Raw genomic sequence first — 1,153,433 nt, 5'->3', positions numbered from 1 at the left:
TTGAGTTACCTGATGATTTTCTCTATTAGAATGTCCTTACATTGAGGGATTTGGCATTATTTTATCATAGCTTGCTTTTTTTCATCCTCTATTTTACATTCCTCTCCAATAGCTCATATCTACCTCTTATATTAGGCCAGCTAATTGGAAGCTTAATTGCTTACATAATTAATACAGGTCAAAAATTAGATAGAGAAAATCTTTGAGTATGTGGAAATATGTATGTACACACATTGCACACACACAAATATATATACATGTTTTAAGAAAGTGTAATTCTATTTTTTAATTTAATGATTTGTCATGAGCAACCTCTAGGAAAAGATGCATATATTCTCCTTTTAATAGTTGTGTAAAATTCTATTGTGAGGATCTAGAGACCTTTAACAAGACGGTTCTTTCTCTCTGCATCTAGTCTAACAACAAATAGCCATTTTATTTTTCTAGAAAATGTTTCTACCAGAAATAACTATTTTAATTAACAAAAAACCAATTGTATACCATTAATTATATAACTATGTTCATGTTAATGGAAGTGTTTATTTCAGATTTAACAAATGTAAGTAATGGTGCTATAACCAACCCCTTGTATGTGGGTACTTATATCTTACTGTGTTATTATTTATTCATTTAATTTTATGCAGTACACATGCAATTTTGATACATGCATAATGGTCAAGTCTGGGCTTTTAGGGTATCCATCACCCAAATACCTTATATTGTAAGCATTATATCTTAGTGTTTTAAACATAGGATAGGTTAAATAAAGTAGGAGTACATGGTGAAGAATATGTGTATTTTTAAAAGTACCAGTTGCTACTACTTTCGTTTCCCTCAGGTACTTACTACCATTGGCAATGTACGAAAGTGCTTGTATGCATGCCAGTAGTGAACTTAATTTTTGTTGTGAAATGTATTTGAACTGATGAGAAAAAAAATAGTACCTAGTTGGGTTTATTTTCATTTCCTTGAGTGCTAGGAAGCCTGAGCAAATTTATGAAGTATTTATTAATGACTCATTTTCACCCTTTATTGTCTTGACTGTTCATACCTTTTGCTAAGTTTCCACTAGGAAGTTTCTTTTAAATATGTAGAAGAATTTTTATATAAGTAAACTATTTACTCTTTAATTTTTTTACTTAAAAATATTTTTTTCAAGCCTATACTTTTAGATTCTGGGTATTAGTCCTTTGTTGAATGCATCTGCAAAAATGTTCTCCCATTCTGTATGTTGTCTGTTTATTCTGTTGATTGTTCCTCTTGCTGTGCAGAAGCTCTTTAGTTTAACTAAGTCCCATTTGTCTATTTTTGGTCTTATTGCATTTGCTTTTGTGGTCTTAGTCATAAATTCTTTGCCCAGGCTAATATTCAGAAGAGTTTTTTCTAGGTTTTCTTCTAGGATTTTTATAACTACAGGTCTTACATTTAAATCTTTAATTCATCTTGAGTTAATTTTTGCACATAGTGAGAAGGAGAGGTCCAGTTTCATTCTTCTGCATGTGGGTTAGCCAGTTTTCCTAACACCATTTATTGATTAAGGTGTCCTTTCCTCATTGTTTATTTTTGTTGACTTTTTCAGAAATCAGTTAGTTGTGAATGTGTGGCATTATTTCTGGATTCTCAATTCTCTTCCATTGATCTATGTGTCTATTTTTGTACCAGTACCAGGCTATTTTGGTTACTATAGCTTTGTAGTATAATTTGAGTTTGGGTAATATGATATCTTCAGTCCTGTTCTTTTTGCTGAAAATTACTTTGCCTATTTGGGTTTTTTTTTTGATTCCACATTAATTTTAGAATTTATTTTTCTAATTCTGTGAAAAATGATCATAGGAATTTGATAAGAATTGTATTGAATCTTTAGATTGCTTCAGCAGTATAGTCGTTTTAATTATATTGATTCTTCCTTTCCATGAACATGGAATGTACTTCCATTTGTTTGTGTCATCTGCAACTTATTTAATCGGTGCTTTGTAATTTTCCTTGTAAAGGTCTTTCACCTCCTTGGTTAAATATATTCCTAGCTATTTTATTTGTGTGTGTGGCAATTATAAATGAGACTGAGTTCTTAATTTGGCTCTCAGCTTGAGCACTGTTGGTATACAGAAATGCAAGGGATTTTTGTGCATTAATATTGCATCATGAAATTCTACTGAAGTAATTTATCAGGTCTAAGAGTCTTTTGGAGGAATCTTTGGGTTTACTAAGTATATGGCCATGTCATTAGCAAACAGAGGTAATTTGACTTCTTCTTTTCCTATCTAGATGCCTTGTATTTCTTTATTTTGCTTAACTGACCTGGCTAGGGCTTTCAGTACTATGTTGAATAGGAGTGGTGAGAGTGGACATCCTCATCTTATTCCAGTTCTTAGGAAGAATACTTTCAACTTTTCCCCATTAAGTGTGATGTCGGCTGTGGGTGTGACATATAGAGCTCTTATTACTTTTAGGTATGTTTCTTTGATGCCTAGTTTGTTGAGGGTTTTTATCATGATGGGATGTTGTGTTTTATCAAAAGATTTTTCTGCATCTATCGAGGTAATCATATGGTTTTTGTTTTAATTATGTTTATGTGGCAAATCACATTTATTTCCATATATTGAATGATTCTTGCATCCTGGCAATGAAGTCTTTCAATTGATTGGAATGGATTATATTTTTGATGTGCTGCTGGATCCTGTTTGCTAGTATTTCGTTGAAGATTTTTGCATCTATGTTCATCAGGGGTATTGGCCTGTAGTTTCCTGTTGTGTTCTTGCCAGATTTTTTTTAATTTTATTATTATTATACTTTAAGTTTTAGAGTACATATGCACAATGTGCAGGTTTGTTACATATGTATACATGTACCATGTTGGTGTGCTACACCCATTAACTCGTCATTTAATATTAGGTATATCTCCTAATGCTATCCCTCCCCACTCTGCCCACCCCTCAACAGTCCCTGGAGTGTGATGTTCCCCTTCCTGTGTCCACGTGTTCTGATTGTTCAATTCCCACCTATGAGTGAGAACATGCGGCGTTTGGTTTTTTGTCCTTGTGATACTTTGCTGAGAATGATGGTTTCCAGTTTCATCCATGTCTCTACAAAGGACATGAACTCATCATTTTTTATGGCTGCATAGTATTCCATGGTATATATGTGCCACATTTTCTTCATCCAGTCTATCGTTGTTGGACATTTGGGTTGGTTCCAAGTCTTTGCTATTGTGAATAGTGCTGCAATAAACATACGTGTGCATGTGTCTTTATAGCAGCATGATTTATAATCCTTTGCGTATATACCCAGTAATGGGATGGCTGGGTCAAATGGTATTTCTAGTTCTAGATCCTTGAGGAATCACCACACTGACTTCCACAATGGTTGAACTAGTTTATGGTCCCACCAACAGTGTAAAAGTGTTCCTATTTCTCCACATCCTCTCCAGCACCTGTTGTTTCCTGACTTTTTAATGATTGCCATTCTAACTGGTGTGAGATGGTATCTCATTGTGGTTTTGATTTGCATTTCTCTGATGGCCAGTGATGATGAGCATTTTTTCATTTGTTTTTTGGCTGCATAAATGTCTTCTTTTGAGAAGTGTCTGTTCATGTCCTTTGCCCACTTTTTGATGGGGTTGTTTGTTTTTTTCTTGTAAATTTGAGTTCATTGTAGATTCTGGATATTAGCCCTTTGTCAGATGAGTAGGTTGCGAAAATTTTCTCCCATTTTGTAGGTTGCCTGTTCACTCTGATGGTAGTTTCTTTTGCTCTGCAGAAGCTCTTTAGTTTAATTAGATCCCATTTGTCAATTTTGGCTTTTGTTGCCATTGCTTTTGGTGTTTTAGACATGAAGTCCTTGCCCATGCCTATGTCCTGAATAGTATTGCCCAGGTTTTCTTTTAGGGTTTTTTATGGTTTTAGGTCTAACATGTAAGTCTTTAATCCATCTCAAATTAATTTTTGTATAAGGTGTAAGGAAGGGATCCAGTTTCAGCTTTCTACATATGGCTAGCCAGTTTTCCCAGCACCATTTATTAAATAGGGAATCCTTTCCCCGTTGCTTGTTTTTCTCAGGTTTGTCAAAGATCAGATGGTTGTAGATGTGTGATATTATTTCTGAGGGCTCTGTTCTGTTCCATTGGTCTATATCTCTGTTTTGGTACCAGTATCATGCTGTTTTGGTTACTGTAGCCTTGTAGTATAGTTTGAAGTCAGGTAGCATGATGCCTCCAGCTTTGTTCTTTTGGCTTAGGATTGACTTGGCGATGCGGGCTCTTTCTTGGTTCCATATGAACTTTAAAGTAGTTTTTTCCAATTCTGTGAAGAAAGTCATTGGTAGCTTGATGGGGATGGCATTGAATCTATAAATTATCTTGGGCAGTATGGCCATTTTCGCAATATTGATTCTTCCTACCCATGAGCATGGAATGTTCTTCCATTTGTTTGTATCCTCTTTTATTTCTTTGAGCAGTGGTTTGTAGTTCTCCTTGAAGGGATCCTTCACATCCCTTGTAAGTTGGATTCCTAGGTATTTTATTCTCTTTGAAGCAATTGTGAATGGGAGTTCATTCATGATGTGGCTCTCTGTTTATCTGTTATTGGTGTATAAGAATGCTTGTGATTTTTGTACATTGATTTTGTATCCTGAGACTTTGCTGAAGTTGCTTATCAGCTTAAGGAGATTTTGGGCTGAGACAATGGGGTTTTCTAGATATACAATCATGTCATCTGCAAACAGGGACAATTTGACTTCCTTTTTTCCTAATTGAATACCCTTTATTTCCTTCTCCTGCCTCATTGCCCTGGCCAGAACTTCCGACACTATATTGAATAGAAGTGGTGAGAGAGGGCATCCCTGTCTTGTGCCAGTTTTCAAAGGGAATGCTTCCAGTTTTTGCCCATTCAGTATGATATTGGCTGTGGATCTGTCATAGATAGCTCTTATTATTTTGAGATACGTCCCATCAATACCTAATTTATTGAGAGTTTTTAGCATGAAGGGTTGTTGAATTTTGTCAAAGGCCTTTTCTGCATCTATCGAGATAATCATGTGGTTTTTGTCCTTGGTTCTGTTTATATGCTGGATTACATTTATTGATTTGCATATGTTGAACCAGCCGTGCATCCCAGGGATGAAGCCCACTTGATCATGGTGGATAAGCTTTTTGATGTGCTGCTGGATTCGGTTTGCCAGTATTTTATTGAGGATTTCTGCATCAAGATTCATCAAGGATATGGGTCTAAAATTCTCTTTTTTGTTGTGTCTCTGCCAGGCTTTGGTATCAGGATGATGCTGGCCTCATAAAATGAGTTAGGGAGGATTCCCTCTTTTTCTGTTGATTGGAATAGTTTCAGAAGGAATGGTACCAGCTCCTCTTTATACCTCTGGTAGAAGTGGGCTGTGAATCCTTCTGGTCCTGGACTTTTTTGGGTGGGTAAGCTATTGATTATTGCCACAATTTCAGAGCCTGTTATTGGTTTATTCAGAGACTCAACTTCTTCCTGGTTTAGTCTTGGGAGGGTGTATGTGTCAGGGAATTTATCCATTTCTTTTAGATTTTCTAGTTTATTTGCTTAGAGGTGTTTGTAGTATTCTCTGATGGTAGTTTGTATTTCTGTGGGATCGGTGGTGATATCCTCTTTATCATTTTTTATTGCGTCTATTTGATTCTTCTCTCTTTCTTCTTTATTAGTCTTGCTAGCGGTCTATCAATTTTGTTGATCTTTTCAAAAAACCAGCTCCTGGATTCATTAATTTTTTGAAGGGTCTTTTGTGCCTCTATTTCCTTCAGTTCTGCTCTGATATTAGTTATTTCTTGCCTTCTGCTAGCTTTTGAATATGTTTGCTCTTGCTTTCCTAGTTCTTTTAATTGTCATGTTAGGGTGTCAATTTTAGATCTTTCCTGCTTTCTCTTGTGGGCATTTAGTGCTATAAATTTCCCTCTACACACTGCTTTGAATGTGTCCCAGAGATTCTGGTATGTTGTGTCTTTGTTCTCGTTGGTTTCAAAGAACATCTATATTTCTGCCTTCATTTCGTTATGTACCCAGTAGTCATTCAGGAGCAGGTTGTTCAGTTTCCATGTAGTTGAGCGGTTTTGAGTGAGTTTCTTAATCCTGAGTTCTAGTTTGATTGCACCGTGGTCTGAGAGACAGTTTGTTATAATTTCTGTTCTTTTACATTTGCTCAGGAGAGCTTTACTTCCACCTATGTGGTCAATTTTGGAATAGGTGTGGTGTGGTGCTGAAAAAAAGCTATATTCTGTTGATTTGGGGTGGAGAGTTCTGTAGTTCAATTCCTGGGTATCCTTGTTAACTTTCTGTCTCATTGATCTGTCTAATGTTGACAGTGGGGTGTTAAAGTCTCCCATTATTATTGTGTGGGAGTCTAAGTCTCTTTGTGGGTCACTAAGGACTTGCTTTATGAATCTGGGTGCTCCTGTATTGGGTGCATATATATTTAGGATAGCTAGCTCTTCTTGTTGAATTGATCCCTTTGCCATTATGTAATGGCCTTCTTTGTCTCTTTTGATCTTTGTTGGTTTAAAGTCTGTTTTATCCGAGACTAGGATTGCAACCCCTGCCTTTTTTTGTTTTCCATTTGCTTGTTAGATCTTCCTCCATCCCTTTATTTTGAGCCTATGTGTGTCTCTGCATGTGAGATGGGTTTCCTGAATACAGCACACTGATGGGTCTTAACTCTATCCAGTTTGCCAATCTGTGTCTTTTAATTGGAGCATTTAGCCCATTTACATTTAAAGTTAATATTGTTTTGTGTGAATTTGGTCCTGTCATTATGATGTTAGCTGGTTATTTTGCTCATTAGTTGATGTGGTTTCTTCCTAGCCTTGATGGTCTTTCCATTTTGGCAGGTTTTTGCAGTGGCTGGTACTGGTTGTTCCTTTCCATGTTTAGTGCTTCCTTCAGGAGCTCTTGTAGGGCAGGCCTGGAGGTGACAAAATTTCTCAGCATTTGTTTGTCTGTAAAGTATTTTATTTCTCCTTCACTTATGAAGCTTAGTTTGGCTGGATATGAAATTCTGGGTTGAAAATTCTTTTCTTTAAGAATGTTGAATATTGGCCCCCACTCTCTTCTGGCTTGTAGAGCTTCTGCCGAGAGATCCACTGTTATTCTGGTGGGCTTCCCTTTGTGGGTAACCCGACCTTTCTCTCTGGCTGCCCTTAATATTTTTTCCTTCATTTCAACTTTGGTGAATCTGACAATTATGTGTCTTAGAGTTGCTCTTCTCAAGGAGTATCTTTGTGGCGTTCTCTGTATTTCCTGAATCTGAATGTTGGCCTGCCTTGCTAGATTGGGGAAGTTCTCCTGGATAATATCCTGCAGTGTGTTTTCCAACTTGGTTCCATTCTCCTCGTCACTTTCAGGTACACCAATCAGACGTAGATTTGGTCTTTTCACATAGTCCCATATTTCTTGGACTTGCCAGATTTTTAAATCAGGATGGTACTGGTCTTATGGAATGAATTAGAGAGGAAACCCTTATCTTTAATTTTTTGTAATATATTCAGTAAGATTAGTACCAGATCATCTTTGTACATCTAGTAGAATTTGGCTACGAATCTATCTGATCATGGGCTTTTTTGCTGTTGTTCTTGATAGATTTTTTTAAATTACTGATTCAATTTCATAACTCATCATTGGTCTGTTCAGGATTTCAATTTCTTCCTGGTTCAATCTTGGGAGACTGTGTGCTTCCAGGAATTTATCCATTTCCTCTAGATTTTCTAGTCTGTGTGCATAGAGATGTTCATGGTAGTCTCCGGAGGATCTTTTTTATTTCTGCGTTATCAAAAATACCACTGATTGCACTTGTTTGAATCTTATTTTTTTGATTTATTGGTTAATCTAGCTCACAGTCTATCAATTTCGGTTATCCATTCAAAGAACCAACTTTTCATTTCACTGATCCTTTGTATGATTTTTTAAAATCTAAATTTCATTTATTTATACTTTAATCTTTGTTTCTCTTTTTTTCTGTTGACTTTGGGTTTGTTCTTATTTTTCTAGTTCCTTTAGGTGGGATGTTATATTATTAATTTTAGATCTTTCTATGCTTTCCATGTAATCATTTAGCACTACAAACTTTCCTCTTAACACACTTTTGCTGTATTCCAGAAGTTTGGGTATATATTGTGTCTCTATTTTCACTTGTTTCAATTTTTAAATTTCTGCTTTATTATTTACCCAAAAGTCATTTAGAAGAAAGTTTTTTAGTTTCCATGGGACTTTTGTGTTTTTGAGGGCTCCTCTTGTTATTGAGATCTAATTTTATTTAACTGCGGTCTGAGAAGATGCTTGATATGATTTCATTTCTTTTGAATTTATTGATATTTTCTTCATGGCCAAGCTTATGGCAAATTTTGGAGAATTTTTCATGAACAGATAAGAAAAAGATCAAGAGTCCAATTTGAGTCCTGAGTTTCTTTGTTGGTTTTCTGCCTTGATCTGTCTAGTGCTGTGAGTGGGCTGTCGAAGTCCCCCACTGCTATTGTATAGCTGTCTACCTCTTCTTAGGTCTAGTACTATTCGTTTTATAAATATGTGTGCTCTGGTGATCAGTGCCTATGTATTTAGGAAAGTTAAATCTTCTTGTTTATTTCCCTTTATCACCATATAATGCCCTTCTTTGCCTTTTTCTACTGTTGTTGGTTTAAAGTCTGTTTTATCTCATAGTCTTGGTTGACTTTGTTTTGTGTTAAGAAGGCTAAAATAGGCCCCCAATCTCTTCTGGCCTGTAAGGTTTCTGCTGAGAAGTGTGCTGTTAGTCTTATGGGATTACCTTTATATGAGAGGTAATTTGGTTCTTTTCTCTAGCTGCCTTTAAGATTTGTGTGTGTGTGTGTATGTTGACCTTGGATAGGGTGATGACTATAAAACTTGGTGAAGGTTGTTTTGTATAGCATTTAGCATGTGTTTTCTGAATCTCTTGTATCTAGACATTGACTTCTCTAGCAAGATTAGGCAAACTTTCCTGAATTATTTCCTCAAATATGTTTTCCAAGCAGCTTACTTTTTATTCTTCTCTCTTAAGAATGCCAATAAGTCATAGGTTTTTTCACTGTACATAATTGCATATTTCTTAAAGATTTTGTTCAATTTTAGAATTTTTAAAAAAACTTGGTCTGACTGTTAATTCAAAAGAATGCTATTCAAGCTCTGAAATTCTTCTCGGTCTAGTCTATTGTTAATGCTTTCAACTGTTTATTGAAATATTTTTGTGAATTTTTCAATTTGAGAAGTTATGTACTATATATGTCATATATACAGTCATATATGTTATATACATAAGTATATTTATAATACAGTTATATATGTTATACAGTTATATATATAAGTATATATTATATATGTATGTTTAAAATATAGCTATCTCACCTTTCATATTCTGAATTGTTTTTCTGGTTTCTTTGTGTTGATTTTCAACTCTTTCTTGGATCTCATTGAATTTCCTTTTAATCCGTATTTTGAATTCTGTATCTGTCTTTTCAGAGTTTGCTTTAGGTTAGTAACCATTGCTAGAGAGTTATGTTCATATAGAGGTGTTGAGACACTCTGTCTTTTTGTACTGCCAGAGTTCTTGCACTGATTCTTATCTGAGGGAGTTATTACTTCTTATTTTTAATTTTATTATCATTTGGATGGGATTCTTTTATTTATTGTTTTCTTCAGGGTGTGGCTGCATTGAATGCTGTGTATAATCCTTCAATTTTGTTTATTTGTTTCTGAGTGCTTTCAGGGAGCCCAAGGCTCTGTATGGGTTCCTTGGTTATGGATAGTTTCTGTGTGGTGGCTTTCTCAGGTGCTTCTTGTTGTAGTGGTGTATTGGACATTTAAGCTGACGCTCTGTCTCTTGAGGAGCTGAGCGTGGGGATGTTTTAGCAAGCTTGTCGCATGCACGAACACTATGCCATTTTGACAGCAGGTTTTTTTTTTCATTTGGTGTTGCAATTCAGGCTTCAGTCTCCAGTAATTGGCACTCTAGAGTAAGAGCCAGCTCTCCTTTGTGTAGACTGATGATCATTGGTCACACCCTCCCTGACAGTGGGAGAAGGGTTGCAAGGGGGGGATCATGTTGGGGTGCACTGAAGTTTCAGGGGAAAGAGTTAGTGGGTATGCACCAGTTCCTCATCCTGAGCAGGCAGGAACCTAATTGAATCCCTGGTACAGGGCCCATGACCTTTAGTTCAAACAGACTTTATCCTTCGGCTCCTGGCCACAGTGTAGCTTCAGCCCATGGACACACATTTCTCCTTGGCTACCACCAACATGGGCTCAGGTTGGAGCCTCTTTCCCCAGTACAGGGCGGACAACTCTGTGGTTTGCCCGCCATCCTTTGCTGGGAGGCTGCCACTCTGTGCAGGGAGTGGGAGTTGGACTCCACCCTTTGTGCAAGTCCAAGCAGTGCAGGCTCACTTTCGATGGAGGTGGAACTACCACAAAAAGCATGAAAAGCACTTCTCCACGTATTGGCCCCCAGCAGGGAAAACCTCTACTGTGTTCACAACAGTGCACTGGTTTCTGTGTGCATTCTTGGCTGGCCGTGCCACCGTCTTCAGTGACTGGCCATGCACTTGTCTCTCCTTTGTCCCCAGGGAAGGTTTGTCAGGCTGTGTTTCCAGCTCTCTTAGGGGCAGCCCACACCGAGGGTTAGGTTTGGGAGTTTGCAGTTTGCCGGGGACCTGCCGATCCCCTGTGATTGCCAAAGTTAGAACAGGTTGTGGCGTATGTTTGGGTGTGTGAAGTGGGGGTCTCATGATGCCACGACTCGAGGGCAAATCAGAGTAGAGGTCCACCACAGGTGGCACGCAAACAATATGGTGTTTGCTGTTTTAGTGCGGGCCTGAGGAGTGTGGACATAACTATGAGTAATGGCCAGCTGTTTCTCTGTCACTGGGAACTCCCAAATTGTGAATGACAGTGTTGCCCAGGGTCATGAGGGCAGAGGGGCTCCCCAACAGTTTGGCAGTTAGCGGATAGTCAAAGGGGTAAGGGAAGCAGAGAAGCACCCCCACCTTCCTTTCCTTCTTGGCTCCACATTCCTTGGAGGTCAATCACTGTCATACTCTTGCTTTCTTTTTCTGCACTTCAGCTTCTTCCCATAGGTGCTCTGACAGGTCCTGGCTCTCTTTCCTCAGTTTTCCATTTGGAACGTGTGCATTCCCCAGTAAATTTTATCTTCTTTCTGAGGAGAACTGTCACCCAATGTTCCTACTAATCCATCTTAAAAAATAAAGGCTTGGTTAAATATTTCTGGTTTTATTAGATACAATCAGAATGTGGGATATAATATAGTTTTTTATTTTATATTAAACTTTTCTATATGAAGGTGTGCACACATGTGCATACACACATAAACATACACATACCATTTTGTAGATAAAAGAGGTAAAATATGTTATTTGTTGCCAGCATAAATAGCTTTACATTGAAGATATTATATTTTCCAATTCTGAATATTTGGTATATTGTGATTAATCTTAAAACCATCGTGCCACAGACATTTAGAAATAATGGATAAAGTATGCTTTATCCAGTTATAATCATTTCAGTACCTTGCTGAGCTTGCAAGTAAGAAATCCCCAATCACCCTAACTAGAAACAATGTGAACTGAATAGTATAGTAGTGGATACATAAATTCACTCCGGAACTGATCTGGGTGTTAGAGGAGGAATCAGTCCTTGTAAGTAACGAATTGAGAGAAAAACAATGTCCTTGGGACCCTATTAGGTCTGAGCTCACAGTAAATAGGTAGACTAAAAACAAATCTGCATCATTGGAAAAATTCTGGACTATAGTATACTCTCCTTAACTACAGGGGATTTCAACACACACAGTGGATGCCTAAAATTGTAGGTGGTACTGGACCCTGTACATACCATGTTTTTCCTAAACATGTATGATAAATTTTAATGTATAAATTAGGCACTGTAAGAGATTAACAAAAGTAACCAATAATAAAATAGAATTATAACAATATACTGTAATAAATGTTATGTGAATGAGTTCTCTCACCCTCTCTTAAAATATCTATTGTACCATAATTGCCTTTCTTCTTATGATGATGTGAGATGATAAAATGCCTGTGGGATGAGATGAAGTCAGGTGAAATGCATAGGCACTGTGACACAGAGTTAGGTGACTACTGACCTTCTGCTAATATGTTGGAAAGAGGGTCCTCTGCTCTGGGTTATTCTGGATCATCTAGCAATGACAACGTCAATGGTTGGATGTCAAGAAGAGACAATGTTGATGCGTAACAAGTGGGTAGTGTCTACAGCATGAATATGCTGGACAAAGGGATGATTCATGTCCTAGGTAGGACAGAGCAGAACGGCATGAGAGTTCATGATGTTACTCAGAATAGCACACATTTTAAAACTTATGAATTGTTTGTTTCCGAAATTTTTCATTTAATAATTTTAGACTGGTTAACTGCAGGTGTCTAAAACAGAAAGCAAAGCTGTGGATAAGCAGGTACTACTCTTTTCATTTCTTCCAGGTCTCAAAGAAGAAGAATGAAATTCTCCTGTGCAATTTAAAAAATCAGGTTCTGAGTCCTGCACTAATATGGAGATTGCATTACTATGAAGGAATAGTCAAGTTCTTCCCTTTCCAAGATTCTACCTTTAAAAGTTGAGTCTAGGGTGGTAAAACTCCAAGGGCTCTGGCAGAAGCAAATGTCGTGCTATTTTGGATGATCACATTTCTCACCCAAGTCACAAAGAATTAAACAGATATAAGAGGCCACTCAAAAGTTGAATGTGTACTTTAAAAATTACAAACCCGTTCACCGAGAAGCAATCTACCTGGAACAAGAGAAAACAGACACAGGTAGAAGAATTAGAAACCCCCAAACATGAACTGATCCTTAACAAATGAAAGAGCACATTAAATGAGTATGTTAAGTTATTTAAATACATTAAATAAGACATCAAACCAGGTACTGTGAAATACTAGGCCTCTCACATATCTTGTGATATGATTTACTCTGAAAAATAGCATATGTGTGTTACCAATGAGTAAGTCAAAGAGAAAATAGAAAATTGTGATGTAAACAGGATGATAGATCTGAGGAAATTACAGAAATGAAAAGTTCTAAATATTTAATTAAAAAGGGTTTTAAGTGGTTATAATAGGAGCCAAAAATAAAAGAGGCAATATTTGAAAACATAGTGACTTTGATTTTTTTTCAAAAATTGATAAAGACACTAATCTTCAGAATCAAAAAACACAGTGAGAGTCAAGAAGTTAAATTGAAACAAATCCACACATTGGCTATATTATAATAAAACTGCATAATACAATTAAAAGACTCATACAAAAGACTCACAGCAATTAAAGAGAAGGGAATGTTTACTTATACAAGAACAAATTGAATGTCATTTAATTTCTCAAAAAAAACAATAGAAGCCTGGAAAGAAATAGAAAAAGGAAAGAAAAGGAAGGAAGGAAAGAAGGAAAGAAAGGACGGAAGTAATGAAGAGATGTAAAGGAAGGCGAGGGAAGAGGAGGGGAGAGGAGGGCTTGTGGGGGGGAGGGAAGAGAAAAAGAAAAAGAAGAGAATAAAATAAAATGAATATCCTGAAGAAAAGTATTTGTTACCCTGTAGTTCTATAGCTATATAACATTGAAAACTCCAAAAACAATTTTAGACATAGGCCAGTTTCCTACTCCCAAAACTTTATTACAATCCTAAATGTGCGTGGTAAGCATATTATTATCAATGCTTCAACCTCTCTCTGTTATAAAATTATATTGCAGTTTCCTCCACTACAGGTGAGATATCCTTAACTTTGAGGTTACCCATGTGACTAGCTTTGGCCAATGATAAGTGACATAATGCAAGCAGAGGTTTTAAATGTTCTTAAATGTTCTTGTGTGGTTTGGCTTGCCTCTCATGCTCCTGCTAACACCATGAAGCATATAAGCTCCAAGTTTTCTGCTCCTTTAACCTGGGCCCAGTAATGATACATATGGAACATACTTGACCAGAAACACAGAGTAAAACCCATCTCATTCACACTCCAAAGCAAAGATGCCCCGATTGACCCAGGTTCAGGAATTAGAAAAGTAAATATTGTTGTAGGACATTGAAGTTACTGGAGAAATTGCTGATTAACACAGTGTGTTTCAGGAAGATGGAAAGGGACCTTGAACACAACAAAAGGAGTGGGATGAAGAAATGACGGTGAGCAAATATTTGGTGAATATTTGAGAAAATTCAAACAAACATGAACTTCATAAGACAACAAAATAATTTGTTATAATTTGTTATGATTTGACAACAATATTATTTGTGTCATATAAGAAGGAGACAGAAATGCAATTCTATGTAGGCCAAGCCACAAAGGCTGGTTTTAAATTAATAGTAATAAAATACTGGATATTACCAAGTTTACCTGCAAACCAGCAAGAATACAACATAATATTATGCACACATGAGAATACTCCTGGACAGTGGTGCACATGGGATTAACTTCCTGGTACATCCTTTATTGCTCTCAAAGTCATGGCCAAAGCTCAGTGTCTATGCTGCCTGTATTAAACTGGGATTCAAGGAATTAGAGGCACACAGAAGCACGTGCTTACAGCTTTTTATTTGAGGTAGTGGGGTAGGCTTATTTAAGGATTTAAGGATTCATATGATTAGAAGATATTTTTGCTGCAACATAGTAACATTACACATTTTTTGCACTGTATTTTCTGCTGAATTACCTGGCTTATGTGAAGTTTGAGGACAGCTGATCTAGTCAGAGTCTACTTCTAAATCAATCCTGACATTCTCAGGATATGAAATTTAAGGCAGCTAATAATTAATGAAAAGACATACACTTACATTTGTTACTTTTAATTTATGGTTAAAATTGAGGCTTTCCCACTTAGATTTATTGCTTCTTACTTGCTAATTTTGTCCTTTTTTTAGCTTTATCATGATTATGTTTGTTTTCTTACAAATTCTTGTTAATTTAGCTGTCTATTCAGTCTAGTGATGATTTTCTCCTTTTCCCCAAAGTTATAATTAAATTATATTTATGTATTAATGCACCAACAATAAATTATGACTGTATACCACTCTCACTCTAAAGCAAGGCATTATACTTCCAGACCCAGTTCCCTACAAGATGAGAATTTAAGATAACTGTACATCCATTCCAAACCCTGAGTTTACTTGATATAATTTAGTTATTAGGTTCTAGTTATAAAATGTTTCATCTGTTTCAAATAATCTTATAAAGAAATAAAAATTTCTAAGTCATATTTTCATCATACATTTATATTTCACTATGTATAATCAAATTAAAATTGAGTATATTTATTATTGACTACAAATTAGAATATATTTTATAGTATGAATTTGTGTGCCTTTTCTTAGAGTACATTCACAGTGCATTCTTGTCTTCTGTGGTTGCCCCTCAGCAAAGAATGACACGTTTTAACCTGTACAGAATATTTTAAAATTCATTTATTTTCTTTAAGCAGTCTTTATTTATTATTTTATCATTTTCAAGCTTGCAGTGCTGCACATGAGAAACATAATTTTTTTCTGGATTCTTGCTTCTTTGCATATAATGTGTTCTTTCTGTAAGTAATCTTATATAATTTTTTTTTTTATTCTTGGGGCCCAAAAGTTTCTCTAGAATATACAGAACAGTACTGTTTAGATCAGTGCTGTTTAGTTTCAGTGCTATTTAGATTCAGTAAATTTCAGTACTGTTTAGATTCAGTAAACCCTTTCTACACTGAAGTTTGAACCTCAAATTACCTCTCAAGTTAAAAGTATATTATTTATAATAATAAACACTAAAATTTTAATAATTTATTTTGCTCTCTTTCCCTTCTGTCTGGAATTTTTATTATTTACATTACTGGTTTCCTTGACTTATCCATAAGTTTTCATTTGTGAAATTATTTTCTTTTTTCAGACCTCTGCTATAAGGTGTTTTCTTCATGTGATATGCTAGAATTTTAATTTGTCCTCAGCAATGTTTTTTTCTGTCCTCGTTTGTTAAATGTTTATATTTGAAAGTCATATATTTAGATCTATAAATTAATTTTTGTGTTCTTATTGTATCACTCTGACATTTAATTTTTTTTGGTTAAAATTTTTGTTTTTCACTTTTATTGTTTAAGCTCCATAGGTGCGACGTGTCCTAGTTGTTCATCTTGATCTTTATGCTTCACATGGCTGAAGCTTCTTAGAAGGATTATATAATGTATTTAAATCTACTCTTGGTTATGTATTTCATCAGCAGGTATAGAGATCAGGCTCAGTGTCATGTCTTGGGGTATAAAATGGAGGCTACAGCTATGGTTATATTTGTCTGTTGGTTTTTCTTTGGAATTAATTAAGTAATTATTCATTTAGTGGATCTGTGAACCTTTTGCTAAGGCATTAGGGACAGACTTCTTCTCTTTTCTAGGTTTTTCTACATATACTCAGGGAAGAGGCATTCCCATCCTAACCTCATGTATCAGTACCAGTGCATTTCATATGAGCAGTTTCTCTGCAGATCTAGTAGCGTTAGCCAGTCAGGCAGGTTTTCCAAGTGCCTCCTACAACAAGACAGCTGGTGAAGCCTCTCTCTGGGCAAATTCAATAGCCCTTGCCATCTGCGCTCTTTAGAGCCATGAATTCCCTACTTGTACCCCATAGGAAAAGAAAGAATTTTCCTCTGCTGCTGGTCCCATACCTCCCACCCAGCACCCCTAAGATAAAACCTCACAATAGAAAAGCAGAAGGAAATCCTGCTCTGTTGGCCCATGTAGTCTGAAAAAATATTAACATAGCTTCAGTTACATACCATTTGGAACACACCATATGCTGAACCATGATAATTAGCCCAACTTGGATACTGAAAAATCTGAAGCTCTGTAAATTTTGGATAATGTCAAGAAAAGGGAGAGAAAGAGGAAACAAAACCAGAAAACATATGCTAGCAAAGCACTAGAAAGTTAAATGATGGAAGGCCAGGACCATATTCAAAATTATTCTGAAGAGAGAATGTTTGCCTTTTCTTGATGAATATTTTTTAAATTTAGAGATTGTACTTGGTTTTAATTTTACAAGTTACACCTGCTGGATAAAATATCTTCCTTTTACTTGTTTCAGTATCTATTTTAGGAAATTAAAAGTTCAAAGGAATTTCATTTCACTGGGGATAAAATACAACTAATGGAGGAACAAAAGATCAACATCTCACCCCAATTCTTCTGGTTTTTTTTCTGTTTATACAATTAAAATGAAATTAAAATGTGTCTAATAGTATTCACATGTTTATATAGTCATAACTTGGTCTCTTTTATACACATGCCTGATGAGTTATTATAGAAAAATTTATATGCCCAAACTGTTTAAAATGATTTCTTTGCCCATATAGGAGGACATCTAGTCTTTAGTCCAAAACAGGCCAAATCTTATATATGAGGCTTTAGATTACTGTTTGAAAACATAAATGTAAACAATGTAAAAACATCAACTTATAGATTTTGAAATTCAATACCAACACACATATAGATATCTTTCAAAAAGTTAGTGTTTTGTAATACAATTCATACGTGCTTTGAATTTAGACAGTCTAGAGCTAAAGAATTCCTTCTTTACATAGAGATTAGCTGCACGGTTCTGTTGAGTGCAGGCCCGGGCCCTTAGCACCAGACACATGTATTCTGATTTAGTTGATCTAGAATATGATACAGATGGTTCACGGGGGGGTGACCACACAATTTACTGTTTGAATTGAGTCATTTTTGAAAGTCAAAGGAGAGGCATTAACATTTATAACGCAAATCATCGTAAATCACACTGCATGGTCACACACAGACTACAAACTGAGAAACCTTGCTTTACTCAAGGTGTTGTAAAGTGACTTCTAGTGTGTTATGGAAATCAAACACAGAAACTAAATAGAAAAATATAATGCTGTGGAGTAATGTTTCAAGGTGTTTCTTCTTCCTTTTCCCTTTCTTGCACTGGAATAAGCAGAAGGACTCACTGAGTGCCAAACTTGTGCCTGCACAAAACGAGGCTGCTCCAGCTGGATGCTGCAGCTCTTCCCCTGTCCTGTTCTGAGCCCCCACCTTATTACTCACAGCTGCCTCTTCTCTAGAGGAGCATTATACTGCCTTGAAGCTCTTTTCTGATTTCTTTCCAAAGTTTAAAAAATGTTGACTTTTCACATATTGCTGTGATACCATCAGCACTCACTGACTCAAGAGATACTCTTTGATCCATACAGAAATAGTGAGAGTGCCCCTTTCCCAGCCTCTGGGCCCCAAAATAACCTTATCTATGTCCTCATCATCAACAAGTCTCCACATTTCATTCCAGCCTGGAATTCCTGGGCTCAAGTAATCCTCTCGCCTCAGCCTCCCAAATAGCTGGGACCACAGGCGCATGCTACGATGCGCAGCTACGTTTTTTGGGTTTTATTTACTGTAGGGACTGGGTCTTGCTGTGTTGCTCAGACTAGTTTCAAACTTCTGGCCTCAATTGATCCTCTTGTCTTGGCTACCCAAACTGCTGGGATTACAGGCATGAGCTACTGCACCCAGCCGTATTTTAAAGCTAAATAGGGTTCAGTTTATTCCCTCAAGACATTAATATTTTACTAGAAAAATATTTTTAAACAAATAAAAACAATACAAAATTGAATCGGAGAAAAGTAACAAAGTTTTATGAGATTTTTATAGAAAAAATGCAACTTCAGCTGAAGGGTGAGGATAAGAAAAGTACTTAGAAAATACTAGGTGGTTTTTTTTGTTTGTTTGTTTTTTGTTTTGAGACAGAGTCTTCCTCTGTGGCCCAGGCTGGCGGGCAGTGGTGCGATCTCGGCTCACTGTAACCTCTGCCTCCCAGGTTCAAGCAATTCTCCTGCCTCAGTCTCCAGAGTAGCTGGGATTACAGGTGCCCACCACCATGCCCAGCTAATTTTTGTATTTTTAGTAGAGACGGGGTTTTACCATGTTGGCCAGGCTGGTCTTGAACTCCTGATCTCGTGATCCACCCACCTCGGCTTCCCAAAGTGCTGGGATTATAGGCATGAGCCACTGCACCTGGCCTAATACTAGGATATTTAATGTAAGTTATGAAAGATGGGTTAGATTCCGGGAGGATGGCCATGCTAAACAGAAAAATAAAACAAAGAACTATCATGGAGAAGTAAGTTGAGGTTCCTCTTCAGGCAATAACAACTAGTATTAATTTGTACTCACTAAAGCATCAAGCTGATTACTGAGCAGTAAACAGATTATGCAAGAGTAGCTTTGAATGAGTAAAGACAGCCACATATTTGTGCACAGGTTTATTGTTTTTCAAAGTGTTTTCTGCCACCTAGTATACTTGGCTTTCTGTTTACACTTTCAGAAAAGAGTACATTTTTAGTAAAATTATATTTTGCAGTGTGAATCTTTTTGTTTGTTTTCCTTTCCAAGTTTGGAAGCAGAAGAGAGACAAGGGAGTAGGCAGATGGAGAAACAAATATTGACTTTATTACTAAATAAATCTGGTATTGGAATAGGATTCCTAAAGCTGAGTCCCAAAATTAGACTGATTTGCTGTTCTAACAGAAACCAGAAGATTCAGTGAGAAGCGTCAGAAGCATCTCCCTAACATGAGAAATGAAACTTTTGAAAACATCACCAAAGTTGTTCCTGTCTTGTACTACAGGACCCTCTCTACTGACTCAAGATCTCAGGAGAAATCATGACTCCTCTCGCCTCACCTGGCTGAACCACCTGGATGTCTTTCCATCATTCTCTGTCTATTATTATCCTGTATAATGACCTTCTTCCTTATATGTGTTCAGGAACTGCAAAAAAAAAAAAAATCTTCTAGATGTATATTATTTCTCTCTTTTTAAAACTTGTAAGTACTCAGAACAATATCAAGAAAAACAAAAAAGCAAAGCTTCTTTATAGCTAGAAGCTATAGAAGTTTTAGAAACTTCCCTGCAATTCTGAAGTGTATGTGATATTGTGTATTGTTACAATAATACACAATATTATTAAAGTATATGTGATATTGTGTATTGTTTACCCTGTGGTGCTATATATGAATTTGTGTTTGAAGCTATTCTTTACATTTTAATAAAATGTCATCAATATGTAGAGAAAATAATTTTCCTAGGTATCACTGGAGATTCAAAATTTACCTCATATGAATACATTATTTTAGGGGACAATATTTATGCAGCCAGATAGAGAATAAATTGGCTAGAAAGATTGGGATGAGCAGGCATTAAACATCACATTCAGCTCTTAGTGCCCGAATTTCAGACTATTTTCAGGGACAGCATTACTAAAGGACTATTTCAGAAGAATAAGACACTATACCAGAAATGGAAGAGAAAGCTTGCTTTTTTTTTTTTTCCCAGCATAAGCTTTTATCCTACCTATAACCTGATTAAGCATCAATGTTACCTAAGGAGTTGTTGATACAGTATTTATGTTGAAGCATCATTCCTGACCTAGTAAATGATTTTTTTTTCCCTGCAAGTGGGAGTATTCAGATGGAGAAATTATGGAGTCTTGCCTGTTTAGGTTTGAAGATTTTAACTTCTGTGCTTAGTCTCAAAACATATAGAAACTATTGAAACACTTCTCGTATTCCCTAATCCAAAGTGAACTTCCTGCCTGGTTTTCTATAACTACATCCAAACCTTCTTAACCCTGAGTAAACTCATTATATTCACATGTATATCTTTTTCTTTCATATTTTTAAGAGTCATCAGTTAATACCACCATTGTTTTATTTAAAAATGAGACTCCCACTATGTTCTTTATGAGTAGTTCATACTCTTGATTTAATCCCCAAATCCTCTGGCATCTTTCCCTGCAATCTGAAGTTGGAGAAAACTATAGTTACTGAGTCACATTAAAGCTATGATAGTTCACATTTGATTTTCACCTCATTTTATAGATGCACAGCCTGAGAACTATCTAGTAATTCTGAATCCATTGCATCTTCTATGGGCAATTCAAAATACTCTGACTTGGGCATAGTGAGTGAATCATGTTTGGGCATTTGGGAGGAACACCACATATCATTCAGCAAGATCCACTTGAAGTTTCCTTTTAGGGGTTAATGACTTGGAGTTGTAATTTTACCAGCCACTCTCTTCAGCCCAATGTTGGGAGATGACATGGGTGTTTTATGAAACAAATTATGTTTTCCTATTTCTTAAAAAGTTATACTTCTTTGCCTGTCTTTTATCATTCCCCTGAAAAGAATTATGAAGTTCTCTTTTGTAGAATTTTCCAGGATGTTGCTACGAAATTAGAAAATGCTGTCACACCTTGAAGATTCTACACAGACTATGCATACAAATACATTATTTGCTGTTGTCTATCTACTCTGAAATGTCGGTTTTGATCACGCAAAGTTTTTCTTAGCCTGACCTATATAAATCAAACAATATAATTTTCTCTCAAACCTCAGAAAATATGTGCATGTGTATCTCTAGATAATTTGGATAATCAAAGTAATGACTAATGGTGGAAAGTACAAAAAACATGGTTATGAAAAATGCATCAATTTGACTATTCCTTTGCTTGTTTATCATGCTTCTGCAAATTTACAATATCTATGGTTCTTTTTTCTCTTTTACCAAGACAGTTACCGGCATTTAATAAAGTAAGTCTCATGCTGAGAGAACTTCTTTTGTGTATATGTGTGTGTGTGTGTGTGTGTGTGTGTGTGTGTGACAAAGTGATGATCTGCAAAATCCCTATGACACTTGGCACTGAGGATGCTGTCCATATGTTTCTGTTTTGTTTGCTAAAGTCTCTTTGTGCAAACCTGAGGACATCTTTCCTAAATATACTCCCTTGTGATTTCCTGTTACCAAGAAATTCTGAAATCACAAGGAAATCAACATAGCCTTTTCATGAAGCTAAATGTATCTTACAATTTTGAGATTCTTTGTGAATCCATTCAACAGTGAACTGATTATTCAGTTGCTGAAGGCTGAATGGTCTCTCTGGAAGTTGGAACAGGAGCAGTGGTGTACAAATCTCTGTGCTGTTATTCCTTTTATTTTACCTTCTATGAAGGCAGCACTCTTGTTGACATACTTAAAATGCCAAATCAAAAGTGTTTCCTCTTTTGTCTTTCTTTGGTCATGTAAAAATACATTTTAAATTAAAAGATAGCATTTTAAGTTCCTTTTTTGTGATGTGGTTAATGTATGTATATGAAATCTTTAAAATACATTGAAATAAAGGAAAATTTGTTTTCCTGTCTTTTATGATTATGTAAAACATATTTTAAAGAAAACTTATCAGGAACCCTCCAGGAATATTTATTAATGTTCATTTTCTTCATGGAAATTTGTAGGAGTCAATGTGTCTAAGAAGGACTTATTTATAATGACTAATGGCTATACTATTAATGGATTATTCAATGGTACTACTTGGTTCTTAGGCATTACATCACCATACAAACAGCAACTTTTTATTAAACTTATTAGAAGTGAACTCTTTTAGTAAAGAAATCTCAGATAAATATATTGTACCGTATCTAGTAAATAAATCTCAGATTATTATATATCAGTTATATATATATGTATGTGGTTGGGGAGTGGTGCAAGGGCAGAAATTTCTGAAATTAAATGTCATTGTTCAGGAGTTTTTCCAAAAGTATGTGTATTTCTGTATTCCTGTATTCCATTCTCAGGCTGCTAATAAGGACATACCAGAGCCTGGGTAATTTATAAAAGAAAGAGATTTAATTGACAAAGTTCAGCATGGTTGGAGGCCTCAGGAAACTTACAATCATGGCGGAAGGCAGAGCAAAAACATTCTTCTTCACATGGCAGCAGCCAAAAGAAGTGCCAAGCAAAGGGGAAAAGCCCCTTATAAAACCATCAGATCTTGTGAGAACTCACTCACTATCATGAGAACAGCAGCATGAGGGTAACTCCCTCAATTATTCAATTACCTCCCACCATGTCCGTCTCGTGACATGTGGAATTATAGGAACCACAATTCAAGATGAGTTATGGGTGAGGACACAGCCAGACCATATCGTTCTGCCCCTTGCCCCTCCCAAACATCATGTCCTCACATTTCAAAACACAATCATGCCCTTCCAACAGTCCCCTGAAGTCTTAACTCATTCCAGCATTAACTCAAAAATGCAAATCCAAAGTCTCATCTGGGACAAGGCAAGTCCCTTCTACCTATGAGCCTGTAAAATCAAAATCAAATTAGTTACTTCCTCGATAAATGGACGTATAGACATTGGGTAAATACACTCATACCAAATGGGAGAAATTGGTCAAAACAAAGCAGCTATAGGCCCCACGCAAATCTGATATGTAATACGGTCAAAACAAAGGGGCTACAGGCTTCACGCAAGTCTGATATGCAATAGGGCAGTCATTAAACCTTAAAGTTCCAAATGACCTTCTTTGACTCCATGTCTCACATCCAGGGCATGCTGATGAAAGAAAGAGGTGCGCTCCCATGGCCTTAGGAAGCTCCTCCCCTGTAGCTTTGCAGGGTACTACAGTCCCCCTCCCAGCTGCTTTCAAGGGCTGGTGCTGAGTGTCTGTGGCTTTTTCAGGCACACAGTGCAAGCTGTCAGTGTATCTACCATTCTGGGGTCTGGAGGATGGTGGCCCTCTTCTCACAGCTCCACTAGGCAGTGCCCCAATGGGGATTCTGTGTGGGGGCTCTGACCCCACATTTCCCCTCCATACTGCCCTAGCAGAGGTTTTCCATGAGGACCCCATGGTCCTCCTGAAAACTTTGCCGCTTAGAAATTTCTTCCACCAGATAGCATAAATGCTCTTTCTCAAGTTCAAAGTTCCATGGATCTCTAGGGCAGGGACAAAATGCCCTCAGTCCCTTTGCATAGCAAGAGTAACCTTTACTCCTGTTCCCACAAAGTTCCTCATCTCCATCTGAACTTTATTGTTCATATCACTATCAGCATTTTGCTCAAAGCCATTCAACAAGTCTCCAGAAAGTTCCAAACTTTCCTACATCTTCCTGTTCTATAAGCCTTCTAAGTCTCTAGGAAGTTCCAAATTTTCCTACATTTTCCTGTCTTCTTCTGAGCCCTCCAAACTGTTCCAGCCTCTGCCTGTTAACCAGTTCCAAAGTCACTTCCACATTTTTGGGTGTCTTTACAGCAGCACCCCACTCTCTACAGAACCAACTTACTGAATTAGTCCACTCTCATGCTGCTAATAGAGACATACCTGAGACTGGGCAATTTACAAAGAAAAGAGGTCTAATTGACTCACCATTCAGCATTACTGGGGAGGCCTCAGGAAACTTACAATCATGACAGAAGGGGAAGCAACCATGAAGGACTCCCAAGAAAAAGGGGGAAAGCCCATTATAAAACCATTAGATCTTGTGAGAACTCAGTCACTACCATGAGAGCAGCAGCATGGAGACAACTGCCGCCATGATTCTATCACCTCCCACTGGTTCTCTCCCATGATACACAGGGATTATGGAAACCAAATTCAAGACAAGATTTTGGGTGGAGAAACAGCCAACCATTTCAATTCCTAAACTCATCAATTAATCACTTCTTGATGAGTCAGGTCCACATTTCTCTACATGATCTAAACAAATGATACACTCAGAGGCCAATGAATTACGAATAATTTTTGTATGCTAATTTATACTATGTTAGATTTCTTTTTTTATTCATCTAGTTATTTCTGCTTCTGTTATATTGTTTCCTTAGGCATTTATCTCACTTTAGATATTTTTTCTTTGTTTTACATTTGATTTGATAATCAGATAGCCCCCAAATTAGAATATTTGTAAAAATTGTGTAAATAGGCATGAAGTGAGCACTTGTACTTTTAAGGAACAGTTTTACATACGTTTTTACAGTTGAAAAATTATTTTTTACTTACTTTTTGGAGGATAGTTGAATATGCCAGAGATATGACATAGTAGCCATTCAGGCTGTCCACAAACACTACAGTTCTTCTAGGCATAGTAATATTGTGCCTTCTCAACACCTGAAGTTACATGTGTTTGGGAGACAGTTGGCTAACAAAATGTAAGCAGTAGAAATATGTGTCACTTTCAGGCGAAAGTTCTAAGAGCCAGTGTGAGAACACATTCTCTTACCACTTACTGTAGTTGATTATGGAGGTATGTGTCAAGATGAGGTCACTGGTTCTCTTGAGTGACTCTAATAAACACAGTCTCCAACAAAACTATGGTCGACATGGAATACAACCAACAAATAAACCTTTGCCTTCATAAGGAACTGAGACTTGAGTTGTATGTTAATACATTGAAAATAAATTATAAATTAAACGTTAGTATGAGAAGCCATTTATTCACAGCTGTTGCCTTCTTAACCGTAAGGAATAGAGATAAATGAGAAAGTCCCAAACTCAATTATTAGGTTCCCCCAAAATTTCATAATAAATGTACAAATGGTTGAGGAATTCACTAGGAAAATAAAAGAATTACAAGAAGGAAAATCATGAGTGTATTTACATAAGTCATTATAAACATTTTTCAAAATGTTTTCTGAAATAAAATTGCTTACTATCAATAGATTTTAAAGTAAAAAGCAATAATAACTGCAAATAACCAACTAATTTTCATTAGCTGATTCAGCTCTGTAATGAATATCTGATAACAATAATGCATTACTGGTGAAAGTAGTGATAATGGCAGTGTGAGATAGAAGAAGAAGAGTTGGACTATTATTAGGAAGAGGAGCCCTCTGACATCAAGGTTGCTAGCATCAACACCAAGGTCACTGTTTCTCATTACATTCAACACCACTAGAAAATTTTCTATATTTGCAAAATTTTTGAAATTATTGCTACTTCATTGTCTCATGGCAAATAGATTATAATCTTTTAATTAACATTTATAAATATTTTGTTATTGTTATTGTTCTGTCTTTTCATCATAGAACTCAGTGGAGAGATGAGGGTAGAGTTTTTCAGTGGTCGAACTTTGGGATAAGCCGAATAAAATCTACACAGGCTGAACTCATTTTTATTCCATTTTGTTGTTAAAACAAATGAAAAAGAAAAACTTCTGTGCCAGCATTCTCTCTTCTTTCAGGCTGAGTCATTTCCTAAGAGGCTCCTTATTCCTTAAAGTAGACTTCTGGCAGATACACCATAGTATCATTTTAATTATGTTTAAGCAAGCTTGGGGATGGTAGTCATTTAAATCACAAGACATGTGCAATATTTTCAACAATTTCATTAAGTCATTCCTAATACTGAAACTAAAGATTTTCTCCCTTTCCAATATTATGCAAAGTATAGATTACTAACACCAAATAAACACCTAGCAATATTATTACATTTATTCTAAGAAACACTAACATAAGAGACTTGGTTTCTTCTAAAGACATCATTTTAGGTATAATTGGAAATACAAAAAAATTTCATTTTAATAAGGGGAAAATTAGGCAATACATATGAATAAATTTAATTTAAAAATTGAATGATGTTTATGAATTAATATAAATCATTAGGTGCACTTAAAACAATATCTGAATAAATGTTTTGATGAGGAAAGAAAGTGCTCTTAAAATTAATATATAAATTTAAATGAGATTTTACATGAGATTGCTAATCAGGGTCAGTTTTTTTAATTGTTTAAAATAACCTTGAAGTTTATGTGGCAATAAATAAAGGGAGTCTGAAAATAGCAAAGATTATGAAACATAAAATTGTGTCATGTACTGTAAATCTTTTGCCTATAAATTTTAAAGGCAGGTTATCAGTTTTATCAGCAAAGATGGCTAGAGTGTTGATTGGAGTTGTGTTAGATTTATAGATCACTTAGAATAACATTGACATACAAAATATATTAAGTATTCTGATCCATAACATGGTATACTGCTAAAATTATGTTTATCCTCATGATTTTCAAGCTTAAACAGGCAGATTAAAACTCTGCCTTAATCTTCCTTTCCTGATTTTACAGAATTGCAACATCAATTGGAAGGAAGGACTTTGGGCTCTTTCAGGTCTTTCCTGGTCATCCATACAACCCTGTAGATGCTTGGTCTTTTGGCTTCTCAGTAACACGTTAGGGCTTTTCAAAGTTTTCTTTGGACATTTCCTTCCCCAGCTTTAGTCAGCTTCTTGTTTGCTCCAACCGTTATCAACACCTCTTGTAAGCTGCCATATTCTTAAACTTTTTAAAGTTAACTAATGTCCATAAAAATTATTTTCTCAATGATCCAAATCAAGTCAGCTCTGACTAAGGTCAAATACATACAAGGCCTGTGAGAGAAGGTTTTCAGATAACTGCAGAGGGGTCAGATAATGTCAATTTTCTGTGGATAAGGTTTAACATGAGTTCCAAGCCCATTCTCTCTCCACCAGTGAGTAGCTGGTAAGCTACTATTCTTCGTGAATACTGTGATAGTGAGTTTTGGGCTTTTAGGGTTACCACATACCTGGGAGAGGGGAGTGTGACTTCAATGAGTTTAAACACCACAAAGCTTGTAACTCTTACTGAGATAGTCATTTTTCTTGAATAAATACTCCTCAGATTGTTGCATGCTTTATTTAATTTTCAAAGTTCTGAAAAAGTTGATATTGGCAATTTTTGCCATAATTTTTATTGATTTTACAGAGGGGCAGATTTTTGGAGTCTCTGACTCTGCCATTTCTACTGGTAATTATCCTTTAACATTCTCTCTTTTTTCCTTCCTTTCCTTCTTTTTTTCCTTATTAAACTGTCTAGGACTACATTAAAATAATGAATATAAGTAGTGAGAGCAATATCTTTGCCTTAAACTTGGGAATTAACTACAACCTTTTGTCATTGAGTGTGATGTAGGGTTTTTTTCAACTATATACTTTATTATATTGAGAGAGTTGTCTCCAGTCCTAGTTTGCTGAAAGGTTTTAGTTGTTGTTGGGTTTTCTTGTTTTTTTTTTTTTTTTTTTTAGTTTTGCAAAATGTTTCTCCTGCATTCTGAATGTATTGGGGTAATCATATTTTTTTTTGTCTGTTAATATGAAATACATTCATTTTCAAATAGTAACTATACTCATTCATGTTGTTTTATACCATTTCTATATTTCTAGATTTAATTTCCTATTATTTTGTTAATTTTTTTGTTCATGAGAAAATTAAGTTGATAAATGTTTTCTATTCTTTTGACTACTCAGTCAGCTAAGAAAAAAATTTTAACTATCTCAATCATATTTGTATATTTGTAAATTTTGCATTTCAATTGTATTTTCCCCCATGCATTTTGAAGCTTTTTTATTAGGTGCTTGTACACTTAGGATTGTTATATCCTTATATCCTTTTTTTTTTTCTTTTCTCTTTTTTTTGAGACAACGTCTTGCTCTGTCACCCAGGCTGGAGTGCAGTAGTACAATCAGAGCTGAGCTCACTATAGCCTCGCCCTGTCAGACTCAAGTCATCCTCTCACTTCAGCCTCCCAAATAGAGGTCTCACTATGTTGCCAAGGCTGGTCTTAAACTCCTGGCCTCAAGCATATCCTCCTGTTGAATTGACCTCTCTATCATTATAAAATGTTTCTCTTTTCCCTGGTGATATTCCTAGCTTGAAACCTACTTTGTGTGATATTAATTTATTCAATTCAGCTTCCTTTGCTTAGTGTTTTCATAATATCTTTTAAAATCTTCTACTTTTAGCCTATTGGTATATTAATATTTAAAATTCATTTCTTATATAACACATATAGTTAGATCGTTTTAGTCAGCTTGATCTCTGTCAATAGATTGTGCTTTTAGATTATTCCAATTAGATTGGATATAACTAACAATATGGTTGGTTTTGAATCTGCCAACTTGTAGTTTTTCTATTTGTTCCATTTTTCTCATTCCTTTTTTCCTGTCTTCTTTTGAGTTAAATGAAAACTTTTTATAATTCCACTTTCTCTTCAATATTGGCTTCTTCCTCATCTCTTAGTTTAAATTTTCAGTAGATCTTCCAGGGTTCACAATATACATCTTTAACTTATCACAGTTTATTTTTAAATATAATGCTACTTTGTATATATCTTGAAAGAAGATAACAAGATTTTACGTCTGTTTCTCTCCTCATGTGCTATTGATGTTATTATTTTAATTTCTATATAATATACATATTTGTATTTTTGTTCACATAATTGTTTTAAAAGAGATTTAAATATGAGAATAAAAAACTTTTACACTTTCTTTATGATTATAATTGAATGGCATTTGTCATTCATCTTTCTAAATTTAAATTTCTATCTTATATTATTTGTTCTCTGCCTGAAGAACATTCTTTAATATTTTTTGTAGTTCCAATCTGTGAATGATGAAATAGCTCAATTGTTATTTGTCTAAATAATTTTTCTTTCACTTAATTTTTGAAAAATCTTTTTGCCAAGCAGAGAACAACCAGATTGACAGTTTTGGATTTTTTTTCCTCACAGTACTTTAAAGATGTTACTATATATTCTTCTTGCTTGCATACATTTTGCCAAGAATGCTTTGTCACTTTTATGTTTGTTCCTTTGTACATAATAGGTCATTTTTTCTGCCCTCTCTAGCAGATTTTAAGATTTTTCTCTGCATTACTGGTTTTACCAATTTGATTTTGATGTGCCATATTATTGTTTTTTGTGTGTTTACTCTGACTGGGGTTTGCTTAACTTCTTGGATGTGTTGATTTGCAGTTTTCATCATATTTAAAATTCTCTATTCTTACTGCAGATACTACCCTTTCCTTCCACTCCCATCCTTAGCCTTCCGCCTTCCTCCTTCTGGATCTAATTACACTTGTTAGAATACAATTATCACTGTGGCTCTTTTTATTTTCCTGTCTTCTTTTTTTTGTGTTTTTTTAGATCTCTGTTCTCATTTCCTTCCGATGACTTCATTTTTAATCATCTCTTCTTCTGCAATGTCTAATCTGCTGTTAATTCTCTACAGTGCACTTTTTATTTTAGTTTTTTCCTTTATAGATTTTTATTTGGTAATGCTTTATATTTCTTATTTCTCTCTTTATCATTGTCACATATTTTTTCATTGGGCACATATAAGCATAAGGCACATATTTATAATTCTTTTCATATTTTTAAATGTCCTTCACTGCCAATTCTGTCATCTCTCTTATTTATGAATGTCACTATTGATTATATTTTCTCGTGATTATGAGGCAGATTTTCCAGCTTCATTGATTAGATACCTAACATTGTGAATATTATGTTGTTGAATGCTGAATTTTGATGTATTTCTTTAAATCGTGTTGTAACTTGTTCTGGTGAACAATTAAGTTCTTGGAAACAGTTAAATGCTTGCTTTTAAGTTTTTTGGAGTGTGTCTTGACCAACTTTTAATTGAGGGCTAATTTAGACCTTCTACTAGGGTGTCACCCTTCTGAGATTTCTCCATGTCTTAAAAGTCTTCAACTCTGGCTGATGGGAGGAATTGCTATTCCCAGCTGTGTGTAGACTCTGTGAATGGTTGCACTTTCTAATTTCCAGGGGTTCTTTCTCTGCTCATGTGGTTTCCTCTCACATAGGTGCAGATTAGATTGAGGATGTCCCTAGGTAGATTCTAAAGCTTGCTCTTTCTTTCTCTCTCTCTCAGCTCCCCTTTCACTGGTAGTCTGTTTTATAAATTCTAGCCACTCAGACCTCTTTAACCTTTAATCTCCGTCTTCCTAAATCTGCATGATGGCTTGGTTCTGCTTGGATTTTCCTTCTTTATGCCGCAGCATAGGGACTACTTCTAGGCCAATGGTTTTCAAACTGAAATGATTTTGTTCCATAGTTGACATTTGCAATGTCTGATAACAATTTAGGTTGTTACAACTAGGGTAGTGCTACTACATTAGCACCAAAGCCAAGGATGCTGCTAAACTTTATACAATGTGCAGGACAGCTCCCTACAACAAAGAATTATCCAGCCCAAAATGTCAACAGTGTACAAGGTTGAAAATCTTTTCCCTAGGCAGTTTCTGGAGAATATTATCATTCTCTCAGATATCATAATCCTGCATGGCTTAATGCCTCAAAGCTGTATTTTGTTATATTTTGTTCAGTTTTCTAGTTATCTGAGTTGGAAATACAAATCCAGTCTTTCTTAGTGCATCATGGCCCAAAGTGGAAATCTTTCCTGCCTCTTGATAATATTTGCATTCTATTCATCCTCCTAACTTGCTCATGTACTGAAATTTTATAGATTCATTGAATGTGTAGACTCTTAGTTTAAATTTCCCTTTAATATTGCTTGTACTCACAATATGTTAAGGTGTGGGCTATGATTAACTTATAATTGAGGATGCTTACTTTGTACAAAGGAAGGGTATTACAACACAGAGAATAACTTATGCCTCATTTTTATCTCCAAATCTGCTCTCAAAACTCACAAACTATAAAATATCTTTGTGAAGTTTTCTGAAGTATGCCTGCCTGATAACTCCAGGTTTTGATGGGGAGAGGAGGCAGAGAAATTCTAGGCAGACAGTGGTGGGTCCCTGGTGAAGCCCTACCCTCAAGCTGAAAAGCCTAAGACTGTGGCCCAAAGTGATCATTTACATCCTTGTTTTCCCACTTGAATGCTGCCTTTTCAAAAACCACCTGTGGCCTGCCTCACACCCCCATCCTGTGCCCATAAATACTCCAGACTCAGCAAGCGAAGAGGAGAAAGCTGGACATCAGAGACTATGGCTCGACATCGGAGAGAACCAGCTTGACTTTAGAGGAACAGCTTGATGGCTAACTTTGGAGAAGAATCCAGCTGGAGATGGCCGGACTTCAGGGGAAAATTACCTTTCCCACCCTATCCCTTTTTCAGCTCCTCTTCCACTAAAAACCACTTTCACTGGCAATAAAATCCCCTGCATTTACCATCTTTTAATTTATCTGTGCAACCTTATTTCTCCTGGATGCCAGACAAGAGTTTGGGTGCCATGAGTGTGAACACTAAAGGCTGTCACACTGGCCTTTTACCCTCACTGGCAGAGGGCAGCCACCTCATATGAAAAGTCAGAAGGCCCACTGAGCTGTTAACACTTAAGCCATCTGCAGATGGCAGAGCTAAAAGAGCACTGTAACATTCTCCATGTGAGGCTTCAGGGGTCGCAGGCATCTCCCCAGATGCTGCCATGAGGTCTGCACAGAGTTTGCTCCTGCCAGCACCCAAAAGCCCTCACCCTGACTCCTGCACCTGCTCAACCATGCACTCCATCCCACAAGGAGTGGACTGCTGCAGGTCTAAGTGAGTGGAGTTCACTCCTGCCAGTGCTGAAGCAGCCAGCTGGTTCCAGGGTTTGTGCACTCCAGTTCCCACCTTATGTGCTTGCATGCTCCCTCTTACTAGGAATTGAAAACTGCAGGCTGGGTAAATGAGGCACACCTGTCACGAATCCCATGAAGGGGTTGGGAAAATATTCTGCTTCAGTTCCATTTCTTCAGAGCTTTTAGCTTGATTCCATTAGGCTGTGACATGTTTCCACCACATCTAGAGAGTTACCGGCCAAGTTCCAGAAAAAGGAAATCACAGAGAGGAAAGCCCAGAGAGAAGGCCTTCCTTTGTGGGCTTAGTCCGTGGCACATCTTTCAACTTCCTGATTTGAGTCCCTGATTCTGCAGTTCTTCCTAGGATGGGTTGACATCACGGATGATTAGTCCTGTTAGTGAAAACTCAAATCTTACCATAGCACAGCTATACCTATGAGACATTAGTACATGTCCCAAAATGTGGTTTATTGTATGACCTTTATTAAACTGAGACCAGTTCTTGATCATGTATTCTCCACAGTAAAATGAAGAGCATGTCAAATATATTTTAGTTTTTCTGATCTTTCGGAGACAGCTATTAAAGCACAAGCAAAATATGCTTATATCTAACCAAAAGCATGGTTAATTGCCCAGACTGAAACCAAATGAATTCATTTTGAATCTTACTTTGACACTTAGCTATGTGACCTTAAAGAAGCTAATGTAATGTCTCAGTGTTCTTATCTGAGGTCTTGGATATGTCATCTTGGGATAATACCTTATTCCTCAAATGGTAATAATTCTATTGTTGATATCTGAAAACATTTTGCACTTACTTTAACTTAACCAAAACAGTTCAGCAATGAGTTTAAAACACACACACACACACACGTACACACACGTACTAATAAAATTATAGCTTAATTCAACAAGTTTCCGCTTCAACATTTTATTTTTTAAATGCAAAAGAAAGTGGGTGTATGAAAGATGATTGCTACTGGTATCTGTAGTAAAGGACAGACACCAAGAATAGGTAAAAGATATAATCTTCAGTAAAGAAGGTGAAAAAAAATAAAAGCAAGGAAAGGAAAGTGGGAAGGAATTGTTTCTTTTGAGAACTAGGTGACTCTATTATGTATGTTAACCCCTTCAATTCTTGAAATTGGACTACAGAGTAGTTATGCTTGTCATCCTATTACGTAGGAATATGAAGTTGAGAGAGTTCAGAAATGCATTTTAGAACACTTGTTCTGTAAGCTGGGTACTAGATTTTGAACACAGGCCTTCTAAATCTAATATGCTTTGCTAAAGAAAAGCACCTTATTTCAACTCATTTTCCTCAGGAAAAAGACAGGTGAGATGATGCCCAATGATCTTTTGTTTTTCTGCTTCTTCACTTCAATGTCATAAAAAAGTCATCATAGTGGGGCACAAAATTAAACTATTACCCCTCAAACACAGTACCCAGATATCCTAAGACTTCTTTATATTACTCCCAAATACACTAAATCTCCCAGCTCTCAAACTTCCCACTAACCACTAATTTATCTAACAAAGGCTATCAAAACTGATTTGGTATAACAAGCCGTAGCACATTGTTTAAATGCCTAATATGAATGGACTATGATTGTTGCTACATTTTTAAACTTATTTTTGAATATCATTTTATATTTTACCAATGTTTAAAGTCCAAAAACATACAAGGCTCTGTTTTAAAGATTCTATTTTCAAGAACATCTATTTATTCTCCTTTGAGGGAAGTGACATTTATTGTAGAGTTCAGGATTACCCTATCGGCTCGTTGCAAGACCTCGTGCAATCTCAGTTCATTTACTCTCTTAAGCTAGTTCTCAAGGTAAAACGAAAAACTGTTTACAACATATCTAGCTATAAATTGCTGTTGAGTACTGAGTGTGTTGAAATTATGGAATCAAAGATAATATTCATGTTGCAAATGTGATCAGTCCTGCAGTGCCTGTAAAAGAATATACAGGTGATGACGTAGTTGGAATTTACCCAGTGTCAGTGTATGATTCAAGCCCATAATAATTGTTTATTTTTGGCCATTATATGAACCAGAATAAAGATTGAAGCAAGTATAAATCTACCAACAAGAAATCATTCATCAAAACTAAACGCATACTTCTGTGCTAGTTTCAAATTGCATTAATACTCACTTTGACTATGTCTTTAAGCAAAGTCACACGTCGTCATTCCTCTCTCTACCAGATGATATTAAAAGATATTTTATTAGGAAAGAAGCAAATACAAATGAATTCAAACATGATGTCAGGTACTTCTTCCTTGATATTAAGAAGTAAATCAAACTTCAACTTTCAATACAAAAATGCGTATTAGCATCTGGTAATCACAAGTTCACGTTATTTCCTCTTTTTAAGAATGAGGTAGAGTGGAAGTGGTGGTTATTTGAGTGTTTTATTATTTGTTTTAGTCTTAACCAATAGTCTTGAACAGTCTTAAAATCAGAGATACAGTCAATAATCATGGGTGGTTACTCTGACGAGAAAAAAAATCTGCTGTGTTGTCTATTTCCTACCTACTTCTGTTATAGTACTGTGGGGCTAGTGTTACTATCAGCCCCATTTTATAAATGATACAAGTGAGACTTAAAGTGACTTACTCAAGGCTATAGAGTTAGAAGCTGTCAAAATAGAATCAAACTCAGGCAAGCTAACTTTTAAGTGTCAGAAACGAAATCACTTTACCATACTGCCTAATGTTAATGACTATGAGAAAGGAAATCATTTAATCCTGTTACACACTGAAGAAACATGCTTACTGCCAACAGTTCTCAAAATGTGGTCCAAATTAATTTCACAAGAGAAAGTGAAAGAGGAAGAGGAAAAATTGCCTTTTTTCTCTCATTTTCTCAAGATAACACAGTAGAATTTTCTAGAGGCTATGTGATGTGTGATATCACAACCAAGTAAAGGCCAAAAAAAAAAAAAAATTTAAGAATCAAGCTGTCTTCTATTCAACCAGACATTAAAAGAGACTTGTAAAACTGTAAAACATTGCCACTCATCTCACAAAATTATTTTCATTTTTGAAAATAAAACTCTTTCTAAAATATATGTTAATTATTTTAAGACATAATGTGTTTATTTTTAAATAAACAACTAAAGACAAAAAATTTCTAGGTTTAATTTTAATGAAATGTTGACATATATAACTCATATAAATAGCAGTACTTTTATGATAGTCTAATATTTTTTAAGAAACCAAAGGGGTTCTGAGACCAAAATATTTGAGAAACACTGTTATAAGTCATTTTAATTACACACCATTTCCTCTGCCTAGGTCAGGTTAGCCAGATCTTCAGAAAGTCTAGGTGTTTTAAAGCAATGTATCTGCGGCCGGGCGCGGTGGCTCACGCCTGTAATCCCAGCACTTTGGGAGGCTGAGGCGGGCGGATCACGAGGTCAGGAGATCGAGACCATCCTATCCTGGCTAACATGGTGAAACCCCGTCTCTACTAAAAATACAAAAAATTATCAGGCGAGGTGGCTGGCGCCTGTAGTCCCAGTTACCCGAGATGCTGAGGCGGGAGAATGGCGTGAACCCCGGGGGGCGGAGCCTGCAGTGAACCGAGATCGTGCCACTGCACTCCAACCTGGGCAACAGCGAGACTCCATCTCAAAAAAAAAAAAAGTAACTGCTTGGGTAGATTTATGGCCTAACCTTATCACCATTCTATAACATCCTTCTCAAATTTCGTTTTGAAAAATACTCTTTTAAACTATCATATAAAGTTTGATTTTGTATGCCTGAGGTTTGAAAAGGTCATTAGTTCAAAATCAATGGAGTGGTTTTTCATTTCTTTTAATGTAGGATCAAGTTCATTTTGATTTGGTACTCAGTAGGTTATAATAACCCACTGAGTGCATGAAACTGAATGAGAGAAACTATTGAGCAAGTGGCACTCTTGAAGTTTTCATAACTTTGTGTTGCTAGGAAACAACTTTACTATCAGCTCAGAGTTTAACTTGGAGCGTCTGCTTCATTTAAAGTCTGGCTTCCAGGCAGTATAGATTGCACTGAGCATTGGGAGGGGGATAAAAAGCAAAAGCAAAACCAATTACTTTCTAAAAACAACAACAATGTTAAAAGTCTTGAAAGCTGAGGGTCTTATGCTATATTTGCAATTATATCCTTTGGAACTGTTGCTAGAGGGGTTGTCTTTCTGCTAACTCATAAACCTGAAGTCCAGAGTAGAAATCGGGATCACTCAGGTTCAAAAGTTCTAAGAAATGTACAGTGAGAATTGAATGATGGCATCTCAGCCTTTGAGGAGGGAGTGAGAAGGGAAAATATACTCTATGTCGTTGACTTGCATTTTAACATATTCTTCTCAGGCGAAATTGCTACTTTAAGGAAATGTTTTATGATGTATGCAGGCCATATATTCTATCCTTCCTTCTGCCCTTTTCCTTATTGTTTCATATTTCAGCATGTTACGGTAAGTCTGGAACAGGATAGAGAAACAGCATATAATGTACTGGCCAATTATTTGTCCTTTTTATACAAATTCATGCAGTAGCCTAGCACCATTTTTTCAAGGCATACCTGCTTAAATAAATTAATACTAACATTTCTACCATTTCATAAGGGAGAAAAGTAAATTTATATCCCAATGAATGGAATATCACATGACTTTTACCCAACAAAAGCAAGTTGTGTTACTATTTTCATGTTAACAAGTCCAAGTCCTAAAAATTGAACAATGTCTTCTGTTTCACAGCATTGCCATCTATATTTTCACTCCTGAGAAGTTTGAAAATTAAAAAAAAAAAAAGATCATCAAGAATAAGGGATGAACCACAAAAAGAAAGAAAGGCTGGAAGAGGATTTTACAGATTTTTAAGAAATATAACTCATTTGCCTGAGCATTCTTTCAGCATCCTCATTTTAAGGTTACTTCTAAAAAGAAGAAATGATTTTTAATATTTCCTTCATCTGGAGAAATAACTGTCGCTGTTCGGTATTCACAGACTTCCTGCTGAGGACTGCTATCGCAATAAACTCTGGTCTCACGATAGGCAGCCATGATGAGAAAGGGCCCCTGCATAGAGATGGTTTGAACTGTGTGGCTCCTTCCTGCCTCATATAACCATCACGAGAAGAATGTTAACAGTGGCCCTCCATTAGTGAACCTTTTGCCGTGATTCCCGAGTCATGACCCCGATCCACCTTGAAATTTACTGCTGGCATTTTCTCCTCATTGATTTGACACATGAATTAGCAATTTAAGACTTTGCCTCCCTACTAACACCAACATCTTATTTGTATGGCTCTGGAGCTAGTTCCTGCCTCCTTGTCCTCTAACTGCATCCCAGTTATCATCCTTAATTCAGTATGCTATTGGATCTTTGGTTAAATCTCTTAGAACTTTCCATTCAAAATAACATACTTTATGTTTCAGAGCCACCCTTACGTTTGGTACTTCTACTATGTCCGTGAATTGAATTTTTGCATCTGTTTCTCTATATATGTATTTTTCACTTAAAATATTTGTTCTTAAGTCGTATAATTTACCTGGTGAAAGACCATACAACACTACTTGCATGTAGTCTCCCTATAACTGATGAACGTGCATGTTTCTTTTCTCCGATAAATTTTATGTCAATTTTACTACATTATTGAAATTACCCCGGCGTAATGTGATAACATTTATCAACTAGCTTTTATACTGCTGTTTTAAATGAAATAGAGTTGAATTAAGGTCTAATGCATTCCCATAAAAATTGCCTAGGTGTTTCTTTTTTGAAATCTCATTTTATACAGGCAGCCAAGATATTCAAAGTTGGTTGTATGGATAAAAATTTCACTCAAAAAAGTACTCAAATCTATCTCTGGCTTATAGGACAAGATTTTAAAATCTGGATTTAAATATTAGAGGTTGGCTTTGTAGTTAGTTACTAGCTAGTGTTAATAGCATGGACGTAGATAAAATGTTACACCCACATGAACAAATCTCATCCTTTGCTTTTGATAGGCTTAGAAAATGATTGAAATTAATGTGACTGAACTATTCTTTTTCTTAAAATAATTTTTGAGAACTGTTTGAAAAAGGCTGTGATAATTTTTTACTGTCTGGTTCAAAACTGATCTCTGCAGTAAGCCTTCCCAGATAGTCTATTATTAAAGACCTCTATTTTTATATTTTACTTTTTATTTCCACTGTATAATGCTTTGCTTTCTTATTAATTGCTTTGGTAATCTTTCTTAGCTGCTGTCATGCTTACAAGCCCTCAGAGAATTCTCCTTTCTTGGATCATGAAGATAAGGATCTCTCTGTCAATGATATTATTCTTTAGCCTGAACAATTCATTCTGTATAAAGTAGGTGTTCAATTAGGGATGGGATTATGCGAATATAGGATTATGTTTTTATTAGTCAAAAGGCAAGCTATCCTGAGAAAGTTGCTGTCAAAAACCGTGAAAACAAATTTTAAAATTTTATTTATTACTTATAAGTAATATTTTTAGAGGAGTGGGCTGGGGAAAAGAGTAAGTGAATCTCAAATGACATTTTAAAATTTCTTTTCTGCCAATTTAAATATTTTAGTTTCATTTAAAGGTTTATTATTATAATTGAGAGTAGAAAAGGAAATTGTGTTCATTCAGATTCTTTAGTCCATGCACACAATTATCTTTCTTTATACAGTTATAGAGATTTTAAATTGCCAATTGGGGGTATAAAATAAACTCTTCATATTACCTATTACATCTCATGAATTATAGCTACCTGCTTTTTACTTTTGCTTAAGTAATGCAAGGCCCTTTCCCTTTTTACTTATATTGTTGAATCCTATAATATATAATCTGCTAACTTTTCCTTTATTTCCCCTTCATTTCTCCATTTCTTAAAATATGTGATGTAGCCAATTACCAGTTGAGGACATACCTTTTCTAAATGTATAGGGTTCATATTTGAAGACAATTAAAAATCTTGGACAATGTTTTTCTCTTGTTAAAAAGAGTATTACTAGGTTTTACTCCAAATATTTTTTTAAAAATTCAAATCTGGCACCATTGCTATAGTTATCTCCTTTATTTTACCTGAGCAATGTGTGATTCAAGAAGACTGATGATTTTTTAAATTAGAAAATTGATGTTGACACTATTCCTTTCTGTTTGTTAGTTTTCCTTCTAACAGTCAGACCCCTCTGCTGCAGGTCTGCTGGAGTTTGCTGGAGGTCCACTCCAGACCCTGTTTGCCTGGGTATCACCAGCAGAGGGTGCAGAATAGCAAAGACTGCTGCCTGTTCCTTCTTCTGGAAGCTTTGTCCCAGAGGGGCCCAGCTATATGCCAGCCAGAGCTCTCCTGTATGAGGTGTCTGTCAGCCCCTATTGGGAGGTGTCTCCCAGTCAGGATACACAGTGGGGAGGGGGGCGGGGTGAGCAGTGTCAGGGACCCACTTGAGGAGGCAGTCTGCCCCTATCAGAGCTCAAACGCTATGCTGGGAGAACCACTGCTCTCTTCAGAGCTGCTGAAGCTGTGTCCACAGCCGTGCCTTCCCCCAGGTGCTCTGTCCCAGGGAGATGGGGGTTTTATCTATAAGTCCCTAACTGGGGCTGCTGCCTTTTTTTTAGAGATGCCCTGCCCAGAGAGGAGGAATCTAGAGAGGCAGTTTGAGTGGCCTTACTGAGCTGCAGTGGGCTCCACCCAGTTTGAACTTCCTGGGGGCTATGTTTACACTGTGAGGGTGAAACTGCCTACTCAAGCCTCAGCAATGGTGGAGGCCCCTGCTCCCACCAAGCTTGAGTGTACCAGGTCAACCTCAGACTGCTCTACAGTAACCAAAACAGCATGGTACTGGTAACAAAATGGATATATAGACCAATGGAACAGAACAGAGGCCTCAGAAATAACACCACACACCTACAAGCATCTGATTTTTGACAAATCTGACAAAAACAAGCAATGGGGAAAGGATTTCCTATGTAATAAATGGTGTAGGGAACACTGGCTAACCATATGCAGAGAGCTGAAACTGGATCCCTTCCTTACACCTTATACAAAAATTAACTCAAGATGGATTAAAGACTCAAATGTAGACCTAAAACCATAAAAACCCTAGAAGAAAACCTGGGCAATACCATTCAGGACATAGGCATGGGCAAAGACTTCATGACTGAAACACCAAAAGCAATGGCAACAAAAGCCAAAATTGACAAATGGGATCTAATTAAACTAAAGAGCTTCTGCACAGCAAAAGAAACTATTATCAGAGTGGAAAGGCAACCTACAGAATGGGAGAAAATTTTTTCAGTCTATCCATCTGACAAAGGGCTAATATCCAGAACTACAAAGAACTTAAATTGATAAGAAAAAAACAAACAACCTCATCATAAATTGGGCAAAGGATATGAAAAGACACTTCTCAAAAGAAGACATTTATGCGGCCAACGAACATATGAAAAAAAGCTAATAATCACTAGTCATTAGAGAAATGCAAATCAAAACCACAATGCGATACCATCCCACGCCAGTTAGAATGGCAATCATGAAAAAGTCAGGAAACAACAGATGCTGGAGAGGATGTGGAGAAATAGGAACACTTTTACACTGTTGGTGGGAGTGTAAATTAGTTCAACCATTGTAGAAGACAGTGTGGCCATTCCTCAAGGATCTAGAACTAGAAATACCATTTGATCCAGGAATCCCATTACTGGGTATATACCCAAAGGATTATAAATCATGCTGCTATGAAGACACATGCACATGTATGTTTATTGTGGCACTGTTCACAATAGCAAACACTTGGAACCAACCCAAATGCCCACCAATGATAGACTGGATAAAGAAAGTGTGGCACATATACACCATGGAATACCATGGAACCATAAAAAAGGACGAGTTCATGTGGTTTGCAGGGACATGGATGAAGCTGGAAACCATCATTCTCAGCAAGCTAACATAAGAACAGAAAACCAAACACCGCATGTTCTCACTCATAAGTGGGAGTTGAACAATGAGAACACATGGATGCAGGGAGGGAAATATCACAGGGAGGGATAGCATTAGGAGAAATACCTAATATAGATGACACATTGATGGGTGCAGCAAACCACCATGGCATGTGTATACCTATGTAACAAACTTGCACATTCTGCACCTCTACCCCAGAACTTAAAGCATAATAATATAATAAAAACAAGATCCAAGTAGATATGGCTTAGTTCAGTGCAAAAAAAAAAAAAGAAAGAAAATTGAACAAAATTCTGTCACATTATAATCAAGTATAGGCACTGTGTTAAGCTCTTTAGATATTCATGATCACTCAATCCTATAGAAAATAACCCTGATTCCAAAATCTGCTATTGCTTTTGTAATTACTAGGTTAAATTTATTTGTAACCATCAGATACATTATTTTCACACAACAGTTATTCCATGGTTTGATTTCTTCTTCATATTTTGTGGTTTGATTTACTTTTTAAATATTCTCCCTTTTACTTATTTTCTTAATGTAGATACATCTTATGATCAACATAATTTTTCTGCCTCAAGAAAATCTTTCAACATCTCTGGTAGGGCAGGTGTTAAATTATGTCCCCAACTGACAGAGAAAATGGACTCCCCGTGGCTAACTGAGTACTCAAAGTTAAAACAGAACCAGGCAACCATGGCTGGGTGAAGATGCAATCACATACTGTATTCTTGAAAAAATATTTGCTATGGTTTGGATCTGTTTCTCCACCATATCTCATGTCAAATTATATCCCCAGTGTCGGAGGTAGGGCCTGGTGGAAGGTGATTGGATCATAGGGGTGAAGTTCCCATGAATGTTTTAGCGCCATCCCCGTTGGTACTGTCATTATGACAGTAAGTTCTCATGAGATCCAGTTGTTTAAAAGTGTGTGGCGCCTCCCCCATCGCTCTATTGTTCCTGCTCTTGCCATATAAGATGTATCTGCTCCCCCTTTGCCTTCCACCATAATTGTAAATTTCCTGAGACCTCCTCAGAAGCCAAGAAGATGCCAGCCTCATGCTTCGTGTACAACCTACAGAACCGTGAGCCAATTAAATCTCGTTTCTTTATAAATTACCCAGTCTCAGTTATTTCTTTATAATAGTATGAGAACAAACTAATAAAATATTGAAAAGGTATCACAGGACCTCCCTTTCTGCAGTCAAGCCACACCAGCTCCTGTCATTGGTAAAAAGATAGACTGCAGCTAGAAATTCCTCAACTAACCACCCATAGACTACCGGAAGCCAGCCAGGCACAAGCGAAGCATGTAATGTCTTGCTTAAATGCCATCCAATTCAGACCCTGCACCTCATTGCCTCCAATCTTACAGTTTTTGCCTTTATAATATTTTCTAATCTTTTACCCCTGAACTCCTCCTCAGAGTGCACTTTCCTTTTGCACTTAAGGCTATATCTGCCCAATCTGCAGACTTCTTTTAGAAAATAAAGTTCTCCTATTGCCTTTGCAGATTTCATTTGTCTTTTGTTAATATGAGTCAGCTGGCAATGAAGTTCTTCAACTTTTTCTCTAAGATCTTTCTTTCACTTTTATAGGATAATTTTACTATATATTAAACTTTATGTTAGTGGGTATTTTTTTAAATTTTGATACTTTAAGTATCTTATTCAACTTTCTTCTTGCTTTCATGGTTTCTGGCGAGAAGTCTATTTTACTTCTTTTATTTATTCCTCAGTAGGTCACAATGCTTCTTTTCTCTGACTTCTGTTAAGATTTTCACTTTGCCTTTGGTTTCTGTGATTTGCAAATGACATACTTATGTGTAGTTTTTAGTACTTTTTCTGCTCAGTGTACTCTGAGTTTCCTAGATTTGTGGCTTAGTGTCTGTCATTAATTCTGAAATGTTCTTGGCCATTATCTCATCTATTAGCCATTTTTACTTCAAGACTTCTATTATCATTTCACATATTTTGCCCCATTCTTTCTTCTTTTTCTAGCATTCCAGTTACGTATGCGTTACATCTGTTGAAATTTTCTTACAGTTCTAGGATGCCCTGCTTTTTTATTCATTTTTATAGTTTGGGAAGTTCTATTGACCTATCATATGCTCACTGATTCTTTCTTCAGCTGTGTCTGTTGATAAGCCCATGAACAAAAGACATTCTGTTACATTATTTGTGATTTCTAGCTTTTTTTAAAAAAAAAAAACACCTCTGTGTTAGGTTTACCTCTCTCTGCCTATATTACCCATCTGTTCTTGAATGTTGTCCTCTTTTTCATTAGGTTACTAATTAGTTATTTTAAATCTCCTGAGAATTCCAGCACCTGTGTCATAACTGAGTCTGGTTGTGATGCTTGCTTTGTCTCTTCAGACTGTGTTTTTTCCTTGCCTTATGGCATGCCTGGCAATTTTTTGTTGAAAGCCGGATACAATTAATCAGGTAATAAGAACTGAGGTGAACAGGTCTCTGGTGTGAGGATGTGAGTTAATCTGGCTAGGAACCGGTCTTTGTTTAATGTTTGCTGTAGCTATAGGTGTCAGAAGCTTCAAATTCCTCCAGTGTCCTTGTTTTTGTCTGTCCCCTGACTTTGGGTTTCCTGATGTACTCCTCCTTAGAGAGAGTCTGTATCATGCTGCTGTCTCAGCAAGAATGCAGTATTAGGACAGTGCAGTCCTGTTGGTGTGGTGGTAAGGTGTTTGGAAGAGGAATTGTTCAATAGTCTCTCATTTCAATCTCCATCTTTTAGTGGGCCTGTGACTTTCACAACTATTTCTTCTTGTATAGCTTCTCCACCTCTAGCCCATTAGATAAGACAGGAAAACTATAGGCAACTAGAGCAAGAATGCCTTTTCCCCATACCTCTGGGACAAGGCTCTGGTAGGTCTTTCCCCAATGGAGAGCATTCCTTTGCTATAGAAAAAGCCCTGGGCATATTTCACAAGGGTTACTTTTCTCCTCCACTGACAGAGCATCCAGGGGATCTTTCTCAAATATTCACAATAAGAACCTGGTAGAGTTCCTGGAGGTAAAATCCACAAAAGTATGGGGTTCCCCTAAAACCACAGCTCTCAGGGTTTTCTCATTCTTATACTAATCCACACTCAGCCTCTGGCAAATCACCAAAAATACTGTTTAAGTGCTCTGACGGGTTTGTGACACCAGTGGTTTCTGTTCCAGGGAAGCACATCTCAGCTATGACTCTAGATCCTCCCGTCTCTTTAGATGTCAAGATGACTCTTTTTCTTGCAACCTCAGTTCACTGATGAAGCCAACAAAACACATTCATTTTTACTTTGCCAAGCTTTTATTTGTTGTTGTAAGAATAGGGATGATGTCTCTTGAACCTTTTATGTGAAAGCCTTATTGATTTTTAGCAACACACATTTATTCAAAAATTGATTAATTTGCTCAGCAAACGATTATTGAACATCTAATATATGCCAGGCGCACTGTATGAAGTGTCGTAGCCATCAAGAGGAGCCAATCAGGATGTGTCTCTGCAGCCTCTTTCCGCTGGTAAACCAGATGCAGATATTTTGCGGTCCTAATTATTGAAGGAGTTCCAGGATTCTCTAAAACAAAATCTATCTTTTTTCCATTTCAGCTGACACACTGTCAGATGTGCAAATTCCTTGCAGAGGTATTTGTTTCCTTCTCCTGGTGTCAGGCTGTTGAGTGTGATTTGTACTTCCTGCTGCTTTGCTTCAGGCAAAGGAGGAGGTGACAGCTTCAAGTTGAATAATTAGACTAATTGCAGTACACACCCGAGGTTCTCAAGGAAAGCGCAAATATAGAAAATCAATTTTATAGTATTATTATCCAATTTTACAGTGTGTAATAATATATTTATGAAGCATCAGCTTCAAAAATAGAAATAAAGACAATGAACATAAACAAAAATAAAACCAAAATAAGCTCTATGCCCAGAAATCCAGAGCAATAAACTAAGTGCAGCAGGAAAATATTGCCTAAAAGGAAGAGTTTTCAGAGACACAAAAAAGTGCTTTGAAAATGCTTTCTTCCAGATTGAAAGAGGATTCAACATCTTAGCTGTGTTAGGAAAATATAAGTTTTCACACAAAGAGACCATACAGAATGTGTTTATCAACTCTCTTAATTTAGCAGTTAGGAAATTAATCATCAGAAATGATATAATACTTGTGGGAGCTCAGAGTCTGATTTAGAACTCCAGTCTCCTGAATGCCAGTTCATGGTTTCATCAACAGAGACAAGAACTTTATCTATGACTTTATGTTCTTCATTGATTAACTTTATGCATAATTCATTGGCAGGATTATGCATAAACTAGAAAAAATTGGAGACATCAACAGAAGAAATTAACGTAGATTCATGAGAGCGATAAACAGGCTTCAGAAAGCTACTAATATATAGGTACCTTGTTTTATCATTGTATTTTACTATATCTGAAGTAAAAGTGAGTTTCATAAATTTTGTACAGATAGGGGTCTCCATTAAGTCAAAATTAAAAAAAAAAAATTCTGAACATTGAAAGAAAACAATTTACAAATCAATAAAAAAAACTCTTTTCTCCCTACCACTTTTTTTTTAATGGAATGATTTGTAGTTTGATATGTAGATTATTAATAGACATTGATAAATAGCTTTGACTCAATTTATGCTTTTGCTTCACTCCAGATAGTACTGCTCTGTCAAGTTTTGAAAACATCAGAGACAGAAGCAAGAAGCATGCCTGCCCAAACAACATTGACTTTATGAATTTATATCTAACAGTATCACCGTTATAATCTGAGATGGTTGTTTCTTTTAAACATTATTTTTCATTTGGTCTTTAAGAAGATTATGATTGTATCTGTGGTTCTAAAGCGGCAATTTAAAATCCTTGTTATGGCAAAGAATCCTATTTTTCTACAAATCGTTAGGTATACCTAAAATTGTTAGGTATGAAAATAAACGCTGGTTTAAAAATATCAATTATATGTGTTTTTCTTTTTCTGATTATGACATAAATATTTCAATAGGTTTGAACATAATAAAAAATTAGTGTCTTTTATGGGCCAAGAGGGCAAATCGAATTAAGCATGCTTGTGTGTGATAGGGGTGGGGAAAGCATGGAGAGCTAGGGGATAAGGAAAGAAAGCCAAGGGAAGCCAGCAAGACATGAGATGAGAAGCAGACAGTGGCTATGAACCCCAAGGGTGGACAGGGTAACTGATCAGTGAACCAAAGCATCAAGTGAAATAGAAGAGAATTAAAACAAGTGAATGGATGCATGCAATTTTTGTAAATGGGAGATTAATGTGATGACTAGGGGCTTCAGAAGTGGAAGGGGAGACCGGTCAGGGAGTCACAGTAGAGTAAATTGATACAAAGCTGACCAGCAGAGGGTGTATTTATCCATGTTTTCTAAAATGTAAATCACCTGGGGATCTTGAAAGAATGCATATTTATAATCTCTAAATCTAGGTTAGAGCCTGAAATGTTCTAACAAGCTGATGTGATGTCCATGTCCAGGTGATGTCCATGATGCTGCTCTATGGAGTACATGTTGTGTAGCAAGGTTCTAAGACATTCATTTTATTTTAGCTCTAGCAAAATTCACTAAGACGTGAAAATACTTCCCATGTTACTGAGCTGAGCTAGTTAACGTAATTCATTGTAAATGTAAATGGTGTTAAAAGCTAAAATGTAAGCTAATTTCATTCATAAAGAATTGAAATACTTCTGTTACCTTAGCAAGAAAAGTGATACAAAGAATCCTAAAAATCAAAGGTTCTTCCCCCTTGTCCTTTGGTAGTTTTTGTTTGTATAATCGTATTTAGTTTGTTTTTATATAGTCACCAATTATGTAGGAAAAGCAGCTTTGGTGAGCATGAGCGGTCTGGTAATGTTCTGTGGCTTGCTAGATCCAGTTGGCTAGATCACAGTACATAAGATTTGTTTTCTTAGATATAAAGGGCAAGCGAATTGGCTTAAATGGTTTTATTTCATGTAGACGGCAGTGCCTCTTATAAAATTTTATTTTGAAATGTGCCAGTCTTCTGATAGAGGGTATTTATTTAAATTAAATAATTTTTTGAAATAGGGTTTTCTGAAACAAAAGAAGCCCATGCATCACATTCCCTAAAGGTAAGAAAGTTAATGTTTAAAAAATGTAATTTAAATTGGCCAAAAACATAATAAAAATATTCTTTCTAAGAAAATGATATTCTATTTATCATCTTTTTTTTTTTTTTTTTTTTTTTTTTTTTTTTTTTTTTTTTTTGAGACGGAGTCTCGCTCTGTCGCCCAGGCTGGAGTGCAGTGGCGCGATCTTGGCTCACTGCAAGCTCCGCCTCCCGGGTTCACGCCATTCTCCTGCCTCAGCCTCCCGAGTAGCTGGGACTACAGGCGCCGCCACCACGCCCAGCTAATTTTTTGTGTTTTTAATAGAGACGGGGTTTCACCATGTTAGCCAGGATGGTCTCGATCTCCTGACCTCGTGATCCACCCGCCTCGGCCTCCCAAAGTGCTGGGATTACAGGCTTGAGCCACCGCGCCCGGCCTATTTATCATCTTTATAAATTTAGAATCTAAAGAATATGGCACGTACAAAGGCTGATACACAATTACTACATATATATAGTGTATGTATATATATATATATATATATAAACATGCGTATAAAATCAGATTATTCTGTGCCTATTGTTCATTTTTATATATTCAGTTTACATATCACCTAACTCCCTTTTACAGAAAGCAGGTTAGTGTTATTTACTGAAGAACTGTTAAATTACCTTCTTCTAGTTTGCTGACTACTTGGCTCCTCCTTACTTAGGGGTATAGACCTCAACTTATAAAAGCTGCACAAGAAAGTGTAGTTTAACTATTCATATGACTTTGTGCAAGTCACTCAACCCCTGGGACTTTTTCTTTAAGGATAAAATGTATCAGGGTTACAGAGTGGGAAAGAAATTCAAGTCACAATATCATAGGCATCTTGGCTTCCTAATGATATTAAAATGTCAATTAAAATATTATAAATAAAAATTATCACTTGAAAACTAAGCATAAGCTAATGTATCTTAAAAAAATTGTCTAAAATGACCTAAACAATTGCATGAGATACTAATTTTAGTGACTAAATTAGGGGCAGAATTATGTAACTATTTTTTAATTACATAATCAATGTTGACTGTTTATGAGCTATTGAATGATTACCATGGAATGCCAAGGTAATTACTCAAGGCCTGATTCAGTCTCAAAATGTCTCTGCAGCTGTAGAGGCTGCTGAGGCCTGTGGATTTTCCTCTGGATTGCCAGCTGCACAGACTTTCCACCAGTTATGAAGCCATAAGCCTGATTCTGCTCATACTCTGCCACCTGTAATCCCATACAGTGTTTGCCGCATAAGGGCACTTAAATGATTTCATGTCAAATCTTGGCCTCATGGAAGAAGACTGACAATATAACTCTTGATATTCCTAGAAAAGAGTTATTTGGCACTCTCTCATTTGCCCCTGAAGTGCCCTCTCTTCTCAGTGTTGTACTTCTGTTTCATTGACTCATACGCAACCATCCGTGGAAAGGTTTGTGTTCTCTAGTGCCTTAGCCCTCTCTCTCTCAAGACTGTCTTTCCAAAGTGTAATTGTTCTGGGTTACTCTGTCCAGAAAATCCTGTCACTCATTAAAATTTATCTTCCACATAGAAATAATCATATTAATTCAATCTTAGCAGTTTGTTAAATAACAAAATTGTATAATGTTCAATAAAGAAAAAGGTAGAGGAGGATGTTTTACATTTCATCACTTTCCAAAAGTCCACTGAGGTATAGGACTGGTGAATAGCACATGACTTAATAGAAAGTAATAGATAAATAAACAAACAAACATTTTAAAAGGCCAATGAAAATTAGGTCAGAAGTAAAGTACTGATTGTGTTGCTCTCACTTTGATAAACTAAATAACCTAGAAACTCTGTAAAACACCTAGAAAGAAATATAGAAGTCATACATTTACAATAATAGCTCATTTTTCAAGATAACAGGAAAAATTTGTAGGGTAAAAAAATAATCTGTAAAAGAAAGTAAACTTGTGAGTCTGTCTGGGTGGTGATGTCACTGTTAGGGACATTGCCTAAATTTAAAAAAAAAGTTTTCTTTGAGAATTTGCACTCAAGGGCTTCCCCACCTCAGGCTTTGAACTCCAAATGTATACAAAATGGTGCAGGGATGCCCATCAAGGAAAACAGCCTAAAGGTTAGTCTTGAGTTGGTAAAACTCTTGAGATATATTAAAGAAGCAAAAAAAAAAAAAAAAAATTTATCTAAAAGGCAGAATCTCCAACACTGGCCACACATGACTGTAGGTCAAGCCGTAACTATGAATTACAGGGGAAAACACGCCAGTGTTGAATGATAGGCAGCAGAAAGACGTCAATAGAATATGATGCCTATGCCTTTCAAATGCTCAGCTAGAAAAATATTGCAACAAATGCTTTACAGTATTAAAATGTGATTGTCTTAATAGTAACACTTAAAAAATAATAAACCAAACAGATTTGCAAAACAATAAAATAAAATGTTGTAAGTGCATAGAAAAGAGCATCATCAAAATTTAATAGAGGGACTAATCAGTGGATTAAATAGCACTCAAAAGAAAATTAGGTAAATCAATATAACAAATCTCAAAGAGTACCAAAAAATAATATATTACAAAAGAGTAAAATTTCCATTAAGTTACATTTATGTTTGCAGTTATTAAAATACCTTTTTCACAACATCTATATGTAATATAGTTTGTAGATCAAATATTATACATGTGCAAGTATGATTATTCCAAGTTTATAAGTTTTAAAGTTGAGCACTGTATTAACATAATTTGTTAAATTAAGAAATTTAAGGTGGAGCCAAGATGGCCAAATAGGAACAGCTCCAGTCTACAGCTCCCAGAATGAGTGATGCAGAAGATGGGTGATTTCTGCATTTCCAACTGAGGTACCAGGTTCCTCTCACTGGGGAGTGTCGGACAGTGGGTGCAGCACAGTGGGTGCAGCACACCGAGCATGAGCCGGAGCAGGGCAAGGCATTGCCTCACCCAGGAAGTGCAAGGGGTCAGGGAATTCTCTTTCCTAGTCAAAGAAAGGGGTGACAGACAGCACCTGGAAAATCGCATCACCCCCACCCTAATACTACACTTTTCCAATGGTCTTAGCAAATGGCACACCAGGAGATTATATACTGCGCCTGGTTCAGAGGGTCCTACACCCACAGAGCCTTGTTCATTGTTAGCACAGCAGTCTGAGATCAAACTGCAAGGCAGCAGCAAGGCTGGGGGAGGGGCGCCCACCATTGCTGAGGCTTGAGTAGGTAAACAAAACAGCCAGGAAGCTCAAATTGGGTGGAGCCCACCGCAGCTCAAGGAGACCTGCCTGCCTCTGTAGACTCCACCTCTGCGGTCAGGGCATAGCCAAACAAAAGGCAGCAGAAACCTCTGCAGACTTAAATGTCCCTGTCTGACAGCTTTGAAAAGAGTAGTGGTTCTCCCAGCACGCAGCTTGAGATCTGAGAATGGACAGACTGCCTCCTCAGGTGGGTCCCTGACCCCCAAGTTGCCTAACTGGGAGGCATCTCCCAGTGGGGGCAGTCTGACACCTCACACGGCCAGGTACTCCTCTGAGAAAAAACTTCCAGAGGAACAATCAGGCAGCAACATTTGCTGTTCACCAACAACCACTGTTCTGCAGCCTCCACTGCTGATACCCAGGCAAACAGGGTCTGGAGTCTGGAGTGGAGCTCCAGCAAACTCCAACAGACCTGCAGCTGAGGGTCCTGTCTGTTAGAAGGAAAACTAACAAACAGAAAGGACATCCACACCAAAACCCCATGTGTACGTCACCATCATCAAAGACCAAAGGTAGATAAAACCACAAAGATGGGGAAAAAACAGAGCAGAAAAACTGGAAACTCTAAAAATCAGAGCACCTCTCCTCCTCCAAAGGAACGCAGCTCCTCACCAGCAATGGAACAAAGCTGGACAGAGAATGAGTTTGATGAGTTGAGAGAAAAAGACTTCAGACAATCCAACTACTCCGAGCTGAAGGAGGAAGTTCGAACCCATGGCAAAGAAGTTGAAAACCTTGAAAAAAACTACACAAATGGCTAACTAGAATAATCAATGCAGGGAAGTCCTTAAAGGACCTGATGGAGCTGAAAACCACGGCATGAGAACTATGTGATGAATGCACAAGCCTCAGTAGACGATTCAATCAACTGGAAGAAAGGGTATCAGTGATGGAAGATCAAAAGAATGAAATGAAGAGAGAAGTTTCGAGAAAAAAGAATAAAAAGAAATCAACAAAGCCTCCAAGAAATATGGGACTATGTGAAAAGACCAAATCTACATCTGATTGGTGTACCTGAAAGTGACGGGGAGAATGGAACCAAGTTGGAAAACACTCTGAAGGATATTATCCAGGAAAACTTCCCCAATCTAGCAAGGCAGGCCAACATTCAGATTCAGGAAATACAGAGAATGCCACAAAGATACTCCTCGAGAAGAGCAACTCCAAGACACATAATTGTCAGATTCACCAAAGTTGAAATGAAGGAAAAAATGTTAAGGGCAGACAGAGAGAAAGGTCGGGTTACCCACAAAGGGAAGCCCATCAGACTAACAGCGGATCTCTCATCAGAAACTCTACAAGCCAGAAGAGAGTGGGGGCCAATATTCAACATTCTTAAAGAAAAGAATTTTCAACCCAGAATTTCATATCCAGCCAAACTAAGCTTCATAAGTGAAGGAGAAATAAAATACTTTACAGACAAGCAAATGCTGAGAGATTTTGTCACCACCAGGCCTGCCCTACAAGAACTCCTGAAGGAAGCACTAAACATGGAAAGGAACAAACAGTACCAGCCGCTGCAAAATCATGCCAAATTGTAAAGACCACCAAGGCTAGGAAGAAACTGCATCAACTAATGGGCAAAATAACCAGCTAACATCATAATGACAGGATCAAATTCACACATAAAAATATTAACCTTAAATGTAGATGGGCTAAATGCTCCAATTAAAAGACACAGACTGGCAATTTGGATAAACAGTCAAGACCCATCAGTGTGCTGTATTCAGGAAACCCATCACATGTGCAGAGACATACATAGGCTCAAAATAAAGGGATGGAGGAAGATCTAACAAGCAAATGGAAAACAAAAAAAGGCAGGGGTTGCAATCCTAGTCTCGGATAAAACAGGCTTTAAACCAACAAAGATCGAAAGAGACAAAGAAGGCCATTACGTAATGGTAAAGGGATCAATTCAACAAGAAGAGCTATCTGTCCTAAATATATATGCACCCAATACAGGAGCACCCAGATTCATAAAGCAAGTCCTTAGAGACCTACAAAGAGACTTAGACTCCCACACAATAATAATGGGAGACTTTAACACCCCACTGTCAACATCAGACAGAGCAACAAGACAGAAAGTCAACAAGGATATCCAGGAATTGAACTCAGCTCTGCATGAAGCAGACCTAAGAGACAACTACAGAACTCTCCATCCCAAATCAACAGAATATACATTCTTTTCAGCACCACACCACACCTATTCCAAAACTGACCACATAGTTGGAAGTAAAGTACTCCTTAGCAAATGTAAAAGAACAGAAATTATAACAAACTGTCTCTCAGACCACAGTGCAATCAAACTAGAACTCAGGATTAAGAAACTCACTCAAAACTGCTCAACTACATGGAAACTGAACAACCTGCTCCTGAATGACTCTGGGTACATAACAAAATGAAGGCAGAAATAAGATGTTCTTTGAAACCAATGAGAACAAAGACACAACATACCAGAATCTCTGGGACACATTCAAAGCAGTGTGTAGAGGGAAATTTATAGCACTAAATGCCCACAAGAGAAAGCAGGAAAGATCTAAAATTGACACCTTAACATCACAATTAAAAGAACTAGAGAAGCAAGAGCAAATCAATTCAAAAGCTAGCAGAAGGCAAGAAATAACTAAGATCAGAGCAGAACTGAAGGAAATAGAAGCACAAAAATACCCTTCAAAAAATCAATGAATCCAGGAGCTGGTTTTTTGAAAAGATCAACAAAATTGAAAGACTGCTAGCAAGACTAATAGAGAAGAAAAGAGAGAAGAATCAAATAGACGCAATAAAAAATGAAAAAGGGGATATCACCACCAATCCCACAGAAATACAAACTACCATCAGAGAATACTATAAACACCTCTATGCAAATAAACTAGAAAATCTAGAAGAAATGGATAAATTCCTCGACACATACACTCTCCCAAGACTAAACCAAGAAGAAGTTTAATCTCTGAATACACCAATAAGAGGCTCTGAAATTGAGGCAATAATTAAGAGCTTACCAATGAAAAAAAGTCCAGGACCAGATGGAATCACAGCCGAATTCTACCAGAGGTACAAGGACGAGCTGGTAGCATTCCTTCTGAAACTATTTCAGTCAATAGAAAAAGAGGGAATCCTCCCTAACTCATTTTATGAGGCCAGTATCATCCTGATACCAAAGCCTGGCAGAGACACAACAAAAAAAGACAATTTTAGACCAATATCCTTGATGAACATTGATGTAAAAATCCGCAATAAAATACTGGCAAACCAAATCCAGCAGCACATCAAGAAGCTTATCCACCATGATAAAGTGGGCTTCATCCCTGGGATGCAAGGCTGGTTCAACATATGCAAATCAACAAATGTAATCCAGCATATAAACAGAACCAATGACAAAAACCACATGATTATCTCAATAGATGCAGAAAAGTCCTTTGACAAAATTCAACAATGCTTCATGTTAAAAACTCTCAATAAATTAGGTATTGATGGAACGTAACTCAACATAATAAGAGATGTCTATAAAAACCCACAGCCAACATCATATTGAATGGACAAAAACTGGAAGCATTCCTTTTGAAAACTGGCACAAGACAGGGATGCCCTCTCTCACCACTCCTATTTAACACAGTGCTGGAAGTTCTGGCCAGGGCAATGAGGCAGGAGAAGGAAATAAAGGGTATTCAATTAGGAAAAGAGGAAGTCAAATTGTCCCTGTTTGCAGATGACATGATTGTATATCTAGAAAACCCCATCATCTCAGTCCAAAATCTCCTTAAGCTGATAGGCAACTTCAGCAAAGTCTCAGGATACAAAATCAATGTACAGAAATCACAAGCATTCTTATACACCAACAACAGACAAACAAAGAGCCAAATCATGAGTGAACTCCCATTCACAGTTGCTTCAAAGAGAATAAAATACCTAGGAATCCAACTTACAAGGGACGTGAAGGACCTCTTCAAGGAGTACTACAAACCACTGCTCAAGGAAATAAAAGAGGATACAAACAAATGGAAGAACATTCCATGCTCATGGGTAGGAAGAATCAATATCATGAAAATGGCCATACTGCCCAAGGTAATTTATAGATTCAATGCCATCCCTATCAAGCTACCAATGACTTTCTTCACAGAATTGGAAAAAACTACTTTAAAGTTCATATGGAACCAAAAAAGAGGCCACATTGCCAAGTCAATCCTAAGCCAAAAGAACAAAGCTGGAGGCATCATGCTACCTGACTTCAAACTATACTACAAGGCTACAGTAACCAAAACAGCACGGTACTGGTACCAAAACAGAGATATAGACCAATGGAACAGAACAGAGCCCTCAGAAATAATGCCACATATCTACAACTATCTGATCTTTGACAAACTTGACAAAAACAAGCAATGGGGAAAGGATTCCCTACCTAATAAATGGTGCTGGGAAAACCGGCTAGCCATATGTAGAAAGCTGAAACTGGATCCCTTCCTTACACCTTATACAAAAATTAATTCAAGATGGATGAAAGACTTAAATGTTAGACCTAAAACCATAAAAACCCTAGAAGAAAACCTAGGCAATACCATTCAGGACATAGGCATGGGCAAGGACTTCATGTCTAAAACACCAAAAGCAATGGCAACAAAAGCCAAAATTGATAAATGGGATCTCATTAAACTAAAGAGCTTCTGCAGATCAAAAGAAACTACCATCAGAGTGAACAGGCAACCTACAGAATGGGAGAAAAGTTTTGCAATCTAATGATCTGACAAAGGGCTAACATCCAGAATCTACAATGAACTCAAACAAATTTATAAGAAAAAAACAAACAACCCCATCAACAAGTGGGCAAAGGATATGAACAGACACTTCTCAAAAGAAGACATTTATGCAGCCAAAAGACACATGAAAAAATGCTCATCATCACTGGCCATCAGAGAAATGCAAATCAAAACCACAATGAGATACCATCTCACACCAGTTAGAATGGTGATCATTAAAAAGTCAGGAAACAACAGGTGCTGGAGAGGATGTGGAGAAATAGGAATACTTTTACACTGTTGGTGGGACTGTAAACTAGTTCAACCATTGTGGAAGACAGTGGAGCAATTCCTCAGGGATCTAGAACTACAAATACCATTTGACCCAGCCATCCCATTACTGGGTATATACCCAAAGGATTATAAATCATGCTGCTATAAAGACACATGCACATGTATGTTTATTGCGGCACTATTCACAATAGCAAAGACTTGGAACCAACCCAAATGTCCAACAATGATAGACTGGATTAAGAAAATGTGGCACATATACACCATGGAATAGTATGCATCCATAAAAAATGATGAGCTCATGTCCTTTGTAGGGACATGGATGAAGCTGGAAACCATCATTCTCAGCAAACTATCGCGAGGACAAAAAACCAAACACCATATGTTCTCATTCATAGGTGGGAACTGAACAATGAGAACACATGGACACAGGAAAGGGAACATCACACACCGGGCGTGTTGTGGGGTGGGGAGAGCGGGGAGGGATAGCATTAGGAAATATACCTAATGCTAAATGAGGAGTTAATGGGTGCAGCATACCAACATGGCACATGCATGCATACGTAACAAACCTGCACATTGTGCACATGTACTCTAAAATGTAAAGTATAATAATAAAAAAAAGAAGAAATTTAAGGAGAAACATCACTTAATAAATGTCAAGACATTTACTAAAATTTGATTGCCTGTCCATAATAACAAGAACAAAAAGAAATTTCAAAAATGAGATATATTTTTCTAGAAACCAAAAACCAAATATACATTAATTTTGAAATGCTATAAAATTTCTTGTTAAATTGAAAAGCAAGGCAGAAAGTAAAGCTGTTTTCACTCACTATTTGAATGTAATACACAAAGAAAGCAAAATAAATACAAACATTGGACAAACAGGTAAAATGCTATTAATTTAAACAAGGTTGATTTCAACAAGTTCAGCAAAATGTTATAAGAACAATAATTTTAGCAGAGTTTCTCTTTCATTTTTGGTTAATATTATTACGGAGTGCTGGGAGTAAAAAATGCTAAAGAAGAAATATGAAGTAAACAGGAAGTATAAATATGTGGGAATTAGATATTATGAAAAGAAAGTCAATTTGAGGATGCTCTTTCAATGCAATGTCTTTCATCTTACTCTAAAGTTGCTGTAATTAGAATAAGTGACATAAACAACAATAATGAAAATATATGTATATAAAATTAAATTTTGTGTCCAGAAGCAGACTCTCATATGAGAACATTAAAACATAATAAAGCTGGCACTCCAAATCAATATAAAGAATGTTTTAAAAATAAATAACAATGCAATGATTTTCTACCCATGTAGAATAAAATATAAGCAGATTTCGTCTCTTTCCATTATAAAGAACGAGTGATTGTACTAAAGTCTAATTGTATTTTATAAAATCAAGTAAGTCATAAAAGAAAATATGACATTTTAAAATAATAATCTATAGTGGAGTGAAATCACCCCAGAGAAGGAAAAACAAAAACAAAACAAAACAAAAAACAAAGCAAGCAAAACACACAGAGGCCAGATAAAGAAAAAAGATGTTTTGGCCATGTAGAAAGTTATTATTTTTTCCTATTTCAAGACACACTGCAGAGTTTAAGTCAAATGAGAATGTGACAATATTTGCAAATCAAGAGAAAAGGTTAATAACATAATATATTTTCTGTAAGTTAATGACACTAATAAATGTCCTTCAAAATAAACAAAAGCAAAAACACTACAAAACTTAAAAATAGCAAATCTTAATAACCATATAAGATGCATCTAATCTTTCTCATTCTCATGAAAATATTCATTTTAAGATAATTATTTTTAATGTTAAGATATTAATTTTAAGATATTTGATTGGCAAGTTACATACCTGTCTAGCTTTTAGCAAATACCTATTATCTATGCTACCCATCATATAGGTAGTGTTTAAAATTTTGAAAGTTACTACAATAATCTTTTAGTTACTACAAAAATCTTTAACTCAACATTTCCCAAAGGTATTTTGCCATTTAATCCATCCTGTCTGAATATTACGTTAACTTTCTGAGAAACATCTAATTTAAAAACCAGAATGGCTATATAATTTTAAATTTTATGTAACATAAATCTTCATTTTTATAAATATAAATTTGGAACTACCAGAAAGGAAAGGCAACACAAACTATTTATTGATATAATTTGGAATTCCTTTCCCTTGCCCTTCTATTAGGAAACGCATGCAAACGTGCATTAGTCCATTATGCAAAATGTTGACAATTCCAATGCTATTGCATATTGCGTCAAGTAAAAAACAAAATACAGCATCAATAAAATAAAAATAAAATTAGAATCAACTACACTAGCAAGTGATAGCTTCTGCTTTTTTTTAACCCTATTACCTCTTTCACGCCCTATTTTATGTAGCTTTCAGAGGGTATTTGTTGGTTAGTTCACACACTGCACACATTAATTAATAAAATGTGCATGGTGATCTTGTTCTTCTGAGGTTTTCAAGGGAGTTGACTCTCACAGTATTCAAGACATTTTTCTACCAGAAATTTTGCATTGTCGGTAGACAAGTGTATTTACCACGTGTTTGTGTGAGACTCAATTACATGCATATGATGTAACAAAATCCCATTATAGAAGATAACCACTGTTAAAGTAGTTTTAAAAGAATGTCAGATATCCTTCCTCCTGCCAAGTAAGTATTGTCTTCTTTTTAAATTACAGCTAACCTAAAGTTATATCAGATTTAAGACTGCAAAATCAAATGTTAGAATCAATCTATTCTCCACTGGCGAAATTATTTACCTTAATTCAAAATGACATGCTATTTCTTCTAACACTGCACTTAATTTTTAGCACATTTCCCAATAGAACTTTTCTGCTCTATCTTATTGGTACCTGACAATTCTAGAATATGTTGCTGAACTTGACCTCTGTATTCATTTACAGATTATAACATTTAGAAATCCCTCTTGACATAAATCAGATATTTGGAACATGACCAGACAAATGGTGTTCACTAGTGGTACAGTATTTTTAGGTCACCATAAAAGTCCTTGGACCCAATAAATTAACTGCCCCTTAACTTCCTATCACCCACCCCTGTAACAAAATGTGTTTTTGTCATGCAGATATTGTGCTTCAGCAGAGGGTTGCCTCTGCTGTAAAAAGATCATTGCTTCACACCCATAGTAACTCTGGTTGTTCCTTTATTTGCTGGGACGAGAGATATTATTATAACATATCTGGGCAGGCTAATTGATCCCTAGGAGGCAGGCATAGGAGAGCAGGTCTCACTCTTTGACTGGCTTGTTTACCTAGTTCCTTAACTAGATCATAAATTCCTAAATTTACCTGGTTCCTTAACTAGACCATAAATTCCTAAGGGTAAAGACCCTATTCCATTCATCTCTATACTAAATCAGCAGTATGCCTGACTTAGTATGTGAACTGATGAATGAAATAATTTCTCTTTAGTACAATCTGAACTATTACAGTGCCTTGGAAATAAAGACCATGGTTAAGGAAGAAATGATGGTAATGTGTTATCTGCTAAAATCAATGTTAATCATTGCTTATTAAAAGTGCACAGACCCCTTAGTCCCATTTGAGTTTTAATGAGGTAAATGGTGCTGTTATTCTAATAAGTATATTATATTTCTGGATGTCTGTGAATAGGAAAGGATCTATGGCTATAGCTAAATGAAGCAATACAAACTAGCAAAAGAAAAGAGAGAAGGAAGGAAGGAGGGAGGGAGAGAGAGAGAGAAAGAAAGGAAAGAGAAAGATGGAAAGAAGGAAAGAAAGAAAGAATGGAAGAAAGGAAGGAGGAAGGGAGAGAAAGAAAGAAGAGGAAGAGAGAAAGAAAGAAAGGGAGAAAGAGAACAAGAGAAAAGAAAAGAAGAGACGAAGAGGAGGAGGAGGAGGGGAAGGAAGGAAGGAGAGAGAGAGAGAAAAACAGAAAGAAGGAAAAAGAGAGAGAGAAAGAAAGAAAATAAATGAGAGAAAGAAAGAAAGAAAAAGAAAGAAAGAAAAGAAAAGAAAGAGAAAAGCAAAGAAGAGGAGGGCAAGGAAGGAAGGAGGGAGGGAAGAAGCGGGGAGGGAAGGAAAGAGGGAAGGAAGGGAAGGAGAGAGGGGAAAAAAGAAAAAATAATAATGGGTTCATTTGATTTGCCAAAGGGCATATTAAGAACCGGTCTTTATATTTTGAGTTTACACTTTTTTATTTTGCTGATCCCCTAACTAGGCTGGTTGAATACTGAGTACTTCTTAAGAGAGTTTATCAGTTTGGAACTCTGTATTGGCCACCTAACATTCAAGCTCTACCACTCTTTCACTTTTCACCTTTTCACCTCAGCTTCTAATATTTGCAATAACTTAGTTGTTCTGATTGAGTTTGTCTGCAAATTCTAGTGCCTACCACCTAGAGCATTAAGGTAAAGAGAAAGACAATAGGTGAGCATTTGGGGCTTCATGGACTCTCTAAAATTACATATATATAATATTTTACCCTGGAAAGCATGTCCATAGCTCTTTATTATCCTTGCAATGGAATCTGTGACTGCTCCCAAACAATTTAGAATCATTTTTACCTTATTGTCTGTACTATCACTGTTATGTGCTCTAAAGTACCCACTTTTTTTCCTTTTTAAAAATCACCACCTGACCAAATTCTAGGCTCTAATCCAATCTTGTGTCTATAAAAATTTATCCACAGCTGTATTAATAATCTCTGAACACCTAAAGCACTTGATATTTACCCATAAGATCTTGTATTGTTCGTAAATTTTTGTCTAGACATCTCTCCAATTAGATATCAGGTTTTGTGTTTATTTTTTAAAAACTCTTTCGAAGTTATACAGTAATTTTTTACTATCATAGCACACTATTAATTTATACTAATTATTAGGTGTATAGAAACTAGCACTTAAACCTATAAAAATTGATTGGGTTCATAGAAGAAAGAGTTGTACAATCTATAAAGAAAATATCTGGGAACAGATATTTACAAATATTTATGGGAGAACAAAACAGCCAAAAAATACATGCATATTTGAACTAGAAGAGCTTGAGGATCTCACTATTTCATCCAAGGTTTAGAAACAGAGTCAAAAGTGAACATATTCTTACTTTCATTATTTTAGCAAGGCTTTTTGGTTCAAAAATTTTTAATAATTAAACAGTGTTTCTTTGGAACATTTCCATTACAACCCACTGAAAATGTGTGCAGCTTCACATCAGCTGGAGGTAAACCCTCATAGTGAACTGTGAAAACCACAAGTTACGTATGTCTAGTGTGTAGGCAGCTAGGGGAAGAGAAAACATAATGGTATGTTAAGGATAATAATAAATATATTATAAATCAAAACCCTCAATTTCTTATGGCTTTATGCTAATCCTTTACTTTATGGTCTTGATTTAGTAAGAAGACAGGTGGGTAGGCAGAAAGTAAGGAAAGAATGAAGGAAGGAGAGAAAGAACCAAGGAACCAAGTAATAAAGGAAGTCTATGTACAATATAGACATTGTTGCAGGTATAAAACAATGTGCTTATCATAATTTCTCCTGCTTACTTTTAAAAACAAGTGTTCATTTATTGATTAGTCAAGAGCTCTTACATGCAAAATCCATAGGTGAAAACTGAACAAATGTTGGTACATCAGTTTCCTCCAGTTGACACAGCCCACAGAAGTGGAAATGTAATTAATTAGACGTCCTTGACAGTTTTGCACCCAAAGTGATTCTGTAAACTAGTATTTTCAGATTGATTGTCTGCATTGATGGACTTAACTGAATATCTCACCACTTTCTTACCAAAGTGGAAAATGAATTTGCACAACCAATGTAGTCAAGGCTGCATGAAGGAGTAATCATTTGCCCAAAATTGATATCTGATGTGTATTTATTTAAGGAATGTGACTGTCAAATCCTGTAACACATATCTCACATATCTCAGGGTCATTAAGTGTCATAGAATGAATATAAAAAGCCCTTAAATTTCTATTTCTTGAAGCACATGTCAAAATTATTTGAATTTTTATTTCAAAACTGTCACAAACATAGAGAAATTGTGCATGAAAGGTAGAAAGAATATTTTTTCTCAACCATTTGAGCGTAAGTTGCTAACATGATGTTCCACCATCCTTAAATACCTAAGGATGTATTTTCTGTAAACATGGACATCCTTCTATATAGCCATCAAAATGAGAAAATTAATGTTGACACATTATCACCATCTACTCGGCAGCCACTAGTCAATTGTTCTAATAATGTTCTTTAAGGAAAAAAACCAACCCAAGATCATGTATTGCATTTAGTTGCCAGGTATTTTTAGTCTTCTTCAATCTTTCCATGACTTTCATTACCTTAATAGTTTTGAAAATTACAGGAAAATTCTTTGGTAGACTGCCTCAAATTGACCTTCTTCTATCTTCATGAAGAGATTCCAAAATTGATATGTTCTAATTTTATCCATTTAGCAGACAATTTCATTTTTCTCTATTATTGATAAAGTTAATCACTTGGGTCAGGTAGGATCTGTACATTTCTCCACTGTTAAGTTATTCTTTTCTTCCACCTTTTAAATAATAAGTAACTTAAAAGACTACTCTGTAACAGTTTATGTTTTATTGTGTTTTTGAAAATCTGTTTATTGATTTATTTATGTCAATATGGGGTCATAGATTACCATTATACTCAACGACTTATAATCTGTTGTTATCATTATTTATTTTGATCCTCAAATCATTTAAGATTTGGCTGCTGGTAGTTTCTTTAAGTTAGATTCTGTATCCTTTAGATATGTTGCCATCATTGTTTAGGTGTTTCCTTGCTTTCTAGCACAAAAATACATTCCTGGCTCATCTTACAGTTTCTTTGCTCCACCCCCCCAAATAAGCACTTCTCCCTGAAGCTGTGGTTCTTTTTAGAGTGACATTTGGAATCTAAGGTCTGGGTGCTAGGTGTGCTGATGCTCCTAGGCCCAGAAAACAAAGCTAGTGAATATAGGGGTGTGTGTGTGTGTATACACACATTATTATACACATGCATTTAGACATGTATATGTGCGCATATATTTATACACATTTATACAAATATGTATACATACACATTTACTTCTGTATTATAGACAGATAGATAGATAGATAATTCTTCTTTTACACTGACATCAGCATACCAAATTCAACATCACAGGTTAATTCTAGTTTTATACCTTTCCATATTTGCAACTTTCTTTCTTTGACAGTGAGAAGTTTAGAGTCCATTAGCCTCAACTTTTTTTACCTGTTTGAGCTCTACTCTCCTGTGTGTAACCCGTCATCTTTTGCTACCTGTGTTCTACCCAACCTCCTACCCACTATGGAGATTCCCTTTTCACCCCACTCTGAATCCAGCACCCATCCTGAGTCCCCACTGCCACTTCCCTCTCACATGGGTGCTCTTCTCACTCTACCTGGGCACCAAAACCCTGCACTAGGCTGCTGCCATTGCCACCAAAGTGTGACCCTCCTCACTTTGCTCTGTCTGCCTACCTAAGCTAGCACTCTCTTTAGCCTGCTCAGGCTCCAATGCTGCAGGCTGGAGCACTAACACTGCTGCCTCCATTCTGCTTGGCTGTGGGGGTCCTCCCCCTCCCACATGCGTACTTACTTCGCTCAGTCCACCTAGTGGCTTGTAGCGTGATTTGTTCAGGAAGGAAAATGAAGGAAAGACAAAAGAAAGCAAGAAAAAAAGAAAGAAAAAAAAGAGAGAGACAGAGAATAGAAGATATAGAGGGGAGGAGGAAGAAGAGAAAATAAAATGACAATAGATTTTTGAAAGCATACCACCAATGCATGCTTAAAAGCAAAACAAAACAAAATAAATATGCCTGGCAAGGGCTCTCACTGCTTTACAATTCCTAAAATCTCATACATTGCTGGAGTTAGCATTTTCTATTACATTGAGTAGTAGGGCCAGTGAACATTTATGAATAGATTTAGAGGATCAAGAACCACCCAGAAAGAGTACATACAAAGGTTTTCAACAGGATGTTCATCTCTAGGTTTTGCTTTGGTTCAATTCAAGAAGCACTAAATAATCATTTATAACATGAGGCCAGACTTCAGTAGCATGTATTAAAAATAATTTGTGGGAAAAAAGTTGTAGATAGAAACAGAGGTATTACCAGAGTTATCAATGAATCAGACTTGGAATTTAAGGCAGGTTGGAACAGTATGGTAGATAAGAATATGGACTCTGCAGCCAAATGCCTTGGTTTAAATCTTGGTTCAGATACTGACTGTATGATCATGAGTAAATTAATAAGAATATCTATTTCCATTTTCTTCCCTATAAAATGGGGATAATAACAGTAACTACCTCATGAGGTTGTTGTGAGGATTAAATGAAATAAATTTTCTAAATGATGGAAGAGATACATTATTGACTATGTAAGTGCTTACAGTTATTACTGAGATGGGGTGGGGATAGTGTCCACTTGCTAAGAGTCTGCTAGTTTTAGAAAGGAAAGCCTGTCAGCCTAAAAGGAGAAGCAGTCTAAATAGGAAAAACAATTTCTTAGAAGACCAGATCTGTGAGTGTAGATAAACAGAAGTCTGGAAGCTAGGTCAGAGGAAAAGCTATGGTCAGCTAATTTATATGGGAAAGTTGAAATGGCATTCAAATATTGTGACAGAAATTTTATTCATGTCTGCTTATGCAGGTAAAGAAGTGAAAAGTCAAGGGGGGAGTTTTATGCTGGGTTTGTCAGGGTAAGCATATTTTAGGCACTTGAAACTATATTTTCTAACATTGAATAAACTATAATTATCAGCACTTATGATCCAATCAAGTAGCTTTGTGATACTTTTCTGGCACAGAATTACTCTTATTTTTACTCTCCAATTTCAAAGTGAAGTGTAAGCTAATTTTTTAGGTTTAAAGTCAAAACAGAGGAAAATTATATCTTGATTTCTCAATACTATGACTGATATTCAAGAAAGAATTGTTTATGATCTCTGAATTCCTCCTACCCTGACAGACAAATTACTTTCATGGAGTTCGGAATGGTAAAAACATCACGTGGAGAGAAACTGTTGGACTTATTCAGAATCTGATTCACTATTTCACTTCTGTGTGTGTCACTTTGAGTAAATCAGGTCTGAGTTACATTTTTGCAATTTCATCTACTACATAATGTTCTCTGAGAGCAATAGAGATAAAATATCTCTGACATTGCACAATGTCTGGCCAATATTAAGTCATGAAGCATAACACTGAAGCAGAAGTAATGTCTCTTATAAAAAAAAATGACATTGATTTTCAAGAACTATACCTCAAAACCCACGCAAAATATATGAGATCATTGGAGAGGTAATACTTTTGTGCAATTTGCCTACATGAAGAGAGCAGTCAGATCAACATATATATTTAGTTTGGTTAAGTTACATGTGTTACTCTCCCAATTATTATGCTTCATTTGATTTGTAAGTTTTATTCTTTTTGATTATTGAGTCTCCATTTCTAAATCTAAACAATATGGATTTTCAAAGGATGCAAGATGGCTAGCAAGACGATTATTAGCAGAAAAGCCTGCAATGTGAAAGCTGTAAGCATTGTGAAGCTTTTTAAGACTTGATATTCCAAATACATTTATTTTTGAATTTCAGGAGACAGACAAAATATATTTGTTTAATTTGAAGACAGTCACAGTGGAACAAAAATATCATCTAAACCAAAAACATGATTTAGGTTTTTCTGGAGGAAAAAAATATTACCCAAGAGGTTGACCTTTTTCATTAATTTCTACTAGGAGCAGCAATAAGATTTCTTGCAGGATAATCTTTGTTTGCAAGGCGTATGGCTAGCATCCAGATTGTAACACACCAAAGTGTTAAACACAACTGAGAAAGTCACAAATCAAACCAAGTAGGACGTTCTCAGGTGGGACTTAATGTGTCTTTGCTTCAGAGTGGGGAGAGACAACTGAGGCAAACATTTTGTGATCCCCACATTCCTCAGGTGCTTTCTAATGTCCATCAGAGAATGAAGACATACTCTCTTCTCTGAAGGTATTTGCAGTTGCCCTTCATGGAGTAAAAAATGAACAAATGATTCTTACTATATATATTGAAAATATAGCCAGTTAATGAATACATAATGAGGATAGAGGCCATTTCTCTTACTGTCTCCTGTCTCTGAAGAGAAGGAGGAAGTAAAAGCTGAAAATCAACAAGAATGAAGTCAGTGGCAAGACCAATTGGTGCCACTGACCAGGCCTGAGGGTAAAGATTAACCCCCCCACTCTAACCACATGTGCTCTTAATCAATCACAACCCTCTCACATGGACCCCTTCGAATTGTAAGCTCTTAAAAGGGCCAGGAACTGTTTCTTCAGGGAGCTCAGTTCTTGAAATGCAAGTCTGCTGACATTCCCAGCCAAATAAAGCTTCTTCCTTCTTTAACCCGGTGTCTGAGGGGTTTTGTCTGTGGCTCGGCCTGCTACATTTCTTGGTTCCCTGACTGGGAATCAAGGTGATTAATGGACAGTCGTAGGCAGCTTAGGCCTGCCCTGTGGAGCATCCCTGTAGGGGACTTGGGCCAGCTTGAGCGATGTGGATCCTGAGAGCGCTCCCGGGTAGGCACTTGGGCCAGCTTGAGCGATGTGGATCCTAAGAGCGCTCCCGGGTAGGCACTTGCCCCAGTGGAACGCCTCGTCAGAGTGGTGCACAGCAGGCCCCTGTGGAGGATCAATGCAGTGGCTGAACACTGGGAAGGAACCAGTGCCTGGAGTCCGGACATCTGGAATATGGTAGGACGGGTCCTGGGAACTTGCCCATTCCATTTGAGTAGAAGCATGGCCTGATCGCCCACCATGTGCCTTTATCGGCACTTTGGTCTCAGTATTGATTTTGATTTGGCTTGACTTGTTTACAAAAAGGAAAGTGAAAGTGAGCGAGTGCTTGAGTTTGAGATGGTCAAGGTGAGTGAGTGACCCCTTTACCCTTTCCTTCTTGTGGTGTGAGTGTTGTTTTGTCTCAGGAGGAAGATGGGTGGAATGCAAAGTAAGCCCACTCTGCTAAGAACTATGTTGAAAAATTTCAAGATAGGATTTAATGGAGACTATGGAGCTACTATGACACCAGGAAAACTTAGAACTTTGTGTGAGATAGACTGGCTGGCATTAAAAATGGTTTGGCCATCAGAAGGAAGCCTAGACAGGTCCCTTGTTTCAAAGGTATGGCACAAGGTTACTGGTAAGCCAGGACACCCAACCAGTTTCCTTCCACAGCAACTTGGTTACAGCTGGTTTTAGACCCCCCACAGTGGTTAAGAGGACAGGCAGCAGTAGTACTAGTGGCAAAGGGACAGCCAGCCAAGGAAGAATCCCGCTCCACCTGCCAAAGGGAGTTGGCTCCTAAAGTCCTGTCCAACCCAACATCAGAGGATTCATGGCAAGAAATGGTGCCAGTGTCCCTCCACCTTTCACCAAGGAGGAAGGCCTCCCACTCCTGAGCCCACTGTGCTTCCACAAGGCCTACACACCCTTAGGCCACCCAGAGTAGAAAAGAAAGGATGCAAGACCTTGGGAGAAACCCCTCCCTTGGCAGCCCGTTTGAGGCCTAGAACTGGGACAGAAATCCCCTGAGAGCAATGGTATACTGGGGTAGACAAGGATGGGCATATGGTGGAAAGGCATGCCTTTGTATACCAACCCTTCACCTCTGCCGATCTCCTCAATTGGAAAAACAATACCCCATCCTATACAGAGAAGCCTCAAGGTATAATTGATTTGCTCCAAACTATTATCTAGACCCACAACCCCACCTGAGCTGATTGCCACCAGTTGCTCATGTACCTCTTTAACACAGATGAAGGGAGGGGAGTGCTCCAAGCAGCAACTAAGTGGCTGGAAGAACATGTTCCAGCTGATTACCAAAACCCCCAAGAGTATGTGAGGATCCAATTACTAGGAACAGACCCCCAGTGGGACGTAAATGAAAGACGGGGTATGCAAAGGCTAAACCGGTACAGGGAAGCCCTTCTGAAAGGGTTAAAGAAGGGAGCTCAGAAGGCCACAAATGTTAACAAAGTCTCTGAGGTCATTCAAGGAAAAGATGAGAGCCTGGCACAATTCTATCAGAGACTATGTGAGGCCTATCGTATGTATACTCCCTTTGATCCTGAGAGCCCTGAAAGTCAGCACATGATTAACATGGCCTTAGTTAGTGAAAGCACAGAAGACATTAGAAGAAAATTGCAGAAACAGGCTAGGTTTGCCGGCATGAATACTTCACAGTTATTGGAGACAGCCAACCAGGTGTTTGTGAATAGAGATGCAGTAAGCCACAGAGAGAAGTGCAGAGACAGGGAACACCAAACCCGGCGAATGCTGACCTGCTAGCCGCAGCTATTAGAGGGGTCCCCCCAAAGGGGAGAATGAAGGGGGACCTCAGGAAAAATACTTAGTTTGGCCTTCCACACTTGCAGCATAACCAGTGTGCTTACTGTAAGAAAATAGGACATTGGAAGGACAAGCGCCCCCAGTTGAAAGGAAAACAAGGTAACTCTGAGGAGGAGGCCTCAGACAAGGACAAAGTGGCCTTGTTCAATCTGGCAGAAGGGTTACTGGACTGAGGGGGACCAGGCTTATGTGCTCCCAAAGAGTCCATGGTCAGGATGACTGTCAGGGGCAAGGACATTTTCTTGTCGATACTGGTGCTGAACATTCAGTAGTGACCACCCCGGTCACCCCCTTATCCAAAAAGACTATTGATATAATTGGAGCCACAGGGGTTTAGGCAAAGCAAGCCTTCTTTTTGCCCCGGACCTGCACTGTGGGGGTGGGGGGGGGGCATGAAGTGATTCACCAGTTTCTGTACATGTGTGACTGCCCCTTGCCTTTGCTAGGAAGGGACCTACTTAGCAAGATGAGAGCCACCATCTCTTTCACAAAGTACAGCTCTTTACAGCTAAAGCTACCTGGACTGGGAATCATCATGGCCCTTACGGTTCCTCAGGAGGAGGAATGGAGACTCTTCTTAACTAAGCCAGGCCAAGAGATAGGACCAGCTCTGGCTAAGCGGTGGCCAAAAGTGTGGGGAGAAGACAAACCTCCAGGCCCCCATACTCACAGAAGTTAAGCCTGGGACCCAGCCAGTCAGGCAAATATAGTACCCGGTCCCCAGAGAAGCTCTTGAAGGTATCCAGGTCCATCTCAACTGCCTGAGGGCCTTTGGAATTATAGTCCCTTGTCAGTCTCCACGGAACACTCCACCCCTGCCTGTTCCCAAGCCAGGGACCAAGGACTACAGGCCGGTACAGGATTTGTGCTTGGTCAACCAACCTACAGTGACTTTGCAGCCAATGGTACCTAACCCGTACACATTGTTGGGGTTGCTGCCAGCTGACGATAGCTGGTTTACCTGCCTTGACCTGAAGGATGCTTTTTTTTTTAGCATCAGACTAGCTCCTGAGAGCCAGAAACTATTTGCCTTTCAGTGGGAGGATCTGGGGTCAACTGTCACCACTCAGTATACTTGGACCTGGCTTCCCCAAGAGTTCAAGAACTCCCTGACTATCTTCAGGGAAGCACTGGCTCAAGACCTCCAGAAGTTTCCCACCAGAGACCTAGGCTGTGTGTTGCTCCAGTATGTCAACAACCTCCTGCTGGGACACCCCACAGCAGTCGGGTGCACTACGGGAAAGGATACCCTGATCTGGCACCTGGAGGACTGTGGGTATAAGGTGTCCAAGAAGAAAGCTCAGATCTGCAGACAGCAGGTACGTTACCTGGGATTTACTATCTGACATGGGGAGCACAGCCTGGGATCAGAAAGAAAGCAGGTCATTTGCAAACTACCAGAGCCTAATACCATAAGGCAGGTGAGAGAATTCTTAGGAGCCTAATACCAGAAGGCAGGTGAGAGAATTCTTAGGAGAGAATTCTTAGGAGCAGGTGAGAGAATTCTTAGGAGAGAATTCTTAGAATTCTGCGGGTTATGGATCCCAAACTTTGCAATACTGGCCAAGCCCCTGTACGGAGTCACAAAGGGGGGTGATAAAGAATCTTTCGAATGGGAGTCCCAACAGCAACAAGCTTTTCATGAGTTAAAAGAGAAACTCATATGGCCCTAGCCCTGGGGCTGCCTGACCTGACAAAGCCATTTACGCTATATGTGTCAGAGAGAGAAAAGATGGCAGTTAGAGTTTTGACCCAGACTGTGGGGCCCTGGCTGAGGCCAGTGGCCTACCTCTCTAAACAACTAGATGGGGTTTCCAAACGTTGGCCCCCGTGTTTGAGGGCCTTGGCAGCAACTGCCCTGCTAGCACAAGAAGCAGATAAACTAACTCTTGGGCAAAACCTGAACATAAAGGCCCCCCATGCTGTAGTGACTTTAACAAATACCGAAGGACATCATTGGCTAACGAATGCTAGACTAACTAGGTACCAAAGCTTGCTCTTTGAAAATCCCTGCATAACTATTGAAGTTTGCAACACTTCGAAACCTGCCACCTTACTCCCGGTATCAGAGCCCAGTTGAACATAACTGTGTAGAGGTGTTGGACTCAGTTTATTCTAGCAGGCCCGACCTCCGAGACCATCCCTGGACATCAGTAGACTGGGAGCTGTACAGGGACCGCAGCAGCTTTGTCAACCCACAAGGAGAGAGGTGTGCAGAATATGCAGTGGTAACCCTGGATGCTGTTATTGAAGCCAAATCATTGCCCCAGAGTACTTCAGCCCAGAAGGCCGAACTCATTGCTTTAATTTGGGCCTTAGAGCTAAGTGAAGGTAAGACTATAAACATTTACACTGACTCTCGGTATGCCTTCTTAACCCTCCAAGTGCAGGGGCGTTATATAAAGAAAAAGGCCTGTTGAACTCTGGGGGAAAAGACATAAAGTATCAGTGAGAGGTCCTGCAATTATTAGACGCAGTGTGGAAGCCCCACAAGGTGACAGTCATGTACTGCAGAGGACACCAGCGAGCTTCCACCTCGATTGCCTTGGGGAACTCCTGAGCTGATTCAGAGGCTCGAAAACCAGCATTCACTCACTACTGGGCATCAGTCACAGCCCACCTCCTGCTCCTTCAGGCATGTGACCTTGTACCTACTTATTCTAAAGAATAGAAGGACTTTCTCCAGGCAGAGGGAGCGCAGGTGATAGAAGAGGGATGATTCCAGTAATTGGACAGAAGAATAGTTGTGCCACAGCTGCTAGGAGTCGCAGTCATACTGGCTGTGCATGAGACCACCCACCTAGACCAGGAGTTGTTAGGCCGGTGCTTCTACATCTCGCATCTGTCAGCCCTTGCCAAAACAGTGGTGCGGCAGCGTGTCACCTGCCAGCAGCACAATGCTAGGCAAGGTCCAACTGTCCTACCTAGCATGCAAACTTATGGGGCAGCCCCCTTTGAAGATCTCCAAGTAGACTTAACCGAGATACTCAAATGTGGAGGTAACAAGTATTTGCTAGTTCTAGTGTGTACATACTCTGGGTGGGTGGAGGCCTATCTAACACGAACTGAGAAAGCCTGTGAAATAACCCGTGTGCTTCTCCGAGATCTCGTCCCTAGGTTTGGACTGCCCTTACGAATCGGCTCAGACAACAGGCTTGCATTTGTGGCTGACTTGGTACAGAAGACAGCAAAGGTATTGGGGATCACATGGAAACTATATACTGCTTACTGACCACAGAGTTCCGGAAAAGTGGAGCAGATGTATCAGACTACCAAAAAAAGTGTGTTAAGAAACACACTTTTAGTTTAGGGAAAGTGTGTCTAGAAACAGCATTAAAGTGGGTATAAACTCTCCCTATGGTATTGTTCAAGATTAGATGTACCCCTTCTAAAAGAATAGGATATTACCCTTATGGAATATTATTTTATATATATATATATATATATATATATATATATATGCCCCCTCCCATACTATGGGGACTCCCAGACACTCCTTAAGAGCTAGGTGAAATTGAGTTACAGCAACAGCTACAGGATTTAGGGAAAATTACACAAACAATTTCAGCCTGGGTAAATGAGAGGTGCCCCGTCAGCTTATTCTCCCCGGTTCACCCTTTCTCCCCAGGTGATCGGGTATGGATCAAGAATTGGAACGTAGTCCCCTTGCGGCCATGGTGGAAAGGACCCCAAACCATCATCTTGACCACTCCCACAGCCATAAAGATAGAGGGAATCCCAGTCTGGATCCACCACAGCCGCATAAAACCTGCAGCACCTGAGACCTGGGAGGTGAGGCCAAGTGTGGACAACCCCTGCAAAGTGACTTTGAAGATGACAAGCCCTGCTTCAGTCACACCCAGAAGCTAACTGGTCTATGCACAGCTGAAGCATGAGGAAACTCATCATGGGACTCATTTTTCTGAAATTTTGGACTTGTACAGTAAGGACTTCAACTGACCTTCCTCAGACTGAGGACTGTTCCCAATGCATACATCAAGTTACTGAGGTAGGGCAAAAAGTTAAAACAGTCTTTCTGTTGTATAGTTATTATGAATGTACTGGAACTCTAAAAGGGACGTGAAGCTCGTCCCACCCAGTACAAGGTATGCAGCCCAAGAAGTGACCAGATGTGCTATAACCCATCTGAGCCCCCTATGACTACAGTTTTTGAAATAAGATTGAGGACTGGCAACTGGGGAAAAGCTGATACAAGTAAAGTAATAACTAGAACAGAAGAAAAAGGAGTCCCCAAACAAATTATCTTAAAATTTGACACCTGTGAGGCAATCAACAGTGACCCGTATGGAAACAGATTGGGAAAGGGGCTAGAGGAAAGTAAGTATGTTTGTCGTGAATTAGGACTGTGTAGTGAAGATGAGAGTGAGAACTCCCACTAGTAAGTGAGGTTCTGAAAGTGGGGAATGTAGAGAGAAGCCATTTCTCTCACTGTCTCCTGTCTCTGAAGAGAAGGAGAAAGTAAAAGCTGAAAATCAACAGGAATGAAGTCAGTGGCCAGAACAATTGGTGCCACTGACCAGGCCTGAGGGTAAAGATTAACCCCCCTACCCTAACCACATGTGCTCTCAATCTATCACAACCCTTTCACGTGGACCCCTTAGAGTTGTAAGCCCTTAAAAGGGCCAGCAACTCTTTCTTTGGGGAGCTCAGTTCTTGAGATGCAAGTCTGCTGACACTCCTGGCCAAATAAAGCCTCTTCCTTCTTTAACCTGGTGTCTGATGGGTTTTGTCTGTGTCTTGTCCTTCTGCAATAACAAGGACTAAAACGGGCCAATCTTTACTGAAACAGGGACCCTTAGGTTGAAACTTATAACTGTATATACAAAAGATTTTCTAACTAATTTAAAAAATTCTATTCTGTGTAATAAAATTCCACTAGTACTCAAAATTCCCACTATATTATTTGAACTTTTACTACCCATGGATAGATGGATCAATAGTACTCTACTTAATCAAAGACATAAACAGTATTAATCAATTTTGCTACTATTAGGTTAGTGCAAACATAACTGCACTTTTTGCCATTACTTCTTTTTTTTTTTGAGATGGAGTCTCGCTCTTTCTTCCCAGCTGGAGTGCAGTGGTGCGATCTCAGCGCATTGCCAGCTCTGTCTCCCAGGTTCACGCCATTCTCCTGCCTCAGCCTCCTGAGTAGCTGGGACTACAGGCACCTGCCACCATGCCTGGCTAATTTTTTGTATTTTTAGTAGAGACAGGGTTTCACCATGTTAGCCAGGTTGGTCTCGATCTCCTGACCTCATGATCTGCCTGCCTCAGCCTCCCAAAGTGCTGGGATTACAGGCATGAGCCACTGCACCCAGCCAGTTTTTGCCATTACTTCTAATGGCAAAAACCACAATAACTTTTGCACCAACCCAATATACTAAGCAATTCCACAATCTCAGGAGATTACAAAATCCAATTTCTTTTTATATTAATTACATGTTGGTGGGTGTAATTCAGCTGCTCCAAGTCTTTTATTCCAGAATCTAAAGGCAGACTCTTGTAATGTGTTTACACTATAGGAATATTTTGGAACAAAATAGCATAGAAAGATAAGCAAGTATATTGGTAGAAAACAATATCTTTTAAAGCTCCTGCTCAGATGAGGCACATCTCATTCATACTTCACTGGCTAAAACCAGCCAGCTGGAAAAGTGCAACAACATCATGGAGATATCGACTACGCCACTGAAAATGCTGCAAATCAAAAGGTGAAAGGTGGACATGTATAAGCATTTTGACAACAAAGAAGTTGGGAACAATAATTTAGAACACATACTCAAGATATATTCTTTAAATATCATGGGTGTCAACCTTGCCAAAAGTTATCATTTCTCAAAATCACAACTGGGTAAGCAGTTTGAGATCAGTTTTCATATTGTGATCAGATTGTTGGAGTAGAACAGAAAAAATCAGTTGATCAAATATACGAAGACAGAACTTTGCCAGTATATAAATATAAATGAATAAGATCTACCTTATAGGTTGTTAAAGAAGTTGAAATAACATAAGTGAAACTCTAAAATATTTGATACAGAATACCATGTATATCAATAAATTTTATTCTCCACCTGGTTTCTTACTAAGAATCAGTTAAATGAAAATTTCTAGTCCTCAAAATATTCAATATAAATCTGATATGCAGTGTGTAACAAATGAAATACTTGAATACATTTTATGGGGCTGTAACAGTGGAGATAAAGCCTGAAATAATATAATGTCTTAAAAATTTGTATATGCAGCCTTTCATCTTTTTTGGTAAAACACAAGAGAATAATGAAAAAAGAAGAGAGGGAACATGTAACACTAAAGGCTAGACTGAGTAGTTTTATGTCATATTATATGATCTAATTTTTTTTTAATCAAAGGATTTAAATTCCTGGTCAATATGTAAAAACTGCATTCAGCATAAGATTATCATCAAAGGGTTGAAAAAACAAATATTGCACAACAATATTGATTTTTGACACGTTTTTTACTTCTGTAGCTTCATAAAAATATTATTTTATAAACTTTATTCTCAAAAAGAATTCCTACCAAGATTTCTTTAGAACATAGCATTTTAAAATGTCTAAATAAAAATGCTAAGATCTGTTCAATTGTTCACATTACTGTTTGGTACACTTATTTTACTCCAAAATTTTTTTTTTTTTTTTTTTTTTTTTGAGATGCAGTCTTGCTCTGTCACCCAGGCTGTAGTGGAGTGGTGCAATCTCGGCTCACTGCAAGCTCCACCTCCTGGGTTCACGCCATTCTCCTACCTCAGCCTCTGGAGTAGCTGGGACTACAGGCGCCCGCCATCACGCCTGGCTAATTTTTTTGTATTTTTAGTAGAGACGGGGTTTCACCGTGTTAGCCAGGATGGTCTCGATCTCCTGATCTTGTGATCGGCCCGCCTCGGTCTCCCAAAGTGCTGGGATTACAGGCGTGAGCCACCGCGCCCGGCCTACTCCAAACTTTTGTGGAAAATAATCAATATAGAGATTAGGAAAAAAAAATCTGATCCTAGAAGTGATGAGTTAAATTATTATGCAAAGAATTGTATTGTACTTTATGAAAGATAGTGATCAAGATGTACTTAACATTCTCTTCAGCTTGACTAAACTATAGACAGCCTTCCACAGCACTATAACCTCCTCACCTCCCTTGTCCTAGAGCATTTACTTTAGAAAACTTGCAATTGTAGATCCTTTCTCTGCCCCTTTGAGATGTAAATCTTCTCCCAAATTCTTGCCAGCTGTAATACCTAGGAATGTCTTCAAAGATCAGTGAGTCATTCCTTTGAAATGTAGTCACCCAAGAAAGATAAGACATCCATGTCTTTATGAAAGGATAGAATTCTAACTTTGATAAGTACCAATTAGCAAACATAGATGGTCCAATAGCATTGACCAACTTTCCTTCAAGTCCTCCAACACACTAGCTCATCCCAGTGCTTATAAGTCTCCAGACTTTTGTTTCACTAGAGTTGAGTTTAAATTCTTTTCTCTATTGCAATAACCTTGACCTATTTCAATAGTCTTGAATAAAGTCTTCCATGCTTATTTGACTCCATCTAGTGCATATTTTCTTTGACAATAGAAATAACTCCTTCCTAGATTCACTTACATACAGCCCTAATTAAAGGAAAGAAAATACATTAAAGCATTTCTTGAAGGTTTTAAATTTCTCGAATGGGGAAACACAAAGCAAAATGACTTAAGATCATCGGTTACTTCAGAAGGTGATACCTGCTCCATAGTTTTAACAGAGTCATGGGGCCTTTACTTTACATCCCCCAAAAAACAAACTTTGAAAATGACATCATTTGATCAAGAGTAACCAACTCCACGAAGCAGCCAAAGAAAATTAAGTTTACTTGTAGCCATCCAAATGCTATTTCACTGAACTGCTGTGTGGCAGAAATAATACTAAGACGTAAATCCATTTTCCAATTTAGAAAGACAAGGCTTTGGTGATGAAATGGAGTGCAGAGAGCAGTATTATCATATATTATCATTGAAATATATTTCCCTGGTGGTTTTGCCCAAAAAAGTATGAAATCGAGACAGAAAATAAAACAGGTGATGCTGTAGGTAGAGGGTTGGTGAGTATGCATCATCCAAAATGTGTGACTTGCTTAACACACTGTTGGTTTTCTGATTGATGGGAATTCAGCTTATGTCTTTGAAAGACGCACAGTGAAGGTGATGATGGCCCGAGTGCATAAAAAGACTCATTTAAGCTTTACTGTTCCAATCTATAAGCAAGATAGGATGCAGTAAGTACATAGCGACAGTTGGGGTCTTGCTACTGCTGGTCTAATTAATGGTCCTATAGGTGAGAGGGAACAGAGTGGGAGGTGAGCAAACCTTTCTCATGTCTGTAGGAAAACTGCAAACTCTGTGAGACTATGTAGATTACTTTGAGGTTGTTGAGGAACCCACTGGGGTTGAAGAGACATACTCAGTACCCACATTATCTTTTGCTTGTTCAAAGCATAAATAAATAATCTTTCCAAATTATATACACAAATTTAAAAAGGTATTTAACTTTTGACTGTTTATTTAGCTTTTCAAAAATGGAAGATATTAAGTTTAGGGTTTCAGTTTAGTGTTATTCTCAGTAAAAAGAGGAACTACAGAAATCGAGTAACATTGTGTTTCAATCTTCTAGTGCTGATAAATTAAGGGAAAACTTCATTTAAAAAATCTGCCTATTGTCATCTATGTCTTGATCTATTGATCTATTCTCCTATTATATGTCTATGATGTACTTATCATCATCACATATAATATAGTTATTTAGTAACCATCACAGTTTCTGATGCCTAACAGATATATACACATGCAAACAGAATTTATGGTTCAACCCAAAATTTATTTTCATTTTGTCTCTTGTCATTGCCAAATATAATGATTTACTAGATCTTAAATAATATTTTGCTCATCTTCTCAAAAATGGTACAACAGAATGAGAGTGGAATATGTGAGGGGAACCTTGATTCTTTCTATAGAAGCAAAGCAAGGGTATTTGTTGCCACATGCAACTTCTTTAGCTATGAGCACAAGGACTGGGTAAACTCTCTCTGAGAAAACATTTATATTAAGTTTTCATCATCTCATTTCCATAAGAAAACTTAGATCATTTTTAACAAAAGAAAACAAGAATATGAAAAACTTTAGTCTTTATATGTTGCACTGGTTCACTAAGAATTAAAATATTAATTATTAATTAAATATTTATTTTAGGAGAACTGAAGATGAACACTTTTTAGGTACCTTAAATAAAAAGAAAAATCATGATTAAGTTGTTATCTTTACTATATAAAAATGAATATGCTGTCTCAAGAAATTAAAGTAGTAATCAGGATATTTCTACAAAACTTGACCATTACAAATCTCTCTTCTTTTTTTCTGTTTTTCTATATAAGGCTCATATCTTCCTGAACTTCATTCCCAAAAAGGTGACAAAATCAGTGACAGAAATCGCTTAAGGTAATGTTAAGTAGAAAATAGTAGAACTATATTTTAAAGACCAAAACAAATGTTGGGTGCAGTGGCTGACACCTTGTAATCCCAGCATTTTGGGAGGCCAAGGCAGGAACATTGCTTGAGCCCAGTAGTTCGAGACCAGCCTGGAAAACATAGTGAGACTCTCTCTCCATTAAAAAAAAAAAGGAAATTAAAATAAAAACTTGCTGAAAACAAACAAAACTCTGACTGATGTTTCTCCAGAGAAGCTGGATATTTCATTTATTGCCTGATTCTAACATCCTCTTCATTGATTTTTGTCAAGATGAGTCAGAAACCTTCTCTAAAATAAAATGGAACATTTAAATTACCTACATACACAGCTCACATATACTCATATTGCTACCAAGATGGGCTCACAAAAGATGACCTGCCATAGTGCATGAGCTGTTATAATAAACAATTCTTTCTGAGCACCTGTTCAGATAAAGGCAGCCATAGGCCATTACCTTGTATACAATTTGCTTTCTATACGATGTTTATTCATTCAACAAGTAATTTCTAGGATTCTGCTATGTATGAAACATAATACCAGACACTAAGGATATAAAGATGAGAAAGATGAGTCTACTGGACAAAGTCCCAGACCTCCTGAATAATACGTAACCCTAACCTACCTCACTAAAAACTGCTAAATAGAATTAGTGTCTCAACCTAAGACAACTGTCTGTGGACTATTCAATGGTTAATATAGTGGCCAGATGAGGCAAGTCTGCTCATTTGGGGAGCTCTATATCATTTTTGGCTAGCAGAACAAATTAGATACTTCTCTGAGAGTGTAAGTTCTCTGTTTGGCAGAGCACCCTAGGATTGTGTCTATTATAGGAACCCCTATGTCACATCTATTATTGTTTAGAATCACTAGGTCGCTTAATATGAATATTAATTCATTTATTAAGCATGCATTTGTTGAAATGTTACAAGATGCCAGGCACTACGCTAAGAGTGAAGAAATTAATCAAATGAAACGCACTTTAATTCTGTGTTTTAGGAATTTACAGAAATTCCAAGTAGATTATATTTGTACAGAATGAAAACACGAAGATTAGGAGACAGCAGGGAAAAAATGATACTGGAATTCAGAAATGAGAAGCCTGGATTTGAAGATCTGAGGAATGCTGCAAGAAGAGAGTAAGCTTATGTAGGATTTGAGCATAGAAATTAAGGCAATGGTATTCCAGGCAGAAAATATCACCATAAGAGAACACAAGTTTGGCAGGAGTAAATTGTATGTGACCAAGAGTCTTGGGAAACGAGACTTGACAGTTTAGATGGGGATAGATTCAAAATAATTTTGCTTGACCATTGTAATGCTGTTTTTCTGCGTATAATGGCTGCATTGAGATAAAATTCATGATATATAATTCACTCATTTTAAATGTACAAATCAATGGTTTTTAGTATATTTACAGTTGTGTAGCCATCACTACAATTGGTTGTAGAACATTTTCTTCACTCCTAAAGGAAACCTCATACCCATTAGTAGTCACTTCCCATTTACCTCCAGTTCATTCCCCTGTTGGGTCTCACAACCTAAATCTACTTCTGTCTCTATGCATTGCATATCTGTATATTTTATTTTAATGGAATCATACACTACGTGGCCTTTTGTGTCTAGCTTTTTTCACTTAGCAAAAAATTTTCAAGTTGCCAATGGTACAGCATGTATCAGCACTTCATTGAATCTGATTTCTTTTTTTTTTTTTTAAGGCAGAGTCTCACTCTGTTGCCTGGGCTGGAGTGCATTCGTGTGATCTCAACTCACTGCAACCTCCATTTCCTGGGCTTAAGCGACCCTCCTGCCTCAGCGTTCCCACTCTATGTTTAACCCATTGAGGACATGAAAATCTGTTTTCCAAAGTGGCTCCAGCATTTTATATTTCCAGCAGCTATGTATGAGGATTAATATTTCTTCACTTCCTCACCAACACTTGTTATTAAGCACATTCTAGATGATAGCCATGTTAGTGAGTGTGAAGTGTATCCCACTGTGGTTTTCAATTTATTTCCCTAATGACTAATAATTTTGAGCATCTTTTCATGTGCTTACTGAACAATTGTTAATTTTATCTGGAGAAATGTCTCCTCAGATCCTGTATCCATTTTGGAAATGGTTTATGTATATTTTTTATTGTTGAGTTTTTATACATTCATGCTGTTTTATACATTCTAGATACTGGTCTCTTTTCAAGTATATGATTTGTAAATATTTTCTCCCATTCTTTCTGTTCCCTTTTCATTTTCTGCATGATGTCCTTTGAAGCACAAAAGTTTTTAATTTGATGGCATTTAAGGTATCTATTTATATTGTTGCTTTTGCTTTTGATGTCGTAGCTAATAAAATTTCTAACTAAAGATCATGAGGATTTACTTCTATTTTTCTTGAACCAGGCATGTAGGTTTAGCTCTTACATTTAGGTTTATTATCCATTTCCAGTATATATGTGTGTGTGTATATATATATATATATCTTTATATATATATATCTTTATATATATATCTTTATATATATATATCTTTATATATATATCTTTATATATATATATCTTTATATATATATCTTTATATATATATATATCTTTATATATATATATATCTTTATATATATATATATCTTTATATATATATATATCTTTATATATATATATATGTTTTTTTTTTTTTGAGATAACAGGCACAACTGTATTCTTTCCCACGAAGGTAAATAGCCATTCTGTACTAGTGGCTGAAAATATATTCTTCCCCATTGAATTGTCTTAACACACTTGTCAAAAATCAATTAACCGATAAATGTGGGTGTTTGCTTCTACACATCCAATTGTACTTCATGAATCTGTATTTCTATCCCTATTCTAGTGCCATACTGTCTTGATAACTTTATCTTTGAAGTTGGAAATCAGAAAGTTATAATCATTTAACTCTGTTTTTCTAAAAGATTACTACTTTTCATTTACATTTTTATATAAATTTTAAAATAAACTTGTCAATTTCTTCAAGCTCACAGGTGAGCCTTTTAGAGTGATGTATTGAATGTGTAGATTATTTTGGGGAATATTGCCATACTAACAATATTAAGTCCCACCATCCACAAACAGAAGGTATCTTTCAATTTAGGATTTCTTTCAACTATGTTTAATAGGATTCAGAGTGCAAGTTTTGCACTTTTTTGGTTAAGTTTATTTTTAGGCTTTTTAAAATTTTATGCTACTTTAAGTGGAATTGTTTTCCCAAGTCCATTTATGCATAGTTGATTCCCAGTGTGAAAAAATATGATGGATTTTTGTACTTTGATCTTGTACCCTGCAATATTGCTGAATTCATATTAGGTCTAGCAGTATTTAGTGAATTCCTTAGAATTCTGCAAACATAAATAGCTTTACTTCTTGCTTTTCAATATGGATGCCTTTTACTTCTTTTGCTTGCTGAATTGTACTAGCTAGAACTTCCAGTACAATGTTAGACAGAAATAGCTAGAGCAGACATTCTTGTCTTATCCCTCATCTGAAGGGGAAAGCTTTCAGCCTTTCAGTGTTAAGTGCTATGTTTGCTGTGGTTTTTTATACATTTCATTTATCAGGTTTAGAAGGTTTCCTTTTATTCTAGTTTTACTTATTTATATTTTGATGAAAGAATGTTGGGTTTCTATGAAAAGTTTTTACTGTGTCTATTGAGATATTTTTCTTCTTTATCCTGTATAACTGGTATATTAATATTAACGAATTTTTGAATGTTAAACCACTCTTATATTCCTGAGATAAATTCCAATTGGTGATAATATTATCATTTTTCTATGTTATTGGACTCAGTATGCTAATATTTTGTTGAGGATTTTTGCATATGTAAATATAAGGTCTATACTGTTCTTTCCTTATAATGTCTTTGTTGGGTTGTGGTATCAGAGTAGTATTGGCCTCATAGAATGAATTATGACATATTTCCTTTTCTCATTTTTTGGAAGAGTTTGTTAAGAATTGTTATTAATTATTTTTAGAATATTTGTTAGAATTTATCACTGAAGCTACCTGGTTCTGAGATTTTCTTTGTAGAAAGGTTTTTAAATTACTAATTCAATTTCTCACATGTTGTAGCCATTTTTAGATTTTTGTTGTCTTTTTCAGTCAGTTTTGGCATTTGTGTCCTTCTCAGGATATGGAAATGTATCTAAGTTATCTAAGGCATTGGTATATAATTGTTCAGAATATTCCTTTATAATCCTGATCATGACTGTGTTATTACTAGTGATGTCTCCGATTTCATTCCTGACTACAATAACGAGAGTCTTTCTTTTGTTCTACCTAGCTAAAGGTGTGTAAATCCTGTTGATCTTTTCGAGAAAGCAAATTTGATTTTGTTTTCTCTTGCATTGCTTTTCTATACCATAAATAATTAACTTCTTTTTTATGCTTTTCTTTTTTTCTGTTTGCTCCAGGATTGGTTTGTTCTTTTTTCCAGTATATTGATGAAGACAGTTAACTTACTGATTTGATTTTTTAAAATTATACACATTAATGCTACAAATTTCTTCTAAACACTGTTTTAGGTGCATCTCATAAAGTGACATGTTTCATTTTATTTTCATACTACTTAAATCATAATATAATTTTTCTTGGGATTTTGTTGTTCACTCATTAATTATACAGATTATGTTGTTAAATTTCCACATATTTGCCAACTTCCAAAATTTACTTCTGTTGTTGATTTATAATTCAATAGAAATGAGAACAATGGAAGTAATTGCAGAACATACTATGTATGATTGTGATTCCTTTAAATTTACTGGGGCTTGCTTTACAGGCTAACTTATGGTGTATCCACGATAATGTTTCATATGCACTTGATGAGAAAGTGTATACCACTCTTGTTGGTGGAATGTTCTGCAGAAGTCTTCCAAGTCTAGTTGGTTTAGACTGTTGTTCAAATGTTTATTTCTTTGTTGATTTTAAACTTAGTGGCTCTTTCTGTGTTTGAAAGTGTGTTATTAAACTCTCCAAATATTTTTGTTGAATTGTCTATTTTTCCCTCTAATTATGTCAGAGCAGACTCCATGAAGTTTGGAGTTCTTTTTGGGTGAATATGGAATTACTTTATTTCTAGATTTACTGGTAAGTGTATCATTATAAAGTGTTACTTCTTTGTAGGAACATTTTTATCTTAAACTCCATTTTGTCTGATGTATGTACAGCTGTTCTTGCTTCCTTATGTTTGCTTTTTGTATGATATATAATTTTCTATCCTCTTGCTTTTAGCCTATTTATATTTTTAAATCTAAATTGTGTCTCCATATATTTGGAATTTTTTTTAAATTCAGTTTTCCAATCTCTACCTTTTGATTAAATTGTTTAATATGTTCACTGTATTAGTTTGTTCTCATAGTACTTATAAAGACATACCTGAGGCCGGGCATGGTGGCTCACGCCTGTAATCCCTGCACTTTGGGAGGCCAAGGCGGGCAGATCACAAGGTCAGGAGATTGAGACTGTCCTGGCTAACACGGTGAAACCCCGTCTCTACTAAAAATACAAAAAATTAGACGGGCATGGTTGCAGGCGCCTGTAATCCCAGCTACTGGGGAGGCTCAGGCAGGCGAATGGCCTGAACCCGGGAGGCCAAGCTTGCAGTGAGCTGAGATCACACCACTGCACTCCCTGGGTGACAGAGCGAGACTCAGTATCAAAAAAAAAAAAAAAAAAAAAGACATACCTGAGAATGGAAAATTTATGATAGAAAGAGGTTTAACTGACTCACAGTTCCACATGGCTGGGGAGGCATGGCAATAATGGTGCAAAGCAAAGAGAAGCAAAGTCATATCTTACATGGTGGCTAGCAAGAGAGCATGTGCAGGGAAACTCCCCTTTATAAAACCATCAGATCTCATGAGACTTATTCACTATCATGAGAACAGCAAGGGAAAACCTATCCCCATGATTCAATTACCTCCTACTGGGTCCCTCCCATGACACATGGGAATTATGGTAGCTACAATTCAAGATAAGATTTGAGTGGGGTGAATTGAGTGGGGTGAATAGCCAAACCACATTATGCACAATTAATGTTCTTATAGTTGATTTTTGTCTGCCATTGAAGTTTTGGTTTTCTATATATCTCATGTATATTTTATTCCTCATTTCTCTTTTAACCTCTTTTTCATGTGGTGACTCCAATATGACCTTTTTTTTAGCCATTCTAAAGTTAGTTGAGTTACATTCTGCCTAACCCTGTTGAGTAGTTAGTTGATTACTGTTATATTACAATTACTTGTTTAGGCCAACAGTTTGCTAACCAAAATTTCCAAAAGAGTATATATAAATCCCTAAGAGTTGAATCAAAATAATGCATGAGGGCCGGGCGCGGTGGCTCACGCCTGTAATCCCAGCACTTTGGGAGGCCAAGGCAGGCGGATCATGAGGTCAGGAGATCGAGACCATCCTGGCCAACAGGGTGAAACCCCGTCTCTACTAAAAATACAAAAAAAATTAGCCAGGTGTGGTGGCAGGCGCCTTTAGTCCCAGCTACTCGGGAGGCTGAGGCAGGAGAATGGCATGAACCCCGGAAGCGGAGCTTGCAGTGAGCCGAGATCGTGCCACTGCACTCCAGCCTGGGCGACAGAGAGAGACTCTGTCTCAAAATAGTAGTAATAATAATAATAATAATGCGTGATTCAGAATGTCACCATTCAAAAACCCATTTGATACAAGATTTTACATATATTTAATTATTCATAGTTAACAATAAGATATCTATTGTGTTGTCATATTTTATCCAGTACTTCCCTCATTGTCTTTTTTTTTTTTTTTTTCTTTGAGACAAAGTCTCACTCTATCACCCAGGCTGAAGTGCAGTGGCATAATCTAGGCTCCCTGCAACCTCCACCTCCCAGGTTCAAGCAATTCTCGTGCCTTAGCCTCTCCAGTACCTGGGACTACAGGCATGAGCCACCACTCCCAGCTAATATTTTGTATTTTTTTTTTTAAGATGGAGTCTTACTCTGACTCCAGGCTGGAGTGCAGTGGCATGATCTCAGCTCACTGCAAGCTCTGCCTCCCGGGTTCACGCCATTCTTCTGCCTCAGCCTCCCGAGTAGCTGGGACTATAGGCACCCACCACCATGCCCGGCTAATTTTTTTTGCATTTTTAGAGAGACAGGGTTTCACCATGTTGGCCGGGATGGTCTCGATTTCCTGACCTCGTGATCCACCTACCTCGGCCTCCCAAAGTATTGGGATTACAGGCGTAAGCCAATGCGCCTGGCCACTTTTTGTATTTTTAGTAGAGACAGGATTTCACAATGATGACCAGGCTGGTGTCAAACTCCTGGCTCAAGTGATCTGCCTGCCTTAGCCTCCCAAAGTGCCAGGATGACAGGTGTGAGCCACTATGCCCGGCCAGTACTTTCCTCATTGTCATACAGTGTGTCTTAAAAGACAAACATAAACAAATAAATTACATTAAATAAATATCTAGTAATAATAGTGGTTATAATTTTTATTTATTACAGTACTTAGAATATTCTATGCACAATAAGAAAAGATTTCCTCTGGGTCCAATTAGTTGATTACATCTTGCATTTGAATTAGAGTGATGTATTAATTATAGTTTGATTCCATGAATATTTACCTTGTCCCAGATACTAAATTTTGATTTACTTGATTTCAAAAATACATAGCCTCATTCTATTTCATTTCTAAAAATAAAATGCAAACTCAGTTTATCAGAATTTAAAAAATTGAATTTTCAAGCATTTTGTTCTTATACTATAAAAAAATGTGTAAAAACACAACCCACATGTAAAGACATTAGCAGCCTATCATTTCTAAGGCCACACCTTTCTCCTCTTTTCAGTTACACATACAAAACATTGGAAAATTAAGCTTTTTGGAATGCTATTGCCCCTACCATCTTAGCAATGAGATTATTATAAATTCACCTCTAATGGGAGTGGAATTGATACAACAAAAAGATGTTAACCAGCTGTTATTATTAAGTCAACATCTTTCTATAGGCTACACAAATAAGCTGTCTTTTGAAATTTGATGAACAGCAGACACTTACAGAGAAACATAAAATATAATGAATTTCATTATATGCTGTGGATTTTCAGTTAAAGAAAAGATCTTTAAGATTTTAACATTTTATGACGTTATGCTTTTTATTAGTGTTTTACTGCAGAAATATATTATTATTTGCAGATTTCCTGCTCTAAAATTATAAAAACATATTGTAATAAATAATATTCAGAGCAATTGATCAATGTGTCTGAACTTTTTAAAATGAATTTTCATAAAGTGTGATACAAAATATTTTTAAATGTTATTTAGTGAAGTATAGACCTTTAAAAAATAGGTCTGGAAATTTTCTTGTTAAGTCTAGTTTTTGATATTTTATTTTTCCTTGAATATTATAAATGTAATCTTTCTACCATTACATTTATAACTGCTTATGGTCATGTAAAATGTTTTTAATTCTACGTTTTAGTTATGTTAACAGTCATCTTACTGAATGTTCTTATGATTTGCAATAGGTTGTCTGTTGTTTTGATTGGATTTTCTAGGTGTGCAATGACGTTAATAGTACAAATAGATACATATTTTCCCTCTGTGAGAATACCTAATTCTTTTATTTTGATTTAATGTCTTCATACACTGTCTAAAACTTCCTGAAGGAAATGTTAATCACAGTGGTAGAAATTCCCTTGTCTTCTTCCTAACTTATTTTAGAACACTTTTATATTTCACCACAAATCAAGAACGTAGGTATTATGTTCATTAAGTGTTCTCATGTTCCTATTTTGCTTCCAGTTAAATTTTTAGTTATAAATAATTTTAGTTTTCATGAAATGGTTTTTGTGGGTACTGTCAAAGTGGATATATATATATACACACACATATATATATTTCTTTATTAATCTGTTGAATTAAATTAGATTGTCTTAATTTTACTCTTTTTATTCCTAGAATAATACCACTTTATTACACTACTACTGAAATTTATTTTACTTAGCTTCTTAAAAATTTTATTTAAGTACTTTGTTTAAGTATGTTTTATTGATATTTTTCTTTCCATTTGTGAGGTAATGGTTTAAAGAGTGCATGTCTATATTTTCTTCTTAAATGTTTGAAACAATTTACACATGAATCCACTTCATCCTTCACCCTCCACCTTTTTATTGTGAAAGTTAAATATATACACATACACACAGAGTAAGAGAAATAATGTAACACTTATTTTCTGACCATGCAAAATAGATATTTTGTGTTTGTTAATATTTGGCAATTTTATCTCTTTAACTTTGGCCTTAGATTTGTTTTAAAAATTATAACAATATATTTTTGATTTCTCAGTGAAGTATTTGGATTTTTAAAATATACAGACATCATTTTTTTCTGAAAATGATTTTTTTTAACCCACACACCCTTTGTGTATTTTTTCTAGGTTTCCTTCTTTTGCTAGACCACCAGTACAGTATCAACAAATACTGATGATAGAAGTATTTTTCTCTAGTTTATAGTCAAAATGTTAGTAATGTTTCACCATTAATTTTATATTTTGTTCAATGTAAGTTTTTAATATATTTTATTGTGGTTAAAAACATATATGATATTTACTATTTTAACCATTTGTAAATACACAGTTCAATGGCATTGAGTACATTCACCATGTTGTGCAAGCATCACCACTGTCTATTTCTAGAGCCTTCTCATCACCCTATCAGAAACTGTGGATACTGAGTCTGAGCTGGAAGTAACTTTTAGAGAAGCGCAACATGGACTGGTGTATACTAGCTATATGTGCAAAGTGTTACGGTAACAAGAGCAAGAAGCAAATGAATTTGATTGACTGGTTTGAGAAAATACCAGAGGAGATGTGAAATAAGTTTTGTCTTTGAAACGTGAGCAGATTAGCAATAGGTGAAGAAAATGGCAAAGCATATTACAGGTCATAGAAACGTTAGAAACAAAGTCCGAAAGGAACTGAAGCCAATGCTAAGTTTATGAAACTGGATGTAATCCAGTCAACAATGGGGGAGGAGAATAGATGAAATTGCAGGAAGTGAGATTTTACAGGATTTTGAAAACCGTATGAGAGTTAGACTTTATTCTGTTAGTCCCAGGAAGTTTATTTGCTATTTTTCACCTGTTGTATGAGGCGAAAGTACCTCTGTTTTTGGAGGCCATTACGGCAGCATTGTAGGGAGAGAAAGGAGGTAAAGAGACAAGTGGAACCAATGTCACCATTGTGAAGCACTGACATCTGGCAGTGGCAGTGGAAATGGAAAGAATGACACAGAGGGTATTTTAGAATCAGACTCAATGCACCTGGACATCCCCTTCGCCCCTCACAGTCCCTCACTCACCTTTCTTCCTCACCTACCTTGCCAGTCCTCTTTCAAACTGCTGCTCTCCTCATTCCTCCAGTCATTGAAGCAAAACCTCCCTATAGCCCAACGTTGATTGTACTATTCTCATACTTGAAAGTACTGATGTCGCTCCTCCGTAACAGAGAAATGTAATCTTATTTTTTAAACTTGGCATTCAAGAGTCATAATGATCTAACTCTATTACCTTTGCAGACTTGTCACATTTCTAAATGTATCTTGTTTCAATAAAAGTAGACTCTAGCTCTCTCTAAGACTACTCTTCATTTTCTGCTTTCTGTTGCCTTTGTTCCACGAAATAAAGTCCTACTAATACTTAAAACCTCAACTAAAATACTACCTCTTTAATAAACGTGCCTCAAAAGTATTCAGTTAGGTATACACTCTTCTAAATTCTTACGGTGTTCTGCTCTCTTTTTTTCTCATGTGAAGAGTTACTGTATATATGGTATCCCATATAGGATTTCCATATGACGTCTATGTCTTAATTTCAAAGCCAAGTCTCTCATAGAACAGATGCTTACAAACATTTAACAAAGTAAAGAATTAGTACACCTGTTTGTGTTCCATTATACTCAGTGTAAAGTCCAGACTACAGCAGCCTAAAATGCCATGCCTGACCTGGGCTTCCTATCTCTCCAACCTCGTCTACCACCAATTACCTTTTTATTGGGCATCCACACCAAGTTTGTGCCCACATTAGGACTTTTATATTCACTACTTCCTCTGTAGGATGCTCAGCTGCTAGGAGGATCCTCGCTACTCTTTTAATTATTCAGATCTCGCCTTCCTCAATGAGGCCTTCCTTGACTGCCCCAGTTACACTCAATCACATCAGGTCTTTCTTTTCATTTTTTAAATTATCACTACCTAAATTGTCTTTTAAACTTTTAAAGTATTATTAATTTTCCCTCTACCTCTTCTGAAATCTAAGCTCTGCTAGAGCAGAGATTGTGTTTTTCATGGTCACCTATGTATTTATTGGGTCTGTAATAGTTTTTAATTCTCAGTACTCTACACCTTTGTTGAATTAATTACATGTATCACATCTTTCAAATTCTTCTTCTAACTAAATCTAAAATGAGTAGTAAGCTGGAAATGGGAGTTTAAAAAGTGAGAATAATTTTCTGCTGACTAACTTAGTTTCTCCTAAACCTACTGCAGGGGATCAGTTGATCAAATTATTTTAGAGGAAATTGTGTTTAAGGTTTCATGACATCTCCAATGGCCATAGTGACTGAATCAGACATTCCCAGTTGTAATTCACCAGTGAGCTGAAATTCTATAATTAATTATCTTTCCATTTGAGAGAACATGTTACCATTACATGAAGATCAGTCCCAGGAACTTGTTTTCAAGGCAGATGTAACTTGCATACATTGGCCAGATGCAGTGGCTCACACCTGTAATCTCAGCACTTTGGGAGGCCAAGGTGGGCGGATCACTTGAGCTCAGGAGTTCGGGACCAGCCTGGGAAACATGGTGAAACCCCATGTTTTGTATTTTGTAAAAATACAAAAATTAGCCAGGCCTGGTGGCATGAGCCTGTACTCCAGGAGAATCACTTGAACCGGGAGGCGGAGGTTGCACTGAGCCCAGATCAGGCCACCGCACTCCAGCAGGGGCAACAGAGTGAGACTCTGTCTGAAATAAATAAATAAATTACATTATATATAATACGTTTCTGCAACAGTGCTACTTCTTTCCCATTTTTCAACTCTTCTATTATCCTTTTTGTTTGGTTTTAAACATAACAATTCTTTATGTTCTACAAGTAAATATTTTAATTTTATAATCTTTTAATTTTTTATTAGTTATAATCAGTTAGGGATATTACAAGTCACATAGAAAGTTTGTTCACACTTAGATGATAATACCTGTGATCAATGAATCTTAGAGCAAAAGGTGAGGAAAATCACATTATCTTTTTAACCCCTCTGAAAGTTTCCTTTGTGAAAGCAATAATGAATACATCCTTTATCCTTATCTATTTTAAACCAACAAAAATTCAGTATAAATCAGAGGATGTTCAACCATCACATTAACAACCCAAAGGTTAATACTTAATAACAACAGGTGTATATAATGAGCACTAACAATGCTAGAAACTTTGCACACTTTGTTTTATTTAATTTTCATAACCTCCCAGTGAGTTTGTATTATAAACATCCTATTTTAAAAAAAGAAAACTAAAGTCTTGTGAAGGTTAAAAAATTACAAAGGTAATTTGGCAATCATTTAAAGATAGTCTCTTATTTAAATCCATGTTCTTAAATGATAAGCCACACTGTAATTTTACTACAACCATGCCAGCAAAAAGGAGTGTGACAACATTTTCAAAGGTCAACCAGTGCTTATCCACAGTTCTAGTTATTGGGTAATATTCTAAACATGCCAAAACTGACCTGCAAGATTATGCCCCAGAATTAGGACTCAAAATTTTCATTATTCAAACACATATTTCTGTTAATACACAGTATGTGCCTACGTTATGATCTACATACATTCCCTTGCAATCCTTGATATAAGACCATAAAATTTTCATTAATTTCCAATTTTACCCAGAGTACCGCAACACCTCAATGCTAACTAACTAGTAAGGAGTGTGGGAGGTAGAGGAGGGAATTAGTGTATGCCAGCTCACACTGAAATATACATCAGCTCACATATATGCACACATGCACATATACATATATACATATACACATTTAAAATAGATGACAAAATGAAATTAAGGTATTATCCATTTTACACAGATAAGCAAGAAATAGTCACAATAACATAGGCCTTCAACAAAGGGCCAAATAAAAGAGAAGCAGATAATAAATAATTCATAGAAGGATAGGAAGTAACTGCTCTACACTGGGGTGAACAGAGAAGTCCCCCTCTGTGTGCAGTAATTTAGCTAGGTCTGATAAGGCCATTTCAGAGGCAAGCGCGTTGCAAAAGCAGGTGCAAAAAGTGGGGGGAAATACTAAAGTAATATCATGTAATTAGTTGCCCAAGAAAAGGCAATAGCACAGTTAAACACAACTGACAAAATGGATCTGCTTTGCCTTTTAATTCCTTTGGATCTTTTCTTTTTAGCTGTTTTTCAAAAAAAAGAGATTCAGTATTTTTCAGATTTGACATTTATAAACTAAAATATCAATTTCATTTTAGGTTATTCAATATCATCCTTCCCTTGAAATATATCTTCTTATAGATTTTAAATAATTAAAACAAAACTGTATATTAGTATTGACTCCCCAAAGTGTCCTACTTCTGTCTTTTTTCTTTTTAATTCCTGGAATAATCAAGAGATTTGAAAAACAGTGTTATGAAACAGGGTGATTATAAATTTTCTACTACTTTTAGGAGAAAAATAAGCTGATTAATAGTTTATGCCTGTCATTTTATACAGCAGCTTGGGATAGCATTTTCCCTGAATTATTAACAACAAATATAAGCTTGACGAGTCAAATAAATAATTAAACAAGAACCATCTGAGATACATTTGATGCTAAATTGGACAGAGGTACTGTGGTATAATTAAAACTGCAAATATTATATTAGTAAGGGAAACCCAACTTAACTGACTCCATCTTGCTTCTACCAGTCTAGATTGCTTTTGCTCATTCCTGTGTGAAAGCCGTAATAGTCCCTTCCTGTTCCCTTCCTTGTTGAAAAATGGAAACTGTATTTGAAAGGTTAACAAAAGGTCACAAGGTTAGAATTACGGCAGGAGCCGAACTTTCCTAAAGAATGGGCATGGTTAAACAGTAACTATTCATTGCTTATTTAGCTTGCTTTTCTACAAGTTGCTTTCTGCTCCAGAGTCACGTAACCAGAGGTCACAAGATTTATTACTTCCCCAACTACTCCTATAGATAACATTACTATTGTGTAACCTAAAGAACTGGTCTTTGAGATATTTTTCAAATTAAGCATTTTGGCAAACCAAGACACACTGCCTAGTCCTGAGACCTCCCATCTCAGGAGCTGACTCAGACAGTTGAGACATCCCTGTGATTTCATCTCTAGTCAATAGTTTCAGTTCCCCAGCCCTCTGCAGGCCAAAGTATCCTCAAAATCCCCAGCCTCTGAATTCTCAGGGAAGTGGATTTGAGAAATTTCTCCTATTCTCCTTGCCTGGCTGGCCCTGTGATAATTAAACTCTGTCTTTCTTGCAACACCTGCTGCTGTCAGTGCATTGGTTTTTTAATGGAAAGCAGATAAGAAGAACCCATTGGGCTATGACATAATGAGAAATATATCTGGTTTTTGTCCTTGGTTCCTAGCCCAGAGCTCCTAAAATCCTTAGAATTTCCCTGAGTGGTAGGAGTGTCTTTTGTTATTCATAAGGAGCCCCTTCTGATCACATCAGAGTTTATGCTAATGAGATTTACTTAGGATGGGACACTTAGATAACCTCAGGATTAAAGGGTTCCAAATGATTAAAGGGTTGGAACTTTCAGCCCTACCCAGGAACCTCGGGGAAGCAAGGCTAGGGATACTGGAGTTAAAGTTCTATAAAAACTCTCCAACAACAATATTGGATGAACTTCTAGATTGGTAAGCACATTGAAATACTTGGAGGGTGGCACTCCCGGAGAGGGCATAAAGAAGAAATAAGACTATCTTGATTTGCAGATTACATGTTTGCCTATATAGAAAATCCCAAAATAGCTATAAAAAAAATTATTGAACCAATAAATAAGTTCAGCAATATAATGGGATATAAAATAAAATGCAATAACATTTATAATTACCTCATATAAGATAAATACTTAGGTATAAATCTAAAAATACATGTAGAAATCTATATAATTTAAATTACAAAACGCTGATTAAAAGTTGATCTGCTTGTAATCCCAGCACTTTGGGAGGCCGCGGCGGGCAGATCACAAGGTCAGGAATTTGAGACCAGCCTTACCAACATGGTGAAACCCCGTCTCTACTAAAAATACAAAAATTAGCTGGGCATGGTGGCGCATGCCTGTAATCCCAGCTACTCAGGAGGCCGAGGCAGGAGAATTGCTTGAACCAGCAGGCAGAAGTTGCAGTGAGCTGAGATTGTGCCACTGCACTCCAGCCTGGGCAACAGAGCAAGACTCCGTCTCAAAAAAAAGCAAAAATAAAAGTTGATATGTCTACAGTGGTCACAACAGGCAAACCAGATAGGCCAGCGCATTCCCCACACCGCATAATCTGATATCCTGCTCACGATAGCAAAGTAAATCCTAGGACAGGACTCATCTCCTACTCCACAGATCATACGCCTATAATTGCGGTCCTATTCTGCTGCAGTGTCAGCATACGCACGGTCAGCATGAGCAAGGTCTCTACCTGCAACACTGAGTGGGCCAACCACCCAGAGTTGCAGTATCAAAAGAGTCTGGCAGGATCCATTCCCAGCCAGTTCCCACTGGGAAACCTAACTGACCTGCAGGCAGCACAGAGAGGTAAAGCACAGCAGAATATAATTGCCAAGGTTCTGAGAACTAAAGTGTCATTGAAACTAAAATTTACAAAACTAATACAGGACTTACGTGTAAGCCTAATAATGTGACCCACTGCTAAAATAGGAGTTTTAAATAGGATCATGAGTATCCCATGAAAATGTGCAAAATGTAAAGGACAGAACTGAAAATCTCTTGTAGTACCAAGAACTAAGAAAAGCACAACTTGACAGAGAAAAAAAATCCATCAACATCAACTCTGAGATTACTCACATGTTGGAATGATATGACCAGGATTTCAAAGCAGTCATCACTAAATTGTTTTAGGAAGCAGTTACAAATTCTCTTGAAACACATGAAGAAAAATTGAAAATCTTAGAAAACAAATAGAGTTATAAAAAATAAATGAATGAAAATGTTAGAACTGAAAAATATAATAGCCAAATAAAAACCCGACTAGATGTTCTCAAAAGTAACAATGACACAGGATAAAATCAGTTAACTTGAGGAATGATCAATAGGTTACTCAACCTGAGCAGTCATATTATCATTAAACAAATCTAATTTGCAATTCTAATGCTCCTCCTCCCCAGAAATCTCTAGGCTTAGATGTTTTCACCAGCAAATTTAAAGAATTAACAAAGTTGCTCACTCTTTCAGTACATAGAAAAGAAAGGAATGCTTCTCACTCATTTTGAGGCCAATATTACCTGTTAACCAAACCATACAAAAAACAGTAGGAAAAAATACTACAGACTGATATCTCTCATGAACTTAGATGTCAAACCTCTCAACAAAATATTAGAAATTGAATTTATGAAGTATAACCATCATGACCAAATGGGATTGGTTTCAAGTATGTGAGAGCGATTGCATATTTGAAAATCAATCAATGCAATTCAACATAACAGACTGAGGAAGAAGAGTCATACAATCATATTAATTAACATAAAAAAATCTGAAAAAATCCAATACCCATTTATTGTAAAAATTCTCAGCAAACTAGGGATAAAATAAAACTTGCTCAACTTGATAAAGATCATCTACAAAAACACCTACAACAAAACATCATACCTAATGAGCTTCTACTGAGAACAAGGCATGAATTTCTGCTATCACTACTCTTGTTCAATTTAAGACTGGAAGCTCCAGCCATTACAATAAGGCAAGAAAAGGAAACAAAAAGTACACTGATTGGAAAGGAAGAAATAAAACTGTCTCTATTTGTAGATTACATGTTTGCCTATATCGAAAATCCCAAAACATCTATCAAAAAATTACTGAATCAATAAAAGAGTTCAGCAAGATAGTGAAATACAAAATAAAATGCAATACCATTTACATTTGCCTCATATAAGATAAATACTTAGGTATAAATCTAAAAATACATGTAGAACTCTATATGATTTAAGTTACAAAATGCTGATTAAAGAACTCAAAGAAGACAGAAATAACTGGAGAGACTTACCATGTTTATGTATTGAAAGACAGCATAATAAAGATCTCAATTCTCCCCGAAGATGTAGAGGTTTAATGTATTCCTATCACAAACACAGCAATTATTTTTTGGATATAGAAAAGCTTATTCTAGAATTTATATGAAAAGGGATTGGCCTTAGAACAGCTGAAATGATTTTTTAAAAAAAGAATAATGTGAGAGGAATAACTCCTACTAATATTAAAACTTGCCACGTACCTATAGTAAAACAGACAGTGTGGTACTACTAAAGAAACAGTCACATAAATCACTGGGACAGAATAGAAAACCCAGAAATAGACTCACACAAATATGCACAATAGATTATTGACAAAGGTGCAAAAGAAACTCAATGAAGGAGGGATACCATTCTAACAAATGATACTGGAATAATTAGACATTCTTAGTCAAAAAAAACAAAACAAGCAAACAAAAAACACTTGACCTAAATCTTGCACCTTATAGAAAACTTAACTGGAAATGGATATCAGGCTTAAATGTAAAATGTAAATGCAAGGTGTTTGAAAAAAATAACTAAAACTCTTTGGGACTCAGAACCAGGCAAAGAGATTTTATATTTGATACTAAAAGCACAATTCACTTAAAAAATTATAAATTTGGACTTTACTAGAGGAAAACATTTAATTTTAATGTTTTAATTATTAAATGAAAATTATAAATTGGACCTTAATAAAATTAAAAACTTGCATATTGTGAAAACCCATGTAAAGAAGATGAAAACAAGAGTCACAGACTGGGAGAAAATATTTGCTAACAACTTATACATAAAAGGACTGTTGTCTATAATTTACAAGCACTCACAAAGGTTGACGTTAAAAAAAAGATAATTCAATTAGAAAAATGGGCAAAAGACGTACTAGTGGGAATTATAGAAATTATATTATCGAAGAATTACACTATATTTTTATCTGCAAGTTATAACAGTTTCTTTCAAAATTAAAAATAGGCTTACAATACAACTTGGCAATTGTTCCCTTGGGTATTTTTCCCAGAAAAACAAAAACTATGTTCACACAGAAATGCGTCCGTGAAAGTTTATAGCAATATTACTAATCATAGCAAAAAGTTAGAAACTACACACATATCACCTCTTGAGGTGGGAATGTTTAAAGAAACTGTGATACACATCTGTACCATGAAATAGTACTCAGCAATAAAAAGGAATGAACTACGGACACACACAAAAACTTGTATGAACCTCTAATAAACTCTATTGAACGAAAAAAGCCAACATCAGAAGTTTAACACTAAGAATATGATCTGACTTATATAGTGCTCTTGAAATAACACAGTTATAGAGATGGAAAGCAAGATTAATAGTTGTCAGCATTTAGAGTGGGAGAGCCTGGGGGTGTGGCTACCAAGGAGCTTATGGTGGTAGTTACAGCTTCCTTCACACCATTTCCTCCAGGCCACTGGTGATAAAATTGTGATAAAATGTTATACAATTTTATCACAAATGAATGCATTTATAAATGGTAAAATCTGAGCAAGCTCTATGAATATTGCCAATGTCAATCATTGGGTTTTGATATTATACTATAGTTACACAACGTGTTAATATAGGGAGAAGTTGGGAAAAGGGTGCAAGGGACTACCCTGTACATTTCTTTGAAACTTCCAGTGAATCCAGAAGTCATTCAAATTTAAAAATTAAAAAAAAGCTAATTGTACTATAAGCTACATAGAATCACCTTTTCACGATAAAGTTTCAATGAACTTTGAATTGCTTTATTGTCTTCATTGAATCCTAATAGAACATCTTTATTAGGTCCTATTATCTGTCAGATGCCTACAGTTTCTAAATTAATCCTTCCAAAAAATATTGCCCCATGCTATATGAGGAATGATGTAAAAATCAAAGTATTCTGATGTAATGGAATAATATTTTCTTCTAATTTTTAAACTCATGCTTTCATATCTATAAATATGGTTATCTCTGTGAATTTTTACTCTTTTAAAAAATCTCAAGTTGTGACCTTTATTTTCTCATTTTAAAAGCAAAGTGATTATAATTCTAAGGATCTTTTAACCACTGTGGTTACATGTAACATGAAGAAGTGTCAGTGGTAAGAGCTGAAGGAGAAAAATGTTTGAACAGCATATATGTTGTGGAGGAGAAATGAGTAGTTATGAATACTTGACTCCTGCAGAAGCAAACTAAATTATCTAACTCAAAGTTTCCATCTTCCATCTTTTCAAATATGAGCATATTTCTTTTGCCCTGAAATAACAGTCTCAGGTCAATCTGAAAATAAAAAAAGAAGTTTGCTGCTGATGTGTCACATTATTCTTTGAGTGCAGGATGAGAAGTGAGGGAGTGCCAGGGGCTTGGCAGCTGGCTCCACGTCAGCAAGCCATCTCTTGCTTGGTTGGCAAGATTAAAAATGGTTATTGCCTTTGGAAGTAAAGAGTAGCCTGGAGGAAATGGCCTGAAGGAAGCTAAAATGCAGCACTGTAAAATCAATAATATGGCAGAAAGAAGGTTATTTAGTCAACAGAGGACCTTTGAAACCTCTTTTTGTTCAGAGGGTGCTGCAGCAGCAGTGACAAGTTATAAAGTAAACAAGCTCGCTAAAATTTTTGGAATTATTTTAAAAGTCAGTGCTTGTTTTCTGTGTTGTCTCATTACAGCATCCTCAGAGAGAAAGACTTGGGCCTTTCTTTGTCTTAATTTTAACAATATTTACTTTTATGTAACAACATATACACCTAATATGACTATTACTATATTATGTTTCCATCTGTGGAGCTTCATTTTGTGAGAGGATGGTTGTGTCACACTAACTAGCATATTACACCTATTTGTTTAATTTAAACCTGAATTTGAGATGATATAATTAAAAATGTAAAACTACAGATAAAAGGGCAATAGTGAAGAGAGGTTTTCTTTCACTAGAGAAACTACAGTAAAAAATTATTTTACATAAACATATACATCCGTGAATGTAGATGGGTGAAACATTGGGACTATCCAATAAGGGAAAGGGTAAGAATGTAGGGACTAGTAAGTGGGAATTCCATTTGAACTGAGTAGTAGTATTTTCTGATTAATAGGAGCCCTCATTTGAAGACCACAGGTAAAAGGGATAGCTACCCATAGAAAAATATCAGGGAAAGCATTATGCAATCTAAGTAATGCTGGGAAAATAAAGCCTTGTAAAGAATGAGACAAATGAACTCAAATTTTCCCAACTATGATGACTGAGTGATGCCTTCAGAATAACCATTAGCACAGGATGAGCAACAAGAAGGGACCAGTTGATAAGTACGAAAACAAAACACAACTAAACAATAAGCAAGAACTTAACTAGTTAGATCTGTTGATGCCAGAGGGGCAAGGGGAGAAAGACCAGTGACATCCAGTCTGTATTGCTATACCCTAGAGTCAAGGGTTCCATTACTACCTACTAAATTATATAAAAAGGAAAAACAAAAAAGCAGATATATGTGAATGGGTTGATATAAACTCATTAGCCTGCTTTAGAGTCATCTCCAGGACCAAATGTGAGCCTTTCTTAAAAAGGAGAGATTTTTAAACAGGATGCGTATTTATGGTGAATATACAGAAGTAGAATACATAGATATAAATTATAGATGTGAGAAATAAAGGCCTTTTTGATTGCAATGAGATATAGAATATTTATTTCCCTTGCAGTCTTTATAGTCTTTGCCTTTATCAGCCTAAATAACAGAGAGAGGCTCTCTAAAGGAGAAGATACATATTTGGGTATAGAGCATTGCAATGGGAATATGCATTCTATAGTAAACTACGTGTGTATGCAGAGAGGTAAAGGAAGACAAATGTTTCTAAAGGAAAATAAATGAGGAAGATTACATAATTATTTTGAAATAATTGTCCTTGGCTACAAAAATCAATAACAAGCGTGCTACGAGTTCAAGTTTGGACAGGCAGTTGCTGGGCAGATGTCCTTGTAGAAATATTTTTTAAGGTTGCAATGACCTGTGTGTAAGGTTGTGGTGTTTTTCAGCCTTTTGTGATAGTTCTTGTTATCAGGCACACAAGCATGAGAACCCTGTTTTCATGGCCTTCTCCAGCTCTATTTGTCAATTTTTGTTGTTGTTGTTGTTTTTCTTAACATTAGTAACACCATTTTGATTCTGACAACTTTCACACCTTGATGAAGTTTAGTGACAGGCCCTTCAAGAGATAGAAGAAGAGGAAAATTCATTTCTGGGGACTGTAATTCTCCAGTGCTCTAGTCTCCATAAGAGATTTTATGGTTATGCAAAGTGTCAGGGACTTAATGTTAGAGTTAGGGCTTTTTATGGGTCTTATATGGAGGAGTAATTATACTGCAAAGAAAGGACAGCTGTTGTTCCCAACTTTATTCTAACATTCACTCACTACTGTTCATTTCAAACACAAGAAATAAATACCAAAAGGAGACTGAACTCACCCAGTAACTGGGTTCAGAATATTCACTGATGTGTCACTAGTGATACTAATCACAACTAATCTTGGCACTATGTGATAACTGTTAATACATAAGAAAAATCTGCAGCCAGTCATTTTTTTTTTGCAAACCATATATCTGAAGAGGAACTTGTATTTGAAATATATAAAAACTCTAACAGCTCAATAGTAAAAGGCAAATAATCCAATTTCAAATATGGACAAAGAAACCAAATAGGCAGTTCTCCAAGAAAGACATCTAAATGGCCAATAAGCATGTAGAAAGAATGCTCAACTTCATTAACCAGAGAAATGCAAATCAGAACCACAATGACATGCCACTTTACGCTCACTACAAAAGCTATAATAAAAAATTACATAGTAATGACTATTAATGAGGATATGGATAAATCAGAACACCCATACAGCGCTAGTGGGAATGTATAATGGTGGAGCCACTTTGGAAGCTAGTGTGGCATTTCTTCAAAATGTCAAATATAGAGTTAGCATATGATCCAACAGTTCTACTTCTAGATATATACCCATGAGAAATTAAACATAATTCCACCAAAAGTGTATAAAAATGTATGTAAAAATATTATTCATAATTGTCAAAGGGTAGAAACTACCCAAATGTCAATCAACTGCCAAATGAATAAAGAAAATATAGTATATCTATACAATGGAATATTATTTCACCATTAAGAGAAACAAAGTAGTAATACATGCTACAATGTAGATAAACCTTAAAAATATTATGCTAAGTGAAAGAAGCCAGTCACAAAAGACCACATATTTTACGAGTCTAGTCACGTGAAATGTCTAGAATAATCTATAGAGGCAGAAAGTAGATTAATGTTTGCTTAGGGATGGGGGTAAGGGATGGGATGGGGAAATAGGAGAGTGAGAGCTAAAGGATATGGAGTTTGTTTATTTATTTATTTATTTGAGACAGGGTCTTGCCCATGCTGGAGTGCAGTGGCACAATTATGACTCACTGCAGCCTTGACCTCCTGGGATCAAGCGGTCCTCTTGCCTAAGCCTGCAAAGTAGCTAGGACTACTAAAAAAATTGTACATTATTCCTGGCTATTTTTTTAGTGTTTTTTTTTTGTTTTGTTTTGGTAGACACAGGGGTCTCCCTATGTTGCCCAGGCTGGTCTCAAACTCCTTCTGTTTCTGCCTCCCAAAGAGCTGGGATTACAGACATGAGCCACTGGGTATGCCTGGAATTTTGTTTTGTTTTTCAGGCGATAAAAATTAGCCAAACTTGATTGTGGTGATGGTAGCACATATCTGTGAATATAGTAAAAACCACTGAACTGTGTACTCTAAATGAATTGTACTGTGTATGAATTATATCTCAATAGTTGTTAAAAACAAAAGAAAAACCTATAGCCACTCGGTTAATTCCTAACATTTTCCAAATATTTGGCAAGACAGGGGTGGGATGGGAAAACAAAAATATATCCTGCCCAGCTAAGCAAATGCATTAAAACACAGCAATGAAAACAAGTAAAAGACTTCATGCTTTAGAAGTTAAAAATGACTCATGACAAGAGCTAATGTGATATGCCTTCATGTCAGATAATAAGAGACAGGAAAGAAATAGGATGTATGGTATTTGATAAAGCATTGAACTCTAAAATATGGAAAGATTTCAGCGAGGGGGTTTGCGACAAGTATCAGAGATACAAAATGCAGAAAAATGTTGGATGCTACTAGATCCATCTTGATTCAGTAAACAGCTTCAGTCAATTGAATTCACTTGTGATGCTACACTAATTTTTTTTTGTTTTGATTCATTTAAAAATATGTTTTCTACACTCTCAATTAGGTTTTCAATGGATATATAACAAAGTAAGAAGTCTGAGACCAAAAATTGTTTTTTAAAAATTAAATGAGTTAATTCCCAGTTAATTACCAATAGAGGTATAACAATTTATTGGTAGAGTAGATAATATAAATGTTGAAACATAATGAATACTTCTCTGAACTTCATTAGGCTTTCATATACTCATTTCTATTTAATTATAACTAAATCACCACCATTTATTGCCAAGTTGGAAACACTTTCAAATAATAGCCTGGTTAATACTGAATTAAACTGCAATCTTACGGAAGTTCCTACATAAAAACAAATGAACTAACTAGGAATAAATTTGTCACTATAAGTACTAGCAGAGTTATTATATCATTATTGCAACATGATATGTAGAAACATTTTAGGAATTGAAGGCTCAAAACAAAAAAGATATATTCAGAAAGTTAATTTTGCTGTCTTAATGGTCTCTCATATCAGTAAAATATTTTGCTTTGGATCATTTGTCATTTGAGCCATTTTATACTGGATTCTCCAGGGCCCGGACTGAAAGATATTTCAAGAGTTATAGATGAAAATGAAGCATAACTAATCTAAAATGACTGGATTAAAAACATTCATATCCATAATGAAAATCACAGTATGCCATACTGGGCTGCAGAAAGTTTGCTTTCAATTTTCCCTGTTCAAAAATTTTACATTCGTGAAAGATTTGTTGCTTCAAGATTCTTAAGTTTCTGAAAAATGCATGAATAAAAAAGTGATTGTAAATTGTTTCATTATGATTTTTTAAAATGTGGTATCTTTTGTAGTACAGCAAACTTACTGTAGTGTAGCAAACACACTGCTGATCTCCAAGACTTACATTTTATGTAGTTATCCTTCCTTAATATTTTCAGAAGCATTTTTTGCAAACTGGCCAAAATTTGCAGCTAGTGCACGCATTTGAACACAAAGGGTATAGAATGAATTTTTGGCCTTTCTTTTTAATCCGTGCTGACATCTTAGTACAGTGTTGGGCATACGGTAAAATCTAAAACTAAATCTGCCACTTAACTGACCCTCAGTCATTAACAAGTGGAGCTTGGAAACAAACTGGTGCAGTTTCAAACTTGGCTGAAATGCCTGGGAAGCAGCAAAGCCTTTTTCACTCAAAGGCCTTTCAGAGACTTAGACGTCAGTACTAGGATTTCTCTATCGTCTTTGGCCTCTAGCAACTGGAAACTTCTACTTTGTCATCTCTGTCTTGTGAGGTAGATATTCTTTCTTATTTTTCTAGATGGCATCCAGCTTGCTGTCCCAGTTAACTTCCCATTTTGTATCTGAATCTGACTGTTGTTGAGACCCCGACCCTCTAAGCTCCTTTCCTTCTTTCTGAGTTGGAATCCCCTGTTTAGAGACCCACTGCATTCCCTTAGGTTAAGAGTCCCTTCTGCTGCCATCATCCTACTCCATCTCTTCAGTGTCTACTCAGCATTAAGCCAGGCTCCAAAATACCAGCCAAAGGCAGAGTTATTACCTCTCGTCTCCTCTGCACTCTATAACACTGCACTTCTGAATCAAAGCAAGCCCATTTACACAATGTTGTAATATATACTTACACATGAATACTCTCAACTAGACTGTGAGGTCCTCTGGACTCCTGGTTTTTGTGTTTGGTCATTTAGCACTATCAGGCAATTTTAATTGAGCCTGAGTTTAATATAGAAGGGGAAAAAAAGCAGGCAGAACATTTGACAGGCTGGGAAAAATACAAAGATGCAGGTAGAACGATTCTGAAAGTTTGCTTTTGTTAAGTATGTTTGATAGAATTCAATAGAGGAAAATGCAAGGAGAGAAAGCGCTGTAGGAGCCAAATGAACTATTCTTATACTCTCTGAAGGTTTAATAGTCTCCAAAATAAACTTGACAGTAGACAGATTAACAGGAGAAAAGGCACACAAATTTATTTTGTGCATATGCACGGGAGTCCCACAAAATGTAAGACTCAAAGAAGGACCAGGTGGTTGAAGCTTAAATAGCACTTTGAGCTACAGAAAGAAATAGAGGCTTGAAGGGTCCTGCAGGGTAGTGGTGACAAGGTATGGGAAGGTGAGGCGAAGAACCACACTGCAAACCCAAGTTGCCTTATTAAATGCAGATAAAGTCTGTTAGAATAATAGGTAAAAAGTCTGTTTGGTCATGGTGTTCTGGGCGTGGAGGCCCTTAGTTTCCTCTCCTGTAATGCAAGTTAATGTTCTCTGGTTAATGCAGATTCCAGGGAGAGTGTTCATGGCAATCACATTCCTTCTGGAGAAGTTTCTTTAGTCAGATAAGGGAAATCTCAGAGAAAGCCCCTCTCCTTTGCAAGAAGAAGAAATTTTAATGACAAGTGTGCGGGGGAATGTCAGAGAGACCTTGGCTCTGAGGTTGCTTCTTTAGTTCAAAGAACTCAGCATGTCAAAGCCCCATAATTTGGGATATTGTTTTCCAAACCCTAACAGGCACATGGGAAGCACTAAACAAATATTAAATAAATGCGTTAATAATAAAGGAATGAAGTAATTCATTTTAATTACAGAATGATTCCTTCACATTGTAATCTAAAAAAAATCCAAAATACAGTACAAAGCAATTATAATTGTTAACGACATGTATGGATGTTTTTATTCCCTCCCTGACAACAACCTTCAATTCTTGGTCTTGTTTTATCTTTCTAGTAATTTCTATAACTTTCATAAATGGTTGTCTTTTTTCCTCTAACCTTCTCTTATTTTTGATCAAATGGATCTTTCTACCAATATGCACCTTTAGTTTTATATGACCGTTATGTTTTTAGCTATTGCAGCATTTTTTCTCTTCAGATATAAATAAGGAATTGATGTCCAGTTGTGGAATTAATCACTCCCTTATCCCTACACAGATGCTAGGAGATTCAGCAACAAAAATAGAAAGAACAGACTTTAACACCTCAAATAGTGTGCCACTTAAAGGTAGTTTTCTATGTATCCTGAGGCATTGATGGCACCGTTTGTATACTACCTAAAACTTAGCAATTTGGATATCTCAGGTGTACATATTATTGCTTTTCTTCTTTGACAAAAAATAAAATGCAACATTCAGAATATAACCATCAGTTTGCTACCATCCATGCTTCTATGTCCTTTGGTTTTCCAAATTTCCTCAGCAGAATTTTGAGATAAACCTACTAAATAATGTATTTTACCTAACCTCAACCCCTTTTGTCTATTGGATGTGTAAATTATTTTTGCTATCTTAAAAAAGGATTCTATCATAGTGGAAAAAAATGAACTGATTCTAAGAGAAAACAAAGGGTGAAGCATTGCAGTTATGAGCTGGAACTTTAGAATTCAATTCTTCTTTCCATCGTTCTAGTTCAGTGACCTATGGAAAATTCTTTCACCTCTTTTGGACCTCTTCTCATAAAATGAAAATAATAACACCTGTATCGAAAAGTTGTGGGAATTACATAATGCAAATAAAGAGAGCATTGTGAAAGCTATGTGGTAAGCCCTCATTGAATGTTAGTTATTATTTTGCTATTCTGAATGGCTCTCAGGGAGAGGCAACTGCCACAGTGTCACCTCATTTGCTGCTAAAAAAAAAAAAACAGGCTAGGGAATATTAACCACATTCCATTTATGAAAACATATTTGCTGGAATTTATTTTGATATAATTTCAAACTCACAGGTTATGGTTTGGTTCTTTGTCCCCACCCAAATCTCACCTTGAATTGTAATAATCCCCTCTGCCAAGGGCCAGACTAGGTAGAAGTAATTAGATCATGGGGGCAGTTTCCCTCATGCTGTTCTTGTGATAATAAATGAGTCTCATGAAATCTGAGGGTTTTATAAGTGTCTGGCATGTCCCCTATTTGCACTCATTCTCTCTCCTGACATGCTGTGAAGAGGTGCCTTCCATTATGATTATGTTTCCAGAGGCCTCCTCAGCCATACAAAACTGTGAGCCAATTAAACCTCTTTTCTATATAAATTACGCTGTCTCAGGTATTTCTTCATAACAGCGTGAGAGCAGACTAATACAATAAATTGGTACTACAGAGAGTGGGATGCTGCTATAAGGATATCCAAAAATGTGGAAGTGACTCTGGGACTCAGTAACAGGAGGAGGCTGGAACAGTTTGGAGGGCTCAGAATAAGACTGGAAAATGTAGGAAAGCTTGGAATTTGCTAGAGACTTGTTGAATGGCTTTGACCAAAATGCTGATAGTGATATGGACAATGATGTCCAAGCTGAGGTGGTCTCAGATGGAGATGAGGAATTTCTTGGGAACTGGAGTAAAGGTCACTCTTGTTATGCTTTAGCAAAGAGACTGGCAGCATTTTGCCCCTGCCCTAGATATCTGTGGAACTTTGAATTTGAGAGAGATGATTTAAGGTATCTGGCAGAAGAAATTTCTAAGTGGCAAAGCATTCAAGAGGAAGTTTGAAAAAATAAAATTTGGAAAAAATTGCAGCCTGAAGATGCAATAGAAAAGAAAAATCCATTTTCTGGGGAGAAATTCAAGCCTGCTGCAGAAATTTGCATAAGTAACAGGGAGCCAAGTGTTAATCACCAAGACAATGGGGAAAATGTCTCCAGGCCAGGTCAGAGACCTTTGCAGCAGCTACTCTTATCACAGGCCCAGAGGCCTAGGAGGAAAAAAAATGGCTTTCTGGGCTGCATCCAGGCCCACCCTGCTGTGTGCAGCCTAAGGACTTGGTGCTTTGCATCCCAGCCACTCCAGCCATGGATAAAAGGGGTCAAGGTACAGCTCAGGCTGTGGCTTCAGAGGGTGCAAGCCCCAAGCCTTGGCAGCTTCCACATGGTGTTGAGCCTGAGAGTGAACAGACGTCAAGAATTGTAATTGGGTAACCTCTGCCTAGATATCAGAAAATGTATAGCAACACCTCTGCTATGGCAGTGCAGAAGGGAAAGGTGGGGATGGAACCCCCACACAGAGTCCTCACAGGAACACTGCCTAGTGGAGCTGTGAGAAGAGGGCCACCATCCTCCAGACTCCAGAATGGTAGTTCCACTGACAGCTTGTACTGTGCACCTGGAAAAGCCACAGACACAATGCCTGCCATGAAAGCAGCCAGGAGAGCAGCTATACCCTGCAAAGCTATAAGAGTGGAGCTTCTCAAGACTGTGGGAGCCCACCCTTTGCATTAACGTCATCTGGATGTGAGACATGAAGTCAATAGAACTTTAATGTTTAGTGACTGCCCTATTTAGTTTCGGACTTGCATGGGGCCTGTAGCACCTTAGTTTTGGCCAATTTCTTCCATTTGAAACAGGTGTATCTACTCAATGCCTGTACCTTCATTGTATCTAGGAAGTAAGTAACTTGCTTTTGATTTTATAGGTTCATAGGCAGAAGGGACTTGCCTTATCTCAGATGAGACTCTGAACTTGGAATTTTAGGTTAATACTGGAATGAGTTAAGGCTACGAGACTGCTGGAAGGGCATGAAATGTGAGAACATAAGATTTGGGATGGTCTGGAGGTGGAAATGATATGGTTTGGCTCTGTGTCCCCACCCAAGTCTCACCTTGAATGGTAATAATTCCCACGTGTCAAGGGTGGCACCAGGTAGAGTAATTGGATCATATGGGGGCAGTTTTTCCCAGGCTGTTCTCTTGGTAGTGAGGGAGTCTCATGAGACCTGATGGTTTTATAAGCATCTGGCATTTTCCTTGCTTGTACTCATTCTCTCTCCTGCTGCCCTGTGATGACATGCCTTCTGCCATGATTTCAAGTTGCTGAGGCCTCCCTAGCCATGCAAAACTGTGAGTCAATTAAACCTCATTTCTTTATAAATTGCCCAGTCTCGGGTATTGCTTCATAGCAGCATGGGAATAGCCTAATACAGTGGTAATTTGCAAGAACAGCACAAAGCACCATCATTTGTTTTACCAAAATTTGTCAATTGTATGTTTTTCCCCAATAATTATGATTCTTTCTGTTTGTGTGTGTGTGTATATCTATCTCTCTCTCTCTCTATATATATATACACATTAATATATAAGGAAGTAATTATATAGAATATATATTTATATATTTGCATAGTTATATAATGATAGTTTAGAAAACACTTATGTAATATATGACTTCCAAACATTTTGAGAGTAAGTTGCATACATTGTGATACATTATTTCAAAAAGCTGTAATGTGTGTATCCTAGGCATCTGATTTTTTATAACCACAATATAATCATTAAAATCAGATTCTTTACCAATTACACAATGCTATTATCAACTCACAATCTGTATTCAGATTTTATCCAATATCCCAATAATGCCCATTATAGTATTTTAAATCTTTTTTTCTTCAATACCTCAGCTTCTCTTCATTTTTTATTTGTTTATAATGACACTGACATTTTTAAAGAGCAAAGACTAGTTATTTTGTAGAATGTCATGCAATTTGTTTTCTGCAGTTTTCCTATAATTAAATTAATGTTATGCAATTTTTCAGAGAACACCAGAGAAGTGATGCTATTCCTTTTTTAGTGCATAATATCAACAGGTACCTGATGTGAGTAGATTTCATTATTGATTATGTTAACTTTGATCACTAAGGCAAGTTGCTGTCTGCGAGGATCCTTCACTCTCCTGTATTTAGCAAGTAATTTGTGGGCAAATAGTTTGAGACTTTCTTGTTCCTCATCCAAATTTTTTCTATTTCTATTTTTTCTATTAGCACCTATTTATGATTCTTGCTGAGATAAATAATTATTCTGATAACTGCAAAACTGTTCTTTTGTAATCTATGTCATTTCTTCTACCCTTACTGGAAGAGTTTTTCATTCTTTTCCATGTGGTTAATCCTTGTTTTACTTATATATTTATATGAATATGGGCATATATATTATTTTATTAAATGAATTATTAATTACACTCAGCATTAATTTTGATGCCTAGATTGTCTGCAATTTGGTCAATGTGAGTCTCTTCAGGCTGGCTTCTGTTACTTTTTAACATGTTCTCACATTATTTGAACATTTCTTTTCATTCTGAATAAGAAAGATGTTTCTGCCTTATCTTATACTTTTCAATCCCAGTTCTAGAATCAGCAATTTTTCCAAGGCAATCAGATTTCTTTTACGATAAATATTTTGGGAGCAAGATCAGGGCTTTTGGTAATTATTACTGGAGTTTTCTTTTGTCTAGGCACTCTTAATAGCAGGGCTAGGAAGAAGTATCTGTGTGTGAATGTAGATATATGCATGTATCTGTATCCTCTATATCTATCTTTGTATACTAAAACCACAAGTTGCTATTGATACCTCCAATTCTAATTTAATACCATAAGGTGTGTTAGGATGTAGAGAACAATACCCCAAAGTGCAGTGCTGTGGCATGTTGAGTACTTTTGTATTAAAAGAAGTTAAAAAACCTTAGAAGTAGCCTTTAGAACCCAAAACTTTGTTTTTGTAAACCACAAATACATTTATTCCTCTAGAAAGAGTATGCCATCTCTTCAATTTTAAAATATTATTATCAATTGTCTTTGGAGATTGCTTACTCTTCCTAAGCTGATTTTTAGAAATCTCAGTCTGAGCAGACCAATTCACCAGCACCATCGTCCAGCAAGCTATAAATCTATCCTTTGCTGGAGCAAGAAGACACTTAAGATCTATTCAACAGAACAGCTTTAAGTGTTTACACAAGGGGTACTCACAGCCATTTGTCACACATTCCAGAGCTTCATAACCCCCTTTTAAATGGTCTAACTCCTAACCCAGTTTCTTTTTATAGTCTGTAAATGAGGAATCACCCAAGTGAGATATTCCTTCAGAGCATTTTTGAAAATGGATCAAACATGGAGAAAACCCAGATCCTTGTTCTCAAGTGTTGAAAATATTTTATATTAGCAAATAGAACATCCTTAGATATATTCTGTTATGTTCTAATGAGTTTGTATTCCCCCTTTTTGATAACATCTTTAATTTGTTCTGAGACCTTTCTTTTATATCAATATGGTTCTATTATATCAATATGGTCATTTCGTTCTATTGCTTTTAACTACTTTTGATACTCCAGTGGCAAACTCTTTTTTTGTACCCAGGCAAGTAACCTTTTTATACCGTAGTGATGGAGGTGCACTCTCGTACTTTCTCCTCAGGTAATTTTGACGTTATATCTCTTCCTCGTTGAGTTAAAACTTTATCTTCTATTACAAAAGCTGTTTCACTATTAACTTTTCCTTGCCTGCATGCCAAGTTTGACTAGTCTGGCCTTGCGAATTGCCAAAGTCAAGCTTAACATCCTGCAGGTAGGCCATGCAGAAGAATGCCACTGAGGTTGCTGCTGTAGGTGAAGTATAGAAAGCTCTCCTCATCCTGGCCTGGGACACCCTCACAGCCTGCATGGGAGTCAAGAGTAGGGCTGTGAGGAGTGAACAGAGAGCACTGTGCAGTGGCCATTGACGCCAGCCCAGTGACCACCACGCCACCAACTCAGGGTTAGTGGACTCTAGAACCAAGGACTTTCTAATCTTGTCGTATTTCTCCCTCTTCATCCTCTACAAGGGCAGGGAGAGGTTTGCTCTGGAAATTCCCTTCTCTGATGGCAACTTACAAAAGAAATGCAATTGTCTTAAATAATCCTCTCTCTAGGAATCTCATCTCACTGATATGTGGGAGCTAAGCTATGAGGATGCAAAGCCATAAGAATAATACAATAGACTTTGGGAACTTGGCGGGAAGAGTTGGATGAGGGTGAGGGATAAAAGAAAAAAAATATGGTACAGTGTATACTGCTTGAGTGACGGGTGCACCAGGCTCTCACAAAACTCCACTAAAGAACTTATTCAGGTAACCAAATGCCATCTGTACCCCAATAAGTTATGGAAAGATAAAATTTTAAAAATAATAATAATCAGGAAAGATAAACCCCTGAGAAGAGAAGAAACTAAAAGTTGTCACCATACCCAGACATACTTTTTATCTATTCTTCTGAGGACAGCTCCAAATCATTTCTGAAGAGACTTTATCTGCACAAGAAGACAACCTTTGTTCACAGCGCAATTTCACCCCTCACCTTTCTATAACTTGTTGGTGTCATTCAGCTTCCAAAGACAGTAATTTACAAACTATTGCCTGCTCTTTCGGCCCATTCAATTCTCCTAAAAATTATTTACAACACCTCAAATTTGTCTGTATTTCCCCCACCTCCCTCTTCCCTCTGAATAGGGTATATGAGCTTTAACCAGCTGGCCTTTCTTTGAGACTCATTTCAGGTATTTGAAAAGGAAATAACAGCAACAAAATATAAACAGTTTTAAAAAGCATAATATTTTTCTTGACAAGCCTCCATTCTAATTATCATAGTTATATTTAAATAAATGGCCCAAACACCTGAACAATCAAGGTAACTTTTAAAGTTATCTTATTTAATACTTTCATCAGAGTATTTTGGATGGTCTTGTATCACAGGCAAATTAAAATGGCTACAAAATTTGCAAAACATAAGAAAATATGAGTCAGAAAATTATGAAATGCATATATATATATTTCTGCTATTTTCCACATTTTAAAAAGCTAAATTGATGAGCTTAAATTTCTGAATTTCTGCCTTCTCTCTCTATCCTCAATCACTTAATGTTATTTCAGGAAGGATTCAGAAACTGTTAAAATAAAATAACATGTTTACAGGCAATTGTGTAATAACAACCACAGCTGTTCTTGACTCTTGGACAGCTTTCTAGTCATTTTGCTATGATGTAATAGTAGAAGTGCTGACTACCACAGAGGTAGTTAAGTAACAGTGGTGTTTACTGACGTATTTATAGATGCAATCTATTCAGTTTTGAAACCGCAGCAGAATTAACCAAACAGAAAGACAGAGGTCACCACAAAACACTTTAATTTTCTCCAAAGAGAAAATTAAATGGCTCTTATCAATTACCTTTATCAACTAATTTGTCTAAATATCTGCAAGCAGACCTGAAGTCATTGATAGCGTCTGTGATTTGAGGGGGAAGTAGGGAAGGTGATCTATTAGCTGTATCATTAGTATTTTTCAAGTACATGTTTCTATAGAAGCACATTCTGGTATTGTCCACCCACAGACTGGGAACAAGCATAATACATCAGAGCAAGACTGCCTCTGAAACATTTTTCACTTTATTTTTCCTGTATTACATCATTACTCTTTTCTTACAAAGGAAACTAAAATACTTTTTAACCTTCCTAACCAGCTTGACTTCCTCACTTCCAATGTATGCTATCTTGTTGAGTGCATCCTCTCAGACCTCTTTCTGTGCATTATATATGCACATACATGTCCACGCCAATATTCTTGCCATTATCCAGGTCACCTAAAGAATGAACAGCCTTGGGCAATTCAAATTTTGCACCCAGTCACATATCTTATTTTATCTAAGTTTATTTAAGTGAAACATAACACACAGTTCAATGAGAAAGAAAATAAGTTACAGAGAGGTACCCTGTAGTTTGCAATGTGAAGAGTGTGGAAAGGGTGTTACACTTTATCTTTCCAATGGTGAGGGTGGTTGAGGTAGAAATGAGAGAGGTTGACATCCTTCTTCCTCCTCTTTTTTTTTTTCAGTTTCTTTTCTCTATTTTTATAAAACTCTAGTAGGGAACAACTTCAGAAAGCCAGGCTACTCCATCAATTTGAAACATTCTATGGATAAAAATGCTTCCAAAATAGAGGGTAGATGGCAGTGTTTTCTGTCCGTCTTGATACTTGGTATTATTATTATTATAAATAGAAATACTATTCTCCACAGATGACAGTTAGCAATACTGTCCAAATTTATTGTGAGCACAACAACTTTTAGTAAAATACTTGAACTCAAAGTTACATTATAAAACCCTCAGTGCCTGCATATATGTCCAAATACATAGACCATTCGCTACTGAGTGATCAAATTTATCCTGGAGTTGTAGACGCACACTTCAAATAATAAAAAAGGAGGATACCAGAAATGACATAAGATGTGAGCTGAGATTGTAACACCTGCCTTCATCTCATGGACACAGCAGCCCCAGAGATGCATCACTCATGTTCAAGCTTCAGTTAGTGTCTTCCACACAGGCTATCTGAAGTGACAGTTGAGATCCTGGTAAAATGCAGCTTCTAATGACTTTGGCTTCTTTTGTTCACATTGGCACTGCATGATTAAAGTTATTTTGTATTTCATTTAGAAAAAACAAAAGATAAAGACATTTCCAGAAGGCCCAGGTGCTCAAGGGCAGGGGAAGTTGCCTGAATCCACAGAGGGCTTGGCATAGCTCTCTTCTGCTACAATTGGCTTAGAACAACACAGATGGGTTGTGTGCAAGGTGATAAAATGCTTGGGAAGGTGAAACGACTCCTGAGGAGAGGAGCCAGCAATAGCAAATAAGGCATTAAATTGGCAAAGGAAGTGAAAATTTAAACTCACAAACTCTAACAGGAACCACTGAGTATATACAACTCCCAAGTGCCCAACAATTTTAGATGAGTTAAATGGTTTTAGGAGTTTACAAAAAGAGGCAAATGTACTTACATGGATCAGTACTTAAATAATTTTCCTTTATTATTTTTAGTTTATTTTACTAAAGGTAATTTTATTTATAACCCCTCAATTTGTATAAAATAAAAACAAAAGACACCATCACAGAACACCAAACGACTATGGTTAACATGCAATATATTTTTAAATTAAAATTTGTTTGGGGATAATTGTGGATTTAAATACAGTTACAATAAATCATCTGGAGAAATCTTGTGTATCTCTTACCAGTTTACCCAATGATAATATTTTATAAAATTATAGTACAATAACATAACCAAGATATTGACATTGATGCTTTTAAGATACAGAAGAGTTCCATTACCACCAGGTTCCCAGATCATGTCATGCATTTTATTTTTTATTTTATTATTATTATTATTATACTTTAAGTTCTAGGGTGCATGTACACAACAGGCAGGTTTGTTACATAGGTATACGGTTGCCATGTTGGTTTGCTGCACCCATCAACTTGTCATTAACATTAGATATTGATCCTAATGCTATCCCTCCCCCAGTCCCCCACCCCACAACAGTCCCAGGTGTGTGATGTTCTCCACCCTATGTCCAAGTGTTCTCATTGTTCAATTCCTACCTATGAGTGAGAACATGTGGTGTTTGGTTTTCTGTCCTTCTGATAGTTTGCTCAGAACGATGGTTCCCAGCTTCATCCATGTCCCTGCAAAGGACATGAACTCACCCTTTTTTAAGGCTGCATAGTATTCCCATGCCATGCATTTTAAATCCCTAGATTAGCATATCTCAGTGTTAGCTTAATAGATTAAATAACAAGCATGGTGCTGGGACCCATATAGACTATATTTGCTGTTTTTAAGGAATTAAAAAAACAATTGGGTAGAAGGTACATAAATTTGCCAAGAGTTGACAATATCTGGCACTGAGAATTATGGCAAGAATTAGTATTTATTTAGTACTATTTAAGTATCAAACACTCTTATCATTTAATCTTCACAACTTTTTGAAATAAGTATAATTATTATTGCCATTGCATGGATGAAAGAAATGAAGTTCTTCAGTTAAGAACACATGGAGCTAGAATTTAAAGCAGTCTAGACAATGTGTCAAATGAGTTTGAGGAGGCAGAGATCTCTGGGGAACCCTCAAGATGGATACCCAGAAATTGTGAAATTTGGATTCCGCTCAAATTGTAATTAGAACCTAATTAAGTAAGGAGTATCAAAATGTGCTTGACAAAAGGAAAAAGAGGAAGATGTGCAAGAAGAATAATCAATTGTAGTGACTAGAAGAATTTGTCTAGGGGTTGAGCAGATTGGTAGAGTTGGGAGAAAAAGAAATAAAGTAACTATTCATGTTGATTCTATGAGCTTAATTAGAAAAGTCATTATATTAAAATGATGGTAATGCAATAAATAAATCAAGTAATAATAACATTTATTAATGTTGCAACAGACCACATTCTTGGCACTTTATGTGTATTACCCCATTTATATTCCATGATAACCCTTTTCCTAATTTCCTCAAAAATGTTTACTGCCAAAACTATTGCTATTACAATAAGTAAACTATGTACTTTGGTTTAATTGAAATAGGCAAATAGTGACTGAAGCACAAAACAAAACAGATTCAACTCTCAGTCTTAGTTCATTCTGGCTGCTATAACAAAATACCATCCACTAGGAGGCTTATAAATGACAGACATTTATTTTTCACAGTTCTGGAGACTGGAAGTCTGAGATCAGGGAGCCAGTACAGTCAGGTTTTGGTGAGGGTCCTCTCCCTGGTTCATAGATGGCAGTTGATATGGTATAGCTGTGTCCCCACCCAAATCTCATCTTGAATTTTAGTTCCCATAATCCCCAAGTGTCATGAAAGGGACCGAGTGGGAGGTAACTGAATCATGAGGACATTACCCCCATGCTGTTCTCGTGTTAGTGAATGAGTTCTCATGAGATCTGATGGTTTATCAGGGACTTTTCATCCTTTGCTCAGCACTTCTCCTTTCTGCTGCCCTGTGAAGAAGGTATCTTTCTTCCCCTTCCCACTCCACCATGATTGTAAGTTCCCTGAGGTTTCTGAGCTATGCAGAACTATGAGTCAATTAAACATCTTTTCTTTATAAATTACTCAGTCTTGGATATTTCTTCATAGCAGTGTGAGAACAGACTAATATAGCAGTCTTCTTGTGTCTACTCTTGGCAGAAGAAATGAGGCGCTCTCTGTGGTCTATTTGTAAAGGCACTAATCCTTTCAGTAACCCTCATGACCTAATGACCTTCCAAAGGCCACAACTTCAAATACCATCACATTGGGGATTAGGCTTGAACATATGAATATTTAGGGGACATAAACATTCAGTCTATTGTGCTCAGTTATTCAATATCTGATATTTCAGGGGTTCTTGGTTCCAAACCCATTGCACTGCTCACTTGCACTCTCCCCAAATGAGTGGGAATTTTGAGATGGGGGTAAGAGGAGATCATTATGTAAATATGCTTGTGGTCATTGCTAGGACTAACATGTAAGAATTTTATTTTTTACTTGCTCCCTCTGCACTACCATATTTCTTGCAAGCTATTTAGTAATGTTTGGTTTATCAAATGCAATTGTTTTTCTTATAATAGATATGTTGGCACAATTACTTGATATTACAAAAGGTGTCAAAGGAAAGTTTATAGACCACTAAGTCACAACTACCACCTGGCAGCAGACAATTTTAAGACTTCATAGATTTTAAGATACACCTGAATATAGGAAAGGTTTGAGTGTGGGGAAAAATCTATCTTGGAATCAATACAAGTAATTAAGGGCTAATAACTATTAAGCACTTATACCTTTGCTTTTATATTCATTTTGTCTCTCATCTAATTATAGAAGTTTAGGAGCTAATCTTCCCCCAAACCACAAAAATGGTCTTGGTCTGCATCTTCTTGAATGCCTGACCTGTCCTCTCACCTCCTTCTCCTCAGACATTTCTTCCTCCATCCTTAAATCATTTCTCCTAAAATTCACATTCACGCATATCTCTTTGGACCAACTTTTTAAGCTAGTTTCTAAAAGTTCAGGGAGTTCAATTCCCTGAACTACTGCTTCTGTTCTGGTGTGTCTTTAAAGTTGCTCATGCATTCTAAACTTTGCTCTGTTCATGGAATATAGCCTCAGGGGCAAGTCGTACTATTTCCCTGAGTCAAACTCTGCCCTTCAACAAAAGTCAACAGGTACCTACAAACTCCTCAGGATACACTTTAGCAGCTAAATTTTTTTCTACCACCTTATAGGTAGCTGTAATTCCAGTTTGCAAGCCATGCTTTTTTATATAAAAGTGCTATTGGAAAAGAACAGAATTTAGGAACAAAAGTTACTAAACAGCTTTTTCAATGACCCAAGACAGGGCCAAGGTGGTAAATTTGAGGGTTGCCAGAAGAAATCCCCCGGGGGGGGAATAAAAAAATGTTTTCCCCAGACAAAGGAAAATGTCTGAAAGCATTTGATTACAGAATTGAAATAACCATTACTAAGGCTCATTAAGGCCCCTTTCTTTCATGGGAGGGTTGTCAGGTAAAAAACAAGATGCCCAGTTAAATTTAAATTTCAAATAAACAACGGACAATTTTTAGTATAGGTGACTTATTGTTGTTTATACGAAATTCAAATTCAGCTTGATGATCTGCATATTTTTTCCTAAATCTGACAACCTTACCCTAGATATAAGAATGATATACTCTCCAGTCCCAGAAAACAATAGGTCAGGTGACAAATATTGGCTAGAAAAATGTCAACAGAAGTAGTATGTCAACTCCAGACTGAGGTTGTGAAAAGCCCCTAAAAAATCTTCCAGCCATTTCTTCCTCTTCCTTGGCAAACACAAAGGTTTCATATCATATCTTATGATAAAAAAAATTATATTTATTAACTGTTATCCTCTCTTTGCATGCCTTAAATATATATACATCTTAAAATAAACAAAAAATGCTCAACTTATCTAATTTTTACTTTCTGTTTGTCTGACTTATCTTTAATACCTTGAATTTTCTTCTCTGAATTCCCACTTGTAGGCACTGACCCACTGGCCCAATGTTGATCCAGCAGTATAGATCTTTGCAGATTTCCTATCCCAAAGCCGGGGAAACAGGGAAAGACTTATGCATTAAAACCAATGGGTCTGATTAACAACATCCATCAAATCCACAGAAGCCCCCTCCTCAGAGTGATGTAAACTTAAGTTTCTTTTTTGCTTATCAAGTATGTTTAATATAAAGTTTGATATAAAATATTAGTCATTCAGAGCAAAGCAATACTTTAGTTATAAGACAAAAGTAGTACAAAATAAATAAAACTAAAGAAGTCATACTTGGCATGGAATATATAAAGTATTATTTGTTGACTAAATACCTGACTAAATTAATGAATCAACAATGAAGGAATAAAATAAAATAAGCCTACCTCCTAGAATTAACATTTTCAGGCCTGATTTCTTATGCCTATTACAAAAAAAAAATATTAACCCATAGAGGCAGAGGGTAGAAGGATGGTTACCAGAGACTGAGAAGGGTATTGAGAGGTTGAGGAGGAGGTAGGGATGGTTAATGTGCACAAAAAAATAGAATGAATAAATAAGTCCTAGTTATTTGATAGCAAAAGAGGGTGACTATAGTCTGTCATAATTTAATTGTACATTTTAAAATAACTAAAAGAGTATAATTGGCATATTTGTAATACAAAGGATAAATGCTTGGGGGGCATGGATACCCCATCTTCCATGATGTGATTATTACGCATTGCATGCCTGTATCAAAACATCTCACATACCTCATAAATATATACACCTACAATGTACCCACAAAAATTAAAAATTAAAAATATATTTTAAGCTAATACTATATATTCAAGCTTTATTGACCTACTGTAGAGCAAAGGCTGGGATTATGGAATAATAATTAAAAATTAGTAACTTGAAATAACACCAATCCTAAGCTTTCCCCTGATTAAGGCTGAATAGAAATATTGTGAACTTTGGAGAGCTTAGCAAAGAAGTAGTTTGTTTTATAGTTAGAATTGCACCAGTTGTGACGGACAATACTTTCTTTCATACTCAGTACCAGGACTTGAAGCATGTCCCATTCCTGAAAAGCCGATATGGCTTGGTGGTTAATCTAGGGACATATGTTAAATACTACAGAATGGCTCTAAAAAGGAATTTCTGAGAATTTAGGTTTTGATTTCCAGCCTAAAGATCAGATCTATAACTTGAAAATACAAATTGGAGTGAAGTAAAGGCAGCAAATTGAAGTTAAAAACTCAGCATTATGAGAGCCAGGCTGCCAAGTCTAGTATAAAAGCATAAGGGATGAGGCAGAACTGTGGTTCAGACTCACAGGCCAAAAGAAGGGAAGACCCCAACTGGGATAAAAGGGTCTCTGGTTTCCTGTGCTGATGGTTTCTGTGCCAATCTAACTCTGCATCCTCCGTGTATGGCTGCCTGCCTTTTTGATGAGCTTTAATAGAAGTAAGTTATATTTTAAAAAGATGGCCATGGCAGAGCTATACTAGAACCCTTGGCAATGTTTCTATTCTAAACATAGAACATATATTGAGTTCAGAGTCACACTGTGACATACAGTGGCATGTTTGCCTTCATGTACTCCTTCTTGTATTTATAATCACATTAATATATAGAATATATGAATACCATACTTTAAAGCATTTTCTTCAATATAAACCTTCAGTTTTTCTGAAAAAACTAAAAAGAAATTGAAACACTTTCAAAGACTCCTAAGTATATTGTGGGCTCGCAAAATAGCACCTCCTAAGCCTGATGGATGTCAGCCCTGATTGTTATTCCCTGAATGCACTCCTCTTCTTTAGGATATTCATCTAAACCAGGAAATTATTTTTTCTTGCAGAGACCCAATCAAATAGTAAGTTTCTTTAACATATCTAGAAGGGCGATTGGTGATGCCAGTGTGTTAGGGGTGGGAAGGATGAGTGTCTTTGGCAGGAAATTCACTGTATTTAATGAGTCTGCTTTCTAATTGGAGATCAAGACTTATGCACAGACTTATGCACTATCTTATATACAAGATAGTGGTGAATCACTAAATTTTTGTAAAAAATATGGAAGTGTGATTCTCTAAATATCTTTCATGCTGACCACAATATGGATTATTATTATAATTTGAAAATATGCTGGGTTATTGAAAGTTAGATATTTCATATCAAAGGCCTCTCATCCTTTAAATTTTACTTGATGTTGAGTCTCCGTACTCTACCTAGAAAGGTTAATCTCCAACGCTGTAAGCAAATGTTTACTGACTTCTTCCACATGAGTTGAAGAGAGGCACAAGGAATACAACTGGCATTGACCTTCCAGTATAAAGTGGAAGTCCCCTGTCTAGGATTGTAATTAGGATTATCTTTGCCCTGGGTCCTTATCTCTCACCACAGACCCTTCTTAAATAGGAAACTCAACTATCTGGAGGACTACTCAAGTCATTACTCAAAATTTGTTGTCCATCCCTGGGTAATTCCCTGATTAGACAATTGGTCGAGTGCCAGCTGTTTTTGACATGAGTTTATTTGAGAATTTATTCTTTCCTCATAATCTTTCAGAGTATTATTTGACATAGCTTGGTAGGTTACATATGCTAATGGTTCTCAGGCTTAGATTTGGGGACTAGTAGCAGATTATTTTTGTAGTATTTTTTAGAGTTCTTCTCTGATCCAAACCACTGCTATGCATCCAACAAATAATGAGATGGGCATGGTGAAAAGGAGTCCAATATTTATTAATACATTGGCAAGGTGCTTTACACTACAACACTTCACCTCTTATGATATTTTTATGAGGTAGTTACCTCTATCCTACTGAGAGTACTGAGCTTGAGTGTATTCATGAACCTTGCTCCACTTAATATAGCAAATAAATGAGAGAGTTTGATATCGATCTAAATTTAAGAGTTAAGAGAACACACTCTAAGCCACACTGTTTGGCTTCAAATTTAGGCTCCGTCATTGATTTGCTTTTTATTATTTTCTCATTACTCATTCTTTCTAGCTACACTGGCGTCTTTGCTGCTTATGAATCCTGTCTTCCCTTTTTGCACTTTCCGTTCCCTCCTTCTGGAACACATTCTCAGTAGATATCCTCATGATTTATTCTCTTACCACATTTATGTCTTTGCTCAGCTTCATTTTGTCTATCAATAAATATTTATGGAGCACTACTATGAATTGAGCATGGTTCTAGGAACTTCAAATAAAACAGAAAACAAAACAAAAATGTTCCTGTCTTGATAAAGCTTACCTGTTAGCAGCAAAGGGGAAACAATGGTTGATTAAAAAATAAGTCAATTATATTATATTAGAAGATGAGCATGCTGTGAGAAAAGAGAGACTGTGGGAGGTCAGGAAAATTCAGTATCAAATCAGGCAGTAATAATGGGACTTGTGGAGATGTCAACAGAGATTGGATAGGGGGTTTGAGGGAAATCACACTAGGATTTAGGACTTCAAAGGTTTTGGGCAAACTAATGGAATTATGAAATTTTCAATAATTTATCTTGGTTTCTATAGTTTTTCAAGCCCCTAAGACCTCCCCAGCCATGCCACCAAGGCTCTGAACTTTTCCGGAGAGGAAGTTCAGATGCCCTTTAACCTAAGGTTACAAAGTCTTAAACTATGTGTAATAGAAATTAGCTTACGTATGGTTTGATTCCCTTCCACTCAGAAAAATTGAGGTAGCAATGAAAATAATCTTGTTTGAGTAAGTTGCAAATGTTTAAAAACTACCCACAATCCAGCAGTTAAGATATTTTTTCCCATATGAGGTGAGCAATAAGCACTGTTCATGATAATGCACATTTAATGTGAGCTGCTTACTGCTATGAGGGTCTCATTTTATATGTAGGTGTACTTGTGTGTAACGAAAGAGCAAGGAAGCAAAAATTAAATAGACTGTGACACTAAAGATATTTCTGGAGTCACATATTGGTAAGAATTAAAGTACAGTAATTCTTGCAAAAACGAGTTAATACTTTTGTAAGTAATTTGTTCTCAAATGAACATGAAGACCTAACATTCAGTATCTGCAACCAATTTTGGCTAAAAACACATTTTTGAATGTGTAATCCAGTATACCTATATTAAATTCTGCTTGAAGAGTTTCATTCTACTGTGATATAGGCAGGGATACCATGAAAATAATTAAAAGTAGAGGAAAAGTATAAAAAATTACTCAGGGCAGGGTATGATATCTCACACGTGTAATCCCAGCACTTTGGGAGGCTGAGGTGGGTGGATCACCTGAGGTCAGGAGTTTGAGACTAGCCTGGCCAACGTGGTGAAACTCCCTCTCTACTAACAAATACAAAAATTGTCTAGGTGTGGTGATGGGTGCCTGTAATCTCAGCTACTTGGGAGGCTGACACAGGAGAAATGCTTGAACCCGGGAGACAGAGGTCGCAGTGAGCTAAAACTGTCTAAAAAAAAATTACTCAGCACATTTAGCTTATCTTTCAATTTTAGTAGTTAGTTCTTTGTAAATGATTTTCTACTGTAAATTTTTCTTCAGTAACTGTATCACAATAGAAACAGCAAAGGACTATTTTGCCCCTTATTACCTGTACCATAATTCTGAACAGGTGTAATGTAAATTCTGTCTCATAATATCCTTTCAATATGTGTTAATTCCATCGTCCTTAGTAATTCCGTCATCCTTATTCCTCTACTTGAGAGTGCTGTATTGGCAGCCTGGCCCACAGTCAGATAAGACCATTAAACAGCAGGATTCTGTTTCATTCTGACCTCAACTCTCTACTCCCCTCCCTAGTACCCTTCCCCTATCTCAATCAACCAGTCTAAAAATCAGAGGTACTTTTTGTACATAATGCCAAATATTGAAATAGGTTTTTTTATTGATTTTTCAGGCATTAGGTAATTTTCTAGGACACTGAGTTTATGAGGTATTTAAGCTTTGTCTATATCATTTCAAAGAATATATGGGAATAGATGTTTTTGACTAAATAATTACATATTTGGGCAAATTATATGAGGGATTGTCTGAAAACTCCTATGGGTATTTTTCTTTCTAGAGATTTGCTCTGGACAGCAGTCTATCTGTGCCCCACTAAAAACAGTAAAATTTTTTTCATATTGCAAGTTTCCAAAGACTGTTTCTGGAGATATTCTGTTAGAGGAATAGCCTCCCTCATTATATTGAAATAATATTTTGCTCACATATTTATTGTAGTCTATTGGACATAATTTAAGACCGTTGGAGTCAGAATGAAATATATTCATATCACCAGCGACTCTGGAAGTGCATGTCACATAGTAGGAATGCAAAAAATGGCTGTTAAAATAAATTAGTATTTTTATGAACTCTATCCAAATATTTTAGAAGTTTCATAGTGATGTCCATTACCGGAAAGACAAAATCAATGCAGTGCTCACACAAGCAAATCAGTATCGAGTGGTGAGAGAAGACTGGTTTTCTCTCAGCTCTTTGGGACCCAAATTGATCCTCTCTCTTGGAAAACCACTATGTTTTGGTTGTTTTTTGTTTGGTTGGTTGTTTTTGTTGTTGTTGCTTTTGCCTTTTTTGTCCAGCTTTTATTTTAAGTTCTGGGGTACATGGGCAGGGTGTGCAGGTTTGTTGCATCAGTAAACGTGTGCCAGGGTTTGCTGCACAGATCACCTCATCACATCAGTATTATGCCTATTATCTATTACTTATTCTTGATGCTCTCCTTTTGCTTCCTGACAGGCCCCAGTGTATGTTCTTCCTCGCCATGTATCTCTGTGTTCTCATCATGCAGTTTCTACTTACAAGTGAGAACATGCAGTATTTAGTTTTCTGTTCCTGCATTAGTTTGCTGACAATAATGGCTTCCAGCTCCATCCGTGTCCCTGCAAAGGACATGATCTCATTCACTTTTATGGCTGTGTAGTATTCCATGGCATATGTGTACCACATTTTGTTTATTCAGTCTATCATTGATGATCATGTGGATTGATTCCATGTCTTTGCTATTGTGAATAGTGCTGCATTGAACATACACAGACATGTATCTGCATTATAGAATAACTTATATTCCTTTGGGTATATACCCTGTGACAGGATGGCTGGGTCAAATGGTATTTCTAGATATTTGAGGAATCACCACACTGTCTTCTGTGATAGTTAAATTAATTTACACTCCCACCAACAGGGTAAAAGCCTACCTTTTCCTCTGCAACATCACCAGCATCTGTTGTTTCTTGACATTTTAATAACTGCCATTCTGACTGGTGTGAGATGGTATCTCACTGTGGTTTTGATTTGGATTTCTCTAATGATAAGTGATGTTGAGCTTATGTTTGTTGACCACAAGAATGTCTTCTTTTAAGAAGTGTCTGTTCATGTCCTTTGCCCACTTCTTAATGGGATTTGTTTTTTCCTTGTATATTTTGTTTAAGTTTTTTGTAGATACTGGATATTAAACTTTTTTCAGATGGATAGATTGCAAAAATTTTCTCCCAATCTGTAGGTTGTCTGTTCACTCTTATGATAGTTCAATTTTCATGTAATTGTGTGGTTTTGTATTTTTTGTTGTGCAGGTCTTCAGTTTAATTAGATCACATTTGTCAATTTTTGCTTTTGTTGCAATTCCTTTTAGCATTTTTGCCATGAAATCTTTGCCCATGCCTATGTCCTGAATGGTATTACCTAGATTTTCTTCTATGGATTTTATAGTTTTGGGTTTTATATTTAAGTCTTTCTTCCATCTTATTTTTCCTATAAAGTGTAAGGAAGGGGTCCAGTTTTAATTTTCTGCATATCGCTAGCCTATTTATTAATAAGGAGTCCTTATTAAGTAGGGAGTCTTTTCCTCGTTACTTGCTTTTGTCAGGCTAGTTGAAGTTCAGATGGTTGTAGGTGTGCAGTCTTATTTACAACTTCTCTATTCTGTTCCATTGGTATATGTGTTTGTTTTTGTACCAGTACCATGCTATTTTGGCCACTGTAGCCTTATAGTATAGTTTGAAGTCAGGTAGTGTGATGCCTCCAGCTTTGTTTTTTTTTGTTTTGTTTTTTTTGCTAAGGATTGTCTTGGCTATTTGGTGTTTTTTTTTTGTTTCCATATGAATTTTGAAATAGTTTTTTCTAATTCTGTGAAGAATGTCAATGGCAGTTTAATAGGAATAGCACCGAATCTGTAAATCATTTTGGGCAGTATGGGCATTTTCACAATATTTACTCTATCCAAGAGCATGAAATATTTTTCCATTTGTTTGTGTCCTCTCTGATTTCCTTGAGTATTGGTTTGTAGTTATCTTTAAAGAGGTCCTTCACATCCTTGGTTAGCTGTATTCCTAGGTATTCTATTCTATTTGTAGCAGTTGTGAATGGTAATGCATTTACGATTTGCCTCTCCACTTGCCTGTTGTTAGTATATAGGAATGCTAGCAATTTTTGCACATTGATTTTGTATCCTGACACTTTGCTGTAGTTGCTTATTTTAGATGTTCTAGTTTATGTGCATAGATGTGTTTATAGTATTCTCGGATGGTTGTTTGTATTTCTGTGGGGTCAGTGGTAATATTCCCCTTATCATTTCTTATTGCGTCTATTTGATTCTTCTCTCTTTTCTTCTTTATTAGTCTAGCTAGCAGTCTATCTATTTTTTTTTTTTTTTCAAAAAGCCAGCTCCAGGATTCATTTACTAAAAACAAGGGGTTTTTGTGTTTCTATATCCTTCAGTTCCACTATGATCTTGGTTATTTCTTGTCTTCTGCTAGCTTGGGGGTTTGTTTGCTCTTGGCTCTCTAGTTCCTTTAGTTGTGATGTTAGGTTATTGATTTCAGATCTTTCTAGCTTTTTGATGAAGGCATTTAGTGCTATAAATTTCCCTCTTAACACTGTTTTAGCTGCATCCCAGAGATTCTGGTATGTTTTCTCTTTATTCTCATTAGTTTCAAAGAACATCTTGATTTTGGCTTTAATTTCATTATTTACTCAGGAGTCATTCAGAAGCAGGTGGGTTGTTCAATTTTCATGCAGTTGTGTGGTTGTGAGTGAATTTCTTAATCTTGAGTTCTAATTTGATTATGCTACTGTCTGAGAAACTGTTATAATTTCAGTTCTTTTGCATTTGCTGACTAGTGTTTTACTTCAGATTATGTAATCAACTTTGGCATAAGTCACGTGTGGCACTGAGAAGAATGTAGATTTTGTTGTTTTGGGTAGAGATTTCTGTAAATGTCTATCAGGTCTGCTTGATCCAGAGCTGAGTTTAAGTCCTGAATATCTTTGTTAATTTTCTGTCTCAGTGATTTGTCTAATATTGTCAGTGGGGTGTTAAAGTCTCCCACTATTATTGTGTGGGAGTCTAAATATCTTTGTAGGTCTCTAAGATCTTGCTTTATGAATCTGGGTGCTCCTGTTTTGTTTGAATATATATTTAAAATAGTTAGCTCTTCTTCTTGAATTCAACCCTTTACCATTATGTAATGCCCTTCTTCGTCTTTTTTTATCTTTGTTGGTTTAAAGTCTGTTTTGTCAGAGACTAAGATTGCAACTCCTGCTTTTTTCTGTTTTCCAGTTGTTTGGTAAATTTTCCTCCATCCCTTTATTTTGAGCCTATATGTGTCTTTGAATGTGAGATGGATCTCTTGAAGACAGCATACCAAAGGGTCTTGACTCTTTATCCAGCTTGCCATTCTGTGTTTTTTAATTGGGACATTTAGCCCATTTACATTTAAGGTTAATATTGTTATGTGTAAATTTGATTCTGCCATCATGATGCTAGCTGGTTATTTTGCAGACTTGTTTATGTGGTTGCTTCATAGTGTTTTTACTTTCCATATTTAGTGCTTCCTTCAGTAACTCTTGCAAGGCAGGCCTGGTGGTGACACATTTCTTCAGCATTTGCTTGTCTGAAAAGGATCTTATTTCTCCTACACTTATGAAGCTCAGTTGGGTTGGATATGAAATTCTGAGTTAGAAATTTTTTCTTGAAGAATGCTGAAGATTGGCCCCCACTCTCTTCTGGCTTGTAGGGTTTCTGCTGAAAAGTCTGCTGTTAGCCCAAAAGGCTTCCATTTGTCAGTGACCTGGCCTTTCTCTCTTGGCCGCCCCTAACATTTTTTCTTCATTTCAACCTGGGAGAATCTGAGGGGTATGTGTCTCGGGGTTGATCTTCTCATGGACTATCTTACTGGGGTTCACTGGATTTCCTGAATTTGAATGTTGGCCTGTCTTTCTAGGTTGGGGAAGTTCTCCTGGATGATATCCTGAGGTATGTTTTCCAAATTGGTTTTGTTCTGCCCATCTCTTTCATGTACCCTAGACAGTTGTAGGTGTGGTCTTTTTACATTATCACATATTTGTCAGAGGTTTTATTTCTTCCTTTTTATTCTTGTCTGCCTGTTTTATTTCAGAAAGATAGTCTTCAAGCTCTGAGATTTTCTCCTCTGCTTGGTCTAATCTGCTATTGATATTTGTGATTGCATTGTGAAGTTCTTGTGCTGTGTTTTTCAGCTCCATGCAGTCAGTTATTCTCTTCTCTAAACTGGCTATTCTGGTTATCAGTTCCTGTATTGTTTTATTATGATTGTTAACATCTTTGTATTGGGTTAGAACATGCTCCTTTAGCTCAGGAAAGTTTATTATTACCCACTTTCTGAAGCCTACTTTTGTCAGTTCAGCCATCTCAGCCTCAGCACAGTTCTGTACCCTTGCTGGAGAGCTGTTGTGGCCATTTGGAGAAGAGACACTCTGGCTTTTTAAGTTTTTAGTGATTTTGCATTGACTTTTTCTCATCTTTGTGGGCTTATCTAGCTTTGATCTCTGTGGTAGCTGACCTTTGAATGGGGTTTTTGTGGGGTCTTTTTTGTCAATGTTGTTGTTGCTTTTTGTTTTTCTTTTAACAGTCAGGCCACTCTTCCATAGGACTGCTGCAGTTTGCTGGGAGTCTGCTCCAGACTCTAGTTGCCTTGGTCCCTCCTGTACCTGAAGGTATCACCAGTGAAGCCTGTGAAATAGCAAAGATGGCAGCCTGGGGACTGCAGTTGCTTCTAATCAGTATTCTTGGCCAACTGTCACTGTATTTTTTTCAGTTTTAGAGAGGTCTATGCCTTTATTTCAGACTTAGCCATATATCTCAACCTATATTTTTATTTAGATTTCAGGGAAAATGCTAACAAATGATTTTGAATAAGTGTGAAATAATCAGTAGAGATACTTTAAAAAAAATAAATTAAGCATACTGCATAATCAAATACATGATTTTGACAAAGTCAACCCTTACAAGAATTTTGTCATCACAAAGCATATTTCCATGGTCTCTGGGACCACCTTCCTCTCTCAGAATTCATTGCTTAAGTGTGTTCCAAAGATATTGAAATATTGGAAACTATAGTTTTCCAATACTCAAATTGTTCATGATCTTTCAAAACAGATAACTTTGGACTTCAGTGACATCAGGTCCTATTTTTTGTTTTTTTGGCATACTAAAAATTTTTATTTTAATTATTTTAAAAACAGAACAGCTTAGAAACTAAGAGAAAAGAGTAAATAGTAAACAAATCCATGTTATTTCCTTCCACCTCAGATTTATTAGTGATTGGACTTAAAAATTATTTACTATGATGTAGGAGGAAAGTCAGACATATTTGGAAGGCTGCTTTTAAAACACAGAAAACTATATAAGGAGGCAAAATGGGAGAATATTTGTTAAGTCATCTCAACTTGTCAATGATTGTTCAGCATAAACAAACAAAAAATAAATAAGCTTAGATTTGGCCACTTTCTGGCTCTTGGGCATTAAATGTCAGTCATTTTTCACTGAGTTGTAGTCAACAATATGTAAGTCACAGCAGCTGCATATATCTAGCCATGGCACTTATTTTCAGAGTCTAGTTAGTCAAATTCTGATGGATTTCCTGAGTGCTATGGGTAACACAGAAACTCAGGTAAGAAAGAAAGGCTATATGCATGCTTGTTTGTTTGTTTGTTTATTTTAATTGGCATGGTATGGCAAAACATCAAATAAACTCACCCATAATTTTAGTTAAATGTTTTTACCATACCTCTTTCTAACATAAATCTGCATGTTCTGCTTAGTACTGCAAATAAAATCACCCATAATTCTAGTTAAAAGCTTTTTAATGTACCTCCTCCTACTACATGTTACTTAATATTCTTTAGTATAATTAAAATATAATTCCCTTTGAAAATTTTGGACTACTTTACTACTTCCTTGTCCATTTTGTTCTCCAAGGTAAAATAATATTGGAAAATTATTTTCCAAAATCTCTTCCTCCAAAAGGAGAGAAAAAGTTATTTGATTGTTGAGGATGCAAAAAGGCTCTTTCTGGTTCTGCTTCCCTGCAGCCCTCGGTTTACCCAGCCCCTCTAATGGAAACATGCTTGGGTAGGCATTCACTATTCTCTACACATCCCAATGCAGGCAGCAGTCCCAAAATTAAAGCTAAGGAACTACATTAAGAAATATAGTTTAGATACAGATTTAAACCACATCATTCAACGCGGCTTTTTTTCTTTTTTAGTTGAAGCTGGTATTTTAATCTACATTATATAAAATTTGTGTCATGTTCTCAATTGATTTGGAACACAGGGGGCTAAGAAGGGTTGTTTGTAATTATTACCCACAAACCACAATAGAAATTGAAAAACAGTAATCCCATAGGCATATAACTTAAAAATCACAGAATAAAATCATATGTGTACCACCCTTGCAAAGAACAAGCATCACATATTTTTATTTATTGATTTATTTATTTATTTGGATAGAACTGCATTGTTCAATATAGTAACCTCTAGCCACAAGTGGCTACTGAGTATTTCAAACATCAATGCTACGAATTGAGATGTGCTGACAGTGTAACACACACCAGATTATAAAAACTTGGTTAATAAAAAGTAAAATAGCCCAATAATTTTTATATTGATTACATGCTGAAATGGCAATATTTTAGACATGTCAGATTAAATAAAATCTATTATTAAAATTAATTTTACCTGTTTCTTTTCTTCTATATTGTAGCTGCTAGAAAATTAAAAATTCAAAATGTAGCTTACATTTTATTTCCGTTAGACAGCGTGAATGACAACAATGGAGAAAATGCAATTTCTTTTAATTTGTGTATAATGTCAATATCTGGGAGGTCTTGAGCAAATGTAATTAAAATAAAATTAAGAGGGCAAAACAAAGACAATCATAACAAGTAGCACCATTATGCAATAACTATAACTGATTCCTATATTGAAGTTTCTGTTTGGGGTCAAGTTATTACTTTATTTGCACTGTATTCTATGTGACTATACATAGAGTTTCCCCAAAAGTTTCAGTCTCAAAAAACAAACAAAAAATGCCAGGAACCTGTGTTCTTCTTGTATGTTGTTGTTGAGGCTCAAGTAATTAAACCATATTAGATTATTTACTGTAAAAATAAAAATAAGTTTCTCTGTTATAAAGGGCAAATAGAGCAATTTATCTCATTCTTTTTCCAGAGGATTTCCTTGGAAACAGTATATTTGAAGTAAATTCTTCAGGGATTAAATCTAATCTTTGGTTTTTATGGTGTTGGAATACCTCTAAAGTGGTGGGCAAAATACTGTGTAGATATATATAAGAATTTACCTTGGCCAGGCGTGGTGGCTCACGCCCGTAATCCCAGCACTTTGGGAGGCAAAGGTGGGCAGATCATGAGATCAGGAGATCAAGACCATTCCGGCCAACATGGTCAGAATGCTACTAAAAATACAAAAATTAGCTAGGTGTGGTGGTGCATGCCTGTAATCTCAGCTACTGGGAAGGCTGAGGCAGGAGAATCACTTGAACCCGGGAGTTAGAGGGTGCAGTGAGCTGAGATCACGCCATTGCACTCCAGCCTGGCGAAAAAGTTAGACCCCGTAAAAAAAAAAAAAAAAAAGAGAGAGAGAGAGAAAAGAAAAAACAATTTATCTTTTAAAGCAGCTTTGGAGTTCCCCATGAGATACAGGGAACAGGAGGTGCAGCTTTTGGTTTACCAAGGGAATATGAGAATTCTTTCTCTTTCTTCTTCTTTGATATATAAAATGTGTGAGATTTTGTCCAAAATTCATAATACTCCCTTATAATGTAAATGTTAATGTTCACACACTAATATGTTGTGTTTTTGCTCTCTCTTCTATTGATATGAAGGAATATTTTTATTGATGGGATTGTTTTAATTCCTAACATTATTTAACCTAAAATCTGAGTCACAGTACATACAAATCCCGACTAAATATAAACGCCAAACCAGCACTAAGGAATTACAATGTAATGAGACAAAGCTAAAGTGGTTACCTTTTGAAATAATAAAAGAATGTTCCAAAAGTTGTCATCCCCATAGTTGCTGGTGATACATTATAGAAAAACCTGTGCCAAGACACATTCAATGTTAAACAACTGAAGCTGGAAATTATTCAGGATTTCATTGAAACCAGTAATTTATTTTAAAGTTAATCATTAGTACAGAGAGAGCTGAAGTTACTTACTTAAGGACACATTCTATGTAAAGCAGCAAAGTTGGAACTAGAATCCAGGGGTCAAAACCTTGTAAAGTGCTATAGCGATTTTTTTTTCTTTGATTCAGTCCTGCTTTGTTTTAACTTGTCTCATCTCCCTGGTGATAATCAATAAATTAAAACCTGGGCTTTGTCCCAACATGGATGCTTAATACAGATGGGCCATGAAGTAAAAATGATTGTTGTTCCCCAGGTATGGTCAGCAATCACCACTAGGCAACACAAATAACATTTTCACCAGCCAGTTCACATTGCACTACTACTCTTCTAAAATAACATTTCTAAATTCCTTTTGTGCTCTTTCTGCATTGATAGATTATTCTTTTTAATTAACTTCCTTTATGACAACCTTTAAAGATACTATTACTGGATGAATAAAAATCCACAATTATTTTGTCTCCTTCTGGACTTTGTCTCATTATTTAAGTATTTTTAGCTTGACTCTTTTCCTGCTTCTCCTAACTCTCTCATCTCAACAACACTCTTGGTTAAAGAGAAGAAAATAGCTTCCTCAGTAAAATTTCTTAGAAAATTGAGACACAGAATTGACCATTCCCTGTATTCCAATCTTGTGGGACTGTAATCTATCTCAAAGGAACGTTCAGAGCATTATAACCAAGCGGCTTAGAATAAAAATCACATTACATTTGGAAACAATGGACATTATTTACAAATATAGTTTTATAAATACTCTCAAGTGTATCTTTTCATAAAGGGTCAAGTGACCCTTTATGAAAAGATACAAAGTAGGATATATTTATTCAAAAATGTGGGATTCTCCAGCTCAAAGAAACTGTCTGACATTCTTTGATATTCAAGATATATCATTCTTAGGCCACTAACTTCATTGGAATTCACCACAAAATGTTTGAGAAGATAGAAATGATTATTTTAAAAAAGGATAGGGGATATATTTTCAACATACTTGGAGACTACAAAAAAAACTGAATAGCCATATAGATTTATTTCTCCCAGGACACAATCTCTACTTTTTTGAAAGTATTAAAGGAAGATGTCTACTCTGTAAGTTAAAATTTCTAAGCTGCATCATAAGCCAACTGGCCCTATGTTAGGTCAGTTTTAAATATCTATTTTCATGAGTAGAAGCCTCTCTATTCCTGGGATCCAAAAGGACCTAAAGGAATTGGTGTCCACATGCAAATGTTATTACCTTTTTAGCTACCTTTTTTAGCAAGAACCTACTTCACATAACCTCAGTCTTGACGGTTTATTTACAGAAGTAGGGAAACATTTGTTCGAGAAAGGCATTAAGAAATAGAATTTTGTCATTTTACATATCTTCAATTTACTAACAGATACTGACTTAGAAATACTTCATACTTATCACATGGTACTAGATTCATTTAGAAATGGGCTGTGTTTCTACTATGACTTCATTAAGGCAACAATTTATGGGTTGCTTCATTTAAGCAATCTTTAATCCAATAAAACATCAAAACTTTTCTGGAATAGAAATTAATTTAATAATGTCCTGACATCATAAACCTCAGGAAAACGCTTTTTTATTTTCCACCTCCATCACCTTAGGTCACTTTCTTGTTATCAACCTATTTATTAGCTGTGCCAAGTTAATAACCCATTGCCAGAACCTGGCCCTCAGAGCAGATAGTGAGCATTTCAATTATTTTAATGACTTAAAGAAAGCTTTAAATTCCATTCATAATTGTGTAAACTAAGCAAAATGTCCCTATTTAAAACAATTATGTTTTTCAAAGCAAGATTTCGGCTTTTTCCTCATTTTTTGATTGTTCTTTTCTGGTTTTGTTGCAGTAAATATTTGCTGTCCTAAATGTTTCTGTAGATGCTCTTGCAGACACACATACAAGAACACACAAAAGAATCTGCCATGCTCTGACAGTTAATTTTATGTGTAAACTTACTGGGTGACACGGGGCTAGATATTTGTTAAACATTGTTTCTAACTGAGTGCATCTGTGAGAGTGTTTCTGGATTAGATGAGCATTTGAATTGTTTGAGCAAAGCAGATTGCTCTGCCTAGCCTGGATGAAATTCATCCAATCCACTGAAGGTCTGAATGGAACAAAAAAGTAGAGAAAAGAAGAATTTGTTCTCTGCCTCACTGACTGCTTGAGCTAGACATCAGTCATTTCCTGCCCATGGACTGAATCTTACATCATCAGCCTTCCTAGTTCTCAGGCCTTTGGACTTGAACTAGAACTTACACCATCAGCTTTCATGATCTGCAGGCCTTATGACTCTGACTGTAACTATACCAATTCCCCCTAGGTCTCTAGCTTACTGCCTGCATTCTGTGGGATGTCAGAGTCTCTATAATAATATAAGTTAATCCCTTATAATACAGTATGTTTCTCTGGAGAACTCTGATTAATAATCATTTTGTGGACTGCTGTGAAAGCTATCTGAATGCGTGGGAGCAGCTTTGGAACTGAGTAGTGGGCAGAACCTCAAGAGTGTTAAAAGGCATTCTAGAAATATAGACATTAAAAGTGAATCTGGTGAGGTCTCAGACAGATATAACGAACATGGCTCTGGAACCTAGAGGGAAGGTTATCCTTATTATAATGTGACAAAGAACTTGGCTGTTCTGTATCCATGTTCTAGTGTTTTATGGTAGGTAAAACTTGCAAGTGATGGAAGTGGATATTTAGCTAAGGAAATTACTAACCAAAGTGTTGAAGGAAGAGCTTGGTCACTACTGTTTGTAGTAAAATGCAGTAAGAGAACAATGAATTGAAGGAGGAATTGTTAAGAAAAAAGAAACAGAACTTAAGGATTTGAAAAATTCTCAGTCTGTCTATATTGCAGCGAACTCGGAAACTAAACAACCATTTGATAAGGAGATAAATATGGGTATTATCCATGGATATAATAAGTCAACCCTGAAGAAACATTGCCAATTTGAACTAAAGAAGGTGGAGATAAAACAAAAATCAAGGGATACTGTCAGACTTCTTAGATTCTACAGGACAGGATAACAAAGTTATTTGGCTGTGAACACATGCTATTCTTTAAGAAAACGAGATGATGACGCTGCAGGTAATTTAAAGATCATCAAAACTGCCACTCCCATTGGAGGCACAGGGGCAGAATTGGTCTCAAAGGGCATATGTGTCTCTGTACTTTTGGTGGCCCGGGTGACTCTGCCCAGTTCATCAGGGTGGGGTCACCCTCTCTGAGAGCCATGTAGTAGTAAGTGGTGCCATGCTAGGTCAAAGGGGCAGGGCCACCCCCTAGAACAGGTGGGGTTTGCATAGCTGATGAATATCAGTGACATAAACTGAGTCAGAGAACACAAGGAACAGAATCAGGCTGAAATGGAGGAAACAATGTGTTCTTAATATATTAATTATAACATTCATTTAAAACATCCTAATAGAGATTTTCCTCAGACAGTTAGATACTGGCTTAAAGAAAGAACCTTGGCTCAAAATTAATTGATTATTATATAGATTGTAACATGCTGCATAATTGTAATTTTAAACAAAGAGAGAATATAGTAAGAAGTAAAGAGTGCCTATAATGAAACTTTGAAAAACTCGTGAATAAAGAAGAGCTGAAGAGAGTTCAAAGAGTACAAAAAAAAAGTATTCCATGTATTCTATATGTCAGAGGAGGCAAAGTAGTTAAGAGTTTGGGTTTTGAATCTAGTGTTAACAAGTTCAAATCTCATTGCTTCCTCTTACTGTATGAGCTCAGAAAAATTACCTATTATTTATGGGCCACTATCCTCTTATATAAAATTGAAGAAACATAGTAACAATATCACAGGTAGCTTTCAGAATTTAATACAAGATATTTTAACTGTGGCAAGTATGTACCAAGTGCTTATTAGATGATTCTATTTATCCCGATAAATCTTTACTACTGACCAATATTTCTTAAAAATCCATCATGACAATCTACTTTGAATTAAAGCTTTAATTTCTGACAAATACTATTTCTACCATAAACATAACTAACAATGTAAGTTATTACATTATGAATTTTTATGTGAACAAGAATTTGGAAAAATAATACACACTGTTATAAATATTAAAGTGGATGTGTTCTGTGTATATAAGAATATATAGAGGGAAAATTATACTCAAGAAAAATTTTAAAAAATTATTCCTTCAAGCTACAATTTGAATTGTACCACATCTATGAGTTTCTTCTCTTTGAAATGGGTATCTTTGGGATCACAGGCATCAATTCTATATACTTTGGCCCACAGGAGGGAAGAAAAAAAAGTGGAGTGCAAAGATGTGAACCAAAAATCTTAAATATTACTTTTTCACATATCAAAGTGGTTGGAACTTAGTCACATGCCCACATGAAAGTGGCTATGTGATATGGTTTGGATTTTTGTGCCTGCCAAATTCTCATGTTGAATTGTAACCCCCAGTGTTGAAGAAGGAGCATGGTGGAAGGTGACTGGATCATGAGGGTGGACTTCTCCCTTTCTAGTCTTATGAGAGTGAATGAGTTCTCATGAGACCTGGTTGTTTAATAGTGTGTATCACCTCCCCCTCCTCTCTCTTCCTCCTGTTCCAGCCATGTAAGACATGCCTGCTTCCCCTTCCCCTTTGGCTACGCTTGTGTTTCCAGAGGCCTCCCCAGCCATGCTTCCTGTGCTGTCTGCAGAACCATGAGGAAATTATATCTCTTTTATTTATAAATCCCACAGTCACAGAAAGTTCTTTATAGCAATGCAAGAACAAACTAATACAGAAAATTGGTACTGGGAGTGGGGCATTGCTATACAGATACCTGAAAATGTGGAAGCAACATCAGAACTGGGTAACAGGGAGAGGTTGGAAGAGTGTGGTGAGCACTGAAGAAGACAGAAAGATGAGGAAAAGTTTGGAATTTCCTAGAGACTTGTTAAATTGTTGTGACCAAAATGCTGATGGCGATATGGACAATAAAGTCCAGTCTAAAGAGGTCTCAGATGGAGATGAGGAACTTATTGGGAACTAGAGCAAAGGTCACTTTCATTATATGTTAGCAAAGAGGTTGGAGGCATTGTGCCCCTGGCCTAGGGATCTGCAGAACTTTTAATTTGAGAGTGATGAGTTAGAGTATCTTGTGGAAAAAATTTCTAAGCAGCAAAGTGTTCATGATGTGGCCTGGCTGCTTCTAGCATCCTATGCTCATATTAGTGAGCAAAGAAATAACCTGAGACTGGAACTTACATTTAAAAGGGAAGCAGAGCATAACAGTTAGAAAATTTGCAGCTTGGTCATGTGGTAGTAAAGAAAAAACCCATTTTCAGGGGAGTTATTCAAGCCTGCTGCAGAAATTTACATAAATATTAATAAAAAGGAGCTGAACATTAACAGCCAAGACAATGGGAAAAATCTTTGAAGGCCTTTCAGAGACCTCCACAGCAGCCCTTCCCATCACAGGCTTGGAGGCCTAGGAAACAAGAATAATTTTGTGGGCTAGGACCAGGACCCCTCTGAACTAGACAACTTTGGGACACTGCTTCCTGTGTCCCAGACACTCCAGCTCTAGCCATGGCTAAAAAGGACCCAGATGCATCTCAAGATCCTGGTCCAGAGGGTGCAAATGGAAAGCCTTGGCAGCTTCCACATGCTGTTAATCCTGCAGGTGCACAGAAGGCAAGAGCTGAGGCTTGGAAGGCTCCACCTAGATTTCACAGGATGTGTGGAAATGACTGGTGTCCAGGCCAAAGTCTACTGCAGAGGTGAAGCCCTCACAGAGGACCTCTACTAGGGAAGTGCAGAGGGAAAATGTGGGGATGGAGCCCCCACACAAAGTCCCTACCAGGGAACTGCCTGAAGCTATGTGAAGAAGGCCACCATCCTCCCGACCCCCAAATGGTAGATCCACCAACTGCTTGTGCCATGGTCTTAGAAAAGCCACAGGCACTCAACGCTAGCTGGTGAAAGGAGTTGCAGGGGTTATACCAATGGGATAGGCATGGGGTAGAGCTTCCCAATGCCTTCGGAGCCCACCTCTTGCATCAGTGTTACCTGAATGTGAGACAAGGAGCCAAAGGAGATTATTTTGGAGCTTTAAGATTTAATGACTGCCCTGCTGGGTTTTGAACTTGCATTGGGACTGGAGCCCCTTTGTTTTGGCCAACTTTTCCTTTTTCGAACAGGAGTATTTAGCCAATGGCTGTACCTCCATTGCATCTTGGAAGTTACTAACTTGTTTTTTATTTTACAGTCTCACAGGTGGAAGGCATTTGCCTTGTCACAGATGAGACTTTGGACTGTGGACTTTTGAGTTAATGATGAAATGAGTCAATGCTTGGGGTACTGTTGAGAAAGGATTATTGTATCCTAAAATATGAGAAGGGCATGAGTTTTGGGAGGGGCCAGGGGTAGAACAATATGGTTTGGATATCTGTCCTTGCCCAAATTTCATGTCAAATTATAATCCCCAGTGTTGGAGAAAAGACCTGGTGCGAGGTGAATGGACCATGAGGGTGGACTTCCCCCTTGCTGTTCTAATGATAATGAGTTCTCACAAGATCTGGTTGTTTTAAAGTATGTAGCACTTCTCTGTGCTCTCGCTTCCTCCTGTTCTAGCCATGTAAGATGTGCCTGCTTCCCCTTTACCTTCCAACTTGATTGTGAGTTTCCTGAGACCTTCCCAGGCATGCTTCCAGTACAGCCTTCAGAGCTGTGAGCCAATTAAACTTCTTTTCTTTATGAATTACCCAGTCTCTGGTAGTCCTTTATAGCCATGCAAGAACAAATTAATACACTATGTGTTCAGCCTAAACTCAGGAAGTTTAATTGCTAAAAGACAAAGAGAGAAAATTAATATCAACAAAAAATGGGATATAATAATATTGCCAATACATAGTAATTATAATATTGTGTGGCATGAGTACAGTTGGAATAATAAGGATGGAGAGACAAAAGTTAGAAATATAAAGAATGGAGAAGGAAGAAAGGAAGGAAGGGAGGGAGAGCAGGAGGGAGGGAGGGAGGGGAGGATGGAGGGAGTAAATAAAGGGTATGTTTTTCAGATATTACCTGAAATTTTTTCTATTGAGAGCTCAGAGTGAGAACATTGATTATGGATTAAAGTGTAAACAACAACAAAAACCTATGCAAGGAATAGAAATTGTCTGGGAGCTGACACTTGGGTAAGGTTTGGAAGTATCATGGGAATATCAATATAGCTATAATGGAAGAAAGATATCTCAAGTAGTTCTAGGGAATTTATGCTTAACATGGAATGTATTGAGAATGAAATAAGAAATTGTTTTTTTCTTAAGAGAGTAATTTAGTAAGATTTTATTAAGAAGATTCCATAGCAAGCAAATGTGGAATTGATTTGGAGAGGACAAGAATAGAATCAGCAAGTAAGGTGAGCAGTCTCATGATAAGCAACGAAAATAAGGCAAGGAGAGAGGAATGGAAAAGAAGGGATTATACAAGGAAAGCTTCTAAGGAGGAATTGGCAACAGCTGATAGCTACCAGGATGTGGACACCACATATTTTGAAATTAAAGACCTACTGGGCACATAAAGGAATTGAGTCTAAGGAAGAGTGGACAGAAACCCACAATCCTAGGAGATTATGTGTGCCAAAAAAATGTTTCTTTCCTGAAATTTTACTAAGGAAAATTGCAATCAGAAACTTTTACTTTAATGGCACTTTCTCCTAACTGATGAATATTATCTTAGTTTCCAATGACAAGACTGAGTCTGAGAACCACTGAAATTTTATTAAAGAAGTGGCTCACTTCTTTAATAATAATAGCATCTTCATTGAAATTCAGGCTTTTATAAGCCCAAAAATAATGATAATAAAATGTGGTTGTTGTTCTTTAAAAAAAGTAATCAAATATTTCAAATTCCAAGTAAATTAAAATATAAAGCTAACCTCTTAAATCATTCAGTGAGAATTTTATTTCAGTGTCATAAACTGAGCATCAACTAAAATTTAAAATACAACATGTCATTTATTTATAATAAAATATTGTTTTTTGTTTGAGAAGAAAAGATTCTAAATATATTCTGGATGTTAAATAAAGTGGCTCTGTCATAAAAATGCATTAATAAATTAAAAGTTAATTACTGTATTTTTTAAAAATATACAATTATAGCATTTTTAATCCTTGAAGCTTTATGGCACTTCACCACTTTTAGAATTAAAGTTAATTAGGAAGCTAAAATTGAATTGCTACATTAATAGAGGTTACATTATTTTTCAAAGGAGAATTCTTAGATCTTTTACTGATATTGTTACTTTTGAATAACATACCAGCCAAAATTATTTTTACTCTGAGATATTTTCAAGCCAACTAATGACTTCAATTTGTCTTGGATTTTTAACTATTTGAGGACCAAAAAAAGAAAGAAATACATTTAGAAATAAAGAGAAAGAAAAGAAGGAAAAATAAAGAAAAAAATCAAGTTATTTGGATAATTTCAAATCAAAAGGAGGTGAAAAAATAAAGTCAGGTAAACAACTCACTAGAAGAAGAAACGCCAAGACATCAGACATGGGAAAGGCAAACATGAAAAAGGCAACGAATCCACTTTACTGGAAACAGTGTTTACATTAATGTAGAAATGTAAAATAGTGAGACTCCCAGGTATTTTCTACCACTTGTCTCTCAGAACGCTGGCTGTCAGAGAAAGTGGGCCAAAGGGCAGAAAACAAACATAGAGGTTAAAATTTGTTAGTCAGCCAAAAAGCAGCTGAGTCTTATCTAATTACTATAAAGTCTGACATTCAAAAATCAAACTCTCATGTATTAATAGAACTTCTAGTCATCTCTGTATGCTTCATTTTAAATGGGAATGAACATTCCAAGATCACCATGGTTTAGAGTAATGAGCAAGAACTGCACACATAGACCCAAGAACACTTGTAAATAAAAGAAGATGACATGGATCAAGAGAATATCCATGATGATGTCAGTTGTGTTAGCCAGTAAACAGGGTAAGTCAGCTTGCCTTGCTGCAGTAGAAAAGAGGGGCCTACATATGCTGTTTATAATAAAATAATAAAATTGCCATGTTTGTTCATGTTCAGATCACATGCACAATTCTGTCACAGAGTTTGAAAAACAAATATTTGAATAGAAACTTAGTAAATAATTAAATAAGTAAAAATAAAGCAACTTTCTAACCCTGGAAGAGAAAAATTTTGTCAAAATAATAAAATACAATTATAGCTCCCTACATACCCTGCTCAGATGTATATGTATACAAAATTACAATAGGCTAAACATAATTCATTGAATCAAATTAGATTATACTATATTGACTCCTAAGGAGTGGGGAGCAGGAGTTAAAAATGTGGTGGTGTTGAAGCTCTGAGAGATAAATCCGCACATTTCCCAGAGCCAATAGATAGTGTCTTAAATAATACAAATTTAATAGGTATAATCTAAATTTTAAAACTAAAAATATCATTCTAAGTGAATAATTCAGAAGAATGGAGTTAAAGTCAAGAAGAAACATTTTAAAGAGCAAAAAATTGTTTTCTCAGGGAACTGAAAATCTAGAGAGTTCAGAGGCAGGAGGATGGAAGAAAGAATTGCTAATTTTTACTACAAGCCTTATAGTCTCATTTGACTCTTTTAACATGTATACGTATTTTTTCAATTTTTAAAAATAATGACTATAGACTTCTGGTTTCCAGTGCAGCATGCAATGAGCTTACAGGTCATCATTCCGTCCAAGCAACAAGGAAAGAACTGAACAAACTGAAAAAAAACAACTCTTCTTAGATCTGTGAGAGAAGTGAGGTCATAGGGCAAGCTGCTGTGCCCCAAACTGGAGAAACAGTAAGGCAAGTACAAGAATCACAACTGATTGGAGTGGAAAGCCTTGAGCAGAAACCTCTGTGGGAACCCAGCACTGGGAAAGAAAAACCTAACCTGTAACTGACAAATTGCTAGAAGCTCAGGGTGGACAAGTCTGAGAGTTAAAAACCACAGGGAGGGCCAGTCCTAGTGGGCAGGGCACACCCACACTTTTGTGAGCTTTACCTTCATGAGCTCTACCAGGTTCTTATAGTTGAAGATGGGAGAAAAATCTCCTCCTGTTTCTGGCAGGAAAAGGGCAGATGTATGTGTGTTTAAATATTCCAGAACCTTCTGCTCTTCATAATAAGGCCTGCCCTCAAAAGAAACTATTTTACCAGAGCATAGCCTATTGGAGTATTATCAGAGTCTAACCCACTGTGAGCTGAGACAGGGGACACCCAACTCTGGCCCACTCTAACCATCCTGTCCCACCTAAGGAGGAGAAAAACTCAGAAGCACTTTGTGGAGTTTCACAGCCCAGGGGCACAGACTGAGACCTAATCTCAGGTCTAGAGAACACTTTCCCTTTTACCACCACACCACTAAAGGCCTGTTTGCTGAAGTTCCTTTTATCCAGTACATCATGCCCAGCTTTCCACAAAAATTACAATGAATATCAAAAGACAAGAAGTAATGAATAGATTACTTTGACCAAAATAGCTGGACACGGCCTTTTTTCAGGCACAGTTTTACAGCTCACAACATTTATCTAATAATCCAGCAATGCGAGGGTAAAGTAAAACAACACATCTGGTCAATTTGGTATTTATTGCTTTGTAAAAAAAGATAGCAACTGTTTAACCAGCAATGTAACAGGGAATTAACCAAGACAGTGAATTACCAAGTCATTTTCACTTGTTCATGATATTTGACCCAATGTCAGACAAATATCTGTCTCTAGTCAATATTATATAATTGCAGCGTATGAGGGAAAAATCACAGAGCAATATCATCTGCTTAAAATCTTTAATCAAAGATATTTAAAAGTAGCAATTTTCTTGCCAAATTTCCACAAGGAATACAGCGTATGAGGAACATGTTTATTTTTCACAGAAAAAAAAATTTAAGATTTGAAAAATGTTAATAAGTACAATTCTTTGCCACAATCCTATTTAAGTATTAGAAACTGAAATCCAAACATAGCAAAAGGGATACTTTGGAATACGAACTACCAAAAAGAATTAATATTTTCTCCCCAGCCATTTTCAGACTCACAATGTTATAAGTCATCCAGGACTTGGCCAGGTTAGATGTGTGTTAGTATGAATCATTTACAGTTCCAAAACACAGGTTATCTCTAACTTTTCCCATTTCCATCTTTAAGACATTGTGCCTTGCAAATCTGGAATTAATTATATAAAAGATTGTCAAGCTACCTCATGTCCTTCTGGAAATGTGAGTGACATGTTTTTCTCCTTTCTGAAACAAATGAGAGCCGTGTACACCATCTTCATAGGGCATTTTGCTCCTTGTAAAATGGCTTTCAATCCAATATTCTTTTTATAGTGATTGATTTTAAAAAATCTTACTATCACCAGCTCAATCTAAGGTCCCAGATACACGTTTCTTTCACACAGGAATGGAAGTCTTGTATTCAGTGGAGTTTTTAGCAGCATTCTTGGAGCTTAATAAATATTAAATACCATAATTTCCCAGAGATTAAAGTCATCATGATTTTAGATTTGACAATATATATGTTTATTACTAAGCAAAAAATATTTGAAAAATAACTTTTTTTTAATCAACAATTACAACCCAAATAGCTAACATTTACTGAGCTTACTATGTAACATTAAGTGCTTTATTTACACTATTTCATTTTCTCACCGCCCTGATATTGGAATGTTTCTAGTAATACTGCCATTCTAAAAATGAGGAAAATGCAACCTCAATATCGTCTAACTAGTAAGAGACTGAATTAGAATTCAAACACAGTCCTTCTAACTATATAGCCTAGGTTATTTTTTAATAAATTTTATTTTATTGTGGTAAGCACACTAAACATAAGAACTACCCTCTTAACAAAATTTTATATATACAATACAGTTTTGTTAACTATAGGGGTAATGGTGTATAGCAGATATCTAGAACTTACCAATCTTACATCTTTGGATAATTGAGACTTTATGCCCAAGCTTTTAGCCATTATACTACAGGATATTTAGGAAGATACAGGCAACTACAAAAATAAAATGAAAATCATTCTTAAATTTGTCACCTAACAATAACAACAGTGACATGTTGGTGGATTTTTCTTCTCATCTTTATTTGTGCTTCTGTATGTCTCTGAAAATTGGAATCAAACTAATAGAGTTTTAACATTACTCTTTTCTTTTCATTTCAAAAAATACAGTATTTCCCATGTCATTAAATGGTCTTTGAAAATAGAGTTTAAAAGCTACAAAAGAAAAACATTTTTACTTAAATGATGCAAAGAATTGTCACAATTCTTTATGTCACTCAGCCTGTGTAGATTTGGTCAAAATGACATTTGTCTTCATTTCAGGGACTTTTAATTTCCTCCTAAGTTATCAAAATATATCAGTGGAGCTGCATTTTTTCTTTGCATTCCATATGCAGCCTTTCATCTGAAGCAGTTCCAAAGCAAGATGAAAGAATTTAACTCAATTGAGGGATCTAACATCACCTACAGCCTAATGGGTAGCCCTTCCTTGTAAAACAAGCCAGCTGGAGACTAACTAGAGAACTTCACTAGGGATTACCTAAGTGGACAATGGGATTTTTCTTCAAATGTAGTGAGATTTTTAAATTCATTCTTCCAGCTTTAAAAGTACAGAAAGTTCTCACTTTACATTGTTGATAGGCTCATGAAAACTGAGACATTAAGTGAAAGGATAGAATAAGATCCTTTTGTTTAATGTCATTTAGTTACGACGTTGATGAGAAGAAAAAATTGCAGATTCCAATAACCTATCTGTGAAATTAAGTGAAGACCATTTGATTAACTTTTGTCCGTTCATACTCCACATGGAAAGGTAGAACACTGGAGACCATGGTAGATATAGGACTAGAGAAGAGAAAAGTTGCTTCATTTAACACCAAAGAAGTTTTGGTTGACATGCTTTTGTCCAGAAAAAATGAAGACTAGAGTCTCTCTAAATCTAAGAGTTCTTTTTGAACACTTACGTTTAATTCATTTCCTTGCTCAATATATCCTCCCTGGGGCTACTTAGATCTCTATGGGAATGGTGTAAAGAATACAATCAAAATCATGAATTTATTTTGATTTTCTGTTTACTCTTTTATTCCACTGTACAGAAAAAAAATGGTACTTTATATGGATTTCAGTAAAAATAATCCATTAACAGATCACTGGAGGAAAGAAAGCTAAATTATGCTCTCTGTATGTAGAATACTATGGCAGTTGGTTAAGAATATCCATGGGGCATTCCTAAAAATGCACATGAAACAGGCTGGAGGTGGGGAGTTTTAAAGACTAAACAGTGAGATGGGGAAAACCAATATGCTGGATGTTCAAAAGTACACAACTGGGCAACCTAATTTAATATATAGATTTAGTTAAAACCCACATCAGTTTGTTTTGTAGTGTGAAGTATAAGCAAACTTCAGTAAAAGCAATACATCCTCTCCATGTTGGCATATTCATAGGTATAATAAAACAAATTGCCAGGAAGGAGAAGACAATTACTTTACATTCTTACAAAATACTATGGATATAAGTTGAATTAGTGTTCTCTTTCTCTGATTGTCCCTGAGATGGCTGTGTTTTACTACAATTTGCTTTCCTTTCCCCTATCAAATATTCAAATGGGAATGGCCATCTTTTTACATGAGCCTACCTCCCTGGCTGTCACCTTGGACTCAATGAATAGATTCTATCTATTCATGACTCAATGAATAAATTCTATCTATTAATGACTACAGCCAGTCAGTCACAGAACTCTTCTTCTGGCCATTGTTTAGTTCACCTCTGTGAAGCACAGAAACCATTATTGGCAGTTGGTGTTTGTTCTCAATATTGTCTTATTTGAGCTGTTGATAGAGAATTGTTTTCTTTCTGGTGATGAAGCTTTTAAGAATTGAGCTGTTAGTAGCCACACTTCCAGGTACCTTAAGATACCAATCAGAAATAACTAGGTCAACATACAGAAAGAAGCAGAGATAAAGATGGAAAGAATTCCGACTTTTTAGAGAACTATTGAAAATCCAATGAATATATTTTAACTTGTTTGAAAGGGTTTTTTTGTGAATTTTGTGATGAAATAAGATACTTTCTTGTAATAGAAATGAATCTGAGTCTAAATCCAGAGCATTTAGTTGTGTTTGACAATATGGCATTGTCTCTTTTGGGTGGGGGGAATTTAAGAAAATAAAGTCTAATTTTCTGCTTTATCTAATTTTTCTTTTCATTTAGTTAAAATTTGTACTAGAAGAATATAATTTCACCATATATAAGATCGTGAGATCATTTCAATAATTAGCTATTGGCATGTGTTGAAATATATACTTTTGATAATCTCTGATTTGGAATTTTGGCTTATGACAGTTAAGGAATAAACAGTGAGATGGGGAAAAGCAATCAGCTCTTCATCTTATTTATGGTAAGAACTGTATTCCTCTAGAAAAGTTTATAAAATTTATCTATGAATCTAGAACGGCTCTAAAGTCTATTAAAATTTTAAAGAGAAAAACCTATGCAGATTCTCCCTTGTAGTCACTAACAGTCTGATTAAGTTATTCAAATTGAGTTTATTTGATCCATAGACATCATTTATTAACCCAGGAAAGTATTGTTCCTATGAAGGAAGTACGTTAGTGTGATGTAAGTAACTATCATGTGGCAGATTCAAATCTCATAGGAATTGTAACTAGCACTGGCCACTATATACCAGATCGACTGATCTTCAGTTGTTTCCTTTGAAATTTCAACAATCAGTGGGAGATAAAATCAGTGAAAAAATAGTTGACAGGCCTGTGTTGCATACTGCTGCCTTAGGGATATAATTTATTCCCTGAAATTATTTTGGGTATATATTCAGATTTAGTCCACTAGTATAATATGATAGAAATGTTCCCATAGATTTTAAACAGGAGCTGGGAGAGAACTCAGAAAAAAAAAAAAAAAAACTTAATGAATTTTCTATCTGGAAGAAAACTATTTTTTATTTAAAAAACAGTGAAATATCTTATAATTTATTTTTAAAAATCTAAGTTGCAAAAATGTCATAAGTCCAAGTCTTTGATCTCCATGGTGAAGTTCTACACTAAAAATCATGTCAAGATTCATGTCTTTTTATATGCTAAGCAGTCTATATGACCTTATAACACTATATTGAACCCTGAGTTTTATGCATTGAGTGCATATTTTTGGGGGCAGAATTTAAAAGCAAAGACTAGAAATATGAAGGAAATAGAAAAGATAATCTAATGATAATTATAATTTATTTGTTAATTAAAAAATATGTGCTGACCAAAAAAAAAGAACAAGATATATTTAGGTAAAATATTATGTGAGAAACAATCCAAGTATGGGAATTATAGGAATATATTTTAGTCTAATTTTTATTCTTAAATAGCCGTGTGATCTTGGGCAAAACAATGAACTGTGGCCTTCATTTTCTTATCAGATGTGATTTCCAATATGTGGTATTTGAGATCACAGAGGATCAAAGACGTTATAAATTCATGATGTTCGTGGCAGGTGAGAGAAGGGAGAATTTATAGTGAAGAGAGCATAGGTTAACTATGAAGGGCTTCCATGGAGAGGTATTTTAGAAAGCATGGAGTAGTAGGAAAGAGGGATTTTGAAGACGATAAAAAAGGACTACATGCAAAGAATCCTAAATAATTAGACATTCAGCCAAAAATGAGTATTTAGAATAGATATGTCCAAATGTTTTCACATTTATATGCACAGTTGTGAAAATATGGCAGGTAGTCCAAGAACAAGCTCTGTACTCCAATTCATAGCAGCTGAATCAAGACTCTTTTCACTAACTAGCTTTTTGATTTGGGCAAACCACTTTAATTTTCATCTGATTCAATTTCTTCAACAGGAAAATTGGGAATAATAACACCTTATAGAATCAGCTGTTGGCTTAAAAAATGTATGAGGGACTTTAGGTCTGGTACACAGGTTTTACTCAGTAGAATATACTGGCTGATACTGTTATCATTTTGTATAGCCAATGCTCATGTTGTTCAACTCAAATGTTTTGTTCTTAAAAAATGGAGACAAGAGCAAAGTGGAGTGACTCACACTTGAAATCCCAGTGACTAGGGAGGCTGAGGCAGAAGGATCACTTGAGGCCAGGAGTTCAAGGTTGCAGTGAGCTATGTGATCTTGCCACTGTACTCCAGCCTGGGCAAGAGAGTGAGACCCTAGCTCTTCAAAAAAAGCATGGGGGGAGAACCTCTTTAATACTTCCATTTTGTATAATTGGTAGGATTCTATCTTTAAAATGTCATTTCGTGATTTAACATATTCTTTTAAGACTTTGACAGGTTTAAGAACCATTTATTCTATACTTACTCTGTAACAGACACTGTCCTAGAAGTGCAAACATTAAATAAAAATTATGTCATAATGTAGGAGGAATCTAATAGTAGTTAAGAACAGCAGCTCTGGAAGCAAACAGCCTAGACTGAAATGTTGCCTGTAACTCTTCCTTAAGGTTTAGCTTAGGAAGTCACCACCTTTTTGTTTCTATTGTTTTCTCTGTAAAGTTTAAATAATAACTATATCTAGTATTATTTTGAAATTAATTAAGATAATATTTAAGGAACTTATAAGAGTTTTGGCTATAGCAAAAGTTTAAAGATGCTTAGTGTTATTATGGCTTGAACTCTGAAAAGAATAACCAAAAGGTAGTATTGGTTATTAATAATTTGACTTACTAAATATATTTTTAGTTCATTAGAAAATAAATGAAGGTATGTAGTTATGCTGATATTAGAATTCGTTCATCATTTGCAAATTAGCAAATTATTATACCTACTTAACAATCTTGGTCCCAGCCCATTCCCTTTCTCGATGATATCCTGTCTTTGTCTCACAAAGTTCCTTTGTTTGTAGTGGACTCAGGAGAGCTGAATTTTTCCCTATATTTTCTAATGACACAATCATATGTTACTTTGTCTTGCCAAGGGTCACTTTGCATGTAGGCTCACTTTGCATGTTACACCATGATATGCTTGGTTCTTCAACACACTCCTTTACTTATGCTGATTTGGGGTAAGCTTTCTTATTTAACTGATTTCTTTAAGGGCTAGAGTCACATAGGCTTTCCCAGCCTCCACAGACCTTCAGCCTTGATTGTACGCCCACAAAGTGAGTGAACTTCCTGGTTATTTCTCTTTTTCAGCATTTGCTAACTATTGATGCTTGAATACTGCCAAATTACCAGATAGCAGTCAGGCTAGCTTCATAAACAATGTTGGTAAATCTACAAAAACTCGTTTTTTGATGCTGCAAGATTAATGACTAGATATGCACTCTGGCTATTATATGTGGTTAAGTTTAAATTAATTTAAATAAAACAATTTTTAAATGTAGCTCCCTAGTCATATCAAACCCATTCCAAGTGTTTGACTCGTGCTTGTTTTTAGATAACAAAGACTAGAATAATTGTATCATTGCAGAAAGTTCTATTGGATGGTTCTAGATCTAGAACATGGTAAATACAATAAAGTACCAGCCAACTTGAAAAATCTTTCTGTTTAGACAATTGACCATTCTCTCCTATCAATATATTACCATCTAGCAAGTTTCTTGCCTAATACTGCATTCCACTAAGTGACATATTATAAATAAGTGTTGAATTGCATGTGTCAGTATTTTAATGTATAGGCCCTTGCAAGCACATGGGTCAAAAACTATTGCAAAGGAAACAAGAAGTATAATGATTCCAAAAGTTTCTGTTATAAGCTATTCATGGTAAAAATAACTAAGCCATCAATAATTTACTTGGTATTTAAAAAGCCAGATTTCACACTATAGACAAAAGTGCAAGGATTGTTTGAACTGCTATCTTGGATGGCCTGATAAAAGTGCAAAAATATCAAGTAAATGAAAAAGAGTAAAGCACGCAACATGTAGTTGTAGGTTAAAAAGCTAGGTTTTTAGGTACCAAAAAAGCAAAAATACATAAGTAAATAACATTTCTTTAAAATGCTAAGAACAGAGAAACTAAAAATGTTCTTGTATAAGACATGGCAAATGAAACTAGAATTTATTCCCCTTTATTAATTTGAAATTTATAAAATGGCATTGATAGTCTACTTATCTAATGTGCTACATATTTTTTAACTTAGCACACAAGCGTGACAGGAAAAAAAACAAATATTTAGCATCCTTTATTGTTAAGATTTGTAACATGGCACTAATTTCTTAATGTAATATGCTATTTTAAAATCTTAGCATAAAATGTCTATAACCTTATTTAAATAGTCTCTTATGTTTTGGGACTTTGAATTATCTTCCAAACAGTTATTTATTTATTTAATCATTTACACATTTATTTGCTCAACAAATATTTCTGATTCCCTAACATGAGTCATGCTCTGCTGGGCCCTGAGTGGACAACAGTGAACAAGTTAGATCCACTAGGAGTGACTAACATTAATCAAATAACCACTGGTGAATTTATAGTTACAAAACAGTGAAAACAATGAATTTTATGGAATATTGAAAGGAAACTGAGTTAAAGGAAAGATTTTCCTGAGAAAAGAATTCTTTAAATCAGTACTGAAGCTTGTGGAACAATGTTCTTACTGAAGAAAGACATGATCTGAAAGAAAGCTGGGGTCATGGCAGTGAAGGAAGACATAGGTGGTACCAGTTGACCCCAAGGAGACAGAAGTTGATCAGATAATACATGCCTCTTAGGTCCTGTTGAAACTTTATCTTTAGCACAATGTGAAACCATGAAAATGGCTTAAACCAACAGGAAAATGAAATCAACACAGACACATTTTGATAAGATCGGTTTTGCTGCAGTATGGAGACTCAGTAACAGGATGGCAGAGTAGATATGGGAGAAAATTATGGAAAGCATTTTAGCGGTCCAGATGAGAGAGGACAATACCTTGGACAAAGGTTCAGGCAGTGAAAATAAAGAGAAGTGGATAAAATTTAGAGATTCAGAAAGTTATAAAGAAACTTGCAATGAATTAAATATAGAGTTTAAAAGAAACAGAAACGGCAGAGACGACTAATTCATAGAAGTAAATTTTCATAGAATTAGAAGCATAGATTCACAAAAGTGAATGCATAGTGATCCAATTATTAAGATAGGAGACTATGAAATGATTTTAGGGGAAATGGTATGAGTTTAAATTGAGCATAATAATTTTAAGGATGGATGTGGACCTGGGATGATGGTAGGTCATATATATATGTGTGTGTGTGTGTGTATGTGTGTGTGTGTATATATATGTATATATATGTATAATTTATATAACGGTACACTGTGTCTTGTCTTAAAGGGAAGAAATTAGAGAAATCAGAAAATATAGTTAGTAAATAAGAAGTCCACGTTGGCATATCAGTCTGCTATAATATCTTTTAAAAAGAGCCCCTTATGAAATCATTCTGAAGGTCAGACTGATACCTGTTGCTTTCTTAGAGTTTGTGTTTCTGAAATTCTCTGTTATGTAGCAAGGCCAACCACTCCCAACCTATTACTTTCCACATCTGGTATTACAACATGCAAATTATCAAGTAAAGTTTGCCACAGTTGGCCTTGGCTGACCATTTCCCACTTTGCATATTATATTATTTTACAATCTAATTAATAATATATTAAACCTGAGCATTTGCAAGATACACCAGTACCATTTTAACTTTTCTAGATCCTGACAATGGAGTTTTATTAATAATTCACAACAGTGTGCTAAATAATGAAAGTTCTGCCAAAGTGTCTGTCATGTCATCCAACCCAGACCCTTCCTGAGACTTGGCCTTGTTTGTTGTACACAAATGCTACTGGCAGAACTCCACAGGAAAACATGTTTCTGCCAATCAAATCCCAGGAGGTGGGGGCTACCTGCTGATGAATCCACATTGCTGATTCAATTCTGCAAAACATAAAACTCCATAATAAATGTTTTCTAAAACAAAACATGGTACCTGAATGTTGAAATGTAAATAAAAATGAATTAACTATACAGCCATGAGTGTTTAAAAAGAAGGGTGAAAATTTTATTTGAAGAAAAGGAGAGCATACAGAGAAAATGTGCATTACCCACTAGGCTCAGGAATATACAGTGCATTATTATAGTGCATTATTTTATGATCTTTAATATACTCAGAACACTGGTAGCTGACTAGGAGAAAAGATTAAAAACAGAAACAGAGAGTGACATCAGCAAGATGATGGAATGGGAGATCCTAGCTGTCAGTCCCATGCAAAAACACCGATTTTTATAACCACCTATGGGCAAGAATACCTTCATGAGAGTCCTCGAGTCTGCCTGAGGTTCCAGCACCTAAGTGGAGTAAAAAAAATCCAAGAGTCGACACATTAAGAAGGTAGGAATCAGCTTCACTTTATCTGCATCATTCCTCCCTCAAGGTAGCACAACTCTGTGTCAAGAGAGGCCCACTTGGCTCACCGTTACTTCTACAGGGGAAAGTGAGAGAAATGCAATAATTCTGCTTCCCCAGATTTGCAGGATATTGTCCAGGAGACCTACTTTTGTCTCTCCCCACCCAGAACACTGAGAGGATTTGCACTGCTGAATCATCAAGAATATCTAGGAGCAAGGTGACAGCGAAGGAGTGCACAGCAGCCAGTCCCTTGCTCTCAATAACCTGCTGTCATTCCTGCTAACCAGCTCATGGGCTCCTCCAAAAGGCCAGACTACTAAGAAAAGATAAAACTGACAAACCCCTAGCTAGACTAAGAAAAAAAGATAGAGGACTCAAATGCACATAATTATAAATTAAAGCGGAGACATTACAACTGATACCACAGGAAAAAAAAAGATCGTAAGACTATTATGAACAATTATGTGCCAACACATTGTATAACCTAGAAGTGGAAAAATTTCTAGAAATATACAACCTACAAAAACTAAACAATGAAGAAACAGAAAATCTAAACAGTACAATATCAAGTAAGAAGACTGCATCAGTAATCAAAAATTTTCCCCAAAGTAAAGCTCATGACAGATGGTTTCATTGGTGAATTCTACCAAATATTTAAAAAAGAATTAATGTCAATCTTTCTCAAACTTTTCACAAAAAATGAGGAGGGAACACTTCCAAATTCATTCTGAGGCTAGCAAAGAACACTACAAGAAAAGGAAATTACAGGCCAATATTCCTGATGAACGTAGATGCAAAATGTTTTGACAAAATGCAGCAAGCAAAATTCAAAATCACCTTTGAAGGATTATACACCATGATCAAGCACAACTTATTCTGGGAATACAAAGATGGTTTGACATGCAAATCAATAAGTGTGCTACATCACATTAATGGAATGAAGGACAAAACCATATGATTATTTCAACAGATGCAGAAAAAAATGACAAAATTCATCATTCTTTTATGATAAAAACTCAACAAATTATGTATAGAAGGGCTGTACCTCAACATAATAAAGTGCCTAAGTGGCATGCCCACAGCTAACATCATAATTAATGGTGAAAAGCTGAAAGGTTTTTCTCTAAGATCAGGAATAAGAGAAAGGATGCTTACTCTTACCACTTTTATTTATCATGTATTGGAAGCTCAGCCATAGAAATTAGGCAAGAAAAATAAATAAAAGGCATCCAGATTGAAAATGAAGAAGTGAAAATATGTTTTCTGAGGGTATCATCATATATACAGAAAATCCAAAAGACTCTACCAAAAAAACTGTTAGAATAGTTTCAGAATGCAATATCAATATACAAAATCAGTTATGTTTTATACTCTAACAATGAAGTATCTGAAAAAAATTAAGAAAATAATCCCATTTATAATAGCATCAAAAAGAATAAAATACTTAGGCATAAATTTAAATAAGTTGATAAAAGACTTGTGCATGGAAAGCTGTAAAACACTGATGAAAAAAATTAAAGTACACACAAATAAATGGAAACATATCTTGTGTCTATGAGTTGGGAGAATTAAAATTGTTGAAATGTCCATACTGCCCAAAGCAACCTAGAGATCTAATGCAATACGGTTCAGGACATGCTACCCCAAAATATGGCACCTTGGCATTTGAAGAAACAGAAGAAGAAGAAAAGTCTCTCTGACCTTGTTGCATTGTTTCCCTCTGAAGTTGGCCACATAAGAATTCTTTAACCCTTTTCTAAAATAGGTCATAAGACTGTCTTTTTAGAGGGGTCCTCCCTATACCTGGAGAAAAGGAATGAAGGCATAGAAACACCAAGAAGAATCTTAAGAGAAAGGCCTGAGTTCCCTTCAGTTTGTTACCATTAGATCATATTATTTTCCTAATTATACTTCTGCATGACTGTTTGCAAAAATAGATAGTTCTCCCTGTTACCTTGGGTTTTCCTTTCCAAAGCCTCCCATGTCACATAAAATTTTTATTAAATATATTTGTTATGCTTTTCTCTTGTTAATCTACCTTTTGTCACAAGGATCTCAGTCATGAACCTAGTAATGGATGAGGAAAGAAATCTCTTTTCCCAAACAAATGTGATCCCTATAAAAATTCCAATGACATTTTTTATTGAAGAAGTAAAAGTAATTCTAAAATTCATATGGTATTACAAAAGTCCCAAATAGTCAAAGTGATATTGAGCAAGAAGAACCAAAAAGAACCAAAATGATATTGAGCAGGAAGAACTTCCTGATTTCAAATTATATTACAAAGCCATAATAAACAAACAGTATAGTCTTGACACAAAAACAGACATACAGACCAATGTACCAATAAAAAACCCAGAAATAAACTTACATTTATATACTCAACTAATTTTTGACAAAGATACCAAGAATACACAATGGAGAAAGGATAGTTTCTTTGGTAAGTGGTGTTGAGAAAACTGAATATCTACGTGCAAAAACATTAAAATTGGACACTTATCTTACATCATATACAGAAATCAACTAAAAGTAGAATAAATATGTAGACATAAAGCCTGCAACCATAAAACTACTAGAACACAACGTAAAAGAAAAGCTCCTTGACATTGGTTTTGGCAATTTTTTTTTATATGACACCAGAAACACAGGCAATATAACCAAAATAAACAAGTAGGATCATATCAAAATAAAAAGCTTCTGCCCAGGAAACAAAACATACAACAAAATGAAAAGGCAACTTATGGAAGTAAAGATTTGCAAATCACATAACTATCTGATAAGGGTTACTATACAAAATACATAAGAAACTCATACAACTGAATAGCAAAACAGAAGCAAACAAAAACCAAATAACCTTAATAAAAATGGGCAAAGACCTGAGTAATATGTCTAAAAAAGACACACAAATATGTAACAGATATATTAAGAAGTGCTCAACATTGATAATCACCAGGAAAATCCAAATCAAACTGCAATGATTTATCATCTCACAACTTTTAACATGGGCTATTATTTTACAAAAAAAAAAAAAAGAGAGAGCGATAACAAATTTGGTGAGAATGTGGGCAAAAGAGAGTCCTTACACATTGTTGGTGGGAATGTAAACTGGTAAAGCCATTATGGAAAACATAATGGAATATGCTGAGGAAACATAAAGGGTTTATGAAAGAGTTAAAGCTAGAACAACTGTATGACCCAGCAATCCCAATGTTGTGTATATATTCAAAGGAATTGAAAGAAGAATCTTGAAATATCTGCATTCCCGTGTTCATTGCAAAATTATTTACCATATCCAAGATAATTCAACCTTAAATGTTCATTGATAGATGAATAGATTAAGAAAGTGTCATATATTCTTACAATTGAATATTATTCAGCCTTTTAAAAAAGGAAATTCTATGATTTGCAACAACATAATGCCTAGAGGACATTATGTTAAGTGAAGTAAGCCAGGCACAGAGAGTATTTGTCTCTTACTTACATGAGAGTTTTAGTCTGTTCAGGCTGCTATAATAAAATATCATAGACTAGGTATCTTATAAACAATATAAATTTATATTTCTCATAGTTTTGGAGGCTGGAAAGTCGAAGATCAAGACATAGGCAGTTTCCATGTCTTGTGAGGGTCTACTTTCTATTTATAGATGGCACATTCTCATTGTACCTTCACTTGGTAGAAGGGACTAGCTAGCTTCTAGGATCTCTTATAAGAGCACAAATCCCAATACTGAGGGCCTTGCTCTTATAATCTAATTACCTCTCAAAGCTCCCACCTCCTAAAACCATCACCTGTGGGGTCAGGATTCAACATGTGAATTTAGGGAGCAGGCACAAATGTTTAGACCATAGAAATGTATAATCTAAAATAGTCAGACTTAGCGAAGCAAAGTAGCGTGGTAGTTGCCAAGGGCTTGGGTGAGGAGAAAATGAGGAGGTGATTTTTAAAGGGTATGAAGTTTCTGTTATACAAGATAAGCAAGTTTTAGAGATCTACTATACAGCATAGTGCCTATAACTAACAATACTGTACTGCCATATTTTATACTTAAAATTTGCTAACATGATAGATCTTATGTTAAGTGTTCTTACCAAAAAGTACCCCCAAACCACAGATTGTTTGTAATAAAGGGGGTGGGAGGAAGCTTTCGGAGGTGATGAATATGTTTATGTCCTCTGTAGTTGTGGTGGTTTCACAGGTGTATGCTGCTACCCAAGCTCATGATGTATATATTAAATATGTACAGATTTTTATATGTCAATTATACTTCAATAAAGTGGTCAAATAAATAAATTCTCCTTAAAATAATAAAAGCAGGAAGGGAGTATATATTTTTCCAAAATGGCAGTTCCTTAAAGCTGTGGTTTTCAACTTTGCTTAATTAATCATTTGTTGCTTAACAAGGATATATTCTGAGAAATGCATCATTAGGTAATTTCTTCATTGCACAAACATCAAAGAGTATACTCACACAAATCTAGATGGTATAGCTTACTACACACCTAGGGCTATATGGTACAACTTATTGCTTCTAGGCTACAAACCTGTTCAGTGTGTGACTACAATGAATACTGTAGGCAAGTGTAGCACAATGGTAAGTATTTGTGTAAATAAATATATCAAAACATAGATGAGGTACAATAAAAACCAGTATAAAAGATAAAAATGGCACACCATTTGGTAGGATAACTACCATTAATGGAGCATGAAGGACTGAAAGCTGCTTTGGGTAAGTGAGTGATGAGTGAATGTGAAGCCCTAGAATATTATTCTACACTACTGTAGACTTTATAAACACTGCAAACTTAGCCTTTCCTAAATTTATTTAAATTTTTTTCAGTAATACATTAACTTTAGCTTACTGTAACCTTACTTTAAAGCATTTTTATATTTTAAAATTTTTTGACTCTTAGCACTTAGCTAAAAATGCACATTGTAAAGCTGTACAAAAATATTTTTATACCCTTATTCTATAAGTTTGTTGCTATTTCTAATTTTTTTCTTTTACTTTTTAAACACTTTTGTTAAAAATTAAGGCACGAACACACACATTAGCCTAGGCCTGCACAGATCAGAATCATCAATATCACCATTGTCCACCTCCGTATCTTATCCCACTGGAATGTCTTCAAGGGCAATAACAAGCATGGAGCTGTCATGTCCTATGATGAGAATGCCTTCTGGAATACCTCCTGAAGGACCTACCTGAGGCAGTTTTACAGGTAACTTTTAAAAATACAGAAGTAGAAGGAGTACACTCTAAAATAATAAAACACATGGTATAGTAAATGCATAAACTAGTAACATAGTTGATTATCATTATCAAACATTATGTACTATATATAATTGCATAAGCTATACTGCTATATGACTGGCAGCAGAGTAGGTTTGTTTACACCAGCATTACCATAAACATGTAAATAATGCATAATTCTACAACTTTACGATGTATACTACAATCTCACTAGGCAACAGAACTTTTTCAGCTCCATTATAATCTTATGGTACCACCATCATATATGCAATCTGTGTTGACCAAAAAGTCTTTAGACAGGTCATAACTGTATTAGTAACCTCTGGGGAATATTTAAAAATTTCCAATGTCCTAACATCATCAGCCAAGCTTCTAATTTAATGAATATGAGATGTGATATGGCCATCAGATTTTTTTTCTTTTTATTTCACCTAATGTAATTCAAAGATGATTGACACCACTGCATTAGGGTCGTCTTCTCAACAATGTGGACTAAAGAGGCAAACAAACCATAGGTGGATTTGTGCCTTCGTGAACCAAACCTATGTTAAGTGTTTGACTTGGAGGTTTATCTAAATAAATGAGGGAAAGCTACAGTTGCTAATTGAAAAGTAAAGGCTAAGACACTGACTAATACACGTTGGTTTCTCTCACTGATTGGATTAAAAGTTCTCACCTCATGAAAGTACAAGAGTGTGTAAACTTGCATTTTCAATTAGAAAGTAACTCTGTTTCATCTAAGCAAATTTCATGTTTCCAGTTCTCACAGATTTAATCCTTAAAGCCAGAATATTTATGAATAAGAACACTGCAATTTCCACTTTTTATTCTAGAATGAATAAACTTGACAGTAATCTCAGCATCTTTTCAAATTTTAAGTAATTAGATGCCAAATAATATTTCCCTACTGCCCTAAGGAATTAAGCATCAAGTTTTCCCCTATCAAGGACTCCCTTCAGTGGAGATGTACATTCTCTGAATTGTCAATTCTTGAGTCATAATAGTGGCTCTCATGTTCTTTTAGATCTTCAAGATAGAAAACTCATATTTAGTTATATCATCCTGTTTACTTCCCATAAGTGATCTGTCATCAAATCTCATATTTCCCTGAGAAGTATCTCTTAGATTTTCCAGTTGCTTCTTGTTACCAAGACTTCATCTAGAAAATTCTCACTACTTTTTGGGACACATTTTTTATAGGATGAGTCAACACTTTAAAATACAAATTTTACCAAAATCTCTTTGTCAAGAGTATATAATTTTTCTATGTCATTGATAAGGTGATATGGTTTGTCTGTGTCCCCACCCAGATCTCATCCTGAATTATAGTTCCCATAATCCCCACATGTCATGGAAGGGACGTTGTGGGAGGGACCCAGTGGGAGGTAACTGAATCATGGGGCAGTCACCCTGATGCTGCTGTTCTCATGATAGTGAGGGAGCTCTCACAAGATCTCATGATTTTATAAGGGGCTTTCCCCCTTATAAAGTGCCCCTTTTGCTGGGCACTTCTCCTTGCTGCCACAATGTGAAGAAGGATGTGTTTGCTTCCTCTTCCTCCATGAATTTTAAGTTTCCTGAGGCCTCCCCAGCCATGGCGAACTGTGAGTCAATTAACCCTCTTTCCTTTATAAATTATCCAGTCTTGGGTATGTCTGTATTAGAAGCATGAGAATGGGCTAATACGTAGGCAAACTCCAAACTCCAGAATGCTTCCTTTTTTAACAAATAAAAGTTAAACAGTGTCTTAACTTCTTCCACTAACATTTACTTACTGTAATTGAAAATTACCCAAAGGAAAACAAACTTAGTTATTTGAAAGTTGAAGTCTCTGTCTTATACTTTATTCTATAATATTACAGTGTGGATAGTAGGAAGGACAAGGGTGTTAAAGTGAAATACAACTGTATTCAAATGTTTACTTTGTTGATTATTGTTTGCTCATGAGAAAGTTTTTAAGACTTTTTATATTCAGTTTATTCATTGTGAAGTAGGGTTTAATAAATGTCAACCTATTGAGTTGTTATGAGTTCTCAAGAAAAAATATCTTTCATCTATCTTTCTGTCAATCTTTCTATCTCTATCATCTATATTGATAGCTCTATGCCATATGTTTTGAACAGTTATCCTCAATAAACAGAAGCTCTTGTTGCAATTTCTTTCTTTTCTTTCTTTCTTTCTTTTCTTTCTTTCTGTTTTTAATAACATAGTATTTCTCTACAATGAAAAACCTGTACTGGGAAGAAAATGGCAGTCCTTCTTCAAAGGGATTAATTTTCTTTTGTAAGATTCAGGAACTGATGGCTGAGGTGTTATTTTTTTCTTGTTTACAGCATAAGTTTAAACCACAGAAAACATCAAAACCTAGCCTGGCTTTGTTTAGTATGTGTCATAACTTGGAGATTCAAAGGATCTTTGCTTTTTAGCTTCCAAGCGAAAGGGTTTGTTTATGGTGTCTACAAAGGTAAGAACAAAATTTGCTAATTAGAAATTGAAAAACTTAGTCAATCAAAAGGCCTTTGTTGTTAGGTTTTGATCATGGCAAAAGGAGGAGTTTTGCATTTGCCTAGACGCATACAAAAGGCAATTTGTTAAAACAGCAAAAGAGCAGCAAAGGCTGTCTGTTTCTCTGCTTACTCTGAATATACTACAAGTAGAAAGCATAGGCTGTTTACCAGCTCACCAGTAATCACATTTTTGGTACAAAAGGGGACTCTACAAAGGCAAACTTATTTAGGCTTAAAAATTATTCATGTTCTTCCTCCCAATCAAATACCAACTGGCACAAGTATTTGGCTCTCAATAGGAGAGAACCTGTAGTGGGAACAGAACCTTGTAAATGAGAGGAGGAAAACTTATTCACTACTGTGACCGTTTTCCTTTTCCTTATGGCCTTTTCTCTGTGTGAGAAATCAGGGAAGTCTGTACAGCTGACAGGCAAGGGAGGAGAAACCTCAGGGGCAAGGCGCACAATGTGGATATAAAATTCTACTCTAAGAGAGTGTGGAGGGAAGCCACATTTGAGTTGATAAAATTATTTTATTCCTCTTAATATAAGAAGACACTTTTTGTCATTTAAATTGATTTGGTTAATAGAAGACATAGACGAAATAGAAATACGAGAGGAAAGGACATTTTTCCTTCTCAGAAACTGTGTGCAGGAGTTTGAAAATGCAGGATAGATGGATGTCCCAGGAGAATGATCGAGGAGAGCGTGATCCTGCAGCAATAAACCCAAGCATGAGGCTTCTTTCTAGTTTATACATTAGAGTTCTTTCAACTCATATGTGATTTAAAAGAATATTGAAATACTACCAACAGTGTTTTCTCTTTTCCTGTGAAATGCTTATTTTCAATTTCAAATTAACTTCCATATTCTTTAAAAACTTTCCATTCCACTCACAGACACAGGATTTTCTCCCTTCTCTGACATATGATCTTTCTTTGTGGAGAAAGGGTCTTTTATACTCTGGTGGTGCCAGTATTGCCCAGGGCAGCAAACTTTCAGCAAGGCAACTTGAAATGTATCTGAAAAAATATAAGTGTATATACCAGGAATTTATATAAAGAAAATGCATGGAATATGTTTAGAGGATATTAATTGCAAGGTTAATTATAAATTAAGAAAAAAAGAAACAATTCTAATGTCCTACAACATAGGATCAGTTAAATAAGTTATGGAAGATAAAAAATGGATAGTATGCAACAGTTCATATAAAAATATGTATTTATATTTACTTATGTAGAAATGAATTTGAGGTACAAATGTAAACTACATAATGGTATGTGTTAGATGATTATATATATCTATATCTATCTATAAATATACAACTGCAAGATAATTGCACCAAACTTGTTAACAGTGGTTGTATCTTCATGAATAAAGTTTGACTAATTTAAAATTTTTTCCTAAATTTTTAATATTATTTTACAATGATTGTGTTCTCCAATGAGAAAAAAAGCATTGTTATAGTTAGGTACTCTTCCTAATATATACTTTTGATCTTTCTAACAATACCATAAGTTCCATAATGGTGGGGATCTTTTATGTCTTGGTAACATCCCAGCCCCCTTTATCCCCACATTGTGAGTGATCACTCCATACACCTGCATCATAGTCATAATGATTTGGGGTTATTTCTCACAAAGAATATTTATTCCCAGGCCATTCCTCCAATTCTTATCTAAAGTCTCAAGAGAAGTAATTCTAGGAACATTGAAGAGTCTTCAAATCGCACAAGGGTAAAATCAGTAAGCTCCCCAAAGCTGAAATTCTAATTCTGAATTTACTCTGGTTCTTAGAATAGGGACTGTCTCCTTGACTGTCCTGCATTTTGTCTGTAATGTATTCTAAAGATGACTCTCCTTGACATTACTCTTCTAAATCAAGCATATAAACTCCACTCAGGAATCAGAGCCACTAGATAGTCTGCATGCATTTACACTGGGGAGGGCAAAGCAGAGGAGAGAGCCCTAGCAGGGCTAGCCTGCTAATAAAACATGGCTTTTAACCCCTTGCTCAAATTAGGTCTTAAATTCTCTCTCAGTAACAATATTGTATAAGCCAAATGTAACATGTGAATATGCAAAGCTCATCATTTGAAAGAAAAACATCATCCTTCTCCAATTAGGTACATTTGCTGAAATAAAGGGTGGTACTTATCCTCCATGTAACATGATGTTGCTAAATGAGAAGATCTGTAGTCACATTATACGTTCCAGGGAATGCTTGTCTTGTATGTTTTCTGTGGGTTTTTTTCTAGAGCTTCATATCAGACAGCACAACAGTTGTACATTTCCAAACTGATTTGGAGGATAATACATTCAGATTCTCAGAGGAAGCCTATAAAACAAATATTCCTTGAGCATCTAATCCAGTCTATGAGCCTTGCCTGAAGGAGATGGGAAAAAAATGACACGGCTTTAACCTCAGTGGGTCTACAGAAAAGGTGAGGGAATAAAACTTATCAATAAAAGTAAAACTGAAGCAATAGTTTCTGGAATATCTGTGCCAAAGATTAGGGTTGCTGGATTTTGCAAATAAAAGTACAGAACACTGACTTAAATTTGAATTTCAGAGAGACAATGAATCATCTTTTTATATATTTCATGAGGCATAGTTGTACTAAAAAGTTATTTGCTGTTAATCTGGAGTTTAAATTTAACTGGCTGTTCAGTATTTTACCTGACAACCCTACCAAGGCACAATTTTTAAACCACTGCTAAGTTGGAATTGAAGAGTATAGAATAGTGATTGATAGAAAAAAAAGGAAGAAATGCAAGATCCACTCATGTTACAAAGATAATAATTTAGTCCATTAAAAATGGGTAAGAGAAACTGGGTGGATGTGAAACTAATTTCATATAAAATTTTGGTTTAGAATTCCTACTTGACATAGTAGTCAGAATTCTGTTACAAAAGGAACTGACTATAATCACGTATGCTGAAGGAGAATCCAGTATGCAATACCCAGACAGAGGTCCTCAATGAAATCCTTTTGACTTCGAGATAACACTGCAGCTGTCCCAATTTGTCACCCTGTAACTTCAGCCTGCTCAATTTAGTAATATTACTCCTTTTTAAGTCAATGAGTGACTACAAATCAAAAATGGTTGTAAACAGTATAGCGACAATGAAGTAAATAAAACCAATAGCATTCACATTTTTGGATAATCGATCAGTGTCATTTACTCATCTATTTATTTTTGAAATATTAATATTGTTCTTAAAATGATTTTAGACTTGCAAGTTTAATTTTGCAGGTGTAAAATAATTTGATTATGTGGGTTAACTGTACTTAACAAAATAAGAGGGTAGTATGGCCATTTTCACGATACCGACTCTTCCTACCCATGAGCATGGAATGTTCTTCCATTTGTTTGTATCCTCTTTTATTTCATTGAGCAGTGGTTTGTAGTTCTCCTTGAAGAGGTCCTTCATGTCCCTTGTAAGTTGGATTCCTAAGTATTTTATTCTCTTTGAAGTGATTGTGAATGGGAGTTCACTCATGATTTGGCTGTCTGTAATTTATAGATTCAATGCCATCCCCATCAAGCTACCAATGACTTTCTTCACAGAATTGGAAAAAACTACTTTAAAGTTCATATGGAACCAAAAAAGAGCCCACATCGCCTGGTCAATCCTAAGCCAAAAGAACAAAGCTGGAGGCATCACGCTACCTGACTTCAAACTATACTACAAGGCTACAGTAACCAAAACAGCATGGTACTGGTACCAAAACACAGACATAGATCAATGGAACAGAACAGAGCCCTCAGAAATAATGCCACAAATCTACAACTATCTGATCTTTGACAAACCTGAGAAAAACAAGCAATGGGGAAAGGATTTCCTATTTAATAAATGGTGCTGGGAAAACTGGCTAGCCATATGTAGAAAGCTGAAACTGGATCCCTTCCTTACACCTTATACAAAAATTAATTCAAAATGGATTAAAGACTTAAATGTTAGACCTAAAACCATAAAAACCCTAGAAGAAAACCTAGGCAATACCATTCAGGACATAGGCATGGGCAAGGACTTCATGTCTGAAACACCAAAAGCAATGGCAACAAAAGCCAAAATTGACAAATGGGATCTAATTAAACTAAAGAGCTTCTGCACAGCAAAAGAAACTACCATCAGAGTGAACAGGCAACCTACAAAATGGGAGAAAATTTTCGCAACCTACTCATCTGACAAAGGGTTAATATCCAGACTCTACAATGAACTCAAACAAATTTACAAGAAAAAAACAAACAACCCCATCAAAAAGTGGGTGAAGGATATGAACAGACACTTCTCAAAAGAAGACATTTATGCTGCCAAAAGACACATGAAAAAATGCTCATCATCACTGGCCATCAGAGAAATGCACATCAAAACCACAATGAGATACCATCTCACACCAGTTAGAATGGTGATCATTAAAAAGTCAGGAAACAACAGGTGCTGGAGAGAATGTGGAGAAATAGGAACACTTTTACACTGTTGGTGGGACTGTAAACTAGTTCAACCATTGTGGAAGTCAGTGTGGCGATTCCTCAGGGATCTAGAACTAGAAATACCATTTGACCCAGCCATCCCATTACTGAGTATATACCCAAAGGGCTATAAATCATGCTGCTATAAAGACACATGCACATGTATGTTTACTGCAGCACTATTCACAATAGCAAAGACTTGAAACCAACCCAAATGTCCAACAATGATAGACTGGATTAAGAAAATGTGGCACATATACACCATGGAATACTATGCAGCCATAAAAAATGATGAGTTCATGTCCTTTGTAGGGACATGGATGAAATTGGAAATCATCATTCTCAGTAAACTATCGCAAGGACAAAAAACCAAACACCGCATGTTCTCACTCATAGATGGGAATTGAACAATGAGAACACATGGACACAGGAAGGGGAACATCACACTCTGGGGACTGTTGTGGGGTGGGGGGAGGGGGGAGGGATAGCATTAGGAGATATACCTAATGCTAAATGACGAGTTAATGGGTGCAGCACACCAGCATGGTACATGTATACATATGTAACTAATCTGTACATTGTGCACATGTATCCTAAAACTTAAAGTACAATAAAAAAAATAAATGAATAAAAAATGGATGCTGAGACCACTATTTAAAACATTTTTTTTAATTTCTAATATAAGTTTTTTGGAGCAATAAAATCTCCCTATTTTTTTAGTGGCACTCCCCAAATTCATATATATTGTGTGTTCATTTCTTATTCCGTTGAAAAAACTTTCTAATTTCCTTCTTCAAATTTTTTTCTGAATTTTTTTTTGACATAGATCATTTAAAAGTTTGCTATTTAGTATTCAAATACTTGGTTATTTCTCAGAGCTGTTATTTTTAGTGATTTAATTTCATTATGATCAAACAACATATTTTATACAACTTGAATTTAAAACAAATTTATCTGAGATTTGTTTTATTGCTCTCAGTATGGTCTATATTAGTAAATGTCTGCGTGTCTCAGAAGAGAATTTATGTTGTGTTGTTGTTGGATAGAATGTTCTTTATTTAAAAGTCAATTACATCAAATTGATTGAAAAAAAAATAAGAGGAACTGATCTATCTATCAGATTGAGTTATTAGATTCACAAGGGTTGCTTAAGACCTAGGGAGAACTTGCACATGAGGTTATTATGTCTGCCTGTCAGCCATTTGAAATGCTTTTACAAAATTCAAACGTATTAAATCTAGTAAATCATACTTGTTTTTAAATGTTAATGTTTAATTTGAGAAATTAAGCATTTACCAAAGTAAATGTTTTTTTTCCATTTTTAAACAAAATTGACTGTATCCATGAATGGAAAAAAATGCTAATAAATTAAATTTAAATATTGATATTAATAAGTTAAAATATTGATAAGTTAAACTCAAAGCTTAAGGCCATTTATCACTTAAATTTATTCCATGTAATTTAAACTGAAGCATTTTAATAGTTCTTTCTATGTACATACTATGGACAGTAAAGCCTAAGATGATAATAAGCAGATATTTAAATTCCCGGGAGTCTTACCTTCTTACAATTCTTATAATTACCAGTTCTTACAATATTTTGAAAATAATAAATCTCCTAATCAGAGTTCAGTAGTTAAGGGGAACTCTGAAAACTCTGATTAACATCCTTTGCTTTTTAATATTCAGAAGAATTAATATGGGATAAATTAGACTTAATATTGTAATAATAAAAGCTTCTTAAATTCAACTGTTACTGATATAGTTAATTCCATTTCTCTGAAATCACTTACTGTACATGCCTGTTTTAGTAACGATAGCAACAGGAGACAGAGAAACTCTAGGCAGACAGGGGAGGGTCCCTGGCAAAACCTTACCTTGAAGCCGAAAAGCATGAAACCCATGGCCCTAAGTGAGAATTTTCATCCCTATGTGCCTGCTCGCTCCCAATTTGTTCTTTCTGAATACTGCCTTTTTACCAAGCGAATGTTGCATTTTCCAAAACTACTAGCAGCCTACCCTGCTCTCATCCTATGCCTATAATGATCCCAGCCAGCAGAGGACAGAAGCAGCTGGATGTCAGGAAGAATCAGCTGCATGTTGGAGAGAAGCAGCTTGACTCCAGAGATGGCAACTGGACATCAAAGAGAGGCAGTTTGACTTCAGGAGAGAGCAACCTTCCCTTCCCAGCCCCTGTCCAGCTCCCCTCTCTGCTGAGAGTTGTTTTCATCACTCAGTAAAAATCTCCACATTCACCATCCTCCAATTTATCCATGTGACTTCATTCCTCTTGGCCACTGGACAAGAATTTGGGATGCACTAGGTGGCGGTACCCAAAAAGGCTGTCACCCTGGTCCTTTGCCCTCACTGGCAGATGGCACCCAGCCCACATGATGAGACAAAGGGCCCACTCAACTGATAACACACCACTGTCTGCAGATGGCAGAGCTAAAAGACTATTGTAACACACCCTCTGCGGCCTTGGGGTCACAGGCACCCCATCTGCAGGACCCGCATGGAGTTTGCTCCTGCTGGCGCCAAAGCAGCTGGTTCCTGCACTTGCTTGCTCCTGTTCCTGCACTCATTTGCTCGCAAACTCTCTTCCGCAAGGGGTTGAGTAGGTGGGCTGAGTAAATGAGGCATTCTTGTCATGACTCCCATAAAGGGGTCAAGAAAATATCCTGCATCAACAACGTACCAGAAACAACATTATAGCCACATAGCAATGAATATCATTTTAGTGCAATAGAAAGAGCAGTACATGGCTTCTGCAGATAACCTAAGTCTTTAGTTTTTTTTCATTTTAGATTAATTTTATTTTTTAATTGACAAATAATAGTCCTACATATTTATGGTGCACAATCTGATGTTTTGATACATGTATACACTGTGAAATGATCAAATCAGGGTAATTAGTATAGCTATCACCTCAAATATTTAACATTTCTTTGCGGTAGGAACATTTAATATCCTCTTTAGCCTCTCCTGACATAGGGGGACCCAATCTCTAAAAAAATTAAAAAATGAGCCAGACATGGTGGCACACACCTGTGGTCCCAGTTACTTAACAGGCTGAGGTAGGAGGATCATTTCAGAGGTTGAGTCTGAAGTAAGCCATGATAATGCCACTGTACTCCAGCCTGGGTGACAGAGTGAAACCTTGTCTCAATAAAAAAAAAAAAAATCCTCTCTTTCACCTATTTTGAAACATACAACACATTATTCTTAATGATAGTCAACTTGCTGTGCAATAGGACACCAAAACTTAATCCTCTTATCTAACTGTAACTGTTGACCAATCCTCTTTCCTTGTCCACTTTCCCCCAACCCTCACCTACACCCCCACCTACCTCTGGCAACTACCATTGTACTCACTTCTTTCATAAGTTTGACTTTTTAAATTCCACATATAAGTAAGATCATACAATATTTGTCTCAGAGACAAATATGCTCTATTCCTGGCTAATTTCATTTAACATAATGTCCTCTAGGTTCATCCATGTCGTAAAAAATAATAGGATTAATAAAGTTAGGTTACTAGATTTGATATATAATTCCTTCACCAATATTTACTGGGAAATTGTTTAAAATTACAGATTTCTAGGCCCCTTCTCCATTGTTTCAATAATTTAGGGGGGTGGGCAGGAATCTGAATACTCTAAAGTCTCTCCAGTTAATTCTAAAAATTAGGCCGGTAGATATGGAGAACATTGGCCTACAAAGTCCTTTGCTATTCTAAAATTTCATAATGACAATCTTAAAGACTGAACATAGCCCTTTAAAAAAGAAATCATAACCAAATAAAAACTTAATGAAGGGTGTTTTTTAATACTCATTTGAAATAATGCCTGTTAAAATGCATATTTCATTATAGATAGAGTCACATATTTTTGCCATGACAACTCAGAGTATCCCCTGGCTTCTCATTGAAGTTAAGTCATTATACATATTTATCTTATGCCTATGAGACATTTAGGCGAAAGAACTTGGGGTCTTTAATAAACAGTATTCACCCATATTGACCTTTTCTCTTGTATTATTTCAAGAAAATTTGGCAAGTATTTGGAAATTTAATATTCATTTATTGCATGGGATCATTTCAGCAAGTTTCCCTTGATTTAGGCAAAGACAAAAGACCTATTCACAATGGTTACCTCTCAAATCTGTTTTTATTTTAACCAAAATATTGCAGACGAATGAAGTGGAATGAAGCCATTCCTGCACAAAGATGTCCAGAGCAAAGAAAAACACATATTTCATAATACAGCTGATTCTCAAAGTCAACATTACATGGTGTTGCCTACAATTATATGTAAACAGTATTTGGGAGTAGACAGCAGCAAGAGAACCTGGTTAGTTTGCAATCTAGTATCTTGGTCCTAATATTTTAGAAACTTGGTTGTTCTCAATGCCTAATTGATGCCTAATTGGTAACAACAGCCTCATTTCAGTTGTTGTTGTTGTTGTTATTGTTTTTCTTCCCTGAATGGAAAATGTATCAATGCTTTGGGGCAGCTGAGCTGATTTCTTTTTGAATTGAAAACGGATCTACTTTACACAAAAAAATAATTAGAAACTTCCATATCACACACTATCATGTGCTAACAGCCTGGAAGTCTTGCCCAGTGAAAACAACCGAAAGTGTTGGTTTGGATGTTTTACATGCACACGTGCATGCGTAGATGCCCTGATGTGTGCTGGCAAGTTAGTAAGATCTATTTAGAGGCTAAAAGTCCGAGGAGAAATCCAGAGCAAAAACTGATCTTTATGGTAGAAAACTGGAGCTGTGGTTTTCATTTCCTTTTGGGCAGCAGAAAACAAAAACAAACAAACAAACAAAAAACTAGCCAAAGCGCAGGACATTCTAAAATAGGTCTCTCAGTAAATGAGATCTAAAGAATGAACATAAAAAGAAACCAATGACCTTCCCCAAATGAGGAAATCCCTGCCTTGGTTCTCAACTGTTACAAAAAACGAATTTCCTTTGAAAAATTGTAACTATAATCTCACCTTCAAAGATATTATAGTCCATTTAAATATTATCTAGATGGCCTGAGGGGGCTTCAGGCAGAGAATTAAGTTGGAGGTGATCTTCATCTAGTGGTCACCAAGGCAGAAGGTGACATGCCCACTACAAATGAAGACCTCAGGTAATTTCCACAAGATTAAACAAACATGAAATTATGATAAAAGTCACAATACACAAGGAAATAAGACACCATGACTGAGAGAAACTACAAACAGCATTTTCAGTCCCATAAACACTATCCATAATGAAAGACTATCCATGTTGAAATTATTAGATACATACCATAAAATTTATGTTTAATATGCTTAACACAATATGACAGCATGGAAAATATAAACAAATTGTAAGAAATCATTTTTAAATGACTAAGCTGACTAAAAATAAACCTAAATAGAACTTCTAAAAAAATAAATTACAGTAATTTATATTTAAAGGTTAAAAGAACATTGAATGAACAAAATAAGCTAAATAATTGATAATCTGGAAGATAAATCTGCAGTAACTATGTATCAAGCAGCCCAAAAAGATAAAGAGATGGGAAATATGAAGAAGTTAAGAGACATGGAAAATAGAGAAAAAAAATAAATAAAATATAAACAATTACAGAAAGATGAAAGAAAGAAAATTGATTGGAAGTAATATTTGATGTGAATGTTTTGGAACTGTTGAATGCCACCAACCACAGATTCAGGAAACCAATCAAAATGTAAATAAAAACAAATAAATAAATAACAAAAATCCACAGTTATAGTGAAACTATAAATTACCAATTGAATGAATATGTGGATAACTGAACAAATATTTGTGTACAAAGTAATAAGAACAACACAAACAATGTCTCACTGAGTTTTAAAATGATTTAGCTTTTATAATTACGTATGGTAAATTTTTAAGTGTCATTTCTAAAAATATGGAAACATAGTGTGTAACTTCCAGTGAAGTTGAGGGGGTAAAGGATGTAATAAGAAAAATAAGTTGAGGGAAACAAAAAGGAGAGAAATGGAAACAAAAAGGAGAGAAATGGAAACAAAAAGGAGAGAAACATAAACATAAGAAGACAGAAAATAAAACATATTAGTCCTCTAAGAAACAGATGCCAAAATGGGATTAGAGGTGCAAATAGATTGGGGAGAAAACGTCCGTGAAAGATAAAGGAGAGCAAGAAAAGGTGAAATGAGCCATGATGATTGCTGATACAACTGAAGGAACAAGGAAAAGAAAGAAAATTGCGTAGGAAAAGTCTTAGATTTAAGTGTAGTTATTTAAAGAAAAAAGGTTTTGCCAGGCCAAAGAGGAGTCCCTGATTCAAGTCTCCCATTAGCTATATCTGTGTCTAACAAAAATAGGCTGGCAGGAGCACCCCAGCCATATTCTCTCTTTGGCTGGGAGGAGCCCTGGAGAAGTGTGACTTCTTGAAACAAGAGAGTGGATCCAGAAGGGAAGCACCAAGGGCCATAAGTCAACTAATGTTAAATCTTTCATTTCATCATGTCTATATATATGAACATTATACATATGAAAAAAAGCTCAATGTCACTGATCATTAAAGAAATACAAATCAAAACCACAATGAGATACCATCTCACACCAATCAGAATGGCTATTATTAAAAAGTCAAAAAGCCACAGACGCTGGTAATGTTGTAAAGAAAAAGGAACACTTTTACATTGTTGGTGGGTGTGTAAATCAGTTCAACCATTGTGGAAGACAGTGTGGTGATTCCTCAAAGACCTACAGGCAGAAATATGATTTGACCCAGCAATCCCATTACCGGGTCTATATCCAAAGGAATATAAATCATTCTATTATAAAGATATATACCCATTTTGTTCAATGCAGCACTATTCACAATAGCAAAGGCATGGAATCGACCTAAATGTCCATCAATGATAGACTAGATAAAGAAAATGTGATACATATATACCATGGAATACAATGCAGCCATAAAAAGAAACGAGATCATTTCCTTTTCACGATCATGGATGGAGCTGGAAGCCATTGTCCTCAACAAACTAATGCAGGAACAGAAAACCAAACCCCTCATGTTCTCACTTTATAAAGTGGGAGCTGAATGATGAGAACGCATGGAGGGGAACAATACACACAGAGGCCTTTTGGAGGGTGAGGGTTGGGAGGAGGGAGAACATCAGGAAGAACAGTTAATGGATGCTGGGCTTAATACCTAGGCAATGGGATGATTTCTGCAGCAATCATGGCACACATTTACCTATGGGGCAAACCTTCACATACTCCACATGTACCCCAGAGCTTAAAATAAAAGCTGGAAATAAAAAAAAGAAAGTGCTAAACTGTCTTACAAAGTGGCTGTACTTTGTAATTTTGCATTCCACCAGCATAAACAAGTGTTTATATTGCTCCACTTCTTCTTCAGCAGTTCATATTATCACTTTTAAAAATTTTTTGCTTTCCTAATTAGTACGTATTATTTTCTCATTTTTTCCTTTTTTTTTTTTCCAGACAGGGTCTCATTCTGTTGCCCAGGTTGGAGTGCAGTGGCACAATCAGGGCCCACTGCAGCCTCGACCCCTCTGGCTCAGATGACACTCCCACCTCCACCTCCTGAGTAGCTGGGACTACTGGCACACTTTACCATGACTGGCTAGTTTTTTTTTCCTTTCTTATATATGTATGTATGCGTTTATTTATTATTTGTGGAGATGGGGTTTTGCTATGTTGCCCAGGCTGGTCTCCAACTCAAGCAATCTGCCACCTTGGCCTCCCAAAGTGCTGAGATTATAGGTATGAGCCACTGTGCCAGCAGCGCATTGTTTTCTGTTTTTTCTTTTCTTTTTTTTGAGACGGAGTCTCACTCTGTTGCCCAGGCTGGAGTGCAGCGATATGATCTCGGTTCACTGCAGCCTCTGTCTTCCGGATTAAGCAATTCTCCTGCCTCAGCCTCCCAAGTAGCTGGGATTACAGGCATACGCCACTATGCCCAACTAATTTTTATATTTTTAGTAGAGATGTGTCTCACCATGTTGGCCAGGCTGGTCTCAAACTCCTGACCTCAAATTATTTGCCCTCCTCAGCCTCCCAAAGTGCTGGGATTAGAGGCGTGAGCCACCACTCACGGCCCCAGTTTTCTTAATTTTCATTTTCCCAGTGACAAATTGCAAAAGACAAAAGTCTGTGGCTTGTCTTCATTTTCTTAACAGTAACTTTTGTGGAGAGGTTTTTAAGTTTAATAACATTCACATTCAACTTAGCAATTCTTTCGTCTATCATGCTTTTGATGTTATATCTAAAAATTCATCATCAAACCCACTGTGTCCGGAATTGGTAGGTTCTTGGTCTCACTGACTTCAAGAATGAAGGCACGGACCCTCGCGGTGAGTGTTACAGCTCTTAAGGTGGCGCGTCTGGAGTTTGCTCCTTCTGATGTACAGAAGTGTTCCGAGTTTCTTCCTTCTGGTGGGTTCGTAGTCTCATTGGCTCAGGAGTGAAGCTGCAGACCTTCACAGTGAGTGTTACAGCTCTTAAGGCAGTGTGGACCCAATGAGTGAGCAGTAGCACGATTTATTGCAAAGAGCAAAAGAACAAAGCTTCCACAAGGCAGAAGGGGACCCAAGCGGGTTGCCACTGCTGGCTCCGGCAGCCTGCTTTTATTCTCTTATCTGGCCCCACCCACATCCTGCTGATTGGTAGAGCCCAGTGGTCTGTTTTGACAGGGTGCTGATTGGTGCGTTTACAATCCCTGAGCTAGACACAAAGGTTCTCCACATCCCCACCAGATTAGCTACATACAGAGTGTCCACAAAAAGGTTCTCCAAGGCCCCACCAGAGTAGCTAGATACATAGTGTTGAATGGTGCATTCACAAATCCTGAGCTAGACACAGGGCGCTGATTGGTGTGTTTACAAACCTTGAGCTAGATACAGAGTGCCGATTGGTGTATTTACAATCCCTGAGCTAGACATAAAGGTTCTCCACCTCCCCACCTGACTCAGGAGCCCAGCTGGCTTCACCCAGTGGATCGGGCACCAGGGCTGCAGGTGGAGCTGCCTGCCAGTCCCATGCCCTGTGCCCGCACTCCTCAGCCCTTGGGTGGTCGATGGGACTGGGTGCGTGGAGCAGGGGGCAGCGCTCATCAGGGAGGCTCGGGCTGCACAGGAGCCCAGGTTGGGGGTGGGAGGCTCAGGCATGGTGGGCTGCAGGTCCCGAGCCCTGCCCCAGGGAAGGCAGCTAAGGCCCCGCGAGAAATCGAGTGCAGCGCCGGTGGACTGGCGCTGCTGGGGGATCCAGTACACCCTCCGCAGCCGCTGGCCTGGGTGCTAAGCCCCTCATTGCCCAGGCTGCAGGGCCGGCCGGCTGCTCCGAGTGCGGGGCCCGCCGAGCCCACGCCCACTCGGAACTCCAGCTGGCCCGCAAGCGCCCTGCGCAGCCCCGGTTCCCGCTCCCGCCTCTCCCTCCACACCTCCCTGCAAGCTGAGGGAGCCGGCTCCGGCCTTGGCCAGCCCAGAATGGGGCTCCCACAGTGCAGCAGTGGGCTGAAGGGCTCCTCAAGTGCCGCCAAGTGGGAGCCCAGACAGAGGAGGCACAGAGAGCGAGCGAGGGCTGTGAGGACTGCGAGGACTGCCAGCATGCTGTCTGTCACCTCTCACCATGTTACCTAGACGTTCTAGTTTTTAAGTTTTATACTTTTGTGCTTTGAACCATTTTTGTGTGTGTGTGTGAAAGGTATAAGATTCGTGACTATCGCTTCTCGACCGTTTGGCTAAGATCAGGTGAAGATTTGTGTCTAGGCCCCTCCTTTGTGCATGTGCATCTCCAGTTCCTCTAGCAAAAATTGTTTGAAGACTATTATTTCTCTATTGAATTGCCTACCAAATATCAGTTTATTATTTAGAGTGGTTCTATTTTTGAGCTGTCTATTTTGTTCCATTGGTCTATGTTTCCATTACTTCACCAATACCACGATGTGCTAATTGCAGCAACTTTCATAAACCTTGACATTAGGTATTATAGTGCTTCAACTTTGTTCTTTTTCAGGACTAAGAAGTAGAATTTATTCAGGGAAGTGGTTATTGCTGATGGAGAAGGGATACACAAATGACTTCAAAGTAATGGTAATTTATTATTTATTTAAATTAGGTCATAAATAGGTGTTCTTCATACTTTGTGTATGTTTTATAAGTATTTCTTTGTATATTCTTAGCATTACATAACAATTTAAAAACATTTCAGCTTGAATGCAACTTTGTGCATCTATGAACACTTGCATTGCAAAAAGGACTCACCAAACCCTTGTGGAAGGAGGAAACATGTGGGATGAAGGCATTTTTTGGCCACTTGTTAACTCTAACAGCACTGAAATCTCACTAACTGGATAGAGCTCAGAGATGGCTAACAGTTTAAAACAATTATATTTAAACAATTATTTCTCTAAATGTTGCAATAGGAAAAAATAAATTTGTGTAGGAATGTTGAACAGAAACAGGAAGACTGTCAAGAAGAGTGACATTGGCATTTGGTCCTTAATTAAAATTCAGTTATCCAAATCTGAATATATTACTCTCCTTTTTCATTGCTAACCATTGCATAGTAAATAAAGCCATGCTCTTTATCACATATAATATTAATGTTACTCATAAACACATGTTAAAAATTAATAACATTAAGTGTTTACTATGTTCCAAGTTTCTTTCTAAATGCTGCATGTAGGAGCTCATTTCATCCTCACAGCAAGCCTATGAAGTATTATCAACATTTAAGCAGTTAGAAAAGTAGGGCAGTTCTTTGAATCCAGGAGACTTGTATTCTACTTACTAAATGCATTTGATGTTGACAATGATAATGCACATTTTATATCCATCTATTATCTAAATACCACTGGCCAATGCTGTGAGGATAAAAGAGTCGATGAAACAGACTTTTCACTAAAGCAAATGAAACCTCTAACAGAATGTAATGAAGTAAACCTACATGGACTAACTAGAAAACAATGCAGACAGAAAATTCTACACCCATTCTCAGAGATTTATTACTGTGCATAGGTGTTTACAGAATTTAGAAAATGAAACAAAACTGTGGATTTGGGAGGACAGAGAGGATTGATCTCTATGAGCTGAAAATTCCTAAAAATCAATAAAGACATTTTAGTTACCTTACTACTATTAAACAAAAATTATGGGAAGTCATTCTTTTAGGCCGAGGTCCTGTACTAAGCCCCAACAGACAAGACCGAATCAAAAAGGAGTCACTCATGCTAAATGCCACATAATCAAACAGAAACTTTAAGGAAGCAAATAGATCCCAAAACAGATCAGTTTGTCAATTCTGCTTTAGCTTTGACAAAAAAGTAACCTGATGTTATCCAATCCATTTTTTTCTATTGTTTTGTTTCTTAGTGTCTAACTTATAAAATGCACTCTTCCGCTACTGGCCAGGGAACACTTTCATCTTATTTTGTAGAATGGATGCTGCTTCAATCATGAATTCTGAATAAAAGCCACTTAGCTTTATAACTAAATTTGCTATAATGTTGTCTTGTGACATTATCTTGCTTTCACTTTTCTTTGCACACAGTAGGTGTTCAATACATAGCTAAATAATTAAAAAGCAACACAAAAGAAAAATAATGAAGGAATTGAATTTTAGTTGGTGCTCAAAAAGAGTGAGCTTTCTTGTGCAGAAGAGAAGATCTAATAAGAGTAACTGAATGAGGAATATAATGTTGAAACACTGGAATAAAATGTAATGTGTGACCCATATTATCCCTCATACTTTAGTACTTGTTCCTTTGTTAAATGTCTATCCTTGTCTCACTGTGACACCACAGCTTCTTTAGGGCAGGGGCCACATATTTTACTTATTGCAGCACTTCTCATAGTACTCCTTATAAGTTAGAATTCAATAAACACTGCCTTTCTGGAGACTCAGAATTTCTCTCTCTTTTCTTATTGCCTTTGTTCCTGGGAATTACATTGCCTCACAGAAGACTAACACATGAAATCAATTACCTTCTCATTTATATTATTCTCTTTATAGATTTTTTTCTAATTTCATGGGACCATACAAAAATTTATCAAGAAAATCATTCATTTATGAAATACTAGAAAATTCCTGCATGAAATATTGAAGAGAATAATTTATCATATTTGCAAGTTTTTAAAAAAGTATAGCTGTCATACCCCAAAATAAAGGCACTAAGGCTCTCTAGAGAAGTGGCTCATTCCAGGGCTGGGACAGGGAAAATCCTGGAGTATACTGCAGTGCTAGAAAGTAAAGAAAGGCCAAAAATTAAAAAGTGGAATATGTTGAAAGACACAGGAGCCAACCTGAAAAAGTTCCCAATGGCCAAAGGTGGAACCACTTGAATAATAAAATAAATGTTGATAGTTCTGATTTTAACTAAAATATTCATAAATAACTGAATGAATAAATATATGAGAAAGTGCACCCCTTGGAGGAGAATTATGATGAACACATGTAGAACGAATTACGGAAACAGAAAATCACCATTAGAAATCCTCAATGATGATGGCTGCAGGCAAGATCTACCAATGAGTGCCAAAAATAGTGGGTTAAAATTGAATGAGAAACAGGATATTTGCATAGACTCAAAGTAGCTCTCTTAAAATATTTATCTTTCTAATTATAGAGAGCAATACTTACCATACAGTGAAGAAACCTGGCAAATACCACTGTAGACAAACAATCAAGGTTAATATCACCAGTAAGAAAATCATCATGCACTTTCTCATATAATGAATTGAAGTTATATCACTTCTGTGGTATTCTTCCCAATAAGGAGATACTGTGCATAGGTGTAGAGTTAATCATGAGAAAATATTAACCAATCCCAAACTGAGGGACGTTCTACAATACTAGACCAGTACTCTTCAAAAGTATCAAGATTAGGAAAGACAAGGAAAGACTGAGGAAATGTCACAGACTGGAGGAGACTAAGGAGCCACCACACCTAGATGCAATGTGACATCCTAAATTGGATCCTGAAATAGGTAAGGAATATCAGTTAAAAAAAAAAAGCTGATAAAATCTAAGTCTATAACTTCATTTTTTGGTTATTATTGTTTTAAGGTGATTATTGTTATGCTGTTGTTTTGTAATATAATAATTATTCTGTATATGTAAATTTTGATGTTTTAGTGGATTGGATTTCTCATGAATGGGAGAACAAATCTGTATAATAATAGTAATTAAAGACTTTCTCACTAATTTCATGTCCTGAGCAATATTATTTGTGAAAAATATTTTTTCCAGTCTTTTATTGAAGGGAACTAGAGATAAATAACTTCGTAATGTCTGCAGGTAAGTTTGCTTTTGGCAAGAGTTGCAGCCAGCAGTGTGAACATTCTCAGCAGCTGTTCAAGTGTTCACGCCTTCTGCGTGCTCAGTCATGTCACAGCATGGGTATGACTCATTCTACCAAGACACTCCTCATACTGGCTATACTCAGATTCCCCTTTATAAAGTAAATATTCATTTATTTATTTTACAAAACCTGTATTATTCTATATTACAATGCAAAAGGTTGGTCAGGGTTGGAGGTTCTTTTGTCTGCCTTACGATTGCTCGGAGGATGTAGAATTTCTCCTCAGCCCTCTTAAGTTGGAACAGACCTCTGCTGCAGGAAACAGATTAACAAGAGAAAGACAAGCAAGCTTATTAATGTTTGCAGTGCACATCTCATGGGAGAAACTGCAATGAAAAGTAACTCAAACCAGTGGTTTTAGAACTTTGGCTTATATAGCATCTTCAACAAAGAACAGTAATTTTAGAGAAGTGGCAAGACAAAGGAAAGCAGTTTTTAGGCTCACAGAGGTGAGAAACTGTGGGAAGATAAACATATGCGAAGAAATTAATGGAGTAATATTTGTAGATTCCTCTAGTACCATCTCTGAGCTGATAAGAGTTATTTTCTCATCTTAGTACAAGGGAGCCATCCTTCCCACAAGAATTTTTATGGCTTGCTACATGTAGGAAAGGGCAGGTAAGATAACCCCTTCTGCAACTGCTGTTTTTCCAGTGCCTTCAGTTCAAAATGATCAGTATGCCAAATCAGCATATTTTGGGGTGGCATGTTCTGGTTTCCTTCACTATATACTATTTCTCTAGCATCATATAAATGCTGCAAAATCTGTAAATTACTAAATATACTAAAATATAGTAGAGAGTAATCAAAATATTGCAATGATTATAGACATTCAGTGATTTATGGCTTTGGAAAATTCCAAAGAGAGGAAAATCAGGAAAAGACCAAAACAACAAAATAGAAAAGCTCTTTCACACACACAGACACATACACACACACGTGCACACATTGCACACTTCATGATGTTAAGAATACAGTACTGGTATTAATGGATCATGTTTATAAAACAAGATAAAATTATGACCTTAATACAACTATTAGGTGAATGAATACATGTCTAAGATTTTATCTAACATATTAATTAGTGACAAAACCGATAAGATGCTAAAACCAATTCAAAGAAAAATCCAAAAAAATGTATATGTGTAGGCAATATATACTGTCGTTAATTTAGGCAATCGACAATGTTGACATGAATTTACAAATAGATGTTAAACTGATCAATATCCACAGGACAAATTTTATTTATTTTTATATGGATAAGAAATCATTTGCGTTACAATTGGTTTTCAGCACAGATTTACAAAATATCTTTAAGACAATGAAAAGTGCAGATAAACAAGAAGGGTATGTTAGATAGGACATCAGTAATCTTTAGGCTCAGTTTCAACATCATTCACAATATATACTAATACTGGGTACATCAATGAAAATCTTCCTCTACCTTTCACTGACTAGCCCAATTATTCATTCATTTTATTTTATAAATAAAATATATTTATTAAACTTTTACTACATGTCATGCACCTATCCCAAGCCCTGAGCTTATAAAGTTAAATACTGTGAAGGTTCTGAGTTTTATCCTGCTGGCAAGGTAACTAGTTAGACTTCCACAGTTTTATATACATATGCTGCAGAATAAACCCTGGGTCAGAAACACGGTTTTTGTTTATTTGTTTGTTTTTGTTTTTTGAGGCGGAGTCTCGCTCTGTCGCCCAGGCTGGAGTGCACTGGCGCGATCTCGGCTCACTGTAAGCTCCGCCTCCTGGGTTCACGCCATTCTCCTGCCTCAGCCTCCGAAGTAGCTGGGACTACAGGCACCTGCCACCATGCCCAGCTAATTTTTTGTATTTTTAGTAGAGACAGGGTTTGACCGTGTTAGCCAGGATGGTCTCGATCTCCTGACCTCGTGATCTGCCCGCCTGTGCCTCCCAAAGTGCTGGGATTACAGGTGTGGGCCACTGTGCCCCACCGAAACACAGTTTTTTACAGTAAAAATCAGCAGCAAGAACAATGTCTTAGTCCCAGTTCCCAGTGCTGCTATCCCCATAGGGCAATGGGATGAAGGCAGATGTTAACCTGTGGATGTAGTAAGTTTGCATCACAGGGGAGGGACCCTAAAATTTAGAGTCTCTTAGTTATAGACTGCTGACACATGACCATCTTCCTCTCCAAAGACATAGATTACTCATCAAATACATTTCATGGGGGAAAGAGAAATGGCATCTCTATAGAAAGAGATTTTATCTTTAGGAGGACACAATTTCTAGATTCCAAGGCTTTCTGGCATGCAAAATTCTTAACAGCACCCTTTGCTCAGAAGGCCTGGACCATGCAGGAATATGATATAACCATAATGAATTATCTCACAACATAAACTACTAAAAGAAAGATCTTCAGTTTGGTATATTATATTAAAATAATCACAGTACAGGATGTTTACTTGGGATATTTATTTGCACTAAGATTGTGGACGCAAAGAAGAAAAGAAATGCCTAATCTGTTTGTGGGAGTCAAGAGAATATTCCAAAGAGGTCAAAATTTTAATATTGAAATGAAATGGGCTAAAATGAAAAGAATGTCTAAGAAATGCCTGAGCTTGTTGATATGGAAAGCATTTCAACAGGAAGAAATAGTATGCACATTGGAAAGGAATTTGGAAAGAGAGTGTTATTTGGTGAAGAGAAGCAGTTTAACATTCTTCAGTTATGAAGTACCAGGAGACAGAATAAACACAGATCTAGAATCTATACTGTGAAGAGCATCATATAATATAAAAATTAGTTGGATGTAATATGTTTTTGGCAATGTGTAAACAGAAAAATGTTGGTCAAAAAAAAAAGGATTATGTTTTTAGGTGTGAAAGAATTTTCTGGCAAAACATTGTTGAGCCTGGGGAAGTAAGGCAAGAAGCAAAAAGGGAAGAAGTTTTAACCCACGATCTTAAAAAATGTACGGTAAACTGACACTTTGATTGATTTGATATTGTTATTTACACAGATTACCTTCACAGAAATACCAAACATTCGTAGCTATAAACCTGCTTTGATGGGACCAGAACAATTCTTATGCTCTTATTGTAGCTTATGCCAAGTTCTGGAATTACAATTTGAGATTCCTATATCTTGAAAAATAAATTGTATGTGTAATTATCTCACACTTTAGTTGAAATAAATTTACATAGCAAACTCAAGAGTTTTGTCATCTAACATAAATCTAATCATAGTTTGTCCCACTTTGAGAAAAAACTGGAACTTTTTACTCCACAACATATTCCTATTTTAAAGCTGACTGGAACATCAGATTAAAAGCCTTCCTTTACACTGTATGTTTTATCTAAAATTACTAAAACAGGTATTTACGTTTTGTGTGTAGAGGAAGATTCCCTAAAGAATAACAAGTTGGACTGATGGTCTTATGTTTTTCATTGTAGATAATAACCTGAGGTTCAGGTCAAAGCCAAGGTGAAAATCCAGGAAATGTTAGACAGAAAGGGCAAATTGCATCTTTTACTTACTCATTTTTGAGATAATTTAAAATTTTTTGTCCAAAGCATTAATCATTTATTAAGTACTAATTTTTATGCTAAATACAGGGGACATATATAAAAAATTTAAAATAAAAAAAACCTTTTGGCCGGGCGTGGTGGCTCATGCCTGTAATCCCAGCACTTTGGGACGCCAGGGCCGGCAAATCATGAGGTCAGGAGATCGAGACCATCCTGGCCAACATGGTGAAACTCCTATACATGGTGAAACTAAAAATACAAAAATTAGCTGGGCGTGGTAGTGCATGCCTGTAATCCCAGCAACTCGGGAGGCTGAGGCAGGAGAATCGCTTGAACCAGGGAGTAGGAGGTTGCAGTGAGCCGAGATCGCGCCACTGCACTCCAGCCTGGCAACAGAGTGAGACTCCATCACAAAAAAACAAAACAAAACAAAACAAAAAACAACTTTTAAGGAGTATCTCTGCCCTCATTACATTTACAGTTGTAAGAATCTAAGGTGTAAATATTAAAAATTCAGACAGATGTTGAGGAAAGGGTGGATAGACAATACAAAGCCTACTTTGCCAAGAGTAGAGGAGTCTGGTAGGGAATAAACATGGGGGTATTAGAATTGTGATAACACTCAGAGCACCTAACTCTCTGCCTGCTATTCAAAGCTCATAAGATCTCTGTGTTGGTTATCTCCTTATTCTTTCAAGCATTTATTAATCCTTATGTGCCATATGAAAAATGATACTCAAAACCAATGTAGGGAGAAAGGTAGCAACTCTTATAAGAGTTGTAATATAATATATAATAATATAAGATCCAACAGTTGTATCCCAGGCCTTCATTCCACTCTCCACTCCCCCATAATAATTTACTTGAGAAGCTGTTTCAGTTCTTTCTAAATTCTGGTCCCTTTTCTGTCAGTCTATTCTCTAGGTAAAATTCCACGTGTGTGCCACCTCTTAATAAATCCACACATCTAGACACTGAGATCAACCCTGAAGCATGGGTTTCAATTCCTCCAATTTCTTCTCCTTGCTCAAATGCCAATTGTGTTTTTCATTTCCAGGCTTAAACACTGCTGTTTATCCAAAATTTATCTTATTCATAAAAAGGACCCTCTACTCCAAATTCTAATCTTTATTTCTATTTGAACCCACCCTTTCATACTATATTGTTATAACAATATAATAATGTTAACTATATTACTGCTAAAAATGTATAAGCAATAAAATATTATTTTCTGATGATATATATACTATCTGCGTAGAATAATTTCTAGTAATTATTCTTTTAGCCTTTACTACTGTCTAACAGGCTAGATGTAGTTAGAATATAAGGCTTTATCTCTATCAGAAAAATGTTTAAATCTACCCTTCCATTGGGTGATGCAATTTATGCAAAGAGGGAGTTTTATGTCAGTGCTTGTCTCTCTTGAGTGAGAATAGAGTCAATATGCAATGACAGCAAGATGGCAGAATAGAAGGCTCCAACAATCATCTCCTCCCATCACTCCCACCCCATGAACACTAGTCTAACAACTGTCTACACAAAAAAAGTATCTTCATAAGAACCAAAAATCAGGTGAGCAGTCACAGTACCTGGTTTTAACTTTGTATCACTGAAAGAGGCACTGCAAAGGTCAAAAACCAGTCTTGAAGAGCCAATGCCACCCTTCCCCCACCCGCAACAGCAGCAACGGGCTTCGGAGAGCATTTCATGTGCTGCGGGAGAGACAGCATAGTAATTGTGAGGCATCAGATTCAGTGCTGTTCTAGCATAGCAGAAAAGAAATCCAGAAAAATCTCAGCTGACCGCCCATCCATGGAAGGAGCATTTAAACCAGTCCTAGTCAGAGGAGAATCGCGGATCCCAGTGGCCTGAACTTGAGGTCCCACAAGCCTCTCCACTGTGGGCTAAGGTGCTGCAGGGCTGTAAATAAACATGAAAGGCAGTCTAGGCCACAAGGACTGCAAGACTTAGGTGAGTCCTAGTGCCAAACTGGACCCAGAGCAAGTGGACTGGGGGGCACACGACCTACTGAGGCACCAGCTGGAGCTGCTAAGAGAGTGCTGGCATCGCCACTTCCCTAACTCTAGGCTGCACAGTTTGCCGCTCTGAAAGAGACCCCTTCCTTTTGCTTGAGGAGACAAAAGGGAAAAGTGGGGAGGACTTTGTCTTGCATATTGGCTACCAGCTCAGCCACGGCAGGACAGGGTATCCATCAGAGACCTGAGGACCCTGTTCCAGACTCTAGCTCCTGAACAACACTTCTAAACATACCCTGGGCCAGAATGGAACTTACTGCCTTGAAAGGATGGGCCCAGTCCTGGCAGCATTCATCACCTGCTTTCTGAAGAACCCTTGAACTCTGAATAACCAGCAGGGATATCCAGGTACTACATTGAGAGCTTTGGGTGAGAGTCTGAGACTTGCTGGTGTCAGGTGAGACTCAGTACATTCCCAGCTGTGGTGGCTATGGGGCAAGACTCCTGCCTGAGAAAAGCAGGAGGAGAAATAAAAGGGGCTTTCTCTTGCATCTTAGGTACCAGTTTGGTCACTGAGGGATAGAGCACCAAGTGAGCTCTTGGGGTCCCAGATTCCAGGACTTGGATCTTGGAAGGCATTTCTATTTTAAAAGTTTTTTATTTAAAATTTTTTGTGGGTACACAGTAGGTGTATATATATTTACAGGGTACATAAGATGTTTTGACACAGCCATGCAAATGTGAAATAACCACATCATGGAGAAGAGGGTGTCTATCCCCTCAAGCATTTAGCCCTTGAGTTACAAAGAATCCAATTACAGTATTTATTTTAAAATATACAGTAAAGTTATTATTCAATATAGTTACCCTATTGTGCTATCAAATAGTAGGTCTTACAAATTATTTCTATTTTTTCTACCCATTAATCATTCGCACCTTCCCCAAAATCCCCCACTACCCTTCCTAGCCTCCTGTAAGCATTCTTATACATTCTATACCCATGAGTTCAATTAATTTGATTTTGACATCCCACAGATAAATGAGAATATGTGATGTTTGACTTTCAGTGCCTGGCTTAGTTCACTTAACATAATGATTTCTAGTTCCATCCACGTTGTTGCAAATGACTGCATCTCATTCTCTTTTATGACTGAATAGTACTCTCTTAAATATATGTACATTTTTGTATCCATTCATCTGTTGATGGACACTTAGGTTGCTTTCCAATCTTACAGACTGTGAAAAGTGCAGCATCAAAAATAGAAGTGCAGATTTCTCTTTGATATACTGATTTCATTTCTTCTGGATATATACTCAGCAGTGAGATTGCTAGATCATATGATAGCTCAATTTTTAGTATTTTGAGGAACCTGCAAACTATTCTTCATAGTGTTTATACTAATTTACATTCCCACCCACAGTATTTCTTTTTCTCCACATCCTCTCCACATCCTCACCAGCATTTGGTATTGCCCGTCTTTTGAATATAAGTCATTTTATCTGAGGCGAGACAATATCTCATTGTAGTTTTGATTTGCATTTCTCTGGTTATCCATAATATTGAGCACCTTTTCATATGTCTGCCATTTGTACATTATCTTTTGAGAAATGTCTCTTCAAATATTTTTCCCATTTTTTATCAGATTATTAGATTTATTTCCCTATAGAGTTGTTTGAGCTCCTTATATATTCTGGTTATTAATCCCTTGTCAGAGGGGTTGTTTGCAAATATTGTCTCCCATTGTCAGGGTTCTCTCTTCACTTTGTTGATTGTATCCTTTGGTGTTCAGAAGCTTTTTAACTCGATGTGATCCTGTTTGTCCCTGTTTACTTTGTTTGCCTGTGCTTGTAGTGTACTGCTTAAGAAGTCTTTGCCCTGACCAATGTCCTGGTAATTTTCCTCAATTTTTTCTTGTAGTAGTTTCATAGGCTGATGTCTTAGATTTAAGCCTTTAATCCATTTTGATTTGATTTTTGTATATTGTGAAAGATAGGGTTCTAGTTTCATTCTTTTGCATATGGATATCAACTTTTTCTAGCATCATTTATTGAAGAAACTGTCTTTTCCCCAGTGTATGTTCTTGGCACCTTTGTCAAAAATGAGTTCACTCTAGGTGTGTGGATTTGTTTCTACGTTCTCTATTCTGTCCCATTGGTCTATGTGTCTTTTTTTTTAATGTCAGTACTATGCGTTTTGGTTACTATGGCTCTGTAGTATAATTTGAAGTCAGGTAATGTGATTACTCCAGTTTTGTTCTTTTTTGCTTAGCATAGCTTTGGTTATTCTGGGTCTTTTGTGATTCTATATAAGTTTTAGGATTGTTTTTCTATTTATGTAAAGAATGCCATTGGTATTTTCATAGACATTGCATTGAATCTGTAGATTGCTTTAGGGAGTATGAACATTTTAACAGTACTAATTTTCCCAATCGATAAACATGGAATATTTTTCTATTTTTTTGGTGTCCTCTTCAATTTTCTTTATCAGTGTTTTATAGTTTTCATTATAGAGATCTCTCACTTCTTTGTTAATTTTTAGGTAATTTTATGTGTGGCTATTGTAAATGGGATTACTTTTTATTTCTTTTTCACACTGTTCACTTTTGGTCTATAGAAATGCTACTCACTTTTGTATGTTCAGTTTATATCCTGTAACTGTACTGAATTTTTTTTTATCAGTTCTAATACATTTCTTGCAGAGTCTTTAGGTTTCTCCAAATATAAGATCACATTGATAGGGGGTAGAGAAATTCTAGGCAGAAAAGGGCGGGTGCCCAGTGAAGCCTGACCTTCAAGCCAAAAAGCCTAAAACCCACCACCCAAAGTGAGAATTTCTATCCCTGTTTTCCAGCTCAAATGTTGCCTTTTCCTAAACCTCCCATGGCCCTGCCCCACCCCATCCTGTGTCTATAAATACCCTAGACTCAGCCAGCAGAAGGAAGAAGGAGCTGGACATCAGCAACTATGGCTGGATGTCAGAGAGAAGCAGCTGGACTTCAGAGGGACAGCTTGATGGCATAACTTCAGGGAAAAATCCAGCTGGAGATGGTCAGTCTTCAGAAGAAGATTGCCTACCCCCTCCCCGTCCCCTTTTCTGCTCCCCTTCCCACTGAGAGCCACTTTCATTGGCAATAAAATCCCCCACATTTACAATCCTTCAATTTGTTTGTGCAACCTCATTTTCCCTGGATGCTGGACAAGAGCTCAGGAGCCAAGAGCACAGATACAAAAGGCTGTCACACTAGTCCTTTGCCCTCAATGGCAGAGGGCAGTTGCCTCAGCAAAAGGGCAGAGGACCCACTGAGCTGTAAACACTTAAGCTGTCTGCAGATGACAAAGCTAAAGGAGCACTGTAACATGGCCCCTGGGGCTTCGGGAGTCACATGTACCCTGCCTGGATGCTGCCGGAGGGCCTGCATAGAGTTTGCTCCTGATGGCATCCAAAAGTGCTTGCTCTGGCTCCTGCACCCACTCACCTGCATGCTCCTTCCTGTGAGGGGTAAAACGCAGTGGGTCCAAGTGAATGGAGTTTGATCCCACTGGCACCGAGGCAGCAGGCTGATTCCAGCACTGATGCACTCGTATTCCAGTCTTGCCCGCTCACTCGTATTCCAGTCTTGCGCGCTCATGTGCTCCCTCTGAGAAGGAGTTGAGAGTGGCAGGCTGAGTAAACAAGGCACCTCTGTTACAAGTCCTGCAAAGACATCAGGGAAATATGCTGCTTCAATATCATCTGCAAACAAGAATAATTTAACTTATTTCTTTTCAGTCGGGATGCCCTTTATATCTTTTCTTATCTAATTGCTCTAGCTAGGACTTGCAGTACCATGATGAATATCAGTGGTGACGGTGGGCATCTGTGTCATATTCCAGATCTTAGAGGAAAGGCTTTCAGTTGCTCCCTAGTCACTATGATACTAGCTATGGGTCTGTCATGCACAGCTTTTATTATGTTCATGTATATTCCTTGTATACCCAGTTTTTTGAGAGGTTGTCTTATGAAGAGATGTTGAATTTAATCCAATGCTTTTCAAGTATCAGTTGAAATGATCACATGGTTCTTATCCTTCATTCTGTTGATATAATGTATCACATTGATTGATTTTCATATGTTGAGCTATCCTTGCATGCCAAAGATAAATCCAACTAGGTCACAATGAATGATCTTTCTAATGTACTGTTGAATTTAATATGCTAGTATTCTGTTGAGGACTTCTGTATCAATATTCATCAGAGATATTGGCTTGTAGTTTTTTTTATTTCATAGTCTTTGGTCTTGGTATCAGGGTAATAATGGCCTCATGGAATGAGTTTTGAAGTATTCCCTCCTCCTCTATTTTTCTGAATAGTTTGAATAGGATTGGTATTACTTTTCTTTAAATGTTTGGTAGAATTCAGTGGTGAAGCCATCAGGTCCTAGGTTTTTCTTTACTAGGAGATTTTTTTATTATGGCTTTGATCTCGCTACTTATTATTGTTCTGTCCAGGATTTAGCTTCCTTCCTGGTTCAATCTTGATAGATTGTATATATCTAGAAATTTGTTCATTTCTTTTGGATTTTCCAATTAATTGGCATATAGTTGCTCACTAATGATCCTTTGAATTTCTGCAGTATTATAGTAATGTCTCCTTTTGCATTTCTGATTTTATTTATTTGGATCTTCTTTTTTTCTTAGTTTGTCTGGCTAAAACTTTGTCAATTTTTGTTTATTTCAAAAACCATGTTTTTGTTTAATTTATATTTTGTGTGATGTTCATTTCAATTTTGTTTATTTCTTCTCCAATCTTTATTATTCCTTTTCTCCTACTAAATTTGGGGTTGATTTGCTCTTGCTTTTCTAGTTCTTTAAGATGCATTATTAGATTGTTTATTTGAAGTTTATTCCCCTTATTGAGGTAAACACTTATAAATTTCCCTCTTATAAATAAAAGCATCCTAAGAGGGATGCTTTTGCTGTATCACATAGGGTTTGCTATGTTGTGTTTCCACTTTTATTTGTTTCACAAAATGTTTCAGTTTCCTTTTTAATTTCTTCATTGACCCACTGGTTACTCAGGATCATATTGATTAATTTCCATATATTTGTACAGTTTCCAAAATTCTACTTGTCATTAATTTCTAGATTTATTCTATTGTGGCCAGGGAAAATGACTGATATCATTTCAATGTTTTTAAGTATTGTAAGACTTGTTTTGTGACCTAACATATGTTCTATCCTTGAGAATAAATGTGCTGAGAAAAAGAATGTGTATTCTGCAGGTCTTGGGTGAAATGTTCTGTAAGTATCTATTGGGTCCATTTGGTCTATAGTGCAGGGGTTTTTGTTTGTTTGTTTGTTTTGAGATGGAGGCTTGCTGTGTCATCCAGCCTGGAGTGCAGTGGCATGATCTCGGCTCACTGCACTCTCTGCCCCTTGGGTTCAAGTGATTCTCCTGCTTCAGCCTCCTGAGTAGCTGAGATTATAGGCGCACACCACCATGTCTGGATACTTTTTTTTTTTTTTTTTAGTAGAGACGAGCTTTTACCACTTTGGCCAGGTTGGTCTTGAACTCCTGGCCTCATGTGATCCACCCCCCTCAACCTCCCAAAGTGCTGGGATTACAGGTGTGAGCCACCGCACCTGGCCAATAGTGCAAATTAAGTCTGATGTTTCTCTGTTGATTTTCTGTCTGGAAAATGTATCCAATTCTGAATGTTGGGTATTGAAGTCTCTAGCTATTATTGTATCAGGGCCTATTTCTGTCTTTAGCTCTAATAATATTTCCTTTATTTATCTCAGTGTTCCAGTGTTGTGTGTGTATATATTTTAAATGATTACATTCTCTTGCTGAATTGATCCCTATAGCATTATATAGTGACTTTCCTTGTCTATTCTTACAGTTTTTGTCTTGAAATCTATTTTGTCTTGTATAAGTACATTGAATTCTGTTTTTTGCTTGCCATTGGCATGGAATATCTTTTCTCATCCATTTATTTTCAATCTGTGTGATTCTTTATAGGTGAAATGTATTTCTTGTAGGCAACAGATCAATGGGTCTTGTTTTTTCATCCATTCAGCCAGTCTATAACTTTTGATTTTAATCCACTCAATATTATTATTGATAAGTAAGGACTTACTCTTGACATTATGTTATTTGTTTTCTGGTTGTTTTGTAATCATCTATTCCCTCTTTCTTTCCTTCTTGTTTTCCTCTAGTGAAGGTGATTGTTTGAAAGCATTTCTGGACCTGCCCTGGGCCAGAGGACAACACACTGCTCTGAAGGGTGAGTCCAGGTCAGGCAGCATTTACCACAAAGTGACTGAAGAGACCTGGGCTTTAAGAGAACCTTGGCACTGGGCAGTAATCTAGCAGTACTCCCCATGTGCTTGTGTGGTGGTGGCCATAAAGTGAGACTCTTCTGCCTTTGAAAAGGGAAGGAAAGAGTAGTAAGAACTGCATCTAGTGGTTAGAGTGCCAGCTCAGCTGCAGTACAACAGAACACCATGTAGACTTCTAAGGTTTTTAATTTAGCTCCTAGATGGCACCTCTGGACTTGCCTGGGTTCTGGGGGAAGTCACCACTCCAAAGAGAAAGACATTCAGGCCTGGCTGGCCTCACTACCTGCTTGACTGTAGAGCCCTAGGCCCTTGAGCAAACACAGGCACTAGCAAGGGAGTGATTACAGCAGGTCCTGGGTGAGACTTAGTGCTGTGCTGGTTTCAGATCTGACTCAGTGCAGTTATACTGATGGTGGCCTCAGTGGTGCTTGTGTTACTCCACACCCAGCTTCAAATGGCTCAGAACAGAGATATTCGTTTGGGAGAAGTAAAAGAAGAGAATCAGAGTCTCTGCCTGGCAGTCCAGAGAATTCTCCCAGATCTTGTCCAAGACCATCAAGGTGGTACCACTCTGAGTCTGCAAGAACCATGGTGTTACTGGGCTTGGGGTGCTCCCTAAAGCAGATACAGTTTAAATCACAATACCCAAGTCTTTTTGAATATATGGAAAGCCTTTCCAAGAAGTATGGCTGCAAACAAGCCCAGACTACAAAGACTACAATAAATACTTAACTCTTCAATGAGCAGACACAGATGAACATCTAGAAGTATTAAGACAATCCAGGAAATCATTACCTCACCAAAAGAACTAAATAAGGCACCAGGGACCAATTCTGGAGAAACAGAGATATGTGACCTTTCAGGCAGATAATTCAAAATAGCTATTTCAAGGAAACTCAAAGAAACTCAAGATAACACAGAAAATGGATTCAGAATTCTATCAGATAAATTTAACAAAAAGATTGGTACAATTAAAAAGAATCAAGCAGGAATTCTGAAGCTGAAAAAATACATTAGGCATAATGAGGAATGCATCAGACTCTGTAACAGAATTGGTCAAGAAGAAGAAAGAACTAGTGAGTTTGAAGACAAGCTATTTGAAAATGCACAGTCAGAGGAGGCAAAAGAAAAAAAGAATAAAAAAAAAGTGAACCACACCTATAGGTTCTAGAAAATAATCTTGAAAGGGAAAATCTAAGAGTTATTAGCCTTAAAGAGGAGGTAGAGAAAGAGATAGGGGTAGAAAGTTTATTTAAAGGGATATTAACAGAGAACTTCCCAAACCTACAGAAAGATATCAATATCCAAGTACAAGGAGGTTAAAGAACATCAAGCAGATTTAACACAAAGAACACTAACTCAAGGTATTTAATAATCAAACTCCCAAAGGTCAAGGATAAAAAAGAATCCTAAAAACAGCAAGAGTAAAGAAACAAATAACAAACACTGGAGCTCCAGTGCATCTGGCAGCAGACTTTTCAGCAGAAACCTTACAGAAAAGGAGCAAGTGGTATGACATATTTAAAGTACTGAAGGAAAAAACAACAACAAATTTTACCCTAGAATAGTATAGCTGGTGAAAATGTCCTTCAAATGTGAAAAGAAACCAAGATTTTCCTGGACAAGCAAAAGCTGAGGGGTCTCATGAACACCAGACCTGTCTTAGAAGAAATAATAAAGAGAGTATTTCAGTTGAAGAAAAGGACATTAATGAACAATAAGTAATCATCTGAAGGTACAAAACTCATTGGTTATAGTAAGTACACAGAAAAGCACAGAATACTATGACACTGGTACTGTGGTGTATATACTACACTTATACTACATATGAATACTAAATGATGAACCAATCAAAAATAATAACTGCCACAACTTATCAGGACATAGAAAGTACCATATGATATAAATAGAAACAAGAAAAAGTTTACAAGATGGAGAATGAATTAAAGTGTAGTTTTTATTTGTTTTATTTTTGATTGTTTATGCAAACAGTGTTATCAGCTTAAAATAATGACTTATAAGATAGTATGTGCAAGCCTCACAGTAACAAACCAAAAAAAAAAAAAAAAAAACTGCTACAAAAAAAAATAAAAAGCAAGAAACTAAGTCATTTCACCAGAGAGAATTACCTACACAAAAAAAGAAGAGAGGAAGGAAGAAAATAATGAAGAGAAGACCGGAAAATAACCAGAAAACAAATAAAAAATGGCAGAAGTCCTTACTTATCAATAACATTGAGTGTAAAAGGACTATATTATCTAATCAAAAGACATAGACTGGCTGAATGAATGAAAATTCAAACCCATTTATCTGTTGCCTACAAGAAACACACTTAACCTATAAAGACACACATAGACTGAAAATAAAGGGATAGAAAAAGATATTCTAAGCCAATGGAAACCAAAAAAGAGCAGGAGTCACTATACTTACATCAGAAAAAATAGATTTCAAGACAAAAACTATAATAAAGGACAAAGGAGGACATTATATAGTGATAAAAGAGTCAATTCAGGAAGGAGATATAACAATTTTAAGTACATATGCACCAAACACTGAACAGCCAGAAAGAGAGATAGATTCCAATACAATAATAGTTGGAGACTTCAACAGCCCACTTTCATAAATGGACAGATCTTCCAGATGGAAAATCAACAAAGAAACATCAGATTTAAAAACTAGAGTCCAAATGGACCTAATAGATATTTACAGAACATACCCTCTAATGGTTGCAGAATACACATTCTTTTCTTCAGCACATGGATTATTCTCAAGATTAAATCATATGTTAGGTTATAAAACAAGTCTTAAACATTCAAAAGTACTGAAATATTATGAAGCATCTTCTCTGACCACAATGAAATAGAACTAGAAATTAATAATAAAAGGAATTTTGGAAACTATACAAATACATGGAATTAACCTACATATTCCTTAATGACCACTGAGTCAACAAAGAAATTAAGAAGGAAATTAAAACATCTTGTGAAACAAATGATAATGGAAACAAAATATATTAAGCCCTATGAGATACAGCAAAAGCAGTATTAAGAGGGAAGTTTATAGCTGTAAGTGCCTACATAAAAAAGGAGAAAAAACTTCAAATAATCTAACAGTGCATCGTAAAGAATTAGAAAAGCAAGAGCAAACAAAACCCAAAACTAGAAGAAAAGGAATAATAAATATCAGAGAAAAAAGAAATGTTAATTGAAATGAAGAAAACAATACAAAAGATCAATAAAACAAAATGATGTTCTTTTGAAATGTTAAACAAAAATTGACAAAGCTTTAGCCAGACAAACTAAGGGAAAAAAGAGAGAAGACCTAAATTTAAAAAATCAGAAATTCAAAAGGAGACATTACAAATGATACAGCAGAAATTCAAAGAATTATTATGGCTACTGTGAGCAACTATAAGCCAATAAATTGGAAGTTTCAGGAAAAAATGGACAAATTTCTATACACCTATATAACCTACCAAAACCAAACCATAAAAAAATCCAGAATCTGAACAGACAACAAGTAACAAGACTGAAGCTGTAATAAAAAGACTCAATAAATGATTTTGGGAAAACTGGATATCCATATGCAGAAGAATGAACTGGGAAGCCTATCTCTCACCATACAAAAAAAAATCATATTTTAATGGATTAAAGACTTAAACCTAAGACCTTAAACTATAAAACTACTACAAAAAATTGGGGAAAATATCTAGGCATTCATCTGTGCAAAAATTTATTGAGCAATACCCCATAAGCACAGGCAGCAAAAGCAAAAATGAACAAATTACATCATGACTGTTAAAATGCTTCTGCATAGTGAAGTAAACAATTAACAAAGTGAAGAGACAGCCCACAGAATGGGAGGCATATTTGCCAACTACCCTTCTAATAAGAGATTAATAACCATAATATGTAAAGAGCTCAAACAAATCTATGGGAAGATAATCTAATAATACAATCAAGAAATTGGTAAAAGATTTGAAGAGACATTCCTCAAAAAGATATACAAATGGCAACAGGCATATGAAAAGGTACTCAGCATGAATGATAATTAGAGAAATGTAAATCAAAACTGCAATGAGATATCATCTCGCCCCAGTTAAAATGGCTTATATCCAAAAGACAGGCAATAACAAATGCTGGTGAAAATGTGGAGAAAAGGAAACGCTTGTACACTGTTGGTGGGAATGTAAATTAGTACAACCACTATGGAGAACAGTCTGCAGGTTCCTCAAAATACTAAAAATTGAGCTACCATATAATCCAGCAATCCTACTGCTGGGTATATACCTAAAGGAAAGGAAATCAGTATATTGAAGCAATATCTGCACTCTCATGTTATTGCTGCACTGTTCACAATATTTAAGATTTGGAAGCAACCTAAGTGTCCATCAACAGATGAATGAATAAAGAAAATGTAGTACATATATGCAATGGAATACTATTCAGCCATGAAAAAGAATGAAATCCTGTCATCTGCAACAACATGGATGGAACTAGAGATCATTATGTTAAGTGAAATAAGCCAGACACAGAAAGACAAAAATTACATGTTCTCCCTTATTTGTGGGATCTAGAAATCAAAACAATTGCACTCATAAACATAGGGAGTAGGATAGTTCCCAGAGGCTAGGAAGGGTAGTGGGGGAGTGGGGAAGAGGTGGGGATTGTTCATGTATTCCAAAAAAATAGAATAAAAAGACCTACTAATTTATAGCACAACAGGGTGACTATAGTCAATCATAATTTAATGGTATGTCTTAAAATAACTAAAAAAGTACAATTCGATTATTTGTAAAACAAAGAATAACTGCTTGAGGGAATGGATATCTGATTTTCTATGATGTGACTGCTACACATTGCATGGCTGTATCAAAACATCTCATTTACCCCATAAATATACACACCTAATATATACCCACAAAATTTAATAAAATTTAAAAAAGTTTTAAATGAAATAAGCAATGAGCAAGTTTCATCAAGTTACAAAATCACAAGATTTTTGCTTCTAGAGAGGAACTAAGCACTATTTAGTTCAATTTATTCCTTTCACAAATGAAAAAACCTATACTTAAATCAGAGTTTGTAAAACTATAGCCCATGGGCTGAATCCAGCTGCCTATGTTTTTATAAATAACACTTTTTTGAAACACAGCCTTGTTTACTTATTTGCACATTTTCTAGGACTTTTGTGCTACAGTGGTAATGTTAAGTAGTTTCAATAAAGACCATATAATCCACAAAGCCTAAAATATTTGTTTACTCTCTGGCCTCTTCAGGAATGTTTGCCAACTGATTTAGATAGCAAGTATAATTTGCCCACAATCACACTTTAAATTAGTGGTAAAATTTGTCTAAAATCTATCTTTACTTAGTGATATGCTCTTTCTATTCTACCATATTGCCTCACTGTATCCAATATTCTAGTGCTAAAATTAAAGATCAAATTCAAAAGTGGTAAGAAGGAAGACAATAATTACATTAAAATGGAACTTACCCAGTGCCACCGTACGTTAAGAGCTACTAGTTCAACTTAACTACTCAGTCTTCTGCATGCCCTCCAGAGAAAATGTCACAGGTCACATACATTTTTATGAATATTTACCCAATGTCACAAATTTATCAAACTGTAATTATTTTAGTGGCAATAAATTAAAATAAAATAGCAATAATTAGTAGTCTATACCAGTGTAGGCTACATCTATATTAGAAAATAATAAAATAACTCTGTAGCTGGAACTCTCATTAAAATATTTTTGTCTTTTAATATAAACACCAAAACTCATTATTCAATAATATCCAAGTAGCTGAGTACCCTCAAAGAGACAATATACTGAGAAAAATTATTAAAATTCAAAAACTGTAAATTAGACATTCCCAATATATAGTCCCTGGACCAGCAATATCAGCATCATCAAGGGAGCTTGTTTAAAATGCAAATTCTGGGGACCTACCTCAGACCTACTAAATCAGAAATTCTGGGAATGGGATGTAGTATTCTGTGTTTTAACAAGATTTCCAGGTGATTTTTAGTCATGCCTAAAATTTGAAAAACACTGCTCTATATCAACATAGGTAATAAAGAAACACCCTAAGGTATAAAAAGAAAATAAATTAAAACAGGCAAATAAGCATCATTATAGATAACAACTTGCACATCATTTATTTCTAGTCCCTAAGCCATGTTAACACACTACCTTACAAAAAAGTCACTTCTAGTCAACAACTAATAAGAGTTCTAGAAACTTTGCCAAGTATAATCAGTAAGTTAAGACCAAATATTCATAAAGAACAGAATAAGCGAATTAAAATAGTCTGCCTCCAATTTGACTGCTGAAGCTTTTAAGCTATAACCATCCCTCTTCCCTTACTGCCTTAAACTTGGGCAAATTGATAAGAAAGCCCAGTGCTCCTTCTGTTGGCACTGGTAAGAAATTTAAACCACATAAATCCTGCTAAGACAAACCTTGCCCCAGTCCACCTACCTTTACCATCATAAAAACCCCAAGCCAGTCTCCTTTATCTGCTCTTTCAATCCATTCTGTATCCATTTAAGAGCCACTCTATTCTCTGAAAAAAGTTCATTTTCTGAGTACTAAACCTTTTCATATCTTCTTGGGGCATGTATGGCATGACCAGTATTGAAATCTGAACCAAATTTTGGATGTGGAGAGTCTATCCTGTTTCTACATGGTAATCACAACACAAATTCAAAATTTTTTTTCTCATCTACTAAAAATATATTCCAAAAGAAAACCTGAGAAGTCCTGTTATATAATGTGAGCTTCCTCTGTTGTAGCTTTCAGGCAAGATGTTATATAGATAACTTATGCCTTTGTTTTAGGAACATGATCAGAAGCTATACTTTTTCAGCAATAAAATTCTACCACCCCAAGATCACTGTATTAAATATTTGTGCCACAGGGATTGAGATATTGCTACATACACACCGTAAAAGAAGAAGTAATTGTTCTGATAATCACGACACTAAGAAACAACTGGGAGAAAAGTAGCTTCAGGGACAATATTCAGTAGCTAATTGTTCAACTCGCTAGTTCACATTGCTTGTAGACACTGAATCTAGTTATGGGGTAAATCAAAGTGAATAAAACTCAGCTGGAATTTTGACACCAGCAGTGTTTTTCTCTAGTGTTGCTTCCTGGAAAAAAAGTATAATGCAAAATCTACAAAATGTCAAGGGAAAGGCAAGATAGCAAAATGGAAACTACAGACAACACAAATTATTGTAGAGCAACTCGTGCTTTGGATATTTTGGATGTAATTTTAAACTGTTAATTTTAATTAACCATAAAATCCACAACTTCAGAAGAGAAATCGTGTAAAAACTGATACTGTGATGAGAATTAGACAATAACTTCAGGCTTTAAATATAATAAAAATTATTTTCCTTACTTATTTCATTGTTTTTAAAAATACATCTGCGTTGCAATTAATGACTGTATGTTAGATTCAAGGGGAAGTACTTTCATTCTTTCTGATGAGGTAGCTGTTCAAGTTTTGGCCATAAACACCAAATTCTGATTACTAAGCCCTAGGGTGATTGAGTGCTATAAAACATAGCAGAACACAAAGCCCAGACGCTTCAGACAGATGATATATACTTCTATGAACACCCAGCAACCATGACAGTTGGCCAGCAACTTCGTATTTGAACAGCATAACCATTTATCATGGAAGAATTTAATCTAAACATTAAATTATTCTTTTATTCTTTGATTAAATGAAATCACAAAAATAAATACAGTTTGATTAAAGATAATTCAACCAAAGTGCCTATTAAGATGAATTCACTGTCAATGAGCTAGATGTGACAAAATTTAGTTATAAAATTATAATAGCTGAGGCTTACATATTTAAAATCGGCAGCATCACTGAGAATCATTGGTTAATTCAGGCTTGTTTCTAAATTATCCAGAAACCTGGGGAAAGGATCAGAGAATGAGATCTGTACTATGTATGTCACTCATGAAGTTTCTAACAGACAAGCTTTGTGACACTGTGAACACATATACAACTTAACAGTATTTAAACTGTTATTTGTTCTAAAATATTCCATCAAAAATCAGGTTGTGAAGAATTATTAAACAGAAAATTGAGAAAGTGAAGTTAAAGAGGTCTGAGGTAGACCGGGCGCGGTGGCTCAAGCCTGTAATCCCAGCACTTTGGGAGGCTGAGGCTCGCGGATCACGAGGTCAGGAGATCAAGACCATCCTGGCTAACGCTGTGAAACCCGTCTCTACTAAAAATACAAAAAATTAGCCAGGCGTGGTGGCGGGCGCCTGTAGTCCCAGCTACTCGGGAGGCTGAGGCAGGAGAATGGTGTGAACCCGGGAGGCGGAGCTTGCGGTGAGCGGAGATCGCGCCACTGCACTCCAGTCTGGGCAACAGAGCTAGACTCCGTCTCAAAAATAAATAATAATCATAAAATAATGTGGTCTGAGTAAAGATGGCACTGTCAAAAACACAGAGGACTTCTTTTTCTTAACAAGAAAAAGAAAACAAGAGAAGCTGCTTCAAAGGACTCAGGATATTGTTTACAAGAATACTAGAGTTTTGCTTTAGAAGGAAGCTCTTAGAATTAAATGAGACCCTTAACAACTGCTTGATGTCTAGTTACACAAAAAAGTACATAGCAGGCCTAATTTAACCAAAATGAAAGAGAAGTAATTTACCTCTCATTTACTTGATAAGCTAACAAAGATATTATTTGAGCATTGCTGTTGTTGCAGTTCAGACAATGGCTAGAGGAGACCAAAAAATTACCCTATTTCTTAATTCTTTTCAATATAACAATCTATATATAAATGAGTATGTAAAGGAATAACTTACTTTGATGTTTTATTCTGCTTTCTATATTGCTTCTGAAGCAATTATTTCTTTGTTTTACCAATTTGTTTACTGGTATCTGACTTTTATGCTGGAGACTTCCCTCAAAATGTCAAGTTCTCTTTGCCTTTTAATTTATTCTTAAGAAATTAAGGTACTGAGGAAATTACTGGAAGCTTTCTTTGCAGATAATTTCACTGAGAATCACTGGGCAAATAAATTACTATTTCACTGGAGAATCTCTAGATGTCATTGTTCTTTTATGGTAAGTTAATTTAAAGAGGAATCTTTTACTTCTCTTCCAGATGCTGAGTGGCAGAATGCCAGTAATCTGGGAGCTAAACTGGGGAAGGTCACTGTGTTAGGCCATTTGCATTGCTATAAAGAAGTACCTGAGACTTGGTAATTTATAAATAAAAGGAGTGTATTTGGCTTATGGTTCTGCAGGCTGTACAAGAAGCATAGAGGCAGCATCTGCCTCTTTTGAGGGCTTCAAGAAGCTTCTATGCATGGCAGAAGGGGAAAGGGAGCCACTGTGTGCAGATAACATGGTGAAAGAGAAACAAGAGAGGGCAAAGGGTAGTGCCAGACTCTTTTTAACAATCGGATCTTACAGAAACTAATAGAGTGAAAAGGCTCATTACCACCAAAATGGCGTCAAGCCGTGCATGAGTGATCTAGCCCCACGACCCAAATACCTTTCATCAGGCCCCACCTTCAGTTTTGCAGCTCAACTTTCAACAGGAGATTTAGAGAGGACAGATGTTCAAATTAGGTTAGTCACAGTTTAATTGGGCTCTTTAGACAATCCCCTTATTAACTGTGCGCTTGTTCCCTCCGTTGTCTGGCATTCATGAGTGTGGAGCATCCTTTCTTGGATAGCTCCAGGAGGTAAAATCTCCAGGGTCCCCTCCACCTCAGGAAAGAGAAGGCTTTGTGAGGGTATCTGGGGCGTCTTACTGCTCCTTATAAAATTTAATCCAGTACTCTAGTGTTAAGTTGCTCTCATCAATGTACTTAGTGCCTCCAATTCTCTCTATAGCATTAGTTAGCTTGTTTCTTTTTCCCTAATACTTGCAGTCTGCCAATTCTGATTTTATTTATCCATCTATTCTGCACTTTTCAAAAGTTCTCAATTGCTCTGTCTTCCTCCATTTATTTTGTTTTTGTGAGTTTAGACTTTTTTAATTTATCTAGTTTCAATGTAGTGGGTTTTAAGAAACAATATAGGTAAAGACACATGTTCAACCTTCCAAGTTAAGTAGAAATTACCACATTCCCTTCTATTCCTCAGCTTTTGTCTCCCACCCATTGGTGTCATTCTTCAGTCACTTTGCCAAACTCGCTAAACCCAAACCACTTTCCGTCTCTTAATTTTTACTTATTTTATTTCTTTCACCTTCACCTAAAGGTCTTTTTCCCTTTGGAAGGGTATTTCTTCACATGCATTATTATTCTGTTCACACTTCAAAGCAAAATCATATCTAACACTTAGTGAAAGTCACTCATCTGCCCATCTTGAATTATTTTCTCTTTCTCCGGTATTTGTATCACCTCCAATTTTGCTTGTTATAAAATCAATATTATTCTGCCTCGACTTAAGCTCCCTTTTCCCCCAGATTTTATTCTACTTAAAAGTTAAGACTTACTCATCTCAGTCACCTCCATATAGTCTGAATAGCATAACATCTATAGTACAGTTATTTAAATGCATATTTGTTGAATTAAAACAAATTGAACTCTAACACTTTATGAGAAGATGCTATATTTCTTCTGCTCCTTCATTTTTATTTCTTTTTACTTCTTTCTAGGAGCTAAAAGTTTAAACACTGTTATCCAGTATTAGAACTGAAAATCACATATCCATTTCACTCTCTGTCTCTTTCTCTCTGTGTCTCTGTGTGCATTTAAATATTTTTTTCAATGGTGTTTGGGGTACAAGTGGTTTTTGTTGTATGGATGAATTATATAGTGGTGAATTATTAGATTTTAGTGCACCCATCACCCAGGTATTATACATCGTACCTAATGTATAGTTTTTTTATTCATAGCCTTCTCCTACCCTTTCCCTTCTGAGTCTCTAAGGTCCATCATATCCTCTATATGCCTTTGCATACTCATAGCTTAGCTCCCACTTGTGAGAATATATGGTTTTGGGTTTTCCACTCCTGTGTTACTTCACTTAGAATAATGGCCTCCAGCTCCATACAAATTGCTGCAAAAGACATTATTTCATTCCTTTTAATGGCTGAGTAGTATTCCACAGTGTGTGTGGGTGTGTATGTGTGTATATATATATATATATATATATATCACATTTTTATCATTCACTCATTAGTCAATGGGCACTTAAGTTGGTTCAACATCTTTTCACTGTGAATTGTACTACTATAAATATATGTGTGTAAATGTCTTTTTCACATAATGACATATTTTTCTCTGGGCAGATACCCAGTAGTGGGATTGTTGGATCAAATGATAGATCTTCTTTTACCTTTTTAAGGAATTGCCATACTGTTTACCATAGAGGCTGTACTAATTTACATTAATTTACATTCCCACAAGCAGTGTATAACCGTTACCTTTTCCCCACATCCATGCCAACATCTATCGTCTTTTGACTTAATAATGACCATTCTTGTAGGAATAAGATATTATTTCATTGTGGTTTTAATTTGCACTTCCCTGTTGATTACTGATATTGAGCATTTTTTCACGTTCGTTTGCCATTTGTTTATCAACTTTTAAGAACTGTCTATTCATCTCCTTTCTCCACTTTTTAAAGGGATTTTTTCCTTGCTGATTTGTTTGAATCCCTTGTATATTATGGACACTAGTCGTTTGTCAGATGCATAGTTTGCAAATATTTTCTCCCGCTCTGTGGATGGTCTGTTTACTCTGCTGATTATTTCTTTTGCTGTGCACAGCATTTTAGCTTAACTAGGTCCCATTTATTTATTTTTGTTTTTGTTGAATTTGCTTTGGGGGTCTTAGTATACAGTGAGAGATAGGGATTCCGTTTCATCCTTCTACATGTGGCTTGCCAGTTTTCCCAGCACCATTAAATACGGTGTCCATTTCCAATATGCGTTTTGTATGCTTTGTTGAAGATCAGTTGGTTATATATATGTGGCTTTATTTCTGGGTTCCTTATTCTGTTGCACTGGTCTATGTGCCTACTTTTATACCAGTGCCATGCTCTTTTGGTAACTATAGCCTTGTAGTATAATTTGAAGTCAGGTAATGTGATACCTCCAGATTTGTTCTTTTTGCTTAGAATTGCTTGGGCTATTCATGCTCTTTTTTGGTTCCATATGAATTTTAGGATTTTTTTTTCTAATTCTGTTAAAAAACAGTGTTGGTATTGTGATGGGAATTGCACTGAATCTATAAATTGTTTTTGGCAGTATGGTCATTTTCACAGTATTGGTTCTTCCAATCCATGAGCCTGGAATGTATTTCCATTTGTTTCATCTATGATTTCTTTCAGCAGTGTTGTGTAGTTTTCCTTGTAGAGATCTTTCACCTCCTTGGTTAAATATATTCCTAGGTAATTAAGCTTTTACTAATAAATAAAAGTAACCTAACTTGTGCATTGCACTCTTTGGAGTTGAGAAAGCCACATAATTAGTGTAGTTTTAAAACCGGTTTTAACTGACAGTGTAATTGGGGAAATAAGACTTAAACACACGAAACAATTTATAATTCAAGGCAGTACAAAATAAAGAGTGAGGGCCAGGCGCGGTGGCTCATGCCTGTAATCCCAGCACTTCGGGAGGCCGAGGCGGGTGGATCATAAGGTCAGGAGATCGAGACCATCCTGGCTAATAAGGTGAAACCCCATCTCTACTAAAAATACAAAAAATTAGCCGGGCGTGGTGGCTGGCGCCTGTAGTCCCAGCTACTCGGGAGGTTGAGGCAGAAGAGTGGCGTTAATCCGGGAGGTGGAGCTTGTAGTGAGCAGAGATCATGCCACTGCACTCCAGCCTGGGTGACAGAGCGAGACTCTGTCTCAGAAAAAAAATAAATAAATAAATAAAATAGTTAGATTGTGGGTTCTGTGACAGCCCAGATAAACAGTGAAAACTATATGGGTATAATCCTTTTTGCAGAATGGGTAAGAATCTAAAGGAAATAGAAGAAAAAAGGGAAAATGTAAGTGAAAACAAAATATTTGAAAACCTAGAAAAACTCTGGGACTTTATAGGGAGATTTGTCTGACTTAAGTAACAGTAGGCCAGTTTTGGAGAGTTGTGGAGAAATATGAATCTGCTAAGAATATAAATATGAATAGCTTGAAAACAGAGGCATCATAAAAAAGGAGACAGGGAGCTTCTAATCAGACAAGTATGACATTGAAATTAGAAAATTTACATCAAGGCTCCTAAATAACGGCTATGATGGGGGGATGGTAACTGGAAACCAGAATCAGCCCAGAAATTCGAGATTATAGATTCTTAATCCCAAAAAGACAATATTGATGGGACAATCAAGAGCAGGAATGAGAGGGAATGTCTTCTAGGTAGTGTTCAGTTTATCTGTGGTTTTCAATTGCTTTTTTCAACTTGTTTTGTTGTTGTCGCTGTCGTTGTTAAGGGTCCATATGCTCAAGTTGCTCGCTGAAGTTGTGATGAGGTTCTTTCTACAGGATGTGCTCAACAAGGTAAGTTTAAGGAAGGTTAAAGGAACGTAACTCTCAGGTGATAAAGTACTAGGTACTAATTCTAAATGAAAAAAGGAGATGGCTTCTCAGGTGAGAACACACTTCCAGTGTTAGATGAAGTACTAGTTAAGAGACAAGATGGGATAATCTCTTGTGCTTAAATTCTATTTTTTAAAAAATTTACTTTCTTTTTACCCTTTTTTAATCTAATATTTTTAATTTCCAAATTAAATGGTATATATTTAATGTGAAATTTTATCAAATTTAGGCTATTAGGAATCCAGAGATACATGTCTTAATCAATCTTCGTATCTTATTAACAAGAGTAATTTTTTTTCCTTAACATACATTGCCTTATAAATGGGTGATTATCTAGCCCATGGGAAGAAGCCAGGTAGGTGCTGACTATAGCATATATCTCTCATAGGCTTGCTGCTTCTTGAAATTCTAGAAACTCAGATATTTTCCCAGTTTTAAGGCACTACTTTTTGTTTCAGTGAAGATGGTCTAGGAGATGAAGTACCTTTCAATCTGACTTCTACTGCAAATGTCTAAGGATAGGTCTTTTTGGAGTGCAAGTTTTGATAGGAGAATGATGATGAAAGAAAACAAAAGTGGCTGGGGGCTTGGGAGTTGGAAAATGCATCTAAAGGAGGGAAAAACACTACATTAAGTAGAATGACAGCAATATTTCTGCCAAAGACCAACTTTCTTCAATTTGCAATTCCATATAGGTTCAGTCAGAGGTAAATTACAAACCCAGCTATTAGCCTAGAATGATTGGTAGCATTTTTATAAGGACATACCTTGAAACAGAAAATTCACAACTATTATTTTTATCATTTTTTTTCCTTCTTATCACTCTTGACTTCAATTTGATAATAGTCATGTAAGCATTCCAGGAGCTACTGGGCTAAAGTACCTCCTGATAACATCCCCACTGTCTCAGGGATTAGTGGTCATGGGTGACCTGTCAAGAATGAGACATTGTGTCAATTCCAAAGTTCAAGTAGAGCTTCACCTCTAAATCTATTTTAGATAATTCTTTTGATAGTTGGAATATAATATATCTTGAGATCACTGCTTTTAATTAATGATTACTCCTCTGCCTTTATCTTAATTCCCTTTATCTTCATCAGTGAAAGAGTCACACCGTGGCAATGCGGGTTGTTGGGCTGGAGGTCAGAATCAAGTGAAACTTATTTCATCTTTAGTTTGAAATTACATTTCTTTAAATATTGCTCCAGGGGAAAATCAATGGGTATAAACAGAAAATGCTCAAGTATGAGTAAAATAGACTTCAAGGTGAAATCCTTAAAATATACGGCTCAAGAAGAAAAAGCAGACAAAAGGCATGTATTTCTGCTTCTGGGGACTGAAAAAGACGAGCCATAAAGTGTAATTGTTTTATATTAACAACTTCCATCTTTTCACATTCATAATTGCTTTAGCTAATGCAGAAGTGAAGATTTTAATATTATCCGAGATTTGTTTGGGTGAATGGGAAAATGTGATCTAACAAAAGAGTAACAGAGGATGCAATAAAGTACTACTTTAGAAACGGCAGCAAGAGTTATATATTCCAACGGTGCTGGGTCCCATGATCCTTAATTTGCATATAAATAATTAATATGCATACCCCAATAATGCCAGCTTCTGTGCACTACATTTAGTATGAATTATGCAGAAATGCTTCAAGAATGCCTTTAATAGTCAAGGGAATTGCTACCCTCCAAGATATGTAGGAAATAAAATCATTTGTTTGAAAAATAAAATGAAAACAGAAGATCTGATTAAAAAACATTCAGGAAAGGCAAGTTTCTTGATCAACTACCTTGTTTTTTTTTTTTGAGACAGAGTCTCGCTCTGTCACCCAGGCTGGAGTGCAGTGGCGCAGTCTCAGCTCACTGCAAGCTCCACCTCCCAGGTTCACACCATTCTCCTGCCTCAGCCTCCCGAGTAGCTGGGACTACAGGTGCCTGCCACCACGCCCGGCTAATTTTTTGTATTTTTAGTAGAGACAGGGTTTCACCGTGTTAGCCAGGATGGTCTCGATCTCCTGACCTCATGATCCGCCCGCCTCAGCCTCCCAAAGTGCTGGGATTACAGGCGTGAGCCACTGCACCCAGCCCAACTATCTTGTGTTTTATGTGTGTTTTATCTTTTAGGATTTGTACTAGCCTTCAGGAATATGAAAGTGCATATGAGTCCTTAGAAAAAGAACATAGTGAAATCACACAAATAACAAAACTGCTGAACAATTAGGAAGTAGTAAAGGGCAAGCCCTGAGAGTTAGACAGCTCCCTAGAGGGGACACTTGAAGAAAGAGTTGAGTACACCAAGGGAGAGATATATGTATTTTTTTAATGTTGCATGTCAAAGCACAGAAAGATTCAATATGTATTTGGAAGATTTGTTGGTTAAGAGAATCTATGTAGGCTATGCTTATGATCATAAAAATGTCAACATATGACAATACTAGGGTTACTCCCATGGCTAAGCCAACATGTCAAAAAGTTTTCACCTAATGTTAGGCAATAATTGCTCTTGATAATCAACTTGGCCCAGAACTGAGAAAGAGGCCTACAAGTGCTAATTGAGGTTCAACGAAATCATTTCACTGGTGGAGTTTCATGGGACCAATGTCAATGGCCCCCATGAACTGCTCATTGCTCTGAAGTTTTGAAGACATAAGATTCCTTGAATTACCTCAGTTTTGTTCTCTCATACTTTTGCATTCCAGTAGGTGGGTTTGATGAAACCCAGCCCTGCTGGTCTTTAAGAATATTCAGGAAGATAGTCAATTAACAACATACATTCTTGCTGGAACACAAAACTAGTTAAATTAAGCTGCAGATAATTTAGAAGAGTCTAGGCAATATAGCTTAGTTAATTGAGGGGGCTCTAGAGACAGATTGCCTGGATTTAAATTCTGAAACCACAATTTACTAAATGATGACTTTGAGCAACTTGCTTAAACTTCATTTACCTTAGTTTCCTCATCTATAAAATAGTTATGATAATACTACCTAGAGCCTTCATAAAGTCATTGTAAGGACTAAAGGAGTAAATATATGTAAGCCACTTAGAATAGAACCAGCAAATAATAATAGCGCTATAAATCTTAGCTAAAATTATTGTATCATAAAGATTCAGAGTTTGAGCTCTGGAGTCATACTGCTACTTTGATTTCATTTCTTACTGAGAAATGAAAGTTCTAACTCAGCTCCTATTGCAGTAGCACCTACTGCAAAGGTCATTATGTATAACGATTAGCAAAATGCTCAGTTCTCAACGTGTCAGCAGTTAAAAAAGCCATCCCTGTTATTCTTGATATTTTATAAGATTTTCAAACACTATTATGAAATCAGACGCTTTAGTTTACGGACATAATAGTTACAAAACGTTATTCAGAGAAATAGTGAATATCTTATACATTTTTACCTAATTCTTGAAATGGCCTCTTAGCCTGCAGACTTTGAAGTTTTTCAGAAGCCAGGGAGAGGGGACAGAGGAGAAGCTACTTTATTACATTGAGTGATAAATTATACTCATTTTTAGCATGCAGAACTAAATTTTCATAGTATAAAAAAATGTCTAGCCAGAAGCTTTGTCCGCATGATCATACAATTGGGAAAATATATACTTATTAATAAAGTATATATAAATATGAAGAGACAGTTATTGTCCTTAGAGTAACTGTGTGTTTCAATGAAAGCAAATATTTACAACATTTGCTGTAAATAATGTACCTTGACAGACATACAAAATAATGTGACATTTCCTCCTTTCTACTGTATTAAGGATCAAGCTTAGTTGATCCATTCCAATTATGCCTGGATATAGCTTGCCAAAAATAGATCGATTTTAACATATGGAGACAAAAATCAAATTATAAATGTGTTCTTCCAAGTTTTATCTAGTGAATCAAGTGAATCTAGTAACAAATGAGGTACCAGTAAGTGATTTGTACAACCAAGATCGATTCCACTATGTTCTGAGCATGTAAAAAGTTTCATTAAAATTAGGAAGAGCTGTTTTTGTAAAAAAAAAAATTGTTTATTTTTATGAATTTAGGGGTACCGGTGCAGTGATGTTACTTAGACACATCGCATAGTGGTGTAATCTGGGCTTTCAGTGTACCTATCACATAAATTGCGTGCATTGTACCTAAAAGATAGTATTTCATCCCTCTCCTCACTCCCTTCTTCTTATGAGTTGGAATCTCCAGTGTCTTTTATTTCACTCTGTGTCTGTGTGTACCCATCGTTTAGCTCCCATTTATAAAATGAGAACATGTTGTTTTAAACTTTCTGTTCCTGAGTCATTTCACTAAGAGTAATAGCCTCTAGCTCCATCCATGTTGCTGCAAAAGACATGAATTCAGGCTTTTTCATGTCTGAGTAGTATGCCATGATGTATATATACCAAATTTTATTTAACTTTTTGGTTCAGGGGTACATACAAGTGCAGGTTTGTTATATAGATATATTGTGTGTCATGGGGCTTTGGCATACAGATTATTTCATCACCTGGGTAATAAGCACAGTACCTGATAGGTAGGTGTATGATCCTTTCCCTTCTCCAAACCTTCACACTCTATCCACAAATAGACCTCAGTGTCTGTTGCTCCCTTCTTTGTGTCCATGTGTTCTCAATGTTTAGCTTCCACTTGTAAGTGAGAACATACAGTATTTGGTTTTCTGTTCCTGTGTTACTTAGGATAGTGGCCTCCAGCTTCATCCATGTTGCTGCAAAGGACATGATCTTATTATTTTTTATGGCTGCATAGTATTCCCTGGTTTATAGGTACCACGTTTTCTTTATTCAGCTTATCATTGATGGGCATTTAGGTTGATTTCATGTCCTTGCTACTGTGAATAGTGCTGCAATGAACATACATGTGTATGTGTCTTTATGATAGAATGATTTATATTCCTTTGGGTATATCCCCAATAATGAGATTCCTGGGTTGAATGGTAGTTCTGTTTTTAGTTCCTTGAGAAATTGCTGCACTGCTTTCTACAATGGTTGAACTGATTTATAATCCCAACAATAGTATATAAATGTTCCCTTTTCTCCACAACCTCACCAACATCTGTTATTTTTTTAGTTTTTAATAATAGCCATTCTGACTGGTGTGAGATGGTATCTCATTGTGGTTTTAATTTACATTTCTCTAATAATCAGTGATATTGAGCTTTTTTTCATATGCTTGTTGGCCACATATTTGTCTTCTTTTGAAAGGTGTCTGTTCATGTCCTTTGCCCACTTTTTAATTAGGTTTTTTTTTCTTGTAAATCTGTTTAAGTTCCTTACAGATGCTAGATATTAGACCTTTCATGGTTGTATAGCGCAAACATTTTCTGATTTTGTAGGATACCTGTTTACTTTGTTGCTAGTCTGCTGTGCAGAAGCTCTTTAGTCTAATTAGACCCCATGCATCAATTTTTGCTTCCATTGCAATTGCTTTTGGCATCTTCATCATAAAATCTTCACCTGTTCCTATGTCAAGAATGGTATCACCCAGGTTGTCTTCCAGGGTTTTATAGTTTTGAGTTTTTGTTTTTGATTCATCTTGAGTTGATTTGTGTGGTGTAAGGAAGGGGTCCAGCTTCAATATTCTACATTTGGCCAGCCAGTCATCTCAGCACCATTTATTGACTAAGGAGTCCTTTTTCTACTGCTTGTTTTCATCAACCTTGTCAAAAATTAGATGGCTGTAGGTGTGCAGCTTTATTTCTGGGATCTCTACTTTGTTCCATTGGTCTATGTGACTGTTTTTGTACCAATACCATGCTGTTTTGGTTACTGTAGACTTGTAGTATGGTTTGAAGTAAGGTAATGTGATACCTCCAGCTTTGTTCTTTTTGCTTGGGATTGCCTTGGCTATTCAGACTCTTTTTTTGGTTCCTTATGAATTTTAAAATAGTTTTTTTCTAATGTGGTAAAGAATGTCATTAGTAGCTTGATAGGAATAGCATTAAATCTGCAAATGGCTTTGGGTAGTATGATCATTCTAATAATATTGATTATTCCCATCCATGAACATGGAGTGTTTTTTTCATTTTTTCTGTACCCTTTCTGATTTCTTTGAGCAGTGTTTTGTAATTCTCATTGTAGAAATAGTTCATCTCCCTGGTTATCTGTATTCCTAGTTATTTCATTTATTCTATGGCTATTGTGAATGGGATTGTATTCTTGAGTTAGCATTCAGCTTGGACATTGTTGGTGTATAGAAATGCTACTGGTTTTGTACATTGATTTTGTAATCTGAAACTTTGCCCGACATGTTTCGACATGTTTATCATACCTAGGAACCTTTGGGGAGAGACAAGGGTTTTCCAGGTAAGAATCATATTGTCTTGAGGAGAAATAGCTTGACTTCCTCTCTTTCTATTTCAATGCTTTTTCTTTCTTTCTCTTGTCTGATTTCTCTGGCGAGGACTTCCAAAACTATGTTGAATAAAGTGTTGAAAAAGGGCATCCTTGTCTTGTTCTTATTCTCAAGAGGAGTGCTTCCAGCTTTCACCCTTTCAGTATGATGTTGGCTGTGGGTCTGTCATAGATGTCTCTCATTATTTTGAGTTATGTTACCTCAACGCCTAGTTTGTTGAGGGTTTTTAACATAACAGAATGCTGAATTTGATCAGAAGGTTTTCCTGCCTCTACTAAGATGAACATGTGGTTTTTGGCTCTAGTTCAGTTTATGTGGTGAATCACATTTATTGATTTGCATATGTTGAACCAATCTTGCATCTCAGGATTAAAGTCAACTTGATTGTGGTGTTTTAGCTTTTTGAAATGCTGCTGGATTTGGTTTGCTAGTATTTTGTTGAGGATTTTCCCATCAATGATCATCAAGGATACTGGCTTTAAGTTTTCCTTTTTTATTGTGTCTCTTCCAGCTTTTGGTATAACAATAATGCTGGCCTCATAGAATGAGTTAGGGAGGAGTCCCTCCTCCTCAATGTTGTGAAATCCTTTCAGTAGGAATGGCAGCAGATCTTCTTTATAATTCTGGTAGGATTTGGTCATGAATCCATCTGCTCCTTGGATTTTTCTGCTTGGTAGGCATTTTATTACTGATTTAACTTTGGAACTCATTATTTGTCTGTTCAGGGATTCAATTTCTTCCTGGTTCAATCTTGAAGGTTGTTATGTTTCCAGGAATTTATTTACTTCTTATAGCTTTTCTAGTTTGTGTGCATAGTGGTGTTTGTGGTAGCCTCTGAGTTTTTGTATATCCCTTAGTCACTTTTGATTGTGTTCATTTGGATCTTCTCTCTTTCTTGCTTTATTAGTCTAGCTAGCAGTCTACCAATCTTACTTATTCTTTCAAATAACCAACTCCTCTATACTTTGGTCTTTTCTATGGTTTTTCACATTTCAATTTTCTTCAGTTCAGCTCTGATTTTGGTTATTTCTTCCTCTACCTTTGGGGCTGGTTTTCTCTTTGTTTTCTAGTTCTTCTAAGTGTGATTTTAGATGGTTAATTTGAGATCTTTTTTCATTTTTAATGTGGTATTTAATGCTAGAAACTTTCTTAACCCTGCTTTAACTGTGTCCCAGAGATTCTTCTATGTTGTATCTTCATCTTCATTCATTTTTTAAAAAATTTTAATTTCTGCCTTAATTTCACTGTTTACTCAATAGGCATTCAGGAGCATGTTGTTTAATTTCCATGTGACTGTATAGTTTTGAGTGTGTTCTTAGAATAGGTTTCTATTTTTATTGTGCTGTGATCTCACAGTGTGTTTTGTATAATCTTGTTTTTTTCCAATTTGCTGAGGATGATTTTAGTTCTGATCGTCTGGTCAATTTTAGAGTATGTATTATGTGCAGATGAGACAAATGTATACTCTGCTGTTTTGTGGTAGAGAGTTCCGTAGATACCTGTTAGGCCCGTTTAGTCAAGCATCAAGTTCAAGTCCTATTTATCTCTGTTAGTTTTCTGCCTCAATAATATGTATAGTACTGTCAGTGGAGTGTGGAAATCTCCCACTATTATTGTATGGTTATCTAAGTCTCTTCGGAGATCTCTAAAAACTTGCTCTACAAATCTGGATGCTCCTGTGTTGGGTGCATATATAGTTAAGACAGTTAGGTCTTCTTGTTAAATGGATCCCTTTGCCATTATGTAATGCCGTTTTTGTCTTTTTAAAATCTTTGGGCTAAAGTGCATATTTCTCTGAAATTAGAATAGCAACGCTGGCATTCTTCTTTTCATCATGTATATTCAACGAGAAGGTCACATTGCACAATGAGAAACAGGTGGAGGAGACGACGGCCTTCGAGGGAGGCCGTGAAAGGTCTGAGCCTGATGGGGCCCCATGGCTCCAGCTCCAGATAAACCAGTACCTGCAACTAGACCCAAGCGCGGCCAGTACTATGCCGGGTCCCTCCTCAACGTGAACCAGATCGGGAGTGGCACCGTGGACCCGCCCTTCCAGACCCCCTTCCAATCCTTGGACCTGGACACCAGCCTGACTACCAGGCACCACGGGCGGGTGAACAGGGTGTACCGGAAGCGCGGCCTACTAGGCTCCCTGCACTGCCTGCACCTGTCAAGGGACAAACACGGACAGCAGGCCAACAGCTGCCCATACGGCACCGTGTACCTCTCGCCACCCATGGACACCAGCTGGAGAAGGACCAATTCTGACTCGCCCTGCACCAGAGCACAATGACGCCCATGCAGCCAGAATCCTTTACTAGTGGGTCCCAGGACGTGCACCAGAAAAAAGTCTTACTGTTAACAGTCCCAGGAATGGAAGAGACCACATCAGAGGCAGACAAAAACCTTTCCAAGCAAGCGTGGGAAACCAAGAAGAGGGGATCCAGGACCAAGTCCTGCGCGGAATCAACATCTTCCTGTCCGCCGACCAGGAAAACACTACAGCCCTGATCTCCGCCACTCACAATACTGGGGGCTCCCTGCACCGCCTGAACAACATCCACTTCCCCTCCCCGCTCGACTCCGAGGAGCCCACCTTCCCCCTCACTGAGTAGCTCCAGCAGCACCGACAACCTCTCGGCCAACCTGATGCACCTGGGCATCAGCGGCGCCGGCCAGGGGATGAGCACACTTGGCTCCCCTCAGCAGCACCGTCCAGCTGGCATCAGCCCCCTGTCCCTGAGCACAGAGACGAGGCATCAGCAGTCATCGCCCACCCTGTCCCCGCTGTCATACATCACTCAGGCCGTAGCCTTGAATGCCTTGTCTCTGGAGCAGCAGCTACCCTACGCCTTCTTCACCCAGACGGACTCCCAGCAGCAGCTGCCGCAGCCCCAGCCTCCGCCGCCCCCTCAGCCTGCGTCTCAGCAGCCCCCAACCCCTCCGCCCCTACAGGCGCCCGTCTGCCTGACCCCCGGCAACCCCTGTTGCCCAGCACCAACCTGAATCGTGGGCCACAGCCGCCCCCGCTCGCGGTCACGGTACCGTCCTCCTCTTCCAGTCCCCCCGGAGAATCCCGGCCAGCCGTCGATGGGGATCAACATCGCCTCGGCGCCGCCTCTGCAGCAGTAGCGGCACTAGCCCCGGCTCCTCGGCCAACCAGTCTCCCACCTCGCCAGTCTCCAATCAAGGATTCTCCCCAGGGAGCTCTCCGCAACACCCTTCCACCCTGGGCAGCGTGTTTGGGGACGCGTACTATGAGCAGCAGATGGCGGTCAGGCAGGCCAATGCTCTGTCCCACCAGCTGGAGCAGTTCAACATGATGAAGAACGCCATCAGCTCCCTGTACAACACGGGCTCCACGCTCAACTACTCGCAGGCGGTCATGATAGGCCTCACCGACAGCCACGGGAGCCTGCTGAATTCGCAGCAGCTGGGCTACACCAGCCACCGTGGCATCCCCAACATCATCCTCATAGTGACAGGACAGCCTCCCCCGGCCCCCCAGCCTCTTTAAACAACTGACCAGTTCTCTGGTCAGGGTCGGCGACCTCAGCTTCGACCCCGACAGCCAGTTTCCCCTGGATGAACTCAAGATCTACCCCCTGACCCTGGACGGACTGACCCTGGACGAACTGCACGTGCTCAATGACCCCGACGTGGTTCTGGCTGACCCAGCCACCAAGAACACCTTCCAGAGGGAACGCCTGTGAGCGGGCACGGTGCCGCTCAGCCATCCCGACGGCGCCTCCCCAGCCCGGGGACAGCCACGATCCGTCCCTCGCCAATAGCCGAACTTGTGATTCTGAGCTTGCAATGCCGCCAAGCGCCCCGGCCCGCCCCCGGTTGTCCACCTTCCGCGAAGCCCAGTCTCTAGGCCGCGAGCCTGGCGTCCACCCACTTGCCGGCCCGGGCTGGGCTGGGATCGGAGGCTGTGAGGCCCCCGCCCCCGCAGACCCTCCCTGCACCGACTCCCTAGCCCGCAGCCCCGCCGGGGCCTAAGCCGTCCGCTGTAAGATGCGGGAAGTATCAGCTCCAAGCCTGGAGAGCAGGCTCGGGGAGGGGCGCGCATGGTCCGCCACCTTGCATTTTCCGACTGTTTGTCCAGCTCTTACTGCCTTCCTCGGTTCCCGGTCCCCCAACCCATCTGCCACCCCCAGTCCATGGTCAGGTAGAGATTGAGCCCCAAGCCGCACCAGGGAGGAGGCGGCAGAGTGCGGGGCAGACGCAAAGTGAAATAAACACAATTTTGAAGGCAAAATTATATAAATAAATAAATAAATATATATATATATATATATATACACACACACACACATATGTGCTGAATATACACCCCCTATCCCTATCTCTTCTGGCTTGTAGGGCTTGTGCTGAAAGTTCCACTATTAGCCTGATGAGTTTCCCTTTGTAGGTGACCTGCCCCTTCTTTCTAACTGCCTTCAATTTTTTTTTCTTTCATGTCTGTCTTGGAAATCTAATCATCGTGTGCCTTAGGAATGGTCATTTTGTATAGTATTTTGCAGGAGTTCTCTGCATTTTTTAATTGAAAGTTGGCCTCGCTAGTGAGGTTGGGGAAAATTTTCATAGATAATATCCTCAAATATGTTTTCCAAGTTGCTTCTTTTTTCTCCCTCTCTTTCAAGGATGCTAATGTTGTAGAGTTGTAGATTTGGTCTCTTTACACAATCCTATATTTCTCAGAATTTTTGTTCATTCTTTTTCTTCCTTTATTTTCATCTGCTGAGTTAGCCTAGAGAACTAGTCTTTGAGCTCTGAGATTCTTTCCTCAACTTGATCTATTCTACTGTGTTTTTGTTTTCTTTTGTTTTTGAGATGGAGTCTCACTCTGTTGCCATGCTGGAGTGCAGTGGTGCAATCTCAGCTCATGGGGCCTCCTGGGTTCAAGCAATTCTCCTGCCTTAGCCTCCTGAGTAGCTGGGATTACAGGCACGCACCACCACGCCCAGCTAATTTTTGTATTTTTAGTACAGACTGCGTTTCACTATGTTTGCCAGGATGGTCTCGATCCCTTGACCTGGTGATGCACCCACCTCGGCCTCCCAAAGTGCTGGGATTACAGGCGTGAGCCACTGTGCCTGGCCTATTCTACTGTTAATGCTTGTGATTATATTATAAAATTATTGTAGGGTATTTTTCAGCTCTATCAGATCAGTTTGCCTCTTGCTTACAATGGCAATTTTGTCTTTCAGGTCCTGTATTATTTTACTGTAATCCTAGATTCCTTGGATTAAATTTTGACTTTCTCCTGAATCTCAATGATCTTTGTCCTTATCAATATTCTGAATTCTATGTCTGTCATTTCAACCTGCTTAAGATCCTTACCGGACAACTAGTGTGGTCACTTGGAAGATAAAAGGCACTCTGGCTTTTTGAGTTTCCAGAGTTCTTGCACTGGTTCTTTCTCATCTGTGTGAGCTAATGTTCTTTTAACTGTATTGCAATTTGAGTACAATCAGTTGCTTCCTTTTCTGGATGTTTTCAGAGGGCTGAGGCTTTATGCATGGCCTATATTTGTAGCTGAATTCTTTCACAGACGCATATATTTGCAAAGACTTTACCAAATTTTTTTCAATTATTCATTAATGGACACAAGTTGATTCTATAATTTTTCTATTGTACATAGTGCTGCTATGAACAAATGAGTGCAAGTGTCTTTTTTACATGATGATTTATTTCTCTTTGGGTAGATTCCAATAGTGGGGTTGCTGGATCAAAGATTAGTTCTATTTTTACTTCTCTGAGAAACCTCCATACTGTTTTCCAAACAGGTGGTACTCATTTACATTCCCATCAACAGTGTATAAGCTTTCCCTTTTCTCCACATCCTTGCCAGCATCTGTTATTTCTTCACTTTTTAGTAATAGTCATTCTGGTTAAGATGGTATCTCACTGCAGTTCTAATATCCATTTCTCTTATGATTAGCAATGCTGAGCATTTTTCATATGTGTATTGGCTGCTTTTATGTCGTCTTTTGAACAATATCTGTTCATGTCCTTTGCCTACTTTTTGATGGGTTTTTTTTTTTTTTCTCATTCGTTGAGTTCCTTGTAGATTCTGGGAATTAGTACTTTCTCAGATGCATAGTTTGCAAATATTTTCTCCCATTCTGTAGATAGTCTGTTTACTCAGTTGATTACTTCTTTTATAACTTTCTGCTGTGCAGAAGATTTTTAGTTTAAGTCCCATTTGCCTATTTTTGTTTTTGTTGCATTTTCTTTTGAAAATTCAGTCCTAAATTATTTGCCTAGAACAATGGGCAAAAGATCTTCTTGGGTTTTTATAACTTCAAGTCTAACATTTAATCCATATGAGTTAATTTTTGAATATGGTGAGAGATACAGGTCTAGTTTTATTTACCTGCATATGGCTCAGCAGTTATCCCAGCACCACTTATTGAATTAGGTTTCCTTTCACTAGTGTACATTTTTGCTGGTTTTGTAAAAGATCATTTGGTTTTAGATATGTGGCTTTATTTCTGGGTTCTCTACTCTGTTCCATTTATCTGTGTGTCTATTTTTATACTAGTATCATGGTGTTTTGGTTACTATAGCTTTGTAGTATAATTTGATGTCAGGTAATGTGATACCTGTAGCTTTATTCTTTTTGCTTAGGATAGCTATGGCTATTTGGACCCTTTTTCATTTCCATGTAAATTTAATTTTTTTCTATTTATCAAAGAATGATAGTAGTTTGACAGAAATTGCATTGAATCTATGGATTGCTTTGGGCAGTATGGTCACTTTAATGATACTGATTCTTCCAATCCATGAGCATCACTGTTTTTCCATTTGTGTCATCTATCGTTTCTTTTATCAGTGTTTTATAGTTCTCCTTGTAGAGATCTTTCACCTCCCTAGTTAAATGCATTCCTACACATTTTGTATTTGTTTTGTGTAGCTATCGTAAATGGGATTGAGTTCTTGATTTGGTTCCCAGCTTGATGATTATTGGCATATAGAAACCCAACTGATTTTTGTAAGTTGATTTTGTAGCCTGATTCTTTACTGCAGTCACTTATAAAATCTAGGAGGCATTTGGAGGAGACTTTAGGGTTTCTAGGTATAAAATCGTATCATCAGCGAACAGAGATAATTTGACTTCCTCTTTGCCTGTTTAGATGTCTTTTATTTCTTTCTTTTGTCTGATTACTCTGACTAGGACTTCAAGTACTATGTTGAATAAGAGTGAAGAGAGTGGACATCCTTGTCCTTTTCCCAGTTCTTAAGATGAATGCTTTTAATTTTTCCCATTCCAGTATCATGTTGTCTATGGGTTTTTCATATATGGCTTTTATTATTTTGAGTTATGTTCTTTCTGTGCCTAGCATAGCAAAGGTTTTTCATCAGGAAGTTACACTGAATTTTATCAAATGCTTTTTCTGTATTTATATAATCATATGCTTTTGTTTTAATTGTTTATGTGGTGAATCATATTTAATAATATGCATATGTAAAACCAAACTTTCATCCCTATAATAAAAGCCACTTAGTAACAGTATATTATCTTTTTGATGTGTTGTTGGTTTCAGTTTACTAGTATTTTGTTGAGGATTTTCGCATCTATGTTCACTAAAGATATTGGTCTGTAGTTTTCCTTTTTTTGTAGTGTCTTTGCCTGGCATTAGTATCAAGGCAATGCTGGCTTTATAAAATGAGGTAGGGAAGATTTCCTCTCCTCAATTTTTGGGAACAGTTTTACCAAGTTTAGTATCAGTACTTCATTGTGTATCTGGTAGAATTTGTCTCTGAAACTACCTGGTCCTAGGCTTTTTTTTAATTATTAAGATTTTTTTATTACCAATTGACTTTCACTACTCATTATTGGTCTGTTCAGGATGTCTGCATCTTCCTGATTCAATCTTGGGAGGTTGTACGTTTCCAGGAATTTATCCATTTTCTCTAGACTTTCTAGTTTGTGCACATAGAGATGCTCATAGTAGTCTCTGATGATCTTTTATATTTTTGTTGTATCAGTTGTAATGACATCTTTATCATTTCTGATTGTGCTTATTTGAATCTTCTCTCTTTATTTCTTGGTTAATCTAGCTAGTGGGTCTATCAGTTTTGTCTTTTCAAAGAACATATTTTTCATTTCATTGATTTTTTGTCTCCATTTCATTTAGTTCAGCTCTGATCTTTGTTATTTCATTTCTTCTGCTAGCTTTGAATATGGTTTTTTCTTGTTTACTTCATTAACATACAACATTAGATTGTTAATTTATTTCTATATTTTTGATGTAGACATTTAAGGGTATAAAGTTCCCTCTTAGCACTGCTTTAGCTGTATCCCAGAAGTTTTTGTATATTGTGTCTCTATTTTCATTTGTTTCCAAAAACATTTTGGTGTCCACTTGAATGTCATCATAGACTCAACAATTATTCAGGAGAAGATTATTTAAGTTTCATGTATTTGTATGGTTTTCAGCATTCCTCTTGGTGTTGACTTCTAGTTTTATTCCATTGTGGTAAGATAATGTACTTGATATAATTTCAATTTTTCCAAATTTATCAAGACTTTCCTTGTGGCATAGTAGATGGTCAATTTTTGAGAATGTCCTATGCACAGACAAGAAGAATGTATATTCTCAGGTTGTTGGGTAGAATATTTTGTAAATATTTTTAAGTTCATTTGTTCTAGAGTCCAACTTAAATCCAGAGTTTCTTTGTTACTTTTCTACATGGATAATCTGTCTAATGTTGTCAGTGGAATATTCAGATCCTCCATTATTATTGTGTTAGTGTCTATCACTTTTCTTAAGTCTAGTAGTATTTGGTTTATGAATATGAATGCATATATTTAGAATTGTTATATATTCTTATTGAATTGATCCCTTTATCATTATATGATTACCTTCTTCGTCTTTTTTTTTTTTTACTGTTGTTGATTTAAAGTCTATTTTATCTAAGTATAGTTACTCCTGTCATTTATGGTTTCTCTTTGCATGAAATATATTTTTGCACCCTTTTACTTTGAGTCTGTAAATATCTTAGGTGGGTTTTTTTAATGCAACATAGGATTGGGTATTGGCCTTTATCCATTACATATAGCCAGCATATATCTTTTAAGTGAAGCATTTAGTCAATTTATGTTTAAGGTTACTATTGATATGTGACCTTTTGTCACACAATGTTAATGTTCATACTGTTCATTTTTCATAATGTTAATTTTTATCTAATTACTTTTCAATCTTGATTGTGTAATTGATTTATAAGACCTGGGAGTTTTATACTTTTGTATGTTTTTTGATGACAAGTATTACTATTTTGTCCATGTTTAGAACTCCTTTGAGCATTTCTTGTAGTTTCAGTTTAGTGGTGACAAATTCTCTAAGTGTTTGCTTGTCTGGAAAAGACTCTTTTTTTTTAATTTTTGAAGCTTACTTTGACAAGATACTAAATTATTGGGTAGCATTTTTTTTTCTTTAAGAAGACTGAAAATAAGACCCAGTCTTTTCGGGCTTGTAAGGTTTTAGCTGAGAATTCTTCTATTAGTCTGTTGGAATTCCCTTTATAGGTGATTAGATGCTTCTCTCTTGCCACTTTTATCATTTTTTTCTTCACATCAACTTTGGATAATCTGTTGACTATATGCCTCCATGAGGTTCTTATTGCAATGCATTTTTCAGGAGTTCACTGAACTTCTTATACCTGGATAACTAGATCTCTAGTAAGACCTGGGAACTTTTCCTGAATTCGTCTCTCAAACAGTGTTTCATACTTCATACTTTTTCTTCTCCTCCCTCTAGAATAGCTTAACTTGTAGTTCTTGGTGCTTTACATAATCCTGTATTTCTCCGAGACTTTATTCATTTTTAAAAATTCTTATTTTTATTTTTGTCTTACGAGGTTAATTTGAAGAACTGTGTTCCAGCTCTGAAGTTCATTATTCTTCTTGGTCAGAGCTATTTCTGAAGTTTTTAACTGTATTTTGTAATTCCCTCAATGAATTTTTCAGTTGCAGAACTTCTATTTTATTATTTAAAATAATAACTGTCTCTTTTTTTATATCCCAAATTGGTTTTTTTTTTCTAATTTATATGTGTTGTTTTTCAACTTTCTCTTCAATATCATTGAGCTTCTTTAAAGTTAATATTTTGAATTTTTTATCTGGTATTTCCAAAATTTAATTTTGGTTAAGATTCATTGCAGGAAAGTTAGTGTGATCTTAAGAGGGTGTTGTGACAATCTGTTTTTCATACTGTCAGAATGGTTTCTCTGGTTTCTTCTCATTTAAATAAGCTATCTCTCCTTATTTTTGAATTTATTTTCTTTTGGATGGTATTTCTCCCCTCCCTGGCCCCAAGGATGTGACTAAAATGCATGTTGTGTAGGGTCCTTTAGCTTTGGTTCTGGGTGCTTTCAGTGGCAAAGACTCTCTATAGGTTCCTTGGTTATATGTGGCATTTGTATAGTGTATTTCTCAGATGCTGGTTGTAGTACCAATATACTAGATGTGTGAGTGGGCTCACTGCCTCCTGTACGCCAGTATGGCAGAGTTGTCCGGAAGCTTATTTCTCAGTGCTGTGCACTTGTGCCAGCAGATTTTGTATTGGGTTGTGCAGTTCATTCTCTAGGCCAATGGGTGCTGCATATGGATAAGAGCCAGCTGTGGCCAATGCAGATAGGTATATACTTGATCTTAGTTTACTGTGAGATGCTGTCTGTTGCCTCAAGCAATTAGCTATCCTTTAGAATTCACAGTCATCTGTGCTCCCTGCTTCTTCCTGGAGAGAGAAAACAAGCCGGGTGGAACTAGACTGGGCAAGTCCATCTATACATCCCCTAATGGCAGGTATAAGCACTAGCTTTGTGGGGGTGTCTGGAAGGCAGTAGCCAAGTGGCAAGAGATGTCCCTGGGCATGGAGTAGAGAAATCTCCACTGCCTCAAGTTCTCTGCCTTGAAATGAATGGGCAACCTATACTCATAATTTAAGATATGGGTGCTTCAAACGCCTGGAGATACATTCAGCCATGGAGCAGAGGGGGCGCTGCCACACCAGAATCTTTGCACCTGAAAGGCGGGGTGGCTTAGGCTGAGCAGGTGCACTGAATGCCTGGAAATATGCCCTGGTGAGAAGTGTAGAGGTTGGTGCTGCATCAGGATCTCTGCATGAGAAATAAGGGGTGGGTCAGGTTCCTATATCAGGTGAGTAAGTGTGACAAAGGTCTGAGAATATGCCTGGGTATGGGGTAGAGACAGTGCAACTGTGTCAAAATTTCTGCACAGGAAAGGAGGTGTGACTCAGGTTCCTAATCCAGACAAGGGAGTAGGCTGAAAGCTCAAAATTATGCCCAGTTATGAAGCAGCGAAGGCAGCGAAGACACCACTGCATCAAAATCTCTCTGCAGGAAAGGAAGGACAACTTGGGCTCCTATCCACATGAGTGGATGTATTGAGTGCTTGTAATTATGCCTGGGTGTGAGGTGGAGAGGGCAATGCTGCACCACGGTCTCTGCACAGAAAGAGAGGCATGGCTCAGGTCCCCATTCTAGGCCACTTGGTAGGCCAAATGCTGGAAATACGTCCCCCGGAAAGAAGCAGAGTAATTTCTGTGAAACAGAGTTAACTGCTGCTGCAACAAGGTCTTTGCAGGGGAAGGGAAGGTAGTCTCAGGGGTGGGGTCTGCCTCCCCACACTTCTCAAAACTTGTGGGGCACACTGTCCTGACTGACCAAAGGAGCTGACTACCCAGCAATGACACTACTCCCAGACTGCAAAGCTCTTCCTGGCCACAGAAATCATGCCACCCAAAGAAGCAGTGGCTTCAGCAATTCCTCTGCTCCAGTTACAGTGCCTACTGCTGGGGCGCAGTCTACACTCATCACTCAGTTCTGATTGTGGGTACCCTTCCCCTGCTCTAGAGTAAGTGCTCCATTCTCCAGCCGGAGTCTAAAGTCCCTGTGGCAAATGCCCCTGCTGGGTCACCAAAAATTATTGACTTTGTATGAAACTAGATTGAAAACAGTCTCCTCTCAGTCCAAGTCTGAGAAAATTTCCGCAGCTTTTTCTGGCATCTTTCCCTCATACCCTCTTCCCAGCCTCTCCCCAAGTTAGCTCCAGGGCTTCGGAGAAACAAGGTGCTCTCCCGTGGCCTTGGTTGGACGAATCTCTAGTTAAAAAGTGAATCATAGATGAAGATTGCCTCTTTTATGCACTGAGGCTTCACTCACTTTTATCAGTCAAATGCTGTCACACAGGCTGCTTGTAAACCTTCTCTTCCCCAGTATCCGGAGTGTCCCTCACTTTTTGGGTGAATTCTGTATTCCTTCTTGAGTAAAAGCTCACAATGTTGCTGTTTATACACCATTTTGCTATTTCCAGGTGAATGAAGCATCCTAAAAGCCTCTAATCCACCATCTTGGGAAATAAAAAAAACAAGAAGAGCTTTAATAAAAAAGGATTGGTCGGCTGGGTGCGGTGGCTCAGGCCTGTAATCCCAGCACTTTGGGAGGCCGAGGCGGGCAGATCACGAGGTCAGGAGATCGAGACCATCCTGGCTAACAGGGTGAAACCCCGTCTCTACTGAAAATACAAAAAAAATTAGCCAGGCGTGGTGGCAGGCGCCTGTAGTCCCAGCTACTCGGGAGGCTGAGGCAGGAGAATGGCGTGAACCCGGGAGGTGGAGCTTGCAGTGAGCTGAGATCGTGCCACTGCACTCCAGCCTGGGCGACAGAGCGAGACTCTATCTCAAAAAAAAAAAAAAAAAAAGGATTGGTCAAGTTATGGTATAAGATTCCTTGCTGGCTGGGCAAAGTGGCTCGTGCCTGTAATCCCAGCACTTTGGGAGGCCGAGGCAGGCAGATCACTTGAGGTCAGGAGTTTGAGACCAGCGTGGCCCACATTGTGAAATCCTGTCTCTACTAAAATTATAAAATTAGCAGCCAGGCGCGGTGGCTCACGCCTCTAATCCCAGCACTTTGAGAGGCCAAGGCAGGCAGATCACAAGGTCAGGAGTTCGAGACCAGCCTGGCCAACATGGTGAAACCCTGTCTCTACTAAAAATACAAAAATTAGCTGGGTGTGGTGGTGTGCATCTGTAATCCCAGCTACTTGGGAGGCTGAGGCAGGAGAATCACTTGAACTCAGGAGGGAGAGGTTGTGGTGAGCCAAGGTTGTGCCACTGCACTCCAGCCTGGGCAATAAGAGCAAGACTCCCAATCAAAAAAAAAAAAAAAAAATTAGCTGGGTGTGGTGGTGCGTGCCTGTAGTCCCAGCTACTTGGGAGGCTGAGGCAGGGCAATCGCTTGAACCCAGGAGGCGGAGGTTGCAGTGAGCCCGGATCGTGCCACTGCACTTCAGCCTGGGTGACAAAGTAAGACCCAGTCTCAAAAAAAAAAGATTCCTTGCTGTCATAACATGCACTGCCCTTCTGGATATCTTCACACTGTTTTCCTAGATTATACAAAGTATAATTATCTCAAAAGAATATTAATTCAGGTGTTCATTATTTAAGCATTGATTACTTAGTGGAAACTGGTGAATGATCACCGTTTTTTTAAATCACCTTTTTTAATTTAATCACCTTGATTGAATCTAAAATTGATTGATATTTATAGAGATATAGATTCTAAGATCATCTTTGAACTCACCTCTAGTGTTCATTTTCTACTGCATTGTCACAGACATAATGTCAATCCAGCAGCTCTTTTTTTGTTGTGTTTTTGGCGGATCTTCAAATGCCTTACTTACACCTGCTCTTAAGGGAGGTATAGATGGACTTGCCCAGTCCAGCCCTACCCAGCTTGTTTTTGCCCAGTTCAACCCCACCCAGCTTGTTTTCCCTCTTTGGAACCAAGCAGGGAGCACAGACCACTGTGCATTCTATAGGACAGCTCATTGCCTGAGGCAATAGAGAGCATCTCACAGTAAACAAAGATCACTGCTTACAAGGTGGCAGCAGGCAAAGAGGGGGCTTGTGCAGAGAAACTCTCATTTTTAAAACTATCAGATCACATGAGACCCATTCATTATTACAAGAACAGCATGGAAAAGACCCACCCCCATAATTCAATCATTTTCCACCCGGTCGCTCCCACAACATGTGGGAATTATGGGAGCTAGAAGATGAGATTTGGGTGGGAACTCAGAACCAAGCCATATCACTGACTTAAAAAAAAATCAATCAACCGTAAGGCCTTGTATGCCACTTCTCTATATATGACTTCTATCAATAACATAATCCTTCATAATTCTTATTCCTCATGACAAACCAATATTACATTGCAGAAGATGAAGAACATTTTTAGCAATCCACCAACATTTTATTTTCTTTTTCTCTCATTTCTACTTCTTTCTTTGTCACTGACAACTAAGAGAATTTCCTTCTGTATTATTCTGTTCTCACACCACTATAAAGATACTACCTCAGACTGGGTAATTTATAAATAAAAGAGATTTAATTGACTCACAGTTCTGCACGGCTGGGGAAGCCTCAGGAAACTTAAAATCATGGCGGAGGGTGAAGAAGAAGCAAGGCATGTCTTACCTGGTGGCAGGAGAGAGACAGCATGCAGGGGAAACTGCCACTATTAAACAATCAGATCTCACGAGAACTCCTTCACTATCAGGAGAACAGCATGGGCAAACCACCCCATGATCCAATCACCTACCACGAGGTCCCCACCTTCACACATGGGGATTACATTTTGAAATGAGATTTGGGTAGGGACACAGAACCAAACATTCTGCTTCTTTTTAAAGAAAATCCTTTTAAACAGTAGACAACAGATATGTAAACATCTTGAGGGATCTACCTCATTTAACACTTTTCTCCAAGTTACTTAGAAGCTAAAGTCCTACTGAAATACTCTGAAGAAGGCAGGTCAAGCATAGATTTTTCAAAATTAAGCCCCATATAAACAGGTTATTTAAATAGTCGATTTCCTAGCTCTTCTGGTTTGTTCTCTTTTTATTCCAAAATATTGATATTCAAACACCTTGTCTTTGGCTTATCCCTCATCCCACCCTCTTTTCTTGACTTTGATTTGACTTTAGAGTATACTGAAAAATAAATTCTATAGCGTCCGTTTGTAAGAAATTACAATGCATACATTATGTTTAAAGTTACAGAGAAAATTATTCTATAGAGAGATAAGCCACTATTTCAAGAACCTGGATGCCTAAGGACAATCACAATTATATATTTCTCCCAATTTGTTAACTCATATGTCAGAATTATTTCTGGAAAATCAGACTGTATGGGAGAAATATTCTGAATGTCAAGATAGTGATTTTAAAAGGCAATGTATGTAATAAAAGGTGGAAGTAAGTCACTTTATTTCACTCACACACACACACAATGCTCTACATTTAAAGAAGTGGGGTTTGATTATAGAAAATTTGAGCACTTGACCAAATTATAATTTACCCAATATCATCAAGGAATAAGGTAGAGCTTAATAGTCTAGCATGAGGTTAGAAGGTTTGCAAAAGAGGAACCATATTAAGAGAAAGCTGGTGGGTCCACCCTATACTGCACATTCACCAGCCCAGTGAGCTCCCAGAAGATATGAAGAGCTAGTAGCACCAGCTGGCCAGAGGCCTTTTACTTAATTTTTTTTTTTGTTTTTTTTTTTTTTGAGACAGTCTCACTCTGTCACCCAAGCTGGAGTGAAGTGGCGCAATCTTGGCTCACTGCAACCTCTGCCTCCTGGGTTCAAGTGATTCTCCTCAGCCTCCTGAGTAGCTGGGACTACAGGCACGTGCCACCATGCGCAGCTAATTATTGTATTTTTAGTAGAGATGGGGTTTCACCATGTTGGTCAGGCTGGTCTTGAACTCCTGCCCTCAGGTGATCCACCCGCCTCGGCCTCCCAAAGTGCTGGAATTACAGGCGTGAGCCACCATGCCCAGCTGAGGCCTTTTACTTCTATTCAGGGGACAAAGTTCTTCATCTGAAGACAATTATGTAAAATGGTCTAACTGCTAAAGTATTATGAAGGGAAATTTAGTAATACTAGAAGTTTAAAGGGAAAAACTATCAGAGCATATTCAGACTTTAAGCAGTCTTTTTCCAAGGGGTTTGGATACCTATACAAAGATTTCGACTGTCTTTTCAGATAAGCAGGGGCAAATACTTATGCTTCTCAGAGCCATTATTTCCTCATTTGGGAAATCAGAAAACTATCATCTATTTTGGTGGGTGTATTTAATGAGACAATATATGTTAAATACGTGTCCAGTACTAGGAGCTAAAGAATGGTAGATTTTATCATGAATATAGGAGTACAAATGTTAAGATTTTGTCATTAACAAAACATTTTAAAGGTACATTAAATATTTTATTGCATTCTTAAACCAAAGATGCTGGATGAAATAGAACTTTCTTGATGACTTGACATCATTGGTATTACATGTTCTAAGAGCAAAACCACTAGATTTTTTTAAATCCTATGTGGCTTTTTGCCTAACATCTTGGTTCACAGCTCTGTCTGTCTAGAAGTTTAAAATGGAAAGAAATCTAACTTCCAAATTGAATAACCCTGAATTTTTTTCTTAGCACTGATGTTACACCATGGAATACTATGCAGCCATAAAAATGATGAGTTCATGTCCTTTGTAGGGATATGGATGAAATTGGAAATCATCATTCTCAGTAAACTATCGCAAGAACAAAAAACCAAACACAGCATATTCTCACTCATAGGTGGGAATTGAACAATGAGAACACATGGACACAGGAAGGGGAACATCACACTCTGGGGCTATTGTGGGGTGGGGGGACAGGGGAGGGATAGCTTTAGGAGATATACCTAATGCTAAATGACGAGTTAATGGGTGCAGCACACCAGCATGGCACATGTATACATATGTAACTAACCTGCACATTATGCACATGTACCCTAAAACTTAAAGTATAATAATAATAAAATAAAATAAAAAAAGAAATTGATGAAAAAAATGGTTTCTATCCAAAGGCCTAAATAGCAAAATATATTTTATTCTGATAACTTCAGTACAAAGTAAAAAAAGAAAAAAAAAGTGACCTGCACTGGGAATAGAGAAACAATCATGTTGAGATAATTATAGTTGAAAAAAGAATTCTCAAATCCTGAGTTGTAATAAAAATGTGGATCAACCTGGGAAATAAGAGATAGCCAGGAGCAAGTAACATTTTTCACCATTTAAGGTTAACTGAGAAAAAATGGAGGTCATAGGCAAAGCATCTGAGTTACTGGCAGATGATTTCACCCCTCTAGAAAGGCTTTCAGATAAGAAATTAATAGCTAGAGAGACAATGTATCAAAGAAATTTAAAGTTCATTCTGGACTCAAAAGATAAAACCCTCCAAAATATGTATTTTGAGGTAAAGCTTGACAAATTTATTAGTTTGGGGGAAAAATTTAACATAGGTGGTCGAGACAACATCAGAATTAAATGAGCTATCACACAAAATTAAAAAAAAAAATTAACCCTGGAGTCTAGTTTCACAAAGATACCTGGCAGGGGTTTCCTTTCACTGCTGAATGCCAAAATAATAGAGCCATGAGGAAACGGGTGAATAAAGTTCACATTTCAGTTGGAAGCAGGAAATTAAAAACAGCACAAAGAGTTTTGTGTTTCCTGTTAGGGAAGAGGGCAGGTGGATTCAGGACAAGGCGAAACTGGAGAACCACTGCTGCAATAGGGTAATGCTCTCTGATTTACCTATCAAGAATAATGTGTTGAATTATTTTTGGAAGCTGGTGGCAAAATAACTGTTGTTATAAATAATGGACTATGCCAGACTAATCTAGAGTTTTGTATTAAATATAACTTGTACTAAAACAATTATGTATTAAAAACAACTTAAAGAAATCATTTAAAATAATCAAAATTAGCATATATGTTACAATGGGTGTTTGGATGTGAATGTGGAAAACAGCAGCAAGCAAATGCTTCATTGGTCTTCAGGTTGGGTGGGAAATGAAATCTAGAATGGTCTAAATGTTCAAGGCCATAATTTATAATAATTGGAAGGCAAGCTCTTGGTGGTTAGAGTATATTCATCTTTAATCTGTACTGTTTTCTTTAAAAAAATAATTTAGCTTCTCATTGGTAAACTCTTTTACATTTTTCAGGAAATATTCTTTATCAAGCAACAGTGTTTCTAAAATAATGCTTATGTGCCTAGTACCAAGATAAATAATATGAGCTGTGTGCAGTGGCTCACACCTGCAATCCCAGCAACCTGGGAGGCTGAGGCAGGAGGATCGTTTGATATCAGGAATTCAAGACCAGCTTGGACAACACAGTGAGACCCGATCTCTACAAAAATAAAAAATTTGCCTGAGTATGGTGTTGTGCACCTGTAGTCACAGATACTTGGGAGGCCGAGGTAGGAGGATTGCTTGAGCGAGTTCAGGGCTGCAGTGTGCTGTGATCTTACCACTGCACCCCACACTGGGCAACAGAATAAGACCTCATCTCTAAATAATAATAACATAAACTGTAAAGGAGAACTGTGAGATAAACACATCTGCCTTTGATTCAAAGTTGATGTTACAAAATTATTGGAATGTGCTAAATGATTAAAAACAAACTGGTGTGTAACAGCTTATAAAACCAGAAGGAAGTAGAAACATGGAGTGCTCAGAGAAGCTAAGGGTAGACAGAGAGAGGATACTTGCCTCTATTGAAGAGGTACATTTAGACTTGAGTGTTGTCAGCAGAAATGTTCTAGGAGAAGTTGGCTGCAAATACCATGTAGAGAGAGATGACATGTTGAAAAGCCCATAGGCAAAATAGGAAGATAAGTTGGCTGGAAATACTGTGTGGAGAGAGGTGACATGTTAAAGAGCCCATAAGCAAATCAGGAATGTTATGAAAATGGAGTATATTGGAAAATGGGCCCCATTCTGCTACAGAAATCATTAGGAAAAAATGCACTAATTTTTAGTATTAAAAATCAATGCATTATTAAAATGTAGTTGAGGACAGTAATGTGTTCAAAGCAGACTTTCTCCAAAATCTCCATGTCATCTTCATTTTACACTAGTTTTCTTAAATCAGGAGAGAGTGGTTCATTCTAATGCTGAGTGTCATAATGAAGACTGTTTCTAAAAATTGTCCCCTCGTGATATATAGAGAGGACTTCTGGACGATTGCCTTTTCCAGTTCTATGAGTTGAGTCTACTTTCAAACGATAAACTGACAGATTCTTGGATAACGTGTTCCTCTCTTTCTCCATCTCATCCTCTGGTCAGTTCAACCCCCTCTAGAGCTCCCTCTATTTTTTTTTTAATTTTACTTTAAGTTCTGGGATACATGTACAGAACGTGCAGGTTTATTACATAGGAATACATGTGCCATGGTGGTTTAGGACACCTATCTACACCTAACTTACATCGTCTAGGTTCTAAGTCCTGCATGCATTAGGTATTTGTCCTAATGCTCTCTCTCCCCTTGCCCCCTACTCTAGACAGGCCCCAGTGTGTGCTGTTCCCCTCCCTGTGTCCATGTGTTCTCATTGTTCAATTCCCACTTATAAGTGAGAACATGAGGTGTTTGGTTTTCTGTTCCTGTGTTAGTTTCCTGAGGACGATGGCTTCCAGCTTCATCCATGTCCCTGCAAAGGATATGAACTCATTCCTTTTTATGGCTGCATAGTATTCCATGGTGTATATGTGCCACATTTTCTTTATCCATTCTATCATTGATGGGCATTTGGGTGGGTTCCAAGTCCTTGCTATTGTAAATAGTGTTGCAATAAACATACATCTGCATATGTCTTTATAGTAGAATGATTTATAATACTTTGCATATATATACCCAGTAATGGGATTGCTGCGTCAAATGGTATTTCTGGTTCTAGACACTTGAGGAATCGCCACACTGCCTTCCACAATGGTTGAACTAATTTACACTCCCACCAACAGCGTAAAAGCATTCCTATTTCTCCACAGCCTTGCCACTGTCTGATGTTTCCTGACTTTTTAATAACCACTATTCTAACTGGTATGAGATGGTATCTCATTGTCATTTTGATTTGCATTTCTCTAATGACCAGTGATGATGGGCTTGTTTTCATATGTTTGTTGGCTGCATAAATGTCTTCTCTTGAGAAGGATCTGTTCATATCCTTTGCCCACTTTTTGATGGGGTTTTTTATTCTTGTAAATTTGTTTAAATTCCTTGTAGATTCTGGGTATTAGACTTTGTCAGATGGGTAGCTTGCAGAAATCTTCTCCCATTCTGTAGGTTGCCTGTTCACTCTGGTGATAGTTTATTTGCTGTGCAGAAGCTCTTTAGTTTAATTAGATCCCATTTGTCAATTTTGACTTTTGTTGCAATTGCTTTCAGTGTTTTAGTCGTGAAGTCTTTGCCCATGCCTATGTCCTAAATGGTATTGCCAAGTTTTCTTCTAGGGTTTTTATAGTTTTGGGTTTTACATTTAAGTCTTTAATCCATCTTGAGTTAATTTTTGTATAAGATTTAAGGAAGGGGTCCAGCAGTTTTTGTTTTCTGCATATGGCTAGCCAGTTATCCCAGCACCATTTATTAAACATGGTATCCTTTCCCCATGGCTTGTTTTTGTCAGGTTTTTTGAAGATCCGATAGTTGTAGATGTGTGGTGTTATTTCTGAGGTCTCTGTTCTCTTCCATTGGTGTATATATCTGTTTTGGTACCAGTACCATGCTGTTTTGGTTACTGTAGCCTTGTAGTATAGTTTGAAGTCAGGTAGCATGATGCCTCCAGGTTTGTTCTTTTTGCTTAGGATTGTTTTGGCTGTGCGGGCTCTTTTTTTGTTCCATATGGAATTTAAAGTAGTTTTTTTCTAATTCTGCAAAGAAAGTCACTGGTAGCTTGATGGGAATAGCATTGAATCTATAAATTACTTTGGGTAGTATGGCCATTTTCACGATATTGATTCTTCTTATCCATGAGCATGGAATGTTTTTCCATTTGTGTTTGTCCTATTTTATTTCCTTGAGCAGTGATTTGTAGTTCTCCTTGAAGAGGTCCTCCCTTGAAGGTTGTATTCCTAATTATTTTATTCTCTTTGTAGCATTTGTGAATGGGAGTTCACTCATGATTTGGCTGTCTGCTCTCTGGTGAATAGAAATGCTTATAATTTTTGTACACTGATTTTTTATTCTGAGACTTTGCTGAAGTTGCTTATCAGCTTAAGGAGTTTTTGACCAGAAATGATGGGATTTTCTAAATACGCAGTCATATCGTCTGCAAACGAGACAATTTGACTTCCTCTCTTCCTATCTGAATACACTTTATTTCTTTGTCTTGCCTTATTGCCCTGGCCAGAACTTCCAATACTATGTTGAATAGGAGTGATGAGAAAGGGCATCCTTGTCTTGTGCCAGTTTTCAAAGGGAATGCTTCCAGCTTTTGGCCATTCAGTATGATATTGGCTATAGATTTGTCATAAACAGCTCTTATTATTTTGATATATGTTCCATCAATACCTTGTTTATTGAGAGTTTTTTTAGCATGAAGGGAGGTTGAATTTTTTGAAGGCCTTTTCTGCTTCTATTGAGACAACCGTGGTTTTTGTCATTGGTTCTGTTTATGTGATGATGGATTATATTTATTGATTTGTGTATGTGGAACCAGCCTTGCATCCCAGGGATGAAGCTGAATTGATCATGGTGGATAAGCTTTACGATGCACAGCTAGATTCAGTTTGCCAGTATCTTATTGAGGATTTTTGCATCAACATTCATCAGGGATATTGGCCTGAAATTTTCTTTTTCTGTTATGTCTCTGCCAGGTTTTGGTATCAGGATGACGCTGGCCTCATAAAATTAGTTAGGGAGGAGTCCCTCTTTTTCTATTGTTTGGAATAGTTTCAGAAGGAATGGTACCAGCTCCTCTTTGTACCTCTGGTAGAACGAGGCTATCAATCCGTCTGGTCCTGGGCTTTTTTTTAGTTGGTAGGCTATTAATTACTGCCTCAATTTCAGAACTTCTTTTTGGTCTATTCAGGGATTCGACTTCTTCCTGGTTTAGTCTTGGGAGGGTGTATGTGTCCAGGAATTTATCCATTTCTTCTAGATTTTTTAGTTTATTTGCATGAGGAGTTTATAGTATTCTCTGACGGAAGTTTGTATTTCTGCGGGATCAGGGGTGATATTCCCTTTATATTTTTTATTGTGTCTATTCGATTCTTCCCTTTTATCTTATTAGTCTTGCTAGTGGTCCATCTATTTTGCTAATCTTTTCAAGAAACCACCTCCTGGATTCATTGATTTTTTTAACATTTTTCATGTCTCTATCTCCTTCAGTTCTGCTCTGATCTTAGTTATTTCTTGTCTTCTGCTAGCTTTTGAATTTGTTTGCTCTTGCTTCTCTTGTTCTTTTAATTGTGATGTTAGGGTGTCAATTTGAGATTTTTTCCAGCTTTCTGATGTGGGCATTTAGTGCTATAAATTTCCCTCTTAACACTGCTTTAGCTGTGTCCTAGAGATACTGGTATGTTGTCTCTTTGTTCTCATTGGTTTCAAACAACTTCTTTATTTTGGCCTTAATTTTGTTATTTACCCAGGAGTCATTCAGGAATGTTGTTCAATTTCCATGTAGTTGTGCGGTTTCGAGTGAGTTTCTTTTTTTTCTTTTTTCTTTCTTTCTTTTTTTTGAGATGGAGTCTTGCTCTGTCACTCAGGCTGGAGTGCAGTGGTATGATCTCAGCTCACTGCAAGCTCTGCCTCCCAGGTTCACACCATTCTACTGCCTCAGCCTCCCAAGTAGGTGGAACTACAGGTGCCCACCACCACGCCTGGCTAATTTTTTTTTATTTTTAATAGAGATGGGATTTCACCATGTTAGCCAGGATGGTCTCGATCTCCTGACCTCATGATCCTCCCACCTCAGCCTCCCAAAGTGCTGGGATTACAGGCGTGAGCCACTGCACCCGGACTTGAGTGAGTTTCTTAATCCTGTGTTCTAATTTGATTGCACTGTGGTCTGAAAGACCTTTTGTTATGATTTGTGTTCTTTTGCATCTGCTGAGGCCTGTTTTACTTCCAATTATGTGGTGAATTTTAGAACACATGCTATATGGTGCTGAGAAGAATGTATATTCTGTGGATTTGGGGTAGAGAGTTCTGTAGATGTCTATTAGGTCCACTTGATTCAGAGCTGAGTTCAAGTCCTGAATATCCTTGTTAATTTTCTGTCTCGTTGATCTGTATAGTATTGACAGTGGGGTGTTAAAGTCTCCCACTGTTATTGTGTGGGAGTCTAAGTCTCTTTGTCAGTCTCTAAGAACTTGCTTTATGAATCTCGGTGTTCCTGTAGTGGGTGCATATATATTTAGGATAGTTTGCTGTTCCTGTTGCATCGATCCCTTTACCATTATGTAATGCCCTTCTTTGTCTCTTTTTATGTTTGTTGCTTTAAAGTCTGTTTTATCAGAGACTAGGATTGCAACTCCTTTTTTTTTGTTCGTTTGTTTCCATTTGCTTGGTAAATATTCCTCCATCGCTTTATTTTGAACCTATGTGTGTCTTTGCATGTGAGATGGGTCTCCTGAATACAGCACACTGATGGGTCTTGACTCTTTATCCAATTGGCCAGTCTGTGTCTTTTAATTGGAGCTTTAGCCTATTTACATTTAAGGTTGACATTCTTTTGTGTGAATTTGATCCTGTCTTCATGATGTTAGCTGGTTATTTTGCACATTAGTTGATGCAGTTTCTTCATAGTGTCATTTGTCTTTATATTTTGGTGTGTTTTTGCTGTGGCTGGTACCAGTTTTTCCTTTCCATATAGTGCTTCTTTCAGGTAGAGCTCCCTCTTTCTTAGCTTCCAGAAGATTTTCCTGGTTTCAGTTAACTATGTATTACATACTTTATTTGAGATTCCTCAGCCTGTTTTCAATTCACATTTTAACAGTTCTCCATTGTCTTCTCCCCACAGAGCCCAGCTCTGTTTTTGCACAATATAATCAGGAAGAGGCACTGGAATTTTACCATTTTCAGTCTTTTAATTGGGTATTTTGATCCTCTCTACTGTGTAGCCAAGGCTATTGCCCCATTTCAAACAGTTCTGTGAAATACATCTTGGTTGTCCAGGAATGGTGAATACTAATCAAATGAGAGACATAATATGACAGAGAGGAGGAGGGAGAGGGAGAAGGAAAAAAGAGAGAGAGGAAGAGGTAGAAGATCTCAATTGCTCAACTGAGCAATTTCAGAAAGTGTGTGGAGACCAGACTGTTGAGGAAGCTATGTACTTTATGGCCATCTCTGCTACATCAGAGAGCTCAGAGAATGACACAACTCTTCATTTGCAATTTAACACTTGGAATCAGATATGTAAAAATACTCAATTTTTGGTAAATATTTTAATAAGAAGAATACTTTTTAAAAAGGAACTGTATTTATAAACTTCCAGATTATTTGTACATTTGATTATATGCAAATCCATAAGAATTAGCAAAAATGGTACAGGAAGCAACTGAAAACAATCTTTAGATTATACCTGTGTAGCACGAATTTTTGTCTGGAGAAGAAATATTTTCATGTGTCAGAAATTCAAATTTTCAAGGATTTCTGAGACATTTTTATTCAAAAGGCCAATGTTCTTTTGGCTTAGGAACTCCACCAGTTTGGTATGGACTTGATGTAGGAAAAAACCACTGTTCTTTCTCATTTCTCCTCTACCAGCCATTGTCAGAGAATTCCACTAATCTCTATAAAACTAGATTCTACCTTTTTCAAGTTGATAAAGTCTTTATTTCACGAATATTTAGAACATTTATGCTGCTTCACAATCATGCTTTTATTGGCATTACAGATGTCATGAAATTCAATGTGGCCAGGTCAAAGTAGTTTCCTGGCATAGTGGGCCTCAGCCCTACAGAATTTATTCCCAGCTCTATCACAGAATAGCATGTAGTCTTGGACAAACTACCTGTATTCTTGGAGTCTATTTCCATAGTAATATGCAGAGTTACATGACAATAGGAAAAATATAGTATATAACATTTAAAAAATGAATTTAATATTTCCATTAAAGTAAATTAACATCTTAATGTTATACCATTTTTTGGAAATAAATTCAGCTCTGAATGCATAATGTTGCCCATAAAATTCATCCACTGATAAAAACTAACATATAAAACATCCTAATATTTTTGTACTTATAAGCATATAAGCACAAAGGAACATCAAAACTTTCTTTTGAAGTGGAAATACCTACTGCACTACACTTGATATTTGTTCAGAGTGCTTGTAAGAAATCTTGTAAAGTAATGAAGTGTAGAAGAAAGCTTTTTAAAAATGTTTAGGAAAGTTGTGTTTTACATTAAGTTTTGAGGACTGTAAATCTCAACTATTTACCAAAATGGATTTAAAAAAAATCTGGCAACAATGAGCAGTATATAAGTCAAAATATTGAAACAAGGAGATTAAAAACTAGAGGGAAAGGAAAGTCTAAATCAAGACAGAATAATATTAGTTTCATAACAGAGGTATATTTGGGGCAAAAGAAAAATACATTAATTTAAGATGAGCATTTGAATAACTTTGCCAAATTCCAGATCTGATTTGGCTTTGAAGTATGGACAGAATATTAATATATAAGAAGAAAGAGCATTCCAAAAGGGGAAACCACCTTCTGGTTGAGGGTGGGAAAAGAAGGATGAACAAAAATGACTTGGTAAATAATTCCTAATTTTCCTTAAGATGTAGGCCCAATGTACATAAATACCTCTCTCTAACATTCTGTTTAACAATGAAGAATCATATGGCTTGGAAGTGGTCCTGGGCTCTGGGTGATCGCAGCAGAAATAAAGAATTGTGTTGAACCCCCTGCTTCACATTCTTCCTCTAGCACAGAAGGACACAGGGACCTCCTGAAGTGCTGCCAGAGTAAACAACGGAAGATGAAAATTGTTCTGTGATCCATAAAAAGTAAAGTAGAGAGAAAATTAGAGTTTCCTGTGCTTTTGTTTTCTTCCTTTCACTTAATTTAACGCTGTGACTTACCAGGAAACCATTTAGTGCTCTCAGGCTAAATGGAATATTCACGCCCCTAACACCCTGATAAATAAAGTTCACTGTTTCAGATAAGTAAATACATTCTTTCAGGGGCCATTTTATGTCTTGGTCTAGCAAGTTTACCGCTTTGAGACTTGTCCTAGGAACAGGAGTAGGTAGATGGAGTGGATTGACTAAGATTTTAGCCCCTGGCTTTTAACAAAATCCACAATCCACAAGTAGTTCTCTCCTTGAGGACTCACTAACCTAAATTTCTTTGCTTTCATGAGTTTGAAGCCACATATTAATAGTATTGTGATCATTTCCTTCATGGGGTTTAATGCACCATTAGTTTCATATTAGATGCCTTTAACTAAATGTATCTGCCAATAATTGTTTTAAAGGATAACCAATTGTTTTGACAACTATAGGGCAAGCCTTTCAATAGCTACTGCAGCATTAAATTAGAGGTTTGTAAAACTACCAGAATTGGGCTTTGAAAGTGCATATAGTGTTCAAGTCTACCACTGAAATGCTGTCATGCTAAGTGGCTTATTATTTCTACTACTGTAGATACAGGGATCAGATGGCCTCTTGGTTTATACCCTCATTATAATGGCATCATCTAGCACTACCATGGCTAATTTCCCAGGCTTATCTCTCTCTGATCACTGTAGGAGTTTCTGTGGAAAATGCCATTTCTTTTAGAAAATGTGGCAGTTATGAATATATTCATCTCTAGACTCTCATGAAAATGCTTTCAATGAAATAGATAAAAATAAACTCTGTGGAAAAGATATCTCATGCTTATGACACTTCAGAGGATACCTGTGCTAACATGACCAACAGAGCAATTCCTCTGTTATATGCCCGCTAACGATGCATTCAGTTAGATATTCTGAGCTGAAAGCAACAGATAGAATTCTACAGATGGCATCTAGAAAGAAGGATCACTCCTGCTCTTCCTGTGTTCCCTTCATGTAGGGCAACACTTCCCCTGACTTCTGTAGTCTTATAAAGGGAGTACTTACACTTCACTCCTAGCAACCAAGGGCAGACATGCTGTGGAACCCAGTTTTTTCTTTAACTGGGTCAGAATCTTGGCCAATGTAGGGTGGTATATGCTTAGGATAGGGCCAATGTTATCTCCTTTCCTGCAGTTTTTTGCACAGGCTTTGAAGCAAGGAGGCACCCTTAAATCGTCCTCTGTCTGCTATTTATTGGAAAAATAATAATAACAATAACAACAACAATGGGAGTAGTGAAAACAACAGCTATTATGGGGTTGGGTGTGTCACGGACTGGTTGGTTGTGTCATCTTCAAATCCGTATGTTGAAGATTTAATCCTCCATGTAGTGGTATTTGATGATGGGGTCTTTGAGGGGTAATTAGGGTTAAATTAGGCCATGAAGGCAAGGTCCTTATGATGGGATTACTGAGTGGCTTTACAAGAAGAGGAAGATCTCATTTATGCACTGAGGAAAGGCCATGTGAGGACACAGAAAGAAGGCAGCTGTATGCAAGCCAGAAAGAGAGCCCTCACCAGGGACAAAATAGGCTGTCACCTTGATCTTGGACTTGCCAGCCTCTAGAACTGTGAGAAATAAATGTCTGTGGTTTAAATCACTTAGTCTATGGTAATTTGTTATAGCAGCCCAAGTAAACTAAGACAAGGGAAGAGGAATCTGGCATTCCTTTTCCAATGGAGGAACATCATCTGATACTTGTGGCCTTTCTCCCCAACTCTCCCTTAGTCCTCCTCAGAAAAAGATAACAGTCTTATCTGATTGGAGAGTTTGATAAAAGGATCTGAGCTGGTTGACTAGAAGCCATCTGGGTTTCCTTTTTCAGAGCCTGCCTATTGACAGAACACACAGGAGACTGTACCTGGAGGAGATATTTGTTGTGCATAGTTCCAGGTGGAGAATTAAGTTAATTCGGGAATAAAATGTTACCACTTAGCTGCAGCTCTGAAACCACATTTCCATTCAGTGTATTAATAATAATTAGATCTGTACCTGACCCTTATACTTACTTTGTATTGATTCTGAACTCAGCGGGAGAATAGGGGTATTATTTATGAACCCCCTAAATAATCTCTAGATGTACCAGTGATAGCATCTAAGTCTCACATTTATGGGCCATTTACTATATCCTGGATACTATACTGAAAACTTAGTATCGTAGCACAAGGGTGCTACAGGGGGACTCTAAAAACAGAAGGCCTGGGTTCAAATCTCATATATGTCATACATTCTGTAATTTGAGATTAATTACTTAACCTCTCTGACCTCACTTTACTCACTTGAAAAAATCAGAATTATATTAGCTCCTACCTCACAGAACTATTGTAAAAGTTCAATGGATTACATATTATATGCTTAGAAAATATCCAGCACATACTACATGCATAAAGGTTATCTAGCATTCCTTACTACAACAAATAAAGTACCACATTTGTCTCAATTGTATAGATGAGCAAACTGAGACTCAGAAAAATTGAATATATTTTTCAGAAAGTTCCCACATTTAGCAAATTGCAGAGTTGGGATTTAAAGCCAGATCTTGCCAACTATATTTTTTTCCCGGGAGGGATGTTTATCAAGAGAGAACTCTATCAAATTAGAATAAAAGGTGGAGGGTAAGCTAAGATTCCTTCATCTATCTGATTTGTCCATAAAAGGAAGGAATATCCACTCTTTCACATTGCAACAGTCTTCCTTGCCTACCTTTTAATGAATGTTGTCCTTTCTTACCATCTGTGTATAATCAAATATTCACAACCATGTTTTAAGAATTTCTCACTTCAAGGCTATCACTATACTTACATCGAAGCTATCATTCAGATATTTCTAAGAAGTTTCCATTCTTAAAGACCCTTATCACCCACCTTTTGTCAACATGAGAAAAATCATAAAGATACCCTTTATGGTTGGAAATTTTTGTGTATGAAATTGCTATTTTTAACAAAATCTGCTAAGTCATTTAAAACAAGTCTTAGTGAACCATTTATTTAATTTTTCCTATAGATTCCAAGTCCCAGTGGGGTCAGATTCCTTGGCAATCAGAACATTTTTCTACTCGGCTTTACTTCTTGATGGAACATTATTTCCAGTTTAGTGGTACACTTTAAGGACAAAAATGGTCCATAATGAAGGAAAATGCCACAGGAGTATAGAAAAGAGTCTTACACAGAGGCATGAACTCTCACTATATACTCCCTGTTCCCAGCCCTGATTCACAATGAATGTTCCCAGTTTATGCACTATCAACCTATTGAACTGTAGCAGCAAGAAAAAGTATTATGAAAGTCTGGATGATAGCCAGCAGCAAATTCATCATCCAGCAGTCAGGGAAAAAAATCTAGGCTAGTCTGATGAAGAAAATATAGGTCCACTTGAATCTGAAGAAGGCTCTTCTTGAATCTGAAGAAGGACCTGGTATAAACAGTATGGTCAAATCAACTCAAAAAATGGAGATACCAGCAACCCAGAGTCCCATCTAGTTGCTTGAGATATTTCTGAGGAAACCTTGACAAATTATACATTATTTACTCCATTTCTGGTGTGATTTTTGCCAACTCATATACCAATGCATGTAAGAGACGTTATTTCCTCTATGATATTCCTAATAGTTTATAAGTAGCCTTCTCCAAAACACAGAGAATGGGGCCGACGATATTGCTTTCCTAAGGCAGAGCTCAGCAGGAAGCAGCAGCTCTCCTAACGTGATGCTGCTGGTTTTTACTCACAGGGAAACTTGAGCCTCTGACTCCGAAGCTGGAAATAGAAGGTTGTCACCAAAAGTAGACAGGTGGATTGCCCAAGGTTATTAAATATGTCTATAAATGACAGTAATTGTTCCTATTATTTATCCCTATCTGAATGAAAGGACTTCTTAATTAGTGCCTAGGAAAGTAAATGAGGATGTAACTGACAGAAACAGTATGCACAGTTTTGCTATAATGAAGCCAGTCGTGTAATGAAGCATAAGTCAGTTTATCACCCTACTCAAAAGTAAACTCCTACATTGCCACTGTAGATCCTTTATGAATTTTACCCTTCACCATTATGAAAACTGTGGGACATCAACACGCATACGATACATGAAGTTTTCTTGACATTCCCTAATTTCAGCTTGTGCATTTTTAAATGAAGTTTTATACAAAGATAAGGCTAAAAAACCTCAATGAGGCTGGGTGCAGTGGCTCACGCCTGTAATCCCAGTACTTTGGGAGGCCTAGGCGGGGAGATCCCCTGAGGTCAGGAGTTCAACACCAGCCTGGCCAACATGGTGAAACCCCATCTCTACTTAAAATACAAAAATTAGCCAGGCGTGGTGGCAGGTGCCTGTAATCCCAGCTACTCAGGAGGCTGAGGCAGGAGAATTGCTTGAACCTGGGAGGCGGAGGTTGCAGTGAGCCGAAATCGTGCCATTGCACTCCAGCCTGGGGGACACAGCAAAACTTTGCCAAAAAAAAAAAGAAAAAACACCTCAATGAATAAGGAGAAATTGGTATTCTGCATGTAAAAGGATTATAATTTTTACTTAAGGAAATGACTTAAATCATTCTGGAAAGCTATGAAAGACTAGCCATGTTTATAAGAAAGTAAGGGGAAATTAATGAAACCAAAAAAGAAGACAATGGAGAAAGATAAATATTTAAGGAAAAGAGTAACATTGAGGGTTTGTTTTTTTCCCAATTCCACGAGGCTTTCCTTTCTCTAAGAGAAGTCTCTTCTCTCAGCTTCTTGTTAGAAGGCAGATTATCTCTGGCAGAGTCTCACAAACTCTGACTCTATCATCTTCAGTTCTCTAAGTGCCAGAGAATGTGATGGGAGGTTTCTCTTTTGTTCCTTCTGGATGAAGTGGAAAAAAAAAATCATATGTTTGGTGAGATTCTCAATGAAGTGTCATTTCTACAGAAAAAAATTTTTTAAGAACAACTACTTGTTAACATTAGAATTGGCAAACACATATCCCATATGTATTCCTGAATGAGTTTCAGTGAGATATATTATGAGAAAACAAACATAAAAAGCACCCATTTTTTTTTCCAAGATCCACTCCTAAGGCTCAATAGGAATCCACTCTTGAGTAGACAAGGAAATGTTTATATCTCCTTTTTCAACTGATTGATTGCATTAACCTCATACACTATCGTATTCTCTCACCTATATCATAATACAGAATACTATTTTTAACTTTATTGTTTTATTTATGGTTCTTCTATGCAAATTTATTATGAATTATTTGTAGGGAAATTCATATTATGATGCATTTCTTTTGTGCTGCCAAATATACAGGAGCCCATAAGTCTATTAAAACACAGGTACTTATTTAATACATTTATGTATTAACATACGTGTACATTAATGTTTTGTTTAAAAACCTAGAACTAAAGGATGACACCATATCTGCCTTACAGAAGGTTGATATTTCTCTCATTCCAAGTGCTGCTAATGTAAATAACAAAATATTTGATGCAATTGAATCTAAACAGATCCAAATGCTTTCCTAATATAATAATTTTTAGAATTTTAGGCTTAGAAGGCACCTTGCAAACTGTTCGAACTAGTTAGCTTAGTTTTCTTTTTTGTTTCATATGAAAAGTCTGAAGGTCATAGATATTTAATGATTTGATCATGGTGGCAGATTATTAGCAGCAGATCCAGAATTAATACCCAAACCTTCTTATTCTTTATTGCTAATATGAAGCTCTGTCTTCTTAGTCCAATATTCCTCCCACATTGCAAAAGGTATTATACTTATTTTTTAAAACTAGAGATTTAAAAATATATTTTTAAAATAAAGTTAGTTGGCAATAATCACATCTCTCATAAATAATCAATATTTTTGATATATTGCTCCAGCATTTATACATTATAGATTAATGTTCAAGTGAATATCTCTCGTCTTATTTGCATGGTTTTGATTGTCTTTGCTATGGGAATATTAAATGTAAAAGGAAGATTCTGGCCATTGTAATGGGCTTAAAGTTATTTTTAACAGAAATATATTGCATAAGAATATTTAAACAATATTAAGCCGTGTAGCTTTTTCTTACACAGAAACCCAAAATATTCCACAGGTTTAAGAAATGCTTCAATCCGAGCAGAAATAGGAAGCTTTGACCTTCACCTATTGTCTCCTCTCACACTGAGCTTCAAAAACGTCTTAGAGTAACTCTGGAGCTGTGGGAACTTGGTTTAAAAGCCATTATCACAGGGGGGTCTGTAGCTGATGCATGTTGATGATGCTTTCAGTCTTCGTTCTGACCCTTTTATAAAAGTTCTGCTCTTTCACTACACTCACTTTGCACGGAAAGGTGATGCTGAAGCCGAGCTTGACCTATAGCCATGGACAGCTTTCTGTTGCCAAGGTCACTGAGGTAGTTTCTTCTTCAGGGTACGTGGGAGTTACAGAACAGAAAGAAAAAGGATTCTGTAGTATCAAATTCTTCTTACATCAAAATTGGCAGATTTCATAATTTTACCTAAAATATCTTGTCATGACATTTCCAGTAAGACTAATAAAACCACATGAAACATTTCATACCCACTTCTTCTTGTCCTTAAAAATGATGTAGACCTAAATGATATAAATCATATAACAAATTTTTAAATTATATCATTAATTTATTATATCTTAAAGCAACTGTTTTACTAGGTGGAATTTGCCCTTAGGGATATTTAGAATATTTTTAAAAACCAATAAAAATATATTAAACAATAATTGAAGCCTGCTGTCTTGTTCCAATATCTAATTATTACTTCAACATCTCTTCCATAATTGTCCCTGTTTGCAGATGACATGATTGTATATCTAGAAAACCTCATCATCTCAGCCAAAAATCTCCTTAAGCTGATAGGCAACTTCAGCAAAGTCTCAGGATACAAAATCAATGTGCAAAAATCACAAGCATTCTTATACACTTATACATTCTTATACACTATACATTCTTATAATAACAGACAAACAGAGAGCCAAATCATGAGTGAACTCCCATTCACAATTGCTTCAAAGAGAATAAAATACCTAAGAATCCAACTTACAAGGGATGTGAAGGACCTCTTCAAGGAGAACTACAAACCACTGCTCAATGAAATAAAAGAGGATACAAACAAATGGAAGAACATTCCATGCTCATGGGTAGGAAGAATTGATATCATGAAAATGGCCATACTGCCCAAGGTAATTTATAGATTCAGTGCCATCCCCATCAAGCTACCAATGACTTTCTTCACAGAACTGGAAAAAACTACTTTAAAGTTCATATGGAACCAAAAAAGAGCCCACATTGCCAAGTCAATCCTGAGCCAAAAGAACAAAGCTGGAGGCATCATGCTACCTGACTTCAAACTATACTACAAGGCTACAGTAACCAAAACAGCACGGTACTGGTACCAAAACAGAGATATAGAATAATGGAACAGAACAGAGCCCTCAGAAATAATGCCACAAATCTACAACTATCTGATCTTTGACAAACCTGACAAAAACAAGAAATGGGGAAAGGATTCCCTATTTAATAAATGGTGCTGGGAAAACTGGCTAGCCATATGTAGAAAGTTGAAACTGGATCCCTTCCTTACACCTTATACAAACATTAATTCAAGATGGAGTAAAGACTTACATGTTAGACCTAAAACCATAAAAACCCTAGAAGAAAACCTAGGCAATACCATTCAGGTCATAGGCATGGGCAAGGACTTCATGTCTAAAACACCAAAAGCAATGGCAACAAAAGACAAAATTGACAAATGGGATCTAATTAAACTAAAGAGCTTCTGCACAGCAAAAGAAACTACCATCAGAGTGAACAGGCAACCTACAGAATGGGAGAAAATTTTTGCAACCTACTCATCTGACAAAGCGCTAATATCCAGAATCTACAATGAACTCAAACAAATTTACAAGAAAAAACAAACAACCCCATCAAAAAGTGGGTGAAGGATATGAACAGACACTTCTCAAAAGAAGACATTTATGCAGCCAAAAGACACAGGAAAAAATGCTCATCATCACTAGCCATCAGAGAAATGCACATCAAAACCACAATGAGATACCATCTCACACCAGTTAGAATGGCAATCATTAAAAAGTCAGGAAACAACAGGTGCTAGACAGGATGTGGAGAAATAGGAACACTTTTACACTGTTGGTGGGACTGTAAACTAGTTCAACCCTTGTGGAAGTCAGTGTGGCGATTCCTCAGGGATCTAGAACTAGAAATACCATTTGACCCAGCCATCCCATTACTGGGTATATACCCAAAGGACTATAAATCATGCTGCTATAAAGACACATGCACATGTATGTTTATTGCAGCACTATTCACAATAGCAAAGACTTGGAACCAACCCAAATGTCCAACAATGATAGACTGGATTAAGAAAATGTGGCAGATATACACCATGGAATACTAGGCAGCCATAAAAAATGATGAGTTCATGTCCTTTGTAGGGACATGGATGAAGCTGAAAACCATCATTCTCAGGAAACTATCACGAGGACAAAAAACCAAACACCGCCATGTTCTCACTCATAGGTAGGAATTGAACAATGAGAACACATGGACACAGGAAGGGGAACATCACACACCGGAGACTGTTGTGGGGTGGGGGGAGGGGGGAGGGATAGCATTAGGAGATATACCTAATGCTAAATGACTAGTTAATGGGTGCAGCACACCAACATGGCACATGTATACATATGTGACTAACCTGCACATTGTACACATGTACCCTAAAACTTAAAGTATAACAATAAAAAACAAACAAACAAAAACACTTTGAGAGGCTGAGGTGGGCAGATCACGAGGTCAGGAGACCAGCCTGGCCAACAACGTGAAACCCCGTCTCTTAAAAAAAAAAAAAAAAAAAAAAAAAAAAAAAAAAAAAAAAATCTCTTCCATGAATTACTCGTCGTTTACATGAACTACTGCCTGAAAAATACTCTTGAAACTACATGTAATTATAAAGAAAGCAATAGTACAAGTCTAGGGCACCAAATTCCTGCATATTCATGGGTATTAATCAATTTAAAACTAAAGACATTGATAATTAAATATCTAAAAATTAAAATACATTTAAAACTCTATTAAGAATATGTATCCTACAGATTTGAAAGGTAAATAAAAATATTTACCCATGGGACCAATCAGTCTCTAGGTCAGCCACAGAGTTTCTCTATCTCAGGATGAAGGCACATAATTTTATGTAGCATCTAGGTTAGGGAATAAAGAAAAAAGAAGTGTCCTGTAAAGATTTAGTAGCCAACTCATCCTATATACTGATCATATGACTTTTTCCTGGGAAACTAAACATATTGCTAACTTTATCTCATATTCACCACCAAATCAGAGAGGGAAGATGCCTCTTAGATGAAGAAACTAGTCCCTGATAAGATTCTAGAATAAAAACCATACATTCTAAGCCCCAATTAATTCTTCATACTTTTTCACACTGTTATCAAAACGCCAAGGGGTTCAGTCTAGGCCCTGCTGCTTGCTGCACAGAAATCCAATGACTGAGACAATGAGTGAAACAATGAGTAGTGCCAAGGAAGAAAGTGTTAATCAAGTGCTGCAGCCAGTCTCAAATCCATCTCTGTGGGGGACTAGAACTTGGGGCTTATATAGCAGAGAAATGAAACAATGTGTAAGAAAACAGGAACTAGGGAGGGGAAAGGAAGCAATCACCATGAATGAACTGTTCAACATCGTTGTCCAGATATGGTGATCTGTTGAGTTTCACTTCTTCGATACTTTTTTTGAGAAGTCAGAAGGTCATTTCCTAAGAAAGAAACTCAGATAAAACAAATATGTTTCAAGTTTTAAGACCATAATTGTCCATTTCTATGTTTATCCAATAAAACTATCTATGGGACTATTGACTTGGTTTCAACATCACCAAAGCCATCTAAACCATTTGAATTAAAAAAATTATTAAAAAGCAGTTGGTTCAAAACAACGAGATACCATTTTTCTAACAGTATTTATTTCATTTTAAACAATGGCTTAGTTTTGAAAATTCATAATTTTCTTTTAATGTAAAAAAATAAATTACTGGTAATCACACCCTCTATAATGACTATAATCAGAATGACAGTAATAAGAAGTGTTGACAAGGCCATGGATAAATTTGAACCCTTATATACTGGAAATGTAAAATGGTATGACTACTGTTGCAATCAGTTCCTTTAAGTGGAAGGCATAAAATTAGCAGAAAAATAAACAATTTCATTTATTGTAACTGTACAAAAACAAAACAAATCACTGAATTGTACATTTAGAATGGGTATATAACATATCTATGTTATATAACTTATATCTCAATAAAGCTATATTTAAAAAAGTAGTTGATGTTAACAAAGTAAATGCACATTTCTTCCACATATTTTAACTTACTGGGAAAACAACAAACTCAGAAGTGATTAACTACATCACTGAAATCAAACTATAAATTGAAAAGAAGTTACATTTTCTTGAAATGGTCTCCAGTTAATACCAAATCACCTGGAATTAAAAGTCAAAATAATTTTACCAACAACTCAAATTGATCTAGAAAGTAAGATATTATCATGATGAAGGCAGAATGGAGAAGAAAACTAAAAGATTGCATGGATAGTCCCATATATTCCAGAAATTGGATCTCTGTTACTTAGGGAATTAACATGGCTGTTTTGGGAAGATTTTAATCTGGATTTTTAGTTCTAGCATAACATCAGAATCTGACATTTTTTATGTGCTATACAATGATTTGGAGATGTTTTTTTCTCCCAAAGTTCTTTAAAGGAAAACCAATAGGAAGGAGTACAGAGTTACTTTTTAGATGCCTGGTTGATTTGTTTCATCATAACCTTTAGGCCATCTCCAAGGATACACACTCGCTATATAAAGTCCAAGTGATTTTTATGATCAAAAAGCCAAGTTTCCACCCAGGATTGACATATCTACACCCCATTGCCAATTTACTTTAGAAAATTGGAATATTAGAATTCATTAGGATTTCTTAAAAAGAATTATTACCAAAGTCCTTTCAGAAAATATTTGATTATGGGTTGAAAATACACAAAAACAACAAATGTTTTGCAGGTTGTGTCTGAATACTTTAAATGCACAGGTGTCTCTGTTCAGCCTGATTTTAAAAGTTAGTTACAGGTAAAAATATGTGTAATTGGTTGGGTGTGGTGGCTCACACCTGTAATCTCAGCACTTTGGGAGGCCAAGGCAGGCAGATCATTTGAGGTCAGGAGTTCAAGACCAGCCTGGCCAACATGGTGAAATCCCATCTCTACTAAAAATTCAAAAAAAATTACCCAGGTATTGTGGTGGGCTCTTGTAATCCCAGCTACTCAGGAGGCTGAGGCAGGAGAATCTCTTGAACCTGGGAGACAGAGGCTGCAGTGAGCCGAGATCGCACCACTGCACTCCAGAATGGGCGGCAGAGTAAGACTCTGTCTCAAAATAAAAATAAAAATAAAAAAATACATATATATGTAATTTTTCTGTTGTATTGAATAAAACAAATCAATGGACTTTTTGAGAGATAGTAAGTTTTATATTTAAAAATACACTAAGAGATCTAAAAGTAAAAACCACAGAATTTGAATATCAATTTTTACCTATGTGACTTTGGATGAAGTATTTAATCTTTATCCCAATCCTCACCTGAAAAAATAGGATTAATAGTATTACCTTACACACATTTGAAAAACAATGCCAAATGAATCTAAACAATCAACATTAAGCCCTTTCTAAAGGTCACTGAAATGAGTCAAGCCTCCACTCCAATTATACTAATAGTATTTGAAAACAGTAGTTTCTTTTCTCTTCATACCAACTGCATATGTATGATAATTCTTCTAGAGTAATAAAGATGCTCTTAATCATATGATACTACTATGAAAATGTAAGGCTTGCAACATTTATATAAATATTGATCAAAGATTAGATGGAATCCATTGGCAGTTCAAAAAGATTTAAACCCTACTTAATCTTTTGAGTGTCACTTCAAATGGCAGCTGAGTTATAAAAGGCGGATCTGTGGTCAGAGAGAATGAACCTTAATGAAAATTAATTTCAAAGTCAAGATTGGTATTAAATAGACCACTCAAAACAATGAATGAGGCCTCATACTTGTATTCACTTCTATTAATAAGTATCAACATTCTCATTATAGAGAGAAAGCTTTAGAAAATATTGTTGATGGTCAACATGTAAAAAAAAAGGATAAAATTCCAAGGTACAAATTATTTCCCCTTCCATACAATTTTCAAGCACATTTTTACTGAGGAAGATGTCAAATGATACTTGGTAAATATGAAAACCCCTTCTCACAACATCATCATTAAAATGACATTCCAGATCAGATTGTAGAGTTATATTTTCTAAATAAGAAGTAGCTAGATTAAAAAATAGATATGTATTACTTGATCTAAATGCTTAAACCTCTCTAAGCAATAAAACAAAGGGAAAAATTATTTTAAACAACAGAAAAAAGTTACTATACTAACTTAACTTATAAATTTTTTAAAACTCTATAAAATAATAGTCAAATACAAATGTGCAGAAAATTATTTTAAATCTATGTCACATAAAATGAGTTGAAAATTTAATTCAATTGAAAAATTGAATAGAACATTTATTGAGGTTTTAAAAGTCAATTAAAGTGATGGAGAAACAGATAAAGAAGAAAATCAAAGAATATACAAATGGCCAATACACTTACAAAATATTTAAGCTAATTGATCATGTTAAAGTCTTAAAGTTTATGCTGTAATTAGCAAAGAGAGATTTTACATAAAAATGCATAGAATTAAAAATGTGAGAAGAGAAAAATTACCCATGGACCAGGTACAATGCTAATTTTTAATAGTTCTATAGAGATATGATTCATATTTCATACAATTCACTTATTTAAAGTGTATAACATTTTAAATGGTTAAATTGTTTTTAAAATATTCAGAGATATGTGCGGCCACCACCACAGCCAATTTTAGAACATTTTAATCACTTCCAAAAGAAATCCCATACTCTTTAACTACAACCCTCAGATTTCCCCATCCCCACCCTCCAGCCTTAATCAACCACTAATCTACGATCTATCTCTATAGATTGTCCCTATTCTGGACTTTCATATGAATGGAATCATGTAGTTTGTGGTCTTTTGTGACTGGCTTCTTTCAGTTAGCAAAATGTTTTCAAGGTTCACCATGCTTTTGTATCTATCAGTACATTATTCCTGTTTACGGTTGAATAATATTCTGTTCTATGAATATATACCATATTTTGTTATCCATTCATCTATTGGTAAATGTTTTTTAAATTTATTTCTAATTTTTAATTTTCGTGGATACATAGTATATACGTTTATGGGATACATGAGATATTATGATGCAGGCATACAATACATAATAATCACATGAGAATAAATGGGGTATCCATCATCTCAAGCCTTTATCCTTTCTTTGTATTACAAACAATACAATTATACTCTTTTAGTTGTTTTAAAATGTACAATAAATTATAGTTGACTATAGTCACCCTGTTGTGCTGTCAAACACTAGATCTTATTCATTCTCTTTAACTATAGTTTTGTATATGGTCAACCATTCTCATTCCCTCTCACCATTACCCTTCCCGGCCTCTGTTAACCATCATTCTACTTTCTATCTCTATGAGCAATTGTTTTAATTTTTTACTCCCACAGAAGAGTAAGAACATGCAAAGTCTGTCTTTCTGTACCTGGCTTTTTTCACTTAACATAATAACCTCCAGCTCCATTCATGTTGTTGCAAATTACAGGATCTCATCATTTTTTATGGCTGAATAGTACTCCATTGTGTATACTACATTTTCTTTATCCATTTGTCTGTTGATGAATACTTAGTTTACTTCTAAATCTGGGCCATTCTGAATAGTTTTAATTAACATCAGCATGCAGATATCTCTTTGATACATTGATTTCCTTTCTTTTTAGTATGTATCTGGCAGTGGAATTGCTGTATCATATTGCTGTTCTATTTTTAGTTTTTTGAGGAATCTCCAAACTGTTCTCCATAGTGGCTGTACTAATTTGCATTCCCACCAACATTGTATGAGGGTTCACTTTTCTCCACGTCCTCTCCAGCATATAAACCATTTTAATTGGGGTGAGATGGTATCTCATTATAGTTTTGATTCGTGCTTCTCTGATGATCAATGATGTTGAGCACCTTTTCTTGTACCTGCTTGCTATTTGTATGTATTCTTTTGAGAAATGTCTATTCAGTTCTTTCACCCATTTTTAATCAAATTACTTGTTTTTTTTTTTCCTATAAAGTTGTTTGAGCTCCTTCTACATTCTGGTTACTAATCCCTTGTCAGATGGATAGTTTGCGTGAATTTTCTCCCATTCTGTGTGTTGTCTCTTAACTTTGTTGGTTGCATCCTTTGCTATGCAGAAGCTTTATGATTTGATGTGATTCTGTGTCCGGAATTGGTGGGTTCTTGGTCTCACTGACTTCAAGAATAAAGCCGCGGACCCTCGCGGTGAGTGTTACAGCTCTTAAGGTGGCGCGTCTGGAGTTTGTTCCTTCTGATGTTCAGATGTGTTCGGAGTTTCTTCCTTCTGGTGGGTTCGCAGTCTCGCTGGCTCAGGAGTGAAGCTGCAGACCTTCGAGGTGAGTGTTACAGCTCTTAAGGCAGTGTGTCTGGAGTTGTTCGTTCCTCCCGGTGGACTCATGGTCTCTCTGGGTTCAGGAGTGAAGCTGCAGATCTTCGCGGTGAGTGTTACAGCTCATAAAAGCAGTGTGGACCCAAAGAGTGAGCAGTAGCAAGATTTATTGCGAAGAGCGAAAGAATAAAGCTTCCACAATGTGGAAGGGGACCTGAGCGGGTTGCCAATGCTGGCTGGGGCAGCCTGCTTTTATTCTCTTATCTGGCCCCACCCACATCCTGCTGATTGGTAGAGCCAAGTGGCCTGTTTTGACAGGGCGCTGATTGGTGCGTTTACAATCCCTGAGCTAGATACAAAGGTTCTCCATGTCCCCATCAGATTAGTTAGATACAGAGTTTCGACACACAGGTTCTCCAAGGCCCCACCAGAGCAGCTAGATACAGAGTGTCTATTGGTGCACTCACAAACCTTGAGCTAAACACAGGGTGCTGATTGGTGTGTTTACAAACCTTGAGCTAGATACAGAGTGCCGATTGGTGTGTTTACAATCCCTGAGCTAGACATAAAGGTTCTCCAAGGCCCCACCAGAGCAGCTAGCTACAGAGTGCCGACTGGCACATTCACAAACCCTGAGCTAAACACAGGGTGCTGATTGGTGTGTTTACAAACCTTGAGCTAGATACAGAGTGCCGATTGGTGTGTTTACAATCCCTGAGCTAGACATAAAGGTTCTCCAAGGCCCCACCAGAGCAGCTAGCTACAGAGTGTTGATTGGTGCATTCACAAACCCTGAGCTAAATACAGGGTGCTGATTAGTGTGTTTACAAACCTTGAGCTAGATACAGAGTGCCGATTGGTGTGTTTACAATCCCTGAGCTAGACATAAAGATTCTCCAAGGCCCCACCAGACTCAGGAGCCCAGCTGGCTTCACCTAGTGGATCCCGCTCAGGGGCTGCAGGTGGAGCTGCCTGCCAGTCCCGCGCCATGCGCTCGCACTCCTCAGCTCTTGGGCGGCAGATGGGACTGGGCGCCGTGGAGCAGGCGTGGGGCTCGTCGGGGAGGCTCGGGCTGCACAGGAACCCAGGGAGGTGGGGGAAGGCTGAGGCATGGCGGGCTGCAGTCCCGAGGCTTGCCCCACGGGCAAGCAGCTAAGGCCCGGCAAGAAATCAAGCGCAGCGCCAGTGGGCTGGCACTGCTGGGGGACCCAGTATACCCTCCGCAGCCGCTGGCCCGGGTGCTAAGTCCCTCATTGCCCGGGGCGGCAGGGCCTCCAAGTGCGGGGCCGCCAAGCTCACGCCCACCTGGAACTCCAGCTGGCCCACAAGCGCCACAGGCAACCCCGCTTCCTGCTGGCGCCTCTCCCTCCACACCTTCCCGCAAGCTGAGGGAGTGGGCTCTGGCTTTGGCCAGCCCAAAAAGGGGCTCCCACAGTGCAGCGGTGGGCTGAAGGGCTCCTCAAGTGCTGCCAAAATGGTAGCCCAGGCAGAGGAGGCGCTGAGAGCGAGCGAGGGCTGTGAGGACTGCCAGCATGCTGTCACTTCTCAATTCCATTTGTCCATTTTTGCTTAGGCTGCCTATGCTTGTAGGATATTACTTAAGAAATATTTGCCTTGAACAATGTCCTGGAGAGTTTCCCCAATATTTTCTTTCAGTAATTCTGTAGATTGAGGTCTTAGATTTTAATCCATTTTTATTTTATTTTTGTATATGGGAGAGACAGGGCTGTAGTTTTTATTCTTCTGCATATGGTTTTCTTCTTCATATCTTCTGCATATCCAGTTTTCTCAGCACCATGTATTGAAGAGGTTGTCTTTTCCCCCAGTGTATGTTCTGTTGCTAAATGTTTTTCATGTATTATCTCCCTTAATTCTATTCAGAATCCTATGATATTCCCCCATTTTACTTGAAAAATTGAAGTAACTTGGTATATTACAATGGATTAGTTGGTGGAGTCGCTGAGATTTAAATGTGTACTGCCTGCCTATCTCTAGAACCCATATTCTGCAACACTAGGTTCCAACTCCTTAAACATGTTTATCATGTTATAATGACCAATAATTCCACTTCCAGGAATTTTTAAGAAGAAAATAAATACTTACAGAAATACTGGTATACAATTATTATATATAAGGTCATTTTTAGAAGTGAAAATTTGAGCATAATTTTATCATATAATGACTGTGGACTTGTTAAATTAAGGCATGTCAATACCATGAAATATCATGCATTTATAAAAATAATTTTCCAAAAAATAATAAAATAGAAAATTGAAGAGATCATAGTTTTAAATGTAAAGAAACATTGTGCAATACTATACATAAATATGTACAGCAGATTCAATAGTTCACATGTTCATCATTTATAAAATAGATACAATTTTGACTTCATGGGGATGTTGAGATTAAATATGTTTATATTTGCAATGTGCTACAGTAGCTTATGTACACCTTATATAACTGTTGGGCACACATGCACAGACACAAACACCAAAAGACACACAGATAAACACAAAAACTCAGAGCAGAAAGATTGTGGGTGATCTTGATACTCTTTCATATTTTTCTGTATTTTCCACATATTCAAAAGAAATCCAAAAAGATCCAAGTATGTGTAAAGAAATGTTTTAACATAAAGTAGTGGCACAACAAAACAAAGAGAAACATTTTATTCATCCTTTGTTCCACGGGATTTGGGCATTTTAGCTAAAGTAACCACTTCAGGTTTATCATGGAACATGAGGGTAGAGAGATAAAAATCATTCCAAAACTCTCTCTAACCTATATCCCTAAGTGTGAAAAAGTGATTTCTATTTATAGACCTGGGCCTGTTTTGAAAAGTAGATAATCGAAATGATCCCAGTTAGAAACAGATGCTTAGCAATCTTGAAATGAGTGGTAGGACATGTGGCAGAATTCTTTGCCACTGTCAGATGTTGCTTATTAACCCCCCACCTAGCTAAGCATGCCATTAGACTACAGAAGAGTCTGCAAAACTACTGTCTTCCCAAGAAACAAGTTGTTGACATGTCAGTTGCAGAAGATAGTTTTCTAAAATCACTCATACAGTCTTTTTTTTAATAGCCCATACTTAATTAACACTCTTTGTCCTTATTGTATAATATAATATCTTATCTTATACAATATAAGATAGTTGTCATGAACTGATTTAACTTGCTTTAAATAGCATTTCACTAGAAACTAAAAGCTTTTATATCACTTTTGCATCACGCGGATACACAAACAGAAAAAAGGAGTCTCCTGAGAGGAACTCATTTTCGCATAACCACCTGCCTATCAACTGACATGCCAACATTAGCATAGGAGGAACTTTCATGGTTGAGATTTAGAATGACACATTCCACTTCCTTTTCTTTTCTTTCTTATTTTTTTTAAAGATGGAATTTCACTCCTGTTGCCCAGGCTAGAGTGCAATGGCTTGATCTCAGCTCACTGCAACCGCCGCCTCTGAGGTTCAAGCGATTCTCCTGCCTCAGCCTCCTAAGTAGCTGGGATTACAGGCGCCCGCCACCATGCCCAGCTAATTTTTGTATTTTTAGTACAGATGGGGTTTCACCACGTTGGCCAGGCTGGTGTTGAACTCCTGACCTCAGGTGATCTGCCGGCCTAGGCCTCCCAAAGTACTAGGATTACAGGTGTGAGCCACCACACCCGGCCCCACTTCTTTTTCTAAATAAATTTTTTGCAGTACATTATTTTCTGATTATAAAATCGATACAGGCATACAATTTATTTTATTTTATTTTATTTTGAGATGGAGTCTTGCTCTGTCGCCCAGGCTGGAGTGCAGTGGCGTGATCTCGGCTCACTGCAAGCTCCGCCTCCCAGGTTCACGCCATTCTCCTGCCTCAGCCTCCCGAGTAGCTGGGACTACAGGCACATGCCACAGCGCCCGGCTAATTTTTTTTTGTATTTTTAGTAGAGACGGGGTTTGACCGTGTTAGCCAGGATGGTCTCGATCTCCTGACCTCGTGATCTGCCCGTCTTTGCCTCCCAAAGTGCTGGGATTACAGGCGTGAGCCACTGCGCCTGGCCAGGCATACAATGCCAGGCATACAATTTCTTATCTCAAATCCCAAAAAGTGATCAATCGACCTTTGAAAATAAAGATTTTGCCACAACTCATTGTGAAAAAAGCTGACCTGAACTGAGTTACCATAAAGCTGTATTAACATCACTTATTGTGTATATTAACACATTTTGCTGCAAAATATCAATATGCTTGTTTACAGAAGATTGTCTCAGACCCCACTGAAGGTGTAACCTAACATAAAATGTACATATCAGAAAACCATCCTAAAATTTAACAATTTCTCAATTCCAAAACATATTTGGTTAGATTGGTTTTGAAAAAGGGAATGTAGACCTGTATATTCTCACCACGAAAACATTATACAAAAAACTATAAGAATTAAAATGAAGATAATTTTATGCCACTACTCAGAGCTGACAAATATGAACAATTTTGGTGAACATTTTTTACTGGTTTTTCCTATAGTTACATATGCCTAAAGGATGAATAAGCATGCACTTTTTTGTCATTTATTTTTACTGCATTTAATACTGTATCATGAACTTCTTTCACTGTAAATATAGATTGTCATTAAAATAAAATATTGTGTATGTGTACTATAACGTATGTAAACAAATCTCTGTTTTTTAAAGATATTTAGGTTGTTTTAAAGTCACCACTATAAACAACAGTGTGATAAATATCCTTATACATACACGCCATTATTTCAGTAGGATTCATTTTAGGCCCAGGTTGGTAAGTAGGATAGCATGACTATATTAAATTTTGACACTTATTTTTCAAATCGCCTTGCAAAAGGACAGCACCAATTTACATCTCCATATACAGTATAAACAGTGCTCGTTTTCTGACACTGTCATCAGCATTGGGTATTAACAATCTTTTAAATTAAATATTTTGCACAAGCCAAGTACAAGACAAAAAAAATCATCTTTTACTATATAATAACTTAGAGAGCTTAAATATATCAGAAAATAGAGTAACTCAGGGAAAGAAATCTAAGGAGAGGACAACATAGCTTGTTTCCTATTTACAATTTTTGAAAAAGTCTGTTTTAATTGATTATTAAGTGATACATTATTTTCTATTGGATTTTTAAAATGAGGGAAGCATTGGTGAATATCTGTGGGACTAAATTCCTTCAAAATCCAGATCTCAAAATGAATTAATATATGAGAAGTCGTATCAGATACACTAAAAAACTACTTCCAAGTTGTACAACAAAATTAATTCATTTTTTAAGAAGTGCAAAGACCCAAATTTCTCAGGAAAAGTATGTATATGTGTGTGCTGGGGATGATTAGCTGTGGTAGATTGAAAGGAGGGGTGACAATAGGATGAGAGAAATTGACTGAAGATGTCTGTTTCTTAATTTACCTACTATTTGATCTTGATAAAAAAGACACAGACTTTTTCTGTGTCTCAGAGATTTTACAGGTGAAATGAGAACAATTTTTTAACCAATATTTCAAGATACAGTGAGAATAAATTAGCTTGACTTTTCCTGTGTCTTAGACAATTTATAGGTGAAATGAGAATAATTTAACCAATATCACAAGGTACTGTGAGTTTTAAATGAGTTATCATATATTACAATGATCAGTATAGTCTTAAAAAATAATAGTGCAAAATTATTAGTTTAATAAAAGTGGGTTCTCATAATTTCATTCATTCATTCAACAAATGTTTTGTGTGTACATTTATTACTGTTTTAGTATTAATCTCATTTGACTCTATTCTGCAAAAACATTGGGGGAAATACAGATTCTGTTCAAATTGCAGTTCTGCTCCTTAATAATCTGTCCACTCTTTAAGTTTCTCACCTCCAAAATGGTAATTTTCATTCCTGTTTCAAAGAGTAGTTTTAAGAATTAAATGAAGTAATGCATCTAAAGAACTGAGTGTGATGCACATAGTCAGTGCTCAATCATCTTGGTGGTGTTGGTGGTGGGTAGTCAAAGTTCCCATCTCATTGCCTCCCACAGAGCTGGAACCATTCAATGTCAATTTACTTCCTTCTTACTTTTTCTCTTTGGTTCATAGTCAGAGATTATACCATATACCTGACAAGCCATTACAGGAATAGAGGACCCACCAGAAAACCTAAATGACGTGGTGAGAATTAATCAGCTAGAAAAGTTGCCAACCAAAAAAATAAATAAATAAAAATATGTATTTTTCTGAGAACAACCTATTATTTATTAACATACATGATGAACATATATGAAAATAATAAAATATAAATAGACTATGAGAGAATGTGCCATGATTACCAGAAAACCCCAAGTAAAAATTTCATTGAAAATAATAATTATTTTTAAAATAGTTACTCCTCTCACCACCGCAAAAGAAAAAAATAAATAAACCTACGCTTTCACTATAGTACTTTGCTCTTTAAGGAAAATATAAGAGTCATAATTAAGTAATTATAATTTTTGAAAGGCATAATCTATTCTAAGTTCAAATCCATTAATTTCAAAATAACAATTCTTTTAGTTTTATGTATCTTATTCATAATGACAACATATTTGACAACCATTATTTTATACTCTAAAACCACAGTCATTGATATTTAAAAAGCCATGACTGCATTATCAAATAAAGTACATATTTGCTCAATTACCTGGTAAGCTTGAGTGCACAATGACATTCAATCTAAATCATTATAGCAAAAGAACAGTAAAGTGATTCTAGAATTCAAATGTCTTTAAAGTTTGGATTAGCTGTCTTCAAGGAAGAAAACAAAGCCCCAATTTATTTATGGAAATATTGCCTTTGTAAAGGTCAAGGGTGAATCCCCACGGAATCAGTTGCTCAGCTAGCCCCATAAATTGTTTTTACCCTTTTAACTTTCTCATTCTGAGCCACAACGGGACTGGGTCATAGGACAAAAAGGCACTAACGAGGACTGTCTCTATAGTTTCAATAGAAGAAGAGAGATAGATGACTTGGCAGGGCAGCTGTGACATTATGAGCATTAGCCAAACAACTTTGTGGACTGTTTTTAGGAGAGGAAGAGGTACAGTTCTCTGGAAATAAAAACCTCAGATTTGCCTGAGTATAGGTGGTCTCACCTGCTTTCTCCTGACATTCTAGCATTTGGATTTGTTCATGCAGCAGTAATATGATTGTCAGTTATGTGAAAAATGCATTCTGAATAACTGCTGGGTGTGAAAAACAGTTTCAGTATTTTAAGACTCTTAAGGTGGAAATACTCAATTCTTTCATCTAAGAGACTGATATGCTAAGGGAGGAGACCACCCCTCATATTGTCTTATGCCCAATTTCTGCCTCCAAAGAAAGAAGAAGTAAAAACTAAAAGGCAGAAATGCAATCCACAGGCAGATAGCCCAGCACCACGCCCTGGGCCTGGTAGTTAAAAATCATTTCCTGACCTAACTGCTTGTGTTATCTATAGATTTCAGACATTGTATGGAATAGCATCGTGAAAATCCCTGTCCTGTTCTGTTCCATTCTGATTACCGGTGCATGCAGCCCCCAGTCATGTACCCCCTGCTTGCTCAATCGATCATGACCCTCTCACGTGGACCCCCTTAGAGTTGTAAGCCCTTAAAAGGGACAAGAATTGCTCACTCACTCGGGGAGCTCGGTTTTTGGAAACATGAGTCCGCGGATGCTCCCAGCTGAATAAAACCCTTTCCTTCTACAACTCGATGTCTCGGGGGTTCTTGTCTGTGGCTTGTCCTGCTACAATGCAAGTTGCTACTATGTAGTTCTCATCTTCAATAAAATGGATGGTGGCTAAATAATATATTTACTTTATGAATTTGACTTCTACATCAAAACCTTGCCCTAATTTTTGTAAAGGAATTTTGAAGCATGTCATCAATTTAATAATTCAGGAAACATTTGAGTGATTATTAATAATAATCTTGATAAATCATAAATGGAGTTTAGACATAGAAATGCTACATGATATTAAAAATTTTTCCCCTAATGTGAATTTAGGGAGATTCAGCCCTATCTTCTTTCACTTGAGATCATAGACTTATTCATAGCATGTAAACTATTAGGAATTCAGATTAGGTTTAAGGGAGTTTACTCTACTTCCCCTCATACTGTTCCCTTGATACAACTATAGATAGAAATCAGGACAAGGAAATGAGCTGAAATGTCAAATCAGCTTTAGAAGCTGTTGACTGTGCACACGGAATCAGCGTGGGTGAGAGCCGGTAATTTCCATAGGAGGAAAAGCAGACAGAGGGCAAGGACTGAGCTAAAAGATCTTACCACCACCTAGCTGGTGAGGATAGTTTAGCACCCTGATAGTAGGGGATGGGGGAGATAAAATTTAATCCTCAAAGGCAAAACACACTCTGTTAAGTACAAAAGGCCTCCCCTCTTTGTTGTGCGGTAGAAATGAATAATCTTTACTCTCCTAGAGTTTTCTGAAAAACCTAAAAATTTACATTTCTCTTTCTTTGGGGCTTTGTGGCTTATTCTCATTCTTAGGAGTCCCAACATACTATTTGGGGAAAGGATTAATCTTTCTTTTTACCTTCACATTGATTTTCTAAGAGGTTTTCTCCTCAGTCCATGGGCAGAAGTGTATTTCAGAGCCAGAACCCTGTTTTACCTAGACAAACCTGCCAGAAAATAGCAGACCTTTCTATAATACAATAAGGGACTAAATATCAGGAGAAAACTAAGAAAGTGCATTCCAGTATAAGTCACTAACCATATCCCTTCTTTCAAGATTCTGCTTCTTGTGAGCTATCAAAATCAACAGTAACTATCTTAAACACCTGTTACTAAAATAGGAGGAACTTCATTACTTCCAATTGAAAATATACTTATAAAAAATAAGCAACATATTAAACAGTAAAGATAGGTACTGGTTTATAGTTGTTGAAAGATTCTCCTTAGGGCCTGAAAGCTTGAAGGGATGAGTAACTCCTCCCTCCTCAGGCCCAGTCCCAAGGTGCAAGGCCACTTGCGCCAGCAGCATGCGTAAGCAAGACAGCAAAAGCAGGAAGAGAGATGGCCAGAAGACACCTACGCTGGCCGGAAGACACCTACTCTGGCTGGAAGACACGTACCCCTGAAGATCGAGAAAGAGGCCATCGAGGTACTAGGTAGCAGTCATGTCAGACTGGGACACTTCCTGTTTACAGGAGACTATAAAAGCCCTGTCCTGTCCTCATTTGGGCCTAACGCCATTTTAGGCCTCAGGCGCTCATTAAAACAGCATGTAGCTCCACACTGCCTTGTGTTGTCTACGGACATGCTCACGGGGTTTGAACTGATACAAGAACCTTTTAGTTATGTCATGAGATGGCCGGCTTTTCTACTTACATTCCCCCTTTCTACCATTCCAGGCAGTAGTTAAAGGTCTGACTTCTGGACCTTGGAATAGAGTCAAAAAGGTGTTGAATTCATGAGGCAATATACACATCTAAAAACCTCACCTTAGCAATTGATTTGTTTGGATCAGTGCTATAATTTTTATAGAAAGAAAGAATTCCCCCAACCTTCAACTCCTTTGGTCAAATGTTTACTCTTCACTCCAAGCACATAAGAACTGTTTTGCCCGCTGGTGGCAAGTAAGAGAGTGGTAAAGTCAGTTACTTGTTAGATCACAGGCAAAAGCAGCTACTACAACTATTAGCAACATCAACTGATGTTAGGGGCCAATCAATGTAGGCAGGCAGTTAGAATAACCAGACAGAGAATGGTCTCAGATGAGCAAAAAATCGATTTTCATAAGACATATACACTGAGAATCAGGGTCATTTATCTGCTGTTGGCTATATCTTCGTGGTCACTTAAAAAGAACAAATGAGAGACTTTTGTTTTTGTATGGCTTTATGTATAAGCTAATCGTTTGAAAGAGACCATGCTAAGGCAATGATTGTCAAATTTGAATGATTATTAGAATTTAAGGATTACCAAAGTTTTATATGATCCTTTGATAATTTTCTCATAATTTTTTTTCTGGATGAATATAACAATGCATAGAAAGTGTTATATCTCACTAGCAGCAATACTTTGCTTCTGGTTCTCTTTTGACACATTTCACTGACCACGTATCACAGTCTCCCATTGGGAACACAGATACAGACAGGAGGCAGGGAAATACTAGGTAAAAAACGGCAGGGTCCCCGGCGAGGGCTCCACCCTCAAGCCTGGACCCATAGCCCTAAGTAAGAATTCCTGTTTCCCAGCTGGAGCCAAGATGGCTGAATAGGAACAGCCCCGGTCTACACCTCCCAGCGTGAGCAACGCAGAAGACAGGTGATTTCTGCATTTCCATCTGAGGTACTGGGTTCATCTCACTAGGGAGTGCCAGACAGTGGGCACACAACAGTGGGTGCAGCACACCATGGGCGAGCCGAAGCAGGGCAAGGCATTGCCTCACTCGGGAATTGCAAGGGGTCAGGGAGTTCCCTTCCCTAGTTAAAGAAAGGGGTGACAGACGGCACCTGGAAAATCGGGTCACTCCCACCCCAATACTGCGTTTTTCCGGCGGGCTTAAAAAACGGCACACCATGAGATTGTATCCCGCACCTGGTTTGGAGGGTCCTAGCCCATGGAGTCTCGCTGATTGCTAGCACAGCAGTCTGAGAGCAAACTGCAAGGCAGCAGCCAGGCTGGGGGAGGGGCACCCGCCAATGCCCAGGCTTGCTTAGGTAAACAAAGCAGCCGGGAGGCTCGAACTGGGTGGAGCCCACCACAGCTCAAGGAGGTCTGCCTGCCTCTGCAGGCTCCACCTCTGGGGGCAGGGCACAGACAAACAAAAAGACAGCAGTAACCTCTGCAGACTTAAATGTCTCTGTCTGACAGCTTTGAAGACAGCAGTTGTTCTCTCAGCATGCAGCTGGAGATCTGAGAACGGGCAGACTGCCTCCTCAAGTGGGTCCCTGACCCCTGACCCCCGAGCAGCCTAACTGGGAGGCACCCCCCAGTAGGGGCAGACTGACACCACACACGGCCGGGTACTCCTCTGAGACAAAACTTCCAGAGGAACGATCAGACAGCAGCATTCGCGGTTCACGAAAATCTGCTGTTCTGCAGCCACTGCTGCTGGTACCCAGGCAAACAGGGTCTGGAGTGGACCTCTAGCAAACTCCAACAGACCTGCAGCTGAGGGTCCTGTCTGTTAGAAGGAAAACTAACAAACAGAAAGGACATCCACACCAAAAACCCATCTGTACATCACCATCATCAAAGACCAAAAGTAGACAAAACCACAAAGATAGGGAAAAAACAGAGCAGAAAAACTGGAAACTCTAAAAAGCAGAGCGCCTCTCCTCCTCCAAAGGAACGCAGCTCCTCACCAGCAATGGAACAAAGCTGGACAGAGAATGACTTTGACGAGTTGAGAGAAGAAGGCTTCAGATGATCAAACTACTCCGAGCTACAGGAGGAAATTCAAACCAAAGGCAAAGAAGTTGAAAACTTTGAAAAAACTTTAGACGAACGTATAACTAGAATAACCAATACAGAGAAGTGCTTAAAGGAGCTGACGGAGCTGAAAGCCAAGGCTTGAGAACTACGTGAAGAATGCAGAAGCCTCAGGAGCCGATGTGATCAACTGGAAGAAAGGGTGTCAGTCATGGAAGATGAAATGAATGAAATGAAGCGAGAAGGGAAGTTTAGAGAAAAAAGAATAAAAAGAAACAAACAAAGCCTCCAAGAAATATGGGACTATGTGAAAAGACCAAATCTACGTCTGATTGGTGTACCTGAAAGTGACGGGGAGAATGGAACCAAGTTGGAAAACACTCTGCAGGATATTATCCAGGAAAATTTCCCCAAACTAGCAAGGCAGGCCAACATTCAGATTCAGGAAATACAGAGAATGCCACAAAGATACTCCTTGAGAAGAGCAACTCCAAGACACATAATTGTCAGATTCACCAAAGTTGAAATGAAGGAAAAAATGTTAAGGGCAGCCAGAGAGAAAGGTCGGGTTACCCACAAAGGGAAGCCCATCAGACTAACAGCGGATCTCTCGGCAGAAACTCTACAAGCCAGAAGAGAGTGGGGGCCAATATTCAACATTCTTAAATAAAAGAATTTTCAACCCAGAATTTCATATCCAGCCAAAGTAAGCTTCATAAGTGAAGGAGAAATAAAATACTTTACAGACAAGCAAATGCTGAGAGATTTTGTCACCACCAAGCCTGAAGGAAGCACTAAACATGGAAAGGAACAACCAGTACCAGCCACTGCAAAAACATGCCAAATTGTAAAGACCATCGATGCTAGGAAGAAATTGCATCAACTAATGGGCAAAATAACCAGCTAACATCATAATGACAGGATCAAATTCACACATAACAATATTAACCTTAAATGTAAATGGGCTAAATGCTCCAATTAAAAGACACAGACTGGCAAATTGGATAAAGACTCAGGACCCATCAGTGTGCTGTATTCAGGAGACTCATCTCACATGCAGAGACACACATAGGCTCAAAATAAAAGGATGGAGGAAGATCTACCAAGCAAATGGAAAACAAAAAAAGGCAGGGGTTGCAATCCTAGTCTCTGATAAAACAGACTTTAAACCAACAAAGATCAGAAGAGACAAAGAAGGCCATTACATAATGGTAAAGGGATCAATTCAACAAGAAGAGCTAACTATCCTAAATATATATGCACCCAATACAAGAGCACCCAGATTCATAAAGCAGGTCCTCAGTGACCTACAAAGAGACTTAGACTCCCACACAATAATAATGGGAGACTTTAACACCCCACTGTCAACATTAGACAGATCAGTGAGACAGAAGGTTAAAAAGGATAGCCGGGAATTGAACTCAGCTCTGCACCAAGCAGACCTAATAGATATCTACAGATCTCTCCACCCCAAATCAACAGAATATACATTTTTTTCAGCACCACACCATACCTATTCCAAAATTGACCACATACTTGGAAGTAAAGCTCTCCTCAGCAAATGTAAAAGATCAGAAATTATAACAAACTGTCTCTCAGACCACAATGCAATTAAACTGGAGCTCAGGATTAAGAAACTCACTCAAAACAGCTCAACTACATGGAAACTGAACAACCTGCTTCTGAGTGACTACGGGGTACATAACGAAATGAAGGCAGAAATAAAGATGTTCTTTTAAACCAACGAGAACAAAGACACAACATACCAGAATCTCTGGGACACATTCAAAGCAGTGTGTAGAGGGAAATTTATAGCACTAAATGCCCACAAGAGAAAGCAGGAAAGACCCAAAATTGACACCCTAACATCACAATTAAAAGAACTACAGAAGCAAGAGCAAACACACTCAAAAGCTAGCAGAGGCAAGAAATAACTAAAATCAGAGCAGAACTGAAGGAAATAGAGACACAAAAAGCCCTTCAAAAAATAAGTGAATCCAGGAGCTGGTTTTTTGAAAGGATCAACAAAATTGATAGACTGCTAGCAAGACTAATAAAGAAGAAAAGTAAGAAGAATCAAATAGACGCAATAAAAAATGATAAAGGGGATATCACCACCGAGCCCACAGAAATACAAACTACCATCAGAGAATACTACAAACACTTCCACGCAAGTAAACTAGAAAATCTAGAAGAAATGGATAAATTCCTCGACACATACACTCTCCCAAGACTAAACCAGGAAGAAGTCGAATCTCTGAATAGACCAATAACAGGCTCTGAAATTGTGGCAATAATCAAGAGCTTACCAACCAAAAACAGTCAAGGACCAGAAGGATTCACGGCCGAATTCTACCAGAGGTACAAGGAGGAACTGGTACCAATCCTTCTGAAACTATTCCAATCAATAGAAAAAGAGGGAATCCTCCCTAACTCATTTTATGAGGCCAGCATCATCCTGATACCGAAGCCGGGCAGAGACACAACCAAAAAAGAGAATTTTAGACCAATATCCTTGATGAACATTGATGCAAAAATCCTCAATAAAATACTGGCAAACCGAATCGAGCAGCACATCAAAAAGCTTATCCACCATGATCAAGTGGGCTTCATCCCTGGGATGCAAGGCTGGTTCAATATACGCAAATCAATAAATGAAATCCAGCATATAAACAGAACCAAAGACAAAAACCACATGATTATCTCAATAGATGCAGAAAAGTCCTTTGACAAAATTCAACAACCCTTCATGCTAAAAACTCTCAATAAATTGGATATTGATGGGATGTATGTCAAAATAACAAGAGCTATCTATGACAAATCCACAGCCAACATCATACTGAATGGGCAAAAACTGGAAGCATTCCTTTTGAAAACTAGCACAAGACAGGGATGCCCTCTCTCACCACTCCTATTCAAGATAGTGTTGGAAGTTCTGGCCAGGGCAATTAGGCAGGAGAAGGAAATAAAGGGTATTCAATTAGGAAAGAGGAAGTCAAATTGTCCCTGTTTGGAGATGACATGATTGTATACTTAGAAAACCCCATTGTCTCAGCCCAAAATCTCCTTAAGCTGATAAGCAACTTCAGCAAAGTCTCAGGATACAAAATCAATGTACAAAAATCACAAGCATTCTTATACACCAATAACAGACAAACAGAGAGCCAAATCATGAGTGAACTCCCATTCACAATTGCTTCAAAGAGAATAAAATGCCTAGGAATCCAACTTACAAGGGATGTGAAGGACCTCTTCAAGGAGAACTACAAACCACTGCTCAAGGAAATAAAAGAGAATACAAACAAATGGAAGAACATTCCATGCTCATGGGTAGGAAGAATCAATATCATGAAAATGGCCATACTGCCCAAGGTAATTCATAGATTCAATGCCATCCCCATCAAGCTACCAATGACTTTCTTCACAGAATTGGAGAAAACTACTTTAAAGTTCATATGGAGCCAAAAAAGAGCCCGCATCGCCAAGTCAATCCTAAGCCAAAAGAACAAAGCTGGAGGCATCATGCTACCTGACTTCAAACTATACTACAAGGCTACAGTAACCAAAACAGCATGGTACTGGTACTAAAACAGAGATATAGAACAATGGAACAGACAGAGCCCTCAGAAATAACACCGCATATCTACAACTATCTGATCTTTGACAAACCTGAGAAAAACAAGCAATGGGGAAAGGATTCCCTATTTAATAAATGGTGCTGGGAAAACTGCCTAGCCATATGTAGAAAGCTGAAACTGGATCCCTTCCTTACACCTTATACAAAAATTAATTCAAGATGGATTAAAGACTTACATGTTAGACCTAAAACCATAAAAACCCTAGAAGAAAACCTAGGCATTACCATTCAGGACATAGGCATGGGCAAGGACTTCATGTCTAAAACACCAAAAGCAATGGCAACAAAAGACAAAATTGACAAATGGGATCTAATTAAACTCAAGAGCTTCTGCACAGCAAAAAAACTACCATCAGAGTGAACAGGCAACCTACAAAATGGGAGAAAATTTTTGCAACCTACTCATCTGACAAAGGGCTAATATCCAGAATCTACAATGAACTCAAACAAATTTACAAGAAAAAAACAAACGACCCCAACAAAAAGTGGGCAAAGGACATGAACAGACACTTCTCAAAAGAAGACATTCATGCAGCCAAAAAACACATGAAAAAATGCTCACCATCACTGGCCATCAGAGAAATGCAAATCAAAACCACATTGAGATACCACCTCACACCAGTTAGAATGGGGATCATTAAAAAGTCAGGAAACAACAGGTGCTGGAGAGGATGTGGAGAAATAGGAACACTTTTACACTGTTGGTGGGACTGTAAACTAGTTCAACCATTGTGGAAGTCAGTGTGACAATTCCTCAGGGATCTAGAACAAGAAATACCATTTGACCCAGCCATCCCATTACTGGGTATATACCCAAAGGACTATAAATCATGCTGCTATAAAGACACATGCACACGTATGTTTATTGCGGCACTATTCACAATAGCAAAGACTTGGAACCAACCCAAATGTCCAACAATGATAGACTGGATTAAGAAAATGTGGCACATATACACCATGGGATACTATGCAGCCATAAAAAAGGATGAGTTCATGTCCTTTGTAGGGACATGGATGAAAATGGAAATCATCATTCTCAGTAAACTATCACAAGGACAAAAAACCAAACACCGCATGTTCTCACTCATAGGTGGGAACTGAACAATGAGAACACATGGACACAGGAAGGGAAACATCACCCTCTGGGGACTGTTGTGGGGTTGGGGGAGGGGGGAGGGATAGCATTAGGAGATATACCTAATGCTAAATGGCGAGTTAATGGGTGCAGCACACCAGCATGGCACATGTATACATATGTAACTAACCTGCACATTGTGCACATGTACCCTAAAACTTAAAGTATAATAAAATAAAATAAAACAAAATAAAATAAAATAAAATAAAAAAAGAATTCCTGTTTCCGAACCTAAATGTTGCTTTTATCAAAACCACCCTGGCTTTCCCCACCCCACACTGTACCCATAAAAACCCCAAGTTCCATTGGCAGAGAGGTGGCAGAGCAGTAGAGTGGTACAGACAAGAAGAGGCATCTGAACGTCAAGAGGAGAAGAAGCAGCTGGACATTGGAGATTATGTTGGGAGAGGGGCTTGGTGGGGGATGGTCAGAGAGGGATTCGGCCATGAACAGCAGAATTCCAGGGAAAGACCACCTTCCTACTCCATCCCCTTTCCTGCTTCCCATCCCACTGAGAGCCATTTCCACTGCTCAGTAAAATCCTCCACATTCACCACCCTCCAATCTGTCCATGTGACCTCATTCCTCCTGGACGCTGGACAAGCACCCAAGTGTGGGTGCAAGAGGCTGCCACACTGACCCCCCACTGAGCTGTTTAACACTTAAGCCATCCACGGGTGGAAAAGCTAAAGGAAGCACTGTAATACACACCGTCTGGGGCTCTGGGGGTTGTGGGCAACCTCTAGACACTGCCACGGGGCCATGCAGAGTTCCACTCCTATTGGCACCTGGAAGCATTCGTCCTGGCCTCTGCAGCCACTCATCTACATGCTCCCCCTCCAACAAGGGGTTTGAGAGCTGCGGACTGAGTAAGCGAACCACCCCTTCACAAAGTCAAGGGAACTATCCCATCTCAACACTATATACTTCCTTTGCCAAAATGTAGCTCAGACACTCCTAGCCTGGGCAGCTAACATTGTAGAGTCAAGATCCTTTTTTGCCTACAATCCTTACCTTTCTTCTTATAATTTCTCATTAACCAGTTTATCTGATATTTCTAACTCATTATTCCTCAATTTGTTTGCTTAGGATATATTAATGTAATAGATGTCTACTTGCCTAGGTTGTCTCATGAAATTTGCCTGAGCTTTCTGATATAGTCTACTTACCTTTGCTTCTACATTCAAAGAAATTCAAGATTTACTTTACTGATGTAAGAATAAAAAAAGAGGTTTATCAAACAGCATCTTTCCATTATCTAGTTCCATTAGATTTCCAGGCATTTGCTACAGGAATAAAATTGAGAATGTAGATTTTAAGTAGACCTGGGTGGGAGAACATTAGCTTAGATATTGCTGATATATCTCAACCGAACCCCAGAAGTTGCAGAAAATAGACAGTAACGAATACTTGAAACAGCCTATAGCTTTTATACCTTCATATACCATGAATATCTACTCCATCAATCAGATTATATGAGTAAAGCAGAGAAAATATTACTTGATTCTCTATTGTTATCACTTTCTCAAAAGCAATTGAAATGGAGAGTAATAAAAATCATAGTGAAAAGAACTCAAGCACTCTTTAAAGATTTTTGATTAAAAAGAAAAACATCTCACTGGGATTTAGGTAAAAAAAATAAGAACACTTGAGGAGGAATTAAAACAAAATATTTTTTTCTTCTCTTTTAAACAAAATAACTGTTTAACACTCACACACCTACAGATACCCACCTTTTTCTTCCCTTTTAAGACAGACCTTGAGATTCTTTCATGTAACCATGTTTCCACTTAATATTCACACTTCAGGCCCAGCCTTTTCCAGTGGAGTTTCTGTATACCACAGAATTCTCATAGCACTATAGACCATTGATCTGAATCCTCAGAAAATGTAGAACTCTGACACCAGACAGAACTCTCTTAGGCTTTTGAAAGGAGGATGGTGAAGTATACTTTGAAATGGCATCTGAATCTGTTATCCCAAAGCCCAGAGCCATTAGATGAATCTGGTTTGAATGTCAGTGTTTTCTGTCATAATCACCTGTTATCTTCACCTAGGTTCCCATTTGTTCCCTCAACATTTTTACTTTCCATTAAGCTTTTGCCATCTTTTGGTGGGGGCAAAGGCCTTTTAAAATCCTTTTTGAGAGTTTTACTTACACATATATTTTCCTTCTTGATTGCATATTGGGTAAAAAACAAAGTGTATGCAAATCATTATGTACCCTCAAGTCATTATGTAACCTCATTTATATAAGATAGTACAAGGCAACACAGGATATCAACTGGCACAAAGGTGATTATATAAACTTCTCACAAACACAAAGTTCTCGGAACAATATCTAAATTAAAATCCAGAAACAGTAAGTTTACATCCTGGCTGGAAGCCAGATATTCCTTTAAATAATCGGGGCTTCTAGAGATTTTTTAGGAACATGTTTTTTATTCCAAAATCACCTATTTTCCTCTCCTCCAAAACAACTTTGCTCCAAACTTCATAGATCCTCTTTCTTTTAAGAATAGCATCATTCTCCCAATCACCCAGTATCAAAACTACAGGCTCAAATTTGACTGCTAGTTTCTTGCTTCTCGGTAGGTTGTCAAATTAATCAATGCTACTTATACAAAACAGCTTCTTGCCATCTCTTTTTCTATTTTCACTACCCTATTTTGGGTCTCCCCAAATCTTCACAGTATGTCTAGAATCTAAGTGGCATTCAAAGTTTTCTGTTCTGTCTCTCAGTCCTGTATTGCCAGTCTATTCAGCAAGCAAACTACTGTCGTTCCTTTCATCGGGGCCTTTGTTATTTTTTTGTGCCCAGAATAAACACCTCTCTCATTTCCATTTGTCTGTCTCTTATCGATCTTTCAGATGGCAGTACAAATACCATTACGCTGGAAAGCCTTCCCCATTTTCCACAAATGACAATCATCACTCACTGCTCTGAATTCCTATGCACTTAATTATCATAGACCCCACTCTCTCTCATTATAATTATTCATGCATTTCTTTTTCTGGTAGACTGTAACACCATTGAAGGCAGAAACAATGATAAATCTGATTCTTTTTTCCATTATCTTTTTGAACATAAATGAATATTCAACCCATTTAGGTAAAAATATATATGTAACATTTTAGTGCTAACATTTTAATAGATAAATTGGTCCTTGGTGCTGTCTAGGTAACAAATGGATTCGCATGAGCAGGGAATGAATCAGCACAGCCATTTGATGGGATTTTACCCTGCTTTACATTACCTGGTCACCTTCCTCATAAATGCTCTTTGTCATTACCTGTTACCTAGTCACCTTCGTCATAAACGCTCTTGGCTCTAATCCGAATGGATCAGAAAGATGTAAAATCCCTCCATTTAAAAGGGACATTTAAAAAAATCTTTTCAGGTGTAAAATTCAAATAGAGTAAGGTGACAAGAAAGGAAGTTTATTTCTTGTTCCACAAGTCTAGTCAATATGACAGTCTCATTAATGCAGTAAGTTAGCCTGAAACTGCTTTTTCAAGTGGAATGCTATTCACCATGGACTTTCATAATCAGTATTCTAGTAGCCTTTTCACACACCTGTTTCACACCTGATACAACTTTTTTGTCCTTCAGAAAGACCAGCAAATCCAGCAGAGAATTAATAAACTAAAAATTCCTTTTAACAGATTTTTACCTTAATTTGCAAGTTCAATGACAACTGAAAAATCAACTGCAAAAGAATAATTTAAATAAAAATTGGGGGGAAAGTGAAGAATAAGAAGTGGCATGTTTCTAATTAAATATAACACAAAACAGGGTGAAAATTTAAAAAAACAAACCCTTTTCACTTGTCAGGAGCTACTCTTCTAGTAGCCCTGTATTCTCCATCAGAAAAGTGCCAACAGCAATTTGAAGAAGAAAAACAGAAAACAGAACTTCTTTCACAAGAAAAAATAAGGGCAGTTTATTAAGAAATGTCATTTCCAGATGACTCCCTTGTACAGAGTAATAAAAATCATTTTAAAAAATTAAATAGAGCACTTGGAGACAAATACAACTTTTCTGTGGAGGCAGAGTATAAGAACTAGGATTCACCTTCAATCAAGGATATGAATGGGAGGAAAATAAAAACCACAGAAGAAAGAATATCAAAACTCAATGAAATTCAGTGGCACACACAAAAACTGGAAATATATTTACTTTTTGAATGCATAAATAATGATTTCTGAGTCTTGCTTATATTAATACACTTCTGTTGTTGCCATCCTGCACCACAACTTTCAATTCAGATAAAAAATATACTCAGAAAAAGATTTTTATTTTCTTCAAAGCTAAACAGCAACAAAGAGAAAGAAATCAAGAGAGGGAGACAGAAAGAAAGAGAGAGAAAACCTGTAGAGTTAACAGAAACTGAACACTCTTTTATTAAAAAAATAAAGATTTGCTTGCAAATAAGAAAAGTGAAAAGTATAGAGTGCTAAGTTAGTATCTGCTGGAAGGACTGAGGCAACTTCAAGTCAAATAAGTATAACCCAGTGCTTTTAGAATAAATTGTGACCCATCCTACAATATATATATATGTGTGTGTGTGTGTGTGTGTGTTCTGAAGCTCTAGCCACCAATGTGACTGTATTTGGAGACAGGGCATATGTGGAGGTGATAAAGGTTAAATGAGGTCATAACCATAGACCCCTAATCCAACAGGATTGTTGACTGTGCTGCTTAATTTTATCTGTCAACTTCACTGGACTAAGAGATTACCAGGAAGCTGGTAAAACATTAATTCTGGATATGTCTGTGAGGGTGTTTCCAGAAGATACTAGCATTTGAATTGATGAACTGAGTGAAGTAGATAGCTCACTCCAATGTGGGTACCATTCAATCTGTTGAGGGCCCAAATAGAACAAAAAAGGCAGAAGAAGGGTGAATTATCATTCTGTGTTTGAAAGATATCGATCTTCTCCTGCCCTTAGACACCTCCAGGACTTTCACCACACCCACCCTCCACTCCCACCCCTACCCCTACCCTTACCCCTCGTCCTCAGACCTTTGTCCAGGAACTGGTATTTATACTATTGGCTCCCCTGATTCTCAGGCCTTTGGGCTCAGACTGAATTACACTATTAACTTTCCTGGTCCTCCAGATTGCAGACAGCAGATCTTGGGACTTTTTATCCTCCATAATCATATGAGCCAATTCCCATTATATAGATCTCTATTAATCTATCTGTCTGTCCATCTATCTATCTTTCTATCTATCCACTACTTCTTTTTGGTTATGTTTCTCTGGAAAGCCACAACTATGATATGGTATTATACTTGCCTTATTTTTTGTTGTTTATTTATTTATTTTTCTTTATACTGGCCTTAGAAGAAGAGAAAGAGAGCTCCCTCTTCCTCTCTTATGCTCTGTCATGTGAGGACACAGTGAGAAGCTGTAGAACTTTGAAAAATAAATTTCTATTATTCAAGCCACCCAATCTATGATATTTTTTATAGCAACTTAAGTTGAGTCACACACACAGATAAACTGTCAAACTGACTGTAGCCTTAAGAGGGAGAAATCAGATATTCTTCCATCCATGCAATAAGTAAATACCTACCAAGTCTACTAGTTGTCAGTCATTCTGCTAGGTGCTGAGATTTAAATATAAACCAAAGTGCCAGGTTCCCTATCTTCAGGAGCTAACAGCCTAGTTGGGGAAAGAATATTATTTAAATATTCACAGGAGTATATAGTTACCAGTTACAGTATATGCTTTGAGGAAGAATTAAAAGGAGATTATAGGCAGGAAAAGCAGTGGGGACAAATCCATTCTGAGGGTCCTGGGCAGCCTTCCCTGAGGAAGTAACCTTTCTGCTGAGAGAAACAATGAGTGTGAGTTCATATGGCTAAGGAAAGAGGGAAGGGAGAGAGCAGGAAAGATGAGAGAAATGCCCTATGCAAAGTCCCTGTGGAGGGGGTGATGCATTTGAGTCATCTTGTCCTCACAGATTTTATAACTTAGTATTGTTAATCAAAGTATGGGAAACAAAAGCTTCTGAGAAAGTAAAAATATTTCCCATATCAGGAAAAACAAAGTGCCCTTTCTTACTGGGCAAGGAAATAAAAAGATCTCAAAATTTATCACAGATATCCTAAGGACTCAGGGACAGTGTGACGTATAAGGCAGTGAGTAGCATCTGGAAATGATACCAAATGGGACAAAAACAAAATGGATCCTCTCAAGTTTCATTGCTCTTTTGAGCTCTTAACCCAAGTGCCCTGTGTTGTTGTCATGGGAATGAATCTCAGCAAAATAAATCAATGAGTTAAAAATAAGAGTGACAGCAATGATAAACTTAATTTGCCTCAGCGTCTGACCTCTCTTGAACGTGAAAGTATTGCTAGAGGAAGTGAGAAAACGAATGAAGATTCCTCCCAAGAAAGGAATCTGTTTGGCCCAACTCATTCTAGGATGCCAGGCTATACAATGTGATTACTGTCAAGCTTTATAATAAAAGAGGTCTTGGATCATTTCCTTCCAGGTTCCAACATGATTACAGGGAGTGGAGTGGGATTCTGCAATTGTTCCTGCAGTTAATGAGTAAGATTTCATTAGAAGAAACTGTCAGGAAAAGCAATGATTCAAATCTAGTACAGTTTTACACAAAGGCAGTCACACATGATTTTAGGGACCTTTTAATTCTGTCAAATAATAAATAAAAACACAGCTCTAAATATACCACACAACATCATTAATTTAGCTTCAGGGGTTATCTATTTAAGTTCCGATACTCCTTTTTACTAATAATATTGAAAGTTTGATCAATCATTTAAATCTTAATATGAGATAGTTTCTTAGATCTTTCCTTGAAAAGAGATTTTGAAAGGAGTAGGGTAATTTATAGGTCTTGTTGCTGAAGTTTAAAGATATAAAATAAAAGAAGGCTGAAGAGGTGTAGATTGTCTTTATACACTAAATAATTATGAATAGAAGGAGGACTGATTCCATCCCCTAATATCCTCATCTTCTCTTATTCTTGGTCTTCCTGACATATTCTTTAAAAAGCAATCACAAACTTTTTGCAGCAGATGTTTTGTTCAGAGACCTACTTTGAAATGTTAACTTCCTTTATTTTCAGTAGCAGAACTACAGTTCTTTTTAAAAGTCAAAACAATCCTCATTGGAAACTCTAGTCCCTCTGAATCTGAAGTGTCCACAGAAAAAAAGTACTCTGGGAGAGAAATCAGGTTTCGGCAGTTTTATTTGCAGCTTATTGATTAACAGAAAAAAACAGAAGTAAAATGGGGCTCTGTCTCTGAAAATGAAAAGTCCAAGAAAAGCCAAGTGGCTGAGCCCGTGTTCAATAATGCAGAGCAGCAGCAGTGCACGGAAAATCTGTTCCACAGCCTACGCTTTTCTGCCTTTGCACCACAGAATCAGAAAATGAACATTTTGTCTCAACCCAGTGGCCAAAAGACATTCACAGAGGCCTCTGTACTAGCATCAATGTATTAGCTACTTGAAAAATAGGTCACTAAGCTAAAGCAAATCAGCATACAGGATGACATGGCAACCACAAATGCAAAGTAATAATTTAATATATCTTGGGCCTGACTTCTTATTAACACTAAAATAATTCACTTCTAAGAAGGGCTCAGCAAGCCTACTGGATCAGAATTAAGGAGAATAACCAGATCTTTTTATGTGGCATAAGCCCTGATGCCATTCTACCCTGTGTAGCCAATTCCCCTACCCCCTGCCTTGTATTCAGGAAAGAGAAAGGCAGGTGGCTAAAATCAAGCAGGCAACTAAGCATTCCTTGCTACATGGGTTACTGAGCTTCCTCTGTTATCCTCTTAGAATATCACAATATTCACCCTTTAACAGGGTACTTCATTAAAGTCTGGCTAATTCCTGTCATACTAACTATATCTGTGTCATTTTGGAAAAATCATTCTGAGCCTGTAAGCTTCAGTATTTTTACCTAAAATAAAAATGGTATATATAATGTCTAAATGTCCTTGAACTCTATAACCATGTAAGGAAAACATATCTATTCAACCATAATAAAAGGCTGATTGTGGTAAGTGCAGAAGCAGCTAGCATTAACAGAGCTATTGCTGGGTCACTGCCGCATCTCTATGAGAGGGGTCTCCTTATCATCCTGATTTGACAGATGAGGGCATGAGGTTTAGAGATGTCAGGTGAACTTATTCAAAGTCATACTGTCGGTCAGAGGAAAAACTAGAATATTATTTGCTTTGGTCTACTTCCACCGCCCACATTCCTATAGGATAATAAGGAATGACTTAATGAAATTAGGGTTTTACTAGAAAAAATAAATTAGGATTTAGTCATGCAGAGATGGCTAGAGGAACTGTTTCTAGTTCTCATCAACTCAACACGATGGAAAGCAAACTTGCTTTGGAAATAGGAATCCTTTCAAGTTCTAGCTTTGCATGAAGCTATCTAGGAAAGGTAGAAGAAAAGAGAAAGGAAAATGGATTTTATTTTGGCTTCACACAACAATTAATGCAGGATATAGGAAACTAATGTTGTGTAGGCATTGGAATAAGCCCTTGAGTGTTGTGGAAAAATTTAGTATTCAAACAATCAATGTCTAGAGTTTGTTCTTTACAATGAAGTATCATCAACTCACTTGCCTTTGAGTAAAGGCAAAGAAGGAGATGGTAGGTAGATGGTGTTAAGGGTCTAGTGTGTCGTTGCCTAAGGTATTCTGTGCACAGGTATAGCTCTTACTGTAAGAATCTACTCTGTGCCAAGCCACAATTCATTTGAATGTTTACCACTGTCTCAAATGTATTATTTATGTTTGGTGTAATTTATTTTATTTCATTTTATTTTTGAACAGAGATAAACATTCACTTACACTAACCCTACAGAAGTTACCAGTGGAATATATTTTGAATCCTTCTATGAAAGCCATTAATATTTGTAGTTATTTCAGTATTTCTCTTTGATTTATCTGACTTTGACAATATGAGGGAAAAAAAGAAAGTACAGACAGCTACCAAGTATGGACACTTCTTTTACGTACTTTCCAGAAAAATATATTACCAGGATAGAAAAGTATTTACACATTAAAAATAGAATTATTGTTCTAGAAAGAGTGTGATGAGATCCTGTTTAAGTATGCCTCCTTTTTCTGTCAAAGAGGAAAGAGATTTGATGGCATGTAAGAAGCAAGGGGAAAAAAGAGAAATTGTTTTTCATTATCCCTTTTAAAACAAGTTAATTTGGACATATAAGGGAGATTCTACAGTATTAAGGTTAAAAGAAGACACATAAATCTTATTTTAAAACTATGAACGCCCCAGATATGGCTCATTTAGAGCAAGCACATGGCATCTTGTCTCTCCCACTGAATGCAACCACCTGAGGACTTTGGAAAGGAAATGGTAGCAAGTAAATTGGGGAAAGAAGTTAAAACTCAATGTACAAATGATATGATTGTGAGTGTGTATTTTTCCCTTCCTCCCATATTTCCCAGCTTATATGTACTTAAAGGCAGTGCACATCTCAGAACTACGCGTGAAGTGTAGACAGAAACAGCTCCAAAGTAATCCCCTATCCTTCTGGTATGAGTAGAAAGGAGGCCATAAAGTGTAGGAAAAATTCCTGTTATTTTTTTTAATTTTATTTTTATTTAGCTCCTCTTATGGGAAATACACAGCAGAGTGAGGAGGCTGGTCAGTTTTCTATACAAAGGACCATGAAGGAAGAGGGAGATGTGTATGTAGATGTAATTCATGACAACTAAAACTTAAAGGGAGTGGGAAGGTGAAGAAACATATGACTTTAAGTATCTACATTTCATTTGAAATGGTAAAATATTCATTCTAAATAAACTCTGAAAAGTTGAAGTATGAAGCTAGAGAGTGTTGAAAAAAGAGCAGAGAAGAGGATACTTGAGAAAGGTATCTCATAAAGATGTACGTGAATTCATAGGCTCCCCCTGAGCTGCACATGCGTGGATCTGACCTTAAAAAATAATATCATACAGGTAGCTTTGAGAAAATAATCATGGAATAGATTACCATTTATGTCTAAGACTATCCTCTGGGCTGCATACATTTTGAGACAGATGCAAATTGCACTGCAAACAGTTTTGAAAACAACTAAGAGAATCAATGCAGTATGGCACTCCTGGCCTCAACCTAACTGCGCCAACGGTTTACTATAAAAATACTAACTACATTCTCCATAGGCTTTAAAAAAGACCCACATCTCATAACACAATATTGGAAGTGTCTGAAATACAATCAACATGTAATCAATATTCAAAGAACCCAGAAATTCTGACAAAATCTCATGAGAAAAGACAATTGACAAAGCAATCCCAAATAGATCCTGATGTTAAATTTAAGAGACAAAGAATTTAAAATGTTTCTCTAAGAACAAAGGGCATATACTTCTGAAGCAAATGAAAAATAGAAAGTCTCTGCAGAGAAGTAAGATATTAAAAAGAATGATCATTTTGGAACTGGAAATTTTAGAACTGGAAAACACAATAAACAAAATTAAAAATTCACTAGATGGGCTCAATAGCAAAATTAATATGTCAATGAACTTGAAGACAGATCAATAAAAATGACCTAAACTGACCAAGAGATTTTTTAAAAATTGAAAAGAGAGCACTTCTGATACCTGTAGGACAATATAACAAGGTCTAAATTTGGCGTCATATAGGTTGCAGAAGACCATGAGAAAGAACGTGATTGCAGAAAAATTTTAAAGAAATTAAGGCGGAAATCATCTCAAATTGGTAAAAACATAACTTTAGAGATTCAAGAGGCTCAGCAAAGCCCAACCAGGAAAATTTCAAAGAAAATGCTGTAATTAAATTGTAATTAAAATGCTGAAAACCAAGGACAAAAAAACCCTTAAAAACAGGCAAGGAAAAATGACTCTTCAAATTATTACTGATTTCTTAGAGGGAACTGTAGAGACCAGAAGGTAATGGAACATTTGTTAAGTGCTAAAATAAAAGAATGGTCAACACAGAATACATAAAGTGTAAAAATCCTTTAGGAATGAAGACAAACTACAAACATCCTCATTCTTAAATGAAAAAAACTAAGAGAAGTTTTCACCAGCAGATGTAATCCAAAAGAATGTTAAAAGAAGTTATTTTGGCAAAAGGAAGTGATACCACAGGGAAACTTGGAACATGGGGGATGCAGGAAAAGCAACAGAGATGCTAAATATTTCATCAGATATTTAAGCCCATTTCTCTCCTTTTTAATTCTTTAAAATAAACATAACAGTAGAAAACAAAAAGTACTGCTTAGTATACTGGGATATCCAATACATGTAGATGTAATTCATGACAACTAAAACTTAAAGGGGGTGGGGAGGTAAAAAAAAACATGATTTTAAGGTATCTACATTCCATTTGAAATGGTAAAATATTAATTCTAAGTAGACTGTGAAAAGTATATATGTTGTAATCCCTTGAGCAATCCCCTGAAAAATAAAATTACATTCAAAAATCTAATAGGTAAACAATACACACATAAAAAGTTACTTTTATGCCATGTTATTATAATTTCATTGTAAATCAATGCATGTGTACACACACATACACAGACGTTTTGTGCCCCAAGGAAATTTTAGGTTGAGGAAAATGATCTGTATTTTGAATGTGGTAGTAGTTACATGGGTTAGAATTCGAAACTCATCAAAGTGTTCGCTCAAATGGGTCTTTTTATTACATGCTAATTATACCTCAATAAAGTTGATGTTATAATAAAAGCAAAACAGTGTGTACCTTGAGAAAGGCAGCTGTGGCTCTAAACGGCTTATTAGATTCAGATATGTGAAAAATAATATCTAAAATTATTCTCATTTCTGAATTATTTCTTGTTCAAATTTTAGGCATAATTTCAGTTATAGATACATTATATAATACAAAATAGTTCTGAGAAGAAGCACTGTGGCTAAGGGCAAGTATGCAAAATTTTCCAGAATGACAGAAGAGGATTGGTAGCATTCTATGAGCTTAGCAAAGGGAATTAAAATAATAACATTCAATTCAGCCAAACATATTCCATGTGCTTAAAAATTGAAGACTATGTACCATTAATTAAAGGTGATGACAAAGAATAAAAAAAATTAAAAAATTTTTTTACTGGATTTTATTCTGTTTCTTACTATAGAATCTCAAGGTCTGAAGAGATCCTATTTGTTGAGTATTTTCTGAAAAAATGCCCTTTCCTAATGCTATAATGCATAATGCAAGGGATGGAGTTTAATTTGGCTTTCTTTTACTCTCATCCACTACAAAAGAATACCACAATATTAGCAAATGAATAATTTTTTAATGTAAATGTACACGCCTGTCCTCAGAGTGATGTTGATACTTTCATGTATTGTGAATCTCCATGGATATCTCCAGCCCATAAACTTTCTTATTGTTTCTTCTTAATTGACACAGCCTCCTCAGCCCTCAGGTTACCAAAGAAAAACTATTGCTTGTTTTTAAATTTTAAGAATAATAAATGAAATGGAGTTGTTGTGGGAGAAGACCCTTCGCTCCACCCCACCCCACAAAAATATTTGTATCTTTCTTTAACAGTTTCTGAACATCAGTAAAACAGAATGACATATGAAGAGTGAAATACTATTTCTTTTACTTTTTTTTTTTGAGATGAGTCTTACTCTGTCACCCAGGCGGGAGTGCAGTGGCGCAATTTCGGCTCACTGCAAGCTTTGCCTCCTGGGTTCACACCATTCTCCTGCCTCAGCCTCCCCAGCAGCTGGGACTACAGGTGCACGCCACCACGCCTGGCTAATTTTTTGTATTTTTAGTAGAGACGGGGTTTCACCATGTTAGCCAGGATGGTCTCGATCTCCTGACCTCGTGATCCGCCTGCCTCAGCCTCCCAAAGTGCTGGGATTACAGGTGTGAGCCACCGCGCCCGGCTATTTCTTTTACTTTAAATGCTAAATTAAAGGTCACAGCTTAGTTGTGAGAACTAAACAGACACCTAACACTGAACCCAGCCATTAGACAAACTTACCCAGCCAGTCTCCCTCATGGTCAGAGGTAGCAGAAAGCAGGAAGTACCTCTGGAAAAGCTGAACAACTTGTGTGCTTAGTGGGCAGCTTACTTCAATTCTAAGCGTTTGAAGAAGCAATAGATCTAAGGAAGCAAGTTTATTTTTTACTTCCTCCTAATTTTACCAGTCATATGTCACTCCCCTGCCCTGGGTTGAAGTGAGTAAAGGGACAAACAGATTCATTTACAGGGAGAAAACAGAGTGAGAATGAAGTATTCCCCATACCTTCCTATTTTTATTCAAAACCCATTAAGCTTTTTCACAAACCCTGCAGTCAAGCAAGAATATGGCTGTCCTCTTTGGAAGACGGAATCAGCGGTCCATCAGGAAAATCCTACTGGACCTTCTTAGGCTGCATGTCCATTACCAACCACTGCTTTTTGGGAATCATCCTAGAACGATTGGTAGTCACTTTAGATTTCGCTAAAATGGATAGGAACGATGTATTATCTAAATCAGCTCCGAAGCCTCTCTGTACCAGAGAGTAAAAATCTATTTCCTAATCAATTTGCCATCCCAAATTACAACCAACCATATTACCCACATAGCATTCCAGAAATTCACAATGATGTTAAAACATTCTAATAATAAAAATGCCCACAATAATAAAGACAACCAATTCGAGGAAGGAAACACTCTCCAGTTATCAAATTCCAAGGGAGAATGGTTAAGTCCTCCCGCAAGATAATGCCCCAAAATTCAAATGCCAACTGGACTCCAACTAATTTGCCCTCTTGAGTTAAAAGTCCATATCCTCAATATTTATTTATTTATTTATTGAGACAGAGTCACTTGCTCTGTCACCCAGGCTGGACTGCAATGGCACGATCTCGGTTCACTACAACCTCTGCCTCCCAGGTTCAAGCGTTTCTCCTGCCTTGGCCTCCCGAGCAGCTGGGGCTACAGGCGTGCATCACCACGCCCAGCTCATTTTTTGTATTTTTAGTAGAGATGTGGTTTCACTATAATTGGTCAGGCTGGTCTCGAACACCTGACCTCAAGTGATCCGCCCTTCTCGGCCTTCCAAAGGGCTGGGATTACAGGCATGAGCCACCGTGCCCGGCCCCAAGTCCTCAAATTTTTAAGTTAAAGACCAAACCATCTTTTTTAGCAAAATCTTGGTGGTGTGGAACAGGGTTTTTTTAAACAGTCTCAGAAAGGGGGATACTTTCTTTGGGATCAGAAATTGCAATGCCAAGTCGGATATATTTCAATTTGAAACATCCCAATGATGGGACATGCATGACTATTAAGCACTGGCCTCACAATCGCCAAAGTGAGAAAAACAGCCAACATCCAGCCCCCAGAGCCATTATGTCAGGCAACACCGCGCTCCTGGTACTTAGTGCTGAAAAGGCCACAGTAAAGGGTGATGAGGCTTTGATGGCTTCAGCCTTGCCAAGATAGGTCAATGTCCACATATCTAGAATCTCCAACTGAAGAACATAAAAAGGAGTGGAGAGGTCAGACGTTCCTGGCAGAGAGAGGCCGGGTGTCTTGCTTCTTATAGCTTGGGCGGAATGGGCGCTCAGAGCCAGCCTCCCACAAATTCGCAGAGCCCCGCAGGGGACCGGCCACCACCGCCATTATCGCCCGCGTCTGCGCCAGGGCTCGGCTCCGTGGCGCCGCCAACCGCCGGTCCGCGGGAGCCTTCGGTCTTCCTGTCTGTGACCTACTACTTCGACCACGACGCGGTGACTTGGAGGAACTTTCCCAAGTATTTTCTTCACCAGTATCATGAGGAAAGGAAACAAGCTGAAAAACTCGTAAAGCTACGGAACGGCCCGGGCATTTCGGGAGATGGAGGAAGCCCAGCGCCCGCCCTGGCCCGGCGGGAGGGCAGCAGAGCCGCTCACGCTTGGAAAACGGTGTGAACCCGTCACTATGGGAACTGCGCAGTCTGGCTGCCGCCAAAAACGACACTCACAGGAGTGCCCTCTTTGAGATTCATGACCTGAAGGAATAGGCAGGTGAAAGCCATGCAAGAATTGGGTGCGCGAGACGACGGAAGTGCCCCTCCCTGCCCGTTGGGGTGGTCCTCCTAGTCCCCTTCCCTGTCCCCGTCCCGCCCCCAGCTGGACCAAGTGTCTGTGACAAGTTCATTCCAGGAGACAGTGATGACTTAGAGCTGAGCCTAGACTGCCTTCCCCAAGGCCGTGGGGCCGATACATATTTACCCTGTCAGTTGTACAGACAATCTACTACTGTCATTTGTACCATTCCTTCAAATGAAATAATTTGGTACCCTTCCCTGTAAAAGATAAAATGAACTGAGAAAAATCTCCCAGGATGGGATTCATTTTGCACCTACGTATATATAATATTTGGGGGAACAAGAAGGACGGGGGAGCCTTTCTCTCCCATGCAGTCTGTATGTTTTAAATATCTTTTTCCTTTTTTTTGGAAATGAAGTCTCGCTCTTGTCCCCCAGGCCGTAGGGCGATGGCACGATCTCGGCTCACTGCAAGCTCCACCTCCCGGGTTCACTCATGCCATTCTCCTGCCTCAGCCTCCCGAGTAGCTGGGACTACAGGCGCCCGCTACCATACCCGGCTAATTGTTTGTATTTTTAGTAGAGACAGGGTTTCACCATGTTAGCCAGGATGGTCTCGATCTCCTGACCTCGTGATCCGCCCGCCTCGGCCTCCCAAAGTGCTGGGATTACAAGCATGGGCCACCGGGCCTGGCCCTAATTTTTGTATTTTTAGTAGAGATGGGGTTTCACCATGTTGGCCAGGCTGGTCTCGAACTCCTGATCTCCAGTAATCCGCCCGAGCCTCCCAAAGTGTTGGGATTACAGGTGTGAGCCACCATAACTGTACATTTCCACTTAGAGTCACATGATTTTTGAATCCTGCTACTTGAATACAAACTCTGTTAACATGCTGAGGTTTTTTTTTCCTTTCTTTTCTGTTTTTTGTTTGTTTGTTTTCTTTCATTTATAGTGCCCGTCATTACTTCTTATGATAGATTCTTTGGTCTAAGGCTTTCACCTCATTTGACTTTACTGCAAATCATGCTTAGCAAATTACAGACATTGCTAGTGTTGCTTCTGAAGCTTGTGCCTAGGAAAATGGTTTTCAAAGCATTACTAGGATTTGATAGAAATGTAAATTTTTGGACGTGCATCCGAAACTTTGGAGATAGGCCTCGTAATAGGTAGGTTAACAAGCTTGCTGGATAATTCTGATGCAAGTTCAAGTTTGAGAATTATTACCCACCTCTAAGAGCTGACAAACTTTTTTTCTATGAAAAGCCAGTGGACATTATGGTTTTTGTCACAACTATGAACCTCTGCCCCTGTGGAGAGAAAGTGGATTTAGACAAATGGCTGTAGCGGTGTTCCAAGAAAGTTTTATTTACCAAAATAGCTGGTTTGCCGACCCCCACCCTAGAGGATTAGAATACAATAATAATTTGCCTATGTCCCTCAAGACACTGTCTTTCTTCCACTTCTCAATCAATGCAATATACTTTTTTTTTTTTTTTTTTTTTGAGACCGAGTTTCACTCTTGTCGCCCAACTGGAGTGCAATGGCTCAGTCTCGACTCAATGCAACCTCTGCCTCCTGGGTTCAAGCAATTCTCGCACCTCAGCCTCCCAAGCAGCTGGGATTACAGGCCTGAGTCACTATGCCCAGATAATTTTTCTTTTTTTTTTGAGACGGAGTCTCACTCTGTCGCCCAGGCTGGAGTGCAGTGGCGCTATCTCAGCTCACTGCAACCTCTGCCTCTGGGGTTCATGCCATTCTCCTGCCTCAGCCTCCCAAGTAGCTGGGACTACAGGTGCCTGCCGCCACACCCAGCTAATTTTTTTGTATTTTTAGTAGAGATGGGGTTTCACCGTGTTAGCCAAGATGGTCTCAATCTCCTGACCTTGTGATCTGCCCACCTCGGCCTCCCAAAGTGCTAGGATTACAGGCGTGAGCCACTGCGCCTAGCCAATTTTTCTATTTTTAATAAAGATGGGGTTTCACCATGTTGGCCAGGCTGGTCTCGAACTCCTGACGTCAGGTGATCCACCCGCCCTGGCCTCCCAAAGTGCTGGGATTACAGGTGTGAGCCACCGCGCCTGGGCCAATTCCATATACTTTTGAAACATGTTCTTTCAGGGCACAAGCATGCCACCAAGAGTAACTCAATCATCTTGAAATATTTCCACTAGTTCTTTAAGAATTATTCATTCTTATTCATGAAAAAGCTACATTAGAGATAATTCTTTCATCAATTTCTCCTCAGCTCTGAATATGTGATAGAATTTGGAACAGTCATCTGGCAATGCCTAACTATGCTTGGCACTAAGACTTTAAACTAGATTCTGTGAACTGTAAATCATAGAACTATGTGATCTTGGCTCTTTTAATGTTTAAATGCAGCAAATATTTTATGCTTATCAATACAAAGGAAGCATATATTCTCTTTTTCCTATAGTACAATCTTTGCCACAGAAATATCTGTTAGCAAAACCTCAGTTTATGAATTAAGCTTTGGTCACATACAACTGTTAGAAGCTCATCCGAGCTCTCTATACTGCAGCTAAGAAGCTTTGTGATTCCTGTGCACCTTTGCTGAGGCCACCCATCTGAGCCATGTACCTCTGCTGGCGCCGTCTTGCTTTTCCCAGACTCTTTGGTGTCCTTGCCTAAGGCCTGGGCAGCCTTATAAAATTGGGCTGGCCTTATTTTAGCCCGCAGTGTGAAGCGAAGTTGTAGCAGCTGAAGATTGGTCATTGACTGTAAGTCTGTAAAAAACCTCCAAGATCAGAAAACCATGGCGACACATAAAAGTCCAGTGTCCAAAGATAGAGCTGTGATCCCATCAAAATCTTCCTAGTGTACTTTTTTTGCTCCAAAATTTTACTCCTTTCTAAATATTCATTGCCTGTAGCCAATGTACCAAATATTGAGGCCCCTTAGAAGATTTAATAAATAGCTCCCTTCTCCCGTACCCAAGTTCTAAATGCATTGAAAACTAATATAGAGGCTAGCTGTCAACTTTATTGCTTATAAATTATGAGTGAGAGAAAAAAGCTTGGGTATAAGGACCTAAAGGGCTTTCTAACACTGAGCCCCAGAATTGACTGGAATTATACAGTTTTGATACCTAAAGACCTTCCTATCCTTACACTAGTTTGCTGCAGAAATAGAGCCTGACCCTGTTTGGGCAGCAGGGTATGTGCTCCCTCTGGAAAGCTCCTTTGAAAAGATAACTGCTGAGTTAAGTATGGCCTGTCTATTCTTCCCAAACTTACCCAACAACTAAATCACTTCTTGCCTTTGGGGTACAGTGAGTAAAACAGTAGAGAGTACAAATGGATAATATCAATTGAGCTTCTTCCACCTGGAAAAATACATATTGGGTGCAGAAAGTCATTAATTATACCACTTAACAGAGGCTACTGACCATTTGTAAATTTTGCCATGTGAATGGTCTGCTCAAGGCCTTGGCTCACTATAATTAGATTATTTGTCTTCTTATTGTTGATTTGTAGCAGTCATTTATATATTCTGCAAATGAGTTATTTGACAATTATGTCTATCGTGAATATGTTTTCCCAGCCTACGACCAATCTGTTTCTTTCTTAATGGGTTTTTTTTTCTGATGAGCAGAAGTTTTAAATTTTGATCATTATTATTTAATCAGTTTCTTCTTCTTATAATTATTACTCTCTGCTTTCTTCTATTTAAGAAACATTTTCTTAACCACAGATTATAAAAATATTATCCTGTGTTTTCTTCCAGTCTTAGTATTTTTAATTTATTCATTTGGGTCATTCATTTATCTTATATTAATTTTTGTGCCTGGTGCAAGGTAGACGTCATATGAATACAGACATGCAGTTGTTCCAGAATCATTTGTTGAAGAGATTTCCTTTTCCTTCCCCCATATAACCACTTTTACACCTTTTTCAAAAAATCAATGGACTGAATACGTGTAATTTTATAAATGATTCCTTTTATCCATTTGTCTATTCTTGTATTAATAACAAACAATCCTAATTAGTGTTAATTTGTAAGTCCTGAAATCAGCTAATGTAGATTCTCTGACTTGGATTTTTATTTTCAAACTTGTTTTGTTTTTTCAAGTAATTTGCATTTCCGCATAAATTTTAGAATCAGCTTACTGATTTCTATCAAAATGTTCTAGGTATCTTACTGGGATTGAAAAATATCTGTAAATCTATTTGGCAAAACTGACTTTTTAACAGTTTTGAGTATTACAAACTATAAACATGGGATGTATCGCCATTTGTTTAGGTCTTATTTAATTTCTCTTGGAAGCAGTGTTTTGTAGTTTTCAGTGTAAAAATTTGAAAACCTCACATTAAATTTATCTACGCATTTCGTTATTTTTCCATGCTGCTATAAATCATATCTACTTCATCATTTTAACCATTTGTTACTCATATATAAAAGTTCAATTGATCTTTGCTATTGGCATTTCTTCCATTAATTTATGAAATGCATTTATTAGTTCTAGTATTTTTTTGGCAAATTACTTAAGATTTTTCACACAATCATGCTGTCTACATATAAAATTGTTTGAATTTTCCACTTGTAATCTCTATGACTTCTATTTACTTTACTTGCATTGTACCTCTAGTACAATGATGAATAAAAGTGATGAGAGTGTGCAAATCTTGCACATTTCCAAATGTATCAACTTTAGAGAAAAGACTTAAGTTTTCCACCATTAATTTTGATGTTAGCTCCAAGTTTTCCATAAATACCATATTTCCTTTTGTGGAAATTCACTTTCATTTCCAATTTGCTGAGAGTATATATCAAAAATGTTGATTTTTTTAAACGCTTATTTTGCTTCTATTAAGATACACTTTTAAAAAATGCTAAATAAATACTTCTGTTAGAATAGATGTGAGGAAAACAAATTCAGCTTTAGTATTGTCTGTCATATTTCAGTAGGTTTTCTTTTTCCAAATTGAATTTTGAGACGTCTTACATTTAAATGGAACAGGATTGATAAATCAAAAGTCTTATACTTGGTAGAGTAGCTAAACAAAATTAGAATTAATAAAGCAAAATAGTGAAGTATTGACAACAATTTCAATGGAATAAGTGACTAATCTTTTAAACAGCCTGTATTGTCAATTTCAATTTGGATTCATCAATGGTCATTCATTCCTTTATTCATGTTTTTATTTATAAAAAATCTATCAAGTACTTATTACATTTTAGTAATAAATAAATGTGCATACATATAAAGAAAAGATTGCTGGAATGTTTATCAAAGTGATAACTATAGTTATCACTAGGTAGTGTGAATAGGCCTGGCTTATTTTCTTCTCTAAATAACTGTATTTAATGAATTATTTTCAAAAGTAATATTTTATTTTTATAAACTGAAAAAAAGTTATTTTTTAAAATCATTCCAAGATGAAAACAGTATAACCTCTCAATCTCAACATCAGTTACCTAGGACAGAAATTCATACGGTAGAGACTGGCAAATTGCCATGTACAGATGCATAGCCTCTGTAGTCCCTAGTTTACTGTGATCCAGAACAGCATCCATCATGTTTATGCTAGATATCTGATAGGGTTTGGCTGTGTCCTCCCACCCAAATCTCATCTTGAATTGTAGCATAATCCCCATGTGTCAAAGGAGGGAATTGGTAGGAGGTAATTGAATCACGGGGGCAGTTGTCCCCTATGGGCTGCTGTTCTCGTGGTAGTGAGTGGGTCTCACAAGATCTGATGGCTTTATAAAGCGCAGTTCCCCTGCACACGATCTCTTGTCAGCTGCCATGTAAGATGTGCCTTTGCTCCTCCTTCACCTTCCACCCTGATTGTGAGGCCTCCCCAGCCATGTGAAACTTGAGTCCATTAAACATCTTTTTCTTTATAAAGTATCCAGTGTTGGGTATTTTTTTCATAACAGTATGAAAATGGACTAATACAATATCACACAACAACTTCTTCCCCCTTATTCCATTATACCTGGTAGTAAATTAAACATTTAGCATACGACGAAAACAGGACAAAGGGAATGGAGAATCTATTTGTAATGCCCAAGCCCAGGTTCAATGCATACCTATCCTCAAGTGCATCTAATTTTATATACTTTTAAGCCAAATGGACTTTCAGTAGGGAAAGTCATAATGTCCGTTTATTCATGCCTGATTTTTCTAAATTGATTGTATGTATTCCTTAGAGCCCTGCTCATTATTAGCTCAGTCCATTGGATCTATGAAGGTACCAGAGGCATCAAGAATGTAGGAGAGGCATTCTTTCCTTCAACAAGGACTTAATGTCTTCCTGGAAATATCCTAAGTATTGAGAATATACAGATGAACAGCACAGAGAAGACTTCTGCATCCATAGGGTTTCTATTCTAGTGAAAAGGGGGAGATAGAAAATAAAGGAATAGGCCAGGCATGGTGGCTGATGCCTGTAATCCCAGCACTTTGAGAGGTTGAGGTGGGCAGATCACATGAGGTCAAGAGTTCAACACTAGCCGGGCCAACAAGGTGAAACCCTGTCTCTACTAAAAATACAAAAATTAGCTGGGCTTGGTGGGATGTGCCTGTAATCCCAGCTATTTGGGAGGCTGAGGCATGAGAATCACTTGAACCCAGGAGGCAGAGGTTGCAGTGAGCCAAGATCGCAACACTGCACTCCAGCCTGGGCAACAGAGTGAGACTCCATCTCAAAAGAAAAAAAAGATAATAAAGGAATAGATTGTAATTCATTATGCATAAAAAAGAAAACAAACAAACATACCAGAAACTATTAAAGTACTGTCCACTCTAGAAGGGCTGATCAGAAAAGGCCTGAGTAGTGACATTTAAGCTGAATGATAAGAAAAAGTCAGGCATGAAAAAATCTAGGTGACAGCATTCCGGGCATAAGGAACATAAGCACGTAAGCACTGGGACAGGGAAGAGCTCACTGTGTGAAGACATAGAAAGAAGGCTGGTGAGACTGAAATACAATGGACAGGGAAATGTGGTTTAAGAGGTAGACAAGGATGGTCCCTGTAAGATTTCCAAAATTACTACAGATCATGACAAACTATTCATTTTCCTTTCTAGCTTTTTAGTTTCTTTACAAAAATGACCTCACTCATACCTTATAAATGTATCTCATAACACTAATTGTGGGAATAATTATCCAGCAGTACAAAAAAAATGACAGATGGTTGTATCCATTCTGCAGTAACTTACAATAGAAGAGCAAATGATATTCAAGATTCCAAATGTTTGTTTCATTTTTCCCTGCCCTCAATTTTATACTGTTGTATGTCTTCTCTACTGGTTCATGAATGTGAGTTATTGAACCTCTTTATCCTTAATTTGCTGATAATTTAAATGTGGATAATAATTTCTATAATAGCAACTGGGTAGTCATGATATGAGATTTTAGTGAGATAATAGATGTGAGAAAAACTTTAAAGAGCTGCAAGCAGTAAGCTGAGAGTGAGAAACTGGTATTAAAGTGGAAGATGGTAACCTATAAAAGATCTTTTGCAAAATAGAAACTAGGGTTTTTTTTCCCCTTCCCATTGGTTAGGAAACTGTTATAACTATCAGTGAAATCACCACCTTGATTAGCTTCCTACTGCTGCCATAGAAGATTACAACAAACCTAGTGGCTTAAAAGAACACTAATTTATAATCTATTCTGGAGGTCAAAAGTTAGAAGGGTCTCACTGAGCTAAAATCAAGATGTTGACAGGGTCACACTTTTTCTGGAGGTTTTAGAGAAGAACTTCTTTCCTTGCTTTTTCCAGCTTCTAAAGGCTGCTCACATTCTTTGATTCTGGGACTAATTCTCCATCTTTAAAGCCAACTTAGTCCATTGGATCTAATGGGGCTGGGTCTTTCCCATGCTGTCATATCTCTAGTTCTCTCCCTTTTTCCTTCTTCTTCCACTTATAAGTATTCTTGTGATACTGGCTTCACTCAGATAATCCAGGATTAACTTCCCATCTCAAGACTGGCTGATTAACAACCTTAACTCTAGCTTTAGCATTAATTCCTCCTTGCTACGTAATCTATTTACAGCTTCCAGGAATTAAAATGTAGACATTTTGTGGAGCTGTTTTTGGCATCTCACACCACATCAGAGTGGTTTATTATGGAATTCTAATGTAGACAGTCATGGATAACAAAGTGACGGTTTTGAAGTAAGCTAAGATTTCACGTGAGGTTTCAGTGCTTAGATGAGGAGACAGTCTGTATCAGTCTGAGGCATACACACAGAGAACAAAAAACTGTCTCAAGGGGAGAAGGAAGCAGTCAGTCAGTTCTCCATTAGTAGTAGCTCAATCTATATGAAGAATAGCACAAACCATCTGGTGTTTAGGCACTCATGACAAAGAACACATGTGACGGTTAATAGTGAGTGTCAACTTGATTGGATTGAAGGATGCAAAGTATTGATCCTGGGTGTGTCTGTGAGGATGTTGCCAAAGGAGATTAACATTTGAGTCAGTGGGCTGGGAAAGGCAGACCCCTTAATCTAGGTGAGCACTATCTCATCAGCTGCTAGTGTGGCTAGAATATGAGCAAGCAGAAACATGTGAAAAGAGAGACTGGCCTACCCTCCCAGCCTACATCTTTCTCCCCTGCTGGACTCTTCCTGCCCTCAAACATTGGACTCCCAGAACTCCATTAGCTCTGTCCCTCTAGAGAACCCTGACTAATACAATACATGAGGTGAGATTTTTAAAAAATCTGAACTCCACCAATCAGAGGTCCCTTTTTATAGCGTTTCTCAGTCCCTGCTTCTTTTTCTCATGTAACAGTCTTCCAACCTGAACCCAATCAAGCTCTGCTGATTTTCTAAGTATCTTCTTGTTCGGCCAATAATTCTTTTGTTTGGCTTTTAATTTAGGAGTTGGTTAATTATAAGAAAAATTACTTTGGACCAAAATGTTTATAGTTGCTTTGCCTATGCTAACATACAGGCAAAGCAACTATAACGTGACAAATACAAATTCTCCCTAATGCCAAGGCTGTGACAGACCAGGAACTAAAGTGTAACATATGATCTGTACATAACTAAAATTTATTAAAATCATCAGCATCAAATATTAATCATGAGCACACTACCTACAGGGCTTTCTATATTAGGCAATGAAGATAAATAGTTACGAGATATGGTTTCTGCTCTTAAGAGGCCTGTCAAGCTCTTTGGTGCGATGGGATTCATACATAAAATAAGCAAAAATGTAAGGCAAAATGCCAAGAGAGGGGTTGAGACAATGAGTACTACAGAATTTCAGAGAACAAAAAAAAAATCACTGAAAGAACATTTATGGCAGGATATATGGAGCTTAGTTCAGTTAGTCTTGAACAAGTATAAAGGAACAAATAGATTATTCCAGGCAAGGAGAATACCTTGATGGGTACAAAGGTACATAGGTAAAATCACACGATTGTTCTGAGGGACAATGAAAATTCCATTTTGAGTAACACAGGAGATGTGTGTCAAGAATACGAGGAGTTCACCTTGACACATGACTGCATAAGACTATATCAAGGTAATTCAGTTGATACTTAGGTTTACACAAAAGGAAACAGCTATGAGTAAGGGAATACCAGTGTGAAGAGCCAGTTCAGGAAGAAAATCTAACAGAATGTATTAGTGAGAGGATATTATTATAATGATGAGTCTCTGATTAAATCATCATCTATTTCATTATCTCCATCTATATTTCTATATCTATATCTGTACAGTCATATACTACATAATGACATTTTGGTCAATGACGAACTGCATGTGCTACAGTGGTCCCATAAGATTAAAATGAAGCTGAAAAATTCCTGTGGCCTAGTGATGTCATAAGCATCAAAATGTGGTAATGCAATGCATTTTCAAATGTTTGTGGCAATGCTGGTGTAAACAAACCTACTGTGCTGCCACTCAAAGTATAGCACATAATACTTGGTAATGACAATAAATGACTATGTAACTGGTTTATGTATTTACTATACTACACTTTTTATTATTATTTTAGAGGGTAGCCCTTCTATGTTTATATAAAAAAAAGAATTAACTGTATAACAGCCTCAGGTAGGTCCTTCAGGAGGCTTTCCAGAAGAAGGCATTGTTACCATGGGAGATGACAGTTCCATGCATGTTATTGCCCCTAAAGACCTTTCAGTGGGACAAGATGTAGAGGTGAAAGAGAATGACACTGGTTGTCCTGACCCTGTGTAGGCCTAGGCTAATGTATGTGTTTGTGTTTAAGTTTGTAACAAAAAGTTTTAAAAAGTAAAAAATAAATTAAAAATACAAAAACAGAAAAAGCTTGTAGAATAAGGATACAAGGAAAAAATATTTTTGTACAGCTGTACAATCTGTTTGTGTCTTAAACTAAGTTTTATTACAAGAGTTAAAGTTAAAAAAGTTTATAAAGTAAAAAAAAGATTCCAGTATGCTAAAGTTAATTTATTATTAAAGAAAGAAAAAAATATTTTTAAAATTTATTATATCCTAAGTATGAAGTGTTTATGAAGTCTAGAGTAGTGTAATGTTTTAGGCCTTTACATTCACTCACCATTCACTCACCGACTCACCCAGAGCAACTTCCAGTCCTTCATGCCCCATTCTTGGGATGTGCCTAATACAGGTGCACCATTTAAAAAATAAATCTATTATACTGTATTTTAAATATAGCTTTTCTATCTCTAAATATACAAATATTTACCATTTTGTCACACTTAGCTATAGTATTTGTACAGTAACATGCTGTACAGGTTTGTTGCCTAGGAACAAAAGACTACACCATATAACCTAGGTTTGTAGAAGGCTATACCATCTATATTTGTGTAAGTACACTCCATGATGTGCATACAATAGCGAAATTGCCTAATGATACATTTCTTAGGACATATCCTTTAAGCATGTCATTAAGCAATACATGACAATATATGAATTTACAAGCATCTATCTATATTTATTTACTTATTTATAATTTGACCAATTTTTCCCATTAAATAATAACTTCCGTGGTCCAAAAGGTGATGCTGTTTTATTTTTATGAAGCTGAACCATAGCTTTCTTAGTAGCAAAGAGGTACTAAGAAAAAATATTGGCCTTTAACACGTGAGTATATTGTCTAACATTGCTGCAGTTGAAAACTGTAATAACAATGCCTTCTTAAGCTGACTGCCTTCCTGAAAACAGAAATACTCCTCTGGTAAATATATTTTAGTGAACACAGTCTCCTGGGAACAAGCAGAAAAATCATACTCTCAGTACCAGGTTTCAAGTGGCTACCTGACACTCTCCACTCCTTTAAATTTGCTCCTTGCCATCTTTCTAAAACTGAAGGAGTTGGGCAGGTATGTGAATGTGGGTCTTAACTAAAAATGCCTTCAGCTTTGGTGGTTTAGCTCTAGAAAAGATAGTGATATGGCTTAAAGGAGATGAATTCACTAAGAATCAAGCTAATACATAATAGCGGTTGAAAAAACAACCTGAAAGTGAATGGATTTTGTGAATAAACAAGCAACGGAAAATAAAGCATTACCAATGTCTCTGAATTTTTATAAACCTTCAAATTTGAGGAGCATTATTTTGTTCTTACATGTGGCTTCTTTTCCTAATAATGGCAAAATAGTACACAAAATTAAAGGAACAGTAAGTGCATTAATAAAAATATTTAAAAAGAGGCATAACTTTTTCCATTCAAGACAAAAATTCGTATGCCTTATACTTATAAGATACAATTTTAAATAAATAGTGTCAAACTTTACATAGATAGATAGATAGATAGATAGATAGATAGATAGATAGATAATCACAGATATTAAGCTATTTAGGGTACTTTATACACGCCTAAGATCATCAAAATAACCCTGCAGATTAGACAGCGAAGATTTTATGAGTTTTGTTTTATGGATGAGAAAAACTTTTACAGAGAGTCAATGACTCACCAAGGTCGTATAGTCAGTTAATAAAATTATACTTACATGTGTAAGCACACAGGCTTTTCATTGTAATATATCTTGGGTAGGAATCCTTTCTCAGTCCCTTTCTATTAATAGCTCAGAAATGTTCTAACGGAAACTCCCTGAGTTTCACTTTCTTCCTATCTAAAGTGAGACTGCTATCTAATATATAAATTTTGGTGAAGATTAAATGAGATAAGAAATATAAAGTTTCCAGCACAGTATCTGGCACATAATGAGAGCTCAATAAATGCAGATATTTTGGTTTATTGTTTCTGCATAACAAAACACCCAAGATTCAGTAGCTTATAACAACGAAAATCATTTATTATCCCTTGAGAGTCTATGACCTGACAGTGTTCGATTAGATGCTTCTGCCACAGGCTTGCTGAGCTTTGGCTGGTGGACGATCTAAAATGGCTTGCTCATATGACTGACAGTTAAGGCTGGTGTGTTAGCATGGAGCTCAGCTGGGGCTGTAGGCAGATCACTTCAGTTTTACTCTATCTTGTCTCTATGTGACGTGAGCTTCTCTCAACACGGTCAAAGAGAGAGTATTCCCAGTACACAAAAGCAGAAGCTGATGATCTCTTCAGGCTCAGTCCTTGAAACTATATAGAATCATTTTATTCATATTCTGTTGATCAAATAAAGGTATAAATTCAGCCTAGATTTAGGAGGAAAAGGAATAAGCTATACCTTCCATGAAGAGGTGTGACAAAGAGTGTATAGCTACTTTTAATCTACCATAGCCCTCCCTATGACCAAAAATTATTTACATTCTTCCCACAGGCAAAAATACACACACCCTGCGTCAGTTTTCCAGGGCTGACATATCAAACTGCCTCCAAATGGGTGACTTAAAACAAATATTTACTGTCTCTCAGTTTCAAAGGCAGAAATGAGAAGTCAAGACGTCCACAGGGCCGTGCTCCCTTGGAAACCTGGAGAAGAGCATACCTTCTGTCCTTTTCTAAATTTTGAGTTTGTCCGAAATCCTGGGTGTTTCTTGGCTTGTAGGTGTTTCACTCCAATCTCTGCCGCTATAATCACATTGCCGTCTTCTCTGTGTGTCTCCTTTTTTCTTAAAAGCATATCAGTCCCACTGGATTAACGGTTCACCCACCCCACTCCTTATGGCCTTATCTCCTTACAAGCTCCTATTACCTTATCTTAACTAATTACATTTACAATGACCTTATTTCCAAATAAGGTCACATTGTGAGGTATTAGTGGCTAGGGCTTTAACACATGTTTTAGGGAACACGATTCAACTAAAGTATACCACCTCCCAATTCCCTCGAAAGTCTGATTCCATTACAATATCAGACTCTGGCTCAGCAGCAAGGATTATATATATATATATATATATATACACACATACAAAATATGTATATTACATAAATACAGTCCAGAATTTCTTGGTTCATATTCTTAGGTGCCACTCCATGAATATAGTTATTTTCATTTGGAAGACATGGAAACCAAATGGATGAGTTACTCCACCTCAGGACAGCTCTCCAGGTGACTTTGACTAACCCAGTTCTCTCTCATTTCTTGCCTATAGTTCTCAAGAATAACTGTAGAATATGCTGGTAATGCAATATCCTGAGATAACCGAGTTATCTCTTTTTAGGTTTTGTTCCAGTCACTCACTTCCCATCAGCAACAGGATGTCGTCCTTCAATGCTTTTAGCTCATTGAGTCACGTGACCCTGAGGTATATAACCCAAGAAGGTAAGTTTATTTTCCAGGTTCATCATCTGTGGTGCAAGTGGGGCACATGCAGTCAAGACCCTATCTGCCCCAGGCAGCTTTCCGTGTCTTGACAGATGAGCTCACCATAAATCTTAGGCTTCTGTTGTCCCTTGCTGTCTATCTGTAAATAATAAATCCATTTTATGCAACTTGCTGCATATAAGTGGGTGGTATCTCACTGGACTCAAGATGAGTTGGTAACCAGTGCACTGTTGACCTGCTTCACACCACACACCCCTCAACAGACACAGCACACAGGTAAAATGAAGTTAGGATTATTACAATAAACACTCTTGTTAAAATAAGAGGAAATGAGAGGCACAGGACAGTCACTGGTTCACATCAATTGTAGTATCCAATTGGATACTTTCTTTCAATTCCTCCTGCTCTGGGGGAAGGAAATGTTCCATATTAATGCTGTTTTGTTCACTAATAGCTTTTCTCTCTTGCTCATGGCTCTAACTTCTGAGTCATGTTTGTAACCAGGTTTCTCAGCCATCTTCCTTTTATTGTGATTTTATTTCTGTCACTTTTCATCCAAGCTGGTACAATCCCTTTAAAAACTCTGTGGGTTTTCTATGCACAAACTTATAAACCACTCCATTAGGCAAAGCCACACCTACAAAAATCCCCTTCAAATCAGGCTCAAGTCTAGTTTTGGATGTGAGTCAGAACACTATGGGAAGACCTTGCCAAGAGTCTTACAGGCCTTTTTGTTTAGCTGAAAGGGACTAAGAGGCTTTGCTGTAAATATTGCTAAAAACTTAAAGGCACCCTGGATTTGATCCTGATCTTGGGCCACATTTTACTGACACTGCCCTGAACTGGACCCTTGTCCTGGGGCATTTTTTTTACATTGAGAAACTTGCTGGCTAGAGATACAGTCCTGAGCCCTCTATAGTTCTTTTATAGTCTGCCTGAAAATTTTGTAATGTTTTCTTGTGCTTACCATAGGTAGCTTTAAAAATCCAGTTGTGACTTTCAAGATTCTGCCTCAAAATCTTCTTAACCAGATCCAAAGTTGGTTAGGTACATTTTCTATCCTCCCCATGGGAATATAGAACATTTTTTCATCAGTATGTAACTATTTCATTATGCAAAGATAATAGAAAAGTAAAATAATTATCTATTTAGCATGTTATTATGAGTTAATATGGGAAAATAATGGGTTTGTAGTTAATCTAACGTCCATTTTTTAAATAAAACATGTCTAGTAAGATTCCTCCTCATCTACAAACTGATATGTAATCTGGATCATTTTCTTTAAATTATCCTTAACTTGTTTAAAAATAAATTTGGAGCTAGTGATTTAATGAGGTACTTTATAATATTTATTCCAAATCTACAGTTATGATTTTGGTGGTCTATAATAATATAATTGGATATTTTTAATCTTAATCCCAAAGAAATTATATATATACAGTTAAGGTTTGGGTATTACATTCCCTCAACATATACTTTTAAAATAATGATGATAATGGTAGTAACAATAATAATAATAATTGACGTAAGATAAGTGCATACTATGCTCCAGACACTGTTCCTTGAGCTTTGCCCTAATTAATACATTTAATCTTCAATACAACCTAAGGTAGGTAGTCACTATTATTATCCTCTACATTTTACTGATAAGTAAACTGAGGCACAGGAATGTTAAGTAATTTGTTCAAGGTCACACAAATAAGAAAAAGCAAGTCAGGATTTCAACACAGATAATTTAGGTACAGGGTTCACAGTTGTAACTACTTGTATTGAATGAACTTTATATGCTAGCAAGCACTTTGCCAAAATTAGTAATGCAAAAGAATGATTAAACAGATCCTCAACTCCTTAGGTGTTTACATTCAGAAAGAGGTTATATACATGATGCCAATTATAATTCAGTATTATGCTTGAGGAAATAAAGGTAGGTATACACAGAGTTACAAGAGTGAGGAAAAGATATGCCAAACTCTGCTGGAAGAATGAGCTGGAGTTTGGGATTCAGATAAATTTTATGTTAAATAAATTATGTTTGAATTCAGTCTTAAAGAATATGTAGAAATCACAAGGCCCACAGAGGTAATGAGAACATCTCAACCAAAAATACGTGAAGCACATACTAATAATGCTATTTCAAGAGTGAAATATTAAGAATCACCAAATATCATTGAGCATGCATCCATTCAAAAGCAGTTTAAGTAACAAATTTAAATCATGACCCCAAGCCTAAGAAAATCCATTAAAAATAGATATGTTCAGTAATTTTTTTAAAAAGCAGGATGTAAAATTATATATTCATTGATTATGAAATAAAAAACAATTTCATGGGAAAATAGAATGGAAAGAATCATAAAGTGTAGCAAGTAGGGGACTTAATTTGCTTTTTTGTTTAAAAATGTAATATTGTAATGAGATTTACAAGGCAAAATATGCATGCTATAAAAATAGTAACGGGCATGGAGAAAGATAGTTATATTCATCTCTTAAAAGGCAATGTTTCTCATTTATTGCAGTATATATAAACTTAAAATATCACGGATATTGAATGCTGTTATAAAACAAAAGTTTCACAGATGGTGTGATGATGTGGATGACTAGAAGAACAGATTATCATAGAAAGTTATAAATAGACTCCATGTTATAAAAATACAGTATATGATAAATGAAGCATCACAAAATAATGTGACAAAACAGAATTTCTGTAAAATAAATGAAAGCCAAGGGAAAGATGACTTTATACACATGTGTTAAATCATATTTACATTACCTTTTATGAGAAGCAGTGGATATACATAAAATTAATTCGTTAGAATATCACAGATTATAGAAGCTAGTGTGAACAGAAATAGTACGTGACTATTTTCCTAGAGGGATCAAGATAAACTCAGGTTATTGTTGTCAAATCGATTATACACCTCACAAGCTTTGAATTTATTCTAATATCTAGGACATATAAACTTAAAAGTGCATGTCTGAGACTTGTTCTTTGTATTAATTCATTCTCACACTCATAAAGTATCTCATAAAGTTACTAACCAAAACTGGATAATTTATAAACAAAGGAGCTTTACTTGATACATAGTTCCAGAGGCTAAACAGCAAGCATGGCTAGAAGGCCTCAAGAAACTTACAATCATGGTGGAAGGCAAGGGGGAAGCAGGCACCCTCTTTGCAAGTTGTTTGGAGGGAGTGTGTGTAAGAACAAGGAAGTGCCACTCTTTGAAAAAATCAGGTCGCATAAGAACTCACTCACTATCATGAAAGAGCATGGGGGAAATTGCCCCCCATGATTTAATCACCCCCACTGGGCACCTCCTGGGACACATAAGGATTATGGGGATTACAATTCAAGATGAGATTTGAATGGGGAAACAGCCAAATCATATCATTCCACCCCTGGCCCTTCCCAAATCTCATGTCCTCACATTTCAAAACAAAATTATTTCTTCCTAATAGTCCCCCAAAGTCTTAACTCAGTCCAGCATTAATCCAAAAGTCCAAGTCCAAAGTCTCATCTGAGACAAGGCAAGCCCCTTCCACCTAGAAGCCTGTAAAATAAAAGGCAAGTTAGTTACTTCTAAGATACAATGCGGGTACAGGCATTGAATAAATGCTGCCATTCCAAATGGGAGAAATTGGCCAAAACAAAGGGACTACAGGCCCTATGCATGTTCAAAATCCATCAGGGCAGTCATTAAATCTTAAAGCTCCAAAATAATCTCCTTTGACTCCATGCCTCACATCCAGGGCACACTGATGCAAGGGGTGGTGTCTCAAGGCCTTGGGCAGCCCCTTCACTGGCTGGCATTGAGTGCCTGAGGCTTTTCCATATGCACAGGGCAAGCTGTCGGTGGATCTACCATTCTGGGGACTGGAGGACAGTTGCCTTCTTTTCACAGCTCCATTAGGCAGTGCCCCAGTGGGGACTTTGTGTGGGGGCCACACCCCACACTTGCCTTTCACACTGTCCTAGCAGAGTTTCTCCATGAGGGCTCTACACCTGAAGCAGACTTCTGCCTGGACATCCAGGCATTTCCATACATCCTCTGAAATCTTGGCAGAGGTTCCCAAACCTCAAATCTTGACCTTTGTGCACCTGCAGGTCCAACACCATGTGGAGGCCAGCAAGGCTTGTGGGTTGCACCCTCTGAAACAACAGTCTGAGCTGTACCTTGACCCCTTTTAGTTATGGCTGGGACACAGGGTGCCAAATCCTAAGGCTGCACAGAGCAGCACTGGGGCCCTGGGCCCAGCCCATGAAACCATTTTTCCCTCCTAGGTTCTGGGTCTGTGATGAGAGGGGCTGCCTTGAAGGTCTCTGGCATGCCCTGGAGACACCTTCCCCATTGTCTTGGTGATTAACAGTGGGGTCCTAATGACTTATGCAAATTTCTGCAGCTGACTTGAAGAAAATGGGTTTTTCTTTTCTACCATATGGTGAGGCTGCAAATTTTCCAAACTTTTCGCTCTGCTTCCCTTCAAAACATAAGTTCCAAGTTCAAGCCATCTCTTTGTAAATGCATATAACTGAATGTTTTCCAGAGCACCCAGGTCAAATTTTGAATGCTTTCCTGCTTAGAATTTTTTTTTCTGCCAGATACCCTAAATCCTCTCTCAGGTTCAAAGTCCCACAGATCTCTAGGGCAGGGGCAAAATGCTGCCAGTATCTTTGCTAAAGCATAGCATATATTACCTTTACTCCAGTTCCCAATAAGTTCCCCATGAAGTTTGCATCAGCCTGCACTTCACTGTTCACATCACTATCAGCATTTTGGTCAAAACTATTCAACATGTCTCTAGGAAGTGCCAAACTTTCCTACATCTTCCTATCTTCTTCTGAGCCCTCCAAACTGTTCCAACCTCTGCCTGTTACCCAGTTCCAAAGTCACTTCCACATTCTTAAGTATCTTTTATAACAGTGCCCCACTACCTCAGTACCAATTTACTGTATTAGTCCATTCTCACATTGCAATAAAGATATTCCCCAAAGTATAAACAAAGAAGGTTTAATTGACTCACAGTTCCACAGGCTTAACAGGAAGCATGGCTAGGAGGCCTCAGGAAACTCACAATCGTGATGGAAGGTGAGGGGGAAGCAGACACCTTCACCAGGCAGCAATAGGGAAGAATGAGGAAGTGCCACACATTAAAATCATCACCTCTTTTGAGATTATGGACAGGAATGGAGAAAAAGGCTTTTGCCAAGTCAATGGCTGCATACCAGGTACCAGGAGATGTGTTGATTTGCTCAAGCAATGAAACCACATCTGGTACAGCAGCAGCAATTGGAGTCACCACTTAGTTAAGCTTATGATAATCCACTGTCAAAGCTTATGATAATCCACTGTCATTCTCCAAGATCCATTTGTCTTCTGCACAGGCCAAATAGGAGAGTTGAATGGGGGTAGAGTGGGAATCCCTATCACTGCATCTTTCAAGTCCTTCATGGTAGCACTAATCTCCACAGTCCATCCAGGTATACAATGTTGTTTTTGATTTACTATCTTTCAAGGTAGAGGCAGCTCTAATGGCTTCAGTTTGTCCTTTGCACTCACCCTACCAGTCACAGGGCCAATGTGGAGGTTCTGCCAGCCACTAAGTATGCCTATGCCAATTATGCATTCTGACGCTGGGGAAGTGACCACAGGATGAGTCAGGGGACCCACTGGACCCACTGTAAGTTGGATCTGAGCTAAAATCATTAATTACCTGACCTCCATAAGCCCCTACTTTAACTGCAGGACCACAATGACATTTTGGGTATCCTGGAATCAATGTCAGCTCAGAGCCAGTGTCCAGTAGTCTCCAAAATTTCTGATCATTTCCCTATCCTTAATGCACAGTTAATCTGGTAAAAGGCCAAAGGCCTTCTTGGGGAAGAATGGGAGAAAGATTAACAGAATAAACTGTCAGTGATTTAGTGGAATCTTTCCTCCAGGTGACCCAGCTTCACCTTCATTCAGTGGGTTCTGGGTCTGTAAACTAGCTCAAGTCTGGAAGTTGATTGAGGGACTGTGATCCTCTGTTTTTATAATTCAAATTAGTCTTTTGTCTATTCAACCTTGAATTTTTCTGCTTATATAAATTAAGTAGGAATGCAGTAGGCTTCCTATAAATTTCACTTCTAGGAACACTGTGATTAATTAGCCAACCCCAGAGCTTTACATGAATCAGACTATTCTGATTGCTGTTTTGCCTCTGTTGTCCATTATGGTAGCTATGTCCATGTTGCCTTTGAGGAGTGCCACCACTTGACCCCTGCCACCTTGGGATTCAATTATTCCCACTGTATTTAAATTTTGTAGTTGAGTGACTGCAGTTCCCACCATTAGATCTGACATACAGAGAAGAGCAATTACAGGACTCTTCAAAAATGCAGGTGCTGCCCTCACAAATCTATTTCTCAAAGCATTCATCAAGGGTATATCTTCTGGACCGTCCCAGCTGGTATGAGTAGGTCTAAAATGACTAATCCACTCCACCATCCCAATCTCCCTAAGCCTTTGGATCCCTTCCTCTACATTAAACCAAGGAAGATCAGGCATTTCCAGTTCACTCACAGTAGGCCATCTTTTAATCCACATTACAGCTAACCAAGTAACGAAGCAAATAACCTATTAGAAACTTTTTAAACTCCCTGAGTTGCAACATTAAATGTAGAATCCCTGCTTAGTGGGTCCAAATCAACAAATTCAGCCTCATCCAACTCTATGTTCCTTCCAACATTATCCCACGCCCTTCATATCCATTCCCATGCAAGTTCTCCAGATTTCTGCTTATATAAATAAGAAAAGTCAAGCAGTTCTTTTTGAGTGTAGTGCACCCCCTCATAGGTCACACTCTAAACCTCACCTCCAGGGGCCCACTAGGACTTTAGTTATAGGCCTAGAATCAAACAGGGGTGTTGGAGATGGCTCCTGAGGAGAATCAACATTATCTTGCCTGGCAACTTCCTCAGGGGAGGCCATCACTATTGCCTCAGGCAGCACAGGGTTTAATTTCCTCAGACAAAGGTGGGAAGGCTGATGGCAGCATGGGTTGGGGAGGGGGTGTTGCCACTACTGGGGATGGGGAAGTTATTTCTTCTGGCAAAAAAAGGCTCATCAGAGTTTACAAGCCCAGTGTCCCCAGCTTCATCAGGGTCCTCCCACATGTCCCCATTCTAAGTTACAGGGTCCTTTTCTTTTCCAATCAATGCCCTCATTTTAACAGTAGACACCTGGTGAGGCTGTGCATGCACTTTTCATTTCAGGTCAGCTGCTTGCTTGATAAGAGCTTGTGTCTGTTTTCCACAATTTAAACTCCTTCTCTACAGGAGATAAGACTCTCGCTCAGGGAAATCTTAGCAGATTTGTGTCTCAGTATCTGCTTCTGAAACCAGGAGACAGAATCCCTGAGTTCGTCATTTTCTTTCATCACTTTGTCCAGTGAACTTAGGAGCAACCAACCAACTTCATTATTTTCCTTGGTTCTCCACATATAGTCAAAGGTATTATGTATAGAGTCACTAAACTCCTTGGCTCTTACAAGTGGTGAAACAGGAGTGTCAAGTGCATTTATTTTGCATAACTCTCTAAACAGTTCGTACCAAGGACTATCAGTGTTCTGTTAAAAGTAGAATCCTTAGCATTTTGGAGTCTAATCATATTAAGCAGCCAACTCCAGAAACCCCAAAACGAATGAAAGCGCTCCATCCTTACTATTCTCTAGAACCACTCCTGGCATCAAAATCTGTATTAGAGTTCTCTAGAGGGACAGAACTAATGATATATATGTATGTATGTACATATATATATATATATATATATAAAGTAGTATTAACTCACACAATCACAAGGTCCCACAATAGGCCTTCTGTAAGCTGAGAAGCAAGGAAGCCAGTCTGAGTCCCAAAGCTTAAGAACTTGGAGTCAGATGTTCGAGGGCAGGAAGCATCCAGCATGAAAGAAAAATGTAGGCTGGGAGGCTAAGCCAGTCTAGCCTTTTCACATTTTCCTGCCTGCTTTACATCCTGGCCGTGCTAGCAGCTGATTAGATGGTACCTGCCCAGATTAGCTGTGGGTCTGCCTTTCCCAGCCCACTGACCCAAACGTTAATCTCCTTTGGCAACATCCTCACAGACACACCCAGGATCAATACTTTGCATCCTTCAATCCAATCAAGTTGACAATATTACCCATCACACAATTCAAGATGAGATTTGGGTGAGGATACAGCCAAACCATATCACTCTTTGAAACATTTCCCAGCAATATATGGACAATGACTGCTTAAAGGGAACTCAGTCAACACAGGAAAGACAGCCTTAGAACAATTCGGAGAACTAGTCTTGGACATAGAATCTTACAACTGAATTTATTCCATTTAAATAGTACTTTTTAGAGTCTAAATTGTACATGGGACTATACATGCAGTATTCAGCTATGTAGTTACTATCAAATGAAATTAAGTCAGATTCTGGGAATTTTGGGAACAATATGTAAAACAGAGTATATATCCTAGAGGAAGTTATAATATGGGAAGGCATGGGAAAATAGATACAGATATGAGGTGAGTGACACAGAAAACAAATACTAGAACCCAAATGTTGAAGAAGTCACATGAAAGCACACATTAGGGAGCATTTGTTTCTGCCTATTAAAATGCCAGAAGTGCTATGCCAAAGAAGGCTATGTAATAGGTCCACATGTTAGCTAGATTTTTAAGAAAAATGCAAGTTTGGTAAGTAATGAAAAGTATTATAAAGTCTTTCCAGGAGGATAAAATTTCATAAGCAAATCTATGGGATCTTATAACAATATGTCATATGGATTAGCTTCTTGTAGCTGTTGTAACAAATTATCACAAACTTAGTGGCTGAATACAACATAAATGTATTACCTTATGTTCTGTGGGCCAGAAGTCCAAAATCAGTATCACTGGACTGGAGTGAAATGTTAGCTGGACCATGCTGTCTTTGGCGACTAAAGGATGAATCCATTCCTTGCCTTGTCCAGCTTCTGGTCACAGCCAACATTACTTGTCTTGTGGCTGCCTCACTCCAATATATGCCCAGGGGATCATACTGCCTTCTTCTCTTCTTCCTCTTCTTCTGTGTGTCTTAAATCTCCCAGGCCGGGCGCGGTGGCTCAGGCCTGTAATCCCAGCACTTTGGGAGGCCGAGGCAGGCGGATCACGAGGTCATGAGATCGAGACCATCCTGGCTAACATGGTGAAACCCTGTCTCTACTAAAAATACAAAAAATTAGCCGGGTGTGGTGGCGGGCACCTGTAGTCCCAGCTACTCGGGAGGCTGAGGCAGGAGAAGGATGTGAAGCCAGGAGGCAGAGCTTGCTGTGAGCCGAGATCGCGCCACTGCACTCCAGCCTGGGTGACAAAGCCAGACTCCGTCTCCAAAAAAAAAGAAAAAAAAAAAAAACTCCCTTTGTCTCCTTCTTATAAGAATACATGTAACTCATAGTGAGCCCACCAAGACAATCTGAGAATGCCTTCACCTCAAAATTCTTTTCTTAATTACATCTGCAAAAACACTTTCTCAAATAAGGTAACATTTACACATTCCACGGATTAGGACTGGATATCTTTGGGGGCCACTATTCAGTTTATTACCCTGTGTTTAGCAAGCCTTATGATCAGGCAGAATGTCCAGATTTCTGTACTGTTGTATTACACTGAGATCCAGATAATTTTTACAGCAATTATTAAAACACTTCATCCAGTGATCAATAAATTGTATCACCAAATGTTTCTTAAAAACATGACTGTGATTTTCAAGGTTTATTATTTAGCAATTGGAACATTCTATAGCTGTGCAACAATCAATTCCTGAATATTTGACTTTGCTAATTCAGCAGCTACATTTCTACTGGAGAAAGAGAGAGAAAAGTGAAAGATTCAGGAGAAGACAAAATGGGGCATAATATATGAGGAGCAAAGCTGGGCAAGAAGAGCAGTGAGAAAGAAACAGAAGGGGGAAAGGGGAAAAAGGAGAATGGGGAGTCAAATTGTTTTGAAAATAAAATTAATTTTCTAATTAATACAACATAGCTATTCTAAAAAATAATATACTACATGAAAATCGAATAGGCATAATTATTCTTAATATTTTAATAAATATTCTTTCAAACATGCTAAACAAAGGATGTTTTCAACACACACACCCACACACACACCCCTACACACACAGACAGACACACACACACACATACACACATACACGAAGCCTGTTTTGCATGAATGGGATCATTTTTTGTTTTCTGTTTTCTTTCTTCAGCTCTTTGTTGTGCAGAACTTCACATGTTAATAAACATGAATATACATACATATAATAAATTATAATAGCATAGTGCTTTAATATCATTTAAGTTTTGTACAGTTTACTACAAAAGTAGATAATTCTTAAGTATCTTTTCATGAATATTCTTACGTTATTCTAAAGGTAGACTTGCTAGTTGAAGACAATGCTTGGTACTTTCAATGTTTTTAATTATTCCCAATATAAAATGTGAAATATTTAGTTTGTATTTGTGGTTGCCAGCAACATTAAACATCTGGTTCATTGGTTATTGCACATTTCAATATCTTCTGTAAATTGCATGTTTCTACAGTAACATTTTATATATTTCTTATTGATTCATTAACCAGCTCTCTATATTAGAAATACCAGCCCAACAATATATATTTTGGGATAATTTTACAAGTTTGTTGTTTTTTATAATTTTATTTATAGTATACATATGCTTTTAATTATTACAACACAAGCATTACAAAATATATACAACAGATTTGCATTTTCAATAGTTAAGTATAGGGTGATTCTCAGAAGATGGTAGTAGTGGCAACATAGTATTATACTTTTGCTAAGTCTCTCTATATAAACACATAGAACAATAGGATAGTGCAGGGTGCAGAGGTAGTCTATAAGACCACCCTCCCTTTTAACACCAATAGCAAGTTTGTAGTTTCCCAAGAACATCTTCAGTTGTGAGAATTCACTAGGAGGAGTAATTCACAAGGAGGACTCACAGAAAACACTGAAAGCAGTTATACTCATGGTTGTGATTCATTACAGTGAAATAATGTAAATTAAAATCAGTCAAGAGAAGAAATGCATGGGAAGGAGTCCAGGAATGGATCACATGTGGAGCTTTCGGTTGTCCTCTTCCAGGACAGTTACTGATAGCATTAAGTTCTTCCAGAATAATATATGACAATAAACTTGGAATACTGCCAATTAGGAAAGCTCACTTGAACCTTGGGTCAGAGATTTGATTGGGGTTGGTAAAACACATGGTTGACTGTTCACATGACTCAGTATAAGTCTGCAGCTTCTCTGGGGGTCGAGCTGATACCACATGACTCAAAGCACCCATGAATGAATCACATAGTTATATTATGGGTTTGGTTCAAGACTCCCAAGTAAGCAAAAACACTCTTGTAAGACAGGACATTCCAAGGGTTTAGCGATCACCTCTCAGGAGCCAAGAGTAAAGGATAGAGCTATCTTTTGTCGAGGTCAATATTTTACTACACAGATAGCAAAACTAAAATTCCAAAGCAAATATTACCAAAATGTCTAAGCAACAAGATATCACCATGAATCTGTCTCTGTGCAGGAGAAAACAAAGGGAAGCAAGGGAACATGTGACAATCCTGAAAACTATAAAATTACTAATGGGTACTCATTTGAAAGCCACCCTAAGGACAGCAGATGATAACGGAAGGAATTTCAATTTCCCAATAGCAGTCAAGTATAGTTAATCCAAAAATATAGATCAGTATGGGATGCTTAACATTTTCACAGGAGCACATCCTTGGACGTCTTAGAGAATTAGATTCAGAAAGCCAGAAATGACCAGAGAGAGACACATTGTTATAAAGATATAAAAACACACATTCCATTAAGAGCATAAAAATGAGACCATATGCCAAAAATCTTTTAACTATTTTCAATTGTTATTTTAGTGCTAGTAATGGTGTTGTTACTCTGAAGTTATTTTTTGTAATGCAAGATACAAAAAACAAGTAATTACATGATATACAAATTCTATGAGTAAAGATATCTGTGAGACTTATTCTGTCTGTGGGAGAAAAAAAACCAGACATAGATAGAGGAAGCTAAATAAATATCCAATAATCACATCTGAATTGAAAACAGTGACTGAATCAGAACCAATGTGCATACCTAACATCCAGATCATGGCTTTGGTATATACATTCCTACGAAGTGGAAAATGGAAAAATGTCAGATTTCAGACTGAAGCAAGAAAAGTACAAAATATGCCTAGAGTGTCTGTAATATTTGATAGCAAAAGACTATCAAAGACTAATAGAGTTATATTTAAAGTATAATTGTCCCTCAGTAGGGATGGGGAATATGTGAAAAATTGGTTCCAGGATGCCACGCACACCGAAATCCCCACATACTCAAATCCATCAGTTGGTTCCATGGAACTGGCTGATTTGAAAAGTCAGCACTCCACTAAGCAAGTTTCACATCACCAAAATACTGTATCTTCCATCTGAGTTTTGATGAAAACAATCCGTGTATAACTTTCCCATCCCCAAAATACTGTATTTTCTATCTGTGTTTGGACCTGCGCTGTTCAAACTTGTGTTCCTTAAAGGTCAACTGTATATTGTTGCTAAATGAAAGAGACTACAATGGCCGCCGCAGAGTAGCAAATTGAGCCCCAATACATAAAATCTCTGCAAATGATCAAAACACATAAAATATGTTTAAATCTATCAATTCATAAGGATACTAAAACTCTAACTAGTTAATTTGGAGGATGCAGGGGAACCATCTTTTTATTTTCAGAACAAGTAACTAAAGAAAACAGTTTTTTAAAAATTACCCTGACACTCCTATCCAGACTGCACCACTAGGTAACCATATACAAGATAAGGTAATGTTTCTCTGTAAAAGTGCATTTCAGCAAACAAATGATGAAAGAATGATAGAACTGGAATATCATTATTTGGCTACCTTTACTAAATTAACAGATTGAGTCATTAAGACTCAGTGTCTTCCGACATCACATGAAAGAAGAGATAATCAGACATCATGAGTTAGCTTTGTCCAGAAGAAATATAATGCAGGTGCACATAAGTAATTTTAAGTTTTCTAGTAACCTCATTTTAAAAATGTACTAGTCCTCAAAATCCAGTGTATATCCTACATTAATCATATGCTTCAATTTATACATGAGCTCCCCTTTCAAGGGTTCACTAGCCGCATGTGATAGTAGCTACTATATTGGATGGAGACACCACGTGCTTCATAATACAAAAAAGTAAAGCACTTAAAAAGAAGCATTATCAAGATAAATTGAACTGTAATCTGAGCTTCTATATCAAAATATATAGAAACTATATATATATAAAAGGAACACCAGAATGGCACCATGTAAATGAACTCACTAACATGCAGACTGTGAGAAACCCCACGGAACAAGTAATATGGTTGTTTTAAGACATAAATTGAGGCTGTAGAGACGGTGGCTCATGCCTGTAATCCCAGCACTTTGGGAGGCCGAGGTGGGCAGATCACGAGGTCAGGAGTTCAAGACCAGCCTGGCCAACATGGCGAAACCCCGTCTGTACTAAAAACACAAAAATTAGCTGGGCATGGCGGCGCTTTCCGATAATTCCAGCTACTCGGGAGGCTGAGGCAGGAGAGCTGCTTGAACAGGGACCTGGGAGGCAGAGGTTGCAGTGAGCTGAGATTGCACCACTGCACTCCAGCCTGGGCTACAGAGCGAGACTCCATCTCAAAAAAAAAAAAGAAAAAAAAAAAAAAGAGAGAGAGAGAGAAATTGCAAGGGGAAAAATAAGGCATAGAGAGAGAAGTAATGATTAAAAATGAGACTTAAAAGACATTACAAACAGGCAAAATTAAAGACTTCTGGAAAAGATGGAACCATACTTACCCTTTCACCTGAAACTCTTGAACAAACAATAGTTTTTAAGATGCCAGTCATTAGGAAAAAAAAGGCAGTGATTCTTAAGAGAAGGGCAACATAAGGTAAGCTGAACTATTGAAAAAAGAAAAAAAAAGGAAAGATACACAGGTTGCCAATAATAGGAATGGAAGAGGTGACATCAATACAGAGTCTACAGATTTTAAGAGAAGATATGAAAATATCATAAACAACTTATGCCAATAAGTTTGACAAATACTTTGAAAAAAATATCAAACTTCACTCAGGAAGCAATAGCTTATGTAGACCAATAATCTATTAAAAATGAATTTATAGTTAAAAACCTTCCCACAAAGAAAACTCCAGGCCTATATGGCTTCACTGACAAACTTGGCTAAAAATTTATAGAAGAAATAATACCAATTTTACACAAACGCTTCGAGAAAATTGAAGAGTAGGAAATACATTAAAACTCATTCTATGATGCCAGAATTTTATATCAAAATGACAAAAAGACATTACAAGAAAACTGTATATTCATAATCCTCATAAGCATAGATGTAAACATTCTTAACAAAATGTTAGCAATATTTTAAAAAATGGAGCACAAGCAAGTGGGGTTTACTGGGAATTCAAGGTTGATTTAACATTTGAAAAAAATTAATGTCAATGTAGTCACCATATTAACAAACTAAAGTATAACCATATAATCATCTTGATAGACACAGAAGAAGCATTTGTTGAAATTCAACAAAGAGTTCTGATTTTTTAAAAACAATACAAAGCAAAAAACTTCTCTGAAAACTAGGAACTTTCTCAGCTTGATAAAGGATATCTACGAAAAGCTTCAGCTAAGATTATACTTTATGGTGAAAGACGAAATGCTTTTCCCCCAGGAAAATGGCAAAGATATCTGATCATTCCAGTTTTATTCAATATTGTAGTGGAGGTTTTATCTAGTAGAATAAGGAAATAAAATAAAATAAAGAGCATCCATAAAAGAAGAAAAACATCAAAGTGTTTTAATTAGCAGCTAACATGATTATATATAAAGAAAATCATATGGAAGCTAAAAAAAAGTTACTGGAACTAGTAGTAGGCAAGTTTAGCAATTCAGCAGAATACAAGATAAAGAACAATAATTGATTTTATTTCTATATACTTCAGTGAACAGTCAGAAATTTAAAATGTTAAAGGTCACTTACAATAGCATCAAAATATGATACATTTAAAGTTAATCTAGCTAAAGATGTATTTTCTTTCCTCACTGAGAAACATTCAAGATCTAAAAAAAAGAAATGTACTTTGTTCATGGATTAGGGACTCAAAATATTTAAGATTTCAGTTACCCCAAAATTTATCTATAGATTCAACACATTCTCAATCAAAATTCCAGCAGCTTTCTTTTTGGTAGAAATTGACAAGATGATTCTAACACTCAGATGAAAATGCAAAAGGATATCGAATAGCCAAAACAACTTTGAAAATAAACATTTGGAGGACTAATATTACCTGACTTTAAAGCTTCTTATAAGCTATAGTTATCAAAACCATGACAAATTTTCTTAAAGATAAAGGACAAATAGGTCAATGGAACATAGAGGGTACAGAAATAGATTTACATATATATTTAATTGAGTTTTGGTAAAGGTACAAAAGCAATTCAATAGGAAAAATAAGAAGATTCTTTTCAATAAAATAGTGTTATAATAATTAAATATCCATAAGTTGAAAAGTGAACTTCAATCCATATATCACACCATATACAAAAATTAACTCAAGATGGATTACAGGCCTAAATTTAACACCTAAAACCATAACTGTTCTGGGAGAATACAGAGGATAAAATCCTTGTGACCCTGGAAAAGCCAAAGATTTCTTAGATATGACACCAAATACATGATGCTTAAAAGAAGATATTGATAAACTGGACTTCACCAAAATTAACATCCTTTTCTTTTCTAATAACTTAATAAGAAAATAAAAAGAAAAGCCACCACTTTGAAAAAATATTTTTGATTCTTATACCTGATAAAGTCCTTTATTCTAGAATAAATTAAAAACTCTCAAAACTTAGTAATGGAAAACAGGCCAGGCACAGTGGTTTACACCTGTAATCCCAGCACTTTGGGAGGCCGAGGCGGGCGGATCACGAGGTCAGGAGATCAAGACCATCCTGGCTAACAAAGTGAAACCCCATCTCTACTAAAAATACAAAAAATTAGCCAGGCGTGGTGGCAGGTGCCTGTAGTCCCAGCTACTCGGGAGGATGAGGCAGGAGAATGGTGTGAATTCGGGAGGTGGAGCTTGCAGTGAGCGGAGATCGCGCCACTGCACTTCAGCCTGGGTGACAGAGCGAGACTCTGTCTCAAAACAAAACAAAACAAAACAAAAACTTAGTAATAGAAGACAAATAGCTCAAATTATTAAATAGGAAAAAAACCCAGATTCTTCACTGAAGAAGATACGTGCTTGACAACACAAGCACATGAAATAAGGTAAACATCATTAGTCATTCTGAAAAGGCAAATTAAAACTGAAATGCAATACAACAACACACTTATTAGAATTATTAAAATTGAAAAGACTAACAATATGAAGTGCTGGCAAGAACAGAGAGAAAATGAAATTCACACATTCTGCTGCTGAGAATGTAAAATGCTACCATCACTTTGAAAACAGTTCAGCAATTCCTTAAAAAGCTAAACATATACCTACATGTGATCCAGCCTTTCCACCCTGAGATATTTATCACAGCAAATAAAAGCATATGCCCATATGAAATCTTGTACATGAATGTTCATAGCAGCTATATCTGTAACAGCGAAAGACTGGAAACAATTCAAATGTTCATCAACACATAATAATTATATATTGATAAACAATATGATAAACAAAATGAAGTGTAGGCATACAGTGCAAAACTACTCAACAATAAAACAAATAAACTTGATGCATGCAAAAACATCAATGAAAATCAAAATTATCATGCTGAGTGAAAGAAACCAGACAAAAAGAATACACAATACTGTATGATTCCATTTATATAAAATTCTAGAAAATGCAAGCTACTCCATAGTGATGGAAAGAAGATCAGTAGTTGCCAGGAAGTATGGGTAGCAGTGAAGGGTGTGGAGGCAAAGAAATCAAAGAGACATAATGCAAATTTTGGTGCTGATAGATATATTTATTATCTTGATTGTGGGGTGCTTTCATAGGTGTAATTACATGTAAAAAAATCAAATTGCAGTCTTCAAATATGTGTCATGGATTATATATCAATTATACCTAAAAGAAACTGTTAAAAAATAAGCTACAGATTAGATATGCACATTTGGGTGATGAAACTACAAAGACAATTAAGATGATTTCCATAGAAATCAGGATGCTGATTAAACTTAGGGACAGAGAAGAAGCTATTTTTTGGGAAAGGCACATTGAGGGCTTCTGGAGCTGCTGATAAGGTTGTATTTCCTGACATGGTAGTGGCTATTCAGGTGTTATATTTATCTTAATCCATTCAGCTCCATACTTTTTTTACATAGTTTGGATATTTCTCCCCACCAAATATCATGTTGAAAGGTGATACAGTGTTGGAGGTAAGGCCTGATTGGAGGTGTTTGGGTTATGGGGGCAGATCCCTCTCCCTCATGAATGGCTTAGTACCCTTCCTAAGATAATGAGTGAAGTCTTGCTCTATTAGTTCCCATGAGATCAGATTATTAAAAAGAGCCTGGAACCACCTTTCCCTTTCCCTCTTGCTCTTTCTTAATGACTTTTCTTAATTTGAAAAACTTTTTTTCAACTAGATAATTCGATATTTAAAAATTACACAAACCATCATTTTCAGAAATATTCATAATAAAATATTTCTTTCTTTGTAATTTCCAAACTGTCTACAACAGTATGACAATAATAAGATTTCATAAACTCGCTGAAGATGAACATCATGAAATATTGAATAACTACCAACTGCTAACTAAAAGTTGGATCTGTGCTACAGTGCCAACTGTATAAAATAACATGTGGAAATAGACAAGGTCTAAAAGGAAATATTTTGAGTAAGAATGCTTTTGTCCCAGAATTGGTGACTAGTGCTTAAAAGGTAGGAACAAGGAAAGGTAAATTCCCCCAATCTAAAACTCACTCAAATTTCTCTCAGCTTGTTAATAAGTTTCCCAACAGGTTCTCTGTATTAGATCATTTTCAGACTGCTATAAAGAACTTCCTGAGACTGGGTAATTTATAAACAAAAGAGGTTTAATTGACTCACAGCTCTGCATGCCTGGGGAGGCCTCAGGAAACTTACAATCATGGTGGAAGGGAAAGCAGGCACATCTCACATGGTGGCAGGCAAGAGAGAGAGCGTGTGAAGGAGGAACTTGCCAAACATTTATAAAATCATCAGATCCTGTGAGAACTCACTCATTGTCATAAGAACAGCATGGCAGAAATCACCCTCATGATCCAATCACCTCCATTCCTTGACACAGGGGATTATAGGGATTACCATTTGAGATGCAATTTGGGTTGGACACAGAGTCAAACCATATAATTCCACCCCTGGCTCCTTCCAAATCTCACATCCTTTTTACATATGAGTGATCCACACTGCCCTAGAAGAGGTTCTCCATGAGGGCTTAGCCCCTGCAGCAGACTTCTGTCTGGACGTCCAGGCATTTCCATACCTCCTCTGAAATCTAGGCAGAGGTTCCCCAACCTCAGTTCTTGACTTCTGTGAACCCGTATGTCCAATATCACATGGAAGCCACTGAGGCTGTGGCTTGCATCCTCTGAAGCAACAGTTCAAGCTATACCTTGGCCCCTTCTAGCCACAAGGGAAGGTGAGGTGGCTAGGATGCAGAACACCAAGTCCCCAGGCCGCACAGAAGAGTGGGACCCTAGGTGCAGCCCACAAAACCATTTTTCCCTCCTAGGCCTCTGGGCCTGTGATGAGGGAGGCTGCCTTAAAGATCTCTGACATGCCCTGGAGACATTTTCTCCATTGTCCTGGTGATTAATATTTGACTCTGCATTACTTATGCAAATTTCTGCAGCTAGCTTGAATTTCTTCCTAGAAATTGGGGTTTTATTTTCTATTTCATTGTCAGGCTGCAAATTTTCCCAACTTTTATGCTATGCTTCCCTTTTAAAAATGAGTTGCAATCTCAGATCATCTCTCTCAAGTTCGAAGTTTCACAGATCTTTAGTGAAGGGGCAAAATGTCACCAGTCTCTTTGATAAATCATAGCAAGGGTGACCTTTGCTCCAGTTCCCAATAAGTTCCTCATCTCCATCTTAGACCATCTTGGCCTGGACTTCATTGTTCACATCACTATCAGCATTTTGGTCCAAACTATTAAACAAGTCTCTAGGAAGTTCCAGACTTTCCCACATCTTCCTGTCTTTTCCTGAGCCCTCCAAACTGTTCCAACCTCTGCCTGTTACCCAGTTCCAAAGTTGCTTCCACATTTTAAGTTATCTTTATAGGAGTACTCCACTCACTTGGTATGACTTTATTGTATTAGTCCATTTTCACACTGTTATAAAGAAATACCCAAGACTGGGTAATTTATAAAGGAAAGAGGTTTAATTGACTCACAGGTCAGCATACCTGGGGATGCCTCAGGAAACTTACAATCATGGCAGAAGGGGAAGGAGGCATGTCTTACGTGGTGGCAGGCAAGAGAGTGAAAAACCCAGGGGAAACTGCCATTTATAAAACCATCAGATCTCGTGAGAACTCACTCATTAGCATGAGAATAGCATGGGGGAAACCACCCCCATGATCCAATTGCCACCCACCCTTGTCACATGGGGATTATGGGGATTACAACAATTCAAAATGAGATTTGGGTGGAAAAATAAAGCTAAACCATATCACTCTGTAACCCCAATCATCATCCTAGCCAGTCCTTGCCTGATGGCTCCTAAAATACTAGAAGGCAGAAAGAAAGGAACTGATGATGATGATGATGATGTTGTAAGAGATATCATCTTCTTTATTAAGAGAATCACCACACCCACCACCATCACAAAACTAACTGAGAGGAATCTTCGAGAGAAAAAGTTGTACAGGTTGGAAGTACTTTCAAAATGAGGAGATGGGCTGACTACACCTGACAGGTCACTGAGCTGAAATTAGCAGACCCACCCTGGAGTCGGTCTTGGTGCAGCCATAGGGGCACACCGGGGTATAGTGATAGCCTTGTCAAGAACTTGACAGGTGTTTCCAGAGTGTTAGGAACATATATGGAGGTAGAATGTGGAACCTATCACTCACCCGGAGATTTCTTAAGATGAAAGGTTTGACGAAGTAACCCTCTGCCTAGGGCTAAAAAAGAACTGTAGTATAATGGGCTCAGAGTAAAATGTCCCTCATGTCCCTTGGAGGGCAGGAAAGAGGAACCTAGTGTTTTTCATGGTTCCCTAAAAAGAAGCACAGAGTTTGAGGAAATGAAGATGACATAGAAGACACCCTTAGATATCCACGAAAGTATGCCTCCCTTTAGTCCAACAGCATAGAGTTGATGCTGGGATATGGATAATATCTCATCACTGGATTTTCTAATGCCCTTTGCACATAGGCAGATAACTAAGGTCTCGTCAAGAAAATGTAAATCAAAGTGATGTGTGCAATTTCTGCCTCATTTTCTTAAGAGGAAGTTTCTGAGATGAGTCCTTCATTCTGTTCTCCTCCCTAATAGCAAAATAGCAGTAACCATAGAAAGCTTATATCCTGTATAGAGACATATCAATCCATTTGTATAAGTAACTGTGGAGCTGTCTTGGAACACACACCGCACTACTGTGCAAGAAGGAATAACCTTTTGTTTTGTTTGAGCTACTGAATTTTGAAAATTTTTCATCATAGCTCTTTTGAGTATGTAATCTCTCTAATCCAGACAGCTTAAGTTATGGGCCAAAATTCAAATAGGATAATTGGACTACTGGCAGGATGCAAAGAAGTTGTAAATGCCTGCTCAAAATGATATATACTTTAGTATTTCTAGCAAAGTGAGTCCAATTATGGAATCAAACCACTGAGATACACATTTTCTTTTGAATATTCAAATATTATTTTGCTTCCAATTGGCAAATCATTATAAAATATCTCAAACACTTTACAGCAAACACATACTAAGTGCTAACTTGGTTTGCCCCACAAGGTTATAGAGAATTCCAGGAGGAGAGTAGGAAGGAGAATAAAAATCTCCAGGGAGGATACCAATCATTAAACTGAGATTTTGTGTTTGCAGAGCCAAGACATAGCTATGGGGGAATACCACTGAGGAGCATTAAAGAAACATCGGGCTGACTAATAATAAGAATTTCCATCCAAATCCGTCTACCAAATCAAGTGAATCTACAATAAATATAAATCCACATGCAGTAGTGTCTCTCTGGGGAAATTTAACATTTCCCACCAGACAGGATTGTTCTGCATAGCAACCATTTTATGGGGAGGATGACAGCTTATCTGTCTTTGCCTACTGAGATGAGATCAGAATGTCAGTTACGCTACCAGTCAAGACTGCTCTTCGGCTAAAGGTGGTGCCAATTTGCCAAAAGGGAACATTCTCTTAGCCATAACATCAATTGGCAGGACATTAAGAATAAGTTCAGCCAATACAAAGGCAATGAAATCTCTTAATACATTTATAGAAAACACTTTAAATTCAAAGTTTAGAAAAAAAAGCACATGATTTAAAGATGTTCTTTATTAACAGGATACCCTCAGTAGGATTAGTGATTTCTTCAAGAATAATTTGTTTTATTATTATTTAGAGATAGTGAGCAAGAAATGGAGCTGTAACTAATTTTCTGAAGACTTGCAGGTTTGAAATATTTTGTATTTTTAGCCAGGAAGCTCTTTTAGTAAAAAATAATAATAGCAATTATTTCAATGTTTTGAGGATCAGTTGGTATTGAAATGAAGATGAATGGTTCATTTGGTTCTTTATATTATTCATACCTACAGAAGAGTTTCTCCTTTGTGATTATCTAGAATAATATATTTTAAGTTTTCTAGACTCACCGATTATAATGAAGCATTGGTACTGTTGACATATGCTGTGTCTCAACATGCAAATGGCTTGGTTTTTGTTCAATGCCAGTGAATAAAATAAAACAATTAATACAAAAAACTTTCTCTGGAAATCTCTTTCATCCTACTTACACCGTGAGCCCAATTAAAGTATTCAATTAGGAGGAAACTAAATCGCACTGATGCGTTTCCTACAACACTGTTTCAAAAGTATGGTTCTATGTAGATTCTTAGTTAACTTGCCAGACAGAAGCATACAACCCAGTGTGAACTTGAATTAGCATTAGAATTCACTTTTTGTTTTTCTTTTTGAGTTTTTGGCTTGTGTTTGTTTTTCACAACCTTGGTGGTACATTTATCTTAAGTAAGAGCAAATGTCACTTTCCTTCAAATAATAGGAAGTATTCCATAATATGCATCTTTCTATATGTGACATTATGAAGAAAAAATATTTTTACTAAGATATTGGGTTCATTGTGTACTGAGAACTCATTAATTTTCCCAAACATTTAGTTTTTTTTTTATTGATTAAGTGAGGATGTGGGCAAAAGGTTAGACCTCAAGCAGAGGCACAGCACAGCAGAGATTACTTATAAGGAAAACCAAATTGTATTCTGGAGGAATTTATCAGCACATATCAGTGGGCTGTGACACAAAGGTGTCAGCTAATGGAAGCAGTAATATTCACAATGTGATTTCATATTTCTAAAATTTGTAGTGGTGTTACTAAACAATATAAGGAGCAGAATGACACTTTCTCAAAATTGGAACGAAAAGTTAAGAAGATTATTTGACTGTTAATTATAATATTTTATATGCACTAATATTATCACCAAGTGTATATGTCCTCCTTATCTGCCACCTGATAATCTTAAAGCCTTTAGGGTCATCAAATTTTGAATACTAAAAAATGAGGAGGAGTAAAACCAATTTTAGGCAACAGCGGAACAACAAAAACAAATAGGAACTTCAAAATTGCATGAATTTTGTCCTCACAAAAAATTTTCCTAATGTAAATGCAACTAAGCATTTTTGTTCTGAATGCTTCATCTCTATAAAGCTTCTAGAAAAACCTTCATACATGACATGGGTTTACATATTTTAAAGTTTTTTTCCGTTTTAAACTGAAATAAATTCTGTTCATTTGAAAATACTTAAAAGTGCAAAAAGCAATATATAAATTGTAAACCATCTCAAATCTCATCACCCACTTTGTTCAAGAAGATGTATGCTTGAACTCTCAGTTAGAAAGAAACCCTTTCTCCCACTCCTGGTTTTCTGGATGAATGACTCACCCATCACACACCTCTGTCCTCTGTCTAAGCCTTCCTTCACTCAGTCTCTTGGGAGCGGACTGATTGACAAATAAGAATAAGTTGGCATGTTTATCTCAAATCCTCCTACCTCCAAGTTCTGAGGCCCTTCTGGTAGGGTGAGGGGAGTCGCTGCCCTGGTCCAGTGCATATATCTACCTAATCTTGGGGTTTAATTCACAGGGCCCATGACTCTGACACAAGCCACACCCTCCCATTGGGCCATAATCAATATTGAAAGTGATCCAAGAGGTACCACTCTTAATTTTGTTTCTCAGCTTACCCAGAGCCCAGGAATACTTAATAGAAGTGCCATTTAATTGGCTCCCTAAGAGACTGAACTCTTATCTACCTTTTTATAATAATAGAAATGAGTTTATAAATAACATAAAAATGTATAAACTGGTCATTACAGGCCAGAGAAGTTTTATAATTAGCCCTGCTCTGTAACCCTAGTTAAATAACAGAAACTCTACAGGCTTCTGATTCTTAATACAGGAGTTGGCAGACTTTTTTTATAAACAGCCAAATAATATACATTTTAGATTTTTTGCACTATTGAGTTTTTGTCACAACTACTTATCTCTGTCTTTTTAGTGAGAAAACATCCACAGACAATACTTAAACCAATGGGTGTGGCTGTGAGCCAATAGAATTTAATTTACATAAATAAGTGGCCTACAGATTTGGCCTGCAGAAAGTAAACGGTTTGCCAACCTCTGAATATGAACTGAGAGAACTGAAAGACACGAATTAGCGCTAAAGACTCTGCCCAATACAATGTGGCATTCTATTTTAATTCCTGAATAAACTAATTGTTATTCTGTCCCTGGATTTTTTGTTTTCCCTTTTACTTTATATTATTTTTAGGGAAGTAGCTGAGTGAAATGTGACATTTGGGGTCTAAGAAATTAAATTGTATAGCATATCGGATTCTGTCATTTCAAGAGAAATGAAATAACTTGGGCAATGCTGTAAAGCTGTCCTGTAAATAGTTCTGGGTCTAGCTGAGAAATTCAAACCCATAAAGTGGTTTGTTGTCTGCTCCATCTACGGGGTAATTTGGGTCATAGGATGGCTGACATTTCAACGGCAGGGTCAATAATTTCAGAAATCTCCCTGTTAGTTGGCACTCACTCTTAGCAGATTGGACTTGATAATACTGATGAAACAAGTCAGCTCTCCACTTCCCTGCTTTCATAGATAGGCTATTTAAGTCCAGTGACATCTTCCACTTCATATCCTGTTTTCAGTCTCTGTAGAATAAACCTTTAGCTCACCCCGGTTTAATGTAGAGGTTGAGAAAAAGCAGGAGATATCAAAGAAAAATTGCATGGAACAAACTCAAACAGGGGAAAAAGACTTTATTCAAGACTACTGCAATAAGGGAAAGTGAATGAAGTTAATTCCACTGAAACAGAAGACAGGAGGGTTTTTAAGCACTGAGATGAACTAGTGGAAAAATATTGGAGAACATTAGTATGAAAGGTTAATCAATAAAGTGTGTTGAACACATTGTGTTATTCCTGAGTTTGCCAATGTTTTTCTCTATTATGAGGCCATCTGTGTTTGCTAATGGGTACCTATTGAAGTTAGGCTCCTATCTTCCCCATAGAAACTCAGAGATAGAGGTGTTATCTTCCTTCAAAGGTATAATTCCCTGGTCTTTGAGAAAGACATTCCTGGTTGTAAAACTAACAAGACGCAGGGAGAATATTTACATGCATTTCAAAGAGGCTTAAAAAGAATTTGCAATTACAAGTTTTCTGAAGTAAATATTCTAAGAAAATGGAGGGACTAGAGTTAGAGCTAGAGTTAGAAAGGAGCCTATTTAAAGTCCAGTCAAGTGAGGAGAACATTAAGATTGTCTTGACTAGAGCCAATCAACTAAATTTAAACTTCCATAACCTTGGGAGAGTTATTTAAAAGCTTTACTATATATGTAACCGCCCATGTGTGAGATTTTTATATTTATTTCTTGTTTATGTAAACAAATCAATAGTGAAACAAATACATTTCTGTTTATTTTTCACAACAGTTCATTGGTTGGTACTATCATCTCCATTTTTTAAAGAAAGAAATGAGAAAGAATAAGGTACATCCCAAGACTATAGCACTAATAAGTATAAAAAATCAAAATTTTATCCCACATATAATTCCATATCTTCTCTCATCACTGCACCAAGCTGTTTCTCAAAGAAAAAAATTATCCTGGGATTCTTCTAGAACATAAAGGAAAATAACAATCATGATATTATAAAATCAATATTTCCCAGGTCTTCTGAACATAATTTAGAGCTCTTATAGAAATCATAGTTCTGTTTTACAGGCAGGTTTCTCAACCATGGCACTATTGACATTTTGAGTCAAATAATTCTACGTTGTGTGGAGGCTGCCCTTGTCCTGTGTACTGCAGAATGTTTCACAGATTCCTGACCTCTACCAACTAGATTGCAGTAGCACCCCCGAGTTGGGACAACCAACAAAAAAAAAGTCTCTAGATATTGTCAATGTCTCCTGAGGGTAAGGTATCTCCTATTGAGAGCCATTGCTTTAGAGGAATGCCCTTCTATAGTATTTTCAGTGATGGAACCCTTCAAACATAGAAATATTTTACAGAACACAGATATTTAAAAATTAAATGAAGTAAAGAAGATGCCCTAGAAGACAGAGCTCTACTCAATTCATTTCGTTCTCCTCTTCTCTCACCAACCTTCTGAGATACTTATACCAACATGACTCTGTAGAAATGGCTGCTCAAACAGAACTTATATGCTTCTCTTGAGATGTTGTCAGACATAGTTCTACAATACATTCTATCTACCTTTGCCTCATTAAAGATAGATTTGCCGTTAGTACTTTTGGCAGGGTAGGTAAACAGAGCTATTATCAGATTGTTTTTGTTTTTGTTTTTAAAACTTTATCCAGTCCAGCAAAAGGATTCCAACTGTTCAAGAAAATGGCTATTATATTCACTTGGGTGAATCAAGTAACTCATTTCCCACAGAGCTATTTCCAACGGTGATGCTCCCAGCATGCAATGGATCTGGCTCAGATTTCATTAAGGGCAAGATGGATCCTTGGCTCAGCTGGTCCCAAACTTACTCTGCAGTTTATAAGCATTTTAGATGGAAATCTACCTTTTCTTTATGATTATTGTTTGATAATGGTTTTTTCTTTCATTACAATTTAAATATTCTACAACTACCTGTTTTACAAGGTGAAAAATCCATACAGTAGGTGAGTTCTTATAGAGAGAATGTTTTACACTTCACCAGTCTTCAGAAATACTGGAATAAATTAAATTTCACACTGACTGGCTAAATCCAGAAAGGTCAATAGTGTTTAGTATTTGGTTATTTTTGTCCAAAGCTTATTCACATTACTAGATCCATATTGAATGTTCCTGTTATAAAAATCATTTATTTTAAAGTACCTCATACAGATCAGAAAGTGAATATTGTGAGTAAAGAAAAGACAGTGGTACTGCTTAGCAAAACATGCAGTTTATGAGGTATAATTTGATGTAATGAAATGTCCATGTTGACCCCCCAAAAGAGTTGATGCTAAACCGCCATGGTACCTGAAGTCATTAAAAGTTTCTTTCCTGGAAGGGACAATGCCTTTAGCCACCAATAATTCAAAGTGAATGAATACACTCATTTTCAGTTTTTTCACTTATCAAATACTTGATAAAATATAACAAAGTTTAAAAAACAGGTGAATTATTTGTTTTGAGAGAAAAGGGACATTTATCAAGTTCCCACAGAAGTCCTAAACACATATCTTGAATAAATTTGAAAGTACCAGAACCTTTTCTTCTAAAGTTAGCACAATTAAGGGAAGACTTTCATTTATTTTCCTTTATTTTTTGAATGAAAAACTCTTAAAACAAATATCAAGTGGTCCAAGTTTGAGCCACTTTAAGAGTTCTCAAGTATTATTCTATCATTGTTGTTAACCTAGAATAGGAAGACTGAATTGAAAGAGTGAAATAAATAGAGGCTAATGTTCATCATAATTCATGACTAAAGCACAAAATATAAATTCGCTTTTGATAAATTTGATATGATTATTTTTCTGTAACTACTTCTTTTACTAAAGGTTTGTTGGTAAGTTTTTGTTATCGTTTTTATCTATTTAAGTCCCAGATTTGAAACTATCAATGAAACATCTCCTACTCATAACTCATAAAATCAACTATTCTTTTATTCACAATAATAAAGCTCACTCCCAGTGAGACCAATACAGGCATACAATCAAGTCAAAATTTTAATTTTCCTGCTAACCTCTACTTCATCTTTCAACTATTACAAAGTAACTTAGGCTATAACCATGACTCCCACACAACTATAAAATTAACTCATGTCAAAGATTCTGTTTAACGTATTAAAGGGTCAGTCAGAACAATGTTGTAACTGGTTCAAAGAAAAATTCAAAGTCACATATACTGGCAGGTAAGAAATGCTAAAATAAACTTACCATAGATGGAAAACTGACATATTACACAGTGGGGGAAGGAGAATTGTCCATTGTAATTCCACCAAACAAAATATATTTGTATGTCTATGAATAAGAATTATTTGCATCCCTATCAGTTAAAGTTGCAAAATAGCTCAAAGATAATGAAAGCCACAGAGACCTATAGAATCAGATAACCTGGAAGGTGTTCCTGGACAATACCGTATTTTCCATAGAAGAAAACTGGTAATCTTTTTTGTTCCTATTAAGTTCTCCCACAATATTTTCCTATACAAACATATTTTTTCCTTTTCCTAGACCAGCATAATAAAATCTGAAATGAATAGTCTCCTTTATTATGTTTTTAATGAAGGAACTAGTGCTTGAGTTAAGCAAGTCAATGCTTGGCTGGCAACTGATATGAAAAGGGATTGGACAAGGTGAGAAATACTCATTTTTCATCTGGACACAGTGAAAGAATATATAATTTTGTCAATGACTCTTCCATTTCCTACTTAGCCACAAAGCAGACACACAGTTTTTGTATTTTAAAATGCTGATTGATAAGTGTTGGCCTCAACGTGCAGTCAAGTATAAGAATTATTGGTGTAAAATATTTGTGGAAATCAAGTTCCTGACTTTGTCACATAGCTTTGAATCTAGAGGTAACCACATGATCCAGTTCTGCTTAATGAGATACAAAGTCAATTATTTTAAGAGAATAATTCTGGAAAAGCTGTTGATCTTCTCCTAAAGCATACCACACAAAGTGGGTCTTATTATTTAGTCTTTTTTTATCTGCCTTAAATGAAGATGTAATGGCTAAAGATCTGGTAGCCATCTTGCCACTGTGATGAGACAAGCACAAGGATAAAAACTAACAGTCTAAGGTAAGCACGACACAGCAGAAAAATAGAATCAGCATCCCTGATAGAATTGTTCAATAGCTGAGTCAATGCTGGAAGCAGCTGTCAACATACAGATTTTTTCTAAAAGCAATTGTTTCATTAAGCCACATTTATTTTGAATTTAAACTACTGTTATCTGCAGCTGAAAGCATCGCTCAGTCATACATGTTGTCTTTCATAATGCCTGGCTTTCTGTACTCATTCCTACATAATAAAATCAAAATCTGCAGCACAGCAATTGCCACTCATAACATTCTTAAAATTTGGTCTCTCTCTCTCGCCCTCTCTTCTTCTCTCTCTCTCTCTCTCTCTATATATATATATATACTCACACATAGAGAAATTATATTGATAAATCAGACTTTAAATATTATCTTGCAACTTGTTTTTTACCTATTTTCTTTATATTCTATAATTCTAAATTCTAAAATGTAACTCTTAATGCCTACTATTCTATTAGATGGATGGATTTTCATGAGATTAGCCAATCTGCTATAGAAGCTTTGTTTCAATTTTTTGTTAGCCATTTTAGTATAAGGCCAATCTTATATTTAATCTTTATGAGCATCTGTAAGTCTTTTCTTAGAATAAAGTTTTAGAAATGTAATTACTAAAAGAAAAAATAGGCAGGATTTTGAACCTATTAATACTTGTTATGAAATTGAGTCCCAAAAAGTTAAGGATGATTCTATAGGAGATTTCCATATCCTCTTCATTCTTACCAATAATGAATAATATAATGTTGTCATGTTACAATTAAATTATCATTCTATTATATTCTTTAAAAAATGTGACATAACAAAAATCCCCATTTATTTATTACAATTCATTTAAAATCAGTGAATGTGAATATGATTTACATTTTTACAACATTTAATCCAAATGAAATCCAAGAACATATCTATTTTTGTTGTTTTCATTCCATAGATCTAAAACATATTTTCTTTTGTTCATTCTTTGGAATTTTGTTATTTTTTCTTATTTCATACTTTAGCCTAAATTCTGTTTTGATATAAGCACTGATTTTTTTGAAGAAATGGCCTGTTTGCCCTCTCACTGTCAACATAGGTATTAATCTGATTATCTTCTCAGATTATAATTGAGAGGATTGATAGTATAAATTCAAAACCACCCTGCTCTCCGATAGCATTTGAAGTCCATATAGCCTCAGCAGAGTAACTTTTACCACTATCTGCTCCATGCTTTGCCTGCCCCTTCTGCTGTGTATAATGAAACTATTACCTTGAAGATATCTTTGTTTGACCTCTACTAAAGCATCTATAGTCCTAAGGGTGTGTCCATACTCCGACCTCTATAATGATCAGGAGTGAAGGATGGCATCTGAGTTATGTTCTTAGAAATATAAGGGTAAGATCTAACACTAGAAGTTGAGTTGAAAGTATTTGTTGATTCATTTTGTTCCACTCTAAGTTTTTATTTTTTTTTTAATTTTTTTTATTTTTATTATTATTATTATTTTATTATTATTATACTTTAGGCTCTATGGTACATGTGTGCAATTCAAGTAAAGACTTAAATGTTAGACCTAAAACCATAAAAACCCTAGAAGAAAACCTAGGCATTACCATTCAGGACATAGGCATGGGCAAGGACTTCATGTCTAAAACACCAAAAGCAATGGCAACAAAAGCCAAAATTGACAAATGGGATCTAATTAAACTAAAGAGCTTCTGCACAGCAAAGGAAACTACCATCAGAGTGAACAGGCAACCTACAAAATGGGAGAACATTTTTGCAACCTACTCATCTGACAAAGGGCTAATATCCAGAATCTACAATGAACTCCAACAAATTTACAAGAAAAAAACAAACAACCCCATCAAAAAGTGGGCGAAGGACATGAACAGACACTTCTCAAAAGAAGACATTTATGCAGCCAAAAAACACATGAAAAAATGCTCACCATCACTGGCCATCAGAGAAATGCAAATCAAAACCACAATGAGATACCATCTCACACCAGTTAGAATGGCAATCATTAAAAAGTCAGGAAACAACAGGTGCTGGAGAGGATGTGGAGAAATAGGAACACTTTTACACTGTTGGTGGGACTGTAAACTAGTTCAACCCTTGTGGAAGTCAGTGTGGCGATTCCTCAGGGATCTAGAACTAGAAATTCCACTTGACCCAGCCATCCCATTACTGGGTATATACCCAAAGGACTATAAATCATGCTGTTATAAAGACACATGCACACGTATGTTTATTGCAGCATTATTCACAATAGCAAAGACTTGGAACCAACCCAAATGTCCAACAATGATAGACTGGATTAAGAAAATGTGGCACATATACACCATGGAATACTATGCAGCCATAAAAAATGATGAGTTCATGTCCTTTGTAGGGACATGGATGAAATTGGAAATCATCATTCTCAGTAAACTATCGCAAGAACAAAAAACCAAACACTGCATATTCTCACTCATAGGTGGGAATTGAACAATGAGAACACATGGTCACAGGAAGGGGAACATCACACTTCAGGGACTGTTGTGGGGTAGGGGGAGGGGGGAGGGATAGCATTGGGAGATATACCTAATGCTAAATGACGAGTTGGTGGGTGCAGCGCACCAGCATGGCACATGTATACACTCTAAGTTTTTAAAAGCTTGCTTATCTCAAGACTCAACCCTCTGTGATCTTTACACATGATAAGTAGTTTTCTTATAACTTATGTATTATCTTTAACATTATTGTTGGAAGCACTCTCTCAAACCGAATCCTCATGAATATTTAGCATGGCTTAACTTACAATAAAAATTGGCTCCTGTGCTTTGTTATTGACTTATTAGGACTCACTTCACGGCATTCCTCTAAGTAAATAGTTCTTTATCATCATAATAATAGAGCATTTGTATTGATCTCTTTAATTTTTTTTAAAAATTTTCCTGACTTTGGATTTGACACCAAAGCAAATATGGCTAGGCAATGCTAGGTATCAGTCATTGTATATTCCCATCTTTGATCTTCCTCTTTCTATTAACTGGTGAATTTGAATCACCAGCTAACACAGAGCAAACACAGGGGCATGATAGCTGGGAAATAATTTAGCTTTTGGCCTTTTCCCCATTCTCTCCTGTAAATCAACATAGTAAAACATCATGGTGATAATTAATTGTCTGTAAACACCTGTACATTGAGTCACCTACTAGAAACTAAATAGAGGAGTGTTTATAAGAAACCACTCCTCTTTGGAGAGATTTCCTTTATTTAAACACAGTAGTTGTTGAGTTCTACGTGGTGTAGGCAACAAACTGCAGTCTAAGATAGATATTTATAATCTATGCTAAAGCAAATTGAAAGGAAGCCGGTATTAGCCAAGCTTTATAGATGCTTATTGGCTAAATTATTGGTTAAGGTATTCACTGATTGTCACTTACAGGGGTTAGCAGGCTATCCTCCCACATACACTGGGATACAGGGGCCCTATCTTTCTTTATGATTACATTTCAAAGAGATAGGTCTCAGGTCCTTGAGAAAGACGTTCTTGGTTTGACAGAATTTATATCTCAAAGGAACAGAGAAAAGATTTACAATCCCTTACAAGTTTTCTATAGTAAATACTCTAAGAAAAGAGAGGGGGCCTATATTAGGAACAAAGACATTTAAGTTTATTTAAGCTGAGGAAAATGTTAAGCCTGTCTTGGTCACCCTATGATCGCTATGGTTCACTCTGGTCTTATTTCTGACCAAATTAGAGATGGCAATGGCAATAGAGAAGTTCAGAGGGAATATATATTAGTGTTCAGAAACAAAAATGGGAATAAGGCAGTTAGAGTTAATATTAATATTCCCAAGCTCAGGACCCAAAAATGCATGAATAAAAGAAGGCAAAGATGAAGATTCAGATAACTAGAGGGAAATGACTTATCTGATAAAAACAGGCATCTCTTTTTACTGACATTAAAAACCTTGCTTCAAGTTGATAGTCCCTTCAGGATTTATCTAGTAATGTACAAGGTGACTCTAGCCTGTTTCCTTGCTAATTACAAACAAATGACTCATAATTTCTGAATGAGTTTATTACAGACATTAATGGTTTAGTTTTATTATATGGAAAATGGCAACAGTAATAATCCCTCCCCCATAGTCATTTTGTATTTAGCCCCTCAAATACATGAATGCCATCTCTATAGCAAAATCACCTCAATTAATAAATAATTTATTGAAGACCTACCATGTGCAAGTTACTATGTTGTGCAAATTGCTATATTGTTAGGAGCAGAAAGGTTAAAAAGTTGTATTAACACTCCTCAAATAATCTACAGTCTTATAGGAGAGATTGTAAATATTACCAAGCTGGGGTAGTATGCAATATATGCCATAAATGTTTCCTCCCTGGAATCAGGGTAGAAGAGAGGCCCTCTGTGTTGACTAGAAAGAAAGTCATGGAGAACATCATATTTAAGCTAGACTTTAAGAAAAAAATTCAAGGACATGAGCAATGGCCAATAATCAGAGAGCTCATGTTATGTTTAAGTAACATCAGAGTCAAATTTCCTGAACTGTAGCATTGGGTATCATTTTAGCTAGTTCTGGCTGCTATGACAGAATGCCACAGACTAGGTGACTAAATGACAGAAATTTATTTCTAACCGTTCTGGTAACTTGGAAATCCAAAGTTAAGATGTCAGTAGATCTGGAGTCTGATGAGGACTCTCTTCCTGATTTGCAGATAGCACATGTATATGTGTGTGTGTGTGTGTCTGTGTATATGTGTATATATATATATGTGTACACACACACATATATGTGTACACACACACACACACACACACACACACACACACACACATATATATATAGTCTTCTTATGTCCTCACCTGGTGGAAAACAAAAAGAGAAGAAGCAACTGCTCTCCTGTTTCTTCTTATAAGGGACTAATCCCACTATGCGGACTACACCATCATGACATAATTACCTCCTGAAAGTCCCATCTCTGAAGACCATCACACTGGGGATTCAGGCTTCAACATATGAATTTTGAAATTCACTAACATTCCATTCAAAGCAGGTGTACATAAAAGGGATGCAGAGGCTAAAACCAGAAAAACAGTTGGAGCAAAAATGTGAAAAGCCTGCCACATCAAGAGGGATTTTGGTTTGTTTGCTTTTGTGTGTGTGTGTGTGTGTGTATGAGAGAGAGAGAGTGTGTGGGTGTTCAAGTTACAGGGAGTTATTAAAGGTTTCTGAGCAATACTGTTGAGTTCCTCAATAGCATACACTGAAAAGTATTTATATTTTTAAAGTATGGAGGAGGGAGGAGCTTCAAAATAGCTGACTAGATGCATCTGGTGCTACAATTTGCCATGAAGAGGAACCAAAATAGTAAATAAATAATAACAACTTGAATAGATTATTTAAGATCAAACACTGGAATTCAACAGAGAAGTGACAGGAAGCACATAAAGCAAGGAAGGAGAGGAAAGTGAGGCAGCCTGTTCCTCAGGGATTGGTGGGGGGTGTGGAAAGGCTCCCAATTGCAAGGAAAGGAAAGTGAGAGACCTCTCCAGTGATCCACATTCCTGCCACAGACCCCTATAATCCTATCCATGGAAGAGCCCTAGACCCTAGTGGGCCTGAAGACTAACATGTGGAGTTCCTTGGAAACTACACAAAGGCATTGTTCTAGAGAGAAAGCTCATGCTGAGTCCGCTAGATCCCCAAGACATAAGCAGTGGTAACATGGGGCCATTTTTTTTTTTTTTTTTTTTTAGAGTGAGACCGAGTCTCGCTCTGTTGCCCAGGCTGGAGTGCAGTGGCACAATCTCGGCTCACGGCTCACTGCAACCTTCACCTCCCTGATTGAAGCAATTCCCCTGCTTCAGCCTCCTGTGTAGCTGGGATTACAGGTGCATGTCACCACACCTGGCTAATTTTTTTGCATTTTTAGTAGAGAAGGAGTTTCATAACATGGTGTCATTTTGAGAGCCAAGGTCACACAAAACTGTGTCCTGTTCTGCTGCTGGTGCTGAGGTGAAAGATGGAGGCAACAACCCTCACTATGCAGCAGAGGGGCAGCCACATCCTAAGAACAAATTACACTGCCCACAAGGCTGCCACTGTTGACTGCTGTGGGCTAAGGTGCAAGCAAAAGCCACACCCTCTCAGCAGTCTGCCTATGGCTTTTCCCAGGGAAAGCCACCCCACTTTTTCCAGTAGCAGGACCACACTGGTGCTGCTGCTCTCACCTGAGCATTATGTCAGTGGCCTGGAAACCACCCATCCTTGCCTATCATAGCCAGCCTCAGCATGCACCCCTTGCAGGCCTAAGGGGACCACCCAGCTTGGCACCACACCCCTTAGTACCAAAGCACAGTATCCAAAGGTCTGAGGATTGCCCAGCCCAGTCCACCATGGTGGCACCTGAACACTCCTTCTGAGGTCGGAGGTCAGAAACATCCAACCTGTCACTACTCCCACAGCTGGAACCCACTGTAAGTGCCACCTGTGGGTCTAGGGACTGACCCATCCACATCACAGCCACCACCAACACCCGTGCAAACCACTTGCATCCCAAAGGGTTGTTCCATCACTGCTATTGCCATCACTGATGCCATGTCTGCTGCCCAAGGACTTGAGAACCCACCCATCCACCAAGCCCACTGCTGTCATTGCTGGCACCTGAGCAAGCTACCTGGTGGCCCAATAATTGACCTGCCTGGACCTGCTAACATTGGTGCCAGTATATCCTAACCTGGAGCCCAAGGACAGGTATGCTAAGCTCACCATTGACACCAGTGGGGCCCTAAGACTGTCATACCTGGTCCTAGACCCCAACAAAACTTCACCACAGTCTTCATTAATAACAAAACCCTAAACTACCAAAGAAATCACAGATGCCACTGACACTGTTTACAATATAAGAAATTATATAGAAACTCCACTACTGCACTCACCCAAAATCAAAAGCCAAAGTGCCCTACACAACAAACACCTCAGATACCCCTTCAGGATCGCTTTTATGAAAGCGAGTTCAAAATACTGAAAGAGATGACTGTTACACTAGATGTGCATATATCAACATAAGGACACAAGAAACAGGAAAAAGCAAAAAACAAACAAACAAAAGACTTGTCCAAACGGACAAAATAATTCTTCAGCAACAGATTCTAAACAAAAAGAAATTCAAAATATTGATATCAAAGATGCTCAGTAATATACAAGAGAATTATGAAAAAATAATGCAGAGATTTAAAACATATCATGCCAGGAATGAGAAATGTACAAAAAAAGATAGATATCAAAAGAATAACCAAACAGAAAATCTAGAAGTAAAAAATATATTGAATAAAAAACAAAATACAAGTGAAAGCTTCAACAGTAGACTAGATCAAGCAGAAGAGAATCTCAGAAGTCAAAGACAGGTCTTTTGAAATAACCCAGTCAAACTAAAATGAAGAAAAAAAGGAATAAAAAGAAATAGGCAAATTCTATGTGACATGTGGGAAAACATAAAGTGATCAAACATATGAATTATTGGTGTTCAATAAAGTGAAGAAAAAACAAAACAATTACAAAACCTGCTTAATGAAATAATAGATGAAAATGGCTGAAGTCTAGCCATAAATTTAAACATCTATTTACAGGAAGCTAAGAGATCGCCAAACGATACAATGCACAAAAGTCTGCTTCATAGTACATTATAGACAAATTATCTACAGTCAAAGACAAAGAGGGAATTCTAAAAACAGCAAGAGAAAAGCATCTAGTTACCTAAAAGGGAAGTTCCGTCAGACTATTAGCAAATTTCTCAGCAGAAACCTTACAGGGAAGGAAAGGATGAAATGATATATTAAAAGTGCTGAAAGAAAAAACTTGCCAGCCAAAGATATTGTGTCCAGATACTATATCCAGCAAAAGTACCCTTTATAAATGAAGAAAAAATAAAGTATTTCCTAGACAAGCAAAAGCTTAGGAAATGTAAACCCACCAGACCAGCTCTAGAAGAAATGCCAAAGGGAATCCTAAATCTGGAAGCAAAAGAACCACATCTAGCATCACGAAAACCCACAAGAGTATAAAACTCACAGATAGAGCAAAAACACAAATCAGGCAAGGAAAGGACTAAAATGATACTATTACAGTAAACCACCAAATCACAATGACAAACAATAAGAAAACAAGAAAGGGATAAAGAATAACACAAAACAAAGTCCTGGAAACATACAACCTATCAAGAATGAATCAGGAATAAACAAAAATCCTGAACAGACTAAAAACAAGAAATAAGATTGAATCAGTAATAAAGTCTTCCAAGAAAGAAAAACTCCAAATTGGATGGATTCACTGCTGCTAAAAGAAAAAAAAGGGGGAATTAGTTTCAATATTCCTCCAATTATTTTTTAAAAATTGAAGAGGAGAGAATATTTTCTAACTTGTTCTATGAGGCCACTATAACTCTGATACCAAAACCAGACAAGGAAATGACGAAGAAAACTGTAGGCCAATACCCTTGATGAATGTAGACACAAATATTTCCAAGAAAATACTAGTAATTGGAGTTCAACAGCATATCAAAAAGATAATATAACATAATGAACTCAGATTTATACCAGTGATGCAAGGATGGTTCAACGTACACAAATCGATAAATGTGATATAACATAACAGAATGAAGGGCAAAAACCATATGATGATCTAAATGATGCAGATAAAGCATTTAATAAAATTCAACATCTATTTATGATAAAACCTCTCAACAAACTAGGCATAGAAGAAACATGCCTCAAAATAATAAAGGTTATATGCGACCAATCCATAGCTAACATCAGAATGAACAAGGAAAACTTGAAAGCATTTCCTTTAACTTGAACAGGATAAGGATGCCCACTTTCACCACACCTATTCAATAAACTATTGGAAGTCCTAGCCAGAACAATCAGGTCAGAAACTAAAATGAAAAAGTATCCAAAACGAGAATGAAGAAGACAAAGTATCCCTCTTTGCAGATGGCATGATCTTATGTTTAGACAAACCAGAACACTCGACCAAAACCTCTTAGATCTGGTAAACAGATCCCATAAAGTCACAAGACACAACATTAACATGTGAAAGTCAGTATCATTTGTGTACACCAATAATAAAATAGTCAAAAAAATTATAAAGGATATCTCATTTATAATAGCTACAAAAAAAACCCACCTAGGAACAAATTTAACCAAGATGGTAAAAAATTTCTACAAGAAAAAGCACAAAATACGAATGAAAGAAAGTAAAGAGGACAGAAACAAATGGAAAACAATCTTATGCTCATGGATCAGAAGAATTAATATCACTAAAATAGCCAAAGCAATCTACAGATTCAATGCAATCCCTATAAAAATACTAATATCATTTTTTTTTCACAGAAAGAGCAAAAAAGAATTCTAAAAGTCTGATGGAATCAAAAAAGTGTCTAAATAGCCAAAGCAATCCTGACCAGAAAGGACAAAGTTGAGAGAATCACATTTCAAAATATATTATATGGCCACAGTAACCAAAACATTATGGTATTAGTACAAAAGCAGGCACATAGACTAATGAAATAGAATAGAAAATCCAGAAGTAAATCCACATATTTACAGCCAACTAATCTTTTTTTTTTTTTTTTGCTGTGTCTAATTAAACTACTTTTTAATGTTTGCTAATCTGATAGATGAACATGGTATCTCATAATAGCTTTTAATTTCTCTTTTTTTTAAATTTATTATTATTATACTCTAGGTTTTAGGGTACATGTGCGCAATGTGCAGGTTAGTTACATATGTATACATGTGCCATGCTGGTGCGCTGCACCCACTAACTCGTCATCTAGCATTAGGTATATCTCCCAATGCTATCCCTGCCCCCTCCCCCCACCCCACAACAGTCCTCAGAGTGTGATGTTCCCTTTCCTGTGTCCATGTGTTCTCATTGTTCGATTCCCACCTATAAGTGAGAATATGCGGTGTTTGGTTTTTTGTTCTTGCAATAGTTTACTGAGAATGATGATTTCCAATTTCATCCATGTCCCTACAAAGGACACGAACTCATCCTTTTTTATGGCTGCATAGTATTCCATGGTGTATATGTGTCACATTTTCCTAATCCAGTCTATCATTGTTGGACATTTGGGTTGGTTCCAAGTCTTTGCTATTGTGAATAATGCTGCAATAAACATACGTGTGCATGTGTCTTTATAGCAGCATGATTTATAGTCCTTTGGGTATATACCCAGTAATGGGATGGGTGGGTCAAATGGAATTTCTAGTTCTAGATCCCTGAGGAATCGCCACACTGACTTCCACAATGGTTGAACTAGATTACAGTCCCACCAACAGTGTAAAAGTGTTCCTATTTCTCCACATCCTCTCCAGCACCTGTTGTTTCCTGACTTTTTAATGATTGCCATTCTAACTGGTGTGAGATGGTATCTCATTGTGGTTTTGATTTGCATTTCTCTGATGGCCAGTGATGGTGAGCATTTTTTCCTGTTTTTTGGCGGCATGAATGTCTTCTTTTGAGAAGTGTCTGTTCATGTCCTTTGCCCACTTTTTGATGGGGTTGTTTGTTTTTTTCTTGTAAATTTGTTTCAGTTCATCGTAGATTCTGGATATTAGCCCTTTGTCAGATGAGTAGGTTGCAAAAATTTTCTCCCATTTTGTAGGTTGCCTGTTCACTCTGATGATAGTTTCTTTTGCTGTGCAGAAGCTCTTTAGTTTAATGAGATACCATTTGTGAATTTTGTGTTTTGTTGCCATTGCTTTTGGTGTTTTAGACATGAAGTCCTTGCCCATGCCTATGTCCTGAATGGTAATGCCTAGGTTTTCTTCTAGGGTTTTTATGGTTTTAGGTCTAACGTTTAAGTCTTTAATCCATCTTGAATTGATTTTTGTATAAGGTGTAAGGAAGGGATCCAGTTTCAGCTTTCTACATATGGCTAGCCAGTTTTCCCAGCACCATTTATTAAATAGGGAATCCTTTTCCCATTGCTTGTTTTTCTCAGGTTTGTCAAAGATCAGATAGTTGTAGATATGTGGTGTTATTTCTGAGGGCTCTGTTCTGTTCCATTGATCTATATCTCTGTTTTGGTACCAGTACCACGCTGTTTTGGTTACTGTAGCCTTGTAGTATAGTTTGAAGTCAGGTAGTGTGATGCCTCCAGCTTTGTTCTTTTGGCTTAGGATTGACTTGGTGATGCGGGCTCTTTTTTGGTTCCATATGAACTTTAAAGTAGTTTTTTCCAATTCCGTGAAGAAAGTCATTGGTAGCTTGATGGGGATGGCATTGAATCTGTAAATTACCTCGGGCAGTATGGCCATTTTCATGATACTGATTCTTCCTACCCATAAGCATGAAATGTTCTTCCATTTGTTTGTATCCTCTTTTATTTATTTGAGCAGTGGTTTGTAGTTCTCCTTGAAGAGGTCCTTCACGTCCCTTGTTAGTTGGATTCCTAGGTATTTTATTCTCTGAAGCAATTGTGAATGGGAGTTCACTCATGATTTGGCTCTCTGTTTGTCTGTTGTTGATGTATAAGAATGCTTGTGATTTTTGTACATTGATTTTGTATCCTGAGACTTTGCTGAAGTTGCTTATCAGCTTAAGGAGATTTTGGGCTGAGATGATGGGGTTTTCTAGATATACAATCATGTCATCTGCAAACAGGGACAATTTGACTTCCTCTTTTCCTAATTGAATACCCATTATTTCCTTCTCCTGCCTAATTGCCCTGGCCAGAACTTCCAACACTATGTTGAATAGGAGTGGTGAGAGAAGGCATCCCTGTCTTGTGCCAGTTTTCAAAAGGAATGCTTCCAGTTTTTGCCCATTCAGTATGATATTGGCTGTGGGTTTGTCATAGATAGCTCTTATTATTTTGAGATATGTCCCATCAATACCTAATTTCTTGAGAGTTTTTAGCATGAAGGGTTGTTGAATTTTGTCAAAGGCCTTTTCTGCATCTATTGAGATAATCATGTGGTTTTTGTCTTTGGTTCTGTTTATATGCTGGATTACATTTATTGATTTGCGTATATTGAACCAGCCTTGCATCCCAGAGATGAAGCCCACTTGGTCATGGTGGATAAGCTTTTTGATGTGCTGCTGGATTTGGTTTGCCAGTATTTTATTGAGGATTTTTGCATCAATATTCATCAAGGATATTGGTCTAAAATTCTCTTTTTTGGTTGTGTCTCTGCCCGGCTTTGGTATCAGGATGATGCTGGCCTCATAAAATGAGTTAGGGAGGATTCCCTCTTTTTCTATTGATTGGAGTAGTTTCAGAAGGAATGGTACCAGTTCCTCCTTGTACCTCTGGTAGAATTCAGCTGTGAATCCATCTGGTCCTGGACTCTTTTTGATTGTTAAGCTATTGATTATTGCCACAATTTCAGCTCCTGTTATTGGTCTATTCAGAGATTCAACTTCTTCCTGGTTTAGTCTTGGGAGGGTGTATGTGTCGAGGAATTTATCCATTTCTTCTAGATTTTCTAGTTTACTTGCGTGGAAGTGTTTGTATTATTCTCTGATGGTAGTTTGTATTTCTGTGGGATCAGTGGTGATATCCCCTTTATCATTTTTTATTGCATCTATTTGATTCTTCTCTCTTTTTTTCTTTATTAGTCTTGCTAGCGGCCTATCAATTTTGTTGATCCTTTCAAAAAACCAGCTCCTGGATTCATTAATTTTTTGAAGGTTTTTTTGTGTCTCTATTTACTTCAGTTCTGCTCTGATTTTAGTTATTTCTTGCCTTCTGCTAGCTTTTGAATGTATTTGCTCTTGCTTCTCTAGTTCTTTTAATTGTGATGTTAGGGTGTCAATTTTGGATCTTTCCTGCTTTCTCTTGTGGGCATTTAGTGCTATAAATTTCCCTCTACACACTGCTTTGAATGCATCCCAGAGATTCTGGTATGTTGTGTCTTGGTTCTCGTTGGTTTCAAAGAACATCTTTATTTCTGCCTTCATTTCGTTATGTACCCAGTAGTCATTCAGGAGCAGGTTGTTCAGTTTCCATGTAGTTGAGCGGTTTTGAGTGAGATTCTTAATCTTGAGTTCTAGCTTGATTGCACTGTGATCTGTGAGATAGTTTGTTATAATTTCTGATCTTTTACATTTGCTGAGGAGAGCTTTACTTCCAACTATGTGGTCAATTTTGGAATAGGTGTGGTGTGGTGCTGAAAAAAATGTATATTCTGTTGATTTGGGGTGGAGAGTTCTGTAGATGTCTATTAGGTCCGCTTGGTGCAGAGCTGAGTTCAATTCCCAGGTATCCTTGTTGACTTTCTGTCTCGTTGATCTGTCTAATGTTGACAGTGGGGTGTTAAAATCTCCCATTATTATTGTGTGGGAGTCTAAGTCTCTTTTTAGGTCACTCAGGACTTGCTTTATGAATCTGGGTGCTCCTGTATTGGGTGTGTATATATTTAGGATAGTTGGCTCTTCTTGTTGAATTGATCCCTTTACATTATGTAATGGCCTTCTTTGTCTCTTTTGATCTTTGTTGGTTTAAAGTCTGTTTTATCAGAGACGAGGATTGTAACCCCTGACTTTTTTTGCTTTCCATTTGCTTGGTAGATCTTCCTCCATCCTTTTATTTTGAGCCTATGTGTGTCTCTGCACGTGAGATGGGTTTCCTGAATACAGCACACTGATGGGTCTTGAGTCTTTATCCAATTTGCCAGTCTGTGTCTTTTAATTGGAGCATTTAGTCCATTTACATTTAAAGTTAATACTGTTACATGTGAATTTGATCCTGTCATTATGATGATAGCTGGTTATTTTGCTCGTTAGTTGATGCAGTCTCTTCCTAGTCTCGATGGTCTTTACCTTTTGGCATGATTTTGCAGCAGCTGGTACCGGTTGTGCCTTTCCATGTTTAGTGCTTCCTTCAGGAGCTCTTTTAGGGCAGGCCTGGTGGTGACAAAATCTCTCAGAATTTGTTTGTCTGTAAAGTATTTTATTTCTCCTTCACTTATGAAGCTTAGTTTGGCTGGATATGAAATTCTGGGTTGAAAATTCTTTTCTTTAAGAATGTTGAATATTGGCCCCCACTCTCTTCTGGCTTGTAGGGTTTCTGCCGAGAGATCCGCTGTTAGTCTGATGGGCTTCCCTTTGAGGGTAACCCGACCTTTCTCTCTGTCTGCCCTTAACATTTTTTCCTTCATTTCAACTTTGGTGAATCTGACAATTATTGTCTTGGAGTTGCTCTTCTCAAGGAGTATCTTTGTGGCGTTCTCTGTATTTCCTGAATCTGAATGTTGGCCTGCCTTACTAGATTGGGGAAGTTCTCCTGGATAATATCCTGCAGAGCGTTTTCCAACTGGGTTCCATTCCATTATGAACTTTGTGAACTTCATAATGACTAGATCTGTTTATTACTCTTTGGTAGATCTACTTACCTCAGAATGAAGTCCTGATAAAATTAGAGTTTTAGGTATCATGTCCACATGGACCATTTCTCTTTGTCTTATAATATGGCTTCACACTGAGCAGGGCCTCTAACCCCAACCAGGTATGGTAAGAGTATGTGGTATGAGTCCCAATGGACTCATAGTGGAATAATAAGGCCTATAGTGGAATAAGCAGTCACATAAAACAGCTATGAAGTCTGTAAGACCTGAAGGTTGTGCTGTCACATATATTCTCTCTCTTGTTCTCTCCTCCCTCCTCTCTCTTTTCCCTCCTTCCCTCCCTCCCCTCCCTCCCCCCTTCCTTCCTTCCTTTCCTTCCTTCCCTTCCCTCCCCTTCTCCTTCCTTCCTTTCTTCCTTTCTTTCCTTCCTTCCTTCCTTCTTTTCTTCTTTCCTTTCTTTCTCTTTCTTCCTTTTCTTTTCTTTTTCTTTATTTCAGTCTTGCTTTGTCCCTCAGGCTGGAGTACAGTGGTGCAATCTGGGCTCACTGCAACCTCCCACTCCTGGGCTCAAGAAATTCTCCTGCCTCAGCCTCCCAAGTAGCTGGGACTACAGATGTGCACCACCACACACAGCTAATTTTTGTATTTTTAGTAGAGACAGGGTATCACTATGTTGGTCAGCTCGTCTTTAACTCCTGACCTCAAGTGATCTGCCAGCCTTGGCCTCCCAAAGTGCTGGGATTACAGGTGTGAGCCACTACATCCGGCCCCTCACCTTTCTTCCCCTTCCTCCCAGTCCCTTCCTCCCAGCTCATTGATGCTCAAGATTCCTTGATTCCCTTTACAGAGGCCAATCTTTTGGGACACAGTTAAAATAACACTTCAAATTAAAATGCCCCTGAGAAAGTTAACAGAAATTCATTCTAACAATTGCTTAAGTGATCACTAATAATTCCTTCTTGAAAGCAGGAGGCAGACAGGAGATTGTTAGGTATCCTGATGGGGAATTGAGAGAAAGACAATGACAGTAAAAGAATGTCACCGATTTTTATTTCAAAGATGGACTTAAGAGACTTCACAGTTTGGGCAAGGAATTACCCTACCTAGGCAGTGATACAGTTGGATCAAATAAAACAATTTCCAGTACAGGAACAGCAAGTTGAAGGGAGTGTGCTCCCAATGGTGGATCTCTCTAGCCATTTTGGTGGAGAGCACTATGTGAAGTTTAGCAGCTTCTGGTAGGTGATTTGCTGTCCAGTCATTGCATGGCATAGACTCAGCCCTTACCCTTGAAATACAATTGATTAAAAGTTTGCCTTCAGTTACATAGAGTACTTTCAATTCATTTCATGAAGGAATCAGAGCTGGAGAAAGGAAAAGTCAAATCATAAATTGGTGTAAAAAGTTAAATCATCAGCAGAGGATTAAAAGAAATAGAAGAGAATGTCCTCTGAGGACATTTGGTGTGAAATGATCTGGAACAGATCTTCTTACTCACAATAACCAATTACTGTCTACACTGCACTCTTCCAGCAGATAGTATCAGCAATTGCAGTTACTACAGGATTAAATCATTTCAGCAGAGACACCAGGATGTGCAATGGGCGCTGATTATGGTTGGCATGTGAATGGAATATTCTTCTCACACATGACTACAGATCAATTCCAAATTCAAGGTGTGTAGGTCTTTGGAAATGAATCAAAAGCAAACAAAAACTTCCATCTTTGCTAAAATTTTGATAACTGGACCACATCTATCATTTCTTGTGGCAGCCCTGAGAGCAGCCAATTAAAAGAAAACTCTCGCTTTCCTATTTAGTGCATCTGAGCAGTAATCTGAAGGGTAATTACACAAGCCCTATGGTGAAAGTTTAGCTAACAAGCTTCTTCTGCAGAGTAAAACATTTATTATTTTGCTTGTGGCAAGGTCTCAATATGAAATCAAAAAATCAATCCCACGAATTATGTGGTTGAATTAATATAACCATTTGAAACTAATTCTTCCTGTGAAAGAAACAGCCCCTTTTCATTCACATCCTGTGATATTTTGCCATTTTTTAAATTTAGCTCCACACTACAACTTTATGTAAAGCAGAGACTTTGGAGTAATATACTGACTGTCACTGCACTTCAAACAGGGAATGATTAAAATAGACCCCAAAGAATTAATCATCTCTGCCTGCAATAAAATCTTACATATGATTTTTGGTGTATACTGACATACTTTGAACCACATCAGAAAGTTCACCTGACAGAAAATAAGCAATATTTCTCATTAGATAAGTTTTTTAAAAAGATTTTGGAGATAAAAATTTGTTTACTTCATCTTCAGTCACTTTGATTCTATTACTTATTCTTCTTTATAATTCATATAGAAAAATTGGTTTACCTTAAAACCTGATTTCATTTGACATATAGATAACATTGAGTATAAAAGGCACTTTGGTCTGATTGGAAAAGTAAGAAGTTAGAAGATAAACCTACATCCTAAAGTTGGAAAGTTTCAAAAGAAAATAATAGAATGTTCTTGGGCTTCAAATGCTTCATCTGAAAAATGAGAATAATAATACCAAAATTACTGTGGAAGGTAAATGACAAAAATTTCAAAACATATTTTAAAGTGAAATGTGCAATATGAGTGCTGATAAGATAGTATTTTTATTATTTAATGAAACAGTATTTTCATGAAAAATGCAAAAAAGTATTCATGTTGTGATTTTATAACTGGAACATGCTTCCTGCTGGAGTTTACTAGTTAACTATAATCAATAATAAAAACATGTACAGGCTCTGCATTTATATATTATGTAAGAAAGAATTCTTTTAATAATTTGCATGCCACAATTATAATCTGAAAAATTTAAAAAAACACAATTTTACCAAGCTGTTCATGTTTTAATTAGAAAAAATATGGACACCTTAGCCAATGGCAGTAATCATTAAGTTTGCCAAAGGCCTATGGGAAATCTTACACTGGAATTATTTCCATGGGAAGTTTCTCTATATTAGATATTAACAGACCCATCAATCCAATCTTGTAAAGAACTTGACATGACTTATGAAGAAATGGTCACAGAATGGTGACATGGAAGCTGAAGTACCCACTAAATGATGTCCATAGAAGGAGGGAAGGAAGGGAAATAATGGGAAGGAAAGGGAAGGAAAGGAAGGGAGGAAGGAAGGAAGGAAAGAAAGGAGGGAGGGAGAAAGGGAGGAGGGAAGGGAGGAAGGGAGGAAGGGAGGAAGGGAGGAAGGGAGGAAGGGAGGGAGGGAGGGAGGGAGGAAGAAGGAAAAAATAAAAAGAAGTTACCAGGCATAAGAAAGTTGAAGCCATAAGAAAGCAAAGCCAGGGTCTGAGAAAGGAGTGGAGAGTTTAGTGGTTGAGAGTGAGAGCATGAACCATGAGGAGGGTTTACTTATTCATAGAAAAAAACAAGAAGCAGTAGAAGCAGAGATGGAAACTTCTCATCACAGTGTGACAGTGTAAGGAGCTACAGATTCTTGGTGCTCGAGGGACAAGATAACATACTTTTGAAAACTGCAGCATATCATAATCCATGTCTACTTAAATTGGACTGTATGGCCTTTGAGCTAATTCCTTGTTCTTCATCACTGTTTTTCCTTGAGCTTCACAATTAGGCAATAATCTCCATAAAATGAGGCAATGTCTCCTTTCTTCTCAACCTACAATAACTTAGCTTGGCAAGATGGACCCTTCACAGTGAGATCAACATTTTTTACCTCAAAGTTAGTCCATTCAGTTGCCTCAAAGTTAGAAAATGAGAGATTCAGACATCAGATTTGAGCTTTGCCAAGACTATTATTTACCTTCTTCTCAGTTAAATTTAAAAATGAAATGATTACAACCTCAAAATATCTAATAAATTCTGAGTTGATCCTTCAGGTTATGGCCCTTGCTCTTATTTTCTTCATTTCTGTATAATCTGAAGTTACACCACTACCATTTAAATACTAGCAAAAACAAATCAAAAGAACTAAGATTTAAACTCAATTCCTTGTACCATCAACATGATAATTATTCAGAACCAGCCTTTTCAGAGGGTGAAAACATGGATTTAGAGGAGTATAATATCTCATATGTATAACCCATTATATTAAACACTTATGCATATACTTGTACATACACATGCTATTTTAAACCTCATTTTTCAACCATAAAAATAGTCAAATTGGGTTGTCTTTACTATCTACTTGTTAAATAAAGCAGTACAAGAAGTTTAAATGCTTTGTCCAGGGTCCTAGAACAATTCGGCAGAAGTGGAACTAAAAGACAAGTGTTCAACTCACAGTCTATTTCCATTTGGTGGTACTACATTTCCAGTCATGTCTGTTACAGCCAAGAGGACTTTGGAAGAATTTCAAAGATTACTGATGGCAATACAGTAGACTTAAACATGCTTGAATTATTGAAGGCAAGTGAAGAGATACTAAAAACGATCCAGCTCTGTGTGGAGAGAGATACAAGGCTGTGTTCTTAGAAATTTCCATTCCTCTGGAATTGGAGAACATTACACTAAGTAAAATAAGTCAGGTGTACTTTGTCAAATAACGCATGTTCTAACTTATATGTAAAATCTAAAACCATTGAAATTCTTGAAGCAAAGAATAAATGGTGGTAACAGAGGTTGGGGATGGAGCGAACAGGGAAGTGATGGCCCAATGGTACAAAAGAGATTAGACAAGAGAAATATGTGTTTTCTTGTTCTGAGTTATATTGCACAATGTGGTGAATATATATAGTTAAGAATAAAGTATTACACATTTCAAAATTGAAGAGAGTAAATTTCAAATGTTCTCACCACAAAAAAGTTAAATATTTGAGGTGATGGTTATGTTAACTAGTATGATTTAATTACTCCACATTCCATTCATAAATGTTGACATTATTTTGTACCCTGTACAATTACAAGTTGTCTATTTACAACTAAAAAAGAAATTCCCATCTCTCTAATCTTTATATAACACCTATTGTGCTGTGAGCTGCATGTTCTTTAATAGATTAACCATCTCTGTCTCATAGGTTGTGGTCTTAATCCCAAGGCAGTCAATTTTAGGCCTGGGAAGATTTTCTCAACTCTCTCTCAGGGCTTGCTTCCCAAGGGCAGGAAGAAAAAAGGATTTATTAATGAAAAGAGAATAGAGTGCTCTTTTCACAAAGATGTGACTGTGTAGGTATAGAACACTGCCCAGGAATCACAAATAACTACTGTGAACTGATGATGAGAAAACTTAGGGATGAAAATAAAACGCTAAACCACCATTCTAGGGGAAAAAAATCACAGAATAGTCTAAAAAGTAGACAGCAAGCATGAATTTTTCATTATTTTTGAAAGAAGCAGTATAGATTTCTAGCAGATTAATTCTACTGTGATAATTTCACTGTCTTTCAAATATATGAATGGAGAAAATGGTTAATTTATTTTATGGGAGAATGATCAACTTTCATGAGATTGCTCTATGAACACTTCAATTTTAAAGATGCCAGAGGTTTCTGAAATATTCCACAAAGTCAATCTGTGATGCAAAGAACCTTCTTTGAACCATACTAGTCTTCAAATGCTTTGACCAGTATGGGTTGATTGCTCTCTAGTTGTGACACAAAACCATTAACTTAGACCTTCTTTCATAAACAACTTGGAACTCACTTTCATCTCTCTTGTATTGGAAGCTGGTTTGTTTTCTTTCTTGGATACTTTCCTACTTTAGCTCAATAGCTTCCTGAAAAACATTCATGGAAGGTAATTTTTAAAGATCTTTTATCACTAAAATATCTTTATTCTACCTTATACTAAGAATTGCTATCAGTTACCATAGGCTAGGCATGTTAAAGTGTTACATGACACCACAGTTTACGTAGATGTGAGTAATTCTGGTCTGAGTCTCTAATGCTCTTTCTCTTCTTTGCTTTTAACCAGTATTTTCTGGGAGACCCAAAACTTACTTTTTATACTTTCTATTGAGTTTTTTATATTTTAAAATCATATTTCTATTCTCTACAGCTCTTGTTAATACTCTTTAATAGCAGTATAGCAACCTGTTCTGGCTTCATGGATGTATTTTGTCTCTCTAAGAATATTAATAATTTTCCAAGTTTTATAAATGCAATATCTGCATTTCTTTCAAATTGAATATTATTGTTTTGTTTGCTTTGATGTCTGACCTCAATATTAAAGAACTTTCTCAATGTTTGGTGTTTCTTGGCTAACTACTGATATTTATGGATGGGAATTGAAAGTTAACTGAAAACCAGGAGTAGCCCATGATGTTTGTTAATTGTAGGTCTTTCGAGAGGTGATTGAACTTTTATGCTAGAAAAACATGACTACACACATCTTTAGGTCCTTTCTCTTGGGCTAAGCTGATCCCAGGGCATAATAATAACAATAAACACCTGGTATTTATTACATGCCAGAGTTCCAAGTACTTACAAGGTAATATTTTATTTAATCCCAACAAATTTATGAGAAAGGTACTATTTTTATCCCAGTGTTATAAATGAGCATACTGAGATAAAGAGAAATTGAGTAACTTGTCCAAAGTCATACAGCTAACTACTAGCACACAACCCAGCAGACTGGCTCCAGCATCCAGAACACCACATTGCCTTTTGTGTTCCCATTGAGAAGATATAAGCTCAGAGTTATATGGATGAAAGGGCTAGGATTTCAACATTATTTGTGTGGACAGTTTTTCACTTAATCTCCCTGTGTTCCATAAACAGCCTTCTACACTACTTGGTGTTGCCTCTTGTACTCATCGAGTACCGAATCTTTGTGTTTTACCCTTGCTAGAGGATAAATCTTGAGGCTTCTACAGGATCACGGAAAGTTGTCCTACTGCTTGGAGGGAAGATCTGAAGTCTAAAGACTTATTAAACAGATTTTTGACCAATCTTTTCATTGTTACCACTATCTTCTCCTGACTTCCAGTGGATCTAGTGCCATGGATTCATGAGATGTGATGTGTATGTGTGCAAATCATGGTGCTTCACAGCTTTTACAATGGCCAGCTTAGAATTTAGATTTTCAGATAGGCCAAAGTTCTTTTGGTTTCTAGTTCCCCAAATTTTATCATCTCCTTTCTCATTTCTGAAAATGTTTCTTTTTTTTTTTTTTTTTTTTTTGAGATGGAGTTTCGCTCTTTCTGCCCAGACTTGAGTGCAGTGGCACAATCTTGGCTCACTGCAACCTCCACCTCCCTGGTTCAAGCGATTCTCCTGCCTCAGCCTCCTGTGTAGCTGGGATTACAGGCGCCCGCCACCACGCCCAGCTAATTTTGTGTTTTTAGTAGAGACGGCATTTCACCATGTTGGCCAGGCTGGTCTTGAACTTCTAACCTCAGGTGATCCGCCCACCTTGGCCTTCCAAAGTGCTGGGATTACAGGCATGAGACACCGCGCCCGGCCCGAAAATATATATTAAAAAAAAAATTCCCTTATTGTTTTAATGAGTTATTAGCAGGGAACAGAGACAAATTTTATATCAAATAGCCTATTTCAACTGGAACTTAGTTATGTTTTTTTCATTCGAAAACATATAATTTAGATGAACTATTCTCCCATGGCAAGCATTGGAACTTACCTTGTGTAAGCAAATTTACTTACAAGATATTAAACCTGGAAGGGAGAATGATTATTTGCTGAGTAATCACCTGTATACCAAGCAATGGGAATAGACAATTTAATCACCTTCACTTGTTAATGTACTCATTCAATAAATACTAATATGCCAGACTTTATGTATAAATTAAAATGAGCTGTGGGGAGATGCTGTCCTCAGGGGTTATTTGGCAATTGCCTGAAGACATTTTAGTTGTCACAACTGGGTGGGGGGTGCTACTGCTATCTATTGAGCATAAGCCAGAGATGCTTCTAAACATTCTACAGTCCACAGAATAGTCGTGACAGCAAAGAATCATCTTGCAGAAGATGTCAATAGCACCAAGGTTATAACATTGTGAAATAAAGTCTTGTGAAAATAATAATCGGTTGAAATTGTAAAAACCTGGTTTCTCCTACCAGCACTGCTTTAGCTCCTCTGATATTTGTGTCTTGGTCCCCTTTGATTTTATTTCAAAAAAGGAGCCTCAAATTGCATTGCTGTTAGCCTATTACTTCATCTACAGGATGCTTCGGCTCAAAGAGTGAACGTTTCCCCGAATCCTTTACTTCTGCTTTTATCAGAATGAAGTAGAAGACTGCGCTCCTATAGCAAAAAATCTTCTACAGCAACAGCAATGAAGATCCAAAAGGGCGACGACCTAAGACAATCTGCCTCCAGCCTTGAGAATACTGGCTGGAAAGTGTAGGGGAGAAGTGACTTTGGCGAGAGTACTTCTGCTTACAGACAAAACAGGAAGTAGCTTCCTCCCCTAAAGAAAGCTAGCTCTTCCAGGGAGTGTGAAAGCCTACATTACCTTTTGTGAATTCAAGAATTGGTCTCATTGTGCCAAAAACTTAAAATAGATTCCACAACTGAAGGCTTCTAAAGTTGCTATACTTTTTGAAGAACATCTTATGGGAAAAAGTTTATTTAAAAACTTTTTTTAAATAACAGTTTATTATTTAAAAATAATAACATATTTAAAAATATGTTATTTTTAAAAACATATATTTAAAAATAATAAAAAACAGTTTTCTCCAGTCATGAAAGATTTATTGTGTGAGGGATTTGCTATACCAGAGACTGGAGATACTGTAACAAAATTCATCTGCCACAAAAATGTACAACTACTTTCAAAGATAATGAAAAATTCATAGCTCAGTTTTTTCTTTAACAGAGTTGGGTATCATTTTCAAGTAGAGTAAGAAGGCATATGTTCTGCATTATCTTCAGTTTTAATGTGGAAAAGAAAAGTGTTTTATTTTTCTGTGAAACTAGATGATAGTTCATTTCCCGATAATTACTTAATTCTTCATCACTCTGTCCCGACCAACCTTTCCCTCCATTTTACCTGAGTCCTTAAGGGAGTCTACATCTTTCCTGTTCTGACCTCCTGGATGTGGGTCTTCATCACTAGTTGTGTGTATGCGTGCACATGTGTGTGCGTGTGTGTCCTGGAGTGGGGAAGAGGCACATATTATTTCTAGAATTCTAAAAGAACAAGTAACCAAGCACTTTAAATTTGTAGCTTTGTCCATGTTACCCTGTTTCTCTAGGATTTTAAAATACAGGCTCATTATATTGACCAATTTTCACAATACTAAGCAATTTTGAAAGTTGTATGGTCACTTTTTTTTTTAAGGAAACCTCAATTAAGGTAAATACTTCTATAATTATATCATTTACACTTGGCTTATTTTCTAACTTAACTATAAAAATGAACGTAAAATAACCTTCTACTATCTTGTGTAAATCTTTATCTTTCTCTCCTAAATATACTATCAATATTGTGAGGGCCATTGCCCATTAGAATATGATAAGCAGTCGATTTTCTTCCCACAGAACAGATATTTGAAACACAGTGGGTTCTTAAGCAAAGTCTATTATTTTCTCCAAGCTGAACTTGAAAGTTGCCAGACCAAGCAGAAAACAGATTGGTGGTGTTTCAGTAAAGGCAAAGCAGTATAGAGAAAATAATACAGTCTTTGAAGTCACACAGGCCTGATTTCAAATCCCAGCTCTGCCATTTACAAGCTGGGTGGTCCTGGATAAATTACTTAACCTCTGTGGTCTTCAGTTTCCTCCCAACTTTGTAGGGTTATTGTGAGTATTGAATTATACCAAGTTATAAGTGCATAGGTATTCAATCAGTGTTCATTCCCTTCTGTATCAAAGATTTATAATGGACTTTTCATGGAATTGTCTCTACCTATAATTATGTGACTGTGCCTTCGGATTACCAAAATTATATGAATTGTCCATGTGCCCTTGGTTTTGAATATTCAACTCTGTATTGCAGGAATGCCTACTCAGTTGCTTGAATGGGTCTTTGGAGTTAATAAAATGGCTGTAGAATTGAAGAAAAAAATACTTAAATAATCACTTCAAAATTTTAGCTAACCCTTTGAAAAAGAAATGAATTTTCTGGGATCTTTATAATTCAAGTAATACACCTTTTCTTAAGATCTTTTGCTACTTAAGTGAACATGAACATTTTCCTAAGACATGTTAAACAAATAAATACGCATATAAAATTGAAACATATAATTATATTTTATGACAGTGTTGATATAAAGATGAAAATGTAAGTATATATTCACGCATTTTCTTAAAACAAAAAATTAGTTTTTTTCTGATTTAAAAAAATGAAAATATTTTCATGCGCCCCTAACAGTATCACAAGCCCTAGGCACTGTGCTACCTTTGTCTGGTAGATAAGCTGGCTCTGACTTCTGCCATACTCTGTTGGTCAAAGCAATCACAGGGCTTACTAGATTCAATGGGATAGAAAATTCAGCTCTACTTTTTCGTGGGTTAAAGTCAAGGAAACATTTCAGAAGAGTATGTGGATGGGAGATACTGTACAATCATCTCTGGAGAATAAAATCTGTCAAAATGAATGTACTTCTGAGAAACATGTGCCCTTTTGCTTTCTTTCTGGGAATGTACATATATAATAACTGAAGGTCTACTATTCCCAAAATAATTGAGAGGGCTTAAAGGAATCTTTTCTGATACTCAAGATTTTCAGGGAAATGTAAATCAGCCATACTGTTTTCAAAATGTCGCTCTACAAATATAAAGATATATTGTGCACTCAGGAAATTGTTGCTGAAACAATTATAACTTTATAGATATTTTCAAAAAATCTAAGTGTGTTTATGAGAAAATAATTTCATAGGCAAGTCAAACACGATACTAAGGAAACTGATGTTATGTTGCTTCAATTTCAATGCAAAGTAAAAGCCTAATCGAGTAAACACGTATCTATACCATATCATCAAATGAATAAAAGAGTTAGTATAACTCTTTTATTTTATTCATCAAATGAATAAAAGAGTGGGTATCCATGTTGGTTTAATGGACCTGACTGTTTTGGATGTATCTTGGTGTAGAAGACAATACCTTCAATGTCCTGAGAAATTTAAGTCTCTCTCGTTCTCTGTCTCTGTCTCTCTCTCTCTCAGGCATGCACACACATACACACAATCTATTATGTCCAGTTTAACAGAAAAAATAATTCTAAATAACAGGAATACCACATGTAGGTGACAAAGTGGAAATTCAGTATATTAAAGATTACCCTGGGTATTTTTCTCTCTCTTCCATAGAAATACAGGGCTATTTTTATTAATGCATGGTAACATACTAGACTGTGGTTGTATAAGTCCACATACTCAAGGCTATTTCAAAATACCAATTATAGCAGCACTGGGTTAGCTTGGAAGGCTGGAATGAACAGATTGTCTGGTCTGGGGAAGACTGATTTTACCTGTATAAGGCAAAAACTAAGTCAAAATGGAGAGCAACACAGTATCATACAAAATAATCATTTCAAGAACATAACATGTAAGAATGGACTAGACTCCTAAACAATTTTTAAAACATCACAAAATATAAACTAATGTTTAAAGAGATAACAATAATTTAGACACTAATTTTGGTATTTCAAATGTAGAAAAAAATTAGTCTTTTATCCATCCAGCACTCATTCTTTTGCAAATTTCACCTCACCACTGTTTGGAGAAATCACCAACCCTACTCACTCCCAGAATATGGTTTAAATTTAAGGTTCCATCTTATAGCCTTACCTCTACTGCCACAGAGTTGATCTGCTGTGGAGCTTTAATACAATTGATTTTACTCAGGTATTTTATAAAATAATTCTCATAAACCGATAATTGCAATAAACAGTTACCAAGTACTGTATTATGTACCAAGTACTTTTGCCTATGTTAGTTTATCTAATTTTTTCAGTAGCCCTAAGAAGAGATATTATTAGTCACACTTTACAGATGAGAAAATGGAGGCACAGAGAACTTACATACCTGATTGGGGTTACACAGGCAGTAAGTACAGTATTTAAACCAAGATTAAAACTCAGGCAGTCTAACAGCAGAGCATGTGTCCTCAGCTATTATGTTATTTTATCTTTAGGGCATCAAATTTGGAAAGAGTAAACATGGCTACAGGAAAACTCCAGGGAAAATATTAATAATGATTACTTGTAATTTGTCTAAAGGGGTTAAGCTTATTACAAAGTTTCAAAAACAATGCTTATTATGATTAAATCCTTATAATTACAGATATACTCATCAACTGTAAAGTTCAAAGTTTCAAATACTTAAAGAATATAAATTACACTCTTTTTGAAGCTATTATGATATACATACCTGTCTTAGTCCATTTTGTGCTGCTATATAGGAATACTTGAAACTGGGTAATTCATAAAGAAAAAAGGTTTAATGGATTAATGACTCTGACAACTAGAAAGTTCAATATTGGGCACTGGGTGAGAAATGCCCAGTCATAAACCTTCTAGTTTTCAGAGTCGCAAACCAATTAAACATTGAGCTTCTTCCACTCATGGCAGAAGGCAAAGGGAAGCTAGAGCGTGCAGAGACATGGCAAGGGGGGAAGCCAGAGAGAGAGGATGTACCAGGCTCTTTTTAATAACCAGCTCTCAGGGAGCTAATAGAATGAGAACTAATTTACCCCTGAGGGAGGGCACTCATCTATGCATGAGGAATGTGCCCCCATGACCCAAACACCCACCATCAGGCTCCACTTGCAGCCTTGAGATCAAATTTCAACATGAGGTTTGGAGGGGACAAACACCGAAGCCCTAGCAATACCATATGAGCTTTTTTATTGGGAACTTATCCGTGAAAAAGCACCTTTTCATTTTACTAGAATTAAGGTAGAAATTAGTTTCTCAGCTGATTAGAAAAACTGTGTCTCACTGCTATAAAAGTAGCATAGAAATCTTCACTGTTCATTAATGGCGGATCTGTGTCTGATTACAGCCCTCACTAGGCTCTAAGATTTGGAGAACAGACATACTCACTTGTCCTCAAGGTTATCCAGAATAGAAACAAACTCTGGTTTCTAAAGGTGTCGCTTTGAGAGTGGCCAGAAGCCTACACTTGTTTTGTCAATAAATCAAAAGCTTTGGTCTCCTGGGCTGTTTGCCCTATCCCTTTCTTGCTACTTTATTCTTCCTAAACAATAAATCAATAGGCCAATCCTAGCCAATCCTAAAATGTTTCAGCAGGACAAAGAGCAGTGCATTTTTTGGTGCTAAACTTTGTGCTTCTTGCACGCTCTCTTGATACAAATAATAGAGCTCTCACTTTAATGTGTGGGGTTAAGAGAGAATACTTTGTAAGTATATATGACACATCAGAGGCTATAAACTAAAGTTGCTTCTTTCCTTGAAATTGATCCTAAAACTCAAGTTGTGAAGTCATAGTGTAAAATAGTCTCTAGGTCGTGAATAACCCAACTTTGGTGCCTCCTGTGATCTTTTTATTCCGGAATGCTGCTTATATTATGTGTCTCACCTCCCACTTCCACCAGGGTCAAACTTTTTATTCTCAGGTGAGCTCCAAAATCCAGACTAAGTAAAGCAATGAGAGGATTGATTTTTTTCCCCTGTGATTGCTCTCTAAAGGGAGGAAGCCAGGAACTGCTCTTCATTGTTATACTTGAAAGGAATTAAAAATGATTCTCTTAGAATAACTCTAAGAGACATTTTCCAGGCTAGCTTTTTTTTTTTTTTTTTTTTTTTTTTCTGACAGAGTCTTGCTCTGTCGCCAAGGCTGGAGTACAGTGGTGTGATCTCCGCTCACTACAACCTCCACCTCCGGGGTTCAAGCAATTCTCCTTCCTCAGCCTCCCAAGTAGCTGGGACTAGCTTCCTTTCTAAATGTCCAATTCCTTTCTGATTGTAACATGTAGAATTAAATACTCAAACCACCATAGGACATACCACTATACTTCTAGAGTTGTAGCATCCAAACATCAGCTTCTTTCATCAGTATCTTAGCTTTCAGTTTACTAACATAACTACAGTTCTATGCTAACATTTATTTTTCCTGTGCTGTCTTTATATCACTCTTTCAAGCATCACTGTAAAATTTCTACCTTCTGTTGACACTCCTTTACTAGTTCCAACTTTCAGTTCATTTTGTAATTATTTGCATGGAGTAGTTGATTTCTTATTGTTTATATTTTTTGTTTTCTGTATATTGTGATGTTTTGACATCTCAAAAGTCTTTCTGGCTAGGGAAATACAACTTCTCCCAAGGACAGCTAAGAGATAGTGAAGGATAAAGCCAGAGCATGCTTCTGTTATGCAAACTAACCAATCCAAAGCCATTCCCTTCTCTGTCTGGCCCTACTCTCTAAGCAGCACTGTTTCTCACCTTAATCATCCCAGTACCAGGTAGCAGGCAAATAGGCACCATTGTAACATCTTCAGCCCTGCTGAAATTATTCAAACCAGCCAATTCTAAACTGTTTACTCTGCCCTGCCTTGCCTTGTCTTTTCTGTGGAAACAATAAAGGTTTGTTTTGTTTTCATAAATGAAGTCCAGATACTGTCAGGTGTTGGAAGTGGTCCTGTTATTCAGTGATGCCTTTGGAGATATAGGCTCTTTTCATCTTTTGAATCCACTCTCCTTATTATGTTTGTCTTTGGCCTTAAGATTAAAATCTTGAGAACTATACAAGAACTATAGCTCCATGTAACTGGACTCTTTTCAAAGCAGGAAGAAGGCAAAACATGTTTAGGAATGGGCATCTGGAAAAGGGCAGCCTCAATATGTTTCACAAAATAATATATTGGGGACATTGTATACATGAGTTATTCATTAAGTATCCAAGTGAGTAATACGCTTCTCAGAATAGGTTTCCGGCATACAGAATGGTATTGATGATTAGAGACATGGCAATAGATGACATCGATTAGAGTGAGATTCTGAGACAAAGGAGAAACAGGAGAATAGGGGATACATCAATATATAAGATACTTAAGATACTTGATTAGAAAAAGAACCCAGGTGTATTCATCTTTTCCCATGCTGCTAATAAAGACATATCCAAACTGGGTAATGTGTAAAGAAAAGGAGGTTTAATTGACTCATAGTTCCATATGGCTCAGGAGACCTCACAATCATGGTGGAAGGTGAAGTAGGAGCAAAGGCATGTCTTACATGGTGGCAGGCAAGAGAGTGTGTGCAGGGGAAATGTCTTTTGTAAAACTATCAGATTTCATGAGACTTATTCACTATCACGAGAACAGTATGGGAAAAACCTATCCCCATGATTTAGTTACCTCCCACCGGGTTCTTCCCACTACATGTGGGGATTATGGGAGCTAAAATTCAAGATGAGATTTGACTGGGGACACAGCCAAACCATATCACCAGGTCTGAGAACCAACAATGAAAGTATAAGAAGGAGAACTAGAAAAAGGAGTATTAAAAAAAAAAAAAAAAAAACTAAAGCAAAATTTTCTTAGGATGTACCACAGTCTACAAGGGGGAAAAATAAGAGAAGGAATAAGAGCTATGTGGCAGTTAGATGGAATTTTGTAACTTTTATAAGAATAGTTTTCATTGAGTGTGAAAAGAATTGCTAGCCTACTGTATATCAAGGCATGAATCAGAAGCATTAAGTTAAAATGGGCTGTAGACAACAACCTCCAAAAGTTTGGTAGTAAGGAGAAAGGAGGAGAAATTCAGAATCAACAAGAGATTTTTTTTTAATGGAACAAAAACTGTTGTTAGTGTTTGGAAGATTAGAGAACACCTGTAGGCTGAAGTGGGAAAAGAGTGAAGAAAATGTTTGAAACGAGAAAAGAGAGTGATTTATCTAAGTCCCACAAGAATTCTGAGCAGTTCGGTCAAGAGTGCAGGTAAGGTTCTGAGTTTCAGAGAAAACTCAGTTTCCTTTTTTGTAATTTTTGTATTCCTTAAGTTTTCACAAATAATCACATATCACAAATATAATAAAAAGAAAAACAAATTATCTTTATGTTCAGCTCATGTTGAACCTGGATTCAAGTAGAGATGATGCATGCAGGGAGCCCCATGCACTGCCTGGCATCTGTTCACATAGTTCTGTTTCCTTCTTCTACTGAGTTAAGAGTGAACAGTAGGTAATCAATGCATAATGATTTAGATACTCTTAGAAATGCGCACAAGGAAATTTAATGAAATTCAACAGCTATGGTTTTTCTATATCTTAAATGATGCTAGGCTTAGAATATCTTTAGGCAAAAAGCAATAACAAATTAATACATTCTCTGATCCCTTTGAAGAAGGGATTCATCTATTTCTGTATGGTAGCTATTAAAGTAATGCTTATGATTTAGATCTTATGAAAGTACAATTCAGTTCGTTAAACTAAGGGGCTGGAATTCCTGGATACATGGCTGCAGTTCTGACCTTTTCATCAGAGTTCTTCAGCCCCTAGTTTTGGGAGCTCAAATCCTATCACTTGAGAGAAATGCCAAAGGCAGACTGCCTTATTTATTGTTTTTTTAATGCTGTAACTAAAAATAACCAAAATAATACTAAAATGGTTCTCATTTAGTAGTATCAGTTTCCCTGGGGGTCAGAGAGGTAACATCTTTGGATTCTTGAGAGGGAACAAATAACTTCCAAATTTCCTATCTGTAGGCTTATTAAATTCTAAAAGCAAACTTACACAAAAGATTCCAGGCCATAAAGAATGTTATCACACATGTAGTGCAAAATCCAGCCCAACCATTTCAAAATGCCTCAATAACCTTCCATTATACTTTACACTTTGGACTCCAGTTACCTTTCCATGGCTGCATGGGATAAGATAAGTGTCCATTTACTTGAGAGGTATGATACTTCTACATTATCCACATAATGCTATCTCTTGAGTGTGCTACAGGATTGCTAGCTGAAAATAGCTTTCTTTTAGAAAAAGAGGGAATAGCTTTTCTTTTATTTTTTCCAACTTTGTGGGTACCTATTAAATAGACCAGGAAGGAAGATATAATCTTTATTTTAACCATTTGCTATATGAAATCTGTAGAGCACCTGCTCTTTGTTGCATGGAGCGAGAGCAATCAATAATAACAAAATCCAAATATAATCCCATTGCTCCTCTTGAGAGGATATCCTTCACATGCTAGAGTGAACTACCCCATACTTCCAACTTCCCTTCAGTCTTTGTATATTTCACAATTAAGTGATCTTTATCTTCTCAAATAGAACTAAATTAAGCAACTGACCAAGGCATTTTAAACTTTCAACATGACCAATGTACATGTGGTGAAACTGATCATAAAGACCGCACCTATAGCATCTGTTCCAGCACTCTGTATTTACAATTAATTAGGAAATACAACAGCAATAATGAGCTCTACTTGAAAGAATTTCTTAAGATACAGAACCATAAAATGAAGAATCACCTTTACTAGAAACTTTTGCATAACTTTTAAAATTGTTAATATAACTGATATATCCCGGTTTAAACATATGTAGAAAATAAGTAAGCAGGTTGACATTATTTCTTTCTTTTTGCCTGCTACCGGGAGAAGAGAAGTAGGTACCTTTTAAATGATACAATTAAACTCTTTTGCAGGTACAATTTTGCCCTTTGGGGATGTAAACATTAATGGAATAAAAATTTCAAAGATATTAGAAAAAGATTATTAGATAAAAATGTACACATAGTTTTTAGAACGTATCAGACATTTATGGCAGCCCCCAACTTTTGAAATCCCTTCCCCATTCTGGTGGTTCACCAGTATCACGCATCTAGCCTTCCCTAAGTAGAATTCCTAAATTATTATTCTCAGGCTCCATTGACTTGAGGTGTACACATTCGACCAACCTCCTCAACATTAGGTGTAAACATATGACCAGCTTCCTTTCTGTCTTTCTAGCAGACAGGAAAGACAAACGTGAATATTGTGTGACTGAGGAGTTCTGGCAAGCATAGCCTCATTGAGTTGTTGGGTTTGCTGCATCAGCCATAGAAAAAGTGTTAGCTGTTGATTCCTGACTTCATGGACTCAAGTAACTAGTAGAACCAGCAATCGGATTTCCATTAAATTAGTTTAGGGGTGTGATAGGTATTTCTCCTATTTTAGGCTCTATAGCATTCACATTTGATACCTGGTCCTCTCGGACACTCTGTAAGATACCAAATAACTTTTAGAAGTACTTGCCTGATGGAAGCTGTGCCACCTACAGAGGTCATTTACTATTTCAGAAACTATAAATTTGACCCAAAAATGCTATTTTTTGTCAACCTTATTTTTATGTCATTTGATTTTCCAATCACAAAGGGACATTTCTTCATAATAAAATATTGTATTAACATAATTATGATAAAAAATATGTGATTTTTCCATAGGTGACCCACTTCTCCCATAAATGTATTCTCTCAGAATAAATTATTTTATGTTTAAAGATTTTCAAACATTACTATATCTATTTCTATAATGACTTTATCATACCTAGAAAATACCCATACCCTGAGTCTCTATGAGTGGGTTCACAAGACTTCATTTATAACATCATGCTACCATCAAGTGAAATTGAGCATCACAGGTGATAACCCCTTCAGTAGCTCCATATGCCCCAGAAGAAAAAATCACAAGGGAAAAAAAAAACAGACATGTCCAAATTACCTACTGTACTACTTCTAATACCATATGATTTATTATTTCTTATGTTTAATGTTTACTTTCTGCCCCACTAGAATGTGTGATTTGTCATAAGGGCAGGAGTTTTTGTTTTGATCATTGATGTAAGCCAAGCCCCTAAAACAGTACTGGAACACCTTTGAAAGAATATTTATTCAATGAAAACAGTTGGCTGCTTTGAGCCTTTAGATAAGTGGGGAGCTACTCTCTCTATGACTTACTTTTAGGTCACAATCCTCTGCTTGATAAATCTTATTCAAAACTGATCGCTGATATGTATTCCATGAAAAATACTGAGTTTTCTCTCATTTTTACTAGTCTTTGACTTCCAAAAGTGTCAAAATAGTAGTTGAATATGGAGCATCTTTTTAAAACTTTTTAAAAACATATTTTTAAAACTTTTTCTTATATTCTGAAAAGTTATAATTCAGTTTAACATAAAAAAATAAGTAAAATGAAAATAAATTTGCATACTTTATGAGCATTTCTGGAAATTTATGTCAATTTTATGGAAGTTTGAGTTAAGAAATTTTTCTTCTTAGTGTCAGGTTTTTCCCCCTCTACTATTCAGTGTGCTGTACTATAAACATTGCTTGGTTTCAAGGCAAACTGTGGCAGACACAGGAGAATGGGGGTTGATTTTTAAGTACAGTCATACTTCTGACTTCCAGTGAAATGTTGTTGTGAAAAACCTGAACATAATACACTTAAAAAAGAACAGTGACAAACAGTGTCTCATACTATACACTTTTATATACATTAGTTTATTTAGTGCTTACAAGACCCTATTGGCATAGGTATTATAAACCAAACTTTTAAAGATATAAATGGTAGCCTATCCTTTACTTTTACACAGCTTTTAAACATATATCCTAACACATAAGATTTGAGTATTAATATGGTATTTCATTTACTCCAAATTTGAAGTTAGTGATTAACTGGATTTGTAATCGTAAAGCCATAGGGCAATCCACAGCATGTCAGCTGCTTTCATCAGAGTAATCCAGCTAGAAGAACCAGACAGACAGAATTCCAGCCAAACTCAGGAAAGTCTCAGTCTTTTGTAACCTAACTGCGGAAGTGATATTTCATCCCTTTTGCCATATTCTGTTTACTGGAAACAAGACATTAGGTCCAGCCCACACTCAAGAGAAGATTCTAAAGGGTGTGTATATTGGGAGGTAGGGATCAGTGGGAGTAATTTTGAGTCCTGAGATATTTGTGAAGGAGTGTGTCAGACATTCCTTTCTTTTTTTTTTTTTTTTTTTTTGAAACTGATGTTTATTTTCCATCAACCTTATTTCCATGTTGCTTAAGAGCCTGTGCAAGAGTAGCTTAAGACCATTCAGTGGTTGCTCCTAACCCATTCAGGGGCCTGAGCAGACATTCCCTTCTTTAAAGACCTGCCTCAACTTCCTTCCTCTGAAGGGGAAATGTAAGAGATGAGCACAAATATGATGCTTCCCATCACAGGTCCTGTCATGTTCTCATGACATGACACCAGTATAAGCCTGTTGCTCATATTTACTCTCCATCTCATCACTCCACATTTTCTCAGCTTTATGGTTCTTGAGCTAGTAGATGCTTCTACCTAGTACTTCAGTATCTACCTGCCTTAGGCCACTTCTTGTCTCTCATATAGTAGACTCTATTATGGAATTGAGTCACAAAAAAGGCACACACTCAAACTTTTACTCAGTGCTTTGGGTATGTTCTGGGCTTTGGACATATCTAACTTCAAACGCGTAACGCCTGAAGGAGCAGGGATAATTTTCATTTTAGAGATAAGTAAAATAAACCTTGCAAAAGGTAGGTGCATGTCAACATCAGGCAGCTAGTGAGGGAAAAACTTGGATTCAATCACAGATGTATGGGAATTCAAACCCAGGCCCTTCACCTCTGCCTTGTTAGTAAATCTTGCCCTTGACATCATTTTCATATGCTTTTATTACATCTTACATACTGGAAAATATAATTTAATTCTTTTGTATGAAAAACATTTCCACTTTGATAATAATTGCTTAATAACTGCACTGAGTTTAGAGTAATCCTCTATTTCTGACCATTTGTGTTATATTTAGGGTTATAAAAATCTTCACTTACAAATGAGGGGGAAAAAGACACAGAGGGATAAATAATTTGCCCTTTCTCACACTATTTTTGCATAAATTGTTAGTTCTCCCTCACTTCAACATATTTGCTCTTTGCACTAATATATGCTGTCTTTTGATCAGCTTCTTCTTGCCTGTGAAATATCAGCATGATTAAATGACATATGATAACTCTGGCAACTTTGATGTGTCACCTTCCAGTCTATCCTTCATTCATTACCTCTTTAATTGGCTAAGCAATCACATATTTGCACTAACAATGTGGCAGCATAATTCATGCCAACTTCTCTCCTTAGGGCTGGTGTGACCTCAGTGCCTAATACAGCCTCCATCTGTTCCATTTCACCCACTATTCTCTATTATAAAACCTCCTCAGCTATTACTGGCTGACCTCAGGGCCCCTCACACTGGCCATTTGCCATATGCAGTGCCTTTCAGTTACCCGCAAAGTCAGGGTTTGAAATGCATTTCCATTACCATCCTTCCCTACACTCTACCACAGCATTACCCTTGCCTGCTAGCCAGAGACTGTTTTCTTATCTCTGAAATGTGAATGTCCTGGAGAGAGGGCAAACCATGCCACTCCATTTTAACTAGCCTTCCGGGACCAAGTTCCCAGTCCTTAAACACCTCGGCTTCATTTGTTGAATCTATTAGGCATAAGGCACTGTGAGAGTCTTTAGAGAGCATCTCACATTGGCTTATTTGCTACCCAGGCAGCCAAAGAACCAGGGCAAAGTTATATTTTGTCATGGCATTTATTAAGCCTGATTCTGTCCTCAGCATGCAGGGGAGTATCACTTATAGTTAAGAATACCCTAAAGTTGCCATTTATCTTACCCTTTCTCTAAGAACTCTCAGTGCTTCTGCTTGAGTTTTGTGGAACTGCTACACTCTTTAAAAATTATTCTCTATCCTACCTCCCCGTTTTTCCCCTCTGTGTCCACTCTATTATTCACTGATGGAAACTGCACCCAACACAATCAGGGCATCTGAGAAACACAGCTGATACCAAATGTTTCATCCTTCAGCTATCCATGCGAGTCTGACAACTGATTCATTGTCCTCTTATTTCTCTAGTCTCCAAACATATGGCTTCATATGTTAATAAAATTTACTCTACCTATTCAGGTTAAAGCTTGCATGGGTGCACTTTTGTTTTTATTTTCAAAGACTTTAAAAAGAGCTGCACCTCTCCATGACAATTTCCTAGGATAATAAGCAGAACTTTTAAGGAAAAGGTTTCAATTTGCCTCCATAAAAGAGAATACAATGTAATCATTATAATTTTCATCTGCCAAATCAAACTGCAACATCTCTCTGAGGGTTAGCATGGAGGAACTGTGTGAGTGGTAGATGTATGGCTATCTTACAGAGAATAGCTTGTTCACATTACTATACACTATTAATTTGTATCAAGTTTATCAACTGAATTTATTTCATTTTCTTTTGATTTCTTGTCTTCTTATTGAGGAAATGACCCTAATTAGCATAGATCAATGCAGTCTCCAAGGTGGAAGAATACATGAGTTAAAACTGTACATTTCTGGAATGGACTCTCCTACTTTTTGCTAGAGGCCACGGGTAAGTTGAATACCTTTTCTGAGCCTCAATTTGCCCATGTAAGAAAAGGGAATAATGGCACACATTATTGTTGTGAAGATTAAATGAGCTAAATTAAACAAAGTGCCAATTACAATCTCTACCACAAGAAAGTGTCCCAGTATATGCTTCCTTCCTTTTTTTTTTTTTTTTTTTGAGATGGAGTCTCACTGTATCACCCAGGCTGGAGTGCGGTGGCACAGTCTCAGTTCACTGCAACCTCCACCTCCTGGGTTCAAGCGATTCTCCTGCCTCAGCCTCCCAAGTAGCTGGGATTACAGATGTGTGCCACCACACCTAGCTAATTTTTGTATGATTAGTGGAGACAAGGTTTCACGATGTTGGCCAGGCTAGTCTGAAATTCCTGACCTGAAGTGATCCACCTGCCTTGGCCTCCCAAAGTGCTGGCATTCAAAGCATGAGCCACCATGCCCAGCCAGCTGTTATTTTTATTAGAGAGACAAGAGAAACCATGGAAAGCCTTTCACTCCCCTAAAATCTCTATCGGAGCTACATTATGCTTCTGAGGAAGTACTAAGAACATATCTGCCTGTAGTGGCCTGTATACCTGTTCTGGATAATGCCAAACAGTGTCTGTGTCCCCTGGGTCCTATATTTTGGAGCATTGGGCTGATCAGATTAGTCTAGGCTGCAGTGGACTCTGCCAGCAGGTTCCCACTCCTACTTCAGATCAGGAGTAACCTGATCTGAACAACCTCCCCAGTAGATTCAAACTTATGAAATCATTCTAACAGATACATTATATTATTGCCTTTCTTCCCACAGCAGAATAGGAACAAAACGCACCATTTTAGCCAACCCTGACAGTAATCATATGCCAAGCCTCTTGATGAGACCCACATACATATGATTCTACATCTTGCAGCGCTCACTAGGTGGACTTCATGAACTTTATTCACTGGAAAGCTGTAAGTACCCTTGACATCAAAGGCAATCAGTACCCCCCAAAAAGACCATCTGAATACAGGTGAAGAAGCAGGAGCTATATCTATGACTCCAGAAGCAAAGATATTATAAATCCCTAACTAAGAGTCACAAGGGATTTCTTGAACTAAAATGAAAGACAACAGGATGAGATGAAAAGCACTGGGCCAGGGCTCATGTACATGGAGCAGTCACAGGGTCTCTGAGCTTCAGTGGTCTTAGCTGTAGCATGACAAGATTGGGCTAAATAAACATTTTCAAAGTGTGTTCCACAGAACACCAACCCAAAAGGGATTAATCATAAAAAAAAGCAGGTTCTTTGGTTTAGTTAGTTTGGGAAATGCTCCATATCAAGTAATTTTGGAGAAAGCTATTTTGGGAAAGCTACAGTGTCTCTTAGGGCAAAATCCTTTAAACTGTTTAACCTTGTATAAACCAGCATTTTTCTAGCCTGTTTGAACACTGTACTAACTGTCAACATTTTTTATAGCTGATGCTCCATGGAACATGCATGATAGACATAAGTCACCTCAAAAGTATCCAACCATGATTCCAAATCAGTCCCTGCTGTAAGAGATTTCTAATTTTGATTTGAACTAATCTCCAGGGCAGAAGGATATGTCACTGAAGCAGGTATAGTCAGTACTCTGACACTCATCTCTAACTGCCCAAAGGCTGCTTATTAGGAGCACCTCAGATTCTCTGACTAAAGACTTTTTTTTTTCAGCTGTGGAAACAGACTCAAAGGAGAGAGCAAGCCTGGAGAGGCAGAGTTAGTATCCCTGGAATTAGCTCATGACAAATGACAGAAGGAGATTTGGTGAATAAATATTCCAGCTTTATCCCCCTTAGGTGAAATAGCTCTGAGGTATGATCTGCACTGACCCCCAGAATTCCCCGGTGGGATTAAGCTCCAGCTGTCCTCAGTAGTAACTTTGTGGATGAAAAATGATATCATATCATGCTTTGTTTCACTTATCTTCTCCCCTAATGATGTTTCTTGGGATCACCTCCTAAACGAACTATTGCGCTAGAATCCTTGTCATCAGTGTCTGCTACTGGGGAAAACCGAATAGACAACCACCCTCCCTGATGAATAAATAATGTCCCCAGAGAGAAGTGCTCTATTGACAAAGGTACGCAAAACATGTCAGCAATAGTTTGAGATTATAAAGTAAGTTCAAAAGTCAGAGTCTATAAGCAGCCAAGATCATTAGCATTACACCAAGTAGAAGTTAGTAAAGAGAAACTATCTTTGGAAGATTTTTAAACATCCTATTAAGCTGGTGGGCCCTAAGAGAGTATATGTAACAAGGCCCTGAGACTGCCACGTGTTTGACACTTCTGCTTCTCATAAGTGTCTACAGACATTGGAAGGAGGATTATAGAGTGAATTACAAGGGAAGCTTCTGTTATATAGGACTTTCTGATCAGAGGGGAAGACAAAAAGACTTGGAGGCAATGGAATAAAGATGAGGATAACAACCGTCTCATTTAAAAAAAAAACATAACTTTACTGAAGAAAGTTACTAACATCACTTATATCTAACTAATATTAACAATAACCTGATATCAAGAAGCATTGCTTTTACCAACAAGTAATTATTACAAGTAATCTACCTAAATAACTGTTTATAAGACAAGGAGATAGAAGCAGCATAACCATTTCCAGGTCACTAAGGTTACATGGCACAAAGGCAACAATATTGGAAACAATATCATTGCTGGAAAGGTCTAACCAAACTTCCCATACTAGGACCTAACCATTATAAAGCCCTCTTTCAGATAACATCTATAGTGATGAGAAACTCAGCCCATTTCACTGCTGAGTGGTTTTTCTTAGATTGAGGCAAAATCTGCCCCATCTACCTAGCACATTGGTTCTCATTCGAGGGTATTATTAGAGATGCAATTAGTTTTCTTCTTCTTCTATTTGACAGCCCTCACTTTAAATAAGAAAAAACATCACTTTTCTACATTACTAATCTGCTGAAAATTGTAATTACACATGAGGAAACTCTAGTTCAATTTTTATATTGAAAGTGCTATTCCCTACTTCTCTTGAATTGGAAGTAATATTTAATGGATAATTGTCTGTTGTAACTCTTGATTGCCGGTAGTATCATTTTAAACTTAACATAGTGATAGGCACCTAATTTTAAGGAATTCCAAGAAAAGGCAAAGATAACCTACAACTTCACTCAGCCACAGAGTCTTGAGCTTAATGGTGCTATGGTGGTCTAACTCATCATCAATTACCCAATTTGATACTTTGAAAATTGGGATTCCAAATAGGAATTGGGAATTATTGCTAAGAGCCTCATATAAATGGAATCTGCAGAACACTAATCAGGCATTTTTAAATAGATGAACTGACCCTCCACAAGTTCTATAATTAATTATGAGCTTGATCCTCTAAGCTCCATCATATTTAGAAACCTTGGACCCAAATGCCTGCCTGATAGTGTGGTACTTTCTGTAGCCTGATTCATTGCCAGTAGGGTCATGGGAAGGTCACCAAAACTGGCAGAGAACTAAACAGATGAGTTTATTTTCTGACTGATGAATTTGAGTCAATGTTAAATGATGGAAAGAGCATAGAATTTAAAGACAGAATACTTGACCTTGAGTTACAATATTACACTTCAAAATGTATGTGATCTTGGAAAAAAAGTAAGTGTATGAGCCTTGGTTTCCGGATCTGTAAAATGAAAATAACTTTTAAAAATTTGTCCTTATTATCTCAAAGTTATTTTTAATGTTTAAATCAAATAGCATATTTTACAACCATGTTATAAAGTACTATGCAAATATATACTATTTTTCAACTTAAAAGCCTTTAATATCATGTGCTTCATATAACTTGGCTTTCCTTAAAGGAAGGGAAAGAAAACTGATCTGATTTAAATAAGAACTTCACGTATCTGAAATTCATTAATTTTCTATTTTGAGGTCTCGATATTTGGATTATTTTATTATTTTTCTTGACAGACGTCATGACCAATCTCCATCTTCACACAGGTACCCTAGGATGTTGTGCCAGGACACAAAGGTCAGGATGGGTTATGGCTTTTGAGATTTGAGTTTTCCCCTGGAACCTGAAAAGCAACATGCCAAATGGGTGAAAGAGAGATGGATCCTTCCTGGGTTCATATTGAGGCTCCACGAGCCTTTTGAGGAGAAATAGTGATTTTTTTGAGGAGAATAGTGACTGAAAAATGAAGATGTGCACACTCCTTGTTAAGCAATTAAGTTTGGTAACAGGTAAAAATCATTACTTCTCCGTCTACCCTTATTTTATTTGGTGGTAAAAAGCCAAAGACGTCACCTTACTCTACTGTCTTCGAGTAACTTCTGCTTGCCTTAAGTCCACTAGACCAAGCATGTGCTTAGTGAAATAACAAATGATGGTCACCAAAAATTGTTTTGAAGTGATATGCAAATACGTACTATTTTTCAACTTAAAAGTAAGCATAAAAAAGGCTAAAATCTTGTATATTCTTTCTTCGTAGGTCTGGAATTGGGTGTGGACTTTTTCTTTTTTTTTTCAAAAAAGACCTCCAGATTATCCTAATGTACATGAGAGTTTAAGAATCACTATGTTTTTCAATTAGCTTTCAGTTTGTTTTGTTTCAATTTTCAACCAAGTCTACTTCTCCCTATGATTCAGATGCTTTGCCACAAACGATTCTTTTTGTTATTACCCAGAAGGGCAAATTTTCTCCCCTTTTAAACTGGATTAAATAAGAGAGAGGATAGTAAAGGGATACAGATGTTATAACAATGGGGTAGAGAATGATAAGGGAGCTATTGATAAAAGAGATTTCAACATATTTTTAGACAATGAAGATAAAAACGGGGAAATGTAACTGCTGAAGGAGGTGGAGGAAGATGCAGCCTAGACAATATCCCAAAGAGGAGTCAGTGAGAGGGACAATCAGATTGCTAAAACCATGGAGATCACCAACACTCATTAGTGTAAGAAGGTACTCTGGAAAACTGGAGTGAGAACAGTGCTTCACTAAAACAAGAGCTCACTATTGAAACTGAAAATAGGATTTGCTGTTAATTTAACCACAGTTAAATTGCTTAACCCTTCAGACACAGTTTTTCACAGCTGTCTTATCATAAGCAAAAAGAAAAAAAAAAGCTTAAAGAAATATGAACTGGTGTAGAAAGAAAAGAAAGACCTTCATAATCTAGCATTGTAGAGACACACAACATGATGAATGGTTTCTTGCTCACACATGCTGTGGCAACCCCATCGGTGTCCAAGAACTGCAAATGGTACGTTCATTTCTCACTCAGCTTCTTTTTTACTGCTTCCTTTTAAAATATAATCAGATAAGCAACTATCCCCTGATATTTGATGAAAACCTACACTTTAAAACATATTTAACATCAACAAAAAAGAAAGAATGACTCCTCCCTAAACAGACACATTAAGGAACACAGAGATCTTAGAAAAAAAAATCCAGTTGAGAGTGGCATGATCCAAGAAGATATTTTATCCATAAATTAAAATGATTCTGCTACGTGAAATAAACCGAAGGAAACCAAAGGGCTTCTGAAAAAATAAAAACAATCACCAGAGTAACAAATTAATCAGAACAAAGAATTAAATCAAGTTAATTACCTTAAAAGTTTGGGAAGGGGGATTTTTCAAAAGGAATACATAGCATTCTAAGAGTTATAACTTCTAACAGGAATTTTAGAAAAGGAGAACAAAGGAATGGAGAGAATTATACTATGAAATAATGAAAGAAAAGACATTCTTCTCCAGATTGAATGATGGAACCAAGTGCCAAACATAATTACTAAATATACCTACATGCATAACTCTAAAATTTCAGGACATCTAAGGACAGGGGAATCTCTTAACCTTAGAGGTAGAGAAGGCTGTGGGTGCGAGGACATTTACTAAGAAAGAATAAAAATGGGAGCAGTAATACTGCATACTAGAAGACAGTGGAATAACTTCTTCAAAGGACAAAGGGAAAAATATTCTCAACCTATAACTTTATACCCAATTGAATCATTACTCAGATGCAGTGTTACGAGATTTAGGAGTCAGTGGATTCAGTGTCTTTAAGAAGGCAGGGATAGGAAGCTCCAGGAACAGCATTGTGCTGAAGGTGTAGAGAGAAAGCATCCCAGACTGCAGAAGGACAATTCGTAGTTCTGGGTAGAGGTCTCCTGAATAAAGAAAGAGCAGTAACACACCTGATCAACTGTTTGAGTGAAGAGACTAAGGATACAATATAAGAAAAAATAAAACCCTATGGAAAATCTAAGAAAAACAAAAACTTGTACAAAAAGAAGGAAAGAAGCATGATACACAATTTATTTCTGAAGTGAACCAGACAATTACATACATAATAATAATACTGTATTCTACCCTTGGTTTACTGATTTAACTAAATAGGGATATAATTTTATCGGAACATATGGTAGGAAATATAAGATGTGGTGTAAAAAGGTGAAAGTAATCTGTTTATCATGGACGAAAGCCAAAAGATCTTGTCTAAAATTTTAACCTAAATATTCTTAAAGACATAGTATTTAGGGGTAAGAAAGGACTATCTAGTAAATTTCTATAGGAGTCCAAATGAATGCATTTAGAGATGAAGGCTAGGGAATGGCTGAAGCTGAGACAGGAGGAGCTTACTTTCCATAAAAAATAAATAGTAGTCATTGATTTGTTTTAATCATGTGCATTTTCATCACAATTTGAAAGCTACATTATGAAAATATTAATTGCATATGACAACTCTGAAAGAGTGGAGGTGTGAAAACGCTTCCAGAAGCTACTGCAGTGTACTGGGTAGGAATCGCTTTTGACATGAATCTATGACAGATTTTAAACATCATTCAGATGATATATCGAAAAAAATTAGATATATTTACTCAAGTTATATACTGCAAAACTTCTTTACCATTGAAATTTGCCTAATTCTTTCATTCTGTACTTATTTGGAAACAATTCTAGATATACAAAAACAAAGAAAACATTAATAGTACAAAGAGTTCCCATTATATACTTCATCCAGCTTCTTTTAATGTTAACGTCTTAGACAACCATAGTACAATTAAAGTATAGAAAATTAACATTGATTCAATAAATATAATCTACAAACTGTGATCTGAGAGACTAAAATAGACTTCCCTTTGTCAATCAGTGGAGACCCTTCCACTAAGACAACAAAAGTTACCTACAGGACAAGGGTTTGGGGCTTGGCTAGCATGGCAAATCTCTAAAATCCCATGGCTACAGCAAAAACCACATCGTTGCTACACTCCCTAACAATAGGTTATCAGGTAAATTGTGAAACCCTTCCTAACTCTAATTTATAACCCAGGTCACTACAACTCTAACTGGACAAAGGACAGGACTTACAAAACACTATTTCTCTCTCTATATTTTTTTTTTTTTAGACGGAATCTTGCTCTGTTGCCCAGTCTGGGGTGCAGTAGTGTGATCCTGGCTCACTGCAACCTCCACCTCCGAAGTTCAAGCAATTCTTCTGCCTCAGCCTCCCATATAGCTGGGATTACAGATGTCGCCACCAAGTCCGGCTAATTTTTTTTTGAGATGGAGTCTCACTCTGTTGCCCGGGCTGGAGTGCAGTGGTACAATCTCAGCTCACTGCAACCTCCACCTCCCAGGTTCAAGTGATTCACCTGCCTCAGCCTCCTGAGTAGCTGGGATTACAGGCGTGCGCCACTGCGCCAGGCTAATTTTTGTATTTTTAGTAGAGATGGGGTTTCGCCATGCTGGCCAGGCTGGTTTCGAACTCTTGACCTCATGATCTGCCCGACTCAGCCTCCCAAAGTGCTGGGATTACAGGCATAAGCCACCACATCCAGCCTAATTTTTGTATTTTTAGTAGAGACAGGGTTTCATCATGTTGGCCTGGATGGTCCCAAACTCTGGACCTGAAGTGATCTGCCCCATCTTGGCCTCCCAAAGTGCTTTACAGGAGTGAGCGACTGCGCTCAGCCACAAACATTCTTTTTTTGATAAGTAACTGTAATCTTCAAGCCAGTTTCAGTCAGCTTATAGGGACTGTGCACAAACTGTCTTTGTGTCTTATAGTTCACCTTTTGATGTAAAGAGCCAAATCTGATTTCATTTTAATGCTAAAACCCCACCTCAAACTGAACATGGGATGTACATTACATATATGTTTACCCATTGCCCATGCGCTTGATTCCCCTCATAAGTATGTATAGCTTTTCCCCCAAAACTGCTGAATATATATGACTGTATTGTGTTATACAGGGCATGTGAGGCGTAAAACTCAACCTACGCTTTCTCTTTGTGAAGAGAGAGCCCATTTGATCCACGCTAGAGACTGTCTCTTCTTAGTTTGCAAACTGATATAATCAATAAAACTCTCTTTTCTACTATTAAGGCATCCTGTTGGTCTTTGCGATGATGAAATCTTATTTGAATTTAACCAATTTTCTCACTAATATGCTTTTTTCTAGTTCAAGATCCGTCCGGGGTCGCAATTTCATTGGACTGTTATGGTTCCTTGCTCTTCCTTATTCTTCTTTTGTCAGTCTTCCTTTGCATTTCATGAAGTTGATGCTTTTTTAAGAACCAGGGATTCTATAGAATGGCCCTGAGTTTGGGTTTGTCTGATGTTTTCTCACGACTAGACTGAGGTTATGCATTTTGGGCAAGAGTTTCACCAAAGTTATATTGTTTCCTTCTCAGTATATCATATTGGAAGGAATATGGTCCAAGTGTCTCCAAACTGATGATTTTGCTTGGTTGAAGTGGTGTGTGCTGAGTTTTTCCAAAATGAAGTTATGACTATTCCCTGTGTAATTGACAAGTATTTTGTAGAAGGAGGTCCTCAGCCTTTCTTAAATCTATCATTTTATCTGTCATTAAAAGTGCAGTGCATAAAAATTACAGTTATTTAACTGTCTCTATTATTTGAAGCCTTTTGCAATGCTTCCTCAAAATTTATTCATTTATTCATTCCATAAGTATCTTTTAAATTAAGACACTCTGCATAAAATCTTACCTTCAGGCTGGTGGTCATTTATGCTGTTGACTGTAGTTGTGCCCAGCCTGACAGAAATTTGACCCCATCATGTATAATATCTGTAGATAGGAACAGTTGTTCCAAACAGATCTTTTGGCCTGGCCTATGATAATGATATGGGGATATAGATGATTTTCTCAGTTTTTCAGTGGTGATTGCTATGGGGCTGAGGTGGGCATTTGGCTACCCTCTGTGTGAGTTCCACATTATGAAATTCATGCACAATGAAGCAGATCAGAGATAAGCAAACTTCCCTTAGAATATTCTCACATGAGCTTTTCTTGGCTGTAAATTGATTAAATGCATTGACCTACTTAAGGAAAGAATGTGTCACTCAGAAAGGGACCAACTAGTCTATGGAAGCACAGAGAAGAGTCACTTTACAAACCTTAGCAGCATATACTCAAATAGGATCTAAAGGAGAGAGTTTTAGTCTCCTTTACGAGGGTTTCATTTAGGCTTGTTGCAGTCAAAACTCTAACGACTAAAATTAACTCCTCTTGTTTGGAGGCCAGCTGAAAAATTGTGTATTTTGGATACCAACAAAACAAATTGCAAAAAGAAAAAAAAATAGTTTTAAGAGAATATGATATTTGATATTTCAATGAAGTTTTAAAAGTATTCATCATAAAAAAATTAAGATTTTGTTGGACTTCTTTCACAACTTTGTAGATTTTATTGTTTATATTTTGAATAACATAAGGGAAGTTGGGAGGCACACTAAAATGCTTGTGGCCTCTAAAAGTCTTCATCTTGCCCTGTTTTGATCACATGCTCACCAAGCAATCTTTGTGTTGTAATTTAGCTTCTCATGTAGGAGTTGTAATATGGTTTCCTGGAATGGAAAGTTGACATTCGTATTCCAGTCTGTGTAACAGCTATTTTTCTCATCATAAATCAATAAATAGGCATTCTGATTTTATGTATTGGTCTGTGAGCTTGTGTAATTTGAGTCAGCCACTGAGGTATGGGATACTCTTAACTGAATGGCAATGTCAGGTATCCAGGTCTGTCCATCTAAAACTAAGAGTCTGGTCAATTAAACAAACAAAGGAAGCCCTTGCAGAAGCGTCATTTACCTCCTCTTGGAGACAACATTTGGCTTAATTTCTATTCATTAACATCCACCTACATTTGAGGATTAATTCTTCAAAATAGAAGCTTTTTCTCAAGAAAGTACTATATGTTCATGTTTGAGAAGATAGAAGAAATATTAGCACCTAGCAAGAAAAAACAATGTGGATGCCAGGTCTTTACCTGCAGGGTTGGAAACCTCTTAACTAACCTCTTAGGAGCAAGCTAAATTAGGAAAGTAAACAAAAACAAACACTGAAGTTGTGGAAGTTAAGGCCCAAAAAGAATAATTCTTCCAATACCACTATGTAGTGTTTTGTTATTGTTGTTGTCGTTAATCTCTCATTTCAAGGAGTTTAATATTAGAGAACAAGGTAGCTACACATGCAAAACTCATATCACAGAGATATTTTCATATCTGTAATGAAATACAGGCTGAGAGGAGCTAGTTTCATGTAAAATAAATCCCTTGAGAAGAGCATAGACATACAGTAGAGTCAAGGTTTTTGAAGAAGGAGAGTTCAGTTAGGAAAAACGACATGACAGATTCAGAAATACTCCTCAACAGTTTGGAAACAGGGTTGAGATGTAGAAATGATCAAATGAAATTCAATACGTGTGAAAGCAAGAGATTGCAAACCTGACAGCAATCTACAGGTGGATAATGGATGGTCTTGAAGTCATGTTTGTGATCTTGGCATTTCACAGCAGAGGCGAATGGGAGCCCTATAATTTTCTAGGTAATGAATGCTTGATGTATCATAAATACTCTCTTTTTTTCCCACAAAAGACAATAGTTTCTGTTAAGTGTCAAAACAGAGAGAAGGAGGTTCTGAAGGCAGAAAGGCAGACTAAAGTGTGGTGGTTTTTTTTTTAAAAAAAAATGTACAATAAACATTAGGGTTTGTTTTTTTTTTCTGAGTGAGTGCCCAAAAGTATTTTTTAAAATTTTTTCTTAAAGGGAAATGTATTCCAGAAAGCAATGCTAACCAATCTGCAAACTTATATTGAGAACCTATTATCTGGGCAATTAGTCAAGATCTAGAGGGGAAAGTAGGAATTGATAAAATGGAAGTCAGCCTTTAATTTGTTTACTATCTAGTTGGGGAGTAAAGATTTATACACATAAAAGGTTAACTAGAAATATAAGGCAGCATGTTAAAAATCCTCAGCAAGTGATTTCATCTCTCTGGGCCTTATTTTCTTGATCTAGAAACATAAAGCTGTTTAAAAGTTTTAGGATGCTGAAGTGCCAAAGGAAATCCTCACACAATTAGGAGTTCAGAGAAGAGAAGAAAGTGTAAGATGGGATAACCAGGGTACACTTTTGGGGTATGAGTCCTGAAGACTAGGTAGACTGAGTTTGCGCAGAAATCTGAAGGACAGAATAGTGTTTGAGAGGATTCATGAAAATAATCTTTCTCTTTCTAAAATACAAAACATAATAGTTTTTTAACATACTACACCTACCTTGACTGTAGTTGCCTCTTGAACACCCGTTTAAAAATGAACATACGTCCACTATCTATTGTTCAAAACCAGACAGGTCTTTGGAGTCTCCTATGTGATTTCTCTACCCTTCTGCCCACTATTCCCCTTGACTTCCTCTGCTCCTGCCATACCTAACTGCTCATTCTGCCTTAAGCTCCAGATGTTCCTCCTGCCTTAAGCTCTTGCTTTGTGCTTCAAATGTCTTCCCAGGTCACCTTGCTTGCCTGGCAAATGCCTTCCTAATCATCCTTCAGGCAACCAGCAGAAGACACCTCTTTCTTTATGAAGTCTTTTCTACCTTTTTAGTCCCCTCTTGGAGAGTTGATTGCTTCTTCCTTTTGTCATAACTGTTGGTGCACCTACATACCTTTGTTGTAACCTCATCTCATACCTCAACTCAATGGTTTACTTTAGTCTACCTTTATGTGCTCAGAACCTCCTTCTCTCTGCTTCAACACTTAGCAGAAATTACTGCCTTTTAGGGGGAAGAGAAGAGAGTATTTATGGTACATCAAGCATCTATTACCTAAAAAATTACGGGACTCCCACTTGCTTCTGCTATGAGAATAGTTCCCCTATTTTTCTGTGAGTTACCTTATATTAGGAGTTATATGTTTAATTTGTCATTTTCCTCTCAGTCCGTGGCAGTGTGCCTAGTTTATAATAGACGCTCATTGAGATAAGTACATGTGAATAAGTTAACTAAGTCCTTTGGGTGACTTACTTAACCCTGTCTTTTTTACCTTCAAAATTTAGACCCCTATGAGTCATGTAAAGAATAAATTAGAGATAAGTTGTTGCTATTCTTCTTTGGCCATATTTAAGTGTCTTGATACTAGGAGTATTTGCCTTCAAAACCATGTTTCAACAATAGATTGTTAAGCAGGCATAAATGAAAGTAAAACGAGAGCTCTGCGAAACCATGGCTTTTTTACAAGAAACAAATTTTATGAATCATTGCCATTTTGAATTTTTACCCCAGTATTTTGTCCTAAGGGCTCTTGTTCACCAATGAGTTGGAAAAAAAAAAAAACTGCAAAGAGAAAGTTATCAGATCTATCAATTATGCTTACCACTAAAGCTATTGTCATTTTTCTCCTCACAAATGTTAAATAAAGGCCAAGTCAAATTATAATTTAGCTAATTTTTTCCTTTCAGGATAAGCAAAATAGATGCCAACTAGAGCAGGAAGTGTTGCTTTTTCCCATTCTTTAATGGTTTGATGACTGCCTGGGAGGGCCTAACTAGCTTTCTGGAATCAGACAACTTTCTCACTGCCCAGGACACGTCAGGCTTGATGCCATCCCTGCCATTTGAGGATAATGAACCATCATCCACTGTCAGAGATAAGAACTTACTTAATGAATAGGAAAGCTGGCAATCATAAACAAGAAAAGTGCTTCAGTAGCATTTCATATCATTAAAACACATCCAACCTGATTCCTTTTTGTCCTTTTGTTACATTCTTGCTATTTCTCTAAAGTTCTTAACAGATGCTTCTTATTTCAGTAAAATTTGTATCTTTTGGCCACCTCTAACATGTTCTCTCTTATTCTTTTTTAATCCTCCAACCATTATAAAGTTTACAACTACATGCCTACCCAGAGTAGAGTGTTATAGATATTGGATCAATGGCCATTTTAATCTTTCCTCTCTGGTTCTTTGAAATAATCTTAAAACTACTTTGTAAACAGTATTTTAAGATTGTTTTACATAGAAATTCTATCATCTCTCAAGAAGCAGTATGGCTCCAATATTCAGATTTCACTGTGAGGCTCTTACCTATCTAATTCATATCTATTTTCAGATTTTGTTAAAAGAAATTTTACAGAGCCTACTCACTCATATTTGGAAGAAAAACATAATCTAAGAAACAAAAGAAATGTGTGTGGAGAGGAGAAATAGGTATATAACAACTTAAAGGGTTTGAATTGCTAATTTTTAGTACCATTTTATGTAATACTTTTTGCAAGATTTAAATAGATGCATTGCAACCATTTATAAACTTCTATATGAGCAGTGTACAAGGACATTCCTAGAATACAGAAAGCACTGAAATCAAATCCCAGTTTCACTTACTTCTAGGAAAACTCCCTAAGGTTTAGTTTATTCATCCAAGATACAGAGCAAAAGCTTTCCAGCCAGACAGCCAAGGATTAACTCCCAGTTCAATGTGGACTAACTCTTTGGGTAATATATTAAGCTTTCTGGGCCTAAGTTTTCTTCCTGTAAAATGAAGATTATAGCTGTAACTACATCATAAGGTTGTTGTGAAATGAGATAATACATTTATAGCACTACTAACAGGACATGGTACGTGTGATGGAAGCTTTTTTGATTATCGCCTGCACAATGAGCATATTAATTCATACCCCATGCAATTTTTATGTGGCATAAATTAAATTACAACTAGGATTTTTGTGGGGAGTTTTAGGTTTCAAATCACTTTTCATATGTACATCAAGAACATATTGAGCATGTTCATATCCCTTATCAATAATATAATACATTAATGTGCAAATTGAAAAAAATATGTTTGACTCTTAACAGAATGACCTATAAAAATCTGTGCTATAAAATGCAAATAATATCGTTTAAAATATGCTACAAAAATAATATTTATAATACTTAACATTTATATGTCCATCACTATGATAAGTACTTTATGGGCACCGCCTCATCTAATCATCATATAAGCTTTTGAGGAAGGTATTGTTAGCAGTATAAAAAGCTAAGTAAATGACTCAATGCTATTCAGCTAGTTAATCATGGATAAGGCTTTGAACCCAGGCACTTTGAATCCAGTTCTTATGTGAATAACATACCAACTTACTTTTCAGTGGTCAGGAAGTGCCTCTAAAACAAACCAGATAAACAATTCAAACCATGTGTGAAGAAAAGTTATTTACTCATCTGAGTCAACTCATTGCTACTTCTTGTTTCTATTACCTTTGATATTCTGGCTGCCTTTAAGATTATATTTTTTATCTTTGGTTTTCTGTAGCTGTATATTATGGTATGCCTAGGTATGGATTTCTGTTTACTTATCTTAAGATTCTTGGGTCTCCTTAAAGCCATAAAGTGGTGCCTTTCATTCTTCCAGAAAATTCTCAGCCATTTTCATCTCAAATAATGTCTCTCTCCTATTTCCTTTCCAGGACTCAAATACCTATTAGGCCTTCTCTCTGTGTCCTACATGTATTTGACCCTATCTTCTGTATTTCCTATCATTGTGACCCTTTATGACACCTTTTAGATTAAGGCTTTTTACACTTAAATATGCATATAAATCACCTACAATCTTGTAAAGTGAAAATTCTGACTTAAGCCTGGGGTGAAACCTGAATTTCTACATTTCTAACATGGCCACTAGTTTGTCTGCTGGTCCATGGATTATACTTTGAGTAGAGAGTCTATGTAACTTCTGACCTGTCTTTCTATTTACTAATGCTCTTTTTAGCAGTGTTTAATTTGGTCATCAACCCATCGATTGAGATCTCATTTTTTTCTTATTGCTTTGTTTTTAGTTCTAAAACCTCTGTTTGGTTATTTTTCAAATCTAGTGCCACCCAGGTAATGAGCATAGTACCCAGTAGGTAATTTTTCAACCCTTGCACCCCTCCCTGCCTCCTATTGTATTCTCCAGGGCCTATAGTTCCTATCTTTATGTTCATGCATACCCAATGTTTAGCTCCCACTTATAAGGAAGAACACACAGTGTTTGGTTTTCTGTTCCTGTGTTAGTTCACTTAGGAGAATGGCCTCCATCTGCATCCATGTTGCTGCAAAGGACATGATGATTTTGTTCTTTTTATGGCTGTGTAGTATTCCATGGTATATATGTACCACATGTTCTTTAACCAGTCCACTGTGGATGAGCACCTAGATTGATTCCATGTCTTTGTTACTGAGAGTACTGCTGCGATGAACATATGGATGCAAATGTCTTTTGGGTAGAATGATTTATTTTCCTTTGGGTATGTACCCAGTAATGGGATTGCTGGGTCGAATGATAGTTCTATTTTCAGTTCTTTGAGAACTCTCCAAACTGCTTTCCACAATGGATAAACCAATTTACATTCCTACCAACAGTGTCCGTGTTCCCTTTTCTAAGCAGCCTCACTAGCATCTGTTATTTTTTTACTTTTTAATCATAACCATTTTGTCTGGTGTGAGGTGGTATCTCATTGTGGTTTTCACTTGCATTTCTCTAATGATTCCTGATTATGAGCATTTTTTCATATGTTTGTTGGTTGCTTCTATGTCTTCTTTTGAGAAGTATCTGTTCATGTCCTTTGCTGCTGTTTAACAGGGTTATTTGTTTTTTGCTTGTTGATTTAATTTTCTTGTAGATTCTGGATATCAGACCATAGTCAGATGCATAGTTTGCAAATATTTTCTCCCATTCTGCAAACATAGTGAATAAGTTCATTTTTAAAATGTCTGACCATTCCAATTTGTTTCTGTTCTTTCTGCTGCTTCTTTCTAATTAATATTTTGTTTCTGTGTGTGCTCAGTTAACTTCGTGTTTGAAAAATTATCTATACGAATAATTTGAGGCTTAGAAGAAGGCTTCATTCTTACTGACAACACTGTTGTTTACTTCTGTCATTTGTCTAGAGCCCCTTACCAGTCTGAGAAGATTTTCCAATTGAGCATCTTGCTGCAAGTTCACATACGACGGTTACTTGCAGTTGAAGACACCCATGAAAATACAGCTATTCAGAGGATCAGTTTAACAGACAGACTCTCCACCTCAGGTGACATTGCTTTAAGTTCTGTCTTCATAGTTCCTTAAAACCATCAACATGAAAGCTCAATTGCTTTTTAAAAAACATATACAAATTTTATTTCTCAACATAAGCTCCATCAAGGTCAGGAAACTTTTTTAAGCAATGACAGCAGCCATTTAATCCATCCCCCAGAAGGTCCTGGGAATTTTCCAATGGGAGAATTCTATAGGCAAATTATCACTATGACTTGAACCTACCTCTTTGAATTCTCATCCACTCCAGGATTTTAGCCTCATAATTGTTTGTCTCTTTAAAAGGTGTCCTGTATAGAATAGTTTTTCTAAATTCTCTATCCTGTAATTACTAGAATCAAAAATTCTAGCTACATGCACTTTATCTCATATATCAATTTTTATTTTATCTTGAAGTTCAATGTTGTCTTTCCCTTGGTATCATATCAAATCTTCTTTAAATAAACATCTATTACTGACACTAATACCTACCCCTAGGAATTTATTAGAGATCATGGTTACAATCCAACCCCTGATTTCATACTCCAAAGATGTAGCAAATAGCTCTTCAACATTTCTGTTCCTTGGAATTTTTCTAGCTATACTTCTTCCAGGAAACCCTAGTAATTCTTCCAAGTGAGGGAATTGAAGAGAGGCAATGGCTTCAAGGAGAAAGGGAGCTAGGGGCCACATGATCTTTAAAATGACCTGAGTGAGTACTAATACTTTTAGGTGAACAGATAAAAATCATATTTGTAACAGTATGTACCTAAATAATACGCCAATTCTCTGGCTACTAATTCTCTGGATTAAGGCCATCTGATTTCTGACTCAGTTCCATTCTTTAGACCTTTTATTCACTCCTCACTGACATGCTTCTCTTTGTGTGTTTGGGAGAAGGAAGTTTACATTATGGGGAAAATCCTGATACCTGAGGTTCACTTTCATGATAAACTTAGCAAACACTCATGTTTTGACTCTGCCCAGTTCTGGAAGAGGAGAACACTAGCAGAATTATTTTAACTTGCTTAGTTCACCAAAAGTTAGCCATTTTACCATAAGTCTGTTTCATATTAGAGAATTTAATTTCCATTGGCATTATTTTAAAATAATATATTTTTTATTCCATATACCAACCAAATTTTTAAAAATTTTTTTTTATTATTATACCTTAAGTTTTACAGTACATGTGCACAACGTGCAGGTTTGTTACATATGTATACATGTGCCATGTTGGTGTGCTGCACCCATTAACTGGTCATTTAGCATTAGGTATATCTCCTAATGCTATCCCTCCCCCCTCCCCCCACCCCACAACAGGTGTGTGATGTTCCCCTTCCTGTGTCCATGTGTTCTCATTGTTCAATTCCCACCTATGAGTGAGAACATGCGGTGTTTGGATTTTTGTCCTTGTGATAGTTTGCTGAGAATGATGGTTTCCAGCTTCATCCATGTCCCTGCAAAGGACATGAACTCGTCATTTTTTATGGCTGCATAGTATTAAAGGAAACAGTAAACACAGGATTTCTATCTTCATCCTTGTTAGAATGATGACATACCTTTTTAAATTTTATTTAGCAACTGTTCATACTTACAATAAATTTTATATTACATTACATAATTAGCACTGATTTAATCAACTGTCTGCTGATAAGCCCAAAACAGATTTAATGAGTAGCAAGCCAAATATATAAATACATATATATAAAATTAAATTAGTGTTTGAGAAATATTGAACATACTATAAAATAACTCATCAATTAGTTACATTCACACACTTTTGACCTGTCCACACACTTTTGACCATGAGCATACTTAATACCATTTAATATGGGATTTACTGGACCATTACATTGTGCTGAGACTGAAGTATAAAACATGATTTCTGCCTTTAAAAGATAAAATATGATTGACATCTTGAAAAACAATATACGCACACAAAGTAAGTGAGAAGAGATGAAAGGTGGCAGAGGTAAGTAGCTACATTAGGGACAGCAGATTGAGGAAACAGGTGAGGTAAATATGAGTACAGTAAAAGCTTCTGCTGAAGAGCAGTGGGACAAATGCCTGGATGAAAAAGGAGATTTGATGTTACTAAGAACTGAAAATTTTTACCTAAGGAATTTGTATTTGATCATCTATTTTGGGGGCATTCTAAATTTGCTGGATAAGAAAAAGCACAGTAAATAAGAGTTTACAGCCATCGGAGATTTTCCCAGTATTACTGATAGAAAGTAAAGAATGAATTAGTGTTGGGCAAATCTTGAAGTAAAAAACAACAAAAAAAAATTGTATTCTTTAAAAAGCCAATTTTAAAAATTAAATGCTTTTACTTAAATAGGCCATGTAAAAATAGCATGAAGATGTTTTCAGCAAAAGATCACCAGGCCCAATTCCTGAATATTCAGATTTAGTAAGTCTGTGAATACTTGGGAATCAGATAAACAAGTCTGGAATACAGTAGTTGTAAGAAAAAGTAAATGGCTGGTGCAGAACAGCGATAGTAGAAGTAGAGAAGAAATTTATCAAAAAGAGTTTCCCAAAAACAGCCTCATGAGTATTTGGATTCTAGACATGAAAAGCAAGAGAGAGAAATATCATATCAAAGATAACTTTGAAACAAGCATGTAGTAGTACATAAAAAATGTTGATTGACTGAATAACTGTTTTTAACAATGAAGTTCACCTTCAGTAGAATAATATAAAAATAAATGCATTCATACCATTAGTCCTTAAAGATATAGTGAGAATGAGAAAAAGTAAAATTACAACAGAATAACTAGTCCCCAATCGCCCCTGTGATGATTGACTGGTAATTTAATTATCGCTGCTAATCAACCTCATAGAAACAAGCAAACAAAAAACCTATAATCAAGGGAGGAACTGATCACATCTAATTTCCCTAGATACACAGTTTAGCAGAGCAGAAATACCCAGGCATTATTACCAGGTAGAAATTATACCTGGCCTGATTTTGCAGAGATACTTATTTTCATTCTAGAGGCAATCTTCATTTTCGTTAATCTTTAAAATGGGTCACTTCTGGAAGGAATGAAGACAAATAGAAACTTTAGTGTGAAGTGTATGACCATGAATCAGAACATTCCGGCTCTTTTATTAACTCCTACTGAGTGAATTCCTTTTTGGAACGAGGGAGGAATATACAATCTCACAGGCTTACCTCTAGCAAGTCTCTTATTCTTCCTCAGCCTGTTTCCTATAAAGTAAGAAAATCAAATTAAATAGTCTCTAAATTTATTCTGGTTCTAACCTTGTTTTGAATTTTGTTATAGAGATGGTCAGTCAGGTGCAGCCAGAAGATAAGTCAGAGGAGAGGTTCAGGAAAATAAAATTTATAATACAGGTCCTAGAGACAGGAGGCAGATCAGGAAAACAAAATTTATAATACAGGTCCTAGAGACAGGAGGCAGATCATGCCATCCAAAGTCACATGGGAAACATCTGGGTGGTCAGGAGGCAAAGGACTGGAGTGAGGGGCATGTTTAGGCAAGAGCCTTTACGGGGGTTTCTGCAAGAAAGTCCAGGCAGGGCAGGGTGAACAGGTTAGGTTTAGCTAGTTTGAATAATTTCTGCAGGCTCTACACTATAGTGGCAGTTACTGTTTGTCTGGTGCCTGGCACTGCCGTGATGAAGGCAAAGGAATATTGCCTGTTGGAGTGTAAGGGTCAGACAGAGAAGGTGTGACTCTGGACTGATTAATTTGCATATCAAAAGCATGTTCCTGGCCCTTGCTATAACTAAGAACTGGCTCTCTCTCCTGGGAGAGGCAGTCTCTCCCTAGACAGAAAGAGTTTTTAAGATGTCAAAACATCTTAATATACACATATACACACAAAGCACGTATATTTTACTCATTTTAGTGTGTGTGCCACATGATCAGCCAGATATCTTATAGCGATTAAGTTATATCTGAGAAATCCTTGAGAAAATTCAAGATTTACTTTTGCTAATAACATTCATATAACATTATTTTAAAAATAATAATGACAAATGCTGAATTGTTACACTCTTAAAAACTGTTGATGGCAATAATAATAACATCCTTTTTGCACTAATTAACATTAATTCATGAAAAAAATAATTATCCTATTTCTCAGGCTTCTTATGAGCCTCTCAAATTTCTTTAATTCTAATACAAACAATATATTTTGTAATTTAAGAATGTCAACCACTCAACTGATATTATTGAAACAGTCTTCAATAATGGCTAATCCTTTGGGTAAGACACTGAAATGGGTAAATTGTATTTTCAAGAGGGGAAAGATGAAAAATGTAACTGACATAGTATTCTCACTTAAACATTTCTTAATTTCAATGAACTATATATGTTCATACAAATGTGACACATAAACATGCATATGTCTTGCATCCACATGTTCAGTTTACCACTGCATGTCTATGCACAAAAGTGTCTCTACTGATAGAAAGGAACATAAAGGGATATTCCACGTCTCCTGGCAGTTGCCTGTTCGCATAGATTTACCATTTCTTCCTCTTATTAGTTCTCCTTTTTTTTTTTTTTTCAAATATTTTTTATTTGCAGTTGCCTGAATCCACAGATGTGGAACCCATGGATATTGAGGGCCAACTGTACTGTGATTTGTTCATATAATCTCTCAGATTCCCTGTGAATGCCTAATGACAGCCATGTGCCATGACCTAAGGAATATTCCCAAGTCAATCTTACACACCTGAAGTTATTCACGTGATGTGGGTCAAGTTCTAGGTCAGCCTTTGCCCTTTGAGAATTCACATTATTTCTCCTGTAGGAAGTTGAGTCCTCACTTCCAATGGCCACCTATATTTTGATCTTACAGTCCATTAGAGAATGTGCTCACTTCTACCTTCCTTCCGTCTCTCTTTAGACAGCCTGTGTGCACAGGAAACAACACACATTCAGCCATAAATGGCTGGCTTTCAGGTCACTGGCCCTATCAGTTCTCTCCAGCCACTTTAGACAACACATAAAACATGCCCATATACATTTGTGAGAAAATTCATGGAACACATTATTTTTGCATCTTGAATCCTCTATATAACAAAATATTTTGCCTGAGCCAAAGGTCAGTCAGAAAACTGTAGTTAGGTAATCCCTTAAGTTTTCTGTGTACTCTAGGCAGACTAATTTCCTAACTGCCAGAAACTTCAGGCTGCTTCTCAACATCATGAAACGGTAAAGGATGCTGAAGTAGATGTCAGGGTCCTAGGAGATCAGTTAGAAAAACTATGAATCTATTCCATAAATATTTTTCTGAGCTGTACAGTCTAGTCTGATGGACTAAAGGACCCCAAAAGAGCCAGCTGAAGGAAAATACACAGGAGTCCTTAGGACTGAAGTGAAAAACAAAAAAAGTGTGGTGCAGAGAGCCAGACAGATTGACAAAGCCTACCTGTCAGAGGCAGCAGGGGTTCCAAGTACTTTATTAGGCTGGGCTACATTTATCTTGCCCTTGGCATGTGGCCTCTGGGAGGAAGAACCTTGTGCAATGAAGGAACGAACTATAATAGTAAGATTTAACAGCTATGCTGTCAGACTACTCTTAGAAAAAAATGGCCAAGTGATGATCCCTCCTAGGAAACTAAAGAAAGATTCAGTTTAGGAGCCTAGGAAAGGCAGGTAGTGATGGGCAGAGACAATGGGCTTAGGCTTAAGGTAGTAGAACTCCACAGAGAGTGCTAACAACCCATCCCCTACTACCGAGAGAACCCGTGGAGATACAGTTTTACAGCTATTAATATATATGTCATCTCTCAGTATTCTCTAGCACAGATATCGACATTGCTGGAGAATGGTGGCCTTCTGATATAAGGAGATGAAAATTGGAGCACTGACATAAAGGCGTTGTGCCTCTCTATACATACTGACAGATAAATCTCAAGGTATATTTGGTGGTACATACTCTATACCTAGCTCAGTCACAATAATATAACCTATTTTTTGAGATTTTATAAGGTTTCCAGTACTTTCCTAAGTGGTTTACATGAATTATCTACTGTAATACTCAAGATTAAATGTTCACACTTCTGTGCATAGTTAGGATTATTCTCATTTTCTAGGTAAGAAACTTGAGATACAAAGAAGCGAAGTAATTTGCCTAAGATCACAAAGTTGATAAAGGTGGAGATGTGGATGCAAACCTGGAAATTCTAAATCTATGGGTCATATTTTCATTCATAGTATCATACTGTTTTTATAATTAATCCATTATGATTTAACTGAAAGAGGAAATAAAAACTGTTTTCCTGCAACCACCACTTTTTGTCTCTGCAGATTGTACAGAGCAAGTAAATATGGTAAATTTTTTCCAAGTTCCTTTTCTCACTGCTCTTGACTATTATGTCTGCTTCTCCAATGTACCATGAATGTCACATCCCATTGCATAATTCAAATGGCCCAGGTAGCCAGTTCATTAGTGGAAAAAGTAAAAATACCATTATCTCATATGAGACATTTAAAGTTGTCCATCTTTAAAGAGTCCCTTATTTTCCCAGTGTTCATTATCATCCCAAGATATCTAGCAGATATGTTTAAGTCACAAATTAAATGTCTTAATTGCTTTGACAAGACCTCTTGGGGACATGGAAGAGTATTGTCTCTTTTTGAGGTAATGTTCTTTTCAAATAGCAGTTGATTTAGGAAGCAGTAGGCTAGGTACCTTTATTACGCAACTTTCCTTAATACATAGACTCCTTGGCACAGTTGTCACTATTGCTACCATTGGAAAGTATAGAGTGAGGCTATCCATCACCTCAAGTCCCATCCACCACATGTGCCTTTGGTGAGGCCAGTTGCAGCCAGCTTTGCTATTTTTGTATAGTCAGTTTCCTCTGGACTCATAAATACTACAACAGATAAACTTTTAGTTTTTACACTGTATTTGAGTCTTACTGAGAAAAGAAGTCAAGGAAGCTGTTTTCAGTTTGTCTCTTCCATTTCTCATGAGTTAGCATTAATGTCCATAACATATATAAATTTTTAACCAAGGTGAGTTAGTAGAGTTCCACCTACTACTTTATGGTAAAAATCACCTCTCACTGAATGGGTATATCAACCCTGTCTTGAAAGAAAATAGTGAACTCCCTCTTTACTTCTAACAGGACAAAATTATAATGTCAGTTTGCAATTCAGAACTGGTTTTGCTGTTGTCTGCTGCCATACTCTTGACTGGCATTGATATATTAGAGAAAGAAGTTACTGAAGCCTTGTTTCAGGCACTTCTGTAGCCTTAGAATGTGAGCTGAATATAAGAATCAGGAAAAACCTCTCCAACAAAAGGTAATAAAAAATACAATTTGGTATTGTTTTACTTATGATCAGGCAAGGCAATAAGACTCTTGTATTCCATTCCTCCAAATCTTGTGTTAACTATTCCAAGTGTGTGTATTTTAGGTAAAAGGCTGTTTTCGTATTTTCTTTTAAAATGAACAGCTACCTGCAAGGAATGGAACACACAGAGATTTACATTTACCCAAAGGGGGAAGCTTTAAGTACAATAGTGAGGCTATAATAGGTAGAATGCAAATTGTGTACTCCAGGGACCAGAAGGCGTAACTATAACACAAAGAGGTTTCCAAGTAAAGAAACAGAGCGGTTCATTTTCTAAGGTTTTCTGAGAGTATTATGGCGAATTTGAAATAGCTTTTGATAGCACCAAATCCAGGTGGATGTCAAGTTGTAAATTATTAAAAAGGGTATTGGTACATTGCTTTAATTTTTAATATAGTGTTGCTATCCAGGAGGGGAAGATATAGTTCAGTACTGCTCTCAACAACACATTCCACTTTTCTTACTAAATTTACTCATTATATTTTATAGTATTTTATTGGTGTTGTTTTCTCCTCTGTCTTTATTCTCCTGAAAAAAATTCATTTGGAATGAATGAATCTCATGGAGAAATTGAAATCCTTGTAATGAACATGGACTAGAAATTGTTTTTATTGCATGCGGTGCAGGATAGTCTATCTTAGATATACGACCCGTGCTGAGTGACAAACATTGTGCCAGGAGCTTTATATATATTTAATTTTTGCAACCCTACTAGGTGAACGTTATTACCACACCCATTTCATAGATTAGGAAACTGAAGCATAGACGAATCAAATTACTCTTTCACACAGCTAGAAAATAAAAGCGCATGCGTTATGCCCTACAAAGTCTGGTGTCAGAGACTGCTTTTAACGAAGATGATATATAATTTATCATCCAAACTGAGATAATCTGGGATGTTAAAGGAGGCCCTATTCATAATTATGATGGACTATAGGTGGAAGCTGAGATCATTCCAGGCAAATCAGGATATATGGTTACTCTTAATCTTCATTCTGTGCTGCTCCAAGTTTATTGCCATATTTACTATGTTGCCAGATAAGGTGTATATGTAGGTTAACTGCAGCCCTGTAGTCAATATAGGCTTTTCATCATTTACAAAAGCAGTATATAGTCAATAAATGTTTTTATCAGTAATGAACCAATTTCTTAGTTTCCACTATGATGCAGAATATGAGCTGCTATTAAGCATGCCAGCTTAACTACATATTTTTCAGTGTCCCCAGCATCTCTGTTAGAGGAAATTAACTTCATTCCAGTTAACTTAGTAGAGATCTACTGCTGTGGAAATGAAGTCCAACTTCATAAATTCCTATGGCATAGTTGCCCATCACAATATAAAGCTAATGGTGACAAGTCAAAACAAATTAGGCAGTGTGAGCATTGTTACCCTTCTGTAACACAACATTGTTTCCAGAATGCAGATCAGGCTTAATGATCTTTAAGGTAACATCACAATATGTTCTTGATGAAAATACATCTAAAATATGTTTCTAACTCATTGACTAGAGTTCCATTCCAACAGACTGATGGAGTTGTTACTGAGGACACTGAGGATTTAACTGAGAAAATCTCATTTACAGCAAATAAATAAACCTCTGCTGATGCCTGCAGAATTCAGCTACTCAGAGTCAAAGCATTTCTCACAAATGGGAAATTTTCTTTAAAAGATAGATATGAAACAGCCATACATCAAATTCAGGGTCATTATGTGTGCAAATTAGCTCTCGCAATAAATTAGCTTAAAAACTCTGAGCTTTAAACAAACCAGTTGCAATAAAAGGGCACATGAAGGAGCTTTAAGACTAATCAAAATGTAGATTCTACATTAATTCACAGGAAAGCCCCTGAAAAAACCCATGTATGCATAATCATCCTTTACTTTGGGCTTAGATGTCAAGACCTACTATATGTCCTATATATCCTGCTATATATCTCCTATATATCCTACTATACATATATATGTCTACTATATATCCTAGTTGAACTATAAGAGATTGTCATTCTAGTTACTTTGCCACTCAAAGAGAGAAAGGGTGAGAAATTCACTATTTGCCTAAGCAATTATATGGTACATAGTCTTTTAGTTAAAGGTTAGAATATTGATTGTCAGAAGATGTCATCTAGAATGGTGGAGTAAAGATGTAGGAAAATCTGTATCATAAAATAAACACTAGTAAAAACTGTGAAAATTTATCGGAGATTGAGATATCCATAAGGTCCCTTCTAAAGCTCTGAAACCTACTTGGGAATCTAGAGGGCCATGTACATAGGCAGAGCAATGTGTATGCTGAGGAAAGACCTAAGAAGGCCCTAAAATCCCAACACTGGCTGACCTCAAAAGCTGCACAAGCAGGAAGTGAAAGCTATGGCAGAATTATCACTGCTTGCTGGAGTGCTGAACGCATGCCCCAACCACTGTAGCTCCTATATAGCTGTCTTCTCTGCTTCCTTTATACTATTATTGTTACAAATCACAGCTATATAAATTATGCGCCTGTCAACACAGATTTATAACTGTTGCCTTCTGTAATTATCTTTTAAATCAGAAGAAGAGGGAATAATACAGAAAAAAAGTATATATACATATAGTCATTTTTAGTCCAAATGACATTGATATAAACTAGGTATTAATTGCAATCTTCTGGGCAATTGCCAAGAAAATAATTTTTTAAATAGAGCAAAAGAAACAACAAAGAAATTAAATGGTACACTAAAAACTATCTACTTAAGAAAAATAAAAAGGAATACAGAAAAGCAAAATGTATAAGACAACAAATAGCAAAATGAAAGATATAAATTCTACTTTATTAATCATTACTTTAAATAGAAATAAATTAAATATTTTATTCAAAAAAGAGATTAGAAGATTTTTTAAAAAGCTGATCTCACTGTAAAAGAATGGGAACTACATATCAAGCAAACAGCAAACAAAGAGAGCTGGACTAGCTATAATAATAACAGATGAAAGAAACTTTAAGACAAAAAATATTACTAGAGAAAAAGAGACATTTCTTAATGAAACAAGCGTCAATCAATCAAGAATATATAACAATTATAACATATATAGACCTCACAACAGAGCTTCCAAATACACACAGCAATATCTGCCAGAATTGCAGGGAGAAAAATCTATTCAACAATAATAATTGGAGATGTCAATATCCCATATGTAAAATGGATAGAACACCTAGCCAGAAGATCATCAGCTTGAATAACAGTATAAACTAACTAGACTTAACAGACCTCTACAAAACTCTCCATACAACAGCAGCAGAATACATGAATTCTCAAGTGCACAAGAAACACTATGGAAGATAGGCCATATATGATCTCATGAAATAAGCCTGAGTATATTTAAAATAACTGAAATAATACAGAGTATGTTCTTTGACCAAGATGGAAAGAAATTAGACATCAATATCAGAGACGAATTTGGACAAGTCAAAAAATTGTGGAAATTAAGCAACAAATTCCTAATTAACCAATTAATCAAAGAGAAAATCACTAGGAAAGTTAGGAAACACTTTTAGATGAACGAATATAAAAAGACAATATACCACACTTATGAAATACTGCTAAAAGATTCTTGCCCACATGGAGTTCTGATTGCAAAAGATAGAAACAGGCAATAAGCATAATAAATGAATTATCATATTAAATAGTTATCTTAGAAGTCACTACTGTTGTAAAAACTGTCTTCTATTTGTGCCACAATTTTGTGTCACAGTTAAGTACAATTCAAAACCATCACATTGTCTAGTTAGAGGAATAGACTTTTTTGGGAAAGGAAACATAAAACTTCATCTGCAAAAGAAGAGAAGCACTGGTTCTGCAGCCTCCCTCCTACAATCAGGCTGGGACAGACTATTCTGCTGGACATGCAAGATGCACCGTAATCCAGGGGAGAAATTCTTCCCCTTGGCAACCTCTTCTTTCATAGGCAAGTATGAGAAAAGCATCACTGTTACTGGGGGAATACCCGGAACACTTTGAGCCAAGACATTCTGGCTTTTTGTGTCACCTGTTTAGAATTATTTTCTGGAAACCTAGAACCCTTGCCTGGTGCTGTACCCATGCTCTCAAACAATGGGGATTTATAGTCTGTCCACTCTCCTTTTCTCCATCTCCTATTTGATTGGGGGAACCCCTGAGCCATGGGAAACTGACAAGAGTAGAAGGTCCAGGACTGGACCCTTCTAACTCATTGTTCAGGCAACGTGGTGAGTAATTGTATATTTCCAACCCAGTTTTGACTCAAGGGATTTAAGATGTTAACCACATCAACATCCTTCATTTCAATTTTATTGTTTTTATTAATATGCTATTATTTTTGGCATATCTCAATGACTCTGAATATCATATTTTAAAATGAGAGAAATATATAAAGGGGTGAACTATGGGACTAAGTAAACCTCCCTCCCATCCTGAAAGGAACGGATTGCCAATGATGACGACCACATACTGACAGGCTAAACAGATTCCAGCCTCAGACTCTCACTCTCTCTGGAAACACAATTTTCATGGTACATTTAGCAAATGCTTTATTATAATTGAACGTCTATGAAACTACATATTATGCAAATAAATTAATTATCATTTGTAGCATTACAATGGCCAGTAAATCAATTCATAATTATATGACACTTAAAATAAATAGAATAACACTCTTTAAATTTCCCTGCTAAGTGCTAATGCATAATATTCTCAGTCACACAGCAATAAAATAGTAAAAGGAGAAGCAATACCATACACTGAATCACGACTACCGAACATAAAATGAAGCCATGGTGATTGCAAGTTTGCTCTCTGTCCTTTTACATAAAAGCCTTTTGAATGCTCCAAATACCCTGAAGAAATACCTATAAATATATCAAATATACTTTTGTTCGTAATCAGTAACCGACATCTGAGATCAGAACAGAGTATTTGTTGAAAATAAACCTTCTAAAAGTTCATCCTTTCCTAATCTGGAATATTGTTTCCAAGATAAATTCTGCATCAAGGAAACTGCTTTGCCACACAAGAATAATTGATAAGGTAAAACTTAAAAAAACACAGTAATGGAAAACTCCTACCCTAAAGTTATACTTGCAAAACACACAGTTTGGACACAATACTGCTAGTGGTAACTCTCCTAAGCATTTCAATGGAGAAAGCCTCCCCAGGAATCAAAATATAATACAACTCTAAAGACAGACAGATGAATCTGGAGCCTTGAAAGACAGTGAGCATAAAGCATAAGAAATCATTTCTTATTTTGTGTTCCTTAATTTTCTCGTTGATATCTGAAGATCTTGTAATCCAAAGACTGCTTGCAATCTGAATGTCCAGGGAAGCATTTGACTTATCCCAGAAGGCTGTGCATTTAAAGACCTTCAATAGGTAAAGGAGGAAAATTGGCTTATTTTATTTTATTGCTACAATGGAAACTGTGCATGTACATGTATACTAGGAGCAATGCTCTGAATAGCAAATGGAATGTACAATGAGATGTGGCTTTGACATGCTTGCTTGGCAATGTTTTCTCCGTTCCATAGTAAATCACAAGAATGGCAGCAACATGCCGTCAGAATGTAAGATAAACAATAATTTTTCCAAGTCCCAGGCACTCTAAACCTGAAGAAACCATGAGATGAAAACCAATTTAGAAGTAGCTTTATTTTGTGGAGTGTGACCCAAGAGCACAATGCTAACCAAAGGGGTTATAGACTCTCCAAAATGCTTAACTGTGGCCTTGGAAAATTTATTTAAATCTTCCAATTATAAAATCTGTGAAATTTGAAGATGTGAAAATTAACTGATTCACCTCTGATAAAAAGTTATAAGCTTAAGATTAAAAAATATTAAAATAATAGTAATTATTACCAATTTCTTAATGCACTACAATTGTGGTTAGGAATTTTGTTTATTGAAAGTCTGTGCCAAGTTCTGGGATGGTTGTTGAGAAAGATGTGAAGATGTATAGATTGCTCCCTGATAAAAAAAAAAAACTTTAATAAGCTCTTATAAGACAAAATGGTAATTTAATGGCTTTGTAATGTGTCAAGATAATACCAAGATGAAGTTTAAAATGGGTTCATATACCAGAAGTACACATAATATGTTTTCAATTTTGACTGCACCTGTTAGTGTGCCCAATTATCTCCAAAGTGCCCAGGGCTTTTTTCTTTGCCTTCTCCTCTCATAGCCATCTCCTCTTCCATGTGATGTATATAATTTACCATTTCTCTTGTTGACTTTAGAGGTGCTCTTCTCTAAGGTCTTTGCTCCTGTGGCTAGGGAAAACACTTGAGAGTGACTCACCAGGACTTTGAGCATGGTTCTTACTGTGAGAATATGGGTTCCTGTGACAAAGTTTTCAAAAGCCACTCAATGGCATTGCCTACTGGGATCTCCCTCCATGCCCCCAGACATGTTTCCTGTTAGAACCTCCACTTGTACACCAGAGGCATGCATGCATCCAAATTTTTCTAAGATCGATGCCAAGTTCTCTTCCAATTAAAAAAAATTGTTAAAAGACTGCTAAACCACTAATCTAACAACCATGATTTTTGGGGTTTTTATATAAAAATGTTTTAAAATTTTACTCATAGATCTCTCTCCTTATAATGCAGATAATCTAAATGACAGAAGTGTTCATAATTATAGAATCTAAGAATTACAGGAGTGGACATATTTCATTATTCTGTACTTCTAAAGATCACAAGAATTAAAATACTTAACCGAAGAATGCTGCTAGTAGAGAATCAGAGTTTTTGTTCTGTCACTGAAATATATCCTCAAATCCACCTTTGCTTCCTAGTGAACAGGTTTGCCTATCATGAAAATCGTATCTCAAATTAATATCATTTTCTTCATTTTGGACATACTAGAACATCATTTCTAAACAGCCATAAAAGTGAAAGAGAGCTGAATTTCTCTTCCAACTTCCTAAGGTGTACTGAAAGTGTTTCAACAGAAACTGTGATCAGTGGTAACTATGATTCACAATACTCAGCAAGAATACTCTCTTTAAGACCCAAGAAAGAGTCAAAAATAAAATATTTCAGGAATCTCAAGGTTGAAAGTTGTAACCATTTTTTTTTCATTGTTCAACTTCTACCTCCTGTTTCTACTGAGTATCCAATTATATTGTTAACATCCCATGGTATAGGGATATATCCAAGGACATTTGATTAGTTTCATTTTCCTTTTTTCTTCTTAAAATGTAATACTCATTAAAATATTCATCTCTACTTATGGATTTGAAACACTTAATGCTGTCTTTTCTCCCCTATAGTATGTTGTGATGAACTAGAACTTCAATCCCAAATTAAACTGTGTATCAGAACAATTACATTACAGGAGCATTCGATGTGTTGTTCATTTTTTCTGGATGATTCATATAGATCCATGAAGTGATGTTGATATGTATCCAGTAGAAAGAAGGAGGAGAATAATGTTTTTCTAACACAATAATCCCAGGGTTAATGTAGCTTAGTGAATACTGTAAAATTCATTATAGAAAAATATGCTGTCTTCTTATGAAGCTAGATTGTATTGCCTTGCTACACAATCATTTTAGGGGTGAAGTGTGTTTGACTCTAGGAATTTAGCATAGGGTCTACTCAGTCTTGCTTGAAGTAGAAACGGAACTAGAATTAAAACACTCAGCACATTCACCATTTCTTGAGTAATCAGAATCCATTCCCATCTTTTTTAAAGAAGAACTTTCATGAATAATTATTTGAATTCTTAAATAACAAAGTTAGTGATATGGTGTGTCTGCATCCTCACTCAAATCTCATCTTGAATTGTAGTTCCTATAATCCCCACATGTCATGGGAAGTAATTGAATCATGGGGGTGGGGTTTTTTCATGCTGTTCTCATGATAGAAAATAAGTCTCAAGAGATCTGATGGTTTTATAAAGGGCAGTTCCCCTGCACATGCTCTCTTGCCTGCCACCGTGTAAAACAGGCCTTTGCTCCCCCTTTGCATTCTGCCATGACTAGGAGACCTCCCCAGCCATGTGGAACTGTGAGTCCATTAAATCTCTTTTTCTTTATAAATTATCTAGCCTCACTTATGTCTTTATTAGCAGTGTAAGAATAGACTAACAAAGTAAACTGGTACCACAGAGAATGGAGTGCTGCTGTAAAGATATCAAAAATGTGGAAGTGACTCTGGAACTGGGCAACAGGCAGAAGTTGAAAGAATTTGGAGGGCTCCATAGGAAACAGAAAGATGTAGAAAATTTGGAACTTCCTAGAGACTTGTTAAAAGGCTTTGACCAAAATGCTGATAGTTATATTGACAATAAGGTCCAGGCTGAGTTGGTCTCTGATGGAGATGAGGAACTTGTTTGGAACTGGAGTAAAGGTCACTCTTGCCATGCTTTAGCAAAGAGACTGGTGGCGTTTTGCCCCTGCCCTAGAGATCTGAGGAATTTTGAACTTGAGAGAGATGATTTAAGGTCTCTGGCAGAAGAAATCTCTAAGCAGCAAAGTGTTCAAGAGGTTACTTTGGTGCAAAAGCATTCAGTTTTATTGATTTACAAAGATATAGTTTGGAATTGGAACTTAAGTTTAAAAGGGAAGCAGAGAATAAATATTTGGAAAATTTGCAAACTGACGATGCAATAGAAAAGAAAAATCCATTTTCTGAGGAGAAACTCAAGCCCACAGCAGAAATTTGCATAAATAATGAGGAGCTGAATGTTAATCACCAAGGTAATGGGACAAATTTCTCCCGGACATGTCACAGACCTTCACGGCAGCACCTCTCATCACAGGCCTTGAGGCCTAGGAGAAAAAAATGGTTTTGTGGGCTGTGCCCAGGGCTCTTCTGCTGTGTGCAGCCTAGGGACTCGGTGCCTTGTGTCTCAGCTGCTCCAGCTGTGGTTAAAAGGGACAAAGGCATGGCTTAGGCTGGGGCTTTAGAGTGTGCAAGCTCCATGTCTTGGCAGCTTCCACATTGTGTTGAGCCTGCTGTGCACAAAAGTTAAGAACTGAGGTTTGGGAACCTCCACCTAGATTTCAGAGGATGTATGGAAATACCTGGATGTCCAGGCAAAAGGTTGCTGCAGGAATGGAGCCCTCATGTAGAACCTCTGTAAGGGCAGTGCTGAAGGAAAATGCAGGGTTGGAGCCCCACACAGAGTCCCTATTGGGGCACTGCCTAGTGGAGCTGTGAGAAGAGGGGCACCATCCTCCAGACCACATAATGGTAGATCCATTGACAGCTTACACTGTGTGCCTGGAAAAGCTGCAGACTCTCAACGCCAGCCAACGAAAGCAGCCAGGAAGGTTATACCCTGCAAAGCCACAGGGGCAGAGATGCCCAAGACTATGGGAATCCACCTCTTGCATCAGTGTGACCTGAATATGAGACAAGAAGTCAATGGAGATCATTTTGTAACTTTAAGGCTTAATGATTGGCCTATCAATTTTTGGACTTGGATGCAGTCTGTAGCTCCTCTGTTTTTACTCCCATTTACAGGCATTGGGTAAATACATCCATTTGGAGAGGGTGTACTAATTCAATGCTTATACCCCCATTGTAGCTAGGAAGTAACTAACTTGCTTTCAATTTTACAGGCTCATAGACAGAAGGAACTTGCCCTGTCTCAGATGAGACTTTGGACTTGGACTTTTGGGTTAATGCTGGAATAAGTTAAGACTTTAGGGGATTGTTGAGAAGGCATGATTGTGTTTTGAAATGTGAGGACATGAGATTTGGGAGGGGCCGGGGAGAATGACATGGTTTGGCTCTGTCCCCACCCAAATCTTATCTTGAATCATAGTTCCCATAATCCCCATGTATCATGGAGGGACCTGGTGGGATGTAATTGAATCATGGGGGCAGGTTTTTCTCGTGCTGTTCTCATGATAGTGAATAAGTCTCAAGTGAACTGATGGTTTTATAAAGGGAAGTTCCCCTGCACACATTCTCTTGCTTGCTGCAATGTAAGACAGGCCTTTGCTCCTCCTTTGCCTTCCACCATGATTGTAAGGCTTACCAGCCATGTGGAACTGTGAGTCCATTAAACCTCTTTTTCTTTATAAGTTACCCACTTTTAGGTATTTCTTCATAGCAATATGAAAATGGACTAAGACAGCTGGCAAAATGAAAATGACCAAGGAACATGGACCAATTATTGTGTGAAAAAAAGGCAGAGTTTCCCAGGAGAGGGGGACACTAGCTTTTTGTGTAGAAGGGCAAAGTGTTTATGAGAAAATTTAAAAGATAAAAAGATGAAATATGATTGAGAATATTGAGTGACAGAGCAGGGGATGTTCACATGAGGGACACTGAGGTCTTGTCATTCATTGTAAAATATATATGAGCAAGTCAGTTGGACAAAGCCATAGGAGTCCCAGGGTATACCATGCTCTTTGTTGCTTTGGAATATTTAGTTGGATCTTGTGTACAATCTAGAAAAGTTAGTTGTGACCATTTTTAGAAAGTTTGGGAATCTGCCTTCTGACCTTCAGGAGGCACATTGGGCAGATATGAGCCTTAAAACATCTCTAGCCCTCCTAAGATAGAATATTGGATGAAGAGGTCAAAGAACCAGCAGGCAATGGTTGGAGCATGATAGTGAGATTGAAAGGTCAGCTCTTTTCATCACTCCCTAGTAGCGTACTGAGGGACACCATTTATATTCCTGAAGAAAGGTTTTTCTGACACTGGGTTACCATGGGGAAGGATAATTTTCAAGGTTGGGGAAACATCATTCAAACTTATATCTCAGTAAAGGCTTGTGAAGGTATTTTTATGTTTTTTAAAAGTTAGCATTGTAAAAGACTATGGCCTTTTTGAGAACATGTTCTAGGGAATTGTGTCCAGGAAAATCTGAGATAAGAGGCTAAAGAGGCTCACAAAGAGGAAAACTGGATTTAAAAGAGTAGCCTCAAAAGGCAGAAGTTCAGAGGGCTAAAAACCAAGAATTTGTAGAAGACAAGGAACCACCTGTGTTTAGTAACCTAGTCACCTTCATGAGCAATGGCAGAAGTTGGCAAGATGCCTAAAAAGAATAAGTAAAAAAGATCATATCTATGAAATAAAACGAGAGTTTCTGCACTCACAAGTACTGTCCCATTACCTTGATTCCCATAGCAAAGTAATTTATGTATATTGTATCCAACCAAAGTCATACACCAAGACAATTTTGTTTATTTGGTCTATGGTTTCTCATATCTGATAATATTTTTAAATTTTAACTATTAAAAAAGTGATTAAAAGTTAGTTTAGAAATGTATGGACAAAGACCAAAAGACAAAAAAAATCTCCACTGTTTTATGTGATAAGATGAAATCAACTTGGCAAATGGTAGCACCATGCTCTCTAACCCAATCCTAGAGCCCAAGGATATTAGCATCGTGGTAAAGTGCAAGAATCATGGGTGTACAAGTCAATTCGACATGAATTCAAAGCTCATTCTAGCTTTATTAGTTGTGAGCAAGTTACCTCATTTCTTTGTCTTAATATTTACTTCTATAATTAAAATGGTTTGGTTCTGTGTCCCCACCCAAATCTCATCTTGAACTGTAATCCCCACATGTCAAGGGATGGGCCTGGTGGAAGATGATTTAATCATGGAGGCAGGCTTCCCCCTTGCTGTTTTCAAGATAGTAAGTTATTATGAGATCTGTTGGTTAAAAGTGTGCAGCAATTCTCCTTTCTCTCTCCTTTCTCTCTTTCTCTCTCCTGCCACCATGTGAAGAAGGTCCTTGCTCCCCCTCCCACCAAGATTGTAAGTCTCCTGAGGCCTCTTATACATGCTTCCTATTAAACCTACAGAACTGTGAGTCAATTAAATCTCTTTTCTTCAGAAATTACCCAGTCTCAGGTAGTTCTTCATAGCAATGTGAGAATGGATTGATACAATAATATAGTAAAAATTTATTTTATATTACTGTAAGCCTGAGACTTGCACTTGTTGGTGTTTAATTATATGCTATTTTGTTTTTTTTCTCTCCAGTAAGAATAATTTGTTAGATAAACTTCTGATGTTTTCCTCCATTTCTTTACAGTTTCAGACAAGAGCACTAGTGTTCATTCTGACTTGTAACCTAGAAGACAGATGGAAATGCTAAAACCTGTGGGTAACTGGCTACTTGACATTCATTCATGAGGGACAGTCACTGTCTACGTTTGTTCCTCCAGATGAATAGAATACAGTCAGCCCCTCATTTCTCAGGTTCTATATCTGTGGATTCAACCAATCACAGATCAAAAATATTTGGAGAAAAAGTAAAAAGTAACAATACAACAGTTAAAAAATATACAAATAGAAACCAATACAAAATAACTATTTACATAGCATTTACATTGTCTTCGTTATTATACATAACCTAGAGATGATTTAAAGAATACAGGAGGATATGCATAGGTCATATGCAAATACTATACAATTTTATATGAGGGACTGGAACATCTCCAGATTTGTGTATTCTCTGGGGTCCTGCAACCAATCCCCTATGACAACTGAGGGACAAGTATACTTAATGAACAAATATTGCCAAGCTTCTGTTTCAGTCGAACTCAAAAGCCCTTGAATATGTTCTCACTGTTTAACTTAGAGACCCCATTCATCCATTCTTGCTGTCTAGAGCCATTTAAAATGATTATGTTTTTTGTTTGTTTTATGTGTTAATTCCCCTGGGAAGAAATGTAACATGACTAACTCCTGTTACTTTGATAATGATGGTTAGCATTCATTTCCCAACTAGCCACTGGAAGTGGTCAAAAGAAATCAAGCAAAACACACAGTGAATATATTCGGGGCAAGTTATCCTTTCCACAGATGGACATGGACCTATCAGTACGATAAACTTGCTGCTTAATGCAAGATAAATAAATAAATAAAGTGCAATAAATAATTAAGCAAGCATGATGATATTTCAGAGAAAAACGCACACTATCTAGGAAATCTGTGAATATTCTCTCCTCCAGGGAGAAACCCTGATTAGGAACAGATACTCTTAACTAAAATTCGTTCAAATATGTCCTTCCTTTTTCTTCTATTTCTGCTTTTTGCCTAGAAAATTAGTGGAAGCACCTCACAGTAGGAGAATAACGGATCCCCATGGATATCCACATCTTAATTTCTGGAACCATTAAGCATGTTACATTCCATAGAAAAGGAGAAATGAGGTTGCTGATGGGAGAAAAGATTGCCAATCATTTCAACTCGACATAAGGAGCTTATCCAAGATGATCAGGAGTAGGGGGAGGGTGACGTAATAATAAAGATCTTAAATTTAGAAGAAGGAATCAGAAGAGGAGATAAGAGTGATGTGATGTGAGATGAAATCGACTTCTGGCTTCAAAAATGGAATAATGGAACCATGATTCAAGGACTGTGGGCAGCCTCTAAAAGCTGAAAAAAGCATAGAAATAGATTACCCCTTAGAGCATTCAGAAAGGCACTCAACTCTACCAACAAATTTTAAATACTGAGACCTATTTCAGACTTTTGAACTACAGAGCTGTAACATAAATCTGTGTTAGTTTAAGCCACTATTGTTGTATTACAGTAGCCATAGAAAATTGACACACCCCTAGATGAGTATTTTCACTTTTGTTCACTTATAGGTAAGTTGGCTTTTCCATTCAGTGCTGAGAAATTTGTATGGAGAGTTCAAAACTGGATGCCAGTCAGAGATACTTTTCTATATTCTACCAAACCTGTGGAAATTACAAACATGTGTCTAATTGACTGACATTTTAAAATTTTCAGACCTTGTTTTTTATACAGTGTAAATTAGTACTTTCTATATGTTCACTTATCCCACTACTATTATTATTTACTAGGAGTTATTATTTTTTAAAATATACAACTTTTGTAATTTTTATCGCTCTGTGGTGGTGTTTTGACATTTCTGTTACTTTCACAGATGTAGAGGGGTGCTGAGGAGAATTAAGATCTGTCCCTCCGACGTACCTCAAAATAATAAGAGCTATCTATGACAAACCCACAGCCAATATCATACTGAATGGGCAAAAACTGGAAGCACTCCCTCTGAAAACTGGCACAAGACAGGGATGCCTTCTTTCACCACTCCTATTCAACATAGTGTTGGAAGTTCTGGCCAGGGCAATTAGGCAGGAGAAGGAAATAAAGGGTATTCAATTAGGAAAAGAGGAAGTCAAATTGTCCCTGTTTGCAGATGACATGATTGTATATCTAGAAAACCCCATTGTCTCAGCCCAAAATCTCCTTAAGCTGATAAGCAACTTCAGCAAAGTCTCAGGATACAAAATCAATGTACAAAAATCACAAGCATTCTTATACACCAACAACAGACAAACAGAGAGCCAAATCATGAGTGAACTCCCATTCACAATTGCTTCAAAGAGAATAAATACCTAGGAATACAACTTACAAGGGACGTGAAGGACCTCTTCAAGGAGAACTACAAACCACTGCTCAATGAAATAAAAGAGGATACAAACAAATGGAAGAACATTCCATGCTCATGGGTAGAAAGAATCAATATCGTGAAAATGGCCATACTGCCCAAGGTAATTTACAGATTCAATGCCATCCCCATCAAGCTACCAACGACTTTCTTCACAGAATTGGAAAAAACTACTTCAAAGTTCATATGGAACCAAAAAAGAGCCCGCATCACCAAGTCAATCCTAACCCACAAGAAGAAAGCTGGAGGCATCACACTACCTGACTTCAAACTATACTACAAGTCTACAGTAACCAAAACAGCATGCTACTGGTACCAAAACAGAGATATAGATCAATGGAACAGAACAGAGCCCTCAGAAACAACGCCGCATATCTACAACTATCTGATCTTTGACAAACCTGAGAAAAACAAGCAATGGGGAAAGGATTCCCTATTTAATAAATGGTGCTGGGAAAACTGGCTAGCCATATGTAGAAAGCTGAAACTGGATCCCTTCCTTACACCTTATACAAAAATCAATTCAAGATGGAATAAAGACTTAAACGTTAGACCTAAAACCATAAAAACCCTAGAAGAAAACCTGGGCATTACCATTCAGGACATAGGCATGGGCAAGGACTTCATGTCTGAAACACCAAAAGCAATGGCAACAAAAGCCAAAATTGACAAATGGGATCTAATTAAACTAAAGAGCTTCTGCACAGCAAAGGAAACTACCATCAGAGTGAACAGGCAACCTACAAAATGGGAGAAAATTTTTGCAACCTACTCATCTGACAAAGGGCTAATATCCAGTATCTACAATGAACCCAAACAAATTTACAAGAAAAAAACAAACAACCCCATCAAAAAGTGGGCAAAGGACATGAACAGACACTTCTCAGAAGAAGACATTTATGCAGCCAAAAAACACAGGAAAAAATGCTCACCATCACTGGCCATCAGAGAAATGCAAATCAAAACCACAATGAGATACCATCTCACAGCAGTTAGAATGGCGATCATTAAAAAGTCAGGAAACAACAGGTGCTGGAGAGGATGTGGAGAAATAGGAACACTTTTACACTGTTGGTGGGACTGTAAACTAGTTCAACCCTTGTGGAAGTCAGTGTGGTGATTTCTCAGGGATCTAGAACTAGAAATTCCATTTGACCCAGCCATCCCATTACTAGGTATATACCCAAAGGACTATAAATCATGCTGCTATAAAGACACATGCACATGCATGTTTATTGCGGCATTATTCACAATAGCAAAGACTTGGAACCAACCCAAATGTCCAACAATGATAGACTGGATGAAGAAAATGTGGCACATATACACCATGGAATACTATGCATCCACAAAAAATGATGAGTTCATGTCCTTTGTAGGGACATGGATGAAATTGGAAATCATCATTCTCAGTAAACTATCGCAAGGACAAAAAACCAAACACCGCATATTCTCACTCATAGGTGGGAACTGAACAATGAGAACACATGGACACAGGAAGGGGATCATCACACTCTGGGGACTGTTGTGGGGTGGGGGGAGGGGGGAGGGATAGCATTGGGAGATATACCTAATGCTAGATGACGAGTTAGTTGGTGCAGTGCACCAGCATGGCACATGTATACATATGTAACTAACCTGCACATTGCGCACATGTACCCTAAAACCTAAAGTATAATAATAATAAATAAATAAAATAAAATAAAAAATAAAAAAAAAGATCTGTCCCTCCACCCTGAGCAGAAACCTCAAGAGTGAAACAGAAAAGTGGATTTAGGTCACTAAAATTTATTTCCACAGTATCCCTTCTTCTCCTCTCCCTCTTTTTACCTGTTCTAGCTCTTTCTTCTAGTTCAGGCTAGTAGTGGGAACAAAACTCCATCTCTTCCTGGTGCCTAGATGTAATTGGAGGGTGAGTTAATGGAGTATGGGGAAAATAAAAAATGGTGAGCCTAGAGGAGTGGATAAAAATTGGCTTGACTTTTTAAATTGAGGGGATAAAAAAACAGCTGCCTGTGTGTGAACATATGCGTTTGCATGAGAGAGAGAATGCATTCTCCTCACCTAGGTGACAGGTTACACTGGAACCACTATCATAGACCAAATGAAGTTGGAACCCTTTAACAACTCAGGCACTGAGGAAATACCAGGCAGAACAGAAGCCCAAGATATGAGACACAGAATGCTTTTAAATTTCAGGAAGTCTTATGCTGACTTTTTTTGCTAAAAGACACTAATGAAATTCTTTTTTAAAAAAATATTTCTATTTTAAGTTCAGGGGTACAAGTTCAGGTTTGTTACTTAGGTAAGCTTGTGTCATGGGGGTTTGTTGTACAGACAACAAACCCTCCTCCCACTCTCCACCCTCTGAAAGCCCCAGTGTGTGTTGCTTCCCTCTACGCAGCCATGCGTTCTCATAATTTAGCTCCCACTTATAAGTGAGAACATGTGGCATTTGGTTTTGTTTCTGTGTTAGTTTGCTAAGGATAATGGCCTCCAGCTCCATCCATGTCCCTGCAAAGGACATGATCTCATTTCTTTTTATGGTTGCATAGTATTCCATGTTATATCTATATAAAACATGGAAAATGTTATATCTATATAAAACATGGAAAATGTTATATATATTATATATATAAAAAACATGGAATACTATATAAAATGTTTATATATATAAAAATATATATTTATACATAAAAATATATATAAATATATATAAAAATATATATAAATATATATAAAATATATATAAATATATAAAAATATATAAATATACGTAAAATATATATAAATATATATAAAATATATATAAAATATATATAAATATATAAATACATATAAATATATATAAATATATATTATATAAATATATGTAATATATAATATATATAATATATAATATATGAATATATATACTATATATAATATATAATATATAAATATATATACTATATATATAATATATATAATATATATAAATATATATACTATATATAATATATATAATATATAAATATATATACTATATATAATATATATAATATATAAAAATATATATACTATATATATAATATATATAATATATATAAATATATATACTATATATATAAAAAACGTGGAATACTATATAAAATGTTATATATATATAACATTTTCCCTATCCAGTCTATCATTGATGGACATTTAGGTTGATTCCGTGTCTTTGCTACTGTGAATAGTGCTGCAATAAATATGTGTTCATGTGTCTTTATAATAGAATAGTTTATATTCCTTTGAGTATATACCCAGTAATGGGATTGCTGGGTTGAATAGTATTTCTGTCTTTAGGTCTTTGAGGAATCACTACACTGTCTTCCACAATAGCTGAACTAATTTACATTTCCACCAACAGTGTTTAAGTAAGTGTACCTTTTTCTCCACAATCTTGCCACCACCTGTTATTTTTTTACTTTTTAATAAAAGCCATTCTGATTGGTGTTAGATGGTATTTCACTGTGGTTTTGATTTGCATTTCTCTAATGATCAGTGATTCTTTCATATGACTGCTGGCTGCATGTATGTCTTTTTTTTTAAAGTGTTCATGTCTTTGCCCACTTTTTTATGGCGTTGTTTGCTTTTTTCTTGTAAATTTGTTTAAGTTCCTTACAGGTGCTAGATAACTAAGGAAATTCTGTAGTTCTCAACCCGATTGAGAAACCAAAACTGAGCTGAAGATACTCCTCGATGTTGCTAAAATTACTGATCCTCTCTGCTCTCTCCATTCAGAAAAAAGAGGTCTGCAGTAAAACGTTCTTGAACACACACACACGTGCACATACACACACACACATGTTATATACTTTGTTTTATTGACTCTTCTGCCTGCATTAGTTTTTTGTGACATTTACTCAATCTCTTTTTCTATGTTAAAAAAAAGGCATGAAGAAGTAACTATAAGAGCTATTTTACTAAAACATTTCCAAGTGATTGGGCCTGAAGTAGTGTAAGATAAAAGCTTGAAGAAGGCATCCTCTACAGAAAAGTCAAAGAAGTTTTTTGACCTCTTTTAAAAAGTTAAAACTAAATCCATTACTGGCATGCCTAAAATCCTCTGGGTGGCTTCCTACCATTCTTAGAATAACAGTCTAAACCCTTGCCATATCCTAGATGCATGGCCTTGCCTGTAACGCTTCTTCTGCCTACCTTCTCATTCCCATTATACCCTAGGGACACTGCTTCCTTCTGTTTCTCAGACTTGCCAGGCACATTTAATCCCTTAAGGCTCTGCACATATTTCTGCTTGGAATCTTCTTCCTTCAGATTATTCACATCCCTCCGATCTCAGATTAAAAGGCTTTTTTTTCTGAGAGGCTTTCTCATTGCCCTTATCTAAAGTGATCCACCTCAGTTATTCTGCTCATTGCTCAGTGAACTTCAAGGCATTCAACACAATCAATAATTAATGTGTGTAATATGCATTTACACATTCCATTATCTTTATTTCTCATTAGGATATTGCCTCCATGAGATCAAAGATCTCATCCTTTTATTTACCACTGTGTCTGCAGTGCCTAGCATAAAGTTTGGCACATAGTATAAACAAACTCAATATTTGTTGGTTTAATGGAGTTTCCCTAAATTCTGCAATGTTTCTGGTACTGAATCCAATTTATCCAGGGATGTATGCAGGTTGTAGAGTTTTAGAATTAGAAGGCCTTTGCAAATCAGCCTTATTTCAGTAGGGATGAGACTGAGACTTGATGTAGATAAGAGCTTTGATTAAAGCTGTCTACATAACAACTACATAGTTATCCCTGAGCCTGCAGTGCTACTCCAACCATAATTACCAAAGAAAATAAGCCCCCATGGACTTTTACTCAGTTTAATAGTCTGGTCAGTGTATTATTATTATTATTATTTTATTAATCTTACATTATTTATTTACAAAGGCTAAGCATGTTTTCAACATTTATCACCTAGATCAAAAATCAGTCTTGGGCCTGTATTCCTCCCAGAAATTGAAGAACTTTTTCTCAGTTAGTATCAACAATTGGTTAAGGAGGTCACATGTCTATTTTTGTCACCTTTGGAGAACTATCCAATAAACCACCACAGATTCCCACAGCAACTATGAAACAACAGAAATCTAGCTCTTTTCATAGGGCATGCATATCTACTATTCTCTACAAATTTTCTACATTTCTTATGTAGAACAAGGGTTATATAGAAGGGTTCTATGTGTACAAAGCATATAATTCTGGGTGCAGGGACAGAGGATGGAGTTGTCATCACTCAAATGTAGTTATGGTTGCCATAAACACTAAAACTTAGACATATTTTCATCTGTAGACATAGGACTAAACCTTTCAGTTGAATTCCTAACTTTTCTTAGGAATCCTGCTGGGAAAGAATAAATGAAAATGTCTTATGCTATCAATATGTATTTTATTCCATATCATTTATGGTTAAAATAATAGATGGTACAAAAATTAGAATCAAACCACATCAACATTACTGTATCGCTAACACATTTAAGTCAAATATACCTTTAATTTTTCAACAATCTTCTCTCTTCCCTCTGTTTTTAGAATTTATCATTTTTTAAACTTTTAAATTATACTTTCATAATGTATTTCTCAGCTCACAACACTAGGAGGGATTTTGTTTATATTGACATCCAACAGGGAAAATACTATTATACAATCAAATATTTTATTGAAATTAAATTTAATCACTTTCTTCATCAAAATAACTATTTACTGCATAATGTAATTTCACTAATGCCATATCCAGCTGCATTATAAGACAAGCACAAATCAACAAAATGCCATCTAATTTGTACAAATTAAAATAATTCTTGAGAAAATATTGAAATACTTAAAGCTATGAAAATACCATTAAGTTTGTTTTAGAAACTTACGGTTTCAGCAGAAAAAAAAATGTCTAGAGGTCAATTCACTCGTCTGTTTTCCTCTAGGTAGAGTTCTAGAAAACACAATGTCCACCATCAAAATTTAAGAAACATGCCTGGAAACTTAAGGACAAGACACAGGAAAGGAAGTCTGCTACCTTACCCAGTAGCCCACTAGAATAGCAAAGCCTCTGATTTTTAACTACATAGCCTCTCATTAAGGCCATGACTGCTGATTATTTTTAAAAGCTTCCCATTTCTAACATTACATCAAACTTGAAACCAGAGATAGGTAGAGAGTTCTAAAACTCTGACTGCTTATTATTTTTAAAAGCTTCCCATTTCTAACATTACATCAAACTTGAAACCAGAGATAGGTAGAGTTCTAAAACTTCACATGTTAGAATAAAACAAGAGAGAGACTGAATCACATGTGCTGTTGAGAAATAAAACTACCAACTGATTTTTCAAAAGAGAGATAGATTTCACATAGTAAAGTGAGAAATTAATGAATCTAAACAGAAAAAGCAAATAAAGTACAGATGAGTTCTATGCACTTGGCTGGTGCCCAAAAGCTGGTGTTCTAACCCACAGTTTGACATTCTATAAAACTGTCTCCACATGAATAAATATACTCAGTGACAGTCTTTCATATAGAGTGGGGTTTTGGAGAGGAATGAGCAATTAAGAGTACCAGTTAGTCATTGTCAAAAAAAAAGCGGATAGCCTTTTACATATACACATATTAAATGCGCAAAGTGGCAAATAATTTTACTTTTCATTGTTTTGATTTTAATTTGTGGAACATGTTACATTAATGATAGATACAAAACGTAAAAAAGTAAACTATTCATGGCTTCCAATCTCTTCTAGAACTTTAGAAAGGAAACAAGTCAGGGTAGACTATTATATTATTGAGACCGCTCAGAAAACCAAGCACCAAATAATTAAACCAAGCCCTGTTGATAACTGCTACATAAGTACAGATTTTACAGATTAAGATATTCATGTCTGTGGCAACATCTTTATTCAGGTCATAGAGAAAACCCTGCACTGCCATCTTGCACTGCCATCCTCAACCTGAAAGACTAATGGCTAGATTCTAGCCCTTCTCTTGATCATCAGAGTAACACTTTGACCTGTCTCCAATTAATCATAAGGTATTCTGTTTTGACTCATCTATCCATAACACAGCACATTAGCCTGAGATAAACATTTGGCCATAGTGTTATCACAAGGAGGGTGTACTAATAAGAATAATGATGATAATACAAGGTAGAGAATAATTATCGACATTCCTTATAAGACAAGGCATGAAAAAATGCATGAAAAGCTCAATGCTGAATTTCCACTTTAATGTGGATTCTATAGTTCTGGAAGAAATTTGGCTATCCAAATGATATGAAAAGAATGATCTGCATTGGAAGAAATCTTCTGAAAACATGGAAAATGCAGTGGTTCCAAGTATATTTTCAACTGCTAACTCACCATCACTCAACTTCAATATGAACAAGTTAGTGGGGAAATTTGGTTCCAGACATTGGTTCATGAATAGAATAGAAGAACAAAACCAATTTTACATCTCCTAGAAAAAAATTAAGAGGCTTATAGTCAAGAGCATTTATTGGTATAAGGTTGCATGCGTGGAGCTGGATTTCAGGAACTGATTCTGGGTCCTTCTCTTCTCTGGAGGCTTTTTACATTCAATTCTTCACTTCCTACCTCAAAAATGCTAGCTCTCAATAGTCTGGTATCAGAAAGTCTCATTTATTAGCTTAGATTCCTATTTCCCCTCATTTTTCTTTTTATTGAATCCTTCTTTCTAAAGAAATCCCTTTATTGTTATTCCTGTAATTCAATGGAATCTGTAAGATGTTCTTCAGGATACATATTTTCTCAAGGAGGCAGAAATGGATTCAAACGTGACACAAACCGTTAGGCATTCTGGTGAATAATTATGCTCCCTGTGTGGTCAGTTTTGTCAACATGCAGCTGAAAATGACAGTGCCAAAGAAATGTATTGTTTTCATAGACACTGATTTAAAATTAGTGAAGTGATCATTTCATTTATACCTGAAAGCCTGAAAAATGTCTTCCCTGTATGTGATTTTTAATAAATTCAAATACTCTAAGCCATCCTCCTTTTCTTCCTAAAGTAAAAATTTCCTAAAAGAAAAGGAACTTCTTTCCTCTATCCCTTTGTGATATCTTTCTCTTTTGAATTCCAGTATCACTTGCCTCTTGAGCCAATTAGCCCTGAGCATACACTGTTTTACATAGTTTACCTTTTTCTTACTGTCCTTATTTTACTTTTTCAATTAAATTATAAATTGCTTGGGCTGGGCACGGTGGCTCATACCTGTAATCCCAGCACTTTGGGAAGCCGAGGCAGGCGGATTGCCTGAGCTCAGGAGTTCGAGACCAGCCTGGGCAACATAGTAAAACCCATCTCTTCTAAAATACAAAAAATTAGCTGGGCTTGGTGGCAGGTGCCTGTAGTCCCAGCTACTCGGGAGGCTGAGGCAGGAGAATTTCTTGAACCCGGGAGGCAGAGGTTGCAGTAAGCCGAGATCACGCCACTGCACTCCAGCCTGGGACAGAGCGAGACTCCGTCTCCAAAAAGAAAAAAAAAAGGATTGCTTGCTTGATGGTGGAGAGTTCATGTATTTCTCACAGCATCTTTCAGTATTAACTGAATAACTTTATTAATAAATGTTTATCAATTAATAGATTTATTAGTTGGTTTATGCCACTAAACTATTGTCTTACTCCTCTTCCAACTAAGACTAGATTCTCTTTGTGGTTGTGTCTTCTCCATTACAGCATTTTACAAAAAATCAATATGTGTAATATGGGTTTCTCCTCCCTCAATTACAATCCTGCACTCTTATAGTAGACACAATCCTATAAATATAATTGGCTAGAGTCAATGTTTTATTTTTAATCTAAGATAATTTTTAAAGAAATAATAAACTTTGTATATAATGATACTTTAAAATATATTAAAAGTATCTTAATATAATATCCATATTATCATGTGAAAAAGAACATGAATACTTCACCAATATTAAACTTCAATGTTGGTATGTTCTTGTGATAATTTATACTCTTGATTCTGTCTTTATTACACTAGAATAAAATAGTATTTTTGCAATAGAGATTATCTCCGAGAATCTGTGAGCTGGCATGTTTTACAGAGGAAAAATGATGAAAAAAATGGTTCAATAATAGTCTCAATGGCAGAAGCATCTTCTTGAACACTCAGAAGGAGTTCAGGTATGACAGGGGCAATAAGGTAATACAGTAGCAATATTATATTACATTAGTATAAACAATAAAGTGGGTTGATCTTGTATCTAGAATAAGTGGGAAGAGTCTAACAGTAATTGAGGAAATGATCTAATTAAAATAGGATTTCTGTAAAGAAGTAGAATTTCTTTAATTAAACAATAGACTGACACGTTGGACAAACTGCATTAGAGTATAGCTTGTGTTTCATCATTTTGGCAACGTATTGTGATAAAAAATAAGAATGCAGAGCACTAATCTGGCTTATAACATTCTGAGAAAGAGGTTCTAGAATAGAGTTCTGAAATAATTCCACACAGTTTTATCTCTGTCATTCATTTCCCATTGATTCTATGTAGGTCACATTAGTTCAAAAGCATTTCACTAAAACATAGTACTCTTCCCCTTTCCCCTGCTCAAAGTAAAATCCAATCTAAGAATTATTGGTGTCACTCTAGAGATTGAGAGCCAGAGACTCATATTCTACCACTTACTAAAGCAAAATCTCCATGGGGATGGTGAAGAGGGAGAAAATGCTTGTCTTATTATTTGTACTTCCATCTTCCCCCTCAAGGAATCTAGCACTTGTTGATGCCCGTTAAATTGCAGGTGAATAAAGTAAGACATTAATAACTGATTTCAAAAAAATAAATTTTCTTCTGGGGATTAAACATAAGCTTAACTAGAACAGTAAATATCAGACAAGGTAGGAAGGCTAATTTTTAACCTTCTGTTTCCTTTTATGAGAAGGGATCAAAGAAAAGATCCAAAACAATTAGAAGTACTGTATTAGAAGTTTTATTATTATCTTTACTCTGAGATTCTATAAGGTATCTTTTTCAAGGTAACTGCTACCCAAAATTCTGAGAAATAAATTCACACCTTGCTCACAGAGTTTGGAGTCCAATTGCCACATAAGCACAATGTTTGCCCCCACTTGGGCTTGATCAACAATATGACAAGTAGGAAACTGCCCAAAGTTTTGGGCTCTCTTCAAATGACATCATTGTCCTGAAATCACCACATCTGCTGTCACTGATTAAGTGACCTCTAAAGTTGTGAATTTTGTCCCCAGATCACTCTTAATTCAATAAACACAAATTGAACTTCTACTATATTCTAACATGTTGTAAGAAATAGTTGGAATTTCAAAGGTAAACAGGACATGAATAACTCAAAATCCAGTGAAAAAGACATACATACATACAGCAACATGTAACATAGTGTGATTGGTTTTCTAGATTAACTGTTTCACAGTTTGGTCCTCAAGAGAATAAAATACCAGCTGGCACTAATTCAATGACCAAGGCAGGGCTGAGGGTGAGGGCAGCGTTTTAGCATCAACTGGCCAGGCATGATGGAAGGAGAGAAACTCATAGGCAAGTCCATTGTAAAAAGGAACTGCTGAAACAATCTGAAAAATTTATAGTTTCAGCTACAATTTTGCATGCTCTTATTCTTTTTTAATCTAAACTGCTGAAAGTGGTGAAATCTTTTTTAAAAAGTTAAACTTAAAAAAACTATTTTGGAGGGTCATGTCATGCCCTCAGCATTCAAATAATCAGTTTGTTTTGGGTCCTGAGGGAGACAGCTTCAAGTACCCTGCGTAATTTAAAGAAATTCTATTTCTTTGGTCCTGCTTATGGGAGTCCTAAAAAATATATTTTAAATACAAAGGTAAAAACTGGAGCAGAAATATTAGTTCTCTTTCTATTTGTAATGCCCTGATGTTTGAGAACAGCTCATATTTGTATGAACCTATGTCAGTCTCTATCATCTTAATGGTGACTAAATAAAGAGCAGTTTTTAAATTTTTCGAAAGTAGATAGCTCTTTCATTGATGGAGACAGATCTCTGTTGTATTTTATTTTCAACTCAAAGACAAAGAAAGAAGATGGCAGGATATAGTGAATGAAATAAAAACTATTGGTTGATAATAAAATAAGCAGTAATACCATTCAGGACATAGGCAAGGGCAAGCACTTCATGTCTAAAACACCAAAAGCAATGGCAACAAAAGACAAAATTGACAAATGGGATCTAACTAAACTCAAGAGCTTCTGCACAGCAAAAGAAACTACCGTCAGAGTGAACAGGCAACCTACAGAATGGGTAGCCTACTCATCTGACAAAGGGCTGATATCCAGAATCTACAATGAACTCAAACAAATTTACAAGAAAAAAACAAACAACCCCATCAAAAAGTGGGCAAAGGACATGAACAGACACTTCTCAAAAGAAGACATTTATGCAGCCAAAAAACACATGAAAAAATGCTCATCATCACTGGCCATCAGAGAAATGCAAATCAAAACCACAATGAGATACCATCTCACACCAGTTAGAATGGCGATCATTAAAAAGTCAGGAAAAAACAGGTGCTGGAGAGGATGTGGAGAAATAGGAACACTTTTACACTGTTGGTGGGACTGTAAACTAGTTCATCCATTGTGGAAGTCAGTGTGGTGATTCCTCAGGGATCTAGAACTAGAAATACCATTTGACCCAGCTATCTCATTACTGGGTACATACCCAAAGGATTATAAATCATGCTGCTATAAAGACACATGCACACGTATGTTTATTGCGGCACTATTCACAGTAGTAAAGACTTGGAACCAACCTAAATATCCAACAACGATAGACTGGATTAAGAAAATGTGGCACATATACACCATGGAATACTATGCATCCACAAAAAATGATGAGTTCATGTCCTTTATAGGGACATGAATGAAGCTGGAAACCATCATTCTCAGCAAACTATCGCAAGGACAAAAAACCAAACACTGCATGTTCTCACTCATAGGTGGGAATTGAACAATGAGAACACATGGACACAGGAAGGGGAACGTCACACACCGGGGCCTCTTGTGGGGTGGGGGGAGGGGGGAGGGATAGCATTAGGAGATATACCTAATGCTAAATGACCAGTTAATGGGTGCAGCACACCAATATGGCACATGTATACATATGTAACAAACCTGCACGTTGTGTACAAGTAACCTAAAACTTAAAGTATAATAAAAAATAAAATAAAATAAGCAATAATGGAAATTAATGGACAATTTAAACTATCTAAAGAAAATACATGTAATGTGATCTTAAAGAGCAATGCTATTTTGATATGGTGAGCATTACTTAGTTTTAATAGTTGATTTGTAAGGTTTATTTTAAGTGTGCTTGGATCATAATAATCCCAGATACTTAGAATTTAATGCCACTTGGACTTCATGGCCAATCTCAAAGTGACTGTGACAGAAGGGAATACTACATAGAAACTTTGGCATGTCCTAAAAGACAATCACTGGAATGGCCTTGAGTATTTTAAAACAAAGTTATGCCTTTTTCTTCAAACAACTATTTGCTTTCAAGAAATAGCTCCTTGCTTAGAACTGAGGTAATATAGTGCAGGGAGGTGTTCAGAATGCAGTCTCTGGAGCCAGACTGTCTGAGTTTGAATCTTATAATACTCTCTTATTAGCTGTAGGGCAATGGACAGGACACTTAAACCACCTGTGCCACATTTCCTTTCTGAAAAACAGGGGCAATGATAGTACTTACTTCATAGTTTCATTGTGATGATTACAGAAATTAATGCGCATAAAATGTTTATGAATGTGTCTGACATATAGTCAATACCTCATTCATATTTTCTATCATCATTACAACTCAATCCTGGTGAAAATGAAATGGCTGCCCTTGGAAAAACAAATGATTATGCAACCTGAGCTACTGTTGTAGGACTCTTTTCTTAGTTCAGCTAAAGGCAGGGATCCTTGGCCAGTGTCGTGGTTCACGCCCGTAATCTCAGCAATTTGGGAGGCCGAAGCGGGTGGATCGCCTAAGGTCAGGACTTCGAGACCAGCCTGACCAACATGGTGAAACCCCGTCTCTACTAAAAATACAAAAACTAGTCGAGTGCAGTGGCTGGTGCCTGTAATCCTAGCTACTCAGGAGGCTAAGGCAAGAGAATAGTTTGAACCCTGGAGGGGGAGGTTGCAGTGAGCCAAGATCGCACCATTGGCTTCTAGCCTGGGCAACAAGAGTGAAACTCCATCTCAAGCTTGCAATTTGAAGGGTAAGGAGTGAGGGTAGGGTTTATTGGGTGAAAAGGAAAACAGGGAATGGCCAGAGAGAGTTTTGTTAGTGTGCTTCCTGCCTTGCAGATTGAATCCCAGGTTCCACCCAGGAAGAGGAGGGGTCAGGCTCCTCCTAGCTCCAAATGGCGCACACTTCTATGGCTTCACCCCAGTGTGCACTCCTCTCAGTGCACAGGCACATTGAGGTTTTTCCAGGGACCCTTTCCTACCTGGCTGTCTCACTACCTGACATAAACTGGATGCTATCTTGTCTGCCAAACGCTAAAACCTATTCAATGGCATACCATCATCAAGTGGCTGTGTTATATACACAATCAGGCTGAATTAAGCCCTAAAGAAGTCACCCTCAAGTGTTATGAATGGGTGGTTAAGACTTCCAGTGCACCTATGCTTGCTGCATTGCCACTTATGTCTCCACTCTTTATGAGAAGTTCCCCCAGAACCAGTGAACAAGGAAGACATATTTCAACCTGGTTTAGAGACAACTCCTCATGATATTCTGGCCCCAGCTACGAGTGGAGGGCTGAAATGCATGTCATTGTCTTCTTTGCCAAAGGTTTGACAGGGACTTGGAAATAATGAAATTGAAGACTTGAGAAAAGGAGAATATTGAAAAGAGTCTCATGGATGAGTCTCGTAGAATGAGAACAGAGTGTAAGAACGTCTACATCCATTCCAAATGTTCATCAAAGCATACCTGCTTTAGAAGACACTCTCAGCAATCAGATAGGTAGGTGACCAATTCTGTGTCATAGTCTGTATATGCAAATTATGTATGTAAATCTCTTTACCTGGACACTTGTGTCCTTGCTCAAAGGCTCATAAACAAAGGGGTCAGAATGGTGGAAACAGAGGTTATACAAGGACTCTATAAATTGGACTTTCCTACAACATGGCTGATCTAACTACTGTTACTGCTGGGTACCCAGTCTTCCAAAGCAGAGATCAGTCTTGAATCTGAACTGGCATCACAATTCAAAGGAATCTGATCATAGTTTGTTACTTTTTGACTCCAAATACTAAGGCTTGTCCTTCCTGGTGTAGCTACTTATTAAGGATATGAATATGCTTTCCCTGTTTACCATACTTCTGCTAGCAAAGTTCCTGCAGTGTTGAGGTATTTCAGTTAACACTGCCTCTGACCAGCGAATTTAACAATAAAAGAAGTAAGACAATGGGTATATACCCTGGGCATGTACAGATCTTAGCGCATTCTTATCATTCAAAAGCAGTGGTCCTTATAAACAAGTGGAAAGAGCCTATAGAAGACCTACTCATGGTGCCAGCTAGAGAATAACATCTTGCGTGATTGAATTCAGTCTCTCTGGAAGTAGAGATGAATATACATTTTTCGTTGAACCTTAATCTCTAACAAAGAAGACAACTAAACTAAAAAATTATTAGAAAATTTTGATGCGAAGTGGAGTTTTTACTCTGGTGACAATTACATCTCTGATATACTATATCACATTGTTTCCCAAAGTATGTTTCCCAATTGCTATGTTTCCAGGATATGTTAGTCATTGCTTTGTTGTTATTTTAGAAAATCTGTAGTTAAACAAGGTTAAATAGGTTTCTTCATTATTGAACTTTTCAGAACCTAGAAGATGATAGTGTGCTTTGTGAATTTCCAAAAAGAGTACGTAGCATCAGCATATCCCAAATGTATTTGATCACAAAACTTTATTTTTTGTGTCTGAACTATTTATATTATTGTGCAACAGGGAAACATTCAGTGAAAAACTTAAGCAGATGCTTTGACTAATGGTATCTGGATAGTAATGAATCAAGCAAGTAGTAATGATAAAACTACTGCTATTAGGTTTATAAAGAAATAGGAAACTGTAATAAAAAAGCACTGCATGTGAGACGAGATCACACCACTGCACACTAGCCTGGGCGACAGAGTGAGACTCTGTTAAAAAAAAAAAAAAAATCACTGCATAAATAGGTTGGTGGATTTGGTGTAAACATACTGTTCTGTAGAATTCTGTAAAATTCTGTTAGCTTCAGGAGAGCTAGTATCTAGAAGCGACAAATTATCAACCAAAGAGTAGTTATATTCCCACATTCCCAGTATCTCCATTTACTAGTATTCAGATCAAAGCGGTGAAACAGATGTTATATTCTGGATTCATAGACATTATTTAGTAGAGGAAACTTAACAGTTTCTAAGAAAATATTGGAGGTTTATTCTTTTTTATAGCCAGGTATCAGAATATGCAATTAATATTCACAAAATCTAGAAGTAAGTTGATCAACAACTTTGTCAAATACAGAAAGTACCTGAATATCCACAAAGAAAGGCACAATTGTTTTTTATTTTCTGAACATTTTGAAACCAAGAAAAGGCATTTAATTCTCAGAAACTGACAAGCTACTAAATAAAGAAATGAAATTGTCGATCTTCAACTGGTGCCTGAAGATACAAAAGTAACTAATGAATAATCCTGCTGACTCGGTTTGTTTTTGGTATTTCTAAGATTACAGAAAAAACTCGGAGGACCTAAGTGACAGGCATGACATATTAACCTTTACAAATGAACAAGTACTTCAAATCCATGCACTAGAGGGGCATTTGATTTTTGTCTTCAGAAGAAGAAAATCATTAAACACTTAATAGTGCTGTTAGAGCTCAAAAAGATCTGACATTTTTAATAAGTAATGCTGTGTAGCCTATCCTGTGACAAAAGTATCACTTATTTCAAACTTCCATTCTCTCCTCTATTTACCTTATAAATGTCTTTCTTTCCCAGATCAGTGTTATTTTAAGAGTAAATTATAAACTTCTTAGATTAAGTTTCCCCAAGTAGAATGGTTATAAATATTTGAATTGGAAATCACGTTATTTAAAACAGGTCATCAGTTACTAGAAACAGTTATTTCAAACACTAATGTTGTTCACTGGTATGGGCTGTTACCATGGGATTTCTTGTGCCAATATTTTACTCAAGTTTTTTTTACCAATTTACAAGTGTTCATTTGATAATAGCTAATCAACAATATGGACCATGCTCAGCCAAAATTGAACAAATTATTTGCTCAATGAGCAGATCATAGTAAGAGGGTTAAACACGCAATTTCTAAAGCTTAATTTTGTATGTGTTACATTAAAGAAAAGTATGCAATTACCTCTCTATTTAAATCATTATAAGGAGCAAAGCTAGAAATTTTAACTCGGGGAAGGGGAAAGGTGGCTCATGTAGCCAGGCAATATTACATACCTTATAAATTAGGGTTTTATCCCCTCTGGTTTATATAAACACTGTTATTTATCTAATTTGTTATAATTAAAAACTCAAGTTTTACCATTAGGTCTAAGGATTTGCATGTTGAGTTCTCTAATATGCTGTTGATTATAGAAACTGTGACATAAAAGAATGATACTCTCTTGGTCAAGATCATTGGGAACCAGGAATACATGTATACATGTATAAACACACACACACGTGTGTGTGTGTGTGTATATATATATATATATATATCACCAGGACATATATATAAAACTGGGGGTGTATAACTGTATATATATATAAATGTGTGTAGATATATACATATATATATACACACACATATACACACACATACGTATATGTATAGATATAGATATAGCTATAGGTATACATAGTTTTTCTACCTTCATGGTCAAAACCTCTTAAACCCTAAAATAGCTGAAAGTGTCAGATTGGCAGAATTTCTAGATTAAAATATTCATCCCTCAAAATAATAAGCATACATAACAAACCTTAGCTAAGGTATTCAAAACATGTTAGTTTTTTGATGTTTAAAATAATTTTTAGTGAGTGATAAAACACTTAAAGTTGATAACACATTAAGCTCCCTGGGCAGGGGGAGGGCAGCACCCATTTTGATAGCTACAGGTAGCACTTTTCCCCTGCTGGAGCCAGGGAGGCTGGACAGCTTTGTTCCAAGGCTTGTCCCCATGGCCCAACACACCAGCTGTGGAAGTCTGCAGCCAGAGTGCCTCTTCAGGCATAAACCTGACCCATCCTTTCTCATTGGGTGGGGCTTCCCTGCAGGATCTCCAATAACTCCAGCTGGAGTCTCAGGGACACAATTCGGATCTCCCTGGGCCTGAGGCCCAAAAGGGAGGGATGGCCACAGTCTCTGAGAACCAGCAGACTTAGCCTATCCTCCCGGTAGTTTTGAGGAATCCGGGCAGCACAGATGAGTGGGTTCCCCCTGAGTGAAGCACACCCTCTCCACCAAGGGACAAAGTGCTTCATTAAACAGGTCCTGCTCCCCATGCCACCCAACTGGGTGAGATCCTCCAACAGAGGTTGTCAGATACTCTATACAGGAGTGATCCTACTGGCATCAGGTTGGTGCCTCTTGAGGTCAGAGGTCCCAGAAGAAGGAGCAAGCACCCACCTTTGCTGTTCTTCAGTCTCCTTGAGTGACATCTCTTGACACAGGAGTGAATCAGATGAATAGGGCCTGAAATGAACCCCCAGCAAACTGCAGGAACCCTACAGAAGAGGGACCTGACTACTGAAAGAAAAACAAAAAGCAGAAAGCAACAAAAAAGGCCCCACAAAAACCCCATCCAAGGGTCAGCAGCCTCAAAGACTGAAACTAGACAAACTCATGATGATGAGAAAGAATCAACAAAAAAAATGCTGAAAACTCAAAAGGCCAGAGTGCCTCTTCTCCCCCAGATGATCACACTGTCTCTCCATCAAGGGCACAGAAAAGTATGGAGGATCAGATGGACGAATTGACAGAAGTAGGCTAAAGAAGATGGGTAATAAAAAACTATGCTGAGCTAAAAGAGCATGTTCTGACCCAAGGCAAAGAAGCTCAGAACATTGATAAAAGGTTAGAAGAATTGCTAACTAGAATAACCAGTTTAGAGAGGAACATAAATGACCTGATGGAGCCGAAAAACACAGCATGAGAATTTCAAGAAGCATACACAAGTATCAACAGCCAAATTAACCAAGCAGAAGAAAAGATATCAGAATTTGAAGACCACCTTACTGAAATAAGTCATGCAGACAAGAATACAGGAAAAAACAATGAAAAGGAATGAACAAAGCCTCCAAGAAATATGGGACTTTATAAAAAGACTGAACCTACAATTGATTGGAGTACCTGAAGGAGATGGGGAGAATGGAAAGGAGCTGGAAAACACACTTTAGGGTATTATCCAAGAGAATTTCCCCAACCTAGCAAGACAGGCCAAAATGCAAATTCAGGAAATACAGAGAACATTATTAAAATACTCTGCAAAATGATCACTCCCAAGACACATAATCATCAGATTCTCCAAGGTTGAAATGAAGGAAAAACTGTTAAGGGCAGCCAGAGAGAAAGGCCAGATCACCTACAAAGGAAAGCCCTTCAGACTAATAGTGGGCTTCTCAGCAGAAACTCTACAAGCCAAAAGAGATTGGGGGTCATTCAACATTCTTTTTTTTTTGAGACGGAATCTTGCTCTGTCGCCTAGGCCAGGGTGCAATGGTGCAATCTTGGCTCACTGCAACCTCTGCCTTCCAGGTTCAAGTGATTCTCCTGCCTTAGCTTCCTGCACATGCCACCATGCCTGGCTAATTTTTTGTATTTTTAGTAGAGATGGAGCTTTACTGTGTTAGCCAAGATGGTCTCAATCTCCTGACCTTGTGATCCACCCGCCTTGGCCTCCCAAAGTGCTGGGATTACAGGCTTGAGCCACCACGCCTGGCAAACATCTTAAAGAAGAGAATTTTCAACCTAGAATATCATATCCAGCCAAGCTAAGCTTCATAAGTGATGGAGAAATGAAATCCTCTCCTGACAAGCAAATGCCGAGGGACTTCGTTACCACCAGGCCTGCCATGCAAAAGCTTCTGAAAGAAGCACTAAATATGAAAAGGCAAAACCGGTACCAGCCACTGCAAAAACATACCAAAATGTAAAGACCAATGACACTAAGAAGAAACTGCATCAACTTGTGTGCAAAATAACCAAATAGGATCATGATGATGGATCAAATTCACACATAACAATACCAACCTTAAAAGTAAATGGGCTAAATGCCCCAATTAAAAGACACAGACTGGCAAATTGGATAAGGAGTCAACACTCATTGATTTGCTGTATTCAGGAGACCCATCTTACGTGCAAAGACACACACAGGCTCAAAATAAAGGCTAAAAATTTACCAAGAAAATGGAAAGAAAAACACACAAATAAAAAAAAGCAGGGGTTGAAATCCTAGTCTCTGACAAAACAAACTTTAAACTAACAAAGATCAAAAAAGACAAGGAGGAGCATTACATAATGGTAAAGGGAACAATTTAACAAGAAGAGCTAACTATTCTAAATATATATGCAGCCAATACAGGAGCACTCAGATTCATAAAACAAGTTCTTAGAGACATATAAAGAAACTTAGACTCCCACAAAATAATAGTGGGAGACTTTAAAACTCACTGCCAGGATTAGACAGATTAAGAGGACAGAAAATTAACATGGATATTCAGGACTTGAACTCAGCTCTAGATCAAGTGGACCTAGTAGATGTCTACAAAACTCTCTACCCTAAATCTACAGAATATACACTCTTCTCAGTGATACATGGCACTTATTCTAAAATTGACCACATAATTGGAAGTAAAACACTCCTCAGCAAATGCAAAATAACTGAAATCATAACAAACAATCTTTCAGACCATAGTGCAATCAAATTATAACTCAGGATTAAGAAACTCACTCAAAACCACACAATTTCAAGGAAATTGAACAACCTGATCCAAGTAACTCCTGGGCAATTAATGAAATTAGGATAAAAATCAAGAAGTTCTTTGAAAACAGTGAGAACAAAGAGACAGGGTACCAGAATCTCTGGGACAAAACTGAAACAGTGTTAAGAGGCAAATTTATAGCTGTAAATGCCCATATCAGAAAGCTAGAATGATCTCAAATCAACACTCCAACATCACAACTAAGAGAGCTAGAGAGGCAAGAACAAACTAATTTAAAACCCAGCAGAAGACAAGAAATAACTAAGATAAGAGTAGAATTGAAGGAGACAGAGACACAAACAGCCCTCCAAAAAATCAATGAATCCAGGAGCTGGTTTTTTGAAAAAATTAACAAAGCAGAATGACCACCAGCTAGACTAATAAAGGAGAAGGAGAAAAGAACTAAGTAGACACAATAAAAAGTGATAAAGTGGATATCACCACTGACCCCATCAGAGATACAAACTACCATCAGAGAATACTATAAACACCTCTACACAAATAAACTAGAAAATCTAGAAGAAAGTGATAATTTCCTGGACACATCCACCGCACCAAGACTAAACCAGAAAGAAGTCGAATCCCTGAAGAGACCAATATCAAGTTCTGAAATTGAGGCAGGAATTAATAGCCTACCAACCAAAAATAAATCCAGGACCAGATGGATTCACAGCTAAATTCTACCAGAAATAGAAAGAGGAGCTGGTACCATTTCTTCAGAAACTATTCCAAACAATTGAAAAGGAGAGACTCCTCCCTAACTCATTTTATAAAACCAGCATCGTCTTGATACCCAAACTGACAAGATACACAGCAAAAAAAGAAAACTTCAGGACAATATCCCTGATCAACATTGATGCACAAATCCTCAATAAAATACTGGCAAACAAATTCAGCAGCACATCAAAAAACTTATCCACACTATCAAATAGGCTTCATCCCTGGGATGAAGAGGTCCTGAAGAGAGTGCTAAATATGGAAAGAAAAGACTATTACTGGCCACTACAAAAACACACATAAGTACACAGAGTGATGACACTATAAAGCAACCACAGAAACAAGTCTGCATAATAACCAGCTAACAATATGATGACAGGATCAAATCCATACATATTAATACTAACCTTGAATGTAAACAGGCTAAATACTCCAATTAAAAGGCACAGAATGGCAGGTTGGATAAAGAAACAAGATCTTACTGTATGCTGTCTTTAACAGCCCTATCTCACATATAATGACACCTATAGGTTCAAAGTAAAGGGATGGGGGAAATTCTACCAAACAAACAGAAAACAGAAAAAAGCAGGGATTGCTATTCTAATTTCAGACAAAACAGGTGTTAAGCCAACAAAGATCAAAACAGACAAAGAAGACCATTACACAATAGTAATGGCTCAGTTCAACAAGAAGACCTGACTATGCTAAATATATATGCACCCAACACAGGAGCATCCAGTTTTAATAAACAGGACTTAATAGACATCTACAGAACTCTCCATCCAAAAACAACCAAATATACGTTCTTCTCATCTGTGCATGACACATACTCTAAAATTAACCACACAAGTAATTATAAAACAATCCTTAGCAAATTAAAAAAGAAAACCTGAAACATGAAATCATACCTAGTACATTCTCAGACCACAGAACAATTAAAATAGAAACAAATACTAGGAAAATTGCTCAAAACCATTCAATTACATGTAAATCAAAAAACTTGCTCCTGAATAATTTTGGGGTTAATAATGAAATTAGGGCAGAAATCAAGAAATACTTTAAAACCATTGAAAACAAAGATATAACATATCAGGATATCTGGGACACAGCTAAAGCAGTGTGAAGAGGGAAGTTTATAGCACTAAACATACACATCGAAAAGTTAGATCTCAAATTAACAACCTAACATCACATGTGAAAGAATTAGAGAAACAAGAGCAAACTAAGTCCAAAACAAAATAAAAGAAATGACCAAAATCAGAGCTAAACCAAAAAAAAAAAAATTGAGATGTGAAAAACCATACAAAAGATCAATGAACCCAGGGGATGGTTCTTTAAAAGAATTAATAAGACAGATGGACTGCTACCTAGACTAATAAAAAATGAAAGAAGATCCAAATAAACACAATCAGAAATAATAAAAGACACATTACCACTGACCCCACAGAAATACAAAAACCTGCAGAGACTACTATGAGTACCTCCATGCTCACAAGCTAGAACACCTAGAAGAAATGGATGAATTCCTGAAAACACACAACCTACCAAAATTGAACCACGAAAAAATTGAATCTCTGACCAATAACAAGTTCTAAAATGGAATCAGTAATACATAGCTTCAAAAAAAATCTAAGACCAGACAGATTCATAACCAAATTCTACTAGATGTATAAAAAAGAGCTAGTATGGGCTGGGTGCGGTGGCTCACGCCTGTAATCCTAGCAGTTTGGGAGTTGGGTGGGCAGATCGCCAGAGATCAGGAGTTTGAGACCAGCCTGGGCAACATGGTGAAACCCTGTCTCTACCAAAACACAAAAAATTAGCCAGATGTGGCGGCATGCGCCTGCAGTCTCAGCTACTTGAGAGGCTGAGGCAAGAGAATTACTTAGGAGGTTGCAGCAAGCCAAGATCATGCTACTGCACTCCAGCCTGGGTGACAGAGCAAGATTCCATCTCCAAAAAAAAAAAAAAAAAAAAAGAAAAAGCTAGTATTACTCCTACTGAAATAATTATTCCAAAAAATTGTGAAGGGGGAATCTTCCATAACTCATACTATGAATCAAGAATCATCCTGATACCAAAACCTAGCAGAAACACCACAAAAGAGGAAAATGTAAGGCCAATATCCTTGATGAACATCAATGCAAAAATCCCCAACAAAATACTAGCAAACCAAATCCAGCAGCAAAGCAAAAAGCTAATCCACTCAATTAAGGAAGCTTTATCTCTGGGATGCAAGGTTAGTTCAATAAACGTAAATCAATACATATAATTCATCACATAAACAGAACTAAAGACAAAAACCACATGATTATCTCAATAGATGGGGAAAGGCTTTTGGTCAAATTCAACACTTTTTCATGTTAAAAACCCTCAACAAACTGAGCATTGAAGGAACTTCTGGCAAAATAATAACACCCAAAATAATAAGAGCCATTCATGACAAACCGACAGCCAACAGCATAATAATTGGGCAAACACTGGAAGCAACCACCCTTGAAAACCAGAACAAAATAAGGTTGTACCATCTCACTGCTTCTATTCATAGTACTGGAAGTCCTGGCCAGAGCAATCAGGCAAGAGTGGGAAATAAAAGGAAACCAAATAGAAAGATAGGAAGTCAAACTATCTCTATTTACAGATTCTATATCTAGAAAATCCCATAGTGTCTGCCCACAGGCTCCTTAATTTTATACATAACTTCAGAAAAGTTTCAGGATACAAAAATCAATGTATAAAAATCAGTTGCTTTCCTACACACCAACATCCAAGCTGAGAGCCAAATCAAGAACACAATCCCATTTACAGCATGCATAAAGAGAATAAAATACATAGGAATACAGCAAACCAGAGAGGTGAAAGATCTATACAATAACAACTACAAAACACTCCTCAAAGAAATCAGAGATAACATATACAAATGAAAAAACCACTCCATGTTCATGGATAGGAAAAATCAATATTTTTAAAATGGCCATACTGCCCAAAGCAATTTAATATTCACCGCTGTACCTATCAAACTACCAATGATATCCTTCACAGAGTTAGAAGAAACTATTTAAAAATTCATATGGAAGTCGAGCACAGTGGGTCACGCCTGTGATCCAAGCACTTTGGAAGGCTGAGGCAAGTGGATCATTTGAGGTCAGGAGTTCCAGACCATCCTGGCCAACATGGTGAAAGCATATCTCTACTAAAAATGCAAAAATTAGCTGGGCGTTGTGGCACGTGCCTCTAATTCCAGCTACTCAGGAGGCCAAGGCAGGAGAATCACTTGAACAGGGAAGCAGAGGTTGCAGTGAACCGAGATCCTGCCACTGCACTCCAGCCTGGGTGACAGTGAGACTGTCAAAAAAAAAAATTCATATGGAACCAAAAGAGCTTGAATAGCGGAGGCAATCCTAAGCAAAAAGAAAAAAACTGAAAGCATCTCATTCCTGGACTTCTATACTGCAAGTCTACAGTGACCAAAACAGCATGGCACTGGCACAAAAACAGAAACATAGACCAATGGAACAGAATAGAAAGCCCAGAAGTAATGCCACACACCTACAACCATATGATTGTCCACAAAGTGGACAAAAGCAAGGAATTGGGAAAAGACTCCCTAATCAATAAATGGTGCTGGGATAATTGGCTAGCCATATGCACGAGACTGAAGCTGGGCTCCTTCCTTACACCGTATACAAAAATCAAGTCAAGGTGGAATAAAGACTTAAATCTAAAACCAAAAACTACACAAACTTTGCAGTATAACCTAGGAGTTGTTGACCATGTAAAAATTTCATGATGATGATGCCAAAAGCAATTGCAACAAAAACAAAAATTGACAAATGGGCCCTAAAGAAGAACTTTTGCATAGCAAAAGAAATGATCCACAGAATAAACAACCAACCTACAGAATGGTAGAAAATTTTTGCAACCTATGCATCTGACAAAGGTCTAATATCCAGAATCTATTAGCAACTTAAACAAATTTACAAGCAAAAAATAGCCCCATTAAAAAGTGGGCAAAGGACATGAATACAAACTTTTCAAAAGAAGACATACACATGGCCAAGAAGCATATGGAAAAAATGTTCATCATCACTATCATTATAGAAACGCAAACAAAACCACAATGAGATATCATCTCAAATCTGTCAGAATGTCCATTATCAAAAAATCAAAAAATAACAGATGCTGGTGAGGTTGCAGAGAAAAGGGAATGCTTATACACTGTTGGTGGAAGGGTAAATGAGTTCAACCATTATGAAAAGGAGTTTGGTGATTTCTCAAAGAACTTGAAGCAGAATTACCATTCAACCCAGCAATCTTACTATTTCATATATACCCAAACAAATATAAATTGTTTTACCATTAAGATATATGCACACATATGTTCATTGCAGAACTATTCACAATAGCAAAGACATGGCATTGACCTAAATGCCCATCAATGGTAGACTGAATAAAGAAAATGTAGTACATATACACCATGGAATATTATGCAGCCATACAACAGAATGAGATCATGCCCTTTGCAACCACATGGATGAAGCTGGAGGCTATTATCCTAAGCAAACTAACAGAAACAGAAAACCAAATACCACATGTTCTCACTTGTAAGTGGTAGCTAAACACTGAGTATATATGGACACAAAGAAGAAAACAACACCTGAGGGTTGAGGGAGGAAGTAGGGTGAGAACTGAAAAACTACCTGTCAGGTATTATGCTTATTACCTGGGTGACAAAATAATCTGTACATAAAACCCCTGTGACAAGCAATTTACCTACATAATAAACCAGCATGTGTTCCCCTGAAGCTAAAATAAAAGTTAAAAAAATTGGCCGGGCGCGGTGGCTCACGCCTGTAATCCCAGCACTTTGGGAGGCCAAGGCGGGCGGATCATGAGGTCAGGAGATCGAGACTATCCTGGCTAACATGGTGAAACCCCATCTCTACTAAAAAAATGCAAAAAATTAGCCAGGCGTGGTGGCGGGTGGCTGTAGTCCCAGCTACTCGGGAGGCTGAGGCAGGAGAATAGCTTGAACCCAGGAGGCGGAGCTTGCAGTGAGCCGAGATCCCGCCACCGCACTCCAGCCTGGGCGACAGAGCAAGACTCCGTCTCAAAAAAAAAAAAAAAAAAATTGTTTATGTATGTTTTATCACACCAGCATATATAAAAAGCCTTAAACGAAATTAGAAAATTGCCTTTTTCTTTCTTGTTTCTGCCACAGATCTACACAGTGCTCCTTTTTTTAGTTGTTACTTGAATGATAATTGAATTAATGGGTGTTCCAAAAAGATTTAAATCACAGTACAATTTCCTAGCTCATTAATGATGATAGAGACTTAAAAAATGTTACAGAGGAAATTCATTAACCATTTACCTCTCTTTCCCTCCTATTTACCTTGAAATTTTATGGCTTCATTGAGTTATTAACTGACTGTGATTATAAATCAAAATTAAATGAAGAAGGGGTAAATTATACAGTAACCTATTAAAGATTTTTGATTAATTTAATTAGCTTATTTTATATTGTTTCTGTACTACCATTTTATTTTGTATTATTTCTGTACCTTCATAGGTTCATTAAAGGCAGTAAAAATTAATTCTTTTTCTTTTGTACTACAAAGCTTTCTACGTGCCATTCCACAGACCTTATCACATTGTACTGGAGTCACCTGCATACTTTCCTGATTTTCCAGTGGACTGTGAGCTCTTTGAAAGAAAGACTCTATTGTATCATTTTACTATCTTCAATACAAAATACTTAATGAATACATGAATTAATAAATCAAGGAGTGAATGAAATTTTCTGTACTGCAGTAGATGCCAAATATAAAAAGATGGCTAAAATACAGTCTCAACTTTTGAAGACCTTATAATACACTGAAGAATGGATATAAAGAAACAGTTACTAAAATATAACTATAATTATATAGTTATACAAATAGAAATACAGAGAAAGAGCACCTAAGAAGGAGGAGGGATACTTGTGAAGTTTCGGCAGAGAGCTTTGGGAAAGATCTTATTGAAGAATGCCTGAGTGGGTCTCCATCAGAAGAAGGAGAGAGTGTGGGAAAAAAGAGTACACAAATTAGAGTAGAAAATGGGAGCAAGCCATAAAGATGATAAACAGTGTGTTGAATATGATGAATTAAAATTAGTTACATTTTATGGACCACTGGGGAGAGAGATGCTTAGAGACAAGGTTGGAGAGGTAGATCAGGCTGGGCTCTTGATTTAGGAGCTTGTGTTTTATCTTTTAGGTAATGAAAAATCATTGAGGGGCTTAAAGGTGAACAATGACATGGTCAGATATATTCTTTGCATGGGAAAAAGTTGAATATAAAGGGACCGGATGCTATTTTCCTAATCCTAGTAAGATAGTTGAGGGCTTAAACTAGGGTGGATGCAGGAAAGACGAGGTGAAAAGTTGTATAAATGTAGAATTCTTTCTTCTCTGTGAAGAAAAATAGCCTTCTCGCTATCATTTTATAACACTTAGCACAATGCATTAGAGTCAACCACATTTAATTTGAGTCAAACTTGACATTTGATCTGGTGTGGGAGATATGTGAATGGGAGAAGCCAAAAATGTATCCAAGATTTCCAGTTTGGTTTATTGGAAGGAGAGTGGTGTTGAAACAGCAACCGAGAGATAGGCAAATATGAATGAAGTAGAATTCAGAATTAGGCAATGCTTAGTCATTTCTTGATTCATTGAGTTTCAGATTTCTGCAATATTTTAAGGTAGAGATCTTCCACAGATAGTTGACTGTGAAGCTGGATATAAGTGTGAAGTACAGTCAAGATACCTAGAGTCAAGATAGTGATATTAGCTGTGTCTGGATGTTGAAATGCTAGCAGACGAAAAAAAAAATCCAAGCAGAGAGTATAGAACAAGAAGAAAAACAGTCTGAGACGACAGCCTTATGAACTAGCTCTAGTTAATGGTGGACATAAAAGAACTCATGAAAATACACATGGTAAGACACGGTATAGATAATACATACATGGTAAGATAAGATACACATAGTTCAGAGATGATATGGTAAGACATAGAATAGAAGTTTGTTGTCTGAGGACTTAATGGAGTAGAAAATCTTAATGTTAAAGAGTAAAAAATTGTTTCAAATCCAATAGTATTTCAATAATGACATCTTAAAAGAATGTGCCCCGGACTTGACAGGTTGGGAGCTATTGGTGGCCTTGCCAAGAACAGTTTCAGTAGAAAGCAGAGACAAGGGCCAGGTTGCCATTGTAAAGGACAGAATCTCTCAAAGGTTCTTACTATGCTCTGGGTCATCAAAGCTTCAAGAAGTACTGAATTGAAAATTTGGCTTACATTTATTTATTTATTTATTTATTTATTTATTTATTTATTTATTTATTTTTAATCTGGTCCTTCACACTTCACAAGTCAAATTTTTTTTCAAGAAATCCAAATTAACAAAACAATGGGATCTGTGTTCATTAGAACACACTTTTAGACGGATGAATCATAAGCTGTATGTATTTATATTGAAACCCAAACAAAATGACACATTGAAAGAAATCATCTTAAAGGGAGAGCAGAAGAGATTTGTAATGAGGAATAATGTTATAAATAATTCCTAAAAATGTAAAAGTGACTATTTCTAAATATCCTCAACTTGTAAGAGAATACCAGTGTTCCTTGACATTTGGCCCAGCTGTATATAGACAAAGACATGCTGAAAAGAGGAATAACAATATTGCTTTTGGAGGGATTTTTATATTTATTCATCTAGATTTGAACAGAAATTAAATAATACCTTAGTATATTGTTCTGAGCCAGAGGTTAGTGAAAATGCTGATGTAAGAAGAGCAAAACACTTGATCTATCATTCATAGCCTCCAAACTTGTCAGAAATGCTATTTTCTTTCTGATACAATTTCTTTTCCCAGATTGGAAAATATAATACCATCAAGCACCCAGGCACCTGTGTATTTAGAATCCATTACGATGGTATCCTCAGACTTCTCACACAAAGGTGCCTGGCCTACAGACACTTTTTAATATTATAATACATTCACATGTGAAAAAAGTTAATAGAATATTGTTTGCTTTTTGTATCTTCTCTCTTTCCCTTGACTCTTTCAATTATAAGTTTATGTTTGAGTGTATGAGGGAGAGAGAAAGTCATTTTTATTTTTATTCTTCAGGAATAAAATAATTTCCTTAGAAGTAAATGGAAAAATCTAACACAGACCAGAGCAAAATCACTGATATTAGGAACACCTACACCAAAGTGAATCCATCATCAAATGAGACAGTTTAATATATACAGACACCACTGATTCTCCCTACACCACCATTGCCCATTTTATCTCAAAGAACTTTGAATCTAAATAATTTGCTATCTGTAGCTCCAGGAAGAAACTGAAAACCAGTTAGGAATCTGTGAGCAAAGACTTGATAGTTCTCCCCACTCATGTGCATTATCTGTTCTCTTGATGCTAATTGAATCTTTTCTTACACACTGGCTCACAATTACAACCAGAAAACCCAACCAAAATATCAAATAATCACTGTAACAAAATATCCAATCTGGAATAGGGAAAATAGATTGCAGCAATCATAGAAAATCTGTTTTGTGTTACTTATATCTTTATCAAGACACTACTAAGTAGTCCCTCTCATAAAAAAAAAAAAGAGAAGCAATTGAAAATTAATCAACTACACCTATAAATACCTACTGCTCATCTGATCTGTGCAGATCCTTCACCAGGTGCTATGCAGGATAAAGGAATCATGTGATGATCCACACCTTCAAGAACTAAGCTAACTTAAGGCGTGAATGCACAGATGTGCTTCTTGGAGTCATTTCCAAAACGGGGTTTTTCTCTGAAGCTCCATCTGTATAAGATGTTACTAAAAACATTTAAGCTCTCACACTGTCTTCCTTCCTGCAATAGCTACCTCATAACCAACGTCACAATTTTGTAAGGCAGTGATACTATTCAATTATAGTGGACAAAAGGGCATGGGCAAAACAAACAAAAATGTACTTATTTCAGTGAAAAAGAAAAAAAAAAGCCCTGTTATTTCCTTAAAGGTAATATCAGCAGAAATGACAGTGGTGATAAAAATGTTATCATTTTGTAAGCATTTATTATCTGTCAGGCAGGAGACTTAGAGCTTTACAAATCCTAATTCACTTAAGTCTGCCAAGAACAGTTTAAAGCAGATAAAATCCTGATTTTACTAACACAGATAGCAAAGATAATAAATATTAAACAACTTGTCCAAAGTTACATAGTTGGGAAATAAGGAAACTAGAGTTCAAACCCATATCCTTAAACACTACACTATTCTGTCTTACGTACGCATGCCACTCTCGACTTTACAAATCCATATAACATATTTAAACAGACTCCTAAACTGCCTTTTGTCCACTGAATCCTATAATGAGAGACCACCTTTATAACCCTCAGTTATTTTCATCAGTAAAGTAGGACCATATTACCTGTTGTGATATTGCATTTCTCAAAGGTTGCCAAATGTTGCACAAGTGCTTGTTAAAAACACAATTTTGGCCTTCTTCTATTGAGAAGTATGGTCTGTATTTCACTTGCTTGAATATGGTAAGGTCTATAACTATGACACAACTGAATCTATGTGACATCCAAGGCAAACTGATAAAAAGTTATTGATCTTCCTCCTGGTTCTCCTGAGGCGCTCATCCAAGGAACCCAGGTGCCATGTTGTGGAGAAGTCAAGTAGCTACATGGAAAAACAATTTGTGCGTGGTCTGGCTACAGCCTCAACTAAGGCAATGCCAACTACCTTCTAGCATAAACCATCAGACAAATGAATGAGTATGCCTTTAGATTATTCCATTTTTTAGCATCTGAGCTGCCCCAAATTATGTCTTGTGGGGCTGAGACAAACTCTGCACACTTAGCCCTGTTCAAATTTCACATCTGTGAACAAAATAAATGTTGTCATTTACTTTAGGCCACTAAATTTTGGATCAGTAGGCTACACAGAAATACATAGCCACAACATCTGTCTTAATTCACAGTATAGTGTGTTCTAAACGAGATAATGCATACTAATATTGCAAATAACTGAGAAAATATGTGATTATTATTGCCTTTGCTTGTGTTATAATCACTCTATGGAGTCACTTCAAATAATTACATTTATTCTAATATTTTTTATTTCTCCTACTAAAAGTATGGTCCACAAATCAGCAGCATAAATGTAACCTGGGAGATTGTTAGACATGCAGAATCTGGGATCCCACCCCAGATCTACTGAATCAGAATTCTGCACTTTGACAAGATCCCTTGGTGATTCCTATGCATATTAAGTTTTGTAAGTACCAGGAGAGACCACTTGAGCAGGTCAGTAATTGTTGTGTAAGGTAGTTCCATGATTAATCACGTGTATTGGCAGCCTAAGCAAGCTACTACTTCTATGGATAGACATTAGCTCCTAGTCTTCTATAAATAGTAATGGTGATCCAATAAGAAAACCTCTGCATTTTCATCAGGAAATTCATGAGAAATAAAAACCTTTAAAAGTTCTCTCTTTCAAGATGTGTGGAAGGTTGACAGAAGCAACCCAGCATGATCTGACAGATGGTGTATGTCAGATGAATGAGTGGAAAAGAAGAAAAAGAGCCAGCCTTTCAAAATTCCTGATTATAGTTTTACCAAAGAGCTGCCTTTAGGCCAATTTTTCAGAGTCTAGTAGCTTCCAAATGTTTTGGATCAAGGGCTCACTATTCCAATATTTTGTAGGTAACTGGCTAGCTGGATTGGCAATTACCTACATGGATAAAAGTGAGCATTCCTGTCTGTACTTTTTTTTTAAAAAAAAAATTAAAACTAGTGGTTTGAGAAATGAATACAAATCATTAATAAGGTACTGTGAGACCAGAGCCTCTTCAAGTTTAATTTAACCTGGTGTGTCCACTCCAAGATTTCTATCATATCTTAACTTTAAATACTCTTTGGCCCTTACCCTTAATCTAAATATTAGTTTGGATATACTTATGTAAACAATAAATGTGCAAGGCCCATACCATTACTTAGATGCTGTAAACATGGTTAAGGACTGCAGAAAAATAACTAGGACTCCAAGAAACAGCATATATGTCTGAAAATGGGAAAAAAATCCAAGCCAAGCCGATGTGTCTTAAAATGGATTTAAAAACGTGGTATCTTTATTAACCATAATAGTAATCATAAATCTCATCATTATTATGTATTTGAAGCTTTCTAGTTGTCCCTGTCAATATCTCTGTGAGATTAGCAATCATCTATTTTCACATTTCCAATGAAGAAGGTAAAACACAATGAGCATAGGAGATTAATATAAGGTAACATCTCCAGTTAGCTGTTTGTGGTTGAGAAAAAGAAACTACTATTCATATTTCCCAACTCCCTGTGGGAACTTATTGCTTTAGAAAATAAAAAAAGATACCTAAATTTTAGGTACGAGTTATAACTAAAAGCCACACATATGGAACCATAGTCTCTAACACAACATTGTTCAATTTCGGTAGGACGTTCTTCAACTGTGGCAATGCTCTTTAGCTACGCTGCCCCATATGGTAACTATTAGGCACGTGTGTCTAGTTGCATGAAATAATGGCTATTGTGACTAAGAAACAGAATTTTGGGGTTTGTTCCATTTTAATTAATTTAAGTTAAATGTAATTTTGCTCCAAAGAATGGAAGCATGAAAGATTGAGAGCCAGGCTTTGGAAAACCCATCCTCCAGCAACGATTTCTAAGCGTCTTGCACAAGGCACCTGCAAAAACCCCAGAACAAGAAAGAAAGGAAAATGATAGAGTGACTATAGGCCAGTGAACTGGGAGTCTGGGGAATCAGATTAGAGTCTTGAACTCAGCTATCTCATTTGCAAAATAAAGGCATTGAAGTCGATATGTTCTAAAGCATTTTTCAGTTACAAAATTATGTGACTTTAGCTAGATGACAATTGGTTTCTTCCTGCCCCTTTCTCTGTTTTCTCTGCCTTTAGCATCATCCTGAGGTTCCTTCTAACCTCACCAAATTCAAAAACACCATTTTCAATTGGCAGTTTCATGTCTTCTCATAAGCAAATTAAGGATAATTTTCTTGTGGTTATCACTTTCCACTTTAAAAGAGCCAGGTAGCACACTCATCCAGCTGCTGAGATCCCACAAAAGCAATTAATTCAAAGCATGACTTTGTTCTTCCTATTCTCTTGTCCTTTCAGAGTCATGAATCACTGTTATTTGGACTTAGTACTTATTCTTACTTTGCCTTAGGATGTTCCAATTTTTTTTTTTTTTAACAATGGTCTCTTCCACATCTACACTAATAAATAAGCTCTATGCCCTAGGCAATTCCTTTTTCTTACTTCACATTAAATGCAAATGGGAAAAAATGATATAAAATCCTCCATTTCCTGATAACTTCTCTTTAATTCTCTACTCTTCAACTTTACTAGGGCCAGTTTGCTTTCATGTATGTTTCAAATACATCTGCAATATCTTTTCCTTAGTAAGAATCCTGTCTGAATGAAATATTTTTCTTTTCCAGTCCCTGTCCTTTTAACTTGTTTCTTCTATTCACTTTCAAACCATCTCTTTTCCTATCAACCTTCTTAGATTAAAAATAAAAGTTATTCATCAATTTCAATCAGATCATTTTAGTTTCCTATGCTCTTCAGCTAACATTCAGATTGAACCCAATTTAAGAAAATTTGCATCTCTTCTAGTTGAAGAAATGTGCTTAGGGGCTTAAAGTGATTTTGAAGACATTTCACTTTTGAAAATAGATTTCCTACAAGGTATTAAATCCAGTGAAACACATTTAGGGCATTAATTTTCGGAAAGTCAGTATCAATCTATTTCCTACAATTCTTGGGATTTTGTGTTTTTAGAATATTGATATAAAAGCAGGAAATGAATAAGAAAATATCCAAGATCCCAATCCTGTGTTTCTGACGGCTAGGAACAGGATAAAGAGCATCTAAATGTAATGCACTGCTATAGTCTGAATGTTTGTGTCCCTCCAAAATTCATTATGTTGAAACCCCAATGCAAGAATATTAAGCGGTGGGACTTTGGGGAGTTGATTAGGTCATGGAGGCTCCACCTTCATCAATGGAATTAGTCCCTTAGAAAAGAGGCCTGAGGAAGCATATTTACCCCTTTGCCACGTGAGAACATAGTAACAAGGTGCCATCTATGAAGCAGATAGTAAGTTCTCACCAGATACCAGATCTGCCAGGGCCTTGATCTTGGATTTTCCAGGCTCCAGAACCATGTGAAATAAAGTTCTGTTGTTTATAAACTACTCAGTCTTTGGAATTTTGTTACAGCAGTTCAAACGGACTAAGACAGACATGGAGTTTCAAAAGATTCAAATTGGCCTCATAATAAATCTCCAGTCTGGAGGACTCAGGAGAAATAAGATGAGTTTCAGAGATTTCCAGATGAAGCTACGCTGAGAAAGGCTCCTCAGAAAATATCCACACTGATTCAGGTCCCCAAGAATTTTGAACATAACCTAAAGCTGACTGAGAGAAACACTCTCTGTGGACCCAAACTGATTCTGGAAAGAGTGGGACTGTCAGGACAACTTTGCCCAAGCCTCCAGCTCTTCTAGTTTCCCATTTTTTCATGTGGAACTCACTTCAAAGTACTGGGAAGTTCAGGATTCCCATGAATACTACTTTAAGCTTGAATAATCAATAGTTATGTTTCTATGGTCTGGTACCATAGAATTCCAACAAGAATTCTAGTTCTATTGGGAATTTTCTCCATTCTCACTTATCAAGCTGTCTCCTATTCTTTCTGAATAATTAAGAAATCTGTGTGGCCTTGCTTTCTCTCAGAGTTAATCACAACAATATTTCCTTTCAAGCTGCTGTTTCTTAAGGCATTGGAATGTCAATGGACTACCCTAGTGAAGGCAGCTATTTTTATTGTTTTTCCTCTGAACCACCTCTGGTTTACCAGTCAAAATATTTGTATTCTGTTTATTCTGTCAATTCAATATTATATTTCTCAAATGTTATTACCTGTGTACTCTCCATCATCCAGACAGAGCCTGAGGGAGGATCCAACCTCTGCCACTGCACTTGGCTGAAGGAAACTGGCTGCCATCATCTCTCTCTACACAGGATTCTGAATCCACTCTCCAGATGGGACTGTCCACTTCTCTCAGAGCTCCTCTAACCATTACCCCCATGCCTTGGCAACTTGTTTCCAACAGTCACCACCCAACGACCAATCTTCTCAGTCTTCCATTATTCTCCAAACTCTCATTCTATCCCGATTCTTATGCCCCTAATCACAACCAGTCCCTAATGCTACCCCATCTCAGCCCCAACTGCTCTATTGTATCTCTGCAACTCAGACTGTTGGATCAGTAGCTTTTAGTATATTTTCATGATTTTTTCTGAATTTAATGTTCATTATCAGCCCTTAACAGGTATTTATCTAGAACTTTTCAAAAATGTCTCCCCTTTGACCTTTTAGTTGAATGCTAGTTTTCTTTCCTAGTGGTTGGCAAGGTTTCCTCCTTTATCCCCACTTGAGAATCATTCTTCCTGACACATGGCACATCTGTGAAACATGATGCAACAAGCACAGGCTCCAAAGTCCAATGGTTCAAACCCCAACTCTACTCCTTACTAGCCCTGTAAGGATTGACAATTATTTGACCTCATTCTGCCTCATCTTACTCATTTTTAACATTTTAAAAATAAAATGACAAAAGCACCTTACTCAAAATGATTTTAAGCCTTATAAAATAAACATTAAGTAAATTGACATAAACACAGTACCATAAGCATTACTGATATAAAGTAGATCCACTTTCATTACTGAATTAAAGGTTCTGAGAAGAATTGAAATTAAATAAAATATAGTTTTATTTTATTCAACTCTTCAAAGCATTTTAAAATTTATTTTTAAATCATTAAATAAAATTGCATATATTTAATGTGTATGACATGTTTTGAAATATTAAGCTAATTAATGAATACATTACTTTTTTTTATGGTGAGGGCACTTAAGACTACTCTCTTAGCAATTTTTTAAGAGTACAATGTATTTTTATTAACTGTAGTTACCATTATGTCCAATGGATCTCTTGAACTTATTCTTCCTAACTAACTGAAATTTCGTATCCCTTGACCAACATCTTCAAGTGTATTTGATCTCAGAACACTCCGTTCTCTTTTCCTAATGTAACTCATACGTTTTCTTGAAATTCTCATTGCATAGAATTCACTTGGAGAAATGCTGATTTTTAATTTTAAACAAAAACAAACAAATATAAGCACAAGAAAGATGAAATGAATTCAGTAAGATTATGGTGGTTAATAATAAGTACAAATTCTAAATTACAACCCACATATCCTAGTACTAGAGGATGCTAAAATTTGATTCATAAAAAGAGAACCATAAATAGGTGTTGTAAGGGTTAAATAAGCGTTCTTATTAAATAAGCCAATGTTTCATAAATGCTATTTCATATCATTATTTGAGAGAATGCTTTTCTTTCTCTGGTTTCAGTGTTTCTGTCTTTTCTTTGGTCTTGCAACTGACTAGTTAATTTTTAACAGCAGTTGTTTAGGAGATGATATAAATAAACATATATATGTAGTAAATGCATAAATATTAAATGAGATCTGACAAACACATACATCTGTGAGTGTGACTCACATGCCTACCAGAATATAGAGCATCTTATTCACTCATACTACTTCCCAGTCAATTCCACCAACCCCAGAGAAGCAATAATTTTTCTGACTCATTTTCTTTACAATAGTTTTATCTCTTCTAGAACCTCATATAAATGGAATCATACAATATGTACTCATTTATGTTCCATTTCTTTCACTACAATAATGTGCAATGAATCCATATTGTTGCCAATATCAGCACTTTATTCCATTTTATTACTCAGTAATAGTTCATTGTATAAATATGTCATTATTTAGTTGTCCATTCTTGTATGGGTAGGTTTTTGGATATTCTCTGTGTATTAGTTTAGGTTCTCCAGAGAAACAGAACCAACAGAATACAAATAGATTTATTATAAGCAATTATCTCATGCAGTTATGGAAGCTGAGAAGTTCCACGATCTTCAGTCAGCAAGCTGGAGACCCAGGAGAATAACTGCTATGGTCTGAATGTTTGTAACCCCCCAAAATTCATATATTCAAATTCTAATCCCCAAGGTGATGGTATCAGGAGGTGGGGCCTTTTGGGAGGTGATTAGGTCATAAAGGTGGAGCCCTTATGAACATAATTGGTGACCTTGTGAAAGAGGCCTCAGAGGCAGGGCGCAGTGGCTCACAAATCCTAACGCTTTGGGAGTCTGAGGCGGGCGGATCACAAGGTCAGGAGATTGAGACCATCCTGGCCAACATGGTGAAACTCCATCTCTACTAAAAATACAAAAATTAGCTGGACGTGGTGGTATATGCCTGTAGTCCCAGCTACTCAGGAGGCTGAGGCAGCAGAATCACTTGAACCTGGGAGGCGGATGTTGAGAGCCGAGAACACGCCATTGCACTCCAGCCTGACGACAGAGCAAGACTCCGTCTCAAAAAAAAAAAAAAAAGAGGCCCTCAGAGACGACTTATAAAAGAGCATGTGCCCATTTTACCATATAAGTGACCTCAAAAAAGAGGTCTCGCTCCTTGTTCACTTTACCAAGTAAGGACGCAAATAGAAGGTGCCATCTTGGAACCACAGGGTGAGCACCCACCAGACACTAAGTCTACTGGTACTTGGATCTTGGACTTCTACCTTCTAGAACTGTGAGCCATAAATTTGTCTTGTTTATCAGCTACACAGTTTATGATATTTTGTTATAGCAGCCCAAACTGACTAAGACAGTGACAGTGACTCAAGACTGGTGTAGTTCCAGTCTTAAGTCCAAAGGCCTGAGAATCAGCAGAGCTGATTATGTAAGCTCCAGTTTGAGTACAAGTCCAGTGGTAGAAGACTGATCTCCCAACTTGAATATAAAGGCAGGCAGAGAGTGAGGATTCCCTTTCTGATACTTTTGTTCTATTCAGACCATCAATGGATTAGATGATGCCTTCCTACATTAGACAGGGCAATCTACTTTATTTAGTCTACAGATTCAAATGCAAGTCTCATCCAAAAACACCATCATAGACACACCCAGGATATTGTTTAATCAAATACCTGGGCATGCCATGGCCCAGTCAAGTTGACACAAAATAAACCAACACATCCGTTTGGGGATTTGTAACTGAATTTGTAAATATACACTTTTATTTCTTTCTAGTAAATCCATAAAAGTGAAATTGTTAGGCTGCCTCATTTTCTAATTTTGGCTAGTCTAGTGGGTATACACTATACTTAATGTGGTTTTAATTTTCATTTTACTAAATTTTACTTTCTTGATGAAAAATATGGATGAGTGCCTTCTTATGTGTGAGTTGGCCATTCGAATATGTTCTTTTGTACAATATTTCTTCCAGTCTTTACCCATTTTTTTGCTGGGTTATTTGATTTTTTATTGTTGAGTTTCAGTTCTTTTTATAGTCTGGATATAAGAGCTTTTGAAAAATATATGTTTTGCATATATATGTTTCTAGCATGTATCTTGCCTTTTCAATTTTTAATGATATCCTTTGATGGACATATGTTTTTAACTTTGATGAAGTCTAATTTCCAATTTTTCTTCTGTAGTTACTTCTGAGTACTGCTTAAAAATCTTTGCCTACTCCCATCATATATAAATATAAATATTTATATAAATATAAATAAAATATATAAATATTTATTTATATATTTTATATATATTTTTATATATATTTGTTGTTCTTGTTCAATGACATTTAGAGTTTAGCTTTTAAGTTTAGGTCTATGATACATATCAAATGAATTTTTCTATATGGGATGAAGCAGAGGTACGTGTTTCCTTTTTTCCTTATAAATACCCCATTGTTTTACCAATATTTGTTGAAAATTATTTCATTCTCCACTGAATAACTTTTTACCTTTGTCACTTTTCAGTTCAACTGTGTACATGTGGATCAACTTCTGTTGATCCTGTTTTGTTCCATTGATCTATTTGCCATCATTATATCAACAACATATTGTCATGTTGATTACTGTCACTTTATAGTAATCTTAAAATCAGGTAATGTAAATATTACATTATTATTTGTCAAGTTTGATGGTTTAGCTGTTTGTACATTTCCAGGTAAATGTAAGAATTAGCTTATTAATTTTATTTTAAAGTACTACTTTGATTATATCTGAAATTGCATTTAATCTATAAATCATTTTAAGGAGAATGTATATACCTTATACTGAGTATTTTCTTCCCATCCACAATGTTAAATACTTCTTCCCTTATTTAGGCTTCTTTTCATTCCCTTCGCCTATATTTTGTCACTTTCAGCATAGAAGTATTGCTTAATTTTTGTTACATTTATTACTAAGTACTTCATGGTGTTGATATTATAGTAGATGGGCTTTGAAAAATTTTTTATTTTCCAATTGTTTCCTGTAATCATATGAAAATGATATTGCTTTTTGTATATTGACCTTCAATTTTGCTAAATCGATGTATCCAAGTGTGTTTTTTTCTGTGATGGGAGTATAATTATGTTATTTATAAATATTTTCTGTTTTATTTCCTTCTTTCCAATCTGTTCTTCACTCCCATCAGTTCAGTGACGGATAAAGTTTCCAGAACAACACAATAAAATTTGGTGGTGAACATTCTTATTTCTGATCTCCAGGATTAAGTAAGTAACGATTAAAGAGTAAAGGATGATGGTAGCTACAGTTTCCAGATGTCATTTACAAAATTTAGGACTTTCTCTTCTATTACAATTTTGATGAAAAATTTTATTATTAATGAGTGATGAATGTTATAAAATGCCTTCTCTGCAGCTCTTGGTATGGCCATATGTTATTCATACTTTATTTTGTTCATATGAGTTACAGTGATTGATTTTTAAACGTAAAACCAACTTTTCATTCCTAGGATAAAAAGATCATTTAATCAAATCTGTATTATCATTTTTATATATTGATAAATTTTATATATTGATAAATTCAATTTGTTGATGCTTACTGTATCTCTGCTAATAATAGATATTAGACTGAGGTTTTTTCTTTTACTGCAATGTTTTGGTCAGATTTTTGCATCAGGTTATTCAGACCTCATAAAGTAGGCAAGGACTGTTCTCTGCATAACTTTTCCAAATGAGGTTGGGTAAAACTGGTACTATTTTATCTTTAAATCTTGATATAATTCACCAGTGAACATTTTGAAATTGACTTTGTGAATTATTTTTGATAATGAATTAATTCCTCTATGGGATGTAGGGCTATTCATTTTTTTTCTATTCTGTTCAATTTCAATTTGGCAAGTTATATTTCTCAAAGAATTTCTCCATTTAATATAAATTCTTTAATACATTTGTAACAAGTTTTTTACAGTATATTCTTATCATTTTAAGCTTTTTAATTTCTTTAATGATATTCTCTCCTCTCTCTGATATGGTAAATAATTTCTGTTTATTCTCTTTTTGTCTGCATGAGTCTTTCTAGGGCTTTGTTAATTTTATTAATTTTTGCAAAGATGGAGATTTGGGGTTTTATATTTTATTTATTTATTTATTTATTTATTTATTTATTTATTTGAGATGGAGCCTTGCTCTGTCACCCGGGCTTGAGTGCAGTGGCGTGATCTCGGCTCACTGCAAGCTCCGCCTCCTGGGTTCACACCATTCTCCTGCCTCAGCCTCCCCAGCAGCTGGGACTACAGGCGCCTGCCACCACACCTGGCTAATTTTTTGTATTTTTAGTACAGACAGGGTTTCACCATGTTAGCCAGGATGGTCTCAATCTCCTGACCTCGTGATCTGCCCGCCTCGGCCTCCCAAAGTGCTGGGATTACAGGTGTGAGCCACCGCGCCCGGCCTTTATTTTTTTAATTTTAGACTTCGGGGTACTTGAGTTGTTTGCTATAAGGGCATTACACACATAATGGTGAGAGTTGAGCTTCTAGTGTACCTATCACCCACATATTAGATATTGTACCTAGTAGGTATTTTGCTTTTAAAATTGTTCTCTAGTGTTTGTTTTTCTTATTTCATTGGTTGCTGCTTTTTCTAATTTTGTTTTTCTACTTATTTTGGATTCAATTTACTGGGTATTTTTTAGATTCTTAAGCTAGACATTTAGATCACTGATTTTAAAGCCTTTTTCTTTTCTAATATAATAATTTAAAATGGCAAATATCCCTATAATTGCTGCTATACATGCATCTCACAAATTTTGATATATTAGGTAGTTATTATTATCCAATTAAAAATATTTTCTAAGATCATTTTTATATCTCTTCCCAAAAAGTGTTGTTTGTTTTCCAACTATGAGGGACTTTTGTAGAAATCATACTATTATTTCATAATCAGAGGATGCACTATGTAATACTCCAATAGTCTGAAATTTATTGAGACTTGTTTTACGGTCAGCATGTGAGCTAGCTTGGTGATTTTCGGTATTCATTTAAAAATAATGCATACTCATTCTGCAGCTTTTGATATCATTATAAATGGATGTCAATTAGGTCAGGGTGAGTAATAATCTTCATCTCTTCTATATCATAATGAGTCTTTTTCTAATTGTTCAATCAACTGTGTGATAAAGGTGTGAAAATATTAACCTGTATTTGTGAATGTATCCATTTCTGTTTTTGTGTCATGCATATTGAGGCTCTGTTATTAGGTGTATGCACATGTTTAATCTTTTTTTGTCTTCATGATAATTGTTTCTTTTAGCATTACAAAATGTTCCTCTTTGTTTGTGGTAATACTCCTTATGTTGAAGATTATTTAAGTGATGTGAATACTGTCAATTAGCTTTCTTATAACTAATTTTTGCATGGAATGTTTCATCCATTTACTTTCAATCAATGTGTGCCTTTATATGTAAAGTGTATCCTCTAAGTAATATAAAGTAATGTCTTGGGCTTTTTAAACCAGCCTAGTTTTCCTTTAATTTGGGGTGTGTAGTCTATTATTTATATGTAGTGTATATGGTTAGGCTTAAGTCTATCATCTTGCCATGTGTTTTCCATTTTTCCCTTCTTTTCTTATTTTACAGTTGATCCTTCATTTTGCTTTTTTGGGGAGTGCATCAAATATTTTTAGTTTTCCATTTTATTTTTCTTTTGACTTTACAACACCTTCATTACTTTTCTTTTCATGATCACTATAGAAATTGTGTTATGCATTCTTATATCTTATTACTTCATGTAAGACATTAAAATTTTGAAAATTACAGTTCCTTTTATTCATGTGTTTTGAGCTATTGCTATGTCTAAATACCTTACAAGGAATACTAGTTCACAAAACACTCTTTATTATTACTATTATTATTGATTTAAATTGCCACATGCCTTAGAACAAAATTAAGGTTTTGTGAATCCAATTTTTCCTCCAGTACAGGTTTTCTCTATCAAGGGTAATTTCCTTTTCAGTATTTGTCTGTTTTTAGTTTTTCTCTAGTATCTTCAAAATAATTGTTTCTAAATATTTTTCCCAGAGTTTATTATTTTATATGTGGGAGGATAAATTTGATGTAGGATGTTCTGCTGTTACTTAAAGTAGAATAATTAGTTTCTTTTCTTAAATAATTATCTGTGGTTAAAAATGTGAATTTTTCATACTTTTACTTTCTTAAGAAATTAATAATAAATTATGATATGTTTCTCATCTCCTAACTTTACAATGTTTGATAGTGAGTAGTACAGCAAGTACTACTAGCATTACCAGTGAACAAAACTACTGTGTTATCTGTCAGTGAGGATAGAGTTTGCTTAGAAAGAGTCCTAGGGGGTCCATGTATGCTGTCATTATTGATTCAGCAAATTATTCTATTACAAGGGGCAGTGAATCATCTGAGCTCCACTTTCATCACTTTTCATTTTAATAAAGCTTCCTGATTACTGTCAGAGGATTTAACTACAATAGAGATGTGACTGACTCTTTGGAATCCAAATGTATTACAGATATCATTTAAGAGATCCCAATTGTCCAGTTATTTTTCCCTTTTAATTTGCAGCTTCTCGGTTTCCCTTTTAATACAATATTCTACTAAAATTTGTATTTATATCATGACTCTTGAAAGTTGATTGATTAATAGCAAAATGAATCAAATCTTCTAGAGGCTATGAAAAGAGAATCACCATGTTACTCATCAGTGCTAAATAGCTTCTCGTCCTAGGCACAATTGTTTCTGACGCTTCCCTTAGTTGATTCCTTTACTTTTGTTATTTAGCTCTGGAAACTTACAGGCATTATTATTGACTCACTTTATGAATTGTTGATATCTGGCCCTGTGAACTAGAAAACCATCATCTATTAAGTGTATCAGCTACTTCCCTGTATGCTCTTTTGCCCCTTTACATGTACTCTCCCACTTAATTGTATCTATCAAAGTTTGTCACTCTTATATTCTCACCACTGGTATACGCCTTCAAGAAAAACATGTCTGTTATGTGATGCCCACCCCAAAATGTACTTCTTGCTCTCTGGCCATATGCTTGAATATTGAACTTCCATAGTGATGTTGTGTCTTATTCTTTAGAGAGACCTGTCTCAATGGCATTGGACATAACTATGCGATATTGTGAATGAGAAGTGTGTGATGTTTTCTCAGTCAACATAGCCCATCAGAAATGACACAGAGACACTTCAGAAGTATTCAGTTAAACTGAGACCATGTGAGGACACAATGAGGCTTCACATGTTTAACATATCAGTTAAACTGTATCAGTTAACTGATATGTATAGTTTAACTGATATGTTAAACATGTGAAGCCTCATTGTGTCCTCACATGGTCTTTTCTCTGTATATGCATATTCCTAGTATCATTCTGTGTCCAAATTATCTTTTCATATGAGAACATCAACCAGATTAGATTAGGGCTCACCCTAAGGGTCTCATTTAATTTAATCACCTTTTTAAAGGCTCTCCCTTAACAGTGATATTTCGAGGAACTAAGGATCAGGGTATATTAGGCCATTCTCATGCTGCTATAAGAAATACTTGAAACTGGGTAGTTTGTAAAGGAAAGAGGTTTAACTGGCTCATGGTTCTACAGGCTATACAGGTAGCATGGCTGAGGAGGTTTCAGAAAACTTCCAATCATGGCAGAAAGTGAAAGGGAAGAAGGCATAACTTACATGGCAGGAGCAGGAGAAAGAGTGAAGACAGGTTAAACCAGATCTTGTGAGAACTCATTCACTATTAAAAGAACTCACTCACTATTATAAGAACACTATTGTAAGTGGGGAGGGATGTCCACCCCATGATCCAATCACCTCCCACCTCCTCCAACATTGGGTATTACAATTTGACATGAGATCTGGGTGGGGACCCAAATCCAAACCCTATCACAGAGTTTCAACATATATTTTCAGTGAGGACATGATTCAGTGCATAATGGATACCATGGAACTAACCAAAATATCAAGACATTCCTTTTAAGCCTTAATCCTCAGAGTAACTTTGTGTCAAGTCAAGAATGAAAAAAACTTCTATGGTTGAGGGTGTAGGCAGACAGTAGAAAATAGCAGCAGGCCCTAACTATGCTTACACATAAGAATCACATTTATGTTGCATTTATCCTTTTTGTTTAATAAAAGAATCGGCTAAATGTTTAGATGCCCATTGACCAGAAGTGCAACACCTGTGTGTTCTTCATGGTTATATGTCTTTATGTGGAACATTTATCATCTTTTTTTGTGGCCCAGAATCTGAACACCATTCTTATGTTTGGAGAATCAATCCCTCACCATGTGAGTCATGGCAAAAGGCAGTGCTTGTCTTTAATTATAGATGTTAAAAGTGCCAGATGCTCATTTATTCATTTCCTTTGCATCAAAGGCATGAGCATGTAACCTAGAATGTATTACCTCTGAACTTGAGACTGGGGAGGTAGTAAACAAGCAGGAGGATGTACCATGGAGAATACATTTTCATGCAGGTGACGGGAGCAGCAGCAGCAACAACAAGGAGTTTCCAGGGGCAGCACTGGCAGCTTATGGTATCAAGCATCAACATATGGCCACTTTGCAAGCTCCCTGCAGGGTTAATCAGCAGCAGTGTGCACACTGGTTTTGTGGCATGATTTTGCCTTTAGTTCTGGCTGCTGCATATCCCTATTATTTCCACCAGTTCTGTAAGTCAGGTTCAGCCACCTGTCTGGCAATTCTTTCTACAAATTTCTTTCCCCAAATCAACGACAGTAAGTTTTTATTGCTTAAAAATAAGAATTTTTACTCATTAAAGCTTAGTCTTAAGTGAGCCAATATATCTCTACAGTAGTTTGGGGTTGGGGGGTTGGGGGAAGTTGGAGTTGGAGAGAAAATGGACATTATAAGGTTCCTGAATTTAGTCTTTAAGGTTCACATAAGACAAATCCAAATTCATCCATGTCACAAGAGACCGGATTTTCTTCATTTTTAAGAATACACAGAATTCCATTGTGTATGCATACCACAATTTCTTTATCCACTGCTGGACACTTAGGTTGATTCCATATCTTGGTTGTTGTGAATAATGCTGCAATGAACATGAGAGTGCAGATATCTCTTCAGCATATTGATTGTAGTACCTTTGCATACATACCAGAAGGGAGATTACTGGGCAAGTACTGCGTGATATAACTTATATGTGGAATTTAATAAATTTGAATTCACAGAAATAGGACATAGGATGATGGTTACCAGAGGATTGAGAAATGGGGAGAGATGGAATGAGGTGTTGTTGAACTAAGGGTGTAAAATTTCAGATAGACAGGAGGAATAACTCTTGAGACCCAATGCAGAGCAGGGTGACTATAGTCAATTATAATGTGTTGTATATTTCAAAATAACTAAAAGTAAATTTCAAACATCTCACCATAAAAAATGATAGATAAGGGAGGTGATGTATGTTGTAATGAGCTTCATTTAAACAGTCCACATTTTATACATATATGAAAACATCACATTGTACCTCATAAATGTATTCAATTATGATGTGTAAATCAAAAGTATTAATAAAAATTCTAAAAGATAAAAAATTAAACAATAAAAAACAAATTATTGGTAAATAGAAAATAAAGATATTTGTGTTTAATAATAAAAGTCTTAATTTAAATAAACAAGCCCAAGGCTTTTTATTCCCTTTTGTAGTTCAGATCTGACTGAATTTATGTCCAATAGGACTCTTAAAATCACCTGTACATGTATTTCTCAATGTATACAAAAATCTTTCCGGGGGTATATGAGAATTGATAGCATTAAGATAATTCATTATACACATATATATTTTTGAACCTTTACATACATATATACTTTTCATATACACATATAAATATATATAAAATGTATGTTGATTTCCAAAAGTAAGGCATTTTAGCCACAAATGTTTCCACTGTTCTCTCTGTTCGCTTGGCCCCTCTTCCATTACAATTCTCTTTGCATCAGTTGACTTCAGAGTAGCCACAGGTGTTTTTGTGATTTGGTTATGGGAAAGTTGAATAAATGATCTTTGAATTTAACAGGATGAATCTGTGTGGTTTGCAGTCATTTCCTTATACATACAGTAGTTATTGCTAGTCATTACATTGTAGTTTCCATAGATAGTTCTCCAGAATTCTTGTAGCACACAGAGCCAACTCATTTGGCATTGTGACAGGAAGGTACAAGGCCAGAAGTCATTCTACACTATGAAGGCCATGAGAGTGTCTGGCAACAAAAGCATGCTGTTATTAGAGCAGAAAGATATTTTAAATTTATGAACTAGGGAGCTTGTCTTCCATGGAGAATTTTTCCTATTATTAGATGTATAAAACTATAAAGGGAGTGCCCACCTAGTATGCCTCATCAATTTCCAATCAAAATTGAAATTCTCTTCTGTCAGAAATTTACTTGTAATGTAGCATAGGCGTGATAGTCCACTACTTTTTTGTGTGTGCGTGTGATGGCAATAATGCAAAATAGAATTTGTCAGAATTCCTGCTTCAGTAGGTCACAAACACAGAAGCACGGTAAAAGAGTAAACAGATCCACATGAGGTAATATATGAAAAAAAACTGACATTTTTCCCCAAATTTGCCAATTAATCTAAAATTTGAGGATTCTTAGTCATGAGTTGTGAGGTTAAAAGAAATTCTTCATAGTATCAATAGAGTTGTTTGATTAACCATCCCAGAGAAAACACAAAGTTATCTTTCTATTCTCTTTAAAGAGTAACATATAAAATTATAGTCATATGGAAAGGAGATACAAGAATATCAGCCAACAAATGTAGGAAAAAAAGTAAAATGTGTCAGGCAGTTAAGAAATAAAAATATTCTGATGATTTTTTAAACTTAATAACTGAGCCTAATACACTACCCAAATACAGTATAATATAAAATGTTAACAGTTTTGAAATAGCCTATACCTACACAATAATCACCACAATCAAGATAACAAATATTTCCATGATGTCCCACATTTTCTTCATGGTAATCTAAATTTGTTGTTTTTTTCCCATCTCTAGGCAATTACTAATGTACTTTCTATTACAGATTAGTTTACATTTTCTAGAATTTTATGAAACTGCAATCATGCAGAATATACTTTTTTGCATAGCTTCTTTGACCTAGTGTAATCATATTGAGCATGTATGTTATTACCTGAATCAATAGTTGGTTCTTTATTGTTGCTGAGTAGTACTCTATTATACAGATGGGCCACACTTTGTTTTACTGTTAATCCATCTACTTGTTAATAAACATTTGGATTATTACAGTTTTGGGCTATTAAAAATAAAGCTATTATGAACATTTCTTTAATTCTTTGTGCAGGAAAATGTTTTCATTTCTATCAGGTAAATATTTAGGAGTAGGATGGCTGAACAATATGGAAGGTGTATGTTTGACTTTTTAAAACTTGCTCAGAGTATTTGTATATTTTTTTTTTTTTTTTTTTAAGATTCAGTCTCGCTCTGTCGCCCAGGCTGGAGTGCAGTGGCACGATCTTGGCTCACTGCAAACTCTGCCTACTGGGTTCATGCCATTCTCCTGCCTCAGCCTCCTGAGTAGCTGGGACTACAGGCACCCGCCACCACGCCTGGCTAATTTTTTTTGTATTTTTAGTAGAGATGGGGTTTCATCATGTTAGCCAGGATGGTCTTGATCTCCTGACCTTGTGATCTGCCCGCCTCGGCCTCCCAAAGGGCTGGGATGACAGGCATGAGCCACCGCGCCCGGCCTATTTTATGTTCCTATCAGCAGTGTATGGGATGCCAGTCACTCTATATCCTTAACAGCACTTGATATGATCCATCTTTTTCAAATTTTAACGAATTTAATTAGTGTGTTGTATTATCTCATCATGGTTTTGTTTTGAATTTTCCTAAAGATTAGTGAAATTGAACATGGTTTCATGTCCTTATTGGCTACTTACATATTTTCTTTTGGAAGTGCCTATTCAGGGCTTTTGAACATTTTTATTAAACTGGGTTGTTTTCATTTTAATTATTGAATTATGAGAGTTTTTAATATATTTTGAATATAAGTTTTTGTTTGACATATGAATACTGATTTTATGAATTGGTTTTCTACCTGTCTGTGAGACTCTTGTTATGTCCTGTGATGGGAGTGCTCCCCTTTTGGGAACTAGATTATCTAAATCTATATTGCTACACATCCTTTGTAACGTGAGGGAGAGATTCTGCTACAACAGAAGTTAATACATGGGAATCTGGGCTACATGCATACTTATGTACCTTATTTGTTCCTTTGTCCCACTCATGTTTAGTCCTGAATGCATCACTTTTATCTTAGAATAGATTATTCCGGGACCCAATTGGCTTATGAATTACTGGTTCTGACAAAACCCAGTTTATGATGGACAGTTATGACTTCATGATCTCTTGATGCATTAGGGTCAGGCATTTCATCTCTACCAGGAATATAATTCTTCTCTGCAGACAGTAAACAGTCTGTGTTATGATTCTCCTTTTCGTAAACCTGTTCTAGACTCTTTTCCACCACTGATATTACTAATATTATAGTATCTGCTGTATCTTCTGGCTCAGATAGCCAAGCTACTGCATCAAGAACTGGTCCTCTTGAGGAGTGCTTTCACTTTCTTGGCTTCAGTCAAAGATAATAGTTGAAACTATATTCCTAGGTGCAGAATATGCTGCCTGCATAACAGAAGAAATCTACCACACACTATACTTTCTGGCAGGTAAAAGATGCAGAACCTAATGGAACAGAAAAATTCTCCAGCAAGCTCTTGAGCACTGACTGCTAACAATATTACTATTTTTAGGCCAATAAAACTCATAAGGTTTGTCTCCCATCCTCTGACGGGCTATGGGTCTTATAAAGACCTTCAAAGTGGTAAGCACCTCCTGCAAATTCCATCTGATTAATCAATATAGTGAATGCATGTTTTGTTCTGCAGGATACCTAGAGAGACTAAGCCTGTTTAGACTGTATTAAGAAAGAGGGTAACAGAGTTATAGCTCTAGGGGAAAACTGTGAATGTGTACTATTGTCAATTCGATGTGAATACAAATTACTTATGTTTCTTTTTTTTCTGACAGAGAAGGAAAAAATACATTCATCAAGTCAAAAATAGCATACCATATGCCTAAGGCTGTTACTAGGCTCAATCTTAGATAGCATATTTGTCGCAGATGACATGATCCTATATCTAGAAAACCCCATGGTCTCAGCCCAAATGCTTTTTAAACTGATAAGCAACTTCAGCAAAGTCTCAGGATACAAAATCACTGTGCAACAATCGCTAGCATTCCTATACACCAATAATAGACAAGCAGAGAGCCACATCATGAATGAACTCTCATTCACAATTGCTGCAAAAAGCATAAAATACTTAGGAATACAGCTAACAAGCATAAAATACTTAGGATTACAGCTAACGAGAGAAGTGAAGGAACTGTTCTAGGTGAACTACAAACCACTGCTCAAGGAAATAAGAGAGGACACAAACAAATGAAAAAACATTCCATGCTCATGGATAGGAAGAATCAATATTATGAAAATGGCCATACTGCCCAAAGTGATTTATAGATTTAGTGCTATTTCCATTAAACTACCACTGATATACTTCACAGAATTAGAAACAACTATTTTAAAATTCATATGGAACCAAAAAAGGGCCTAGATAGCCAAGATAATCCTAAGCAAAAAGAACAAAGCTGGAGACATCATGCTACCCAACTTCAAACTACACTACAGGGCTACAGTAAACAAAACAGCATGGTACTGGTAAAAAACAGACACAGAACCTAATATAACAGAATAAAGAACTCACAAATGAGACTGCACACCTACAACCATCTGGATCTTCAACAAACCTGACTAAAACAAGTAACAGGAAAAAGATTTTCTATTTAATAAATGGTACTAGGAGAAGTGGCTAGCCATATGCAGAAAATTGAAACTGGACCTCTTCCATACACCTTATAAAAAATTAACTCAACATGATTTAAAGATTTAAACGTAAAACCCAAAACTATAAAAACCTTAAAAGAAAATCTGGCAGAACTGGCTAGCCATATGCAGAAAACTGAAACTGGACCCCTTCCTTATTCCTTATACAAAAATTAACTCAATATGGATTAAAGACTCAAATGGATTAAAGACCCAACACTATAAAAACTCTAGAAAAAAAATCTGGGAGAACTGGCTAGCCGTGTGCAGAAAATTGAAAATGGACCCCTTCTTTATACCTGATACAAAAATTAACTCAAGATGGATTAAAGACAAATATAAAACCCAAAACTATAAAAACACTAGAAGAAAATCTAGGCAATATCATTCAGGACATAGCCATGGACAAATATTTCATGATTAAAACACCAAAAGCAATGGCAACAAATACCACAATTGACAAATGGGATCTAATTAAACTAAAGAGCTTCTGTACAGCCAAAGAAACCATGATCAGAGTGAACAGACAACCTACAGAATGCAAGAAAATGTTTGCAATTTATCCATCTGACAAAGGTATACAGAGTCTACAAGGGTCTACAAGGAACTTAAACAAATTTATAAGAAAAAAAACCTTAAAAAAGTGGGCAAAGTACATGAACAGACACTTCTCAAAAGAAGACATTCATGCAGCCAGCAAACATGAAAAAAACTCAACATCACTGATCATTAGAGAAATGTAAATCAAAACCACAATGAGATGCAATCTCATGCCAGTAAGAATGGCTATTATAAAAAAGTCAAGAAACCACAGATGCTGATGAGGTTGCCGAGAAACGGGAACACTTAATCACTGTTTAAGGGATGTAAATTTGTTCAACCATTGTGTAAGATAGTGTGGTGATTCCTCGAAGATCTAGAACGAGAAATACCGTTTGACCCAGCAATCCCATTACTGGGTATATACCCAAAGGAATATAAATCATTCAATTATAAAGATACATGCATGTGTATGTTCATTGTAACACCATTCATAGTAGCAAAGACATGTAATCAACTGAATTGCCTAGGCTGGATAAAGAAAATGTGGTACATAGGTATATACCATGGAACACTATGCAGCCATAAAAAGGAATGAGATCATGTCCTTTGCAGGGACATGGATGGAGCTGGAAGCCATTGTCCTCAGCAAAGTAACACAGGAACAGAAAATCAAATACCGCAGGTTCTCACTTATAAGTGGGAGATGACTGATGAGACCACAAGGACACATGGGACAGAACAACACACACTGGGACCTGTCAGGGATGGGGGCCAGGGAAGGGAGAGCATCAGAAAGAATAGCTAATGGATACTGGGTTTAATACCTAATTGATGGGTTGATCTGTGCAAGCAAACCACCATGGCATATGTTTACCTATGTCACAAACCTGCACATCCTGCACATGTAACCCTGAACTTAAAATAAAAGATGAAGAAAAAATAAAGATAGCACATTTTGCATGGGGACTGTAATTAAGGCCATTACTTGATCGAATTTGTGGTAATCTACTATCCTTCTCCAGGATCCATGTAGTTTTTGCAAGAGTCAGACTGGTAAGTTGAATGCAGGCATGATGAACATCACCACACCCACATCCTTTAGATCTATATGAGTGGCATTAATTTCTGACATCTTCCTTGGATAACTTAGTGTTTTTATTGTACTTTCTTGGCTTGGGAGAAAAGGACAGGAGTAAGAGGCTTGCATGTGGACTTTGCTCCAATAGTAACTTTTGCTCCACAGCCCAAAGATTCTATGTGAGGCTATGTCAACTACTAAATATGTCTATTTCCATTATACATTATACATTCAGAGAATAGATACGTTGGCCAAGAATCCATTTATTATTTTTCTCCCATTTTTCCTTACTCTAATAGGGGGCCATAATGACACTTAAAACACAGTGAACAAAATCTTACTTTTGTCAACTGCAAGATCTCTTCTGATACCCAATACTGCTTCTCTTTCCAGAAGAACTAATTACAAAATGGTTGTGTTTGACTGAAAGATCACAAGCAGTTTTCAACTGTAATCAAGTCCTAGAAATCTGACACAGTAAATTAAAAATCTAGTCACAGCAAATGTATTTTCTTTCAAGTGGCTATTCATCCCAGCTTGCACAGGAAAATCCTAGTTTCCATGGGGCTTAGAATTCATTAGAGTGACAAGAGAAAAATAATTTAAATTGGGATAAAGGATGAAAAATCTTGATTTACCGCAAGTTATTTAGTTTCAGTATGTCAAAATGCTGCAAATGTGCTTTCTGTTCTCTATGCCATGGTCAAGACTTACTTCACAATTAACTATGGCACTATTCCCATAGAGCATAAATAACACTTTCCAGATTTTTCTGTAGCAAAGCAATCCTAAAATTAGTCATTTCAAACAGGACAGCGTGAAAAGTAATACCAATAATAATTGCACCAGGAAAACGCAAACGGAATAGGTATCTTAAATAAGTGTAGTTTAAAAATATTGAACATTTGCCGGGAGTGGTGGCTCACGCCCCCACTTTGGGAGGCCGAGGTGGGCAGATCACCTGAGGTCAGGAGTTCAAGACCAGCCTGGCCAACATAGCGAACCCTGTTTCTACTAAAAATACAAAAATTTTCCAGGCGTGGTGGCAGGCGCCTGTGATCCCAGCTACACGGAAGGACGAGGCAGGAGAATCGCTTGAACCTGGGAGGGAGAGCCTGCAGTAAGCCGAGATCATGCCACTGCATTTCAGTCTGGGTGACAGGGCAAGACTCTGTCTCAAAAAAAAAAAAAAAAATCCTTTCTATGATAGACTAAGTTTATATAGTGTGTTAATTTATCTCAGTTAATCCTCATAACAACAGTACATTGTCAGTACTATTATTATATCCATTTTACAAAGAGAAAACTGAAGATAAGAGATGTTAAAGAACTTGACTAAAACTACATAGCATATAAGTAGTAGGTCTGTGATATAAATCTAATATTTCTGATTCTGGAGCTTGTGTTTCTACTGTTATATTCTATTGTCACCCAAGATCTGCACTATATCTCATTATTGGTTAAATTGCCAGTCACCTACAGGATGATTTCAGTGGTTTCACACAGAAACTACTAAAAACCCCTTTTTCCACCAGTTTAAAGTGATGCTACTAAACATCTTGCTTAGAATTATTAAAAGTTCTTGAGTGAAGTAAAAATAACAGCAGCAACAAATGGAAAGAAGAAGGAATGGAGGCACTTTCTCCAAAATGGTTTGACTAAAAAGCATTAATTCATTTAAAAATCAATCTTCATTATTTATAGATTTCGTATCTTCAAATTTGCCTACTTGCTAAAATTTATTTGTAATCCTAAAATCAATACTTGGGGCACTTTTGTGGTCATTTGTGGACATGCTCAGAGCAATGAAAATTTGTTGCCAGACTTGCACATTCCCAGCTGAGGTCAAATAAAGCAATACTCTGTCTTCTTGCTTCCACTGTTATACAGTATACTACAGTATACGAGTATCCTTTTCTGTTCTATTTAATGTCACGTTTCACAATTTTGTGCTTTATATTAGTGATATTGCTGTTAAAATGGCCCCCAAGTGTAATGCTGAAGGGCTGTCTACTGTTTCTACATGCAAGAAGGCTGCGATGTGCCTTATAGAGAAAGGATGTGAGTTAGATAAGCCTCATTCGGGCATGAGTTAGAGTGCTAGTCATGAGTTCAAAGTGAATGAATCAACACTATGTGTTAAATAAGGTGTTATTAAACGGAAACACAACTAAAGTAACTTTATGTATTTCTTAGCTGTTGTATATGTTGTGGCCAGAAGCTCAAAGGAACCTAACCCTATATTTCCCCTAGGAGCAATGGTTCAATATTCACTAACTCGGTGTTTGTGGTGACTTTATAGAACATAACTATCATGAATAATGGTAATTGACTGCATTTATTCATTTATTCATTCACCATTTAGTGTTACTAAGAAAGAGACCCAGTCTCTTCCCATGTTTATATTACGTAATGAGAAATCCGACTACAATTTTTGATATTTAACTGCTAACAGCTTTTAAGTCTTACTCCTCCTTCTCCCTTTTGTGCCTCACATGTGACAAGCTGATAAGAAAACCCAGATGCCTTCTTCTTTGGCAACAGTGGGAGATTCCAACCATATAAGCTCCCGCTCATAAACCACAGTGAAAACTCAAGCCCATCTCCTTTCCTTGCTCTCTTGCACCATTTCAAGCCTGCTTGAGAAGCCTGCTTTCCCCAGAGACTTTAATGATGAAAGCAGCAATCATTTTTATACCCTCCTGGTATGTTTGTGGTAGCTTCCGTCCTAACATTGAAACCACATTTTGGGTGGGTGGTTCTATCTGCTTCAGCAGGTGACAGTAATATATTAATATGCATTTATTTATAGTTTTAATGAACTTATGTAATATGTCACTTTATATTTCTAAGAGATCCTAACTTTGAGGGACAAAGTATACAAAAGATACATTTCAGAGAAGGAATCAGAATGATGTGTGAAGAGGTAGGGCTCTGAGTCAAAGATAGCTCCATGGGGATGAGCAAGCAGAGGTGTATTTAACCCACATGAGAGCAAAACACTCCATACATAGAATGCATTCAAATGATGGCTTGCATTTTATTTGTTTTTATTTATGCTCTACATCCTTTCAGGTTCTGATTTTTTTTTCTTTTTCTTGTCATGATGGTAAATGGAATTTATGGACATTTTGCAAGTTTCCAAAACAATAAGAATTTGTCAAAATGATAACCTGACAAATATTCAGAGTTTCCCTCAAACCACAAAACATCCAAATCAGCAGGATTTAGAAAATAAACTATTGATCTAAACACATGTAGGTCTTTGTAGTGCTCTTCAAGTAACATATTGCTACCTAGCCTTAGGCATGGATTTTACCAGGCCTAAAAACAGAAACAGGGATACACAGAGGTATCGATTAATGTGAAACACTTTCCAGTTTATAGGTCAATCTCTTCTGTCCCTTCAGACCATTAAGGCAGGTCTAACACTTAGAATTCATTCCAAATTACAAAACCCACCACTATAAGAACAGAACAGGTGCCAGGATCCAAAATGTGTGTAAATTCCTCAATATCACCCAGAAGAATTTCTAAACAGTTTCTATTTTCATCAAAAAAAGCTGGTATATACTACTGCTGCCACTGGAGAGGACAATTAAGAGTTTGTTAAATGAGGGCAAAAAAAAAAAAAAAAAAAAAACCTCTCCAGATGCATACTTTAACACACTAGAATTAAGAGCATCATCATCTAAATTTTTCAAAAGAAAGATTGCTCAAGCCCAATGATATTGCTCCCCGAGGTAGTAGGAGCGGCTTCCACTGCCTTCTTCCACATGGCTTGCTTCCTGGCTAGGAGCTGTATTTTACCTAGAGAATTTACTTTGCAGGTATTACGCAAGTTGTTCTCTGAACCTAAAACACTTACACACTACATTTGAACTTAGGAAGCCTGTTGCACGTTTCTCCTTTTCCTGTTCCTCACATTTAGATGAATAAAGGCACATGTTTTCCCTAGGAGGTAAAGCAAAATGTGGAGACTGGCTTTCCTTTGAAAGCATTTTGAATAAGGTACTTACAGGTCTAGGTTGGGTGAGAGGTATAAAATAGTATGAATTTTTTTCTCCTTTTCCCTTGTATTATCAAAAGTGAAAATTATAAAAAGTTCCAGATATTTTTATCACCATAGTCTCATCTAAAGCACCTGTAACAGTTACATTTTTGTAGCTGAGAGTATTATAGGTCAAAAAGTTTCTGGCAATCTCCAAATGTTGTCTCCCGAAAGCCACCTCCTTCCTTTATCTATGTTAACAGCACCCCCAAATTGTTCACCTATCCAGTAACTGTGTGTTTCAGGGGACACTAAGCCTGTCTTCAACAATTGTGGTATCATTTCCTTTGCTAGTGACTATGCACAAGGAATGTAATTTAGCCATGAGATATTGTGTAAAGTGTTCTGGGGTTAGTTTTATTTTTGGAAACTTGTATTTGTTCTTAAAAGGAACCAAGGAAAAGGCAGCCTTTTTTCCAGCTTTTCACATTGCTGTGTGAGAGTAAAAGCCTTGAGATGGTGCATGCATTTTCTGATGGTGGGGGAGAGACAATCTGAAGACAAAAATAATAAAAAACTCTGGGAAGATGGCAAAATATTAAATCAAGAGAATCTGGAACATTTTGCTTCTGGATTATCTTTTCATCCTCTATTTGAACATGTTATGTTAATTAATACATTTTCATTTTAGTTAAACACATTTTTAGAAAGTGCTTCTGATAGTTTTAGGATAGAGCATTCCTAAATAGCATCTGCAAATCCATAGCACCTGTAATTTAGTCAACTCAAGATAGAAAACCAGATTTTTCTGACTCCAGACTCTGTGGCCATTTTAATATTATAGTTACTTCTCATCCCATGTTAGTGTGTAATAGCTAATTATTTAGAAGAAGGCAACATATTGAACTTAATTTCCTTACCAACATAAAAGTAGAATTCTGTAAAACGTTAGAAAATAAGAAAAAAAGCTAGATGTGTCTGTTCATGTGATTACTACATGTCACATACTTATATTGCTCAGTATTCATTGTGGATGATGAAGTTACTAAAATCTGAATAATTAATTATAAGATATTTTGAAGATTTTCATTTAGCACTCACTTCAGATTTCAAAATCTGTATTCTCAGTTCTTCTTTATGCCTGTCTCTAGTTCTCAATTACAAGTTGTCTTGAATTCTTTCTGTCCTAAGTACAAATTTATCAACCTTACATCATCACCACCATCATCATTATTTTCCTTTCATGGATGAGTGTAGTGAAGAAAGAAGTATCTCTAGGGAAAGCTTCTTTGTCATCTATCATTTCCACCATATATGACCCAAATCCTATCCAACAATATTTTCTCCTTAAGAGAGGCATTGAAGTGAGATACTGACATCTTCAAACCGTGTCTACAGTCTCCTTTCCTCTTCAAAATGTCATTGGCACCAGGTCTCACCCCTAAGCACCTCTCCATGCCTGTTTGTTGCATACTATTACATTACAAATCACCTGCTCTACATAGACTTTCCTGACCTCTTCAGGCTAGCAGGCACAATTCCATAATATACTGAGTATAGTTCCACCTATCTGAAGATTTTCAGTGTCCCAATTGTCTTTGCAAGCACATTTAGGTAAACACTATTTGGCATGCCTCTGTTTATCTCTTGCATTTGTTGCTGTTCATTAAATATTTCATGATATGTATATATCTACATATATATATTCCAGAAATCAAACCAAATTCAATGTAAATAGTATATGGTATAAATACTGTATGAATTTATACTGTATTCAGTATAAATATTGTCCTAAAAGCTTTAATTCTATTAATAATTAATCATCAAAATAACCTGTAGAGCATAGGTAATTCATTTTACTATCCCCATTTTTATAGAGAAAGAAACCAAGGTTAAGTAACTTACCCAAAATCACATAACTAGGAATTGGTGAAGCAAGAATTTGAATGCAGGCAATCTTGCTTCAGAGCCCATGAAGCTACTATATTATGCTTCCTTCCTGTAAACATTCATCAGCTACCCATATGACTCAAGCTGTACTCCTTACTGACTTCACAGTGCTTGCTTTAATTAGAATCTAGTTCTCTTAGAAAGGAGATACGTCAAAAAATATTAACGATTATTGAGCATTGTAGAAGAGATTATCATCTGCAACCACAATGTATACTCCCTCTTCCTGAATATAGATTTATTACTGGAGTAGCTATCTAGCAGGGATTACATTTTCCAGTCTTCTTGCATCTAGATGCATCCATCTATCTAACCTATTGCAAAAGAAAAAACTTGTATCACTTTTAGGGAACATTTTTTATCTCTTTTTCCTCTTACCAGCTAGATGAAGACAAGTATAAGGCCCTACTAGAAAGTAAAGCTAAATAATAAAGGAGCATGAGTTCCTGTGGGTCCTTCTGGGAGGACAGTCACCAAATACTGGGAATATTCATATCTAACTTTTCAGTAGGCACCAAAAGTCATTTATTGTTCTGCGACTTTATTCCATTTTGAAGAGTGTCAGTAACTAACACAAGCATGTTACAGATGCAGGAATGTTATAGATAGTTGCCTACCTGATTCATACTATATTTTGTGAGGCAAATACTTTCATTTCCATAAAAACTATGGTTCTGAGAGATTGATTAGATTGACAAAGGTGATACAGTTCAAGAGCGTCTGACTCCAACAGCTATACCATGCTACAACAATGCAGTATTTATAACATTAGAACATGCATCTTGCTTCTGACTTTAAGTATTACAAATCATAACACTTTTTTGCTGTCATATGGTCACACCATTATGAAAAAGAGAACTTTCTAATAGATTTTAATCCTCTCACTTCTTCCTGATTAATAAAACTCTGGTTGGTCTTGGTGCAGTCCTTTGTATTTGGCAATGTTAGAACAATGGGCTTCTCAATTTTGACATTCCCTTGCTGTCCAAGTAACAAGTTTATCTGAGAGATTTTGAGAAAGCTTTTCTTCCCTTCTGAAGGAAAGCAAACAAACAACTGACTCTCCTTTTTCCTGCTTAAATATGGATAGAAACGTGGGAGCTTGCCTATTCACTTGTAACCACGAAGAAAAGGCCAAGACCATTGCAGAGAGGTGTGAATCAACTCCAGTAACAACTCACAACTCAACTTTTGATATGAGAAAAAATTCCTATATGTTTAAGCCATAGTGTTTTCCATTATTTAGAGCTAAAAACAATCTTTACCAAGGAAACTATCATTCAGTATTTTTTTTTCAATATAATCTTACCAATTTACACCAACATCCCATCAGGGTACACCATATCTTTATGACAGTCTAATGACTCTTTATCAATAGTTGAAAATTTCATTTCAATTTACTATAAGGTAAGGCATTTATTTTCTATAGTATATCTTTATGGAAGACATTAGTTTGTTAAATATTAAGGGTTTAACTTGTTTAATATGCATTCTCACTAATTGTGTCTTTGTCATGGAAGATTGAGGAAAAGGAGAGGAGTGAGGAAATCTGTGAAGTAGGGAACACCAAATAAATATTTTGATATTTGATATTAAAAATATTGAATCAGATAAGTTATAGAATTTAAAGGAGTAACTGAGAATCCTTTTCTATTTTTTAGCTTTATTTGCTGTGCAACCGTGAGCAAGTTGATTTTCTATTCTGTTTTGGCTTTCTCAGCTATAGGACAGTACTAAAGACAGTATGAAGTTTATTGATTGTTGTAAGTTTTCAGTGCCATGCACAAGTTTTATGCACATGATAACCCTCAAAAACAAGCACTATTGTTTTCATTATCATCATTATCCAATATTGATAATGGTCCTGAAATGTCAAAATATCTCTAATAAAGACACTACGTGAGTCCTTGAAGTGATTTAGGAGGATGGCTATATGTTCTCTAATTTATTTTGCATGGAAACTATATAGTAACTTGAGAATTAGAACTTGATTAATTAGAATGAATGCATCATTGGATGCATTAATTTACTTGATTGCCTTTTAGTTTTACAACTACCTTAACTTAAAACTACCTTTTAAATTTAATAAAAGAGACAAAAACAATGTGCAACTTATGGCACAAGCTAATGATATGGATATTAAGCCACTTTCTATTCTCTCCCGAAAGTTATTTTAAAGTATAGATAAACAATGCTGCTAGGAAGAAATTTTAGTGTTAAGTTGGCAACTTTCAAAAGAAATTGAGGTCTGTAGAGAATATTTGTCCTTTGTATAAACTACTTTTAATTCAGTGCTTTATCCTTCTAGGTTAAGAGTTATTTTAACCTCTATGAAGTATGAGAAAATTTAGATAGCCCTACAGTCTCTTTTAAATTATCTTTCTCTGCTTTTAAAATAATAGAAAAAAAATGGCCATTTAAATGGATAAGACATCAGGTTGGAACTTGATTAAGTACTTTGAACCATTAGAAACAGACTCTCTAAAGTCATTTGATCTTTATCTCTTTTGTAGTTTATTTTAATTTCAGGAAATATTTTACATGCCCTGCCTTCCAAATCAGGTATTTTGCAAATTTAAAATTTTTGTGTGGTAATCTTTTCATTGCTTTGATATTAGGCTACTAAATGTAATCTAGAAATATGTTTATACCTAATTCTGAATCAAAATTTTCTGCACAATTTACTGGACAAGCATTCAGAAATCCAGCTTCTATACCAGACACTGACACTCAACTCATCTTGTGTCATGTAGGAACTCATCTTCCTTCTTTTAGCCTTAATTTCCTCAAATATAAAAGCAAAATAATTGGACTAGAACTCTATGGCTACAGCTTCTTCTGGTTATACAATTTTCCTTATTACAATGCTTACTATGGTCAGAGTTTTCTTGTTTAGTAATATAGGACATAAGAATCCTTGCAGTTTTTAGGAAAAAGTAAATTTTTCCCATAGAAAATTAACAAACATTATGAACAGGCAATTTACAGAAGAAGAAACACATGAAAAGTAGGCAGACTTGACCGGGCGCAGTGGCTCACGCCTGTAATCCCAGCACTTTGGGAGGCTGCGGCGGCTGGATCATGAGGTCAGGAGATCGAGACCATCCTGGCTAACGCAGTGAAACCCTGTCTCTACTGAAAACACAAAAAATTAGCCGGGAGTGGTGGCAGGCGCCTGTAGTCCCAGCTACTTGGGAGGCTGAGGCAGGAGAATGGCGTGAACCCCAGAGGCGGAGCTTGCAGTGAGCCGAGATCGCGCCATTGCACTCCAGCCTAGGAGACAGAGCAAGACTCTGTCTCAAAAAAAAAAAAAAAAAAAAAAAAAAGTAGGCAGACTTATTAGTAATCAGGGAAAACAAATAAGAGATAAGATAGATTTTTTCACCCGTCAGATTGTGACCAATTGGAAATTTTGATAATATTAAGTATTATTGATGCTGTGGGGATAGACATCTCTCATTCATTGCTGGGAGGAGGACATACCAGTTTAGCTCCACCTGGTCCCTCCCTTGACACGTGGGGATTATGGGGACAATTCAAGACGAAATTTGGGTGGGGACACCAAGTCTAACCGTATCAGACTTACATAGAAATACTTCCATTTTCCACTTTGTAAAATATTCTCTATTGGAATAATGACAACCATAGTAACCCACATTTGTAAAACACTTTAGAATCCTATTTACCCTTGTATTATATGTAGGCAGGTATTATTATAACTATTCCACAACTGATAAAAATGAGAATTATTGAATAAACTATTTGAACAACTTTAAAAAATGAATATGTGGCAAAAAAGGAACTCAAAATAAGTTTTTAATACAATTAAAATTATATTTTCATTGTGGTCTTACTAATGGAGTGATGTACATGAAAATGATTGGCAAACATTGAACACCATAGGAATGTTAGATGGTATTTACTGTCATTAATTTCATTATTAGGCATAAGATAATTAATGTACAATGCCAACCATGTTTCTGTAAAAAACTGCATATGTAGAAGATCCTCCCCGAAGCAGGGCCCAGGAGATACCCACAATGAGACTGTTTAATTAAACAGGTGTAAGTGAAATAAAGGGAAGCAGAATCAAAAACATTTGATTCTATGAATTACATATGAATTGGTTTATAATAACTATATTAAGAAAACAATAGCTGGGCAACTGATGACTTAAGCTATTTGAATGAAGCCAATGTTTCAAATTACCTAGCTACTGAATATAAAGCATATTTAGCCCACAAACTCCTGAGAATACGGGACACTTTATACAACGGCACAATAAAGTATAAGCAAACTGAACGTGCTTCCTCAAAGCCTTAAAAAGAGTTCTCATTCTTGACTGCATGAAATCTGTATAAAGTAAGTCACAGTAATGTCTGTCTGTCCAAACCCCCTTTTAAGGAAGCTCTTGCTCAAAGATTCACATATTCCAAGGAAAGTCAACCTGTATGCTGTTTTGTTATCTGTTCTTCCAGTTATCAATTGTATTGTCTACCACTTCCAAGTCCATTCTTCACTGCCAGATCTGCAATAACAGAGATGGGCCCCGTAAATATTTATCCTTGGTCAACTGTCATGTTGTTAAGTGCTATCAGTAGAGGGCAGTAGATAAACAGTACAAAAAGAAAGGGTTTCTCTTCTTGGATCTGAGCTGTTACTCTTGCTAAGTTCCTGCAGTTCAGGTGGCATTTTCAGAGCTCAGTAGTCAGTAGCTCTTTCCCAGACACCCTTGGAGATGAGGCACATTCCTATGAATGCTTCTCTGAGAGACTGTTGGGAGGCTTTAAAGCAAGTTATTAAAACAGAATCTCCCAGTAGGCAATTTTCCTTGATGTCCCAAAGAGCAGAATTTACAAAAGTCCTGCTACAACATCTCAGTAACTTATCTACCATCCTTTATCCATAGTTGTTCCCTCTCCAGACAGGTCTGGATCTGAGCCCAGGATGGGGAGAGCTTTAACGTTCTGTTCCTTCCTTGGTCACCAGATCTAACCCTAGAGCTAAAGCCTACTCTATATGTGCCACTTCTTTACTCTTTAGAATTCTCCCTCTTTTTTTCTTACTACCTAATCCAATCACAGTCATAACTAATAATACTTTAAAAATATTATGTATGCAGATATAAATCACATACATTCATCAAGACCAACTTAAAGGGTACAATTCAATAGTTCTTTAGTACATTCACAATATTTTGCGACAATGACAAACATCTAATTCCAAAACACTTTCAAAGGCCAAAAAGAAATCCTACACATATTAAGCAGCCACACCCCATTATTTCACCTACCAGCACCTTGCAACCATTAATCTACTTTTTATCTGTGGATTTCTTTCTCTATGCCTATTCTGAATGTTTCACATAAGTCAAGTCATACAATATGTAGCCTTTTGTGCCTCCTTTCACATAGCATAGTTTTCAAGGTACATCCATGTTGTAGCATGTGGTAGTACTTTCTTTTTGTGTATGGCTGAGTAATATTCTATTCTATGAATATAACACATAGTGTTTTATCATCAGTTGATGAACATTTGAGTTGTGTCTGCTATTTGACTGTTACAAATAAGACTATAAAGATTCAGGTACAAGTTTTTGTGTGAACATGTATTTTTAATTCTCTTGGTTATATACCTAGAAGTATAATTGCTGGCTTATATGGTAACTCAATGTTTAACATTTAAAGGAAAGACCAAACTGATTTCCACCACGGCTGTGCCATTTTACATTTATACATAACGCCATGTATGAGGATTACAATTTCTCTACATTTTTGACAAGGTTGAGGAAGTTTCTATAATTTCTAGTTTGTTAAGTGTTTTTTTAACAAAAAATAGAGGTGTTGTATTTTGTCAAATGCATTTTTTCAATTATCCAGGTCATGTGCCCTTCCCCTCCTCTCTCTTAATATGATGTGTCAAATTAATTAATTTGTATATGTTGAAAAAATCTGGGATTCCTAGGAAAAATCCCACTTGATCATGGTGTATAATTCCTTCATATGCTGATGAATTCAGTTCATTTGTCTTTTGCTGTGATTTTTGCAAATATATTCTCAAGTTATATTGATCTGTAGTTTTATTTTCTGTTGATCTTTAAATGTTTGGTAGGATTCACTGGTGAAATCATCCAGTCTTGGGTTTTCGATGTTGTTGGCAGTTTCTTATTACTAATTCAATCTCTTGATAAATCTGTTGAGTTTTTCTATTTCTTCTTCATTTGGTTTTGATAGTTTGTGTCTTTCCAAGAATTTGCCCATTTCATCGACATTATCTAATTTGTTAGCATACAGCGGTTTGCAGTTTTAGAATCCTTTTTCATTTTTATAGAGCTAATAGTAATGTCCCTTTTTTATTCCTGATTTTAGTAATGTGAGTTGTCTAATTTTTCTAGGTCAATCTTGCTAAAAATTTGATTTGGTTGTTGTTTGCAAACAACAACTTCTGATTTCATTGATTTTTCTCTTTTGTCTTTTGCTCTTCTCTTCAATTCATTTATGTGCTAATCTTTGTTACTTCTTTCCTTAGGTTTGCTTTGGGCTTAATTTAATTTGGTATTTCAAATTTCTTAAAATGAAAGTCAGTTATTAATTTGAAACCTTCTTTTTGGGTGTCTAGAGCTATAAATTTCCCTTGAGTACTGCTTTGGTTGCATCCTATAGTTTTCTATATGTTGTTTTTACTTCTATAAATCTCAAAATATTTTCCACTTTCCTCTGTGATTTATTATTTGACTCATTGGTTATTTAGGAGTATGTTGTTTACATTTAACATATTTGTGGCTTTTTAAAATTTCCTCTTATTTTCAATTTTATTCCATTGGGATCAGAGAATTACTTTGTATGGTTTCAATTACTATAAATATATTGAACCTTTTTTGATGGCCTGTTCTAGAGAATGTTTCACATGCAACTCAAGAAAATTCTATATTCTGCCATTTTGAGAATATCATTTGTAGATATGTTTTACATATAGTTTGTTTATAGTGCTTTTTATGTCTTCTGATTTCTTGCTGATATTCTCACTAGTTAATTGTTTGAGCCATTATTGAAAGTAGCATATATAATTTTCCAATTATAGTTACTGAATTGTCTATTGTCCCTTCAATTTTATGTTTTTTGTCATATATTTTAGAACTCTTTGTTAGGTAAAAACATGTTTACAAATTTTATATCTTCTTAAGTTGATCTTTTCATTGTAATAAAATGTCCAACTTTGTATTTAGTAACATTTTTTGTCTTAAAGTCAATTTTATCTGATATTACTGAAGCTATCTCAAGCACTCTTTTTATGCTATTTGTATGGTCTGTCTTTTTCTATTTATTTTGAACCTATTTGTGTCTTTTGTTTTTTGAGACAGAGTCTCAAAAAAGGTTTTATCTAAGTCTGTGAAAAATGACATTAGTAGTTTGATAGGAATAGCATTAAATCTGTCGATTACTTTGGGAAGTATGTCCATTTTAATGTTATTGATTCTTCCAATCAATGAGCATTAAATGGTTTTTCATTTGTTTGTGTCATCTGATTTGTTTTAGCATTGTTATAGTACTCCTTATAGGATCTTTCACCTCCTTGGTTAACTGTATTCCTAGATATTTTAGTTATTGCTTCCATGGCTATTAAAAATGTGATTCCATTCTTGTTTTGGCTCTCAGCTTGAATCCTTTTGGTATACAGAAATGCTATTGATTTTTGTACATTGGTTTTTGTACCCTAAAAACTTACGGAAAATTTTTATCAATTCTAGGATCTTTTTGGTGAAGTTTCTAGGGTTTTCTGAGTAAAGTGTCATATTGTTAGTGAAGAGAGATAATTTGACTTCCTCTTGTCCTATTTGGATGACTTTTATTTCTTTCTCTGGCCTGATTTCCCTTGCTAGGATATCCAGTAATGTGTTGAACGGGACTGGTGGGAGTGGGCATACTTGTCCTGTTCCTGTCCTTGAGGGGAATGTTTCTAGCTTTTGCCCATTCAGTATGATGTTTTCTGTGGGTTTGTCCTAGATTGCTCTTATTATTTTGAAGTATGTTCCTTTGAAGCCTAATTTGTTGAGGGTTTTTATCATGAAGAGATGATGGATTTCATTGAAAGCCTTTTCTTTGTCTATTGAGATGATCATATGGTTTCTGTTTTTAATTCTGTTTATGTGATGAATCACATTTATTGATTTGCATATGTTGAACCAACTTTGCATCCCAGAAATAAAACCTAGTTGATTGTTGTGAATGAACTTTTTGATGTGTTGCAGGATTTGGTTGGCTAATATTTTGTTGAGAATTTTCATGTCTATGTTCATCAAGGATATTGGCCTGTAGTTTTCTGTGTTTGTCTTTGCCAAATTTCGGTGTTAAGGTGATGCTGGCTTCATAGAATAAGTTAGAAAGCAGTTCGTCCTCCACGATTTTTTTTTCAGAATAGTTTTAATAGAACTGATAATAGCTCTTCTTTGTATGTCTGGTAGATTTAAGCTGTTAATCCATTTGGTCCAGGGCCTTTTCTGTTGTTTGGATTTATATTACTTATTCAATTTTGGAACTCAATACTTGAGAATATAGTTGCAAAAATCACAGCAAAAGGCAAGTGAACTGAATTCATCAACATATGAAGGAATTATATACCATGCTCAAGTAGGAGTCATTGGAGTCACTGCTGATTCCTAGGAGTCATTGCTGGAGGGCTAGTGTAATCCTTAGATGGTATCACAACATTCAGATTTTTCATGGTGCCAGATTCTCGTGCTGATTTATTCTCATCTGGAGATGGTGGCATTCCTAATTTTGTACATATATTAATGAAGATAGAATTGTTTTTTCTTTCACTTTCCTCACTCCCTAGGGGATGTTACTGTAGAGACTGTTGGGTAGAGTTTTTTTTACTTTATTTCTATATCTCTGTGTAATTCTGTTGGCAGGTTTTATATTGGGCTGTGTGGTTTGATCTACAGGCCTGTAGATGGTACTTATAGGTAAGAGACAGCTATAGCCAATATGGATGGTCATATACTTGATTCTTGCTTACTGGACGAAGCTCTCTGTTGCATCAAGTAATGGGCTTATCCATGGAGTACACTGTGGTTTGAGGTTTCTGCTCATCCCAGGGTGGGGCAAGATGGGCAGGTCTGGACCAGGCAGTCCTGCTTACAGATCCCCCAATGGCAAGTACAAGCACCAGAATGGAGGGGGACACAGTAGGTAGCAACCAACTGCCCCAGAGGTGTGTTTAGGCATGGAGCTGAAGAACACCTTGGCCCCAAGTTCTCTGCATGGTGGTGGGGATGCTAAACTCCTACTCCAAAAAAGTGTGTGCTCCAGATGCCTGGAAATCTGCATAAGTGTGGAGTGTAGAGGGCCCTATTACACTGCAATCTCTTCAGAGCAAGGGTGGGGTGATTCAGCTGGTTATCCAGGTGAACAGGTGCTTCAGATGCCTGGAGATCTTCCTGAGCATAGAGTGGAGAGAACCCTGCTTCACCACACCTCTGCACAGGAAGGATGGGTGGCTCAGGCCATCCAGGTGAGTAGGAGCTTTGACTGCCTAGAAATCTGCCTGGAAGTGGAATGTAGAGGGCCTCACTGTACCATGATCTAGAGAGCATATATTTGAATCATGCTTTTTATTCCTTCTACTAATATCTGCCTTTTAACTTGAAATTTAAGCCATATATATATAATGTAATTAGTTGTAAGGTAGGCTCTACATCTACCATATTGCTATTTGTTTTCTGCAGGTATTATGGATTTTTGTTGTCGTCTCTTTCTCCATTATTGTCCTATTTTATGTTAGATAGATATTTTCTATTGTAACACTTTAATATTCTTATTTAATTTACTTTTTTTAAGTGTTTTAGTTGTTGTCTTAGGGATTATAATTAACAACTTAATTTACAATAATCTAATTCAGGTTAATGCCAACTTAATTTCAATAACATAAAAACGCATATCCTCTATAGCTCCATTTTCTCTCTCCTTTAGAGTGTTATCACAAATTATATTCTCATGTATGACGTGCCCATTAACACAGATTAATAATTTATTTATTTATGTAGGTGTGTTTTAAATCAGATAGAAAAAACATTTAAAAACAAAAAATATATTTATTCTGTTTTATATTTACTTAAGAAGCTATTTTTCCTGGTGCCATTTAATTCTTTGTGTGAATTTAAATTACTTTCTAGTGTCCTTTCATTTCAGCTTGATGTACTCCTTTTGGCTTTCTCTCGGAGCAGGTCTGCAAGCAATAGACTATCTCAAGTTTTTTGTTTGTTGATTTTTAAATCTGGGAATATCTTAATTTCTTCTTCATTTTTGAAGAATAGGTTTTTTTATTTGAAATTTTTAGTTGACAAGTTTTTGGTTTATTAGCACTGTAAATATTGCATCCCACTGCCATTTTGTGCCTGTGTTGTTCTGGTGAGAAGTCAGCTGTTAATCTTATTGATGATACTTTGAATGAGATTGGTTCTTCCTCTCTTGCTGCTTTCAACATTGTCTGTCTGTTTTTGGTAGTTTCACTGTAGCGAGGCTAGGTATAGATCCCTTGAATTTCTCCTATAAATGAGCTTAAAACTTTCAAAATTTGATTTTTAAGAAAGATACTAATCTACATTGGCTATTATATTTCAAATATTATTTTTGTTCCTTTTTCTCTCTTTTTTTCTAGAACTCCCATTATGCATAAGGTGGTACATTTGATAGTATCCCACAGCTCCTGAAGCTCTGTTTATTTTTCTTCATTTATTTTTTCTTTATGATTCTCAGACTAGATCATCTCGATAGACCAATCTTCAAAATCACTAGTTCTTTTTTCTGTTAAATTCTGCTCTTGATCCACTCCAGTGAATTTTTATTTCATTTATTGTAGTGTTATCTTCAGAATTTATATTTGATTCATTTTTATAAATTATGTCTTTATTGAGACTATTCATTTGGTGAGACATTGTTCTCTTACTTTGCTTTAGAACATGGTTTTGAGAACACGATTTCATTTAACTTTTAAATATATTTTATGTAGCTGATTTAAAGCACAATAAGTCCAGTATCTCAGCCTTATCAGGGACAGTTTCTATTGTTTTTTTTTTTTTTTCTGAGCGTTGGACATTTTTAAAAAAATTTCTTTGCATGTCTTGTATTTTTTATTGAAATTAGATTTGGAACTTTGTTACACACACAATAACATTTTAAATATTCTAAAATGTGGCAACTCTGGAAATCAAGTCTGCTCCTCTTAAGAGTTTACTGTTGTTGCTCCTTGTTGTAGTAGTTGTTTGTTTACTGATTTCTCTAAACTACTAATTCTATAAATTATTTATTCTTTTGCATATGTGGTCATTGAAGTCTCTAAATGGTTATTTAGGAATCACCTAAATAATAAGTAGACAGAAATTTCCTTAGTTCTTGCAATCAATATGGAGCATGCCTTGAACACTCAGCCTGATGGTTTACAACTCTGCCTTAGCTTTCACTTACTGCTTGGGCAGTGGAGGCAGGTCATTCTGAAGTGAGAGCCTAAGGGTCTTCTCAGGTCTTTCATGCACATATCCAAAGGCCTGCACATTCACTCATGTACCTAGATTCTCAAGAACAAGACAGAACTTTTAAAAATAAAAACCGCCTGGTGCAAGCCTTTTTTGATTTTCCAGAATTCTGAAAAAAATTTCCAACAACTCCTTAAGGTTTTTTTTTTTTTTAATCTATGTAAGGTTAAACTTTCAACAGTTCTTTCTCTACTATTTTCACTGACATCAATCTATAGTTAATAATTCTTTATTTTAAAGATTTTGTTTCTAATTACTGTGTGAGTTTTATCTCCTAATTTGAATCTAACTAATATGCTTGTGATACATTCTGTTATAAAATGATAACTGGAGTTAATGAAAATCACCCAGTAATCTGAATAGGCGATACTAACTTTTTAACCCCTTAGCAATGGATTGAATTGAAAGTTAATGATGTAGAAAGGTGTAGAATAGCCACAGTAACTCTTCAAGCTAAATTTATGAAGACTCTGCAGTTTGGCCAACCAAAATAAACTCATCATTAGACAGAGGAAAAATTGTTCTTAGAAAACTAGACAATTTAGTTAGTAAGGTGCCTATCATGGTCTTTTTCATGGCTGACTCTCTATCTCCAGACTATATAAATCTTTTTAACATATTATCTTCATATTAAAACAGACTGAGTCAATCTGTGTTCCTTGAAATTAAGTCAATCAAGAACAAAAGCTAAACACTGCTTATCTTTCTATAAGCTGAAAAACGTGGCCTTTCTTTCTCCATGAACACCCCATCACCACCCAACACCACTCATCAATGAGTTTGTATGTCTTTATGTTACTCTCCCATGTGGAAAATTCTGTTACATTTTAATTGAAAAATCAAGTTTCGACATAGAAATATTAAGTCAAAATCACAATATAATCTTATACTTTTGGTGCTAAATTTATTTTCCTCATTAATTAAAAAACCTATCTTGGATGATTGTTGTGATTAAATGATGTTATCTATGCAAAGTGATTGTTAGTATACTGAACACATTTGATGTTCTCCATAATTGTTAATGCAACACTATTTCACCACTCTACCTGATCCAAGTCTTATCCACATAGACTCAAATAAAGTTAATCTTCCATATGAAAGTTTAAATAAACATATAATGTTCATGAAGGCCAAATAAAACTATATTGTTCAAAATTAAATTAAACCACATTAATGGGCACAACCAATGTGTTCATTAATATGCTCTGAATTAATTCATTAATTACATATTCCATACTACTTCAGATTTCAGTGATTCATTTCTGTCCATTATATTGCTAATATCGTTTAAGTGTACTAATTATTTTTCCTTTCCACATGAGGTCACATAATATGTCTTCTCTTCTTTTGCACCCTTAAAGTAGCTGACCCAGTGTGGGGAAACAGGAACTACTTAAAAAAATGCATATTAATTGAGTAAATATATTTTAAATTTATTAGAATAAAAATGTTAGACTTAACATAAAACATTTAATAAACCCATTTCTCTTTTCTGGACATATCCTGCACATAATATGACACTTTTTGCCTTGTAAAAGTTAAACTATAATTCAATTTTTTCCTTTATGTCATCTTTCTGTACCTCCTTCTGAACTTCTGACATTAGCTGTCACTCACTGTCAGGGAGCTAACTCTAAGCATCAGCCAGTCTTTAAGCTAAGGATAAATGTGAGCTGAGTTGCCCAGAGTAATGTCCCTCTACCTCTAAAAAGACTGTCTTTCCATGGGCTTGCCCTTCAGAAGAAAGGAGATTCCTCTGAATGAACACTGTTTGAACAGCCAACCCCATCTAGCATTTCAATTTTCAGTCCACTGATCATGTGAATGCCCATAGTCACAACAGAGAAACGAGTTCTCTTGGCATTTAAAATAGCACAGTAAAGAGCAAAGCAAAATTTCAGATCCTAACTTCTCATAAGAGAGAGGAAAAATGGGAAGAGAAATAATTTTAAAGGAATACCTTAGGAGAAAGAGGAATTGGTGCAGAACTTGGGAAAATATCATCATTTTAGAGTATACAAAGTTTGATTATATGTAGCCTCAATAACAGATTTTTCAGAATTGCCTGTGAAAGCCTGAAATTGATAAAGTATATGTTGAATACGTCTTTTTTATTTAGACAAGAAAAGCACAAGGCATAAATAAGTTTAGTCCTGAAAGTGATTGATTATAGTAAAGGATGTAAGAGACTGAATGAAATCCACATGCTACAGCTCCTCTGTGTTCTTTTCCCTTTGCATATTACACAATTGGTTCACATCCTCATCATTAGGATGCTGCTGCTAATCAGATACCTTTGGCCATCCCATTTGAATTTTGTCTGAAAAACCAACTGTAATCACCTACAATAAAAACAAATCATTAAACCACTTAGCTTTTGGTTTGAGAATTTCATAATTTCCCCTTTAGTGTTGAAAATCCCACCTGAATTGGGTAAATGTTGCTCACCTGGGCTAAAATAAACCATGGTGGTACACCTTCTCAGAAAAGAAGAAATTAGTGATTTTCTAGAATATTTCATTTGTGTCAAGTGAGGTGTGTTGAACAGTTCGCCAGATGCAGGAAGATTAATTTCAGTCTTGTCTGGTGAAAGTGAAATTAGATTAGTCTCCACCTGAGAAATTGGACCCCCCAGCTGGATAAGAGGTTGAAGGAAAATTATACAACTCAGGATAATTAGTTTGTTTGTACATCTTGGGAAGCTGTCTCACACTTTACCTCACACCTCTTTTTATTGAAGAGATGCCCCTTGCTGTGTATTTCCCTATGCATAGTGAAAATACTTTTGCTTGATTTGCAATGGATCAATCAAGAACATTCAATTCTTCATTAACAGATGAACTAGTGCAAAAAATTAAGACTCCATCATGCTTTCTCTGCATGTGGATGATCAAGAGTTAGCCCTATTTTAATATGAGCAGGGTCAATCTGAAACATGGAGTACCCCACAGGACAATATAAATAAAATGAGGCTCTTGTGGGGAGAAAATAGGGATTTTCTAGCTGCAGAAAAATGACAGTACCTGTATTAAAACATATTTTACACAGTAAGCTAATTAAGGCTTGGGTTATTTAATTTGCATTCAACTCACTGCAATCTATCTGCCTTCCCAATGTCCAATCAAGTCTCCTCCAAGGCCTAGAATTGGCATTAAGTTCTGCTGAGGACTTCATTTCTCCTGGCCTATGACTTCTATGACCAGCTGCCAAGGACATCCTACATTTTCTAAATTTAGTGTACTCACTTTTATAGGCAACAAGTATAGACTATGACAGAGCTAGGTGGGAAAATGGGAGGGAGTTAAAGTGGAGGGGGAAAAGAGGGAAAGAAAATAGAAGTGTAGCATGAGAAAAAAAACTAAATAAAGAAGAGGAGAAGAGAGAAGAAAATAAGAAACTTGGTATAACAGGGCAAAAAAAAAAACAAACACTAGCATTTGGATGAGTAGAATTTAGATTAAATTAAACCACAGGCTCTCTGCTTCATAGTTTTTAGGAAACTTTAGAAATATAATTTAATATTGGTTTCCTCTTGCAAAATGTAGAGAGGATAGTACCTACCTGGCCAACCTTCTAATATTGCTATAAGTCAAAGGTGATCAAGTAGTGAAAATAATCTATTCTCTATAAAACACCATAAACACATATAATCCAAGTTTTAACTTCTATCACATTCAAGCTCTCTATCATAAGGTTGAGACTTGATTCCAGTTACACAATCAATGTGGGTGTAAAAAAAATGCTAATAAATAAATATACTCATAGTTAAATATAGAAGTGAATAAATCAATACAAAATAAGGTGGTGACAACTCCCAGGAAGGTTTCCTGGGAGTATATAGGAGGATTGTGGGGAGCTTAAGAAGATGTATTTCTGGAAGTTTACCGTAATGAAGCCCATGATGTGTCTGCCTTCCTTGAAGGGACATCTCTCAAGAAGTGACTGTTACGGTGTAATTCTGATTCCCTTGAGTTAGAGACACAAACTGAAAGCCAATGGCACAATTTCATATGGAAATGACTATTTCAAAAATACCTGTAAGGTAAATGTGTAAGCAGCTTCATTAAATGTGTAAATGTGTAATGCTTCATTCATTTATTGTGCATGCCTGAACTTCAAAAATAATCATTTTTGGATCCCAGTGAGAGGAATATTCCAAATCACTGTATTCTTCAACTGATCTGAACTTGAAGTACTAGTGTGATAATTGCTCATATGTTTGACTGACAAAAAGTGAGAAGGCCTCACAGCACATTCTGCCCAGCTGTCTGCTGCCACCTTGAACTTCACAGCTATACTCCTCTCTTCGGTTTACAAATGGCCATTGAGAAAATGTGAGTACCTCCATTTGGTACAGGAGACTGAGAGAATACAAACAGCTTGGAGAAAGTTGCGGTGAGGAGGAAAGAACAGTATACCAAATCTTCTCCTTATCCTATACCCTCTTTTTCAGGGGTCCCAAACCTGAAAAAGTACATGATGGATTATCTATGGTTTAAAGGGAAAAGAGAATTATGTCTACACATCTCCTCTCCTCATAATCTTCTGTTCCAAGTTCTGTCTTGGGCTTCATATCTGGAAGCCCAAGATATGTGTCTTGGTGCTCACAAACTTAAATAACTTAACAATAAAATATGGTAAAATCATTAGAATTCCACTAATTTGGATTTGAAATAACCCTGGAACATATAGAGATAGAAATATCATTAAGTATATGCAGTTCTGAATTTATTATGGTCTTATTGTCTGGGGAAACAATACTTTTAAAATAGTTGGTATTTTCAAAATAATCAAAATGATTTTTAAAGATATTAAATACATAAAAAATCTTGTCATTTGCCTTTATTTTTTATCTAGCAATTAGTTCTCCAACGTTAAAGTGTTTTTATATTTTGAATCCATTATTATGTGAAGGTGGTCTATTTCAACTTGTTATTTTCTCATTAACTTATCTCACCTTACTTATTAGTATACAAGTACATATGTGTTGTCTACTTGAAAATTACAAATTTTCATGTGTAAATAAATGTTTTAATTGGCAGCATTTTACTAGGCCATTCTAAATTTCCCAGGTAGTAAAGACACAAGTGTTCTGGTATATAATTTACTGGACTTATTGACCACTGCCTTTACTCCTTTATGTCACAGGAAAATACTTTAGGTCATTTTTCCCAACTGTATTAGAGATAACAGCTGTGCAATTAAATTCTCACTGGTTCTTGAACAGGACTAAGAGTTTTGACAACTCCATGGGTGTGCACAGCCTAATTCATGGGTCTAGAATACTCTTCCCAAACTCCTGACTCTTCTCGTAAAGTTGCGGCTATTTTTTCCCCTCCAGTGCCAGCAATGTTTTATATGAAACCTTTCCTAACTCTCTGAGAAAAAGCTGTCACAACTCTGGTCATCTACCATATGTCTTTATTATAGTAGTTTGTATGGGTACTTATAATTATTTTTCATATCTGTCACCCACAAAAACTGTGAGCTCACCAAGATCAAACATAGAATCTCATTCATCTTTTTAATCTATGAAAAACAACAAAACAAAACTCAATTGTAGACTTTCAGGGACTACAATTCTGAGAATTTTTAATGAACCCCAATTTTCTGTATCATTTGTTACTCTAAAGTAAAAGTCAGTAGTGAGAATGAACGTTGATTTTGTATTAAAAAAAGACCGTAAAAAAGAGTTCAAAAGTAGTAGGGGGTTCTCATTAGTCCTTTAGGGAGTAGTTTTCTGAATTCTTCTAATGTCATCTCCACCACTGATAGCATTCAACAAAGAATTATTTGAAAAGACAGATTAGCAAGAATAATGGAAACTGGAGGTCAGAAGTGAAATAGCTAGAGGAAAAATGTACTGCATATAATTCTTTCCAAAGTTGGTATGCTTAGGAGAAAAACCTTTTGAAGTGGCATGGTTTAGAAGAGATGCAGGAAATAACTTGTGACATGATAGATGATTGTGTTAGGAAGGAAAGAGACTACGTGAGATAATGCAGAGGTCAATCATAAATGATATAACTCCTTCTATGAGCAATATGAGGAAATAAATAAACCTCAGAATTCTGATAATTAGGTGTAAATCAACCGAGATTCCAGCCCTTAAATCACCAAAAGCTCATAAAAATTACTTAATATTTCTCTTTGGAGCATTACTTTTAGACAAGAATGGCTAAAGTTGTTTGGACAGGCTGAAAACCCTGAGTTTCTAGACAGATTGCTACTGCAGAGTTTGTTTCTCATCACAGTCACACACATACACTCAAACACACTAACACATGCTCATACCACTTTGGTTTTCCATCTCTTACTGTTGACGCTGTTTTCTTTGACTAGTCTCTCATTTTTTAATCAAAGTTAAAGTGGCACAGAAGTTCTGAAATTCAGCTTTCAAAACCATTATAGGGATAAAAACACATACACAGCTGGGCTGTCAAATTTCTCAAGAGGAATCTTTTATGCTTTGCAATGAAAAGATTCTTGCTTGCCTCTCTCCCTTTTACTCCCACAGCTCATTGATGGAAATTTTGACTGATTCTAGGGAGTCATATAATTGTATATTCACTATTCATCTATTCATTTGATAATCTAATCAGTCCTTGGGAAATGCTGACTTACTCATCATCCTGTTATACTGACTATGTACTACAATCCAATGATCAAACTACATGATATATTTGAAATAAGAAATTAATTAATTCTGTTCTTGATCATGGTTCTTTACAAATATGATAAGCATCGCATCACATAGATAATTGGCTTTGAATTTTTAACTCTCAGCTTTTCTAAGATTTGTATAATTTATATTCAAAAACTAGTGAGAAAGCATAAATCACTGACATTAAAAAAACTGAAAAAAAAGACAAAAATTTGTCTAAAAGAGGAACCAGAAGCACAAATTAAAGGCAATTAAAGTACCTACAGTGGAAACAAAGAATGATTTCAGTGGTAAATTTAAAAGACTAAAGGTTAATATTTAAAAACATGAAATATGAAATTTTAATTTCTCTGATAGGGTTTTGTAATAAACATTGAACTGGGAACATATAATTAAATATCAGTGAAGCTTTCAGAAACAATATATCATTTGTAATATAAGGCATGTTTGTATTAAGTATGAACAATAGAGAAATTAAGCTATTGACACACAACGAAGGTCGATCAACATATGTTGAAAACAGTTGCATTTATATAAATGTTCTGTAAAAACACTTGAGATAAACAATCATTTCTAGAAGAATGAATTTTCAGCATATAATAACAGGCAATGATGCCTTAAGTGTTCAAAGCAATGGAATAATAAGATGAAAGGAAATCCTACATTCAAGAGATGAATTTCTTCACTCAAAAACTTAATTTGACAAGTGCTTCAGTGAAAGTAAACCTTTCTGATTGGTTATCTTGAATACGAGAAGAAAGGGAAAGTGTAAGAATGATGGATCAGCAGCTGTATGCCAGTAGTGGAGTCAGGATGCTACTTGTATCTTCAGACACTTCTTCCATCATTCCTTTTGCATGTTATACTCCAGCCATATTATACGGGTTGTAGTTCACTGAACACGCCATGCTACTCTGTCTCCATGAGGTTTATATACTAGTTTATCTATTAATATCTGCCTTCCTCTCAGCTTTCCTTTGAATGGTTAGCATCTCTTTACTCTAATGCATACATCAGTCTCCATCTTTTACATTAACTTTTTCCTGGGATCCTGAGCATTTAGTTATTCCTTTCATTGAGGTTTTTATCACACCACACTTCAATGTTTGGTTCATGTGCCCATCTCTCTTATTAGACTGATATTTTGGGTAGCAGATTCCATGTCTTTTCAAATGCCTACCCCTAGACTCATTTAATATATATATCAAAAAAATTGGTACACAAGAAAACCTCTGGGTGGTTTTCATTTTCGTGTGTCATCTCAGGGTCCCTAGAGCCAACCCTCAAGATCAGTGATTGGATCTACATCCTTCACCAAAATATCTGATCTCTGAAAACTACAGATTTTTTTAAAATGTTGATCCAATAAAACATCCTAACTTTGAACTGATAATGTTTATTTCCAGTATTGTGGTATAGTGTGGTATGAAAACTAACAATCAAAATTAAAAGTTACGTCTTCCTTTTTAGCAGAAAAATAATAACAAGAGGATTAATTGTATGACAAGCTTTTTTCTAGGCCTTCTCACATACAAGATCTCATTATTGAGCAAATATTGCTAAATTTTCCTCTAATTGTGCCACTGTCCTAGACACTTGGATTATATGTACAAGATATATGATGTCCTTGCCATCATGATGTTTACATTCACATGGACCAGACATATTTCAAGAAAGTATGCATATTTTTAAAAATTTTGTTATTGCTAACTACCATTGAGAACAAAAAGCAAGGTTGGGTGATAGTCACTAAGAGCTTCTTTTTTCGAACAATGTAGCCAGGAGATACTCTCTAGATGAGCCGATATTTGAAGACACCCAAATCTGAGAAGGGGCGATTAGAATGTATATATTAGTGAAGCATATGCCAGGCTGAGCAAGCCAATGTAATGACCCCTGAAGAGGACATGAGCTCTCTGTGTCTGAGGATTAACAAAGAACAGAGTAACTAATACAATAACACGGGAGAAGCAGGTAGGAGCCAGATCATGAAGAACCTTATAGATAATTATATGGCATTTGATAAAATATAATTCATATTTTTCAAAGTCCATTCCTGCTATAGAGTGGAAAGCAGGATATATGGGGAAAAGGGAGGAAACAAGAAGATGATGAAGCTATTGCAGAACCAAAGAAAAGATGATGGAGACAGGGATGAAGATGACAGAATTCAAGATATTTGAAAGATTATATTTGGTAGGTATAGCTAACCTGTTACTGAGTTGGATAGGTGGGGTGGTATTAAAAGTGTTAGGAAACCAAGAATGACTCCTAAGGTTTGATCTGAGTAATTGGTTAAATGTGGTAATGTAAATTGAAATAAAAAATAAAGATAGAGAAGGTTGATGAGGAGGGCAAGGAAAAGAGTAGCTTAGATGATGGATGGATGATCAGTGCTAAATTACCAAGAATGATAATAGGAATAGTGGCAGAAAGGAAGAGATTAAATATTTGCTCATTATTGCAATTGGACAGCATATGACAGCAATAAGAAGGACTAGTGTATAGCAGAGTCCAATCTTAGACCCTTCAAAAAAGCTGGGAATTTGAGGTATGAGGAAGAAAAATCATCAGAAAAAGGCATAGGGAGGCAGGGGCAATCCTATGCTACTAGCCTGATGGTAGATGATATGTATCTTTGGAATAAATAAACAAAAACTTTTTCTATTTGAATGAGCTGTAGGAGAACCTGTGTCTTTAAGGGAGAGCTAGCATAAAGAGCATATTTTGAAAGTTAGTAGGGGAGTTTTCTGATGATACTCGTGAGTTTCAAGGGGCACTATAAAAACGTTTGGGAGTCAGCGAGGACTGAGAAATGGCATCAAATTAGGGAATGTACAAATTCATACAATGATAAAAAAATTTGATTATAATAAATAGCCTGAGACACGTGAACTTTTCACATGACCCAGAATGGCCACTATTTTTATTTTTAAAATATTAAAATATGTTAATATTTGATGAATAGTCATTACCCTGAGTTCTCACAGTGCCCTTCTCATAATCATGGTACTCTAGCCCCTTTTCCCAAGACTCTTGGCCTTTCTATGATCTAGAAACCTATAAACAGGTATCACAAAGCACAACAAGGGGCTTTCAGAATGCTGTCCACTGCAGTGTCTAGCATCTGTTTGCATTTGTCTGTACAGGATACTTATGTAATATGTTGCATACCTTATTTTTTACATGGTATACTCAGAATGATGCCTGGGTGATAATTCAGATGAATTGCAGTATGAGGAATGATGGGATTAGTCCTAATATTCTAAGGAGAAGGAACAGTCTCATCTCATCATAGTATCTAGCAAAAGCTTGTTCTTGTAGTGACAGTGATGAGGATAAAAGTGGGACAAACAAGGGTAAGGGCACCCCTGACAAAAGCATTTGAACAATTATATTTCTTCAGTGTATGGGGTCACACTGAGAGGAGTCACACTGCACAAAAACCAAATTCCAGTAAATAAAGTAGCTTCATCTGGATGCTCAATGTGTACTGCCAGGACCCCCAAAACAGATGTTATTATTCCCATATTACACACAAAGACGCATATTTAAAGTTTGCCCCAAAGCATAGTTTACTAAGGGATGGATGGAGAATTCCAATCCAAGTCTTTCATATTCAAAACCTATGCATATTCTTCAACCTATAGAATGTACCTGCATGTGTGAAAACACAACATTATAATGCCATTTTAATACTCACTACAAGTATAGAACTTAAAGGGGACTTAAAAATACCAGTGATGAAAATCTAGTAAATAGTGGTGCATGTTGCAGTCTCTATGGCAGATAGATTGCAAACCAAACTTTGGGAACTAAAAGGAAGGGAAAAGAACTTTAATAAATTTTATAATACACATGAACATTCAATATGATAAACACAAAGATTTATTAGCATGCTATGAAATAGTCAAAACAGATTTTAGGAGCGCAGGTTGTGTTTTTCTTGTTCCTTTCCTTTTTTTTTTTTCTTATAGGAGACACTTTTGAAATACATCCTGATTTTGCAATATATGTCTTCGCATTAAACGAATTACCTAAATACTGGGGTACAGCACAAAATAGAAATTTTATTAACTTGTTTTGCTGACTTGATTCAATTTGACATAAAATATTAAAAATGGTGAAAACATCTGAATTAAATTCATGAAGAGATCCAAATACTTAAGTAGAGAGGTTTTTATTTTTTTTTTTTTTTTATGCTCTAACTGCACATTCTACAAGTCAAAATAGGTCTTTGAGGATCTATAATGTGTTGGTCTCCTTAGAGCTATTTCAAGAGATGGAATTGTTTTATATAGGTAACTTGAAGTATTAGGTAAAGTGGATCCCTCAAAATGAAATTAAATGGATCAAGTGGAGATTGGCCAAGATAGTTTCTATGGGATGTTCCATTTAATTAACACCACAACACGATTCTAAGCATGACTTTATGGACTAATAAGAAACATTAGTTATGTAAAAGATAAATGCTTTTGTTATAGATTTTATGAAAAGTTCTATTTCTCATAGACAAAATATGCTTTGAAGCTCTAAGTAACATCAAGCCTACCAGTTCAATCCTTATTACACTGTGTATATATCATAGCTATGAGTGTTACAATTAAAGCAAGGTATGCTTGAGACAGTCCTGGCGGGTGTCTGTTTTATTTAATCTGTAGTAATGATGCTCTATTTTGCTCTCAAAATTGCTCTGGCTTGCAAGATAAAGTACATGAATAAGTCAATTGAAAATGATATGTGGGTCACCTTGCCAATTAAAAGGAAATAACCAAATATTGAAGAGGGAAACTAAGGTATCTCAAATGCCAAAAACACAGCATCATCAAGAGTTTAATGTGATTCTTTTGAACATACTGTTACTTCCTAAAATAGAAGAAGGAAGCTGAAGTACATAAGCATGCTCTTATCTTCCTTTCTTAAGGTTGAAGTGATCTTCCACCTGCCTCATCCAACTGTACGCTTGATTTGTGGTAGGTGATGCATATTAGTGATTAAGGCATGAACATCAGCATCATGACAATCTAGGTTTAAATACAAACTTTGATATCCCACAGCTGTGTGAACTTGGACCCATTAACCTTTCTAAGCATCACTTTATCATCAGAAAGTTGATAATAGTATCTTCCTTCTAAAACTGCCTATAGATAGAATTCCATAAATGAGAGATAACACCATTATAATAGTCACAGGCATCACCATTATTGTCAGCATCATCTGATTCCCTCCAATGCTTACAAAACTGTTTTCTTATTACTTTTTTCTAAGTCAACTATTTTCCCATCATATCTTGCTCTTTGGTTACTTTCTATCTAAACCTAAACAAAGCAAACACAGAAAAAAAAAAAACAAACCTAATCTAATGGACTTTAGTCATTCTCTATGACCAGCAAAACAACTTTAGAAGACAGTCTTCCCTTACTCCTCCTTTTTCTCAATTTTTTATCCACTACAATTTGGTTTCCACTTTTTTCACTACAATAAGACTGTTTTTCAAAGAGGAATTGAATTTCTTACAACACATATAAGCCACAGTTCAAAATTCTTGGCATATCCTACAAGGTGAGCTGCCACAGTTCAGAAAGTGTTTTTCTATAAATTAGAAAAAGCTGGCCTTCCTTAAATTAAAAAAGAAGTATGTTTATATTGCACAACCTAATCAAGAATATGCAACCAGTCTTAGGAATTAAGTGGAGCCACTGCTGTGTAAAACACCATCTTGGCTGGGCCAGGACCTGTCCAGGGGAGCGTTCCAGGGTCCTGAGAGGCAGCAGCCAGGAACACACATACAAAGGTATCCATATACGCTCCTGTTTCCATACTCCTTGGAAGCCAAGAAGCATATCCCTCAGCAACCCTAACATTCCATACCCACCACTATACCTTGCTCTACAGATGAGATAACCATGTCAAGTTTGGGGGTAGAGATAACAGGCCCTCCAAGTGTGGCAGTGGGAAAAAGAAACCTTAGTGGATGTCAGGGAAAAAACCCAGCATTATGCACATATGTGTACCAGTGTATGTTTTCATGCATGTTTCTCTGAGCTTATGCATAACTAGCCTCAACTGCTCCAGGTTAGTATCTATCCGCTGTGTGAATGCAGTTTCTTAGATATGACACATTTATATAATCAACAACCTGAATAGCCATAGAGAGTGGCCCCAAGGTTCTCCATAACCTGGGCTCTAACTATCATTCTATCCATTTTTCTCATCACCCACTGTCTTGAAATTTATGCTCTAGTATTACTAAGCTGCTGTAACTTTAGTTTTTAATGAGACAATTTAACAGTCCCATGTCTTCACTCATGCATCTCCCTCCCTTAGCAATTCCTTCACTCCTTTCCTTTACATGTGTATGTTCTTCTTTATTTCAAGGATCAAACCCAGCAAGAATCTGCTCTAGAAACTCTTCTTTGAAGCTCACGCACATACACTTACACACACTTAATAGAGCAGGCCAATTCCTTAGGTTCCTCTTCTATGATTCATTGCATCTTGTTTCTATTTCTACATGACGTTTACTTTACTAATTTAAAATTATCTGTTTATGCATGCCTCCCCAAACTAGTTCTCATGCTATTTTGATAGTGAAAATGTCTTAGTTATTTTTATACTCTAGACTTCAGCACCGTTTTTGTCAGAGGGTAGATGAATAAGAATGTAATGATACAAACTAAAGAGACAGTATGGAATGATACTTCAAGTCCAGCTACTTTGTAAACTGATCTCAATTGATGAGTACTGGATAAAAAAAACTAATTGTAGCGTTTTAAAAAACCCTGGGTACTGGATAAATGCTTTTTCTATTTTTTTGTAAATACTTTAAAAATAGAAGTCTAATATACATATAAAAAAGTGCAAAAATCTTAATTTGCACAACTTGATGCATTGCCACAGGTGAACTTGCCATGTACTTCACTATCAGATAAGGATATAAAATATCACAAACACCATAGTATCCTCTTTCATGCCTACTTCCTGTCTGTTCCTCCAACAGTAACCATTCTTCTGATAACACAAGAGTTTAATTTTGGCTATTTTTTATTTCATATACATGGAATCATACAGTATATGTTATTTTGTGTCTGGCTTCCTTCACTCAACATTTTCTTTGTGAGATTTAGTCAGGTTGTGATCCAGTCATTCTTACTGCTACATAGAATTCCACCCTATGATTATGCTACAATTTATCCATTGTACTCTTGATGGGAATTTTGTTTGTTGCCAATTTTTGGCTATTATGAATAGAACTGCTATGATTATTCTAGTATATGTCTTTTGATAAATATACGGTCCTCATTCCAATGAGTATATTCCTTGGAACTGAAATCCTTATTAGAGAGTATTCATATGTTGAGATTTAGTAGATGCTGCAAAACCATTTTCCAAGGCAGTGGTACAGACTTCCACTCCTATCAGCAGTAAATGAGAGTTATAGTATCTCTATATGCTCACTAACTCTTAAGATTGTCACTTGATTTTTTTAAGTAAATTTAATTTTTTTGAGAAGTTTTAGGTTCACAGAAAAATTGAGTGGAAGGTGTAGAGATATCTTCTCTACCCACTACAACCACATATGAGCAGCCTCTCTTACTGTCAAAATCCTATGGAGTGGTAAGTGTTACAATTCATGTTGTCAGTTAATTTTTAATTCATTTTTTCTATTGTGCATGTTTCTCACTATTATTTAATTTGAATTTTTCTCATGATTATGTTGAGCACCATTTTATGTGTTTTTTTCGTAACTGGATATCTTCTTTTTTGACATGCCTATTCAAGATTTTTGCTCAAGTTGTTCATTGGGTGATTGTTTTTTCCCCATATTTATTTGTAGAAATTATTCATATCATTTGGATATGACCCTTTTTTGAATAAATGTATTGAAAATGTTTTCTCCAATTTCCATGTATTTATTGTATAATCCAAAATATCTGGATTATCTGTAGGCTATTTCTGTTGTATGCGCTTTGTTGTCTTTTTTCCTACATCATTTGATCCTGCTTTCTTGTATAGCTAATCATTCTTTACTGAATGCTGTACACTATGTATAATATATTTTTATATATTTGTGACACTAGACAGCTGTTATCTTCCTCAAGGGAAGGTTTAATTTTCTTCTAAATAGCAAATAAAAAATAAGCAAATCACTTTGATTTTTAGAAAGCTGGTGCATTTCTGTTTTGCCTTTTTCTCCTAGAGGATAGCTCTTCTGGGATTTTAGTTGAATGCCTGGGGTGTTTACCAGAGCTATCTCCCTCAGCAGGCCCTCTGCTCCAATTTTTGTCTCCCCAGCACCATGAAACTGGTAAATTCTCTGCTTACATGTTTAGCCTCTTAGCGGTTGTTCCCTGCTTGGCTTCTCTGTGTCTTGTCCTAAGCATGTGTAACCAAGGAGTACAGCCTTGAGAAGAAATTGCATGCAGAACTTTGGCTCACTTTTTACTTGTCCTCTTTTCTCTAGGATCTTGTCTTTTTTTTTTTTTTTTTTTGAGATGGAGGGTCGCTTTTGTTGTCCCGGCTGGAGTGCAGTGGCGCGATTTAGGCTCACTGCGATGTCCGCCTTCCAGTTTCCAGCGATTCTCCTGCCTCAGCCTCCCGAAGAATCTTGTCTTTTTAAAAACCTAGCTATTTGGTAAACCTGCACTAATTTTTAATCTCCCTAGCTCAGTGAAACACCTGCAATTTCTAGGGCCCTACAGTCTGTTCAGCCTCTACGTCTCATGCAGCAAATCAGCAAATACTCAAAGGGAAGATGGAGAAAATGGAGGACTCTCCTTATTATGTATGATACCTTCATGACGATTAAGAGAGCAAACAATACCTAATATTTGTATACATTAAAGGCAAAGAAATTAAAAACATAAAAGAAGAAGGTGCTTGATGTGTTTAAAATTGAAGCATAACAAAATACAAGTGAAAATTTTCTATCTAGTATGCCCTTTTCTTAACTCAGGCTGCCTAAATTCTTTCCAGCATTTAAGACTCATATCAAATGACACTTCTTCCATTATTTCATTCCAGATCCCACTAGGCAATTTTGGACATTCTATTCTTCCTGTCCATTATTATTCTATTTATAACCTAGGAAACAAGGGTGACTCTCCTCGAGGTACACACATCCCCCACCTTCTAAATCATACTCTGCCTACTCTAGACCACAGAATTCTCAGTCCAAACAGCCCCAGAGTTATTCTAGGATTTGTGTGGGCCTTTAATATGAATCTGTCTCAATGGAGGGGTATAAATAGCCATCAGAGTGTATGCCAGTGGGTTCCAAATTTGGCCAGTGGGTGAATGTTTGTAGGCAGGGTTGACATGTTAAATACAGGATGCCTAGCTAAATTTCAATTTTGGTTAAACAACAAAATATTGCAAGGAACATACTTATAATAAAAAATTTGTTTTGTGTCTGAAAATCATATTTTACTGGGAATCCTGTCTTTTTATTTGCTAAATATGGTAATCTTATTTGCAAGGGATAACAACAATGACAGTTTTGTCTACCATGGGCACTGAAGACCCCTTGTATTATAGGAGCAATACAGGAGTGGAAAGAAGAGTCAGCCAGGCTTGGAGCCAGGACTCGAGACTCGAGTGGAGACGTCAGGGACCGAGCACAGGGTCTTCCTGAGTACCCACATTCTGAATCAAAGTCAAAGAAGTCTGAGCATTCTAACTTTGAATCTGGTCCTCCAGGTTGTTAGAAAAATATGTCTGTCAGGATATGAGGCTACACCATATTTAAATTAGTTTGATTTATAAATTTTAAGCACAAAAAGTCTAGATAAATGGCATGTGAGCCTCCATTTGGTACTTTTCCCCAGGCCCTGGAAATGTTGCAGCAGGGCTCTTGCTTCTATTATAGGTCTTAATCCATATTAACTGTGTGTTAATTAATCTCCACATTCAGCTCAGTTTTCCTTACTCAATCATATGGAAACATTAAGTTCCTTCAGGGCAGAAACTGGCACTCTCTTTTTCCTGTTTGCTGACATGCCTAGCATTTTACAAATAAGGACATCGAAGGTAAGAAAATAAAGTACTGAAACATACTGATCAAGTGTTAGTGGCCTGATTTGAAGAGGAAAGTGTAAAGTAGATCCTAGAGTAATTTTATGCATCACTTCTGTGCCTCAGTTATCTGATCTGTAAAATCAGAATAATAAACAGAACCTCCTCATTGGCTATTAAAAAGATTAAATGGGTTAAAATATGTAAAGCAATGAGAAAGTTACTTGGAACTTATTTAGCAGAGGATAAATGTTAGTTATTTTTGAATCTCTGGCCTTAGGAAGTCATACAGACCTCCTGCTGGGATAGTCCTGACCTGCCATATAGCTTCTATTATCAAAAATGTCGATAACTCAAATTCATTCTTGTTCTTTTCCATGTCTCTTTCTGGAGAAGTCTGGAATTCCTTACCTGGGAGTCTTAAAATGATTGTTCACCAATACCTCAAAAACATTTTTGTTTTGTTTTGTTTTTCACTTCTAGAGAAAGAATTGTCTGAAAGCAAGTTAGAGGCAGAAAGTGTCCCAGCAAGAAAAACAAGGAAGTTTGAAAAGTTTGCACCTCAGTGACATAGGTGGGGATTGCCACAAAGAAGACTGAAAATAGGAAATATGCCTGCTTCATAGAAGAAAATCACTTGCTACCCTAGGCTGTGTTCTTGCTTATAATAGCTGTACATGGATATCCTAATGGGTTTCTTTTTTTTTTTCGAGATGGAGTCTTGCTCTCTCCCAGGCTGGAGTGCAGTGACCCGAGCTCGGCTCACTGCAACCTCCAACTTTCGGGTTCACACCATTCTCCTGCCTCAGCCTCCCGAGTAGCTGGGACTACAGGTGCCGGCCACCATGCCCAGCTAGTTTTTAATATTTTTAGTAGAGACGGGGTTTCACTGTGTTAGCCAGGATGGTCTCGATCTCCTGACCTCGTGATCCACCCACCTCGGCCTCCCAAAGTGCTGGGATTACAGGCATGAGCCACTGCGCCCGGTGGGTTTCTTTATACTTTAACTATAGCAGATGTCTAAACAGATAAAGCACTTATTTAAAGAGACCTATAGAAATTACTCTTCAATAGTTCACCCAAAAAAGACACTGTTTGAAAACCATTGGGTTGCTGTTCTCTGCCATGGTCTGAGCCTCCTCACTTGGTTGGTGTCTAGAGAAACCCAAGCTTTGTTCTTATCTAGTTTTCTGTCAATCAAGAGGGCTCTTTGACCCTGGTAACCATCAACCAAATTCCCTGAGGCTGTACTATATAGCAGATTGGAGTTATACTGAGAACACTACCCCTAGGAAATTTTTCTTTTCTAAAGGCTGCTGCCCTCCTCATGCACAGCACCATGTTATATGTTGAGTAATGGGAATGGGAGAAAAGAGGGTAAACAATCATCTTTGTCCTCAAGGACATTATTGTCTAATTGAAGTCTTAAAATATTTATAACTGAAAACAATTTCAACTAAAGTAGAAGGTTTTGTGTAGTCAGTGTTCAGTGTCATAAAATAGTACGGAAAGTATTAACGATAATGATAATGATAGTAATACGTAACAAAGTTTAACATTTGAACATTTATAACATGCCAAGCATTTCGCATGGATCATGGGAAAGAAAGGTGTGTTAGCTTCCTAGGGTTGCCATAACAAATTACCACAAACTGGATGGCTTAAAGCAACAAAAATGCATTTTTTTTTCACAGTTCTGGGGGCAGACATCTGAAAATCAAGGAGCCAGAAGGCCCATGCTCCTGAAAGCTCTAGAAAAGAATGGTTTCTTGACTCTTCTCAGCTTCTGGTGACTCCTGCAACCCTTGGCATTCCCTGGCTTGCAGCTGCACCGCTCCCATCTCTGCGTTAGATATTAGGCATCAGGCATCCTTTTCCCATGTGTCTGTGTGTCCTTTCCTCAGTCATGGCACTTAGGGCCCACCCTCTTCTAGTATGACCTCATCCTAAATAATTACATCTGCAACAACCCTATTTCCAAATAAGGGAATACTCTGAGGTTCCAGTTGAACATCAATCTTGTAGAGACACTATTCAACCCACTACAAGTTAGAAATAGCCTAATTAGGGCAAACATTATAACCTGGTTATGAAGATATGGATCTTGAAACATATAGGTAGAGGATTGTCTGGATATCCATCCAACAAACACTTACTGAGCAAATACTTGGTGCCAGGCCCTGTGCCAGGAGCCAAGGAAAATTCAACACTCAGGCTGCATCAGTATGTATTAGGCATGGCTTCATAAAAATGAAAAATGACAAATGTACCCAGGCTTAAATAAGATGGAAGTTTACTTTTTTCTCTCTTTTAAGTAAAAACGTTCTCAGAGTAGGCTGTTCAGGAAAGGAACAGGGGCTCTGCAGCTCCCTCTGTGAACCTACCTCTTGGTATCATCTTCACAGGTGGAACAATCCAGAATGGCAGGGAGTTCCTGTAATCCAGAAGCAGAAAGGAGCAGGAGATAGAGGAGTCACTTTCTGAGCTAAGTCCATCTTCTTGCATACTTTTGCCATAGCACTTCCCTTTTATAATTTAGTCACATCACCATATATAAATACAAAGAAAAGCTGAGTGGACTGCATTCCTGAAACATACACACCAGGATTCTGTTACTAAGAAGAAAGGGAAGAATGGATGTTAGAACTCTGCTTTTCAGTCTTGACCTCAAAAAACTCAAAAGTCCATTTGGGAAAGAAATAGATTAATAGATATGTTAGTTTTCTACTGCTGCTGTAACAAATTATCACAAACTTTGTGTCTTAAGACAAATTTATTATCTTATAGTTCTGCAGGATGGAATTCTGAAATGGGTCTCATGGAGCTAAAATAAAGACGTCCACAGACCTGTGTTTTTCCTGAAGGCTCTAGGGGAGAATCTGTTTCATTTCCTTTTAGGCTTCTTGAAGCTGCCTGCATTCCTTGCCTCATGGCCCCTCCCTCAATCTTTGCAGCCAGCAAAGTTGCATCTCCCTGACCATTTTGTTGTCACATCTCCTTCTGACTCTGAATTCAGATGGAAAAGGTTTTTCTCTTTTAAGAACCCATATGATTAGATTGAGTTCACCTGGATTATGCAGATATTTTCCCCATCACAAAGCACCTCTGCAAGGTGCATCTGCAAAGTCCCTTTTGCCATCTAAGGTAACATATACGCACATTCTAGGAATTAGAACATGTATATCTTTTTAAAGGGGCACTTTTCATCACAATACACAGTTAAAATCTCATATGATAGGTATAACAATAAAGTAAGCACAGGTTGATATACAAAAACAAAAAAGGAGCCCTATTTCATTAATGAGCATGATTTGTTTGGGGAGAAATATTCCATGTGCAGAATGAAGGCTTCACACAAGGATTCAGAAGAAATTTATAAATAAAGGAAAGAGAAGGGAAAATTAAGTAGGTTCTAAAATGTCAGGCCTAGGCAACGGATTAACTTGTATGCGGTGGGAAAGTATAGGTAATTCTTGATTGAAGGAGTGACTTGACAAGACTGGTGATTTAGAAAAAAAATATCTGCTAAAGTGAGTAAAAAAGAGAGCAGTAACAGATTAAGAGGTTGCTTCAAGGATTTATGTTTAAATGAGGAGATTTTTCATTTAGGCTAGAGATGGAAAAGAATGGAGGCTTTTTTAAGAAAGGAGATAATAGATAAGAAACGTGAAGGCAAGTCAAAATTGATTCTGAGGTTTTACATGTGAGTGAGAGAGAATGGCAGAGAGAAATAGTTTACAAGGTGACGAAAGCAACTTGGTATATCAAATACATTTTTTTAAGAAAAATTAATCTTTGTCTACTAAGATTTATGTTAAAGGACAGTCAGATACCTTTGTATGAAAAAGGCAAACCCTCCATTATTTGAGTCTAATTGAGAATAATTATGATATTTTACATCTTTGTTATTTGGGCTTGTTTGGCTTATAATATTGGGCTGTCTGCTTTATTCTTCCCTAAAAATGAGCCTTACCATCAACAAAAAAGATATACTAAGGCACTGTCAGCAGACATAGCCCATGAACATACTGAAACCCTCATTAGGTACTCATGGAAAAAAATGCAAGTAAAGCCAAAAATAATTGCAAATCTGGCCTGTGAAATAAGATAATACATGAGTGGAATAATTGTCTAGGCTACCATTAAAATAGTTTCTCTTACTGTCTACAGTGTATTCTTTAAAAAGTCAACTGCCAGGAGCATTTGCATCAAGGACCAATCACAAATTTTTTATTTGATAAGCTCTTGAGAAAAACTACTTGTTTTATACTACAGTTTGTGAAATCTATGTATTATTTGTTATGCTTCCAGAAAGAATTTTTGTACAATGAAATTTTAGTCATTTTGAAGTTGATATCTTCAGGATCATCCTAAAAACATATTGGGGCTCTTAGGCTTTAAAGTTCATGTGGGCTTCCAGACACAACACATCTAAGGGAACATGCCTAAGAGTATCACTAAAAGTTGATACACAAAGATTGCTTTTAGGATCTCTGCCAACCACAGCATAAGCCAGGACAGTGATTGTCTTGACAACCTCTCTTCTTCCCCAACATCATGGCAGATTAGCTTACGGCTTTGTTATTGGAAGGGCCCAGGGTGGTGCATAGGAAAACTGTTGAAAGAGCCAGAAAGGAGATGTTTGTGGTATAGAGGAAGGGAGTGAAATGCCTAGAGGAAGAAAAATGGAACCACCAGACCACCCAGGCATGTTGGTGAGTACATCTGAGACATTCATCAAGGACTTCTAAAATAATTGAGCAGCAGCTGGAATGTAACTAAAGTCAATTTATACAGATATAGGCATATGACCTATCACCTTTACTGTGAAGTCATTTATACTCTTAGGCTAATGCACTATGATAAAATTAAATATTTGTCCACAGATGACAATACGCACACATAATAAATGACAAACATTATTTTGAATTATGTGTTTAAGGAACGCTACCTATGATCTTTTGAATGTGCAAGCCAAGCTCTCCTGTGGCTTCTTTCATACTTTTAAGTGAGGGCTCTAGGGGCAGACATTGCTGCTTCAACTATCAGCTTCTCTATTAGAAGCATAAATTTGGGCAGATTATTCAACTTCTCTAAGCCTCATTGTTTTTATTTTTAAAACAGAAATAAAATATGATACACACAAGGTTTTTGTGAGAATTTAAAGAGATAATACATGTAAAACATTTAATAGAGGCTTGAAAGATAGTACTCAACAAATTGTGAAAATTTATGACATAAAAACTTAAGACAAGGTTTACCAAAAGATTATTCCACCTACCCCACTCCCATTAAAGAGAGAGAGAGAGACACACCCACAGAAGTGGAGAGACAGAGACAAACATAAAAATATAAAGAATACATTTCCATTTTCATATGGCTACATTATTTAATTCAACTTAAATATACCCATCCCTAGCCAGAAGACCTCATATTCTAACAGTTCACCACCAAGCTAAAAGCTGGGAGACTGCAGATTTGGAGCTCAGTGAAAAATGGGTTTGCTGTCAGTGCAAATGAATATTTACCAGCCAATGTCTCTGGTAGCCCTTTGGCAGGTGGCACAAAGGCGGTAAATATTGGTTTTACCTTCTAAAACCAGAGACTCGAATTACAAACCAATAGTTCACATATTTTAAATGAGTAGATTAATTAATTATAAAGCCTCATTGGAAGTCAAGCTATCCATTAGTTTAAATTGCTATCATATGAACTCAATCTATTAGAGCTGAGAGAGTCTAACAAGACTTCTTTTTTTTTTTTTTTTAAGTTACAATGAAGGGACTAATGACCACCTGAGGACAGATTATCCATTCTGGCTCTTAAATATTAGAAAATTTCCCACTGGTAAAGAAGATGAGAGTGAGCATTTTATTTTTATGATTAGTGTCACATTCTGGATTCAATGTTCTCTCAGTGTTGGGAACCACATAATCCCATTACAATAAATTACTTTCACTTTTAATGAAGCACTAAAAATTGGTACCTAATAATCAATGAACTATTCCAAAAAGTGAAGCCAAAGTCCTTTATCTTTGGTCATATAAAGAAATACTTTCACTGGAGGGATCCAAATGCAATGCTATAAAGAGTTTGGAGATGCTAATGAGCTAAAACATGAGGGATTCACTATATGGAGGCATGGATTGAGAGAGCTGGTAAAAGTCTCAAAAAATTGCACAGTCCAGTTCCTGCCTTCAAGGAGGAAACCATCAAAGACTTACTCAACTCGGGGAAAACTCCACTGTGATCTTGTAGGGCTGCTCCTTCTGTCTATTCTCAGGGAGTGAACTGTGATGAATCCTGGGGATAGGAAGAGGCATAAGAGACAAAAATAGTGCAAGACTCTCAATTCTTCCCATGAGAAGAACCTTGAGACAGAACATCAAGCCATCAAGGTGTTTTGTCTTTTCTTTCTTTCTTTTTTTGGAGATGGAGTCTTGCTCTGTCACCCAGGCTGGAGTACAGTGGTGCAGCCTCAGCCTCTCGAGTAGCTAGGACTACAGCCGCACGCTACCATGCCCAGCTAATTTTTGTATTTTTAGTACAGACGGGTTTTCACCATGTTGGCCAGGCTGGTCTTGAACTCCTGACCTCAAGTGATCCGCCTGCCTCGGCCTCACAAAGTGCTGGGATTAGAGGCGTGAGCCACCGGGCTTGGCCCTCAAGGTGCTTTTTCTGATTCAGAAAACGTGTAATTATAAAAGGATCTTTTTTTTTTTTTATCCCCTCTAACATCCAGTCACACCTTTTTTCAGGTTGGCACTCTAATACCCCTTTCTGGTTGATTGACCATACATTCCTGTTACCCAGAGATCATTCAGGTTTAATCCTGTTGTTCCTGCGTAAATATTAATAGTGTCCCCTTCACACTCAAAAGTGTACTTGTTTGAATAATAAATTATACAGTCACCCTATATTTATGGTACTTGATTATTTGTAGTCTCATCGAAAGGGAAACTTATATCCCAGTGCCTTCTCACCCCTTGATGCCTCCTACTTATGGCTGCATTAAAGCAGAGGTTGGCATGAAATACAAGCATAGATGATCAGACATGCACTCCCAGAATTCTGGATCTTGGCTGAGTGACACAAAGTTGGAAGATTCAACTGATCAGATTTATCACAGTCAGAACGAAGAAGTATAAGATCATAGTGGTGCTGAGCTGTGGCCTTGACTGTAATTCTGACGGCTTACCCTCTCAAGTTCACTGTGCTACTGCCTGTTATTCATATCTGGTCACACAGGTGTCAATTCTGGAAAGACCCTACTTCTTCTCCAATAACACCTCCACCCCACCCCATCCCTCACTTTTTTTCCCTTAAACAATTTATATTGCTTACAAAGTAGAATTTGTAGTTGCAGTCAGCTAGAAGAAGTCAAGAAAGTATTAGTCCCCACAAAGGTAACTAAGCAAGCAAAGAAGGACAAGAAATGCTTGTCCTCGTACAGCTAACACACATTGGAAGGAACAGGAAAGAATCCATATAATAAGTAATTTATATATTATATTAAAGCAGATAAGAGATTTGAAAAACACAGAAGATCGGAAGAGAGAAAAAAAGAAGGAAAGAATGGGAGGGAGAGAGAGGGAAAGAGAGAGGTAGAGATGGAGGACGGGAGGGAGGGAAGGAGAGGGAAAATGAGAGTAAAAAGATCAATGGATAGAGTGAAGACAGAATAGAATTATACTTGGGTGATCTGTGTTTTCCTTATTGGATAACATTGCATCGTTCTATAAATGTAAATTGGCAGTTCCTTCAAAATTATGAAATGTAAACAATTATTTAATTATGATCATATATACTTTAATTTGTCTCTGGGATTTTCCTAGTTGTGTTATTAATTTGACAACGTTTTTTAATACTCCTAGGTAATATGATATTTTAAGGTTTCTTAACATCTGCTACCTCGATTATTTTGAAATAAAATTAATTTAATCAGTAAGTAAATATTCACGAAGGCATGAGCTGTCTAAACTAGAGCAACGCCTCATATTTTTATTTCTATTAAAGATTATTTCTATTATATACTTATGGTGCCTCGGGGGGTAGGATGGTGAAAAGCGTTATACAGGGGACCTCTCTGAAGAAAATTACTTGTACTTAATTTAATATTTTGAATAGTTAGTTTTTATACATTTAATGAAGTATAATTGACATATAATAAATGAGAGACACACAAAAGATTACAATTTATTGAGTTTTTGACACATGTATATAACTGTGAAACCATTACCAAAATCAAGATAATTAACTGATTCAAAATCCCCAAAAGTTTCCAAGTATTCCTTTGTCACTCATTCATCCCTTTATTCCACTCCTTCCCATCTGGAGGAAATCACTGAATTGCTTTCTGTCTCTACAGATTTGTTTACACATTTTAGAATTTTATTTAAATGGAATCATACAATACGTACTCTCATTTTGTAAACAGCTTTGTTGAAGTGAAATTGACATACAATAATCCAGTGGTGTTTAAAGCAGTATGCACTGTATTTTGCCTAGCTTCTATCACTCAATATAATTATTTTGAAATTCACCTATGTTGATAAATGGATCAAAAATTTGTTCTACTTTTGATAACTATTACTTAATTGAATGGATATGCCAAAATTTGTTTATCTGTTATCTTGTTTATTGACATTTCAGTTGTTTCCATTTCATGGCTATTGAAGATGTTACGAATGTTTGTGTACATGTTTTTATATAGATACATGTTTTTATAAATATCTACCAGTGGATTAGCTGTTTTATTACAGGTATATGATTTTCTTTTGAAGAAACTGACAAAATATATTGCAAAATAACTGCATTCATTTACATTTTCACCAATGGTGTATAAGTGATCCAGTTCCAACATACCCTTGCCAATACTCGGTAAGTTCACTCTTTTTAAGTTTTAACCATTCTAGTAGGTTTGTAATGGTATCTCATTGTGGTTCTGCTTTTTATTTCCCTAATGGTTAAAATTGTTGAACAGCCTTTTTTACATTTCCTTTAGTGAATTGTCCAATTTTTTTTGTTTTAATTGACTTATTCTGATTATTATTTTTTAAATGTTGTATATACTCTAGGTGAAGTCATTTCCTTGATATGTTTTGCAAATATTTTCTCCAAATCTGTGGCTTTTTTTTTATCAACAAATGTTCTTTGAAGAGCAAAAGCTTTTAATTTTGATGATGTCCAATTTATGATTTTTCACCTTTATTATTCATAATCTTTGTGTTCTATTTATGAAATCCTGGCCTCATATAATATCACAATTTTTTCTTCTACATTTTTTTCTAAAAGTTTTATAGTTAAGGCATTAACATTTTGGTCTGAGTCAATTTGAATTATTATTTTTATATAATATAAGGTAAAAGTTTAGGTTAATTTTTTATATATGGCTATCTAATACTTTCAGCAACACTTGTTGAAGAGATTATGCCTTCTCCATTGACTTGTCTTGGCAGTGTTACTGAAAATAAATTGACCATAAATATAAGGATCTTTTTCTAGACCCTCTTTTCTAGACCATTAATCTATACTTTATCTTTAAAGTTATACCACACTGCCTTGATTTTTGTGGCTTTATAGTAAGTTTTGAAATTAGGTAATATAAATTCTGCGACTGTTTTAAAAAACTGTTCTGTTTATTCTAAGTCTTTGGCATTTCCATGTTAGTAAAGTTAGCTTGCCAATTACTAAAAAAATCAGCTGAAGTTCTGCCTGAGATTGTCTTTAATCTATGTATCACTTTATGAAAAATTCACTTTTTAACAACATTAAGTCTCTCAATCCATGAATATAGTATATCTCTGTGTTTATTTGGGTCTCAATTTATTTCCACAATATTTAGTAATTTTCAGTGCAGAGATCTTAAAGATCACTTATCACACTTTTCCTATGTATTTTATAATTTTAATATTATTGTTGATGGTATTTTTAAAATTTCAATTTCCAGTTGTTTATTGTTTGAGTAAAGAAAATACATTTATTTTGTTTGTGATTGGGGGCCTCTAAAATGGCTCCAAGTGATCTTGACTTTCAAGTTTTTATGACCTATTGTATCACCTGGTTATAGTCAAACATTTTAATAAACAGAATGTGGAAAAATTAGTGAGATGTCACTTCCATGATTACATTTCAAAAGGACTTTGATTTCCATCTTATTCATCCTCTCTCAGAAAACCAGTTGCCACATTATGAGCTACACTTTGGAGAAATTCCCTTGGCAAGAAAAACAAAGGAAACCTCCAAATAACATCCAGCAAGAGACAAACGCCTTCATTACAACATCTCAAAAGGATTTGAATTATTTCAACAACCACATGTAAATGTTTGAAAACAAATACCCCCTTCAGATGAGACCACAATCTAGGTCAATAGAATGATTGCATCCTTGCGAAGAGACTGTGAGGAAGCCCTACCCAGATTCCTAATTCACTGTATGGTTAGATAAAAAATGCTTATCGTTTAAAGCATTACATTTTGAAATAATTTATTAAACATTAATAGGTAAGTAATAAAAATGCTGATATACTGGTCTTTTAACCTACAACTTTGCTAAACTTGCTTATTAGTTCTAGTTATTTTGTAGATTCCTTATTATTTTCTACATACATGATGATGTCATTTACAAATATAGACCATTTTATTTCTTCCTTTCCAGAATATACGAGGTTTACTTTTCTCACCTTATTAGACTGAATACCACCTACAGTAACATGTTACCTATAGATTTTGTGAAGATTAAGTGTTTCAGAGTGACAGAGTTCCCATCCATTTCTAATTTGCTAATAGCTTTTTAAAATTATGAATGATTATAATTTTGTTATATCAAATTGATTTTACAAATTTTTATTTATTTGTACAAATATGTGAGGTACACATGCAAGTGTGTCACATGCACAGATTGCATAGTGGTCAAGTCAGGGCATTTAGGGTATCCAGTACCCAAATTAAATGCTTTTTATGCATCTATTAAAATAATCATTAGCATTGATTAATTTTTGAATGTCAATCTAACTTTGCATTCGCATGACAAACCCCATTTGGTTATATGTGCAGTGGCATTTACATATCGTTGAATTAAATTTGCTAAAATGTTGTTAAATATTTTTGCATGTATGTTCATGGAAAACATTGGTATAGAATTATTTTCTTGTATAGACTTTTAGGTTTTTGTTTTGTTTTGTTTTCAAGTAAAGATGTCATGGCCTCCAGAAATGAGTTGGTTGGTGTTTCCTTCATCATCAATTTTTCAAAAAGTACTTGTCTAGAATTGGTATTATTTTTTCCTTAGATGTTTGGTAGAATTTATCAATGAAGTTATACATACCTGGGGTTTTTCTTGTGAGAAGTTTTGTTTTATTAAACAGCTTTATTAGAGTAAATATTTTACAGAATGAACACCATTCTCCCATTTAATATGTATAATTTGATTTTTTAAGTATATTTACAGATACATGAAACTACCACCACACTCAATTTTATAACTTTTTATCACTTCAGAAAGAAACCTCACGTCTTTTAGTTATTATTTTCCTTTTTCTGTGTCCCTCCTAGCCCCAAGCAACCACTAATCATCTTTCTATCTCTATAGATTTCCTTATTCTGAACTTCCCTAATGGAATTATATAGAACATGGTCTTTATCACTCTTCATTCTTCAATTATCATGTTTTCAAGGTATACTCATGTTGTAGTATTTATCAGTACATCATTATTTTTTGTGGCTGAATAATATTCTACTTTAATAATTTACCAACTTTTGTTTATCAATTTATCTGTTATTGAACATTTGAGTAGTTTCCACCACTTGACTTTTATGAATAAAGCTGTTATGAATATTTGAGTACAAGTTTTTATGTAGACAAATGTTTTCAATGATCTTCGGTGCATACTTAGGAGTGAAATTGTTGGGTCACATGGTAACTCTATGTTCAATAATTCAAGCAACTGATAAAGAGCTTTCCAAATTGTGTGTACAATTTTGCATTCCCACCAGCAATGTATTATGCTTTTTCAAAGTCTTGTCAAGAATTTCTCCACATTCTTGACAAGACTTTTCACTTTCTTGATGGTGGCCTTTGAAGCACAAAAGATTTTATTTTTGGTAAAGTCTAATTCATCTGATTTCCTTTTATTACTTATGTGTTTGGTGTCGTATTTTAAAATCTTTTGATGAATCCAAGGCAAAAATATTTCACCCCTATGATTTCTCTTGAGAGTTTTATAATTTTATTCCTATACTTAGGTCTTTGATTCTTTTTTAAATTTATTTTTAATTTTTTTTACTGTAAGTTCTGGGATACATGTGTAGAACCTGCAAGTTTGTTACATAGGTATACATGTGCCATGGTGGTTTGCTGCACCTATCAACCCATCATCTAGGTTTGAAGCCCCACATGTATTAGCTATTTGTCTTGATGCTGTCCCTCCCCTCACCCCACAATGTGACAGGCCCTGGTGTGTGTTGTTCCCCTCCCTGTGTCCATGTGTTCTCACTGTTTAACTCTCTCTTATGAGTGAGAACATATGGTGTTTGGTTTTCTGTTCCTGTGTTAGTTTGCTGAGGTTAATGGCTTCCAGCTTCACCCATGTCCCTGCAAACAACATAATCTCATTCCTTTTTGTGGCTGCATAGTATTCCATGGTGTATATGTACCACATTTTCTTTATCCAGTCTATCATTGATGGGCATTTGGGTTGGTTCCATGCCTTTGCTACTGTAAATAGTGCTGCAATAAACATACATGCACATGTATCTTTATAATTGGATGTTTTATATTCCTTTTGGTATATACCCAGTAATGCAATTGCTGGGTCAAATGGTATTTCTGGTTCTAGGACTTTGAGGAATCGCCACACTGTCTTCCAGAATGGTTGAACTAATTTACATTCCCATCAACAATGTAAAAGCATTCCTATATTTCCACAGCCTCGCCAGCATCTCTTGTTTCTTGACATTTTAATCTCCATTCTGATTGGTGTGAGATGGTATCTCATTGTGGTTTTGATTTGCATTTCTCTGATGATCAGTGATGTTGAGCTTTTTTTCATATGTTTATTGGCCACATAAATGTCTTCTTTTGAGAAGTGTCTGTTCATGTACTTTTCCCACTTTTTGATGGGGTTGTTTTTTCTTGCAAATTTGTTTAAGTTCCTTGTAAGTTCTGGATATTAGACCTTTGTCAGATGGGTAGATTGCAAAAATTTTCTCCCATTCTGTAGGTTGCATGTTCACTCTGACAATAGTTTCTTTTGCCGTGCAGAAGCTCTTTAGTTTAATTAGATCCCATTTATCAAATTTGGCTTTTGTTGCAATTGTTTTTGGATTTTTTTGTCATGAAGTCTTTGCACATGCCTATGTCCTGAGTGGTATTGCCTAGATTTTCTTCTAGGGTTTTTATGGTTTTGGGTTTTATATTTAAGTCTTTAATCCATCTTGAGTTAATTTTGTATGAGGTGTAAGGAAGGGGTCCAGTTTCAGTTTTCTGCCTATGGCTAGCCAGTTTTCCTAGCACCATTTATTAAATAGGGGATATTTCCCTAGTCCTTGTTTTTGTCAGGTTTGTTGAAGATCTGAACCTTGTAGATGTGTGGTCTTATTTCTGAGGTCTCTGTTTTGTTCCATTGGTCTATATGTCTGTTTTGGTACCAGTACCATGCTGTTTTGGTTATTGCAGGCTTGTAGACTAGAAGTCAGGTAGTCTGATGCCTCCAGCTTTGTTCTTTTTGCTTAGGATTTTCTTGGCTATGTGGGCTCTTTTTTGGTTCCATATGAATTTTAATTTAGTTTTTTTCTAATTCTGTGAAGAATGTTAATGGTAGTTTGATGGAATAGCATTGAATCTATAAATTAATTTCTGCAGTATGACCATTTTCATAACACTGATTCTTCCTATCCATGAAATGTTTTTTTCATTTATTTGTGTATTCTTATTTCCTTGAGCAGTGGTTTGTATTTCTCCTTGAAGAGGTCCTTCACATCCCATTTTAGCTGTATTCCTAGGTATTTTATTCTCTTTGTAGCAATTGTGAATGGCAGTTCATTCATAATTTGGCTCTCTACTTGTCTATTGTTTATGTGTAGGAATGCTTATGATTTTTGCACATGGATTTGTATCCTGAGACTTTGCTGAAGTTGCTTATCAGCTTAAGGAGTTTGGGGGCCGAGATGATGGGGTTTTCTAAATAAAGGATCATGTCATCTGAAATCAGAGACACTTTGACTTCCTCTCTTCCTATTTGCATAAACTTTATTTCTTTCTCATACCTGATTGTCCTAGCCAGAACATTTAATACTAAGTTGAATAGGAGTGGTGAGAGAATGCATCCTTGTCTTGTGCTGGTTTTCAAAGGGAATGCTTCCAGCTTTTGCCTATTCAGTACAATACTGGCTATTGGTTTGTCATAAATAGCTTTTAGGATATGTTTCATCAGTACCCAGTTTATTGAGAGTTTTTAGCATGAAGGGATGCTGAATTTTAGTGAAGGCCTTTTCTGCATCTATTGAGATCATCATGTGGTTTTTGTCACTGGTTCTGTTTATGTGATGGATTACGTCTATTGATTTGCATATGTTGAACCAGCCTTGCATCCCACGGATGAAACCAACTCGATCATGTTGGATAAGCTTTTCAATGTGCTGCTGGATTTGGTTTGCCAGTATTTTATTGAGGATTTGTGCATCGATGTTCATTAGGGATACCGGCCTGAAGTTTCCTTTTTTTGTTGCATATCTGCCAGGTTTTGGTATCAGGATGATGCTGGTCTCATAAAATGAGTTAGGAAGGAGTCTCTCCTTTTCTATCATTTGGAATAGTCTCAGAAGGAATGGTACTAGCTCCTCTTTGTACCTCTAGTAGAATTCGGCTGTAAGTCCATCAGGTCCCGGGTTTTTTTTTCTTGGGAGGCTATTAATTCCTGCCTCAATTTCAGAACTTGTTATTATTCTATTCAGGGATTCAACTTCTTCCTGGTTTAGTCTTGGGAGGGTGTATATGTCAAGGAATTTATCCATTTCTTCTAGATTTTCTAGTGTATTTGTGTAGAGATGTTTACAGTATTCTCTGATGGTAGTTTGTATTTCAAAGAGGTCAGTGGTGATATCCCCTTTATCATTTTTTAATTATGTCTATTTCATTCTTCTTTCTTTTTTATTTATTAGTCGAGCTAGTGGTCTACTGATTTTATTAATTTTTTCACAAAACATTTCCTGGATTCATTGATGTTTGAAAGGTTTTTGATGTCTCTATCTTAGTTATTTTTTGTCTTCTGCTACCTTTTGAATTTGTTTGCTCTTGCCTCTCTAGTTCTTTCAATTGTGATGTTAGCATATCAATTTGAGATCTTTCTAGCTTTCTGATGTTGGCATTTAGTGCTATAAATTTCCCTCTTAACACTGCTTTAGCTGCATCCTAGAGATTCTGGTATGTTATCTCTTTGTTCTTATTGGTTTCAAAGAACTTCTTGATTTCTACCTTAATTTCATTATTTACCCAAGAGTAATTCAGGAGCAGATTGTTCAGTTTCCACGTAGTTGTGTTGTTTTGAAAAAGTTTTTTAATCCTGAATTCTAATTTGATTGCACTGTGGTCTGAGAGACTGTCTGTTACGGTTTCAGTTCTTTTGCATTTGCTGAGGAATGTTTTACTTCCAATTACATGGTTGATTTTAGAGTAAGTGTTTTGTGGCAATAAGAAAAATGTATATTCTGTTGTTTTATGGTGGAGAGTTTTGTAGATATCTATTACATCCACTTGATCCAGAGCTGAATTCAAGTACTGAATATGCTTGTTAATTTTCTCTCTCATTGATCTGTCTAATATTGACAGTGGGGTGTTAAAGTCTCACATTCTTATTGCATGGGAGACTAAGTCTCTTTGTAGATCTCCAAGAACTTGTTTTATGAATCTGGGAGCTCTTGTACTAGGTGCATATATATTTAGAGTAGTTTGCTCTTCTTGTTGCATTGATCCCTTTACCTACCATTATTTAATACCCTTCTTTGTCTTTTTTGATCTTTGTTAGTTTAAAGTCTGTTTTATCAGAGACTAGGATTGCAACCCCTGCTTTCTTCTGCTTTCCATTTGCTTGGTAAATTTTCCTCCATCCCTTTATTTTGAACCTATGTGTGTCTTTGCACGGAAGATAGGTCACTTGAATACAGCACACCGATGTGTCTTGACTCTTTATCCAATTTGCCAGTCTGTGTCTTTTAACTGGGGAATTTAGCCCATTTACATTTAAGGTTAATATTGTTATGTGTGAATTTGATCCTGTCATAATGATGCTAGCTGGTTACTTTGCATGCTAGTTGATGCCGTTTCTTCATAGTGTCATTGGTGTTCACATTTTCGTGTGTTTTGCAGTGGCTGGTCCCGGTTTTCTCTTTCCATATTTAGTGCTTCCTTCAGGCGCTCTTTCAAGGCAGGCTTGGTGGTGATGAATTCCCTCAGCATTTGCTTTTCTGGAAAGGATTTTATTTCTCCTTAGCTTAGGAAGTTTATTTTGGCCGGATATGAAATTCTGGGTTAAAAATTCTTTCTTTAAGAAGGTTGAATATTGGCTCCCACTCTCTTCTGGCTTGTAGGGTTTCTGCTGAAAGACCTGCTGTTAGTCTGATGGGCTTCCCTTTGTAGGTGACCTGGCCATTCTCTGTGGCTGTCCTTAACAATTTTTCCTTCATTTCGGCCTTGGAGAATCTGCTGAGCATGTGTCTTCAGGTTGATCTTCTTATGGATTATCTTAGTGGGGTTCTCTCTAGTTCCTGAATTTGAATATTGGCCTGTCTTGTTAGGTTGGGGAAGTTCTCCCAGATAATATCCTGAAGTGTGCTTTCTAACTTAGTTCTGCTCTCCTCATCTCTTTCAGGTACTCCAATCAGTCATAGGTTCATTGTTTTTGTTTTTGTTTGTTTGTTTGTTTTACATAGTCCCATATTTCTTGGAGGTTTTGCTTGCTCCTTTTCATTCTTTTTTCTCTGATCTTGTCTGCCTGCCTTATTTCAGCAAGATAGTCTTCTATCTCTGATAGTCTTTCTTCCACTTGATTGATTCAGCTATTGATACTTGTGTAGGTTTCATGAAGTTCTCGTGCTGTATTTTTCAACTCCATCAGGTCATTCACGTTCTTCTCTAAACTGGTTATTCCAGTTAGCAGGTCCTGTAACCTTTTATCAAGGTTCTTAGCTTCTTTGCATTGGGTTAAAACATGCTCCTTTACCTCAGCAAAGTTTGTTATCACCCACCTTCTGAAGCCTACTTGTGTCAATTTCTCCATCTAATCCTCCATCCAGTTCTGCGTCCTTGCTGGAGATGTGTTGCGATCATTTGGAGGAGAAGGGGCACTCTGGCCTTTTGGGTTGTCAGCGTTTCTTCACTGATTGTTTCTTATCTTCATGAGTTTGTCCAGTTTTGATCTTTGAGGCTGCTAACCTCTTGGATGAGGTTTTAGTGGGGACTTTTTTTAAAACTGTTGTTGTTGGTTTCTGTTTGTTTGTTTTTCTTTCAAGTCAGGTCCCTCTTCTGTAGGGCTGCTGCGGTTTGCTGGGGGTTGACTTCAGGCCCTATTCATCTGGTTGGCTCCTGCACCTGGAGATGTCATTCAAGGAGGCTGGAGATCAGCAAAGATAAGTGCCTGCTTCTTTGTCTGGGGCACCGACCTGATGTCAGTAGGAACACTCCTGTATAGGATGTCTGACAACCCCTGTTGGTGGGGGGGGGGGTCTCACCTAGTTGAGTGACACGGAAAGCAGGATCCATTTAGTGAGATACTTTGGCTGTCCCTTTCTGCAGGGGATGTGCTGTGCTGGGTGGAAACCCACTTGTCTGGGCTGCCCGGGTTCTTCAGAGCTAATAGGAGGACAGACTATGTCTGCTGCTCTTCAGAGACTACAGCCACTCCTCCTGCTAGGACCACAGGCCCAGGGAGATCAGAGTTCTGTCCCTGAGTCCCTGGCTAGAGTTGGAGTTCCTGTAGGGAGGCTCTGCAGCCACAGTGTTAGCTGCTGCTCCTACCACAAGGAACTGAGACAGCTTAGACTGCCAGCAGTGGTGATGGCCCCCCCTCCCCTCCGGGAACTCTGCAGGCCCAGGCCAAATCTAGTCAAGCGGATGTTGAGAATTTATGCGGCTTCATGGTTAGGGCCCAAGACCTGAGGTGGTATGGGCTCCCGTGTGGGATCTTCGGATCCGTAGGTTGCACAGTTCCATGGAAAAAGCGCAGTTTCCCAGGCTGCGTAGCATGCTTACTCACCACCTCCTTTGGGTGGGGGTGGGGGCACCTCTGCCTTATGTGGCTCTCAGGTGAGCCACTGCACCACACTGTTATTCCTTCCTCTCCCTGGGTCACACCAGCTGCCTAGTCAGTCCTAATGACAGAAAATGGATACCTTGGTTGCCGGTGCAGGATTCCCAAGCTGTTTTGGATCTTTTCGATGGGAGCCTCTGATTGCTGCTGCTTCTAGTGGGTCATCTTGGCCCCACTTCCTGATTCATTTTGAGTGAATTTTTGTGCATGGTATACAGTAAGGGTCTAACTTTATTCTTTTTTATACAGATTTATAATTTAATTTTACTCTGGTCTCAGATAATATTTTTCATAATTTGAATCTTCTTAAGACTTTTATTTACTTCAGAATACAGTCTATCTTAGTGAAAGTTCTGAATGTACTTGAAATAAAAATGTGTATTCTGCTTCAAGCATTGTATTATTTTTCCCCAGTCTTTATTTCTCTTTGCTTTTCAGTTTTAAGGTTTTATTGAAAAATCCTCAAGCACAGTGATTGTTTGTTCAACCATGTCCAGTCCACTAATGAGCCTATTAAAAGCATTCTTTATTTCTGTAACAGTGTTTTTAATATCTAGCATTTCTTTTGAGGTTTTCTTATAATTTTCATCTCTCTGCTTACATTATTCATCTTTTCTTGCACGCTTCTATCTTTTCCATTAGACCTCTTACCACATTGATTCCTAGTCTGATAATTCCCACATCTCTACCATATCTGAGTCTTCTTCTTCTGCTTACTCTGTCTCTTCAAAGTGTAGTGTTTTGTTTTGTTTTTTGCTTCAGTGTGCCTTGACATTTTTTCTTGACAGCCAGAAATAATGTAGTGAGTAAAAAGAACAAGACACTGGTTCTTACATGAGGTGTGTACTCTGGTAAGTTATGATTCTCTATGGTTGCCTTTCTGTCTCTCCAATTTGGGGGGCAGCAGTTTGCACAGTAAACTAACTTCTCAAATGGATCTAAGAATAATTCATTTTTCAGTTTGTTCAGCATTTTACTTGCTAGAATGGTATAACAACTTCCAAGTTTTTTACCTGCCAAACCATAAAGCAGAAGTTGACTCCATTTATTTTGAAGCTCTGTCTTTAGGTAAACAAATATTCAAGACTATTTTGTATTTTTGACTGCTGGACATTTTTAGTATTTTTTAAAACCCGTCACTTACCTCTGGTAATAATTCTTGCCCTGAAATAAATATACTTTGTCTCATATTAGTATCGCTATTGCAATTTTTTTGATTCATGTTAGCATAGTATATCTTCTCATATATATACATAAAGTATGTATATTTCATTCTATATGTATCTATATATTTAAAGTAAGCTTCAGCTTCATGTTGAAAACACATAGGTAGGTCTCACTTTTTAATCTAATCTTGACTATCTCTACATAGAATTAGGTATTTAAACAATTACTTTTAAGGCACTTATTGATTCATATGAGTTTAAATTTACCATCTTATTTATGTTCTATTCTTTTAGTCATTATTTTTTGCTTTCTTTTTCCTGTTTTTCTGCATTTCTGTGGATTATTTTTTGTGATTCTATTTCATCTTCTTTACTGAATTATTAACTATACTTTTATTTACTTTTTAGTGGTTGCATTTTGGTTTACAGTTTTTTTTTGTTTTTTTTTTTGAGACGGATTCTCGCTCTGTCGCCCAGGCTGCAGTGCAGTGGCGTGATCTCAGCTCACTGCAAGCTCTGCCTCCCGGGTTCATGCCATTTTCCCGCCTCAGCCTCCCACGTAGCTGGGACTACAGGCGCCCGCAACCATGCCCAACTAATTTTTTTATTTTTAGTAGAGATGGGGTTTCACCATGTTAGCAAGGATGGTCTCGATCTCCTGACCTCGTGATCTGCCCGCCTTGGCCTCCCAAAGTGCTGGGATTACATGTGTGAGCCTATCAAGGCTACTTTAAGTAGTAATATATACTTTCATATATACCTTTTAAGCTTAAAACGGTATACTTCCATTTTCCCTACTCTGGTCTTTGCACCAATTTTAACTTTTACATATATTATATTAATTTAACTTTTACATATATTATAAAACCCACATTACATTGTAATTTTTATTTTAAATAATCAATTATGTTTCAAAGAGATTATAAAAATAAGAAAAGGTGGTTTTTAATTTATCCATATGTTTACCATTTTTTTTCTTTTATTATTATTATTATTATTATTAATATACTTTAGGCTCTATGGTACATGTGCGCAATGTGCAGGTAAGTTACACATGTATACATGTGCCATGCTGGTGCGCTGCACCCACCAACTCGTCATCTAGCATTAGGTATATCTCCCAATGCTATCCCTCCCCCCTCCCCCTACCCCACAACAGTCCCCGAAGTGTGATGTTCCCCTTCCTGTGTCCATGTGTTCTCATTGTTCAATTCCCACCTATGAGTGAGAATATGCGGTGTTTGGTTTTTTGTTCTTGCGATAGTTTACTGAGAATGATGATTTCCAATTTCATCCATGTCCCTACAAAGGACATGAACTCATCATTTTTTATGGCTGCATAGTATTCCATGGTGTATATGTGCCATATTTTCTTAATCCAGTCTATCATTGTTGGACATTTGGGTTGGTTCCAAGTCTTTGCTATTGTGAATAATGCTGCAATAAACATACGTGTGCATGTGTCTTTATAGCAGCATGATTTATAGTCCTTTGGGTATATACCCAGTAATGGGATGGCTGGGTCAAATGGAATTTCTAGTTCTAGATCCCTGAGGAATCGCCACAGTGACTTCCACAATGGTTGAACTAGTTTACAGTCCACCAACAGTGTAAAAATATGTTTACCATTTCTGTTAATTTTTTTTTTGTGTGTGTATGAATACAGATTTTTGCTTGGTATATTTTTTTCCCTTCATGAAGCACTTCCTCTTATAATGCTTGTGGTCTGCTAATGATGCACTAATCACTGGAAGATTCAGTATTATATATTTGCAAAACATCTTTATAATCCAGGGATTGTGCTCTAGCTATTTACTCAGCTGGTATAATAATGTATGCCTACACAAGAACCTGCATGTTAATGTTCATAGAAGCTTTACTTACAATCACCAAAAACTGGAAGCAACCAATATGTCTTTTAATGGGTAAATGGATAAATAAGTTGTGGTAAGTACCTAAAATGGAACACTACCCAGCATAAATGAGCTCAGCCATGAAAAAACATAGGCAAATCTTAAATGCATACTGCTGACTGAAAAAAAAAGCATAAAAGGGGAACACAGCATGTGATTCCAATTTTATGACATTCTGGAAAAGACATAGCTATAGAGATTGTAAACAGCTTAGTGATTATAAGAGGTTCATAGCAGAGAATTTAATAGGTGACGCACAGAAGATTTTCTAGGAAAGTGAAACTATTCTACATGATATTATAATTGTAGATACAAGAAATTATGCATTTATCTAGCCCCCTAAAAATGTACATCCCTAATGACTCAAAATTTAAAAAAAATATATTTAGATGGTCAGGGTATATGACAAATAGGTCTAATTCTATCACAATTGTATGAATCAATGTTCCTTCAGAAGGTAGGGTTGGGGGAAGATGGTTGCCTAAAACCCAACTTTAAAAATAAGTAGAGTCTGTAAGACTAAAAGGCAAATAAAAGCATGTAATAAATATCATAATGTAGTTGATAAAGTTGATGGATTGTGGGAGCCATGTTTCTCACTATTGTAGTAGGAGGCTACAAACAAGGGATGGAAGTTTAATATAGAAACAGATAATCACATATAAAAATATTTGTAGATATATGTACATAAACATATAATTAGTTTAGAATACACATATTTTCTTGCTATGTCAACTGAGACAGCCTATGACGAATGACACCCCAGTAACAACAAGCACATCTAAAGTTCAGAACTTTTTCCTTGATACCATTCTCTAATCAAAAGAACTAGACCTTCTTGTTGAAGTGGTTTATTCCAGGACTGGGGCAAGAAGTATACAAAATGAACCAATAATCCTGGAATATTTCATGATACTGGAAATTAAGATAGCGCTTTAAAAAAAATAAAGAAAAGACTAAAACCTGCAATGATGGGGACATGTCAGAGTAACACAAGGGCCAGCTGAATGGGCTTTCAGTGACTAAAGCTGAAACAATTTGATAAGAAAAAAAACTGATATTGCATTATAACTCAAAGCACAAAATTAATATCCATGAGTCTGTACTTATTTAAGTGACTGAATACATAAGTATTCTTCTGTAGAGAAGTATGTATTAGTACAAAATAATTCCAAATAATCTTTCTATACAGAAGAATTGCAAATAATTTATATAAATAATCTTCCCTTAAGAAGGTGGAGCAAAATTCTCTGCTTTTTAAGCATAGGCTAAGCATAGAAAATTCCTTCCTAAGAATACAATACAGAAAAGGGGATGGGGGAATAGCTTTATGGTAAAGAAACCTGACAAAGCTACCTCAGCAAAGTGACAAAAGTCAATGTAAGTAGTGATAAGTTATATTGAGTATATACCCTTGATATAATGTGATAAGTATGGCATTTTATCTTTGTGCTCTTTCTCCCAAGAATACAAAACCTTAGTCCACACTTGTGAAAAATACCAAAGAAATACCACCTGTCAGTCATTCTATAAAATACATGACTAGTATTCCTCAAAACTCTCAAGGTCAATACTTGATTTAATCACCCCATAATGTATAAATATATCAAAACATCACATTGCATACCATAAATATATACAATTTTTAACCGTCAATTTCAAATATTTAAATTTAAATTTTAAAACTATCAAGGTAATCAAAAACAAAGACAGTTTGAGAAGCTGCTATAGCAGGATAGAGAAAGGATATTTATTAGGTAAAATCTTGGGATTCTGAAAAAAGCATACATTTTGTTAATAATGATAGTATTGGTTTATGAATTGTTACAGATGCACAATGTATTAGTCTATTCTCACACTGCTATAAAGAACTACTTGAGACTGTGTAATTTGTAAAGAAAAGAGGGTTAATTGACTCACAGTTCCACAAACTGTACAGGAGGCATGGCTGGGGAGACCTCAGGAAACTTACAATCATGGAAGAAGGCAAAGAAGAAGCAAGCACATCTTCAGACGGCCAGCAGGGGAGAGAGACCGAAGGGGAAAGTGCCACACACTTTCAAACAACCTGATCTTGTAAGAACTCACTAACATGAGAACAGCAAGGGGGAATCTGCCCCCATGATCCAATCACCTCCCACCAGATCCCTCCCCCAACACTGGGGATTACAATTCAACATGATATTTGGGCAGTGACATGGAGCCAAACCATATTACACAATAATAACTGAAGACATTAATAATAATAGGGGAAACTGAGCATGGCATATAGGGGAATTCTTTATAGTATAGTTACAATTTTTATGTAACTTATAAACTACTATAAATTTTAGAAATTTATTAAGAGAACTTATTTCATTTTTCTTTTGGAAAGACATTTTACTGGGTATAGCATTTAAGGTTGACAACTTTGAAGATTTCACTCTACAATCTTCTGTCTTGCATTGTTTCTGAGAAGTCTGCTGTCATTCATAGCTTTGTTTTATGTATGTATTGTGTCATTTTTCTCTTGTTGTCTATTGCTGTTTTGTAAACAATTTTATTACAGTAAGCCTTGGCTTATTCATTATAAGACTGTCTCTGAATGTAATAGCAGATAGTCACACTTAAATGCCCATCAACAATAGACTAGGCAAAGACAGTGTAGTACATATACACCACGGAATACTACACAGCCATAAAAAATGAAATCATGCCCTTTGAAGCAACACGGTTGGAGCTGGAGGCCATTATCCTAAGTGAACAAACAGGAACAGAAAACTAAATACCACATGTTTGTACTTATACATGGGAGCTAAACTTTGGGTACTCACGGACACAAAGAAGGGAACAATAGACACCAGGGCCTACTTGAGGGTAGAGGTTGGAAGAAGGGTAAAGATAAAAAAACTACCTATCAAATGCTATGCATATTACCTAGGTGGCAAAATAATCTGTACACCAAACCCTCACAACTTGCAATTTACCTGTATAAAAAACCTGCATATGTATCCCTGAATCTAAAATAAAAGTTAAGAAAATAATAGTAATGCAGAGATTTCTCAAAACCATAAATTTAAGTCTATAAACTAGAGCATGACACAAATTAACATGAGGGGAAACAGGAACCAAATGTATTTTTATATTCACTATGACCAACACATAAAATGGTAGCATTATTAGGCTAGAAAAGAAGTTAAACTGCACATGGTCTCCTCTTTTTACAGATAAGGAAACTAAAGACCAAGGGTGACTTAAGCAATTTATTTTAAATCTCATGGCAATTTAATAGCAGAAAGGAAACTCAACTTATTTTCCTGTTGGTTACAGGTGAATACTCCAGTATCTCTACGCTAGAATATGCCTCCTCACCTTGGTTACTGAATGTGTATCCAGGAGCAGATGTAAACAGCAGGATGTAACCTAGGTTTGCCCTTCCTACCCTTTGTTCTGCAGAATTTCAACCCTATAAGAATGTAGGAAGTCAAAGATTTGCTGTGTTCTGGGTCGTCTTGATAAAGATACATTGGCTCTGTCTTCTACTACTTTTCTGTCTGAATTGGCTCTGATTGTGGTATAAATTTTAGATGTATCAATCCTTCATCTTCTGACTCTGACCCAAATCACACTGCCAGGTTGAAGTTTGACTTTCACTTAACCAGTGTCTTGGTTCTAATTTCTGACCTTGATTCTGCATTAGACTACTAGACACAAATGATCTTCATCACTTATGCCTCAAGTTCTTTTCTTTTTTCTTTTCTTTTCTTTTTCTTTTCTGAGACAGAGTCTTGCTTTGTCACCCAGGCTGGAGTGCAGTGGAGGTATCTCAGCTCACTGCAACCCCCCTTCCTGGGTTCAAGTCATCCTCTCACCTCAGCCCCCAAGTACCTGAAACTACAGGTGTGCATCATTATGCCTGGCTAATTTTTGTATTTTTAGTAGAGATGGGGTTTCACCATGTTGGCCAGGCCGGTCTCAAACTCCTGGCCTCAAGTGATCTGCCCACCTCGGCCTCCCAAAGTGCTGGGGTTACAGGTGTGAGCCACTGGGCCTGGCTTCAAGTTCATTTCTTGTAAGTGACGCAGATATGTAGTTTTGATCATAAAACCTGACCTGTGAGGAAAGCTTCTGGAAAGCTTCCAATAACATTCTATACCTTGCTATGGGAAACAGCTCCTGAAAATTCACTACTACTGTGGTGCCATGGGATAAGCTGCAATGTCTCTTTTTTCCCATAATCGCATTTCCAAAAATACCTCTTTAATCACAAAGAATAGCTATTTCTTTTAAAAAAATTACAAAATTGGTATAGAACTACAAAAGATATCAAATAGCCAAAGCAACTCTGAACAAAAAGAACAAAGCTGGAGGCATCACACTACCAGACTTCAAAATATACTACAAAACTATAGCAACTAAAACAGCATGGTAGTGACATAAACACAAACACAGAGACCAAAGAAACAGAATATAGAACACAAAAACTAATCTATGTCTATAGTCAACTGATTTTTACAAAGGTGGGGGAAGGTCTCTTCAATAACACTGTTAGGAAAACTGGATATCCATATGGAGAAAAATGAAACTAGACCCCCCCACCTCACACTCTATATAAAAAACAACTCAAAATGAATTAAAAAACTAAATATAGGACTCAAAACTTTAAAACTACTAGAAGAAAACACAGGGGAAATGCTTCAGAACATTAATTTAAGAAAAGATTTTATGAACAAAGATCTCAAAAGCACAGGCAACAAAAGCAAAAATAAACAATAGGAGTATATCAAACCAAAAAGTTTCTACACATCTGAGGAAACAGTTAACACTGTGAAAAGGCAACCTACAGAATAGGAGAAATTATTTGCAAACTACTGTTTCCACAGGGGACACAAACTCCACAGGAGATACTATTGTTTCCAGAGTATACAAGAACTCAAACATCTCAACAGAAAAGAAATAAACAGTCCAATTAAAAAATGGTTAAATCATCTAAACAGATATTTATCAAAAAAAAGACATACAAATAGCCAAGAAATATATGAAAAAATGCTCAACATCACTTATCATCAGGAAAATGCAAATCAAAAACACAATGAGATATCATCTTACCCTAGTTAGGGTGGCTATAATAAAAAACATAAAAAGTAACAAATGCTGATGAGGATGTGGAGAAAAGGAAATCTTGTACACTGCTAGTGAGAATGTAAACCAGCGCAGCCACTATGGAGAACAGTGTGGAGATTCCTCAAAAAAACTGCAAATAGAAATACTATACGATTCAGCAATCCCACTACTGTGCATTTATTTACCCAAAGGAAAGGAACTCAATATATTGAAGAGATAGCTGCACTCCCATGTTTAATGCAGCACTATTCACAATAGCCAAAATAAGGAATCAAACCAAGTGTCAACAACAGATGAATGGGCGAAGAAAATGTGGCATATATACACAATGGAATACAATTCAGCCACAGAAAAAGAAAGAAATCCTGTCATTTGCAGCAACATGGATAAAAGTGGAGGACATTATAATAAGCAACTCAAGCCAGAAACAGAAAGTTACACATTACATTCTCTCACTTGTATGGAAGCTGAAAAAACAGTTGATCTCCTGGAAGTAAAAATTAGAACAAAGTTTACTAGAACCTGGGAAGGATACACGGAGGAGGGGAAAGGGGAATAGAGAGAGATTTGTTGAAGGACACAAAATTATAGCTAGATAGGAGGAATAAGTTATATTGTTCTACATCACTGTAGCATAGCTACAGTTAACCAAAACATATCATATATTTTCAAATAGCTGGAAAGGAGGATATTGAATGTTCCCAAAACAAAGAGATAATAAATGTTTGAGATGATGAATCTGCTAATTACCCCGATCTGATCTGAATGTATCAAACTATCACTATGTAATCCATAAGTATGTATAATTATTACATGTCAATTTTTTAAAAATATAGCTATTTCTGATAAAAATGGGACTATGGGAAGTTTACTTGATATTTAACCAAAGGAATTTATTTAGTAAGAAATGTATCTCTGCAGTCATCTCATACACTGCCTTTGCAAAAGATGTTACATATACTAGGCACAGAATAAAAGTCAAAGAAATAAAGAAAAATAAGCAGACTGAAGAACAAGGAACTCAAAAATAAATCAAAATTGTACAGATGTTCTTGGGTAGTAAATAGCATAAATTAACAAAGTCCAAGCTATTCTTAATAGGGAAACACCCAAAGCAGAAACATCTGTGCCTTTCCCATTTTCAAAGAAATTCAGTCTAGCAACATGATACAGATCGATTGATGCAGTTTGCATGGATGCAAAACATCTGCAGCTCTTAACAGACCTATTTCTAAGAACTATATCTGGAGGTTAAGTGTTGTGGAGCCTCTGGCTGCAGTCATCATTAAGTCCCAGATCTTTGTAGAGAAAAAAAAGTAAAAATGAAATTTGCATAGAATATTATCTATGTAATACTTTATTCATAATCACACATATACACTTGTAAGTATTTCCTATGCTGTCCTACAAAATTGTAGTAATTAATCTTAAAGTAATCCTCTTTGAGCTATAAGTAATTATGCTCCATAAAGCAGAGGATTTTGTTTATTTCAGACAAAGGAGTGATTAAAAATGGAAATAAAAGAAATTGAGAGAAAAACAAAAGTGAAATGAAGTCAAGGAATTCATCAGGTAGAAATTAATATGTGTCTCCTGGCAGCTGCCCATTACTAAATTCCTAAGAATAGGATTCGTTATATTTACAGGCTGTGTAGACAAATATCTATTCACATTGTATAGATTAAAAAAAAAAACCTTGAAAAAATAAACAACGAAGTTCCTCCGCCTTGGAACTCTGCAGAAATAAGGTGAATGAACATATTGTCATGGGACTTGTATTGCAGAACTCTGAAACTGATGAGTAATAGGCACCATATATAGCCATAAAAATATAGATAGAAGTGGACTCAAAAGAGATTTAACCATGTCTACAGATAGACAGCCAGACAGCCTCATATACAACAGATAAAAACAGGGTAAAGGGGTAATGCTTGAAACAGTATTTGAATTTTTAGGAAAATATCTCCCTCTGTGCAAAAAAAAAAAAGGGGGGGCACAAGTAAGGGAAGATATGCTGCCTGGTGACCATTTCTAAGCCACACTGTGTAGCTGATCTGCACATTTTGAGCATCAGGATCATAACTACATATATGGACAAGGGCCTTCAAAATCCTACCTTTTAGTATCAACATGCACTCATATGTTCATTGCAACACTAGTCACAACAGAAAAGATATATGATCAACCTAGATGCCCAGTGATGATGGCCTGGATAAACAAAATGTGGTACATATACCCAATGGAATCCTACACAGCCATAACAAAGAATAAAATCATGTCCTTTCCAGAAACATGGATGCAGGTGGAGGCCATTATCTTAAGCCAATTACTGCAAGAACAGAAATGCCAACTACATGTTCTCTAACTACATGTTCTCCAACTACATGTTCTCTAACTTATAAGTGGGAGATAAACATTGAATACACATGGACACAAACATGTGAATAGACACTAGGGCTTACTTGAGGGTGGAGGGTGAGAAAAGGATGAGAGTTGAAAAGCTACCTATCAGGTACTATGTTCACTGCCTGGGTAATAAGCTCATTTGTACATCAAACCCTAGCGACATATGACTTACCCATATAGCAAACCTGCGTGTGTACCTACTGAACCTAAAATAAATGTTGAAAAAGGAAAAAGAAATTGCTAGTAAGAAGCTGAAATGAAATGGCTACTTATTGAATATCTCTGGTCTGCAAGGTACCATGTTACATCCTTTTGTTATCCTTGCAAATTTTTCAAGATTAAATAAACAGAAACTACATCTAATCTATTCACTTCAGGGATGACACAGAAAGAAGAAAGAGGTGACACTTTAATGGGGTGACACAGAAAGCCATGTTTCTCCCCTAAGGAAAATATTCATTTTCACTTTGATACCAATTAGGAAGCGACTCTCCCAATTTGCCAAATATCTACCATGAGCATATGTGACGTCAGTGAATTGATGATAACATTTCATGAGTGGTTTGTACCACATACCAGATAAAATTCACAATTCTTATCTGTACTTGTGAGATCCAAAAAGCTCTAAAAACAAAAGAGCTTTATGACTTTTTTGGCAACAAAACCTAACCTGAAACTGATATTTATAGGCCTTTCTAAAATTATACTTCATATAACTATTCATTCATCTTGTCATAAACATGTTAAAATTAGATTGTGGGATGCTGCTCCACACCACACAGGAGCTGTTTACATAATACGCAGTTTATGTCTATAATAATTTTCTAAAATCTAAAAATTCTGCTTTTAAAACACATTTAGCCCCAAAAATTTCACATAAGGGATTCTGGATCTATACTACACATGATTTAAAACTCTTGGGATCTTCATTTGTCTAGTAAAATTATTTTAAAGAAGGACAGTGTTCAGAAAAAATATTTACTAAACTATCTAATCCATGTTAGATTTTTAAAGTTATATTGTAAAATAAGCTTTAATCCACAGATAATTTATCCGGCCTGCCAAATCCTTTATAATTACTTGTCAAGCCACTAAAAATATTATTCCCATGTTCAGACAAATATTAATCATATTAATCACATTTTTAATATTAATTTGCAATTTTTGATTTCAGATGGCTTGTGTTAAATTGGTTTATTGTCAAGAGCTGATTTAAGTGGCAAATAGTCATTTGGAAAATTGCTATTTATTTTCTTTAGGATGTAGACACACAGGGACTGGAGGCCAAATGATTTTTAGCCCAGGAATTATACTTCCTACTTAACCACTTTGACAATGAGACTGTCTCTGATGAGCATTATAGGCTAGCGCTACAGACCTTGAAGAAAGCAAATGAATATCGACTTGTGGTGATAATATGGCATGCCTCAGGAGGATCTCCAGTATTCACAAAAGACAGAAACTGAGAAGTAATGACATTGGCATCACTCTGTGAATAAAAAGGAGCTGTGGAATGTCAAGGGAGGATAGGGATTGCTAAGTGGGCAGTACACCTTTCATGCTAAAAGAAATAGAAGAGATCTTTGAGCTCACTCCCTCTCAGACATCAGAAAAGCAAGTGTGCAGTCCTCCAGACCCAGAGATTACAATGCTGTGAAGTCTCACCTGGAAAATACAGTCTTGAAGAATGCCTGTGAATTTAATGAAATTGAGTAACATTTAACATTCTCATCAAAACAACCCTGCAATGATTTTTAGATTCTCAAATAATCCTATTTACTGACTTTTTCAAACATAGCATGGCTTACTTTGGAATAGCAACTTAGTTAAAAAGACAATACAGATCTTAATTTTCTTGGATGTCCTTTCCTTGAAGTTTCAAAAGCAACTGCTAGTATCCAAATAAAATTGATTAAATGTGAGTCACTATAATGTGGACCATTAGAGTTGATATTTATATTCTCTGGCAGCAGCCCTGTGAATAATAGGTAAAAGGAATGAGAACACTTCAATTGTCTAGGAATTCAGTTTGCCTTGAACAAACACAAAAATGGTCACTGACTATCGGAGCAGAATCTGAATTATCCCCACATTGTAAATTACGGCTAAAATATTTCCAAATGGCCTTACATTCATTTTCCCTTTTTAGTTATTCTGTTTAGGAATATTGGGTACATTTATTTTTTCAATCAAAATATGCAAGACAGCTGAAAACTCCCAATAATAGCTCCACTTTGAGCTGAGCATAGATAGAAATTGTCCTTCGTAGTTCACTGGTGGCTCTTAGCCAGAAGCAGCATCATTACCTGAGAATTTCATACAAAATTCTCAGGCCCCATCTGAGACCTACTGATTGCAGGCCTCAAGAGGTAAAACATTCCCTCCAGATGAATGAGGCACCTTCAAGTTTGGGAACCACTGATTTGTATTATGAAATTTTATCAGGAACAGAAGTACAGATTAGGAAATTGTCTGACCTCAAGAATTATTGGCTGATTAGGGGTTCTCTCTGCATAATAATCCATGATGTGTTAACACCGAATCTGAAGTCAATGTCCCCTCATGTCATCTTGAGTGGACACTCACCAAATGAACAAGAAACAGGGGCTTTGTAGAAGTGCCTGGCCATCCTTCTCAGAATGATAGATGGATGGCAAATTTCAGAAGGGCCTGGATATATGGAAAAGTGCTCTAGACAGTGGGAAGCAAAGGACCCATTTCTCAAAAAACCACAAAGTCTGTGGCCCTGGGGGCCAAATTAATTAGGGGAGATCAATGCTCTCTAATTTACAAACTAGATGGTTACAGTCTGTGTAAATTCTGTATTTAACCTCCAATAAAGGGTCCTTTAGCACTTGAAAAATTATTTTGAAAGTTTCAGCCTGTCTTCAACAGGCCAAAGTGAACTAAGGGCCAGAATGTAATAAAGAGCCTCACCACCTCAGGCCAGCATGGTAGCATGGAGGAAAAGAGTGTCACAAAACCTGAAGACAAAGTCAGAATTCAAGAAGGCAGGTGTCACAAAGTGAATGACCCTGATTTAGTAGACTTTTAATCCTATGCCCAACCTTGTCTGTTCTGCAAAACATTCTCTTATATCTGACAAAATCCAGTGAACCTGCATTCCACAGTGTTGATGGTCGAATCATCCTTTTAGTTTCAATGAAGAAGTAGAATTCACAGTGAAGGAACTCAGCAAGAAGTTGAATGATGTAGCTTCATCCACCAGCAGAGAGCAGGTCAGATTCCCACAGCTTACCATGACCTCATTGTACCCAGGTCCATGGCTGCTTGATGAACGGCCGATCCTCCCTAGATGCTGACTGGTTAAAATTGACTCAGAGAAGTGAGATTGAACCTATAGAGAAGGTGAGCACAGAAAAACTAAGAGAAAAGAGAGACACATCGACCCAAAAGGCAAAGCGGACTTGAACCACTTCATTTCAGAATAAAAAGAGCTCTTATACAAAAAGAACATGAGGATGTTATAGCATCACAGAAGAACAAAGCAACTGTTTAACAAAGATATGACTCCAATTAAGGTGACAAGAAATACAAATTATGAAATTCGAGAGGGGCATTGCAGCTCAAATGTAGGCTCCAAATCAACTTAATTCTAGAAAATTAAAATTTTACATTTTTATAATATAAACATGATCTTGGTGTATACTGCAAGTTATATCAGGAAATTAATATCTTTATAATAAATTGTCAATATTAATGTAAAATTAGGACTCAAAGTGAAATAACTTTTTCCAATTCTATTATTAAATGTGTTCAGCAGCACAGTACTTTTTCCTAATACCAATATTCATAAACACACTCCCACACAGTTTTTGTCTTTCATTCTATTTCCTATCAAAAGAAATCAGTGATCCTTGGAGAGTACTTGTTTCAATGTCCTGCTAAGAAAGAAAATCAAGATTATCGAGGAGTATTTTATTATTTGTCATAAAGCAAAGAAAACATAATCTGGTATATGTTTATAAAGTTGCCAAAGTGAAAAGTGAACTAAAATAAATGGACACCCACTGGCCAACTTGACCATTTGTACATACACTTAATTAGAGGAGTTATCTGAACAAAAGCTATCAGTCAAAGTGGCAAATGAAGGAAGGGCAAGTAAAATTTTCCAAAATACATTTTACAGGAAAAGCTGGATGATATGCAATTAAAATTATGAGTATGTCCTGTTCACTTTTTGGTTACTACCTAGGCCTATAAATCACAGAATTCAACCTAAAGCCTTAAAAATAAACTTAAACATTAGGTCAGAGTTATATATAAATTACAGGACTCTGAGTCGTGTAATCCTGATGAAGTAAAATCTAAAAGCACATTATTTCAAGAAAGAGAAAATTATGTGATTAGCTCAGACTAGGAAACCCCAACATAAGGTCATCACCTCAAAACTTACATTTTAAATTATTTTGCGGTAAGTAGGGAGGTCAGCTATGCAACGAATCATCTTGGAATTATCCTTGATCTAACATCAGCATATCTGAGATAATGAGAATTCTTTCTCTTTGGGAACCGATAAGATTATTGTAACACTAAGCCTACACACACACTGACACACACAATCAGTCTGATGGCAATAATATTTTTGTTCTATATTTTTGCCAATGCTTTTGAAATTATTATCAGATTTAAATGTTTTCAGGTGTTTGAAATACTTAAAATGCATTTTATTAGTTTTATAAGACTAATCTATTTACTTTATGAAATATATTTCAGTATTCACAGTTAATTTTAACTGATAGTTTTGTAAGTTGATTTTTAAGGATTTTAAGAGTATAAGAGAAACTTAGAGACTTGTGATTTTAGTTTAGCGGGATTTTATTAATTTAATAATCAGAGCTTAAAATTTAAGAAAAACTAATCTATTTGCTACATACTTAACATATTTTAATAGTTAAACTATTGTTTACTGAAACTACAAGTCAAATTCATTGACCAGAAATCAAGATCAAAGTGTTTACGAAAGGTCCTCCATGATGTACAAAAAGCCTTTGGCAGTAAAGAGCTTTTACCAGATCTGAATCATGAAGGGGAGTTTACATTTCCTTATAACATTTTCTTTAAAGGATACAGGAATGTAGAATATGTTTTTGAAAAGTAATTCTATAAAAAGTAATGAAAACAGATATTTTGTTCTTAAAGGAATATGTGTCAATTATTTGGAAAATGCATGCATACGAAACTCTTCATTCCCTACCAATATGGGATAAATGAAGTGCTGCTGGTACTCATTGGTTGGTTTATTGAAGGCATCCATCACATAATGATGCTTTCTTAATAAATTTGCACATCTGAAATAACAACCTGCAGTACTTCTCTAGCAATTTTCAGACATAGCCTAAATTTCCAATGTGAACCAATTTAAAAAAGCATGAACAAAAATTTCTATTGAGAAATCAAGGTATTCTTCTAGGCTTGTAGAATCATAAAGCCAGAAGAAACTTTAGAAATCATCCTAGCCCAATAACCTTATTTTACAGGTAAAAGAACTAGACAAGGGAAGTTGATTAATTTATCTATTTTTACAGCTAGTTAGTAAAGACCATATCAATATCTTATAACTTCCAATCTTATGGTTTTTTCCAATTAGGAGTCCTCATTTTAGTTTATATACAGCTGTCATTTTAGTGCACAAGATTCTATTTCTCTCTATTGACAAGAAAAAAAACTACTATGAGAAAATACCTACTCTGAAAGAGACTCTCTGTATAGCTCTGCCCTCCTGAATTGCATGTCCAAATTGCATTAGAAAAAAATGAGGTAATCGTACTAGTGATAATAGTAATGGTTATTACTATTTATTTCTACTGACAGTGCGACATTGTGCTTCCTCCATCCATTCATATTTCTGACATCCATCTTTGGATTTTAGCCCCAAAATATCTCGTGAGTTCACTAGCAGAAGGCCTCATTTTCCCCATTTTACATAGGACACCAAGGCAGGTGGGCCTTTCTAAAAGACTTTACCAATTCATATCTCTATAGGGCCACAGAGTTAGAGATCAATACATAGTAACTCCAGTTGAAAGAACGGAGGAAGTGATGGAAATTTGGCACCTGAAGAGTTTATGCCCATGTAAAATACATTCAATCATATTACATATACATATACTCTGTGTGTGTGTGTGTGTGTGTGTGTACATAAATACTCATGGACCACATAACTATGCTTCAATCAATGACTGACTAGGGATATACAACACTGGGCCCTTAAGGTTATAATGGAGCTGAAATATTCCCATCATCTAGTGACATCTTGTTGATTCTGACCCTATGAAAGCTTGGGCTAATGTGTGTGTTGGTGTCTTAGTCTTTAACAAAAAAGTTTAAAAACTAAAAAAAAAAAATAAAAATTTTAAAAATATAAAAAAACCTTATCGAATAAGGATATAAAGAAATAAAATATTTTTGCACTGCTGTACAATGTGTTTGTGTTTTGAGCTAAGTGTTATACTAAAAGAGTCAAAATGTTTTAAAAATTTAAAATTTAGAATGCACAAAAGTTGTAGTAAGCTAAGATGAATTTATTATTGAAGAAAAAAATTGTAACTAAATTTAGGTTTACCTAAGAGTACTGTGTTTATAAAGTTTACAGTAGTGTACAATAATGTCCTAGGCCTTCACATTCACTCACCATTCACTCACTGACTCATCCAGAGTGACTTCCAGTACTGCAAGCTCCATTCATGGTACTTGCCCTGTACAGGTATACTATTTTTTTAATCATTTATGGTTTATTTTCACTCTATCATTTGTATGTTTAGATATGTTTAGATACACAAATACTTATCATTGTGTTATAATTGCCTACAGTATTCAATACAGTAACACTGTGTACAGGTTTATAGCCTACAAGCAATAGGTCATACTACACAGCCTAGGTATGTAGTAGGCTGTACCATCTAGTTTTGCATAAATGCACTCAGCGGATGATGATGACATTGTCGAGTAACTCATTTCTCAGAATGTATCCCTGACATTAAGCAGCACATGGCTCTATCTAGATATTTATATATACATATGTATGTATACATTAAAGGTATATTTCACAGAGAGAAAGATAGATAGACTATATGGACTGTTCAGGCCAAACACTATGGTTAGCCTTGTCACATATGGTCTTCACTTTCTGCTATTGAGTGTTATCCTAGAATAGCAACTCTCAATGTTTTTTTCTTCAGGATCTCTTAAAATTTATTGAGGACCCCAAAAAGCTTTTCTTTATTATTATTATACTTTAAGTTTTAGGGTTACATCTGTAGATATTTACCATAGTACAAATCAAAACTAAGAAACTGCAAAATATAAATTACTAATATATTTTAAATTACTAATAAATTTCACATTAACACAAATAACATAGTTTATGAAAAGTAACTATGTTGTTCAAAATAAAAACAAAGAAAAGTTGCATAGCATCGTTTATATTTTTGTAAATCTCTTTATTTTTTAATTTTTTGTTGGTTTGTCTTTTGAGGTAGAGTCTCGCTCTGTCGCCCAGGCAGGAGTGCAGTGGTGGCATCTTAGCTCACTGCAACCTCAGCCTTCCAGGGTTAACTGATTCTCCTGCCTCAGTCTCCTGAGTAGCTGGGATTATAGGCTCATACTACCATGCCCGGTTAATTTTTGTACTTTTAGTAGGACGGGGTTTCACCATATTGGCCAGGCTGGTCTCAAACTCCTGACCTCAAGTGATCTACCCACCTCGGCCATCCAAAGTACTAGGATTGCAGGCCTAAGCCACCATGCCCGGCCGCAATCTCTTTAAAATATGTGTTAATAGAAGACAGCTGGATTCTCACATCTGCTTCTGCATTAAATCTGTTGTTTTGATTGATGTACAGGAAAAATTCTGGACTCCCAAGGTAGTAGTTGGAAAAGGGAGCGCTTCATAAGCCCTCCAAAAGTGTCTTGTGGATCCCCTGAAAATGCTTCCAGATCCCCAGTCCTCAGATCACACCTCGGGAACTACTGTCTGTTGCCCTACAGTAAGGGAGGAAACAACAGCAGAACTTCATGTTAGCTCAGACCAGCTGCAGATGCTCATCTGAACTTTGAGAATGGTCAAATAAAAGTAAAACCTGATGGAACACCACTGTGACTATCTATGCTTTCCTGTTTTGGAGATAGGTCTGCCACGGGACTTCATATTTCTGCCAGAGATCCATGCATACTTCTCTTTGTTCTATGTTTGACACTATAATAACCAACAGCCATTGCTACACACCCTTTGTTAATTGCATCAAAATTTCTCTCTATATATATCTATGTCTATACCTATCTCTATCTTTCTATCTATGTAAAATCATGGGCTGCAAACAGTACACTATAAACTAGAAGAATTTTTGCATATCTTTAAAAGAAAATGCCTCTGTAGCTCACTCTGAGTTGTTGGAAGAGGCCTACTAAAGCGAAGATATAACCAAAATAAAGAGCTGAAGAATGACACCTTAAATACATGTCAGCAGTGAAGGCAAATATAGTCCTGCTCATCAAAATCCCACACTCCATTTTAGGAATAGAGCAAATATACAAATACATGGTAGAAAGAGTTGGCTGCCGTGTCAAAAGTCAGGCAGGCTCATAGACTTGCACTTTCTTTCAGAGCTTCATTATGACAACCACAATTACATGCTTTCTAGGACTCAGTCAAGGCTGTAAGCCTTCCTGTAAAGATGAGCTATGAAAAAAAAATCCAAGGCTGCTCAGAGATTGCAACAGATCGTTACCATTTCCTCCCACTTCCCATAGACTATGCTTGACAGAGAAGTAGGATATTGGTATCTTTCCAAATCATGCACATGCACACACACACACACACACACACACATCATAAGCCTGAAAAGTGAACAACCTTCAGTCCTTTTGTCTTGGGTGGCAATATCAATTCCTCACAATTAAAAGGAAAAAGTCTCTACATGGTGCTCTTCAAACTGCAAACAGCACTGGCTGGCCACTATTTCAAAAGAAAGTATATTTGTCATTGTCAAACTTGTTTACATGAATCAAGCAACAACATCACCGCAGGAGCACTATCATATTGTTTTCTTCCCCCTCCTTCTCTTCCAGGTTTCAAAGCAAGGTCTGTGATATTGAAAATGCATTTATGTAGGTTTAAATAAGACTTTTTTTTCCCTAAAAGCAGGTGGAATTTAATAACATCCCCCAGTTCACAAGCACTCAATTCTGTAAGAGTTATAAACAGAGGCGAGACATGAGGGATAGTGTAGTGTGTTTGGAGAGGAGTATCTGCATTTTCCTTTTTTTCAGCTGAGCTGACACTTCATATTTTCATTTACCTTTGTTTATTTCTGCATATCTTCAGAAATGCAAAAACCCATGCATTCAGATTTTGCAAGCCACTGCTAAATGGTGGTTATTTTGTTATGTCTTTGGAAAAATATTTCTCAGCAGATTTGGATGATATGTAAAACTTGATCTGCTGTAACCCAGTCTTTCTTTGGCTTTTTATAATATCTGTGATAATAATCAAGAAAAGATTCAAAACAGATTTGTTTGCCATAAAGTCTGACTATATGGCCTATGGTCTGCAGAATGATTAAAAAAAAACAACAACTGAGGACACATACCAGAATTTACTGTCTAAAACTGGTGTCATTGAAATAGACAAATGTTTGCAAAAATAATACTTGTGGTATCATTAATTAAAGGAGGGTGGGTTTTTAGTCCAGGCTGTCTTATAAGTTATTTTAAAAGAATGAGAGGTTCAGAATAATCATAATTCTTTTACCAAATATTTTAATATTGCTGAGCTAAATATCTGTAACCTATGTAAATTATTTAGCCTGTTTGAACCTGAATATAAAAGTAACAATTGCTTTGATACTAACTGGATGTTTGACCTCAGACAATAATAATAGATAATAATTGCAACGTGTTTTGCACTATAAAAATAACTTTGCATTCATTATCTTGGTCTTTTTAGAGATTTTGTCTGCTTTTGTCAGAAAAAAATGCAGTATGTCTACTTAAATTTGAATTTTATTCGATAAATTTTATTTTTAGTATAATTATGCCCCAAGCATGGAACACGCTGTATTTTTATTTGCCATATCTGACAACTCTACACTTGGAAGAGCTGAGGCAGAGCATTAGGCAACTTACCTGACATCACCCAGGTTTTTGACCCTATTCTTTTGACTCCATATCTAGTGGGATTTCACCGTGCTACCACTGCACTCAGGCTCTCTGAAACTCAATTTTTTATTCTTTGGAAAGAAACAAAACAATTTATAAAATATGATAAAAATAGGTCCAAACCAGGTAACTATGAAAGTTCCTTCCATGCATGAGAGGCTGTGTTTATAGGGATGGATGAGGGTAATGTGGAACAATGCTACAGCTATTACAAAGACAGCATTAGTCAAGGTTCCTGGTTGTAATAAACAGAACCCATTGCACCTCATTAAGCAAAAAAAGAATGCTAAAATGCAAAGTAGCTTACAAGAAATCCTGGGAATACAGAGAATTAGGCTTGGAGGCACTAGAGCTAGGGGCAGTCCCCAAACTCACCATTATGACTGCCCAGTAAAGACCGCAGTTTCACTGCCACTGAGCACAAGCTTTGCAACTCATATTGTCAATGCTGGGAATAGGTTACCCTCACAGATACTGACCTCTGCTGCTTCTGAATGTGCCACGTTTCTCCACCACCCTCTATCATCCTCACCGGGGTAGATCTCACTAGGGTAGATTCTGTGTATCATTTTCTTCTTCATTTTTTTTTTTTTTTTTTTTTTTTGAGATGGAGTCTCACTCTGTCACCAGGCTGGAATGCAGTAGCACAATCTCCGCTCACTGCAACCTCTGCCTCCTGGGCTCAAGCGATTCTCCCGCCTCAGCCTCCTGAGTAGCTGGGATTACAGGTGCATGACACCATACCGGGATAATTTTTGAATTTTTAGTAGAGACGAGGTTTCACCATATTGGTCAGGCTGGTCTGAAACTCCTGGCCACAAGCAATCCACCCCCTTGGGCCTCCCAAAGTGCTGAGATTATAGGCGTGAGCCACGGCACACGGACTGATGTCTGAGCTTGACTTGATTTTTCCTTGTTGGAAAATATTTCATTAGATTACAGCGTTTGTTATACATTTATTTTAACATTTGTTTACTTTTTTAGTCACTTTGGTAATTTGCATCTTTGTAGAAACTTTTCCATTTAATGTAAGTTATGCAATTTGTGGGCATACAGTTGTTCATAGTTCCTTTTTAATATTTTTAATTTTGGAAGGGTTAGTGATAATGACTTTTTTAATTCTGGATTTTAGTGATTTGAGTCTTCTTCTTTTTTTTTTTTTTTTTTTCTGAGATGGAGTCTCGCTCCGTCGACAGGCTGGAGTGCAGTGGTGTGATCTGGGTTCACTGCAACCTCCGCCTCCCGGGTTCAAGCGATTGTCCTGCCTCACCCTCCCGAGTAGCTGGGACTACAGGCACACGCCACCATGCCCAGCTAATTTTTGTATTTTTAGTAGAGACGGGGTTTCACCATGTTGGCCAGGATGGTCTAGATCTCTTGACCTCACCGTCTGCCCCGCCTCGGCCTCCCAAAGTGCTGGGATTACAGGTGTGAGTCAGCATCATCTTCTTATATCATTCTTCTCTAAATCAAAATCTCCAGTAAGGTCTAACTGGTGCTGCCAAGGTTATATTATTATGTCTAAATTTAAGAAAAGAACGGAAAAACAAACCTCTGGTTTTTACCCGAGACAGACAAAACTCACAGTGGGAGATTCCCCACACATAGGGAAGGTGCTCAGTAAGTACTGGAGGGCAGAGAAAACATGTCACGTGTTGACTTCTGATATGGTTTAGATCTGTTTTCTCCCCAAACTGCATGCCAAATTGTAGTCCCCAGTGTTGAAGCTGGGGTCTGGTAGGAGGTGGGTGAATCATGGGGGTGGATTTCTCATGAATGGGGAAGCACCATCCTCTTGGTGCTGTTCTCATCATTGTAAGTGCGTTCTCACAAGACATGATTGTTTAAAAGTGTGTGGCACCTGCTCCTTCACTCTCTCTTGCTCCTGCTCCTGCCTTGTGATATACCTTACCCACACCTTTGCCTTCCACCTATATTGGAAGCTTCCTGAGGCCTCCCCAGAAGCAGAAGCCTTCCTGTACAGCCTGCTTCCTGTACAGCCTGCAGAACTGTGAACCAAATAAACCTCTTTCCTTTATAAATAACCCAATAACCCAGTCTCAGGTCTTTCTTTCTTTTCCTTTCTTTTCTTTTCTTCTCTTCTTTTTTTGACGGAGTGTCACTCTGTTGCCCAGGCTGGAGTGCAGTGGCACGATCTTGGCTCACTCCAACCTTTGCCTTCTGGGTTCAAGTGATTCTCCTGCCTCAGCCTCTGAGTAGCTAGGACTACATGCACGTGCCACCACACCCAGCTAATTTTTGTATTTTTAGTAGAAACAGTGTTTCACCATATTGCCCAGGCTGGTCTAGAACTCCTGCCCTCATGATCCACCGGTCTTGGCCTCCCAAAGTGCGGGGATTACAGGCATGAGCCACTGTGCCCAGTCTCGGGTATTCCTGTATAGCAGCACAAGAATGGACTAATACAATTTCAAAAACATTTTAAAATATTAGACTCTCTTCCAGAATAACTGTGCTCACTGTTAAAAAATACATACTATATTCCTATTCCCACCAAAAATGCACATATTAGCTGTCTTAACTCAACTACTCTTAATCATTTTCCTTTTCTCTTAAATCTTGGAAAAGATTGCAAATATTTTATTATATACTGAATCTTCATCCATCTAGAAACTTGAACCAAATCACCAATCAATAAATTCAAATTATTATACTAAGGTCAGGGGCACTGGCTCACACCTGTAATCCCATCACTTTGGGAAGCCAAGGTGTGGGGATCTCTTGAACCCAGAGTTCAAGACCAGCCTGGGCAACATAGTGAGATCCTATCTCTATAAAAATTTTAAAAAATTAGCTGGCTATGGTGGTGAAACCCTGTAGTTTCAGCTACTTGGGAGGCTAAGGTGAGAGGATCACTTGAGGCCAGGTGTTTGAGACTGCTGTGAGCTCAGATACAGCCACTGCACTCCAGCCTGTCTGACAGAGCAAGGCCCTGTCTCAAAAAGCAGAACAAAAACAAAAACAACAACCAAAAAGCAAAACAAAAACAAAAACAACAACAAAATACTACTATCCAATAACACTGAAAATCCCAGCAAGTTCCCCATGCAGTTTTTGCAGATTGCCAGGTTTAATTTATTCTAGAGAAGTCTAGTCTGTTCAAATTCCAATGTCCCATATAAATTATCTGCTTCTCAGTCAGCATCTGGAAACACAATTTAAAGCATTGAGAGTTCCTAACCCTTATTGTGAATAAAGTGTGTGTTTTAAATCCAAGGCTATAATCTTCTCAATCTACTCTGATGCCTGCTATAGGTTTATTAGGTCTAGAATTGATATTTTAAGTGTCATGCATGAGTCATGAGAAGAAAAAAGACATTGTAGAACACATTCATTGGTTTTCTGGAGACCAGAGAAATCCTAAAAGGAGTGGCAAAGACTGGGTGCCCCATATATAAACCATCCAGCTACCTCACTACTTAAGTTGGACCCACTAACTTGAAGTGGCCCCAAACTACATTTCTCAGAAGCACCTTCTTCACAGGTGCCCAGGTAAACTATCTTGATCCAATGATATCCTTATTGCTATAAACAGATTCATGGATTCCAATAAACAAATCACCTTCAGAGAGGAACACATAGTTTGTTGAGTTGTATCCACCTCAAGTTAATTTTTTAATTTTTAGACATTACATCTGAAGAAGCTTAAGTAAAAAAACTAGTTGGATTTGAAAAGAGCTTACAACTTTCTTCAAGAGGTATTTATGTCCAGCTTAAATTGATGTGTAGTCTTACACTCTAAAAATAAAACAAACTTGATTTCAAGAGTGTTTAAGAAAAATTCCTACTTTTCTCTAGAGATTTATTTCATCTATTTTAATCTGGGTGAAAGAGGTAGAAGAATAGAAAAAGATTTTCTGTATGAATATGCATGTTGCCCAAGTTAATAAGTTCTTTTCTAAATAGTCCTGATTTAGTCCTTAATAGTTCTGATTTAGTGGGAGAACCTCCATCTTCTCCCATCTAAAGGGTTAGAATAATAGAATTTCTTTTAATAGTTCAAGTTCTCAAGTTATACAAAATTAAGTCAATACTATGATACCACTCCTTCCCTAGTAAAACATTGACATTTTTCCTTTTGTTTTTGTTTTCACGTAGAAAACAGAATATGTAAAAGCTATTTATACTACACTTTCCCACTCATGTGTATTAAGTGATTCTCTAGGATAAGCAAGCTCAAGAAAATTTATATTAAGCATTTTTATTCCCCAATATAATATTGACTATAAAACACTGTTAAAATTAAAAATACAAGTAAGTCTTGAAGGCAGAAGAATTCATTAGAAAGCAGTTGCGGAGATCTGCCACTCAATCCAGCAATCCCACTACTGGGTATCTACCCAAAGAAGAAGAAGTCATCATATTAAAAAAAAAAAAGACACCTGCATATACATGTTTATCACAGCACAATTCACAATTGTGAAGATATGGAATCAATATAAGTGCTCATCAATCAATGAGTGGATAAACAAAATGTGATATATGTGTAATACATCACACAGACCATGGAATAATACCCAGCCATGAAAAAGAACAAAACAATGTCTTTTGCAGCAACTTGGGTGGAATTGAAAACTATTATCATAAGTGAAGTAACTTAGAGATCAAAAACCAAATACTGCATATTCTCATTTATAAGTGGGAGCTAAGCTATGGGTATACAATGGCATACAAAGTGGTATAATAGACATTGAAGACTAAGAAGAAGAGAGGAGGATAAAGCATGAAAAATTACCTATTAGGTACAATGCGCACTATTCAGGTGACAGGTATACTAAAAGTTCAGATTTCCCTACTATACAATTCACCCATGTAACCAAACATGACTTATACTCCTAAAGCTATTAAAATTTTAAAAATTAATTAAAATTTGAAATGAATCAATTGCTAGTCTTTGGCATATGAAGGAAAGGAGACAAGTATATTTGCTAGCTAGCTGGCAAAAGTTTCTTGAAAGGAACCTACGGTAGGAGAATTGTGATTATGGACTGCTGGTATGTGTTATCAGTACCCAACTCCTTCCTTCCTGGAAGCTTTCTGAGCCATTTACCAAACCTGGCCCATGTATCTGCATAAAGTTTATAATAATCTAACAATTTCTAGAGATGTCTTCACATACCTCACTGGGATACCTTGACAAGTGCCTCACAATGAAAACCATGTGTGTAAATTTGTTTTTCTGCCAACATATGACACTTGGTCTCCATTTGTGAAGTCATTTACTCTAAAGAAGAAACTATTGCAATCACTGTCTCTGTGTGTAAAACCAAGAAGAACTTTAGAAAGTAGATGTTCTCAGGTAGCTCTATTTCTGTGTAATACCAGTAACTCCACCTACTCAGATGTATTTATAGTTAATGTTTTCCTTGGTTTTGCTGTATTTTAACAAACTGTCTCAAGTTTCTCAGAAAGCAATTAAAAAAAATGTACTCACTGATTCCTGTCTGTGTTCATTTCCTTATCACATGTGCCAGACATTTTTATAAAGATGACGATTATTTATTTCAGGAAACATGTTTCTGTTCAAGGAGAAATCAAGTATAGGAATAAGGTCACTGTATACTCTAATATGCAGTGACAGCTAACACGTCTAAGCATAAAGTGCTTAGCCACTAGGGATGGAATTTAAATGTTGGTTCAGCATCCCATTTCAGAAGTTTGATATCTTTTTTGAAATTTTAAAGGCATTACCACTAATGAATTGTTTAGATAAGCAATTACAACAGTTGGGATATTTTTGTTCTTGTTGTTAAACATTTAATTTAAAATATATTGGTATTCAATTGCTATCTTTTCCTTAAATAAACTAAAGAAAATTGCTATCCTGATTAAGAGTGATAACAATATGTTAGTGACTGAGGGTTATACAGGGCCATACAGGGGTATACAGAGGTACAACGCCTGTCGTCTGTACTCAACACACTCATGAAGGATAAGCAAGGGCTGATTGATTTTTAACGGCAGTGTAATGATTTCCTGGGCCTCTCAGTCATTTGTCTAACTATTCTGACTTCATGTTTATCATCTTACTGAAAGGAGAAGATCTGATTAAATGTGTACTTCAGAAAGCTCCAGAGATTATTAAAGTCCAGTTGTTAGCCCATAAATCATCCTAAGTTTTTACATTACGTGATTCTGAGGCATCAATGCTACTAATTACAGATTTTCTTCTAAGGCTTTTATGATAGCCAATGTGCAATTCTCAATCCCTCTGTGACTCACTCTGCCATTTACAGACAGAGTAATGTCACCAGCCCTGCGGTAAGAGGAGTACAAATTTTTTAGAAGGCTAGCCAAATTTTGGTTGGTTGAAGCATCTCCCATCTAGTTTCCCAATAATTTACAATATTAACTATACGATTGTAACCTGAATAAAATTCTCCCTTGTCTTTTCATTATTTCAATTATTTTCAAGGTCTTACTTTTTATTTTTCTCTAAAACACTCATCAAAACAATATTATACTAGTCAAGATAGCTGAGATTCAACTCAAAAAACATTGATTAAGGCACTACTGTGTTCCACGCATAATCCTAGAGGTTTTACAAACCAATCTTTGCCAAATGAACAAAAGCAAAAAACTCATAATATAGCTAGAACACACAGAGATACACTCACCATAGGCTATTCTGAAAGTGTTGAGTGCTGTGATAGGTATAGAAATACATATACACATAAATTAATATAGATATAAATACAGATATACAAGGGGATACAGAATCATAGGAGCCTCCCTAGAGGTAATTAACTTTAAGCTAGAAGATGAGGATTCTCCTTGGGGTAGAGATATAAGAACACTTAAAGGAAACATAAGCCAAATATAAAGTAGAGCAAGATCTTTCTTGGAACAGTAATCAAAGAAACTATATAGGAAGGGAAAATTCAGAGTAGAACCTTGAAAGGGAATCTGGGGCTACTTAGAACCGGTTACAGAAATTTCTTACTCCTGTTCTTTTGGAATCATTCCAGACCAATCTCTTCCCATCATAAAACCACTAAACCATTGTGGGACATTACAGTTTCCAGGTTGCCTTTTTCAGCTAGTTTCCTTGTCTTCATACTAGCTATTTGCTTTCTTCCTTCTTTCCCCTAACTATATTCAACCTTCCATCCCATAGGCAGAGTGATACACCTAAGGTGCAAATCTGATCCTGGCACTCAGTGTCCCTGTAGCTTCCACTTGCTCTAGTCTAAGTGGTCTAGCATGCCATACATAGTGCTCTGTGATATGGCCCTTGCTCTCCTTCTAGTTCCTTAATGAAAGTATCTCCAGTTAGCAGCCCCTAAAGCCAGTGTGCTCTCATACCTCTGTGCCTCAGTGTGAGCTGCTTCTCTAAACTGAAGGAACTCTCTTATTCCAATTATCTTATTCTCACCCCTGTATATCCTTGAAAACTGGTATTCTTCTTCAAGGACTCAACTCAGAGGGCTTACCTGGAGAATATTTTCTAGAACCTCCTCCCCTGACTAACACACACGGTCAGCCTCTCCTTCCTCTCTGCCCACATCGTACTCTGTAAATACATTAATAAAAGCAGGTATCACATTGCTTATTTTTTATTTTTTTATGTCTTAAGTTCTAAAAATGTCATCTAGTTTATTACTATGTCACCAGGACCTGGCAACAGTTCCTGGTTCATAACAAATGATGAATATAGGAATAAATGAATGAATAAATAAATGAATGATAGTATTTAAGTCAAATAAGAGAGAATTTTAAGAATATGGGATTGAGTCAATAGTCATTTTATACAAAAAGGTCAAGCATAGTTAGGGTGGAAGTTATTAATGATCTTTGCAATAATAATTTCTCTAAAGATTATGATGGGTTGAAAAGTACATTATGCTAAGGAAATGGCAAAAGGGGATCTTCTGTGCAATATTTATAATTTGGTCATATTTGTAAGACTGAGAAGAAGAAAGTAATATAAGGAGAAATATTGAAAATACAAGAAAGTTGGTATGATTGACGGGAAAAGATCACAAAGGAGATATGGAACAGGATCAAACCCCATGTGGGGAGATTTGTCTTGGAGAGCTGTGGTATTTCTCCTTTTGAAACAAGTGGTAAGAAATACACTATAAAGTAAAGAAACAGGTAAGTTTAGAAGAAGAAGAAATGGGATTTGAGCATTTATGTCTCTGTGCCTGATATCTTTATTGTTTGCTCCAAAGAGAAGAGTTCACTACTGGAGAATGAGAACCCAGGAGAATCGTAAAGATTTGGAAAATTTAGGATAGGGCAGCCAAGAGACAGCTTGGGCAGAATAAAGCTTAGCCTTTCATGGTATCTAGGGAACCACCCCCAAATTTAAGTAATAATAATGATAGAAATGAATAATACATATGAACATGGACTGTGAACTGTCTCTCAATCTTAACGTAAGCATGACAGAAAGTCTCTTCAGATACTTCTGCTATTTTACTGATATACAAACTAAATGCAAACAAAATGCTATTATGCAAATGTAAATTCAAGGTAAGTCTTCTAGGCTCTCCTTCCAATCAGATTACCAACCTTTTGCTCTTCCATATAGAAATGCTAAAGCTGCTCCTAAAAATCCATATGTGGACATAAGAACATAGACTAAGGTGGAGTAAAAGAAAATTGAAAGCAGCACAAGGGTCCAGCTGAAAGTGAAACTGTTAAACCTTTGATGACATCAATTTGCAACGTTTTAAAATTGTCTAGTTTGAGTCATGGTAGAGCAAATGACAAGGTTCTGAAAGATTTGAGAGTCCTGGCTAGAGTAGCTATGGAAGACTACAAGGAAAAGATAAGAGCCACGGAGGCATATAGCAGGATGGCCAGGTGGGGACCCAGGAAAGCACAATTCATTCTGCTTAAATGGGGAAATGAGGCTTTTAGTTTCTTTGATATGGATGTCAGTGTGCAAGCTGGATGACATTTGGGCAGAGAATAAAATGGGTTTAATACACTGTCCAGGAAAAACGTTTGTCTGGGTCTGTCCCTACCCTCTTTCTGACAGGTAGCTTGTTGTTGTTATCTCCTGTAGCTTCTTGTACTATCCAGGCTCAGAAGGACTCTTCACCATGGTTAGAAATCAATAAAGGCATCTGAAGTTAGTTTAGAATAGCCTATGAATACTTTCTCAGCATCCTTTCCTTTTGGTTAGATTTGTCCTAACTCATGCATTACATCACACATTCACTGAGCAAATATTTATAGAGTGCTGACTCTATGCCACACACTGTTCAATGTGTTTGGATATAACAGTAAACAAAGAAGCAAGATGACTGCTATTATAGAACTTAATATTCTAGACTGCAGAAAAGAGATCCTAAGTGACTACACATATACACACAAAGATTACACACACACATACACACACACACACACACACACATATATATAACACATTTAACAGATAAATTGGAAAACATTAAAAAGGATAATGTGAAGATGAAAAAGGATGGCTTAATTTGAGAGGCCAGGAAAGACCACTCTGATAAGTTCAAATGTGACTAAGAACTAATGGATACCAAGGGGACAGCCATATGGCCATATGGATGTAGAAGGCAGAGGTAATGGCAGGAACAAAGATCCCAAGGCAGGAATAAACTTCCAGTGTGGCTGAGACACAGCAAAGAGCTGGAAAGGAGGTAATGTGGTTGAGGAGGAGTGAATGAGGTGGAAAGGTACCGGATAAGGGCAAAGGAAAGAGAGAAAATTATTTTTTGAAAAATTGTGCAGGCTATGATAAATGGTCTGAATATTATTCTGCCTGAAATGGGAATCTGCTAAAGGGTTTCAGCAGAGGTGTGATATAATCTGATCTGTATGTCAAAACAGCACTTTGACTTTTGCTTGAAAAAAGAAAGGATTCAGAGAAGAAATAGGGAGGCAATTGTTAGGAAGCTATTGCATTGATCCAAAAGATGGTTGTCCCATCCAAGATAATAGGGGTAAAAGTAGAGAGAAGTACAAACTCAAAATGTTTTTAGAGATAGAAATGGCAGGACTTTGTAACTGATTTCGTTGTGAATATAAAAGAAAAGAGAAATAAAGAAACAGTTCTACGTTTTCAGTTTGACTCTATGAGTAGGCAGTGGTGTAATTTCCTAACAGGGAAGAAAACTGTTCCAGTTCTACCAGGGCAGAATTGAGCCCCAAAGAAGAGATAGGGTCCAGCCACTCTAGAGACACAAAGATCTATCTGACACTCGAAGTATGCAAATTATGATTGTAAACCGAAATCCATTTCAAAGCTCTTTCTCCTGTGCCTCTTTTTCCTGTGGCATGGCCTAACTCCTAGTGACCCAACTTGGAAATGCTGTAGTCATCTTTGACTTTTCTATTTCTTTTACATACAAAATCCAGTCTGATACCCAGCCATACGGATTTCACTTGAAAAAATGTCTCTTGACGATGTATCCTCTGCTACCCTACCCTTGATTTATTCAGGTCTTTTCAGTCTTCAATGGATCATTACTGAGTACCCCAAAGTCTTTTCTCTGCTTCTAGGTTTCTCCTTCTCTGCCCATTTCTTCCAAGCTATAAGCTGCTGTCACAGTAATCTTTATAAATGAATGACTGGACATATTTATGCACTTAAATAAAATAGAAATCAGGTAAAATTTGTGATGACTCTTGACTTGTAGTGAGTTAAAGGTAAATTCCTGGGCATGTAATATAACAGACTTTTCCAAGGGTGCATGATTAGAAAAATGCCAATCCCTGGTCAATTTTAACTGGTCTGAGATAGAATTAGAAAAATAGGACAATAATAAATATATATATGAATATATATACATGTATATACGTATATATATGAATATATATACATGTATATACGTATATACATGTATATATATATACGTATATACATGTATATATATTGAATTCAGTTGTATTCATTTGCCAACTGTCCTTTCTTAAAAAAGACTAGACATCATATTTATATGTCCTTTGGATCTGTTCAAAAATTTTCAGTCCCTGGTCAGAAGATACACCCTGTTAAAATACGTCATGTCCAAGGGAATTGTAAACATCTGGGACATCAGTGAGGTCGGGTAATATGAAACAATGTCTACAGTTTATATTCCAAACACAGTCATGTAGGGAAAATAATGACCTCAACCAGTAGAGAATTCTTCACCCGGAGAATGTACCCAATGCTGGAGAAAGGATCCCTTGTGAGAAATTAAAAGACATCATAGGACTCTAGACCATTGCATACGTCTGCTTCAGACGTCTAATATCATGCACTGTCCTGCTTTAATAAAAACTCTTCTGCCAAAGCCTTGTCAATAGGATTACCCATTCAAGGGATGCTTGGGTGTTCTGATGGGTATTTGAGAAGAGGGTACAATCACTATAAAACATTGGGTATATTCTGTGTCACAGGTAACTAAGTGGCATTTTATTATATTCAATTATATGTTTGAATTTTCATAAGAATTTTTTCATACATGCAAATATGACTCTGCAAATAGCTTATAATTTTGTCAAACAGTAATCTATTTTCCATAAATATTAAGAGAAAAAATCACAATTATTCTTAAACATTTGTTGGTTTTAAACCATTTGTTTCCAGGGTCAATTAACCTAAATTAGTATCAGCTAAAATATCATTTAGAGTTAGCAGAAACATCAGAAGGAGGTGAAAGGAGGAATTTTGGGTTGTATGGAGGGGATCTAGCAGGAAGAAATTGAAAGAAAATATATCAGAAATAAATTTGTCATACTGGACAAGGTAGTAAGAGGTGAGCCTTGGGAAGAGATATACTGCCTGGTCTTTCTGAGATGACAAGGCATTAAGCAAGGTTTCTAAATAATAAACCCATAACAAATTATATAAGCAGCCTTTGGAATTTAAAGCAAAATAGCCTTTGAGCGCTCATAAATTTGCTCCCAAGTTAACCTCACAAAATTACCCTTAATTTAAAATTTCACAGTCACTCCACCAATAGATGCACATTAGAAGGGCATTGGGTAATTACTATTTATTAGCATTACATACAATTTAGACCAGTTTCAGGAAATACCATATAAATTCTTTCCCTTGAGTCTGACCTTAACCACAAAGTCTAATGATCTAACCAGAGCAGTTAGCAGGGCAGAGAGAACCCATTATCTAAAGAATGTTTTTGCAAAATGCCAGTTCACTTGTCATTTATCAGCTAAAAAGCAATCTGACCTTGGGTATGAAGTCATCTTTCCAAATTTCATTTTAGGATCCAGTAAATCTACTAAAAACTTAGCAGAAATTGAGAGTTGAGATTATGAGCCTCAAGCACATGTATCCTAGATACAGCCTGACGTGATAGTGCAGAATGCATTGCCTATTTTAATATTCTGATGCAAGCCACTACTGCAGAGATATATTTGCATTCAGAATGCACAGTCATAGAAGCAATGTGATCTAAAGGCTTGTCATGTGTTAAATGCCTCAAAGTGTTTTGCAGACAACAGGAAGTTTCACTTACAAAAAGTACTAGAATTAATGAGTCAAGGTAGGTGACAAGCTCTTAAGCTGATACATACATCAAGGAACTGAGCTTCTCATAACCATCCTGCCATACTTGATTATGTTCTGGGAAAACGTCCCACATACAAATGTGACTTTGTTTATTAAATCTAACATATTAAATGCAGTATGCTGCTAAAAATTACTCTCATTTTTATATAGAAGAATATATTTCCATAAACGATAAATAGAGAATAATTTAAACAACATTAAATATAAAGAGTGTGAAGAAAATATTATTATAGCTTGCATTAAAATGTCATGAGATCAGAGAGGCTTAGAATAAATGATTTGATGAAGGCTTTTCTTGCAAGTCCATTTTATTTGAAGCAGGGTAAATTCTGCCTTGAAATATTCTCTCTCATAAACAGACCAACTCAATCTTAAGAGTTCCTAATGCAGATTCTAAAATTGTTTCATTTGGGCTAATGACATAGAATAAGGAGGAAGGAGAGAATCATGCATTCTTGAAGCAGAAGAAATTGGCAATTGCTTGCTCTCTGGGGAGATGGTTTCGAAAACCAGTGTGAAAGGCTTGAACGAATGTGTACATTTGCACAAGGGCAGTAACAAAGACTCTGTGAGTAATGAGACAACATCAGCAAGTAGGTTCAGTATCCAACAACTCTTCCAAAGGAATGAGGACTGACTCATGAAAGCTGAGTAAACTATTAAGGGTCATGTGTAAGGATCAAATACTGTGGCAACATCTGGGTGTGGAAGGTAAAGAGCAACAGGACTAATTGTGGCCAAACCCTGAACTAAGGAAATGCAAAGGGGTGGGAGACATGCAGTGAAGAAAGCAAATGGACCATGAAGCTATAAAAAGTTACTTATTATTCCCCAAGCTAGTCACGCAGACCGACTTTATTCTAAGTATCAAATACAGGGAGTCAATTCAGTGCATTGTTGCAAGAGCAGAAGTTTTAGCATCAGCAGAAGGGTAAGCTCTGCCATGTATTACCTCTATGACTTCAGGCATGTTACTTCTGAGAGAAGTTAAGTAACAAATTTCTTTATCTGTAAATGGGATGATACTCTCTACATAAACACGTGACAATGTAATTGGCATATGGTAACTTCACAATAACATTAACTTTTTTGTATTGCCTTAGTGCTCCTTATATTACTACAAATCACAGGGAATGAAGACAGAATTGATCCCTGATTATTGGTATGAGGCATGGCTCTGCAGTCTTAATAGGCCCCACTGTGTTTAGAAACATATTGAGTAGCCCAAGCAGCTGCTAGCTGTAGTCTTTCTAGGTACAAGGTTCTTCACCTTGGCTGCACTTTGCAGACACTCAGAGAGCTTTATAAAAACTACGTTGTTAGTTTTTAGACTGAGTAAACCAGCCTAGTAGGGATATGAACCTAAAACTGACAATAAATGTAATAGAAAAAAAATGGTCAGTGGATGTGGATGTGGCTTTGGTTGTGGATGTGAGTGTTAGTGTGGCTGTGAATGTGGGTGTGGATGTAGCTATGGATGTGGATGTGGGTGTGACTGTGAATGTGAATGAGCATGTGGATGTGGCTGTGGATGCAGCAGTGGACAAGGATGAGGATGTGGATGTGACTGCAAATGTGGATGAAAATGTTGGATGTGGATGAGGACTTGGATGTGGATGTGGCTATGGATGTGGATGAGGATGTGGCTGTGGATGTGAATGTGGCTGTAGATGTGGATGTGGATATGGATGTGACTGTGGATGTGGATGGGGATGTTGATGTGGCTGTGGATGTGAAGGTTGCTGCGGATGTGAAAGAGGATATGGATGTGGATGTGGAAACTGTGGATGTGAATGAAGATGTGGCTGTGGCTGTGGATGTGCATGTTGCTGAGGACGTAGATGTAGATAAGGATATGAATGTGACTGTGTGTGTGGATGTAGCTGTGAATGTGGATGAGGATGTGGATGTGACTGTGGATATGAGTGTATATGTGGAAGAGGGGGTGGATGTCACTGTGAATGTGGATGTGACTCTGTATGTGGATGTAGCTATGTATGTAGATGAGGATGTGCATGTGATTGTGAGTGTGGATGTTGCTGGAGATGTGGATGTGGGTACAGACAATGACAGAGTGAGAGAAAGTCAGTGGGTCTTGAAGAATGGTCCTATGACTATGTAATGCCTGGCTGCACCAAACACTTGAAGTTCTATTTTTGACCAGTTATATTCCAATCCTGACTATTCCCATCACTTTATAAAGAAATTTGACTGTGAAGTACTTGAGGCACAAGAGAAAATAAAAATAATAAAATGAGAATTTCTTAGAAACAACAAAACAACAGCAGCGGCAAGAATAACAATGAAGATGGGTAGATCAAGCAAGGAGAAGAAATAGATGAATTGAAGGTAGAACGCAAAGAAAGCAAACAATATTGTAGAAAGAAGCAGGAGGAAAAATACAGAAAAGAAAGTGGGTAACAGTCTAAGTAAGAAACCACTCTTCTTGCTTTGGGAGGAGATTATGATCAGAACTGGAAGTCTGCCCTCTCTCCTTGCTAAGAAGCCAGAGTTAGAAACACATGTGTCTTCTCCTTTATTAGCAAGTGCCAGGGGAATTAACAGTCCATTCCACATGTTCTGGTCTTTGAAACTCTCTCCAGAAGCACTGATATTGGAGAAACAGTAAGTAAGGTCCAGTGGGTGAATGCTCCCTTAAGGGCAAATAGGAGGCTGAATCTGGGCCACAGTTGTCAAAGAAGAAAGAAATCTAATCACTTCCTAATCTCTGATTTTGGCAGCCAGTACTTGTTCTCCCAATAGATTCTACTACATGTCTCACAACTATAAACCTTAAATTGCTAACAACAGTCTTGCCTCTATAGTCCATCTTTCAGCCACAAGGTCCTGTGAGATTTGCATAATTAACAGTTCTAATTTATTTTTTTCTTCAAAATTCAGAGTTGGGATAAAAATAGAAATATAATAGTCTTGTCCTTTGACAGTTTTCATTTCGGTTTGCAATTGTTTTTAGGTACTAGAAAAGTGTAATAATTAGGATCTATTATCAAGATGACTGGAGTACTGAATCAGTATAATGGCCTCTGTCCATATAAATCATGGTGGCATGATCATATAAATGATAGTTTTATAGCTTTTTCTGGAATCTAAACTCAATGAAACAAAATAATATTATCTTTCTGAGACAGCTTCCACCTCCAAGAATGTTAAGTGGAAGTACCTTTTCTAAAGAGAAAGCTACACATATTTTCCTTCAGAATAGCAAGTGGAGGGTGACAACACTCAAAGAGGGTCAGTAGATGTCAGGGCCCATCCCTGCCAGATGCTCCAATACCCCAGGCACCTATGAAGAAAGGAGAGGGGGAGCTTTGTACATGGCGTACCAACTTCTCTACTAAATTACCAACTTCTTGAAAACCACAGCTCATTCTCTCTTTCTAGGGAGCAAGCAATAAAAGAAATCTATGGAAGAAATGATTTTCCTTCATTTTCCTTTGAGCCTCTGTGCATTGCGAAATGAGGGTTTCTACATAAATTTTTTTTCTGACTTAATGTACTCCCCTGGTTACTTATTTCAACATTTTCACTACATGTCTTCCTTTATAATCCACGTAGAGATGACTTCTTCGGGGATACTATGGAAAGATAAGGGATAAAGGGTAGAGGAGTGGCTGGAACTGACTACCAGAGGATCCCACATTACTGCCCTTGCTCTCTACCAAATAACAGCCTAGAACTCACAGACTCAGCAGCTTTCCATGTAATATTAACGCAAGACAAAGGCTTCTGCTCTGGAATGCACCCCCCCAACCGGCAGACCTCATTTTCAGGAAGACCATACATACTGGTTTGCCTGAGACTATTTGGTTTTTGCAAATTGCCCTGCCATGTGTATTAATTGCACCACTTTTCCAAGCAGGGTCACTTTTACAAAAAGTAAAAGTGCTTGGAAAAAAAAAAAGTATATAATCACCCTACTTTATAGTTTTCCTTTATAACGCTATCCCTTACAACTACCTACACCACTGCCATAAAAATCTGACATGAAATACCAGATTTTACTACCATATTGGAAAAACTTTCAAAGAGCAAAGTATAAATTAAAGAATTTAAAAAGAAACACTACATATGACCTTCCTTGTAGTCCAGAAGAAAGGACTGAATAATTTCTTTTAGAGATGCACCCAAGGTCCTAACCTTGCTCCTCTGACCTTAAGACCACACTGTGTGGCACCTAGTAGGTGGCTCTGTGTGGGCATGTGTACAACACATATGCGTGAGAGTGGGGTCAGTCTCCAACAACTCCTGTTATCAAGTTATTCTAAATATACACCCAATATTAATGTAAATAGCTTAACTATCATATATGCAATGCAGATACAACTTTAAGAAAGGTCCCATAGGCTCCTCTTCCAACCATGTTGCCATAAGGAGGCCCTACCACACATAAATTCTGGACTTTCCACTTTCTACACCCACCCTGAGAGCACCTTGAAATCTCTATAGTGCCAGATTCCACACATCTACTCATAGGAGTTAGACTCTCTCCAGGGTCCATCTCTCATCTCCCATAAGCACTCAATAAACAGAGTAGCAGCCATTTGTGCAATTTCCCAAATCTGACTTATTTAATACACTACAAAATTCTCACGTGAGGATAGAGCAGAGAGGAAGTGCTTCGGAGGCGCCATCTGAATAGTGCAGCATAAATTTAGGTGTGCTAAACCCAGCCCCTTTGAGGACTTCTTATCAATATGAATTTACTTTATTTTTTCTCTAAGAACCTAGTGAGTAATTGTTGGAACACATTTCTGATGCATGAACACATGTATACCAAACCATCCCAGACAATCATCAGTTCTCAGAAATAGCACAGTCTAAATTCAAAAGGAGAGAGAAAAATGTGTTTCTAACTGCCCTGTAACTGGCAATGTCCCTGATGCCCACAGTGTAGGAAGCATGCTGCATATTTCGTGCTGTGCGCTGTCAGTGTTTCCCTACCCTGCGTGTTTTCACAATATGTCCCCTTAAGCCTGCAAAGAATAATAAACAAACAAAAAACTTTAGGGAGCCTCCAAATACCTTCTCCCATTGGATTCACAAAGATTTAGCTAATGGTTGAATGTACAACCAGGGAGGATCGGAAAAAGTACATACACAGAGTGTCCTCTTACCCTCCAGCCTCTGCATGAGGAATGGATTATTTCATTTGCATTGCTATAATTTTGAAGATAAAAATGTGAGAAAAGCTTACATTGATTTGTCTCTCCATTTTCTGTTTAATTTTTTCACTTTCTCCTCCTTTAAATGATTCCTACCTTCTGCACATTTATATTATATCAAATGCTATGTGTAGTCAGCAGGCAATGCCATGAAAAATAAGAAAAAAGACCTGCAGTTACTTAATGCTTTTTGTACAGAAAACACAATGATATAAAATACATGTCCTATCAGATAAGTCAGCCAATGTACTAACACAGAAACTATTCATTTCCACCAAAAGCTGAGTCAGTACGGCAGAATGAATAAGATACAACGAAATCAGGGAGATACAGTTTAAAATCTTGAGTCTGCCACTAACTCCCACTGTAACATTAGGCGAGTTATTTAAATTTCTCTGAATCTCAATTATCTTAATTGAAAATGGATTTAACTTTATCTTGTAAAGTTGTGAGAAGAGTTAAATGAAAATTCAAATAAAAAACATCAAAAACGATATGTGGTAACTTCTTTAACTGCCAAATAAGTCACTGCCCAGTGCTCTCACCTGAATGCATAACCACATCTTCAAACTCAATGTCACCAACCCACTTCTGGAGAAAAATACCTCATGACCAACATTGGGAATCATCAGTAGTTTGTCATTCTCTGCTATCTTATGTCATCCGATCAGTCATTGAATCTTCTGGGGGTCCACTTCAGAACAAGCTTCATCTTTTTCTCTCCCCATCTATTTCCATGGGCACTGCCTTAATATAGGTTTCCATAGCCTCCTTTCCATACTGCCTTAATATAGGTCTTATAATTCTTCTGGATTATTACAGTCTTTACTGGTCTTCCTGCCTCCAATCTCTACCCTTCTAAATCTACTCTCCCAATTATCCCAAGGTAATGTTTTTGAACTATAAATATGCTCACATACTTGCTATCCTTGAAATAATGTAATGACTCTCCTTTGCTTATTAGAATGATTTTCAGCTCCTTAGCATGGTATATACTAAATCTTTTTTTTTTTTTTTTTGAGATGGAGTCTTGCTCTGCTGCCCAGGCTATAGTGCAGTGGCACGATCTTGGCTCACTGCAACCTCTGCCTCCCAGGTTCAAGTGATTTCTGGCTAATTTTTTAATTTTTAGTAGACAGGGTTTCACCATGCTGGGCAGACAGATCTCGAATTCCTGACCTCAAGTGATCCACCTGCCTCGGCCTCCCAAAGTGCTAGGATTACAGGAGTGAGCCACCGCGCCCAGCCTATACTAAATCTTCATTGGCTATATTAAAACCCTCATTTTTCTGCCACTATTAAGCAGGTAATCTTCAGGCAGCCCCCTAGTTATTCTTTCCTTAAGAATAACTTCACAAATATTCTTAAGCAAATCTCATTTGCTTAAGCCTCTGGGCCTTTCTACATGATATTTCCTTTAAAACGTTTTTTTTTCTTTTTGTTATTAATTATTGAACCTAAATTGCTCTTTGAATTCAACTGAGCAAAGGCTCCACCAGGGTTATTTGTTCAGTCCCTTAAAATCATAAGCTACTTTTTAAAACTTTATTATAACAGTATATAATGATCTATTTCAATGTCTACTGCCTAACTAAATAAAGAGCATGAGTTTTTTGTCTTTGACTTTCAGTATCTAGCACAACATCTAGCACCTGGGCAGCCTCACTGCCTGTGCTGAATGGACACACGGTGAATGGGCAACTGGAAATGGAAATATTCATTTACTTGAACTGACATATGTCACAGGCATTATTGCAAAAGAAGGACTGGTTTTTGTAAAGTGAAAATGCTGTGGACACTTAAACCTAAAGAATGGAAAGAATGATAACTACCATACCAGAAAAGAAGTGTCAAAATGAGTTTGCAGGGTTTGTTTTAAACGTGCCCAGCCTGTTTTGGTTCTAGGAGATTTTGCTACTGTGTCTATCAAAATGCATATGTCTAACAAAGAATACATGGGACTGCCATCATTTACCCTGAGGTGACCTAGAAAGCAATTTGTTAGTGTGGAGAAACACACATATGACCCAAAGGCTACGGTGATCATCATTCATTTATTCAACAAATATTTACTGAGAACCTAATATACACCAGTCACTGATTATCTATAAAAATGTTGTTTCTAATTGGACTAATGAGAGTCAATGATGTCATTGCAAAAGAAAAAAAACCCCAAAAGTAATGTGTTTGGAGAGTATTAAAGTGTTTACTTCCTGTATAAAGTGATTTTCCCACTTCCCTGAGTATAAGTTACCTCCCTAGGGAAGATTATACTGTGGAAATACCTTCCTCTAATATAGCCTCATACATAAAGGAAACATGGCATATCAAAGTGGGACAGTATGTTGAGGGTTCACAAGACCATGCCCTTCATTGGTGCATTGGTAAATTTTGCCCTCCTTTTAGAAGTTACTATATTTAGTACAAAAGGTCCCTTATATGACTAACTGGCACCTAGACAACAGATACTACTTGAGTTCTCATAAGATAAAACATTTGTAACAACTATAGCAGGTGAAAGCAGACTACATCTTGAAGGCAAAATCTACCCAAAGTTTTTTTCTGTAAATAAAGTTTTATTGCAACATGGTGCATATCCATTCATTTACATATTGTTTACAGCTGCTTTCTTCCCTAATGGCAGAGTTGAGTAGTTGTGACAGAGACTGTATGGCTTGCAGCTCCTGAAACATTTACTATCTGTCCCTTTACAAAAATTTGCCAAGTTTTCTACTACACGTACCAGATTGTATTGAGAAACCCATTTCATAATATAAATGTAGTAAAGTAGATCAGATCAGTCAGCTAAAAGGAAGTTTAAATCCCACTAACCAACCTCTCTGTATCCTCCCTTCCCATTCACACACCCTTCCCAGGCTTTGATATCTATCATTCTATTCTCTACCTCCATAAGGTCAGATTTTTAGCACTCACATATGAATGAGAACATGTGGCATCTGTCTTTCTGTGACTGGCTCATTTCACTTAACGTTATGACCTCAAGTTCCTTCCACATTGCTGCAAATGACAGGATGTCATTCTTTTTTATGACCGAAGAGTATTTTATTGTGTGTGTATGTGTGTGTGTGTGTGTATATATATATGTGTATATATATGTATATATATACGTAGTGTGTATACGCATACGTATATACATATATACACACACGTACATGTATACATAGTATATACACGTATATACATATATGTATATATGTATACACACACACACACATTTTCTTTATCCATTCATCATCTGTTGATGGACACTTAGGCTGGTTCTATACCTTTGCTACTGTGAATAAGTGCTATGATAAACATATAAATGCAGGTATCCCTTTGATACATAGATTTATTTTCCTTTACGTAAATACCCAACTCAAGATTGCTATGACTATTCAGCTTATTTTTGGTTCCATGAGAATAAATTGTTTTTTTCTATTTCTGTGAAAAAGGACATTGGTATTTTCCCAGAGATTGCATTAAATCTGTAGATTCCTTTGGTCAGTATGGTCATCTTATTGATATTAATTCTTCTGATCCCTGAGCATGGGATGTCTTCCATTTGTTTGTTTCCTCTCCAATTTCTTTCATCAGTGTTTTGTAGCTTTCTTTGCAGAGATCTTTCAGCTCCTTTGTTAAATTAATTCCAAGGCATTTATTTATTTTTTGTGGGTATTTTAAATGGGTTTATTTAGAAATAAACCATATTGATTTATTTCTAAACTGGCTTATTATTGGTATATAAAAATGCTATTGATTTATGGATGTTGATTTTGTATTCTGCAACTTTAGTGAATTTATCAAATCTAGGAATTTATTGGCAGAGTATTACGGTTTTCTAAATGTAAGATTATAACATCAGCAAAGAGGGACAATGTGACTTTTTCTTTTCTAGCTTGGTTGCCTTTTCTTTCTTTCTCTTGCTCCAACTAGGACTTCCAGTACTATATTGAATAGGCATGGTGAAAGCAGGCATCCTTGTTTTACTCCAGATCTTACAGGAAAGGCTTTCAGTTTTACCCAAGTCAGTGTGATGTTAGCTGTGGGTTTGTCACACATGGCTTTCATTATTTTGAGGTAAGTTTTCTCCATGCCTGTTCGTTGAGAACATTTATCCTGAAGAGATGCTGAATTTCATCAAATGCTTTTCCTGTGTCTTTTGAGATAATTATGTGGTTTCTGTCTTCCATTCTGTTTATGTGATATATCATATTTATTTATTTGCATATGTTAATTATTCTTGCATCCCTGAGATAAATTCTACTTGGTCATGTTATATGACCATTTTGATATGCTGCTGGATTCAGATTGTTATGTTTTGTTGAGGATTTTTGTGTCTATGTTCATCAGGGATATTGGCTTATAGTTTAGTTTTCTGTTGTGTCCTTGCCTGGCTTTTGTTTATCAGGGTAATGTTGGCCTCATAGAATGAGTTAGTGAGGGTTCCCTCTTCATCAGTTTTTTAGAATAGTTTGAGGAGAATTGGTACCAGTTCTTTTATGTTTGGTAGAATTTGGCTTTGAACCCATCCTATACTAGGCTTTTCTGTATTGGAGAACTTTTTATTACTGATTTAATCTTGCTACTTGTTACTGTTTTTTGCAGACTTTCTATTTATTTCTAATTTAATCTTCGTAGGTTGTATGCTTTAAGGAATTCCTCCATTTCTTCTAGGTTTTCCAGTTTGTTAGTACATAGCTATTTATAATATTCTCTGATGATCTTTTGTACCTCCGTTGCACCAGTTGTAATGTCTCCTTCTTAAATTTTGATTGTATTTGAGTCTTCTTATCTCTTTTCTACTTGGTTAGTCTAGGTAGCAGATTACCAATTTTGTTCATCTTTTTTTAAGTACCAACTTTTTAATTGATCCTATGTATTGTTTTTCAGTCTGTATTTTGTTTACTTTTGCTCTGATCTTTATTTCTTTTCTTCTGGTTAATAAGGGGTTTGTTCTTGCTTTTCCAGTTCCTTAAGGTAATATCATTGGTTATTTATTTGAAATCTTACTGCTTTTTTTGATGTAGGCATTTATTGCTATAAACTTTCCTCTCAGTACTGCTTTTGCAATATTTCACAAGTTTTAGTATGTTGTATTTCTGTTTTCATTTAAGAAAATTTTGATTGCTATCTTAATTTCTTTATTGACCCAAGGGTTGTTAAGGAGCATGATTTTTAATTTTCACATATTTGTGTAGCTTCCAGTTTCTCTTGGGGTTGATATCTAGTTTTATTCCATTGTCATCTGAAAAGATACTTGAAATGATTTCAATTTTCAAAAATTTGTTTAGGCTTGTTTTGGGGCCTGACATATAGTCTACACAGGAGAATGTTTCATGTATTGATGGGAAAAATGCATATTCTGCAGTTATTGGATAAAATGTTCCTTAAAATCCGTAAGGTCCATTTGATCTAGAGTTCAGTGTAAATCCAATACACCTTTGTTAGCTTTCTATCTAGTTGATCTGTCTAATGCTAAAAGTGAGTGTTGAAGTCACCAACTATTACTATATTGAAGTCGATCACTTTAGATGTAATAATATTTAATCAATTTACATTCAAGATTATTATTGATATGTGAGTTTTTGTTACTGCCATATTGTTAATTTTTTTTGGTTGTTTTGCATGTTTCTTCTTCCATTCATTTTCTCTTATTGTTTGTCTTTGTTATGTCTTTGTTTTGTCTTTGTTATGTTTGTCTTTGTTTGTGATGTTATACTGTAGTGACACCATTTGCGTCCTTCCTCTTCCCCATTTGTGTGTTTGGTTTACCAGTGAGTTTTGTACTTTCGTGTGTTTTTATGATGGTAGTTGTCATCCTTTCACTTCCAAGTTTAAGACTCCCTTGAGCATTTCCTGTAGGACCAGAATAGGAGTGATTAATTCCCTTAAATTTTTGCTTGTCTGGGAAAGCCTTTATTTTCATTCGTGAAGAATAACTCTGCTGAATGTAGTATCCTTGGTTGAGGTTTTGTTGTTGTTGTTGTTGTTTTAGCACTCTGAATACATTGTCACATTCTCTGCTGGCCTGTAAAGTTGCCGCTGAGAAATCTACTGTTAGTCTTTTGGGGTTCCTTTATAGCTGACTAGACACTTTTCTTGCTTTTGGTATCCTTTCTTTTGTTTAACTTTAGACAGTGACTATAATGTGTCATCAAGAAGACCTTTTAGCATTCTATCTGTTTGGAGATCTTCAGGCATTCTGTATCCAGAATCCTAGGTCTCTAGCTAGACTTGGGAAGTTGTCATCTAATATTTCATTAAATACGTTTTCTAATCTTTATGTTCTTTCTTCACCCTTGGAAATACCAATATTTAGTCATTTTATATTGTTGCAAATGTCATGAAGACTTTTCTCATCCTGAAAATATTTTTTCTGCTTGATCTAGTCTATTAAAGCTTTCCATTGTATTTTATATTTGATTTAACTTTATATTGTTGCAAATGTCACAAAGACTTTATCATTCTGAAATTATTTTTTCTGCTAGATCTAGTCTATTAAAGCTTTCCACTGTATTTTATATTTGATTTAACAAATTCTTCAGTTTTAGAATTTCTGTTTGGTTCTTTGTTATATCTGCCTTTTTGGTAAATTTCTCATTCTTATCCTGAATTATATATATTTTACCCGTATTGTTTTTCAGAATTCTCTTGCATCTTTAAAATCAGTATTTTGAATTCTTTATCTGAGATTTTAACAATTTATTTTTGATTGGTATCTTTTTCTGGAGAATTATGAGTTCCTTTCAGGTGTCAAGTTGCCTTGCTTTTTATGTTTCCTTTGTCCTTACACTGATACCTGTGCATCTAGTGTAATCATCACTTCTTCCAATTTATAAGATTGTTTTCATAGGGGAGGACTTTTTTTCCTGAAGGTGTATTTATGTTATTGGTTGGATATGATGCTTTGGGTTTGATTTTGGGTGCATGTATTTGTGTGTTTTCTGTATGATTTTTTCCACTGTAAACTGCATCAGCGGTATCTGTGATTCCTTCAGTGGCTCAGGGTTTGGTTATTAGTGGAGGCTGTGGTGCAGTTTTGCTGGGGACTAGGGTGCCAGATGTGCCAATCTTCAGGCCCCAGTGGTGGCAATGGTGACTTGAGCATCCCTGTCTTTGGGCCCCTGGATGGCTTATGCTGGCACCAGTGTTGGTGGACCCAGGAGGTCTGGTTTTTGAGCTTCCACATAAGCAAGAGTTAGCTGAATATGTGGGCAGTTTCTTGGGCCTCTGGCCAGCTGATGTGATGTGGGTGATGGCAGTGGCAATGGTGGAATTCCCAACCCACTGGAATCCAAATGATCTATTTTGGTGTTGGCAGTGGCTACAACAGGTTGGGAAGCCCAGGACCCTGTCCTGCTGGTGGCATGTGCAAGTAGGTGCCAGCTATGGTGATATCAGCCCAACCTCAAACCTCAGAAGCAATTTTCTGGTGCTAATGGTAATGAACTAGGCTGGGCAATTTTCAGACCCGTTGACAGCATGTTCAATTACTGAAAGGATAAGACCAGGCCAGCATGCTAGTTCTTAGGCCCCCAGCATTGTGTTTAGATGCTGGTTTTTATAGGCAGAATTGGAGTGCTCCCCAGTTCACTGGCAGAATGCTCAGGTATGGGCAGTGGCAGCTGAACTGTGGGCCTGCCACCAGGGAGGGTAAGGCCACTCTCAGTGAAGGCAGCATAGGAAGGATATGCAGATTCCTTGTACCTCAGTCCCAAAGCTGCCTGCAGCAGTGGCAGTGGGATTTGTCCTCAGAGCATGGGAAGGTGCTTAGCTTTCCCTCTCCCTTCTAGGCTCAGGGGTGGCAGCGGCAGTAGCGGTGGCCTCAGGGAAGGACACAGTCCTTTGTCCAAAAGCTTGGTCCCTTGTGGGTTTGGCTATCAGAATGGTACCAATTGCAGCTGCTCAATACTCAGAAGCTTATGGGATTCCACATGTGTTCCCTCTCTGGAGCAATGCCTCTGTGCAATCTCTAGGTAGCTCCCTATATTAGTCTTAAGGCCATCCTGGGTAGAGGAGTTCTCCCATAGCTAGGACTGTGAAATACTGTGGCAGGAGTGTGAGACCTGGGAGTCTTTTTCATACCCTTTCCCTGAGTCTGGGAGCTTCTCTCACTTTCCAGCTGATCTTGGACAAGCAAGCTGCCTCAATTCCTTTTTCTCATTTTGATTGCTTCCCAGCACTTCTTTCTTGAATCCCAGTATTCTCTCTGAGATGATCTACTTAAAATTTGAGTATCTACTTGCTATTTTGGTTCCTCCCTGTGGATAAGGTACATACTAGCTGCATCTACTCAGCCATCTTGAACCCCTCTCCAGTATATTTCTTAATGAGCAGAAAGAGCCTAAGCTTTATAAAAGACCCATTAAATATGAACAACATATTCTTCTCTGGCACTGTGTAGAAAGCAGAGCCTTTCCTCATTGCTCCAGGAAGTTTTGACTTGCATTAAAAATTAATGTTTTATTCTCAAAACAATTTTATTTTATGACTCTATGCCCATTAATTACCTCACAGTTTTGAAGTGCTGAATTTCAGAGGGAGATTGTTTCCTCATTGCCCTCTTTAAAGCCCCTTTGTTGAAGCATGACAGCTGACTGTCACAGACTGACTCAGTGTTGATGTTAATATTGTAATTGTTCTGTGGACATTATTATGGATCTTGCTATATTTTTAGAGTTTTATCAGTAATTTTAATCGTTGTAAGAACTCAGAGGAGCAAGTCAAACCATGGAACCCAAAAGGGGTTATTCATTCCAGATCCCCCACCAAGAATGGCTTTACTGCATGCTGTGATTTTTACTTTTCTAGGATCACCATGTATGACCTAGATTCTTCTTGCTAGAGCCAGACTTTCATCTCTTCTTTATATATCCTATTAATATTTTATTGTAATAGTTGTACATCAGAAATGCTGTGTCATGAAATAGATGCTGTAGAAAATTTTATTTGTCCTACAGGATAATTCAGACATTGCTCTAACACATTTTGCCATCGCCCACACTTTTTTAGTCTGCCCTATATTTGAGTCTCAGGAGAGTAAAATCTCTACGTTAATTCTGCCCACACACTTCTACACTACTTTTCTGTCTCCTCACTGACAGATCTGGGTTGGCATTGCTCTGTACTGGCTGCACAACCTTATGGTATTGCTTGCATGAGGGAAGCAAACAACAGTTTCATTTTACACATTCGGCACCTCTGATCTTCAGTAGGAGCTGAAGTGTTAAACTCTTTATTAGGGATTCATGGAGACTCCAGATCTTTCATAAGGCATTTCATCCTCAGAAGGAAACCATCTGCCTTCCCCAGAATGCCTCACAGTGCTCAAGAGAGGAACAGCCAGGACATGAGGAAGTTCTCCTGTAAGTGGTGGTAAAGAAATCTCAGGAGATAACCCCAGGGATATCAACAAAAGTTTAATTTTTAAAAAACTAAACATAGAAATGAGTTTCTCCATTCATTGACTAAATATGATAATAAAATGATGATAACAATGAGAATAATGTCTGATAAAATTTATGAAATCATTACTCTCGGTCATACGTTATGTCAAATGATATTGATCAGGGGAAGAGAACTATGGCCCACAGGCTGTCCACTTCTTCTTGTAAATAAAGTTTTAGTGGAACACAGGCACAGCCATTTGTTTATGTATTATCTATGGTTGTCTTCGTCTACAATGGCACAGATGCAGTAGTTCTAACAGAGACTATATGACCAACAAAGCCTAAATACTTACTTATCTGGCCCTTTACAGAAAACAAATCACTGATCCTTGATATACATTATCTCAATTAGTTCTTTTGAGAACTCTATGTTGTAGGTCCCATTACTATTCTCATATAAATGAAGAAATTGAAATTCAAATGATTAGAAAATTTTCCCATGCTTACGAAGTAGGGAACAGAGCCTAGGATTTGGAATGTGTTTATTTCACAATCCTATATAGGTTCTCAAGGCTTTATGGTAACCTTAGGCAAACAATTTCACCTCCATGAACCTCAACTCCCTCATGCACAAAGGAAGGGTTCACATTGAGCAGCAGCCATGGTGTTTCCCATTTACAACTTTGTGCATGTCCAGCATGATATTCATTTATTCCAAAAAGGATTTTCCAAATGCCACTCAGGAGAGGGATTTCACAGAAATAACCAGAGGAACTTTTGAAATCATCACAGGTTTACCAAGAAATTATGCCAGAGGACTATTCTCTATCATCAAATCACATAAATACCTTGTTCTCCAGAATACCTTGAATCCAATTATCAGTTCTAGGAAAAGAGCTCCAATAAACACCTGTAAAATACAAAAATACAAAAATTAATGCTGGGTTTCATGACATGTGTTATTAGAGAATCTTCTGATGAGGTCCTCAGCAGTCTGAATACCCCGTTGATCTGAGCAGGTTTTCTTTCCTAAGTACTCCCTTTATTTCAATTTGTAGGCATTCAGACAGCACCACATGTACTTCTCTGTGGCCTGTTTGTTCCGAGATCTATTTCTGGCTCTCCTTCTCCTCTGTTCTATATCATAGTGGTGTTGACCCCTGCAGGCTGCATTTTTTAGGCCTGGCATAATTGCTGCTGGCTGAGTTTTAGGCCTGTGTGGAAAAATTAAGGAACATAAAACAGACATAATTTGGGGGTGCTATTCACAAATTAACATCCACTCGGAGACTCCCAAGGAGAAATGTCCTCATATGGCATCTGTGATGCTGAATGTTCTGTAGCCAAACCTCCTTCTCAGGGGACAAAGACAAGGGACAAAGAAATCAGTTGTGAATAGAATGTGTGAACAAGCCGTTAAAGAAGAAGGTCTACTACAATGTCTTTAAGGCTAAAATTTAGATGAAGATGTAATGGCCATCTTTGTTGTGTTAACCGTCTCCCAGTGCCAAAGATACTGCAGCTCCATTATTGTTAATCCTGCCAAGGGAGGAAATTACACCTTGACCCTTTCTCATTTAACGATACCTAAATGATCCTTGAAATTATAACTACTTTTATTTCTCTTATTACATCAATTACTATGACTCCAGTGCTGCAGCTAAGAACAAGATGACATTATGTCATCAAAGGTGTAAAATTTAGGGATTAATAATAATTGAGCCAGTCCTATAAACAGAACTATTAGTACACAGAACAGCAAGATAAAAATGTTTTAGAATTCCATTCTATGGAAATATTTATTCAGATCATGTAGTATAAGTGGATATAACTGCAGAAAGCCTATATGCAGGAATGTTTTTTTCAGTTGTAGTCATTTTGTTTCATCCTTTATAACTAAATCAAATTACAAGATTTTTTAGTGTTGTATAAAGAAGGAACACTTGTCAAGAAATCATGTGAAAAGACTGTGTGAATACAATATCTATCTTGTGTGAAATACTAGAAGACTTGTCACTGGGCCTTTTTTTTTTAAATTTTCGTCTTTAGAAAGATAGGATTTGAACAAACGATTGACATCAGCTCTGATTCTAAGAATTCCCAGTGTTCTGATTCTAAGAATTTCCCCATTGGATAGATCATATCTCCGTGTAATTCTACTACTGACATGTATTTCAAATGAAAATCTAAACATTTATAATTATTTTAGTGTCCTACTCTATAATTGATAGTGGCAGCAGGCAAAACAAATGTCTAGGCAGATAGGGGCAGGTCCCGAGCAAAATCCCACCTTCAAGCTGAAGATACTTTAAAGCCTAGCTACAAGTCCCGGGTGAATCCACAAACCAGACTGAGAACCTCTCTTCCCATTTGGCATTCTTTACTCAGACTGATCCCCATCCTTCACCTATTTTACATCTATCTACTCTTTACTAACCCGTTTGCTACACTGTTTTGACTGCCTTTGAGTGGTGCCTTTGCTTTAGCCTTTCTTTGCATACTCACAAATCAATCAGCATGCACTCTCCAGTTCTGAGCCCATAAAAGTCCCAGGCTCAGCCACAATGAGAGGAGAAACCACCCTACTGTGGAGGTGAAAGTCTGCCCCCATGTCCCTTTTCTGCTGAGAGCTGTTCCATCACCCAATAAAGTTCTTATCTACCCTCCTCACTCTCCATTTTTCAGCACAGCCTCATTCTTCTTGGATGTGGGACAAGAGCTCAGGAACTGCCAAACACAGGTACTAACTATAACACAGGTGAGCTGGGGCACACCTTGCCCAATTGGAGGCTGGGCCAGTCCATAACCCAGACTCAGCCTGGGTGAGCCAAGTGGGTGGGGCACCTCCTGCAGCAGGTAGCGTGCCCAAGCAAGGCCCGGGCAGGGGCATTGCCAGCCAGAGGTCCCTGGCTGGCAAAATGACCAAGAAAAATCCTGTGTCATACTGACTTACCTATTAATTCATTTATTCATTCAACATATTTGTCTATTAAAAATGCTTTTTTCATGCTAATCATGTTGATTATATTGTGCTTACTGTTGTAAGATTGGAGTTTTATTAGGAAAAATCAAAGACTTGCATTATAGTCATAAATTGTATTGTTGTCATAAAAAAGATTTAAATGTGAACTATATCAACCATTTGTTAGAAATGGAAAAGTCACAAATGACAATGTTCCAGCAAATGCAGAGCCAAGAGATGAAAATCATAACCTTGACTTTGCAGCTAAATATTAATTATCCTTTCCCCAGAAAATACTCCAATAAATAGTTGTCTCCCCTATGAACTGCAAACTGCTTTAAGATTGATTTTTGTCTTTGAATATTCAATATACAAGAAGCTCATTAAAACTGAGTGATCAAATAAATTAGTAATAGAGTAAGTGAATGATGGAAAGAAAGATGTTTACCTAGCAACTTGTAGGAGGAGAATCTTTCATTTTCTTAATTTTAGCAGTGAAAATGCATATATCAAACCATAAGCTTTCAATAAGCAATTTGCTCACTAATTGAATATAATGGAGGAAAAATATTTTTGACTATGAATTGGCTAGTAGTACAGGTTAAAGACGCAAAGTACTAAAAATAGGGAGCCACAACAATAAATGCAAAGCAGAAATAGAAACAATGTTATTTATATATTAACCTATTTCAAGCTGACTGATGGGTATATTGGATTTATTATACTATTTTATCTACTTCTGCATATGTTAAAAAATTCCCATAACAAAAATTACAAATAAATAGGGATGCTGAGCAGCAGGTATTACTTATGGTATCTGTCATGCTTTGCCTTGGCAATCACAGTCCATGTAGCACAGGAATTATAAAACAAACAAATCAGTCTTAGTGGTATTACAATGTAGGATTACTTTGGACTTGGGTGCTAATATATCATATATTGGTACCATCTTAATTGAAATGATATTGACAGTAAGAAAAGCAAGATAAGGATCTCATGAGAACATATATGAAACTACCAGCCACAGCAGGAGTCCAACCGAAATTATGAAAATTTGATTTATAACTAGCTATGAAGGAGGGTTGGAAAGATAAAGGAATGGCTTAAGAGTCCTATCATGGGCATCTGGATGACAGATTCCCCTCTCTGGCCAGTCTGTGATATTCCAAGGGAGACTAAGTGGCTTTGACATTTATTGACAACCAGTATTAATGGGGCCAGCTTGAAGCAAGCTAGTTGATAATCTGTGACATAATGAACTTTTAAAAAGCTAGCTTTTTCAGCTTACCAACCAAAAAAGCCCAAGACCAGATGGATTCACAGCTGAATTACATCAGATATATAATGAAGTATGAATACCATTCCTACTGAAACTATTTCAAAAAATTAAGGAGGGGGCACTCCTTCCCAACTCATTCTATGAGGCCAGCATTACCCTGATACCAAAACCTCACAGAGATGCAACAACAACAAAAAATGTCAGGCCAATATCCTTGATGAACATCAATGCAATAATCCTTAGCAAAATACTGGCAAAGCAAATGTAGCAGCACATCAAAAAGCTAATCCACCACAATAAAGTAGGCTTTATCCCTGGCATGCAAGGTTGGTTCAACATACACAAATTAATAAATGTGATTCATCACATAAACAGAACTAAAAACAAAAAACACAAGACCACCCCAATAGATGCAGAAAAGGCTTTTGATAAAATTAAATATCCCTTCATGTTAAAAGTGTTCAATAAGCCAGGCATTGAAGGAACATACCTCAAATCAATAGGAGCTATCTATGACAAACCCATGGCCAGCATCATATTAAACAGACAAAAGCTGAAAGTATTCTCTTTGAAAACTGGCACAAGACAAGGATGCCCTCTCTCACCACTCCTGTTCCACATAGTATTGGAAGTCCTGACCAGAACAATCAGGAAAGAGAAAGAAATAAAAGGCATCCAAATAAAAAGAGAAGAAATCGAAGTATCCCTGTTTGCAGACAACATGATTCTATATCTAGAAAACCCCATAGCCTCTGCCCGGAAGCTCCTTTAACTAATACAAAACTTCAGCAAAGTTTCAGGATACAAAATCAATGTACAAAAACCAGTATCATTCCTATAACGCCAAAAACAACCAAGCTGAAACCAAAATCAGGAATGCAATTCCATTCATAATTACCACAAAAAGAATGAAATACCTAGGAATACAGTTAATCAGGGAGGTGAAAGATCTCCACGATGAAAGTTATAAAATGCTGCTTAAAGAAATCAGAGAAGACATAAATAAATGGAAAAACATTCTATGCTCATGATTAAGAAAAATAAATATTGTTAAAATGGCCATACTGACTAAAGCAATTTACAGATTCAATGCTATTCCTATCAAACTACCAAAAACAGAAAAAAAATTAAAATATGGAACCAAAAAGGATCCTGACTAATCAAGGCAACACTAAGCAAAAAGAACAAAGCTGGCAGGATCATGTTACTCAACTTGAAACTATGCTACAGGGCTACAGTAACCAAAACAGTATGGTTCTAGTACAAAAACAGATGCACAGACCAATAGACCAGAATAGACAGCCAAGAAGTAATCCCACATACCTACAAAAAACTGATCTTTGACAAAGCTGACAAAAACAAGCAATGGTGAAAGGACTACCTATTCAATAAATCATGCTGGGATAACTGACTAGCCATATGCAGAAGACTGAAACTGGACCCCTTCCTTATACCATACACAAAAATAAACTCAAGATAAATTAATGATTTAAATGTAAAACCTAAAACTACCACAACTTTGGAAGATAACCTAGGGAATACCATTCTGTACACAGGACCTGACAAACATGTCATGATGAAGATGCCAAAAGCAATTGCAACAAAAGCAAAAATTGACAAACAGGATCCAATTAAACTAAACAGCTTTTGCACTGCAACAGAAACTATCAACAGAGTAAACAACCTACAGAATGGGCAAAAAATATTTGCAAACTATGCACCCAACAAAGGTCTACTATCCAGAGTTTATAAGGAATTTAAGCAAATTTACAAGAAAAAATAAAACAACCTCATTAAAAAGTGGTCCAAGGACATAAACAGGTACTTTTCTAAAGAAGATATACATGCAGCCAACAAGCATATAAAAAATGCTCAGCATCACTAATCATTACAGAAATTCAAATCAAAACCACTATAAGATATCGTCTCACACGAGTCAGAATGACTATCACTAAAAAATCAAAAAAATAACAGATGCTGGTGAGGTTATGGAGAAAAGAGAATGCTTATACACTGTTGGTGGCAGTGTACATTAGTTCAGCCATTCTGGAAAGTGGTACACAGTTCCTCAAAGAACCAAAAGCAGAATTACTATTTGACCAAGCAATCCCATTATTGGGTATATACTAAAGAAAAATAAATCATTCTACCAAAAAGAAATATGCATGCATATGTTAACTGCAGCACTATTCACAATAGCAAAGACATTGAATCAGACTAAATATCCATCACTGATAGACTGGATAAAGAATATGTGGTACATATACACCATGGAGTACTATGCAGCCATAAAAGAGAATGAGATCATGTCCTTTGCAGGGACATGGGTGGAGCTAGAGGCCATTATCCTAAACAAACTAATGAAGGAACAGAAGACCTAATACCACATGTTCTTACTTACAAGTCAGAACTACACTGTGAGGACACATGGACAAAAAGAGGGCAACAATGGACACTGTGGCCTCCTTGGGGGTCGGGGGTTGGGAGGACAGAGAGATCAGAAAAAAAAAAACACCTGTTAGATACTATCCTTAATACTTGGGTGATGAAATAATCTGTACACCAAACCCCTGTGACACAAGTTCACCTATATAAAACCTTGCACATGTACCCCTGAACCTAAAATAAAATTTTTTAAAAGCTAGCTTTTCCTACCTATTCTCTATACTTCTACTCCCATAATTCTCTTAATTTATTAAAGTAAAAACTATTTTCCCTATTATACACACATGTTGAAGGACCAGTCATCTAAAATGTTATTTAAAAATCAAGCTTTTCAGCCTTTATTTGAAATACCACAATTTTTACAACATGAAATTTCACAAATTCTCTACTATTTGGCTTACCATTGGATTTTAATTCAGTCTATGAATTAAGCAAATGGCACCTGCTAATACTTACTGTAACTCAACAGAACAGTATCTTGGAGACCAATCAGGAAAGAAGATAGCAGCTCTTCCAGATGCTGGTCCCCAAGGTTCACAGACATCCTGAGCTCATATGCCTCCTCCAGTCACCATTGTATGCCTCCTCCAGTCACCATTGTATGCCTTTCTCAGCTTTAAATCTTTATCAGAATAGCTATCCTCTTGTAACTCAATTTTCCCTTTAAGGCTGCCTTTGATCTCCATTTGAAACAATTACTCACCCGGATACAAATGATAGGTATCCAGAGAAACACATCTGATCTACAGAAAGAATTGCACTCCTTCCACCAATTGTGACAATTCATAAAGATAAATACACTAATGCCACACTATTTTAGAAAATATTTTTAATGTTATATATATGCTGTTGAAACTGGTTTGGCAATACATGTTCTAAGAAACAAATGTGCTAAGAATAAAAGATGATTACAAGTTTGTGTTTATGTGTGGGAGACAGCTGCATCAAACTTTATACAACAAATTATAACAATAGGTTTGATATTAGGAAGATTAATTTTCTGGAGTCATAATAAGAGATTTTTCTCAAGACAGACATTTCAAATGAGATAGGACTCTAAACCCTAGGAGAGCTCTAAGGGATTCAAGTTCTTCCAGCTGAGGGTAGTCTTTTATGTTTACCCCTTCAGATTGATTCTCCAGTAAGATCTAATGTAATTTTTTAATACATTTAAAAATGGATACATACTAGAAGCTTAACTTTGTGCAATTTCATTTTCTAATTTCTTAGGAAATAGGTTGGTGTCATGGTGCCTATTCTAACAGGTCTCTGCTTCTAGTCTCTCCCTGCTCCCGTCTGTCTAACAGCTGCTGGAATGAACGAACTTAGTACTTGAATCCTGACACTTCCCTGCTCTTCATGGGCTAATCTCACAATATGCCTGGCTTTCTGGCCTGTGGAATTCCACAGCTGGGGCAATTTAACATCCAACTATAGGTTCAGCTCCCTTCCAGACTTTAAGACTAAACTAATTTCAGCCAAGATGATTTTTTATAAAACCTCACATTAAAAAGATAAAAATATCTCTTCATCAGGACTAGGTTATTGATGTTATTTGGACAGTGAGGACTCCTTAACAAGGCTTTCCACATTCCTTTTATAATCCAGATCACGTTACTGCCTTGCCCTGCACAAAACCTTTGAATCACTCCCCATTGCATTTAAAATTTAACCCAGCCTATTTCTAAGGATTATAAAATGTACTGCATGATCTGCCCTTTTGCTTTTGCTCTTTAACCTCATCTCCACACTGCACACAAAAGCTCACCAAACTTGCCAAACTCCTTTAATCCTTCATAGGCATTGTTAGCTCTGCCTGTGCTCTTTTCACACTTGATTCTTTTTCTTCAAGTCTCATTTTAAATACCACCACTTGGATTTCTCTTTCTTGGATCACTGTACCTAAAAATGTATCCTCTTTGGTCATATTCCTCTCTAGTGAAGTTCCCTTTTTGCTTTCTTTAAATCAGTTATCATTTCAATTTTCAAGTGTATGTTTCATGTCATTTGCTGTCTTAATAACCATTGTATCTTCAGAAACCAGCACATGCCTGAGATCATGTCGAACAGATGAATGAATGAATGAATGAATGAATGAATGAATGAATGAATTCTGAACATCGTAGATACCAAATATCCACTAACCTAACATACTGTGCTTCTTCCTCTAAACATTTCCTAAACATGATTTATCTGGTCCATGAAGTTATATTTCTGCCCTATGCAATTAATCATGCCATCAACCTTCAAAACTAAGTCATTATGAGTCTAGCATTTAAGTTCCCATGTTGTCAGACCCCTGAACTCTCATGTCTGTCTTGTTTCCTACTATTTCTCAATATAAACTAGGGAGTCCATCTGGGTTAGTCTGCTCCTTCATCAACAAACAGGCCTGGTGGTTTTTGACTACTGACTTACCTCACAGAGATAACCTCTGGCCAGAGTATACTTCCCTGTCTTCTAACTAATGAGCCCACTGGCATAAAGCTCAAGTCACCTCCAAGAAATTCCAAACTAGTAAGTGTTCGGTGATCATACTATTTGTTAACTGTTATGATTTATGTAATGTTGTGCTCCTTTAGATACTTTTCATGTACTACTTTGGATTACTTTCTTATTATTATCTTTTAAATGTTTACCTTAAAATGTTATTAAAATAGTCATATCTGCATTGTGTCTCCACAGCTACATTGTCACAACTTGAGAATAATCTGTCCTGTTTGTCTTTGTCTCCCTGAAAATGTCTTATACATTGTAGTTTTAAAATATCCAGTGTTTATGTAATTGATTAATTCACATAAAAAACATTCTGGGAGCCTTAATTGAAAAATCTGTTAAGTATGAAAAGAGAACTTTGTAACTTAACACTTGTCATATACAGAGACATTTTGTATTTGGAAATATTTTGGTTGACTAAAAAATTCTAATGTAATATACAAATTGGTTTTATTTGGTCCTAAATAGCCTTCACACAGGCTTACACACAGACTTTTTGTTTTGTTTCAGAATGTAGAAAAAATAAATTGCTACGTACTATCACAATTAATGAACTGTAAATGGACACAGGGAGTTATTATTATCTTTTAAATGTTTAACCTAAAGTGTTATTAAAATAATCCTATCTGCATTGTCTCCACAGCTACATTGTCACAACTTGAGAATAATCTGTCCTGTTTGTCTTTGTCTCCCTGAAAATGTCTTATACATTGTAGTTTAAAAATATCCAGCCTCCTTCTACTTCCCCTTTCTTCTCTCTTTATCTCCTTACAGTTCTTTCTTCTTTCTTTCTTTCTTTTTAACATTTGACATCCCACGTAACTAACTCTTGCAGAATTAGAGCTAAAAATTCTCTGGGAAACACAAATTAATTAATATGAAGTGAAAAGTTTAGAAAAATGAAACAAAACAATAAGCAATAAGAAGAAAACAAAACAAATAAGTAGAAACATAAAATGCAGAAGATTAGTAGCACTTGTTACTCCCAGTTTAAACTTCTAGTTTGATGAAAGTGACCTAAAGGTGACCTTTAGAATCACTTAAGTATTTATGTATTTTGATTATTAACAAGCATTTATAAAACAATCATTACTAAGAATAACTGGAGTTGTTTTTTTTTTTCTTATAAATTTGCTTATGTTCCTTCTAGATTCTGGACATTAGCCCTTTGTCAGGTGGATAGATTGCAAAGATTTTCTCCCATTCTGTAGGTCGCCTTTTCACTCTGATGATAGTTTCTTTTGCTGTGAAGAATCTCTTTAGTTTAATTAGATCTCATCTATCAATTCTGGCTTTTGTTGCCATTGCTTTTGGTATTTCAGTCATGAAGTCTTCACCCATGCCTATGTCCCGAATGGTATTGCCTAGGTTTTCTTCTAGCATTTTAATGGTCTTAGGTCTTACACTGAAGTCTTTAATCCATCTTGAGTTAATTTTTATATACGGTGTAAGGAAGAGGTCCAGTTTCAGTTTTCTGCATATGACTAGCCACTTTTCCCAACACCATTTATTGCTTGTTTTTCCCCATTGCTTGTTTTTGTCAGGTTTGTCAAAGATCAGATGGTTGTAGATGTGTGGCATTATTTCTGAGGCCTCTGTTCTGTTCCATTGGTCTATATACCTGTTTTGGTACCAGAATCATGCTGCTTTGGTTACTGCAGCCTTGTAGTATAGTTTGAAGTCAGGAAGCATGATGCCTCCAGCTTTGTTCTTTTTGCTTAGAATTGTCTTGGCTCTATTGACTCTTTTTTGGTTCCATATGAAATTTAAAGTAGCTTTTTCTAATTCTGTGAAGAAAGTCAATGTTAGCTTGATGGGGATAGCACTGAATCTATAAATTACTTTGGGCAGCATGGCCTTTTTCATGATACTGATTGTTCCTATCCATGAGCATGGAATGTTTTTCCATTTGTTTGGGCCCAAAAAACAAACAACCCCATCAAAAAGTGGACAAAGGACATAAACGAACAATTCTAAAAAGAGGACATTTATGCGGCCAACAAACATATGAAAAAAAGCTCATCATCACTGGTCATCAGAGAAACGAAAATTAAAACTACAATGAGATACCATGTCATGCCAGTTAGAATAGCGATCACTAAAAAGTCAGGAAACAACAGATGCTAGAGAGGATGTGGAGAAATAGGAATGCTTTTACACTGTTGGAGGGAGTGTAAATTAATTCATCCATTGTGGAAGATGGTGTGGCGATTCCTCAAGGATCTAGAACCAGAGATACCATTTGACCCAATAATCTCATTACTGGGTATATACCCAAAGGATTATAAATCGTTCTACTATAAAGACACATGCACACGTATGTTTATTGCAGCACTATTCACCATAGCAAAGACTTGGAACCAACCCAAATGCCTGTTAATGATAGACTGGATAAAGAAAATGTGGCACATATACACCATGGAATACTATGCAGCCATAAAAAAAGGATGAGTTCATGTCCTTTGCAGAGACATGGATGAAACTGGAAACCATCATTCTCAGAAAACTAACACAGGAACAGAAAACTAAACACCACAGGTTCTCACTCATGAGTGGGAGTTGAACAATGAGAAGACATGGACACAGGGAGGGGAACATCACACACCAGGGCCTGTTGGGGGTGGCGGGTAGGGGAGGGATAGCATTAGGAGAAAAATCTAATGTAGATGACAGGTTGATGAATGCAGCAAATCACCATGACACGTGTATACCTATGTAATAAACCTGCACATTCTGTGCATGTATCCCAGAACTTAAAGTATAATAAAAAAATGAAAAATTAAAAAAAAAGAATAACTGGGAAAAAGCATTAAAAGTTTATGATGGAACTTCACTTTCAATAATGGTGGAGCAACAGAGACCATATTTATCTTCAATCTTGTTCTTGCTCATTTATTTGGTTTTATCCTTACTGCTTATCCTTTTGTTTCATCCTGAAATGATAAAACCTTTTCCAAGTAACTTAGCCACATCTCAGAAAAAAGCTATAGACTATTCACAGGAATACAAAAATATTCAGCACCCAAAAATATAAAATTAAGATTTTGGTGTCATATCAAAAATTATTAAATATTCAAAGGATTAGAAAACTACAACCAACAGTGAGGAGAAAAATTCATCAAATGAAGCCAATATGGAACTCATAAATATTGTACAATTAGTAGACAAGGATATGAAAACTCTTGTAACTATATTCTTTATATTCAGAAAAACTGGAGAAAAGGATAGAAATGTTTTATAGAGGCAAGAATAATATAAAAACAGAACAAAATTTAACTTCCAGAGATGAAAAATAAAATGTCTAGTTGAAAGATACACTGGTTGAGATAAATAATATATCAGACATTAGAATAATGTATTTGAAAAGATAGCGATAAAAACTTTCAAAAATAAAACAGAGAAGGAAGACTTAAAGACAACACTAGAGAGCTGTGAAACAAATTGAAGTAGTCTGATGTATGTGTAATTGTAGTCCTTGATGAAGACAATAGAGGGAATGGGAAATGAAAAATATTTGAAAAAATAAAATTTCAAAATTTATGAAAGTTATAAGCCCATAGATCCAAGAAGCTTGTTAGACATTAGCATTGACCATATATTTATCAACAGAAACAATGCAAATGAGAATACAGTAGAGTAACATCTTAAAGCACTGAAAGAAAAAAACTCAGCAACCTAGAATTATATACCCAACAAAACTATTTTTTGAAATGAAGGTGAAAGAAGACTTTTTTAGAAATACAAAAGGTAAAAGAATTTATCAGCATAAGATTGAAGAAATCTTACAAGAAACACTTAAGATGAAAGAAAAATCATACCAGATGGAACTTTGGGTCTGCACCGAGAACAGAGTATTGGAAATGGTAACTGGGTAGGCAAATGCATACGATTTTTTCTCATTATTGAAATCTCTTTAAAGGATAACAGATTGTTTAAACAAAATCATAACAATGTAGTGTGGACTTTATACTGTGTGCAGAAATAAAATGTATAATAATAACATACAGGCCCAGAGGGAAGAAGGGGAAGTATATTATTACAAGGTTCTTATACTATATGTGAATTTGTATGTCACTTTAAGGTAGACTATATTATTACATATGTACACTGTAAACATAAAAGCAATAATCAAAAATAACAAAATAATTTATTGAAGCTGAAAAGCCATTAGAGGAGATAAGAAGGAATAATCATAATCTTATAAGTAATTCAAAGAAGGCAAAAAAAGGAGAAAATGTAAGCAGAGAACAAATAAAACAAATATAATATTAATTGCAAGATAAATTTTAATTCTAAATAATAACATTAAATGTAATAGATTTAAAATTCCAATTAAAAGGCAGAGATTATCAGATTTGATTTTTTCAAAAAAAAAAAAGGCACAACTTAATATACCTACCTCAGATGTTTATGTACCTAGTAACAAAGGTGCAAAATTTTTGAAGCAAAATCTGATAGAACTGCAAGGAAAAACAGACAAATCTACAATTATTGTTTGAAATTTCAAGAAAACATAGGCATAAATATTTGTGACCTTGGGTTAGAAAAATATTTCTTACACGTAATACATAAAATAAAAAATATGATAAATTTGACTTTATAAAACTTAAATAAAACAATCTCTGAAAGAAACTACTGAAAGAATGAAGTGACAATCCTTAGAAAGGGAGAAGAAAATTTTTACGAATCACATATCTGACAAAGGATTCATATTCAGAGTATCTAAATCACTCTCAAAATCTGATAACAAGAAAATAAATCATTTTTCAACTGAGCAAAATATTTGAATAGACATTTCAGCAAAAAAGATAAATAGCAAAAAGCACATAAGATGCGCAACAATATTAATTATTAAGGAGATATAAATTAAAACCACAGTGAAATAGTGCAACACACCTATTAGTATGGCTAACTCTAAATATTGACCAAAGAAGTTTGTGTGGATGTGAAAGATCTATCAGTGCTATACATTGCTAGTGAAAATGTAAAATAGTACAGCCACTTTAAAACCCGTTGGATAGGTTCTTAATAAATTAAATATACACCTATCTAATGATCCAGCCATTATGCTTTTAGGTATTTACCCAAAAGAATGAAACTGTATGTACATGAAAGTTTTTGGCAGCTGTATTTGCAATACTCCAAGCTGGAAACAACATAAATGTCCATTATTAAGTGGAATGGACAAATTTAGTATACTCATACAATGAAATCGACTCAGCAATATAAAGTAGTGAACTACTGAAACACGCAACAACATGGAGTGAAAGAAACTAGACTACATCCCCCCACAAAACAGAGAGAGAATATACTGTAATTTGATGCATGGAAAACTTATAGATCATTGCTCCAATCTGAAACCTTACTTCACCAGTGCTTCAGAAAATAGCTAAACTCTTTAGAGGTTAAAACAAGAAATAAAACATAGATCTCCTTATTACTAAGTCAGTGTTTATATTAATTCAGTAGATGCTCTGTATTGCTTAACATTTCATTTCTGAGGAAATTTCATACTATTATGTAACTTTTTAGATTCCCTCTGTGAAAAATGTATGTCTTCATGCATACTCATAGGAGGTTAAAAATAATGGTACTTTTAGCTAACATAAATGTCACAAAGTTTTTAGTACAAGAATAATATGTTAAATCTATCATAGTTATGCTCGTTTGAATTAAGAATAATATGGAATTGCATACAACCCACTGAAACGACATTCTAACACAAAAGTTATACAAATAAATATAATGAAAGATAGAAAACCATGAATAACCAACAGAAGTGGAAGTAATTATCAGAGTTTAAAAGAGGGACAGAGAATTTTTAGTTGGAGAAAGTAAGAATGATTGAATGGAAGAGATATTTCATCCTGGCCTATATAGTATATTTAAATACTTTATTTTAAAAATATGACATACTATTATGAGAAAACCTGGAAAAGAAGTAGAAAGAAACATACCCGAATACTCACTGCATAGTCATATTAGTGATTTCTCTGTAGTTTCTTGTTATACAATTGTTTTTACATTATTAGAGAATTAAGAGGCATATACTGGTAATTACAAATAAGATATAATTTCTGAAAGTAAAGTTAATGTATAGCATGCTTATTGTACAACATTCAGAAAAATGCAGAAATTTAACAGTATAAAAAGTATCCCAAATCTCCATCTACACAATAATATCAGGTAACATTTTGGTATTTATTGCCATATGTTTTATTTCCTGTATTTTTTAACAAATTTGTTAAATGTGTTATCTTGTATTAGATACATTAACGTATACGTAATTAGCAAAGAAGCATTCACTGGTGAAGGAGAATATTTAAAAAGGCTTACTGACAACATCTTAAATCTGAAATCACTTGGATTGTTCCAATATTATAATTTGTATTAATTTATGTTACTTAATGAATACTCAACTTGTGCAGCCACTACTCTAAATGCTTTATATATAAACGAATTAAATTATTATAAATGTTTTTAATAGATAAGAAAACTATGGCATAAACATGCATAAAACTATATTCATATTCCTTGGTAATAAAAATGTTCAATATATATGGTTATGCAATTTTACTTCATGAAAGGGCATTATTGGATTTATCCATTTTATGACAAAATAGACACAATTTTTCATTTTTATGATCCTATTGTATAAATAGTTTAGACTTTTGGGGGGTGAGACAGAAAATCTCTGGTCATTGTTTTAAATGATTATCAAATATAGCAAGAAATTCCACCTGAATTGTGTGGATAAATGGTCAAGAATGATAACTAATTTGTATTATGGTTATCTCCAGTGCTCATTAAAAGGTGATATTCAGAATATTTCTCATTATTAGTGAATAGGAGAAGATTCCATACTGGGCTATCAAAGTCACACTAGGTTTTGGGAAATTATTCAAGGTACATTCTAATATCCATAAACTCACCATCTTAAGATAGAAAATGCTAACGCTAATGCATTACCATTGCTCAGGACAGAGAATCAGGGCACGTACTATAGGCTTTTACCAAACAGAAAGTTCCAACTTTTCCCACTCCTCTACTTTGTACCCAATGGTTACCTGGTTTTAGTTTATCTCTGAAAGTGTGGCAAGTAGAACAAGGAAGAAGAATAATAAATAATGCTATTCATTATTCTACTTTCTTTTCGATTTTGCCTATTACTTTTCATTTCATTCTATTGTAAACGTTTTCTTCTTAATATCTTGTTTCCTTATGGTTATTTATGCCTTATTTTAACCTCCATGCCTTCTGTTTTCTGATCAGAGTTCCATACAAGTGTCTAAATAAGTCTTCTGATTTCTGTGATTGTTTTCAAAGTTCAGCGCTTGTACTCTAAGGCCTTTGTTTCCTTTATAATTCTTCAAGCTAGTGCTATTTTCTTTTGTTGTATACTTGTGTTTATTTGCTTTAATTTTTAATTGGCACATGATAATTGTACATATTTATGGGGTGCAGAATATTTTGGTACCTGTTTACGATGTGTATGATCAAATCAGGGTAAGTTAGCATCTTCATCACCTATTTGTGCTTGGAACATTCAAAATGCTACCCTACAGATACTAAAAAAATACAATAAATTATTGCTACTATAGTCACCCCACAGTGCTATATTCTTTCTATCTAGAATTTATTCTTCCTATGTAGCTACAATTTCGTATCTGTCAACCAACTTCTCCCTATCCTCCCCATTCCCCTACTCTCTTTAGCCTTTAGCAACCACTATTCTATTCTCTACTTCTATGAGATCATCTTTTTGAGATTGTAGGACATTATATTAAATGAAAGAAACCAGGCACAGAAAGATAAATATTGCATGTTTTTATTCATATATTCTGTAATATTATTTTTATTGATTTTATTGGTTCAACTTTGTTTACACATTTTTGAGACGGTAGGTCTATAGATCTTGTGATTAGACCTCTACATTACCACATGAATGTGAGGATAGTAAACTCTCACATCATCTTTCTTTCACTTACAGAGGATAATCTGGACACCCTGCACCTAAGGATGTATTTTGATCAATAGATGTAAAAAGCATTATTTCAAAATTTCAACTGTTTATCTGTGTAACCACAGTATACCTACCAAAGGCAGAAAATGCTGTCATTTAAAACAGGATTGTTAAAAATCCCCATTTCATAAGCACGCATGGACCTCTGGATATAGTATAAAGGCAGATATTGACTAGGAGGCATAATAATGTAAGGTGTTATCACTTTTGCAAGGGTATAGGCACATTTTGTTAAACTTAGAGAATTATTTTTAATATTTGTCCAGATACTGTGATTTTCTTTAAACTAAGATTTGTTCTTTGGAGAGAGAGAGAGTGTGTGTGTGTGGGCACACACACCAGGTATGTTGCTATGTTGCTGCGTGTATATCTGTGTGTGTGGCAGCATGCACACATGCAGTCATAAGTGAGGTCTGTGTTTCAGACGTTCATTAGCTGATGAACATTCATTACATGCCAAACAGCATATCTGTACTTTATACTAGTAGTGAATCTCCATGGACTTGGACTATCAAAGCCTCCCTGAAATTCCACAGGTGCTCCTCCTCCATTTTCTATATATTTTTGCTACACCAAATGCTAATTTTACAAAATGAGCTGCTAGGTGTTATTTTGTCTTAGACATTGCATTTGAAATATTAGACGGCATCAAGCCTTAAGAGCAAGATATTAGGAGGTGGTAAAGACTAACCCTGAAAAAGTTTGAAGAAGGAAGTCCTCAGAGACTGGGGGACACACACTAATGACTGAATATGTCTATACAGGGCACGCTTTCATACAGTGTTTAAAATATGTTGTGCTTTCCCTAGTGATAGAATTTTTTAAATTTCCCCTCTATCTTGTATTATAATTCATTTTGTTTACTTTCAGTCCTACAATAGAATTTAATATGCCTACTCCCTTATATACAAGAATTGTTAAAAAAAATTAAGGAGAATAGGAAAGGTTAAGAATGGCTCCCCCAACTTTCATGCACCTGCTGAGTTTCCTGTAGAGACACCAGCACTGTATCATGCCCATGTGTTCCAGGTTGTGATTTGCAATAAAAGTCACTTGTAGAGAAGTGCTATACAGGAGATTTTTGGGTAACGAGGCAAAGGTAATATCATGAGCCACCAGATAAGCAACAAAGCCATGCTTTCATAAATATACTAAAACTAGGTAACCATTTGGTACAAAGTGGAGGAGTGGGAAGAGCTGGAACTTTCTCTTTGGTAAGAGCCTATAGTACATGCCCATATGATCTGTCCTGAGTAATGCTAATGCATTAGCATTAGCATTTTCTATAGTAAGATGGTAAGTTTATGGGTATTAGAATGTGTCTTGAATAATTTCCCAATACCTAGTGTGGCTTTGCTAGATCAGTATGGGATCTTCTCTTCTTCCAGATGAATGGCTTCTTAATAGTCTCAATGGACCCAATCTATTAAAACTAAGATCTTGAAAATATTCTTCTACCAATGTTCTTCCCATCTTAGTTATGGCAGATCTTAACTTGAGAGGATAGTCACAGATCAGCAGATGGGGACTAAGATCAGTCTCTACTTCCAATTTTCTGCTACTGTTTTTTTTCCTAGAACTATAATATCCAAATGATTATAAGTATAGAGAAAGGCCATTTTGGCTGTGTTAAAAAGAACCTTCAGGGAACAGAAGGATGATGGCTGAATTTCCAGTCTGTTACAGACCTTATTTTGCTGGACAAAGACATGTTTACTCAGCACAACTGTAGCAGAGTCTACTAATTGTTGCCATTGCCCTTCCATTGGTCTTGAATTTAGTGAAATTCTTTTCCTGATTCAGAGGGTGGCTCAAATGTTACCCCTAATTTGGAAGGGCTGATTATGTTTTTATCTTTTTTTAAAATTAGAAAGCTGTGAGAATATTACATGTAAGAAGGAATACGAACCTATGCTAGAACTTCAGGAAAGTGAAGAGAAGCAGGCAGATGGGGTAGAAACATAATTTAACAAATGGAAAAGCAGAATCTATGAGACTTAATATGTATCAGATATAACCATGAATCACCAAAAATAAAAATTTAAAAAGGAAAAATGCCACCATGATTTCAAGCCTAAGAATCTGAGAGAAATCTGATCGCCATTAATGGAATAAGAAAGTCAAGAAGATTTGTTTCAGAAGTAAGCAAGCAATAATAAAGCTGTAAAATATGATTTTGCAAAGCTAAGTCTAAATTATCTGCAAATTATTCGAAAGTCAGGGTAAGGTAGAAGATTTTTTACTATAATAACTAACCTCATTGTGCTGTAGTTGCTTCAAACTATGGAATTAAGGAATAATTTAAAACTATATATATTGGTTCAATCTGTCATCCATATTTCTACACTATTTCTGTATTATTTTGTAAATACAATGGAAACATTCAATCACAGAGAAAACTGGACAAATCTCCACCTGACATCCTTCCTTAAATCCACATTGCTTTAGATAGATATTTGACAAAGCCCCAAGTGAAAGAGGTCATGCCACCAAATGTGAAAGAACCTCACTTCCTTTCTATATTTTCCCATTGCTCTTATGTGGTAGAATTCATGTATGTTCCAAATATTATTTTGTTATGATCTTCTTGAAGTAAAAGAACTACTTCCTAGGAAAGTCATCTTTAAAACATTTGGATACGCATAAAAATATTACAAATCCAGTTTTAGAGAAAAGTACACATGTGATTTTCTAAGGTATATTTCTGGGTAACCTGTGGCTGAATTTTCTCAACTCTGGCTTTCTACCACATGCCAAAGGCACATTAGGTCATCAGGTAAAAAAAGTGGGTAATCATCTTACTTGTTTTCACTAACCTTCTTAAGTGTATGTCTAGCTCACATTTATTTCAATACTTAATATTAGAAGTATTTTGACCTTTATTTTGAAGTTGGGTGATGTTTTATAACCAGGAATAGGCTATAGGAACTTAGCTCTTTTTTATATTAATTAGCCTGTGGGAAACTGGTTTCATTATATGTCATTTTGCTTAAAGAGGCAGTTTCCAAGGACCTATGGATGATGCTAAGTGAGGACTTACTGTAGTACCTTTGTAAAAGAGATCCCAGAGAAGTGGCCACCTGCTACTGCCTTCCACTCTGTGAGAACACAGCAAAAAGGCTCTATCAATGAACCAGGAAACAGTCTTTCGCCAGATACCAAGTCTGCTTGTACTTTCACCTTGAACTTTTCAGCCTCCAGAGCTTTTCTGTTGTTTATGTCATCTGGCTTACAGTATTTTGCTATGGAAGTGCAAATAGTTTAAGACATAAGTAGATGATCATTCTCTCTGCTTAAGTACTAAATTTTCAGGGACAATTTTACTATATGAATGTGGTAACCCCTTGAATTGTATGAAAAAGCACAGCTACATGCTAATTGTGAGAAAGCTTTTCCTCATACTGTGCTAAAATTTGTGTTCCTGGAATGTATTTAAATCAGTCTTTGACTACTGGAAGAACAAAGACTACTCCCTTACAGGAAATTTGTTCTAATTTTTGAAGATAAATAAAAATTTCCCATGATTTCTTACTTCTATAAAATAAACAGTCCCATTCCCTCCAGTAACCATTCCTCAAATAATATAATTCCCTAATCACTCATCATCTTGTTACACTCTGCTGCTTGCTGACTGACTTATCACTGTGTAGAGCCAAAGTTGAGATAATTGTATACATATCCATATCCATATTAAGAAACTTTCAAACACACTAGTTTATTCTATGAGAAGTAAAATTTCCAATTAAATTTGTCAAACATGCATTGTACATCTACATACTCCACAGTGGACATCATTCAAGACACAAAGATATTCATATCTTTGTGGTTGTTTGCAAAGAAATTACAACAAGTTTAGAGAATAACAAACATTTCATTTCACAGTCATTATCTCTCCAGGTTCCTTTTATATCTCTATCATCTCTATAGGTTATGTCACTTTACTCAAGAGAAAATAAACAGTAGAGAGTATTCAATAAGAAAGCAACAAATTTGGTTTAAATAGATCAGGAAACACTAAAATTTTCATAAAAGTATGGCAGGAGCATTCCAAATTTCTCCGGAGGATTAGTAAGCCTACTGAACATTTTTCTTGATTTTAATTTAGGCAACATTCCCATTAGATAGTCTACCTAATTAGGGCATTTGTTTAAAGTCCGTAATGTTAATTCAATAAAAATTCCAATAAAAGTAGATTTTTTATAAAAGTAGATTTTTTATGTTAACAATGCACACTTTATATAGATAGTGTTATTAAAAGTTATACTGGAACTATCACAATCCAATTCTGTTTCAAACAGCAAAATTACTTTTATTCATAATTATTCAGTAAAGAATTATAAATGTACATATCACTTACTTAGCAGACTGTGCACTTGGCTGTTGTGACAGAAGAGTCAGTGCAAACTTTCTAAAAATCAAATTAAGATATGGTTTGCTTGTTAGATCAAAAACTCAGAGGATAGATCTTTGTCTCCCTTAGGACCATGGCATAAAATGTACAAACCTATAGTAGCATTTTAAATAGCACAACTATACTAGGATATTTCCAGACATGCACATTTTGGGCATCGAGGCATTATCCAAATATATGATGTTATATTTAACTTTTCATGTGAATATTTTAATAGCAAGATAGGTAATGACATGCCTTGTTCCTTACTGTAAGGTCTTGTGCTTCAGTTTTGATTAGCTCTAATCTTACAACTCATCTATTTATATTTACATATAAATTATATACATTTACTACTTAATATTCCATTACAAAAAAGTAAAAAGAGCAAAGAAAAATAGAAATTTTAAAGAATGAGATAAATATGTATTTGAGTTTTGTATATTAATAGCACATGGTTTCTTGTCCTTACAGTTGGTGAGCACATTGTGATCACGCAGTGTGACAGACTATACCATGCTTGATTATATTAACATCTCATTTATTCCTCCCTTGGCTTGAAAGGGCTCTTATACTAGGAGTAGAAGTACCATCTCTGCCATTTTCCTTCTGTTTAATTGTGTGATATTTTTCTTCCCTTCCATCTTCCCCAAGGGTTTCTTTGCACTGACATATTTTGGGAAAGTTAGTTTAATCAAAACCTGATAGTATAATCCATACATCTATTTCACTAAGCTGATGTTAAACCACAGCAGAATCTAAGGCACAGAGAGTAAACAAGGACATGAAGGCACATCTGGATTGAGGTCAATGAATCTTTATTTTAATAAATTCTTGAGGTGTGTCTTGGTTTTCAGACCGCATTTTGAGTCTGATCGATTCAGACTCTGAAATCAATCAAGACTTTAGACGAACTTAAAAACTTCAATGTGAGTACTTAGGTATCTCAGCACCAGGAAACACTTGCTTATAGTCCTGTGCTGATTTCACTTTTCAATAGCAAACAAGTGGACATCTTTTCCTTTCCACACAAAGGCAAAAATATATATCTCAGTCTAATAAGCAACCCTCCTTAAGGTTTCTCACCACCTTCATTCTGTCCTCCTTCATGCTGACCATAGTCTGTCTAGCAGCTGCATATTAGCTATTACCTACGTGCTGTATTCTGTGTCACCTCCACTTGCTGAATTTCCACAATGCTAACACACTGTCTGAATCCCACCTATTGAAGTAAACAAAAAGACCTACTACAATTTGGGTGTCTGATGCATGTGAGACATGGTTTTAGGCAATCTATATTAATTATCTCAATTTCTGGTTCTTGGAAATGGAAGACCCTATAGCTCCTGTTTTTGTCCTCTAGAATGGCAGCTGCCATATAAAGAAGTTTAGGTTACATAGCCACAGATAAAGACCCCTGGAAAATAAGAGGAAGGAGACCACATGGAAAATAACCACATCTCCAGACATGATTGAGCCTATTTGGCAACCCAGAAAGAGAGAAGCCAAGTGCATTTTTGGTTAGACGAGACGAGGCAGCAGCCATGTGAGTGAGGCCATCTTGGATGCTCTGGTCCCCAGTGAAGTCATTTCATGTGACACCATGTGGAGCAAAGATGAGCAATTCCTATTAAGCCCCACCCAAATACCTGATCTTAAGAATCACAAGAATATAGTAATTGTTTTAGGCCACTATATTTTGGGGTTCTTTTCTTTCTTTCACGACCCACTCAAATCCCATTTCCTTGATGTCTTTCCCAAATACTCTAACCTATTTTGAACTCCTCTTGGTTTTCATTGGTTAAATAAATCCCCTACTTTATATGATTTAATGTTTATGTGCATGTACAGACCATCCCTGACTTACAGTGGTATGACTTGTGATTTTTTTGCAGCTACGTGATGGTGCAAATGTGATGATATGTGACCACAAGTTTCAGATAGTAAGCATAAGTAATTCTCCAAAATCTCTCTGGGCTGAATTTTTTACTCCTGATATTTCAACTTATGATGGGTTTATCAGGACAGAACTCCATCATAAGCTGAGAAGCATCTAAACTACATATGCATGTATACACATATATACATACATACATATATGTATATATACACATACACACATATAAACATACATATATGTATATACACACATATATACATGAATATATGTGTATATGGACATATGCATATATACACACACATATATACATAGATATATGTATATATACACACCTATGTATATACACCTAGGTGTATATACGCATATATACACATATATACACCTATGTATATACACATATATACACATAAATATATGCATATGCCCATATATACACATACATATATGCATATACGCATATACACATATATACATATACGTATATACATATACACATATATACATATATGTATATACATATACACATATATACATACATGTATAATATACACATATGTGTATATATACACATATACATACGTATATATTGCGAAGCATCTCAACATATATACACACATATATGTACCTAAGTATATATGTATATATGTATATATGTATATATGTGTATATATATACGTATATATGTATATATGTATACATGTATATATGTATATATGTATATATATACTTATGTATATATGTATATATATACTTATGTATATATAATATATATACTTATGTATATATAATATATATACTTATGTATATATATTATATATATACTTATGTATATATATTATATATACTTATGTATATATAATATATATATACTTATGTATATATATTATATATACTTATGTATATATAATATATATACATATTATATATAATATATATACTTATGTATATATATTATATATATACTTATGTATATATATTATATATATACTTATGTATATATATTATATATATACTTATGTATATTATATATATTATATATATACTTATGTATATTATATATATTATATATATACTTATGTATATTATATATATACTTATGTGTATATAATATATATACTTATGTATATATATTATATATATACTTATGTATATATATAATATATATACTTATGTATATATATTATATATATACTTATGTATATATAATATATATACATAAGTATATATATAATATATATACTTATGTATATATATTATATATATACTTATGTATATATATAATATATATACATAAGTATATATATAATATATATACTTAAGTATATATATTATATATATATAAAATTTAGTATAACAATCGGCTGCGAGTAACAGAATAGTTAAAATGGACTAAACATGTAGAAATTTACCTTTCTCTTCAGGTATGTGAATCTAGGGAACTCCTGGTATTTGTTTAGCTTGTCAAGGCCATTTTTTGTTGTTGTTCTCTTAATCTTTTTCTTGTGCTTACAAGGTGGCTACTATGGGTCCAGCCACCATAACTTTATTCAATGAAGGAGAGAGGGCAGTATCAACCATATCTGTTCATTTTTAAAAATTATAATATCAAAATCTGTCCCTTGCCCCACTTATTTTTTTTGTATTGCAATATCCAGCCTACCCAAAAACCATTCTTTGAAGATAGTGTCTTTTTCCAATTTTGTGGTCTTGGCATCTTTGTCAAAGACCACTTGACAATATACACGAGCCAAAAAATGTGTCGATGCATTATTTCCCCTGCCTGTATAGTAGAGGCACAAAGAATAAGGAGACTGGAAATATACTACATATCTTATAAAACATCCTAGAGAGTTTTCCATGATCTCTGCCACAATACTGAATACAGTACAGAGCATATAAAAAGCAACCATATATATGCTTTTTCTGATCAATGAAAAAATAGCAAACTACTACTTTTGTCTCCAGAGTAATACTATAAAGTGGTCTGAGTGAAGTCAGTGACAGTAAGCAAAGTCAATGAATGTACAGTTCCAGAAAATTTTCTACTTAACAAAACATTAAAGACTAGTGAAGATGAAATGTATCATATATAGGTCCCTAGTAAGATCATATTAGAGTAAGAAAATGGGAGAGAATACTTTATTAAACCACAAAATCTAAACAAATAAAATGCACACGGACATAAAGGAATGAATATTTGAGGCCAGGGCCTATTTGAGGGTGGAGGATAAAAATCAAACAACTACCTATCAAGTACTATGCTTATTACTTGGGTAACAAAATAATCTGTACAACAAACCCCTGTGACATGTAATTTACCTATATATCAAACCTGCACAGGTACCCCTGAACCTAAAATAAAGGTAAAAAAAATACAAACATAATAAAATATTAGTGCTTAAGACAGAATATTGTTACATGGGTGTTCATGGGCTATGGGAAGCCAGAAAAAAGTAAATCACCGGGAATAAATTTAATGTCTCAAAAAAGCTGGAATAAGATGGTACATCGGACAGAGGTGTAGAAAAGAAGAAAAACAACTAAAGGTCACAGCCAAAACAGTGAAATAAAGATCTCAGAACATTGTATGAGAGCATATAACAGACAATGAATACACCTGCCACCTGTTGCCCAAATTGAACACATAGTCATGCAGACCATTCTTGAGAAAAGAATGTGTTTAACTTAGGAATGTGTTCAATTTAGAGCCATGTTCCTCTAAAATCAGGAAAAAGTCAATGATTTTTACTCTCGCCACTTATATAAACCAGTACTGGTGGCTCTTGCCAGAGCAATTGGTCAGGAAAAATAAATAAAAGGTACCAAATTGTAAAAGAGGAAACAAAGTTATCCCTGCTTGTGGATGACATGATCTTATAGGTAGGAAACACTAAAGAGTCCACAGAAAATTGTTAGAACTAATAAACAAACTCAACAAATTTACAGGATACAAAATTATCACACACAAAATAGTTGTGTTTCTATACACACTAACAATAAACAACCCCAAAAGGAAATTAAGAAAACAATTTCATTTATAATATCATCAAAAAAGAAAAATTCTTAAGCATAAACTTGACCAAAGAGGCAAAGACTTGTACAATGAAAACTACAGAATATTACTAAAAGAAATTAAAGATACAAATAAATCCAAAGACACCTGATTTTCATGGACTGAAATACTTATTATTAAATGTACCCAAAGCAATCTACAGATTCAACGTAGTCTCTATCAAAATCTCAGTGACACTTTACTTATAACAATATTGCCTAATCAAAACAGTGTGGTGGTACTGGCATAAAGACAGACATACAGACCCATGGAACACAGAGAGAGCCTGGAAATAAACCTTCACATATATGGTAAAATAATCTTTAACAAGTATGCCAACACCACACATCAGGGAATGCCTCTTCAAAAAATGGTATTGGGAAAACTACATATTCACATGCAAAAGAATGAGGTTGGACCCTTATTTTATACCATATGCAAAAATTCAAAATGAATTAAAGAAAAATGTAAATGTAAAATTTTAAACTATAAAAATCTAGAAATAAACAGAGAAGAAGGTTTGTGATTTTGGATTTGGCAATGATTTCTTGTACATAACACCAAAAGCATTGGCAACAAAAGCAAGGTTAGATAAGTGGAACTACATAAAACTTAAAACCTTCTGTACATCAAAAGAAAAAATAAACAGTGAAATGCGACCAACAGAATTGGAGAAAATATTTGCAAATCAGGTGTATTAGTCCATTTTCACAGTGCTGATACAAACATACCCAAGACTTGGTAATTTATATGGGAAAAAGAGTTTAAGGGACTTACAGCTCCATGTGGCTAGGGAAGCCTCACAAGCATGGTGGAAGGCAAGGAGCAAGTCATGTCTTACATGGATGGCAGCAGAGTAAAAGAGAGCTTGTGCAGGGAAACTCCCATTTTAAAAACCATCAGATCTTCTGAGACTCACTTATTATCATTAGAACAGTGCAGGAAAGACCTGCCCCCACAATTAAATCACCTCCCATCAGGTTCCACCCATGACACAGGGGAATTGTGGGACGTACAATTAAAGATGTGATTGGGTGCAGACACAGCCAAACCATATCATTCTGCCCCTGACCCCTCAAAATCTCATGTCCTCACATTTCAAAACCAATCATGCCTTCCCAAAAGTCCCCCAAAGCCTTAACTCATTTCACCATTAACTCAAAAGCCCACAGTCCAGTGTGTCATCTGAGATAAGGCAAGTCCTTTCCACTTATGAGCCTGTAAAATAAAAAGCAATTTAATTACTTCCTAGATAAAATCGGGGTACAGGCATTAGGTAAATATAGCCATTTCAAATGGGAGTAATTGGCCAAAACAAAGGGGCTACAGGCACCATGCAAGTCCAAAACTGATCAGGGCAGTCAAATCTTAAAAGTTCCAAAATGATCTCCTTTGACTTCATGTCACGCTTCCAGGTCACACTGATGCAAGAGGTGGGTTCCCATGGTCTTGGGCAGCTTCACCCCTGTGGCTCTGCAGGGTACAGCCTCCCTCCCAGCTGCTTTCACGGGCTGGCGTTGAGTGTCTCTGCCTTTTCTAGGCACACAGTGCAAGCTGTTGGTGGATAATCCATTCTAGGGTCTGGAGGCTGGTGGGCCTCTTCTCACAGCTCCACTAGGCAGTGCCTCAGTAGGGACTCTGTGTGGGGGCTCCAACCCCACTTTTCCCTTCCACGCCACCGTAGTAGAGGTTCTCCATGACACTTCCACCCCTGCAGCAAACTTCTGCCTGGACATCCAGGCGTTTCCATACATCCTCTAAAATTTAAGTAGAGGTTCCAAAACTTCAATTTTTGACCTCTGTGAACCCAGAGGCTCAACACCATATGGAAGCTGCCAAGGCTTGAGGCTTGAACTGTCCGAAGCCACAGCCCAAGCTGTACCTTTGCCCCTTTTAGTCATGGCAGGAGCAGCTGGGAAACAGGGCACCAGGGCCCTAGACTGCATACAGCAAGGGGACCCTGGGCCTGGCCCAGAAAACCATTTTTTTCTCCTATGTCAGCTTGTGATGAGAGGGGCTGCCATGTGGACCTCTGACATATCATGGAGACATTTTCCCCATTGTCTTGGGGATTAACATTCAGCTCCTCATTACTTATGCAAATTTCTGCAGCCAGCTTGAATTTCTCCTCAGAAAATGGGTTTTTCTTTTCTATTGCATTTTCAGGCTGTAAATTTTCAGAACTTTCATGCTCTGCTTCCCTTATAAAACTGAATGCCTTTAACAGCACTCAAGTCACCTCTTGAATGCTTTCCTGCTTAGAAATTTCTTCCACCAGGTACCCTAAATCATCTCTCTCAAGTCCAAAGTTCCACAAATCTCTAGGGCAGGGGAAAAATGCTGCCAGTCTCTTTGCTAAAACACAACAGTCACCTCTGCTCCAGTTCCCAAGTTCCTCATCTCCATATGAGACCACCTCAGCCTGGACTTTATTGTTCATATCATCAGCATTCTTGCTGAAGCCATTCAACAAGTCTCTAGGAAGTTGCAAACATTCCCACATTTTCCTATCTTCTTCTGAGCCCTAAAAACTGTTCCAGGCTCTGCCTGTTACCCAGTTCCAAAGTTGCTTCCACATTTTGGGCTATCTTTTCAGCAACACTCCACTCCTGGTACCAATTTACTGTATTAGTTTATTTTCATGCTGCTGATAAAGACATACCCAAGACTGGGTAATTTATACAGGAAAAAGGGTTTAATGGCCTTACAATTCCACATGGCTGGGGAAGCCTCACAATCACAGCAGAAGGCAAGGAGGAGCAAGTTGTGTCTTACATGGATGGCAGCTAGAAAAAAGAGAGCTTGTATAGGGAAACTCCCATTTTTAAAACCATCAGATCTCATGAGATTCATTCAATATTATGAGAACAGAGCAGGGAAGATCCACCCCCATAATTAAATTACCTCCCCCTGGGTGCCTCCCAGGACAAGTGGGAATTGTGGGAGTTATAATTCAAGATGAGATTTGGGTGGGGACACAGCCAAACCATAACAAGGGGGCTATATTTAGAATACCTAAGAATTTCTACAAATCTACAACAACAGCAACAAAACAAATGACCTGATTTTTAAAAACAGAAAAAGGACTTCAATATACATTTCTCCAAAAAGGGTACACAAATGGCCAAAGAAGCAAATGAAAAGATGCTCAACATCATTAATCATTAGAGAAATGCAAATCAAAACCACAGTGAGATATCACTTCACACCATTAGGATGCTCACTATCATAAAGACAAAACAAAACAAACATCAATAATGGAAACCCCAGAAAATAGCAAATGATGGTCAGAATGTGGAAAAATTCCAACATTTGTGTACTGTTGGTGAAAATGTAAAATAATTAAGCCATATAGAAAATACTATGAAGTTTTACTTAAAAATTGTTAGAAATAGAATTACTAAATGAGTCATCTATCCCACTTCTTGTTATATATACAAAAAAATAAAAGCAAGATCTCAGAGTGATACGTGCACATCCATGGTCATTTCAGCATTATTCACAATAGCCAAGAAGTGGAAGCAACCCAAACATTCATCAATGGATGAATAGATAAAGAAAGTGTGGTATATATCCCACTGAATATTATTCAGCCTTAAAAATGGGAAATTCTGTTACATGCTACAACATGGATGAATCTAGAGGACATTATGCTAAGTGAAATAAGCTGTCAGAAAAAGACAAATACTGTTTGATTCTACTCATATGAACTACCTAAAGTAGTCAAAAGTCATAGAAAATGAAAGAATGTTAGTTGCTAGAGGCTGGAGGGAGGGGGAAATGGGGAAGTGTTAATACATTTAGACTTTCAGTTTTGCAAGATAAAAAAGTCTAGACATCTGTTGTATGACACAGTGAATACAGTTAACACCACTGAATTACACACTTTAAAATGGCCAAGGTAGTTAACAAAATTTAATGAGTTTTTACCACAATTGGAAATGATAAACAGCAACAAAATAGCCATCCATATTCTATCCTGCTATATTATCATGTAGCATGTAGCATGATGAAAAGAAATAAGAATAAATCAAGTTCTTTCTTTCTGTACTACCCCTATAGCAACTATCCATAAATAAGATATTACCTTTAAAATTAACTTTTCATAAATCTCACCTTCATTAACAATTCTATTTGCACTTTTTTCTCAGTATTATCTGCTCATATCATGATTTTGATTTCCCTGTACCAATTAGCAGTAGAAATTTCTCTTTCTCAAGCCAAAAATTTTCATTACAGTATAGATAGAGATCATACATATATATATATACACACATATAGAGGTCTGATCTTTTTTTCTGAACTGGCTAGTCATGGTTATTTCTATAGTAAAATATTTATTAAGAAACAGTAATAAATACCATTAGATCATTGGTTGCTTTAAGGTAGAAAGTCTATGATTTCCCCTTTGATAATTAGCTGTACATATCCAATTGTGGGAATTTACACTGAAGTCAATGAGGTTCACTAAAATTTTGTATTAATTAAGTAACTTAATTATTCAGGCATTGCAGTAATTTCCTCTCTTAAATGATAACAGATTCCTAATATACTTGGTTGGTTTATCTGTCCCTTTGGTTACTTAGAGTTACAGTCATTATATTACAAATTAAATTTTCATTATCAATCTTTGCATTTATGAAAGCATCTTTTATTATGGAGGATGGCAAAGCATGTTATAAACTTTTTCTTATCTAGAAGCAAAGTAGAGGTCACAGGGGTATTTTATCACAAATTATGAGATGGGAAATTAGCTTAAAAATGCCAAATATTGAGATGCTATCCTATAACTGGATTTTTTTTTTTACATCCCTTCTGCCATACCGACTTGAATAGCAAGGAATCTTAACTCTTTTAGGGAGAAGAGTTGAATGTGAGACCCTTTAAAAAGACCAGTTCAGCATAATCAATATAAAGTGATATGAGACAAAAAGAGATTTTAACAAAACAGCAGAGGAGACCAAGCTTAAAACACATTTCTCAGAATTCTCTTCCCTGTACAGCTCTAGATTAGTTTTCGCCACAGGAGACATTTGCATGCAATTTAGAAGACAGAAGTGAAGAAATAGTCATACATTTTTATACTTCAAAGCTTGATACAGAGCATCAGGCACTGTAGCAGCTCAGCAATGAACTAGGGCAGGAATTCCTGAAGCTCCCACCTAATCCTCCCCTTCAGTTTATTTTATTATTGGGTTAAGGATATGTGTAACTTACAGTGAAGGACATAACCTTTCCCTCCAGATAACCAATCACTGCACCAAGGTTAGAGATGGTGAGAGAAAGACATAGGTCCCGGTTGTTGTCATGAGCTCTAGTTACTGACTTTCCACATCCTAGTTTTCTTTTGGAGTAGCACTCTGGATGACCAAAACAGCTTCAGAATCAACACAAGACAGAGGGTACACAGCCTGCTCTAATAGGTCAGTCCCACAATTGCATAAGGTTTAACTCTTAAAGTAAATCATTCATTACCGCTTGATGAGTTGTAGGTATTCTGCTTCTCTGACTAAACCTTGACTAATTACAAGGGTCTGCAAGAAACTCTGTAGAGGTAATAAGTCGATTGTACCAATGGCCCTAATTATTCATGCTTTTTTTTCCTGTAACTATACAGTCCTTCCATGCTCTGATTTTGGGTTCAGTCATGTGACTTACTTTAACCACTGAGATATTAGCAATATCCAAGCTTGAAAAGTATATGCTCATTTTTCCTTGTCATCTTCCACAGTTGAGACTGTTTGCTCTTAGATACCCCACTGAAGGGATCGGAGGTATTAAAAACCACTCTAAGCCTAGTCTCCCTTAGCTAGCTAATTGTTCATGACATGATCAGGCCCCTGTGAGATGAGCCAAACCTAGCCAAGATTAGCAGAGCAACATGGCTCTATCTTCAAGAGAAATGTTTAAAATGTTAATTATTTAAGGAGTTTGGAATGCTTTGTAACATAACAATAGTTAACTAATGCAGTAAGCATAGATCAACTTACTGCAAAGAAATATTTCCCATATCTAGGGGCTGGAGAACAGGGAGGAAACTAGCACTTATTGACTAGTCACTATTCATGCCTTTCCATGTTTTAAATATATGCTATTATATTTAACTCAACAATAGCAACATAAAAGAGATACTCTTTCTGCATTTCATAAATGAAGAGACAGGCAACAAGTTCTGCTGATTATCTAAATGCAATAAAATATAATGCCAAATAAAATGAAAAGAGCACAAGCAAGGAGACATTTAATCTTTAGAAGATGATATGAGGAATGCTGCAATTACCTGTCTGAATTTCATCACTGGTGGAATGTCCAAAGGTACAAAACAGCAGACAAAATAATGACAACACACTCTCTGGGAAAACACAGAGAAGTTAAAGGAAGAATGTTTTGTCTCAGCCTTGTTTTGGCCCTGCTCTCAGCCTCACTTCTAACTCATTTTACAACAAGTTTGATAAATTCAGGACCAGTACTTAAGCCAAGATGAATGCTGTGACTTCCAACATTTCAAATTTATAGAGGAGAAACTAAGACTCATAGGGACTGAGTCATTTTTTAAAAGTTAATACAAAGCAACACTTTGTATTAACATAGGGTCATTTTTCCAAAGAGCTCCAAGCATTTGATGTTCTACAAATCTGATTCAGTATTCTTGAAATGTAGAACTGAGAGATGACACAATTGAAACAGAAAACAATGAAGTGGCTAAATCTTTATCTTTAAGATAATCTTTAAATGATAAATGAAATCACCTGAATGAGGTGAAAGACTGAAAATATAATTGACAGTAGTGTGGAGGGAAGGGAAGGATTGACCACATTTCAGATTTTTAAAGTGTTTAACTCCCCTTCCTAGCTATTTTCTATTAAATTAAATTAAATGAAAGTAAAATATAATGGTTTTGCAGGAAAATCTCAGAAGTGGCTCCCAGTACTGCTCTGTTAAATTGTTAGGTGAAGCCTGGACTTAGAGGTACAGTACCTCTGTATACATATTAGGACGACCATGGGCAGAGGACAAGTTACCGGTGGTGCACACATCGCATAGATGTCATCCACATGTTACTCTCAGATTTCTGTTTCTATTCAGTTGCATTCCCTACAGAAAAAGAAATATAGCTATAATAGTGAAACGGGAAATTAAAAAAAAAAACAACAAAACAAAAAAGATGGCTTTTCCTTATCTTTTCCTAGGTAGGGACCACCTTCAGGCCCTGCTGATAATGGCTGTGTGGTCTACTTAGTAAAATTCACTTAAAAAACCAGACATCTAAACCCATTTTACTCAGAAATTAGAAACTAAAACTGAAACTGAAATTAGAACTTTTCTAAGTTAATTCTTTAATGGCTTATTTGTTGTTCTTTTTCAGTCTGCACAAGCCCATACAAAAACAAAATCTTATTTGTGATTTTATTCAACATAACTTGTATCTTTTCCACACAGTCCACACAGAAAAGTATATAAATCTATGGCCAGCAAATGTTTGCTATTCCTTTACTATGATATTTAGGAGAAAACCAACACCAGATACTCAACACTCTCAGTTGGAAATAAATACACTTTTTTTTCCCTTCTTATTTTAGCAAAAAAAAATTTATAAATTCATTTCACATAAAAAGAACTAGCTCAATATAATGAAAGACTGAAGAATGTTGTAAAATAGGATACAGAAAAGTGGAATTGAGTTTTAGGCATTCTTAAAATATTTATTCAGAAATCTCATAGTGAGATTGAAGTTGAAACACAGTGATATAAGCCAGGCAATGTAAAAGCAACACAAACTCAGGATTCCCCAGTATTATAATTCAACCATACGAATTTGTCCTACATTGAAATCATGCATACACATACCTGTACACACAGAAAGTCTTTGCTCATTTCTAAGATACACACAAAAAATGTTTAGACAAATAACTATTGAAAGGTTGTCCTGTCTCCATTTTTACCAATAATCACTGAACATTCTTAAAACACTTCTGTTCCTCACCTATAGATATTACCACCCAAAACTCAAAATGACAACTGCCCTGCATCCAGTAGATAATTATTAATTTTGCTGCAATCACAAAAGAAAATGTGGTAGGTTTAAGCATCATCTCTTATTACTGCACCATCTAAAGATATCACCTCTAGCAGCAGATGACAGGAAACAGAACATTTTTTTTCTCTTTTGGTTGCTGAGTAGCTGAGTCAGGCCATATGAAGTCAATCGTTGCTATGACAATGTATGAAACAGGGAGAAGATAATATGTTTGACTACAGATAATTCATTTACCTATAATGACCCTTTTTTGTTTGATATGATCCATATGCTTACTTGGAAGGGATAGTCATGCATATTTTACCATATATCCATTTTAATTATATTTATGAAACAGGTACCTATCATTTTTACTTAAGTAAAAACATCAGATGATCTACTTGTACTCCATGAGATTTTTTTTTCACCTCTTCATTTATTTTGCTTTCTGGTTAAAAGTGGCATGGGTAAATAATACATCTTTATGTCTTCTCTTTCTCCTGTCACAATGTGAAGTAAACCCATATGTTAAGAATGTAAATAAGTTTTTACTATGGCATATTGCAATAAACAATTTACTATTCAATAGGTACAGGAAGTTGAAACACAGTGATATAAGCCAGGCAATATAAAAGCAACACAAACTCAGGATTCCCAAGTATTATAATTCAACCATACGAATTTGTCCTACATTGAAATCATGCATACACACACCTGTACACACAGAAATTTATTTTCAATCAAATTTTCAGAAACTATCTGTAGCTAATTTTCACATTTATGACTGCAAGTCATCAGTTTACCTGGTAGATAATTATTTCCCTCTCCACTCATATAGTTGATTTTATTATAGGAGGTAATATGTTGTGTGCTATGTTTACCGGTCAATTCAAAAATTTACAAAGTTAATGTTTGGAAAAATATATCCACAGTCCTTACCATTTTACAATGAGGCATATACCTCTAAATATCAAAGATTTAATTCTCTACTTGGCCTAGAAACTCACAGACCAGAAAAACATTCTCAGAAGTGATGCTAGTAGCTGACCAAATCACTTTGAGAAAAATAAAAAAAAAACCCTGTTTAGCATAGCATAACATAGGAAAGGAAACAAGAAATTTGGATTTTCAATTCTGGATTTGCTAATTATTTACCCCATCGAATTAGGAAAAAATATTTAATTTCTAGAACCAGTAGTTTTCTCATCAGTTTAGAGAAAATTGCAATTACATGAATAAAAGCACACTAGTATGATGTCCAATTATTAAAATTGGTTAAAACAAAATGAAAAATTAGGAAAACGTGGAAGCCTGATATGCTATTTTTAAATGCCCGATTTACCAACTTTACCTTTAATAAAAGAGAAGAAACCTTGAGAGAGTTTTAGACCTCAAGACAACAGTCAATCTCAGGAAACCTAATGAGAAGAGCATCTCGAAAGCAATTCAGGTTGGTATCATTTGAGTAAATATGACTTCAGAATTAGAAATATATCTGTCAATCACCTTCAACCCTATGTTAATTCAATAGTAAACAAGTAAGCACAGCCCAAGCAGTATTTGTCAAACAGTTAAATCCATATGACTCTTTTCAAAGATTAAAAAATAGTACTGGCATATGTGTCATTTACTGCCTCCTATATAATTGTGAGAGAAAAGGATATAAGTATTTTGAAGTTGAAAAACTAACATTTGATGGAATGCCACAAATATCTGAATGCTGTGGTGAAAATGGAAGACCAAATGATCATATATGTTTATCTTTCATCTTTCCCCAATCACACCAACATAATAGAAGATATACAATATAAATCTATAGGAAAACAAAGAACAATGCCATGAGTAGAAGAGAAATGTTGAGAAATTCATGATAATATGAAGGGAGGGGAATTTTATCAATGGTTGACTCCAACAGAGATGATAATCCTCAACATAAAATGATGGAGGACAGAGGACAACTACGCTAAGTGAAAAAGGTCAGACACAGAAAGACAAACACTACATAATATTACAGACAGACATTGTTTTATTTGTATTTCTCTTTATTGCTCTGATATTTGTCTACCGTTCCTGGCTCATAACTCCATAACTCCTTTAGTTCTTGTTAAAATGTTGGGACTCTTAAGGCTTCAGAAGGTCTCAGAAAATAGAATCTCTCTCTTTCTCTTTCTCTCTCTCTCTGATCTTCTTCTATCCTTCTTTCATTTGCTCCTTTTTCTCCCCAAAGCAGGCATCTTCCCCTACCTTTTTTTTCTTGGAGCTGGCCATAAAGAAATTCTCTGACCTACCTAGTCTGATTTGTAGGTCATAAGACTCTAATTTAAGAAGTCCTGCCCTGTACCCTGGAGGAAGGAATGCTGCAGAGAGAGGACAAGAAAAATATGGACAGACAGATTTTCATGGGTTTCTCCACTCAGTCTATTAGTATTAGATCATACCCTTTTGGTTTTGTCACAGTTTCTACACAGTTGGCCATGCTTCATGCCTATACAATGAAGTTTCCAGAAAAGGCTGAAGAGGATGAAATATGGAAGAGCTTCTGGGTAGCTGAACATCTGCAGTTCCTGGAGGGAACCTCTTCCCACATGCCTGTGCATCTCTTCTTCTGTATCCTTTGTAATATCTTTACAATAAATTGGTAAGCATGTTTCCCCGAGTTCTCTGAGTCACTCTCACAAATTAAACCCAAGGAGTGAGCTGTGGGATCCCTAATTTATAGACAGTCAGCCAGAAGCACAGGTCAAACAACCTGGAGCTTGCAATTGGTATCGGGAGTAGGGATCAAGCTTGGGGATGGAGTGCTCAAGTTGTGGGATCAGATACTATCTCCAGGTGGTGTCAGAACTGAATTGAATTACAGGACACTCAGTTGGTGTCTACTGCAGAATTGATTGCTTGGTGCATAAGGAAAAAAACCTACACACTGGGCCACAGAAATCTTCAGTGTTGATTGATGTGGTATGACAGCAGAGGAAAATCAGTTTGTGTTTTTCCACACAACTATGCTTCACAAATATTGAATGTTTTACAAGTTGAAAGTTTGTGGCAACTCTACATGGAGCAAGTCTATGGGTGCCATTTTTCCAACAGCATGCACTCGCTTCACGTCTCTGTGTCACATTTTGGTAATTCTCACAATATGTCAAACTTTTTCATTATTATTATAATATCTGTTACAGTGATTGTGATCAGTGATCTTTGGTTTTACTATTGTAACTATTTGGAGAAGCTACTAACAGCGCCCATATAACACACTGCACGTAGCTGATAAATCTTGTGTGTGTTCTGACTTCTCTACAGACCAACAGTTCTTCCATCTCTCTCTCTGTTCTTGGGCCTCCCTCCCTGAATCACAATAATATTGGAATTAGGCCAGTTAATAGCCGTACCATGGTCTCTAAGTGTTCAAGTTAAAGGAAGAGTTGTATGTTCCTTCCTTTAAATAAAAAACTAGAAATGATTAAGCTTAGTGAGAAAGGCATGTCAAAAGCTGAGATAGACCAAAAGCTAGACCTCTTCTGTGCAACAATCATCCAAGTGGTGAATGGAAAAAAAAAATTTTTCAAAGGAAATTATTAAGCCAAAGCCTAATTGAGAGCAAGGCCCTAACTCTCTTCCATTCTATGAAGCCTGAGAGAGGTGAGGAAGCAGTGGAAGAAAAGTTTCAAGCTAGCAGAGGTTGGTTCATGAGATTTATGGAAAATAGCTATCTCTACAACATAAAAGTGCAAGGTGAAGCAGCAAGTACTAATGTTGAAGCTGCAGCAAGTTATCTAAAATATCTACCTAAGATCACTGATGAAAGAAACAACATAGTTTCAATGTAGATAAAACAGCCTTCTATTGGAAGAATATACCATCTAGGACTCAGCTAGAGAAGAGCAGTCAATGCCTGGCTTCAAATCTTCAAAGGACAGGCCATGCTGGGGGCTGATGCAGCTGATGACTTCAAATGGAAGCCAATGCACACTGACCATTCTGAAAATTTCAGGGCCCTTAAGAATGATGCTAAATCTACTCTGCATGTGCTCTATAAAAGGAACAACAAAGTCTGCATGACAGAACATTTGTATACAGCATGATTTACTGAATATTTTAAGCCCACTGCTGAGGCATATTGCTCAGAACATTACTGCTCATTGACAATGCACCTAGTCGCCCCATAGCTCTGATGAAGATTAATGTTATTTTCATACGTGTTAACTCAATATCCATTCTGCTGTAGCTCATGGATCAAGGAGTAATGTTGACTTTCAAGTTGTATTATTTCAGAAAAACATTTATTAAGGTTATAGCTGCCATAGGTAGTGATTCCTCTGATGGATCTGGGAGAGGAAATTGAAAACCTTCTGAAAAGGAATCACCACCCTAAATTACATTAAAAACATTTGTGATTCATGGGAGGTCAAAATAGCAACATTAACAGGAGTTTGGAAGAAGTTATTCCAACCCTTATTAATGAGTTAATTAATAACCCATTATCATTCTGTTTCTACACATCTGCAGTAGAATTATAATTAGACCTAGAATTAGAAGTAGAGACTAAAGATATGACAGAAATGATGTAATCTCATGATAAAACTTTAATGGATGATGAGTTACTTCTTATGGATGAGCAAGGAAAGTGGTTTCTTGAGATGGAAACTACTCGTGGAGAAGATGCTGTGAAAATTGTTGAAATGACAACAAAGGGCTTAGAATATTACATAAAATTAATTGGTAATCAGCAGTTTGAGAGGAATGACTCCATTTTTGAAAGAAGTTCTACTGTGTATGAAATGCTATCAAACAGTTTTACAGGCTACAGATAAGTATTTCTTAAAAGGAATAGTCAATTGAGGTAATAAACTTTACGTTGTCTTATTTTAAAAATGCCACAGCCACCCCAACGCTCGGCAACTACCACCCTGATCAATCAGCAGCCATCAACACTGAGGCAACACCCTCCACCGGCAAAAAGATTATGACTCACTGAAGGCACTGGTGCTCATTAGCGTTTTGTAGCAATAAAGTTTTTTAAATTAAGGTATGCACATTTTTTAGACATAATGCTATTGCAAACTTAATAAACTAAAATATAGTATAAATATGCTTTTATATGCAAGGGAAAACTAAACTTGCATAACTCACTTTATTGTGATATTTGCTTTGTTGCAGTGGTCTGGAACTGAACCCACAATATCTCCAAGGTATGCCCGCACTTATATGTGGAATCTAAAAAAGCTGAACTTGTGAAAATAGAGTAGACTGGTGGTTACCAGGGCTACGTGAGTGGGGGAAATGGGAAGTTGTTGGTCAAAGGATACAAACTTTCAGTTATAAGACCAGTACATTCTGGAGGCTTAATGTACAGTGTGGTGACTATAGTTAATAATATATTGTATACTTGGCATTTGCTAAGAGAGTAGGTCTTGATTGTTCTCATCACACACAAAGGGTAACTACGTGAGATGATGGATATGATAACTAGCTTGCGATGAACACTTCACAATGTATATTTACACTATGTATATCTAATAATCACATTGTACAACTTAAATGTATACAATTTTTATTTGTCAGTCATACTTCAATGAAGCTGGAGAAAAAGATAAAAGGAAAGGGCAAATGCTACAAAAAATAATAAAAGACTGGACCACTAAAAACAGAAACCTGGAATTATCCCAACCAGATGCAGCAGAGGATGGAAGCCAGAACTGGATGGTCAGTGAAATAATTGATTAACAATCTGTGGAACAGCTGCAACAATTCCCTACTTTCAGTGCTGCACGCTCTGATGTTCTCCATCCAGCTAAACTCACAGGAATAGTTTAGGGACTAATAGTGAATCTGCTATTGGATATTCCCAACATAAGTATCCTGAGGAGCTAGGGGGTGTCTCAAATTGAGAAAGCTAATTATCTCATACTCAAAGAGAAAGACAGGCTGATCACATGTTCCCATCCTGTACTTTCACATAAGCTCAAAATTCTATCAGAATTTGAATTTTCTGCTAGGGAAACAGAATATTCACTGGTGATGAATAAAAACATATTCCAGAAAAATATACCACTCTTATAAGAACATTGCACTATAAACAGATGACTAAGATTTTCCATGAAACACTTAAGACAACAGCATAAAAGAAAGACATTGGAACGAAAACAAGACCAAAACTAACTTTCAAAAGAGAGAATACAGGTAGGAAAATACATACATTTTAAAATAATTACAATTAGTGTCCTCAGGAACATATGTAAAACAAGAGCAGGCTGTTATGAAAGTAAAGTTATTGGAGATTAAAAACGGTATTTCATAAAAGATAACAATAATGAATCCAAAGGATAAGTGGTAAGATTGACTCAGCTGAAGACAAAAGGACAGCACTAGAAATCTAGAGATATTTTCAAAAGTCTACTCAAAAACACAGACATGATAGCTTTGAAAGCAGTTAAGAAGCATGGATGATATACACAGGAAATACAATCCAATGCCAATTCAAAAGGAAAGAAAAAAGAAGAAAAAGGGAAAAGCTCTCGCCTGCATGAGTCTAGTCCTATATTTTTTCCTGCTATAAGATAATTAATCACGGAGGTGTACATGTCCTTCAGAGAAAACCCACTTGCCTCTCTCACATATAAATATACCTTCAAGATGTGATCTGATCCCCTGACTTAATCACATTAAGCAACAGTATATTTTCCTAAATCTGGCTTATTTCAAAAATGTAATCTATTCATATTTATTGCCATCACTATTACATTGGTTTTATTTCAGCCATATTAGTGAATTAAACATAGCTGTATATAAAACAGAGACAAAAGACATATAATGATGTAAATATACTAGAAGTTTATGCATCTTGTGCTAATGGTTTGAATGTGTGTTCCCTCCAAAATTCATGTTGAAACTTAATCCTCACTGTAGCGACAGTAAGAGGTGGAGACTTTGGGCAAGTGATTAAGTGATGAGGGCTCTTCCCTTAAGAAAGGATTCATCCCTTATAAAAGAGCCTTTTGAGAGTTTTCCCCTTTCTGTTCTTCCATCTTCCACCATGTGGGGATAGAGCATTCCTCCCTTCTAGAGGATGCAGCAACAAGACACCATCTTAGAAGCAGAGAATGGACCTCCCCAGACACCAGTGTCAGTGCCTTGATCTTGGACTTACCAGCTTCCATAACTGTGAGAAAATAAGTTTCTAGCATTTATAAATTAACTAATTGTGGTATTTTGTTATAGCAGTACAAATGAACTAAGACATTATGTAATAGTCTAGAGTGGTACAGAGTAGCAAGGAGCAGAAGGCTGCTCCATACAATCATTGAAGGACTCACATGAATAGAGGCCACCTTCAGTGAATCAAGTCCAAGTTCATGATAGTCATCTTCACCCATTCTGAGGAAACAAAAAGTATCCAGGAGTTACCATGAGGGAACTTTAGAGATCAGTCCTGGAAATGACACATACCACTATTTCTTATGCCGTCATGGCTAAAAGTCACATGACTACAGCTAATAGCACAAAAAGATAGGCCTAGATTTTGGTTAGATTCTAGCACAGCCATCTAATTTTTCAATGTCTTCATATTTTGTTTCTTTTATTGCTGTTGTTGTTGCTGTTGTTTGCAGTTTTTTGTTTGTTTTGGAGGAGGTTGTTTTAACTTTTAAGTTCAAGGGTACAAGTGCAGGTTTGTTACACAGGTAAACTTGTGTCATGGGGGTTTGATACACAAATTATTTCATCACTCAGGTATTAAGTCTAGTATTCATTAATTGTTTTTCCTGATCCTCTCCCTCCTCCAACTCTCTGCCTTCCAAAAGTCCCCAGGGTGTCTTGTTCCCCTCTATGTGTCCATGTGTTCTCATCATTTAGCTCCCACTTATAAATGAGAACATGTGGTATTTGGTTTTCTGTTCCTGTGTTAGTTTGCTATGGATAATGGCCTCCAGCTCCATCTATGTCCCTGCAAAGGACATGATCTCATTATTTTTTATGGCTGCATAGTATTTCATGTGTATATGTAACACATTTTCTTTGTCCAGTCTATTATTGATGGGCATTTAGGTTGATTCCATGTCTTTTCTATTGTGAGTACTGCTGCAACGAACATATGTGTGCATGTGTCTTTATAATTGAAAAATTTATATTCCTTTGGGTATATATCCAGTAATGGGATTGCTGGGTCAAATGGAATTTCTGTCTTTAGGTCTTTGGGGAATTACCACATTGCCTTCCACAATGGCTGAACTAATTTACACTCCCACCAACAGTGTAAAAGCATTCCTTTGTCTCCACTACCTCACCAGCATCTGTTATTTTTTGACTTTTTAAAACAGCCATTCTGACTGGTGTTAGATGGTATCTCATTGTAGTTTTGATTTGCATTTCTCTAATTATTGGTGAATTTGAGCTTTTTTTCATGATTGCTGGCCATAAATATGTCTTCTTTTGAGAAGTGTCTGTTCATGTCTTTGCCCACTTTTTAATGAGGTTGTTTGTTTTTTTTCTTGTAAATTTGTTTCAGTTCCTTATAGATGCTGGATAGTAGACCTTTGTCAGATGTATAGTTTGCAAAATTTTTCTCCCATTCTGTAGGTTATCTGTTTACTCCATTGACAGTTTCTTCTGTTGTGCAGAAGCTTTTTAGTTTAATTAGATCCCATTTGCCAATTTTTGCTTTGGTGCAATTGCTTTTGGCATCTTCATCATGAAATTTTTGCCTGTGTCTATATCCTTAATGGTATTGCCTAGATTGTCTTCCAGGATTTGTATAGTTTGGGGTTTTACATTTGTCGTTAATCCATCTTGAAACAGACATGCAGACCCAATGGAACAGAATAGAGAACCCAGAAATAAGACCACACACCTACAATTATCTGACCTTCAACAAACCTGACAAAAACGAGCAATGGGGAAAGGATTCCCCATTCAATAAATGGTGCTGGGATAACCGGCTAGCCAAATGCAGGGCACATTTTGTCTCTTTTTTCTTTACTATTACTTATGTTCATCGTATATTATTTGCTTTTTATCTTGTACTACATTCGATATTTCAATTTTATTTATATTCTACTAACGATTATACTCAAATTTATAGCAAACGTGAAAATACAGTTTCATATTATTAAAAAATAATGTGAACATAGAGCCTTTTTTCATTTGTAACAAGATTAACAGACATTTAATTATTTTATCCTCCTCTCAATTTTCTTTTAACTTCTCAATTTTCTAGCTTTAAATTATTATTTAGTAATATCTCTATTGTTAAATCCCTGCCTAAAAATTGAACTTAATTTCATAGCTCATTGTCTATTACTTCTTGTATCTTATTTTTTCACTATCACTCAGTCTTCTGTTTCCTAGAGTACCTTTATAAGTAATTTAATTTTCAATATGACTAGTGGGTGATACATTTCTAGATGGCTATATGTTCAAAAATGTCTATTTTTTTCTCATATAGGTAGGATATTTGTACTGTCTTTGTAATACTAAACCCAAAATTCTTTCTCTGAAATGAGGGTATCAGAGCAGTCATAGAGGCAAAATGCCAGCTGAGAACTGTCCCATCAGACTAGAAAACTCATGGGCTCCCCAGTAGTGGAGACAGCCCCATCTCAATGATACACTGGGAAAATGAGGACCTTTTGAGACATACCTAAGTTTTTTCCTGTGATACATGCTTCGAAGTAACTAAAAAGAAATTCAGGTGCTAATATCAGATATATAATCCAATAATGGGGTTCATATCTTCTTTGTTTGCCTTTAAAATGGAAATAAAAGCTCATTTTTAAAATCATAAACAGCAAAAAGCATAGAGTATATATTAAATAATTATAATACAATAATGACAACCATTCATAATCTTTATTGAGCACCTACGACCTGTCAGATCCCGTAGGAGGGCTTTCACATACACTATTTCTAAGATAACAATTCAGCAAGGTCTGATGATTACTTCTATTTTACATGTGAGAGAGCAGAGTTATTGAGATTCTCTTGCTCGAAGTCACACTACCAAGTGGGATTCTAAACTAGCTCTATCTAACGCAAATTCAATACTTTTTCCTATCGATTACTTGTCTTATTTTAAATCTAAGATATTATTTTAATTTTACCTCTTTCAAAACAGATTTTGACTGCTTTATAAGTATACTGTGCAATGTGCTGATAACATTCTGAGTACTTAAAATGCAGCTCATCTGAATGTATCGGAAATGTAAAATACACAAGGGATTTAAAAGGTAATATTGTAAAAGAATGTAAAATGTCTCATAACTAAATATTATACTGATAACTTGTTGAAATTATAATATTTGTGATATATTGGTATAAATTAAATATATTATTAAAATCATCTTACTAGTTTTACTTTTTTAAATACTGTTACTAGAAAATTTAAAATTATATATATGGCTCACATTGTACTTCTATATGATAATGCTGCTCTATAAAGAGCTAAATTTAAAAAAAAATATGGATTAACTACTGGACAACCTAGTTGGTTAATAGCTGTGGTAATTTCATGATTAATCCATTTATTCATTAATTCTCTTAACAAATATTTATCAAGTACCCATTTGTGGCTAAGCCTTGTTTGAGGTCCTGAAAATAGATCAGGAGAGAAAAGCAAGAAAAAAAAAAAAAAAAAACTCTGACCTTATGGAGTTTACATTCAAGCTGCAAGTTATTTCTGCCAATGGGTTCTTACCATTCCTTTCTCATCTGCTAAAATATGGTCCAACATCATCTTTCCTATGATTCCTGAAATTAAGAGTTCTAAAACTTAAAGTCATGAATTAATTTAGAATAGAACATATAGGCAAAACAGGTACATGAACTAGAAATATGGCCAAAAATATTTGTTTCAAGAATCAGGTATTTGGTCTTATAGTTGCCAGACTGCAGTTACTAAACCTTGTTCTTTCAGTGGTTTAGTAAGCCAGTGGCTTACTTAAAGGGGTGCTGCTGTGCAGTGAAGATCACTGTTTTTTTTTTCAGCAAACAATTACTCTACATCATTTCAGAAATGCCTCAATTTTAAAACCTCTTAGGGTGCTTAATAATTACTTATTAGGTACAGATTATAAAAGAGATTTTCCTTCTGGGCAAACCAGAATAAAGGTTTACAACCCTATGAAAGAATATTTGATGGATTATCTCAAAAGCCTTATATATGGACAGGCTTCCAGGTGTTTCTTTTTCTTCTTTTTGTTTTAACAAATATATTTCAGGCACTGTGCTGGGGCACTTCTTTTCATATGCTATTGCAATTATTCCACTTAACTAATGAGAAAATTGATGGTCCCAGAAATTAAACATAGTACCCTAATTTTACATGATGATAAGCACAGATATAGAATTCAAAACTACATTTGCATGTTTCTTGCATTGTTTAATTTTTTCTTTTCTTTCTAACCCTAACCCTAACCCTTTCTCTGTTTTGAGTATTCCATGTTTGTTTGCTTGGTTTAAGCTAATTCCAAAAGTTTCACATATTCAGGTGGTATAATCTGTTTCACTACTTACTATTCGTTTAACTCCCCTCTTCTTTAATTTCTATACATTTTGACCCTGACAATCTCCTAGTCTGCAGGTTCAAATACATCTAATTACTCTTTTAATCTCCAAACACCTGAAACATTCTTCTACCTTTCATTTTCAGTATCTCTTACAGGCATGACAATGCCCCAAATTATTTCTTTCATTCCAACATTCTTTAAACTACTATTCTAACCTCTCTCTCAGACTCAGGCTTCAAAGGTACCTACTTCTCCTCTTTCTTTGTCTCCCATCTCAGCTTTTTATTATGTAGATCAATTTCACCTCTTTCTTTCTATTTCCCTATTTTTCAGGACAAAGATTCTTCAGGACTTAGGAAAAGTCCAAAAAGATGACCCGGTGATAAAGAATATCTTCTGTCCAAGAAAGGGCATAAAATGAAAAGAGAAGAGGGGGTAAAATTTTAACCACTTGTAATCCAAAACCTTATCTTTCATCTGTCAAGGGACATTAGATAACACCAGGACCACCACGGCTACTTCAGTCCTTTTCCTAAACCATAAATTTGTAATTGGTAATCTAAGACCTGTCAATTAACTATCTGTGTACCTGGATTTTTGTATCAAAGCTCCACTCCCCAGTGAGATATAGTGCTTTTTTATCTTGTGGGTTGGTTGTTTTCAGAATCATAATTAGAGGTTTAATAGCCTATTAGAATAACCAATGGCATATACATCAGAACTCTGCAACTGTGCTCATTTGAATATGCTCCACCCTGGCATTAGTTAGTATTAGTGCCCAGCCGTGCCTCTCAACTAACCTTGCAGTGAGCACTGCCAAACCTAGCCACTATTGCATTCAACAAATGTACCTCCATCAGTGCAGTGGCAAGATCATGGCTCACTGCAGCCTCAAATTGCCAGACTGGCCTCAAGTGATCCTCCCACCTTGGCCTCCCAAATTGCTGGAATTACAGGAATGAGTCACAATGCTGGCCCTTTCACTTTCTTTTCTAAGACTCTTTTTCATTAGGACAAATTCACACCTCACTTTTTCTTTTCTGCTCTAAGCTATATCACTTGAAATAAAAAATGGTAAGTAATTTGTCGAAATATTGTCAGCTTTTTCATACAATGATTCAAACAACTTCTATGATAAATGGGACTATGAATAGCAGAAAGTTAAAAGAAAAAAAAAACCTAAATTAGAGATCTATGGATAATTCCCCAATTAAATCAACTGCTTTGCAATATCCTTCACTTAACTTTCTAAAATAGGTGCCAGTAATGAATCCCAATTGAGCTTCATTTTTTTATTTTGACTATATCCATGTAGCTATGTGATAAATGTCTGTATTAGTCTGTTCTCACACTGCTAATAAAGACATATCCGAGACTGAGTAACTTATAAAGAAAAGAGATTTAATTGACTCACAGGTCTGCATGGCTGGGGAGGCCTCAGAAAACTTACAATCATGGTGGAAGAGGAAGCAAACACATCCTTTTTCACATGGCGGCACAAAGATAAGTGCCGAGAAAAAGACCCTTATAAAACCATCAGATCTCCTGAGAACAGCAGCACAGGGTAACTACCTCCCACCGGGTCCCTCCCACAATATGTGGGGATTATGAAAACTACAATTCAAGATGAGATTTGGGTGAGGATACAGCCAAACTCTATCATTCCACCCCTGGCCTCTCCCAAATCTCATATCCCCACATTTCAAAACACCATCATACTCTTCCAACAGTCCCCCAATGTCTTAACTCATTTCAGCATTAACTCAGAAGTTCAAGTCCAAAGTCTCATCTGAGACAAGGCAAGTCCCTTTTGTCTATGAGCCTGTAAAATCAAAAGCAAGTTAGTTACTTCTTAGATATAATGGGGGTACAGGCATTGGGTAAATAGACCTCTTCCAAATGTGAGAAACTGGACAAAATGAAGGGGCTGCAGGCCCCATGCAAGTCCAAAATCCAATAGGATAGTCATTAAATCTCAAAGTTCCAAAATAGTATTTTTTTAACACCATGCCCCAAATCCAGGTCATGCTGATGCAAAAGGTGGGCTCCCATGGCCTTGGGCAGCTCCACCCCATGGCTTTGCAGGGTACAGCTGCCCTCCTGGCTGCTTTCATGGGCTAACATTGAGTGTCTGTGGCTTTTCCAGGTGCTCGGTGCAAGCTGTCAGTGGATCCACCATTCCGGGGTCTGGAAGATGGTAGCCCTCTTCTCACAGCTCCATTAGGCAGTGCTCCAGTGGAGACTCTGTGTGGAGGCTCCCACCCCACATTTGCTTTCCACACTGCCCTAACAGAGGTCTCCATGAGGGCTCCACACCTGCAGCAAATTTTTGCCTGGACATCCAGGCAGTTCCATGCATCCTCTGAAATCTAGGCAGAGATTCCCAAACCTCAATTCTTGATTTCTGTGCACTTACAGGGCCAACACCCTTGTAAGCCACCAAGGCTTGGGGCTTGCACCCTCTGAAGCAATGACCCAAGCTCTACGTTGGTTCCTTTTAGCCACAGCCAGGATGCAGGGCCCCAAGTCCCAAGAATGCACAAAGAAGCAACGCCCTGGGCCCAGCCCAGGAAACCACTTTTTCCTCCTAGGCTTCCTGGCTTGTGATGCAAAGGGCTGCTGTGAAGACCTCTGACATGTCCTGGAACATTTTTCCCTTTGTCTTGGCTATTAACATTTGGCTCCTCCTTACTTATGCAAATTTCTGTAGTCACCTTCAATTTCTCCTCAGAAAATGGATTTTTCTTTTCTATTGCATCATCAGGCTGTAATTTTTCTGAACTTTTATGCTCTGATTCCCTTTTAAAGATAAGTTTCAATTCCAAATGATATATTTGTGAATACAGAAAACAGAACATTTTTAACAGTACCCAGGTCACCTCTTGAACACTTTGCTGCTTAGAAATTTCTTCTGCCAGATGCCCTAAATTATCTCTATTAAGTCCAAAGTTCCACAAATCTCTAGGGCAGGGGCAAAATGCTGCCAGTCTCTTTTCTAAACCATACCAAGAGTCACCTTTGCCCCAGTTCCCAATAAGTTCCTGATCTCCACCTGAGATCATGTCAACCTCGAATTTATTGTCCAAATCACTATCAGCATTTTGGTCAAAGCCATTCAACAAGTCTCTAGGCAATTCCAAACTTTCCCACATCTTCCTGTCTTCTGAGCCCTCCAAGTCTCTAGGAAGTTCCAAACTTTCCCATATTTTTCTATCCTCTTCTGAGCCCTCCAAAGTATTCCAAGTTCTGCCTGTTACCCAGTTCCAAAGTTGCTTCCACATTTTCCGGTATCTTTACAGCAGCACCCCACTCTGCCGGTACCAATTTAATGTGTTAGTTTGTTCTCACACTTCTAATAAAATCATACCCAAAACTGAGTAATTTATAAAGAAAATAATTTTAATTGACTCACAGTTCCACATGCCTGGGAGGAGGTAGGGCTCAGGAAACTTACAATCATGGCAGAAAGGAAAGCAAACATATCCTTCTTCACATGGTGGCAGGAAGGATGAGAACCAAGATAAAGGATAAAAAGCCTCTTATAAAACCATCAGATCTCATGAGAAATGAGAAATCACTCACTATCATGAGAACAGCAGCCTGAGGGTAACTACTCCCATGATTCATTTACCTCCCCACTGAGTTCCTCCCACAACATGTGGGGATTATGGGAACTAAAATTAAAGATGAGATTTGGGTGGGGATATAGCCAAACAATATCAATGTCCAAAAGACTAGAAAGGATAGGAAATGAGAAAGTAATCTATAATCTAGATGGTAATTATTTATTTCCTGTCTTTTCATATCTATATTTTGTTAATCAAATCCATCTAGCTCCTATGCCCAAACTACTATTAATTGCATATGTATTACATAAATTAATTTGAGCAAAATATCAAAATAATTGCTAGTTTTGTAATACAGAGTACTCGTTCTAAAATCTTGAAAAAAATTAATTCTTGTCCTGTTGCAGTGGCTCATGCCTGTAATTCCAGCACTTTGGAAGGCCGAGGTGGGCAGATCACTTGAGGTCAGGAGTTCGAGACCAGCCTGGCCAACATGGTGAAACCCCATCTTTACTAAAAATACAAAAATAGCTGGATGTGGTAGTGGGTGCCTGTAATCCCAGCTCCTAGGAGGCTGAGGCAGGAGAATCACTTGAACCTGGGAGGTGGAGGTTGCAGTGAGTCAAGACTGCACCACCGCACTCCAGCCTGGGTAAAAGAGTGAGATCCAGCCTCAAAAAAAAAAAGTAATTCTTACTGTTTTCCTCTTTCTCATAATCCTCCATCATCTCCATTTACATTTTGGCATTTGTGAACATTTCGTTTCCACTGAGACAACTGAGTTGATGTTACTACATTTAGATGGATAGTTGTCAATGCTGTTTTGCAACAAAATAAATAAGAATTACTGATGTGTAATCTAGGATATACTACCATATACATGTACACACATACGAAAGGCAAAAAGAAAAAAAGAAGGTAGAAAAAGAAAGAACTACTGAAAAATATATGGCTTTTTTCATTGTTCCTTATTTTTGTAAAGTCATTCCCAGACAGAAAATACAAAATCCAGAGCTCAAGCCTTGCATGCAGAATCAGCAACCAATTGCAACCCTAGGATTCAGATCACTAGGCATCCTGTCACCAGCCACCTGCCTGAGCTGTGAAGGCCCCGGCAGGTTGTTTCCTCACTGTGGATGAGCCAGGATTTATGTGACCTTCACAAAATCAGACAAGGAGCTTACATGTCAGATAAAATGTCTAATCAAACTAACACAATGTTCAATAGACCAAAAAAATGTCCACAGACTATTAACCAACTAGAGACATTACCTTTATTGTCTCTTCTCAATTGTATCTCTCTCATTTAATGTCCACAATGCTTTTAAATAAGGCTCTAATATATAACTCTCCCTTGCAAAACACACACATAAATGCACACCATTATCTGTTGTCTCTATTTACACAACTTGTTGGAAGACAGAAATGCCCTTTTCTAAGTCATTTGTTAAAATATATGGGTAAAAATAACAGATTATCTCATTTTTTTATTCAGTCAGGGAGTGAGTGAATATTTATTGAGTTCTGACTTTGTACAAGGTCTATGTTAAATAAATTAAGTACGTATGGAATAAGCTGTTGAATAAAAAGCATGACTTCCACTTTCTAAGATATTAAAATCAAATTAATACAAAAACAGAATCAAATCAAGCCCACTGATATGTTAAAAAATACAGATAAACAAAAAGGAGAAAAGTCAGCCATGAAGTTACCACCCAAGCAAATCATTATTAATAGTATAGTAATTATCTTTCTATTTGCCTAACCCTCTGTGGTTCTGCTAGTGCCTTGCATGTATGTTCAATCATCTATTCTCACTGAGAAATATATTGTGAGAATCTTTCTGTATCAATAGCATAAATCTCCATATTTTTCCTAATAGCTTTGTAGCAAGCAATTTGATGAATGCCCTGGAATTTATTTAAACAATCACTTTAGTGAACATGTAGGTGTCTCCAAGCTTCTGAAACAATACATAACACTAACATAAAAAATTACACACAGCTTTATACATTTGCGCAACAATATCATTAACATAAATTTTTATCAGTCATGCATATTTTTAAACATTTACAAAGCTTTTAATCAATACATAATGTATATGCAGAAATGTAAATATATCAAAGCGTATCGCTTGATTAATTTTCAGAGAGTAAACTCATGAATAGCATTCATTTCAAGAAACAGAATTTACCTATGATGCAATTCCCCCTAGAGCCCCTACCAGTCTTCATTTCCCCAGAAGGCAACGATTATATTGACATTATATTGATCAGAAAAAAATATTTATATAAATTAAATGAGAGTAGGTTTTCTTGTACTCAGCTCCTCTGCAAAATATATCTATATTGTAGTGCTTATTTGCATATTGACCATTCTCAATATTATACATTTTTTTAAATTTTGTGACATATCAAAATTTACTTACCCAATACATTTGGTAAACATTTAATGTAGTGAAGAGTGGAGAATCTTCCAGTATGGGCTATTATGAATGGTGCTGCTGTGAACATTCTTGCACATGTCTTTTGTGAACATATATGCATGCATTTCTGATGGTAATATGTGGAATGTTTGGGTGATAGGGTATATACAGTCAGCTTTGGTAGATTCAGCCTAACACAGTTTTCTATTGCTTTGTAACAAATTATCCCAAAATTGGTGGTTTAAAACAACAATATAAAACAGAAAAAGTCACATTCCTGAGCCCTACAGGCAGGAAAAGTTAGGACAGGAGCCATCAAGGGACCATTTTTCTTTCATTCTGGAGGTAACTGTGACGCCATCAGGGCAAGACTGACAACCAGAAGAGCCACAAGCTTAATGACCATGCTGATATTCATCCATATGAATGTTCCCCCATCTACCCCATTAAGTTTTTGTTCATTTATTTAACAAGGATTTGAAGAGGCTTTCAGTATTACCAGCTAACAGAAAAACCTATTGGTGCACACCAAAAAAATAGGACAATGGTGAGAATTTTTACTTTTCTTTTTACGGCAGCAAGTGGTTCACCAAGATCGAGGACCAAGGGTAAAAGTGAGGCATGAGGCTGGCACACAGCCTTTTCTCGGGTAACAGAGTGGCGGCAGCTGTCCAAGGTGCTTTGAAAACTTCACGTGTATGGAAATGGCAGCCATTTTTCTAGCTGTCATGTTTGAAAAGAAACACAAATGGTTATGCTTCTTCCTGTCTGTCTTTATGGTTGCATAGTTCAGACAAGCCTCAATCCTGTTTTAAATCTTAGACTTAAAAAAAAAGCCTCTTGTCACTTTGGATCATGAAACAGTAAATTAATGTAACATTTGCAAAAGTGGCCCCAAGGACACAGATAGTGTTGAAAATCCTTGAAAATAAGATGAATGACCAATTCTCATTATTCATTTGGCTCCCACTGAAGACTAATAGGTAAGTAATTCTCCATACATCACATTACCCAAGGTACAAAGCATATAATATGTTAGTAATCTATTGACTAAAATGTTATTTCCACAACAACTTTTCCTCTAAGTTTGAGGAATGAACATGCATTAAAAGTAAGAGAACCATATTTTTTCACTATATGTTGCTATAATTTAGGATTAATATTGCCTAAATGCAAGAAGAAGAAAGATATATGCTTCTTTAAAGAAAGATAAATTGGGTCACATGTACATTTTCTTTTTTTTTTTTTTAACATTTATTTATTTATTTTTAAGATGACATACATTGTTTTAATGGAGTATATAAGAGTATCTTGTGCCTGATTATAAGCTAGGTAAGCCTGAGACCAAAGAAATAAAATTGCTGCTCCCCACCCTTTTATTATACTTCTAGATCTAACTCTTAGAATTTTTAAAATTTTTTTAATTTTTTATTTATTAATTTTTTTATTTTTATTTTTTATTATTATTATACTTTAAATTTTAGGGTACATGTGCACAATGTGCAGGCTAGTTACATATGTATACATGTGTCATGCTGGTGTGTTGCATCCATCCCTCCCCGCTCCCCCCACCCCACAACAGTCCCCAGAGTGTGATGTTCCCCTTCCTGTGTCCATGTGTTCTCATTGTTCAATTCCCATCTATGAGTGAGAACATGCGGTGTTTGTTTTTTTGTCCTTGCGATAGTTTACTGAGAATGATGATTTCCAATTTCATCCATGTCCCTACAAAGGACACGAACTCATCATTTTTTATGGCTGCATAGTATTCCATGGTGTATATGTGCCACATTTTCTTAATCCAGTCTATCATTGTTGGACATTTGGGTTGGTTCCAAGTCTTTGCTATTGTGAATAGTGCCGCTATAAACATGCATGTGCATGTGTCTTTATAGCAGCAAGATTTATAATCCTTTGGGTATATACCCAGTAATGGGATGGCTGGGTCAAATGGTATTTCTAGTTCTAGATCCCTGAGGAATTGTCACACTGACTTCCACAATGGTTGAACTAGTTTACAGTCCCACCAACAGTGTAAAAGTGTTCCTATTTCTCCACATCCTCTCCAGCACCTGTTGTTTCCTGACTTTTTAATGATTGCCATTCTAACTGGTGTGAGATGGTATCTCATTGTGGTTTTGATGTGCATTTCTCTGATGGCCAGTGATGATGAGCATTTTTTCATGTGTCTTTTGGCTGCATAAATATCTTCTTTTGAGAAGTATCTGTTCATATCCTTCGCCCACTTTTTGATGGGGTTGTTTGTTTTCCTCTTGTAAATTTGTTTGAGATCATTGTAGATTCTGGATATTAGCCCTTTGTCAGATGAGTAGGTTGCGAAAATTTTCTCCCATTTTGTAGGTTGCCTGTTCACTCTGATGGTAGTTTCTTTTGCTGTGCAGAAGCTCTTTAGTTTAATGAGATCCCATTTGTCAATTTTGGCTTTTGTTGCCATTGCTTTTGGTGTTTTAGACATGAGGTCCTTGCCCATGCCTATGTCCTGAATGGTAATGCCTAGGTTTTCTTCTAGGGTTTTTATGGTTTTAGGTCTAACGTTTAAGTCTTTAATCCATCTTGAATAGATTTTTGTATAAGGTGTAAGGAAGGGATCCAGTTTCAGCTTTCTATATATGGCCAGCCAGTTTTCCCAGCACCATTTATTAAATAGGGAATCCTTTCCCCATTGCTTGTTTTTCTCAGGTTTGTCAAAGATCAGATAGTTGTAGATATGTGGCGTTATTTCTGAGGGCTCTGTTCTGTTCCATTGATCTATATCTCTGTTTTGGTACCACTACCATGCTGTTTTGGTTACTGTAGACTTGTAGTATAGTTTGAAGTCAGGTGGTGTGATGCCTCCAGCTTTGTTCTTTTGGCTTAGGATTGACTTGGCGATGCGGGCTCTTTTTTGGTCCATATGAACTTTAAGGTAGTTTTTTCCAATTCTGTGAAGAAAGTCATTGGTAGCTTGATGAGGATGGCATTGAATCTATAAATTACCTTGGGCAGTATGGCCATTTTCACGATATTGATTCTTCCTACCCATGAGCATGGAATGTCCTTCCATTTGTTTGTATCCTCTTTTATTTCATTGAGCAGTGGTTTGTAGTTCTCCTTGAAGAGGCCCTTTACATCCCTTGTAAGTTGGATTCCTAAGTATTTTATTCTCTTTGAAGCAATTGTGAATGTGAGTTCACTCATGATTTGGCTCTCTTTTGTCTGTTATTGGTATATAAGAATGCTTGTGATTTTTGTACATTGATTTTGTATCCTGAGACTTTGCTGAAGTTGCTTATCAGCTTAAGGAGATTTTGGGCTGACACAACGGGGTTTTCTAGATATACAATCGTGTCGTCTGCAAACAGGGACAATTTGACTTTGTCTTTTCCTAATTGAATACCCTTGGTCACATGTACATTTTCTTTACAAAACAATATTTAGCATATTTGAGGTAAAATTAATATTATTCCAATCAGGTTAGGTTTGAAATACATTTAAACGGTGAGAAATTAGTGACAAATCTTGGATGTAAAATTTGTTGACGAGGTAACAGTGTCTGGAGGTTTCTGGAAAATAAAGAAAATAAATATTTTTTAAAACAAAGCCCTAGGATGAAGGACCTCCAGGAGTCGCAGTGAGGTTGGGCAAATGTGTCATTCAAATGCCCTCACTGAAGCTTGCTTAATGCCTACCGTGCTTCTATGCTTCCACGAAGAAGTGTAACAGCATGCAGAAGAAGAGGAAGCTCAGAATGACAGAGTGAAAAACTTCAATCAGCTACCGTTCCTCTCCTAAATATTCTCTCTCTAGTGCTAAACCTCAGAGAGTCTGCTAATATAGGAGCGAGAACAATTATTAGGCAATAAATTCTGGAAAGATAGTCTCTGATGGATTGCATCATTGTTCCCAACTATGCTGCCCTTTCCCTGTATTCAGATTACACAGCCTTATCCTTTGTCATGTCAGGTTGCAGTGCCTCTCAGACGGTGGACCAAACTTCCCCATCCATTTGATATAGGATTGACCAGGTGACTGTCCATCTCTAAGAGGCTTTAACATAATTGAGTATATCAACTTGATCTCTTTTACCAAGATTCATCAGGAGAAAACAAATACCAAGATCAAGATAATTAGAAATAAAATGTTTGTTATTATAAGGGACTAAGATGGGAGCAGGATGATTGTTAACCAAAGTTGACTAATAGACAGTCTAATCATTCTTTTATTTAAAAAATACCCCATGAGTGCTTACTCTATAATTTTACTACATTACACATTGGGAATCTAAAAACAAACATTGTTTCATTCCTATTTTCACAGAGCTTAAAATTCTCTTCTAACTCCCCTCTGTCCTTTCCACATGCCCTGACTACCTCAAAAGTTCATCCCTGAACTAACCCACTAACTTGATCAAATCTGTGTATGGTGCTATTTTACCTCCTCTGCCTTCATGCTTGTCCAACTTCAAAACATAAACAAATAAGGCAGATAACTCTTCAAAAACATTCCCTCAGCCAGAGATAACTGTGATACGCAGAAGGCCATAATGTTCTTTGGGACATCTGCCCCCTGGTGTTACCCCTCTGATTTTGTTATATTACATGGCAAAAGGGATTTTTCAGATGTCATTCAGGTTAATTAATAGGCCTTAAATTAGGGAAATTATCTAGGCTCATTCAATAACAAGATTCCTTTAAGAGCAGAGCATTTTCTCTGGCTGGTAGCAGAAGTAGGAGTCAGAGATTGAAGCACAAGGGAGACTCAAACTGGCTTGAAGACAGAGGGGACATGTGGCAAGGACCAGAGAGTAGTCTCCAGGATCTAGAAGCAAATCCAGGGCAACAGACAGCAAGAAAATGGAGACCTCAGTCCTTCAGCCAAAAAAAAAAAAAGAATTCCACCTACAACCAGTAAAATCGGAAGCAGATTCTTTCCCAGAGCTTCTACATAAGAGCACGTCCTCCCTGACATCTTTGTTTCAGCCTCCTGAGACCAGGAGCAGATAACCCAGGCAAGCTCACAACACACTTCTCCCCTATAGAACTGTGAAATAATAGATGGGTGCTGCTTCAAGTGCTAAATTTGTGGTAATTTGTTACACAGCAACAGAAAATTAATACAATGATCCAATCTTCTAGGGTTGCCTAGTTTGAGCCAATACTCAGCACCAGCCTTCTCAATAAGCAGAGTAGGTAGGTAAACATCAGTAAAGTCAGCCACCAAATCAGTATGATTTCTAGGGCACTGGAATGGCTGTTCTGACCGTCAAGCTAACTCATGTGTGCACCAGCGCCTGAAATCCCTTGAATTGTGAGCAAAGCCTTTCATTATAAAGGAAAGCTTAAAATGGAAATCTCCTTCAGAAAAGAATTTCTATGACTTAAATTTATTCACAATGCATACCACAGGGAGTCCACACTGATAACAGATGCTCTTCTGAGAGCAAGCTTTGACCAAAGGCCATGCAAAAAATCTGCTGGCCTGGGGCACCTTGTAAGGCCTGGCGGGAGGAGAGACAGAGTAGAGAGGGAAGGAAAATAGCAGAAAAAACAGTGACTCTTTACATTGGTGTCTAATTTTGGCCCTACCTGCTCCCCTGACCCTCAACCAGGCTTAGATTAAATAGGTTTGTAAAGTGAAACCTTCCTGCTTTCCCACGTCTCTATTTCTTTTCATCTCTGAAGCAAATTTTCTAATTTACACATAAAAATTCATCCTTCCAACTTCTTGCTTGCTAACAAAACGAGATTTTGTTCAGGTAAATGACGTGTCCAACCCCAGGCAATAGATGGTGGTTGAGCTAAACTAATCACAACAAACTGATTTAATTCCCTTTTGGTTTTATTTGTACCTAAGGAAGATCATGTGTCTCAGTTCTGGTCAATGAGCCTGTTGGCAAGTGGGGCTTTTTTCAATTGATTTTTTAAATTATTATTTTTTAAATTCTTGTGGGTATATAATAGGTGTATATATTTATAGGGTATATGAGATGTTTTGATGCAGGCATTCAATGTGAAATAAGTACATCATGGAGAATGAGGTATCCATCCCCTCAAACATTCATCCTTCGGGTTACAAGAACTGGAGATCATCGTGTTAAGTGAAATAAGCCAGGCACAGAAAGACAAACAAACACCACATGTTCTCACTTATTTTAGGGATTTAAAAATCAAAATAACTGAACTCATGGACACAAAGAATAGAAGGATGGTTACCAGACGCTAGGAAGGGAATTTGGAACTGGGATGAGTTGAGGATTGGCCAGGAGTGGTGGCTCACGCCTCTAATCCCAGCATTTTGGGAGGCCGAGGTGGGTGGATTACCTGAGGTCAGGCGTTCAAGAACAGCCTGGCCAACATGGCGAAACCTGGTCTCTACTAAAAATACAAAAATTAGCCAGGCATGATGGTGGGCGCCTGTAATCCCAGCTACTGGGGAGACTGAGGCAGGAGAATCACTTGAACCCAGAGGGTAGAGGTTGCAGTGAGCCAAGATCATACCACTGCACTCCAGCCTGGGCAAAAGAGCAAAACTCTATCTCAAAAAAAAAAAATAAAAAATTTAGAAAGAATGAGTGAGGCTTTTTAACAGGGGAGAACCAAGTGATCTCTCATTCATCCTTAAACATGATCATGTGTTTTCAAGGTTCAGCAGTGTTATGGGCTGAATTATAACTCCTCTAAAATTTATCTGTTGAAGTTCTAGCCCCCCGGTATTTCAGAATATGACTGCCTTTAGAGACAGGGTCTTTAAGAAGATAATTAAAATCAAATGAGACCATTAAGGTGAACTCTAATAAATATGGCTGGTGTCTTTATGAAAAGAGGAGATTAGGACACAGACTTACACAGAGGGAAGGCCATGTAATGACACTGCAACAAGACTGACTTCTACAAGCCAAGGAGAGAGATCTTAGAATAAACCAGCCCTGCTGACACCTTGATCTTAGACTTCTAGCCTCCAGAATTACGAAAAACATAAACTTCAGTTGCTTAAACCACACAATCTGTGTATTTTCCTATGGCAACCTTAGCAAATTAATAGAAGCAGTTATGCTGAGATAAGGAAAGGTCAAGAGAATCACAAAGCTGTTGGTCTTGTGTCTTTTCTCAGACACTGACTGAATCAATGCCAGCCACTGACTGCATCTGGGCAACACATCATGGGAGAAAAATGAAAACGTATTTCTGTAGTTTCTAACCCAATGCATTTCTAACCAATCTAAAGCTTCATACCTTCAATCACCTTCTTCTACTTATCAAAGAACATCTAATTACCGATGGTTCTAGGAGACCAATACAGTACTGTTAAGAATGGATTTCATGATATGCTCACTGAGATGAAATGTCAAGTAATATTTCATTCTGTGGTTAGTTGGGGGCAGATGAAACATTTTAGAAGATTCTGTCTCTTCTTTATATGAATCTTACCACCACTTCATTAACTTTATGTGATGCCTATTTGGATCTAATAAAAAAAAAAAAACATATTGCCAAAGGCTCAGGATGCAGTGGGTGGGGAACTTGACATTTAAAAAGGTCACAAAGATCAGGGACTAAATGTCTTCTACTGCTTCTTAGAACGGACCCCTTTGTAGTCTCCCTGATATGTGTGAATCTAGTGATGGTCATGTGTCTCAGGGAATGTGCTCCGTCTCCAAAAACCAGGGGCTCATTTTGTAGCAGTTTAGCATTCCTTATTTAAAATGTGGTCAGGCATGGTGACTCATGCCTGCAATCCCAGCACTTTGGGAGGCCAAGGTGGATGGATCACCTGAGGTCAGGAGTTCGAGACCAGCCTAGCCAACGTGGCGAAACTCCATCTCTACTAAAAATATAAAAATCAGCTGGGTATGGTGATGGGCACTAGTAATCCCAGCTACTGGAGAGGCTGAAGCAGGAGAATCGCTTGAATTCGGGAGGCGGGGGTTGCAGTGAGCTGAGATTGAGCCATTACACTCCAGTTGGGCAACAAGAGCGAAACTCTGTCTAAAAAAAAAAAAAGGAAGGAAGGAAGGAAAGAAATGAAAAAAAAATGCTCATAGAGCATTTACCTAGATTGATCTGGGTGCTGGAAATCCCATAAGATTAATTGTCCCTGAGAGATTTCCTAGACTTTGATGCTTGGGCTTGATGAATCCACCCATCCAGAAAGAGTGAGAAAGAGAGGACTTTGTGCCACCACTTTTTCTGGATCCCCTAAAGGGCCACTTTACTTACCCTTGGCTAAACTTTTCATTTCGCAGGGACTTAGTTAAGGAGACAGTCCCCTGTGAGAGAGACCATGCTTCTAGAATTTCAGGTCTATCACAGTCATCCTTCATCAGAGGATGATACCAACGTGATGAGCATTCAATAAAATATGTTTGAAAGTGTGGTCATGGGTTTTAAACTGACTTTAAAAGGAGAAGGTTTGTAGCTGAGTATCTTTATTCACTTTGTTCAGTCTATATCAGAAATATCTCCCCACCATAGATTGTTTTATATAGAAGATTGAGGAAACACGTCAGCACTTCCATATTACTTCGATCTACATTAACATACGTCAACTGAGAGTTCATCTGTGACACAGACAGAGTTCTGAAATGCAACTGAAGTTTTCTCCTAGAACTCCATCTGGCAGGAAGCTGAAAGGCAACCTTTCGCTCTTTCCCCAATTCTCCTGATTTATAGAGCAACATAATTGATAGGAATCTAGCTCTCTAACCTCAGAGATTTCTTCCCATTGACTAGTTTATCACATGATCAAAGCCTTCCTTGGCTGTCAAGCCTCCTCTTATTTTAGATAGCTTGTTGGAGGCTTTGCCTCTGTCATTTACCAAAATAGCTGTACAAGAAGCACAAGGCTGCAACAATTCCCCTATTCAGAGCTATAGAGAATCACTCTAAATCCTATTTAGGGGATAAGAATAAGTATCTGTATTGTACCTTCAGTGGAACCAAAGCTGATAGTGTCCACACCACATCTCTCTCCATGACAAGATAATCAAATCCACGGTATCATTTTTCATCAAGCAACTTATCATGTAAGTTTTCCAGCTCCTTTGTTACCATAAACAAATTATTGTGCACCTTAACTCTTAAAGAATTATTAACAAACAATAGATTCATTATGACATCCACATCATTTTGCAGGCCAGGATTAATTTCAAGCTCTCTTTCAATGACCCTTCTTAGCCAGTGTCTAGTGGCCTCTGCATAAAGCATTAGCATTTATCTTATTCTGGCTTGTCAGGTGACCGTTTGCTTTTCCATCCTGGCTTATGATCTTCTAATTAGGGATCTTGTTCTGAATTTGGAATTGCTATTACTGGAGAAAGAGAAGTCACTAATTGCTTTTTATCAAAATGCCAGAGGAAAGCAATAAGGCTAAAAAGGTTAGAGCATTTTATCATTTCTCAATCCCCAGAAGGATCAATAAATAGCTGTGAGTGACCACTCTTCTGACAGCACTTTCTTCTAAAAAACAATAACCACTGCAAAACAATAGAAAGTCATAGATTTTTTTCCTCCATTGGAGATGATAAGGAAGACACTTGATTGAATCTTTGTTCCCACAGCCGAGACATTCTGGTCATATAACCTACTTTTAAAAACGGTTTGGTAGGTGAGTGAGTTTCTACATTTCTAGCTGTGCCCTTACAAACCATCACATCTGTCATGTCAAAAGCTAAGGCAATGCAATACCCGTGCTAAAGAAGTGTAGGAGGCCCTGAACACTTTTATTCCACCCTTCCTGCCATAGTCCTAGTCCCAGCTGCCATAATCTGTCATCCTGATTGTGGTTCTCTCCCTGAACAAGTCTCTCTGACTTTACCTGTCGTTAAATGCAGAGTGCAAAGATGCCATCTCTAAAGTTGTCACCCTTCTGCTTTGAACCATTCCCTGGTTCTCCACTTCCTTCAGTGGAAAGTCCTAAATATGACATGCTATTTGAGGCCCTTCATGAACTTCCCCCATTGTAGCCTCATCTCTCATCACACTCCCTCTAGCCAGCAAGTCATTTGGAATTCACTGAATACACTGTGCTCTTGCCCAACCCCAGAACCTTTGTACTGGCTACTTACCAGGTTGGAATACTCTTTCCCCCTCCCACTACACTGGCCCTTCAGTCTCTTTTCTGAACCTACTAAATTTTCCTTTTCTAGCTTATCTCAAGAGAAGTCGCCCCACTCCTCTAAGACAGATGACTTTTTTTTTTTTCTTTTTGATATAAAGTCTCTCTCTGTCATCCAGGCTGTAGTGCTGTAGTGGCATGATCTCGAGTCAAGGCAACCTCCACCTCCTGGGTTCAGGCAATTCTGCCTCAGCCTCTCAAGTAACTGGGATAACAGGCACACATCACCACGCCCGGCTAATTTTTTGTATTTTTAGTAGAGATGAGGTTTCACCATGTTGGCCAGGCTGGTCTCGAACTCCTGACCCCAAGTGATTCATCCACTTTGGCCTTCCAAAGTGCTGGGATTACAGGCGTGAGCCACCGCACCCAGCCTACCTTCTTTCTTCTATCTATCTTCCTTCTTCTTCTTTCTGTCTTCTTCTGACAACTTCTTTCTGCTTCTATCATAGAAACATACTGCATTAAAATGTCCCCTTTTTTCTTTAAGCCATAAATCCAACAAGACAATAATAAAAACTGTTTTCTTCAAAGTTTTATTCGTAACACCTAGCCAACTACCTGGTACATTGTATAAGATTTTTATTTGCTATGTAGAAAATTATTACAAATTTAGCTGCTTCAAAAAACACACATTTATTATCTCAGAGTTTCAGCAAGGCAGAAATCCAGACGCAGCCTAGCTGGCTTCTCTGCTCGATTCTTACAAGACTGAAATCCAGGTGTCGGCTAGGCTGCATTATGATGTGGAACTTGCAGTCCTTTCCCAAGTTCATTCAGGTTTTTGGCAGAATTCAATCATTTGCAGTTGTAACATTTGGGGACCTGGGTGCTTGTTTCCTTGCTGGCTGTCTGCTAGGAGTTGCTCTTAGCTCCTAGCGGCTGCCCTCAAGTCATATCCACTTGGCACTCTCACAAGATGTTTATTTCTTCCAAGCCAGCAGGAGAGTCCCCTTCCAGTCAGCTATTATGGAGTGTTATGTATTAATAACATTATCATGGAGAATGACTATCCCTGCCACTTTTGCCATATAATGTAACCTAATCAAGTGAGTTACTATCCCTGATATTCACAGATCCACCCGAGCCCACACTCAAGCAGAGGTCATTATAGAGGGCACATACACGAGGAACAGGTATCTTCAGGCCATCTTAGAATTCTGCCTGACACACACATAACTACTTAATAAATAACTACTAAGTGCGTTAATGATAAGAGAACTGACTTATCATTAATAAATATAAAATATTTATTGTATTTATTATTATAAAAATAATAAAGCTGGAGTGTCATAATGGTGGGTAAGTTCCTTGATATCTGCCTCAATTTCTCTAATAAAGAATAATAGTAATAGGGCAAATAATAATTTCTCTTTTATATACCTAAAATGAATTATTGGAGAAATCACATAAAAATATTAATAGCTACTATTTATTGCCCACTACATAATAGGCATCATGTTAAGACTATCTCAATTAATCTTTAAAATGGCCTTGAAGGGATACTAGTATTATGTATGTTTCAGATGAGAAAATCAAGCCTGAGGGAAATTAAGGTGACCTCCCTGAAGTCATACTGTCAGAAGGGAGTGAGGCCAAGCATTGTACCCATATTGGTTTGATTCCAAAGCACGTGTTATTAATAACTTATCTACTGTATTTGGACATCTAAAAAGGATACTATATTATATTAAGATGATGATTTATTAGTATTGTGATTATTAATTTGAAAAAGTATTCATGTTACCAATTAAGTTACTCTTTAAGGCAGGAGTCAGTCTACTGTGCCCCATGGATCAAATCAGCTCCCTTGTCTGCTTATAGTACAGCCTATAAGCTAAGAATTATTTTTATACATGAACATTTATAATTAATTTGATGATGAGCAGCACTAATTTTCAATCCCAATTAAGTGAAACCCTATCTCCCAAAGAAGAAATTTCATTATTTTCATTAGTAGATGTGTATAGTAAAAATACTACTTAATTATTAATATATTTTTAATTTATCTGCCAAAAAAATGTAGATTTTCCATTCTTGTTATTTAAGTGCCTTTGTAATAGCCTTGATTTTGGTGTTGGCCCCCAAGGCCTAAAACGTTTACTACCTAAGTGACCCTTTACAGAAAAATTTTGCTGACCCCTCCTTTTAGGCAATTCAACCAGTAATAAGCATTGCCAGGCAGACTTACGTGTCTGACAAAGTCTTTCAAAATATGAAAGCAGCACAATGAAAATATCCCCTATCATAATGAAGACTGCTATATAATTCTAGGACTACATGTTACAATCTGCATTTGTGGCATAGGATACACCATCCCTTTCCAGACTACTCAAATTGGACTCAATTATTTTTGAGTAATTATCATAAACCCAAAACCAAGAACTGGCCTTTTGATTCATTTTCTCAAGCACCAGAGTCATCTTTCTCTATGCAGACAGCATTGTTGCATAATCACTGAAACAGACACACAAAAGGCAACAGAGGTCGGCCCATTCATATTCACTAGTGAGAATTTCCTCTACATTGAAAATGTACCAACCTTTCCCTGTGACCTCCGCAGATTCCTGAAACATAACACCTTTATCCTGACATTTACTGCATCATGTTGTCCCTCAGGACGTCAAAGAACAACAAGGAGGTCAGCTTCCAGTGTCAGAGTAAACAGCTGCCATAAATGGAGCCTGAAGGGTGACATCTAGCACTCTCATCCCACTCAAACTCTAGTCACCCAAACATTTCATCCAGCTGATGGTGCCCACAATCTCTCATGTAACAATCATTTCTTTGTGCTAAAAGTATTTTCTCTTCTTAGGTAGCAAATGTATCTGTGAGGTAGTTGTCAACATCTTATGATTTCTTCACTGAGAGCTTTGTTCACACCATTCTCACAGGAAGTTTTATGCATGCTTCAAGACTCAGCTCAAAGACAAACTTCTCCATGAAATTATCCCTAATTTCCTAAGGAAAAAAATAATTGTCCAGCTTTTATATTGTACATTTTGGATGGATAGCCACATATTATGTGTAGACTATAATTATTTATGTACATCACATTGCATATCACTAAAAAAAACTTCTATTAGTTTACCATGGCAACTGGGTTAAAATCTAAATTTCTTACCAGAACTCACAGGCCCCCATGAAATGGCCCTGCACACCTCTTTGACCCCATCTGTCTAAGTCTACTTCCTGTTGCTATAATAGAATACCACAGGGTGGGTAACATATAAAGATAAAAAAATGTATGTCTTACAATTCTGGAGGCAGGGAAGTGCAAGGTGAAGGGGTCCGCATCTGAAAAAGGCAGGCTCTGAGGGCAGAGCTCCAGCACACAGTTCTACTTTAATACTTCTTGAATACTCCATGTTTGCCCCTGCTTCCTGATGGTCACATTTGCTGCTTGTCCCTATGAGAACGCACTGCCCACAGATGTTTTACACAGCTGGCAAAAATTCACCTCTGCTGAGAGACCTTCTCTGATATGTTTTATTTTCTTTGAAGTGTCTCTCATTACCTGAAATAACTTGGTTTATTTATTTATTTAGGTATTTATTGTCTGACTCCCCAAAGAGAATGGAATCTTCATGACAGAAGGCATTCTACACGTCCTGTGCACCACCATATCCCCAAGGTCTAGTTTTATGCCCAGCCTATGGTTAATTTTTAAACAATCAACCAGTATCTTATTTTCAATGTTTTTATTGATTTTAAGCTCCTTCAAAGACAGAAACTTTATATTTTCTTTCTTATTTTTTTGCATTCTCCACAGAGTAAAGGAGCAAACTGTATTATACCTAGTACATAATCTATAATTACACCTTGATTGTTGACTATTAAAGTAATTAATTAGTCATAAACACTTTAGATTGAAGTACTTTACTAACATCTTTCTAACTTAGGTCATTCAAGAATGAGAGAGTCATTTACTATTGGTTTGTCTAAAAACACAAGCCTGTGAGATCTTCTTACATTATTTTCCATAGAAGCAAGGCTTTCTTCTCTGAAAAACACGTAGAACTTGTTATGCTCTTTTTATCTGATCTTTGTAAAAAGAAACCAGTCCTTATTAAAGATATGTAGCTGAATATTTTCAGAGTGATTAAAAATATCACACAATTTTAGCAATACTTTGTATGTAGATAATTAGGCTCTATCTATGAACACAAAACATTTTGAAGCAAAATCAAACTTGTGATTTACAAAAAAATTGAAATACCCCTTCTACAAAATGCAGCATAGCATCCATTATTAAACTTATCAACACAGATTCTGCAAACCAGACTAGTCCAGTTTTTCTTCTTTTGGAATACATTCATACCCAAAGGAGATGTGGCAGTTGCCATAATTATTTTTCTCTCCAAAGCCATCCTTGGTACTCACTGAAGCCTGCAATCTTGTCTAAACGTGCTACCAGAAGTGGTGTAGAGATTGACTCTAACCACAACTTTCTTAAAGAAATTCTAACGATGAACTTGCTTGAAACTGTTGAAGTTATCTGCTCTTGACTGATAGAATTTTCTAATTGTTATACTCTGTGTATTCCTTTTAGGGGAGGTCCCATACAGGTTTATATATTCTCTAAGAATAAAGAATGAGTGGCCAGGCGCGGTGGCTCATGCCTGTAATCCCAGCACTTTGGGAAGCCAAGGTGGGAGGATCACGAGGTCAGGAGATCGAGACCATCCTGGCTAACACGGTGAAACCTCATCTCTACTAAAAATACAAAAAATTAGCCAGGCATGGTGGCGGGCGCCTGTAGTCCCAGCTACTCGGGAGGCTGAGGCAGGAGAATGGTGAATGATGTGAACTCGGGGGGCAGAGCTTGCAGTGAGCCGAGATCGTGCCACTGCACTCCGGCCTGGGTGACAAAGCGAGACCCCATCTCAAAAAAAAAAAAAAAATGAAGAAAGAATGAGCAATATATATGTTTGCAAGCTCCACAAGGCCTAGGTGCTAATGAAGAGGAAAGAGGCAGCATGGTGGAAAGAGGACAGTCCTGGACTTTGGACAGTTCTGGATCCAAACCTGTGCTATGACCCTGACTGCCACCTGATCTGAGAAAAGTTAATCAACTGCTCTTAATCTCTATTTGTCCAATTATAAAAACCAAAGTTAATTATACTATACAGTTACAGTGAAACGTTAACATAATAATAAATGATGAGAAATGTTCCTTAACATAACCCAATGGATTGAATTACATTCCCCTCCATGACAATGTTTTATAGTGAATGAAGAGTTCTAATGGCCACACTGCTGTGTACTGAGTTGTTACTGAGATCCCAGCACTGTTCTAGGTATGTCACATGATTCTGATACTGCACTTACTTTATTACACCTTATGTACCCATGTATGTGTTTATTCTCCATTAAACTTGGACTCCCAAAGGACAAAAACCTTTATAAAGGCTTATAAAGGTTTATATAATAAAGAATTATATGATATATAATAAATTATTTATTATATAATGAGTATAAACTATTTATTTATATAATAAAGAATTCATTTATTCTTCTGTTTCTAGCACAGTGAATGGAGTCAATCACTATAATCACCGCCCTCTAGTCTCCTCAATGAATACATCTCGATTAATAATTGAAACTATGTCTACGTCAGTGGATGTATACTATACTCCTTACTTGCAATAAGATTCTGTACTTTCATTTTCAGTGAGAAACAAGGCATCATTTTTGTGACTTTGCTGTCAACCAATTTCAAGTATTTTTAGACCATGTATAACATTAGTACAGAGGAGATAAATGGTAGAAAAAATGTTATTTTCTAATGAGTCACTGGACTGGTGATCTGCTATGATGGTAAAAGGCACATTAGTGATTTACATTAAGTAGATATTTGCTGTTGTCTTTGGATTTTAGGTTCAGAAATTATTAGTAAATGATATAAAAATGACCAGGGGAAGACAAGAGAACTATTAGTCATTTTGCCTAAGTCAGACAAAATCGATTTGAAGAAATTATGAATCTAAAAATGCCCACTCCATTACTGAGGATCCTAAACATTCACAGCCCTTAAGAAGACGGGTAGTCTGACATCACACAGATCTTCAAAATACTGGTAATCTGAGTGGAGCAGTATTGGGCAGAAACATGGACTGAAAGTTCTGTTTCAAGTAAATTATTTCATGATGAATATGCTCTTGAAGAGGTAGGTGAAAACTGAGTATATTCCTAATAGTGAGGAAAATTATTAAAGGAAGGCAGGAATAATTGGATATATGGGAGCTTATACAGTCTGAGAAAATAAAAAGAAACAAAGACCTTGGCAGAAACTGCAGAAGAGGAGGGCAGGGGCCATGTCCAGCATCAGTACAGGTCTGTTGCACCTATGAAAGCATGTTCAGGGTCCATTCTGCTTTCTTTTAAGGACATAACTACTAAAATTAATATAGGAGCAAGTAAGTTTTTTTGAACTTGTCCAACATAGTGTCTGATTAAGCTAAATGAATGCTGCCTAAGAAGCATGGGGAATTTATCTTAAGAGTTTTAAAGTGAGCGAGTAGAAAGGGAAAGTACAAGAGACAAGGAGTTTCCCTGGCCCCATTGCCTATAAACTCATCTTCTTGTTGGTACCTCTCTTTTTGATTTATACCACTTTTTAGAATGACGATCTCTAGTCTAGGATGACGATGTTTGAGAAAGCTTTAACCCCAATTCTTTCTCAAGAAAACATTGAAGAGACATGGACTAACACACTGTTTTCCCCGTTCTTAATACATTTCTTCCCTTACTGCTTTTATATCTTCCCCTCTTTTTCTTCGAAAATATAATTAAACTCCAATCTGCTTTGGAATTACTCTCTATTCCCTCAAGATTCAGTTACATACATAGTATTCATCTCTCTACCTTACTAATTATTGGGCCTTAATTCTTCCTTCAAGGAACATCTGAAGTATTTTCCTTCTTCATGGAATTTCTAGTTTATTGCAGCTCAGAGTTCTGCCTCTTCTATAATTTACAGTATTTAATCACTCAGCAATAAGATTATATATTTTGTTATTTTTATAATTTATACTATACGTAGTATACCTTTTATATATATTTATTATACAATAAATAAGATTATATATTTCACAATATATTTTAATTTTTGTATTAAATTTTATGTTTTAATACAGTTACCATTTCATGTTTCTTATAGTTATATTTTCCAGCAAACAAGAGCTATGGATTGAATTCTTTGTGTTTCCCACAAAAGGCTGACCCATAGCTGTATTCAAAAACAGACATTAGGCCAGGCGTGGTGGCTCACGCCTGTAATCCCAGCACTTTGGGAGGCGGAGGCAGAGGCGAGCAGATCACGAGGTCAGGAGATGGAGACCATCCTCGCTAACACAGTGAAACCCCGTCACCACTAAAAATACAAAATATTAGTCGGGCGTGGTGGCAGGCGCCTGTGGTCCCAGCTACTCAGGAGGCTGAGGCAGGACAATGGCGTGAACCCAGGAGGAGGAGGATCTTGCAGTGAGGAGAGCTTGCACCACTGCACTCCAGCCTGGGCGACAGAGCAAGAGTCCATCTCAAAAACAACAACAACAACAACAAAAACACACACACAAACAAACAAAAAAACAGGCACTAATTTAGTGATTTATAATTGGTTCATTTGTATTTAATCAGTTCCTATGTTCCTATGTTATTCAGTATTGTATCTAAATTGTTATCCAGGAAAATAAAGACTGAGCATATTATTTTTGATTCTATCACTCAGAGCTCCTAAATCGCCATAAGCAGTATTGACTTACTGGTCATAGAGAACTAATATAGAAAATAACAGTGGCGGAAATTAAAGAAATTTAAAGCATGATACAGGAGCCCATTGAAAAAGCGTTTTATTTTGCTTAGTGGTGATAAAGCTGTTTTGAAAGTAGAACATCAGTCTCACCTAGGAAAATCATTTAAATTCTAGTATCCACTTATTGATGATGAAAATAAATACTGCCCATGTTTAGAGGCCCTAGAAAATTAAATTATGCAGATTAAGTTTACCCCCTTTAGACAACACTGGAGACCTTTCCCCCTGAGAACTGTTCTGCTAGCTTAAATAAATGTTTCTAGAATAAAGAAGTGTTAGCTATCAATAGTCTCTTAGATCTTAGGTTTCCTCAGCCTTCAGAAGCACTTTCTAATACCTTTCTGAACATATGTTCCTCACTTAAATGAGTCGAAATACATTAATTTTGAAAAATGTGTATCTAAATATGGAACAGATGGACACTTTGATGGTATTTTATGAGCAGGGACTTTTCAGCAGTTGCCTTCCTAGTGACCCATGCTTTATCTTCTTCATCTAATTACATGCCAGCATGTGCAAAGTGGAAAGGTTGGTGAGTTGCAGACAAAATACAAACATATTTACATTATTCTTCCCTGTTTTTCTAGTTTCCCTACCCACCTACAGGCAGGTGCTATTAGGCTAGCAGTGGTATAAGGGAACACTGTTAGCACCATGACCTTCAACAAGTAATTAAATCTTACTTCATTCAATAAATGAGTCCCTCTTTGTGTCAGATATTGTGTTAGACTCTAAGGATGGGAAAATGAGCAAAGCATTGACCACATTTTCATTTGTATTTTTCTGTTTATGGAGGAACATAACTGAGTAACAGGCAACTAAAATTTCTAACTCTATTTCATTGCTGTTTTCAATAAACATAAAAGTATCTCAGTAAACTGTAAAACATTATACAACCATTCATATCATTGTAGCTCATTCCATAAACACACATAATTTTCCATATTCAGAATATTTTGGACACAAAGGCCTAAATTGTCAAAGAAAAGTTTCTGGTTAACAAATGAACTTTTGCCTGAGATTGAAAAGATAAAGATCAAATAGAATCTCATCTAAATTATCACACTCACTAATAAGTTCTCCATTCCCAGTGTAATTTTAGCATGAATAATTCACTTTTAGATAAGATTCTCTGCCTTGTTTACAAATGTCATAATATAAAAATCTGTGCAATGGATTGTATAATTCCAAATATTATCTGCCTCTCCTTCTGGGATAATTATACTTCCCTGCTTCATGGATATCAGGCTTGGTTCTTAACTTGTTTTGGCCAATAAAATGTGAGCAGAAGCGACGTATGCCTCTTCTAAGCAGGAATTTAAGAGTTATTGTGCATTCCATCACCTTATTTTTCCCTTTATCAAAACACCATATCATCCAGGTCAACATATAAAATACAGATAAATTAGTAGAATTAGTAAGTGAATTGAAGAAACCTGCTTTATAGTCAACCAATATAAAAATTCATTACATTTCTAGATACCAGCAACACAATGTAAGAAAACTAAATTTATTTTTAAAAAGATGTCTCCAAACTCAGTGAGAAAGCTTTCAACACTAAGAATATATAAGATTTTAAAAACTGTTTTACAAATGCCCTTTTTACAAGTTAAAGATGTTCTCTTCCCTTCTACTTCTAGTTTCTTAAGAATTTTTTGTTATTTTTTAATTTATCAAGTGCTTTTTCTGCATATATTATGATAAATTATATAATTTTCTCCTTCATTGTTAATGCAATAATTACATTGATTTTAAGATGTTAAACCAATCAGCTGAAACCCATATGAAGAATAGACTATTATTATCCCTGTTTCATAGAGGAAGAAACTATGACACAGAGATTACAATATCTTGTCCAAGGTCACACAGCTGGCAAGTAGTGAAGCCAGAATTTGAACCCAAACGCCCTGGTTCTAGAGATGCTACACTTATCTGTGGAGTTTACTTCCAATTATCACCCTGGCACCTCATCAACTGTTATTAGATTATAAGAAAAATGATAAAACTATTATGTCTGCAATAGCTTTTATGTACATAAAACAATCACAGAAACCTATGGATAAACCTGAAAGAATCATCACCTGTAGCAAAGCATTCACCACATTTTAATTTGTATTTTTCTGTTTATTGGGGAGCACAACTGAGAAAAGGAAAACTGATTAATACAGATCTGAGATCTATAATCCTGAGATCTATAAATTTGGAGACTTTATTTCTTATAAAGGATTACAGACAACAAGGCAGCTTTCCTGACAGGCTGAGAAGCATAACTTTTGGTAGAGCCCAGAAACAGGCACTTTGGAGGAGGATGGGTTGCGGCAGGAGCTTTACAATGAATGGGTTAGCTAAACACACATATTCAACAGGTTATTGGAAGAGCTATGAATGTTCATGAAGTAGGGTGGGGGGGTCATGCACATGCATGGTAAGCAAACATGAATGTTACATGTGTCCCATGTTCACTTTGGGGTGGAGACTTAACATTTAAATGCATTACAATTAGGTTCTACGTGTACAAAGGCATTACAATTAGGTTCTACATGTAAAAAGGCAAAGCAGGGACATGAAAACAGTGCACAGCCTCTGTAAATTGGCCAGAAGCAGTCCATGGTCTCCATAGTCATGGTCTGTTGTCAGGAAAAAGTCACAGAAATCAGTCTCTTGTCCAATCAAAGCTACAGTTATGGCTTGTGGACCAGGGAAGCTGTTAGTCAGTGTTTGATGGTGGATGAGCTACAATGCTTCAACATTACTTATCTCAAGGGCAGTGCTTGTCTAGCTGCTAGAGAAAAACAACAAAAAGACCCTGTGGCAATTAAAACATAGTTTATTCTTAAAGTGTAGGGGTGCGTGACTTAACCCTTGCCTGGCATGGCATTAGGTCTTATTTATCATTTAGTATCTTATTGCCAATAAAGAGTCAATTCTGTCAGTCTTACAGTCTCTATTTTAACATTAATGCTGGTTGGGAACTCAGTTTTTAAGGTTTCTCTGGGGTCCCTTTGGCCAAAAGGGTGTTTGTTTAATTGTTTGAGGGGCTTAGAATTTTAATTTTAATTCTCATAACACATAGTAAGAGTGCTACATCAATTGAAAAACTGGAAGATCTCTAAACAGAAAAACTAATCATATTATAGTCTTACTTCTTGATATGATTTGGATCCGTGTCCCCACCAAATCTCATGTTGAATTGTAATCCCCCGTGTTGAAGGTGGGCCCTGGTGGGAGGTGACTGGATCATGGGGGCAGAGTTCTCATGAATAGTTTAGCACCATCATCCTTCGTCACAATAGTGAGTGAGTTCCCATGAGATCCGTTTATTCAGAAGTGTGTGGCACCTCCTCTCTCTCTCTCTTCCTCCTTCTCCAGCCATGTAAGAATATCTGCTTCCCCTTAGCCTTCTGCTATAATTGAAAGTCTCCTGAGGTGAGGCCTTCCCAGAAGCCACTATGCTCTCTATACAGCCTGAAGAACTGTGAGCCAATTAAACCTCTTCTCTTTATAAATTATCCATTTCAGGTATTTCTCTGTCCCAGGTATTTCTTTATAGCAATGAGAGAACAGACTAATACACCTCAATAGATATCTTAGTTGAGATGTTAAGAAGCTATTGAATTATTTGAATTTGCAATATGTTGGAATGGAAAATGCTCTAAATATAAATGACTATGAAGGGTACAACATTGATGTGTGAGTTATTTATTGCTGTGTAAAAAAAATTACTTTAAAATTGGTGTCTTAAAACAACAAGCACTTATTATCTAATGGCTTTTAATGGGTCAGCAATTTGGGAGAGCACTAGTCCAATAGTTTGGTTCAGGGTCTCTCATGAGTTTGGGGTCCGATCTCAGCTAGAATGGCAATCATCTAAAGACTTGCCTGGGGCTGAATGATTTGCTTCTAACATGACTGGTTGATAGGAGGCCTCAGTTCCTGACTACATGAACTTCATAGGGCTGCTTGAGTAATCTCACTGCCAGGCAGTTGGCTTTCCCCAAAGTGATCCAACATAAAGAGCAATCAAGATAGAAACCACTATGCTTCTTTTCTGTATATCACAAATTCTCCTTTGTATTTTTCTGCTGTACAGTTTTTTCTGCACATCCATCTCTGTACTTCATAACTTTTGCTTTATTCTATTCATTAGAAGCATCATTAACTCCAGCCTATACTCAAGAGACACTCCATCTCTTGAAGGGACAATTAACAAAGAACTTGTAGACATACTTTTAAAACCCCATAGTTGGTAAATGTTTTTTAATTGAAAGATAACTCATTTGTTTTTGCCTTCTCCACTCATTCCCATTATTATCATTGAGAAATCTGTACCTTGATCATTCGTAAGAAAATACTCAGCTGTTAGAAGCTTAATATCACTTTGTTTCTTGTAGTTGGTATTTTTAAAAGAATTATGGAAGAAAGGAAACTTGGATAGATTTAGGACTTAGCATATAATGTAGCCCATTGTTTAAATCAAGAATTGGGGATATTGGTTCTCTATTTCCTTCTTAGTCTAAACTTATCTTTTTCTCAAGGATAACTGATTTATTTATTCATTTTATTATTTATTCATTCATTTTTATAATTTGTAAGCTTAATTATTTAAATTGGTTTTACACATTAGCTATGTGACTTTCTGTTTGTTTTTAAGACAGGTTTTCACTCTGTCACCCAGGCTGGAGCGCAGTGGCACGATCACAGCTCTCCGCAGCCTCAAACTCCTGGGGTCATGCAATCCTCCCACCTCAGCCTCAAGAGTAATTGAGACCACAGGTGCACACTACCACACCCAGCTATTTAAAAAAATTTTTTTTTGTAGAGACGGGGTCTTGGCTTGTTGCCTAGGCTGGTCTCAAACTCCTGGACTCAAGCAATCCTCCCTCCTCGACCTCCCAAAGTGCTGAGATTACAGGAGTGAGCCACCACCCCTGGCCATTTTTTAAAAAATTTATTTTAAAAAAGAAAGACCCACTTTTTATTAACCACTGCAAATGTACACTTTTCCCAAATTCAACCTAACCTTGAGGTAAGTTGCTTGTATCAGTTGGGAAGTCTTATTCTTACTGCAGAAAAATATCCATTTTTCAAACTAAAACCTATTTTTCAAAGAGATATTATATTGGAAAAAAAGGAGAATGACAATTTTCCACCTGTGAAAATGACCTGTCATTGGCACGAAGAGATATGATATTTGAGCAGAAAACATTTATTTCAACATTTTCCCCAGGTTGAGAAAATTTTCTTCTATCTCATCCTTTAAACACTTAATCCATATCAAGGACTTTAGGCAGCTAGGATAAAATCTCTAGTCTATATGTCCTTGACTTCTGTTCAGATATTCAGACTACTTCTCATTGTTGAAATTAGCTTTCTTACTGTTTACAGTGCCTTTTCTCACTACAGATGTGAAGTTGAAATTCTCAAAGAAACGTTAAAACACACAGCCATGCGCAATGTAAAAGAATGTTTCTTGACACATCCTAAATTAAAAATTTTGAGACTTGATAAATAAATTAAATATTTTAATATTAAATAAATCTAGTCATAAGAAAATGTGAATGGTGTATCATGATCAAAAAAGATGACAAGGATGAATACCCAGCTTGTTCAGTTTTCAGAATTTTAATTCAGATTGAACCTACTTGGTGGTCAATGTTTAGGACAGAATAAAAAAAGACCCAAAAATCTAAGTAATTGAAGAAAAATACCTGTCATTCTCTCCCTTTGCATTGTGGCTTAAGGAAAAAAAAAAAAATAAAAGCCTAGTTTCATTGTGGCAAGCATAGGGTAAAGAAGAGATCATTGGTATGAATTTTTGAAGTGCCACAAAAGCATCTTAGACAGAAAAACAAACATTTTTCTATTCTAGAGAATCTTTATTGGTCACCGCATTCTAATCTTGAAAGTAATGGAATGAAATCAGCATCATATTTCTTCCATCATTCACCTTTGCCTCTGAGCAACTAACCTCTATGAGATGCTACTTTAAATACAGAAAGCTTTAGAGAAGACGCTCCTGGGCTATGCACATAATAACATAACTGGACTTCTAGCTAACCACCCTATCACATGCCCAAAAGATAAAAACAAAAGATTCACATATAGATAACATTAGTCTTAGATGAGACCTTTAGGCAGCCTACACAGTGCATTGCAACGGCCTCAACAATGGCCCTGCTGCCCCCTAGAGTGCACTTGCTGAATTCCTTGGAGAATGTTTTTGTTCACAAAGTTTTTAGGGTAAGATGGGATTCTACAGGCATTTAATTGGCAAGAGCTAGAGAAACTTACCTTTCTGAAATTCACCATAAAATCTCATACAAGGAAGAACAGTAAATCACCCCATATGGTTTTTGAATGCCCTAAACAGTCATAAGTGAAAAACCTGCTTATAATTATCAAAGTCCGGGATCTAACGCTATCTTGCATAGGCACAAAACAACTTTTGCAAAGTTTCAATACACACTGCATTTTATAGAACTGTAACTCATGGTAAATCAAGAGAAAAATTCTACCTTGCTATCTTCAGGAATGTATCAAGAGTTTCTCCTTTGGAAAAACTGTGTCTTTGCGTGTGATGTGGCTCGTACAAGGAATCTGTCAGCATGCATGTGCCGCTGTGGCATTCAATGATTCTAAGGTTAATTACAGGTACAAGCAGCTGGCTGTTTCAAGATATCTTCTGATGTGATCCACCTGAATATTTAAATATCAAAGAAATAAATAATGTACTGGTTATTATTTTTAGTTTAAGTTACTTTCCTTTCATTTTTCATTTTATTACATTTAGGGATATGTTTTTATTTTTGTTGAAATTTGTTATATTATGAAGAGAATTTATTTCAGAATAGCATAGAGGCTGTTTCAAAATAGTTGTTATTAAAAAATAAAGTCCAATCAGGGGATGAAAACCACTGGGAAGAAATTAGAATTTCAGACTCTACTGCTGTTTGTTCTGATGTATTGGTGTATTTATTAACTGTAATTTGATCTCAACATAATCAGTTTCTCTCTCTCACTGTGTCACTTCTCTCTCTCTCTCTCTCTCTCTCCCCTAAAACTCCTAAAGCAATTCCTTCTTTTTCTTTTATCTTTGTTAACTTAAAATCATCTGTGTTTTAAAAACTGTATTTCTATAATATGGAGATATATCTATATCTATATATATTCATATACCTATATATCTACATAAATTTATATATATCTATATATCTATAAAACAATGACAATTCATATATACGTTTTTTTTTTTGAGATGGAGTCTCACTGTGTCGCGCAGGCTGGAGTGCAGTGGCATGATCTCGGCTCACTGCAGCCTCTGCCACCCGAGTTCAAGTGATTCTCAACCTCCTGAGTAGCTGGGATTACGAGCACCTGCCACCATGCCCGGCTATTTTTTGTATTTTTAGGAGAGACAGGGTTTCGCCATGTTGTCCAGGCTGATCTTGAACTTCTGACCTCAGGTGATCCACCCATGTCGGCCTCCCAAAGTGCTTGGATTACAGATGTGAGCCACCATGCCCAGACTATTTCTATAATATATGTTTCTATAATATAGAAATATAGGGATGTAGGAATATATACATACATATATACGTATCTGTGTGTGTATATGTGTGTGTGTACATATGTGTGTCTGTGTATACATATTTCTACAAATACTCTTACCCAGCAAGGGCTAATGGTCAATATTTTATTCCAAAATCCTTCCACTCAAGGTACTTTAAGGAACAAATATGAAAAACTTCTTCAGTTTGTGGCCAGATTGTTGCTGAAGCCCATTTTTCCCAGTCATCAGTTAAATAATAAACTCTGTCTGGTACTCAGGAAACCAACAATGAGAAGCTAAATTTGTGCCTCCTAACAGATGTTTTCAGCCGGGAAAGCACTGACGCACTTCATGCAATCTTTTTCAGAACAAATCACAAACTTTTTTCAAACTCTGACCCATAATCACAGGCTCAGTTACTAAAATGTGAAGGAAAACAAAGGCAAAAAGAAAGCTCATTCTACAGGTAATGCTTTGTGACACAGGCTATAAGCAGTGAGGAAAACAGAATATCAGCTATCTGTTTTACATTCATCAGTGAGTTGTGATTTGTTTTTAATCCAGGCAGATTTGTTGAGTACATACTATAAAAGAAACAGACATAGTCTATAGAAATGGCTCAGGACAGCATTGTCAATATTAAACTCTTTAAGAATTCAATGCAGAGTCAATAGCATATGCAGCACTTTAAGTCTCAAAAATGAAGAAAGACAAAAAGATAAGATTTTATGGGTATTGCTAGAGTCCAGACTCTTTTTTTAAGTGAGGAGAAGTTGGCCATGTTGTCTGGTAACATCTAACAGGTCCAGTGGTGCAGATCCCCAAAGTCTAATTCCAGCAATGAAATCATTTCTTTCATAGTCTGTATTTCCCCATGGAGTTCAACCAAAGTGTTCTATCAATAAAATGGCATGCAAGAAACACTATTCCACCTCTCAAGCACTGAACTAGAACAAATATTTATGTGGCAATATGGCCTGCAAATTTCAGCTGGTAAAATAAACAACAGAAAAATACCTACAATGAGTTTATTGCAAGCATCTGGGTATTTAAAAGCATTTTTTAGAAATTACTTCATCAATCTTCAAAAAATCCTTAAAGAATGCCCATTTTATAGAAAGGTAAAGTAAAACATACAGAAGCAGAAGCTGGACTGCAATGGGTATAGAAAAAGTTTGCATAATTTTGTCAGTTTTGAATCATGAATCTTTACAATCCTTGAGAAACAGACTAGACGGACTTGGGTCTGTCTTCAACAGTCATATTTTCTGGTACATCTGATATGACTACATTTATATTAGCAACTCATGGAGACTTTAAAGAGGATTCTAATAAAGTCTCTTTAGATATGATTTAATGCTACCTGTCAAGTAAAAATTGTTTTACATCACATCTTTCTAAATAGGTCATGAAGGTCTGTGCCCCTTGAGCAGTTTGGGGTATCCATTTTATGTGTCCTGTTGGAATGTGGTAGAGTACGAAAACAAAGGGGGTAACCATATATTAATTTATGCAAACTACCAGTGTGTCAATTGTATCTTTTCTTTCCAAGTACTTTGTGCCCATTACGTAGATACAGAGAAAAGGTCAAGAGCAGTAATGGGACAAAGCAGTAGGAAGGTAGACTTTGAAAGCACATCTGGTTACAAGATCAATTTTCAGTGTCGTCTCACGGCCCTGAGAAAGTACCACAGGAAAGTTTCTGTGCTAACTTACCAAGATCTCCAGTCCTATAATGAGGGTCAATTTGAGCCAAGTTTACACCAGTCACTTACAAAATAGGTGGGAAAAGTGTTTTTGTTGAAAATTGCAAGCAAAGAAGAAACTGATAACACTTCCCCATTTCCCCATTCATCCTCACACCCATGGTCTTGGCCAGGTTGGATGTCCTCCCAACCCACCCAGAGGATGGGTTCACTACGTGGCTCCTCCCTTTGCTATCCTAAGACAGACAGCGTAATAGGGTTGTGTGGCAGGGTCTCAAATATCAAGAGTGGGGTTAACTTATTTCTGGTGTAGTTTCTCCAAAGTTGCTATATCCAACAGTTATATCTCCTTGGCTTATTTTCTCTAAGGTTTAATCAGAAGATTGAGAGTGGAGTGAAAGACTAATCACTTTTGGCTTACCTTCTTAATTTTATCTAGTGAGACTATATTTGGCAAAGTTTGACATCAAAAAAATTCTTGTTAGATCTAGCTAGCTGAAGTTATCTCTACTTTATTACATATTTCAAATCAAAATACACACCTAACTACAAATAGATCAGCATTCTTTGATTTTTTTTCCAAAAGAAATAATCATAATATTCTGTGGAAAATTCTTCCCGTATTGACTGACATTATTTTCCTCTTTCCTTATGGGCTGTCTGTTCCCAAGGAGAAGGATAACCACAAATACATCTTTAAGATATGTACTATACTGTATTGCAAGTAATCTCTGACTTTCGGTTTCTTCATTTGTGAAATGGGGAGAATGATACTTCACAGGATTGCTGTGAGGACTGAGTCAATGAATGTAAAGTGCTAAGTACAGGGATGGACAAGACAAGAGAACACTCAATGTTTTTACCATCGCCATGAGCTCTCATCAGATCACCTGCTGAACACATTCATTTTCACCTCCAGATGTTTTTCCGCCTTTCTATATCCTGCCTTTGCCCTTGGAGGTTGACCTTGTCTCCTGGCTTCAGGTTTGGGTCCGCTAACAAAGAACTCCATAAAGGGGCTGGGGGAAGGCTACCCTGTATCCTCCTCACACCATTGAAAATAAACCCTTCTGAATAATTCTAATTTGAGTGTACCACCTGTTTTCTAATGAAACCCTAAGTTATAAATTCATTTTTATAAGCATTATCTTCATCAAAAAGTTTAACATTATAAAATAAAAATTGTATACACAATTACCTAACTTTATAAGGTTATATCCACACATGTCATTTGAAGGAAGACTCAAACTGGATAAAATTTGCTTCTATTCAGTCTCAATTACCATGTAAGTCTAAATTACAGTTTCAGCCAAGCAAGAAATAAAGGTACTTTAGCTGATATTCAAGAAGGGTATGGTTTTCATAAATGTTGAAGATGAGATTTAATATAAGCCTTTACTCTGATAAGAATTCTTTCTTAATGGCTTCTTTTAAAATGACTAATTTGGCTATTTCCATTGTTCATTTTCGATGTTTAAAACAATGACAATTCATTCCTTTTGCATCCCATTCAAAATATTGATACCACACAACTTCTAAAAGTTCCAGGGTTTTTTGTTCTTTTAGTTTCAGAATGTTTTTATTTGCTATACTACTTTTCTAACATTTATCTATTGTTACTATTATCTGCATCTTGTCTGACAAGAATAATATTCCTGGATGAGAAATCAAAAGACTTGATTTCCGGCTCCGACTCTTCTAGTTGGTTATCTGTTGTTACATAGATGTGGTTCCTAATGCGGCCTTCCTGCCACCCTGTGCCTAAATGTCCTCATTTGCTAAAGAAGAATATTTTATGACACGCTCACCTCCTTGGATTGTTTTAAAAATCAATACAAGAGAATATAGGTAAAAGTACTTTGCAATACTTAAAATTATATACAAATGTGAGGACTTTTAACATACACACCATCAAATAAAGATATTCTACTTTATTTGTGTGAGAAAAATAACTGAAATGTCCTTTGTTTCAAAGCACATTGATACAATTTCAGGTATCTGAATTAACAGAAAAAATAATTCAAGCACATGTAACTGATAGAATTTTTGTAGGAATTGCTCGGTTCATCTCTACAAAGAGTTTTGTTGGGAGTTATCTATTACTCTGAGTAAATTTTCTCAGTTCATCTTTCCATGTTCTCATTGCTTCCAAGACAAAACACAAGATGGTATAGACAGGTTGGTCTGAAAGATTAGAAAAGATTTTTAAAACATGGTAGTTCAATGGACAAGAGCTAAGAATATTTTACTGTACCATTTTCTACCTGAATCTATAATCGGGTGTATAGTGTATTCCAATAGAGAATGAGAGAAAAGTGAGTAAAATACTGTCTAATCTGTTTGAAAGGAATACCTAAGGTTGAGTAATTTATAAAGAAAAGAGGCTCACAGTTCTGCAGACTATAGAAGCATGGTACCAGCATCTGCTTCTGGTGAGGGCTTCAGGAAGCTTCCACTCATAGCAGAAGGGGAAGGGAATTGATATTACATGGCAAGAAAGGAGGAAAGAGAGAGAGAAGGGAGGTGCCAGACTCTTTAACAATCTGCTGTCACTCCATGAAGGGTCTGCCCATATGACCCAAACTCCTCCCAGTACGTCCCACCCCCAACACTGGGATCAAACTTTAACATGAGATTTGGAAGGGACAAATATCCAAACTACATCAAATACCAAGAGAAGAATGTCCCCAATTTTGTCCTTGAATGAAACATAAAACCCTGTTCATATATAAAATGAATATTTACAAGTTCAGAAATGCACGAACATATATATTTAGCTTGATATCATCAGAAATCTATATGCTATTAACTTCCTTAAGCCTCCCTTTCCTCATTCATTCAAAATAAAAGCATTCATTGCAGACCTACCTACTAGCACTGCCCTAAGAGCTACAAATTCTGTGATAAATTTTTATTTTATAAAGTCCTTAGACATGCGAAGATTGCATTCTAGTAGTGGAAAACAGAAAATAAACTAATGAATGGAAAAGGTAATTTTAGATAATCCTTAGGCCTGTGAAGAAACATTGAGGTGATGTGATCAACAGTGCCTGGCTAAAGGGATTAATTAAAATTGGATGGCAGTCTAGGAAAACCTCTCTAAGGAAGTAACATTTGACTTGAGATGTGCATGAAAAGATAGAGCAAACCAAGGAAGGATCTAGAGGCAGATTTCAGGATGACGAAAAAACAAACAAAAAGGGCAAAAAGCCTGGAGGCAGGGCTAAACTTAGCATGCCCGCGAATAAAAGGCTAGTATGAATAAAGGAGAATGTGCTATAGGAGATAAGAAAAGTAGTCATGGGAAAGTCCATGGAAGGCCCTGTGAGCCATGGTAAGGGCTTTGCATATTAAGTAAAAAGATAAGCCAGTAAAATATTTTCAGGAAATAAGTGACACCCATTCCATCATGCAATATTCATTTAGAACCATCAATATACCAGGAATTCATCTAAGCTGAAGATTTTGTAACTGTAGGCAAAAATTCCTGTCCTGATCTATAGGGATGTCCTTCTAGCTGCTGTGGAAAGGATTTACATGGGAACAGTATTGGAAGCTGTTGAAGCTTACAGTAGTAATTCAGGCAAGAGATGGTGATGGTTTGTCTAGGGTAGCGACAGGGGTAACAATTTTATTTAATCATAGGTTTCCTGGGAGCATGACATCCTTCAACATTATGCTGCCATATAGTAAATGTCCCCAAAATTATAACTTTTATTATTACAGAACAGCAAAGAGGATAACTCCAAATTTCACTGATTGTAGGGTTACAAATTCATTGGTTCCAGAAGAGAGGAACAGAAGCTGCAAATAACTGGCTATTTATTAACAGTAACTGGCACAGCTAAGATAAGGGTAGGAACTGACAACAGGAAGTCTTCAGATTTGAACAGTGACGTCTTGGCACCATTCATTTTTCTCTGGATGAGGAAAAACATAGAGTGGAGGAATGGAAAAGGATATAAATGTTGGAGTGGTGTGGTTAATAATAGCATTCCAAAGGTTTATTCGTGCATTTATTGAGGACGTTGAGGAAATTACATAATCAATTCCAAATTGTTGTTTAAGAAAATACAATACTAGTTAGGATTTTTTTAATCTCTTCAATGGAAAGATACAGATATAGACACAAATATGTGTACACACAAACACATGAATATATGTGTGTTTATTATTTTGCTAAAACATTCCAAGTAAACTACAGATACCACCACCGCCCCCAAATGCTACAGCATAGATAACCTAAGACTAGAGACATGTGCCCACAATATTATTATCAAACAAAATTTACTAATATAATTAATGCATAGTCCATATTAAATTTCACCATTATCCCAACAGGGATTTTAAGGAGTTTTTTTTAAAATCCAAGATCCGGTTAAAATTCCACATGATATTTACTTGTTAAATTTCTTTTAGCTTAAGCTGACAATTCTCTTTGAATAAATTATGACATTGAAGGTTGCAAAATGCTGGTTTTTAAGTGTGTCATTTCTTCTATACTTATTTGCTGGTTTTTAAATGACGTTTTGTTATAAAAACATTGCAAATACATTTTAAATATCAAGAAAATCAAAAGAAATTCATATGACTAATTTTTCTATTAAACAGGGAAGATTCCTGTGCTGAGTATTTGTTAGTTTTGCCAGCCCAATATGTTCTCTCTCTCTCTCTCTTGCTTTCTGTGTGTGTGTGTTCGTGTATGTGTATGTGTGTGTGTGTGTGTGTGTGTGTGTATTTTGTTTTTGTTTTTGTTTGCACCATTTCAGATAGCAAAACCTTAGTTTTCTTTTCTTTTATGGGATCCTTACCATCCTGTTCATCTGTTCATGTGGTTTGGAGAGGGGAATTTCCCTCCTTTCTTTTTCCTTTTTTGAGACAGGGTCACGTTCTATTGCCCCAGCTGGAGTGCAGTGGCACAATCTTCGCTCACTTCAACCTCTGCCTCCCAGGTTCATGTGATTCTACTGCCTCAGCCTCCCAAGTAGCTGGGATTACAGATGTACACCACCACATCTTGCTAACTTTTGTATTTTAGTAGAGATGCGGTTTTGCCACCTTAGCCAGGGTGGTCTCTAACTCCTGATCTCAAATGATCTGCCCGCTTCAGCCTCCCAAAGTGCTGGGATTATAGGCTTCAGTTGCTGCACCAGCCCCTCCTTTCAACTTTTAAGGATAGAGACATAACCCATGACTGACCAATTACAGAATTCTGCATCCATGTCCACAGAACAGGGATAGGCACATGACCCAAGTGAGGTAAAGGGTTTTGTTGGAACTATTAGAAAGGAGATGTTATCTTTCTCTGGCACTGTTAAATGCAGAATAAGTCTGGAATTATAAATAAATAATTCATAATTACTGAATGAGACCAGCTGATCTGAAAAAGAAGAAAAGGAAAGCATTATCAAGGCAAGAGACGGACAAAGAAAAGTTGAGGATTGAGGTCATCAGTCAAACCCTTGGACCCAACCACTCCTGGAGCTGGTCTACCTCCAGATCTTCAGCCAAGTTAAGCAGTAAATTCCCTTTACAGAAAAAAAAAAACAAAAAAACAAACAAACAAACAAAAAAAAAACACGCACACATTGAGTTGGGTTTCTGTCTTTTGCACCTAAATCACCCAGCTAATAATACACTTCTTAATCTTTATAAAGTTTAGACTGTTAGGCCTTTGATCCAGTCTCCTTGATTCATACATTAAAAAGTTCAGCTCCAGAGAAATTCTGAAAATACGGAGACTGCACAGCTAGTTAGTTGCAGAACCACAAGCAAAAATCAAGTTTTTAGACTCTCTGTTTAATGTTCTCTTCTACCCTTTGTTATTTGGCTTCAAGTTATATTTTGTGTGTGAATCATAAGAGTTATGCACTGATGAATTAGATTTTGCCAACATTTGTGTAGGCAAATCAAATAAACGAGAAAACAAAAATTTTCTTCTGAAAATAGTAGACCTAGCATTTTCTTTGAGCTTAGTAACTCCTATCATTATTGAAGTCTTTAATATCTTAGCAACAGCCAAGTTCAAAGTCCTCCAACCAAGGAAAACATAAACTTTGCTACAATGTAATTCATGCCATTGAATTTCTATAGAAAGGAAATCACCTTATAATACATTGACTATTATATTTTCTATTATTGCTGTCTGCAAATATATTCTATTTTACAGGAAATTGTAATGTAATGAAATGTCATGCTATTAGCTATTAACAATATAACTGATTCAGATATTTGCTATTTTAAAAAGAAGAAAAATTGAGTACATTTGAAAGTTCTATGTGATACTACTTTTTAAAATCTGTGATTATTACAATTTTAATTCCCCCAATATATTGTATATCTCTTTTTTTAACCTAAGTCACTTATTTGAAACACTGATTTTGTACATCTTGTAGTCATTTTCCTTTAATTTCCCTAAAATCATTGGAATAAAAACATAATATCTGAAATAATCACACATACTCCAGCAATCGGGAAATCTAGTATTTATGTCAGACTCAAGAAATAACACCATTCCTTTCTGCCTGCGCTAGGGAGCAATATGAAAATGGCCATTTATTTTGTTTTGTCATTTTCCTGAGCAGGGTACCCACAGGGTACTTAAATAGTTGCTTTCCTTTTTTGCCATCTCTCCAGGTTAACAACAAAAATATATTCAGCTACCAAGAAACTAAATAGGTGATTTATGTTTCACTTGTCAAATCTATATTTCCAAATATCCCCTGAGCCAGATTTGTGGAGGAGTAAAGGTAGGGTAGAAGATATTTTATACATATTTAATTTGTTATTCTGAAGAGGTACAGTTCTTTTTTCTGTTAGTTTTGTTGGGCCTCTACAGTGTCAGCAATAATGGCATAATCGTGCTTTGAATGCTTTCTATGGAATTCCACAGGTTCAAATGTCCGAGTTGAGTGCCTTTAATTTTCCAGTAGGAGATTGTGGCATATTGGTTCATCTATACAATAAAAATTCTCTATAGTTCTTCCCACTGCTCCCTATCCCAAATCACGCTACACATGTAACATCTATACAGATGACAGATTGCTAAAACAAGACCTGACCAACTCTCCTTTATTTTAGGGTTTTTTTTTTAATCTTTGATTAAAGCTGACCACCAAGAACATTTTTATCTAGCAGAAAAGTAGTATTAGAATATCTGAAGGATAATAACTTCGCTTAATTAGATACTTTTTTGTTACATACTCAATCATCAATAGCTCCATGTCAGTTTTATTTCTTGCCCGCTTTCAGTAGAAACTAACTTCTGTACCTGTTGTAATGCTGCTTCTCTTGCTTATTTCTAGTCTGAGTTTGGTATTTCTTTTTTCTTTCCTTTTTTTTTTTTTTTCTTTTTGAGATGGAGTCTCGTTCTGTCACCCAGACTAGAGTGCAGTGGCGCAATTTCAGCTCACTGCAACCTCCACCTCCTGGGTTCAATCAATTCTCTTGTCTCAGCCTCCTGAGTAGCTGGGACTACAGGTGCATGCCACCATGCCCGGGTAATTTTTGTATTTGTTTAGTAGAGACGAGATTTTGCCATATTGGTCAGGCTGGTCTCGAACTCCTGACCTCAGGTGATCCATCCACCTCAGCCTCCCAAATCAGTTTGATATTTCAATAGTCAGCAACTACATGGAAGGGAAAGGAGGTAGCTGTTATATTCTTTCTGATGAATAACATCTTAATCATATATTAATGCATGAAAGAAAATGGGAACTCTAACAATGCCAACTTTATCAAACCAAAAAAATTCCATCGGCTACCTACAATTTAAAAGGTGTGTTCCACTAATGGATATATTTATGGCTAGACATTCTGACAATGTTCACCCTGAGAACTTCAAATGTCTTAGACAAAATATCTTTAAAGCATTCTTTAAAGTACATTTATTGGTCAACATGGATAAAAAGACTCGTCTGTGGCCAAAATCTTAGTGAAAACAGAACCCAAATAAGTAAACACAGCACTGACGCTTACTTTTGCCTTAGAGCCTTTAGCCAATTTTTGTTGATTTTTAGCTTTTATTTTCAATGGATGGGGTTGGAAAGATGGTAGCAGAAAAAGAGACATAGCTTAGGAATTTGCCAAAGTAGTCTAAACAGAAGATCCCCACATTCAATTGGTATCCCAAATACTCCTTAGTGTAAAGATGTTAAGAAATAAACTTGGGTCCCCCTTTCAAGGGGTAAGCATGGAAAATTGCCTGTATAAAATTTTAGCACTGGGTTACAAAATATATTTCCTCTGAAAATGCATGTCTACAGCTAACTCTCATTACAGTAGGTAGCAAAAACCTTCAATTCCACAATTTAGCTCAAACTAATCCTAGGGGCTTAATATCCTCAGGTGCTTGTTGAAAGCAGTAGAAAATACATTCTAGAGGACCAACTTATGACCCACATATCAAAGGATTTCAAATGATAAATTTTCCAGGAATATAAACACAGTGAATAATCACAAAAGTCAAAAGGAAATAAGACGCCATGAGGAAAAAAAAAAAGCCAGTATAAACAAATAAAACTATAAAGACTCAGATATTAGATATTTTACAAAATAATTAGTATGTTTAATATGTTCCAAGAAATAAAATAGGGACCAGAAAATAAGAGTGAGCAGTAAGAGTATGTAAGATTGACAAAAGGTTTGAAAAGAACCAAAAAGAATATCTCAAAATAAAAGTTGTAATTGAAAATGTAAGTCAATGAACATAGAGACATAAGAATGAAGAAAAATTCAGAGAATGTTAAAAAACTGGAAGACTTATTTAAAGAAATTATCCAGTATTCAGAAAAGAAAGACAAGAAGATGAAAAGTATGGGAGATTAAAAGACATGAAGGATGGAGTAAAAAGATATAAGAAACATCTAATCAAAGTTTCTGAATGAAATGAGATGATGTTTCTAAAACTTGTTTGTTTAAAAAACAAAATTTAAACTCAAGTGTGACAAGAGGAATAAATTTTAAAACTACTCACAGATAGATATAATGTAATGAGGTTTCAAAGCAACAAGTCCCCCCCCACAAAAAAATCAAGAATATATCTAATCAATAAATGAACTTAAGAAGAAATTACAATAGAAATTTAAAAATTTTTAATGGAATGAAACATGAAAATATTGCATAGAATATAGTTGAAGTAGGTTTTAGGACAGTTTTAACAATTATAGACTAAAATGTTTATAATAGAACACTAAAAAGTTGAAAGTTAATAGCTAAGCATCCATCTAAAGAACTAAGAAAACATTTATGTAAAAACTGAAGAAATTAGTTCATTTTTAAAATTTCTCATCAAGTGAGATTGTGTGGTATTTGTCTTTATCTAGTCTGTTTCACTCAGCATGCCCTCTAGATTCATCCATGTTGTTCTGAAGGAGAATTTTATCAGTTTTTAAGATGGAATATTATTCCATTGAGGAATGAAAGAATAAAGAGCAAAAATCAATGAAATAGAAAAGTCTACAATAGAGAAGAGCAACAAAACGCAAGACTAATAAAACTGGTAACTATCTGGCAAGATTAATTATGAAAAAGTATAAAAGAAGGCATAATAGCAACACTACAATGAAAAAGAGAATATAACTTCAGTGAATAAAAAGGCTATTATCAATAACTTTATGTCAACAAATATAAACAGTTGAAGTAGAAACATTGCAAGAAAAAAACGTTAACAATATAACTAAAAAAGTAGAAATTTTAAATGATCAATGTTTTAAAAATATATAACACATCATGACCAAAAGCCCAAAGCAAAAGATTGGCTCGGAAAGAGAAAGCTGTCCTTTTTGTTTCTTAATTCTTCTTTTCTTCCACAAATATTCCATAATTTGGAGATGAGTCCACTGTGGTTTTTGTAATCTGACTCAGTCCCATCTTTTAGCACCCAGTACACCCAAAATTAGACTTAGACTGTGCTCTAGTTGAGTTGAATTACTTACTGTCTGCAAATCCCAAGGTATCCTTTGATTCTGGTCTTTGCCTGAGGTATTGTTTCTGCCTGACTACTCCTTTCTATCTTCATTACCTTCCTTCCTCCTTCAAAGACTTCTGCTTATGTTTCATGGTTCATAATGTAACTCACGTGTTGCCTACTGTAGAAGCCCTCATAATTTCCCCCATTTAACCCCCATCTTGAATAAAATCTCTCCGAAGTATATCCAAAATTGAACAATTTCATGCCTCATTGAGAGCATTTATCAAATGTATCATGGCTGTCTGTCTTCTTGCCACCTTTCCCAGTTGACTGTAAGCTTCTGAGACAGTGACTTTGACTTCTGATCTTTTGATTCCATGCTGATCTTCAAGATGTAGCAAAGTATTTAACACGTCAGTTCACACCAAGATGTACAATAATTGTTTAATGAATGAATGTGATATTATCTTAATACTATTAAGATGTTACATTTATTAGTCATGTAATTAATTCAGTAACAACTTTTATCAACAAGAAACTTTGATATTCCTATAACTTTTTGATGAGAAAAAAAAATGTATGTCCACATCAGAAGATAATGCATAGTTTAATTAGTAAACTTAAAATTTGGCATTTGGATTGTTACACTGATGTCTTATCAGTTTATGAAGAGTAAATTAGTTTTCTTAATCAAATTCCTAAAAGCCAGAAACACAACCATGGTAGACTGGTTGAGATCATGTCACCGGTTAAGAGTGTGGGCAGATAGCCAGATAATCTTTCTTTACATAAATCTCTGCAACTGGAATTCCCTTCCTTCTAGAAAGATTATCAGAGCATTTTTCAAACTAAAGAAAAGGGAACATAAGAAATATTATTTTTCATTATATTGCAGTTTCTTAGGGCTTCATCCAGATTTTTTAATTGTGGGATCACATGAATGTTCATTACAGAATAAGAGAATGTTACACTAACTATGGGAAATCACCAACCATCCATATGTAATGGGGGTTTCAGTGAAATACATTAAATACCTGTGACCTATCAATAAAAGGAGTCTTTAGACGTTTTTCACATACTTTTCCAATTGGTTCTCCCGGATGAATCTATCTCAGGAAGCTCTTTGGTCCCACATGCCATGAATACTCAGACATAGCTTAGTCTTGAGGTGACTGTAGTTTAAGCAACCAGGAAAATACCCTCCCCTAGGCAGAAATACTAAGAGATTTAGAGATACTCTTGCCTCTCAATGTTAGAGGCAATATCTTGCAGCAATATTGGAACCTATGTTTCAGGACATCTTTAAAGCTAAAATGGAAACTCTTCCTACTCTTGGTTGAGATGTTTTAATTCTTGCAACAACTGCTCAGGTTTGTGGTCACAATCCATTTTCTTTACACTTTTCACTGGCTGTGAGCTGCAACAAGTATCTCTTTCCATCAAAAAAAGAAAGAAAGAAAGAAAAATTCCACAAGGAATGCCCACTGAGGCTGGTATAATTAAGGCACTCTGCCAGGAACTCTGGGACATACAAAAGAATATGAAACGTAGTCCCTTCCCTCAGAGACTTTGGAGTCTAGATAGAGAGACAGAATATAGATATATGTAGTGGGTACAACTTTCAACTTATAAAGTCAAACATGCAAGAAATGTAACACTTCATTATTTTATAACACGTTACTTCTGTTTTAAGTTTCTGTTCTACAGGGCAGAAGAAACTAAATCTGAGTTAATTCAGGAAAATCTCACTTTTTAACTGGGCTGTTTTTCTCTTGTAAATTTGTTTAAGTTCCTTATAGATACTGGACATTAGACCTTTGTTAGTTTCATAGTTTGGAAATATTTTCTCCCATTCTGTAGGTTGTCTGTTTACTCTGTTGATCGTGTCTCTTGCTGTTTAGAAGCTGTTTAGTTTATAGTTTCTCTTGCTGTTGAGAAGCTCTTTATTTTAATTAGATCCTACTTGTCAATTTTTGCTTTTGTTGCAATTGCTGTTGGTGTTTTGTCATGAAATCTTTGCCCTTTCCAGGATGGTGTTGCCTAGGTTGTCTTCCAGGGTTTTCATAGTTTTGGGTTTTACATTTAAGTTTTTAATCCATCTGAGTTGATTTTTGTGTATGGTGTAAGGAAGGGGTCGAGTTTCAGTCTTCTGCATATTACTAGCCAGTTATCCAGCACCAGTTTTTGAATAGGGAGTCTTTTCCCCATTACTTGTTTTTGTCAGCTTTGTCAAAGATCAGATGATCATAGATGTGCAGCCTTATTTCTGTGTTCTTTATTCTGTTCCATTCGTCTATGTGCCTCTTTTTGTACCAGTACCATGCTGTTTTGGTTACTGTAGCCTTGTAGTATAGTTTGAAAAGTGAGCAAGGACATGAACACACACTTCTCAAAAGACATACAATGCAGTCCATACGCATATGAGAAAAAGCTCAATATCACTGATCACTAGCTAAATGCAAATAACAATCAGATACTATCTCATGTCAGAATGGCCATTATTAAAAAGTCAAAAAATAACAGGTGCTGGTGAGGTTACAGAGAAAAGGAAACATGTATACACTGCTAATGGGAGTGTAAATTAGTTCAATCACTGTGAAAAGTGGTATGGAGATTCTTCAAAAATCTAAAGGTAGAACGACCATTTGATCTAGCAATCTCATTACTGGGTATATACCCAGAGGAATATAAATCATCTACCATAAAGACACACACGCATTGATATGTTCATTGTAGCACTATTTACAATAGCAAAGACATGGAATCAACCTAAATGTTCATCAGTGACAGGTTAGATAAAGAAAATGTGGTACATATACACCATGGAATACTAAGCAGCCATAAAAAAGAATGAGATCCTATCTTTTGCAGGAACACGGGTGGAACTGGAGGCTATTATCCTTAGCAAACTAATGCAGAAAAAGAAAACCAAATACCACATGTTCTCACTTATAAGTGAGAGCTAAATGATAAGAACTTAGGAGCACAAAGAAGAGAACGACGACGCTGGGGTCTACTTGAGGGGGAAGGGTAGGAGAAGGGAAAGGAGTAGAAAAGATAACTATCGGATACTGGGTTTAATACCTGATTGATGAAATAAAATGTACAACAAACCCTCATGACACCTGTACCCTTTCACATGTACCCCCAAACCTAAAATAAAAGTTAAAAAAAATTCACAGAAATCCCATTCACTTTATCTAGAATGAGATGTTAATATCAAGATCTACATAATTCTTCCATTTCCCCAGGAAGGGAGCTCTTATGGGGCCTGGCACCACTGAGTTGGCCAGCAGTCAACTCAGGTCACTTCTGCATCATCTCTTACTCCCAACTGCAGGCCTCTCCAGGTTTGACACTGTTTGCTGCTTTCATGCTAATATCTTTACCCATTGCTATATTAATTGATGTAATTTTCATTTGTAGTAACTTTTTTTACTTGTGAAACTCATTGAAGCTAGACCTTGAGATATCTGTTGCCTCATGGAAGATGTGGTTGGGAAGGAGACGCTAGAAGTAGCACAGGTCAGTTTGGACACCTAGAATGTGGGCAGCTGCTGCAGGCATTAGGAAAGGAAGACATCACTCCTGGCTGAGCAGGGTGGGAAGCTTTTAGGGATGTGATGGGAGTGGTGATAAATACTGAAGAGTGGAAAGATGGTGAGGGGTGATCAAAAGCACTGAGGACTGAGATGCTTTGAGAACTTTCTATTATTCTTTGGAAGACAAATGTTTATATTCTGCTTGATTTAAAGCAGCCCACATTTGGGTACGAAGGCAGGTTTCAGTGTCAGGTAGACCTGAGCTCATTTTGGCTCTGACACTTGTTAACTGCATTTCCTTAAGAAAGTTTCATAGCCTTTTGAGCATGTTTTTCATTTCCAAAATGGACAAAAATCTCTACTTAGCCGGAGAATTCTATGTAAATATTTGGCACATTGCCTTGTATAGCCTCTTAGTTGGCTCATTCTCCTTCCCTTCTGAGGCAGAGCATGCTACAGTCTCCTACAATAATTGAAGTACCTGTCTTTCTTCCTTGATACACTAAAAGCTTCTTGGGGCAAGCAGTTCATCATATTAATTTCACTTTATGTGCTACTTTGCACATAAAGACTAAATAAATTTCAGTGAATTTGGCTAATTCCCATATTTACAGCTTCTTTTCTAAGAAGGCATGTCTAGGAAGCTGCTTTTTGACAACTTGGAGTCGGTTTCTACCTAACGCAACGTCTAAGGAGCACTTGCTGGTTCAGAGCTGTGCTTCAGAATTAAGTTCACCTCACAGCTGCCACACAGTTGGTGTTGCTTCTTGGCCTTCTGACCATACATCCAGATCCCAATCCATGAGTTCTACATATGCTCACATAGTGCAAAACTTCAAACTTCTCTTGCCTTCCTGGATAACTACTGGTTAGCCTCATCTTCTTCTCCACCCTTCCCTCAACTCATCTCTACTTTATTTTCTCCTCATAAAGGAAGTTTTCAATATTATTTAAACAAAATATTTTCTTCCATGACATGCTTTTGGGCATGCTGCTTCCTCAAGCAGGCAAGCCATTTCTCCACTGTTTTATTATTATCCTTTTGGGGCCTGGATAATCTGCCTCCCTCTTAAAGCCCCAGCTAAAATGTCCTCTTTTCCATGGAGCACTTTCTGATTCTTCTTAAATTTCTCACGTTTCCCTCTGTGCCCCACAGTACTCTATACTTCCTCATTGGTTAGGATCCTATTTGAATGTAATTTTCAGTTTCTACATGTATAACTTCATAACCTTGCAGATAATGTCACGACCTATTCTTCTCAGCAGCCTCTAGATCTAGCACAACACTTGACAGATAGCACTTGTTCAACCAACATGGAAAAAATAATAATGGCTCTGCCAGGTATGGAGGCCGCCACTGAAGGACCTTTGCATCTGCACAGCTCAAGGCCTTCCCAGATGCAAAATTCTTATTCCACTTTGTTTCTATATGTGTGCAGAGCCAATGTCTCCTCTTTTACTCTAATCATCTCCCCACAGCTCCTGTTCTGTACTTCATCAGTATTTGTCTATCCCTATCCCTATCCCTGTATTCTATGCTTTAGGATGGGATTGTCCCTATCCCTGTATTCTATAGACACCTAGAGTTCCATCACACATTCAGGTATGCCATTTTACTTTGTTGTGCAGCAAAACTTCATGATCTTTAGCCTTATGGAAGAAGTAGTAGAACGAAGAGAAGGAAGAGGAGGAGAAGGAAGAGAGGAAGAAAAAAATTTGAAATTACAGCAGATAAAACCTCCAAAGTTCATTACTCTGAGTATGTACAAGATAATTTTCTGGGTGCTAGAAACCTCACAGGCTAAGTGTTTTAGGGCACAGTGTTTCTTAAAAACTAAGTATCTTGCCAAGCTCCTGCTTATCCACATCTAAAAAACAAAAGGCTCTGTGTGAGAGGAGCTCTTTAAGCTTTTGTCCCAGGCTGAGCATTTAATTGTACCAAGGGCTGCAGTACAGCTTCTCACACAGAGGGGCTTTCCACATTGGGACAAGAAGAACATAAAAACAAAAAAGTAATTTAGCCTGCTTATAATTTACTGTATTTCTCCAGTGATTGCTAATTATCAGAAGTCTTGTGTGTGTGTGTGTGTGTGTGTGTGTGTGTGTGTGTCTGTATGTGTGTGTGTGTGGACAAGCCGTCTCTAGCAGCCTCACTTTCTCCTGTTTCTCCATCCTGAGGTCAATGCATAGCACATTTCAATTGTGGCACAAGTTCAGGTCAGAGCAAATTCAAGGATTCAAGTTCCATGCCAGGTTTCTTTTGCCCACGAAAGCAGGAAGCTGTGGCAGGGAAAATTCACATTCAAATCCCATACTGTTGCTGCATAATGGATAGGAAAAGGACAAAAAATTGTGGAAACTAAGACTGAAAATGGTTTCAAGCTGGAAGGCTGTTTGTTCACACGTACCTTACTTGGTTTTTTTCTTCCAATTCATGATTTTCCATATTTATTATTAAGAGAAGCCACTTTCTTTTTGCCAGGGAGAAAGACCTGGGATGTATAGTTTTTCTTATGGAGGGGTTTGTTTTAAAGAAAGTGGCATGAAAGGAAGAGAAGAGTAAATTTTAGGAGCACCAGAAAAGTCTTCTAGCTACTAGAATGACTTTATCTTCTTCATTTAATGGTGGAAAATGTTTTATTCCACAATGGAAAATTTTCCAACCTGAAGATTTCTGAAAGAAACAAAGCAATGTTATAAATGTATACTCTTAAATGTAAATAGTTCCTGACAAAGCCATCCTTCAGCATAGATGTTAAAGAGAATAGAAGTTATTAGTCACAAGGATAAGAGGATCAAGAAAAAGAATACATCTCTCTGACGGAGGGCCCTCCAAAAGTAAACCAAATCACTTAGCTGAGTCAGTGGACCATCAAGAGCCTGATTTAGGACACCATTTTTCTTGTTCCACAAATCACAGGATCTAAAAAAAAAAAAAAAAAAAAAAAAAACTGACTTTTTAAAATATAATTTTTCCCTTGAAAAACTAAATGTAAAAAAGAGTTTTTCTCTGTTTTCCTGTGACTACAACTACTCTCCCACAACGCCAGTGGCTAGAGCAAGAAAAAATAATTTTCAGTTGTGGTAAGCACGCCAAAATGATTTACAAAGAAAGACTGCAAAACATAATCACTGTACATTCTGATGGATAAGTGAAAAAAGTTCTGGAATTTTCATCAATAGAAAATGTTAAGAGGACAATATATTGTCAATAGGTAAGGTTCTTTTTGGGAAAAACTGAATACAGGCAGCGAGATAAATCCAATGATTCAAGATTTCTTTTCTACATCAACACATTTTGAAAATCTCCACCTCTATGCTTTTATCATTTTAAAAATTAAAATTCTTCTATTTTTCAAAATGTATCTTTTTCATAAGTTTATTCATATTCTATTCTTTTTATAAAGATTTAATTGCTTACTATAGAGCAGTTGTACTCAGATTTTAGTGTGTAAAAGAAAGAAGTGAGGGGCTTATTTAAGAGAGACATTCTGAGGCCTGATGCCTAGAAAGTTTAATTTTAATCTTTCTGGAATGGTCCAGAAATCTATATTTTATTAGTTATCCAAGTGATTCTGAAGGAAGCAGTAAGATCTACTTTGAAAGGTCCACTTTGAAAGCGTAACTGATTCCTCTGAACTCCTTAAAATAATGGAGAGGAATATCGTAGAGTCATAGCCTATGTAAGACTAAAACTTTTAAGAAGGCAAATGCTCAAGACCCACTTGCCTGATTTTCCAAATAACAATTTCCAAAAGGTAGAGGATACAGGTCAATGTGACTCGGCTATCTGTATTTATTGATTGATACTTAGCAAAGTTAGGCCCCTAACCTCACAAAGACTGGGAGAGAGGGGCTCTGCCTGTCTTGATGGTGGCCTGTTAAAGAGATGGCTCCCAGACTTTTTTCTTTTTCTTTTTTTTTTTTGTTTTTTGAGATGGAGTCTCGTTCTGTAACCCAGGCTGGAGTGCAGTGGCATAATCCTGGCTCATGGGACCTCTGCCTCTGGGGTTCGAGTGATTCTCTCATCTCAGCCTCCCGAGTAGCTGGGATCCACCATGCCTGGCTAATTTTTTGTATTTTTAGTAGAGACGGGGTTTCATCATGTTGGCCAGGCTGGTCTCAAACTCCTAACCTCTAGTTATCTGCCTGCCTCAGCCTCTGAAAATGCTGGGATTACAGGTGTTAGCCACCATGCCCGACTGGCTCGAGGCTTTTGAGAAAGACATTCCTGAGTTGTAGAAAATGTACAAAAGGGTAGAATTTACAGTTGTAAATTTTCTCAGGTAAATGTTCTAAGAAAAGGGAGATCAGGTATCTAAAGTGAGGAAGAACTCTGTCTAGAGTTTAGTCAAGCTGAGAGGCCGTAAGACTGCCTTGGTCACCTCTGCCTTCCTTATGGCCTGTGCCCTTCGCCTCCCTACTCTGAGAAGAAACCAACTCTGCCCACGTGACTGTGGTGCTTAGGTTCCTCTCCATTTTTAAAAACTTAATTTTTAAAATTTATTGATGCATAATAATTGTACATATTTATGGGATGCAATCTAATGTTTCAAGACATGTATATATATTATAATGTCAGATGGTAGAACGTGAGAGTAGAATAATGATTACCAGAGGCTGAAGAGGGCAAGAGGGAAGGGGGTACTGGGAGAGGTTAGTCAATGGGTACAAAGTTCCCACGAGAAGGGAAGAATAAGTTTTGGTATTCCATTGTGCAGTAGGGTGACTACAGCCAGTAACAATGCAGTGTGCAATCTCTCTCCATTTTTAAGAAGCCTTAGAGTTATGGCCCAGAGCTTCCTACCCTGCTTCCTCAGCTCCCATTAATTCTTCTTAGCAGAGAAAATCTCCAAAAGTGGAATTTGCCTACTCAAGAGTGACAATGAATAATCGCTGTTAACGATGAGTGCTTTACCAGCAGATCTTTAACCTCCATACAGTTGAGTAAATTAAACTTGGAGAGTTTCTAATGAAGAAAATTTGAGAGCTAATGTACTATATGCTGCCTAAAACTGCTGATTCTGTGACAACAGCAGACGATCATTCTCTGTTGGTGCTATTCAGTGTCTGCAGTAAGATACAGACCACACTCTTCATATAATCACCATAATGTCTAGAATAAATGGAGGATATTTTAATGATGACAGATGTAACTTTTCTTGCAGCTCCTTCAAAGATAAAAAGGTTTTGGATTATTACAAAATAATATTTAAACAGTATTTTTTTATATATATATAATATGAACAGTTATATAACAGTCTTGGTAGAATGGCAGGTTGAAGGCAGCAGGTTTAAATGCCAGCTGACTGGCTGCAAAAGGAACAAAAGACAAAAAACAAATTATTGTAAACCACTAGGAAACCATGACTGTCAAAGGCAACCTCAGTCAGCTGAGAAAAGTCCAATTTCTAGAAATGTCTTTGAGCTTCTTCTCCTTTTACTGGAGGTTTCTTTCTTGCAGAAAAGTAATAAAATGATTATGATTTGAGATTGAGATGAATTATCAATTCATCAGGGTATATGTTTAATGTGATATACTTGCACTAATGGTATGTGCTTTTAATTAGAGAGCTAGTCTCAAGGCAAGAGAAAATTCATTTTCTCAATAAAAATATTTTATACCCAGGTTATGGTGCCTTAAAAACCTTAATGAGCTCTGAGGCTGACATTACAGCAATTAAAATATGAGTGAAAAAATAAGTCTGTCCTGTTGGACAATCTGGATGATCAGAGCTATTTTCCTTATCACATGGAACATAAGTCACATTTTACATTGTTTGCAAGAATCTGCAATTTACCACAAGGAAAAAGAAAGCTAATTTTCTTTTTTTGTTGTTTTTTGTTTTTTGTTTTTTGAGACGGAGTCTAGCTCTGTCACCCAGGATGGAGTGCAGTGGCGTGATCTCAGCTCACTGCGAGCTTCACCTCCCGGGTTCATGCCATTCTCCTGCCTCAGCCTCCCGAGTAGTTGGGACTACAGGCACCCGCCACCATGCACAGCTAAATTTTTGTAATTTTAGTAGAGATGGGTTTTCACTGTGTTAGCCAGGATGGTCTCAATCTCCTGACCTCGTGATGCGCCTGCCTCGGCCTCCCAAAGTGCTGGGATTACGGGCATGAGCCACCACACCCGGCCTGAAAGCTAATTTTCATAAAGTGACAATGGGCCTCTCCAGCTCTGGCTGATACACAAATACTGTTTTCACTTAGGAACTGAGTATTTCTTGCAGTGGGTTAATAAGAGTTTTACAGAAGTCTGGTGAATTATCTGGAAGCAATTTTACAATTTAGAGAACAAGTGATTATGTCTATTTAGTGATGAATGGGGCAAAACTGACATTCTCAAAAGACAGGGCAATAGGATTCTAGTCAGTAAGCTTTGCTCAGTGGATGCTTTCACCTAGAGTTTTAGAGAAACTAGCTAAGTACAGTGACTTTTCTACATGTCAATATGATAAATATTTGTTAAATGTTACTGTGTAAACAGCACCCAATTAGTCACTGGTACACAATTTGCTTCTCTCATTCACCTGTCTGCATCTCAGTAAATATCACATTCATTCACCTGGCCACTCAAGCTGAAGTTTCAAAGTTGTCCTGTGTTTTTCTTTTTTAAATTTGTAAAAAATATGTGTGGGTGCATAGTAGGTGTATACATTTATATGGGCTATATGAGATATTTTGATACAGTCATGCCGTGTGTAATTATCACGTTGGGGTAAAAATGGAATATCCGTCTCCTCAAGCATTTATCTTTTTGTGTTTCAAACAATCTAATTATACTCTTTGCTATTTTCAAATGTACTAAATTGTTTTTTACTAGAGTCACCTGTTATGCTAGTGAATACCAGTTCTTATTCATTCTAATTAATTTTTTGTACCTATTAACCATCTCCACTTACCTCCCAAATGTGCCCCCCCCACACCGCACTACCCTTCCCAGCCTTTCCATAACCACCCTTCTACTCTCTGTCTCCATGAGTTCAAATGTTTTAATTTTTAGTTCCCACAGATAAGTCGAATGTGTGATGTTTGTTGTTCTGTACCTGGTTATTTCACTTAACATAATGACCTGCAGAGTTGCCCTTAACCATAGTTGTCCTTAATCCTCCCTGCCCTTCACACTTGCATATCCAATATATCAGTGAGCCCTATTGACAGGGCCCTCAAAATGTAACCTGAATCTGTCCAGTTCTCCCTAGTGCCAATGCCACCAGCCCAATCCAAGCTACCATTATTTCTAATCCAGGCTACACTAATAATTTGCTTACAGATCTCCCTGTTCCCATTCTTGTCCTTTCTTTATAATCCATTCTCTACAGTCAGTGGAATTGTTTTAATGTCATAAATCAGATCATGCCACTACTCTACTTAATACCTTCTAAAATTTCCTCTTTGCCTTTAGGATAAAATCTAATCTTTGTATCAGGTCTGCATTATCCCACATGATCTGACCCTTGCTCACTTCTTCAATTTTATCTTGTGCCATTTTTTCATTTCTCCTTTGCCTCATTTATGCTGACCTTTCAATGCCTAAAACACGCTAAGTAAGTTCCTCTCTCAGAACTTTTGCTAGATAATGTCCCAGCCTAATTCATGATGGGGTGCCCCTTTCCCATCATTCAAGTCATAGAGCAAATGTTTCCCTCATAGGTAGTTATTCCCTAATCACCTTATCTTCTTAAATATGTACTTAAAGACACCTTCCATCACTCGGTTTTTTTCCCCTTCAGAACATGAATAACTACCTATAATAATCTTATTTATTTGTCTGCTTTTTTGCTTGACTTTTGTCTTTCACTAAATTTTAGGAGCCGAGTTCTAATCTGTTTAATTCACAGATATTTCAAGTGCCTCAAATGCTGCATGGCACATATGAAGTCTTCAATAAATTTTAGTGACTCAGTTAATGAAGTTGGCCTATAATAAATAGAAAGCCTAAAAGAATTATTCAGAAGGCAAGCATCATGTTAAGGTCAATCTGACAGCCTAACTCCCTAAATACCTGGTGTTGAGAGGCAATAGAGAGGTTAAGAAACCCAGGCTTGTTTGTTTTCATTTCAGTGAAAACAGGACAAATAAATAGGATAAATGGCATGCATCATGTATTAAATGTCCCTCTATATAGCTCTTTAGTCTCTTGTGCTAATGTATCTATACATACAATTACCGGGTCAAAATGCACATGAATAGTAAATTTGTCATAGGTATGATCAAATTGTCCTCAAAAGAAAAGGCATTCTCACAAATGTATAGACTATTTCTGGATGGATACACAAAATGTACTAAGATTACTAGTCTGTGAGCTGTCAAACTAGGTTTCTGGTAGGGGAAAGATGTTGATTCTTTCATTGTATGTTTTCATATTATTTTGTATTCAAACCCAATATATTATATATTTTTTAAAACTGCCTGACTCTTCTGAGACCACTCCCCATAACCATATGGAATATTCTTTTGTGCGTCTTTGGAAGACCACCTTCAGCAAGCCTAGCATACAGGACTCTATAGAGGAACTGCACTGGTACTACAAAGTTCTTGCCTTGGGCTAGTCACCAGCTTCGTGTTACGAAAAAAAAAAATAATATGTTGAGGACCTACACCCTGAGGTGATGGTATTTGGAGATGGGGCCTTTGGTGGAGCCCCCATGAGGGGATTAATGCCTTTATAAAAAGAGGAAGAGTGAGATCACTCTCTCTACTGTGTAAGGACACAGTAAGAACGTGCCATCTGCGAGCTGAGGGCCGTCACCAGAGCCCGATTATGCTGGCACCCTGATCTTGGACTTCCAGCCTCCAGAATGGTAGAGCTGCCATGAAATAAATTTATTTTGCTCAAAAGAAAAATCAGCTCCTCCAGGCTTTGGATCCAGAAAAGCTGAAGTCCTACTTCTGACACATGCTAATCGCTGCCCTTGGGACAAGTTGTGAAACTTTCCAGAGACTCAATTTTCTCATTTGCAATATAGAGATGATAGTATCTGCTTCATTGGATTACCGATAATTCAAAGAACTAATAGTATATAAAGTGTATAGCACAAAGTTTTACATTAAGAGCTCAGAAATGATTATGTGACTATTATTCCATTTTTCTAATGTTTCCAACATTCTTTTCTACCCTAACCATCATTAAGTGATGTTAACTAATCCACAAGAGTTTCCTGTGTACACATTGTTGTCATGATGGTGAAGAGGGAATGAAGAGAAGAAAAGTAAAAGGGAGCTTTTGGAAAAGCTGGAACTGAGATTCTGCTTCAGAAACCACTGCCAGCTCTGTGGAGCCTGTCAAGGGCAGTGGATCTAATGTTTATTGAAAAGAACTTCAGGCAAACCTCCTGAAAGCGACTGTGTGTCCCCTCAGTCTCATCCTTACGTTGAGAAAATTGTGCCATCAGTTCTTTCTCAGATGCTGACAGCTTATTGTATGGAGCTATTAAGACAGTAACCACGGCAGGGATAGACAGGAAAATGACAGGACACTCTTTATGATACAACCAGAACTAACTGCTTCCCAACACAGAGGCCCATGTGGAAAGGCAATGAATTAAGAATAACCTTTGCAAGATCCATTTTTAAAGAGCAGGAAAACTAAAACCAAAAGCTTCAGGGTTTTTGTTGTTGTTGTTGTTGTTTTCTTGAGATGGAGTCTCGCTCTGTCACCCTGGCTGCAGTGCAGTGGTGGTGCAATCTCGGCTCACTGCAAGCTCTGCCTCCCAGGTTCACGCCATTCTCCTGCCTCAGCCTCCCGAGTATCTGGGACTACAGGCACCTGCCACCATGCCTGGCTAATATTTTGTATTTTTAGTAGAAACAGGGTTTCACTGTGTTAGCCAGGATGGTCTCGATCTCCTGACCTCGTGATCTGCCCTCCTCGGCCTCCCAAAGTGCTGGGATTACAGGCCTGAGCCACCGCACCTGGCCTTTTTGAGATGGAGTCTAGCTCTGTCACCCAGGCTAGAGTGCAGTGGTGCAATCTCGGCTCACTGCAACCTCTGCCTACCAGGTTCAAGCAATTCTCCTGCCTCAGCCTCCGGAGTAGCTGGGATTACAGGTGTCCACCACCACGCCCAGCTAATTTTTGTATTTTTAGTAGAGACACGGTTTCACTGTGTTGGCCAGGCTGGTCTCAAACTCCTGACCTCATGATCTGCCTGCCTTGGCCTCCCAAAGTGCTGGGATTACAAGTGAGCCATCGCACCCAGCAAGCTTCAGGGTTTCTTTCGGAAATAATTACAATTTGTAGCTTTGTAGGAGATTACCTTAACAGTCATAACCATTAGTTCATTACACAAAATATAGGTTTGTTGGTGGGAAATGGTTCAGTTGGTGCTTACCTGTTACTAACTTGCCGACACCATCCCTCCAAATAGGGAATCTATAACTTGACAGTGATGGAGGACAAGGGCACTCAAAGCTCAGCTCCCTCCACACTGGTTGCCATGACTACAACCTCACGGACCCTTCATTTCATAACTAGGCAACGTCCGCAGCTTTTGAATCAAAACCAGCTTATTTCATTTTCATTTGAGTCAGATCTTCCTGAATTCTTACATGCCTTGTCAAAAACAATAGTTTTGCTCTTAGTATAACATCATGTTTTGTTTAAAAAAACAAGCCCCCTTTTTGTCCCCAAGAGTCTATTATAGTTCTGCCTCCCAGAGACTGAAAAAATACATCATTGTATGACCTGTAAAGTCTGAATTGCTTAGAATCAGCTACATTTTTCAGGCCATCTTAGACATAGGTTACCATACAAACTTTGTACAGATACTCAGAAAGTACAGATTTTGCGTTTATATTTATATTTAAAAACCACAACCATGACCCAAAGATTCTTTTAAAATCTCATCAAACAATACTTTTTAATACCAATCACTTCTGTCTCTATCTGGACATGCAAGGCACTAACCAGAATAGAAAAATACGTTTCAATTCCATGAAAGTACAAATAAGTGAAAGAAATCTAGCATAGCCAGCTCTTGGCCCTCACCAGTACCTGTGCCACCACACCAGCTATGAAGTGCCATAACTTTGTTAATCCCATAGGCAAATAAAATAAATACATCACCAAGACACCTCCAAACTATTGCTCCTAGTACAGCAGAAAGAGGAGAGGCACTGAATTATTTTAAAACCAAAAATTTATGCACTTTACACATGCATATACTTAACACTTGCTTGTTGATTATCTACTGTGTGCCAGGCACTGAACTGAGTCTGGGGCACGGTTCTTTTTCAAAAGAGGCATACAGTCTATTGTAAAATTTGACCAGTAAGCAAACTTAAAACTGCCTATGGTAATAGCTAAAATGAGGCTTGAGGAAGAAAATACTGTGATAGCCCAAACACACAACCACAAGAAAAACCAGGAATTTGCACAATGGGTGTTTGGGCTGATTTCTGAATAGAAAATTGGGGTTTGGCCAGTGGAAAAGGAGTGAAGGGCTACTTCAGGTAAGAAGCATATGCATGGCCAAGAGGTGTGAAGCAGTAGAGTGTACTCACTTCCAGGGGCACTGAGTGATACAGGTGAAGATTCAGCAGGATAAGTAGAGATGCCAGGTCACAGAGGTCCTGTGTGCACACAAATACAAATGCTGAGGACCAGACAGTGGAGAAACTTGGGAAGTGATGGGATCTGATTTGTGTTTTAGAATCACGATCCTTTGTGTAGAGGGTAAGACATTATAAGGATACACTGGAGTGGGGGAAGACTCAAGCCAAGGAGTTATTATAGTAGTCCATGTTAGAGGTGATAGGGGCCAGTTCAGATGGGGATGAAGAGGAGGGGACACATGCAAGAAATATTCAAGAAATACAACTAATAAGAATTAAATAAATAAGCTAGAGGGAGCAAAGGAAAAGGAAGCAATGATGACACCTTGGGTGTTGAGTTTCAGCGTTCCTGTGAATGATGGTACAATGAGTTGTACATTAAAGGTGCAATTATGAACTCATCTAGCACAAGTTGAACTTGAGATGTCGGGGATTAAAGATACAATACTGGATCTCAGTAGAAAACTTGGATCTAGGGACATAGATGTAGGTGTTATCAAATGTAACTGATACTGAACTTCAAAATGAAGAGAAGGAAAAAATAAGGACTAAAGTCTACAATATTAGGTTCACTGTTATTAGGGAAGTCAAAAGAGAGAGAGGATCCAGCAAAGGTTACACAAGGCAGTTAAGAGAAAAAACATAAAATTAAATAGTGAGAAAGAAAAGCAGTTAGTACTCACATGCGGGATATCTCAAACCTGCTATACCACTGTCGTTAATTGTGATGCGCACACATCCTCTGTTACCACACTTAATGCAATCAAAAGAAGCATGTGTGTTTGCCATCCTAAGAGGCAAACAAGTTTGTGTCTCAGTTTCACACCATGGGTCTGAAATCTTTCAACAAAAATAGCAACTCTGAGCCTTACAACTGCTGAGCCAGGGCACTTTATTAGGTCCAGCAGTAGGGTACTACTGTGGGCACCTGCATTCTAGTCCTATTTATGATACAAAAAGCTTTATACTAACACATAGCTTCTCTGTTACCTGCATTCTCTGTGGCCATCATTCCATTCTTTAGACGCCCGTGGAAAATGAACAGCTGGTATGTCAAAAAAAAGTTATTAGGATTCTACCGGTAAAATTCTAGTTTAGGGGTCTTACAAGTTTTATGATTGACATAATTGGAACAGAAATAGAACGGGACCACTGATAATTTAGCATGCTCTTGCTCCACCCCATTTCTTTTCCCATATAAATAATTTATATTTTATTAAATAATTTATATTTATTTAAATAATTTAGATAATGATAATTAGTAAACATAATAAATTTGTATTAGGAAAGTACAGAAATAATCTCTCAATGTTTAAGAGAGGGGCACATAAAATATCAATTTACCGTGAACTATTTTTATAGCATACTTGACAAATATATTTTAAAGGAAAAACCAGAATATAATTGAGCAAAATGACACATACTAATGTGAGTGAGAAAACTGGAGAAATAGATATGACCGGGAGTAGAAAGTGAGTTTATCTCAGGAAGGAGAAATTATACTTGAGTCCAGGAATATTTAGATTATGGAAATGTGATAATTAGAACACGCTAGGATAAAGCAAGCCTCTAGCAGTAACTACTGGAATGTTTGAGCAAGTGTACTGTGTAAATCCAAGTTAATATCCTGAGACGGGAGGCCAGTTCTGGTCCATTACTGAAATAGAAGACATAACTTAACAACTTTATTACCATCACTTTTAATGGATTACATTTAAGAAATAGATGAATATGGCCGGGCATGGGGGCTCATGCCTGTAATCCCAGCACTTTAGGAGGCTGAGGCAGGTGGATTACTTGAGCTCAGGGGTTCGAGACCAGCCTGGCCAACATGGAAGAACCCTGTCTGTACTAAAAATACAAACATTGGCCAGGTGTGGTGGCATATTCCTACAGTTCCAGCTACTTGGCAGACTGTGGGAGAATCACTTGAACCCAGAAAGTGGAGGTTTCAGTAAGCCAAGATCCTGCTACCACACTCCAGCCTGGGCTACAGAATGGGACCCTGTCAGAAAAAAAAAAAAAAAGTAGATGATATGGATAATGTCCATCTCGTTGCACTTCTTCTTGATAAGAATTAAATATATAAGCTAGAGGGAGCATAATTTAGCCAGAATAAGCTTTCTGCTAAATCATTTGTACAGTCGCTTATTTCAGGCTCACTATACTTATCACAGAGCTTTCCAACAAAGGTCCTTTCAATGAGTTAACAGGTATGCCAAGGCATGGATCATCTCTGCTCAGGAACAGTCTGGCTGGCCCAGTTAGGTAATGTCTCAGTATGAACAGCCTCCTCTATTTACCTGTAACTGCTGTATAAGTATTATCTTTATGTATGCCATGTATACATAAGTATTATCTTTATGTATATCATGATGTGAATGAATGGATGAAAAAATAAATAAGTAGAAAGACCAATACATCAGATCAGAAATAGTGAATTAAAATAAACCAATTAAGAACTCCAAACTGAAGGAACTCCAAAATGTTTGTTTTTCTTGTTGTTATTGACTTGGAATCAATATAAATCTTGAGAATAAAAGGGGAAGAAGGGTGGAGAAACCAAGAGAGTTTATAACACTTAAAAATTATATAACTAACATAAAACCAGACAGCAGTAGTTTCCAAGCTGAAATACTGTCATTCAAGTCAAGCCCTCAACCCAATATAAACTTGTAATTGAGGCATTTGACAACTCTCTATTACCTTTTTCCTCTTCGCTGCATTTATTTCTCATCCCTTACTGCCTAAATCTTCCCACTCACAACCAGCTAATCTGTTAACATTGCTCTCCTACTAAACATTCTCTTTCTTGTACACATTCTTTGACAGGTTATATTTTCTGTTTACAAACTTTGCTCTACCTGGTTGATCAATTTGCCAACAAGAAGTCAGAAACATAAAGTAGGACAGATGTATCAGTCAGGACACACTAGGATATAACAAAGTAACAAATCGTACCATTGTTTCAGTGACTTATACAACAAAGGTATTTGTCTCATCCAGGTTACCTTTCCAACACAGTTTGACTGTGGGTCTGCTGCATGAACTTTTCACTCTGGATCCACGTGAAGTAAGCAGTCTCCATTTGTTATAGTCTCCATCACGGTAGCCAAAAGAAAAAAAAAAATCTGACAAAGAATAAAGTAGTTTGTAAAACTTCTTTGGCCAAAGAAAATCACATGGCCAAACTGATTCCATTGTGGAGGAAAGTATTAATATATTTCACCCAGGAGGATGAAGTGTTTATAAAAAAAGAAATACAACTTATCACACATCTTATCTTTGACATTTTCCTTGTTCTTTTCTGTTTTTATTTTCCCTTCTCTGACCTATCCTGAGTGCTCTTTCGAGTGGCCTAATCTTTACCTCTAACATCTTCATCCATGACTTCTGAGTTTAAAAACCTTGCCATCTGCCTCTTTGTCCATCATATTTGTTATTTTACAAATTACCAGGATACATGCTTTGTCCATTTTCAAATTAGCATATATACATTTTCCCATATTTTTATAGTGGGTTCATATATTAATTATATTTATACCTTGTCTATTATAAGCTTTTATGAGTTGTCAATTTCATTTTAAATTCATAAATACAATTTTATGGTATTTAGTTTTAGATTCACACAATTTAAAAGAGCCCAAATAAGTCATTTTCTTGATGCTTCTCTTTGTTATTGTGTTAGAAAATCCTCAAACTCAAGATGATACAGATATCTACTTATATTTCTTTCTAATAATGTGTTGGTTTTATTTTTACATTCAAATCTCTTATCTGTCTAGAATTTTTTCTTTTCAAATTTTATTTTAGATAATGGGGTACATGTGCAGATCTGTTATATGGGAATATTGCAGGATGCTGAGATTTGGGGTATAGATCCCATCACCCAAGTAGTAAGCATAGTATCTGATAGGTGTTTTTTTTAACCTAGCCTCACCCCCCTTCCACCCTCTTGTTGTCCACAGTGTCTACTGTTTCCATATTTATGTCAATGTGTGCTCAATGCTTAGCACCCACTTTTAACTGATAACATGCAGTATTTGGTTTTCTGTTCCTGTATTAATTTGCTTAAGATTATGGCTTTCAACTCCATCCATGGTGCTGCAAAGGACACGATTTCACTCTTTTTTATGGCTGCATAGTCTTCCATGGTATACATGTACCACATTTTCTTTACCCAATCTATCATTGGTGGGCACCTGAGTTGATTCTATGTCTTTGCTATTTGAATAGCACAGCAATAAACATACAAGTGCACGTGTCTTTTTGGCAGAATGATTTATTTTCATTCGGGTAAAGGGATTGCTGGGTCAAATAGTAGCTCTGTTTTAAGTTCTTTGAGAAATCTCCAGACTGCTTTCCACAGTGGCTGGACTAATTTACATTCCCATCAAGAGTATATAAGTATTGCTTTTTCTCCACAACCTCACCAGCACCTGTTGTTTTTTTACTTTTCAGTAGCCATTTTGACTGGTGTGAGATGGTATCTCATTGTGGTTTTGATTTGCATTTCCTTGATGATTAGTGATAATGAACTTTTTTTATATGTTTGTTGGCCACTTGTATGTCTTCTTTTGAGAACTGTCTGTTCACATCCTTGCCTGTTTTTTTAATGGGGTTATTTGGATTTTTTTTGCTAGTTAATTTCTTTAAGTTCCCTATAGGTTCTGGATATTAGGCCTTTGTCAGATGCATAGTTTACAAATATAGTCTCCCAGTCTGTAGGTTGTCTGTTTGCTCTGTTGATAGTTTATTTTGCTGTACAGAAGCTCTTTAGTTTAATTAGATCCCACTTGTTTACTTTTGTTTTTGTTGCAATTGTTTTTGGAGACTTAGCCAAAAAATTATTTAACACGTCCCGTGTCAAGAAGTGTATTTCCTGGGTTGCCTTCTATGATTTTTATAGTTTGAGGTCTTACTTTTAAATCTTTAATTCATTTTGGTTAATTTTTGTATATGGTAAAACATACGAGTCTAGCTTCAATCTTCTGCATATGGCTAGGCAGTTATCCCAGCACCATTCATTGAATAGAGAATCCTTTCCCCATTACTTGTTTTTATTGGCTTTGTCGAAGATGAGATAGTTGTAGGTGTGTGGCTTTATTTCTCAGTTTTCTTTTCTATTCCATTGGTCTATGTGTCTGTTTTTGTACCCGTATCAAGCTGTTTGGGTACTGTGGTTTTATAGTATGGTTTGAAACTGGATAGTGTGATTCCTTCAGCTTTGTTCTTTTTGCTTAGGATTGCTTTGGCTATTCAGGCTCTTTTTTGGTTCCATACAAATTTTAAAATAGTTTTTTCTAATTCTGTGAAGAATGATGTTGGTGACTTGATAAGAATAGCATTGGATCTGTATCCAAAGATGTCAAGAAATTTAGTAAAAATGATTCAAGAGCTGAAATTTATTTTAACATATGTTATGAAGTAGAGATCTAATTTTATTTTTTAAAAATTGCAACTTTTTTGTTCAATACTATCATCTGTTATTTTCCCACCAATTTGGTCCATATTCATCATAAAATAAATCCCAATATACACTTAAATACGGCCATGATTTTTATTTTATTTCACTAATATATCCCTTCTGGTGCTGGTATTATTATGACTTTATAATATTTGTCAATATTTGATAGAACAAGTATCCTTAGCATTTAAAAAAAATGTATTGTTCATAGTGTGCTCTCATTCACTCAAAATATGCTTTAGGATCATTTTATCTAGTCACCAAATTGATCCACTTGATTTTTTATTATGAATTAATTCAATCTAGATTTGTTGATCATGGACAAATTTAAAATATTAAACCTCATATTTCAAAGTATATCTTTCTAATTATTAATTTTTCCTTCAAGTCCTTTATAGTTGTTCTCTCATTAACTCTTTACATTTCTTATCAGCTTGCTTCTTACCCCAGGTATTTTAGGTGCTTGTTGTATTTTGATCAAGCATTTTTGTAATTGTTTCTGCTGCTGCTGCTGCTGTTTATTATTATATATTCTAACAGGTTATTTCTTGCTTCTGATGTTGTTTACCATTGTATATTCTAACAGGTTATTTCTTGTATATAGGAAAGCTATTATATTTATACACTTACATTAACTCAATAAGTTTTGTGATTTTTTGGTGGATTCTGGGCTGGGTTTTCCAAATGGACAATCTTACAATCTGCAAATTATAATAATGCTTTTGAATATACTTTCTCAGTATTCACTCTTTTATTCTTATTTCATTGGCTATGATGTTTAAGAGGCATGTTAGCATGTTATACTCAATTCCCCATCCATTCAATGAGTTGCTAAATCTTGCCAACTCTGGCTCCAAAATACCTCTCTCCTATTTTGTATGTCTGCTCTAATTCTGTCACTCATCAAAACTAACTGATCTTTACGACTCATAAAGATTTCTCTGTCTGGGGAGAATTCATTGACAGCAGGCCACACTCCAGGAAATGTTAAAGGAAATTCTTCGGGCAGAAAAGAAAAAAATGACACCTGAAGGAAATTTTTGTATCTTCCCAGAGAAACAAAGATTACTGAAAATGGTAAATGTGTAGGATACTGTAAAATAATATTTAGAGATAAAACATTCTACATATATAGAAATAAAATGTATAATAATGGCACAAAAAATAGAGGGAAAAAATGAAAGTGTTCTGTTTCAAGGCTCTTATACTATACGCAATGCGGAATAATGTTATTTACAGGTAGACTAAGTGGTAATCCTAAAGGTGCCTGTGATAAAACTTAGAGCAGTGGTATTCCAGCAGAAAGCCTTTAGTCTAAAATTGAGGATTCTAAACAGCTCATTTATATGGGTTCTATTAGTATTTATCATATTATAAACTAATTTTTAAATAAGTTTTTAAAAGTGTTAATATATTCTTAGTTTGTTTGGGATACCATAACAAAATACTGTAAACTGAGTAGCTTATAAACAACATAAATTTATTTTTCACAGCTCTGGAAGCTGGGAAGTCTAAAACCAAAGCATTGGTAGATTCAGTGTCTGATGAGGAACTGCTTTCTGGTTCATAGACAGCACTTTCTAGCTGTGTCCTTAGAAGGTAGAAAGGGTGAGGGGTTTCTTTTGGGCCTCTTTTAAAAGGGCACTAAGCCTATTACTGAGAGCTCTGCCCTCATGACCTATCACCCCCCAAGGGCCCCATCTCGTAATACCATCAGTTTTAGAATTAGGATTTCAACATATAAATTTTGGAGGAACACAAGCATTCAGACTATAGCAAAATTCAATATATGATAACACAAATATCATATAATGCTATATGTAGCAGAAATGGTTTAAACTGTCATTATTTTATATTTTGCAAATTTCCTTAATGTTGGCCTAAGAAAAGACAGCTAAATTCCCATATCTGCATTCACCTTTAATCTGTTGTAACGTAACATGACATAATGGCGTCTTGAAACCCTCATTGTACGTTTGTGACATCAAGAGATGTAAAACTGCAAATAACTCATAGTATTACTGTGAAAATGGCTTTGACCTCACAGATTCCTTAACATGGCTCAAAGAACCACAAGATTCTCTGCCCAAGAGCCAAAGCAAAAGAAATAAAACAAAGAGGTATAGCAATAAGAAACAAGTGAAAATAAAATGTAATACTAAAAATCACTTACTGCAAAGAAAAGGAAAATAGCAAAAAAGGAATGAATAAAGTACAGATTCAACAAATAGGAAACAAGTAGCCACATGGTAGACTTAAACTATAATGGTACTTACATTAAATATAAATGGGTAAAATATTAATGGGATACAGTTATCAGACTTTATCAAAAATTAAGACCCAACTGTATGCTATCTAAAAGCAACTCCTTACAAACATACAGACAGATAAATTACATGTGAAAAGATGGAAAAAGATGAACCATACAAACATGTTAATCATAAGAAAAGTAAAGTGGCTATTTTAATGTCAGTAAAATGGACTTCAGAACAAAGAATATAACTTACCAGGAATAAGGAAGTATCATTGATCCTCATTATTTCTGAACTCCATATTTTTAAATTCGCCTACTCACTAAAATTTATTTGTAATCCCAATATCAATATTTCTAATACTTTTTTTTTTCTTTTTGAGACGGAGTTTCACTCTTGTTCCCCAGGCTAGAGTGCAGTGGTGTGATCTCAGCTCACAGCAACCTCCACCTCCCAAGTTCCAGCAATTCTCCTGCCCCAGCCTCCTGAGTAGCTGGGATTACAGACGCCTGCCACCATGCCTAGCTAATTTTTTGTGTTTTTAGTAGAGATAGGGTTTCTCCACGTTGGGCAGGCTGGTCTCAAACTCCTGACCTCAGGTGATCTGCCTGCCTCGGCCTCCCAAAGTGCTGGGATTAGAGGCATGAGCCATCGCACCCAGCCCTCAAACTTTCATACTTATCCATGGACCTGCACACGGCAGCAAAAAATTTTAGTCTTCCAACATTCATGTTCCTAACTGAAGTTGAGCAAGGCAATACTCTACCTTCTTGCTTTAGCTCTCATACAGAGATGACCAGAAGATGGAGACTGTGTGAGGCAGTGCAGTGTAGTGTAAAAAGCTTTGGCTCTGAGGACAGTTAATATGTAAATCACCACTCTGGTAACCTGTTAGTGGGACAGCCTCAGGCAAGCTACTTACTTAACACTTCTGAATCTAATTTTCTCTTTTGTAAGTCAAATAAAATAGAATCTATGAAGATGCACTGTAGTAGGATTTAAGATAATAATCTATATACGTATGTACATATTTTCCCTAGGATCAGTATTCACTAATTCAATGTTCTCAGTGACATTTTGGAACATAACTACCACGAATAATGATAATAGCTATTATCATTAACTATTTAAAAGAGCCAACTCTTCAAGAAGAAATAAAAATATGTAAATGTTTATGTACCTAAAATTAGAGCTTTAAAATACAAGAAACAAAAACTAACAGACATATAGAGATATAACAAATCCAACAATTAGAGCTAGAAATTTCAAGACTCTGTCCTCAGTAATTCATAGAATGAGTTGGAACAAAATAAGTATGAATCTAATTAACATTTTAGTATACTCAACTCAGTTGGAGAATACACATTATTTTTCTAAGTGCACATCAAACACTCTCCAAGATAGGCCTGTGCTGGTGCATGAAACAATTCTCAATAAATTTAAAAGAATTATAACTTTAAAATAATAAAGACCTAAGATTGATCATCTGAAGTTCTACCTTAAAAGCGAGAAAAAAGCAAAAAGTAAGTAGGAGGAATGAACAGAGCAAAAATCAATGAAATAGAGAAGAGAAAAACAATGGAGAACAACAATAAAACCAAAAACTCGTACATAACCTCAAGCTAGACTATTCAAGGAAAAAGAAAGGCAAAAACTACCTATGTTAAGAATGGAAGAGAGAAAATCACAAACAATCCTATGTGCATTAAAATGATAATATTATGAACTTTCTATGGCAATAAAGTCAAAACATAATGAAGTAGTCAACTTTTGAAAGGCACAAAAAATGATCAAAACTAACTGAAGAAGTAATGGTAGTATAATAGCTAAAGAAATCAAATTCATAATTAACCTCCCCACACACCACCACCACTACCAAACCTTCAGGGACAGATGCTGCATTGGTGAATTCTATCATACACATAGCAACAAATAATTCCAATTCTATGCAATCTCTTTCAGCATACAAAGGAAAAACAAACCTTTTTTTCTTGCAATACAAAAATATACACATGCATAACTAACAAGCAATAGAGGAAAACGTAAACTATTTTAAATAATCTATACAATAAGAAACCATAGAAAAAGGAACACAGAACGTATTGGAGAAACATAAATCAAATTGGAAGGTAGTAGATTTAAGTCCAGATACATAAGTAGCTTTATTAAATGTAAATGAATTAAATACTCTTATTAAATGATAAAACTTGTCAGACTGGATAAAAATAAACAGTAGACACAATAGATACATCTTAAACATAAGGATGCAAATAGATTGAAAGTATAAGGAAGGGAAAAGTTTACGATGTGAATACTAAATAAAAGGAAATTATTGTAAGCATACAAATAAAGACAGTGTTTGAGGCAAGACACATCACTGAAGATGAAGGAACATATCAATTCACCAGGAATATAAGTCTAAATTTATCTGCAACGAATGATGGGTTCAAATTATATAAAGCAAAACTTGACAGAACTAAAAGAGATATAGAAAAATCTTCCATAATAGTGATAGGTGTTTTTCAGTAATTGAAAGGTAAAACAATAAAGCTTTTAGAAAATAACATAGGGGAATATCTTTAATGATCTTGGGTAGATAAATTTTTCAGAAACAGAATGCATAATGCACTAGCTATTAAAATGTTTAATTTCATTTCTACAAAATTAAGAACTTTGCATTGTTAAAAAAAAAAAAAAAAAAACCTTTAAGAGAAAAAACCCAAAGTAATGAATAGAGAAAATATTTGCATTGGGTATACCCCTCAAAGAACTTATATCCATAATACAAAAAGAACTCTTATAAATCATTAAAAATTGAAAATTTAATTTTTTTCAATGCACAAAACAATTGCACAGAAGAAAATATCCAAAGGGCCAAAACTCATTTGAAAATAATCTAAAGCTAATGGGTCATCACACAAACCCTAAAATGGCCAAAATTTAATTCTCACAATACCTTCTTTTGTCAAGAATGTAGAACTAGAACTCCCATACACTGCTTTTGGGACTGTACACTTGTACTACCACTCAGGAAAACTATTTGGCAATTTCTACTAAAGTTGAACGTATGAACAGGCTGTGATGCCACAATTCACTCATAGGTATACTCCTAACACAGTGCAACATTTGCACACCAAAAGTCATGTGATGCACCATTAAAGAAAGATTACTGGTGGGAGCCTCAAATTAAAAACAATATCGCTCAGCAGTAGAATAAAGCACATAATGGTAAACTGAAACAACAAAATGCCCATACTAATGCTGTCTGCCACATGCAAAAGCATAGATGGATCTCTTACAGAGCTAAGTGAAAGAAGTCAGACAAAAAAAGAATACATACCCTAATGCAGTTGGATTTACTATGACGATAACAAAGTTCCCTTAACTTGCTCAGATTTCATCTAAAGCTCTGTACCTAACTTTGTATTTATAATTTTGTTTTTATTTATTTAAAGAGAGTTGCCAAAATTGCCTAAGCTTTCAGACCCCAATGAATCTCTTCTTTTCTCTTGCTGTATGATTCCAAAATAGAAAAATTAAACTGCAGTATTAGAAATCAAGTTAGTGGTTAACTTGAAGATGGAGTGATTAGTAATTGGAAATAGGCACAGGCTTGGCTTCAGGGAAGCTGGTGATGTGCTCTTTATTAATCTGCAGAGATAAATCTATGATAATAAATGTTTAGCAACTTGCTTCCTGGAAGCAAAGGACCCGATATTTGAATATTCCTGCCATGCTCAATTTCAAGCAGTTGAACAAACAGAATATTTAACAATAACTCTCAAAAATTAATGCAAGCTGTCTCCAGCACACCACTCTAGGGTGTGGTTACATGGTCATGTTCATTTTGAGATATTTCATTGACATATAAACTTCTGATGTAGTTTATCTTCTGTTGTTGTTTTAATTTCAATAAAAATAATATTTAAGGAATTCTAGAGGTTATACTCTTCCAGTTAGGAAGTATTAAAAAATAAAATCAAAAGTAAAACAAAATAAACAAATACTGAAGACCATTCAAAAAATTCAAGTTATTATGGAAATGGATACAGTGAATAAATTAAAAAGTAAATGTATTCTGAAATTTTACAAATTAGGAAGAAAAGGTATACACAAATACATCTGAGATTTAAAAACACTATGTACAAATCTCTGCTAATGTTATTTCACATTACACTGTAATTATGTATTTACTTTTATGCAATTCCTTAGAAGGCTATACTCCTTAAAGGCAGTCACTGGGTTTTGTTTAACTCTGTAATGTTAGGCACATAATAAATGCCTGACATACACTGTGCATTAAATAAACATACTGAATAAATTACACATCATACAACAGGGCAATATTTAAGAGTTTTAAGACAATAGCAGACACATGATAATGATGTTGGAGGTCACAGTCAGAGTACGAAGAAGCCATTCCTAGCTGCTGTAATCAGAGAATATATATTCCTATGTACTTTGGGCCATATGGTTCTATTTGCAATAAAGTGCTCCCCCTAGACTCCACAAGAAGTCAGAGTCTTCTTTCTTGATCTAATGAGGCTAGGGGATCTTATTTAACAAACCAGGCATATAACAGCTGAAAGAAAAGAGCTCATTTTTTCTTTGATAGTATTGCTGAGCCTGTGTGTATTTCAAAGTATTACACAGATGCTTAAAATAACTTTTTATTTTACATTTAGCTATCTTGAGTATAGCCAGGCGTGTCAATAGCTTTCTATAGGTTATAGTCCCTGAAAATATTTCTTAACAAGAGTAAAATGAAAGTTCAGCAAAAAGAACCTGTTATAGCTACCTCACTTAAACGTTCAGATCTCATAGTTGCCAGTGATCCCTCAATCAGATTCTCAGGGAATGTGAGCTCAAAGAGCATATTATGTCCAATGGCATAGTGGCAAATGATTATATGGATGTTGCTTGCTCTCCTGTGTTTTCCTTTTTTTTTTTTAATGAGCCAAATATAACTCAAAATCAAGGTGCCAGTTGGTGGGTGGTGGTGGTGGTGGTGATGGTGATGGTGGTGGGCGGGGTGGTGGGTGGCGGCGCACGTGTGTGTGTGTGTATGTGTGTGTGTGTGTGTGTGTTTTCCTTTCTGGGCTAATCCAGAAAAAACTGTTATCCCAGAGATGAGCAGAGCTTCTCATTTAGGCATGTGATGGAGGGGAGAGGTAGACAGAAAAAGAAGCTTAAACTTTTGCAAATTTATGTTTGCTGGAATAACTTAATCTTTTTCTAAGTGTTGTCCAAAATGTATGTTTCCATATTGCTCAGAGTCTGATAATAAATGCATTTCAGGATCAAGAATAACATTGAACTCTAAGTTCCCATTAACAAGTACTAAAAGGAGTGTAGGGGAGAAGGTAACTGAGTAGCAAGCTGACCACCAATGGCAAGGCCACCATTAGATTCCATAACAACACTGGTCATCTGGCTCAGAGCAAGATGTCAAGCCGAAAGGAAATGCTGGCCATGGACAAGAAAAGTAGAACCATTTTCAACATGTCCTGAGACCCTCCTCAAACAGGTTGAGCAATGGAGAGAGGATAATCATCTCCTAAAGTAAATAAACTGGAAATAAGATATGATTCAGTCCCATATTATGTGATTGTGACTCATGAAAATTTTAGATAAGGTGATATAGAAATAATGGTAAAGTCTCAACATAGATAAATAATTGAAATAGTGAAAAATACTCACAATTGTTTTTAATGTGTAGACAACCATATGTTTTTTGTTGTTGTTGTTGTTGTTTTTGAGACAGAGTCTCACTCTGTTGCCAAGGCTGGAGTGCCGTGGCACTGTGTCGGCTCACTGCAACCTCCATCTCCTGGGTTCAAGCAATTCTCCTGCCTCAGCCTCCCGAGTAGCTGGGATTACAAGCATCCACCACCATGCCCGGCTAGTTTTTGTATTTTTAGTAGAGATGGGGTTTCAGCATGTTGGCCAGGCTGGTCTTGAACTCCTGACCTCAGGTGATCCACCCACGTCAGCCTCCCAAAGTGCTGGGATTACAGGTGTGAGCCACCATCCGGCCGAGAACCATATGTTTTAAAGTTTCTGCAACCAAGTGAATTCCACAGCATGCTAGCTCTGGTTGACAAACATCCTTTGTCGGAAACATCCTTTGTCGGAATCAACCTTTATTGTAAATTTCTGTGCACAGAGCTTCTTATTCAGCAAGTCTGGGAAGTACTCAAGAATATCTATTTTTCTATAAGTTTCTCGGCTAACTCTAATGTACCCAATCCATGGCCTACAATTTTAGAATTCTTTCCAGAGACTGTAAAACTCCCTAGGGTAGATATAACTGAGTAGAGGAAAAGTATAATGTACTGATTGAAAGTAGGAATTCTAGCATCTTATTTAGAATTCTGGCTTTACTACTCATTAGCTCAATGTTTTTAGTAAAGTAATTAACCTCTCCTCCCCGAGCCTCAGTTCCCTCATTTGTAAAACAAAGCTAATTGTAGAACTCAACTCATAATCTATTTGTGAAGCTAACCTACATCTGGACTAAGAATTGTTCAAAAAATGTTTGCTATTGTTATCATTATTAAACTTGTGTTCTAAGCTCTCAGTAAAGTGCACCTGGTGCTCAAATAATAGTTTACGAATTGCCTTGAAGACAATGTAAGTACAATGAACTTTACAGTGGATTCTAAATGTTCAATAGGAATATTTTAGAGCTAAGCTCTAGTTTAACATGTATTCTTAGACACAAGATGTATGAGATGTGAAATTGCCATTAGCCTAGTGGTAGCAGTAATAGGATAGGCCAGGTGATGCAGACTCAGCAAATTAACGCTGAAACATAAGAAAAGTGTGTGTTTTTCATCACAGAATATGACTAATGCTAGTCAGGGAGGCACTTAAAGGGGAACCGTACTCTATGCAGGCTGACAATGTCTCTACCATCTGGAATGTTCCATTTTTGCCGGTCACAGGAAAAGACAACTGGAAAGTCACACACTAGATCTTTACAATTTTGTTCCAGAAGGAATTTACATCACTTTCCCTCACAGCCCATTGTCCAGAATGAGTCATGTGGACCCAGCTCCCTGCAAGGGGTATAAAAATGTCAGCAAGCTGATGGAATGATAGGTGAGTACCACTGTCTCTAGTCTATTAGCATTTATAATGACAGTTACAGCCACCAAAAATTCAATCTTACTGTGATCTATGTAGTTATATGTATGTATAGTTTCTAATGTTATTCTCATGACAGCCTTGTATCTTGTGTATTATTATCTATTGTCAAAGGAGAAAACAGGGACAGAAGAGCTAGTTAACCAATTTGTCTCACAATGTCACCATTTCACTCATCTCTTTGTCATCATTTCTCACCAAGGTGGACCTATGGCTATTCTTTTCTGAAGCTGAACCCCTCCACCTATGCTGTCTTTATCAGAACTTTGCACTTGACCATTTTCTTCTTCCTCATCCCCAGGAACTCCACCACTGGTACTTCTCCTTATGACACTATCATCACCACTGGTACTTCTCCTTATGACACTGGCATCGCCACTGGTACTTCTCCTTATGGCACTGTCATCACCACTGGTACTTCTCCTTATGACACTGGCATCGCCACTGGTACTTCTCCTTATGACACTGTCATCACCACTGGTACTTCTTATGACACTGGCATCACCACTGGTACTTCTCCTTATGACATTGGCATCACCACTGGTACTTCTCCTTATGACACTATCATCACCACTGGTACTTCTCCTTATAACACTGTCATCACCACTGGTATTTCTCCTTATGACACTATCATCACAAGGTGGGGAGCCATAAAAAGTGCCACATCCCTACTGTGTTCTCAAGTTCGCTTTTCTTTTACTTTTAAGCTTCCCAACACATGGTCTATAACGTGTAATTTCTACTTTACCCCTCACCTAAAACCTTGAAATCAGCCCTGTACTCTCATTATAACTGTAGGTATCCACTGTAACTGTAGATATGCAAATATTGGAAATCTTGATGAAACCAAATGAGCACCAGAAATAAAGTTTTGGAACCTGACTCTGAATTCTTGTACCATAATAACTGTGTAACCTCCAGCAAACTATTTAATTTCTGTGGCTCCAATTCCTCATTTCTGAAGTGTGGCTCAACGATATTTGGACAGCTGAACTTACACCTTGGTTTGGTGGATTTAACATCATCGCATAAACAAAAGTGAGAAACCAACAAGCAATTTGGAATATCCCTTTATGGTTTTAATTTTCAAATCAAATAACCTCTTCTCAGTCTTTAACCAACTGTTTCTGCCAAAATACACCCCCAAAAATTCCAAACACTCAAATCCTTTTATAAATTCCCCCCATTATTTGTTTTCAGTTAACAAACATGCTCAATTTTCTCCCCTCTATTAAACCTTTCCCCAGTTCTTTGCCTCCATGTCCAGTTGCCAGTGGTTTCTCTCCATGCCTCTCCTTCTCATGGATATCTTCTGAATGGTATAGTCTATTTATCCATTGTCCATGGCCTACCATTTGCACATTGACCTACATATTTGTCTACTCCACGGATTATCCACATATTTCTATGTAAAGTCTCTAGTCAATTCCTAATTATTAAATCCAATGGATACTTATCCAGCCTTATTTTATTTTAATTCTGGGACTGACCTGTTGACTACTCTCTGCTCGAAATTCTCTTCTCATTTGCACTCTATGACACCATTGCCTTCCACCCCTGCAGCCATTCCTTTCAGGCTTTTCCTCAGGGTTCTCTTCCATTTCCTATACCTAAAGCATAGATGATCATCAGTGTTTTATCATTAGTCCTCTTTCCTACGCATTTTAAAAATATGTCCCTGAATAAGCTCATCTCTTCTCATGAGTTAGGTGAGAGAAGCTAGCTCTTTAATACTGACAACTTCTAAAGCTACATCTATCAACATAAAAAGAAACCAGAAATTCACCCCAATGTGCCCACACATAAACAGCATTTGACCATTTTCTCAAAACTCTACAACATGAACTCAACTCCGTGAAGACCCAACTGCCCATTACTCACTGAACACACCTGACTTATCTCCACCTTCATGCCATTTCTCTTGTTCTATCTATAACTATCGCTTGTCTCCATCCTCTTTCATCTATCCAGATGTTATGCATTGTTCATGCTCCACCAGTTTCCCATGGCTTTCCAACAGCTTATCTTGGTTCACAACTTTTTTCTTTTTCTGAATGTCTTTACTAGTTTCTCCAATAAACACTGTTTCAAATATCCTGCTAGGATTGAGGGTTTTTTTTTTTATAACTTCCCCCTTCCCCTATATGTTTATAGCAGCACTTATTTTGCATATGTGGCTCTGCCACCCAGCCACAGATAACTGAATCGGATAGTAAAAATTTGTCTCGTGATGAACCAGTCAGGATCTCTGTCCTAATAACTGGAATCGGGACTCAGAGATAGCTAATCATTCTGACTTGATTACTTAAATTTAAAATGTATGAAGTGGAGAATCACAGAAATGCCATTTTTAGATAAGTGCACGATGAAGCAATAGAATCCTGACCTATAGAAAAAGAAAAGAAGAAAGCAGGTGTGCAGAAGAGAGCAGACATGAGATTTCAAGGCAGCTGCTGACTAGTTTTCCAGTAGTTTTTCAGTCTGTTACGATGTTTAGTGGCATATCCTGCCTTGGGCAAGGATACTCTGATGTCCTTCTGATTCCCTTTTTGCTTCACAGTTTGAAGTGATTTTTAAAATACTTTTAGCAAAATGAAATGTAACCAAACTCACTCATTTTTACACCTATCACATATTATCCTATGCTGTTACTTAGCTATTTCAAATGTATACAGTGTGTTTCCCTACTTAGATGGCAACCTTCTATAATGAGAGAATTTTGTCTGATGGTTTTACTTTTTTTCTCGAATCCTCCCAGTAGTTCCCATATGTACTATGCGAACTCAGTGAAATTCACTGATGCAAGCACTTCGGTCAACCTAACTCTGTTTCCCCTCTTTAGAGTCTACCACGATGCTGTGAACATATTGATACTCTCATATTTAGTTTAAATAAATTTATCACTACTAAAGAAAACATTAGGAAACTCTCCAGGACATTAGTTTGGGCAAAAATTTCTTGAGTAATACTCAAGCACAGGCAACCAAAGCAAAAAAAGGCAAATAGGATCACATCAAATTAAAAATTTCTACTCAGCTAAGGAAACAGTCAACTAAGTAAGCCGACAACCACAGAATTGTAGAACATATTTACAAACTAACTATCTGACAGGGGATTAATAACCAAAATATGTAAAAAATTCAAACACCTCTATAGGAGAAATCTAATAATTGAGTCAAAAAATGGGCAAATATTTGAATACACATTTCTCAAAAGGAAACATACAAATGGAAAACAGGCATTTTTATGAAAAAGTATTCAACATATTGATCATCAGAGAAATGCAAATGACAACTACAAAGAGATATCATCTCACCACAGGAAAATGGCTTTTATCCAAAAGACAGGCAATAGCAAATGCTGATGAGGATCTGAAGAAAAGGGAATCCTCATGCACTACTGATGAGAATGTAAATTAGTACAACCACTATGGAGAACAGTTTGGAGGCCTCTTAAAAACTAAAAATAGAGCTACCAGCGGGGTGCAGTGGCTCACGCCTGCAATCCCAGCACTTTGGGAGGCCGAAGCGGGCGGATCACTTGAGGTCAGGAGTTCAAGACCAGCCTCACCAACATGGTGAAACCCCATTTCTACTGAAAATACAAAAATTAGCCAGGCGTGGTGGCAGGCATCTGTAATCCTAGCTACTTGGGAGGCTGATGCAGAATGGCTTGGGCCTGAGAGGCAGAGGTTGCAGTGAGCCGAGATCGTACCACTGCACTCCAGCCTGGGCAATTGAGCAAGACTCTGTCTCAACCAAAAAAAAAAAAAAAAAAAAAAAAATAGAGCTACCATATGATACAGCACTCCCACTGCTGGGTATATACCAAAAAGAAAGGAAATCAGTATAACAAAGAGATATCTGCATTCCCATGTTTATTGCAGCACTGTTCACAATAGCCAAGATTCAGAAGCAACCTAAGTGCCTATCAACAGATAAATGGATAAGGAAAATATGGTACTTATACACAATGGAGTACCATTCAGTCATAAAAAATAATTATATCCTGTGATTTGCAACAATGTGGATGGAACTGGAGGTCATTAAGTTAAGTGAAATAAGCCAGGCACAGAAAGACAGACATCACATATTCTCACTTATCTGTGGGATGTAAAACTCAAAACAATTGAACACATAGAGGTAGAGAGTAGAAGGATGGTTATCAGAGGCTTGGAAAGGTAGTGGAGGGTTGGGAGGAGATGGGTATGGTTAATGGGTATATAAAATAGTTAGAAAGAATGAATGGTACCCAGTACTTGATACCACAAGAGGGTGACTGTAGTCAAAATAACTTAATTGCACATTTTAAGCTAACTAAAACAATATAATTGAATTGTTTATAACACAAAGGACAAATGCTTGAGGGGATGGATACCCCATTTTTCATGATATGATAATTACGCATAGCATGTTGTATCAAAATATGTCATGTAACCCATAAATATATATACTATGTACCCACAAAAATAAAAAAAAAATAAAATGTTTCTGAGATTTCCATGTCTATTATTTTCAATCTTCTCTCTTCACTTCTTAAAGCAAAGAAGTAAATAGGAGTGGTGACAGGGAACTCGTGTGTAGGCAGAAAAAAAGAGAAAAATCAAGAAAAGATGCTGATAATAAAACTCTTCAATCAAATCTTTTCTTATTCTATTATTTTCTTCACCTTTACTAATATTTGCTCACTCTTCAGAAAGGTGATTGGGAGTGATGCTTAAATAATCAAACCGCAGACATTATGGACTGATTCTTTGTTTTTATTCTTTGCAGAACTTAATGAATATATCCAAATATGCTTTGACCACCACTAAGTAAAAAGAGGCTAGGATTAGAAAACAGAACTGGAGTCTTATCCTTGCCCTGTTGTTAATTCTTTGACTTTTGGTAAGCTACTTGATATTCCTGCACCTCAGTTTCCTCAGGTGCCAAATGACAGACATATATTTTACTATTAATCTCCAAAAAAATGTAAAAATGAAAAGAAGTAATAAGTTAGAAAAGCTTTTAGAAGCCCACATTAAATATGGTCATAGGAAGACTAATAATCAAATACTACTTTGCATTTTTAACAGAATTTGTCTGAGTGTGAAAAGAAACCTCTAGATATTTAAAATATCTCAAAACTTATAATGAGATTCTTTATTCTCCACGTCCCTTTCTTAGCCTATGTTCGACCTACCTGCTGTTTATCCTCTCCAATCTTTTTCTGTTTCCTCTTGAGCCCAGACTGCCAGCTGTGTTAAATTGTGTGATAATTCTGTGCTGTGAACAATTCCCTGAGGAAGCAGAGCCAAATGCCATCTCTGTGACTTGTCTTGGGAAGAGAAAAGTTCCAAATTGAAAACTCATAATGTCAATCCCTTGTGGTTGCTCTTACCACTCTACTGTTCATAAAGACCTTGAAGCAAGAACTAATGGCCCTATGATAAAGACCAAATCACCAATATCAGTTGGAGAGCTCTCTGCTATGGCTCAGAGTTCAGCGTTAGACAGACTGGTGTTTGGTCTTCATCAACTAAGGATGACTCTAAAATGAGAGGTATCACTCAAGCCTTGGGAAATAACTTTCAGAAGCCTTCATAAGGACACATTTTCATTTCAGACAACATTAAGCAAAGGGCCGTGTAGGTTATTCTTCATGGTTTTTTCAGTGGGTTTTTGTTTTTTCTGTATTTTGTTACTGTTGCTTTTCTTCAAAAAAAAAAATCTATACAGAATTATAGTGTTGTTTAAGTGATAGAAAGTACATGTGCCTGGAGATTTGTGGGAAAAAAATGTTAGAAAACTACTTTTCAAATCTGAAAAGTAAGCATCATACATGCACAAACATGGCTGCTTTTTTCTTTCATTTTTATTTGTTTTAAATATGGCTTTTCTAAGTCATAAAACAAAAGGTTTAAATCTCTCTTTTAAATTTGTTGGGTAAATGAAGAGATGGCTTGTCTGTGAAAATGCTTTCCAACGAATTTCAATACCTTAATGAATAATAGATAAATTTCATTTCCTCCTGATCCTTTCTCTATGTGGCAGCCAAAGTGATCTTTTGAAAACCCAAATCTAATCAAGTCATTTCTTGATTAAAACTCTTCAGCAGGTCCCTAATGTCCTCAAGATAATGTCCAAATTATTATATTTTAAAAGTGCTTTATGACTGGTCCCTAATTATTTCTCCAACTTTGGGTCTTTAAGCCATACCCTGTAATGTACCCCTTCATTGCACTGCTCCTCCTTCGCCACTCCCTGACACATACAACTAATTACTCTGGATTCTAGTTATATTGACTGTTTTACGAACCACTTAAAACCACCCTAAAACCATGTTCTGTCCCTCTGTCTCAGAAGGTTTTACTAGCTCCTAATCTTGAGGTGTGCCCTTTTTCACATGCCTTTCAAGCACTCTGTACTCATCCCTCATGATTTTTGTCACAGATATCAGTTCACTCCTCAAGGTCAGTGTCACCTTGGATCCCCATGACTTAAAGTCCAGCATCAAAGCATTGCTCAATAAATATTGGAAGTAGGTCTATGAGAGATGGCTGGAAGAGAGGGAGAAAGGAAAAAAGGGAAGGAGAGAGATAGCAGGGAGATCAAGACTCCTAAAGTAATCGGGTTCATTTCTGCTTTCTTTGATTCCTGCTGATAACTAGTTTAGGGATTTGGCCTCTGGATTCCTCCCATGCTCCAGGATTTCCTCATCTCTGCTCCTTCCCTTTTTCTGAGTTGGCTATGCCCCAAATTAGTATTTGCCCTTTGCTGCCACATTCCTCCCAGATCCTCCCAGAAATGTTCCTCGCCAAAACAAATGTAGTTGGCCTCAAAGCCCTTAGGCATTAAAAAGTATCCTTTTTTAAACTCAAGATTGGGAACCTCTGTTATTCAAGATAACAAAGGAGAAGCAGCCCAGAAAACCCAAAAAGGCTGTGTAGCCAACGATGAAACCAGAATTTAATTTTGGCCAAGTACCACACAATCTGAGAGCACTGGCCTCTTTAACTCAATCTGTGTTTTATCTCTTTATATCCATTTAATTAGACATATTCAATGTGATTAAATGGCAGTATTAAATGTAGCAGAGTACCCTATGAAGATAAAACTTGTTTTGTTATTGTGAGATGGAGCCTGTGGAAGGTAATTAAGTTCAGATGAGGTCATGAGGATGGAGTTACCCATGATGGGATTAGCGCCCTTATAAGAACATAAAGAGATGAGAGCTCTTTCTCTCCACCATGTGAAGGTACATCAAGAAGGTGGCTGTCTATAAACCAGGAAGATGGCGCTCAACAGACTGAGTCTGCTGATGCATTGATCTTGGGTTTCCCAGTCTCCAAAACTGTAAGAAATAAATGTCTATTGTTTAAGCCACCCATTCTATGGTAATTTGTCATTGAAACCCTAGTTAACAAAGACAACTTGTTAGTGAGAGAAATTACTCCTCATATCACACTATAGGCAGAAACAGGAATTGACCACAGAATCATTAAAGATGGTATTTCTTGCAAGAATAAATGCTGACAGAAGAGACTTTAAATGGAAAGAGAAATTACCCTCTTAAAAAAAAGAGAGGAAAATAGGTACAGACTTTCTGAAAGTGTAATGTACCATGTACTGATGGACACCAGAACCATTCTTGCTCCTCTGTTGTGTGCCTGTCTATAGCGATCCGGAAAAGTGAGCTAAATATGCCTGGCTAGATTTGTAGGCCCTGAGATTAAACAGAACCTGGAAAGTTTCTGATTATGCTACTGTCTTCTAAACCCAAAGCCGTTGGATATATTCTTAAAAGTGCTACAAATCTACTCTCTTAACTTTGCACACATTAAAAGATTTAAAGAAATTGAATTATAGATAAGATATGCAAAATTGACATTAATTACATCCTTAGGCTTTTCTTTCTCTTTACTTTTTTCATATTAGAGGGAGAAACTCACCTAGTGAAGATGTGCATTGTGTATACGTGGATAAGGTATCTCATGTTGATGCTCTTTTTTATGGCTGCATTGTTGGTAAAGAGGCAGAATGTTACACTTCTCACTAAGTCAAAGTAGAATGATGGCAAAATGTGAAGTTTATTATTAGAGTAATTATTAATGAACGTGTTACAAAATGCTGAAATAGAAGAGATGTGCTCAGTTTTGTTAAATGAGAAATCAACACAGAATCATCATAGAATAGCAACAAGAAATTTAATTTTGGCTATCTGCTGGAAGTCTCACTTTTATGAAAGCAGAATAACTGATGAGAATTGAAAATAAATGATAAACTTAAGTTACACAGGTGAGAAGAGAGCCATAGGTAGGAAGAATAAAAGTGGTTGCTGCTCAATATAACAGAAGCCCTATAAAGTGAAGCCAACTACTCTTGAACTTGATCCAAACTGTACTATCACAAGCTGGGGCTTCTACTTTCTATTCACACATCGTTACTTCACCAATCTTTCATTGTCTCTGCTCTTGCCATCTGGTTTCAGTAACAGTTATCTCCAAAAATAATTGTAACTCAAGCATCTTGTCACTTTAATGAAGTTTACTAAAGACTCAGATGTTACAGAAGAGGCACTGGGTCACATGTCTCAAGGCATTCCATCATTGGTTTGGTTCTTTCCTCAGCCTTCCTACAAAGAACCCTAAAAGTATAATCTGGTCTCCTAAAACCACTGGTGGGAGAGAAGTCTAGGCAGAGCAGTTTCATAACCCCAGCCCTCTGGGAAAATAAGGAATACATTTTGCTCCACCTAAGACATAAATTACTCACTAAGCTAAGTAGGCTAAGACATCTCCTATCTCTTTCAGGCATTTCAATTTTTGAATTAAATTGTTTTATAATTAAACCATGCTTCCACAGTCTGTTGAAAATTATTGAACCTATTACATGCGTGAAACATTTGCATGTAAAAAGCACTCAAAATTAACTACATGCACACTAATGAACAATGGAATATCACAGAGCTATCTAAATAGTTTCAGTCTATTTTTGATCGTGTCCAAACTCAAATGTTAATAATGTATAATACTTTGTAATACTTCCTCTTTATATTAGTGGTTTTCTGAGAGAAATTCTAAAAGCACCAAAAGTTACATGAACATCCTTAGATAATGAAATACTAGGGCGATTAAATATTAATGCCCTATGCATGCAATTAGCCCCATTTGCTTTAAAGTTATGTCTATGGAGGTAACGAGTGAGGATAATTTAATAAGAGGATGATAAATTTATTTCATGTAGACATGCAATCTGAATCACGCTGGTCAAATTTCTCTGCAAAATGCATTTTTTTAGATAGCATTATCAAGATAATCTTTCAATATAACCCTGATTTTTAAAAATATATAATACTGTGACCATTCTCTAACAAATATTCCAGCACCTTTATAAGCATTTAAATGGTATTAAGTTTTAAAATACATTGTTACTCATCCAAATAAAATAAAATGCAGCCAGCTGCCAGATGCTATGGGAGTTTAGATGCTGTAGTGCTTTTTATGAAGGAGGCATAAATTGCCTACAGATTATGTCTTTGTTTTCTTTGAAAGGAGTAGATTCCAGAGACAAAATTTCCAAAGGAACTTTTGCTTGATATTTGTTCCTAAAAGAATCAAGAGCCTATAGCTTAACGAATAAACCCCCACACAGGTTATCAATATGTAATATTTTCTGTCCCTTTCACAATACAACTAATCAATAAATAGCACACAGTACAATTACACTTAGGTGGAAGAGAAGAGACATAAAATAGGCCACCCACAAAATAACCTCATTCACCAGAGAAATGATATAGTTCTTTGGAAATGGGAAGTGCCCTGCCTTGCAAAGAGTCTTCATGTCAAAAAATATATATTGATAGAAAAGGAAACTGGCTTTGCAGAAAATTACTAAAGGAAGCCTGGCACCCATGACACCTACCTAGAATCTCTAATGTGCTCCAGTTTCTATAGCCTTTTTAAATAAGATCATTGAGATACCGCCTCCTCCTCAGATCATCAATATTTCTCAACTCCCAAATCCAGCACAATCCAATAAGTTGCCTTTGTCAGTATTGTATATCATTCTCACTAGAATGTAGGCACCACTAGAAGGATTTGCTTCCATTCTGGTGATGTATCATGAGCTCCAAAACAGTGCATGAACATAGTGATGCTTACAAAGTATTTATTGATAAATATTCTGCATCTTCTTATTTTCTGATTAGGCATGAATTCATAGAGACTGAATTATGCTATGTATGTCTGAAATTCTAATTTTTGTTTACTTCCAAGGATTCTTTTTACTATTTATGTGCCTTGGATTTCATGTTTTAAAGGATTTGATTACCAAATGGCATATAGTAAATAACAGCGTTCTATTTGTGTATGTGTGTGCATGTGTATAAACTGTTCATCAAAAATAAACATGAGATAAAGAATACCACCATATTGAGATGATGCATAATTTTAGCCCAAACAAGAAATATGGTTCAATAGACACTGCTGCATTATTTTGAGTAAATATATCAATCCTATTTATTAGACTTTCTGAACTAATGAGAATATTTCATGAACTTTACTACTTTAATGGGCCTGTGAGTTTGGGAACCATTGCATTGGTCTATGTCAGTGGATCAGAGACACTATGTATATAAAAATTTCTGTCACAGTTTCATACATTTACAGTGAAATGTCAACTTTGAACAACTGTGAATAGATGTAACTATTATTTTTCATACTGATATAGAGGGAACAGAAAAGTTATGTGCAGCATTTTTTTTGCCTTTGTGGAGAACAGGCCTTTCCTTCCCTATGTGGAGTTCATAAAATAGCAATAAAAAATTAGTCATAAATTGGGTCTAGTATTAATGTCAATTAGCATCCCAATGACATAATAACTGTGGTAAAACATTTAAACTTTATTGACATCAATAGCTATTATCAAGTCAGTTATATTGATGTTATAATAAAGAGGGCTGGATTTCACAAAGCCCCCAGTAATTGCTGACACTGTGTCAGGAACCCTCCAGAATACATTGGCAGAACACAGGCATACAAAACATCAGCAGGTCAGAATATTGCTTCTATGGCTTATTTGTCCCCACCAAAACTCATGTTGAAATTTGATCCCCAATTGTGGTGATGTTGGGAGATGGAGCCTGGTGGGAGGTGTTTGGGTTACAGGGTGCATCCCTCATGCACGGCTTGGTGCTGTTTTCATGGTAGTGAGTTCTCACTTTTGTGAGACTGGATTCGTTTTTGAGAGAGTGGGGTGTTATAAAGCCAGGACATCCCTCAGGTTTCCATCTCTTCCTATACCTCCAATTCCCCTTTGACCTTCTCCATCATATGAGCAGCATGAAAGAGCTCACCAGAAGCTGGGGACACGCCCTTGAGCATCTCAGCCTTCAAATCATGGGCTACATAAGCCTCTTTCATTTAAAAATTACCTAGTCTCAGATATTCTTTTATGGCAACACAAAATGGACTGTCTTATTTTGGTGTAATTGGTCAAAATAAATGAAAAATGTTTACTAAGCACTAACTATGAAGTCAGCATCTACTAGAAGTTAATAGAGGATAAAAAAGAAATAGTCATCATGGCCCCCATCTCAGGTTGGGTATGATCTGGTTAAGGAGATGAGGAAATCAGACCTTAAGAATTTCAGAATGTCTTGCTTGCTTTTCCCCCATGGAGTCCCAGACATCCTCTTTCCAGCTGCTCACAGTTAGATCTCCTCATTATCCTCCCTCTCTATCTACTGCCACAGACGAAACCTGTCTCCGCCCTTTGCTGTGACTGGTCTTGCCTTCTCAGAAGCATCCTCACCACCACCAGTACAGTTAGCCTAAAACTTGGATCAAGGTCACTCTCTTCACTAAAACATTTCAATGACTCCCAGCTTTTAGTTGTTTTAACAAATTCCTTAGCACTGACATAGGCCCCTATAAGACTTAGTTCCTCTCCTATTTCTACAAAATCATTTCCTAAGATTCCTTACATTCTTCTTTATAAATTTTACAGTTTTCATTTTAATTTTGTTGTTGCTTTTTATTTAGCAGTGGAATACAGATCCTACCCCTAAACCAAGCGGCCTATTTCAACTTTGCTGTCATTTATTGGAGTTCTGATATGGGCTGCTGAGCAAGAGGTACTTGATTTAGTCACTTTTTCTGTCCCCACATAATGCTGTAGCTACTACGATGCTTTAAAGTATGATGACCATACTCTTCCCAGTGGAATACAAGTTCCTTGGGGCCGGTAACTGAGCAATTTTCTGTGTACTAATAATTGTCTATATCCAAGTATAACATATTAATGGGTGGTGGCTTTTGATACGTTAGAATCATAAATTCTCAGAATCATACATTTTAGGAGAATTTTTAGAAATTATTTGCTTCAACATCATTTTTTAGATAAGGAAGTCAGATCCAGAAAGGTTAAATGACTTGCCCAAGGTGATAGTTACTTACCAGCAAGTTACAGAAGTGGAGATTGTCACCCTTAAATATTGTTCTTAGGTTATAATACAGAAAAAAATAAATTCAAGTAGAAATTGTAATTGCATAGAAATAGGTAAGTAAGTTGATAGGAATACAGATTAATAGAAAAAACAGAAATGCAATAGTACTAAATAATAATTATAATTATGGTTTTAAACAATGTATGAGCTCAAAATCAGTTATTTCTACATTAAGCATCAGCTCAGAGTTAACACTAGATTATAGCACACCTTTATAAAATTATAACATTATTGAACCAGGAAAAGATTAACATAAAAGATGAGTACTTCAGGTGTCACATTGTCAACTTCCACTTAATTTACCAGCAGGTGCTGCCAAATGCTACTGCCAGAGTCCAAAAATAAATAAATAAATAAATTTTTAAAAATGTGACTAGTCATGTAAAGGTAAAACCTTTAGGAAAAAAAACCTTGAGAGGCCTAATATGAGAAAAGTTTATCAACCAATTATGGGCTCTAATTCCATTCCTGCCTCCAGCAGGGGGTCTTACACAGCTTCCCTCACAGTATTTATCACATGCCAGACTTGCAAGGATCATTGAGCAAAGAACCATCAGATAATATTTCAGAGATGTGAGCATGAGCAAACTACATTAAAAAATCAGATGAGTCCAGCCGGACGCAGTGGCTCACGCCTGTAATCCCAGCACTTTGGGAGGCCGAGGCAGGTGGATTGCCTGAGCTCAGGAGTTCGAGACCAGCCTGGGCAACATGGTGAAACCCCACCTCTACTAAAATACAAAAATGAGCCGGGCATGGCAGTGTGCACCTGTAGTCTCAGCTACTCAGAAGGTTGACGCAGAATTGCTTGAACCTGGGAGGTGGAGGTTGCAGTGAGCCGAGATCACGCCACTGCATTCCAGCCTCGATGACAGAGCGAGACTCCATCTCCAAAAAAACCACACACACACACACACACACACACACACACACACACAATTAGATGGCTGACCCCTACCATTCCCTAGCATTTAGAGACAGCCTTAGAGTGAAAGGGGTATAGAGTTAAAATGGCTGAGATTTGTTTTGGTTTGTTGTTTTGCTTTCATCCTGACTGAATGACAGGGTATTGTGCAGCTCTGGGAGACACTTTTCATAACAATGTCTACATGTGGGGTTTACCTGCTGGAGTTTTGCACTACACAGGAATTGGCAAAGGGCTCTAAGAAAAGGTGCTCAAAATACTCATTCAACTTTAGAAAAGAAGTTTCCAGCAATCTCAATTCTAAGTATCCAATAAAATTCAAATCAGAATCTCAAAGAGATATTAGCACTCCCATGGTCACTGAAGCACTACTCACAATAGCCAAGATGTAAAAACAACCTAAATGTCCTTTGACAGATGAATAAAGAAAATGTGGTATATACTTGCAATAGAATATTATTCAGCCTTAAAAACAAGGAAATGCTGCAGTATGTGATGACATGCATGAAACTTGAGGATATTATCCTAAGTGAAATAAGCCAGTCATAGAAAGACAAAGGAGGTATCTAAAATGTTCAAATTCAGAGAATCAAAGAGTGGTTGCTGGAGCAGAGGTGGAAGGGGAATGGGGACCTACTGATCAAGAAGTGTAAAGTTTCAGTTAAGCAAGAGATCTGCTGTACTAGATTATACTTAAACAATACTATATTGTACACTTAAAATTTGTTAAGAAGGTAGATCTCAGGTTGTGCTCTTACCAGAATAAAATAATTTGTTTTACAAAAGAAGCTTCTATTTCTTCAGTCTGCAAACCTAAATCCCTAGCTACTACTACACTTCAGCTTTGAAATGAATTTTGAATTGTTCTGATTAAATTATTTCATCATAAAATCACCATGGACTCTGACCTACAAATGGGCTCCCTCACTGCTACTGAGAACTCCAAACTTCTGCCAGCTATACTGCTGCCTCCCAGACAGATATTTTGTCTGGATGAGATCTAAGTATCAAAAGTAAATGGATACAGCTTAAGTGTCTTTCCAAGTCAAATGTTAGGCTCATCACAACTAGAAGAAAATGGTTGTACTAATTTCTTCCATGAGCTCCAAGAAACTGATTTAGTCTTCTATCTTGCTGAGACTGTGTTGGTTTTCTATGATCCAGGACACAGATATGCAAAATATCCATGTTTACCTTGGCCTCTAAAACTCCATGGCTAGTTAATTAGCAAGTGTAGTTCAGCAGTCTAGCATGGAGCATTGATGCTGCATTATGCATAAATCTGCACCTACCTCCCTTTGCATTCATCCTCCCTGTGTACATGGAACACTAGCTCATTCCTCCACTATTTCCTAATCCCAGGCTTTTGATTATGTTACTTTAAATGAATATGAAAAACAATTGACTTGCTATCTTTCTGTTTTTAAAGGCACTTCAAAGTCACTACTTCCACTTTACATGGAAGTTACCATATAAATCTCCTCTCCTGTTATTCATCTGAATATCTTCTTCTTTAACTTTCTGCGTGTCCTTTCCTAATCTTCTATGCCATATTCAAAAGTATCCTCTACTGATAATGTACTCTTGATGGATCTGCACTAGTCTATTCCCAGCCCTATATAAATCTTGTTTGAGCAATAAAAGTATTCATAAGATCTTTCCCTGAATATATTACATTGAATCTAAAATTTGACACATTTCCCCGTTTTTCATCAATCGTTTCCCTCAAATTTAAAAACATTTCTATTTAACAAAATGGCAACAAGCACTTTCATTCTTCGTATTCATTTAATTTCATTTTTTGTATTCTCAGCAAAACAGAAACAAGCACTTTCATTATTCCCAGATGTAACAATTTTCAAACCAATATTTCTGTTTTTTATATTAATAAACCTTTCCACATTATTATTATTATTATTATTATTATTAGAGATGGAGTTTTGCTCTTGTTGCCCAGGCTGGAGTAAAATGGCCTGATCTCGGCTCACTGCAACCTCCGCCTTTCGGTTTCAAGCGATTCTCCTGCCTCAGCCTCCCGAGTAGCTGGAATTACAGGCGCCTGTCACCACACTGGGCTAAATTTTGTATTTTTAGTAGTGACGGGGTTTCACCATGTTGGCCAGGCTGGTCTTGAACTCCTGACCTCGTGATCTCCTTGCCTCGGCCTCCCAAAGTGCTGGCATTACAGGCGTGAGCCACCGTGCTCAGCCTACACGGTATTATTTTAAGGCTAAATAAAATTTCTTCTAAATTTCCTATTAATTTGACCTCAAGCTTTTAATTATATGTCTTTACTTTTATTGTGTTTCAATGTTGTGTTTATCATTTAACTTCTTTAAAGCAGTATATTTATATATTCTTAATTTAATTTTCTTATGCAAAGCACTGATAGCATTATTTTTCTGCAAGTACAGTAGCAACAATTATACAGAGATTTCTCAGCTTCATTTTATCCTTGAGTTTTTACAACTAACTTGAACTTATAGTTCTGTATTTTATAAATTAACCAAAAATATTAAAACTCAGTTCCATAAGAGATACTCAGAAGTATTCCCTTCTAAATGGATAACAACATTAAAGTAATTCCTAGATCTTTAAGAGAAGCAGTTAAGATAACCAGCCAACTACATTCTGTGTGAAATTCTATATTATTTCCTTCAACTCCTTAAGCAAAGCTACTGGTAAAGATATATATTTTAGGGCTTATTTCTGAGACATTCATTTTTAAAGGAACAAATGCCATGACCTCTACTATTGTTAATTCACTATGCAACACAGTGATTGTTGATTAGAGTTGTGCAGTGTTGAAGAACAGGAGCTTTAAAGCTAATTGTGCCTGAGTCCAAATACTAGCGTGCGTGTGCGCGCTCTCTCTCTCTCTCTTTCTTGTTCTCCTCTCTCTCTCTCTCTCTCTCTCACTAGCTGTGAAACCATGAATATATATTAGCCTCCCTAAACTTTAGTTTCCTATCTATGAAATGGAGTGATGGTAGTACCTACCTTATAAGGTTACTAATAGGATTAGAAGAAATAATTTATGTAATAGAATTAGCAAATTACATCTACTAAGTAACACATATTCATTAAAAACAGTTCATATTCCTAAATGAATTTCAAAGCATCACTTATAAAATATTAAATCTATATTGAAAATTATGAATGGAGAACTAATTTTAGGTAGATAATTTTAGCAACATTAGGGTTTCCCTACTGAAAATTTCTGATATTAAGGATAGTATGACAAAACCAATATTCTGCTGCTTTTCCCTAGTTCTAATGTCAAATATGCTATTCAGTTTTATATTTTCTAGCACATTTTATTACAAACCACCATAGCCAGAAACACTCTCATTCTCATTAATTACATATTTAGTGGTTCAGGTTAAATTAGACATAACTCTAACAAAATAATATTAGTTGAATTATGATGACATACTTTTAAAATCTAAGGCTGAACCCTGGGTGAATCACTTTATAGTTTCCAGTACATTTATTCCACACGTTTAAACGTCAGGTCTGTATAATCGTGAACATTTTAATGACTAATACTGCTGGTTAGGTTTTAAATTAATATACTAACAATGTTTCCCCTCAAGACTACTATTAAGAAATAATGGATGTTTTAGAGTCATCCATCCTCTCTATTTCAGATTTTGAAAAATGTTAATATATAACTCTATATAAAGCTTATAATATTTATATGACATGATTTTAAAGTCTCTTCTCCATTAATAAATATTATATTCAGAGTATCCTTTTGTTTCACATTTTAATGATTTGATCTTGCACACCCTTTTTGCTTTAAATTGTTATTACCCAGCTATATAATCAACTTTACATATTGATGATTTACCACCCTTATAAAAGTTCAAAACTCAAACTCCATAAAAAGAGGAATTTTGTTTTAGTTTACTGCTATAACTTCAGCATCTAAAATAATGCTTAATGTATACTAGGCACTCAGTGAGTGTACATTAAATAAATATTAATACAACATTTATGAGTTCAAATACCACATCCTCTTCAAAGTGGAACCTTATCAGCAGTGATACCTAGAAATACATTTGGTATATTCAGCCCCTATGACTCAGGACTTTGCAGTAAGTTTTCTACTTAAAAGACAGAAAATATAATTATTTCATTTGTTTGACAACTAAAAAACTATAGCTGATATAGTTATCTTAGAAATGCATTTGATATACAGCAGGTTTTTAAAGTATGGGTACATTGAAAATTGTGAAGCCTGCCTGAAATATATTAAAGAAAACATAAATAGAGATATATCATCACCATCGAACTGAAGAACCAGTATTGTTAAAATTGAATTTTTTTCCCAAATTGATTTATAGATTTAATGCAATCCCTCCCACTCCTAAAAAAATCCCAGGAGACTTTTTAACAATAAATTTATATGCTGATTCCAATATTTGTATGGAAATGAAAAGATCTAGAATAACTAAAATAATTATCAAAAAATAGGACAAAATTAGGGAACTTATGCTACAGTTGCCTCTTGGTATCCATGGGAAATTGGTTCTAGGACCTCCCATGAATACCAAAATCAGTAGATGCTCAAGTACTTCTTATAAAATGGCACAGTAATTGCATATAACGTATGTACATCTTCCCATATATTTTAAATCATCTCTAGATTACTTATAACACCTAATACAATGTAAATGCTATGTAAATAGTTGTTATACTGTATTGTTTAGAAAATAATAAGAAAAAAGTCAGTACATGTTCAGTGTACACAATTTTTTTCAAGTATTTTTGATCCACATTTGGTGAATCCAAAGCTTTGGAGCCCAAAGATATGGAGAGCTGACTGTACTTGATTTCAAGGCTTACTGTGAAGCTATAATATTCAAGACAATATGGTATTGGCATAGCAATGTCCAGAGAGGAATGGAATGGAATAGAGTTCAAAAATACACTCATACCCATATGATAATTGATTTTGAACAAAGGTGTAAGGTTATTCAATGGGGAAAGAATATTAACATGTAGTAATGGAAAAATTATATATCCGCTTCGAAAAAAGTAAACCTTGATTCTTATATCTCGCACAAAAAATAGCTTGATGTGCATCATAGTCCTAAGACTATAGGTTAAACTAGAAAATGTCTAGATGAAAATATGGCAGAAAATTTTTGTGATACTGGGATAGGTTCAAATTTCCAAAGCAGGACTTAGAAAAGTGCAGATTATAAAAGAAAAACATAATAAATCAGACTTCATCCAGAAACAACACTCAGTTAAAAAATGAAAAGCTAAAGAATAAAAAAAAAATCACACTATATATATTTGACAGATGACTTGTATCCAAACTGCATAAAGAAATATTACAATTTAATTGTAAGAATACTACCAACCCAACAATGAGAAGATTTGAACAAAAATTTATTAAACTAAGATATACAAAAAGAGGCTCAACATCATTAGCCATAAGGTAAATGGAAATTAAAACCACAATGAGATACTACTACACACTTATTAAAATAACTAAAATTAAAATTAAAGTCTGACAATACTGTGTATTGATGAGGATGTAAAGTAGGTGGAGTTATCATACACTGCTGGCAGGGATGCAAAACTGCACAGTCACTATTTAGTATCTAAATAGTATACACACACACACAGACACACACACACACACACACTGCTTTTCACAGTGGCTGAACTAATTTACATTTCCATCAACAGTGTATAAACATTCCCTTTTCTCTGCAGACTTGTATGTTGTTTTTTGAGTTTTTAAAAACAGCCATTCTGACTAGTGTGAGATGGTATCTCATTGTGGCTTTGATTCTTGTTTTGTGATGATTAGTGATGTTGAGCATGTTTTCATACGTTCACTGGCTGCTTGTATGTCATCTTTTGAGAAGTGTCTGTTCATATCTTTTGCCCACTTTTTATGCAATTATTTGGTTTTTAAGTGTTGAACTGTTTAAGTTCCTTATAAATTCTGCATATTAGACATTTGCTGGATGCATAGTTTGTGAATATTTCCTCCCACTCTGTAGGTTATCTGTTTACTCTGTTGACAGATTCTTCTGCTGTGCAGAGGCTGTTTGGTTTAATTATGTCCCACTTGTCAAATTTTGTTTTCATTGCAATTGCTTTTAAGCACTTAGTCATAAATTCTTTCTCAAGGCTGATGTCCAGAATAGGGTTTCCAAAGCTTTCTTGTAGGATTCTTATAGTTTGAGATCTTATATTTAAATTGAATCCATCTTAATTTTTGTATATGGTGAAAGCTAGGGGTCCAGTTTCATTTTTCTGGATATAGCTAGCCGGTTATCCCAGGACTATTTAATGACTAGGGAGCTCTTTCCCCATTGCTTATTTTTGTCAGCTTTGAAGATCAGTTGGCTGTAGACATGTAACTTTCCTTATGGGTTCTCTATTCTATTCTATTAGTCCATACGTCTGTTTTGTACCAGTACGATGCTGTTTTGGTTACCCTAGTCTTATAGTATATTTTGAAATTGAATAATGTGATGCCTCTGGCTTTGTTCTTTTTGCTTAGGATTGCTTTCACTATTCAGGCTGTGTTTTGGTTACATATGAATTTTTTAAGTGTTTTCTAACTTTGGAAAATGACATTAGTAGTCTGATAAAAATAGCATTAAACCTACATATTGCTTTGGGCAGCATGGCCATTTTAAAGATATTAATCCCTTCGATTCATGAGCATGAAATGTTTTTTCATTTGTTTCTCATCTGTGATTTTTTTCAGCAGTGTTTTGTAGCTATCCTTGTAGAGATCTTTCACCTCCTTGATTAGATCTATTCCTAGGTATTTAATTCTTTTTGTGGCCATTGTACATGGGATTGTGTTCTTGATTTGGCTGTCAGCTTGAATGTTATTATTGTATAGAAATGTTACTGATTTTTGTACATTGATTTTTGCATCCTGAAGCTTTAATGATGTTCTTTATTAGTTCCAGGAGCTTTTGGCAGTCATTAGAATTGCTAGGTATAGAATCATATCATTAGCAAAGAGAGAGAGTTTGTCATCTTCTTTTCCTATATGGATGACTTTGCCAGGTTTGGGTATCAGGGTGATGCTGGTTTCATAGAATGAGTTAGGGAGGAGTCCTTCCTCCTTAGTATCAAATTGGTACCAATTCTACCTTATACCTCTGGTACAATTTGGCTGTGAATCCATCTAGCACAGGGCTTTTTTTTTTTGACCAACAGGTTTTGTATTGATGATTCAGTTTCAGAACTTGATATTGGTCTGTTCAGGTTTTTAGTTTCTTCCTGGCTCAATCTTGGGAAGTTGTGTTTCCAGGAATATACCCATTTCCTCTAGATTTTCTCGTTTGTGTGTATAGAGGTACTCATAATGGTCTGTGAGATATTTCTGTGGGATTAGTTGTAATGTCACTTTTATTATTTCTGATTGTGCTTATTTGGATCTTCTCTCTTTTTTCTTTGTAAATCTAGCTAGCAGTCTATTGATCTTGCTTATCCTTTCAAAAAACAAACTTTTGGTTTCATTGATTCTTTGTATACATTTTTGTTTCTCAATTTCATTCAGTTATTCTCTGATTTTGTTTATTTCTTTTCTTCTGCTAGTTTTGGGGTTAGTTTGTTCTTGTTTTTAGTTTCTTCTAGTTCGCCTAGGTGTGATGTTAGATTGTTAATTTGAGATCTTTATAACTTTTTGAGGTAGGCATTTAATGCTATAAACTTTCCTCTTAACATTATTTTTGCTGCATCCCAGAGATGTCTCTGTTTTGATTTCTCTGCAAATTTTTTTTTCTGTCTTAATTTCATTGTTTTCCCAAAAGTCATCCAGGAGCAAGTTGATTAATTTCCATGTGATTGTGTGGTTTGAGAGATCTTTTTTATTGATTTCTATTTCTATTTCAGAATTTATTCCATGGTGAATTATTTCTATTATTCAACAGTGGTACAAGAGTATGATTGGTATTATTTCAATTTTCTAAAAGTCATTGTGACAGGCTTTATGGCTGAGCATGTGTCCACTCTTAGAGTATATTTCATGTAAAGAGGAGAAGAATATTATCTGGTTGATACATGGAGCATTCTGGAGATGTCTATCAGGTCCAATTGGCCAAGCGTCAAATTTAAGTCCAGATTATCTTTGTTAGTTTTCTGCCTCCATGACCTAACACTGTTCATGGGGTGTTAAAGTCCCTCAATATTATTGTCTGGGTATCTATGTCTTTAGTACTTCTAGAAGTACTTGTGTCGTGAATCTGGGTGGTCCTATGTTGGATGAATATATATTTAGGATAGTTAAGTCTTCTTGTTGAATTAAGCCCTTTATTATTACATAATGCTCTTGTTTGTCCTTTTTTACTGTGTTGGTTTAACATCTGTTTTATCTAAGAATAGAACCCTGCTGTTTTTGGTTCTTCATTTCTCCAATCCTTTACTTTGAGCCTATGGGTGTTGTTACAGGTCAGGCAGGTCTCTTGAAGACAGCAGACGAATGGGTCTCTTTTATTTTTATTTTTATTTTACTTTAAGTTCTGGGATACACGTGCAGAACATGCAGGTTTGTTACATAGGTATATATGTGCCATGGTGGTTTGCTGTACCTATCAGCCCATCATCTAGGTTTTAAGCTCCTCATGCATTAGTTATTTGTCCTAATGCTCTCCCCCTCCCCTTAAATAGTCCTTAAATGGGGTAATTTTTTTCTTTTTCCTTTTTTTTTGTTTTTTCTTTTTGAAACGGAGCCTCACTCTGTCACCTAGGCTGGAGTGCAGTGGCGCCATATGGGCTCACTGCAGCCTCCGCCTCCTGGGTTTAACCAATTCTCCTGCCTCAGCCTCCCAAGTAGCTGGGGTTACAGGCGCCCGCCATCATGCCCAGCTAATTTTTGTATTTTTTAGTAGAGTCAGGGTTTCACTATGTTGGCCAGACTGGTCTGGAACTCCTGACCTCAGGTGATCCACCCACCACCCACCTCGGCCTCCCAAAGTGCTGGGATTACAGGCGTGAGCCACCATGCCTGGCCTTAAATAGTGTCATTCCTTTCAAGTCCTTTTGTTACAATGTTGATGAGGGAAAAACATTGGTTTTGATATATATCATTTCACTTAAAGTCACAGTTTTCAAGAACTTATAGATTTATAGTACATAAAATGAGGACTTACTATACTCAGCAATAACATTTTAAATTCAAATTCTCTCTGGCAAACCCAACATTTGAAAGTTTGAAATTGCGTAATGTTTTTGTCCTGAAATTAGGTGGCATAAACATGTTTTAAGGTTGTTTTTATTTTTAATTGACAAATAATAATTGTGTTTATGTATGAGATACAATGTGATCTACATATACCTCATAGAAAGATTCAATCAAGCTAATTAACAATCCATCACCTCACTAATTTATCATTTGTTTGTGGAAAGAATGTTAAATATCTATTTTAGCAATTTTGACATGTACAACATATTAACTATGGTCACCATGCAGTGCAATAGATCACTAAAACTTATTTCTCTAGTCTAACTGAAATTTTGTACCTTCTGATCAACATCTTTCCTTTCCCCATGTCTTCTCTACCTGCCAGCCTTAGGAAACCACCTTTCTACCATCTGTTTCTATAAGATCAATGTTGATAGACTGCACATAAAAGTGAGATAATATAGTATTTGTCTTTCTGTGCCTGGCTTATCTCACTTAGCAAAATGTCTCCCAGTCCAATCCATATTGTCACAAATGACATAATTTCTTGGTTTTTAAAGGCTGTATAGTATTCCACTGTGTAAATATTCTACATTTTCTTTATTCATGCATCTGTTGATAGACACTTAGGTTGCTTCCATATCTTGGCTACTGTGAATAATGCTGCAGTGAACATGAGAGTACAGACATCTCTTTGACAAATCAATTTCAATTCTTTTTGATATATACCCAGAAATGGGATTGCTAGATCACACAGTAAATCTATTTTTTAATTTTTTTGAATAACTTCTATACTATCTTCTACAATGTCTGTACAAATTTATATTCTCACAAGCAAAGGCTCCCTTTTCTCTACATCCTCACCAATACTTGTTATCATTTATCTTTTTGATAACAGCCATTCTAACAGTCATGAGGTAATATTTCACTGGGCTTTTAATTTGCATTTTCCCTGTTGATTAGAGATGGTATTTTTTCATATATCTATTAATCATTCATAGCTCATCTTTTGAGAAATGTCTGTTCAGATCCTTTGCTTGTTTTTAATTGGGTTATTTTCTTGCTACTGAGTTGAGTTCCTTTACATATTTTATGCAAAATAGATACATACAGGCAGCTAATCGTAGTCTCTTATAGAATGTATTGTTTGCAAATATTTTTTTTTTTTTTTTTACCCATACATATACAATCGATTGACTTTCTTTTTTTTTTCTTTTATTATTATTATTATTATTATACTTTAGGTTTTATGGTACATGTGCCCAATGTGCAGGTAAGTTACATATGTATACATGTGCCATGCCAATCCACACGTTGTCTCTTCACTCTGTTAATTGTTTCTTTTGCTATGCAGAAGCTTTTCAGTTTGATGCAATCCCATTTGTTTATTATTGCTTTTGTTGTCTCTGCTTTCACCGTTTTATCCACAAAATGATTGCCCAGACAAATTTAGTAGAGTTTTCCACTATGTTTTCTTCTGGTAAGTTTACAGTTTCACATCTTAAATTTAAGGCTTTTATCCATTTTGAGTTGACTGTTTGCATATGATGTGAGATAAGGATCCAATTTCATTCTTTTGCATGTGGATATCAAGTTTTCCCAACATCAATTATTGAAGAGACTGTTCTTTTTCCATTGTATACTCTTGACACTTTTGTCAAGAGTCAACTAATCTTAAATACTTGAGTTTCTTTCTAGGCATTCTATGTGGTCTCATTGGTCAATATCTTTGTTTGTATGCCAGAACCATGGTGTTTTGATTACAAAAACTTTATATCATATTTTGGAATCAAGGAGTGGGATGCCTCCACTTTTGTTCTTTTTGATAAGATTGTTTGGGTTTTTAGGGGTCTTTTCTGGTTCTATAAAATTTTAGCAATTTTTTTTCTATTCCAGTAAAAAAAAAATGACATTGGAATTCTGATAGAAATTACATTGAATCTGTAGATCACTTTGGGTAGTACAGACATTTAAACAACATTCATTATTCTTTCAACTCACAAACATCTATTTGTATCTTCTTCAATTTCTTTCATTAAAGTTTTATAATTTTCAATATACAAATCTTCCACCTCCTTGGTTAAATTTACTCCTAAGTGTTTTATTTTATTTAATTTTATTTTTGATGCTATTGTAAGTAGAATTGTTTTAACTAATTTTTGATATCTTGTTGTTAGTGTGTAAAACACTTCTGACTTTTGTATCTTTACTGTAACCTGCAATGTTACTGAACTTATTAGTTCTAACAATTTTTCGGTGGAGTCTTTGGGTTTTTCTGTATATAAGAACCTGTCACCACCAAACACAATTTCACTTCTTCCTTTTATATACGGACGCCTTTTATGTCTCCTTCTTGCCTAATTGTTGTTGCTAGGACTTCCACTATTAGGTTGTGCAGAAATGGCAAGAGGGGCATCCTTGTCTTATTCCTAATATTAGTGGAAAAGCTTTCAACTTTTCACCATTTAGTATGATTTTAGATGTGGGCTTGTTACAGGTTTGCTAATTTGAAAAAGTTGAAGAAGTTGGGTGAGATTAGTGCCTTGATGTTAGAAAATGCCTCTAGACAAAATAAGTCAAAAAGATGTTTGAGAATCATAGCCTATTTTAATATTTCTTTGCATTATCCCTACAGGCATTTTTGTGAAAGTAACACAATAGACTTGCACTTTGAAAAAACATATTTAAAAACAATTTTAGTTCTGTACAACAAATCCATTAAAATATTCAGAAAAAAGTTATTACAGCAACTTACTTTTCAATTGAAACAGAAAAATACACTCACAAACAAAAGTTAAATTACTGGTAAGTACAAAGAAGAAAGAGAATTAATTAGTGGTTAAAGAATTTTAAGCAACTTTAGGCCAATTTTGAGCCAAAACATATAAAGTTTGCAACTGGATTAAAATGCCTGTCTTTTTCACGATATTGATTCTTCCTACCATGAACACGGAATGTTCTTCCATTTGTTTGTATCCTCTTTTATTTCATTGAGCAGTGGTTTGTAGTTCTCCTTGAAGAGGTCCTTCACGTCCCTTGTAAGTTGGATTCCTAGGTATTTTATTCTCTTTGAAGCAATTGTGAATGGGAGTTCACTCATGATTTGGCTCTCTGTTTGTTATTGGTGTATAAGAATGCTTGTGATTTTTGCACATTGATTTTGTATCCTGAAACTTTGCTGAAGTTGCCTATCAGCTTAAGGAGATTTTGGGCTGAGATGACCGGGTTTTCTAGATATGAAATCATGTCATCTGCAAACAGGGACAATTTGACTTCCTCTTTTCCTAATTGAATACCCTTTATTTCCTTCTCCTGCCTGATTGCCCTGGCCAGAACTTCCAACACTATGTTGAATAGGAGTGGTGAGAGAGGGCATCCCTGTCTTGTGCCAGTTTCCAAAGGGAATGCTTCTAGTTTTTGCCCATTCAGTATGATGTTGGCTGTGGGTTTGTCATAGATAGCTCTTACTATTTTGAGATACGTCCCATCAATGCCTAATTCATTGAGAATTTTTAGCATGAAGCATTGTTGAATTTTGTCAAAGGCGTTTCCTGCATCTATTGAGATAATCATATGGTTTTTGTCATTGGTTCTGTTTATATGCTGGATTATGTTTATTGATTTGCGTATGTTGAACCAGCCTCGCATCCCAGGAATGAAGCCCACTTGATCATGGTGGATAAGCTTTTTGATGTGCTGCTGGATTCCATTTGCCAGTATTTTATTGAGGATTTTTGCATCGATGTTCATCAGGGACATCGGTCTAAAATTCTCTTTTTTTGTTGTGTCTCTGCCAGGCTTTGGTATCAGGATGATGCTGGCCACATAAAATGAGTGAGGGAGGATTCCCTCTTTTTCTATTGATTGGAATAGTTTCAGAAGGAATGGTACCAGCTCCTCCTTGTACCTCTGGTAGAATTCGGCTGTGAATCCATCTGGTCCTGGACTTTTTTTGGTTGGTAAGCTATTAATAATTGCCTCAATTACAGAGCCTGTTATTGGTCTATTCAGATATTCAACTTCTTCCTGGTTTAGTCTTGGGAGGGTGTATGTGTCGAGGAATTTATCCATTTCTTCTAGATTTTCTAGTTTTTTTGCAAAGAGGTGTTTATAGTATTCTCTGATGGTAGTTTGTGTTTCTGTGGGATCGGTGGTGATATCCCCTTTATCATTTTTTATTGCGTCTATTCGATTCTTCTCTCTTTTCTTCTTTATTACCCTTGCTAGCAGTCTATCAATTTTGTTGATCTTTTCAAAAAACTGGCCCAAGGTAATTTATAGATTCAATGCCATCCCCATTAAGCTACCAATGACTTTCTTCACAGAATTGGAAAAAACTACTTTAAAGTTCATATGGAACCAAAAAAGGGCCCACATTTCCAAGTCAATACTAAGCCAAAAGAACAAAGCTGAAGGCATCACGCTACCTGATTTCAAACTATACTACAAGGCTACAGTAACCAAAACAGCATGGTACTGGTACCAAAACAGAGATATAGGTCAATGTAACAGAACAGAGCCCTCAGAAATAATGCCGCATATCTACAACCATCTGATCTTTGACAAACCTGACAAAAACAAGAAATGGGGAAACGATTCCCTATTTCATAAATGGTGCTGGGAAAACTGGCTAGTCATACGTAGAAAGCTGAAACTGGATCCCTTCCTTACACCTTATACAAAAATCTATTCAAGATGGATTAAAGACTTAAACGTTAGACCTGAAACCATAAAAACCCTAGAAGAAAACCTAGGCAATACCATTCAGGACATAGGCATGGGCAAGGACTTCATGTCTGAAACACCAAAAGCAATGGCAACAAAAGCCAAAATTGACAAATGGGATCTCATTAAACTAAAGAGCTTCTGTACAGCAAAAGAAACTACCATCAGAGTGAACAGGCAACCTACAAAATGGGAGAAAATTTTTGCAATCTACTCATCTGACAAAAGGCTAATATCCAGAATCTACAATGAACTCAAACAAATTTACAAGAAAAAAACAAACAACCCCATCAAAAAGTGGGCGAAGGACATGAACAGACACTTCTCAAAAGAAGACATTTATGCAGCCAAAAGACACATGAAAAAATGCTCATCCTCACTGGCCATCAGAGAAATGCAAATCAAAACCACAATGAGGTACCATCTCACACCAGTTAGAATGGCGATCATTAAAAAGTCAGGAAACAACAGGTGCTGGAGAGGATGTGGAGAAATAGGAACACTTTTACACTGTTGGTGGGACTGTAAACTAGTTCAACCATTGTGGAAGTCAGTGTGGCGATTCCTCAGGGATCTAGAACTAGAAATACCATTTGACCCAGCCATCCCATTACTGGGTATATACCCAAAGGATTATAAATCATGCTGCTATAAAGACACATACACACGTATGTTTATTGCGGCACTATTCACAATAGCAAAGACTTGGAACCAACCCAAATGTCCAATAATGATAGACTGGATTAAGAAAATGTGCCACATATACACCGTGGAATACTCTGCAGCCATCAAAAAGGATGAGTTCATGTCCTTTGTAGGGACATGGATGAAGCTGGAAACCATCATTCTCAGCAAACTATCTCAAGGACAAAAAACCAAACACCACATGTTCTCACTCATAGGTGGGAATTGAACAATGAGAACACATGGACACAGGAAGGGGAACACCACACACCGGAGACTGTTGTGGGGTGGGGGGAGGGGGGAAGTATAGCATTAGGAGATATACCTAACGCTAAATGATGAGTTAATGGGTGCAGCACACCAACATGGCACATATATACATATGTAACTAACCTGCACATTGTGCACATGTACCCTGAAACTTAAAGTATAATAAATAAATAAATAAATAAATAGATAAATAAAAAAATAAATAAATAAAATGCTGGTCTTATTCAACTGAGGTATCCTTCAGCAGGTAAATGAGTAGCCAAATTGTGGTACATTTATATAATATAGTACTATTCTATAATAATAAGGAATGAGGTATCAAACTATGAAAAAACATGGATGAATCTTAAATGCATATAGTTTAATTTTAAAAAAATGATTTTAAAAGGCTATGTATTATACAGTTCCATTTACATGACATTCTGGAAAAGGAAAAATAATAGATATAGTAAGCAGATCAGTTATGGTAGGGATTTGGAGAGAAGGGAGGTTTGAACAGATAAAGCACTGGGGATTTCTTTAGTGCAATGAAACTAATCTATATGATATTGTAATGATAGATACATGAGTCTATGCAGTTTTCAAACCCATAGAGTTTTACATTACAGTAAACCTTAATGCATGCCTTTTTAAAATTATTTTTTATAAACTCTAGATTATATGCCTATTAAAAAAATTAGTTAGGAGGTAAGGGAAACTAAAAAGGAATGCAGACTATGAAAAACCATCTAATCATATTACAGATGTATGAAATAACTTCAAAAACGATAAAAGAAAGAAGTATTGATTTAAGGAACTTTAGAAATAAATGCAGTCTTCAAAAATAAAGGCAAAAGGAACTAATCATAAGAATTGTACTCTAATTGATAAAGTTATTTCCCATAGGAATATGCGTAAACATTTCTGGAATGATTATACAGATATACTGTAATTGAACAATTTAGTAAATAGTGGGACCCCAGTTTCTCACTGACAGGCTGGGAGGCCACAGACAAGCAGGGGCAGAAACCTGGAGTAATCCCTGTGGTAATGTTTTAGAGTTGAAGACTTCAGCTTAACTCGTGCTTAACTTAATGTGGGTACAAATGAATATATATGGAGAAATATTTATAGATACGTGTGTGTACATATACATATATTATGATTTAGTATGTACACATGTATTTTCTAGTTCCGTCCGCTAAGAGGGCCTAGAAGGAATGACATTCCAATAGCAATAAGCATACCTAACACCAAGATCTTGGTTTCTAATATCATACTTTAGTACAACAAACGGGGGCTTCTTGAAGAAATGGCAGATACTAGAACTGGGGCAGGGAACATACAAGATTTGTCTTGAGCATTTATAGTGCTAAGAAGTAAGAAATGTTTTTAAAACGTAAAATAATGGAGTAGGTCAAAGGACATACAAGAGTCAGCTGAAAGAACTCTCAATGACTGAATCTGGAACAATTTGAGCAACAAAAAAACTAATGTATTATATTAATATAAGATAAATTATAAAATAAATGGCATGAATCCATACTGATAAAAATAAATAATCGAATATATAAATGTATGGAGGAGAATAGATAACATTTCCCATGCAGAGAAATTCCAAATAATTTATGTAGCTACTCCATCTATCCTCAAGGAACTGAAACATTATTTCTCACTCAATAGTGGGCTGAGTATAGTGACTTCCTTTCAAAGAATACAGTATGGAAGTGGGTGAAGGGAAGGGCAACTTTGCAGTGGATAAACCTAGTAAACACTATCTTACCCAGGTGGTAAGATTAACATCAAAAGTGATGAGTCATGTTGATAGTATTTATTCTTGAAATGATGTGATAGAAATAGTACTGTATCACTATTGGCTTCCTCCAGAAAATTCATTAGTCAGTTTGCTCTTGAATTTAATTTTTATTATCTTTATTATCCATTAGAAGATCAAGGAAAGAAACGAATCAGGATCCGACATTAAAATACCTATTCCTATTGCTTTAACACTATTTTCTTATTTAGTAATGCCACCAATTTCAGACACTATACAGTTATAAGTATTTAGTCATAAACTTAATATTAAGAAAAAAATTGCTGTGAATTCACAGTAAAAGACAATAAAGTTTTTAGAGATCTTCTAATTATCTTTCCTCTCTCCTTTACTGATTATCTCCACTATAACAACATCCGTTTTCTGAAGAAATTTTTAAATTATGCTATTCACTTGCTTAAAATCTTTCCTGTCTATCCACTGCCCTTAGTATGAAAAATAGTTGGTATTTTAACATGGGATTCAAGGTTCTCTATAACCTGGCTCTGTTTGGGGTTGAATTATGCCCTCCAAAAACACATGTTGAGGCTCTAACACTAGGTTCCTGTGAATGTGACCTCATTTGAGACTACAGTCTTCGCAGGTGTAATCAAGTTAAGACGAGGTCATATTGGATTAGTATTGGCCTAACCCAAGGAATTCTGTCCTTATAAGAAAAGGAAAATTTAGACACAGAAAATAGGGAGAACTCCATGTCATTTAGAAGGCAGAGATTGGAGTGATGCATCTACAAGCATTGGAACAGCAAGAATTGCAACTATTCGAAGCTTAAAAAAGGCAAAGAAAGGATTATTCTTCAGACTCTTCAGAGAACACATGGCCCTTGCTGACACTTTGATTTCAGATTTCTAGCACACAGAACAGTGAGACATTAACTTTCTGTTCGTTGATGCCTTTCAAGTTTACAGTAATTTGTTATGGCAACCCTAGGAAATTAATACAGGCTCTAACTTAACTTTCCAACAACATATTTCAGATTAGAAAGAACTCTTAAATTGAATTTCACTTTCCTTCTTCCTCATTTCCCAAAGAAAAGTTGACTTTCACCATCTAAATCTGATGCCCAACCCTTCTTTTATACCCACCATTCTTCTTGCATGTAATCTTTTATCTGCTCTAATCATCCTTCATATGTCCCCTTGAGCTACTATAGGCTAAACATATACAAATAACATGATTTCAATATGTACATAAATTATATATAGAAAACACTGGAATGCAATAGACGCATCTCCTAAATATGCCAGTAGTTGAGTAGAAGAACTTGGAGAAATTTTTTTTTTTTTTTGGTCAGGAAGTGAAGGGGTATAATAAAACTTGGTATTGGGTAAGTATTCTCAGTGTAGAAATACAAATGCATTTTGGTCTTTACCAGATTTTCTTTTAAACGTCTAGTCATTTTTAATAGGCTGAACTTTTTAGAACAGTTTTAGGTTCACGGCAAAACTGACAAAAATGTATAGTTTTCACATATCCCCTGCCCCAAACATGCACAGCCTCCCCACTATCAGTATTCCACATCAGAGTAATATTGTTGTTATAATTGATGAACCAGCATAGAGAAACCATTATCACCCAAAGTCTACAGTTTGGAATAGCGTCCCCTTTTGGTTTTGTACATTCTATGGGTTTGGGGAGATATACAATGACATGTATCCACCATTGTAATACCAAAGTATTTTCATTGCCCTAAAAACCTTATATGTTCCTAACCTATTCATCTCTCCTTCCCCTCTTCCCTCCTGGCAAATACTGATCTTTTTACTATATTCATAGTTTTGGATTTTCCAGAATAGCATATATGTGGAATCATAAAGTATGTAACCCTTTCAGATTGGCTTCTTTCACTTAGCAATATGCATTTAATGTTTCTTTATGTCTTTCCATAGCTCATTTCCTTTTAGCACTGAAGAATAGTTAATTGTCTAGATGAACCACAGTGTATTCATCCATTTACCTACTGAAGAACATTCTGGTTGTTTTCAAGTTTTGACAATTATGGGTAAAAGCTGCTATAAACGTCCATGTGCATGTTTTTGTGTTGACATAAGTTTTCAACTTACTTGGAAAAATATCAAAGAATGCAATTGCTGTATCATATGGTAAGAATATGTTTAGTTTTGTAAGAATTTTATCCTAATGTCTTTTCTACATTTCCTTGAAATGTACATTGATGAGTATATATCATAACACTAATAAGCATTTTAATTAGATACATTTCTTTGAGATAATGTGCTCCTTTAAAAAGGCAAGGTGTGTCATAGTCATCTTTGTCACCTGATTCCTAACGTGTAGAGAACATTCCACAAATATTCTCTGAATTATTAGATTTAATAGACATTCCAAATCCAATGAATTACAGGGAAAGGTAAGGTGCCTATTCTAAGGACACTTTTGAAAACCAGTGTGTTTGTCTCTAATTATTCCAACAAGTTATAACTCTGAATTTTCAAGTGATGTTTTTCCTCAGAGGATGGCCTCAGAGTGGCTTATTTATCATGCACTTGTAACACCCTCTGTTATTGCACATTTTTCAAAATTAAGAGTGTTGGCTGACTGCTATTTTATCCAATTAAGATTTATAACCTAGAATGTCCATTTCTTTCAGACTCAGAGCCTAGAATATGCTTAATGTTCTGATTCATGTCTTTTTTCATTCAGCTCTAAAAGGTTTGCTGGGATCTACATGGGAAATAAACAGTGTCACCAGAGTTCTACAGTTTTAAGAGAATACAGGATGATTCAGATAGAAACAGAATAAAGACTGGGACACTAGGCCATTTGCCAGCAAGCTACAAATAACTCTTAACATCGAAGCCACTATATCTTTTTTTTAAATTTATTTATTTGTAATTGAAAAGTAATAATTATGTATATTTATGAGGGTACAGTGTGATACTTTGATCTATGTACACATTATAGAAAGATTTAATCAAGCTAATTAACATATTCATTACCTCACCAATTTTTTTTTTTTTTTGCTAAAAATCTAATTTAGCAATTCTTTTAATTCCTGAAGGTGCTACACATTAACTCACTGGCTCCAGACAAAGGCATTAATCAGTGTCAATAAATATTTATTGGACTACTGTGTACAAAGCACTATAGATAATTTAATTTAAAATATTTTGTCCTTGCCTTCATAATACTTTCAACTTCTAAAGAAGGCATAGTTTATGACTGTGAAAAGCAAGCTCTGGGTAATCACTCATATTTTAAAAAGAAAAGCATCAGCTATAATAGAAAATTTTGTTTATAGCTGCACAAATGTATTTGGAATTTGCATTGTATCTTTAATCTTTTAACAAGCATCTTTTTTTGAAAGGGGAGAGTACAATATGAATTTTCTTCTCTAACAAGCAAGGATCATATCTCTTATCTGAATATACATATTTTTAAAGATCAGTGAGAAGAGGAGACACAGCATAGGCAACAGAGCAAAGGAAGAGAATGAACCATGAATCAGTTACATTAGAGACTTGGAGTGATTATATCGTTACCATGAAGATGTCCTTTTTTCTTGAGAGTCTTGACCAGGCTTTTTGGAAATTTGTATTTTCCTTACTTACAGACTATTTCTGTTCATTAACCATAATGAGATGAAAATACACTGTCAATAAAGTGTCATCTAAATAAGACTGCCATACAGACAGTTTCTTTAGGTTTTTCAGATGGCCCTTTCTCTGCTTCATCATGAGTAATAATTTGATGGATTGGACCTGTCACTCACCTACAGGTTTATGCATCAAAATGTGTAATTATCTCAAATATTTCCCCTATCTTCTATCTTCTCCAAGTACCTTCCAACTGTGTCCCTTGTCATTTATAAAAATCCCTTGTAACACCTCACTATAAATGTCTTTAGTAATTGATATGGTTTGAATTTGTGTCCCCGCCCAAATGTCATGTCAAATTGTAATCCCCAATGCTGAAGGAGGGGCCTTGTGGGAGCTGATTGGATTACGGGGGCAGATTTCCCCCTTGCTGTTCTCATGATAGTGAGTTTTCATAAGATCTGGTTGTCTAAAAGTGTGTAGCACCTCCCTCTTCTCGCTCTTCCTCCTGCTGTGGTCATGTAAGATGTGCCTGCTTCCCCTTCGACTTCCACCATGATTGTAAGTTTCCTGAGGCCTCCCCAGCCATGCTTCCTGTACAGCCTGCAGAACCACGAGCCAATTAAACCTCTTTTCTTTATGAATTACCCAGTCTGTGGTAGTATTTTACAGCAGTGTGAGAACAAACTAATAATGTATTCCCATTTCTTTTTTTTTTCTTCCTAAACAACCAGCACTGCTACTTCATCACTATTCAAGCACCCAAACTGACTGAAAATCTTCCTGAGACTTCCTTCCCAAGACAAAGCCATGGACAATTACCTTGGGCACTTCTTAGCTGATCAAAGTCGGTCAATTGAAAGCAGAGAGAGCTACTAATATTACCGCTAAAAGAAAGTAGGTTCAGCATATTTTTTCCTCCTACGTGTTACTTACCACACCCCGCCACCACCCACCCCCTGCAAAAAGAAACACTTTTTTCAGCATATTGCAAAGAATAGAAGCTATACTTTTATTAAACATAGTCAGCCTTTAATAACATTAGGCAACCATAAACAGAGGAATGAAGATCTCCATTTCCTTTCTATTACTATTCCTGCAAAACACCGCCATCAAAACTAAATTTAGAGAAAACTTATCTGTTCCAACTTCCACTTTGAGCAAGCAACTAATAATAAAATGAATCTGAAAAGGGATCAAAGAACTTAGTAAAATAAAAGGTATTAGAAAACAAAGAGACAAGATACAGATGAGAATTATGATGATTTCAATAAATATGGCATAATTTAGTTAAGCATGTTCTTTGTAGACATAAAAAGACACAGATACTTTAGGAAAAAGGAAAAACCATGGGGTTTACAAACTGGGATTCTCTTAATTCTAGCTGGAGATATAGAAAAGATAACTAACTCCTCTGATTCCACATTATCATATGTAAAATGTAAATAATATTAATAATATTCATCATGAACACTGTTTTTAAGAAAATGTGGCACACATACACCACGGAATACTATGCAGCCATAAAAGGAATGAAATCATGTCCTTCGCAGCAACATGGATGCAGGTGGAAGCCATTATATTCTAAGTGAACAACTCAGAAATAGAAAATCAAATACCGCATGCTCTCATTTATAAGTAAGAACTAAACATTGGGTACACATGGACATAAAGATGGGAACAATAGGAACTAGGGACTCCAAAAGGGAGGAGGGAGGGAGGAAATGGGGGAAAGGTTAAAAAAAAATCTACCTCTGGGGTACTATGTTCGCTACTCAGGTGATGTGTGCAGTCAAAGCCCAAACCTCAGCGTCACACAATATATCCATGTAACAAATCTGCATATGTACCCCCTGAACCTAAATGATATTTAAGTAGCTTTAATCTTATAAAGGTGAATGTGGCATTAATCTTATAAACGTGAAAATGCCATCAGTGTCAGTTAATATTGTCTACAATATGAGCAAATACCTAAAATAGAGTCAGCTGTATGATACAAACTCAATAAATTTTGGTTTTCTTGATAGCATATGAATCTAGAATAAGAAAATTAGAGACTTCAAAACATGAACTTTAAAAAAAGTTATCAGTTTGGCCATTTCTCTATTTTTGTGTTTATTCTAGCATTGGAAAAACTGGGATAAAATTAGAGACTCAGCGACAGTCCTTCTTGAACATTTTTTTTGAAATGAATTTTTTCATTATTTACCATTTGGAGATACAAGTGGGAAATGCACGCATTGAGAGAAAATTTACAAGGATGAATCCTAATAATTGAGGGCATTGTGTACCATCAAGATATTTGGCTACAACTTCTATATGCAATGATTGTCTTCTAATAGAGATTATATTGTCAGGATTGATAAAGTTAATGATTTTGATGATATTTAAGTGATGTACATAATATTTGAAAACATCTGAATTTATAAAATGGGCTTACTCTACATTAATTTACAAAATCCCTTTATGCATTCTTCGTCTGAAAATTAAAAGATTTTAAGATTTTTATTTTCTAACTTTTTACTTTGAAATAATTTCATATTTTCAACAAAGTTACAGAACTAGTATCAAAGAATTCTTTTATAAATAACTGAATAAATAAGCTAAAGGGAAAAAGGAACACTCTTTTTTATAGCAGAATTCCAATTAGTAACTGTAGAAGGAATGACAATAGAAAATCACCATTTGGCAAACACCACAGTAATAATTATTGTAAACTGTGATTCATGGGCAAATATATGATCAGAGATACTATATTTTCATAATCTCAAAGTACTTATAAATTGCATAATAAAAAACAATATATTAACAAAACCTAAAGACCCCACCTCAACTAAGAGATCAAAGTGGGCATTATCAACAATGAGAAATATGGATTTCATGTAATCCTTGATATGATACACTGAGAAGGGCATAGCATCACTTTTGGGAAACTCTTGCCAAGAATAAGATATCTTAAATGCAGCAAAAATATTCTCCTGGTAGTATGTGGGGAAAAAAACGCATCTCACAAGAATCTCAAGATTTCTTTCGAATCATCTCTCAATGTATAATATGTAATTGAGTTATATACAGACAAGGTAAACTGGAATTCATTGGAATGTATTTGGGGTATTTTCAGCTAAATTACATTAAATAACAAGAGCATTTTTACTAACCCCTTATATACAATTAATTATATTAGACAACAAAATAGAAGTACTTATTGATTCTCCCCTTTATATAGCAGCGTACTTCATTTTCATAACAGAAAATAAGATTTAAGCTAGAGGGAGTATAAATTTATCTAAAAGCTCTTCTAAAATATTTCTTGAACCATCTGTCAATACCTAAACATTTATTTTAAAAGATGCAATAATTAAGTTGGGCAGAAAAATTGGGCCCAAAAGACTACCTGAGAGGTACATAAAGTGACCATGAGGGTAAATGAATGTATTAGTTACCTACTGTTGTATAACAAGTTACCTCAAAACTTAGTATCTAAACAAAAACAAAACAAAACATTTTTTATCTCAGAGTTTCTCTAGTCAGGAATTTTGAAAGGGCTTAGCTGGTTGCTTCTGGCTCAAGGTCTTTGATGAGTTTGTGTCTGAAAGGGAAGAAGGATCCAGTCTGAAGTTCTTGGAAGCCTTCAGTGTCTCACTGTCTTGTAGTGAGTGACTGTAGTTCTTTGTCATGTGGTTCTCTGAATAGGCTGCCTGGGTTTCCTCACACGTGTGATCCCAGAGAGTAAGAGTCAGAAGAGCCATGACAGCATTGCAGAAGCATTTTGTTACATTGTCTTCCAAGTTACCTACTGTCACTTCCCCTACCTCATAAGCTTCCTTTGTTCTACCTAATGGCCAGCATATGAATCCTCCTCAATTTTATTGTTTCTCCAGAATAAATGCTGGTGTGAGATGCCATACAGGAAAATCACATTTTAAAGTATGAAAATATGTGCCTTTTTTTCAAGCCTGAATATTGAGGGCTAAATTATTTCTAAACTTTCTAAAATTATTTTCTCAAGATAAAACACATTTTCCACATGGGTATATTATGTGCTGTGTATCAAATTAATATGTTTCTTAAAATATTTTTGCTACAATGATTACAATAAAAGTTGATTGCTAAATATATTAAGAATCTACCAGAAATTTAAAATGAGTCTTCAACATCATAGAAACACTACTCCCATCAAACTGAAGAACTGTCTTATTACATTCCTGGCAGATAAACAGCAAAGTCTTTCCCAAACTTTCTTGCTCATAGAAATTTCATAATACACAAGATAAAAATTACTTATACCTATGACATTTCTCTGATCTACTTAATCAGAACTCTAGTGGAGAGTCCAGAAGCCTTTATTTTTATGAGGAAGCCTAGTTATTCTTTGCATGGAGCAGGTTTGAGAGATACCTAATCTTTACTGAAAGCGCTCCTGGTGCAGACTACTTATTACACCACCAGAAAGCCTTTTAAAAGAGCATCATGTTAAGTGAAATAAGTCAGGCACAGAAAGACAAATACCACATAATCTCACTCGTGAGTGAAATATTAAAAAGTTGATCTCATAGAACTAGAGAGTGGAATGGTAGTTACCAGGAACTGGGGTGGTGGGAGGGGAGAGAGTTGGAGAGATGTTGGTCAAAGGATACAAAATTTCAGTTAGAAGGAATACATTCAAGAAATCTATTGTACAACATGGTGACTGTGGTTAATAAGAATATAATGTATTCTTGAAAGATGCTGAGAGTGGATGTTAAGTGTTCTCACCACTAAAATTATAATTATGTGAGAGAATGCATACGTTAATTAGCTAGGTTTAGTCAATCTATAATGTATGTATACCCAAAATATATTATACCCAATAAGTATGAACAATTTTATCCACTAATTTTTTTTGTATCTAAAATTCACTTTATTGACATCTTAGAAATTTTATTTTTAACAACCAATTCAAGGCATTTTGTTGTTTACTATTACAAATGATTTTACAGTGAATGTTCTTCTACATACATTATTTCACACTTGTTCAAGATGTTAGATAAGATCAAGTAGAATTAATTAATGGTCAAAAGTCCCCATTTTTATTTTTGATGGATATTGCCAAATCAATGTTTATATTAATTTATACTCCTGTATACAGACATATATACCAAATTACACTCCCAGAAGCAAACAACTGAGGGTGACTGTTTTCCCTCACAACCATTAACAGGACATAATATCTACCTATTGATTTTGCCTATTAAATTGATAATACATACTTCATCGCATTTCTCTTCCTTCAGGTAGAAATGAACATTTTTATAAAGGTGAACAATTTGCAATTACAGCTGTTTCCTGTGTGTTTTTTATGTTTTCTGGAAATGTTTAACTGACTTAAAAGTAGCACAAAGCCACAGTATGGCTGAAACCAATTTTGAGAGTCTTCCCAAGGGAAAGAAGTCAGGAAAAGAGAATGTCGGGGAACAGGAGCCGATAACCAGAGCTGTGAAGCCCCAGGCCCTATTAAATGTTCTAATTCTTCTAAATTTTCTTTTGACCATATGCAGATTGAATAATGATAATCATAAAGACCCTCTTATGATTCTAGTACTATCTCTTTCTCTCCCTCTTAAGAGAGGACACAGAAGCAGTGGCTCCATTCCAAGGGATACAGCAGAAGTCATTCTTTGATTAGAGATTTCTGTAATGAATGCTCTTTGCTCCTAATCTTTTACACTTAGACCAGTCACCAAAACCCAAGCAGTTATTCACTGTGCTTGTGTCAACAAGGCTACAGGAGATAAATTAAGTAATTTTTAACAAATTATTAAAGCAGGATCTTGGCTTCCTAAACTCTTATACTTCTAGTGAGAAGTTTCATTTACGAAAGATAGTTTTATCTTTGCCTAATATTCTCTTCAGACAACTTTTATCTAGGACTTTACAGATAATTTTCAAAGGATTAAAAGTCAGTCTTAGATCAATTTTATCACAGCAGAGTTAATATTATCTTTTCCCAGATGAGCAATTCCAATGTGAGGAAACTTCTTCTTACATGTTTTCAATTAGACTTTATTATATTTAAACATTAGAAATGGATGAGAAACAGATGACAAAACTATTTAGGTATTCTTTCAATGTAAAAACATTCAGTCTATAAATAAAAAAATAATACTGATACTTACCTTGACACCCCTAAATTGTATTCTTTTTTTTTTTTTTATATAGACATGGACAAAAGGCTTCATGACTAAAACACCAAAAGCAATGGCAACAAAAACCAAAATTGACAAATGGGATCTAATTAAACTAAAGAGCTTCTGCTCACCAAAAGAAACTATCATCAGATTGAACAGGCAACCCACAGAATGGGAGAAAAGTTTTGCAATCTGTCCATCTGACAAAGGACTAATAACCAGAATCTACAAGGAACTTAAACAAATTTACAAGAAAAACACAAACAACCCCATCAGAAAGTGGGCAAAGGATATGAACAGACACTTTTCAAAAGAAGACATTTATGTGGCCAACAAACATACAAAAAAAAGCTCATCATCACTGGTCATTAGAGAATTGCAAATCAGAACCACAACGAGACACCATCTTACACCAGTTAGAATCCAATCATTGAAAAGTCAGGAAACAACAGATGCTGGAGAGGATGTGGAGAAATAGGAACACTTTTACACTGTTGGTGAGAGTGTAATTAGTTCAACCATTGTGGAAGACAGTGTGGCGATTCTTCAAGGATCTAGAACTAGAAATACCATTTGACCCAGGAATCCCCTTACCAGGTATATACACAAAGGATTATAATTCATTCTTCTATAAAGACACATGCACACGTATGTTTATTGCAGCACTATTCACAATAGCAAAGACTTGGAACCAACCCAAATGCCCACCAATGATAGACTGGATAAAGAAAATGTGGCACATGTACACCATGGAATACTATGCAGCCATAAAAAAGGATGAGTTCATGTCCTTTGCAGGGACATGGATGAAGCTGGAAACCATCATTCTCAGCAAACTAACACAGGAACAGAAAACCCAACACCGCAAGTTTTCACTCATAAGTGGGAGTTGAACAATGAGAACACATGGGCACAAGGAGGCAAACATCACCCACCAGGGCCTGTAGGGGGGTGGGGGATAAAGGGAGGGATAGCATTAGGTTGATGGGTGCAGCAAATCACCATGGCACATGTACACCTATGTAACAAACCTACATGTTCTCCACACATATCCCAGAACTTAAAGTATATCCACCAATTTTTTAAAAAGAAAAATAATTTAAATAAATAAGTTAAAAAAAACAGAGCTCTAATTGTATAGAATTATATCGCTGACCTGCACTAAAATATTTCTCCCTGGAACCTCCACCACTAGCTATAGTTCTGCCTGAGGACCACTCTGAGTATATCTAAACTCTTTGCCAAAGTGTTCAAATGTTAGAGAATACTCCCTGTTCCTCCAGCCCTCTACTCCTTGAATTTGTCTTTTCCTAAATTCACAAGCTCCAGTTTCTTCACACAATATGATTCCCAGAATCTTCACCATTCCCATGCTCCATTCCTCCCCTCTGGCCATCTCACCCTTGCCAAAACTGACCTTGCATAATTCCTTACCCAAAACTAGACTCAGCCTCCACATGGGCTCTGAGCAAAAGGAAGACAGCATGGTCTATGTGCCAGCCTAAAATCCCATTAAGTCTTTATCAGGCTTGTCAGAGCTTTTGGCGAACATTGTACTTATTGTCAATCTAAAGACCTCCACGTTCTAGACTTGAACTGTTTCTAATGCACTATCAGCTACCCTACCCTGCTTTTCTTGCCTGATTAATTTCTTAGAATGTCCTCAATCGTTACAGTAGTGCAGAATGTTAGGGCCTATTGGGAAGACAAATAAGGCAGATGTCAATGGGACCCATGAGACCATGTAGCCCAATCTCATTCTCCAGGCCTATCTCCAATTTTCAGAAAGAAATGGGTGTTCCAGGAAGATTAAGTGAACAAATCAAGAATAAGAATCAATGCACTTCTGAGCCTTCATCCCAGTGGCTCTTTTACTATGAAAAAGCTGTATCATGTCTACAATAAAATTAATTTACAGTATATGAGAGAAATGATAATAATAGCATATATCGTTTATTGACTACATGACAGAAAACATGTTAAAACATACTTTGTACAGATTGTTTCAGTTAGTCCAAGACAGCCCTTTGAGGTGGGTGCAACCATTATCTACATTTTAAAACTAAAGAATATGGGGCTTTAAAAAGATAAGAAATTTGCCCAAGCCAGGAGGAAAACAGGTTTTAGACCAAAAAAATAAAAAATAAAAATTGATTTCAGAAACCACACTCAACCACTATCCATATAGCCACCTCACAACAGTGTATTGGAAACAGAAAGTAATTAAGTGATGAATTATGCGACTAGCACAACACTAAAGCTTCAGAACATAGCTTTTGTTCATGCCTCCATCAATACTCAACTTGGATTGAATATGAGGTTTCTCATATTTTAGACCAATGTGTGTTGCAGGTTAGATATTTCTTGGTATTTCCAGAGTCAAGTGTGTGTCTCTGTCTGAGCGGCTATCCCAGTTTATTGTAATTACCTGTATCAGTATTTTCACATGTAGGCTATGAGTTTCTTGAGATCTGACTTTCACTCTCTATCCATAGCAGAGCATAGCACATGCCACAGAGGAGACACTCAAGATATATTTGTTGAATGAATACATAAAGATATGCCCTTGTTCAGTTTTACAGAAGTACACATAAATCAAAAGAAGTCCCTAGTCATAAAAAGAATTGATATATCTTAGAGAACAGGTATCATAGGGATTCTATCAAACATAAGAGGGTAAGATTGTCCAAATCACCTGCTCAATTTACACTTTCATTCTCAGAGATGAACAAAATAAAATCAGTGAATTAGGTAGAGCATTAAATAAGCTACTATTTGGAATGGAGCAAGGTATGCATATAGCAGAAAGAGCACAAGCCTCCTGAATTCTTACTGGCTCCACTGCCAACAAGTTATGCAATGTTCTGCAAAACTTTTAACTTCTTTGATAGTCAGTTTTCCTATCAACAAAATTGTGACATTAATAATTTTTGTTCATATTTGTTATTTCATATCAATTCACCTTATTGAAGAAACTATAATTAATACTCATCTTCAACTAGATTGCCCTTTTAGACCACCGATATTTATTAAAGGGAAGTCACACTTATTTGTAGTAAAAGGGAGTTAATTTTTTTCTTCTACAATGAATATTATGTTGTTTTGTTTAAAAATAGATAAGACACACCATGAGTCATCTCCTTTTGTAAATAGGAGTTTGATACTGTGATACAGGCACACATATGCAAGAAGTATAAATTTGTTTATTTATGGAGAATTTGGAAATCTGTAATCCCAATATAGGCCTCATATATGAATATTCCTTGTTCTAGTTATTCCATTTATAAGAATGTATATTCAAATAAAATTATTTATATAGGCCAGGCACGGTGGCTCACACCTGTAATCCCAGCACTTTGGGAGGCAGAGGTGGGCAGATCAAGAGGTCAGGAGATCGACACCATCCTGGCCAACATGGTGAAACCCTGTCTCTATACTAAAAACACAAAAAGCATTAGCCAGGTGTGGTGGCAGGTGCCTGTAGTCCCAGCTACTCGGGAGGCTGAGGCAGGAGAATGGTGTGAACCCAGAAGGCGGAGCTTGCAGTAAGCCGAAATCACGCCACTGCACTCCAGCCTGGGCGACAGAGGGAAAATCCGTTTCAAAAAAAAAAAAGAAAAGAAAATTATTTATATACATAAAATCTTAATTAAATGAGGTCCCAGAAAAGTTTATAATGTAAATTTAGAAGTAACCACAGGATTGGTAAATTAGCCTTAGTAAAGCCATGCACTGGAATACAGACAAGAAATTATGTTGTAGAAAATATTTCTTAAAAAGATGCTTGTATTTTAAACAAACAAAAAAGGTTACAAAACAGTAGAAAACCATATTTTTTAGAAGGTACGCATACACACTTACCTATGGATATATACTTATATGGCAAGTAGAAAGAAATACATTAAAATATAACCTTTACCTTCTTTAGAAATTTTTACTTTCTTATGTAGTTTCCAAATATTCTCTGATAAAAATTTATCATTATAGGAGGGAAGGGAAGGGAAGAGAAGGGAAGGGGAAGTGAGAGGAGGGAAGAAAAAGGAAGAGAAGCCTAATTTAAGTGTAGTCCACTGTACTTTACAGTGGCTTAGTAAACATTTCGTAAGGATGAGTGAGTGGAAGAGATATAAGACTGATAAGACTGAAATCTGATTGTGTCCTAATGCGTGATAGTTTTACTCTTAGGAGAGGTAAAGTCTAAAAGATAAGAATATACATAACTCATTTCTGAGCCACATTAAGGGCAAGCCAGGTGAGCAACTACCAAACTACAAAGATTATTAAAATATCACATCAGGAAATCTAAAACTTATTGCCAATTAACTTAGATCTCTACATATGAATTTTTGTATGACTAGTCAAATATAAAATGGTCAACTCCCCTCCCTAGAATAGAAAGTAACAGACCATGACAAAACATCAAAACATGCTTTATTTGAATTTCCTTCAACCCTATTAAATAAATGTAGAACATATTCTCAAAGGAAATGTTTTGAATGGAAACTAAATCATTAGCCTGCCCTCTATCCATGTATTTTGGAAGGTCCTGCTTTACTCTTATTTCACTAGATTCTTGTTGAGTCTGCTAACTGGGCCTATTTACTAAAAGATGCTCAAGCGGCCGGGTGCAGTGGCTCACACCTGTAATCCCAGCATTTTGGGAGGTCGAGGAGGGTGGATCACCTGAGGTCAGCAGTTCAAGACCACTGTGGCCAAGATGGTTATACCCCATCTCCACTAAAAATACAAAAATTAGCCAGGTGTGGTGGTGGACGCCTATAATCCCAGCTACTCGGTAGGTTCAGGTAGGAGAATCACCTGAACCCAGGAGGCGGAGGTTGTAGTGAGCCAAGATGGCACCACTGCACTCCAGCTGGGCGACAAGAGCGAAACTCTGTCTCAAAAAAAAGAAAGAAGAAAAAAGATGCTTAAGCACAATTATTTCAGATAGTGGATTGGTTTTGACTTTATAGAAAAAAGTTAAAATATATCTGAAAGTTTTAAAACAGGAATTACGTGCTAGCCACATTAGAATAAAACTAAACAGCCTGATAATAGAAACAATAGGGCATGGTCAAGGGCCTCTCAATATAGTACTGAATAGCCTTTAAATTTTTACCCAAGTTTCTAGAGTGGCTCTAGAGACCATGTTTAGTTTTATTCATCTGACCTTCTTTTGAGATTTTGCTTATTTAAGCAAAAGAGAACACCCACATCTGTAATTGTTATACATCTCCTCTTCTGGATTTTGAGCTTCTCCAAAGCAGAAACCTTATCTTTTTCATGTTTGCAATCATAGAGCTTAACACAGTGTATTATGCAGAATCACCATAAAATGCATATTAAACATCTGGATGAATAAATGGATGAATAGATGATGGATGGGAAAATGGATTGATATATGAATTTATTCCTAAAGACTTGAATTTCAGGACTCATTCACTCAGCAAGAAAATAACATCTCCTCATGGTACTCATTTCAAACAAAATGAAGTTCTAAATGTTGTGACCAGGTTCTGCAGGACTTGTATTGACATTTAGTCTCCAGGATGACCAGCCATCTGTAATTCTTATCTTGTTCTGTTTCTCTCATCCTCCTAACACTCTTTATCTACAAGCCTTCCTAGAAAAGATCTAGAAATAAACTCTCCTTCTCTCATTGTTTGCATTCTCTGAGGAATAAGGGCAATAACACAGCTTTATATTTTGTACAATCCTTTGGGTTTACAAAACACTTTCACTTGTTATCTCATTTCATTCGTACACTATCCATGTGGGAAAAAGTGAGGAAAGTGAGGTTGAGAGTTAACTTTTACAGTTAGTTAAATGGCAGAGCCTCTTCTCAGACTCTAAACTTCCAAATGCAAACCCAGCATTCTTCCGTATTCCCTACATTACTGGCAGAGTTAAAAGAATGGATTCTAACCACGAGTCCCAGTGCTGTGTCTGCATTCCTTATTTTCTGTTAATTACCACACTCACTGTCAACACTGCATATTTCAAGGAAAGTGACAATTCAACTTCTTTCTCTGACTTTTGAAATCTTCCTCTCCAGGAAGACAGCAGGTCTGGAGCAAGCTATGGGAAGCACTGTGGCAAGAATTTCTCCCACAGTTGGCAGCCTGTCTGCCCTAACTTTGAATGGATTCAAAGACAGAAGAGGTAAACATGGACTGGAGAAATATGCTATGCATAACACTAAATGTTCCTCTATGTGCCAACAAAGTTGACATCTACGAGATTTAGCTGAAATATTGCCCCACTAATAAGGTATAGAAAGAATGCCTTTAAATAAAGAGGATTCTTCAGGCAGTTAAAAATGTTATCAGAGAGAATGAAATTGAGCAGGAAGCATGAAGGCTTCAAAATCGTCTTGCTGTTTAACTGGGGGAGCTGCTCCATTAGCTCAGCTAATTGAACACTCCGTTATCTCACTTGGATTGTCACTGCAGAAGAAAAAGGGGCTCTATTTTTGCTCCCTGCAACAGAATCTGAAACTTGTGAAGAGAGCAAGGGACAGGATATATGCTGATTACTTTATTTTGACATTAGATCTGTGACTAGAATTAGCTGTGCACAGATATAAATATCCTTTAGACACATCCATCCACAAGCAATCTATATTATAATTGGCAAAACTGGCCAGGAAGAAATGAGAGTGGAGAAAAGGGAAAGTTTGCCAATATGTAGGAGAAATAAAATCTGTGTAGTGTTTTGTTTAATGATGCAAGCATATAAAATAAGATGAGCAGCCATCTTGTACTTAAGCATGAATGGATACAAAGTTAGAGGCAGAAGAAAACACTTTCTATGCGTGATTTTAGCTTTGCGAAATACTAAAATAAAAGGCAGATCTCCTGATTCCAATTAACTTTAATGATACAAGCATATTTGGGCTGGTTACATGGCTAACTGATGTGTAAAAATGTAGTCAGCTCCACATTTTATATCAGAGGTTAAAACATATTTATATATATATAAATTATTTTTTAATGAAAAATGCCAACAATATGAGGTAGAGATGCCTTTCTCAGTCACATGCAATAGAAGTAATGACATTAACACAAAATTAAAAATTAAGTATGTAAAGATTGAAGTTTTTGGATGCCCAAATATCCTTTAAACGTCAAATAATAAAGAGTTAAAAAGTAACATTTCACAGATATAATGAAAGTTAAACATAATGGAGATTCTCAAAATAAGCTGAAAAGCACTGGAATCAAGTAGAAACGTAGGTAATTTCATTAAAGAATTAGCAACAGAAGAAATGTAAACACCATTATCAATATACGGAAAATATCCTAATAATTAAAGAAATTAAAAGGTAAACAATGAAATACCTCTTTACAAATATTTTAACATAAAAAAATCAAAGTTTTTTTAGTTAACAATTAGTGAAAGAAAAATATAAAACTCCAGGTGTTTGAAATAGTCAAAAAGTGCTGGTCAGAAATGGTACTCATATAAATTTTCCAGACAACGGTTTGTAATAATCATCAAAGATATTTAAGAACATTCCTGTGTGAGGTTTTCACAACTCTACTTACAGAAATCTATATAAAGGAAATAATCTATGATGTGGATACATATTTATATGCAAGTACTGTTATTACTGCATTATATGAAATAACAAAAGACAATAATGTTCCTAAGTTCAATTTTATTCAATGCATATAAAGGAAGTGTATATATTTTACAAATAACAATTTTATAAGGCTTAAGTTTATAAGATAAAGGACTAGTTTTTAAAAATATCTTTTTAACATAAAATGGAACACTGTAAGTCTTTTAAAATATTTTGGAAGTACATGTAGTAACTGGGAAAAGCATCTCCAATACATTGTTAAGTGAAGAAAAGCAGGCTACAAGAAAGCATGTGTAATATAAATTTATATTTGTCATCAAATCAAATGATAACAGCTGCTATAAACAGGTGGTAGTAATTTTTAACTCTCTTTCTTTCATTTTCCATATTTTCTAAGTTTTCTAACTTAATATGTATTACTTTTGTAAAAAGAAAGTTAAGAAGCTGTAAAGAATTCCATGCTCATGGAGAGGTAGAATCAATATCATGAAAATGGCCATACTGTCCAAGGTAATTTACAGATTCAATGCCATCCCCATTAAGCTACCAATGACTTTCTTCACAGAATTGGAAAAAACTACTTTAAAGTTCATATGGAACCAAAAAGAAGCCCGCATTGCCAAGACAATCCTAAGCCAAAAGAACAAAGCTAGAAGCATCATGCTACCTGACTTCAAACTATACTACAAGGCTACAGTAACCAAAACATCATGGTACTGGTATCAAAACAGAGATATAGACCAATGGAACAGAACAGAGACCTCAGAAATAATACCACATATCTACAACCATCTGATCTTTGACAAACCTGAGAAAAACAAGAAATGGGGAAAGGATTCCCTTTTTAATAAATGCTGCTGGGAAAACTGGCTAGTCATAAGTGGAAAGCTGAAACTGGATCCCTTCCTTACACCTTATACAAAAATTAATTCAAGATGGATTAAAGACTTACATGTTAGACCTAAAACCATAAAAACCCTAGAAGAAAACCTAGGCAATACCATTCAGGACCTAGGCATGGGCGAGGACTTCATGTCTAAAACACCAAAAGCAATGGCAACAAAAGCCAAAATTGACAAATGGGATCTCATTAAACTAAAGAGCTTCTGCACGGCAAAAGAAACTACCATCAGAGTGAACAGGCAACCTATGGAATGGGAGAAAATTTTCGCAATCTACTCATCTGACAAAGGGCTAATATCCAGAATCTACAAAGAACTCAAACAAATTTACAAGAAAAAAACAAACAACCCCATCAAAAAGTAGGCGAAGGATATGAACAGACACTTCTCAAAAGAAGACATTTATGCAGCCAAAAACACACGAAAAAATGCTCATCATCACTGGCCAGCAGAGAAATGCAAATCAAAACCACAATGTGATACCATCTCACACCAGTTAGAATGGCGATCATTAAAACGTCAGGAAACAACAGGTGCTGGAGAGGATGTGGAGAAATAGGAACACTTTTACACTGTTGGTGGGACTGGAAACTAGTTCAACCATTGTGGAAGGCAGTGTGGCAATCCTCAAGGATCTAGAACTAGAAATACCATTTGACCCAGCAATCCCATTACTGGGTATATACCTAAAGGATTATAAATCATGCTGCTATAAAGACACATGCACACATATGTTTATTGCAGCACTATTCACAATAGCAAAGACTTGGAACCAACCCACATGTGCATCAGTGATAAACTGGATTAAGAAAATGTGGCACATATACACCGTGGAATACTATGCAGCCATCAAAAAGGATGAGTTCATGTCCTTTGTAGGGACATGGATGAAGCTGGAAACCATCATTTTTAGCAAACTATCACAAGGACAGAAAACCAAACACCACATGTTCTCACTCATAGGTGGGAATTGAACAATGAGAACACTTGGACACAGGAAGGGGAACAACACACACCAGGGCCTGTCGTGGGGTAGGGGGAGGAGGAAGGGATAGCATTAGGAGATATACCTAATGTAAATGAAGAGTTACTGGGTGCAGCACACCAACATGGCACATGTATACATATGTAACAAACCTGCATGTTGTGCACATGTACCCTAGAACTTAAAGTATAATTTAAAAAAATGAAGTTTCTGAAGAAAGCTTGGTAAGAGGACAAAATGATCTTTATATGGTAATCGATGTTATACACAGGGTGCGTGCGTGTGTGTGTGTGTGTTTAGAATAAAATATATCAAAATTATAATAAGATTTCCATATGATAATTTAATCTTTATGTCTCTCTACAATCAGAATTACACCAAATTTTATAAAAGAGAAATTATGCTATTACATAATTCCTTTCACTAAATATACAGCAATCCTCATAATAATAATTTCAAAAAACTAAAAATTCTGGATTTAAAGAAAAAAATGATTAAGTGAACTAGTGAGAAAATAAGCAAGGATCAGACACTAAAATTCGAGTGACAGTTGCAATCTAACAGATAAAACCAGCTTTGATGTTGATTTTCACCATGTGGCATATGCCAAAATCTCAGGGAACTTGGCTTTTGTTTTGATGTGTATGTTTTGAAGAAGAATGAGGGCCAACAGAGAAACCTAGATTCTGTCCAATGCTGACAATCTAATGGGAACCCCCTACAAAATCCTAGTTCTAGGACTACATTCACAATGTAAAGATGAACTATATAGCTAAATCTGCCTTTAACAGAATGTTAACCTCAAACTTGGCAACTGGCAGGAGAGTAAATTCTCCCATAAAATTTTGTAACTGCAAGCAAACTCTCACATGGGTTTGAAGGTTTGTAGCCTCAATCCACACTGTGGTATATGTAAAACTTGAAGGTAAAAAATGAATTTGAAAATTGTCTTTATTTGCTAGTATGTTCAGACCTTTTCAGAGGCAAACATAAACCCTATGTAGAGAAACACAATATAGCCCAGGTTTCAAGGAATTACCACAAGTATATTTTCAAGGAACACGAGCTCACAATCAAAATGACAAAAGCACTATGGGTAAGAGCCAGCAGAAAAAACAAATGCAAATATCAGACTCAAAAGGACATATAATTTTAGAATTTTTAGATAATAAAATAAGCATGGTTAACATGTTTTAATATACAAAATAAGTTTTTGAAACTATGAAAAATACAAAGGAAATTTTAAATGAATTATAAAGAAACTTTAGAAATATAACTACGTAATAGATTTTAAAGCCTACAGATAGGTTAAATTCTAGGTTAGAGAAAAACTAAAAAAAATTAAAGAACTTGAAAAAAATTAACTGAACAAATTACTGGGAATACAAAACAAAGAGGCAAAGAAACAGAAAATATGAAATAAAGGTTAAGTGATATGAAGAATAGAGTGAGAGAGCATAACAGAAGAGAATAATAGAGAGAATGAGGGAGAAGTAATATTAAAAAAACTGATAATTTCCCAGAACAAATAAAAGACATAAAACCTCAGATCAAAAACTTCAATGTCTCAGACAGAACGCTTAAAAAGGATCTGTAACTAAAGCATATCATAAAGAAATTGCGAGAAACCAAAGACAGAGAAAATATTAAAAGCCATCAGAAAAAATGATAAATTACTTTCAAAGGAACAGCAATAGACTGACAGCTAATCCTCAATAGTAAAAAATGAAAATCAAAATACAGTCGAATAGTAGTTCAATGTGTTCTCAGAAAATAACTCTCAATTCAGAATTACAAATCTGGCAAATTATATCTCTTTTAAGAATAAATAAAAAAGTCAAAATATTTTATCTCAAATGCTTTAAAAAATTTAATCACAGGAGATGTATTAAAGGAAATTCTAAATTACACAAATGACAGGCAGAAGGAAAATCATTGTATATGAAAAACACAAAATTTCAAAAGAAAGTTAATAACTTTATTAACGTTCAAGTAAAAACAAAGGGCAATTGTACAGATAATGTGATCATACCAGTACTCCATCTTCTTTTTTAAAATTTTTTGACATACAAAAAGCTGTAAATAATGTACACAACTTGATGTGTACATCAAGTATACACTCCTGAAACTATCACCACAATCTAGACCATAAACCTATCCATCCATTCCTAAGGCTTCCTCCCACTCCCTAATTGTGTTTTTTTATTATATTATTATTTGGTGATAAGAACACTTAACATGAAATCTATTTTCTTGGAAAAATTTTAAGTGGATAATACAGCATTTCTAACTATAGGTACTATAATGCCCTTTGACTAAATACCTCCCTGTTCACCAAGTGGCCCAGCTCCTGGCAACTTAGTTTGCTACTGCAGATTTATTATATATCACGTAACTTTTGTCCTTCTGTGTCTGGCTTATTTCATTTAACATAATGTCCTCAAGGTGCATACATATTGTTGCAAATGGCAGGATTTTTCTTCTTTTTTAAGGTTGAATAATATTACATCATTTTGTATATATCACATTCTCTTAATCCATTCAATCATCTATGGACATTTTGGTTGCTTCACTGGTTACTATGAATAATGCCTTAATAAACATGAGAGAACAGATTTTAAATTTGGGATATGTAACCAGAAGTGAGATTACTGGATAATGTTGGAGTTCTATATGTAGTTTTTGAGGCACTTCCATACTGTTTTCTTAGTGGCTATACCAATTTATTTTCTCAGCAACAGTACACAACGGTTCCCTTGTTTCCACATCCTTGCTAGTATTTATCTTTTGTGTTTGTGTGTATGAAGCCATACTAACAGGTGTCAGGTGCTATCTCATTGTGGTTTTAATTTGCATTTCACTAATTATTAAAGATGTTGAACATTTTTTCCATATACCTGTTGGCCATCTGTATGTCTTTCTTTGAGAAATATCAATTCTACTCTTTTGCCTATTTTTAAATCATGGTTTTTGTTTTAGTTGTTTTTTGCTAGAGTTGTAGGATTTCCTTATATATTTTGGATGTTAACCCTTTATTAGATATATGATTTGCAAATGTTTTAAGTTGTCTTCATTTTCTGTTTCCTCTGCTGTACAGAAACTTTTTAGTGTGATACAATCCCATTTGTCTAATTTTTGCTTTTGTTGCCTGTGGTTTGCTGTCATATCTAAGAAATCACTGCCAAAGCCAATATCTAGAAGCTTTTACTCTGTTTTCTTCTAAGAGTTTATGGTGTCAGGTCTTATGTTGAGTCTAATTCATTTTTAGTTGTCTTTTGTATATGGTGTAGAATCAGGGACCAATTTCATTCTTTTGCATGTAGATTTTCAGTTTTCCTAAAACCATTTGTTGACGAGACTATTCTTTCCCCATTATGTGTTGACACTTTTGCCAAAAATAAGTTGAGCATACATGTATGACTTTATTTCTGAGTTCTCTATGCTGTTCCAGTGATCTATATATCTGTTTTTATGTTAGTACCATACTGTTTTGATCATTATAGCTTTGTTATAAATTTTAAAATCAAGATGTGTAATGTGTTCAGCTTTGTTCTTGATCAAAATTGCTTTGGTTATTTTGAGTCTTGTGGTTCTATAGAAATTTTAGGATTTTTTTTCTAAGTTATTGAAATTTTGATAGGTATTATATTGAATCTGTAGATTGCTTTGGGTAGTAGGAACATTTTAACAACATTAATTCCTTCAATCTGTTAATATGAAATATCTCTCCAGTACTCCAACTTCTTTCCATATCTCTAACCTTAATTAATCAATATTTAATTAATTAATGTTGCACTGTCTTTTGTCTGCCAGGTTTCTGGTACTATTTGAAATTAACAGCTCTTGTGGGATATTCTATAAATTCCCATTTAGCATGTCCAATTAATACTATCTGAAAGACAGGCTTACAAGCATTTTGTTTTACAGTATTAGGTAGAAAAAGTGTTCTCCTGTTAAGACAAAATATCCATCCTAATAATATGTTCAGGTCAAGGAGACAGCCACTTCAGACATACCCTGTTCAAACATTTCAATTTTCATCCAAACTTTTACCCTAATTCCATCAAACAATGCATCTCTATATTCTCTCATTACAATTGTAGCCCTCATTAGAACGTCACCATCAGGTTTTAAAATCACAGTTCATTGGATTTCCATTTCAAGGAGCTTCTGAAATATTTTTTCCCATCTCCTGACCAATTTATCCACACATATGTGTTCGGTCTTGAGTCCCAACCAGGGGTCAAACCAAAAGATCCTTATCATTATTAATTTGCCAGACCATCACTCCTGGTAATTTAAGGTCAGATTTATTATTATTATTTTTGCCTTCTGGCTTTTTATGTTACTCCAAACTAGAGTAAATAGAGATTTATTTAAGGTCCTTCAATGTTGGGATACTAGGAGTGACTTTTATCTGTCCACCAAATCTCCAAAGACCTTTATTCATTAATGTAACATTGATGTCCATTTTATTCATCACATTCTTTATAACTATTTCAAGATTTCTATCCTGCTGAGACAAATCCCTCAACTATTCCTTTTTACTTTTCCCATTCTCTTGTGAATTATTCTAATTTCCTTAACATCTTTATGTCCCATAAGAGGATACGGCTTCTTGAACTTTTGTGTAATTTTGCAGCAGTCCACATAGAGTACTCGTGTAAAGGGGTGTTCTTAATCACAGCATTTACCATAAATTGCTTTAGAGGAATATTAAGAGGATGAACATCTCAGTCATCATAAAACCAATCCAGCATTCCTTGCATATGTAACACATCAGACACTACACCTAGGGTTATCTATTTGTCATCTAAAGGAAGGAAAGAGCAATTCCCTCTCTCGGAATAAACTAACTATGATGTCTTATATCTCATCTACTAGGCTAGCTGTCCCTTCAGGAAAAAATCCTATTGTGTGTTTGCATAATGTACAGCCATTCTTGATTGTTTAATAGTAAGCTGTGTGTCCTTCATCAATCAAACATGCTCCATCATTTTGCAGCATTCAAAACCAAGGAGACTGCTTCAAAGTTAGTCATCCCCATAATTCACTTTAATAAAGGTTCTTCATAAAGTTATTTTATCAATCCACAAAATGAGAGAGCTCTTTTATAACATGCACCATGGTTTCAGTTGTTTCTTGGTAACCATAGGTCATAAAGGTATTATCTATTTTTAATAACATAAACTTTCCCACTAGTGACAGCTCTGAAGCTAATGATCATAGCTCAGGCAGGCCAAAATCTGAGCTTGGCATAATGCCAGGGCCCATCCCCACACTCTCCTTTGCTTTCATTTTAGCTATTATGGATAAAAATAACCAAGAGATTGCGTATTTAGCTTGTTTTCATTATTTTGCATTTTTTATGCATCCAGTGAGCCAACTCCTCAGTAGATAGATTTATCGTTTCTAAATTCCACTGGTAACTTTTACCAACACTAACTGATCACAGTACAGCTGCTGTCCAATGGGTGACTTGGTAGCCATCCAGGCATGAAATGTCTGTCATTCCCTATCCCTTCATCCTCCCATTTTCGGAACAGTGCTTTCACATGTTTCAGTGAGTGAGTTTTATTCCAATGAATTCTAGTTCTGAAACCAACATTGTTAGGGATCTCTAAGACCATCCTCAGCCTTAATTATTAGCTAGAAAGACTCGGAAAAGTTGTTATACTTTTGTTTACAGTTTATTACAACAGAAGGATACAGACTAATATCATCAAAAGGAAAAGGAACATGGGGTGAATTCTAGGGGAAACCAGGTGCAAGCTTCCAGATGTCCACTTCCAGAATATCTTGGATGTACCTAATTCTCCTGGCAGTAGTGCATAAAAATGTATGCAAAGTTTTGCCAATCAGGAAAGCCCAAACATGCCTTGGCATCCAGGGTTTTTATTAGGGTCTCTCAGGCAGTCATGTAGCACTTGCATGACTTAACTTAGATACACAGACTCCAGCAACCCCTAGATCAAAAACAGGTATTCATCATAAATCATATTGTTATCATAAACTCTAACTGAACTGGTACCAAGTGGCCCGAAGCCTGAGATGTACAAAACACTCTTATCAGGCAGAATATTTCAAAGGCTCATTGTTCATCTCCCAGGTATAGGCAAAGAGCTAGTCCTGAAGCATGTCTTTCTTGTAAATGTGCAGGGTTTCAGCAGCACAGGTCTGCTTTCCTATACCATAACTTCAATATTAACATCAAGATAGTAAATTACAAAATTAGGAAACTACATGTCAATCTCACTCATAAATATAGATATAGAAATCTTATGCAGATTAATGGAAAACTAAATCTAGTGCTATATAAAGCTATAATACATGATGGCCAAATTAGTCTTGCCTAGGAATAGTAATTAAGGTAATTTTAAATCTGTTAAAAATAAGAGAAAAATCAAATGAATATCTCAATAGGTGCAGAAAATGCACTAAATAAACTTCAAAATTTATCCCCAGGGGAATGATATTAGCAAGATGGTTGACTAGAAGCCCTGAGCACTCATTGCCCCCTTTCCCAACAAAAACAGCCAAAATAATAAATAAAAAACTAACGTTTGATGAAAATAACTAAAGGAGAGTGTTGAAGTACATCAAAGGAGTAGAACAAATCCTATATAGCACAAAAACCCAGGATGGACACATATGGGAATGCAAGAAATGCGAGAAAATGCACCACCCCAACCCCTAGCTCAGAGCCAGAAGGGACTTCTGTGAAGAAAAGGCAAGTAAGAGGACCCCGGCAGTCTTCATCAATCCCTTGGACACTTACAGTCCTCACCATGGAGAATTCCTGCAGTCCTCAAAGGCACTATGCCTAACTGAGAAAGCTCACTAGAGTCCACACAGCTGTGCTTCCTCCAGAGAAGGAGCTGTCACTATGTCCCACCCACTGTGGCACATCAGCTACTGTACTATGCCTTCTTGGAACTGAAACTACTGCTGGAGTATGTTCTGCTCTGGAGATGAGTAGCTATGACATCCTTCCAACCCTGAGACTTAGCCACTGCTGAAGTACCCCTGCCAGGTACCCTGCCATCCTCCAGTTCAGCTGCTGCTACACCCTAGCCCACAAGGCCAAGCAGCCATGGAGCTGCTCCATCTACCCCTCCCAGTTGCTGCTCCACCTTGCTCCCACTGTGCTTGAGCTGAAGCAGTGCCCTGCCTCCTGGGAAAATAGTACCTTTGCCACTGAGAGCAATCACAGCCATCCCCCAACCCCTGACAAGCTCCTAAATATAAAAAGCAAATATTAATGAACATGAGAAATAGATAGCAATACAATAATAGTAGGTAACTTCAATTACCCATTTGTGACAATGGACAGATCAACCACAGAAAATTAACAAGGAAATACTGGAATTGAATTTTATTTTAGACAAAATGGACCTAACAGGCGTATATAGCACTTTCCATTCAACAGCAGCAGAATATACGTTCTTCTCTTATGCACACGGAATATTCTCCAGAATACACCATATGGTAACCCACAAAACAAGTTTAAATAAATTTTTAAAAATAAAAACAAGATCAAGTATTATTTCCAATGGCAATAGTATAAAACAAGAAATGAGGAGGAACTTTGGAAACTATACAAATACATAAAAATTAAGCAGCATGTTCCTGAACAACAAATAGGTCAATGAAGAAATTTTAAAATAAACTTAAAAATTTCTGGAGGCAAATAGAAATGCTGAATTCTACCAAATACATCAAGAAGAACTAATATCAATTCTTCTCAAATTATTCTAAAAATTGAAGAGGAGGGAAGGCTTCCAAATTCATTCCACACAACATACCAAGCCCCTGGAATACAACAAAAGAAGAACCAAGATGGAAGTTTACAGCAATAAATGCCCACATCAGAAAAGAATAAAAAAAGATATAAAGTAGATAAGGTATGTTGCACCTCAAGGAACTAGAAAAAAGAAAAACTAAACCCAAAATTACTAGAAAAAAAATGAAAAACAGTACAGAAATAAGCACATGGAGACTAAAAAAATTACAAAAGATAAACAAGTTTATTTTGTGAAATGATTAACAAAACCAAAAAACCCTTATCAAGAAAAGACAGAAGACTCAATAAGAAAAATCAAAGATGAGAAATGAAACATTATAACTGATATGACAGACACAGGATCCTAAAAGAATATTATGAAAAACTATATGCCAACAAATTGTAAAACTTAGAAGAAATGGATAAATTCTGGATACACACAGCCTAACCAGGCTGATTTATGAAGAAATAGAAAATCTGAACAGACCAATAATGAATAACGAGATTAAAGCAGTAATAAAAATTTTCCCATCAAAGAAAGCCCAGGACCTGATGGCTTCACTGCTGAATTCTACCAAACACATAAAGAACTAATATCTACCAGGTGTGGTGTGGCTCACGCCTGTAATCCCAGCACTTTGGGAGGCCAAGGTGGGCAGACCGTGAGGTCAAGAGATTGAGACCATCCAGGTCAACATGGTGAAATCCTGTCTCTACTAAAAATACAAAAATTAGCTGGGCATGATGGCATATGCCTGTAGTCCCAGCTACTCGGAAAGCTGAGACAGGAGAATTGCTTGAACCCTGGAGGCGGAGGTTGCAGTGAGCCAAGATTGCGCCACTGCACTCCAGCATGGTGACAAAGTGAAACTCCGTCAAAAAAAAAAAAAAAAAAAAGAACTAATAATCAATTATTCTCAGATTATTCCAAAAATTGAAGAGAAGGGGATTCTTCCAAACTCATTCTACAAGTCCAGCATTACCTAGATACCACAACCACCAAAAAAAAGCACTAACAAAAAAAGTAAACTACAGGCTAATATTCCTGATGAACATAAATACAAGAATTCTAAACAGAAAACTCATAAATCGAATTCAACAACACGTTAAAAAGGATCATTCATCATGATCCCAGGGATGAAAGCATGGTTCAACATATGAAAATCAAGAAACATGATCAATCACATTAACAGAATAAAGGACGAAACCATATAAGCAATCTTGATAGACACAGAAAAAGCATTTGATGAAATTTAACATCTGTTCATCATAAAAGCTCTACACAAATTAGGTACAGAAGGTATGTACCTCAACACAATAAAAGCCATAAAGGACAAACCCATAGCTAACATCACACAGAATGGGGAAAAGTTGAAAGCTTTTCCTCTAAGATCTAGAACATGACAAGAATGGCCACTTTTACCACTCCTATTCAACATAGCACTGAAAGTCCTGGCAAGAGCAATCGCATGCCTATAATCCCAGCACTCTGAGAGGCCGAGGTGTGTGCATCACCTGAGGTCGGGAGTTTGACACCAGCCTGACCAACATGGAGAAACCCTGTTTCTACTAAAAATACAAAATTAGCCAGGCGTGGCGGTGCATGCCTGTAATCCCATCTACTCTGGAGGCTGAGGCAGGAGAATCACTTGAACCCAGGAGGGGGAGCTTGTGGTGAGCCAAGATTGTGCCATTGCACTCCAGCCTGGGCAACAAGAGTGAAACTCCATCTCAAGACAAAACAAACAAACAAAAAAAACTATCCAAATAGGAAATAAGGAAATCAAAATCCCTGTTTGCAGATGACATGGTTTTTTATAAAGAAAACCCTAAAGACTCCACCAAAAACTATAAGAACTAATAAATGTATTCAGTAAGGTTGCAGGATACAAAATCAACATACAAAATTAGTAGTGTTTCTATAAACTAATAGCTAACTATCTGAGAAAAGAATAAAAAAAAACTCATTTACAATAGCTAAAAACAGTAAGATACTTAGGAACACATTAAACCAAGGAAGTGAAGAATCTTTATACTGAAACTATGAAACAATTATGAAAGAAATTGAAGAGGACTCAAATCAATGTAAAGATATCCCATGTTCAGGGACTGGAAGAATTAATATTGCTAAATGCTCATACTACACACAGCAATCTACACACAGCAATTCAATGTAATCCTTATCAAAATACCAATTACATTCTTCATAGAAATAGAAAAAATCCTAAAGTTTGTATGAAATCATAAAAGACCTTGAATAGCCACAGCAATCTTGAGCAAAAAGAACAAAGCTGGAGGTATCACACTGCCTGACTTTAAAACATACTACAGAGCTACAGTAACCAAAATAGTTTGGTACCATCATAAAAACAGACATGTAGACAAATGGAACAGAACAAAAATCTCAGAAATAAATCTATGCATCTATGCCTAACTGATTTTTGACAAAGTTGTCAAGAACAAACACTGGGGAAAGGATAGTCTCTTCAATACATGGTGCTGAGAAAATTGAACACGCACATGTGGAAGAATAAAACTAGACTCCTAACTCTCACAATATAAAAATTAACTCAAAATGAATTAAAGACTTAAATGTGAGACTTGAAATCATGAAATTACTAGAGGGAAATGCTTCATGACATTGGTCTGGACAAGGATTTTCAGGATAAGACCTCAAAAGCACAGATAACTAAAGCAAAAATAGACAATGAGATTGCATCAAACTAAAATGCTCTGCGTAGCTAAGGAAATAACAGAATGAAGAGGCAACTCACAGATTGGGAGAAAACATTTGCAAACCATACATCTGACAGGTGGCTAATATCCAGATTATACAAAGAACTCAAATAGCTCAATAGTAATAATAATAATAATAATTTAATTGTGAAAGTAGAACAAAAGACTTGTAAAGAAATTTCTCAATAAAATACATACAAATAGTCAACAGGTATATGAAAAAATGTCCAGCATCACAAATCATCAGGGGAATGCAAATCAAAATCACAATGAGGCCAGACGCGACAGCTCATGTCTATAATCCCAACACTTTGGGAGGCTGAGGCAGGTGGATCACCTGAGGTCAAGAGTTCAAGACCAGCCTGACCAACACAGTGAAACCACATCTCTACTAAAAATACAAAATTAGCTAGGCGTAGTGGTGCATGCCTGTAATCCCAGCTACTTGGGAGGCTGAGGCAGGAGAATCACTCAAACCCGGGAGACAGAGGTTGCAGTGAGCTGAGATTGTGCCATCGCACTCCAGCCTGAACAACAAGAGTGAAACTCCATCTCAAAAAAAAAAAAAACACACAATGAGATATCACCTCACACGAGTTAAAACAGTATGGAGGTTTCTCAAAATAGACCTACCATATGATCCAGCAATCCCACTACTGGGTATATGTCCAAAGAAAATGAAATTAGTATGTTGAAGAGATAAATGCACTCTCATAGTTATTGTAGCAGTATTCACAATAGCTGAGATATGAAAACATCCTAGGTGTGTTTCATCAAATCAAAGGATAAAGGAAATGTGGTATGTCTACACAATGGAATATTATACAACTTTTAAAAGGAAGGAAATTCTGTCATTTGTGACAATATAGATGAACCTGGAGGACATTATGTTTAGTGAAATAAGCCAAATACAGAATGACAAATACTGCATGGTTTCACTCATATGTGGAATCTAAAAATTGATCTCATAGAAATAGTGAATAGAATAGTGATTACCAAAGGCTGGGGTAGTGGGGAGGGAATGAGGAAAGAAGGTTGGTCAATGGGTACAAAGTTATAGTTAGATAGGAGGAATAAGTTCTGGTCTTCTATTGCATACTAGGGTGACTACAGTTAACAATAATGTATATTTTAAAATAGCTAGAAGAAAGAATTTTGAATATTCTCAATGAAATGATTACTGTTTGATGTGATGAATTTGCTAATTACCCTGATTTGATTATTATATAATGTATACATATATTGAAACTTCATATTGTATCCTATAAATATGTACCATATAAACATGTATGGTTATTATGCATCAGCTAAAAATGTAATAAAGTATGCAAAATTTTTATCAACTTTTAAATACAAAAAATTCCTTAGTCTAAGAATGAATAGCTTAATAAAACCTATAAGATACATAATTTTTAATAGTGATATGTTAGATTATTCTCTTTTAATTAGGAAAATGATCAGCTGTATTCAATTGTCCTCTGATTCAACATAGTAAGAAATATAGAAAATAAAAAGTAGAATGACTAGAAAGTAATATGGTTTTATTCATGGTTATAACTAAATATACGTAAAACGAAAAGAATAATAACAGAGTTCAGTGAGTTTGCCAGATATAAAATATTTAAATACAAAGTTAAGTGTATATTGACACAATGGATAGAACATGTGATTTACAAAAAGATACTATTTATAGTAGCAGGCAGAAATAATAAAAGATCACAGAAAACATGTAAGATAATTAAGGAAAAATTTAAAACACCACAGATACATACTTCTAAATTCCTAAGTAAATGGTGAGACTGTAAATATTTATTAATAAAATGTTGCAGTACGTTATTATCTGTGTTCCCTAAATTGATGTATATCATTTAATGTGAACAATATCTCAACAACATAATTTTTTGGCAATTTACAATTTTTATTGTCACACTATATACCAAAGTTTTTTTCCTAAAGCTATATTAACTCAAATAGTTTGGTAATATTTCAGGAAAAGATGACAAGAGCAATGGCACAGAATGAAGAATCCAGTTGCACACTCATATATACATGGAAACTTGGTTTAAGACACAGTTGATATATATTAGTGAGTGAAGGAGAGGCCACAAGTGGAATAAATAATACTGGGAATATTATCTCTGCCTGATTATGCAACAAAAATCAAAACCAGGTAGCTAAAAGATCTAAATGTGAGGGCTTAAACTATAAACATTTCTTATCATCTAAGCACATGTATCATCCAGGGTTCTCAAAAAAAAAAAAAAATCAGAAACACCCACCCACAATGTCAAGGGTGACTTCCTTTACTTAAAGTCAACTGTTTGTAGATGCTAACCATATCTACAAAATACCTTCACAGCTACACCTAGATTACCATTTGATTAAGTCACCACGTTCTAGAGACTAGCAAAGTTGACACATGAAACTATCACAGAACATATCTGAGAGGCTTGAGAATAAAGATACAAGAAACATAACAAGGAAAAGATTAATAAACTTGACTACTCAAAATTAAGAATTTTAGTTTATCAATATATACCATAAAGTAAAATGTAAAATATATATACACATTTCACTTTATGGTATATATGGTGTGTGTGTGTGTGTGTGTATACATACATATATACGTATAGATGTATATATATGTATATATATATACACACACACACAACATATATATGTGTGTGTATATATATATATACACACACACACACAACATATATAACTGCCAAATGTTTAGTATAGTGGGAGAAAATATTCAAAAACTATGCATCTGATAAAGGATTAATATCCAGAATTTACAAGGAACTCAAACAAATCAGTAAGAGAAGAACAAATAATCCCATCAAAAAGCGTGCAAAGGATGTGAATAGACAATTCTCAAAAGAGGATATACAAACAGCCAACAAACATGAAAGAATGCCCAACATTACTAATTACCAGGGAAATGCAAATAAAACCGCAATGAGATACCACCTTAATCCTGCAAGACTAGCCATAATTTTTGATATAAAAGTCAAAAAGTAGATGTTGGCTTGGATGTAGTGAAAAGGGAACACTTTTGCACCACTGGTGGGAATGGAAACTAGTCCAACCACTATGGAAAATAGTATGGAGATTCCTTAAAGAACTAAATGTAGAACTACCATCTGATCCAGCAACCCCACTACTGGTATCTACCCAGAGGAAAAGTCATTATATGAAAAAGACATTTGCACATGCATATTTATAGCAGCACAATTTGCAATTGCAAAAATATGAGACCAACCTAAGTACCCACCAACCAACAAGAGGATAAAGAAAATGTGGTATATATACACCATGAAATACTACTCAGGCATAAAAAGGAATGAAATAATGTCATTTGCAGCAACTTGGATGGAGTAGGAGGCCATTATTCTAAGTGGAGTAACTAAGGAATGGAAAACCAAATATCGTATGCTCTCACTTCTAAGTGGGATCTAAGCTATGAGGATGCAAAGGCGTAAGAATGATAAAATGAACTCTGGGGATTTGGTGGTGGGAAGGGTAGGAGGAAGATGAGGGATAAAAGACTACATAGTGGGTACAGTGTACCCTGCTCGCGCAATGGGTACATCAAAATCCCAGAAATTACCACTAAAGAACTCATCCATGTAACCAAAAACCACCTGTACCCCAAAACCTACTGAAATAAAAAAGGTACCCTGAAGTCCAAAAAAGACATATTTGGCTTATTTGGTATATAAAAATCACAGAGGAAGCACTATCAAGTTAAAAAAAAAGCATATAAAGCACTTCTAGAGATTAATAAGAGAAAGATAAGAACCAAAACAGAAAGTAAATAGAAAAATATGAAAAGATCCAACACATAAAAAACAAATGAACAATAAGCATATAAAAAATACTAAATCTCATTAGTAATCAGGAAAATACACATTCAAGTCTCCAGAGATAATATTCCATATCCACTTGATGAATAAAAACTAAATTATTTGATAATACCATGTTCATAAGGATATGAATTAAGAATCTTTGTAGACTGCCAGTGGCAGGAAAACCACTATAGAAAACAATTTGGCATATTCAGATAATTGAAAAGCGATAACAGAAATTTCACTTCTGCTCAGGTATACAAAAGAAAACTCTTTCCTCTGCATACCAGAAGGCACATCCAAAAATATTCATAGCAATGTTGTTTTATAACATAAGAAAAAATAATGGAAACAACCCAAATATCCATGAACAGAATCTTGGCTTAATAAATGGCCGGCTATTCACAGACTGGAATACTATGCCGTTGCACAGCCTATAAAAACACACATGCATGAGCCTTAGAAATCTATTAATTATTTTAAAAAAGCAATCTTCAGGAGAATACACACTTGTACGTGGCATTAAGATAAACTCATAGAAACAGAATAGATCAGTAGTTGCCAGGGACTGGGAGGTGTGTGAAATGGAGAGATGTTGATCAATGGGTGCAAACTTTCAGTTATAAGATGAATAAATTATGGGGATCGTACGTAAAGGATGGGTAGCTACAGATTTGTTCATCAATTTGATTGTGATAATCATTACACAATGTATACACATATCAGATCATCAGGTTGTACATCTTGAATACATACAACCTTTGTCTATTAAATGTTCTAAAGTTTTTAAAAAACAAAGCATGCAAAACTAAACATTGAGTAAAATTATAAAGATGAGCAAAAGGATTCTATAAAGACAATTGAGGCCATAGTTACTTATGAATGGAGAAAGGAGGACCAGATTGGTGAGGGAGGAATCAGGCCTTTAAAGATTTCTGTTAACCCTCGGTTTATCAAATTCAGTATTCATATGCTAATGTTTGTTATGTGTTTATCCATTTTAATCTCCACGTTATAAATATTTCTCTGTCCATACTTAAAATTTTATCACTGAAATCCTTCAAATTTGCAACACTGAAATAGCTTTAGGCTTTTTAAGAAGAGCATATTCATCCTCACCTAACAATATACTATTTCCAAAATAAGCAGGATCAGTAACTAACATCAAACTTTTAAAAAATTATATAAATTAAGAGGCTTCTAAGTGGCTCAAGATCATCCCCCTCTTCTGAGTTTTTCTATTTCTCTTCCTCTATATCTTCTGCCTGTTTTTCAATTTTATTTCGACTGAGTGTAAATTATGCCAAAGGTTCATACTTTTGAAGTTGATAGTATCAACCTCATGCACTACTCTACCTTCTGGAAAAGGTGTCCCCATCCTACAGCCTCCATAGATCTTTATTTTTTGGCTTAGCATAGTGCTTACTTTTCCACGTTTAATATTTAACAATAAAAATAATTATTGACTTAGACCCCTCCAATTTGGCCATTTGAAGTCATGTAATATCCTTGCCATTAAAATCTATAGTATTCTCCTAATGACACTCTATTAAAAATAAGAAGTTGTGCTTTATTTTAGACCCCTCCTTTTAGGTCACATTTTGACTCTAATCTCTGTATAACTAAACTGGAAGGCCATGAAGATCGGTACATAACTTAAGTTTTTTGTTTTGGTTTGGTTTTACCTCCATATCTTTTCATGCCTTTGACCTTTAGAAGATTTGCAGTGGTGAATCTAGTTTTCAACAAATGATTGAATACTCACAAGACACTTATGCTGCTGTTGTTTTGGCCAGACCTATCTGAGATAAAAACAGAGCCTTTGTGTGATAAAAACAGAGCCTTCAGAACCATTTTTTTTTAACAGTGCCAGACGTTCAGCTAGTAAGGTATTCAGTGCTAGGATACATAAATATTTTCCCTGTCAATGAGCGAATACAAAAATGTTTTAAAAGAGGATGACCAGAAACTTCTGTTTTGACAAACTATGAAGAAAATAAAGATCAATTTTAAGCACTTTCAGCCAACAGCCCTTTGAGGCCAATGTATATCTTTAAAAATAAATAAAGTGTACCAATTACATACCTTGTTCATGTATTAGTTATTCTTGGGGTCAAAATTAGAAAAACAATACATATAAAATGTGGCTCATCTGTTTCTTTAACAAACACTGTGTCATATATTTCCTTACCAGCTCCAAAAACAGTCAGGTCCACTTAAGTCACTGAAACAAAGACATTTATATTATTATTATTTGGGAGATGGGGGACAGGATTAATTAATTAATTAATACTTCTACCTTTGCTAAAATCTACAGTTAGTTTATAATTTTCCTTTTTCATTAGCAAATTAGTAATCATTTTTATTAGAAACATATTTCTTTTTGGCACATTTTCAAACATGAAAAATTCCAAACTAATATACCAAAACCTAAAGACTCCAGTATTGAAACATAACTGAGTCATCCAAATGCCAAAGCTATTAGGTAGTCACAGTGATTCTAAAATTCAGTTTACTGAATACTTTTCTGAGATTTGAGAAATAAATGATAATGTCAGATCAGCATATTTACATTTCACATATGATGAAAAGCTAATGACTGTAGCAATGTAGTTATACAATCTCATTCATGAAAGGTTTACAAAAGAGTTCTGAAACAACTGGTATTGTAAGCAGAATAGTAGCCTCCCAAAGATATCCATATCCTAATCCCTGAAGTCTATGAATATGTTTTTACATGTTAAAAGTGACTTTGCAGAAGTGATTAAATTAAGGATGTTGAGACAGGGATATTATCTCAAATTATCCGTGTAGGCCCAATGTAATCACAAAAATCCATAGAAGTGAAGGAAGGAGGCAGGACAGACAAGAAGATTTGATGACAGAAACAGAAGTCAGACAAAGACAGAGGGATTCAGAAGGATCTCTTCTCCTAAACAATGACTGTATCAACACAAATATTACAAATTGTTAAAATTTATAAGTTTGCAGCCCAAGTTGTAAGCAAATGAGAGTAGTATCCCAATAACATTTTTTATCTTTGCCAAATTTGAGTGCCAGAAGGAGGCAGAAAATAAACAAGGTGTTCAATTCAAAGTATTATTAAACAACAAGGAAAGGGGAGGGGAGGGGAGGGGAGGGAGGAAGAGATGGGAGGGGGAGGGGAAGGAAGTGGAGGCGAAGGAAGGGGAGGAGAAGGAAGGGGAGGGGAAGAGGAGGGAGGGGAGTGGAAACAATGTCGAGTTCTGGTGAGCACTCTCTTTCTAGCTTGCAGACAGATGCCTTTGTGTCATGTGCTCACGTCACCTTTGCTAGATATGTGTCTATGGAGACAGATCTCTCTCTCTGTTCTTCTCGTAAGGCCACAAATCCCATTGGTATGGGATTCCACCCTTATTTCCTCATTTAGACTAAATTACCTTTTAAAAGCTCTATTTTTATTTTTTAATTTTAAGTTCCAGGGTACACATGCAGGATGTGCAGGTTTGTTACATAGGTAAACATGTGCCATGGTAGTTTGCTGCACCTGTCAACCCATCACCTAGGTATTAAGCCCAGCATGCATTAGCTATTTTCCCTGATGTCCTCTCTCCATAAGCATCCCAGCCACCCCCAATAGACCCCAGTGTGTATTTTTCCCCTCCCTGTGTCCCTGTGTTCTCATCGTTCAACTCCCAACTTATGAGTGAGAACATGTGGTGTTTGGTTTTCTATTCCTGCATTGGTTTGCTGACAATAACGGCTTCCAGCTCCATCCTTGTCCCTGCAAAGGACATGATCTCATTCCTTTTTATGGCTGCAGAGTATTCCATGGTGTATCCATACCACATTTTCTTTATCCATTCTGTCATTGATGGGCATCTGGGTTGATTCCATGTCTTTGCTATTGTAAATAGTGCTGCAATTAACATATGTGTACATGTATCTTTATAACAGAATGACTTGTATTCCTTTGGGTATATACCCAGTAATGGGATTGCTGGATCAAATGGTATTTCTGGTTCTAAATCTCTGAGGAATTGCCACATTGTCTTCCACAATGGTTAAACTAATTTACATTCCCACCAAGAGTGTAAAAGCATTCCTGTTTCTCCACAATCTTGCCAGCATCTGATGTTTATTGACTTTTTAATAATTGACATTCTGACTGGTGTGAGATAGCATCTCATTGTGGTTTTGATTTGCATTTCTCTAATGATCAGTGATATTGAGCTTTTTTATATGTTTGTTTTAAAAGCCCTATTTTTAAATACAGTCACATCAGGTTGGGGCTTCAACATAAGAATTTTGGAGGGATACAATTCAGCCTATAGCATTCCACCCCTGCTCCCCCAAATTAATGGCCTTCTCACATGCAAAGTACATTCATTCTAACCCAATAGCTCCAAAAATCTTAAATAATTCTAGCATCAAGTCTAAAGTCTGGAGTCTAAGCTAAATATCATCTATATCAGATATGAGTGACTCTAGGTAAAATTCATCATGAGGCAAAATTCCACTCCAGTTATGAACCTGTGAAACCACACAAGTTATGTGCTTCCAAAATGCAATGGTGGAATAGGCTTACAATATACATTCCCATTTCAAAAGGCAGAAACCAGGAGGAAGTAAGGAGTGAAGGGTCTCGAGCAAGTCCAAAACTACTAAGGCAAATTTCATTAACTCTTAAGACTCAAGGCCGGGCGCGGTGGCTCATGCCTATAATCCCAGCACTTTGGGAGGGTGGATCTGACCTGAGGTCAGGAGTTCCAGAGCAGCCTGGCCAATATGGCAAAACCCCATCTCTACTAAAAATTAAAAATTTAGCAGGGTGTCATAGCATGCACCTGTATTCCCAGCTACTCAGGAGGCTGAGGCAGGAGAATCGCTTGATCCTGGGAGGTGGAGGTTGCAGTGAGCTGAGGCCATACCACTGCACTCCAGCCTGGGTGACAGAGTGAAATTTGTCGCAAAAAAAAAAAAAAAAAATCTTAAGACTCAAAAGTAACCCTCTTTGGTTTAGTACTCTGCTCTCCAGGCACCCTAGGGCAACAGCATCACCCCACAGCTGTGGGTTGGGGATCCTGCCCTCATGGCTCTGCCAGGCCAGGTCCTCCCGCCAAGCCTCTGGGCAGCCTTACACCTACCTAAGGCTCTGTAGGGCAGTCCTGCCTTCAAGATTTCAGGTGGAGGACTTTGAAATCGAAACAGTGGGTCTGATGATCTATGAATCAACTTTGAGGTCATTTTTTCCTCTTCTTATAGTACACATTCACAGACAAATAGCCCTATCATGCCATCCTATCAAATCCAATAAGTCTGATAGCTTTTCCTCATTTTGTCTCTTTTCTTCTTCAGTTCATACTGGCAGTGTTTCTGCTCATATAATCACATAAACTCTTTTATCAAGTAATAGTCTAGCAACACCATTGTGTTGCCTTCAGAACATGCTTTCTCATTTGTTACAATGTAGATAGACTGAGAATTTTCTAAATCTTCAAGTTGTGGTTCCTTTTTCTTAACAATTTCTTTTGTAAATCTTCCTTTTCTTTTCTCACTTTATTATAAGCAGTAAGGAGGAACCAAGTCACTTCTTCAACACTAGGCTTAGAAATCTTCTCAACTAAATTTCCATTTCTAATACTTGCAAGTTGTACCGTCCATAAACACTAGAACAGAGTTAAGCTAATTACTTAACAACTGTAACTGCCTGATGGGTTCTTGCTCTTTGCACAGATAAGACCAACTCTATTAGGGTTCGCTTAGAGGGACAGAACTAATAGGATGTATATATGTATATACATATATATATGTATATGCATAAAGGTGAGTTTATTGAGCATTAACTTACACGATTACAAGGTCCCACAATAGGCTATCTGCAAGCTGAGCAGCAAGGAGAGCCAGTTCGAGTCCCAAAACTGAAGAACTTAGAGTCCAATGTTTAAGGGCAGGAAACATCCAGCACAGGAGAAAGATGTAGGCTGGGAGGCTAAGTCCATCTGGCTCCTTCACATTTTTCTGCCTGCTTTATATTTGCTGGAAGCAGATTAGATTGTGCCCACCAGATTAAGGGTGGATCTACCTTCCTTAGCCCACTGATTCAAATGTTAATCCCTCTTGGCAACACCCACGTAGACACACCCAGGATTAATACTTTGTATCCCTCAATCCAATCAAGTTGACACTCAGTATTAACCATCACACCAATTCCCTAAGACAGTGGTATTACAGTAGAGAAAGAGTTTAACTAATGCAGGGATAGCCAAGAAGAAGACAGCAGTTTATTATTCAAATCAGCTTTCCCAAGAATTCAGAGGCTATTGATTTTACAGATAACATGACAGGCAGGGGGCTAGGGAATGGATGCCACTGATTGGTTGGAAATGAAATCATAGAGGTGTGGAAAACAGTCCTCATGGACTTAGTCAGTCTCTCAGTTGACTTATGAGACACAGTTCCAGGTAAAGTCAGCCAGTTACCAGAATGCAAAAGCCTGAAAAACAAATCTCAAAAGACCAATCTTAGGTTCTACAATAGTAATGTTATCTATAGGAGCAACTGGGAAAGTTAAAAATCTTGTGACTTTCATTGCAGTAAATGATTATAGAAAGGCAAGCTATACCTCCATTTTAGCAGAATTAAGGTCCCTTCCATAATTCTAATCTTGTGGCCTTTTATTAGACTTACAAAGGGGGTTTTAATCCCCAAAGAAGGAGAGGGTCAGTTATAGGGAGAGACAATTATCATTTTTGTTTCAAAGGTAAACTATAAATGAAATTCCTCCCATGGTTAGCTTGGCCTACCCCCAGGAATGGGAGAAGACAACCAGCCTGTGAGGCTACAAACAAGATGGAGTCAGCCATGCTAGACTTCTCTTACTGTCATAATCTTTGCAAAGGTGGTTTCACCACTTCATAACAAGAATCACCTTTCCTCCAGTTATATTTCATATTTCTGAGTCTCACTGAATCTCACTTAACATCCGTATATCTAGCACACACCTCAAAAATATTCCAGACTCCACTAATTACCCACTTCCAAAGCTGCTTCCACATGTTCAGGTAACTGTTACATCAAAGAGATTTATTATAAGAAATAATCTTATGTGATTATGGAGACTGAGAAGTTCTAAGATCTATCCTAAGCAAGCTGAAGACCCAGGAGAGCTGATGGTAGAGTACCAGACCAAAAGCTGGCAAAGTTAAGACCTAAGAAGAGCCAATTTTTTAGTTCAAGTCTGAAGGCACAAAAAAAGAAACAAAAGGAAAGAAAAGAAAAGGAGCCCCAGCTCAAGCAATCAGGAAAGAAGAGTTCCCTCTAACTCAGACATGTTATTCTATGTAGGTCTTCAATTGATTGGATAAGCCCACCCACATTAGAGTCAATCTGCTTTACACAGTCTTCTGATTCAAGTGTTAATCTCACCCTGGATCACTCTCACAGACATGCCCTGAGTAACATTTGACCGAATATCTGGGCATTCCATGTCTCATTCAAGTTGATACATAAGATTAACCACCATAAAGACAAAAAGGGATATAAAACATCAAAAGACTTTATCTTCAATTCTATGTCAGCAGGTAACAGCACATACAAATTAAGATAATTCAAGAAGGGTTTAGTAAAAGGTATGTGCAAGGTATAGGGAAATCACAAAGTCTGGTGCAATACTCAAGGAGAATGTTGAGTAAAAGGAAACACTCAGTGACACCTTGAATTAAACTGAAGCAAAGGAGCAAGGGTAATAAGTACCCAGCCTCTCTGTGTCCTCCAACATCCTGATGGGCATCCCCATTAACTGAACCCAACAGGAACACAGAAGGTAAGGGGTCTCAAAGACATAGTCCACATAGGTCACCCTTGTCAATGAAGAGTCAAACTCCATAACATATTTGAAGAGATATATTCTGAGCCAAATATGAGTGACAATGGCCTATGTCACAGCCCTTGGAGACCAGGAGAACATGTGCCCACATTGGTTGCAGATTTATTGTAAGATTCACTCTGGAAAGGCAGACAACTTGAAATAGGGGTGGGGTGCAGGTGGGGCTTCCAGGTCATAGGTAGATTTAAAATTTTTCTGATTGGCAACTGGTTGAAAGAGTTAAGTTATTATTTAAAGATCTGGAATTAATAGAAAGGAATATTTGCATCATGATGATAAGGGGTTGTGGAGACCAAAGTTTTATCGTGCAGATGAAGCCTCCAGGTAGCAGACTTCAGAGAACTAATTGCAAATGTTTCTCACCAGATTTAGAGTCTGTTTCATCAGTAATTCCAAAAGGGAAGAGGGTATAATGAGGTGTGTCCACCCTCTACCCCACATCATGGACTAAACCAGTCCCTCAGGTAAGCCTTGGAATGCCTTTGCCAAGAGAAAGGGTCCATTCAGATGGTCAGGGGGCTTACAGTTTTATTTTTTGTTTACATCCTCCTTGGGTACAAAGCTGGCTAAAAGTTCAATACATAAAGACAGGTAGAAAGACTTTACAACATTTTTGTAAAATCACAGATTTTACAACACAAAATCTGTGATAGTAAATTTATACCTCAATAAAATGAATAATTATTCTGCAAAAAAATATAAATTACAAAAATTGAATCTAGCGGTAGAAAAACTAAACCTACAATCATAGAAGAAGGAAAAACATTATTAAAATGTTACATCAAAAAATGGTTACTGGTCTAGATGGTTTTATTGTAATTCTTTTCCAAGGTTTCAAAGGACTATATCACATTTTTACCCAGGATAAAATGATGCAAGTATGTTTAATTAATTTTGTGAAGATACCATGCCTAATACCATTATCAAACAAAATAAAAGTAGAAAAAGAAAAATTTCGGCAAATTTCACTTACAAGTATAAGCATTTTAAATTACTAACAAAACAAAATTAATTTCTATTTAAAAATCAAAATTTTCATTTACCCAACAAGACACAGTAGTGTCTTAGCTTACTTACAAGTATTGCAAAAATGATTTAATAACTGAATTTCTGTTGTCATGGATACCACACTGCTCAATTAAGCCACAGGATTATTTTCATACATACATTAAAGTTTCAAAAAGAAAAGTAAGTAGTGCTTTGTACAAAGTCATTTAGAATAACTGAAAAGGATACATATATATAGGAATAAAATTTAATACTTAACCTCCTATTATAGCTTCCTTATTAAAATTCGTGTAAAAACAATAAAACCTAAAACCCACCATGATTATTTTAGCATCATTACGGATGTTTCTCCCATTTTAACTAGACGGCAAACATGTAAGTGAAGGAATCATCCTGGACTTTTTAAGCTCCTATAGTCACTAAGTCGCTAAGAGATGAACCACCCCTCTGTGTCCTGTCTGAATTTCTGCCTCACAGAATCATGAAAAATTATAAAATAGTTTTTTGTTTATTTTTAAGCCACTAGATTGGCATACTGTGTTCGACTGACCAGATATGAATCAACGGCTATAAGACTGGCTTCAGCAGAAGAGGACGAGGCCAACACCGAGGAAAAAAGGGTTGAAAGAGAGAGAAGAAGAGAGATGGAGAAGGGAGGGGAGGAGAAGAGAGGGAAGGAGAGGAAAGGGCAGAGGAGAGAAAGGACTTCAATTAACAACCCCATGACCTCATTTATATTTCTAAATCCATCTGAGCATGAAGCTTTATCCTTCTCTGGACTTTCCATTTTTTAGAGCAGACAAATGCCCTTTACTGCTTAAGTAAGGCTGAGCTGGATTTCTATCACAATAAAGAGTAACTAAAAACTCCTCCAGGTAGAGGGGCTGGTCTGGCTATTTACAGAACTCTACACAGCAGGATAACTGTTTGGCCACCAACCTTCTTAAAATACTGATGTGGATTAAAGTGAATTCTGGGAAGGTGAAGTCCATCCACTTCAGCAGACATAGGTTTGTTTTTGTTTTCCTGGGGGAATGAGTTTTGTGACAAAACTAGGTCATCAAACTTTATAATTGATGGAAGTATGAATATATAAGGAATTAAAATGAAGTTTAATTTTATGTCTCTTAAAATCAAAGGTTACTAGCTGTAGATATAAGTCACATAATCCATTATTACTATTTGCATTTCAGTTCTTTTTCTAAACATGTTATCATTCCTAAATCCATTTTCAGAAATCATATTTACAAATTGTAATACCTAAGAGATCTCCTGGGTTTGATACTTCTTGTCCTATAGAGGGAAGTCTTAATTATTTTTATCTAATAAGACTACCAGTATTTCTCGCATACATAGCTTTTCTCTAGTCTTTTCCTAGATATAAAAAATTATCTTTGAATCCTACCCTCTTATTAACCACATTCATTTACCATAATTTTGCACCAGTTGTGGTGACTTTCACAAATGCATCAGGCTGGGTGCTGTGGCTCATGCCTGTAATTTCAGTGTTTTGGAAGGCAGAGGTGGTAGAATCACCTGAGGCCAGGAGTTCAAGACCAGCCTGGGTGACATAGCAAGACCCCACTTCCACAAAAAATTTGAAAATTAGTCAAGCGTGGTCATGCATGCCTACAGTCCTAGCTACTCAGGAGGCTGAGGGGGAAGGATCACTTAAGCCCAGGAGTTCAACGCTACAGTGAGCTATGATCACACCACTGCACATCAACCCTGGTGACAGAGGGAGACCCTATCTCTAAAACAAAACAAAATACACACAAACATACTTCATTGGTTCTACAAATCTTAGGAAACAATAACCCATTGGAGACAGTGTTATAAAAACAACCTTGTACTATATTACAATGAAAAAAAAAATAAACAGGCTCTAAACCAGATTGACTGTAGAAGAGACAGAAGGAAGAGAAAAATCACCTTGTTGTTCAGTCATTGTGAAATCAGCTGGGTGTCAAATCAATGACCAGCAAAGAATGTGGCAAGTGCCCAGAGAGCTTGATCAAACAGATCAATTCAAACATTTCCTTCATTCATTCAACAACAAAGCCACCAACATTTAAATGAGAATTTAATCAAGAGTAGATTTATTCCTAAACATAAATCAGTCTGTAATTCAATTACAAAAACTAGGCAACAGATAACCACGTATATTTGAGAAAGATTTTTTAGCTTTCAAATGTGCTTGGCTCATTTTGAGAATATTAAAAAGAAAATATTAAAATGGTGAAATGTGTTTAAAGCCTCACAGTGTCACAGATATTGTGCCTAGTAACAAAATAATCAAATACTCAAAAAAGTCTTTTGAAAATAGGAGCTGATGTAAACATATAAGTGTATGTATATGAAATATGACAGCAAGAGGGTTAAAGGAAAAGGCATAAAGGTATTTATAATAAACTGCAGTCTCTCTTCTTATAGGCCGTTTATTTTACCTGTGGAATATCAGTTAAATTTCACTTCAGTAACAGAGAAAACACACACATACACACACACACACACACACACACACACACACACACACAGAGAGAGATTAAAACTAACGTTTAAAAATTGTGGATGGGACTCTATTTAAAGTGATGAAATACTCTGATGTGAACTACATTTCAAAAGACTAGCTAATTCCTTCCTCTGGAATCAATGTCCATACGACCAGAGTTGGAACATAAATACCTCAGCTCTTTTGGCCCTTGACCAGGATAACACGCAGTGGCCAAAGGTGTAGTAACATACCCTAATTGACTGCCTTCTACCCTGTTTTACTTTCCTACTCCCATAACAGAATTTTTTAGTATCACTTCCCAAATAAACTACTTGGACACAAATCTTTATTTCAGTGTCCAATTTTGGAGACTCCAAATTAAAATATGTAACGAGAACATTTCTTTATTCTTCTGAATTTCTGTTAACATTTTATAATTTTCTAGATGTTTGCTAATTGTACTTTTGCAAATTTTCATCACACTCAATTTTTAAATTGCAAACTACATATTTTTTAAAGTTAAAAATATTTTAAGTTAATAATCTCATCTCTATTTTTATTTCTGCTTCATTAATATGACCCCATTTTTTTCCAAGGCATAATGTATAACCTTCCACAGCTTATTCTATACTCAAAAAATATGCATAATCTTATAAAAGAGATCAATTGTTTTTTAATGCTTATTTTTTCATTAATAGCTAAAAATCTATTGGATTATAATATAATCTATTATAAAAAAATTATATTGGATTATAATTCAAAATTTATTAACTGTTACTGAGGTCATGGCAATTCTTCTGTAAATTATCAGTTTATATCTGCTATCCATTCATCTACTGAATTTTTATATTTATACTAATTTTTAGAGATTTGTTCATATTATTTGTATCAATGTGTTAGAGAAAGATCTTCCTTATGTAATATTTAAACTGAGAATAAATTTGTTGTGATCAAAATACTGTGGTGTTCAAATAAGACTGAAAGGAGTCCATAAAGGATATACATGTGTACATATATTTATGTAGACACACACATACACGCACATATCCAAATGGATAGGAGAAATTAACATACGATAAAAATGATATTAAAATTTCAAGAGGAAAGATTTTCTTTTAATAAGTGGCACTGGCTTCATGAATAATCTCTAGGAAATTAAATTTAGACCTTTCTCTTACGTCATGTAAATGAAGACTGGAACAGGAAAAAAAGAGAAAATTAAAAGAGAAAAGTTTTTAATTCTCTGACTCATATTTCTTTCTTTTTTTTTTTTTTTTTGAGATGGAGTCTCACTCTGTCACCCAGGCTGGAGTGCAGTGACGCGATCTCAGCTCACAGCAACCCCTGCCTCCCGGGTTCATGCCATTCTCCTGCCTCAGCCTACTGAGTAGCTGGGACTACAGGCGCCCACCACCACACCCGGCTAATTTTATTGTATTTTTTTTTAGTAGAGACGGGGTTTCACCGTGTTAGTCAGGATGGTCTCGATCTCCTGACCTCGTGATTCGCCTGCCTCAGCCTCCCAAAGTGCTGGGATTACAGGTGTGAGCCACCGCGCCCAGCCTCTGACCCACAAGGAAGCTGTGACATAATAAATGTGAAAGCTCTTATCAGCAGAACTAATCTGTAATGCAAAAGAGAAATACTATTATGTTTCATCCAATGAGTTGTTCCACTTTAGAGAGTGCTTAGCAGCTAGAGCTTGCTATTTAGTGGTAAGGTGTAGGCCACTGAGGACCAAATGCTTCTCTCAAAAAAAGAGAAATTACAACAGAAGGGAGAAAAAGTTGCTATACCTCTGTGATCATAATGCATATCATTTGCATAAAAGGAATATGAATGAGACATTTCTCCAGCAGATTGTAAGATATAAAATGAAGCAGAGGAAGTTTGCTTTCTTCTCATTAAATCAAAAAGAAATTATTCATCTCCATGAATGCAAATGAAAGCTTTCCAAATGATATGGTCATAACATGGTAATTAAATGCCTGAGTGCCAGCCAGATTCCTTCATTTTTCTAAATTATAATAATTACAATTGACCATCACTGGCAATTACAGTGATCAGAAAGTCAAATTCCAATTTTTCATTCTATTTCCTGGAATAAGTGTGTACCTTCCTCCCACTAAAACAACCAAGTGTTCTTTTTCCCTATCCAAATCTCTTCTGCTCTTTTGTCCCATGCCCATGCAAAACAGCTCTCTCTTCGTGTTCTCCTTTATTTTTATTTACCTCATAATGATGGTTCATTTTTCAGATTTCTCCCAGGGGCTAATCAGGAGATGTCCTTCATACAAGCATTAAATGAAGGTAAAATTGAATGATTAAATACGTAAATTATTGTTTCAAAAAGAGTTCTATGTATTCTGAGTGCCTGAATCATTTCATACATGCCCTTTTATTATCCCAGCAATCAAAATAAGAGCCAGCAATCAAAGGTCCTAACAAATTCTTTGAGGAAAGCATGCAAGTTAAAAAAGAAATGATTAACTACCACTCAGTTTTGCATTAACACCATGTTTCTCAGCCCACATCAATGTATCAGTTTACTAGCTGTGTGGCATATCTTGAGGTTTCCGTTGTTGGACTTTAGAAGGATACCTACAAATCAAATCTTTAATATTTCTTTCCTTGAATCAATTCATTCTGTTCTCCAAGTTTCTTTCTTGAAAATAAAAATGCCTCTGAGTAATTCAAGCTTTCCTTAATCATCCATGGCATGAGTTCATCAATTTGCTTTTTTTTAAGAGTGTAATTCAGAACAATTATTTAAGGAATTCTGGAGGTCATTTTTGCAATCCAAATCTAAGTTTCAATGCATAGAAACTTTGGCTCTGAAGTAATAGCTATAAAAAGCATAGATAAATGGGAATGTTGCAGTGCGATTTATTTCAGTACAAAAAAAATTGTAAACTTCTGTGTCCATTAACAGATGACTTACCACTTAAAAAGTACAAATATACAATGAAAAAGTGTTCAGATATTATAGAATGATTAGATACATACACACTTATTATATGAGAAACTATCCAAGATAACACGATTCCCCTTATGTATATTTTAATGTGTATATGTATATGTGAGAACATGGAAGAAGGACTGAGACAATCTTAACCAAATGTTAGCAGCTGTTTAATCTGTCAAGATCTCAGGTAAATTTAATCTTTCATGCTTTTATATAACTTTTCTGTCTTTGATTCTAAGCTATATATGTTGCCATTTATCATCACATGCATGGTGATTTTTTATTACAGAGTTAAGAGAAAAGTGAATATATAGAGAGAGATACTTTTTCATGCAGCCCCCAGCTTGGCCCTTATAAGCATTTGTGTTTGTCATCCCCGCCACAGAGGAAAGACACTGAAGACCCAGGTAGAATTTCTAACTCATTCCCTTGTCGTATATGTGACTTTAGATTCAACATTCAGTCTTTACTGATTTCAGTTCTGTTTGTGTTAACATGAAACTTAGTTCATGGCCTAGACATATTACCTTAACAACATAACACATTTTAAAAATTGATTGTATATTTAAAGCCTATGCCTTAATTCAGTATGCAAGATACAATCTCCTTGCCTCAAAGTAATTACATTCCTTGACTAAATTAGTCAAAGCATCTAGACTTTATCTTGAATTAGGATCAATTTAGAATCTGATGTTAAAGACAGTAAATCCCTTTTGCTAAAGAAACCCACTCAATGTTTTTCTACTTGTCAATTAACCAATTATGAAATATTCCTACTTTTCCTTTTCGTATTACCATCCACTGGGACAACACCCTTAATCCAGCAACTCTAGTAAACTTACCCAATGAAAAAGAATTTCATAATTCTGTTTTTATAACACAACAAGTGTTCATGTCCAGAACAAAACTTTTGATCACTCTAGTACCAAATCCTGATGATATTATTTATTAATAAGTGTTATATTAGAAACAAAGGGAGAATAAAAGGCTTGATACACAATAAGTATTATAGTCTCTCTTTTAGGATCTAGTTCTTTTCAGAAACCAAATTGTACAAATGACTAAACTGATGTCCTTTCTAGGGTATATTGAACTACTAAAGTAAAAGAGTTTTATACACACACACACATACACACACACACACACACACACACACAAATAGCCGGAATGTTTCTAGGATAATTTATTAATTTTAAATGCTATAGGGGGAAAAAAGGTTTCTTGATTTCCTCCAGTACCCCAAAAGGCTAACAAGAAATTTGTAATTTACTTGACGTCTTGATACCTAAACTGAATGCTGTTGTAAATAATGATGCTTCTACAGGCTGAGAAGTCCAAGATCAGGGCACAAGCATTCAGTGTCCAGTTAAGAGCCTTTTGCTGCAATAACAGATATGTAGTCAACTGTCACTGAACAAAAGGGGTACATTCCGAGGGATGTGTTGTTAGGTGATTTCATCGTGTGTGGACATCATAGAGTGTACTTACACAAACCTAGACGGTATAGCCTACTACACACCTAGGCTATAAGCTATAGCCTATCGCTCCTAGACTAGAAACCTGTACAGCATGTTATTGTACTGAATACTGTAGGCAACTGTAACACAATGGTAAGTGTTTGTGCTTCTAAACCTATATAAATGCAGAAAAGGTACAGTAAAAAATATGGTATAAAAGATAAAAATGGCATACCTGTATAGGGCAGACTTTTATACAACTGGCAGTGCATTAGGTTAGTTTATACCAGAATCACCAAAAACACGTGAGTAATGCATTGTGCTACAATGTTATGATAGCTATGATGTCACTAGGCAACAGGAATTTTTCAGCTACAATATAATCTTATGGGACCACCATCATATTTGTGATTTGTCATTGATCGAGATGTCATTATGCGGCATATAGCTGTGCTGTAGAATCAAGAGAGACTTGTTTTAATAAATTGGATCACAAGACTGTGGAGACTGATAAGTCCAAAATCTGCAGGGTAGGCCAGCAGGCTGAAGATCCAGTAAGAGCTGACGTTGCAGCTCAAATCCAAAAGCAGTCTGCTGGCAGAATTCCTTCTTCTTTACTCAAAGTTCACTGATTTAAACATTAATCCCATCTAAAAAAATACACCTTCACAAGAAAATCCAGATATGTTTAACTGAATATCTGAGTATCATGACCTGTCCAAGTTTGCCACATGAAATTAATCATCACAAGTATTACAACTCTTTAACAGATATTATAGAAATCATTTTTAAATAACATAGAAATGCTTCAGAAATATACTGCTACAGAAATACTTAAGCTGATGATCAAGCTAAAACACTGCTTCAACGTAAGTTCATGTCTTAGTTCATTTGTGCCAATATAACAGAATCCCACAGACTCGGTAATTCATTAAAAACAGAAATTTATTTTCTCATAGTTCCACAGGCTGAGAAGTCCAAGATCAGGGCGCAAGCATTCAGTGTCCACTTCAGAGCCTTTTTGGTGCATCCTCATGTGGCAGAAGGCAAAAGGGAAAGAGGACCAATGCCGCATGAAGCTTATTATATAAGGCACTTAACCTCATTAACAAGAGAGGAGCCCTCATGGGCTAATCACCTCTTAAGGGGCCTATCCATTAATACCATCACACTGGCTACACCTGAATTTTTGAGGGGTCATATTGCATAGCAGTCCACATACAAGGACCTCATATAAAAACTACTACTACTAATAATAATAACAATAACTCCATGGAGAAATTCAAGAACTCCATTACAGATACACAAAATCTGCCCATTCCCCAGATTCTGGTTGCAGAGGGTGGGAAAGGGGCAGGAATGGGAAGAGTAGAATTATAAAAACAGAAGACCTGACAAAACCAGAATGCCTGATAGCACCAGATAAAACTCAAATGAATTTGTTTTCATCTTTAATAAAATAATGCACCATGTTAGGGGTACATGGGCCAGAATATTAAATACTAATGGAAAAATTTTGTTTGAATAGCAGAAAACATGACCAATTCATGCTTCATCTGAACTAAATTAATCTGGAAACTTATAAAGGTGCAACATGAATTAGACCCATCCCATAAGAATTCTTTGGGAATCTTCAAATGAGTTTTATATAATTGCCTCTATCTGTTGTTTATAAATATGTATCTATAGGACCGGGCACAGTGGCTCACACCTGTAATCCCAGCATTTTGGGAGGCCAAACGGGGTGGATCACCTGAGGTCAGGAGTTCCAGACCAGCCTGGCCAACATGGTGAAATCCTAACTCTACTAAAAATACAAAAATTAGCCAGGCATGGTGGTGCACACCTGTAGTCCCAGCTACTCAGGAGGCTGAGGCAGGAAAATTGCTTGAACCCTGGAGACAGATGTGGCATTGAGCTGAGACTGAGCCACTGTACTCCAGCCTAGGTGACAGAGGAAGACTCCATATATGTCTGTGTATATCTGTATCTATCTATCTATCTATTATTTATTTTATAGATTTGCTGAATGGTGAATCTAACAAAAGCCACAACACCCACAGAGGCAAAACCAAACCAAAACAAAAATACTATTAGATTTTGTGTTCCCTGTCTAGAACATTCTAAGGTATTTACCGAGTAATCTAGGACATATGTTACTGGAACACTTATTCATAATTTTGAATCATGCAAAGCTTTGCCACTTACTCAGAAGCATTGTCTTTATCACTCACTATTCTCTGTGGAAAAAAATGAAAAGGACCTGTAGAAGAAGAGGAAAGTTACTACCTTTAGATAAATAGAGGTTTCAGAGAGCCTCCAGGAGCAAATACACTGTGGAAATTTACTGCTAACTTATGATTCTTAGCATAAGCTGCTGAGGACAAGAAGTAGACAGCTTCCTCCCAAAACCAGTGGAATAAGATTCTCCTATGTCATACAATCCTTTACATACTCTTGGTTATTTTGTACTTCATACTTTTTCTCTTTATTATTTTAAGGTTTTGCCCCTCATATTTATCCTATAATTGTCCTCTTCTTAAGTTTAGTCTTTACTAGAGACACTTATCTCCTACACCATGGTTGTTTGTTTGTTTTAACTATGGCTGATCTCTCTCCATCCCCATCTTCGGGGGACATTTGGCAAAGTCTGGAGATATTTTTGGTTATGAAGACTAAGTGAAGGTGGTGTCACTGGTATCTGTTAAGTAAAGGTCAGGAATCTTGCTAATCATCCTATAATGCACTGAACAACTTCCTTGCCACAAACACACACAACAAAGAATTATTTGATCCAGTATGTCAAAATGCAGAGATTAAAGAACTCTTCTTTTGATAGTCTCTAATGAAGCTTTGGCTGAATGAGAATGAAACCATGGTACTGAAAATAATAGAGGTTCCCATCCTCCTAGAAAATGACTGTTCTGCAGCTATGTTAACAAGGAGCTACGAGAACCAGTTTTAAACTCATTCATCCATCAATGAAAATCAGCCTCTGTGAATACACTTTTACAAGCCAAATGATCAATCGTGGCCTTTTGTTTTTGAAAGTCTGACAATCAGAAATGTACTCATTCCAACAAACACACTACTCAACGCCAAATAATCAACAACAGTGACCATACCATATACAGATGTGAACGCCAAATAATCAACAACAGTGACCATACCATATACAGATGTGATAAAACCACTTATATTTCTGAAAATCCACCAATCCCTGAACTCTATGCTTCTCAAAATCTTACATACAGTTAGAAGGTTTCTTTTTGGGGGGAGACTTCCTGACCAACAGAGATATACCTTACTCTATTAAACAATAATTTTACCTTTGTCTTTATATTCCAGATACTGACAAACCCAGAATTGTCAAAGGATTATGAGACCACCACTCAATACCTGAAATAGAAAGGTAAAGATGAATTTATTGATTTTTATAATAAGAGAGAGCTATGCTGATCAGGCATAACAGACTGCTGATAATATATAGTAATTCGAGGAAGCAATGATTTCTTCCCATAAGAAGGCTATGGCTTTGACACAGACAAACAAAAAACAGACAAAAAATAAACACCACTACTTTTGGTCAATAACATGAGCTTGCAAACAATGTCTCAGGTTCTCAAACCAAGCAGAGACTAGGAAGAGGCCATATGATGCGATAATGCCGGAAGGCAGATTAAACAAAGGAGGCTTCTTCTTTCACAAACTGACTAAACAGGGAAGGTTCTCATGAAAGATTTATAGAGCACCCAGGGCAAAGTCTGACCACTTAACTTTTCATGAATTGGTCACCACTCTAACAAACCTGCAATCATTGGCCCTCAGAGCTGGATTGTATTCGAATTGTGGCTTATTCCTCCACTCACTCATGTCCTATACAAGTTTCCCTTATATACTCAACAAAAAAAGAAAGTCCAAGAAAAAGCAAAAAAAAATAAATAAATAAAAATAAAACCAGACTGTACTATATAGACAATGGCAAAAGCAAAACAAGCAGCGGGAGAATAAAAAGGTTAATGGCAAAAAATAAATAAATAAAAATAAATTATCAAATGATACACTTTTAAGCCAAAAGGTCTAATAACCTTATACAAAGCCTAATTATTTATAATACAAAATAATGTATTTGTATAAATAACTATACAAAGACGAGGCTTAATTTTACCAAAATCTTGGTATAACACTATAAAAAGCCCTGTTTGGTTACAAATCCTGGGATAAATTCAGCAAAAAGTAAATTCAGCAAAAAGAGCTCAGTGGAACTTGTTGGAACTCAGATTGTTGTTCAAAGTAACTGGTCTGGCCCAAGATATAGAGTTTGAGCAGAAGGGGCCCACTGAGGACACCTGTTGCTCTGAGCATCCTCTGTAATCCTGCTAAGGCAAGGTCTTTGAAACAGTCTCAAGTAGAACCATGTAGGGTCTAGTACAGTTCTAATAAAACTGTTGCTGTAAGAACCTAAGAAAGAAATGGTGCCTTTATCTGCTCCTACACTGAGAGGATGAAATCTTTCACTGGGTTTTAAGAACCCTGACCCTCAATCTAGTTTCTAGGAAATAGATTTTCTCCTTTCTGGTCACTCTGCTATAATAAAATAATAAATATAATATAATAAATATAAATATAATATAAAAGTTAATCACAGACCATATCATGAGGCTACCCAGATCTCATAGCACATTTCTTGGGAAGCATTTCAGTGCTTAATTTATATAATTGTTTTTAAAACATTTATTGAATCATAATTATGTCCCATAGTATTGTGTGTTAGATATTCAGCAATATTTGTCCATCTGTGGTTCACCATTTGTCTGTGATTAAACTATGTACTTAGAAAGCTCTGAAATTAGTTCTTAATATTGTCTTCAATGTTTTATCAATTAAACCTCAAAATATAAAATTGTAAGCTTTTCTTATATTATTCACATATTTACATATAAAGAGTAGAAAAGTCTGGCATCTCGACTTTTTGAAGAAAAATAGATGCTAGAAGAAAAAAAAAGTCATTTGATGCTTTAGTTTGCCATTAAAACGTCCAATTGGAGTAGAGAAAAAACAACCTAAAACATTAATAAGGCCATTTTTAGTACCTACATTTACAGGATAGTCATATTAATGAAGTAATTTCATTACTAAAATAAAATTATTTTCTTCCATAATGACACAAGCATCTACCAAATTATTTAACCCCAAAATTCAGATCACTCTTAATTTTCTCATTCATTTCTAATCTATCAGTTAGTCTGCTCTGCCTGCCTAATACAGTCCGCAAATGTATCCCAAATCTACCCCCTCATTTCCACTGCACAGGTAGTTCCCTATAATTTGCCCTGATTATTATCACAGCCTACCAAATCTTCTCAGTTTTTCTATTCCTGCCTTTCTAGAATCCACTTCCCAAAAAGCAGCCAATATACACCATATATGCAAAAACAGACACAAAGAGCAATGGAAGAGAACAGAGAACCCAAAAATAAGACTGCACACCTACAGCTATCTGATCTTTGACAAACCTGGCAAAAACAAAAAAATGGGGGAAGGATTCCCTATTCAATAAATGGTGCTGGGATAACTGGTTAGCCATATACAGAAGATTGAAACTACACCTCTTCCTTACACCATATTAAAAAAATTAACTCAAGATGGGTTAAAGACTTAAATGTAAAACCCAAAACAATAAGAACCCTGGAATACAACCCAGGTGATACCATTTTGGTCATACGAAAAGGCAAAGATTTCGTGATGAAGACACCAAAAGCAATTGCAACAAAAGCGAAAATGGACATATGGGGTCTAGTTAAACTAAAGAGCTTCTGCACAGCAAAGGAAGCTATCAACAGAATAAACAGACAACCTACAGAATGGGAGAAAATGTTTGCAAACTATGCCTCTGACAAAGGTCCACCATCTATAAGGAACTTAAGCAAATTTACAAGAAAAAAAAATCCCATTAAAAAGTGGGCAAAAGAAATGAACAGACACTTTCAAAAGAAGATATATGTGGCCAAAAAGCATATGAAAGAAAAAACTCAACATCACTGATCATTAGAGAAATGCACGTCAAAGCCACAATGAGATATCACCTCACACCAGTCAGCATGGCTACTATTAAAAAGCCAAAAAATAACAGATGCTGGAAAGGTGACAGAGAAAAATGAATGCACACAGATGGTGAAAGTGCAAATTTGTTCAACCATTGTGGAAGACAGTAAGGCGATTCCTCAAAGACCTAAAAACAGAAATATGATTTGACCCAGCAATTCCACTACTGAGTATATGTCCAGTGGAATATAAATAGTTCTGTTATAAAGACACATCATGCACACACATGTTCATTGCAGCACTATTCACAGTAGCAAAGACAGGGAATCAACTTAAATGACCATCAGTGTTAGACTGGATAAAGAAAAATGTGGAACATATACACCATGGAATACTACACAGCCAAAAAAAAAAAAAAAAAAAAAAAGAACAATCCGTATCCTTTGCAGGAACACAGATAGAGCTAGAGGCCATTATCCTCAGCAAAGTAACTCAGAAACAGAAAACCAAACCCCACATGGCCTCACTTATAAGTGGGAGCTAAACGATGAGAACATAGGGACACAAAGAGGGGGACAACACACACTGGGGCCTATTGGAGGGTGGAGGGAAGGAGGAGGGAGAGGATCAGGAAAAACAACTAATGGGTACCAGGCTTAATACCTGGGTGACAAAATAATCTGTACATCAAATCCCTGTGACACAAGTTTACCTGTATAACAAACCTGTGTATATACCCCTGAACTTAACACACACACACACCATATAACATCCCAGCTTAAGACCCTCTAGTGGGCGGGCACAGTGGCTCATGCCTGTAATCCCAACACTTGGGGAGGCCAAGGCAGGTGGATCACCTGAGGTCAGGGGTTCGAGACCAGCCTGGCCAACATGGCGAAACCGTCTCTACTAAAATTACAAAAATTAGCTGGGTGTGGTGGCACGTGCCTGTAGTCCCAGCTACTTGGGAGGCTGAGGCAGGAGAAACACGTGAACCTCGGAGGTGGAGGTTGCAGTGAGCCAAGATTGCGCCACTGCACTCCAGCCTGGGTGACAGAGCGAGACTCTGTCTCAAAAAGAAAAGAAAACAAAAAGACCCTCTAGTGACTATCCACCATGTTTAGAACAAAATCCAAACCAATGATCATGACCTATCATGGTTGTTCTAATTTGTGTACACTATTTCATACATCTTCTTCCTCATGCAACACAATCCTGCCTCACTGGCTTTTTCCTATTTCTGGAAAACATCAAACCTTTACTTGTCTTAAGGCTTCTGCACCTATCATTCCACTTGATGGAATTGACTCTTTCACTTCTTATACAGAAGGTTTCTATAGTCTATCAAATCTTACAATAAATGTCACCTATTCAGACAGGACTTTCCTATCTACCCATAGTCTCTTCACATTGCTCGGCTTTATATGCCAAGCATAAATTCTTCATAGCACTTACAAAATATGACATTACATTCTTCAATAATTTATTTATTTTGCTCCTTTAGTGTCTTTCTCATTCCTTGGAATATAAACCCTAAAACTGCGTGACTGTCTTACTCACTTATGTAACCTCAGCACTTACAACAGTGCCTGGCAGATAGGAGATCAATAAATATGTGTTGAGCAAATACAGTTATGCTGAATCGACTCATGAAACCACGCATGTGGATGGAGAACAGGTTCAGATTCAGAGGAGTCAGAAAAACTTCTTACATGTATGAACTGCAGTGCCTCAAAGACGCAATGGCTGGATTCCCATTTCTTGCCTTTATTATAGTTCTTTCTTGGCATCCTCCAAAGTGGTATTTAGGTTTGTTTTATCTAGGATTATTTGATATCTTCTCCTTTAGAGGTCATACCAATTTCTAGATCATATTGTCCACAGACAAAAGAGACCAGTACATGCCCCAGAAGTGCATCTTCTTCAATGACTTTAATAAAATCTTTAACTAAGAATACTTGTTAGTCATATGTTAGTAAGTCAGGAAGCACTTGAAGGCCAGCATGCTTTCTAAGTCTTGGAATGGTAGAGGTAGAAACACAAGGCTCTTGAAAACTCTTAGAATTTGGTGCCAGTGTGTCATTTATCTCCCCTGACAAGCTCTTACCCTTCCTTTTTGCATCAATATAAGGCAGGGTTCATCATGTTATTTTTGAAATTATATTGCTCATCTACAGTGTTGTCATAATATTATTTTTATATCATCACATCTTCACTACATAGATCTTGGTCTTTAATTTGTATAAAGGTACGTGATATGTACAGAGTAGCATAGTAGTGAAAAATGAATAAACTTAAAACTAGAAAGGAGTGGGTTCAAATTCTGCCCCCACCAGTCACTAGCTATATGAACTTGGGAAAATCTCATAACTATCTCTCTGAGCCTCTTTTCTCACAGTAACACCTAAAATATTTCACAACATTGTTATAAGTAATAAATTTTCTACAGAATATGTTCATTATAATGCCTGACACATCATAGATACAAAATAAGTGTAATTTACTTCTTAAAGCTTCTGTTGTCTATCCTAATGGCAAGTCACCTTGAATGTTTTGGGATCATTGATAGGGCAAACAAAATATATTTTGAAAATAAGAAATATAACCTTTTAAATAAAAATATAAAAGTATAAATGTAGAAAAATAATATACAAATAATAGAATCTCTGGAATACGAAGCATTGTAAATAAAATTATAGATATTAACTTGGGTTTGAAAGACCTGGCACAGCTGGGAAGCTGTTCCTCGAAAAGAGGTCCGGCACAACACCCACCAGAGGAGTCAGCCCTCTCTAAGAAGGATTCAACAAGGAGGGCCAAGCTTTTTGTTTGTTGTTGTTGTTTGAGAGCTCGCTTCTTCACACAGGCTGGAGTGCAGTGGCGCGATCTCCATTCACTGTAACCTCCGCCTCCTGGGTTCAAGCAATTCTCTTACCTCAGCCTCCCGAGTAGATAGGATTACAGGCGCTGGCGACCACACCCAGCTAATTTTTGTATTTTTAGTAGAGACAGGGTTTCGCCACGTAGGCCAGGCTGGTCTCGAACTCCTGACCTCAGGTGATCCACATGCCTCGGCTTCCCAAAGTGCTGGGATTACAGGCATGAGCCACCATGTCCGACTGGAGGGCCAAGTTTTTAACTTTTTATTTTGGAATAGTTTAAGCATAAAAGTTACAAAATAGGAAGTATCCTTGTACCCTTTACCATTATTTTCAACATTTTTCCACATTTACTTTCTTTCCTCTCTCTCTCTTCCTCCACGTATAATTTTTTTCTGAACTATTTGAGAATAAGTTGCAGAAATTTTCCCCATTTGCTTCTCTAAGTGCTTCCATGTAAGTTTTCTAACAAGAAAGATGTCCTTTTACATGATCGTAACATAATTATCAAAGTCAGGAAGGTAACTTTTTTTTTTTTGAGACGGAGTCTTGCTCTGTCACCCAGGCTTAAGTGCATTGGCACTATCTCGGCTCACTGCAACCCCCACCTCCCAGGTTCAAGCAATTCTCCTGCCTCAGCTCACTGAGTAGCTGGGATTACAGGTGCAGAAAATAACTTTGATATGATAGTGTGACCAATCTATAGGCCTTTTCCAGAGCTCTCTGATTGCTCCATTTGTACCCATAAGCAAAAGACAATCCTGGATTATTCAGTTGTCCTATCTGTTTAGTATCCTTTACCTGTAACATTCTCTGACTTTCTTGGTCTTTCATGTTACTGATAATTTCCAAGGGTACAGATCAGTTATTTTTGAAGAATGCCTCTAAATTTAGGCTTGTCTGCTGGTTCCTCATGATCAGATGAAATGATGAATGTGCAATCTACCATGGCAAAGAACACATACATACCCACTGGACTAGAAATTAATAATAAATATTTTACTTTATTTGAAAAATAAACTATGGAAGAAAACATGAGTGCTCATCAATGAGAGAAGAAGGCAGCAGACTATTTTAATTCATTTTATCCTGGTCGTGATTGGCTTAGGAGCTTTAGAGGACATGATGGCCCTGGAGGGCCTGGAATTACGACAGAAATAAGGATTAAATGAATTGAATTGAGTATTTATAAAGGTAGAAAAGGAAATTAGTACTTATGTTTTCTTTCATATTTTTGTTAATTAAACCAAAACATTTATGCTAAGTTCTAGTCCAGCATGTAGATGCGCGTTGTTTGCCATGGGTGAATACACAGCCTAGACCACTCATCACCCCAAAGTGTCCTGTGAGATGGAAACTGACGCGTAACTCCAGTTTACTAGACTTCAGATTTGGAGTGTTTTTTCTCATCTGCTCTTGCTGGGCTTCCTATGGCTTCCGAAGTGTTACATGTAGAAAACTGCTTTCCAGGAAGCCCTCCCAATAGGGAGCAATTAGGATCAGCTGATTTCCATTCACAGCACATTGGGGCCCACTGGAATTAAGAGTTTAGAGATTTGGTGACTAATGTGGCCAACTTGTTGCAATGAAAGTTGAAAACAGAGCTATTATAAGGATTTCTCTGTGCCCTAAAAGCTTAGAGAATAGAAAAAACATGTAGAAACTGCAGCATCTTTAAAAACAAGACAGTTGCATTTTTTAAAAATATATAAAATATAAAAATATAAAAATAAAAAAAATTTTTTTTTAAAATATAAAATATAAAAATATATGAAGAAATTGGAAAACAACAGAATCCCAGCTGAGGCAATCATTACATTTTATGGATATTCAGTATAAAGCATTTAAATTTAACAATTAAAAAGACACGGGGAAGAAGGTAATGTTCCATTTTGGTACTTTAAACCTGTTGTTTATGTTTCACCAAGTGAGTTCTCAAAATTTTCAGCTGTTCCTGCTTAAAACCAGAGGCACAAATATTTGAGATCTGGAAAAAGATTATGAATCAAGACAAACGCTCAAATTATTTTAAAGAAACAGGAAACATCTCAAAATTTCAGTGAAAGAAGATGGGAAAAAAACATTGTAAGCGGTGATTCACACCATGAAACATACATCAATTTATCAGAAAATACGGTATTACCAAAAGGAAAACTCAATGATGCTATTCTTTGAAAGAATCATCCAAAATTTATCTTGCAAAAGAAGATTAACATCTACCTGTATTTCTTTCAAGTAAATTCTCTTCTTTAGCTCCACCAAATCTCAGAAACCTGTATTATAAATATTTTCTTATACATAAATTTTTGAGCCCAGACACTGAATGTTTTTTAAATTATAATATTAAATGTATGAAGGAAACAAAATGAAAATCTAGGCATTCAGTCTCACCAGTAAGGTAACACTTTCCCTTTCGTATATTCAGTGCAGCATTAATGCCAGGTGAGGTATCAGGGCCCTGGCATTGCAAAGAGGTTGACTTGCAGGTTGGTAAGAATAATTTATTGATGACAGTATAGGTTTAAAAAGGAAAGTTCTATTAGATAGAAAGTATGCTGCAGAAGACTGCAGGGTACCTCAGCAAGAGAGGAGTGTATGTGCTGTGGCGGGTTTTCCTTAGCAACATTTATGGACTTTAAAGTGGGAGCTTAACGGTACTTTGGACCATATTAGCCACGTAGATCATGATAAAGGATTATATTTGTGGACATTTTGGTGCCTTAATGTCAGCAAGGGTTGTACAATGAGTTTGGGCATGCATGCATTCCAGAGATGTACAGAAATTCTAGTTACTTATAAGTTTCTTTTTGGAAAGAGGCCTGGAACCAGATGCTGACTTTAGATAATAAGGAAATCTAATTACTTATAAATTCCTCAGATAAGGAATTTTGTCTCTGTCTGGCCTGTTTGATGACCACCAGGTGATCTTTGCTCTCCTCAATTAATAACAGAAAATATATCTTAGGCACATTGCCTCACAGTAGACAATATGTAAATAACATATAAATGTGGCATGATTCCTATTTATTGGTAAACTATAAAAGAAAAAACAAGTACATAAAATTCTGCCCTCTATTTATATTCAGTCCTGGTCTGTGACCACATTTCTCTGTCTACCATATGTGCCCATCAAACTAAATGAAAGCAAATACCAGGAAAAAAACTAATAAAATCTTTACAGCAAGGATAATATTAGCTCAATGTGCTCATTTTGGCTGTGTATGTTCTAATACTTGATAAATACAAAGGAAGTATTAAACATTTGAATAACTATAACTAGTGAGTAGTTCATGAGTCATTCACAAAAGTCCTTTAACCCTCACAGGCCATGCACTGTGATTGAGGCTGGGGATAAAATAGTGAACCATAAGATCAAGGTCCTTACTTATCACTTATCTCAAAGGTAGTAATAAGAACTATAAGAAAAATGAACCAGAATAAAATTAGAAGAACTGGCAAGTGAGAAGGAACAAGTAGTGTGTAGGTGGTCAGGGAAAGCCCTTCTGAGGTGACAAATTAGGTTAAAAGCTGACTGATGAGAGGCCCCAGCCATGAAATGACTTGAGAGCAGAGCATTCCCGATAGAAAGGCAGATGCAAAGGTGTGGCTTGTTGGAGGAAGAGAAAGAAGGGCAGCATGGTTTACTTTGGTGAACACACACCTCTGAACTCACTGGTGCATGCCTTCTGTCAATCCAATCAAAACAACCTAAATAGATCAATCTGATCAGTAGCTACAGACACAATTCACTTTAGGGTTCCTTCCCCTTGGGATGCAACATGGTTTCAGGATGGGAAACTTGGTCTAGAAAAGGTTTACTGGATAACCATGGTCCTTTATGACAAAACTCTGCTTATTCCTCTTTAGAGGGCTTATGGGCTGTCTTTAAATCTTGACTCTTAAAATAGTATCTTTGTAAAAAGTTTGCAGAGATGAATATCAACACTTGGCATGCCATCTGCATAGAGCTAATTATATACACTTGTTATTTGTCACTATAAGATATTTCAGAATGAAATGTGCGAACCATCTGCCAACAACTTTATTCACATTTCTTGGATCATCAACAAGAAACCTTATACTTCTTCCCCTGCCCCCAGGGAACACAAATTGTAATGTGCACAAGGTGGGTAGATGAAAAATTCTAAAAATGGCTTTGGCATGTACCAGAAAATAGGAGGTATTTTCAGTAGAATGTTCTAGAATCATTGGTATCTATCAGTCTGCTGTGTGTCCTTGATATAGTGTTATACAAATCAAACCTAACTCTCCAAGTGTCAGACCGACACCAGTGCTTTTAGCATTGTTTACATGATTGTTGGGTAAGGAAGAACAAAGAATCTATGAGCTTAAAATAAGTTGCAGTTTGCCATTTGATTATGTAAATATGTGGTTGCATGATCCCCAAATTCTCCAAATCACATTTTATGCACAAAGGCAAAACCAGCTTTTGTGTCTTGCAAAACAGGTGCACAATTATCCCTGCAAAGAAAAAGAGAGTCATTTGCAGTGATTTTTTGGGGAAATGATTGAGCAATTACAGACATACATACTAATTTTGTTTCACCCTCTGCCATCTTCTATTTGCAAAATGCATAGGCTTTTTCTCTCTCTTTGATAAGAGAAAGAAGCTGCAGAAACAAAGATAAAGAAGTCGGACAATTTATGCTGCTGCCAGTGGACATCAACCTGGCACCACTTGTTCAAGCATTTTTCAGTGAGTACTTGCCATGTCTGATCATTTAATAAAATACCCTGGTAGTTTAATTCATATCTTACTAATATGACTTGCCTAAACCACCCCACAGAGATCCAGGGATTCAATATTTTTTGCAACATGTATAATTTTTAATTGCACTTTCTAGTAGTTCATCCGGAAATAAATTAAGAGGTAAAGGAAAAAGACTAAAACACCCTATATTTCGATTTGCAAATTCGACTCACTTTCTTACTATCTGTGGTTTGCTCAATGCCAAAAGGGCCATATATTTGTTGTAATATAAGATTGGAACTTGGACAATTCTAGAAGGCAAAAAAAGAAATGCCGTTCTTTACTACTTGGACTAGTTTCACCAGTTGAATACTATTTTCACTACTTGAGCCACTTTCAATGTTTGAACTCTGAAAAATTTCCAGGATTGGAACTATAATACTATACAAAGTCAAATTTATATTTCCCAAATTAAATTTTTATAAATAAAGCTGGCCTAAATGTATACATCTAAAATGTTTATACATACACATGTTCATGCATGCATATCTGCTCACACAGACACACACAGTCATCTTTATATCTATATTTTAAGGATCCGATGAAGAATCTCTAATTGTAGAAAACTATTTTGCATAATTCAAAATCATTGAAATGTCAATTACCTTTAAAAATTATCCCATTAAAACTACTCGGGAGATTTCCTAGTATAATTTTATTCCAATAAATAATTTGATAGGGCTACTGGTAAACCATTAGAATAGAAACACTTGGCATAAATGAGTTACAGTCAAATACTAGAAATATCATAATATCAATAATATAGAAAAATATATCTGAATATTAATTCTAGATTGTACTAAATCATGATAAATGTCCTGATGTAAAGGATACATGAATCAATATTACTTGGAGAAAAGGCTCAAAGCATATACCGTTATACTGCGTCCTTGGCCATTCTGTTCATCAAGTCCATGAATGCTTTGAATAAGAAAAAAGTGATTTGCTTATTATTTGCTAACAAAAAGAAACTGAGAAACATCCAACACATGGGTGAGTTGAGATTAAAAATAGCAGCATGAAATGATGGGCCAAATTTATGAAAAATAAAATTATATAGATGAATATAGTCTAGATTTTATCAAAACTACACGAGCACAAGCACAGGATAGGGAAGATGGTCTGGCATCTTTGCTCTACCACTTACTCATTGCATGAACTGGAGCAAGTTGCTTAACCTCTTTGTATTTCCATTTATTCATCTGTAAAACGGGTATAATAAAAACAGTACTGATCTTTTATGAATGTTGTCGGATTAAATGACCTTAAAGAATTATCAGTCACAGACTCAACTCTCAATGAATGTTAGTTAAATTACTGTTGTGTTTGTTTTTTAAAAAGAGCTGTTTTGCTTAAAAGCTCAATGTGAATCAACAGTGTGATGAGACAGCCAAAATATATTGACCTTGGGCTGCATTTAAAAAAATAAAATATCTAGAGGGAGAAGTCTACGGGAATATTGACAAATGATCATTCAGCCCCTGGCCATGCTCTTCCCTCCTGGTGCCTCTGCCTTCTGCTGTCTGTCTCTTTCTCTGTTTGTCTACGTTCATCTCTTTTATACATGTTTCTCTCCTTATCTTGCTCTTTCGCTCTTCCTATGCCACTTCTTTTCTGCCCTTTAGAGGAAACCTCAATACTCCTGAGTGCATCTAGAGGAGAGCAAAAACTCCTCTTGATGCACTCCTCCTTCTTCTCTGGTGAAGGCAGGAAGTGGGAAAATGGAATGGCCACTCTATAAACAGAGACCACCAGGCAGAGGTAGAAGAAACTCTCTGAAGAGCCACACAGGCTGCTGTCAAGAACATCCAAGTCAGACAGTTTAAACCAAGCTTTGCAGCTTAGCAGAGAACAAGAAGACTCAGTGGAGCAATTACAGGGAAGAAGATATTTGGATTAAAAATAGATATACTTTTTACCTAAAACTTTCTGGAATTAAGAGTAGTATCCTCCTGAAGTAGTTAATTTTCTCTCACCCAAAAGTTTGAGAAGAGGCTGGAGAGCCTGTAATTATATGTAATCATGACAGCTGGACTTAAGCATCCTTGAAAAGGCTTGTCAAGTTAACTGTGCTTATAGACAAAATCACTGAATGTGTATATGCTGTGACTTGAAGTGCAACAGAGACCCTCAAATGAAACAAACAAGTAATAACAAAATAATTTTGACACCAAAATGGAACAAGACTCAGATTGTTCCATTGGATCAAGACTTTGAAAGCTCTTGTCAAAATGGAAAATACTGTCCAGCAGGGGTTATTTTTTAATCATCATTATTTTACTGTGAATTTTTTTCCAAACTGGGCAATGGAACATATATATGAGATAAAATAGACATCATTTTATATGTAAAATAGACAACTGGAGAGAAGCTATGAACAGTAAAATCCACTGGGTTATAGACTTCCTTTTGCTTCTGTGTCTTTTGATTTAGGAAGGCATTGCTTATTTATGTGATTGAATGACAAACTTCTGCAAAATATCTATGTCACATAGTGATCACCGATTACGTGACCCTACAGATAAGAGAAAAAATGCACATAATTAAACTACAATGTTGCCATTTTCAATATACCCAATATTATTGCTTTGCTAAGCATGTCAAAAAGAAAAGAAAAACTCATTCTTCACTATTATTTGCAACCTAAGTGCAATTGTCAATGCTATTTAAGGATAAAATGTAAATATAAAAGGAAAGGGGGCATATAAACTCAGTATCCAAAATGTAACTACTTCTGAAACAGATTTTTTTAAAAGCACTTGATATATTTGCTATAGATACACTCACCTTGAAATTTTACTACTTACTTGCTAATGAGGATATAAAAATTACTCATTTTATATAATGGCTTAGGAAACAGGAGTTTTTTTTTAACAGCATAAAATTCATCATGGAAGTCAGTAGTTGGCTTAAATTGCATTTTTTCCCTCACTTGCCATTTAGAAAACTAAAAGAGCAAACGTTCCAAGAGAGAAAGGTTCCAAATAAACAGTAAACAAAGTAAAATAATATAAACTAATCTACCCATGGAAAGAAAACAGAAAGAAATTTTTTAACAAAGCAGGTTTGGGAAAGAGGTAACAAAGAAAATTGGAGAGTTAAACTCAAAAAGATTAGTAATTATATTCAAAGTAAATGAATTGGAAACTCCAATGAAAAGACAAAGATTGTAAGATTATAATAAAAGACCCACGTTTGTATATAAAACATACAGAAAGATTACCTGAAAGTAAAACTGGTTTTTTTAAATGTATCATGTAAAAAAATAAATAAAAACTGAAATAAATACATTAATTCAAACTGAGTAAACTTAAGGATAACAGGCATTAAAAGGAAAAAAGTGAGGCACATTTTAAGAATAAAATGTTCAGTTCACCAGTAAGATAAAACACTTCAAACTTTGTATGCAACTAATATAATCAACTGAAAATATTCTAAACAAAACTGACATAACCACAAGGAGAAATTCATAATTATTATAGAGGTTTTTAATTCAACTTTCTCAATATCATGGAAAAGACAGGAAAAATATAATAAGCCATAGAAGATTTAAACAAAAAGATTAAAAAATTTGACTTGATAAGACATATATGGTTTGTTGTACCCTACAGAATGCAAATTATTTTCAAGGATACCTAAAATATTCATAAAAACTGACCAAAGGAAATCTCAATACATTTTAATTATTAAAATACTAAAGAAAATATCTGATCACAGTAGAATTAAGACAGAAATGAATAACAATAATATTTTGCCACAAGTTTTGGAAATTAAGAAATATAATTATTTACAACCCATAGGCCAATGAATGAATTACAAGAAAATAAGAAAATATTTTAAATTAAAGGATAGCTAAGATTCTACATATCAAGGTTATGAAAAGCAACTAAAGCTAGAAATTTACAGCTTCAATTTTATAGATGAGAGAAAGGATAGGACTAAAAAATTAATAAGCTCTGAATCTAGCTCAAGATGTTAGAAAAGAGATAAAGGTAAACTAAAAGTAGATAAAAAGAAATAATAAGAATAAGAACAAAAATCAATGAAATAGAAACCAATGTACAAGAAAGAACTGTCCAAGCCAGAACCTGGTTATTTGAAAAGATAATAAAATTAATAAACCCCTAAGTAGAATAATCTGGAAAATAAAATATAAGACAAAGGTAAAAAATTATCAATTTCAGAGAGAGAAAAGCTAATACCATCAAAGATCCTACAGACATTACATATATGTTATGCAACATATATAAAGCTATGTGTTATGGAAAACATGCCAATAAATTTACCAGGATGTAAATAGCCTTATAACTGTAAAAAAACTGAATCCATAATTTAAAATATTACCACAAGGAGAACTGGCCTCAGTAGCCTCAAGGGTGAACTCTATCAAACATTTTAGGTTATTAGCTCAACTGGAATGTCAAGATACCCTAAGGATACTTTGAGAAAGAAAACTTACAGACCAATTTCATTTATAAACCTAAATACAAAAATCCTAATTTAGAAACATATATTAAAAAAAAGGGCTGGGCACAGTGGCTCACACCTGTAATCTCAACAATTTGGGAGGCCGAGGAGGGTGGATCAGGAGTTCAAGACCAGCCTGACCAATATGGAGAAACCCTATCTCTACTAAAAATACAAAATTAGCTGGGTATGGTGGCACATGCCTGTAATCCCAGCTACTCCGGAGGCTGAGGCAGCAGAATCACTTGACCTGGGAGGCGGAAGTTGCAGTGAGCCAAGATCGCACCGTTGCACTCCATCCTGGGCAACAAGAGTGAAACTCCATTTCAAAAAAAAAAAAAAAAAAAAATGACATTGAAGTTTACTTCAGGAATAATATTTTAAACATTTTTTTAAAAAGTAGTCACTATGGTATGCTACATTAAGAAAAAAATCTTACAATTATCTCAACAGACCAGAAAAGCATTCTATATAATTCAACATTTATTCATGATTATGAACTCATAACAAACAATTAATATTAATAGAAAGAAAACTTCTTAATGTAAGGAAGAGTAATTACAGAAAACTTGTAATATTTAAAGTTGTTTTCAGTTAGTGGTAAAAGTTGAAAAGTTTACTTTGATATCAGGTCCAAGACAAGTATACCTGATATGATTACTTGTATTCCATGTTGTTCTAGCAAGAAAAATATTCTAGAAATAAAAGCATAAGAATCGGAAATGAATACATAAACTGCCACTGTTAGCAGAGGTCTTGAACTATAAGCAGAAAATCCAAAAGAAAAATCAGAAAAATAATTAGACCTAATAAGTGAGTTTAGCAAAGCGCTATTTATTGTTACCATACAAAATTAACCCGTATTTCTATGTACCAGCAACAAAAAGCAGAAAATAAAATTAAAAGATTTTATTTAAAATACATAAAAATATGGATTTTATTTAAAATACATGAAAATATGGATTTTATTTAAAATACATAAAAATGTGACCATAACTCTGTGAAAGATTGAGAAAAATGTTAAGAAAGCTTATTAAATTGAGAGATACAATATTTTAATTGACCAGAAAACTTAACGTTTAAAAAATAAATCTCTCCAAATTGATCTACAAACTAAAAGCAGTCACAACGAGAATTGCAACAGATTTGTGTTTCTGATTTTAGGGAACTGGACAAGCTGTTTCTATAATTAATATAAAAATGCAGAAGATCAAGAATAGCCAAGACTATTTGGTTTCTGCTCTCAAAAATTATCAATGATCTCTAAGAGTGTTAATTTACGTGGGTAACATGTATTTATTATATTAGGCATTAAAATGGGGAAAAGTTTAAAGATATTTGTAATAAATTGATTTTAAAATAATCATAATGAATACATTACAACAAAATAGCATATTTTAACATATGAAATAATACTATACTTTTCAAATCAAAAATATAATAACAAGCGGCCCTGTTCGCATTTTCGCCAATCTCTTCAAAATCTGTTTTAATAGAAGACTGAATTAAATCTGTTGCATGTGCAATTTGGTTCAAGTATATAAAGAAAATCCAGCCTCACATATATATGTAGTTGGAAAAGATGATATCAAGGGCCCCCTGACTGGGTCTTGGGTACCTCGTAGGCTTTGAGAACCACTGACAACAAAAATCTTAAAATGACTATGAAGTGATGACCTGCTTTACTTATTTTGTTATTTTTTACTTTATTTCAATAGTTTTTGGGGAACAGGTTGTGTTTCATGACACGGATAAGTTCACTAGTGGTGATTTCTGAGATTTTGGTTCACGCATCACCCAGTCAGTGTACACTGTATCCAGTGTGTAGTCTTTTATCTCTCAGCCCCCTCCCACCCTTTCTGCCAAGTCCCCAGGGTCCACTGTATCATTCTTATGCCTTTGCACCATCATAGCTTATCTCCCACTTATGAGTGAGAGCATATGATGTTTGGTTTTCCATTCCTAAGTTACTTCACTTGGAATATTGGTCTCCAATTCCATCCAGGTTTCTGCGAATGCTATTATTTCATTCCTTTTTATTCCTGAGTAATGTTCCATGGTATTATACCACAATTTCTTTACCACTCATTCATTGATGGGCATTTGGGCTGGTTCCATATTTTTGCAATTGCAAATTGTGCTGCTATAAACACACGTGTGCAAGTATCTTTTTCGTATAATGACTGTTTCCTCTGGGTAGATACCCAATAGTGGGACTGCTGGATCAAATGGTAGATCTACTTTTAGCTCTTTAAGGAATCTCTATACTGTTTTCCATAGTGGCTGTACTAGTTTACATTCCCACCAGCAGTGTAAAAGTGTTCCCTTTTCTCCACATCCACGCAAACATCTATTATTTGTTTATTATTGCCATTCTTGCAGGAGTAAGGTCGTACCGCATTGTGATTTTGATTTGCATTTCCCTGATCATTAGTGATGTTGAGCATTTTTTCATATGTTTGTTGGCCGCTGGTTTATCTTCTTTTGAGAATTGTCTATTCATGCCCTTAGCCTATTTTTTGATGGGATTGCTTTTTTTCTTCCTGATTCGTTTGCATTTCTTGTAGATTCTGGATATTAGTCCTTTGTCAGATGTACAGATAGTAAAGATTTTCTCCCACTCTGTGGGTTGTATGTTTACTCTGTTGATTGTATCTTTTGCTGTACAGAAGCTTTTTAGCTTAATTAAATCCCATCTATTTTCGTTTTTGTTGCATTTGCTTTTGGGTTCTTGGTCATGAAGTCTTTGCCTAACCCAATGTCTAGAAGGGTTTCTCTGATGTTATCTTCCAGAACTTTTAAGTTTTCAGGTCTCAGATTTAAGTCTTTGATCCATCTTGAGTTGATTTTAAGGTGAGAGATGAGGATCCGGTTTCATTCTTCTACATGCAGCTTGCCAATTATCCCAGCACCATTTGTTAAATAAGATGTCCTTTCCTCACTTTATATTTTTGTTTGCTTTGTCAGACATTAGTTTGCTGTAAGTATTTGGCTTTATTTCTGGGTTCTCTATTCTGTTCCATTTGTCTATGTGCCTATTTTTATACAGTAACATGCTGTTTTGATGACTATGGCCTTTTAATGTAATTTGAAGTCAGGTAATGTGATGCCTCTGGATTTGTTCTTTTTGCTTAGTCTTGCTTTGGCTATGTGGGCTCTTTTTTTAGGACTGCTTTTTTTCATTCTGTGAAGAATGACGGTGCTATTTTGATGGGCATTACATTGAATCTGTAGATTGCTTTTGACAGTATGGTCATTTTCACAATACCGATTCTACCCATCCCTAAGCATTGGATGTGTTACCATTTGTGTTGTCTATGATTTCTTTCAGCACTGTTTTGTAGTTTTCCTTGTAGAAGTCTTTCAGATCCTTGGTTAGGTATATTCTTGGTTTTTTTGTTTGTTTGTTTGTTTGTTTGCACCTATTGTAAAAGGGGTTGAGTTCTTAATTTGATTCTCAGCTTGGTTGCTGTTGGTGTATAGCAGTGCTACTGATTTGTGTGCATTAACTTTGTGTCCTGAAAGTTTACTGAATTCATTTATCAGTTCTAGGAACTTTTTGGATGAGTCTTTAGGATTTTCTAGGTATATGATCATATCACTGACAAACAGCAGCAGTTGGATTTCCTCTTTACCAGTTTGGATGCCCTTTATTTCTTTCTCCTGTCTGATTGCTCTGGCTAGGACTCTCAGGTGAAATGCTTTCAACTTTTCTTCATTCAGTATATGTTGGCTATGGGTTTGTCATAGATGGCTTTTATTACCTTAAGGTATGTAACTCCTGTGCTGATTTTGCTGAGGGTTTTAATCATAAAGCAATGCTGGATTTTGTCAAATGCTTTTCCTGCATCTGTTGAGATGACTGTGTGATTTTTGTTCTTACTTCTGTTTATGTTGTGTATCACATTTATTGACTTGCAGATGTTAAACTATCCCTGCATCCCTGGTATAAAACCTATTTGATCATGATGGATTATCTTTTTGATATGCTGTTGGATTCAGTTAGCTAGTATTTTGTTGAGGATTTTTGCAACAAAATATCACTATGTTCATCAGTGATATTGGTCTGCAGTTTTATTTTTTTCTTATGTCCTTTCCTGGTTTAGGTATTAGGGTGATACTGGCTTCATAGAATCATTTAGGGAGGATTCTCTCTTTCTCTATCTTTTGGAATAGTCTCAGCAGGATTGGAACCAATTCCTTTTTGAATGTCTGATAGAATTCAGCTGTGAATCCATCTGGTCCTGGACTTTTTTTTGTTGTTGGCAATGTTTTTTATTGCCATTTCAATCTCGCTACTTGTTATTGGTCTGTTCAGAGTTCCTATTTCCTCCTGGTTTAATCTAGGAGGGTTGTATATTTCCAGGAATTTATCCATCTCTAGGTTTTCTAGTTTGTATACATAAAGGTGTTCACAGTAGCCTTGAATGACCTTTTGCATTTATATAGTATCAGTTGTAATATCTCCCATTTCATTTCTAATTGAGCTTAATTGGATCTTCTCTCTTTTCTTGGTTAATGTTGCTAATGCTCTATCAATTTTGTTTATCTTTCCAAAGAACCTGCTTTTTGTTTCATTTATCTTTTGTATTGTTCTGTTTCAATTTCATTTAGTTCTGCTCTGATCTGGATTATTTATTTTCTTCTGCTGGGTTTGGGTTTGTTTTGTTCTTTTTTCTCCAGTTCCTTGAGGTTTGACCACAGATTGTCTATTTGTGCTCTTTCAGACTTTTCGATGTAGGCATTTAATCTTATGAACTTTCCTCTTAGCACTGTTTTTGCTGTATCCCAGTGGTTTTGATACGTGTTGTCACTATGATTGTTCAAAGAATTTTTTAAAGTTTTAACCTCATTTCATTGTTGACCCAAAAATCATTCAGGAGCAAGTTATTTATTTTCCATGTGTTTGCATGGTTTTGAGAGTTCCTTTTGGAGTTGATTTCCAATTTTATTCCACCGTGGACTGACTGAGAGAATCCTTGATATAATTTTGATTTCCTTAAATTTATTGAGATTTGGTTTTTGGCCTATCATATGGTCTATCTTGGAGAATGTTCCATGTGCTGATGAATAGAATATATCTCCTGCAATTGTTGGGTAGAATGTTCTGTAAATATCTGTTAAGTCCATTTACTCTTGGGTATATTTCAAGTTCATTGATTCTTTGCTGGCTTTCTGGCTTGATGACCTGTGTAGTACTGTCAGTGAAGTATTGAAGTCCCCCACTATTATTGTGTTTCTGTCTATCTCATTTCTTAGGTCTAGTAGTAATTGTTTTATAAATTTGGGAGCTCCAGTGTTACATGCATATATATTTAGGATTGTGATATTTTCCTGTTGAACTAGTATTTTTATCTTTATATAATGTCTCTCTTTGTCATTTTGAACTGTTCTTTGAAATCTGTTTGTCTGATGTAAAAAATAGCTACTCCAGCTTGCTTCTGGTATTCATTTGCAAGGAATATCTCTTCCACTCCTTTACTTTAAGTTCATGAGTCCCTATGTGTCAGGTGAATCTCTTGAAGACAGCAGATACTTTCTTGGTAAATTCTTATCCATTCTGCGATTCCGTATCTTTTAAGTGGAGCATTTAGGCCATTTACATTCAATGTTAATATTGAGATGTGAGGTACTATTTTATTCATTGTGCTATTTGTTGCCTGAATACCTTGTTTTGTTTTGTTTCATTGTTATAGGTCCTGTGAAATTTAGGTTTTAAGGAGGTTCTATTTTGTTGTATTTTGAGGACTTTTTTCAATATTTAGAGCTCCTTCTAGCAATTCTTGTAGTGCTGGCTTAGTAGTGGAGAATTCTCTCAGCATGTTTGTCTGAAAAAGACTATCTTTCCTTCCTTTATGAAGTTTAGTTTCACTGGATACAAAATTCTTGGCTGATAATTGTTTTACTCAAGGAGGCTAAAGATAGGACCCCAATCCCTGCTAGTTTGTAGGGTTTCTGCTGGTGTTACTCTAATAGATTTTCCTTATAGGCTATCTGATCCTTTTGCCTCACAGCTCTCAAGATTCCTTCGTCTTGACTTTAGATAGCCTGATGACTATGTGCCTAGGTGATATTTGTGTGATGAGCATCACCTGGGTGTTCTCTGAGCTTCTTGTATTTGGACATCTAGATCTCCAGAAAGGCCAGGGAATTTTTCCTCAATTATCTCTCAAATAAGATTTCCAGGCTTTTAGATATCTCTTATTCCTCAGGAACACCAATTATTCTTAGGTTTGGTCATTTAACAAAATTGCAAACTTCTTGGAGGCATTGCTCATTTTTTAAAATTATTTTTTCTTTTTGTCAGACTGGGTTAATTTGAAAGCTTTATTTTCAAGCTCTAAAGTTCTTTCTTCTACTTGATCAATTCTATTGGTGAAATTTTCTACTGTATTTTGCATCTTCTAAGTGTGCCTTTCTTTTCCAGAAGTTGTGGTTGTTTTTTAGTTATGATTATCTATTTCTCTGGAGATTTTTTTTGTCCATATCCTGTATCATTTTTTAAATTTCTTTAAGTTGGTTTTCACCTTTCCCTGGTGCCTCCTTGAGTAGTTTAATAATCGATCCTCTGAATACTTTCCCTGGCAATTCAGAGATTTCTTGTTGGTTTGGATCCATTGCTAGTGAGCTAGTGTGATATTTTGGGGGTGTTATTGAATTTGTCATATTACCAGAATTGTTTTTCTGGTTCCTTCTCATTTGAGTAAATTATGCCAGAGGAAAGATATTGGACTCAAGAGCTGCTGTTCAGATTCCTTTGTCCCATGGGGGAATCCCTTGATATGGTGCTTTCCCCCTTCCCCTAGGGATAGGGCTTCCTGAGAGCAGGATTGCAGTGATTTTTATTGCTCTTCTGTGTCTAGCCATCTAGCAGAGCTACCAGACTCCGGGCTTATAATGGAAGGTGTCTGCAGAGTTCTGTGATGTGATCCATCTTCAGGTCTCTCAGCCATGGATACAAACACCAGTTCTGGTGGAGGTAGCAGGGAAGTGAAGTGGACTCTGTTAGAGTTCTTGTTTGTAGTTTTCTTTAGTTCACTGGTTTTCTCAAATGCTGGTTTATGCTAGAAGTGAAGTTGTCACAAGGACAGATTCAGGACTTCTGGTCAGCCAGGATGTTACAGGCAGTGGTATTAGCTGTTGTTTTCTCCCTTCTTGGAGCAGGGTTGTTCTGTTGTGAGTTGCTGTAATTGCTTTAGTTGGTTGGCCTCCAGCCAGGAGGTGGCACTTGCAAGAGAGAATCAGCTGCGGTAATATGGAGGGATACAAGTTTGCCCAAAGGTCACCTGGATAAGTATTCAGGTTTCTCAGGTGATGGGTGGGGCCATAGAGCTCCCACGAGTTTGTTTTCTGTCTTCAGCTACCAGGGTGGGTAGAGACAGACCATCAGGTGGGGACATGCCTGAGCTCAGACTCTCCTTGGGTGGGGCTTGCTGGGGCCACTGTGAGGGATCGGGAGGTTGGTTCTCACGCCAATGGAGTTATGTTCCAAGGGGCAGCATGGCTGCCTATGCTGTTTTGCATAGTTTGCCAGAGAAGTGGGGAAAGCTGGCAGTGACATGCCTCACCCAGCTTCCCCAGATTCTGCCCAGGAAAATTCAGGCTCAGTTGAAATTATTACAAAGTTCCACTGGAAGTCTCCTTCTCCCTGTGTCCCTTCCCCAAATCCACTGGCTGCCCTCCCCAAGGACCCCTGTGAAATAGAAGTCAGAAATGGCTTGCCTCGGCTTCCCTGGGGACCAGAAATGCCTACGGGCCTCTTCCTACTGCTTCTTCTACTTTTATATTTCACTCAGCTCTCTAAATTTGTTTCAGCTCTAAGATAAGTTTAAATCCTTCTCCCATGATCTAGATGTTCAGATTCCCCAGTGAGGATGTGTGTTTGGAGGTGGACATTCCCCCTCTCACACTTCGGGCACGCACAATTTTTCAGCTGTCTCACCGAATTTGCAGAAGCTAGTCGCTTCTTTCAAAGTGTCTCTGTGAATTCTTTTGGTTTTCCTGGTATGTTCATACAGTGGTTCTTGAAGCAAAAGTTCATGATATTAATCTCTACACACTGTTCTGTCTGTCTGATTGGGAGCTGCAAGTTAGTCCTGCCTCCTATATGCCATTTTCTAGTTAGTTTATAAAGAAAAAGGGCTTATTTGGATTCTCTACTTTTTTTCTCTTTTTTGAGACAGTCTCACTCCGTCACCCAGGCTGGAGTGCAGTAGCACAATCTCAGCTCACTGCAACCTCTGTCTCCTGGGTGCAAGCAATGCTCCTGCTCTACTTGTTTCAAAGTAGCAATTACTAAACAATATGGGTTGACAGAATAAGAGAAAACAAACCAATGAGAAAAGAAAAATCCTAGAAACAAACACATACACACATGAACTCTTCATTGATACCAAAAGTGACATTGTGGAGCCATGGGAAAGGGTGGTCTTTTGAATAAATGATACTGGGATAAGTGGATATCCCCTTGAAAAGAAAATGTAACTTTACTCCTCCATTCTACCACACACACACAAAAAAAAAAAAAAAACAAAAAAAAAAAAAACCAACGTCAGTTAGATTTCAGACCAACATGAAAAAGCTTTTAGAAGAGTAGAGGATATTATTAAGTTTACAGTGAAAGGAAACATTTCTGTTTTGATTTTTAACAGAAAACAAGAAGCACTTGCTATTAAAGGTGAACACAGATATTTTTGGCTATGTTAACATTAAACTATTTTTCTCAAAATATATCAAGGGAGTTGAATAACAAGTCATAGAATAGAAATGGTATTTGCAATTCATAGAGTTAATTTTAAAAGTGCAAAGGCAGAATATAGACACCACACAGTAGAATATATCGAAATGGCCAACAGTCAAATTAAAAATTGACTGTCTTCATTATTCATCAGAGAAATGCAAATTAAAATTATAATTATACATCACTATACACCCACCAGAAATATCTAATTAAAAAGACTGACAGTGTAAGTGCTAGCAAGGATGAGGAGAAATGGGTACTTTCATAAAGCTTCTTGTTATGCACTAAAGCTGAAGACATCCTCTATGACCTAGCAATTCCATTCCTATGTATAAACTCAACTAAAATTCATTCACAAGCACCGAGAGATAGATAAAAGTATTTGCATAGAAGATTCATTATTCACAGCCAAAAGCTTCACTCAATTCAAATGTTCATCCATAGTTGATTAATTTAATTATATTATATGTATTCATTAGAACACCTTAACAGTAATGAGAATGAAAAGACAGTAGTTATATGTAAAAACATAGCTGAATCTTATAAATGTAATGTTAAGCAAAGAACCCATATGTAAAAAGAGCACTTATTACAGATATCAATTTATGTAATTTTTCTTTATATGTGTTATATTTATACTACAGTTTTTTTTAAAAGTCACACTATTAATGCAATAACGTTTATGATCACACATGTGCCAGAAATCTAAGCGCTTAATATAAACTGTCTCATTCTGAAAACAACCCCTATTTTATAGATGAATAACTGCAGGCATTAAAAGGTTAAATAATGTACCACAATGACAAATGACAGTACCAAAAATAGACACAGTCTTGATTATAGAACTGTGCACAGAGTATACAGTCTGTTTTATATGCATCATCTCATTTAATCTTAACCTGCAATGTAGGAGCTCTTATTTCTATCATCTATGAGAAAAATGAGCCCTGGGGAGATTCAATCAAACGCTTAAGGTCACAAAGCTAAGAGGAGCCAAGGCCTTTACCAGCTACACTACATTGCCTTCATTTAGTCAGACAAACGGGCACCTTTTCATTTTTTATTCTATACAAATCCACTGAAATAAATTAGCATACTGGCTTATACCAAGTAAACGAATGTTTGGTGAATGAAACATGCTATACTGAGCCATTCAACCCAGTTATTCAAAAAATAAGGTATATCTCTGTTTCCTAAATAAGAATTGAGAATTAACATGCAGAAAGCCAGAAACATTTGATTCTGGCTTTTCATGGCAGCATGTGACTAATGATTTCACATTTGTGATATGGGATTTCTGGGACCTAACCAGAAGTAGCTCTGGCAATTAGGAAATCCAGTTTGAAAGAACAGCGCAGAGCAACTAACCAGAGAAACAGTCAGTGGTACTTGTGGGATACAGGTGGCTAATTCCTCAAAACAGTAGCAGAATCTTGCATTCCTAGCGTCTTTATCACAAACTGCAAATGTGACAATGAAGGAAACCTTGTGAGGAAGGTCTAAGGAAAAGAAGAACAACTGTGCAGAGAGAAGTACAGAAAGGGAGAAGTGATAGTAAAGAGACAAAAAGAAAGGGAAAAAATTAAGGCCAAATAATTTCCATTCCTTGGTACACTGAATACGGAAAAAAAGAAAACAGAAAAAAAAAAGAAATAAATAATACCCTTCTGCCCCCAGGGACAAAAGAAAACCTGGTCAGTGAAAGGGGTGATAATAGAAACCTTCATTTTGAAGTCTGCATTTGTGGAATCAGACCACATTCTCATGACTCTCAGCATTTAATCACCATTCTTCTAACTTCTCAGTCTGAATTGAAAAATGCCATCCCACATTCAGCATGATGTTGCAATAAAACGACTTCTTCCGGCAACTTGCCTTGTAATTTGGGTGAATTACAATTGGTTCAGCCGGTAAAATAATGTGATGCCTGTTGGTGACCTAAAAACTTAATAGCACCATTCACTTGCTTCCCAGCCCTGAAAATAAATGGTTAGTCACCAAATTTGTAATTTCAGAACGGCCTGACTACCACTATTTGAGTCACTACTGCACACAGTAGCTCTGGTAATATTGACATCAAAATATCTAGGGCAAATTTTGAAAACAAGATGAGTTTCATCCGACGTCTCTTCCTTTTGCGCTTCTTTAACTGCACTAACACTCATTTAATAGGGCTTATTAGTCAGAAGGGGATGTTCAGTTTTAGTTATCAATTTCATGCAGACTCCTTTCAAGAGATTTCCTTCCACCTTTGGCATTTGTCCTATTTGCAAACTTTACCCTGTATTGCTTGTAAATCTGCATTCCCAAAGCAAAAATAATGAAATTCATATCCTACATTTGTATGAGGTAACACAGGAAGTTCAACTGCTTTCTGAAACTAGTAGAATGTTAGAGATACTCTTTATCACATGAGAAGAGACTCCCAATATTCTCCAAGGGAACTCCAGTAAGGAAGAAATAAAAATCCTTTAAAATACTGTTATGTTCTAAAACATATGAATAGTCTGAAATAGAAAGTAGACACTTAAAAAATTATTTGCATTGGATATCATGAACTTAAAGGAATAACAATAAGTGATATCTATGATGGTGATTATTAGGATAAGTGTTTTCCTGCCTCCACTTGCCCTCTAAATTTTCTGCATTATTTCTCTTTAATTTTAAAATATGTATTTTTAAATTCTGACATTTAGGAGTCAGTTTCAATGACAGCCAGTATACTTTGTCTGAAGCAAACAATTAGAAAAAGTCACACCCAAATTAGTATAAAATAAAATGTATCTGCCAATGGAAAGCAAGAGAAGTAAGTAACTTTTGTCAGGTAGAAAATTGCCATCTTCAGAATTATGAGTAATGGAATACCTAAACATTCTTTGGGTCCACCACAAGAAAATGACTCACATGTATTTCCTGCATTCAAACTTACTAAAGTATGGAATGGAAAAGGAATCGAATTGAAGAAATAATTTCATGTGTAGTTTGGAGGTCCATTTATACAGACATGTGCTGGGGAAGTAGGAGGGGGCATCTATCTTACCTCTTGGTATCATTGGTTGTCAAAGGAAGAAAGTAGGAAGATTGTTTTTCTGGCTTTATCATATGCTCTAAGCATCAAAGCAGGCAGCCCAGGGCAGTCAGAACCAGAATCAGGTTCACCAGCGCAGCAGACTAAAAGAGTGGTTTCTAACCAGGTTGTCCTACAGGGGTCATTTGGCAATGTCTGGAGACATTTTTGATCAGCATAATTGGAAGATTCTACTGGACTCTAGTGGAGAGAGGCCAAGGATGCTTCTAAATATCCTACAATGCACAAGACAGCCCCCATGACAAAGAGTTAACTGGCCCTAAATGTGCCAAGGTTGAGAAACCCTGGCCTACGGAAATACCTAGGAGTATGAAAGATAGGCTGCTTAAAATTCGGAACACAATATATTAATCAAGCTGAATAAGATTTACTTAGAAGTCAAAGGCCCATAAAAACTAACTGGGCTATAGTTTAATTGTTCATTTGTATATTTTATGTTAAAGTATATCTTAAAGAAATCAAATATTCTTAATTTACCAAGTGACATTAAAATGAAAAATACTGTTCTGATACAATACCAAAAATTTAATTCAAAAACAAAAATTAAGTGATAAATTGGACCTCATCAAAATGAAAACTTCCGCTCTTCAAAAGACACTGTTAAGAAAAGAAAAAGATAGTTTCATACTGGAAGAAATATTTGCAAAACATGTATCTTATAAAGGACATGTATCTAGAACATACAAACAACTCTCAAAATTCAATATGATAAAAAAACTCAAATTTAAAAAAATGTGTAAAATATTTGAAAAAACATTTCACCAAAGAAGATATAAAGATATCAAAAAGGTACATAAAAAGATGTTCAACATCATTAGTAATCAGGAAAATATAAATTAAAATCATAATGAGCTACCACTTTACACCTTTCATAATGTCTAAATTTTAAAAGACTGACAATATCAAGCGTCAAAGAAGATGTGGAGTATACAGAACTCTCATACACTGGTAGGAATATACAATGGTACAATCACTTTGGAAAACAGTTTGATTTTTGTCTACAGAAAGATTTGGACACAACTACATAAATAAATATAAGATTTTTCAAAAGCCAAAAACCTGGAAACAACCCAAATGTGCATCAACAAGTCAGAGGTAGCGAATATCCGAGTTACTGGTGGAGAATCCGTACAGGTCTGCAGAAACCTGTTTGTGCCTCTGAAAAAAAATAAATTGACTGAGGGGTGTAAGGTAGAAAAAGATACTGAAGCAAGTTTCAGAGCAGGAATGGAAATTTCTTAAAAAGCTTTAAAGCAGGAAAGAAAGAAAAGTACACTTGGAAGAAATCCGAGTGGGCACTCTGGAGGTCAAGTGCCCCATTTAACCTTGATCCTAGGATGTAATATGCTGACTTACTTCCGGCCTCTTGTGCCCCTTTCCCTTCATTATTCCATTAGGGTGGACCACCTGCATGCGCAGTGCCTTCCTTGTGCTTGGTGGGTGAGCGTGTGCAGTGTGTTTACTGGAATTGTACCCATGCTCGTCTGAGGCATTTTTCCCTTTTCCAGTGGAAGGTCATACACCACCATTTTGTCTCTTAAATCGCGTGCTCATGCCCACTCACCAAATTCCTGAGATTTTATTGGAAGCCGTCAATGACCAATTTCAAGTGTTTGCAAAATTGCCTGGGACTCCCTGGCTCCAGCTGCAACCAATTATCATTTTAGTGTGACAACTGCCAGACCATCACCTGATGGTCTCCTGACATTCTTGGTGGGTCAGAGGGAGCCCTCTCCTGCCCCACTCATGCCTGATTAGCTACCTGCTGTTACAAAATGAATGGAAAAAACAAAGTGTGGGTTATCAATACAATGAAGTATCACACAGTAATCAAATGGGGTAGATGCACACAACCACATGGATGAATGTCAAAATAATTTTGCCGAGTAAATGAAGCCAGACAGAAGAGTATCTACTTTGTGAATCTATTTATAAAAGCCCCCAAATAATGCAAGCTAATCTATAGTAACAGAAAACAGATCAGTGGTTGCTGAGAAGCCAGGTGACAGAGGGACATTGAAGAGGGGCTGAAGGGAGGGATTACCAAGGGACTTATGGGAACTTTGCGGGGGTTATGGATATGTTTACCATCTTGATTGTGGTAAAGATTTCATGGATGTATACATATACCAAAAATGGTAAAATTGTACACTAAATATGTGAAGTTTATTGTAAAATAATTACATTTAAATGAAGAAATTTAAAAAATAAAGAACATTTTTTCTGCAAAAGACGCATCAAAGCTTCCATCATGTATTGTTCTAAGATTTTTAAGAGCAAACCTAGAGCCAGTATTTGATTCCTTAACTGCCATATAGTAGCAAAAACTCTTGATCAGCCAGCAAGGCCCACTGGAGTCCTAAGTAAACCACTTGAAGCCAAGATTGAGGTAGTTTAATTCAGTATTTTATGATATTCTTTTTATGTGAGCTAGTTCAGTTTTTTTATGTGATAACCAAATATTCTTCTACAAAGAAGTTTATGTATTTGCATAAAATATCACTCAACCAGTCCTTAATGTAGGAGTATCTAAAATCAATCAACAAATAATTACTGAAAACCGACATAACCCATCCTAAAGTCAGAGCTATTGTTACTCTTAAGAGTCCTCAAATGATTAAAGAAATACAACTACATATATATGTATATCTATCTATCTATATAAATGTAGTTGTAAGATAAAAGGAAAATTGGAACAGGGCTGGTTTCAATAGAATTTTCATGATGTGAAATAGTTCCATAGGTTTGAGTAACAAGAAGTCTATATCAAGGAATTGAAGACTGAGATGTATTCACTCATTTATTCAACACATATTTATTGTGTGTCTACCCTGTGAAAGGCATTACCTAGGTGCTAGAGATATAACAGTGAATAAAACAGCTCTCATGGAGCCATGTTCTGTGAATTTTATGTTCGAGTGGGAGCAGTGGGCAAAAGAAAAATTTAAAATAAAGTTACATATGCTGTTAAATGTTGACAGGTGCTAAGGAGAAAAATAAAGCAAGAAAAGGAATAGCTGAGTGAGGGAGAGGAGGAAGAGGTCAGAATTCTAAATGGAGGGTAGGGGTTCTACTAAGCCCTCACTGAGAGGGTAATGTTTAAGCAAAGACTTGAAAGAGGTAAGAGAGTCATACATATGGATAACTAAGAAAGAACACTCCAGACAGTGAACAGCCAGTTCCCTCTGAAGATAAGATCAGAGGGGTAAAAGTTCAGATCTTGTATGACCTTGTAAAGACAAGGGCTTTTACTGTGATTGAAATGAAAAGCCATTGAAGGTTTTCAGCTCAGGATGTTACGTGGCTTAATTTTTTTTAAAAGATCATTCTAGCTGTTGAATGAGGGTAGAAGAGGAAAGAAGCAGAAATAAAAGTCAGGAGACTATTTCAAAAATCCAAGCAAGAGATGACAATTGTGGCAGACAATCCCTAAAATGACTCTCTATGATCCTTGACTCCTGGTGTTTACAGTTTTGTTTAATCTCCTCCCCTTGAGTATAAACCCTGGGATTTGCTTCTAACCAAAAAAATATCACAAGGGTGAGAAAGATGTTATCCCATAATGAGATTAAATTGTATGGCAAAGGTGATACGAGATCACTACTGTAATTACATTACCATATATATAAGATTCATCTCGCTAGCAGAGCCCCTGGGGACGTGGCCCCTCACTAGTCTTGAAGAAGTGAGCTGCCTTGCAGGAAATAGCCATGTCATAAGAGCCCTTGTGGCAAGAATCAACAGGAGGCCTCAATTGCTGAGGACAGCCTTCAGCAGTAACTGAACAACCTGAGTATCTTTAAAGAAAATCTTTCCCCTGTCCAGCCTCGGAAAAGACTGCTACCGCCAAAGCCAATTCCTGTTCTGGAACCCAAAGAAGTGAAGTTGTGAAACAGACAATCTAGTAAAGCTATGCTCAGACTTCTGACCTACAAAACTGTGAGATAATACATGCATGCAGTTTTAAGCTACAAGTTTAGTGGTAATTTGTGATGAAACAATAAAATTAACACAGCAGTGGTTCAGATTAGGGTGGTACCAGTGGTTTGAAAGTAAAGACAAAATTTAATAACTGATACAACAATAAAAGTTAAGATAGACTCCAAGGATTTTCACCTAGACAATAGAAAAGAAAAAGCTATTTACTAAGATGGGGAGACCTATGAAGAGCAAGTTTGAAGGAGATAGCATCAATGGTCTATCTTTGGACAATTTAATTTTGAGATGCATGAAGATGGAAGTAGGAATAGGAAGTTGCATCCATGATTCTGAAACTCAATACAAATAAGAAGCCAGATATATACTTCTGGATATACATATATGGTAGACAGTGACTACCTGAGATCAATGATATCTCAAAGTTGTGGGTGGAGAGAAATCAATAATATCTCAAAGCGAGATCATGATTTCTCAAAGCTGTGTTTGGAGAGAGATATTGTAAGCCAGAAAACTAACAGGAGAAAAAGAAGTCATTCAAAAGAGGGCACACAGCATAAGCAAAAGCTTGAAGGGAGGAATAAGCAAAAGCTTGGAGGGAGGAATAAGCCAAAGAGGCTATTGGTGACTTAAAGGCAGTCAGCATATTTCATTCATTTTCAAGAACCTAACAAAGCATGGAAACCAGAAAACCCTAAAAATGACAGGTGGCTAGTAAGAAAGGCACATGAAGCCAGCAAAATAAAATTGTCTTTAATGGGAAGTGGTAGGATGGAAGGAGAGATTAGTGACTTTCCTTCCGAGATATCTGACTTGAAAATGGCCTGTGTATCTTCTTGCAGAGTGTGAGAGAATTCCTCTGAAACTAAACTGGAAGGAGTCTTGCGAAAGGCTAGTTTGGAATGAGTAGGTGCCTTAAGTTCTAGGCTCAGCTACAGGGGAACATGATGATTAAAAAGCAATCTGAAATTCATTCTGGCACAAGGGTTGGGGTGGGGAGTAAGTAGATTTGTAGCTCAAAGATAGAAAATAGGTTAACAAAAGAAAGTGTTCAGGTCAACTAATGGATCATGGTGCTTCCCAGATATTTTTAAAGTTTTATATTAGACTCGTTTCTTACATAAAAGTGCTTTTACCCAACAGCTGTAAGTACTGTGTGTTTTCCGTATTGTGCCAGAGGTGTTGTGGATGATATTAAAAAGTAGAAAAATAGTTATTGCTCTCAGAAATCTGTATCAGATAGATAAAAAGAAAAAAGTATACTTACAAAAAAAAAACAGAAAAGAATCAGGAGTCAGCACTTACGCATATTTTGGAAGGATTATTAAAGTTCATAAAAAGATAATATGTTAATACTACTATAAGTTATTTAGAAGGTAATTTTATCAACACTTCCAATAAGTTACCCTGCTATAAACTGCTATACCTTAAACTAAATTATATGTGTACATATCACATGTATACAGTGGGTATATGTATGACATACCTTTTTATAGATATAAGGTATAAAAAGAAGGTTTTGATCAATTTCACTGAAATACTAGATAACTAAGTATCAGGAATAACATGAATTGGGTGCTTACATATCCAGTGGATATATGTATGATATACCTTTTTATAGATATAAGGTATAAAAAAGGTTTTGATCAATTTCACTGAAATACTAGATAACAAAGTAACAGGAGTAACATGAATTGAGTGCCTATTATGTGTTCAGCAGTTTATGTTCAAACAGCTACTAAATGGCAGTACAGAGCTGAATACAGGCTGTAGGATCTAAAACACGGCTTTATCCTTTCAGCTCTGTTGTCTCTGCCTCAGTGCTCCTTCCATTTCACTCTGCATGTATCAATCAGATTAATTTATACATTCACACTCCTCACTTTAGAGAAATCCTAAAAATAAAAATAAAAAAAAGTCACCACGACAGATGACAATTTAGCAAGAGCACTGGCAGTTTTTCCAAATATTGATATGAGATAAATTATATACCAAAATAATGTACTGCCAGGTACATTTCTCTCTTGCTACTTGAATGGATGTAATAATGTAGTTGGTTCTTTCCACCTCTGATTTATTGATGGCATGAGATTTGTCATTTTATTTTGGTCAAATTATATCTCTAGAGGGAATTTTCAATGGATAAAGTTAATTTGAGTTATCCTGAACTTCCAGCAAGTCTGGGAGATTTTTACAAAGACAAACACTGTCAACCAATGAGTCAAGAAACTATATATTTTAGTTTGAATTTTTGAAAGCACATGAAAAGGCAATTCACAACGCTTTTGATACTAAAAAGAACACTCAGAGGTTAAATGCCCATCAAGTATATCACCAAAAAACTTGGGGCAAATTCACAGTTGTTATTTCTTTCAACTAAACCTCAGTTAAATTGAAAGAAATAACATCTGTGCTCTCCCATTAAAAAATTGGGTAAACCCAAAGATTTAGAAACATAGGTAATTTTATCAACAAAATTATGAATGCTTTATCGTACCTTTGTGTGCATAGGATTTCAGGTATGATCAGCACCTCCAGATGAAAATGGAAAAGTTAGTCGAAGAGTCCACTATGTGATCATCCCAGCATCTAAGCTTTGTAAATACCTAGTTCTTTAACCGAATGCTTTCACCTTTCGGCCAGACATTGGACACTGTATACACAGACACAGAGTCTACTTAAGCTTACTGAGACCTAAGCAGACTAACAGGCACACTTCTATTCAATCTCTCTAATGTGAGGAACACACATAATTACATTCTCCTAGCTAAAACAAAACAAAATGTTCCCTTCCTAAATATGGCCTTTATAAGAGATTGCACTCCATGAATTTGCTCCTTCTTCTTATTTGATAGCATACCTTACTCCTTACCAGGGTCTTATTAATAACAATAAAACTAATATACTAAACTGTATTATGTGTTATAATTGCTTTTTCTCATGTAATATCCACAAAAACCTTATAAATTTGGAATTTACATCTGATTTTAAAGATGACCAACTAAGGTACAAAGATGAACATTAACTGGCCCTAATAGAAGCAGAGCTGGATTTTTAAAAATTTTTATTTGTAATTAATAATAAATGTATATAGTTATGGGGTAAAGTGTGACATTTTCATATATATTTACAATGTGGAATGATTAAATTGGGCTAATTAACAAATCAATCACCTCACATAGTTAACATTTTTTTCATGTTGAAAACATTTAAGATCCACTCATTTTAGCATTTTTGAAACAGGCAAGGCCAGGCACGGTGGCTCATGCCTGTAATCCCAGCACTTTGGGAGGCCGAGGGGGTTGGATCATGAGGTCAAGAGATCGAGACCATCCTGGCCAACATGGTGAAACCCTGTCTCTACTAAAAGTACAAAAATTAGCTGGCATGGTGGCGTGTGCCTGTAATCCCAGCTACTCGGGAAGCTGAGGCAGAAGAATTGCTTGAACCCGGGAGGCAGAGTTGCAGTGAGCCGAGATAGCACCATTGCACTCTGGCCTGGCAACATAGCGAGACTCTGTCTCGAAAAAAAAAAAAAAAAAAGGCAATGTACTATTCCTTACTATAGTCACTATCCTGTGCAATCAATCACTAAAGCTTATTTCTCCTGTCGAGTTAAAACTTTGTGCTCTTTGATCAACGCCCCCCTTTTCCCATCCGCCCTCTCCCTCAGCCTCTGGTAACCATCATTCTACTAGCTACTTCTATGAGTTCCACTTTTTTAGATTCTACACATAAGTGAGATCATGTGGTATTTGTCTTAAGTGCCTTGCTTATTTCACCTAGAATAATATCCTCCAGGTTTATTCATGTTGTCACAAATGACAAGATTTTCTCCTTTGTAAACAGTGACTAGTATTCCATTGCGTATTCCATTGTGTATTTATACCAGTTTTCTTTGTCCATTTTTCTGATGATGGACACGTAGTTCGCTTCCACAGCTTGGCTACTGTGAATATACTGTAATGAACATGAGAGTGTAGTATGTCTCTTTGACATACTGATTTCATATCCTTTGGATATATACACAGTAGAAGGATTACTAGATCATACGGCAATTCTATTTTTAGTTTTCTGGGGAACCGCCATACTGTTTTTCATAATGGCTGTATTAACATTCCAACCAACAGGGCACAAGATTTCCCTTTTCTCCACATCCTTGCCAGTACTTGTTATTTTTTGTCTTTTTGATAAAGCCCTTCTAACAGGTACGAGGTGATTTGTCATTGGGGTTTTAATTTGCATTTCCCTGATGATCGGTGTTGATGAGCATTTTTTAATATATCTGTTGGTCATTTGTATGTCTTCTTTTGAGAGGTGTCCATTACCCATTTTTTGATTGGGTTATTTCTTACTATTGGGTTGTTTGCATTCCTTATATATTTTAGATTTGAACCCCTTATCAGATGTATGGTTTGCAAATATTTTCTCTCAATCAGTGGGTTGTCTCTTTACTCTCCTAATTGTGTTATTTGCTATGCAGAAGGTTTTCAGCTTGATACAATTCCATTTGTTTACTTTTGCTTTTATTGTCTGTGCTTCTGGGGTCACTGAGCTAGAATTTGAACCCAGTTCTTACTCCAAAGAAAATGATCCTTTTGGCTAGGCACGGTGGCTCACGCCTATAATCCTAGCACTTCAGGAGGCTGAGGTGGGCAGATCACTTGAGGTCAAGAGCTCAAGACCGGCCTGACCAACATGCTAAAACCCAATCCCTACTAAAAATATAAATTATAATACATATAAAATATATATATAAATATAATATAAAAATTAGCCAGAAATCGCTTGAACCTGGGAGGCGGACGTTGCAGTGAGCCGATATCATGCCACGGCACTCCAGCCTGGGCAACAGAGCAAGATTCTATCACAAAAAAACAAAAAAACAAAAAAAAAAGAAAGTGATCTTTTAGTTGCTAGATACTTACATAGCTTTAATGCTTGAAATACTATCTGCAAGAAAATATGCCCTGGAAGCTGAGGCTCATAATGTATAATTTCTTTGGTAGTGCTTTTCTTATATAATGAGGGAAAACAAATGCATTTTCTCAATACAATTTAAGAGTGTGAGGCAAGTCTCCCAACTTCTGGAAAGTCCACTTCCCCTCTTGTTCTCAGCTTCATTGTATTTTTGTAACGTTCCCTTATTTCAGGGAAGATCCCAATAAATAGTTTTTAAGTCATTACTGACTCAATTTTTACCAGAGACCCCCCAGAATTGAATTCAAATTTAGGCTTAAGTTAAGAAGGAAAAAGAATCTGAAAGAGTTTCTCCATTCCATTCTCTGCTATTTCTCTGCCTTTGACCATAACCTCCAAGTCACTGGCTGCATCGGAAAAAAAAAAAAATGAAGATACATGGAGGGAAATGAAGGGAAAAATAACAATGGATAGAGGAAAAGAGTGTTACAGTTTTCAAGAGTTCAGAAATGGATTGCAATTAGGGATTTGGAAACATGAACTGAGAATTTCAGTTGCTTTTATATAAACAATGGCTCTGTTATCGGAATTCAAGAGAGAAAAGAGCCTCCTTATAGTAGGCTAAAGGTCCCAGCCCTCCTCCAATTTTTTTTACATTTTCTACAACCTAAAAGTGTTACTAACTTTTGAGTTGTAGAAAGAGAATAGATGCTTTTAATCACTGACTACTTCAATGAACATAATCTACATTTCTTTTCTCATCCTCTTGATTAGTTTTTTTGGGGGATTTGCTCCTTATGCACAAACAACAGAAATAAGATTCAAAACTTGTTCCTCCTAGATAATACCAATAGCAGCCATAAACAAAGACAAAATCTGTGATTTTACATTGTACGCTGAGGGATGAAATTAGGTATTACATTGGGGAATGAAAGTAGTAAGCCAGAAAATAAAATGTCCATAATTTAAAAGTAAATACAAGAAAAAAAATGTATCACTTGAAAGACACAGGTTTTGATGACAGCATAATTCAACAGATTTAAATAAATATTAAGATGTCCATTTAAACATATAGCCTATTTGTCTAAAAATAGAGAAATATTCTGTCATTCATTTTCCCATTTTAACTGGATGATTTTGAGAATGGAGAGGATTGGATGGAATCCCCCAATTTTTTTTTTTTTTTTTACTTTTTAACCAGATGTATCAGAATGCAGCCTCTTCTTTCCTCAGTGTGATATTTTGCAGTCCCCTCCTTTCTGCTCTTCTACCCTGTCCCATCTCTAAACTTGTCACTGCTAAACATCTTGTTCTGCAAGTATAATATAGAAAAAAAGAAAGATTTGAATTCTAGCAGAAAGAACTCTTAAGTGCAAAGTTCTTATGAGTAAAGCTTAAATTATTTCTAAAGATACACACTACTGTATCTTAAATAATTGCTAACTCTTATTTAATAAAATAAAATTAAATGTCAGTGAATTTCTTAGATGATGGAAGAGAGATCAAATCAACTAAAACTGATTTTACCAAACTATACAAATGCCTTTTGTGAAACTGCCATAATACCTGAGAGTGTTACACCAGCAGCAACTATGAAAGCCTGTATTTCCAACTGAGACACTCTTCTTCATAAAAAAATGCATTGACTTGTTCTATAGGTCTTAATGATATGGACAGGAGGCAGAGAAATACTGGGTAGATGAGGGCGGTTCCCAGGAGGGCTCCACCCTCGAGTCTGAACTGTGGCCCAAAGAGAGAACTTTACATTCTCGTTTTCCCAATCCAATGTTGCCTTTTCCAAAACCATCCTGGACCATCTGGCCCCCCATCCTGTACTCACGGAAATCCCAGGCTCCACTGGCAGAGGAGCAGCAGAGAAGAAGAGAAGAAAAGAAGCAGCCAGACGTCAGAGAGAAGCAGCTTGACTTCAGAGGGATGGCTAGATGGTAGGACTTTGGAGAAGAGCCTGGCCAGGGATGGCCAGACTACAAGGGAAGATCACCTTCCCACTCCATTCCTTTTACAGCTCCCCTTCCAGCAGAAAGCTACTTTCATTGGCAATAAAATCCTCCATATTCACCACCCTTCAATTCATTCCTATGACCTGATTCTTTCTGGGTGCCAAACAAGAGCTTGGGAGCCACAGGTGCAGATGTTTGACCTGTTAACACTTAAGCCATTCACAGACAGCAAAACTAAAAGAGCACTGTAACATACAATGTCTAGGGCTCAAGAGGTCACTGGTACCGCTTAGACACTGCCGTGGAGCCGCAGAGAGTTCTGCTCTTGGCTGTGCCCAGAAGCACTCATTCTGGCTCCTGCACGCACTCACCTGTGTGCTCCCCCTCCCATGAGGGCTGAGTAAGTGGGGGCACCCCTGTCATGAGTCCCATGAAGGGGTCAGGGAAATATCCTGCTTCTTTAACACCTACTCTTGCTTTACAAGAATTTATCACAAAGTTTTTCCTAGGTCTAGAATTTGCACCAGGTTGTTGAGTGTTGTTAATTTAGGATACATTTTTGAATAACAGAAAAATTAAAACACCTGAAGAAAAAACCTAGCCATGGCTGAGAGGTGACAGCGTGCGGGCAGTCCTCACAGCCTTCGCTCGCTCCTGGCGCCTCCTCTGCCTGGGCTCCCACTTTGGCGGCACTTGAGGAGCCCTTCAGCCCACCACTGCACTGTAGGAGCCCCTTTCTGGGCTGGCCAAGGCCGGAGCAGGCTCCCACAGCTTGCAGGGAGGTGTGGAGGGAGAGGCGCAAGTGGGAACCGGGGCTGCGCGGTGCGCTTGCGGGCCAGCTGGAGTTCCGGTGGGCATGGGGTGGGCGTGGGCTTGGCGGCCCCGCACCCAGAGCAGCCAGCCGACCCTGCCGGCCGGGCAATGAAGGGCTTAGCACCTGGGCCAGCGGCTGCGGAGGGTATACTGGGTCCCCCAGCAGCGCCGGCCCACAGGCGCTGCGCTCGATTTGTCGCCGGGCCTTAGCTGCCTTCCGGTGGGGCAGGGCTCGAGACCTGCAGCCTGCCATGCCTGAGCCTCCCACCCCCTCCGTGGGCTCCTGTGCGGCCCAAACCTCCCCGAGGAGCGCCGCCCCCTGCTCCACAGCGCCCACAGCGCCCAGTCCCATCGACCACCCAAGGGCTAAGGGGTGCCAGCGCAGTGCACAGGTCTGGTGGGGCCTTGGAGAACTTTTATGTCTAGCTAAGGGATTGTAAATACACCAATCGGCACCCTGTATCTAGCTCAAGGTTTGTAAACACACCAATCAGCACCCTGTGTCTAGCTCAGGGTTTGTGAATGCACCAATTGACACTCTGTATCTAACTACTCTGGTGGGGACTTGGAGAACCTGTGTGTCCACACTCTGTATCTAGCTAATCTGGTGGGGAGGTGGAAAACCTTTGTGTCTAGCTCAGGGATTGCAAACCCACCAATCAGCGCCCTGTCAAAACAGACCACTAGGCTCTATCAATCAGCAGGATGTGGGTGGGGCCAGATAAGAGAATAAAAGCAGGCTGCCCGAGCCAGCAGTGGCAACCCGCTGGGGTCCTCTTCCACCCTGTGGAAGCTTTGTTCTTTTGCTCTTTGCAATAAATCTTGCTGCTGCTCACTCTTTGGGTCCACACTGCATTCATGAGCTGTAACACCCACCGTGAAGGTCTGCAGCTTCACTCTTGAAGCCAGCGAGACCACGAACGCACTAGGAGGAACGAACAACTCTGGAGGAGCAAACGACTCCAGACGCACCGCCTTAAGAGCTGTAACACTCACTGCAAAGGTCTGCAGCTTCACTCCTGAGCCAGCGAGACCGCAAACCCACCAGAAGGCCGAACACATCCAAATATCAGAAGGAACAAACTCCGGACACGCCGCCTTTAAGAACTGTAACACTCACTGCGAGGGTCCACAGCTTCATTCTTGAAGTCAGTGAGACCAAGAACCCACCAATTCCGGCTACTGTCATCAAATTACAGGATCATGTTTCTATACCAACAAGTAGCAAGAAACCAGATAGTAAATCCTGAGTGGTTTTCAAGGGGAAATGATGATAATCATTGTTTAAATATTTAAAACATTTCCCTGAAAAGTAGTTTAACAAAAAAATCAATTCTGATTTACCAGTTAAAGAATATTCTGTGGATATATAAATGGATATTATGGCCTAATATAATAAAGCCATGGGTATTAACTGTTAATGATGCAAATAACTGACAGACTTGCAAAGTTGATACTTCCATATTTATTATTTTAAGAATATTTTGTTTTTCTAAGTGAAAAGTAGAAAAAAAAAACACATGAAACCATTTTTTCTAGATACAAGAAAGTTCATAGGAGAAAAAAAGATACAAATACACATAGATGTAGATATAGATACACAGATAGATACTGACATAAACATATCAATCCACAAAGCTTTTTGCATTACTAGGCTTGAAGGAGATAAAGGATATATCAAGGAGGCAAAGGCAAAAAAAGAATAAAACCAGAGCAAAAAGTGGTAAGCAAATGTGACAGTCTAAATTGCTCGAAAGACAAGTGCCACTATCAGTACTGCAATGAAAACACTGAGTGTTGGTATAGAAGGAAAAAGGGAGCACTGAATGCAAGATTCATGGATTAAGCCAGGAACCCTGGAAGAGGGCTAAAGATTTGTAACATTCCCTGCTGTCAAGCTGAAACAACTGCAAATCCTCTCTGAGGAAAGCTTCCACAATACAGAGTTATAGGATATATATATATATATATATATATATATATATATATATAAAACAAATAGAACTATATATATAACTTAGATATCATACATATATAACTTAGGTATCATAACTATTATAGCTATTCACAAATATTCATATGACTATTACATTCACATGACTATTATAACTATTCACAATAAAAATCACCCAACATGCAATAACACAAACCAACATAACTGTGAATCAACAAAAGTACAAGAAACAGTCATAGGTATCCAAGAACCTGAGGTGTTATAATTATCAGCTGGAGATTATAAAATACCCATGTATGAGATATTTAAAGATAAAATAATTGCATTTTTTAAGTGAGCAAGCAACAAGATACTATCAAAAGTGGTTAGCAAAACCTGAAAGAACAACTAAATAGACATTCTAGAAATGAAACAAAATGTATTATTGAAATAAAAATATTTAATGGATAGATTAAATCTCAGAATAGGCAAAACTGAAAGAACATTCATGAATTCACCAAAGACATTATTCCAAAAGCAGCAAAGAGAGAAAAGCAAATAAAAAATTTGAAAGAGATGTAAGACAATATGGAAGATAGAGAGGAGCTAATGTTTATTAATTCATCTGTCTTATAAACATTCAAAGAACATTCAGTAAGTGTCTCTTATGTATAAGGCACTTTCTAGACCCTGAGGGAAAAAAGTAGAGGAAAAAAAATCCAAAGCAGATAGGAAGTAGGATGTAGGTCAGATGATTATGGGTGCTATGAAGAAAATTAATAAAGGGAAAGAGGATACTCAGAGTTCCAAAAGAGAGGAGAGCTAGAACAGAAGAGAAGCTACATTTAAAGCAATATTGGCTATAAATTTTCCAGAGATAATGAAAGAAATGAATCCAGAGGTAAGAAAGTATAATCTATACTAGGCAGAATACATAAAAGTAAATGTGCATGTAGATAGGTTGCCATGAAACTACTGAAACTCTATGAGAATATTTTTAAATTAGTAAAAGTATTTTTATCCATGAAATAAAAACAAGCAAACTGACAGATTTCTCAACAACAAGAATGGAAAGCATAAGACATTTAATCATTTATTCAACAAATATTTATTATTTACTATGGCTATGGATAAAAAAGTAAACAAAATAAACAAAAATTCCTGCCCTCCCAGAACTTACATTTTAACAGCTGAAGACTGACAACAAGCAAAGTAATAAACAAAATATTTCTTACTGGTAAGTGATATGTTGTAACAAAGAAAATGTAAGATATGGGAAAGAATGACATTGTGGGAAGTGGGAAAGAATGCTAGGAAGGGGTGCAGTTTTAATTACAATGTCAGGAAAAGCCTCAAGAACAAAATATTTGATCAAAGCCCCAAAGTGAGGGAGGGGGCTTAGAATTTGGAGCGAAAGTGCTTCATTAAGTTTATTGCCTTGAGTGGAGCAAGACTTGTATTTTCCAAAATCAAAGGAAGCTAATGTGTCTGGAACAGAGGGAGACAAAAGGAAAATTTGATAGTCATGAGGTCAAAGAAGAAACATGAGCAGATGGCATATTGTATAAGAACTTGTAATCCATTGTAATAACTTTGCCTTTTACTCTGAGTGAGATATGAAGTCATCAGAGGGTTTTAAATATATAAGTAGTAAGAGGGCTGAATAATGGCCCCAATATAAAATGTTATAGACACTTTGGCAGTTTCTTGTAACATTTAACATGCACTTATGCTATGGCCTAACAATTTCACTCATAGGGTTTTTCTCAAGACAAATGAAAACATATGTCCATAAAAAGATTTGTACAAGAATGTTCACAGGTGCTTTATTTATAATATTCAAAAACTAGAAACAAGTCAAATGTTTAACAACAGAAGATGGACAAACAATTGTGGTACATCCATACAATAAATATCACTCATAGTACTCAGCAATGAAACAAGAATTAATCTTACCTAAGCATATAATAAGCAACTCTGAAAACAAGAGATAACTTTTTAAAGCAGACTGAGAAAAAAGAAACATTATAATCAGGGGAAAAATACATTTTGATTGATTTCTCATCTGAAATAATTGAGGCCAGATGATCATGGAATAGTATCTTTAAATTTCTGGCAGAAAAAAGAGCTGTCAACCTAAAATAACATACACAACAATTTTTTTTTCAAAAATGAAAGCAAAATAAAGCCATTTTCATATAAAGAAAATCTTTGTTAGACCTTGTTATCAGGACATACCCAATACATCTAGAGTATAAGAAAACCTAAAGGATGTACTTCAGACTGAACAGAAATAATACAAAATGGCAACATGGGTAAACAAAAAATAATGATGAACACTGTGAATGATGAATATGTTAGAAAATATAAAGAAGACTTTTTTATTTATTTATTGAAAGGGAATTGTGTAAAGCAAAAATAATAACACTGTATTTTTACATATTAACATGTAGAGATAAAATATATAATAATAGCACAAGTGATGTGATTGGAAGGATGGAATTATACTGTTTTCAGGGTACTATAGTATACATAAAGTGTTATAGTATTCAAAGTCAATTGTGACAACTTATGTGTGATACTGTTATCACTAGAGTGACCGCTTAACATTATAAAGAGTATAGTTAAAAGGCATATAGATAAAATCAGTTCTCAGAATTATGTATTTAACTGTAAAGAAAGAAGGAAGAAAAGAACAAGAATCCTTGGGACAAATAAAAAATAAATAGGATGATGGTGGCATTAAAGACAACTGCATTTTATTAAATGTTAAGAAACTAAACATCCCACTTAACATTATCAGATGAAAACAGTATTTTTTAATAAAAAACAAGATGCAAAACAAGATTTTTAAAATAAATACACAAGAAGTTGAAAATGAAAAGAATAGAAAAGATATACTACTTCTACCTGCCCTCTTCTTCACATTGGGTATGCAGTTATACCAAGACATCTCTGCCTAAAAATCTATTAAATAAAGAGCTGGTGTTATATTTCCAGAGTGTAACCAGAAAGTAATTAGTTCTATAGTTTTGAGATATTCAAAGTTGCCTTTCTGTAGCTAGGACAAAGTATAATTTGCGACTATACTCTAGGTCTATATCTGGTGAGGTATAGTTAGTCTTTAATCACTTGTTTATATTTACGCATTACACTTAGTAAGAAATTATAGCCTATTGCCCTTCCCAGCTGTTGATTCCAAGGCTTTGTTTCACATTGGAAAAACAAGGAGTGGGTTTTCAAATGTTCCTTTTCATCTTTTGATTGTACCATCCAATGTTAGATATGGCCTTTTGTGCTACCCATGAATGAAGATTTGCAATTAACAGTGAACATCCTAGCCAGACAAAGAGTTAGAGGCAGAAATGCCCAATAGATAAATAGAAGACAGTGAAAGACCAGTGATTGTCTTCTACATCATATTATATTTATCTACAAGGCCAAAAACTAATCTTAAAAACAAAAAAACAAACATAACTTCAAAGACTGAGTCTTTATTCCTGCCACCTTCAGTTGAAAACAGACCTTTCCTCCCATCCATTCTATTATGCCAAAATAAACACGGGAGCCCCAAAGAGACACATCATGGGGAAAAAGTTGGACCAGGTCACTGGCTCATAATTTTTCATTTCAGAATACATCTGAATGCAAGATGAGGGGCTTAAAATCAAATTTACATATAATAAAATAATCAGAAGTTAATTTCCAGTTTAATTAAAGGTATAATATGCAATATAAGCCCACACACAATCCAAAAAAATTATGAACTATTTTGCTTTTCTGCATTTTCAAAATCCTGATGTGACAGAATTATTACACTGAAAAATTCCTGAACAAAGACAGAAGATAGATTTAGAAATAAAACAAAAGATAAAAATGTAATTGGCCCATGTAGTTAAACACAGTTCATTTGGTGATCAGAACTAAATATCTTCAAAGAGAGAAATATAATCATCATAGAAGTGACATAAATTTGAAAAGTATATTTATGCAAATGAATGTATAAATGCATTCCCATTATTCATTACTGTGAATTTTTATGAAATTCAAAAATCCTATGTAAGAAGCTGCTTAATTCTTTACTGGAAAGTTCACTATAGCCAGCAATTCCAAAGCAATTCTTCCAGATGATTAGGAGCATGTCTCTTAAAATTTCTTAGCTTTAATTTCCACATATGAAAACAAATGTACTAAGTTAGATGATCCGTAAGTTTTTTGTTTAAGGTGCTCTGATATGTACTTAACACAAAAGGTAGAATTTATGTTTCTGAGACAAAATATTTTCCTACTGTTATTAAAGACAACATTTTAATCTACAAAACACTTTACATTTGACAAAGTACTTTAACATATATTACCTCATTGGATTCTCACAACCAACCAGCAGTAAATGTTACTCTAAATCTGAGACTTGGAAAAAGCAATGACTTGATCAATAACTGGAACTTTAACCTAAGACACCTCATTATAAGCCAATTTTGGCAAATCTAGAATACTGAAAATCCAGCTTAATATTACACACACACACACACAAAATTCAAACAGTTCATTCTCAAACATCTATGGACACCTTCCAAAATGCTGTGGTCATTCTGACTGAGTTCTGTAGTATAAGAATGTTTGACTTCTCATGATCATTTCTAGCTTAAAGAAATGCAACTAAAGAGAAGTAACATATAAATATTAAACAAATGTGAACAAGTCCCTGTTTCTTGGTTAGCAGTATTCATCGAATTTTTTAGCTCACTGTAAGTTGACATTACCAACTTTCTCATGCGCTGAATTGTCCCATCCTTCCCCAAGACTTAAATGTTGAAGTCTTAACCCCCATTACCTCAGAATGTGACTGTATTTGGAGACAGGATCTTTAAATAGGTAATGAAGTTAAAATAAGGTCATTAGAGCAGGCCCTAATCCAGTATGACTGTTGACCCTATAAGAAGAGGAGATTAGGATACAGATATATACAGAAGGAAGACTATGTGAAGACACAGGGAAGATGACCATCTGCAAGCCAAGGAGAGAGCCCTCAGAAGAAACCAGCCCTGCTAACACCTTGATAACCAACACTACTAGCTGCAAGAATTATGAGAAAATAGATTTATATTGTTTAAGCCACCCAAACTGTAGTACTTTATTAAGGTTGCCCTAGCAAACAAAATCCTATCTTCTTGTAATTTGCTGCTGCTACTGCTGTCATTGTTGAAATTAATGTCCATAGAGCACAAATGACCTACTCAAAGTAACAAAGCAAGTTACTGGAAGAGCTGGACTGGAACCCAAATCCCTAGAAACCAATCTCATTTTTAAATAAAAATCCAATGTAAGAGAGAGAGGGAAAAAAAACAAATTGACACAAGAGTTAAAAAGAAATTACTTAGGCAGATAGTGAGAGTATGGAAGTCCTCAGTAAGGTTTCCCTTGTAATGAAAAGCAGCCCCAAATCATTTTCCTTTCTAACAAACAGCAGCCTGTAAAATTGAGCTGCAGATATAGATGCCAGCAGTTGTGCCAATCATGTTCAAAATGGCGGCTCTATCTTCCCTTCTCTGTCTGCCATGTGTACAGTAAGGAGCAGACAAGATGGGGCCTGCCAAAGGGAGAGTTCATTTGCATAATAAGATTAGGGTGGCGCTACCAGCCTTCCCTGCAGACTATGTAAACATCACACCTGATCAAACCAATCTGTGAGCCCAATGTAAATCAGACACTGCCACCTCTAGCTGGACTATAAAATCCAGGGCCTCCACCACCAGTTGGTCTTTCCTCTCCAAAGTTCCCTCTCTCTCAATAAAGAGAGAGCTGTTTTTCTTTATCTTTCTTCTGCTTATTAAACCTCAGCTCCTAAACTCCTTGTGTGTGTCCATGTCCTAAATTTTCCTGGCACCAGATGACGAACCCCAGCTATATACCCCAGACAACAGAGCTGCTTCAGAATGATCAGCTGAATTAAGGGAAAAAAATGTTTATTTTTTTGTGAAACTCCTGAAGACATTCCTAGTAATCCACAGAGCACCATCTGAAAATCTGTGCATTTAAAAAGCTGACATATAACACAGACATTAGTAGAAGTTTGTGAAATTAATCGGTTTTGAATCTTCCCTTTAGACTTCAGGTAATAAGCCACCTATTATTATAGAAAATCAACACACATAGGATGAGAAATATTTTCTGTAGTTGGTGAAACAAGATATAGAGGTTTAATTATAGCATTGAAGGTAGAAAAGTAACCACTAGACAAACTAATACATTTTATAACTACACCAGGAGGAAAAAGGAGAGGGGGTGAAAGAGGATATGGTTAAGCTAAATCTTTAGCAGAGTAGAGTAGGAAGCTTAATGTCTCAACCCAGAAACAGCCACTTAACATTTAGTAACCAGGTGAAAGTAACCACCAGAAGAAACCAGAAATAGCCAGAAATTATTGACTGTGGAGCTATGGGAGCAGAGACGAAGAGGCATGGGCAGGAAACTGTATTGTCATTATAAGCACTCCTGTAGTAGTAATTGTTGTTGTAGTATTTGTAGTAGTAAGAGAGAGAGTGTGAGTGTGTGTGTGTAAGGGTGTGGGTGGGGAGAGAGGGAGGGACAGATTTTCTCTTTAAAGCAAAGAGGAAGAAAAGCTTTCATGGAGTTAATTCCTCTTTCCATATCCAACAAAGGGAATAGTAAAGTCTATTAGTATTCACACACAGAAATGTAATTCCAAAAAAAAATACCAATTAGGACAAAAACTACTAATCTGTTCCACGCTGACTTCTATAATATTAAGCTACTACAGAACCCATCAAGCCCTTTCCCAGTCTTCCCTAAAGATAGTTTTACCAAGGCAGAGAATTCCACTCTTTGCCTGCTGGGAATAAAGTCAAATCAGATCTATCCCTTGCTGTGACCCCTGAACCTCCCTCCTCCTACAGTGGAAAAAAAAAAATGTTGTAAAAACACACAAATGAAGCACTTTATATACTAAGGTGGAATCTGCCTGTCCTCTGAAGTGGAAGACATTAAATTTCTATAGAATTAAATTTTGGTGCTAGAAATTCAATTCCAGACCACTCTATCATTTATTTTACTTCCCAGACTGTTGAAGAATTGAAACAAAGTATGTATTTTGTTTTCCCCTTAAATATGAAGGCCCCAAAAATTGGCAATTTTTCTCTCTAAAAAGGAAGTCATGAAGGATGTATTAAAAATCATAAGATAACCCAAAAATCTATCTTCCTTTAAGGATATTAAGATCAACTATAAAAAGTTCTCTTGAAAATTACATGCCAAAACATAAAATCATATAACTTTGATCAATTTTGTCATAAACTGGCAGAATAAAAAGTTCCTTTTAATAACAATTGCTTCTCTAGAATAACTTCTACATTCAATAGAATGTAGAAGTTGTTATATTTCAATGCCAAGTCTCAGTTAAGGATGATAGCTACATTTGCCAAAACAATGCATAACATGTAAGGCTGATGCATCCTGAATTCACAATAATATTGAAGGAAAAATAGGTAGGTTATTTTTAAACTAGGAAACTAACAGCATCATGAATCTAGTTAGGTCTACGTAACTAAGAGTTGCCAATACGCACTGCAAGTTTGCTTTATAGTAAAAAAAAAGAAAACACACACAAAACACATGCTCTCTTCGGCCTTGATACATAAGGAAAACATATGCATTGTCCCATCATAATCCACTGTATTACAATTGTCTAAGCAGTGTCTTTTCCACAGGGACATTTCCATTCTTCTTTCTGAAGCACTGCCAATTTCGTGGAACTATTTGGATGTTTCACTTCATTACTTTCAAAGCCACCAAGTTTATGTGATCCAAAGTAATTTAGAAACACCTTAGAGTCATTGGAAATTTTAAATCTTAAGTATGTCTCTGAAGTGGTGAGTTCTTTTATTATTTTTATTTTTAATTGACAGATAATAATTATACATATTTATGGGGTACAATGTGATGTTTTGATACAAGCATATAATGTGTATTGATCAAATCAGAATAATTAGCATATCTGTCACCTCAAACATTTATCCCTTCTTTGTGGTGGGAACACTGAAAATCCTTTCTTCTACCTATTTTGAGATATACACTACCTTATTTTTTGCTACTGTCACCCTACTATGCAATAGGACACCAGAACTTATTCTTCCTTCCTAATTGTAAATTTGTACCCATTGACAAACCTCTCTCCACCCTCCTATTCCCCTCCCTAGTTTTCATTAGGCTGTTCCATTCACTACTTCTGTAAGAGCAACATTTTTAGATTCCACCTAAGAGTGAGAACATGCAGTATTTGTCTTTCTGTGTCTGGCTTATTTCACTTAACAAACATAATGTCCTCTAACAACAACAACAACAACAATGTAGTGCTTAATATCCAAAAAATATGGACAGCATGCTCATGAAGATTCTAACTTCTCATTTAGACACAAATTCTGAAATGGTTTCCAGTAGAAACTGGGTTCTCAATTCCTGGCTGGAACAAAAAACACCCACCAATGCCATCAAGCAAAATGAGTAGGTCTCTTTTTGGACCTTTTGAGTGTAATGACTAAATTCTCAAACACTGCAGAAATTACTTGTTTTTTTATGTAAAGGTCACTGCTTAGTATATATGACATCCACATCACTCCCACCACTTGACCTTACTGCCATTGTTACATGTTTTGATTCAAACAGGCTTTGCTTCAAGCTAACACCTACCTAATTAAACAACTCGGATCTAGGGATATTAGCTGTAGAGTAGACATTTCTTCTGAAACATGGAACTTAAAGGAGAAATAACCAATTGGGTCACATCATTATATCAATTCTCATAAAAGCTAGAAAGCAATTATATAGTTTCTTGATTGTGCTGCAGCAAAGACAGTATCAGGATAATTACACAAGAAAATTACACAAGAAAAAAAGTAGATGCCTTTTTTTTTTTTTTTTTTTTTAGAATTCTTCATCCCACCATTCAACTGAAGGAAAAAACTCTTGGTTTGTTACTAGATATGAAAGTGCAAAGAACTTTTCACTATCAGATAAAAAGCTTAATGTAGGCTATAGATGCAGGTTCAGAAAACATGACAATATTCCTTAAGAGAGATTTATTGCCTTTTTGAGTTACTTCCATTGATTTTTCCTGTCTACACACCTATGCTTCTTGCTGCACCACAATATTCTATTTTCTATTTGGATACTTATATTTACCATCTGCCTGCTACTAACTCATCTTTAATACGTTTTTAATGGATTTTTAGAGTGACCTTAGCAGACCATGCCTTTATTCCTTGCTTTAAGATGAACACTCCTTTCAAGTAACCTCTAAAGATTCAGGCCAAGGTCAGCTTCTCCATTGCTAGCACAAATAGGAAAATAAATTGCAGGCTATGTTACAAGCAAGTTTAGGTTTTATACTTCTATCTATAAAACAGTGCCATAATATTGATATGGCTGATATTTAAAATATTATTAAATAATTTGACTTCAGTGATTGGAAAATAGTATTAATTCATTACAACTGAATATGTATGACTTTTTAAACACTATTTCTTATCTAAGAAGATGACTTAGACAACACTTGGAGAGTAGCAGAATAGTAATATAAAGCATGGCATTAAGTAAGGGCTTGTTAAATGTTATTGAATAAACAGTAATGATTCTACTGGATATTTTTTTAAACCAAAAGTCTGCTCAAAAAGGAAAGAATAGATTTTGGTGGCTACAAAGCCTGCTCCAAATTTGAGCTCACCTAAAATAGAAATATATCCTGTGACTTTTGCACAGTCACAGGATAATGACTCTTCATGTGGATACAGATGACCTTAAAACACTGTAAGAAGCACCTGTTTAATGAACAAAAATAAATTTGATAGTTTTTATTAGTAATTATTGGAAAAGCCCTTAGTACTCATCTCATCCATTCTTACCCTCACAGTAACACTCTACCTCCCCCAAACTGACTGTGGTCTACTGGGTCTGTCTGAACACCTCCAACAACAAGGAAGTCACTTCCTGCCATTAGCCCACTCAATTTGGACAAGTGCATTCTTTCTTTTTTGACTCCCAAATCTACCTTCAACTGAGTTGACTGCATTTATTTAAGTTTTGGTCTCAAGACTTTTGTAGTTAGCTAAATTCCATGACACTTTTTTACATAAATTCTTATATCATCTAGTCTCTTGGCTCTACTTGTGAAATTTAGTGTGAAACTGCTTTGTCCCCCATTGTATTTTATGTCCATGTTATAAATTTACAATATATTTTCATTGTAAAATATTTTAAACATACAAAAAAGCCTAAAATAATAAAAATAAATATTCGTGTACCAACAAACATTAATAATTTTCATGTTTTCTGTGTTTACTTTAAATATTAAAACAAAGCACATCAGGGCAAAACAACAAGGAAAATCTTCACAAATACTGTTGAATCACTTTGTGTGACCTTCCCAAATCCTATCTCCTTCCCTCTCTCCCCAGAAGTAACCACCATATTTAGTTTACTCTGAATCATTTCTCTGCATAATTTTACTCATATATATGTTTACACCTATAAACAGTAGAGTAATAGTTAATAGCTTTTAAATTTCCTATACATGATTTTCTTTTTCTCCATACATGTGATATATATATATATATATCACTCTCTGATGACAACTGTATACTTGGGACACATAGGAAAGTTTCTCTACAGTATAAACCAAGACGTGAAGCTACTTGGCTGTAGGAAAGTGGCATCTTCAACAATTAGCACACCAAAGGGATTGAATCAATTTATACACATTCCAGTGGTGTATATTAGGCCCCTATTGCTTCACTTTCTTGACAACACTTAGTATAATACTTTAGACTTTTTGGCAATTTGGTGGGAATTATATATCATTGTGGTTTTATTTGCATTTCCCTAATTATCAACAAGGCTGAGTGCCTTTGCTTACGGTCCTTGGCATTTCAATGCTGTTTGTCTGTGAGCTGCCTGTTTATACGATTTGTCTTTTTTTTTTCCTCTTGAGTTTCTAGTCTATTTCACTTTTTAAATTTTTATTTTGTATATTCTGACACAAATCATTAAAGCCTCCTCAAATTTTGTCTTATTACTTTATTTATAGTCATGCAGACATTTTTAGTGCTAATGTAGTTGAATTTATGAATATTATCCTTTCTTGTTTGTGCCTACTGTGTCTAGTATAAATAATTTTCCCTGCTGTGGGTTCAAAAAAATTAACTTTGCTTTCTTATAAAACATAAAATTATGGTTTTCACTTTTATGTTTTTAATCTTCTTGGGACATAGCCTTGTGTATATGGGATAGAAACCATATATTATTTTTTATCCACAAAGCTAAGCTTTGTCCCTGTATCATTTATTAAATACTTCAGTCTTTCTCTGTTGATTTATAATGTTACCCCGTCTTTGTCGTATTTTCATATTTTAGTGGTTCATTTGAGGACTCTCTATTATGTTCCATTATTCTATTTAATTCTTGAAATAAAACCACACTTTTTTTACACTGTAAAATTGCTTTATTTTATAATTAGCTTTCATGTCTGGTAGGAAAGAACCCTCATCATGTTCCTCTCCTTCAAAGTTGCCTTAATCATACTTGGCTTTTTGCTCTTCAATGCACATTTCAGGATTGGTTTGTCCAGCAAAATTCCTACTGAGGTTTAGACAGAAATCGCATTAAATTTATAGGTTAATTAAGTGAAAATTCACATTATGTGACCCTGTACAGGACAATGTTACACCTTTGTATTCCACTTAATCATATTGTAAAACCTTCAATAACATTTCATGTTTGTTTAAATGAAAACCTTGAATACTTTTCTTGGATTTATTTCCAGTTATTTAGCTCTTTGTTCTGCAGACACACGGAAAGAATACATATTCTGTACCTATGGGTTACAGAAGTTTAAGTATATTTTAGATTAAGCTTGTGTTTTCTTGTTCAAACATTCTCAATCCTTCTAATTTTTTTAATGGTTTACCTCCGAATTTCATAGACGCATATTAAATTATCCCACTCTGATTGTTGATTTTTCAAATTTACCTTGCACTTCTGTCCATGAGGGCAGGAATTTTTGGCTCTTTGTTCACTTTTCCTCCCCAGTGTTCAGAGTGATACTCAGCATCTAATAGACATTAAACAAATAATTGTTGAAAAAGAATTGTTTTATATTCTTGGTAAATGTTTTTATTAAGATATAGCATCCTTTTTTTGTTCCTGTACATGATTTTTGCCTTAAATTTTATTTTGTCTGATATTAGTTTTGACACAATAGCTTTATTTTAAGTTGTACTTCTTGATCTATTCTTCCTCCCCATTCCTTTAGGTTCAAACTTTCTGTGTGGTTTTGTTTTAGGTCTTTCTTTTGTTAGTATCGTACAGTAGGATATTTTGAAATCATATCTGATAATCTCTGTATTTTAATGTGCTGATATTTGCCTCACTGACTTCTGTAATAACATCCTAATTTATCTTCTGTTTATCAACCTTTCTTTTTGCTTGTTTTTATTTGCCCTTTTTATTTCCTCTACTGGAATTCATAAATGTATCATATTATCCCTTTGTTGGTAGCATGCTACGGATTATATATGAGTAATTATCTTTATTTTTTTCAAATTTTTATTGTGGTAAAGTACATATAACATAAAGTTTATCATCTTGAACTATTTTTAGGTGTACAATTCAGTGATATTAAGTACATTCATATTATTATACAACCAACCCTAACACCCATTTCTAGAATTCTTTTCATCTTGCAAAACTGAAACTCTATGACCATTAAACAATAACTTTCTATTCACCTCACCTTAGCCCCTGTCAACTATCATTCTATTTTCTGTCTTTATAAATTTGATTTCTGTAGGTACCTTATGTAAGTGGAGTCATACAGTATTGTCTTTCTGTGACTGGTTTATTTCACTTAGCATAATCTCCTCAAGGTTGGTTCATCCATTCGCAGCATGTGTCTGAATTTTCTTCCTCTTAAAGGCTGAACAATGTTCCGTTGTTATATACATCTCACATTTTGCTTATCCACTCATCTGTTGATGGACACTTGGGTTGTTTCCATCTTTTAGCTATTGTAAAAAATACTGCTATGAATATAGGTATACAAATACCTTGAGACTCTGCTCTTGATTATTTGAGGTATATACCCAGAAGTGAAATTGCAGGATCATATGGTCATTCTGTGTAATTATTTAAGGAACCACCATACTGTTTTCCAGAGCAGTTGCACCATTTTACCTTCCCAATGACAGTATAAAAGAGTTCCAATTTCTCCAAATCCTCACCAGCATTTTTTTAATAGTAGCCATACTAACAGGTGTGAGATAGTAATTGTCCTCAAATTTTTAGCACTCATACTTAAGTACAAATTGTTATAACAAAGCAAAGATGATTCTAAATGTTCACCTCATCCTAAACATGTCACAGATCCAAGAATAGTTTAGCTACTCAGTGAAGTTATTCTCTTTTCTCCTTTAATTCCTTTCCAATATTTTACCCTTATTTTTTGAAAGGTTATTTTATAATCAATATACATTTTATGTATTAATTGTTGAGCTAATGACATTTTTTTCCTAAAGTAGTTTTAACAAAAGTTTGAACTCTCAATTGTTATAGGTCTGAAAATAATTCCTGAATGATAGTATAGCTGAAAATAAAATTCTAGGTTGAACTCCAACTTATTGCAGCACTTTGAAGCCACTGCTCTGCTTTTTCTAGTAACTACTGGTGTTGAGAAAAAGTCAGCTGTCTATCTAAGTTGCATTCATTTGAAGTAAATGTATCTTGTCTTTCTGGGTTCTTTCAAGAGTTTCTTTTTGTTATTAACATTCTATAGTTTCACAATAATCTGTCAAGTTGTAGATTTATTTTATTCATCCTGTCAGTCTCAGGACTCATGGATTTTGGTCTGGAAATTTGCAGATTTTCACCTGAAATATTGATGTTTCACAAGCACTTGCCATTCTCCTCTAAAGCTCCTTAGTCTGTCTTCTGTGTCTTCTAACTACTTCACTTGTATGCTTTGCCTCTCTGTGTGCTCATTTTAGTAAATTTCTCAGCATTGCCTCTGGTTTGCAAACTCCCTCACCATGTATAGTTCATTTAATTTGTTGCATTTAAAAATATTTCAATGTCATGTTTTTTTCATTTTTTTAATGTTCCCTTTTACATAGCTTCTGTCCTTGATTTATTTTTGTTTATATATTTTATAACATCATGCTTTTTAATGAAAATATTCTTGAAGTATTCTAAATAAACTTATTTTAAATCCATTGTGCTACCATTCTATAAGAAGAGTGTCTTTGGAAATGAAATTCTTCCAAGTGCTGATGAGCTTTCAGAGCATTACATTTACTCATGTATTTTGGAATTTGGGCTTGCACATCTTGAATATCTTGTTTTGAATTTTTTAATGTTATTTTCTCTTTCCATCTTTTTCTGAGTTCCCCGTCTACATTGAGAGGATTTGAAGTTACCACTTTTCAAACCCCCAGGACCCTCAGGTCTTCTAACAAAATTCTGGGGCTCCTTCCCATTGTGATGTTAAAATTGCACATACAGTTAGTGAGCAGCCAGGACACAGCTTAGTTTAGTGCCAGTTTGGAAACTGTGTGGGATCTTCCTTTTGTCTAGTTCAGCTGCTTGCTTACATCCTGTTATGGACTGAAAGTTCATGCCTCTGCAAAATTTATTTACTGAAATTCTAACCTCAATGGGATGGCATCAGGAGGTAAAGTCCTTGGCATGAATGGGATTCATGCCCTTATTAGAGCTCTCTTTCTGCTATGTGAACAAACATGGAGAAGTCAGCAGTCTGCAACCCAGAAGAGGGCTCTCACTAGAACCCAACCATTCTGGCACCCTAATCTCAGACTTCCAGCCTCCAAAACTGTGAGAAATACATTTCTGTTGTTTATAAGCCACCCAGTCTATGGTATTTTGGTATAGCAGCCCAAACTAACTTAGACACATCCAATCCCCATAGAGTGGCAGTTTTTTGCTTGTTTGTTTGCCATCTCCCAGCCTGCTTTCATAAGCCTCCTCACAGACCCTGGATTTAAACAAGGAGTCTTCTTCAGGGCCTCATCCCCATGGAGTGTTTTTAGTCCCCTTTCTCAGGGGCCAAAAAACCCACAACTTTCTGCTTGAGGTCCCAAGCCAGAGGATGTGTGGTATAGCTACATTTATCATATTCTATTCCTCTTTGTCAGAGGTGTGTGAACCAGAGCAACTCCATTTTGAATAGGAGCTGGGTAAAATAAGGCTGAGACCTACTGGGCTGCATTCCCAGATGGTTAGGCATTCTAACTTATAGGATGAGATAGAAGGTCAGAACAAGACACAGGTCATAAAGACCTCACTGATAAAACAGGTTGTAGTAAAGAAGCAGGCTAAAACCCACCAAAACCAAGATGGCAACAAGAATGACCTCTAGTCATCTTCACTGCTACCTTCCCACCAGCACCATGAGAGTTTACAAATGCCATGGCAACGTCATAAAGATACCCCATATGGTCTAAAAAGGGGAGGTATAAATAATCCATCCCTTGTTTAGCGTATCATCAGGAAATAACCATAAAAATGGGCAACCAGCCGCCCTCAGGGCTGCTCTGTCTGTGGAGTAGCCATTCTTTTATTCCTCTACTTTCTTAATAAACTTGCTTTCACTTTACGGACTCGCCCTGAATTCTTTCTTGCATGAGATCCAAGAACCCTCTCTTGGGGTCTGGATCAGAACCCCTTTCCTGTAACATCTTCTGTTTCAATCAATGGAGATTCTTTTTGTTGTTGTTGTTAATTAACATTTTTGCTTTGTTTTTAGTCCAGTAATGCATTGTATTATTTCCTCTTGTCACAATTTACCTATGTGTTTGAAGCAAAAGATGCATTACAGCATTAACTCATATTGCCGTCTTGACCAGAAGTCCGTATCATGGTAACTGTGAAAGGTGAGCCCGCTGTCTCACTTACTGTTTTCTTTCTTGGGTTTTATTTGTATTTAAAATTCGTTGGATGAAATCGTGCTGCCAGCTATAAATTTACCACATGTGATCTTGTCATTCCCACAGTACTATACATGTTATTGAGAACATCATAAGAAATTTTGTCAGATGTTCTACTGATATTTAAATACCTAGATTATTCCACTTCTAAGAAGGAAATGACTTAACTTTGGCCTGAGTTAGTCTTGGTAAATGCCACAGTCAGTTAATAATCTTTTCTAAATTTGCTTGAAAGGGGTATCAACTTTATATGGCCAATTTGATAATCATTTAAAAATGATGGAGTAAATATCATTTATTACGCCAGGAATTCTGCAAGGACTTCTTCTTTGTAGCACCTCTTCCAAATTGTGCAATTCTTTAAAATTAGCAAGTGGTTATTTTCCCACCTCTGCACCTTCACCTTCATAAAACGTCCCTCCAAAAAGTATTTATTTGGATCTGAGGAAGTGACTTCATTTAAAAGATCAAGGTGCCCACAGTTATCTGTCTTGAGCTTTCACTTCGTTTTAATTAAGTTTGTCTGTTCTATACTTGTCCATTTTAAAGTTATTCTCCTTGATAAGGAAGGACAAAGCATAAAAATTGAATAATTAAGCTTACTCACATCTCTAAACAATATAGTGTTTTCCTTCAGTGGTATCTTATCCTTTTCTTTAACCTTTTTTCTAGTCTCATCCATACTAAAAGTATCCCAGTCACTCTTCTGCAACTTTGCGTTTTCTGTACGCCTCATATACATATATATTTATATGTGCTCAGTCAAGGGCTTCCAAAGGAGTTAAATTGGTTAGTTTTTAATCAACTATTATGTATTCATAATAATAAAAATAAAAATAAATATTAAATATTAAAAATCAAGCAAGATAATTCTGAAAGATTCTCTGCAAGTCATTTTTGAAATAAGTAAGTATTTCATGACAAAGCAGAAGTTCCCAAAATTGTGATATCTACTGTCTTGTATAGAGGATGATTTCCTCATTATAAAATATCTGAGCTTGTGATTTTTAAAAAATTTTGAACAAGTCTGACCAAATGGCTGAACCCTTAAAGTCATATACAAGATCCCTTGAAGACATCAAGAAAATTTGTCAAATAACAGAAGTAGTGACGATGATATCAGTATCTAATATTTGTATGCACTTATTACTTACCAAAGTGCTTCATTAAACACTTCACATGAATTATCTCATCAAATCCTTTTTAAAAACTCTGAGGTAGTATATTGAGTCTAATAGTGTTCCCAAAAAAATTCATGCCCACCATGAACCTCAGAATGTGACCTTATTTAGAAATATGGTCTTTGCAGATGTAATTACAGAATATGAGGTCACACTGGATTACGATGGGCCCTAATCCTATGACTGATGTCCTTAGAGAGAAAACAGAAACAGATTCACAGGGAGAATGCCATGTGAAGATGGAGACATAGATTAGAGTGATACATCTACAAGCCGAAAAACACGAAGCCCATCAGAAGCTAGGAAGAGGCAAGGAAGGATCATCCCACAGAGCCTTCAGAGAGAGTATGGCCTGCTGAAGCCTTGATTTCAGACTTCTATTACCTGGGACTGTGAGAAAAAAACTTTTTGTTGTTTTAAGCCACCAAGTTTTTGGTATCTTGTTGTGACAGCCCTAGGAAACTAATACAGGTAGGTACTCTTTGTTATCCCATTTTATAGACTAAAAAACTGAAGTTCCAGAAGGTTAGGTAATTCATCCAAGATCAAATGGCTTGTAAACCACAAAAATTGGGATGAAAATCCAGGAACCCTAACCTCAAACCTAAGTATCCCCCTCCTCCGTGTGTGTGTGTGTGTGTGTGTGTGTGTGTGTGAGAGAGAGAGAGAGAGAGTGCTTTATAAATGTACATGTATGTGTACATATATAATATACAAACATAAATATATACACATACAAACACATGCAACCACAAATGGCCATAAAGTTGTATACATATTAGTGCTATGAAAGTTCAGAGAAGATGCAAAAGTATTACAGGATTGCAACAGAGTCTCATCAAAGTTTTCTCTTCAAGGAGGTAAAACTTGTGTTGGACCTTACATTTTGATAAAATTAAATTAAGCCAATAAAAATTGGAGGGGTAGAGATGGACAATGGATCACAAGATGAAATGTTATGACTGCTAAATTATTCTGGCTGTAGCATAGAATCCAGGAAAAGACTAAAGTGAAGATGAGGTTGGAATGGAGAATGGCAGACAATGGTGGAGCACCAGGTACACCAAGAAAAGCAAGTGAGTCTTTACCTAAAGGAGCAAATTGCCATTATAAATTAGTATACAGGAGTATTTGCATTTGCAAAGGAAGACAATGAAAACTACACATTTCAAAGATTAATCTAGTGACCATTCAGAATATGACCTGTATGGGAACAATGCTGGTGAGAAAGAAACTATTTCAGAGAATAAAGCAAAAATCTAAGCAAGAGAAAGTAAAGGCCTAGATCTGACTGGTAGCCAAAGAAAACAAACTGTAAGAGAAAGATTTGAGAAATGTTACAAAAGAAATAAGAGAAATTGATTTCTGATTGACTTGTTAAGTGGAAATATTAAGAGAAAGGAAAGGAAGCAGGCAGAAATAATTAAAGTGCCATTTATTATATTTAAAAAAATTGTTTCTTTTGCTGTATAGAAGCTCTTTAGTTTAATGAGATCCCATTTGTCAATTTTGGCTTTTCTTGCCATTGCTTTTGGTGTTTTAGACATGAAATCCTTGCCCATGCCTATGTCCTGAATGGTAATGCCTAGGTTTTCTTCTAGGGTTTTTATGGTTTTAGGTCTAACGTTTAAGTCTTTAATCCATCTTGAATAGATTTTTGTATAAGGTGTAAGGAAGGGATCCAGTTTCAGCTTTCTCCATATGGCTAGCCAGTTTTCCCAGCACCATTTATTAAATAGGGAATCCTTTCCCCATTGCTTGTTTTTCTCAGGTTTGTCAAAGATCAGATAGTTGTAGATATGCGGCGTTATTTCTGAGGGCTCTGTTCTGTTCCATTCATCTATATCTCTGTTTTGGTACCAGTACCATGCTGTTTTGGTTACTGTAGACTTGTAGTATAGTTTGAAGTCAGGTAGCATGATGCCTCCAGCTTTGTTCTTTTGGCGTAGGATTGACTTGGCGATGCGGGCTCTTTTTTTGGTTCCATATGAACTTTAAGATAGTTTTTTCCAATTCTGTGAAGAAAGTCATTGGTAGCTTGATGGGGATGGCATTGAATCTATAAATTACCTTGGGCAGTATGGCCATTTTCACGATATTGATTCTTCCTACCCATGAGCATGGAATGTTCTTCCATTTGTTTGTATCCTCTTTTATTTCATTGAGCAGTGGTTTGTAGTTCTCCTTGAAGAGGCCCTTTACATCCCTTGTAAGTTGGATTCCTAAGTATTTTATTCTCTTTGAAGCAATTGTGAATATGAGTTCACTCATGATTTGGCTCTCTGTTTGTCTGTTATTGGTATATAAGAATGCTTGTGATTTTTGTACATTGATTTTGTATCCTGAGACTTTGCTGAATTTGCTTATCAGCTTGAGGAAATTTTGGGCTGAGACAATGGGGTTTTCTAGATATATAATCATGTCATCTGCAAACAGGGACAATTTGACTTCCTCTTTTCCTAATTGAATACCCTTTATTTCCTTCTCCTGCCTGATTGCCCTGGCCAGAACTTCCAACACTATGTTGAATAGGAGTGGTGAGAGAGGGCATCCCTGTCTTGTGCCCATTTTCGAAGGGAATGCTTACAGGTTTTGCCCACTCAGTATGATATTGGCTGTGAACTTTCTTCACAGAATTGGAAAAAAAATACTTTAAAGTTCATATGGAACCAAAAAAGAGCCCTCATCGCCAAGTCAATGCTAAGCCAAAAGAACAAAGCTGGAGGCATCACGCTACCTGACTTCAAACTATACTACAAGTCTACAGTAACCAAAACAGCAGGCACTGGTACCAAAACAGAGCTATAGACCAATGGAACAGAACAGAGCCCTCAGAAATAATGCCACATATCTACAACCATCTGATCTTTGACAAACCTGACAAAAACAAGAAATAGGGAAACAATTCCCTATTTAATAAATGGTGCTGGGAAAACTGGATAGCTATATGTAGAAAGCTGAAACTGGATCCCTTCCTTACACCTTATACAAAAATTAATTCAAGATGGATTAAAGACTTACATGTTAGACCTAAAACCATAAAAACCCTAGAAGAAAACCTAGGCATTACCATTCAGGACATAGGCATGGGCAAGGACTTCATGTCTAAAACACCAAAAGCAATGGCAAGAAAAGCCAAAATTGACAAATGGGATCTCATTAAACTAAAGAGCTTCGGCACAGAAAAAGAAACTACCGTCAGAATGAACAGGCAACCTACAGAATGGGAGAAAATTTTTGCAATCTACTCATCTGACAAAGGGCTAATATCCAGAAGCTACAGTGAACTCAAACAAATTTACAAGAAAAAAACAACCCCATCAAAAAGTGAGTGAAGGATATGAACAGACACTTCTCAAAAGAAGACATTTATGCAGCCAAAAAACACATGAAAAAATGCTCATCATCACTGGCCATCAGAGAAATGCAAATCACAACCACAATGAGATACCATCTCACACCAGTTAGAATGGCGATCATTAAAAAGTCAGGAAACAACAGGTGCTGGAGAGGATGTGGAGAAATAGGAACACTTTTACACTGTTGGTGGGACTGTAAACTAGTTCAACCATTGTGGAAGTCGGTGTGGCAATTCCTCAGGGATCTAGAACTACAAATACCATTTGACCCAGCCATCCCATTACTGGGTATATACCCAAAGGATTATAAATCATACTGCTATAAAGACACATGCACACCTATGTTTATTGCAGCACCATTCACAATAGCAAAGACTTGGAAACAACCCAAATGTCCAACAATGATAGACTGGATTAAGAAAATGTGGCACATATACACCACGGAATACTATGCAGCCATAAGAAACGATGAGTTCATGTCCTCTGTAGGGACATGGATGAAGCTGGAAACCATCATTCTCAGCAAACTATCACAAGGACAAAAAACCAAACACCACATGTTCTTCGCTCATAGGTGGGAATTGAACAGTGAGAACACATGGACACAGGAAGGGGAACATCACACACCACGGCCTGTTGTGGGGTGGGGGGAGGGGGGAGGGATAGCATTAGGAGATATACCTAATGTTAAATGACGAGTTAATGGGTGCAGCACAGCAACATGGCACATGTATACATATGTAACTAACCTGCACGTTGTGCACATGTACTCTAAAACGTAAAGTATAATAAAAATAAATAAATAAATAAAGACAGAAGTGGGATTAGAAAAAAAATGATTAACAAATTTAGTTTAACTACCTACATCAAAGATCATCTTAAATATTATTCCTTTCCATCGTGAAAATGGATTAACTCAATTTTTCTCTAAAATTACTATTAAACAAAATACTATAATTATTTTTGTTATATATTATAGTCTTTCTCCTATGTTTACCTAATATCCTAAAATCTATTGACCTTTTAAGCAAAAAAGAAATTCCCAAATTATAACATATAACTTGGAAATTGTCATTGTCCTATAACACATTTCCCTAGAAAAAATAGAAATTGGATCAGCTAAAGAAAAATGAAGTAGTTTTTGCTTTAGACTACTTAGTGTCCCCATAAATTATTAGTAATCAAAAATGAGACTGGCATATTTCACAATTTGCCTAACAAACTGATCTTTTATGAGGATGCACGTAGCAAATCAGTAAAGTGATCACCACATTTCAGGAAGAAATATTTACCTAGTCAGCAAAAACCAAGATGTCATATGTAATGCTCTCTCTATTCCAAGGGCATGAAAAAGGTTGTTTGTTCAATTTCCTAGCACAAAGCTAACATATATGAAATAAAATACAGTTTCATTGAGAATCAAGTCCAAGAATTTTAATTTTTTGCAAAAGCATTTCAAAGTTGCATCCAAATGCCTACCTGAACTTGACTAGCTGAGTGGAAAATAATAATTGCTGATATATATTTCACCAACATAAGAAAACAGTTTGTCTTAGTTCCTGTCTCAAGTCATGAGGGAAATGTCATGAAGACCTTATTACATTGGACAATATCTGGCTTATAAGATATTTGAAACATTTATTGATCTCATGAGACACGCCAGAATAATGGGAGTGGGCAGTGTGATATATTAATATTAATCCCACACCAAGGCTTTGTGATCCAGATATTTTTCTACATTGTAAAATAATATACAATTATCCTCTCCATCCCATCACCATAACAACCATATGTAAATGCTTTGTCTAATATCTAGTATCAACAGATAAGACAACCACCAGGCTTAAACGGTTTTACTTAGAATCTACGTGGAAGGTGAAAAATTCAAGATCTGACTCTAATCATGACATCTAATCTACACAGTTTTAAAATTAAAGGTTAGACATTGTCCATTTTCTGTAACTACATAATTGTGAGATATTTCTTGCTTATATTTCTCCATATACTAACCTCTAAGTCTTATTTGTGTTTCCCTGATCAATATATATCACAACTACTCCCAACACACCTAAATATTTCAATAATACTAAGAATGTTAAAACGACATTTCTGACCAAAAAGGGGTTCCTATTCAAGGCTATATTTTATTGCAACACAGACTATTCATTAAGTTAACATCACACACAGAGGTGGAATCATTGTCTTTGCATCAGTTTTAAATTTCTGTTTAAGGACATGAGTATGTTACTCTAATCAAAAAAAAATACATTCCAACAAAATTGTCCACAAAATTAAGAGAAAATTCACTTGTGGAGTTCACTTTTGAGGTAGTCTTCTTCTTGCTGTTTAAAATCTATTGAAATTAACAAATACTTATTTCAACAATTACTTCAACTCCAACTAGAATGTAGATTTCTTGTGGTCAAGAAACATATCTCAAAGCATTTTTATATTCTCCATATTATCAGGCACAGTGTTAAATATACAAAGGAATTAGGGTAAATATTGATTAATTAGAAAGGGGAAATTGTTATTTCATTTTTGGATCTGTAAAATAAGTGGCCTGGTATCGCTCAAAATCAGGAAAAACACTTCATGACCTCTAAATAAGGACATTTAGATGGAAGAATTTGAAGATAATTTCCATGTCTTCCTGATAAACGAACCATCTTCTCTTTACTTTGTAATTTAGAAATATACAGCAATAGTTTGATTTCAAATACCAACCTAAATGACAGCCCCATTATTCAAATTCTGAGTACAGATGGCTGACATTCCAGTCAGGCTGGGAGAGAGAGCTCTGCATTTGTTAAATGTGTAAAGGTCTTTATTAAATAGTTCCTTTATTAAAGGATCTACTGCTCTTTTAAAAAAACCCTAAATGCTGTCAAAATATTTTATGTTCCAATTATTGTTTTAATTGTGAAAATATATGCATCCTACTGAATTTAAAAAATAATTACTCTTACATTCACATGCCCCACATTTCTACAAATGTATTTTATAAAGTAGTATCTTTGAAAGCCAAACCAACATTAAGGATGTCATATCCATAAACAACCCTCAAAACGAGTTCATTGCCACAATTTCCAAAACTTTTAGAACCTGTAAATTAACTTAGAATCTATTGAATAAATAATTATGAAGCAATAAAAGAGAATGGACATGGAGTTAGACACAACTAGATTCTATTCATGGCTCTTCTATTTACTAGCTCTAAACTTAGGCAAGTTACTCTGGACTCTGTTTTCCTCATGGGTGAAATGTGTGGTAATTGACTCTACTTCATAAGGTGGTTGTGAGAATCAGTGTAGTAATACATATTCAGTGACTATTACAGGACCTGGCACTTATCTAGTCAATAATTGCTAACACCTACAACTTCAGGGAAGAAAGGTGAGAGAGGAGCATGAGAAACAAAGGAAGAAGTGGGAGAAGAGATTTTCAGGAGCATAGTTTTCTTTCCTAAAGATATAGCATAGGTGTTCTGGTCATAGGCAGCTCACTGAGGAGTTCAAAACATGGTCAGTATGTGACTTGATTGATTGAGTAAGTGAATAAAAGAAGAGAAACAAAAGAACAGAAAGACAAAGAAAAGGGAGAGAAAAGAGAAAAAAGGAAAGAAGATAAAAAAGGGTTATACTCTTTAACTTAGGCACATGTGAAACAAAGAAACACAAACTACAAACCAGTAGTGCATTGTCGCCCACATCAATAAATGTTAGCCAATGTAGATTGGGTTAAATATAATTTGAAAGACTATACTGAATAAAAGTGATTCTAACAATGCCTGAGAACAATTTCCAAATTAAAGCAACCAGTCTACCTTTATAAAGTGACATGTGAGGGAAGGTAGATGCACATTTGAATATCAGAACTTATCAGCCCTTACCATGGATGCACAATTACTTCAATCTTTGGTATTGCATGCCTAAATCCCAGATCTGGGAAAACTATGAAATAGAATGGCCTTGCCCTGCTTTGATTTGACCTATTTTCCCCTGGTTAAAAATTGTCATTTTTGAGCCCATATATTGTTTATGTCAATCATATAAAAATGGATTTAGCCAGACACGGTGGCTCCCACCTGTAATCTCAGCACTTTGGGAGGTCGAGGTGAGAGGATAGCTTGAGTTCAGGAGTTCAAGACTACCTTGGGCAACACAGAGAGACCCCACCTCTGCAAAAAGTTTTAAAATTAGCCAGGCATGGTGGCATGCATCTGCAGTCCAAGCTACTCGGGAGGCTGAGGTGGGGGGATTGCTTGAACCTGGGAGGTAGAGGCTGCAGTGAGCCATGACTGTGCCACTGTACTCCAGCCTGGGAGACAGAGCAAGATCGTGTCTCAAAAAAAAGAAAAAAAAAAAGATTTAAAGCAAAACAAACATCATCCAAAAGTGGACTATAAGAGGGACACTCGAATCAAGAGTGGTCCGGCAAGAATCAAAGAAAGAAAAAACAACATTTGTAATTTCTCAGAAACCTAGGTTACGATGACCATACATTCTCAATTACCATACTGCCCTTAAGCAATGAAGTTTATATACAAGTTGATTATGTTTTTGTTCGCTGGAATCTAAGTTGCTTTTTATCTCAGAATATTGAAATACTTATGACTTAGGCAACAGCTGCAACTCTTAGATGATTTTCAAATGAGCTAAATACAGAGATTTGGGGAAAATGAATTATGAACATGCAAACACATAACAGACAATTCAGCTCACCAGGTTTGAAATGATGCTAGATTTTTCTAACACGTCTTCCTTTAATTGTATTTCATTTATTTAATGAATTATGCCTAATTTTCTAAGCTTCTTGCCATTACATTGGTTCATATTACATAATTTCATAATGAACATGAGAAAATATTATGCTTTATCACTACATTAATTAGAACCTGGCTTTTAAGGTAACATAACTTACCCACTTTGTTAGGAATGAACCTGTTATTTTTTGGTAAAGAATTTTCTTCTAGACCCACATTTAAGGACAGTCATACTGAAATGACAATTCATGTAGAGATACTTGGAAAGGGAACTTCAGAGTATGTTCTGTACAGTAAATATACTTACAGACTGTCCTACAGACACAGCACAATAACAAATATAACATATGGATGATCCAAACTATTCAATTCATTATTAATCTATTCTCCTAAATCATTACCAATCTGATGTCTTTTGGAGTCTTTAGATTTGAGATTTTGCTTTCATCCTCAATTTGTTAGTTGAACAAAAATTTTCTGAGACCTGACTTATGAGCCATGCGCTGTTCTAGATCCTAGTATTGCCAAGAGAAATAAGACTTCATTATTAAATATAAATAAATAAAGCTGATTATTCCTTATGTCATTAGTCAGGAACTTATAATCTAGTCAAAGAAGACAGACAAGTGAAAAAAGAAATAAATGTTATGTTTGCAATAATCGACATCTGTGGCCAGGCACAGTGGCTCACGCCTGTAATCCCAAGGTTACGCCTATAATTGCAAGGTTTATGTGGTATTCTTAAACACTTTTCTAATCAGCAAATTTCATCATTTTTTCTTCCTTATATACAAGGAGGGAACCAGTCCTATCAGGACTGTACACAGAGCTGGTCCAAACATCACTTTCACAAAAAAGTAAAAAGGAATCATTTGGAGATAAGGGGAAGAAAGAGACTAGGATGTTCAGCATAAATAAGCTCATCATCTAAGTACTGGTGTGTTCCATTGAGACCTCCACAAGAAAGCACAGACTTTGGCTCTCAGACCTCTCCTGTTACCCAATCTTGATATTCTCTTCTCCAGTTGACCTATCCTTCTTGAAAAATTAACACAGAAAACACGAATTTTTATCTGCCTTTATGCTTGCCCCTAAAAAGAGGCCTGTAGCATTTGAGATGCTGGGTGGAATTCAAAGATGTCAGTTGGATAATTCTTTGTCAGTTTTTAAAGCCTTAGTTTCAACAAATCCATGTTATATTATACCACATCACTAATTTACCTAGATTCTCATTTCTTTGTCATAAAATGATTGCAAATTGTATATGCTGGGTGTGGTGGCTCACACCTGTAATCCCAGCGTTTTGGAAAGCCAAGGTAGAAGGATTGCTTGAGCTCAGGAGTTCGAGACAAGCCTGAACAACATATTGAGACCCCGTCTCCACAAAACAGAATACAAATTTTAAATTATTTTTTAATGCACCTGGGCATGGTGGTGCATGCCTTTAGTTACAGAGCTACTTGGGAGGCTGATGTGGGAGGACTGCTTGAGCCCAGGAGGCAGAGATTGCAGTGAGCTATGATTGCACCACTGTACTCCAACCTAGGTGGCAGCATGAGACCTTATTTCAGTAAATAAAGAAATAGGCCAGGCACGGTGGCTCAAGCCTATAATCCCAGCACTTTGGAAGGCCAATGCAGGCAGATCAGTTGAGGTCAGGAGTTCGAGACCAGCCTGGTCAACATGGTGAAACCCCATCTCTACTAAAATACAAAAATTAGCCGGGCGTGGTGGCACATGCCTGTAATCCCAGCTACTTGAAAGGCTGAAGCAGAATAATCACTTGAACCCAGAAGGCAGAGGTTGCAGTGAGCCAAGATCATGCCACTGCACTCTAGCCTGGGTGACAGAGTGAGACTCCATCTCAAAAAATAATAATAAATAAAATAAAATAAATGTGTTAGGATAAAATATGTGAATCATATTAAGACCAAAATACTGAAAAATTAGGGTCATTTCTACTCTATAAATCCCTACTTACTATTGTCGTGGTCAAATGGTAAACTATAAATTTAGTCTGCGGTCTTTTTAGAAGAGTGATTTTATAAGTGTTTTTATGTTCTAGAACCCACTTTCTGGAGTTCTTACAAACCAATCCACACCTCTTGACTCTCACTTGCAGGAACTCTTAGAGGAAACACTTCTGAAGTTTAGACATTTTCCAAATGGCTATCTGTTATTCACTTATAAGAAATACCAGTTTTGAGGATAATGAAAAAGGTTCCAGAGAAAGCATATGGACATCAGGAAATCATGTTGCGTTTTGATCTTAAACAAGTCATCTGCAAGTGTCCCTTGAGAGATGAGATTGGCCTAGGACTTCATTTTCAAAGAGAATTGATGGAGCATTAAAGCCAAAAATGTTTGGGACCAACTACACAATCCAATCAGCTTATCTTTGAATGAACTATGACAGACACCAAATGTAATGCCAAAAAACATCAAAGCAATTGCCTGTGGATTCTGCCAATAGAGGAAAAATTCTGCCAGTAAAAAAGAGCATTCCTGGCCTAGCAGCTGGAGTCTCAAACTGCTTTTTAAACATAAGCAAAAAAAATAGAAATACAAAGAAACAGTGATCAAGAATAGTTTGGAGAGTATAACACGGGAATATTCAATACAAATGTCTTTGTTAGTCATTCTGTAAATCTTTCTTTGCCGAGGTGGATCACTAGACATTTCTCATCCAGCAGAAATGCTTCAATACTATATTAGGTAGCACATCCTATTTAATTATTCAACTTTTTCCAATATGCTTTCCTTAAGAGTCAAGGGAAGACAGTGACAAGAGAAAGGGAATATATGCTAGATGCTTCAGAGACATTAATTTCTTTATTGCCTGTATTTCTTCTCAAGAAGAAAATTCACGGATCTCTTAAAAATAAAACTTGGAACTAAAACAATTGAAAAGATTAAAGCCACTTAGAACCTCAGAGAGTCACAGGAAGGACCTTAGAAACCCTCTTATTGCTTATCCTATTCCAGGAAGGTTCCACCAGCCCCTTCTTATGCACTTGTGGAAATGGGAACTCCCCTGGTTATAAGCATGCTCATACTGTCACTGCAGAGCCTCTGTGTTCTATGTGCCCCTTCTAACTCTGCTGTCTGATGTAACAAAGACCAAGACTACTGTTTCTTTCATGTTATGCCCCTTCCTTCAATTATTAGGTAACATCAATGGCCTCCCAATTTTCCTGTTTTTCTAAGACAAACCTCCAATTTATGCAATGATATCTTGGATACCTTTTGACTCTTTATCATCCTGTTCAACTTCCTCTCTGTGTTTGATCAGTTACTAAGGATCAGGTATAGGACATGTTCAGATGACTGAATATGATAAATATAGTAGAAAAGTTCAGTTTCAGTCTGCTATAATTAACTGTGTCTGTTGTTAGGTTAACTATGTCTTGAGGTGGCTTGTTAAACTGACTAGCATGACCTGTGCCCTATACTCACTAAAATATATAAATCTATGCAATCTTCAGAGTTTTTCTTGGTCCTCTCCAGACTAATTTATAGCTTCTTCCCACCCCAATAACATCCTAAACTTGCTCCAAGCTCAGCCTATCTCATCTCAAGATCACCTGCAGCACACCCCAAGCTCACTCTAACTTATTCTCACCTCCTTCTAAGGCCAATCCAACCTCATTTCAACTTCACTCTTACTGCACCAGAAAACCTTCTTCTCTAGGTATCTTTTGATCCCTTTTAGTAAACTCTACAACATCCTTAAAGTTAAGCAAACAATAAGTCTTTTTATAGAAATATGTGTATAAATTTGATCTTTTGTAAGCCAACTGAAATGGGTCCAAGGCACACTCTTAAAGATAGTATCTACAAGTAAACTCAATACTCCAGGTGTAATACAATCAGCACAGAGAACAGAGGTAACTTTACTATGTTTGATCAAGACAATACTTTTATGAGTGTAACCTAGATTTGCATTAGCATTTTGAGTAATGATGACACAACTATGTTGAACCTGTAATCTACTGAAATGATAAAGTCTTTTTCACAATAGCATGTTAAAACACATTCAACCGGTAAGGGTATGATAAAGCATATTAAATGATGGCAATGTCAATACTTTAGAGTAATGTTATAGACCAGGGCTGAATTCACATGAGAATAGAAGAGGCAATTTGATCACATTTATAATTTTAGGGTTAACCAATTCAGTCTATTGTTTTTTCAATATATCCCTCACTTAGCCAATGATCATTACTTCATTTCTGAGTTTAAGATTTTGATTCCTACTAAATCACTTGAGAAGAATGGTGCATTAAACCATCAAGCATGGCTAGGAGAGGAAACTTTGACAGAGAATAAGAGAGAAGCATAAAGAAGAGAACTAAATACCTACAGTAAAATGAGCAGAAAGGCTACTGAGCAAGGAGGACGAGATCACTAAAGAAAGCTTCACTAGATCCAAAGTGTTCATTAAAGTTAATTCTGTTGATGACAACACTAAAACCTCCATCCCACCCTCCTTGCACTTCCCAAGAAGGCACATAGATGATGACTTCCACATTCTTGAAAGACAACATGCCTCTCCAATGGTAAATGCTTCAGAGTCATGACAGAAGAGGAAACATGCCCATCTCTCATTATTGTGAGTGGAGGTTTCCTGGATATTACTGGGGTACAACAAAAGGAACTATTTGAATAATGAACTATGTTCATTAATTTTCAAGGATCTTAATTTATTCAAATTAGTTTTCCTATTTACTAGCTTCTGATGTGGAAAAGACTTAAGAATGCAGGAGAAAAAGTAGAGAGAGTTCAAGGATTTATTTTCAGGATCCAAGAGTTCATAATCAACCCAAGATTAAAGTTGGAAGTATTTAGTGCTACCAAATACTTATGTGCATATGGATTTATATGCCAGATTTATCAGGCAACAGAAGCCTAAGGTAGCAGGTTGGATTGATTTTATGGTGAGGAGACTACAAAAATAATCACTCAACAGCCCGGTCCAACTCTCCTTGAATTGCCTTAGTTTGATTGTCACATTGGAAATTCCTAATCGCTATCATGTAGCTCATTCCATTAGTACTTTCCTCTAGATTAATACCTGGTTGCAAGAATTAGATTTTACCAACGACAGTAATAAACACAGAGGGGCACTGCCTCACCATAGTCAGGGAAATGCAGAAAAAAAAATGCCCATTTTGTACACATGCTTTGCTTTTCATTAAGATATAAATATATCTATATGTACAACATCCAATAGGGGTCATTCTATCTTCAGTGGTAGACAACAAAATATGGAAAGGTCAATCTTCTCTGTTTCCTTTTTCTGTAAGCACTGCTAAGACTGCTGTGAAGGCTTACTTCCTAATTACTTCCAGATACTCAAATTAAGTTGTGTGTCTATGTCAATCATGATGTGATATGACATGATAAGAGAGGATGACCCTGTGATGTGACATAATGCCCTGACCATCACTCAGAGATGCATTTAATGATGCGCACATGTATTCCATAATCCAGCCAGCAAAAGAGCAGAGTCAAATGTCAGTTAGCTTTTCAATCTCTGTGCTAAATTAATAAGAGGAGTAGTGTAGTGTAATAATAAGTCACTCAAAGCTTAACACATATAAAATCACTACCTCTAAGAAGCAACCATGCATATTAGCAGGAAAGGAAACTGGCTGGACCTGAAGCTTTGCAGAATAGCTAGTGAGAATGACAATAACATGACACTGCCATTCTATGTCTCCCTGCTGTTCTTACAGCACTTGTTGGTAAAACTATGTTTACATATAGAGAGAATATTTGTAGAGTCCTTGGGTACTACACCTGGGGATTTCCTAAGCTTTAGGTTTCTAGGGAATTTAGGGTGCCTTATGCTATGGTTTGAATGTGTCTCCTCCAAAAATTCATATGTTGGAACTTTAATGCAATTCAATGCAATAGTGTTGGCAGGGGGAGCCTGACAGAAGGTGTTTAGGTCATGAGGCCTATGCCCTCATGAATGGATTAATGTTATTATAAAAACATTTGCAAGAGAGGGTTTGTTTTCTTTTGCTCTTCTGCCATGTGAGGACACAACAGTGGTCCTCTCTTGCCTTTCTACCTTCTGCTATGTGAGGATGCAGCAAGAAGGCCCTCACCAGACAGCAGATGTTGGCATTTTGATCTTGGACCTCCCACCCTCCAGAACTGTGAAAAATAAATTTCTATTCTTTATAAATTACCCAGTCTATGGTATTCTTTATAGCAGCACAAACAGACTAAGACAACAGAAATAATATATTTCAAGAGTTTTCATTTCAGATCCCCTTTCAGATTGATTTCAGTTAATGGCCACGTCTTGATTATCATCGCTTGCCCTCATGGTACACATTGATGGAGGAGAGCCCTAAATATGTTGGATGGTGTACCTTTCTGCCTTAGCGACACAAATTTCTTCCTCAGGGCCAAGAAATTTTCGTGGGAATCAGAATAATAAGCTGGGTGATAAAGAGTTCCATATTTTGAGAGCTACTGAACTGATTCAATTTTCCCAGTGTGATTTACCTCCAAGAACTGTAGAAATGACCAATCAAAAGAATCACAGATAGAAGTGATGACTGCTTTTTCTTTTTTCTGCCAAGTCTGCTTGGAAACGCTGAGAAGACTGATCCACACACATCAGTTTAAAAAATAGCACATTGTTTCCTCCACTTAAATTTAGCTTTTGCATCACATCATTATAGCTGTTTATTCTTCTTGCACTTTGAGTTTCTAGACTGTTCTATTTGTCATTGATTTTGATGCTTCTTACTGTCCAATAGTTTGAAAGGACATTTCATTTCCTTGAGTCATATTCTCATGGGAGTAGGTCAGTTGGTCAGGTCAGTTGGTGTTTTTTCAAGCTGAAGTTTGTACCTTGAAGATTTTAGGTATATGGTGGCTCACACCTGTAATCCCAGCACTTTGGAGGTCTAGGCAGGTGGATCACCTGAGGTCAGGAGTTCCAGACCAGCCTGGCCAACATGGCAAAACCCCGTCTCTACTAAAAATACAAAAGAATTAGCCAGGCATGGAGGCGTGTGCCCGTAATCCCAGCTACTTGGGAGGCTGAGGCAAGGGAACAGCTTGAACCGGGGAGACAGAAGTTGTAGTGAGCTGGGATAGCACAACTGCACTCCAGCCTGGGCAACAGAGTGGGGCTTCATCTCGAAAAAAAAAAAAAAAAAAAGATTTTAGATACAAACAACTGGGCTATTGATGGTGGCTTCCTATCATTTCAGGCAAGCCAATGAAAACTTCACCTGGGTCTTTATTAAACAGAAATACTTTCAGAGGTCTATTCAGATTATCATTAACTTTATACAGTTCAGAAGTCAATCTGTGATATCAAAAAGGGTAGGACCATGCATCTGAGGATCATACATTTCATATCATTGTTCTCTGGTTGGAAAATCCTGCTCTAACATGCTTGCAGGTTACCTCAGGAGTGTGACATTAACAGTGACTACCAGAGACAAGTTTAATTATACCACAGTGTAGTAGAGAGATCCTGCTATATGAATTAATATCAGAGAAACTTATTTTTTACTTTCAAGGCCAAATAAATTCTTACAGTAAGAAGAGAAGAATAAATAGACCCAACTGATTTCTTATTAACTATGTGTGAGTATTTCTTTTGAAAAAGTACTTTAGTTTGTTTCATTGATGAAGACTATCACCAAAAAGCATACACAATATAGTCTTTTTTGTGTGATGCCCACTGTAATAGAAAATTCACTGTAGAGAAATAATTATTTTTTCAAATACTTTGAAATAAGAACAAAAATTTCTTCTCTCTTGCATCACAAATTGTAACATAGACCATTTCTCCATAGGAATCAAACACAGTCCAATCAGCACAGTTGGTAAATGGTTCCAAAACAGGAAAGCAAATGAAAGATGACAACAAATATAAAATCTGAGGTGTCCTGTTGAATCATGAAAGGGCTTATTTTAGCTTAAGAATTACTGACATCCCAAACTACTACAGTGCCAAACCACTGCAGTCTACCTTGATCATCCTCTTCAAATTCTATTCCTATTTTAAAAGTTATGTATGTACAGCAAGCCCATGGAAAACTTAGCAATGTACATGGTTTAAAAGGAAAATGACAAATTTCTTCTCAGTGGTTACACTGGAAATAAATTATGTTGAATGATTCACTGTATTTTCAAAATTTCAGTTGGAGGGTCAGCCTGTGCCAAACCTGATGAAGTACACCTTCCATTAATTACCACAGAACTTTGGAAGAAACGAAGGTGAAATTCAGTTCTGAAAAAAAAAAAAAGAAAAAAAAAACACCTGTTTATATTTCACTAGCTAACCAGGGTAGGATGACTCCATAGGTCCTTGGGAATCTCCAGATGCATGCGGAACACTTTTTCTAAGAAGGTAACTGTGATGATCTAATACCCATAATTGAGACCAAGGGAGTGGGTGAAAGCAGTTAATATTTTACTTTATTGAGCATTTACATGTCCCAGATACTATGCTAGGCACTTAAAACATAAATTACTCACTTTTTTCTACCAATGATATGAAGTAGTTAGCATAATGTGTATATTATAAATATAAAAATTAACATTCTTGGAATAAAAATAGTTTATATAATAAGTAGCAGAGCTGGCGGGAATTTGTTTGCAAAGCCATTTCTTTAGATTAAAACATTTTTCCTCCAAGGAATCAAAATGTTCAACATTACTCAAGTGGGTATCATGAGACCTGAGTCTAATCCATGCTTTATTCATAGCTTACAGACTTTGGGTAACTGTGCCTCAGCCTTCATTCCCCTCTGTGTAAAATAGAAAATATAATATACCTATTTCATAAAGGTGATGATGAAATTATTAAATATGCATAAAAACCTTTGACAAGTAACCAGAAACAGCTATTATTTTTTATGGACCCTCAATGTGTCACCTGCAAACTGAGACAACCAAGAGTGTTTCTACTCTAATTCTATGATATTCTACCTTGTGATTTAGCAATTTCTATATGTCTGTCCTCATAGCTCATAGCTCCCATGACTAATCTAGGAGTGACCAAAAGAAGAGCCTGACTTTTTAACAAGTCATTAATGTCAAGTCAAGTTCAGCAAAGAGAAAGGCTATAGTCTCAGGTAATGAGAAGGATGACGAACAAAGCAGCAAGGTAAAGAGAAAGAGAATAACTGGGCCGGTATTCAAAAGTGTGAATAAGCAAGCAAGGGCTATTAGAGAAGGTAAAATTCGAGCAGAGAACTAAATGAAATGAGCGATCAAGTCATTTGAAAATCTAGAGGGAAAGCATTTGGAGCAGAGGAAATAGCAAACACAGAAGTCTTAGTGTGTGAATAAGACTGGTGTGCTCAAGAAGAGCAGTAGGGCTGAAGTGGAAGGGGCAGGGATGGAGGGGAGGGGAGGCCACAAGGCTGCTGCCAGTTCACACAGGGCCTGGCAGACCAAGTTTCATTCTTAGGAGTCTGGAACCTTATTTTACCTGTCACCTTCAGCCAAAAGAGAGGTTCATGCACATAAGTGACATAAATGATTTACATTTTTAAAAGCCCACTGGCTGCTGTGTACAGAAAAGCCTGAAAAGGAAGAAGGAACAGAAGTAAGAACTATAGTGAGGACATGTTACGAAGTCCAGAGAAGAACGGTGGTTTGAACTAGAATATGAGTGTTCGAGGGTTGGTTAGGGGATAGAGCATGAGTGTCATGTTGACAGGACTTGGCTAAAGCGCTAGGAACAGAGTGACAGTGAATGAGAAAAATCAGTGATTCCAGGTTTGCTACGTATTGGAATGGGGCATGGAGGAAGACCTTTGGCAGAAGCTAATGCTGTCCACTTGTCTAGGCTCCCCCCAATGGTGCCCATTTTCTCCTGATGTCAACTCAGAACTGCCCAGTTCTTCTTCACTAACCTATCTGCTGGGCTTTCTCAAAATTCCCAATTCTCCAGGTAGGTCACGTTTGACCTCTGTCCCCTATAACTCCATGATCAGAACTCAGGCTTAAAGTCAAGAGATAGTAAAGAAAAAAATAGCCCGGAAGCCCCAAAACGGTCATCACAGCTCGGCATGTAGGGAGTACTCCCAAAGTTGACCAAAGGGAACAATCAATCAAAACACATTAACTATCTACTATGTGTCTTACCCTGGTTTTGATACCATAGAAAATTTAACATAAGTTTTAAAACTTAACCACCTAGAAATTAAAATGTAGTTGAAAAACACAACAGTATGTATAGCACAATTACAAACAAAATAAAATCTCATAATAATATGATTATGGCTGTATCTTAAAAATACAAGAAGAATTCAGTATAGAAAAAGGTATATGAGTTCCTGTCTGACAGTACCCAACACAGTGACCGGCATACGGTACCTTCCACGACTTAAAAACAATTTCTCAATGAATTACTTAATTTATTAATAGAACCAAAGTACTTGCGATTGGCATTACATAAAAGGAGAACTTGAGAAAAAAAAAACATTAAATTTATTCCACAAGTTATTTGTGCAAAAAAATATACAAAATAGGCCAACTATTGGAACAGTGATGAGGCCCAGAAAAGACCATCATGCTATTTAAGAAATAATACATAAGAAACCATCCTTGCCCTTTCTTTTTATATGCTGTCTCATCAATACACAAAGTTTTATGTTTTCTACGCTATCATGAGATAAATTTTCCATGAAAGGAGAACAAGGCCTCTCTGAATTTCTATAAGCCACATCACTGTCCTCTCTCTGCATACTGAGCCTTGCTGCCACCCAGCCAAGAGAAGCCTGTGTTTGCCCACTGATACTCTTGGGCAGAGAGAGTTCAGTCCTCCCTGAATCTCCCTGTGAGCCTGTAAAGCTGGTTGGCAATTCTAGCTGGTTGGCAATTTTGAATATTCGAAAGCATCTGAGATAATAGCAGACAACTTATTTCCTGGAGAAGTATTACTCTCTGCTTTGACCCTTGGTATCTCTTCTGTTGCCTAAAAGAGAAAAGCCACAGCAATTTACCAAATTGTCAACTTCCTCTCTAAGCTGATTTTATCTTTGCCCTTAACTTAAAACCAAATAACAGAGGAAATGGACCACAAATGGATTGGTTTAAAGGTGAACCCCAGATACAAAACAGCTTAGCCAACAGGAAGAATTCACCCACATCATCTCTGCCGCATTACACATTACAATTTTGAAGTAGATCCATTGTCACTTATGCAAATAGTAGTTTCTTTTTGCCAGTTTCCACCAAAAGGCAGGGTATTCTCCACATTTCTTTGCCTTTCTCCTATTATACATTAGGAAGGCTGCCAATATTCATTTGATTAAGAAAAAAGACTGGCTTTCTTGCCTGTCTGCTTTCATTCCTTCAAAAGGAGTGCCTTCCTCCAATTTTTCAGAATAAGGAGAGACCCAAAATAGTGTGTCATTGCCAGAGACTCATTAGCCAGCCTCACATTCCACCCTACTCACAAGGTTAGAATCAAAATTTAATCCCCACAGTACATCTAAGCAGTTTGGACAAATTCACTGGTTTATCACAAGGAATGCTAAAAGCTGAAAAAAATACTTTTCACACATCAGATGGACAACTTCAAATTTCTCTGGATGACCACCAAAGGAAAACTTATCTTTCAGATGGTTGAAGACCTTATTCTGCCTTCTTTATTTGCTAGGACAGACACTTTAGTCAGACATCTTCTCTCTAATCAACCCCTCCCCAAAACTAACATTAGGAAATACATCAGAGAGCTCCCCTTCAATCATGAGAAAATCCAGCTGCAATCTCCTCAGGCATTTTAAGGTATGTGTCTTCAGTGAGATATTTTTCTTCCTTCTTTATGGCTGAAAGCTAGAAAAGCTGTTGCCTACATACACAGAGGCCTCTCCAAGCAGTCAGATCATATTCCAGTTTGGTGAGAAAGCCTTTGATTAAGCCAGCTTTCTCTTCACCTGCTGTGACAGGCCCAGGAAGAAGATATCTGCCTTGCTAGAATGATTAACTGGCTGTGAGAAGGAGCTCTAGTATTAGCGCAGAACTGGCTTCTCTGTACTAGGTTCTCAGATCAGAGAAAGAAAAGATATGGGAAACTGACCCCAAAGAGAAAAAAGTCAGAAAGTTCATACGTTTTCGCAGTGATCTTTCCAGCACTCAGAAACATACATTCACTTACACAATACTCCCACACTCCCCACCTACATACAGGTTTGATATTAAATGAAATACAAAGGTTGCAAGTTCTCCAAAATGAGATATGCTTTTAAAAACTGGTTGCAAAAAAAACTACACCCATTTTTTCCATGATACAAAAATCACCCTAAGACATATAAGTTGGCAGATGGTACGCTTACTGTTAAAGGAAAATTACACAGGACAAGATAAGCAAACAGAAGTTTATTTTATTCTGATATTATCACTAGCAATATGAGAGAAAGCACAGACCACTTCTGAGTACTCAACTCCACTGAAAGAAATGGTGGAGTGGTTTTTAAGGACAGGGGTGAACGAGGGGAAAAGTACTGGAGAATATTCGTGGGGAGGCCAATCAGTGGAATGTGTCCAGTACATTGAATTATTCCTGAGTTTGCAAATGTTTTCCTCTGTGACTAGGTCATCTGTGTTTGCTAATTGTTACCTATAGAAGTTAGGGTCCTACCCTCCCACAAAGACTGGGAAATAGGAACACCATCCGCAGTTATTTCTAACAGATCATTCCCAGGTTCTTGACAAAGACCTTTCCTGGATTGTAAACTTGCAAGAGGCTGGGAGAAGATTTACATATCAATGGGACACAGAAAGTATTTACAATTGCATGTTTTCTAAAATATGGAATTTCTGCTCTAGGAAATAGAAGTCAAAGACCTACAGTTAGGAGAAAACCTTTCTGAAGTTTAGTCAAGCAGAAGGGAATCTTAAAGCAGTGGTGCTCACTACCCATTCCCAGCTGTTCCTCAAGGAGCCCTCTCTCTGCTAGTGTGTCCACTTTTTTCAGCAAGATAGAAAACATTTAGAGATTCCAGTTTAGGTCACACTCCCTTACTATTTTCCCACTGTCCCACAAGTTGTGTCAGCTTACCTTAACACCTTTTACCTGTCTACATTCTGAAACCTTTTATCTTTCTTTTGTGAATATCATCTTCAATTCAGTATTACGATATTTAGCACAATTTATAAACATTTTTTCTAGCCTATTAAAAAAACAAAAAACAAAACCTGTGGATGCCAGACTACATCTGGTCACATGGATAAGACCTGGAAATCTCAGTAGCATCAGAAATAAAATTATCTAATTTTTACAGGGCATATTTTAAGAATCATTGTTTGTAACTTTAAATATAATTAGTGGCCAGGCGCAGTGGCTCACGCCTGTAATCCCAGCACTTTGAAAGACCGAGGGGGGCAAATCACAAGGTCAGGAGATCGAGACCATCCTGGCCAAAATGGTGAAACCCCATCTCAACTAAAAATATAAAAATTAGCTGGGCTTAGTGGGGAATGCCTGTAATCCCAGCTACTCAGGAGGCTGAGGCAGGAGAATCGCTTGAACCAGGGAGTCGGAGGTTGCAGTGAGCAGAGATCATGCCACTGCACTCCAGCCTGGTGACAGAGTGACACTCTGTCTCAAAAAAAAAAATATGTATATATATATATATATATATATATATATATATACACACACACAAATATATATATATACATAAATATATAAATATATGTATAATTAGTTAGCCAAGGTAGTACTTAATTTGCCAAATGCAAAAACAAACTCATTGACACCAGCAATTAAGTTTGAGATTTGAATTTGGTTTTACTGGGAAAACAGATATTTCAGGTTTCAGGTGCAATCAATCAATCTATAGATAGATTGATATAGATCTATATCTATATATATACATAGAGGGATAGAGAGAGAGAGAATTGCTGCATGTGTCAGGCACAATGGTAGATTCTTTCACACAGAATCACATATATTTCATGATTTTTTTTGTTCCCTTTTCCCTTCCTCACCTTCTCTGGTCCCTTTCAGAGTATTCAAGTCTTTCCCCAATCCAGGTTTTGATGGTTTATATATATTTAGGGGTAAATTTAAGTTAAATGCATGCTTTTATTAGAGGCACTTTCATAAAATCCTTTCGTCTGAGCACTAGAAACAATATTCACTATTCCACCAAAAATAGTTTAAAATAAATCAATAATGGTCCTTCCAGAGCACACCCTGTGAGTACCTTCTCCTCACTCCCCTATACTCCCAACTTTAGCTTAACTTTCTTAGCTTAGCTTCAGGGACATTTCTAGAGGTTAGTTTCTTTTGATTCCTTAAGGTTACGTTGATATCATAACCCAACACTAGACAGCTGACTTCCTGAGAGCTCAGGGTCTTGAGGGGGACTGAAATCCATCCATGGGCCGACAGCTCTTTCTGTTCCACACCATGTTGGCCATCTGAGTGCTAATCTTCATTGAATCCCAGCCCTTTGTTGCAAAACCTCTGTGTTGCTGAGGGCAGCCTGGTGAAGGTGTGGCCTCACCTGGGACAAAACTGAAGCAAACTTCTCTCGGGGAGTGGAGGAGTTATGATCATTCAAGGGCCACTGGAAAGTTTGGGCCATCCTGATATTCATTTGAAAGAGTTTCAAGGGGCTACAAATCAGGAGACATTTTAAGAGAACTTCAAAACTCTGTTAAGTCATTTTTTGATACTGTTTGACTAAAAATAACTAGGGAAAACTTAAGTGTTAGACTTTGGGAATTTATCGTTGACTCAAAAATAGTTAAATGTCTCAAAATTGACAAGACTGTCAAGGGAACAGACACAGAAAAATACATTGTGAGGAAGCCATTTCTCCATAGGCCCTGTTTGAATGAAAATAGCTTTCACTAAATCATTTATCAGTACTGTTCTTTCCTCTTAAAGAGCTAGCAGGAGGCTCAGGGAAAAAAAAAATCTGTTAATTGGGTATCAGTAGGTTTTAGATTTTGAATTCAGTTCAGTGTTTTTTGTTTTTTGGGTTTTTTTTTTTTTTGAGACACAGTCTCACTCTGTCACCCAGACTGCAGTGCAGTGTTGTGATCTCGGCCCACTGCAACCTCTGCCTCCCGGGTTCAAACGGTTCTCCTGACTCAGCCTCCCAAGTAGCTGGGATTACAGGCACCTGCCACTAAACCCAGCTAATTTTTTGTATTTTTAGTAGAGACAGGGTTTCCCCATGTTGGCCAGGCTGGCCTTGAACTCCTGACCTCATGATTCGCCTGCCTCAGCTTCCCAAAGTGCTGAGATTACAGGCATGAGCCACTGCGCCCAGCCTCAGTTCAGTGTTTGTAAACGCCTACCATGCGAGAGCATTGTGCTGAGGAATACATGAGGAACAAAACACAATCCTTCCTGCATAAGCTCTAACACAATGAATAAAAACAGGATTCTAATATACACAGTGAAAAACAGAAAGGATTAAAAGGCATGAACGTGGCAACCAGGTGGCATGGGGCTCAGAAAATTAAGAGACCTTGGGAGTTAAGAAAAGCCTTATGAAGAAACAGGACATTTAAGTTAGACTTTAAGGAAAATCCTAGGGTCTGATTTCATAGAGAGCACACCTGGAATTTCCTCAGGGAGTCAGAAGTGTCCCTAAAGCCATGTCAAGAGTCCACCTTGAACACTTAGTCCAAACACAATTAACCTGAGGAGACATACAGACTAACTGGGGAGGCATTCATGAATTAGCCATCTGTCACAAATTGTTATGGTCAACAGAATTGTTGTTAAAACAGCAATGGCAGAAACAGAATTTGGGTACTGAAGGAACACTCACCAAGATCTTTTTGGGGCATACATCATTTTTGCAGCTATTCTTCAAAAATTTCCAAAAGGAAAATTCACTGTTTAAAAATTGCATAGAGTATAGTACTTGGAATGCACTGGAAGGTCTGTTCAATGGAGCCATAAAAAACTAATGGACCATGATCTAGATGGTGAGGTCATGGGTCACAGACCACAGCCTGTGGGCCAAATCTGTCTAAGACTTCTTTTGGTAGAGTAAGCTAAAAATGGTTTAGACATTGTTCAAATGTTGTTAAAAATAAAAATTAAAACTAAAACAAACAAAAACAAACCAGAGAATGCATGATGGTAAGATTATTTGTGGCCATCAAAGGCTAAAATATTTACTGTCTGACCCTTGACAGAAAACATTTGCTGACCCTGGTCTGGATGATGAATACCTGAGATTTGATACTGGAGAGATCTCCAGTGATTTTATGTTCACATACTAGTATTAAGATATTTAAAACAAGTAGTGCTAAATGTCCTCAAATGCATTTCTGCGTGGTCATAACCGAACAAACACATCCAAATGGGACAGATGGAAACAATGAGGGAGAGAAAGAAAAGGATAAGAATGTGCAATAAAAGCCAGATCTCCAAACCTAAATTCTTTTCTTCTAACATCTAGATGAGGCATACTGATGACAGGTGGTTTGTTTAACAAGCATTTATTACTACCATATATGTTTGTGTATTTGGAGAGAGACTCAGTATTGTCTTAAGGGATATAATACAGAGAACAGTAGCCCCTTTGAAACGTGTAATCTACATGAACAAACCCCAGAAAACTACAAGCACAGGACAACAACAGAGAACAGGTTTGAAAGGGAAAATGGAACAAAAAGTCAGAGAGTGGTTACTGCCAGATGGACCACACAGTGCCAGCTCACTGAAGGGCAACGAACTTGAGCTATGTTAAGCAAAATCATGTTACATATTAGGAGAAGAAAAAGATTTCCAAAATGAGGAAACAAGGGCAAGAGGCAGATATTAAGTGGGGAAAAGCCAAAAACCAATTTTGGAAGTAGCAAGAGGTAAACTGAAATTGTAGAAAGTCAAGCGGCCCTATACAGAGCAGGTCAAAAGGAAACCTTTGGGGAAGCTTTTTAAACAGTTTAGAAAGTTGTTTTTTTCTTTAATTCAAACTTGATTTCTAGTTGTTAATACTGCTAATAACAGTAGTAGTAATGTGAGGTGAGGTATGGTACTAAGGATGTCTATTAACTCATGTAATCTCATAGAATTCCTGCGAGGTACAAAATATGAAATGTTAACAACATCTCTTTACAGACGAGACCCTGATGATCAGATAGGGGAAGTAAATTCAAGGGACAAATGCAGATCTCCTTACCTCTAAAGCGAGGGCTCTTAGCTACTCTGCTATAATACCTCCTGTTCAAAGGGGATCTGGCAGTATATGACAAAAATAGAGTAGAAACAGCAAGTCTTACAAGGAAAAAAATATTGCCAACCAAAGTTTTTGGGCCTTTTATTCAAGCTCACAGTGCATGCCTGGAAAGGGAGTTGGTGATGAGCATCCATTTTGAGGGTCAGGCTAGATGCCTATGAGGAAATTGAATTGTAATCCTAACCAAGTAATAGGAGAAAAAAGTTAATAAACCTCGTATCACAAAATTAGACACTAGTAAAGGCCACAGCCATTTTGTTTCCCCAAATAAAAAAAGGCAGAAAGCGATGCGTGTGTGGAATTCTGTATTTCAGGGTGTCAGTCATCATTCTCATCCCTGCCATATGCATTTATTTGTGTCCTTTGCCTTTATTTCTGACACATAAAAGGAATATTTGATGAAACATATAAAATGCAACTATCAGTCAAGCCTTTAGACAAATATTTTAGTACCAGAATGTTTAGAGCATGTGTTTTGATGTTTCTAAATTACCATATGCTTTTATTGTAAACAAGGACTGCTTCATTTGTAGAATAGCAATGATACATTATGTTGACTGTTTCTGACATTGTACTGAGTCTGAAACTTAAAGAGAAAACGTAACCCCTATAATATTCCCAACCTTGACTACCCTGTTTCAAAGACATAAGCTGTTTGCATTTTACCACCTTCTGTTACTGTACAGTCTTTCTCAAATACATTTCAATTACCATTGGGAAAAATCAAAAAAAGTAAATAATTTGTTCCCATCTATGAATAGAGTAAAAAAGTTAAAAAATCTTCCCCATTTTGCTAAATGGCACAGAAAAATATTGCTGGGATCATAAATGCATAACATTCCTAGTTTTTATCTGAGAGTGCAAACCATTTTACTTTAAAAGCTTGAAAACAATCCTTCGCGCAACTGAATCTTGGCTGGGGTTGTGTGGGATGATGCAGCAAAGACTGTAATGAATGACTCCGACATCCCAGAACTGTGTATGCCTGACAGAGCAATGTATACAAACTCGTTCTTGGCTTTTATTGGGCTGCACCAAGTGTACAATTCTCCAGTGAGCCCAGGAGTCAGAAACTGTCAATTACAAGGAAATGGTTGGCGGACTGAATGAATATTTGTGTGTAATTACCACAGCATCCACCATCAGCAAAGACTCCGGAATAGTGCACACAAATGTTAGTGTCCTTTCCCTGAATAAAACACCCATCTTCACACTGTGTGATATCAATGCCTAACAGAAGTGACGAGGCAGGGTGCAGGCAATTTATTTTGCCAGCCACATGTGACCCAAGATGTTACTCATCACTGAGCAACAACTGCTTTTGCCAAAAGCATTATTTTCAAAAATTTAAGAGAATCTCAGCTTTCTTTTGGCCATCCTAGAGCCCCTTTCTCCTCTAGCTTTACAGTCCAAAAGAAATATAGTCAGGGCATGCTTTTAAACAGTTGTGAGCTGTCAAGCCATGAGCTTTCCTAGAGTCACTTTTCCTCATGGACAAAAATGGAGAAGTTGATAGATATCCTGGCACAGATATTTATAATGTTGTTACACTGATATTTTCTTTCAGTAAAACCTTCAGAGTGGTAGCTCCCAAACTTGATCACTTTGTGAATGCATTGTAGTTGGCACCAGCAATTCAACTGCTTTGTTATCAACTCCTTCCGTTGTTGAAAGAAGAGAGCAAAAAGAGTATTATCACCTTTCCTGCACAGTGACGAGGTTCTTTGCTGAGCTACAATCCTTCTAAAACAGCATCTTTTCACCTTTTTATGAAGTCAGGCGCTCCTTCGAAAATCTGAAAAAGAGCTATATGCTCTTGCCAGAAAAAAAAAAATTAAGAAATGTAATAATATGCATGTGCGCACACACACATAGCCCTACCTAAACAAGCCAACTTCATTGGCATGTGACTTATGCAGTTGCAGGGGCTCTTGCTCCAAAGGTTGCCATGCTTGTTTTAATACTCTGCTGTTGCTATCTTGAAATTCTTAATAATTTTAACTTTGAACTTGTGTTTTGTAAGAGAAATCAGTGGAATAGTGGAGCATGAGCAGAGGAAAAATGTGAAATATGCACGTCCCTAGTCCTTGCCACTCCGATCACATACAGTAGTCACAATGTTTCAGGATCACAGAATTCCAGTGGACCCACAATGTATGAGAGTTCAGCAAGTCTGAAACCAAGGACAAGGTAAACTTTCTTTTTCAGAAAAGTCTCTAAGTTTGTAAACTAAAGTTTTACCCTGGTAAGATGAGATTCTGATTCGGAAACTAAACCCAGAGGCAAGCTCTCTTATTGTGTTCATCTCTTCTGACCCTGGACATGGAGTAGGAGAGGCAGGGTTCCTGTTGGACAGCAAGGGACAAGATAGTCTAGTCCCCCACTGGGCAGAGTCTGGCCCTTGACCCAGGCCAGCTGTTCATTCCCATAATCCCTGCGTACCCAGCTGGAGACAGTAGTGACAACAGCAGAGGTGACAGGGCAGCTGTTACATCAATTACACAGTAAGCAGGGCACCAACAGCCCTAAGAGCACAAGCATTCAATTCAAACTAGAACTTTCTTCAAAGTCAGGAAAAAAAATAGTGTCCTAGGAAATACAGCCAAAGATCTCTATCGTATCCTCTCGTTACTGTTACTTCCCCATATTAGCTGACCACCTACATTGAAAATGACGGCATAGAAGAAAAAGCAAAGATAGGGCATTCTACAGGTTTTTGGCCTTGAAATCCTCTTTACATATCAGAAAGCTACAGGTAGTGAGTGTTCATAGGATACATGTGTACTAAGAAGGGACATGAAACCAGCTGAGTTAGTTTTATGCAGTGCTTCCATTGTTCTGGTGAGAACAAAATACATATGCACAAAAGAAACAGAAATTTTGTAAATTTGGTGATTCCACCTACAGGCTAAATGCATTTATATTTGCATTTTAAATGGCATCACAGAATATAAATATGAATAGCAAAATCCATACTAATAATTTTAAATGTTTTCATTTTATACTTAGAAATTTAAAATGGCAGTCAAAAGATAAACCATGGAAGAAAGGAAAAAACTTTGTATTTTAGCACCTGAAAGATACTACAGATTATAAGACGGCACCCTTTCCCTGTTTGAACAAAAGACCCCATATTTTCACTTTGCCCCAAAACCTAGAAATCATGTAGCCAGCCCTGTTCCTACAAATATTTTGCATACAATTTCATGGGAATCCCAGATCCTTATAAGGTGACAAGTTAAGAGGATATGTGTGTGTGTGTGCGTGCGCTTGTGTGTGTGTGTGTAATTTTTATATAATTAAATCTGAATACTTTAGATATGATGAAATGTTTATATTTCATATATATTTTATAAATAATAATATATTTTTTCATATATATTTTCTAAATAAAAGAGACTCGTGGGTCAGCCAGGTATTCTTAATAGGGGAATACCTAGATATAGAGCAATGATTGATAATGTCAAAATTCAAAAGATTCTGCTACTGGGTTCACTCCTTTCTCTAATTCTCTTATTGTATCAACACCTGAAAGATCTCTTAAAGTAACCTGTGGCAAGACAGCTTTACTCATTTTTTGAAAGAATAATTTTATAAGATACTCAGTAACAAAGAGAAAATGAATTTAAAGACTTACATGCTAATAAACTGAGACTGTTCTTTAATTACCCAGAGCTCTCAAAACAATAATCGTCTATGCTCCAGTGTTCTACATTGTTTTTTAATGAATACACATCAAGAAAACATTATATGTATCTAGCTGATTCCATAAAGCAAATTCCATTTATGTGTCTAAATACTTGCTGTCGCTTACCTAAAATTAATCTCTAATAGAATTTAGAGCTTTTAAATTATTTTTGTTCTCAGAAACCTATAAAGTACTCATCAATCATGTTCCCAGAAATTGACCAAAGAAGAGGGAAGGGAACTTAGGCTGCAATTTCGAGAAGTAACACACACACCAGGCAGAATCGCACCATTTTTTCTTGCCTGATGTTAATTTTTGGATAGCAGAAATCCAACTACGGAAGGTAGAAAAATTATTTGGCTCTTGATGCCTATAAGATCCTACATATTTAAACTCACTTTTATGCCATGTAACAATGGCATTCTTTTGATATATGGATGGCCTAAATTTTATGCCCAAGCCAACCTGACTAAGTGAAAAATGAACTAAGATCAAAAGACCTGGGTTTCAGTATAATTTCTGACACTAAGTTCATGGCCCATTTTAGGTTAGCTGGCCCACCTTCACTGCTTCCTCTCTAAAGGAAGAAGAATGACGTGTCCTATCCAGCTTTTATATTGCTTGTAAGAATTAAGAGAATGTTTGAAGACCTCTGAAGGTATAGCCATAAGTCATACAACAATTTGTAATAGCTTTTTAAAATATTATTTCACAGACTTATTTTTCAGCTGATATTTGGCTTCTTTCAGTCAACTTCAAAATATTTCCCCAGGCACATGTTTCAAGTGTTGAACTAAGCACTAATATCCCTAATACATAGGTTAATTGGTATATGCTTAGGCACACTGTTGACAAATAATTTGCTATTTCCAATAAACAGATATGAATGGGATTGAGCATAAACATGATATTATGTATTTGAATAGGTGAAAGCTTATCGTGTTTAAAATCCACTTCTCTGGAATTGAATAAAGGCTATTAAGACTGTTTCACTAAATATGTTTTGTCTTCAGAGAGGTTTATGATAGGTTTGGCATTCAGATTCCTTCTCAAACACTAGGATTAAAGAGAGCAGTAAAGAAAAGCCATCAGATTTCAGGGAAAAAAGGCATTCAGACAGAACTGCTAGGCTCTGTAGGGGTCTCATGTTTTCAACTGTACATCCTGAGTCAAGATAAAATGTAGCTTCATTCCAAATAGATATACGCAATCCAATGTTGCACAAAAAGATGCCAGGACTACAGTAAGCTGTGTCATTTTTTTGAACCTATATTTTGTGTTTCAAGACTAATGTCACATTACCAATCCAACACTGATATTAGTACATCAGAAGTAGAAGTTTGCTATGTGAAGAAATTGTGAATTTTGTTGACTTTGCAACCACTTAAGGGTTTTACCATAATTCAATGGCCTGCCCCTAAATTTCTCTACCATTTGAGCATTTGAGAAATAGGTTTCCTAACTCTGCCATAGACCTACTGAATCAAAGTCTTCAGAAGCAGGGTCCAGGAATCTACATATTGAAAGCTCCTGTGAATTTCTAAAATCCTGCCAGTTTGAGAACCACTAAGTTCACAGTTCTGAATGTAAAGCATAAAGATGGTAAAGTTGATGTACACCCATGGCCTTCCTGCTGTTGGTGGATAGTTGCTTATTTTCACTGATTGCTTGTTTTTGTTGAAAACTAACACCTCTTGGTGAACTAGAGGGTTAGATGTTACCGATGGGTGTTTTGATTCATTTTGATTCAACGAGCTTTAATACAGTACATTGGTTCTCAGATTTTAATATGCATTAGAATCATCTGGGGTTTTATTAAAATGCATATTCCTGGGCCCCATCTGTTACTATAACTCAGTAAGTCGTATGTAGGAAGATGAAATTAACATTTTTAATAGCACCGTAGATGCTTTGAAGTGCCTGCTGAAGTAATGCTGCTGTAGTAAGTGCAGTGTGTTCTAAGATACTACCTTGCATTTGTGCTTTATGAAGAACGCTAATATTCATGCTCTTATTTAATCTTTACATGTTGGGAGGTAAGATAGGCATCAGTAACCCTACATGGCAGATGAAGTTCAAAAATGTGGCAAATATTAAATACCAGATCCAGTAATCAAAACTAATACCATATCCATTGCTCCTCCCAGAAATGAAAATAAAGAAAAAAATACTGAAAAATTATAATGTACTGACCAAATCTTAAATCAGACATTTACCCATCTAGTGATCTTCAGAAATTACTTTCAAGGAAAATCTAGAGGAAAGTTGAATAGGTTGAGTGTCTGAAACAAAATCCAAATCTAAATTCTCTCTCTCAATTCAGCAAATAATTTTAGGGAATCTGTTTTATACTAGATACCATGGTAAGTATTAATAAAATTCCAAAATGGAATTTATCAAAAAAATGTTAACCAATTATTAAAAGTATGAGGAGTATTGAAAAATATTGGGAGAGGTGTTACAGACTGAATATTTATGTCTCCCAAAAAGTCAAAAGTTGAAACCTGTATTAGTCCATTTTCATGTTTCTGATACAGATATACCCAAGACTGGGCAATTTACAAAAAAAAAAAAAAAAGAGATTTATTGGACTTATAGTTCCACATGGCTGGGGAGGCCTCACAATCATGGTGGAAGGCAAGGAGGAGAAAGTCACGTCTTACATGGATGGCAGCAGAGAAAAAGAGAGCTTGTGCGGAGAAACTCCCGTTTTTAAAAACCATCATATCTTGTGAAACCCATTCACTATCATGAGAACAGCATAGGAAAGACCTGCCCCCATGATTCACTCATCTCCCACTGGGTCCCTTCCCACAACACGTGGGAATTATGGGAGCTACAAAATGAGATTTGGGTAGGGACACAGAGTCAGCCAAACCATATAAAAACCTAATCTTCATGATGGCACTATTTGGAAGTGGCACCTCTGAGAAAATAAAGTTAAATGAGGTCTTAAGGATGAGGGTCTCATCCAATAGGATTAGTGACCTTAGAAGAGACGCCAGAGTTCTCTCCCTCCTATGCATGCAATGAGAAAAGGCCACGTGAGGACATACAAAGATAGTGACTATCTACAAGCGAGAAGAGAGGCCTGTTCAGAAACTGAATTTGCCAGCACCTTGATCATGGACTTCTACTGTGCAGAACAATGAAAAAATTAATTTCTGTTGTTTAAACCATCCAGTCTGTGGTGTTTTGTTATACAGAGGATATGAATAATACAGGAGGGAAGGCCTAGACACTAGGGGCTATGGTCGAATTTAGAAGTGTGTGGTGTTGGGCCTAAAAAGTGTGTGGTGTTGGATGCAATATTATGTGCTGCCTTGACATCTGGAATAACCAGAAAGACCTCAAACAGCCTAACTGCAAGTTCCCTTCCCCACTCTACTCTCATAGATAAGATCCGGCAGCAAAACAGCCCGACTTATCAAGAGACTAGGTATAAATCCTACTTATTCCACAGGAGTGGCCTTCAGTTCCCTTCTAGCCCATGGAATTATTCAAACAAGCCAATCACACCCTCCCATGGGAACTAGGGGTCACTCCAACCTCTTGTTACTACAAAGCCTGCTTCCTGTAGCCCACACTTATTCACTTTGTTCCCAAGCAGAACCCCATGTGGCCCTGTAAGGCCTGTGACATTCTCCTCCCTCAAGTTGTGAGTATGTGGAATTAATAAACTGTTGTCATGTCACCTCTCCAGTATCGGGTACTGCATGATCAGCTATCTCCATAGTTACAGAATAGGAATTCCTCCCTCACCAATAGGGTGAAGAGGAAAAGATTAATACACATTGATAGGGCTGGATCTACCTACCAGCTATATCAAAAGATTCAAATTAATAGAACAATCTTTTATCATTGGTTTAATTACAATATTTTTTGAAAATGCCATTGAAAATCATATTCTCCAACCAGATTTTTAGAGCAGGGGGCCTGAACCAGTAGAGGTGGACCTCTTTTCACACATTAAAGGAGGTCTTCCAAATAAGTTACGTTAAAATTGGGTAATGTCACGCTTTACTTTCATTTCCAAGTGATTTTGGCTAACCCATTTGCCATATATTTCTCTGTCAATTTTTAATCCATTTGACTCTAAAAAAAATCTCATAATCTGTAAACAAGAATGGATAAATACCAGAAAATCTCTGTAAGGAAGAAAACTGTGTAGCAAATAATTTAAAACGAAGACATCATTTAAAATGCATAGAGACCCCTACTACATCATGTTTCGAAGGACAATGCTTTTCTATTTTTAATTTCCTTAAAGCAAAGCACACCTTTGCAGCATTTCTCTTATTTCCCCACCTATGTAGCACATATGAGCTGCTCAAAACTGACACATTCAAGTGCCACCAGCAAGGCCTGAATGAGAAAGGCTTTGTAATTCAGCCTCTGTGATCTTTTATATAAATATTGCTTTGAGTTGGACAGTAGAAAAGCCCAGGGTAGCACTATAATCCCAACTTGACAGACACTTTACAACGACTGCCAATATCATACTATATCAGAATCTTGACTAAGCATGAAAGAAGAATGTTCCAGAAATCACTTAAGGTGATAAACTCGTCCCCAAAGAGATTTAGAATTGATTTCTCAGCTAAGTATTTCTCCACCTTTTTCATTATGCCTCCTGAAAATAAGAATGCAGATAAGGGACCATTCTACATAGAAATGCTCCTCAGCAGAAAGTTGTGGTTTGGGCTCTGGGCTCTTGATATCTCACTGGCTTGAGATTTCTGCTGCACCCCTTACTAGCTGCAAGAACTTCAGCAAGTTTATCTTTGTCTCTGTACCTCAGATTCTCCATGTTTAAATAGAAACGATTTCAGTACCTCGGTATGGAAAAGGAATGAATCAGTGAATATATGCTAGGCCCGTAGAACTGTACTTGGTTTACAGTAAATGTTCAATAAATATTAGCCACTTTTATTACAATCTTTTTAGATTTTACTCCCCTCCAAACTGTGAGACATTTTTGCTTACAATAAAATCATCCATTTATTGCTGAACAGGACCTTCAAGATGATTTAATTAACCTTCTTTCCTTCTATTTTATGGTTGAGCAAACTGAAACTCAGATAGTATCACCCGCCCAAAGTCTTGGTAGAGTCAAAAACAGAACTCAGGACTCTGGACTCCCAGAATTCTAAGAGCAGAAATGCCCTTTCAAAAAGAACTCTCAGAGGTCTCATTTAATTGTGACCCAGATATCAGCCTTATGCAACCTGTCTTAAAGGAAATCTCAAGCTCAAATTTATTTTCTACTTCAATTTTCCTTTAAGTCACATGGATTCTTCTTTTTCCCACTAATCCTTTAATGAGAAAAACCTGAGTTGTACATACCACAAAGAGCTTCAAGTTTCTATACCAACTCCAGTGACCAAACAATTGAACACAATCTGAAGCATCATTTTTAATGTGGAAAGTTTCAAAAACATAACTCATAAAAACGTCCCTATAGAGGTGTCATGAACATATAATGGAGAAAAGACAATCTCTTCAATAAATGGTGCTGAAAAAACTGAGTATCCATATGCAGAAGAATAAAACTAGATCCCTATCTCTCAACATCTACAAAAATCAAATCAAAATGGATTAAAAACTCAAATCTAAGACCTCAAACTATGAAACAACTAAAAAAATACTGAGAAATTTCTCCAGAACATTGGTCTAGGCAAAGATTTCTTGAGCAATATTCGAAAGCACAGGCAACCAAAGCAAAAATGGACAAATGGGATCATATCAAGTTAAAAACATTATGCACAGTAAAGGAAACATAGTGAAAAGACAACCCACAGAATGGAAGAAGATATTTGCAAACTATTCATCTGACAAAGGATGAATAACCAGAATATATAGGAAGCTCAAACAATTCTATAGGAAAAAAAATCTAATAATCCAATAAAAAAAATGGGCAAAAGATCTGAATAGACATTTCTCAAAAAAAAAAAAAGACATACAAATGGCAAACAGGTATATGAAAAGGTGCTCAATATCATTGATCATCAGGGAAATGCAAATCAAAACTACAATGAGATATAATCTCACCCCAGTTAAAATGGCCTCCATCCAAAAGACAGGCAATAATGAATGCTAGTGAGGATGCGGAGAGAGAGGAACTCTCATACACCATTGGTAGGGATGTAAATTAGTACTGCTGCAGCAGAGAATAGTATGGAAGTTCTACAAAATATCTGATAGAATTACCATATGATCCAACAATTCCACTACTAGGTATTTATGCAAAGGAAATGAAAGCAGCATGTTAAAGAGATATCTGCATCCCCATGTTTATTACAGCGTTATTCACAATAGCTAATATTTGAAAACAAGTTAAGTGTCCACCAGTAGACAAACAGATAAAGAAAATGTGTTACATATAGATGACAGAGTGCTATTCAGCCATACAAAAGAATGAGATCCTGTCATTTACAACAACATGGATACAATTGTAAGATATGTTAAGTGAAGTAAACCAGGCAAAGTAAGACAAACTTCACATATTCTCACTCATTTGTGGGATCTAAAAATAAAAACTATTGAACTCATGGAGATAGACAGTAGAAGGATGGTTACCAGAGGCTGGGAAGGATAATGGGCAGTGAGCAGAACAGGGATGGTTAATGGGTACAAAAATATAGTTAAGTAGAATGAGTAAGATCTAGTATTTGGTAGCACAATAGGATGCTACAGTCAACAATAATTTATTGTACATTTCAAAATAACTAAAAGAGTGTAATTGAAAAGTTTGTAACACAAAGAAATGATAAATGTCTTAGAGAACAGAGAACCTATTTACCCTGATATGATTTTATTTTATTATTATTATACTTTAAGTTTCAGGGTACATGTGCACAATGTGCAGGTTAGTTACATATGTATACCTGTGCCATGCTGGTGTGCTGCACCCATTAACTCGTCATTTAGCATTAGGTATATCTCCTAATGCTATCCCTCCCCCTCCCCCCACCCCACAACAGTCCCCAGAGTGTGATGTTCCCCTTCCTGTGTCCATGTGTTCTCATTGTTCAATTCCCATCTATGAGTGAGAACATGCGGTGTTTGGTTTTTTGTCCTTGCGAGAGTTTACTGAGAATGATGATTTCCAATTTCATCCATGTCCCTACAAAGGACATGAACTCATCCTTCTGCCCTCCAAAAACAAATGATGAGTACCCTGATATGATTATTTCACATTGCATGCCTGTATCAAAATATCTTATTACCCCATAAATATATATACTATGTACCCACAAAAATTAAAAATAAAAAACAAAACTTAAAAAAAATTAAATAAATGAAATACCAGAACAAATATTAGTATTCTTGATAGGTGTGGCCTCACTACAGAGCATTAGGGCATTTTCAGATTGGTGCTGTCACGGCCTCTCTTGCTTATATTATCTAGCCCTGCAGAGAAAGGTATCTAAGAAATTGATCTCTGTCTGGGAAGACTGAAATTTTGCTCTTGGGTAGTAGGGACAAAAAGTCCCCAATCTAAAGCTTTGTATAAAGAAAATCACTGCCAATATGAAATCTAGTTTAGATCTAGTTGAGATAATTTATAGGTGATTTTTCCTTCCTACATGTGTAATGTAAAATTGGAATTTTCATATACATTTACACTTGGATTTTCAAAAGCTATTTCAGATTTGAATCAGAACATAGTAGTAACATTTGTATTCATGTGCTACTTTTGCAGGAGGAATGTAGTGGGCGGGGAAGAAAGGGATGCCCTGACATATAAAGGTACGGAAATGGAAATTGTCCATATTCTTACAGGTGCTCGTCACAATGTTTAAATGATGAACATTTGAGCCAAAGTATTAAGTTCTGATACAAAGGAGGCAGCAGCAATGTAATTCTAATTTCTTTTAACCAAAATGTAATTTCATGTTTAGCCTATTTAGTTTTAAATACTTGACAGTAGAATGGGCTATGACATTTATCCCATAAATATTTATTTACCAAGTCCTAAGTTCAATTTAGTTTGACTCTGTCTGTAACAGGAAGGTGAAAAAATATGGTCTCTGTTCTTACATATTAGGTGGCTGATACTACTTACCATAAAAAGTACAAAGTGTTATAAGACTAAGAGGAAAGACCACTTTCATAAAATGATAAGGTCTGTGAAAAAGGTAATCATATTTCCCTAATATTGGAAGGTAAGTCATTTTGCAACTTCCTATTCTAACCAAGTAAATACTTAAAAAGGCAGCATTAAAAGATACTGCCCATATGCCCTAAATTAAATGACATCATGGAATACTTACAGCAAAGTTTCTAAAGGTTCACAACAATTTTTTCACGTCATCTAAGTCCATAACAAATGAGTACGGAATCTCCATAGATTTTTCTGCACATAATGAATTTTGATAATATGGTAAAGGTCAGAAACTCAAATAAGGTGATCATGAGTCTCATTAATTCCAAACAATATGAAATATGCTATTTAATATCCTTTTTCTCTTCTGTGTGCCCTTTCCTTAATTTTTAAAGCAAACAATTAATCCTCTGCTTTGCACCAGCATGTTTTCATTAATAAGGATTTTATAACTTATGAAACAATCCAATAACTCACTGTATTATATAATGGAATAGTCAGCATAGAGGATTCCGGAAGATTTCATTTGAAACTTTTCACTTAATGAAAAGTCATTCTTTACTTTCCCTAAAGATCTAGCTTATAGATTATTCTGTGGCTATTTCCCAAGTAAATAAATATATTAATTTCTGAGAATAAATCATATAAATTTTAAAAGAAAGCCCCTGGAAGCACACCTATTCTTATTTTGTAAAATGCTGAGGTTGTCTTAACATGGGAAAACAAAAAGGTGCCCTTAACAACTGAAAAAAATAGCAGTATTAAGATAAGATTTTGAAAATACAGGTGTTAGGGAGAAAATAATTTATAGTATTGCAAGGTCTTCATTTATTCAATACAATGTCATTTGAAAAGACTTCACACCTATATAGTCTTTCAAGAAGGAAATTACATTGAATATACGATGAAAACCTTAATTAAAGCAACATTTTCTGTGTCTCTTTCTTCTCCAACTCCATAAGAGGATTACATCTTTAGCTAAGGGCCTTTTGCTTTCAGTTCTATTATCTTGCTTTTTATAACAAATTTTGAGCTAACGCTACACCAAGTAAGATCAGTAACAGTCTTAGTCTCTCAAACCTTGAAAAAATACACATAAAAGCCCCCAACTACTATCTTTTATTTTTTCTTCTTATTATTAAATGTGCATCTTCATGCTGATTCATCTTCAAGAAGATATGAGGACTCAACAGCTAGTGGTAAAGTGGATAAATGGGAAAGAAATCAAAGCAGCGGTTAAATAGTAGGAAAGGACTATAAAGAAAGAATAGAAGATGTGCTAGATGGAGGATCACAGCCAATACAGAGAAGAGGCAAAGTCACATGCATTCAGGAAAACAGTTATTATGACTCCTTCCATCACCAGTCTCAGCAGAGAAAAAGAATGAGGGTAAGAAGTCTTATTACAACTATCTCTAATAACTCCCAGTCATTGGTCCAGGGTTCTAGCCAACTTGGCCTCACTACCACCTGTCCCCACTTGTGCTGTGTTCACCTCTATGTTTTTCTTTGTCTTCTCTCTTTCTAGAGGACCTTCCTCCTCGCTCTTCACTGGCTAGCCACATCTTATCCTTCAAGTAATCAAATGCCAATTCTACCTCCTCAAGAAAACATGCTTCATCACAGCTGCTGGAAGTGATCTTTCCTCCGATGAGCCCCTGAAGCTCTTAAATCTAGCCCCCAAATCGGTCACATGCTTACCTCCCAAAGAAAAGCTCTTTCTTCCTGCATGTACCATCTTGTTCCTCCTTTTCTTTGTAATTCCTATCACCCACCAAGATTCCCTTATCGGGGGAGATGGAATTTGAGATGGGCCCCAAGTGTTGGCTGGATTTTATACATATGATGAAAGACATGGAAGAAAATTCCAAGTCAAACATAAAAAGTTCAACCAAGAACTGTGACCTAAGACTGGGCAGGCCTTGCATAGGGTAAAATGAATATCTAAGATGTTGTTGATGCAGAGCATGAGTCCTCACTCTTGTTCGGGTTGATGGAATGTAATAAACTGTTGCATACAATATCACATAAACTATCCATAACACAAACAATTCTAAAAGAAAATGTGATTAAATAAAATTGCATACAACATTAAAACCACAAACATATTTCCTCAAAAAATACAAATCTGTCCAATTAGACTGGTTTTTTTTCCTCAACATTTTCTGTTTGCCACTTGCTCACTGATCTTGTAACGGGCTGAAGCAAATTCCAAAGGTTTGTGGAGAGGAGATAGAGTATGGAAAGAAAAAATAATAATCAGAGAAAAGTTGATTCATTAACTATATTGCTTTCTGAGAACTTTAGGAAAACTCCTCTTTTTTAATCTATTCTAGAAGGTTGGTTGAGAGTCACTGATTTAGGGCAATAGGAGAAAATGAAGTTATACAGGTAGAGAGAGGTCAGCTCACTTGTACTAGTTTGGGTTCAGCCACAAATACTCAAGAGAGCATTTACTGCTTCCCCTCTGTGTGAAGTCTCAGCAGAATTTAATGTGCCTAAATACCACATTCAGATATGCTGCTTTAAAATATATATTTCCTCCACTTTTCCCTAAACTATTTTCTTCTTGCCTAGTTGATTGGTGTAACTGTGTAAGCATTTGGCATTCGTGCTGAATGAGAATGAGATGAAATGGCAGCTCTCCCAGCCCTCTTATTTCACAACATAGAAGTAAAACTGGCATTGCAGAGAATGTCATAATTCATGTGTGTCAGTCCTGAGGTGTGTGAAAGTGGTTGGGAGCAGGAATGCCACAGCCTATTCAAAACCACAGATAAGAACAGATACTCTATCCTGTTGCCCAGAGTGACATCTACTGGATCAGCAAGTTCAAGACATAAATGCAAAACATTTCTCCCTTCCTTAAACAAAAGCAGAGAGGTGGAGGTGCAAAGATATGTGAAAGATGGAAAGACCGGTGGATCCTAGAAGTGTATTTGGGCCCAGAGTCTCCCCAGTAACTGGAATGCTGATGTACCAGCTTCTCAGGAGAAAAGTCTTTGGCCACTGGAAGAGAAAAAGTTTCAGAACAGGTAAAAAGGAGAGAAACTGGGATAATGCCGTATTTCTTTTTTTTTTTTCCTTTTGAAGACAGAACACCCTCTCCCAATCTAAACAGTAAAGTTACCAACTTCCTAATCTTACCAAAAAGAGAGCCAATTTTCCTGTTGAGAGAGAGGTAGCAATGTTCAATCTGCCAAAACTAAATGAACCAATTAAAGTGTACAACTACATACCACCTACAGAGCAAGAGGTCTACGCTGTCTACTAAGAGAGCTGTGGCCTTGCTTCAACATTGAGTCTACTTTAAAAACAACAAATGAGGAGAGTATCCAGAGAGTTGCATATTTCCTTTTACAGTAATATTAAATGGCTATAATCAAGTAACAATAATCATATACACATCACATGTTTTAAATAGGCTGAGGAAGATAGAGGTACAAACTGTGATTTCTGCTTCTTAACAGCTTATGACCTTCTTGAGGGTAAATGACACATCCACACACAAAAGTAACCAACACCAGGTAATGAGTGTTCAATATCATGTGAGAGATCACAGTTACTTTTCCTTCCATCTGTTCTTCATCCTGTAGGGTCTTTTCTTTCTTAATCTTCTCCATCCCCCCCAAAAAAATTTTCAAATATGAATGCTTATTGAAAAATAATATTTTTACCCTTTCCTTATAAATACCACCTTCTTCCTTTAATACTCCACTTTCTTTAAAGACGAATATACCTTACTGTCTTCTCCTTGTCTAGCACAAGCCCCTCAACCCACTGCAATACGACTCTGGCTCCACCATCTCACTGAAACACAAACTCTTGCTAAAGTAGAAAATGACTTCCTAGTTGTCAAATCCAAAGGATACGGTTCACCAAAGTTTAATTTAATGTCTCCTTGCTTATGATTTTCTCTGTCTTGGCTTCTAAGTCACTAGTTCTGATTTCACTACCTCATTGCTAAGTTCTCCTTCTAAGCTCAAGTAGTCCATCCACAAGCATTTCTGTGAAAGACTGTGTTAGACACTGGGGACATGGAAATGAACAAGTCGCTTTCCCTACCACTAATTTCTCTTCCTCCAGCTCATCTCTTAAACCCTTGTGGTTCATGGGTTTTTCTGTCCTCAGACCTCTTCTTATGCAATAGTCTCTCTAAAAGGAGCTTATCCAATTTCACCGGCTGCAGCCTCTACATGGATTTTTCTTAGACCTATGTATCCAGGTCTCCTTTCTGCTGCCCTCCAGTCCTTGGTTTCCAACTACCAACTAAACATCTCTATCTGAATATCCCAAAGGCATATAAATGCCAGCATTAAAAGCTGGATTCATTATCTTCTTTGCTAAAAACTTCTCTTATGCTCACACTAGAACCTTGTCCTCAACTCACTCTCTTTTTTCTGTCACATCCAACTGAATAGTGTGTTCCATTAATTCTATTAAAAATTGTTTTGGCAAGGCATGGTGGCTCATGCCTGTAATCCTACTGCTTTGGGAGAATAAGGTGGGAGGAGTTCAAAGCTTCAAAGAGCTATGACTGCATGACCGCACTCCAGCCTGCATGACAGAGCAAGACCTAGTCTCTAAAACAAACAAACAAACAAACAAACAAAAAATATATATATATATATATATAGTTTTGCCCCTCCATTAAAAAGTGGGCAAAGGACATTAAACAGACATTTCTCAAAAGAAGACACACAAGCAGATGACAAATATAAAAGAATGCTCAACATCACTATCATCAGAGAAATGCAAATTAAAACCACTATGAGATATCATTTTACACCAGTCAGAATCACTAGAAAAGTCAAAAAACAACAGATGATGGTGAGGGTGCAGAGAAAAGGGAATGCTTATACATTGTTGGTGGGAATGGAAATTGGAACAACCTCTATGGAAAAGAGTATGGAGATTTCTTAAAGGACTAAAAATAGAGCTACCCTTTGACTCAACAATCCCACTATTGGGTATCTACCCAAAGGAAAAGAAATCTTTATATAAAAAAGACACCTGCAGTTGTAGGTTTATAGCAGCAGTATTCACAATAACAAAGTAACCTAACTATCCATCAACCATTGATTGGATTAAAAAAATGCAGTGTATATACACAATGGAATACTATGCAGTCATAAAAAATAATGAAATCATGTCCTTTGCAGCAACTTGGAGGCCAATATCCTAAGTGAAATAACTCAGAAGCAGAAAATCAAATACTGTGTGTTCTCACTTATAAGTGGAAGCTAAACAATGGATACATATGGACATAAAGAAAGGAATAATAAACACCAGGGACTCCAAAAGGGGGAAGAGGTAGGAAGGGAGTGAGGGTTAAAAAATGAACTTTTGGGTACAACATTCACTATTTTGGTGATAGGTACATTAGAATCCCCACCATTACAAAATATATCCATGTCACAAGCCAGCACATGTACCTCCAAACCTAAAATAAAATACAATTTTAAGAAATGTTTTGATGTTAATTTCTACTATTAAAAATTTTAAATTAAACAGCCTTCATCAGTTCTCTTTCTCTCCAGTCTCTCCTTGTAATCTTCTTCAAAACTTCTACCAAAGATTTTTTTTCTGAAATGCAAATCTGATCATGGAACTCTTTTTACCAAAATTACCTCAATGATTTCCTATAGCACAGAATGAATATTAAATTCCTTGGAAAATTGTTCTATGTACTCCATGAGCCCCCCATCCCCTACAATCTACCCATCCAGAATCATCATTCATTTCTCCCTCAGACACTCCACAAACTGCAGATATGCTGAATTGTTCAGTGTGGATGCCTCTGAATAAGGCACTCCTGCATAGCTCTTTTCAGAGAAGAAGGTCACTAAGGCTATTTGAACAACTCCAAAATTAAGTCCAGGAGCCTAGGCTTGAATAAAGTGCTAGAGAGTAAGAAACTGAAGGTGCAAAAGGCCACTCAGTTTATTTCTCCAAGAAGTTTTCCACGGTAAGAAAACCCTTGAGAAGTCAGGGTCACAGCCAGCTAGTTCTATGCATTAAACCAGAATAATGAAAGTGAGAAAATGTACCATAGAAAAAACAGCCAATATTCCTTGTGATTGCCACGTTGAGCTGCTCTTTGAAGCCAGGCAGAGAATCAAATCTGATTCTTAAAAGGCTCATGGGAGTCTCAAAATATACATCAAATCACATTCAATAATCAACAAAAAGAAAGCCTTTCTTAGTTGCTGCTGTATTTTCAAATCTCTATTTAAATTAATAAATATACTTCTGGAGGAGGTTAACCATATGAGGCAATTTCTCTCTTTTGCTAACAGCCAAGATGAAAAAAAAATTATAAATTGCAGGCAAAACAAAAAGTTGCACAAAAAAACTCACAATCCACATGTGAAGTAAACCAGTATCTAATAAATGGCATGATTTTGAATAATTGGTGGCATGCATAGAAGAAAAACTATTTGAATTTGATTCCTACAGCATTCTCCCTTTAGCAGCACAAGTTTAGTGACACACATTTATTCACAGTACTGGGCTCTCCAAGAAATAATATTACTGAGCACTTACTAAGTGCCATGCATTGCTCTGAAGACATTACAAGTACTCACATATTTAATGCTCATAACAACACTATCAGATAGGCATTATTTTATGGGCATTTTACACATAGAGAAATTGAGGCACTGAGAAGTTAAGTCATTTATCCAAAATTACAAAAGCCCAGCCAGAAAGTAGTGTAGTACAACTATCTGATCTTTGACAAACCTGACAAAAACAAACAATGGGGAACGGACTCCCTATGCAATAAATGGTGCTGGGATAACTGGCTAGCCATATGCAGAAAATTGAAACTGGACTCCTGACTTACACAATATACAAAAATTAACTCAAGATGGGTTAAAGACTTAAATGTAAAACTCAAAACTATAAAACCCCTGGAAGACAACCTAGACAATACCATTCAGGACATGGGCACAGGAAAAGATTTCATGACAAAGATGCCAAAAGCAATTGCAACAAAAACAAAAATTGACAAATGGCATCAAATTAAACTAAAGAGCTTCTGCACAGCAAAAGAAACTACCAACAGAGTAAACAGACAACTTACAGAGTAGGAGAAAAATTTGGCAAACTTCGCATCTGACAAAGGTCTAATATCCAGCATCGATAAGGAACTTAATTTACAAGAAAAAAACAAGCCCATTAAAAAGTGGCAAAGGACATGAACAGACACTTCTCAAGACATACATGCGGCCAACAATCCTATGAAAAAAAGCTCATTATCATCCATCATTAGAGAAATGCAAATCAAAACCACAATGAGATAACATCTTACACCAGTCAGAATGGCGATTATTAAAAAGTTGAAAAATAACAGATGCTGGCAAGGTTGTGGAGAAAAAGGAATGCTTATACACTGTGGGTGGGAGGGTAAATTAGTTCAACCATTGTGGAAGACAGTATGGTGATTCCTCAAATACCTACAGAAAGAAATACCACTTGACCAAGAAATCTCATTACTGGGTACATACCCAAAGGAATATAAATTGTTCTGTTATAAAGACACATGCATATGTATGTTCACTGCAGCAGTATTCACAATAGCAAAGACATGGAATCAACCTAAATGCCCACCAATGGTAGACTGGATAAAGAAAATGTAGTACATATACACCATGGAATACTATGCAGCCATAAAAAAGAATGAAATCATGCCCTTAACAGGGACATGGATGGAGCTTGAGGCCATTATCCTTAACAAACTAATACAGGAACAGAAAACCAAATACCACATGTTCTCACTTATAAGTGGAAGCTAAGTGATGAAAACACACGGACACATAGAGGGAAACAACACACACTGGGGCTTATTGGAGGGTGGGGAGTAGAAGGAGGGAGAGGATAAGGAAAAATAACTAATGGGTACTAGGCTTAATACCTGTGTGATGAAATAATCTGTACAACAAACCTCCATGACACACATTTACCTATATAACAAACCTGCACATGTACACCTGAACTTAAAAGTTTTTAAAAAACATAAAAAAAGATCCTCAAGTACATTAATTAGAGTACCTAAAACTAAAATTGTTGAAAGCAGTTATCCATGGAGAGCAGAACTCTGAATGAGAAAGGGAAGGTAAAGGATGATTTTAGTTTTTCCATATGCTCTTTCCATACGTTATTTTCTTTATTGTTTGCATTTTTCCCTTAAGGTTGAAAGCAATTTGAATGACTCTGAAATGATAAACTATTAAATAATAAAGCAAGCTATAAAATGATATGCATACTCATATATGTATATATGTGTGTAGACATATATATATATGATCCCATACACATGCACACACAAGGCAGAGAGAAAAAATAGATATAGCTACATATATTGAAAGAGAGATGTTAATATTCACAATGATTATTGCTAGAGAATGACATTAATTATTTTTCTTCAGGCCTTTATTTTCATTTTTCTTACAATAAGTATGTACACTATTTTATAATTAGAAATATATATATATTTTTAAACAGCATGGTTGTGTTTATTCATTGTTCGGAGGGTGGAAATGGAAGGGATTATTTACCTTATTAAAAGGAATTTTTTTCTGCTGGAAAAATAAAGTTGTTTTTTAAACGTTTTATTTAACCTTCTAGAAGCTCCAATTCTTCAGAAATCTAGACCTTTCTTCGACAAGCTCATCAGTGCCAAGACCTCTTAAACTTAAAGAAAATTGTACTTGTCTGACAATTCTACTGCTACATAATATCATTCAGCCCTATACAACTCAGATCATACGGAAAAATCTACTTTTAACATTTGACCCTCTTATTAAAATGTAAAGCCTATCTGGCTTAAATGCAGATTTTCAATACTACAAACAAAAAGTCTTTTCCAAGGTGGGCATGCTTACAGTCACAGGACCTATCTGGCCTGTGTGACAACTATCTATCATGAACCCTGACAATAAAATAAACATAGACATTTCAGAAAATCCACATCAGCTGACACAATGTAAAGTTTCCAGGGAAATAGAATGGATTTTACAGTAGCTAAAGAGCTCAATAAATCATTCAGCACAATCCTTCACCTTTAGGCGGCTAAAATGCCATTATTACCATATTACAGATAAATCAACTGAGACCCAGGGAGGGTTAGTGCCTTCTCCCAGGTCATAGAGATAATGTGTGAGAAAGGAGGAATTAAAACTCAAGCCACCTGCTTTCCCCTGAAAAAGCTTCTCCTGACACAATACCCGGTGTCACTGGATAATGGTGAGAGAGACATGCCCGTGTCACTAACTCAGAGATGATCTTCTTATTGACTTTTTTCCAGGAGAGTGTTAACAACAAGGTCTATGCACAGTTCATCTCTCACCTGGATTTCCTGCAGCTTCTTCCTGAGACTTCAGATAGTCCCAGGGCTAGTCGCTGCTTCTCCAGATGTTTTTTGTTTCCCTGAGTGGCTTTCTACACTCGCATTCACACCTCCTTTCTATTTATATACCACTGGCAGTGTCTTCGCCCCTGCTTCTAAACCTTTCACCAGAAAAGCCTGCACTCTCATTACCCTCTGAGAATATCTACTTGTTCACATAGGTGTATCATGTTACCCTCCAAATACATTTTCTCCTGTGTCCTCAGTTGTAAAACCTTAGCATTCTCTTTTTCGTTAATCTCAAGATATTATATAACTCCTTACACTGAACTCCAAAGCAGACAGCTAGTCACCCTTTCCTTACTCTCTCAAAGCTTTTCTTTTTCCTTCAACCTTTGGTCCTCTGTAAATACTTGCATCCAATAGTATAATATTTGAGGGCAGCACGAACTGTGAGACCTATGTGCAAAACCCCAGTCACCTTTACTCATTCATTTAATAAATGTCTTTTAAGTGACCACTATATGTCAAACTCTGGTATACATGTTCAGTATTTGAGAATTAATAAGGTCAAAGACACCATCCCTAACCTTAAGCATCTCAGAGTCTTGGGTGAAGAGAATGGGAATGCTAAGCTGTAAGGCACATGTACAATTAATCACACTACCATGCTATATTACACTGCAGTACTGTACTCAATATATGTGACAGGTGCTAAGGCAAAAGAGAGGAAAGCAGTATTAATTCCAAATGACATTTGAGCCAGGTTTAGAAGGGTTACTAAGAAATCATCCGGAGGCAGGGCAAGAACCTTCTAAAGAGAAGGAACATAAGTTTGGGATGAAAGAAGCCCAGTGAGAGTGAGTATTATTATTAATATTTAGTTCAATTTGCCAAGGTAGCATATGACATCACGTACGAGATGGCAGTAAAGAAATGCTGCTGTCTACAATGGAGACACACCCCGAGGTTAAACCTGAGTAAACTTGGCTTCCTCTGTGAACTGTCACCCTCGAATAAACCAATACTGCCTGACTCCTGTGGCATCTTTTCTGGGCACAAAATTTTATTTTAAAGCACATTGGGAAGCTAATCATGAAGCAGCAGAAACAAAAGCTGTCTACATTCCCCTGCTGCAAAAAAAAAAAACAAAAAAAAAACCTACTCCTTTACAGGAGATGTTGAGGCTAAGAAAACAAATAAAAGTTGTTCTGAAAGGAGAGGCAATTAAATTTTTGCCAAACATGACAGGAAGCTGAGAACTGAAGCAGACAGAGTAATGTCTATCTTTGGCACACCAGACAGGCAGGAAAAGAGTGTGTGTCTTTGATGGCAGACTTTATTTTAAAGGTGCTAACTGACATTTTGAAAGGACATGAAAACATGGAGACGAGAGAGCTCTTCAGGGCCCTGCTGTCTGGCCTGCAGAAGCTCCCAAGTGCCCCTGGGGTTTTCATTTTCCCAGACTAAGGCTAGCACAAGATAAGGTGCGGAAAAGAAAAGAAGAAAAATAATAAAACAAGTCTCTATCTTAAAGCAGCCACATGAATTCATATGATGCATTTAAGTGGAAAGTATAAAGAGAAAGACAGTTCCTGGCTCCTGAAAGAAGCTTGCAGAGGGATGCTCATTTGTTATAGAAGGGCAGAGTTATGTCCATCATCTGACCAGTCAACAAAGTGCATATATGTTTTTATAAAGAAGCCTGTGACAATAGCAGAACAGGAACAAAAGCTTATTTCTAAGGCAACTGGTTACTCGAGTATTGGAGAAAGCCCCCTTGTGGCTTTCCCAAAGGCACTCTTACAACTGAGCAGATGCTGGTAGTCAGGAACTCAGTGTACTGAGGCATCTCAATCTACAGCTCATTTCCCTTACCTCTCTCATTGCTTCCCTATCAGTCCTGCTCACTGAAAGCACAACCTATGTTTATTATCTCTTGATCCCACTAAATCATTTTATCCCACCAAAGAAGCTTAGATTTATTTGAATATTTCATACGTCTTCATTGTGCATTGTACTTCTCATAACCCAAATTTCTCCTTCTATCCCAGGATCAGTAGATATTTCCCTAGATCTTTAAAGTGAGGGGAATAAGAGTCTCCTCCACATTTAGGATTCATATCATTGAGAAAGGAGAATAAAGGATAGAAACTGGAAAGATTGGATAGTCAATAAGAGTGTGATTCAGAGGAATGACCTATTTCCAGTTCTACACTGACCAACACTCACTTAAGCTCAATGTAAGTAAATACAGAAGAAGAAGAAATGAAACATACAGGAAAATATCATGGGTACCCACTTCACCCTTTTTGGCTTCTCACATTAGGATTCTTTACAAAATCTCAACAACCTAGCCTTTCCAACTCACCTTAATAGCAACTCACTGTGTTCTGTAGCCAATGCTATCATTCAGGAATATTTACCAAGTCCCCAGTCTAGGTGAGATCTTATGTTAGAGGATACAGAAATGAAGATACTGTGATAGCTTAGCAAAAACAAACATAGGAAGTACAAGGATAGGGGTAGCAGAAGGTGTTTTGGCAGGGAGTTCAGTTAGGTAAGACATCCAACAGAGCAAATTGATTCAAATTGGTAAGTTCTGAGGTCTCAGAGGTCAGTCAGGGAATCAGAAATAACTGTCCTTGCAAACATGTGTGCAAATCCCAGGACAAAGGTTATTACTTCTCTAAGCCATTTTAGACTTCTTTCTGTCTGTAAAGACCCAGGACCTGGGGAAATAAATATAACCGGAAAGTGGTTCAAGGCTTCCAGGTAAAGCCTGCTGCTGTGAGAATCAAGGAAAATACTACTAAATTACTCCAGAAACTTCGAAGCATGTGTTGTTATTTAAATAGCTAAAACAGAAGTATACTTGGCTATACACCAAGAGAGCTCATGTTAGCCCTGACAACATTTCAAAAGGACAATAAAAGTTAAGAAAAGAGAAGGAAAAAGGGAAAATTGAAAATTTTTATTTATTAAATGATTAATGTATACACAAAAGCTCGAGGAAAAACAAGTTTTGCAAAGATTACCATAAAAGCCTTCTCAATTGTTTTCAGAAATGCAATTTAACAATGAGAAAAATCTCCCTAATTTTCTGAGATGATTAAAGACAAGGCCTGTTTCTTAATTGCCTGGTTGCTAAACACATTAGGAAATGGATAGAGTTTCAAGATTCAGATGCTGGCCAAATATTATCTTTTGTGTTTCCATTTTGTTTAAAAAAAAAATAGAGTAATTCAGGAAAATAAGGAGCTGTTTGTTAGGAAGTAGAGTGGGAAAGAAATTACAGTGGAGAAAAAAGTGAATTTTTTTTAATGACAAATAAGGAATAATAGTTAAAAACCTAAATACCTGAAGATGGTTCTCCAAAACTAAACTAAAATTAAATTAAAACACATTTTCAATTTATTATTGGGGGATTGCTGCAAGAAGCAGATAGGAAATACTCTTTCCATTACTTTGCAAAGCACAGAGAGTAGTTTTCTAGGCAATTTCAGCACTTTACAAAATGCCCAGAAGCCACAGATCTCTGCAGAAGAGGTCACACACTCATAGGTTCAAGATAGAAAGCAGAGAGATTCAAGTCAATAGAAACATCAAATTAGTTTGCTGGTTATTGAGTGGAGAGGGCACTTTTATGTCCTGGTCTCCGAACTACTGCCTCAGCTACTCAGAGCAAGTCTGACATTAATCTAGAGGAAATATCAATTCAGAAAAAAAAAAAAAAGGAAAGAAAGAAAAAGAAAAAATTCATAATGATCCATATTGGCCATCTGTGTGTCTTAATTTTCTGAAGCTTAAAAACAAATAACTGAAAGAAGTGCCTGATATTTTGCAACATAAGCTGAACTTTTGTATATTAGAATAATTGTTTAGCTTTTTAGATGTTTGTGAATTTCTGTTTCTTTCCTTAGCTACTGATGAGCCAAAAAGTATTCATGTTATAAATGTGTATGAAATGATTCCTATTTATAAAATGAGATGGCACACAGAGAAGGGAGTCAACCAAATGACTTCTTTGGGTCCTTCCAGTTCTGAGTTATGATTTAATGGCATTCATAACTCTTACTTAAAATGATCTAGCTTGAGAAAATAATACAAATATTAAACATTCAGCATTTATGAAACACACATATTAAGTCCTTAAATGACTGTTAAATGAAAGAATGCTTTCTTGCAGTAACTATATACAAAAGCATTATATATGAAGGAATTATATATATTTACTATACATATATGAATTTCCTATATATAGGAATATAAAGGAAATTTTATATATATTTATATATTTCCTATATTTTTCTAACAATAGGAAATATACACAGGCACAAATACATATAAATAATTAGATTTTATTTGTGTGTGTGTATTTTTAAAATTCTATCATTTCTCTGTATTCATTAGCTAACATTCATATGTAGAGAAAACTTTCCCTCATGAATTGGGCTATTTGGTTTGCCAGAACTATTTTTCCTACTAACAAGCAGACTATACGTATAATTCTTTCTCTTCAACTGCCAATTTTTGGGGTAAGTTGACTTAATAGTCATTTTCAATGGTGGCAAATAATGTTAAAATTTTTATTTTACTTGAAGTTCTGTGGTGCACGTGCAGAACATGCAAGTTTGTTATATAGGTATGTGTGTGCCATGTTGGTTTGCTGTACCTATCAACTTGTCACCTTGGTTTTAAGCCCCGCATGCATTACCTATTTGTCCTGATGCACTCCTTCCCCTTGCACCCCCCAAGAGGCCCCAGTGTCTGTTGTTACCCTCCCTGTGTCCATGTATTCTCATTGTTCAACTCACACTTATGAGTAAGAACATATGGTGTATGGATTTCTGTTCCTGTGTTAGTTCACTGAGGATGATGGCATCCAGTTTCATCCATGTCCCTGCAAAGGACATGATCTCATTCCTTTTCATGGCTGCATAGTATTCCATGGTGTATCTGTACCACATTTTCTTTACCCAGTCTATCACTGATGGGAATTTGGGTTGGTTCCATGTCTTTGCTATTGTAAATAGTGCTACAATAAACATACATGTGCATGTATCTTTATAGTAGAATGATTTATATTCCTTTGGGTATATACCCAGTAATTGGATTGCTGGATCAAATGGTATTTCTGGTTCTAGACCCTTGAGGAATCGCCACACTATCTTCCAAAATGGTTGAACTAATTCACATTCCCACCAACAGTGTTAATGTGTTCCTATTTCTCCACAGCCTCACCAGCATCTATTGTTTCTTGACTTTTTGATAATCACCATTCTGACTGGTGTGAGAAGGTATCTCATTGTGGTTTTGATTTGCATTTCTCTAATGATCAGTGATGTTGAGCTTTTTTTCATGTTTGTTGACCACATAAATGTCTTCTTTTCAGAAGTGTCCACTTTATCATTTTTTATTGTGTCTATTTGATTCTTCTCTCTTTTCTTCTTAGCTAGTGGTCTATTTTGTTAATTTTTTCAAACAAACAGCTCCTGGATTCACTGATTTTTTGAAGAGGTTTTGTGTCTCTATCTCCTTCAGCTCTGCTCTGATCTTAGTTATTTCTTGTATTCTGCTAGCTTTCAGATTTGTTTGCTCTTGCTTCTCTCGTTCTTTTAATTGTGATGTTAGGGTGTCAATTTTAGATCTTTCTAGCTTTCTGATGTGGGCATCAGTGCTATATACTTCCCTCTTAACACTGCTTTAGCTGCATCCCAGAGATTCTGGTACATTGTGTCTTTGTTCTCATTGGTTTGAAAGAACTTCTTGATTTCTGCCTTAATTTCATTATTTACCCAGAAGTCATTTAGGAGCAGACTGTTCAATTTTCCACGTAGTTGTGTGGTTTTGAGTGAGTTTCGTAATCCTGAGTTCTAATTTGATTGCACTGTGGTCTCAGAGACTGTTTGTTATGATTTCCGTTCTTTTGCATTTGATGAAGAGTGTTTGACTTCCAATTATGTGGTCAATTTTAGAATAAGTGACATGTGGCACTGAGAAGAATGCATATGTTGTGTTTTGGGGTGGGGAGTTTTATAGATATCTATTATGTATACGTGATCCAGAGTTGAGTTCAAGTCCTGAATATCCTTGTTAATTTTCTCTCTCATTGATCTGTCTAATATTGACAATGGGGTGTTAAAGTCTCCCACTACTATTGTGTGGGAGTCCCACTACTATTGTGTGGGAGTCTAAGTCTCTTTGTAGGTCTCTAAGAACTTGTTTTATGAATCTGAGTGCCCCTGTATTGGGTGCATATATATTTAGGATAGTTAGTTCTTGTTGAATTGATCCCTTTACCATTGTATAATGCTCTTGTCTTTTTTTATCTTTGTCAGTTTAAAGTCTGTTTTATGAGAGACTGGGATTGCAACCCCTGCTTTTTTTTGCTTTCCATTTTCCTGATAAATTTTCTTCCATCCCTTTATTTTGAGCCTGTATCTTTGCACGTGAGATGGGTCTCTTGAATACGGCACACCAATGGGTCTTGACTCTATCCGATTTGCCAGTCTGTGTCTTTTAAATGGGGCATTTAGCCTATTTACATTTAGGGTTAATATTGTTATGTGTGAATTTGATCCTCTCATCATGATGCTAGCTGGTTATTTTGAATGTTAGTTGATGCAGTTTCTTCACAGTGTCACTGGTCTTTATATTCCGGTGTGTTTTTTGCAGCGGCTGGTACCAGTTTTTCCTTTCCATATTTAGTGCTTCTTACAGTAGCTGTTGCAAGGCAGGCCTGGTGGTGATGACATCCCTCAGCATTTGCTCGTCTGGAAAGGATTTTATTTCTCCTTCACTTATGAAGCTTAGTTTGGCTGGATATGAAATATTGGGTTGAAAATTTTTTTCTTTAAGAATGTTGAATATTGGCCCCCAGTCTCTTCTGGCTTGTAGGGTTTCTGCTGAGTTATCTGCTGTTAGTCTGATGGGCTTCCCTTTGTAGGTGACGTTGCCTTACTCTCTGGCTGCCCTTAACATTTTTTCCTTCATACTGACCTTGGAGAATCTGATGATTATGTGTCTTGGGGATGACCTTCTTGTGGAGTATCTTACTGGTGTTCTCTGCATTTCCTGAATTTGAATGTTGGCCTGTCTTGCTAGGTTGGGGTAGTTCTCCTGGATAATATCCTTAAGTGTGTTTTCCAGCTTGGTTTCATTCTCCCCATCTCTTTCAGGTACTCCAATCAATCATAAGTTCAATATTTTTACACAGTCTCATATTTCTCAGAGGTTTTGTCCATTCTTTTTCATTCCCTTTAATCTTATCTGCATACCTTATTTTAGCAAGATGGTCTTCATTCTCTGATATTCTTTCTTCCACTTGATCTATTCAGCTATTGATACATGTGCATGCTTCACGAAGTTCTTGTGCTGTGTTTTTCAGCTCCATAAGGTCATTTATGTTCCTCTCTAAACTGGTTATTCTAGTTAGCAGCTCTTGTAACCTTTTATCAAGGTTCTTAGCTTCTTTGCTAAGAACATGCTTCTTTGGGTCAGAACATGCTCCTTTACCTCGGTGGAGTTTGTTATTACCCACCTTCTGAAGCCTATTTCTATCAATTCATCCATCTCATCCTCCATCCAATTCTGCACCCTTGCTGGAAAAGTGTTGCAATGGTTTGGAGAAGAAGAGGCACTCTGGCCTTTTGGAGTTTCAGTGGATTTTGTTGATTCTTTCTCATCTTCATGAGTTTGTCTAGTTTCGATGTGACCCTTCAATGAGGTTTTTGTGGGGACTTTTTTTGATGCTGATTTTGTTGCTTTCTGTTTGTTCGTTTGTTTTTTGAATAGTCAGCTCTCTTCTGTAGGGCTGCTGTGGTTTGCTAGGGGTTCACTTCAGGCCCTATTCATCTGGTTCACTCCCATGCCTGGAGATGTCACTTGAGGAGGCTGGAGAACAGCAAAGATGGGTGCCTGTTCCTTCTTCTGGGATCTCTGACCTCGAGGGGCACTGACCTGATGCCAGTAGGAATGCTCCTGTATAAGGTGTCTGACAACCCCTGTTGGGGAGGTCTCACCCAGTTGGGTGACACAGGAAGCAGGACCAGTTTAATGAAGCTCTTCGGGTGTCCCTTGGTGAAGGGGGTGTGCTGCACTGGGGGAAAACCCACTTGTCTGGGCTGCATGAATTCTTCAGAGCTAGCAAGAGGAAAGACTAAGTCTGCGGTCAGTGGATTCTACAGGCACCCCTCCCCTTAGGGGCCCAGGCCCAGGGAGATCAGAGTTCTACCCCTGAGCCCCCAGCTGGAGTTGTTGGAGATCCTACAGGGAAGCCCCACCCAATGAGAAGGAATGGGTCAGGGTTCAGCTTGAAGAGGCACTCTGGCTGCAGTCTGCCACAGCCAGTGTTGGACTGTGTGGAATACCTCTTGGGACTAAGCCATCTAGTCTCCCTGGCTTCAGCAGGGGAAATCGTGGCCTAGAGGTACAGAGATGGATGCTGCCCTCCTCCCCACCTGGTAGCTTAGTGTGTTAGGCAGCTAGCAACCGTAGTGTTTGCTGCCGCCACTCCCCTAAGGAGCTCAGATGGCTTAGACAGTAGGCAGCTGCAGCTGTGGTGGTTGGCTGCCCCTCCTCCCAGGAACGTGGCAGGGTTAGGCAGATTCTAGCCAAGTGGCTGTTGAGAATCTGCATAGCTCCACGATTGGGACCCTAGGCCCTGGTGATGTGGGCCCACTAGTGGGATCTTTCGATTCATGGGTTACACAGTTCCATGGAAAAAAGCACCATTTCCCAGGCTGGGTAGCATACTCACTGACCACCTCCCTTGGTTGTGGGGTGAGGGCTCCACTGCCCCATGTGGCTCTCAGGTGGGCCACTGCCCTATACTGCTCTTCCTTCCTTTCTGTGGGTCACGCCAGCTGCCTACTCAGTCCTGATGACAGAGCCCAGATACTTGATTGCCAGTGCAGGATTCACACGCTGTTTTGGTTCTTTTCAATGGGAGCCTCCAATCACCACTGCTTCTAGATGGCCATCTTGAACCTGCCCCCAATAATTTATTTTTTAAACTTTCTCTATTTTTATATTACTGTGGACTCTTGGATATTTATATACTACATAGGTTACAATCAATTTTAGTCATTATTCTTTCGGATGCTCAAAATGTCCCAAGTCTGACCAATGAGAACGTCTTAAAGCTTGCCCAACTGTTCAACTTGACCCCATTAGTCTATGAGTGTTTCCTTATTTTCTAGCACAACAACGCAACCTAAGTTCACCTTGTACTTTCATCGCCCCAAACCTGCAATCAGCCATTTCTCCAAGTATTCTTGATTCCTTTTGGTGAAGAATCGTACTTAGAAGGCAAAATTTGGGCAGTGGAAGGGTGATTCCTAAGAAAGTGCTATATCTTCTATGTCTTTCCTTTGAAAAATAATAAGACATATAGAATCATGAATATTTAGATTTCCAAAGCAAATTTAACATTTCAGGATTTTCATTTATTTAATATTTGCATTCTTTTCCCCATACACTGATAATCTGTTTATTAGATTTTTCTACAGTATACAAAAAAACACAAATTAGCAATGCCAATATTATTACTACTAACATTACTGCATGATGTTTAAGAGTTCTTTCTAGCTCTTTGGACCCTTCAACTGTATGCTACTACATATATAGAGAATACTGTTTAAAAGTCACTTGAAATCATTCTTTTCTCTGCATAGCTATATTATCAATACATTCTTATTTGTTTGTAGTCTAGGGTTTGTTTTATTTACTTTTACTTTTGAACGTGTAAAACATGTTTCAAAAGTCAAAACTATAATAAAAACATAATCAAAGAAGTTACAATTCCAACCCTATTGCTTCAACCCCATTCCTACCATTCTTTATAAGTAATCATGTCTATTAATTTCTAGTTTATTTTTCTAGTTCTTGTTATATATATAAAATGCAAATAATTATGCATATTTTATTTCTTATACATATTCATGTAGTCTTTCACTCAGTGGTCTGTTTTCTTTATTCTTTTTTGTTTTGTTTTTGTGTTCTTTTGGTATCAAAGAGGTTGAAGTTTTGTTCTGTTTACTACTTTTTCATTAATACTTTTGGTAACAACCTTTAGTTTTCCCTTTTATTTTAGACAATGCACATTGTGTCACCATTGTAAGGTGCAACAAAATCTATTTTAAACGGATTATAATAATATCCAATGACACCATTTATCTCCATTCTTTCCCACTTCCCCCACCATGATTTAGTTTTGTTATTTTTACCTTGGTATAGCATAAAACAACAAACTCTCCTTTTTCCTTGTCCGCAAATTTGTTTTACATCTGCAATTTAGGATTAAATATATAAAATATGCACTACCAATACCTCTGTCTAAGTATCCACTATCTTTATTTTTTATAAAGCCCATATTCTAGTAGTTTCCTTAAGAAGGGCTTCTAGGTACAAGACTCCCTAAGTTTTTGCATGTTCCATAGTTATTTGATAGACTTGGACTTGAGTGACAATTTGAATAGAATGACATTCTTCACTCCCTTTCTGTTTCTGAGTATCTTAAAAAATGGCACTCCTTTATTTTCTTATGTTGAATGTTTCTGTTAAGAAAACTAATGTCAACCCATCTGCTTTTTTTTTTGTAAATAACTTAGTCTTTCTTTGCTATGTTTTAGAGATTATAATCCTGGGTCAATTGTTATAGGTGAAAAATTAACCTTATAATATATAGTTTCAGGCCTTCATTTCAACAGATTTTTTTTGAGAATGGTTCTAAGCTTTATTTTATTTTGTCCCATTTTTTGCTTTTCTTCTCCTGGGACACTAAAATATATATTTGTATCTTCTGTGTTTATCTTCTATGATTTTCTCTTTATTTATTTTTACTCTCATCATTTGTTTTCTTCTCTTGGCTTTTCCCATTTCTATCCTCCATGGCCCCTGCAGCAACTTATACTTATGTATAGTTTCCTCTGGCCACTGCTATGGACTAAATTATGTATCTCTCTCTCCCCTAAAATTTATATGTTGAAGCCCCCAATGTAGACTGTATTTGAAGATTGGGTCTTTAAGAAGTAATAAACATTAAATGAAGTCACAAGGGTGGGGTCCTGATCCCACAGGACTAGTGACCTTATAAGAAGAGAAAATTAAGGAGAGAGTTTCTTCAAATGCATGCACTGAGCAAAGGCCATATGAGTACACAATGTCTGCAAGCCAGGAAAAGAGCCCTCATCAGAAACCAGACCCTGCTGGACCCTTGACCCTGGATTTTCCAGCTTCCAGAATGGTGATAAAACATATTTTTGTTGTTTAAACCATGGTCTCTGGTACACTGTTATGGAACCTGGGAAGCCTGAGCAGCTAAAACAACCAAGTATATAAATGTATATTTATTTGTACCATGACAATGTACCAGATACATAAATTTGTAATTTATTTCAAATTTCTCAGATGATTTTAACATGTCCTTCATTTCCTTCCTGCATTCTGTTAATTACCTAGTTTTATATTGCTTTTCTTTTTGTATCCTTTGTTTTACATTTCTAATTCATGATACTCTTTTGTAACTGTGATTTCTCTTTATACTGTTTTAAATTCATTTTGAAGTATCGTTTTACAGTTTTATGGCTGTAATTTTTACATTAAGTGTTTTAATATGCCAGATAGCTTTTATTCTTATTCATCTGTTATTTCTTTGGGTATTTTTGTATGGATACTGGGTCCCTAATTTTTTTCCAAGACTTCAATCAACATTTTAATTACCAAGTCTATATTTAGCAAGACTATGTGGGAGAGATAAAGAGGAAGAAGGGGGTAGGTGGTAAAGGGGTCTCAGAGAAGCTGACCCAGTTTCTGCACTTGCTGCAGAGCCTTGCAGTCCTGGCCAGGAGGAGTTCCTGGCTTTGTGCCTTTCAGAAGTCCCAAAAGGCATCAAGGAGGTGCGTAAGCAGCTATACCTCACTGGCAGCTGCAGACCCTATCTAAGAGACATGTCATTAGTACTGTCCTTTTGTCTTCCTCCTCTCTGCAGCTGGGGGAGTGAGGATGGGTTCCTATCTTTATTTTTCATATTTATTTGTGTTGGATTTTCCTGGTCCAACAAGAAGAGATCCTACAGTGAGTGAAGATAATAAGTGGATAGGTCTCCCAATTTTTCAAATCAATATATCTCTTTTCATTGCCACAATAAAGAGCAGTTTTTAAAAATAACTTCCCCTCCTCCTCCTTCTCTTCTTCCTCTTCTTCTTTTTCATACTACATTATTTCAGCAATACTCATCTCTTCAGCCTCTGCCTTCTTTCCTTAACCACTAAGGCTACAGGGAGACACTCCTCCTTCCAATGTATCTTCCTCTTTCCCAGAAGTGGCATCTTCTCTATTTTGCCAATTCTTGTCTTGATCACTTTTCAAGCTTCTTTTTACTGACTCCTCAGTAGCCAGTGCCCTGGCCCATAAGACCTTATACATATTCTTGATATTTCCACTCAAGGTACAGCCCTCTTGTTCTAGGGTTAACATTGTATGATCTCTGTGTTCCACCACCTATTATACTCTCCGTATTTAACTCTTTTTCACACAACCTCCCCCGACTCTGCTTGGGTGTGGGCTTCGAAGATGACTCTGCTTGTTTATAGTGTTTATTTCCCTTACTCACTGTAAACTGAAGCAATTTCTCCTAGTTATAATACAACCAAAGGCCAAGGTGTTCTGATTGAATATTTCTGTTGATATATGATTCTTAGGATGTGGAGGTAGCTTAGTAGATAGGGATCTATCATTATTACACAGAAACCCAGAAGTATGATATAAATTAAAATTAAACTTTGAATAAATTTTCAGATGGCCTTTAATTACAGAATGAAAACATACCTGCCTAACTCTTCTGTTGAATGAAATGAAAAATGAGGGCTGCATTTTTGAATTATGTCATTTCTGGATACCTGAATTGGGTGTGCCCTTGATTTGTGACCTCGCTATTCTTCCTGATTGGTACCAGAACCACATACTGACATCTATCTTTGAAAAATGAAAGCTGCCTTTTTGAATTATGTCATTTCTGGATACCAGAATTGGGTGTTCCTTTGATTTCTGACCTCACCGTTCTTCCTGATTGGTACCAGAACCACATATTGACATCTGTCACATGCTGTTACTATTTTCCTCTTTTGAATGTGAAGCACAGTATTTTAATTGCACCACATCTTAATTAATTTTTTAGGGTTGCCAATTGTCTCTGCACAAACTATTTCCATGGCCTCTCTATTTCCTTGCTAGAAGTTCTGACTGGTGTAGACGGAACAATAGCTACCACATATCCCCTTCTGTAGTTCTGACATGATATAGAGACACTTCAGTTATTCTTCACAGTAAAATTATTTATGTTGAGAGTACTTTTTCTCCTGCATCTCCATAATTCTACATTTTTGGCCATGGATAACAGACAAGCCTCACACCAAATTCTGTATTAGAAATGATTATTAGGTGTCTATTGTATGAAAGGCAGAACACAAACAAGAGGTACAATGAAGATTACATTGTTATTCTCTTCTAGGAGATTCAAGTCATTCTCTTACAGATAGAGAGAGAGAGAGAGATTATGTATGTATACATATATGTATAAGGTACATTGGGAGTTTAGGGAAAGAGAAAAATATCTGATGATAGTGAAGATTCTGGAAAAACCTTGTAAAAATAGTGGTCTTTCAGTCTTTCAGTAGAAAGCCTTTAGATGTAAGAAGAGCAGAGGGAGCTCATCTAATAAAATAGAGAGTGCACTTAAAGAAAGGGCTTGGAAAGGGGAAAGTTTGTGTTTGGTATGGCAAATTGCAGTTGTTTCATTTGGTTGAAACAGAACCAATAAAATAAAATAATAAATATTATTATTAAGGTAAAATTAACATTTTCAAATATCAGAAAAAACATTTGGCTCTTGTTATAGAAACAACTGAGCTTATTCCAAGTTTTGAGCAGATGAGTGGTATCAGACTTTCCCAAAGATTATTCGAATAGCAGATTGCAAAACTGACTTGAATAGAGAGAAACTGGAGTCACTGAAACAAGTTAGAGGCAATTCTAATTGCCCAGACAAGAATAAAATATACCACTGTATATAAACACAGAACATAACAACCAATCTTTATGCAAGTATCTCTCTTTTTGATAGGAGAAATATTTGATGGGAAAGCTTTGTGTTCCATGTTCACAGTATGTAAAAAAGAAAAAGAAAGAAAGCTTTATGGAATATATGTTATTTAGGCATTTATAAGAAAGAAAATTTATTTCTGACTCAGTCATAAAACCTGAGACTTTTGATTTGCCCAAATCCATTTACCTGCTCAGTCATCTATAGAATAAATAATACATTCTGCATCATGCCAAAGCATTCTGACACATTGAATTCTCATTTAGAAATCTTAATTTAGCATCTCCAATAGGGAAAGTACAACTAAAAACTATTCTAAAATTCTCTCTTTCTCCCTTCGTCCCTCACTTATTTCAGCTAACTGTATCTCTTTCCCCGCCAAAACCAATTTCAAGAGGTTAAAAATGCCATATAATTATATTTTATCTTATGCAAGGTTGGTCACTGACAAATCTAAGCTAATCCAGGATTTTTTAAAATAAAAACTCCAAATAGGGTCACTTAGGTTGAATAGAGTGATTTTATCCTTTCATCAAATCAAATATGAGGAATTCACTTTTGCTAAAATTACCTCTGTGGGTCTTTGCCTATAGTGTGATGAAGGTCACTGAGTTGATTAAATAGTTTGTGGCAATAATGGGGTCTTCTGCAGATGCAATCTGAAATGATCAAAAAATTGAGAGCAAAAAGGGGCTTAAATGGTTCAATGGAGATAATATACCTGAAAAAATCTAGCCCTTTTGTTGAATAATTATTGTTCCAAGCAGAAGGGAGTCTGTGAGAATAGACAGACTAGATTTTTTTTCTCCCTTTGAAACTATGAGAGAATATGAGAAAGAAGATTAAAAATGAAAGACAAAAGATGAAAGTAAGGCAGAGAGGAAGTCTAAGTGTGGAAATCTAAGTCACTGGAAGAATTAGGAAGTTTCATCCATGGGACATATGGGACACACATGCAGTTTTCTGGAACACAGAGGAAAGGACAAGATGATTGATAATCATTTATCACCCTACCAGGCCTTCCCTTGCTGGGTCTTGTATGTAGGTCTTGCCCACTAATTAATCTGTGAGTTACCTGAAGGCAGGAGTGCTTCATTAATTTTCTTTGTATCTCTAGCAACATGCATAGGGCCATGCTTTGGAGATGCTTAATATAACATATATGACGACTAAGAGTGGTCTTAGAAGTTTCCTTTTCATCCTATGACAATTGAGTTCCTTGAGGGCAAAGACTACCTCTTGTTCACCATTATATCCCCCAAAACCTAAAGCATAATAGACTGACAAGAAGTATTTGTCACATTCTATAGGTAGGTATATTTGGATAATTAAATGCAAACAAATGAATGAAAAGAAATTTACAATATCCATGGTCAACTCATCCATACCTATTCATTCAGTGTTTGCTAGATAGGCAGCACTGTGCTAGCTGAATATGTTGAAGAATACTACTGCTAGGATTCTCTATTTGATTTTATATCATTTAACTAAAGAAGTCATAATTAGTGTATTTAAAATGATTAAGTATTTTAAAAAAATTCCCCTAGGGGTAGTGAAGTAAAAAGTATCTCAAATAGTTCTGCTATTTGAGTTAGTCTCTAAAATAATGATTTCTGTAAGTGGACTTAAATGTTTAAGTTTTTTTTTTTTAGTCACTAAGTAAAGTCCTGGGATAGCAATGGAAGATTAGACAGCTCTAGAAACAATGAAAAGTGGAAAGGAAATAGTAAAGAATCACACACTACTCAAACAGGCACACAAACTTGCATGCACATGAACACAAACACACATATACACAAAACGCAGCTCTTTTCTCAGACAAGGTAATGTCCTTCCATAAATCACAGCATATAATCTCTTCTAATTTCTATGATTATGATATTGTAAGCATCCTGATAATTTTTTACTGTGACTGGCAGAAAACAGTCTCTAAAGATCCCCTTTATGATTACACATTGTAAAAATGATCTCTATAATGCCATGTGCATGCAAGAGAGGTGAAGCAACTTTTTGCATTAACAAAAGCTTACTTTATACACAATTAACCTGCTCACCAAATCACAATGCTACTAATCCCGACCCCAGTACCTATGGCACCATGAAATTATTTGTACAAAAGACTAAAAATTCAAATTTACTAAACAGAAATTTTAGGTGGGATATTTTGCATTAAATAGAAGAGCTTCCAGAGCGCCTTATGCTTAAAACAGGTCCTTGATGACATACACGTGTACAACTTCATTAACCCACAAATGTCTTTTGTGGAGCAGAACATACTAGGTATGAATGATGCACAAAGTATTAAATAATCACTGCAGCTGAATCCAAAACAATAGCTCAGAGAGAACCAGCTGTTCTGTCTCTTTTAAGAAAAAAAAAATGAAGCAAAACAAAAAATTTTTAAACAAATTTTTTGAAAAGAAATGAGAGACTCAGAGCTTCTATTATGGGGATTTTGTGATACTGCCATGTTTTAAGAAATCAGTGCCATTCCAAAGTTTATTACTTTTAAAAAACAGTAATGACAGAGAAGGAAAATGAGCAGAGAAGATGACTTTTTTTATTTCCCAGTCACATCTTATTAAATGAGTTTAAAATAGGTCTCTAATGACTACCACTGCAATAGTGGTACCTAAAGGAATTAAGGTATTATGAAGAAACACTCTATTGGGAAAAGATATATGTGGGTTTCGTGTTAGGTCATCATAATATTATTTTGGTCAGTTCAACTTAGCAAACATTTTGGGGGCTATCGCTTTTCTTCAGTATACAGTGGGAGTTGAACAAGATTGTTTCTACGGTCATTCCAACTTCGACATCAATTTCTAGGGTACCAGTTACCTAAGCCAAAGACACTCAAGTCCCTGGACAAGAAGCACTCACTTGCTTCACTGGCTCAAGACTTCCTAAGAAGGCCTCACCATGCTTGAGCTGCCACCCCTAAGTAGGCCAACAACAGAGTAAAGAAAGCAGCAGTTCCAATTTACATGTACATAAGGAATGTTGCTCCTTCACTAGCCTTCACTTTAAACAGCAAGTTATTAACCTTCTTCGTACACCAGGTTTTTACTTAAGAATATTCTCCTTGATGGGTAACTTTCCCAGCCAAGCTAAAATTACAGTCTCTAGGATGAAAGTTGTATCCCCTTTTCTCCTTTCTTCTTAGCACTTATTTAATCGGATTTATTGTCGAGAAGAATATGAGCAGAATTGAGGTCAAGAATTTTTGCCTCTATTTTTTCACTGCTGTATCCTCAGTATCTAAAATAAAGCTTGAGCTAGGTGCAGTAACTTCTGCCAGTAATCACAGCACTTTGGGAGGCGGAGGTGAGTGGATCACCTGAGGTCAGGGGTTGGAGACCAGCCTGGGGTGAAACCCCATCTCTACTAAAAATACGAAAATTAGCCAGGAGTGGTGGCAGGCATCTGTAATCCCAAATACTTGGGAGGCTGAGGCCCAAGAATGACTGAAACCTGGGAGGTGGAGGTTGCAGTGAGGCAAGATTGGGTCACTGCACTGGCGACAGAGAAAGACTCCGTTTAAAAAAATAATTAGAATAAAATAAAGCTTGGCACATAATAGGTGTTCAATAAATATTTTTAAAATTAATGATTCTCTATTTTGCTGCTAGAACAATTGAGAAGTAAATTCTCAGTTAACACCACTAAGATTTCACTCCAGTCTTCTTTCCAATTGCATATCTTCAGTGTTTTACCTGCTATACAGATTATAAAAGAACTTCTAAAAATCCGACTTTAAATCAGGATACTTCTAGTTTGCAACATTACATATATTTTCAAGCATACTACAAATCAGCACATACAACACCCAATGGCTCCTTTACAATCTACCTAAAAATTTAAATCAAAATTTAAAACTCAGACATGTAAAAAGTGTGTTAAAATACTTCATAGTTATCACTGTTGAATATACTTATACAACTGAGACTAAACAAGTTTGTTATAGATATTCCCTCTTATATTGATCCATCAATAGCATCAACTATAGTTGAAGAGCCCTAAAATCAGCTTTGGATGACAATCAATTAGAAATGTTTCAAAATCATGATGATGTTATAACATCGTGGTTTACCCTGAAAGATAAAAGAAATTACATGTAGAAGGAAACTGAGGGAGTCAAATGTTTCAAGGATGGTTTCAAAATTTCCTCAGGTAAGGAGTGGTGGGCAAGGCTACTTAAGGGATGATAGGGAGGGTAAAGGCTGGATATGTGTTGGAAGGGTTTTGAACAAAGACAGCAGAAAATTCATTAGACAGTTAAGGAGATGAGTGACAGTCACTCTAGAGCCATGCCAAGAGCTTTGCAGTGGGCCAACTCAGAATCATTTTATTACTCACACACATAAAACCTTCAGAGATCTTTTCTTCCAGTCACTTTATCTATTTCACAAACAAACAACAAACATTAAGGAAAAGAAATTAGTTACACCTGGACATCAAGACTAAGAGTCAGAGTTATAAGAATTCATTTACGATCTTCACAACTCGGTAGAACATTGAAAATATACACCTGTTTCACTTTAATAGAAAATTCAGACAAATGCAGACTTTCACACCTTATTTCTGAATATAGAAAGGAAATCTACTAAATGATAAATGAGAATGTGGAAGAAAAAATACCCAACTCCCCGAAAATGTCTCTGATGTATTATCTCTGATGTGGGACTTTAGGGATCAGATATATTATCTTTTAAAAGTCCATCTAGAAAAGTTTCTTTGCTTGCAAAATTAATGTTTGGATGATAAAAAGTAAATCAACCAACTAAATTTAGTCCTTTTGACAGAAAAGAAATAAAAGCAGAGACCCTCATCTTTGGCATTTGTGAAAATGAAGAGATTGCAATCTTAAATTTATAATGTAGAATCTGTAAAGGTTCTACCTATTCTCAGGCTTTGCGGATTGGCTATATACAGCAATTATTTTCAAGAACAGCAGCAGGAAGTAAAAAGAGGAGATGAGAAGCAAGGTTCTGCATTTTAAGCAGCTTTTTTAAACAGGAGAAAATCTTACACAAACTGTGAGCATAAAGAGACTCAATGAAGGAAACAGACAACATGATGGAAAACCAGGGAGAATTTTAAATGTCATTGCAAATGACAGCAGCCACAAGGGGCCCAAGAGCACCAGTGGGGTAAACAGGAGCTCTCCCCACCCGTCCACCCTTCTCTACTCACATTCATTAATGGTGATCCTCCCTGAAGCTGTAGGCAGATGCTGCTGCCTGGTTGCTTCCCCAGGGAGCAATCCCAGATGAAAACTCTAGTCCTTCCAGTAAAACTGATTTAATAATCTTAATTTCAGAGAAAATGCTTTTCGATATTCACGCGCCAAAATGCCCAAGTAAAAGAGGCTGATGGTATGATGAAAACACAAGCTTTCATAAGCAATAGTCAGAATGGAGAGAGAGGATTCTGGATGGGTGGGGGTGTTCATAATGACTAAAAAGTCATTATGTAGGAGGGACAATATTCTTGGGTGTTTGGGTGTTATCTACACTGATCTCGGCCCTTTAAATACGTAAATTTGGACAACCTCTGTTACACCACAGGGACCTCTCCAAAAGCCTGAACAATCTCCTGCATTCCTGTTCTACCCTCCCATGGCCATATAATCTTTAAATGGCCTGATTCCCAGACGCTCCTTTGCTCTATCCCTGGCCCTCTGATCCCTCAGCTATATGCCTCACATATTGCCCAGCACTGCCTCATTGTCATGATCCAATTGTACTCAATTTTCTAGTTTATGGACTCAGCTGATCCCATTCAAATACCATTTTTATACCCTCTCGGTTTCAATGTCCCTTAAGCTCCAGATAAAGAATAGTCTCACTGGATCAGCTTGGATCAGGATGTTTCCCCAGCTTTCCAGTCAGGACAGGGGGAACAGACAGGAGCACCCATCTGCTAAGTAGTGAATGCTTTATATTTATCTAAATATTGTTGCAGTCATTTACAGAATCCCTGGAACATGCCCCTGATTCCTTGAGGAATTTAACACTTTCTTCACTGTAATTCTAACACCACTCCTTTCATAATTTTTGGTGATTTCAGTATTCACTAGATAACTATGCAATAATACTCTGGTTCCACCATCCTTGAATTTCTCTGCCCCAATGGCCTTGTCCTTGACCTAAACTGTAGCACCTACTCTCATGATCAAATCTTGGCGTTACCAATAGTGGTACCTCTCCACTCAATTCAATTGTAAGCATTCCACTTATCCACACTCCTTCATCCAAACTTCCACTTTTGTACTAGATCTCATGTTCTGTGCTTAGTCAGAACTTCTCTCATGATGTATCCCTCTGTGCCCTGCATCTTTCATTTTCTCCTCTTAGATCATTCCTATCCATCCATATTCACATGCTGTAGTATCTCCCATTCAGAAAGGAAGTTCTTGATCCCACATCCCTCACTAACTTTATAAAGTAGCAATAAAATTTATCTCCCCATCACACCCTATTTCATCTGTCCTACTTCATTTCTTCCATAGTGCTTATTATACCATGGAGACAGAAATTATATATTTGCTTGCTTAGCATCTGTCTATTCTCACTAGAAGGTAAATTTCACATTAAGAGAAACTATGTTTATTTTGTTGCATTAAATACATCTAGTGCCTAGACTGGGGCCTAGATGATGGAAGGGACTCAATTAATAACTGATGAGTGAATGAGTGAATAAATAAATAGATCTTTCATGAAAGGCTAAGACATCTTAATGAGTTTCTCTCCAGTGATAACCATTAGGGGGCAAAGCTGTTCCCTCTTACATTTATACTTCTACAGTATCTTCAGATGTCTTGATTAAGGTCATTTTTTTCATTTTTCTTTTAGCTGTCTTTGTAGCATGGCAGATTCAGAAAACAATTTTTTTGGACCTCTAGGTCTTCTGAATATCATTCATAATGCATTTCTCTCTTTTGGCTCAACATTCACACTGTCCATTTTTCCCTGTTTTGTTGCACATCTGAAGCCCACATTCACATTATGGCATTGTCTTAGTCTGTTCAGATTGCTGTAATAGAATACTATAGATTGGGTGGGTTGTAAACAACAGAAACTTATTTCTTACAAATCTGGGGGTTGGACAATCCAATATCAAAGTGCCAGCAGAGTCAGTGTCTGGTGAGGGCCCACTTCCTGGTTTATAGTCTGCTGTCTTTTCTGGGTCCTCACATGGTGGAAAGGAGAAAGGAGTCTCTGAGACCTCTTCTATAACAGCACAAATGCTATTCATGAGGACTCTAATGAACTAATCACCTCTCAGAGGCCCCACCTCCAAATACCAGCACAGTGGGGATTAGGTTTCAACATATGAATTTTGGGAAGACAAAAACATTCAATCTATAGCAGGCTATTTGTGCTTCAGTCAGATTCACATAATAACACATCCATAGACAATATCAAAAATTATCCCAATTATGCTATTCAACAATGAAAATCCAACATAGTAGATAAGGAGGCAGTGAGGGGATACTATGATGCAGAGGTTGCTTGAGTATTAGAGCATTTCCGTCTATGTCTACAAGTATAATGACTTCAAGTCTATTTAAATATACATGAACTGCAAAATCTAGATCAATCTTCTGATAACTAGATCTTGTATGACAAACTGACTGTATTTCAGATTGCTAGGGTGCTGGATGGATTGAAAAGGGACCACTGATAATGTTAATTAGGACTATAGAGAAGTCTAACTAGTATAGAATAAAATGCACATAATCTACCTGATATGGCTGGGCTCTGTGTCCCCACCCAAATCTCACCTTGAATTGTAATCCCCATAATCCCTACATATCAAGGGCAGACCAGGTCGAGGTAATTGAATCATAGGGACAATTTACCCCACGCTGTTCTCGTAATAATGAGTGAATCTCATGAGATCTGATGGTTTTATAAGTGTCTGGCATTTCTCCTGCTTGCACCCATTCTCTCTTCTGACACCCTGTGAAGAGTTGCCTTCCACCATGATTATAAGTTTCCTGAGGCCTCTCCAGCCATGTGGAACTGTAAGTCAATTAAACTTCCTTCCTTTATAAATTACCAGTCTTGGGTATTTCTTTTTTATTATTATTATTATTATACTTTAAGTTTTAGGGTACATGTGCACAATGTGCAGGTTAGTTACATATGTATACATGTGCCATGCTGGTGTGCTGCACCCATTAACTCACCATTTAGCATTAGGTATATCTCCTAATGCTATCCCTCCCCCCTCCCTCCACCCCACAACAGTCCCCAGAGTGTGATGTTCCCCTTCCTGTGTCCATGTGTTCTCATTGTTCAATTCCCATCTATGAGTGAGAACATGCGGTGTTTGATTTTTTGTCCTTGTGATAGTTTACTAAGAATGATGATTTCCAATTTCATCCATGTCCCTACAAAGGACATGAACTCATCATTTTTTATGGCTGCATAGTATTCCATGGTATATATGTGCCACATTTTCTTAATCCAGTCTATCATTGTTGGACATTTGGGTTGTTTCCAAGTCTTTGCTATTGTGAATAGTGCTGCAATAAACATACATGTGCATGTGTCTTTATAGCAGCATGATTTATAGTCCTTTGGGTATATACCCAGTAATGGGATGGCTGGGTCAAATGGTATTTCTAGTTCTAGATCCCTGAGGAATCGCCACACTGACTTCCACAATGGTTGAACTAGTTTACAGTCCCACCAACAGTGTAAAAGTGTTCCTATTTCTCCACATCCTCTCCAGCACCTGTTGTTTCCTGACTTTTTAATGATTGCCATTCTAACTGGTGTGAGATAGTTCTCATTGTGGTTTTGATTTGCATTTCTCTGATGGCCAGTGATGATGAGCATTTTTTCATATGTCTTTTGGCTGCATAAGGGATGTGAAGGACCTCTTCAAGGAGAACTATAAACCACTGCTCAAGGAAATAAAAGAGGATACAAACAAATGGAAGAACATTCCATGCTCATGGGTAGGAAGAATGAATATCGTAAAAATGGCCATACTGCCCAAGGTAATTTATAGATTCAATGCCATCCCCATCAACCTACCAATGACTTTCTTCACAGAATTGGAAAAAACTACTTTTAACGTTCATGTGGAACCAAAAAAGAGCCCGCATCGCCAAGTCAATCCTAAGCCAAAAGAACAAAGCTGGAAGCATCACGCTACCTGACTTCAAACTATACTACAAGGCTACAGTAACCAAAACAGCATGGTACTGGTACCAAAACAGAGATATAGATCAATGGAACAGAACAGAGCCCTCAGAAATGACGCCGCATATCTACAACTATCTGATCTTTGACAAACCTGAGAAAAACAAGCAATGGGGAAAGGATTCCCTATTTCATAAATGGTGCTGGGAAAACTGGCTAGCCATATGTAGAAAGCTGAAACTGGATCCCTTCCTTACACCTTATACAAAAATCAATTCAAGATGGATTAAAGACTTAAACGTTAGACCTAAAACCATAAAATCCCTAGAAGAAAACCTAGGCATTACCATTCAGGACATAGGCATGGGCAAGGACTTCATGTCTAAAACACCAAAAGCAATGGCAACAAAAGCCAAAATTGACAAATGGGATCTCATTAAAGTAAAGAGCTGCTGCACAGCAAAAGAAACTACCATCAGAGTGAACAGGCAACCTACAGAATGGGAGAAAATTTTCGCAACCTACTCATCTGACAAAGGGCTAATATCCAGAATCTACAATGAACTCAAACAAATTTACAAGAAAAAAACAAACAACCCCATTAAAAAGTGGGCAAAGGATATGAACAGACACTTCTAGGGTATTTCTTTATAGCAGCTCGAGAACGGACTAAACACAACCTAAACTGTGTGGATCTTTTTCCAAAACATCCCTCACCATCTATTATTCAATTATGAGTAATAGTGGTTAATGAGTAAACATTAAATCTTAGGCATTGTTCTATAGTAACTTGTCTCTGTTACCAGGCAAGCACTTCAAGCTATTTTGTTACTCCCATGATGATACAACAAATAATATGGTAATTGATACTATTCTTTATCTATCTTACTTCTCCTAAGAAGTATAATAGAAATAATATTCTCCTTAATAAAGGTATTTATTTATTCAAACACTGCTGTTATGAAGTTAACGCCATTTTTCTTGATAAAATCCTTGATTTGGAAGGTGAAAAGTGACACAAATATTTAGTGTGATTATTTATACACAATTCCAATCATCCTTAAACATATTTCTGTGAAAACCAGCAGCAAGAAGAGTCACACTGGTAGCTTCAAGATGGCAATATTCAATACTCATTGTTTTACTGCATCTAATGTTAGACGTGAATCATTTGAAAGCCTTATTAAAACTATAAATAGAAAGCAGCTACTTAGTATTTTAATCAAAATAACCTCTTAAATGTTACCTTATAGCCTTTGAAATAAAAAGGCAACTAATAAGAAAAAATGCAATCTCGTGAGAGTGACTTATTAAAACCCAAACAAACCACTTAGCCTCAATTCTGCCCAAAAACTGTTAACCCCTTAAACAGTGCTTCTGCTAATGTGTTTCCATTACAATTGTAAATTCAAGAATACTGAAGTATCACCCTTCTCTCTCCCTCAGACTGTGAGAACATTTACAAGTTTTTGTCAATTTGCTGTTGCACCAAACATCATATAGTCAATACATTTTTCTCCTAAATGTATACGCTCAAAAATATTCATGATATAGTCCCAAGCACTCCATTAGCCTATGGGGCTAGACAACGGGGGTGGTGATGTGCTATTTACAGACCACAGTCACTATGACAGAAAACTTCCTTAAGGTAACCAGAGATGTAGCTTCATTTCCTTTAATGTTAAAAATACAAGGATATGGAATAATTCTTCACCATGCCTTTTTTGATAAGTAGCAACAGAATTAGAGGAATGATATTGACCAAAGGCCAAATGTAAGAAACTTAAAAGATTCAAGTGAACCAGTTACCTAGGGATAGACAGACATCAACACCTTTCACCATAAGCCCAAATCCAATCATACTCTTCCCTTCATCCACAATGTAGTACTGATGGTTTATATTTCAAAATGTCTGCTTTCTGATCTTTATAAAATTTAGGACAAACCACAAACCACTCTGCATCCTCTAATAGGAAGTTCACACTCTCTTGTTCTACATTTGGTTTGTGTGATTCCCACCTTCTGAAATGTCCTGTGCCTACACCCTTATAATAAAATCTTAACTTCCTTAAGGTTTGGTTTAATTCTTTCTTCTTTTGTGACTGAGAAACCATAAAATGTAGAACAATAAGGCAATTCTAGAACCATCTGTGACCCAACTCCTATTTTAACAGATAAGGACTCAGGAGTTTCATCAAGATTTCGTGATTTAAGCCTGGGTAGCAGGAGTAGTCTGGATCCCAGGTTCACATCTTCCTAACTCCCAGTCCTTAGCACCCTAAGATTTCTCCAGCTTAGCTCTAACCTCTTTTTTTCTCTGATATCCTTCAGTCTTGAATGTCCATTGTACTTATTTGGTCATCACTAAGTACTGCCAGTGGCTTCTCATCCTGTGGTCATGTGTATGTCCCCAGTATCTCCACATGGATCATAAGGTTTTCCCCAGAGCATCCAGCACATCTAGTAGCCCTCATTAAACACTTTTCCTACCTTCCTACAATAGTTACAACAACCAACGTCCTTATTCTTGTATCAATTTGATAAAAGCCATGAATTCAACTGAAATTATATCAGCAACCTGCAAGATGAAACTTATTTTATTTTCTCTTGGTCTTAAAGCTCTAAAATCTAGAAATTTTAAAAAAAGATGTATACAAAGTCCCTGTGAATGGTCCATCTTTTGTGCCAAAAATTTATAAATTTTTTATTATCATTCTTTCTTCAAGTTGTCCAGCCCCATTATAAGTGAACACAACTCCCCAAAACAGGCAACCTTAAAATCTTCATGCTATTCACACACTTCAATGGCAGCAAACAGTAAGCATTCCCAAGACATGTCTTCAGTGGACACTGCATTCTAGGTGGCCTAAGTATATTTTGAAATGTACTGGAAGATTATTTGAGAATACCTAACTATAGATAGACCTATATACAGGTAAGCATGTACATAAAAATATGAATGCAAATGTAAATATAAACTATACATGTATACTCATTTATGTACCCAAACTGCCTTTCTTTGTTCCAGAGTAGGTGTCAGTACATTTATTTGTAAAGGAAGAGACAGTAAATGTTTTAGGTTTTCTGGGCCACATGGTCTCTGTCACAACTACAGAAAAGTATCCATAGCCCATATGTAAATGAATACATATGGCTGTGGTCCAATAAAACTTTATTTAAAAAAAGCAGATTTGGCCCTGGCTATAGTTTGTTCACCCTTGTCCTTGACTAGTGTTTTTCAAAATGCAGATTGTTCCACACTGTCTGCTACAAAATAAGTTTGGTGAATTACAAAAGTCATTTTCAAAAGCAAAATAGAATAAAACCGGAAAATTATACTATATAGCACATTGCTGGAGTATTATTTTGTTAAACTTTCTAGCTTTTTTATATGCATAGGTTTGTCTACTGGGTCTTGATGTAAAACAAATTTATTCCGGTAAGTCATGGTAGTCAAAAAAGTTTGAAAGTCACTATTCTAGTCACAGTATAGTACCTGTTTGTGGAAAATAAACCCTTGGCTCAGCCAATAATTTAAAGCAAGAAATTTAACACTTGCAAAAATGATCCTCTTTACACTGACCTGTGCATGGAACAAAGATCCTATGTAGTTTCCAGGACAGTAAACACCCAAAGCTAGGGAATCAAATCCAACGGAACAAAAAAATGTGGAGTCAGGTTGTTAAACTGAGTGATGTGAAGAACAAAGTAACATGCCACGTGGCACAGAAAATATGGGCTGTTCATTAAGCATTTATCATGATTTCCTGGGAAGTTCCCAGACTTCTAGTGTGCTGATGTTGCAGAATCTGGCAACTCTGACCCTTCAGTTTCTCTGGCTCAGACAGCAGGACGAAGACTTCTGGGTCCTCAGGTGTATTCTCCTCTACCTCCTAAATGCATATCTCTGCTATTCTTAGCTGGCTATTTCTGCAGGCCCGGGAGATCTTGTCTCCAATTGAAGTAACAGGTGCCACCCTCGCTGCCACAGCAACCACCTGTTCCTAGAGTAATATCCCACATGCAGAAGGTTTGAGCAAAAAGTAGAACAATTAAGATCTTGTGTGGCAGGTGGCCAATGCCACCTGCTCTTGTCTCCACTGTTCCTGCCAGTCAAAACCACCTCAAGAAGCTTTTCAACAGAGTATTTTCCTACCCTTGTGCCAGATACTTGAAACTCACAGATTCATTCCTCTCAGTTCCCACCTCCCACCCTACCACACACCTGAACTTTCAGGAATCCCTGGGTCCCAAGTGTCAGGCAGATTTATCCTCCCTATACACTAAGTAGAGGCTATTTCCTTGTGAACTAACTTTCTCCATCTCCCAAACACATCTGATCTTTCTCTTTTTCTAACAACTGAGTTTCTGCCCTTTATTTTGTTGAGCTAGGATAAAGTGTTCACTGTATCATTATTGTCAAAAAGGTTCTTGATCTTAGGCTCTTGCTGAAAATTCCTTTTAAGGTAAGAATCTTCACCATAAGTACTGTTAAGGAGCTTTCCCTTTTCTCCAGGAAGCTTTGCAGGGTGCATATTGTTGGCTTTGCTTCCTCCTCTAGCAATGACCACCTGGTGTTGCAGCACTGCTGTCTCTCCACTGTAATTTGAAGCCTCTGTCCTGCATCTTCAGATTTTGCTTCTTTCTGTGAATTCTCAGGCACTTTCTGAAGCTCTATTTATCCTGTATCTCTTGGTCAAAAAGAACTGTTTGGCATTCAAGCTGAAAATTTTATTATTGTATGGAGACACACTAAGACATTTCCAGAGTCACATTCAAATCTAAAATCAGCCAGCTCCAAATCAGGTCCATTATGCTAACACTGAAGACAAATGGATATAGGAGTAACCACCACTATTAACTTCAAGCAGTATTTATTATACAACTAACTTGCTTAAAGATGGCACAAACAAACACCACGAATACTATTCTCTTGAAAATCACAACCAAAGACAGATAAACCATAAAATGCATTCAGGAAATATTAAAAAATGCTTAAGCCAATATACCAATATAATTAGTTGAATAAATTCATACTAGGCAGATGAACATTTTATCCTTATTGTTACCCTTATGCCCTGAGTTCCTACAATTATCCAAGAAAAGCCAGAAGACAAAGTTTTTTTATTAATAAGCAGCAAATATCAAACTTTTCTTCAGAAATTATCATGAACCAGAAGTTAAGATCCCTCCAACTCATTTCTATCTGATATAAAATATAGAGATAAGTTAGAATAATTTAGGGTTTCTATAGAATGTTATTTCATTTGTCCTGAAACCACGCAAATAGCCTAGTGGTACAAATGGGCAGAAGCAAATAGTCTTGGAAATGTCCCACAGGGTACAAAACGGGCTTCCCCATGGAGATAAGCAATAGATCAAGATGCAAAGCTTTGCTAAAATTGCTTATAAGTTACTATCTGCTTCTTGTTCCTCACATCTTGTTTAGTGTCTAGACTATGCTAACTCCTGACAGTGGCTGGCCTTAACCTCCAATTGAGGGACAACAGTAGTTGTTATTTTTAGCTGCTTGATTACTAGTCCATAGACAGACTCAAAAATGATGACAAGAGACCACACTGGTGTCTGTGATAAAGCGCTACTCTTTAGGATTTGTTTTATGAATAGAGATTTTAACTGCTGTCACAGGGTAACTTTTAGTCAAAATGCAAAAGTATTCCTACAACTTGGCTGATTCTGAACGATAACATAAGCATGGCCTATGTTTAAGCAGATTCGGGAGAAAGAAGAAGAGCATATTTAGAGGAAAATCTCCAGCTTCTCTACTTGTAAAGGCAACCTTCTACTTACCTACATTTACAATCTCTGAAAGTACATTATTAATGCTGCCTTTCAGTGGTGATCAGTCAGCCACATCTGTCATAACCCAGGCTGCCCTGCCAACCACCATCTGAATCAGACAGTCTAGTTAGAGTAGTAAATCATGGCTTCTGACATGTTTGCCATAGAAGTATATTCTTTGCAATTAATTTTCCCTTAATTTCTGACCAACATTCATGACAGAACATGACATATATTAATGGCTCGCTACTCATCCACAACTTTATGAATAACAGGAAGAAGTTAAAAGATAGAATTTTTTATCTCCAAAACTGAGGGCAATTATCATTTAAAAAGGAACAAAAATACAATATTTGAATGGGTAGGCAGTACAGGCACACCTCATTTTATTGCACTTTGCTTTACTGTGATTTATATACATTGTGTTTTTGCAAATTGAAGGTTGGTGGCAACCCTGTGTGAAGGAAGTTTATCAGTTCCATGTTTTCCAAACACGTTTGCTCACTTCCTGTCTGTTACCTTTTGATAATTCTTGCAATATTTCAAACTTTCTCATTATTATTGTATCTATTACAGTGGTCTGTGATCTGTGATCTCTGATGTTACTATTGTAATTGTTTTGGGATGCCACAAACCATACCCACATATGATGGCAAATATAATTAATAAGCATTGTGTGTGTTCTAACTGCTATATGACGACTGAGCATTCCTCCGTCTCTCTCCCTCTTCTCAGGTCTCTATATTCCCTGAAAAAAAAATATTGAAATTGGGTCAATTAGTAATCCTACAATGGCCTCTAAAGTGTTTAAGTAAAAAGAAGAGTTGCATATCTCCCACTTTAAATCACCCACTTTAAATCAAAAGCTTAAAAATGATTAAGCTTAGTGAGGAAGTCATGTTGAAAGCTCAGATAGGACAAACGTTAGGCCTCTCATGCCAATAGGTTGGCCAAGTTTTGAATACCAAGGAAAAGTTCTTGAAGGAAATTGAACATATTATTCCAGTGAATACATGAATGGTAAGAATGAAACAGGCTTCTTGTTCTTATTGCTAATACAGACAAAGTTTTAGTAGTCTGGATAGAAGCTCAAACCAGCCACAACATTCCCTTAAGTCAAAGTCTAACCCAGAGCAGGACCCTAACTCTCTTCAATTCTATGAAGGCTGAGAGAGGTGAGGAAACTTCAGAAGAAAAGTTTGAAGCCAGCAGAGGTTTGCTCATGAGGCTTAAGGAAAGAAGGCTTCTCCATAACATAGAAGTGCAAAGTGAAACAGCAAGTGCTGATGTAGAAGCTACAACAAATTATCCAGAAGATCTAGATAACTGAGGAAGATGGCTACACTAAACAACAGATTTTCAATATTGACCCCCAACAAAAAATAGCCTTATATTGGAAGGAAAATGCCATCTAGGTCTTCCATAGCTTGAGGGGAGAAGTTAATGCCTGGCTTCAAAGCTTCAAAGGATAGGCTGACTCTCTTGTTAGGAGCTAATGCAGCTGATGAACTTTACATTGAAGTCAGTGCTCATTGACCGTTCTAAAAATCCTAGGGCCCTAAAGAACTATGCTAAATCTACTCTGTGCTCTATAAACGCAAGAGCAAAGTCTGGATGACAGCACATCTGCTTAGAACACAGTTTGTTGAATATTTTAAGTCCACTATTGCGACCTACTTCTCACACAAAAGATTTCTTTCGAAATGTTACTGCTCATTGACAATGCTGCCATTAATACTTACCCAAAAGCTCTGGTGGAGATTAATGTTGTTTTCATGCCTGCTAAAATGATATCCATTCTGCAGCCCATGGATCAAGGAATAATTTTGACTTTCAAGTTTTATTATTTAAGAAATACATTTCATAGAGCTATAGCTGCTATATGTAGTGACTCCTCTGATGAATCCGGGCAAAGTAAATTAAAAACCTTCTGGAAAGGATTTGCCATTCCAGATGCCATTAAGAACATTCGTGATTTATGGGAGGAGGTCAAAACAGCAACATTAACAGGAGTTTGGAAGAAACTGATTCCAATCCTCATGGATGACTTTGATGGGTTAAAGACTTCACTGGAGGAAGTAACTGAGTATGTAACAGCAAGAGAACAAGAATTAGAAATAGAGCCTGGAGTTGTAACTGAATTGCTGTAATATTATTATAAAACTTTAACCAATGACAAATTGCTACTTATGGATGAGTAAAGAAACTAGTTTCTTGAGATGGAATCCACTCCTGGCGAAGATGCTGAGAACATTGTTGAAACGACAACAAAAAATTTAGAATATTACATAAACTTAGTTGATAAACCAGCAGCAGGGTTTGAGAGGATTGACTTCAATTTTGCAAGTTCTACTTTCGGTAAAATGCTATCAAAAAGCATCACATGCTACAGAGAAATCTTTCATAAAAGGAAAAGTCAATCGATGCAGCCAACTTTATTGTCTTATTTTAGAAATTGCCACAGATATTCCAACCTTCAGCAACTAACACTTTGATCAGTCAGCAGCCATCAACATCAAGACAAGGCCTTCCAGTAGCAAAAAGATGATGATTCATTGAAGGCCCAGATGATCACTAGCTTTTTTTTTTTTAGCAATAAAGTATTTTTAATGAATGTACATACATTGTTTTTTAGACATAATGTTATTGCACACCTAATAGATTACAATATGGTGTAAACATAACTTTTAGATGCACTGGAAAATAAAAAAAAATCATGTAACTCGCTTCACTGCAATATACACTTTACTCTGGTGGTCTAGAACTGAACCTGCAATATCTCCAAGGTATGCCTGTAAATGTAGGGAAAAATAGAGATAATAGGTAGCCAACAAATAAATAAGGTACCCACGATATCAAGAGATATACAATATATTTTTGAGAAATTTAAAATCATTTAAATACATTGGAAAAGACAATTTAAAAAATAAATAGGAGCATCATTTTTAAGTGTAGAAAGACTCCATGTCACTAAGGTACCAATTCTCCTTAAATTGTCAAACCAATAGAATCAATGTAATTCCAAACAAAATATCAATTCATTTTAAATTTGACGAACTTCTTTTAAATTTTATTTGAAAGAATAAAAGACCAGGAATACACAAAATACTCCTTAAGAAAATCAAAGCAGAAAGATATATCCACACAAATCAAGATCTGCTATAAAACAATATTAATTAGGGTAGTAGAGTGTTGATATAGTGATAAATAGGTCAAAAAAGAAAACAGAGAGTTTCCATGTTTTTAATTTACAACACTGGTGTCATGGTATATGTAACATTCGATAATTTTCATTTTTATTAAACATTATGATTTTGAGACTTATCCATGTTAACTCATAGTTAATTCATTTAAATCTATATAATATGCCATCACATAAACAGGCCTTAACTTTTCCAATCATCCTATGAAGTTTCTTTAGGTGGTTCTCAGTTTTCCACTTAACACAATAGCATAATGAACCTTCTTGTTCTTTGTGCCCCTACATAAAGGCATGTCTAAGATAATATTGTTTGTACATAGATATATTCATCTTCAAAAGTTATATAGTACCAAGTCATTTTACAAAGGAATTGCACTCCCATCAGAGGTCATCTTAACCTGCACCTTTACCGATTTTGTATTTTCAAGATTTTTCATTTTTGCATATTTCATAGAATGAACTGATATTTTATTTCTGCTTTAATTTTATTTGCCTGGTTACAATTGCAATTGTGTCTATTTGTCAATTATTCAGAATTCCTCTTTAGTGAATTACTTTGTTAGTACATTTTGCCCCATTTTTTCTATCTTCCATGATTGTATATCCTTCTTGTCTCCCTGTTTTTTATTATAAAATATTCAGACTGTTTTTTAATGTTTAAATAATAAAGCCAATCTATGCCTCATGTATCTACTACTCACCTTTAATGCATGTTCTCTTTTGGCAAATTTGTTTCACATATTTTGAGTAAAAACACTCCTTGTAAACTTCATGTTCATGCGTGCTGTCCTCACTCCATTTTAGTAGTGGATTACATGCTTTTAAACCTTATAAAAATGTCATCATGCTACTGGTATCACTTTGCACAATTCTTTTTTTAACTCCACATTATGTTTAGCGACACTTCATGCTGAGATATATATAGTGCAAGATCATTTTTATTTTTATAGTACTCTATGAGTATATGATAATTTGTTTATTAATTTCCCCTAACATTCACTTCTTTTCTGTTTTCATCATTAAGCAATTAAGCATTGAACATTCTTGTTCATTTCTTTGTGAAAGTATACACCTAGCCTAAGCAAACTTCAGATTTACTAGATTGCCAAATTGTTCTCAAAGAAGTTTTAATTTCCATTAACATCCCCAATTGTGATACACCAAGTCTTCATGAATATACATGTATGTCAATATAGCAACTACCATAAATTTTACTTCTGCAATAATATTAACATAAAATTGCACTTTCTTGTTTTGACTGTATCTCCTGATTATTACTTCAGTTGAACATTATTGACCTATGGAGGCCATTTAGGGTTCCTCTTCTGAGAATTGTCTGTTCATATCTTTCACATATTTGTCCACTAAATTATTCAACTTTTTATGTTCTCAAGCTACTAAATCTTTGACAGTTATATGTTCTCCAAATACCTTCTTTCATACTGACTTCTACTTTTAATCTTTCCCATATAAATGGATAGATGCTATACAGAAGTTTTAATTTTTAATCTGTGAAAATTAGTAATTTATGTCTCATGCTTTTTATGAATTTTTTAAAATTTTCTCTCTACTCTGAGATGGTACAATATTTTCTCTTTACCTGTTTTTTATTTTGATATGTTTCTGTTTGGTATTTTGCAATTCCATCTGGAATAGGTTTTTGTGTATGATGTGAGACAGGGGTCTAATTTATCTTAATTTTTCTATTTAGACAACCAATTGTGCCAGCTCCGTTTACTAAATTATCATCCCCACTGTTTTTTATTATGCTCACCATATATCAAGTTTTTATATATGCGGGTGTGTATTTCTGAGCTTTCTGTTCTATTCTGATTCAAACAGAGGAAGCCCCATACATCATAACCCTTTCTTCTTGACAATTTGTTTGTGATTACTATAATATTTACAGTTATTTCTGCCATATTATTTTATAGTTTCTATTTACCATTCTTTTCTTTGCTTCTTTTGACCCCTTTTCTTGCCTTCAGAGAGACTAATAAAAACTTTTTTTCTCTTTTTGTTATATGAACATTGTTATTTGAAAGCTAAAGACAACTTGTTTCCTTTAATTCTCTCTTAAAAAATTAAAATACACTCTTACGCTTGCACATGACTCATGAAAACATGATTTAATCATAATTGAACTTCACAACGTATCTTGCTATTGTGTTAAAAACTAGTTTTACTTTATTTGTATTGGAGGGAAGCACCACCACAATGGTTAAATTTTCTGACTTTTTAAGTTTCTGTCCATTATAGTTATATATACAAATCAGGACTTCCTTCTGGGTTCACTTTCTTCTTGGTGAACTTTATCTACTTCTTTTATAAAGCACTGTGGATAGTAAACTCTCCTAATCTTTGTCTATTTTTTTTTTTACTTTTGCCTTTGTTCTTGAAAGAGTGTTTGACTAGGTACAAAATTCTAGTTTTCCTTAGCTCTTTGAAGGGATTGTCTTCCAGCGATGAGAAAGTTGTAGGAGCAAGGAGCAGAAGCTGCCAGAGTTGCCTCCAAACAAGAAATGGAGGAGGCTTGCTAGTTCCTAAATCCTTTTGCTTTCTAGAAAGTTTTCCTATGTTCAGCCTGCTGGACACTTGTTGGGCTGCATAGACATCCATCCTTTCCTCTACCCACACCAACATACACAGAACTCCTTTTCTGCGCCAGGCTATTAGTTATTATTTCAAACACAGTTTGACAATCACCTAACAATCCTATAATAACCCCAATAACAGTGACAATCACTGGGGGAATTTAACTCTTAAAACCTTATTGTAAACTTCAGGTTACAGGTTACACCAACATGGCAGACTAAGCTGAGCTAAAAGACACCATAATCTTACCAAAAATACTAACAAAGGCTAGACAAACTATAACAACATTTAAACGCACAACCCAAACAAGTTATAACATAAAGAGGGACTCCCAAAGAACTAAGCAGGCTGAGCAAGGTGGTCCATGGGTGTGAGGTCTCTGCAAAGGTCTCCAGGAAGCTGATCCCATGAGGCCTGGTTAGCCAGCTGCCTTCTTTTCCTGAAATTGCCCAACCCAAGTCTTACATGCAGACCTCCACATCTCCACAGATTTGAGCATCTTCTCTGGCCAAGCTGGCCCAACGCGAAGTTTATGGTGTACATACAGCCACAGCCAGCCCACCTCCATGCCTGCAAGTCTGGGTGGTCAGGGCCAGCCTCCAGGCTGCTCTCTGCTGCCCCAGGCATTGGGCACAGCAAGGGTGGATGCTGTCACATTCCCCTAGGACTGTTGAAAAATCGAAACCTAGATTTGTCTTCATTTCAGACAACAATAAGGAAAAAGATCATTTATCTCAGAAAACATAAAACAATTTCAATTACTTTTTCAGGATTTTTATGTCAAAACTGCCAGATTGATTCTTTGTATGTGCCTACATCTAGGCATCAGTTTTAGCAATCTTATTTGGAAAGAAATGATATGAAGAGAGAGAAAAAAAAGTCCCTTCTATAGGGCTATAGGAATGAAGCTGTACTTCATTTTAAACCCTGCCACTCCTGTAACTCATTGATTTCCAACTCAAAAATTTTGTGCATATTTTGGTTAGGATTCTTTCTGTTGCAAGTGACAGAAAATCCAACTTAAACTGGCATAAATGAACAGGGTAACTTAACGGGGAGACATAACTAAAAATCTGGGACTTTTTTTCCAGAGGTTCAAAGATTCACTGGGACATGATCTATTCCCTGATTTTTATTCCACTCTCCTTCACATTAACTTCATTCTCATGGTCCTTACAGCAACAAAATAGCTGTGTGCACGTACTCATTCATTCCTGAGCCAAACACTGTGTGGCTATGAGAATATAAAATCCTGATTGACTAGATCTGAGTCACCAGTGGAGAAGAGGGGACAGACGGCTCCCCAGAGGAAAAATGGGGTGATTTTATCCAAAGAATAGTAAGTGCTATGTGACCAAAATAATAGATGCTCACTGTAACCCTAAAGGAAGCTAAATAATAATAGCAATTAACATACTTGGGTGTCATAAACAAATTTAGGAGTACCTGACATCATTTTTCAGTTGAAGAGTTTTTTTAACTAACATTAAAATTTTCTTTAAAGACCTATATTGACAGAAAGCTTTCTGGCATTCCCAAATCCATTTTAGTAAAATGAATAGGACAAAAAAATGAAATCTCACAGGCTTGATGAACAATTTGTTGTTGATGTTCTAGTGATGATAGAGGAGGCACTAGAATCAATATCCAAATTTAGCCTGATCCCAGAATTTCAGTCTTGAAAAACAAAAAGTGAGTAAGATGGCACTAGTGTAATACTTCTCTCCTGTGTTTGTTGTTTTATTTTTTACATTAAACATTTATATGTGGTTCCTAAGAGAGTTAAAGTAATTAGAGATGAAAAATCTTTAATTCTCAACGATTCATGTTCCCTCCCATCTCTCTAGGATTTCATAGGAAACTGCTCTGACATATCATCAGCTGTAAATTACTTTAATGACTTCTCTACCACATTTAACTCCCACCTATGAAAGTGATTTAGTTCCTTAATTTGTACAACACCTGAACACATAAACATCAATAGCATTCAGAGATCTAGAAGAATGTCATTTGCTATAGTACTTAAAAGCAAATTAAATTTGTCTCCAGAAAATATTAGTCATTTTAACATTCATCTCCATGTAATCAAGTAACTTCAATTAGATTAATAGCATTGAAAACATGTTCATACAAATGAATTTTATTAAACATGAGAATAAGCACTGCTAAAATAATACTATTTCAAGTATACTGATTTTTAATATATCTGAAAATTATGGCTAGCGCTTGCTAATTTTTTTGTGCAGAGTGTCATATTTTCTCTAAAAGCATTTGAATACACTGACAATATGAGTTGATTTTGAAAATATTAACTGATGAGGATTTTATTATAAATTCTAAGTCTATCCACATTGTATAATCTTCTCAAAGTCACAGAAACTGTTATCTGCTATATTGGATATGCCACCTTTATCAATCCAAATTTCAAATATCCTAGGCTTAAGACCTCGAATAGTTTAGGCTACAAAGAGGGTCATAGGCAAATATACTTTAATTAAAATGATAGCATATATCTGTGGATTGAAGAAATAGGGCATTTTTTCTTATGAATCATGTTTACTAGTCAGTCACTGCCATATTGCTATTTCTGTATCCTGCTTTTCTCAATATCTCACAAAGTATTCAGGAAATTAGGAAAATGTTTTTTACTTAAAACTGTCTTAGATTTGCAAAAAATACATATATGTGAGTGTGCGTGTGTGTATGCTCAATTTTTAATTTTTTAATGCTCAATAAAATTTTTAAATGCTCAATAAAAGGTGGCTAACAGAAAGTATAAATATTTTGGAAATACTTACTATGAAATAAAGCTGAACAAAAAATAGAAAACCTTGGTCTTGAACATAATTATTAAAAAATACTGAATTGGAATATACTTCTAATTGAAAATCTATGTTAGTTAAATTATGACATTAAATCCACTTTGGGACACTAGCTAGTTGGAAGAAACAAGGAACAAGATAGTCAAATAACAGTTACTCAGTTATTCATTAAACTTACACATTTTTATGTCAAGAAAACAAAGTTTTTTTGTTTGTTTGTTTTTGAGATGGAATCTTGCCCTGCCGTCGAGGCTGGAGTGCAATGGTATCATCTCAGCTCACTGCAACCTCCACCTCCCGGGTTCAAATGATTCTCCTGCCTCAGCCTCCCGAGTAGCTGGGATTACAGGCACCCACCACCATGCCCAGCCAATTTTTCTATTTTTAGTAGAGATGGGGTTTCACCATGTTGGCCAGGCTGGTCTCGAATTCCTGACCTCATGATCCGCCCACCTCAGCCTCCCAAAGTACTGGGATTACAGGTGTGAGCCACCGTGCCTGGCCAAGAAAACAGTTTTTAAATGAAAACTCTAGTTCTAGAGGAGAGAGAGACACTAAATTGAACACATGAAGGAAAACAATATAAGCACTGTAGAGAGCCTCTCTCTGAACATTCTTCATCCCTGCCCTAAGCACCTCTGCATTTATATGCCTTCTGTTTTCCTCTGAAGATCTTTCTTACCCCAACCCCACTTAGCACAAAGAGTACATTTTCTGCATTATCTTTCCAGAAACTTTCTAGTCATTTTTCCTAGTTCCCTTCTCTATTCTCCCTAATACTTTTTTCAAACTATGTTTTTAATAATAAAATTAGTCATAACAATTTATATTTATCCAGCACTTAATGGCATCCTACTAAGTTCTTTACATGCTTATGATAATTCTATGAGGTGATACAAATTAATTTAAAAATAGAATCTGATGCTGGTAACGTTGTGGAGAAAAGAGAACACTTATACATTGCTGGTGGAAGTGTAAATTAGTTCAGCCACTGTAAAGGCAGTTTGGAGATTTCTCAAAGAACTTAAAACAGAACTACACTTGATCCAGCAATCCCATTACTGGGTATATGCCCAAAGGAATACAAATCATCCTCCCATAAAGACACATGCACACATGTTTATCATAGTACTATTCACAATAGCAAAGATGTGGAATCAACCTAGGTGCCCATCAGTGGTGGACTGGATACAGAAAATGTGGAAATGTGGTACATATATGGCATGGAATATACTATGCAGCCATAAAAAAAAATGAAACCATGTCCTTTGCAGCAACATGGATGGAGCTGGAGGACATTATCCTAAGCAAATTAACATGGAAACAGAAAAGCAAATACCACATGTTCTCACTTATAAGTGGGAGCTAAACATTGGGTACTCATGGACACAAAGAAGGGAATGATAGATACCAAGGCCTACTTGACGGTGGAAAGTGGAAGGAGGGTGAGGATCAAAAATCTACCCATTAAGTACTGTTTATTACCTGGGTGACAAAATAATCTGTACACCAAATCCCTGCAACATGCAATTCACCCATGTAACAAACTGGCATGTATGCTCCCCGAACCTAAAATAAAAGTTGGAAAGTAAAAAAAATAAAAAAATAATAAAAAAAATAAGAATCTGAGTCCTATAGTGGCATACGAACTGATCACGGTCACAGGGCTAATGTGCGATGGGCACAAAGTTTACACCCAGTGGTGGGGGCGGGGTCTCCCTTCAGATCCAGCGCTATTATCCTGCTTCTGCTGACAATACTGACCCTGAGCATGGTGGGTTGTGTTTAGCCTTTTTACTGTGCTTAAAGGCAGGCTTTTGAGGAGAGAACACTTTTCACTCAAAATTTTTACATCAATAACTAATAAAGGCCTTAGCACATTGTAGACACCCAAATGTCTACTGAATGAAAGAATTAATGAATGCTAAACTACTTACTGATTAAACCATCTCAGTAAAAACAAGACTAAACTTACTATGTTCTAGACACCAACTAGGTGGCCTGACATTCTGTTCTCTTTTTTGCTGTTTTGTGTGTGTATATGTGTGTGTGTGTACATACACATATATAAAAAATATATACATATGTGTGTATATAGATAACATATATATACACATCAGAGCTTATTAAAAATAAATGGAAATTTATCCAACTTGCAATCAAGTAAATTTTGTCAGTTTTTCTTAGTTCTCCAAATTCAACCTGTAATGCATTTTTTTTAAGCGCCTTTCTATTTAACTTTTCAAAAGAAGGATATCCCTTTTAATGGGAAATCTGTATTTATCATAAAGATGAAACCCAATGTGCTCAACTTATTTTGCCTTCTAAGAGGTCCATTTTGTCATCAATATTGGCCAGTAGACAAGATAGACTCCAAAAAATATACGTATTTCAGGCATGAGAGACCAGAGTTACACTAGACTAAAAAGAATGAAAAATGAAACCTCCATTCCCACTGCACTGAAAGACTTAATTTATAAATGCTCCATTATCACTGAACCCTCTACTTCTGTTCAAGAATCCATGAGAGCAGAACAAGTAAAGAACTTTTATATCTGAAAGAAAATCAGTCAGCTCCAAGTTTAAGTGAAAATTTAAACCACAAGGCATGCCACAAAGTTTTGATTATTTGGAAAACATAACTTTTTACTCTAATAGCATCTTGGGTGTCTAATAGCAAAGTTATTTCTAATTAACCACTTTCATAATTGCATTTTTTAAAACCCAAGTACCTAGGGTACTGGTTAGTTACTAGTTTAATTACAAAGCATATAATTACTGCTGGCAACATCTATGGCAGTGGTTCTTGACAGTTTGAAAACACAAACCTCTTTGAGCATCTGCTTAAAGCCTGGATCCTCTTCCTTAAAAAAATACATGTATATGGATAAACACTCCATATTTACATAACATCTTGCTGTGTGGGGTGGGGGGTTGGGGGGGCGGTTATAGATGCCTAAAGCCTACTGATGGCCCCCACATGATTCATAGCCCACTCCCTTCCTTAAATCCCATGCTCTGAGAAAAGCTGAAGACTTTCTCCCTCCTTAGTCCTTTCCTATGGAGGAACAAGTTTGAGAGACAAGGACACAATGGAGATCTCAGGAAGATACAAAAATGCCACATCACTAAGTAATAAAATCTTTAGCAGAAAGCATTATCAACAAAATTTGACTTGGCCAAATGTTAAGTTTTCTGTTTTGAACTTTCTTCTGCAAGATTCAGTGCTTTATTCAACAAATATGAACAGAGCTCCTACTCTGGGCCTGCATGTCCTGCTACCCATCACAAACCCAGAGGGAATCCAGCTTAAGGGCTGGAGGAGACTGCTAGGACCCGAAGAAAGGGTCTTTATGACTGTCACGTGGTCCAGGACATGTTGCCAGGGTGAGCAACCAAATAGGCTGTAAAGCCCAAGTCCTTATGAGCAATAGTGTGCATGTGTCTATCCATTTATGGTGCATAAATTCCAGTGAATTCTAATAGAGCAGCAGATGTCAAGACCCTCAGTGAGAACCTATCCAGACCAAATCAATGATGACAGTAATGGCCTTTTCCAATTTTCAGTTCAAACAGTTCCAAGACAGCTCAACACAGTTCCAAATGTGTTTATTCATAAATAATAAAATCCATAAGGCTACTGAATACCTATCTGGTTGGTATTTGTGAAGAAATCTGTGCTATTTTGCTGTGTATATTTTGAAATAATACTACTTCTTTAAATATTTTTGAAGGATATCCCACTTAGGGAACAACAAAAATTAAAGGTGGCTCATTAGATTTGCATAGTGATTAAAAATGGAATGATCTAACTGGGAATTATGTGCATGTTATTTAGGAGTACTCCCTTCTTTTAAGACAATGAATAAATGTTTAGTATGCAGATAACAGAACTGCAGAACAATGCCTTCACTGGGGAGAAACGAGCTAGTCCGCAGAGGAAGCCTTAAGAAGACTAATCAGGTTTCCCAGTTGCTCATTTGCCTTGGCTCATGTAGAAATTAATGTTAGGAAAATCTAAAAGGTACAGCCCAGCTGGAATCCGGTAGTTTAATTGCCCTGCACTAGAGACCAGTGGTCCTACGGGGTCTTGGGTGTGCAAAGTCCTTACAAAGTTCTGTACCTTGACTGCTGTGAATAGTCTAAGAGGAAGGAGTATAGATTTTTCTAAATAGGATTCTATTTTTAGATCTATTCATTTACCTTTTTAAATTCATTGCAACGTTAACTCATATACCAGAACATTATTTCTAAGAAAACACTGATTAATGTCCTCCATGGCCAAATAGAACTGAAACAAGTCACATTCTGGATGATTAACGCTATTTTTAGCCATGCTCAGGATGGGAGGTAGCCCCTGCAATAAACTGCAGTCCTGTGAATAAATGTATACCACTTTATACACACTTCAGCAGAGGTGCTGCAAAGACAGACTGGACCAAATTCAGGAGGTTCAAATGAAAGTGGTTTTTCTGGAGTCTGTTTCATTTCCACAGCATGGCCAACTCTCAAACATATTCTGAATACTTTTGCCATATTGTGTGACAATACGGTGTGGTCCAAGATAAGAAAATGCCTTTCACTTTTAGCCAAAATGTTATTTTAAGTAAAATGGATTTTATTAAATAATAATCAAATGACTTCTCCAAACTGTTTTGCACTGGCTGAAATCTGTACTCACTATCTCAGTGAATAATGAGTCCCAATTCTGAAACTTCATGGGAACTCTCTATCTTGGGCCATATTAACTATATGAAAGTCATTCATTGCATATATAAGAAACTGAATTGAATTCAACTAATTGGCTGTCTAATCTTCTGGGTGAAAAAAAAAGGCCTGGAAGTAAGGTGGGAAATGCAGATTCTAGTCATTAATGCTTCTATCCAGCTGGAGAGCTTTGAACAAATCACAGAACCTTTACCTTCTCACTCTTAAATTAGAAAACATTACCTAAGCCTCTGACATAACAAAAGCAAAACTTTGTTTACCATGCTTTACGAAGGAAGTTGTATTATAAATGCATTAGTAAGACCTTCCATTTAAATAGAACATTAAAATGTACACTGGGGTCCAGTTGCATCAAGAAGAGTTCCCTACTCAGCTCCTGTATATTAGAAAAGAAGGAAGTGAAACTGATTCTTCTCCTGTGATTCTTTGCAGCATCTTATCGCAAAATTTAAGGCAGAATATCTGGCTCCTGAAAGATGTTCTCTGTTCATTATCCTAATACTAATAGGAGAAAGTAGAACATATGGAGAGAAAAAACTAACTTCAGACCAGCACATTTGGAAGCAGATTCTATCTTAATCCATACTTTAATCCTGATATGATTTGGCTGTGTGCGTCCCTGCCCAAATCTCATCTTGAAATGTTGCTCCCATAATTCTCACATCATGGGAGGGACCCAGGGGGAGGTGATTGAATCATGAGGATCGGTTTTTCTGTGCTGTTCTCATGATAGTAAGTTTCATGAGATCTGATGGTTTGATAAAGGCGAGTTCCCCTGTACACCCTCTCTGTTGCCTGCTGCCACGTAAGAGGTGTCTTGCTTCCCCTTCACTTTCCCCCGTGATTGTGAGGCATCCCCGGCCATATGGAAATGTGAATCAATTAAACCTCTTTCCTTAATAAATTACCCAGTCCCGAGTAAATTTTTATTAGCATCATGAGAACAGATTAATATACTTCTCAACAGAGGAAATTCCTCTCTGAATCCCCAAAGAAAGTGGAGATGGTGTAGGGGAGTGGAGAAGGAGTTGTCTAGATGATTATTAATAATGACCATTACTACAAGATTTGTTGGAGGAAATTCTTTTCACACTAAGCATTGGAAGCAATCTCATCTCTTCAATCACCAGTCCAAGATACTGTCAAATGGGTTTCAACATTCATAGAGAATCTAATTTCCTTTGCCGTACCAGTTGATAAGTATATTTATTACGGTGGAGCAGAGGAAAGAAATTGAAGTAGAAAGAAAAGTCAGGTATCTCCAGATGTCCAAGAAAACTCAACAATTAATTTTCTGATGTTGGAGAGAAAAGGTTTATGCTTATTCTATCTCATCTGTATTAGTCATCTATTGCTGCATAACAAATTACTCCCCAAAATTATCAGACTAAAACAAGCATTTATCGTCTCCAGCAGTTTCTGATGGTCAAGAATCTGGGAGGAACTTATGTGGGTGGTTCTGGCTCAGGTTTTCTCACTAGTTTGCAGACAAGTTGTCAGCTGGGGCAGTAGTCATTTCAAGACTGGAACGATGCTAAAGAATCTGCTTCCAAGCTCATCTGTGTGGTTGTTGGCAGGCCTCACTTTCTTCTTATTATACTTTAAGTTTTAGGTTACATGTGTAGAACGTGCAGTTTTGTTACATAGGCACACACGTGCCATGGTTTGCTGCACCCATCAACCCGTCACCTACATTAGGTATTTCTCCTATTGTTATCCGTCCCCTAGCCCCCCACCCCCCGACAGGCCCTGGTGTATCATGTTCCCCTCTCTGTGTCCATGTGTTCTCATTGTTCAACTCCCACTTATGAGTGAGAACATGTGATGTTTGGTTTTCTGATCTTGTGGCAGACTGCTGAGAATGATAGTTTCCAGCTTCATCCATGTCCCTGCAAAGGACACGAACTCATCCTTTTTTATGGGGCAGGCCTCACTTTCTTACTGACTGTTGGCCAGAGGTTTCAGTTCCTTACTGCATGGATTCCTGGATAGCTCTGCTCACAGGATGGTAGCCTACTTTCTCCAGAGCAAGAGATTTGAGACAGAGAGGCAGACAGACAGAGAGAGAGAGAGAGAGAGAGAGAGGAAGAGAGAGAATGAGAATGTATTCAAGATGAAAACTACCGTTTTTTATAACCTGACCTCAGAAGTGAGTTAGCATCACTTCTGCTTTATGCTATGGACTAACTAACCCTGGTAAAATGTGGAAGACTACCAGGCCTATGACTACGAGGTGGTGGGGACCACTGGGGCTCATCTTAGAGGTTAGCCATAGCACTATCTAACTTACAAGAGGGCTGCAAGAAATCAGCTCTGGCCAACCACAAAAATGACTAGTGATTCAGCGAGTAGGATCTGGGCACAAGGGAACTAATCACAAATGCTCTATCTTTCATATCAAACAAAAATAAAAATATCTTTATTTTTTTCCATAAAGTATATATGTTTCTTCTCTCGTTGTAAAGTCTACATAACTTCATTGGCTAAGCTAGTCAATCTTACTCAATTTCTAATTCACATTCACCAAACACGTAGTGTGGTGAGAAAGACAAGACCTTATTCCTTTAAAAGTGCTTGCCTTTCGGAGAACATTCTCCCTATAGCATTATGCCTTTCCCACAATAGTTGAAGCTATTCTCCTGGAAAAAGCAGGCAAACAAAGGAAAATAAAACCTTCTTAGGATAACTAGAAGCAGTGTTAGGAAAATGATAATCCAGTTAATGCTTTTCCCAGAAGAAAAGAGACACCTCCCATAGCAGGCTTGCACCTGGCTTCTCTCTGGCCAGATACTCACCTCACCCCAACAGAAAATTTTCAGATCAACATTTGAAACTTGAGCTGCAGTAAGGTAACCTGATATTCTGAGAAAGGGAGACTCTTCATTTTCTAAATATTTATATTAGATAAATATAAAACATTCCATGAGAGTGGGAAGGAAAAATAGAGATATGATAATACTGCAGTGGAGGGGTGTATTCCTATTCAAATGCCTTATGTGCCAGTGACACTGGAGGAAGCTGTAGGGGGTGGGAGTGTATAGAGGTGGGTCCCACCTTCCTCCCTCCCTCCCTTCCTGAACATTGTAATAACCCTTCCTATGGGCTTGTCCCTTCCTCCTGAGTTGAGAATGACTACCAAATTGAGCCATTTTAAGCGACGGATGTTTCATCTCTCAAGGGGTATAAGGAAGAGAGTCTTTATCAATTAATAGACTCAGTGATAACTATTTCCATGAGATATACCTCTACATAAAGGAATTTGTTTACTTACTTACCAATGTTCAATCTGATTCCAAAAAAAATTATTGTGATTTATAAGGATTTTTATATTATAACAAAAATAACATGTACTAGTTGTAAAAGAAACAATATAGGGAAAACAAGCCATGGAGAATAAGTTTGTTGAGCAAGGAATGTAGCTGCTACTGAGGGCAACAAATTTAGCTCTAAACATTCCAGCAGACTGCCAACCTGGGAAAAGGGAAATCTATTCTCAATTCGGTTTTAATTTCAAGAAAATACTAACGAAGTCCTAAAAGAGTCACAACTACCATTTTTTTTTTTTTTTTTTTTTTTTTTTTTTTTTTTGGAGATCAGGGTCTCAATTCTGTCACCCAGGCTGAGTGCAGTGGTACAATCATGGCTCACTGCACTATAGCTTCAAACTCCTGGGCTCAAGCGATCCACCCATCTCAGCCTCCTGAGTAGCTAGGACTATAGGCATGCACCACCATTTCAGGCTAATTTTTTTTTTTTTAAATTTTTGCAGAGGCACAGTCTCACTATGGTATCCAGTCTAGTCTCAAAATCCTATCCACAAGTGATCCCACCTCAGCCTCCCAAAGTGCTGGGATTCCAACTATTCTTAAATTAAGATCAGACCCAGAGCTCCACTGGGGATTCCCATGCAATGGTATTTATACAATAAAAATAAGAGAATGTGGCACTGACCTCTTTCTCACACTGACTTCATCAGCAACCTGTAAACATGGGTCTTCAGGACCACATGTAGCAGAGACTATGTTAACCTCATTTCCTCTTCGTGCATACACAGAAACTCTACATTTCCCACCCTCCCTTGAGACTAGGTTGGGGCCATGTGACTGGGTTCTGGCCTATGCAAAGCAATATATCCTCCATCTGGTTCTGGACATAACTCCTCCCTGTTCTCTTCATCCACAGTACTTTGCTGGCCCACGTTTAAGATGGCAGTTTCACACGAGGGAAGGAGAGAATATATCCTTAGCTCAGAAGAGTATCTCCAAGGAGAGCCATTCAACCTGCATTAGATCATGACATGAGCAAAAATTAACCTTGGTGCATTAATTTTCCTGACTAAAACAATGAACTCCATCAATACAGGGTTCACAATTCCAGCTCTCTGTAGATACGAGTTAACAGTTTAGAATATCTAGAAGAATAGATAGATTATAAATATTTCACACAGCCCTCCCTCAACATTGTTTTGATAATGATGCTGATGCTGATGTAATAATAATAACAACAACAACGATAATAATAGCCAACACTTGGATCTCACTATGTGTCAGGCTCTACTGCAAGCTCTTTCAATATGTTAACACAATGAATCCTCGAAATATATTAATTCCTTTAATCCTCTCCAGTATCTTTAATTTTCAGATGAGGAAGCCACAGAAGAGAGTAGCTAAGTGCTTTGTCCAATGTCATGGAGTAAAAGGTGGCACCAAAATGAGATTCCGGGAGTATAATTCCAGAGTTTGTGTTTCTAACCTCTACATTACACTTTATTTTATAAAATAATAAGATTGGTATTGTGCTTGCTGAAGAGCTATTAAATACTTCCAGTTGTCTAAAGGTACAGAGAATTCACAATACCTAGTAGCTGAAGTGTGGCTGGCATCACTTGAAATAGCTGAGGAGCCTAATGAGTCACTAATCTTAAGAGCTGCCCATGCCTTCTCAAACGAATTTATCCTGGCTGGGCACGGTGGCTCACGCCTCTAATCCCAGCACTTTGGGAGGCCAAGATGGGCGGATCACAAGGTCAGGAGTTCGAGACTAGCCTGGCCAACACAGTGAAACCCTATCTCTACTAAAAACACAAAAAATTAGCTGGGTGTGGTGGTGAGCACCTGTAATCCCAGCTACTTGGGAGGCTGAGGCAGGAGAATTGCTTGACCCTGGGAGGCAGAGGTTGCAGTGAGCCGAGATCGCGCCACTGCACTCCAGCCCAGGTGACAGTCTGAGACTCCAGCTCAAAAAAAAAAAAAAAAGAAAAAAAAGAATTTATCCTGCTGGGTGCAGTAGCTCACACCTGTAATCCCAACACTTTGGGAGGCTGAGGTGGGTGAATCGCTTGAGGCCAAGAGTTCAAGACAAGCCTGGGCAGCATGGTGAGATCCTGCCTCTCCACCCCATCTCTACAAAAAATAGAAAAATTACCTGGGCATGGTGGTGCATGCCTGTAGACCCAGCTACCCATCAGGCTGAGGTGATAACATCCCCTGAGACCAGGAGGTGGAGCTTGCACTGAGCTATGATTGCACCACTGCACTCCAGCCCAGGTGACAGAATTGAGACCCTATCTCAAAAAAAAAAAGAAAAAAGAATTATCCTAGATAGAACCAAGATTACCTTTTGAAATGAGTTTTCAATATTATCCCGCTGTATGATACCTTATTGGGTTGATGTAACAATCTCTACAATTTACTTTTAAATAACTTTACATAGTGTAATATTAAGTATATGCTAGTCAGCTTAAGGTTTAACTCTAGGGGCATATGGTTGCCCTAATTTAACAATAAAATGTGACAAAATCCTATTTTCTCAGTGCAGACAAAATATAAATTTGTTATTTTTTGGTCATACTAATTCCATTATATACTTTTTTTTGCGATTTGGTCATTGATCATATGTGGCATCCCAGAAGACAATCAAACACACTAGGGCTCCATGGTTAGTTCTCCTTGCTATAATTAATCATTTGGAAAACAAATTTAACCTTTCTGTTAACTCAAATATCACTTCTATTAGCTTCTTGCAGTTTGTGTTAAAGTGCGTAATAATTAATTTTGTAATTTCATGTAAAATTCTATATACCTTCCTCAAATATATAGGTATCATAAAAACTGTAGATCAAGAAGGCAATGTTTAATGTCACCTAATCCAATTCCTCTTTCCAGAGAGGAAAACATGAAGGCCCAGACAGGCTAAATGATTTGTGCCAGGTCCAGCATTTGGCTGCCCTTGCAAGCCCTTCCACAGCTTCATACGTTCCCGTAAGTAGTTCCATGGCATAACTTTTTAAGTATTTAGCATAGTAAAAAAAAAACAGAAGCATTCTCAGTTGAGGTGGGGAATGTTTGCTACTGAAATAAATGCAACAATTTAATTCTGAGAGCAAAAATGCAGCTCAAAATCTTCCAACATGGCCTTTCCTATCAAACGCACAATCAAATTTTTGGATGCCATCCTTGTCGTCTGGAGGGCTGGGTTTACTCATCACTGAGAACCCAGACATTATGGATTTGCTAGAAACTTGGAAAACATCTGAGTTAGGAGCCACCTTGTCTGTCACTAGGTAACCTGAGGCACTGCTCTCCCAAATGACCAGTCTTTGTGGGAGCCCTTTACCAGCTCCCTGGTTGCCCCCAAACGTTTCAATAATTCAGCTCTGTAGAAGGCTATTTTTGACACCAAAAGCAGAGTGAAAAACAGCTTTGCAAAGAAATAACAGGCAACCAGTATCCAATAAAACTTTTAGAAAACTTCGCCCAAGGTAAAAAAATCCCTATGAGCTCACAGCAAAAATTTTAAGAAAACAACAAAATTATGACAAAAATAGGAGGCAGACTCAGAAGCCTTAGGGGTTAAAAAGAAACATGCGTGGCCGGGCACGGTGGCTCACGCCTGTAATCCAGAGGCCGAGGCAGGTGGATCATGAGGTCAGGAGATCGAGACCATCCTGGCCAACATGGTGAAATCTCATCTCTACTAAAATACAAAAAATTAGCCGGGCATGTAGTGCGTGCCTGTAGTCCCAGCTACTCAGGAGGCTGAGGCAGTTGAATTGCTTCAACCCAGGAGGCGGAGGTTGCAGTGAACTGAGATAGCACCACTGTACTCCAGCCTGGCAAGAGAGCAAGACTCCATTTCAAAAAAAAAGGAAAAAAACACTAATTCATTATTGTCATACACACGAGTTTGTATTTTATGATGCCTTTTTTAAAGTCAGAGAAGAGAGCTTTGGTGATTTTAAAAGACAAATGGAGTTACATAGATTTGACAAATAAAGTAAAGAATATTTTTTAAAGTATAAAACCACCTGAACTCTTTTGAGTAAATACAGATCACCAAGGTTCTGATTTAACTGGACAGTATAAACACAGGAAGGAACAGGAGGTTAACCCAAGAGAAAGAAGTCATCCATAGAGTGTTTTGGACAGAAAGTTTGTGTCCTCCCAAAATTATTATGTTGAACTCCAAATCTCCAATGTGTTGGTCTTTGGAAGTGGGGGCTTTGGGATGTAATTAGGTTGAGACGAGGTCATGAAGGTGGGGTCCTCATGAAGGGATTAGTGCCCTTAAGAAAGGGACATCTTGGCCGGGTGCGGTGGCTCACACCTGTAATCCCAGCATTTTCGGAGGCTGAGGCGGGCAGATTACCTGAGGTCAAGAATTTGAAACCACCATGGCCAATATGGCAAAACCCCATTTCTACTAAAAGTACAAAAATTAGCCGGGCATGATGGCAGGCGCCTGTAATCCCAGCTACTCAGGAGGCAGAGGCAGGAGAATTGCTTGAACCCAGGAGGCGGAGGTTGCAGTGAGCTGATATCACACCACTGCACTCCAGCCTGGCGACAGAGTGAGATTCCGTCTCAAAAAAAAATAAATAAATAAAGGGACATCTCCCTCTCCCTCTCTGCCATACGATGACACAGCAAGAAGGCAGCCAGCTGCTAGCCAGGAAGTGGACCCTCACCAGAAGCTGACTATGCTGATGCTCTCACCTTGGACTTCCCAGCCTCAAGAACCATGAGAAATAAATGCCTGCTGTTTAAGTCCCCCAGTCTGTGGTGTTTTGTTAAAGCAGCGAGAGCTGATTGAAACAGGGTTTTCTGTATCAGTGATTGGGTCAACATAAAAGGGTCCAGGACAGACAGAGTGAGGGACACGAGGACTTCCCTTTCCAGAGGAAATCTACAGTACCTGCTCCTTGAGGCTTCTGTTGATTTTATTGACATCTTTGGCATAAAGCCAATGCAATTCCTCTTGATGATAAACAAGTTTACATTCAAATGACCGTTCCCTAGCCACAGATCTGAAACCCTGGTATAGACCGAAAAAAAAAATCTAGAAATCCTTCCTAGACACAAAAGTTGCACAAATTTTTAAGATTTGCTTGTTTTTACTCTTCTGACATATTGAATAACTTTTTAAAATATACTATCAATCTTTAAAAGGTTTAATTTGCATATACACAGTACTTGCCTCTCTCAGTGTTTTCATGTCTGTGGGAGAAATACCTCAACTTTTTCTGCTCCTACAAACTTGCCTGACTCAATCTTTCCAATTATTTTCCTCTTTTCTCAGAAGTGCCCTCTCTTCTACCCATGGCTGACTTTCTACCTGTTCCCAGATCCATACCCCCATTTCAATCATCTGTCTCCTTTCTCTTTACCCTACCGATTCTGTGCAACTAGCGTCTAAACACGATCACATCTTTTCCATTAAAAATCAAAACTACACAAAACTCTCCCTCCCCCTCCACACACACAGTCAAGCCTCAAGTCATCCCTGGCCACAAGTCTTCTGTATCTCTCCCTTTTTTCAGGACTAAGCTTCTAGAAAGTAGTTTACAGTCACCATCTTCAGTCTGTTTAGTTTCTCCTTAACTCACTGAAAATTGGCTTCCACTCTTGTCATGTTCACTAATATTACCTCAGCCTTCAAAAACATTCGGGTGCTTTACCCTCCTTAATGTGTCCACAGCACTTAGAACCTTTTACCACATAATCCTTCACTCACCGAGTTACTTTGAAAGTCTTTCTGCCCTTGGCTTCTGGTACATCCCTCTCCTCCAGGTTACCTCCTACTCCTAGGTCACACCTCCCTAGTTGTTATCATGGCTCTCTCTCTCCAAATGCAGGGATTAAGCTTTCTGACTCTACAATCAGGTCACTTGAATTTTAATCTTAACTTTACCACTTCCCAGCTCCTTGACCTTAGGCAAGTGACCTCTCTGAGGTTCAGTCTTCTACTCTACAGGACAAGTATAATGTCTTATAGGATATAGTTGAAGTTAAATTAAAAAATGCATGTACGTCTCTTGGCACTGTGCCTGGTAGTACATGATAGTGTATCCAGAATTGGTGGATTCCTGGTCTCGCTGACTTCAAGAATGAAGCCACGGACCCTCGTGGTGACTGTTACAGTTCTTAAAGATGGTGTGTCTGGAGTTTGTTCCTTCTGATGTTCAGAGGTGTCCAGAGTTGTTCATTCCTCCCAGTGGGTTCATGGTCTCGCTGACTTCAGGAGTGAAGCTGCAGACCTTCACAGTGAGTGTTACAACTCTTAAAGGCAGTGCGTCTGGAGTTGTTCCTTCCAGTGGGTTCGTGGTCTTGCTGGACTTTGGAGTGAAGCTGCAGACCTTCGCGGTGAGTGTTACAGTTCATAAAGGTGGTACATCCAGAGTTGTTCGTTCCTCCCGGTGGGTTCGTGGTCTCGCTGGCTTCAGGAATGAAGCTGCAGACCATCACGATGAGTGTTACAGCTCATAAAGGTGGCGCGGACCCAAAGAATGAGCAGCAGCAAGATTTATTGTGAACAGCAAAAGAACAAAGCTTCCACAACAGGGAAAGGGACCGGAGCAGATTGCTGCTGCTGGCCTAGGTGGCCTGCTTTTATTCCCTTATCTGGACCCACCCACATCCTACAGATTGGTCCATTTTACAGAGAGTTGATTGCTCCATTTTACAGAGAGCTGATTGTTCTGTTTTACAGAGAACTGATTGGTCCGTTTTGACAGAGAGCTGATTGGTGCGTTTACAATCCTTTAGCTAGACACAAAAGTTCTCCAAGTCCCCACTAGATTAGCTAGACACAGAGCACTGACTAGTGCGTTTACAAACCTTGAGCTAGACAGAGTGCTGATTGGTGCATTTACAAACCTTGAGCTAAACACAAAGTGCTGATTGGTGCATTTACAATCCTTTAGGTAGACAGAAAAGTTCTCCAAGTCCCCACCCATTCAAAAGCCCAGCTGGCTTCACCTCTCACGGGTACTTCCTCCAGGACTTTGCGGCACCTAGCCCGGGCACTCTGGCAGCCCAGAGGGAGCTCGTCCCCTGATTAAGCCCAGCAGGTGCCAGCCTCGCAGACTGCAGGGCCCACCCAGCACGCACCCACCTGGAACCCGCGCTGGCCCGCGAGCGCTGCACGCAGCCTGGGCTCCTGCCCGCGCCTCTCCCTCCACACCTCCCCATGAGCCGAGGGAGCCGGAGACGGGTCCAGCCTCGGCCTCCGCCAGCCCCAGACAGGGTCCGCCACACTGCAGCGGCAGGCTGAAGGGCTCCTGGAGCACGGCCAGAGCGGGTGCCAAGGCCAAGGAGGCACCAAGAGTGAGTAAGGGCTGTTAGCACGTTGTCACCTCTCAGTAGGTACTCAATAAAAGTCAAGTGTTAGATGGATTAAACATTCATGTTCCCCATGGCTTCACTCCGATTCCTCTACTTTAATTCCTCTCTCTAGATAACGTCAAGAAAACCCTGACTCCATCTATTTCTTAGTCATTAGATAATAAGGACTCCAATACTTATGTTTCCAGGTTTTATAAAGCCAGTCATTCATTGACCTTGATTCTTATATGACACATAGGCAAAAAGCAAACCACACATGGACAACACAGAAGATACTATCTTTCCCTCAAAATCTTCCCCTTCCTATATTCTAACCTCAGTTATTACCTTAATTAGATTAGATTAGAATCACCACCTCTCATCCACCTCACCTACACCAGAGATCTCAGATTCAATCAGTCCCCAAATCCTGGTGATTCTTTTCCTAAATATTTCATAAATACCTCTCAAACATTTTATCTTCTCTCCATCACCACTGTCACCTTATTTCCCCTACATTACCTCAGTAAACTTCTACCCAGTAATATCTGCCCCCTCTAAATCACCCTCTGTCATTATAGTGGTATTTCTAAAAAGGCAAATTTCTCTCCATATTGAATATTCTTTGATGATTCATGATTTGATTTAGAAAAGGTCTAAGTCCTTGACAGAAGAGATCTGTCTCTTGCCGCCACCTTCCCAATGTTATCCACCATTACTATCCCATGAGCACTTATTGATTTGCTATTTTATTACTGTCTCCATCGTTCTTGCTATGGCTTCTTCCTGGACATAATTCTCAGGCCTTCAAAGTTCAACACACGTCACCTCCTCTAGCAATTATTCTTTGACAGCTTCCCTTCCAATGTTGAGAGATCTAATCTTTTGTAAGCCAAAAGCCCACTATGCTTAATGATCACACAATATTTTTAGTTTTCTTATTCTATGAAAAAAATTTGGGTTTGATTTCCTAAAGCCTAGGACAAGCTGAGCACATGAATGATGTTCAATAAATGAATGCTATAATGGATTTGTAATTTATGCTAATGGATTTCATGCTACAAATCCATGATTTTCAAAATTATCTTATAGAATACACTGGACAAGTATAATTAATCCCATTTTATAGAAAAATAAATAGACAAGAGGTTAAAGTCAATATACATGCCTTGGAAGCCCAAGAACTCCGTGGCTAAGGAAAAAAATAATAATGTGTATTTCTTGTTCTGACTATCCGTGTAATGGAGGTTAGCAAAAAACTCTGTTCACATTAGTATTTTATTCCTGAGGTATTTTGTCCAACTGAAATGATTTACTTGGTTTCATACCTTTAGTTAGACATTAAAAGAGATACTTTTATCTAGAAGACTTAACAATAAATGTAATAGCCATATTTAATCAGCCTTTCTTGACCAAAAGCTTTCTCAATTTTTTTAATCTTTCTTTGATATTGGAAGTTGCCTCTTCCAACCATATAATTCTTTGAATCTAGGGACTCTCTTTATTCCTTTTATTTGTGCTTACAAAGTGTCCAATTCATCTTTTTTCAAGTATCTTATCAAAGTAAATAGCAACCAATACACATTACTAACATTTTATTTTCTACCTCTTTCTCTAGAGATACAAATTAAATAGGTACATTAACTCCAAATTATCATGGGAGAAGTTTATCATTTGTCTAGCCTCTAATATGTTTTCTACTGACCAGCATCCAACTAATAACCCAATGCCATATGTTACAGGCTTTAGTGTAGCAACCCCCATTTCAGTATACAATTTGTTTATCTCAGTGTGGGCTACGTTACGCTGCAGTAACAAATAACCTGAAATTTGCTGTTTTAACTTTTATTTTTCATTTACACTATATATGCAACATGGGTCTAGTCATCATACTCATTCAGGGACCCCAGTTGTCCAAATTCCATCTTAACACAAATTTCCAAGGTTACTGTGGCCAGTATAAGGCCACAGCAAATGGAACTTTAGTTCTTAAGTTTCCATTCATGTTTTATTAGCGAAAGCAAGTCGTGAGTCTTTAGTACTGCACAATGCAATCCTATCATATGCCTGAAACAAGAAGAACCAACGTATTTCTGAACAGTCTTAATTTAATGACCATCATAGTCACATAGTTCTTTAGTGACTGAGGTAATATTAAAATTCCTTTCTCTAACTGTTTGTTTTTTTAATCACCTTAATTATCTGTATTAAAGACTATAATGAAACAAATCCAAAAATGTAATACAAAAAGTAGCAGAAATCCTAAAATAATTTCTGTTTAGCATTATATGAATGTTTTGCTGTAGTTACTTCTCTAATAGGGGCTTAAAGAGAGATGCTGAAAAATTCATCATTTTCAACCCTGAATAAAGTATGCAAATGAAATCATCAAAACCTTTCTGTCTGAAAGTGACTTTCTTCTGTTTTCTGCTACTTCCTTTATCAAAACAGATGGCTATATTGTGTTACTGTTGGTGTCTACACATCACAACATCTATATCTTCTTATAATGCCTTCCCGGATAGGGTCACCAGATATAGCAAAGAAAAACGTAAGATACCTAGTTAACTTTAAATCTAGATACACAACAAATAATTTTCTGTGTATGTTTGTATTAGTTCATTTATATGCTGCTGATAGACATACCTGAGACTGGGAAGAAAAAGAGGTTTAACTGGACTTACAGTTCCAAATGGCTGGGGAGGTCTCAGAATCATGGCAGGAGGCAAAAGGCACTTCTTACATGGCGGCAGCAAGAGAAAAATAAGAAAGATGCAAAAGCGGAAATCCCTGATAAAACCATCAGATCTCATGAAACTTACTCACTACCATGAGAACAGTGTAGGGGAACTGCCCCATGATTCAAATTATCTCCCACTAGGGCCCTCCCACAACACATGGGAGTTATGGAAGTACAATTCAAGATTAGATTTGGGTGGGGACACAGAGCCAAACCATATCATTCCACCTCTCCAAATCTCATGTCCTCACATTTCAAAACCAATCATGCCTTCCCAACAGTCTCCCAAAGTCTTAACTCATTTCACCATTAACCCAAATATCCACAGTCCAAAGTCTTATCTGAGACAAGGCAAGTCCCTTCTGCCTATGAGCCTATAAAGTCAAAAGCAAGCTAGTTACTTCCTAGATACAATGGGGGTACAGGTATTGGGTAAATACAGCCATTCCAAATGGGAGAAATTGGCCAAAACAAAGGGATTACAGAGCCCATGCAAGTCCAAAATCCAGCAGGGCAGTCAAATTCTAAAGCTCCAAAATGATCTCCTTTGACTCCATGTCTCACATCCAGGTCATCCTGATGCAAGAGGGAGGTTCCCATAGTCTTGGACAGGTCCACCCCTGTGGCTTTGCAGGGTAAAGCCCCCGTCCTGGCTGCTTTCCCAGGCTGGCATTGAGTGTCTGCAGCTTTTCCAGGTGAATGGTGCAAGCTGTCGGTGGATCTACCACTCTGCGGTCTGGAGGATGGTAACCCTCTTCTCACAGCTCCACTAGGCAGTGCCCCAGTAGGGACTCTGTGTCTGGGGGCTGTGACCCCACATTTCCCTTCCATGCTACCCTAGCAGAGGTTCTCCATGAGGGCACTGCCCCTGTAGCAAACTTTCACCTGAGCATACAGGCATTTCCGTACATCTTCTGAAATCTACGTGGAGGTTCCCAAACCTCAATTCCTGACTTCTGTGTACCTGCAGGCTCAACACCATGTGGAAGCTGCCAGAGTGAGGCTTGCACCCTCTGAAACTATGGGCCGAGCTGTACCATGGCCCTTTTTAGCAAAGGCTGGAGTGGCTGGGACACACAACACAAAGTTCCTAGGCTGCACACAGCATAGGGACCCTGGGCCTAGCCCATGAAACCATTTTTTTATCCTAAACTTCCAGGTCTGTGATGGGAGGGGCTGCCATGAAGACCTATGACATGCCCTGGAGACATTTACCTCATTGTTTTGGGGATTAATATTTGGCTCCTTGTTACTTATGCAAATTTTTGTAGCCAACTTGAATTTCTCCTCAAAAAATGGGATTTTCTTTTCTATCACATTGTCAGGCTGCAAATTTTCCAAGCTTTTATGCTTTTAACGGCACCCAAGTCACCTCTTGAATGCTTTGCTGCTTAGAAATTTCTACTGCCAGATACCCTAAATTATCTCTCTCAAGTTCAAAGTTCCACAAATCTCTAGGGCAGGGGCAAAATGCTCCAGTCTCTTTGCTAAAACATAGCAAGAGTCACTTTTGCTCCATTTCCCAAGTTCCTCATCTCTATCTGAGACCACTTCAGTATGGACCTTATTGTTCATATCACTATCAGCATTTTTGTCAAAGCCATTCAACAAATCTCTAGGAGGTTTCAAACTTTCCCACATTTTTCCTATCTTCTTCTGAGCCCTCCAAACTGTTCCAACCTCTGCCTGTTACCCAGTTCCAAAGTCGCTTCTACATTTTCAGGTATCTTCTCAGCAACGCCCCACACTCTACCAGTACCAATTTACTATATTAGTCCATTTTCACACTGCCGATAAAGACCTACCCAAGACTGGGAAGAAAAAGAGGTTTAATTGGACTTACCGTTCCACATGGCTGGAGAGGCCTCAGAATCACGACAGGAGGCAAAAGGCACTTCTTATATGGCAGCGACAAGAGAAAAATGAGGAAGATGCAAAAGCAGAAACCCTAATAAAACCATCAGATCTCATGAGACTTATTCACTATCACGAGACTAACATGGGGGAAACTGCCTCTGTGATTCATATTATCTCCCACTGGGTCCCTCCCACAACATGTGGGAATTGTGGGAGTATGATTCAAGACGAGATTCAGGTGGGAACACATAGCCAAACCATATCAATGTTCCAAATACTGTATGGAATAAATATGTCCTAAATATTGCATGGCACATAGTTTCACTAAAAGTTATTTTTTCTATACTCAGATTTAACTAGGTATCCTGTAATTCATCTGGCCACCCCATCCCCAGAGCCAAGTCATCAAAGGCACTAACGTAAATTAATTTCATATAAATATTTATACCAAGTGCACCAAATTTAAACAGAAATATTTGGTCAATGTAACTTGTCAAGAGCCATAGAAAAACATCTATTTCAAATATCTTTTGACAGGATGGATGGACTGAGTATTTCAAAATGTAATTTAGGGATTGAATTATTCTCACCATATCAATGCACTGACAAAACTTATCCCCTGGGGAAGTATTTTTAGAATTGACCTGGGAGTGAGGGCAGGCATGTTAATCATGATGTCCTTGATAGGGAATTCTAGTCACAGTAAAGTTCAAAAGGGTTTGCTACCTTTTAATGGAAATGACAAGCAAATTGTTAAAAAAGAAGATCTGGGTAACTACACTAGTTGAAGACCTATCAGCAAGAGAATCAGCTTAAAAAGTAGTTGAAGAACAAAAACAAAGTTGCCAGATACAAGATCAGCAAGCAAAAATCCATGGTTTTCCAAAAACCATGAACTAGAAAATATAATAGGAAAAAAATGTCATTTATAATAGCAACTACTATAAAGTAACTAGGTAGAAATGAAACTACACAAATATGAGCAAGATATTCATGTACAAAAAAACTCTCAGAAATACGTTTTTTAAATGTTAAAACAAAGACCTGAATAGAGAGATATACCATGCTCATTAAAATAAAGATGTCAACAGTCTCCAGATATGTTAATTTCAGTGCTCCTAGTGCTTCCATTGGAAGCACTGACATTAACATATTATTTGGAGACTGTTAAGTCCAAGGGGAAAATGGAGCCTGCCCCAGGCTTGTAACTTCAACTCAAAGGGTCTTGCATATTCTTGTGCATTTAGTTTTCTCCATGAAGTTTAGAATCAGTTCATCAAGTTTTGTGAAAAATCATGTTAACATGCTCCATTGTCCCCTTGGACTTGACTTACAAAAAAAAATTTAAGTTAAAATGATTAGTAATTTAGAGACCGAGAACACAGAGCATTAAACCAAAGGCAGGGCCCTCCTAAGCAAGCGGTCCTGTGAGGACATACTGCTAAATACCTACCAGCCTTGCTGCACACAGAGCAGTTTGTCATCTGTCTCCTCCCGGGATGTCCACAAAGAAAACACATTCACATCCTGGCATTGAAAGTTCTCAGCAATTGTCCTAAAGCAGCGGCCTCCAAGGGACAAGCTTCTGCCTATACACACAGAGCTCCCCAAACAGCCTTTTATACTCTCATCCTGAAAGGATAAAAGGATACCTAAAGATTACCTGGTATCTGAAGAAAATTTCCAAAGAAAAGACAAAGATTAAAAAAAAGAAAAGAAAAGAAATATGACGCCAGAGGGAAAGAATAATTTAAGGGAAAGAAACAATTTTTTTAAATCTCTAATTATTATCCTCAGGAATCTCAAGATGTTATTTTATCTGTAAAATAGTAAAACATTACTTAAAAAAGAAAAGTCAGTAGAAAGCTAGAAATTCTTATATGTTGAATATATATTGTCAAGTTAGAAAAAAATGAGTGGACAGTTTGAAAATAAAGTCAACATATATCCCAAGAAGGAGAATTAAAGGCAGAGAAATGAAAAAAAAAAAAAAAGGAACACTTAATTCATATATCTCAAACATCAGACATTCCAATCTAACAGCAATTTTAGAAAAGACAAGATAACAGAGACAAATGAAAGAAAAATTATCTAGGAAATAATACAAGAAAATCTCCATGAGACTCCAAATTTGAAGGGCCCATATTAAGTGAAAAAGACCTGTACTCAGGAAAATATCTGTAAAGTTTTATAATACAAAGAATAAAGATTCTAAAAGCTTTCATGCAGGGTTTTTTTCTTTTAAAAAAAAAGGCCACTGACATTGAAATAAGCTGATTGTCTTTAGATTGCTTGGAACAGAATACAACATGCCTTCATTATTGCAAGGGAAAATAATTTTCAAAATCGAATTTTTATGCAAACACATTAACAATTAAATTTGAGGATAAATATATTTTTGTGCATGTCCAGAAAATTTACCCTTCACATACCATTTCTTAGTAAGTTACTTGAACATATCCTGGAGCAAAAGTATATGGGAATAAGAAATAAGAGGAAGATTCTACAGAAGCAGTAAAGTGTGTCAGGATAAAAGCTGGGTGACAGGCCTGGAGAACAATAGTTCTTATTGGAACAACAGAATGGATGGCCCTGAGCAGAAAATCTCTGGGAAAGAAGAATCCAAAAATATTTTATTGAAAGTTTTTTAAAAAAATATATAGAGAGAGAATATAAAGGCAAATAATGTAAGAAAACAAGAAGAAACAAAAACTGAAAGTTACATTTTAAAAATACAGATAATATACTTTACAGACTATACAGAATGTCTGTGTAGTCATAATAATGTAAATGCCATGTGTTGATTTTTCCATGTTTAGATTCAGCTTGTAAATGAAGCACATACTCCAACTTAACATTTTAAAGGGTATGGATTATAATAAAATAAATTGGAAGAGTGGAAAGGCCACTGGTGTTCTCCAGCTGACAGATATTTGAATTCTCCCTGGGACAGAGTTCCCAGGGGGAGTGTGGACCACCATGTTTGCTGTTTGGGCAATTCAGATGCTTCAGCCTACAGGCTTTGGAGAATCCAAACCAACCAGGGGTGAAAGGGATGCCCCAGCACAACTGCTCTACCAAAATATAGCCAGAATGCTTCTTTAAGTGGGTCCCTAATCCATTCCTCCTCACTGGGCAGGACCTCCCAACTGGGGCCTCCAGCCACCCCTGCTGGTATTCACTGGCCAACAGAGATTTGAAAACTTCCTAAGACAGAGCTCCCAGATGGAGGGGCAGGCCACCATATTTGTCATTAGGGTGACGTAGCCGTTCCAGCCTTTGGGCTTTGGAGAGCCCAAGCCAACCGAGGGTAAAAGCAGTACCCCAGCACAGCACAGCTGCTCTACAAAAGCGTTGCCAGACTGCGTTTTTAAAGGGTCCCCAATCCCACTCCTCCTGACTGGGTGACATCCCAAGCAGGGTCTCCAGGAACTTCATACAGCTGCCTTCAGGCTGGCAACAGATCATTACCTCCTGGGACGCAGTTCTCAGAGGAAGGGGCAGGCTGTTTCACAGACCTCACTGGTGATACCTCCAGGTACTGGAAAATCTGAGGCAATGAGAGACTGCAATGGACCCCCAGCAAACCACAGTACCCCTACACAAAAGTGGCCAGCCTGTTAAAAGGAAACAAAAAAGAAATTCAAAGGTCAGCAACCTCAAAGATTGAACGTAGATAAGCCCACAAAGATGCGAAAGTGAGAAAGAATCTGCACAACAATGCTGAAAACTCAAAAAGCCAGAGTGCCCTCTTTCTTGCAAATACTGCATCACCTCTCCATCAAGTGTTCGGCACTAGGCTGAGGCTGAAATGGCTGAAATGACAGTAATAGAATTCAGAATATGGACAAGAACAAACTTCACTGAGCTAAAGGAGTACATTGTAACCCAATGCAAGGAAGCTAAAAATTATGATAGAACATTACAGGAGCTGAGAGACAAAATAGCCAGTATAGGGAAGAACGTAAGTGACCTGATAGAGCTGAAAAACACACTACAAGAACTTCACAATGCAATCACAAGTATTAGCAGCAGAACAGACCAAGCAGAGAAAAGAATCTCAGAGCTTAAAGACTGTCTTTCTGAAATAAGACAGGCAGACCAGAAGAGAGAAAAAGGAATGCAAAGGAAAGAACAAAATCACTGAGAAATATGGGATTATGTAAAGAGACTGAATCTATGACTCATTGGTGTACCTGAAAGAGATGGGGAGAGTGGAAACAATTTGGAAAACATGTTTCAGGATGTTATTCATCAGAACTTCCATAACCTAGTTAAACAGGACAACATTCAGGAAATGCAGGGAACCCCAGTAAGATACTTCATGAGAAGATCATCATCCCCACACAAGAAGATCATCCCCAAGACACATAACCATAAGATTCACCAAGGTCAAAATGGAAGAAACAATGTTAAGGGCAGCTAGAGAGAAAGGCCAGATCACCTACAAAGGAAAGTCTATCAGACTAACCGTGGACCTTGCAGCAGAAACCCTGCAAGCCAGAAGAGACTGGAGGTCAATATTCAATATTCTTAAAGAAAAAAAATTCCGACCTAGAATTTCATATCTGGCCAAAGCCTCGTAAGTGAAGGAAAAATAAGACCCTTTTCAAAGAAGCAAATGCTGAGGGAATTCATTACCACCAGATGTGCCTTACAAGAGCTCCTGATAGAAGCACTAAATATGGAAAGAAAAGATGATTGCTGCCACTACAAAAACACACTGAAGTATACAGACCAGTGACACTATGAAGCAACCACATAAACAAGTCTGCAAAATAACGAGCTAATATCATGATGACAGGATCAAATCCACACATATCAATACTAACCTTAAATGTAAATGGGATAAATGCCCCCAATTAAAAGATACAGAGTGGCAAGTTGGATACAGAACCAAGACCCACTGGTATGCTGGCTTCAAAAGACCCATCTCACATGCAATGATACACATAAACTCAAAATAAAGCAATGAAGAAAAATCTACCAAGCAAATGGAAAACAGAAAAAGGCAGGGGTTGCAACACATCTGACAAAACAGATTTCAAACCAACAAAGATGAAAAAAGACAGAGAAGGGCACTGCATAATAATAAAGGGTTCAGTTCAACAAGAAAATCTAATGATCCTAAATATATATGCACCCAACACAAGAGTACCCAGATTCATAAAGCAAGTTTTTAGAGACCCTCAAACAGACTTAGACTCCCACACATTAAGAGTGGGAGACTTTCACACCCCACTGACAATATTGGACAGACCATCAAGACAGAAAATTAGCAAAGGTATTCAGGACATGAACTCAGCACTGGATCAAATTGACCTGATACATATCTATAGAACTCTCGACCCAAAACCAACAGAATATACATTCTTCTCATTGCCACATGGCACTTACTCTAAAATTGATCACAAAATCAGAAGTAAAACACTCCTCAGCAAATGCAAAAGAACTGGAATTATAAAAAACAGTCTCTCAGACCACAGCCCAATCAAATTAGAAATCAAGACTAAGTAATCCACTCAAAACCATACAATTACATGGAAATCAAATAACCTTCTCCTGAATGACTTTTCGGTAAATGATGAAATTAAGGCAGAACTCAAGAAGTGCTTTGAAACTAGTAAGAACAAAGATACAATGTACCATAATCTCTGAAACACAGGGAAGGCAGTATTAAGAGGGAAATTTATAGAACTAAATGCCCACATCAAAAAGTTAGAAAGATCTCAAATAAACAAGCTAACATTGCTACTAGAAGAACTAGAGAACCAAGAGCAAATAAATCCCAAAGCTTGGCGGAAGAAAAGAAATAACCAAGATCAGATCTGAACTGAAGGAGATAGAGAAATGAAAATCATTCAAAAGATCGATAATGACAGAAGCTCATTTGCTAAAAACATTAATAAAATAGATACACTGCTAGCTAAAGTAACAAAGAAAAGAGAGAAGATTCAAATAAACACCATCAGAAATGATAAGGGGGATATTACCACTTACCCCACAGAAATACAAACAACCATCAGAATATTATGAACACCTCTATACACATAAACTAGAAAATCTAGAAGAAATAGATGAATTCTTGGGCACATATATCCTCCCAAGACTGAACTAGGAAGAAATTGAGCAGACCAATGAGTTCTGAACTTAAGGCAATAAATAGGCTACCAACGAAAAAATGCCCAGGACCAGATGAATTCACAACTGAATTCTACCAGATGTACAAAGAAGAGCTGGTGCCAATTCCTGCTAAGACTATTCCAAAAAATTGAAAAGAAGGAACGCTCCCTAACTCATTCTATGAGGCCAGCATCATCCTGATACCAAAACCTGGCAGAGATACAACATAAAAAGAAAACTTCAGGCCAATATCCTTGATGAACATCAATGCAAAAATCCTCAACAAATACTGGCAAACTGAATCCAGCAGCACATCACAAAGCTTATCCCCCACAATCAAGTAGGCTTAATCCCAAGGATGCAAGGTTGGTTCAACATATACAAATCAATAAATGTGATTCATCATGTAAACAGAACTAAAGACAAACATCACATGATTATCTCAACAGAAGCAGAAAAAGGCTTTTGATAAAATTCGACATCCATCCATGTTAAAAACTCTCAATAAACTAGGTATGGAAGGAACATACCTCAAAATAATAAGAGCCATCTATGACAAACCCACAGTCAACATCATACTGAATGGGCAAAAGCTGGAAGCATTCCCCTTGAAAACTGGCACAAGACAAGAATGCCCTCTCTCTCCACTCCTATTCAACATATTATTGGAAGTTCTGGCCTGGGCAATCAGGCAAGAGAAAGAAATAAAGCGTATTCAAATAGGTAGAGAGGAAGTCAGGCTATCCCTGTTTGCAGATGACATGATCCTATATCTAGAAAACCCTATCGACCCAGCCCAAAAGCTTCTTAAGCTGATAACTTTAGCAAAGGCTCAAGACACAAAATCAGTGTGCAAAAATTACTAGCATTCCTACATACCAACAGTCAAGCCAAGAGCCAAATCATGAACAAAACTTCCATTTGAAACAGCCACAAAAAGAATAAAATATCTAGGAATATAGTTAACTAGGGAGGTGAAAGGTCTTTACAAGGAGAACACAAAACACTGCTCAAAGAAATTAGAGATGACACAAATAGAAAAATATTTCATGCTCATGGATAGGAAGAATCAATATTGTGAAAATGGCCATACCTCCCAAAGCAATTTATAGATTCATGGTATTCCCATTATACTACCATTAACATTCTTCACAGGTCTAGAAAAAAAAACTGTTTTCAAATTCATATGGATCCAAAAAAAGAGCACAAATAGCCAGAGCAATCCTAAGCAAAAAGGACAAAACCGTAGGCATCATACTACCTGACTTCAAACTATACTACAGAGCAACAGTAGCCAAAACAGCGTGGTACTGGTACAAGGACAGACACACAGAACAATAGAACAGAACAGAGAACCTAGAAATAAGACTGCACATCTACAACTATCTGATCTTCAACAAACCTGAGAAAAACAAGCAATGGGGAAAGTACTCCCTATTCAATAAATGGAACTGAAAGAACTAGCTAACCATATGCAGAAAATTGAAACTGGACCCCTTCCTTACACCATATGCAAAAATTAACTCAAGATGGATTAAAGACTTAAATGTAAAACCCAAAACTATAAAAACTCTGGAAGACAACCTAGGCAATACCATTCTGGACACAGGCATAGGCAAAGATTTCATGATGAAGACACCAATAGCAATTGCAACAAAAGCAAAAATTGACAAATGGCATCTAATTGAAGAGTTTCTGCACAACAAAAGAAACTATCAACAGAGTAAAGAGACAATGTACAGCGTGAGAGAAACTTTTGCAAACCATGCATCTGACAAAGGTCTGAGATCCAGCATCTATAAGGAAATTAAGTTTACCAAGAATAAAACAAACGATCCCATAAAAAAGTGGGCAAAGGACATGAACACTTTTCAAAAGAAGACATACATGTGGCCAACGATCACATGGAAAAAAGCTGAACATCACTGATCATTAGAGAAATGCAAATCAAAACCACAATGAGGTACGATCTAACACCAGTCAGAAAGTCTACTATTAAAAAGTCAAAAAATGACAGATGCTGGTGTAGTTGTGAAGAAAAGGAATGCTTATACACTGTTGGTGTGAGTGTAAATCAGTTCAACCATTGTGAAAGACAGTGTGGTGATTCCTCAAAGACCTAAAGACATAAATTCCATTACTGGGTATGTATCCAAAGGAATACAAATCATTCTATTATAAACACACATGCATGCATATGTTTATTGCATCACTATTAACAATAGGAAAGAATCAACCTAAATGTGCATGCTAATGGCTTAAATGTGCATGCTAATAGAATCAACCTAAATGTCTATCAATAATAGACTGGACTAAGAAAACATGGTACATATATACCACAGAATACTATGCAGCCATAAAAAAGAACAAGATCATCTCTTTTGCAGAGACATGGATGGACTGAAGCCACTATCCTTAGTAAACTAACACAGGAATAGAAAACCAAACACCACATATTCTCACTTTTAAGTGGGAGTTAAATGACGAGAACACATGGAGACATAGAGGGGAACAACACACACTAGGGCCTTTTGGAGAGTGTTATATCAGAAGAGGGAGAGAGGATCAGGAAAAACAACTAATGGGTACCAGGCTTAATACCAGGGTGATAAAATAATCTGTACAACAAACCTCCATGTTGCAAGTTTACTGATGTAACAAACCTGCACATGGACCCCTGAACTTAAAATAAAAGTTAAAAAGAAGGGTGGAAGGGAAAGCTAAAAAGAGGGGCACATCACCATCACACAAAGTTTACAAAGAGTACAGAAATAATATATATAGTTGAAGAGACAAGAAGAGGTTTAATTACTTAAATTATATTTGCAAACACAGCCAAGAGAGAAACTTAATGGAACGTTAGGATCATATTGGGGAAAGACTGGGAGGAAAGGCAGCAATGGTGTCAGCAAGGATAATCATGTTCCATCAAGCAGGAAGTCAATATAGTATCTGACATTAATAACTCATTAATAATTATATGGGTATATATATTATTTAAATATCTGGAGATAATAACCACAGGCAACTACTCAGAGGGGTTGCCTTTGAGTCATGGGAATGGAGCTGGTAGCCATGGTGCAGAAAACTCCATGGCATTTTGTTATAAGATTTTATTTTTTCTGGAATTTTAATCAAGGAAATTTGTTGCTTTAATACAAATATACTAAGAGAAAAAAAAATGAAATGGGGGAAATATTGAGGTAGATTTGAAAGTACCAGTATCAGAAATATGTAAGACATAGTATTGAATAATAAATGCATGTTAGAGGCAGGCACTTGTAAAATGATTCCATTTATGTTGAAATCCCCCCAAAAAATAAGCAAACAAAAAATCCCACAATATAACACTGTAAAACATGTATGGGTGTGTATATTTATGTGTGTGTGTATATATGTATATCTACATATATACACATACATATATACATATTATATATGTATTTAAAATGCATTAAAAACCATCTGGAAGTGTCTACATCAAACCACTAACAAGTGTTACCTTTGAAGAACAGATGGATACTTGAGGTTCATCAGAAATGTTGTAATATTTTACAAAGGAAGTAAACGCATGTATTAACTTGTAATTAAAAGTAAATGTTAAAAAAATAATACCAGCAATCGTGATAAGGTTGGTAAGTCCTGGTTAGTGTGAAAGGTTTGATTAGCTTTGATCCAATTTCCTTTTTCATCTCTGCAGTATTACAAAAACATTAGTTGATAAACAAATACTACCTATTGATACTGAAGACACTTTCTTATCTTAAAAAAAATGAATAGTTCCTTCAATAGCTCTTGCAATATCCCTGAATAATTCGGGTTTCTCTGTCTGATAATGTGAGTGCTGTTAGGGCAAGCATGCACACAATTTGCTCTGCTTTAATTTGTTTATCTATTGAATGTGGTTTAATTTTAATTATCCAGCGGCCATTAGCATACACTTTTATGTAGAGAGGAAAGGCAAACTTAAATGTGCACTATCTGAATATCACTGTTTATTACATTTACCAGTGGGTAAAATAACTTTACAACCTTTGCAAGAGTTTAGAGATGCAAATGAAAACATTCAAGCTCCCTTTGTACTAGCATTGTGGATAGAGATGAGTATCATGAGCATTTCGGAAACTCAAATCAATGAAGCAAAGTATTCAGAAGACACACTTGCAAGGAGGTGAAGCAGGTGGTTGCCTTTAGGTCTGCCTTTTCCTGGGTATCCCAGTATGACACCTATTTCAAATGTTTCATCCTGTTGTCTCTATGGGCCATGAAAGTACTCATTGAAATTCAAACAAGGTAGGATGCAAACAACATCACATGTAGTAATCATACTTTCTGAATCACTGACACAACAAATACTGTTTGCCAGGGTCCAATTCCTAGACATGAAATTGGTTTTCTGCTAAGGTACCAGCTATGGGAGGGCAGCAGGGCAAATTCACATCATATGTGAGAGTTGTTAAGTTTCTGGACAAACGTCAGACTCCCCAGATTATATATCCAGAAATTTGGTCATGGGAGGGAAGGAAGAAGCAGGAATGTGACAGGATTGTTATCCTATCCCATTAGTCTCCCCCTGCCCTGACAACCAGGAGTACAATTCCTGGGGGCAACAGACTGTGACAGCCTGGAATGTATAGCTTGAGTTTGTTGTAAAATAGAAGTGAGTAGATTCACCTCCCTTCCAACCTCTGAACTGCAGTTAAAAAAAAAAAAAAAAAAAAAGACTGATGCAATGGCCTCTAATTGGTTCCTTCTCCCACTTGATTTCCATTTTAAATTTTTACTGTCCCCTTTGGGCTCCCTACTGTGCCATTTCTCTCTGAAGTCTCAGAAAATGGCACCACCTTTCAGTTCAGCAAAGAAGAAAAGAGCCCATCAAGAAAGACTTGCTCCATCTCCCTCCTCCCCTGACCCCAACCAAGCCCATGTTTTACAAATGTATTTCCAGTTGTTTATTTTCTCCCACATCGTCATAGTCATAATCACTTCTTCTGAACAAAGAAGATTCTTCTAACCATGTTCTGAATTGCATCTTTCTCTGACCACCTCAGCAACTTCACACCAGACGATTTCTCTTTTTTATCTGGTCTTCAAATACCCCTTCTCTATTAGCCCCTCCATCTATTACACAAACATGTTTAATGTTGTCAGTTCCTGTGTTTCCCTCTAGTTGTCATCCTTTCTCTTGTTTCCCCTCAACAGCGAGAGAGAGAGAATCCAGCACTATCTCCATCTCCTTACCACTCACTCACTCCTCAAGGCAATCTGCTCAATTCTGTCATCCAAGTACCTCTGATAAAGAAGATCACTGAAGTCATGATGTTAAGTCCTAAATACACATTTAAGTTCCTGCCTCACTAGACCTCTCTGAAGCAGATGACTCTGATGGCTTTGCCCTCTTTAGAACATGATCTTCCTGGTTTTCATGGTGCCCTCTGCTTTCTCTCCTGTCTTCTGCCCACTCCTTCTTGATGGACTATAAGGGGGCCCAATATATAGTGCCATTCTCTTCCCCACCACAATCTGTAGCTAACCAGAGACAAACTCAGGAGCCAAACAACCAGAGATAGAAATGTTACCTTTTTACGAATGTACAGAAAGAATAGGGTTTAGACCAGGGTTTCTCCACCTTGGTATTATTGACATATTGGGCAGAAAAAATTCTTTGTTAGGGGAGTAGTGGCTGTCCTGTGTACTGTAGGATGTTTAGCAGCATTCCTGGCCTCTACCCACTAGTTGCCAATAGCACCCTCTCCTACCCTCAAATGTAACAATAAAAATATCTCCAGGCATTGCCAAATGTACCCCTAGGGAGAAATGGTTGGCCAAAATATCTCCAAGCTGAGAATCACTGTGAGATATGCAGAGTCAAATAGGTCTATTAATACCCTACATGGAATGAATATATTTACTCATAAGGCTCTGGCACAGCTGTACTGCATCAAGGTATCCCACAGAGATAGGCTTCTTACCACAAGGCGTATAAAAGACAGAAACATTGACTCTGCAAAGAAGCAGATTTTGAAAGTAGAGAAAGAGGATAGTAACTAGGTCATTCCTCTGATAAGAATAAATGAGGGAGAAAGGGGAATTGATGAGGCATGGGGATAAGGGTCTCTCACTACACTGATACTTCATGTGATGCAGTAAGCCAGCATTTAGCCAAATGTTGTCTGTAGGTCACCTACATCGTAGTCATGTGGGATGTATTTGCTAAAATGTAGACCCTGGACTCACTGAATCCAAATCCTTTCAGGTAATCTGAGATACTACATTTCTAACAGGCAGTCCAAGGAATTATCATCAACAGCAAGGTTTGGGATCCACTACCATAAACTAAAATCCTCATGTGTCAGGACCACTCTTTACTTATGTCTGCATCCACCATTCCTGGTCCATTAATAACTAGCAGTATCTGTTGTTCAATAGTAAAAATATTAAACACTGGAGAGTCACTTGATACCAGTGGCCTTTAGTTTTCTTAAGAAGCCTTCAACTTGTGACTTAAAAGTGATCGATAGAAACCTTTGAAAGGTAGTAATTATGAATTAATAATTATTCCACAATCTGAAGAATGAATTAATCACAGCAGTAATGGCCAGTGCCTGTATGGATAAAATTATACACTAATACTTGAAGTGGGTGATTTAAACTTAATAAGAGGAACAGGAGTATTAATGAGATCTTAACACTCATTTACATTATGAGTGGATCAAAATAAAATATATACAGAGTCTCATCCAAAGACAAGAAAAATGCAAGGGTATTAATATAAAAGATGATACATCTTTTCCCTAGTGTTTTATAACAACTTAATTTCTAGGAATTTATGTTAGGCCATTCTTGCATTACTACAGAGAAATACCTGAGGCTGGATTATTTATAAGGAAAAGAAGTTTAATTGGCTTGTGGTTCTGCAGGCTGTAAAGGAAGCATGGTACGGGCATCTGCTTGGCTTTCAGGGTGGCCTCAGAGATCTTACTCATGGCAGAAGGCAAAGCGGGAGTAGGCACATGACATGGCTTGAGCAGGAGCAAGATTGTGGGGGGAGGTACCACACTTGTAGACGAGATCTCCCAAGAACTCACTCACTAGCATTAGGACAGCACTTAGACATGAGGCATCACACCCATGACCAAAACACCTCCCACCAGGCCCCACCTCTAACATCAGTGATTATAATTCAGCATGAGATTTGGGGGGACAAATATCCAAACTATATCAGAATTTAAATCTGAAAGCTCACAATCGATCTTCTAAATCTTTAACAAAATCTCCAAATGTTATAAAAGCACAATGTCCTCACCTAGCGTTGAACTTAGTTATGCTCCAGTTTCTACCTGTATCACCATCTACTTCAGCCATATCCTTAAAAACATTCCTTTGCTGTTGATGGTTAGGAATTTCCTTTGCTATTGATGGTTAGGAAGAGAACTTCATGGCAGACATACTTACCAAATATTCCATTTGATCTCCATTGTCCCCTGTATTTCCTAGTCTCCTTGCAATTAGGTGAAGTTACACAATCATTTCTTACCAGTGAAGTGGAAGTGACATTGATATATGCTGCTTCTAGTCTAAGGCAACAAAAAACCCATGTGAAATCCCACAGCCCTCTCTTTCCTCCACTATGGTAACTGAAAAACTAAGGAGTGTTTCAGATGGGGAGCCAGAAGGTGGTGATGGCTGGGTCCCTAAGGGACAATGCAGGACTCAGTGCCCTAACAACCCTGCGGAAACATGGATTGCAAATGAAAAATAAACCTTTATTATATCAATCACTGAGCATTTAGATTATTTGTTTCTGCATCATAACTAAAGTAATATAAATATTTTGTAATATAAACATTTTCTAATATAAACATTTCCTCCATTCTGTAACTTACAAGAAGGTAGGTGAGTTGTGGAGGACTAGAGTGAAGAAAGGGAAACAGACAAGTTAAGGTTAGTTGTGCTTTTTCCCTGATGTCACTGGAAACACCTTCTCACCTCTACTGCAGTGGAAGAAGAGGTAAACATCAGCACACACAAATATGAGCACTATCTGCTCTGCAAACACGTACAGATTTCTGGATACTGGAAACTAAAACCACCCCGGAACTAATTTAATAGTGATCTTTAGAAAAGCTCCATGACATTGATCGAGGCAATGATTTTTTTTTTTTTTTTTAGATATGACCCCAAAAAGAAAAGGGACAAAAACAAAAGTAGACAAATGGAATTATATCAAACTAAAAAGCTTCTGCACAGCTAAAGAAACCATTAACAGAGTGAAGAGAGAACCTACAAAATGGGAGAAAATACTTGCGAATGATATATTTGATGGGGGTTAATATCTCAAATATAAAAGAAACTCAATAGCAATAAAACAAATAATACGATTTTTTAAAATGGGTAAAGTATTTGAATAGCCATTTCTCAAAATAAGACATACAGACCAGGCACAGCAGCTCACACCTGTAATCCCAGCAATTTGGGAGGCCAAGGTGGGTGGATCACCTGAGGTGAGGAGTTCGAGATCAGCCTGACCAACATGATGAAGCTCCGTCTCTACTAAAAATACAAAATTAGCCGGACGTGGTGCCACACACCTATATTCCCAGCTACTCGGGAGGCTGAGACTGGAGAATTGCTTGAACCCAGGAGGCGGAGGTTGCAGTGAACCAAGATCATGCCATTGCACTCCAGCCTGGGCAACACGAGCAAAACTCTGTCTCAAAAAAAAGGATGTACGAATGGCCAACAGGCACATAAAAAATGCTCAACATCACTAATCACTGGAGAAATAAAATTTAAAACCACAATGACATATCACCTCACACCTGTTAGAAAGGCTACTATCAAAAAGTTAAAAGATAAGAAATGTTGGAGAGGATGTGGAGAAAGGGAACTCTTGTACATACACTGTGGGCAGAAATGTAGAGTGGTGCAGATATTATCAAAAACAGAATGGATGTTCTTCAAAAAGTTAAAAATAAAACAACTCTATGACCCAGCAATGCCACTACTGGATATATATACAAAGAAAATGAAATCAGCATATCAAAGAGGTATCTCTACTCCCATGTTCATTGCAACAGATTCACAGTAGCCAAGATATGGAATCAAGCTAAATGCCCATCGGCAGATAAATGGGTAAAGAAAATGTGGTATACATACACAATAGAATACTATTCACCCCTTTAAAAAATCCTGTCAATTGCAGTGACATGGATGAACTTGGAAGACATTGTGTTAAACGAAATAAGCTAGGAACAGAAAGACAAATACCACATGATCTTATATATATGGAATCCAAAAACATGGAACTCATATAAGTAGAGAGTAAAATGGTGCTTACCAGGCGCTGGGGAGTGGGAATGGTTTGAGGAGATGTTGGCCAAAGTTTATAAAATTTCAGTTAGATAGGAGGAGTAAGTTCAACAGACCCTATCATACAACACCGTGACTATAGTTAATAATTTATTGTATTCTTGAAAATTGCCAGGAGTATATTTTAAGTATTCTCACAACAAAAAATAGTAAGTACATGAGGCAATGCATGTATTAATTAGTTTGATTTAGCCATTCCACAATATATACATATTGCAAAAATTTTGTTGTACATGATAAACATATATAATTTTTATCAATTAAAAATAATTAACTGATTTTTAAAATAAAACTAAATGAATAATGATTCTTCGTAAAATATTTTAGCAGAGGAAGTCTGGGGAATGGTCTATGTTTCCTCTTGGAAAGATGCATGTTCTTCAACATGGTAAAACCAAAATGTTGGCCTCATTATGCCTGATTTCAGTTCTATTGTTTAAAAACCCAGGTGAAGACAAAAAGTTCTTGTGGAAAAATTATAAACATCTTATTGACTAACCCAAATTCATCCAGAATACATTTTATCTGGGGTTTTATATATCCATAAAGGTTTTATAAAATATACAGAATCAACTGTTTTCTCTGCTGAAAGTGACCAGTTATCTAGAGGGTTATAGGATATAGGTATTGTGAAGGAAACAGACTTTTTAATTACACAAATATAAAATTGCCATTGTTCTAAGTACTAAATGCTATGAAGGAAAAACATGTTGTCATGTGACAGTATAAAAATCAAGGAACTTGACCTCGTCAAGGAGATCAGGGAGGGCTTCCCAGGAGTGGTGCTGATTGGCCTGAGATCTCAAGAAAAAACATCATTTGCACAGATGACCAAAAACTGAGGTATGGGTGAATATGTTCCAGTCAGAGGATATGGCTTATAGCAAGAAAAAATATGGAACATTTGAGAATTTAGAGAAGACTAATGTATGAATAATCACAGAGAAAAGTAAATGCTCATTCCCTCCATGTACCAAAAGTTAATAACATTCTTGTCCAGAAATATTTAGAAGAACAGGAAAACAGAGTATTTCCTATGAACTTTTTTGCTCTTTCCTTCTACCTCTTTAAGTTAAAATAAATCTTTTCAAAGAGAAAAAAAGGCAAATTGCCAAAGGGTATACATAATGTGATTCCATTTGTGAATATTCCTGGAAGGACATGTATTAGTTATTTTCTGCTGTCTAACAGTATTAGCACAAGCTTACTAGTTCTAAATTACACTCATTTGTTAGCTCACAATTTCTGTGGGTCAGGAATCCTGAATTGGCTGAGCTGGGTCATTTGCTTCAGTGTCTCTCACAAGGCTACAATCATGCTGTCAGTCAGAGCTAGGATCTCATCTGCAGCTCCATTGGGCAAGGTTCCATTCCCAAGTTCAAACAGATGTTGGCAGGATTCAATTCTTTACAGGTCTTTGGAATCAGGGCCACCATTCCTTGATGACTTTTGGCAAGAGGTCACTCTCAATTTCTTCCACATGGACCTCTCCACATCTGTATGGCAGCTTACTTCATCAACGCCAGCAAGGGGAGTTCTACTGAGAAAGCCTAGCAGCAAGACCAAAGTTACAATCTTATGTAATGTCACCAACGAAGTGGCACTCCTTCACCTTGACCATATATTATTGCTTAGAAGCAAGTCATAGATGCTGCTCACACTCAGAGAAGAGGATTACACTGAGGCTTGCATGACGGAGGTGGAAATCACCAGGGCCACCACAGAGTCTGCCTGCCATAATACATAAAACATTAGTAATAGGGCATATTTCAGGGTGAGGGCTACAGGGTCTAGGAAGGAAGACTGTCCCTATTACTTTACATCTTTTCAAGTAATTTGCATTTTGATCCCTCACATGCGTTAATTTTTATTTTTAGTAAATATTTTCACACTGTTCCTGCTTTGATGGGAGAAGATGGAATTAGCACTTTCCCAAATAGATAGAAGGTTATATCTCTCTTGACAGAAGGTAAAGCCATACGTGAGGCATCTGTTTCTCCATCATCAAAACAACATGCTAGGATGTAATGGAGAACACAGGAGTGTGTTTGTGTTTTAACTCAGTTTTTTGCACAATGGCTCCAATTCTCTGGGATGTTCTAACTAAATAAGCCAGTCTAATAACAACTGAAAAGAGTTTGATAATTTGGAATATTCTGCGATTAAATATAATTCACACAGTTTTGTTCATTAATTCCACAAATATTTGGAGTTCAAATTAAATGCTCAACATTGCATCACTCTTCATAATGAACAATATTTAAATAAATTTTTCATATAATTTACCAATTTTGTCTGTGACAAGAATATTAAAATGAATGCTGTAATTTTATGAGGAAAAAATGATGCTAAAAATAGTCAATAAAAAGTCATGCCTCAAAACCATTTTGATTTCATCTACCACTATATTGTTGGCATAGATCAAAGGACCCCAAACTTATTGGTTCAGCACCCTTCATGTCTCAGTAATTATTTCATATGCCAAAAGAAATATCTAACCTTTTCATCAAGATTAGGTCCAAACAACAAGTATTTTTGTCCTAAAAACTAAGTAAATATTTGAAAAATAACACATATAACTTGAAAGGAAAATCGTATTTTCACACTGACCGATGTGAGGTATGACCTTCATGGGCATTAGAGCTTCTCAAACTTTGGAATTAGATGAGACTCTGCCACCTTCATTTGCTGTTCCACCTTGATTTTTCTGAGGTGCTTGTGCTTGTTTTTTATCAGTAGAACCTCTGATCTTCAGTGATATAACATAATTAAGAAGAATGTAGTCCAATCTAAAGTTGGAAATGTGAACTACCTTTAGTAGTCGATACAATATCCAACAGATGTTGAATATTGTGGTTTCCTTCAATTATTCAAAATATCCTGAGGTGCCCCTTTACTTCAGTGTCTTGGGGCACCTAGGCACCCACTTAGGGAATTTGAGGCAAGAATGTAATATATATTTCGAAAAAAGAAAAATCTACAATCAAAATCCACATATCCATTTGCTATTTTCTACAGGAATCCTTCTAGTAAAGTAAAAGTTCAATTAAATCCAATTTGATTGCTGATATTTTAAGACCCTAAACCAGGGTGAAGCAGGCAAATAAAGAAATTAAAGTTAAAGGTTTTATCAAATTTATTTTTTATTAGTGGCAGACACTAATAATATACAGGAAACTGCCTGTGTTTCTAAAAGTTCTGTTGCATTAACAAAAGCATTTATTCTTCTGGTTCCAATCTTTCATTATTTGAAATAAAACTAAAACAATAAGCATTCTGGGCAGGTAGGTTCTAAGTTAATCAATACTCACAGAGAATTTCAATGAGTTACTTGAAAATCTATCTTTACTGAAGAAGAGACATGATGTCTAAATTCTTACTCCAGGTATACAGAGAAAAAGACAGGCTCTGCTCTCCCTCTAATCTTGCTATGCTTTCGGATGGAATTTGTTCCCCAGGAAAGCAAGTACATAGCCATTAATCTCTTCTGAACATAACTAACCATTGTCCTGTTGACCTTTTTCCTCTGTGTATGGATGGAAATTTCTCCTGCCAAACATCTTGGAGAAGCTGCAAAAGTATCCCTACCAGAAGTCTCTCCCTGTGGAGAATGACATTAGGTAAAGCTTGTAGAGTGAGTAACAAATTGAATTCATTTAACTGAATTGCTATGTCACCAATAAGACTCATCTCAAAGCACAAGCACAAGTTTAAGAGCAGGAATAGCATCGACAAGATGAATTGTGTTCTCAGACTGCATGGCAGAGCTAGATGCTGACGATGAGATTACTGGAAGGTGAACCATTGAGTCAACTTCTTTTTTGAACTGCCTTGGTCTCCATCGCACAATTTTAGAAAAATAGATTGTCTTTGTCTAAACAGTTTTTTTGTTTGTTTGTTTGTTTTTTTTTTGAGACGGAGTCTCGCTCTGTCGCCCAGGCTGGAGTGCAGTGGCGCGATCTCGACTCACTGCAAGCTCCGCCTCCCGGGTTCACGCCATTCTCCTGTAGCAGATTTTTCTATTGTGCAATTGCATGATTAGAATAGTAAATCTTCTGGTAGATGAAAAGTCTAAAGAAAACAGTTCTTCACAGTGACATTTTCAAGGCACTGGTGCCTGTATTATCTGTCAAGTCTAAAGACACTTTATAGAAATGAGTTAGGAGGTATTTTCACACAAAATTCACAACAAATTAGGACACATTTCTATGGTGTAACACAATCTGGGTGTCAATCTGTCACATTATGGTATCTGTCCCTGCCTCAGAATGGAGTTATCATTGACTCATGAACCAGGTCTTAGGTTTCTAAAGGTCTTCTTCACACATAAATACAAACCCATGCTTTTATCTAACAATACCTATGATGGTGCAAGCACATTCATAGTCAGCCTAGCTTCCAAAGAGGAAGCTGTTTTATTGTGATAATATGCATCCTTATCTCCCAGGCATTTACTATTCCAATTTGCATACTTCCTCACTCCACAAATGGCAAGTAGCATGGAAGCGCACACAATCTTTGGACTCAGTTCAACCTAGGTTTGATTCCAGTTCTGCCACTCTCTAGCTGTGAAACCATTAACAGTACACCTTACCACTCTGAGCATCAGTCTCCTCTTTAATGAAATGCTTTTACCTCGGGTGGGCGCAGTGGCTCACGCCTGTAATCCCAGCACTTTGGGAGGCTGAAGCGGGCAGATCACGAGGTCAGGAGATCGAGACCATCCTGGCTAACACAGTGAAACCCCGTCTGTACTAAAAATACAAAAAGTTAGCTGGGCGTGGTGGCAGGCGCCTGTAGTCCCAGGTACTCGGGAGGCTGAGGCAGGAGAATGGCGTGAACCCGGGAGGCGGAGCTTGCAGTGCGCCGAGATCGCACCACTGCACTCCAGCCCGGGCAACAGAGCGACACTTTGTCTCAGAGAAAAAAAAAAAAAAAATGTTTACCTCAGTTATTTGCAGAACTAAACATATAGTATGCCCAGTAAATAACATCTATTAATGATTATGTTCTCAAATAGGTCTTACCTATCTTGTCTACAAGTTTAAAGACTATGGGACTTTCCTCGCCCAATTCTAACTTTAAGAAGTCCTCTTCTTCTAGACATCTTTCAAGATTACAAGGAACAATCATCTAACCTGAAGCATTCATACCTACTTTATTTAAGGCAAGATTTGAGGACGTGAAATCTGCACTGAATTGACGACTACAAAGAACTCAGGAAATATTTGGGACAGGAGCACAGAGGTGAATATAAATTCAACAACCTTAAAGAGTGAGTGACTGAGTGAGTGAGTGAGTGAGTGAGTGAGTGAGGAGGGAGCAAGCAAGCGAACGAGTGAGCGATCGTAAATTCCACAACCGTTCCTATTTGAGTTCCCTATAGACCTCAATAATTAGCAGTCTCTCGAAAACTGAAACTTCATTCATCTTAAAAACTGCACACCTATCTTAATGACAAAGTCAGGTTTTTCCTTGCACGTATTAAAACAAAGTAGGCAACATTTCCTGACTATACAATATCAAAACACGTAAAGAAATTGTTAATTTTATATTTCAAGAGAATCATTTTGTCTAAAAAAATTTCTAATTTCACTATAGATATTGTTTGGCTGTGTCCCCACCCAAATCTCACCTTGAATTGTAATAATCTCCATGTGTCGAGCGTGAGGCCAGGTGGAGATCATTGAATCATGGGGGCAGACTCCCCCTTACTGATCTCATGGTAGTTAACAAGTCTCACGAGATCTGACGATTTTATAAATGGGAGTTCTCCTGCACATGCTCTCTTGCCTGCTGCCATGTAAGTCATAACTTTGCTTCTCTGCCTTTTGCCATGATTGTGAGGCCTCCACAGCCATGTGGAACGCTGAGTCAATTAAACCTTTTGCCTTTATAAATTACCAAGTCTTGGGTAGGTCTTTATTAGAAGCATGAGAACTGACTAATGCAACTATTAATTTGATAAATTTCTAATATATTAGAAAGTAATATAAACTTCCTAATTTTATGCTTAATCTGTTATATTTTCTCAGTTTCCAAATATTTCAGAAACATTTCAACAAATTCCAGTAGCTAATCTACATTGAGCTATGCACTGTCTCTCAGAAACTCTGCTGTTAGTGAAGAATATTATAATGAAATATTAAACAATTAGAAGGTAAATGCCAAGTAGAAATTAAGTTTATTTTAGTCAGTCACTATCCTAAGGTAATATCTGTAATGTTATGAGATATTTAATCACAACTGTGTAAAATCATATGCAGCTGGAATTTTAAAAACTAGATTTTGCCTACTAGTCCTATTCTCAATTAGTAAAAGAACTAGCTAACTTAGCTAATTAAAGTTTTCATACAGCATTTAAAAATTAATAAAATTAATTCATGGTGACATCACAATGAATTTACTCAGATCACATAATAAGCATGAGACTTGACCACCATAAAAACATAATTACAAATACAGTCATGCATCACTTCACAACAGAGATATGTTCTGAGAGATGTGTCATTAGTGACTGCATCATTGAGTGAACATCATAGAGGGTACATACACACACCTACATGATACAGCCTACTGCGAACCCAGGCTATACAGTAGAGCATATTACACACCTAAGCTACTTCACTCCGAGACTAAAAACCTGCACAGCATGTTACTGTGCTGAATACTGTAGGCAACTGTAACACAATGACAAGTATTTTTGTATCTAAACATATCTACAGTAGAAAAGCTATAGTAAACATATGGTATTACAATGTTATGTGAACACCATCATGTATGTGGCTGATCACTGACTGAAATTCCATGTGGCACATGACTATAGTTATTCATCTTCTTACAGAAAAATGATTTACAGGCAGGAGATATGCTTGATCATGTTCATTTCCTCTGCTCTCCATATAATCCATCTTTAATGGAGATAGACAGAATCTTCATCTTTTATGAAGTTGCACAGTTTCCTTAATCAGTAGAATCTAAGCAAATGATAAAAGTCACTTTACACTGCAACAGAGAATGTTGTCTGTGAACGAAGTGCTCTTCAGGAACTAAGAAATTTCAATATTAATAAGAGAAATGCATATGACTGTTTACACTGACTAGAGGAGGTTAGTGAGCAAGTTCTGCTAAATAAAGTGAGACTTAATAAATACTTTAATTCAATACATTGCCCTAATAATTCTTCAGTGATATTATTACCAACATAGGGCACTAAGGACCCTGTAGATGGTAAGCCTTCTTTTTTGACATCATGGAGCACAATAGAGTTGTAAAAGGTTTTAACCTCATATTAACACCATATACTTAGTCTCTAAATGAGTTCCTAATTGACACCTTTGATGTGATCCTTATTTTAGAAATGTAGGAAACATTCCATGCTACAAATTCAAATAGTGATACACTTCTGAATTAAAGAATACTGCTCTGCTCTTTACAATATTATCACTTTCTAAATAAAAATATTTATATGTCCCCATAAATATTTGAAAGATTACACCGCAACACCTTAATAACTATTACCTACTGGGAAAGAAAACTGGTACTTTTCTTAGTTTTGTTTTTCTCTGTTTTCTGCTTTTACTATAATGAACATAAACTGATAGGTATTTAAAAAACATTTCAGAAAAATAAGATTCTTGTTCAGAAATTAATGTAGCTTGTACAATACCAAAAAAAGTAGGTTCTCCCATTTTTACCATCAACACCAAAGTGCATAAACAAGACACTAATCTGCTAAACAACATTCTAAATGTAACCAGATTAACTTCCAGATGTTCATTATAAATGTTATCAATGATCACCCAGCATTCTGGAAAGCGTTCTTTTTTAAAGTCCACAAAAAATTATTATGTGACTTGGAGCTATCTCTGTATTAATGAGAAAAAAACAAAGTAAAGCAGTTTTGTCAAACTAATATAAGATTTCTCCTCACACAGACTGTTGAAGAGTCAGAAGGTCAGACACAATTATAACTAGAAATGGACCAGATGTGATATCTAAGTTGGAGAGCTAAGACAGCCAAAATTCATAATATTGCTGCTTTCAAATATTGATGAGTGTCTGCAGAAAGAGTATAGCATGAGAAATGATGGACTTTGGGGGAAGGGTTTTTGAAGGCATGAAATTTCTAATAGAAAATTGAACGAAGCTTAATAGAATAGCCAAACTTGCAATGGGCAATTGAGAGGGGCTAAATGAAGTAGAAAAATTAAAACTGTTTCCTATAAAACTGAATATACAAATGTACTCTGACTTGTATAATGTGGAGTACACACAAGTATTGAATTGTGCTACTTATTAATAATACATTTAAAGGATCTTAAGATCCATAAAAGAAACTTGCAAGAAAGAAATTGCAACTTACCCAGAAACATTGCAGTATCCTCTAAAAAAATCAAAAGGTAGAATCATGACCAAAAAAACCCCCAACACTTCCTATACAGTGTATATCTAAAAACATAAATATTACTGCTTCTCCTCAATTCACATTTTTTTTTCCTAAGTTGGGTCTACATTTACATATTATACTCTGCCTGGGTATTCAGAGATTTTAAAATAGGTATATGAAAACAAAGCCTTCAAAACAAAAAATACAGGACATTTCCAAATCATGTATAACTCATAAAAATGCCTCCTTCCATTTCCACTTCAGCCTATCAAAGATTGCCAAAGAGTGTGGAATTTAAACTTGTATAGGTTCCAGTGAGGAAGGGAAGAAATTTAAAAGCTTGTAATAAACTTCAGGTAAAAGTAAAATATTGAGGAATACCAGGATTCTGGAATTCCTAACTAATGTTCTAGCAGAATGTATAAAAGTGACAGAAAAATAAACATTCTCTCAGGATCATAAAAACAGCTGGTTCTATCACTTCAAGAAATAAATAAGAAAGAAACAAAGTTATATTTCTTCAAGGGAAATAAAAAACAAAGATTATGAGGGCTGCCTTGTTGAGAAATCTACCACTGCTATATTCAAATTACCTGAGCTCCACCTTCTCCAGCAGTCATTTTTTCACAGTGATTCTGTTATTCACACAGTCTAAAATATGACACCTCCTATGTACCATCTTATCTTTCTCTCGTTTTAATTATTTTTTAAATTTTCACTTTGTTACATTAAGAACAGGATGAGAATGAACATTTAGGAAGTTCTTGGCACCGTATTTCATGTTTTATGTATATTCCCTCATTTAATTGATCAATCTAGACTTCCACTACATAGACATGCATTTGAATTATCAGACATCTTTCAAAAATGCAAACCCTTCTGAAAGAGTTTAGCCTTTATTTTCTACTCACATTGATTTGCAAATGTAAGGTAAGTTTTGTGAAGGGAGAATAAAGGGGGAATAGGAAATGAGGGAGGCATTTCTGGACCACCATTTATGACTACCTGTGGTGTAGCGAGGCATCCCCCAGTAGAATTCCCCGGTGAGGAACACAGAGGCAGCACCAGGGTGCCTGAGCAGAACACTATTAGCAGATGAGAGGGGGGTGCAGAAGGAAAGTGGGAGGATATTTGAAAGAACTTCAGTTTCAAAATTGTCCTAGGAGACTGTGACAGAATCAGGAAAATAAACCATTTGTCTCTTCTTCCTTTCTTTTCTTGTTCCAAATTAAAAAAAAAAAACAAACTGATACTGTTTACTCAGTGGATAATGTATGGGCAGTTTAAGGCTGGCTAGGAATGTGACTTGCCATTATACATACAGCTATGCTTCTTAATTTCATGTATCTATCTGGCTTTCAGCTAATTTTTAGAATATGAGTCATGTCTAATTTTGTAACTACTTTAATAAACTCTATAGATTAGCAGGTATTCAAAACCTAAGAGTTATGGTCCTGAGAATTTCTGTGGTTAAAAAAAAATTGGAAGTTGAAAAATATAAGATGTTTGGGGGACTATAAAGGTGAGGAATGAACTCACATATGAAATTATTAAAGCTTTTGTATATATTTTTTAATCTTCTGAAATAAATCATCACCACCATCCAACAAAATAACTGTGTATGCAGCATAAAAGAGGAACAATGGACACTTCATAAACTTTCACTTATTCTTTGTACACCTAGAAATTATCAGAATTTCCTTTTGCTATATTTTATTTTTGCAATTAATTTAGCTTCATTAAGTATAATAACCCCTTCTTTCTCCTCCTTCTTTATGCAAAGTCTGATGCTTTTTCGATGCGATGATTTCAAATAGTTGACTATGCCTGTCATCTGTTCTCAGTGAAGCCCTCAAAACATAGCTTCACACCCTGTCTTCAGGCAGCTGCAGAATCACAGCTTTGAGGCCTGTAACTTTGTTCCCTCCTTTCAGCATTTTTATGTCTTCTAAGTTTTCATTAAGAAACCTTACATTTGCTCTCCCAGACGCTTACTTCTTTTTTTTACTTTCCAACTTCAATAGCCCCCTTTTTTCAATTATCATTAGTACATATTAAAACTGAAAATCTTAGAGCTGCCAAAAGATATTCAGAAATAAAGCCACAAAAGCGTGCCACAAAATAACATTTTGGTCAATGCCAGCCTGCGTATATGATGGTGGTCCCATAAGAATATAATATCGTATTTTTACTATGTCTTTTCTACGTTTAGATACACAAATACTTACCATTGTATTACTATTGCCTACATCATTCAGTACGGTAACATACTGTATAGGTTTGTAGCCTAGGAGCAATAGGTGAGATCATATAGCCTAGTTGCGTAGTACTCTATACCATCCAGGTGTGTGTAAGTATACTGTATCACGTTCACACAAAGACGAAATCTCCTGATGACACATTTCTCAGAATATATCCTCATATCCTCATTGTTGAGTGATGCATGACTGTATATTTAAAAGACAATGAAAGAAAACCAGAGATTGGAGAATACGTGTAAAAACTTACCAATACATAAACATTCATCAAAAACGTTTATTAAATTTTGATGGAATTTTAAGTATTGATTGAGAACGTGTAATTTTATTATAATAATAAATGCATTGCTTGTCCTCTCCATAAACACTCGCACACAGGAGGAACACTGTCCTTGGTAGTGTAAGAAATGCCTTTGGAGAAAGCAGGGCATTTGGGCAGCTCTTCGTGTCGTAAGTCTGAAGGCGAGTCTCAAGAGAAGAGCTACAGAGCATTTCCCTGGAGAATGATCTGAGTGCCCAGAGGCTCAGCTTCCTGGACAAAAGAATTCTGAAAAATGGCAGAAGATACAGAAAAGGACAACATGAATTAAAGAGTTGTCTTTTCCGCAACATGATATTTTTAAGACAGCTACTGTCTAAATAGAAATAAGTTTCTGAAACTATCTATTACAAATGAGCATTTATTAATACACATAAAGATGCTTCTCAACTCACAAACGGGTTACATCCCAATAAACCCGTCATTATCATTAAGACAAAAATGCATTTTACACCTAACCTACCGAACATCACAGCTTAGCCTAATGTACCTTAAACATTCTCAGAACACTTACATTAGCCTACAGTTGGGCAAAATCATCTGGCAACACAGTCCACTGTAGAATATTGGCTGTTTACCCTTGTAATCACATGGCTACCTGGGAGCTGTAGCTCACTGCCCCTGCCCAGTATCACAAGACAGCATCATACAGCATATTAGTAACTCTGGAAAGAAATCAAAATTCAAAATTTCTACTGAATGTGTATCACTTTCACACCATAAAGCTGAAAATCATATCTTGAAGCATCATAAGTCAGAGACCATCTATATGCTAGAGAAGTCTGTACCAAAGACACTATACCCATAAAATGAAATTAAACTTTTGTAAATGGATACACAGATATAGTAATATGAAAATCTAAATAAGGACACACAATATATATTTTACCCTATTCACTATCAGTCTATCTTCCTTTATTCTGTTTTTCTTCTACTTCATAAGAGTTTCTATCTAAAATTGTGTGTTTATGTGTGTTTAGTTTTCTTTGTTTGTATTTTTTTTATCTCTATCATAAAGTATAAGCTCCATGAGGGCAGAAATTTTGTCTTCTACTGTGTTGCCAGCACATGGAAGAATGTTTAGTCCACATAAGGAGCTCAATAAATATTTTTTCAATGAAAAAATAACCCAAACATTTACAGCCTCTTGTGTGGACTATTGCAACAGTCCACACAGTCTCCTAGCTTTTTTCCTGTGTGACAGAGAGGAGTAAAATTCCATTTTCCAATTCCCTTGAAGTTAGATTCAAGCCATGTGACTGAATTATGGCCAGTGGTATATGCTCATTTACCATCCACTTCCAGACTCCCTGCTAATCCTCCATTCACTCTTTTTCCTTCTGCAACAATCTTGCAAGCCATGTGTTGAATTGAGACAGCAGCATCACATGCTGAAAGAAGTTTGAGTCCCTAAAACACAGCGTAGGGTAAAGCCTTGCCCTACCAACTGTACTGGCCTGTGAAGTAAATTGTTTTGTTGTGTTAAGCCACTGTGATGTGGGCCGCTTGTTACAACAGTTAGCTTCTCATCAATACAATTTTCTTGGTGCCCTACAAGCCATCCCTACAGAGCAACCAAAATGAACATGTTCAAACAGAAATCAGACTATGTCACTTCCCAATAGCTTACTATCACAATTAAAATTGGATTTCCTTCTAGGCCTATAAAATCTTGTAAGCAGTCTGATTCTGTCTACAATGTCAACCTTATTTCATGCCTTTCTCCATTTTATTCTCTATAATATACCCAAACAGGTCTTTTTTCTAGTCCTCCAACATGCCAAACCAATTTTTTCCCACATCAGTACTTCTGTACCAGCTGTTTCCTCTTCAGGCCTCAGATTAAATGTCACCCCCTCACAGAGGCCTATCTTCCCTCCTTTAACCTATACTGGTCCCTAATCCTGCCTACTATCTGTAGCTGTCTGTCATATTACCGCATTTTATGTTTTATTTTTCTCATAACATTAATCCCACATGCAATTATCATATTTATTTGATTACTTACTGCTTGTTCTTTAACTCAGCATTAAGTCTCTGACAGGAATAACATTTACTGTCTTACCACAACACCTAGAACAGTGCCTGAAATGTCATGAATGAATGAATGAGCAAATAAATATGCTCATCTAAATATTAATAGCGGCTTAATCTGCACTATAAAAAAAACACACCTAGTAGATATTTACAGAACATTTCATCCAAAGGCTACAGAATATACATTCTTCTCCTCAGCACATGGCTCATTCTCAAGGACAGATCATACGTTAGGTCACAAAACAAGCCTTAAAACACTCCAAAAAAACTGAAATAGTATTAAGCATCTTCTCTGACCATAATGGAATAAAACTAGAAATCAGCAACAAGAAGAATTTTGGAAACTATAGGAACACATGGAAATTGAACAATATGCTCCTGAATGACAGTGGGTCAATGAAGGAATTAAGAAAGAAATTGAAAAATTTCTTGAAACAAATAATAGAAACACAACCAGAGAAAATCTACTGAATACAGCAAAAGCAGGGAAATTATAGCTGTAAGTGCCTACATTAAAAAAAAACTTCAAATAAATAACTAAACTATTCTAGAAAAGCAAGAGCAAACCAAACTCTAAATTAGTAGAAGAAAAGAAATAATAAAGATTAGAGCAGAAATAAATGAAATTGAAATGAAAAAAATACAAAAGACCAACAAGATAAAAAGTTGGATTTTTGAAGGGATAAACAAAATTGATAAGCCTTTAGTTAGGTCATACTTACAAAAAAAAAATGGGAGAAGACCCAAATAAATAAAATCAGAGATGAAACTGAATATATCACACTGACAGCACAGAAATTCAAAGGATCATTAGTGGCTACTATGAGCAACTATATGCCAATAAATTGGAAAGGAAACAGATAAATTCCTAGACACATACGACCTACCAAGATTGAACCAAGAAGAAATCCAAAAGTGGAATAGAACTATAAGAAACCAGATGGAAGCCATAATAAAAAGTATCCCAGTAAAGAAAAGCCCAGGACCCAATGGCTTCATTGCTGAGTTCTATAAAACATTTAAAGAAGAATTAATACCAATTTTGCTCAAACTATTCCAAAAAATTGAAGAGGAGGGAATACTTCCAAACTCATTCCATAAGTCCAGTATTACCCTAATACCAAAACCAGACAAAGACACAACAAAAAAAGAAAACTGGCCAGGCATGGTGGCTCACATCTATAATCCCAGCACTTTGGGAGGCCAAGGCGGGTGGATCACGAGGTCAAGAGATCCAGACCATCCTGGCCAACATGGTGAAATCTCATCTCTACTAAAAATAGAAAAAAAATTAGCTGGGCGTGGTGGCACACACCTGTAATCCCAGCTACTCCAGAGGCTAAGGCAGCAGAATTGCTTGAACTTGGGAGGTAGAGGTTGCAGTGAACCAAGATGGTGCCACTGCACTCCAGCCTGGTGACAGAGGGAGGGAGGGAGGGAAAGAAAGAAAAATAGAGACAGAGAGAGAAAGAGAAAGAGAAAGAGAGAAAGAGAAAGAGAAAGAAAGAAAGAGAGAGAGAAAGAAAGAAAGAAAGAAAGAAAGAAAGAAAGAAAGAAAGAAAGAAAGAAAGAAAGAAAGAAAGAAAAGAAAAAAGAAAAGAAAAGAGAAAAAGAAGAAAGAAAAGAAAAGAAAGGAAAAGAAAAGAAAACTACAGGCCAATATTCAAAAGTCCTCAACAAAATACTATTAATAGAGAACTGAATTCACAATTAAAAAACACTCATCATTACCAAGTGGGATTTATCCCAGGGATGCAAGGATTATTCAACTTAAGTAAATCAAGCAATGTGACACATAGCATCAAAATAATTAAGACAAAAACCATGTGATCATGTCTATTGATGCTGAAAAAGCATTTGATAAAATTCAACATTTCTTCATGATAAAAACCCCTCAAAAAACTGAGTATAGAACATACCTCCACACAACAAAAGGCATATACAACAGATTCGCAGCTAATATCATACTGAATGGGAAAAACTGAAAGCCTTTCCTCTAAGATCTGGAACAAGACAAGGATGCCCACTTTCACCACTGTTATTCAACATAAAGTCCTAGCTGGAGTAATTAGACAAGAAAAAGAAATAAAGGGCATCCAAATTGGAAAGAAAGAAGTCAATTATCCTGTTTGCAGATGATATAATCTTCTATTTGGAAAAATATAAAGACTCCACAAGAAAACTATCAGAACTAATAAATTCAATAAAGTTGCAGTATACAAATTCAACACACTAACATCAGTAGCATTCTATATGCCAACAGTGAACACTATGAAAAACAAATTTAAAAGTACTCCCATTTACCACAGCCAAAAAATATTAAATACCTAGGAAATAACCAAAAAAGTGAAAGATCACTACAATAAAAACTATAAAACACTGATGAAAGAAATTCAAGAGAATACACAAAAAAATAGAAAGATATTCCATATTCATGGACTGGAAGAATCATTATTGTTAAAATGTCCATACTACCCAAAGCAATCTATAGATTCTATGCAGTCTATCAAAATACCAATTGCATTATTCACAGAAATAGAAAAAAAAAATCTTAAATTTATATGGAACAACAGAAGACCCAGAATGGCCAAAGCTATCCTAAGCAAAAAGAACAAAACCGCCTAGAATAAAGGGGAATATATAAAAAAGAAAAACCTGGAGGAATCACATTACCTGACCTTAAATAGTAACTATAGTAACTATACAGAGCTACAGTAACCAAAACAGGGCAGTACTGGTATAAAAATAGACACATAGACCAATGAAACAGAATATAGAACCCAGAAACAAATCCACATACCTGCAATTAACTCATTTTCAACAAAGATGCCAAGAGCATACACTGAGGAAAAGGCACTGTCTTCAATAAATGGTACCGGGAAAATTGGATATCCTTATGTAGAAGAATGAAACGTAGACCTCTATCTCTCACCATATATAAAAATCAAATCAAAATGAATAAAAGACTTACATGTAAGACCTCAAACTATGAAACTACTATAAGACAACATTGGAGACAATCTCCAGGACATTGGTCTGGGCAAAAATTTCTTGAGTAATCCTCCACAAGCACAGGTAACCAAAGCAAAAATGGACAAAGGGAATCACATTAAGGTAAGAAGCTTCTGAAGCACAGTCAACAAAGTGAAGAGACAGCCCACAGAATGAGAGAAAATTTTTGCAAACTTCCCATCTAACAAGGGATTAATAACAAGAATATATAAGGAACTCAAACAACTCTATAGGAAAAAAAATTAATAATCTGATTTTTAAAATGAGCAAGAGATTTGAGTAGACCTTTCTAAAAAGGAAGACATACAAATGGCAAACAGACATATGAAAAGGTGCTCAACATCACTAATCATCAGAGAAATGCAAATCAAAGCTACAATGAGATATCATCTCACCCAAGTTAAAATGGCTTATATCCAAAAGATGCAATAACAAATGTTGGCAAGGATGTGGAGAAAAGGGAACCCTCCTACACTCCTACATTCTCACTATTGGTGGGAATGTAAATTAGTACAACCACCGGGGAGAACAGTTTGGGTGTTCCTCAAAAAACTAAACATAGAGCTACCATATGATCCAGCAACCCCACTGCTGGGTATGTACCCAAAAGAAAGGAGATCAGTATACCAAAGAGATATCTGCATATTTATTGTTTGTTGCCATACTGTTCACAACAGCTAAGATTTGGAAGCAATCTAAATGTCCATCAACAGATGAATGGATCAAGAAAATGTTACTTATATGCAATGGAATATTATTTAGCCATTAAAAAAAAAAGAATGAGATCCTGTCATTGCAACAACCTAGATTGGAAGTGGAGGTCATTATGTTAAATGAAATAAGCCAGGTACAGAAAGACAAATGTCACATGTTCTCACTTATTTGTGGGATCTAAAAATCAAAACAATTGAACTCATGGGGATGAAGAGTACAAGGATGGTTGGCAGAGGCTGGGAAGGAGAGTGGAATGTGGGGAGGAGGTGGGAATGGTTAAGAGGTACAAAAAAAAAATAGAAGAATGAATAATACCTAGTATTTGATAGCACAACAGGGTAAATATAGCCAAAATAATTGTGCATTTTAAAATAACTAAAAGAGTATAATTGGACTGTTTGTAACACAAAGGATAAGTGCCTGAGGGGATGGATACCCCATTTTCCATAATGCAATTAGTAGGCATTGCATGCCTGTATCAAAACATCTCATGTACTGCATAAATATATTCACCTACTATGTACCCACAAAGATAAAAAATAAAAATTTGAAAATAAATATTGATAGGTGTGTAAGACCAAAAAAAAGCCAAAATGTTAATAACTGGGTGTGAGATTATGTTAAATCTTTTATTTATTGATATTTTCCAACTTTCTAAATTTTTGGCAATGAGCATGAAATACTTTTAAAATCATTTAAAAGAATTTATTTGTAAAAACCTTTATGTCTTATGTAATTTTCTAAACTGACACCTACAGAAAGCGGTTGTGTTTCAAGAGTAGAAAGGAAAGGGATTTTACAGTCCCACCAACAGTATAAAAGTGTTCCTATTTCTCCACATCCTCTCCAGCACCTGTTGTTTCCTGACTTTTTAATGATCGCCATTCTAAATGGTGTGACATGGTATCCCATTGTGGTTTTGATTTGCATTTCTCTGATGGCCAGTGATGATGAGCATTTTTTCATGTGTCTATTGGCTGCACAAATGTCTTCTTTCGAGAAGCGTCTGTTCATATCCCTCGTAAACTCATTCAACCATTGTGGAAGACAGTGTGGCAATTCCTCAGGGATCTAGAACTACAAATACCATTTGACCCAGCCATCCCATTACTGGGTATATACCCAAAGGATTACAAATCATGCTGCTATAAAGACACATGCACACGTATGTTTATTGTGGCACTATTCACAATAGCAAAGACTTGGAACCGACCCATGTCCATCAATGATAGACTAGATTAAGAAAAGGTGGCACATACACACCATGGAATACTATGCAACCATAAAAAAGGATGAGTTCACGTCCTTTGTAGGGACATGGATGAAGCTGGAAACCATCATTCTCAGCAAACTATCACAAGGATGAAAAACCAAACACCGCATGTTCTCACTCATAGGTGGGAAATGAACAATGCGAACACTTGGACACAGAAATGGGAACATCACACACCGGGGCCTGTCGTGAGGTGGGGGGAGGGGGGAGGGATAGCATTAGGAGATATACCTAATATAAATGACAAGTTAATGAGTGCAGCACACCAACATGGCACATGTATGCATATGTAACAAACCTGCACATTGTGTACATGTACCCTAGAACTTAAAGTATAATAAAAAAGAAAAAAAAAGAGATATATATATATATATGAAACAAAAGGGATTTTGGAATCAGAAAAACTAGGCAATGAAGGAAATTGGTTTCCTCTTAGCAGGGTGGCCTGATATTGCAGATAGCAGAATTCCTGTTGAGTCTGGGATTGAGTTATAAGTGATGTGAAGACATGACCTTTATTTATCAGTGAGATAGAGTTGAGGAGTGGGTTTCAGTTAACCTAAGATGGACAGGGGAAGCTTTGGATCCAGGAACGTAACTTTTATAACTTACTGAATTGTTTCTAATTGTTGGCTTTTTAAGTTCTTTGAATCTAGAAAAGTGAAGAACTTGTTTCTGCCACTTGAGGATCCAAGTAGTCTTCACTGAGATTTCTGAGAACTTTTGGTTTATAACACCAAAATATTTAGATATTTCTAAAATAAAATGTATATTTTATTTTTTATTTCAAAGATACATTAGTTTAAAATGTTAATATAAAGTAAAAAGGAAATTAATATGTATTTCAATATACACTAATGCCTGTGCATGTCTACTGAAAAACAGAACGAAGTACTCTCAGATGTTAAAGCTTACTGTAATTAGTAAGTTTGAATTTAAAAGATGAAAATTAAGTTATTCTGTACACTGAAGCACATAAAAATGAAGAGACAGAGGGACCAGAAGGGAGAATAAAATCTAGTGATAGAATAAGTCATAACAAATCAAACTTATCTGTAAGTGAAAAGAGAAAGAACAAAATAACCTTAATTGACATACAGATAATATGCCAAACAAATTATAGATTGTGAGAGGAGAGAATAAGGGAGTATGATATTCTTTCAGAAAAAAATAGGGCCTGTATGAAAGCCTACAAAACTTTAAAAATCTGTGTGGGACGCAGAATTAGTCTTTAATGTACAGAAGTGTCCCATGCACGGCAAGATATTCAGCATCCTTGGCTCCCACATACAAAATGTGCAAGCACCCTTTGTCATAGTGGCAATCTCAAACTATTGGATCTAATCTTCCCTTTTTATAACAAACGTCATCTAATGCCCCCATTATTCTCCTGTAACAAAAGTCATAGATCACATATAAGCTCTTACACATATGAATTTTTAAAATTCAATATAGTATCTACATCCAAGGTTTAAAGGAGAAACAGGAAAGTAATTTATAATAAATTATTACATATTTTATATGTAAATGCCTGAGCATGGCTTTGCTGGAAGCCATCAAGACCTAATCTAATATTTACTCCTACATTAATGAGTAAATCTAAATTTAAGAGGTCACTTGTAGGGGTATAGGAAAATGAAAGAACAAGGATAAAGATGTGCACTCAAATGAAAACTTATGTCAGGATACACCATAATTGAGTGTACTTATTTACATATGACGAAAGCAAAATGACCTTAATTTAAAAGGGAATAACAGGCCAAAACAAATGACAGATCGTCAAAGTAGAAATATAAGTAGCATAGTATTCTTGCAGAAAAGCTACACAACGTATATAAAAATGTCGAGCAGGAGTTTGAGACCAGCCTGACCAACATGGTGAAACCCCATCTTTACCAAAAATACAAAAAAATTAGCCGGGTGTGGTGGAGCATGCCTGTAGTCCCAGCTACTCAGGGGGCTGAGGCAGGAAAATCGCTTGAACCTGGGAGGTGGAGGTTGTAGTGAGCTGAGATCGCACCACTGCACTCCAGCATGGGCCATAGAGCAAGACTCTGTCTCAAAAACAAAACAAAACAAAACAATTCTAGAAGGACTTAAGAAATGTATAGAATTGAAGCTAATTCCTTGTCCTTTGGAATTATCTCATACACTACTGTTTTTAACAGTCCTTGGATCCACACACCAAGTGCTATATAGCAACCCACATCATTACAATAACCTAAAACACTCCCACAAATTTCCAAAACAGCCCTGGTTAGAACCACTGATCTAGTCACTTGCTATCATCCTCATATTAAACGTACATAATTACTTCCTTAAGAACAGTTTATAAGGACTGGCTTAAGTTCCACCCCACCCCAAACCCCTCTCAGTTCAGCTCCCTTGACATACCTGTAATTGGCTTTTCAAAGCTTCAGTCCAAATTAGGATGGAAACTCAATGAGGAAAGCAACTCACTATATTGTTCCCTGTGCCATATCCAATGCCTAGCACAGGGCATGACACGTCACATGTGTTAGACAATTTTCTTGAATTGATTAAATTCATATTATCTACCTTAACAGTACAGTTGCACTTGTTCTTCTTTAAGCCAAATTTAGACTAATTAAAATAAATATTTTTAATAATGTCAAGAAAGAGCAAAGCATTAAAAAAACAGACTTTACAGCTAGAAAAAAAGTGAAACAGAACACTTAGCTGGTAACTTGCAAAACTACATAACTATAAAGAAGACCTAGGGTAGGTCAGTTACTAAAATGTTTACAGGTTTTTGAGGAGACTGTTTTCATCCATTTTGCAAAATAAAAAATTCATAAAAACACTGACAAGCAAAGAGATAATTATAATTTATTTAGAATTATTTAGAACTAAACATAGTCTTTTTGAAACTTGAAAAATTCTGAATACCAACAAAATAACAAAAAAAAATCTTAAAATGTCTTATATAAGTGTAAAGTCATCAGCTCCAAGCTATACCTCCACCTGGCCACCAGTTGTCTAATCCGAGTGGATGGTAGTGACCTGGCTCTGTTACATTGTTATTAATTAAATTTGTATATTATCATTAACTAAAGTTCATACTTTTTTCAGATTTTAGCTTTCCTTTCCATTAGGTAAGCCACCTGGCTACGATAGTGTTTGTCATGTTTTTCCACTGGAAAGTTACTCCCCACTTCACCCTTTCCTTGCTTTATTCTTGGGAAGGAAGTCACCATGCACAGCCCACACTTATGGGGTGAGGTGTTATCCTTAAGGACAAATTGCTTGGATTCTCTTGCCTGAGAGATTTTTCAATTATCCCTGTTTATTTGTTTATGTCAGTATAAACTTATGGATATTTATTTTATACCTTGGAGTATAACCCAATATTACTTTATTTTGTCGCTCAATTGTTTCAGCTTTGGCATTTGGGAGCTCTTTTCAGTTGCCTCTTGTGCCCCTTTGGGATGCTTTCATCAATGTGGTTTTGTTTTTTGTTTGTTTGTTTTGTTTTTTTGAACATTTCTTACTTTCTGGTACTACAAGTTGGCCCAGGCTCATCTTATATATTTCTTTTTCAACCTGGAATCAGTCATTTCTCCAAGAAGCCCTAGTTTTTATTGGAGAATGGTATTAGAAAACAAGATCTGGTCACTGGGTGTGCTCATTACTGTTAGGGTGTCATTGCTTCTAGATTCTCCTAGCTAACAGAGCAAGGAAACATACCTGTGCCTACCAAACCATGCATATACACATACTTATAAATATGTATCTATATGTATCTATATCAAGAAAAACAGTTTGTTCTAATGTCTCCAACTGTAATTCATTACTATCTGTTTCATTCTAGCTTTCTCTCATTGCTTGTCTGTAGCCTCCCACTCCAACAGCAAGAAATGTCTTCTAGCCACTTATGTAAGTGTTCCATTCTCTATAGTCATCCCACTGACTAAATTTATATTAACGTGCCCCAATTTCACTTGTCAGCCAGAACCTAGAGTAAGTCAATGTTTTCATGTAAGAATGATGGTAATCACCACACAGGATCTCATTTAAATTAGCAAATTGCCATTTTCCAAAATATCTCTGAAGATAGCAAACCGACACATCAAGCTGCTAATTATTCTTCCCAGCTTTAAGTATTAGCTTCAGATACTTGGAAAGAGATAAGGAAATATGATATTTCCATGTGCCTCCATTTTTCCTGCCGCCACAGTACAATCATTTCACATTTTTTAAAAGAAATCTTTGAAAATTTTTCATCTTTTACACTATTGTAGGCTCACTGCTATTGTATAAAGTTAATCTCTTTAAAAATAGTAACATTCCTTTACTGAGGATATTCTACTGTCCAGATGCTGTTGAAATGCTTTATATTCATTACGTTACAATCCTCTCACCATACCCACAAAGTAAATTATGCCATCCCTGTCTTAGAGATGAGGGAAATGAAGCTGAGAAATTAAATAATTTATTCAAGGTCAAACAGTTAGTAAAAAGCAAAACAGGATGCTTGTATTTTAAAGGCTACACTCTTTCCCCCATGGCAGGCAGAGCTCTACAAAGAGTGTTCTGGGAAATCAATGTCCACATATGCATACCTAATTCCTATTTGTATAAGCAAAGAGACAAATTTATTTATTTCTTTTTATAATTTTAACTTTTATTTTAGATTCAAGGGGTACATGTGCAGGTTTGTTACCTGGGTATATTGCATGATGTTGAGGCTTGGGGTATATCTGATCCTGTTGCCCAGGTAGTAAGCATAGTACCCAGTAGTTAGCTTTTAAATCCTTGCCCTCCTTTCTCCCTAGACCCTCTACTGGTCCCCAGTGTTCATTGTTCTCATCTTTATGTCCATGAGTACCCAATGTTTAGCTTCCACTTGTAAGTAAGAACACGCAGTATTTGTTTTTCTTTTCCTGCATTAATTAGCTTAGGATAATGGCTTTCAGTTCCATCCATGTTGCTGCAAAGGACATGATTTCGTTCTTTTTTATGGCTATATAGTATTCAGTGGTGTTCATGTACCACATCTTGCAAAGAGACAAATTTAGAATTAAAAAACTAACATGTTCACTTTTTCCCTAATTTTACATGGGACTTTGTGCAAGGAATAAGCTCAGGTCTCAAAAAGAAAGGAACCATATCAGTATTCATCTTGGTCATCTCTAATTTGAAATGGAAAATAAATCTAGCAACATAATATAAAGGTTCCTACTAAAGGTAGAGACTTCACGATATGGTTTGGCTGTGTCCCCACCGAAATCTCATCTTGAATTGTAGCTCCAATAATCCCCACGTGCTGTGGGAGGGATCTAGTGGGAGGTAACTGAATCATGGGGGTGGGTCTTTCCCATGCTGTTCTCATGGTAGTGAATAAGTCTCATGAGATCTGATGGTTTTATAAAGGGGAGTTCCCCTTGCATGCTCTTGCCTGCCACCATGTAAGACACGACTTTGCTCCTCATTCACCTTACACCATGATTGTGAGGCCCCCCGAGACATGTGGAAGTGTGAGTCAATTAAACGTCTTTCCTTTATAAATTACCCAGTCTCAGGTATGGCTTTATTAGCAGCGTGAGAACAGACTAATACACTTCATGATCCATTAACAATTTTTATAGTACTCTTTCTGAAAAGATCTACAAGAGAATATGAATAGTTGAAGGATGATTTAAAAGTTCAAATAATTCAGACAAAGAGGGTTTTTTGAAAAATTAATACTTGTGAATAGTACAAGCTAATTTTAATTTCCTTGCTTTTTTATCCCTTGACAAATGACTGTGTTTTGTTTGGGCCAAAGCAAAATATAAAGTCTTTACATCAGTTAAAATTGTTTCTCTTCATACATTTAGCTTGAACGATCTCATTCTTCTGAAAAATTGAGAGGAGGAAGGAGAAAAACCCATAAGCTATAAAACATGAATCCTTCTCTAAATTAATTGAAAAGCTTTTTAAATTTTATCTTATGAACAAAGAATTTGAAAATGAATTGGCTTTCATACTACAACTGGATCTTTTCCTTGATAAGAGGAAGAAAAAGAAAGGAGATGCAATCTTAGATGAAGAAGACACTATCTGTCTACCTGGATATAGTGAGAGGGCTGGTATCTATTTACAAGCCCACTGCTTGTTCATATCTATAATTGGGAAGAAAGCCTTTGCCAAATAAATTCATACTCTTGGGTCTTTTTTCACTATGCCAATCATGACTAAATCTCCAAATTAAAATAGCTAATCTGGGGTTTTAAAAAAAGCATTTTTTAGGCATGTATAAATAAGCCACATTTAAAATTGGGTAATTCTAAAAGATCACATGAAAAGAACCTCATAATAGAAGATTCAGTGAGCCACATGAACCGAAATTCTGGGATTCCCATACCATTTAAAGAGCTCGGCCTCTTCTATGATTGTACTAGACTCTTGAAGGGGGATAAATAGGGGCAAAATTTAAAGAGTATTCACTGCAGGCAGTAATTTACAGTAAATTAAAGAATATTCACACTGAAAAGAAGAGTCTGGCTAGATAAAAGAGAAAAATAGTAGCAAGCATAGGTGGAGATTATGTAAATTAGAAAAATTAAACAAAAGTTTTTCAGATCTAAAGATAACTAATCACATGTGTAAACATCTTGAGCTGTAGCAGCACCAGCTTAAAATTAAAGGAAAAAAAAAAAAAGCTTATTGTCAGTGAGCACTAAATAATTGTTGACATGGCTTCATTATGATTCCTGTTCGTTTGCTATTTACCAAAATTTTTCATGGCTGAGCACAGCCTAGAATAGTGTTTTTCAGAAAGGCCTGATATCTGTGCTGTCCAATAAGGTAGCCACTATCCATATGAGGTTACCAAGCCTTTTGTAATATAGCTATTGTAATAGAGAAACTAAATTTTAAATTTTAATTAATTTTAATGGTCACATGTGGCTAGTGGCTACAGTATTGAATAATGCCTGTCTGTAAACTAATTCTAGTTTTATTTTCTAGGGATAAGATAAACATATGTTCACTACTAAACTCTCAGTTACAAGAAAGACCAACACCTTTTTATTAGTAATGTAGATGAATATAAATAACCCAGCCTTACTAGATTAATTCATTTTCCCTTCCTTCAATAAATATTTATTGGGCATCTACTGTGTAAGTTGATGGCTGGATACCCAGATAATTATATTTAAAGGAGTAAAAGTACTCACTAAGGTTAAATTTTAAAATATGTTGGCCAGGTGTGGTGGCTCACGCCTGTAAACCCAGCACTTTGGGAGGCTAAGGTAGGTGGATCACCTGAGGTCAGGAGTTTGAGACCAGCCTGACCAAAATGGTGAAACCCTGTCTCTACTAAAAATACAAAAATTAGCCAGGTGTGGTGGTGGGTGCCTGTAATCCCAGCTACTTGGGAGGCTGAGGCAGGAGAATTCCTTGAACCTGGGAAGTGGAGGTTGCAGTGAGCCGAGATCACACCATTTGACTCCAACCTGGGCGACAAGGGCAAAACTTGGTCTCAAAAAAAAAAAGGAAAAAAGAAAAAAAAACCGTTGATTAGCTGGTTGAATGAAAAGCAAACAATTCTATTCAATACTCTCAAAATCCTGATTCAGATGGAAAACCTGTTCATCAGAGCCATGTATATCAATTGCTCTCTTTATGGACTCTATGGCCTTTTTCCATATAAAATGTTACTGTTTCACAAAATTTTACTTCCCCATCAGCAAGCACTGGTGATGTGATCTCTCTTTCTGCATATAGATTGCCATTAAAATGATCAACAGGCAGTCACATAGAAGCCCCTCATCCACTCAGACCAAAAGAGGCTCCTAAGCTACCCTTCTGGATTTCTATCATCTTTTAAAATATAAATATAAAATGTTAGTGGAAACTACTCCACCAAAAGATTTGCTTCTTTCTTCTAGTATGTGATTATAGTAAATAAAATTCCAGGCTCTGTGAAAGATGTGGCCTCAGTAGACTATATAAATTAGCAACAGTAAATGGAACTTTTCCAGTGAGACATGTATAAGAAAAAACTACTCAGAAGTCTATATAAAAACAAAACAAAAAAAAAACAGACCTTGCCTGTAAGTTAACACATAGACTCTTTCTGACACCTGAAAAATCTTTCTGACCCTGGATTTTCTCATTTCAAAAGCAACGTTATCCAGCAATCTCACTTAAGTGACTTCAGCATAAGGAGGAACCACATAAGAGCAAAATCTAACTTGAGGATATAGAATTCATTGTAGCCCCACATGCATGCAATTATCAAAATTTGGAAACAACTTACATGGCAATAAAATGTTATGCTTCATTTAAAATTACCAATATGTATTGCCATAGAAAGGGGCCCATGACATTGCTGACTGAAAAAAAAGTAGGCCATAAAGAATGTACGGAAAGAGGTTCAAAAAGATGCTTTCCAAAAGAGCAACAGTGGTTATCACAGGGTTGTGATGTTTGAGATGGTTTTTACTGCTTTGCTTTTACTTCTGTGTATCATTCAAATTTCTATAGCCAGGATAAAATTTCCTTCATTCCCTCTCCTCTCTCTTTAAACCCTCAACTCTATCCCACCTCCATCCCCTTTTCTTACCTCATCCCACAGAGAAAAGAAAAACCATCAGACAATGTATTCATTTCCTAGGATTGCTGTAACACAAACTGAGTGGCTTAACAACAGAAATGTGTTGTCTCAATTCTAGGAGCTAAAACTCCAAGATCAAGGTGTCAGAAGGGTTCTGTCTGAGGGCTGTGAGTGGTTGCTGGCAGTCTTTGGCATTCCGTGTAAAGTAGATGCATCACCCTGGTCTCTCCTTCATCTTCACATGGTGTTCTCCTTCTTTGCATGTCTCTGTGTTCAAAAACCCTCTTTTGATAAGGACACAATTTTATTAAATTAGACACCACCGTAATGGCCTCATCTTGACTTGATCACCTCCCTATTTTCTAGTAAAGTTATATTCCCAAGTAGGAGAGATTAGTTTAACATTTTTGGAGGAACAAAATTTAACCCATAACAGATGGGCACTCCTTTAACCCAGAGTTACCATCTCTACTACAATCCCTCTTCCAGCACTTACCCTCCCCTTCCTGTCTTCTGTTTCAATGAAGGGCATGCCCTGACACCTAGTAAAGGCTGGTCTATCAGGTGTGCTACACATCCCATCCCTCATTATGCCATTGATTAAATGTCCACACTCCTATATTTCCAATATATGCCTTTATATTGGATTCTTACCATCCATTTTTCCATTTACATTGAGTTTACATTTTTTATTTTTTAAAAAAAGGCCTTCCTAAAACATAGAGCCCACCTGTTCTGTCTCCCCCAATTATCTGTCACCTTAAAACAGATTGATTAAGCAAATTAATCAAGCAAATTAATCAATCTGTTTTAATGATGTCTCCACACATGTCTTTTTGCCTTTAAATCACATTTACTCTTTATCCTGCTCCAATCTGGCTTCCATTTCCACCCCCTCCTGAAACTACTCTTGCTCAGGTCATAGATGACCTCCATGTTATTAAATAAAAAATAATAATTTTCTATCAACTTACTTCATTGCTGATGATCTTTACACAGAAAATTTATTACTTGTAATTTTTTGGACTACTCCCTTTACTTAGCTTCCATATCTTGTGCTATGGTTTGAATATTCCCTCTAAAACTCATGTTGGAATTTAATTGCAATTGTTCTACTAAGAGGTGGGACCATTAAGAGGTTATTAGGCCATGAGGGCTCTGCCCTCATGAGTGAATTAATGCCATTATCGAAGGAGTAGGTTAGTTATTGCAGGAGTAGTTTTTATAACAGCAACTCCAGCCTCCTTTTGCTTGCTCACTCCCGCTGTCTCTTGCCCTTTCACCTTCTGCCAAGGAATGACACAGCAAGAAGGCTCTCACCAGATGCTGAGGCTATGCTCTTAGACTTCCCAGACTCCATAACCATAAGCCAGATAGATTTCTGTTCATTATAAATTACCTAGTCTGTAGTATTCTGTTATAGAAACACAAAACTAACTAAGACATTTTGGGTTTAATTTTTCTCATTCACTTTGTGCTTCTTTATTTGTTGTTTGTTGCATAGATTTTTTTTTTAGAAATAAGCTTTATATTTCAGAAAAGTTTTAAGTTGCAAAGATAATAAAGAGATTTTCTATCTACCACATACCCAGTTCCACCTAATATTAATGGGATGCATTTGTTTCAATTAATGAATCAATCTTGATTCATTATTATTAACTAAAGTTTATACATCTTTCATATTTTGTCAGTTTTTATCTAATATCCTTATGTTCCAGCATCCCATCCAAGATATCACATTATATTTCGTTGTCATGTCTTTTTAGGCTTCTTTAGGTTGGGACAATTTCTCAGATTTTAATGACCTTGACACTTTTGAGGAGTACTAAAGAGTATTTTATAGAATGTTCTTCTATTGGGATTTGTCCAATATGTTTCTTTTCCTGCCCCATATGTACTCTTCGTTGTTGACCATATTATCATCACCTATCCAGTTATTTCTACCAAAACTACAATTAACTTCTGACATATTTCTCACATAACCACATATAATCAAACACCCTTTCCTTTTCATTTTCATGGTCTGATTTCATCATTATTTCCCCTCAGAATAGTGAAACATTTTTCTAACATTTTTCCAACTTCATTCTTTTTAACCCTTTAATTCATTGCAACCAGAGTGATCTTTTAAAAATATTAATCTAGTTGTATGTATGAATCAGCTTTTGCTATGTTATGCTGTCATAACAAGCAACCTAAAGTTCAAATTGCTTGCAACAATAAAACTTTGTTTTTCCCTCATGTTATATATCAACTGCAGGTCAGATGCTTCTCTGCTCCCATGTCTTCTTTTATTCTAAACTGTTTTACACTCATATCCTGCAATGAAAAAGAGTATCATTAAACTCCACAGGAACAGGGTGAACGGGAGGCAATGGAAATTTCATTGCAAACAAATATTCCTGATTACTAGCAAGAATACAAGACACACAGCAGTCCCTGGTCCTTAGCAGCTTTGAAACCCTAATGGGAATATTTTTATCATCAAGGACTCTACTCTGGGGGTACGACATGTTTCCTATTGCAGCCTGGTTTTGCTGCTATAATTCATTGTTCTCTGTGGCTCTTAGCTCTACACTCTGCTATGTCCTTCCAGTTCCATTATTTTCCTTTACAACAAGTGAAAAGGGCATTAGAAGGCTTCTTGCCTGTATAATGTTGGAGGCTCAAAGTTTATATTAAGTCTAGAATAGTCACAGTATCCTTTAATCCAGGTTAGAGGCTTTTTTTTTTCTTTTTTGGCTGTATACATTCTACCAAAACATAACTTTATAACTCTTTGATTCCAGGCAGCTCAATTTGCCAAAAGACACATACACATTTCTTTTTGAAATTTGCTTCTTTCTCTCCAAACTTAACCTTAGGTACTTTGAGCTTATCAACCATCTGGAGGAGAATCATCACCCACAAATGAAAGCATTTACTTTAAGTTATCTTTATCTATCAAAGGGTTTTAACAGAAGGCAACATACCTGTCTTTCAGAGCATTTCTCGATTTTGGATATGATACAGTGGCATTTTTTAATGATCCAAAAGAAGGCAGAAAAGGGAAACAGAAGAACAAATTACCCATGTTTTTAAAGTTATTTCCTTGTAGACCATGTCTTGATATGCCCAAAACACTTTTTACATTTTCAGACTTAACATGGACTTACTCTTTCTGCAGGTTATTTTTTAATCAACTTTAGGCTAGTTGCTAGCCCCTCCCTTCTTGAATCTTCCCCGCAGTTTTTTAAAGCCTGCCTTTGTTTGCCTGAGAGTTTTGCAGGAGGGCAGGAACATGAGAGATTACTTAATGGGGTTTGATTTTTTTAAAACTTATGTTATTCTGAAGTTTGGGCATTCTCTGTCTTCAAGTTATTTTAAGTGATTTCTGTGTCATTTTTTTTCTTACTGTTCTGTGTTATTTTGGGAAGTAATCTGTAATACAAGAATCTAGGCAGCTGGAATTGTCTTCGGTTGTCCTCCCATTACATTTCAATATGTGTGCATATATACATTATTTTCTTAAATCTAAGAATCCTTCAAATATACGAGGCCCTGTTATTTTATATACAATTAAGAAATTCTTAAATGTTGTCAATTAAACTACAACGTGATATTGTTCGAGAGCAGCAAGCCCAGTTTCAGTGATATTGAAATTCTAGGGGGGAAAGTGTCTTACAATTAGTGAATGATTATATATACATTTCAGTGCAATATATTAAAACATTCTATGGAAATATATCAAGTAAATTTATTTACTACAATTGCCAAAACCAAGATCTAAAGGGCGTATTCTTTGTTTTCTAAATATTATTTCCTTATATTTCATGTGAGCTTTAATACTACAAGATGGGAGAATATCATCTTTTTTTTTTGAGATGAAGTCTTGCTCTGTTGTCCAGGTTGGAGTGCAGTGGCACGATGTCAGCTCACTGCAACCTCTGCCTCCAGGGTTGACGCCATTCTCCTCCCTCAGCCTACCGAGTAGCTGGGACTACAGGCGCCCGCCACCACGCCCAGCTAATTTTTTTTCTTTTTAATTTTTAGTAGAGATGGGGTTTCACCATGTTAGCCAGGATGGTCTCCATCTCCTTACCTCATGATCCGCCCGCTTCGGCCTCCCAAAGTGCTGGGATTATAGGCGTGAGCCACTGCGCCCAGCCAAGAATATCATCTTTTAAGTGAACCAATTTACCAGGTATTCAAGATACGGGATTTCCTACAATGAGACAACAATAACTTGTCACATCCTGAAACATCTTAAAGTGTAGAAAAGATTTCTGTGCCAAGTCTTACTGCCCCAAGTGGCATAAAATGAAGATAATACATCTGCTTCACAGACTTATTGTGAGGAATAAACAAAATAATGAAGAGAGATAGCATGATGATGTGAAAAGAATATGAAGTTTGGAGTTTAAGGGGTAAATTCTGGCTATGCCACTGAATAGCTCTTTGTACATGAACAATTAAATTCTCTCAGCCTCAATTTTGATATCTCTAAAATGGGCTTAATAATTCTTTGTTTGGAAGTTCTTACATTTTAGCTGCAAATAATCTTACCTTGTTAGACCAATTAGTCCATGAAATTAAAATATGATTACTGTAAAGATAAGGGCAAGCAGATGAATATTACCAAAATTTGTCACTGATGGGTTGGTATTTAAGAGTTTCAATGGACACTACTGGATTGTCTGACTAGCTTCATTTCTCTGGAGATTATCACAACTTTCAAAAGAGGGGACTCTTGGTAGATATATTTCTACTCAATGACCTTCCACTGCTCATAATTGTTTATTTCAAGGGCAAATACCTGACTCAGTGTGGATGAATCACTGCATTTAAACTCCTCAAATTTGGAATTTCAAATTAAAATTACAAAGACTTCATGATAATAGAATCACCAACATGGCAGGAATCTGGAGTAAAAATCTGTAGATGCCTGTTGAAATGTTACTTGGATTTTATAAGATTTACCACTATTGTTAATATAATTTTTTGTCTTAAGATAGTGGCGGTATTAGTTTAACTTAAGTGCATTAATGAAGAACTTAATACAACTGGAAACGAGCCAAGGCAAAATGATCCCGTTTTGTATGTACCAAAAACAAATGTATCACATTATGTACCATGAACAAAAAGATCAGCAAAGAATAAATATATAGTCACAACAGGAGCAAAAGATAGGAACACACACTGTAAAAAGACCAAATCCTTAATTCCTCCAACTCATTCAGAAGATATCAAGAACAATATTACCTCATAGGTTTTTATTAGAGTTAAAGAAAACAAAACGTAGAAAGCATTTTATTAACCAAAATAGAAACAAGAACCCTGAAGACTCCACCAAAAAAACTGTTAGGACTAATAAACAAATTCAGTAAAGTTGCAAGATACAATATCAACATACAATCAGTAGTGTTTCCCAAATCAAAACTACAGTGAGGTATCATCTCACCCCAGTTAAAGTGGCCTACATACAAAAGACAGGCAATAACAAATGCTGAAGAGCATGTAGAGAAAAGGGAACCCTCATACACAGTTGGTAGAAATGTAAATTAGCACAACCACTATGGAGAATAGGTCGAAGGTTTCCTCAAAAAACTAAAAACAGAGTTACTGTATGACCCAGCAATCCCACGACCAGGTATACACCCCAAAAAAAGGAAATTAGTATATCAAAGACATGTCTGCACACCCATGTTCCTTGCAGCACTGTTGACAACAGCTAAGATTTGGAAGCAACCTAAGTGTCCATCAATGGATGAATGAATAAAGAAAATGTGGTACACATACACAACAGAGTTGTATTCAGCCATAATAAAGAATGAGATCCTGTCACTTATAACAACATGGATGGAAGTGAAGGTCATTATGTTAAGTGAAATAAGCCAAGGACAGAAAGATAAACATCACATGTACTCATTTATTTCTGGGATCTAAAAATCAAAACAATTGAAATCCTGGAGATAGAGAGTACATGGATGGTTACCAGAGACTGGGAAAGGTAGTGGGAGGGTGGTAGGAAGGTGGGAATGGTTAATAGCCACAAAAAAATATATAGTTAGAAAGAATGAATAAGACCTAGTATTTGATAACACAACAGGGTGACTATAGTCAATAATTTAATTGTACATTTAAAGATAACTACAAGAGTGTAAGTGGATTGTAACACAGAAAATAAATGTTTGATCAGATGGGTACTCCTTTTCACATGATGTGATTATTATACATTGCATGCCTGCTTCAAAACATCTCATACACTTCATAAATATATATATCTTATACCCACAAAAATTAATTTTTTAAAAATCTGTAGTCTATACACTAACAATAAACTATCAAAAATATAATTAAGAAAACAATCTCATTTCCAATAGTTACAAGAAAAATAAAATACTTAGGTATAAATTTAACCGAGGAAGTGAAAGACCTGTACACTGAAACTATAAAACACTGATGAAAGAAATTGAATAAGACATAACTAAACGGAAAGATATCCCATATTTATGGATTGAAAAAAATATATATTGTTAAAATGTCCATACTATTCAAAGCGGCCTATAGATTCAATACAATCTCTATCAAAATTCAAATGACTTTTTTATAGAAATAGAAAAAAAAACTTCTAGGCCACAAAAGACCCTGAATAGACAAAGCAATCTTGAGCAAAAAGAACAAAGCTGGAGGCATCATACTACCTGCCTTTAAAATATACCACAAAGTTATAGTAATCAAAACAGCATGACAATGGCATTAAAAATTGACATCTAGACCAATGGAACACAATAGAGAGCCAAGAAATAAATTCATGTATTTACAAATCAATTCATTTTCAGCAAAAGTGCTAAGAACACACAATGAGGAAGAAACAGTCGCTTTAGTAAGTGGTGTTGGGAAAACTGGATATCCATAAGCAGCAGAGTAAAATTAGATCCTATCACACACCATCTACAAAAATCAATTCAAAATGGATTGAAGACTTAAGCATAAGACCTGAAACTATAAAACTACTAGAAGAAAAACTAGGGGAAATCTCTAGGACATTGGTCTGTGCAATTTTTTTAATATGAAACAAAAGCACGGCAACAAAAACAAAAATAGACAAATGGGATTATATCAAACTAAATACCTTCTGCACAGCCAAGGAAACAATCAACAAAATAAAGAAACAACCTATGAGATAGGAGAAAATACCTGCACACCATATATCTGATAAGGAGTTAATATCCAAAATATGTATGGAACTCAAACAACTCAATAGCAAGAAAACAAATAACCCAATTAAAAAATGGACAAAGGAGCTAAATAGACATTTCTCAAAAAAAAGACACAGAAAGGCTAACAGGTATATGAAAAAGTGCTCAACATCACTAATCATCCGGGAAATGCAAATCAAAACCACAGTGAGATGTCAGCTAACACCTGTTAGGATGACTAGACTAGATAAAAGATAAATTTTGGCAAGGATGTTGAGAAAAGGGAATTCTCACACAGTGCTGATGGGAATGTAAGTTAATACAACCATTGTGGAAAATTGTATGGAGGTCCCTCAAAAAATTAAAAATAGAACTACAATATGATCCACTACTGGATATATGTATAAAGAAAATGAAATCACTATGTTGAAGAAATATCTGCATTCCCATGTTTATTGCAGTATTACTCACAGAAGTAAAGATACAGAGTCAACCTAAGCGTCCGTCAATGGATGAACGAAGAAAATGTGACATTTATAAAATGTGACATATATCGTATATGAATACTACACTATTCAGCTTTTAAAAAGTAAGAAATCTTGGCTGGGCGTCGTGGCTCACACTTCTAATCCCAGCACTTTGGGAGGCTGAGGCGGGGCGATCATGAGGTCAGGAGATGGAGACCATCCTGGCTAACATGGTGAAACCCTGTCTCTACTAAAAACACAAAAAATTAGCCGGGCGTGGTGGCAGGCGCCTGTAGTCTCAACCATTTGGGAGGCTGAGGCAGGAGAATGGTGTGAACCCGGGAGGCGGAGCTTGCAGTGAGCCGAGATCGCGCCACTGTGCTACAGCCTGGAGCGAGATTCCATCAACGTGGATGAACCTGGAGGACATCATGCTAAGTGAAATAATCCAGGCACAGAAAGATAAATACCTCATGATCTCATTTATATGTGGAATCTTAAAAAGTTAAAACTCATAAAGCAGAGAGCAAAATGTTGGTTACCATGTGCTAGGGGAATGAGGTGTGAGGAAGATTGGGTAATGTTGGTCAAAAGATATAGAACTTTAGTTAGATAGGAGGAATACATTTAAGAGATCTATTGTAAAACATGGTGACTATAGTTAATAACAATGTATTGTACTCTTGAAAATCACTAAGAGAGTAAATTATAAATGTTCTCACCAGAAAAAAAAATAATTGAGGTAACACATGTTAATTAGCTTCACTTGCATTTCATAATGTATACATATTCAAAACATCGTGTTGTACATTTTAAATATATACAAATTTTATTTGTCAATTTAAATAATTAATAATTTTTTAATATTCTGAATATGTTAGTTACTTCTTTCATAGTTGTATACAATATGTTAAGAAAACCTCCTAAAAACAATGCCATCATTTTATAACCTTCTACTATCGTATAAAAATGGCCAAGAAAAAGAGTCACAGAAATGTTTAGCTTTAGACAAAGAATATAAATGTAAATATTAAGTCTTTATTAAGCTCTTACTACGTATCAGGCACTCTACCAAGTATGTACCTAAAGAAGTACTCTGTTCCCTTGTGCATGGTAGCATGCCTGACATGTAGTAAGAGCTTAAAAATCTTTCATATTTGGTCCTGCTTATAGAACTTACAGTCTTAGAACACACAGCATGCAATTACTGCACAGAATAATAGATGATAATACATGAGCACAATGGGAGCAAAACTAAGGAGCATGTAATTCCATCTTTTAGGTACCATGGATAATTTTCCAAAATAAAGATGACGCTTCTTCAGAGACATGAAGGACTTAGGATTGTTGGCCTAGCTTAGGGTCAAAAAGAAATATCCAGGAAAATATACTCTCACCAGCCTGTTGGGTTTATTAACACCTTTTACTGTCTCACCACATTTTCTCACACGGGATATTAACCTCCGGCAAAGTCCTCCCAGTCTGGCATATTTCCAAGCATTTTCTCTCACTTGTGTTCATAATAAATACATGAAGTCTACTCCCTCTTGTATATTATAAAATGGACTGTTTTCCCTTTTACTTTCAAACTAACAGATCTACCTTTCCCTTTCTACCCTCTTCCTTCTCCCTTCTCTCTCCCTCTCTCTCCCTCCCTCCCTCCTTCTCTCTCTCACACACACACACACACACACACACACACACAGCCAGTCCTGAGAACAATCAGGACTCAGCCAAAGACAGCCCCTCCCCTCTAATGACTAAGGCTTTCTGATTGAGTCAGGCTCAGGTGTCTAGCTGCTGGCAAAAGGCTCCTCTGTCCTCTAAACAGTGTTGTCTATTTGCAGGCTGTGTAGAGCCTAATAAAACAAAGTTCTGGCCGGGCATGGTGGCTCACACCTGTAATCCCAGCACGTTGGGAGGCTGAGGAGGGCAGATTGCTTGAGGTCAGGAGTTTGGAACCAACCTGGCCAACATGGTGAAACCCCATCTCTACTAAAAATACAAAAAATCAGCCAGACATGGTGATGCATGCCTGTAGTCCCAGCTACTTAGGAGGCTGAGACAGGAGAATCTCTTGAGCCCTGGAGGCAGAGGTTGCAGTTAGCTGAAATCGTGCCACTGCACTCGAGCCTGGGTGACACACTGAAACTCCATCTCAAAAACAAAATAGTTCTAGAAATTACTGCTTCTTCCACACCCACACACACTCCCAAAAAGAAAGTATAAGCTCTATGAGGATAGAATTTTTTTTCTGTTTTGGCCACTGCTTTATCCCAAATGACTAGAACAGCATCTGGCATGTACTATGCACTCAGAGAATATTGATGGAATGAATGAATGATGGGACCAATCCAACAGTTTTCCAGTCATGCCAAGATATGATTAAACCTGGCATGAGATCAAACTGGTACCCCTGTTACACTAAGATTCAAGGAACACATAAAAATAAAAAAGATGCAGTAAATTAAGAAATCTGTATCAGTCAGAGTTCTCTAGACAGACAGAACCACCAGACAGTTGGACGGGTGGGTGGGTGGGTAGATAAATAGATAGATAGATAGATAGATAGATAGATAGATAGATAAGAGAGGGGATTTATTAGGGGAATTGGCTCATGTACTTATGGAGGCTGAGAAGTCCCATGATAGGCTATCTGCAAGCTGGAGACCCCGGAATGCTGTCAGTATGGATCAGTGTAGTCCAAAGGCCTGAGAACGAGAGAAGCAGATGACGTAGTTCTCATTCCAAGGCCAAAGGCCTGAGAACCCAGAAGCCCGCTGATATAAGTCCTGGAGTCCGAAGGCCTGGGAGCCTGGAGTTCTTGTCTAAGGACAGGGGAGGAATAGTGTATCTCAGCTCCAGCAGATAGATCAACATATTTGCCTTTTCTCTGTTTTTGTTCTGTCTGTGCTCCCAACAGATTAGATGTACCCGCCCACACTGAAGGCAGATCTTCCCTGCCTAGTCCACTCAGACTCACACGCTAACCTCTTCTGGAAACACCCTCACAGACACACCCAAAAATAATCCTTCACCAGTCACCAGGTTTCTAGATATTATTGAATTCAGTCAAGTTAATATCTAAAATTAACCATCACAGTATCTGAATTCACAGGAAGACAGTCATAATAAACATAAAATTACACTGCTGTTAATAAATAATCAGGCAAATAATTCACAGTTTTCAAAAATGTGGGTTGGTTGATATATATATATTTTTTCATGTTATAAGGAAAATGACTATTTGTGACTTAACAATTTTTAAAGGACTTGAATACATCATTCAACATTCTACTGTCTGGAGAATTAATTTGGTTACATGTCTAAAGTGACTAATAAAGAGCTGTGAGTTAAGCTGATCCTGCTGTCTTGATAAGTTATTATCAAGTGGCAGAAAAGACCACTAACTGTGCTAAGAAGAAAATAAGTTCCAAGGGTCCTTTTCAATCCAAGAAATCAAAGCAATTAATATAATTGATACAAAGGACGTAAAGCACTAAAATCATGAAAAACTAAAATTAAAATATATGAATAGGCCAGGCAAGGTGGCTTATGCCTGTAACCCCAACACTTTGGGAGGCTGAGGTGGGCAGATCACCTGAGGTCAGGAGTTCGACACCAGCCTTGCCTACATAGTGAAACCATGTGTCTACTAAAAATACAAAAGTTAGCCGGGTGTGGTGGTGCATGCCTGTAATCTCAGCTACTCAGGAGGCTGAGTCAGGAGAATCACTTGAACCCAGGAGGCTGAGGTTGCAGTGAGCCAAGATTGCATCACTGCACTCCAGCCTGGGTGACAGAGTGAGACTGTGTCAAGAAACGAAGAGAAAGAGAGAGAGAAAGAGACAGAGACAGAGAGAGACAGAGAGAGAGAAAGAAAAAAGAAGAGAAGAGAGAAAGAAGAAAAGAAAAGAAAAGGAGGGAAGGAGGGAAGGAAGGAAAAGAAAAGAAAGGAAGGAGAGAAAGAAAGGAAAGTAAGGAAAGGAAAGGAAGTAAAGAGAAAAGAAAAGACAGAGAGAAAGAGAGAGAGAAACACAGAAAGAGGAAAGGGAGATGAATAATTGCAAAGGATCAGGACTAATATTCCTGAGAACTGTGACACATGTTATTGAATACCTTTCTTTATATCTCCTGTCATAGTGTTCCACAGAATTTGACTATTAGTATCCAATAGCTACTGATGCCTGTGAACTGATGCCCACAAGAGGCTGAGTGCTTCCTGCAAGACCAGCAAAACATCAAGTCAGCATGGGCTCTCAGAAAGCATTTTTTAGATTTCATTTTACAACATTTTGAAGCTCCCCCAAACACTGTGGCAAACACCACTCAAATTCTCCCAGTAATCCAGGTGTTCCGACACAAAATTTGTGCTGAATCCACCAGACCACAGCTGTCTTTGTAACAGGTTTTTTGAGTCTTCCTGCTACTACTTGTCACAGCATGGCAAACTCCAAACATTCCCATCACCAAAATACATCCCAACATTGTAGAACAGTTAAATCTTTCTCAAATACATCACAAACAATAATCCTATATGTCTATGTTTTTATAATACAAAACAATGACTTTGGTCAACAATTAAAAAACATTTACTAAGTTCAATAACAACAGAAGGAGTTCAAGGCATGCCAGTCTCATATAAAAGGTGCTCTCACTGATAAAACTGAGAACAAATAAGATGATAAATCATTTGCCCAAATACAAAGTCCAGCAATATTTTAAAATAAGCCTGAAATCTGAACCTCCTAAGAGGATCTTAAGGTAGCTCACCTGTCATAGCATTCCAGGAAAAGCTAAGAGATAAGGAGATTGCAGAGAAACAAATGAGAATGTGTGGTTTTATATAAAGTTAGACTCCCAGTGGGCTTTTGATAAAGTCCTTCAGATGAGTCAAGTCAGTTGGTATGTTACAGAAACTTGCAAATTAAGCATTGGTTTAAGAGATTAAAAAGCGTATCAGTAGTAAATGAACAAGTCACAGAGATAACAAGTAAAATCAAAGACAAAGCAAGATGTTAGAAGTTGAAGGATAGTTCTCCAAAAGAAACTAATTCATTTTGGTTAATTGGAAGTAGAAGAAGAAATATTGTATTATGAGTAACGTTGAATATTTAGACAAATGTTCACACAAAATGTCAAGGAAGTAGGCATAATCTTTAGAATTGCACAGAGTTCCTATCTGCAGGACTTACAGCCTAACAAACCAAACCGAATGAGGTCGCAACTGACTTAGGGACAAGCAGGGTCACAGACTAACACCCCATACAGAAGTCCAGACTGATTAGTAATGATGAGTCTTTTCCAAAAGTTCAGGGACTACAACAATAGTGGCTAATGCCAACATTTGGAAAACCATTCCCTTGGGGCCCAGGTCTTTACTACAAATCATAAGGCTCACTGCCAGAAACTTCCATTAATGAATACAAAATTCATTCATCAAGGAGCAGGGAGGTTGTCCCATAATCCATTCTTCTCTCCTTCCTTGATAATAAAATCCCCATTGAGCACATTTTTAAGACTCCCTTATAGCTAGATGAGGCCATGTAACTAAATTATGGTCACTGGGCTATGATATAATAAAAATAAATATTTGGTCTTTACGCCCAGTTCCAAAGAGCTCCTTAAAACTCTTGGAATTTCTTTAGTGATGGGGGTATCTTTTGTTACTCATAAGGAGACCCTTTCAACCGCATCTGAGTTTATGCTAATGAGGTGACTTAGATGGGGTGAGCAGGGGGTGGAAGGGGGGTGGCCTGCAGGTAGTCTCAGACAGAGCTGGTCACAAGGAAGACCAAACTTGTTACTAGAGGGTTGGAACTTTCAGTACCTCTGAGGAGGAGAAGGGGGGACCTCAAGATTGAGCTCTATAAAAACTCTTGAAGAATGAGATTGGAAAGCTTCCTGGTTGGTAAACACATCGCATGAGGAGAGGTTGCTCCATTAGGACAGAGGCTCCTGCACTTGGAACCAGACCTCACCCCACGTACCTCTTTATCTGGCTGTTCACTTGTATCCTTTATAGTAAACAAATATACACAAGCAAAATGTTTTCCCAAGTTCTGTGAGTTGCTAAAACAAATTATCAAAACTGAGAGGGGTTTTGAGAATTCCCAAATTTGAAGTCAGTGGCAAATTTGAAGAACTGTTGGCAGCCTGGGCACGTCATATGTGGCTGGCACCTAAAGTAGGAGCAGGCTTGTGGGACAGAGCACTTTAACTTGTGGAATTGCACACTAACTCCAGGTAAAAAGTGACAGAATTGAGTTGAATTGCTGGTCATCCAGTTGGTGCCAGATAATTGATGTGGAAAGATACCACATATTTGGTGTCAGAAAGAATTTAATAAAGAACTTCATAAAAGCATTATTTGAATTCTATAGGAAGTATCCTTATAGTCAGGAGGCACATCCTCTCTCCTTCCTTCTTCTTTCTGATAGTAGGAAAGCAAATTGATGTCTGGAGCTCCAGAAGTCATCATATTGTCCTTAGGAATGAAAATGACACATGACAGAGCCACAGGATGGAGGGAACCTGGGATCATAAACTATTAATACAAGCTGCCATATAAGTTCTGGACTGCCTATCCCCAGACTCTACGTGAGATGGAAACAATCTTTTATCTTGCTTAAGCCAGCACACTTATAGGTTTGTCACACACATTGCCAATTCTAAACCCTAATCATATGACAAACACTAAAATGAAAGCTTTAAGATCCTAATATGGAACTTTTTTACTAACCATGCTATGGTCAAAACATTTGGCATAGGAAAAATGTCTATGACAGAATTCACACTGGAAGAAAAAAAAAGAGAGGAATACATTTAATCTACCTGAAACAAGAGTATGCTTTGATTTGGTTTGGTTTTTGTTTCTTAAAATATTGACCCATTGTTTGCATGCCTCCATTCTAGTCGATTGGCCTGGAGAGTCTCTACAGTATAAAAGGATCATTGCAAAGCACTGGTTCACACATTTTCAATAGCTCCTATCTTAAATATCTGTTGTTCTTAAGGTAATGCCTAATACCGGTGAGATTTCAGAGCTCCAGTAAATTTATCAATACTAATAATTATAGTTAACATTTATTGAGTGATAACTGAGTTTAACTGTGATAAATGTTTCACTTCCATTTTCTTGTTTAATTCTCAAAACAACCTGGTGAAATAGAAGATATTATTATTTCCAGATAGAAAAGGAGAAAATGAGAATTAAAAAGTAAACAAATTAAGGCATTTGTCCATATGATATAGCTAATAAGTTTTAGCACCTGGCTCTGAATTCCAGGCAGGTCCACAGACCACAGTATCCATTATGTTATACAACCTCCCAATCAAGACTAAACATCATATGATCAGCTTTTAATTAGCAACTGTCCTTGTGAGTTTTAGGGATATTTTAAGGACCAACCTCATTTTCTAGACAAATCTTTCTTTTAAAATGTGGTCTTTGGAGTACTGGTGATCCCAAGCAGTCCACACACAATTCATTTCAGAGACAAAAACAATGGAACAATGTTGTTCATATTCATTTAATAAATTTCATAACGTGGACTAAAGATAACTATAATAAAGTGTTTTACATTTCTGTCACTAAAAGATAGTCCAGTTCTCTTGCCCTTGAAGCCAGCCTGCTCTTAGTAACTTATTTGATCAATAGAATATAAAAGTGACTTTCTGGGACCTCCTAGGCTATGTTATAAAAAGTCCTGAAGCTCCCACCTGGGTCTCTTGGGACCATTGCTCTTGGATCCCTAAACTGCTGTGTTAGAAATCCACCCACCCTGTTTTACACACCCCTAGGAAAGACCTTAAAACTACCGTGAGAAAGCGGGGACCACCAGCTGATCCTAGTTTTCCAGTCATTCCCACGAAATCAATGGGCATGTGAGCAAAGCACCTTGGAATCTCTGGCTCAGCCCAGCCTTCATCACTGAATACCATTAACACCAGCCAATGCCATGTGGAGCAGAAAAATCAAACAGCCAAGCCTTGCCCCCGAAGTTCAACCCACAGAACTGCGAAATATAGCTTGATGGTATTGTTTTAAGCCACTGAGTATTGGGATAGTTTGTCACATAACAATATGTAACCAGAAGAATAAGATCATTTATGATTTTCACACAACCCCTTTAAGATTCTTACTAATCATTAAATCTGCAAAGGTCATATAAGTGCTCTGAAGACACACTGGTCAGTTTATTTTGGCTCATATTTCTGGACAGCATGCAGTCTGAGCCAATGGATTCATATTTCTATGTAATTGTTTACAGTTGTTAAATTTATACTTCTGTGTGTACTGTAGTCTATCATTATGCCACCAATCCCTCCAAATGAAATAATGGCTCTAATATTGTGCACGGATAGAAAAAAAGTCCAAAACTATAATGTAAAAAGTACAGCCCAGAAGGATGTCATAAACATAGTTAAATCTGACTCCAGAAAGACTACAGAAAGTGAATCTGTACATGCTCATCCAAGTGAATCTGCAAATGTGAGAATTTAGCATAAACAGTAAAATCAGTAGAGTAAGAATACAAAGTACAATGATAATTATCTGAAAATTGGGTTTTCCTAGACTGATGATTTATTCCCCTGTTCGCTGTCTGTAATAAAACGTCAAAGAGTAACATACAACCATCTTAGCCATTTTCAAACAAAGCACGATGACCTTTCTGGCAAACCAATGAAGTTTGTCCAGAACAAGAACTAAATGATTGTATTTGTCATGGTGCTTGGTTTAAAGCAACTGTAAGTGACTCTATGTATAATAGGCAAAATGGGAATGTGTTTCAAGGACAATTCAGAGTTTATACAGAATCAGCCCAAGGCTGAAGAACCAGGCTTAAAAATGGGTAGAATCAAAAGCATATCTGAGGGTCTGCATTAGAAGCCAAGGCTGGAACAATACCCTCCTTCTGCCTGAGCTAAAGACCTGAGGGTTAATTACCAAATTATTAGGGAAAAATCTGAGTTGGAGATGTCATGGACAGAAGAGGCTCCCTCAGTTAGATTTATACCCCTCTTATGCCTCAGCTAGAAAGACAGAGGCAAGGCCATTATTCTAAGGCAGGAGTCCTTCTGCAGACAGACAGATGTGAAGAAGAGAAGATGAGGCTGAGCTGAGCATACCCATTTCCTTCTCTCAAATTCACAAATGATATGGTCGTCTTCCCAACAGCCATGAGAATAAGCTCAGTGGAACAAGAAAGACCAGGAAGGTCACACTACAGAAGAGTCTGGGTGCCTGCCAATGCTGCCACAACCCTGCCATGAATCTTTTTTAACTTTTAATTTCAGAGGTACATGTCCAGGTTTGTTACATAGGTAAACATGTGTCATGGGGGTTTGTTGTACAGATTATTTTGTCACCCGGGTATTAAGCCTAGTACCTATTATTTTTCCTGATCCTCTCCCTCCTCCCACCACCCACCTTCCAAAAGGCCCCAGTGTCTGTTGTTCCTCTCTATGTGTCCATGTGTTCTCATCATTTAGTTCCCACTTATAAGTGAGAACATGCGATATTTAGCTTTCCGTTCCTGCATTACTTTGCTAAGGATAATGGCCTCCAGCTCCATCCATGTGCCTGCAAAGGACACGATCTCATTCTTTTTTATGGCTGAATAATATTCCATGGTGTGTGTGTACCACATTTCCTTCATCCAGTCTATCATTGGTGGGCATTTAGGTTGATTCCATGTCTTTACTATTGTGAATAGTGTTGCAATTAACATACATGTGCATATGTATTTATAACAGAATAATTTATATTCCTTTGTATATATACCCAATAATAGGATTGCTGAGTCAAATGGTATTTCTGTCTTTAGGTCTTTGAGGAATTGCTACACTGTCTTCCTGCCATGAAACTTACCTTCACATCTTGACATCATATGAGGGGCACCATAAGAAGCCCTAGACTCTGAGGCCATCTCTTCTCACCTGGACTCTCACACCCATACAGCTCTGTACACTGCCCGAAATAGAACAGCCACCCCACCCACACTAAAACTCCCGAACATCAGAGCAATCATCTGCCATCAGTGAATACCTATTATAGCTCTTCTCTCTAAACATTCTATTCACCTTTTTGCTCCAAGCAAAACTTTGCTATCTCCTAACAACCTAATTTACTGGTTACCACTTTTCCAAACTCAAATATATAGGGCTTGCCATTTCTGAAAATCTTTATAAATCCTTTTAGAAACTCACGCCATCAAATATGAACACTGTTGATCCTTCATTGTTGCAGTTAACTACAGACCTCAGAGTCACTCTCCCTCATTCCCAGAATATTTTAGCTCCTGATTTTCACTCTCTACCACTACTCTGCATAATTCTTATTTCAGTATTCACCTAAGTTGTGCTTCTAATACTATTCTGCCCTCTAAGTTCATTGACCTATTTCCAGTAATCTTGTCCTCTACCCATCTTAGTCACCTACTCTCCGATTATATCTTGATCCTTGTCATACTCATAACTGGGCATCCTTTATGATCTCAGTTGCAAAATCCCACAGTGTAACCAGCTTCCCTTATCAATCCACTTCACTTCCCCAAGGACCCAAACTATTTATTCGGGACAACAATCCATTGATCCTACTGCCTTCTCACCGTCCATCACCTCTATAAGTCTCCATTTTACTCCTCAATTGGCTTAGATTCCATGACCTGTCATTATAAAGGTCGAGTATCCCTTATCCAAAGTGCCTGGGACTAGAAGTGCTTTGGATTTGCGACACAAATCTAAACACAAATTCATTAATGTTTCATATGTACCTTGTACACGTCAACTGAAGGCAATTTTATACGTATTTTTAATAACTTTGTGCATGAAACAAAGGTTTGACTGCATTTTGAATGTGACTCATCATATGAGGTCAGGTGTGGAATTTTCCACTTGTGGCATCATGTCAATGCTTAAAAAAGTTTCAGATTTGGGAGCATTTTGGATTTTGGTTTTTTGAATTGGAAATGTTTAAACTGTATCACTCTTTGTATATACCCTCTATATCCATACCCTTCTCTTTCATTTGATAAGACTGGCAAATCCCAACCCTAGTTAAATCTAGCTCCCTGTCCTCCTCATCTCTTCCTGAAGAGTTGCATGTGCCTTAAGAAGAAACATACAAATAGGTTGACCAGATTCACCCTGAATTCATTACTACAAATGCTCAGTGGGCCTCCCTATTGCCTAACAGTCCTGCTGTGTTTCCCGTCATTTCTCTTTCCCACTTCTTTCCCTTAAAACTCTAATGCTTTCTTCCTTCTATTGACGGCCTTGGGGCCTCAGTAAGAAAAGTGGAATTAAAAGTTACTTCGGTTCTCATGACCAAATATACCATCCTATCTGCATCAGACCCACATTTTTTACTTTCTTTTCGGTTATAAAGGATGACGCATTCATTAGTAAAACATGATGTAGTATCCTTCATATTAAAAAAACAAAACATCTCCCTTCATCAAATCCTCTCCAACCATTTCTCTATTTCTTTCTTCCCCTTTACAGAAAAATCCCTTGAAAGTACCATCTATATTTGCTGTTTTCACTCTTTTCTTGTATCCACCACAAAAAAGCCATTATCAATTCACTCCTAAATAACTACACCTATGAAAGCCGCCAATGACCTCCACCTTGCCTGATACATTGGTCAATTCTAGGCTGTCATTGTATTTGACCTATTAACATGATTTAACACCATTGATAACACCCTACTTCTTTCTCTACTCTTCCATCCTACTTTTTTCTCTCTATTCCAGGATATCACTCTCTCAGTTTTTATTCCAGCTCACTGGACATTCTTTATTGGGTTTTTCTGTTGTTTTGTTTTTTGTTTTTCGGTTTTTTCTTTTTTTTTTTGCTAGTTCTTCCTCATCTTCTTGATCTCCACATATGAGCATTTCCCAGGTCTCAGTCTCCACACTTCTTCTCTTTACTCTGTCCTCACTCAGTCCCTAGGTAAATCATGCAGTCCCATGGATCTAAATGCTGTTCATGTGCTACAGACTTCTCGTATCCTAGCCCTGAACTCTCAACTGAATATCAAGCACATTTTCCAAGTCCATATTTGACATTTGGGTTTGGAAGTCCAACTGGGGTCTCAAACCTTAACATATGCAAAACTGGATGTTTTGATTCAACCTTACAGAATCAAATCTTCTTCTCACCCACCTACCTTCTTCAGTTTCCCAGACAAAAACCTTGGAGTCATATTTGATTCTCTTATCTAACACCCCACATCCAATCAATCACCCAAACTTCTGCCTGAGCTTTTGAAATATATCCAGAATCTAATCACTTCTCAACACTTCCACTACTAACTACCATTGAATAGTTCTCAAAGTATAGGCCTCAGACCAGCAACATCAGCATCACATGGAAATTTGTTAGAAATGTACATTCTTTGGCCCCACCCTTTGATTCAGACTTACTGAATCAAAACTCAGGATGGAGATCAGCAATCTATGTTTTAACAAGCCTTCTAGATGATTCTGAAACTAAAGTTTGAGAACCACTGCCATAGGCTAAACCACCATCAACTTTAAGCCAGACTGCCCAATAGACGTCTAAGGCACCACCTTGCTCCCACATTTGCCTCCTGTATACTGTTCTTCAAACAACAGCTAGAATGCTTTTTAAAATGTAAATCAGTTTATGTGACTCCTCTCCTCATCTGTCAAAACTTCCCACTAACCCTTGAAGCAAACTACAAACTCCTTACCATAGTTCACAAAACTTTACATGATCTGACCCTCCATTGGCTCTCTTGACCTCATCTCCTATCCTGGCCTCTCCATTTATCCTGCCCCACAGCTTTCCCATAAACAAGTCAATCACATACCCATTTAGACTCTTTGTTCTGATTACTTCCTTTGCTTATTACACCCTTCCAATATATGAATGTCCCAGTCTTTCATCTGTTTTAGTTCTCTGCACATATACCACTTATAAGAGACTTTCCATGTCCACCTTGTCTAGAAAGCTATCTTCCAGCAGTTACTCTAATGCCCTTATTTTTCTTCATAGCATTTATCCCCATCTGACATATAATATGTTCATTTACTTTTCCGTTATTTGTATCATCCTACTAGAATGTGAAATTTAGGATGATAAGGACATTGTTTTGTTTATTGCTATGTTCTCAGTGCCTAGAACAGTATTTAGTATAATAAATGTTTTTGGATACATGCAAGAATATGGTTCACAAAATATTCAAAGTCCTAATAGATAGCAACTGATTAATTGACCTAAGTCATGTACCTGCTCCTAAGTATGCCCATGGGGTGTATAAAAGTATCCGATCCTTCCAGGTTTCTTGGGGGAAGGTAGGACACTGTGTACCACCAAGTCTATATAAAATAGGAGAACCTCCAAAAGGGGCAGCAGCTCTTAATTACAAGAAGAGGAGTGCTTATGGACGTGGACAGCTAAAAGCAACAAATGGCTACTACAAAAAAATGTGCTCCAATAAGAAGTGGTAAACAAGGTAAAGTCAAAAAATAGACCAAAGATATTAGACTCTAGAGATATTATTCAAAGATGTGCTCCATGGAGCAAATGCACGTATCAGTCACACCATTGTTGAGCAGCTTTTAAAAGCATCCCAAAAGTTAGTGAAAAATACTGTACATGGAAAAACGGTAGAATATCAACATTACTAAGTAATCTATTAAAATATCCCACAACATAATCATATATGGCAGACTAAATAATGGCCCTCAAATGTATTCAAGTCCTAATCCCTGGAATCTGTGAATGCAGCCTTATATTGCAAAAGGGACTTTGCAGACGTGATTAATTAACGCTTTTGAGATAGGGAGATTATGCTGAATTATCTGGCTGGGCCCTGAATGTAATCACATGTGTTCTTCAGAGAGGGTGGCAAAGGGAGATTTGATACAGAAGAATGAAATGTGACTTTGAAGCAAAATGCTAGACTGCTGCCTTTGAAAATGGAGGAAGGGGCCACCAGCCAAGGAACGCAAGGCACGAGCTCTAGAAGCTGGAAAAAGCAAACAAATTGATTCTCCCAGAGAGCTCTGGAAAGAGCCAACTCCTTGGTGACATCTTAATTTGGGCCCAGTAAAACTGATTTTGGAATTCTGACCTCTGTAAAAGAATCAACGTGTGCTAGCTTAAGCTACAAAGTCTGCAGTAATTTGTTACAGCAGCTGTAGGAAATTATGCCATACGAACAATGAGGGACACAATTACTGTCGCAGGAGTGTTCCAGTAGACATTTGAATTTGGAGTTGAATAAAATCGCTGATGCTCAGAGTGTGAATCTGTTATTGGCATAGATGTTATTCTTATACAAGGGAGATACGCCAAGTACCTTTTTGCTTTAATGCTGAAAAATCTATGAATTGCAACATAGATGGAGAAAAAATACACTGGGACCAGAACTGATCAACATCATCTATGGAATATACAGCAAAGAAGAACATTATTAAGAGAATTTAAAAGTTTCTCCTGAATGACATGGCCCTTTCAAAGACAAGTTTCAGTCAATTGCTCTTAATTCGGTATTAAAGGAAATAGGATAGACACAAACACAAATTGAAGCCACTGAGCATATCACATTTCAGTGTACTCTACAAAGAAATGAGCATGAATACGTGACTGCTGATCAACACTGGTTTATGCTAACTGTTAAGTGGAAAGGTACTCATATGCATTTTTAAAATTAAAGATAAAAATATTTCTTTATGACAAAACTAGAAAAAAATAATTCTATTATTTTATATGACTTCATTAAGTAGTTTATCTCAGTAATATATTCAAAATATTTTGTAGCCAGAACCTAAGTATTCTAAAATAGTATGATTTTTTTTGAAATATAGAGGATAAAACTAGGCTTTCTTTAAAAGGATTAAACCAATATAAATAACTCAATCTAATTTTGTATTTTTCCTAATAGTTGCTTTTTTCACTACTGAGGAAAATAGATAACAATCAACTGTTGCGTATATTTTTAAGTGCAACCAAATGTTTCAATAGAATGTGAAATTTTACAAAGCTGAATAAAACCAGACTGAATATCATCCACCATTATTTCTAAGAAGTATTCAGTCTGTTTTCAAGGGTAATATGCTCATTGAAATACTCAAGCATTTGACCAAAAGCTAAAGTCTTTGCTGAAAGATCTCTAATTAATTTGAAATGAATATTCCAACCAAAAAGTTCAATTGTCTGACAATGCCACCATATGACAGTTGCCTGTTTCAATGATCTGTAATAGTTGATGTTTTCTAATGTAGAAGCATAGAAGGAATAAGAGAAAAAAATAGATATGAGATGTGATCTATGGCTTCAGGTAGCTATAATTTAATTACATACATATTATTCAAAAACTAAAATGATATTGGTACAGTGAGTAGCTAGTTCAGCATGAGCAGCATGACAGTGCTGTCCCCGTCCCCCAACACACACACCAGGAATGCCAGGCAATCATCAAGAGATCATCAGGTCGTTGTTAACTGTCTCGCTAAAATAATAATTAGTCCCAGCTGGCACCAGGAAAAGGCAGCTCTCAATAGATAAAAAATACCTGAAACTTGATCAGCAGCCTCCCAATAAGAACTCAGGAGTTGGGCAACTGGGCTCAAGCATGCACATTAACAGGCAAAATGGTGATGTTTAACTGTGTATGACATTCCACAAGGAAGAGAAGAACAACTCAAGTGAGTATGTGTACAACCTGCTGCACATGCTCCCTCTAGTAAACCTGCTGCACATGCTCTCTCCCGCTATCAGACCACTGCACAGGCAGATGCCCACCTCAAGGGAAGAATCAGGGGAGAAAAGATGCAAGACCCCAGAAGCATGCCAATCTATAAAACTCCAAGTCAGTCAAACTGTGCACTTGATCTCTCAAGTCGCCCACTTGGCCCTCTTCCAAGTGTACCTTACTTCCTTTCATTCCTGCTCTAAAGCTTTTTAATAAACTTTCACTCCTGCTCTAAAACTTCCCTCAGTCTCTCCTTCTGCCTTGTGCCCCTCAGTCAAATTCTTTCTTCTGAGGAGGCAAGAATTGAAGTTGCTGCAGACTGGTGTGGATTTGCTGCTGCTAACAATATAATCCCACTAATTGAATAAGTAAAAATGCTTTAACTGTATTAATTTTATGCTTGCATTTTTACTCTATAAACTTGTTTATCTAAAATTGATAATCTGTTTGTATATTTAAAAATATACAAACATAATCCCAGCACTTTGGGAGGCTGAGGCGGACGGATCACGAGGTCAGGAGATCGAGACCATCCTGGCTAACACGGTGAGCCCTCGTCTCTACTAAAAATAGAAAAAATTAGCCGGGCATGGTGGCGGGCGCCTGTAGTCCCAGCTACTCAGGAGGCTGAGGCAGGAGAATGGTGTGAACCCGGGAGGCGGAGCTTGCAGTGAGCCAAGATCACACCACTGCACTCCAGCCTGGGCAACAGAGCAAGACTCTGTCTCAAAAAATAAAAATAAAAAATAAAAAATAATATATATATATACACACACACACACACAAACATTATATATTAAAACATACAAAATTATATTCTATATTTAAAAATATACAAAAATATATATTAAAAATATACAAAAATATATTTTAAAATATACAAAAAGTATGTTCACATAGAGAGGTTATTTTTCAAAAAAAAAAACGAACACCTGGAGAACACTGAATACTTGTAGATTTCAGAATCTTTCATTTCTCTCCTATTTTCCTTACTGTTTCTCATGGTATCTTGCCATCTATTCTGAGATGTTAGTTCCCTAACTTCTCATTCATTTGAAGTGCCAGTTGGTTATCTGCCCAGCTCGGTCCTTTGTTCTTTTAATTCTAAATTATCTTCCTCTCATATTTTCCCAAAAATAACCATAACAATATTTCTAGTCCCACATGCCTTTCTAGAACTTTGCCACTCCCTGTCAAGAAGTATAGTCTATTTCTCCTCTCCTTGAACCTAGGTTTAATTTTATGACTGCCTCATTGAATAAAATGTATTATAAGTGATGCTGTATAACTTCCAAGACTAAGTCACAAAAGATTATTTGGTTTCTACCTGTCTCTTGCTTTTGGGATGCTTGCTGTTAGAACTCAGCCACCAATCTCTGAGGAAGTTTCAACTAGCCCATACAGAAAAACTATATAAAGAGACCCACATAGAGAGGATCTGAGACCTCTTTCAATAGTTATCATCAAACACTAGACATGTTAAGTGAGCAAGACTTTAGATCAGGGTATTCAATCTTTTGGCTTTTCTGAGCCACATTGGAAGAAGAACAATTGTCTTGGGCCACACATAAAATACACCAACACTAAGAATAGCTGATAAGCTAAAGAAAAAAAAAATCACAAAAAACCCTCATATTTAAATTAAGAAAGTTTATGAGTTTGTGTTGGGCTGCATTTAAAGCCATCCTGGGCTGCATGCAGCCCACAGGTTGGACAAGCTTGCTTTAGATGATTTCAGCCCCTTACCTTTTAGATGCCCCAGATGACATAAAGTGCACCTGATATGAGCTATCTCCACTGAGCCTTGCCTAAACTGCAGTTTCATGAGCAAAATAAATGTTGTCAGTGTCTTAAGTCACTGAATTCCAAGGTTGTTGGTTATACCAGCAGTTCTCAACCTTTTTGGCATTAGGGATCAGTTTCACCGAAGACAATTTTTCCATGTACCAGGAGGAGGAGTGCAGATGGTTTGGGGATGAAACTGTTCCACCTCACATCATCAGGCATTGAATTCTCATAAGGAGCGTCCAACCGAGATCCCTCGTGTGAACTGTTAACAATAGGGCTCGTGCTCCTATGAAAATTTAATGCTGCCACTGATCTGACAGAAGGCAGAGCTCAGGAGGTAATGCTCACTCACCAGCTGCTCACCTTCTGCTGTGCAGCCGGTTCCTAACAAGCAGTGAACCATACTGGTCCGCGGCCCGGGAGTTGGGGACCCCTGGGTTATACAGCCATAGTGTCCAGAACACAGCCAAGAGGTAACTTGAACTAAGCCTTGGAAACAAGAAACTAAGTACTACTGTGGTATAATGACATATATATGTCATTTTATATATATGTAGGCTTTCAGTCATGCTTCCTGGCTCATAACTCTCATAGCCCTTGTTCCAATGTTGGAGTGCTTTAGGCCTCAAGAGAAGGCCTCAGAAAACAGAATCTCTGTCTCTGTCTTTCTCTCTGATCTTCTCCTGCCCTCTTTTCACCTGCTCCTTTTTCTCCCTACAGGAGGAATCTTACCCCACCTTTCAGTCTTGGAGTTGGCCATAAAGAAATTCTCTAACCTACCTTGTCTGATTGTAAGTTAAAAGACCCCCATTTCAGAATGGGCCCTGCCCCATAGCCTGGAAGAAGGAATGCTGCACAGAGAGGCGAAGAAGTCTTGCTGGGTTTCCTCAGTCTATTACCGTTAGCTCACACTCTTTTTGTCTAATCGTACTTCTGTATGGTTGTTCATGCTCATGCCTGTCTAATGAAGCCTCCATAAAAGGCCCAAGTGAGCACAGTATGGAGAGCTTCTGGATAGCTGAGCATGTGGAGGTTCCTGGAGGATGGCAGTCCCTGGAAATGCATCTTTCCATCTATATTTTTTGTAGCATCCTTTATGATAATCCAATAAAATGTAAGTAAATGTTATCCTGAGTTCTAAGCACCACTCTAGCAAATTAATTGAACCCAAAGAGGGGTCACGGGAACCCCAAGTTGAAGCCGGTCCATCAGAAATTCTGGAGTCCTGGACTTAAAACTGTTATCTGAAGGTGGGGGTGGGGGCAGTCTTGTGGGACTGAGCCCTCAGTCTGTGGGATCAGACACTATCTCCAGGTAGACAGTGTCAGAATTGAACTGGAGGAGGCCCAGCTGGTGTCCACTGCAGAAGTGATTGCTTGCTTGCATATGAGGGAAAAAAACCATATATATTTGTTCACAGAAGTCTTCTGTGTTGATTGTTGTGGTATGAAATCAGAAGAAGAATAGTTTGTGTTTTTTCCAGTCAGAGCTACCTAAACTCTTAATAACCTACCAGAGAAACAGCTGTTTTTGTTGGTCCTGGAAAATAAAACATCATGCATAATAACAAAAAGACATATAACATCTATGCAAGACTAATATAAGAAAAAAAGAATGAAAATGTTGGGGGTTCTAGAAATACTCCATTCATAAAGATCAACAATATTTGAAAATAAAATTTACAGAAAAAATAGGTTTAACCAAGCACCAAGTTTATTTTCCTTTTGAAGGGATATAGTTCAGGAAATGTAGCAGAAAAATAATTGGCATTTTCATCAAAAAGTGTTCTAAAAACCTACGTACAGCTTCTAGACTCCAGCTCTAGATGGATACAGTTAGTTGCAAGAGACAATGTTTACATGGGTGGACCAGCTCCACAAGGAATATCTGCTAACTATGTTCTTCACTGTTTTTTTGTACAGTCCTAAGTTATGTAGCCTAGCAGGGTCTGTGTGTCAATTTAACATTCCGCCAGTTGAGATGCAGTCCATAAATCAGGTGTTGTATATTAAGCAATGATAACAAAGTCCTGACACTGTTAACATTTCAAATCTGTATCAACTTGGTATAATTTCAGAAACAGTGTTGCAAGGAGTTAAGGTCGCCTTCCAAGACGTTCTTGGATGTGGAAAAAAAATGATCCAGACTATTGTTAACACACACACACACACACACACACACACACACACACACACACAGAGTAAAACCTTCTCCAACATAAAGCAAATAAAACAATAATTGCATATATGATTAAAAAATCACAAATCTCAAACTAAAAAACTCAGATAGAAACAGACAAAAAATAGGAAGTTGTGACAAAAGAGATTATCAAACACCAGAAAGAAACCGAAGAAAAAGATAAAATCAGCTCAAAACTAAAAAACATTATTTAAAAGGCGAGGAGCGGTGGCTTACACCTGTAAACCCAGCACTGTGGGAGGCCAACATGGGCGAATCACTTGAGCCCAGAAGTTGCAGACTAGCCTGGCCAAAATGGTGAAACCCAGTATTAGCCGGGTGCAATGGCACGTGCCTGTAGTCTCAGCTACTCAGGAGGCTGAGGTGGAAGAATTGCTTGAGCCCAGGAGGTAGAGGTTGTAGCGAGCCAAGATCATGTCACTGCACCCCAGCCTGGCTGACATAGCAAGACTCTGTCTCAACACTCTGTCTTTGGCTACAAAACGCCCAAGGGAGAACAGATTAAAAATTGAAGGTATGGTAAGAGATACAGGGGATAAAAATAAAAGAAACCTTAGAAAACAAAATGACATAAACATATGTCATTTGGCAAAAAAGTATCTGAGAGAAAGAGATAAATATAGAAGAAAGGCGAAACGATACAACATACTACAAATTAGGTCTCCCTATGAAGAAAAACAAAGGGATAGAACAGAGTATTTTAAATTATATCCAAAGAAACTTTCCCAGAAATAAAAGGCATGAATCAATTTAGTAAGAGTTCACCATATACCTGAGAAAATGAATAAGGGTGGTCAACTTTACGACATATTATAAAGCAACTATTATACTTTAAATATGAATTTTTTTTATTATTATTATACTTTAAGTTTTAGGGTACATGTGCACAATGTACAGGTTGGTTACATATGTATACATGTGCCATGCTGGTGTGCTGCACCCATTAACTCGCCATTTAGCATTAGGTATATCTCCTAATGCTATCCCTCCCCCCTCCCCCCACCCCACAACAGTCCCCAGCGTGTGATGTTCCCCTTCCTGTGTCCATGTGTTCTCATTGTTCAATTCCCATCTATGAGTGAGAACATGAGGTGTTTGGTTTTTTGTTCTTGCGATAGTTTACTGAGAATGATGATTTCCAATTGAATTTTTTAATCCTCTAAATTTCTCAGTAAAATGATTGTGTCACCTACAAATTTTTTTAAAGATCATGTTGCCAGCAGCATATATGTATATTTTTAAAGCTAATAATGTAGCAATATTTTTAAACGCAAGAAAAGATAGTGTGATTCAAGCATTTTATATCAAATCAAGCTGTCCAACTGTAAAACTAAACATACAATAACTAAAAGATTATTGTATTAACAAACCTTCCCTGAGGAAATTTCTATGGAACAATCTTTATCCAACCACAGTATTACTGGGGACACTTCTGTAAAACAATTAATGAAGAACATTTACAACATTTAATTGTAACTGTAATACCAAAACAAAGGCATAATACAGGAAGAAGAATGCCACGTAAATGGTATCTGTACAGGAAAAGGAGAAATAACAAAGTCTAATAGTAAAAGAAAGAAGTAGAACAAGCTAACTATTTCCAGTTGAGTGATAGGGGGTAGCAGAAAGAAATGATTTAAGAAGGCAAACCGATTAGTAGAATCCTAAAGAGGAAAAGGATCTAAAAGCAATACAAAAATATTAATATAAAGAAAAGCAATACATAAAAACTACATACCTTCCTAAATACCAAAAACATATTAAAAAATTCAAAAATTGAAAAACAAATTAAATAATACATAGAATACTATGACAGGGGTAAGGTTCAAGATAGCAATCATATCAGTAAATGTAAATTCTCTACACTTCTATTTAAAGATTTTAGAATGGCTAACAAAGAAAAACCCAGCACTACTGTGTGCATAAAAAACATCCCAAACAATATGATTTTGCAAAGCTAAAACTGAAGAATGGATAAAGATATACCTGGCAAATGGAAAAAATAAGAAAACGGAGGTTGTGGTCTTAATATTAAACAAAGAAAGTCCAATTCTGGCCCCAAAACAATTAATGAGACACAGAAAGACGCTTTATTATATAATGCTAAAGGCCATAGTCCACAATGAAAACATAAAAAGAATATGTATGAATATATATACCAAATAAGCAACGTAAATGCAAGAAGACAGAAATACACTGATAAATAAGAGACTCTAACACCATAGTCATGTTATAAGAAGGTTAAGGGGAAAAAATGATTAATAATGTATGATTTGTGAAGCTTTCTTTGCACCCAGTAACAAACAATGCATCCTCTTTGCAAACATGTATAAACATTAAATTACATGCCATAAAACAAAACATATATTTTATCTGGTGACCACGAAATAAAAATAAAAATTAATAATAAAAATTGTTTTTAAAGCAGTCCTTTCACCTGGAAATTTGGAAGCTTTTTATTAAACAATGCTTAGGTCAGCAGGAAAATTCAAATCGCAATTGTAGAATTTCTATAATCCATGGGAAACAAAAGCAGTGATCAGATGAAAATTCATAGCCTTAGATACTTGTATCAATAAAAATGGAAAAATAGAAATGCACGAATTAAATTACCAACTCAAAACAGCTAGTCAAACAACAAAGTAAAAAAAATTAGATATTAATGAAAAAACTCTTTTTAAAAATTCAATAAAATAAGTGACCAGAAAACTTAATTTAAAAAGTAAAGCATAGATGGAGGAAATGTTTAAATGATGGCAAAAGGGAAAATTACCTTTAAACATAAAGAACTCCTTTTAATCACAAAATCTACTTTGAACAACTCTAAATCAAATTAATTTGAAAACCTAAATGAAATGGATAATTCCTTTAAAAATTACAACCTACCTCTTTGAACTTAGTGCAAATAAAAAGTTTAAATAAAACAACACTCTCAAGATATATCAAAAGAGAATACAGAACTGAAACAATAGGCAAATCATGATAGAAGATTATAACACATTTATTTGAGAATAGAACAGGCTGACAAAGTATCAGTAAGAATACAGTTTACTTGAGCAATATTACTAAAATTGAGCTAATGAACAAATGAACATTCCACTCCAAATATTTCAAACATGCATTCTTTTTGTGCTTACCTGGAATGCGTATGGAAATTGACTACACAAGGACCAATAAAGGAGTCTCAAAAATGTTAAAGGATTAAAATCTACAATAACATTTTAAACCACAGTGCACTAATTTGAAAACACAATAACAAGAAGATAATTAGACATTCCTGTGTTTTGAAACTTAAAAAATAGGTTAAATAAGAAATAACAGAAAACACAAAATATACAGAAAGGAAAGCAACAAGAAACTGCCTAATAGAATTTTTGGATATTTCTAAAGCAGTAATCAGAGAGAAAATGTCTTAAATACATATATTAGTTTAAAAAAAGGATAAAAGTCAATGAACTAAGCATCCATCTTAAAAAGTTAGAAAAAATAAAATATACCCAAAGATACTGGAAAATAAAGAGAAATAAGTGGCAATTAATTAAATAGAAAATAAAATAATATAGAGAAAAATAAAATAATATAGAGGAAAAAAAACTGAAAGTTCTGTGAAGAGACTGCTAAGACTGACAAGCATCTGGCAAGGTCAATCAAATAAAAGAAAAATAATATATGGAATGAAAAGGGAGACATACTACAGATGCTGCAGGCATATAAAATGTAGTAAAATAATTTTATTAACAACTACACTGAAAATTTAAACAAAATGGACTAATTCCCATAAAAAATCACTTGCCAAAGTTAACTCAATAAGGAATGGAAAATCTAAAGTCTTAAAACGTAAGTATTAAAAAAATTGAATGAGAAGTATAAAATGTTTTCATGAAGACAACTTTAGGCTCAGCGAGGTTTACCAGCAAGTTCAACCAGCATTGGAGATACAACAAATTTCAAGCTTTCACAAACTGTTCCAGGGGAAACACTCCCCTACTCACTTTACCAGATTAAAATAATTTTTATGCCAAATCCAACAAGAACAATACAAAAGGGAGTATCACAGGCCTATTTAAATTAACACAGGTGCAAAATCCTGAACCAAATATTAGCAAAACTAATTCAGCATTATATAAAGAAGATAATATATCCTAACCAAGTTAGGTTTATCCCAGGAAATGTAAGGTTGGTTTAATAAGAAAAAGATCAATTAACAGATTAAAGAAAAAAAGTCATATAATTATCTCAATTGGTACAGAACAACTATTTGATAAAAATTAAGCGTCAATTGTGTATTAGTCCGACTGAGTAATTAAAGGAGGTTTAATTGACTCACTTCTGAAAGGCTGGGGAGGTCTCAGGAAACCTACAATCATGGCGGAAGGCAAAGGAAAAGCAGACACTTTCTTCACGAGGCAGCAGGAGAGAGAGAAAAGCGGAGCAGAAACTTCCACTTTACAACCATCAGATCTCGTGAGAACTCACTCACTATTAGGAGAGCAGCATGGGGGAAACTACCCCCATAATCCAATCATCTCCCTCCCTCCACACCTGGGGACTACAAATCAAGATGAGATTTAAATGCGGACACAGAGTCAAACCAGATCAAATTGATAATTTAAAAAAAAATTAGTCTAATTTCCTAGAAAGGAACTTCCTTAACCTGATCATGGATATCTGCAATGACAGAACTACAGAAAACATTGAATGGTGAAATGCTAAAGCTGTTCCTTTAACATCAAGAAACTGCTCCATTCTCTTCCCAAGAAGAGAAACTGCTCGTCTTTCTCTGTACTTTCTCCATTACTGATTTCACGCAATCACATGCCATATTACTGTAAGTAAACAATAATACAATGTATATCTGTAATCCAGATTCCTCCCCAGGCTTCCATACTGATATATCAAACTACTTACTAGAAATACACTTGGACGTCCGTTTTAGTGTGTCCGAAATATGACTTCAGTCTCCCCATCACTGCTACCACCACCCACTAACAACAGACCTGCTCCACCTGCAGTCTACAGAATCAGACCGCTTCTCCTCACCTCAATTACTACCACCCGGGTCCACACCAACAGCCTCTCTCTGTATTGCAATAGCCTCTTAATTGGTCTCCTTGCTTCTGGCATTGCCTCTCAACAGTAATCGAGAGGACAAAGTGATCCTAGGACAATGTCAGTCAGAGCATGTCCTATGGCTCCCCATTACATTCAGAGTAAAAACCAAAGGAAATTTTATCCCACCAGGCCCTGCACGATATTTACCCCTTTCTCCCAGAATACACCTTCAACTTAATCTCCTACCATTCTATCCACTTGTTCACTCTGCTACAACCACATTAGCCTCCTTACTGTTTCTTAAAAATACCTGGCATGCTTCCATCTTGGGGCTTTTCATGTCTGGTTTCCTCTGTCTGGATGCCTTTCCCTAAATATTCAAATGTGTCACTTCTCAAATGTTTGCTTAACTATCATTCAGGTGAGGCCTATCCTGACCTCGCTAAGATTTCAACAAGGTCCCCAATACTCTGTATGATTTTTTCCAAGCTACTATAAAAATGTACTTATATGCAACGGTTATTTTGTTCTTTATTAGAATGTTAGTTTTATAAAGAGAAGTATTTTTTTGTTCTCTTGTTTAGAGGCATATTTGCAGTTCCTAGAACTTTATCCAGCACAAAATAGGCACACAGTAAATATTTACAAAATCAATACATAAATGAGTATGCAAAGCAAAGGTGCTTTTGATTACATACAAAAATTATTTCACCTAAAATTCTGAGTCGAGGTTTTTAAATCTCTGATAATCCTTGCTAGTCATTTCAGTACATTTCTGACATCTGCAGTGCATCCCAAAAATCAGGCTAATAGAATACTGAAGGTAATAAATTTCTGTATTGATTTCAAGACTTTTAAAAATTGAGTTCAACGCTAAATCCATGTGCCATAAGATAAACGGAAATTATGTTAAAAAATAAAAAATTTAAAAAATGGCTGGACACAGTGGCTCACAGCTGTAATCCCAGCCCTTTGGGAGGCTGAGGTGGGCAGATCACTTGAAGTCAGGGGTTCGAGACCAGCCTGGACAACATGGTGAAACCCCATCTCTGCCTAAAAATAAAAATTAGCTGGGTGTAGCAGGAGACTATAGTCCCAGCTACTCAGGAGGCTTAGGTGGGAGAATTGCTTGAAACTCAGGGGGCAGAGACTGAAGTGAGCTGAGATTGCACCACTGCACTCCAACCTGGGCAACAGAGTGAGAACCTGTCTCAAAAAAAAAAAAAAAAAGAAAGAAAAATTAAAAAGCATTCTAGGCAAACCTTACAGTTATTGCTCTATGTATTCCTTTCTATTTCTATTATTTATGGGTTGGGAAAAAAAACTTTCTAAGACATGAAGTGCTCTAAAATCTAGTGTCCTGTAGAATTCCCCTTAGCAGAGATTAAATCCTCTTTTCTCATTAAAAGTAATATTTCATTGTTTAATGTTATGGGATATTTTATTGAGTTATTTATGAACAGTGAAATGCATAGAGTTTAACTGGATAGTTCAGGAAGTTTTTAAAAATATAAACATATGTGTAACCCAAATCCCCATCAAAGTACACAACTCTTCAACCCAGAAAGTTCCTTAGTATACCCTTCCACTCAATCCCTGCTGCGGTTCTGATTTCTTACACCAATGGCTAGCTTTGCCTGTTCTAGCATGTATTCTTCTGTGTCTGCATTTCTACACTTACCGTGTTTTTGAAATTCATCCATGCCATTGCTTATATCAGTAGTACGTTCATTTTTATTAGTCAGTAGAATTCACTGAATATTCCACGATTATTTTACCTATTCTCCTATTGGTAGATTTTCTTTCTAGTTTGGGGCTATTTTGAATAAAGCTACGTGGTGCATTCTTTCTTTTTTAATAGCTTTATTAAAATAAAAGTGACACACCATACAATTCATCCATTTAATGGGGAATTTGCACCCAGTGTGCACTCCAGTGGTTTTCAGCATATTCAGAAGTGTGCAATCATCACCACAATCAAGTTTAGAACATTTCACTCTTCCAGAAGAAACTTCATACCTATTAGCAGTCACTTCCCATTCCCTTCCCCAATACCTCCACCAAATTCCCACTGCCCCGGGTCCTTGTAATCACTAATCTACTTTCTGTCTCTATAGCTTTACCTATTTTGGATACCTAATATAAATGTAATCATGAAATATGTAATCTTTTGTGACTGATTTATTTCACTTAGCAAAATGTTTTCAAGGTTCCCCCATGTTATAGCATGTATCAGTACTTCATTCCTTTTTGTGATCATGTAATATTCCATTATCTGGATATAACACATTTTATTTGTCTATAAAATATTTGTCTCAAATATAGAATATTTTGTGTTCCAAGTTTTGACTATTCTGAATAATGCTGCTATGAACAATTGCCTACAAGGTTTCCTTTTTAAAAATTTTTTTTTAATTTTTTATTTCCATAGGTTATTGGGGAACAGGTGGTGTTTAGTCACATGAGTAAGTTGTTTTGTGGTGATTTGTGAGATTTTGGTGCACCCATCACCCAAGCAGTATACAAGTTTTTCTGTGGAACTATCTTCTTATTTCTCTTGAAAAGATACCTAAGAGCAGAACTACTAGGTCATATGGTAACCCTAAGTTTAACATTTTTGGGAACTACCAGACTCTTTTCCAAAGTGGCTGCACCATTTCACATTCCCACCAGCGATGTAAAATGGTACCAATTTATCCATAATCTTGTTATTGTCTGTCTTTTTTATTATAGCCACCCTATTGGGCATGAAATTGTATCTTATCATGGTTTTCATTTGCACTTTCCCTAATGACTAATGATATTGAGCATCTTTTCATGTCTGTTAGCCATGTGCACACGGTCTTTGAAAATATATCTATTCAGATCCTTTGCCCACTTTTAATTGGGTTACTTACCTTTTCATTATTGTTTTGTAAGAGTTCTTTATACATTCTGTACAAAAATCCCATATCAAATATATGATTTGGAAATTGCACAATCTATGGGTTGTCTTTCTACCTTCTTAATAGCATTTAAGCAAAAAAGCTATTAATTGTGGTGAATCCAATTTATCTATATTATTGTTGTTGCTTGTACTTTTGGTGTCATAACTAAGAAACCATTTCCTAACTGAAGCTTATAAATACTTACTCCTCTTTTCTTCTAAAGGTTTTATCCTTTTGATCCTTACATTTAGGCTGGTGAGCCATTTTGAGTTAATTTTTGTGTATGGGTTGAGGGAGCCAATTAAATTCTTCTGCCTGTGGATATCTCGTTTCCCAGAATCACTTAATACGATTCTTTTCCCCATTGAATGATTTGGGTACCTTTGTTGAAATTAGTTGACTAAAAATGTAAGAGTTTATTTCTGGACTCTCAATTCTATTCTGTTAATCTATGTGCCCATAATTATTCCAGTATCACACTATGTTGATTACTATAACTTTACAGTAAGTGTTGAAATCATGAAACATGTGTACTCCAACTTTGTTCTTTTTCAAGATTGCTTTGGCTATTCTGGGTCCCTAAGTCTCCATACAAATTTAGATTATCTTGTCAATTTCTGTCCCCCAAAACAGCAGCTGATATTTGATTAGGTTCCATTGAATCTGCAGAAGAATATTACCATTTTATAAAATTTAAGTCTTCTACTTTTTTACCATGGATGTCTTTCTATTTATTTGGATCTCTTAAAATTCCTTTCAACAATGTGTGGTAGTATTTAAAGTATAAGTCTTAAACTTCTTTTGTTAAATTTATTCGTAAGCATTTTATTCCATTTTATAGTATTGTAAATGGAATATTTTCATTTCATTTTCAGATTGTTCATTGCCAGTACATAAAAATACGGTTGATTTTTGCATCTTGATCTTTTAGCTCACAACCTTGCTAAACTTGTTTATTAGTTCTAATAGTTTTTTAGTGAGGTTTTTAGTATACTCTGTCTATAATATCATATCATCTGCAAACAAATAGTCTTATTTCTTCCTTTCCAATATGGATATCAGGTGCATTTTGTTTGCACAAGTCTATTTCTGGGGATATACTTTTGTTTTTCTTAAGTACTTAAAAGTGGATTGCTAGGGCATAGGGTGTCGTTAACTTTATAAGAGGCTGCTAAACTAGTTTCCAAAATGTGTTCTATTTTGTTTTGTTTTCATTTTATACCTACAATGTATAAGAGTTCTTGTTGCTCCACATACTCCCCAACATTTGGCATTGTCTTTTATGCTGCTGTTAGCCATCTCAACATTAGTGTGCATCAGTGTGTGGTGATATATCATAGTGATTTTAGTTTGGATTTCTCTGATGATCAATAATGCTAAACACTTTTTCATGGACTAATTGGCCATTTGCTTAGCTTTCTTGGTGAGGTGTCTATTTAAATCTTTTATCTATTTTTTGGGAGGATTGGAAATATTTTTGTTATTAAATTATAAATTGTTTATGTAATCAAAATAAAAATTTTTTTCGGGCTGAGTGCGGTGGCTCACGCCTGAAATTCCAGCACTTTGGGAGGCCCAGGTGGGGGGATCACAAGGTCAAGAGATCGAGACCATCCTGGCTAACACGGTGAAACCCCATCTCTACTAAAAATACAGAAAATTAGCCAGGCGTGGTGGCGGGTGCCTGCAGTCCCAGCTACTTGGGAGGCTCAGGCAGGAGAATGGCGTGAACCCGGGAGATGGAGCTTGCAGTGAGCCAAGACCGTGACACTGCACTCCAGCCTCTGCACTCCGTGCCACTGCACTCTGGGTGACAGAGTGAATCTCCGTCTTAAAAAAAAAAAAATATTTTTCACATTTCTATATTGTGGATACTTTATGTTAATCTGTGGCTTTCGTGTACATTTCCTTAATGATGTCTTTTGATGAGCAAAACTTCAATGTTGATAAAGTCCAATTTATTACTTTTATCTTATAAGGTTAGTGCTTTCTGAGTTCTGTCAAGAAAACTTCTAGGTCATCAAATATTCTTCCATGTTTTATTTTATAACCCTTATAGTTTTGCACTTCATGTTTAGGTTTATGATTCATATCAAATTCTTATAAATGGTATGATATAGGAATTGTGGTGTTTTTTTCCATATGGATATCCAGTTCTTCCCTATTTGTTGAAAAATTGTCCTTTCCTCCACTGAATTAATTTGGTGGCTTTGTCAAAAGTCATTATAGCACAAATTCAAGACTCTCTGTTTGTCATTGGAACAGATTTCAGTAATATATTTGTTTTTATATCAATACCATCTTGCTTATTATAACTTTGTAATAACCTAAAATAAAGTGGTGAAAATACTCAAACTTTGCTGTTTTGTTTCTCTTAGTCTTTTAAAAAATTACATTTTTAATTGACACATAATTGTACACATTTATGGGGTACACTGTGATGTTTTGATACATTTATATATTCTGTAATGATCAAATCAAGGTAATTAGCATAACCACCACCCCAAAAACTTGTCATTTCTTTGTGGTAAAAACATTCAAAATCTTCTCTTTAACTATTTTGAAATATACAGTACATTTTCATTGTATTGTCACCTTACTATGCAATAGAACATCAGAATTTATTTCTCCTATGTAACCCTAACTTTATACTCATTGACCAACCTCTTCCCATCCTCCTTCCCCTTCTCTCAAAAAACAAATAATCTGATTTTTTTCAATGGGCGAAAGATCTAAATAGACTTTTTTTTTTAACTTTTATTTTAAGTTAAGGTAAATTCGTGTCATGGGGGTTTGTTGTACAGATTATTTCATTGCCCAGGTATTAAGTTCAGTACATAATAGTTACTTTTCCTGATCCCCTCCCTCCTCTCATTTTCCACCCTCCACTAGGTCCCAGTGTCTGTTGTTTCCCTCTACGTGTCCATGTGTTCTCATCATTTAGCTCTCAATTACAAATGAAAACACGCAGTATTTGCTTTTCTATTCCTGCATTAGTTTGCTAAGGATAAAGGCCTCCAGCTCCATCCCTTTGCAGGGACATGATCTCATTCTTTTTTATGGCTGCCTGTCATTCTATGGTATATATGTACCACATTTTCTTTATCCAGTTTACCATTGATCGGCAGTTAGGTTGATTCCATGTCTTTGCTATTGTGAATTGTGCTGCAATGTACATTTGTGTGCATATGTCTTTATGACAGAACAGTTTATATTCCTTTGGGTATATAAGATACTGCCAAACTGGTTTCCACATTTTGGAAACTGATTCAGCTTTGGAACTTGTAATTGATCTACTTAAGGATTACACATTTTGGAAATTAGTTTGGCAGCAGCTTATATACCCAAAGGATTAATGGGTCAAATCGTAGTTCTGTTTTTAGGCCTTTGAGGAATTGCCACCCAGCTTTCCACAATTGTTGAACTAGTTTACACTCCTACCAACAGTGTATAAGTATTCCTTTTTCTCCACAACCTCACCAGAACCTTTTTTTTTTACTTTTATTAATAACCATTCTGGCTGGTGTGAGATGGTGTGTATCATTGTTGTTTTGATTTGCATTTCTCTAATGATCAGTGATGTTAAGCTTTTTTTCATGTGCTTGTTGACCACATGTGTTTCCTTTTGAAAATGTCTCTTCATGTCCTTTGCCCACTTTCTAATGGGGTTGGGTTTTTTGCTTATAAATTGGTTTAAGTTCCTTATAAATGCTAGATATTAGACTTTTGTCAGATGCATAGTTTGCAAAAGTTTTCTCCCATTCTGTAGGTAGTCTGTTTACTTTCTTGATAGTTTCTTTAGCCATGCAGAGCTCTTAGTTTAATTAGAAGCCATTTGTCAATTTTTGCTTTTGTTGCAATTACTTTTGGTGTCTTCCTCATGAAATCTGTTTGTTCCTATGTCCTGGATGGTATTGCATAGGTTGTCTTCCAGGGTTTTTATAGTTTTGGGTTTTACATTTAAGTCTTTAATCCATCTCTAGTTAACTTTTTATATGGTATAAGAAGGAGATCCAGTTCCAATTTTCTGCATACGGCTAGCCAGTTGTCTCAGTACCACTTACTGAACAGGAAGTCCATTCCCCATTGCTTGTTTTTGTCAGCTTTGTTGAAGATCAGGTGATTGTAGGTGCATGGCCCTATTTCTGGGCCCTCTATTCTGTTCCATTGGTTTATGTGTCTGTTTTTGTACCAGTACCATGCTGTTTTGATTACTGTAGCCGTGTAGTACAGTTTGAAGTCAGGTAGTATGATGCCTCCAGCTCTGTTATTTTTGCTTATAATTGCCTTGGCTAGGCCGGGCATGGTGACTCACGCCTGCAATCCCAGCACTTTGGGGGGCCAAGGCAAATGGATCACAAGGTCAGGAGATCAAGACCATCCTGGCTAACATGGTGAAACCCCGTCTCTACTAAAAATACAAAAAAAATTAGTCAGGCATGGTGGCAAGTGCTTGTAGTCCCAGCTACTCAGGAGGCTGAGGCAGGAGAGTGGTGTGAAACCAGGAGGTGTAGCTTGCAGTGAGCAGAGATCACGCCACTGCACTCCAGCCTGAGAGACAGAGTGAGACACCATCTCAAAAAAAAAAAAAAAAAGAAAGAAAGAAAAAAGAAAAAGAAAGAAAAAAAGAATTGCCTTGGCTATTTGGGCTCTTTTATGTTTCATATGAATTTTAGAATACTTTTTTCTAGTTCTGTGAAGAATGTCATTGGCAGTTTGATAGGAATCTATAAATTGCTTTGGGCACAATGGCCATTTTAACAATATTGATTCTTCCTATCCACAAGCGTGAAATCTTTTTCCATTTGTTTGTGTCATCTCTGATTTCTTTAAGCATGGTTTTGTAGTTCTCCCTATAGAGATCTTTTACCTTACTGGTTAGTTGTATTCCTAGGTATTTTATTCTTCTTGTGGCAATTGTGAATAGGACTGCATTTCTGATTTGGCTTTCAGCTTGACTGTTGTTAGTGTACAGGAATGCTAGTGATTTTTGTACATTGACTTTGTATACTGAGAGTTTGCTGAAGTTTTTTATCAGCTTAAGGAGCTTTGGGGCCAATATTATGAGGCTTTCTAGATATAAGATTACGTCATCTGCAAACAGGGACAGTTTAACTTCCTCTCTTCCTATTTGGATGCCCTTTATTTCTTTATCTTGCCTCATTGTTCTGGCCAGGACTTTCAGTACTATGTTGAATAGAAGTGGTAAGAGAGGACATCCTTGTCTTATGTAGGTTTTCAAGGAGAATGCGTCCAGCTTTTGGCCATTCAGTATGTTGCTGGCTGTCGATTTGTCATAGATGGCTCTTAGTATTTTGAGGTATGTTCTTTCAATACCTTGTTTATTGAGATGGTTTATTTTTAATATGAAGGGGTGTTCAATTTTATCAAAAGCCTTTTCTGCATCTATTGAAATAATCATGCGGTTTTTGTCGTTAGTGCTGTTTACATGATGAATCACGTTTATTATTGTGTATGTTGAACCAACCTTGCATCCCAGGGATAAAATCTACTTGATTGTGGTGGATAAACTTTTTAATGTGCTGTTGGATTCCATTTGCCAATACTTTGCTGAGGATTTTTGCATCTATGTTCATTGAGGATATTGGCCTAGAGTTTTTGTTGTTGTTGTTGTGCCAGGTTTGGGTATCAAGATGATGCTGCCCTCATAGAACGAGTTAGAAGTCACTCCTCAATTTTTTTGAATAGTCTCAGTAGGAATAGTACCAGGTCTTCTTTGTAAATCTAGTAGAATTTGACTACAAATCTGTCTGGTCCTGAGCTTTTAGGGGGTGGCAGGCTGTTTATTACAGATTCAGTTTCAGAGCTTGTTATTGGTCTTTTCAGGGGTTCATTTTCTTCCTGGCTCAGTCTTGGGAGGGTGTGTGAACATTTCTTAAAATAAGACATACAAATAATCTACAGGGATATGAAAAAAATACACAGCATCACTCATCATCAGGGAAAGGCAAATCAAAACCAAACAGAATATCACCTTACCCCAGTTAGAATTACTGTTACAAAAAGACAAAACAACAAATGCTGGCAAAGATGTCAGTGAGAAAGTAAATAAGTATAGCCATTATAAACAACATTATGGTGATTCCTCAAAAAATTAAAAATAGAACTACCACATATATATCCTAAAGAAAGGAAATCAGTTTATTGAAGAGATATCTGCACTACAATGTTTATTTCAGCACCAATCACAAGCCAAAATATGGGATTGTCTATCAATGAACAAATGGATTTTTTAAATGTGGTATATACCCACTGGAATATTATTCAGCCATAAAAAGAATGAAATCCTGTCATTTTCAGCAACATTAATGGAACTGGAAATCATTATGTTAAGTGAAAGAAGCTAGACACAGAAAGACAAAGATTGCATGTTCTCACTCATATGTGAGAGCTAAAAATGTGGATGTCATGAAGGTAAAGAGTGGAATGGTGGTTACTGCAGGCTGAGAATGGAAGGGGGAAATGGAAGATGAAGAGAAGTTGGTTAATGGATACAAAAATATAGCTAGATAGAAGAAATAAGTTCTAATATTTGATAGTACAATAGCCAGACTATAGTAAACAATGATTTATTGCATATTTCAAAATAGCTAGAAGAGAAGAATTGTAATGTTCCCCACACAAAGAAAAAATAAATGTTTCAGGTGATTAATATCCTATTACCCTTATTTGATCATTACACATTGTATACATATATCAAATCATAAGTTCCCCAAAAATATGTACGACTATTATATATCAGTAAAAAATAGAACTGCTACATGATCCAACAACCCACCACTGAGGATATATTCAAAGGAAATAAAATCAGTATGTAAAAGAGATATCTGCACTCCCATATTTATTGCAGCACTGTTCACAATAGCCAAGATATGGAATCAACCTAAGTGTCTATCAACAGATGAATGGAATTTTAAAATGTGGTACATATACATAATGAAATGCTATTCAGCTATAAAAAGATTCACAAAAAAATATATATTCCTCCCTCTACTAGAATGTTACAAAATAAAATAAAAGGCTTTTATTTGCAACAACATGGATGAACCTAGAAGACATTATATTAAGTAAAATAAGCCAAGCACAGATGGACAAATACAGCATGATCTCACTCATATGTGGAATCTGAAAAAGTTGATCTGATAGAAAGAGAGTAGAATTACGATTCTTAAACTCTGTTTTCTTAAAATAGTTTTAGATATTCTACTTTTGTGCATTTAGAAATAAATTTTAGAATTGATTTGTCCATCTCAACAACAAAACATCTGCTGAGATTTTGATTGAGAATGCATTAAATATAGAAATTAGTTTGTAAATAATTAACATCTTAACACTATAGATTTTTTCCACACCATAAATATGGTGTAACTTTCTACTTATTTAGATATTTATCACAAAATTTAATTTTGATATTTATCTCAAAAATTCATAGATTTTATTTTAAACGTTTTGTACATCTTTAATTTATCCCTAAGTATTACATTTTTATTGCTATTGTAAATGGAATTAGTGTTTACTTCTTTTTCATTTGTGAAACTTATATTCTAGTAGAGTAAGGAATAAGATAACCACAGTATATAAATACAATTTAATGTTGTCTATTTTATTTTTTTAGATCACTTTTTCTGTGAATAGAGACAATTTTACTTTCATCTTTCCAATCTTGATGCCTCTTCCATATTTTGCTTTTTGTATTGGCTACAACCTTCAGTAAATACGGAATCAAAATGATGAGATCACACATCCTTGCTTTTTTCCTGAACTTAGGGGAAATCTTTTGGTCTTCAATAAGTATAACATTAGCCATAAGATTTTCATAAGTGTCCTTCATTAAGTTTCCTTCTATTCCTACTTTTCAGTGTGTGTGTGTATGTTTTTATTATGAACTGGTGTTGAACTTTGTCAAGTGATTTTCTTTTGTGAATCTATTCAGATGATCACATGACTTTACTCCTACAGTCTTTCAATGTGGTAAATTTTATTAATTAGTTTTTGAATATTAAGCCAATCTTGCATTCATTAGATTAAACCCTCTTGGTCAGGATGCATTATCCACTCAATGTGCTAATATGAGTTTTTGCATATATAAATGAGAAAATGGGTTTGTAATTTTCCTGTCTTGTAATGTTCTCTTCTATTATTGGTAGATACTAGGGCTAAGGTGAGCTCTCAAAATGTGTTCTTCTTTTCTAATTTCTATTTTTCTATTTTCTGAAGGACTCTGTATAATTTTAATATGATTTCTTTCCTAAAGGCCTGGAAGATTCAATGTAGATTTTTAGTTCCTTGGCAAGTTACTGCTGTTGGTACTCCACTTCCGTGTGCCATAATCCAAAAAAGTGACCCCAGGTAAAAATTGGACTCATCTTATGGGATTATATTCTCTCAGGGCTCAAAGTCCTGCACTGCCTTTGAAACAGTTGTTTCAGAGATTTTTGTCCAATTTTATAACTGTTGATGGTGGTAGGGCTAGGTTTAGCAGTAGAGCACTTTATCACAGCCAGTAGTAGATACTCATCAGGATGTTTGAATTTTTATTTAATTTTTTAAATAACTAATATAATCTCATAGTTTAAAATTGTCAAATGATAAAGGATGCCCAATCCAATAGTCAAGTTTGTTCAGCATCTATGGCAATCTTCTACACTGCATAGAATAGAAAACTTAGGAGCATTTAAACACACTCTTGAAGCTTGGGTTCCAGATATGAATTAGACTCTGCCAATCCCATATACTGTTATGAAAATTGCATTTGGAACTAGGACATGTGGAGAGAGAGAAACCATGGGAGTTTTCTTGATGGGAATGGTAGTAGCTGATTTCTAGATTGTAAAACGAAGGTAAGGTATTCCTGTAGCAAACAGTTGCACTCTCAGTTTCTGATCTCTGTATTGAAACCAAATTGGTATGATTCTGGAACCAGAGTGGAGTCTAAAGTTATCTAATTCCCAGTTTCCCGATAGTCCAAGACATAATATTTCCCTTAGGTGCTCTCCTGGGAGTTTCACCTGGAAGCCTACTCTAGAGTTTATCTGTATTTTTTAAATGTTGATTATCTGCAGCAAACCCAAGATAATAGCCTGATTTCTCCTCAGGTTGTTCTTCCACATCTTGTTCCTGTGCTGTATGTCTGAAATAAGTAAAGAATATAATAAATCAGGTAATAAATATTGATTTGCCTCTAATTTTACAAAAATTGCTGAGGACTATCATTTCATATGCCTGATTTGTCAAGTTCATGACATAGAAAAAACTGTAAGAATTATGACAAGTCTAGGTCCTTGAGACCTCTCCTAAACTTACAAATGAGTTTAATATTCTAAGGGAAATTGATATGGCTATTATCAAGTGATAGTATGTTTCATCTCTTCATTCACAGAACACCATCCTTACAGGAAAGGTGGTTTTATTGCAATGACAAAAAGATCGCCTGTTTCTGTTTCTATTATACTAAACCACCTCACAGATCAGATTAGGGGAAAAACGTGAGTCCATTCTTTTTTAATTGGTATATCATAATTGTACATATTTTGGGGGTACATGTTATATTTGATACAGGTATGCAGGGTCTAATGATCAAATCAGGGTAATTGGAATACCTATCACCTCAAGCATTTATCTTTGTGTTAGGAACATTGCAATTCTTCTCTTCTAGCTGTTTTGAAAAATATAATAAATGATCGTTAACTACAGTCTCCCTACTGTACTATAAAATACTAGAACTTATTTATACTATCTAACATATTTTTGTACCCATTAACCACATTCTCTTCATTGCCCACTCCCCTCTGCCCTTCTCAGCCTCTGGTAGCCACCAACCTACTCTCTACCTGCATGAGATCCACTTCTTCAGCTCCCACATTTAACGAGAACATGCAATATTTGTTTTACTGTGCCTGGTTATTTTACTTAACATAATGACTTTCAGTTCCATCCCTGTTACTGCAAATGACAGGATTTTATTATTTTAATGGCTGAATAATATTCTATTGTGTGTATATACGACATTTTTAAAATCCATTCATTTGTTGATAGACATTTCGACATCTTGGCCATTGTGTGTAGTGCTGCAATAAACATGGAAATGCAGATAGCTCTTTGATATACTGTTTTCCCTTCTTTTGGATATATAACCAGCAGTGAGAATGCTGGATCATATGGTAGTTCTATTTTTTGTTTTCTGAAGAGCTGCCATGTTTTCTATAATGACTATCCTACTTTACATTCCCACCAACAGTGTATAAAAGTTCTTTCTTCTCACCCTTGCCAGCATTATTTTTTGTCTTTTTAATAATACCCATTTAACTAGGGTGAGATAATATCTCAATGTGGTCTTGATTTGCATTCCCCTGGTGATTAGTGATGTTGAGCATTTTTTCATATACCTTTTGGCCATTTGTATGTCTTCTTTTCAAAAATGTTTATTCAGATGTTTTGCCTGTATTTAAATTAGATTTTTGTTGTTATTGTTGTTGTTATTGACTTGTTTTGAGTTCTTTATTCTGGTTATTAATCCCTTGTTAAATGAACAGTTTGCAAATATTTTGTCTCATTCTGTAGGTTTTATTTTCACTTTGTTAATTATTTGTTGTACAGAAGCTTTTTAGCTTGATGTAATCCCATTTGTCTATTTTTTTTTTCTTTTCTTGCCTGTGTTTTTGAGGTCCTACCTAAAAAATCTTTATCCAGACCAATGTCCTATAGCATTTCCCCTATGTTTTCTTCTAGTAATTTCATAGTTTGAAGTCTTAAAGTTAAGTCTTTAATTCATTTTGATTTGATGTTGGTATATGGTGAGAGACAGGGGTACAGTTTTACCCTTCTGCCTATGGACATCCAGTTTTCCCAGCACCATTTATTAAAGTTCATGTCCTCTCCCCAATGTGTGTTCTTAGTGCCATTGTTGAAAATGAGTTGACTGTAAATGCATGGCTTTATTTCTGGGTTCTTTAATCTGTTTCATTGGTCTATATATCTGTTTTTATGCCAGTACCATGCTGTTTTGGTTACTATAGCTCTGTAGTACAATTTGGAGTCAGCTGTAATGTGATTCCTTTAGTTTTGTTCTTTCTGGTCAGGACGGCTTTGGCTATTCTGAGTCTTCTGTGGTTCTATGTAAGTTTTAGGATTATTTTTTCTATTTATGTGAAGAATGTCATTGGTATTTCCATAGGGGTTGCATTGAGTCTGTAGAGTGCATCCCTGAGATGAATCCTACTTGATCACAGTGAGTGATTTTTTTAATGTGTTGTTGAATTTTGTTTGCTTGTATTTTGTGGAGGATTTCTGCACCTATGTTCATCAGGGATTTTGCCTGTTATTTTCCTTTTTGGCTGTATCTTTGTCTGGTTTTGGTAATAAGGTCAATTTGTTTATGTATAAAAATTCTTGTACTATCCATATCATCTTCATATTGCAGAAGCAGTTAAGAGGAAACAAAGTATTTTAATGAGTAAATTTTCTAAAATTTCTGACAATGTCAGTTTACCTTGTTCTGAAGATTAGATTTACACAAATTTAATGACCTAAAGAGCCACACCAAATTGGAAACCTGAATTTTACTCAAACAATAATTAGAGTAGGCCTAAGAAATCTTTTGCATCTACCCTAAAAATCCTTCCATTACAGTTGCTTGATAATAATAGCACTTCATACTGTCAAGCTCTTATAAATATTTCTTGGTCTTATTATTAATAGGCCAAATCTGCCTTTGCAAAGAGTCACACCCATCCAAGTCCCAAACTTTAACCTGGATACTGAGACCCCAAATCAAGGGGCATGTATTAAAAAGTCTCATTTAATCCTTTTAGAATTAAACCACACCAAGTATTCTTAACAATTCACATTGCCATAAATTGCCATAGAGAGGAACTTGGAAACTGACATCCCACTGCAAAAGAAGTTTCTGTACCAGTTTACGACCTAGTGTACAGATGCTTTCTTTTCATCAAAAAGTGAATATAGTAACACTAACACTTGACAAAGCTCCTCTACAACTTACTTTAATGGGAATCTTATCTCTTCTTGGAAAGCCAGCACTTTAAAGAGGTACACTGTGAACTTCATCTTTGGTAAATGATTGGTATCTTCTCATAACACTCTGGTTCTTTAGGATTAAGATGGTGTTTACAATTGAGTAAAAAACAGATGAAAGAAATGTGAAAAACTACTTAGTAATGCAGACCAAACACACTGTGTATGAGATGGGCCAAGCAATGCTGAATTAATTTTGTCAGTTAAATATTTAATGTGCTTGATTATATGTATATTTGTTATCCATTTGTAGCTTTAATCATGATCTTCCCCATTACTCTGTTTCATAGTATCTCTCCTAAGAGGTCCCAGCCTCGCCCTGACTCCAAATAACTTAGATTCCTAAACACAGTGGATGGCTAGTTGGACCTGACTGAGCTGGCTCAGAACAAATATTATATTTTCAGATCATATCACTGCCCAAAGTGTTACCCTACCCACCTTATCATTAAAGTCACTATAAGACTTCATTAATATCCCATTACTAACTTGAGTATGCTTCTCAGGATGTTCCAAAGTGGACCTTCAGTAAAGCAAGCCGCTCACTAACCTAGAACACATCTGTTACTTCAAAAAGAGATCAATTAATCAATAACAACACACATATCTAAATTAAAATTAGTACCAAATTATTGTTAATCTTTATCAAAATATATTAGATCCTAACAAAATTCAGTCAAATAAATAACTTGAAGTAAATTAGTAAAATCTCTAGTGTATCTTCTCAACTCTGCTCATAATTAAAAGAGAATAAAAATGTAGCAATGTCTTCCTCAACCTGACCAGACCACTACCCCACTTAGAAAATGGATGAATTTGTGCCTGGGGCCCAGCCAATGGAGACCAAGGCATGCATCTCCTCTGCATTCCAGTCAGACTGCTCATCTCATCTTGGTCCAAATTCATCTGGATTACCTACATATATTTTTTCAAAATAAGTTCCCCATTCATATATTCAAACTGAGACTCACTCTTATAATAAGCTCCCCCAATTGAGAATCTGATAATAGCAGTACACATACATATGTTGATAGATTGCTTTGATTTCTACTTCACATGTAAATGAGCTCTTATATAAAATAAATTTCATGTAATAGGTAATATTATATTTACATTTTGCCAGATTCAAAAGTTATAGGGTCTGCATGATCTAAATTCAGAGCCTCTGTCATTGTTCAAATGTCAAAACCATAAAAGTAGAGCTGATAATTGGGATACCTGGGAAAAAATACCCCTAAAAATATACTTACTTCATGCAGTTGACCTCAATATTTTGCATGAAAACTTTATGCATCCAACATCTCTTTGAAATCCTCACACCAGAAAAGTATCTCTGGTTTTAAAAATAATAATATGAACATTTCAATGCTATGTTCTGGAGAGACTAAACAAAAAAGTCTCTGAACCGGGGGACAATGAGTATAGATAGCTGAGGTCTCTTCCTGAAAATACAGTAAATAATCACAAGTCTGAATTTGGTACAGTAAACACTACACTTCCCTGACCCCTATGAATCCTAGATTCGTACCACCTCAGAAAGGAGGTTGAGGAGTCTTCTCTAGGGAAATTGACTAAAGTAAAAGAAAAGAGATTGAGATTAAAACGTGAAGATCTCCTAACAAAATAGCCTGGCTACCCTGCCCTACCCCATTCATAAGAAGTATCTGATTCTTCCCAAGCATTGAGACTTCCCAAATGCACACTTCTCAAACATTCAGCCTTCAATCCTACATATAAATGGAGACAAAGATCATGAGACCATTTAAGGCACACCTCTCACATAAAGCAGAGACCAAAGAAAAAGCAAAAGAAAACAAAAAATAAGAATGTGGATGACACAGAAATAATGAAGGCAGAAGAATGAAACTTTTTATAATCTACAATTGTTATAGCCAAAAAGGAAAGAGCAAAATGTTATTAAATGAGAAAAAGACAGAGAAAGAAGATTCAGAGACACAAAGACAGAAAGTCCTGAAAATTTTCAAAAAACATGATGAAAGATAATTACAAAAACAAATTAAGAAAAGTTTAATATTACACTGAGAAAATCTCCAATAAAGCAGAATATGAGGACAAAGTGTTTAGAAATAATAGAGAAAATATGAGAGTAGGATGATCTTGCAAAGCGGTTCAACCTTTGAATAGAAGTTTTACAGAAAGAACAGGAAAAAAACAGGGGACAAATTTGTCAAATAATCCAAGAAAATTTCACAGAACATAAAGTCATGAATTTACAGATTGGAAGGACCCACAGCATAATCAAAAAAACATGATTTTAAAAGACCTATATTACGGCATGTAGTCATAAAATATCAAGACACCAGGAATAAAGAATATTAGTTTCTAGAGATAAGTTAAAGGATGCATACAGAGGATTAGAAACTGTAATGGCAGAAGTTTGAGCAACAACACTGGATGCTAGAAGACAATAGAAAAATAACCCCAAATTATGAGGAAAAAAAATTCCCAATGCATTTCTATTCCAAATCAAACTATTAAATGTGAGCAAAAATAAAAACATTTACAATTATGAAAACTTTTCAAGAATACATGTTCTCTATTTCTTGGGAAGCTGTTGAAGAACATATTGCACCCAAAAATGTAAAATAAAGCAATAAATGTAAAAACATAAGATCCAGGAAATAAGAAATCTGACTCAGAGTCCAGGCAAAGAGGGTTTCTAGAATAATGATGAATGGCAATGATGTATAGAAAGCCTAGAGATAGCTCCAAGAAGAATGTATTCAAGAAAAAGTTATAACTAATAGATTTTCTGATGTATATAATCATACCAAAGGTATTTTTATGTATAAATAAATACTTACATTTATTTACATATTAGACCTTTGTCTCATTCCATGTTAGTATATGCAGACTGACTTAATTTTCTTCATTTTTAATTGACTTGTAACAGTTGTATATATTTATGGGGTTCAGAGTGATATTTTGATACATATATATGTATAGGTATATATAAAATTATAATGATTAAATCAGGATGATTAATATAGTCGTCACCTCAAATATTTACCATATCTTTGTGTTGGGAACATTCAGAATTCTCTCTTCTCCTATTTGAAAATATACAACAAATTATTGTTAACTATACTCACCATACAGTGCTATAGAAAACAAGAACTCATTCCATATATATAGAGAAATATTTATATATCACACACACACATATTCCTTCTATATATAGTCCCCATATATGAGAGGAATATATGCACATGTAACTGTAATTTTGTATCAGTTAACCAACAGTATTTCCAAATCCTCTCCCTGGGCCCTAATAACCACACTTCTATTTTCTACTTTTATGAGCTTCACTTTTTTAGGTCCTACATATAAGTGAGAACATGCAGTCTTTATCTTTCTGTGCCTGACACTTAACAGAATGTACTCCAAGATATTCATGTTGCTGAGAATGACAGAATTTTGTTCTGTTTTATGGCTGAACAGTATTTCATTAGGTATATGTACCACATTTCCTTTATCCATTCATCTGTTGATGAACACTTAGGTTGATTCATATTTTGACTACTGTGAATAGTGTTGCAGTGAATATGTGAGCACAGATATCTCTTCGATATACTGATTTCCTTTTGTTTGAATAAATGCCAGTAGTGGGATTGCTAGATCATATGACATTTCTATTTTTAATTTTTAAGGAACCTCCATACTGTTTTCCATAATGGCTGTCCTACTGTACATTCCCACTAACACTGTATAAGCATTCCACTTTCTCTGCATCCTTGCCAGCATTTGCTATTTTTTGTCTTTTTAAAAATAACCATTCTGAGACATAGGGATTAAGATGGTGGATGGGAAGCAGGACTAGCTTGCAGCTCTCAGGCTTGGACAGACAGAGCAGCGTGTAGAAAATCACATCATGAATTTTGCTCCAAGAACTACTGCAGGAACATACCAGAAAAGCTGAGAGAATCCACCGACCGTTTGAAGGAATTGCATTGCCACTGCAGGCTCCCTGACATGCTGAAAAACTCTGAGTCTGCTTACTTTCTCAGCAGGGAGGCTGGTGGTCTGAAGTGAGTTCTCAGCCTTGGTCACTGGCTGCCTGGAAATAGACGTGGTACTGTTGAGGGGGACATAGTGGGAGTGAGATCGGCCTTTGGGACTGCAGGCTCTGTGGGAGCAGGGTGAGTCCTGTGACTGCTGGCTTTCTCTCACTTCCCTGGTGACCTGTATGACTCAGTGGAGGCAGCCATAATCCCCTTGGGAACATAACTCCATTGGCCTGGGAACCACACCCCTATCCCCCACAGCAGCTGCAGCAAGCCCTGCCCAAGGAGAGTCTGAGCTCAGACATGCCAATCTAATAGTGGTTTTTTTTGTTCGATTTTTTTTTTTACAGAGATTTATGGCAGGATTAGTTCCAATCATTTCTGTTTCAATGCAAGGCAGTTGTTGAAAGTCTAAGTCTAGTTGGCCCCTGAAATAGCACATAATGTTTTTTGGGTGGTGAAGATGAGATACCTTTAACAATAAAGCTCCTCTCTCAATAGAGAAATGGCCACATGGTCATTAAAAATTACACTATGTCAACAGAATGAAATGCAAAACTATGTCTTCCCTATAATTACATCATTGAAAGATTATATATGGAAGTGTAAAAGGCTGCAAATATTTTTAAAATATAAATATGTTAATCTATTAGTCAATAAAATTTATTTTAAATTTTGTTACTATTTCTATAATAGTAACAGACAATACAGACAATACATATCTCAGACAATACATATTTCTTTCCAAAAAAGTAGACAAATAATAACAGTAGTATAAACACGCTCGAGTATTAAATTGCACAACTCTTGATAAAAGAATTCAGCAAAGTTTCCAGATACAAAATTAATATACACAAATCAGTAGTTCTTCTATACACCAACAATGACCAACCTGAGAATCAAATCAAGAACTCAACCCCTTTTACAATAGCTGCAAAAAAAAAAAAAAAAAAAAAAAAGTACTTAGGAATATACCTAACCAAGGAGGTGAAAGACCTCTACAGGAAAACTACTAAATACTGCTTAAAGAAATCACAGATGACACAAAGAGATGGAAATACATCCCATGCTCATGAATGGGTAGAATCAATATTGTAAAAATGACCATACTGACCAAAGCAATCTACAAATTCAACACAATTCCCATCAAAATATCACCATCATTCTTCACAGAATTAAAAAAAAAAATTCTAAAATTCATATGGAACCAAAAAAGAGCCCGCAGAGCCAAAGCAAGACTAAGCAAAAGGAACAAATCTGGAGGCATCACATTACCTGATTTCAAACTATACTATAAGGCCATAGCCACCAAAACAGCATGGTACTGGTATAAAAATAGGCACATAGACCAATGGAACCAAATAGAGAACCCAGAAATAAACCCAAATACTTACAGCCCCCTGATCTTTGACAAAGCAAACTAAAATGTAAAATGGGGAAAGGACACCCTATTCAACAAATGGTGCTGAAATAATTGGCTAGCCATACATAGGAGAATGAAACTGGATCCTCATCTTTTACCTTACAACTCAAGATGGATTAAAATCAACTCAAGATAGATTAAAGACTTAAACCTAAGACCTGAAACTATAAAAATTCCAGAAGATAACATTGGAAAGCCCTTCTAGACATTGGCTTAGTCAAGGATTTCATGACCAAGAACCCAAAAGCAAATGCAACAAAAACAAAGATAAATTCCTGGGACTTAAACTGAAGAGCTTTTGCACAGCAAAAGGAAGTCAGCAGAGTAAACAGACAACCCATAGAGTGCGAAAAAAATCTTCGCAATCTATACATCTGATAAAGCACTAATATCCAGAACCTACAATGAACTCAAACAAATCAACAAGAAAAAAAATAAACAATCCCATCAAAAAGTGGGCTAAGGACATGAATAGACAATTCTCAAAAGAAGATATACAAATGGCCAACAAACATATGAAAAAATGCTCAACATCACTAATGATCAGGAAAATGCAAATTAAAACCACAATGCAGTACCACCTTACTCCTGCTAGAATGGCCATAATCAAAAAATCAAAAAATAGTAGATGTTAGAGTGGATGCAGTGAACAAGAAACACTTCTACACTGCTGGTGGGAATGTGAACTAGTACAACCACTATAGAAAAGAGTGTGGAGATTCCTTGAAGAACTAAAAGCAGAACTACCATTTGATCCAGCAACCCCACTACTGGGTATCTACCCAGAGGAAAATAAGTCATTATACAAAAAAGATACTTGCACATGCATGTTTATGGCAGCACAATTCACAGTAGCGTAGCGCTTCCAATTAAGTGTATGAGTAGGTGGCCTGCAGTGATGTTGGCAGTTAAGCGTACGGCTAAGGCTAATGGTTGAATAAATAGGCTGATGGTTTCAATAATAATTAGTATAGGGATAAGGGGTGTGGGTGTACCTTGTGGTAAGAGGTGGGTTAGGGTGATTTTGGCTTTGAAGCGGAAAAATGTGGAACCAACCCAAATGCCCATCAATCAATGAGTGGATAAATAAACTGTGGTATATATGTACTGTGGAATACTACTTAGCCATAAAAAGGAATGAATTAATGGCATTCGCAGCAACCTGGATGAGATTAGAGACTATTATTCTAAGTGAAGTAACTCAGGAATGGAAAACCAACATCGTAGGTTCTCACTCATAAGTGGGAGCAAAGCTATGAGGATGCAAAGGCATAAGAATGACACAATGGATTTTGGGGACACAGAATGGAAGAGTGGGAAGGGGGTGAGGGATAAAAGACTACAAATAGGGTGCAGTGTATACTACTCGGTGATGAGTATGCCAAAATCTCACAAATCACCACTAAAGAACTTATGTAACCAAACACTGCCTGTTCCCCAATAACTTTTGGAAATAAAAAAATTAAATTAAATTAAAAATTAAAACATCGCACAACTCTGATATAATGCATCAAATTACTGTGTTGAGCCATACTGAAAGGTTTGATGTTAGCCTCTTCAGGGAATTCATATGCTTTTATTCTATCCTGAAACAAACAAAGAATTCTTGAAAATCAACGGCCCTGAATATGTGCTGCAACTTTCTCACAGCACTTGCTTCATCTAAGTCTAAGAAATGCAATAAATAGTCAGAATTCTGTGAACATATGTATAAATTTTATAAATTAGATCAACAGCTTGATGAGGGCACCATTTTTTAAACTGAAAACATGTACTGCCTTAGGACTATAACATTCAAGCTCAACAATAGCTTATAAAGCAATGATCTGCAGAAAAGAAATGACTTCCCATAATTGGGCAGTTTTTATTACAGGAATCAAAAAGCTTTATAATTACTCTACACATGTGCCTTAACTAATGATATTGATCACAAGCCTCACTTTAAATTCTTTGTTTACAGTTACATCTTCTTTCTTAATTATGTCTCATTCACAGTTCCTGAGTCTTTTGCTGTGCATTACCTTCAAGGTCCAAAAGTATAATATTGAATATTGAGTCACTAAGTCATCTTGTTGTAAAGAATTCATGATTGCATTATTAACAACCACTCTTATTGACAGTGTGTGAGGTACTCTATCAAGCATGTTACATAAACTTCATGACAACACTGTGAGATAGCTTATTCCCCCCATATTATATAAACATGATATACATGAAAAGTAAACCTCAGAAAAATTCAATAATTCACCCAAGGACAAATAGGTAGTAAATGGCAAAATCAGGATGTAAACCAAGTATAACTCTAAATTAATTACATTCTACCTCCTCTACTAGCAAGACCTCCCATCTTGTCAAGATGATCAAATCAATATATTCTGCACAGACAAACAGATAAGGAAATCAGTTCACCCATGATTCCATTATATGACCTCTACCAATAAGTGGAATAATATTAATTTTTGCTTGCCTACAATAATTCCACATTATACCTGTGATTCCTACATAATTGTTAGGTGTGCCTTCTTTCACTCTCAGAAGTGTCTCAGGGCAACAAAGTTAACGATCATCCTACTCATAAGGACCATTGTTAATGTGTCAACAAATAGGAGTAGCCACGTAGAAATTGATTTCACAGTGGTGTTGCAAAGCTATGTGTGGGGTATTCTGTCTGTTTCATGTAACAAGGCACAGCAGAAATCCTGACTCTCCCAATAAAAAAAATAATTTGTATACTACATAAAAATAGTTTTACAATCCTCCTTCATGAATTATTAACCTGACAAGAAAATAAGGAATACTATGAAGAACCTAGAAAAATAAGACAAATAACTAAAGTTGGTTTTTCCCTTGATGGCATAGGCCAAACTGGGTGAACTTGGGTTTTCATAGCATCATGGAAAACAGAAGACAGGAGACAAAGTGCAGGATCTGTCCAAATAGGAAATTTAATAGATTAGAACATTCTCAAAAAGCCAAGGCAACATATGGCTTCATTTCACATTGATTAGAAATAAACCTACTCCACAACGGAATGTAACGAACAACTAAAAGAAACTTGGTGCTGAATATTTTTTACCTCAAAGTAGTCTTCCCATGGGTTTACAACCTGAATTTATGCTACCTTAACTTACAGTGATCACAAGAGTAGAAAAATGATAGAAATATTGCAAATCTTCTTTGTAGAAATCCATCTCCAAAAAGAAATCTCAAAAGACAAGGTAAAGCTCTGAAAAATACGAGCTCAAACTCAAAAATCATAAAAATGCAAGGAAACAAGGAAATTTGAAGGAAAGACAACAGAAACAACAGCACAAACAGATTCAAAATTAGTTTATATCATGACTATCAAACATAGAATATGAAATATTACTATGTTTTTAAATGATGAAAAATATGAATAAATATAAAAAGATGAAGACAATGACCAGTAAATTTAAGAAAAAAATTAAAAGAACTTCTAGCAATGACAAACAATAGTTACTGAGCAGAAGATACTTGCACTCACTATCAACAAAGAATTCATATATAGAATACATAGAGAAGTCCTACGAATCATTGAGAAAAAGAAAGACAACTTAAAAATGTAGACAAAAGTCTTGGGCATGCCCTTCATGAAAAAATGAATACAAACAAGCAATAGGCACGTGAAAAGGCACTAGGCCTCAGTAATCAGTGAAACACTATTAAAAGCCGAATGAGTTGCCACTACATACTCACTGGACTGAAAAAAATAAATTCATGCCTGGAAAAGTAAGCATTTATTGGAGAGAATATGGAGGCCTAGAAATACTCAAACACTGCTTGTGGAAACGTAAGTGGATAGAACTATGTAGGAAAAAAGTGTTGCTATCTACTAAATAGATGTCTACCAGTTGTTTCACTCATAGTATAGAAAACTATGTATTTCCGAGCCCAGAAGTGATAAATAAGAAGTTTAGCACAACATTTTTCAGACCAATTGCATCCTATAAACAACCCGAATGTCAGTCATAAGTAAAAAAGATAAATTTTCTTTATCATATTCATGCATAAGAATGTTACAGAGCAATAAAACTTAACTAGAGCTACCTACAATCATACAGATGATTTTTACAAACATAAACTTGAGCTCTTTAAAAAACGGAAATACAAAAGAATATAAACAGAATGACTCCATTTCTATAAAGTTCAAAACCAGGCAAAACTACGTTCTCTTCTTTGGAGAGAAATGAAAATTAAACTATAGGAAAAACAAAACAAAAATTTAGGATTGAGGCTGCCTCTGGGAAGAAGATAGGCTTCAAGGAGAGTGCACAAAGGACTTTAAAGGTAATGCTAATGTTCTTCTTAAAATGTGTGGTACACACATAGGTGTTCATTATTCTTTATGCCTAACTCATGGTGTGTAAATGTTACTTTGTTTCTGAGAGGTGACAACGTGCTAGCAGCTCTTGCTTGCTCTCAGCGCCTCCTCGGCCTTGGCGTCCACTCTGGCCGCACTTGAGGAGCCCTTCAGCCAGCTGCTGCACTGTGGGATCCCCTCTCTGGGATTGCCGAGGCTGGAGCTGGCTCCCTCTGCTTGCGTGGAGGTGTGGAGGGAGAGGTGCGGGTGGGAACCGGGGCTGCGTGCTCACGGGCCAGTGCAAGTTCTGGGTGTGCGCGGGTTCTGCGGGCTCCACACTTGGAGCAGCCGGCCGGAACCGCCAGCCCCAGGCAATGAGGGGCTTAGCACCTAGGACAGCAGGTGCGGAGGGGTCGCCAGGTCCCCCAGGACTGCTGGCCCGCCTGCACCACACTCGAATTCTCACCGGGCCTCAGCCGCCTCCCCATGGGGCAAGGCTTGGGACCTGCAGCATGCCATGCCTGAGCCCCCTCAGGGTGGGCTCCCACAGGGCCCAGGCCTCCCCGACGGGCACCGCCCCCTGCTCCAAGGTGCCCAGTCCCATCAACCACCCAAGAGCTGAGGAGTGCAGTCACACAGCACGGGACTGGTGGGCAGCTCTGCCCGTGGCCCTGGCAGGGGATCCACTAGGTGAAACCAGCTGGGCTCCTGAGTCGGGTGGGAACTTGGAGAACTTTTATGTCTAGCTGGAGGATTGTATAGGGAACTTGGAGAACTTTTATGTCTAGCTGGAGGATTGTATATGCACCAATCAGCACTCTGTGTCTAGATCAGGGTTCATGGATACACCAATCAGCACTCTATCTAGCTAATCTGGTGGGGACTTGGAGAACTTTTACCTCTAGCTAGAGGATTGTAAATACACCAATCAGCACTCTGTGTCTAGCTCAGGGATTGTAAACGCACCAATCAGCACCCTGTCAAAACGGACCAATCAGCTCTCTATAAAATGGACCAATCAGCTCTCTGTAAAATGGGCCAATCAGCAGGATGTGGGTGAGGTCAGATAAGGGAATAAAAGCAGGCTGCCTGAGCCAGCAGTGGAAACTTGCTAGGGTCCGCTTACACACTGTGGATGCTTTGTTCTTTGGTCTTTGCAATAAATCTTGCTGCTGCTGCTCACCCTTTGGGTCCGAACTGCTTTTATGAGCTGTAACACTCATCACAAAGGTCTGCAGCTTCACTCCTGGGGCCAGCGAGACCACAAACGCACCAGGAAGAATGAACAGCTCTGGACGGGAAGAACGAACAACTCCAAACACGCCACCTTAAGAGCTGTAACACTCACCACGAAGGTCTGCACCTTCATTCCTGAAGCCAGCAAGACCACGAACCCACCAGAAGAAAGAAACTCCGAACATGTCCGAACATCAGAAGGAACAAACTCCCCACACAGCATCTTTAAGAACTGTAACACTCACCACGAGGGTCCATGGCTTCATTCTTGAAGTCAGTGAGACCAAGAACCCACAAATTATGACATTTCTACTCAATATTTCATTTAGTAAAGAAACTTTGCTGGGTGGGGTGGCTCACGCCTGTAATCCCAGCAGTTTGGGAGGCTGAGGCGGGTGGATCACCTGAGGTCAGGAGTTTGAGACCAGCCTGACCAACATGGAGAAGCCCCATTTCTACTAAAAATACAAAAATTAGCCGGATGTGGTGGTGCATGCCTGTAATCCCAGCTACGCAGGAGGCTGAGGCAGGAGAATCCCTTGAACCAGGGAGGCGGAGGTTGCAGTGAACAGAGATCGTGCCATTGCCCTCCAGCCTGGGCAACAAGAGTGAAACTCCATCTCTCAAAAAAAAAAAAAAAACTTTGATGACTTTTAGAGATTGAAAAATTGTGATGGAACATGTATGATATTCATCACAAATTTGCCAGCATACCACCTTTACATGCAAAATGACCAAGAAGCATAAGTCAAAAACCCTTGAATTTATTATACAAAGGTGAAGGCAGAATATCTGCTACCTGTAGTAACTTACTTCTGACAAAGGATTCAGTATTTCTAGTTCCAAAGATCTGGACTGGTTATTTTCACTTCATAGTTTAAAAGATAATGTCATCTCTGATGGTTTTTCTGTATTACATCCTGAGGAGTTCGGGAGTTTTTAAGAGAGTCTTTAACCAAGGTGATTAAGTTGTGCCTCATCACTAGACAATTATGAAATATAGTATGAACTGCTAAGAATCCTGGGAAACATGATTTAAGGAGATTGGCCACAAAGGTTCACTAGTTTCTTGTTGTTTAACTTGGCAATGAGTGTTTATGAAGTCTGTCTTGCTGAGACAGCACTAGATTAAGGAATCCTTGAAGTCTTAGTTCACACAGTGTTCTCTGTTTTCTCAAACCCTAGCACAATGCCTGGGATGTGTTTAATAAACACTTCTTGAATAAATAAGTAAATAACAAGTAAATGTAAGACTTCCTTTCTTCCTTTTACCATGTCTACCCAGACATTGTAAAGAAATCAGAACCTGGAAATACTTTGTCAAAAAAAATTTATTCTTAAAATGCATATAGAAAAAAAAGGGAGGGCTCCATCTATCTTTACAAGTTTTTTGATATAAATTACTTTACTGCATAATTTACTGTTTTCTAAAGTCCAAGGCTATGAACAAAAAAGCATTATCAATTGATGTCCAGAGTGAAGACAACCTTATAAACTGAGAGACTGACATTCCTTCTGCTATGAACTAATATCTGAACCATAAGGGGTAAATCCTCAAGAACTACACCACAATGATTTTTCAACTACATTGCTTTGGGATTCACGAAGTCTTAAAGTGAAGGCAGAAGTTGCTGTCTCTATTGCCACTGCTGAAATGAAACAACCCTCTAGTATAACACAAAGATGTTATCCGTTTTATTGAGAGAATTCACACACTAAAAAATTCATCCATTTAAAGTGTGTGAATCAGTGGTTTTTGTATATATACACAGTTGGGCCACCATAACCACAATCTAAATTTAGAATATTATTTTTATTTTAAGATTAATCCATTTTGTATCTTCTATCAGTAATTCTTTTTCTTATTATGGCTACATAATTTTTTCATCATATAGATATACCCTGTTTTGTTTATCTACTCATAAAATGCTGGACAATTTGGTTGATTTCACTTTATGGCTACTATGAATAATACTAAAAACATTTTTATATTAGTTTCTTTGTAGACGTATTTTTTCTTTTCTCTTGAGAATGTATCTAGGAGTAGAATTGCTAGATCATAGGTTAAATCTACATTTGACAGTTTCAAGAACTGACAGGCTGTTTTCCATTTTCCATTTCCAACAGCAATGAAGAGGGTTCCAATTTCTCCATATGTCACCTAACATTTGTTTTGTTTTGTTTTGTTTTGTTTGCCTTTTTGATTATAACCTCCTGGTGAATATAAAGTGGTGTCTCAAGGTTTTGATTTGCATTTTCCTAATGATCAATGATGTTGATCACCTTATCATGTGCTTATAAGCCATTTGTATTTTTGGTGAAAAATAGCTATCTGTATTATTTACCACGTTTTTAACTGGATTGTCTTTTCACCATTGAGTTACAGTTATTGATATATTCTGCATAAAAGTCTCTTATCAGATATATGTTTGCAAATATATTCTCCCATTCTGTGGGTCTTCTTTTCACTTTCTTGATTATGTACTTGTAGCCCAAAATGTTTAATTGGAGGTAGGAAATTTAAATATTTTTCCTGTTACTTGTGCTTTTGGTGTCATATCTTGAAAAACCATTGCTTAATCCAAGATCATAAAAATTTACGTTTTTATTGAAAAGTTTTATAGGTTTAGCGCTTATATTTAAGACTTTGATCCACTGAAGTTAATTTTTTCTATGGTATGAGGTAGAGATCCAACTTCATTCTTTTGCATACAGATATTCAGTTGTCTGACACTATTTCTTAGATAGATAATTCTTTCTCCATTGAATTGTTTTGAAATCAGGGAGTGTGAGTCCTCTAGTAGCTTTTCCTTTTCAAGATTTTTTGGCTACTCTGGGTGTCTTGCCTACCATATGAATTTTAGGATCAACTTGGCAATATCTGCAAAAAAAGACAGCCAATATTTTGATAGAGATTACATTGAATGTGTAGGTCAATTTTGGGATTATTTACCATGTTGACAACGTTAAGTGTACCAACTCATGAACAAGGGATATCTTTCCATTTATTCAGATCTTTTAAAATTTATTCCAACAATGTTTTGTAGTTTTTGTATATAAGTCCTGCCATTATATTGTTAAATTTTTCCCAAGTATTTTATTATTTTTGATGCTATTATAAATGGAATTGGTTACTTAATTTTTTCAGATTCTTTGTCAATAGTATGTGAAAATAAAATTAATTTTATTAATTTTATTGATATTATATTCTGCAACTTTATTGAACTTGTTAATTAGTTTGACAGTTTCTTAGTGGGTTCCCCAGGATTTTCTATATACAAAATCATGTCATTTGTAAACCAAAATAGTTTTACTTCTTCTTTTCCAATATAGATGCCTTTTATTTCCTTTGTTGCCAAACGTCCTGGCTAGAACCTACAGTACACTATTGAATAGAGGTGATGAGCACAAGTGTTTTTGTCTCCTTCCTTATCCTAGTGGGGAAGACCTTCAGGCTTTCAACATTATGTATGATGTTAACTGTAGGTTTTCCCAGATGTCCTTTATCAGATGCTTTCTATATCTACTTTATTGTTTTTAATAAAGAAAGAATACTGTTTTATCAACTGTTCTTTTTTATATATTGAGATGATCATGTACATTTCATCCTTTATTCTATTTATGTGGTGATTTTCCTATGTTAAACCAACCTTGAATTCCTGGACTAAATCATACTTGGTCTTAGTATACAATCCTTTTAAATTTCCACTTAGGCTCTTATGCACCCCAGCTGAAATTCAGCCACAAGCAGAATGAAATTGCCAAAGGACTGCTACTTTTTTCAGTAATGCCTTGGAGGTAGGACATTTTTACTAAGCTGAGGTTTCAGGCAGATCAAATAGCTATAGTATCCAGGAACAGAGATTTTCTCTAAAGTTGCATATTTTGGACAAAATATCTACTGTGCTTTGGAGCAAGAACATTTAATGGAGCTCCAAAAATTGTCAGTCCTCCGTGGTTTCAAGAGTGCCAGCAACTACCATGCCACTAAGCTGGGAAAGAGGGGATAAGAATAGTCTCAAGTTAAAACATGAAAGACCCTACTGGTTTTTGTTTTTTTTTTTAATTCGATATTCAGTGCATTGTTTTCCTTTTCAGTTTGTTCTGTGCCTTTGGTTAATTTCTAGAGTTCTGAAATGGTTGGCTTTAGTTTTGCTAGTATTTTCTTTGTTTTTAAAGGAAAGCAAGTTCAACAAGGTCCACACTCCACCAATTTGGAAGATGATCTCCACCCATATACTGTTGCCTGACTTCAGAGGATAGTGTACGTACAACAGGGCATGATAGTTGTTTTGTTTCCTTGTAGTGGCTTTGCATAATTTGTTATAGAAATTCAAAGTAGATGTAGACAGGGCCATTTTTTATTAATTCAGTCAACAAATATTCATAAAGTATCTACTAAATACCAATGAATAAGACCACATATACACCCTTAACAAGGGTAAAGTCTGGAAAGAGGAGAGAAACTAGCTTTTGTTGAGCATATACAATTTGCCACTACTATGCTAGATATATTACTATCTTAGACAGCAGGAAAAGAGAAGATATGTAGAATCTTCATCTAAAATTCAAAACTTTAGGTTGAGTCATGAAGAATGAGTAGGAAATTATCAGCTAGACCTAGTGCAGAGAATATTTCTAGGCAGAGAGAACACTGACTTCAGATAATGAAAGATTATATTTCAGTAAGGATTATTATTGAAGGTCTGATAATTCCTGCCTATTTAGTGTAACTCAACCCAACACAATTTGGAGTAAACTTCAAAAAAAAAAAAAAAGTAACAAATCTATACTTAACCAAGATTTTAACACTGATACAAAAAAACAGATAACTAAACAAAGATAAAACAAAAATAACTTTGTCATTATTACATAAACCTAAGAGTTTTAGAACAATTAGGAGATGATTGGTTCTATTAGTTGTGCTATATTGTCACAGTCAACTTCAGGGTCTGTAGGTGTAAGTTCCTGTTTATTTCTGCCAAGTCAAAAACTAAATTAAAGTAGATTAAATTCCTTACAAAATTATTAGATCCAATTTTGTTTGAAAAATAATGTGGGAGAAATAAAAATAAGAAAATCAGCTTGGTTTTGACCTGCCATCACACACAGTCAGAGCTTCTCTGATTAATGAAGACATTACCTGATTGGAAGAGCAGGTGAAAGAAACTCTTGACCTCACAGAGCTGGAACAAGTTCATGTGGGAGTTGAAAAGAAGATTTTAAAATATCAAATGTATCTTTGCCATCAGCTCTCATGGCATGGTATGCACCCCCAGAAAGAAAAATGGATCCTGTATAGTGGAATTTGGACCAAAGCTGCCTTTGGTGAAAACAAATTAGAATACGTCTTTCACAAGACTTGAAATTCATTTTGCAGTATTTTCAAATGCTACCAGTGCTACCACCCTCTCACTTCAAATGCGTGAAACCAATTCCAAATAAAAAGGGTTTTGAGGCATGCCAGTGGCTGGTACTAAACAATGCTATATTGTAATTATATATAAGACAAATAATAACTTAGCTGGGGGGGAAAGTCCAAAGACGAATTACCTACTGTGCCAGTTGAATTGTTTCTGTGATAAGTAACAAAAGCTATAACAATATGGGTCTTAAAGGATAAGGGCATTTACTACATCACTGAACAAGAATCTGGAAAGAGGTTGGTCCACAGTTGGTTAATTTGGGGCTGAATAACGTAATCAAGGGCTTGAAGTACTCTCTCTTTGTACTTAGTCATTCTCAGAGTGTTGCTTTCTTTAGAAGATTTGTTTCATCATGATCACAAGATGACTGCCATTGCTCTAAGAATCAATCCAATGAATCACCAGGTCCAAAGTCTGGTAGGTCAGCTACTTTACAAGTCTCTAAAAGGGGGAGAAGCCCGTAGCCACTGTATGTGACCACACAGGTTGTATACCTCACAACTCCAGAGGAGCAATCACACAACCCACAATGAGTATGGCAACCTACAGAGATGACCAAACACAGCAGTCCTAAGATATCCTTTTCAAGAATCCACCAGAATAAATCGCCCCAGGATTGGAGACTGGGTCCTGTGTTTATGCCTTGCTTGCTGATGAGCCTGGGAAACCAAGTTTCTTGCATGTTCAGTCTCCCTTGTGGAAGGCAGGCTCAGCCAAGCACACTCTGCCAGGAAATAAGGGAGAAAGAAAATGCTGCTGGCCATGTAGTCTATGCGTCTGCCTTTCACTTGCCTGTGATTTAGTCCTAATATGACCACTCATTGGTCATGGCAAATACCCATGCTTCCAATTATCCCTATTGAAATATAATCTTTCGTTCTTTTCCTTTAGTTTCATTATTAGCGAATTCAAATTAAAAGTGTTGAACACTTAATCAGAATGAAAATATATATAAGCAACTTAGTAAGATATAGCAAAAGCCACAAAAATATACATGGCTTTTGACCTGTAATACTACCTCAGAAAAATCAATCCAAGAAATACTTTAATATATGTGATCAAATTATATATAAATACACACACACAGTGTGTGTGTGTGTATTAGTCCATTCTCATGCTGCTATGAAAAAATAACCAAGACTGGGTAATTTATAAACCAAAGAGGGTTAACTGACTCACAGTTCTGCATGGCTGGGGAGACCACATGAAAATTACAGTCTTGGCAGAAGGGGAAGTAAATACGTCCTTCTTCACATGGCAGCAGGAGAGAGAAGTGCTGAGCAAAGGCTTGGAAAATTGCCTTATAAAACCATCAGATCTCATGAGAATTTACTCACTATCATGAGAACTGTATGGGGGTAACCACCCCCTTGATTCAATTACCTCCCCTCCCAAAACATGTGGGGATTATGGTAACTACTATTCAAGATGAGATTTGGGTGGGGACACAGCCAAACCATATCAATGTGCAAGAAAATGTTAATAACGAATTTAAGTGTTGAACACTAAATAAGCACCTTTGAGGATATTTGGATTATATATAGAAGTAATTTTGTTATTTTGATATTATCAAATAACTCAATGCACTCTTTAGAATTATCAGATAATACATATTTGTTGAATGGCAACAAGGTGGAAAATAGGAGTGAACAAATATAGACCCTACCCTGATGAGACTGGCGATTTTTATTAGGCAGGCACAACTTTCATGGTGTGATCTCAATTTAGAACAAATTACCAAAGTCTGGCCTAAAAAACTGAAGGACTCCTTTTAGAGAGACAGAGATTAAAGCTGAATATTGAGAATGAAAAAGAAACTCAGTCAAAGGCCTTGGAGATAGGAACTAATATCAAATTTCGGCAACAGCATCTTACTTTTCTATAATGCTGTACAGTTTATGAAATGCATCTCCCTAGTAAAGGAGACCTTGTAATCTCCATTTTATAAGAAATGACAGTTCAGAGGAGTTAAGTAACTTACCTAGTTTCTATACAACCAGTAAATAGATAAAAATTAGACTCAAACATGTATCTAAAGGAAGGAGTTCAAGACCAGAAACCAGGAAATAAGGTGACATACATAAGCTCCAATGCAAACAACCTTTTTTTTTGGTAGCCACATATTTCATTTCCCTGATGTAATTATCAGTCTTTTAGGGGGAAAAAAGATCCTTGACTTAACTCTGACTTTTGACAACTAAACACATAAAAACATAATTAACAATAAAAGGTCACAATAGGTGCCAGAAGATTGGAACACCTGGGTGTTCGAGGCAAGATCTGTTTCTTCCTAATCTTATTTGTTCTTAATGCTGTCATTGACAGGAGTTTAGAATTTATCATTTTCCTTTCAAAGAACAGAACTCTGATGTATGTGCTGACTTGTCCCACCTCAAGTCATCTAGCAGTTGGAAAAATAAAACCGGCTGCATTCCAATCCAGGACTATTTTTTCATAATACAAGATTTTGCCATATTAATGAGTCATCCTAAGGGCTATCTTCCCTTGATCTAGAGGTCATATTTTACAAGAGAAAAATATGTTTGGGGTTTCTGAGTAACAGCTTTTGCTCCAGGCAGATCTAACCAACCAGTTCCTTGGAAGCATCTGTTATTTTTCTTTTACATGGTGAAATACTACATCCTGGGTTGAAGTACAGCACATGTTGGATTAAAAAAAGAAATGAAAGACAATTACCATATATTTTATAAACATCTACAATAATATTTAATTATTTGGGGCTAAATAAATTATGTTATACTATTAAACCTGAGGATATCTGTGTTTGGGTGGAAGTTGGAGACAGAAATACATAGCAATTGGTCACTTTAATTTTCACAAATTGGTTTTCCGTTTTTCTAACATAATAATTCCAATGCTTGCTTATTTTTTCTTTAGAGGATATCTGAAAATAACATAATTTTTTCTATAATTTCAAGTCATTTTCTTTTTTAAAACCATAATTCCGTGTAGATCTAGGGCACGGTGGCTCACGCCTGTAATCCCAGCACTTTGGGAGGCCAAGGCGGGTGGATCACGAGGTCAGGAGGTCAAGACCAGGCTGGTCAATATGGTGAAACCCCATCTCTACTAAAAATACAAAAATTAGCTGGGTGTGGTGGTGGGCACCTGTAGTCCCAGCTACTCAGGAGGCTGAGGCAGAAGAATCGCTTGAACCTGGGAGGCAGAAGTTACCGTGAGCCGAGACCGCACCACTGTACTCCAGCCTAGGCAACACAGCAAGACTCTGTCTCAAAGAAAAAAAAAAAATTAGAGGCTCTGTTTTTCCTAACATGTCATTAAACCACCTTTCAATTGTCACTCTTAAGTCAAAAGTACTCCTAAATGTCAATTCATAAAAATTTGACAATTCACCATTATTCAGATTGTTCTTAAAGTGATCAACAGTGGTCTCTGTGAAACAACACACATTTCTCTCATTAAAAAAAAAAAAAACTAGTTTAATAATCTCAGACACTAATTTTTTACAGAAAATATTTTCATTCCTGCTGCTATGTAATTTCAGCCACAGCCACACCCAAGTATTTAAACTCAAAGGACATGCTGAAATGAACTGTATTAATTAAAGTACATTATCAACCCTGTCTACTCCTCCCCTAGATTACTAATTTGGTCCTACTTCCAAGGACAGAGCAAAGCAGTAATTGGTAGCTTTTCCAGGACTTAATGAGCACATAAACTTAGACAACCATGACAACCATTCCCACTTTGTAAAATATAATTTTTATGACTGCCATTCAAGTTTGCCCAGCCCTCAGCGTGGTTTCCAGATTTACTTAACAGAGGATGATAACAATCACACCGAGTTATAGCCTACCAAATATTAAGCTGAGAATCCACGCTTTATTCTTAGGAGACATTAAAACCATGGCTCTATGTATAGATTTCTGGCATGGACTACATGGCATAGGATCCTCAACTCATCTAAAAGAGCATGAATTTCAATTCAGGGTTTGTTTTTTGTTTGTGTTGTTTGTGTTGCTTGTTCTAAGCAAGAGAGAGATGTAAATAAGATGAGCTGCTGACCATTGTGTTAGAGTATTTGTGAGGATCTGCAATCCACAGGCAGTACAAAGGGTTAGTAGACCTTTCAGTAACAGGAAATCAGAGGAGAAAATTGGAGCAAATGAGCCCAACAAACATGTTAGTTTATTTCATCTTTCAGGGAAGAACTTTTAGAGGTACTTTTCTGCTAATTTATGCTCTAAAGCTGGCATTCCCATTTCTCTTCCCACTGCCCCTGTTCTAAACAAGTAATCTATCATCTTAAACATAATGCTGTGTTGAAAAAAATTAAGGAAGTCCCCAATATCTTAAAATAACTCTAATAGTGACAATTGTCTGATTTTGAAAGGCCCTACTGTACATTATTCTGTGTCACTTAATAGTTACATTGCTGTGTTGGTAACAAGGCTTTTCAGAGATATAATGGTTTTTTCAAAAATCTCCTCATTTCTCTGAGCCACCTGGAGAGGATGTACATTTCTCGATGCCTTTTCCTCATGCCCCATTAAGAAACGAATGGCTTCTGTGGATCCCACTCAATTTAGAACTCAACTTTCTCTTTTTTTAATTTTTGTTTTTTTTGTTTTCATTTTTTGGCTTAAAACAACGGAAATTTATTGTCATAGTTCAGGAGGTCAGAAGTCTGAAATCAAGGTATCCATAGGGTTGGCTCCTACTTTGGGGCTCAGAGGGAGAGTCTGCTCGACGCCTCTGGCCTAGGTATGGTGGTTGCCAGCAATCCCTGGTGTATTTTGGCTTGCGGCAGCACAATTCCAATCTGCCTCCACTGTCCCTCCAGCATTCTTCTGTGGGTCTCTATCTCTGTGGAACTCACCTTTCAACAGCAATGCAAGATTTATTTGGTTTCTACCTGAATACGAGATTTCAGAACTTACTGATGATGTACTCACATGTAGAAGACCTAGTAGTAAAGAGAAGTTCTTGAAATTTGACTAAGAATGACCACAGATCCTGCTTGTAACCATGCTGGTTCCATGGGTACTCAGATCTGAAATCTTCAATGTCTTAATAAATGAATATTTCATATACATCTACCAATTGAGTCCTATGAATAGACATATAGAAATTAAAGTCAGATATCTCAAAGTTAAGTTTGTTTTAACTTTGACCACTGAGCTTCCTTCTATACTGATAACCAGAGTAATATTTTCAAATGAGAGATAATTTAAAATGCCAAGAAAAATAAAAAGCTGTATAAGAAATTAATGGCCTACATATAAAGCAAACTAAAATGTATGATTTTTTAGCAGGGGTTGCAGTATTTTTTTAAAAGGACATAGAGAATCCATTTGTCCTTGATTCTAGCAACATGTCCTCTTGAGGGGCATGGGTTAGTGTTTATAGATTACATTTTCTTAAAAGCCCAAACATACTAGATTTTGAAGTAAACAACACTTATATAATTATAATATTGTAAAACTTGCTTATTGAATTTTCATTTTTAGAATCAATCTGTAGGATAAAGCATAGCAAACTTAATAATAATCATATTTGAAAAAAACCACACACACCTACACCGCTAATGCCATACGTGAAAATAAACTCCAGGAAAGGACAGAGTATTTGAGATTTAAAGGATATTATTTCTAAAATTAAAAACAAGTGGTAAGCTGATACCAACCATGGTTAGAACTTCCCTAAATCAAGAAAACTGATAATTGACTAGAAAAGATGGGCAAAGTTTATGAAAGGATAATATACCAAAGAAATAAAAAAACAGAAAGATTCTCTAACTCATTGGTAATCATGGAAAGGCAAATTAAGACAACAATAATACAACATTTCTGTCCTATCAGATCAAAAAAATTAGAGTGACTAATAAAATCTCATTTATTATCAGTAGGCATGCAAATTGATAATTTCTTCTCAAAACAATATGACATTACCTACCACAACTTAAAATGTTCATATCCTTGACCCTTTATTTCTACATGTGGTAATCTGTTCCTTAATATTACTCAACCCAGTAACAAAGATGCAAATAAAATATTGTCACTGAACATTCTGTTAACAGGAAAAATTAGGAACAACTATCTTTTAACAGCTGAGTGCCTATATTATGGTGCATTTATTTATATGCATTAACTGGAAGAAATATTTCTTATATATTGCCTGAACAAAAACAAGTATCAGTGCAATGTATATGGCTGTATGTTTTTATTTAAAAAAAAAAAAAACAAAAAACAGTAAACTGGCTTGGCACACTGACTCGTGCCTGTAATCCCAGCACTTTGGGAGGCTGAGGAGGCTCACTTGAGACCAGAAGTTCAAGACCAGCCCAGGCACCATGGCAAGACCCTATCACTACAAAGAAATTGTTTTAATTAGCCTTATATGGTAGTGCATGCCTATAGTCCCAGCTACTCAAGGCTGAGACAGGAAGATCACTTGAGCCCAGGAGTTCAGGGTTACAGTGAACTATGATCATGCCATTGCACTCTAGCCTGGGCAACAGAGCAAAACCCTAGTTCAAAAAAAAGTGAATAAACATCTGTATGTATTTTCTAACATGGAAATGGTTGCAAGCACTATTAATCAGTAAAAAGTGTAAGCCATGATGAATTTTTTCCTTTTAAAGATATATAAAAGTTCTAGGTCATTAAGGAAGATAGGAGGAAGAATCATAATTTTTAACAAGAATGTATCAATTATTTTCTGTGAATTATTTTTTGCATAATAAGTAAAAGACAAAAGGAAACTATTATATATCAGTATAGACTGGCAATAAAGCCATCCTAAAAAATAAGTAAAATGAACCAAGGACATGGGTGAAGGAGGAAATAACCAACCTGAACCACAGGGCCCCGCCTCTCCATTTCCATGCCAGCACTACTTAGCTGGGTTAAGAGTTGCCATCCTGCTGTTTCCAACATTCTAGGTTGAAAGTTTAAAATGTAAAGAATCAAATCTTGCAGAAGTGAATTTCTCCTACTTAAATTCATCAAAAGAAATGGTTATCCCTTTGAATTTGTCACTCTTCTTTATAAAATTTGATTCACTTGGCAATAAAATCCTGAACCAAGGGAAGACTAAAATGAAGCAGAATGTATCATTTAATGAGAAAATAAAGGTGAGAATCCTGCCTCAATTCAAAAATATCAACTATTAACCAATAAGGAGATGATATTAAAACACTAAATTACCAGAAGAAAATACTACAGTAAAAAGTACAGTAGCCAAAATAGTACATTCGTCAAATGGTTAAAGTAAAAGGGTATACAATTTTATTAATTAATTGTTGAGCTTGGACTAGACTTTTTTGAATACTTTGTCCATATTCGTTTGATAAAGAACAGGCTAGTGATATCCTGTTAGAATAGAGTGGGGCACACATCTAATCAGAATAATAATTCATCATTGTGATTGTCCAAAGTTTCATATAGCCCAGGATATATCAAGGAATTATAAACAAATGAGAAAACCTCTAATTGACAGTTTTTAAAACAATGTCCAACTATGTCTTACCTGCAAAATGTCTAGGAAATGATGACTTAAAGAACTACATTTCATAAGTGTATAATTAATCATCAGTCCTGCAGCAGCCACAGAGGCCAGATGACTGAAAACTCAGAAAATTTACAGTTTTTATTTTAGTTAGGATGGCTAACTTGAGTTCTACTCAAGTTGTGGCCAGGTAGAAAGTTTTTCTGTATTTGATTTCAGTTTAGCCTAATAAAAATGGCCTTTTATCCAGATTTAGACACAGAATATATCATAGAGATGGAAGTTATTGTCTTGAAGACATCATCTGAATAAGTTTCCTGCATTAAGAAAAGTAAAGAGCTTTCATTCCCACTTCACAGATAAAGAAACTTGAATTTAAAGAAGAGATTACATGAAAAAAGCAGACTGACAAACTGATCTTCCTATAAGACCACCGATACTTCCAGTCTACTATGTTATGTATTCTTTTTCCAAATTCATTCTACGGTACCAGTGTGCATTGGCTGTACTATTTTTAGTTCTGGACAGAATTAATGGAATGTGTTAATAATGAGGAAGTGCATAAGGACAAGGCTGTAGTGCAATCTACTTGAATTAGTTAAGACAATCAGAATTTTCAATTTCCAGACTTCCTTTCTAGTCTTCTCAAACCCCCGTACCTATAATTCACATAATTCATTCTAAGCATTTAGCTTTTGGGTATATTTCTCTTTTATCTTGGAATTTCATTTAAGAGAAATCTATAAACAATTAGAAGGAGACTACTTATAAAGACTAGCATTTACTTTCTTTTCATCTGGTAGTGTGATGTATTTCTTCCTCTCCCTTTTAACTTTCTACTTTTGTTCTTATAAAGAATCTGCTTGCCTGGATACTTTGACTTTATGCTGCCCTATGAGAAAGGGCTTGTTTCTGTTGACAAGAGGATATATACAGAAATCTTAGAGCATGTTTTGTTTTTTTCCATTATTCTTTTCAAATTTCTTATTTAAAAAAAAAAAAAAAGCCAGGCATGGTGCCTCACACCTATAATACTAGCACTTTAGGAGGCCGAGGCAGGCGGATCACGAGGTCAGGAGTTCAAGACCAGCCTGGCCAGCATTGTGAAACCCCATCTCTACTAAAAATACAAAAATTAGCCGGGCATGGTGGCAGGTGCCTGTAGTCCTAGCTACTTGGGAGGCTGAGGCAGGAGAATTGCTTGAACCTGGGAGGCAGAGGTTTCAGTGAGCTGAGATCACGCTGTTGCATTCCAGCCTGGGTGACAAAGTGAGACTCTGTATCAAAAAAAAAAAAAAAAATTCTGGATAATTCTACATTGCTTAAATGCATAAAACTCTGAAGAAATTCAAAGGTGAAAAACAGATCCTACTTCATATCAGATCAATAAGAAACCATCTAGCTTTGGACTATAAAAAAGCACCTTGGGTTACCTCTTCTATCCTTTTCTTATAACAGCCTTCTTTACTTTTACTGCTTCATCTGACTGTATTACAGAAGTGACTTTAATCTGTGGCTTTGATTAAACAACAAGGGCAGCCGGAAGCAATGATATAAGGTTTAAGAGACTGAAACTGCTGAAATATTGAGCACATTTATTGTGTGCTGAAATAGATCAGCATAGTGCAGATAAAGCTTAGGAGACATGTCCATCTCCACTACAGAATTGAATTTAATCAAACTTGCTTGCTCTTGAGTGATATTTACTTTTGCTTTGACAGTTCAAATCCTGTCAGAAATACTGTTTTTCTGGGATAATGTTGTAGTGATCATTATCTAGCCACTGGAAATCTTTGGTTGCACAAAGAGTTTATCAAAATGGGATCTAAACTTCATGTTCTTCAAATCACTGAAGGGTAAAGAAAAAAGGACAGCTAACAAATAATAATTAAGAATATTATTGGTTGGGCACAGTGGCTCACATCTGTAATCCCAGCACTTTGGGAGGCCAAGGTAGGAGAATTATTTGAGGCCAGGATTTCAAGACCAGCCTGGAATAACATAGCAAGACCCTGTTTCTACAAAAAATAAGTAGAATATTATGTGGTACGAAGGCAGCAACAGGAGTAAGTGATCCTGCTTTAGAGTGTGTGAGTTGAGATGGGAAAGGGAAAAAAGAGTATTATCTTATATTTATATTCCATCATTAATTTTTCAGTATATTTCTATATCTATTATCCTTACCACAATCGCAAGATATGAGTAGATTAAGTATGACTATATATAACTCACAGAGTAGTCTAAGGGCACATGGATGGTGAAAGAAGTGGTACAAAAACCCATCTCTAACTCCTAATTTTTTATTCTCCTCGCTTATTTTTTGTTGTTGTTGTTCCCATGTATTTATTCCTATTTTGGTTCCCAAATTCTTTTTTCCCTTCTCTTGGATCCTATATTGCTATTTCCTATTTTGGTTCTCATATTCCTGTGGCCCAGTTCATACTATTTAGGGTTAAATTACCTAATTCGATGCTTGAATTGAAAGCACTCAATAAATACAAATGAGATTTAATTGAATTATTTATACAATCGGCAAGATTCACTCACATTTGCTTTTTGTCTGTTGTGTTTCCACAAGAATATCTCTAACTATTCCTTATTTCTATCTGTTGTAGGTCTTTTATCTGAATCAGCAAGAAGATATATGCCTTTTTACAGAATACTCTGCACAGAGAAAATTCCAATCCTTCCTTCAAATACCATCTTTCAAAACATTTCTTAGAATGTCATCTCTTGTCCTTAGGCAATGGGAGTGCACTAAAATACACTCTTGATTTGTCCAAATAGCCTGGGGTAAGAATTTCCATAACAGACTCTCTACTGAATGTAGACAAAATTTTCCCCAAAGGGGACACCAATTTTATCTGCCTTGGGAAATAGAAGCTAAAGAGAGAAAGAGAAGGAAGCTTTTTTAAAACTTCTCCGGATTCAGGAATTTAAGTGAAAGAAAGATGGTCTTGTCTACTCCAAGTCCCATTTAAACAACTGGATTTCCACTTGGAATGGCTGTCTCTTTAAACAAAGGTGTTATTTTAATGAACACGAAAGGAAGCATTTTACTTCCTCTTACACTTGGAACTGAAAGCATTTTGTTGAGGAGCGCAGAAGAGGTAACATGTCACTGAAATTGAAATATAAGCATACGTACATAGAAATTGGGAATTTACATTGCAATTGACTTTATTATCTTCTTTGATTTAATATTTAGTGACTATTTTGAAAGAATCCGAATACTCTTCAGACATCAGACGCTTAGAGAAACAGTCCTCACATTGCATCAAAACCTACCAGATTTTAAAGATTAAGCCTTTTGGATCATTTAAAGTGGTAGGGGTGAGTGGTTACAAATCCTCATCTATACTTTAACAGCACTTTAATATTTCAGTTACTTTAAACCACACCTTTGCTAATTCCAATCAAGTTACATTGAACCACTGTAGCCACTACGCTGACGATGGCATCAAAGACAGGAAGTAATTATAGCTTTTTAAATAATATCTTCTAATCTATGCTCTTACTAAGTTTACAGTTCATTCTAATACTCTTTCTTTTAGCATTGGCAGAAAGCTCTCACAGGCTTTTCCCTTTTGTCACCCTCAGTTTTCCTTCTACTCTTTACACATTCTTATTGAAATATTTTAGTTGCCAAGAGGATCCCCATTAGTGAAGACCTTAATAAAATTAATTATAACTGGTAACTTGAATAAAAGCCTTTTTTTAGGTAAAAAAAGGTAACATTTTCTATTTTACGCTGAATTTAAAGAAATCTGCTTCTGTAACAGTATTTCAGGTTTCTGGCAGCTCATCCTCCAGTTACATTTAAAATTTAAAGGAATAAATATTCATCTTTAATGAGATAGCATGAAAGCACTTCTGTGTAATCAAAAAGGAATTCATTCGTAAATTTGAAACTTTTTTGACAGAAAGAAAAAACCTAACAAAGCAGCTTTGACCTGTAAAGAAACATTCAATCTTTTAGAACTATTTTCTAAAAATGCACATACTGCATTCAACGTAGAGCTCAAACATGCCCCAAGCACAGAACTGAGAATACTAATCTAACTTGAAACTATGGAGTTTAAGGAAGAAGTTTTACATTTTCTGCTAGAAAATTCAGTCTGGGGATCAAGAGGACCGCGTTTTTATCCCTACCCTGCTACAAATCTATGACTTTGGGCAAGTCACTTCACTGGCTTGAAGGGTGGTAGACATTCTGTTATATTAGGCTGCTTCCAGACCTCTCATTCTAATATTCATAAATTATAATGGAGGTCCAATTGTCTTTGGTTCTCCTAATAAATCTACCCAGGTCAGATAAGTAATGTTTTGCTGAAAGGCAGTCAACCCATGAAAAGTATCTAGAGCTTTAAAGTAGAAGAGACATATTTAGTACTTTATGTTTCATTTGAGTTTTTACCAAACTGGTCAATTTATTTATTCAAAATGCATTCCTCCAGGTAATCTGCTGAGGGTACAAAGTTGAACAAAACCCAGTTCCTGCTCTTGACAGTTTCATGGTCTACTGTAAGGGAAATACGAGTGAAAACACATCATAGCAACAATGTGATAAGTACTATAACCAAGGTATGAACCAGGAACAAGATAAAATTATTTTTCTGCTCAAAGATGACAGGTTTACATATGATTAAAAGTATGCTTTCTAGATATAAAATCATGTCATCTGCAAACAGGGATAGTTTGACTTCCTCTCTTCCTATTTGCATGCCTTTTATTTCTTTCTCTTGCCTGATTGCTCTGCCCAGGACTCCCAATACTACATTAAATAGGAGTGGTAAGAGAGGGCATCCTCTTCTTATGCCAGTTTTCAGGAGGAATGCTTCCAGCTTTTGCCCATTCAGTATGATGTTGACTGTGGGTTTGTCATATATGGCTCTTATTATTTTGAGGTATATTCCATCAATACTTAGTTGATTGAGAGTTTTTAACATGAAGGGGTGAATTTTATCTAGAAAACCCCATAGTCTCAGCCCAAAATCTCCTTAAGCTGATAAACACCTTCAGCAAATAATCAGGATATAAAATCAATGTACAAAAATCATTAGCATTCCTATACACCAACAACAGTCAAACTGAGAGCCAAATTAAGAACACAATCCCATTCACAATTGCCACAAGAAGAATAAAATACCTAGGAATGCAGCTAACCAGAGAGGCAAAAGATCTCTACAAGGAAAACTACAAAACATTGCTCAAAGAAATCATAGATGACACAAACAAATGGAAAAACATTCTATGCTCATGGATAGGAAGAATCAATATCATTAAGATGGCCATAATCCCCAAAGCAATTTATAGATTGGGTAAAAAAGGGCAAAGGACATGAACAGACATCTTTCAAAATAAGACACACATGCAACGAACAAGCATATGAAAGAAAGCTCAACATCACTTATCATTAAAGAAAGCAAATCAAAATCACAATGAGATACCATCTCACACAATGCTATGCCTATCAAACTACCTATGACATTCTTCAGAGAACTAGAAAAAAACTGTTTTAAAATGAATACAAAACCAAAAAAGAGCCCAAATAGCCAAGACAATTCTAAGCAAAAAGAACAAAGCTGGAGGCATCACACTGTTGGACTTCAAACTATACTACAGGGCTACAATAACCAAAACAGCATGGTACTGGTGCAAAAACAGACACATAGACCAATGGAACAGAATAGAGAGCTCAGAAATAGGGCTGTGCACCTACAACCATCTGATCTTTGACAAAGCTAACAAAAATAAGCAATGAGAAAAAGACTCGCTATTCAATAAATGGTGCTGGGATAACTGGTTTGTCATATGCAGAAAATTGAAACTGAACCCCTTCCTTATACCATATATAAAAATCAAATCATGATGGATTAAAGACTAAAACGTAAAACCCAAAACAATAAAAACCCTGGAAGACAACCTAGGCAGTACCATTCTGGACATAAGAATAGGCAAAGATGTCATGATGAAAACACCAAAACCAATTGCAGCAAAAGCAAAAACTGACAAATGGGATCTAATTAAACTTTAGACCTCCTGCACAGCAAAGGAAACTATCAACAGAGTAAACAGACAACCTACAGAATGGAAGAAAAATTTGGCTAACCATGGATCCAACAAAGGTGTAATATCCAGCATCTGTATGAAACTTAAACAAATTTACAGGAAAACATAAACAAGCCCCTTTAAAAAAGGGTAAAGGACATGAACACACACCTTTCAAAATAAGACACACATGCAACCAAAAAGCATATGAAAAAAAGATCAACATCACTGATCATTAGAGAAACGCAAATCAAAACCGCAATGAGATACTGTCTCACACCAGTCAGAATAGCTAGTATTAAAAAGTCAAAAAATAATAGGTGCTGGCGAGGTTGCAGAGAAAAAGGAAGGATTATACACTGTTGATGGGAGTGTAAATTAGTTCAACCATCGTGGAAAGCAGTATTATGATTACTCAAAGAGCTAAAGGCAGAACTACCATTCAACCCAGCAATCCCATTACTGGGTATATACCCAGAGGAATATAAATCATTCTATCATAAACAGACATGCACATGTATGTTCACTCCAGCACTATTCCCAATAGCAAAGACATAGAATCAACCTAAAAGCCCATCAGTGATAGACTGGATAAAGAAAATATTGTACATACACACCATAGAATACTATGCAGCCATAAAAAAGAATGACATCATGTCCTTTGCAGGAACATGAATGAAGCTGGAGGCCATTCTCCTTAGCAAACTAACAGAGGAACAGAAAACCAAACACCACATGTTCTCACTTACAAGTGGGAGCTAAATAAGGAAAACACATGGACACATAGAAGGGAACAACACACGCTGGGGCCTACTGGAGGGTGGAGAGTTGGATGAGGAAGAGTATCAGGAAAAATAACTAATGGGTACTAGGCTTAATACCTGGGTGACGACATAACCTATATAGCAAACCCCGATGATACAAGTTTACCTATGTAGCAAACCTGCACATGTACCCCTGAACTTAAAAGTTTTTTTAAAAAAATGTGGACTCTATGGCCAGACAGCCTGGGTTCATATCATGACTCCACCATTTACAAGCTGGGTGATCTTGGACTAGTCATTTAAGCTCTCTGTGGCTGTTTTTTCTTCTTTAAAATGGTGCCAATATAGTACCCATCTCATAGAGTAATTGTAAGTATTAAATGAATTAAAACATGCAAGAGTGCTTAGAACAGTACCTTGTTCACAGTAAGCACTATGTGTTATCACTATTGTTTTGAGAAATGATTAGATGTTGGCTAGGAAGAAAAAAAATAAAGGGCTATTGGGGCATAGAGAGCAGTATATATAAACTGGTTATTTATATAAAGAAAAAAGAATGGCATGTTTTTAAAAATATTAATGAGTTCACTGTGGCCAGAATAATGGAGAAATGGGGAAAGAAGGCACTGTTTGGAGGGTAAGGGTCATTCCATGAAGTCTTTATGCAACATTTAAACATTTGAAACAATTGACAATTTAAGGACTAAAACTATTATGTGACGTCTCTTGAGAGGTCTTGTAGGGTACAGGTCCCCAAAAATTCAGGTGTTAAAAGTAGGAATTTTTTTAGTCTACAGTTTAAACTGGAGGTAGGTAAAAATTTCAATAATGTGTACTGATAAGTACATGATTAGGTCGGTAGTCTTAATTATCTCAAATAATAAAACCTAAATGGTTAACTTTGTATTTTAGTATCTTTGTACTTCCCCCAGGCTTCTATTTCAAATTTCAAGAAAGAAAACTGTGGACAATAGACATACTCTCTGCTTATTTGCACCAATATTTTACTCATATACTAACTGTATTTTTCAATTCAAATTTTCAAATTTTCTCCAAGTTTCTTTCTCCTTCTTCTTATTTTTTATTTTATTTTATTTTTTATTTTTTGAGAGGAATCTCACTCACTCTGTTGCCCAGGCTGGAGTGCAGTGGTGTGATCTCAGCTTACTGCAACCTCTGCCTCCCGATTCAAGCAATTCTTCTACCTCAGCCTCCCGAGTTGCTGGGATTATAGGTGTGCACCACCATGCCCTCTAATTTTTGTACTTTTAGTAGAGACGAAGTTTCACCATTTGGCCAGGCTGGTCTCAAACTCCTTACCTCAGTGTTCTGCTCTCCTCAGCCTCCCAAAGTACTGAGATTACAGGCGTGAGCCACCAAGCCCAGCCTCTCCAAATTTCTTTCTAAGGAAGCATAAAAGTTGGCTACAGAAATATATAGCTTAATATATCGGGAAGTTGTCAAAATGACCATGGGAAGAATTTAAATAATGATCCAGATATAGACATTAAGAACTGTGGCTTTGTGAATAGAATTGTGAGATTCATTCTCTATGTGCTGGTTGTCATCTTATTAATATTTCAAATTTAAGGTAGGACTAGCTCACATTCTATTTTATCTCATTTTTATGTAGTCAAGAAAGAAAAGCATGGTAGATCTGTCTAAAACTCATGAAATATTCTAAGAATTCTTTTGACTCATCTAAAAAATCTTCAAGCCATAAATAATAATTAACCCTACTTGGAAGGTAGTTAAACACAAAATCAAAACTCCTGAGGGAAAAGAATAAAAGTCAAATCTCTCATCAGATGTTCTAAAATCTGAAAGCCAAGAAGAAAGATAATGCAGGTAAATTATCTTGAATATTTGAGATAGTGCTACCTAGTTGGTAAAATTTGAGACTCTTTTAGCAGGCTGCAAAGGAGTCCTAAAAGAAACTTCCATCTGAAAATAGGTGTTATAACTTTGTATGAAATCTTTATGGATATTTGCAGTCATTTGGAAAATCTAGATGAGATTTGCTCCCCTTCACTATGTTCTCCGCCAGTGAACAGGATCTTGTTTTCAAATGGCCTCCATGAAACCTCTTTCATTAGATTTTTTGCAAATTTTCTTAATTTGCAAATATTTTTAATAGTAGACTTGATAGAAAACTACTGGATTCTCATTATGTTCTTTTGGTTGAAGGATATGAAGAAAGTCTCTCCTTACACAAATGTGAAGTTGGAGAAGGGAGGTGTATTTTAATAGTCTTTTCAAATAACTGTGGATATTACTTTTTAATCCTATATCTATAGGGCTTCCCAGTTCCCCCACTTTCTTTCTCTGCCCTAAGTGAAAATCACAGAGTATCTTGACAGCTCTGTGACCCAGCCAGCTGCAGATATTTTCCCAGCAGGCTTGAACCCAAACCAGGGCCTTGAACATTCCCAAGCACTGATAACAGTATCTCGCTTGTCCAAAACACTGAAAGAAACTAGCTCCAGCCCTGAGCCAAATTCTTTAAGCCCTCATATAAATTCCATGCCCTGACCCCCTCACTGTCCACAGGTGGAACACCCTTTTCTCTCACTGTCCATCTCAAGGATTGCTACAGCACTCTATAAGGAAGTTCCCCTAATAAATGCTTTGAACTGATCACTCTGGCATTTAGTGTTTCTTTCTTTGGAATCCCAACTGACCACATCTGGGGTTGGTTTTGGGTACTCCCTTGTGGGAACTTCCCTGCCTCTGCTTTTGGGGCAATTCCAGGCATGGGTTCGGCAGGACAAAACGATATGGGACAAAACAATATCCAAACTCGACAAGTGGTAGCTTCTCCATTTAGTTGCAATGCGCAGTTTGGAACCACTATCAATGAACTTTTCATACTCTTACATTTAAATCATGTATATTTTGATGCATGGTTTTGTGATATCATGCTTTGGTCATTTGGAAAACATTAGTTTACTGAGTTACATAGATCTTCCAAATGTTGAAGCATTTTACCAAATACTATTTACAAATCACATTCATTTATATTACCACTAATCTCATCAAAAGAATCTTTAACTACTGGGGAACTGTCACAGTGGCAAATACAAATTTTCCAAAATTCTAATATTTAGTAGAAATCTTAAATTTTATCACTGGCAATACTTGCTGTGAATTGTTTATTATTGAAAAAACAGACTCACTTCATTCATTTTCACAAAAATGACTGTTGACCAAATGTACAAATCTGCATAAACACAGTTTATCTGTAATTGTTTCAAGTAAAAGTGGTGTTTTATAAATAAGTGGCTAGTTCAGCTTGCAACTAAAGCAATCACACAAATGCTTTTTCTCAGGACGACTATCGTACACTGACATACAACAGGAGGGCTTTATGCGCACATTTCATTTTTAATGCAACGTATTAAAAAGACATGTACTCAAGGATCAAAATTTAATGAAACAAATATTTTGCTGCTTCATCAAGGACAGTCACTTTTCCTTTCAATTGCATGCGTGTATGGCGGTAATGAATAAAGTTTGATGCCACAGCCTTGATTTATGCTAAGGCACCAGCAGTTTTGCCATTGCTTTTGGACCATCAGTGCAAACGTCAGTACAGCAAAAATGGCAAATAACATGTTAATATTACAATGAAAATAGTCTTGACCTCACAAAACTTTTGAAAGAGCTTGAGAGACCCCAAAGGGTCTGCAGACTCCAATTTAGAAACAGCCGCCCTGGCCCTCTGTTCTTCAAATGATTCACCTGACCTCAAATCTCTCCTAGTTTTCTTCAGTATCTCTTCTGTCTATTTACAAAGCCCATCAAGCCTAAAGTTGAAAAAAACAAAAACTGCAGCCAATACTAGCTTTCTGTGCAGCCCGAAATTAACTAATAGTTGACTTCACCCCACTCTAATTGCTAGCAAGTAGATGATCAGACTAAGCAATAAATAAGTGGCCAGGGCTATTTTGATCCATAACACCCACACTTACAGAAATCACAAAGCTAAACCATACAAACAAAATAATTAAAGTGTATATGTTTGAGGACCACAGAGCTCTATGTCATCTCAGTAGTAAATTAGCACTAATCTTTGGAAGATATCCTTTTCTTGTCTGAACTACTGCAGTCTGTTACTGAACAGGGATGAGTGATGAAAGGAGTGCTTGAGGAGCCCCAGATGACCTGCCACACAGCAGCTGGGATGCTATCTTCAGTTGAGGCTTATGACATCCCTGTTGCTACAGGCATCCATTTGGCTGGAAGTGCTAAATCTCTTTTCAACTGAACAGTGGCTACAAGTGTTTCTTTTACCTCCAGCAAATATGAATATTTTGTACCCCCTTCTTCCTACAGCTACCCCTGCCCACTAGAATGCATGCCCCATAAAAGAGGTATTTTTGAGCAGTAATGAGTTCAACAAATATTTATTAAAATATATAAAAATGTCGACAAAGAATGTTTACTGAGTATTAAGGGGTGAATTGTGCCCCTCAAAAAGATATACTGAAGTCCTAAACCCCAGTGCCTTAAAATGTGACCTTTATCTGCAAATAGGGTATTTGTAGATGTAATCAGATTAAGACCTTGAGGTCTTGCCCATTTTCAACTCATCTAATTGGCAAAGAATAATCTTAAAACTTGAAATAGGTTAAGCTGAGCCTACATTACTGGTACCCAGAGTCAACTGACAGGTGTTTTCTAGGAGAAGGCAGCATCATTCAAGGTCTCCAAACAACACACTCTTAGAGAATTCAGCAATGTAAAAAATAATAGCATGTTTTAGACAGGAGATAAAAAGGCTTAAACAGATTTAATAAATCTGCATTTTCCTGGAAGACAGTAAAAATATTTATGAGCAAAAAAAGTCCTAAGTCAATGGTGAATTTCTAGCCAAAGAAGTAGGGCAAGGAAAAAAATTGTAAGAATTAGAAATAAAACTAGTATTACTCACAAATTATAAAAGTATGTGTGTCTTCCAAATGAATCTACAAAGAATACTCAATTTTATATGTGAATTTTAAAAGGTGACTGGATACAAAATGAATATATAAAAACCAATTATAGATATACAAATGAGCAAGCATATCAAAAGATGTTAAATATCACTGTCACCAGAGAAATACAAATTGAAACCACAGTGAGATATTGCTCATTAGGATAACTACTATCGAAGAAACAGAAAATAACAAGTATTGACAAGGATGCAGAAAAATTAGAACCACTGTGCACCGTTGAGGATGTCATAAAATGATGTAACCTTTATAAAAAAATGTAGAGGTGTTTCTCAAAAAATTAAAAATAAAACTGCTATATGACCCAGCAAGCCCACTTTTGGATATATATCCAAAATAATTGAAAGCAGGATCTCAAAGAGATATCTGCACACCCAGGTTCATAGCAGCACTATTCACAATAGCAAAGAGGTGGAAGTAACCCAATGTCTGTTGACGGATAAGCACATAAACAAAATGTGGCCTATGCATACAGTGGACTATTACTCAGCCTTAAAAAGGAAAGAAATTCTGACACACGCTACAACATGCATGAACCTTGAGGAAATTATGCCAAATGAAATAAACCAGTCACAAAAAGACAAATACAGTGTGGTTACACTTGTCTGATATATATAAAGTGGTCAAATTCATAGAAACAGAAAATATGAGTGGTTATCAGAGCCTGGGAGGAGAGAGGAAAAAGGGAGCTATTGTTTAATGGGTAGAAAGTTTCAGATTTGTAAGATAAAGTTCCAGAGATCTGTTTTACAGAAATGTATATATACTTATCACTACTGAACTGTATACTTAAAAATGGTTAAAACACTGAATTTTATGTCATACTTTTAGCATAATAAAAAATCAATTATATTTCTATATATCAGCCACATAGAGGATGATGCCCAATGTATGTTTCCATTTGTATAAAGAATAAAAATAGGCAAAAGCAATCTGAAATTCTTAAGAATATACACTTAGTAAAAGTATAAAGAAAAGTAAAAACATCATTATAAAAGTCAGAATCCAGGTTACCTTTAGTGAAGAGAGAGGGGTTGTGATCAGGAAAGGACAGAAAGGTACCTTCTGTATGCTAGCAATGCTCTATTCATCAGACTTTGTGGTGGTGACAGAGAAGAGAAGGAGACAGGTACATTTGCATTATATCAATATGTGAAGGGTAAATCTATGTTTTGTGCATTTTTGTGTGTTATTTTTTACAACAAAAAAAATTAAAAAGAAAGAAACCAAGGCCCTGAAACACTCTAAGTTTTCTGTATTTGCATAAATTTTAGGTGGCAAAGATGGAAAACTTACATCCATTTTTTTTTCCTTTTTTTTTTAATTATTATTATACTTTAAGTTTTAGGGTACATGTGCACAGTGTACAGGTTAGTTACATATGTATACATGTGCCATGCTGGTGTGCTGCACCCATTAACTCGCCATTTAGCATTAGGTATATCTCCTAATGCTATCCCTCCCCCCTCCCCTGACCCCACAACAGTCCTCCAGAGTGTGATGTTCCCCTTCCAGTGTCCATGTGTTCTCATTGTTCAATTCCCATCTATGAGTGAGAACATGCGGTGTTTGGTTTTTTGTCCTTGCGATAGTTTACTGAGAATGATGATTTCCAATTTCATCCATGTCCCTACAAAGGACATGAACTCATCATTTTTTATGGTTGCATAGTATTCCATGGTGTTTATGTGCCACATTTTCTTAATCCAGTCTATCATTGTTGGACATCTGGGTTGGTTCCAAGTCTTTGCTATTGTGAATAGTGCTGCAATAAACATACGTGTGCATGTGTCTTTATAGCAGCATGATTTATAGTCCTTTGGGTATATACCCAGTAATGGGATGGCTGGGTCAAATGGTATTTCTAGTTCTAGATCCCTGAGGAATCGCCACACTGTCTTCCACAGTGGTTGAACTAGTTTACAGTCCCACCAACAGTGTAAAAGTGTTCCTATTTCTCCACATCCTCTCCAGTACCTGTTGTTTCCTGACTTTTTAATGATCGCCATTCTAACTGGTGTGAGATGGTATCTCATTGTGGTTTGGATTTGCATTTCTCTGATGGCCAGTGATGATGAGCATTTTTTCATGTGTCTTTTGGCTGCATAAATGTCTTCTTTTGAGAAGTATCTGTTCATATCCTTCGCCCACTTTTTGATGGGGTTGTTTGTTTTCTTCTTGTAAATTTGTTTGAGTTCATTGTAGATTCTGGATATTAGCCCTTTGTCAGATGAGTAGGTTGCGAAAATTTTCTCCCATTCTGTAGGTTGCCTGTTCACTCTGATGGTAGTTTCTTTTGCTGTGCAGAAGCTCTTTACTTTAATTAGATCCCATTTGTCAATTTTGGCTTTTGTTGCCATTGCTTTTGGTGTTTTAGACATGAAGTCCTTGCCCATGCCTATGTCCTGAATGGTAATGCCTAGGTTTTCTTCTAGGGTTTTTATGGTTTTAGGTCTAATGTTTAAGTCTTTAATCTATCTTGAATTAATTTTTGTATAAGGTGTAAGGAAGGGATCCAGTTTCAGCTTTCTACATATGGCTAGCCAGTTTTCCCAGCACCATTTATGAAATAGGGAATCCTTTCCCCATTGCTTGTTTTTCTCAGGTTTGTCAAAGATCAGATAGTTGCAGATATGCGGCGTCATTTCTGAGGGCTCTATTCTGTTCCATTGATCTATATCTCTGTTTTGGTACCAGTACCATGCTGTTTTGGTTACTGTAGCCTTGTAGTATAGTTTGAAGTCAGGTAGTGTGATGCCTCCAGCTTTGTTCTTTTGGCTTAGGAATGACTTGGTGATGCGGGCTCTTTTTTGGTTCCATATGAACTTTAAAGTAGTTTTTTCCAATTCTGTGAAGAAAGTCATTGGTAGCTTGATAGGGATGGCATTGAATCTATAAATTACCTTGGGCAGTATGGCCATTTTCACAATATTGATTCTTCCTACCCATGAGCATGGAATGTTCTTCATTTGTTTGTATCCTCTTTTATTTCATTGAGCAGTGGTTTGTAGTTCCCCTTGAAGAGGTCCTTCACGTCCCTTGTAAGTTGGATTCCTAAGTATTTTATTCTCTTTGAAGCAATTGTGAATGTGAGTTCACACATGATTTGGCTCTCTGTTTGTCTGTTATTGGTGTATAAGAATGCTTGTGATTTTTGTACATTGATTTTGTATCCTGAGACTTTGCTGAAGTTGCTTATCAGCTTAAGGAGATTTTGGGCTGAGACAATGGGGTTTTCTAGATATACAATCATGTTGTCCGCAAACAGGGACAATTTGATTTCCTCTTTTCCTAATTGAATACCCCTTATTTCCTTCTCCTGCCTAATTGCCCTGGCCAGAACTTCCAACACTATGTTGAATAGGAGTGGTGAGAGAGGGCATCCCTGTCTTGTGCCGGTTTTCAAAGGGAGTGCTTCCAGTTTTTGCCCATTCAGTATGATATTAGCTACTTGTATAAATAAACCTTGACCCATGTTCATTCAAGTCTGAAAGCATTAGACTAGAGAAGATCACGATGACATGTAAGTAAAGACAATCCAAAAGGCAATCCACAGAAGCCAAACAACAGTTCAGTTCAACAAGCATTTGCTGAACCTGTAAAATGCTCCAGACTCTATATTAGATACTGAAAATAGAAAAATAAATAAGACATGTTCCCAGCACTGAAGAGTTTTATAATATGGTAAGTGAGACAGACATTATCAATCCATCATTGTGACAGAATATAGTCAGAGTTATGACAAAAGTGTGACATGGAAGCAAACCAGGTTTGGGGGGTATATTTGAGTGAGAAAGAGATAGGACTGTGAGAGTTGCAAGGACTCCTGTGATTCAAAGTTAGAATTAATGAGTTGAAAATAGGAAAGAGTGATAAGGGTCTTTTAGGCAAAGACAATATCAGTAGAGCTATGCATAGGGAAAAATGTTAGTATAATGCATAATGCAGAATCATGAAGTATGAGGCAGGAAGTGATGAAGATGAAGCCAGAAGTAAGCAGAGGCCTCATATGCCAAGCTAATGAGCTTTGTGCATTTAAAATGATATATTTCTCCCTGCCATCTAACAGGTTACCAACTTGCAGGGAGCAGGTAACATCATGCCAACAACTAGCTATGAGGCCTTGGATATCTCATTTCCACTGTCAGGGCTCAGATTGTTTATTTATTTGTTAAAGGAGAGCTTGAATTTGATGGCCTCCAAGATCAATCACGTCTCAATCTGATTCTAAAGTTTTATGAACCAGTATTAGGCCTGGTAATAAGCCAGTCATTAAAATATTTTTCTCTGTTAAAAAAAATGAATAAAGAGATCTATTTTATATATCTCATAGGAAAATTGAAAGACTCAAACAAGGAATCATAAGTGGTATGTATATAAATAGCCTTATTAATTAGTAAGAGTACTAAATGCAAATCAAAACTACGTAACGTTGAAAATGCCTCAGACGTAGTGACAATATTTTGGGGGCTCTCTTAGTCTATGCCAGATACTTTACCTATATTCTGTCACTTACACTTCAATAACCTCAAAAATGCCCTTATTGTCATCATTTTGAACATGAAGAATCCAAGGTCTGGTATATTAAACAACTTATCCAAACTCCGTGCCCAGGAGGTGGCAGAACTAGTGTCACACATTTTATCTGCCCTAAACCTCATTCTCTCCTTGGGTTTCAAATACATTAGTATCTCCATATAAGTAAATGAAAAGGACATGATATTTTTTGAGCACTCATGCACTAAATTTATATAATGTTCAATATTTTCTTTCTCAATTCTACATAATGTTTTTGATTCACTTTAAATGCTTAGAAAAATAGGAAATACAACAAAGATAGCTTTTAGCAACTGAATTACTGTTTATCTAGAAATTAGCTGCTCAGAATAAGTGAAATTGTATTTACAAATGCCAAGATTTTACCCAAAATGCTTTTAAGAAGCCCAAAATGCTTTTAATCAGTCACTCTAAATTATTCATGTGTTGAAATAAGCACTAAAACATCAACAGGAAAAAAAGAGTATACCAAGATTAAATTCAGAGGCTTCTTAAAATAACAATCGACAAGGCAGTCACAGACACTAACAAGTCCTGGTTTCTTTGGGATTATTTCCAAGAAAGGAAAATAAAGATCCCAAGGCCTTAGTTGCTGCTATTGAACAGAAAAGCAAATAATCAAATAATTAAGACAATTCCAGTGATTATTCACAGGAGATGTGACTACTTGATTCGGCTGTTGGCTATTTCTCCCTTTAGATTTTTCTTCCTTATGAAGGGGAACATCACACACCAGGGCCTGTTGTGGGGTAGGGGGAGGGAGGAGGGATAGCATTAGGAGATATACCTAATGTTAAATGACGAGTTAATGGGTACAGCACACCAACATGGCACATGTATATATATGTAGCAAACCTACACATTGTGCACATGTACCCTAAAATTTAAAGTACAATAAAAAAAAAAAGATTTTTCTTCCTTATAAGAAAACCCTTAAAAAAGTAGTTTTCCCCAAATCTGACACAATCATTTAATTCTATGTTGAGCCTTTTAGGTTTCTAACCAGCTAAAGGCATCTGATGAGCATGACAGCAGGAAGAACAGTCAACACAGGAGCAACAGCCACAAGACAAGAAATGCATTATAGTGGTTCAAATCTTAATCTAACAGTGGTTCTCAAACTTGAGTGTGCATCATAATCTCCTGCAGAGCTTATTAAAGGGCAGGTTGCTGGACCTCACCCCCAGAGCTTCTAGTTCAGTATGTCAGGAATGGGGTCCAAGAATGTGCATTTATGTTACTTTCCCTGGCAATGCACTCTGAGAACCACATCTATGTGTAGTTTTGGAAGTGAAACTCTATGTGCAACTTGTAACCAATAAATAGCACCATTGTTTATAAAGGACTATCCTTCCTGTGTGGAGTTAATAGTTCAAAACAGGCCTATTTAGTTATTTGCTAAATGCAGGTCTAATCAAACATTAACTGATAATAAGATTAATTGGTAGGGCTATGCTTACTCAGAATTATAAATTTGAATTTTTGCTACATACAATTTTTAAAATTTTAGCATTTATTGAGAAACTGCTATATGGCAAGAACTGTGTTATGTATTTTTTCAAATACAGTATTTCATTTAATTTTCATGAAAAATCTATGATATAAATGCCACTATTATCGTATTTCCCAGTTTATAATAATAAAAGATGCTTAGGAAGATTAATCCACTTGCCCAAGTTCACACTTTTAATAAATGAAGGAGGCAAGCTTCAATTCAGGCAGTCTGACTCCAGAATTGGAGCTCTATTGCTTTATAATCTATGACCTCCTGAGTAAAAAACACTGTGACTGTCAGAAATGAAAACTATAATCTCAAACTCCAGATCCAAAATGTGGATAAACAATTTATGAGATGAGCATTGGTATAGGACCATACAGGACACCAGGGCTTCTGTACCACAAGAATGTGTTATAGTTAGGTCACTACAAATTTTTAAAAAGAGAGCTTGGTATATAGAAAATCAACACCTAGGTTAGGTTTCTTTGCAAAGTTTTCTCCATTTTCTGAAATTTAAAATTCAATGTTGGATGAAACTCAACTGTGAGAGTAAAATGTGCCCGGAAGTGAGAGTTAGGAAATGTTCAAAGGGCATAGATAGCTCACTCATTTTCAATACATCATAGAGGTTGCAGTATTTCAAAGGAAAAGGCAGGGTCCCAGCAGGTGGATATAGCACACAGACATGGCATCCAGGGATAGACAAAATCAGGAGTTAATGCACCAGATGGATACCGTCAGGGAGATGTATCCACACCCATCACGTCTGGGTGTTGGCTAGAGAAAAACAGAGTAGCAGGTCTAAAACTAGAACTCTTGTCTTAGGAAACAAAACGCATAGAGATGAGATAAACCTCAACTCAGGAACAAGGGATGGGAATGTAAATCTATCGGGAGAACCCTCCCCCGATAATTCAACGTTATTTCATATAGGTTCTTTTCTATTTCCCTAAGTGTCGGCCAGTCTGAGAAATAAAGGGAAAGAGCACAAAAGAGAGAAATTTTAAAACTGGGTGTCCAGGGGAGACATCACATGATGGCAGGTGATGTGATGCCCCCCAAGCTGCAAAACCAGCAAGTTTTTATTAGTGATTTTCAAAAGGGAGGGAGTGTACGAATAGGGTGTGGGTCACAGAGATCACGTGCCTCACAAGGTAATACAATATTACAAAGCAAACGGAAGCAGGGCGAGATCACAGGACCATAGGACTGAGGCGAAATTAAAATTGCTAATGAAGTTTCAAGCACGCATTGTCATTGATAACATCTTATCAGGAAACAGGGTTTGAGAGCAGACAACCGGTCTGACCAAAATTTATTAGGCGGGAATTTCCTCGTCCTAATAAGCCTAGGAGCGCTACAGGAGACCAGGGCTTATTTCATCCCTTATCTGCAATCATAAAAGAGACATTCCTACAGCGGCCATTTCAGAGACCTCCCCCTAGGAACGCATTCTCTTTCTCAGGGCTGTTCCTTGCTGAGAAAAATAATTCAGCGATATTTCTCCTATTTGCTTTAGAAAGAAGAGAAATATGGCTCTGTTCTGCCCGGCTCTCAGGCAGCCAGACCTAACGGTTATCTCCCTTGTTCCCTGAACATTGTTGTTATCCTGTCCTTTTTTCAAGGTGCCCAGATTTCATATTGTTTAAACACACATGCTTATGAACAATTTGTGCAGTTAACACAATCATCACAGGGTCCTGAGGCGACATACATCCTCAGCTTACGAAGATGACAGGATTAAGAGATTAAAGTAAAGACAGGCATAGGAAATCACAAGACTATTGATTGGGGAAGTGATAAATGTCCATGAAATCTTCACAGTTTATGTTCAGAGATTGCAGTAAAGACAGATGTAAGAAATTATAAAAGTATTAATTTGGGGAACTAATAAATGTCCATGACATCTTCACAATTTATGTTCTTCTGCCATGGCTTCAGCTGGTCCCTCCATTTGGGGTCCCTGACTTCCCGCAACATAAATCATAACAAGAGGGACTGAATGAAAATAAATTAAGATTCATAGATATCTACCTGGGAACTTATTGGCCAGCGCTAAGGTTTCTAACTTGGGTTAGAAGAAACAAGTTAGAGTTGAAATTTGCCAGAATAGAAAGACAAAACAAAATCAATTAAATAGCTTTCATACTATCAACTTGCAAGAGAACTGTAGGACTGAACTTTCAGGCTTAATCGGTGGAAATTCAGAAGTTGGTAGATGATGCAGAGATGATGCAGGTGCTGACACTGTAAGCTTCCAAGTAAAACGGTAAAAAGAATCACAAATGATCCAGAACCTTCTATGGAATTGGTGTACAAAAGGATTGCTGGGGCAATAAGTGTATATGAAGGTTATGAGACACTAAACTGAATTCACCTTCCAAATCTCCCAAATTTGAGAAGAAATCTTCTCCAAACCCCACTGAATTGAGAGAGCAATATATCGAAGAAGGCAATCACAAAAAAAAAAAACAAAAACAGACTTTCAAGGATTTTGAGTTCTTAGTAGTAAACTCCCTATCTTGGCTTTGGAATTAGAATGAAAGTGGGCTCCTTTATTATTTCTAGAGAAAAGCTATGGAAACACATTTTTTAAAAAAAGCATTTCAATGATTTCTATGATTCAGCGATTTGAATGAGCTCATTCAAAAACTCTGTCATGTCGAAATGATTGAGACTTACAAATCCACATTTTTAGCCAGAGCCAGCTTTGTAGATTGTAGTAAATAGAAATAAATCACCCAGCTTCTTTAATACTTCAATTTATATACTAGTTCCTAATTTAAAATAAATAAATAAAAGAAATTTGGTCTTTAAAGAGTATAATAATTTCAATCCAATGATCTTTGTCATAGTTAAGAGCATATATGAATAGTCTACACATGTGATTTAAAGTGTGACAAAATCTTTTGGTAGAATTACATAAAACTGCTGACCAACTCGAGATTTTCTGACATCAGCAGATGTAAGACAATTCTGTAAAAGGCCTGATCAATATGCAACCATCAATGATGGAATATGTCATCTAATTGTTCCTGTAAGATTTGAGAAACCAGAAGCTTAAATGGCCTCAAGAGCCCAATTTATAAGTTACATTATTGAGACTCAGGCAGATTATCTACCTCACTTATTAGGAGACCATACGAGTTTAATTGGAGCTATTTATATTGGGTTATTCAGAGTCTTAAGGCATTAAACAATATAACACTATTCTCATATAATATCCACATAAATGACTAGACCTAGAAAAGTCTAAGCATAGTAATAGGATAATCAGCTGGATAGCACAACCTGAGATTCCAAACAGTGCTTCTCCGGAATCACCCAGAGGTCTTTTTCTTCTGGGAAGACAGAATAAACATTCTTTTCCCTATTTCTTCTGCCATGTGCAACTAAAATTCCAGATATTATACATCAAACACAGGTAAACTCTGAAAAGTAAAGAGAAAAAGGGAAGAAGCTCAGGACCCAAACAACATACTAGAAAGTTTCCTGGGTTTTCACTTTTTCTCATATTTCACAGACCTGGAACTGACAACCCAGAAATATCAATAGGCACAAACCAAAAAATACATATAAACATATAAACAAGCAAAAATCCACAACAAAACCTACTCTATTAACCAAAGAATCAAGAGAAAGAGACAATCTAGGGAGATTTTTTTTTTTTTTTAATTCTAGAAAATAACCACTCTACTACAGCCAAATACAACAGAAATAAACTATGGCCCTAATCCCGACCACATCAGCAAAGACCAAGTGGAGAAAGCCTAGATTTCAATCCTCATGAGGCTATGATGAGGGACCCTCCAACAGTACAACTGGGATAATGAAAGTGAAGGCCAAGCAGGAAGCCTAGACGTTCACCCTCACCAGGCTGTAACAGGGTGCCCCAACCACCACCAAACCTTCCTGTTTCCCAGGGTACAATCAAAGAAAACCAAGGAGAAGGAAAGACTTACATCCCCTCCAGGTAATAAGAAGCACTCTCCTCCTGCAATGTCAGTGGTAATCACATAGAATCCCACTCACACCCAAAAAGAACAAAGAGTTCCCTCAAGTGAGTGCCAGTGGAGGCCAAATGGAATGGCTGGCTGGATGACTTCTTCACTCAACAATAATGAGACAGTGTCCTCCTTCCCCTTTGGAACAATGTTAGATACCGGCTGAAACAGATTATTTAAATAAAATCCAGAATCTCATAACAAATACCCAAAATGTACAAGATTAAATTGAATATCACTCATTATACCAACAACCAAGAAGATCTTAAATCAAATTTTTTAAAAAAAAGAATCCTAACACCAACATGAAACAAAAGTTAGAATTATCTGAAAAAGATTTTAAAGCAACCATCATAAAAATGCTTCAATGAGCAATAATAAACATATTTGAAACAAATGAAAGTCTCAGCAAGGAAACAGAACAAAGAAACAATCTATAAAAAACACCTGAAAATTTTAGAACTGAAAAATACAATCAAAAATAAAAAATGTCAATGGATAGGCTCAATAGCAAATGGTGAGGACAAAAGAAAGTATCAATAAGCTAGAAGATAGATTAATAAAAATTACTTAATTTGAACAGAGAGAAAATAGACTTAAAAAGTGAATAAAGCCTCAGAAACCTGTGAGACTATACCAAAATAGGTAGCATTCATTTTTTTCAGAGTTCCAGAAGAAGAGGAGAAGTAAGGCAGGATTGAAAAAGTACTTGAAGAAATGAAACTTCTCAAATTTGGCAAACAACATAAGCCTACTGGAACAGAAATTTTAAAAAATTAAAGACTGTATAAGCAAAAACTCAGTTGTATATAAGAAAAGTCAATTCCCCCTAAAGAAGAAAAAGGGCTGGAGTCCTTTAAAATTAACTGCCTGTTTTTCTGTGGCTAGTGAGCCTTATCTCTCCCTTTCACAGGCATTGTAAAGACTGTGTTTCTCTAGCTGTGCAGCTGCAAGGTCACTAGATAGATAAACTCAAGTCATAAAACATATTTCCTAAAAAAGTAAAAAATAATGTAATGCATGTCTCAACTAAATAACTGTCTTTGTTTCTCACTTCTGTAATACGCTTCCCCCTGCACAGATCTCCCCCCGCCCACAAAATGCTTAAAAAATAGCTTGACTCTTTGTTCAGGGCTCAGTCCTTTGGATGTTAATCTGACTGGGTCAGTGTACCTAAATGATTAAATAATTCCTCCTCAACTTCTCAGTCTCCCTGATTCCTTCATTATCCCACAGCACTACACATTCAAGAAGATTAATTCAAGAAATTGAACTTCAAAGAGAATAAAGTTAAAGAAATCCACACCAGGACACATCTTGGTGACGGTTTTGAAAACTAAAGACCAAAAAAAAAAAAGCTTTAAAACAAGTGAGAGAGAAACAAAAATTTACCTAAAAGGGAAAAACAATGAAATTAATAGTATATTTCTCACAGAAATCATGTAGGCCAGAGGAAATGGTAGATTTTTCAAGTACTGAAAGAAAATAACTGCCAACTCAGAATTCCATACACAGCAAAACTTTCCTTTGGAAATGAAGGGTAAATTAAGACATTCTCAGATGAAGGAAGACTAAGCATTCATTGGTAGCAGACCTACCCTAAAAGAATGACTAAAGGAAATTCTCTAAACAGGTAGAAAACCAGAAGGGAATCTTTGAGTATCAGTGTGTAGAGAGAATAATGGCCCACGGAGTTGAGAGACACAGATGATTATTGCCAGGCCTTGAAACCAAATGGTGTTTGTCGTTCTGCATTTCAAGATTGCTTGTGGCTCTGATTCCTTTTCCCCTTCTATTTTCTCCCTTTTTTAACAGGAATTTCTATCATTGGTATCAAACACATGCCCCACCATTGTATTTTGGAGGCAGATAAATTGTTTCCTAGTTTCACAGGTCCACATATAGAGAGAAATTTCTTTTTTTTTTTTTTGACAGTATTTTATTTTATTTTATTTTATTTTATTTTATTATTATTATTATACTTAAAGTTTTAGGGTACATGTGCACAATGTGCAGGTTAGTTACATATGTATACATGTGCCATGCTGGTGTGTTGCACCCATTAACTCGCCATTTAGCATTAGGTATATCCCCTAATGCTATCCCTCCCCCCTCCCCCCACCCCAAAACAGTCCCCAAACTGAGATGTTCCCCTTCCACTGTCCATGTGTTCTCATTGTTCAATTCCCATCTATGAGTGAGAACATGCGGTGTTTGGTTTTTTGTCCTTGCGATAGTTTACTGAGAATGATGATTTCCAATTTCATCCATGTCCCTACAAAGGACATGAACTCATCATTTTTTATGGTTGCATAGTATTCCATGGTGTATATATGCCACATTTTCTTAATCCAGTCTATCATTGTTGGACATTTGGGTTGGTTCCAAGTCTTTGCTATTGTGAATAGTGCTGCAATAAACATACATGCGCATGTGTCTTTATAGCAGCATGATTTATAGTCCTTTGGGTATATACCCAGTAATGGGATGGCTGGGTCAAATGGTATTTCTAGTTCTAGAGTCCTGAGGAAATGCCACACTGTCTTCCACAATGGTTGAACTAGTTTACAGTCCCACCAACAGTGTAAAAAAAAGTATTCCTATTTCTCCACATCCTCTCCAGCACCTGTTGTTTCCTGACTTTTTAATGATCGCCATTCTAACTGGTGTGAGATGGTATCTCATTGTGGTTTGGATTTGCATTTCTCTGATGGCCAGTGATGATGAGCATTTTTTCATGTGTCTTTTGGCTGCATAAATGTCTTCTTTTGAGAAGTGTCTGTTCATATCCTTCGCCCACTTTTTGATGGGGTTGTTTGTTTTCTTCTTGTAAATTTGTTTGAGTTCATTGTAGATTCTGGATATTAGCCCTTTGTCAGATGAGTAGGTTGCGAAAATTTTCTCCCATTCTGTAGGTTGCCTGTTCACTCTGATGGTAGTTTCTTTTGCTGTGCAGAAGCTCTTTACTTTAATTAGATCCCATTTGTCAATTTTGGCTTTTGTTGCCATTGCTTTTGGTGTTTTAGACATGAAGTCCTTGCCCATGCCTATGTCCTGAATGGTAATGCCTAGGTTTTCTTCTAGGGTTTTTATGGTTTTAGGTCTAACATTTAAGTCTTTTAATCTATCTTGAATTAATTTTTGTATAAGGTGTAAGGAAGGGATCCAGTTTCAGCTTTCTACATATGGCTAGCCAGTTTTCCCAGCACCATTTATGAAATAGGGAATCCTTTCCCCATTGCTTGTTTTTCTCAGGTTTGTCAAAGATCAGATAGTTGCAGATATGCGGCGTCATTTCTGAGGGCTCTGTTCTGTTCCATTGATCTATATCTCTGTTTTGGTACCAGTACCATGCTGTTTTGGTTACTGTAGCCTTGTAGTATAGTTTGAAGTCAGGTAGTGTGATGCCTCCAGCTTTGTTCTTTTGGCTTAGGATTGACTTGGCGATGCGGGCTCTTTTTTGGTTCCATATGAACTTTAAGGTAGTTTTTTCCAATTCTGTGAAGAAAGTCATTGGTAGCTTGATAGGGATGGCATTGAATCTATAAATTACCTTAGGCAGTATGGCCATTTTCACGATATTGATTCTTCCTACCCATGAGCATGGAATGTTCTTCCATTTGTTTGTATTCCCTTTTATTTCATTGAGCAGTGGTTTATAGTTCTCCTTGAAGAGGTCCTTCACGTCCCTTGTAAGTTGGATTCCTAAGTATTTTATTCTCTTTGAAGCAATTGTGAATGGGAGTTCACTCATGATTTGGCTCTCTGTTTGTCTGTTATTGGTGTATAAGAATGCTTGTGATTTTTGTACATTGATTTTGTATCCTGAGACTTTGCTGAAGTTGCTTATCAGCTTAAGGAGATTTTGGGCTGAGACAATGGGGTTTTCTAGGTATACAATCATGTCGTCTGCAAACAGGGACAATTTGACTTACTCTTTTCCTAACTGAGTACACTTTATTTCCTTCTCCTGCCTAATTGCCCTGGCCAGAACTTCCAACACTATGTTGAATAGGAGTGGTGAGAGAGGGCATCCCTGTCTTGTGCCAGTTTTCAAAGGGAATGCTTCCAGTTTTTGCATTCAGTATGATATTGGCTGTGGGTTTGTCGTAGATAGCTCTTATTATTTTGAGATACATCCCACCAATACCTAATTTATTGAGAGTTTTTAGCATGAAGGGTTGTTGAATTTTGTCAAAGGCCTTTTCTGCATCTATTGAGATAATCATGTGGTTTTTGTCTTTGGTTCTGTTTATATGCTGGATTACATTTATTGATTTGCGTATATTGAACCAGCCTTGCATCCCAGGGATGAAGCCCACTTGATCATGGTCGATAAGCTTTTTGATGTGCTGCTGGATTCGGTTTGCCAGTATTTTATTGAGGATTTTTGCATCAATGTTCATCAAGGATATTGGTCTAAAATTCTCTTTTTTGGTTGTGTCTCCGCCAGGCTTTGGTATCAGGATGATGCTGGCCTCATAAAATGAGTTAGGGAGGATTCCCTCTTTTTCTGTTGATTGGAATAGTTTCAGAAGGAATGGTACCAGTTCCTCCTTGTACTTTTGGTAGAATTCGGCTGTGAATCCATCTGGTCCTGAACTCTTTTTGGTTGGTAAGCTATTGATTATTGCCACAATTTCAGATCCTGTTATTGGTCTATTCAGAGATTCAACTTCTTCCTGGTTTAGTCTTGGGAGGGTGTATGTGTCCAGGAATTTATCCATTTCTTCTAGATTTTCTAGTTTATTTGCGTAGAGGTATTTGTAGTATTCTCTGATGGCAGTTTGTCTTTCTGTGGGATCAGTGGTGATATCCCCTTTATGATTTTTTATTGCATCTATTTGATTCTTCTCTCTTTTCTTCTTTATTAGTCTTGCTAGCGGTCTATCAATTTTGTTGATCCTTCAAAAAACCAGCTCCTGGATTCATTAATTTTTTGAAACATTTTTTTGGTCTCTATTTCCTTCAGTTCTGCTCTGATCTTAGTTATTTCTTGCCTTCTGCTAGCTTTTGAATGTGTTTGCTCTTGCTTTTCTAGTTCTTTTAATTGTGATGTTATGGTGTCAATTTTGGATCTTTCCTGCTTTCTCTTGTGGGCATTTAGTGCTATAAATTTCCCTCTACACACTGCTTTGAATGTGTCCCAGAGATTCTGGTACGTTGTGTCTTTGTTCTCGTTGGTTTCAAAGAACATCTTTATTTCTGCCTTCATTTCGTTATGTACCCAGTAGTCATTCAGGAGCAGGTTGTTCAGTTTCCATGTAGTGGAGCAGTTTTGAGTGAGTTTCTTAATCCTGAGTTCTAGCTTGATTGCACTGTTGTCTGAGAGACAGTTTGTTATGATTTCTGTTCTTTTACATTTGCTGAGGAGAGCTTTACTTCCAACTATGTGGTCAATTTTGGAATAGGTGTGGTGTGGTGCTGAAAAAAATGTATATTCTGTTGATTTGGGGTGGAGAGTTCTGTAGATGTCTATTAGGTCCACTTGGTGCAGAGCTGAGTTCAATTCCTGGGTATCCTTGTTAACTTTCTGTCTCGTTGATCTGTCTAATGTTGACAGTGGGGTGTTAAAGTCTCCCATTATTATTGTGTGGGAGTCTAAGCCTCTTTGCAGGTCACTCAGGACTTGCTTTATGAATCTGGGTGCTCCTGTATTGGGTGCATATATATTTAGGATAGTTAGCTCTTCTTGTTGAATTGATCCCTTTACCATTATGTAATGGCCTTCTTTGTCTCTTCTGATCTTTGTTGGTTTAAAGTCTGTTTTATCAGAGACTAGGATTGCAACCCCTGCCTTTTTTTGTTTTCCATTTGCTTGGTAGATCTTCCTCCATCCTTTTATTTTGAGCCTATGTGTGTCTCTGCACATAAGATGGGTTTCCTGAATAGAGCACACTGATGGGTCTTGACTCTTTATCCAACTTGCCAGACTGTGTCTTTTAATTGGAGCATTTAGTCCATTTACATTTAAAGTTAATATTGTTATGTGTGAATTTGATCCTGTCATTATGATGTTAGCTGGTTATTTTGCTCGTTATTTGATGCAGTTTCTTCCTAGTCTTGATGGTCTTTACATTTTGGCATGATTTTGCAGTGGCTCATACTGGTTGTGTCTTTCCATGTTTAGTGCTTCCTTCAGGAGCTCTTTTAGGGCAGGCCTGGTGGTGATAAAATCTCTCAGCATTTGCTTGTCTGTAAAGTATTTTATTTCTCCTTCACTTATGAAGCTTAGTTTGGCTGGATATGAAATTCTCGGTTGCAAATTCTTTTCTTTAAGAATGTTGAATATTGGCCCCCACTCTCTTCTGGCTTGTAGAGTTTCTGCCGAGAGATCTGCTGTTAGTCTGATGGGCTTCCCTTTATGGGTAACCCGACCTTTCTCTCTGGCTGTAAATTTCTACAAAATGAATCACACTTAGAGTCTCATTCATACCTGATTGAAATGATTTAGATGGTGAGGTTTGGGGCTTCTGAGCTGATGAGATTTAGAGGACAATTTGAACTTTGGATAGATTATGCGATAGGTTGAGACTTCGGGGGATGCTAGGGTGGGATGAATATATTTTGGATATGGATAGACATAAATCATCATGGGGGCCAGAGAAGGAACTGTGGCAGATAGAATAATGAGCCCTTCCCCAAAAAAAGATATCCACATGCTAATCCCTGAAACCAGTAAATATGTTACCTTATATGACAGCAAGGACTTTGTATACATGATTAAGTTAAGAATTTTGAAACAGGGAGATTATCTTGGATTATTGAGGTGTGCTGGTTATAATCACAGCATATTAATAAGAGGAAAGCATCAAGGTCAGAGTCATATAAGAAGATGTGACAATGGAAGTAAAGAGTTAGAGAAAGAGGTTTAAAGATGTTATGATTCTCGCTTTGAAGTTTAAGAAATGGTCATAAGAAAAGAAATGCAAGTGGCCTCTAAAAGCTGAAAAACATAACATATTCTTCCCAGGAGCCTTCAGAAAAAAACACAGCTCTGCCAATACCTCAGTTTTCAACCCAATAAATGTATTTCAGATTTTTGGCCTGTAGAGCTGTAAGATAATAAAATTGTGCTATTTTATTCCAGTAAGTTTGTGAAGATTTATTACAATGATAGAAAATTAAAACAACTGTAAGCAAAATTCTGTGTAAACACAATTAAATTTCCTTCTCTTCTTGAGTTCTAAGTTATGTTTGATGGTTGAAACAAAATTTATAACACTATCTGATGTGCTCCTAAATATCTGAAAGGAAATATTTAGAATACAATTAAATTCTAAACAAGGAGAAATCATGTAAAGGGCAGTAAAGGCAGTACAGCTTCTGTATGAACTGATAAAATGGTGGCACCAGTAGACTCTGATAAATTTATATTAATTTTATATAAATATAAAATTATAAAAACACAAACTACCACAACTATCAGTCTATATATATATATAGTTGTGCCCAGAGGAACCACAAAAATAGTTATATAAAGAGATATAATAACTCAAAAACTCTATAGATAAACCAAAGTGAAATTCTAAAAAAATGTTCAAGCAACCACATGAAGACATGTAAAGGAAAAGAGAGAAGCCAAAAATAAAGAACAGCCTGAAAACAAAAATTAAAACAGCATAATTAAATCCTAATGTATCAATAATTACATTAAATGTAAATAGTCTAAATATACCAATTAATAGGGATTGACAAAGTAGGTAAAACAAAAATAAACCCACTATATGCTATAGATTTATGTGGAAACTCACTTCAAATTTGATTATATAGACAGGTCAAAAGTGAAAGAATGGAAAAAGACGTACCATTAACCAAAGGTAAGCATAAATGGCTATATTAATATAAAATAAAATAGACCTTAAAGCACAGAAAATTACCTAAGACAGAGTGAGATATTACATAATAAAAATGTCAAGCCATCAAGAAAACATGGCAATCTTAAATTTAAGTATGTATCAAACAAGACAGCTGTAAAACACATGAAGTAAAAACTGACAGAACCAAAAGGAAAAGCACACAAACCCACAGTTTTAGTTGGAGATAACATCTGTGTCTCAGCATCTGAAAGAACAGCTAGACAGAAAATTAGCAAGGATATAGAAGATCTCAACAACACCATCAACCAACAGTATCTAATCAACATTTATAGATCACTCCACCCAACAAAAGCAGAAAACACATTATTTTCTAATGACCATGGCCCATAAGCCATATACTGGGCCATAAAACAAACTTTAACATATTTTTAAAAATTGAAATTATGGAAATTGTGTTGACTGGTGCAATAAAATCAAATGAAAAATAAACAAAAGAAAGATAACAGAAAAAGATTGAAACACTTGAAAACTAAACAGCACATTTATAAATAATTCATAAGTGAAAAAGAAGTCTCAAAGAAACTGAAAAAATACATTGAACAGAATGAAAATGAAAATAAATATAACATATCAAAGTTTGTTAAAGCAGTATTGACAGCCAAATTAATAAACTAAGTGCATATAGTAGAAAACAAAAAAGTCTCAAATCCATAACTTAAGAGCCTGAAAACAGAAAAGAAAAGTAAAATAAACCCAAAGTAAACAGGAAGGAAAATATAATAAAGATAAAGATAAGGGCAGAAATCAATCAAATTGGAAACAGAATATCAATAGAAAAAGAAAAATAGTTTATTTCTTGAAAAGAAAAGTAAAATTGGTAAACCTCTAGCAATACTGACAAAGAAAAAAAAGAGAAAACACAAGTTTCCAGTATCAGAAATGAAAAAGGATATCACTACAGACCCTACAGACATCCAGACATCAAAAAGAATCTCTAAGAGAACTAAGGGAACACTACAAACAATACTATGTGCATAAATTTTGCAACTTAGATGAAATGAACCAATTCCTTTAAAAACACAACCTACCACAACATACCCATTATGAAAGAGACCATTTGAATAACCCTGTAACTTTTGAGGAAATTGAATTCATAATCCAAATATTTACAAAAAAGGAATCTCCATGCCCACATGTTTTCACCAGAAAATTGTACCAAATGTTTAAGAAAGATTCTACACAACCTCTCTGAGAACCTAGAAGAGATATTAACACTTCCCAATTTATCTTAGGAAGTTAGCATTACCCTTTTATGAAAATCAAACGAAGACAATACCCAAAAAAGAAAACTTCAGACAAAGATCCCTCATAGATTTAGATGCCAAAACCCTTAACATAACATTGGCAAATAGAATGTAGCAAAATATAAAAAGAATTCTATATTATAACCGAGTGGAGTATATACCAGGGATGCAAGGCTGACTCAATACATGAAAACTAATCAATATAATCTGCCATGTAAACAAGCTAAAGAAAAAAAAACACGATCATATCAACCAATGAAGAAAAATTATTACACAAAATTCACTATCCATTTATAATAAAAACTAAAAAATAGCAGTAGAGGGGAACCTCATTTCCCTAGGAGAGAGGAAGAGCATTTACAACAAACATTATCCTTAATGGTGCAAGACTGACTGCTTTCCTCCTAAGAAGAAGAACAATGTAAGAATGTCTGCTTTCACCACTCCTCTTTACTGTGGTATTGGAAGTTCTAACCATTATATTAAGTCAAAAAAAAAAAAGGAAATAAAACGTGTACAGATTGGAAATAAATAAAATTGTTCATATTTGTAAATGACATGATTATCTGTACAGAGAATTCCAAGGAATCTACTAAACATTAAAAATGTCTTGACATTAATGAGTTCAGGAAGATCACAGGATACAGAATAATCATACAAAACTCAATTGCTTGTATACATACTAGCAATGAACACATGGAAAATGAAATTTAAAATATAATACCACTCACAGTCACTAAAAATAATAAACAAATACTTAGGTATAAATCTAACTAGGCATGTACAGGACTTGTATGCTGGAAAGTACTAAACGCTGATGAAAGAACTAAAATAAATGTAAATAAATAGAAAGATACAATGTATTCATGGACGGAGAGACTGAGCATCATAAAGATGTCCATTTTCCCAAAATTGAGGTGTAGATATAAGGCAATTCTTCTAAAAATCTCAGCAAGTTTTTTTGTAAATATAGATAATATTATTCTAAAATTTATATGGAAAGGCAAAAGAAGTAGAATGGCTAAAACAATTTGGAAAAGGAGATTAAAGTGGGAGGAATCCATTTACCAGCAAGATTTATTATATAGCTACAGTAATCATGACTGTGAGGTATTGTCAGAGAGTTAGACATATAGATAAATGGAGCAAAATAGAAAACCCAGAGACGGACCCATACAAATATATTCAACTAATTGTTGACAAAGGTGCAAAAGCAATTCAGTTGAGGAAATATATCCTTTTCAATAAATGGTGCTGGAGCAATTGGAAATCTAGAAGAAGAAAAAAATTAATCTAAGTTTCACCCTATATATAAAAATTAATTCAAATGGATCACAGGCTTTATGAAAAAAGTACAACTATAAAACTTGTAGTAAAAACATATGAAAAAATGTTCAGGATCTAGTGCTAAGCAAAAGTTCTTAAATCTAACACCAAATACAAAAACTATTTTAAAAAGTTGATAAATTGAATTTCATCAAAATGGACAACATTTGCTCTGTAAAAGACACTGGAAAGAGAATGAACAGACAAGGTACGGTGTGGGAGAAAATACGTGCAAGCTACATATCTAAGAAAAGGCTGCTATTTACAATACATAAAGAACATTCAAAACATCCAATTAGAAAATGGGCAAAAGACAAGAAGAGGTATTTCACCAAAGGGGATATACAGTTGACAAACATATGACAAGAAACTCAACATCTACCCTAAGAGAAATGCAAACCAAAACCACAATGAAATGTCACTACATACTTCAGAATGGCTAAAATTAAAAGTTAATGATAGCACCTTATGCTAGTAAGAATGTGAAGAACTGGATCACTTACACATTGCTGGTGAGAATGTAAAGCAGTACAAGCACTCTGGAAAAGTTTGGCAGGTTTTTTTTTGAAACTAAATTTGCAACTACCATACTACCTAGCAACGGCACTCCTGAGTATTCATATCAAAGAACACAGAGACCACCTCACACTCATTAGGACAGCTATTATCAAAAAAACAGAAAATAACAAGTGTTGGCAAGGATGTGGGGAAATCTGAACTCTTGTGAACTATCAGAAGAAATGTAAAATGGTGGAAAAAACATAATGGTGGTTTCTCAAAAAAATTAAAATGGAATTATATGATTTATCAATTCCACTTCTGGGTATATAACCAAAACAAATGAAAATAGTATCTCAAAGAAATATTTCACACCTATATTCATAATAATATTATTCATAATAGCCAAAAGGTGAAGGCCAACCAAGTGTCCATTGACAGACAATGGATAAATATGTGGTGTATACATACCATAGAACATTATTCAGCCTTTAAAGGAAGGAAATTCTGACACATACTACAACATGAATGAACCTTAAGGACATTGTGCTAAGTGAAATCAGCCAGTCACAAAAGACAAATGCTGTATTATTCCACTCATATGAAATACTTAGAAGAGAGTCAAATTCATAGAGACAAAAAGTAAAACGGTGGTTTCCAGGGGCTGGTGTAAGGGGAGAATCAGGAGTTGTTTAACGGATATAGTTTCAGTTTTGCAAGATGAAAAGAGTTCCAGAAACTGGTTATACAACTATGTGAATGTACTGAGCACTACCGAAATGTATATTTAAAAATGGATAAGATGGTAAATTTTATGTTACGTGTATCTTACCATAATTGTTTTAAATAAAAGAACATAGACCTCTACTGCTGTTTCCTCAGCTTTGGGAGTCCCCAGTGGCTCCACCACAACCTCTGTTGCCCTATGACCTGAAGATACTGGGAGATCTGCAGGGAAGAGACTGCGACACCCCAGAAGCCAGGAAACGGTATGGGACAGACAGGATCAAAAGTCATCCCTCCACCCACCTAAAATAAATGCATATTTGACTGCTTCCTCTACTCTGTGTTTACTTTATCTTAAGTAAAAATGCAGATTCACTGAATGTGAGACAAATGAGTAATTGACTATTACTCAACCGTTTCTGTTTAAATGTAAAATGCAGATTCAGTGAACACAGCTCAAAACCTCAAAAGAATGCAACTGCTTGCCCTTTTTATCTACTCTCCCACTTCTTTTTCTTTCCTCTTTCCCCTACTGCCCACTCTTTCCCCTCTAAATACTGAAGTCCCCAGACCCTCTTTGGAAAAATCATTAATCACAGATGTTCCTGTGGTTTGTTTCTTTTTCCTGGGCACATCCTCAACCTTGGCAAAATAAACCTCTAAGTTGATTGTGGGGGGGATGGGAGAACATACAGAAAATATAATATTTGTACAAGAGCCAGAAGTAAACCTAAAGGGACCGAGGGACCTCTATCTGGTACTTTATTAAAAAGTCATTACCATTTCTTTGCACAATTATAAGAAAAATAAAATGCGAAGAGTTAGGGAAGGTGTTAAATAGAGAATTTTTATAAAACTTCTCTTAAAATCTTTCAACATTTTTTAATGAAGCCATTTAGCCATTTAAAAAAAAAGTGATATAAAAAAGTTGTATCCATGGTTAGAGTTAAGATGGTTTTATTAAATTCCTGTTCAAGACATTTTAATGACGATCTCTATAAATTCTTGATGGACATCAATGAGAAACTGTTCTTACTAGTAGGTGATTTAAAATAAATAAATAAATAAATAAATAAAACCTTTTTATGCAAACATTCAAAAATGTACAACAGTTGAAATTGTATTTAAGGAATTTGAGAGCTCTTCCACTGACAAATATAGCTATTCAATTTCTTGTAATAACATGAAGACATTTTAAATCCAATTGAACTTTTCATATCAAGTACTTCAAAATAATGAGGAAGCCATGATTTTTAGAATACATATATTTTAGAACAAAACCCTATAGCTAACCTGGACATAAGTAAAAGGGCCCATCCATGGATGGACAGAAGCATCTGATATTTGACAAGAAAGAGCTTCTTGATTCCCGTCTGGAGGTGCAGTCACAAGTAACCTCCACCTAGCCTGCCAGCCTCACCACCATCCCATTGGCATCACCTTAACCTACACCCTTGGCCAGTGCTCTTAAGACACCTAGAACATGAGATCATTCAGTAGTGCCCAGACTTCTTATGCATCCTGAGCAGCAGAACACCCTGCAACAGGCTGCTGGAGGAGATGAGGAGGGAGGCATGTCCTGGTACCGAAGCTAGGCTGGATAAGTACCTTTGCCATCCCCAGCACACATGGGGAGTTTGCTACCAGACACTGCTCCTGGCCACCCTCTAGGAAGCCTTAGATAAAACTGCTCCCTCCAGAGACAGCTACCTGGGAGTTACAGTTACCCCAGCCTTCCTAAGGGCTTAGGGGACCATTATCTTAGCATGCCAGGCAAACCGTATAAGAAGCTCTAGGATAGGGAGAAAACACAATCATTTTAAATAAGTATGGCATGTAAGTTCATTTTTCTAGTAGATATTCAGATGTGCTAACATTCACTGCTTACAGAAGAACTTTTCAGTGTCTCACCTTTCCTATCTGAAATGTGACATGGCTCCAGACTTAAAGGATCCTTAGTTGCATGTTGTGAATATCAAATAAACTTCTGACCTGAAAAAGAAACACAGAAAGATCACCAAACAAAACTGTCATAACACAGCTGTCACTGACTCATTCATTCAAGTACCACTTAATAAGCACCCCTTATGTGACAGGAAATATTTTAGACACTGAGAATAAACTAATAAACAAAACAGACAAAATGTCTTCCTTCATCGAACTTACTTTCCACAGGGGAGAGGAATACATTTTAAAAATATTAATAAAGAAGAAATTATATAGTATTAAAGTATGTGCTACCAAAAAAAAAAAAAAAACAGAGGGATAGAGAGTGCTGAAGTGGAAGAAAGTTCAGGAAGTTTGTGATTTTAAATAAAATGGTCAGAAAAGACCTTGCTGAGAAGGGGATGTTTGAGCAAAGATTTGAAACAGATGAGGAAACTGGCAACATGGATGGCTGAAAGGGAATCATTGCAGAAAATGGAACTGCAAGGCCCTGGGGAGAGCATGCGCGTTTTCAGGGAACAGAAAGGAAGCTGGTGAGACTGAGCAGAGTGGAAAAAGGGGAAGGCTGTGAGCAGAATGTTACCTCTTCACTTGGGGTGCGAGGGGTAGACTCTGTAGAGCCTGACAGGCCACTGGCTTCTACTCTACATGAAATGGGGAGCCACAGAAAGGTGTTAAGTAAAGGAGGAACATGAGTTAAGTTTCAACAAGATTACTCTTGTTAAAAGAGTGATCTTGTGTTGAGCATAGACATAAGGAGGTGTGGTAGCATCAGGGAGTGAATTCAAAGGTGGCTGCAATAATACAGCTGAGTGATAACAGTAGCTTGGACCAGGAAAGCAGTGTGGATGGCAAGAAGTGATCAGATTTTGGATGTGTTTCTTATCAAGAATTTCCTGTTGGATTGCATGTAGGACCTGAGAGAAAACAAAAGTCATGGGCAATTCCAAGGTATTTGACTTGAACAATTGAAAAGGAGTCGTCATTTATTGAGATGTGGAACAGCTTTAGGATAAGAGAAAATCTGGAGATCACTTTGGGAATGCTAAATTTTAGATACTTATTTTTATCCAAATGGAGTTGTTGAGGAGGCACACAGATATATGTGTCTGGAGTTCAAGGGAGAGGAGGCAAAAAGAGATCTCTTGAAGCCAAGAGAATCTTGCAAATAAAAGTTCATGTTTAGGAAAATGACCAAAATAGTAAGACAAAATGTCTAAACCTGAAAGGCCCACGAATGGGTCGTGAAGAGAGTGATGTGGTATGAGTGGCTTTCCAATAACCCACCCTACAGTCTGAGAAGTTTTTCTAAAATGGAGGCCTGATTATGCTATCCCTCTGCTCAGGACTCTTGTACAGCCCCCAGGCTCTAAGAATGAAGTGCAAACTCCTTAGCATGACTTGAACCCTCATCATCTATCACCTGCTTAATGATTCATTCAGCCTCATCTTTTGCCGCAACATTCCCCCCAATCCCTTGCCCCCACAAAAGCATTCTCCAAAGAGGCTGGCTGACTTTTTAAAACTCAATACTTATAGCTATCTCTGATGTTTCCCTTCCCCACTCTCTTACCCAGACTAACCCCTACTGCTCTTTCCAGTTTCTGATAAGATATTGTTTCATTCCTTATTCTCATTGTCTTTTAACCCACTAGGTTATAAGCTCTGTAAAAGGCAATGTATTAGTTTTTGTAGCTGCTGTAACAAATTACTACAAAATTGGTGGCTTACAGCAGTAGAAATTTATTCTTTCTCAGTTTTGGAGACCAAAAGTTGGCTGTTTCGGTAGGCTGAAATTGACTTGTGGGAATGGCCCCACTCCCAGTGGAGGCTCTGGGGGAGAATCCTTTTTGTGGCCTTTTCCTTCTTCTGGAAGCTGTCCTGCCTCCGAGGCCCACGGCTCTGCACCTCCCCTTGCTTTATCATATTGCCTTCTTCCTCTTCTCTCACATTCCCTCTGCATCCCTCTTAGAAGGACACTGTGACTGCATTCAGGGCCCACCCAGATAATCCAGAATATTCTCCACAAATCAAGATCCTTAATTTCATCACATCTGCAAAGTCTCTTTTATCATATAGGGTAACATATTCACAGGTTCTGTGGATTAGGACTTGGATCATTATTTGTGGTCATTATTCAGCCTACTACAGTCAAGACTGGCTGCTCTATTCATCACAATATCCCCAACAGCTAGTGCTGCATCTGCCACGTAAGAACCCAGTTAATAGTACTGAAGAATATGTGAATGAATTTAGTGAGTTTTTATCACCTGAAAGCCTCATTAATCTTCCTCGTAGACACAACAAAAGATAAGTCATTACAGTAGTCACTCTTCTCCGTTTCACTTTCTGTGGTTTCAGTTACCCATGGACAACTTCAGCGTGAAAGTATTAAATGGAAATTTTCAGAAATAAACAACTCATAAGTTTTAAATTGGGCATTTTCCTGAATAGCATGATAAAATCTTGCACCATTCTACTCCATCCCACCCAGGATATGAATCATCTTTGCCCAGCATATCCATGCTGTATAGGCTACCTGCCTGTTAGTCACTCAGCAGTCATCTGAGTTTCCTTGTGATCACTAGATTACAAGAAAAAGGAGGGTGAGTATGGTGCATGAGATATTGTGAGAGAGACCACACTCACATAACTTTTATTACACTGTATTGTTACAATTGTTCTATTTTATTATTAGTAATTGTTGTTAGTCTCATACTGTGCCTAATTTCAAATTAAACTTTATCATAGATATGTATATATAGGAAAAAACATAGTACAAGGTTTGGCAGTATTCATGGTTCCAGGCATCCACTGGCGTCTTGGAACATAGCACTCACAAATAAGAGGGGTCTCCTGAATCTCTTATCAACGTATTTCTGATAAACAAAGAGAAGTTTTCATTTGGTCAAACAGCTTTTTCTTCTAGTATCAGATTTGACAAAGTTTATTAAGCTAGGGAAAAAAAATCCTTGGTCTGGTTACTGAGATGAAATACAGAAAAGAGCACTGGGGTTCTTATCAAACTTAAATCTTACTATAAACTTCTAAATGCCTCCCCAAAATGCAAATAACAAATCCTTTTGGGAAGACCAGAGCTTGCTGTGAGAATGGTTAATAAGGGCTGGTGTGGGGGAATTCAGTTACCAGGAGTGAATGAGGTCCTGGGAGTCCAGATCCCAAGGACACATGTGAGGTTTAATTTTCTCAGCTTTATCATCCCAAAATGCCCCCTTTCTGATGAAGTCCCAGTAATGTTCCCTTGCATAACACAGTTCATTTAAAAGTTTAAATTCATGAGAAAATGATATAAAGAAAATATAAAACACAGCTAAGTAATTTTAAAGAAAATGTGAATAAGGGCTACTCATGGTACATGACTATGGTACATGTCTACCCAGAATAAAAACATTTCCCATCTTCCCTTCCAGCTAAGTGCAGCCAGGTGACCAGCTGCTGAAAAATGGAGTATAAATGGAAAGCTGCAAGTAAAACTTCTAATAAGTGCCCTTAAAGGAAGAAGAATGACCTTTTTCTCCTACCTTTTTCCTTACTCCTGGCTAGAGAGTAGGCATGATGATTAGAGTTCAAGCAGCTATCTTGGAGCACGAGGCATCAAATTAAGACTATCAGAGCATTAAGAGAGAAGAAACTGAATCCTGATAATCATGTAACTACCATAAAAATCCTGGATTCCCTACCTCTGGAGTCCTCTGTGGTGAACAGAAATATACTTCTATCTTATGTAAGCCACTGTTACTTCCATTTATCTGTTATGCGTAGCTGAATCTAATCCAAAGTGATCCAGAATGTGGATACCTGGAAGTGGGCACCTAAAAAATATCAAGTATTGGCTTCTCAGATGTGGTGGGTAGTAGGCGACAACAAATGATTAGAGGGTGGAAATCTAGGAACCCTCTCTTCATGATGGCACAGCTCTCTCATAACGTGGTGGCTGGTTTCTAAGAGAAAGCATCCCAGAAAGACAGGTAGAAGCTGCATCACCTTTTATGACCTTGCCTTGGAAGTCGCTTGGTGCCATTCTGCCATACTCTTTCATTGAGGCAGTCAAAAGGTGCAAGTTTCAAGGAGAGGAAACAGAGACTCTACTTCTTGATGGGGAAATAACTGCTCATTTTGTAAGAAGAACTCGTAGGATGGGAGATATTGTTACAGCCATCTTTAGCCAGGGGAAAGGTCTATAACTGTCTATACTTCAGAATACAATTCCTGCCCCACTCCCCCCAAAAAAACAGCAAAAATAATAAGTGATGTGAAAGATTCCATGGGGCTTACTAACCATTGTCCTCAGAGATGTCCTTGCATGGAAATAGAAAAGAAAAAACTTTCAAGGAGCAAAGCCACAACTACACAGGACAATGGAAGAAGGAGTTCCTTCCAAAGAACAGAATCGGGGGTTTCCAGATGGCTAATCAAGGAACTTATGCCTCACATTCCTGCCTGCAGGGAATTTATAATTACTAAGGACCAGTGAATGATGGTTGTTTTCATTCTATCCATTTCTAAATAGGAGTTTTCATTGCAATTATCCTATTCCTTTTCCCCAATATAGTATGTCAGTTGGGTTTAAGGCAATTTGTCTTTTAATTTATGCACTACCAGAACTTAAAAAGTCATACCCAGGCTTCATGGATAGGTTTGCCTAACTCTCAGAGATCCTGGACTTTGAACTACAATTAGTAAATTAATGGGATTCAGGGTTGCCTCCCTGAAAAGGAAGAGGGTGGCCGAAAATCCAAATTTGCCCCAAATGTTCATGTTCTCCTTTTTCCATAAGAATAGAGCCTTGCATTTTTAGCTAGGCACTTGACCCCACAGAAAACTAACCATACCCCAGCATTCACTAGAGCTGGGAGTTGGCATGTAATTAAGTTCTGGAACATGGAAACATCATATGTAACTTCCAGGAAGTGTCCTTAAATAAAAAAGACATGCCCTTCATCAATCCCTTCTCCTGGCTGCTAACTGGAAGACCAAAGTGAATTCAAGTGACCATCTTGGGCCATGAAGCAGACACACTATTCTGGTAGAGTAACAATTGCAGCCTTGATGACTGCTAAGCTTCCATACTAATCCTGGAATGTTTACTTCAAGATTTCTTTATACAAGATTAAAAACAAACTTCTATTTGTTTAAGCTGTTATTTGGGATTCTTCTGTTTACACACCAAATCCTAATTGATATAGCATATAGTTGAAGGGAAGAAGATGCTATAATGTCAAGTAGATTAAAATAAACGTTAGTCATATAACAACATCCTGCTTCACAAAAAAATTGAGCGACAAAAAGTGATTCAGAGATGTCCTCTGCCACCACATGGCAACCAAAGATAGCTTTCAAAATTTGAATTAGATCTCATTAATGCTCTAGCTTAAATTTAAAATCTCTATCCTATAATCTTTAAAATTAAAAATCTCTATCCTATAATTTCCCCTGGGATAAATCTCCTTAACCTAATATAATATTCTCTGTGTAATCCGGCCCCTTCTACCACTCCAATCTGACTTACTCCCAGAATCCTATCCCACTTTGAGGTCTGCCCACACTGGCTTTTCAGTTCCTATTACTCAGAACCATAGCTGGGGGCAGTAAATTATACAACTGGTCCCCTGAATACATTCTCCAAAATAGGTACCTATTTTAAAGCAAAATTTAGCATGACAACTATTAATATTATGGAGAATTAATGCAAGACCATGATATATGTAAACAGAAACCAAAAAGGTGGCTTTTCAGGTTACCTCCCACACTACTGGCCTGGTTCATCCCTAGACTCACTCCAAAAATTTTAAAACCTAGCGCTGCCCTGAATCTTATTCACCATGTTCCCTCTCACATCATATTCTTCCATTATCTCTTAATCCAGATAATTTTTATTATTTTTCATGTATCAAATATCCCTACCAAATTTCCCCATTATAGTTGCTCATCATGCCCCATACATTTCTATTATTTCTTGATGATATATCAGTTTCCTCATGGAAACATGTGCACTTGTTTCTGTGAATATTTACAAATATCAGTTTTCTCCCACTAGACTGTGAGTTCCATGAGTCAGAAAATATGTTGGTCTTAGTTCATCAATGTATCCCTGAAGTGCAATAATGTACCTAACATATTGTAGACTCTTAATAAATACCTGTTGAATGAATCATTGAGAAACCTAGGGCTGAGACCAAAAGAATTACAAAATTGATACATCAAAAGTAAAAGAAAGAGCTGGGGGAAAAGCATGAAGTAATGGTGGCATGAACATGGATGGTAAGTTTAGAGAAGGGTGGGTAATAAATGTGCTACAAAGCACTTGTTCTAGGTGATGAGAGAAATATAACAGAGTACAAAGCATAGGCCATACCCATTAGAGGCATAATAAGGCTTATGCAAAAGAAAAAAAGTCAATTAACAATAAAAGGTAGAAAAAAAAGTGGGACCAATGAACAATATGTCATAGTATTTCAGTGTCAAGAAAAGTTAAAACAGACTGGAAAAAAATGAGAGACAATAATAATACTTGAGAACTTGCTGTGTACCAGGGACTGTGTTAAGCACTTGACAATAATTATTTTATGTAACTCTTATAATAACCCACGAGCAAGGTATTAATACCCTTAAAGATGAGACTGAAAGAGTTTAAACATGCATGAGTAATAAAGCTTACCTGTGCAATGCCAAAATTTGAAACTTAGTGTTTCCAAATGTGAAGTCCGTACACTAATCATCTATGTAGTAAAGATGAAAGTTTGGTTTATCGCTAAAGAATGCACAGAAGTTACACAGGCAGACGGAATGTACGAATGATAATCAGGGAGAAAGTAGAGTTGACACAAGCCATAGAGGAAAGTCAAGGTATAATGAATAGCTTAGTCTAGTCATAGCTAGACGGTTCCTATATTAGTAGAATCCAAGATGAAGTTGGGGACAGAAATTGGGTTAGACAGGAGAGCCAACTAACAGCAGACTAAGGTAAATTTGGCTTTTATCCTATAGGCAACCGGGAAGTTACTATAGGCCCCTGAGTTGGCAAATGGCAAAATGAAAATGATAGTCTATTTGGATTGGAGTAGGAAAAGAAAAGAAACAGATTTACGTAGGAAAACTCAGCATACTTGAGATCAAAAACTATTAGGACTGAATATAATTATAGATTACTTAATGCCAGATCTCATTTGCAGATGAAACTGCGGCCCAATTAATAACTTCTCCAAAGGTGGTAGAATTGCTAGGACTGTAACTTGCTTTTCTGACTACTCTTTTCAATATGACATAGAAACAGATGAAAAAATGAAGACAAATAGAGAGAAACTAGAATCAAGACTAACTCCAAGATTTTAGGCCAGGATAACTGACCTAAAATATAATAAAGACATGACTGTCAGATAAAACATGATATTGTTGTCAGCTAAAAATTATTTGAGAATTAATCTTTGTGGCAGAGACTCTAAGAAGGCCCCCAGTGATTCTCACCACTTGTTATTCATACCCTTATATAATCCCCTTCCCTGGAGTGTAGGCTGGCCTGTCAACTTAGTTCTAACCAAAAGAATACGGCAGCATTTTCATAATTAGATTACAAGAGACTATGACTTCTAACTTACTAGCAGAAGTTCTTTCTTGCTTGCTATGATGAAATCAAGCCGCCATATTGTGAGATGCACTATGGAGAGGTTTTCATGGCAAGTAATTGAAAGAAACCTTTGGCTGACAGTCAAACAATTGCAAGGCCCTCAACTCAAAACCCTCAGGTACCTAACTCCTGACAATACGATGTGAGCTCAGAAGCAAATCCTTCCCAGTCAAAACTTCACATGAGACCCCAGCCCTGGCCAATAACTTGATTGCAGCCTTTTCAAGAGACCTAGCTAAATGTTGCCCAAATTTCTGACCCACAAAAATGAGATAATAATTTTGTGTTCTTTTAAACTGCTAAGTTTATAATAATTTGTTATACAGCAATCGATAATAAGTAGAAGACTATTTGAAAGAAAAGGCTGTTTGGTTTGAGGTGACAGAAGAATCATATGAAGTTTCTGTAGAGCACCAGGGATGGAATCAAAGTTTTTGAAGACAATAAATTGGTAAGAAGTAGAAAACAGAGAGTAAGCTTAAGAACTTCAACCAAAACATAGGCGGTGAAAAAATAAAAACATGCATAATGGAAACGAAGAGGAAAAGTCTTTAGAAGAAGTTTAGGTAACAAAAATAGGATATTGTTTGGAAATAGGGTTTCTTTAAAGAAACTACAATTTTTTCAAACATAAAAATTGCCATTAAGTGGGGAAAAAAGAGAATACATGATTAAAACCATTGTGCTATGGGCAAACCTGGAAGCCTCAGTAAAAATTCAGCAGCCCAGGGGCCAGGCGCAGTGGCTCACACCTATAATCCCAGCACTTTGGGAGGCCAAGGCAGGCGGATCAAAAGGTCAGGAGATGGAGACCATCCTGGCTAACACAGTGAAACCCCATCTCTACTAAAAATACAAAAAATTAGCTGGGCGTGGTGGCAGGTACCTGTAGTCCCAGATACTAGGGAGGCTGAGGCAGGAGAATGGCATCAACCTGGGAGGCAGAGCTTGCAGTGAGCCAAGATCGCGCCACTGCACTCCAGCCTAGGCAACAGAGAGAGACTTTGTCTCAAAAACAAAAACAAAAACAAAACAAACAAAAATCAGCAGATCTGGAATTTTGCTCTCAGTGCCCATCTTTCACTTGCAGAACTATCTAATCAATAAACAGCACAACTCCATGGTCAAAGTACCCCTTGGAAATAATAAACTATGAGGGCATTATTTTATTTTAAAATGTTAACATCAGCAATTTGGCATAATATAACTAGGAATTTCCAAGATATTTTAGAAGGGACTTTTTCATTTTACCTTCAATTTTTATAATCTTGCTTTTAAAAAATTAAGTTGAATTTTCATTGAAATACTCCTTTCTTCATAAGAATAAATTTTAATATTCTGGAGGTTGCATATGAAATTGTATTTTCTCTTAAAGGAGAGAATTTCATTTAACTATTCTACTCTTATTCCACCTGGTAATTTTGATTTCAGCACAGAGGAAAATGACAAAATATAATTGACATCCCAAGACATAGTATTTTAAAAAGCCATTTTCAGGCTTGGGTTCCAAGATGGCCAAATAGGAACAGCTCCAGTCTACAGTTCCCAGCACGAGCGACACAGAAGACAGATGATTTCTGTATTTCCAACTGAGGTACAGGGTTCATCTCACTGGGGACTGTTGGACAGTGGCTGCAGCACACCAAGTGTGAGTTGAAGCAGGGCGAGGCATCGCCTCACCTGGGAAACACAAGGGGTCAGGGAATTATTCCCTTTCCTAGCCAAGGAAAGGGGTGACAGACAGCACCTGGAAAATCAGGCAACTCCCACCCTAATACTGCGCTTTTCCAACAGTCTTAGCAAACAGTACACCAGGAGATTATATCCCGTGCCTGGCTCAGAGGGTCCTACGCCCACGGAGCTTCGCTCATTGCTAGCACAGCAGTCTGAGATCAAACTGCAAGGTGGCAGTGAGGCTGCGGGAGGGGCGCCTGCCATTGCTGAGGCTTGAGCAGAAAAACAAAGTGGCCAGGAGGCTCGAACTAGCTGGAGCCCACCGCAGCTCAAGGAGACCTGCCTGCCTCTGTAGACTCCACCTCTGGGGGCAGGGCATAGCCAAACAAAAGGCAGCAGAAACCTCTGCAGACTTAAATGTCCCTGTCTGACAGCTTGGAAGAGAGTAGTGGTTCTCTCAGCATGCAGCTTGAGATCTGAGAACAGACAGACTGCTTCATCAAGTGAGTCCCTGACCTCCAAGTAGCCTAACTGGTAGGCAACCCCCAGCAAGGGCAGACTGACACCTCACACGGCCAGGTACCCCTCTGAGACAAAACTTCCAGAGGAACGATCAGGCAGCAGCATTTGCTATTCACCAATATTTGCTGTTCTGCAGCCTCCGCTGATGATACCCAGGCAAACAGTCTGGAGTGCACCTCTGGCAAACTCCAACAGACCTGCAGCTGAGGGTCCTGACTGTTAGAAGGAAAACTAACAAAAAGAAAGGACATCCACACCAAAACCCCATCTGTACGTCACCATCATCAAAGACCAAAGGTAGATAAAACCACAAAGATGGGGAAAAATCAGAGCAGAAAAACTGAAAATTCTAAAAATCAAGAGTGCCTCTCCTCCTCCAGAGGAATGCAGCTCCTCACCAGCAACAGAACAAAGCTGGACAGAGAATGACGAGTTGAGAGAAGAAGGCTTCAGACGATCAAACTTCTCCGAGCTAAAGGAGGAAGTTCGAACCAATGGCAAAGAAGTTAAAAACCTTGAAAAAAGATTAGATGAATGGCTAACTAGAATAACCAATGCAGATAAGTCCTTAAAGGACCTGATGGAGCTGAAAACCTGGCATGAGAACTACGCAATGAATGCACAAGCCTCAGTAGCCAATTCGATCAACTGGAAGAAAGGGTATCAGTGATGGAAGATGAAATGAATGAAATGAAGTGAGAAGAGAAGTTTAGAGAAAAAGGAATAAAAAGAAATGAACAAAGCCTCCAAGAAATATGGAACTATGTAAAAAGACAAAACCTATGTCTGATTGGTGTACCTGAAAGTGACAGGGAGAATGGAACCAAGTTTGAAAACACTCTGCAGGATATTATCCAGCAGAACTTCCCCAATCTAGTAAGGCAGGCCAATATTCAAATTCAGGAAATACAGAGAATGCCATAAAGGTACTCCTCGAGAAGAACAACCCCAAGACACATAATTGTCAGATTCACCAAAGTTGAAATGAAGGAAAAAATGTTAAGGGCAGCCAGAGAGAAAGGTCGGGTTACCCACAAAGGGAAGCCCATCAGACTAACAGCGGATATCTCGGCAGAAACTCTATGAGCCAGAAGAGAGTGGGGGCCAATAGTCAACATTTTTAATAAAAGAATTTTCAACCCAGAATTTCATATCCAGCCAAACTAAGCTTCAAAAGTGAAGGAGAAATAAAATACTTTACAGACAAGCAAATGCTGAGAGATTTTATCACCACCAGGCCTGCCCTAAAAGAGCTCCTGAAGGAAGCACTAAACATGGAAAGGAACAACCAGTACCAGCCACTGCAAAAACACGCCAAATTGTAAAGACCATCAAGGCTAGGAAGAAACTGCATCAACTAACGAGCAAAATAACCAGCTAACATCATAATGACAGGACCAAATTCACACATAACAATATTAACCTTAAATGTAAATGGGCTAAATGCTCCAATTAAAAGACACAGACTGGCAAATTGGATAAAGAGTCAAGACTCATCAGTGTGCTGCATTCAGGAAACCCATCTCACGTGCAGAGACATGCATAGGCTCAAAATAAAGGGATGGAGGAAGATCTACTAAGCAAATGGAAAACAAAACTACTTTAAAGTTCATATGGAACCAAAAAAGAGCCCTCATTGACAAGTCAATCCTAAGCGAAAAGAACAAAGCTAGAGGCATCATGCTACCTGACTTCAAACTATAGTACAAGGCTACAGTAACCAAAACAACATGGTACTGGAACCAAAATAGAGACAGAACAGAACCCTCAGAAATAATGCCATACATCTACAATTATCTGATCTTTGACAAATCTGACAAAAACAAGAAATGGGGAAAGGATCCCCTATTTAATAAATGGTACTGGGAAAACTGGCTAGCCATATGTAGAAAGCTGAAACTGGATCCCTTCCTTACACCTCACACGGGATGGATTAAAGACGTAAATCTTAGACCTAAAAAGATAAAAACCCTAGAAGAAAACCTAGGCAATACCATTCAGGACATAGGCATGGGCAAGGTCTTCATGTCTAAAAACCAAAAGCAATGGCAACAAATGCCAAAATTGACAAATGGGATCTCATTAAACTAAAGAGCTTCTGCACAGCAAAAGAAACTACCATCAGAGTGAACAGGTAACATACAGACTGGGAGAAAATTTTTGCAATCTACTCATCTGACAAAGGGCTAATATCCAGAATCTACAATGAACTCAAACAAATTTACAAGAAAAAAACAAACAACCCCATCAAAAAGTGGGTGAAGGATATGAACAGATACTTCTCAAAAGAAGACATTTATGCAGCCAAAAGACACACGAAAAAATGCTCATCATCACTGGCCATCAGAGAAATGCAAATCAAAACCACAATGAGATACCATCTCACATCAGTTAGAATGGCAATCATTAAAAAGTCAGGAAACAACAGGTGCTGGAGAGGATGTCAAGAGATAGGAACACTTTTACACTGTTGGTGGGACTGTAAACTAGTTCAACCATTGTGGAAGTCAGTGTGGCGACTCCTCAGGGATCTAGAACTAGAAATACCATTTGACCCAGCCATCCCATTACTGGGTATATACCCAAAGGATTATAAATCATGCTGCTATAAATACACATGCACATGTATGTTTATTGCAGCACTATTCACAATAGCAAAGACTTGGAACCAAGCCAAATGTCCAACAATGATAGACTGGATTAAGAAAATGTGGCACATATACACCATGGAATACTATGCAGCCATAAAAAAGGATGAGTTCCTGTCCTTTGTACGGACATGGATGAAGCTGGAAACCACCATTCTCAGCAAACTATCGCAAGGACAAAAAAACCAAACACTGCATGTTCTCACTCATAGGTGGGAATTGAACAATGAGAACACTTGGACACAGGAAGGGGAACATCACACACTGGGGCCTGTTGTAGGGTGGGGAGAGGCAGGAGGGATAGCATTAGGAGATATACCTAATGTAAATGACGAGTTAATGGGTGCAGCACACCAACATGGCACATGTATACATATGTAACAAACCTGAAAGTTGTGCACATGTACCCTAAAACTTAAAGTATAATTAAAAAAAAAAAAAATGGGAGTTTCTTTGCACAGGCTCTCTCTTTGCCTGCTGCCACCCATGTAAGATGTGACTTGCTCCTCCTTGCCCTCTGCCATGATTGTAAGGCCTCCCCAGCCAGGTGGAACTGTAAGTCCACTAAACCTCTTTTGTAAAAAAAAAAAAAAAAAAGCCATTTTCATTCCAATATAAGGGTTTACAAGGTTTCTAGAGAGTCCACTTATTAACAGTATTTTAGTTCAGAGAAAGTAGGATTCTATTCTACACGGGCAGGCATGAAATAAACTGAACAACCACTTCCCGCAAAACAACAAAAGGAATCTTGTTTATTTTTTCAGCTTCATTGAGGTATGATTGACAAATAAAAATTGTGTATATTCAAGGTGTGCAACATAATGATTTGACTTATGTATACATTGTGAGATGATTACCACAATCATATTAATTGACACAGCGATCACCACACATAGCTATCATTTTGTAGTGGGGAGGAGGGGATGAGGATACTAAAGATCTACTCCCTTAGCAAATTTCAAGTAAATGATACATTATTAACTTTAGTCACCATGTTGTATATTATACCCCCATTCATCTTATAACTGAAAGTTTGTACCCTTTGACTAACGATATGAACTCTATTTCCCTGATCCCCCAGCCCTTGGCAACCAACAGTCTACTCTTTTTTCAGTGAGTTCAACTTTTTTAGATTTCACTTGTAAGTAAGATCATGTGGTATTGTCTTTCTGTGCCTGGCTTATTTCACTTAATGTCATCACAAATAGCAGGACTTACCTTTGTATGTCTGAATAATATTCCATTGTTATATAACACATTTTCTTTATCCATTTATTGGTCAGCAGACACTTAGGTTATTTCTATATCTTGACTATTATGAAGAATGCTGCAATAAAATGGAAATACAGATATCTCTTCAAGATCCTGATTTTATTTCCTTTGGGTATATACCCAGAATTAAGATTACTATACCATACAGTAGCTCTATTTTTAAATTTTTGAGGAACAACAATAGTTTGCCGTAATGCTGGGCCATTTTACATTCCCATCAACAGTGTATAAAGGGTTCCCTTTTCTCCACATGCTTGCCAATATTTGCTGTCTCTAGTCTTTTTTGTAATAGCCGTTTTAACAGATGGAAGGTGATAGCTTATTGTGGTATTGATTTGCATTTCCTTGGTAATTACTGACATTGAGCACCTATTGCAATTGTAAGTCTTCTTTCAAGAAATGTCTTTTCAGATCATTTGCCCCAGGTTGTTTTATTTGCTATTGAGTTGTAAGGAATATTTCCGCATTACAACCCCTTAGCAAAAGAGACAAGGGACACAACGCACAGAGAGATTATTTCCTAAGTAATTTGCAGACATTTAGAAGAAGACATATTGAAGAAGACCAGCATGCTTCAGTTCCAGCAGGGCCTCTATACAGACAGGAGTTATGAACATGACCAGTACAATGACTACATCAGTTATGGACTGAATTGTGTTTCCCAAAAATTCATATGTTGAAACCCTTATTCCTCATGAGATTATATTTATAGAAAGGGCCTTTAAAGGGGTAATGAAGGTTAAATCAGGTCATAAGGGTGAGGCCCTAATTCCAAAGGACTTGTGTCCTTATACAAAGAGGAAGACACCAGGGGTGCACACGCAGAGGGAAAGCCATGTGAAGACACATTGAGAAAGCAGCTATCTGCAAGGCAAGGAGAGACAGACCTCAGGAGAAACCAAATTATTGACACCCTGAACTTGGATTTCCAACCTCCATAACTGTGAGAAAATAAATTTCTGTTGTTTAAGCTACCCAGTTTGTGGTATTTTGTTATGGAGCCCTAACAAACTAATACGACATCCATTTTGTTCATCTATTATCTCTCATAGTATCCAGCACAGGCATTCAGGAAAAATTTAAGTATAAAGGAATGAATCTCAATCAGGGGTAGCTACAGAGAGAGAGAAAGAAAACAGCTGTAGTAAACTCTCTATTAAAGATGTTACTTAAGAAACTACAGAGATGTTAAGAATTATCTACATTTATGGTAAGACACTCAACGTATAAGGAAGCAACCTGGCCAATGCAGAAAATAAATGCTATGAAATGTCATAAGATTCAAATACTGATTTGTCCACACACAAAACCAGGACAAGGAAAGGTGATAGGCTAAACAAGACCAGAATTGAGACAACTCCCACTTTGTGGGGCTTTGTCAGTTTATGACATTACAAGGTTGCAATGTAGACATTAGAACCACAAAATATTGTTTTTGTCATTTATTATACATGAGATCACATTTATTTTTATGTAGCAGTAATATACATGGATGTATTTTATATGTGTACTTTGTATGTAATCATGTCAGAGTATTGTTTTTCTCTCTTTATCCTTTTGTTGACTTTAGAAAACCCAAAATTAACAAGCTTTTTAAATGTCATAGAAGAGAAGACAGCTGAACCAAGAGGATAGGACTGATGATGGTCTTCACGATTCTGGTGCTACTTTAAAAAGGATACTCAAACAATCTTGCTCCTTCCTGGGACTCAGCACTCCATACACTGTCTTACAATGGATACAGGGTTAGAGTAGCTATTGTGATATTTTCAATCCTACCATAATTTTAGAAACATTGCTAAACTTCAAGTCTGAAGATGCTTAAATGTATTATAAAGCAACTGTTATCAGTCAGGGTTCTCCAGACACACAGAACAAATAGGATATATTTGGCAAATCTCAAATTTGTAGGACAGGCCAGCAGACTGGAATGCAGACAGGATTTTATATATTATAGTCTTGAGGCAGAATTCCCTTTTGTTTTTTTAAGGAAATTTTAGTTTTTGCTCTTAAAGCTTTCAACTGATTAGGTGAGGCCCACCCACATTATGGAGGATAACCTCTTTCACTTTTTTTGTTTTGTTTTTGTTCTCTTTTCAGCTTTTATTTTGAGCTCAAGGGGTACATGTGCAAGTTTGTTACAAAGGCAAATTGTGTTTCACGGGGATTTGGGGTACAGATAATTTTGTCACCCAGGTAATCTGCATAATACCTAATAAATATCATAGTTTCTCAATCCTTACCTACTCTCACCCTCTACCCTCAAATAGGCTCCAGTGTCTGTTGTTCCCTTCTTTGTGTCCATCTGTAATCAATAGAATTTAGTTCACACTTACAAGCGAGAACATGCAGTACTTGATTTTCCGTACTTGATTTTTCTGCATTAATTTGCTTTGGATAATGGCCTCCAGTTCCATCCATGTTGCTGCAAAGGCCATAATATTTTTTTAATAGCTGCATAGTATTTCATCGTGTATATGTACCACACTCTCCTTATCCAGTCCATCACTGGTAGGCATCTAGACATGATCTTTGCTATTGTGAATAGTGTACATGTATCTTATGGTAGAATGATTTACATTCCTATGAGTATACACCCAGTAATGAGATTGCTGGGTCAAAAGCTAGTTCTGCTTTTGGCTATTTGAGGAGTCACCATACTGCTTTCCACAATGGCTGAACTAATTTACAGTCACACCAACGGTGTATAAGTGTTCCCTTTTCTCTGCAACTTTACCAGCATCTTTTTTTTTTTACTTTTTATTAATATCCATTCTGATTGTTATGAGATGGTATCTCATTGTGGTTTTGATTTGCATGTCCCTAATGATAAGTCATATTGAGAATTCTTTCATATGTTAATGTTGGCCACATCCATGTCTCTTTTGAGAAGTGTTCATATCCTTTGCCCATTTTTTAATGGGTTTTTTGCATATTGATTTCTGAGTTTCTTATAGGTTATCAATATTAGACCTTTATCAAATGCATGGTTTGCAAATATTTTCTCATATTCTGCAGGTTGTCTGTTTACTCTGTTAATCGTTTTGTGGTTTTTTTTGTTTGCTTTTTTTTTGTTTTGTTTTGGGTTTTTTTGTTTGTTTTGTTTTTTGCTGTGCAGAATCTCTTTAGTTTAATTAGGTCCCATTTGTCAATTGTTGCAATTGTTTTTTGTGACTTCATCATGAAATCTTTGCTAGTTCCTATTTCCAGAATGGTATTTCCTAAGTTTTCTTACAGTTTTAGGTTTTACATTTAAGTTTTTAATCCATCTTGGGTAAATTTTTGTATATGGTAAAATTCAGGGATCCAGTTTCAATCTTCTGCCTATGACTAGTCAGTTATCCCAGCACCATTTATTGAATAGGGAATCCTTTCCCCATTGCTTGTTTTGTCAGATTTGTTGAAGATCAGATGGTTGTAGGTGTGCAACTTTATTTCTAGGTTATCTAACCTGTTCCATTGGTCTACATGTCTGTTTTTGTATCAGTACTATGCTGTTTCAGTTACTGTAGACTTGTAGCATAGCTTGAAATCAGGTAGTGTGAAACCTGCAGCTTTTTTTCTTTTTGTTTATGATTGCTCTGACTGTATGGGCTCCTTTTTTGGTTTCAAATAAATTTTAGAATAATTTTTTTAATTCTGTGAAAAGTATCATTGGTAGATATGCATAGCATTGAATCTATAAATTGCTTTGGTCAGTATGGCCAGCTAAACAATATTGATTCTTCCTATCCATGAGCATGGAATATTTTTCCATTTGTTTGTGTTGCCACTGATGCCTTTCAGCAGTGTTTTGCAATTCTCATTGTAGATATCTTTCACCTTCCTGGTTAACTGTATTCCTAGGTGTTTTATTCCTTTGGTGGCTATTGAGAATGGAATTTCATTCTTGACTTAGCTCTCAGCTTGGACATTGTTAGTATATAGAAATGTTACTCATTTTTGTACATCGATTTTGTATCCTGAAACCTTGCTGAACTTGTTCATAAGATCTAAGAGCCTTTGAGCAAAGATTATGGGGTTTTCTAGGTATAGTATCATATCATCTGCAAAGAAATAATTTGACTTTCTCTCTTCTTATTTGGATAGGATTTTTTTTTTAATTTTGTGGTAACACATTTCCTTACCAATTGCTTCTCTGAAAGAGATCTTATTTCTTCTGCGTTTATGAAGCTTAGTTTGGCTGGATATGAAATTCTTGGTTGGAATTTCTTCTCTTTCCCGATTGCTGTGGCTAGGACTTCCAATACTATGTTGAATAGGAGTGGTGACAGTGGGAATCCTTGTCTTGTTCTGGTTCTCAAGTGGAATGCTTCTAGCTTTTGCCCATTTAGTATGATGTTATTAGCTGTGGGTTTGTAATAGATGGCTCTTATTATTTTATGATATGTACCTTTGATTCCAAGTTTATTTAGAGTTTTAACATGAAAGGATATTGAATTTTATTGAAAGCCTTTTCTGTTTCTATTGAGATGATCATGTGGGTTTTGGTTTTGGTTCTGTTTATGAAATGGATCACATTTATTGATTTGTGTAAGATGAACTAACCTTGCATCCCAGATAAAGTCTACTTGATCATAGTGAATTAGCTTTTTGCTATGTTGCTAGATTTAGTTTGTTAGTATTTTGTTAAAGATTTTTATATGTCTGTTCATCAAGGATATTGACCTGAAGTTTTCTTTTTTCACTGTGGCTCTGCCAGGTTCTGGTATCAGAATTATTCTGGCGTCATAGAATGAGTTAGAGAGGAGACCTTCCTCACTGATTTTTTTGAAATAGTTTCAGTAGGATTGGTACCAGCTCTTCTTTATACATGTAGTACAATTCGGTGGTGAATCTATCTGCTACAGGGATTTTTCTGATTGGTAGGTTTTTTGTTATTGATTCAGTTTCAGAACTCATTGTTGACCTGTTCAGGGTTTCAATTTCTTCCTGATTCAATCTTGGGAGGTTGTATGTTTCCAGAAATGTATCTATTTCTTTTAGGTTTTCTAGTTTGTGTGCATAGAGGTGCTCATAATAGTTTCTGAGGGTTTTTGTACTTCTGTGGGGTCAGTGGTAATGTACCCTTTGTCATTTCTGATTGTGTTTATTTGGATCTTCTCTTTTTCTTTATTATTAGCCTAGCAAGCAGTCTGTCAATCGTACTTATTCTTCTGAAGAACCAACTTTTGGTTTCCTTGATGTTTTATATGGTTTTTCTCATTTCCATTTAATTCAGTTCAGCTCTGATTTTTGTTATTTTCTTCTGCTACCTTTGATATTGGTTTCCTCTTATTTTTCAAGTTCCTCTAGGTGTGATGTTAGGTTGTTAATTTGAGATCTTTCTAACTTTTTGATGTGGGTGTTTAGAGCTACAAACTTCCCTCTTAACACTGTTTTAGCTGTGTCCCAGAGATTCTGTTACATTGTATCTTTGTTTTCATTAATTTCAAAGATTTTCTTGATTCCTGCCTTAATTTCATTGTTTACCCAAAAGTCATTCAGGAACAGATTAATTTCCATTTTATTGTATGGTTTTGAGAAATGTTCTTGGTATTGATTGCTATTTTTATTGTGCTCTGGTCTGAGAGTGTGGTTGGTATTATTTCCATTTTTTAATTTGTTGAGAATTGCTTTATGGCTGAGCATGTGGTCAATTTTAGAGTGTGTTTCATGTGTAGATGAGAAGAATGTATACTCCGTTTTTGTTGGGTGGAGTGTTCTGTAGACGTCTGTTAGATCCATCTACAGATTGTTGGTCAAGAGTAAAGTTTAGGTCCTGAATATTTTCGTTAGCATTCTGCTTTGATCTGTCCAATATCATTAGTGTGGTGTTGAATTCTCCCACTACTATTATGTTTCTCTAAGTCTCTTCATACGTCTCTAAGAGCTTATTTTATGAATCTGGGTGCTCCAGTTTTGGGTGCATACATACTTAGGATGGTTAAGTCTTCTTGTGGAATTAAACTGTTTATTATTATGTAATGCCCTTCTTTTTCCTTTTTTATCATTATTGGTTTAAAGTTGGTTCTGTTTAAAATAAGAATAGCAACTCCTGCTCTTTTTTGTTTTCTATTTGCTTGATAGATCTTTCTCCCTCCCTTTACTTTGAACCTGTGGGTGTCCTTGTATGTGAGCTGGGTCCCTTGAAGACAGCATACATGGGTCTTGCTTCTTAATCCAACTTGTTACTCTATGTCTTTTAAGTGAGGTGTTTAACCCATTTATGCTCAAGGTTAATATTTATATGTGCAGATTTGATCCTGCCATTATTTTGTTAGCTGGTTGTTATGTAGACTTGATTGTGTATTTGCCTTATGTTATTGATAGTCTATGTACTTGAGTGTGTTTTCACGGTGCTCATTTCCATGTTTAGCACTCCCTTAAGGACCTCTTATAAGGTAGATGTTGTGGTAACACATTTCCTTAGCAATTGCTTCTCTGAAAGAGATCTTATTTCTTCTGTGTTTATGAAGCTTAGTTTGGCTGGATATGAAATTCTTGGTTGGAATTTCTTTTCTTTAAGGATGCTGAATATAGGCTCTCAATCTCTTCTGGCTTGTAGTTTCTGCTGAAAGGTCTGCTGTTAGCCTGATGGGGTTCCCTTTGTAGGTGACCTGCCCCTCCTCTTGAGTTGCCTTTAATATTTTTTTCTTTCACATTGAACTCGAAGAATCTGATGAGTATTTGTCTTGAAGATGGTCCTCTTGTACTATATTTCACAGGGGTCCTCTAAATTTTTTGAATTTGTATGCTGACTCCTTTTATGGGGTTGGGGAAATTTCTGTGGACAATATCATCAAATATATTTTCCAATTTTCTCGTTTTCTCTCCCTTTCAGATATGCCACTGAGTCATAGATTTGGACTCTTTACATAATATTATATTTTTCCAAGTTTTTTTTTTTCTTGTCTGAGTTATCAGGTTGGTGCAAAAGTAATTGTGGTTTTTGCCATCAAATATGACAAAAGCCACAATCACTTTTGCATCAACCTGATAATTCAAAGAACTGGTCTTGAATCTCTGAGATTCTTTCCTCAGCTTGGTCTTTTCTGTTATTGATACTTCCTATTGTGTTATGAGATTCTTGTAGTCAGTTTTCCAGCTCTGTCATCTCCATTTGGTTCTTTCTTAAAATGGCTATTTCATCTTTCATTTCCTGAATCATTTTACTGGATTCTTCATGTTTTTTGGAATGGGTTTCAACTTTTTCCTGAATTTCAATGACCTTTTGTTATCATCTAGATTTTGAATTCTATGTCTGTCATTTCAGCCATTTCATTCTGGTTAAGAACAATGGCTTGGGAGCTAATGTGATCTTTTGGAGGTAAGGAGACACTCTAACTTTTAGAGTTGCCATAATTCTTGTGCTGGTTCTTTCTCATCCACGTGGGCTGATGTTCCTTTAACTGTGGTGTAATTTGAGTACAGTCAATTGACTTCATTTCTGGATGTTTTCAAAAGGCCGGGGCTTTGTGCAGGGTCTTCATTTGTGGCTGAATTCTTGTCCTTGGTTTCACAGGGGGCTATATTAGCAAAGTATTTTTGGTGTCAAAGTTTGGCCTGGGATCCAGTAGATGGTGCCTATGTGTAATGGCCAGTATGTAGGCTCTTGCTCAGCCACATTACTCCTCTGCATCAGCTCCTCTGCATTTCCTCGTGATTGCAGCAGTGTTCTCTCTCAGTACTCTGAGAGTGTAGGGCTCCCCTTCTATTCAATGCTGGCTGCAGATCCCAGCTTGGCACTCTCAGGCTGTGCACTGCAACCCTGGGGTGAACTCTGGCTTTTTGTTTTCTCCCCAGCTTGGGAGCTGCAGGGTAAGGGACCTTGGCAGTGTAAATGGCAGAGGGCCTTTCACTTGTCTCTTGGGGCTTCACTTCAGAGAAATTAAGAGTTGCTGCCAATTGGAACAATCAGCCCCAGGATGGGTAGCCGCATTGAGGGCCCAAGCCAGGAGGCCCTGCCTGGTGATGAACAGGGGGATGAGGGGTTTGCAGGGAAGACAGAATGGCTTCTTCTCCCTAGGGCAGCTGTGGCAGGCTGGAGGTATGAGTAAAGCACTTAGGGTCTTTGTTCCTTCTCCAGTGCAAAGGCAGCAAGGGCAGTACCTCTGCAGTTGCAATGGCAGAGGGACTTTCAGTGGCCTCTGGGAGCCTCACCCTGGAGAAACAGAGCCACTGCCAATGGAAATGTTCATCCAGGGTTGGGGCAGCTCTGTGCGGGGCAGGGCTGCTTGGTGAAGAGTAGGAGATAGAGGCTCACAGTGAAGAGAGACTGAGAGGCTGGGCTCCTCTCTCTATGGTGACTGTGTGATGCTCGAGGTGCCAGCAAAACATCCAGGCTTTTTGTTTCTTCTCCAGCCCAAGGACAGCAAGTGGTACTTCTGCAGCTCCAGTAGCAATAGAGCTTTGGGTTGTCTCTGGGATTTCTGTAAGAATTAAAGAAAGAGGAAAGAAACATGAAATGCAGCTCACCAGTCAAGACAGGTTTATTTTAGAGAAAACAAACCCGAGAGGAGCTTCTGGCCAAGTTAGGTCAGAGGCACACTCTCTTACAGACTAAGAGTTTTTAAGGATTCATGGTGGGAGAGTTTATCAGAGGCTTGGACTGCTTCTGTGTCTCTTTGTTGTGCTTATCTGGGAGGGAGAGTTGTGTGTCTGTTCCCAAACATCTTTCTGCAACCGCAGGCATACCCCTCAAGTCTGCTTTTAGCTTCCCTATCTTAGTGCACCTGAAGGGAAAGGAATGTGCTTATTAAGGCCCACTGTTTTACTGGAGCCCATTTTATGAGGGTAAATTTTGGCAGTTACCAAAGGGACCTTCCCCCCATCCCCCTCTGTGCCTGAGCTGTCTTATCTATGTTTTACTGTCTGCTCTTTCTGGCTGCTCGTAGTTAGAAGAGAAGTGATTTCCATGAAATGCATGAGACTAGAAAGAGAGCTGGAACTTAAAGTGGCGGTGTTTGTCCAAGATGACGGTGCTCCTGCTCTGTCAATTTCCTCCCCAGAGAAACACAGAGCCGCCACTGACTGATGAGCTCAGGTGGGGTAGGGTGGCTGTGTTGGAAGCCCAGGCAGGGAGGCCCTGCCCAGTGAGGAGTAGCAGCGGCAGGCATCTGCATAGGAAAGTCTGGCCACTTTTCTGTAAGGTAGCTGCACTATGCTGGAGACCCACAACGGTCCTTAAATTCTTCACTCCCTCCCAAGCCTGAGGAGAGTAGGAGCAGGGACTGCAGCAGCAAAAATGATAGGCCTGTCTGTTACCTCTGGCAGCTCCATCCCAGAGAAATGCAGAGCCGCTACCTGTCTGAGTGCTCAGACAGGGGTGGGGTGGCTGTGCTGAGGTCCCAGGCCAGCAGGCGAGGTGTAGCAGAGGCAAGTCGGTCCACTCCTCAGTAGTCTGGATCCGGCCCCTATCCTCAGGGATGTGAGAGAGCCTAGCCTACCTTGTTGGTGGAGCTACTGCTGCTGGCCTGGAGTGATCAGGGGTACAAGGCCCTTGGGACTCTGCATGTGCCTGAGCTATGGCTCTGCCCAGAACCCACATAGCTCTCCATGTCAGTCAAGAGGCCCCAGGGGGAGGAAGTCAGGGGGATCTCCTGTGCCCAGGGTAGCAAAGGTCTGTGGCAGAAATGTGGGCCCCTGGGGACTCTCACTCACCATTTCCCCATAGTGGGGAGCCTCCCTTGACTCAGCAACAGTCCCAGGTGGGTGGCTTCCTGTCTTGCTCTTCTCTGTTCCCCATGGACCTTATTGCTTCCTTGATGAATCCCAGTGTGTCCTCCTGAACCATCTAGTTGAAGAGCTAGTGTCTACTGGCTGCTCTATCTCCTCTCTGTGAGAGTGGTACTCACTAGCTGCTTCTAGTCAGCCACATTGGTACTCATTCTCCTCTTTTACTTAAAGTCAACTGATTCCACATATTAATCACATCTACAAAATATTTTCACCACAACATCTAGACCAGTGACTGACCAGGCAACTGGGCACCATAGACAAGTTAACACATAAAATTGAACCATTACAGCAAACAAAATAAACCCATGGAGGGTAGAGTTGCCAAGCTAACACCTACCCATGAAACACTTAAATTTCTAACAAGTCATTGTGCAAATGCGATAGTAACCTTATCATCAGTGTCTATTATTCTATGAATATAGAGTGCAGGTAGATGAGGCTTTACAGAAATTTCTGCCATTATAAATACATTGGTATTCTGAAACACCACCATCTTCAGATGGACCAAGACTATAAGTGATAAAAGCATAGTAGTTCTTCAGATTAATGGATCTGAAATAATTTCCCTTGCAGTTTACTTAAAATACTTTCTTGTTAATTAGGATAGAGAATGAAACTGCCTGCTAAACTCTGCTAAGAAATTTATGAACCTTTAAAAAGCATGTATGCATTTTTCACTAGGTTAAGTCAAACATTGGTAGCATTACAGCTTACGTAAAATACAATCTGACACAGCTCTATGTCCTTATATCTACAGGTCTAAATACCATATCCTTTGCCTATCAGTTTATATACCTTATATGATAATATCTGTCTCCTAATCAATTACTTTAAAAGGAGGAATAGTCTAACCTGATAATTTCAAGGATTTAAATATACTGATTCCACTCTTGATTAGTATGCTACATGATCATCTGAATTTCTCTTTAACCCAGTTTATTGCCCTAGGCTTATTGTTTTATCTTTATCTGCATCAGGTTGAATTTTTGGCCAAGTGCAGTGGCTCATGCCTGTAATCCCACCAGTTTGGGAGGCCGAGGCGGGCGGATCACCTGAGGTGGGGAGTTCGACACCAGCCTGACCAACATGGAAAAACCCTGTCTCTACTAAAAAGGTAAAATGAGCCAGGTGTGGTGGCGCATGCTGGTAATCCCAGCTACTCGGGAGGCTGAGGCAGGAGAATCGCTTGAAGCCAGGAGGCAGAGGTTATGGTGAGCAGAGATCGTGCCATTGCACTCCAGCCTGGGCAGCAAGAGTGAAACTCCGTCTCAAAAAAAAAAAAAAAAAAAAAAAAAAAGGATATTTTCAGTTGTCATCTGAAAACAATGAAGAAAGTATTACTTTTGTGATCAGTTTGCCATGTTTTCCCAAATTTGGTCTACAGATTTTCCATTGTTTTGAAATGATTTAGGACCTTACCTTTAGTTCTCCATTTAAAAAAAGGTAAGAAATGATGAACTTCAGTTTATTACTGATCCATTGATATAACATCTTGTCAACTGAGGAGATTGTCATCTTATCACTTCATTCTATTATATGTCTATAATGAGTTGTTATGTCTTCCAAAAAGATATGTTTAAGTCCTAAATTTTGGTACCTGTGAATGTAACCTTATTTGGAAAGAGGGTCTTTGTAAATGTAATTAAGACGAGGACATATTGGATTAGATCGAAACTTAAGTCTAATAACTGATATAAGAAAAATGAGATTTGGCAACACACAGACACACACACAGGGAAGAAAGGAAGACGGAGACAGAGATGATGCCACTACAAGCCAAGGAACACCAAAGATTGCCAGGAGCCATTATAAGCTAAGAAGAAACAAGGCAGGATTCTTCACTGGAGCCTTCAGAGAGAGCATGGCCCTGCTCAACCCTTGATTTTGGACATCTAGCCTGTAGAACTGTGCTGGGATAAATTTCTGTTAGTTTAAGCCACCAAGATTGGGTTAATTTGTTACAGCAGCCCTAGGAAACAAACATGTCATAAAATATTATTCCACATTCCTATGGATATACAGCTGTTCAAGTGGTCAGTTTGCCTACATTTTGTTCAGCCTACAACTGTGTGATGCCCATCATTTCTTCATAAGTCAATAGCAACATGCTAACACTAACAAAGCTCTTTTCTCTTGCAAAATATTTTATCTTTAGAGAAACACCACGTAGTGGTTTATTATGTTGTGCTGTTGTTGTTGTTATCATTGTTGTTATTGTTACTATTAATATTAGTGTTGTTATTTTCATTTTACAGGTTGAGACACAGGAACACACAACTAATTAGGGGAGAGGAGAGGTTACCCATACCACCCCAAGAGAGAAATGTACTTAAGACAGAATTCTGTGTGCTGTGACTGAAATTAAGTTTTGAGACTAGCCAGTATATAGAATATGCTCAGAAAGTATGTTTAAATAAATTATACTAGCACTTTCTGATCTCAGATTCTGCCTACAGGCTGACAGTTCTGGACAAGATAGAGGCCAATGCAGGGCTAATAACATTGTACGAATTGCCTTCATATCATTTGTGGTCAGACAGTTAGTTCTATGTATATATGTATAACCTAATAACTTTATATTTTAAATAAATTGATTTTAGGCCAGACACAGTTGTTCACACCTGTAATCCCAGCACTTTAGGAGGCAAAGAGGGAGGATAGCTTGAGGCCAGGATTTCAAGACCAGCCTGGGCAACATAGTAAGACTCTGTGAAAAAAAAATGAAAATTAGCTGGGCATGGGTGCATGCACCTGTATTTCCAGCTACTTGGGAGGCTGAGGCGGAAATATCACGTAAGTCCAGGAGGTCGAGGCTGCAGTGAACTATGATCATGTCGCTGTACTCCAGCCTGGGTGACAGAGCAGGATCCTGTCTCTAACAAATTTTTTTTTATTTTATTTGGAGTGTCTACACTTCAATTCCTGGGGATATGAAAGGATAACATGTTCCTTATTCATAAACATATGTAACACATACACATTCTGTAAAAAGCTAACTTGCTTTCTTGGTTTTACATACTTTGATCACCAGCATTTTGACCTTAATAATCAAGTAGTACCTACCCAGCTGTGGTATCTAGTAATACAACCAAGTGCTTTGTTTTAAAAAATCAAGTGTCATTGCAAATGACTGATGAGACACCCTGAAAAACAAAAATATTAAATTTGGAAGATACTGGAGAAGATATTGTCAGGTGAGCACAGTTTTGTGTCAAAGATTTTTCAGTCTTCTGTAAGTATTTTTATATATAGGTTTATATGCAAACTACAGGATGTAAATAATTGGTCCTGAAACCAATCTTCAATTCCTTCTCACACAATGTGACCGACATCTGACCAGGATGGCCAAGAGGGTAGCCTCTATTCTCTTCAGGTGTGCTCTGGCCGCACATGTCCATCCCATGCTGCTTAGGTGCTCTTTCATCTCTAAATGGTTTTCCATTTGGGCCTCTATTCTCGTTTTGCCGAGTACAGGTCCTTGCTTAGGCATTTGCTTAGTGTCTTCACAAACCAAAATTTAAACTGACTGATTCCTGTATAAAACCTTTTTTCCTTCTCCTACCATCAAGCAATCACTACATCTGTGGTACCTTCAATTAATTCCCTTTCTAACCAGGACATTCAGCTGCCTGCTCTCTGCAGCAACCCATTGCAGCTGGAATGAAGGTAAGAAAAGGTTTTAAGCCCTGTGGAAGACAGTATTATTTGTTTGCAATGTATCCTTCTTCTCTGACCTTGCCATGGCTTCCTCAACACTAGGCATGGTCACCTGACTTGCTCTGGCCATTGGAACATGGGCAGAAATGATACATGCCACTTGCTTCCAAGCTGAGGGTTTAAGAGGCCTGGCAAGTTTCACCAGCCCCTTACACTCCTGTACCCACCATTAGAAGAGCATGCCTTAAGGAATCACCGGTTCCAGAATAAGGATGCTTTTAGACCAAATGTAAATACAACCTGCAGCCTAGAGCCAAGCTCAGCCAATCCCACCTAAGCCCAACTGAGCACAGCAGGGTCCATCAGAACCACTAGCCCTTTAGACCAGTGAGTGAGAAATAAATGGGAGATGGAGGGAGTAACAGCATTATTTCAGCAAAGCCTGAAAAAAAATCCCTTAGGATAAGACATTCGGAATAAGGATCAAGCTGAAAACAGATCCTCACCGAGAAGTAAAATAAAGAAAATATTTTAGAAAGGTAACAACATTAAAACTGCTGAAAGTGGTAGCTCTCAATCACTGTTTAATAACATCCTGCCTAAGTTGTTTAAAATCCTATTTTCATTCACCTACAGATAGAGATTATCAGATGGAAACTATAAAGCTCCATCTAATTTCCATCCACAATTTCATTACAGAACACACCAACAAAAAGTGAGCTAATTTTCTACCAGCACTCTGATACACTATGGAAGAAAGCATCAAGGAACTAGAGGTGTCCAAGATAAAATGTGAAGCACAGAGATTAAACTGCCTTGGCCACATGCAGGGGCACAGCAGTTAACTTTCAGGGTTTTTGTTTTAACCTACGGTGGTTTTAGATATTGGCTGCTTTTTCACTGACCATGGTCTATTTTATGGTCTTTGATTTTTTGGTTTTTGTTTTGAGAGAATTACCCCTCCTCAATGGATCAGATGTGTGGGAATATAAATTGGGGGCCCTATCTCCCCTTGGCCAACCTAGACAAAATGGATATCCTGTCCTAGAATGTGAATCATGAGCCATGTGGTGCAAACGCTAAAAATTGCTGGAGAAAACTAATTTCAGAGCTCAGCCTGGGCAAAACTACGCAGACATTTCTGCCAGCAAGACCGTCTGGAGCTGCTTCACTCCTGATTGCTCCAAGCCTAATACTCTAATTCTCTAAATCTGTGTGTTCACTCCCACCTTCTAAGAAACTCCTCTTTATTGTAAATTAGCCAGAACTGATGTCTGTTGCTTACAACCAAAGAATCCTGAGTGGCAACCGAAGAAAACATGAGGACAGCTTTAAGGCATGTAGAAGAGAAAACAGGAGAGATGAAAGGAGAGTAATACCTCCTCTAGCTTGGTGTTCACTAAGACTAGATCAAAAATTGAAGCATCACTGAAAGTGATCAGCCCAAGGGAAGATAAGTGTCATCACTCTTGAGAAGTTAGTTATCCAAACTCTCCTTGCAGAAAAAGAAGTCAGTGAATATATGTAAATATTATGCAGTTATTTGTGTTTTAGAATATAAAAGCCTTTAAACACATATTATATTGGTCAGCTCATCATTTGAACAGAACCTAATTAAGTCAAACATTTGTCTCGTGGACTACAGACCACAGTTGCAGGTCTTTTCCTAGGACCTTGCAATGGCCATTTCAGGTTGGGTCCTGGTAACCCAGGGGCCTTCCCAGCGTGGAAAGATGCACTACCAGGAAGTCCATGAGCCAAACGGACCTTCTGAGGATGCAAGAGAGACAACTGTCTTCTCCACAACTAGTTTATATCCTTTTAAAACTCTGCAATAAAATTTTGTAAGTTACATTTAGTTTTTCCTATATTTTAACATATCATTCAATCATGTTTAAGAATTTTAGTTATATCATGCTAAACTTTGTATTTTTCTCAAAAATTATTTAATTTCAAATTTCCTAAATCTAGAATATTCATTCTCTTCATTTTATCAACCCAGGTAGTTTCTCTGTTGTAATCCTTAATTTCTTTGCATTATAGAGACATTACAACAAAGCACTTTAAGAAGCCAAACCTTACCTACCATTTACAACAACCCTTAGTATATGAGAGACATCATTGTGCCCAGCTGAAATGAGCCACAGCCTGCCTGGTTTTCAAATGTGCTGCCGTCCCTCCAAACTGGCTCCCTTGTCATCAATCTCCACCTGCACAAACACTGCAAGCGCATCCTTAATTTTCTTGACTAACTTATCAGCAGCCCCATTAATATTCTAAATTATCCTATCTAGAAGACAAATTGCTTTACCATTTGTCTTCTTTAACTATTTTCTAGTCACAAAACCTGGTCTCTAGTTTCCTGCTATCAAGTTTTAGGGTATAATCTTTTTTTTCACTTTTCCTCCAAAACTGCACCCTCCCAAATTTTCAAGGCAAATGATCACATGAAATCTGTACCTTTAGGCCCCTCTGAGCCTATTTATTTTCTCAACAAGTATTTTTAGAGCTCCTACTACATGCCAGGAAATCTAAGAGATTCCCAAAATACAAAGTAAACAAAAATCTTTGCCCTTGTAGAGCTTGCAATTCCAATAAATTGAGACTGACATTAAACAACTCATTAAGTTGAACTGACAGTATGTGACATGGTGGTAAGTGCTTAGAGAAATAATGCAGGGTAGAAAGACAGGGAATGCTGAACAGAGGAGAGATTGCTGTTTTAAAAGGAATAGTCATCAAATGCTTCATTGAGAAAGTGACATTTTTGCCAAGTTCTGAAAAGGGTGAGGCAATCACCCACATAGTTTCATAGGGGAAGAACTTTTCCAGCAAATAGCACAAAATGTGCTAGAGCCCCAAAGTAGAAATGTGCAGTTGTGTCAGCCAAGACTGCACCCCAATTTATCTGCTAGTACTATTTCCTCCTCTTCATTCTGTACCTCCCTCTGTTTAAAATCAGCTCTAACAAGAAAATCTCATTACACATCCTATTCCAATGTCCATCTCTTCTGCTAGGTCACCCCATCTTCACAAAGCTGGTGCATCCCAACCCTACACATTAACTACTGTATTAGTCCATTCTCACACTGCTAATGAAGACATACCAGAGACTGGGTAATTTATAAACGAAAAATGTTTAATTGGCTCACAGTTCCACATGGCTAGAGAGGCTTCACAATCACGGCAGAAGGCAAAGGAGGAGCAAAGTCATGTCTTACGTGGTGGCAGGCAAAGAGAGCTTGTGCAGGGGAACTCCCATCTATAAACCCATCAGATCTTGTGAGACTTATTCATTACCACAAGAACAGTATGGGGGAAACTACCCCCATGATTCAATTATCTCCACCTGAAACCACCCTTGACACATGGAGATTATTACAATGCAAGGTGAGATTTGGGTGGGGATACAGCCCAACCATATCAACTACAGATACTTCCCCCATGCTTGAGTTACACTTCTACTTCGTAGAGCCTAATATAGTTGGATCTGTGTCCCGGCCCAACTCTCATGTCAAATTGTAATCCCCCCGTTGGAGGTGGGACCTAGTTGGAGGTGACTAGATCATGGAGGCAGATTTCTCATGATGGTTTACTACCATCCCCTTGGTGCTGTTCTCATGAGCTCTGGTCATTTAAAAATGGGTAGCACCTCACCCCTCTCTCTTGTTCCTGCTCCAGCCACGTGAAGTGCCAACTCTTCCTTCACCTTACGCCATGACTATAAGTTTCCTGAGACTGCCCCAGAAACCGAGCAGATGCCAGCATCATGCTTTCTATGCATCCTGTGGAACTGTGAGCCAATTAAACCTCTTTCCTTTATAAATTACCCAGTCTTAGGTATTTCTTTATACCAACGCAAGAATGGCCTAAGACACAGCCTATTGTCATCCTCAGCTGGATATCTCACAACCACTTCACAAACAAGGTGTCCAAAAATGTCATCATCTTTCTTACCAAGCCTGCTTCTCTTCCTGTCCCCACTGTCTCACTCACCCAAGTTGGAAACCTTTGATACATCCATGGCTACTTCCACTTCCTTCCATCCTACATCCAGTCTGTTACACAACATTAAGACAATCTTTCTTTTATAAACATGGTACTTATAAATCTTGAGGAGAAGCACAATTCTAACTCACACGGTCTTAGCAAATGTTGTTGGCCTCATTATGCCTGCCAGATGTCATGGAAGCAGGTTAGACTCTGCTACCAGTCTGACTCAGAAAAGGTGACACTGCAGAGATATTATCAACAAAGCCCTGCCCATATCATTACACCTATCTCTTCCCAATTAAATGAAAACACACACACCACCACCTCTACCACCATAACTCATCCATTATAAACACTTCACCTTTAATAATAACATCTTTGCATGTGTTCTTATCTCTTGAGATTTATGAAGTACATTACCAATAACTTAGGCTATAAAATTTAAGAAAACCTCAGCCACTCACAGATTTTCAAGAACATATTTAGTCTTCCAGCATGGCTAAATCTAAAACCTCAATTTACATAGATCATATATAACAGATAAGGGAAAAATGTATATTTTCCTTGTCAATAACCTAATCACAAGGGTTAGAACTCATCTGACACCTCAGTAAAAGCAATGCTTCAGACAATCTCTCCTTTGACATTACAGAGGCCTATTATGAGAAGTAAAGAAGGAGTTATGGACATTTCTCCCTGATGGAAAGAATCCAAAGGAAAAGGGAAAAGAAGGTATGAACCTCTTCATCAGCATTCCTCCCGATTCAGTTTGAATTTTGGTCATTCCCACTATTTGCGCAATACAGATCATCATCAGGAACATGGACCCTGATTGGACTGACTTGGCCTAAATTCTATCTCCACCACTTACCAATTTTGGGGTGGGAAATTTCCCCCTTAGGATACTATGCTGGACTGGATGTATGATTTATAGACATTTTGGCAAAAATTTGGAATTTGTTTCAAGACTTGATGTTGACTTAACAATAAAAGTCTCACTTTGATTTCTAGGTCACCCTCTATAACTTTTAAAGCAATTATCTGTACGTAGTCTCATTTAATCATCATAAACACTCCACGAAACATGAGAAACAAACAGCAGGGCCAGAATATGAGAAATAGGGAGGTAATTGAGAATTTGCTTACATAAAAACCAAAGTACCCTTGCTTAGATGTTCTCTAGAGTCATAAAATAGTCTCATTTTACAGATAAAAATCCTGAGACCCAGGGAAGTTAAAAGGTGTGCCAATTTCACACAGTGTGTTATTATAATCCTGATTAACAAATGAAGAAACTGAGGCATGAAAGGTAGAAAGAGTACTTAATGGCAAAGGCAGACATGGAGTCCTTAACTCTAAGTCTTGAACTTTTTCCATTTCTACATGCTACCTTTAAGTCAAAGTTTGAACTGCCCATCTGAGAGCCACCAGAGTGGCCTAAAACTCCTCTAGCCTGTCATAGATATTCGATTTCCTTCCATAAAGCAGTTACTTAGGAAAGTCTTATTTAAAAACATCACCCAGCTATAAATGAAAACCTTCCCAACAGGGACAAAATGGAACATCTGCCTTCCTTTTGTTTAATAGAACACTGCAGAGCTGCTCTCTGCTTGGATAAATGCTATTTGGGTTTTCTTGATTTCTGAATGAGTTCTTAGTATCGCTCTCTTGAGCTCTCTCTCTCTTAGTATTGTCATTGTCTTCTTGCCCAGAATTTTATATGTAATCATCTGTTCCACCATTGGCTTTTCTGAAACCAATCTTCCTTGTCTTTTGTAATTATGTAAAGCTGTTCTCTTTGCAGGCCGCACACTGTAGATATCTAAAACCTGGAGAGAAAACACCCTAATTGTAATTATCATGGATTTCAAATTCCTATTATTCATGTTGGAGAGAAAACATGCGGTGAGGTTTCATTACTCATTTTCTTTAAAACTCAGGAAAAAATAGAACAAACATTTTTGTTAGAGTGTAGTCTTTAAAAAAAAATCCTTAATTACTTCTATGGAATTTAAAAAAAACACAATTCTATTTTTATGTCTACCTATCTGAGTTAAAGAAAATTGAGGTCTTTTAGTCTCGGACCACACAAATGTAAGTATAACCAACCATAGCTATACCCAAAACCAACCAATTGTCCTAATTCCCCTGGGTCAGACCAAACTTCAAAACCAGCAATCATTTTGAAATTCTCAACCCCAGGAGTAGCAGGACTACTAACTTTCATGCGCGTCCGTGTGAAGAGACCACCAAACAGGCTTTGTGTGAGCAACATGGCTGTTTATTTCACCTGGGTGCAGGCGGGCTGAGTCCGAAAACAGAGTCAGCGAAGGGAGATAGGTGTGGGGCTGTTTTATAGGATTTGGGAAGGTAATGGAAAATTACAGTCAAAGGTGGTTGTTCTCTGGTGGGCAGGGGTGGATCTCACAAAGTACATTCTCAAGGGTGGGGAGAATTACAAAGAACCTTCTTAAGGGTGGGGGAGACTACAAAGTACATTGATCAGTTAGGGTGGGGCAGGAACAAATCACAATGGTGGAATGTCATCAGTTAAGGCTGTTTTTACTTCTTTTGTGGATCTTCAGTTACTTTAGGCCATCTGGATGTATACGTGCAAGTCACAGGGGATGTGATGGCCTGGCCTGGGCTCAGAGGCCTGACACTAACTGTTGATTATTATGCAGATCTTGCATTAATCTCATTAAGTAAAATGGAAATCCAATTTCAAGCATTGTTGTACACATTTGCATATGACACAAGTAGTCAAAAATTTGTCTGAAGTTAAATGAAGCACATGTGCAGCCCCCTTCTCAATTTGAATTCAGCTTTTCCACACAGTCCCATTTTAAAACACTGCATTCTCAACCTCTGCAAGCCACTCATGGCCCAAATGCCATTGTTAATAACTGCTTGCATTAGTGTTGCCATCTCTCCTAGTGAGCATTAGCAACAAGGAGTGGGCACAATTCAAGCCTGTTTTTCTGAAAGGATCTTCTGGGAATTTCTCAGGAAAAGGAGAAGCAAATAGATGTGCTACTTGCTGCCAATTCAGTTCCTCTTAGATATTAGGAGGATGTGGGCAGTAGAGGATTTAAAAAAAAATACTCATAAGTTACATACCAAAAAAATTCTAATCTGACTTGAACCCTCAAAAATACAAGACTTTTTTTTCTTTGAAAAGAAAGGGATGTATTAAAAATGGAACAACAACAAGAAGCCTGAAAGAGCCAGCCTCAGAATACCCTTGTCCCCTGAAAATTCTCATGGAAGAATTGCCAACCAGTTGTCAATCATTCCAGTGCAATGGAAGAGTCAGTGCCGGTGTAGTCAGTACCCTGTCCCCTCCATCTCATGCTTTAGCCCAGTGTGAACCCAGGCAGGACAGGTGGGAAAGCCCAGTCCCCACCGCAGCACCAGGTTTTCTCATACTCCTGGGGAATGACTCAGTGTTCCTTCTATTCCTCCCAATTTGACGATAAAAATGTTCTTGTTAAAGAGCATGTGTCTAGAACAGAGTGGGAAAGTGTTACACTCATATTCTATCTGTATGTATTTTGTGATTTGGCAATAGCATCTAACAAAACAAAGTAAAGGATAAGAGTGAATTAAATGTGTAAGGAGAGAGAATAATGGGAGCAGACACAATAAACAGCAAGCATTTATAAAGAGCCACCACGCCAGGAAAAAAATTGATTGCTTTTATACTAGAAGAGAATTCCAAATGAAGGGCTGGAGATACACATTAGCACTGGAGGTTAAGCATTTGACACAGTACCTCAAATGATAATGAATTAATTCAGAGGAACTATGGGATAAGAACCACTAGCCAAGCTTAGTGGACATTTGACTGTTTTCAGCACTGTTCGAGGCGCACGGTTTACAAATGAATGACATGGTCTCTTTGCCCTTGAATAATTCACAGCCAGTGGACCAGAAGAGTCCAGGAAACCAGAAAGACTTGGATGATCCCTTTGCCTCAGGGTCAAAATCTAGATTGCAAAGGTTGGTAAAAACTCAAAAATTATCCTGCAAAGTGTCTTTTTTACCTTCTCTCTTGCTTATAAATCACGCTAACTTGTAAACATCAGATATTGAGAGACCTCCTGTGGAGAAATCTTTACCAGATCACCCATTATCACAGACTTGACTTGGGGATTAGGCATTTTAATACAATTGACCTTTAATTTTGGGACACAATAGTTCAACCTTCTAGCAAATATTTTTGAAGACATCAGCTAACAACATAGAAATAGTCTTTAAAAATCCCAACTGATTCCATCCTTCATTTTAATATATATGTGACTGTCTCTAGGATATTTTTCTCCCTGACCATAAAGTAAGTGTAGTATGATACAGACCTGCCTTACTTACCTCACAAAGCTTGAAAGGCTCAGATAATTATAATTTGTGAAAGATTTGTAAGCAGTAAGATACCATGTTAATGTCAGCATCCATCATTATGTTCACGGAAGCCAAGGTTGCCGAACTACTGGACGCAGTTCTAATTTATAGGCCCACAGAGAGGATGTATGTGAGAAAGAACTACAGAAAGCTCAAACAAAAAGGATTATCTGCATCACACACTTAGCAGACCAATGGCACAAGACAGCACAATGGACAAAAATCAAGACCGCTGGGATGTTGTCCTACCTCCACAATCAGAAGTGCCATTTGGAGAGAGGCAAATGATGTATGGTTCATGCCTCACTAAACAACTCTCAATGTGTTTTGAGTTCTTCCCATGATAAGCCTACTACATGTAAAAGATATAATTTTCCTCAAATAGTCCACAATATTCAGCTTCAGAATGTGGATTTTTGCCATGAGATCAAAAGCATCCATGGGAGATTTCGTGGGCTTAAATAAATGAGTGTTCACTGTTTAGGATGTTGAGTAAATCATTTCAGATCTTTTTGAAAAGGCTCACTTCGCAATACAAGGTTTTTTCAACTCAAAATTCTATAGTCTATAATGTCCTATTTGCTGTAATCCTTTGTACTGACCAACTGAATGCATCTGTGCTTGTTTGGAAGAATCCAGGAGCTCATTATGCCATCAGAGTGGCTAAAGGAATATAAATGAATCCTTAGCGCTTTTCAACCCTTTGTAGTCCATCAGAAATTAGAAACTTAGGGCTGGGAGCAGTGACTCATGCCTGTAATCCCAGTACTTGGGGAGGCTTAGGCAGGAGAATCATTTGAGGTCAGGAGTTTAAGACCAGCCTGGGCAACATAGCAAAATGCTGTCTTTACAGAAATTTTAAAAATTAGCCAGGCATGATGGGGCACACCTATAGCCCAGCTACTTAGAAGGCTGAGGCCAGAGGATCACTTGAGCCCAGGAGTTCAAGGCTGCAGTGACATATGATCATGCCACAGCACTTCAGTCTGGGTGACAGAGAGAGACCTGTCTCCAAAAAAAAAAGAAAGAAAAGAAAAGAAAAATAAATTAGAAACATAAACATAAAATTAGAAACAAACAGAACTATAATGCAAAACTTTCTTGCATAACCTGAGATGGGCATAAAATATTTTTACTATGTCAACAAATAATGTAGAGCAACTATGTAACAGTCAGGGTTCAAGGCAAGAAACAAAAAAAAACTCAGCATTTCAAAAGAAGGAAATCTAATAAGGAATTAGGTATTCTCTAAATCAGTGAAAAAGGCAGTTAGGGAGTTGCCACTGATTAGATTTTTTTGGTCAAAGTCACACCCCCTTGGCTGTGCTCCAAAGGTTACTGAACTACTGCTGTGATCACCTGTTGTCCCACACCCACAAGCTGGTGGCCAGAGATTGGAATTTGGCACAAGAATATGGAAAATACTTTCATTCTTAGGTGTTAGCTTGCAGCTGACACTCTTGAGGAAAGCTGTCCTCCACCTCCCTTCCAGTCTCATGCATATACATCCTACTGGCCCAACATAAATCACATCATCACCCAAGCTTAAAAGCAGTTTGAGAAATGTAGTCTTTAGCCTCCCAGACCTTTTGTGGGGATAAAAAGAAGGTAGAAGTGAATGCTGAGTGTAATCAACTATATTTAGGCTAGCATGTTATATGCAAAGCAGTATTCTAAGCATTTTGAAAGATTAAAAGATAGATAAGACAGGAACTTTTCTCTTAGGGAACATTTATTCTAAGAAGACAAGAGATATATGTGAAGAGTTAAACATCAGCAAAAGAGAATTATTAGTATTCAACACAACATAAAAGTAGTTATGAGACTGAATATAAAGTTTCATGGATATGTCAAGTAGTAAGAAAGTTAGTTGGCTTTGTGCTAGGTAAGACACAAACTATTGGATGCTCTTTATTAATTCCTAAATCTTTTCAGTATATAAAGGATTGAGTGGATATTTAAAACTCCTCCAGGGTCAAGGCAGACTCACAGCTTCAACTACTAATAGCACTACCTAACTCTCAAACTAGGTGAAAGTTTCAGCAGCAATTGATTGTGCAAGTACATTCTATGATGGAGAATAGGAGAGTGGTCTCAAAGGGAGGAGGCAAGATAAAACATCTAACACAGGCCTTGGGAGACATAAACCATAGAAATATAAGGGACTAACACCAAGCCCATTGCCCATGGTAGGCAACAGCTAGAGGGCCCATAAGCTAAGGCCCTGTGAGCCTATAAAGTCCAAATATTTACCAAGGTTTTGCTTTTATCTGGGAAATCACAGAGATGTTTTCCAGTTGGTGATTTTCTTGGTTCTAGTTTGAGTCTGTGCTTTGTTCAAGATGTCTGTGGGCAGAGATTCCCCAGTGGCCTGTCTGCAAAGGTACTCAAGCCAACCCATAATTAAGTCTTAGCAGGTGTCGCAAACGAAATAGGTAATGAAGAGACAGAAAAGAGGAATGATACTATAAGCAGGAGGCTATGGCTGTTGTGCCACGGCTTACTGTAAGCTTTAAGTGACATGTGACAATTCTATCATCTGTGTAAACAAAATTACATTATTTGGAGTACCATAAAATTTCCTCTAGTTCTAAGCAGTCATTCCTTGGTTGGAAGAAATCATCATAATTTCTGAGTCAATATCCTGTAGTATGTATATTTCTATTTCAGAACCACACATATTAGAAGAAAAATTTTGACTTGTAGGCAAATCTTGGTTTTCAGAATTTCTTTCTTCCAGAATTTCATTCCTTTTAAATCTTGGCCCATTTTTAAAAAATCAACTGGTATTAACAAATAAGAAATAAGTGTCCAGGATAATCCCATCAATGCTTTTGGTTGTATGACAAAGTAACTTTGAAGCAAAACCAATATAAATAAAAGATCTTGAAAGGAGCTTGACTAATTTGGCGTATCTAAATACAATTCAATTCCACAAATGTTTTCTGAGTTCCTACAGTGCACCAAGCAATGGGGACAGAGAGATGTGCAACACACAGTTCCAACCTTTAAAGGGACCACTTCTGTAGGGAATACATGCAAAAAAAAAAAAAAAAGAAATTACATTTTGGTGACATAAGTGCTATATTGGGCAAATGCAGTCTACACTTTTAAGTAAAGACAGCATTATAAATTTAGTGGATTCTTCCCAAAAGGAGAGAAGGCAATAACACATTGAGGAGTTGTCACAGACTGTGCTTCCCTGGAAACTCATTCTGAGGTGGCCATATATTAAATAAATGGCCTACTGAGAAACGCTCTTGGAGAGAGTGAAGGAAACAGAACTGGGAAAAAGGTAAAGTTGAAGTGTGAGACAACTGCAAGACAGACCTCAGCTTATCCCAGAAGGAGCTCTGAAGCTAAGGGTTCCTTCAGAGATGCCCTCTATTGAGGCAAGGGGACCAAGCCTTTGTTACTCTGACATCTATCAGTCACTGGAAGGAGGCATCCCCAAAGGAGGGGGCAATCCTCTGGTGAGGCAACCCCTCCAGCAGAGGGCAATTCCTGCAGAGGGACTCATTTGTGAGCTTCTAGCAGTGAACACTCACAGAAGCTGGCAGAGTGAGTGTCCAGGCAATGTACCACAGCATTCACCGCAGGTATGAAAGCCCACTTCCAACACGGCATTTGTTGGGCTCATGAACAGGTCTCTCTATTTCTCCATGATACGCTTGGCAGCTGGATAAGCCACCATGTTGGCAAAAGTCCTGGATCCTCCATTAATAGAGCATTTATTTGGGCCCCACATTTCCAGGAGCCAACCTCATTTCCACACTTCAGGCCTTTCTACCAAATGGACGCTTTGGCCTGATGACAAGTTCAGAAAGGAGACTGATCCAAGAGAGACACCATCCCTGAAGTGAAAACAGCTCCTCCAAATGTGAAAGATCTGTCACTATTATGGACTTTATCAGAAAATTAGTAACAATAATGAAAAAATAATATGACTAATTTTGAAGATAAATATACCAGAAATTTTATATCCGAAGCAGTGCTACTCTGTTCAAAGTGGTCAGTTTTTGACAATTTGTAAGTGATACTGTTTTGAAAACTGCTCTTTGGGAAATAATTTCAAAGCCAATGACACATTTATGGAAGACATATGATAATGTAGTGGAGAGAATTTAGGGCCTAGGTAAAAATGGGTTTGAATTCTCACATTTACCACATATTAGCTATTTTTTCCTTGGCCAATTTATTTAACCTTTGTATCTTTTTTTTATCCTACAAAATTGAAATAACTACTGGATGGGCCTATTGTGAGAATTAAATAAGCATACTTATATAAGATTCTGAAATATAATAGATGCCCAGAAAATGTTATTTACTATTTTATTCCTCATTTCCTTTTCTTTTCTTAGTCAATAAGAAGTATCAAAAAAAAGGTAACATATCTTAAGCATGAGGTCTGTCCTTTTTAAAATATTTTTTAGTTTGGAATAGTTTTATATTTACAAAATTATTGCAAAAATAGTACAGAGAATTTCCATATAACTCATACCCAATTTCCTCTATCATTAATATCTTATATTTGTATGATGCATTTGTTACATTAATGAACCAAATGTTGTTATTGACTAAAGCCTATAGTTTATTCAGATTTTCTCATTTTTCTTCAATATCCTTTTTATGTTCCAAGTTTTTTTAAATAGCCAAACATCATTTGAAGTAAAATGTAGTAAATAAGGAAAATGACAGAATTTATTTTTTAAAAGGAGTTATCAACATAAATAAGTTAGGAAGTCCTGTATCGTTTATAAACTGACATTTACAGCCATTTCTAAAGGAGGCTTCCAAAAATGTTTCCAGCCTCAGCAGCATCTCTGGGATTGAAGTTGGTTCCCAAGCTAACAATCCTAGAGAATAGCATGTGTCAGGTATACAGGATTGCTTTGCAAACGAGCTTAGCATGTTAGAAATATAAGCAACCTTTGTAATCATTCTCACCTTCACCCCCTACTAATATAAATACCCTTTCAAATCCAAGCAAAAATTGCACTTGGACAAAAAAAGTCACCAAAACTTATTTTAGGAGATTAAAATCCCAAGAAATATCCTTTATTTGGACTTGTGATATAAACCCTGATATTTCACAGATAGAGTACCCCAGGGAAGGGCATCTCTACTCTATAGTAAATGAACTCATTTTATTTTTAATAGAATAAATTATTAAAAATATATCCTAAAGCTTATTCATAGTGATGGTTACATCCTCAGAGACTTATTCATGAGTATTTGGTCTGAGGTTATAGAAGCCTGTGGGTTTCATTGGAACTTTGTGGAGTTGTTTTGACTTAGTAACAACACATCCCTCATGCTGGGACCGTGTTTTGAAAACCATTCGCACAGGTCTTCATTTGGCCCTTGCATAGTTAATGTGGCTTCAATACAGAATACGTATGCTGCTGGCCTAGGGAAGAAGTATTCAAATCACTCAAGCACGTTATAGCTAAGGATTAACAAAATCTCCCTCTATACTCCAGAGTAATTAAAATATGCAGTTGTGGACAGAGCTGAGAATTGGGAATGCATCTGAAATTTTATGAAGACTCATTAAACAATCAAAGATAATCCTGAGCAAAACAAACTTCTGTGTTTATTCCCTTGGTTTTTGCATGAAAACAGCAATGTTTGCTTGCCCCATGCAAAAGCGAATGTGACGGACTTCCGCCTTTTACTTTTATAGTCAAGAATGCATAACTTCTTTGGGATAGACACTGCCTTCAAATGACAAGTTCTGTGCTTCCATGTTCTAGAAATACAATATCTCTCAGCCTACAGAGCTATTAAAATCTGCTAGCAAACCTCAGGGAAGCAGAAAACATACTACCTCTCGTGTTTTATTTTAAACAGAAGTTAAATGATAATTCTGAATGCTTTTGTGAGAGGAAAAAATCTCCTAACATCTACACTCAAGCCTCTTATGTTGCCTTTTATGGCATGTTGCAAACAAGGCTAACGCCACCTCTACAATATGCACGTTACATTGTCTTCTGACCAAAACTTCATGCTCAACCCAGATCACATAGCACAGCGGTCCCCAACCGCCAGGCTACAGACTGGTCCCAGTCCTTGGCCTATTAGGAACCGGGCTGCATGGCGGGAGATGAGCAGCAGGCAAGCAAGCATTGCACCTGAGCTCCCCCTCCTGTCAGATCAGTGGCAGCATCAGATTCTCATAGGAGCAGGAACCCTATTGTGAACTGCACATGCGAGGGTTGCACGCTCCTTATGAGAATCTAATGCCTGAGGGTCTGAGATGAAACAGTTTCATCCGAGTCCCTGGTGCCAAAAAGGTTGGGGATTGCTCATATAAACAGATGTGTTGATGTAGCCGACACTTATTTGAAGGAAAGAGAGGTGAGACACTGTTGTCTCTCTTAACCTTGATGTTCTGATCATTTCTTTCCAGCTCGTCTCAAGAATTATAAATCCAACAAGAGAAGAGACAGTAGTTACAGAAAAATCACAGAGAAAAAGAGATGTAAATGGACAGATGTTATTAATGCAGAACACCACTGAAAGAACAATTTCCAAATTTCAACTATTTTTAGTAAGAAAGAAGCATTTCCCTTTGATACACTGGAATAGAGAATAGGGTGCACTTTACTTTTTCTCTGTTGCCACCTGCACGTATGGATACATCTCAGTGGCCACATGCAGGAGGATACAGTGTGCGCTTATGGGCCCTATTCATACTGAGTCTGTAATTCTTTTAAAAGAGAAATAGTTACTTCACTTAGCACAGTGTCTTCAAGTTTCATCCCTGTTGTCACATATTGCAGGATTTCCTTTTTGTGGCTACATAATACACTGATAGGTGTATAAGCCACATTTTCTTTATTCACTTATCCATTGATGGATATTTATATTGTTTCTACATCTTGCCTATTGTGAATATTGCTGCAATGAATATGAGAGTGCTAGTATCTCCCCTAGATCCTAATTTCAATTCTTTTGGATAAATACCCAGAAAGCAGGGTTGCTGAATCACAAGGTAGTCTAATTTTGATTTTTTGAGAACCTCCATGCTGTTTTCCATAATGACTGTACCATTTTGCATTCCCACCCACAGTGTACAAGGGTTCCCTTTTCTCCACATCCTCCCCAACTCTTGTTCTCTTTTTTATATATAATAGCCACCCTAATAGATATGCGGTGAGATCTCATTTTGGTTTTAATTTGCATTTCCCTGATGATTAATGACCTTTTCACATACTTGTTGGCTGCTGAGGCTCAGAAAATGATAACCCAAAGTGAAGACCTCAGAAGCAGCTTCAGAAGCAAAATCCCTTTCTGACCTCCTCCTGTCTCTCAGCCTCATTCTCTCCCAAGCCTAGCCTTAAAAACTAGAATCCCTCTTCTCTCCAGGTGGGTCATAGACACCAGAACCCCTTTTCCCCAAAGCCGACATAAAACTTAAAAATACCACGCTAACTTTCTCCCCACCTTTCTCTGTAAGAACAGACATAAAGAAATTATCTGACCTGCCTTGACTGTAGGTCATAAGACTCCCATTCCAGAGAGTGTCCTCCCCCAGACCTGGAAATTAAAAATGCTGCATAGAGCAGCCAAGGAGAATCTGGACACAGGCCTCGCTTGGTTTTCCCCAGCCCCCCAAATCAGTCTATTACTATTAGATCATACTCCTTTTTGTCCAATCACATTCTACATGGCGGTCTCCACTTCATCAAACCTAAGCATAAAATCGGATAGCCTCCCCTGTATCTTTGGGTCTTCATTCTGAAAGATGCTGTGTCACAAAAAAACTTGATCAAATAAACTTCTTACGCTTTTCTCTTGTTAACATGTCTTTTGATATGGGGTGTTGGCTGTGACCCTTATGATGGGGAGGCAATGGATCATACTTTTTTTGTCGATGCATAATCATTTGTATGTCCTCTTTGGAGAAATGTCTATTCAATTATGTAGCCCATTGTTTTATTGTATTATTAGGTGTTTTTTGTTGCTAAGTGAAATAAGCCAGTCACAGAAGAATAAATACTACATGCTTCTACTTATATAAGAAATGTAAAGTGGGCTGGGCACGTTGGCTCACACCTGTAATCCCAGCACTTTGGGAGGCCAAGGCGGGCAGATCACCTGAGGTCAGGAGTTTGAGATCAGCCTGGCCAATATGGTGAAACCCCGTCTCTACTAAAACTACAAAAATTAGCCAGATGTGGTAGCACCCGCCTGTAATTCCAGCTACTCCAGAGGCTGAGACAGGAGAATCTCTTGAACCCGGGAGGTTGCAGTGAGCAGAAATTGCGCTACTGCACTCCAGCCTGGGTGACAGAGAGAGATTCTGTCAAAAAAAAAAAATTTGTAAAGTGGTCAAACTCATAAAATGGTGGCTGCCAGAGGCTGAGGACACAGGGAGGGAGAAATGGGAAACTGCCAATCAGTGGGTATATACCTTCAGTTATATGACATTAGTAAGTCGCAGAGATCTGCTGTAAAACATCGTGCCTACAGATAAAAATACTGTATTGCATACTTAAAATCTGTTAAGAGGAAAGATCTCGTTTAAATGTTCTTATCACAATAAAATGGAAAATATATTTTTAAATATTAAAAAAACAAAAAACAGAGGAACAGAGTGAGTCTGCTTTACCACTACTGAATGAGAAAGATGATGAGCAGGGAGAGTAGGGAGAGCTGAGTAAGCAGCAGTGTGGGCAGGGCACACGTTAAGTTCTGCAGGCTGAGTCACATCTTCAGATCTTATTTAAAGATCTTATTTAAATAATTTGTAAGACTCTCCTGGTTGTTTCTGATGCCTATAACTAAGCCTTAAATGACTAGCATAAAAGCAGTATTTAGTAGAGCTGGTATCTCAGGGAGAAAAGTCACCATCTGCCCAGAAAAAAGGAAATAAGGAGACTCAGCTCACAAGGACAGATTTCTTTCAAAGGTCAGCTACAGCATTGCAAGCAGAACTTGTTTGCCATACCCATTATCTGTATTGAGGGAGTGTGGCTTTGGCCATATTTGTATGATTAAGGAGCTAATGAATCACCTTGCAGTAGCTGAACTTCGAATTAGAACTGCTTGATAGTTCCTGTCAGAGTCAGTGGTTTGCAAAAAGCAGCTGCTTATATGTAGTCAACGTAATAAGCTATGTTTACTAGGAGCTTGGACCAGAATGCATTAAAAAAAACAACAACAACTTTAGCTGTCTAATTCTCAAATAGTTATAATATTTGTAACTTATTTATAAGTGAAGATTTTAATTTATAGAGTATTTCCCCAACATATTTTCTTATAAGATTCCATACTTAAGAGCAACTTCAATTATTTTTCAACTGCATCGTCTTAAAGTTCTTTCCAGCATAAGAAACTTTGGCATCGTATTCATAATAGGAGAGACTTTAAAATATGATACTATAAACACTTTGGCACCATAGCTCCTTATTGACATAAATTAAATGGACTGTAAATATTTAAAAATCCAATATTCATCTCTCACTATTAAACTAAATTTAAAACTAGAAAGGAGAACAAGTTTCCAGTCAAAACTGGCCCCTTCATTTTTCAAATTCATAAAAATGAGAGACACAAGTTTTGCTCCATGGAAATGCAACAGTAGGCTATTGTTCCGAGACTAGGCTCAAATCACCTCCAATTCTAGCCAGGCAATTTTCATAACATCACACAGCTTCAGGTGCCTCATCAGTGAAATGAAGTTAACATCTTTCTTATAGAGTCGTTTCAAGGATTGGATGGCAAATTGTATGTGAAAGAATCTAGCAACAATAAGTATTCATTTGACAAATATTTTTAAATCTACATCTATCTGCTCTTAACTTTTCAACATGCAAGAACAAATAGAAGCCACAAAATTTCTTTCAACATAGAGAAGGGAAGCCTCTTGATTTCAATACCTTTTATGTCTTGAATCTGTTCTTCACATCTTCTGAATCCCACACAACATCTACTGGCACAAATCACTTTATTAAACATTGCTGCTTTTTGTAGAGCTGAGATCTCCACTTAATATCAAAGAAAGACAAAAGGTGTTTTAGGAGTTAAAAGAGAAACTTCCAAGAACAGCAGATGTGACTTACTTGTCTTTAAAGCAATGCCACACGTAGAAAGTGCTCTGAGACCTTTGCTGTGAAAAGAAATATCTAATCAGCTGCTCTGAACCTCATCTTGAAAGTTAATAATACCCCCTTCACAATGCTATTGGAAAGACCAAATGAGAGAATATGAAAATGTCTGTAGCAGTAGCTGGCCTGTATGTGGCATGTTATTTGAATCACTGACTTGAATCTCAAGCATTCTCCATATAGCTGGCAAGCTAATAAAAACAGCCTTCCTCAAAACTGTTTACAAATCAAAATGTGTCTATCGTATTAAAAGTATTAATATGGGTGATTTATACTATATTCAGGTTTTCATATATGTATATAATCATTACCTTAAGCAATCTATATGGCTGACGTATATAAATTCTCTCTGAAAACTTCCTACCTGCCATGAATTTGACCTACCATTTTGTGACCAAGACAAGGCCTGATTCTGAATCACCAGCTACCTACACACACCATTAAGAACCACTCTATTAAGACATAAACTGCTAATGCTTCATCATAGTCTATATTCAGGCCATAACCTTCACTGCTTTCATAGAGTGAAAAAGAATAAAAACAGACCTGACAATTGAGAACAGTCAGTTTTGGGCAGCGTCGTCTCTTTTAAACAAATGTCTCGGGATTCATTCCTCATTTTACGAAACTGCCGTGATGTTTAATGTTGCTCTCACATTGCATCTTAGAATATGTCTAAGTCATATAACTTTCACTATGGTCTGGTCTTCAAATTATTTGTGTCTGTCTACACTGATGCTTCATTGGCTCAGCCCAAAACCAATCCCACTTGAAGTTAGTTTCCTGTATGAAGGGTTAAAGTTCAAAACAGTTAACACCCAGTATGGTGCAGGGCAGCCACCAGTTAGAGAGGACCTTGACCCAAGCACCTGAGCTGAGTTTGGCGACCACCCTGCTCTGCTTCCTGTTGTTCAGCTCTGGGGAGGTGGACAGGGGAAAGGTCTCAATGGCTGATGAGTGACGGACATTCCTCAAGAAGCTCAAGACATTAACTATTTACCAACAAATACTGACATCTTTTGATATCTAACAACCAACTAGGCTATACCAGTGCCTCCTTCCAAATATGCACCCTAAAAATACGGAAAATCAGAGAAATAAAAGACCCCAGCATGTAAGAAGCTGCCTAAAATTCTCATCATTAAAAGACAATTGTAAGGACAGAATTATGGGAGTCTTGAAATCTCTATCTAAATGCAAATTACCTGAGAGAGAAACCCCAGAAGGCATGATAAGACCTATTATCAAATTGAAACCTATTAGTTGAAGATGCAACCAATGGACACTGTGACAAGCAGGGCAGAACCCTGGGAGACTAGGGGAAAGGGTGGCCTAGAAGTTTGCGGAGCTGAAGGAAACAAGGAAGATTGGAGGATTCTGGGATAGCCCAGAGTTTAAGAGCACAGACAATATATTTGATATCACTCACCTGACTCACATACTCCTTCTTGCCAAAGGGTTTGTGAAGGTTAAGCTATCAAAACTCAACCACAGTCCACAGGCTGATGGCATTTCTGGTTTGGGTTTCCCCCATTATCCTGAGAAAAGATAAGTAAGCAAATTAATTCAATGCTGCCAAACTTTCTCTAACCCTTTTTAAAAGACATATTGATCAACAGTTATTTAAAGGAAGGACTTTTAACAGCCAAAATCTCTTACAGAAATTTATATTTCCTTGTAAGCAATCCATCATGCCATCTGTTTTAAAGATGTTTAAAGAAGTGGCCCAACTGAACTCTTGTGAAATAACTACAAATAGATAGAAAAAAAAGATGAATGGCCAATAGCCCAGCCTTTCAGAGCCGTATAAATGAATCACTACTAACAAAAAGTGGACTAGATGGTTTCATAACTCACCTTCTGACTTGAACTTACTACACATTCACACGGGGAATAGAAAAGTAAAAGGACCTCTGTAATTCAATAAGGCTTGTGAGCATTTTGACCTTTGCAAATATGTATCTGACAACCAAAATAATTTTATTGTAGAATCACTGAACAAGGTTTTGCATGCCAGTAGGACAGTATGTAAGCTAATTAAATTCCATTCTATTGGAAAATGTGTTCTCCATTGCCTTTCAATGCATTTGATTTTAACATTGTATTACAAATTATTTAATATTGATTATTTTTCTAATGGAAGTATCGATCCTACTGTGTACGTGTCATTATTTTTCCCCAACTGAAAAATGTAAAATCTCAGAACTATATGTCATCTAACACCAACACATATGTGGATGTGAATATGGTCTCTCTCTTTAGAAGGCTCTGGGGGTATATGCATGTTGGGGGAATGAGTCGTCAGAGGATGACTCAGAGCAACTACCAGAAAAAAATTAAGAAATCAAACACAAAATATTCTTTCAATGCAGTTCTAATGTGCTTTTTCTTCTATTTCAGTTCTATTTCAGATTATTTCAGTTTATTTTCTCATGTCAATGACTTGTAAAAGGACCCAATTATATCATTTCAGAAAAAATGATTGCTGGTGAGTGGGGAAGAAAAAGTCAGAGAAGCCTAAGAACTAATATTCAAGAAGCAGAAAAACAGTTTTTAAAAAACAGCCAGGAATCTTCTGATCTTCTGATAATTCTGGACAGAACACACAGAAAAGGTGAATCCTGCAGAGATTTGGAGATCAGCACATGAGCAGCCAGCCATTGGAGACTGGACCATCACACTAAAGAGATTCATTTGGAAGGCTGGATGATGGGGTGAAGAAGGTATATATGAAAAGACAAGAAGAACCAGGCTTCTTGCACATATGCACTCCTAAATTCTGATGAAAGAAAAATGTTGACAAACCCATATAGTAAAGCTTGGCTTTTTGGGTTCAAATCCAGCTGAGAAAGTTACTTAAACTTCCTTCATATGTAAAATGGGACTAAGGAGAGGATCTACCTTTCAGGATTGTTGTAAGGATTAACAGAGTAAACATTTGTACGTGCTTATACATGAGCAATTTAAATTTTATTAAATTTTATTAAATAATAAAATAGAGATTTGTAAGATGTATATATGTAAATAGAGATCAATTAATTTCATGTGACCCATTCACGTGAATACCTAGAACATTCCATAAGCCATATGCCTTCACTTAGCCCTGACTACAATTTAATATGGGAGTCCCAAAGATTGAAAGTTACAGTCTTCTGAATCCCAACACACTCCCCCATCCATCCCTCTGACAATGCGGGAATAGCTATGCCTAACCTCCAACCCTTCAAGGAAGTAACAGTTAAGCAGGAAGTGTGATTAAATTAAGGTCCTGCCAGTACTTCCACGTGCTTATTTTCAGAATGGTTTAATTAAAGTTTCTGACATGAAGAGAGCTATTTCTGTTCATCTATTCAGCATTGGTTATGGAGACAGAAAAAACTGAAATAGGCTGTTTCAGTCAATTTATAACACTATAGTTGTACAATTAAGCTGGACGGGTACAAAGAAAGTTAGTCTATATAATTTTTCCTCTTATAGAGGTATTCATTAGAGAACAAATTGAGGTCTCAGAAAGAATAATGTTCAGACAAACCAGAGGAGAATGCAGTAGTTTCAAAATGTTCAGTGTGAACTCAGCATCCAAAATTTTAATAGTGCCCCTATTTTACTGGCAATTCATTCCAAAAAGCTACAGAATGGTCAAACTGAACTAATAATGCATGATTCATTAATTACTACTTATTATTGCTGACATTATGCTTAAGTACTCCTATAGGCTATAAACATAAATGCATTATTTTTAATAATTAAAATGGCAGAAACTAGGTAATTATCTGAAAATGATTTGGACACTTCAGTTGTTATATCCTTACTGAGAAATGGATATATATCCTTACTGGGAAATGGATGCCATAGATCAGAAAAAAAAAAAAAACGTCTAGGAACCATTCATGCTTGCTGAAAGGAGTGTAAATATGCATTCCAGTTTTTCTCTCCATTCTCAGAGAATGCAGTCAGGTCACAGAGTTTGAACATCTCTTCCTGCAGCCTGAAGCCAGAGATGGCTACAGAAGTATTTACTCAGTCTACAATGTGCCAACTCCATTTGTCAGCTGGCCTGAGCAGGTGAACGATGGCGGGACTTGTCAGTCACCTAGAGGGTAGCAGCTGCTCTAGGCTCTGAAGAGGCCCGAGGAAGGAAGGGCAGCCTCATGTTGTGTGCCAGGAAGCAGCGTCTTCCTGCCCACATGGATCTGTATTCAGCCTCCACACACCTGGGCCAGGATATTGGGCACCATCCATTATGCTGGTGATCACAGAAGTCTCCAGCTTCCTGGGGTGCTAAGGTGAGGAATGCTTAATTGCACTGCAAAATAGCTTTTGCAGGAGCAGATGTAGCCTTTCACATTCTAGTGACTTTGGTGAGTGGGTGGGAAAAAGAGGAGAGAAGAGAAGGAACTGAAAAGGAGGAGGAAATAGAGGGGCAGGAGAGTAAAGATACAAAGCCTACTAGAATTTTGTCTCCCTTTCACCTGTCTCTATCACACACAAATGGTGTCTGGAAAACAAAGAAATGGCCAGCATGCAGGGATGTGGTTGTCACTTGAACAAATGCTCTTTACCAGAATTCAGTCACAGAACGAAGATAGTATACACCTTTTAATATTTTACAGTTTTATTGTGGTATAACTGACATGCTGTAAAATGCACAATTTGATAAGTTTTATATATATATATATATACACACACACCATGAAACCACGCCCACAATCAAGATATGAGCATATCCATCACTGCCAAAAGTGTCCTCAGGCCCCACTGTAATCCCCCGTTCCCTCCCTGCCCCCTTTTCAGGCAAGTATGATCTGCTCCAGTCACTAGAGATTAACTTACACTTACTAGAATTTCACATAAATGGAACTGTATACACTCTTGTTTGTGTGGCTTCGAAGGTGGCATATACTTCTTAAATCAAGCTATCACATCTACTCTCTCTCTTGCCCCATCATACCCTCTTCATCTTTCTCTCTTTTTTAACCTTTAAAGAGTTTTGAATTTTCACATTCACTATCCAATAGAAAAGATATTTTTAACCCATTCACACATACCAGAACTTCACATAGAACATGTGTTATAATTGATTTGATGTCCTGATATGGCAAATCTAAATGTGTCACCTGTCTGAAACAGCTCGAAGACCTCCTTCTCACAGAGGAATCATAGTGGTTCCTGGTCAGAACAGCAGAGTATGCTGTCTCAGGAGATGAATGAAAGGGGCTATCCCATGCTGGAAACCACCTATTTAAAATACCTATCTCAATCCATCTTGGAAAAATTTTAAACATGGTGCCTGTGATTTTACCACTAGAGCTTCATTTCTTTGGACCTTAGAAGATCCCATTTACTAAAAATGCAAATAGATTTTGAGATCACTGTGCCTTGAACTTTTCAATCAGTTAAACCTCAATTCGACAATCATGAAAAGACAAATGGAAAGAATGCACAGGCAAGAGATAAGGAGACTCTGTTAAAGGAAGTTAGAGAACTACTGCCTAGCCTGGTTCCACAGCTGGCTCTAGCAGCCATCTTTGAAATCTGGTGCTAGCATTTGAATCTGCTAATTGGGATTGTTCTACAGCTGGCTGGCCCAGGCGAGTAAGCCTGAACCCTGATCCCCATATGAAATACCACTGGATGTCAGAAATATCTGTTGCAGCTTTCAGTTCTTCTACAGCAATAAAGTCACCTCACCTGAATTGATCATAACTTTAGAGAAGGAAAGTAACCCAACTCTGAAGAAAATATTTATTATGAAACCTAAATGAAAGAATCCCAACAAGTGTATCTAACTCAGGGGAACACCATGCAGACACAGAAATTCTTGCCACCACCAGAACCAATGCGTTGAACATTGCTGTTTTGATTCTTAAAAAGTCATTATTCAGAAAAATCACCATACTCCCAAAGACAGACATCCATGCCAAAATAAGGTGGGCGAAAGAAAAATCAAGTTAGAAAGGATGGAGAGAGGAGATATGAGAGGACAGCTTTGTAGCCTCAGAAATGAGAGCAACAGGATGGCCTCGGGTGAGTTGTGTTCCATCTCAGGATGTCAGTTTCCACTTCTGTGGAATGACAGCATCAGACTACAAAGCCCTTCCTTCCTTTGAAGTTCTAATATTCAGCAAGGCACAAGGAGAGGCAGGAAAGGGGAAAGAAACGAGGATGATAGCATCAAAAATATTCCAACTGACCACTACATATTTGTGTCCTCTTTTATTTTTATTAAAAATCCCTAAGGACCTAATCAAGCCCAAAGCAGAGGACAGCCAGATTAAAAAGCATAAATGGGGCCTCAATCCAAGTAAGTCACAGACAAGTCATTCTGGACCCAGACTCTTAGCCATCCACCAAGAAATTTAAGAAAATAGCTTCAAGAGCAGAGCTGCTTTTAAAACTGCATCTCCACTCCAAAGAGCCAAGACTCCATCTGATCCTTCCCTTTGCAGCAAGGGATTGCAGCTGTAAACCTGCCAGCACCCTGGCATTGCTGGTATTTAGACTGCAAGGTCATTGGCCTGTTAAACACATTCTGCAGTCTCAGTGAAAACAAGGCAAACCATAGGAGCCGGTGTGTCACAGAAGCACCTGGGGTTGGATGCCAGGGTCATGCTCTCTCTGACACCCTGACACTTTCCTGCTGGCAGTTAAAAACAGCAATGTTTTATGGGTTGGAGAATTTTCTTTACTTTTATTCTTAATTTTTAAGCCATAAAATTGACTATCCTTGCAAGAATTTTTAGAATGAAAATAAACATAGCTAAAATGGGTAAAGAGGTGATAAGGGAATATCTTAGCTGCTCAAAAGCAATGGTTTTCAACCTTTAGCGCACTTCAAGATCATTTAGAGGGCTTGTTGGACCCCCAACCTCAGAACATCGAATTCAGTAGGACTGGGGTGGGGCCCAAGAATTTCCAAACTGATGCTGCTGGTCTTTGAGAATGCGTGTTCTGAAGAACTTATTTTCTTTGGCTTGGATAAATCAGATCCTAGAAGCACCACCACCAATAATAATAGTTAACATGTATTGAGGGCTTACTCCATGGTAGACACTAAATGCTAAATGATTTACTTATATGAATCTTCTTTTAATCCTTACACCAGCCCTTTGACGTATTGTTTGTTATTATTCATATTTTACAAGTGAGGAAACTGACACAGTAGGAGATTATGAAGAGAATGGCAGATAAGACTGCCAACTCCCATATGATCTATGAGGAAACTGTGGGAGCAGGTATGGTAACAAATGGTTGTGTATGTGGGATCTGAAAACGACAACTGACCGAGTGGAAGGTGAAAGACACAATGGAAAATAGCAATTCATGAGGAAAATGCTTGGGTTTTCACAGGCAATGAACTCAATAGATTCAACACCACAGCATGGCTACCCAAAAAGCCATAATGATCTCTAAATCCTTTCTCAGTATCTAGGACAGGAGTTTCAAAGCCTATAGCCTGCAGAGGCCACATAGGTGACATTGCTGTTACTGCAGCTACTGCTGTTGGTTTTAATAATATTATCATCATAATCAGACAACTTCCCATGTAGCCCTCTTAAGGTTTTTGTTTTGTTTTATTTTTATTTTTACTTTTATTTCTCTTCTCTCACACTCCATATACTTCAGAGCCTAGAGTTAAGTACATGGACCAGAGTAATGCTAGTGACTTAGTACAATAAAAGTTACTTTCTTGGTTATGTGGAGCCAACCTGGTGGTCAAGAGTAACAGATATTCAGGGATCCAAGATCCTTTCATTTAGCAACTCGTCAACCCCCTGGGCCTGTCATGCCAGACCCCTATTAACTTCAGTAGGGATGGCATCAGGTTCAAGAGGCTGGAGAAGAGACTCAGAGCCAGCAAACGAAACAGAGTTTATTAAGTGAAACTTACATACAGAGCAGTCCAGTCGTAGCATGCTGGACAGAAAAATCTTCACCTCTTGCAAAAACCATGAAGGTTATATAGCATTTTCACTTAGCACCCTTCCCTAAAAACGTCCACCTGGCAACCATCATGTAACAAAACACAAAGGGCCTTAATCCTCTATAGATACACCAGAGCTTCAGATGTTCCTCATAGATGGGGAATGAGTCAACAAGTTGGCCACTCCCAAATTGCTTAGCCCAGAACTCTGAATACACAAACAGATGCGTATACAGACAGGATCATTCTCAGGGTATGCTTAAGTTATTGCTATCAGGAGCATCCACCATGCAGTCCACTCCAGCATACCTTTGAACAGCCCTCACATTCTTATCACACCAATTCTTCCACGATTTCCCTGGGGCTAGGTATGCAGAGGAGTATTCCGGCCAAACACCACAGCAGCAATACAAACAAGTACGGAAGTGGCCCCAGGCACTCAAGTTAGCTGCTTGGATGCACCACAGCAGGCCTGCAGTGGAGCAGAGGGGCAGCCCTCCACAGGCCCAACAGAGTGCTTTGTTATGCCCTCGTCTGCACCCAGTCAGCAAAGAGCTTTGCTGCAGCACACTACCTAAGGGCGGGGGATGAGATGGTCAGTGGTATATTAGTCCGTTTTCACGCTGCGAATAAAGACATAACCCGAGACTGGGCAATTTACAAAAGAAAGAGGTTTAATTGGACTTAAGTTCCACATGACTGGGGAGGCCTCATAATCATGGTGGAAGGCAAGAAGGAGCAAGTGCCTACTCCTCTTACATGGAATGGAAGCAGGCAAAGAGAGCTTGTGCAGAGAAATTCCGTTTTTTAAAATAATCAGATCTCATGAGACCCATTCGTTATCACAAGAACAGCAAGGGAAAGACCTGCCCCCATGATTTAGTCATCTCCCACCGGGTCCCTTCCACAACATGTGGGAATTATGGGAGCTACAAGATGAGATTTGGGTGGGGACACAGAGCCAAACCATATCAAGTGGGTACAAGAAAGAGCAAGTCATGACCATTTAACAGGACACAAGAAGTTGTGTCATTCTGAGAGCACACCATGCCTGGCAGCGGCCTGGTGCCTGGTTTACAATACCAAATGGATCGGCCCCCTCTGTGATGCACTGCAGGAGGCTAGAGTAAGGCAATGGAGGTATTACAGTGTTCTATAATGAGAGGATGATTGTCCCCTTACAATAAGGAAGACTGGGAATCATCATTTTAGAAATACAAAGGGGAGTAGGATGTAAAATAGGTGTAACCTGTACATCCTGTTCTAGGCCCTTCCCCCTTGGAGCAGATAAATAGAACCATCAGATGCTGATTTGCCATTTCCAGGCCCATGTAATGATGTACTCCCCAGTGGGTAAATCCTGTGGCAAGGACAATAGAGATTACCTTGAGTCCCAGGTTGGGGCAAAGGTATAGTGTCCCTTACACTATCTACCTGGATCCTGATAGTGCTATCAGGTCCTGTATCAGGAGAGAACATGCGCTGGGGTGATGAGAATGTTCATGTTCATTCAACCTGCATTTGGCTGTTGCTAAGTGCTGTGTCCACAGAGCCAGAGAGTGCATCCCTTACTGGAGTTGTTGCTTCAACAATCCATTCATCCGTTTAGTCAACCCTGCTGGTGTGGGGTTGTAGGGCAGGTGGAAATACTAGTGGTTATCCAGGATCTCCAGTAAAGTGCGAGCGCTGGTCACTGTTGATATTAATAGGGATCCCATAGGCTGCACACAACGCTCTAGTCCCTGTTTGGTGGTTTTCTGGGTGGCATGCTTGCTGGGATATGCCTGCAATAGCAGGTGTCCACACAAGTCAAGGCAAAGTAGCAGCCATCAGATAGAGGCACCAGGTTCAAGAGGCTGAAGAGACCCAAAGCCAGCAAAAGAGACATAGGGTCTATTGAGGGGAACTTAGCATTCGGAGCGGTCCAGTGGTGGGAGAATGGGCAGGAGAACCGCCACCACTTGCAAAAAGCATGCAGTTTATATAGCTTTTTCACTTATCACTATCCCCCTAACAACATCCACCTGGTAATCTTCATCTAATCCAAAGCAAAGGGCCTCGATCCCCTGTATAGCCTGCGTTTTACAGGATGGAAGAGGGTTCAGATGTTCCTCATAGATAAAGAATAAATCTCTGGAATGGCCACTCCCAGATTCCTTTGCTCAAAAATCTAAACACACATGCAGGTGTGTCTGCCATACAGGGTCATTCTCATGGTAATCCTTAAGTTGTTACTGCTGTCAAGTGCATCTCCCATATAGAGCCTGGAAGTCCCCCAGTCATACTCTGCATCCATCCAGCAGATAAGAGAAGAGAAAGAATGGAGCATTGCCCATAAATGGTTTTTAAGGGGTGGGCCTGAAATTGCTGGGCATCACTGCCATCCCCATTCTACTGTCTAGACCATATCACATGACCACACTTAACATGATGAAGTACTCTGTGTGCCCAGGAAGAAGCAGCAATGGGATTGTTTCGTATCTGCACTGTGTTTGCCACAGGACATGGCTTTAAAATCATTTGTCATCCTTCTTCCTTCAAAAATCCCAACACACTTGAAGATCCAAATTTCAGATTTTCTTAATACCCCTACAGACCTCCCAGGACCTCCCCCTTCATCCACCAAAAAATTTAGCGCCTAGTTTACTGTTTTTCCTCTTTACTTCTACATTGGGTCACAACCTTGATGACTTTGATATCTACCTGGATGAGCAATTCAACATCTTGGCCTCTGTGCTCTTTGACCTCCTCATCTCTAGCAAGCTTTTTTCTCCATTTCACCTCTACCCCCAACTTTATAACAATAGCTAAACCACTTCCAAAAATTTCAGCATTCTACTTGCTGACCACCATAATTTATCCATTTGGCACATTCAAACTATTATTTCCATTTCAAGATTTTTTTGACTTCATCAAAACCACCAACGCATTGACCCCAACAATGTTTGCCACCTGCCTCCCCCTCAGGTGCTCTCTCTTTTGCTCACCTAGCTAAGGGTCTAAATAACCACTGCCTTAAAAACACCACTAATTACCTAACCTCTATCCATTATATGCCATCCATTTTACTCACTTGCAAAAACTCCAAATCAAATTAAACTTTACCAACTGCCTATGCCATGCTTATACTTTAACAGCTGAACATTGTTTCTCACAAATATTCCAGTACAACCTCCTCTGGGAAAATGGTTGAGTTATATTTCCCACCCCTTTGAAATTAGGCTAAAGCAAGAGTTGGCAGACTATGGCCCAAAAGACTAATACAGCTTGGTTCCAATTTGTGTAAAGTTTTATTGGACAACAACCCCCTTATTAGTTAACAAATCATCTATGGCTGCTTTCATGCTACAACATCAGAGTGAAACTGGTGACCGGGCCTGTATGTCCCACAAAGTATAAAATATTTACTCCACAGCCCATAATAGGAAAAAGTTTACCAATGCCTCAGACTATCATGCTCAGTGTCACCTAAGTTTTAATGGCCATAAAAAGTGTCATGCATTTCATTAAGTGGTGGTGATTGTTAAATGCTTGATTTAAAGTTATAATCTTCAATTGTCTGCAAAAATAATTGGCAAGTTATTTAAATAATTGTGGCCCATGATATCACAATATAATTCAACTGCTATCATCTGAATGTTTGTGTCCCCCTAATATTTATATGTTGAAATCCTAACCCTCAAGGTGATGGATGGTATTAGGAGAGGGTATCTTTGGGTGGTGCTATGATCTGAATGTTTGTCCCCTCTGAAACTCATGTTGAAATTTAATCTCTGCTATGATTTGAATATGATTTGCTTGTCCCCACAAAAACTCATGTCAAAATTTGATCTCCAATCTAGCATGTTGGGAGGTATTTCAGTGATGTTGAAGAATCCCTCACGGGTAGCTTGGTGCCATTGTCACAATAGTGATTCTTGCCCTGGTGAGACTGAAATAATTATCTTGGGAATAAACTAGCTCTCTCAAGAGTGGGTTGTTATAAAGCAACAGCATCCCTCAGGTTTTGTCTCTTCACACATGTCTGCTTCCCCTTTGGCTTTCCACCATGATGTGATGCAGCACAAAAGCCCTCACCAGAAGCTAAGCAGGTGCCACCACCATGCTTTTTGTACTTCCTAGCCCACAGAACTGTGAACTAGATAAACCCCTTTTCTGTATAAATTACCCAGTCTCAGGTATTCTGTTATGACAACACCAATCAGACTGAGACAATCCCCAATATAGCAGTGTTAAGAGATGGGGACTTTAAGAGGTGATTGGGCAGTCATAAAGGCAGAGTCATTCATGGATTAATGAGTATCACAAGAGTGAGTTAGTTATCACAAAAATGTGTCTGTTATAAAAGCCAGTTTGGTCCCCTCTCATGAGCTCTCTCACCATGTGATGCCCTCCACCATGTTTTGATGCAGTAAGAAGGCCCTCATCAGATGAGCCACTTGACTGTGAACTTCCTGGCCTCCAGAACTGTAAGAAATACATTTCTTTTACTTATAAATTACTTAATCTCAGGCATTCAGTTATAGAAACAGAAAATAGACTAAGAAAGAGGGTGATTAGATCATGAGGGCACAGCAATCATGAGTAGAACTAGTGCCCTTATAAAAGAAGCCCCAGAAAGCTCCTATATTAGTCTGTTTTCACATTGCTATAAAGAGCTGCCTGAGACTGGGTAATCTGCAAAGAAAATAGGTTTAATTGACTCACAGTTCTGCATGGCTAGGGAGGCCTCAGGAAACTTACAATCATGGCAGAAGGCACCTCTTCACAGGGCAGCAGGAGAGAGAAGAAGTGACTAAGAGAGGAACTACCAAACACTTATAAAACCATCAGATCTCATGAGAACTCACTATCATGAGAACAGCTTGGGGAGGAAACTGCCCCCATGATCCATTTACCTTCCACCAGTTCTCTCCCTCAACACCTGGGGATTACAATTCAAGATGAGATTTGGGTGGGGACACAAAGCCTAACTATATCAGCTCCCTTGTCCCTTCTACCACGTAATGTTACAATGAGAAGATGGCCATCTATAAGGAAGTGGGCCTTCTCACCAGTCACTGAATCTCCCAGTGCCTTGATCTTGAACTTCCCAGCCTTCAGAACTGTAAGAAACAAATTTCCATTGTGCATTAGCCACCTAGTCTGTGGTATTTTTGTTACTGCAACCCAAAAGCACTAAGACAATGACTGAGATATAAATGACTACTTATGCTAATTGCCATTGACTTTTCCTTATAGTACTTTAAATCATCATCCCATCAAAACTTACAACAGTTTTATAATGAGGATGAGGCAGATATTATTGATTATTTTAATGATAGGGGAGAAGAAAACTGAGGTATGGAGATTAAGTGACAGCCAATCAAATATAACTACACCTGAGGCTGAGACTAAAACTCTAGTTTCCTACCCCCTAGCCAGCCAATGCTGTCTCATTCAGCTTTGCTGCCTTTCCCAGGAAAATAGTGTCTGGTACTTATGAAAATACTGATTCCTCTGTCCCCATCATCACTAGAGGACTCTGCACCCAGGAAATGCCAACTTCCAACCAGAGATCAGCATGCTGACTCCTGGCACCATGCCCAGGGTCTGGTAAATGTGGTAGATGGCACACACAAAATGTCGGGGTGTAGACATTACAACACCCAGGTTGAACAAATCACTGCCTTCTTTAAATAGACTTTCTGTAAATTATGAAAATGAAGGTAAATAGTCAGTTTTCTGACTGTTTTCTTTCTCAGCCTAGCTTTGTGAGTTCTTATCACACATTCTCATACATCTTCCTCCAAAACAGGATGAAAGTTGACCTTTTGGTATATTTATTTCTCATCTAGTAAAACTTCAGCTAAAGCCTCCTAATTGCTTTGAAATTGAGACTAGTATTGGGATTATGTGACTAGGTTTAACAGACATAGATCTTCTGCTGGGAGGTAAAGAAAATGACCATGTATGACTTCCATAGGTCAGTTCACCACAGCTAAACGTGGCTTCAGGGTCAGCCAGCCAACCTCACTGAACATACATCTTGCTTCCTACTCTTCTGGAATGAATAGTGCTCATGGTTCTTGCCCAGTCCACAATCAATATGGACTCATCCAGCCAGATGTGATGCTCTGCATCTTTCAGCTCACTGATCCAAACCCAGCATTCATGCACATCACATGCATCTGAGACACTCCAGGGAGAGTTGCTGCCTGTGTAAATCAACACTCAGATCATTCTTAGCCTTATGTCACATTTCCATTACGGTAAATGCATGATCTGAGCACAGCTACCACCAGCCAGCCACGGATCTCCAAATGGTCTTCCTCAGCCTTTGCCACGTACTCCTTCTCCTCAAGCCCCAATCCCTTCATCATTAACACTAATCTACCCTTTAGGATATAGCAGAGATGCTAAATTAATCTAGAAAGTAAGCTCCCCAAGAATGTGCTAGATCATCACTCCCCTGTGTTCCTAAAGCAAGTGGGAAAGGAACTGCCATAGGCTAAATTTCTACTCCCTCCTCCCCAAAAAATTTATTTGTTGATATCCCCAGTGTGATGTTATTTTGAGGTAAGGTCTTTGGGAGGTAACTAGGTCATAAGGATGGAACCCTCATGAATAAAATTTGTGCCTTTTAAATGAGGCCCCAAAGAGATCCCTCACCCCTCCTACCATGTGAGATTATAGAGGGAAAAAGACCTTCTACGAATCAGGAAGCAAGCCCTTACCAAACCCTGAATTTGCCAGTGCCCTGATCTTGGCCTTCTCAGCCTCCAGAACTGTGAGAAATACATTTCTGTTCTTTATAAACTACCCATCTTATTATATTTTGTTATTACAGCCTGAAAATGAGAATTAAATATTAATTTCCTACTGCAAATTGCAGTAGATTTTCAGTAAGCCCTGCCTCCAAATCAAAGTCAAACTAGGCTAACTACATGAACCCTGCATTTTACCTCTTTTCTTGTCTGTATCCTTCCATCTAGTATATTCTAAGCTTCTTAATCCTAAGCACAAGGACTGTGTCTTATTTTTAGTACATCTCCAGCCCCTAGCTCAAGCACCAACACTTAAGGAGCACTCAATACTAGTTGAATGAATTTTGTTAGATTGCAGAGGGTCTGGAATTTGTATTGTCTTTGTGCAATTGCAGCTGAAGGTCATACACTATACAACCAAAATGCACCAGTAGATAATGGAGATTTTGCTTAGATCAATCATCCTGGCCAAAGGTCCAATTTACAGTAATACTTTCATTCTAATTAAAAGGCTAATAGCTGCTAATCAAACTTACAAATATTCTACCCAGGTATGTGTTGACAACTTTTCAGTACACATTTTGCAATGTACGATATTTTTTGGATGCAGGAAATAGCTGAAAACAGAGTACTTTTTATATCGTAGAGCTGCATTTTCACTCACCTAGACTGGCTGTCCACAGTCATGCTACTAGGCAATTCTAACTGTTGTTCTCATGTGGAACCAGTGAGGATAGAGGCATCATGATAGTGAGTGCCAGGCCAAGTCACGAAGCAGCTTGGTAGTCTGCACATGAAAATGAGAATTCCTATTGGTGTAAAATGTTGCTGCACTGAAAGACACTCCATTTCTGAGATGTTCTTTATAGACATCATTGCCGGGACACTACCTTTGTCCTTGAAAAAGTGTTTTTTTCCAGGAGCACCACTTCTTGCTGAGCTACATGAAAAAGCTGAGGTATCAGCTTCAAATATATCTTATAAATAAGCATATGTTATAAATGACTATTACAATGTAAGCCACCGATTCAACATTAATAATAATGCATAAATGAGACCCAGAGGCAGACACACTAGCTAGACTGTACCTTATAAAAGGCAGGCACACATTTGTATTTTTCATTATTCATTTTTTAAAGTAAGATTCCAAATCTTCTTTAGCATACAGTTTATAGTAAATCAAATGAGAAAAGAGAAAAGAATTACTGTACACGTTGTCAAAATCCTTTACAAGATGCAGGAGAAGGCTTCTGTCTGCTTGTTTTTATTATTGTTATTCCTAGTTTACTTTAATAGGAAAGGTTTCATTCTGACCTAATTCAAAAGCTACATTGCACCTTCTCTTTCCACATCCTCACCCATCTCTTTGATGACTAGGAGTTAGAAAACATGCTAGGAAAAAGCTCTTTAAATAATCAGAGTGTTACTTGTTATTTCAAGTACTTAACAGGTTCTTTAAATGAAACTGGGCATTTTTAATTCTCTTGATACTCTCAGAAAACTATCATTCAGGGGAAAATGTCACCAGTTTTATTATCAACACTAAATATTTCTGTGATGCTATGGGGAAACAAAATGCTAGAAATGAATATTTCTGGAAATATTTCACAAGCATATCTTACATACATTATAGATAAAACTCCTTCTGGGTCATGCTTCTCGTGATTAATTAGTGGTGTCTTGTGCAAAAGCATGTGCATTGAAGACAGACTGGTAGAATGATCTCCATGGAACTTTTAATCAAATCTTAGGCAAAACCAGGGCTCCAAAGGTGGTCTTATTTCCTCCAAATAAGAGAGGCAGCTCTGTTTCAGTTAGTACCTCAACCTCAGAAAACACCAGCAGAAAACTGCATAATCAAAAAAAGAAATTTTAAGGCCTTTCCCAATTCAAAAAAAAAAAAAAGAAGAAATGGGTAATTAAGGATTAAAAATACCCTGAAATCTTAATGTGGCAGTATAAACATGCCTTATGATACCATGGCAACATTCTCTCTTTTTTAATGAAATTGATTAATTAGTCTGTGAGCTTGCAAAATGTCAGAGCAAAAGGATTCAGAATGCTTCTCTTCACAGCTAGGGTCTTTCTTGTCTCTTTCTTCCTGAGCTTGTCAATCAGAAACACTAGAGGTCAATCTATGGAAGTAATCTCAAACTGCAGCTTTGTTTTAAATGCATGAGAAATATGGAGGCTTCCATAGCTTGCATTCCAAATCAGCTCAGAAGATCCAGAGATGAGAATGTCTTGGATACATAAGGCTCAAACTAAACACAACCCCATTTGACTGGAGGGAGAATGGAAGAAGATAACTAAGGAAGTTGTTTTGCAAATTGAGCCAGCTAGAAACAAAGTTGTGTATGTGTATCTGTGTATATGATATAGCTATGAAGGAAAGAGACCATTTCCACAATTCATACATGGAAATATCACATGATAGTCATATCTCATACATATATACAAAGTCAAGTAGATTTAAATATATTAGCATGTTTTTACATATGTTATAGATCTCTAGGAGTTACTAAGCAGAGGCACAAAATGAAATGTTAGCCTTTGCTGTTTGTTCAGGACAAAGGAGGTCATATTCTATTTTGGAAGCAGAAGGAAAGACTATATTTACTGCAAGAATTAGCCTAGTCACAGTGAATTGTGTAGCTAGATTGCTAGTCACCTTTGTCTGATGTTAGTAATACTGTCCTACTTGTATAAAAAGACCCCTCCACACACACCTCCCTACTGCATGGAGGCCAGAAATTTCTACCACTAGAGCAGGATTACTCAATGTCAGCACTATTAGCATTCTAGTACAGACAAATCTTTGTTGTTGGAGACTGTTCTGTACATTTTACGATGTTTAGTACCTTTGCTGGCCTCTACCCTCTAGATGCCAGTAGCATACCCCAGTTGTGACAACCAAATTACCTGCAGACACTGCAATGTCCCAGGTTCTGAGAAGGAGGGGAAAATTACCCTCAGTAGAGAACCACTGCACTAGAATAATCAGTGAGTAAGAAAATAAAAAAAGGAGAGCACTATGTCTTTTGAAAATAAATGAAGATCACCTAAATGAGGACACACAGAGGTTATTTATTCAGAGCTTGCTATAGCAAGGGAGTCAGCTACCATCACTTGTGATTGGCAGAGATTCAAAGGTAGGCAGGGGAGTAGAAAGGCTTTATATGATCTATCAATCAGATATGCTCTGGTTGGAGGTTGTTGGCATGGCAAGGCTGGAAGCAGGACATCTTAAGTGACTGGTTTGGGATGCATGTTTGGCTTTCTGTGGTTGGCCCTGAGATGGGAGCAGGGGCAAAATAAAAATAGGGAAGCTCAAGTCATTGAATAATTGGTTTTCACCTTTGTGTTCCCAGTACCCACTGTAGTTCCTGGAGGCATTTGTACTGGTTTCCTTTTGCTGCTGTAACAAGTTACCACAAATTTAGTGGGTTAAAACAATACAACTTCATTATCTTATAGTTCTGTAAATTAGAACTCTAGTATGTGTCCTAGGGGGCTACAATCAAGGTGTCAGGACTGTGCTCTTTTCTGGAGAGTTCAGGCATCAATCCATTTTCTTTCCTTTTCCAGCTTCTAGAGGCTGCTTGCATTCTTGGCTCATGGTCCCATTTTCCAGCTCCAAAGCCAGAGACTTTAAATTCAGTAGTCAGCATCTCTCTCTAATTCTCTTCTGCCTCCCCCTTCTAATTTTAGGAATCCTTGTGATTACATTGGGCCCACCCAGATAATCCAAGATAATCTCCCCAAAATCAGCTCTGTAGCAACCTTAACTTATTTATTAATTAATAAATTAATTATAAATTAATTTCATCTGAAGCCTTAATTTCCCTTTGCCATCTAGCATAAAATATCTACAGGCTCCAGGGATTAGGACATGAACATCTTTGAGGGTAATTATTCTTCCTACTACTGCACTAAATAAGCAAAGTGTAGTCCCTGGACCAGCACCATCAGCATCACCCAGAAACTTGTTGGAAATGCAAATTCCAAGGCCTCATCCTAGATTTGCTAATCCACAATCTCTGTGGGTAGATCCCAGCAACCTGTGTTTTAACAAGCGCTCCGGGTCTTATGCTCAAGAAACACTGATCTATACTCCATATCCATTCTACCCACTCCAAAAGTATATGGTCTATATATGAAGCCTTTTGATATCACCACAATTAAATTCTTAGAAATACACTCTTCACCGAGTGATTACAGAGTAATCTTTCCAAAATGTGATTTCTAATCTAATAGAGGATATCACTCCTTTACTAATAAGCCTTAAATGCATGTGATGGTTAATTTTATATGTCACCTTGACTGGGTTAAGGGATGCCGGAAAGCTAGTAAAAACATTATTTCTAGGTGTGCTATGAGGGTGTTTTCAGAAGAGATTAGCATTTGATGATGATTAGTATTTGATGATTAGCATTTTTTATGTAACTATATATATTCCATTGGTTCCATTTCTCTGGTGAACCCCTAGGTAATCCACTGCAGAGATACTGATGACTTCATGGGCTTCCAATTATAGGATGGCATGGAGAGGAGAATAGGGAGGTAGCCCAGTGGGAAGCAGCTGTGGAATTTTAAGTCAGGCCTCTCCCACAGAAATTTTCAGGTTGTGAGTGTGTAATGAGTGATTTTATGTGTCAGCTTGACTGAGCCCCAGGGTGCCTTGATATTTAGTTCTACATAATTTCTGGGTGTGTCTATGAGGGTGCTTTTGTATGCAATTGACCTCTGAATCAAAAGACTGAGTAAAGCAAATGGCCCTCCCCAATCCCTAGAAGGTCTGAAGAGATAAAAGCCTTAGTAAGAAAGAATTCCTTCTCTCTACCTGACTGTCTTCAAGCTGGGACATTGGTCTCCTGCCTCCAGACTTGAACAGGAAACTATACCATTAGGTCTCCTGGTTCTCAAGCCCTCAGACTCTGACTGGAACTACACCATCAGCTCTCCTGGGTCTCCAGCTTGCTGACTGTGTATCTTAGGACTTCTCAGTCTCCATATTTCATGAGCCAATTCCTTATAGTAGATAGATTATAGATAGGTAGGTAGGTAGGTAGGTAGGTAGGGAGAGAGAGAGAGAGAGGATAGATTCTATTAGTTCTGTTTCTCTGGAGAATCCAGACTATTAGTTAACGCAGGATGGCAATCAATTAAAGGGGCACTTAACAATTTATTGAGTGCAACTACTATTGTTTTTCATAAAATAGAGTGTTTTCATAAAGTGTTAAAAATAAATAGAATAAAGTGCATAGCACATAGAAAGGGTTAAGTATTATCTGGTGAATCTTCAGTTTCTGTGATTCATATCCATATAGGTGTACAGTTTGACATCAAGTACTTTTCTTCCTATAAATAAGTGTCAGGCCAGTCACAGTGGCTCACGCCTGTAATCCCAGCACTTTGAGAGGCAGAGGTATGTGGATCACCTGACGTGAGGAGTTCGAGACCAGCCTGGCCAACATGGTGAAACCCCATCTCTACTAAAAATACAAAAATTAGCTGGGTGTGGTGGCAGGCACCTATAATCCCAGATACTCAGGCGGCTGAGCCAAGAGAATCTCTTGAACCCAGGAGTCGGAGGTTGCGGTGAGGCAAGTTCGCGCCATTGCACTCCAGCCTAGGCAACAAGAGTGAAACTCCATCTCAAAAAAAAAAAAAGAAGAAGAAAAGGAGAAGAAAGGAGAAAGGAGAAGGGAGAAGGGGAAAAAGGAGAAGAGAGAAGGGGAAGAAGAAGAATGAAGAATGAAGAAAGAAGAAAGAAGAACAAGAAGAAGAAGAAGGAGAAGAAGAAGAAATCAGGCAGGGTCAATATAGTTTGAAAAACACTGCTCAAGGAGATGTTGGACTGGGGCTGGACACTTCTCCTGGACCACCCTGTATCTCTTCCCCTGGAAGTGATTCCATCCTGAAACGATGGCCTATTTTGCACAGCACAATTAGTACTTGGCACATCCAACTATCATGTGATTCACTGTGATTTTGAATGTGTCTTAACTTCTCAATCACACTCTAGGTTCTCTGTGAACCAGGACAGGCTTCATTCTGCTTCACAGCTTCCTCCAAGCTTGGCCCACTGTCTGGCACATAAAGTAGATTGCTAATGAATATTGGTTAGTTGGCTAAATTTTACAAACCATCAAGTTTATTAAGAGAATCAGGTGAAATGTTTAGATGGGAAAAAAACCAATGGCCTCTCAAAAACAGTCCAAATGCCAGATGTCCCCTTGAAAATGACAACCGAATAGCAGTCCAAACAAGTGCATTAAGCCATCACTAGCAAGAGACAATGCAGCTGCGACCCTTCATTAATAAAGACAGCAGAAACCAAGACAACCTGTTTTCACTCTGCTTGGAAATCTATGCTCTTCTCCAGCCATCAAAATTTAGTGAGAAATTGCAGTGGATACAATCAGCTCTTATTTATTATCAACGTTTCACAGCAGCGAGCATTAATAATACATCTTATACTTATAAAGCTTTTGTTTTCAGCTTTCCCTGATACAGAGCCAGCAAGATTTGAGAATGTCTATGGAATCCAGCCTTTGTTGGTAAAAGAAGAATTTCAAAGAGAGGGAGAAAAATCAAAATGTAAAGCTATCTAAATAGTCAACATGCAATTATTCAATTATGCTACTTTATGATACATCTGACATAAGTCATTATAACAAAGCCAGAAACAAATGCCACACATAAAACAAGAACCACCAAAATAAGTCCTTGGTATGAACAGAGCTTCCTGCCTCAATGCATAATTTATACTGTCTATAAAACCAACACCTGGGAACTGCTAATTTAATTAGTTTGTATCGAACACTTAATTATAGTAAGCCAAGGTTTAGGACTAGCTTGACAGCTGTTTTCATTACATCTAATTAATCTGTGGCATTTGGTTCTTTTTATCTCGCTGTATTAGTCAGCTCAGACTGCCATAACAAAATACCAGTCTGGGTGTCTTAAACAATAGAAATTTATTTTCTCACCATTCTGGAGGCTGGGAAGTCTAAGATCAAGCTTCCAGCAAGGCTCACTTTTTGGTGAGGGCGCTCTTGCTGGCTTGTGGATGGTTGCCTTCTCACTATGTTCTCACATGGCCCTTCCTTGGTGTGTGCACACAGAGAATGAGAGAGATTGAAAGAGATGGAGAGGCAAGATGGAAGTCTCTGGTGTCTCCACCCTTATAACCTCAGTTAACATTAATTAACTTCCTTAGAGGTCCCATCTCCAAATACAGTCATCCTGGGTGTTAGGGCTTCAACACAGGAATTTGGGGGTAACACAAATATTCAGTCCGTAACACTCATCTTGCATAGACTGTAAAGATTATTTGGTTTTGTTTTGTCTGAGGAATCAGTTCCACCAGACGATATCATGTCCATGTTATACTCCCTTAATTTTCCCTCATTCCAACCATTTATGTGCCAACAGTAGAAAGTGGTGGCTGCTCAAGGATACTTCATCTGTCTACCATGGACTCAACAACCCTACCCAGGAACAACAATGTTGGCCCAGCATCTCCCCCACAAAGTTTTCCCTGACAGCCCCAACCTTCATAAAGGAATTCATTCATTTATTCACCTATCAGCACACATTTACTGAGTCACTTACACCAGGCACTGCACAAGACAATAGAGTTACAGTGTCAAAGAAGCCCCAGTCCTTGCCACCAAGGAGTTCCCAGCACAGTGGAGAACACAGAAACGAAACATTAAGAATTCAGGAGAAACTCAACCTTAACATTTGCAGGCCTCAGGCTGAGGGTAAAAATAGGGTCCTGCATATTATATATTAGAATATCTAAATTATATAATTCAAGCTAGCAAGCAGTTACATAAAATATGTTCTTTCCTACAATCTTAATAAATATAACTTCAAAATTACCTGCAAGACAGATTCCAATTTAGAACAACCAGAACAGAAAAAAAAAAAAAATGCATCCTGTGGCTTACTGCCCTTCTCTTCCTTCCCCCAGCTCCAGGCTGCCTGGCAAGGGGTCTGGCACACACATGTGGACACCTTCACATGTCCAAGCTCTATCCACAGCCCCTGCAAATAGCTGTCCCTTGATGGATCAAATAAAAATACCTACAAATGTTCTGGAAATAGACTCACGGCAGAGGGTTTTGGAGCCTGGGTTTGAAGTGTGTTCAAGGATTGGGGCACCCATCAAGAGGGACATTACAAAAACAACAGAGCAGGGCCCTCTAAAGCAGTGCTTGGCAAATATCTGCATGAGCACCACCTAGAGATTGCCTTAGAACATGGATTCCTGAACTCCACCCCCAGAGATGAGGCTTCGGTGGGTTTGGGGTGCAGCCCAAGAATTTTCATTTCCAACAGTTCTCACAAGATGTCTATCAGTGGATCACACAATGAATAGCCTGATGCACAGGACCCAGGACACGGCTCTGTTAAGTCAAGTCTAATGATGGCACTGATTTAGTGAGATATGTGCTACCAAAAAACTATGCAGAGTGCTAGCTGTAGCCACAGTAAGTGTATATACACTTACATATATACAAGTATACACTGAGAGCCAACTTTGTGCCAAGTACTATATTGGCTGCCTCATTCATTCACCAATTATTGAACAAGAAGCTATGAATGTGAAAGAACTACACACCAAAAAAGGCCCATCTTATTGTATGTACTTATGTATTGTACTTTACTTACGTATTGTAAATTAATTTTTTAATTTAAAAATGTTTAAAATAAAAAGCAAAAAAAAATCAATCTGTTCTAGAGATTTCCACTTTTTTGCGGGGGGGGTCCTGTTTATAGTATCATACATGACCAAACTGCCACTAGAATGTTCACACCTGTTACTGCAAATTCAAATCCCAGGAAAGACTTCTCCTGGGAATTTACTTTAGCTCAGGGTTGGGCTGCCTGGTACAAGGCTGCACCCACAGCTGGGCAGGTTCAACCACACAGGAGCCTTTCCCCAGACCATGAGAGTTCCACTTCTAACAGCAGAGCAGCTCACCTCAGAATGTTACTCCTGCTACCAATTATCAACTCTCATCAAAATATTTTAAAAACTTGGAGGCACTAGAAAACAATCTACTGTGTGCCAGATACAAGTGTAGGCATGAATACACTTCAGTAGGAAAAGAAAAAGTTCATGGCTTCTTTAACATATATGCCTGTAGCATATATCCGTAACTCTCATCATATTAAAAATCAATCATAGATAGCCTCACTTTAAAGATGAGGAAACTGTTTCTGAGATGTTAAGAAATTTGTTACGCAGAACCCAGCAGAGCAAATATTTGAACTCAGGCCACCCCCATGCCCTCCCTGCTCTACAATGAATAATGGGGGAAACTCAAGGAAGACACGGAGCTCTAGGTAGACCTTCTGAAAGAGGCAATGAGTTTTAACTAAGAAAAGTTAGCAGGGTAGAAGGAACAAAGGAGAATCACAATTGAAATAAAGACCTTCCAACAGAGAGGAGGGCTTGTGTGGAGGCAGGAGTATGTAGGACGGTGAATAGAAGGAATTAAGAGTGGATTCTTCTATCTGCAATGAAGGGTAGTCACAGCAAAGTGGGAAAGCAGGAAGGGGCATATGCATAGGGAGAATAACTCATGGATATATGCACGAAGCACTAAGCAAACGGGTTTCAGGGAAAGACAAAGCAGGCTTGGGAGATTCATTTCTGAGATCCATTTTATGCATGTTCTTCTAGTCCTCTCACCTCCTGTAGTAATTAATGTCCACCAAGTTTGTTTTGTAGCTACTTACACACCTTCAAATGAAACCTGTTGATGTTTTGAACATTGATTTAGGTAGTCTGTTATTATTCCACTATCCACATGTCATCTGTATCTTGGCACCTCAACAGCCTGCATCATTTGTGAGCAAGAACTCTGTGGGTGGATTTCAGAGAACAGCCCCTCATTATTTGTCGATTTGGTTCAAAAATGACTGAAGTGTCAATATACTTTGCAAGGAAGTTATTAGCAATGAAAATGTCAAGTTACTTCTCACTGGTGATGAACGGAACAAACACAACATGTCCCTTATGAAGGTGCTCAGTAACATTCATATTTGTAGAACTCAATTTGAAAAGCAGAGAGAAACAGAACTAGTTCCTAATTGGACAGGTTTCTTTATTACATCTTGACCTAAACAGAGCTAATAATTTTGGTCATAATTTCTCATATGAATCTTAAGACAGTTATATGGAATTTAAAATCATCTCTAAAATTCTATCAACTAAATATATTTCACCAACTCCCTTATGTGTTCCTTTAACCACTGAATAAGAGAACAAATGAGATTTATCACAATATATTTTAAAATCATGTACAATAGAAAATAGCATCAAGGTGACCTCCAAGGAAGTGAATTCTCTTTGTGTGCTGAACTGGAGGTGTCAAGGGACTATTGATGTCAGTTTGGTTTTTTGCAGCAGAAAATGTACATAGTAGTCACCAAAAACAGAAATATAGACTCTCCAACTTGCAGTGTAACATCCCATTAAGGAGGTGTAATTTCTTAATTCCCTCAGTACCCAAATCCCTGTATGAAGTATCCACTCTCCACAAAGAGGAATACTACCAAATTTGGCACAGTACCTTAAACCATGTTGAGTATATGGCACAATTTGCCATAAGGCAGACTTCTGTTGGCCCCTGCCATAGAAAACTCAATTTTAGCTGTGTACACACAGAGCAAGCCACTCACATTGGGAATGAGGGTGGAGAAGAGATGAGTTAGAACCTTTTGGGATTATATTGAGGCTATTTGAAGGCTGCTTCTCACCAAGTTGACCTTAATGTTCCCCTCAGCTTGATTAAACGTTAGACAGACTTCTACCTGCTCACAGGTCTCTGACTTCCCTTAGAGCATTTACTTTATATAATTTGCAATTGGAGCTGGGCATGGTGGCTCATGCATGTAATCACACTTTGGGAGGCCGAGATGGAAAGATCCCTTGAAGCCAGGAGTTGAAGACCAGCCTAGGAAATATAGTGAGACCCCACCTCTACAAAAATAAAAAAAATTTAATAGCTTGGCATGGTGGCATACACCTGTAGTCTCAGCTACTCAGGAGGCTGAGGCAGGAGGATCCCTTCAGCATGGGAGTTTGAGGCTACAGTGAACTATGATCTTGCCAAAGCACTCCAGCCTGGGTGACAGGGTAAGACTCTGTCTTAAAAAAAAATAAATTCAATTGCACATTTTTATATGCCCCTTTGAGATGTAAATGTTTTATGACTTAAGAATGTCTTTCTCAAGGACCTGGAAACCACTCCTTTGAAATGTAATCATCAAGAAAGATACTCCTCCTATCTCCTAGTCTCTGTGGAATGGTAGGAACCTAACTTCCAATATGGACAATTAGCAAACACAGATGGCCTAATCACATTGACCAACCTCCTGCTGGGTTCTTCCACAAGATGATCCGACAGCACTGGGAGGAAGGAAATAAGAAGTCTAATTGAGCATCCACGCTTTCCGAGGTTCAAAATTAGACTTACCAAGTTGGGGTGGACCAGGGAGGATGTGACCAAGACACAGCGGCATGAAAAGACAAAAGGCCCTATGAAATAAAATTCCCTGGAGATTCTGGGCTGGTGACTCAGGATCAAAAACTAAGGGTTTGGGGCAGGAAGAGCATATGGCTATGTCCCATGCTTTGGGGGACATTGACCAGCCTTGTGAGAGTCCCCTAAGAGAACAGTAGTCCTAGAGTCCAAGCTTGGGCACACCATGTCCTGTGCAAGGACCAGGCACTATAAGCATCGGGAACCAACAGCAACAGCAACACCTTATGGCTCCAAGAGACAATGGCCATGGAAGACTCTGCTTGGCTTTTGATAGAGAGGGTTGGTTCCCCTCATTCAAACAAATGAGCCCCAGAGATTTTAGGCAGTTAGAGGTTGAGATGCAGGATAGGTGAACTTCAAGTGGAAGATAATGGACTTCCTGCTCATAGCACAGCTGCTCAAACAAGTTATTTTTAAAAGTAAAGAGATTTTAATGCATTTAAAGAGGAAAGTACACCAACATTTCTGAGCTGGTCATCCAACATAGTTTTTAGATTTTTTTTTTTAACGAAAATAGACATGTGACAAAAAAGTACTTCTCTCCTTTCTAGAGACATAGAAGAAATATTTTTGAAGGTGTAGAAACCAGAACTCAATCACAATTGGATGGGTGGAGATGGAAGTTTTCAGCTGGAATAATTTCCAAGCTCATGTCTTCTCTCTACCGGATATGACTTAGTTTATTATAACAATAACACTGAGAGCCCTGACTAGGGCCCTGGGAAACCTCTAAGAAGCTCCAGCTGTTCAGTCACTTCGGCCATCAGTCACTTTGTTCAGAAGTTGAAGGAGGCAGCAGCGTTAGAAGTAGTGAATCTGCCTTGGCCTCAACAAAGGTTCTCTGCTTCAGATGGAATTCTTAAAGTTACCTCAGATTTATTAAGTAATAATAGGCAGACTCAAATTACCAGGAATTTTATTTTTAACTTAACAAGTCTTATCACACAGATAAGACATCTATAGAAAAATTATAAAAGAAAACATCCCATAATCTTACCACCCATCGATAAGCACAATAGTATTGTCAATATTCTAATATAGATATTTCTAAACTTTTATATAAATATATACTTTTAACAAAGTAGATTCACAATGTATATCCCATTAGGTAAACTTTTTTCTCTTAGTACATCAAAGTTTTTGTTGTCGTTGTTTTGTTTTTGTTTTTTAGAGATAGGGTCTCACTCTGTCACCCAGGCTGGAAAGCAGTGGCACAATCAAACCTCACTGCAGGCTCAACCTCCCAAGCTCAAGTGATCCTCCCACCTGAGCCTCCCAAGTAGCTGGGACTACAGCTAGGCATGGTGGTGCATGCCAAATTACTATTACTAATATTTATTATTGGTTTTTTTTTTGTAAAGACCAGGTCTCTGTATGGTCCCGAACTTCTGGCCTCAAGCGATCCTCCTGCCTCAGCCTCCTAAAGTGCTGGGATTACAGACATGAGCCACTGCACCCAGCCATAAAATCTTTTCATAGGCAATAAATATAGCTTTGCTACATTACACTAACTGAACACAGTAGTTTGAGAAATTTCTACAGACTCTTTAACAACTATTCAGACGTATGTATATACACAGCAACATGCACAATATTTTCATTTTTAACTTATGGAATTTAACTCTTCTTTGTGACACAGCTGTACCATTTTGTGAGTCTGCACTAAGGGTACATGTCACAATGGGGAGTTGTCATTTCTTTATCTTTTTTTTATGCCTTACAACTCACCCTCCATTCCCAATCACTGTATCAAGAAGAAAGGAGAAAGTCTCACACAAAGCATTCAAATATCCCATCATTCTGCAGTCATTAGTAAGAGGCATATTTCAATGTGACAGCTGGATGACATCTCACCCTCTCTATTAGGATGGAGAGGAGAGGATGCCCATTTCCAGGAGGAGGGCTGCATGCCTGATGTGTGAAACCTATCAATTGATCTTTTAGACCCCGTCTATTACTTTACATCATCTGCACTCTGTTAAATCATTTCACCCCCACTAGACAACCAAGTAATATCTCCACCAAACCTCAGCATGCTCTTTTCTCCAGCCCCACTTCTACTGCTGGGTTGTCTTAAACTTTCTTAAATTAAAAGACAAGAAACAAGCTTTCACTCCCAGAAGCCATTAGGTCTCCTGCTGCTTTTGAATGAAGCATCTCTGACCCTTATCATAAATATATTAAGCAAAGAAAAGTTAAAAATCCACTGAGGGGAACATGGTCAGCCATGAGTCATTTATGCCCTGGGGTGAAATGAGAAGTCATAAATTAAGGTAAATCAATTCCAATGGTGTATCAGAGGAGAGGAAAGACATGAAAATCTCAGGCTGCCTCATTACTCACATAGGATCTGTGCGTGGTGAATAACTCTCCAAAGATTTGGAAGTAAGTGGAGAGAGGAAGAGAACCTGCTCTGAGAGGAATGGGTAGGGATACTTTAGCCAGCAATGATTTCAGCATAATTATTGTGATTCATAACCAAATAGACGAAAGTGAATTTTTGAAACCACAATACTTGAGCTAAAGCTAATTTCAAGCCCCCCTTGAAAACTAATTTCAAGCCCCCTGTTATATGTGCAAGTGACAGATGTGGGATTGATTATACGTTCTGTGACTCTGCCGTGCATTACCTAAGATGACCCCAAACTCAAAGGCCCTTATGCCTTCCAATGCTCAGCTGCCACTCACTACTATTTCTTGGGTGAACTGACTTATTCAATGGCATAAGAAAAGTATCTGGCTCCTGGACTCTTATACCGCCTTCTCTGCCATTCAAAAGTTCTCTTTATTAGTCATATTGACCAAAAAAAAAAATGCACATGCTATGAGTACATTTAGTTATTACCTATTAATCAAAATGTGGCCCCTGGTCCTGCCCAACTCCCTATACTTCTGTTTTACATTCTTTCAAAAAATCTTTATTAATAAAGGCAATTCATCAAGTGTAAAAATAAATGCAACCATACCTTTGAGATGTCTTCCATGTAAAGCAATTCACAAATCAGACAAAATACTATATGGGATTAAGTTTCCAGATGAAATCTGATGAGAAGTATTGAAATCTACACATCTGGGAATATCAATGAATTCCAAGTAGACAGAGGCCACAATTAAAGTTTTAGCCTCTTGAGCTGTTTCACTGGTCTGTAGGCTCCACGAGAGTTGAAACAGTGTCTGAGTTGTTCACCACTGTGTCCCCAGCACCAAGCACAGTGGCATAGAGTGAATATTTACCAAATAGTGATATGTAGAAGAGAGGAAGGAAAGGAGGGAGGGAAGGAGGGAAAAAAAAGAATGATTGGAGGAGGGAAGCACAGGAGTGAAGCAAGCCACATGACTTTTTCTTTAAAAATAACTACTTTGTTCTTTTGGTGAAAAATGATTCATAATTATTATAAAAATTTGAGCCATGCAGAAAAATACAAAGAAGAAAAAAAATCACCCCAAACCTTGTCACAAAGAATAAGTATCATTAGCATTATATGAACAAATTTTCAGCCATTTTCTATGAACATATACAAATAAAAGCACTAACACACTTCTGTCATCATCTTATAAACCTGAATCATACTGTGCATTCTATCACTTTGATTTAAGCTAGCCCAAATGAGCCTCCCTCCCCAGCAGTCAGTTTTCTGATCTTGGTAACTAAAATTGAACACATAGAAATGTAATGACTATGGCTCTGTCACTGGGCCTCTCAGGTGTGGCTGGTCTGCGTGACAGGTATCACTGCCCCAGGGCAACAGACTGCCACCAAACTCACACTGCCCTGACCAACTTCAGCATTTCAGCAACAAATGAATCATCAGACTGGCATCAATGTCACTGACCAGGACATAACACAAATAGGGCCAAATCAGACTTACCTTGTCAGACTAAAACAGCTGACATAATATCTGTTTTCCATCTAGTTTTATATAAAATGATAACAAATAAAATAGCTATCAGTGTACCGGCCGGGTGCAGTGACACACGTCTGTAATCCCAGCATGTCGGGAGGCCAAGGCAGGTGAATCACGAGGTCAGTAGTTCAAAGACCAGCCTAGCCAAGATGGTGAAACCCCATCTCTACTAAAAAATACAAAAAAAATTAGCCGGGCATAGTGGTGGGAGCCTGTAATCCTAGCTACTCAGGAGGCTGAGGCAGAGAATTGCTCAAACCTGGGAGGCAGAGGTTGCAGTGAGCTGAGATCGCACCACTGCACTCCAGCCTGGGCAACAGAGCAAGACTCCATCTCAAAAAAAAAAAATTGCCATCAGCGTACCTTCACAATTGAGCACCAATTTCTCCTTTGGGATCTCTACTTTGGACCACAAAGCTAGTATCTTTTGATATCTTTTAAGGCAAGTTTGGACTATCTAGGGGTGATAATTGAGTTTGAGATGAGGAAGTGATGTGGACATGCTGAGCTTATTCCTCCTCTCTTCCAGATCTGACTCCCAGCAAAGACATTTCCCTGGTCCACCACCCCTGAGGTATATGGCACACGGCAGGAAAAACTCTGCCCCACGTGGAGAGGACTGCAGTCGTCCAATCAGCCTAAGATTAGGTGAGTAATTCTGATTCCAGGGTTCAATAGTTAGAAGCTCAGACCTAAGCTTTTTCATATAGCCATATCAGCAACAAAACCAACATTTTGATCTTCATCAGACTCCTTTCTTGATTGGATTAAAACTTAAGACAGGAAATAAGAGTGTAATTTATTAGCTCTTCCTACACTAAAATCCTATAATATACATCAAACTCTTATTCCATAACTGCTTTGGTTTGTTTCAATATATAATCTACAGAATACACTGGGTACTAGATTAAGAAATCAATTCATATGTATCAATTCATGCTTACACATATATATGTGCATTAAATATATGAAGATATGTCTATAATCATCTGAGTTATTTGCACTTTATCAATTTTAATGAAATAGTCCCACTTTCTAAGAATGCAGCAATGTTTTTCTACTACCACAGAACTTGAAGTTAGAAGATGCTATACATACATAGAGAGATAAACAGATGTATATATAGGAATTTCTGGTCTTCAAACCTCCTTTCAAAACTCACACTCATTGTTACTGTACATGAATATAAGAAGTTTCTAAAACAAGGATCAGCAAAGTATAGCCCACAGGCCAAATCCAGCCTGTTACTTATTTTTTTATAAATAGAGAGCTAAAATGATGGGTTTTAGATTTTTTAAATATTAGAAAAACAAAAGTTATGCAACAAAGACTATGCATGGCCCACAAAACCTAAAATATTTACTATCTGCTTTTTTCACTTAAAAAAAAAAGCTTGCCAAATCCTGTTCTAGACCAACTCTTTCTCAACACACACACACACACACACACACAAATATTCTTGTCTCCTACCCTAAGGTTAATTCTAGGTCTTATTAGTGGAGGATAATGGTTAGAAGCATGAAGTTAAACAAACTTGAGTTCAAACCCAAGTTTTGACATGATTTGCTACGTGACTTTATGCAAGTTACTTTGCTTCTCTGAGTATCAACTTCCTGGTCTTTAAAAGAGAATAATAGTGTGCCTAGTTGATAAGAGTTTCAGGTAAAGCTTTAAAAACATAAACGTAAAGAAATCAGGGTAACGCCTGTCATGTGGAAGTGCTCAATAAATTAGTTACTACTACTCAAATCTAGTTATATTAATACATTTCTTGCTCTATATACACTCAAATTTAACCATTCTTGCTCCCACAATCTACCCCAGAGATAAATTATAATATTTCTCATGTATCTAAAATCAACTGTTCCATACAGCTAGGGGCGGTCAGAAAATAAATATAAATGTTCCCATAAATACAGTCCTTTCAATTTTTTCTACGGAAACAAGTGTAAAGCTATTAGTAATGCTGAATTCAAATATTTCAGAGAAAAATACTATAGCATAGAGAAGCTTGGTCAAGGTGACCAGCAACCCTCCCTAACATGTGAAAACTCCAAAGAATACTTCATTGCAATTGGATTTTTGTACAAAATAATTTAGTGTGAGGGCAACCAGCTCCTTACACAAAACAAAGGCCAAATGAATAATCATGCTCTGAATTAGACAACTACAGACCTAAGTGTTCACAGTTAAAAATAATACAGAGGTGACTTGGCATGTGTTTCTGTTTTGAGCACACACAAAAAGACTTCTTTTAAAAACTGTTTCGGTATCTTTTGACCTTGTTGCAGAAGTTTTTAAACCTTTTGTCCCTGCCCTCTTGAACTAGCCCATATCCAACACTTGTTCTCACACTGAACTCAGACAATCATAGCTCTTCCAAAAATATATTCAATAGAAGTAGCTTCCCTTAAGGCACTGCCTGACTTGTGTCTTTATCCTTTGACAAGGAAAGCAAGAAAGAGTTGCCACTGAACTTTAGGCAATATTTGTGCTGATAGCAGAGGAGTTTTATCTCTACCCTAAGCCCAGAAGATTCTCTCAATGCTTTCTTGCATCATGTAACACATTATTCTTCGGAATTCCCAAGAACTGAGGGGTCTGCGTATAAACAGACTCCAGAGGCCAATTACTGATGGTAACAAGTTACATTTGTATAGCAGGTATTAAACTCATGTTTGTAACTCATATGTCAAAAAATATGGCATTTTTATTTTTGACCACTTAAAATTCCTATTTCAACCTCCCATTCTGAAGGAGTGGAAAAAACATCATCTTAATGATCTCTTTCCCAAGGTGACCCATAATTTCAGGAGAGTGAGGCACATACATTTGCCAAGGGGGTCAGGAGGAGGGTCTGTCACGGTTGGAGCAGCTGAGAGGAGCAAGTAGTTAAGAGTGTAGATACAGAGCCAGATTGACTGGGTTTCACTGGCTCTGCCAGTCACTAGCTATGAGACCATGGGTGAGTCACTTAACCTTCTGTGCCTCAGTTTTCTCATCTGTGAACTGGGTTATCACCTATGTCACAGGGTTATCATGTGGATTAAGCAAGTTAACATTCATAAAGCATTGGGACAGCCTTTACTGCTTGGTAAGCACTGTAGAAATATTTGTTAAATAAATAATAAATACCTTCCTGTCGTGAAGGCATCAGCTGAGGCCCCTACCTGGCCCTGCCATCCAAGCATGAGATATCCCTCATACCTGTCCGAATAGTCCCATCAGTCCAGTGGGTCTCTCTGCTACTATTCATTCTTGAGAGCAAAGGAATGATCCTACTTCCATGTCCGGTAAGGATGGAGAAAATCCCTGGGAGGTTGTATTCATACCCAACACACTAATGCAAGTCATAATTATATAAACATATCCAACATGGGGCAATTATTCTAGCTGTAATCCCCCCATGTCTTCAAAGAATGCCAATGTTTTTCTGTTTCATGAGAAAAAAAAATACCATGCAAATGTTAAACCAGAATTCAAAATTTACAGTCTCTAAAATCAAACAGAAAGAAAAACAAACTCATTTATTCAAACACTTGAGATTTTCCTGTCTTCCACAAAGGGATGCCATTTCAGTCAAAAAATGGTTTGACTCCATCCCAAAAAACCCTCAAGGTAAAACGTTGTAACTTAGATGCTTCTAATTAGACAAACTTCAAAGAGATATTGGCTGAGAAAAATCCCAAAGTATATTTCCAAACTGTGGAGACAGGTTTCTAAACTCATAATGTTTTACATTAATATGAAATACACAGTCTTCTAGATCTGAGCTGTCCAATACTGTGTAACCAATAGCCACATGTGGCTACTGAGTACTTCAAACACTGAAAGTCCAAATTAAGATGTGCTGTAACTATAAAATAAATATCAGATTCAGAGACTTAGTATGAAAAAAAGGAATGGAAAATATCTCAATTTTTTTATATTGATTACATGTTGAAATGATAATGTTTGGGATATATTTGGATAAATAAAATTTAGCTGATATTAATTTCACCTTTTTTATTTTTTAAATGAAACCACTAGAAAATTTAAGGTTACAGATGTGACTCACATTATATTTTACTATAAAGCACTGATCTAGACAACATAGGACCAACCCTGTGTGTTAATTCAGAGTAAACATATTTCTAAATAATAAATCTGTCAACTAGTCACTATCTTTCGATCTTAGAAAAAAGTATATATTCTTTGCCGTTTTCTCACTGTAGAAGGGGCCAAAACTTGAACTATTTGTTTCTCTAAGTAGCCTAGGAAATGCTAATACTTACTGTTTTATTTATGTTTTTTTCTTCAAATTTTTTATTATTTTATTCCATTTGAGTTCATGTAGTCACTTTGTCTAAAAATTTAGAGTAGTAATCTATAGTAATTTTTATTACCAACTATATCCAAGGCTTGTTCATCTCTGTTCATTGCTATTCCAACAGACTGTTATTCATAATAGATTAAAAACCTGGAACCACTATGACTAGAATCAATAGCTTCAGTTTGACAATAACCAAGAAGTAAAAGTTTTTGAGAATCATATTTCACATGTCTGGCCCTGCAGTATCCCAAGAGATAGCTCTATGGTTATTCTGTTGCCTGCACTCCAAAACCAGTGAAGCCCACAATAGGGCTAACAATTCTTTAGTCATTTTATTTTGTTTTTTTTGTTTGTTTTTATTTTTTTATTATACTTTAAGGTTTAGGGTACATGTGCACAACATGCAGGTTTGTTACATATGTATACATGTGCCATGTTGGTGTGCTGCAACCATTAACTCTTCATTTAACATTAGGTATATCTCCTAATGCTATCCCTTCCCCCTCCCCCCACCATCTCACACCAGTTAGAATGGCGATCATTAAAAAGTCAGGAAACAACAGGTGCTGGAGAGGATGTGGAGAAATAGGAAAACTTTTACACTGTTGGTGGGAGTGTAAACTAGTTCCACCATTGTGGAAGTCAGTGTGGCGATTCCTCAGGGATCTAGAACTACAAATACCATTTGACCCAGCCATCCCATTACTGGGTATATACCCAAAGGATTATAAAACATGCTGCTATAAAGACACATGCACACATATGATTATTGCGGCACTATTCACAATAGCGAAGACTTGGAACCAACCCAAATGTCCAACAATGATAGACTGGACATTTAAGAAAATGTGGCACACATACACCATGGAATACTATGCAGCCATAAAAAATGATGAGTTCATGTCCTTTGTAGGGACATGGATGAAGCTGGAAACCATCATTCTCAGCAAACTATCGCAAGAACAAAAGTCATTTTATTTTGTCAGTGGAACTTCCTGTTCCATTCCTCTCCACAGGCGTTACAAGCCTTTCCTGTCTCTTGCAGGCCCATCTTCACCAAATCCTGGGTCAGTGCCCGCCTCTCCTACCAGCCTGTTGGATAGCTCCTCCTGGGTGTTTCCTCCACAAAACTTACCCACATTCCACTTGTAGCATGACTCAATCTAGGTGGGATTCACCTTTTACTATTCTTTCAATGATCTGTCCTATCATGTTCAGTAAAATCAGTTCACTATTCCCCAAGGGCTCCCTTTTCCTTTGTCAATGGAATCTCTGCGGTCCAGATGCTCCTGAGAGCACTGGATCCTGAGATGCACTTCGGAGTAGGAAAGAAAAAGCAAGCTTTCTGCCTGGCGCAATGGCTCACACCTGTAATTCCAGCACTTTGGGAGGCCGAAGCAGGCAGATCACGAGGTCAGGAGATTGAGACCATCCTGGCTAACACGGTGAAACCCCGTCTCTACTAAAAATTAAAAAATTAGCCAGGCCTGGTGGCACGTGCCTGTAGTCCCAGCTACTCGGGAAGCTGAGGCAGAATTGCTTAAACCCGGGAGGCACAGGTTGCAGTGAGCCGAGATCATGCCACCGCACTCCAGCCTGGGTGACAGAGTGAGACTCCATCTCAAAAAAAAAAAAAAGAAAGAAAGAAAAGAAAAGAAAAGTAGGCTTTCAGCTCTTCCTTGTAAGAGCAGAAATCATAAAGACAATTAAATTTCAGAAAACTGAATCAGCAGCCTTTTGTAAGTAGGCCTCTAATTTGAGAAGGTATAGCTGAATTACATGCTAATATAATTGCCAATACATGCCAATATGTATTGTGGGCTCAAATGGTCTTAGAACAAGCAGAGGTAGGACATGCTTCATTATCATTATTGGATCAGCAGATCCCTGAGTGGAGAGTTACTCATTTTGACTGGCCCTCAGAGGTGTCCACAGGCCTTCAAAGAGCCATTGGTCTGTAGCTTTATTTATGCACAGAAGGTTTATCCAAGAAAAATCAGGTTCTCAAAAGAAAAAACCAAGATGTGATAAAGCCTGAATTTCCTTCTAATAAACTAAAGCATTACACTCCTTGGGTTACACACATGTGGATACGCAATCAGGCATACACTTAGCACTTACTGAACGTCAAGCAGACATTAACTGCATGCTCCAGCGTAAACTTTAGATACACAACGGACTGGATTAATCCTACCATATCTGTGTGCCAAAATAAAAACCAGATTTTCATCTGAGACCAGAAAGGGGACATTGCTGTGAGAGGCATTCGAACCAGAATGACTCCATCTGGAATAGGGGCTGGGTAAAATGAAGCTGAGACTTACTGGGCTGGATATCCACAAAGTGAGGCACTCTTAGTCAAGGGATGAGATACGAGGTCAGCACAAGATATAGGTCATAAAGACCCCGCTGATAAGACAGGATGCATTAAAGAAGCAAGCTAAAATCTGCCAAAACCAAGATGGTGACAAAAGTAACCTCTAGTGTCCTCACTGTTCATTATGTACTAATTATAACGCATTAACATGCTAAAAGACACTCCCCCCAGCACCATGACAGTTTACGAAGGCCAAGGCAACATCCAGAAGTTACCCTATATGGTCTAAAAGGATGAAGAACCCTCAGTTCTGGGAAATCTCCACTCCTTCCCCAGAAAACTCATGAATAATCAACCCTTTGTTTAGCATATAATCAAGAAATAACCATAAAAATAGCTAAACAGCAGCCCTCAAGGCTGCTTTGCCTATGGAGTAGCCATTCCTTTGCTTCTTACTTTCTTAATAAACTTTCTTAATAAGCTTTCTTACACTCTACTCTGTGGACTCAACCCAAGCTCTTTCTTGCACAAGATCCAAGAACCCTCTCTTGGGATCTGGATCAGGACCCCTTTTCAATAACATTGTGAAGGATTTTTTTTCATTGACTTTCACTTAAAGCAACAATTCTTAACACTTAGATTGTGGAAGAATGGCTGAGTGCTTGTTAAAATGCAGATTCTCAGTTTGAATCAGGAGTCTAGGGTGGGCCCCAAATACATACATTTGTAACAATCTCCAACTGACTTTAATGCAAGAACCAAGGGATTCTGATGTGGCTAGGACAACGCTCTGATAGAGCAATAAGCATATCTGTAGTGACCATATTTCCAGAGTCACAATTTAGAACTCATGACCTAATAAAGAATTATTTTTCTTAAAAAAAAAAAAAAAAAAAAAAAAAAGAAACTCTGATTTGAAACATGGGCTCTAATGTACCACACACTAAATTTGATCCCAAAATGACGCATGGACATAGTTCAAGAAAGGGTGTTACAGTTAATTTTATGTGTCACCTTGACTAAATTAAGGAGTGGCCAGATGGCTGGTAAAACATTATTTCTGGGTGTGTCTGCGAAGGCGTTCCCGGAAAAGATTAGCATCTGAATCAGTAAAGAAGACCCACCCTCATCAATGTGGACAGCTATCATCCAATCCAGTGAGGGCCTGAGTAGAACAAAAATATGGCAGGGGAGGGCACACTCTTCTGGAGCTAGGATATTCATCTTCTCCTGCCCCGGGACATCAGAGCTCAAGGCTTTCAGGGCTTTGGACTCAAACTTATACGAACACCTCCATTTTCCCCCAACATGTACTCTGTCCCCCACCTCATTCTCAGACCTTTGGCCTCAGACTGGGAGTTACAGCACTGGCTCCCCTGGTTCTCAGGCTTTTAGACTTGGACTGAATTATACCACCAGCCCTCCTGGTTCTCCAGTTTGCAGATGGCAGATTGTGGGGCTTCTCAGCCTCCATAATCTTGTGAGCCAATTCCCATAATAAATCTCATATATATCCTATTGATTCTATTTCTCCAGAGAACCCTGTAGTCAAGGGAAAGAGATATAATGAGACAGTTTCCAAAAATGTTATTTCCAAAGAATAAACCCTAGTCTCTTGGCACATCTGTGCTGCTTCTTCAATAAAGCACATAAAGTTTAAAAAATGCCTCATTCTGCAAAATGTGACTCAGAAGTGTATTTGTACAGAGGCTTAGTGAATCTGTCATTCTTAAATTCTATCATGCACTTTGGGAAAAGAGAGGGCAATTTCTCACTGTCCCTGGTGAGAGAAGGACCTTATTTTATTAAAATAAGAAAACTGGCTGGGAATTCGCAGTGAGAGTGTGTCTGATACTATGTTAATTCACAAGTCCTGAAGTGTTTTAGCAATCCAACACAAGGATAGGGAGTACTTCAGGAAAATGAGTGTTCTTTTTTGTGGAATTCATGCCTTTCCAGCACCCGAAAGCCAGGATGAGATTTTTTCAAGTTCTATGTTGCTTTTAGGAAACAGACATCCTAAAAATAGATAAATGAGGATTTGCTTGAGTTTGAAAGAGTAACTTTGTGTCTACACTTATAAAGGCCCAAGCTGAGCTAGAGAACAGTACTAGAAGCTTTTCAGTAAAGCTAAAAAGGGAAGTACAAATATCTCCTAGGTGAGAACAAGGTTTAAAAAAGAAGTAAAGAAAAAAAATAAAGTAGAAAAAATCCAGAAAGATTGAGACAAAGATAAGTTTCTTTGGAGAGTAGCTTTAGCCTTCTTAGTTGGCACTTGCTCTAATAAAGATTTTTTATCTAAGTTTTCCTACTTCTTCATTGTGGCTGTCTTTATCTCGCACTTTGTTCTCTATTTTGGTCAACTAGAAAGAGCTGAACCTGGGACCAGAAGAACACCTGATTACTATTATTGTTGTGTGCTGAAATGTGTCCCTCTCAAAAAATCACGTTAAAACCTAACCCCTAGTACTGAGAGGTGAAGCAAAATGACCTCCATTGCTGGTTCAAACCCAGATGCCACACTGGGTTGCGGGAGTGTGCTTGGTTCCAATATTTTGTCCATCTTGGGGTTTTTTTTGGGCTGCGGGGATCCCTGCCACTGCCAGTACTGTTGTTGACTTCCATCCCCATGCCCAAGCCCCCCGGAGGGCTCCCGCGCAGCCCAACCCCCCTCCCTACCACGACGGGCACCACCTCCTGCTCCACGGCACCCCGTCCATCGACCGCCCGAGGGCCGAGGAGTGTGGGGCACAGCATGGGGACTGGCAGGCAGCTCCACCCATGGCCTCAGCGCAGGATCCACTAGGTGAGGCCGGCTGGGCTTCTGGATCGGGTGGGGACTGGAGAACTTTTCTGTCTAGCTAAAGGATTGTAAATGCACCAATCAGCACTTTGTGTCTAGCTCAAGGTTTGTAAATGCACCAATCAGCAATCTGTGTCTAGCTCAAGGTTTCTAAATGCACCAATCAGTGCTCTGTGTCTAACTAATCTAGTGGGGACTTGGAGAACTTTTATGTCTAGCTAAAGGATTGTAAATGCACCAATCAGCTCTCTGTATCTACCTCAAGGTTCGTAAATGCACCAATCAGTGCTCTATGTCTAGCAAACCTACTGAGGACTTGGAAAACTTTTGTGTCTAGCTAAAGAATTGTAAACGCACCAGTCAGCACTCTGTGTCTAGCTAGAGGTTTGTAAACGCACCAATCAGCACTCTGTGTCTAGCTAAAAGTTTGTAAATGCACCAATCAGCGCTCTGTGTCTAATCTAGTGGGGACTTGGAGAGCTTTTGTGTCTAGCTAAAGGATTGTAAATGCACCAATCAGCACTCTGTGTCTAGCTAAAGGATTGTAAACGCACCAATCAGTGCTCTGTGTCTAGCTAATCTGGTGGGGACTTGGAGAACTTTTGTGTCTAGCTAAAGGACTGTAAACGCACCAATCAGCTCTCTGTAAAATAGGCCAATCAGCTCTCTGTAAAACGGACCAATAAGTAGGATGCCGGTGGGGCCAGATAAAGGAATAAAAGCAGGCCATCCGAGCCAGCAGCCATAACCCGCTCGGGTCCCCTTCCACACTGTGGAAGCTTTGTTCTTTTGTTCTTTGCAATAAATCTTGCTGCTGCTCACTCTTTGGGTCCATGCCGCCTTTATGAGCTGTAACACACACCATGAAAGTCTGCAGCTTCACTCCTGAGGCCAGCGAGACCACGAATCTACCAGAAAGAATGAACAACTCCAGACATGCCGCCTTTAAGAGCTGTAACACTCACCGCGAAGGTCTGCAGCTTCACTCAAGTCAGCGAGACCACGAACCCACCAGAAGGAAGAAACTCCGGACACGTCTGAACATCTGAAGGAACAGTCTCCGGACACACCATCTTTAAGAACTGTAACACTCACCACGAGGGTCCGCTGCTTCATTCTTGAAGTCGGTGAGACCAAGAACCCACCAATTCCGGACACAGTACCTTAGAATATGACTGTATTTGGATATAAGGTTATTAAGAGGCAACTAAGTTAAAACTAGGCCTTTAGGGTGGATCCTAATCGAATCCAACTGGTATTCTTACAAGAAGAGGAAATTTGGACGCAGGGAGCCACACCCAGAGATAAAAGAGACTGTGGGGACACAGTAGAAAGACAGCCCTCTGCAAGCCAAAGGGTGAGGCCTCAGAAAAACCAGACCTGCCAATACTTTTGTCTTGGACTGCTAGCCTCCAGAACTGTGAATAAACAAGTTTCTGTTGTTTAAGTGCCCAATCTGTGGTATTTTGTTATGGGTAGCCCTGGCAAACTAACCCAATTACCCTGGCCTGGTTACCTAATTCACTTGTTGTCTCACCTGTAAAACAGAAACAACTGATCCTGCCTACAGAGAGTTGTGGAGGTGAACTGTGATATTTTTGAAAACTACAAAGGGTTATACAAATTTAATCAGTACGATACTTTATTATGAAAAATGTTTCCCTTTTATATCTGAGCCAGATATGATGGCAGGGAGCACTGAATGTCTCCCGTTGTCACTAAGAGTCAGAAGTTGCTAGCTGCTACACTACAAAGCTGTGTATCCCCAAGCCCCTGATTTGTTTGTGTTTATTGCCTCAAGCTGTTGACAGTTGAAGACAAGGAAAGATAAACATTAAGTATGAGAGAAAATATTCTCTAATCCATTCTATTTTCCATAACTCTAAAAGTAATGACAAGTATTCTGGGTTAGGAAAAAAAAAAAATCTGGATATTTATTGCTGTTAGCCAGCTAAAAATGAGGAAAGAAAAGCTGAAGACATTGACATTCAGAAAATGAGTTCAGAGGAAACAGGAGTAAGCAAGGAATTTTAATTAGAGCTGTGTAATGTACTGAGGAAATAACTATAAAAATGAAAAGTATTCCCCCAAAAAGTTGAAATGGAAATAATTGAAATGCATTTGAATTCAATTTAAAGGGCTATAGAGGGCAGCGTAGTTAAATAGGGTATAGAAAAAAACAAATAAAAATGATTCTAAAAATATAAGCAGCCTTTTAGGAAATACTGAAATATTTATTAAAAAATAAGCAGACAGTACAAAAATAGTACATGTGTGAAGTTAAATATTATATTTTAAATTAAAATGCCCTTTTAGTTCTCAGATGTCTCAGCAATGAGCTCATGAGAGCTAAAATTCTGAAACACTAAAATGTTTTCCTGAAATAGAAGAAAAGGCAAAGATTAAAAGAACATTCAATCTTATAATAGATGATTAGGCAGATGTCTTGATTTTTAGAAATTTCTAGTTTTCTTCTATTATAGTAGTTGGCAAACTTTAATGTGCATCGGAATTACCTGAAGGCTGCTAACCACAAATTGCTAGACCTCACTCCCAGGTTTTCTGATTTCTGAGGTCTGGAATCAAGCTCAAAAATTTGCATGTCTACCTGGGCATAGTGGCTCACGTCTGTAATCCCAGTGCTCTGGAAGGCCAACGTGGGATGACTGAGGCTAGTTCAAGACCAACCTGGGCAATAAAGAAAGACTCCATCTCTACAAACAACAACAAAAAACAGAGTTTGCTTTTTTTTGTTTTTTGAGGTGGGGTGTTCCTGCTCTGTCATCCAGACTGGGTGCAGTGGTACAATCATAGTTCACTGCAGCCTCAGCCTCCTGGGCTCAAACAATCCTCCTGCCTCAGCCTCCCACATAGTTGGGACCACAGGTATATACCACCACGCCCAGCTAATTGTTTTTCTTTTTTTTTTTAGTGATGGGGTCTCACTATGTTGCCCAGGCTGATGTCAAACTCCTGGCTTCAAACAGTCCCCCATCCTGGGCATCCCAAAGTGCTGAGATTACAGACATGAGCCACTGTGCCCAGCCAATAATTTGTATTTCTTTTTTTTTTTTTTTTTTTTGAGACGAGTCTCGCTCTCTCGCCCAGTCTGGAGTGCAGTGGTGCGATCTCAGCTTACTGCAACCTCTGCCTCCCAGGTTCACATAATTCTCCTGCCTCAGCCTCCCGAGTAGCTTGGACTACAGGCACCCGCCACAGTGCCCGGCTAATTTTTTATATTTTTAGTAGAGACGGCGTTTCCCCGTGTTAGCCAGGATGGTCTCAATCTCCTGATGTTGTGATCCGCCTGCCTCGGCCTCCCAAAGTGCTGGGATTATAGGCAGGAGCCACCGCGCCTGGCCAAGAATTTGTATTTCTAACAAGGTATTACCTTGAATACAAGGTACAATGCTGAGGCTGCTGGTCTGAAAAGACTTTGAGAACCAGTACACTAAGATAAAGACCATGTTGGAGCTCCAGTTGAATACAATTGACTGAATATATTAATTTATTTGCACAAAATACTTCTGAGTATTTGCATTTATCTCAACTCTCTCCCATAATACAGCAAGTTTTAGGAACTGGAAAACAAATCAATAAGAGGCAATTGACCTAAAAAATAAACACAAAAAGCTAAGTGCTATTTGGGGACAGGAGGCATCAAACAGCAATATGCAAATGCTCAAGAATTGCAGGTATCAGGTATCTTTAAGAAAATAGTAAGGCATAAAACTGAAAGTAGGAGAATTGGTTCAAAGTCTTTAAAAGAAACAGCTAAGCCCTTGATCTCCTTCTGTGCCCTAGCAGAAAACCACATGTTTATTATTTGAAGAGATTAAAACATGAAGGATTTGGTAGCAGAGGAACCTGGAAAAGCTTAGGAAGTGCTTTTATGAAAAAGACAGAACAGACAAGGAAAGTGTGGGTGTCACCTGTCCTTCTACCCTATCCTGCTCCCCTGGCCTCTTCCCTTGAGCCTCTCCCAAAATGCCAACTAACAACTGGAAAATTAGAGGTTTCCTCTTTGGTGGAACTAATCAAGCCAAGAGAAAAGACACATAGACACTGACATTAGGGATTCCCCCATGAAATGATGGGATTACTATCCAGTTACCCTACGCTGAAGACCATCAAATATGTCCCATGTGCATACAAAGGGTTTCTAATCAGTACTGTAGTGTCTCACTCATAAATATGAATTTTAACCAATAGTGATCAGTTTAGAAAGTCCATCTAACATGAAAACTGTCAGGTTCCAGCCCAAGCTGGGGTCCGAGGGGAGCTGGTAGATGAGTGATGGGTAGTTGAAAGAACACTCAAGGGATCATAGGCAGTGGGATATGGTTTTATTCTCTCTCTCCATCAGTCTTTGTCTCAGCTGCTCACTCCAGCCTCACTCCCTCTCAGCACAAGCTCCACGGCTCCTGCCACCCCCAGGCCTGCAGCTGCATTCCCTGGTGCACTCAGCGCTTTCTGGCTCCCCTCTGTCTGCCTGCAAAGCAGCTGGCTCCCTCTCACAGAGTTAGCAGCGCAATTATATTACTCATAGACAACAGTGGGTCAGAGCCAGGTGATGAGCCCACCCATGACATGGTTACACAACTGTGATTATACAATGCACAGGAATGTGTGCCTGCGCTCTAATTCCGCTGTGTCATGCTGCACCAGAGGTTTACCTCAGCCTAGTCTTGATTGAAGCACATCCATTTTCCTTACAAAGACAAAGTGTAAAACAAACCAATGGGATAAAAGTACTTAGAGGAAACAAAGGTAATAGAGGAAAAATCAAAACAATAAGCTAACAACTATAAATAATGTATTCAAAGGAAAGAAAAAACATCGCATTTATAGAAAAAGAAAAGGATGTTATTTTAATTTTTTTAAAGAAACAGTATGAGAACAACAAATATTGAATCATGCTGACAGAAATGAAAGATAAAGCGGAGGAAATTCCCAAGTAAAGTGTAGATGTAGAGCAAAAAGAGACGGGAAGATTCCTATAAAACAGCAGTGCTCAACTAGGGAGTGATTTTTACACCCAGGAGTCATTTAGCAATTTCTAAAGACATTTTTGGTTGTCACAATTCAAGATGTGGGGTGGAGGGATAAATAACTACTACCGTCCGTCCTCTAGTGAGTAGGGGCCAGGAGTGCTGCTAAACATCCTACAATGTACAGGGCAGTCCCCCACAACAAAGAAATTATCTGGCCAAAAATGTCAAGAATACCAAGGATTAGAAATCTCATCATAAGACAATGCAGCCACCCAAATGTGAATTTCCCCACCTCCTAAAAATATTCACAAATGAACAAGGAGAATAAATAAAATTGCTCATAATACAAACCAACAACATAAATCGGAGTACAAAAAATACTATGAGCCTTCTCAAAAGAAGACATACAAGCAGCCAAACAAAAAATGTTCCATTTCACTAATCATTAGAGAAATGCAAATCAAAATTACAATGACATATCATCTCACACCAGTCAGAATGGCTATTATTAAAAAGTCAAAAAATAACAGATGCTGGCAAGGCTGCAAAGAAAAGGGAATGCTTATACACTGTTAGTGGGAATGTAAATTAGTTCAGCCACTGTGGTAAGCTGTTTAGAGATTTCTCAAATAACTTAGAGCTACCATTCAACCCAGCAATCCCATTACTGGGTATATACCCAAAGGTAAATAAATAATTCTACCAAAAAGACAAATGCACTTATATGTTCATCATAGTGCTATTTACAAAAGAAAGATAAGGAATAAACAAACCTAGGTGACCATCAGTGGTGAACTGCATAAAGAAAATGTGGTACGTATATACCATGGAATACTACAGCCATAAAAATAATGAAATCATGTGCTTTGCAGCAATATGGATGGAGCCGGAGGCCATTATCCTAAGCTAACTAATGCAGGAAGAGAAAATCAAATACTGCATGTTCTCACTTACAAATGGCAGCTAAACATTGAATACACATGGACATAAAGATGAGAACAGATACTGCAGACTACTAGAAGGGGGAAAGTAGAGGGAGCACAGATTGAAAAACTACCTATTGGGTACTATGCTCACTATCTGGGTGATGGGATCTATACCCCAAATCTCAGCATCATGCAATATACTCATGTAACAAACCTGCACATGTACCCCCTTGATATGGTTTGGCTCTATGTCCCCACCCAAATCTCACTTTGAATTATAATCCTCAAAATCCCCACAGGTCAAGGGTGGGACCAGGTGGAGGTAATTGGATCATTGGGGCAGTTGCCCCATGATGTTCTTGTGATAGTGAGTGACTTCTCATGAGATCTGATGGTTTTATAAGCGTCTGGCATTTTCCCTACTGGCACTCACTCCATCCCGCCACCGTGTGAAGAAGGTGCCTACTTCTCCTTTGCCTTCTGCCATGATTGTAAGTTTCCTGAGGCTCCCCCTAGCAACGTGGAACTGGGAGTCCATTAAACCTCTTTGCTTTATAAATTACCTAGTCTCAGGTATTTCTTCATAGCAGTGAGAACAGAATAATACACCCCTGAATCTAAAGTAAAAGCTGAAATGACTGAAAAATACTGTGAACTTCAAGTTGCTTGTAAATAAGGAAATATATGTCCAGATCCAGAGTAATGAGTCAGGGCAGGGGATAAACAAGAGGGGAGGGGAGGAGAGCAGAAGTGCCATAGACTAAATATTGTGTCTCCGCCCCACCAAATTCATGTGTTGAAATCCTAACCTCCAAAGTGATTGTATTTGGAGGTGGGGCTTTGGCGAGGTGATTACAGAATGTGGGTAGAGCCTTCATGAGTAGGATTAGTACCCTTATAAAAGAGGTTCTGGAGAGCTCCCTTGCCCCTTTTCCCATGTGAGTTTACAGCAAAAACCAGAAAACAGGCCCTCACCAGACCCCAAACCTACCGGCACCTTGATCTTAGACTTCACAGCCTCCATAATTGTTAGAAATAAATTTCTATTGTTTATTCCTCACTAGGTCTATGGTATTCTATTATAGCAGCCTGAGCAGACTAAGACAGGAACAGATGGAGCAGGGGAGGAAAGAAGCAGAGAGGAAGGAAACCAATCTACATCTTCAACATTTTGCTCCAAAAGCTACTCAGCTATGTACAGTTTTATCACTTACAAAATCTGCTTTCCCCAAAGCTGTAGGATA

The 1,153,433-nt window shown here is 36.7% G+C and overlaps 5 long non-coding RNA genes, 1 other non-coding gene and 1 pseudogene across 6 annotated transcripts in view; 4 read left to right on the top strand and 3 right to left on the bottom strand.

The window, feature by feature from the left end:
* LOC129030079 (uncharacterized) overlaps nt 1-20,037 on the top strand; it is a 24,051-nt gene extending 4,014 nt beyond the window's left edge. The window contains exon 3 of the long non-coding RNA XR_008500552.1: nt 19,403-20,037. This is a non-coding gene — a long non-coding RNA (uncharacterized LOC129030079). The remainder of the gene's footprint in view (nt 1-19,402) is intronic.
* Nucleotides 1-37,891, top strand: part of LOC129030077 (uncharacterized) — a 1,381,814-nt gene extending 1,343,923 nt beyond the window's left edge. The window contains exon 11 of the long non-coding RNA XR_008500551.1: nt 36,954-37,891. This is a non-coding gene — a long non-coding RNA (uncharacterized LOC129030077). The remainder of the gene's footprint in view (nt 1-36,953) is intronic.
* Nucleotides 37,892-197,376: 159,485 nt separating this feature from the next.
* On the top strand, nt 197,377-211,481 carry LOC129030021 (CREB-regulated transcription coactivator 1-like; annotated as a pseudogene).
* A 164,729-nt stretch (nt 211,482-376,210) lies between these two features.
* LOC134737860 (uncharacterized) lies at nt 376,211-986,013 on the bottom strand. Its single transcript, XR_010123249.1, has 9 exons — nt 985,929-986,013; nt 625,295-625,475; nt 590,675-590,735; nt 562,379-562,439; nt 549,646-549,707; nt 402,537-402,601; nt 378,064-378,099; nt 377,846-377,924; nt 376,211-376,339 (listed from the first exon to the last, which is right to left on the bottom strand). It is a non-coding gene; the product is annotated as an uncharacterized LOC134737860 (long non-coding RNA).
* On the top strand, nt 588,119-589,472 carry LOC134737861 (uncharacterized). The gene is made up of 3 exons (XR_010123250.1): nt 588,119-588,387; nt 588,519-588,550; nt 588,924-589,472. It is a non-coding gene; the product is annotated as an uncharacterized LOC134737861 (long non-coding RNA).
* A 93,898-nt stretch (nt 986,014-1,079,911) lies between the features above and the next one.
* Nucleotides 1,079,912-1,136,258, bottom strand: LOC134737859 (uncharacterized). Its single transcript, XR_010123248.1, has 3 exons — nt 1,135,899-1,136,258; nt 1,108,122-1,108,230; nt 1,079,912-1,083,217 (listed from the first exon to the last, which is right to left on the bottom strand). It is a non-coding gene; the product is annotated as an uncharacterized LOC134737859 (long non-coding RNA).
* On the bottom strand, nt 1,130,144-1,130,327 carry LOC129030974 (small Cajal body-specific RNA 16). Its single transcript, XR_008500865.1, has one exon. It is a non-coding gene; the product is annotated as a small Cajal body-specific RNA 16 (non-coding RNA).
* Nucleotides 1,136,259-1,153,433: the final 17,175 nt, after the last annotated feature.

This window comes from Pongo pygmaeus, chromosome 12 (assembly GCF_028885625.2).
Source record: "Pongo pygmaeus isolate AG05252 chromosome 12, NHGRI_mPonPyg2-v2.0_pri, whole genome shotgun sequence".
Taxonomy (NCBI): domain Eukaryota; kingdom Metazoa; phylum Chordata; class Mammalia; order Primates; family Hominidae; genus Pongo; species Pongo pygmaeus.
Note: the sequence above shows the minus strand (reverse complement) of the source record. Positions and strands in the feature narration are given on the sequence as shown.